The 974721-nt window shown below is 41.3% G+C and overlaps 5 protein-coding genes and 1 non-coding gene across 11 annotated transcripts in view; 4 read left to right on the top strand and 2 right to left on the bottom strand.

Moving 5' to 3' along the window:
* LOC126336279 (uncharacterized) overlaps positions 1-2447 on the bottom strand; it is a 183931-nt gene extending 181484 nt beyond the window's left edge. For 2 of the 3 annotated variants that reach the window (XM_049999796.1, XM_049999797.1), the window contains exons 1-2: positions 1826-1913; positions 1393-1490 (exon numbers count right to left, since the gene is read on the bottom strand). Coding sequence is in view for 1 of the 3 variants with exons in the window: in XM_049999795.1 (XP_049855752.1) it covers positions 1393-1490; positions 1667-1768 (200 nt within the window). In the remaining 2 variants the exon portion in view is untranslated. Of the gene's footprint in view, positions 1-1392; positions 1491-1666; positions 1798-1825; positions 1914-2154 lie in introns of those variants that run through there. The other variant, XM_049999795.1, reaches the window with a different exon arrangement.
* Positions 1941-4124, top strand: LOC126336282 (histone-arginine methyltransferase METTL23). Its single transcript, XM_049999804.1, has 2 exons — positions 1941-2099; positions 2263-4124. Exons 1-2 carry the CDS (start codon positions 1941-1943, stop codon positions 2845-2847), a joined length of 744 nt encoding a protein of 247 aa, XP_049855761.1. The 3' UTR covers positions 2848-4124.
* LOC126335629 (acyl-CoA-binding domain-containing protein 6-like) lies at positions 3193-3927 on the top strand. Its single transcript, XM_049999084.1, has one exon. It carries the CDS (start codon positions 3193-3195, stop codon positions 3925-3927), a length of 735 nt encoding a protein of 244 aa, XP_049855041.1.
* Positions 4125-17493: 13369 nt separating the features above from the next.
* LOC126336278 (phospholipid-transporting ATPase ABCA3) lies at positions 17494-656713 on the bottom strand. 2 transcript variants are annotated; one of them, XM_049999794.1, is made up of 31 exons: positions 656628-656713; positions 630915-631128; positions 582418-582503; positions 522584-522717; positions 478410-478551; positions 461329-461579; positions 445129-445369; positions 444581-444754; positions 441513-441694; positions 433546-433677; positions 429646-429763; positions 423570-423724; positions 409356-409511; positions 375205-375415; positions 348822-349071; positions 317953-318041; positions 310015-310232; positions 286697-286801; positions 258996-259142; positions 249604-249837; positions 249242-249518; positions 231677-231802; positions 231352-231555; positions 197622-197825; positions 133899-134007; positions 99987-100185; positions 95391-95578; positions 81512-81682; positions 69530-69750; positions 43520-43671; positions 17494-18139 (listed from the first exon to the last, which is right to left on the bottom strand). In XM_049999794.1, exons 2-31 carry the CDS (start codon positions 631121-631123, stop codon positions 18074-18076), a joined length of 5151 nt encoding a protein of 1716 aa, XP_049855751.1. In that variant the 5' UTR covers positions 631124-631128; positions 656628-656713; the 3' UTR covers positions 17494-18073. The 2 variants fall into 2 exon arrangements, with proteins under 2 accessions (XP_049855751.1, XP_049855750.1); XM_049999793.1 differs by lacking the exon at positions 656628-656713 and adding an exon at positions 640222-640356.
* Trnat-cgu (transfer RNA threonine (anticodon CGU)) lies at positions 460137-460211 on the top strand. The gene has a single exon. It is a non-coding gene; the product is annotated as a tRNA-Thr (tRNA).
* A 164425-nt stretch (positions 656714-821138) lies between the features above and the next one.
* Positions 821139-962672, top strand: LOC126336281 (clusterin-associated protein 1). 3 transcript variants are annotated; one of them, XM_049999800.1, is made up of 9 exons: positions 821149-821204; positions 821423-821583; positions 847174-847370; positions 850219-850395; positions 868428-868523; positions 868881-869098; positions 901899-902049; positions 960993-961149; positions 961314-962672. In XM_049999800.1, exons 2-9 carry the CDS (start codon positions 821562-821564, stop codon positions 961532-961534), a joined length of 1239 nt encoding a protein of 412 aa, XP_049855757.1. In that variant the 5' UTR covers positions 821149-821204; positions 821423-821561; the 3' UTR covers positions 961535-962672. The 3 variants fall into 3 exon arrangements, with proteins under 3 accessions (XP_049855759.1, XP_049855757.1, XP_049855760.1); XM_049999802.1 differs by lacking the exon at positions 821423-821583 and having other exon boundaries at positions 821139-821204; XM_049999803.1 differs by lacking the exons at positions 821149-821204; positions 821423-821583 and adding an exon at positions 821614-821684.
* The last annotated feature ends 12049 nt before the right edge of the window (positions 962673-974721 follow it).

Genomic DNA, 974721 nt, shown 5'->3' on the forward strand with positions numbered 1-974721 from the left:
TGTTTGGGCTATGTGTAGAGTCTCCCCAGAATAAAATATGATACTGCATTACACTGTGGAATTGTGCATAGTAGGCTGTATGAACAGTTTCTGGGCTTGTGCAGTATGCAAGGATTCGTAGGGCATAGCACACTTGGTTTAGCTTACTATTAGTTTTATTAATGTGTGTTTACCATTTTAGATTGTCCTGAATCTGTAGGCCTAGAAATCTTCTTTCCGTATTTGGGGATATTTGTGAACCGTGTAATTTTATATCAGGCATAATTTTATTTGATCTTAGGTGTAAGATTAGGTAAGTGGTTTTCTTTGTGTTAACTATGAGCTTGTTTTTCTCAAAACAATCACCAAGTTTGTCTGTATTTCCATTTACGGCCTCTTGGAGTTCATGTTCATTTTTGCTTGTTATGAGGATACTGGTATTATCTGCGAAGATCTATGAAGGCAAGTACTGGCCACACCACCTGCAGGGCCACTTTTGTGAATTTAACACCTTTCTGGACAGAATTTTATATTTCACAAAAGTAACATCAATTACAGTACATTTCATTTCTTCACATAAAAAATGTGTGGTTTTGTGTGTGTGTGTGTATGTCTGTGTAATAGATAGCCTAAGGGTAGTCACAAGATCAGTCAATGTAAATATTCACACATCCTTCCAGCTTCATCTTTTCCATATAGCTATGTGATAATTTTTTTATTTTAAAAGAAAGCTGAAAACACACACACACACACACACACACACACACACACACACACACACACACAAACACACACAAACACACACAAACACACACACACACATTTAATTTTACTGTGCTACAGAATTAAATTTCAAATCTTTAAATCCCTGCCCTGCCCTCCCTCCCAACTTATCAAGGAAAGTGTACAATAGAACCATGCATGGTTTGTGACACAAAAATCATTACACATACATTTTTGTGTTACTGTTTGCCGAACTACTATAAATTCTGAGTAATTTAAAACCAAAAACATTGAGATGATGATTTTTCAAAAAACGAGGATTGCAATAATCATCTAGTCACTGTACTTCTGTACAAGTTACCTGGAGTAAAGACTAGTTACAAAAAAATTATTTTAACCCACTTTAACACAGCTCTGCTGTGTGATGAACATCTGATGATAGTCGTGAATGCCAGATTACATTCACAAATAAGCTGACATGCGAATCTACTGACAACTGAAAAAGAAATGAAAGTTAGCTAGCTATTATACCTACATTTCTGAATACTGCTTCAACATTTACATCGCAATATTTCACACTGGAAATACCTTATGATGGAGTCAAAAGCAGACAATGCATGACCGAGTAATATTACATGTGTTTGTTACATTGCGCTATAAGCATTTAAAATTTTGTTAATTTTCGTTTACCTCCGGGTGATTTCTTTGACAAGTTCACGGCAGCTCGATAATAATGTTTTTTCTTCCTCACTTCGCGCTTCTTCCGGTTTTTTAAGAATTATACCAATCTGAAAAAACGAGAAAATAAGCAAATTTTTATCGGCAGAGAATGTAATTCTGCAGAAGAAAACCGCAAACGAAATGTAAATCGTAACAGAGTTGTTTTTAAATTGGCGCTGTCTCTGGATCTTCATTTACCGTATAAAATTACTTTTACATGACAAAAAACAATGATAATTTTTACTTTTTTGTAGTATGCCTTCCTTTCTTCCTTTACTGACACAGTCACCGGTCTTGTAACTTTTCTGCGCGACACGGTAGTCTGAAACTCGCTCTTCACAGCCATATTCACCAGACTTAAACCAAATGTCAAAACTGTAACATGGGAAGATGTTATACTTACACAAAGTCCAGTTCGACAATTTAACTAACACTGGGTTCTCTAACAAATATATTAATGGGAAAAACGATTTAATTTAACTTTATTTGGCTCTCAGTGACACCTATACATTTTGCGTATGACTAATCGAAGTACCGTGTTTATCTTAGTTCATTTCCGGTATAACAGTCCAATGTCTGATGGGGTTTCAGAGCAAGTGAAAAAGTTTGTTTTCAAATCAGTTAACAATAGAGCGAGTGAAAACGAGATAGAGACGCTAGAAATACTGATACCAGAGGTAAAAACATGAGGAATATTAAAACAAGCGCTATGAATCCGCTAAAATTATTTACCGTTTGTAATGGCTAGTGTTTTATGCAAAGTAGTATGATTGCGTTTCTATTTTCAGCAACTTCAAGCAGGTTACAGTTTCTATAGTATGATCGCGTTTCTATTTTCAGCAACTTCAAGCAGGTTACAGTTTCTACACGTGGCCATCAGCACCGGTACTTGCGTGGTTCTTGTGGGAACATCGACGTGAACTGCCAGGAAAACATATACTGGAACTTGGTTCGGGCACCGCGCTTCCAGGGATTGTCGCTGCAAAGTGTGGTGCTGCTGTAACATTAACGGATAATGCTTGTCTACCGAAGAGCTTGCAACACGTGAAACGGTGTTGTGAAATAAATGGACTCCAACCAAACCAGGCAAGAGTCATTGGTCTGACTTGGGGACTTTTCCTATCAAGTATATTTAGCCTTGGTCAGGTAGATCTCATTTTGGGATCAGATTGTTTCTATGAACCAGGTGTTTTTGAAGACATTATCGTAAGCGTTGCGTTCTTATTGGAAAAGAATCCACACGCAAAATTTTTATGCACTTATCAGGAACGCAGTGCTGACTGGTGCATAGAACATTTGTTGCACAAGTGGAGACTGCAGTGCGAACATATCCCCTTAAACAACTTGGGCACAGAATCAGGAATAGACACTAGTGAATTAATGCAAGATCACACTATCCATCTCTTAGAAATAACAAGAGCTTGATTTGTATAATAGGCAGTTAATAATGGCAGCACGAGCTGCATATAAAATATTTGTTGGAAACCTACCTTGGACTATTGGACATCGTGAACTGAGGATGTATTTTTCTGAGTTTGGTCCTGTTGCCTCAGCAGTCGTTGTTTTTGACAAAAACACTGGCTTATCAAGAGGCTATGGTTTTGTTGTGCTTGGTAATAAATCAGGTTTTAACAAGGTCACCAATAAACAGACTCATGTTTTAGAAGGAAATCAAATAACAGTTCAAGTTGCATCACACTGACAACAATAATATTTGGTGATTATAGTCATTTGTAGTCAGTTACCAGTTTTTGTAGTATTTGTAACAGTATGGATGATACTGATGAGCTTGTAGAAAAATTTACAAAAGCAGCAAAGTATGCTAAAGAGATTTGTGCGGAATTTGACAGTAATGAACTTCTGGAACTGTATGGTTACTATAAACAAGCTACAGAAGGACCTTGCCAAACATCGAAGCCCAGTTGGTTTGACTTAACAGCTAAACAGAAATGGGAATCATGGAGACGCCTAAAGGATATGGACCGTGAGACTGCTATGATAAAATATGTTAAAATAATATCTGAAGTGGATCCTGTTTGGGAGGAACGATTTACAGAAAGACCTGCTGGCAGTGGTGCAGGATGGGTGGCAGTAAGCTGCATGACAAATACTGATGAGTACTTACCAGACACAGAGAAAACAGTATTTGACTGGGTGAAAGAAGGTAATGTTCAGAAGGTCATTGATGCCTCTAGGAGCTTCAGTTCACTTGAAATGATTAATAAGCAAGATGAAGGTGGGATGGCATTACTTCATTGGGCTGCTGACAGAGGAAATATGGAAATGGTAGACTGTCTAGTTGAGAAACTGAAAGCTGATGTGAATTTAAAAGATGCTGATGGCCAAACTGCTTTGCACTATGCTGCAGCCTGTGGACATGTTAACGTTACTAAATTTTTAGTTCAACATGGTGGAGACCCCAATATTGCTGATCTTGATGGGACACTCCCAAAAGATATCGCTGCTGACAATGAAATATTGAAGGCTCTGACAATAGCAAACTGATATTGTTTCATGTAGGCCTATGAGTATTTGACATCATGATTATTCTTGCATTGATAATGAAGTTAATTGATCTTTTCCCTTCATTTGCTTAGCTGATAAATCCTTGAAGTATAATATGTTGTAAATAAGTGCTCCATCATTTAAAACAAGACAGTAAATTTGAAATAAGTCATTAAATTCTATTTGAGTTTCTATTATATTGTGTTTGGCCTAATTTACCCCTACATTTGTATGATAAAGTGTTGCCACAGTTTACTTGATGGTATGCATTTTCAATTTTTACATGAATCAGTGGGGAAAAGTGCATGTAAATGTTTCCATTTATGAAGTAATGGCTGTAATTTAGCGTAGTTTTCATAATTGCTGTAACACCGGTGCAAAAACCACATGAAAGTTATCTTTGTAGAGAAACAATTTTAAATGTTGAAATAGGATGGTCTGTAAACCATTACAGTGATAATAGATTTGATTTTTCACTGGCTATTACAAATGTTTTAAAAGTAAATCTGGTACATGCATTCACACCCTAGGAATTAAATTTTATAAAATTGTTATCAAAAGAAGGGTATTTATTTTTGTGTATATTGTTTTGCAATTTCTAGTTAAGTGAATTGGCTGCCACATGTTCTTTACCTACTATTTTTTATGTAGTGTGTTGGCGGGAGGGAGTTATAATCACTTCCAGTGGTATGTCATTATATTCAGTATCGGTTCAGCTTAGGCTTGAACCTGTTTACCAACAAGTCTTTCTTCTAATGTAAATTATAAACAGAGGTTTGCTCATATTAGTTTGTTTCATGTATGTGGCTTATGCCTGGAGTGTTGCATATGTAAACTGCTGTCATATTTTCTCAACATTAGATCTGTGTACATTTGGAATTGTTGACAGTTTGTTGGTGTGTATGAGGCTGGAACAAATATTTGTCACATCAGCATCATTATTTCAATGGTTGCTTGAAAGCTGTTTGGTCAGAACCAATCTTATTTAATGGCCAATCGAAATAACTGAATAACCCACTCTGACAAGTCTAAATTGTTATATTTTCACTCTATTCATTTTTTAAACTTTTTTTTTCTCTACATACAAGAAATTAATTTTAGCCATATTTCCACACAGCAAATTTTTGCTCTCACTCTTTGATATGTAATGCATGTTCTACTGTTGTTACAAAACAATCAAGGTAAGTCATTTCAAGTATTCTGTTTTGAAGAGGCTGGAGATAAATCAGTATAAAATATAGTAACAATAAAGATAATCTCTCTCTTTATAAAAAAAAAAAAAATACAGTACAGCGATTATCAACCTGTGCTCTCCGCCTCCCCCTCCCCCCAATTCCGTGGGCCATGACCACACGAAATGGGGGGGCATGAGCTTATTGAAAAGAAAAATGTATGAATTCAGAAACTGATTAATTTACTGAAAGAAAATGAAAGAGTTAAACACATTCTGAGATAATAGAAAAATTAAATTCACATTTACAGAGATATAATACACTTACAAACAGGATTGGATTGGCACTGCAGAATGTATTTAATAATTAATTTTTCAATGCTAATTATTAGTGACTCCTTTGGGTCTAATTTGCAGAGTAAAGTTTTTCAAAGGAGTGTTTAACATTAGAAACACACTCAAAATCAAATACTGGAAACTCCAGATGGGAATATCAACAATGTAGGAAAGAGCTAGGTTGCTAATTACTGTAAAGATGACAAATTAAGTTGCTAATAGTCACACACAAGCTTTCAGTCACAAACTTCATCCAAAAAAGAGGAACATACGCCATTTTCTTTCTGGTGAAGGCTGTGGCCAAAAGCTTATGTGTAAGTATATTCTCAATTCTTTTTAAATGTTTAGCTGAGATCTGTATTTTTTCTTTAAAGCACTCATTTTCATTGCAGAAAAAAAAAAATCATGCCCCACTGATGAAAATTCAAAGAGCATTGTATTACTAACTTGTCTTTTGATTCCATCACTAGTCATGAAATCTTTGCAGATATCTTGTTTGGAAGTTGTGAGGCCTTCGGGAGTGTTTTGAAATGGATCCATAACCCCTCATAATGTGCTATCAGGGTTTGGTGAACACTAAATTTACATACTCTTGGCAGTTTGTAAGGTTTGTAGCTTTAGTGTCAGAACACATTATATATTGTCATGTGGTGGGGGGAGTGGGAGTTTGTGGCGAAAGACTGAAAATTCAGTCAGTATACTGAAAGGTTGAAACGTGCTGGCCAAATAGATAGGTATAAAAGATTAGTTCTGACAATAACGCAGGTGTCAAACTCTGAGATAAAAAGGTGCCCATAGCACCTGTTTTGAGAGGAACATTCATGTATTTGCTTCATTAGATGTTCTTTCAGCTTTGATGTGTTATCCGTGGATATATGAGAGGTGGCAATGGCCAGACTAATACTAGATAGACTGGAAGTGACGCTCAATGACATGGTTAGAATTTACTCCAGTAGAAATAGCAAAGGTGTCTTTTGAAATATATCAGACAGTCTCCTCTATATAGGTTTGTAAAATAGTTAATGTGTATCATTAAATATTGTATGTTTTAGTAAGGTAACAGAGAAATCAAAAAACGGTTAAACCCAGTATACATAGAATTGGTTTTCAAAGTGGAAAGGCTACTGTGTTCCAACAAAGCGAAGTGTACTTTCAATTAAAATCATTGTATGTAAAAAATACAAAGTGCCTGTGGTTGAAACTATTGTTAGGTCACTATAGTCGGCTTTAGAACAATACAGATTCTGAGAAAAGTTTGTACTCTATGCCACTTTCACTTAATGCAAGGTGCATCATGAGAGATGATGTGTAGTCACTTTGCTTCTATAAAAACCTGAGGCCTGATGAATGACTAGTTTTCGAGTTTACTGTCATTGAAATATAAATTGATACTTTCCTTATTTTCAGAGATGACGGCTGGGGCAGACAAAGATGAGCACATTGAAGGAAGAATCATTTCAATTCATTGCACTAAGAATGCATTGTAACTATACCCACTCCCTCCTTTTACCATGTCTATTCATCAGCAGTGATAATTCTTCACCTCATAAACATAATTACTGGCAAAAAAACTTAGAAATGTTCAGAATGTAACCGTGTGTACAAATTAATTTGGGATGAGAATGTAAAATGACTCATTCCACATCATTACAGACTGTCGCGCAAAATGATCCAAGGGACATGTAATTAACTGATTCTGTCTTAAAATTCAGTAATCATTTCTAAACTACTACTGTTGTTGTTGTTGTTGTTGTTGTCTTCAGTCCTGAGATTGGTTTGATGGAGCTCTCCATGCTAATCTATCCTATGCAAGCTCCTTCATCTCCCAGTACCTACTGCAACCTACATCCTTCTGAATTTGCTTAGTGTATTCATCTCTTGGTCTCCCTCTACGATTTTTACCGTCCACACTGCCCTCCAATGCTAAATTGGTGATCCCTTGATGCCTCAGGACATGTCTTACCAACAGATCACTTCTTCTAGTCAAGTTGTGCCACAAACTTCTCTTCTCCCCAATCCTATTCAATACCTCCTCATTAGTTACGTGGTCTACCCACCTAATCTTCAACATTTTTCTGCAGCACCACATTTCGAAAGCTTTTATTCTCTTCGTGTCCAAACTATTTATTGTCCATGTTTCACTTCCATACATGGCTACTCTCCATACAAATACTTTCAGAAACGACTTCCTGACACTTACATCTATACTCGATGATAGCAAATTTCTCTTCTTCAGAAACGCTTTCCTTGCCATTGCCAGTCTACATTTTATATCCTCCCTACTTCGACCATCATCAGTTATTTTGCTCCCCAAATAGCAAAACTCGTTTACTACTTTAATTGTCTCATTTCCTAATCTAATTCCCTCAGCATCACCTGACTTAATTCGACTACATTCCATTATCCTCGTTTTGCTTTTGTTGATGTTCATCTTATATCCTCCTTTCAAGACACTGTCCATTCCATTCAACTGCTCTTCCAAGTCCTTTGCTGTCTCTGACAGAATTACAATGTCATCGGAGAACCTCAAAGTTTTTATTTCTTCTCCATGGATTTTAATACCTACTCCGAATTTTTCTTTTGTTTCCTTTACTGCTTGCTCAATATACAGATTGAATAACATCGGGGAGAGGCTACAACCCTGTCTCACTCCCTTCCCAACTGCTGCTTCCCTTTCGTGCACCTCGACTCTTATAACTGCCATCTGGTTTCAGTACAAATTGTAAATAGCGTTTTGCTCCCTGTGTTTTACCTATGCCGCCTTCAGAATTTGAAAGAGAGTATTCCAGTGAGTATTCCAGTCAACATTGTCAAAAGCTTTCTCTAAGTCTGCAAATGCTAGAAACATAGGTTTGCCTTTTCTTAATCTTTCTTCTAAGATAAGTCGTAAGGTCAGTATTGCCTCAGGTGTTCCAACATTTCTACGGAATCCAAACTGATCTTCCCCGAGGTCGGCTTCTACCAGTTTTTCCATTCGTCTGTAAATAATTAGCGTTAGTATTTTGCAGCTGTGGCTTACTAAACTGATAGTTTGGTAATTTTCACATCTGTCAACACCGTCTTTGTTTGGGATTTGAATTATTATATTCTTCTTGAAGTCTGAGGGTATTTCGCCTGTCTCGTACATCATGCTCACCTGATTTTAGAGTTTTGTCAGGACTGGCTCTCCCAAGGCCGTCAGTAGTTCTAATGGAATGTTGTCTACTCCCGGGGTCTTGTTTCGATTCAGGTCTTTCAGTGCTCTGTCAAACTCTTCACGCAGTATCGTATCTCCCATTGCATCTTCATCTACATCCTCTTGCATTTCCATAATATTGTCCTCAAGTACATCGCCCTTGTATAGACCCTCTACATACTCCTTCCACCTTTCTGCTTTCCCCTCTTTGCTTAGAACTGGGTTTCCATCTGAGCTCTTGATATTCATCCAAGTGGCTCTGTTTTCTCCAAAGGTCTCTTTAATTTTCCTGTAGGCTGTATCTATCTTACCCCTAGTGAGATAAGCCTCTACATCCTTACATTTGGCCTCTAGCCATCACTGCTTAGCCATTTTGCACTTCCTGTCGATCTCATTTTTGAGACGTATGTATTCCTTTTTGCCTGCTTCATTTACTGCATTTTTATATTTTCTCCTTTCATCAATTAAATTCAATACTTCTTTTGTTACCCAAGGATTTCTACTAGCCCTCGTCTTTTTACCTACTTGATCGTCTGCTGCCTTCACTACTTCATCCCTCAGAGCTGCCCACTCGTCTTCTACTATATTTCTTTCCCCCATTCCTGTCAATTGTTCCCTTATGCTGTCCCTGAAACTCTGTACAACCTCTGGTTCTTTCAGTTTATCCAGGTCCCACCTCCTTAAATTCCCACCTTTTTGCAATTTCTTCAATTTTAATCTACAGTTCATAACCAATAGATAGTGGTCAGAGTCCACATCTGCCCCTGGAAACGTCCTACAATTTAAAACCTGATTCCTAAATCTCTGTCTTACCATTATATAATCTGTCTGATACCTTTTAGTGTCTCCAGGATTCTTCCATGTATACAACCTTCTTTTATGATTCTTGAACCAAGTGTTAGCTATGATTAAGTTATGCTCTGTGCAAAATTCTACCAGACGGCTTCCTCTTTCATCTCTTAGCCCCAATTCATATTCACCTACTATGTTTTCTTCTCTCCCTTTCCCTACTGTCGAATTCCAGTCACCCATGACTATTAAATTTTCGTCTCCCTTCACTACCTGTATAATTTCTTTTATCTCATCATACATTTCTTCAATTTCATCGTCATCTGCAGAGCTAGTTGGCATATAAACTTGTACTACTGTAGTAGGCATGGGCTTCGTGTCTATTTCGGCCACTATAATATGTTCACTATGCTGTTTGTAGTAGCTTACCCGCACTCCTATGTTTTTTATTCATTATTAAACCTACTCCTGCATTACCCCTATTTGATTTTGTATTTATAACCCTGTATTCACCTGACCAGAAATCTTGTTCCTCCTGCTACAGAACTTAAATAATTCCCACTATATCTAACTTCAACCTATCTATTTCCCTTTTTAAATTTTCTAACTTACCTGCTCGATTAAAGGATCTGACATTCCACGCTGTGCTCCATAGAATGCCGGTTTTCTTTCTCCTTATAATGACGTCCTCTTGAGTAGTCCCCACCCGGAGATCTGAAACTATGTAGCATAAAATTAAATACTTACTTATATATTACTCTTCTTTTTATTATGGTGATGCATAGGGATTGTTAGATATAGGAATGAAATCTTAAAGAATAGAAATGTGACACAAAGGAATTTTAATTGGAAATAAGGAACAATCTTTGTTATGCACTTTTTCAGCAGTTCAGAGTCCGCCTCCATTAGCTGAGTGGTCAGTGCGGTGGAGTGCCACACGTAAGGGCTCGGATTCGATGCCCGGCTGGGGCAGAAAATTTTCTACACTCAGGGACTGGGTGGTGTGTTGTCCTCATCATCATTTCATCCCCATCTCCATCGTGCAAGTCACCCAATATGGCGTCGAATGCAGTAAGTACTTCCCCTTGGCGGCCAAACTTCCCCGAATGGGGGACAAACTTCCTCGAATGGGGGACTCCCAGCCCACAATTCCATATGCTCATTACAATTATTTCAGCAGTTCAGAGTAATGCTAATGCATTAAAGCCACATTTATAGAAGCTCTTTGTTCTTAGTTGCAGTATCTCAAAAAAATTTTCGCTGTTGTTTCGGGAGTGAATCTGCTCTGTGGAAATTGGACCAAATGGGAAAACAAGTGGTCTGATCCTTGGCAAATACTACCGTAGGATATGAGCTAATGCAGTTATCTAGGTAAATTACACTTCTGCAGAATACCGTTACTGAATTGCACTAAGGTTTTTTTCCCCAGTAGATTACTAATAGTGTTGTTCAGATTTATGTCACTCTCAGCAATCACGTCAACATTTATGAATAGTGTCTCAATATTATGATAAGGATAGTTGCTATCCACCATATAGTGGAGATGCTGAGAAAGTGTGTGTGTGTGTGTGTGTGTGTGTGTGTGTGTGTGTGTGTGTGTGTGTGTGTGTGTGTTTTGTCTTGTTGGCCGAAAGCTTTTATTGTGAGAGTCTTTCTGTTGTGCCCACCTGTGACTCAGTATCTCCGCTCTGTAGTGAGTAGCAACATTCTTTTCATAATATTGCTACATTCCGTCCTAGATTTTCTATTGTATGAACAATGTCTGATAATTTGCTTTTTAGCATTGATCATAACACAGCTGCTGGTGGCCACAACAGTCTCACGCCTGTTGCAGGTGGCTGCAAAAGTGTCTGGCACCGTGTGCCCTTCTGCCTAGCAGTGAAGCATTTGTCACTGCACATACTGCAGTCAACATGTTAAAGTATCTTGCCCGTCTTCACACTGAGTGCTCGTGCTACACAAAGAACAGTAATCTGTAATCAGTTTAACTGAATGCAGACACACTTACAGCACCAATTACATTTTCTGATAATACTCTTACGTACTTCATGAACAGTAGTAGTACTGTAATACTATTCTGGCACTTGTGGGTATTACTGGCGTAGTACCGTACTGACACACTTTTAGAGTCAGAATGAACATTTATTTCGGCAGTGAACAGAACAAATATAGAAAAGAGTGTTGAACATGGCGTGAGAGAACGACGACTCGAGACAAAACCAAAGAGCATAATTAAAGAAGTGTCGGAGATGCCACATTCTTTTAAGTTTGGAGACTGTTGACTGGAATACACCTTAAAATTCTAAAGGTAAAAGGAATGAAGTACTGGGAGCAGAAGATTATTCTCAACTCGTACGGAATGTGCAGTGCATTTATATGATGAGAACACGAAGGGAACGCAGTAGCTGAGAAGGAAGAGAGCCAGGATTGTAGTGTATCCTGATGTTGTTCAGTCTCTACATTTAGCAAGCAATGAAGGAAACCAAAAGAAAATTTTGAAAATGGTTGTAAAGTCCAGGGAGAAGAAATAAATCGTTATGTTATGATGTAATTCTGGCAGAGACGCTAAAGGACTTGGAAGAGCAGGTGGATAGTGTCTTGACATGAGGATGTAAGATGAACACCAATAAAGTTAAAACAAAGATAATGACATGTAATCTAATTAAATTGGGTGGTGCATTAAATTAGGAAATGACACTGAAATTTGTGTCTAATTTGGCCAGCAAAATAGGTGGTGATGGTTGAAGCAGAGAGGATATAAAATGCAAACTGGCGATAGGAAGGAAAACATTTCTGCAAAAGAGAAATTCATTAACTGCATTGATTGACTGTTCTGTTGGTTCTTGGTAGTATGTTTTACATATCCGAGGAGTGAAAAAACACACACAACACTTGTGTAATAGTCTACAATATTTATTACTTATTTCACAAACTGGTTGTAGGCTGTTACATCATCACCAGGTACAAAGATAAATACTACTACTACTAGGTCAAGAGCTGGATAAAGAAGAGAGTGCACCTATTGTTTCTGCTTTTTCTACATTGTGGAGTCCACCAAGGTAGGAGGGCAGTCATTGGTTGATGCTATTGTTTGATTGCATACAATTCCATTTGGGAGTTAGCTTCATTCATGATGATGGATATTAGGCAATGTATCATTGAATGGACTACCGGGCGCCGAGAATTGGCAGGTTTTATAGTATCTGTGGTGTTAGGTTTCCTATAAATCTTGAAAATATGAATATGATCACTGATGTCTATTGTTACATCTGAGTAATTGATGCAGTTAACCCCAAACTTCTTTATGAATTTTTTACTGTTGTGTTTAGAATTTACCTGCTTGAGGATTTTTTGAAGTTTCTGGTAGCACCTATGCCCAAAAGCACAACACATCACAACATACCTAAACCAGTATCCAACCATGAAAGGGAGTGGATTATTTTCCAAGAACTGTTTTTCAAAATTGTTCATGAAGATTTCAGCAAGCACTGGACTGATTCCATAGCTACACTACCAGTTTGCGTCACCTGCTATTGAAACAAAAAAATAGTGATGAGAAATCCAGGATGAAGTAATGACAGTATTATGAAAAAGGTAGATTACTATTCGCCTCAGAGCGGAGATGCTGAGTCACAGGCCAAAAAGTCCTTCATTGGAATCAGAAAACACTCTCTCTCTCTCTCTCTCTCTCTCTCTCTCTCTCTCTCTCTCTCTCTCTCTCTCTCTCTCTGTGTGTGTGTGTGTGTGTGTGTGTGTGTGTGTAGCTGCCGAGGTCAGACAGCAACCAGCAATGCGTGCAGTCTGGATGGTGGGGCAAAGAGGTTTTGAGCAAGAGTTTATGAAAATCTTGCGCATGATATTTGAAGGTGCTGGGGGTTGCATAAATCACGTTTCAGATCTTTGTTGATTTCCCTTATTTTATAGTGGTGATAAATACTACATGTAAGATTTTTGTATTCTCTCACTTGCAATTCTGTGAGTAAATGCAGAGTGTAATTGAGTTTTGGAAACGTAATTAGATTTTTGAAATTCTCATAACACTTGCTACTATATTTTGAGAGTGAAAGACTTATGTTTTTTGAATAATGAGTGGTTACTAATTTAACGTGCAATTATTTTAGGCATAGATATTACCATAACCTATTTCAGTGAACAGTTTTCTATTTTGCATAATGCAGTGTGCATAATAAAAAAAATATGTGGCTTCTCTATGAAATTCGGAACTTATTATTTCACTAAGAGAGAGTCTCAGCCTGTTTCTTAGCAATTCCATGGTAGTCTCACAGAGAACCAGTACGGAATTTAACTGCATTAAATTACCTACAAAAAGGACGTGATGATTTTTCATGTAGGACAGATAGTTTGCAGGTACTCGAATCATCTTACGTGTGCGGGTGTATGTGTGTCTCTATAAAATGCAACATTTACATTGGCTCTTGGCAAATATATATATTATGTCTTTACGAGTATTATCAACTTTATAGAATTCTTCCTCTTATCAGGTCATAAGACGGTTCAATTGATGGTAGGTTTAACTGTAGTCTGTTGTTTGCATCTCACTCCATTTCCTGACATGATGCGTCCACAACTGTATCATTATTTTAAGCTTTATTCCATCGCGTGAAACTGTACAGTGGCTGATTTGGGAAGGGGAAGGGATACGGAGGGGGAAAGTTCTACTTGTGGGTACGGCAATGGGCACCGGCATGGCACCATCCTATGCCAACCTATGCATGAGCCATCTAGAGGAATCATTTATCACCACCCAGAACCCCAAACACCTCACGTGGTTCAGATTCATTGATGACATCTCTGTGATCTGGATCGAGGGTGAGGACAGCCTATCCACATTCCTCCAGAACCTCAACAAGCCAGAGGAGCATCCCCTTGTGACTCAGTACCACCCAGGGTGGCTCATATCCCTGTAATAGACATAGACACAAGACCTGTCCCATACATTATTCCACCACCACCCACTCCAGTCTGGTCACAAGCACCGCCTACCCGAACAACGCAGGGCTACCTTTGAAACCAGTCACAATCTGCAAACGAAGCTGCAACCACGGTGCTGTGAACTACACAGGTATGACAACCAACAAGCAGTCTGTGGCATGAGTGGCCACCAACAAACTGTGCCCAAGAAACAGCTGGACCACAGAGATGCTGAGCATGTTGCTTATACGATCTTCTTCATTTCAATGACTGCTTCACTGCCTTTGTCATCTGCATCCTTCCTACCGACACCAACTTTTTGGCATTGCGCAGGTAGGAACTCTCACTGCAATACGTGGGTAAGCCGAAACATTATGACCATTGCCCACTGCAATGTTGGAAAATAACTGGTGCCATTGTGGGCATGTAACATGGTGACAAAAGTATGTAGGCAGAGCAAACACAGATGGGAGATCATCCTAGTGAAGATATGAGCTGCAAATGGGGAAATCTATTGAGATAAGTGACTCTGACAAGGGGCGGGTTATTATTACACGGAGCCCGTGAATGAGTATCTCGAAAATGGCGAAGCTGGTCAAATGTTCACGAGCTAATGTTGCAAGCATCTACCGTCTGTTAACTTTCCAGACTTTCTTAACCTTGAACCTTGCCTCACCATCATTTCCCAAGTCCCTCAACATGCAAGATAACCTTACAGCCACAGAAAGAATCGCAGTCCACCATCTCAAAACTGATCCCGACCTTATAGTCCTTCCCACATACAAAGGCTCCACCACTGTCGTCTTGAACTGCAAGGGTTACCTGGCAGGACGACTCCGCGAGATGTCAGATATGCCACCTACAAACCTTGCCACAGTGACCCATTTCAGAAATCCAGCAGGATCTCCAGTCACTCCTCAAATCCTTAGGCCCATCCCAGAATCTCTCCCCGGAGTGCATTTCTCTGCTCACCCCTACCACTGCATGCTGTCCTCTGATGCCCCCCCCCCCCCCCCCAATCATATGCCGTGGCCCTCCTGCCTCTAACGATGATGTTGTGCTCAAATTAATGAATGATTATTCTCACACGCAGTCTAATTGTGCCGATGTGCTACTTCTGTCCGTGCACAGTATAAAAAAAATCTGTGGCCTGGTTGTGTGGCACCAGCTTCCGTCACACTGAGAGGGTTTTACTGCCACGGTTGCAATATTTCGGTGCCCGTCCTAATCTGACTTGTGCCACCCGAACAGCCCTCGATGCTGCAATCGATGTACCGGCACATAAGTGTCCTCGGACTGCCTTCCACTGCTGTGGCTGAACTACCTAGTTCTGTGGTAACATCCAAATAGTTGTATCCAAATAGTGGTGATGTTACAGTTGGCTGCAGGAACTATATTCTATCAGACTAGGCACATTGTTTTACTGTTTTAGAGTCCATAAAATCACAGAGAAATGGTCTTTGGGCCTTAGTCCATTGTGGACCAGAGTAGGTTACCCATTCTGCCACACACCAAAGAAGGTATAACTTTATTACAATTATTAGTGAGGAAACAAACGTGACTGTTTCTGCGACAGTGACAGAAGATTAACTTTTCCCTCTGTCCCAAGACTCAGTAAGAAGGTGGCGGCTGTATCCCAGTTGTTTCTGCCTGCCCGGCCCTGAGAGAGAGAGAGAGAGAGAGAGAGAGAGAGAGAGAGAGAGAGAGAGAGAACTCGAACTCCAACACCAACACCGGTGCTACTAGTACCATGGTAATACGGCATGGTGGCATCAGGGGATTTAACGCCCTGCCCTTGACACATCTGCAGCAGATACTGGTCAACAAAAGGTGAGTATAACTTGCAACCAGATGTTGTCACTGACAATATGCAGTCTTTGTTGGTTCAGTTTATGGTACTGACTGAAATGCAACTTATTACTTCAATCACAGCACCAGTGGAGTAAGAGGCTAAATTAGATTCTCTACAGACTAGGTTAGAAACACAAAAGGCTAAATTACCCTTCGATTTTGTGGGGACTTTAGAAGCAGAAAGTGAAAAATTAGGTTCAAAGTTAACTTCAAAATTTAATTGGAAACAGTTAGATATTTTTCACCAAAGTCCTTCAGGCTCATAACTGTGAGTTTCTATACTGTGTAGACACCCAGGCTCTTGGTTTGAAAACACACCAAAAGATGCTAGATAGGGGCTTCTAGAAAACTAATATGGTTCTGAGTTGTGTGCTGACAATCAAAAATTTACAAGAGTAATTTCAACTGCTCAGCAAATAGATAGTCAAACGGCTGTGTTAGCTCACTAAGTGAACAATCTGGAGAGGCAGGCTTGTGTCAGTGCTCATAGAATTGCTACCACCACTGAGCCCAGGGTAAATCAAACTGAAGGGCAGTTGGGGAAATTAAAAATAGGGTTTACTGAGAAAATTGTAATGTATTACATTATACATGAAAATAAATATATCTTATAAACTGAGTGAAGGAATATCAAGTGTTATAGCAGATCAGTAAGTTTTGGAACTCGGCACAATTTTGTTGATGTTGGTAATGTCTATAAGGGGCATTCAAAACTAAACAAACCAGAGGTATAATTACAGAAACCAGTACCTACTATGTTAGAGGTATTGCCCTGGCTGTTGAGACACTTGTCACACTGTGACACAAGGCACTGAATGGCTGTCTCATAAAATTTCCAGGGCTGCGATGTTAACCAGTTCCGCACGTACAGCTGGACGTTGTCATCCGAGGTGAATCGTTTGCCCCTCAGAGCCTTTTTAAGGAGGCCAAAAATGGTATAATCACAGAGAGATAGGTCTGGACTGTATGGAGGGTGGTCGAGAGCCTCCCATTTGATTTTCTGCAGGAGTGCTGCGACTGACGGTCTAGGGACTGCTTTAGAACAAGTACATTTCTCCATGTTTTACAAGTATTCACGAATATAAGATAACAAAAATATACAATAAAAATAATCTCTCTCTCTCTCTCTCTCTCTCTCTCTCTCTCTGTGTGTGTGTGTGTGTGTGTGTGTGTGTGTGTGTGTGTGTGTGTGTGTGTGTGTGTTGAACAACTCATCATTTCAGTGGTAAATATATAATGCTGCTTGCTTTCTTATTCTTTTTTCAAAGTGCTGTTCACAATATTAGTTACAAAAATCATGTAACACTGTAACTGAACTAACTAAAAACATCACTTTATTTATTTTTAAACAAAATGATTACAAAAATTGAAAACATAATTTTCTACATAATTTAAGACATTAAAAGTACAAGACTGCTCGTAATAGATAATGTGCATTACAGTTGTCGTTTCACGTAAGCTGCTTAGCCTTAAATTGACTTCAGAATGTTGTTTAACATTTATTTAATTCAAAATGCAAGACTAATCAGCTCGTCGTATTGAGTGCATCTGCTTCAGATCTCAAACTGTCACCACCATAGTGATGAGAAAGAAGGCTCAATGTTACACTGGATACAATACAGAACGTGAATGGTCAAAACTAAAGTTCCAAACTTCACTGCCACTAGAGACACAGTTTCAAATAGCACTTGAGAATCCTAGACATTTTTTTTAATTACCACAGTTACACTTTATACAGTAACCACCCACTGGTGGATGTTCGTCGAATGGGGCAAATACTGGTGCGTAAGGACACTAGTCTGCAGTGCAATTCATCTGGCCTTCCATCATTATGTTTGCCCATCAGCAACTTCTTTCTGATATCGCATCAGCAGCTTCTTTCTGATATCGCATCAGCAGCTTCTTTCTGATATCGCATCAGCAGCTTCTTTCTGATGTCGTGCAAAAGACAGAAATACCTGCAGAAATAAAACTCAATCTTAATTCTGCACAAACGTCGAACATTAATTACAGTAAAATGCAGATTTGAAAGCCCGACACACTAGTCAGAAATTAGGTAGAAAGTACAATAATGAATTTTTTATGGTGTACAATGAGATAAAACTCCCATGCTTCCGACTGGAAGTTCCTGAAAAAATATAAAAAATATGCAGGTGCCAGAACAGTGTGTGCATCACTTACAATAAAAGAGGTGCCAAAATTAGATCTACATCTGTATCTATGCTCCGCAAGCCATATCTATACTCCACAAGACACCTTACGGTATATAGCAGACGGAAATTTATGTACCACTGTCACTTCCTCCAGTTGTGAGTAGTCTGTGGGAAGAACAATTGCCAGCAAGCCTCTGTGTGGGCTCGAACCTCTCAGATTTCATCTCCATGGTCATTTTGCAATATATACATAGAAAAATGCAATATACTTGTCGACTCCACTAGGAATGTACAATCTTGGAACTTCAATAATAAACGACATCATGATGCAAACGCCCGCCCTCTTGCAGTATCTTCCACTGGAGTCGTTTTATCGCCTCCACGACGCTGTTGTGCTTACTAAATGAACCTGTAAGAAAACATGCTGGTCTACTTTGGATCTTCTCTACCAATCCTGTCTGTTACACATCCCATACTAATCATCAATATGCGAATATTGGTTGAACAGGGGTTTTTAAGCTACCTGTTTTGTTGACAGACTATATTGCCTGAGGATTCTTCCACTGAATCTAAGTCTGGCATCCTGTGATTAGTTTTATGTGGTCGTTCCACTTTAAGCTACTCCATACGCATACTTCTAGATAACTGCTTCTAGTGATTCATACAATCGTGTAATTGTACTATAAAGGATCTGAAACTTTCTCGCCAGGACTCGAAGCAGGGAACTTCGCCTTTCGTGGGTAAGTGCTCTGTCAACTGAGCTACCCAAGCATAACTCACAACCTGTCCTCACACTTTTACTTCTGCCAGTACCTCATACCCTACCTTCCAAACTTCATAGAAGTTCTTCTGTGTGACTTGTGGGACTAGCATAGATTATGCGGAGATATGGCTTTGCCTCAGCCAGGGGGATTGCTTTCAGAGCGAATTCTTACTTTCCAATGGAGTGTGCACTGGTATCAAGTTTCCCAGCAGATTAAAAGATAAGTCACTGGTGGAAGTAAAGTTGTGAGGATGGCTTGAGATTATGACGGGGTAACTCGTTGGAGCGAGTGCTTGCCCACAAAGTCCCGGTCTGGCACATAGATTTAATCTGCCAGGAAGATTCATATCTACATCTACATGAATACTCTGCAGTTCACACTTCAGTACCTGGCAGAGGGGTCATTGAACCACTTTCACAGTATTTCTCTACCGTTTCACTCTCTAACATTGGGTGGGAAGACTCAGTTGCTGAACAGTTCAAAGAAGACTTGTCTTTTAGAATTATCTTTGTAACAGAGAGTAATGTCCAGAGAACATATTTTTTTTGACAACTTTTGTTTCAGTTTCACTTGGGAGTACTTATGTTTTAGATCTCACACAAAAAGGATGTGTAATTTTTTTTCTCGTGCATCAACAATGTATGTAGTGATGATATGTGTGTATAAAAATGCAAGCAAATATACATATTAAAAGTTATTATAGCTGCAAGAATATTTTTATTTATTACACCAATATTTGTTCACAATGTGACTTTTGCTTGCAATCATAAGAAGAGGCAGTAATTTCTTCCATACTGCAAGACATGTTAAAATATATATGCTAATCATCAAGATTTAGTGGATGGACTGTATGATCAGCAACCACAGAAGATTAAAGGTAAATTAATGATATCAGCATAACCTAATAGTGACTTCTATTAAACATATATACGTGTAATAATTGAACAATTGACTTTTCGTCAAGCACCAAGTTTGCTGCAAAATCATACATTCCAAAAATCTACATTGAGAGAGTAAGAGAAATTATCCTAGTTACATTATTCATTTTTGCGCCTTCAGTGTCTGTACGTTAACTATTTTTCCTATGCTGTGAGTAAGACTGTTCATGACACCAATTTTGTTTCAACAGGAATTCATGCTTTACTTCTAGTACTGCAAGTAGTAATTATCTCTCATTACATAAATTTCATGTCGATTCATACTCTTTGTGTTAGCTGTTGGGCTACCTCCCGGCATGGTTATTCCAAAGTTTGCACAATAGCTTGCATGATTACGTTTAGTAGTGCCTCTGTTGTCATAGTTAGCTTTCTTTCCTTTTTCGTCACCATTTTCCTAGTAGAAAATTTATTGATCAAAAGGGTTCAAAAATCATACCAAACTTCGAGTCATCAGTATAGTGTAAATTATTATGAAAATTAAATAATTTGTGTCGTAATACTTTTCGATAAATTGACAGGAATTTATTGAAACATGATTTCATAGGAGGTTTCAGGTGCAAGATTTATTTACATAGAAATTTCATTAATTTTTTGGTAATTGCTAGCATGATAAAATGGTTGACCAAAAATTATACATTGTTGATCGTAATACAGAAGCTGCAATCAGTCAAGGTGCAGTGATTTGCACGAACGCGCAGCTAGCAGAAAGCCAACATAGATCAGAGATAGATATCACTGATGTAACAAATAACAGCACAGATACACACACAAACTATGATGACTATCAATGAGACTGTTTCACACATCTCCGTAAGCAATATATCACTGCTGAACGAAACAGAGGAACGTGAAACAGCAGTATATTCTGACAACATAGGACAGACACTGATTATCAGTAATCCAAATATTAATGTGTAAAGTACAGTTGATAGCAATGATAATAGTAACACAAATGCACTGTTACGGCATTTACTGACAACTACGAACACTAAATTCCATGATATGAACGTGAAATTCACTACAGTTACCCAACAGATTAGTAACTTGAACACAATATGTAACAATTTGTCACAAGGTTTTTCAGATTTCAAAACAGAACAAAAACAGGTGTTGCAAGATTTCCTAAACAGTCTCACAGAAAAATTCTATGATCTAACAGAAACTCTACACACATATATACCCGAAAATTTAACAAAAATGAAAAAACAATTAAGACAGGAGGTTATTTCTGATATTAAACAAAGTTTTTGAATGAAAAGGTAGGTTCGATTAGTGACAATCAAGAACACGTAGAAAGTGAATTAAGGAAAATCGCGGACACAAATAATAGTGTAAGAGCAAATCAAAACCAAATGTGTAATACTATAAAGAAAGTGACCATTATTGTCAACAAGCTACACAAGGACTATGAATGTTTACCATTGGTAGTAGAGGAGCTAACAGTAAGAGTAGAAAGCTAATAATTAGAGTGCCAAAAGAAAAAGAGCTCAGATAAGGAAAAATTTAGATTATATAACCAAAAGGGCAGATGCAGGTATCTTAGATCAAAGCAGTACATTAGCACAGAAGGTAATATCTGAATGCAAAGTATATGTAGACGTGGTAGAAGAGGCCATTTAGAAAAGGGAAATTGAATCATCTAATGAAGTAGGTCAGGTTGCTAATATTCGACTACCTGTGCCCACGATGGATGGGTGTAATAGTTATCCACATCTTGTCACATGCCCAGTTACCACCATATGGTGTTCCTCACACTTGTAACAACATACCAATGTCAGATAATGCCGCATGTTTAACACTCATCTTCACTGATGAAGAGTTGCTGAGACATAAGAAGTTTCTCACGTATTCGACAGATGGGAAGTGGATGAATCTGGTAGTTTTTAGCAGTGCATTCTACAATGTGTTTCCATGTAACTGAACAGAGGCTCAAAAGATAAGATTTATTGTTGGTTACACCCAAGGTGATGTTCTTCTGTGGGCCAGTCAAATGGCAAAATGTTGTCACAGTTACAAGGAATTTGAATGTGCTTTCTTAGACAAGTACTGGTCAGAAGCCATTCAAGAGAGATTAAGGCATGAAGTCTGTAACCCGGCTCAATTTAACAGCAAGCATGGAAGCTTGCGGGATTATTTCGTAAAGTATTTAAATAAGACCAGATATTGGACCGATCCCATATCACAAGTGGATGTATTGAAGATATTAAAGAGCTGACTTCTGTCATACATAAGGGAAAATTAGTAACCACACCAGTACATGACACTTTTGTCAATTTTGGCTTACATTGACCTGATTTGTGAAGAGGCACCATGACAGCATAAAGCAGCAGATAAACAAACAGCTCAACCTGTACTTGAGAACCAACATGTAAATAATAATGTTACTACACAACAGGCATGGCAATCATATCTGAAACAGTGCAAACAAAACATGTGGAAAAAATAAGATTTAAGCAAGATTATCAGAACAACAGGAACAATTACAATGGGCAAGGGTATCTGTTGCCTGTAAGAGGCAATAGCTAGCCGATACAGAGGAAAGCAGTCGGCAACAATCAAATGTTGCATGCTGTGATGCAGCTGATCTTAGGACATTTAGCCATGTACTACTTATTACAATCTTCAGAAAGACTCGTGAAGCAGTTAGGCTATAATATATATATTTTTTTTTTTTTATTGCAACGAAAACTCATATTAACATTGAATCATGAATCAACAACAACAGAACTATTATATATAATCAAAGAATAAACAGTCTGTCCCTTGTGTGCACCACCACAGAATAATGCTATCCTTCACAGTGCGTATACGCATGTTCTGCTGGCGACTCCCACACAGCCCCCCTCTGATAGAGGAGCTCCGGGAATGTGGAGGTATTTATATTTCCACCCGACGCCCAGCTCTTGTGTGTACTGAAGGCATTGGTGGAATTTCTTCAGCTTCCATTGCTGGTAGTGATGGTACCACTTCCTCTTGTGATGGTGAGGTGGTGTCGTCCTGGTCCAGTGGTGTGGAAGGTGGCGCTTGGTGCTTGACCTCTGTGTCCTCTTCAGTCGGTAACATATGTGCGGGTTTGAGCCGTTCGAATGATACCACTTGACTCTTTCCATTAAGATCTATCTGCATGGTATGTTCATCCTGTGAGAGCACTCTGTAAGGTCCAGAATATGGAGGCTGCAGCAGTGACTTGACAGCGTCCGTCCATAGCATCGCATGTGTACATGAGCTTAGATCTTTGTCCACGAACATATTTACCGCTCCATGTCTCGAGACAGGAGATGGACGAAGTCTGGCCATATGCTCGCGTACCATTTGCAATGTAAATTGCAATTCAGTCTGTCGTGCTCTTTCTTTATCGGTGAAGAATTCTGCAGGCAGTCATAAGGGTTCACCATAAACCAATACTGTGGTGTATGTCCCTAAATCCATTTTCAATGCTGTGCGTAGGCCCAACAAAACTACTGGTAACACTGACAACCAAGATTGTGCAGGGCACATTAATGCAGGTTTTGATGTTCTATGCCAGCGTTCCACCGTCCCATTGCTTGCTGGGTGGTTTGCTGTGGTGCAATGATGTTGGAACCCGCAGAGGTTGGCCAATTCTGAGAACAACATCGATTCATACTGAAGCCCCTGGTCTGTGGTGACATGTAAAGGGCAGCTGAAACGTGCGATCCAAGATGAAAGACATACGCGTGCCACTGTTTCTGTTGAACTATCCGATAACGGAATCACCTCTGCCCATCTGGTGAAGCGGTCCACCGCAGTGAGGAGATAACGGTATCCTTCTGACGGCAAAAGTGGTCCCGCGATGTCCAGGTGCACATGTGTGAAACATTGTGTGGTAAGTGGGAAGTTTACTACTGCTTTGTGCATGTGTCGTCCCACCTTGGACAGTCCAGGCACGTTTTTGCCAAATTACGGCAGTCTCTATTTATACCGGGCCACACAAATCTGTCTGTCATTAGTTTGACGCTGGCATTCATTCCCGGATGAGCCAGTCCATGGATGCTATCAAATAATTGTTGTCACAATCTCTCAGGTACGAATGGTCTTGGTTTTCCTTTCGATATGTCACAACAAACTCTGAAGTGTTCACCCGTAGGTTGTATTTGTTGCAAGCGTAACCTGGACGTACTATCACGAGAGAATTTAGCAAGTTTCTGGTCTGTTTCCTGTGCTGCAACTATTTCCTTGTAGTCAATAGTCTGAGAGATTGTTTCCAATCTAGACAGGAAATCTGCCACGACGTTCTCAGCTCCTTTTATGTGCTGCAGGTCTGTCGTAAACTGGGCGATAAACTCAAGTTGTCTCAACTGTCGCGGTGAGCAACCATCCTTGTTCTTACTGAAAGCGAAGGTAATTGGCTTGTGGTCTGTGAAAACAGTGAATGGTTTGCCTCCAACTTGCGGTTGGAAATGTCTGATGGCTTCATAAATTGCCAGTAGCTCTCTATCATAGGCACTCCATTTTACTTGTGATGATGTAAGATTGTGGGAGAAGAAACCTAGGGGCTGCCAATTGTTTCCCACCGTCTGGTGTAGAGCTGGACCTATTGCCTGCTGGCTCGCATCCACAACAATTGCCAGTCGAGCTTGAGGAACCGTATGTGCCAAGATTATTGCCTAACGTAGACATGTTTTGATCTTGTCGAATGCCATCTGCATCTCTGATGTCCACTGTAAAGGTTGTGTGCCCACTGCATCCTTGCCGACTAGTGCTGTCGTCAAAAGTGCTTGAATAGCCGTCACATTAGGCAGATGTTGTCTGTAGAAGTTATCTGCTCCAAGAAACCAGCATAGTTGGCGATAGTTGATGGTGCGAGTCATCTCTTCGATAAGGTCGAGTATGTCTTGCAATGGGCTGATACCGGCTGCTGTTACTGAGTAGCCCAAGAATGGCACCTGATATTGTCGAAGTAAACATTTTGATTCATTGACCGAAATGCCATATGCCTCAATACGTTGGTAAACAGTCCTTAGATGTAGTTCCTGCAATTCCTCAGACAACGAAAAAACCAAGATGTCGTCAAGGTATGCAAAGTAATATGGTAAACCTGTGAGGACTTCGTCAATGAAACGCTGCCAAGTTTGCGCCTTTTTTGAACCCGAACAGCATAAGGAGGTATTCGAAAAACCAAATGGTGTTGTGACAGCCATCTTCGGTATATCAGCAGGTGCGGCCGGTATCTGGTGATACACTTTTTTACAATCAATGACACTAAAAATGGTTGCGCCTGCAAGTGCATATGTAAAATCTCTGATATGGGGTATCAGATAACGATCAGGGATGGTACGAGTATTTAGTGCCCTGTAATCTCCGATGGTCTCCCAAGTCCCATCTTTCTTCTTTACGAGGTGAAGTGGCAATGACCACAGACTGTCGGACCTACGGACGATTCCCGATCATAATAATTCTTCGAACTCTGCCTTCACTGCAGCAGAACGATCCGGAGCTAACCGGCGTGAGTGTTGAGACACTGGTTGACCGGGTGTAGTCCTGATGTGATGTACCATATTGTGCTTTATTGTCTGCCCACCAGACATGGATTCACAGTTTGCTACTCGTCTGCTATCAGACGTGGAAATAGGGCTTTGTCCTAGGGTGCCTCTAATGTACTGTGTCCCGCATCGAATGCTCACTGAGCTAATAGATACCTCAAGTGCATAATGAAACAAGAAATCTGCACCCAATATTGTGTCTGACACATTGGCAATTACGAAAGTCCACGGTAAACTTTCACAGAACCTGAGGTCTACCTCTATCTGACGTTTTCCATAAGTCACTATCGACGTCTGGTTTGCTGCTGTGAGTTTCGACTGAGATGGAGGGAGCTTCACATCACAGTTTTAACGTCTGAACCTGAGTGAGCTACATAAGCACGGCCGGACTTAATGTCTGTAACAAACAGCCGATGGGACAGTGAAGGTAAAGAAGAAAGGTTATTCACCCGTAGCTGCCCCTCGTCAATCTCACCTCGTAACAGTAGGCGCCGGTGCTCGAACTCGCATCCAGTGGCGCCTAATGCTGTCGCCATTTGGGTGATTGCACGGTGATGTGCAGCACGTCGCCTCGCTTCCGAATCGTTGATGGTATCAGCAGATATGATCCTCAGACACAATGTCATCTTCCTTGCTCTTCTTGTTTGTGCCTGTCTTGACTCCGAGCAATGTTGATATCTGCTGCTTCAATCCGTCAACTTGTTTTCGTAGGTTATCCAGTTGTTGAGAAATGTCAGGCTGTTGGCATTGTTGTATCGCTGCCGTTTCCTGTGAGTCTGTACTGTTGTGTCTGAACATCACCGTCGACATATGCGCTGCGTCTAACGAGGTGTAGACCTTGTCGGCTAATGAGATCAACGATGAGATATCTCGTGCGTCTCAGAACACCACAGCCATTCTAACTGCCTCTGGCAACTTTTCACTGTGCAAAACTTGCTGAATACGTTGCTCCACTGGCCGACGTAGTCGCTCAATGAGTAACTGCTTAAAATGCGTATACTTTTGCGTTGGCGGGTGGCTGAAGTATTATATCTGTGCTGATCGGTGCTGTTTTATTGCCAAGCGGCAATCATAAATTTTGTCTCTTCATTTGCAATGCCATGATGCTGGAAAGTCAGATCAAGCATTGCAAGCCACAGTTCAGGTTTATCAGGTATGAACTACGCTGGGCGTAATTTCATCTTGCTACTATTCTCTGTCGAAACGCCGTTACTTGATGGTGCAGAAAAATTCAACACAGCATTTTCTTGTTCTTCAAAGTCGTGTCGTAATTCCTCAATGTTCTTTAACAAAACGTAGCGCTGATCTGTAACACTCTGTGTGCCACGCGGACTCGCCAATCTCCTGGTAAACGAAATTGAACTGGGCTGCATTTGTTCGTCTACAACGAATTTCTTTAAACGGGTCACCACTTTAGCCACATACTACTTATTACAATCTTCAGAAAGACTCTCGAAGTAGTTAGGCTATAATATTTTTTTTATTGCAATGAAAAGCTCATATTAACATTGAATCAATAACAACAGAACTATTATATATAATCAAAGAATGAACAATCTGCCCCTTGTGCGCGCCGCCACAGAATAATCCTATCCTTCACTGTGCGTATACGGATGTTCTGCTGGTGATTCCCACAGACAAAATAATAGTGTGAACTACAATTTTGCAACTACCAACACAAATTTGCAGACCCAATGACACGGATTGGCGTAATACAGCACAAAATGTACAGTTCTCTGAAATTGTGTCAGTGGTGCAATACACTTACAAACACATTTAGTGAGATATGATGAACAAGGTGACATGAAAGATGATTTACACAAACATGAGGAGGAAGTTCAGGAAAACTTGTATGAAGAACAGGTACAGGCATTTATAAAGACAACAATATTTGACATGGAAGTACACTTAGTTCTAGACACAGGTGCAACGACTAACTTAATGTCAACCGAATTTTTTTCAAGAGTTAAAGAAAAGAGGTAAAATTCCCACATTCCCAGTGCAGAACTGAAGAATACAGATGGCCACTGGAAACAAATTAAAAGTAGTGAATTTACAAGCACTTATTCCATCAAAAATAAGACACTTTACTGTCAAATGTAATTTCCTCATCAGTGACAAATTAATAGTAAATTGTTTGATTGGGATGGATATGTATAGGGCTTATAAGGGTGTATAAGACGCAAATGGCCATAGGAAGTGGTAAGTGCAACTTCATTGTAAATGAACAGGTATTTTCTGTCAATTGATAGCAGAGCAAAAGGAAGAACAGGAACTTACAGATTTGTTATTCATGCAAACATATTTCGAAAACACAGCACTGGAATTACCACAAGCACATGCACCATTTCCAAGAAATGAACAAATATTTGTGGAGGAAACCATGGTGCAACACATGACGATTTTGCTTGAAATGGACGGACACAAGTTAAAAGTATTCGACGAGGACATAACCATTAAAGTCCCAGTGCCAGGCTGCCAACTACTTGCCACGCATGGGCACAATACTGAAGGAGACTTGACTAAATCAAGCATTGTTAAATACGCACATTATTCAATATTTGTACCCCTTTTTTGTAATGTATATATGTGTTAGTTAATAGGGTGAAGATGACATCTCCACTTAACACAACATAAGTCTATCTAAAAGACCGAGAAATGAATTGCTTTGACTCCCCACACATTGGTAATAGCTAGCAATCAATTAACTGTATGATACTTTACACCTCCATACAATGTTAGTGTACAGTCAGGGGCAATTGTGTAATACTTAAACAACTAGCTCCCAATATCATATCTCTTTTTTCCCTTTTCTCTCATTATTAATTTATAAGATTGTTTTCTTTTCCTCATTAGTAATAGTAAATTTCTGCATTGTGCAAAGATGGCAAAAATAGGCTTTTGAAATTATAAAGATAACTCTAAAAGCCTATCTTTCCTGTCATCTGTGGGAATGTACAAATTTATTATTAATGGAAGAGCAATGTCTGGAGAATATTCAATTTTTTTAACAGCTTTTGTTTCAGTTTCACTTGGGAGTACTCATGCTTTAGATTTTACACAAAAAGGACATGTAATTTTTATCTGTGTGTCAAAAATGTGTGCAGTAAATGCTATATGTGTATAAAAATGCAAGAAAATATACACATTAAAAGTTATTATACCTGCAAGAATATTTTTATTTATTATGCCAATATTTGTTCACAAGCATGACTTTTGCTTGCAATCATAAGAAGAGGCAGTAATTTCTTCCATACTGCAAGACATTTTAAAATATATATATGCTAATCATCATGATTTAGTGGGTGAACTGTGTGATCAGAAACCACAGAAGATTAAAGGTAAACTAATGATATCAGCATAACCTAGAAGTGACTTCTATTGAACATATATATTTGTAACAATTGAACAATTGATGTTTTGTTAAGCAACAAGTTTGCTGCAAAAACTGACATTCTAAAAATCTACGTCAATAGAGTAAGAGAAATCCTAGATACATTATTCATTTTTGCGCTTTCAGTATTTGTACTTTGCATTGTATTTTTCTTATGCAGTGAGGAAGACTGTTCGTGGCACCAATTTAGTTTCAACAAGAATTCATGCTTTAACTCCAGTACTGCACGTAGTAATTATCTCTCATTATGTAAATTTCATGCTGATTCATACTCTTTGTGTTAGCTGTTGAGCTGCCTCTCAGCACAGTTATTGTAAAATTGCTCAACAGACTAACACATCCTCCAGTCCACAAAGTATACCAATTAGATTCATTTCAGAGACTGCTGATATAATACACTGAAGAACCAAAGAAACTGGTACACCTGGCTAATATCATGTTGGGCCCCCACGAGCACGCAGAAGTGCTGCAACATGACCTAGCATGGACTCGACCAAAGTCTGATGCAGTGCTGGAAAGAACTGACGCCATGAATCTAGCTTGGCTGTCCATAAATCTGTAAGATCACGAGGGGGTGGAGTTCTCTTCTGAACAGTACGTTGCAAATCATCCCATATATGCTCAATAATGCTCATGTTTGGGGAGTTTGGAGGCCATCAGAAGTGTTTAAACTCAGAAGAGCATTCTTGGAGCCACTCTGTAGCAATTCTGGACATATTGGGTGTAGCATTGTCCTGCTGTAATTGAGTCTGTCGGAATGCACAATGGACATGAATAGATACAGTTGATCAGACAGAATGCTTACATGCATGTCACCTGTCAGAGTCATATCTAGATGTACCAGGAGTCCCATGTCACTTCAACCGCACATGCCCCATACCATTACAGTGTCTCCACCAGCCTTAACAGTCCCCTGCTGATATGCAGGGTCCATGGATTCATGAGGTTGTCTCCATACCTGTACACATGCATCTGCTCGATACAACTTCAAACGAGACTCATCCACCAGGCAACAGGTTTCCAGTCATCAACAGTCCAATGATGCTGTTGACGGGCCCAGGTGAGGTAGTCATCAGCGGTACATGAGTCAGCCTTCAGCTCCAAAAGCCCATGTCGATGATGTTCCATTGAATGGTTCACATGCTGACATTTGATGGCGCAGCATTGAAATTTGCAGAGCAATTTACAGAAGGATTCCGCTTCTGACATGTTGAATGATTCTCTTCAGTCATCACTGGTCCTGTTCTTGCAGGATCTTTTTCCAGCCATAGCACTGTCATAGATTTTATGTTTTACATGATTCCTGATATTTTAGTACTTTCAACATTGCAGCCCAGTCAACAATCTTGATAATCTAATATATAAGATACTATCAGCCTCGACTGCAGTAATGAAACCAACCTTTGCCTAGGTTTCATCCCAAGTAATTGAGCCTTCTTTAGAAGATAAACCTGATTCTGTAATATGTCTACGAGAGCATGGTCTAGAAATAAAACTAAAACAGCACAATGGACATGAATGGATGCAGGTGGTCAGACAGAATGCTTATGTACATGTCACCTATCAGGGTCATATCTAGATGTACCAGGGGTCTCTTGTCACTTCAACTGCACATGCCCCATACTGATTACAGAGTCTCCACCAGCTTTAACAGTCCCCTGGTCTTGGTGGTGACTTAGTACTATGTACCACATTTTTAAAATGTGACTATGCTTATTCAGGCTGTTTTAGTTTCATTTCTAGACCATGTCCTCGTAGACATATTATAGAATCAGGTTTATCTTCTGAAGAAGGCTCAATTACTTGGGCTGAAACCTAGGTAAAGGTTGGTTTCATTACTGCAATCGAGGCTGATATTTTCTTATATATTCCTGATATTTATGGTACACTCGTGAAATGGTCATATAGGAAACCCATACTTCATCACTACCTCAGAGATGTTGTGTCCCATCGCTCGTGTGCAGACTATAACACTACATTCAAACTCACTTAAATCCTGATCACCTGCCACTTTAGCAGCAGTAACCGATCTAACAACTTCACCAGACACTTGCTGTCCTATATAGGTGTTGCTGACTGAAGCACCATATTCTGCCTGTTTGCACATATCTGCAATCTGCATTTGAATACGCATGTCCATACCAGTTTCTTTGCCACTTCACTTTAGCTCTGTACTTAGCAGTCACACACAACAGCTCGCTCAACAAAAGATGCATATCTAAAGCCTGGAAAGTTGCTCAGTTTACACCAATACTCAAGAAAGGAAGTGGGTATAATTGATTGAATTATAGACCTGCAGCACAGATGTCGACTTGCAGTAGTGTTTTGGAACATATACTGTTTCTGAACATCATAAATTACTCAAGGAAAATAATCTGTTGACACACAGTTGTCACAGATTCAGAAAATAATGCTCGTGTGAAACACAACTAGTTCTTTATTCTCATGAAGTAACAGATGCTATATACAGGGGATCACATATTGATTCCATATTTCTATATTTCCAAAAATCTTTCAATACCATTTATCACAAGTGGCATATGATCAAACTGCATGGTTCCTAATCTATATAAACAATTTAGGGGGCAATCTGAGCAACAGACTTGGATTATGATGCTGTCATTTACCATTTAGTAAAGTCATCGTAAGATCAAAACCAATTGCAAAATTATTTAAACAAGTTATCTGTGTGGCACAAAAAGTGGCAATTGACCCTAAATAATAAAAAGTGTGAGGTCATCCACGTGAGTACTAAAAGGAATCTATTAAATTTTGGTTAGATCATAAATCACAAAAATTTAAAGGCTGTCAGTTCAACTAAATACCTAGGAATTACAGTTACAAACAACTTACACTGGAAAGACCACATAGATAATGTTGTGGGGAAGGCAAACCGAAGATTATGTTTTATTGGCAGAACAGAAGTTGAAACACATTTACTTAAGAGACTGCTTACACTATTCTCATCTGTTTTCTGGTAGTGCTGCACTGCAGTAGGAATTATTATCAGACTGGATTGATGGAGGACACTGAAAAAGGTCAAAGGAGGGCAGCTTGATTTGCATTATCGCAAAATAGGTGAGTGAGTGTCTCAGATATGATATAAGACTTGGGGTGACAATCACTAAAACAAAGGCACTTTTCATGTTGGCAGCAGTTCTTGATTTGAGTTTTGGAATACTTACTTTGTGTTCTCTGGTGAAAGAGTTTAGTAAAACTGTATTTAGAAACTGCACTTTAGTGGCACTATCATTGGGAACATCAACTTCGCTATCGTGGATTGAAGATATTGATTATGTTTTGCCACTGATGCACTTCAAATACAACCAAAATCTCTTTGGATTTTGTACCAGATTTTGAGATAGAGGTTCGTTGTGGGAACTATTGAAATCATCTTGTCTTGGAGTTCACACTAAATTTCAAGCTTTTGTGGAACTTTGCCAGTCTTGGGGATTTTAAATTCTTTTAAATTTGGCATGCTTTTTTTGTTGCTTCTGCAGCAGTTGGGTCAGCTGCTTTGTGTACCCTGGAGAGTCAGTTCTATCTATTATTAATTTATTTGGTATAAATCTCTCCATTCCTGTTGATATTACTACTCTGTATTCAAACCACATCTGGTCTACACTTTTGTAGTGAGTTTGGAAGTAATGGAGGTAGTCTCTTAGAAAGCTGTGAAGTGAATTTTTATCTGCTTTTCTAAAAGATACATTTTGCATATATTTTTGATAGGTTTTAAGTGTTACAGTATTCAGTCTCACTTCAACGACATTGTGGTCACTAATCCCTGTATCCGTGATAATGCTCCCTGTTTGCTTGGTGATATTTGTTGCCACAAGATCGAGTATGTCTTTGCAACCATTTACACCTTTAGTGGGCTCCTGAACAAGTTGTTAAAAATAATTTTCTGAGATGGCATTCAGTATGTTTTCAGACAATGTTTTATGCCTACTACCAACTATAATTGTATGAATGGGTACCTGTTTGAAATGAAACTCAAAGTCTTCTTCGAACTGTTCAGCAACTGAATCATCTGAGTTGGTGAAGGGTGGGGCTAAGTATAGGGAACCAACTATTAATTTATTCCAGTTTTCAAGTACAATCTGTAGCCATACTATCTCACAGGAAGTAAGTACTTCAATTTCGCAACATGATGGACTACTTCTAACAGGAACAGACATTGTGGTCACTAATCCCTGTCTCCATCATAATGCTCCCCATTTGCTTGGCGATATTTGTTGCTACGAGGTCGAGGATGTCTTTGCAATCATTTACATTGACTGTGTATTTAATGTATCCTTTCTGAACACTTTTTGGTTCTTCGCAAAAATTTTGATTGATTTTATAGCTGGCTTTAGCCAATGAGCTTCAGTGCTTTCTATTTCATAAATGCCTGGAGCTCTGGTTCTTTCCCAACACAGCCATGACAGTGTACTATTATAACGCCTGTGATTTCTATGCCGAACCTTGTCCTGTGTTTGACCTGCACCTTCTGAGAGTGGAATCTGTTTTGTTCTTTCCCAAGACTTTCTAACTACTGCAGATTTCTATTCATTCATTCTTTTCAATGTACAACTAACAGGGCAAAAACTGCTTGTTACAGTCAAGAACAAGATGTAAATTTACATGATGATGTAAACTACAGGAATTCTGGTGTTGTTACGACGAGACTCTCATATGCCCAGATGAATAAAAGAGAAATAATTGGGACACATAAAGCTCATCTACAATGCAGGGAAAAAGAGTACAATGTGTCATGGGGTGTTACTGTTCATCGATGAGCATCTTTATGGTAGTCTGTAGTAAAGTCATTGAAGCTCCACAGCAGTGAACAGATGTGTCATTCAGAATGCCTGTTGATATCATTCAAATAAGTTTGTCTTTAGTACTTTCTAAAAGTAAAAGTGTTTTCATGCAAAGGCATATTTCTCAGAGAACATTGTAACATGTATAACATGAGTTAATATGAAAAAGGTTAGTGAACTACTGTTGAACATTAAGCAATCAGTGACTTAACATGCAGGCTTCATGGATACATCGATGTCATTTTGGTGTGTACTGTGATGACAGTTAACATGTGATTTACAACCTTTGATCCTAAATGGTCCTTAAATGACCAACAAATGCAGCAGCTATTCCAGCTGTTACAGCCTTAGTTAACATGGTGAGTTTGTTGCTGGCTAAGCCATATGTATCATTGTATTCTGTTTATGGTGTTGACAAGCTACATTGTCTGCAATGCTTTATGGCATTTATATGAATGTGATGTAAGACACGTCTTCACACAGACCTCTGGGCTTGATTAGGTGTTTAATTTTAGACGTTACGTGTGGACATAACAAAACCAGATTTGGTTACCACCTAAGGCTTTCGAAAAACTGTGTATCTCAGAGAGGAATGCCTGGCATCCAAGAGCTGGATACTTGCAGCGATGAGTTCCAGAGGCACATCATGTGCCACAAACATGTAGTTAACTGTTGCAGGAAACAGAGTAATAGCTGGAAAAATTCTGGGCTCAAATTTTTGACATGTTTCAGAAAAGGGAGAAACTAAAATTTGATGAGAACTCGATCCATAGACTTCACGTAATTACTGAATGTAGGCATTCCACTTATAGCTGTTGAAAATATTTACTGCAATAGAACTTTTGACATTTTCAGCATAATGAAAGCAAAATTTATTCTCCATATGAAGTTATCTGGCATTAAAATAAAGTAAGGGATAGTTAAAGTTGAATATGTACATAGCACTTACATGGGATGTTGAAATTCACTACAGAACATTAAGTCATGACATGCTAAAACATAAGTTTCCAGCAGTCTGAATATATTTATGTATGGCAGAATAAGTACACTCATGCTACCACAGACCATACGAGCACTCCTATCAGCAACAGTTAGTGACAAACATAAATACATGTACAGATAACCACAATTGGCTCATTGTGTGGTAAAAATGAGGTGTTTTACCAGATCAAGGTCAACAAAATATTTAAAACACGAGTGTAAGAGGGTAAAAAACACACATTTGCAAAAATTTGCACATGGCGTGTCGTAATATGCACTTGCTGTATTAATGTGAACACACCTGAAGAGATTTAAAAATAGCAACAAGTACAGCATGGCCAAGAACATCTGCCAGCTCAGAGGGCTTTCAAAATATAATTTAGTCTCCCACTGTGAAAGATGGCATGACTAAGAAAATAACTGCCAACACTAAAGTTGCCTTAAACATACCCAGTTATCATTCTAGGAACACAACAAAATTATAATTTATATCATAAAGATATATTGGAATGGAGAGAGAGAGAGAGAGAGAGAGAGAGAGAGAGAGAGAGAGAGAGTTGCACTTGCAAACAAAACCAGACAGCTCACAAAATCAACAAGAAATTAGCTGAGAACAAAGTAACAGCCCTTAAGGCCTAAAAGGGAAATAGTCTAGTGATCATCAGTTGAGATGACTACTTTAACAAAAGACATGATTTTGTTCCTACCAATGATTTCATAAAGTTAAATAAAGAGCCAGCTAACTGACTTAATGCCTCAATCAGAAAAGCTGTAAAAAGTGCAATTTCATTTTTTCAGAGAGAGAAATAAAAGCAGTCTCAGTTATGAAACCATGCACCCCAACCTTATCTACAAAAATGGTATCCTGATTTTTTTCACAATCAGCTGCTTGCAGGCATTTTTGAGAATCATCTTGGAAGTTAGTTTTTCAAGTAATTCCCTGTTACAGTTAAGAAAGCTGAATATTATATGAGAAATGGGGATAATGTGTTAGTGCCAAGTAGAGGCTCATTCATTGATATTCATATTGTGTTCGCAGCTTAGTAGCATACATACTAACATTACCTGTGCTATACAGTCAGAAAAACAAAATGTCACTAGTTTCCTGGATGTGACTGAAAAATGATGATAATGATTATAGATTTAGCACTGATAGTGTGGTTTTCTGTACTGCTTACATCATCCACAATAATTCTTGTCACCCACAGGCTCCACAAATAATTCTTTTTCTTTGGATGGTTCACAGACTAGTCAGTACTCCCCTCCAGCAGAATGAAACTGATAAGGAATTTGGCATCTTTAGGCATGATACAGTGAATAATAGGCTTACATTGTGAATGATAGATAAAATTTTTGCCACAAAATTACAAAGTACAGTGTATATACCAAACAAAACACGTAATGTCAATTATGTGAAAAGGGTAGTTGCTATCCAGTGTATAGTGGAGATGCTGAGTCACAAGTAGGCACAACAAAAAGATTGCCAGAAAGTAATCTTTCAGCCATCAAGGCCTTCATTGGAAATAGACAACATAACATACACACTCTCACAAATGCAACTCACACACACATGACCAGTCTCTGGCAGCTGAGGGCGGACTCTGTGTGTGTGTGTGTGTGTGTGTGTGTGTGTGTGTGTGTGTGTGTGTGTGTGTGTGTGTGTGTGTGTTTTGTCTATTTCTGATGAAGGTGTTGGCTGAAAGCTTACTTTCTGACAATCTTTTTGTTGTACCTCTCTGCAATTTAGTGTCTCCGCTATAGCTATATGATGAGTAGCAACAACCCTTTTCACAACTGAAATTATTCCATCCTGGATACTCCATTGTTTGATTAAACCAAACACATATTGGTTAATAAAACCTAGTAGAGGTGGAACTTTGGATGTCAGAGAGCTGCATCCTGTAGGTGTTGCTGATGTAGTTGGATTGTTGGTGTCTCAGTTCGGTGAAGCTGTGGGGGTTTGTCCACTGAGAATTACTGAAACAGTGGTGTTTGAATTGGGGTAGCTACAGGTGTTGCCTGAAGGCTCTTCATCTGTGACATATGCAGGCTTTACTTACTCTATGAAGACTGTTGTGGCTTTTCTGTTCTGAAGCATTACAAAGATGTGCAAACTGCACAGGAATATCCAGTAGGATCCAGCACAAGGGGGAAACAGCAGTGGCTTAGTAGCATCAGCATGTAACTAAACATGCTAACAGCTCTGTCTTGTGAAAAAAAAATATTTGCTCGATGTCATGATAAGCTGGTGCTGCTGAAAGGAGTCACTGCATTGTGCTGTAGTGTTCATGCAAACTCCTGCAGTATGTGGGCACAGGGTGCCGTCACTTCTTGGTGCTCTATGAGGTCTGTGATAATGTGAATTTGTTGTCTGTAGACTTACTGACTGAGGGACACATCAATATCTTACCACTGTCGTTAAACCCAGTAATACAACAGAAAATGTGTCCTCACAGAACTTTTGTGGTTCAAGAATCATAAAAGAAGACTGTATACATGGAAGAAGCCTAGAGATACTGACAGGTTTCAGATAGATTATATAATGGTAAGACAGAGATTTAGGAACCAGGTTTTAAATTGTAAGACATTTCCAGGGGCAGATGTGGACTCTGATCACTATCTATTGGTTATGAACTGTAGATTAAAACTGAAGAAACTGCAAAACGGTGGGAATTTAAGGAGATGCAACCTGGATAAACTGAAAGAACCAGAGGTTGTAGAGGGTTTCAGGGAGAGCATAAGGGAACAATTGACAGGAATGGAGGAAAGAAATACAGTAGAAGAAGAATGGGTAGCTCTGAGGGATGAAGTAATGAAGGCAGCAGAAGATAAAGTAGATAAAAAGACGAGGGCTAATAGAAATCCGTGGGCAACAGAAGAAATATTGAATTTAATTGATGAAAGGAGAAAATATAAAAATGCAGTAAATAAAGCAGGCAAAAAGGAATAGAAACGTCTCAAAAATGACACCGACAGGAAGTGCAAAATGGCTAAGCAGGGATGGCTAGAGAACAAATGTAAGGATGTAGAGGCTTATCTCACTAGGGGTAAGATAGATACTGCCTAAAGGGAAATTAAAGAGACTTTTGGAGAAAAGAGAACCACTTGTATGAATATAAAGAGCTCAGACGAAAACCCAGTTCTAAGCAAAGAAGGGAAAGCAGAAAGGTGGAAGGAGTATATGGAGGGTCTATACAAGGGCGATGTACTTGAGGACAATATTTTGGAAATGGAAGATGATGTAAATGAAGATGAAATGGGAGATATGATACTTCATGGAGAGTTTGACAGAGCACTGAAAGACCTGAGTCAAAACAAGGCCCCCGGAGTAAACAACATTCCATTAGAACTACTGACAGCTCACCTTCTGGTGAGCAATATGTATGAGACAGGCGAAATACCCTCAGACTTCAAGAAGAATATAATAATTCCAATCCCAAAGAACGCAGGTGTTGACAGGTGTGAAAATTACCAAACTCTCAGTTTAATAAGTCACGGCTGCAAAATACTAACGCGAATTCTTTACAGACGAATGGGAAAACTTGTAGAAGCAGACCTCGGGGAAGATCAGTTTGGATCCCGTAGAAATATCGAAACACATAAGGCAATACTGACCCTACGACTTATCTTAGAAGCTAGATTAAGGAAAGGCAAAGCTACGTTTCTAGCATTTGTAGACTTAGAGAAAGATTTTGACAATGTTGATTGGAATACTCTCTTTCAAATTCTGAAGGTAGCAGGGGTAAAATACAAGGAGCGAAAGGCTATTTACAATTTGTACAGAAACCAGGTGGCAGTTATAAGAGTCGAGGAACATGAAAGGGAAGCAGTGGTTGGGAAAGGAGTGACACAGGGTTGTAGCCTCTCCTTGATGTTATTCAATCTGTATATTGAGCAAGCAGTAAAGGAAACAAAAGTAAAATTTGGAGTAGGTATTAAAATCCATGGAGAAGAAATAAAAACTTTGAGGTTCGCTGATGACATCGTAATTCTGTCAGAGACAGCAAAGGACTTGGAAGAGCAGTTGAATGGAATGGATAATGTGTTGAAAGGAGGATATAAGATGAACATCAACAAAAGCAAAATGAGGATAATGGAATGTAGTCGAATTATGTCGGGTGATGCTGAGGGAATTAGATTAGGAAATGAGACACTTAAAGTAGTAAAGGAGTTTTACTATTTGAGGAGCTAAATAACTGATGATGGTCGAAGTAGAGAGGATATAAATATAGACTGGCAATGACAAGGAAAACATTTCTGAAGAAGCGAAATTTGTTAACATCGGGTATAGATTTAAATGTCAGGAAGTCGTTTCTGAAAGTATTTGTATGGAGTGTAGCCATATATGGAAGTGAAACATGGACGATAAATATTTTGGACAAGAAGAGAATAGAATCTTTCGAAATGTGGTGCTACAGAAGAATGCTGAAGATCAAATGGGTAGATCACATAACTAATGAGGCAGTATTGAACAGGATTTGTGAGAAGAGAAGTTTGTGGCACAGCTTGACTAGAAGAAGGGGTCGGTTGGTAGAACATGTTCTGAGGCAATAAGGGATCACCAGTTTAGTATTGGAGGGCAGTGTGGAGGGTAAAAATCGTAGGGGGAGACCAAGAGATGAATACACTAAGCAGATTCAGAAGGATGTAGGTTGCAGTAGATACCGGGAGATGAAGAGGCTTGCACAGGATAGAGTAGCATGAAGAGCTGCATCAAACCAGTCTCAGGACTGAAGACCACAACAACAACAATGTTGCTTTGCATTTTTTACCGCTGTCCTTAAACCCAGTAATACAACAGGCAATGCGTCCATCCAGGAACTTTCGTGGCATTTGGGTGCTGCTTTGCGAGTTCTATGCACACATTCTATGATACTGTGATTCACAGGAGAGTTCTGATTCTGAAGTGGAAGATCCCACATAGTTGGAAGAGCTTGGTAAAAAGTGAACACCAACTGCGACATGGTTGCATATACAAACAGTGATCTAATACTGTCAAATGTTTTTTATTTCAGTCTTTGATCACAATATGAATTCTTTAGACGATGGCCGGTTTCAGTCCGTAATGACCATCCTCAGATCTTTTTTACACCATGTCCTAAAGTGATAAGGCCATAATGGCATCGTCATCACTTTGGGACATGGTGTAAAAAAGATCTGAGAATGGTCATTACTGACTGAAACCAGTCATCATCTAAAGAGTTCATATTGTGATCAAAGACTGAAATAAAAAAAAAAATAAAAAAAAAAATATATATATATATATAATTTAAAAGTGAACAGTCAAATTGTCACTGTGGATGGAACTCAAAATCTGGCAATCCATGTCACTGCTGAAATATTGGTAACAGGTGTGGCTTCCAGCAAGTAGGTAGAGCAGTCTATTATTGTTAACAAATTTTTGTATTCATCAGACTATAGATGTTGTCCTCCTAAGTCCAGGTGCACATGCATAAATCTTGTTTCACCGTAACTACCTTTGGCCAGCTGCTGCTATTGCTCATTGGCTCCCAACAATGCCAAGTGTTGAATTATAGTGCAGGGGGAAGCTCGAATGCCAGGGTGGGACAGACAATGAACAGCTCGGAATTTATTTTTGCAGCTCTCCGTCACAATGCATGGGCGTTGTTGACAATGGTGGTTTCGAACCGTAACGTGATATGAAATGCTGAAAGAAGATTTCTTTTGATTTGTAATTGGTCTATTATTGTGTAATAGCAATTGTAACTCTGGATCTGTGCACAGGACATTTGTGATTTCTTGTCATGACACTACACTGGCTGATTTGCATGAGAGTGAGAGACAATCTATGAGAATATTTCTGAAGCAGCTTATATAGCAGACACCCATGGAAATTATCCTATGTATTCTAAGTGTCTTATACAAATGAGGCAAGTGTTACTGATTAATCTTCAGGAAGGCAGAAATGAGTCGGTAATGATCAACAAAGACGGTGAAAATCATTGCCTCAAGTTTGCTGCGGAAGTATTTCAGTGCTTCTTACAATGTGACAGGTTCCCAGTCTGCTGCTGACCAACAGGTTTCTGCCAGTGCGAGTTTGTGAGGAAAAAATGCTAATGGCTGCGAATTTCCCATCATTATTGTGTCCATGTCACCATGCATTTACCAGTGGTGTTTTTAGCTGATAGAATGGCATTGAGACAGGCTTGGGTTTTTGCTACTCTTAGTATGTGTCATCAATAAAAGTTTAATATGCTCAATAAACATCTTAAATCCTGGTGAACTGCCTGCACACGGTCAGGGAGGTGTTTGATACCCTCTGCTGACACTATGCATCGTACAAAATTAATAGATGGCTTCCCTATTGTCCATTTGTTTGCATTTAGGACGACACGATACTCCTGAAGGCATTGAGATACCACCTGCATGTGCTCTTGTTCGCTATGAGAAAAACAAGGATGTCACCGGTATGTAAAACAAAAATTTAGATCTCTCAAAACTTCATCTGTAAAGTACTATCACATCTAGGCTGCAATGTGTAAACCATATGACAAAACTGAAACTCAAACAAACTGAAAGGGATATTAACAGCTGTCTTGGGAACATCTCTGGAATTTGCATATAGGTCTTGGCACACTCACTGACACTGAGAATTAGGGTAGCAATCTCTGTACTGTGTGTTGCCCATCTTCCACTTTTAAGCTCTCGGGTTTTCAAACCTTGTCCAGTGCAGTCCCTGACAATCTGTTTTTCCTTCTCATCCCATACAGAAAGTCTTCCATGACCCAGGGTACTGGGCAAGTTTTCTGAACACTTTCTATTTCCTCAACCACGCTAGTCCTTTTCCTTTGTTCTTTTCTTTCCTCCTCAACTCTTCTGCAGGAAGAAAGAGCCATTGGCTGCATAAGCATGCAAACTTCTTTACGTGTGATCTCCTGTCATTGGTGAGTAGAATTTTTTTATCCACCCAATTACATTATATTTTCAAAAATTAATTATTTTCATTGATATAAAATGTTTTATGGATCGTAATGATGTCTTTCCAGAGTGTACAGTAAACCTGTCTACGAATGATTTCATCACCACAGCTAACTAAAGGTGCATTTACATTGAGTTCGAAATATGGTCTACAATATTGTTTGCAGCTCACGCATCATGTTGTCAACATCTTTGAAAAAAACGTTGCATGCACAGACATTGTTCCTGGCAATTCAGATGAAAGGGACATTGTTCCTGGCACACTACCCTAAATGCCACTACACGACACTAGTGTGTGTGTTTTTGCTCTATCTGTAGTGTCACATGTTGTCTTTATGTGTGCTCTTGATGAAAAGAATTGGACAAGAAGCAAAATTTATGAACTTGTCACTCTCCATTGACTACAGAGGCACAGGAGTGCCTCTTGAATTTTCAAAGTCATAGTTATAAAAATATTAAACAGAAGCATGACTCCCTACAAGAAAAAATACCGCATTGTTTTGCACCAGCAGCAGTAATGTGGATAAAAAAATGTTTCTCATCGTTTGGATTGCAGCTTTTGTATTTTCAGAAATTTGGTCAGTGTGTTTTTTGGTGATGTGCAAACTGGTTTTACGACCAAATTTCTGAAAATATGTTATATTTATGTGTGCTTCACAACACCTCATCAGGATGCTGAGAAAAAAGGGCTTGCCAAACAAAAACATGACAAGCTACCAGCATGAAATAAAATACAAGTGGTCCTGAAAAATGATGCAAACCAAATGTAAAGATTAAACAGAACAGAAATCACTGATAATGGCACAGAGGTGTTGAACCATGTTTGAGAACTTTTGAAAAAACGGTGTTTTGCATAACTGGCAGACCTTACATCCAACAATATTTAGTTTCTCATTTCTCTACACCACCACCACCACAACCACAACAACAACAACTACAACAGGATTCCTTATCTGACTCAGGAAAAATTTGTCAGCAGCAAGCAAGCTGCCAGGATATGAAAGGCTGATGAGAACAAAAAACTTTCTCTGAGGCAGAAATGAATGTATGTAGGAAGCAGCAGTCAGTAGTAAATGAGTATATGGCAGGGGGACCATCAACTGAAGATTCCCCTGACAAATTCATTGGAAGTGTGGGCTGCAGAAGTTTTCTTTATTGAAAATGATAATTTGGATTAGTTTCTGGGGGATGGGGAGACCCATCCATAATTGCCATTTGGTTACTGACAGCCTCTTCTCAAGGTTGGCAGCTATGTATATAAATGGTTTGACCCAACTATTACAGGAGATTAATTTGCCAGGTGATTAATATAAAACGTGAACAAGGGTCACAACAAACTTCCTTGGCACATGACACTTCCTTGGAACACAAATGAAATTACTTTTGCATCTGGTCTGTACCAAAAAATCCTCAGTCTAGTCACAAATTTCATTTTATATCCCACACTATCACATGTTCATTAATAAGTGTTGATGCAGTTCTAAGTCAAATGCTTTCTGCAACTTAAGAAATGCTGAATCTACCTTTTTGTCTTGATCTGTGAATTTCAGAATGTCAGGTGAGGAAAGCAGGAGTTGGGTAACATGACTGATGAGGCTTGCTAGCATGAAAGTCATTCTGTTCGAGATACTTCTGCACTCAGAATATGTTAGAGCATTCAGTAGTACAATATAACATGATCAATTTTCATATGACATGAAAATACATATTGGGAACTTTTTTGAAATAATCATAAAATCATTTCCCATCACACTGACAAATCCTTCCATCTTTTCCTATCAACAGACAGCATTACTTTTTATATTCTTTCCTCTATATCAACAGTTTAAGCCTTTAAACACTAGTTGTTGCTCATTATGTACATACCTGTTCTAGAGTAGTTTGGCCTATAGAATAATCTTCAATATTAAACTTCAACTTCACATCTTCCATAATTCCAAACATCCTAGACCAAGGAAATTTTGAGTTAGGGATATAGTATGTCAGGAAGATATCGTGTTCCTCTCGAAGTACTGCACCTGTCAATTAAATTACTTTTATCAGTTAAATATAATCATAAAACAGTAGCACTATGATCACATTTCCTCTTTATGTTGTTCTTTGAGCTCTGTCGGAAGACTGCTCAAGCTTATGGTGATAAAACAACACTGTTCATTTATGCAATATAGTTAATTTATTGAGTGTAAGTAGCGGAGATTCAACTTGGGGGAAAAATAATAAATTAAAATTCACAGCTTTACATCGAAAAGCACTTCATTTGGCTTATAGAGAAAAGTAATTTGCGATGCACAAACAATATTGCATGGCATAGCAGGAGGGGAGAAGTAGAGATGGGGAAAAAGATTAGGGAGTGTGTTGTTGGAATATTAGGCTGTGTAGTGCTAAAGTGGGAATAGGGAAGGGGTTAGGTAGATGGAGTACAGGGACTAGGGAAGGTTGAGTCCAGGGCACATTATGGGAATGTAGAGTATAATACATGGAGTGTTTCCATCTGTGCAATTTAGAAAAGCTGGTAGATGTCCAGATGACACAGTCTGTGGAGCAGTCACCAAAGTGAAGGACATCATGTTGGACTGCATGCCTAGCAACTAGGTGGTCCAGCTGTGTCTTGGCAATTCATGTGGACAGAAAGCTTGTTAGTTATCATGTCCATCTAGAATGTTGTACAGTGGTTGCAGCTAAGTTGGTAAATCACATGGTTGCATTCACAGGTGGCCCTCTGACAGGGCTGGAGTAGGCGGTAGTGGGGGATGTATGGGACAGGTCTTGTATCCAGTTCTATTGCAGGGATACGAAACATGAGGCAAGGTATTCGGAGCAGTAGGAACACACAAGGTGATTGTGTAGGTTCTGCAGGTGGCAGGAACCACTTTGGGACAAATGGAAAGGATAGTGGGTAGGAAATTCCTCATTTCAGAGCACAACAAGAAGCAGTTGAAACTCCAGTGGAGAATGTGATTAAACTGCTTCAGTCACCAGTGGAACTGAGTCACAAGGGGAGTGCTCCTCTGTGGCCAGATGGTGGGTCTGTGGGAGGTGGTAGGTGACTGGAGAGACAAGACATGCGAGATACGAGGTTGAGATGGTACTTTAGGTCAGTGAAGGCCTCACGGAGTCCCTTGATATATTTGGAGAGCGACTGTTCATCACTGCAGATATGATGACCAAGGGGAGCTAGGCTATATGGATAGGACTACTTGGTACTGAATGGGTGGCAGCCGTTGAAGTGAAAGTATTCTGGTGGTTGGTACTTTTTTTTGGACGGAGACACTAATGTAGCTATCCTTGAGGCAGAGTTCATCATTGAGGAAGGTAGCACGTTTGCTTATGAACACTACTGGTCAGACTCAACCCAAAACCAATGTCGACTCATTTCACTCCTCCGTCTAATAGTGATCTGTCACCACAGCCTCCAGATCACTCCCTGTTAACATCCTTAACATTTCAGAATTTCTTAACCTCAAATCTTGCCTCACCATCATACCATTCTGATGTCCACCAAACCTACGCAATATCCTGGCCCATCCCTGCGCCAAACACCTTCCCTCAATGCTCATATTCTTGCAATAGAATGGTTGCAAGACCTCCCTCAAACATCCTCACATAACCACTTGCTCAAATCCAGCCACAGGCATCTCCTACCATGTCAAAGCACGGCTATGTGTGAAAGCAGTCATATCATTTACTGCTGCAGAACATGCTGTCCAACACAATGTGTTTCTTTCCAGTGATTGAGATCCTTCCTCCTGACACCAGCTTTTCTGGATTGCTCAGTTGGAATATGTCCTATGTTCCAGTAGAGCCCTGGCATCATCCTTCACCTATCTATCGCCTTCTGTGCTCCCATTCCATTCCAACACTACACAGCCTTCTATTCAACCAACACATCCACTAGTTTATTTTCCATCCTCTACTTATCTCCTTTTCTGCTTGACACCCCCCACCCCCCACACAAACCTCTCAACTGGGCTGAATGCTCCCACAAGCAGTACTACACGTCCCCCACCTCTAACCTGATACCTTCCTGCTCCCTGCTTCTGCCTCTCCATATCCCTAACACTCGTGTCATATTACTTCTCCCATCAGGCACAGCTGCAGTCTGCAGGCTGGCCAGAGATAGTGGTAATGTATGTGTGACTTGTGCTTATATGAATGTATGTTGTTTCTAATTCAGAAGGAGGTCTGTTGGCTGAAAGCTTAAATGTTCAGTAGTCTTTTTATTGTGACTGTTTGCAACTCAGTGTCTTCTGTGTGTGGTGAGTAGCAATCTATCCTTTTCATAATGTTCCAGTTATGAGATATAATTTTATTGGCACAGGAAAAGTATGGACAATATATGTTTACATTTCAGGTGCAGCTGAATGTCTCATTACTATCCGTAGCTGATACAGTCATTTTTTGCATATAAGAGCAAAGATGGAGGATAAAGAATGTGCTGTATATCTTGTGGTTCTGATTATGTGTAATAACATGGATGTATGGGTAATATCTGTGAGCAATGAAGTTATAACTGAATTCCACAGAATGTTTTTTTCCTTTCCTACACATCAGTAAGAGTTAGATTCAAAAGCTATACGTTTTGTTGTAGTATAATAACAAGTACACATATAAGGCGTTACTATCATTTTTTTAAAAAAAATATGTCATAAATATTGGTTCAAAGCTGAAGACTGCCCATGGCAAATTAGAGATAATATGGAAATTAGACTAATAACAGGATTTCATAAACATGAATACAAATTTAATGAAGACTGTGTATACACAATTTGTCAATGAAAACAAAGAATCTAATTTTTCCATTAAGAGCATTATTTTACAAGCTTGAACTCCTATAATGCCAACACAAAATAGAATGGAAACATTATACTAACTGAGCACTAATAAGACACTGAACATCAAGAAAAGGTTATAATTAGCTGCAAAAGTTAAGAAGAATGTGTGCCAACTGAAATTGGTGTCTGTAGTCATAGAATCCTTAGAAAGTCTTTTAAATTGTAAGGTAGAATTGCTGGTGGCCAATTACCATCAGGGGGGGAATGTTTAGTACTGCATGACATGTATAAAACTGACAACACTGTCATAGCTTTTGTAACTAACAGCACCTCCCTAATAGAGGTGAGAGGGAGAGGAAGGGCAGACCACTCAGTACCTGAGATGATTGGCAGCTGTGTTGGGTCTGTCCCCATTCTCACTGCAGACCACACCATCACAGGTCTTATAAATAAAGTATAACTGAGAAATTTTGCATTATACATTAACCCATCCAAAGCAAATGTGAATTTATTTACTGATAGAAACCACTTTAATACTTCTATGCAAGTTTGTCTTTCTGATTCTTTTATCTAAGAAGAAGAAGAACAGTGCCCTACCTATAAGTTTTCTCAGCACAAACTGTTATTCAACCATAAACAAAATATTCCAAAGTGCAGTACCTTGAAGACAATGTGCAGAGTGTGACATAATAAAAGGAACCTGTAAGTCTAAACAATGATGAGCCAAAACATTATGACTCATTGTTACTAGCATTTTGGTCTACCTTTGGAACACAATACATCATCAGTTCTACATGTCACGGATCCAATGAGTAAACGGTAGTTTTCTGATGTACGTGGCCCCCAAATGTCTGTGCACAGGTCACGTAAATTACAGGCCGCAGCATTCCAGAAGGGTTATGATTGGGCAAATTTGGTGGCTGAGACAGTGACGTGAGTCAGTGCTCCCGAAACCACTGTATCATTATTCTGGCATTGTGAATGGAAAATTACCCAGCCAGAAAATGAGTATTAACTGTAGAAAATGAGAAATATACCTCTCATAATGCAGAAATTAATGATCACAATTGTAGACAAGTACAAAATTACCATATGATACACAGAAGACTGAAAGAAACTGCAAACAACCGATAGATTAATGGAGCAAAATACTTCAATGCATTGCCAAATGAACTGAAGGTAATAACTGGAGAGAGAGACATTCAAAAAACATCTAAAATCGTGGCTCATTGAGGAGTGCTTCTATAGCCAACTGTAGAAACTAAAATCTAAAGTATTATTATGCCAAATAATTTGGACTACATTCTTAAGTTCCTATTATAAAGTAAAATTAGATTGTATACTGTTGTATACCCCCCCATGAACCATGGACCTTGCAGTTGGTGGGGAGGCTTGCGTGCCTCAGCGATACAGATGGCCGTACCGTAGGTGCAACCACTATGGAGGGGTATCTGTTGAGAGGCCAGACAAATGTGTGGTTCCTGAAGAGGGGCAGCAGCCTTTTCAGTAGTTGCAGGGGCAACAGTCTGGATGATTGACTGATCTGGCCTTGTAACATTAACCACAACGGCCTTGCTGTGCTGGTACTGCGAACGGCTGAAAGCAAGGGGAAACTACAGCCGTAATCTTTCCCGAGGGCATGCAGCTTTACTGTACGATTAAATGATGATGTCGTCCTCTTAGGTAAAATACACTCCTGGAAATTGAAATAAGAACACCGTGAATTCATTGTCCCAGGAAGGGGAAACTTTATTGACACATTCCTGGGGTCAGATACATCACATGATCACACTGACAGAACCACAGGCACATAGACACAGGCAACAGAGCTTGCACAATGTCGGCACTAGTACAGTGTATATCCACCTTTCGCAGCAATGCAGGCTGCTATTCTCCCATGGAGATGATCGTAGAGATGCTGGATGTAGTCCTGTGGAACGGCTTGCCATGCCATTTCCACCTGGCGCCTCAGTTGGACCAGCGTTCGTGCTGGATGTGCAGACCGCGTGAGACAACGCTTCATCCAGTCCCAAACATGCTCAATGGGGGACAGATCCGGAGATCTTGCTGGCCAGGGTAGTTGACTTACACCTTCTAGAGCACGTTGGGTGGCACGGGATACATGCGGACGTGCATTGTCCTGTTGGAACAGCAAGTTCCCTTGCCGGTCTAGGAATGGTAGAACGATGGCTTCGATGACGGTTTGGATGTACCGCGCACTATTCAGTGTCCCCTCGACGATCACCAGAGGTGTACGGCCAGTGTAGGAGATCGCTCCCCACACCATGATGCCGGCTGTTGGCCCTGTGTGCCTCGGTCGTATGCAGTCCTGATTGTGGTGCTCACCTGCACGGTGCCAAACACGCATACGACCATCATTGGCACCAAGGCAGAAGCGACTCTCATCGCTGAAGACGACAGGTCTCCATTCGTCCCTCCATTCACGCCTATCGCGACACCACTGGAGGCAGGCTGCACAATGTTGGGGCGTGAGCGGAAGATGGCCTAACGGTGTGCGGGACCGTAGCCCAGCTTCATGGACACGGTTGCGAATGGTCCTCGCCGATACCCCAGGAGCAACAGTGTCCCTAATTTGCTGGGAAGTGGCGGTGCGGTCCCCTATGGCACTGCGTAGGATCCTACGGTCTTGGCGTGCATCCGTGCGTCGCTGCGGTCCGGTCCCAGGTCGAGGGGCACGTGCAGCTTCCGCCGACCACTGGCGACAACATCGATGTACTGTGGAGACCTCACGCCCCACGTGTTGAGCAATTCGGCGGTACGTCCACCCGGCCTCCCGCATGCCCACTATACGCCCTCGCTCAAAGTCCGTCAACTGCACATACGGTTCACGTCCACACTGACGCGGCATGTTACCAGTGTTAAAGACTGCGATGGAGCTCCGTATGTCAGGGCAAACTGGCTGACACTGACGGCGGCGGTGCACAAATGCTGCGCAGCTAGCGCCATTCGACGGCCAACACCGCGGTTCCTGGTGTGTCCGCTGTGCCGTGCATGTGATCATTGCTTGTACAGCCCTCTCGCAGTGTCCGGAGCAAGTATGGTGGGTCTGACACACCGGTGTCAATGTGTTCTTTTTTCCATTTCCAGGAGTGTATTCCGGAAGTAAAATAGTCCCCCATTCGGATCTCCGGGTGGGGACTACCCAAGAGGACGTCGTTATCAGGAGAAAGAAAACTGGCGTTCTACGGATTGGAGCGTGGAATGTCAGATCCCTTAATCGGGCAGGTAGGTTAGAAAATTTAAAAAGGGAAATGGATAGGTTGAAGTTAGATATAGTGGGAATTAGTGAAGTTCGGTGGCAGGAGGAACAAGACTTTTGGTCAGGTGAATACAGGGTTATAAATACAAAATCAAATAGGGGTAATGCAGGAGTAGGTTTAATAATGAATAAAAAAATAGGAGTGCAGGTAAGCTACTACAAACAGCATAGTGAACGCATTATTGTGGTCAAGATAGACACAAACTCCACCATTACTACAGTAGTACAAGTTTATATGCCAACTAGCTCTGCAGATGATGAAGAAATTGAGGAAATCTAAGATGAGATAAAATAAATTATTCAGGTAGTCAAGGGAGACGAAAATTTAATAGTCATGGGTGACTGGAATTCGAGGGAAGGAAAAGGGAGAGAAGGAAACATAGTAGGTGAAAATGGATTGGGGGGAAGAAATGAAAGAGGAAGCCGTCTGGTAGAATTTTGCACAGAGCACAACTTAATCATAGCTAATACTTGGTTCAAGAATCATAAAAGGAGGTTGTATACATGGAAGAATCCTGGAGATACTAAAAGGTATCAGATAGATTGTATAATGGTAAGACAGAGATTTAGGAATCAGGTTTTAAATTGTAAGACATTTCCAGGGGCAGATGTGGACTCTGACCACAATCTATTGGTTATGAACTGTAGATTTAAACTAAAGAAACTACAAGAAGGTGCTAATTTAAGGAGATGGGACCTGGAAAACTGAAAGAACCAGAGGTTGTAGAAGGTTTCAGGGAGAGCATAAGGGAACAATTGACAGGAATGGAGGAAAGAAATACAGTAGAAGAAGAATGGGTAGCTCTGAGGGATGAAGTAGTGAAGACAGCAGAAGATAAAGTAGGTAAAAAGACGAGGGCTAATAGAAATCCGTGGGTAACAGAAGAAATATTGAATTTAATTGATGAAAGGAGAAAATATAAAAATGCAGTAAATGAAGCAGGCAAAAAGAAATACGACCGTCTCAAAAATGAGATCGACAGGAAGTGCAAAATGGATAAGCAGGGATGGCTAAAGGACAAATGTAAGGATGTAGAAGCTTATCTCACTAGGGGTAAGATAGATACTGCCTACAGGAAAATTAAAGAGACCTTTGGAAGTAAGAGAGCCACTTGTATGAATATCAAGAGCTCAGATGGAAACCCAGTTCTAAGCAAAGAAGGGAAGGCGGAAAGGTGGAAGGAGTATATAGAAGGTTTATACAAGGGCGATGTACTGGAAATGGAAGAGGATGCAGATGAAGATGAAATGGGAGATACAATACTGCGGGAAGAGTTTGACAGAGCACTGAAAGACCTGAGTCGAAACAAGGCCCCCGGAGTAGACAACATTCCATTGGAGCTACTCACGGCCTTGGGAGCGCCAGTCCTGACAAAACTCTACCATCTGGTGAGCAAGATTTATGAGACAGGCGAAATACCCTCAGACTTCAGAAGAATATAATAATTCCAATCCCAAAGAAAGCAGGTGTTGACATACGTGAAAATTACCGAACTATCAGTTTAATAAGTCACAGCTGCAAAATACTAACACGAATTCTTTACAGATGAATGGAAAAACTGGTAGAAGCCGACCTCGGGGAAGATCAGTTTGGATTCCGCAGAAATGTTGGAACACGTGAGGCAATACTAACCTTACGACTTATCTTAGAAGAAAGATTAAGAAAAGGCAAACCTATGTTTCTAGCATTTATAGACTTAGAGAAAGCTTTTGACAATATTGACTGGAATACTCTCTTTCAAATTCTAAAGGTGCCAAGGGTAAAATACAGGGAGCGTAAGGCTATTTACAATTTGTACAGAAACCAGATGGCAGTTATAAGAGTCGAGGGACATGAAAGGGAAGCAGTGGTGAGACAGGGTTGTAGCCTCTCCCCGATGTTATTCAATCTGTATATTGAGTAAGCAGTAAAGGAAACAAAAGAAAAATTTGGAGTAGGTATTAAAATTCATGGAGAAGATGTAAAAACTTTGAGGTTCGCCGATGACATTGTAATTCTGTCATAGACGGCAAAGGACTTGGAAGAGCAGTTGAACAGAATGGACAGTTTCTTAAAAGGAGGATATAAGATGAACATCAACAAAAGTAAAACGGGTATAATGGAATGTAGTCAAATTAAATCGGGTGATGCTGAGGGAATTAGACTAGGAAATGAGACACTTAAAGTAGTAAAGGAGTTTTGCTATTTAGGGAGTAAAATAACTGATGATGGTCAAAGTAGAGAGGATATAAAATATAGACTGGCAATGGCAAGGAAAGTGTTTCTGAAGAAGAGAAAATTGGTAACATCGAGTATAGATTTAATGGTCAGGAAGTCCTTTCTGAAAGTATTTGTATGGAGTGTAGCCATGTATGGAAGTGAAACATGGACAATAACTAGTTTGGACAAGAAGAGAATAGAAGCTTTCGAAATGTGATGCTACAGAAGAATGCTGAAGATTAGATGGGTAGATCACATAACTAATGAGGAGATATTGAATAGAATTGGGGAGAAGAGGAGTTTGTGGCACAACTTGACAAAAAGAAGGGACCGTTTGGTAGGACATGTTTTGAGGCATCAAGGGATCACAAATTTGCCATTGGAGGGCAGCGTGGAGGGTAAAAATCGTAGAGGGAGACCAAGAGATGAATACACTAAGCAGATTCAAAAGGATGTAGGTTGCAGCAAGTACTGGGAGATGAAGAAGCTTGCACAGGATAGAGTAGCATGGAGAGCTGCATCAAACCAGTCTCAGGACTGAAGACCACAACAACAACTGTTGTATTGTACTACCAATTGCTATGCATGTGATTACATGTTTCACGCAAATAAATTACAAATTACAAAATTACCGTACGGAGTGACATTGACTATGAAGGGATGAGAGTGATTCACAATAATCAAAGCATAATCAATTTTGGCAGTAAACATTATACTGTTGTGGTGTTCAGTCCTAAGACTTTTTTGGTACATCTCTCCATCCAAGTTTATGAGGTGTGTGAGAAAAGTAATGAGACTAGTTTTTTATCTACTAAAGTTTTGATTTTTTTCAGAAAACAATATTGCTCCTTCAAAGTAGTTCCTTCCGGCAGCTATACACCAGAGGAGTTGTTGTTCCCAGTCATGGTAGCAGCATTTAAGACTTCAGTTGGTAGAGCCTTTAACATGACAGTCACATTCTTTTGAATGTTCTTTAAGAGTTCCAAAAATAGCATCCTTTTAAGATATTTTTTTTTAATTTCGGGAAAAGAAATATCACAAGATACAGATCAGGTGAACAGGGGGTCTGTGGAACAACAGGAATGCTTTTTGAGGTCAAAACTTCCATGCCGGAAGTGGCTGTGTGATATGAGGCATTCTTGTGATGCAGTGTCCACTCGTCTGCAATGTCTGGTCTCACTTGATTCACCCCTTTCCTGAATATTCCAAGGACATCTTTTTATAACATTTGGTTGACAGTCTGTCCTGGAGGAACAAATCCGTTATGCATGATACCCCTTCTGTCAAAAAAACAAATCACTATTACTTTGATCTTTGATTTGCTCATTTGAGCTTTTCTTGGCTGAGAAGATGTCTCAGTGTGTCACTCCTCACCTTGCCACTTTGTCTCAGGTTCATACTCAAAATTCAGGCTTCATCACCTGTGATCACATAACTGAACCATTCACGATCATTGGTAAACCTTTAGAGAAGATCAATGCACACCTTTCTTTGATTGTTCTTCTGCTCAGTTGTGAGCAGTTTTTCAGGACCATTCTGGCAGAAACCTACCATGTGTGCATATTTTCAGTCAAATTTTTATCTACAGTGAAAATCTTTAATTTATTGTTAAATGTCTGTCCGATCTCACAAGAGAACACAAACGTTTGATGTTTTTGTCAGTTGAAGCTGGAGATCTCCCTGAGTTAGGTTCATCTCCAACGTGTTCTCCACCTACCAAAAATGATTTGTGCCAGCAAAAAACTTTGCTCAACTTTTCAAAAGTCGCACTTGTGTATTTCCTGAGTTTAACACAAACCTTGATTGCATAAAGTTGCTGTAAATTCTTCTGTTCCATTTTCATAACACACAACAAAAGCACAACTTCACTGATGGCGCTCTGAAAAATCAAGTGAGGTGAAACTCGAACTGAGCTTCTGGAAGAGAAGAACACTCCTGTCTACACAAGTAGAACAACGCAGTATTGCCACATTCCTCACAGTGTTGTCAGTCTCATTACATTTCTAACTCACCTCACATTTTGCGAAAGTCTCATCTTTGAATAACTACTCAACCAGCAAACATTTGCTTATTGTACTTAAGCCTTGGTCATCACACACTATAATTTTTACTGCCCACACATCCTTCCATTACCAAACTGAAAATTCCTCTATGAAACTCCAGGTAGGAATGTAAACAATGTAGGAAAAGAGGGATTGCTGCTTATTGTACAGAAGACACCTTAAGTTGCAGACAGGCACAAGGACACTTACATAAAGCTTTCAGCCTCAGCCTTCACCAGTAAAAGAGAGACACACTCCATTCATAAACACATGCACACAGACCGCCAATCCACCATCTTGCGCCGGAGATGCTGGAGCTGGCAGTCGAGTGTGCATCAGGTGTGCTTGCTTGTGTAAGAATGGTGGGTGTCACTCGTTTACTAATGAAGGCTGTGACTGAAAGCTTTATGCAAGTGTCTTTTAACTGCGTATGTCTGCAACTTAATGATCCTTTCCTTTATTCACTTTGTGCCTTAAATTTCTTTTTTCTTCAAATTTTATTCAGTATATCTTCTTTAATTATTTGGTATACCCATGTACTCTTCAAACAATGGAAAATCCAGGATGGAATGTAACAATACGAGAGAAGGAAAGTTGCTACTCGCCATATAGTGGAGATGCTGAGCTGCGATAGGCACAACAAAAAGATTGTGGATCTTTTTATTGTGCCTATCGCAGCTCAGCATCTCCACTATATTGTGAGTAGTAACTTTCCTTCTCTTGTATTATTACATGTACTCTTCAAGATACTTCTGTAGATCCATATTTCAATTTCATAGATGGCTACACATCAAACCATTACTTTCAGGAAAGACATCCTTAAATTTAATATTATATCTACCATTAACCCTTTAACTGCTCCGGAAGTATTAACGCGCACCATTGTACCTGTCCCTGTGTGCTCTGAATGTGTTTTCATGTGCCACCAGTCCTGCTCGGTACTCTAAATGTGTCTACACCAACTGCCTTAGTGGCACCCGTGTCCTCCTGACATGTTGAGACGTGCTGCGCTGCCATGTCTTCCGTGGCCTCTGGCCTCTGGCCGCATTAACGCACCCAGGCGTATATTCGTGCCAAGTGCCTAGGAGATGTTCAGCATTCCGCTGGCACAGTTGAAGTCTCACAAGTATTTGCTGCTGTGTTCTTGTGTTGTAGTTTTCGTCTGTGCTTTTACTGTTGACAACGTTAATGTTTTGAGAAGAAAATAGCATGCCGCTGTGGTTGTACTGATAAAGAAATCATCGAAATTCTCACTAGAAGTGACAGTGAGAATGAAATTTTTGACATCAATGGTAGTGATTATTCTTCGACTGAACCTCAAAGGAACAGTCCTGTGCCGTGTACTTCAGCTGGAACAGCACATCTGTCAACAAGAGAGGAGTATCATTCAGAATCTGATGAGTCTGAGAGTGATAGTGAAGGGCCAGTGAAAAGAGCTCGCAGCTCACTTAAGTGACACGTTTGACTGGAAGAAAAGCGATTTTCATCCTTTTTTTTCCATTTCACAGCACATTTCATCCCTACCAAAAGCTCTGCATTGACGAAAGCCTCTTGTTGTTCAAAGGTTGATTATTGTTCAAACAGCACATTCCCTCCAAAAGAAGTAGCTCTGGAATAAAAAAAATTGGGCTATGTGAGTGCCAGGTGGGTTATATCCTTGATTTCATTGTTTACATGGGCACAAATACTGAAATTGAGTTCTACAATCTGAGGAAAAGTGGCAACATAGTAGCAACATTGATGAAACCATTTTTAGGAAGGGGACATATGCTCTATGTCCATAATTGGTATTCAAGCCCAGGCCTGTTCCTCTGGATTCATAACCATGGAACAAGCACATGTGGTACTGTTTGCAAAAACATATGCAACATACCAAAATTACAGAAGAAACTAAAATGAGGAGAAATACAGTTGATGTCCACTGACACAATCCTTGTGATGAAATGGTGTGACAAAACAGAAGTGTGGATGCTGACCACCTGTAATACTGCAGAAATGGTTGATACGGAAAAGACAAACAGAAAGACAGGTGGAAGATTAAGGAAACCACAATATATTGCAGATAACAACAAGAGTATGGGTGCTGTTGACTGCTGTGACATGCTGCTGAGTTCAGTGCAATCAGTATGAAAGACTGTCAAGTGGTACAAAACATTCTTTTTCCACCTACTGGATCTGTGCATTTTAAATGCCGATGCTCTCCACAGAGTAGTAGTAACAGGATGAAAAATGCAACTAGCGGAATTTCATTTGTGTCTGGTAAGAGAGCTTGTTGAAGCTTATGCAAAAGAACGGAAGAAAGCTGGCAGAGGAAGGTGGTCTGGAGACGAGAATCCTCTAAGATTTACTGAGAGGCATTTTTCAAAGATCACTGAGATGGAAAACTCAAAGAAACATACGCCAATGTGCCAGTGTGCAGCATGCTCGAAGCAGAAAGTGAAACGAGATACAAATGTAGAGCATGAAACATACCACTATGTGTAGTGCCATGTTTTGAGGCCTATCACACTATAGGAAACTATCAACTGTCTACAATCACTCAGAAGAGGAGAAATGACATTGATAATTTTCTAAAAGTAAATGTCAACAAAAAGAAAATAATACAACAATTCTATAATATATATATATATATATATATATATATATATATATATATATATATATATATATATATATATATATATATAACAGAAAGAAACTTCCACATGGGAAAAATATATTAAAAATAAAGATTCCAAGACTTACCAAGCGGGAAAGCGCCGGCAGACAGGCACATGAACAAAACACACAAACACACACACAGAATTACAAGCTTTCGCAGCTGGCAGTTGCTTCGTCAGGAAGGAAGGAAGGAGAGGGAAAAATGAAAGGGTGTGGGTTTTAAGGGAGAGGGTAAGGAGTCATTCCAATCCCGGGAGCGGAAAGACTTCCCTTAGGGGAAAAAAAAGGACAGGTGTACACTCGCACACACACACACACACACACACACACACATATCCATGCGCACATACACAGACACAAGCAGACATATTTAGAGCAAAGAGTAAGGGCAGAGATGTCAGTCGAGGCGGAAGTACAGAGGCAAAGAAGTTGTTGAAAGACAGGTGAGGTATGAGCGGCGGCAACTTGAAATTAGCGGAGGTTGAGGCCTGGCGGATATCGAGAAGAGAGGATTTACTGAAGGGCGAGTTCCCATCTCCGGAGTTCGGATAGGTTGGTGTTGGTGGGAAGTATCCAGATAACTCGGACGGTGTAACACTGTGCCAAGATGTGCTGGCCGTGCATCAAGGCATGTTTAGCCACAGGGTGATCCTCATTACCAACAAACACTGTCTGCCTGTGTCCATTCATGCGAATGGACAGTTTGTTGCTGGTCATTCCCACATAGAAAGCATCACAGTGCAGGCAGGTCAGTTGGTAAATCACGTGGGTGCTTTCACATGTGGCTCTCCCTTTGATCGTGTACACCTTCCGGGTTACAGGACTGGAGTAGGTGGTGGTGGGAGGGTGCATAGGACAGGTTTTACACCGGGGGCAGTTGCAAGGGTAGGAGCCAGAGGGTAGGGGAGGTGGTTTGGGGATTTCATAGGGATGAACCAAGAGGTTACGAAGGTTAGGTGGACGGCGGAAAGACACTCTTGGTGGAGTGGGGAGGATTTCATGAAGGATGGATCTCATTTCGGGGCAGGATTTTAGGAAGTCGTATCCCTGCTGGAGAGCCACATTCAAGGTCTGATCCAGTCCCGGGAAGTATTCTGTTACAAGTGGGGCACTTTTGGGGTTCTTCTGTGAGAGGTTCTGGGTTTGAGGGGATGAGGAAGTGGCTCTGGTTATCTGCTTCTGTACCAGTTTGGGAGGGTAGTTGCGGGATGCGAAAGCTGTTTTCAGGTTGTTGGTGTAATGGTCGAGGGATTCAGGACTGGAGCAGATTCGTTTGCCACGAAGGCCTAGGCTGTAGGGAAGGGACCGTTTGATATGGAATGGGTGGCAGCTGTCATAATGGAGGTACTGTTGCTTGTTGGTGGGTTTGATGTGGACGGATGTGTGCAGCTGGCCATTGGACAGATGGAGGTCAACGTCTAGGAAAGTGGCATGGGATTTGGAGTAGGACCAGGTGAATCTGATGGAACCAAAGGAGTTGAGGTTGGAGAGGAAATTCTGGAGTTGTTCTTCACTGTGAGTCCAGATCATGAAGATGTCATCAATAAATCTGTACCAAACTTTGGGTTGGCAGGCTTGGGTAACCAAGAAGGCTTCCTCTAAGCGACCCATAAATAGGTTGGCATACGAGGGGGCCATCCTGGTACCCATGGCTGTTCCCTTTAATTGTTGGTATGTCTGGCCTTCAAAAGTGAAGAAGTTGTGGGTCAGGATGAAGCTGGCTAAGGTGACGAGGAAAGAGGTTTTAGGTAGGGTGGCAGGTGATCGGCGTGAAAGGAAGTGCTCCATTGCAGCGAGGCCCTGGACGTGCGGGATATTTGTGTATAGGGAAGTGGCATCAATGGTTACAAGGATGGTTTCCGGGGGTAACAGACTGGGTACGGATTCCAGGCGTTCGAGAAAGTGGTTGGTGTCTTTGATGAAGGATGGGAGACTGCATGTAATGGGTTGAAGGTGTTGATCTACGTAGGCAGAGATACGTTCTGTGGGGGCTTGGTAACCAGCTACAATGGGGCGGCCAGGATGTTTGGATTTGTGAATTTTAGGAAGTAGGTAGAAGGTAGGAGTGCGAGGTGTCGGTGGGGTGAGGAGTTTGATGGAGTCAGGTGAAAGGTTTTGTAGGGGGCCTAAGGTTCTGAGGATTCCTTGAAGCTCCGCCTGGACATCAGGAATGGGATTACCTCGGCAAACTTTGTATGTAGAGTTGTCTGAAAGCTGACGCAGTCCCTCAGCCACATACTCCCGACGATCAAGCACCACGGTCGTGGAACCCTTGTCAGCCGGAAGAATGATGATGGATCGGTCAGCTTTCAGATCACGGATAGCCTGGGATTCGGCTGTGGTGATGTTGGGAGTAGGATTAAGGTTTTTCAAGAAAGATTGAGAGGCAAGGCTGGAAGTGAGAAATTCCTGGAAGGTTTGGAGAGGGTGATTTTGAGGAAGAGGAGGTGGGTCCCGCTGTGATGGAGGACGGAACTGTTGCAGGCAGGGTTCAATTTGGATAGTGTCTTGGGGAGTTGGATCATTAGGAGTGGGATCAGGATTGTTTTTCTTTGTGGCAAAGTAATATTTCCAGCAGAGACTACGAGTGTAGGACAGTAAATCCTTGACAAGGGCAGTTTGGTTGAACCTGGGAGTGGGGCTGAAGGTGAGGCCTTTGGATAGGACAGAGGTTTCAGATTGGGAGAGGGGTTTGGAGGAAAGGTTAACTACTGAATTGGGGTGTTGTGGTTCCAGATTGTGTTGACTGGAATTTTGAGGTGTTGGGGGGAGTGGAGCTGGAAGTGGGAGATTGAGTAGATGGGAGAGACTGGGTCTGTGTGCAATGAGAGGAGGTTGAGGTTTGTTGGAAAGGTTGTGGAGGGTGAGTGAGTTGCCTTTCCGGAGGTGGGAAACCAGGAGATTGGATAGTTTTTTGAGGTGGAGGGTGGCATGTTGTTCTAATTTGCGGTTGGCCTGTAGGAGGATGCTATGTACAGCCGGTGTGGATGTGGGAGAGGAAAGATTGAGGACTTTGATTTGGGATAGGAGTTGACGGGTGTGTTCATTGGCCGAGTCGATGTATAGGTGAAGGATTAGGCGGGTGAGGGCTATGGATTGTGCTGTTTGGAACTGGTATAAGGACTGATGGAAAGAAGGATTGCAGCCAGAGATGGGAACTTTAAGTGTGAGGCCTTTGGGAGTAATGCCAAATGTCAGACAAGCCTGAGTAAATAAAATATGGGAGCGTAATCTGGCTAGGGTGAAGGCATGTTTGCGGAGGGAATGTAAATAAAATTTAATGGGGTCGTTGTAGGGATGTTGTGAGGTTGACATGGTATTAGTAGGTGGAAAGGGTAATATGAGGTTAAAGTGAAAGTAAAGAGAGATTTGTATAGGGAGAGATAAAGGTGCGAAAAAAGTCGAAAAAGTGTTGGTTTGAGATGAGCTATGTTGATCATGTGCTGAACTTAGGTTGGTGAACAACAATGGGTGCAAAGGTTGGGTAGTTCTGTTGTCTCCAGATCACGTTAAAGGGTGGGGAAATTCAAGAAAATTTCGAAAAAAAAAAAAAGTACCCAGTCTGCAGTCTGTTACCCCCGGAAACCATCCTTGTAACCATTGATGCCACTTCCCTATACACAAATATCCCGCACGTCCAGGGCCTCGCTGCAATGGAGCACTTCCTTTCACGCCGATCACCTGCCACCCTACCTAAAACCTCTTTCCTCGTCACCTTAGCCAGCTTCATCCTGACCCACAACTTCTTCACTTTTGAAGGCCAGACATACCAACAATTAAAGGGAACAGCCATGGGTACCAGGATGGCCCCCTCGTATGCCAACCTATTTATGGGTCGCTTAGAGGAAGCCTTCTTGGTTACCCAAGCCTGCCAACCCAAAGTTTGGTACAGATTTATTGATGACATCTTCATGATCTGGACTCACAGTGAAGAACAACTCCAGAATTTCCTCTCCAACCTCAACTCCTTTGGTTCCATCAGATTCACCTGGTCCTACTCCAAATCCCATGCCACTTTCCTAGACGTTGACCTCCATCTGTCCAATGGCCAGCTGCACACATCCGTCCACATCAAACCCACCAACAAGCAACAGTACCTCCATTATGACAGCTGCCACCCATTCCATATCAAACGGTCCCTTCCCTACAGCCTAGGCCTTCGTGGCAAACGAATCTGCTCCAGTCCTGAATCCCTCGACCATTACACCAACAACCTGAAAACAGCTTTCGCATCCCGCAACTACCCTCCCAAACTGGTACAGAAGCAGATAACCAGAGCCACTTCCTCATCCCCTCAAACCCAGAACCTCTCACAGAAGAACCCCAAAAGTGCCCCACTTGTAACAGAATACTTCCCGGGACTGGATCAGACCTTGAATGTGGCTCTCCAGCAGGGATACGACTTCCTAAAATCCTGCCCCGAAATGAGATCCATCCTTCATGAAATCCTCCCCACTCCACCAAGAGTGTCTTTCCGCCGTCCACCTAACCTTCGTAACCTCTTGGTTCATCCCTATGAAATCCCCAAACCACCTCCCCTACCCTCTGGCTCCTACCCTTGCAACTGCCCCCGGTGTAAAACCTGTCCTATGCACCCTCCCACCACCACCTACTCCAGTCCTGTAACCCGGAAGGTGTACACGATCAAAGGGAGAGCCACATGTGAAAGCACCCACGTGATTTACCAACTGACCTGCCTGCACTGTGATGCTTTCTATGTGGGAATGACCAGCAACAAACTGTCCATTCGCATGAATGGACACAGGCAGACAGTGTTTGTTGGTAATGAGGATCACCCTGTGGCTAAACATGCCTTGATGCACGGCCAGCACATCTTGGCACAGTGTTACACCGTCCGAGTTATCTGGATACTTCCCACCAACACCAACCTATCCGAACTCCGGAGATGGGAACTCGCCCTTCAGTATATCCTCTCTTCTCGATATCCGCCAGGCCTCAACCTCCGCTAATTTCAAGTTGCCGCCGCTCATACCTCACCTGTCTTTCAACAACTTCTTTGCCTCTGTACTTCCGCCTCGACTGACATCTCTGCCCCTACTCTTTGCCTTTAAATATGTCTGCTTGTGTCTGTGTATGTGCGCATGGATATGTGTGTGTGTGTGTGTGTGTGTGTGTGTGTGTGCGAGTGTACACCTGTCCTTTTTTTCCCCTAAGGGAAGTCTTTCCGCTCCCGGGATTGGAATGACTCCTTACCCTCTCCCTTAAAACCCACATCCTTTCATTTTTCCCTCTCCTTCCTTCCTTCCTGACGAAGCAACTGCCAGTTGTGAAAGCTCGTAATTCTGTGTGTGTGTTTGTATATATATATCTTCGCCAGTGCCAGTCCAAAGCCCAGATCAAAAAGAAAGATGGAAAATATATTCAGAAGGTGTAAAAGATATTCCAACACTTAGGATTTCTGATTTTGAAACCATTTTTAGAAGTATTACTGCACTCTCAAAAACATGAACTGCATTTCTCAGTTGCCATTAAATCTATTACATATGTTAAGCATAAAACTAAAACAAGCATAGTGCTACATTGTTGATTTAAACAAACATCATGCTTGTTTACATGGCCATCTTCTGCAGCAGCTCTAACAATTAAGTATTGTTAGCTTTGCCGTCTTAATCTTACTGCAATTAATGAAGAAGAATTTCACACTAGACGCATTTCACTTTTATTTACAAAGCATCTTCTCTGGTCATTGGTGTTCCTGCTTCATGTTTTCATCCTTTGCACACCACTTGCTTTCCCTCTCTTCATTAGTGGAGGTTGATATCTAAAGACGATGTCTTTGTTTACATATAGCTGGCAGTTTTTTTTGAAGTTTCCAGCTTTTTCTTCCACTCCATTGGCACTGTAGCTCACCTTACTTGGAACTCGAGTTCCATAAATGAGGTGAGGTACAGTGCCAATGCAGTGGAAGAAAAAGCTGAAAATGGCAAAAAAGACTGCCAGCTATTTCTGTACAAAAATGTTGTCTTTAGAAGTCAACCTCCACTAATGAAGAGAGGGAAAGCAGTGGTGTGCAAAGGATGTAAACATGAAGCCGGGAAACCAGTGAACACAGAAGATGCTTTGTAAATAAAAGTGAAACGTGTCAGGAGTGAAATTATGTTTCATTAATTGCAGTTAGCTTAAGATGGCAAAGCTAACAATAATTAAGTCTACATATCATTTATTATAGTGATTCTTAGCAACATAAGCAGTTTCTTAATATAATAAGTTTTACTTTTGTTTATGTTAATCTTATAACCTGTTTTCCACATAAACTCAGAACCTACAAGTATTACTGTAGGAACACAGACATGCATTGACCACATTCTCACAAACATAACAAAGAAGAACATAAACATAATAGAAAACAATATATTTGACAACAGAATCCTTACTATGAAGATTGATGTAGGGAATGTCAATATAAGTAAAAGTGATACATTTATGTATACAAGAAAATTTAATTATAATTAACTTGCGGTGGTATTAGAAAATGACAAACGGTAATCAGTTTACAATGTAACAAATGTGAATGATAAATGGGGAAACTTCTATAAACTATTCAATAACTTTAAAGACAGGGTGGCCTCAGCTGCCTGAGACTGCAGTTGTGTGTGTGAGTAGCATTTGTGTGAGTTTGTATGTGTATGTCTGTTATTTAATTTAGACAAAGGCCTTAATGGCCGAAAGCTATATTTGTGACAGTCTTTTTGTTGTGCCTATCTGCAACTCATATGGTGAGTAGCAACTTCCCTTTTCACAATATTGTTACATTCCATCCTGAATTTTCCATTGTTTGATATTTTATCAATGAGTCACTGTTGGAATCAGCCAACTGATACAAATACCTGGGTGTAACATTTTATATGGATATGAAACTGAATGGTCATATAGGCTCAGTCATGGGTTGAGCAGATGGTAGATTTCAATTTATAGGTAGAATACTGGGGAAGCTCCAGAAGAAGCTGGGAAGACGGATGTAACATAGTCCTTCAACAATTACATTGGTGGTGTCAAGGAGTCAAACTGCTTGTTGTGCCTGAAAGGACCATATATGTGCTGTTAAAGGGAATCTTCTAAACGACCCGATCATGAAATTAACTTACAGGTTGAAATATGCTCACTATTTTTATTTACTTAAATTTGGCATATTTCGTGACAGTACCTTTTCCGTGAAATGTTTACAAGATGATATTTGTCTTGGCTTCAGTCGTCTAGTGGGAGTATGATTCCACAATGCAGATTCGTCGGCTGCAGAAATGACAGAAATGACCTGGTTCAATGTGTTTGCCTCATTTTTGGTGCTTCAAATACCATTTCTCGGAATGTGATTTCTTCTTAAAGTTTATATAAAAATAGTAGTGACATAATTCATATTTTTCTGTTCACTAGCAAATTATTATGACGGCAACCTTCATGTTGTTCTACCATCAACACACACCAAGAGTTCACTGCCGAATGACTACAGTCAAAGACAACTCCATCATCAAAGACATTTTACACAACACACAAGCTTCCATTTTTAATCAGTCTCTTTGATATTCTTCGTCACATCTACTAATAGTAATCAATATGCTGTCACTCTCAAAAATATAAGTAAATTAACACAAAATAAGGCAAATTACAATTTAAAAAAATTCTGACAAAAAATATAAGAAAACATTTTCAATTTGGTATCGACAAATCTGGTAGAAAACAATACATCTCCCAGATCCATTACAAGGTCCCTTAAAAGAAAGATTATCACCAGATACTTAGGCATCTTCTTGGATGAATGATAAAGTTATGGTGAACATATTAAAGAAATGAGCAAGAAAACCAAGAACATGGTGAACAAAATTATTAGTCTCACCAGTTACGATTACAAGCGGCCAATGTGAAGAATAAGAATGTTTCATAATGCTATCTTAACTGCAATCATGGGATACTGTGCAGGTGCTTGGGTTCAAAGACTTTGGTCATAACACCAACACGGATAGTTACCAGGGTGCCAAGTGGAATACTTCTTGTGTTCACGAGAGCTTTTGGTACTTTGAGCTACTGGAAGTAACACTTTGATTATGTCCTCTCAATCTCCACATACGGGAAAAAGTGGTGACGTATTGGCTGAAGAAAGAACAATATCATGAAGTGCTGAATTTATGGGCCACGAGAAAGCATCAAATTCAAAATCAGAGCCTTTGCCTATGGTAGAAAGAATGGGATGATGCCCAAACAGCAAGGTGCATCTTTGGTTTTTTGACAAACATAAAAAAAAGACTGGGAACAAAGCACCTGAATCCCTCAAGAGGTCTAACACACTTCTCGGCTGGTCACAGCCCCTGTGCCACCTACTGTCATTGAACTGGTAAAAGACAGACCCAGCGGTAAAAATGAAATGAAAGAACATACTATCTAGTGGTATCTGCTGTATGCTGATAAGCTGATATTGATTGGTAGCAACTGAATCAGAACAGAACACTTGATGTCAAGGAATATTATGGGAAACAGAATGACAGATTTTGGACAATATTGCTGATGCTATTTCAAGAAAGGCTCGGGTAGCGCACTGTCTTATCAATCTACCCCTGCCTACTGCACTATGAGAGGCTGCAACAGAAGATTGAGAAGCAATGCAGGAAGGCAGCAGCAGTCAACAGTTGTGGCTGAAGAACTGCCAACAACCACTTGTGCAGCCACCATAATAACAACAACATAGAGAAATATGGCCACGGTCCGTGTCTCACTGCCTGAGGAGCCAGAACTGGGATGACGTGGGCTGGCGTGTGGCTGTGCTCTTCACTGGCAACAGCAAAGCTCCCAGGGAGTAGGAGAATCCTTCCCTGCAACCAGGGAGCCAACAAACAATGGAAGAAATAGATACAAACACAACACCCTCCGAGTGCGTGAGGAACCAGAAGGCTGTGCCTGTGGACCAGCGCACATTGGAGTTGTTGTTGTTGTCTTCAGTCCTGAGACTGGTTTGATGCAGCTCTCCGTGCTACTCTATCCTGTGCAAGCTTCTTCATCTCCCAGTACCTACTGCAACCTACATCCTTCTGAATCTGCTTAGTGTACTCATCTCTCGGTCTCCCTCTACGATTTTTACCATCCATGCTGCCCTGCCAATGCTAAATTTGTGATCCCTTGATGCCTCAAAACATGTCCTACCAACCGGTCCCTTCTTTTTGTCAAGTTGTGCCACAAATTCCTCTTCTCCCCAATTCTATTCAATATCTCCTCATTAGTTATGTGATCTACCCATCTAATCTTCAGCATTCTTCTGTAGCATCACATTTCGAAAGCTTCTATTCTCTTCTTGTCCAAACTAGTTATTGTCCATGTTTCACTTCCATACATGGCTACACTCCATGCAAATACTTTCAGAAAGGACTTCCTGACCATTAAATCTATACTCGATGTTAACAAATTTCTCTTCTTCAGAAACACTTTCCTTGCCATTGCCAGTCTATATTTTATATCCTCTCTACTTCGACCATCATCAGTTATTTTACTTCCTAAATAGCAAAACTCCTTTACTACTTTAAGTGTCTCATTTCCTAATCTAATTCCCTCAGCATCACCCGATTTAATTTGACTACATTCCATTATCCTCGTTTTGCTTTTGTTGATGTTCATCTTATATCCTCCTTTCAAGTCACTGTCCATTCCATTCAACTGCTCTTCAAAGTCCTTTGCCGTCTCTGACAGAATTACAATGTCATCGGCAAACCTCAAAGTTTTTACATCTTCTCCATGAATTTTAATACCTACTCCAAATTTTTCTTTTGTTTCCTTTACTGCTTGCTCTCAATATACAGATTGAATAACATCGGGGAGAGGCTACAACCGTGTCTCACTCCTTTCCCAACCACTGCTTCCCTTTCATGCCCCTCGACTCTTATGACTGCCATCTGGTTTCTGTACAAATTGTAAATAGCCTTTCGCTCCCTGTATTTTACCCCTGCCACCTTTAGAATTTGAAAAAGAGTATTCCACTCAACATTGTCAAAAGTTTCTCTAAGTCTACAAATGCTAGAAACGTAGGTTTGCCTTTTCTTAATCTTTCTTCTAAGATAAGTCGTAAGGTCAGTATTGCCTCACATGTTACAACATTTCTACGGAATCCAAACTGATCCTCCCCGAGGTCCGCATCTACCAGTTTTTCCATTCATCTGTAAAGAATTCGCGTTAGTATTTTGCAGCTATGGCTTATTAAACTGATAGTTCGGTAATTTTCACATTTGCCAGCACCTGCTTTCTTTGGGATTGGAATTATTATATTCTTCTTGAAGTCTGAGTCTTGCTCACCAGCTGGTAGAGTTTTGTCAGGACTGGCTCTCCCAAACTCGTCAGTAGTTCTAATGGAATGTTGTCTACTCCGGGAGCCTTGTTTCGACTCAGGTCTTTCAGTGCTCTGTCAAACTCTTCACGCAGTATCGTATCTCCCATTTCGTCTTCATCTACATTCTCTTCCATTTCCATAATATTGTCCTCAAGTACATCGCCCTTGTATAAACCTTCTATATACTCCTTCCACCTTTCTGCCTTCCCTTCTTTGCTTAGAACTGGGTTGCCATCTGAGCTCTTGATATTCATACACGTGGTTTTCTTCTCTCCAAAGGTCTCTTTAATTTTCCTGTAGGCAGTATCTATCTTACCCCTAGTGAGATAAGCTTCTACATCCTTACATTTGTCCTCTAGCCATCCCTGCTTAGCCATTTTGCACTTCCTGTCGATCTCATTTTTGAGACGGTCGTATTCCTTTTTGCCTGCTTCATTTACTGCATTTTTATATTTTCTCCTTTCATCAATTAAATTCAATATTTCTTCTGTTACCCAAGGTTTTCTAGCAGCCCTTGTCTTTTTACCTACTTTATCCTTTGCTGCCTTCACTACTTCATCCCTCAGAGCTACCCATTCTTCTTCTACTGTATTTCTTTCCCCTATTCCTGTCAATTGTTCCCTTATGCTGTCCCTGAAACTCTGTACAACCTCTGGTTCTTTCAGTTTATCCAGGTCCCATCTCCTTAATTTCCCACATTTTTGCAGTTTCTTCAGTTTTAATCTACAGGTCATAACCAATAGATTGTGGTCAGAGTCCACATCTGCCCCTGGAAATGTCTTACAACTTAAAACCTGATTCCTAAATCTCTGTCTTACCATTATATAATCTATCTGATACCTTTTAGTGTCTCCAGGGTTCTTCCATGTATACAACCTTCTTTCATGATTCTTAAACCAAGTGTTAGCTATGATTAAGTTGTGCTCTGTGCAAAATTCTACTAGGCAGCTTCCTCTTTCATTTCTTAGCCCCAATCCATACCCACCTACTACATTTCCTTCTCTCCCTTTTCCTACACTCAAATTCCAGTCACCCCTGACTATTAAATTTTTGCCACCCTTCACTATTTGAATAATTTCTTTTATTTCATCATACATTTCTTCAATTTCTTCGTCATCTGCAGAGCTAGTTGGCATATAAACTTGTACTACTGTAGTAGGTGTGGGCTTCGTATCTATCTTGGCCACAATGATGCGTTCACTATGCTGTTTGTAGTAGCTTACTCGCATTCCTATTTTCCTATTCATTATTAAACCTACTCCTGCATTACCCCTATTTGATTTTGTGTTTATAGCCCTGTAGTCACCTAACCAGAAGTCTTGTTCCTCCTGACACCGAACTTCACTAATTCCCACTATATCTAACTTTAACCTATCCATTTCCCTTTTTAAATTTTCTAACCTACCTGCCCGATTAAGGGATCTGACATTCCATGCTCCGATCCGTAGAACGCCAGTTTTCTTTCTCCTGATAACGACATCCTCTTGAGTAGTCCCCGCCCGGAGATCCGAATGGGGGACTATTTTACCTCCGGAATGTTTTACCCAAGAGGACGCTATCATCATTTAATCATACAGTAAAGCTGCATGTCCTCGGGAAAAATTACGGCTGTAGTTTCCGCTTTCTTTCAGCCGTTCGCAGTACCAGCACAGCAAGGCCGTTTTGGTTAATGTTGCAAGACCAGATCAGTCAATCATCCAGACTGTTGCCCCTGCAACTACTGAAAAGGCTGCTGCCCCTCTTCAGGAACCACACGTTTGTCTGGCCTCTCAACAGATACCCCTCCATTGTGGTTGCACCTACGGTACGGCCATTTGTATCGCTGAGGCACGCAAGCCTCCCCACCAACGGCAAGGTCCATAGTTCATTGGGGGGGGGGGGGCACATTGGACATTGGAGTGTATTGTTTAATTTGACAGATGGAAGCTGAAGTTATCACAACAAAAGTAGACATAGATTTGGTAGTAGGTGTACAGACGGAAGCTGAAGTTATCACAACAAAAGCAGACATAGATTTGGTAGTAGGTGTACTTTTCATTCATAGTAGAAATACCTTTTTTTATATTATTATTATTATTATTATTATTATTATTATTATTATTATTACAAATAGTTATAGCTACGGGAGGTAGCACTGTGTAGGATAAAATTAAGTATTAATGTATCTTCCATAATTTCTGTGAGAATCAATACAGCCTTTGTTTCAATTATTGGTTATGGGCTACAATGAAATAGAATAAATAAATATTTGGTTGAGTATATGCAGATTAAAAATTTTGGTAATTGGGTGTTAGACTGGGAGTAATATCAAAGTGTGTGTCTTCTGTGGGCAGGTCCTAAATGTTCAGTTCAGTGTATTCTTCACTGAACAATGAGGGCATACAAGTCTTGTTAGTCTCCCACCCCCCCTCATGTTTTCATGTTTTGGATGTTAGTATCTGTGCAGTTAGGAAAGTAGGTGTGGACCTTGTATCATGTTGTGCTATGAATAATGAAGTGGTTACATTGTAAGTGCAAACATGCATTACCAGTAATGTATTTACAAAATACGTAACAGTTACTTGAATAAATTGTTCATTTGGCATTCTGCTACTCACCTGCAAATGTGTCATTAATAAAAGCCTTTATGGCAGACACACTATTGTGAGAATATTCACTGTCTTGCATGTGATTTTCCTTTCGTGGCTTCTTCAACTTCACAGTTAATGTATAACCCTCAGCAAATTTGTTTTTAAGATGTTGTGAAGAGCCAAGGCACTGGAATTGTCCATTAACCATAATAGCTAGTTTAGTGCACAATGCTTCACACTCTTCCATGCTGTAACAGTGAATTCAATTAACAATTACATAGTTGGACAAAGAAGATATGAATTGTCATAGAAAAAGCAGATATTTACAGTTCCTGTCAATAAGGGCCAGCCAATTCATAGGGCAACTGCTTGCAGTGCCCCAATTAAGCTCTTGTCAAAGTGCCATCAGGGATGGCTGTGCAATGCAAAGAAGTATGCTTCTGTGTTGGAAAACAGCTCAAGTGTTGGTTATTTCAGTGTTTAGTTCCTGCTCCTCAAAGTTAGCTGGAGCTAAATCCATAAAAACTGTATTTTGGTTGGAATTGCAGAAGAGGTGGAGTTAATTTGTAATTATAGATAGCGACAAACAGTTATTTCGTTTTCAGGAGGACAAAACAGAAGCTACTGCACTCCTACTGGGACACTGTTTCAATTAGGAATAATAGATAAATTTTTGCAAATCAATGTCATCAAATAAATATTTCAATAATTATGTACATGTAGCTACACAACACAGTCTTCTGTTTATATATAATGCACTGGCATAAAAAATTTAGGTTACTGGAATTCTTGAACAGAATAAAATCATTTACTTTTCATCCATTTTACAATGATAGTCCTAAATTTGTTTTTTGACAATATGTGGGCACTCTCAATTAATTTACTGAAGTAGGCAAGATCAAATTATTTACAGCTATTGCAAGTTACTCTCAATTCTTGTGTTATGGCAATGAACTGACTGAGAAAGACACAGCTAGGTACTGCCACTACATGGAGTCATTTGGAATGACACCTACATGATTCATGTAATTTAAATCTTGCAGTGAAGCTGATAGTCTTTTTTGTTGTTTAAACACTAGTTTAGAGCCATAACAATATTCCATAACTCAGATGGGATGTGAAGAATGTGAAACAAACATAGGTGTTCTCTGCCAACACAGTTCTTTAGTTCATGCAGTAAATAGCTCATGCATTCTAATCTGCTACATAAGTTTCCTATGTGGGTATCCCACCTGACTTTCAGTCTATGTGAAGTTATGACTGTTTGACTGTTTTTTGGTTATGAATGGGAGCATTAAGTCTGAACATAATGCTTTAATTTTTACTGCCATTTTCCTGTAGTGCATTTGCTTGAAGCAAGTACTACATCTTTCGGTAATCCCACCAGATGTGCAAATGAATGATCAATGCCTGTAATGTTGTACACATTCAGTGGTGACACCTACATCTACATCTACATACATGCTCTGCAAGCAATTATACGGTGTATGGTGGAGGGTACCCTGCATCACTATTAGTCATTTCCTCTGCTGTTCCAATCACAAACAGAGCAAGGGAAAAACGACTGTCTATATGCCTCCATATGAGCCCTAATTTCTTGTACTTATCTTTGTGGTCCTTACGCTGTGTGCTAGTGGTAGCAAAATCATACTGCAGTCAGCTTCAAATGCAGGTTCTCTAAATTTTCTCTACAGTGTTACTACACAAGAACTCTGCCTTCCCTCCACTGACCGAGTATGGGGGCATAGTGTTTAGCACACTGGATTCGCAATTGGAAGGATGACGATAAAACCCACGTCCAGCCAATCTGATTTAAGTTTTCTGTGATTTCCGTAAATCACTGCAGGCAAATTCCAGGATGGTTCCTTTGAAAGGGTGTGGCCGATTTCCTTCCCTAATCTGATGGGACCAATGAACTCACAGTTTCATCCCCTCCCCCAAATAAATCAACCAGCGATTCCTGTTTGAGTTCCCAAAGCATCTCCGTAACACTTGTGTGTTGTTAGAAAGTACTGGTAACAAATCTTCCCTACCATAATCCTTAAATGCTCATTCCAGTTAACATCGCTTTGCAACATTATGCCAGGACACTATTAATGTTACATCTGAATAATAAGGGTTTGCTTCTCTTACTCATCTACATTAACTTACAGTTTTCTACAGGCAGAGCCAACTGCCATTCATTGTGCCAACAAGAAATTTTGTCTAACAAGGAACCCCTTTAGAGCGAGGTCACAAGTTCAGTATTTACTAAGTCTTGTTTGAAAGTGTTTTATTAAGAATCATGCCAGGAAAAATATTAGGTGCTAATGACTCCCCATGTGCATCAGGAGGGCAATAGAAAATGAGTGTACGAGAGGTGCAGAGATCAACCTCCAATGAGATGTATGTATTAAACTTCATGGAACAGACATCATCGACATTCAAGCAATATTCAAAACAAACCATTAACTTGTACAATGAACACCATTAAGATTGCAGGCAAACTCCTTGGGAGTTACAAACCATGCATAACATTCAACTAGGTATCCAGTCTTAAAGAATGCATATAGAATCATATTGGTGTAACAGGGTGATGACAACTGATGGAATGTGATGGCATGCAACCAAATGCAAAACAATCTGTCATGTAGCTTATCATGAAACTGGCTAACTTTAATGCATAGCTGCAGAAAGTGTGATAATATCTTTTATAGTCATGAAAAAGCAAACATCCAGAGGCTAAATTTGTTCAGTGGTTCAAGGTGATATGAACTGCAATTTCACTTTTCAGGAGAGATAGCTTGCTTGAAAGGAATTTGATTTTTATGCGGAGACCAGGAATCAAGCAAAAGAAAGTTATTTTGACCAGCTACTGGCTAAAAGCAGTGCTCAAACCACAGCTGTTGCATTTATGTCCATTTTCCCACTCTTGTTTGCTGTGACACAAATATTGCTGACTCTCCTTGCAAGATCATGCGCATGAGAAAGAACTGTAGGGAGCAGAGCACCTCCAACTTCTTGCAGCACAATAAATAACATTCGAGCCAGTTTATCATCCAGATTAACAGCTAGTAAATTGTATATAAATGCTTTAAGACATCACTGTTATTTGATATTGACACAACTCCCTTGGTACTTTTAATTTCCTGGGTTCCTTCCATATGGATTCTCTCTTCAAATACTGATTGGTTGGAGTTGAAAACAAATACTTTACTGAATGATCAAAAAATCTACAAATTTTTGGGCAAATTCCACAGTTCACTGTGCACCATCAAGGTGACGCTCTGTTTGAAATTTCATTATCTTACTTCTTCCAATTTGGTAGCACTCTTTGAAGGTATGCAGCCATCCACTGCTTGTCTTAAAATCACTGTAATCTCTGTCACATGCAATTTGATGAGCATAATGAAGTAGGTTACTATCACGCACATTCTGTAAATTGTAACGAGCATCCTTGAAACATGCAAACACCAGTTTTTGTAACAAGTGCACCTTGTCCTCTCTTGAATGTCCATAGTTTTTCATATGCACCAAATTGTTTGCACAGTTGAGCATATGTGACACCACTTCCCTGACTCAAGTCTCAAGAAAATTTATTATTCCAAACTGAAAATATGTTCAAGGATTATGCAGCAAACTGATGTTAAGGATATTGGCTTGTGATTTTGTGGGTCTTCTCTTTTGCCCTTCTTATATGCAGGTGTCACTTGTGTTTTTCCATTCAGTTGGGACTTTGCACTGGGTGAGAGATTCATGATGAATACAAGCTGGTGAAGGGTCCAATGTTGTATAGTATTCTTCGTAAAACTGAACTGGGATTCCATCTGGACTGGCGACTTACCTGTTTTCAATTCTTTTTGCCTCTCTCTAAGCCAGGGATGCTTGTTACTGTCTTGTCCACACAGAATCTGTTCAATGGTCAAATGATGGCATGTTTGTACAATTCTGCTGAATAAATGATTTCTTAAGTGTGAAATTTCAAACTTCAGCTTCAGTTTCGCTATCTTTAACTGCCATGTCAGACTGGTCAACTAGTGGTTAGATGGAAGAACTAGACCTGCAAAGTGATCTTACATAGAACCAAAATTTTCTTGGGTTCTCTGCCAGATCTTTTGCTATGGTACAACAGCAGTAATTGTATGCTTCAAGCATAGATCTTCCTACATATGCAAGAATCATTACTAACCTTTGCTCATTGTCATTTGTGCATCCCCTTTTGAACCGAGACTGAAACAGCCTCCTCAACAGTTTCCACAATCACGATATCAAACGATTTATTTAAGAAATTATCCCAAAGACAGAACTCCCAACATTTCCTACCCATAAATGTAAGATCATTGGAGTAATCGGTACCAGGTCACAAAACATATGGATACACATAGTGCTGTAGGTTAAAATAGGAAATGCAGCTTTGGTATGTGTGTTCCTTGTTGTTTATAATTTAATTGAGGACCGTATCATTGAATTAGGTACCATAAGAGAGAAGGACTTAAAAATAGACTTCTCGACTGGTAGCTTTAGTTTTTGCGACAACGGAACTATAGCCCAAGTAGATCTCATAAGGGAGGAAACAGGTCATGGGAATCGAATACAAATTATCACTGGCAGGCAATGAAAACCTCGTAACTCTACTTTGTTAAATTTTGCAGGTGAAGCAGAAACAGTTTCTTAAAAAGTAACACAAAGTGATACCGGAAGTTCTTACATTTGTAACTGTGTGCAGAAACCTAGTTATTGACAAATTAGAGAAATCCATGCACTTTCAAATCTCTCTTTGGTTATGGAATTATTGGTTACTGAAATTTAAGAGTTTTCACAGACAGATAAAGTTATGAAGTTTTCACTGTCTACCATCATTATGGAAAGGAAAAGTAAAAGAAGCACCCACTTAAAAAAGAAAGTATGAAGCTTCTTGGTATATTAGAACAGGTGCAAGACAAATCCAAAGAAGCTGATGGCCTTGACCTAGAACAAAGGGAACAATTGGTCAATATTTCAACCTGGAACAATATGTGGATTTATCTTTCATTTAGAAGTTATTTCCACATACGACACATTGCAATATGCCCTATCCTATTCCTTGGAGCCAGAGCAAGCCAGTAGATGAAGAAATAGTAAGGACTTAATTGAACCATGAAAGAGCCCATACTGCAGTCCTCTTTTAGTCATGCCTAAACCAGGATGAAAAGTGAGATTAGTGGTAGAGGCCCATGTCATAAATAAAGTAACTGTGCCAGTCAGAACCCATCCAGAAACCATCTGACAAACTCATACAGAATTGTTAAGGGACCAAGTGCTCACCTTAATAGCTCATACTGCCAATTAGGTTAGAAGATTAGTCATGAAAATATACAGCTTTTGTATATACTGGGAGAAGTTATCCATTCAAGGTACTACCGTTCAGTCTCAATGTAAGTGCAGACATATTTATAATGACTCTCAATGCACTTTTAGCTATCAGAATTGAGCAGTCAATTAACAGAATTCAAAAATGACATATTAACAGTAACAGGAAAATGGGAAGAGGATTTAGGACTGCGGAATTGTCTACTGAAATCTTCTAAACATCAGGAATACTGGCCAATCTGCAAAAATCACATTTTAGGCTGAAGAAGATAAAGTTTTTAGGGCACCTGATCAATGAAACAGGTGCTCTACATAACACTACAAAGATTAGTGCAATAAAGAATATTCCTGTTCCCAAAACCAGGTAGCAGCTAAAAGGATTTTTAAGATGGTAATAATTTTTGGTCAGTTCACACAGGACTAGAACATGAATGCAGAACCATTAGTCTGCTTAGGAGAAATATAACTTGACACTGGACACAAGAATGTCAGAACACTTCTGCAGAAATATAACATGCCTTGACTAATGTTCAAACAACTACATCACGTAGATATAAAACTGGAATTTGGATTAATGAAGAACTCTCAGCTAGTGTAAGATTAGGCACCTGCTTATTCCAAATTTAGATAACTGAAGGCCAACCAACATTTTGTGCGATTGCAGTTGCAAGCAGGATTATTACGTAGTTGTGAAAGGTTGTATACAACTAGTGAGGTAGAAGCATTGGCTGTTATACATGCATTCTAAAAATCCAACTATATTATTTATATACTGCACAAACTGTAGTCTACTGTGATCACCAAGCACTTTGCACTTTGTAAATGTGCAAATTGCTTACACCAAGATTGTCATGATGGGCATCACCATTGCAGGAATATAAATTTCGTATAGAATATATCAAAGGAAACAAAAATCTAATTGCACATGCCCTAACAAGACTGCCAAAATGATTGGGATGGGTCAGATGAGCAACTGGGAGGATTGCTTATATTAGGCCTACTGATGAAAGAGCTGACAGCAAGAAGATATTACTTAGGGGAATGTGGTAGAGCTACATAGAAGAAATCTGAGATGGTACAACATGCAACAGAAATTAGAACAACTAGGATACAAGAGACTAAACCAGTGGTTTAAGATTGTCAGTGGAGTGCTCTCCATTGACATGGTAATAGGAATAAGAATTGGTGTGTGTGCATTCTCAAGGGACATGAAACCAGGTTAATCCAATACATGCATAAGGCTTGGGGATATTCTGCAGTTATTTACGGTAAATGTGTGAACAAACTCAGGTTATATTGTTATTTCCCCATCTGCCTAGAAAGGTCCAGGAAAGCAGTAACTTAAAAGAGTATTCAGAGGAAGTTCTACACATCCAAATTTGTTCATTGCATAACCACGAAAAAATATAAATTTATCTTTTGTAATTGGCAACATCTAAATCTGGAGAACCAATATTTCCTGAATGTAAAATGAGGTTGGGTGGTCTTACTCCAGATTTTCATGATTTTCTTTGGAGTATTTGCCAAAATGAGAAGGCCAGTCACTATATTAGGCCATGGACATACCAATCACTGATTGTTAAGGGGCATTTGGTAAAGGTAATCATATTCCAACTTTGTTTCATAAGTAGCACCAAAATTGCTACTAATCAGGTAAGCTGCCACTGTTACCTTAAGCAGTATAATCAAAATCCATTCGGTAATCATATGAAAAGAAAAAGTAAAATGACTAGTACAGTGTGGATCATGGAAAGTGGTTATACAATATTTTCACTCCCACAAGGGACCATGTAACATCCCAGTTCCCCTAAACTGTGCTAACATATGATGTTTTATTGAATACCTGTTTAGGAACCTGATCAGCTGATGGCTTCAACAAATGCTCTAGTATTTTAACAATAAATTCTGAGAGAGATACATTTACTCTTTGGAATGTAGTTGCTCTTTGGAGAGCTTCTCTAGGACCTTCGGACATTTGGTTTGTGATTGTTTGCAGACAAATCTGCATCACTGTCTTAGCATACATTTGGAGATGTTTTTACCGATGACTGAAGTAGAGCTATCGGTGGTAGTGATTGTGTATGTATGAGGTGTGCTTGCTTGTGTGAATGTGTGTGTGTTTTCTTTACTTAACAAGGCTTTGGCTGAAAGTTATAACATGTAACTGTCTTTTTGTTGCACCTGTCTGCAATTCAATGGAACATTTTATGACTTTACAGTGAGTAGCAATCTACTGGTTTCCTAATATTTCCGAACTAATAGTTTTGAAATTTGGGATAGTTTCTTGTAGTTTTATATGTTTTTAGTGATAGGACTAACAATTTTGTGTTCTTAAGATAAGTAGTGGTCAACCATTGTGTCTCATAATTCGATATACTGGGCATATCGGATCATTTTCTTAAAAATTGGTGATGACAGTCTTCATGAGAATTTATTTCTCTATTATTTTCAATACAATAAGCACAGTTTTATATATGCTTTACCAGATTTTTTTACTTGTATATAAAAATAGGCGTAACTTGGTTGAAGATCTGCAGTACATTTCGGAAGAATCACTTTAATTGTACATGTTGGTGATTTCTCATCACCTTGAAAGATTTTGTCATATCATTCAGGCTTTGCTTGTCTGTCCCAAGAGTCAATAATTAACAGAAGCCATTCTTCACCCACATAAGACCTCAAACACTGGCTGAAAAAGTCAGTATCCAGTTCTGTCATTAGCTTCCCAGATTTGGAAGATGTTACTACAATGCTTTTAAAATTTTGCTCGTATTCTTTTACTGTGGTTTGAACTCGGTGACCAAAGTTACCGATTGACTCTTGTAAACAAACACTTGAAACAGATTGTTTCCAGACAGAGTGAGAACATAATGAGCGGTATATGTACAAGTGTCACTTTATTCATGTCATGTCTTTTGATAAAATAGTTTTTCTACCTTTGACAGCCAGATCCTGTTGTACACTGGCTGATATTGACAATCTGATAGAAAAAACAACTGAACTTGAAGTATTTTGTCAGAGAATTGTAAAAAATAGAGAGCAGAATGAATTTTTAAATAACCTGCAATAAATACCTGGCTAATGAGTGTTGATAGCAAAATCTTTGTTGAAATCCAGTATCAATTTTAATGTCTGGGTTCAAAAAGTGTCAGCAGCTGCAAGGGTTTCTTCGATCATTGCTGTCTCTTTTCTTGAAACAAATCTTTTCACTCTTTGCTGACGAATTCTGTGCTTATTTTTGAATCTATGAACCCACCTGTCCAAAGCTTAAAATTCAAAATCTGTAAACTGTTGTGCTGCTGCTGAAGCCCACTGTTGTAAATTCTGCGTAGTCACTTGTTGATAATTCTTCCAGGCTTCAACAAAACAATCGTATGTTCAGGAACTGAGTTCCTCCTTTTTTTCTTTTTTATTCCCATTAGGATAAATATTCCTTCTTCCTTAACAAGCACAAGATATTGTCATTGAAGATTACATTGGCATCAAATTATTTGCTCAAGCAAGCTTTTGTAATAAACAACAGCATCTTTCAATATCACCTTTGACACTTTGCTGTACTATGAAAGTGCAGCTTCTGGTATTTTTGTGATGTCTTCATTGACAGACATTTTTAATTCACTATATTGTAAAAATGTCAATACTATTTCACAGTACAGAACACGCCAGTCTCTGCAAAAATCAGGAATTAATGGCACTTTAGCAGGTAAGGCTCACTGTTCGATTAGTTCCGTGCGGGTGTTGACTATTCCTGACCATTTACTGTTTGTATAAACAATGAGCTAACATCTATACTCTTCTGCCCCCCTCTCCCCCATGGGACCAAACTGCTGAGGTCATTAGTCCCAGTTATACTCTGATTTTCCACAAAGACACCAGTTCCTCAAATTTAATGAATATTTATAACCTTTCTGCAGCTTATAGCATTGTCCAATTTTGTAATAACATTGCAATGACAGTAATTAACACTTTAATTTATCTCCATTAAAATGCATTTGAAACTATTCAGCTTATTAAAAAGAAACTATTGATAAGTGTAATTCACATTTGAGAGCCATTTCATACATGAAACAAAATTATTTATGATTGAACTGATAATACATTAGGTCATTAACTTTAGTTAAAAGTTGTTATAATTCTCAAAAAAATTAAGAAAACAAAATAAAATCAGCTGTATGACATTCCAGCATACTACTGACTGAGCTATTTCACCTGAATGCTGAAATGCTATTTCTGACCATATAAGGTTTTTTCTCGGAATATTCTGGATAGTGCACATTATGACATCTATGTGTGGACACTCTTGAGGTGTACTCCCAACCTGTGAAGTCTCATCCTGAACTGAATTTCCAAGAGTGGAGGATTCCCTTGTTGGTACTGACTACAGAAATGTGTGGCTCGAGAGGGAATGCTCGACCACTGTACTATATTCTCTTTAACGCCTTATGCACAGTCAGTCTGCTAGGTGGACTGACAGTGGAACTTTGGAACTCACAAATGATTCCTTCCATAGATTTCAGGCGCATTTCTAAATACTCGACAGCCCCTTGACATGAGGTCTGACTGGTCTCGGTTTTTCTAATAATTTCCCGGTATGCAGCCAGATCCCAGCACAAACAGCCGGTGTTCTCAGTACATTAATACATCGAGCGCATGTAATATTGGATGATGAAAACCTCCACGCAGAATTAGAACACTTGGAGAAGGTTTATAAAGAGAATGGCTACACTTCATGCCAAATAAGAAAGGCCATGCACAACTGTCATAACAAGAAGCAGCGCACTGAGGACGCTGATGACGACTTTAAATCAACTGCGTTTCTTCCATGCGCCGGGAATGTGTCGTCGAAAATAGGCTGATTACTGAAGATGAATAAAATCAAGGTTATCTTCCGTCCACCAGCAAAGAACTGGGCCCTGGTTGGATCCGTTAAAGACGATTTACAACTGAAGAAAGCAGGCATCTACAAAATTCCCTGTGAATGTGGCTCTGCATATATTGGCCAGACGACAAGAACTGTCCATGAACGATGTACAGAACATGAAAGATACACCCGTCTGCGGCAACCATCAAAATCGGCAGTAGCAGAGCACTGTATTTCATTGGGACATTCAATGGAATACAATGGAACAAAAATTTTAGCTCCGGTTTCCAGATTTTGGGATTCCGTAATCAAGGAATCAGTGGAAATACGTCTTGCCGATAATCTTATAAATCGTGACAATGGCTTTCAGCTGGATAAAAATTGGAATCTTGTTATTAAAATTATACAATCACAGCAGAATCGACAGTGTCATTCGATACTCAATGACTAGATGATCTTTTATTTTCACCACCGAGGGCAGCACGTACAACTCGGCTATGCCGCGCATGTCAACACCTGACGCATGCACTGTAGGATGCCAGTACGTTTCGCATGCGCGAGATTTGGCATAAATACTGCGACTGCACCTGGGCTCTTCAGTAGTTGTGTACTCACCTGATGACGGCCTGACGTCTCTGGGCCGAAATATCATGGCAGAATGTCGACAGGATCCGGCTGCATACCAGGAAATTATTAGAAGAACAAATACACCGGGAAAATGGTAGCTTTAAATTAGTTAAAATGTCTCTGATGGTTTTGTCGGTCATGTGATATCCCACAACTAGTTAATGTGTGAAGTGACCAATATCTCCTGACTGACGCATTCTATCGTTACTGTTTCTCTACTGACAACATGACTCCTTTTATACCGGCAGGTCTGCCTCTCTTGAGCTTTAGTGGTCATTACATAATGGTGTCTGGATAGTGTACTTTCTTAGAAAATATAACTGAGAATGAAGCAGATGGTTCTGTTTTCTCCATTAAAAGTAGCAGCTTCCTTTTTAATTTGCTTAGATAATTTAGTTGGCATAGGCATGAGTAGCATTAAGTTATTATGTTTCTATGATATGTTTGTCTTTTGTTAATGTGTACCATGGCTCCTTCCACTTCCCTGAAGGTTCTCATTATTTGTAGAATCTATGGATGAGTGAGGCAAGAGTAGCAACACATATGAAAATTGTCAGCAACATCCTGTAATTCAGTCAAAATTTGAAAGGGAACTGAAGAACATGAAAAACAATGTGTTTTGATGAATTCAGATTAAACTAGATAAAAGCAGCTGGGATATCAGGTTTCCATTGGCTGTACAGAGTACGTCTGGTCATCTAGAATGAAAAAGCAACTGTGAAATCTGAACAAAAGCAACTATTCCATGGCCTAAGAAAGGAATTAGGAAGAACTGTGGAAATTACATTTGCCTCTCAGTGTTGTCCCATACATTGAAGATGTTAGAAAAAATATGACAGACATTAAGAAACTTGTCTTACAATGAGAACAACATGGATTCAGAGAGGGCAGAAATATTGTGTATGACATTTATGCTGCGAGAAAGGAAGCAGTGATGCACTACATGTTAGGGAAGAATCTTATCATGGTATATCGAGACAGTGTAGGCATATGACACTGTCCCAAGACATACAATTTGGAAATACCTGGAAGATGGCAAATTCCATCCTTAACAAGGTGAAGACATTATACTAGCAATGTAACAACAGTGTTCATGTGACAGATGGAAGTTTTAAATTGTCTGAAACACAAAAAACAGTTCAACAAAGAAGAACTTTATTACCAGCATACTCATGGACGAAATCATTCCATACCTGTGGGATGTAAGAACTATGCACTTTCCTTTTTCTCTTGCATCACAGATAACATTCCACAAGTGTCTTCTAGCAACTGGATCCATTCCAGCAGTTGGTTCATCTAAATAAACAACAGATGGATTTCCAACCATTGCAAGAGCAGTGCTGAGTTTCCGTTTGTTTCCACCACTGAAAAATAACAAATTAATAAAATATCTCACAAATGTAGACAACCTCTTAATTAAAATAATACAAAAAATATGCAATGACAAAACATACACATGACAATTTAAAAGTAAGTGTATACACTTTGTGCGTGTAATGTGTGCATCAAAATAAGAGTAAAATGTTAAATAAAGTTTTGTCCAAAATTGCTTTATTTCAGAGTATGAGAATCTTTGTGTGAGTATAGTTTGAGCATATCAACATAGTTTTGCAGAGGACATTTGGCGTGGTATAGTGGACAATTCCCCCCCCCATGAACCATGGACCTTGCCGTTGGTGGGAAGGCTTGCGTGCCTCAGCGATACAGATAGCCGTACCATAGGTACAACCACAACGGAGGGGTATCTGTTGAGAGGCCAGACAAACGTGTGGTTCCTGAAGAGGGGCAGCAGCCTTTTCAGTAGTTGCAAGGGCAACAGTCTGGATGATTGACTGATCTGGTCTTGCAACATTAACCAAAACGGCCTTGCTGTGCTGGTACTGCGAACGGCTGAAAGCAAGGGGAAACTACGGCCGTAATTTTTCCCGAGGACATGCAGCTTTACTGTATGATTAAATGATGATGGCGTCCTCTTGGGTAAAATATTCTGGAGGTAAAATAGTCCCCCATTCGGATCTCCGGGCGGGGACTACTCAAGAGGATGTCGTTATCAGGAGAAAGAAAACTGGCGTTCTACGGATCGGAGCGTGGAATGTCAGAACCCTTAATCGGGCAGGTAGGTTAGAAAATTTAAAAAGGGAAATGGACAGGTTAAAGTTAGATATAGTGGGAATTAGTGACGTTAGGTGGCAGGAGGAACAAGACCTCTGGTCAGGAGACTACAGTGTTATAAACACAAAATCAAATAGGGGTAATGCAGGAGTAGGTTTAATAATTAATAGGAAAATAGGAATGCGGGTAAGCTACTACAAACAGCATAGTGAATGCATTATTGTGGCCAAGATAGATACGAAGCCCACACCTACTACAATAGTACAAGTTTATATGCCAACTAGGTCTGTAGATGACAAAGAAAATGAAGAAATGTATGATGAAATAAAAGAAATTATTCAGATAGTGAAGGGAGATAAAAATTTAGTAGTCATGGGTGACTGGAATTCGAGTGTAGGAAAAGGGAGAGAAGGAAACATAGTAGGTGGATATGGATTGGGGCTAAGAAATGAAAGAGGAAGCCGCCTGGTAGAATTTTGCACAGAGCACAACTTAGTCATATCTAACACTTGGATTAAGAATCATGAAAGAAGGTTGTATACATGGAAGAATCCTGGAGATACTAAAAGGTATCAGATAGATTATATAATGGTAAGACAGAGATTTAGGAACCAGGTTTTAAGTTGTAAGACATTTACAGGGGCAGATATGGACTCTGACCACAATCTATTGGTTATGACCTGTAGATTAAAACTGAAGAAACTGCAAAAAGGTGGGAATTTAAGGAGATGGGCCCTGGATAAACTGAAAGAACCAGAGGTTGTACAGAGTTTCAGGGAGGTCATAAGGGAACAATTGTAAGGAATGGGGGAAAGAAGTACAGTAGAAGAAGAATGGGTAGCTTTAAGGGATGAAGTAGTGAAGGCAGCGGAGTATCAAGTAGGTAAAAAGATGAGGGCTAGTAGAAATCCTTGGGTAACAGAAGAAATATTGAATTTAATTGATGAAAGGAGAAAATATAAAACTGCAATAAATGAAGCAGGCAAAAAGGAATACAAACGTCTCAAAAATGAGATCAACAGGAAGTGCAAAATGGCTAAGCAGGCATGGCTAGAGGACCAATGCAAGGATGTAGAGGCTTATCTCACTAGGGGTAAGATAGATACTGCCTACAGGAAAATTAAAGAGACTTTTGGAGATAAGAGAACCACTTGAATGAACATCAAGAGCTCAGATGGCAACCCAGTTCTAAGCAAAGAAGGGAAAGCAGAAAGGTGGAAGGAGTATATAGAGGGTCTATACAAGGGCGATGTACTTGAGGAAAATATTATGGAAATGGAAGAGGATGAAGATGAAGATGATATGGGAGATACAATACTGCATGAAGAGTTTGACAGAGCACTGAAAGACCTGAGTCGAAACAAGGCCACCGGAGTGGACAACATTCCATTGGAACTACTGACGGGTTTGGGAGAGCCACTCCTGACAAAACTCTACCATCTGGAGAGCAAGATGTATGAGACAGGTGAAATACCGTCAGACTTCAAGAAGAATATAATAATTCCAATCCCAAAGAAAGAAGGTGTTGACAGATGTGAAAATTACCGAACAATCAGTTTAACAAGCCACAGCTGCAAAATACTAACACGAATTCTTTACAGACGAAAGGAAAAACTAGTAGAAGCCGACCTCAGGGAAGATCAGTTTGGATTCCGTAGAAATACTGGAACACGTGAGGCAATACTGACCTTACAACTTATCTTAGAAGAAAGATTAAGGAAAGGCAAACCTAAATTTCTAGCATTTGTAGACTTAGAGAAAGCTTTTGACAATGTTGACGGGAATACTCTCTTGCAAATTCTAAAGGTGGCAGGGGTAAAAGACAGAGAGCGAAAGGCTATTTACAATTTGTACAGAAACCAGATGGCAGTTATAAGAGTCGAGGGACATGAAAGGGAAGCAGTGGTTGGGAAGGGAGTGAGTCAGGGTTGTAGCCTCTCCCCGATGTTATTCAATCTGTATATTGAGCAAACAGTAAAGGAAACAAAAGAAAAATTCGGAGTAGGTATTAAAATCCATGGAGAAGAAATAAAAAGTTTGAGGCTCGCCGATGACAGAGACAGCAAAGGACTTGGAAGAGCAGTTGAATGGAATGGAAAGAGTCTTGAAAGGAGTATATAAGATGAACATCAACAAAAGCAAAACGAGGATAATGGAATGTAGTCGAATTAAGTTGGGTGATGCTGAGGGAATTAGATTAGGAAATGGGACACTTAAAGTAGTAAAGGAGTTTTGCTTTTTGGGGAGCACAATAACTGAAGATGGTCGAAGTAGAGAAGATATAAAATGTAGACTGGCAATGGCAAGGAAAGAGTTTCTGAAGAAGAGAAATTTGTTAACATCGAGTATTGATTTAAGTGTCAGGAAGTCTTTTCTTAAAGTTTTTGTATGGAGTGTAGCCATTTATGGAAGTGAAACATGGACAATAAATAGTTTGGACAAGAAGAGAATAGAAGCTTTTGAAATGTGGTGTTACAGAAGAATGTTGAAGATTAGATGGGTAGATCACATAACTAATGAGGAAGTATTGAATAGGATTGGGGAGAAGAGAAGTTTGTGGCACAACTTGACCACAAGAAGGGATCGGTTGGTAGGACATGTTCTGAGGCATCAAGGAATCACCATTTTAGTATTGGAGGGCAGTGTGGAAGGTAAAAATCGTAGAGGGAGACCAAGAGATGAATACACCAAGCAGATTCAGAAGGATGTAGGTTGCAGTAGGTACTGGGAGATGAAGCAGCTTGCACAGGATAGAGTAGCATGGAGAGCTGCATCAAACCAGTCTCGGGACTGAAGACCACAACAACAGTGGACAGTGAGCTCCTCGGACTGCACGTTATTCCACAGCATCTGACTGGCAGAGTATGTAGACAGTCTTTGGAAGATGAACTGGGTGGTCTGCTTCATGATGTGCCAAAAACCACTTCATGATTTATGCATGACTGTGTCCCTGCACATTTCAGTTGGGAGGCATGAGAGTATCTCAATGTCACTTATCCTGATGATTGTATTCCTCATGCATGACCAGTTGGTGGCCCACCAGATCTTTGGATACTAATCCCCAGCGTATCATGTTACAGTTGACAATGAAGCACAACCACAGCAGAAAATTGAAAATGACTGTGCAACTGTGCAGAATGGGATGAATGGAGCCTGTAACATTCTGAGAGCAGTCAGATGTCAAGCACATCACTGTCTTCACCTGCATGTACATCATTTAGAATATGTTCCGGGATAATGTACAGTACATATTTGTGTTGAATTTCAGGTCCCTTTTTGTTATTTCTTTCTGAGAAGAATTACTTTTATGTTGTTCGTGTTGTTCTTATAATCCATACTCTACAGCATAACAATGTCAAACAAAACTTTTAACATTTTACATTTATTTTCATGTCTACAATACACCTGCAAAGTACGTACAGTTACTTTTGAATCACCTTGTATAAAAATAAAACAAAAGATTAAAATTAGCGGTACACTTTCGCAGAATTTTACAACACCCAAGAGCCTGTTAGGCAACAGAATTGGAAATTACAGAGTGAACATACTTGCATCATTTACCAGATAACTGCAACCATAAATAAGCTTACAATATATGAAATGATAATTAAATGGACACCCTAGCTGCAAACAGGCGTTGACATACTTCATTGGGGACATGTTGAAAATGTATGTCCCGACCGTGACTCGAACCCAAGATCTCCTGCTTACATGGCAGATGCTCTATCATCTGAGCCACTGATGGCACAGAGGACAGTGTGCCTGCAGGAACTTATCCCTTGCATGCTCCTAGTACGCGACTTGGTAGATTAATCTGCCACGAGTAATGAGTATGATGGGCAAACATCTAGTAGGCGCCCTACGAATGTAGTGGTGTTGACATTAAGTTGGGAATGTGGGTCTCACGGGAAGAGTGCAAGAGAAAAGTTCCTGCAGGCGCACTATCCTCTGTGCCGTCGGTGGCTCAGATTATAAGAGCGTCTGCCATGTAAGCAGGAGATCCCGGGTTCGAGTCCAGGTTGGGGCACACATTTTCAACACGTCCCCAATGAAGTGTTTCAACACCTGTTTGCAACTAGGGTGTCCATTTAATTATCATTTCATTTCTAGCAAAGCTGCGTGGTCATCAACAGTAACTGTTCTTTCGGGAACAGATACTACCATCATATATACATTATATGATGTATACGGCCCATTGGTTGCATCAAGTTTATTGCAGTAAGCAGTGACCAGATTTCAATACAACTAAGGGTATCTACTTTAGAAGCAATAAAGTCACACAACTTATATTACATTACAATGAAAAGCATACATTATGAGCTGAAATTCTCAGGTCAAATGGCAGAAATCCTCCACGAAAAACAGCTTAGTATAAGAACAGACACTGAAAAAACGTAACCAATTGGCTATATAAGTCAATTAATGAAAATGCGTCATTTACTATTTGCTAAGCACCAAGTCATCACAGCACTACAGGGAAGATATAAACTACATAATGTTTGTCCACAATACCTTAGAAATACTGGTGGACAAAATCAGTGCTGGTAGAAAGATATTCATTTATCTCTAAGATTGCAATGTTAAGCTGCCCCAAACATAAATTATTACCATGCCACTGTTAAGGGTAATAGTGCCACGACTGCAGCAAGCAGCCAATGCTGCCAACCCCTTACTGCTTTCCCCGTACTGTTCCTCTCCTGTTGCAGTCCTGAATTGGACTGTGAATTGTCTCACTTGTGGTGGACAAACAGTATGTCATCAATTAGCAATAGAATAGTGTGCCATAATGATACCTCTCTGTCATGGCAATTTGAAAAGCTCTGTGAACAAAGTTATGGCTGCGGCAGTGTGATTCCACGAGGGCGCTGTAAGTGAGACAGCCACGACACCGGCACTGGTGTGAGTCATTGTACGAGACCAGGTGGACGTGTTGGGCAGAATTTGGAGTACAATCGAGCAAATAACATTGGAAGGAACTGTGAAGTAGCACTGAGCAGCCACACAGGACAGATCTGACCAGATGCCCGGATAGCCGTGGTCTAGTCGGTGGCTGATAAAAAAAGTGTGCTGTTTAAATAGTGTAAGTATGGCACACCCAGCACTGTTTGTGATAGAACAGGCTGTTTCTGGTAGTTTCTGGAAAGCACAGATTGAGGCAGTGTCTTGATCTGTGTGAGTGTACTGTCATACAGCACTCACCTCATTTTTGGTGTATTTTGTTGTATGAAAGAACAGGCAGCTTTTCTGGTGTGTACACAGGTTCTTATTCTGAGCAAGGGCAACTATTTACTGGATGGGTTTTAAGCCTTTTTGTAATAGATTACCTTTAATTCTGAGCACTTGTATTGTGATCATTTTGGCCAGTTCTGCTGTAGTATGTGAAGGTTACCTTATAGGTCCATAACAGAGCCACTAAATTATATCTGATATGTGGAGTACAGCACAAGGCAAATGGGAGTGTTATTCTTCCCCCGTACTTAAAAATTTCTCAACTCTCAATTATGTAAAGGAGAGTCGTGTATGTTGAGAACAGGAATATTTACTGGAAACAAAGAGGATGTGTAAACTTATCACTATGAAAGATAACAACAGAATAAAAATATTAAAAACTAAAATCACAGAGTTTAATAGAACAAGCATGCACATCAGCACCCCAGGCAGCAAGTGTACAAACTTCTTTGATGTAACTTGGCCATCAGCTGATTCCACTGCTGAATGTGGGATCTCCGCTATTATCACATCAGCACCCTGCAGAGAAGCAGAACATTGTCTGCTTCCATCACCCCTGATGCCACCAAGAAATCTTGATGAAAAATGAATTTCTTATCCTCAACAGACCAATGACCATAGCAGTCTGGTCCCTTTACTCCCACAAACCAACCAACCTTATCCCCAAACCTTGTCTCACCACCATTCCCCAAATCCCTCACCATGCATACTAACCTTACATCCACAGAAAGAACCGCAGTCCACCATCTAAAACTGATCCTAAACTTATAATCCTACCTGCAGACAAAGGCTCCACCAACATAGTTTTGAGCCACAAGGATAACGTGGCAGAAGGACTCCGTCAGCTGTCAGATACTTCCCTTACAAACCATGCCACAGTGATCCCATTCCAGCAATCCAGCATGATCTCCAGTCACTACTCAAATCCTTAGGCCCATCCCAGAACATATTCACAGAGACCATCTCTCTACTTACCCCTACCACTCCCCACACTCCCACCTTCTACATGCTTCCTGAAGCCCATAAACGCAACCACCCAGGGCGCCACATTGTGGCCGGTTACTGGGTCCCACTGAGAGAATCTCTGCTCTCATAGACCGACAGCTTCAACCTATTACCCGGGACCTATCCTCCTCTATAAAAGATACCAACCATTTTCTCAACCAACTCTCCACATTTCCTCTCCCTTTACCACACGGTGTCCTGCTCGTCACTATTGATGCCACCTCCCTGTACGCTAACATTCCTAATGCCCATGGCCTTACTGCTATTGAACACTACCTTTCCAGATGCCCTATGGATTCCAAACCAACAACCTCCTACCTAATCTCCATGGCCAACTATATCCTCACCCACAATTACTTCTCCTTTGAAGGCATTACCTACAAACAAATCCGCAGTACGACTATGGGCACCCACATGGCACCATCCTATGCTAACCTATTCATGGGCCATCTAGAGGAATCCTTCCTAAAAACCCAGAATCCTAAACCCCTCACCTGGTTCAGACTCATCGATGACATCTTTGCTATTTGGATTGAAGGTGAGGACAGCTTATTCACATTCCTCCAGAACCTCAACAACTTCTCCCACATTTGCTTCACCTGGTCCTACTCAACCCAACTTCCTAGATGTTGACCTCCACCTCAGAGATGGCTACATCAGTACCTCCATCCATACTGAACCTACTAATCAACAGTAATACCTTCACTTCGACAGCTGCCACCAGTTTCATACCAAGAAGTCCCTTCTGTACAGCCTAGCCACCTGTGTCGTCGCATCTGCAGTGATGAGCAGACCCTCTCTAAATATATTGCGGGTCTCACTGAAGCCTTCACTGACTGTAATCATCCTCCCATCCTTGTACAAAAACAAATCTCCCATGCCTTATCTTTCCAGTCTCACACCACTTCCCAAAGTCCCACAGTCTGGCCACAGAGGAGCATTCCCCTCGTAACTCAGTACCATCTGGGACTGGAGCAGCTGAATTACATTCTCTGCCAGGGTTTTGATTACCTCCTGTCATGCCATGAAATGAGAACTGCCCTACCCACTATTCTTCCCCCCCCCTCCCCACCAGCACCATGGCATACCACCGTCCACCAAACCTACACAATATACTTGTCCATCCTTACACAATCCCTGTGATTTCCCTAAATCACTCCAGGCAAATTCAGGGATGGTTCCTTTGAAAGGGCACGGCCGACTTCCTTCTCCATCCTTCCCTAATCCGATGAGACCGATGACCTCGTCAAACCAAACCAACCAACAAACCAACACAATCCCTGCTCCCAATCTCTGACCTCATGTCTCATACCCCTGTAATAGACCTAGATGCAAGACCTGTCCCATACATCCTCCTACCACCACCTACTCCAGTCCTGTCACTAACATTACCTATCACATCAAAGGCAGGGCTACCGTGAAACCAGTCATGTGATCTACAAGCTAAGCTGCAACCACTGTACTGCATTCTATGTAGGCATGACAACCAACAAGCTGTCTGTCTGCATGAATGGCCACCAACAAACTGCGGCCAAAAAACGAGTGAACCACCCTGTAGCTGAACACGCTGCCAAACATGATATCCCCCATCTCAATGACTGCTTCACAGCATGTGCCATATGGATTCTTCCCACCAACACCAGCTTTTCTGAATTGCGCAGGTGTGAACTTCCCCTGCAACACATCCTATGTTCCCGTAACCCTCTTGGCCTCAACCTTCTTTAGTCACTGTCATCACCCATCCAGCCCCCTCCTTGTTTTCACTGCCACACACGTTAACAACTTCAGTTCCTATTCTTCCTTTGTTGTTGTTTCCTATTTTCCCAGTATTCCCTCATTTTCTCCCCATGAAGTCTGTTCCTTTCTTCTGTCCATGTTGTTCCCGATTTTTTATTTCTTCTGCTTTGAAAGCCTTCCAAATTTAGTATTTTGCTTTTAAAACAGTTTCTTTCTGCTATTTCTCATTCTTTGATGTTGTTTCTTTCAAGATCTTTTCTTACTTCTGTAATCCATACTATTGTTGATTTCTTCTTCCAGAAATATAAGAGTATTTGTTTTGTTAGTCTGTTTCCATCCATTCGGTAAAGATGTCACAAAAGGTTAATCTTCGTTTGGCCATTACTTCAGATATTTTCTCTATATTTTTGTAGCTCTCTTCATTACTTCTTATTTTCCAACAATCTGCAGTTTTCATTGCACCCATTATTTTTCTAATAATCCTTATTTCCAGTACCTGTAGTTTGTCCACCTTATAGTTCATCGTTAGGCATTCAGATCCATATAAACATTCTGGTCGTACCACTGTGGTGTAATGTTTTAGTTTTGTTTTTCTAGATATACATTTCTTGTTGTAAATATTTTTGATCAAACCATGTGCTCTTTCCATTTTGTTAATTCTTACTTCTATTGCAGATTTTTCTACTCCATTCTGTTGTATAGTTTTCCAAGATATTTAAATTTATTTACTTGCTCTATTTTACCTATTTGTGTTTCTATGTATTTTGGTGCATTTTTTATATTTGTCATGAATTTTATTTTTTCAGCTGAAATTTTGAGACCAGTTCTGTTTGCTAATTTCTACAGAATGTTTATTTGAGTAACTGCTTCTGAAAGTATTGCAAAATCATCCGTAAGAGCCAAGCAGTTCAGAGTTATTGGTTCAATTTTGTGATTTTTTTAGCTCTGAATTCCAGATCCTTACAATTTTTTCTAGAACACAGTTAAACAGTAAAGGTGATAAGCCGTCACCTTGTCTAACACCAGTTTTTGTTTCAAAAGGCTGAGATACTTCTCCCATAAATTTGGCTTTAGATGATGTACCTGTTAATGTTTCACGAATTATGTTTGCTAGTTTTGATATAACACTAAATTCTGTAATGACCTTATCTGTCATTTCTCTGTCTATACAGTCAAATGCTTTCTAGAAATGTATAAACGACACTAGTATTGGTTTGCTGGTTAACATTCTATGGTGAATTATTCACTCTAAGTTAAAAATTTGTTCTGCACAGGATCTTCCCTTTCGAAAACTACCCTGATATTCTCCTAGTTGTTTGTCTAAAGTATCTACCACTCTGTTGAGGAGAATTTTTGATAATATTTTGTATGCCACTGGCAGAAGTGACACTCCTCTGTAATTACTGACATTTTGTTTGTCTCACTTTTTATGTAGCGGGTGGATTAATGTTGTTTTCCATTCAACTGGAATCTTTTCAGTTTTCCAAATGTTGTCAAAAAGCAGCTGCAGATCCTTTATGATTTTTGGTTCTGACTACTTCAATAATTCTGCTGTAATTGAGTCTTCACCACTTGCTTTATTGTTTTTGAGTGTTTTGATGGCTTCACGAATTTCTACCTCTGTTGGCGGGACATCTTCCTCTAGATTTTGAGGTGTCACTGGAAATTCTAATTTATCTGTTGGAACGGGACAGTTTAACAACTTTTCAAAAAAATTTGCTAAAATTTCGCAATTTTCTTTATTATTTAATCCTATTTTGCCATTTTCATCTTTGAAACAAATGCTTGGTGCCTGAGATCCTTTAAGTATATGTTTAAAGGTTTGATAAAAATTTCTAGAATTATTTTTGGTGAAATTTTATTCTATTTCAATAAGCTGACAATTTTCAAAGTTCCTTTTGATTTTCTGGATTATTTTTGATGTTTCTTTTCTTTGTTGTCTGAATTGTTCAAGGTCTTCCTGTTTTTTTCGAACATCTCCATTTTCTCCATTTTTGAGCTCTTTGTATTAGTGCTTCTTCACACTCCTCATCCCACCATGTCTTCTTTTTCTTCTTGGCTAATGCTTGTTAATGTCTCCATGTTCCCCGTTTGTCTGAATTCCTTCACTGTAGTCCTGAGTTCAATTATTTCTTTGCTAAGGCATTGCCTTTTCTCTGCTGCTTGAGTTATTTTCATCTGGAGTTCACACCAATCACCTTCTTTATTTGTCTCAATTTCTTGTCTAAATTTTTCTATATTTACTTTCGTAATATTAGCTGTAGCGGTGTTGTATCTGATCACTTTCTTGGTCACCTTTTTTGGTTTAGATTTCTTTCATTTTTATTTTTTTTATTTTTCTCTATTCCGCAACTTACCTGCTCCCCCCTCCGCACCTTCTCACCTGCCCTCCTTCTAAACTGCAACACTTCACTCACTGTCTGCCACTCCCACCATACTATCCCTCCCCCTCCCTGCCCCAGCCTCCTCCTTACCCCCACCCAGTCGCCACTCCCATCATGCACTGGCACTGCTGCTTGCAGTGTAGTTTCAGCTCTCTGAGGCTGCAGACGTGTGTGCAAGTTGCGCTTGCGTGAGTGTGTGTGTGTGTGTACGTGCGTGTGTGTATGTGTGTCTACTGCTGACAAAGGTCTTAATGGCTGACTATGAACCCACAATGATCAAAGATTTCTTTTTGCAGAATTTTGCTTCACATTCACTATTCTCAATATTAGTGATAATGTTATGAATGGTGGTCTGACTCCAATCAGTCATTCTTATTGGTACATTTATTTTTATTTTCATATTACACTGTCCCAACTGCATAAAGATGTTTGTTTATTTACAGGTGAGAGGTTTCGACCACTGTCCTAGTCATCATCAGACTGCTTACTCCATGGGAGTCTGCTGAAGCTGGCAAGGAGCAGGCACCGCTCTAGAAGGCTTGTAACCACTGCTTTATATTCCACTATGATAACGTTTCTTTCAATTCAGGTGTTGGTTTTGATTCTTTATTCATATTTATGTTGTAGTCTCCATATATTACAACATCCTTCATTTTAAACTTCTGTAACACCTTTGATAGTTTTTTTCAGAAATGTTACAATGTTACCACTTGGAGACGTATATACACAGAAAATTCTTAGTTCTTCACTCATTATGCCAGTAATTTCAATTTTTTTTTCAATGCATGCTGGAGGGTTTATACATTCACAGCATTCAGTATTTTATAGACGAATAATTTTCTTATTACATGTAGCAACTCCTCCACCTTCATATTTTGAGCTACAGAAATAATTAATCAGATCATAGTTTTTTATTATTAGACTGCAAAGTTCTGGTTCATTTGGTCCATGCTCAATGAGGCATAATAAATCTGGTTGTGTTTAGTTCAGTAGCACTTCTAGTTTTCTGTTGTGTAGGTACTAAATGTTTCGATGCAAGACTTTAGTATTATTTTCCTTTTGATGACTCCTGGGTTGTTGAAAATCTGTTGTACTTATAGTTGGAGACTGGCTGTACTCATTATTATTTATCAGGCCTTCCTCCCTTTTGTTGGCTGTGGAATAAAAAAATCATTTGCAGACTAGTGAGGGACTGCCCATACTCTCTGCAAAGTCCACATTGGTTTCCTTTCTACTTGTGAAATTTATGAAGTTGCTGCCATTTGCTTTTTTTTTTTTTTTTTACTTTGATGTATTTCACATTCTTTTTATGTCATCGTGAGTGATGGTTCATTTATTACATTTCATGGAGCTCCAGCTGGTTCTTCTGTTGACACATTGTGATCTACCTGTTTTGAACAATGTGATGACTCCAATGCTGTGCCTACTTCTTCTGTTTTTGGGTAAGTGTGATTTCTGTTATTTTTGTAGTGTGATGTTCCAGTTGTGAAAGCTTTCTGGTCTTTTGATTTTGTAGGAGATTTTTCTTCTGTCCATACAGTTATTCCTGCGTTATTTTGAATTACTGTTGTCTGCATTTAGCTTGTTATTGTAGACTGTAATTCCCTGTATAACTTCCGTCTTCCTCCTCTGTTTATGTGCCATGTGAAGTCTTGTCTTCTTAGAAATCTGCTTACATCAACTAGTGTGATACTTGTGTGTACTGTGTTTCTGATTACCTCATTTTGAGCACTTCTGAAAGAATAGGCCTTGTTCATAATTTCTACTGTGATTTTCTCTAGCAAACACTATTAGTGCACCTTCTATTCCCAGGCATTTTGTTATGAATATCAATAGTAACTTTGTTAAATAGTGCACCCGGTTTAACAGAGGTCACTGCAGAGAGAATGTCTCATGATACTCATTTAAAATGCGTGCACAGTTTTTGTCACTTTCCTCAAATAACACGTGAATGTTAGTTACGTGCTCAGCAGCTGTACTGTGGTTCTATTCATGTTTGTCCTACGCTTATGTTTACTGGGGTGTCTAACATGTCACAGTCATTGGAACAGTCAGCAGTATTGATGTTTTGTCTTTTCTGCTCTTGCAATATTGGACAACTTCTTTGGATATAAGGATGAACTGACCCACCATCTGTTGAGCTTGAATAATTTAACTATTCTTTTAGAGCCTTCAAATTGTCATTACGATGTGCAGTTAGAGCATCTAGTTGCAAAATTTCATCTTTCATTTATTGTTGGGAAATTTCACCTTGAGTATCTGCTCGTACAATTTCATTGTCTATTTGTCTAATTATGAGTCTGAGATTTTCGTTTAACACACATGGAGCATGTAGACGACCACTGTATGAACCCCACACTGACCACTTAATGTAGCGAGTACCATGAAGAGTCATCAGCTCCTCCTATCCAATTTTAACAACACTATCCTGTTTCATCAGAGAGAGAACAATAACCTGGAGATATACAACAGGTAGGAAAATACCTTTGTGCATCCAGATTCTCAACAAAACTCTGGGAATTTATTTCATGTTTAATTTGCTTAAATAAGAAGTGGAGAGAAAGGGAAAGAGTGACAGAGACACTGAAAAATTCTTTTCACATACCTGTACTCCTTAATTTTCTTGTGAATGTGCTTTGATAATAAAAGCTTATCTCCCCATTCACTGATGCTGAATTTAGCATCATCATAGGTTAAACCCCTCATAAGACAAAACATCATCAGTGTTTCATATCCTGTCAGTTCCTCTAAAAGGGCATCAAACTGTGGACAGTATCCGATTTCTTGGTACACCTATTGATGGAAAATTAAATAGAAACAAAGTATTATAGTCATCCTTACTACACATTATAAACATAGTTATTTTGTGGTAGTTACCTGTTTTTGTATTAGTTTCATTTTACTTAATATTTTTAAGCTGAAATACTGTTTTGAAACTCAGGACAAATTTAAATGTCATTCCAAATAAACATTCCAATGTCATCATCCCTACCTCAAGTTTCCCACCCCTGCAATCATTCTCTAAACTGTGCACCAACCCCGTGCCACTTACTCACCTCCATCACAAGACAGAGCAACATGTGAAACTTTTTATGTTCTTTATAAACTAAAATGTGATCAATTCAAAGTGTTTTATTTAGGAATCTTCCAGATCAGTCATGTGTAAATAATGAAATAAAATCTGCTAATTATAATTTGCAAAAATATACAAGCATTTAAAAAATGTTAACTTTGTGAATTCCAATATAGCAGAAACTTCACTCACATAATGGACTGCACCTAAACAGTCTTCATAAACTATACAGGGTGGAGAAAAATTGTGTCCTGAAATTTTAATCCTGGATAGCTGATGCCAGTAGGAACCAAAATTACTAATGTTGTGTAGGTCGACAACACATCATTTTTAAGCTATGGAAACTTGGCGCCTTGCGTTCGATAGGACTTGGGATTGCCATGTTTCCATTCGTCGGTTGATGGGCAGTTCACATATACAAACGTCCTTCGTCCCGCCACTGCCCCAGTAATAAAACCTGAGAACTTGTCAATAGCCTCTCTGACCACTGAGAACTCCTGTTTGATGTAAGCCTGCCATATTTAATATTGTCTTCCCTTCAAGAAACATGTAATTAGAACCCCCAGGAAACACAAGGGACACTCACCTCCTGTAAACCTAAGAAAAAATGATACATTCAAAGTAAAAGCAACAGAGACTCTAATTTTCTTAATTATTTCTAAAAATACAAAAAAAGTTCTTCAGAAAGTAATATCCAAGGCAAAAAATCTCTGAGTAAACCAGTACATTAAAAATGAAAACAAAATGAGTAGTAGAGCTGTGAGGAAAGTTTCAGTGGTGCTACATGAACAAAGCCTAAGCAACCATTGTCCGATTTTGTAAAAGAGAATGGGAAAAAATATCAGATACTGAAGTATAAGTGAATTGTTTAATGCACATTCCACAAGTAACATAAGCAATCTTTCTTCAGGAATGGCCAAGCCACAAAAACCTTTGAAATAGTGCTAAAAAAATCAGACAGGTCACAAATCTTAACACTAACATCAGCTGCAGACTTATAATTATCAGAGAAATAAAAATCTCATACTCTTATGGTACTGATGGTTTGTCTGACCATTTAATAAAAAGTATTGCCACAGAAATCTCTGGGCCCATTTGCGATGTAATAAACAGTTCATTGCACAATGGCTGCTTTCCTGGACTCTTCAAAATCTCAAAAGTCATCCCAGTTATTAAAAAAGGTGAGCCACATGATGTAAATAATTACTGGCCAATACCCATCCTACCAGCAGTATCATCAAAGTTAACTGAAAAAGTTGTGTACAGTCACGTGTTAGAATTTCTGCATAAAGAAAACTTATTTTCTGGATACGAATATGGGTTTCACAAGCACAGATCTGTTAATGATGCCCTCTTTGCTCTCTGCAACCAAATTTTTTCTTCTTTCAGTCACAGAGAATTCATCCCTGGATTGTTCATTGACCTAACTAAAAGTATTTGGTTAATCACAAGATATCACTTCAGAAATCACACACATATGGTGCCCAAGGGGTATGTAATCAATGGTTTGATTAGGATGCAAGTAGTTGAAGTCTCTAGCACTAGCAAAGAAAGAACTTGCTCTAAGACAGGCCTAATTACTTGTGATGTACCACAAGGCTCTGTTTTGGGCCCACTTCTCTTTCTGTCTTTTTATTAATGATCTTTTCCTGAACCTTCCTAAAACTTTTCCTGTGCTATTTGCTGATGATATAAATCTGTTGTTCAACAGCATGGGTGACCATATATCAGATACAATGAGTAAGCTGCTGCCCTGGCTCCACAGAAATAAACTGTTGCTGAATGCAAATAAAACAGCCCACATGCTCTTCAACCCATAAAAAAACAAACCTACTCAAACGACCACAACAGTAATACAAGGCCATGAAATTGATCAAGTAGAAGCAATGAAATTTTTGGGACTCTGGGAAGATAACAGTTTGAAGTGAGATGTGCACAGAGATGAAGTACTGAATAAGCTGAGCAGCCTCTGTTATGCATTTAGTATTCTCAGCAAACATGCAACGTAGATACATTAAAAACAATGCACATTGGCCTAGATCATTCCATTTTAACGTATGGCATCCCCTTCAGGAAAAGGCTATTAGAAATAATGAAGCAAGAACATCTTAGATCATCAGCAAGGCCAATTTTCAAAGACTTGAAAATTTTACCAGTACCCTATATTTATATAATGGCAACATTCTTATTTGCTAAAAAACTGCACCTCTTCACATAAATGGGGGCATACATGTGCGTAATACAAGAATAAATTTGAACGTTCATCTGCTGTCCCCGAGTCTAAGTAGGTGTCAAGCTGGCTTCCTATGACGATAAGAAATAGTGAAGGGCTCTCACTCAGGGAAAACGTAAAAGAACTACTTGTCACACACTCCTTTTACTCTATTGTTGGCAAATTTACACTAGCTCCTTCCTGATAAAATAAGAACACAAGATCACTAACTGTCAAATAACACATTAAATTTATTTTTACCTATTCTTAATCTTATTTTATATACTGAAATAAATTGACTGTAAGTCAGTTGTGCTAGGACTGCATAGAAATAAGCCTATACATTTGTACTTATTGTAGTTTCTTAATTCCCACCATGCATTGTAAGCCCATATACACAACTGTTAGTTTACATTCTTAGCATTCCCCTATGTATATTTAGCTTTTTGACAATTTTTATGCCATAATACATCTAAGCTTATGCATTTGAAAATATTTAACTTTAATACTGTTTCATTATGTTCTATAAAAATGAAACAATCACCACACAGTTACTGTAAACCATATCATACATCTTTTACAATGTACGAGCATTGCCCAGAAAGCACCAACTCTTTTTTTTCCCTCCCTTCCCCCTCCCCCCAGCTGAAAACTATACTACAAAAGGGAAATGTTACTGTTGTATTATCTGAAGTCTCCTGAGTGAACGTGTCATGTTTCTGTCACTTCTACCAGACAACATAGCTGCAGGACAGTTTCAAAATGGCGTTGTAAGTTATGTAGGTTACAAGAAATGTGGAATTGAATTTCTCACTGCAGAGGCGAAACTGTGTGGAATATTCACAAACACTTGTGCAAAGTCTACGGAGCATCTGCTGTTGATAGAGGTACAGTTAGTCGCTAGGCATGGATGGTGAGGTCATCAAAAGGCGGTTTGGTGGAGCTCCACAGTTGGGGAGACCATCCGCGGCTGTCACACCTGACATGTTGCAGCGAGCTGATGTTGTCATTCATGAGGACAGATGCATTACAAATTGGCAGTTGGTGCTGCATTTGTCAATCAGCAAAGGAAGTGTGGCTGCCATTATCTGCCCTCTTGGATATTCAAAAGTGTGGCAAGATGGGTCCCACAATGTCTCACGGTGGATCACAATTTGCAAAGAAAAAACATTTGTCTTGATTTTTTGCAATGTTTTGAAGCTGAGGAATAGGCCTCCTTGTCCCAGGTTGTGACAGTCAATGGAATGGTGCCATTCCCACTCCCACAGAAGAAAAAATTCAAAGCAACTGCTTCCACCGGTAAGATCATGACTACTGTGATCTGGGACTGTGAAGGTGTGAGTCTCATTGATGTGATGCCACGGGGTGGTACCATCAATTCAGAATCATGTTTTGACACATTAACAAAAATGGCAACTTCGATGCCACAGCAACACAGGAGATGTTTTGCTGCGACACGATAATGCTCATCCCCACACAATTCCAAGGACTGCTGAACACATTGCAAAACAGGGTTGAACAGTGTTGCCCCACCCATCCTACAGCCCTGACCTAGCCCCTTGGACATGCACTTGTTTGGGCCATTAAAGGATGCCATTTTTGGATGATATTTTGGGAACGATGAGGAGGTGACTCATACAGTGAAACACTGGCTCCACCACTAGGTCAAGGATTGGTACTGACAGGGCATACACATCCTTGTTTCGTACTCGAGGAAGGCCATAGAAGGGGATGGAGGAAACATGGAAAAACAAGGTGTGTAGATAAAACACCATTCTTTCGTGTGTGTGTGATTATTATGTTCAATAAAGAATTGTTGAAGAAAAAAAAAGTGGTGCGTTACTTTCTGGGCAGCCCTCATACAACACAAGATGCCAGGGACCATAAATAAATAAATAAATAATCAACTACTGTACCTTCTTCATATTCGATTTAATGCTTAACCCAATGACATAAGCATCACCACATGAGATTTTTTCATCTCCTGTTAACATTTTGAATGTTGTTGATTTTCCTGCACCATTCACTCCTAGAAGACCAAAACATTCACCTTTTCTTGCACAAACAGATATTCCATCAACTGCCAGAAATTTGCCATAATATTTCGTCAAGTCTCTGGAAAAAAAGATGGGAGGGGTCAGTAAGTGAATAAGAGATTCTGCAGTGCTTAAACAAAGAACTAATAATGGAATATGAAAATATATATGGGGAGAGAAAATATTCAGACACATGCATTCAATTTATTGGATCTCGTATATTGTAGTAGTAGCTGAAAATGTTCACTTATTGTCTATAGATTTGCAAAAACAGGCAATTCTTTTAAGAGCAAATACCAAAGTACATCAATCACCATTTTCTTGTCTTGGTTAATACAAATGTAACTATTAATATACAGCATCAGTTACGGGAGAGGGTTGGAGGACTTACTATCTGTGTCAAGTTTACACAATAAATAATATTTAATAGGGTTTAACAAATAAATCCTATATTTTAATATCATGTTCATCTTGCAATGTTCACATAGTTTCCCTTATGGGAATGGGATCGGTAATCGGGATACAGAAAACTTAATTCCAATATATGCTGTAGCTCGATACTGTGTCCATACGGTACGATGAATAACAAAGAACTGATTAAAGTAAAGTTAAGATGGAGGATCAACAGAGCACTTGATACTGCGTCCATACAGTATGATGAATAACAAAGAACTGATTAAAGTAAAGTTACGATGGAGGATCAACAGAGCACCTAGACTTTGCAGATACTAAGTTTTGTGATTGATACGAACTATCGACGCCACACAGTCCCCCCCCCTCCCCCTCGCAGTACGGAGTACTACAGATGTCTAAGGTCGAGGGCGTGTGAGCGTGGATGTTGGTGGAAATCGTGCTTGTAGGCAGGCGCACCACACGTACTTCCATCTCAAATGAGGTGGATCGTGCAGGCGGAGTGGCGAGAGGCAGGTCCTCTTCGTAGTCAGTCAGCCACCGTGGCTCGATGAGACAGCGGCCGGCTGGAGAGTAAGCGGGCGGAGCGGTTGACGACATGGTGGAGGTGTGTGTGGCCCTTAAGTGCATAGAGCCATACATAGAAATGAAAGCACGCAGAGATGCTCAGTCACACTCGCGCAGGAGTGTGAGGTTTTGTGCAATGTTGACGTGTAAGGGACTGTCCGATGGCAGGTCCTCGGTTTCTGTCAAAAGAATGAGCACTCAGCTGTCGAACGTCACTATATAAACATTGTTCACTCGGTGCTGTGACACACTGCAGGATAAACTGATAGTAGGTGTGTGTGTCTCCGACATTGGAAGTGAGGGCACAAAACCCGCGCAGGCTCCGACATTGGAAGTGAGGGCACAAAACCCGCGCAGGTTGAAACAGGGGGAGAGGTCGGGAAACTAGTGAACGGTGGCGAACAGTCTTCGGTGGAAGCGGTGTGCAGTGAGTTTGATGGGAGCTTGTCTTTGTTCTCGATCAAGGATGGATTGCCTGCAGAGTCCGACTGCGGTGGTGTGAGACCATCAGGGTCAACAAAAGCCGGTTTCAGGCGATGCAGAGAAACTGTCTGTGTGTGGTCTTTAATCGTGATATCAAAAGTCGTGTCCTCCCACCGCAGGACCTGGTACAGGCTGTCCTCAGGTGGGGTGCAGAACGCTTCTGCCAGTGGTTTGTGAACACTGAGGATAAAAAACAAATGTCCCTCAAAGTTGTGACGAAAAATGTTTGATTGCCATCTAAACAGCAAGGAGCTCTCTATCAAATGCAGAATACTTTCTCAAAGCCGTAGATAGTTTCTTGGAGAAGAAATGAAGGGGAGAAACCATGTTGCCCTTGAATTGTTGCAACACTGCCCCCACCGCGATGTTGCTGGCATCCGTAGTGATGAATAACTCGGCCGAGGGGTTGGGGTGGCTGAATGTCATATCGTGAGCTAAAGAAGTCTTCAGAGCCTTGAAGGCCTCTAGCATCGGAGCAGTCCAACAGATGGGTTTGATACCAGAAGTTACTTTGCCTGATAGCGTGTCTGTCATGAGTGCCTAAACAGCGGTGGCAGAAGGCAGATGGCGACGAAGGTACTTCATGGTTGCGAGGAAATGGCGTAGCTCTTTGTAAGTAGCCAGGGGTGGCAGAGACGTGGTCACCTGCACACGAGATCTGAGAGGCAGTATTCCATCAGCAGAGACAGTGTAACCTAGGAAGGAGACTGACGCCTGGCGCAACTGAAACTTGTCTTTGTTGACCTCGAAACCATTCGAGTTCAAGGTCTGGAGGACAGTAGACAGATGATTATCATGTTCCTTCGCTGAGCTGCTCAAAACAAGAATATCGTCCAGATAAGCAAAGCAAAACTCCAACTGTCGCAAGATAGAGTCAATGAAACGTTGCCACATTTGCGCTGCGTTCTTCAGGCCAAATTGCATGAAGTGGTATTGGAATAAACTGAGCAGCGTGATAATAGCTGTCTTAGGAATGTCTTCCAGCGCCACACAACTCTGGTGGTAGGCGTGTTTACAGTCAATAACACTGAAAATTGTGGCGCCCGGTAACATATGAGTGAAGTCATTGATGTTCAGCACTAGGTAATTGTCCACGAGAGCACGAGCATTTAAGCATCTGTAATCGCCACACAGATGAAAACATCCATCGTGTTTGGGGACAAGGTGGATTAGTGAAGACTAGTTGCCGTCTGAAGGTTGCAGAACACCTGCTGCCAAAAGTTCATTAATCTGCTGCCAGGCCGCGCGCAGCTTGATCGGGTTGAGGCGTCAGTCCTTAAGCCTAATAGGAGGGACGGCAGTGGTAACTATCTTGTATGTCATTCCATCAGTGACGGAAGAAACTGAGAACTGCACATAAGATTGGTTAACATCTTGGTGTCGAGTCTTCGGATAAGTAGCGCATGGCGAGGCCAGCCGTTAGCACGAGTCGGGAAAGGTAGTACGAAAGTCACACGTCTCTTACAGGAGCGTGGCATGCACTTGTGTGGAGGGGGTGGGTGCGTGCGCAGGACCGAGAGAAAGGGAACGGGCGGCGAATGTCCACTGTTAATCTTGCACTGGACAACCGGCACAGACGAGAGCAGTGCTGGTGCCATAGGTGGGGCCACAATGGCCACTGGGTCATGTAGCCAGTGAGTGAGAGAGGGGGAATGTTTATCAACACGCATGGTAGCTTTTCGAGAGGTGGGTGTTGTCACAACCCGCGCGCCACTGTCATTAGCAGCACTGTTTGAAACACACGGCACTGGATGATGCGAGTGTAACGGGGAGGGGGGGTTTGAACATCCCACGCAAGTAAAGTTTATGGACTAATCTGGTGAGAGTTCGAGCTAGGCTTGACTGAGCTATCTCGTTTAGGTGGCAGCGCCATGGACTGCAGTTGCAGAAGCGAGGTACGAGCCACGACGAGCTCGCTGTAAGTGGATGCGATGCATTGTTTCAATTTCTCGTTGTCCTGGTGGATTTGTGTCGCCGAGTCGTATTCTGACAGTAGGTCGGTAATGCAGGTCACAATGTTACCCGCGAGGGCGGAGCACTCGCATATGATAGTGTATGTTGCGGTGGAAACAGAGCATTGGACATAGGTGTGAGTGCATGGTGTGTGAGTGTTTGTAGGATGGTGGAGCACTGAACCCTGTATAACGTTCAGAGATAGTTCATATTGGTACAAAAAAATCCATACCAAGGATCGGTTCATCGATGTCGGCAATGTAGAACGTCCACGGAAAACGTAGAGAAGGAGATGGGGTCATCATAACCTTTACTGAGCCTGAGATAGGTAATGTCAATGCATTGACAGCTCGTAGAAGTGACTTCGTCTGTGAAGAAGCAGGTGGAGCCATCAAAGTAGGTATGATCGGCACGTCAGCACCAGTGTCGACCATAAAGCTAGACCTGACACAATGTCAGTCACATAGAGACAACGACTTGCCCAGGTGGACAAATGAACGGAGTGTAGTGTAAGAGGATGCCTGTTAAGTTCCCCACAGGACTCGGCGTCCCTTAGTTCTGCGGTCAGTGTTTGGGTGTTGGCATGGCAACATGCACTTCTTGGCGTCATCACCGAACACTTGGTGGTACCTGCAGAAAGGTTGAGCAGGGTGAGGAGGAGGTGGAGACTGCGACAGCAGGGGCGGTTTGTCCTCGTTGATTTGTTCTGTAAATAGACCGGTACATAAGGTGCGTGGGCGATCCTGGAGTGCTCAGATAGCAGTGAGAGTGAGCTGACACTGCCAGGAGAAGCAGACGAGGTGACAGCAGAGTGAGCCCTGCCTCTGCCAGCCGAAGGTCGGTATGTGGGGGTGGTTGTGCCGATGAACGGTGTGGAATGAACCGGTTGATGTTGCTGCAGCAGTGAATACAACTGGTCAGTGATGTGTAGTCACGAGCTGATGGACTCGAACAAGTGTGGTAACAGATGTATCTGTAGATCAGTAGGTCGTTTGACAGACCACACAGCCCATAGCAAGGCGTCAGGCACAGTATGTTCATTCACGAGCAGTCAAAGGCAGCGCCAGAGTTGTCAGGGGGCGTGATCCCCCAGGTGCTCCTCGTAGAGAATCTTGATTATTAACTCTTGTGGCAAGCAGGCAAGTCGTTCCATTATAGTCTTCTCTGCAAACTCATATTTTGGAGCAGGCGGTGCCGAAAGGAACAGGTTACAAATAAAATCTGAGTGGTCGTGGAGGTGTGTTATGAGACAGAAAAACTTTGAGTTGTTGTCAGAAACATGATGTAACTCAAACAGATGCTCGACGAGCGTGAACCATGATGCCGGGTTGTCCTAATATAAGAACAGGCGGACAGGAGGGTTTGATGGAAACAAGTGCTCACCCAGCTCAGTGTTTTTTGGGATACTGTATGTTATATGTTTGGCCAAATTGAAAGACAAGGACAAAAATACAACAGGACAAAGAAACTTATATAGTATACAGTGATTTCTAGCATTATACATAGGACTGTGCATCACCAACATATGGTGTGTTTCTAAACACAACAGATTAAGTGATAAAACTGAAGGTTAGTACCTTCTTCCACTGACCCCTTAATTATTATTATGTACATCAAAATTCACAAAAGATACTCTGTCATATGATTTACTAATCATTCTGGGTAAACAAGAAAAAAGAACTGTATGCAAATAAGACAATTTTCGGAAGCCCATTTGTGCATGTAAAACAGGCATCATTAAATCTGGCAAACTGATACAAACTCAAAATTACTACGAAATGTTGTTAAAAAGTCAAGTAACATGCAAATTATGCCTCAAATCACTCATTCTGAGAACAGACATAAGGCTACATGGAATGTAATGAGAAGAGAGGAAGGACAATCAGCCACATCACTATTGAACTGGATGGAAGGTCTGTAACTGAAGAGTCACAGCAGCAAATTTATTTATGATATGAATATAATAGAAAGAAACATTCCACATGGGAAAAATATATTAAAAAATGATGCTGTGACTTACGAAATGGGAAAGCGCTGGTAGATAGATACAATAAAAAACACATACACACACACACACAAATATCAAGCTTTCGCAACCCACGGTTGCTTCATCAGGAAAGAGGGAAAGACGAAAGGATGTGGGTTTTAAGGGAGAGGGTAAGCAGTCACTCCAATCCCGGGACTGAAAAGACTTACCTTCGGGGAAAAAAGGGACAGATATAGACTCGCACACACACACACACACATATCGATCCGCACATATACAGACACAAGCAGACATATGTAAAGCAAAGAGTTTGTGCATAGATCTCTGCCCAAACTCTAAACTCGCAAAGTGCCAAACTTAAAGTGAATATACATTCAGTCAGTCAGGGACGTGGCCTAGCAGAAATTTTACATACTGAACATGGAATAAATGCTACTTCTTCTGTAAAGCCAGGTGCACCAATGGCTGGGCTAACAAGAAACATAAAAGATGCAAAAATGTCTAATTCTAATCGATGACCTGTACTAATTTGGGGTGCCAATGATGTATATAAAAATGAATTAATTAAAGTCACAAATAGCTTGAAAGAAACCTTGAGTTGAAACAAGAATGCATCAGTAGTTGTCGTTGGAATTCCACCTGAGAGAGAGTTCTTGTGTGAATGTAGAAATTGCTAAGGCAAACAGACAGTTCAAAAAAATATATGTTGTGGTCTTCAGTTCTGAGACTGGTTTGATGCAGCTCTCCATGCTACTCCATCCTGTGCAAGCTTCTTCATCTCCCAGTACTTACTGCTACCTACATCCTTCTGAATCTGCTTAGTGTATTCATCTCTTGGTCTCCCTCTATGATTTTTACCCTCCACGCTGTCCTCCAAAGCTAAATTTGTGATCCCTTGATGCCTCAAAACCTGTCCTACCAACCGATCCCTTCTTTTTGTCTAGTTGTGCCACAAACTCCTCTTCTCCCCAATTCTATTCAATAGCTCCTCATTAGTTATGTGATCTACCCATCTAATCTTCAGCATTCTTCTGTAGCACCACATTTCGAAAGCTTCTATTCTCTTCTTGTCCAAACGAGTTATCGTCCATGTTTCACTTCCATACAAGGCTACACTCCATACAAATACTTTCAGAAACGACTTCCTGACACTTAAATCTATACTCGATATTAACAAATTTCTCTTTTTCAGGAACGATTTCCTTGCCATTGCCAATCTACATTTTATATCCTCCCTACTTCGACCATCATCAATTATTTTACTCCCTAAATAGCAAAACTCCTTTACTACTTTAAGTGTCTCATTTCCTAATCTAATTCCCTCAGCATCACCCGATTTAATTTGACTGCATTCCATTATCCTCGTATTGCTTTTGTTGATGTTCATCTTATATCCTCCTTTCAAGACACTGTCCATTCCGTTCAGCTGCTCTTCCAAGTCCTTTGCTGTCTCTGACAGAATTACGATGTCATTGGCGAACCTCAAAATTTTTTTTTCTTCTCCATGAATTTTAATACCTACTCCGAATTTTTCTTTTGTTTCCTTTACTGCTTGTTCAATATACAGATTGAATAACATCAGGGAGAGGCTACAACCCTGCCTCACTCGCTTCCCAACCACTGCTTCACTTTCATGCCCCTTGATTCTTATAACTGCCATCTGCTTTCTGTACAAATTGTAAATAGCCTTAAGCTCCCTGTATTTTACCCCTGCCACCTTCAGGATTTGAAAGAGAGTATTCCAGTTAACATTGTCAAAATCTTTCTCTAAGTCTACAAATGCTAGAAACGTAGGTTTGCCTTTTCTTAATCTTTCTTCTAAGATAAGTCGTAAGGTTAGTATTGCCTCACATGTTCCAACATTTCTACGGAATCCAAACTGATCTTCCCCGAGGTCCGCTTCTACCAGTTTTTTCCATTCGTCTGTAAAGAATTTGCGTTAGTATTTTGCAGCTGTGGCTTATTAAACTGATAGTTCGGTAATTTTCACATCTGTCAACACCTGCTTTCTTTGGGATTGGAATTATTATATTCTTCCTGAAGTCTGAGGGTATTTCGCCTGTCTCATACATCTTACTCACCAGATGACTGGCTCTCCCAAGGCCGTCAGTAGTTCTAATGGATTGTTGTCTACTCCGGGGGCCTTGTTTCGACTCACATTTCATATCTACTGATTTCCTGCAGCGAGAAGACTTTATGAAACATGGTTTGCATTTGCATGCAAGTGGAAAATCACTCCTTGGACATAAAATTGTACAACTGCTAGTAAAAAAAGAGACCATTGTTATAGTGGATAATCCATCAGCAGCAGCAGAACCCAATCCAGTAACAGCAGAAACACCAGAGGCTCAACCAACATTAAAACCAGCTTCATCTACAGCAACACCAAGAGTGTCAGTAATGAGTAATCCAGGAACCACAACAACAGTCTTAGCAACAACAGCAGAAGCCCAACCAACACAACTAGCGTTAGTAACCATTTCATCAAAACCAAAAGAATCAGCAGCAATAATTTCTGGACTACCAATTAGAAGAAGTGTGAGACAGCCAAATCACCTCAAGGATTTTTTAGTGACAAAGAGCCACAAGAAAGCAATGTTAATATAAGTAATAATTTATTTATCTTTGCATCTAATAATCAGTTTTCAGTCCTGTATCAGAATGTACAAGGTTTATGTAATAAGCTGGGTGAACTTGAGGTCTTGTTGAGTGACAGTTTTAACCAAGTATCAGTTGCATGTGTCAGTGAATACCGGTTACAAAACTCTCAAATATGTACAGGAGCCCTTCCCAAATTTAAAATCATAAGCAGTTTTTGCAGAGAAAAGTACACATGTGGAGGTGTTTGTATTTATGTTAGAGATAATCTTAATTCTAAAGAAGTAAATTTAAACAAAGTATAGTGTATAGAAAAAGAATTTGAATACTGTGTCTGTGAACTGACTGACTGTGGCTTGGTAACTATCTGTATGTATAGGCCAACTTCTGGGAATGTTTCTTTATTTTTTAAAAAAATCTTGAGAATCTAATGAATGAATTGAGACTTAGGTCAAAATCAGCAGTTGTACTGGCTAATTTCAACATCAATTTTAGAAGTAACAGTAATGCACACAAGGATCAATTGCTAAATCTCTTGACCTCATATAATTTAGAACCTACAGTAACTGTCCGCAGCTCGTGGTTGTGCGGTAGCGTTCTCGCTTCCCACGCCCGGGTTTGATTCCCGGCGGGGTCAGGGATTTTCTCTGCCTCGTGATGACTGGGTGTTGTGTGCTGTCCTTAGGTTAGTTGGGTTTAAGTAGTTCTAAATTCTAGGGGACTGATGACCATAGATGTTAAGTCCCATAGTGCTCAGAGCCATTTGAAGCCTATAGTAACTGATATCACCAAGTATGGAGATGGGTGTGAGACAACAATTGATCAGGTGTTTATTAACAAAGAGACCTGTAGCTATGAGGTTGAAGTAACTGATACTAGTTTCTCTGACCACATGGCAATCAAGCTCTTAGTAAAAAATATGGTTAGGAAAAAATATGGCAGTGGAAACTATATAGAAACAAGATGCATTAATGAAAGTAGCCTTTGGAATTTTTATAGCATGTTGCATAGTGTTGAATGGGACACAGACCAAACAAAACTGTAGACTCTAAATACGAGTCATTTTTCTCTGATTACAAATACTGCTTTGATGGCGCTTTTCCCCTCAAAAAAGTAAAAATCTCTCTGAAATCTAATTCATGGCTAACTGCGGGAATTAAGAAATCTGCAGGTACTCTTAGAAATCTGAGATGACATTCCAAGCGTAATGCAGCATTAAAACCATAGCTTAGATGCTACAGAAAAGTACACAGAAGAGTTACTCATGCAGTAAAAAAACTGAACAATGATTTAATTACCAGAAAAGGCAGCGATAAAACCTGATCAGTTTGGAAGGTCATAAACCATAACACCAGCAAATCCAAAGTGCCAAACAATAACCTATTGATAAAAAAGGGAGAAAAGTTGTTGAAGACCCTTGATGTGTTGCCAATATGTTCAATGACTACTACAGTAACAGTGCTCAAAATCTTATCAAGAACATGGGGTGCTCAAAAGTTAGTAACTAAAAGTTCCATCAAATTAAAAGATCAAGTTTTTGTACCCAGTTACACATTGAGAAGTAAGAAATGCAATTAACAAGCTGAAAAACAAAATGTCCTGTGGACATGGTGGTATTCCTTATAAGGTTATAAAAATAGCGCAAACAAAAAATAACTGAACTAGTAGATATTATTAATACATCATTTAAAACTGGTGAAATCCCTTCTTCACTTAAAAAAATCATTAATAAAGCCAGTTTATAAAAAAGACTGCCCATATAACACACAAAATTATAGACCATTATCACAGAAAATTATAGACCATTATCACAGCTGTCAGGTTTTTCTAAAGTAATTGAGAGGATTATATAGGAGAGACTGTTGAGTTTCGTAAACAAATGCAAAATTATAACCAATGCACAGAATGGGTTCAGGAAAAACAGGTCTACAGAAACAGCTGCATATCACTTCTTGGAATGTGTTTTAACTGCAATGGATAATGAGGACTTAAACTGTGGAATATTTTTGGATCTATCCAAGGCATTTGACCTCATAAGCCATGATATTTTGCTAGAGAAACTGTATTGCTACGGAGAACGTGGAAAAGCATACAGCTGGTTTCAATTGTATCTGTGCAACAGATATCAAAGTGTTGAAATAATACATAAGGGCACAAAATATTACTCAACATATCTGAAAGTCAACTGTGGTGTACCCCATGATTCTGTTCTAGGCCCTCTGCTGTTCTTAGTTTTTATTAATGATTTTCCTAACCATCTAACAAGAGCAGAATCAGTGCTTTTTGCAGACGATACAAGCCTTTTTATTAAGGGTGCTAGTGAAACTGACCTACAAGGAAAAATACCTTCAACAATGAATGAGGCAGCTGAATGGTTTAAGGACAATTACTTAATTATAAATAACAAAAAACCACTTGGATGAACTTTAGGCACAAGGAACAAAGTAAAGAATAACATAAGAGTAAAGAATGGGAAATGTTTGATAGAACAAACTTCTTTTACGAAATTTTTAGGTGTATGGCTGGACAATAACTTGAGATGGGAGAAACATATTGAACTATTGAATAAAAAAATTAGTAATTACTGTTATATATTAATAAAACTTAAAGAAAACAGCAATTTTTAAACAGTACTATGTGCCTACTACTCTTACATACATAGGAGTCATTCCAATCGCAGGAGCGGAAAAAAGGACAGGTATACACTTGCACACACACACACACACACACACACACACACACACACATATATATATATCAAAGACACCAACCACTTTCTCGAACGCCTGGAATCCGTACCCAGTCTGTTACCCCCAGAAACCATCCTGGTAACCATTGATGCCACTTCCCTATACACAAATATCCCGCACGTCCAGGGCCTCGCTCCAATGGAGCACTTCCTTTCACGCCGATCACCTGCCACCCTACCTAAAACCTCTTTCCTCGTCACCTTAGCCAGCTTCATCCTGACCCACAACTTCTTCACTTTTGAAGGCCAGACATACCAACAATTAAAGGGAACAGCCATGGGTACCAGGATGGCCCCCTCGTATGCCAACCTATTTATGGGTCGCTTAGAGGAAGCCTTGTTGGTTACCCAAGCCTGCCAACCCAAAGTTTGGTACAGATTTATTGATGACATCTTCATGATCTGGACTCACAGTGAAGAACAACTCCAGAATTTCCTCTCCAACCTCAACTCCTTTGGTTCCATCAGATTCACCTGGTCCTACTCCAAATCCCATGCCACTTTCCTAGATGTTGACCTCCATCTGTCCAATGGCCAGCTGCACACATCCGTCCACATCAAACCCACCACAAGCAACAGTACCTCCATTATGACAGCTGCCACCCATTCCATATCAAACGTTCCCTTCCCTACAGCCTAGGCCTTCGTGGCAAACGAATCTGCTCCAGTCCTGAATCCCTCGACCATTACACCAACAACCTGAAAACAGCTTTCGCATCTCGCAACTACCCTCCCAACCTGGTACAGAAGCAGATAACCAGAGCCACTTCCTCATCCCCTCAAACCCAGAACCTCTCACAGAAGAACCCCAAAAGTGCCCCACTTGTAACAGAATACTTCCCGGGACTGGATCAGACCTTGAATGTGGCTCTCCAGCAGGGATACGACTTCCTAAAATCCTGCCCCGAAATGAGATCCATCCTTCATGAAATCCTCCCCACTCCACCAAGAGTGTCTTTCCGCCGTCCACCTAACCTTCGTAACCTCTTGGTTCATCCCTATGAAATCCCCAAACCACCTCCCCTACCCTCTGGCTCCTACCCTTGCAACCGCCCCCGGTGTAAAACCTGTCCTATGCACCCTCCCACCACCACCTACTCCAATCCTGTAACCCGGAAGGTGTACACGATCAAAGGGAGAGCCACATGTGAAAGCACCCACGTGATTTACCAACTGACCTGCCTGCACTGTGATGCTTTCTATGTGGGAATGACCAGCAACAAACTGTCCATTCGCATGAATGGACACAGGCAGACAGTGTTTGTTGGTAATGAGGATCACCCTGTGGCTAAACATGCCTTGATGCACGGCCAGCACATCTTGGCACAGTGTTACACCGTCCGAGTTATCTGGATACTTCCCACCAACACCAACCTATCCGAACTCCGGAGATGGGAACTCGCCCTTCAGTATATCCTCTCTTCTCGATATCCGCCAGGCCTCAACCTCCGCTAATTTCAAGTTGCCGCCGCTCATACCTCACCTGTCTTTCAACAACTTCTTTGCCTCTGTACTTCCGCCTCGACTGACATCTCTGCCCTTAACTCTTTGCCTTTAAATATGTCTGCTTGTGTCTGTGTATGTGCGGATGGATATGTGTGTGTGTGTGCGAGTGTACACCTGTCCTTTTTTTCCCCTAAGGGAAGTCTTTCCGCTCCCGGGATTGGAATGACTCCTTACCCTCTCCCTTAAAACCCACATCCTTTCATTTTTCCCTCTCCTTCCCTCTTTCCTGACGAAGCAACTGCCAGTTGCGAAAGCTAGTAATTCTGTGTGTGTGTTTGTGTGTTTTGTTCATGTGCCTGTCTTCCGGCGCTTTCCCGCTTGGTAAGTCTTGGAATATATATATATATATATATATATATATATATATATATATATATATATAAAACAGAAAGAAACTTCCACATGGGAAAAATATATTAAAAACAAAGATTCCAAGACTTACCAAGCGGGAAAGCGCCGGCAGACAGGCACATGAACAAAACACACAAACACACACACAGAATTACGAGCTTTCGCAACTGGCAGTTGCTTCGTCAGGAAGGAAGGAAGGAGAGGGAAAAATGAAAGGGTGTGGGTTTTAAGGGAGAGGGTAAGGAGTCATTCCAATCCGCGGATGGATATGTGTGTGTGTGTGTGTGTGTGCGAGTGTACACCTGTCCTTTTTTTCCCCTAAGGGAAGTCTTTCCGCTCCCGGGATTGGAATGACTCCTTACACTCTCCCTTAAAACCCACACCCTTTCATTTTTCCCTCTCCTTCCTTCCTTCCTGACGAAGCAACTGCCAGTTGCGAAAGCTCGTAATTCTGTGTGTGTGTTTGTGTGTTTTGTTCATGTGCCTGTCTGCCGGCGCTTTCCCGCTTGGTAAGTCTTGGAATCTTTGTTTTTAATATATATATATATATATATATATATATATATATATATATATATATATATATATATATATATAGACACAGGCAGACATATGTAAATGTGAAGAGGTTGGGCAGAGATGTCAGTTGAGGCGGAATTACAGAGGCAAAGATGTTGTTGAATGACAGGTGATATATGAGGGGTGGCAACGTAAAATTAGCGGAGGTTAAGGCCTGGTGGGTAACAGGAAGAGAGAATATATTGAAGGGCAAGTTCCCATCTCTGGAGTTCTGATAGGTTGGTGTCAGTGGGAAGAATCCAGATAAACCGGATGGTGTATCACTGTGCCAAAATGTTCTTGCCGTGCACCAAGGCATGTTTAGTCACAGGGTGATCCTCATTACCAATAAACACTGTCTGCCTGTGTCCATTCATGCGAATGGACATCTGCAACTTACTAAATGAGAAAGCACTGGTTGATAGACAGAATAAAAAAGGCGCAAACACACACACACACAAATTTCAAGCTTTCGCAACCCAAGGTTGCTTCATCAGGAAAGAGGGAAAGAGAGGGAAAGATGAAAGGATGTGGGTTTTAAGGGAATAATGTAAGAATAAGGACCCTTACTGGACTAGGATTTGTTGCAGGTCGCTTCACTGAGAAGCTATTGAAGAACATAGATACTGATGTATTGCATGTTCTGATGGTCTGTGAAGGATATAGCCAAAAGGGCAAGCCAGAAACATCAGATAAAAGGGAAACAGGTAGACAAAGAGCAAGAAGACCAAATGTATGGTTATGGTCAACATTAAGGTACTACCTTATGGTGTAAATCCTGATAAAATCTTTTATGTGCATTTCCTGGAACTTTCATTTTTCAGTGTGTAAGGAACATTTTCCCCTGAACCATTAGAGATAGATAAGTGAAATTTTCTCCAGAGTGTTTTCATAGTATAACAACTTCCTGTGGTACAAATTTTTTCTATGTATATTTCTGTCAAAATTATTTACCTTTCTGTGAAATTGAAATTGCTTTGTTTCATATGCATAATTTTTTAAAATAGATTGTAAGAGGTCTAAAACTGATATTTAAAAACTGTTTCACAATTTTTCTTATGTGTTTACTAAGAATTACCTACCACAATATGAAAGTTGTAAGGTAGGTAAGTTTTGTGAAAATGTTCCTTGTGTGATAGCACGTGTTGCAAAAATTTCCAACAATGCCACAATCAAATTTTTTTGAAAAAAATTTGAAAAAAATCCGAAATGTAGCCCATAACATAATTCCTTACATGCACAATTTGGTTCTGTTATCTTCCAAACACCAAAAACTGTGTTATATTATGTAAACATGTCCATTTTCTCCTATGTCCCCCCTTAAGATTTTTCAAAGTAGTTAACTTTAGCATCCATACATTTTTTCCTGTGTTTTACCCATGACTGGTAAGACCCCTGGAAGGCCTCGACCAAAACATCACTTAAGAGCATTGTCACAGCCTTTTGGATGCCCTCAAAAAGTACTGGTCTGGGCCGCACAGCTGTGTTTTGTAACAGTGTATTATGAAGGCTTTTTTGCTCCAATACGACACTTGTAGAGCGAGAGGAAAATGGTTGTCTACATGCCTCTGTATGAGCCCTAATCTCTTTAATCTTATCTTTGTGGTCCTTACAAAAAGGTGTACATTTGCAGCAGCAGAATCGTTCCAGCCAGTCTCAACTTTAGATTAGTCCTCGACAGTTGTTCACCATTATTTGAATTATGGAAGTATAAGCTTTTGTCAAGTGTGTTTTTTCATCCAACTGTTTTGTTACATCAATAGCCCTTCGAGTTTTATCAGTATGTGCATACCTAGTGACACAGTAACTCTCACCACTGGTATCCCTCTAAAAAGGGAGAAAACGTTCTGAGTAAATGGATTAAGGACAGGAAAAAATCACCATGTTTTAGTGATAAAATTCATTAAATGCTGAGGAAACAGAGATTCAAGAAAGGCCCACTATGCTGAAGTTCTAAATTTCACATTTAAAAAATTTGTTAACACACGAGGATCATACAGACATACCACTGTTTGACCATCACACAAACTCCCATTTGAAGGACATGAACATAGGCTTCCCTGGCATTTAGAAAGCAACTGAAAGACCTGAGAAACAAATAAGTGACTAAGTCTGGATTGAATCTCACTGATGCCTTACTTAGCTTGCATTTATTGTGAATCTCTTACCTAATGCAAAATCTTAAGTGACTGGAAAAAAGCACAGGTGATTTCTATGCAGAAGAAGTGTGAAAGAATTGGCCCAAAAAATTACAGATTGGTTTGCTGCAGAATTCTTGAGCATACTCTAAGTTGGACTATAATTAAATTTCTTTGAGACAGAAAAGTGTCTGTCTACAAATCAGTACAGATTCAGAATGCATTCTCATGTGAAACTCATCTCAATATTCTCTTGTGTGATATCATATGAACCACGGATGAAGAGCAACAAGGCAAATTTCATATTACCAGATTTTCGGGAAGTGTTTGGCATAGTGCCTCACTATGAACTGTTAATGAAGGTCTGAACATACGGAATAGGTTCCCATATAAGACTTCCTAAGTAATAGAACCAGTATGTTTCTCTGGATAGTGAGAGTTCATCAGGGGTGTCCAAGGGAAGTGTAATAGGGACGCTCTTAATCTTTGTATACATAAATGATCTGACAGATAGTTTGAGCAGTAATGTGTGACTGATGATGCTGTGGTGCATGAGGAGGTGTTGCCATTGAGCAACTGTAGGAGGATATAAGGTGATTTAGATATAATTTCTATCTGGTGAAATGAATTGCTCTGAATATAAAAAAAATGTAATTTAATGCAGATAAGCGGTTGTAATATTCTAATGCAGCATTAATGGCTTGCTACCTGACAAAGTAAAGTCAATTAAGTATCTATGCATATTGTTGGAAGCGATATGAAACACAACAAGCATGTAAGTTCAGTGGTAGAGAAGGCAAATGGCAGCTTCAGTTTTTTGGGACAGTTCAAGAAAGGGTAACTAACTGCTTTTACACCACTAGCATGACCCATTCTTGAGCACTGCAGAGAAAATTTAGAGAAGTGGTATCTGCAGCAGATTGCTGGACAATTCTTCTGATGGCAACATATGTTTTGCGTAAGGACTGTGAGGACAAAATAAAAGAAGTTAGTGGTTGTACTGAGACATATAGACACTCATTTATCCCTTGTTGCATTTGTGAATGGAACAGGAAAGCAAATCACTAGTAGTGGTACAAGGTAACCTCTGCCATGCACCATATTAGTGGCTTACAGAGTATGTCTGTAGACACAGATGTGGACGGCATATATATGTAGTAGGTTTGTCACTCACTGATCCAGTACCTTCATTTAATTTTATTATAACTCATTAGTAATCTCTAGAACTTGTTGAAGCGAAGTCTTTCTTTTCTTATGAACATTGTTCACAAGTTCTAAAATCCCGCATGTCCTGTATACAGAGCTGTACATTTAAGTTTGCATTTTTTGTCATGTGGGCAGTGTACTTAATACAATGATGATGTCATTTTTAAATTTTCACTTCATTTTTTACATGTCTGGTTTTAAGGTCCATTTATGAAACAGAAGTTCATCATTTTAAATAACCAAGGAAGAACAATGTGTATTCCTCAAACAAAAATGCAACAATGTTGCTCATGAATATATTCATACATGTTGAAAATACATAGATGGTTCATCAACTTATTCTTATTGTCATGTAACTGTAGTTAACTTTTACTACGTAAGGTATTGTATCGTGTGATGCCCATTTGCGAAATACTGATGTTCGTGTGTCAATTTTTTTGAATTGTTTTTGAAACCGAAGGGAAATATCAAAGTGCATGCTCCAGTTGTTGCACCAAATGTTGATTATAAGTATATGTTGTCCATCAATGGATATTCCCTCACTTTTGGGAACCTCTGCATGCTGACTGTGATACACTGCAATAGCTCTAAGATGGATATACAACAATTTCTGTACATATTCAAAAAATGAGTTTTCTTAAAGAAAACCTACCAGTTTTAAATTATTTATTCTTTTAATAATATCACTTCTAACCCCCTACAATGTTTTTCATTACTTTAATTCATTTTATACCTCAGTTTATGTATTTTTATGTCATTACTATGTCATTTTATTGACATTTTCAAGTAATTTTAGTGATACTTTTTCCAGGTATTGTAGTCATAAAAATCCAGGCCCTACATTTACAGGTCCTTTTTCCTATTCATAAACTAAATGAATTTTCATGGGGGACAGCTGCACCCACTGCAAGCATGTCTGGATGCAAGAGGAGTGTGATGAATTCTTATATGGGCTGAACAGTAATATCGATGTACCTAAAACCAGTAGAGAAGTTAAGAACTAATAAAAGAACAAAGTGGTGTTAAGCTGGGAAGATGGTTTAGTAAAAACCATGGGTATAGAAACATTTTAAGATTAGTGCTGTGAAGTACACGTGTGTGGTTGTGTGAAGACTTGACAAAGAGGAACTTTTGTAACATATGGAGATATTGAAGAGAGAGGTGTCACAGTAGTGAATAGGACATTTTAAGAGGTACAGAAGGCCCCTCAGGTGAAAGTATTGTCGTCATCAGCTGCAAATTGATGCCGAGTATGCGTAAGTGCTTCCTGAATTTCGGCTGAGTTTACTGATGTGATTTTAGTCACTAAACAGACAAGTACTGATATAAAACATGTGCCTACACAAATCCCAGCAAATGGTTTGAGGAGGGCCAGGTCGTAACTGCTGGAGCTTTCTCGCTTGCACTCAGTTCCTTCACGTCTGTGGCATTCTCCTTCAAACGAGTTGACAGCGTTGGATGTAATGTTCGTCAGCAGCACTTCCCTCCCATGTTTTTACATTTATACCAATTGTCTTCATGATATGTTTCAGCTTGTCCTTAAAGTGCTTAAGAGGAGCTCCATGAGGTCTACTTCCAGAGGAGAGTTCATCTTAAAGGATTTGGCAGGAAGCGCGGTGTCACACATATGGGGAGCACTCCCTAATAATCTCAGTCGATGAGCAGTGACGGCTGCCTCAATGCTGTTCAGATGCACTTTCTTGAGAACCACAGTGTTGATCTCTTAGTCCTCCCACTTAATGTTTGTATTTGGATGCAGATGAAAGTTGCTGTGCAATGGAGGTATAAGAAACACAATTTCTCAAAAATTCTTTAAACTGGTACGTGTAATAGTTGTTACTCTGTTAGTCAACCAGTAGCAATATATAAATACTAGCACACTCAGCAATGTTTCACAATTGCTAAGTATGTACCAGAATTGCATAAACATACTAAATTCATTGCACCCCTAACTCTGCCCATCTGCACATCCTCCCTTTCTCTCCATACAATTACCCTACCCCTCCCCCTATCTCTTGGTGCACAACCTCTTTCCACTCTCTATAACCATTTCCAACTAAACCTTCAATAGCTCCATACACCTCCTCCTCTCCCCATTTCTCCTTCTTCATCCTTGCTATGTTCATTTCCCTTTGATTGTTACGCAGAGTATTGCGTAATAATTTGAAATAAATCTGTGGGGGTGTTTTAGAAATTTCTGATAACAATATTTCTCCTTTATATTAGTAATATATTACAAAAATGCATAGACTATGTCTATCCAAATGTTCCTTAGAGTTTCGTGTAAAAATTGTAAGGAAGTCGGCCAAGATCTTTTCGAGATTTGTGGTAACAACATTTCCTCCTTTAGATATTACATACACCACAAAAATACATAGCCTATCTCCATATGTCCTCGAGACTGTTAGTAAGAATACTGAGTAAATACACTCCTGGAATTTGAAATAAGAACACCGTGAATTCATTGTCCCAGGAAGGGGAAACTTTATTGACACATTCCTGGGGTCAGATACATCACATGATCACACTGACAGAACCACAGGCACATAGGCACAGGCAACAGAGCATGCACAATGTCGGCACTAGTACAGTGTATATCCACCTTTCGCAGCAATGCAGGCTGCTATTCTCCCATGGAGACGATCGTAGAGATGCTGGATGTAGTCCTGTGGAATGGCTTGCCATGCCATTTCCACCGGGCGCCTCAGTTGGACCAGCGTTCGTGCTGGACGTGCAGACTACGTGAGACGACGCTTCATCCAGTCCCAAACATGCTCAATGGGGGACAGATCCGGAGATCTTGCTGGCCAGGGTAGTGAACTTACACCTTCTAGAGCAAGTTGGGTGGCACGGGATACATGCGGACGTGCATTGTCCTGTTGGAACAGCAAGTTCCCTTGCCAGTCTAGGAATGGTAGAACGATGGGTTCGATGACTGTTTGGATGTACCGTGCACTATTCAGTGTCCCCTCGATGATCACCAGAGGTGTACGGCCAGTGTAGGAGATGGCTCCCCACACCATGATGCCGGGTGTTGGCCCTGTGTGCCTCGGTCGTATGCAGTCCTGATTGTGGCGCTCACATGCACGGCGTCAAACATGCATACGACCATCATTGGCACCAAGGCAGAAGCGACTCTCATCGCTGAAGACGACACGTCTCCATTCGTCCCTCCATTCACGCCTGTCGCGACACCACTGGAGGCGGGCTGCATGATGTTGGGGCGTGAGCGGAAGACGGCCTAACGGTGTGCGGGACCGTAGCCCAGCTTCATGGAGACGGTTGCGAATGGTCCTCGCTGATACCCCAGGAGCAACAGTGTCCCTAATTTGCTGGGAAGTGGCGGTGCGGTCCCCTACGGCACTGCGTAGGATCCTACGGTCTTGGCGTGCATCCGTGCGTCGCTGCGGTCCGGTCCCAGGTCGAGGGGCACGTGCAGCTTCCGCCGACCACTGGCGACAACATCGATGTACTGTGGAGACCTCACGCCCCACGTGTTGAGCAATTCGGCGGTACGTCCACCCGACCTCCCGCATGCCCACTATACGCCCTCGTTCAAAGTCCGTCAACTACACATACGGTTCACGTCCACGCTGTCGCGGCATGCTACCAGTGTTAAAGACTGCGATGGAGCTCCGTATGCCACGGCAAACTGGCTGACACTGACGGCGGCGGTGCACAAATGCTGCGCAGCTAGCGTCATTCGACGGTCAACACCGCGGTTCCTGGTGTGTCCGCTGTGCCGTGCGTGTGATCATTGCTTGTACAGCCCTCTCGCAGTGTCCGGAGCAAGTATGGTGGGTCTGACACACCGGTGTCAATGTGTTCTTTTTTTCATTTCCAGGAGTGTATTTGAAGAATATCAGTAAAGAACTTTTCGAGATTTGTGGCAACCACACTACCCCTATGTATATGTCAATACTATATATATTTCAAATAAAAATTTGTTGTAAATTCAGTCAATAACTTATCGAGATTTTCAGTAACAATGTTTCCCCTTTATACATTACATATGAATTTACATATTATATAAGTAACTTTGAAACAGATTCTTTTTTTTTTTGTTATGAAACCATGTGACAGCAGAACTGTCAAAATAAATTTAAAAAAAAAAATTCTTTTTCATATCAAAAATATCGTTATCATCCACGATTATGGTGGGGTGGTAATGTCAGCCAAATTGGTTGTACCATTCTCAAGTGATGATATTTCACAACTGATTTTAATTTCTGACTTTTCTACTGGATTTTCCAAAATTTTCTTTCCAACAAACCTTGTCCTGACAATTAAGAGTACAACAAAGAAAAAACCAACCAAATCTGTCAAGGTGTCTTAACTCATGAAATAATTTGCCAACTGATGTTACTTTCCAACTTCCCTGTTAGATTCTCGAAAAAAATTCTTTCAAACAAACCTTGTCCTAACAGTAAGAAACAGCACATTTAAAAAAATCAACCAGACCATTCAAGCTGCCGATGAAATATGTAATGAAAAGTTTTTTGACAACATGTGGCTATAAAGGTAATTTTGGACCTAGACCTATGAAAATTGATATTTGGTTTCTCAGTCAGAAATAAAGAAATATGTGTTTCAGAATTTTTTTTAAATTTAACCTCTAAGGGAGTAAAACAGTTGTTGGAAGTTTTTTTAACTAATCATTATTAAAGAACTAGCAAAGTATTTTTAAAGCCAGATGTATGAAAATTGGTATCTGACTTCTCCGTTAGAAATAAAAAATATGAGTTTCAACATTTTTAGAAATTCAACCCCAAAGGGGTGTTTTATGAATATTTCATTGTGAGAGCTTTTTTAAAGCTATAAAAATCTTAATTTGACTTCTAGGTTAGAAATAAAAAATAGTGTTTCACAGTTTTTGTAAATTAAATTCCTATGGGGGTGAAATAGAGGATGAAAGTTATTTATGGAAATATTTCATTATGCAAGCATTTTTGAAAATAAATGTATGACAATTGGTGTTTGGCTTCTCAGAAATGAAAAAATATGCGTTGCACTATTTTTGAGAATTAAACCTCTAAGGGGGTGGAACAGATTCTCTGACTCATCATTGCCCGGCTCAAACACTAAGGATTGAAATTTGGAATTTGGAGAGGGTTTCATTCATGACGGGCCTGTTCAAAATTGCACTTCTAAGGAGGTAAAATATGGGATGAAAGGCTTTTTTTGAAAATATATCACTATTAAGGCAATTTTGAAGCTAGAACTACGAAAGTTGGTATTTGGTTTCTCAGTCAGAAATAAAGAAATATGTGTTTCAACCTTTCCGGAAATTCAGCCACAAAGGTGGTAAAATTGGGAATAAAAATTTTGAAGAACATATTACATTATATTAAAAAATATTTAAAAGTAAATCTATGAAAAATAGTGTTTCACTTCTCATTTAAATACAAAGAAATATGTGCTGGAGGATGAAGTTTCTCCAGAAACACTATCACAAGATAGAAAATGATGCTGATGTGTCGGCACAGCTTGGAATTCAACTTTTATACAACGATACAAGCTCAGCACATCAGGCTGTGGGGTGGTAGGACTGCATTAAGTGACACATCAGGCAATCACCATCGACAGTTGCACCAAACATTTATTTGGCACATTTAAACAAGGCAAATAACAAATAAAACCATCAACACTCTTTTAAAATTACCATTTAGGTGAGAGCAAGTTATTTCAAAATTTAAACATTCATATACCATGACACTTATGGCCTATTACACATTAAGTGAAATGAGCTAAAAATTATTTACTCAAAAACTATAATCAACCTGAAGAACAAATTACTAAAATTTAATGAGGAAATGTAGTCTTTCGTTACTGCAGTGATTGGTATTACCAAAGTGATTCAGAGTACAGGCAACAATAGATCAGATACCATGGCACACAACCACATTACTTAAAAGGCAGGCACCCTACAATATAGGATATAAAATTTCATGTGAGCAAGCAACCTCGTGGGATTCGACAAACTACGCCCAGAAGCGGACGCCCTCCCACTCAGCTGTTCCCAATACAGACTCCGCAAGGACCCCAGAATGGGAGCAGCAACGATCACGAATAGGCACGAAAAATCCCAGAACTAGTGGGTATCTACAACAGACTGACATCTGCCTTAAGTAACTAGAAATACAATAATTTATTACAGTGCATGATCTGTAGAATGAATCAACCTATTAATGAACATCAGTTAAGCAGTACAAATCTATTATCTTATGTGCATATGGCCAATTATACATTAAGCCGTGAGCGAACTAGATACATGGCCAGCTGGCACACACGGGCAAAGGGGTTGGAAAATACACAACAGCACAAACAGGACGCAACCCAGGGACCCATACCTGCTATCAAGACAAACAGCAGAAGTCCTGATAAAACTAAATCAAATCCAAGTAACTAGTGTGCAGGCTAACAGTATATCGAGATCCCCCCCCCCCCCCCTTTTCCCCCATTAAATCAGAATTAATTACCATATCCACATACTGACATTCAAGGAATTCTTGTACTTTCATTAATAGAATAAGTTGCAAGATATTTAAATACACAATGACAACTGGCCTCTCAGTAACTTATAAGAATTTATGAAACTACTCATTTCGAATTAGACACGTGTCTCTCAGACACACTGTCACTTCATATAGAAACGTAACAATAATGTTATTGCAATTCAAAGCAAAATATATCCAGGGGAAATATTATCCCAATATATCTATAGCAATTGGCCAGCTTAATTCTGTCGTGTGATATAGATTATATGATCAGAGGTCATCACAAGGGGTGCTCCATATTTCAGAATTATGATTTTATAAGGACTTCTGCACTTTGGTGACAGCACAGTGGATTAGACTGTCAATACAGGCTATTATCCACCGATTCCAGTTTGTCCATTTCAGGAGCCTTCCTAAGAGGTAAATTCCACTTCAGTGGAATGCTACTACTGTAGGCGGAATTGGTACCAGATGCCCCAGAGGTAACTGTGCAATTGCTGCCATCACAGGTATTCCTTAAATGTCTCATAGTGTCTAACGCATAGGTAGAGACCTGACCAGTGATATCTGTATCTGAGTCTGTACAGAGTTGTTTCCATCTCATTGGATAATAGTCCATCTTATACAATGTTCCAAAGAGCAGAAAGCCCAATTTAGAATATAAAAAATATTATGAAAATAATAGATTGATACTCATTGTAAAGATGATACATTGAGTTGCAGACAGCCACAATGAAAAGACTGTTACACACTGAGCTCTTGACTAAAGCCTCAGAAATGAAATGAAAAAGCTGGCGCACGCAAGCTTGCTTGCACATCGCGCGTGTGCGCACGCATGTGCACACACACACACTCACTCTTACAAGCAGATGCGCCTCACAAACACATGACCGTTATTTCTGACCACTCTGGCCAGACTGCCAGAGCAGTCAGAGATAGCATGAAGTGTGCTCGCTTGTATGAATAAGTGCATTTTTTCTAAATTATTTTCTGAAGAAGGCTTTGGCCAAAAGCTCAGGGTGTGATAGTCTTTCATGGTGCCTGTCTGCAGCTCAATATGTCATTTTTAGAGTGGGTAACAATCTATCCTTTTCATATTGTGTATACAATTACTTCATTTGTTAATTGGAATCCTCCTTTGGTCCATCCCTCCTCCTTCAAGGTATCTACGGTTTTCAGCAGTGTTGTATCTTTCCTCTATTCAGCAGCAATGTTATTTAATGCAGCAAAGACTGAGATCTTATCCATACTGCTGTGTTCCATCAAAGGATTAACTGAAACACAGTGGGTGTCCTTGTGTTTGTGTCGGCTTTTGTATAGCACTGTGACATACTCGTGCATCCACATTGCTCGTCTCACCAGTTGACACACAGACCCTTCAGGTTAGCCAGGCAGCACACAGAACTGTGGTCTATCACAACTGTGATTGGTTTGCCAAATAAATATGGCAAGAACTTGTCGATGGCGCAAACAACTACAATGCACTCTTTCTCAGTTATAGAGTAGTTCATCTTAGACTTGGAGAGTACTATGGAAGTATAAGCTATCTCATTTTCAGTACCTTACTGAATTTGCACTTGAACTGCACCTATGACATAACCACCAGTGTCACTGTGAAGTTCTGTCTCAGCATTCTCATCATACAATGCTAGGACAGGAGCAGATGTTAGCACTTCCATAAAAACAAGTTACGATTTTTCTTGTGCTTCATTCCAGGAGAATTTGGTGTCTCCCTGTAGCTGTTCTTGCAAGAAACATGCCTCAGTACAAATGTCCATTATGAATCACTGCATCACAAGAATATTTCAACAACCATGCTGAGGAGTTGGAAAATCTGTAACGGCTGTTCTTTTTTCTGGATCAAGACAGATACTGTTGCATTCACCAACTGCCAGAAGACTTATTTCTAGTGTGGTAAAGAACCACTTTTTTTGGATCCAGGCAGAGGCCTGCATTCTGAACACACTTCAATATGGTTGTCATATGGCTTCGAGAGAGAGAGAGAGAGAGAGAGAGAGAGAGAGAGAGAGAGAGAGAGAGAGAGAGAAAGTAAAAGACAACGTCATTCAGATAACAACGTGTCAAAGCCAGTCATTTAACATACGTTTGAAAGTGGTCAGAGCGTTACAGAATCCAAAAAGCATAACAAGAAACTCATTGAGAACATCAGAGTTACTAGGGCAGTTGTTTCTTGGTGATTAACACTACCTTCAATTTGTCAGTAGTGGATCTGCATGTCCACAATTGAGAAATACAAGTTGCATTCAAATGAAACCCGATCACTGGTGTAAAGCAATGGTGATGATTGTATTAACTCAAAAATGTTGTTATACACAGTACACATATTCAAAAATAGTTGCCAAAACTGTTGGCACATTTATCACATTGCAGCACTAGCTGGTCGATTCTGTCCTCGAAGAAGCTAGCAGGCCGCTGTCGGATCCAGGCCTGGACCCAGTCACACACTTCATTGTCTGTTGCGAATCGATGTCTGCAAATGGCTTGTTTTAGACATATTCCTCCTCATGATAATGTTGCAGATGACTTAAAGACAGCACCATTCAAGTATTGCACTGTTCAGTGGTCAGTTGGTGGGGAACCCAATGTGCACAGATATTTTGAAAGTTGAAGTGTCGATGCATTGTGGTGTGGGCAGTGTCCACACCAATACCCAGTAGCCACTGGATCTCATCCACGGTGAAGCATTCACTCTGGCGTGATGACACAATGAGCCTCTCCAGGATGAGTATTACCTTCCAGGGACTTGCACTGCTCGAGGAATTGTTTGCGCCATTCCACAGCACTTGAACGACTCAGACTGCACTCACTGTACACAGCCTTCATCCACCGCTACATTCACATCCTCCAACTCCCTCCACCACCAAAAATCAAATCACACCTCGTCGTTCCTGCTTACTCGCCTGCATGTTTGGCAGTGGACGACGACTTGTGTGGCCGCCTTCTCTCCTCTTCGGCGTGAAACCGCACTGGCACTCTGCAGCATCAAACGGTATGCACGCGTCAGTCTCTCTACCGATAGATGGTGCCCCCATACCAGTAGTTATGTGGTGCCACACTGACCAGCTTTCATTTGAATGAACCTCCTTCCGAGCACTCTAGGGTGTCACACGTGCGTGGCAATGAGTAGACTTTTTTCCAGTAGTAGACACAGAAATCTATGTACCTTCCTTCTTCTTCACAAGGACCAGAGGAAAGGACCAAAGACTCTCTGAAGGTACAATGATATCATCTTGCAGCATCTTCTCCACTTCCTCCTGCACCCTACACGAGCACTCGGCTAGTTGGCAAATGGTCCCGTGTTGCTATATTATTTTACCGTGGACTGCTCTGTCTGTCTATTCTCCACTCTGGATTTGAAAGCATCTGAATACAGGTACAGAAAGTGTAACAGTTGCCTACGTTGCTTGCCGGTTAGGCCAGACCATATAGGCAGTCCGCTCGTTGTGCCCTGCACTTTATCGATGGTATCCTGGATTGCTTCAGCTGACCCTATAGACATACCTTCAGGGATGAGTTGTGGCTAATTGTGATAAGTAGTGATCGCAAGTTCTCCTCAATCATCTACAATGGTTATGATTGCACTGGAATGTAGATTCCTCTCATAAGCCCAAGCCTGTTTTTGCAATCAACAAAAGGTTCATAGTTTGACTGAGCATCTAGGCTGACAGCTTGAATTCAGTAACTGATGACAGAAAGATGATAATGCCTTCAGTGGCCAAAAATGTCCAGAGTAATCCTCAATATTTGTGGTCATTCGAATAGCTTCAGCAATCTGGAGCTCTGATCTTCCATGGTCTATGAATGTTTGTGATGAATGCAAGAAGTCACATCTGCAAACAACATTGTGACTACATTCTGCTGAAATGGACACATGCGAAGCGCTGTCCTCTGTTAGTGGTCGCTGTTCCTGCAATACGTATTCCTGTCTGCTGGACATACTCCTATTTCCCATTTGTACCATTCAGCACAATTATTTTCATATCATTGAACATAATCTTCTTTAGATGACAATGATAAGCACTAATATTACAGAAAAGGAAGCCGCAGAGTTGAATAGTAGCCACACAAGCCAGCCATCGATAATGAAGTCAATGTGATTTCTGGACACCTCGGTGACTGCTGTCAGTGGAGGATTTTGATCTGTGGTGTCCTTACCTCCACAGATGGTTTTCCTGAATTTAGCAGCTAGGCAAGCGGCTAGTACCTCATTACAGTGGAGGAGAACGGCTACAGAGTGTCAGGGAGTGACTTCATTGAGGGTACAGGCACAGGATACATCCCACGTGTTAAGTGTAATTATTTGCAGTTGACTGGCACAAACAGAAAAACTGCTGTTACAGTTGAAGTTTGGTAGTGTAGCAGTCATAAAAATATGTACCCTCTTTCTCTGCAGCAGTGGACATGTGCAGGGCATTCACAATGAAAACTCACTGATGTGTTAATCTTTCCCCCAAAAGTCTATTCTTCTGTCATGTCATCTGTGTAAACAGGATGCCAAGCAGTTGCATAAGTCAGATTGGGTGGCGTACATTCTTCCTGGTGTGTTCAACTGGCAGCAGAGATTAGTGCTGAGGCCTGACACACTTATACTTTGACATTCTCTGTTATTTCATGATGTTGTCAACATTCGTAGTTCCTTTCTGTCACTTACTCAGCCTGACAGTTCTGGTTGCCATAAAATGCTGTAGCTCTTCCTCACTACTCATCATATGAGGAAGTTGAGGTTGTGACGGCATTTCACAACTGCCATATGATTCACCCTCCCCCCATGAACCATGGACCTTGCCGTTGGTGGGGAGGCTTGCGTGCCTCAGTGATACAGATAGCCGTACCATAGGTGCAACCACAACAGAGGGGTATCTGTTGAGAGGCCAGACAAACGTGTGGTTCCTGAAGAGGGGCAGCAGCCTTTTCAGTAGTTGCAGGGACAACAGTCTGGATGATTAACTGATCTGGCCTTGTAACAATAACCAAAATGGCCTTGCTGTGCTGGTACTGTGAATGGCTGAAAGCAAGGGGAAACTACGGCCATAATCTTTCCTGAGGGCATGCAGCTTTACTGTATGATTAAATGATGATGGCGTCCTCTTGGGTAAAATATTCCAGAGGTAAAATAGTCCCCCATTCGATCTCCGGGCAGGGACTACTCAAGAGGATGTCGTTATCAGGAGAAAGAAAACTGGCGTTCTACGGATCGGAGCGTGGAACGTCAGAACCCTTAATCGGGCAGGTAGGTTAGAAAATTTAAAAAGGGAAATGGACAGGTTAAAGTTAGATATAGTGGGAATTAGTGACGTTCGGTGGCAGGAGGAACAAGACCTCTGGTCAGGTGACTACAGTGTTATAAACACAAAATCAAATAGGGGTAATGCAGGAGTAGGTTTAATAATTAATAGGAAAATAGGAATGCAGGTAAGCTACTACAAACAGCATAGTGAATGCATTATTGTGGCCAAGATAGATACGAAGCCCACACCTACTACAGTAGTACAAGTTTATATGCCAACTAGCTCTGCAGATGACGAAGAAATTGAAGAAATGTATGATGAAATAAAAGAAATTATTCAAATAGTGAAGGGTGACGAAAATTTAATAGTCATGGGTGACTAGAATTCGGTAGTAGGAAAAGGGAGAGAAGGAAACATAGTAGGTGAATATGGACTGGGGCAAAGAAATGAAAGAGGAAGCCGCCTGGTAGAATTTTGCACACAGCACAACTTAATCATACCTAACACTTGGTTCAAGAACCATAAAAGAAGGCTTTATACATGGAAGAAGCCTGGAGATACTGACAGGTTTCAGATAGATTATATAATGGTAAGACAGAGATTTAGGAACCAGGTTTTAAATTGTAGGACATTTCCAGGGGCAGATGTGGATTATGACCACAATCTATTGGTTATGACCTGTAGATTAAAACTGAAGAAACTGCAAAAAGGTGGGAATTTAAGGAGATGGGACCTGGATAAACTAAAAGAACCAGAGGTTGTACAGAGTTTCAGGGAGAGTATAAGGGAGCAATTGACCGGAATGGGGGAAAGAAATATGGTAGAAGAAGAATGGGTAGCTTTGAGGGATGAAGTAGTGAAGGCAGCAGAGGATCAAGTATGTAAAAAGATGAAGGCTGGTAGAAATCCTTGGGTAGCAGAAGATATTTTGAATTTAATTGATGAAAGGAGAAAATATAAAAATGCAGTAAATGAAGCAGGGAAAAAGGAATATAGACGTCTCAAAAATGAGATCGACAGGAAGTGCAAAATGGCTAAGCAGGGATGGCTAGAGGACAAATGTAAGGATGTAGAGGCTTATCTCACTAGGGTTAAGATAGATACTGCCTACAGGAAAATTAAAGAGACCTTTGGAGATAAGAGAACCACTTGTATGAACATCAAGAGCTCAGATGGAAACCCAGTTCTGAGCAAAGAACGGAAAGCAGAAAGGTGGAAGGAGTATATAGAGGGTCTAGACAAGGGCGATGTACTTGAGGGCAATTTGATGGAAATGGAAGAGGAAGTAGATGAAGATGAAATGGGAGATACAATACTGCGTGAAGAGTTTGACAGAGCACTGAAAGACCTGAGTCGAAACAAGGCCCCCGGAGTAGACAACATTCCATTGGAACTACTGACGGCCTTGGGAGAGCCAGTCCTGACAAAACTCTACAATCTGGTGAGAAAGATGTATGAGACAGGCGAAATACCCTCAGACTTCAAGAAGAATATAATAATTCCAATCCCAAAGAAAGCAGGTGGTGACAGATGTGAAAATTACCGAACTATCAGTTTAATAAGTCACAGCTGCAAAATACTAATGCGAATTCTTTACAGATGAATGGAAAAACTGGTAGAAGCCGACCTCGGGGAAGATCAGTTTGGATTCTGTAGAAATGTTGGAACATGTGAGGCAATACTGTCCCTACGACTTGTCTTAGAAGCTAGATTAAGGAAGGGCAAAGCTACGTTTCTAGCATTTGTAGACTTAGAGAAAGTTTTTGACAATGTTGATTGGAATACTCTCTTTCAAATTCTGAAGGTAGCACGGGTAAAATACAGGGAGCGAAAGGCTATTTACAATTTGTCCAGAAACCAGATGGCAGTTATAAGAGTCGAGGGACATGAAAGGGAAGCAGTGGTTGGGAAGGGAGTGAGACAGGGTTGTAGTCTCTCCCCGATGTTATTCAATCTGTATATTGTGGAAGCAGTGAAGGAAACAAAAGAAAAATTTGGAGTAGGTATTAAAATCCATGGAGAAGAAATAAAAATGTTGAGGTTCACCGATGACATCGTAATTGTGTCAGAGACAGCAAAGGACTTGGAAGAGCAGTTGAACGGAATGGATAGTGTCTTGAAAGGAGGATATAGGATGAACATCAACAAAAGCAAAATGAGGATAATGGAATGTAGTCAAATAAAGTCGGGTGATGTTGAAGGTATTAGATTAGGAAATGAGACAATTAAAGTAGTAAAGGAGTTTTGCTATTTGGGGAGCTAAATAACTGATGATGGTCGAAGTAGAGAGGATATAAAATGTAGACTGGCAATGGCAAGGAAAGCGTTTCTGAAGAAGAGAAATTTGTTAACATCAAGTATAGATTCAAGTGTCAGGAAGTCATTTGTGAAAGTATTTGTGTGGAGTGTAGCCATGTATGGAAGTGAAGCATGGACGATAACTAGTTTGGACAAGAAGAGAATAGGAGCTTTCGAAATGTGGTGCTACAGAAGAATGCTGAAGATTAGATGGGTAGATCACATAACTAATGAGGAAGTATTGAATAGGATTGGAGAGAAGAGAAGTTTGTGGCACAACTTGACCAGAAGAAGGGATCGGTTTGTAGGGCATGTTCTGAGGCATCAAGGGATCACCAACTTAGTATTAGAGGGCAGCGTGGAGGGTAAATATCATAGAGGGAGACCAAGAGATGACTACACTAAGCAGATTCAGAAGGATGTAGGTTGCAGTAGGTACTGGGAGATGAAGAAGCTTGCACAAGATAGAGTAGCATGGAGAGCTGCATCAAACCAGTCTCAGGACTGAAGACCACAGCAACAACATATGATCCACATACTGAAGTTGGTTTTGTTTCTTCTGCCAAACTCTTCTGCTGTTGCATATCCTCAATGTGCTGGTACCACTTGATGAATTCATCAGTTGTTATGACATCCTTTACTGGAAGGGCTTGGTACATGTCTTCTGTGACTCTCTTCATCAAGTGTGAGATTCTGACAGCTTCTGTGGTATTCATATTCACAATTGGTATAGGACAAAAACATTCTGTGTGTAGGACTGCTTCATTTCGCCTTAGTGTTCGGCCCTGTTCTTCAGCTTAGTGAACTTGCCACTGATTGTTACCGAATGTCTTCTTCACTTTAGCTTGGAATTTTTCCCATCTATCGAAATTCTCTTCATTCTCAAACTACTGTTGGACTATGTAATCCAAATAAAAGTATACATTTGTGAAACACATCACATCGTTCCACTAATGTATTTGGTGACTTGTTTGACTCCCTTCAGCCATTTTGTCAGATCCCGACCAGAATCTCCAAAAATAATGTTCTATGCCTGATGTTCAGCTGTCCTGTTGTTGTTTTGGAATCCATTGGTACCTTGTACATACAGACCTTGGGAATGACGTGCTGTTTGTATACAAGTTCCTGTCCATGACGGTGATGGGTTGTATGTTACTTAACTGGAGTACAACATATGGCACTGAAAGTATATTTACTACAACCACCAATGTACAGCCATAATAGAACTGAACTTGTGGAAGGAGAGTGCTAATATTTATGCTGTGATCGAGCATTCCAGAACATACAACCATTTCGCTATTGTCAGGTGGTGCTGGTGGAACGAAATACCCGCTGTGGGCTCACAGTATTTATACCTGCTGTTCCAGAGTTAAGGCTTCACTGAGCCTGTGCTGTGCTCGGTGGTGGGGTGCAGTGCAGGGGAGGGTTTCAGTTGCCTTCCAATCACTATCCCTGTCACATCTATCATCCCTGTCATGTTTTGCTTTGATGGAGATAAATATAGGCTCCCACTCCTTGCTCAGTTGGAGGCCAGTGTCCTCCTTAGTTAAATTATCAGTCACACAAATTTAAATTCTTTCTTTGAAAATCAAGTTCCAGAATTTACTGGTTTGCTGGTAATTCATTTCATGTCCATCTTCAGTGCAGTGTTCTGATATTGCAGACTTGTTGAGCTGTAATAGGTGGTTGTGGTACTTGTGTAGTCTTTCACTGTCATAAGAAGCTTGTGTTTCAGGTGATGTTTAGAAAATTGGCTTTACGCAGAGTTTTTGCTGTATTCCGCACCACCAAATGGTATCTTCTTCATCTGTATTTTCATCTTCCGTGTCATTCTTGGGGCTCTCGTGTTGCAAAACCACCCGAATCTGTCGATTGCTATATCCATTCCTATAAAGTACAGATTCCAGGTGCCACAGCTCTGCCGTCAGACTTTGTCTGTCTGAGGTGAATTACACGCTGTGTACTAGAGTGCTGAGAGCCCTGTTCTTCTGTCAGGAATGCTGGCACCTGGAGGCACTCAGATATAAATTCGTACACAGTGGCTTATGGTGTATACTGTGGGCAGGCAGGCAAGCTGTTAGGCCTATGCTGAACTTGAATGTCAAGAAAAGGAAACTGTCATCTTTCTGTGTGTAAATGGTAGAGTGGATGCCTTTGTGGATGGAATTAAAATGTTCTAAGAAACTATGTAGTTTTCAGGCTGACAGCCAAATAACAAAAACAACTCCAACCTACTGAAAGAAAAAAAATAGGTTTGAGTTCAGTAGTTTGCAGTGCTCTGTCTTTGAAATACTCCAGAAATAGATTTGCTAGAACTGACAGGTGAAGGCTGCCTGTGGCTATGCCATCAGTCTGCTTGTAGTATTGTCCATTGAAAACAAAGTAACCCGATGCCAGGAAAACCTGTGTCACCTTAGAGTTGAACATCTCACTGATTACTTTTATGGAGTCTTCCGAAGGGACCCAAGTGAAAAAAAGGCAATATCAAAGCTGAATGTAATGTCAAGAGTCCTGCAGCACAAGCTCATACAGCTGGCAGATCAAATCATTTGATTTTTGTACACTTGCCAACATAAGGGGCCCAACAGATACATTCAGTGCTTCACCATGGAACATATTTTGGGACTGCATTTTCAAAGAAGCAATTGAAATTTGTGTAATTCATAATTCATAAGTCAACACAGACATCAGCTTCCAACTGAGCAAGGCATGAGAGCAAATACTAGGCTCCACAAAAGCAAAATGTGATGAACGAGAGATATGACATGATGGTGGGCTGAAGGCAACCGAGAATCTCCCCCTCCATTGTTGTAGCTGCATGCACTCCCAGCAAAAGCACAGCACAGGCCTGAACTCTGGATAGGTATAAATACTCTGTTCCCACAACATACATTTCATTTCATTGGTTACACCGGATAATGGTAGAATGATTGTCTGCCAAAATATTGTGGACCTTTGATGATTCTATCCAGCAGCACACTTGAGAACTGTGAAAGCAGCGTACACATTGGGAAAGCCTCATATCACAGAGACATAAATATTCTAAGACGTTAAGAACAGCTATGAGAGAAGTTAACAAAATAATGGTAAGATTTATGTGATGTAGGAAAAAATAACTTATGGGCTAAAAACAAATACAATTTGCAGCTAATAATATTGGCCTCCTGTTTTAGCAACTTTCCTCTCAGTCTCGGTATTACACAACTCTCAGTGTCACCTTATACAACAGAAAAAAACTTACTTGAGTACAATACTGTATTCCATTACTTCTGATGACATCACTACATGCTTGACTTTCTCCTTCTCTGCCAAGACATCATCATCTGCTGCATTGACTTGAAGATCTGCAACTGGAATATATTAAACATTTCTTTAAGATTTAAGTCAAACAATGGAAAATCCAGGATGAAATGTAACAATATTATGAAAAAGAAAAGTTGCTACTCACCATACAGGGTGTCCCAGCTATCTTGTCCACCCAAAATATCTCTGGAACAATAACAGCTATTGGAAAACGACTTTCACCGGTATCAATGTAGGGCTGGGGCCCATGAATGTACATGTTTGGAAACATTCTAAAACGAAAGCATATGTGTTTTTTAACACAAACTTATGTTTTTTTTAAATGGATCTCCTATATTTTTTCTAGCAGCGCATGTCAGGTGTTTCAAGCGTCAACTTCGCGTCTCAATATCTCGGGATGTAATGGGAATATTGCGATGCAATCAACGCCATTGTGTATGTGCTTTGTCATGCTATGGATTGCTGAAAGGAAAAATATAGGAGGTCCATTTAAAAAAAAAACATAAGTTTGTGTTAAAAAACACATATGCTTTTGTTTTAGAATGTTTCCAAATATGTACATTCATGGGCCCCAGCCCTACATTGATACCGGTGAAAGTCGTTTTCCAATAGCTGTTATTGTTCCAGAGATATTTTGGGTGGACAAGATAGCTGGGACACCCTGTATAGTGGAGATTCTGAGTCGCAGCTAGGCACAGTTAAAAGACAGTTTTTTTTGTTTTGTCTATCTGCGACTCAGCATCTCTGCTATATGGTGAGTATCAACTTTCCTTTTCATAATATTATTACATTCTTTAAGATTTATGTTTATTATGTAATACCTATTTCACTTTCTTTGTGTTGTTCATTCAAAATTTTGAACTAAAGAATAAAAACTGGATGCTGCAGTAGCAATAGGCAAAGTATATCTAAAAGAAGGGATCAGGGCATTACTATACATATGGAAAATAATAAATGATCCAATCAATTGTACTAGATCAAGTTGCAACCATATGTTTGTTCTTATATCATTTCTAACATTAATACAATTTTTTTCATTGTTTTATCTCACTTTATGAATGACAAATAGTTACGGTATTTCATGATTCGAGCAGGGGAATTTAAAGTCTGGTTGTTCGCAATGTATTTTCCAGATCACTGGTCTTTTTAAAAATAATTTTTACTAACAAAGTGGAGCTGGCCAATACGTACCTCAGCTCAGTACAGCCGATAGATACACAAAACAGAACAGAATTTTTTTATCCTAGGTTTCGGAACTTTATTCCTTCGTCAGGGAGGAGAGAGGGGGAAAAAGGGAAAGTGGATTCAGTTACTCACAATGCAGGTTATGAAGCAACAGGCGAAAGGTAAACAAGGAGGGTAACAAACATGGAGGCATGGGTGTCGGAGGGAAGCCAAAGATATTCTACTGTAAGTGCTGTGCCAGCTTCAAACCAAATAGGATGCATACAGAAGTAAAGAGGTATATAGTATAAAGATAAACACAACTATGTAGGATGAAAAGATGTGTAAATGGCTAAAGAGGAAAGGGAAAGAGGAGAAGACTGAACAGTAAATGGGAGTGAGGTTGGTTAATGTAGGTTCACTCCAGGGGGATGGCAGGATGAAAGGATGTGTTGGAGTGCAAGTTCCCATCTCCGCAGTTCCAAGGGACTGGTATTGGATGGGAGAAGCCAAATAGCACATATGGTGTAGCAGGTTCCTAGGTCCCTAGAATTATGCTGGAGGGCATGCACTGCTACTGGGTATTAGACCTCTCCTAGGCGGACAGTTCGTCTGTGCCCGTTCATGTGCTCAGTCAGTTTAGTTGTCGTCACACCAGTGTAAAAGGCTATGCAGTGCAGGCACACCAGCTGATAAATGACATGTGTTGTTTCACATGTGACCCTGCCTTGAATTATGTATGTTTTACCAGTAGCAGGGCTAGAGTAGGTGGTTGTGGGGGGATGCATTGGGCAGGTTTTGGAGCGGGGTCGGTTACAGGGGTAGGAACTGCTGGGTAGAGAAGGTGGTCTAGGAATATTATAGGGTCTGACAAGGATGTTACGGAGGTTAGGGGGCAGAATATTGTCAAGGGATGATCTCATTTTCGGGTTTGGCTTGAGAAAGTCATATCCCTGGCGAAGTAATTTGTTGATGTATTCGAGGCCAGGATAATATCGGGTGACAAGGGGGATGCTTCTGTGTGGTCTGGGGGTAGGAACATTGTTGTTGGACGGGGAGGAATGTATTGCTCGGGAGATCTGTTTGTTGATGAGGTCTGCAGGATAGTTGCAGGAGAGGAAAGCACTGGTCAGGTTATTGGTGTAATTGTTGAGGGATTCGTCACTGGAGCAGATACGTTTGCCACAAGTACCTAGGCTGTAGGGAAGGCAGCGTTTGATGTGGAATAGGTGGCAGCTATCAAAGTGAAGCTACTGTTGTTTCTTTGTAGGTTTGATCTGGACAGAGGTGTGCGTGTGAGCTTCAACAAGATGAAGGTCAACATCCAGGAAGGTGGCTTGGGTTTTGGAGAAGGACCAGGTGAAATTCAGATTCGAAAAGGAGTTGAGTTTATGGAGAAAATTGAGTCCAGACCACAAAGATGTCATCTATAAACTTATACCAGGCCAGGGGAAGCAGCTGTTGGGTCTTCAGGAAAGCCTCTTTGATGCGGCCCATGAAGAGGTTGGCATAGGATGGAGCCATCCTGGTTCCCATGGCCATTCCCCTGATTTGCTTGTATCTCTGGCCTTCAATAGTGAAGTAATTATGGGTGAGGATGAAGTTGGTAAATGTGATAAGGAATGAGGTTTTTGGAAATTCTTCAGGTGGGTATTGGGAGAGATAGTGTTCAAGGGCAGAGAGACCATGGGTATGTGGGATGTTTGTGTAAAGGGATGTAGTATCTATGGTGACAAGAAAGGTTTCAGGTGGGAGGGCAGTGGGAATGGATTTGAGGCATTCTAGGAAGTGGTTTGTGTCTTTGATGTAGGATGGGAGTCTGCAGGTGATAGGTTTTTAGGTATTGGTATACCAGAGCTGAGATACGTTCTGTTGGGGCTTTGAAGCCTGCCACAATGGGATGGCTAGGATGGTTGTCTTTGTGGGTTTTGGGTAATAGGTAGACGGTAAGGGTATGTGGCTCAGGGGGAGTGAGTAGGTCTATGGAAGCTGTTGTGAGGCCTTGTAAGGGACCTTGGATTTTTAGGATTTTCTGCAGCTCAGTCTGGATGGAGGGAATGGGATCCTGGGTAACAGCTTTGTAGCTTTGTAGGTTGAGGTGTCAGAGAGTTGACGCAGTCCTTCTGCCACATACTCCACACGGTGAAGTACCATAGATGTGGAGCCTTTATCCACTGGTAGGGTGACAATAGAGCGGTCTGTTTGCTGATCCTTAATGGCATGGGATTCAGCTAGGGTGATGTTGGGGGTTATCGGGATGTTCTTCAAGAAGGACTGGGGAGCAACACTGGATGCGAGGAAACTTAAATGTCTGTAAGGGATGGGTTTGGGGGAGGGGAAGAGGATCCCTTTGAGAAGACATTCGGAACTGTTCTAGACAGTGTTCAACACTGGGTCTAGTATCTGAGGGCTATGTTTTAGGGGGTGAAGTGATATTTCCAGTTGAAGTTCTGGGTGAACAAGAGAAGATCTTTAACCAGGGCAGTGTGGTTGAATTTAGGTGTGGGGCTAAAGGTTAAGCCTATTGATAGAACAGATGTCTCTGGAGGAGAGAGATCTGGATGAGAGGTTTAGAACTGAATTGGGACTGGTGATATGTGGCATTTGACTGTGGATATAGTTAAGATTGGTTTGTGTGGTGTACGTGCTGGGATTGGGAGATTGAGTATGGTGGCTAGGCTAGGTTTGTTGGCTATGAGGGGGGTTTGTTGAAGGTGCTGTAGTGGTTGGTGTTTGTGAGGAATAGGGAGAGGGACACCACTTCTTAGGTGTTGCACTAGCACTGTGGATAGTTTTTTCAGGTGGTGTGTGGCATGGCACTCAAGTTTACAGTTGGCTTCTAGGATGATGTTCCTGAGTGTGTTCTCCAAGCAAGGGTTCGAGAGGTGGAGGACTTTGAAGAGAGATAGGAGCTGTTGGGAGTGGTGGTTACACGAAGTAGTGTAGAGATTCAAGACAAGTTGGGTAAGGGTTAAGGATTGAAGGTTCTGGAAGTCCAGGAGAGACTGGTGGAAGGAGGGATTGCACCCAGAAATGGCAACTTTTAAGGTAAGTCCTTTAGGGGTAATTACAAAGGTTAAGCAGGACTGGAGGAAAAGTATGTGGGTTTGCAAATTGGCTATGGTGAAAAATATTTACTGACAAAGAGATAGAGGGGCTGGCCAGTACTTACCTCAGCTCAGTACAGCCGATAGATAAACAAAACAGAACAGAAAATGTTTATCCTAGGTTTCAGAACTTTGTTCCTTCGTCAGGGAGAGGAGAGGGGAAAAATGGGAAGAAGGGAAAGTGGATTTAGTTACTCACAACCCCGGTTAAGAAGCAACAGGCGAAGGGTAAACAGGGAGGGTAGCAAAGATGGAGGCATGGGTGTCAGAGGGAAGCCAAAGATATTCTACTGTAAGTGCTGCGCCAGCTTCAAACCAAAGAGGATGCATACAGAAGTAAAGAGGTATATAGTATAAAGATAAACTCAACTATGTAGGATGAAAAGATGCATGAATGGCTAAAGAGGAAAGGGAAAGAGGAGAAGACTGAAGGGTAAATGGGAGTGAGGTTGGTTAACGTAGGTTCAGTCCAGGGGGATGACGGGATGAAAGGATGTGTTTGAGTTTACGTTCCCATCTCCGCAGTTCTGAGGAACTGGTGTTGGGTGGGAGAAGCCAAATGGAACATACGGTGTAGCAGGTTCCTAGGTCCCTAGAAGTATGCTGGAGGGCATGCTCTGCTACTGGGTAATGGACATCTCCTAGGCGGACAGTTCATCTGTGCCTGTTCATGTGCTCAGCCAGTTTAGTTGTTGTCATACCAATGTAAGAGGCTGTGCAGTGCAAGCATGTCAGATGATAAATGACATGTGTCGTTTCACATATGGCCAGTGGAATAACACCTTGACAAGGGTGGGAATGGGTGGGGCGAATTGTGAGGTGGATATTCCTGATGTTAGCTCAGGATGAGAGATAGTTGAAATTATGGTGGAGAATGTGATTCAGGTGCTCATGAGAGAAGTGCTCCTTTGTGGCCAGAATATGGGTATGTGGGGGATGGTACATAACTGGAGAGACAAGCTGTGGAAGATCTGTTTCTGGACAAGGCTGGGAGCATAATTTTGGCCTGTGAAGGTCACAGTGGGATCATTGGCATATTTGGAGAGGGACTGCTTCTCATTGCAGATGCAATGACCATGGGTGGCTACACTGTAAGCAAAGGACTTCTTGCTTGTTGGTATGGAATGGGTGACAGCAGTCAAAATAGAGGTACTGTTGGTGATTGGTAGCTTTGGTATGGATGGAGGTACTGATGTGGCCATCCTTTACGTGGAGGTCAACATTAAAGAAGGTGGCTTGATGGTTTGAGAAGGATCAGATGAAGCAAATGAGAGGTTTTGAGGTTCTGGAGAACTGAGGATAGGGTGTCCTAACCCTTGTTTCAGATCGTGAAGATACCATCAATGAATCTGAAACAGGAGAGGGGTATGGGATTCTGAGATGTCAAGAAGGATTTCTTCTGGTTATTCTTGCAGAGAAGATAGTAGCAACCATCCACTTTTTATAATGCTGTTTAGCTTCATTACCAGTTTTGAACCAACAGGTTCATCATAAGACTGCTTGTTCACATTAAGATACATTTTTGTTACTTCACATTTTTTCCCCTTTTTCCCCATATGATGAAATTTTCTTGGGGTGATCATGCCCTCCAAACACAATATAATGGGAGAAAATATCTATTTAACTGTAATTATGCCTCATAATGATTTTAAATTGTTGATAATATTTATTCAGAACAAAGGTTAAGTACAAAAATCATGGTACAACTACACAAATCCATCTTTTTACAGTGAGTGAGAAAACATGCAAAGAACGAAACAGTTGTTCTATAAAGATATATCACTCTTCATTAGATTCCATATATCGATATAAATGTACAAACATTCGAACATGCCTCCTTACATTTATACCATAATCAGATTACATTTAACATGTCTCAAAATTTTACAAACTTATGCTTGCTCAGAATTTGGTAAAAATGTCTGCCACATTGCTTTTTGAATCTACTTTACAAATGTCTATAATTCCATTTTAAAACAGTCATTCACAAAATAGTAATGCACTTCAATATACATTGCATTTTTAGTAAGATTAGCATATCTAGCAATATTGACTGCCCCTGAGTTATCTTCATAAACTTTAATGGGCTTGTCAGACTTTAAATCGCAGTGACAGCTTCTGACAATGCTACATACTAAGAGAAAGACGAAGATTTGTAACACTTCTTGGTTTCCTCGATTTCCAAAATATTACATTTCCAAATAATGTAATTACATAGCCTGATGTGGACTTACGATCCACAGAATCACCTGCCCAATCTGCATCTATAAAACAATCTAACAAATCCATATCTTCAGTCTTTCTATATGTAAGCTTCAAATCTTTTGTTTGATACAAATATTTGAGTGCTCTCACAGCATACTTAAAGTGAGTATCATTGTAACAGCTTTGAAATCTACTCAAATAATTCACACTGTAACTTATATCTGTCTGTGTTCCAGAACTAATGTACAGGAGAGAACCTATGAAGTTCCTATCAAGACTATATCTAGTTTCAAATTTTCTTCCATTGGTGTACTGTACAATTTTGCATGTCCAATCTGATATTTCTTAGCTAGAGGTTCAGTATAGCTACCCTGACTCAGAGTCATTACATTTTCTGCATAATTATAATTAATATCTATCCCAAGATAATTTTTTACTTCACCTAATTCTTTCATCTCAAATCGCTTGGATAACAGATATTTGATTTCTTGTATTTTCTCTTTACTTTTACAACAAACACAATTATATAGACAACACAAATTGTAGTCCTCAGTACATACAGATAATAGTTATAGTTACTTCTCTGAAATCCTTGACCTTTTAAAAACTCATCCAATCATATCATGTTCTAGGGCTTTCCCTCAAGCCATAAAGTGCCTTAAATAACTTACAAACCCTATCTGTTCCATCCATGTATACAGGTGGTTGTTTTACAATTAAGCCCTTTTGACAACAACACTTTCAATTTTTGCATCATAGCAACTGGTGAATGAATTCACATTTATTGTTTTCGTTACTAGTTCCCAAGTTTTATTTTTATTTAAACTTTCAATTTCTTTATCCATTGCTTCCTTCCACATTTCTGACTCATTACTATTCATTGCCTCCTCAAAATTTTCTGAACTATCAGCACAGCAAAAGTTTACATAAATTAAGTTACTCAAGATGTAATCATTTAATCTATCAGGCAACCTATGTTCCCTAGTTGCCCTTCTCAACTCTTGTTCCTGGTTTTGTTTTTTCTTACTTGGACAATGTTCGACACCTCTTCCTTCCATATGCTCATTTACTGATTCATTGTTTATGCTTTTGCACTCAGAAACACTAAACTGTTCATTCCTTGAATTGTATGCCTTAATATCAATACACGTGACATCCTCCTCCACAATATCAACATGTCTGGCAATGATAACTTTGTTATTAGTCAACATTCTGTACCCAACTTCACCGTACCCTATTAAAATTCCCAAGTCTGCTTTACGGTCCCACTTTGACTTCCTCAACTGTTCTGGTACACATACAAAAACCCTTCTTCCATATAACTTTAAATGTTTAACATCAGGTTTCTTCTCAAATAATATCTCATAAGGAGTTTTCTTTTAAGCAGTATTACCTAAAGTTCTGTTCTTAAATATGCAGCTGCACATACCACTTCTGGCCAAAATCGCTTATCTACTCTTGCTTCAGATATCAGACATCGTGACATATCCATAATTGACCTGTTATATATTTCTTTTAATTCATGTACATAGGGAGGGCATGCATTTAATATCATTCCTTTTTGTCTTATAAACTGATACACATCTGAATTTTAATATTCTTTCCTATTGTCACATCTCAATTTCTTAATAGTATTACCAGTTAAATTTTCAATTTCATTTACAACAAAACAATCATAAACCTGACTTTTAGATTAAATAGTATAGACTCTAGCTGCTTTACTATAATCATCAATGAAAGTGAGAAAATATCTTTCGCCATGCAAACCATAAGATGAGTGAGGCCCATTTAAATCAGTATGAATAATCTCCTATGTTTCTTTTGCTTTGCTTCTTTTGTTTTCAAAAGGTAAATTGTGCATTTTATTTTCAGCACAGACTTTACACTTCATAAATTCTGATTCTAAATTTGGTGGCAATCCATAAGCTAACTGCTGTTTTCACAATGTATTCAAATCGTTAAAATATACATGTCCAAGTATACAATGCCATTTCTTCTTAACTGACATACTATCCTCACTACTGACAGTGTTTACATTTATCTCCTCCTTGTAGATTTTACTTGTCACTTAATACAGCCTATCTTCTTTCAAAGCAATCACAAGTAAGTTATTGTATTTATCGAAAATCTTTGAAGTATTGCCCATAGATACAACTTTATGTTTTTCTGTTACTTAAGCGTAGCTAATCAAATTTCTGTCCATACCTCTGACAAAAACACATTTTTTATTTCGATTGCAACCATATCATCATAAACTGGAAAATAACTAATTATGTTTCCTATTTTTGTAGCCTGCAAGACTTTTCCATCTGCAATTTTAACATTTACAGGCTCTCTTAAGGTTACATACCCAGAAAAGTAACTCTCATTATTAACAACATGATCTGTACAACCACTATCCAATAACCAATCAGTCTGTACATTGTTATCTGACTCAAGGTTGTTACACATCACTGTAGGTTGTACCTCTGTTACAAGGCTGCTCATGCTGACTCCATTCTGTTGACATCCTCGGCATCCAGGATGATGACTTCCTCTTGTAACATGATGTTTACTCTCACCAAATGACCAGTTTTTCCCGCTGGAGTGATTACTCTGCCCATGTTGCCAACTGTTGCGACTGCCTCCTCTGTGATGTCTGTCACGTGTCCTTGAATCTCTGCTTATTCCTGAATGGCGACAGTCCCTCCTTATATGACCTGGTTTGTCACATCCGTAACACAATTGCTCTTGGTACCTCATACTAGTTTTCTTTTCAGCATGATATGCATTGGATTTTACACATTCACTTCCATCCTTTTCTTTTAGATTAATCATCTGAAGTTTAATTTTAACATATTCCACTGTCTGAGCTTCTTCTTTCAAAACATCGATCAAGGCCCAAATATAGCTCAAGGTTTCCGGAAATGTTCTCAACATATGATTTAGCTTCTCCTCTTCTGTCACTTTTGCACTGGCTAATTTTAATTCATTCACTGTTTTTTCAAAGACACTGAAGAATGTTGCCATATCACTATAGTCTTTTAACCTCAGTTTGTCCAACTTGTTTTTGCACACAATTGGCAGTGCTATTGATTCTTTGCAATATAAATCATCAAACTTTTTCATTATTTTAAATGCAGTTTCCTTATCAGTCACAAATTTGAAATTGCTCCGTATATGTAGTTCATTGCAATCAGATGATCAGGAAGAAGGCTGTAGGTTTGGAGTCGTTCAAGCATTGGGAAAGCTAGTGTTAAATAGCAATAAGGCTTCAGACATTGGGGATGTCAGTGTAGAGGTAGGTGACATTGACAGTGATGGGGAGGGCACCAGGTTGTAAAGAAATGGGAGCTGTGGTGTTACATTGGAGAAAACAGTTAATGTCTTTTATACAGGGTGTTATGTTACGGGTGACAGGCTGAAGGTGTTGGCCTACAAAGAATGAGATTATCTCTGTAGGAACATAGTAACCAGCTAAAATGAGGCAGCCTGGGTGGTTGAGTTTACATACTTTAGGAAGCACATAGAATATAGGAGTGTGGGGAGTGGTGGGGGTGAGAGGATAAATATTCAGGGGAGAGATTCTTGAATTGACCAACGAATTTGAAGAGGGACTGAAGATCTTTCTGTATTTCTGTAATGGATAATTGTGGAAGAGATTGTTGTAGGTGGACGTATCTGATAGATGGTGGAGTCCTTCTTCCAAGAAGTTCCTGCAGTTCGTAACCACAGTGCCTTTTGTCAGCATGTAGTCAGATTTTAAATGGTTGAATGTGGTTCTCTATAATATATTTATAAATTCAGGAATAGGAGAGGAATAACTGTGAAAAGATTTCACATTAATCTCCACTGTGATTTGTCTGCCATTTAACAATGTTAAGTTATGTGACTTCTTAATTTTTTTTTGTTTCTTTTACATCGTAAGAATATTTTGTGTTTTTTTTCTGACCTGTACATACTGAATCACATCACACATATCACTGCTCACTTTTCAGTTGCAGTGGTAGTGTACTTAGTTGAATTGACAGCTTTGAGAATTGTACTATTTATCGAGTAATTGAATTCCAATGGATTTCTTTTGGAACTCATGTGGATCACCTCACACTTTTCGTTATTTATTGTCAACTGCCACCTGCTACACCATACAACAATCTTTTCTAAATCACTTTGCAACTGATACTGGTCTTTGGATGACCTTACTAGACGGTAAATTACAGCATAATCTGTGAACAACCTAAGAGAACTGCTCAGATTGTCACCCAGGTCATTTATATAGATCAGGAACAGCAGATGTCCCAGGATGCTTCCCTGGGGAACACCTGATATCGCTTCAGTTTTACTCGATGATTTGCCGTCTATTACTACGAACTGCGACCTTCCTCACAGGAAATCACGAATCCAGTCACACAACTGAGACGATACCCCATAGGGTACAGAAGTTGCTTGTGAGGAATGGTGTCAAAAGCTTTCCGGAAACCCAGAAATATGGAATCAACTTGAGATCCCCTGTCGATAGCGGCCATTACTTCGTGCAAATACAGAGCTAGCTGCGTTGCACAAGAACGATGTTTTCTGAAACCATGCTGATTACGTATCAATAGATCATTCCCTTCGAGGTGATTCATAATGTTTGAATACAGTATATGCTCCAAAACCCTACTGCAAACCGACGTCAATGATAAAGGACTGTAGTTTGATGGATTACTCCTACTACCCTTCTTAAACACTGGTGCGACCTTTGCAATTTTCCAATCTGTAGGTACAGATCTATCGGTGAGCGAGTGGTTGTATATGATTGCTAAGCTACTGTATCAGCGTAATCTGAAAGGAACCTAATCGGTATACAATCTGGACCTGAAGACTTGCCCGTATCAAGCGATTTGAGTTGCTTCGCAACCCCTAAGGTATCTACTTCCAAGAAACTCATGCTAGCAGCTGTTCATGTTTCAAATTCTGGAATATTCCATTTGTCTTCCCTGGTGAAGGAATTATGGAAAACTGCATTCAATAACTCCACTTTAGCGGCACAGTCATCGGTAACAGTACCATCGGCACTGTGCAGTGAAGGTATTGACTGCGTCTTGCCGTTTGTGTACTTTACATACGACCAGAATTTCTTTGGATTTTCTACCAAATTTCAAGACAATGTTTCATTGTGGAACCTATTAAAGGCATCTCACATTGAAGTCTGTGCCAAATTTCGTGTGTCTATAAATTTTAGCCAATCTTTGGGGTTTCGCATTCTTCTGAACTTTGCATGCTTTTTCCGTTGGCTCTGAAACAGCGTTCAGACCTGTTTTGTGTACCACGGGAGATCAGTTCCATCTCTTACGAAATAATAAGGTATGAATCTCTTAATTGCCGTTGCTACTATATCTTTGAATTTGAGCCACATCTCATCTACATTTGCATAGTCAGTTCGAAAGGAATGGAGATTGTCTCTTAGGAAGGCTTTTAGTGCCACTTTATCCGCTTTTTTAAATAAAATTATTTTGCGTTTGTTTCTAGTGGATTTGGAAGAAACGGTATTGAGCCTAGCTACAATGACCTTGTGATCACTAATCCCTGTATCAGTCATGATGCTCTCTATCAGCTCTGGATTGTTTGTGGCTAAGAGGTCAAGTGTGTTTTCGCAACCATTTACAATTCGCGTGGGTTCGTGGACTAACTGCTTGAAATAATTTTCGGAGAAAGCATTTAGGACAATCTCGGAAGATGTTTTCTGCCTACCACCGGTTTTGAACAAGTACTTTTGCCAACATTTTGAGGGAAGGTTGAAGTCCCCACCAACTATAACCGTATTTATTTGAACTGTTCAGCAACTATATCATTGGGGTCTGGGGGTGCAGTGGCACTTATATAAATCTGCAGACATTGATTTTTTTGTAGGATGGTGAAGTAGAGGGGGCGAATGAACTTCAAAGCTTAAATTCTGTTATCACTCCAGAAATGGAGAGCTGAGTGAGTGCAAGAACAATAAGAAGATGCTTACACATTTTGTTGTGAGTGGTGGTATTTCGCTGATGCTGTGTTCAAATGTCAGGACAGCAGTGTGTGAATATCCCAGATAGATTTTGTTACATATCTCACATAAGTACAAGACATTGACAAAAGACAGAATTTGTGTAGAAATCATATTTTGCTTATTTTAGTATGATGCTTGGAGTTCAGAACAAACCACTTGCCCCACAAATTGTGTGTCATACATGCATAGAGCAAGTAATGAATGATAGTGAAGGTAATATGAAGTGTTTGTCCGTCACTATTCTCACAGTACAGCACGAACAGGAGAATCATTTTGATGCTTGTTACTTCCGTATGACATATGTAGCGGGATATAACAAAAGAAACGTGAACAAAATCTTGAATCCCAACATAGATTCAGCAATTAGATCTGTCCCTCATGGTCCAGGGCTGATGATCTCCTCTCCACCAACATCAATAGATACATGTTTATACTTTTTGTAACCAAAAACCTCTTACTCTAAGTTAACAATCTGGTGAAAGGCTTAGGACTCTCAAAAGACACAGCACAACTTTTGGGATTACACATTAGTGAAAATAATTTGCTTATACATGTTACATAATATTCAATGTACGGAAACAACAATGGAAAGTCCAATATGGAATAAGAACAATATTACGAAAAGAATAGACTGCTACTTGTCACATAGCTGAGATGTTGTGTAAGAGACAGACATAATCAAAAGACTGCTACACATTTAACCTTTCGGCTAAAAGGCCTCCTTCTGTTGTGGAAGAAACACACATGTACATTCTCACAAACACAACTCCCATACACATGGCTACTGTCTCTATGCATTGTGGCCGGACTTTACTCCAGTCTGGCCACAATGGGCAGTGAGTGTGTGAGTTGTGCTTGTGTGAATGTGTGTGTGTGTTTTCTACTTCAGAAGAAGGTCTTTTGGCTGAAAACTTAAACTTAGAGCAATCTTTCTGCTGTGCCTGTCTGCAAGTTACCATCCCCTCTGCTTGGTGAGTAGCAATTTATCTTTTTCATTATATTCAGGGTGCAGAAATCATGATAAAGATAATGCAGAATTTTTGTTGATAATGGTTAAAGGTGTTTTGCAAAGACATCACCAGATTAGTGATGAAAGTGGGAGCTCAAAAGCATGACAGTAAGCAATGGAGGTTATTTATATACTCTACAAAGAGAAGTTTGAAAGCAGTATTCCTGCATAGTGGAACATCTCCTTCAAACTGTGAAATATAACAAACACCAGTGGCTCATGTGTGATGATTGGCCAGCTAAAAACGTATACCAAAATGCTTTGTTATATGTGTGAATGCGGCAGAACATATGATGAGTCTTGGAGCATAGAGTGGCCTAAGAGAAAAAATCTGATAGCAGGATCAGAGAACATTGCGAATGAGCCTTTGGTTACTACAGAACATGTTTTATAGCTGTTTACAATAACAGTATAGCCAATACCCAAATATATTGGCTGCAAAGTGAAAAGAAGGGAAGAGTTTATTTGTTGGACAATTGATAACTGAAGAAACTCTTTCAAAGTACAACAGTGGAAGTAGAACAGCAAGCTTGGAAAAGTTGAGCATTGTGTCCTTGGCCAAGTAAACAGTGGAAGGTATGCTACAGTCACTTAAACAGTCAGGATGCAAGGCATCCCTAAAGCTACATTTTATTACATCACACACAGGCAATCTTAATGGCAATTTGGCTGCCACATCAGAGGAACAAGGTGAAAGCCTCCATCAGGAGCATAAAACTGTGGAACATTGTCATCAAGGTCACTGTGGAATAAACATGATGTCTGACAACTGCTGGTGTATCACACATAAAGGAAGAAGTGACACACAAAAGGAAGGACAGAAAGCACTCATTCATGGGCAAATACCGGGTGTACATAAAGTCTGGGAACACTTTCAATTATTTATTGCACAAGAACTAGAGATTGTACAGATGTCATACATATTATATTTTGAAGAGAAACTCTGAGAATTTTTTTACAAACATTCGATATGCGAACCACGAGTGACCCAGCAGACGTCAATATGGTAATCAAATTCTTGCCGTACCCATCCCAGCATGGCATCATCGACTGTGAAGTTGCCTCCCGTATTCTCTCCCGGAGCTCTGCTACATCGCGTGGTAGAGGTAGTGCACACACCAGATCTTTAATGTGTCCCCACAGAAAAAAGTCACACGGAGTGAGATCTGGTGACCGGAGAGACCATTTAATGAAACAGCTGTCCCCTTCTGTAGCACAGCCGATCCATCGATGTGACAGCTCCGCATTCACGTACCCACGAACTTCACGATGAAAATGGAGTGGAGCCTCATCCTGCTGAAAGATGAATGGAGAATCTGATTGCATTTGAGGGATCAGCCTTTGCTGCAACATGTCCAAGTAGGAATATCCAGTGACAGTGCTCTTCTACATGCTCCACATTCACTTCATTCACACTGGGACATCTGCTTCTCTTTGCCAGGCACGAGCAACCCATCATAACGAATTTGTTGGCCTTCCGTGTTGGTGGTTTCTTACTGTACTTGGTTGGTTCTAAACATCCACTGAACAGCTGTAGCACACTCGTTTTTGTCGAACTCCAACACACAGAAAGCTCGCTCCGCACCAGAACTCGCCACGTTTGCAACTGGCGCTAACTATCGGCAAGTTACCAAACTACGTTGTGGAGGTATACATGAAAAAAAATCAGGGTTTCTCTTTAAAACGACATATATATGATGTCTGTACAATGTTGGTTCTTGCGCAATAAATAATTGAAAGTGTTCCCGGGCTTTATGTACACCCTATTTAAATCTAAGTAATAACTTCACCTTGTTAAGTGTCCAATTCACCATGTTTGCGTCTTCTAATGTGTATGTCTCTCACATTGGTTTTTTAAAGCATATTGCTGTCCATTTCACCTCCATCTTCCTGTAATTGCTTTCCAATCTCACTGGGTACAGATATCAATGATGACAACAACAATGGTGCAAAAACCTGACATACTGTACAGAAACAGGTTTCAAATTCATGATGAGTGTAATAAGTTTAGTTAGAGATTGATATTTTCAAGCTAAAACTACACATTCAATTTGTCAACCTGTGTTATCAGATTGTGTGACAGACACATTATAGGTGCCTCTCTCAACAGAACAACAGTTACAGTACTGCTGAGGGCTTTCAATTAGTGAAGCATCCCTGACAGGTTACTTAAATGAGGTGTTGCTCTACAGTGATTTGTGTGCTAGCATAAGCTGTCAACAGCACAGAGGTCTGCAAGGAGGTTACAAGAAGATCGATAAGAGGCACAGAATCAAGCACACGTATCAGGAGAGAGGCCAAAGACAGACTCGCTGGCAACACTCTCTCAACGTCCCCACCACAAAGCACAGGGCCCAGTCAGTCACAGGCAGTCAGTCTAGTCACAGTGACAAGGCTCAGTCGGTACAAAGCAACCAGAGTAGGGCACTTCACCAGCAGTGAGCCTAATGTGGACTATTATGGAAGAGCTTGTACCACAACACACGGACTAACTTAAGACAAGTAGCTTTCTGTTCTTGTTAGTAAAGAACCCTGTTAATACATGTGTGTAGCTGTGTTATAGGAAAAGGACACTGGCCACCAAACAACATCCTCTGCCTTGTCTCCCCTGGTACAGGACTCTACAGCGTCAACGACAACACAAAAATTTGAATACAATGATTACAATACTCTATAGAATTCCTGGAATTTCAATAACAAAACTGTTCTTATCTAAATTCCAGAATGCAACATGAAAAACTTCAGAAAAAAGTGAGAAAAAATTTGTGATGGCTGTGGACTTCAACATAAATTTGAAACAGTGAGATTGTAAAATTTTGGTACTTAGAAAGCTAGTCTCATGTTAACCTTTTCTGAAGATATTAGAGCAAATAGTAGTTCAGTGGCCTGTATTTCATTAAACATAATTCAAATATTTCTACAATAAACAAAGTGGCTGGTACTTAGACCACCACAGCTTAAGCACCAGAAAGTATGACAAATATATGTATTCTACTAAACTCTTTGTCCTAGAGCTGGCAAAAGAAAGTGAACAACTTAAATGGATTACACCAGGAATTATAATAACTAGGGCTAGAAGGCAAAAACTTACAGTAAGCTAAACTCTAACAAAACCACTGACTTTTAATTTGTATATTTGTCTGTCAGGTTCCATGCAATCCAGAAGTGCTCTATTATTTGTTTTTTGCAGAATGCTGATCAGAAAATTTATAAACAAAAGAATTACAGAATTTACCAAACATGGAAGTAAATAGAAGAGGAAAGTTCTTAACTACTGCGAGGGACTCACGTACTGAGTAGGTGGGGTGTGCATATCTTTCAGTGCAGACATGTAACCTTGAAGTTTACCATTTAATTTATTTCAGGTCTGCCGGAAGTGAAAACGGCTACATTGTGCACACCTTTCTGAACAAGGCTTACTAAGGAGCTATTTGACTGAGAAGTAGCAGCTCCGGTCTCATAAACTGACATACGGCCAGGAGAGTGGTGTGCTGACCATGTCGCTCATATCCACATACAGTGACGCCTTTGGGCTGAGGATGACATGGCAACTGGTCAGTACCATAGGGCCTTCATGGCCTGTTTGGGTGGAGTCTAGTTTTCTTAACAAGGCTTAAGAAGTGTTATCCAAGTGCACATTATTTTCCTGACTAATGTTAATTGAATGAATGTTACAGTTTCTTCTAAATGTGTCAATATTGTCAACAACAAATCCCATGATGAAATATGTGTACAGTGATGGAAGAGTTGAAATTCCAGAACATTTGAAGAAGAAAGTCTCGAACTGATGGTGCAGATATATCCAATTGCCATTTTCTCAGCTGTAAATATTCTGGTGAATCCACAGTGTTGTTCCAACAATTAAGTTAACATCACACAAGACAATAGAGTGGAAATAAACACAGTTAAGAAGTCTTTGCATTTCAGTCTCAGTAGCAGAACAGATCATTTTATAGTGACTACAGCAGCATTCAGTTTCTGCCCAAGATCCTGATTGTGATACTTCCGAGGAAGCATTCTATGTATCCTCTGTCCTAATAATTTAAAATGATTATCTTCACTGACTGTTTGACCACCTTTTGACAACAAAATTTCTCTTTTACAAGAGTTCCATGTCACAAACCGTATGCATTGCATTTTGTTGCAGTTATACATTAACATGTTCTCTGAAAACATTTTTATTACACTGCACTCATTTCACAATAACACTTGTGTCAACTGCAAATAGATTTTTTTCAATCATCTGTCTTTCCTAGAGACAGATCATTAATATACATTAACAAAAGCAACACACACAGATCAGTACCCTGTGACAACCCCCTCTCCCCCCAGTACCCTACAAACCTTCCAGAAACATTCAAATCTCTCCCTCTTGTTGAAACTGGAGGTGGAACTTCCAGATTTTAGGTATTAAGTGAATAATGAATCACTATTAAACTTTGCTCCTAATCCCACAATATTCCAGCTTATATAGAAGTATCTCATGATCTATGGAAGGAAATATAAGCTGTTCTCAACCTATCATTTAACCCCGATAATGCCATACACATAAAAGAATAAATTGCATTTTGAGTCGACACTCCTTTTCTGAAACAAAACTATGAAATGTTTTGTGAACATACTTGGAACATTTAGCTATAAGTTGGTATATAAAAGTATTTTCTTTTATTTACAGGTGAGCCATAATGGACCATGAAGTAGATGTCAGGTTGCGACAATGGTCAGTGATAGAGTTCCTCTTCAAGACCGGTGATGATTCTGCCACATCGATTCATAGGAAGTTGCTCCCTGTTTATGGGGCGGACACAGTGGATCACAGCAGTATCCAGCGGTGGTTGCTGAGGTTTAAAGAAGGTGATTTTTCTCTACTGGACAATCCATGATGCGATAGACCATTTTCAGCAGTGAGTGACGTGAATAAGGAGACCATTGATCAAATCATCCAAAATGACAGATATGTGATGACACGACAGCTTGCTGAAATGACACGTTTGTCATTGGGTAGTGTGGTATTACTGTTACAGTCACTAGCATATAGAAAAATCTGTGCACGTTGGGTACCTAGATTATTGACAAGGGAAATGAAAACATTGAGGAAGAATGTGTGTGAGGGTCTCATGAAGACCTTTACTGAAGAGTGGAAACAGTGTTTTGACGGCATCATTACACATGATGAAACATGGTTGTTTGGTCCGAACCTGAGAGCAAAACCCAATCCATGGAGTGGCGTCATCCGGGTTCCCCTCAGAAGAAGACTCTCACAAACAGCATGCTGAAAGGTGATGGCCTCCTTTTTATGGGATCAGTGTGGTGTCATTTTCATCGACTTCTTGAAGTCTGGCTCCACAATTAACCGGGACCATTACTGTTTGTCATTGGACAAGCTATGACATGTCATCAAGGCCAACAGACCACAGCTTCAGGGTCAGCTCATCAGACTACACCATGACAATGCCAAACCACATACAGCTCTTATGACACAGGAGAAAACCACAAAAATAAGTTGGAAAATTGTTCCTCATTCTCCCTACAGTCCGGACTTGGCTCTGTTTGATTTTTACCTCTTTGGTCATCTGAAGGCCCACATGTGTGGTAAAACATTTGATAGTGAGAAAGACTTTATTTCCTATGTCAAGTGATGGTGTAAAAGTCAATCACCAGAGTTTTACCAAGTGCATTTACATCATGGGAAGAACACTGGGCCAGATGTGTCACAGCTAATGGAGACTACATTGAGTAGGCTCAATGTATAGCTAAATGTTCCAAGTATGTTCATAAAAAATTTCATTATCCTCCTGAAAAAAAAAAAAAAAAAAAAAAAAGAGTCCACTGTGTAAAACTTTTTGAACACCCTTTGTAAGTGTCAACATTTTCTCTTTCACTCTTTTTATAAAGTGGTTTCACTAGGAAGAACTTAAATCTCACAGGAAATTGACCACACTGGAAAGACACATTGGACAGATGACTAAGTACAGAACTTCTGCTTGAAATTTAATTACACTCATAAGAGTCTTTACTTTTTAATGACATAGTAATAGATTCACTTCCATCTTTGCATGTTTGCTGTAACTGCACCAGATGTAGTTGCTTCAGAACACAAGGTTTCAAAATTCCAGTGAATTTATCTGTACCAATTAACATGCTGACTATTGACAAGATGTGATTATTAAAATAACTTGCACAACTCTAACGGTTCACCAGTAGTTTTATTCTCACACAAAAGAGGTATAATATATTGAGTGCTCACAATCTTCCCCGATACCTCTTTCATAACTGACCATATAACAAAGAGAAATATAAACACCATTCACAGATTAGGCCTTAGGACTATTCCAGCAGCCTGACTGTTGCCTACAAGGCAGTACAAGGGGTGATCTATGATCATGGTACATGTATGAAGGAAAGTTTATTGGCAGCCAGAAGACGTGTAACTAATATGTTCATACTCTGGCAAAAAAATAAGGCCAAAAAGTATAGTCCATTGATCAGTCAATATTAAAAGCCAAAATCAAGCCAAATGTTGTGAATATATGATTTATTTTGTTATTATAATTAGTCCTGTTTGAATCAAAATATTTCAGCGAGTTCCTCTGAAATGTAATAACATCACTTGGACTTGGCAGACTATCAGACCAATTCAAATTTCATGAGCGCAGAAAGCAACCATAACACACCTTTCAAAAAACTTTCAAAAAAATCACCCAAATAAATGTGGAGGAAGAAATATTGGATTCAAAAAACATCAATTTGTTTTATGGGATGGAACGCCCACACTTGTTATCTATAGTGTATACGATATTATTTCTCAACCACTATCCAATATTATAAATCAGTCCTTCACAAACAGGAGCTTTCTAAATATGCTGAAATATGCCAATGCAAAACCAACATTCTAAAACGGATCAACAATAGATACAGGGAATGCTTGCCTTATGTCTTTTCTGTTGATATTCTCTACAATATTTGAAAAGATTGCATCAAAACAAATTCAAAAACTGATAAGAACAAATGATACAATTTTTAAAAACCAGTCTGACCTCTGCAAAGAAAAAAGCACTGTAAATACATAATTGAATTTACATAAATACGAAACTCATTAGCTGAGGGTAACAACTTCACTGGAATATTCTGTGATCACACCTTACTTCTCCACAGATTGCAGATGTATGGGATCAAGGACAGGACAGGCTCTTGTTTAACAGAAGAGAAGCAAAGGGTAACTGCAAGATCAAACTTAAGCATTCACTTTATTGACTAGGAGACAACTTCCTGAGAAGTCTCACAGGAAATGATGCTGGATCTTCATCTGTTCATTTAAGAGGGGGAAAAAAAGAAAAGCAGGGTAGAGCTCAAATGGTGTTGATGGAATTTCAAATAGACTTCTGAAAATCTGTTTTAACTTAATAGCAATATATGTCATGCTTCAATAACACAAGGAATTTTTCCAGATGGATCAAAATATGCAACTGTTACATCTTGTGAGGATACCAATCTCAACCACCACTGGAACCTCTTTGACAAGGAGTGAAGGAGATTTTTGACTAACAGTGGAGAAGCATCATACAGAGTTCCCAGTGATTAGCTGATCTGAAAATTAGGGCCAGTTAACACATGCAATCTAATGAGAAAACTTAACAAAAGAAGTTGCAAATGTAAGATAAAAGAAAATGTTCAATAATTCCACATATTTTTTTTAAATTTATCAAAACCAATTACAAGGCATTATTAGCCACTTTAAAATCCATATTTTATATGTATATTTTATTTGATATACACTCTATACCACTATCTATATATACATTAATTATAATTATATATTATAATTTACTTTCATATCCTTCAGCTTGAATTCAATTTTAGTGTTTATTCCTGCCAATTTTTTTCCACCTTGGCTGACCTTCTGAAACTGTTTGATTGGAAAATATATTTCATGTCTCCCATATTTTCAGCTTTTTCTGCCAAAACATCAGCGCATTTGTCTAGTTCACTAATAGCATCTTCCAAACTCCTTGTTGTTCTATTTCACCCACCTATGCTTTTCTTTTAGAAGCTTGAATTTAAATGTTTACAAATTTTTCCATTCTTCAAGAAACACTGTATATTTTTGCATGGCATTAGCAGGAGATCAATGAAGTTCCTTGCTCACTTAAAAATTAGCTAATCCCCAGTATGCTTTAGGTAATCAGTTATTATTATTTGGGCAATAAATGTTTCACTTTTCATTTCTATTGATGAGAAACCTATTCTGCATCTGCTTGACTGTGAGATAAAATCAATAAATTTTTGATGACACTGAACGCTTTGTAAAATTCAGAGTCAAGAACTTGCTTAAAAAATAATCAACTCTTTCCTCTGAAAGATTGAACACTGTAAAGAGATCATAGTTAGATGATACTTGCTCGCTTGGAAATTTATTATAATCTGTCATTAGCACTTCACACTTATGTTCTCTAACAACTTTAACCTTGTAATTCTTCATACTTTCCCGGCGATCTGTTGACATCTTGGATATTCGGGAATCCAGCCGGATGTTCGCGTCATTCTCGCACAATATTTCAACAGCGTGCCTCGCTGTCTTCTTCAGGTGCTACCTGAGACTGGTCCTTGGGTCGATCGAGTCCAGTATTTATGCCTGGGAGGAGCTGGGCGTTCCCTAATCGGTCCGCGCCGAGTCGAGTGTTCCATCTGTGGTCCGTGCCCGCCAGACTCGGCTTCAACAGACCCCTCCAGTCGCGGATGTTCCGACTGCCGTCGGCGCCGGTTTTGGCCGTCCTCAACGGTTGTGGTTGTCATTTGAGGTGTGTCAGACCCGATATGAGATGTTAGGTACTCTATCTCATGACTGTTACTACGGTTTCCACTTCTGTTGCGTGCTGGGCGCTCCCTAATCGGTCCGCGCCGCGTCGTGTGTTCCATCTGAGGTCCGCGCCCGCCAGACGCGGCTACATTGTCCCTCTCTGGTGGCCGGTGTTCCCTCCGCCGTCCGCGCCCAGCCTGGCCGTCTTCTGAAGTCGAGTTCATGACCTGGGGTGTGTCAGATCTGGTCTCTAATGTCCAACACCTTGTCTCACGGCTGTTCCCTCGGTCTCCACTTATATTTCTTGCTGAATCCTGGAGTGTCCTGCGTTGAGTTTTCACAAGCTCAAGCACTGGATTCCAGGCAGTGCTGATTTGGTATCCCAAGTCATGGTTGATTAGATTGTCTGTGACCTTAATCTCAATTGCTTCTTTAATGACACTGTCCCAATATCTTGAGGTCTGTGTCACAATCTTGGTGTCATTGTAATCCATTGAATGACCAAGTTCCAGACAATGCTCTGCTATGGCTGATTTAGTTGCCTGCCTGAGTCTGGTATGGCTGTTGAAATATCATGCGAGAACGACGCGAACATCTGGCTGGATTCCCGAATATCCAAGATGTCAACTTTAACCTTCATACGGTTTCTTAACACCAATTTCATTTTAGCATAACAATCAAAGTGATTTAATGCCATTTGCATGCCATCTGTGAATACAGAAATTCATAACATTATTTTAGGCTTTTTAGAAAAATTAATAGCAAAAAATTTATTTTTTGAGAGATAGGTCTTGGAGAAAGGTATCTGTAATTTAAGATCTGATGCTCATAAGTTTTTTTGATTTCATTAGTTAAAAACTTGATAGAAAAATCTCCAGATAAGTCATTAGTGGTCCAAAGCATATCTTCTTTAGATCCAATTTTGATAGTTCATTTGCATTCTTTTTTTATTATATTAAAATTTATAAAAGGATTAAGAACAGACCTTCGTAGATCCTCAGAAAAAATGTAACTCTGGACAAATGTTTTGATCCTTTTCTAAGAATGGGGTTAAAATCATGGCAACAGATAAAACAAATTAAATTTCACAGTTATAAAATTTTTGTAGCATTTTCTACTGTCTCATAAGATTTTAACCCTGGTTTGTTAAATTACTTTCTTTCCCACACAAGAAACAAAATCTTTCATATCCTGGTATATGTCTAATGTCCTCTCTGCTGCCTGAATATTTTCAAGCCACCTATTGTTACAAAATTTACATGGCATTTTCCCACTGCTTGAAATTTTTTTAAGAAATTTTCTATTAACAGCTTGGTTCATCCATTGAAATCTGAATTAACTTTTGTAAGTCCAGTTTATCTGCTAGAACATGAAGTGCTTTCATAGCATCCTTGGCCATACTGTAACTTGGGAAAGGACAAGATAGATATCGTGTTACTACTTTATCATTTAGCCTACATTATCACAGTGATTCTTGTGTAAATCCATTTGTTTGCCCTTTAGAGATCTATTTAATGCTTTATCAAAGAATAGGGTGCAACTATCCACACTATAAATTTTATCATGGAGTATATTCATGAAAAATGGTGCTACCCCAAAGCTGACCAAATATATACACTTAGTTGGCCCACATGAAAACTGTTTTTCAGCGTCACTATCTGGAAACATTTGTAGAAAAAAGTACCTCTTCGGTGAGGAGCTGATTTTCAATGTTGCTTGTTGGGTAAGTGGCCTATTTCGCCAGGCGGTCAACAGTTTCATTTCCGGGTATCCCAACATGGCCCGAGGTCCAAACAAAGACCACTGATCTGCCGCAACGGGCAAGAGTATGCAGGGATTCCTGGATAGCCATCACCAGACGAGAACGAGGGAAACACTGGTCAAGAGCTCGTAAACCGCTCAGGGAATCGCTACAGATAATGAAGGACTTACCTGAGCAGGAACGGATATATTCTTGGGCACGAAAGATGGCGACTTGAGAGCGAGGTGAGTGAGCTATTTTAATTTTTTATTAAGGCGCTGTGACCATGGCATAGTTTTGAAGTTTCCCTCATTAATACATTTTACGAAATCGACTGCCATGAGTAAGATTTTATGGAAAGCTGGTGCTGCTATTGTTAAGAAGAGGATCCGATTTACCCATCGCAAATTGGACCTGGTTTCTGAACAACTTTATTGCCTGCATCTGAAGATATCTGTGGAGTTACCCTACAATTCATGGAACTGGATTGATGGTGTACCATGGGCCAAGTCAGTCAGGGTTCATGAGGTAGCCATATCGAGGCAGATGGCAAAGTTTAGCCAGCTTTCAGCTAGAAACTATCATTTGACACTCTGTCATTAATATGGCACATAAATATTTGGAAAACACTACGATGATTGATTAAGTAAATGACTGAACTTTGCATCCACGCCAAAGGTCTTGCCAATACTTGTATTCATCAGTGCCATTGAAGAAGCTGTTTGACCTCCTTCTATGCAATCAGCAGAAGAAATAAGATGCGAAACTTTTCGAGCAGTTATGAAGGTTTACCCACAAAGGAGTAATATATGCTTTGTAAGGATACCAAGAAGGTGGTTCATCCCGCTGATAAAGGTAATGTCACTGTTTGAAAGTCTTTTGATGACTGTCAAGGTAAAATGAACAGTTTACTGAATGACAGCACATACCAGAAGATCAGTAAAGACTACACCATCTAAGTGGTAAGGAAGGCTGCTTCACTTCTGAATGCCTACTCCTTTCCACCAGAAGTTGTATGAAGACTGAAAACAAGAGATGTGGTACCCTCAAGGCTTTATTGACTTCCAAAGATCCATAAGAATGATGTTCCTCTGCATCAGATAGTGAGTACTATTGTCTCTCCAACCCACGATTGTGCCAAACACTTATCATAGTTATTAACGCCTCTGGTGGGAAAATGCACTCATCAAATATGTAACTTTGTGGACTTCACAGGCAAACTAAAATTACTCAAACTGAACAGTTCTGATGTATTTGTCAGTTTCGATGTAGTGTCATTGTTCACAAATGTTCCTCTTTCCAAATCATTACTTCTCATAGGCAAAACCTTTGATAAAGAAATTTCAGATTTGTTTGAACATGTTTTTACCTCAACATATTTTTTAGCCAATAACTAATTTTATGAACAGACTTACAGAGTTGTCATGGGTAGTCCTTTGTCAAGAAGTCACTGGAATCTGCTAGCTTGAAGCCCACAGTATTTTGGAGGTATGTTGATGACATGTATGTAGTGCGGCCCCACGGTCAATATAAATTGAAGGAATTTTTTAATGCATTTGACTTCCATCCATAGACAAATTCAGTTCAAGATGGAAATCTAAATTTACAGATGTCTTCCATTTTCGGATGTATCGGAAGCCAACCCATACAGATTTATATTTACATGCACATAGGTGCCAACATCCTTTGCAGATGATGAATGCTGTCAGAACTGTGGTACACAGAGCATACGTCATTGCGAATGAGAGCAGTCTGGAGGATGAGCTTCTACACTTTAGGAAAGTTTTTGAAGCCAATGGGTACTCTCCACAGCAGATACATAAGGCACTACAAACAAAACTGACAGTGGTCATAAGGAATGCAGAAGAAGACACACAAAGTTTTAAATCCACAGCTTTTCTGCCATATATGGGAAGCCTATTGTCAAAAATAGGGTGGATCCTTAGGCAATACTGTTAAATATGATTTGGTGCTTCAGAAGCCTGTGGTTTATAAGACCCCCTGTGAGTGTGGCTGTTCATGCATTGGACAGATGACATGTACAGTCCTTGAGAGATGCACAGAGCACCACAGGTACACCAGGCTCTTACAGCGTAATATATCAGTGGTGGCAGAGCATTGTATTGACAATGGGCACTATATGGTGTACTAAAACGTAGAACTTTTAGCCTCGACTTCATATTTTTGGGACTCAGTAGAAAAGAAGCAATTTACATTTGTCGCAGTGATACATCGAATCACTGTGTGGATCAATTGTGCAGCCACAGACATAATTTCATGCATATGTTATACATTGCTGCGATTGATCAATGTCTCTGGCACCTTGTGTATCTGTGGCCCCATGCGAGTGGTGGGATCCATAGGTTTAAAATGATGGAGCAAGTGCTGGAGTGTTAGTCACCTCAACTCATTCTGAACATGGACGGTATACAGCCAAAATATTAGAGGAAGAAGTGAAATTTATGTGATTGAAATTTTATGAAACAATCATTGCACCAAGAAAATATGAAGATGCACAACTACATTTTGCTTGGCTCTTGGTTGCTGCCAGTCAGTCATATTGTGTCCACTGCTTCAAGAGAAGAACGATTTGCTCCCTTTTTCACAGTTTTCCTGACTCAATAACTGGCTATCAAATATTGCCGTTCAAATGCACCAGATGAATTGAAAGTATTCTTGAATCTGCTTGTTTTAACCATAATTTTAGGCATAGCAAATTATTAAATGTGGCATCAGAACTCTTTAACACATGCCCATTTGATGAAGCAATTTTAATCCTGGGTCCACACCTGCATTTCTCATGATGAAATGGTAATGGCCAATGCTTTATATATTTTACTCGCTGAAAGTGTGCTAATGCAGTGGTCACATCAGCGGCTTCGGAAGTTTATTCTACAATTATCCAAGTTGGTCCACAATACAATTTTGAAACTGTTGTCAAGTTACTTCTACAAGCATGCTATTTCATGCATTTATGAATGTAGTACAATAACTCCTTTTCATTTAATCAGAACATGTAATCAGTCCAAGAATAACAGTTGAAATGAGCAACACTAATCTGTCCATGCAGCAGAATATTTAGTGTGCTAAGCTACTATGTTATTGCCAGCAGGACAATAGCTGGTATGCAGCCCGAATATTCACGATGAAAGCTGATAATGGGTTGCTACAATTGTGTGTATCATATGACTGCGCAAAGCTTCATGATGACAGATGTAGGTGCGGATCCAGCATTATAAAGGTTTAGAGTAAATGAACCTTACCACTAGCCACAAAGTCATGGCGGTTTATAGAATTTGAGAAACAAATTGCTGGTATACCAAAATTAAAACAGATTTTATGATATCTCTTAATGTGAATGTTTGAGATATTTTACTTATATTGGTGCATGTTGATTAGTTGCCAGTTTGTTTACATTCTTGCATTAATGAGAACAATGACAAATAAGGAAAAATAAATTTCTATCTAGTCTTTCTGTCAGAAAGCTGTGAAAAAAAAACTAACATCTTCAAGAAAGAATACAAATGACCTCTTTTCAGATTTTTTCATAAGAGGGTGATGGGCATGGGGAATGAGTTCCAGAATTATAATAGCTTATAGAACCAGAAATTACAACAACTGTAATTTTAAATGAAAACAATGAGGGTGATTTCACTTACTTTCATTTTTGTTTTGTTTTTGTCACATTCTGCAAGAATGTCACCACTTATGAGTGAAGTAAGCAAATTAGCACCAACCAATTGATGCTGGAGCAGAGTATCTCGATATCCTCGTTGCCTGCCGAGATATCTATGATGTTTATAGTCCCAAATTGAAGTGGTATTTTGAGGTCTCTCTCCTTAATCCAGAATCCATAATCAGCAAGCAGCAAGTACTTCTGGATTTGAGAGGTTATTTTGTAGTAATTATTTTATCACAAACTTATTCTGCTGTAGATTCTACCCTGATGTCACATGCATAGATGGAGATCGAAGATGCCATGGGCTTTAACGCCTTTCCTCTCTTGGCTGTAGTTGGCATACAATTTGCAGCCCCTCTAACATACTACGTGGCAACTAATGCCAATAAAGACCAATAAAGAATAGGCACTTATCCTCGTGGCATGGCTGAGCATTGCGTAGCTACACAACGCCCCTCAATACTGAGCCTGAAGATGATTAGCAACACATTTGCCCATTATGGCATTTTTAAATTTTCCTTAAAGGGCAGTAGCACTCAGCAAATTCTGCATTAAAGGACTAAAAATGCACTAACCCACACGGTACTGATGAAAAGGACTGAATGGAAAGGCAATGTGTGATTCAGTACAACATTTAGTCTTCTCATCACAAAAAACTCTGTTGAATATTGATGAGGACATATGCCCTCCTTACTAATCCAAATCTATCAGCAGTAGTCATACAAAGAAAATCACCGCGAATGGGCAGAAGGAATGCAACATCATGCATTCCAGCAATTCACTGCTGCATTAGCAAGCCCTCTATAGTTGGATTACAGAAAGGCGGTGGCATGTTCTCTGTGTAATGTCAGCGTGCTTCGTTGACTTTTGTTTCGTCTGATCTCTGTTCCTCATTGTAGCCATTTGCCAAGCTAAGCAATGTGACAGTAGTGGATGTTTAGGATTGTTGACTTACAATAGCTTTAATTTAATAGTTATTCGCACAGAAGCCAAGTGTCACAGTTTAATAAACAACTTTCATTGTGGGTACATCAACCTACTACAAGCACTGCAAGTATTAAGCTTGAAGACAACATTGAAGCTGCTGAAAGAATATTGGTGAAAGCATTTGCTGAGCACTCACAATCCTTGTCACCAACAGATCATACAGAAGAGCTTGTAAAGGAAATTTTTGTTAATTTTAAAATTGCTCAAAGTGCACAAGTATTTTTAAAAACGTTGTGGCTAAAGTAAGAGTCCAGTAAACTGAATGGTATTCTGCAAACTCACAAGTTTCCATTATTTGTAGATGAGAGCACTGATATTCTCAGAAAAAATTATTGTGTGTAGTTCTTAGATTTTTTGTACTGTTACATAGTTATGTGAAATCATAACTTTAGATGAAATCAACTGTACTGCACAAGCTATGTCTGATGAAGGAATCACATGCTTCAACAAGAAAAATAAATCTCCAAGTTAGAAATCAGAGAAGAAACAGACTATAAATCTAGGAGTAGTGTATATGAATACTGTTGACAAATATTAATGTTATTGCTACTTAAGATCAGTTCACACTGGCTGTCGTATCACATCACATTGTGTCACTTCCCAGCCTATCAAAACATTCTGCAATGCAAGACCATCCTGTCCCATCACATAACATCACAGAACCATCAAGGTTTCTCGGGGAGAAAGTTTTGGCGGTTGACATCATCCAGCCGTTGTTGATCATGACACGCCATGCTCATTTCCTCCTGATACATGGCCACGCATGGATCTCCATATTACGTTTCTTTGTGGTTTTCATTGTTGATATCTGTTGTTTAATGTTCATTACTTGTTACAAATTGTTTCATTTTGTTATTTCTTTTGTTAGAATTTATAATAGATGACAGAAGATAAATTAAAACAGTGAGGTAGCAGTCTGAACTGTATGACATAAGTGTACTAAATTACTTCCCCTCTGCTACATTTATAAGGTCGACTTCTATACATGCCGGTACTGTATTTGATATTTTGCAATGATGTTGACTGCAATATGGCTGCAACTTGAAGTGAAAAAAATACTGTGGATACAATGAGTTGGGTTAGTAGGTGGAATTTATTTTAATTTTGTAATGTATTAGTAGCATATCATAAAGTAGTGGGCTGAAACCTTCTGGCACCGCAAGTTGTTTATTTAAATATGTGTTTGTGGCAGGCTCATTATTATTAAATAGATCTCTGGATTGTGTGTGACAGTTTTGCAAGCACCAGTGGGCAATATTTATGCAGTTTTATTATCTATCCCCAGCAGAAATAAGACACTTGAACTATTAAAAGCCAAATACAAGATATAAAGAAAACCTACAAATCTTGAAAGGAAAGGTATTGAGGGAAATATAGCTGTTGCACAAATAATTTGCACTGGACAAACAACTAAACAAACAAATGAATTGTAGCTCATAACACATCACAAAGAATTACTACAGGAATTTAGAAATTCTGAATGAAATTTAACATGACAAATGAAAAAACTGATGTTTCAACTTTCTAGAATATAAAATGAGGTGTCCTCCTCCTTGAGCTCCTTGTATAGTGTGTGAAATTCCCCTTGTGTGCCACGAAACCTTTTATCTTGTTTTGCACTTCTGTCTTCCATCTCTAATATAAAAGCTATCTGTGCAACCTGCAAATCATTTGAGTCCTATAAAAGTCATTTCTGTACAAATATGCACTCCAGTATCCATGTATATGAGCTACCATTCCGTGCTTGTGCACTTTGTGGGTAAAAACAGTTGAATTTCGGCGAAAAAAACAGTTGAGATAAGTGACTTGAATTGACTTGACAGGCCATGATGTGACATGTGAATGCATTTTGATGTTACAGTGCCATGATGTGATGATGCTGTGATGGTCAATGTGAACTGGCCTTAACAGCACAACAATCAAAGAGCCTGGCATCTGAACAAAAGAAAACATGGGATAAGTGTAACTCCTCAACAAGCTACAGTACCAGTACTAGAGATAGAAATGAAGGGTACTGATGATATAAAGCATACAAATTTGGGAAACACTATCTCTGTCCTAGTGGACTCTATAGTGTCTATGGCACTACCAAAATTGTCGAGTAGGAAGATGTTAACCTACATATAATCTCTCTTGCAAGAAGTTGTGTAAGAACTTTTTATAAATTAATCTTTACAAAAAGACTAAGAATCTTACTTAAGTAAATATGGCACTGTATTTTTCAGTTTCAGGAATAATCACAGAAATGCATTGTTTTCAAATGTGAAATGTTGCTGTTGTGGTCTTCGGTCACAGCTCTCCATGCTACTCTATCCTGTGCAAACTTCATCATTTCCAAATAACTACTGCAACCTACCGCAACATGCCTTGGTCTCCCTCTACAATTGTTACCCCCTGCACTTCTCTCCAATACTAAATTGATGATCCTTGATGCCTCAGAAAGTGTCCCACCAACTGATCACTTCTTCTAGTCAACTTGTGCCACAAATTCCTCTTCTCCCCAATTCTATTAAGTACCTCCTCATTAGTTACATGATCTACCCATTCAACCTTGAGCATTCTTCTGTAGCACCACATTCCAAAAGTTTCTGTTCTATTTCGGTGTGTTATTCCAGTGGGTACATCAAATTACAGAAATCTCTTTCAGCACCTTTTGACGCAAAATGAGAAGTCCACTGAGAAGAGCAGATCCAAGACCACTGATTAACAAGACTCTTTCAGCACAAGAAACATGATGACCGATAAATATATTGCAAGTACTTTGAAGAATTAACCTACAAAAATTCTACAGACTTACTAATGAATTGTTTTACTTATCAACACGATTACCAAAATACACACATCAAAAAAGTTTTACATATCACCAAAATACACACATCAAAAAAGTTTTACATATCACCAAAATACACACATCAAAAAAGTTTTACATCACCCCGGATCCCAGAACCTCTTCGGTGAGGAGATGATTTTCAATGTTTGCTTGTTGGGTAAGTTAAGACACTTGAGAGTGAGGTGAGTGAGCTATTTTAAGTTTTTTATTAAGGCGCTGTGACCATGGCATAGTTTTGAAGTTTCCCTCATTAGTACATTTTACGAAATCGACTGCCATGAGTAAGATTTTATGGAAAGCTGGTGCTGCTATTGTTAAGAAGAGGATCCGATTTACCCATCGAAAATTGGACCTGGGTTTGAGAACAACTTTATTGCCTGCATCTGAAGATATCTGTGGAGTTACCCTACAATTCATGGAACTGGATTGATGGTGTACCATGGGCCAAGTCAGTCAGGATTCATGAGGTAGCCATAATGGAAAAGTTTAGCCAGCTTTCAGCAAGAAACTATCATTTGACACTCTGTCATTAACATGGCACATAAATATTTGGAAAACACTACGATGATGGATTAAGTAAATGACTGAACTTTGCATCCACGCCAAAGGTCTTGCCAATACTTGTGTTCATCAGTGACATTGAAGAAGCTGTTTGACCTCCTTCTATGCAATCAGCAGAAGAAATAAGATGCGAAACTTATTGAGCAGTTATGAAGGTTTGCCCACAAAGGAGTAATATATGCTTTGTAAGGATAACAAGAAGGTGGTTCATCCAGCTGATAAAGGGAGGGGGTTCGACCTTCCACCAGGAAGGAGGTACACGACTTATGTTGTCTGTAGTTCAACCATGCCTACACGGCCAATGCCGTGGTTCAATCGCATCCATATTGTTACTTTGTGAAAGGAAGGGGTCTCAACATGGGAAGTGTCCAGGCATTTTGGGTATGAACCAAAGCAATGTTATTCGGACATAGAGGAGATACAGAGAGGCAAGAACTGTTGGTGACCCCCTTCACTCAGGCCAACAAAGAGCTACTACTGCATTGGACAATCACTGCTTACAGATTATGGCTCTGAGGAACTCTTACAGCAATGCCACCATGTTGAATAATGCTTTTTGTGCAGCCACAGGACGTTGTGTTATGACTCAAACTGTGCACAATAGCGTGCATGATGCGCAACTTCACTCCCGGTGTGCATGGCGAGGTCCATCTTTGCAACCATGACACCATGCAGTGCGGTACAGATGTGCCCAACAACATGCCAAACAGACCACTCAGGATTGGCATCATGTCCTCTTCATATTCCTTCAACCAGACAATCTGGTCAGGCTGAACTTCTTAGACAGTGTGTCCAGCAAATGCAGCAAGGTGGAGGTTCCTCACTGTTTTGGGGTGGCATTATGTGGGGCCAACATACGCCACTGTTCGTCATGGAGGGTGGTGTAATGGCTGTACGATACGTGAATGCCATCCTCCAAACAATGGCGCAACCATATCAGCACCAGCATGCTGGTGAGGCATTTGTCTTCATGAATGACAATTCGCACCCCCATCATGCACATCTTGTGAATGACTTCTTTCTGGAAAACGACATCACTCGACTACAGTGGCCATCATGTTCTCCAGACATGAGCCCTATCAAACATGCTTGGGATAGACTGAAAAGGGCTGTCTATGGATGACATGACCCACCAGCCACTTTGAGGGATCTACTCTGAATCGCCATTGAGGAGTGGGACAATCTGTACCAACAGTGCTTTGATGAAGTTGTGGATAGTATGCCATGATGAATACAGGCATGCATCAATGCAAGAGGACGTCTTACCAGGTATTAGAGGTACCAGTGTGCACAGCAATTTGCACCACCACTTCTGAAGGTCTAGCCATATGGTGCTACAACATGCAATGTGTGGCTTTCATGAGCAATAAAGAGGGTAGAAACGATGTTTATGTTGATCTCTATTCCAATTTTCTGTACATGTTTCGGAACTCTCAGAACCGAGGTGATGCAAAACTTTTTTTGATGTGCGTATAATCTACGTTAAAGCTTCCCAGTGTCTCCAGGCCTCATCCATGTACACAACCTTCTTTCATGATTCTTAAACCAAGTATTAATTATGATTAAGTTATGCTCTGTCCAAAATTCGAACAGGTGGCTTCCTCTTTTGTTCCTTACCCCCATTCCATATTCACCTATTACGTTTACTTCTCTTCCTTTCCCTATTATCGAATTCCAGTCCCCCCCCCCCCCCCTTCCCCCCATGACTATTAATTTTTTTCTTGCTTCACTATCTGAATAATTTATTTTATCTCACCATATTTTTCTTCAATCTCTCAGTCATCTGCAGAGCTAGTTGGCATATAAACTTTTACTACTGTGCTAGGCATGGGCTTCATGTCTATCTTTGCTACAATAATTCATTCACTATGCTTTTCATAATAGCTTACCCGTGCTCCTATTCTTTTATACATTATTAAAACTGCTCCTGCATTGCCCCTATTTGATTTTGTATTTATCACCTGGTATTCACCTGACCAGAAGTCTTGTTCCTCCTGTCACCAAACTTCACAAATTCCCACTGTATCTAGCTTTAACCTATCCATTTCCCTTTTAAATTTTCTAACCTATCTGCCCCATTAAGGGATCTGACACTTCACACTCCAATCCGTAGAATGTCAGTTTTCTTTCTCCTGATAATGACATCCTCCTGAGTAGTGCCTGCCTGGGGATACAAATGGGGGACTATTTTACCTCCGGAATATTTTACCTAAGAGTACACCATCATCATTTAACCATACAGTAAAGCTGTGTGCCCTCAGGAAAAATTACAGATGTAGTTTCCCCTTGCTTTCAGCTGTTTGCAGTACCAGTACAGCAAGACCATTTTGGTTAATGTTACAAGGCCAGGTCAATCGATCATCCAAACTGTTGCCCCTACAACTACTGAAAACGCTGCTGCTCCTCTTCAGGAACCACACATTTGTCTGGCCTCTCAACAGATACCCCTCCGTCGTGATTGTACCTACTACCAAAGGTATGGCTATCTTATCGTTGCAGCAAGCAAGCATCCCCAGCAACAGCAAGGTCCATGGTTCATGGGAGGAGGAAGTGCGAAATAAATTGTCAAACTAGTATACAAGTTGCTGGTTGCCAGATAACGAAATATATTTCTAAGTAGAAATTTTTAAGTCTTGTTATGACCAACTTTTCTGGAAATGTGCAAACAAAACGTCAGCATCAATTTGTATTCCTTGTGTTTCTGCAGTTTAGACACTATTTAACCCACAGTCATCTTGTGTTTACTTTTTATGTCATCTTGTGTAATAGATGCATAGCAGACTGCTAGCATTCTACTAATTTATGTGTATAACTGCATCAGCCATTGTACATGAGGAAAGACGCATGTGTGGACGTACGTTTATTTTGTCAGAAGATTACTGTTCATCACGAGCTGTAGGTTAGTGGAGTGTGCAAGGTCCTATCCTCAACGGGACTCGAGTTTGATGCTGTTAAAGATAAAATAACCAACAAAATGCAGCTGTTGTGTTCTTATTTACCTCACAAAATGAGACTTACAGGTTACCACACATGTGCACGAATGTTTCTGTAACTTGCTTTTATGGAACATGGATACCTCCATGCATCATTGCAGTCACAGCATGCATTCAGTCAGAATCACGGGCTGCCTATGTTATTATAACTGCAGGATATCTTAAGAATGTTGGCAGTGATATTGGTTTCATCACTTATCCTGCACCTTTTTTGTTTTATTGTAATAGAAAGAAGAAGAAGAAAAATATCAGCTTTCAGAAGCAAATTTTTATTTCTCCAAATACATCTTACTGGGTTTCACAACATAATAACCTGAAAACTGGAACTTTACAAAAAGCCAAAAATAGTCTTTCGAAGAAATAAAAACTTTCATCTGAAGGGTGTCTTTCTTTGTACAATGCAGAACATCTACACAGATCGGCCAGAACATTACGACCACAAAACTAATAGCGTGTATATCCACCTTTGTCACAGATAACAGAGGCGACGTGTCATGGCACGGAAGCTGTGAGGCCTTAGTACATTGCTGGAGGAAGATGGAGCCACATATGCACACACATCACCTAATTCCTATAAATTCCAGGGAGAGGGATGACGAGCTCTGATGCCACGTTCAATCAAATCCCAGATGTGTTTGATCGGCTTCAGATCTGGCAAATTAGGGGGCCAGCACATCGATTGGAACTCACCACTGTGTTCCTCAAACCATTCCATCACACTACTGTACTTGTGACATGGGGCATTATCTTGTTAAAAAATGCCACTGTCACTCGGAAACATGCTCGTCTGAAGGGGCGTACGTGGCCTGCAGCCACCATGGTGCCTCGCACAAGCTCCACTACACCCACGGATGGCCACACAAATGTTCGTCAGAGCATGACGCAGCTGCCACCAACCTGTCTCTGTCCCACAGTACAGCTGTCGAGGAGTTGTTCCCCTGGAAGACAACAGATTTGTGCCCTCCCATCAGCACGATGAAGAAGATATCAGGATTCATCAGACAGTTCTGCCACTGCGCCAATGTACAGTGCCGACGGTCACGTGCCCGTTTCGGTCACAGTTGCCGATATCGTGGTGTCGGTATTGCCACTTGCACGCGTCATCGGCTGCGGAGGCCCATTGTTAGGAGTGTTCTGTGCACTGTGTGTTCAGACGCACTTGTCTTCTGCCCAGTATTAAAGTCTGATGTTATTTCCATCACAGTATGCCGCCTGTCCTGTTTTACCAGTCTGCCCAGCTTACAATGTGCGACATCTGTAATGACACCTGGAGGTTGTTTCACCTCGGTTTCGCTACATGTTGAAAGCATTCACCTGAGCCCTCCTTGAAAACCCAAAAAGTCAAGGAGTTTCTGAAGTTGTGCTGAACCTCCAGGCTGTCACAATCTGCCCTTAGTAAAACTCAGATAGATTGTGCACTTTCCCCATTCTACAGACAGACAGCACACTCACCGATACTACGTGCACTGTACTCATATCTGACTAGCAGCATTCCTTGCCAGGTGACATCACGATTACCTGGACAGGTTTATGTCGACAGTAAGTTGGCGGTCACAATGTTCTGGCTGATCGGTGTATTCCTCACCGCACCCCTACCCGCATCCGTGCACCTCCCGAGTACCCGATGGCATACAGCTTTACATAAATGGAACAGACAATGACATTTAAAAAATGTATGCAAAATTAAAACTAGAAATAGTCCTTTCTTTTCAGACACCTACAATGGAGAATAACTCGAAATAGAGCATCATTTCCTAAATAAAGATTCTATTTTGCTGCATCTGTTGGCGCCTTTAGTAGGAAGCATGAAGTGATGTACAGCTACATGTAGTGAAGATATTAACTGCAGCAAGCCTCCAAATTAAATAGCCTCCAAAGTAAATAGAGCATCATTTCCTTAATAAAGATTCTATTTTGCTGCATCTGTTGGTGCCTTTAGTAGGAAGCATGAAGTGATGTACAGCTACATGTAGTGAAGATACTAACTGCAGCAAGCCTCCAAATTAACACTGTGAATATTTTGTTTGAAAGCACTGACCATTCAGAGTACAAAACTGTTAATAAAGGGGAAATGTTACTACCCAGAATTTTTCGTCCATAGGGTGAATGTAGGGAATTTCCAAATGTTGTGTAGGGACATGGTTGAAAATGATTTGGCAACATTCAGTAGCAGTGCAGAGCAGACGATGTTAATATGTGATTTTGTTTGTTGTAGATCTCATAAATACAGTATTATACTGTGTAGCGTACCATACATTACTAGTGGTATCTTACAGATCTGTAGATCAGTACTTCCGACATTGCTGACACAGCATCCACTGTGGACACACATCCAATTGGCGTATGAGACAATCTGGTCCAGTCCTCAATACTGGCTGCCTGCTTCAAACCTATTAAGGTAACAGCACCTAAAGTTGACAAGTTATGAGGATTTTTCCTACCTCCTAATATCATGGCCACAGTATTAAATATTTGTGGGTTCCAAAATTATTTTCTGAAACTTCAGAATCTCAACTTTCACCTAAAATATCATGTTACGTTAAACAGATTGTGTACGGTTTTGTAAGTAGGAACTGAATCTTTGAATTGCACCTAAAATAGACACCCTAAAATGGATGTGCTCTTAAAGTTGACAAGTTTGGCACCTATAGCTGACATGATCCCCACATCCCTAAAATTAGAAAAGGATGGAGAAAAACCTGCACTGCTAGTCACATCAAACATTTTTTATTTAACTTTAGCTGCAAAAATTTACAGTACAAGTAACTCTCCTTAAGTACATTTAAATATGGTCCTTGATAATTAATATTCCTTACTAAATTGTTCATTCTCTTTAAACAGGCCAGTAAAAGCAACTGAAAATAGACAAGGAGCTTGCTACTGAAAATTAATCATTACAGAAACAAATATATTAGACCTACTTTTCTTTTACATTAAGAAACTTTTTGAAAGCATATTTGATACTTTCACCTGCCACTGTCAGTTCAGGCATCTCTACAATATCAGCTATTTGAGGGTATGAGTAATAGTAATATCAGTTTCATTAGCTAAAAGCTCTGGGAATTGCACAAGCATCCAATTCCACACGTCTCCTCTGACCCTCACTGTCATCAAAATGACAGAAACAGATACTTCCAGTGTATGCAAAATGACGACAATAACGTCCCTTTCGCGGGCAAAGGTCCCAAGTAAGAGTCTCAATCTGGCACACAGTTTTAATCTGCCAGGAAGTTTCAAAAATTAAAATGGCACAATAAAGTTTCACGCCAAAAATAAAATGAAGTTCACGGGACAACCATGGAAAATTTGGGGTTCAGGACAGGGAGAAGCTAAATATACAACAATAAAAGAACACCACACCATTCCAAAGCAAAAAATATTTAAAAAAATTAATTTATAGCATTCCACTAAATCAACAAAACTACAGGAGTCAGACACTTCCCTTGCCTATATAGCTCAACGGTAGCTACTTATACCAAAAATCAACAGCTACAACCCCAAAAAGGGGAATAGGAGATTTCTCTTGACCTGTGTAGCTCAACTGTGAACCAAAACCCTAACAACTCAAAAACCCAAATACCCCCCCCCCCCCCCCCCCCACCCACACACACACACACACACACACACACACTCACACACACACACATGTTACGTATCACATTTCTGGCAACAACTGTAGTAAGACCAAGCAGTAGTAAGACCGAACATCTGCAGCAACTATAAGACAGACATGATATCTTCACCCACCTCAGAACGTAATGACACACTCATGAACTTCACTGTCATATCTGTACCTAACAAAAAAGTGATTAAAAAAATTATACTTCTTTCCGCACAACAAACATTAATCCTATCACACCTAACAAAAACGCCAAACTCATAAACAGAAAAACCTTAATAACTCACTGAAAACACTTCCACAACCCAATTTACCACACGAACTCAAAACCACTTAAGTATGATGACAACCAAAATTCAAATGAATCCAATACCACATGTTAAACTCAGCACATCCACATCCACCACCAGAGGGTACCATCAAATACAACACTACATCTACAAGCAAAACCAACATAAAAACTCTGTGCCATAGTGATGTAACGCACCACAATATCATTAGATCATGGATCATAGCAGACGGGTGGAATCAGATGCTTCCATTGACCTGTTAAAAGTGATGCTTGCATTTTAGTTTGGAATAACCAGTATTTTTCAGTATTTGTTTGCTCTTGGTTATAACAAGTGTTGATTATAAAAAATATAAATAAAAATTATAAAAAAATTATTCATAAAATTTGCATTGGTTTGAAACACCTGAGTTATTACAGAAAATGGGAAAAGTGATCAGTGCTATTTTAATAACAAATGCCAACTGAAATTAGCAAGAAACAAATGGCATAAGAATTGGAACAGCATTGCTGAGACAATAATGTCCCTATTGTCATGTGTCGTGACTTATTACGGTACATATGTATGTGCAGTTTGTGTGATCTATAGGGTAGTGTCTCACTGTCTTAGCTGGATATCCATTGTACTGCAGAATGTAACCTACCGTAGTCTGAAGCTTTTTTAATGTAGTGACATAAAAATGCCGTACAATGATTAATTTGTGTTAAAGGATTAAAGATTTGTCTGCCACTTCTATGAAATAATAACAGGAAGGAAATTATAGTAACAGTATAAATTAAAACTTAACAATTCACTAATATAATAAAATAAAAGTAGAAAGTAGCTGATCTACTTTTGCTTTAACTGCTTGCAATCCTTGAAAATAGACAAACTAACATGGAACACAGAGTTCTTCAACCTCAGTATCCATCCTTTAGCACTGACTATTCATAATGCCCAAATAATAATATGATATCCAATTACAACATGATTCTTAAGCAGAGTGTCAAAAAATTGAAATCAATAGCAGAATCCTGAGAAATACTGAACAGTGGACAGACTAATTTACTTTTATTTGCCTATTTAATTTTTCACTCTCTGTTCGATTTTTACATATATTACAGGAAATAACAGGAACAAAAAACTGAAAATTTGTGTATATATAGAGAGAAACATTCCACGTGGGAAAAATATATCTAAAAACAAAGATGATGTGAGTTACCAAACAAAAGTGCTGGCAGGTCGATACACACACAAACAAACACAAATATACACACAAAATTCAAGCTTTCGCAACCAACGGTTGCTTCTTCAGGAAAGAGAGAAGGCGGGGGAAAGACGAAAGGATGTGGGTTTTAAGGGAGAGGGTAAGGAGTCATTCCAATCCCGGGAGCGGAAAGACTTACCTTAAGTGTGTATACCTGTCCTTTTTTCCCCTTAAGGTAAGTCTTTCTGCTCCCAGGATTGGAATGACTCCTTACCCTCTCCACATATCCATCCATTCTTTCCGCTCCCGGGATTGGAATGGCTCCTTACCCTCTCCCTTAAAACCCACATCCTTTCATCTTTCCTTCTCCTTCCCTCTTTTCTGACAGAGCAACCGTCGGTTGCGAAAGCTTGTAATTTTGTGTGTGTGTTTGTGTGTTATTTTATTGTGCCTGTCTACCGGCGCTTTCCCGCTTGGTAAGTTTTGGAATTAATAGAGGGAAACATTCCATGTAGGAAAAATATATCTAAAAACAAAGAGGATGGGACTTACCAAACAAAAGCACTGGCAGGTCGATAGACACACAAACAAACACAAACATACACACAAAATTCTAGCTTTCGCAACCAACGGTTGCTTCTTCAGGAAAGAGGGAAGGAGAGGGAAAGACGAAAGGATGTGGGTTTTAAGGGAGAGGGTAAGGAGTTATTCCAATCCCAGGGGCAGAAAGACTTACCTTAGGGGGAAAAAAGGACAGGTGTACACTCGTACACACACACACATGTCCATCTGCACATACACAGACACAAGCAGACATTTGTAAAGGCAAAGAGTTCGGGCAGAGATGTCAGTCGAGGTGGAAGTACAAAGGCAAAGAAATTGTTGAAAGACAGGTAAGGTATGAGTGGCGGCAACTTGAAATTAGCAGAGGTTGAGGCCTGGCAGATATCGAGAAGAGAGGATATACTGAAGGGCAAGTTCCCATCTCCGGAGTTCTGACAGGTTGGTGTTAGTGGGAAGTATCCAGATAACTCGGACGGTGTAACACTGTGCCAAGATGTGCTGGCCGTGCACCAAGGCATGTTTAGCCACAGGGTGATCCTCATTACCAACAAACACTGTCTACCTGCGTCCATTCATGTAAATGGAGAGTTTGTTGCTGGTCATTTCCACATAGAAAGCTTCACAGTGTAGGCAGGTCAGTTGGTAAATCACGTGGGTACTATTACACGTGGCTCTGCCTTTGATCGTGTACACCTTCCGGGATACAGGACTGGAGTAGGTGGTGGTGGGAGGGTGCATGGGACAGGTTTTACAACGGGGCAGTTACAAGGGTAGGAGCCAGAGGGTACGGAAGGTGGTTTGGGGATTTCATAGGGATGAACTAAGAGGTTACAAAGGTTAGGTGGACGGCAGAAAGACACTCTTGGTCAAAACACTATCCAATCTCCTGGTTTCTTACCTCCGGAAAGGCAACTCACTCACCCTTCACAACCTTTCCAGCAAACCTCAACCTCCTCTCATTGCACACAAACCCAATCTCTACCATCTACTCAATCTCAAACTTCCAGCTCCACTCCCTCCAAAACCTCAAAATTCCAATCAACACAATCTGGAACCACAAATCCCTAATTCAGTAGTTAACCTTTCCTCCAAACCTCTCTCGCAATCCGAAACCTCTGTCCTACCCAAAGGCCTGACCTTCAGCCCCACTCCCAGATTAAACCAAACAGCCCTCGTCAAAGATTTACTGTCCTACACTCATACTCTCTGCTGGAAATATCATTTTGCCATGAAGAGAAATGATCCTAATCCTACTCCTAATGATCCAACTCACAAGACACTATCCAAATTGAACCCTACCTGGAACAGTTCCGTCCTCCATCACAGCGGGACCCACCTCCTCTTCCTCAAAACCACCCTCTCCAAACCTTCCAGGAATTTCTGACTTCCAGCATTGCCTCTCAATCCTTCTTAAAAAACCTTAATCCTACTCCCAACATCACCACTGCTGAAGCCCAAGCTATCCGTGATCTGAAGGCTGACCGATCCATCGTCATTCTTCCGGCGGACGAGGGTTCCACACCCGTGTGTTCTGTTTGCTAAAATCTCTTCAATCCAGCCACACAGCTGGTCTCATATTCCGTAGGCTCTTACTTCGTTTATCAGGAGACAGTGTGGAACTGTATTGAACGCTTTCCAGAAGTTGAGGAAAATTGCATCTACCTGGGAGCCTGTATCTAATATTTTCTGGGTCTCATGAACAAATAAAGCAAGTTGGGTCTCGCTGTTTCCGGAATCCATGTTGATTCCTACAGAGTAGATGCTGGGTTTCCAGAATTAACATGATATGCGAGCAAAAAACATGTTCTAAAATTCTACAACAGACTGATGTCAGAGATATAGGTCTATAGTTTTGCACTTCTGCTTGACGACCCTTCTTGAAAACTGGAACTACCTGTGCTCTTTCCCAATCATTTTTACCTTCCTTTCCTCTAGAGACTTGCGGTGTACAGTTGTTAGAAGGGGGGCAAGTTCTTTCGCATACTCTGTGTAGAATCAAATTGGTATCACATCAGGTCCATTGGACTTTCCTCTGTTGAGTGATTTCAGTTGCTTTTCTATACCTTGGACACTTATTTCAATGTCAGCCAGTTTTTCGTTCATGCAAGGGTTTAGAGAAGGAACTGCATTGTGGTCTTCCTCTGTGAAACAGCTTTGGGAAAAGGTGTTTAGTACTTCAGCTTTACGTGTGTCATCCTCTGTTTCAATGCCATTATAATCCCATCTGGATATGTTGTTTCAATCCACTCACTGATTTAACATAAGACCAGAACTTCCGAGGATTTTCTGTCAAGTAGGTACATAGAATTTTACTTTTGAGTTCACTGAATGCTTCATGCATAGCCCTCTTTACGCTAACTTTGACATCGTTTAGCTTCTGTTTGTCTGGGAGGTTTTGGCTGCATTTAAATTTGCAGTGAACCTCTTTGCTTTCACATCAGTTTCTTAACTTTGTTGTTGATCCACGGTGGGTTTTTCCCGTCCCTCACAGGTTTACTCGGCACATACCTGTCTAAAATGCATTTTACGGTTACCTTGAAACACTCAACATTGTCAGTGTCGGAACAGAAATTTTCATTTTGACCTGTTAGGTAGTCTGAAATCTGCCTCCTATTACTCTTGCTAAACAGATAAACCTTCCTCCTTTTTTATATATTCCTATTGACTTCCATATTCAGGGATGCTGCAATGGCCTTATAATCACTGATTCCCTGTTCTGCACTTACAGAGTCAAAAAGTTCAGTTCTGTTTGTCATCAGTAGGTCCAAGATGTTATCTCCACAATTCGGTTCACTGTTTAATTGCTCGAGGTAACTTTCAGATAGTGCACTCAGTATAATGTCACTCGATTCTCTGTCCCTACCACCTATCCTAAACATCTGAGTGTCCCAGTCCATATCTGATAACTTGAAATCTCCGTCTAAGACTATAACATTCTGAGGAAATTTATGTTAAATGTATTCCGCATTTTCTCTCAGTTGTTCTGCCACTAATGCTGCTGAGTTGGGAGGTCAGTAAAAGGAGCCAATTATTAACCTAGCTCAGTTGTTGAGTATAGCCTCCACCCATAACAATTGACAGGAACTATTCACTTCTATTTTACTACTGGATTAAGTACTACTAACAGCGAAAAACATGCCACCACCGGTTACAAACAATCTATCCTTTCTAAATGCCGTCTGTTCCTTTGTAAAAATTTTGGCAGAATTTATCTCTGGCTTCAGCTAGCTTTCCGTACCTATAATTATTTCAGCTTTGGTGCTTTCTATCTGCACTTGAAGTTCCGGTACTTTACCGACGCAGCTTCAACAATACCGATTGCTGCTCGGTCTCCGCATGTCCTGACTTTGCCCAGCACCCTTTGAGGCTGTTGCCCTTTCTGTACTTTCCTAAGGCCATCTTACCTAAAAAAAAACTCCCAGTCCATGTCACACAACCCCTGCTACCCGTGTAGCCGCCTGCTGGGTGTAGTGGACTCCTGACCTATCCGGTGGAACCCCAAACCCCACTACTCTATGGTTCAAGTAGAGGAACCTGCAGCCCACACAGTCACAGAACTGTCGCAGCCTCTGATTCAGACCTTCAACTCGGCTCTGTACCAAAGGTCCGCAGTCAGTATTGTCAACGATGCTGCAGATGGTGCACTCTGGTTTCATCCCGCCTACAAGACTGGCAGACGGGACAGCTTCGTTTCCATCTGTATATGTGCGGATGGATATGTGTGTGTGTGTCAGTGTATACCTGTCCTTTTTTCCCCTTAAGGTAAGTCTTTCCACTCCCGAGATTGGAATGACTTTTTACACTCTCCCTTAAAACCCACATCCTTTCGTCTTTCCCTCTCCTTCCCTCTTTCCTAAAGAAGCAACTGTTGTTTGCGAAAGCTTGTGTTTTGTGCGTATGTTTGTGATTGTTTGTGTGTCTATCGACCTGCCAGCGCTTTTGTTTGGTAAGTCACATCATCTTTGTTTTTAGATATATCAATATGTCATTGAAAATTCAAATTTAAATGTGTTAATTCTTACTCTCTCTTTTTGAATAATATGTTTTATTTGATGACCAGTGCCTCCAGGGTTTTCTACTGAAATGTTTTAGTGTATGAAATGCTACATGTATGAATTTAAAGTTAAATGATGTTGGTGTATATGTAACACCTGTATATAAATTTTTTTCCTTGAAATTATCCAGATTCATATTTAAAAATATTCATCAGTATAATTCCATGGGGGGGGGGGGGGGGGGGGGGGATGTAACGAATCAGGGTTGCCCACTGCTGTCCTGTTTTGGTTTTACATTCCTTCAGTAACTTAGTTAAGCAATGAACTTTTATTTATTTATTTATTTTTTTTTTTTTTCATTTTCACTTCTCAGATTCCAACTACAGATTCTATGGCCTTCAGCCTCATAGTACAAAATTCAGAAATATTTTAAATAAAATCCCCCTAGTAAAATCTATTATTTCAGTACATTCTAATGTCTATTCTGAAAGTAATGATCTAATTAGTTTTATTGGAAATGCATCCTATTAAAAGTTATGAACAATGACGTATATTGTGCAATACATATTAAGTAAAACTCGAGTGAGCTAGTAGATTGAATTCAGCTATGAGACTGCATCCAAAAGAAAGCCTAAATTTTACTGATTCCAGCAAAGTGTTTAAATTAACCTAAAGTCTATTAGTTAAATAGATATTAAGACTTGAAATCTGTAGCCTGTATGACTTTCAGTGCCAATTGTGATCAAACTACTAAATAATTCCGAGATCTGTTTCGATACTTTTGCTACCTTTATTTTTCTACGTAAAATGACTCCAGTCTCAACTTTGTAAGTGCATACATTAAGAATTAAGTAAATTTGAATATGTAAAAATTATTGTTCAAGAGGGCTGCCATGGTTATAAGTCGGGAATTCCCACTGCGGATGCATAAGTTAGTTTCGTGTATTTAAATTGATACAGCTCACCATGCTATTTAAGTAATAAAACTCAATAGTTAACTTCAAAACCAAATAGAAAGGATCATTTTAACCCTGGGAAAGTACAAACTATAATATATTAACAGAAATAGTCAAATATTCAAGCACCCATCTATATAAGGTCCGAGCTGGTCCAGTTCTCAGTTAGTTCTCGGTCAGATTCTCATGGAGCAAAAGTGCGGCAAGTCGGTTAATATTTCCAGTCAGTACCAAAAACGGGTAATTGTGAACACTGTTAAAGAATGGAAGTTTTTGACCTACCTAATGTGACGATTAAGTGTAAGAGGCCTGGTAACATGAATATTGTGTGTGTGAGTGATAACAAATAAATTGCACTGTGGTTTTCATAAATGTTCAACAATGAATATGGTCTTGACTTTTGATTTTAGAAAACTTAATCTAGGATACTGGTTTCTTAATTTCAGAGTGATTTAGGTGAGACAGACACAGCTACTGGGAAGACAATATTGAATAAGCAAATCAAGGTAGTTCAGGAACACTGCACACTATCTACTAGGCAAGGAAATGTTTCACTACACCCGGTTGTGACGTGAACTTAAAGTGGCACTAATACAAGGATACAGCCTGGCACGTTGCATGTGGTGCCCCTTTGGCTGAGGAAATCGAACTTACGAACCTTAAGATTATATTTGGAAGACCAACTTCAACTGAGAGTGAAATCAGTGGCAACAACGGCAGAAGTGAGAACCATGCACGTATAACTACATCCGACGCAGTTTAAAGATAGCCGAAACTGTAGCAGCCAACCAATGCGATGAGTTTGCAGCAGCGGCGGCCATGATGGAAGCAGCAGGCAATCCGTGCAAGCTGGACATAGCTGACCAGGGTCAGTAACAGCAGGCGCCGAATACGAATGGGAGCAGCTTGGCAGATCGTGAGTTTGCAGCAACTGCAGCAGTAGCAGACCATGGACATCATAAACAAGACATCGGCTAACGACCAACGGAGAAGACATGCAGAACTTTAAGGTATCGTACAAGCAATATATATGTATATATTGTAACTTTTGTCAAAATGGAAAGTGAGGGAAACAAAGCAGTAGAGACTGAGCGAGTAGAAAACATTAGTGACATTGTGAGTGGAATGAAAGGGAGTGACACTTTAGGGGGTAGAAAAGTTGAAGTATTAGAATTCACAGACGACAGTGAGTATAGGTCAGAATTAAATTCGACCACAACTGACAGTGAAGTAAGTGGTATTCAGGACGAGGAAATCAAGGCTTTGTCCACTGCAATTAGAGTGAAAGTGGGAACAGAGGGGAGTAATGTTAATGGAAAGGGCTTCAATGAGGAAAAGAACACTGACAGTGGCGCTCAAAGGGCAAAGGCTTCGTCACATGAGAATAATTTACAAGATATGCTCATGCAAATCATGGGGGCTACCGGGAAGACAATATTGAATAAGCAAAGCAAGGTAGGTCGGGAATACTGCGCACTGTCTACTGGGTGAGTGATGTGAACTTTAATTGGCACTAATACAAGGAGTAGCCTGGCACATTACAAGTTGTGTTTCAAAGTAGCAAAAACTAAATCTGCTGTTGAGGAATTGTCACCCAACACCGAAGGTAGGGTGCTGGGAAGGTTAAAAGTCTGTTGCAGAGCAGCTAAAAGTGGGCATTTCAGCAAGATGTGGATGACAGTCATATGTGAGCCACAGTGACACCGAGGTGTGTCCACGCGATGGAGGAGGTAGCCACGTGTTAGCAAAGTATGGCAATGTGGAGCCGGCAGAGAACCACAGAGTTCCTGTGAGGGGCATGCATAGAGGTCTTCCACACATTCATAGACTCTTTAAGGGCACACAGTTTGTTGTGTGTACTGAGATTATGAAATTCCATCTCCCAAAGCTGAAAAACCTAGCAGCGCAATAATGACTGGAGATAAGTTACAGGGGTGCCGATCTCTAGAAGCGGTTTCCGTGTAGCCTGTTTGGCCAGCCTGTCAGCAAGTTCATTTCCTGGAATTACGGCGTGGCCTGGGGTCCACACAAACACCACGGAACTACTGGACCATTCCATGGCATAGACGGACTCCTGGACAGTCACTACCAAAGGATGGCAGGGGTAGCGCTGGTTGATAGCTTGTAGGCTACTCGAGGAGTCAGTAAAGAGAAGAAACAACTCGCCAGGGCATGAGCGAATGCACTCAATGGCAGGAGAAATGGCCGCCAGCTCTGCAGTGAAAACACTGCAGCAATCTGACAAGGAGTGCTGTTCGATAATTCCTCCATGAACATATGTGAAGCCAACACGACCATCAGCCGTCGAGCTGTCAGTGTAAACCACTTCACGATCCCGGTACATGTCTGCAGCTCGTGGTCTCGTGGTATCATACTCGCTTCCTGCGCCCGGAGTCCCGGGTTCGATTCCTGACTTGAGATGACTGGGTGTTGTGTGTCTTTCATCATATTTTCATTCTCATTCATTCGCAAGTCGCCATAGTGGCTTTACAGAACTTGTGGAGTGGCAGCCAAACCGCCCCGTGAGGGGTCTCCCGGCCACCAATGCCATACGCTCATTATTATTATTATTATTATTATTATTATTATTATTATTATTATTATCCTGGTACATCTCAAAAATCGAGAGGAAGTGACAGCAGAGAGCTGCAGAGTTAACTGAGTCTTTAGGACCAAGTGAAAGGTCCAGGCGAAGCTTTGGCCTAGGTGTACACCGTGGAGGTGTACGTGAATGGACCTTGAGTACAGGTAGTAAAGGTGATGACTCCACTTCAGACACAAGAGATCAGACGCGAACCACAATCTTGAGCCTTGACCTGTGCCTCCAATGCAGGAGATGAACTGCTGTGGCTGGGAAAAGGAGATGGTAATTTGGATGCTCAAGAGAACTATGAATGTGTACAACATAACTGACCAGCAGTTGTGCATGCCTAAACTTCAATGGAAGGATGCTGGTCACTCGACTATTCTTAAAAGCTCCTGTTGCCAGTCAAATGCCACAGTGATGCACTGGGTCGAGTAAATGCGATGCTGTGGGCACCGCCGAACCATAAACCAGACTCCCATACTTGAGGCGGAATTGAACAAGGGCTCCGTAGAACTGCAACAGTGTAGAGTAATCTGCACCCCAGTCGGTATCGCTGAGGCAGGAATGAGAGTTAAGGTGCTGTCAGCACTTCCACTTCAGCTAACGAAGATCAGGTGTCGAAAACCAGTCCTAAGGATTGATATGTCTCCATTACAGTGAGTGGGTTGTCATTAAGGTAAAGTTATGGTTCGGGATGAATGGTACAATGCCAACGTAAGTGCATGACACACAACTTTGCAGCTGACAATTGCTGGAAGCCGTGGACTAGAGCCCACGACTGCACCTTGTGGATGGCTCCCTGTAGGCGCCGCTTGGCAATGTTAGTACTGGAGGAGCAGTACAAAATTCAGAAGTCATCTGCATACAGAGAAGGCGAGACTATCAGTCCGACAGCTGCTGATAGACCATTAATGGCCACTAAAAATAGAGATACACTCAATACAGAGCCCTGCGGGACCCATTCTCCTGGATATGGGGGGAACTATGGGAGGCACCACCCTCCCAGGGGACACTGCCTAATAGTACGCACCTTCAGTGCCGGTCGAGAGGGTTTGCATGCTTCGTTGAAGTCGAGAGCTATGCCAGCAGTAGCATAGCTACTGACAGGGTTACCCAAGCAAGATTGGTCTTGACAGAGGAGCCAGACAAAGCGTGTCCAACAACATAGGGCAGGGAAGGCTCTAGAAGTGTAGTGAAGTCAGCTCCCTTAGAGGAGTAAACCTCACACAAATCCTTGTCCTCCATGTTGGGGGTTGGGCACGGGGCTAATAACCCCATACTGTAAAAAAAAGAATGTTACAGAAATTCAACAGAAGCCTCGGAAACTGGGTGGAAAGTATGTATCACGACCCGGCAAAGGAAACGGATAAAGTATCTGACAGTAGCATCGGAATGTGAGGACAATGCTTCAGCATGGCAAAATGAAATAAATAGCCAACGAAATTTTAATATTCAGATATGATATCGTAGGGCTACAGGAACTAAGATGGCAAGGGAATGGACAGATAGATAAACCTGAGTATTCACTGGTATATAGTGGACCAGAAGAAAGAACAGGCCAACTCAGAACAGGGTTTATAATAATTAGGCAAGTTAGGAAAAGCCTTCTAGAATTTGAACCCATAAATGTAAGGATGTGCAGACTGAGACTAAGAGGGAAATTTGGGAATATATCAACAGCTAATGCACATGCACCAGTAGAGGAAAAAGAGGATACAATTAAAGAACAGTTCTATGAAGACTTGGAAAAAGTATGCTGCGCAGTACCTAAATATGACCTGAAGCTAGTAATAAGAGATTTTAATGCAAAACGGGGGAGGAATGAACATCCATATGCAGTTTCTGGAAAACATTCACTACATGAAGAAAACAATGAGAATGGAGACTTACTACGCCGATTCACAGCAAGGAATAATATGGTTATTTAAAGTACCTGCTTTTCACACAAAAGGATCCATTTGGGTACTTGCAGAGGGAATGCTGCAGAGGAAATAATAGACATAAGAAGGAATAGAAGAGTCCAGGCATGGTTTGATGAAGATTGCAGGTCAGCAATAGAAAAAAAGAACAGGGCAAGAACAAAAGTGCTACAGAGAGAAACAAGAAATAATGTGGAACAATATAGAGAATCGAGGAGAAGAGCTAACAGACTGTGCAAGAGGAAGAAAAGAGAGAGGAATAAGAAGAAATTTCATAAACTAGAAGAATTAAAGGAACAGAGTGAAATAAGAAAGTTCTATCATGCTACAGGCAAAATGAGGAATAGATTCCAACCAAAATCAATGGCCTGTTCCAGTGAAGATGATAAGGGAGGAAGAACAGATAGTGGGAAGAAGGTCAGAGTATTTCAAAGATACACTAAGCACCTGCCTAGAAGATGAAGAGACAGCCACACAGGAGGAAAGAGTGGCCCTCAAAGTAGACAATGAAACCTATGAGGCAAGAAAGCAAACACTACAAGATGTCTCCCAGGCTGTGCACAAGTCAAAAAACAATTGAGTCCCTGCAGAAGACAGCATAATTGCTGAATTAATAAAAAATGGTGGTGAGGCTGTAATAAAGGAACTGCACACATTAATATTGGAAATATGGGAAACAGAAACGATGCCAGATAATTGGAATAATAATCCCCATTTATAAGAAAGGGGCAGAACAGCATATGAAAACTATAGAGGTTAAACACTCCTGAGCACAGCTTATAAGATCTCCACAAATATATTAAACGAATGGATACAGAAGAGTGCAAAAGGCATACTAGGGGAATATCAGTGTGGCTCTCAACCAGACAGAGGAACAACTGATCAAATATTTGTGATAAGACAAATGACGGAAAAATTCTATGAATATGATGTAGATCTTCATTTCCTATTCATTGACTTCAAACAAGCCTTTGACAGCATAAATTGCCAAGAACTATACAGAGTACTGAAAAAAGTTGGTATATGTGCTAAACTAATAAGACTAATCAAAATGACAATGACAGAGACAAGAGCAAAAGTAAGGGTCCTTAGCAAAATAAGTGAAAGCTTTGACTTTAATAAAGGTGCGAAGCAAGGTGATAGTCTCTCCACTGTCCTATTCAATATAGCCCTCCATAGTGCAGTAAATAAAATCAACAAAAGAGGCACCATATTTATGAAAACTAGTCACATATGTACATAGGCTGATGACATTGCTATAGTAGGAAGAAATGCCAATATACTCCAAGAAACACACCAGGCAACGGAAAAAGAAGCCTTAAAAATTGGCATCATAGTAAATGAAAACAAAACAAAATACACGGTAATGTCACAATCTGAGACCAGAAGAACCCCTAAAAACCTAAACATCAATGGGAAATGCTTCAAAGGAGTGTGCTTTTGCAACTACTTGGGAGCCCCAATAACAAATGGTAACAGTATTGGAAAGGCTATCGTATGAAGCAAAAAATACAAGCAGGAAACAGAGCTTACTTTGCAAATATGCAACTTTTCAAAAATAGCCTTGTTACAAGAAAAACAAAACTGCTTATATATAATTCCCTAGTCTGCCCAGTTATCACATACGGGTCAGAGGTATGGACGTTGACAGAACACAAGAAAAATGCACTAAGAACCATTGAGCAGAAAATACTACACAAAATATATGGGCCAATAATGGACGAATAAGGCTGGAGAATAAGCTACAATGCCGAATTACAAGAGTTAATACAAGGCAGGAACATAGTAAACTTTGTTAAATCACAGCGAATACGATGACTAGGACACTGGAGAGAATGACAGAGGAATTCTAAAGAAAATGATGAAGGGTATGATCCAGTGAGCTAGGTGAACAGGAAGATCTAGAAGAAGATGGATCGACAAGGTAATAATGGATCTCACCAGTATGGGAGTCTGGGGGTGGAAAAGAGCAGCAAATAACCGAGAAGTATGGAGGAAGATTGTTGAAGAAGCCAAGGCTCACCAAAGGCTTGTAGTGCTACTGAAGAAGAAGAAGAAGAAGAAGAAGAAGAAGAAGATGGGAGGCACCAACTTGGACATGGGAAAGTATGGAGTGATAGAAAATTTTGGATAAAAATCGGGACCGGGCACTGGAGACCCCACTCATATAATGTGACAAGGATATCATGTCGCCAGGTCATGTTGTAAGCTTTTCGTAAATCAAAAAAGATGGCAACTAGGTGTTGGGATCTGGAAAAGGCTGATTGAGGGAAACTAGATTATCGATGGTAGAGAGCCTGGTGGAAACTGCCCTGACATGGAGCCAGTAGGCGACGTGACTGCAGGACTCAACACAACCACCAAATTACCATACATTCTAGCAGCTTACAAGGAAAGTCAGTGAGGCTGATGGGTCGATAGCTACCCATAACAAGCGGGTTTTTACCAGGTCTGCTCTCCTGTCATTGCAATGGATAGATGGCATCGCACCAGATCCGGTTGAAGATGACGAGGAGATGTTGCTTGTAGTCAGATGAGAGATGTTTAATCATCCGATTGTGGATCTGATCTGGCCCAGGAGCTGTGTTGGGGCAATGTGCAATGATGCTTAGGAGCTCCGTCTCTGTAAATGGAACATTATAGGGTTCACTGTGACATTCAGTGAACGAAATGGCATTCCTTTCCATCTGCTGTTTTAGGGTGGGAAATGCTGGAGGATAATTCTCTGACACGGAGGCTCGAGCATAGTGCTCAGCAAAGTACTCAGTAATTGTGTTTGTGTCGGTAGATAAGATGCCATTGATGTTAATGCCAGTAACACATGCTGGGGTCTGGTACCCACAAACACGTCTGATCTTCATCCAGACTTGGGAAGGTGACATATGGCACCCATTGGTCAAGACGTACCTTTCCCAAAATGCTTGTTTCCATCTTTTTATAAGCTGCCAAATACAGGCATGGAGCCATTTAAAAGCTATTACATGCTCTAGGGAAGGGTGCCACTTATGCCACTATAGAGCTTGACAATGCTCTTTAATGGCCACAGGTATTTCCGACGACCACCAAGGTATTGACTTTCACTGGGGGCACCCTAAAGAAGAAGGAATCATGTTTTCTGCCACAAAAACGAGTATTCCAGTGACCTGCTCAACTACCACATCGATGGTACCATGTGGGGAGATTCAACAGTAGCAACAGAGATTAAAGCTTCCAAGTCTGCCTCGTTTAAAGCCCGTCTTGGTAGACGTCCAGGAGAAAGGTGCTGGGGGAGCGACAGGATGATGGGAAAATGGTCACTATCACAAAAGTCAACGTGGGCTCTCCAGTGGGCAGATGGGAGAAGTCCTGGGCTGAAGAGGGATAAATCAATGACCGAGTAAGTGCCATGAGCCACACCGAAATGTGTGTGGGCCCCAGTATTTAAGAGGCAGAGGTCGAGTTGAGACAGGAAAGTTTTGACATCTCTACCTTGCCCAGGAAGCACAGTGCTGCCTCACAAGGGGTTATGGGCGTTAAATCTCCCCAAAGTAGGAAAGGCTTAGGGAGTTGATGAATCAGTGCAGCTAATGTGTTCACGGGTACTACACCATCTGGAGGAAGATATAAATTGCAGACATTTATTTCCTGCATCATCCTTTTCCTGACAGTCACAGCTTCAAGAGGGGTTTGAAGGTGCACTGAGTTCAGGACATAGACACAAACTCCTTCTGACACACTATTATGGTCGCTACAGTTCTTGTAATATCCCCTATAGCCACAAAGTGCAGGGGTTCACATTGCTGACAACCAGGTTTCCTGGAGGGCTATGCAGAAAGCAGGTGTAAAGATTAACGATTGCCATAGCTCAGCCAGGTGGTGGAAAATACTGCAGCAATTCCACTGGAGGATGGCATTATCCTGAGGCTGGGAAGGCACGAAGCATGCAAGGAGGCAGGTTACGCCTCAGGGTCATCTGCTACCACCGATTGAGTATTTGTATTAATTCCTATTGTGGATGAGGCATCAGTGAGATTCAGGTCCTGAGGGGACGCTGAGATCTCTGCCTCATCTGCAGGTGCAGAACTGGTAGGGAGTGGTGGTGTTGGCACCACCAGAGGATCCTTTTCTTAGCAGACTTCTTTGCTTGCTTGCCCTCTTGCTCCCAAAGCAGGTACTTTGGAAGCAATGGAAGGGGATCTTCCCCCTACCACCAAGGGGGCAGATGTATTCTGGAGGCCTGGAGGGCCAACTGTTGTGTGGTGTGGCTAGTACTTGTCATGGAGATGGTAATGTGGCTGCAGCGTATGTGGACGTCAACCAATTGGGGTGTAATTGTTTAAATTTACGTTCAGCCTCTTGCTGAGTCAACCGGTCCAGTGTGTTGTACTCCACGATTTTCCACTCCTTTTGGAGTACTGTGCAGTCTGGTGAGCAGGGGGAGTGCTGCTCTCCACAGCTGATAAAAGTGGGAGTAGGCGCACAGGGAGTATCCGGATGCAGTGGACGTCCGAAGTCTCGACATGTGTCGTCGGAAGGGCAGCGGAAGACATGTGCCCAAATTTCCAGCACTTAAAGCATTGCATAGGGGGAGGGATGTACAGTTTAACACAACAGCGGTAAACCATCATCTTGACATTTTCAGGCAATGTATCACACTCAAAGGCCAAGATGAAGGCACTGGCAGCAACCCTGTTGTCTTTGGCTCCCCTGTAAATGCGCTGGATGAAATGAAGACCCCACTGTTCTAGATCGGCACGGAGCTCGTCGTCAGACTGAAAGAGAGATCACGATGGAAAATAATTGCCTAGACAATGTCGAGGCTTTTATGGGGAATGACAGAAACAAGAATATCACCCAACTGGTCACAAGTGAGTGACGCCCGGAACTGGGTTGGGGATGCCGTCTGAATCAAGACTGGACTGCTTCTCATCTTGGACAGTGATGTTACTTCTCCAAACTTATTCTCAAGGTGTTCAACAAAAACTTGAGGCTTCCTAGGTAGAAAGTAGACCCCATCCAGTCTGCTACAGACTAAATACAGAGGCGAATAGGGCTCTCTTCTTTCAGTAGCCCTACATTCCTCCCATGGTGTAGTGAGGGAGGGAAATGATTTAGGGTCACATCTGTCAGCATTGTAATCAATCTTGCCCTTCTTTGAGACTGCTGGCACTGTACGGTCACCAGAAAGAGATCAGTTAGTCCACTTCATTGTGGGTCATCCACCCTGATGCCACCCACTCCAATCAGGGGCTCTCCCACAGATACCACCCAGCCACAGCAAAGGCCATCTGGCATGATGGCTGTTGCCAGAAGTCCTGATGCCCCAGGAAGACAGGCATCTACTCCTCAGCATACATGGGGAGTTTACAGCTCAGGCATCAGCAGTGCAATCCCTGTGTTGTCTGGGGGCTACAACTAAATAGGTACATGATGGCCCCACCACAACAGACTGGCTACCTTGCAGGATGCTGGGTGCACACAAAGCCAATACTGTCATGGGGACAAAAGAGAACAGGAAACAATGGAAGAAGATGACATACCCCGAAAAAGTGTCCTCACCCAAATAGTTGAAGTGCAGGTGGAGATACAAAGCTGTGACAAGAGATTCTAGAAGACCGAATCTAATGGCACTATGGATAACTCACGCACCACGTAAGGTGTCCTGCTCCATATGTCCCAAAATTCTGTAGAACTTGGAAAGTGGCAGGTCAAACCATAAAATGGGACCTGAACTTATAGTGTAGAAAAGTGTGAGACTCCTTTTAGTCACATCTTACAACAGGCAGTGGTAGCTCAGGCCTATTCTAACCCCTGGACCCGCAGGAGGATACAGCTGTGGAGTCAGAGGGTATGGAGGTACAGGTTTTCTGGTTGAAAATCCTCGTAAGACTGCTGTATTGAAGTTTAAGCCTACTGGTGAAAGAATCTGTCTATTACAAATGAAAGCCCGCTTCTTCAGTATATCTCCTTCATATGTACATATGCTCCAACAGAAGATGAAAAGCTGGCAGAGAAGGATATATTCTGTGAGCAACTGGAACAGGAAATAGCAAGGGTGGTGAAGGATGATGTTCAGGTTGTTACGGGGGACTTCAATGCTCAAGTAGGAAGAGAAATTGCATACAGGGAAGCAGCTGGTAAGGAGAGTCTGCATGAAGTTTCTAATGACAATGGTATCAGAGTAATTGATTTTGCCATGGGTAATAACATGATTATTAAAAGCACATGGATGCAAAGGAAGAATATAAGGAAAGTGCTCACTAGATGGGATCATAAAAAAATCAGATTTATGACATACTCATAGATAGATGACATGCTTCAGATGTATTAGAAGTGGAAAGTTGTTGTGGTGCAGAAGGAGACAGCAATCACTATTTGGTAAGAATCAATTACAGACAGAGGATAGTCAGTTACAGACAGACCAAGAAAACTAATGTGCCAATGTTTGATGACACTAAGTTAAGAAATGACGAAAATACAGCACAACAGTATGAAACTATTTTGACAAGTACACTCAATGAAGTCGAAGATTTGGCAGGAGAAGGTATTTAAAAAAGATGGAACACAGTCGAAGGTATAACACAGGAGACAACTGAAACTGTATTGGGTGGAAAGAAGCAATTGACAATCCAGGTCTGGTCTGATGAAGAGTGTAGGAGGAAGACAGAAGATAGGAATGAGGCAAGAAAAAGAATGCTGCAGAGGACAACAAGAATTACCATAGTAGAATATCAGGATGAAAGAAAGGAAGCAGATAAGGAATGTAGGCGGAAAAAGACAGAATTTGAAAAATGGTAGATTGATGATTTAGAAGAGAGAAAGACTGCTCAGAGAAAAAGGAAATTCTATATGTGGGTGAAAGATATAAAGAAAGGAGTCCAACCGAGAGCACTTTTCTGTAAAGATAAGGAGGGAAATCTGATTGGAAAAAAACATCACGTTTTAGACAGATGGGTGGAGTATTTTTGTGAACAATTGAATACAGAATCAGAATATGAAGATAAAGTTGACTCTACTACGGTAGATGAGGTGGAGCAGGAAGCAAACAGAGAAGAAGAGTACCAGGAAACTATACAGGAACCTACACTGGAAGAAGTTAAAGCTAGTATCAAGATTCTTAAAAACAATAAACCCCAGGGAGAAGACAATATTACAACAGAAATGATCAAATATAGTGCAGAAAAACTAATACGGGTTTCGCATGAGATTGTAGTGGAAATATGGCAGAATGAAAATATGCTGGAACAGAGGAATACAGCTATACTATGCCCTATACATTAGAAACATGACAAAGCTGACTGTACAAATTATAGGGGAATGGCACTGTTCTGTATAGTATATAAAGTGGAATACAGCTATACTATGCCCTATACATAAGAAACATGAGAAAGCTAACTGCACAAATCATACAGGGATTGCACTGCTCTGTATAGTATACACAATATTAGGAAAAATCATGGCGGGATGACTCATAATATATGTAGAAGAGTATGTAGGAGACTACCACTGTGGTTTCAGAACTAATAGATCCACTGCAGATCAGATTTTTACCATCAGACAGATCCTTGAAAAATGTTATGAGTACAACATCGATGTCCACCAGCAGATCATTGATTTCAAATAAGCCTATGATAATATCAAAAGGGATCAACTCTGGGAGCCAATGCAAGATGTAGTATCCAACACTCTAAGACTGGTCCAAATGACCTTGAGAAGAACAGTATGTAAATAAAGGTTGAGGGCACTTTATCAATGGCTTTCGAAGTTAATCACAGATTGCGACAGGGTGATGTGCTCTCCACTATTCTTTTTTATGTTGCCTTGGAGAGAGTAATGTGAACAACACAAAGTGATAACACTAGGGAACACTGTTTAATAAAGTGGTGCAGGCTCTCTCATATGCAGAAATCTAGGAAAAGGTATAGTGAAGGAGAAAAATGCATGACTTTGAACAGGAAAGAATTTGAAAGCTGTAGGACTTTAAATATCTTCAGTCACTGGTAACTGAGAATAATGATATGAGAGAAGAAATACGTGCAAGGATTACAGTTGGTAACAGGAGCTACTTCACACTGATTAAAGTATTTAAAGCAAGAAGCCTTATTAGGAATCTGAAGCTGAGAGTGTATCTTACAGTAGTGAGACCTGTGATGATGTATGGTTCAGAGACTTGGACAGTGATGCAAAATGATGAGAAGTTGTTGCAGAATGGCAAAGGGAGATACTTTTGAAAATCGTAGGGCCAGTGAATGATAGGGGTTTTTGGCAAATCAGAACTAATAAGATTAGAGAGTTGTACAACAAATCACATATCATGACAGAAATAAAGTGTAATAGACTATGTTTATTGGGCATGTAGAAAGAATGGTGGAGAGCAGCGCAGTCAAGAAAGTTTCACAGGAAAACCAGATGGACACCTTATGTGGGACAGATCAAGGACCAGATGACTACACAACATGGAGGAGGACCTGAGAAGAATGGAAGATGCAGAGGCAAGGCAGCCACCAGAAAAGAGTTGGTGGAGATTGTCCAGGAGGCCAAGGCCTACATGGGCTGTAGCACCAAACAGTAAATAAGTAAGTAAGTCTCTTATCCTCAACTAATTATGCACAGACACATTTTAGTGAATATAATTCCAGAAATGTATATTCTCTAAAGTGTCTTTTATTCAATATGGACGTGCAGAAGTTTTGTGTGTTTGAATGCTATTGTGACATCTTTTAGCTGACACAATGTCAAAGTTTGGGAAGAGATCGGCTGAATGAGAGTATGAACTGATATGCATTGCTACTACCTATTTGTTTGAAAACTAAGGCCTAGTGACGTGAATCCTATTACAAAAGTATTTCTCAATGGTCCCTGATTATTGTGTTTAATTACAGAGGTCAGATTCATCCCAGGAGAGTGAACTATTAGCAACTATTGCCAGCAGTTTTATCATATTTGTTCCTGCAAGAAGCCATCATTGATTTAAAGCCTAATAAGTCTCATATCTTCTGTGGAATATTAACTATGAGGAATATTTTCAATACAGCATGTGTGTCTAGTGGTGTGGAAAACAAAGAAAAGAAAAATCTGTTACAACTTAATATGTAATCAAACCTCTGGCCTTTCATATAAAAAGTCTATAGGATAAGCACTCAGAGTCATCAGAGCCTAGCACAAATGATTTGATTTGATTTATTTATTCATCCATGTATCATCTCACAATGACAAAGGATTTGTCATCATAATACAATGAAAATAGGTAGTTCAAAATGTACATAAACATAGAAAAAATTAAGCACATTTTTATGATCACAGGGCAGGTGGTTAACTGTGACCTCGTTTAAGGAACCATGCCAGCATTTGCCTGTAATGTTTTAGGATAAGCACAGAAAACATAAATAAGGAAGGCCACATAGAGCAAATTCTATCCTACCAAATAGGATAAACTGCCACATTTGGCTGGTCCCTGCTGTACAATGTTCTTTGATTTACACACAACATGCACCAGGTAATTTATAACATAAAACATCACTGCAGACACTAGGGACAATGGCTATCAACTCCTGGACCATGAAAATGTTTCTGTTCTGTATTAGTAGCTAAGAATGACATATCTTATTTGCAGAAAAGCTTTTGTGTCTCCTTGGAAATGATCTAGAATACTGACAGGACAGCGTTTGCATACTATTTCAAGTAATAATTGGCATAGTCGATATCAGTTCAGGCAGGCTGGGAAAAAATCTTACCTTTGTAGTCTCAGTTGTTATCCTCTGAGATACAGCCCTCCAAAGATGACACTGCTCATACCATTTTGAAGATGTGAATTTTGGAAAAATTTTTAAAATGCTGTGCTCTGGAACAGCTCTAGATATTTTGTTGTTTTTTCTTTATTTGAAAGATAATTGCTTTATGATTACAAAGAAATCCTCCATTTGGACTTATCTGTCAAAGTTGTTTTACTATAGCTTTCTGAACTTTTTTAATAATTTATGGCATTGTTTCCGTCCTTCAGCTGGAAACCTATATCCAGCAGCTGGTCCATGTGGTAGCATAAAGTTCACGACAATTTCATTTAACTCATAACTGGTTCCTATAATCTCTGCAATCCACCAGTCACAGTCATACACACATGCCACAACCATCCCCCTTCTCAGGTTGTAAATCTGAATATTAACCTGCTGTAGGCCAAACGATCAAAATTTCTTCTTTCTTGCTGTTTAAAGTGAGTGCAATATGAGTTCGCCCATCACTTTGAGTCCAAAAATGTGACTTCCAAATGCCTTTCACATGAGTAGTTTGTTTGGACCATTCTTCTTTTTTCTGCTCATGGAATTCTTTGATTTCCTCTTTCGACAAAAGAATGAGGGCTGTGAATGTGTAAGATTTCACTACTCTGATAAAATACTCAGCATTATGATCACAGCTGTATTTGGTCTTGGAAGATTCTGTTTTGTAGGTTGGTGCTTCAGCAGACCTCCTACACCATCACAAGGCCCCTTCCCATTAAAGTAGCACTGTATACCCAGTCACTTAGCACAATCCAAACAGCTGGTAACGATTTTTAAAATGTCTAGGAGCACCATTAAAAAAAATATAATGATCTTCTCTCCTCGTTTGCAGTTGAAGAATTTTGTGCATTGCTGTAAAACATGTGCTGAGTCATGTCCTGTGTCATCACTTATAACTGCAACACTTGTGGTCTTGTTTTGAAAATGTGTCACTCCCGTAAAAATTGAAACCTGGTCATTACTCCATCGATACCCTTGTACTTCTTGTGGGAGAATTACAGACCAGTTCTCAGCAGAATCACAAGAACACACTAAACATAGTTCTTCAGCCTGTACACACCCTTTCACTTCTGCAGTGTGTTGTTGTTGCAGTTTCTTCAGATGTTGGTGTGTTGCTGGTTTCACTGACCATTACCCAAGTTCATCAATGAAACATTTACCTTAATTAGTTTATTTTCCTCCCATGTTGCATATGTAATTATGTAATTTCTGCAGGGTTATCTGCTACGTCTTCCAGGCCAAGTGTCTGTAGAGACATTCCTCCCTTTCCAGGGCAGTCAGACCACATTCTTGAAACAAACAAGACTCTCGCTTTACGTCACAGACTGCTAATGACTCCACACGCCCAACCAAGATGTCATACGTCAAGTGCTCCAGTAAGTTCTTCAAAGTTACTACACAAAGTTCAAAATTCGTACAGGACACATAAGCAGATATCTCTAGGTGGGCATGGAACTACCCGCTTAGGTCATAGTACATAAAATTTTGGCCTTCCAATATATGAAATCGTACAGTTGCTCTTATAAATTGCAAAAGTTTCTTTAATCCTGCGAGTCATGTACCTCTTCACTTTCACAACTTTTTCACCTTCAAATGTTACAGTTATAGTGTCCTGTTTGTTGGCACTCTGGCAAGAACAATCCCATTTATCTTCGAGATAAAATGACTGCACTATTTGAACTTGAGCTGCTTCCACAGTATGATCATACTAGGGATCCTGTCTTCCAAAGACTCCTTTTACAGACCTCACATTTCTTGATTTGTCTGTCATGTACTTTGATACTAATGGAACACAGTTAAAAATTGTTTTCTTTGAAAATGTCTCTGGAATAACAGTTAAAACTTGCACCTTTTCACTGTAGGATACACAATATTCAACAGCTGAATTGATATTTGTGAAAAATTCCTGGAAAGAGGTGCAAGAGTGCTTTGGTTCATTTTCTTTTGAAGATAGAATTTCTACTTTGAAGAGTGTGGTCAGTCTTGCTGTAGTGTATTCATCTATAGCTTTAGTAATTTCTTTGCTCTTTCTTGATGCACAGAGCTTATAACTCAACTTCACTGACCATGGCTTCTTAACAGGACTAGCACCTACCTCTGTAGTTGACTGGTTCAGGATATTTAATTCTTCCTCTATTGATGCAAAATCCGCATCATCTGCACAATGGGAGGCTTTGCCTTGTTCGGATACTATCATTGTTGTTATCCTGTCAAAACATTTAGAACACAAAAAGTCGTCACTGGAAATATCTTCACTTTGAAAGAGAGTCCCAAATGAGAACACTTATTCCCAATCTTAACAAAGTCTCTGTTTTTTTATTATTATTATTGTCTTATATATAACTCCTTTTATGGATATCCAAATAGTCAGCACATTTCACTCTCCTGTGGCCCAAGTCACCAAACATTTCACACAATTATTTTCACAAAACACACTGCATCTGCGTCAACTGGCAAATTCCTCACAAAAACACAGAACTCATTGGATGGTATCAGATTTCTTAGAAGCCTCTTCAGTAAACAAATTAGCATTGAACAACTACAACACAGAAACCTGCAATGAACAATCACAACAAAGAAACTGACAAGAAACTTCAACAAAGTGTAAAAAATATCTGCAATAATGAAAGTGAAAACAAATAACTGCAACAAAGAAAGTGATAAGAAATAACTGCAACAAAGACAATAGAAATAAACATTGAAACAAATAAATTAATAAGAAACAACTTCAGTGAAGACATACATTACCCTTGACAGTTTCAAAAAATTGTTTTTTTAAAATCAAACCTGTCCAACTTGAAAGTGGAAGCTCTCTTTTACAGAGAATATAGTACTACATCACACTAATCAACAGAAAAAAATCTACCTTTTTTGGATTGGCATTTTTGAAAAACAAATTTTTACTATGAATTATAAAAAAAATTTAAAAGGCAACAGCACAAGTACTTTGGCAGATATGTCCAGATGGAGGATACCATTGTAATCATAAAGCAATTATCTTTCAAATAAAGTAGAGCTGTTACAGAAATACAGAATTTTAAAATTTTTTTCCAAAATTTATATCTTAAAAATGGTGTTTGCAATGTCATCTTTGGAGGTCTTTATCTTGGGGCAAGAGTTTTTTTGGAGAAAACAAAAAAATATGCGTTTCTTACTTATTCCTTGATTTTAACATACGCTAAATTCACTAATATCTGGGAATATGAAGGTAACCCTCCTACCGAAAGTGAAACGGATTATGTCACTTTAGATTAGATTACATTAGTACTTGTTCCATGGATCATGAATACGACACTTCTTAATGATGTGGAGTGTGTCAGGATAATAAAAGGTGTCAATACAAGATATTACATTACATCACACTCAATATTTTTAATTAAAGAAAATTTTTTTCCCCATTCCTGCACGTTCTCATCATAGTATGCAAAAATTGTTGTACATCATTCATTTTGAATCCGGCTGCAATTCACCATTGCCAATTTTTGTGGCAAGTGCTTGCACTCCAACCAACCCTCTCACAAAATAATAATAATAGTAATAATAATGATAATGATAATAATAAAGGATCAGCAATCTAAATTATTACCAACAAATCAGGATGAGAAAATTTACATTGTTCATTATTCATTTTGATTTGTGATTAATTTTTTACTGCCAGTATTGATGAATGCTTTTGAAATCCATTAAATAACTGCTTTGTGAGTACTTACCTCTATTCGATTTAGGTTTTCCTTTTGAGTTGAGAAAATAAGCCACTCTTTTGAATGCTCCAAGTTCAATGCAGAACAACAAAGTAAAGAAAATAAAACCACCTCCTATGAGGAAAACAATGTTTCGTGCAATTCCAGGGTATTCCCAACCGTAGATATTTTCTGTCCATTCAATACAGCTAGAAGCTGGACACTGACCAGTATCTGAAAACATATATTTGATAAGATATTCCAATGATATAATTACCCCCATGAAAATCACAATCAATGCCTATCGGATGTAAGACATAGTTACAAAGTGTTTAAGTAAAACATTATATCTAAAAACAAACGTGATGTAACTTACCAAACAAAAGCATTGGTATGTTGATAGAGACCCTAACAAACACAAACACACACACAAAATTCAAGCTTTCGCAACCCACAGTTGCTTCATCAGGAAAGAGGGAAGGAGAGGGAAAGACGAAAGGATGTGGGTTTTAAGGGAGAGGGTAAGGAGTCATTCCAATCCCGGGAGCGGAAAGACTTACCTTAGGGGGAAAAAGGGACAGATATACACTCGTACACATACACATATCCATCCGCACATATACAGACACAAGCAGACATACGTAAAGGCAAAGAGTTTGGGCAGATATGTGAGTCGAGGCGGAAGTACAGAGGCAAAGATTTTGGTGAATGACAGGTGAGGTATGACCGGCGCCAACTTGAAATTAGCAGGGGTTGAGGCCTGGTGGGTAACGGGAAGAGAGGATATATTGAAGGGCAAATTCCCATCTCCGGAGTTCTGATAGGTTGGTGTTAGTGGGAAGTATCCAGATAACTTGGACAGTGTAACACTGTGCCAAGATGTCCTGGCCGAGCACCAAGGCATGGTTAGCCACAGGGTGATCCTCATTACCAACAAACACTGTCTGCCTGTGTCCGTTCATGCGAATGGACAGTTTGTTGCTGGTCATTCCCATATACAAAGCTTCACAGCGTAGGCAGGTCAGTTGGTAAATCGCATCGGTGCTTTCAAACGTGGCTTTGCCTTTTATCGTGTACACTTTCCGTGTTACAGTACAGGAGTAGGTGGCGGTGGGAGGGTGCATGGGACAGGTTTTACACTGGGGGCGGTTAACAGGGTAGGAGCCAGAGGGTAGGGAAGGTGGTTTGGGGATTTCGTAGGGATGAACCGAGAGGTTACGAAGGTTGGGTGGATGGCAGAAAGACACTCTTGGTGCAGTGGGGAGGTTTTCATGAAGGATGGATCTCATTACAGGGCAGGATTGGAAGAAGTCGTATCCCTGCTGGAGAGCCACATTCAGAGTCTGATCCAGTCCCAGAAAGTATCCTGTCACAAGTGGAGCACTTTTGGGGTTCTTCTGTAGGAGGTTCTGGATTTGAGGGGATGAGGAAATGGCTCTGGTTATTTGCTTCTGTACCAGGTCAGAAGGGTAGTTGCGGGATGCAAAAGCTGTTTTCAGGTTGTTGGTGTAATGGTTCAGGGACTCAGGACTGGAGCAGATTCATTTGTCATGAAGACCTAGGCTGTAGGGAAGCGACCATTTGATATGGAATGGGTGGCAGCTGTCATAATGGAGGTACTGTTGCTTGTTGGTGGGTTTGATGTGGACGGATGTGTGACGCTGGCCATTGGACAGATGGAGGTCAATGTCGAGGAAAGTGGCATGGGATTTGGAGTAGGACCAGGTGAATCTGATGGAACCAAAGGAGTTGAGGTTGGAGAGGAAATTCAGGAGTTGTTCTTCACTGTGAATCCAGATCATGAAGATGTCGTCAATAAATCTGTACCAAACTTTGGGTTGGCAGGCCATAAATAGGTTGGTGTACGAGGTGGCCATCCTGGTACCCATGGCTGTTCCCTTTAATTGTTGGTATGTCTGGACTTTGAAAGTTAAGAAGTTGTGATCAGGATGAAGCTGGCTAAGGTGACGAGGAAAGAGGTTATAGGTAGGGTGGCATGTGATCGGCGTGAAAGGAAGTGCTCCATCGCAGCGAGGCCCTGGACGTGCGGAATATTTGTGTATAAGGAAGTGGCATCAATGGTTACAAGGGTGGTTTCTGGGGGTAACAGACTGGGTAAGGATTCCAGGCGTTCGAGAAAGTGGTTGGTGTCTTTAATGAAGGATGGGAGACTGCATGTAATGGGTTTAAGGTGTTGATCTACGTAGGCAGAGATACGTTCTGTGGGGGCTTGGTAACCAGCTACAGTAGGGTGTACAGGATGATTGGGTTTGTGAATTTTAGGAAGTAGGTAGAAGGTAGGGGTGTGGGGTGTCATTGGGGTCAGGGGGTTAATGGAGTCAGGTGAAAGGTTTTGTAGGGGGCTTAAGATTCTGAGGATTCCTTGAAGCTCCACATGGACATCAGGAATGTAATTACCTTGGCAAACTTTGTATGTAATGTTGTCTGAAAGCTAACATAGTTACTCAGCCACACACTCCCGATGATCAAGTACCGTGGACATGGAACCCTTGTCCGCCAGAAGAATGACGGATCCAGACATATGTCTGCTTGTGTCTGTATATGTGCAGATGGATATGTGTGTGTGTTCGTGAGTGTATACCTGTCCCTGTTTCCCCCTAAGGTAAGTGTTTCCGCTCCCGGGATTGGAATGACTCCTTACCCTCTCCCTTAAAACCCACATCCTTTCGTCTTTCCCACTCCTTCCCTCTTCCCTGATGAAGCAACCATGAGTTGCGAAATCTTGAAATTTGTGTGTGTGTTTGTGTGTTTTTTATTGTGTCTATCTACCAGTGCTTTCTCGTCTGGTAAGTCACAGCATCTTTATTTTTTAATATATTTTTACCATGTGGAATGTTTCTTTCTATTTTATTCATATCATATGAAAGATAATCCAACCATAAGGACTGAAGTCAATAGTCAATACAGATAGAAACTCCAGATTATAAAAAGCATATAAGCTCACTTGGAATCACTATAATAAGAAATCTATTTCTGTCAATGCGAAACTAAGGCATTACAACACAGTAGTCCTACTGAAAACACTTTTTGCTGCAGAAACTACAGTGATTCATGGTCATACTAAGATCAGAGAGATTGAAAAGCAGGAAAGAAAAACTCAGAGGAAAATATGTGGATCAGTGTTTCAGGAAAGAATTTGGATGAAGAGGCCAACAAGAGAGATTTACAAAGACATAGAAACAATAACAAACACCATTAGAAAGAGGAGGGTGAAATTTTATGGACATATCAGCAGGATGAATAAAAGCAGGCTCACAAGACTAATCTTTGAGATAGTAAACAAGAGCAAAAAGAAGACAAAGTGGATCACTGAAGCAGAAGAAGACATTAAAGAACTTGGGATCACACAAGACAACATAAACAATAGAGAACAGTTTAGAAACATCATACAGAAACACACACTTAAACAAGAACATACAGAGAACAGAGAACAGGAAAAAGATGGTTTTTAATAATATATATATAAATAAATAAAACAGAAAGAAACTTCCACATGGGAAAAATATATTAAAAACAAAGATTCCAAGACTTACCAAGCGGGAAAGCGCCGGCAGACAGGCACATGAACAAAACACACAAACACACACACAGAATTATGAGCTTTCGCAACTGGCAGTTGCTTCGTCAGGAAGGAAGGAAGGAGAGGGAAAAATGAAAGGATGTGGGTTTTAAGGGAGAGGGTAAGGAGTCATTCCAATCCCGGGAGCGGAAAGACTTCCCTTAGGGGAAAAAAAGGACAGGTGTACACTCGCACACACACACACACACACACACACATATCCATCCGCACATACACAGACACAAGCAGACATATATATATATATATATATATATATATATATATATATATATATATATATATATATATATATATATATATATATATATATATATATGGACAGGTGTACACTCGCGCACACACACACACACACACACACACACATATCCATCCGCACATACACAGACACAAGCAGACATATATATATATATATATATATATATATATATATATATATGGGAAAGCGCCGGCAGACAGGCACATGAACAAAACACACACACAGAATTTCTAGCTTTCGCAACCGACAGTTGCTTCTTCAGGAAAGTGGGAAGGAGAGGGAAAGAAGAAAGGATGTGGATTTTAAGGGAGAGGGTAAGGAGTCATTCCAATCCCGGGAGAGGAAAGACTTCCCTTAGGGGGAAATAAGGACAGGTGTACACTCGCACACACACACACACATATCCATCCGCACATACATAGACACAAGCAGACATTTGTAAAGGCAAAGAGTTCGGGCAGAGATGTCAGTCGAGGCGGAAGTACAGAGGCAAAGAAGTTGTTGAAAGACAGGTGAGGTATGAGCCACATTCAGAGTCTGATCCAGTCCCAGAAAGTATCCTGTCACAAGTGGAGCACTTTTGGGGTTCTTCTGTAGGAGGTTCTGGATTTGAGGGGATGAGGAAATGGCTCTAGTTATTTGCTTCTGTACCAGGTCGGAAGGGTAGTTGCAGGATGCGAAAGCTGTTTTCAGGTTGTTGGTGTAATGGTTCAGGGATTCAGGACTGGAGCAGATTTGTTTGCCATGAAGGCCTAGGCTGTAGGGAAGGGACCGTTTGATATGGAATGGGTGGCAGCTGTCATAATGGAGGTACTGTTGCTTGTTGGTGGGTTTGATGTGGACGGACATGTGAAGCTGGCCATTTGACAGATGGAGGTCAACGTCAAGGAAAGTGGCATGGGATTAGGAGTAGGAGCAGGTGAATCTGATGGAAACAAAGGAGTTGAAGTTGGAGAGGAAATTCAGGAGTTGTTCTTCACTGTGAGTCCAGATCATGAAGATGTCGTCAATAAATCTGTACCAAACTTTGGGTATATGTGTTCCACATTTTTGTTGTAATGAGATGTTTGGCATTCTTGAGCATCTACTCACAATGAGTCTGTGTGTATCTGAGATCGTTGTTAATGGCCTAGTCAGAATAATGAATGACACCGGGAGAAATTTTTTAAAGCATAGTTTATAAGAGATGATGTGGGATGAAATTGATATTGAACCACCTATTGGCAGAAAATTAAATTTACTCCATGATAAATTCACATTTTTATTGGAAATAGCTTTGAGAAAATCCAGCTAATAAAAAAGTATGTGTAATAGCCATTTCAAAAATAGGATCTCTAGAGGGATTAAAGAATCTTCTGAAAGGAAATAAACATCTTGCCATAGTTACACAGTACTAAAATTACTCAAAATTACCAAGGGAAGTTTTTAAAAATTAAGAAACAAACACATTATGTCAAAAATCAATAATTCTGAGAACAGGCTTAAGTTTATATATAAAGTAGTTGAACAAGAGACAGGATAACTGATTACAGAACAGGATACTGTAATATGTGGTATTTGGTTCATTTGAACTTTGGTGTTGTTGGATGTGTGAAGTCGTCAGTGTTTATAGTTTGGGACGTATGGTTTGGAAGTTTTTTTTCAGTGAGTTATTAATTAATTTTTTTGTACGTGTGTTTGAAGTTTTCATTAGGTGTTATTGTTTGCTGTTTGTGATGTGGAAAGAAGTTTAATTTATTGTGTGGCTTCTGTTGTTAGGTATATATGTGACAGATGGGTGAGCAAATGTTGTTCATTGTTAAATTCCTCAGTTTGAACTGATCGCTGAGATTGTGAAGTGAAGTGTAGTGTTGTGTGTGTGTGTGTGTGTGTGTGTGTGTGTGTGTGTTAGTAAATAATTGTTCTTTTGGGTCTATTCTCGAGATACAATGTTTTATGTATTTATGGCATATTGATTGCGTTTTAATTCATGTAGGGATGTTTGATTTTTGGGTTTTTGAGGTGTTGTGATTTTTATTTTATTTTTTTTAGTTGAAGGTGTTGGTGTATTGGGTACCATCAGCTATCGTTGAACTATCTAGGTCAAGAGAAATGTCCGATTCAATTTTCGTAGTTTTAGTTGTAGGTGTTGGTGTTTTAGTGTCAGCTGTAGTTGACCTGTAAGTCAAGAGTAATGTTGATTACAATGTTTGTAGATGTAAGTGTTGTTTTTGTGGTATCGACAGTTGCGGCTGAGTTCTGTAGGTCAAGGAAAGTGTCTGATTCCTGTACACTTTCTTAGTGTAGCGGAGTGTTGTAATATTTTTTTTCATTTTGTGTGTTTTGGGATCATGGTGTGTTATTTTTTTGTTTTTTACTGTTATATTTAGCCTGTCCCCACCCTAAAACCATACATTTTTCCCACGGTTGACTGTATTTTTGGAGGTAGATGTTAATGTTTTATTTATATGTATTTCCATGTTTGTTGCCATGTGTATGTAGTGACATGATAGGCGCCATGTTAGAAACACTTAGAATGGCCATTTCCACCATACTGATGACGTCATAAGTCAAAGCAGATGGAAGGAATCAGACACTTCTGTAATACCGATACATGAGGAACAATTGCAAGATGACGTTATTAATCAGAACATAATTTGTGAGATCTATTAATGAGAACATAATTTGTGAGATCTATTAATGAGAACATAATTTGTGAGATGGTGAGAATGCTTTTGACCAATCTCATGAAGAAAACACTATGACCAGAAATGGCCAAAGAAGTGTTTATGGGAAGCCATGGGTGGTTTGGGAAGTTTAAGAGAAGTACTGGCATCCAGAGTTGTGAGGCACCGTGAAGCGACTGTGAAGCAGTCATCTCTGACACAAAAGCAGCAAAGAATTTCATCAGCAACTTCAAAATGCTCCTAGATTTTGAGGGTTATCTGCCACAACAGGTTTTTAATAGTAATGAGATGGGCCCATTCTGGAAAAAGATTCTGAAGCATATTTTTATAACAGCAGAGGAGAATGCATTGCCTGGTCACAAACCACTGAAGGACTATCTTATACTGCTATTCTGTGCTGCGTGCTTACCATTCAGAAACGCCACAAGCCTTCAAGAAGTGTAAAATCCAGAAGAGCAGGTTAAATGTGGTGTGGAGGTCCAACAACAAGGCTTCGGTGACATATTATCCTTTCTGTGATTGGATCAATGAAGTGTTTGGTCCTTTCGTGAAAAAATACTTGCTTGAGATGAATCTGCCACTCCACATCCCGGTTGTTGCGGACAACGCTCCTGCCCATTCTCCTCGAAGAATTTCAATTCATCAAGATCCAATTTCTGCCTCCCAATACCACTGAGTTACTCCAGCCTATGGACCAGCAGATTATTTCTAACTTAAAGAGCTCCACACTAAAGCACTCTTCGAGCATTACTTTGAGTTGACTGAAGCCATCAATCTCACTTTAAGAGAGTTTTGGAAATTCATTTGAGCATCATTGTCTGCCTCAAGGTGATCGAAAAGTTGTGGGAAAGGGTTATTACGAGGACTATCACTTCTGCTCAGAAGAAGCTTTTGCCGGAGTGTGTTGTTGAAACTGACTCTGAGGCATTTGAGTCAGTGCGTGTGGAGCCCATAGTTGATGAGATTGTATCTTTGGCCGAGCGTGTAGGACCAGAAGTGGATAACAATTATATCTAGGAGCTTGTGGAAGATCACAACCAAGAAATGACCACTAGCAGTGTGTTTCACAGCAGGACGTTGTGGAGAGAAGTTCTTCAGAGGAGGTGGTAACAGCAAAGCAGCAATCTTCTGGTTCAATAAGAGGAATGCTGAAGATACAGGATTTGGTTGCACTGTATATTGAAAATCGTCACCTCAATAAAGCAACAGGTATGTGCACTACAAATTTATTTGATGATAATGCTGTGTCACATTTCCACTAAGTGTTGAAGCATCAGCGGAAACAGATAACTATAGATAGCTTCCTAGTAAAAAGGGACTAGTTATGTATCATGAATAATAAAGTACATAATACTGTAGTATAATCTTCTTTGAATAAATGGCATGAATAAGATAAAACTTTTAGTACTTTTTCTGCATAGAACATATTATTGTATTTTACATTAATTTATACAGGATAAATTGTTTCCCTCAATGAGTGTTTCATGCTACGAGTAAGATACTGGAACGAATTATGCTGGCTATGCAAGTTTTCACTGAATATTTAATAATAAGTGTACTAGGAAATATAGGGACTAACAGTTTCATGAAAGTCAAAGCAAATCACATACAATTCAACCACATCATTTCGACTTCCAAAATTAAGAAAATTAAATATTGTCTTAAAAACAAAAGCTCATTTTGATTTGACGATGTTTCCAACAGAGACTTGTTCCCTTGCAGTAAGTGCTGTGTTTTTTTAAATATATAATGCATCACTAACTGCAGGTATTTTTCCAGAGAAACTGAAGTACGATGTTAAAATATCAGAGGTGATATCACTAAGGACATCATTTTTCAAATGTTTTGTGAAGCTGATGGACTCTATAGTAGTACTCTGTCTGAGGAACAATAATTTTATTAATAAATCACAGTTGTTCAACTGTGTATGCCATTTACACATTCAATCAACAAATTTCTCAATCAGTAACAAAGTAGCACCAGTTGGTATTTTCTGTGACCTACCTAAGCCGTTGACAATGTGAATTGTACTAATATAAGAGGTCCATCCTTTCGGATGTGTCTGAAAGAACAGACATAATACATTTACATATTCGATTCACCCTGATGGACGCTGAATCTACAACCTTCAGTGTGGATGTGATTCATTGGCAGAACACGTAGAAGGTGCAACAGGTCTACTAAAGAGACTGCTTACAGCACACTTGTCCGCCCTTCTCTGCAGTATTGCTGTGTGGTGTGGGATCTGCATCAGGTGGGACTGACAGATGACATCAAAAAAGCACAAAGAAGGGCAGCTCGTTTTGTATTATTGTGAAATAGGGGAGTGTCACAGACATGATACATGAATTGGAGTGGCAATCATTAAAACAAAGGCATTTTTCATTGCGATGGGATCTTCTCATGAAATTTCAATCATCAGTTTTCTCCTCCAATTGTGAGAACATTCTGTTGGCACACACCTACATAGGGATCATCATGATAAAATAAGACAAATCAGGGCTCACACGGAAAAATTTAAGTGCTCGTTTTTCCCGCGTGCCGTTCGAGAATGGAACGGTAGATAGACAGCTTGAAGGTGGTTCATTGAACCCTCTGCCAGGTACTTTATTGCGAATAGCGGAATACTCATGTACATGTAGATGTAGATGCACATTTGTGTTTGACATCCAGGGGGACTCTCAAATTAATGAATATGGAGGACACGGACGGAAACCACAGATAGGTGACAGTAGGTGGGAGCGCAGGTCAGGTGGGGAATGTGCCAAGACAGTCCATGCATTTGCGATTAATACTGTGCCTTGGCAGTACAGCAATTAACACAACTGTCTAGTAAGCAGGAGACCCTGGATTCAAGTCCTGGTCTGGCTCATACTTTCATTCATCATCATTGTTGATGCAGCCTTAAGTCCTGATGCAACTGATATCATTAGTTCCTTCTCATTCCTTTCCTTTCTCCACCTTCAATTAAAATATTATGTGATCATTACATCCTGATACATAAATATGGTTTTATGAAATTTGTGGTATCTGCAACCAATGGATAACGTCGTATCTAACCAAAAGAACACACCAAGTTGTACTCAATAAATTTGACAATGTTATTGGGGGAGATTCTTCCGACTGAGGAGAAATTCCTTATGGTGTTCTATGAGGCTCAATCTTAGGTTCATTATCATTTGTTATATATGGAAATGATGTTCCGTCAAATCTGTAGCAAGCAGAATCAATTCCTTTTGCAGATGACACTAGCATTAAAATCACTACACACGTACGTGCAGCAACAGAAGAAATGATAAATAATGTTCTTCAAAGTATTATTGAGAGTTTTTGGCAAGTGGTCTCACACTTGATTTCAAGCAGACACAACACATTCAGTTCTACACGCCTAGAAATACTACACCACAGGTACGTATAACATGTGGCAAGGAAATCTGTATCACTAAATGGCTAAAATGGGCAACTAGTAAAGTCAGAAATTGTGTATATATCTCTTAAGGCAGTGCAACTCATGGCATGCAAATTACCCAGACTGAACAAATCCAGAATTTGAGAATGAGACCATTAAACGACTTCCAACAAATGTTACACATTTCCTTTAAATGTATTTGAAACATTTTCTTGCTGATACCTCTCACGAAATAACAGAAGAAAAAAGTTTATCGCCTACTAATTTTTCACTGTACATACAACTAAGCTTCATAATCAGGCACGAGATTCTAATTTATTACTTCTTTACTACTGACTCTGTTTGGAATGCATTTTGAAGACAGTATGCACTTCTCGATGGTAGGCAGTGAAAACCTCGTAACTCCATCTGACCATGAAAACTTTGTAATTCCAGTAAATGGTAACTCCGTTATCAAAAGAAGGTTTCTAAGCTCGTTGACTTCTCTAATTTGTCAATAACCACTCTTCTTGTGTATCAGCTTCATCTGTATCACATTAAATTATTTTTTAAGAACTGTTTTTGCTTATCCCGTAAAAAATAACAAAATGGAGTTGCAAGGTTCCCATTGCCTACCATCAACAAAGTGTACCTATAGAATTATATTACTGTGTGACATATAGGCTAGTTCAGGAGATTACGAAATACGAAATAAATGGTTTTTCATCAAATATTTCTCTCACTTTGCTCTTACAGGCATTAATGTTCTTTATTTGGCTGATTTTGTTCAGAAGGCAACTGAAAAGGTACATCTCCATGTATGTTGCATTTTCCTGATAATGACTTGCCTTGTGCTGGATTGCTCTCAGCTCAGTTTCCTGTTTCGTGTCAATGAACCTTACATTTTTCTTAAAATTACTAATGTTCATATTTCTTTCAATTACTATAGTTACATATTACCAGTGTTGTAAAATATTTAGCAATTTGAAATTTGGTCTGCAGTTTGTTTGTTACATCTACAGCAATATTCTTCATGATCAGTACATTCTTAATATTTACTGTACTTCTCCATGATGGTTATCACCTGCCACTCCAGCCAGAATGCAACTGTATTGTGTCAAATGGAAGTGCCATTCTGGAGTCAGGTGGGGAAGCAGGAGGGGTAGCGGGGTATATGTGGAGGGAGAGAAGTCAGAGCACTGCCTAGCAGAGCTTGCACGGACTAGATGGTGACAAGACAAGGCTGCCAGGTGGAGCGTCATGAGGTTGTGGGGGTAGGAGAGCAAAGAGGGAGTGGAAATTGAGAGGAGCAAAGAAGTGGAAAAGACTTATGAGAGCCAAGAATTTGTGTGTGTGTGTGTGTGTGTGTGTGTGTGTGTGTGTGTGTCTGTGTGTGTGTGTGTGCGTCCTCACACACACACACACACACACACACACACACACACACACACACACACATGCACACAGAAAAGATTATCAGCACCCTTACACAAATTAAAAGAAATGAATGTGAATCAAATTACGAAAATGAGAATGAAGAAAGACTAAATGGTTCTCTGTAGGAGATTAAAACACAAGTAAAACGACAGAGGAGGTATAAGAAAGGCACAGCAAAATGTGACTAGCTGACCACTTACAAAAAACATGGGTCAGCGAGTCACCCTGTTAACACATGAAAATCATCTCCCTAAAATCTTCGGAAAAATTATGGACAATCCACAAAACTTTAAAACTTAAGCCGCATTCATTTGAATGTTTCTTAAAATACAGAGCAGGTCTGTAGGCAAATCTGCCATGGCCCATTGGTCAGAAAATAAAACATAGTACAATAAAATGTGGCACACAATAATCTGTACACCCTAAGCACCACACATTAGAGGGTCCTCATGCTGGAGCAAGAAGCCCTGCGTAATAGGGCTGTGGCCTATGCAAAGACAAGTAAGGAGGACTTCATCCCGTCAATGTCACTGGAAGTATGTACGCCAAAAAGGCCACGTTGTTGGCTTTACTAGATGGAGCTTATTGTGTCACTTCCAGCCACTCATCCTCCCACTGACACAAGACTCAACAGCGAGGCTATAGCATGCAGTGGGATGGCACACTGAAATAACTGAGGATCAGAAAATGTCTCTTTGGCTGCTAGATCCACCCTTCCATTACCTGCAATACCCCTGTGCCCTGGTACCCGGCAGAAAGACACCTCCTTCCTCAGTCATTGTAGTTGGAGGAGGGCATCCTGTAAATTCTGGACTACTTTATCTGCTGTGGGGAGGGGGATGAGCAAAATACCTGTATGTGGGTGAATTTGGAGCTGCAAGGAATTTACATGCCTGACACACCACGAGGAGTTGCTGTTGAATTTTAAGTGGTGGTCCACCAGCCTCAGCAGAGAGACTGGGTATAGGGCTGGTCTTATAAGTACCTGTAGCTAGTCTAAATTCTTCATGGTAGACAGTGTCAATTATCTTCAAATAGGAAGGTCTCTCAAATCCATAGACTGTGCACCCATAGTCTAGCCATCAATGCACAAAAGGCCTATAAGATTCAAGCAGCTGTGCCCCGTCCACTCCCAAAGACCTGTGGCAGAGGCATTTCATGATGTTCAGTGTTCTGGTTTTCCAGTCCCTCAGGTGTGCCAACCACAACTATTTGGAGTCAAAAATGAGGCTGAGAAACCTCACCAAGTCTCTAAAATGTAGAATGGTGTCCTTCATATGCAAGGCAGGTAAATTAAAAAAATGATTAAAATGAATGTACACTTATCTGCAGAAAACTGAAAACCTGTATTTGCAGCCCACCCCTCTAACCTCTGAAATATAAGTTGCAACTCACAGCTTGTTATTGAAGCACTGGGGAAAGAACAGAAAACAGCAAAATTGTCTGCAAATATGGTGGACTGTGGTGTGAGATGAAGCAGTAGTTTAGGAGGAGTATAAAGGATCTTGGGTAGGGTGTACCGTGTTTCAGGACATAATGATAGATAATCAAAGCCAAAAGGCCTCTACCAGTTGTCTAATGCCTTCACCTTTAATCTATGCCAGAGCAATCCAATCCCAGAAGTCTAACATAACCTCAAATCCCTGGTTAAATCTATAGGCCCTTCCTAGAATCTCTCCATTGAATCCATTTCTCTCCTAACCCCTATGACACCCCACACACACACCTTTTATGTGCTGCCAAAAATCCACAAACCGAACAATCCTTGACACCCCATTGTAGCTGTTTATTGTGCACCCCTTGAAAGAATTCTGATTTTCATTGACCAATAGCTTCTAAATTTTCTCAATAGTGCTCCTCAAAAAAAAAAAAAAAAAAAAAAAAAAACATTACTCAAGATTGGGTCACGCTTAGTTTGCTCTATACACAGCCCCTTTACACTTTACAACCCACTTCCATAAAATTCTCCTAAGTCAACCATTCACTTTCCCTACAACAATCCTTACATGCTCATTCCATTTCATATTGCTTATACTTGTTTCCAATGCTACGCCTAGATATTTAATCAACATTTCTGTCAGGCAACATAGTACTAATGCTGTGTATGAACATTACATCATGGTTTTTCCTACTCATGTACATTAACTTATATTTTATATATTAAAAACAAAGATTCCAAGACTTACCAAGCGGGAAAGCGCCGGTGGACAGGCACAATAAATAAAACACACAAACACACACACAGAATTTCTAGCTTTCGCAACTGACAGTTGCTTCTTCAGGAAAGAGGGAAGGAGAGGGAAAGATGAAAGGATGTGGGTTTTAAGGGAGAGGGTAAGGAGTCATTCCAATCCCAGGAGGGGAAAGACTTACCTTATGGGGAAAAAAGGACAGGTGTACACTCGCACACACACACACATATCCATCCGCACATACACAGACACAAGCAGACATACGTAAAGGCAAAGAGTTTGGGCAGAGATGTCAGTCGAGGCTGTAAGGAACTCAGTGGCCACAGACAGTGTGAGTGTGTGTGTGTGTGTGTGTGTGTGTGTGTGTGTGTGTGTGTGTGTGTGTGTGTCTGTATCTAGGCTCCTCAAATCAGCCTTCACATTGTCCTCCCATCTACGCCTCAGTCTCCCCACAGGACGTTTTCCCTCTAAGTGCCCTATCCCTCTAAGTGACCTACCAATACTCTGCACGCTGCCCTGCCCTCATCCATTCGAGCTACGTGACCCACCCATCGCCACCTACATGATTTAATAATACTGATTATGTCAGGGCTTGAATAAAGTTCATGAACCTCTTTGTTATGCAGTTTTTACCCCTCTCTGCTAATGCCATCCCTTTTTGCTCCGAAAATTTTCGTCAAAATTTTATTTTCAAATACTCGAAATGACTTTTCATTTTGCACAGTGAGAGACCAAGTCTCACACCCATATAGCATAACTGGTAGAATAATAGTTTTGTATATTCTAATCTTTAAATTCCTAGACAATATCTGTGATGAAAGTAATCTATTCAGTGAGAAGTAGCATGCATTTCCCGCCTGTAATCTCTTCTTCAGCTCAGATTCAATCTGATTTCTTGAAGTGATGTCTACGCCTAGATACTTAAATGTGTTCACTTCTTCAAACTGCATGTCTCCAACTCTTAACATTTCCTGATCTACTGCTGTTGGCATTCTAGTAGTAACCAGGTATTTAGTTTTGTCTTCACTTATCCTTAGACCTAAATCTTCACTAGCCTTGATTAACACATTCGTATTTGCTGTTACAGATTCTTTCCTATCGCTAATGATGTTTAGATCATCTGCATACCCCAATATCTTAATATTTCCATTTAACTGCTGCCATTCGTACAATATATTCTAGGTCTAAATTAAAAAGTAGCGGAGACAGGGCATCTCCCTGCTTAAGTCCGTTCTTTGTTACAAATTCTTCTGACTCCAATTTCCCCATGCGTACTCTACCTTTTGTGTTTTTCAAACTTGCTTCTGTAAGTCTAACATACTTCTTTGGTATGACAAGTTCCAAAAGAATTCTGTACAAATCATATTCTTTTGTAAAATCTATGAAAAGATTATGAACTGGTTTATTGTATTCCCATTTCTTTTCCAAAATTTGACACAGGGTGAATATTTGGTCTATAGTTGATCTGTTCCTCTGAAAGCCAGCTTGGTAGTCCCCCACAATTTCATCTTCATATGGTGTAAGCCTGCTTAGCAGAATAATCGAGAAAATTTTGGAACATACTTCTAATAGCAATATCCTTCTGTAATTACTACAATCCATTTTGTCACCCTTCTTAAAAATTGGGATTAGGATCAACTCCTGCCACTCTTCAGGTATCATCTCTGAGTTCCATACTTTAGTTATCACTTTATGAACTACTTCCACCAATTTCTGTCTCCCATTTTTAACTAATTCTGCAGTTATGCAATCTGATCCTGGTGCTTTATGGTTTTTCAATTTGCTGATTGCATCTCTTACTTCCTTTAATGTTGGCTCAGGTATCTGGGGTCCTGCTGTATGTATTTCGTACACTTGCTCATTTCCTGCTTCCTGGTGTACATTTAATAGATGCTCAAAATACGCCCTCCATTTACTTAATATAGCACTGGGGTCTGTCAGTATTCCCCTGGCATCCCCTCGAAGTGCATTTGTCCTAGTCTTGAACCCCTTCCCACACCCATTTATGTATAGGTAAAGTTCCCTAATGTTTTTTGTTTTACTGTTTGTTTCCATTTTTTTAGGTTCAAATTAATGATGATGTAAATAAAATAGAAAGAAACTTCCACATGGGAAAAATATATTAAAAACAAAGATTCCAAGACTTACCAAGCGGGAAAGCACCGGTAGATAGGCACAATAAATAAAACACACAAACACACACACAGAATTTCTAGCTTTTGCAACCGACGGTTGCTTCTTCAGGAAAGAGGGAAGGAGAGGGAAAGACGAAAGGATGTGGGTTTTAAGGGAGAGGGTAAGGAGTCATTCCAATCTCGGGCTAAGGTAACTCTTTCCGCTCCCGGTATTGGAATGAGTCCTTACCCTCTCCCTTAAAACCCACATCCTTTCATCTTTCCCTCTCCTTCCCTCTTTCCTGAAGAAGCAACCGTCGGTTGCGAAAGCTAGAAATTCTGTGTGTGTGTTTGTGTGTTTTATTTATTGTGCCTATCTACTGGCGCTTTCCCGCTTGGTAAGTCTTGGAATCTTTGTTTTTAATATATTTCAATTTTTTTAATTTGATTGTTCAAATAATCCCTCTTCTCCCATTCTATTCCAATCTAATCGCGCTTTTCTCCTTTCCTCTACCAATTTCTTGCATTCCTCATCAAACGATGCTTTCCTTCTGTTCTTCTTAATTGTACCTAACGTGACCTTCGTTGCCTCTTTGATATTATCCTCACAGTGATCCACTGTTTATTTACATCCTCATCTTGATCTTCATGTGTCCTGAGAGCATCTAACATATATGAAATTTCTATCATGTACCTTCTTCTAAAGTTTTCATCATTTAGCTTGTCAGTGTCGAACCTAGCAAGTTCTGCATTGTGACACCTTGATGTTGCTGTAGATAGCTGTTGGTGAATCGCAGTCTGCTCCCATGAAAGCCCCAACATTTTCTATACTAGTGTGCCATCTCTGATCTACACGAACATGATCAATTTGGTTTCAGATGGGTTCATCCGGAGAGACCCAAGTTGCTTTATGAATGTCCTTCCTTTTGAAATATGTGCTCTCAACAATCATGCCTTTTGAAACAGCAAAATTAATCACTCTTGTGGTTTCTTTTCCAATTGTAGGCCAGAATGCTTCCTCCTTCCCTATCTTTGCATTAAAATCACCTATGATTAAGTTTGTATCGTACGAGGAGAACTCATACCACAGTTGATCTAGTTCTTCATAAAAGCTGTCTTTAACGACCTCTTCAGTGTCCTCTGTTGGTGCTTGTACATTAATTACTATTAGTCTATTCCACCTGCTGGACAACACTATAACTGATAGTCAATCACTAATGAACCTTATATCTCTGACTGCATGAAGCACTTTTCTCTGTACTGCGAAGTTTGTTCCGAAACTATGAGCTTCTGCACATCCATAGAAAAATGTATAGTTACCCCTCTTTATGCTACCCTCCCCCTGCCACCGAGTTTCTTGAATAGCTGTAATGTCTAATCATATCTATCTAATTCGTCTAATAATGTCTGGAACGTTCCTGGCCTGTTCAAACTTTTAACGTTCCATGTTCCCAACCTGAAAGTTCCTTTTGGCCTGAATCTCTTTGAAGTAGGTTATGCCCGGAGATCTGCATGGGAACCTAGTTTACCTCCGGAATATTTTACTTCAAAGGGACCCATGCACATTATTGTTACTGATTCTTGATGAATAGGTTTGATAGTAAGAGAAGAAGAAACAGGGATATAGAAAATAAAAGCAGTCATATCACATACACCGAGAAATCTGAAAATGGCAAAAGTGACACCACTGTACAACAAAGGGGACAAGAATGAAGCTGCAAACCATAGAACTGTATCAGTATTGTCAGGCTTTGGAAAAATTCTTGAAAATCTATTTCTTCGAGGGCTGAGAACCTTTCTAAATAAAGAAGAAATAATAAGTGATGCACAACACGTATTCAGAACTGGCAGCTCAACACAGTCAGCTATTTATACCTTCTTAAATGAAATTCTAACTGCAGTACATAATAAGCAACATGTGTCTGGGATATTTCTTGACCTTAGTAAAGCCTTTGATATAATTGATCATAATACTCCATTGCAGAAGCTAGGTAGTTACGGAACACGAGGCCTGCCAAACAAGTGAATACATTCCTACCTTCATGACTGTGAACAGACCACTCAAATAAAATACAAAGACTTAAAAAAACATAAAAATTAGTAATTTTTACAGTAATGTACAAAACATTACATATGGAGTTCCTTGAGGGTCAGTCCTTGGACCAATTGTTTTCATTCTTTATGTTAATAATTTGTCATAAAAAATAACTAAATGTACAACAGTGCCTTTTGCAGATGACACAAATATCCTAATCAAATCATGTGATGAGGAAAGCCTACAAAAAACAGCTACAGGTATAATACAATTTAACACATTGGTTCAGAACAAACAAGCTAATAATAAATAATGAAAAAACAGTGACAGTCAATTTCCACAATTCACAGAGACTACATCCTGCAAGACCAATTTTTAAAATTGATTGAAAAACTGTCTCATCTGTGAGCGACACAAAATTGACATATTCAGCAAAACCTAAAATGGGAGACACATCTTAATCATGTAAATAAAAAGTTAAACACAATTACGTATGCAGTAAGAATCCTCTCTCAAAATACAAGCCATGCGTCAGTGATCACAATGTACCATGGCAGTATTCAGTCACTGCTGATGTATGGCATTATCTTTTGGGGGAACTCCATAGGTACAAACAAAACATTAAGGCTTCAGAAAAAGATTGTTAGAATAATAAACCATACTAAGTACAGAGACTCCTGTAGACCAATATTTAAAAATCTCAAAATACTGCCTCTTCCTTGCTTATATATGTATGAAATACTTAAGTTCACAAAAGGAAGTATTTTAAAATGTGGAAATGTCGTCAGGTATAACTGTGATTACCTCCCTCATGATACTAGTCAGTAGCATTATTTGCATGTCAATACAGTAAGTACAAACATTTGTAAGAGAGGAGTGTATCATACTGGTATAATGCTATACAATCACATGCCATCCTATTTAAAACAGATGCAAAATTTACAAAAGTTTAAAGTGAAACTGAAAGAGTACTTGCTTGACCACTGCTTCTATTCCGTTTCTGAATTTTTTAGAGTACCAGAAAAGTATAGTGTAACTGCTCAAATATTCTTAACCAATCTATCATTTTATTTCATTATATTAATTTTGTCATCAATATTCAACATGTATTGAATAATTTTTAATTATTAATCTTTTCAAAATAACAATGTGTATGATTTTGTATGTACTGTCCTACATCTTTTGTGCCAAATATGTACCTAAAAATGATTTACAGTACCAATAAAGAAATACAAATACATTTCCTGGGTGATAATATACTTGTCCATGAAGAACAATGGCAATTGAGGACTAGGTACTAGATTCTGTTATTGAAATTGTCTTTGAGCCATTCACATATCTGGGAACCTATTCCTTATGCTTGTATCTTTGTTAACATTCTGCACTGTCACATGCTTTTTGGAAACTTATGAATATGGAACCTACTTATTTCCTTTCATCTGTAGTTCACATGATAGAATGTGAGGAAAGTGTAACCTGAGTTAACATACGAGCGATGCTTTCTTCAACTGTGCTGATTTGTGAACAGAAGCTTTTCTGTTTCAAGGAAACTTATTACATTTGAATTTAGAATATGTTCAGAAATTCTCCAGCAAACCGATGGTAAGGACGTTGATCTATAATTTTGCAGTTCCATTCTTTTATGCTTGTTATATAAAGGAGCCACATGTACTTTTTTCTAGTCAATTGGGACTTTGCACTTGGTGAGAGATTCATGGTAAATGCAAGTTAAGTAACAGGCTAATGCTGTAGAGTACTCTTTCTAAAACCAAATTGGGGTTCCATCCAGACCTAGTGACTTATTTGCCTTCAACTCTTTCACTCATTTCTCTACATCAGGGATACTTATTTATATGTGCTCCATATGGGAGCCTATGTGGTGGTCAAATGATGGAATGTTTGTCTGACTTTCTTGTGCAAATGATTTCTGAAATGGGAAATTTAAACCTTTGTCTTTTCTTTAGGTATCTTCTATTGCCACATCAGACAGGTCAACGATTGAATGGATAGAAGACTTGGACCTGCTTAACAATTTTCTGTATCATCAGAATTTTCTCAGGTTCTCAGCAAGGTCCTTTGTGAAGGTACAACAGTATTAGTTTCTTTCTTCTTTTTTCTTCATTTGGGTCATCTGAGGACCAAGCACCAATTTCAATGCTTCCTTTTTTGTTGGTCTTTCTTTTTCCTCCAGTATTCTGTCATCTTTTCACTATGTATCCTTTTTCTCTTCTCGGACCATTGTGACCTTGTCTTCTCCCTCTTGCCTCAGAATCCTTCCATTTTTAACACTTTCCCTTGAAAATCTCTCTTTCTATTGCACCTTTTTCACTTATGTTGTTTCTTTCCAAATCTTTCCTAACTTGTTGAATCCAGGCTATTCACTTATGTTGTTTCTTTGCAAATATTTTATAACTTCTTGAATCCAGGATATTGTTGACTTCTTGTCCCAGAGATATTTAAAAATCTCTTTGGTTAACCTGTTGCTGTTCACTCTGTATAAGTGTCCAAAAAATAGCAGTTGCCTCTTTCGTAGTGTTTCATCTATGTTTCCTATGTTGTGATAAACTTCTTCATTGCTTCTTAATTTCCAAACCTCTGTATTTTTTTGGTTACTCAAGTAAGTACTTAAAGTTGGTGTAATTTGTAGTTCAGTACTACACATTCACGTGCATAAAGACATTCTGGTTTTACTACTGTTTTGTAGTGCTGCATCTTCAAATTTTTAGACAGATAGCTTTTGTTGTAGACATTCCTAGTTATTCCATAAGCTCTCTCCATTTTATGTACTCTTCCTTCTACAGTGAATTTTTCTAAGCCATTTTCTTGGATAATTTCTCCCAAATGTTTAAATTTATTTACCCTCTTTTTCTGGCCAAAATCTGTAGTTAGGGATTTCGAAGCATTTTTTATATTGTCATAATTTGTTTTTTCTACAAATATTCTTAAACCTGCTTTGTTGGCTATTTCTTTTAAGAAAGTTATCTGTATTCCAGCATTTGTTAGGTAATCAGAAAGAATGGCAAATCAGAATTCTGATTCTGATTTTATTGCCTCATAATGTACAAATTAAATCATTGATTTTATGTACAGGAGACTCGTCAGCTTATAACTATGATAAATTATACATGGAATACAATATTTTTTATATAATCACAGTAAAATCTGAATGTTAATTATTCTGCTCAGATCGTCAGATCAGTAAAAAATTCATCAACAGAATAATAACATTTCTGCACCAGGGTGCTATTACAAGTCTATTTTAACTACCTCAGTTTGGACCTTCTTAAAATTTGTGTCTTTCAGCTTATTGTATACTTTTATTCCCAAATATTGTGAAGTCTGTGCAAAAAGATTAAGCCTGTGTATAGGCAGCTTGAAGCTTTCTTTGTTTCTAGTTTCGTAACTCAGCTTATTGTATACTTTTACTCCCATATATTGAAGAGTCTGTGCAAAAAGATTAAGCCTGTGTGTAGGCAGCATGAATCTTTCTTTGTTTCTAGTTTCGTAACTATGCTGGAAATTATTTGACAAAAAGAGTTTGTGGTTATTACTTGTGAAAAGAATTATTTCATACAGATACAACGAGGGAACACTTAGTATCTTAAGATCTCTTAATAAAGGTTCTCTTGGCTTTGCACTGCATATGTTTCTCATAATTTTTTCTGCAAAGTTAATATTTTTGTCATGTTGCTACCATTCCCCCAGAAGACAATACCGTATCTCACTACTGACTCCAAGTAACTATGGTACATTACTTTTTTGTGTCTATAGTAGTAACATTGGCTAAGACTGTCATAGTAAACAGCAGGCTATTTACTTTATTTTTTAGATAATCTATGTGTGAGGACCATGATAGGTTTCTGTCCAATTGCATTCCTAAGAATTTAACATGCACTGCTTCATTTAGCTCCTGGATTCTGCGCATAATGTGAATATCATTTATTTGAGACTTGAAATATTTAACTTTAGGCAATTTAGATGGAACCAAACATCTAGGTTTTCTAGACTTTCTATGACATATTCAGGAATTTCTTCTGTGGTTTTATTTTCTACCAGTACTGATATGTCATCAGCAAACAAAACTGAATGATAATTAATATTTATGGGTAAGTGACTTACATAAAAAAGAAAGAGGATTGGGCCCAGAATTAATTGAGCCTTATGGTACTCCCTGTGAGATGGTTCTCCACTTTGAGGAGTATTTGCCTCTGCTTGATGTTATGACAACCCTTTGCTTCCTCTCCATTTGATATGACTTGCACCACTGTAAGGTGCTACCCACAATTCCATATTTTTTTTTTGTTTTATATAATAGTAAGGAGTGATTCATGCAGTTGAATGCTTTGGATAAGTCACAGAAGATTCCTGTAGCTTTTTGTGACTTGTCCAAAGTGGAACTAACTTTAGCCAGAAATTCATTGATTGCATTAATTGTACTTTTGCCTTTCTGGAATCCAAATTGATTTTTTAAAATTAGATTGTATTTGTAGCAGAAATTTTGAATTTCAGTTGCAACAATCATTTCAAATATCTTAGAAACAACAAGAAGAAGGGAAATTGGGCAGTAATTTCCCATATCATCTTTGGAGCCTTTCTTAAATACGGGTTTGATTTCTGCATATTTTAGAAATTCTGGAAAGTACCCTTCTTCAAGCGATTGATTGAGTAATTTGTGTAGTGAGTGTGCTATTGTAGCTGTAGCTGCTTTAATGACTTTGGCAGGTATTACATCCCATCTCACAGAAGTTTTATTTTTTAGGTTTAGTATAGTTTTTTCTACAATTTTACTGTTACTTTATTAAATTTAATTAGACCCTCTTTCCTGCTCTTGACTTGAGCTGAACAAATGTACCTTATCTTGATAAGTCTACATCAACATCAGATTTTGCTACAGTTATGAATAATTTATTAGAATTCTCTGATATCTGAGCAGGATGTACAATTATTTTGTCTTGTATCTTTATTTTAGAGATTTCCTGGTTGCTAGGTTTGATTCCAAATTCAGATTTGATTATTGTCCATACTGCCTTGGATTTATTTGCGTGTTTTTTTAATGAAATTAGTGTTTGCCATTTCCTTTGATGCTTATGCAAACTTCTTAAATAGTTTTTTATACATTTTAGTATAATTTATGAACTCAGGGCTCTTATTTGATTTCAGCTCAGCATGTAGCTCTCTCTTTCCATTGCTAGATATTTTTATGTCAGTGGTAATCCACTTCAGTTTATTTGCTGCCCTTCTTGCGCAAGCTACGAGTGGAAATGTTTCATTGAAGACATGTAAAAGGCTGTTTAGAAACTTACCAGAATTTTCTGAACATGAGTTTTCTTGTTGTAATAACCAGTCTACTTCATTTAATCTATAACAGAACAAGTTTATGATTTCTTCACTGAACAGTCTTTTCATGAATCATCTCCTTCCTCTTTTATTTTTTATTTTTTTATTTTTTATGTTTAATTCTATAAAATATTGTGTATGCATGTTGCTGTTCACTCATTTACTCTAGTGAAGTCAGTGAAATTTAGTCTAAAGCCATATTCTTGAATTACATCAATAAACTTAGTTCACATGCTTGTTGTATCTATGTTAAAATCAACAGCAATTACAATTATTTTCCTATTTTATTTAGCGAGTTTATATAGGAGACACTGGAATTTATTTAAGAATAATGTATTTACATCACTACCTGGATTTCTGTATATAGAGGTGATGATTATATTCTGTTGTTCTAGCTCTACACAACAACTTTCAAATACAATCTCTTCATATAGAAGTTTAAAATCATCTGTTTCTTTATATTCCAATGAATGGTTAATCAATATTGTCGCAAAAGAAGCTGAGTAGCACAATTGTTGTAGTGTAGTGGTTATGATATTAGACTGTTGCGTGGAGGGTTGTGAGTTCAAAATTCACCTGAACAGTAAAATTTTAATTTCTATATTTAGTTTGAGTACATTCTAGAAGTATCCACAAATGGCAAGAATCAGTGTACTGGAATGTTCTGTAGCTGTATATATACCATATGTTTTCTGGCCAGAGGCAGATCACTCCGCACTCTTGTATGTGCAAGTGCTGAATAAACCTTTGTTAAGTGAAGTTAGTGTTCATCATTTATCTAGTTACACCTTCTTCTATGTGAAAATATACAGGAGGCTCCATGAGTACTGTTTTGGCTACAAAAACAACTATCTGTCCTAATTTTTTCTAACTTATTTACAACTGTGATTGAATCTTTCATGAGCCAGTGTTTGTTTAAGCAAACAACTTCGATATTCCTTCCTTGTGAAACAATAATTTGCAGCTTGTCCATTTTTGTCATTTTATTGTGAGGACATGTTGCATTTAGGCCATTTATGTTCCAGTGCATTAGGAATGAAGAATTACACTTCCTTATAATTTCTAACACATCTTCCCTTGAATAACCCTCTTCACTTTTATTGTTGAAGTTTTCTTTCCAGATCGATGTTTTACACGATTGATGTAACATTTCTCTGGAGCCACGTACCATAAAAAACGTGGTTCCTTCATTATATGAGTGGTTCCTTCATTTTATGAGTGGTGTGGGTTGTGTGTAGTGAGCTGGTGTGTCACATGTGGTTTTTGAAGTTGTAACTTGTGCCACTGTAGCTAAACTTGGAGATCCTCTTCTTGTTTCTTCAGCTTTGTCTCGAAGCATTGGAGTATCTGGTTCTTCAGTTGAAGCTGATGATTCCGTTGCTGCTGCTATAATTGTAGCTCACATTAAACCAGGCTGATTTTGGTTCATTTGTTTCAGTATTACATTGCATAGTGCTTCTTTGCCTTCTATAATTCTATGCATTCCATGTGTAATGAAGTCTTCCCTTTTTTGGCTGTCTGCGTTAATATATGTTGCATTGCTGAAAAACTTACAAATGTTTTTGGTCTTTTGGTTATTTGCTTCAGTTTCTGTGTTCACACAAAATGTTTTCATGAGGTCATGTCTCCTAGGTATGCTTGTTACGAACACTTTCATGTCTGTAACCTTTTACAATGCTTCCCTTAAAGATCTCAAGACACACTTTGCCCCATTTTTGTAGACATCATATGCTCCAGCTAAAATAGTACAAGAGTTACAACTTCCTTGGTTGATGAATGTGTCAATGTATCGAGTAACTCCTCGTAGTGGAGCACCTGGTTTCATGAATCCAACAACACTTTGCTTTATTATTTTTTCATTCATAATTTCTGCCAATCCTTTTCCATGACTATCAGTAAGCAGATTAATAATGCCAGCATCTTGTTTTACATGTTGACTGTTGTTTGTTGTTTTCGATTTTGAAACTTTCGGTTGAATATTTGCATCACTTAGTCTGTTCATTGTTTCTGCAAGCACGCTGAATCTGTTTTTGCATACAATATTAGGTTCTTGTTTTCTTTGAGAATGTGACACTTCGAGATTATTATGAGGCAAGTTTGATTCGTTTGCATGCTTTTGTCTGTTATTTTTCACTAACACACTACAACTGTTTGTGCACACACCTTTTTGTTTACTTATGGTTTTTTGCACCGTATTTGTTGTTAGATTTCTTTTCTTTTCTTTTTCTTTTTTTTTTTCCCCCCTGAATTCTGTCTTTTCCACATATCTGCAGAGATCGAGTCTTCTTGTTTCATTAGTGTCACTTTTTCCAGTTTGCAGTTTTTAATATCCTGTTTTAGGGCACTGATTATGAACTGTAAACTTCTTACACGTTCATTTAACTTTGATATCTCATCCTTACAATTCACACACACTTTCTTTTTTTTTACCTAAATTTACCTTTTTTGGTGGTGATACACGATGTACTTTCTTACTGGCCACCATCTTTACTGGCGAAATCATCCGCAAATGCTAAACAGTGAATTTCTGTACCTTTGTTTTTAATTCTCAGTGTGATTGGTGATAGCTTCTGTTCTTTTAGTTTTTGTTTCCATTCTCTTACTATTTTCTCTAGTACACACTTAAGGAGGAATGAAAATAGGCCATCATCTAGCCTTACACCTGTTTTCTTGTTGAATGCCTTCGATATTTCACCCTCAAACTTTACTTTTGATTTGGTGTCTGTGAGCATTCCACAAATAAAGTTTGCTAATTTTGATTTGATGCCAGATTCTCTGATCATTTTATCTACTGTTTCCCTATCAACTGAGTCAAATACCTTTAAAAAAATCTATAAATGTTACAACTATATCCTTGGCGTTTGTAAGTCTGTGACGAATTATTAGTTACTTTACGGTCTGTGTATCGATATTTTTCTAATTGCACGAATCTGGGCCTGTTGTCATTTGCACATTCTCTTTTGAAGTGAGATTGAAAAAGTCTTTGCTTCCTCAGCATTTTCTGAATTTTGCTGTTAAATCACAGTAGGTTTTTTCCATTCTTAATTCACTTACTCACCACAAACTTTTCCAGAGTGCAATTTACAGTCTGTTCGAACTTTGGCCATAATTTCTCTATGTCCATCATACTGGATCTAAATGATGTCACTTCATTACCTAGGTGGGATGCTAACAGCTGCTTACCCACTGTTTCTAGCACAAATACTCTCCTAGCCTTCTTGATTGATTTATTAACCTTAGTAACCATGGCTCCTATGATATCATGATCACTAATTCCTATGTCTATACTAGGTTGTTGTCTTTTTGTAGGTACAGGATCTAACATATTTACATTGTGTGTGGGCTTTTAAATTAGTTGCTCATGGTAGTTCTCAGGAAACACATGCACAAGTACTTCACAAGACTGTCTGCACCCCTTGCAATGAAGCCATTGATGTCTCAGTCTATACACACTAGGTTTAAGTCACTTCCAACTAATATTGCATGATTTGGCTATTTTTGCACAAGTGGCCATAGACTTCCTTTGAATGACTTAAAAGCTGTCACTTGACCTGATTTCAGCTAGACCTGTTATACATGGCCAGGTAACTTCACTGTCACACTCAAATTTGACTTTCACAGGGAGAATATTTTTGTCAACTGCAATGAACACTCTCTGTCCTAAGGCATCTAATATCTTTCCAATATACAGTCCATGACTGTCTAGATATCTCAGAGCTTTCTGCTTTGAGTTTTGGTCACCTCTCAATCCAAGAATAGTTTCTGTGCAAGACATTTCATGGAAGGCTATAAATCCAGGAACAATTTGCAGATAATCTGACAGTTTACTGATAAAATTTTGGTAGGAAAAGTGCCTTTACTCTAAAAAGGTCCGATTTCATTACCTGCACGTCGTCTGGCGAGCATTTGTCAGAGTACCTCAAACTACCTCAAAATCCTCCTTGTGCAGTTCACAAGTTCTCTGCTGTCCTAATAACTGCTCCCTATTTTTAATGCACTCCTGATGAATGAAGGGGAGTCCTACAATTCTACACCCAATAATGCACATCCAGAAATCTGCAGCCAAGAATGTCACATAGTTTATGAAGCCTTTTGCTGACACCCTCCGCTAGGCTGCAAACCAAAGGACCCCTATCAACTCTGGAAACAATGCTGTAAACTTCGAGCTCTGCTTGCACCCCACACACGAACCAGCACACTTCACCACTTCTGCCACTTGTCTGTAGGAACTGAGGTGCTAAAGTGAGTCACAATTTGCTGGCTACTGCACCCAGCATGCTTGATAGATGCAGGCAGAGCCTCCTCCACATCTCAGATGACACCTCTCGGACAACATGGCTTTCTTTCTTGGCCTGAATGTTATTTCCCTGATGAGCTCCTTAATGGGCCTAATGCTGGAGCACCCAATGACTAGCAAACCTGTACCCCTGTGTGTCCGCTCAGACCCACCTGATGGAACAGCAGCCTGTTTGCTCACATGGTGAACAGTTGAGGCCTGACTGACCCTCTACCTTGAGCTATGCAAACCTGACCGAAGGATGGATCCACTGTGTTGGGTACACTAGGAGGTGCCTCAGCAGCAGAGCACATGAGTGAAAGAAGTGAAAGAGGCAATAACTGTCCTGTGAGACATAGGATTTTCCACACTACTACACCCCACAACACCAGTCTAAACGTGGCTGACCAGAGCCAAAACAGCATTCAGCTGTATACGAACTGTGACCGGCTCCTCCTGCATCCGCAGGCAGCGTGCACACATCCTGCCCATCCTAACAAAACTAACTGAAGAAGTGTACTATAAAAGCACTTGCTACAACTTGTGCCCCAACTGATGTGTCACCAATGGTGACTGATGCCATAATGAGCTGTGTAACTTGACAACTGTGCTGCAGTCTGCCTGACTCTACACCTCGCTCAACATCCTCAACCCAGTGTACTACCTTCTTGGATGTTGACTTCCTCCTCTCTGATGGCTCCATGCACACTTCTGTGCTTCTGTCCACATTAAACCCACCAACCAGGACCAAAACCTGCATTCTGACAGCTGCCATCTCTTCCACATCTAAAAATCACTCCCACACAGACCAGCCACTCGGTAATGGAAAATCTGCAGCAACCAGATCTCGTTCGCCCAGTACGCTACGAGTCCCACAAAATCCTCGTCACAAAAAGGTGCTATCCCCCAGTCCACAAAAGATTTTCCATACTACATTCCCACACACCCCTAATCTTTCCACCACCCCCAAGAACCTGCTACAAATGAGCACCCCCTTTGTCATGTGATACCAACCTGGACTGGAAATCTTTGTCAGGGCTTAGATTATCTATAATCATTCTCTGAAATGAGGTACATCCTATCCGAGATACACCCCAAGTGGTGTTCCATCTCCCATCCAACATCCACAATATCCTTGTCCATCCCTATGCCAATCTCTACCACAACCCGCTGCTATATGGAAGCCCCAGGTGCAAGATCTGCCCAATCCACCCACACAGCACTTCCTATTCCAGTTCTGTTACAGGCTTCTCCTAACTCATCAGAGAACAGGCCACCTGTGGAAGCAGCCATGTCATATTCAACTCTGCTGCAAACATGGCAAAGCTTTTTATACTGGTGTGACTACCAAGCAGCTGCCCACCAAGATGAACGGCAACCACCAAACCTGGCCAAGAGCAAAGTGGGCCATCCTGCGGCAAAACATGCAGCTGAATGGCTGCTTCACAACCCGAGCCATCTGAATCCTCCCCTCCACCACCAGCCTTTCTGAAATGTGGAGATGGAAGTTATCCGTACAACAAATACTCGGCTACTGAAATAATTCCAGCCTCGACATACGGTAACCTACTATCCCCACGCCTCCCTCATCGTGCACAGCTCTCTGCCAATACATCCACTGGTCTTTCCCCCTTCTCTGCTCCTCTCCTTTTCCCCTCCCCATTCTTCCCCCCTCCCTCCTCCGCTTGCCTGGCAGCTTCCTGAAGTTGCCCCTGGCAGCCCGTCCTGCCACCGTATCCACATTGCTGCTTCTGTTCGATGTGACACAGTTGCTTTCTGGCTGGTGCAGTCTTAGATAGCGGACATGTGTGATTTGGGGGCACTTGCTTGTGTGAATGTGTCTGTGTTTTCTTTCTAGAAAAGTCTTTGGCTAAAAGCTCAGTGTACAATGATCTTTCCATTGTGCCTGTATGCAAATCTACATATCATCTTTATGGTGAGTAGCAATCTATCCTTTTCATAAAAAGCAAAATGTGCACACAGACACCTAAACGTACACACCTGTGGTCACACGCATATACGATTGGGTGGTTGTATATGTGACTAAGTGTACTTCTGCTAGAGAAAGAGCAAAAGCTCAAAACCTAGTCTGAATAATGTTTTCTACTGCATGTTTCTATGCACCAAACGTCAGTCAGCTGTAGGTGAGGAGTTGCATTTCTGTTATTTTATAGACACTTCACTTAATGTTACAAGAGACCTACTAATAACTGTCTGTGGTTGCTAAAGTACTGACTAAAGTACAAAAGCAGAAGATTGTGTTTATTAAAATGATATTTATTTTAATGTATATGAGGTATTTGCTTCTTGTGTGTCCATTCTAGTGACTGGAGGAAGGAAAGCAATTGAGAAAATTTACCTTGACCAATAAATCATTTTCATGAAAATAAGGAGTGGAAGCTTTAAAAGGGCAGGGTAGGACAGCAGACACAAAAGCTCATCAGTAGACATGTAGTGTATGTTGTTGTTGTTGGGTTTCAGTCCTGAGACTGGTTTGATGCAGCTCTCCATGCTACTTTATCCTGTGGAAGCTTCTTCATCTCCCATTACCTACTGCAACCTACATCCTTCTGAATCTGCTTAGTGTATTCATCTCTTGGTCTCCCTCTATGATTTTTACCGTCCACGCTGCCCTCCAATACTAAATTGGTGATCCCTTGATGCCTCAGAACATGTCCTACCAACCGATCCCTTCTTCTAGACAAGTTGTGCCAGAAACTTCTCTTCTCCCCAATCCCATTCAATACCTCCTCATTAGTTATGTGATCTACCCATCTAATCTTCAGCATTCTTCTGTAGTACCACATTTCGAAAGCTTCTATTCACTTCTTGTCGAAACTAGTTATCGTCCATGTTTCACTTCCATACATGGTTACGCTCCATACAAATACTTTCAGAAACGACTTCCTGGTACGTAAATCTATACTCGATGTTAACAAATTTCTCTTCTTCAGAAACGCTTTCCTTGCCATTGGCTGTCTACATTTTATATCCTCTCTACTTCGACCATCGTCAGTTATTTTGCTCCCCAAGTAGCAAAACTCCCTTACTACTTTAAGTGTCTCATTTCCTAATCTAATTCCCTCAGCATCACCCAACTTAATTCGACTGCACTCCATTATCCTTGTTTTGCTTTTGTTGATGTTCATCTTATATTCTCCTTTCAAGACACTATCCACCCATTCAACTGCTCTTCCAAGTCCTTTGCTGTCTCTGACAGAATTACAATGTCATTGGTGAACCTCAAAGTTTTTATTTCTACTGCAGGAATTTTGTAAGGGGGCTATGCTACAGACTGAACGCTGAAAGGCATAATCAGTCTTAAATGATGATGATGATGATTACCTTTACTGCTTGCTAAATATACAGATTGAATAACATTGGGGAGAGGCTACAACCATGTGTCACTCCCTTCCCAACCACTGCTTCCCTTTCATGTCCCTCGACTCTTATAACTGCTATCTCCTTTCTGTACAAATTGTAAATAGCCTTTTGCTCCCTGTATTTTACCCCTGCCACCTTCAGAATTTGAAAGAGAGTATTCCAGTCAACATTGTCAAAAGCTTTCTCTAAGTCTACAAATGCTAGAAACGTAGGTTTGCCTTTCATTAATATAGCTTCTAAGATAAGTCATAGGGTCAGTATTGCCTCACGTGTTCCAACATTTCTACGGTATCCAAACTGATCTTCCCCGAGGTCGGCTTCTACCAGTTTTTTCATTCATCTGTACAGAATTTGCATCAGTATTTTGCACCAGTGACTTATTAAACTGATTTTTCGGTAATTTTCACATCTGTTAGCACCAGCTTTCTTTGGGATTGGATTATTATATTCTTCTTGAAGTCTGAGGGTATTTCATCTGTCTCATACATCTTGCTCAACATATGGTAGAGTTTTGTCAGGACTGTCTCTCCCATAGGCTGTCAGTAATTCTAATGGAATGTTGTCTACTCCCGGGTCCTTCTTTCGACGCAGGTCTTTCAGTGCTCTGTCAAACTCTTCACGCAGTATCTTATCTGCCATTTCGTCTTCATCTACATCCTCTTCCATTTCCATAGTATTGTCCTCAAGTACATCGCCCATGTATAAACCCTCTATATACTCCTTCCACCTTTCCGCCTTCCCTTCTCTGCTTAGAACTGGGTTTCCATCTGAGTTCTTGATATTCATACAAGTGGTTCTCTTCTCTCCAAAGGTCTCTTTAATGTTCCTGTAGGCAGTATCTATCTTACCCCTAGTGAGATAAGCCTCTACATCCCTACATTTGTCCTCTAGCCATCCCTGCCTACCCATTTTGCACTTCCTGTCGATCTCGTTTTTGAGATGTTTGTATTCCTGTTTGCCTGCTACATTTACTGCGTTTTTATATTTTCTCCTTTCATCAATTAAATTCAATATTTCTTCTTTTACCCAAGGATTTCTACTAGCCCTCGTCTTTTTACCTACTTGATCCTCTGCTGCCTTCACTACTTCATCCCTCAAAGCTACCCATTCTTCTTCTACTGTATTTCTTTCCCCCATTCCTGTCAATTGTTCCCTATTGCTCTCCCTGAAACTCTGTACAACCTCTGGTTTAGTCAGTTTATCCAGGCCCCATCTCCTTAAATTCCCACCTTTTTGCAATTTCTTCAGTTTTAATCTACAGTTCATAACCAATAGATTGTGGTCAGAGTCCACATCTGCCCCTGGAAATGTCTTACAATTTAAATCCTGATTCCTAAACCTCTGTCTTACCATTACATAATCTATCTGAAACGTGTCAGTATCTCCTGGCTTCTTCCATGTATACAGCCTCCTTTTATGATTCTTGAACCAAGTGTTAGCTTTGATTAAGTTGTGCTCTGTGCAAAATGATACCAGGCGGCTTCCTCTTTCATTTCTTAGCGCCAATCCATATTCACCTACTATGTTTCCTTCTCTCCCTTTTCCTACTGACGAATTCCAGTCACCCATGACTATTAAATTTTCGTCTCCGTTCACTATCTGAATAATTTCTTTTATTTCATCATATATTTCTTCAATTTCTTCGCCATCTGCAGAGCTAGTTCGCATATAAACTTGTACTACTGTAGTAGGCGTGGGCTTCATGTCTACCTTGGCCACAATAATGCGTTCACTGTGCTGTTTGTAGTAGCTTACCCACACTCCTATTTTTTTATTCATTATTAAACCGACTCTTGCATTCCCCTATTTGATTTTGTATTTATAACCCTGTATCCCCTGACCAAAAGTCTCGTTCCTCCTGCCACCGAACTTCACTGATTCCTACTATATCTAACTTTAACCTATCCATTTCCCTTTTTAAATTTTCTAACCTACCTACTCGATTAAGGGATGTGACATTCCACGCTACGATCCGTAGAATGCCAGTTTTTTCTTCTCCTGATAACGACGTCCTCCTGAGTAATCCCCGCCTGGAGATCCGAATGGGGGACTATTTTACCTCCGGAATATTTTACCCATGAGAATGCCATCATCATTTAACCATACAGTAAAGCTGCTTGCCCTGGGGAAAAATTACAGCTGTAGTTTCCCCTTGCTTTCAGCCATTCGCAGTACCAGCACAGCAAGGCCGTTTTGGTTAGTGTTACAAGGCCAGATCAGTCAATCATCCAGACTGTTGCCCCTGCAACTACTGAAAAGGCTGCTACCCCTGTTCAGGAACCACACATTTGTCTGGCCTCTCAACAGATAACTCACCATTGTGGTTGCACCTACAGTACGGCTATCTGTATCACTGAGGCACACAAGTCTCTCCACCAATGGCAAGGCCCATGGTTCTTGGGGGGGGGGGGGGGGGGTATGATTGCTCCATTAATAGGGGAGCTCTGTTTCCTGTAGGTTATCAGGCAGAACACACCTTATGTATGGGATATGATGTTTCTGTGTTTTGTTTTTCACTCTTTTAACTCATAAAATCATGTATTAAAAACAAATAAATTGATCATCCTTACCAATCAAAGTGAAATCATAGTCATCACTGTGTTTAAACAATGAAAAATCCAGGATGGAATAATGACAATGTTATGAGAAGAATAATTGCTACTCCCCATATGGTGGAGATGCTGAGTTGCAAATAGGCACAACAAAAAGACACACACACACGAACTTGACCACAGTCTGGCTGCCAACCTCAGACTGGTGGATGTCTGTGCTTGTGTTGTCTAATTCTGTTGAAGGCTTGTTTGGCCGAAAACTTTGTTTGACACTCTTTTTGTTCTGCCTATCTGTGTTGAAGGCTTGTTTGGCTGAAAATTTAGTTTGACACTCTTTTTGTTGTGCCTATCTGCGACTCAGTATCCGCTATATGATGAGTAGCAACTATCCTTTTTATAATACTGCCATTATTGTGTTTCACATTTGGCAAAACAAACACACAAAAATATAGATATGACTAAGCTAATTAGGGACTTTTGGAAATAAATACCAACAAACTGACTAAAAGAATGAAAACTCACCTTTGCAACAAGGATTTGGGAAAATGAAACAGACCTCTTTCATCATACTACATTTTGATAGGTAGTTCTGATTAGTATACATATTTACAATGGTCTTGCTGAAGGAATAATGGGGAATAATAAGCAGTATCCAATCAATAATCTGTGCCGCTTCTTTCGAGTTTAGGGAATCCAGTATTTCAACTATCATGAAGCCTGCCACACCTAAAATGAAGTAAATTTTATAAACACAGCTCTAATTTCATTTAATTTTCAAAGAAAGAAAGCAGCCACATTATTATTCAACTAATATGTGAAGTTTTAGGCACATATGGTCCTACTGTACCTGTAAATATGAAGATCATTGTCAGTCTGCTATACCCAGTTGGTGGAACAGTAAACAAGTACGACACAAGGTAGATCAGTGGTAACATTGCCCATGCAAACAGCACCAGCATTAACACAATCCTTCCTGCAACATAAAAATTAAAAGTAATCAGGATTAAGACTGAAAACTTGCAATTTTATAGGCATTAATCACAGTATTCCTGTTTATCTATAAAGAAAATTAAATTATGTATTGCAGCCATTCATCCTCAGTTGCTGCTTCAATTATTGTTATCGCGTAGATAATTAAAATTCTTTTTCCATGGGATAATTTATTTGTGCCTAACCAAACATGTTTCACCTAGGCATCATCAGTTATATTCATATATGTGTTACTCGGTACATATTGGATGCTCACAGTACAGGTTCACCCATCACCTGGAAACCAGCAGTGTTCACACATAGAACTTGCAGAATAAACAGAGGTACACAATAAAGACAGGAAAATACCACTGATGGTGCCTTGCGTAAATAGGTGAAAGATGTTTGGTTAGACACAAACGAACTGACACAAACGAACCATTCAGTTACAAAAGAAAGATTACCTCTCATTTAATCTGCATCATAAACATATGTAATTAAGTTAGGTTGTGTACTTTTCATTGGAAATATAAGTTCACAGCTACAGTTAATTGGTTTTACTTTGTTAGCTACCTTTTGCCCTATTGTGATCAGTTTGAGCCACAACCCCATTCTCAAAAGCTTCTTTATAAAAATAATAAATAAAGAGTGAGCCTCAATGAAAAGGTTAAAAATTTGTTAAATTAAAACATAACAGTACCATGCTGCCATTAATTTATATAACACACAATACAAGATCAAGCCCTACAAAACATAAAGTGTTGCTTAGGTTACAAATAGGTATGCAATCTGCAAGCAAATAGCTATCCTTTGTCACAGGAATAAAACAATCATGTTGCTCTAAGAAGGAATAACAACTATAGACCATAGAATCTGAATAAACATATAGTCAACATTTGTTGTTCAGAGCAAAGCTTCTCAGAGACATCTAACATCTATGCAGCAAGACAGTAGAAAACTGCAAAATGAGTATTATCTCCTCAATTAACATTGAGTTTAGGACAGGATGGTTTGGAAAGTGGCGGGGTCAACAAATTACGAGGTGTAACATTTTGGCATACAGTACACTAAGAATTAAATGTTTATGCAGAACAACACTGCCAAACACGGAATTACATACAAAGTTAATCAAAACTACACAGGTTACTGGATACTGCAGAATGAAGTAAAATAACTGTTTATTGTGTCACCATTCTAGTGGTTTGTGGTCTGTCATCACAGACTTCAAGATTATATAAGTGACCATGAAGGAAAATAGCAAATCCTATTAAAACTTTTGATAGTTACATGAGAACTTGGAGACAAATGATTGAAAGTGTACAGGTAGCAACCCAATTTGTAGTTGAGGCATTGTTCAGTTGATAGCAAGATTAAAAACAGACCGAGCTAGTACAAAACATACACAAATTATGGCAACATTGTTTCAGTCAAATACAAATTTCTTGTAGAATCATTCAAAGAAAGTATGTGTTCAGTACCATGAAAGCACTTCTATGGATGTGACTTTATTATCAAGTGTAGAATAGGACCTCTATCGACTCACCAGAGATAGCATGGGCACACAGTCTTGTGAAGTAGTTTTGAACATGTTTTCCAAAAACTGTCTTGAGCAACTAGCTTGACAGCCCACATGCTGTGGTCTTTTTAGACTTGTAGCTACTCTGAGTTTATTGACATTGTCAGTATAGAGGCAGGGATTGATCATGATGTCCTCAAAGTGGCAAATGTTACTTAAGTTAATAAATCCATCGACACTAGCAAAATGTTAATGCTGGAAACAGCAAATAAGCAAATCTTAGAATACTTATTAGTGAATGTACATCATTAGTTCCAACACCATAGTTGCAGAGAATTTACAGGCAAAGTTTAAATTGATTGAAAGTCAGGTACTGGAGAGGTACGTGCCATGTAACTGGGTTAATAATGCAAAGGAAGCAGTTTCAAAAAGAATGCAGAAGTGTAAAGGAAGCTAATAGACATTCTTCATCATCATTAGTGTTCTGTCAAAAGGCAGGTTTTCACATGGTAGTTCTCCATGCTATCCAGTTTTCTGCCATCCTCTTCAGATCCACATAATTTCCTCTTCCCTTTATGTCATGTATCATCTTGTATCTCCTTCTTCAATCTTCTCCCACAAACCAGTCCTTTCAAAGCATCTGCTAGCAAGCAATCCCTTCTCAATTAATGTCCCAACCAGTTCATTTTCCTTTCTCTTATAACCTTCAGGAGACACCCTTTCTCACCAACCCTTTCCAATACTCTTTCATTACTCACTCATATCCATCCAGCACAACCTCTCCATTCTCCTCCACATCCACATCTCAAATGCTTCTAGCCTTTTTTTATCCTCTCGTCTCAGTGTTCATGTTTCTGCCCCATATAGTGCCAGACCTTTATCTAATTTGCCACATAACAGTCTCCTCTTTCTGTTGAATGCCTCCTTTGCTATGGAAATTCAAGTTTTCACCTCCTGGTGACGTCTCAAGTCTTCAGTTATTGTGCTTCCAAGATGTTTACATGCATTTACCTGGCTAATGGTAGCTCGTCCTATTTAAATACTGGACATTCTGGAATCTTGTATTGATGACCATACTCTTTGTTTTTGCTGTGTTTATTTGCATTCCATATTCCACACAAGTTTCATTCAGCTGTTTCAGCGTGTTATTCACTGTCTGCTCACTTTCTGCCACTAATACCATGCCATCAGAAGATGTTATATATTCTGTTCTCTTTTCACCAATACACATTCCTTTTTTCCCATCTAAGCCTTTTGCAATAATCTGTCCAAGGTATGTGTTAAACAACAGTGGGGAAAGGGAACAACTTTGTCTAACACCTCATCCAATGCTGCTTCCTTCTACATTTCATTTCCAATCCTTACCCTCACTTTCTGGTGTAAATACAGTTTTTATATCAGTCGTCTCTCTTTCCAATGTAGCCCTTTTCTCGTCAAAATGTCCATCAGCTTGTTCCACTGAACTCTGTCAAAAGCCTTTCTAAATCTATAAAAACTGCAAAGATTTTCCTACCTTTTTCCATATTCTTTCCCCTATAGTTCTTAACTGTCCAAGAGCATCTCTTGTTCCTTTTCCTATTCTAAATCCGAAGTGCTCCTATGCAGTCCCTCTATCCAGCTTGCCATATAGCCTTCTATTCAACACTGTAGCTGTCGCGCAGAGTGGCCACGTGGTTTGAGGCGTGATATCATGGATTGCACAGTCCCTCCTGCCAGAGGTTTGAGTCCTCCCTCAAGCATGGGTGTGTGTCGTTCTTAGCATAAGTTAGTTTAAGTAGTGTGTAAGTCTGGGGACCAATGACCTCAGCAGTTTGGTCCCTTATGAATTCACATTCATTTGAACACTTTAGCTGAAAGAGAAAAATTAGAGTGATGGTCCCATGCTCTTCAAATTTTTTAGTGTTTCTCTTTTTCTCTATTGGTATCATAACTGTTGCAAGGAAGTCCTCAGACCATTCCCCTTTGTCATATCATTACAGAGGCAGACTATTTCTTTTCTTGCCTTGTTTCCCAGACTATTCAACAGTTTTGCTGGCAAATCATCAATTCCACATGCCTTCTTATTCTTCATCTCCTTCAGCGCTTTTTCGACTTCTGCTTCCAAGATGGTGAATCCCTTTCCATTTTCCGGCACCTATTGCTCCTCCTCAGGGGCACCGCCTTAATGTAGCACTGTCCATCTAGGTGAGAGATTTGCGTGCTCTGGATCTGGAATGCTATGCCGTCAGTAGCTTAGTTACCAGAAGCGTCACCCAAGCCAGACAGGCCAAAGGGAGGAGTCAAGACAAAGTGTGTCCCACAATGGCCCATTGCTCCCCATTTCCTACCTCAAACCTGTCCACACCATGTCCTTTTCCTGTCATTTCTTGTTATACAAGGTGTGATTGGAAAGTTTTAAGAATGAACTTGTTATTGTACAATGGTGGTATTTACATGCTACTATGATGCATCTCCTTCAAAATAGTCCCTTCCTGACTGAAAGCACTGACTCCAATGGTGTTTCCACTTTTGGAAACATTCCTGGAATTTTTTTTCCTGGAAGTGTGTTATGGACGCTCTATGTATTTTCCCGGATGTCTTCAGTCGAGTCAAATCACTTCCCTTTCCGTGAAAATTTCAGTTTTGGAAACAGAAAGAAGTCTGCAGGGGCCAAATCAAGGGGAATATGGTGGTTGTGGAAGCACAGGAATTTTGAATTTGGCCAAAAATTCAACGATGGAGAAGGCACGATGAGTCGGAGCAGCATTTTCATGGTGTAGCACCCAACTCCTGTCTTTCCACAATGCAGGCCTTTTCTTCTGCACCTTTTCACACAAATGCTCAAGGACACATTTTAAGTATTCCTGCTTAATTGTCTGTCCTCCAGGGGCAAATTCATGATGCACAATATGGTAGAATCGAAAAAAGTCACCAACATTGTCTTCACCTTCGACCGACTTTGCCGTGCTTTTTTCGGTCGTGGTGAACCTGGAGTCTTCCACTGTGAAGACTGCATGTTCAGATCTTCAACTGCACAGAAACTTAAGTTCATCAGCCATCTCCCTAATTGTAAGTCTACAATCAGAGCACACTAAGTCGTGAACTTCCACAACATTTTCATTCATTTTTGAGGTGGAGGGACCGACCAGACTGTGATTCATTTTCATACGATTCATGGCCATTTTTAAATCTCTTGAACCAGACAAAAACATTTGAATGGCTCATACAGTTATCTCCAAAAACTGTTTTTAATAGTTCATAAGTCTCAGAAGCTCTGTTCCCAGTTTTCAAACAAAATTTCACACAATTTCGTTGGTCCATTTTTATGTCCATTTCCATGTAGACACAATCTGGCAACAAGCCCTAATAGACCCACACTCAACCAGCTGCCACAACGAACTGAATAAAGGAAACGCAGTTTCCTTTCAGAGGGTGTTCAAGGACATGACAATGACTCACTCCCCACCCTCTGTGTACCTGCCTGCCACGCCAGTAAGCAATAGTTTCCACTCACACCTCATATGTATAAGAGCTCAATGGCAGTGACAGTGGAGAAAAAGTCTTTCACAGCAGTGAAGCTGGTGGAAGAGGCACCTTTTCTCTTTGGGTGCAAAAAGACTACAAGTAGGGACTGTACCCCAGAGGAACAGTTACAGACAGCAACTGACTCATAGTGAGTGGCTGATTTTAGGCTGGGCAACCTACTGCCTATATGGAAAGTAACAGGAAACTACCACATTACATTCCCAAGCAATACATGGTATGTCACTCCATGTGAAAGATTTCACAGTTAAAACTTTTCCTCATTCGGATCTCTAGGAGGGGAACACATTGAGAGTAGACAAGGTATGTGAGGACACTACTGCAAGCAGGAAAGCTAGAGAATGAAAACAGGAGATAAAAAGGAAAAGATTAGATGCCCTTGGTTTGTGTGAAATGAGATGGGGAGAGAATGGGGAATAGAAAGTGGAGATTATAAGCTCTTGTACGCAGGGGAAATCAAGAGTGGTGAAAACGTAGAAGGAATATTGATAGGGCAAAAGCTGAAAAATAAGGTAATGAAGGTACAATATATTGATGGAAGGCTGATGATGATACAACTGAAAGGTAGTTTGAAAGATCTACTGTTAATACTGGTATAATGCCAACTAGGCAGCATAGAGATGAGGAAGTGGAAGAATATTATAAGAAAATACAAGAACTCGTTGAGACAAAAAATAGAAATGCCTGCAGTATCATCATGGGGGATTGGAATGCAGTGGTGGGTGAAGGAATAGATGAAGATACAGTAGGAAAATTTGGATTAGGAATAAGAAATAAAAGAGGTAAATGACTAATTAGTGTCTGTAAAGAAATTTCATTAGCAGTGGGTAATACATAATTTGAACACCACAAAAGGAGACATTACACATATATATCAAATTTGAATAGGGAAAGATATTGGTTGGACTACATCCTGATACAAAATGGATTTAGGAACTGTTTGAAAAACGCCAAAGCTTATCCAGGAGCAGATATAAATTCAGACCACAACGTAGTAGTGGGAGAAATACAAATGAAGTTGAAAAAAGTCTGGACAGGTAAAGCAAAAGAAAGACTAAACATAGGAAGATACAAAAAGATATGAAAGGCATTAGATTTGGAAATCAGATTTATGGAAAAATGGGAAAGAGGTAGTGTTGATGAAAGTGTTAATGACAAAAGGATAAAAATGAGGGAAGGACTCATGGACTCTGCCAAAGAAGTACTAGGAATTAGATTATCCGATGAAAGAATGGATAACAGAAGACATGTTGAACAAGATGGAAGAGTGGAGCAAGTGGAAAAATGTAGAAAGTGAAAGAGGCAAAATAGGTACAGGAAACAATAATGAATCAAGAAGAGAAACTGAAGAAGCAAGGGAAAAATGGATGAATAAAATGCAGCAAAATAGAGAAAATGGAGAAAGAGGGAAAATATGAAATGATGTATAGACTGCCTAGTGAGATAGTTTTTTTAATGTGAAAGAAAGAGGAATAACATGGAGAAAGAATGAGCAGATGGTATTCTATCAGAAAAACCCCATGAGGTTTTGAACAGATGGCAAGAATATATTGAATGTCTGTATAAGGGGGATGAAATACAAAGCGAAATTAAGGTGGAAGTAGACATTCAAGTGTCTACAAAAAGATCAATATGTGATGCATACAACAACTCTCACTTTCATAAGTTTGTAAATTATTTTGCCACAAGCCCAAGAAAATTCAAGTCCTATGTAAAATCAACAAGTGTTGACAAGCCAGGTGTGACTAGAAGGTAGCAAAAGCTCAAGTTTTAAATTTTGCATTTAAAAAATAATTCCTGATGCAAGGTTGTGCAGCCATACCATTGTCTGACCATCACACAGACTCCACTGGGTGATATAGAAATAAGTAAACCATGGCAGTGAGAAGCATCTGAAAGAGTTTAAGACAAATTTGTCACTAGGGCTGGATGGGATCCCCATTCAGTTTTACAGAGAGTACTCTAAAGCATTCTCTTACTTAGCTTGCATTTATCATGTGACTGGAAAAAAGGCGGTGATTCCTGTATATGAGATGGATAACAGATTGGTAATGCAAAATTACAAACCAATATCCTTAACATTGGCTTGCGGCAGTATTCCTGAACATTTTTTAAGTTTAAATATAACAAATTTATTTGAGACATAAAAGATTATATCCAGAAATTGACATATTTAGAATGCATCACTGCTGTGAAACTCAGTTTTCTCTTTCCTTGCACGATATTCCATGATCCTCAATTACCAGGAAGTGTTTCACACAGTGCTCCATTGCACACTGTTAATAAAGGTTTGAAGTTCTGGTAAGATACATGAGAGGCCCGAATGCTTCTTAAGGAATAGACTCTGTACATTGTCCTGAACAATGAGTGCTCATAGACTCCCCCTCCCTCCCCCCCCCCCCCTCTCTCTCTCTCTCTCTCTCTCTCTCTCTCTCTCTCTCTCTCTCTCTCTCTCTCTCTCTCTCTCTATCTCACACGCACACACACACACACACACACACACACACACACACACACACACACACACACACACGCGCTTCTTAAGGAATAGACTCAGTACATTGTCCTGAACAATGAGTGCTCATACACTGCCCCCCCCCCCCCCCCCCCAATCCTCTCTCTCTCTCACACACACACACACACACACAGAGAGAGAGAGAGAGAGAGAGAGAGAGAGAGAGAGAGAGAGGAAGGGAGAGAGAGAGAGAGAGAGAGAGGGGGAGGAATTGCCTCCCTCCTCCTATTCGTATTTACCAAGGGTTAGTTACTTAGTTATATCCATGTTTCCATGGTAGTTTGTGAATGAACAATTAATTGGCCGGACTCAAAAGATCCAAGAGATCCATCCACACTTCAACAGTTTAAGTATCTCCTGTGAGCTTGAGGATATAGAAATAGTGTATGTTTTTGTCATGCCTGTATGCCACTCAATGCCTCCTGTATGTGATGAGTAGCAATTCTGCCCTTTCCTTATTGTTGTTATTGTATCCTGCACTTCCCTCCATTGATATATTTGTGTGTGTTTATATTATTGTATTTGCATATATTATTTAAATAATAATCCGTGTATTATTTTAATCACTGGTTTGATATAGCATGTAACAAATGTGAATTTACTTCCCACAGCTCTGTCGCAATCAAAACTATGTTCTCTTTCTCTCAATCCTTTCATCCTCTAGTCTCTATTCCCCCCCCCCCCCCCCCCCCACCCTGCCCACCACTGTCTCTCTCGGCTATACACATACACTTACACACACTCAATTATAAACATAAAAGAGCATCAAAAAGTAAGGTTTTCCAATAAATTTTACCACTGTTTGCAACATTATTATTTAATTTATTCTCCACTTTAAATGTTTTCAGCAAACCGTCGTGATTGCTTGTATGTCTACAAAATATCTGTATTAAGTTACGTCAAGTTAATAGAAAACAAATATGTGACTGTTTAAGATATTTCCACTTTTTTGTTCATATGCCCAACCAAAGATCTCCATAATACTTTTAGATCTGTTATAAAATAGTATTCTGTTTTATGTTCTTTGCGCTTACTGGATTCTAGACACAATCTCTGTTCTATTTAGTGTTTACAAAGTATGAAGGTATAACCACCAGAGGTGTTTTTATTTTTCCATTTGTATTTTATATTTAGATTTGTATTTTTATATTTAGATTTGTATTTATACTTTTACATTTATATTTTTATTCATCCCCTCTGTAAAATGCCTGTGGGCAACGTAGTTAAACAATGTTTTGTTTTTGTCTCATTCCACTAGAGAGTGACACAGGTTACCCAAAAACAATGATATGGCACATATGTGTCATACTAATCACATAAATCTACCTGACAATAGAGGCTTAAACCTCTTAAATGTGTCAAATAAATAAATAAATTATAACAATTAATAGTAATTGTGGTATTTCATTAGATATTAATAACAGTAATGGTAAAACCTACTTAACAATATTCACAGTTAAAACACAATACAGTTGTTGTTGTGGTCTTCAGTTCAGAGACTGGTTTGATGTAGCTCTCCATGCTACTCTATCCTGTGCAAGCTTCTTCATCTCCCAATACCTACTGCAGCCTACATCCTTCTGAATCTGCTTAGTGTATTCATCTCTTGGTCTCCATCTACGATTTTTACCCTCCACACTACCCTCCAATACTAAATTTGTGATCCCTCGAAGTCTCAGAACATGTCCTACGAAATGATCCCTTCTTCTGGTCAAGTTTTGCCACAAACTCCTCTTGTCCCCAATTCTATTCAACACCTCCTCATCAGTTATGTGATCTACCCATCTAATCTTCAGCATTCCTCTGTAGCACCACATTTCGAAAGCTTCTATTCTCTTCTTGTCCAAACTATTGATCGCCCATGTTTCACTTCCATACATGGCTACACCCAATTCAAATACTTTCAGAAACGGCTTCCTGACATTTAGGTCTATAATCGATGTTAACAAATTTTTCTTCTTCAGAAAACTTTCCTTGCCATTGGCAGTCTACATTTTATATCCTCTCTACTTCGACCATCATCAATTATTTTGCTCCCCAAGTAGCAAAACTCCTTTACTACTTTAAGTGTCTCATTTCCTAATCTAATTCCACTGACATCACCCAACTTAATTTGACTACATTCCATTATTCTTGTTTTGCTTTTGTTGATGTTTATCTTACACCCTCCTTTCAAGACACTGTCCATTCCGTTCAACTGCTCTTCCAAATCCTTTGCTGTGTCTGAGAGAATTACAATGTCATTGGCGAACCTCAGAAAGTTTTTATTTCTTCTCCATGGGTTTTAACACCTACTCCGAACTTTTCTTTTGTTTCCTTTATTCCTTGTTCAATATACAGATTGAATAACATCGGGGATAGGCTACAACCCTGTCTCACTCCATTCCCAACCACTGCTTCCCTTTCATACCCCTCGACTCTTATAACTGCCATCTGCTTTCTGTACAAATTGTAAATAGCCTTCCGCTCCCTGTATTTTACCCCTGCCACCTTCAGAATTTGAAAGAGAGTATTCCAATAAACATAGTCAAAAGCTTTCTCTAAGTCTACAGATGCTAGAAATGTAGGTTTGCCTTTCCTTAATCTTTCTTCTAAGGTAAGTCATAGGGTCAGTATTGCCTCACGTGTTCCAACATTTCTACGGAATCAAAACTTATCTTCCCCGAGGTCGGCTTCTACCAATTTTTCCATTCGTCTGTAAAGAATTCGTGTTTGTATTTTGCAGCTGTGACTTATTAAACTGATAGTTCGGTAATTTTCACATCTGTCAACACCTGCTTTATTTGAGATTGGAATTATTATATTGTTCTTGAAGGCTGAATGTATTTCACCTGTCTCATACATCTTGCTCACCAGATGGTAGAGTTTTGTCAGGACTGCCTCTCCCAAGGCTGTTAGTAGTTCTAATGGAATGTTGTCTTCTCCCGGGGGCCTTTACACCCTTACATTTGTGCTCTAGACATCCCCACTTAGCCATTTTGCGCTGCCTGTCGATATAATTTTTGATACGATTGTATTCCTTTTTGTCTGCTTCATTTACTGCATTTTTATATTTTCTCCTTTCATCAGTTAAATTCAATATTTCTTCTGTTACCCAAGGGTTTATACTAGCCCTCATCTTTTACCTATTTGGTCCTCTGCTGCCTTCACTATCTCATCCATTAAAGCTACCCATTCTTCTTCTGCTGTATTTCTTTCCCCGATTCCGGTCAATTGTTCCCTGAAACTCTGTACAACCTCTGGTTTAGTCAGTTTATCCAGGTCCCATCTCCTTAAATTCCCACCTTTTTGCAGTTTCTTCAGTTTTAATCTATAGTTCATAACCAATAGATTGTGGTCAGAGTTCACATCTGCCCCTGGAAATGTCTTACAATTTAAAACCTGGTTCCTAAATCTCTGTCTTACCATTATATAATCTATCTGATACCTTTTAGTATCTCCAGGGTTCTTCCATGTATACAACCTCCTTTCATGATTCTTAAACCAAGTGTTAGCTATGATATAGTTATGCTCTGAGCAAAATTCTACCAGGCGGCTTCCTCTTTCATTTCTTAGTGCCAATCCATATTCACCTACTATGTTTCCTTCTCTCCCTTTATGTATTCTTGAATTCCAGTCTCCCGTGACTATTAAATTTTCGTCTCCCTACACTACCTGAATAATTTCTTTTATCTCATCATACGTTTCATCAATTTCTTCATCATCTGCAGAGCTAATTGGCATATAAACTTCTACTACTGCAGTAGGTGCGGGCTTTTTGTCTATCTTGGCCACAATAATGCGTTCACTATGCTGTTTGTAGTAGCTTACCCGCATTTCTATTTTCCTATTCTTTATTAAACCTGCTCCTGCATTACCCCCATTTGATTTTGTGTTTATAGCCCTTTAGTCACCTGACCAGAAGTCTAGTTCCTCCTGCCACCGAACTTCTGTAATTCCCACTATATCTAACTTTAACCTATCCATTTCCCTTTTTAAATTTTCTAACCTACCTGCCGGATTAAGGGATCTGACATTCCATGCTCCGATCCGTAGAACGCCAGTTTTCTTTCTCCTCATAACGACGTCCTCCTGAGTAGTCCCTGCCCGGAGATCCGAATGGGGGACTATTTTACCTCCGGAATATTTTACCCAAGAGGATGCCATCATCATTTAATCATACAGTAAAGCCGCATGCCCTGGGGAAAAATTATGGCTGTAGTTTCCCCTTGCTTTCAGCCGTTCGCAGTACCAGAACATCAAGGCCATTTTGATTAGTGTTACAAGGCCAGATCAGTCAATCATCCACACTGTTGCCCCTGCAACTACTGAAAAAGCTGCTGGCCCTCTTCAGGAACCACAAGTTTGTCTGGCCTCTCAACAGATACCTCTCTGTTGTGGTTGCACCTATGGTACGGCACGCAAGCCTCCCCACCAACGGCAAGGTCCAAGGTTCATGGGGGGAGAAGTACAAATACTTCCCATATAACCTATGCACCTCTCTCTAGAGTTCAGAATGGAAATCTACATTCTGGTGCAAAAATCTATAAAAGGTTGCCAGTGGACCACACATAGGAAACTGAAAATCCTAAAATATTTAAAAAATCTCATTAGCCATTCCTGCTACAATATATCTGAATACTTGCAATTGAGAATGCAAAGACTATTTACAACACTACTTGGGAAAGCAAAGACAGAGAAGATTGAAGAGTGTCCCAGATTGGTAAAGGAGAAAAGGGACCACTTGCAGTGTCAGGAATGCCACGTACATGTGGAAAAGTTTATGTTGGAATGACTGACAATCAATCAACACCAGGGCCCCAGAACATAAGAGGCATTGCAGATTGGGGCAGGTGGAGAAGAGAAGAGCTATCACACCAACCTGTTCAGAGAATCTATAGAAATAACAAATATGGGAATAACTTCAACAAAAAATAAAAAAGCCTCAAGGTGAGTGGATCTTGGATTACCATGCTGCAGCGAATGGCCTTTGCACATAGCAAAAGGAGAAACCACCGGAAATGACCACAGAAAAGCCCTTGGACAGTGACATGCCAAGTACATACAATGTGCAGAATCGTACTTGAGTCCACTCCACCACAAGCAATGGAGGGTGAAGCTTTGACAATGCCATTCACTTGTGTTGGTGAAATGTCAGAAAAATCATCAATCAAATGTCAGCCAAAGAACCCAAGACAGAAGCCAACAGGCAGTTAGTCAACAAGTGGCCACAAGAGCCTTAACAATTTGGTACTACGCCTGTACGGGTAGGAGATTTGCAGATTGAACCAACACCATGACCAAGAACCGAAGAAGAAAGTATGACTGTGTCCTCCCTCATTGTCCTGTCACAGTGCCAGAATGAAGGGGCTACACTGATGTTCTTGAAATGTAAGCGCCTCTTCACCACCAACTGAGCATGTCGTACCTACCAAAGATTGGAACAAGCTGTTCTTCATGAGTGAATTCAGGAGACACTTGGCAAGAATGGATGAGAAGCTTTTGGACATTTTCTGTCAACTATGTAGCAGAATGAATCATGACATGTGGGATAAGATCAACAGCATCACTCACAAGAGCATGCAGAATGAACTCGGAACACTGCACTGAGTGACAGTAGTGCAAGGTGCCACAAGCATACTAACAAGGTGATTCCTGACATGTCGTGCACAGTAGTCAACCTCACTGAAGGAAAACTGATAAAAGAAGAATAGTCTGTCCTTCAAGAACACGGGAATTTCGCTGTCGTTCCGAGAACTGTACCTGCGGAGGACATCACTGCTAACACTGAGGCAGCCATTTGGACCTTCCTCATGAAAGAGCTGAGAAAATATGCACTGAAACAGCACTGAGCAAAACCACCAGCTTGCAACCTGAAGAAAGAAGAGGCACAAGCTATCAAGAGTCTTAACCCAACAAGCATATATTGGTACTGGGCGCCAATAAGGGAAATGCAACCACTGTAATAATGGTCAAAGATTACGAGCAGAGATCCAGGACCCTGACGATGCACCAAAAACTAAGTACAGCTCCAATGCAGGGCATCACACAGAATATAAATGGATTAATCGAAGCGTCTTCTCTCTCGGCGGATGTACAGAGGAACCTGCGCAACACAGAAGCCCTACCACCTTGGCTGTATGGATTACCAAATATCTATAACAGTAATGTTACATTAAGACCAGTTGTTAGCACTCCTGGCTCACCAATGTAGAAACTGGCAATGTGCTTGGCCTATCTGCTCCAGTTTCATGAGAAAGTATGACACATACATAAAGGACTCAGGACATTTCATTGAGAAGCTGAAGAAACTAAAACTTGCTCCAAACAACATCCTGGTCAGCTTTGACACTATTTCTTTGTTTACCACAATGCCACTCGGTGACTCTGGAGCACCCTGGTTCCATTTTCCAACAAGACATCACCAAGCTCTTTCATGCATGCCTCACTATGAGATTTCACATGGAATTGCAACTTCTATGAAGAGCTGGAATTCATTGCCACAAGTAGCCCTCCTAGCCCAGCGATGGCCAAATTCTTCGTGGAACAATTTGAAGCACAAGCACTGGACTTCGCACCCTGTAAACCTAAGGTGTCGTACAGATACGTCGTGACACCTTCATCGTGTGGAGCCACGGTGAGTAACAGCTCGGTGACATCCTAAGACACTTGTCCAGCTTCCATGCCAACATAAAATTTATCATAGAAGTAGAAAAGGACAAAGAGCTACCATTTCTAGATGTACTGGCCACAAGGGACGGTGAAAACCTGGGACACACCGTGTATCAAAAACAGAGAGACCGAGTCAGAAAAGAGGCATGATTAATGCTCTTAAAACGTGAGCCTTATTAATATGTGATCTGCAGCACCTCAAATGCAAGATGCAACACCTGAAAAGCATTCTGAGGAGCAATGGGTAGTCCACCAGTTATATAATAAATGTGACAGAGTCAAACAGATGGTGAAATGAGACACTGGAACAAGAAATGTCAGTACAGCCATACATTCCCAGGAGTGATGGACAGAATCAGCCATATATTGCACAAACAATGTGTAAAGACTATTTATAAACTGACAAAGAATTTCGAAGAGTGTTTCAGACTGGCAGAGGAGAAAAGGGAATATACCACATCCAACCACATGCAGAAAAGTTTACATTCGAATGACTGGATGAGCAATCGACACCGGGCTTACAGAACACAACATTTCAGTCTGTGACAGGTGGAGAAATTGGCCGTGGCAGAGCACATACTGTGTGAGGCCAACCACATAGTAAACTTCACCAGCACAGAAGTTCTGATTGTACAGTAGTGTTATCACATCCACTTGTTCAGAGAAGCTACAAAAATACACAAATATGAGAACAGCTTCAACAAGAAAGAAGAAGCCTTAAAGTGAACAGATCCTGGATCCCTGTGCTGCAGCGAATGACCACTGCAGGTAGCAAGAACAGAACTGCACTGTAAATAACCACAGAAAAGCCTTTGGACGTGTGTGCACCAGGAATATACAATCTGTGGCTGTCAGCCTGACTTCAGTCCACCACCACACCAGCAACTGAATGTGAAGCTTTGACAATGCCAATGGACCGTGATGGTGAAACGTCAGAAAAATCATCAATCAAATGACAGTCAAAGAACCTGAGGCAATTTGTCAAACCAAATTTTGGCTAACTCTCATATTGTGCTGACTTCGCCAGCTAATAGTGGTGTGTATAAAAATACAATGTTTTGTTTGGAGTGTCAGATGTGGACAGCAATTGGGCATCACAGGAGAAGCAGCAGCAGGGGCTCTTTCCAAAGCATCTGTTTTTCTACTAACATACAAATATATAAAATCGTCTAGAAACAAGTACCTTAATTATCAATCTGAGTGAATAGAACTAGCTATGGTCAGCTGTTAGTACACTTTCGAGTTGCTTCTCCTGACTGTTACAGAGTATAGTTTGGCTTGTTCCTCATCCCTGAACTCTCTCCTTCATGATGAGATTCACAAAATATGCTGCATGAATGAATGTGAAGCAACGTCATGGTAAATTTTGTATTGTTTCAATAAATCAGAAAAATGTTGTGCAGATACTTTTCGACTTACTCATTGTATCTATTCTAATTTCATCAAAACTGTTAGAGCCAGGTCATTACTTTATAATACGGTCTCTTATTCAACAACTCTCAAATAAAAAGCATCATTTTTTATGTTCAAGTACAATATATTTGATGATGATGGGGATGATGATGATGATGATGATGGAGATGATGAAGTCCCATACTCCGTTACACAGCGTAGAGGACGATGCGGGAGACCCTCACCGCCATGCTAAGCAAGGTGGTTTGCCATTGCATTCCTCCGACCGTAATGGGGATGAGTGATGATGATGATGATGAGAACGACACAACACACCCAGTCATCTCAAGGCAGGTGAAAATCCCAGACCCCGCCAGAATCTAACCTGGGGCCCAGTGCTCGGGAAGCGAGAACGCTACCACGAGGTGTGGACACAATATATCCGAGGGAGATAATTACAGTAAAGCACATTTTAGGTTCGGCATCACTCGCCTGGATAGTCATTGCGGGCCACAGTTCAGAGATGACTGAGTTCTTCGGCAGCTCGCGAGCGAGACGTAATTGAAACGGTCTCGAAAGCGGAATGTCATCGGCCTGAGCAGCTCATGGAGAATCACGACAGCCGATGTGGGTCACGGCCGAGCTGTATGTGACCTTCGCCCACTCTTGATGGTGGATGGTGCCTTCTCCTGGTCTTAGGAAGATGATGGCAGTCACAGCCAGAGAGGAGGGGTGTGAGAGATTAGCTACAACGGATACTGAGAGAAGCAAAGGTGGGCAGGGGTTAGTTCCATATGTACAAATATGATGTAACTGTTACAAGTTATGAAAACTATACTGCACGATGTGGCCCTGAGTGCATAAGGCAGTGTTTTCTGTATTATGTTTTGTATTGCCGTAAAGGTTGTGTCTCAGCCACTGTACAAAGTCACATGTTTTTGTGTGTTATGCTGCTGTCCGTTGTTGGTATATTAGGTAGCTCTGGCTAGTCACGTTGTCCATAGTATTAGCTGAGTAGCTGGCGAAGGATTCTGGTAGTAGGGTGTAGATCGTGTTGTCGCATTTCGTCATGTAGCATACTGTGTTGTTATGATAGCCCACTTATAAATTTACTTCGGGCTGATGTAGTCATTTCTCTTCATATGCCATGGGTCAGTGCCTGCTTGTATGACACCAGGAGTAAATAAGATTATTGTTTGAAAATGTTGTATCTGCTCAGAATAAGTTTTGTTGTTGTTATTATTATTATTTGTACTATTATTATTGTCCAACCCTGGTAACTGGGTGTTCAGCAAGACAGACTGTCAATCCCAAGGACCCGGATTCGATTGCCGGCTGGGTCAGAGATTTTCTCCGCTCAGGCACTGGGTGTTGTGTTGTCCTAATCATCATCATTTTATCCCCACTGACATGCAAGTCGCCGAAGTGGCGTCAAACCAAAAGACTTGCACCCGGCGAACAGTCTACCTGACAGGAGGCCCTAGTCACACGACCATTATTATTATTATTATTATTATTATTATTATTATCTGTGCTCTGGTATTTTTAAGTAAGTATGGTAACATATGTTTGTTAATAAATGCTATTTTAAGATAGCGCCACACTTGGATAACTCCCCTTGCCCAAGCACAAAATGCTATTCAACATCAGTTTAAGGTAAGCTTTATATTATTTTATGATTGTTTATGAATGTTTAATATGAAAACTGTGTGCATCACAAAGTGGTCAAGGTTTCTACAAAGTTTGTAATACACAGGGCAGTTTTAGATGACATAAGACAAATATATTTTATTGTACTGCGATTCTTATATCTATATAAGCTATTAATGTCTTCAACATGTACTTACCTAATTCATCTGCTGTTCTAAAGCCCTCCTCTTGACATGCAATCATTGTTATTATCAATGCTATCAGTGGTGCAAGGAATAAAATGAAGTCTGAGATGAAAGCTGTGCACCAGAAGATAAATACATCAACACCTGACACCATCTGCAGCAGCTTTACCTTGCTAACACGTTCTTTTATGTAAAATAATACAAAAAATGGTGCTACATATGACAATGAGAAGGCCAGATTTAAAGCCACTTGAAATCCAGCAGATCTTCCATCAGCTGCCAATGACAACTGAAATTTGGAAATACAATGAATAATTTTTTTGTTATTTGACAGAATTTATAAGAGCACTAAATTTTAAATATTTAACTGATACCTGTGATTCCTGTGAATAAGGTAGTGGATGATTGACAATTCTCAGTGTGTAGTTGTTATTGCCAGAATAAAATCTCATCATTGCATTCACAAGTAAGTTCAAAGACAAAGGTGGTGTATGATAAGGTTGCGCATTAAACCATCCTGTAGCAATAGGCTGATTTGTAATCTCGTTCAGTTCAAATGATGCACTGACAATATATCTTTGATTTGCTTCTTTCAAATTTTTGTTTTGCTGCAAGTAACAATTACCATAATTTGATAGCATTGTCTTTACTTAAGGAGAGGCCAATAATGAAATAATTAAGGACACACAAATATAGAATTCACAAAAATTTACATTTACACTCACTTCAAAAGTGAAGGCCAGACCTACAAACAAATCAGGGGAACTGCCATGGGAACCAGGATGGCTCCATCCTATGCCAACCTCTTCATGGGCCGCATGGAGGAGGCTTTCCTGAAGACCCAACAGCTGCTTCCCCTGGCCTGGTATAGGTTTATAGATGACATCTTTGTGGTCTGGACTCATGGTGAAGAAACACTCCTTAATTTCCTCCATAACCTCAACTCCTTTTCGAATCAGAATTTCACCTGGTCCTTCTCCAAAACCAAAGCCACCTTCCTGGATGTTGACCTTCATCTTGTTGAAGCTCTCATCCACACCTCTGTCCATATGAAACCCACCAACAAACAACAGTACCTTCACTTTGATAGCTGCCATCCATTCCACATCAAACGCTCCCTTCCCTACAGCCTAGGTATTCGTGGCAAACGTATCTGCTCCAGTGACGAATCCCACAACAATTACACCAATAACCTGACCAGTGCTTTCCTCTCCCGCAACTATCCTGCAGACCTTGTCCACAAACAGATCTCCCGAGCAATACATTCCTCCCCGTCCAACAACAATATTCCCACCCTCAGACCGCACAGAAGCATCCCCCTTGTCACCCAATATTATCCTGGCCTTGAATACATCAATAAATTACTCCGCCAGGGATATGACTTTCTCAAGTCAACCCCTGAAATGAGATCATCCCTTGACAAAATTCTCCCCACACCATCCAGAGTTGCCTTTCGTCATCCCCCTAACCTCCGTAACATCCTTGTTAAACCCTGCAATAGTCCCAGACTACCTTCTCTACCCAGTGGTTCCTACCCCTGTAACCGACCCCGCTGCAAAACCTGCCCCATGCATCCCCCCACAACCACCTATTCCAGCCCCGCTACTGGGAAAACATACACAATTCAAGGCAGGGCCACGTGTGAGACTACACATGTCATTTATCAGCTGACATGCCTGCACTGCACAGCCTTTTACATTGGTATGACAACAACTAAACTGGCTGAGCGCATGAACGGACACAGACGAACTGTCCGCTTAGGAGATGTCCAATACCCAGTAGCGGAGCATGCCCTCCAGCATAATTCTAGGGACCTAGGAACCTGCTACACCGTATGTGCCATTTGGCTTCTCCCACCCAACACCAGTCCCTCTGAACTGCGGAGATGGGAACTTGCATTCCAGCACATCCTTTCATCCCGCCATCCCCCTGGACTGAACCTACATTAAACAACCTCACTCCCATTTACTTTTCAGTCTTCTCCTCTTTCCCTTTCATCTTTAGCCATTCATGCATCTTTCCATCCTACATCTTTATACTATACACCTCTTTACTTCTGTATGCATTCTCTTTGGTTTGAAGCTGGCACAGTAGCTGCAGTAGAATATCTTTGGCTTCCCTCTGACAACCATGCCTCCATCCTTGCTACCTTCCCTGTTTTCCTTTCCCTGTTGCTTCATAACCTGGGTTGTGAGTAACTAAATCCACTTTCCCTTCTTCCCTTTCTTTCCCCTCTCTCCTTCCTGATGAAGGAACATTTATTCCGAAAGCTAGGAACTTAAATTTTCGGTTGTTTTTTGTGTTTCTATCGGCTGTACTGAGCTGAGGTAAGCACTGGCCAGCCCCTCTATCTCTTTGTTAGTAATTGTTTCACATCTTTATATGAGATTTTCCATTAGTTACTTATTGATGAAAATTCAGACTTGAAACTCTGCATCGCATATCTCACTAAAAAACTAAACTCTACTCACTTTGTGCTACTTGTAACCAGCACTGAGTCAAGTAGAAAGTGTAACGGAATTGTCTACTTGACTTACATCCAATCTGTTATTGCCTTATTACACTTCTGTGTTGTAATAAGACGGATCTAAAAACCATCTTCACCACATAGGAAGAAACTATCAGAATAATTACCAATGATTCAAGGCTAACTCTCTCGAATCAATTATTTTGACAGCTAACTGTTCTACACTTGCCATCTCTACATATACAAAAAGTTCAATTTAAAAAAAAAAAAAAGTACACTGATAGATTCAAAGTTCATTCCAGTCTCCATTCTTACAACATGAAAACATGCAATGATGTCCATATAAAAAGGGCAGATAAAGTTTAAGAAAGAAAATAAACAAGCATTCAGGGTAGTAAACAGTACAATAAACATCTGGAACAGGTAAAAGAAGGAAGCAATATTAAATTTTTTAATGATCAACTTGTAGGAAATAGTCATTGTCATTTGTTATATGTCAGCAGTATTTTTAATCAAGTGCTTATTTTACTGTGAATAAATTAAGGAAGCAATATTAAAAAATTTTAAAGTCAACTTGTAGGAAATAGCTATTGTCTTTCGTTATATTTCAGCAGTATTTTTAATCAAATGCTTATTTTATTGTGAATGAATAGATGGAACAAATGTGTTAGATACAGATTTTATTAGTACGTAAGTGTCAGTGGTGTGTATTCAATAATAAATACCTTTTTGTACTTCATTAGATTTGCTTATACACTTTTGAATAATATGAACCATGGACCTTGCCATTGGCAGGGAGGCTTGCGTGCCTCAGCGATACAGATGGCCGTACCGTAGGTGCAACCACAACGGAGGGGTATCTGTTGAGAGGCCAGACAAATGTGTGGTTCCTGAAAAGGGGCAGCAGCCTTTTCAGTAGTTGCAGGGGCAACAGTCTGGATGATTGACTGATCTGGCCTTGTAACATTAACCAAAACGGCCTTGCTGTGCTGGTACTGTGAACGGCTGAAAGCAAGGGGAAACTACAACCGTAATTTTTCCCGAGGGTATGCAGCTTTACTGTATGATTAAATGATGATGGCGTCCTCTTGGGTAAAATATTCCGGAGGTAAAATAGTTCCCCACTCGGATCTCCGGGCGGGGACTACTCAAGAGGACGCCGTTATCAGGAGAAAGAAAACTGGCGTTCTACGGATCGGAGCGTGGTATGTCAGATCCATTAATCGGGCAGGTAGGTTAGAAAATTTAAAAAGGGAAATGGATAGGTTAAAGTTAGATATAGTAGACATTAGTGAAGTTTGGTGGCAGGAGGAACAAGACTTCTGGTCAGGTGACTACAGGGTTATAAACACAAAATCCAATAGGGGTAATGCAGGAGTAGGTTTAATAATGAATAGGAAAATTGGAATGCGGGTAAGCTACTACAAACAGCATAGTGAACATATTATTGTGGCCAAGATAGATATGAAGCCCACACCTACTACAGAAGTACAAGTTTATATGCCAACTAGCTCTGCAGATGATGAAGAAATTGATGAAATGTATGATGAGATAAAAGAAATTATTCAGGTAGTGAAGGGAGACGAAAATTTAATAGTCATGGGTGACTGGAATTCGTCAGTAGGAAAAGTGAGAGAAGGAAACATAGTAGGTGATTATGGATTGGGGCTAAGAAATGAAATAGGAAGCTGTCTGGTAGAATTTTGCACAGAGCATAACTTAATCATAGCTAATACTTGGTTCAAACATCATAAAAGAAGATTGTATACATGGAAGAATCCTAGAGATACTAAAAGGTATCAGATAGATTACTTAATGGTAAGACAGAGATTTAGGAATCAAGTTTTAAATTGTAAGACATTTCCAGGGGCAAATGTGGACTCTGACCACAATCTATTGGTTATGAACTGTAGATAGAAACTGAGGAAACTACAAAAAGGTGCTAAATTAAGGAGATGGGACCTGGATAGACTGAAAGAACCAGAGGTAGTAGAGTGTTTCAGGGAGAGCATAAGGGAACAATTGACAGGAAGGGGGGAAAGAAATACAGTAGAAGAAGAATGGGTAGCTTTGAGGGAAGAAGTAGTGAAGGCAGCAGACAAAATAGAAATCCTTGGGTAACAGAAGAAATATTGAATTTAATTGATGAAAGGAAAAAATATAAAAATGCAGTAAACGAAGCAGGCAAAAAGGAATACAAACGTCTCAAAAATGAGATCAACAGGAAGTGCAAAATGGCTAAGCAGGGATGGCTAGAGGCCAGATGTAGGATGTAGAGGCATATATCACTAGGGGTAAGATAGATACTGCCTACAGGAAAATTAAAGAGACTTTTGGAGAGAAGAGAACCACTTGTATGAATATCAAGAGCTCAGATGGAAACCCAGTTCTAAGCAAAGAAGGGAAGGCAGAAAGGTGGAAGGAGTATGTAGAGGTTTTTTACGTGGGCGATGTACTTGAGGACAATATTATGGAAATGGAAGAGGATGTAGATGAAGACGAAATGGGAGATAAGATACTGCGTGAAGAGTTTGACTGGGCACTGAAATACCTGAGTCGAAACAAGGCCCCTGGAGTAGACAACATTCCATTAGAACTATTGACGGCCTTGGGAGAGCCAGTCATGACAAAACTCTACCATCTGGTGAGTGAGATGTATGAGACAGGCAAAATACCCTCAGACTCCAAGAAGAATATAATAATTCCAGTCCCAAAGAAAGCAGGTGTTGACAGATGTGAAAATATCAGTTTAATAAGTCACAGCTGCAAAATACTAACGCGAATTCTTTACAGACGAATGGAAAACTGGTAGAAGTGTACCTCAGGGAAGATAAGTTTGGATTCCATAGAAATGTTGGAACACGTGAGGCAATACTAACCTTAAGACTTATCTTAGAAGAAAGATTAAGAAAAGGCAAACCTACGTTTCTAGCATTTGTAGACTTAGAGAAAGCTTTTGACAATGTTAACTGGAATACTCTCTTTCAAATTCTGAAGGTGGCAGGGGTAAAATAAAGGGAGCGTAAGGCTATTTACAATTTGTACAGAAAGCAGATGGCAGTTATAAGAGTCGAGGGGCATGAAAGGGAAGCGGTGTTTGGGAAGGGAGTGAGACAGGGTTGTAGCCTCTCCCCGATGTTATTCAATCTGTATGTTGAACAAGCAGTAAAGGAAACAAAAGAAAAATTTTGGAGTAGGTATTAAAATCCATGGAGAAGAAATAAAAACTTTGAGGTTCGCTGATGACATTGTAATTCTGTCAGAGACAGCAAAGGACTTGTAAGAGCAGTTGAACGGAATGGACAGTGTCTTGAAAGGAGGATATAAGATGAACATCAACAAAAGCAATACGAGGGTAATGGAATGCAGTCAAATTAAATCGGGTGATGCTGAGGGAATTAGATTAGGAAATGAGACACTTAAAGTAGTAAAGGAGTTTTGCTATTTAGGGAGTAAAATAACTGATGATGGTTGAAGTAGAGAGGATATAAAATGTAGATTGGCAATGGCAAGGAAATCGTTTCTGAAGAAGAGAAATTTGTTAACATTGAGTATAGATTTACGTACCAGGAAGTCGTTTCTGAAGGTATTTGTATGGAGTGTAGCCTTGTATGGAAGTGAAACATGGACGATAACTCGTTTGGACAAGAAAAGAATAGAAGCTTTCGAAATGTGGTGCTGCAGAAGAATGCTGAAGATTAGATGGGTAGATCACATACCTAATGAGGAGGTATTGAATAGAATTGGGGAGAAGAGGAGTTTGTGGCACAACTTGACAAAAAGAAGGGACCAGTTGGTAGGACATGTTTTGAGGCATCAAGGGATCACAAGTTTAGCATTGGATGGCAGCGTGGAGGGTAAAAATTGTAGAGGGAGATCAAGAGATGAATGCACTAAGCAGATTCAGAAGGATGTAGGTTGCAGTAAGTACTGGGAGACGAAGAAGCTTGCACAGGATAGAGTAGCATGGAGAGCTGCATCAAACCAGTCTCAGGACTGAAGACCACAACAACAACAACATTGTAGCATGTAAAATGCGTCCTTGCCCTTTGTAGGTTGCCATACAACCTTGTACTCTTTATGCTACAGATTTTCTGAAAACTCCTAGCATTATATGCTGTCTCTAGATATTCCATGGTTGCATGTGTTAAGAGTTAACAAATACACTTACAAAAAGCATCATAGGTAGCACAACTAACCTGCTAAATTTTTTTAATTCCTTATATTACAGTAGTTTGCATTTTAAGTAATTCAGGCAGGAAGTCTGAACCAGTTAAGACAAATATGCATGACATATTAAAATTGAAATATTTGTTGCTTGTGTGAAGAAGGAGAACAATTTGTTTCCACATAAGTAGAGATTTTCTGCTCTGATGGTCCATCAATTTCAGTGAAACATTGTTTTATTGTAAATTAAATATTCACTTGTAAGACAACAGAATGGAATTTTTTCAAAATGTGTATGGTATTTAATTTTCATTTGAAAATTTGTGTGTAGAACTGATGTGTGTGTGGCACACAGAAACATAATCTGTCAGTACAAAATCCAAGAAACAAAAGGAGTTTACCATTAAAATGAATTTAAAGATGGTCAGAGAATTCAAAATATGCAATACAAAATAAGTTTTCAGAATCTCATAAAAGGGGAGCTATTAATCCTTGTATCCTGTCTGAAAATACTAATGTTTCTTTTCCTATACTTTCCACCAAAAACCGCATACTGGCACAGTATCTAATGTTATAGAGCACAGAGGAAACAGAAAATACAAATGGTAGGCAAAGATCACATAGTCAGGATATTCCTTCACAATCTCTTCATAGGTCTCAGCAATAGTTGTCATTATTGTGTATTTCTGCACCACTTCTTCCGTACTAGTTTGGACATTCTTTATGTAAACTTTGTCCTTTTTACCTGATTTGGTGTGCTAACGTTATCACAAAGATAAAATTGTATCACATTAGCTTTAAACAATGGAAAAGCCAGGATTGAATAATGGTAATGTTATGAAAAAGACAGATTGCTACTCATCATATAGCGCATATGTTGAGTTGCAGAGAGGCACAACAAAGAGAGTGCTAAACACATGAGCTTTCAGCCAGAAGGCCTTCTTCTGTGTTAAAAAAACTCTGGCTTTGGCAGCCAAAGACAGTGGTCATGGGTGTGTGAGTTGAGTTTAAGTGAATGTGGGAGTGTGTGCTTAGTTCAGAAGAAGCTTTAGTTTCTTCATTCAAACTTTTGCATCCCTTTTTGAATTTACAAGCTTGATTGAGCTTTCTCGTAAGTTCTGATACCTCATCAACATTAAATTTTGCTACCAATGTTTTACGTTTCTTGGCTGTTTGACAAACCTCTGTTTACCTTATCAACTGCTTTCCCTGGTGATCTGCTACTGCTATAAGAGCCCTTTTGTGAAAATCATTTTTCTGTCTAACATAATTATTTCAGCTTTTCTCTGTGCCACTTGTGTCTCATCCTGTCCAACTCACACTTGACTTTTATCTTCTTTCTATCAGTCTGAATTGCCAGTTTTTCTTTCATCCTTTGTAATTTAAGTCTATCACACTCTTTTGATCGATATTCTGCATAATTCATTGGATCCCATTTAGATTTTTCTCTAAACTATTAGCAGCAAACATTCTTAAAGTGAGAAATAGTTTAGACATTTAGGCTCAAATGGTTCAAATGGCTCTGAGCACTATGGGACTTAACTTCTGAGGTCATCAGTCCCCTAGAACTTAGAACTACTTAAACCTAACTAACCTAAGGACATCACACACATCCATGCCCGAGGCAGGACTCGAACCTGCGACCGTAGCGGTTGCGGGGTTCGAGACTGAAGCGCCTAGAACCACTCGGCCACACTGGCTGGCAGACATTTAGGAAGCAAACAAAGAAATAGCTGTTTAATTTACATATTGCAACACTGAAATAGAAATGTTAGTATAGTGTGGTAAAGTAGTATCAGACATACAACACAATTTTTGCACAAAAGTGTTATGCTATGGGGGGGGGGGGGGGGGGGGGGGGGGGGGAACCGATGTAGAAAATTGTAGTTTGTGCATATAACCTTACTTTCAGAAGCTTTCAGATTGATAAATTAATTACTTTTGCTTCATCACAAATAACATCATGTTTTGTGATACATGTGTTACAAAGGATCGTTATGTTTTATGAAGCAGTACAGTGGAAAAATGCACCTAGAATGAGATTTTTACTCTGCAGCGGAGTGTGCACTGATATGAAACTTCCGGGCAGATTAAAACTGTGTGTCGGACCGAGACTCAGACTTGGGACCTGTGCCTTCCGGCAACCACTCTACCATCTGAGCTACCCAAGCACGAGTAACGCCCCATCCTCACAGCTTTACTTCTGCCAGTACCACATCTCCTACCTTCCAAACTTTATAGAAGCTCTTCTGCGAACCTGCAGAACTAGCACTCCTGAAAGAAAGGATATTGCGGAGACATGGCTTAACCACAGCCTGGGGGGATGTTTCCAGAATGAGAGGTCCCGAGTTCAAGTCTCGGTCTGGCACACAGTTTTAATCTGTCAGGAAGTTTCTAATTTGCTTCAAAATTTCACTGAAAATTCTGTAGCATCTGAACAGTTAGTGTGGTGAATGGTAACCTACTGTTACAAAAGAGCATGTGACTGGGGCAGTCAACCTACAAGCTATAATTTCCATTTTCCGAGCAGCTCTACAATGACGAAATTGAAAAACCTAGGGAAATAAAATAATGAAGAATTTTTTAAATAAATTGTTTTATTGTGAGAAGGAATCATTTCTGTACAAATGTTTTTGTTAAAACTGCTTTGAACAATGTTAATTTTTTGGTATAGAGGATCCTGCCACGTGAAATGACACACACTACTGCTACTACCACCACTATTATCACTAATTCTGCTATAGAATAGCAGGCCATTACTTACCTGGCAGGGAGAAAAACATCAGTATTACCAACAGCCACCTGACACTATTGTAACTGCTGGATGTATTAGTTAATTCCTTGGGGAGAAGAGTGGGATGCGCGGGTCTTGGTGACCTGTCCTCCCTTTTTAATCTTCACAAACCTATTGACCACTCCAGCAGGAGCTTCCCTCTCTTTTTGAGGAGTGAATGACCTCTCCTTCTGTTTAACCAACTAAATTTCAAAAAGCTAGGATAGTGTCACATACAGTAATGCTTGACTATCAGCATTGCTAATGTCTTGCTTATTGAAGACATGTATCATCTCATAATTTTATAGACATGTAAATTATGATTACTACAATGACTATCCTAGTGGGATTCAACTTACAGCAAGTAAAATTGCATCAGTAATGTCGGTATTGTTAATACCAAGGTCAACAATCCATTCCATTGGCAGCAAACTCTTGTATGTCTCATACAGCCCAATACTTTCATTTGACTTTGTACCAGTTAGTATGTAGTTTTTATCATAACTCTGAAACAAATTATTACCGAGAAACTTTAAGTTAAATGCTACAGCAAAAGTGACATAAATATAGTTTAAAACACAGCACAAGAAAAAGCCAAATTTACTTTAGAAAATTGGAGAACTATAAGGAAGAATCAGTTCTCTTCTATGTGTATGTTATTATTATTAGACTTATACTGTTACTACTACTACCATCACCACTATTAGTGCAGCAGGTGTACTACAACACAGTGAAATTACGCTGGCATGTACCTGACGTCTTTCAGTGTATGTCTGAACTTTGTCACCTTCACTGGTGTGGAAGAAGCAAAGCTGTTATTTTGTTTCAACATACAAAGTGTTTAATATATCTTAAAATAAATCTTTATACTTAATCAAATATTTATTACTCTCATTTCTTTTTGCACAAACCACGAACCATGGACCTTGCCATTGGTGGGGAGACTTGCAAGCCTCAGTGAGACAGATAGTCGCACCGTAGATGAGAACATAATGTTGGGGTACCCATTGAGAGATTAGCAATCATGGGTCCTAAGAGGGGCAGCAGCCTTTTAGTAGTTCCAAGGGCAACAGTCTCAATGATTGACTGATCTGGCCTTGTAACATAAACCAAAATTGCCTTGCCATACTGGTATTGTGAACGGTTGAAGGTAAGGGGAAACTACAGCCATAATTTTTACCGAGGGCATGCAGCTTTACTGTATGGTTAAATGATGATGGCATCCTCTTGAGTAAAATATTCCAGAGGTAAAATAGTCATTCATTCAGATCTCTGGCTGGGGACTACTCAGGAGGATGTCATTATCAGGAGAAACAAAACTAGCATTCTACAGATCGGAACATGGAATGTCAGCTCCCTCAATTGGGCATGTACGTTAGAAAATCTGAAAAGGGAAATGGATGGAACAGGACTTCTGGTCAGGGGAATACAGGGTTATAAGTACGAAATCAAATAAGGCTAATGCAAAAAGTACGTTTCTTAATGAATTATAAAATAGGAACACGGGAAAACTACTATGAACAGCATAGTGAACGCATTATTGTAGCCAAGATAGACACAAAGCCAACACCCATGACAGTAGTAGAAGTTTATAGGCCAACTAGCTCCATAGATGTGGAGGAGATTGAGGAAATGTATGATGAGACAAAAGAAATAATTCAGATAGTTAAGGGAGATGAAAATTTAATAGTCACAGGTGACTGGAATTCGACAGTATGAAAAGTAGTAGGTGAATATGGTCGGGCGAATGGAATGAAAGAAGAAGCCACCTTGTAGAATTTTGCAAAGAGCTTAATATAATCGTAGCCAATACTTGGTTGAACAATCATGAAAGAAGGTTGTATACATGGATGAAACCTGGAGACAACGGAAGATTTCAGATTTATTATATAATGGTATATTAAAAACAAAGATTCCAAGACTTACCAAGCAGGAAAGCGCCAGCAGACAGGCACATGAACAAAACACACAAACACACACACACAGAATTACTAGCTTTCGCAACCGATGGTTGCTTCTTCAGGAAGGAGAGGGAAAGACGAAAGGATGTGGGTTTTAAGGGAGAGGGTAAGGAGTCATTCCAATCCCGGGAGCGGAAAGACTTCCCTTAGGGGAAAAAAAGGACAGGTGTACACTCGCACACACACACATATCCATTCGCACAAACACAGACACAAGTATACCCTCTCCCTTAAAACCCACATCCTTTCGTCTTTCCCTCTCCTTCCTGAAGAAGCAACCATCGGTTGCGAAAGCTAGTAATTCTGTGTGTGTGTGTTTGTGTGTTTTGTTCATGTGCCTGTCTGCCGGCGCTTTCCCGCTTGGTAAGTCTTGGAATCTTTGTTTTTAATATATTTTTCCCATGTGGAAGTTTCTTTCTATTTTATTTACATCATTATTATATAATGGTAAGCAGATGAGGTCTCTGACCACAATTTATTGGTTATGAACTGCAGATTAAAACTAATGAAACTTCAAAAAGGCAGGAATTTAAGGAGATGGACCTGGATAAACTGAAAGGACTAGAGGTTGCAGAGAGTTTCAGAGGGAGCAGTAGTGAATGATTGACAAGAACAGGGGAAAGGAATACAGTAGAAGAAGAATGGATAGCTCTGGAAGATGAAATAGAGATGACGGCAGAGGCTGAAGTAGGTAAAAAGATAAGGGCTAGTCAAAATCTTTGGGTAACACAATAAATACTGAATTTAATCAATGAAAAGACAAGGAACAAAAAATGAAGCAGGTGAAAGGGAATCTGAACGTCTGGAAAACGAGATCAACAGGAAGTGCAAAATGGCTAACCACTAATGGATAGAGGACAAATGTAAGGATGTAGAAGCATATATCACCAGGGGAAAGACAGATGCTGCCCAAAAGGAAAGTCAGAAAGACCTTCAGAGAAAAGAGAACCACCTGTATGAATACCAAGAGATCAGCTCAAAAACCAGTTCAAGCAAAGAAGAGATAGCAGAAAGGTGGAAGGAGTATATAAGGTCAATACAGCGGAGATGTACTCGAGGGCAGTGTTATGGAAATAGAAGAGCACATAGATGAAGATGAGAAGGGAGATGTGATACTGCCTGAAGAATTTGACAAAACACTGAAAGCCCTAAGTCAAAACAAGGACCCGGGAGTAGACAACATACCATTTAAGCTACTGATAGCCTTGGGAGAGCCAGCCATAACAAAACTTTTCCATCACGGCTGCAAAATACTAACATGTAAAATGGAAAAAACTTGCAGAGGCCGACCTCAGGGAATATCAGTTCAGATTCCTTAGAAATGTAGGAACATGCAAGGCTATACTAATCCTACTACTTATCTTAGATGAGAGATTAAAGAAAGATAAAGCTTTATTTATAGGATTTGTAGACTTAGAGAAAGCTTTTGACAATGTTGGCTGGGATACTCTCCTTCAAATTCTGAAGGTGACAGGGGTAAAATACAGGGAGCGAAAGGCTATTTACAATTTGTTCAGAAACCAGATGGCAGTTATACAAGTCGAGTGGCACAAAAGGGAAGCAGTGATTGAGAAGGGAGTGAGACAGGGTTGTAGTAGCCTATCCCTGATATTATTCAATCTGTGTATTGAGCAAGCAGTAAAGGAAACAAAAGAAAAATTTGGAGTAGGGAGAAGAAATAAAAACTTTGATGTTTGCTGATGACATTGTAATTCTGTCAGATGCACCAAAGGACTTGGAAGAGCAGTTGAATGGAATGGACTGTCCATTGAAAGGAGGATATAAGATGAACATCAACAAAAGCAAAACGAGGATAATGTAATGTAGTTGAATCATATCAGATGATGTGGAGGGAATCAGACTAGGAAATGAGATACTTAAGTAGTAAATGAGTTTTGCTATTTGGAAAGCAAAATAACTGATGATGGTTGAAGTAGGGAGATATAAAATGTAGACTGACAATGGCAAGAAAAGAATTTCTGAAGAAGAGAAATTTGTTAACATCGAGTATAGTTTTAAGGGTCAGGAAGCCTTTCTGAAAGTATTTGTATTGAGTGTAGCCATGTATGGAAGTGAAACATGGATGATAAACAGTTTAACAAGAAGTACTAACAACACACACACACACACACACACACACACACACACACACACACACACAAAAAAAAACGAAAATTTACATTCCTAGCTTTTGGAATAAATGTTCCTTCATCAGGGAGGAGAGAGAGGAAAGGAAAACAGGGAGGGTAGCAAGGATGGAGGTAGGGTTGTCAGAGGGAAGCCAAAGATATTCTACTGTAGGTACTGTGCCAGCTTCAAACCAAAGAGGATGCATACAGAGGTAAAGAGGTATATAGTATAAAGATGTAGGATGAAAAGATGCATTAATGGCTAAAGAGGAAAGGGAAAGAGGAGAAGACTGAAGAGTAAATGGGAGTGAGGTTGTTTAACGTAGGTGCAGTCCAGGGGGATGGCGGGATGAAAGGATGTGTTGGAGTGCAAGTTCCCATCTCCGCAGTTCAGAGGGACTGGTGTTGGGTGGGAGAAGCCAAATGGTACATACGGTGTGTATGTGCGGATGGCTATGTGTGTGTGTGCAAGTGTACACCTGTCCTTTTTTCCCCCTAAGGTAAGTCTTTCCGCTCCCGGGATTGGAATGACTCCTTACCCTCTCCCTTAAAACCCACATCCTTTCGTCTTTCCCTCTCCTTCCCTCTTTCTTGAAGAAGCAATCGTCGGTTGCGAAAGCTAGAAATTCTGTGTGTGTGTTTGTGTGTTTTATTTATTGTGCCTGTCTACCGACGCTTTCCCGCTTGGTAAGTCTTGGAATCTTTGTTTTTTTATATATTTTTCCCATGTGGAAGTTTCTTTCTATTTTATTTACAATATTAATTTGAACCTGATAAATGAAATCCTTGCACAAGCCACTATGGAATTCTTTCTGATGGCATATATGACTTATACCATGAGTGCATTTGGGATGAACCATGGAATCACAACTACAATTCAAGTAGTAAAAGTAATTTCTGTATAGTATATACTTTTCTGTCTTTAATGTACAATAGAGCTTTATAATTTGGTGCCAAGTGGATAAAGAGTTGTCAGTCGACATTGGGTAAGAAATTGGAAATTGACAGACATTCAAAAACACAGTGAAAGAGTGCCTAATTAGTCACTCCTTCTATAATTCATCATAATAATTGGGCTGGAGATGTAAATTCCAATTACACTTATGTTAATATTGCACTTGGTTAAATTTTCCAATATATTGACAGCTCACAGGGCTCCCTGAAATTGGTAAAGCGGAAATGCTGTGTAATGCTGTGTGCAAGTGATTGCCATTTGTAATTATTATCTCTGGTGCAGTCTCTGACTTGTGTTATCTCATTTGTTTTTATGCTGTTCTGTTATTTAATTTTCTAGTAAGGGATTCGTATGAGTTATGGTGTGTTTTTATGTTGCAATTAAGTAAATACAACTAGTCCTGCAACATTGGTGACCCCAATGTGATGTCCAACGGTCAATAACATGAAATTTGACGATCACTTACACTCTGTATTGTGCCGTGTCGTCTTAAATATGAACATCCGCATCAGCTGCGTTGCGCATCTTCAGTGGTCCAATTCGCTATAGCTCATGATGGCAGACCCACCACCAACTGCAGAAGTGTCTACTGGAGCAGTATAAATGTGTGACAGTAAAACTGCCACAATTGTGGCAACAAAATCCCATGCTATGGTTTGCTCAAGAAGAAAGTCAATTTGGGCTAGCACACACAACCGCAGATGAAATGAAGTACAGTTATGTAGTTACTGCACTCAATGAAGATATGGCCGCAGAAGTACAAGATATTCTGGCGTAGTACTGATTGTTACACAACCATCAAGAATGCTCTGATTACCCGGCTCTCGCGGTCCTTGGGAAAGAGATTGTAGAAGATACTCCACACAGAGGAGCTAGGCAATCGCACGCCATCACAGCTACTACACCGTCTCCATACATTAGCGAGCAGCGCAGTCAGTGATGACATTTTGCAAAATATTTAGCTATCACACCTGCTACCCGACTTGCAGAAAACATGGACAGTGTGTGTCGGTGATCTGGATGCACTCGTGCAAACCGCGGATTGCATAGTGCAAATGTATCCATCCGCATGTATCGCAATGGTTTGCTCACAACCTTGGGCAGATCTCACCGCACTACAAGGTTGCCGAGCTCACCACAGAAGTAGCTGCATTATGGACCCAGACTAACAGCCTCTGATCTCGTCACCACCACTCACCAGGTAAGAGCAGCCACTCACCTTCATCAACAAGAATCTGTTGGCATTACTGACGAGGCACAAAAGTGTAAACTGCCATGTGAACAGGGAAACACAGCAATAAGTCACTGATGGTGGATATTGGCTCTCCAGATGGCAGCTGTTGACTGTAATGGAACATAGCACATAGCTGGAGTATTTGGTAGACACGGGTGCTGACGTGTCAGTCTATCCATCTGCCTGTCTACCATGTCACAAATGAGATGACTGCCACCTTTTTGTGGCCGGTGGTTCCACAATAACAATGTATGGTCGTGTCACATTAGTTTTGAACATGTGCCTGCGGCGCAAATTTGAATGGCATTTTTCGTAGCAGATGTATCCGACACCTTATTGACACTGCTACCAACCTAGCAAGCCAACGTTGAGTGCATTGTGTGGAAGACACAGCAGTACGAGTGGTTACCAGTGATTCTCCGTTTATTGAGCTCCTCAGACAGCTCCCAGAGGTCACACGCCAGACTCCCACACCAGCACCTGTGCTGCACTTGACAGTGCACTGTATTTTGACTACATCTGGGCCACCACTACGTGCTTGTCTGCGCCGCTTGACACCCCAGAAACTGTAGATAGTTAAGCAGGAATTCTCGTACATGCTAGCACAAGGAATCTGCCACCCATTGAGCAGTAGTTGGTCATCTCCCCTACACATGGTACCAAAGAAGAATAATGGATGGCATCCATGCGGCGGCTCCAGACAGCTCAGTGCCAGAACCATTGCAGATCGTTATCCAGTCCCACATATGGAATATTTTAGTTTCAATGTCCACGGTAAGCGAATCTTTTCTACATTGGACTTAGTTTGTGCATTTTACTAGAAACCTGTGGCACCTGACGACGTTGCTAACACTGCTGTCTGCATGCCGTTCAGACTCTTTGAATTTACCCGAATGCCTTTTGGACTTTGTAATGCTGCCCAAACGTTTCACCATTCACGGATGAAGTGACACGTGACTTAGATTTCTGTTATGTGTATATTGACGACGTTTTGATTACGTCAAATTCAGAGGAAGAACACCTATTGCACTTACAACAGATCTTCACTCGTTTATGTGCACACGGCCTGCTCATCGAACCATTTTAGTGCATTTCTGGAGCAGCTGAAGTACAGTTCGTAGGATATACTGTCAATGCTGAAGGTATATGGCCACCACATGAAGCTATACTGAATTTTCCCCAGCCTACAATAGTTAAAGAATTAAGTAGATTTCTTGGCATAACCAATTTTTATCGTCAATTCATTCACAACCACTATTGTCCATGTTGAAGGAGAACTAAATGTGGCAGCTGATGCTCTCTCCAGGATTAAAGCAATCACTGAAGCGGTTGATTTTGAAGCTCTCACCATAGTGCAGCAATTTGATAGTGAGCTCTGAGATTTGTTGGCACAACTTTGCTGTATTACACTGCCTCTGTCAACTGTGCTGCTCTATTATGGAGTCGCCACCAACAAACCAAGATATTTTGTGACTACTGACTTTCACCAACAGACAATTGCTTCTTCACATAACTTGCTGCACCCTGGAATACAAGCCACTACCACCACTGTGAAGCGATTGCGAAGATTCCAAGTAATATGTGCAACAATGTGTGGCCTGTCAACGGAATAAAGTTAGCCGGCATGTTAGGTCACCTCTTGGCACATTCCTTCCTCCAAATCAGAGATTTTATCATGTCCACCTAGACCTAGGAGAAACTCTTCCACCATCGGAAGGACATACCTAATGCCTTACAGCCACCGATCATTTTACTTGCTAGCCCGAAGTGTTCCCGATCGCTGACATCACTGTTGAAACTGTCACGACTGCATTCTTCAGGGTATGGATGACCTATTTCGGAGTGCTGTTATGAATCACAACAGACCAAGGAAGACAGTTTGAGTCATATCTGTTCCAAGCACTCTCTATCCTTCTGGGAACTACAGCTTACCACCCATCAGCAAATGGTTTAATTGAATGCATGCACTGCCAACTGAAAGTGTCACTTTGTTGTCACAATTCACAGCGGTGGACAGAGACATTACCCATTGTCCTCCTGGGTCCCGTGCGTTGCTGAAAGAAGACCTGAACGCCACAACTGCAGAACTTGTTTATGGCCAGCTGATATGACTTCCCAGCAAGTTCTTTGTTAATGTGCCAGACAATGGCACTGACACTTCAGATTTTGTACAAAAGCTGCGTACAAAAATCCGGCAACTATGCCCCATTGCTCCAAGGTTTCAGCAGACCTGTCGCCCATTTGTGTTTGATCAGCTACGGGAATGCCAATATGTCTTCTTACGGTACGACGCAGTGTGCAAGCCGCTGCAGCCACCCTACGACGGGCCCTATTGTGTCATAAGTAGGGAGGACAAGACAGTCAATGTCGATGTGATGGGTACACCGACCACTGTCTCCGTGGACAGGCTCACACCAGCTTTCTGCACTTCCTACTCTGGTACGAACGCATCTACACACACTACAGACATGACGGAAGCTTCAGCCACTCCACTGCACGTCACAGGTCAACCTCAACGGACGTCTGAGGCTACCAGTAATGCACCGTCAGCAGCCTGTGCACGACTCGTTGTAACCCGGTCCAGATGACATGTCCGTTTCAACAGAAAGTACCATTCACACTAAGGGGGGAGTGGTGAAGTGAAGTGTTACATGCAGTGTAATGCTGTGTGCGAGTAATTGCCATTTGTAATTATTATCTGTGGTGCAGGTCTCTGTCTTACGTTTCCTCATTTGTTTTTATGCAGTTCTGTTGTTTAATTGGTGGTGGTGGTGGTGGTGGTGGTTGTTAGTGTTTAACGTCCCGTCGACAACGAGGTCATTAGAGACGGAGCACAAGCTCGGGTTAGGGAAGGATTGGGAAGGAAATCGGCTGTGCCCTTTCAAAGAAACCATCCTGGTATTTGCCTGAAATGATTTAGGGAAATCACAAAAAACCTAAATCAGGATGGCCGGAGATGGGATTGAACCGTCGTCCTCCCGAATGCGAATCCAGTGTGCTAACCACTGCGCCACCTCGCTCGGTGTGTTGTTTAATTCTCTAGTAAAGGAGTCATATGAGTTATGGTGTGTTTTTATGTTGCAATTAAGTAAATGGAACTAGTCCTGCAACACTGGTGACCCTGATGTGATGTCCAAGGGTCACTAATGTGAAATTGAATGATCCCTAATGCTACGTATCGTGCCACGTTGTGTTAAATATGAACATCCACGTCCACTGCGTCACGCATCTTCCGTGTTCCATTTTGCCATAACTCATGACTCACGATGGCAGACCCACCACCAACTTCTGAAATGGCCGACTGGAGCAGTATAATTGTGTGACAGTAAAACTGCCACAATTTTGGCAACAAAATCCTGTGCTGTGGTTTGCTCAAGTACAAAGTAAATTTGTGCTAGCGCACACAACCACAGATGAAGCGAAGCACAGTTATGTAGTTACTGCACTCAATGAAGATATGGCCATAAAAGTATAAGATATTCTGGTGTCACCACTGAGTACTGATCGTTACACAACCATCAAGAACACTCTGATTACCCGGCTCTTGCAGTCCGAGGTGAAGAGATTGTAGAAGTTACTCCGCACAGAGGAGCTAGGCAATCGCATGCCTTTGCAGCTACTATGCAGACTGCATACATTAGTGAGCAATGTGGTCAGTGATGACATTTTGTGGCATATTTGGCAATCGCACCTGCCACCCGACTCGCAGAAAGCATCAACAGTGTGTTCCAGTGATCTGGATGCACTCGTGTAAACAGTGGATCGCATAGTGAAAATATATCCATCCTCATGCGTCGCAACAGTTTCCTCACAAGCTCAGGCAGATAACACTCTCACCACACTACAAGCACAGGTTGCCGAGCTCACCGCACAAGTAGCTGCATTATGGACCCAGACTAACAGCTGCCGAAGTTGTCGCCACCGCTCACCAGGTAAGAGCAGCCACTCACCTTCACCAACAAGAATCTATTTATATCACCGATTGTATGGTTCTGAGGTGTGCAATTATAAACTGCCGTGTGAACAGGAAAACTCAGCAGGAAGTCAGTGATGTTTTTATGTTGCAATTAAGTAAATACAACTAGCCCTGCAGCTAAGTTACAAAAATGTTTCTTATGATGCAGTAAGGTATTCTAAAAGGATGATAAATGGCTTTTTTCTATGTAGCTTTTCTACGAATATATATTCCCTAGAAATGGCTTCCATATTTGTCAGTGCATATAGATTAGCACTAGACATAATTTCCTGTTAGTATCATTTAGGGAAGTAGCGTGCAGTGACTCCTCCTGTCTGCTAATGTGTAACTTCACTTATTTCACACCTCTCAACCCTCTTGTTCATGATGGGATTTGTCATGCCATCAAATGAAGATTTCCTCCTCTTCCCTATATGGCTCAAGTATCCTGAAGAAGAAATTGTACTACAAGTTGCTATTTCCATGGTTCCTAGCTTCCCTAAATTGTATGTCCCCAAATATAACTGAAGATATGCTGTACTAACCACAGAAGAGTGTGCTAAATGTTCTCATCATGAAGTTGCCAACTCTACCTTTCTCATTTCTTCTCATTCTGGAAATCACACAACATCCATGTAGGCTACAAAGTGTTAATACATTAATTGACTCTTCTTGGAAGGTGTTTTCTCACAAACAGTCTCAATAACACAGATGATAACAAATCTTATATTTCTTTTTGAAAAATCTCTATTTTTTTCTGTTCTTTCTCTTTGGAAAGAATGCCTGGCAAGGGAACTATGCTCAAGAATAGCTTGGCTAGGGGCTTTGTAAGTGACTCCCTTTACAGATGGTTTTCAATTTGTGACCATTTTTCCACAGATTTTTAATTTTCTCTTGTAGTTCAGCATGCTTGATTTATGTGGTTGTTTCATGTTAACACTAACTGGGTGGTTTCTTTTACATACTTGATGGTTATATGAGCCACTGAAGATATACGTATTGTTTTGTGAATTAGCGTAGCACCTTTTCACTCATCTGCATGATTTATATTAGATATTTTTACATTAAAAGTCAACTGTCAGACTTCAAATTAAGTACTGATAATCTGCAAGTCTCAGAGAGTAATCAGTCGTATTTAAAATTCACACATATTATGAACAGTAATAGATATATCACCTAAATGCTTGTCGATTTTTTTATTTTTAGAGTCTCTCTAGCACAGGGGAGCCTTAAGTATCAGGGCTTCTTTACTTACAAGTGATGCTTCCTGATGTACAGGTGGGTCACAAGGTCACATCACTGGGGACAGGAACCTTCAGGGATATGAAATGTGTCATAGCACACTAGTAAAGAGGGCCACCTGTCAGAAACTGCACTCTTAGTTATCACTCTCTATTCCAAATCTCTCCTTACTCAGCTTAAACGTAACACTAAAATTACCAGAATGCTGTTAAAAAGCTGTTAGGATCTGAGTTATATTAAATATGCTACAACTTTTTATGCTCACATAATATCTACATATCAAAATTGATGTTTATACATAACAACAGCTATCTACAAGCCATGTAACTTATTCAACACAATATAAATAATTAAGCACATTGTTTAGTTGCAAAGAAACCTAATTAAAAATCAAACAATATCATTCATTTGAAGTTTAGAAACAACACAGATAATCAAAGGATTTTCATTTTACATAATATACAACAAATGGTTTACCGACGACATCAGTCTCTCCTCCCCCCAAGTGTCAATGGTATGTTATGCGTAGGTGGTGCCCAAAATGAGTTGTGAGTGATCTTTTTTTCGAGGCACAGGCTGTTGTGGTGGAAGAGGGTGCATTTGATGTCCTTCTGGAATCACAAGTATGTAGCATCTCAGTATTGGTTACTGTCTCTGAACTGACTCGCGTCTCAGCTGGAGTAAGGGCTGGCTCAAGTCTGTTGATGGATGCTGTGAAGGGCGAGCCATTCATGTAAACATCAAATGTTTATTTGTAGCATGCCAATACTGTGTATGGCCATTGTATGGAGGTTGTAATAGTTTCAAATGGTGGTGTGCTGGATGAAAATCCGTTTGCAGGACTGTAAGTCATAGAGAACAGTTGACCACTGAATAGAGTATTTTTTTTGAAACAGCTTGATTGAGCTAGTGAATCTGAAAGTGTAGGAGGTATACGAAGACTGGGGCTTCAATAAAATTGTTTGACATGTCAGAGAAAAATTCTTCAGGAATTTGAAGTGTATAGCAATGCACTAATTCAACCTATGTCATATTGAGGTCATTTTTCAATGCTGTTCAGAGCTCTAACAGGACAATAGAGTAGCTGTGACTTCAATGCTCTGTGGCAAGGCATCCAAGTGAGTGTTTTAATTGTCAATGGAGCCATTAACGGTGAGATGGTACCACACATTCAAATTTGGTTAATGCCAAGCAATGCTGAAAGTGGTTGAAAGAGATATGGCACAAAATTGTTTTCCCTAATTGGTAATGATGCGGAGGGGAATCTGAAGTATGTAATCTATTCATGAAAGAAGATCATGGCTACAGTTGCTATTGTTGCATCTTTCAATGGCTAGTGTTCAGACCAGTAAGAAAAGGGCAATTGCTGTCACGCATTATCAGTACTCTTCTGAGATTTGTAGAGGTTCAATAATCTCATCATAGGTGAGAAGCATTGCAGTGATGGACAAACGACTTCAAATCCTTTTCAATACTTGGCCAAACAAATGCTTTTTTCATTGGTTCTATATCAGCCCTCACAGCATAGTGCTCCATTTAAATGTAGTATTTAAAAATGTCCGATGTATCGAGTAATGCCTTCAAATTCTTGCTTCTTCCTGGGCATTCCAGTAAGCTAAATATTCACAGTAAATTGTGCAACGTCATCCAAATACCACAACTGACATTGATGTCTCGTATGGCTTCTGGTGGAAGGCAGATATGAGTGACTTATGGCCTGTGATAAAGAATGAAATGTCTACTTTCAAGAATGTGGCTAAACTTTTCGATTGAGGCACCTGCTGTGTAGCATTTGTGGTTGTACACTGGCCAATTTGGTTTGAAAGTGATAATTTTTTTACTAAAGAAAGCTAGTGATTGCCAGTCATGTTGTGGATGGTGATGTGATACAGATCCAGTGGCAGTTGATGCTGCGACCACCATAACATTAAGTGGTGCACTAGGAAGAGGCCAAGTTAACAATGCAGCATCTGCAATAGCAGTTTTCACTCAGACCAAGGTTGTTTTCTTTTCATCAGTCTGCTGTAGCGTGTCTCCAGTTGTATGCAAACCCTTTAAAATTTCATTGAGAAGTGCTGCCAGCAGAGCATAACTGGACACAAAATGTCAATACAAACTTGTCAAGCCCATGAAACTGTGTAATTTGTGTATCCAGTGGACTGTGGAAATTGAGAAAAAGCTTCAACTTTGTTGTGAGGTGACAGGATTCCTTGTGCATTGATATCATACCCTAAAAATTTTTATTCCAGAGCTACATGCTCTGTCTCACTGGACAATATTACAAGCACGTCACCAATACACAATGAGGCGACAAAAGTCATGGAATACCTCCTAATATCATGTTGGATGTTCTTTTTCCCAGGATAGTGCAACAGCTCAGTGTGGCTTGAACTCAACTTGTCATTGGAAGTCCCCTGCATAAATATTGAGCCGTGCTGCCTTTATAGGACCATAATTGCAGATGCGTTACCAGTGCAGGATTTTATGTATGAATATGTCTCTCTCAATTATGTCTCACAAATGTTCATTGGGTGTCCAAATCATTCCATCAAACTGTCCAGGAATGTCCTGGTGGTGGTGGTGGTGGTGGTTAGTGTTAACGTCCCGTCGACAACGAGGTCATTAGAGACTGAGCGAAAGCTCGGGTTAGGGAAGGATTGGAAAGGAAATCAGCCGTGCCCTTTCAAAGGAACCATCCTGGCATTTGCCTGAAACAATTTAGGGAAATCACAGAAAACCTAAATCAGGATGGCTGGAGACGGGATTGAACCGCAGGAATGTCCTTCGCGACACAATGTCATCCATAAAACTTCCATCTTTGTTTGGGAACATGAAGTCTACGAATTCCTGCAATTGCGACTAGCCAAACATAACCATTCCAGTCAATAATCAGTTCAGTTTGACCAGAGGACCCAGTCCATTCCATGTAAACACAGCACATGCCCTTATGGAGCCTTTACCACCTCATACAGTGACTTGTTGACAACTTGCGTCCATGGCTCCATGTGGTCTGTGCCACACTCCAAGCCTACCATCAACTCTTACCAACTGATATCAGGATCCATCTCACCATGCCACAGTTTAGCAGTCATCTAGAGTCCAAAGGATATGGTCACAAGCCCAGGAGAGGCGCTGCAGGCGATGTTGTGTTCTTAGCAAAGGCTCACGCATCTGTCACCTGCTGCCATAGCCCATTAATGTAAATTTTGGTGCACTGTCCTAATGGATACATTCATTGCACATCCCACATTGATTTCTGTGATTATTTCACATAGTGTTGATTGTCTGTTAGCACACTGCTGCTCTCGGTCGTTAACTGAAGGCCATCGACCACTGTGTTGTCCGTGGTGAGAGGTAATGTCTGACATTTGGTGTTCTCAGCACACTGTTAACACCATCAATATTAGAATATTCAATTCCCAAATGATTTACATAATGGACTGTTCAATGCCTCTAGCTCCAACTACCATTCCGTGTTCAAAGTCAGTTAATTGCTGTCATGCGGCCTTCTTAGAAACTTTTTCAGCTGAGTCACTTGAGAGCAAATGACAGCTCTGTCACACCGCCCTTTTGCAACTTGTTTATACCTTACTACCATCATCTGTATATGTGCATATTGATACCCGATAGAAATAACAGCAGTCTAAGGCCCTTGTTATTTCATCTTCAGACCCCTGGAAAGTTGCGGCATTTCATAGTCCAAATGACATTTGCAAAAATTCTTAGTGTCTGAACAGAGTTAAGACAATGTTTTTGATTGTATCTTTATTACAGTAGGTATATGATAAAAAGGCAATGGCCTTGCCGCAGTGAATACACCGGTTCCCGTGAGATCATCGAAGTTAAGCGCTGTCGGGCGTGGTCGGCACTCAGATCGGTGACCATCCAGGCTGCCATTTGCTGTTGCCATTTTTTGAGGTGCCCTCAGCCTTGTGATGCCAATTGAGGAGCTACTCGACCTAATAGTAGTGGCTTCAGTCAAGAATACCATCTTACGAGCGCTGTGCTCACCCCACGCCCCTCCTATCCGCATCCTCCACCGAGGATGACACGGCCGTCGGATGGTCCCGGTAGGCCACTCGTGGCCTGAAGACGGAGTGCTAAAAACATGATAAAAAGCAAGGACAAAACTGTCTTGCCACGAATGTGCAGAACAAATTCTTCAATATGTGGGACAGGCAACAATCAGGTATCATTCTGGCATTAAGCTGACGATAGTAGCCGAAAGGACATCACCCTTCGCTGTTTGTAGGGAGATTATGGAGTTGTGAGGCCCAGCTATTATTTGAATCATGACAGAGTCCTTATGCTAACATGAAAGAGAATTCTTGGTTTGTGATCTTAATTTTTTTTCAAGGCACACAACAAGGCCATGCAAGTTTAGTGGTCTTGGTGTAGTGACAGTGTGACATACCATTAAGAGCTTACAGAATGAAATTTTCTCTGCACCTGACACATTAAAACTTGGTGAAAAAGTGAAACTGAATCACAGAACCTTCACCATTCGAAGGCAAGTGCTCTACCAACTGAAGTACCCAAATGTGACTTACAATCCATCCTCACAGCTTTACTTCCACCAGTATCTCATTTACTACCTTCCAAACTTCACAGAAGTTCTCCTCTGAAAGAGCACTTGCCTGTGCAAGGCAAAGGTCTCAGTTTGGCACAAAATTTTAATCTGTTGTGAAGTTTCACATCAGTGCACACTCCGTGCAGAGTGAATATTTCATTCTGGTAACATCCCCCAGGCTGTGGCTAAAACATGTCTCCACAGTATCCTCTTTTCCAGGAGCGCTACTCTCAAAAAGTTTCACAGGAGAAATTGTGTGATGTTGGGAAGATAGGTGATGAGGCACTGGCGGAAATAAAGCTGTGAAGTCAGGTCATGAATAATGTGTGGATAACTCAGTCAGTAGAGTACTTGCTCAAGAAACTCGAGGGTCCCGAGTTTGAGTCTCAGTCAGATGCACAGTTATAATGTGCAAGGAAGTTTCATTAAGTGTTTTACCATCCCTGGAGTCAACGATGAACAGACAAGTTCAGAGACCTTGTGAAGCAGATCTCTGTAGCACAGTGAATCACCAGCAATAATGTCGATGCCAATACAGCTGGCCCGGCATAAGTATCCAAGACTACACAACTGTGTTGTAGAGTTAAGCACATATCCACTGCAAAGACCTAGGAGGATTCTATAAAGTGATAAGAAATTTGCTACAACAATTGAGTATACCATGGTGGCAACAACAAATCTCCATAAGAATTCACATCGAAGATGTAAGATGACATGGCCATAAGTCTTGATGGAAGACCCATTCGCAGCGTACACATAATGGGTACATGTATGTTGCCAAGAAAGATGGAAAGGATGATAAACTGACAGAAAGCAGCTGTACCAATGAGTAATTGTAGCTTGATTTAGTGCTCTGTTACAAAAAGCCGACTGTTGTCTGGGCTGAAATCATCCAATGTTGCTACTGATTTCCTGTAACATTTTCCTTGTCACAGGTTAGTTGCACTGCCAAGCTGCAGCACCACATTTTCTGTGATACCAGTAGACGTTCTCTGTGGTAGGCAAATGCTTGTTCCTGCTTCATAATCATTGTCATAATGATGCAGGTGTACAGCACTATATTTGCACCACAACTCGCTAGGATAGTTCTGTTACTTATGCTTGCAGTGCTTACAGTGGAGTCACGGCCCTGTTGGAAATGTTTGCAATGCCTGTGGATGGATATGTCTTAACTACTTGGTCAGCAATTTGGGAAAGAAAATTGAGGACACCAGTGGAAGCTGTGATTATTCTCTGAGTATCAAAGCCTGTTGTGACAAGTAAATATTCTTAAGAGTGATGTCATTAACTGTTTACTGCACACCCTTGAGAAGACAACAAAATTGTTGAGGTGGTGTGTGCTCACCAAATTCTTTAGTGCAGAGCAATTTTTCTTGTAGCTTCGATACTGTCTATAGCAAGTTTGTGCTTTATAGAGGTGCATTGTTCAATGCTTGGTGGGGAGGCTAGGATGTCTTACACTTCAGCAGCCTTTCTTCATTAAGCATAGTCACCACAGGACTATACTGAGCTTTGCCTTAGGTGATGTGGGCAAAGGCAAATAGACTCTCAAGTCAGGTGAACCACAATACTGGATTATCTGACAAGAAGGGTAAGTGTTTCAAGGAAATTGGACTAAAGATCATGTCTTCACTGATATGTCAGTGCTTACAGGATTCTGTACATCTATCATGGTAGGTAGTGACTATGTGCTACACAAATAGTTCTTTGAAACATAGTTGATGTGAAAAGTATGCTCAAAGCAAGGAATCTGGTGCACGATACACATTTGGGGTCACAAAATGTTGTGTTAAACTACAATTTATTTAAGTCAACATAAATAGTTAATTACTTTGTGTAATTATAAACTGGAAAGAATGTACATCACTTATTTGTTTGAAATTCAAAGGCAACACTAATAATCAAAGAATGTACACTGCACATAAAATCTAAGTTACAATGTACTGTCAACTGACAAACACAGTCGATAAATTGTGAAGGGGGTGGCTATTGATAATTTCTTGTTTATTGTCATATGAGAGCTCGTTGAATGCTGTTGTAGCAGAATATAGAACCTTGCTGTTAGATCCAGACAAGGAGACAAAGTCTACACAAAACTTATTTTTGAACCTTGTATTGTAGTTTTATCAGTCACTGATCATTTGAAATTGATTTGTACCATAAGCAAGAAACTACCAGTGTTATGATGACATCAGTCACTGTGTGCACAGGTGGAGCAAGAGACAAAGATTCTTTGGTATGACAAAGAGTATTTATTAGCAATTTAGAATTTGTGTTGTTATGCCTTGGATGTTTGTTAGTTACGATTTAAGTTACTGTAAAGACTTGCAGAATATTCTTTTGTGTGAGTTACAGAATAGTCATGTGTGTGTGTGTGTGTGTTATGCAGTGACTCATTTGCTGTAAAGAACAGATATGATACTGACATTCTTTTGTTTAAGTGTGAATGACAGGTGCATACCACATTCACTGGAAACAGAAGTTCAGGCTGAGCCAACCACGTCTCCGAATGTGCAGGAATGAGCAGTAGCCAACAGCAGTCAGCAAGAGATATGTATAGTATGAACTAGTTGATCCACAGCAAGCTTTCACCATTCTGGCATAATCACCCACAGGCACAGTTAACACAAAATAGAACACACCTTTCAGCAACATGAAGTGGGTGCTGATGAAGACAAATGCCTAATAAATGTGTTCTATTTAGAAGGAGCAGTCATAGATGAAATCAAAGATATTCTAGAGCAGCATTTATACTCTTTGCTAAAGAAGATGTCTGTAAGATGTTATCTTTGTCACTGGAGATTCAGCTACAAAAAGCATTTGACAAGGAGCAGACGGGCAGCACTTCATTATCTCAAATGCTATGAGTGCTCTATCCAGACCTAAGCTTTTAGCAGAACAATCCCTACGGGCACTGTGGCTTTGTAAATTACCAGTTGCCATTCGCTCATTTGTGGCAGCTCATCAAGATTTTCCGCTGCACGAATCAGCACAGAAAGATGATGTGATATCAACTGTCCTGTCCAAAATCACAGTAGGCATTAAAATGGAAAGTATGAATGATAGAAGTCACATAATGAATACTGAAATAGCAAACGTCAACACAAAACCAGAATTGTGCACAACAAGCACAGACGAGCTGACACAAGAGTGGAGCTGTCAGAATATCAGTTCACGAGGCTAAATCTGAAGCTGTCAGACTGACAGAGCACATTTTGACATCGATTTAAGTGTGTTCCTGGACATCAGATAAGGCAGTACAAGGATAATTGATTCAGATTTGATGCAACTTCATTACACTGACGCCACTAAGACAGACGTTTAGGGGAGGCAGCTTAGTAGCGCACCTCCCCCTGCCCACAGACAGGCATTAGAGGATATTGATGTTCTTCACTATTAATGTGTACATCCACAAAGCAGGGCTGAGAGGCGCCATGCTAATCCAGAACTATCAGTGCTGCACCGGTCACTGGGTTATTCACCTCTGATCGCATACCTGGTGAGAGTTTTCGAGACGATTCTGGATCGAAAGTGAGCGTCTACCCAAAATGGCTGTGCACTGCTACAAACAAAGTGATGCAACATATGCTCGCTGCAGCTGAAGACACCCACACTGAAATGTATGGTGAATGAAAAACGTCATTTGCATTTGGGACTTCCTTATGAAATTACGTGGATGTTTATTGTTGCCAATGTTGATGACACTGTACTTGATGAAGATTTTTTGCTACATTTTCGTCTGTCCCCAGGTTTGGTGAACTGCCATTCTGATAAAAATACTATTAGATGAAGAATCAAATGAAACTGCACAGCAGGACGGGAATATTTTCCAGCCAATGGAAATGGTCACTGCAGTTCAGGAAGGTAATCTTTCTGGTTGTCAGCTACAGGAATTTCCATCGCTTACCTGTTAGGATGCCACTGCACACCATATTCACAGTTCACTGAGCCAATCTGGGCTGCTCAGTCGAGAAGGCTTCTGCCTCACAAGCTCCTGGCAGCACAAGCAGGTTTCGAAGAGATGTTGAAAGCAGATATAGTGACCAGGTATAAAAGTTCTCAGGTATCACTATAGTACACAAAAAAGATCGATCCTGGTGATTGTATGGGGGTTATAGGGGACTCACAATCCTTTCCTGTACCCTGTGCCTCTTGTGACTGACTTTCAGTACACTGTTGCTCAAGCTCAAGTATTTAGTATAAATGACTGTAAAAACACATATTTAAACATTTTAGTAGTACCAATGGATGTAAAGAAAATGTGGTAACTATGCATTTCAGCCTATTTCAGTACATCATAAGGACTTTTGGATTGTGAAATGCTGCACAAATGTGGCAACATTTCAAGGTATTTCATTATAGGGACCATATTCTCTTCTACATTGGATGAACATGTCATGTACCTTAGGCAACTTTTTCAGCGCCTCTTCTGAATGCAGTGAGATATGTTTTTGAACAGCCAAAGGTGCAATTTTTTAAGGATATTTAATCTTGGCAGTACGCCTTTCACTGCTTCCAGGATGAGTTGCAGCTGAGCAAGATATGCCTTTGCTGGCAGTCTACAGAGGACTCCGCAGGTTCTTAGGGATAATCATGTGCTACCGGTGACACGTTCCTAGACTGGCACATTAGCGGGAACCACTTAATGCACTGCTTTCCACCAAATATACATCTGGTAGCCAGGAGATGGCTGCATATCGATGAGTGAAGAGGCGTTTTGTAAAGTCACACAATGTTTAGCACGAGGCAGCACAGTTGGGGCACCCACACAGTAACACACCACTGGCTCTCACGGTAGATAAGAGCCAAACCCCACCAGAGCAGCACCACAGCAGAAGATGGATGGCCATTGGCAACCGCTCGCTTTTCATTCACAGAACTTAATGCCACAGCAAAGAAATTGAATTGCTATTGATCGTGAGTTGCTGGTGATTTATGAGGGAGCTAAGCATTTTCAGCCATCAGTGGAAGGCAGACATTTTACAGTCTTTGCCAATCACAAAGTTCACTAGTTTCCTTCAACTTGCAACCGACCATAGATCACCGCATTCTGTGTAGACATGTGGAATGTGCCACACAATTTACAGAAATGTGCATAAAATGTCTGGGTAATCATAACATTGTTGCAGACTGCTTATCGTAAAAAAGTGCCAGTCTACAGCCATTATTGTGGGGTAAATACCAGCAAAACAGGAGGACAAAATGCTAAATGACTCGCTTTGGTGATAGCACGCTGCTTTGCAACTGGGACAGTTTCAGATTCCATATTATAATACAAGTATGGGACAAACGGCATTCATACATACCCACAGAATATCGATGTAAGTGTGTCAAGCATTACATTTTCTGTTTCGTTCGGGTCTCAGGGCAACAGCTAAATTAGTAGCAAGCAAGGTGTGTGGCCAGGAATACAGAAGGGCTCTAGAGTGTGGGCACACTCCTATCTGGAATTTCAGCTGTCGTGACTTCCCACCAAAGGCTCAGTTCCCAATACTGAGAGATTTTCGCACAAACATGTTGACACTCTTGGGCCATTACCCTATTCAGATGACCATCACTTTTTATTTATGGAACTTTATCATTTCACGAGATGGCCTCAAAGCTATTCCCATACCAGACATCTCCACAGAGACAGTTTTTGAGGTCTCTCAGACCATTAACACTCATTATGGACATCAGTTTGAGTCGCAACTATTTCACGACGTCCTTCGACAATGCGGCTGCAAACACATTCACACCACCAGTTAACAACCCACCAGTAACGCAATCGTGGAGAGACTAAACTACAAATTAAAGGCAGCACTGATGTGCTACTCATCAACATGGATTGGCACTTGGGAGCTAGTATGGCTGGAACAGCTGTAAAGGAGGCTTTCCAGTGGTAACCTGCTCAATTGGTCTACAGCAGTGGTTGTCAAACTGTGGTCTGAGGGCTGCATAAGGTCAAATTCAAATGTTCGCTTTGCCTGCACTTCTCAGCCATATTAATAATAATATAATAATTTACAATTTATAATATTTTATAATAATACGCTTCTAATAACTAACATCAAAATTCAAAACCTGCTGCTGTGGTGTAAATGTCAGCGGAAGTAACATGGATTCATGAATGTGGTACATGTCTGCAGCTGTAATATGAAATCAAATTAAGGCTGTTGTTATACAATGAAATGTGTACCAAACTGCTGAGTAATAGAAAAATGGCATTCAAAACATTTACTAAACATTTGTCATCATGTTTCATAATGAAATTGGTGTTATTAATTAATATGACATACTAATTAATGTAGAGTAGCAATTAATAATAAGGTCGGTAGTGGAAAGTGTGGTAGCTGGAACGAAGATGTTTGTCCTTACTAGGCTTATGTATGGGTATGACACTGGCTTCACGACAGCATCTAGGAAACGTGCCCTCTGCCCAGATGCAATTGTATGTATGAAGAGGAAAATGCTTGCATGCAAGGGCAAAGTGCTACAACATCTGAATGTGAACATTGTCTGGTCACGGGGTGGAAGACTGGGATGAAGTGAGAGCATGATCTAGCTCCCTAATGGTAAAGGAGGCACTGTAGCACTCACAATTCTGAGAAGAGAAGGGTATCGCTGAACGTTCTCATTTCCGATGAAGGAAGGCAGGGTGATAGTGGGAGAAGCTCGAAACCTCTGCAAAATACTGGCCCAAGGTGTTGGAGATAGCAATAGGGTCCACGATGACATCGTCTGCTACTCTCAGGTGCTGTCAGAAGTTGGCGACACGACGGAAGACGGAGTGGAACTGTTAAATGAACTAGTGGATGAAACCCAGCTAGCTTTTTTGCTATCCTGAAGAGCACACCGACACTGTGCACACAAGTGTTTATAATGAGTGCAGTTTACCATCGTAGGGTGACGGTTAAAAAATGCAGAGAGCAAATCTGCAAACATGAATTGCATCGCGGCAGGCCTCATTTCACCAAGGGACCAGGACATGTTGTGATAAAGATGAAGTGTACGGAATGGAGCATTCTGCAGTGGTAGGGATAACGTTTGCAAAGGTATCCTACCTTATCATCAGAACTGGGGAAATGGTGTTCATTGAAGGTTGCCAGTAGGAGTAAAGCCTCCAAGCAGCCTTAGTAAGCTGCCACTTGGCTGTGCACGTAGGTGGGGTAGGTGTCAGCAACAGGACAGCACACGTAAAATGGTCGCTTCAGTATGTGTCAAAAAGAATGGACCACTAGAGATGATGGGCAAGCTGGGCAGTGCAAAAGGATACGTCTAAATGGGAATTGGTGTGTGTGGAGTTTGAAAGAAACATAGGTGCTCCAGTGTTAAGGCAGAAGAGGTTAAGTTGATTGAGAAGGTCTGACAGGAGCACAGCTCTCAGACAGGTTCTGGGAGAACCCCCAAGGGGACGTTACAAATTAAAGTCATCAAGCAGCACAGAAGGGGAGTTAGCTGCCCAAGAAGCTGGTGCTCTTCTCTGTTGACACTGAATGATGAAAGGATGTAAACAGTACAAAGGGAAAAGGTCAAGTGAGGAAGGAAAAGGTGAACTGCAAAAGCTTGAAGGCAGGTAGTCAGGGACACGGGTTGACTATGAACATCATCCTGTATGTGCAGCATGACTCCTCCATGAGATGGAGGAATGTCAAAATGGACCAGGAAGAAATGCGAGAGCTCAAAGCGGTTGTGAGGATGCAATTTTATTTCCTGAAAGCAGAGAACAAGTGGACACTGCAATTCTAAGAGCAGCTGTAAATCCTCTTTGATGGATCGGTGACCGTGAACGTTCCATTGGAAGAGAGTCATGACAGGAAGGACTGTTACCTCAGAAGTTGCTGAGTGGCAGCCTTAGAAGACTCGCTGCTACAGGGCACAGAGGCAGGAGGATCATGCTCCATGAGGTCTGGAGGAGTATAATCATTCTTCTGTCAGCCTGCACAGCCCAGGGGAGAAAACGATTTGTGGTATGCACCTGTGACATGGAGGTCAGCCGGGCAAGGGCATCATGTGACAACACTGTTGAAGAGGCTCTTCAAGTTGGTGAAGGAGAAGGAGAGAAAAAGATACTCAATCTATTATCTGGAAGAAGAGTCCTGAGGCTATTCAACATAAAGGTTGCAGTAATTGTATCATACAGCATACAACTTACAGGTATATGGAGACACCTCACATATTCAAATCTCAAACAAGTAAAACAACTAAACAGAGTCAAGGCAGAATATGTGAAAAGAATGCTATGCATCTCAAAATACACTCAAAACAGAATAACCTACATCTTGGCAGTCATATCGTTTGTCACTGAAGATCTGATGGCAGCCCCACAACCCCACAAAGCACAAGACTCCTGGAAGACATGCGGCAAAAAGCAACAGACATAGATTACAGACTCCTCAACACCACAGCGGTGAGGAACAGAGGACGGAAAAAACCCAATTCCCATCTCTGCCACCTTTACGTGATGGTGGCAGCTCATATATGCCCAAATATGCTCAATCGAGCGATATCAGAGATCCACTGACACTTGCCAGTGCACCATATGTGGAGGATCTTGCAATACATATCACATGATGAGTGTGAAGAAAGAAGTTTGTCACTACCTCACTATGCAAATGATAACTTTAATTAACTAATCAATGCCTTGTACATAATGTGCTTAATAAATAAATAATAAAATGGTTTAAATGCTCCAAATCTCTAAAATATATGAACTGAAAATTTATCTGTATGAGTTTGAAAATTTGGTTTCACTAAGCTAGTGTTCATTTAAATAAATTACTCCACATAAAAATATGAAATAAAATTGAAACCTTCCCAACAGCTACCATCTTGTTCAGGAAGAAAACAGTCACAAGGACATTCTTAATTAGATTACTATCTTAGAAGTGAGTTAGCTGTTTAAAAGGAGAGTATATTTTGTAGGCTTGCTGTGTCAAGTTAAGGGGCCTAAATGTCATTATAATTTTGATACATATAATCCAGCAAAAATGATAAATTAGCATTTCCTATGTACATTTCAGTGTTTGCTAGAACACCATCATAGAAAACGAATTGTAACTGCTGATTTCAACATCAATGTGTTAAGTGGAAACTGTGTGGCATCAAAACTCATTGACTTAATGCAGAAGTATGGTTTCACATTAAATTTGTCTGAAATTGCCAGTGAAAATGCTCATTCAGCTACATGTATCGATAATACCTTTACAAATTACACATATGTAAACTTCCTTTAGATTTAGGAATTTCTGGTCATTCAACATAATTCATTGAACTACCTGAAGTGATTAACCAAGTCCGAGGTAAAAAAGTTTGCATAAAAAGGAATTTAAATCAAGAAAAATTATTTTATTTTCTGATAAACTGAATGAGATAGAATGGCAACTTGGCCAAAATAATTCAAGCATCGCAAATCTTAAGGCATTCTTAAGCAATTCTGTAAGCATTTTTAATGAAATAATTCTACCCAAAACTAGTTTCAATAAAGTGACAAGAAAGTTAAAATAAACAACTATATATATAAGCCTAGTGCTAAGAACAGACAGCTGCATCATGAACTAAGGTATAATAAAAATGTTGATATTGTTGGATATGCTACGCAAATACAAAGTTATGCTTAAGGAAGTTGTCAAGGCACTAAAACAAATAACAAATAATAGATTAATTTTAAGGCAGTTGTTTTGTTGTAAAATTTTTGTTAGGTGTTCATGTACCTAGCCATGAAATTTGTAAAATTGAGCTGGATGATGAGATTACCGTAAATCCAGCTTAAATTTTAGAATGCTTCATTAACACATTGAAATCAGGTGTCAATTTTGCAGATTATGCCAACAAAATATGCCCCTTTATACTTTATAAAGCCAGAATATCTTGCAAAATTTGAAATAGTTTAAGAAATAGACATGGAAAATATTATACTATCATCAAAAAACAAAACTTCTATGGGTTGGAATGAAATACCCATAAACACTGTTATATGTGTGTGTAAAGTAACGGGATACTCAACATCTGCAACAGTTAAACAATAATAAGATACTCAGTACCTCCAACAATTAAACAATCTGTTGAACATGAATGTTTACCAGGGATAGTACAGTATGTAGAAGTAGTATTGCTGGTCCAGAAATGATCAAAACATAATATGGGAAATTATTGTCCCATCTCTCTTTTACTGGCAATGTCAAATGATTTTGAGAAAGAAATATTGAAAAATTTTAGATTATTCTGAATAACCTATGTGGATTCCAGTGTGGCAAAAGCAGTACAGAAGCGATTAACAGGTTTGTTAACAATATTAACACATCATTACACAATAAAAATAATTTGAATGAAGCTTCTGTGATCTCACAAAAGATCTCACAAAAGCCACTGACTATGTAAATCACACAATGTTTATATATAAATCTGACAGGTATGGAATCAGGGGTAGTGTTCTACAATGGCCTACTTCATATCTATGCCACAGAAAACAATGAGTGACTGTCTCTTCAAATGCAGCACATTATTCTTTCAAATAAGAAACAGTAATACAAGGTGTTCATCTAGGCACTATCTCGAGACCTATTTTGTTTATGTTCTACATTAATGATTTAGCTATCAGTATAAATGGCCCATCACTTTTATTTGGATGCAATACATCTGTATTAATTGAAGACAGTGAGTCAGAAAACATCCCTGACTGTATAATTAATGCAATAAATCACATTAAAACTTGGTTTCATCTCAATGGGTTAATCCTTAATATTCCAAAACTATATGATACAGTTCAGAACAAAAGAGTCAAACTCTGAGGAAACTAAAATAAGTTACAAAATTAAGGTCTGGAGGAAATGGATTCTATTAAATTCCTGTGATTAAATCTAGATAAAAATTTATGTAGAAATAAACATGTTGAACACAAGTACCTAGTAAGTAAATTATGTGGCTGTACAGATCCTAATTCAGAGCAATTGTTTCAAGGATAAATGAGAGGGTGGGAACTCAGTAAATTAGCTGATAATTCCACTTGAATTTTCCATATAGAAACTTATTAATTTCTAGGGTACACATGGAGAGACTGCCAATGCAGGAATGGCTGTTGGCAAACAGGAGGCAGTCTTTCCAAGACCTCGGTGACAATGTGGATATGAACCACGAGACATGAAAACACCGGCAACACAACACAACACACACAGCTTTCGGCAGTAGCTATTCTGACCATCACTGTCAGCAAGCAAAGAAGGAAAAAATCCAAGACCAAGAAAGAGGTGTGCTCCGTGCTGAGGTGGCATGACTGGTTACAGTCGGCAGGCACAACAAGCAAGCAGACAGTAAGTATTCCTCAACTACCTGGACAATACTGTCTGGTTTCCTGCTCTGCACGTATGTCTAGACTAGGTAGGGCTGCCTTTCATGTTAAGAAAACTCTTGAACACAAGAATGAAAGTTTGAGAGACTGGTAACCTGGTTTTTGCACATAGATTTCCAATTGCAGTGCAAACATTTGAAGGGTTTAATTTAGTTTTCTGTGGAAGTTCAAGCAGTACACAGCAGAGTTGAAATATTATTATTTCTCATTAACTGTAGTTTTATATCAGTGAAGTTGTATTACCCATTTTTTGACACACCTTGTGTACACTAACCAAATGATTAACAGCTGTTCATTATGAGAGGAATAAATAACAATTTGATTTATAGAAAAGGATGATAATGGAAAGGTATAAGAGTACCTGAAACAAAGACTTGCATGAGTATCTGGAGATTGCACACTGTGTAGCTCTGACAATCCTCATTTTGGATATAAAACAAGTTTTCCTGGACATGACTTTACCTAGTAGGTTATACCATATCACTACAACAATTCTTCCTGAGAGAAGTACTCACTTTTTATTATCAACTGAAGGAAAAATCTTTGAATAGACATTTTTATGGAAATGAAAGTACATGCTGCTTGCAGAGTTTGGCAGTTATTTTAAACACAGTTATGAAAGAGAAGACAGCAGATGATATCTAAAATACAGCTGCTATGATGAGTATCCATATGACATAATACTTACAAAATCAGCAATCCATTCCACAGGCAACACACTACCATATGTTTCATTCAGGTTAATAATATCATATGACATTGCGCCAGTTACTACATGGTTTTCACCATAACTCTGAAACAAAGCCAAATTTATTGAGAAACTTTAAACATACAATTACTATACAATTTTTACAACTATAAAGTATAACAGCAGAGAGAAGAGGTCATTTTCATTTCACTAAATTGGAGAACAGAAAGGGAGAAACAATCGCATAACACTTATATATATGTATAAATTATCATTATTAATACTGTGGCGAGTGCAACTGTAAGGTAGAGCCTAATACTAGGGGATTCTATCTTTATTTTATTTCAAAAAGTTTATTTCATTCTCTTGTTATGGTCAAGCATTAGCCGGTAGCTTCAGCTGCCTGTAATTTTCTCATCCTACAGTTGGCAGCAGCAAGTAAGCACCAAGGTGGGCGATCTCGATCACGCGCCTCCCTCATTTGCTGACGAGGTAATGTCGTTTAAGCAAAGCTGACCGAGCCACGCTTCGGAACATTCCGTGCTTGCCCCACGGTTTTCCCGGTTCCTGGTCAATCGGGGCAGAGGAAATCGGGTGGCCGTGCCGGAGATACCCTGTCGCCCGTTGGCCGAAAACACTCTCTGTGCTGCGCACCCTGGGGCTGTGAACGTCAGAATTATGTTCCGGGTGCTACGGCGCCAAGGAATTTGTTTCTGTAGCTGCCTCACCATTCAGAATTGTCCAAATGGCAGCCACCACTTTTCTTTAACTTCGCTTAAGTTTTCTACGAACTACGTTTCACCCATCATTACATCTTGGCTCACCCTCGCCTCCCCAGGCCCGACTCATCTTGCCTATTTAAATTTGCATCTGTTGGTTTTTCTGCCACATTTCAAGAAAAGGTGTCAGAACAATTTCTTTCAGCTTCTTTCATTTCCACCTTCTCTGGAAAGTCCCATGAAAATGTGGTTATTTTCATACAGAATATTTGTGATATTGGTCGTTCTTGTGCCTGGCCGGATGATCTATTGGTCAACGTAGCCAGATTGAAGTTGACAGGGGAAGCAAGAATGTTCATAGAGACAGTGGACAAATTGTGTGATACGCATGATTTTGAAGTTTAGGCCCGCGGATTAATTATGCATTATTCTGACACCAGAGGTATTGGATATTACCGAGATCAATTATCAACTCTTAGGCAGAAGCCTAATGAGGAGTTTGAACATTTCCAGATCGCATACGAGTTGTATCTTGTCGTACCTACAAGCTCGGCGTAAACGCCAGTGAGAATAGGATTTTGCACTCGGAAGCAGAAGCCCATTCAATTGATGTATTTATTCGCCGGCATTGACCCCCGAATTGGTGGAGTAGTTAAAGCGGCCTCTCCCGCCTCTCTGTTTGATGCTGTTTGTTTGGCAGTAGTACGCCAAGATGTATTGTGTTTCTGTGCTGCCGCACGGTGTCCGCCAGAGCCATTACCAGTGTTAGCAAGGGAAGTAATTTGTCAGTGTTGTGGGAGACCTAACCACAAGGGAAATGTGTTGTTGCACTATTTGCCAGACTGTAGGCCATCTCAATAATGTTTGCCACATGAAGTCGCTATTTTCTTATCAGCTGTGCAGCCACAGCCGCAATGCGAGATCAACTAGAATAACACACCTGGTGAGGAGTGGAGAGGTGGAACATATTAGTGTAAGTGGCATACTCAGGAACAAATTAGTTAAGATTATAATTGATACTGGTGCACAAGTTAGTGTGTTATTTGAAGATGAAAATGATTGAAGGGTGCTGCAGCCACCCTGAATTCATATTAGTGGCCTTGGTGAAGAAACAATTGCCCCTGTAGATATGTGTGTGGTGAACCTGCAAAGAGATGAGAATAGTTAGTCAAGAGATGGAAGTAGTGAGGATAAGGAAATGTGATTTTGACATCATATTAACGAATGACTTCCTGCACCATTATCAGGGGATAGTGAATTATAGAACGCAAACTGTGCAGTTAGGTGAAGCAATCCATCGTTTCAGCAGTGCACCAATCCATCAGATGTGAGGAAGCTGTGAAGGGCGCCGTTCACAGTCTCCCATAAAACCATGAATGTGGGCAATAAGAACCACCAACCCTGTAAGGAAAAGAGGTGGAAGTGGAACAATTCTTTGTATAGATGTCAAGAATCGGAGGCAGCTGAAGACAGACATTCTGGTGGATCCACTCACCCAGAATGATGTGTTAGATTGTCAACAAGTTCATATTAAGAGAAGTATTTTGCCATCCAGAAAGAAAACAGAGAGGTTTTGCAATATCTGTGAGTATGGATAATTTTTGCGTGAAACAAGTTATAATACTGAAAGGTACTATTGTCGCTAGTGGGTAAGAGATTTTGGAAGAAGTAGGACAATCCAGGATTCAAAAAAGTAAAGATGAGAAGAGACGGAAAAAAAAGAAATTTCCAGTTAGAGAAGTGCGTTATGTAGCATCACCATTATGGAATCAGTTGTCAAAGAAGTTAAGTCATTTATGTAACGAGGAGAAAAAGATGTTACAGCCAGTGTTAGGGGAGTTTTCTTGTTCGTTTGATGAGAGGCAGTTTCTACCAACTATGGATTTGGTTCAGCATGAAATTCCAACCGGTGAAGCTTGGCCGATTGTGCAAAAGTCATATTGTTTCCCGTAACATTTGAAATCAGCAGTCGAAGATACGACTCGGCAGCAGTTAGCAGCAGGAATTATTCAGCCTTCCTCAAGCTCACAGGCATCTCCTGTGGTCATCGTGCTGAAGAAGTCAGTAAATGGTGAGAAAGCCTATTGACTATGTGTCGATATGAGGGCAGTGAGCAGAGTAACTACTCCGGACACATATCCCCCACCATGTATCGATGAAACCTAGGATCGACTAGGTAACTGTAAGTTTTTCACCACACTTGATTTGCGCTCTGGATATCACCAGATCCCTGCTGCCCGTCATCATTGCCATAAAACTGCTTTCATTGTACCTATGGGACTATATGAATTTGTAAGAATGCCATTTGGTTTGAGGATCGCACCTGCCACTTTCCAGAGATTTGCAGACTTGCTGCGCTAACTAAAACCCACAACATTTTTAGGATATTTAGATGACATTATCATTTTTTTCTAAGACCATAAAGGAATGTGCAGAGAGACGATGTATTGGAAAGGTTGAAAGAAGATGACCTGAGTGCGAAACTGGAGAAGTATGCCTTTGCCCAATCGCCAATTTTTTTCTAAGGCCGTAAAGGAACATGCAGAGAGCTTGAGGAATGTATTGGAAAGGTTCAAAGGAGCCCACCTGAGTGTTAAACTGGAGAAGTGTGCCTTTGCCCAATTGCAGGTACAATATTTAGGACATACAATAAGTGAGTAAGGTGTCAAACTGGATCTCCATTTGACTACAGCCATAAAGGACTTTCCAACACCAACATGTACCAAAGAATTACAGTCATTCTTAGGCCTTGCAAATTATTATAGACTTTTGTGAACAATTATGCTACCATTGTTAAGTCCCTGACTAAACTATTGAAGAAAGGAGATAGTTTCACCTGGAACAAGGAATGTGATGAAGCAATGCAACGAATTCAACATGTTTTGGCTAGAGCCTCTATACTAGCCTACACGGATTTTGAAAAACCATTTATTCTGTCAGGAATGACTCAGATTATGCTGTAGGAGCCATTTTGTCACAAGAAATCAATGGAGAAGAGTGACCAATTGGTTACGTGTCTTGACAGCATAACAAAGCGGAATTGAATTACAGTACGACTAAGAAGGAACTTCTAGCACTCGTGTTTGGCATAACCTACTTTTGATGCTATTTGTACGGGAGGAAGTTTACTGTCATTATGAATCACACCACATTACAGTGGATGCTAAGCTTAAAAGAGCCCAGTAGAGGGTTAAGTTGTTGGGCTTTAAAATTGAGCAAATTTGAATACGAGCTGAAACATAAACTGGGCAAGTTGCATCAAAACGCCAATGCATTAAGCCGGAAGGTTAGAGTAATTGTTGCCAATGATATTTCTATTGAATAATTGAGGGAAGCACAGCAAAGAGATGTTGAATGCCAGAGGTATGAAACTTTGCCCAAATTTTCTGTCAAAAATGGAATTTTGTATCGAAAAACCCCACTGAGTGAACGAGTAGTAATCCCGAAAGAATTATGTCCTAAGATAATAGTACAATGTCATGATAGCCTGTCTTCGCACCACCAATTGTCGAATAGCCGCCCGTTATTTCTGGGAAGGCAGACAGTGAGACGTGCAAAAGTATATACAAAATTGTTTGCCGTGCATTAGGAGGTCATTACCACCTCGAACGAATGTACCTTTACAACAAGTGCCAGAAGCCACTTGCCCCTATGCCTTAGTAGCAGCACATACTGTCAGTCCTTTCCCTTTGAGTCCACAGAATAACCAGTACATATCATCAATTATAGATCATGTTTTCTGATTCCCAATTCTTGTCCCCATACCAGACATGTCAACAGAAACTGTAGCTCGAGCATTTGTCACCCACTTGGTGTTACCATATGGAAGTCCTGAAGCTGTAGAGACCTAGGCGTTAACTTTATGTCAGCATTATTTACCGAAGTTTGTTGACTATTGTGAATCAAAAAGTGGAGGATGACCCCATTCCACCCTAAGGCTAACAGATGCTCAGAGCAAGTCCACCAAACAGTTACCCGTATGCTTTCTTATTATGTCAATAAAAATCATTCTGATTGGGACAGGTACATCCAATACACCATGTCAGCATATAATAGCCATATCCGTGAGGCCACTGGATACTCCCCCTATCAGGCAGTATAAGGCCGACCCCTGAATTCACCTTTTGAAATTGACAAACTGCCCCCAGGGATTAGATTCGTGGATGTGAAGGTTTGGCACAACATTTAAAAGCTATAGGGAAGAAAGTAAGAGGAAACAATGCTAAAACTATGGCTCAGCAGTTAAAAATGAGTACTGAGAGAGCAATAATGCCTGAGTACAAGGCAGGAGATTTAGAGATGTTGTGCAAGCCAGTGGTTAAGAAGGGAAGAATGAAGAAGTTTACTCCTGCGTATGAAGATCCGTACCCCATCATGTGGCTTACTTCATTGGTAAATGCAGAAATTCAGTTATCAGAAAGGACAGTGATTGTTCATTTTGACAGGTTAAAGTCTTATAAGGGTTCCGAACCACCTCTGCCTGACAGTCAAGCAGAGCCTACTACACAAGTAGCCCCAGTCAAGAAGACAAAGAAAGTAGTGCAACCACCTATAGCATGACCTAGATATGCTCTAAGGTCAAAATTACGATCTAGGGACTAAGTCCAGCATGCCATGTATTTAATTTGGAAAGTCTTTAGTGAAGCAAAAGAATTAACTGATAGGAAACTGCTATCATTGCAATATATTCTTTTAAGTTGTGCATGCTATTTGTAAGTATTCATAAGTATTGGCAACCATTTGTAATATAAGTTAGGATGTTATATGTTAATGGGAAGGGATTGGAATTTTTCGTAATCATTTTGTCTCGCACCATTCAATGTCTTCAGTAATGTTGGTTTAGTGTTAAAGAGCTGGAAACACAATCACTCAGTAGTAAGGGAATTAAGGGGAAAAGTTGTCCTTGTCAGTAGAACACATAGAGTAAGAATCAATTAATCTTTTATATGTCAATGGAGTGACACTTCACATGTTGATTTAGTGAACAGAGAACAGGAACAGCTGTTAAAGCTTTGCCATAAAAGCATGTTAGTAGCACGTATTCATAACTGCCATTAGCACAAGATCAGAGACAAACTGCCGCCCTCTACTTACATTTTGGGATACACCATATCACGCGTATGTTTATCCTAAGAGCTCAGACACCCACGAGAACAATGTGAAGAAGAGAAAAAAAAACAATTTGAACACCAGGCTAGAGAGACAGTGGTTTCAACTAACAAGGATATCTACGTTCAAGTTAAACATCAAATATGTTACTTTAAAAGTAAAAGGAGCCCTCCATAAGTGCTATTATATTGTTTCTTAATATGCCACTTGTGAGACAACGAGGTAACTTTTCATGATACTTCATGTTTCTACATACCAAATGCAAAAGAGAAAGTTGGCGGTTAATGCCGGGCAAGAAAGCTGCACGCAGTTTCTTTACAGACCGCAAGCCTCGCCCTCCCCGCTGAGTGAGCAGCCATTAGGATTCTGCCCCTCCCCGGGCTGCTTTGTGGCGTGGTACCCCTCACTCCCTTCCCTCCTCCCCACAGGCCATGTGCCTTTGGTGTAGTGGAGTAAGCCCCTCTTGCTATGCTTGCACACCTTCCACCATACGGTTACAATGTAACCGACAGACCTGAAGAAGATAGTTAAAAAAATAAACTCACCAGCCAAATATTGCCTTACAGATTCTACTAGTTTTACTCTAGACTAGAAAACTATTCATGTCAGTTATTTGAATTTTTGTATATCGCCGAATCCACTAAATAGGAGGAAGCTGGCCCTTGCCGTGATATGTTGTTGTTGTTGTGGTCTTCAGTCCTGAGACTGGTTTGATGCAGCTCTCCATGCTACTATATCCTGTGCAAGCTTCATCATCTCCCAGTACCCACTGCAACCTACATCCTTCTGAATCTGCATAGTGTAGTCATCTCTTGGTCTCCCTCTACGATTTTTACCCTCCACGCTGCCCATCAATACTGAATTGGTGATCCCTTGATGCCTCAGAACATGTCCTACCAACCGATCCCTTCTTCTGGTCAAGTTGTGCCACAAACTTCTCTTCTCCCCAATCCTATTCAATACTTCCTCATTAGTTATGTGATCTAACCATCTAATCTTCAGCATTCTTCTGTAGCACCACATTTCGAAAGCTTCTATTCTCTTCTTGTCAAAACTAGTTATCGTCCATGTTTCACTTCCATACATGGCTACACTCCATATAAATACTTTCAGAAATGTCTTCCTGACACTTAAATCTATACTCGATGTTAACAAATTTCTCTTCTTCAGAAACGCTTTCCTTACCATTGCCAGTCTACATTTTATATCCTCTCTACTTCGACCATCATCAGTTATTTTGCTCCCCAAATAGCAAAATTCCTTTACTACTTTAAGTGTCTCATTTCCTAATCTAATTCCCTCAGCATCACCTGATTTAATTTGACTGCATTCCATTATCCTCGTTTTGCTTTTGTTGATGTTCATCTTATATCCTCCTTTCAAGACACTGTCCATTCCGTTCAACTGCTCTTCCAAGTCCTTTGCTGACAGAATTACAATGTCATCGGTGAACCTCAAAGTTTTTATTTCTTCTCCATGGATTTTAATACCTACTCCAAATTTTTCTTTTGTTTCCTTCACTGTGTGCTCAATATACAGATTGAATAACATCGGGGAGAGGCTACAACCCTGTCTCACTCCCTTCCCAACCACTGCTTCCCTTTCATGTCCCTTGACTCTTATAACTGCCATCTGGTTTCTGTACAAATTGTAAATAGCCTTCCGCTCCCTGTATTTTACCCCTGCCACCTTCAGAATTTGAAAGAGAGTATTCCAGTCAACATTGTCAAAAGCTTTCTCTAAGTCTACAAATGCTAGAAATGTAGGTTTGCCCTTCCTTAATCTAGCTTCTAAGATAAGTCGTAGGGTCAGTATTGTTTCACGTGTTCCAACATTTCTATGGAATCCAAACTGATCTTTCCTGAGGTCGGCTTCTACTAGTATTTCCATTCGTCTGTAAAGAATTTGCATTAGTATTTTGCAGCTGTGACTTATTAAACTGATAGTTCGATAATTTTCACATCTGTCAACACCTGCTTTCTTTGGAATTGGAATTATTATATTCTTCTTGAAGTCTGACGGTATTTCACCTGTCTCATACATCTTGCTCTCCAGATGGTAGTGTCTTGTCAGGAGTGGCTCTCCCAAGGCCGTCAGTAGTTCCAATGGAATGTTGTCTACTCCGGAGGCCTTGTTTCAACTCAGGTTTTTCAGTGCTCTGTCAAACTCTTCACGCAATATTGTATCTCCCATTTCATCTTCATCTACACCCTCTTCCATTTCCATAATATTGTCCTCAAGTACATCGCCCTTGTATAGACCCTCTATATACTCCTTCCACCTTTCTGCTTTCCCTTCTTTGCTTAGAACTGGGTTTCCATCTGAGCTCTTGATGTTCATACAGGTGGTTCTCTTATCTCTAAAGGTCTCTTTAATTTTCCTGTAGGCAGTATCTATCTTACCCCTAGTGATATATGCCTCTACACCCTTACATTTGTCCTCTAGCCATCCCTGCTTAGCCACTTTGCACTTCCTGTCGATCTCATTTTTGAGACGTTTGTATTCCTTTTTGCCTGCTTCGTTTACTGTGTTTTTATATTTTCTCCTTTCATCAATTAAATTCAATATTTCTTCTGTTACCCAAGGATTTCTATTTTGTCTGCTGCCTTCACTACTTCATCCCTCAAAGCTACCCATTCTTCTTCTACTGTATTTCTTTCCCCCATTCCTGTCAATTGTTCCCTTATGCTCTCCCTGAAACACTCTACAACCTCTGGTTCTTTCAGCTTATCCAGGTCCCATCTCCTTAAATTTCCACCCTTTTGCAGTTTCTTCAGTTTCAATCTACAGGTCATAACCAATAGATTGTGGTCAGAGTCCACATCTGCCCCTGGAAATGTCTTACAATTTAAAACCTGGTTCCTAAATCTCTGTCTTACCATTATATAATCTATCTGAAACCTGTCAGTATCTCCAGGCTTCATCCATGTATACAGCCTTCTTCTATAATTCTTGAACCAAGAGTTACCTATGATTAAGTTGTGCTCTGTGCAAAATTCTACCAGTCGGCTTCCTCTTTCATTTCTTTGCCCCAGTCCATATTCACCTAGTATGTTTCCTTCTATACCTTTTCCTACTACCGTATTCCAGTCCCCCATGACTATTAAATTTTTGTCTCCCTTCACTATCTGAATAATTTCTTTGATTTGATCATACATTTCACCAATTTCTTCATCTGCAGAGCTAGTTGGCATATAAACTTGTACTACTGTAGTAGGTGTGGGCTTCGTATCTATCTTGGCCACAATAATATGTTCACTATGCTGTTTGTAGTAGCTTACCCCCATTCCTATTTTCCTATTCATTATTAAACCTATTCCTGCATTACCCCTATTTGATTTTGTGTTTATAACCCTGTAGTCACCTGACCAGAAGTCTCGTTCCTCCTGCCACCGAACTTCACTAATTCCTACTATATCTAACTTTAACCTATCCATTTCCCTTTTAAATTTTCTAACCTACCTGCCCGATTAAGGGATCTGACATTCCACGCTCCAATCCATAGAATGCCAGTTTTCTTTCTCCTGATAACGACATCCTCTTGAGTAGTCCCCACCCGGAGATCCGAATGGCGGACAATTTTACCTCTGGAATATTTTACCCAAGAGGATGCCATCATCATTTAATCATACAGTAAAGCTGCATGCTCTCGGGAAAAATTACGGCCGTAGTTTCCCCTTGCTTTCAGCCGTTCGCAGTACCAGCACAGCAAGGCCATTTTGGTTAATGTTACAAGGCCACATCAGTCAATCATCCAGACTGTTGCCCCTGCACCTACTGAAAAGGCTGCTGCCCCTTTTCAGGAACCACACGTTTGTCTGGCCTCTCAACAGATACCCCTCCGTTGTGGTTGCACCTACGGTACGGCCATCTGTATCGCTGAGGCACGCAAGCCTCCCTGCCAACGGCAAGGTCCATGGTTCATGGGGGGATATTTATTGCGTAAAGTGACCGCTGTGTGGGAAACGTGTCAGCCAAAAGGTTCGAGTAAAGTAGAGTAAAAACTGAGTTAATGCCAATCCAGAATAACAGTACTAACTGCATACCCCACTGTCAATTTCAGAGGTTATTAGCCCCGAGTTTCAAGTAAATGATATTTAAGAGAGTCAAGTCATCATCACAGTTCATGCAGAAATATAAAATCTATCAATTACATACATTTTAGAAGAAGTGAGTAAATGAATAGTGACAGTTCTGTGAATTTTAACGATTGAGTTATCTGCATCCCTTGAAAAGAAGGCCCTCCATAAATAAATGTGGTAATCAACATACGGTAAGCCTGGAAGAAATCTAGTATCCACCCAGAGGAATTTAACTCAGCGCGTAGCAAGGAAGGCTACCCTGCCACCACATACATAGGTCCTTTTCTGCTCCCCACCACCGCCCCACCCCCTGATGGGACCGAGCCCAGCCATCAGTTTTGTAACCAACCACAGGCAAGAGAAACAACTGCTAAGAAAGCACACACCCCTGCATTTCTGAAGTGTCTAAGCCATGTCACCTTGTGCAATATACAGCAATGGCTACGATAAACGTTAGCAAAAACAGGAAGTACACGAAACATCTACACCTTATACGAGACCATTTTTACCTTCACTAATATGACTACTACTGAAGTTAATCTTTAATCTGTTGCAACAGTATCATTTAGAGTGTTTTATGTACCTACTAATCAGGAGTTGTAAAGAAGGGAGTGAGAAAAGCTCCAATTGAACACCATGCAAGTAACTTTCAACAGAGTAATGGTCAAAGTAAAATATAAAACTGCTGCATACTTCAGTTGGGAACGAGACAGTTCCTACTAGCACTGAACCCATGACCTGCAAAGAGCTACTTGAGAAGTCATCTTTTTGTGGTTGGCAGGAGAGCCAACCGTGTTTTTCTAAAGCAGGCCGAAATTCACGCATTTTAGCTCACGCAGGCTGGCGTGAGGTCTGGAACATGACAAGGGAATTAGAATTGAGAAAAACGGATGTAGCTGGTGGAATACTTAACTTTCATCCATTAATGGAGAACGTCGCTCTTTATGGTACATGATTCACAATATCAATCGTACGAATACTGGTGCCTTGCTAGGACATAGCAAATAACATAGCTGAAGGCTATGCTAGACTGTCGTCTCGGTAAATGAGAACGTATGTAGACAGTGAACCATCGCTACCAAAGTCGGCTGTACAACTGGGGCGACTGATAGTGAACTCTCTAGACTAGACCTGCCGTGTGGCGGCACTCGGTCTGCAATCACTGATAGTGGCGACACGCGGGTCCGACGTATACTACCGGACCGCGGCTGATTTAAAAGCTACCACCTAGCAAGTGTGGTGTCTGGCAGTGACACCACACATCTATGCCTCTATCTACTACTTTAGGTATACGAGCTACATTGACAGTCACCATTAGTACTATAAAACAATCACTGAACCCGCCTTTCACAGAGAATTATTCTAGAGTTATTTAGCGTTCAATGTCCTGCCAGTAGGATGGACCTCTTACCTGTGCATGCCAGCACTGCTCCTGCACCGGTTAGATCCAGCCATATCTATAACGTCAGAACTCTGCAATCTTGCGGGTGCAATGCCTGCTGCACCTTAGTGCCCTAAGCAGCACTGATTTTCAACATAGAAGCCTTTACCACTATACAGCGATTATTTTGTATAACTTTACATACATTTTCAACATTAAGGAAATTACCTTCCTTCCTATATGCTCTATACATGACAAACGGACTCTAATTTCATTCAAAAACAAAAACGCTGACAGGTAAGTTACGTCGACGTCATCGAGAGGCAACCGGTATCGTCGAACCATCCGCAGTGAGTATTAGGGAGCAGGTAAGTGAGAGAGTCAACAAAAGGAATAACAATTACAACTCAGCACAACTGGTTAGTAGGCTGCCAACAACCAACATTACATAGTTATGAGACAAGGAGTTCAAATTAAAGTAGGAGATATGGAAAGAGGTTAACTTTTAATAATATCAAGGATGGTAAGAGCAATTACTGATCTAAAAACTGAAGGAGACGTGAAACCACTTTTAACATTACAACATTACTAATAACATTGGCATGAACCTAAAGACAGCATTCATGTAGGTAGGTAGACATACAAAAGACATGTCAGTCATTATTGAGATAAAACAAGAGCATAAAGAGAATAATAGAGAATATGAATACTTATTTTGTTATGAAATATAACTGGAGGATAAGAGAGTTTTGTGTAAGGGAGATAGTATTTTGTACTTTCACTACTATCATGGTTTTGCCACCGCGTGTGTCACTACAATGGGTTGCCAACTACTTATGTCTATATACTATTTTAAGTAGTCATTTTGCCTATGTTTTATTATCAATTACTTACTAAGGCAATACTCTAGTTTTGCCAGCACCAGTAATTTAGCATTTGTGTCAATGAGCCTAAAACTTCCATGTGTTAATTTGTTGCCAGAGTTATGATAGTAGTCATTTATTTTGCGGGACTTCATTTATGCCAGAGTAAGTTTCCGAGTGTTGCTCATTATTTAAGTGTTTACTAATAATGTTCTAGATAAAAAACTATTTTGGAAGGGTAGTTTAAGATTTAATCATGCTTCATTTCATTTGTGTTTGAATGCTTATTTGGAGGGACATGCCACATGCCTCCCTAATGTAGGTCATGTAAAGGGAGTAAATAATCCCCACAGGTCAAGAGATTTTGGCCACATGTCTGGTCTGCTGAGATGTTTTGCCATCCCATGTAACTTAGTCTACTATTGGATTGTGGAAGCTATCATGTTTTTCCTCTTCTGTCAAGGAGTGAACAGCTTGCCAATTCGTTCTAACAGTACTAGTCCTATCTACCTTTCCAGCCACATCAAATAAGATACGTTCCTCCCTTCTTACAATTAAGAACCATTGTTCATTGTTCATGGGTTATCATGTGGGAGAGGTGACTGCCACCAATAAGTAACATTCAATTCTGCTGTCACTGTATGCGAGCGCTAACCAGTATTGGCTACAACACCTAGTTCAACTGACTTCGAGAGGACCTGTCATTTGATACGGATTCCTTGGTTCAAATATTTATTCCTTATCATGTGCACGTTGTAAATTAAACTCTGAAAATTTTTGTACTATCACGCAATCTCTTTCTTCCTGTTCTCTATCCTGTTCCTTTTGTCTAATTTCTCCATGCGTGATGCGGCCAGCAATTGCGCGGATCCCTAGCTGTCTACGTTGCCCTTAACTTTTCAATTTTGTGACATAGTCCATTCTACCCACTTTCATCTTTCAACTTGCTACAGAACAACACCTGAAGAGTCATGCATCTTGCATGAAGCAGGCAACAACCACGCAGACTTCAGCTAACCACAACATTCTTTACACCTTTAGTTTTCATGCCACAGCCCATTCCATGTACTTTAATCTTTCGTGTCGAAGAAGAGTTCATGAAAACAGAGATCCATGCTCTCTGATGATCACTGTTCAAGCAATGTCAGATGTGAACAACGTCTAGCCCACAGCTTAACCACCAGTAAGTGTAAATCTCAGTTCAAAACCTGTGCATTCTTTGGCATTGTTCTTCACTTGTATTTTCTAAAGGATCACTGCCTACTGAAGCAGTAGTTTTTTTTTTTTTTTTTTTTTTTTTTTTTAAAGAGATGTCGAGTTTTAAGAAAAAGTACATAGCAGTTACCTTGGAATCACTGTATTGTCGTATAAATGGTTAAGTAGGCGATACCATCGTTTCAATGATGTGTCTTCATAAAGGAAAAGCTCACCAGAAATTATGCTAAACTTAGCCTTTTCTAACTGAATCCCTTACACTTTCTGTTTCCGCTGTGGAAGTTTCTAGATTCTCATCAAGTTTTGTTTTTCTCTTCTCATTCTTTTCTATCTAATATTCTGAATGATCACCTTTTAAAGTCAATCGATGACCTTTTAAAACATGAGAGAGGACAAATTTCTTATGGTCGCCTTATACCACATTTAAGTGAATGGCAGACAGCCACTAATCTACATACAGCTATTATACCTAGTGTCGCAGTAACCCCAGTCATGACTATTTTTTATTATTTCACTTATATGGATATTGTATTAAAAGGGATTCTGCAAATGGTTATGACCGTCCCTTCCAACATTTCCAAACCCCAGCCTCATGGCGAAGATCACCCATGATTCGAAAGAAACGCCTATCAAGGCATGTGCTCTCCTTCAGTTTTAATAGTTCAACTGGTCTATTAACTAATGCGAAAACTGGTGCAGCATAGTGAATTGCTCCCCTAGTGTTAATCCCCTCTGAAATGTGTGTGAAACAGAACAACAACATTCCACGTCACTGATTTCCTGTGGACAGGCCTTCCTGGTCACCGCCACGCCCCCTTCTGGCCGGCAGCTGGCGTGCCGCCTGCGGCGGACAATGCAATGTGCCGCGTCCTGCCACTCAGCCTTGCGTGTAACTTCAGTGGTGGTACGTATATGCTTTTAAATTCATTTAAAAAACAAAGACACTTGGTGTGTACTCCTGATTCAAAATATTACCTTCCGATGTGTTTTATTGACACTTGTTAACTGATGTAATTTTGTTTTGATGTTTTATAATATTTATTCCTTGTTCTTGTGCAAACATAATATTGTTGAAGTGTGTAAGCCCCTTTGTGACCCCTAAGAGGTCTTCAAAGTCTCTGCACTCACCTGTAGTTAAAGGCCCCTGCCATCTTCCATGGGAAACTTCAACAATCAAATAATGTCTATTTTGTCTTTGCAAACTAAAATTTTCAACATTTAAATGACAATCACGTTGAACAAAATCATATACTGTTTCTGCTCCCACGGAAGGGGGAGGAGTGTAAGGTTGAACCAGATAGTAGGGGATTCTATCTTTATTTTATTTCAAAAGGTTTATTTCATTCTCTTGTTACGGTCAAGCACTAGCCGGTAGCTCCAGGTGCCTGTAATTTTCTTGTCCTGTGGTCTGGCAGCAGCAAGTCAGCACAGGTGGGCAATCTGGATCACGCACCTCCCTCGTGTGCTGATGAGGTAATGCCACTTAGGCGAAGCTGACTGAGCCACACTTCGGAACTTCCCGTGCCGCCCCCACAGTTTTCTAGGCTCCTGGCCAATCGGGGCAGCAGAAATCATGTGGCCGTGCTGGAGATACCCTGCCACCCCTTGGCCAAAAACACTCTCTCTGCTGCACACCCTGGGGCTGTGAACATCATCTTCTTTTCCTGGTGCTGCAGTGCCGAGGACTTTCTTTCTGTCTTGGCTCGCCCTCGCCTCCCCAGGCCTCACTTGTGTTGCTCTTTTGAATTTGCATCAGCTGGTTTTTCTGCCAATAAATGGTCACATTTCAAGAAAAGGTGTCAGGTTTCTTTCAAAGCATTCGCCCACCGCCTTAGCCACTCTTAACAGAGCCATTCCTGCACACAACATTAAGTACAGTCAACTAATAGACAGCCATTGTTCTGTGATATATCTCTGGTGAGTGTTTATGTTCTGTGGATTCTGTTCTAGTGCTTATTATTTAAGTGTGTGGTTCTCTGTCTTTCAATATGCAAATAAAGAATTCTATACTAAAAGTTCATCCAAGCATATATAGCTTATCTCAAACAGGTGACATCAAGTTTGAATGCATTTGCTTTTATTCACGTCAGCATACTTTTATGTTCTTGCACTGCACACCATGGAGACTGGTTTGCTGTTATCCTGCTCTGCTCCTCAACCTACTGCCCCTGTGGTTCTCAACAACACTTCTGATGGTGCAAATGGCTCAGAACTGAGTAATGTAAAAATTCTGGCTTTCTGGTCAACAAGTCCTCAGTTGCAGCTGGCTCACGAGGAGGTGATTTTCCAGCTTCATGGCATCATCTCTGGCACTGACAAACTGGCTGTAGTTATATCCCAGTTGGAGTTGAATTTCACTGGACAGTTGGACATTATTGTACCGCAACGTTATTTTACTGTTTTTAAAGGTATTGTTTTACAATATTTCTTGATGCCACCGCAATTGTGTCTCAGTCAAATTGTGGACAGTGATTTCTGGGCTGGGGGTCCCCATCACAAGTGCTGCATTCACTTTCGCGCTTTGATGGGGTTGGAACTTTTATCAGAGCAATTGGTGAAGCTTTTTTGGCTGTGATGATTACCTCAAGATGTACAAGTGATACTATCCACTTTCCATGAACTTTCAGTTGATAATTCAGTAAAGAAAAGGGGTGATGTAACAACTGCTACTGCTAGCAATACTAATTCTTGCGCTGCTTTACACAAGCTCATGAAGGTGGCCCTGCATCACGCATGCCCGGTGAGAGTAGCCTGGACACGTACATTCTGCTTGCTAGTGTGAGCATGACAGATGCAACTCTGCACAGTAGGTCAATGGATTGGCTACAAACAATGTTAGGTTGGATAACAGCAGTAGGAAGATAGTAGGAAAGCAGTGTCAACATTCTCCTTGCCAAAGTAAATGGTACTGGTACCACAGACATTTTGGCTGAAGCAGCAGATGGTGTACAGAGCCCTGGAATTTCCCAAATGCCACCAATAGGCAGGTGCGCGGTCCGTGTAAAAGCTGCAGAGTGCCTATGTTGCTCCAAAAATGCTACTGTTTTGACTGTGAGTGTTTCATCTAGGCCTTTTGTCACGGACACGACTTCAGTGTTCTAGCCCTCATGGATGCTGGATATGAGGTGAGCATGATTCCAAGGAATGCTAATGATGTGTCTCAGGTTTCTGGTTTGCCAATTTATAATCACTTTTAGTAGTAAATACAGATAAATATGTAGCAGTGCCCCATTGACACTAGTATAATTGTATCTATATTGAACTACTATTTGTTTCATAACTAATGAGGAGGTATTGAATAGAATTGGGGAGAAGAGGAGCTTGTGGCACAACCTGACTAGAAGAAGGGAACAGTTGGTAGGACATGTTCTGAGGCATCAAGGCACCACCAATTTAGTATTGGAGGGCAGTGTGGAGGGTAAAAATCGTAGAGGGAGACAAAGAAATGAATATACTTTGCAGACCTAATTTAATAAACCATTTGTTATTTGTATGTTAGTGAAGAATACCAACTATTTATATAACTCAGAAATATTTATTGCAGCATATTGATAAGAACTAGTTCAAAACACAGCACAATAATATGTTTCTGTGGGTGGAACAAGAGTAAATAATCAGGCCACTGGAAGAATGTCCCTGATGCTTCATACACGTTGAGCACATTGTGTGGAGACTACACACAGCGCCAATCTGTGCTCTGAAATTCATAAACAATAGCTTGACAATGGCACTGTATTGCCTCCCCTAAAACTAAAGGTCACACATGGTGGCTCTCAGTGGCTCCAAAGAGTTTATTCCATGCTAATCGTTTGACAGAAATTGTGAGTTACGTATTCACTTTATGTTAACAGTGTGGTGAAAAGTGGCATTCTTTTAACTTCAAATTTATGTAATATAACCTCATTCTTAAACCCCAGGAAAGTAGTCAGGGTCACAACCATAAAAAGCCCATCTTGTGAACTCGTATATTGCACAATATGCTATTTTGAGGAAGAAAGGAATAATGGCTGGCCCCTTATACCACTGTCAAAAGTCATAGAACAAACTGTTTCACTGTTGAAACCTGAAAATTGAAGCAACCCCTGTGATAAAAATAGTGATGGACAAGTGTGCTGGAGGCCTACAGGAACCCACTGCTGCCCTTTTGAGTAAAGGAAAAACCAGACTACATGCTGCTGGAACTTGATAATTAACAAGAGGACGATATTGGGCGAATACAGAGCCAGGGTTGGTTGGCTCATGTCTCTTAATGATACAGATAGCTGTACTACAGGTGGAACAAAAGCATAAAACTGGTAGTTGAATGTAGTAGAATAAAATCAGGCAGTGCTGAGGGAATAAGATTTTCAAATAAATTTGGTAGGAAGTCTTAGACTTTCAAATAAATTTGATACAAAGTCTTTTTTGACGGCATTTGTTTGGAGTGTAGCCTCCTATGGAAGAGAATAAAAGTTCTTGAAATGTGGTGCTACAGAAGAATGCCAAATATGTATATCAAAATGTGTAGGTCAATCACGTGATTAATGAGAAGGTACTGAAAAGAATTGGATACAAAATATATCAGTTGCATAATGACTAAAAGAAGAGATCACTTGACAGGAAACATTCTGAGAAATTGAGTAACTGTCAATTTAGCACTGGAGGGAAGTGTGGGGGCAAGAATTGTAGAGGGAGACCAACAGACACATGCAGTAAGCAGGATCAAATGGATGTGGGTTGCAGTAGTTACTTGGAAATGAACAGGCGAGGCTCGCACAGGATAGAGTAGTGTGGAGAACTGCATTACACCAGTCTTCAGACTGAAGACAACAACACACGTGACTGTTACAAGTGGAAAGAATATTGCATCCAGAAAAAGCTGCTTCAGATGTGCTAAAGGAGTTAAGGTTTCAATGGAAAATATTACCTGGAGTTCTACTTGAACAGTAGGATATTGTTGCCTGGAGGCATCATTTTTAAGGGAAATATTTACATGCAAAAATCATTTGGTTGGATGAAACATGGGTTAATGCCGGTAATGGCAATAGAAGCTCCAGTTACCGAAGGTAGTTACCACATTCTTTTAGATGCTGCAATGATTGGTGGGTTTGTTCCAAATATTTTGTCATTTTCTTGCACGCTACAAATTTGGGGAATACCAGAAGGAAATGATGGCAACAAAATTTAAAGAGTTGTTCATACACTCTTTGCTAAGAAATATAGAAAATAGCTCCTCTATAATATTCAATAATGTTTTGTATCATTCCATCTTATTAAACAAAGCCCCAAGATGCAGCTGCAGGAAAAGTAACACAATAGACTGGCTAGAGGTGAACAGCATAGAGTCATTTGATATGGAAGTAAAAAAATGGAGAACTGCTGGAAATAATGAAAGAGCATAAATCCAATAATATCATTTATTACATTGACAAATTTGTGGAAGAAAGTGGTCACAGAGTCTTGTGCCTTTCACCATATCATTGTCATATTAATGCAATAGAATTCGTGTGGGCTCAGGTGAAAGTTTATTTTGTAGCGAGAAATAAAAGTGGGCACTATTACTCCTGCTAAACAGAACATTACTGGCACCCACATGTGGCACATCTTGGAAGAGGAATGTCACTGAGAAGCACTGGAACAAAGAGTAGAGGAGTTTATAATAAGAGTAAGGGATCACAGCAGCAGCAGCAGCAGCAGCAGTGTCAATGCAGACAGTGACAGTAGCATAGGAGATGTGAATGATGGCAATAGTCTCTTTGAAGACAGTCATGTCTACTGTCTTCCTCAAGATACAGGTAAGATATGCATCTATGCATTAAAATATTTTATGAGATGGAAACTTGGTAATATTTACTTTACCTTGACATATATTTCCAAACCTTTTCTTTTTATTACAGCATGCTGAAAAGTAAGCATCCAAATTTTTTATGTGAAAATTCGTAAAGCTTTTTAAATAAAAAAACTTTACTAACATTCTACATCTTTATTCTTCACATCAACATATTTATTTCTCAACCTACTCACTATGGTGAGGAACACATTTCTCATGAGGAAAGACCAGTTTGCTGATACTGTCAATGTAGACTGTTTGAATCTGTTGACAGAGACAAAACTTCACCTGTGTTTGCACCACTTCATCACTGTCAAAGTGAAGACGTCAAATGCCATCTTTTACTATGGAAAAAGATGACAATCACATGGGACCAAGTCGGGAATGTATGGAAGACGATCAATGACAGTGAACCTGAGGCATTAGGCTGTTGCAGGTTTCACAGCGCTCGTTTGTGGTCTGGCATTATCGTGCCGAATGAGAGGGTGCTCTGTGTGCGGATGAACTCTGAATACGTGCTTTCAGGTTTCTGATGCTCTCACTACACCTTTCAGAGTTTATGGTGGCACCTTTAGGCATGAATTAGAGATGCACCACAATTTGAAAATTTCAGAACACTGGTAGTGTGACTTTGTCTGACGATGGCATGGTCTTGAACTTTTTTAGTGTTGGTGATTCTTTGTGGCAGAATTATATTGGTGCTCTCTTATTTTCAAAATGCTGAATACAGCTTTCATCACCTATCACAATGTTGTTAAGGAACCCATCAATGATGTTGAATTGATATTTCCAAAACTCTGAGAGAGTGAGATTGGTAGCTTCAGTCAACTTAAAGCAATGCTCAAAAAGTGCTTTAGTCTAGAGCTTCTTAAAGTTAGAAATAATCTGCTGGTCCATAGGCTGGAGTATCTGAGCAAAACATCGCTCGTTAAGTGAGCCTTTTTTTAACAATTTGTTTTACTCATGATGTGAATTGTGGATTATGAAGGTGCTTGTTAAGTTAGGTTATGCACAGCTCACACACTCATGTCCACTGGCTCTGGCCACCAAGTTGCTCACAGTCAGGCCTGAACAGCCAGAGAGAGTGGTTTTTTTGTGTGTGTGTATGTGTGTGTGTGTGTGTGTGTGTGTGTGTGTGTGTGTGTGTGTGTGTGTGTCTGATATCTACTTCAGAACTAGGCCTTTTGGCTGAAAACTCCCTTGTTTAGCAGACTTTTTGTTATGCCTGTCTATGACTCAACATCTCCACTATATGGTGAGTAGCAATGCATCATTTTCATGTTAAAGATAAACTGATAGACATGTTTATTCCAGCTAGTTCTTTCATTAAATAAATTAAAATCTGCCCCAGCTGCTTTGAATGTGTTATTGAGTGCACTACCAGTTTTGTCCTTTTGTATTAAGCCATTTTCAGGTGGTTCTGAGAAATTACACTAAAGAGAAACAACACTGAATGATAAAAGTACAAGATAACGGTCTCAACAGCAACTTGAGTTGTTTTCATTAATTCAATAAACAGTTGTGGACCACCACATGGGGAAACTAATAAGTGTTCTTTTTAGCAGTGAGATCCAAAAGAATATATGCAATATATAAAAACCATCTCTCTGTCTTTCTTCATGCAGTACACTACAATAACAATAGTTACATCGAATACTATATTCCATTTTTTTTTAAAAGGAGAATTTAAAAAGTTATAAGATACTGTTGATATACTGGTTGACTATTGCCTATTTTTCTACAAAAACATCATCCTGCTCAGAACATGTGGTGAGCCATGTCGCTATCTTCTTTATGCCCTCCTTGAAGAACACTCCCACTACTTTCTTCCCCCAGTTCAGAGCCTCTTTCTGCACCTTCTCATTGTTTGCATGTGTGCATTCAGGAAGGTGAAAAGATGATAATCTGCAGGTGCCATGTCAGTGGAATGTGCGGGAAGGAGAGGGAGGGGGGGGGGGGGGGGGCAGTAAAAACACTCAAATCAAATAAGTCCAAGGCCTCCCTGGTGGCTAATGTTGTATGAGGACAGGTATTCTGCTCAACACTCTCTTCACATCAGCATTCCCCTCCTTTTGTTTTGAATGCACCTTTTGAAATTTTTTAGGGTCTGACAAGTTTATTGTGCATTGATGGTCTGACTCTGTTGCAGAAATTTGACCAAAGTGATGCCTCTTTAGACTCGAAACAGGCCACGAATTTCTCGTCCCAAATTGTTGTTTTAAATTTGTTGTCATATAGGGAATTAGTGTGACACCACTGTGATGTCTGTCTTTTTGTCTCAGGTGTGTAATTATCCACCCACGTTTCATTTCCAGTAATAATAGAGCTCAGAAAATCCTCACCTCCCAATTCGAGTTGCTCACAGGTGCTACTGACCCAATTTTTCTCAAGCTCCTCTGCCAGCTATTTTGGGACCCATCTTGCACATAACTTCCAGTATCCCAACATTTCTGTGAGTGTATAATACAAGAGAGTTCTGGAGAGTTGTGGAAACTTCACAGAAATTTTATCCACTGTAAGTAGTAGGTCTTTAGAAGCAGTTTCCTTGACTTTTTGCACCAACTCATCAGTCAAAATGGAAGGTCTTCCACACCTCTGTTTGTCATCAACAAATGCTCTGCTTCTACTGAATTCCCTACACCACTTGAACACATTCATTCTGTACATAACACATTTGCCATAAACCATTTCAGTTCACAAAAATATTTCGGTAGGTGTTACTCCTTCTGTGAGTAGGAAGAAGAACACAGCACATGGCTCTCACTTCTTTTCTTACAGACATCTTTCATGCAACTGGACACAAGAAAACGAATTTATGTACTAACGTGTTCCTACGATGCTCACTGTCCTAGATAAAAAGAAATAAGGTGACTGTGGAGTGCAAAATCAGAGTGAGTCTAGAGTGAGAGTTTATTATCAGGTCCAAAAGAGCATCAACTTCCAGATGAATCATAATTAGAACATTATGTGACATTTAGAATGACTGGTAACTTATGTCATGTGAAAGTAAATTCTCATATTCTGAGGTACACTTATCGTAGGATAATCTAATACTTTAGCAATATATAATTACTCCTACCCCTCGAACTTACTGTCTGCAGGTACTGGCCATTTCATTGAATTGCACTAAATGTATTAGTTACTCCTTCTGTGAGTAGGAAGAAGAACACAGCACATGGCTCTCACTTGGTGGGATTTCTTACAGACATCTTTCATGCAACTGGACACAAGAAAACGAATTTATGTACTAACGTGTTCCTACGATGCTCACTGTCCTAGATAAAAAGAAATAAGGTGACTGTGGAGTGCAAAATCAGAGTGAGTCTAGAGTGAGAGTTTATTATCAGGTCCAAAAGAGCATCAACTTCCAGATGAATCATAATTAGAACATTATGTGACATTTAGAATGACTGGTAACTTATGTCATGTGAAAGTAAATTCTCATATTCTGAGGTACACTTATCGTAGGATAATCTAATACTTTAGCAATATATAATTACTCCTACCCCTCGAACTTACTGTCTGCAGGTACTGGCCATTTCATTGAATTGCACTAAATGTATTAGTTTTACTTTCTTTGATAACTTTAAACACAAATCATGAAATTAGATGAAGTTGCTACCTACTTCTGTATCAAAAAATATATTTTTCATGTATTGTTTGGCAGAAGATAGCTGTTCCTCGCATTATTATTTTCTATTCCTGAGGGCTCCCAAATGGAAAACACTGTCTGTATGTACCCTAGTCTTGAGGCTGGAGGATAAAAAGTGAAGATAAGGGAAAAAGACATCAGAAAATTTCAGAGGAATCACTGAACTAGTGTGCTGCTCTTGACCGACTTATGAGTGTGACGAGTGACCTGCAAATCCGCCCCCCCCCCCCTCAAACTTCTCCTCTGCCACCTGCTTCCTCCTCCAGATTCTAAACATTCTTCTCCCTCTGAAGAAGAAACTTACAGTTTCAATAGTGAAGTATAATGCTTCTAATATATTTACATACATTTTGAGAGATTTCTGAATTGTATTATCGCAGATTTTTCCCACAGAAAAATCAATTTTATTTTATTAATTTTAGGTATGTTTATGCATCATAGTCAATTTAACAGCAACAAAAAATCATAGTGGTAGTTTGTATATTTACCTGTAAGCTGAGTTCAAGAGCTGGCAGGTCATCCATTTGTCCCATTATACGCACAATAATAATGACAATTATGTAAAAGAACACAGGTATTATTGTCATTATAAGAAGTAAAATCCATGTCCTTTTTGTGTACAGGGCTCTCTTCATAAGCATAGCAAGGAACTGATTTATTTTTAGTCGAAATCCTGTCATATTCTTCTTTATCAAATGTATTTCGTCTTCAAAAGTGTCACCAAGAATGGAAATCAGAGAAAATGAAAGGAAATAATCAATAAAGGTTTGAACATATCCATAATATACATACATGCAGAAATACTGAATGAGTACAAAACATTGCTGAACTATCAACAATATCAAATTCTAAATTAAATTAATGGTTGCATTTGGCATACAAGTAATTGGAGACAAAGCATCATTTAATAGGAATGTAATTAAGTCACAAAAGAATATGTTTTTCTTTTTTAATTTACTACCAATCACCATTTTGAGTAGCAATAATATATGACAGACATTATGTATGACTGATGTGGTTACTTGAAGTCTGTGCTATTTGAACTATTACCTATTTTCAAAGTTCATAATATGTCTGCTTGTGTCTGTGTATGTGCGGATGGATATGTGTGTGTGTGTGTGTGTGCGAGTGTACACCTGTCCTTTTTTTCCCCTAAGGGAAGTCTTTCCGCTCCCAGGATTGGAATGACTCCTTACCCTCTCCCTTAAAACCCACATCCTTTCATTTTTCCCTCTCCTTCCCTTTCCTGACGAAGCAACTGCCAGTTGCGAAAGCTCATAATTCTGTGTGTGTGTTTGTGTGTTTTATTCATTGTGCCTGTCTGCCGGCGCTTTCCCGCTTGGTAAGTCTTGGAATCTTTGTTTTTAATATATTTTTCCCATGTGGAAGTTTCTTTCTATTGTATATATATAATCACAGATTAATTGATAACATCTTCATGATCTGGACTCACAGAGAAGAAGAACTCCAGAATTTCCTCTCCAACCTTAACTCCTTTGGTTCCATCAGATGCAGCAGAAATGTGGGCCAGAGTAAACACTATTAATTAGCAGTGATCTGCAGTTAATAAAATGGTCTCACTGTGTTTGGTCAGTGTTTTAGATAAGTTAACCATGACACTTCAAGTTTGACACTCAAGTTCGTTGTGTTTCGATGGTCTCTTGTGGACAACCTTCATTGTTGTTTGGAACAAAGTACTATAAGTTTGTTTGACAGTTTGACTTATACAAAGTTGGATACATTGAAGACTTACAGGATCCAGAAATTTGAGGGTGAGAAGTACTAGTTGCAAATTGTTTCCACGCTGGTCTTCATATCGCGGAGGGGAAACTGAAGCCAACTGAAGCTGGTGAAAGTCAAATAGTTTGGAATGACTTACATATGAAGGCAATACTCATGCTGTCTGCTATTAGTGCAGTGTGTCATGACGTCCATAAATGCAACAGAAATGTGGACCACAGTCAACACTATTCATTAGCAGTGATCTGCAGTTAATAAAATGGTCTTGAGGCAGAAAATTTTTTATCACAGAAAGTTGCCAACAGACACAATCATACAACATATAAGTCAAGTTGAATCTTAAGTACAAGCACTAGCTGGAGAGAAACTGACAAAATGGGTACAACTTTGGGAAGTCTGGCAGCAAAATTTGGAATGTGTTTGACCACATGGGACTTGTGATCTGAAGCTCAATGAACTATTGATAATCTGACTTCAATCTTATTGAAACAAGGACAAAAGCTTTTAGAATATGAGGAAAAGTCAACAGCCTTTGCAGCAGTTATGTGGACAAAACAAGCAAGTACAGTTCAAAGAATCACAATTCGTCTAACATTGTCAGTAGAAAACACACTGAATGTTATTGGACATTTCAAATCTGAGTGCAGAAAACTTTTAGCAAAACTTGAAACAAAGACTGATAATTCTGAGCACCTGGCTTTGAGTGCAGAACAAGCTGATGCTTTTGCTCCAGGTTGCAAAAATATTTGGTTAGCCAACAGCGTTGTGTCAAAACATGTGACATCACCTGAAGGTTGGTTCAACACTTTCACGTCAATTCAATCTCGTGGCTCAAACTGGAGATGACTCGATTGTTGAAGCAGAAAGCATTGGATCCATTGATGTATTATCATCAGTTGAGGGGAAAATGGCAACCTCACACTTTGGAATATACATTATGTATTCTTAAGCTAAAGAAACACTTATTCCCAGTGGGTCTAGTTGCAGCAGAAATTAATATGGAAAATCAGTGTTACCAAATGTTGTTTGAATATCCAATTGTATGACTACTGCTTCTTTGAATCCCATAATGATCTGGCAAGAGAGACTTGGACACAACCATTTCAGCGGTCTGAAGAATATGGCTGACATAAACTTAAATTCTGGTTTAAAAAAGAATAAAGAGAAAGATCTTCATTGTGACTCATGTGAGTACCGCAAGATGAAGATAAAATTGTTTAAGTCAAATTTCAAATAAAGATCAAAAGTTTCTGTTTTGATTTGAGTGGATGGATGAGAAAATCATCTCCTGTAGGTGCCTATTTGTATATAGTGTTCAAAGATTATTGCACTTCGTACAGAGTTTTGTATTTTCTTAAAAGCAAACATGATATTTCCCTATGGTATTGGAATTTCAGAGACTGACTGAAAGACAAGCTGGAAACAAAATCAGAGTTTTAAGAAGTGACAATGGAACCATGTACATAACTAAGCAATTTGAGGATTATTTCAAGTAAAATGGAATAATACAAGAGAATACATGTCTCTATATACCACAGCAGAATGGCCAAATTGATCAAGAAAACAGATCCATTGTTGGGTGGGCACAAACTATGTTATTGAATAGAGGCTTATCTCACAAACTGTGTGCAGAGGTAGTATGTCAACAACCATGTAAAGCAAATAATACTGTTACATCGCTTGAAAAATGGTTTGTATCATCAGCATATGTACACATTCCTGACCAATCTTCATAAAAATGGGGTAGTAAATGGAAGACACTGATCACATTTTGCTACAATGGATGTAGTACCAATTATCATCTTTACAATCCCGAGTCACAGAAAATTACAATCTATTACAAATGTACTACTTAAACATGGAACAAAAAGATATGCTGAATTTTTCTTAGGTGACAATCCTGCAGAAGATGGTCAAGAGAAATCTAAAGAAGATGATACTAGTGCACAAGCCAAAGAAAATGAAAGGCTGGATCTGCGAGATTGATCTAATCTGAGAGTACGTGCTCATTTTTGGGCCCAAGAAATTGCCTGTTTTTCTAGTATATTAGAACCTCAAACATTTAAAGAAATGATGACACCACAAGAGTCATCCAAGTGGAAGCAAGCACTTTAAGAGGAAATGGTGTGTTTGAAGAAGACCAAAACTTGGGATCTGGTACTATTACCACACAATCATAGGCAGCTAGATGTAAATGGGTGTATTGTGTGAATCAGAATTGATCACATCAGAGCTAGATTATGTGTGAAAGGCTGTTCACAATGAGAAGGCAACAATTGTAAAGAGACGATCTCTCTTGTGGTTCTATATGACCCAGAGTTTTAGTAGCCATAACAGCTTCACGAGATATGTAAATCAGGCCATTTCTGCATTCCCTAATGGCGATTTGAAAATAAATAGTTTACATGAAGCAACCAAAGGGTTTGTTTTAGAAGACTCATATATATCGTTTGCACATTTAGTATTACACGCAACTGAGGAAGACAGGATCACAAAAGTTGAAGATAAATGTTTAGCAGCCTTTCTGTTATGTTTGTATGCGACTCAGCATCTTCACTAGTAGCAGTGTATCCTTTTCATAATGTTATATGATTTCATCCTCAATTATCCATTGTTTTGTGTTCTTTTCTTTCTTTGTGTAATAGTCATTTCCAGTTGTACACTTTTCCTTTAAAGAGTAAATATTTCCTTTCACCCCTTTACATGTGATGAGAATCAATGGCTACCAGCCGATTGTTATGTATTGCACACTAAAAAATAAAAATAAAAAAAATCTTTACATGTGACCAAACTCCAAAGTTTGTCTCAATGTTTTACAGTGTTTTTCTACATGTCAATAAACATCATTTTTACCTCCTGAAGCAAGCAACCTGGTCTTGCTGAGCTATTGCTTTTGTGTCTCGTTGTAATTCAAATACCAACAGGTGTAAGTCAACAGAAAAGTCTGTACATAGTTGAACGGTTTGACACTATCAATTGCTACCTAGCCTTTTTGATCTTTGGTCTTACAAATGTCCTGGCACCTGAATATATTTTCTCTCTTTGTTAATATAATGTTGCATTCACAACAGCAGCACATTCCCCAGAAAACACACATGATCATTTATGATGCTTCAGCAGTGGATTTATGTCAGCTATACCACCTAATAGACCAAGAAACTGTGTAAAACTGTCACAAGTAAATAAGAAAACATATTTTGACAGTATTAAATGTGCATACAAATGGTTCCCATATTCAACCTTCATCCTCATAACTGTTGACACAAAATTAACACACTGGACTGGCATCTGTGTGGAGGTGGATTCAGATCCCCTTCCAGCGATCCAAGAATTCTATGGTTTCCTTAAACAGATTACGCCAACTGCTGACATGGTTCCTTCTTCTTTCCCCCAGCCTTGCCCAGAGTGAGTACGTGCTGCATCTCACTTGACTTCATTGTCTACAGGATATAAGCACATATTTTCCTTTCTTTTCGTGATGCCTAAAGACATTCTTAACTATTACTGAGTACTCTGTATGTCACTGTTAATCTGCCACCCTGAAAAATTTTGCGCCCTATAATCTGTGTCAAATTTTACACTTTTCTCCATTCTTTATTTTACATCATGTTCCCAATGTAAACTATCTGATATTTCAAAAATTAGTGATCATAATGGATGGGCAAATGACTTTTATTGCCAGTTTCATTACTTATTGTTTTTTCCCAAATCTTCAGTTACATGACATTGATTTTCTATACAGTTTGTCATTATTTACAATCATTTCAATAAGTCTTGAGCTGTAAGATACATATCAAGACTGTTTCAGTTGAAAATGTAAGGAAGCGTCCTGGGACCTCTGCTGCTCCTGATCTATATAAATGACATGGGTGACAATCTGAGCAGTTGTCATACGTTGTTCACAGATAATGCTGTAATTTACCATCTAGTAAGGTCATCCGAAGACCAGTATCAGTTGCAAAGCAATTTAGAAAAGATTGCTGTATGGTGTGGCAGGTGGCAGTTGACGCAAAATAACGAAAAGTGTGAGGTGATCCACATGAGTTCCAAAAGAAATCTGTTGGAATTCGATTACTTGATAAATAGTACAATTCTCAAGGCTGTCAATTCAACTAAGTACCTGGGTGTTAAAATTACGAATAACTTCAATTGGAAAGACCACATAGATAATATTGTGGGGAAGGCGAGCCAAAGGTTGCGTTTCATTGGCAGGACACTTGGAAGATGCAACAAGTCCACTAAAGAGACAGCTTACACTACACTCGTTCGTCCTCTGTTAGAATACTGCTGCGCGGCGTGGGATCCTTACCAAGTGGGGATTGACGGAGGACATCAAAAGGGTGCAAAAAAGGGCAGCTCGGTTTGTATTATCACGTAATAGGGGAGACAGTGTGGCAGATATTATATTCGAGTTGGGATGGAAGTCATTAAAGCAAAGACCGGAAATATTTTGTTGAGCCCAACCTACATAGGTAGGAACGATCATCAAAATAAAATAAGAGAAATCAGAGCTCAAACAGAAAGGTTTAGGTGTTCGTTTTTCCCATGCGCTGTTAGGGAGTGAAATGGTAGAGAGATAGTATGATTATAGTTCGATGAACCCTCTGGCAAGCACTTAAATATGAGTTGCAGAGTAGTCATGTAAATGTAAACAAGTATAGATTGCTCAACTTGAAAACAACTCACAGAAGAAGAGACAAATAAAACAATGAAACCCAGAGTCAAAGCCACCAAGTTTACAGGAGATTAAAGAGATAATTCAGTCACTGAAAAATAACAAAGAATCAGGAGAAGACCAAATCATCGCAGAGTTATGGAAAAATGCAGGAGAAAATCTTATTGCAAAACTCAAAGAAATTAGAGGTGAAATCTGGAAAAATGAAAAAATCCCCACAGATTGGAAGACAGCAATCAGACAGCCTCTGTACAAAAAAGAAAGTAAAACAGACCCCAACAACTGTTGTGGAATGTCTTTATCATCAATAACATACAAAATTCTATCTAAAGCCCTACTAAACTGAGCAGACCCTCAGCTGGATTCAAAACTAGGAGAAGGTGGATTCAGAAAAGGTCGATCATGCGTAGAAAAAAATCCTTAACTTGAAAAACTTGATAGTACTTCAAACAAAAGTTATGACATCACAGTTGTCGACTTTAAAAAAGCATATGACAGTACAGACTGAGAAGTGTTATCAGAATTTGGACTAGATCAAAAGACAATAAACATCATAAAAGAAACACTCATGGAGACCAAATCCAAAGTACAATTTATGGGATAATAGAGCACGGAATTTGAAATAGACCCAGTAGTATGACAAGAGGATGGACTGTCCCCAGTGTTCTTCTATTGTGCTCTCGAAAAAGTTGTTCAAGAATGGAGAAAAGCAGGTGCACCAGCACACAGACTGGGACCAACACGTAAAGCCATAGAATTAGACTGTTTAGCATCTGCTGACGACATGGCACTGACCGCACAAGACATTACCGATGCACAGAAACAGCTAGAATTATTACAAGACCAGACAGCAAAAATATGATTAGAAATTTTATTTGAAAAAACAAAATTTATGACTGACATCAAAGATACACCTTCCGATCTCGAAATTGGTAATAACTACATCCCTCGAGTAAAAGAATTTAAATACTTAGGTGAATGGATTACAGAAAATTTTAATGAAAAGAAATCTGTCAGATCAAGAGTGCAGAAAATGGAGACAGCATTTCAGTTAACAAAAAATGTTTACAGCAAAAAGTCTCTCGTGGAACTGCAAAATACGACACTACACAACAGTAAATAAACCCGAAGCTCTCTACACATCTGGGACACTAAATGTTCAACACAGAACACTAAAAGGGGAATCAGAAGTGAAAGAACATAAAATAATGAGGAAAATCCTATTACCAAGAACTAAAGACGGTATGTATTATCCAAAACCCAATGCAGAAATATATAAAAATATCTCCAAAATAACAGACACAATGTGCATGAGAAGAATCCAATTCATGGGGTATTATAAAGAATGGACTCAAACATGTTAACACACAAAGTCCATACATTTTTAAAGAACAAGACTGAACTGGTACAAACAGACAGAAAAAGATTTGAGAGAATTAGGGTCTCCAAATCTAAATGGCAGAAATGAAATCAGAAAAATCAAATCACAAACACACAGGGTTTTAAGGAAGAAGAGAGAGAAACTAACTGACATATGTGGACTGTGCAATGAAAACTAGGCCATTCGTTGCATATGAAGGAATACTGGGCACAAAGGAAGGCCAACAAGTGTTGATTATTCATGGTCCTAAGTGATCCATCTGCGAAGAAGAAGAAAGAAGTTTTTCCACATTTTTTTCTGAACTGCATCTATATGTGTAAAAAGAATATAGAAATGATGCTTGCATCAGGTAAGCTCAAGGACTGCATGCACTGAACACTAGTGTTTAGTTTACAAAGTATATATTTGAGGAAAATTAAACTCTGTTCAAAATAATAACATCATTACAGGCAGAATGAAAACTTTTCATTCTTTGTGCCTGACCACTTATGAAAAAAACATTAACATAGCTACATCACATATGTATGAAGGAGATTTCTATTCTAAATGTTTTATATCTCTTAATTATATATTAATGACTTCTGTAATTCTGTTAATGAAAAATAATAACATTTATCTTTGGAGCCATACCTGGAACTTCCGTAACAGAGCTGTTTAAAGATTTTTCATTACTTGCATGATGATCTTTTAGCACGTTTACCTCTTGATCTTTGCCAACTCTAGAAAATAGAAAATTATTACATAGATCTGAAACCAACTCATTAAATATTAAGAATAGTTAATTGTAGGCTAATGATAAAGAAAGAGCAGTTCAAAATGAAAATACACTGGCTCAGCCAAGCTACGTTACAGGTGACACACCTCCCTCTATTTGAACTTGGTAGTACGAGTTGTAGGAAAATATGGAGTCATGGGTGTAAATACATATATTTTGTTAGAGAAATTACAAAATTTAGCAGTATAACAAAATACAATAACCTGTCCAATGAAAAAGATATAAAATTCTCTATAGATGAATTACCAAGGAATGACACAGCTTTAGTTTGTTTGCGTAACCAGTACTAAGTGTTTTTCATAGTCATACGGGGAAATTTTTGGAAGAAAGTAACTGTCTCGAGAACAATATAATTGTATGCAGTGACTTCAATATTGATTTCCTGAAATCCAAGAATTTTAAAATTGGAATTATAGGTTTGATTCAGTTGTTCAACATAAGTCAGTTAGTTACATGTTTCATGGATCATTTTGCATGTCGTTATGATGTGGAACGAGTCATTTTACATTCATGGCACAAATTAATTTGTACATGCAGTTACTTTCTGAACATTTCTAAGTTTTTTTTCCAAAAAGAAAAAGGATTTACAAATGTAAGTTAGTAATTCCTACCCACCACCTTTTACACATTAAATTAATAGAAATTATTCTACACAATAACAGGAGTTGTCAAGGAGAAACTACCTCAGTTTGTTATCAAATTTTACTTTGCTATCTGTCAGACATTTTATATCACTGGGTAAGTGATCAAAAATGTTTATTGCAGAATTGTGCACCCCTTAATTTGTGACAACCTTACTGTGGAGTAACAAATGTCATTTTTCCTTACAGTATTGTAATTATGTACCTCACTGTTCCTTTCGAACTTCAGTGGATTACTTACAACAAACTGCATGGGTGAAGCAGTAGCCAGAATGCCCAACTCCTTCGACACATGCCTACAAAATGATTGAGCACCGCCTGCCATTCTTACAGAACATCTGTGCGCAATGAAAACTCTCTTAAAGATTAGTTACTGAAGAACACTATCCCATATGACATTATTGCAAGAATAAATGCAAAATATGTCAGCTTACTTATTTGTCTCTCCCCAAGATTTGCAATGGCTGTAAGCACAAACTTGGCTGAACTAAGTTGTTTTAGGAATTCCAAAATGTGTTTTTCTTTTTTCAATAGATTCTCATCAATACAGTTCCCAAAGAATTTTGGAGTTTCCACTCTATTTATTGTTTCCTCACCATGCATTACACTTATCACTGGTGTATTACTTCTAGATGAGCAGAACTCAATATGTTGTGCCCTGTTTTTTTTGATACTTCTAAGAACTTTGTTTACCATTTCTTCTGTTTCTGTATGTATGCTTGGATTGATTACAATACTAGTGTCATCCAGAAAAAGAACTAACTCTGCTTGTTGTACAGTAGATGGAAGATCATGTACATTTATGAGGAACAGTAGTGAACCTATGATTGAACCTTGGGAAGCTCCATAGATTATTTCTCTCCAGTAAGATTTATGTTCCTGGGCTATATTGCCTGAATTACTAATTACAACTTTCTGCATTTGTTTGGTTACATATGACATTATCCTTTGGTTGGCTATACCATCAGTTCCATAAAACATCAATTTATCAAGGAGAATATTGTGATTCACACAGCTAATTGCCTTAGAGATGTCGCAGAAAATACCAGCCAGCACTGTTTTATTATTTAATGTTTGTAAAATCTGGTAACTGAACATGTAAATGGCATTCTCAGTAGAGAAACCTTTCCGAAACCCAAACTGTGATTTGCAAAGGACACTATTGCTGCTAAGGTCAGTTACTATTCTAAAATACATCATCTTCTCAAAAATGTTGGAGAATGATGTCAGTAGTGAAACAGGTCAGTAGTTACTGACATCGCTCTTATCATCTTTCTTAAAGAGGGGTTTAACAATCATGTATTTTAGTCTCTCTGCAAAAATAGCTTCAGTTAGTGATGTACTTCATCTTTCAGGTAAGACTGGACTTATTACATGGGAACAAATTTCCTAGTTTTCTACCAGAAATACCATGCAAACCAGATGAGCTTTTATTTTTGAGAGAATGTATAATTTTCTTAATTTCAGATGGAGAAGTTGGTGATACATTCATGTGACTGAAATTTATGAAAGTTACATTTTCAACATACTGTTGTGATTTTTCTCTTGAACTGTTCCACCCTAAGCTTTCTACAATATTTAAAAAATGATTATTAAATACATTTGACACCTGTGACTCATCATTCATACCCCTTCCATTCAGTTCAATAGTGATGTTATCTTGCTCTGTGGCTGGTTGTCCTGTCTGTCACTTCACTACATTCCATATGGCCTTATGTCGGTTGGCAGAAGTACTGATCTCTGACATTATGTGCATGTTCTTTGATTTTTTAATAACTTTTCTTGGTAATTGTGAGTAGTTTTTGTAGTTTGCAACTACACATTTTTCTGTTTTACAAGGTACTTTCATCTCTCTAGTGATCCATGGTTTTTTACATGGCTGTTTATGTAGTGTCCCTTCTGATGATTTTCTGCTTTTAGATAATGATATGAATTTATCACGGAGTAGATTAAATTTTATGTTAGCATTTAGTTCATTATAAATTAGATCCCATGTCGTATCCTGTAAACTATTGTTAAAAACATTTGTCCTGGACTCAGTAGTTATTCTTAATGATTTCCACTGAGAACTATCCATACTGTAAGGTGCTCTGTTATTTATCGTAACTACCTGTGCTTTATGATCACAGAGAGCATTTGCTACCACCTATTTTTTTTTTTTTTTTTTTTTTATTCTGAGCTTCATCAAAGAAAGACTTCTGCTTTTCCTATGTAATTAGTACATGAGTAAGCTACTTTAGTGTAATTTTTTATACTGTATGTAACTTGCCCAACCGTACAGTTATATGGTGCTTAGACTGGCACAGGATGTCTTATCTTTTCAGAGCTATCTAAATTTTCCAGACAAGAAGCTCTTCTGCCTTGTTGCTCAATCTGCTAATATTTTGATAAAACAAGTTAGCCTTACTTTTCTGTGCATTATCAACCATTTTGTGGGGCTCTTCTGTTACTTTCACATCTTTCAAAACAGGCTGGCTGAATTCTGATTCTAACTAAAAAAAAGTGTCCGTCTGACACCGTAACCACATTTATCTTGCTATGTGTACTGGTGGCCCTCGTGTAATATCAGCAAGAAGTGCAGCCACCTTATCTTCCCCTCTTCTATTCAGGTGCAGGTCATGTCTACTATATTCCCATCCTCCAATTGTAGCAGTGTTTACCCAGGCCTGGTCATGGCGCTGCAGGACCTCCACAAAAGTCAAATTTCTGTGTCTACTTGCTACTACTATTTCATCTAGGTCACTCCTAATGCTGTAATTACTGTTCTTACCCAGCTGTTTCCTTCTCCTCAAACTATAAATCCTGATCCTATTTGGCAAAACCTTTGCACAAATTCCCTATGTCCTCTGACATCTGGCTAAGGCTAGAATTTGGTTTCACAATACTTGTCAACCTGGTACCCTGTCCCTAAATTGTCCTGCACCATCTGGCCTACACCCCTCACAAGACTCTTTTCTTCCTACTCTCTTTTGGTACTGACCTAAATTGAGTTTCTTTCCTAGAAGTCTGCTGCACCCTACTGTGACCTTCAGTTTGATGAACCCCCCTCCCAATATCTTTTTCCTACTTCACCCTGTTGTTGTTGTGGTCTTCAGTCCTGACACTGGTTTGATGCAGCTCTCCATGCTACTCTAACCTGTGCAAGCTTCTTCATCTCCCAGTGCCTACTGCAACCTACATCCTTTCTGAATCTGCTTAGTGTATTCATCTCTTGGTCTCCCTCTACAGTTTTTACCCTCCATACTGCCCTCCAATGCTAAATTTGTGATCGCTTGATGCCTCACGACATGTCCTACCAACCAATCCCTTCTTCTAGTCATGTTGTGCCACAAACTTCTCTTCTCCCCAATCCTATTCAATACCTCCTCATTAGTTACGTGATCTACCCACCAAATCTTCAACATTCTTCTGTAGCACCACATCTCGAAAGCTTCTATTCTCTTCCTGTCCAAACTATTTATCACCCATGTTTCACTTCCATACATGGCTACATTCCATACAAATACTTTCAGAAACGACTTCCTGACACTTAATTCTATACTGAATCATGTCCTCTTGAGTAGTCCCTGCCCAGAGATCCGAACGGCCGACTATTTTACCTCCAGAATATTTTACCCAAGAGGACGCCATCATCATTATCCATACAGTAAAGCTGCATGCCCTCGGGAAAAATTACAGCTGTAGTTTTCCCTTGCTTTCAGCCGTTCGCAGTACCAGCACAGCAAGGCCGTTTTGGTTAGTGTTACAAGGCCATATCAGTCAATCGTCCAGACTGTTGCCCCTGCAACTACTGAAAAGGCTGCTGCCCCTCTTCAGGAACCATATGTTTGTCTGGCCTCTCAACAGATACCCCTCCGTTGTGGTTGCACCTACAGTACGGCTATCTGTATCGTTGAGGCACGCAAGCCTCCCCACCAACGGCAAGGTCCATGGTTCAAATTTTGTGTGATCTAATTCAGGCTGAAGAGCACCACTTTTTGCCTCCTGCTCAGCAATTCTCGTGTCTTTTTTGCAAAGCCCACAGTTCCATGGAAGAGCCTCACTGAGTTTCCATTCAGTTCCCCACTACAGTCACCCCATTGAAATTCCAGCCCACAGTCAGCACATACCACTCTTTAGTATATTATGGCAACATTCACAATTATCAAGCATTCCACCACAGATTACACATTAAAATTGAATTAAATCACTTAACACACTTTCCACTACAGCAGTTTTTGTTACTTATGAGGAGCAAAAATTAGGTCTACAGTTTAGAGCTTCAGATGCACTTCATATCGTAAAAAGTTATTTATTTCCACTTACAACAAGAACTCAGCACTCACTCAACTGCAGTATCCGTTAAATGATCTTAATCCTGACAGAATGTAACTTTTTTTTACGAAAACTACATGTAAATTACCGATTAGTGCAAAAGATTCTAAATCAAACAAATTAAGATTGACTCTACTTTCTGGAAATATGAAATTAACAGTGAATGGACATGCTCAAATTGGAAAGAAAAAACAGAATAATTAAGCAAGATTATCTGAGTTAATTGTGCCAAAAAGGAGATAAATACACTGCTACAATCCGACCTCATAATCTTTTTGTATTTTCTGGACCAGTACTTAAAAGAAAGTGATACTTTTGATAGTAAGCTTAAAAATGCACTGATAATATGTATCTAATGAGTAATTTGTACTAAACAAATTGTTATTACAATCTAAATAACTTATCTTTATGAGAGTGTAAAGATGTCTAGTGTGGCACAGGGCTGCCAATCCTAACTGTAATTGAACCAGCAGGGAAAACAGCAAATTCCTGTAGCTATCACTGACCAGATTTTGATAAATACACATTAACATGCCTATAACCCACATGTGCTAAACACAGGTATTGGTGATCTCTTAGCTCAAATGCTTATAATGGATGTTGCAGCAGATTCAAAACTCCATGGAATGAGAAGTGCTTGAAGGAATTTCAAAACTGAAAATGAGGAACAGTTTTGTTCTCTTGAAGGGAGCAAAGTGGAATGATGTTTACAACTGTAATAGTACCCATGACAAATATGGTAAGTTTGTGCTCACATTTTAAGTATATTTTTAAACAGCATTTCTCAAGAAAACATATACATTTAACTCCATCAATAAAATAAATGAATGAATACACAAGGGTTTGACAAAATAGACATGTCATGAAGAAATGAGAGGAGATTGTATGAATACTCCAACTTGTCTATTTTAAAAGATACAAACAAATACTGATATTTTATTAAAAAAAAAAAAAAAAAACCCCTAGAAAATGATAAACTAAATTTTTCATTCTAGGAATAAAACTGAGGCATCCTGTTAAGTTATAAAAGGAGAAGGAAGTGCAAGATAAGCTAATCACAGTAATACAGGACTGATTCAAAATAACAATGATGTCGGGAAAGGATAGATTGATACTCACAGTAAAGATGACATGTCAAGTTGCAGACAGATACAACAAAAAGACTGATATGTAATTAGCTTTTGGCCAAAGCCTCCTTCAGAATAGAACCCCCCCCCACACACACATATTCACAAAAATGAGCACACATTATGCATACGTGACCGCTATCTCTGGCAGCTACATTCAGAATGCAACCGCCATATTGAACGAATGCAGTTAACTGGAGTGGGGCAGGGAAGAGGAAGTCATAGCATGGAACAGGTAGGAGGAAAAGAAGAGCACTCTCCAGTGAAGCATGCAGGTACTAGATGGAGGAAGCACAGCATAATGAGACTGTCAGGTGCAATGTAGCTGAAAAGGAAAGAAGCGGGAAAGAGGAATCAGCGAGCGGATGCATTGGCAGAGCAGCAGATGATGAGTGTGAGGGGACACAAATAGGAAAGAGGTGACAAGAGAGAGGGGGTGGAAACCGTCAGGCGGATGGTGTCGGGACAGTAGGTTACCGTAGGTCAAGGACGGGATAATTTTGTGAGTGGTAAATGTGTTATTGGGATAACTGCCTTCGGCAAAGTTCAGAAAAGTTGGTGGTGGAGAGGAGGCTCCAGATGGCCCAGGTTGTGAGGCAGCCATTGACATTATGAACAGTAGAATAAAACTGAGGAAATTGCAAAAAGGTAGCTATTTCAGCCAAACTGAGAGAGCCAATGGTTGAGATTTTCAGAGGAAGCTTCAGACAATGGTTTGAAACAGTGGATAGAAATAAACTAGACCTAGGTCACTTTGAGATATGAAGGCAGCAGAGTATAGCTTCAGACAATGGTTTGAAACAGTGTATAGAAATACACTAGAACTAGGTCACTTTGAAATATGAAGGCAGCAGAGCATGCAGTAGCTCAAACGTTGATGCCTAGTAGAGATTCTTGGGTCAGCAGTTGAAAGGGAATAAAGACATATAAAAATTGAGATTTGCAGAAAGTGCAAAATGGCTAACCAGGATTGGATGGAGGCAGTAGAAACATGCATAAGCAGGGGACAGGTAGATGCAACCCATACGTAACTTAAAGAAACTTTCACAAAAAAGAGAAGCAGCTGTAACAAATAACAAGATCTCAAATGGCCATCCATTTCTAAGCAAAGAAGGGAATGCTGGGAGATGGAAGGAATATATAAAAGGGCTATACAAAGGAAATAAACTTGAAGACAAGATTATAGAAACAGAAGAGGAAATAGATGACAAGGTGGGAGATATGATACTATGAGAAGAATCTGACAGAGCACTGAAAGACCACAGTAGAAACAATGCCCTTGGAGTAGATGCCATTCCCTCAGAATTATTAAGATCCTAGGGAAAACCAGCCATGACGGACAAAACTACTCCACTTGATGTGTAAGCTATGTGAGACACAGGAAATACCCTGAGACTCTAAGAAGAATGTAATAATTGCAGTTCCAAAAGAGGCAGGTGGTGACAGGTTGAATTGTGGCAAACTATAAGGTTAGTAAGCCATGACTGGAAAATACTAACACAAATTATTTACAGAAGAGTGGAAAAACTGGTAGAAGTTCACCTTGGTGAAGATCAGTTTGTGTTCCATAGAAATATAGGAACACGCGAGATAATACTATCCCTACAATTTATTGTAGAAGATAGGTTAAGGAAAGGTAGACCTTTGTTTGTAGCATTTGAAGATTTAGAGAAAAGATTTTTACATTGTTGAGTGAAATCCATCAATCACAACCACTATTCATTGTACTCATTGCTGAGTGTCGTGACCCCACAAACTGAGTGTCTCCATCCCAGACAGTTAGCAGCTTGCTGAAGAGCTAGAATGGAGAAATGTTTGATTTGATACATTCACTTGTTCACTGCCCCCCCCCCCCCCCCCCCACTTCTCCTCAGTTTTGTGTCCTCACTTTCCTTTTGTGATTATTTTCTCTAGATAATCAACAGGCTGTGATTGTCTCTGACCTTAAGGGTTCACAACCATAATGTAATATGGAAACACCACAGTTTCAACAAGTCAGATCATTACTGCTCCATTCTGACAGATCTTGGTAGGCTTCTTCATAGCTACTCACCATAGCACAATTTGTCTTATTACCTCATCTTCACAGTTTGTCATGTTGCAGCTGGTTGCTTTGAGATAGGTCAGAAAATGCATGACTTCCAGTTTCTTTAATTGCCCTGTGTTCCCTGACTGATTATCATGAATGTTGGCTTGCTAGGATTGGTGTCTAATCCCTATGATATACTGATGTCCCTTAATTCTTTCAGTAGCTTCATCTTCACTGCTGGGTAAAAGCATGGCGGTGTCAGCAAATTGGAGGTTGTTAATAGTTGTTCCACCAATTGGGATTTAGTGCGACCATCAAGGGTTTTTCTAATGACATGTTCAGCATAGATGTTGTACAGTTGGAGAGGTATGACACAACCCTATCTGACACATTTTGATACTTTGAAGAGATCAGATGTGCCAGCATTTGTCTTCTCAGCTGTGAGGTGATTACTGTATAGCCTTCTGATAAGTACTATCAAGCGTAGTGGGACACCAAATTCTTCAAGCACCTCCCACAACTTTTCCCAGACAACATGGTCAAAGGCTTTCCTGCAGTCAAGGAAAATGATGAAAATGCGAGTGCTGAACTCTCACAATTTATCAATTAACTGTCGTATGTTGGAAATCTGTCCACGAGTTTCTTTTCCTTCAACAAAACCTGCTTGTTCAATGGATATATGAGGCTGAATGTGTATCTTCAAATGCTGGTTCAAGGTACAGACTGAAATACACTCATTGAAATTCTGAAACTAACAACGATAAAATACAGGGAGCAAACAGTTATTTACAACCCGTACAGAAACCAGAATGGAGTTATGAGAGCTGAAGGAAATGAAAGGGGAGCTGTGGTCTAGAAAGGAGTGAGACAGGTTTGTAGCCTATACCCAATCTTAATTCAATCTGTACATTGAACAAGCAATATAGGAAACTGAAAGAAATTCAGAAAGGGGATTAAAAATCATGTAGGAGACAAAAGCTGTAAGGTTTGCCGATGGCATTGTAATTCTCTCACAAAAAGCAAAGTACTTGAAAGAGATGTTGAATGATTGGTTTGTGTCTCGAAAAGAATTTACGAGATGTACCATGAAATGGGTGATTTCAGACGTTTGGGGGAATTCAGACAGTATGGTCTACTTACTCCTTCCCGATGCATAGCAACGATTTGCCGCTAATTTTCACTGCCATGCACCAATTATTTTAAGCATGAGACTGTACTGGCCATGTTCCACAACTTCTATTTTGGGTCAATATTTGTCTAGGTCATTATCTGATGAATAGTCTCATTATTGAAAGTCTGCATAGTATCATCAAATGGAAACTTTCTACTGTTGCGACTAGTGGAAAAGTATTACAACTGCTGTTGTCAATAAGATCAGTAACTGATGATGATGACTTATGTCAATGAGACAATTGTTGTACAAGTTTCTCAAGTTTTTTTGTAATGTTATAAAGAATTATGCTTTTTACACAATTGTGTACTGTGCTGGGTTGATTTCAGACAATGTTGAGATTGTATAAAAGCAAGAAAGATGCTGAAGTATGGTGTAATTATGACCTATAATTTGTAGATAAAGCTGTTCACGATTCTCAGTGTGGCAAATTACTTTATAGAAAAGCATATGATTTGTATGGTATACCTAGATCAACCATACAAAATAGAGTGCAGGAGATTCACCCAAAAAAATTTTTGAGGACAATCAGTACTACATGAGGAAAATGTAGAAATGTTGAAGCAAGATATCTTGAGGGCTGCACATGGGTTATCTCCTTCTCACTAAAATGGACATTAGATATGGAGTGAAAGATTACCTTAATAAATCTGCCTGAAAAGAGAAGAAATTTGCTAACAATGTATCAGGAGAAGAAAGGGCAGATTTATTCCTCAAGCAGCATGCAGGAGATTTCTCTGTTTGTGTAGGTGAAAATATTAAAAGAGCTCGCATGGAAGTGGACAAAGTGATGGCTGAAATGCATTTCTCCAACATAAAGCCAATGCTGGAGAATCCCCTACCTAGCAACATGATGGATGATCAGAACAAGCAGCAGATAATTACAAAATGTGTGATTAAGCTTGCTAACAAACTGCTGAATTCCTCAAAATCTAGTGTTTTGATAACGATGGCAGCAAGTTCTGATGGTGAACTGATTCCTCCATAAGTTCTTTATAAATATGGGCATTTGTGGAACACATGGCAAGAATATGGCCCACAAGGAACCTGTTTCAATATGAATCAAAGTGGTTTGATCAACCACTATCTGAAGACGGATTCTTTACAACCACATTGTCCGCTTTGAAGAAGTAAAAGGTTCAATAGTGATGGTTGGAGACAACGTATCTAGGCATATGTCTTTAAAGTTATCAAAAAGTATGTGCAGAATAATAGTTCATTCATTCTGCTTCCCCCAATACACTAAACTATCCCTAATATGGCCCTCAGTAGTCTTGCCTCTCAGTAATCCGGAACACTTCCAGCTTCTAGTCATGCAACATGAAATGACGCCTACAATAATGAAATTTCATCTGCAACATTGTTGTTAGTCAATTATAATGTTCAACATTCCTGTACACTTTGAAATTGTGGCTTTCCTTATGGGTCATTATCATGGATTCTAAAAGGAAACACGTTATGCGAGATTTCAAGCAGAAAGTCGAAATTAGATATAAACTCAACTGACGTTCTTCACAGAAAACCACTGTTGCTGGTAACAGTGTTGATGAGTTATGACCAAACGTCAGAAGAAAAGAGGTAATCGTAAGCTCACAGGACAGTTACGATGAAACTGATGAAGAAGAGGACATAGGAGGAGAGAAGATATCTCAAACTGCTGGTGCTGAAGCTGGAGACATCTTCCTGGAGGACATTATGCAACAATCAGAAACATGGCACGACCTACGAAATGGTTGTAAAGCCGTTGTGTGATAAAGCATATTACTGCTGCATATCATGATGGTGACAACTAAAACTTAGGAGCATGTTTCATAGCGAATTTCGAGTGATATTAATATGCATGTACACACTCAGGGACTAAGTTTTCTATAAAAATGAATGTATCTTTTGATTTGATAAAGTATAATCACTATGTGTTTATAATAAATTTTAGACACTCTCAATAATCCTGCGCTTCCACTAAACCGGCACCCATATGTGCGAGGAATGGCCGGTTTAGCAAGAGTCTAGTGAAGTGATAAACTCCTCCAACCACTGGATGTAAGCTTCTTTAGACAAATGAATGCAGTGTGGTGAGAAGTATGAGGGTTGGGCAGAAAGTAATTTGTTGCATTTTTTTTCTTCCAAGAGATCTTTATTGAATATGATGATAAATACATACACGAAAGAATGGTGTTTTATCTACACACACTACTTTTGCACATATTCTCCATCCTGTTCTATGGCCTCCCTCCAACGTGAAGCAAAGGTGTGTATGCCCTGTTGGTACCAATCCTTGTCCTGGTGGCAGAGCTAGGTGGTGCACTGTGTGAATCACCTCCTCATAGTACTTAAAATGTATTCCACATCCTTTAATGGCCCAAACAAGTGGCATGACAACATCAGCTTGCTGCAACATGTCAGGTGTGACAGCCATGGATGGTCTCTCTCTTACACTGCAAATCGTGGAGCTCCATTGAACCACCTTCTGACTACCTTACCTTCTGTGCCCAGTGTCTAGCTGTACTTCTGTCAACAGTAGATGCTCTGTAGACCTTGCACAAGCATTTGTGAATATTGCTCACATTTCTTTCTCTACAGCGAGAGAGTCAATGACGACACCTTGCTTTTAATGTACATTGCCTACAGACACCATTCTGAAACTGTCCTGCAGTTGCACTATGTCAGAAGTGACGGAAACTTGACGTGCTCACTCTGGAGACTTCAAATAATACATACGTAATGTTTCGCATTCATGGCATTGTTTTCAGCTGAGAAAAAAAATACTGTGCCTTACTTTCTGGGCAACCCTCACATTAACTGAATGGAAAAAGTACATCATTTACGAGGATTCTTTTCCATTTCTTCTGAAACAGACAATAAGTTTCAGCAGATGCTACTGAAAACAGGAAGAATGGATTTTGTGCCACAGGCCTAATCCCACATGATCCATATCATCTCTTATGGAAAAGTGTCTGATAATGAGGAGAGCTGGCATAGCAATGCAGATACAAAGAAATTCTCATAGAAGTTCATTGTCTTCTAAATAAGCTGGGTAGTTCCCAGTGCTACAAACTAGATGTTCCTCTTGGGAAATCAGTTACGAGCCATGACTTTCAGGGAAACAAAAACATTGTGAGAATGAGTGATAGTACTTCTAAAACTAGTGAAAGTGAAAACAACTCGTCACCCAATGAAGTTTTACTGCTGAAAAAAGAGGCTTTTCTTGCTGTGGACAATAAATACATGTCCAGAATCAAAAAGCATATGAGGAAGTATGTTGGAGTGGCCACAAATGTTGGTGCAAGGGAACTATGTGTGAAATTCTTGCCCCCACACTACACCAATAGAAATGTATTTTTATGGCCAATGTCTGAAGTGTTTGCAACATAATCTTGAATGTCGAGAAAGAAAGCTGATTTTGATCTTTTACTATAATTTCTTTGTTTTGATTCTGTTTTTAATATTTTGATTTAGCATTTAAAAAATTTGCAATTCAATTTAAAAAGAATGTCAGTTTATTTTCAAATTCATGGCATGATTTCAGACAGTTAGTTAGTTACATATTCCATTGATAAATCTCACAGTAACCGTTTTGATATGCAACATATGAAGTGCATAAGAAATGCACACATGAATCAAGGTTCTTTTTAAAAAATGAGCTTAAAACTTTTATTACTTACCAAATTTCCTTAAATTGCACAATATATATTATAGAATATTATACCTATAGATTTATTTATTCCTATTGAAGAAGTCATCTATGGTATAGTAGGAGTCGTCAAGGAGATATAATTTCAATTTATTTGTGAAACTATTGCTGCCATCTGCCAGACTTTTTATTTCATGTGGTAATTTATCAAAATGTTATACAGCAGCATATTTTACTCATTTCTGTGCCAAAGATAGGTTAAGTAGTGGATAGTGTAAGTCTTTCTTTCTTCTGGTATTATAATCATGAAGGTCACTGTTGCACCTAAACTGGTCCATGTTGTTGAGAACAAATTTCATTGCTGAGTAAATGTACTGTGAGGTTGTTGTAAGAATTCATAACCTTTTAAACAGATGTCTACAAGATGAGCGACTATGAGCCCCATACATTATTCTAGAAGTGAAATTCAGTCTCTCAAGGAAGCAAACGTGAAGTTACTAAGTGATTTGGTGCAAAACAGTCTACAACTAAAAATGGAAATGATCCAAAGGCCAATTACGGAGGTGTTTTTATTCATTCCGGGACAAATTCAATATGAAGCAGCAGTCAGGAAGAAATTGTAAATGAGATGAGAGACATCATTCGTTCAACCAAAGCACCGTAAACAAACTCAAGAGTGGTTATAACTGGAATTCTGCACAGTAGGTCAGTAAGCAGTTCTTATATAAACAACATAAAGAGGGCTATCGTGGAACAGTGCGACAAACTCGGCACAATTTTCATTGACCCTGACAAATTTGTAAGTGACAAATGCTTGGGAAAAGATGGCTTGTATTTAAACAGACTAGGCTCAATGAATTTCAGAAAAATGATTACAGACTTCTGTAAAATCATTAAGAACAAGGGAAACTGATACGATGTGAAGGGGGTGAAAATTCAAAAGTGAAAACTGAAAATAAAAATATATCCTCCAGGCAGAATTTCCAATATAAATATAAGAACTAAGGACAGTAAGTCTCAGAACTCATGTTTAACTCCAAACCTGATGGTATTTCATCAAAATGAGGAATCAATATCCAACAAAGTAAACAAATTTCATATTTTGTGGAAAATGACATGAAAAATACTTCTGTATTATGTTTTACTGAACACTGGCTTGACAATGAGAAACTTCATATCGTATGCATTGCATATTTTGTATTGGGTAGTTATTTTTGTCGGAAATTGTATAAACATGGTGGTAGTTTTATGTTAAAAGTAGCATAAATTTTAAATGTATCCCTTATGTAGAAAAATTATCCATAGAGAAAGATATTGAGGTAAATGGAATTGAAACCACAGATGAAAAATTGCTATAATTTGTCTACACAGGGCACCAACTGGTGGTATTAACATCATGTTAAAGAACCTTGAAAATATCTTACACAAGACTACACAAAAAATAGAAAACTAATTTAATTATATGTGGGGATTTCAACACTGACTTTCAGGCAGTGCAAACAAGAAACTGCTTCACTGAACCTCTTAGCAACTTTCAACTACTGCTACTCCCCATACTCCCCACCCTCAGGGGCCGCCGATCCCTGTCCCCCAGCTGGAGACACATCACCCTCATTCTGCTCTTCGTGCCAGGAAGGGATACCTCAGGACACTCCCCTCTAAGGTTTTTGCCAGTCTGTAACTGGATACCAGCCACAGGCTGAGGGAGCCACAGGCTGCTGGTCCTAGGGCTTCACAATTTTCTTCAGTCCCTGAAATTAATTCAGAGAAGCCCTCTGACTCACCCAAACCCTAAGGAAGAGAAAGACCAGAAGAAGTTTTCCAAGACAAAGCAAATTCCTGTGTCCCCCATGCCACCGGCCCCACGTGTTCTGTTTCTGTGGCCACAGCAGCAATCCCAGTGGCCCGAGGCTCTGGATCGTAGCGTGCAACTCGTCTAAGAACCTATATGTGTCTTGATACCGTACCCTCTCACCCAGTGGCTGCAGGTGACCCTTGGCCTCTTCACACCCTCACAGTATACTGACAGCACAAGTCCTCAGCAGAACTTTAGCGATTTTTTCCACCACTTGACTGACCTATGTCATCTCTTAAGCTTCTCCCCTGCTTCCTGCATTGTCCTTGAAAAAACTTGGTTTCCAGCAATAGGGACCTCTGCTCTACCGGGGATATTTTAATAATTGTGATGATTATGCTAGGGTGTCAAGTGGAGGGTCTATATATGTTCTGGACTCTGTATGTAGTTAATTGGCGTCTCTTGATGCAGCTTTGAAGGCTGTGGTTGTTTGGGTAAGGCCATGTCAGGGTTTTACCATCTGTAATGTTTATCTCTGCGAGTTGGTGGAGTGCCTCAAAACAAATTGTCTTCTGCTTCGGTTTCTCAGCTTCCCACCCTTCCTAATCTTGGGCAACTTCAGAGACCGTAACCAAATAATATTACGTGCTTATGAAACATTTTATCAGTGCGACGATACAGATTAATAACAGAGCGCTGTATATGTAGATATATATTCTTTGCTGCTCTAGAAAAGGTTATCATACTGATTTAGGCTATTTAGCCGTGGCTATGATCACTGGCCGTGACAAAGACATTGAAAACTTACTGGAAGACCTTGAACTACATCTCTTCAATACTGGTGCCTCCACAAATTTCAATGTGGCACATGGAACTTACTTAGCCACTGATCTTTCTATCTGCAGCCATTTCCCTATCTTCTTGTCCATCTCTCAGCATCACTCCCCTGTGCTCTCACCTAGATGGGGTCTCCACAATGCCAACTCGGATGCTTTCACCTCCACTGTCATTCTTAGCTCCCCGCTAAATGAAAGCATTGACGAAGCTGTCCAGAATGCGATAGCAGTCACTCTGTTGGCAGCCAACTTAGTGATCCTCATCAGAAGGTAGTACATTTGTGCACCTCAGAATTTGCTTAGGCCACTAGAAGTTGTAGATGGGCGCTCCGACGTTATAAGTGGCTTCCGTCAATCGAGCGCCCCATTGCCTTTCGACAGCTTCTCCGTGCCTGTGTCAACCACACGATAAAATGACAGAAGCAAGAATCCTGGAAACGGTACATTTCAACCAATGGACCACATACATCTGCTTCATGTGTTTGGGTGAAGATCAGACACCCTTACAGATAACGGTCCTTTGCAGGTATTCTCGATATTTCAATGAAAGGTGCTATTTTCACTGACCTAGATGTGACGGCTGAACATTTTACTCTCCATTATGCTCGAGCCTCTGTGTCTGAGAACTGTCCACCTGCCTTTCATGTCCTTAAATAGCAGATTGAGTGACAGAACTTATCTTCCACTACACGTCACCTGGAGCTGTATCGTGCTTCACTCAGTGAGTGAGGATTCTTCAATGCCCAAACCCTTTGTCCCGGTACTGCCCTAGGGCTGGACAGCATCTGCAACCAAATGCTCAAATATCTATCAGTGGGCTGTCAGCATCTTCTTACCATCTCCAAATGTATCTGAAGCGAAGATGAGTTCCCATCTCAATGGTGGGAAAGAATCATTGTCCTGAGGCTGAAACTAGGTAAGCATCCCCAGCAAATGGAAAGCTATCACACAATTAGTGTCACCAATGTCCTCTGAAAGGTGCCCGAATGCAAGGTGGGCTAGCATCTCCTCGAGTCTCGGGGCCATCTGGCTCTGTCCTCGGGTGGTTTTCACTGAGGCTGTTCCACAGCTGATAATTTGGTTTGCCTGGAGTCTTCCATCCAGACAGCAACTATGTTGTCAACACCTTATTGCAGTCTTCTTCAGCCCACAAAAGGCTTATGACATCACAAGGCATCACCACATCGTCACTACCTCACACAAGTGGTGCTCCAGGGCCAATGTCCAATTTTTGTCAAGAAATTCTTGTCGCACCCTACTTTCCGGACCATCGACACTCTTCCAGCACCTGTGGGGTCTTCAGTGTCGCCCTCCTCATGTGCCGAAAATTTTTTCTTTTGCTATTGCTCCTCCAGTGTGCGTGTTGCTGAACACCAACTATAGGGTGATAGTTGAAAGCTACAGTCGTGGGCACTCACCCGTGGCTTCCAGTTTTCTGCTGCCAAGAATTCTGTTGCTGCTGTACAGTCCATCCATGGCCATAACTTTACCTCAACAGCCAATTATTCAGTGTGTTGGAGACTTGTTTCTCTTTGATACCAGTCTTCAATGCCTGGCTGATGTGGCTTCCCCATTTTCGCCAACTTGAGTGAAGATGGTGACTAAACCTTAATACACTTCACTGCCTCAGTAACACCAGTTGGGGTGCAGATCGCACTACTCTTCTGCAGCATTGGAAAGCCTTTGTCCTGTCCCATCTCGATTATGAGAATCTGGCTTCACTTTCAGCATTGTAACCACTGGACCCAATACACAACAGTGGGGTCCAAATTACAACAGAAGCCTTTCGAATGGCCTCCTCGTGGAGGCTGGTGTGCCTCCAGTGTGGATCACACACACCAACAACAGCTACTCAATTATGCTATACATGTTTGCAGCTCCCCCAAGCATCCAAACTACTAAATCCTTTTTTCTAGAAGGGAGATCCACCTCCCACAACAGAGACAAAGAACTGGGGTCACAACTGCAGTTTGACTCTGCTCTGTACTCCAACGACCCCCCCCCCCCCCCCCCCCAAAGCCTCTTGTCAGGGGCCAATCGCAAATGCCCCTGTGGCATGTACCCTGACCACAAATCTCTCTCGATTTATCCTTTGGACTGAAAGATTCAAGTGACCTCGTGGTCTTTCATCACCTGTACTCTATGCATTTCTGAGTTTGGAAGTGGTATACACTATTGGCTCACCAGTTGATGGATGAACCAGATTTGCTTACACACACACGAGGTGCAATTAACTATGCTTGCTGCCAAATGGGTTCAATGTATTCACTGCTGACTTGGTGGCAATCGCACAAGCCCTTAGCCATGCTCATTCGTGCACCAGCAGGATGCTCCTAATCTGCAACAACTTCCTATAGACCAATGCCACCCTCATCACCGATTAGACATAATTATCCAGGATCTTCTTTCTGACCTCCATCAAGCTGGAAAGCCATTCGTCTTGTTTGGACCCCTGGACATAATGGGATCTCAGGGAATGAACATGCCAATTGGTTGGTAAAGTTGGCTACCAGGACGCTCATTTTGGAAATGGGGGTCCTAGAACTGGACCTTCAGTCAAGTTTATGCCAACTCTGGAACTACCCTGGACTCCCCAAACAAACAACAGGTAACAAAGGAAACCACAACCAATCATCTTCCCTTTGTGCTTCTCACAGGGAATCCATTGTCCTTCATCAGCTACGCATTGACCACACTTGGCTGACCCGTGGCCACATTACTGCTGATGTGGTGCCTGCCTGATGGTAATCCATATCCTATCTCAAATTTGGCTGCTTTGCTGCAGTCTCCTAGCCTTCCTGATACCATACCTATGGTGCTAGTGGACATAGCCAAAGTGGCTGACCTGGTTTTATGTTCACCCATGTAGGGCCCATTTCTACACGTATCTGTTAGGCAGGGTACTTTGGTCTCATTGACTGCTTGAGAGGTTGGAGGGACACCTCTTGCTCGCTGTGGCCCAGGGATACTGCGGCGGCACTTGCTCGAGAGTCTGGCCTGGCCCCTATGCTTCCAAGCATTGTTTAATTCTCCTTGTTATTTTGTTTGCCGTTTTTAATGTTTATCTTTCTTAAAATTTTATCATATCATCTTGTCTGTGCTGCTCGTTTTCTTGTGGTAACGGATGGTGAGATGATGCCGGTAGGATGCTCCGGGGACTTCCAATGGCATTCTGGCAGAACAGCTCACCCACCTTACCCCCTCTCACTCCCCTCCTACTTCTCCTTGATTTTAGCTGTCTTACTGTATCTTTCTTACAATCAGGTTTCTCACCATCTGCCTTTGTTATCCTTCTTTCGAGTATTATTCCTGGCTCGATACATATACAGTATAGGGACTGATGACCTCACAGTTTTATTCTTTTAAGTCCAGCCAGTCAACCAATCCTGATGTGACTAGGCTAATTGTTAAAGTATGGTAACCAAAATAGTAACATGGACTGAGAGCTTAATTGTTGATGACAATTGGCTCTGTGGTAGTAATTGAAGTAGGCATACTACATCTGTTCACAAGGCAATGGATCTGACAACTCATTAAGGGTAGTTTTTTAATGAGTGCAGAAGATAAGAGGTGGCGGAAATGTCACAAAGAGTAACCACTGTGAGGACTAGCGAGTAACATTCCTACCATCCTGAGCCGTGAACCGTGAATATTTGCAGAAAGCTGAGTAATTTTTAAGAACATTTTCTACTGTGTTCTTTACTGAAGCTTGTCTCAAGGCCCTTTATAAGTGATTGATGTGCTGTTGTAGGATTGGGGTGAACAATTGTTTGTATTTCCTTGAATTTAATTTAGTTTTTCGACAGGATACATCTATTTTTTAAATTATGGTAATAACCAAATTGTTAACAACTGAGGCCCATGAAGGAACTAAGATGATGTGGAAGGTAAAAGACACTGCAGAGAATATCGTGGTAGAATAGAACAGACTTAATGATGTTAAGGGCTGGTATGAGAAGGGATTGGCAGGACAGGAATCATGGAATAAAAATACTGAGGAGAAGAACTTAACTGATAAAACTAACAGGGAATTAGAGTGCATCAAGGATTTAAGGAAACATTTAAAAATTTGAGGGAAAGAAGAAAGTAAATTAAAGTACTCGATAAAGGAATTGAATAGTGACTAGGCTACAAGGGTAATTAACTTGAATATTGAAGTCAAAAAGAATGTAAGACTTTTGGAAAAATAAATGGTAAGAAGAAATAGTGAATCAGAGGACAGGGTTGGGGAAGTGTGGCTGATGGATCGGAGGGTGGATTCCATCATACCCTGGTGATCATCAAGAGATTACACAAATAAAATACAGAGGTAATGAAATACACAGAACTAATAGACTTTACAGCATTGAGAAATAGATCAAGTAAGGAGACAACCTTAATGGGATCTATCCTATTTCACTTGGCCAAAACGATGACTGACACAACAACAATACTGTTGCAGATGGTTCAGAACCAATAGGCTCATCATAAATTCTGAAAAAAAAACTGTACCAATTACCTCTACACCACACAAAACCTGCATTTTGCAAACCCCATTTTGTTCCTTGAGGGAAAAAAGTCTCCAATATGAGTGGTAGAAAATTTTCACGCATACACATTGGGAGGTATTTGGAGTGGGAGATGCATTTTAACAATCTAAATAAAAAGTCGAATAAACTTATATATGCCATTAGAAATCTCACTCAAAATACAATCCAGTCAACAATGGTGACAATGTACGACCGTAGTAAACATTTTCTGCTGATGAACAATCATTTTTTGAGGTAATTTCACTGTTTTTAAAAGAAAGAAAAGAAAAGGCTGAAAAAGATTGTCAGAGTGACAAAGCAAGTTAAATTCAGGGATTCTCATAGACCGCTTTTCTAAAGTCTGCAAACACTGCCTATGCCTTGTTTCTATATATATGTTATCTTGACAAAAGAGAGCATCTTAAAATGAGAAAATATCTTCTAAAACAGCTATGATTTTCACTAGTATGAAACTAAGCAAAAGTTTGATCTGCATGTAAACACAGAAAGTATAAATTTAAAAATAGGTATGTGTCAAATTGGTGTGATATTATGCAACAATATGAAAAATTTGGGATGGAATGTGACAATATTATGAACTCATCAGCCAGAACCCATAGTCACATGCTTGTGATTTGTGTTTGCGTGAGTGTGTGTATGTATGTGTATGTTGCCTATTTCTGATGACAGCTTTGTTGGCTAAAAACTTACTTTCTAACACTTTTTTTGTTGTGCCTATCTGCAAGTCAGTGTCTCTGCTATATGGTGAGTAGCAGCTATATAACCAAATGGATTGACATTAAGGTTTTTTGAGTATCATATCATGTCATAATGTAAAAAGCTATACTGGAGAACCCAGCATTTCAGCCACAGTTACAGTAGCCAAAATGTTGGTTCCTCCAGTATAGCTTTTTTTACATTATGACATGATACGATATCCAGAAAACCTTAATGTCTTCTGCCAACTGCTTCTGGCTCCAGAAGCCTATGAAATTAAACTGTATGGCTTCTTATTTAAGATTAAAACTGAAATTAGATACATTTAAAGTAAAGTTGAAACAGTTCTTGCTTGACCACTATTCTGCCTCTGAATTTCTGCAGAATTATTATAAGTCTAATATACAAAATATTATTAGTTAAATCATAATGTATTATGGTGCTTTTTATTAATATGTAGTTTGCTTGTGATGAACACACAGTCTCACTTATTATGAATTAACAGCATTGCCCCTTACTTTCCCTAAATCATATGTACAAACAATATATTAAAAATGATTTACCACACCAAACAAATATATAAAAGCAATTATACAAATGTGGGAAGATTTTATGCATACCAGGTGGCAGCAGCCTGACAGGCAGATTTAACAGCTTAGATTTTCACTAGTTTTTATATCTTGTAGCAGGACAAATGAAACTAATTACAAAATTCTAAACAGAAGTCTGTAGCAGGACAAATAAAACTAATTACAAAATTCTAAACAGAAGTCTGTAGCTAAGGTAGAATTTTCAAAATTTTTAGGTGTGTCCATTGATGAGAGGTTAAACTGGAAGCAACACATTGATGGTCTGCTGAAACGTCTGAGTTCAGCTATGTATGCTATTAGGGTTATTGCAAATTTTGGTGATAAGAATCTCAGTAAATTAGCTTACTAGGCCTACTTTCATTCACTGCTTTCGTATGGCATCATATTCTGGGGTAATTCATCATTGAGTAGAAAAGTATTCATTGCACAAAAACGTGTAATCAGAATAATTGCTGGAGCCCACCCACGGTCATCCTGCAGACATCTATTTAAGGATCTAGGGATCCTCACAGTAACCTCACAGTATATATATTCCCTTATGAAATTTGTTTATAATAATCCAACCCAATTCAAAAGTAATAGCAGTGTGCATACCTATAACACCAGGAGAAAGGATGATCTTCACTATGCAGGGTTAAATCTGACTTTGGCACAGAAAGGGGTAAATTATGCTGCCACAAAAGTCTTTGGGCACCTACCAAACAGCATCAAAAGCCTGACAGATAGCCAACTAACATTTAAAAATAAATTCTAGATGACAACTCCTTCTACTCATTGGCTGAATTTTTAGATATAAACTAAGTAAAAAAAAAAAAAAAAAAAACTTACTCATTAGTGTCATGCAATATTTTGTGTAATGTAATTTCTTGTATAGACATCTTTTATTAACCTGACACGTTCCACATCATTACGAAGTGTCGTATTCATGATCTATGGAACAAGTATTAATCTAATCTAAAAACTTTGGATGTGCAGTTAGCCAGACTTACAAGGGCCAGTGCTACAAATCCATATTCAAAGAAGTTACTTCAACCCGAATCACATTTACTACTTAAAGGAAACAGCAGTCCAGCAGAATTAGCTCTTAAGCCATGCTATAAACCTGAAATATTTTTGTATGAACAATTATGAAAAGGATAGATTGCTCTTCACCATAAAGATGAAATGCTGAGTTCCAGTCAGGCATAATGAACAGACTATTACACACTAAGCTTTCCACCAAAACCTTCTTCAAAAAAGAAAGGACAACACAGCACATTCACACAAGAGGCACGTCTCTCACACACACATGACCACTATCTCCAGCTCCTTTAGCTGTTGCTGTTGCTCAAAAGCAGCAATTTAGAGTGGGGTAGAGAAAAGTGATGGACAGCAGAGCACAGGAGGGTGGCAGAGAAGGGCTGAACATAATATGCTCAATTCGAATGGCTGCTTCATAACCCAAGCTATCTGAAACCACCCCTGCACCACTAGATTTTCTGAACTGCTTGATGGAAATTATCCCTACAACACATTCTCCACTTTCGAAATTATCCCAGCCTTAACCTATGATAATCTACTGTTCTCAAACCTTCCACCCAACTGTTTTTGCCCTCTCTGTCATGTAATCTCCTCCCAATTCACATCCCATCATCATCTCACTCTCTACCAGTGCACACACTAGACCCTTCCCCTCTCTGATGGTCTCCTTTTCTGCTTTCCTCCTCTCCTCCACCCTCCCCCACAGCTAGCCAATGCTGCCTAAGCCTTGTCCTGGTGCCTTCTACAGTGAACTCTGCACACGCTGTTATACAGCACTCTCTCCCACCACCTGTACTCTTCTATCACTCCCCATTCCCTGCCCCACTCCCAACTGCTGCTTTCATTCAATGCAACAGTAGCATTAAGGTCTAAAGTGGTCAGAGTCAGCTGTTGTTTGTGTGTGTGTGTGTGTGTGTGTGTGTGTGTGTGTGTGTGCGTGTGTGTGTGTGTGTGTGTGTGTGAGTGTGTGTGAAGTGTGCCTGCTTGATTGAATGTGTATGTGATGTCCTTTCTTTTCAGAAGGAGGCTTTGGCCAAAAGCTTGGTGTGTAACAGTCTTTTTATTGTGCCTGTCTGCAACGTGATATGTCATCTTAATTGTTGACTTTCCATTGATTGATTTTTTTTATACGGTGGAGTCATAATTTTTGTACAATCACAAGTACTTCATTCTACTGAAGTAGATGCTCATTATCATGCCAATAAGTGATGATAGCAATACAATGGTATGTGTTCTATGTGAAGTAGGGCCTATACTACTTTCTGTTAAGTCCACTTAAAGCATCAGCCACTATGACTCTTCATCTTTGATTCAAGTGGATTTGTGAAGATTATGGTAATTTTAGTTTCCTTCAAACATCATGAAACTGAACTCACAGTGCAAGACCATACTTTTAAATTTTTTCTCCGCTGTCATTAGTACCCTAATATTGTTAACATGAAAGCCCCTAGTGAACATAACTTTATAGATTGATAACTACAGCAATAGCTGGTATATATGTTTGAGACGATGAAGACTTCCTTGATCACCTGAAACCTCTACTTGTCCACTTCGCATATTACCACGAGGAGTACCATAAGGCAGTGCTGGAAGTCCAATTTTATTTTTTATTTAAATAAATGATATATACACCTCATATGGTGCAGCAAATGTCACACTATTCGCAGATTATACTAGAGTGAGTTACCAAATCATATGTTGCACACAACCATGGATTAAGTCCTTAAGTATGCCCACTTCTGATTCAACACAAAAAGGCTAACATTAAATGTTAATAAAATAAATTTCAGGCAATTTGCTAAAATCAGTCAAAATGTAAATGTTAATTTGGTACTAAGTGACAAAGTGTTACATAGAGTAACATCTACAAAATTATTAGAGATTAATTTGATAGAAATTTAAATTTTGATGCTCACATAAACTCCATTTCCCTTTAAGAATTACCTCAACCTCAGAAGATGCTAGATTGACATACTTCAGCTATTTTGAATATTTTGCAAAAAATGTAATAGTGTTCTGGTATGCAACCATTTGCAAAATAAAACAATTTTTGTCATAACAAAAGAAGGCTATCTAGTAACACACAGTCCTATCACCCCCCCCCCCCCCCCACCCGCACCCAACACACACATACACAAATACTGCACTGCAAATCTGCAAAATACTAACAATGTCCCCACTACTATACTGTAGTACATAAACTCACTTGTGTCTTGTTGCTGAAAAGATGATGGCAAGAAATTCCAAAAAGTGCAAGTCATGTGCTGTGATCCATTTCCTACCCATGGAAGGAATTACACCTACTGAAATTTTTTTACAAATCTAAACGGTTTACAGTGAAGGTATTGTGAACAGAACAAGTGTGTTTAAGGGGTGTAGGGAGTTTAGCAGAGGCAGAACAAATGTTCATGATGAACAGAGGAATCGAAGACCTTCCATTTTGACTGATCAGCTGATGCTGAAATTCGAAGAAACTGTTTGTGAGTACTGCCAACTGGCAGTGGATGTCATTTCCACAACTCTCCAGAACTCTCTTATATGAGACACTTACAAAAACGAGGGATTGGATTGGATTAGATTGTGTGGGGAAGGAGACCAGACAGCGAGGTCATCAGTCGCATCGGATTAGGGAAGGACGGGGAAGGAAGTCGGCCGTGCCCTTTCAAAGGAACTATCCCGGCATATGTGAAGCTGGCCATTGGACAGATGGAGGTCAATGTCCACATCAAACCCACCAACAAGCAACAGTACCTCCATTATGACAGCTGCCACCCATTCCATATCAAACGGTCCCTTCCCTACAGCCTAGGCCTTTGTGGCAAATGAATCTGCTCCAGTCCTGAATCCCTGAACCATTACACCAACAAACTGAAAACAGCTTTCACATCCCGCAACTACTCTCCCAACCTGGTACAGAAGCAAATAATCAGAGCCACTTCCTCATCCCCTCAAACCCAGAACCTCTCACAGAAGAACCCTAAAAGTGCCCCACTTGTGACAGGATACTTCCCGGGACTGGACCAGACTCTGAATGTGGCTCTCCAGCAGGGATACGACTTCCTAAAATCCTGCCCCAAAATGAGATCCATCCTTCATGAAATCCTCCCCACTCCACCAAGAGTATCTTTCCGCCGTCCACCTAACCTTCGTAACCTCTTGGTTCATCCCTATGAAATCCCCAAACCACCTTCCATACCCTCTGGCTCCTACCCTTGTAACCGCCCCCGGTGTAAAACCTGTCCTATGCACCCTCCCACCACCACCTACTCCAGTCCTGTAACCCGGAAGGTGTACACGATCAAAGGCAGAGCCACGTGTGAAAGCACCCACGTGATTTACCAACTGACCTGCCTACACTGTGACGCTTTCTATGTGGGAATGACCAGCAACAAACTGTCCATTCGCATGAATGGACACTGGCAGACAGTGTTTGTTGGTAATGAGGATCACCCTGTGGCTAAACATGCCTTGGTGCACAGCCAGCACATCTTGGCACAGTGTTACACCGTCCGGGTTATCTGGATACTTCCCACCAACACCAACCTATCCGAACTCCGGAGATGGGAACTCGCCCTTCAGTATATCCTCTCTTCTCGATATCCGCCAGGCCTCAACCTCCGCTAATTTCAAGTTGCCGCCGCTCATACCTCACCTGTCTTTCAACAACTTCTTTGCCTCTGTACTTCCGCCTCGATTGACATCTCTGCCTGAACTCTTTGCCTTTACAAATGTCTGCTTGTGTCTGTATATGTGCGGATGGATATGTGTGTGTGTGCGAGTGTACACCTAAGGGAAGTCTTTCTGCTCCCGGGATTGGAGTGACTCCTTACCCTCTCCCTTAAAACCCACATCCTTTCGTCTTTCCCTCTCCTTCCCTCTTTCCTGAAGAAGCAACCATCGGTTGCGAAAGCTAGTAATTCTGTGTGTGTGTTTGTGTGTTTTGTTCATTGTGCCTGTCTGCCGGCGCTTTCCCGCTTGGTAAGTCTTGGAATCTTTGTTTTTAATATATATCTTAAGAATTAACACAAATATGATTTGGAGCATATCGCCCAAATGAAACAACCAACAAAGATTTGTAGTATTAAAGTCCACTTCAGTTGGCAGTAATTTCTTAATTTGTTCCCCAGTTTCAAAGCATAAAGCTTCACCTTCAGATGCCAGCAACTGTCAACAAAGAGAGGGAGCTACTCGTGTACAAGTACTATGTGGTTCACATACCAAATTGACAGCTACAGTTGTGAAAAGTATAGACCTACTAATGCATTAGCATTTAGAATGTTGTTCAGTAGAATATTCATTACATTATATCAGTCATATTTAATGGATCCTGAGGAGAAGGGTCTATGGGATGCAGATAGAAGTCAAGGTCATACATTTTATTTAAGTGTAGTGCAAGGAAATGAATTGCCTTGTGCAATATTTTTAGATTATATTGATTTCTATAGCCAAGGATTTGGCTTTGTATGTGAACAGCCACTGTCTTTTTTCCAGTTGCACAATAACATTAACATATATTATTCCCAGGCCATCCGTTCTTGCCACAGCTATGTAACGACCCCCAAACGGCTACAAACAGTCACTAAAAAATGTGGACCATCGGATGATGACATGAAACCAATGAAAGTAAAATAAACATTGTCCCAAGTAAAACAAATATTGATCCATCATGTAAGGTAACTAGTTGCTGCTATTTCTGAAAATATTCAATTTATGTGATTTGTACATTATCATTTAATGAGCAGATCTTTTTGTACAGAAAAATTTTATGAACAACAATGCTTTGGACAGGGAAAAAAAACAACAAGTGGTTTCTGTACATTATATTTCCTCATTGAGAAAACAAACTCTTGGAACTTCTAAGTCTTCTGAAAAATATTAATCATAACATAGAGTTCACAGTGGAAGGAGACAGCAGGGCATGTTTAATTTTTGTATGCACATACACGAAGAAAAATCTTGAGGGAACAAAGTCTACAGAAGTCCAATAATACAGATAGATAGCTTCATAAAAATTTCCATCCCCATTCACCATCCCAAACATTGGTGGAACAGCCAAAAAAATCTGAGCCACAATACTTGGAGCAAAAACTGGAAATTTAAGAATCACTTTCAGATGAAATGGCTACTTCGACAGAAGAAAAAGCTACTTGGACATCCTAAAAGATATTGGAAAAGGGAAAAAAAAGGGGAAATTTTTCCAGAATACACAGCATTGACACAGTGACGCAACTGACAAGACAGGTGCATCAATATTTGAACACTGCAAAGGAAGTACATGCACTGCTCGCCACAGTAGCAATTTACAAAATCCCTTCACATGTGGTTGAATGAACATAAGAACTATTAAAATAAGCATTGAAACACATAATGAAGAAGACAAAAGCAATTGTCAGCTGAACATCATAGATGCAGTAGCAGCTCATGCACCAGACTAGACAACCACCACTCTAATAATCTACTTTTATCAAGGTCCAATCATTACTGTTATAGAAAGTACGGAGGGGCCCTTATCTTAAAAACCACAAAAACAATTTCAAAAGAAGAAGAGAACACAAATTACACAAGTTGTGGAGCTCGTTAGTGCTAAACAAAGTAAAACAGTGCAACATCTTTTCTGCAGCTCAAACTCCTTAATATACACGAGCAAGGCTCCATAAACTGACTGTGGTCAGATGATGTCACTAACCCAACGATTGTGTGGTTATGTATTAACAGTTATTATTGCAAAGCTCATTTGATTTCAGAGAGCAACTAATGAAGTTATTATAGCCTTTTAGGATGTCTCCAGCATTACAATCTGAAACTTTATGTACTGACACATGCCTTGACTGTGCCCTAATATCTGTACAAAAATTACTAAAAACAACTTCAAAACAATGGAAAGTCCTGGAAAGAATAACAACAATGTGCAAAGGATGTACTGCTACTCACCACAGAGAGAAGGCATTAAGTCACAGAAAGGAAGAATGAAAAAGAATCCTAGAAATGTTCAGCTTTCAAACTATGCAGGCTGTTAGTTGAACTTTTCAATGATGCTTTTCATTGTGACTGTAATTCCGAAACAACTACAATTTTTTGACTCATTTTGATAACATAATTATGAGCACAGAACTTAGTAACAAACTGCATTCCTTCTGATTAATATTCTATAGAATCATGTCAAATGAAACAGCAGATATATATAAAAATAGAAAGAAACTTCCACATGGGAAAAATATATTAAAAACAAAGATTCCAAGACTTACCAAGCGGGAAAGCGCCGGCAGACAGGCACATTAACAAAACACACAAACACACACACAGAATTGCTAGCTTTCACAACCGATGGTTGCTTCTTCAGGAAGGAGAGGGAAAGACGAAAGGATGTGGGTTTTAAGGGAGAGGGTAAGGAGTCATTCCAATCCTGGGAGCGGAAAGACTTCCCTTAGGGGAAAAAAAGGACAGGTGTACACTCGCACACACATACACACACATATCCATCCGCACATACACAGATGGATATGTGTGTGTATGTGTGTGCGAGTGTACACCTGTCCTTTTTTTCCCCTAAGGGAAGTCTTTCCGCTCCCAGGATTGGAATGACTCCTTACCCTCTCCCTTAAAACCCACATCCTTTCGTCTTTCCCTCTCCTTCCTGAAGAAGCAACCATCGGTTGCGAAAGCTAGCAATTCTGTGTGTGTGTTTGTGTGTTTTGTTAATGTACCTGTCTGCCGGCGCTTTCCCGCTTGGTAAGTCTTGGAATCTTTGTTTTTAATATATATATATATATATATATATATATATATATATATATATATATATATATATATATATATATATATATATAATTCCACTTCATAAAGCAGTTTCATTTTATATGCTGCATGTCAGGAACCTATTTTCAAGCTATGTTGTTGTTGTGGTCTTCAGTCGCTCCCTGTATTTTACCCCTGCCACCTTCAGAATTTGAAACAGAGTATTCCAGTCGACATTACCAAAAGCTTTCTCTAAGTCTACAAATGCGAGAAACATAGGTTTGCCTTTCCTTAATCTATCTTCTAAGGTAGTCCAACATTTCTATGGAATCCAAAATGATCTTCCCCAAGATCGACTTTACCAGTTTTTTCATTTGTCTGTAAAGAATTTGTGTCAGTATTTTGCAGTCGTGGTTTATTAAAATGATAGTTTGGTAATTTTTACATCTGTCAACACCTGTTTTCTTTGGTATTGGAACTATTATATTCTTCTTTAAGTCTACAGGTATTTGGGCTGTATCATATAACTTGCTCACCAGGTGGTACAGTTTTGTCATGGTTGGCTTTCCCAAGGCTATCAGTATAAGTAGCTCTAATGGAATGTTGTCTGTTCCCGGGGCCTTGTTTCCAATTAGGTCTTTCAGTGCTCTGTCAAATTCTTCATGCAATATTATATCTCCCATTTCATCTTCATCTATGTCCTCTTCCATTTCCATAATATTGCCCTCAAGTACATCGCCCTTATATAGACCCTCTACATATTCCTTCGATCTTTCAGCTTTCCCTTCTTTGCTCATAACTGGTTTTCCATCTGAGCTCTTGATATTTTCTATTTTCTCCAAAGGTCTCTTTAATTTTCCTGTAGGCAGTACCTATCTTACCCCTTGTGATATATGCCTCTACATCCTTAGATTTGTCCGAGCCATCCCTGCTTAACCATTTTGCACTACCTTTCGATCTCATTTTCGCGACGTTTGTATTCCTTTTTGCCTCCTTCATTTACTGCGTTTTTATATTCTCCTTTCATCAATTAAATTCAATATCTCTTCTGTTACTCAAGGATTCCTACTAGCCCTAATCTTTTTAGCTAACTGATCCTCTGCTGCCTTCACTATTTCATCTTTCCCCCATTCTTGTTAATCGTTCCCTAATGATCTCTCTGAAACTTGCTACAACCTCTGGTTCTTTCAGTTTATCCAGGTCCCATCGCATTAAATACCCACCTTTTTGCAGTTTCTTCTATTTTAATCTACAGTTCATAACCAACAGATTATGGTCCAAGTCCACATCTGCCCCTTGAAATGTCTTACAGTTTAAAACCTAGTTCAAAATCTGTGTCTTACCATTATATAATCTATCTGAAACCTTCCAGTGTCTCCAGGCCTCATCCATGCAAATAACCTTCTTTCATGATTCTTAAACTATTCTTCTTTCAAGCTATATGTATCTTTAACTGCAGTATAAGAATCCTCTCTCATAACTTTAGTATGAGACAGATACAAAATAGAAATTATCACTATAACAATAATTACAATAATAATAAAATTTCTTCAGTTTCTTCAGCAGTTACCTATAATTACGTCCACCAAAGCTTAGCTAAAACAGCATACCTCATGAACACTTCTTCCATTGTAGTAAGAGACACCCCGAAACTGAGGATGTCCAAAGATTTGCCATTATCCTCAAGTTCCTTTAGCATTGATTCAAAAACTGATGACTTTTCCTCTGTCAGAATATATGACAGCTCTGAACCAATGTTTTGTGCCACTTCTATGTCATCTATGTACTTTCTGAGGAGATTTGTAATTTCAGAAACATTACATTTCTCTCCCTTTACGATGATCAAATGATATCCAGCACCTGCAAAACAAAACAAGGATTATGGTTAAAAAATTTATAATCATGACTTCATCAAAAATATAAATAATAGTCTTCTTCTACACTCCATGAATGAGGCATCAAGCCTGTTCCATCCTCACAAATTGTTTGTCCATCTCTTCCAAGGTCTTCTAACATCTCTTCTTTCTGCCAGTTTATAGGCTACGACTAGTTTGGGAAGTCACTTACTGCCCAACTCTTTGTATATGTTCATATCAGCTGTTTTTGTTACTCTACTTTTTAGTTCTTGTTGCACTGTTTCCTTTTTTAAGTGGTCTGTTCTTGACTAGCTTTTTGTTCTTAGAAATTTCGTTTCTGCACTTTGTATTGTACCTCATGTTCTTTTTGTAGGTACCCAGCATTAACACCCATGAACATATGCTGGAGGACCCACACTTGTATAACATTTTGCTCTTATTTCTTGGCTGGTCTCATTTTTAAATACATTATGAACTGTGCCACACACATTTTCAGATCTAGTCAATTTGAAATTGAGATATTTATTATTGTCTAGGTAAATCTGACATCCAAAATAAGTGAAGGATGTCATTCATCCTAACATCAAGTTATCCACAATAATTTCGGATTGGATATGATCTCTGCTCCAGAAAGCCATCACTTTAGTTTTGGTTTTGGAAATCTCAACATTCTATTGTTTACAAATTTTATTCAGATGTTTAAGTGCACATTGTAAGTTGTCTTCTTTTCCTTGCAATATCAAGACATCATGTGCACAAATTAAACCACACGGTATCTTTTGATATTTTAATATCTTTCTGTATGTGATGCATCCAATTATGATAATTTCATTGATACAAATATCTAAAGGAATAGACTATATTTCAAATAATGGAAAATCCAGGATGGAATGTAACAATATTATGAAAAGGAAAACTGCTACTCACCATATAGTGGAGATGTTAAGTTGCAGATAGGCACAACAAAAAGAGTGTCACAAATAAATAAAGCTTTCCACCATTAAGGTCTTCATCAACTATAGTGTGTGTGTGTGTGTGTGTGTGTGTGTGTGTGTGTGTGTGTGTGTGTGTGTGTGTGTGTGTCCGTCTATTGTTCAAGAAGGCCTTAATGGCCGAAAGCTTTATTCATTTGTGACGGTCTTTTTGTTGCGCCTATCGGTGACTGAGAATCTCCGCTATATGGTGAGTAGTAACTTTTTTTTCATATTAGACAGTATTTTTCACTGTTGCCATACTCATTTATTTAATAAAATTTCATCTGTTCTTATTTCACTCATGTTTACTACAATTTTCGATTATTTACATAGGCTTTTTGCAACCTTGACTAATTTGTTAGGATATCAACCACTTTCCATAATAGTCCAAATTTTGTTTCTGTTCGGAATGCCAAATGTTTTTACCAAATCTATGAATGTTACAAGTGCTTGTAAATTGTTTTCTCATCTTTTCTCTATTACTTATTGCAGAGTAAATTTGAAGGGCTTATTTCAATAGTGGTGTATTTTGGTTCATTCTGAGATACAGAGTCCTAAAGTTAAATGAGCGTTGAAAAATCTGCAGTTGAGATACCAGAAGTATTCCAGTATATATACTTGAATATTTCTGGTACCTCAACTGCAGGTATACACTGATGTGATGTAATTCATGGGATAGTGATGTCCACATATAGAAATGGCAGTGGTATCGTATACACAAAGGATAAAGGGGCAGCACATTGTCGGAGCTGTCATTTGTACTCGGGTGATTCATACAAAAAGGTTTCCGACGTGATTATGGCCACACGAGGGGAATTAACAGATTTGGAACACGGAATGGAAGCTGGAGCTAGATGCGTGGGACATCTCATTATGGAAATCATTAGGAAATTCAGTATTCCGAGATCCACAGTGTCAACAGTGTGAGCTGGAGCTAGATGCGTGGGACATCTCATTATGGAAATCATTAGGAAATTCAGTATTCCGAGATCCACAGTGTCAACAGTGTGTCGAGAATACCAAATTTCAAGCAATAATGTTTGACAATGTAGTGGCCAACAACCTTTACTTAATGACTGAGAGCATCGGAGTTTGTGTAGACCTGTTGGAGCTAACAGATCGGAAATCAATGTGGGACCTACGATGGACGTTTCTGTTAGGACAGTGCAGCAAAATATGCTGTTAGTGGGCTATGGCAGCAGACTACTGATGCGAGTGCCTCTGCTAACAGCACAACCTCATCTGTAGCACCTCTCCTGGACTTTTAAGCAGATTGGTTGGACCATAGATGACTGGAAAACCGTGGCCCGGTCAGATGAGTCAGTATTTCAGTCGGTAAGAACTTACGATAGACTTCACGTATGACGCAGACCCCCACAAAGCCACAGACCCGAGTTTTGAATGAGGCACTGTGCGAGCTGACGTTGAGTCCGTAATGGGGTGGGCCGAGTTCACACGGAATGGACCGGGTCCACCGGTCTGACAAAATCAATCGCTGACTGGAAAGGTTATGTTCGGATACTTGAAGAGCATTTGCAGCCATTTGTGGACTTCATGTTCTCACACACTGATGGAATTTTTGTAGAAGACAGTGCGCCACATCACCAGTTTGAAGAGCGTAGTGGACAATTTGAGTGAACAACCTAGCCAATCATATCGCCTGACACGAATCCCATCGAGCTTTTACGGGATATAAATGAGAGGTCAGGTCATGCACAATCTCCTTCACTGGCAGCACTACCACAGAGGCAGCACTGCTCAATATTTTTGCAGGGTCCTTTCAATGACCTGTTAAGTCCATGTCACGTCAAGTTTCTGCACTGTGCTGTGCTAAAGGAGATCCGACACGATATTAGGAGCTATCCTGTGACTTTTGAACCTCCGTGTACTCGTCATCGAGGTTCTGGTTGGCCATGTTTGAAAACCACAGGGGAGAGAGAGTGTGTGGTGCACAAAGCACATCGTAAAACCTTCACATCTGTCCCTGAAATTGAAGAATGAGAATGAGTGCCTTTCAGCATTCTGTGGCGTCCTTCACTAAGGTCAGAGACTAGCTCCAGTGAGGCGAGGAAATTACCCATTCCAACAGCCACTGTGGGAACAGGGTGCAACAAACTGCAGCTTGTGTCACACAGTGACATTCGACTCCTGTCTTCTGGACTCTGAGGTTATATTAGGATCATTACAGCAACTGGTGGAGAAGGTTGAGAAGGTCAGACTCACTTATATAATTTCAGTGAAGCTAAAAATCTGCTGCATTTTCACAAAAACTGCTTGTAGCAACCCTGGTTTTGAGTCAAGTAGAAAGAATGTACCAGAGACTTCAAAGATTCTTTGTGCGGTTTGCTAGATTGCACCGTAGGTTTGAGAACTGCACTCTCCTCCTAAATGGCTCCAATGTGCTCTATACATCAGAGTATATTACTCTGACAGCTGACTGTGTGTAGAGTACACACTAGAGATGAGCAATCTGCCCACGAATGGTTCTACAGAGTAAACAATCTGTGACTCAATCAAAATGAGCAGTACTCTTTGGATCCAAAATATCTATCCAGTAATGTTAGTGAGCATAACAAAGTTTCTAGGTCAATATGGTGAGACAGCATTCCACGAAATGCGGTGAATTATTCACTGGGACATAGACTATTACAGTAAGAAATGTCACCCACACTGCAGAAAATATAGACAGTATCTATGCCACAATAAATAAATAAATAAATAAAATAGAGATTGAAGGAATGTCAGTTTTTTAAGTCATGGCGTTAATGCAGAAAACACTTTCTCACCTTTAATTTTTCCTCTCAACTTGAACAGCTTACAAGGTGCTTCCACAGTGGTCCATTTGATACTTCAACATGAGAGACTGTGAAAGGGGAAAGCTCACCAATTATCTTCAAGCAAGTAAGCTGCAAGGAACTAACTCACAATAGCTCTCCGGCCACTGCTCACAACTTCATTCTGCACAGTTTGTGAGGTAGTCGTCCCATTTATTCCACTCTCGCATCACGATGCAGCTTATAATGCTCTTGGCTCATTCACTGATTTAGTTCACAGTTCAGCCTGGTTCCTAATTGACCTAGTGTTCTGAGTTCAAGTTCATCTGAGTGTGAATTTTGTTAATTATAGTAACAAGGTGTGTGTATTTCATTTTAAATGGTTTGTATCTTTTTGTGCATGTGTCGATTATAAAATATACTAAATGTACATTATTTTTTTGAGCTTATTTCTACTTAAAAAGTGCAAGTGGAAAACTGGATGAAAAAAAGGGAAAATATCATTTGATTGTATCCATACTGGATGAGAGGTCATGTTTGTGAATGTCAATGTTAAAAAATATATCGGCTCAACCACTTGTTTATAGTGTAAAACACTAAGATTGATGCGTTTCATAAGTCAAGCTTCCATCATCAAAATAATAAAAAGTAAAAGAACCTGTTAAAACTCGCTAAAATGGAACATGCACCAGGCACAATAAAACTGATAATAAAATTAAAACATCGTGTCTACTTCCCTTGTTGCAGGCGTGTCTTCCAAGGTGTATCTCCACATAGTCGTCAAAATATAAAAAACTCTAAAATGGTGTCACCTATGGTGTTCAACATCTAACGACATGGCTCTCTCCTCTATCGTCGTAAACCGCCCGTGTGTCTTCATTGATACCACACACCATGTAACCAAACACAACACTGAAATGTGAGTGAGCTCTCGTGCAAGTAAACAAGGCAGTCACAGAGATGTCTATACAAACAGATAATGTATACATGTTCCAAGAACCTCATGAAATGCTGGCATCCTGCCAGTTGCTAAAAATGTAGTTACTATAAGAAACCAGTGAAATGTTTGAAAAAGTTAGCTGTTCATTCAGTGTGTTCTGATTATACACACTATTTATTGTAATTTCCAGCTGTTCTAGTAGATCCAGCTTTTTGCCTTTGTCCTGTCTATGTAAATTAACGAGATCCTGATCTATTCCCAACATGCGGTGTCCCGTTTCCCAAATATGCATGGCTACAACTGACTTTTCAAAATTATTAAGCCGGAAAGCATCGCTATGTTCTTTGTAATGTACTTTAAAGGACCTACCAGTTTGACCTACATAGCTTGCCTTGCACGTGTTACACTGAATTTTATAGACCCCAGCTCTCTCATATTTATCGCTTTCCTGCTGCAAATTATTTCTTAGTTTAAACCGCAGCATATTATTGGTCTGAAAAGTGGTCTCAACCTTTTAGGTTTGAAAATTTTAGCCACTTTTTGCGAAATATCACCGAAGCATGGTATTGTGACTCTCGTAATATTATTTGCGGTATTCTTCCTTGCATTCGCGTGCTGTTTCTGCCATATTAATTTATTGACAATGTTTTGGTGATATCCATTAGCTCTGGCTAGTTGTTTCATGATGTACAGCTCAGGCATTCTGACTTCTTCATTCAAGGGACTCTAAAGGCTCTATCTATCAAAGATCTAAAAGCACAAAGATTCTGGCTATTAGGATGGCAGGAATTATTTTGTATCAACACATCAGTTGTGATTGGTTTCCTAAATATTTTAAAACATGCCTACCATTTTGTTTTCTAATACTTAGGTTGAGAAATTGCAGTTCACCATTCTTCTCTTATTCCACAGTGAATTCATGTTTACTCGTTAAATTTATTTACTATTTCTGCAACTTCTTTTTCTTGTCCATCAATAAGAAGCAGCATATCATCTACACATCATTTGTAATATACAACTTTATACACGGAATATTGCGGGTTAACGAGGAGTCTTTTTTCCAAATGATTTATAAAGATGTCTGTTATGGTTCCAGATATACTGAAACCCATAGCCAGTCCATCTTTTTGCATATAAAATTTATAGTTAAAAGAAAAATAATTATATTTCAGAATGAATTTTAACAATTCGACGAATTCGACTATTTCTTGCTGAGACAGTGTTTTGTACTTAAGCAAATTTTCTTCGATGACCTTAACGGCCTCATTTATCGGCACATTTGCATAAAGGTTTTTAATGTCTAGAGATACTAGGCGGGCCGTGTCAGCGATAGGCTTATCCTTAATTTCATTTATCAAAGCTAATAATTCAGTTATTTGATGTATCTACTGTGTTCTTTAGTGAAGGTTGTCTCAAGGCCCTTTATAAGTGATGGTTGTGTTGTTGTAGGACTGGGGTGAACAATTGTTTGTATTTCCTTGAATTTAATTTAGTTTTTGGACAGGATACATCAAAAGTATTGAGAACAACCACGAGACAATTCAACATAAACCAAATCCATGAAATAGAAGCAAATTTTAGAAGACATCCCACTCGGGAATTTTATAAAGCCTTTAAATCACAACTATTGAAGTTTAAACCTCCTACGTTAGATATAAGAGGACTTGATGGAAGACTAAATTTGAATGACAAATCATGTGCTGCAGCTTTTGGAAATTACTTTTCATCCCTGCTGAGTGCTGAAAATCCAAAGGAAAAGCTCTATTTCTATTCTACTGTTCCTTCTGCTGATAGTCTCCCTCCCACATTAGATGAAATCATGAAAACTATATAAGGCTTGAAAAATAACATATCTGGAGGTGAGGATCGCATCTTGGCTGAAATGTGGAAATATGCAGATCATGATACAATAAAACATCTCCATGATATGACAGTGAAGATTTGCGAAACCTCCAGATTGGACCATAGAAATTATTCACCCACTTCATAAAAAAGGCAATAAGAGTGATCTGAATAAATACCGAGAAATCTCTTTGCTACCAACAACGTACAAGATCTTTTCCAGACTGTTGTTAAACAGAGCTGAATCAGTCTTAGATCAACAATTGGGCGAATATCAAGCTAGTTTCAGTACCTCAAGATCCTGTGCAGATCCAGATCCATAACCTGCAATCTATTATATCATACACTAAATCAAGATCAAAAATGTTTGTTGTGACCTTTGTCGACTTTCAAAAAGCATATGACTCAATTGATCGAGAAACAATAAAGAACATCCTTGCCGAATTTGGTCTAGATAGGAGAGCAATCAATCTGATAAGTGCCACTTTAAATAACACAGTGTCTCAAAGGTCAAGTTCAGAGGCAAACTATCAGAACCATTCGAAATCTGTACAGGGGTGAGACAAGGTTACCTGTTCTCTCCATTGCTTTTCATCTGTGTCCTGGAAAAGATAGTCAGAGAGTGGAACAAAACCATATCGCCAGGTTATGGGATTCAAATTGGACACCAAAGAAATGGCCTCAGTGGAAACTGTTTGGCTTTTGCTGATCATCTGTCACTCATTGCAACTAATACTGACGAAGATAAGGTTCAAGTGTCCAGTCTACAATCAATTGCTGCTAAGATTGGACTAAAAATGGCATTTAACAAAACTGAATTCATCACAAACATCAAACACTATCCTCCTCATATTGAAATACAACAAGAGAAAATCAAGCACTCGAAGAAATTTAAATATCTTAGAGAAATAATTACACCTGATGGTTCAGAAAATACTGCTGTAGAAAATAAGTGTTCTAAACTAGAAGGTGCTTTTCATCTGTGCAAAGACTTATACAAAAGCAAAAGCCTGTCTTCAAACCTAAAACTTTGTCATTATAACACTATAATTAGACCGTCAGCTTTGTATGCAACAGAATGTTTAAACATGACGAACAAAGGACCACTACAAAAACTTGAAATAAAAGACAGGATAATTTTGAGGAAAATCCTTGGCCCTATCAAAGAAAATGGAAAATTCCGCCAAAGGCACAACTGTGAATTATACAGAAGACATTGTTGCAACCATGAGGAAACAGAGAATGATGTTTTTTGGTCATCTGGAAAGAATGAACCCGTAAAGTCTTATTCATCGCATATATTCATCAATTTCAAAAACAAAATTATATTCAAAATGAGAAAGCCAAGTTAAAAAGGATTTACAGGAAGCTGAAATTTCATTTGATGACATTCAATATCGAGAAGTATTCAGAGAAAAAAATCAAAATGACTAAAAACCATATTTTGCTTACTACGCCATTTCCACGTCCTGCCTGCAAATGGTCAAAACAGAAAAAAGAAGCAAAGTCAGTGAAAATGAAAATCTACTGGCAAAAGAGGAAAACACAATCAGGGAAGAGATAAAAATCTTTGTGGTCCATAGATGGTCAAAATGATAGCAAAAATATGTTTCTCAAGTGCCACAAACACCTGTAATTTATGACTGAAAAAAATATAAATAAATAAAGTCTCACATTTCCCAAATACTAGTCAGGCTTACTGGATCAGTAATAAGTACTCAAGTCTAGTCATTAAAGAATAGCTCAGCTAAAGGGTGTTGTTTATATGGAGAATGAGTTTTGTAAAAGTTTGATGTTTAAATATACATCATAAAGTGAAGTAAAACAAACTGTGTATGTCTGCTTATTGTTGTAAGTTGAAAGAGTCATGAGAAATTCCTGTTCCTAGCAAATATACTTTGGAAAAGAAGAGAAAAGGAGCTTGCAACAGCAAGCTAACCAACAAGGAAAGTCAGCTGACCATCTCAAGTAAGTTGTATCGTTAAAGAAGTGGTATTTTGCACACACCCTTCACCCACACTTCACCCAAAGTGTTAGAAACTTCACAGTCTTGAATGTTATTGAATTTAGCATATGTTAAAATTCAGAAGTAATAAACATGTATTTTTTTCTTATCTCCAAAAGAATTCCTGCCTCAAGATAGCAACCTGCAAAGATGACACTGCAAACACCATTCTGAAGATGTGAATTTCAGATTTTTTTTTAAATGCTGTGTCTCTGTAGCTGTTCTAGATATTTTGTTAGAGCTTTTCTTATATGAAAGATAATTGATTTATGATTACAATGATATCCTCTGATTGGACATATCTGCTAAAGTTCTGTTACTGCTGCCTTTTGAACATTTTATAAAATTACGGAAAAAAGCCAATCCATAAAAGTTAGTTTTTTTCCCCTCGATTATTACCATGTATTACTATATTCTCTGTAAAGGAGAAAATATAAAAATGCAATAACTGAAGCAGGCATAAAGGAATACAAACGTCTCAAAAATGAGATCGACAGGAAGTGCAAAATGGCTAAGCAGGGATGGCTAGAGGACAAATGTAAGGATGTAGAGGCTTATCTCACTAGGGGTAAGATAGATACTACCTACAGGAAAATCAGAGAGACATTTGGAGATAAGAGAACCACTTGTATGAACATCAAGAGCTCAGATGGAAACCCAGTTCTAAGCAAAGAAGGGAAAGCAGAAAGGTGGAAGGAGTATATAGAGGGTCTATACAAGGGCGATGTACTTGAGGACAATATTATGGAAATGGAAAAGGATGTAGATGAAGATGAAATGGGAGATATGATACTGCGTGAAGAGTTTGACAGGGCATTGAAAGACCTGAGTCGAAACAAGGCCCCCGGAGTAGACAACATTCCATTGGAACTACTGACGGCCTTGGGAGAGCCAGTCCTGACAAAACTCTACCATCTGGTGAGCAAGATGTATGAAACAGGTGAAATACCCTCAGACTTCAAGAAGAATATAATAATTCCAATCCCAAAGAAAGCAGGTGTTGACAGATGTGAAAATTACCGAACAATCAGTTTAATAAGCCACAGCTGCAAAATACTAACACAAATTCTTTACAGACAAATGGAAAAACTAGTAAAAGCTGGCCTTGGGGAAGATCAGTTTGGATTCCGTAGAAATACTGGAACACCTGAGGCAATACTGACCTTATGAGTTATCTTAGAAGAAAGATTAAGGAAAGGCAAACCTACCTTTCTAGCATTTGTAGACTTAGAGAAAGCTTTTGACAATGTTGATTGGAATACTCTCTTTCAAATTCTAAAGGTGACAGGGGTAAAATACAGGGAGCAAAATTTGCAATTTGTACAGAAACCAGATGGCAGTTATAAGAGTCGAGGAACATGAAAGGGAAGCAGTGGTTGGGAAGGGAGTGAGACAGGGTTGTAGCCCCTCACCGATGTTATTCAATCTGTATATTGCGCAAGCAGTAAAGGAAACAAAAGAAAAATTCGGAGTAGGTATTAAAATCCATGGAGAAGAAATAAAAACTTTGAGGTTCGCCGTTGACATTGTAATTCTGTCAGAGACAGCAAAGGACTTGGAAGAGCAGTTGAATGGAATGGACAGTGTCTTGAAAGGAGGATATAAGATGAACATCAACAAAAGCAAAACGAGGATAATGGAATGTAGTCAATTTAAGTCAGGTGATGCAGAGGGAATTAGATTAGGAAATGAGACACTTAAAGTAGTAAATCAGTTTTCCTATTTGGGGAGCAAAATAACTCATGATGGTCGAAGTAGAGAGGATATAAAATGTAGACTGGCAATGGCAAGAAAGGTGTTTCTGAAGAAGAGAAATTTGTTAACATCGAGTATAGATTTAAGTGTCAGGAAGTCTTTTCTGAAAGTATTTGTATGGAGTGTAGCCATGTATGGAAGTGAAACATGGACGATAAATAGTTTGGACAAGAAGAGAATAGAAATTTTCGAAATGTGGTGCTACAGAAGAATGCTGAAGATTAAATGGGCAGATCGCATAACTAATCAGGAAGTATTGAATAGGATTGGGGAGAAGAGAAGTTTGTGGCACAACTTGACCAGAAGAAGGGATCTGTTGGTAGGACATGTTCTGAGGCATCAAGGGATCACCATATTAGTATTGGCGGGCAGCATGGAGGGTAAAAATCATAGAGGGAGACCAAGAGATGAATACACAAAGCAGATTCAGAAGGATGTAGGTTGCAGTAGCTACTGGGAGATGAAGAAGCTTGTACAGGATAGAGTAGCATGGAGAGCTGCATCAAACCAGTCTCAAGACTGAAGACCACAACAACAACAACAACAACAAATGAGAGCTTCCACTTTCAAGTTGCACAGGTTTCATTTAAAAAATTTTTTTTTAACTTTCAAGGATAATGTATGTCTTCACTGAAGTTGTTTCTTACTAATTTCTTTGTTACAGTGTTTATTTCTATTGTCTTTGTTGCAGTTATTTCTTATCACTTTCTTTGTTGCAATTATTTCTTTTCACTTTCATTGTTGCAGATATTTCTTACCCTTTGCTGTAGTTTCTTTGTCGTGGTTGTTCATTGCAGGTTTCTGTATTGTAGTTGTTCAGTGCTAATTTGTTTACTGAAGAGGCTTCTAAGTAATCTGCGACCATCCAGTGAGTTCTGTGTTTTCATGAGGAATTTGCCAGTTAACAGAGTTGCAGTGTGTTTTGTGAAAAGAACTGTTTGAAATGTCTTCTGACTGGGGCAACAGGAGAGTGAAGTGTGCTGACTATTTGCGTATCCATAAAAGAGTGATAAATAAGACAAGCAAACAAAAATAGACTTTGTTCAGGTTGGCAATAAGTGTTCTCATTTGAAGGTTCTGTTTCAAAGTGAAGATGTTTCCAGTGACAACTTTTTGTGCTCTAAATGTTTTGACAGAATAACAACAATGATAGTATCTGAACAAGGTGAAGTCTCTCATGGTGCAGATGATGCAGATTTTGCAGCAATAGAGGAAGAATTAGATACCCTGAATCAGTCAAGTACAGAGATAAGTGTTAGTCCTGTTAAGAAACCATGATCAGTGAAGTCAAGTCATAAGCTCTATGCATCAAGAAAGCACAGAGAAATTACTAAAGCTATGGATGAATAGACTACAGCAAAACTGACCACACTCTACGAACTAGAAATTTCATCTTCAGAAGAAAATTAACCAAAGCAATCTTGCACGTATTTCCAGGATTTTTTCACAAATATCAATTCAGCTGTTGAATATTATGCATCCTGCAGTGAAAAGGTGCAAGTTTCACGTATTATTCCAGAGACATTTCAGAGAAAACAATTTTTAACCACGTTCCATCAGTATCAAAGTACATGGTAGACAAATCAAGAAATGTGAGGTCTGTAAAAGGAGTCTTTGGAAGACAGGATCCCTAGTATGGTCATCCCATAGAAGCAGCTCAAGTTCAAATAGTGCAGTCATTTTATCTGGAAGATAAATGGGACTGTTCTAGCCAGAGTACCAACAAAAAAGACACTTCAACTGTAACAGGTGAAGGTCAAAAATTTGTGAAAGTGAAGACCTACATGACTAGCAGTATTAAAGAAACTTTTGCAATTTACAAGAGCAACTATACAAATTCATATATTGGAAGATCAAAATTTTATGCACTATGACCTGACTGTTTATGTGTGTCCTGCGTGAATGTTGAACTTTGTGTGGTAACTTTGAAGAACTTACTAGACCACGTGACATATGACATCTTGGTTGGGCGAGTGAAGTCTGTGATGTAAACTGAGAGACTTCTTTGTTTGAAGTATGTGGTGACTGCCTGGAAAGGAAGGACTGTCTCTACAGACACTTGGACTGGAAGACGTAGCAGATAACTCTGCAGAAATTACATATGTGATATTAGAGGAAAATAAACTAATCAAGAAAACTGTTGCCTTTGGCAGTTTCACTGATGAACTTGGTAAATGGCCAGTGAAAGGAGTAACACACCAGCATCTGAAGAAATTGCAAGAACAACATATTGCAGAAGTGAAAGGGAGTGCACAGGCTGAAGAACTATGTTCAGTGCTTCACTGTGGTTTTGCTGAGAACTGGTCTGTAATTCTCTCACAAGAAGTACAAGGGTATCATTGGAGTAATGACCCATTTTAATTTTTACAAAAGTGACATTTTCAAAACAAGACCATAAGTGTTGCAGTTATAAGTTATGACACAGGACATGACTCAGCACATGCTTTGCTAGCAATGCACAAAATTCTTCAACTGCAAGCAGGGGCAGAGAAGATCATCATTATTTCTGATGGTGCTCCTAGCCATTTTAAAAATCGTTACCAGCTGTTTGAATTGAGTAAGTCGCTTGTGCCAACTGACTGGGTATACAGTGCTACTGGTCACAGGAAGGGGCCATGTGATGATGTAGGAGGCCTGCTGAAGCATCATGCTGCCAAACATAATCTTTCCAGACCAAATACAGCTTCAATTCAGAACGCTGAGGATTTTACAAGAGTTGTGAAATTTTACACATCCACAGCTCTCACTCTTTTGTCCAAAGAGGAAATCGAAGAATTCCGTGAGCAGAAAAAAGAATAATGGTCCAAACAACCTACTTCTGTGAAAGGAATTCAGAAGACACATTGTTGGACGCAAAGTGATGGGTGAACTCATATTGCACACACTTTAAAGAGCAACAAAGGAGAAATTTCATTTGTTTGGCCAACACCTCAGAAACATCAAAATAATATACAGATTCTCAACCTGAGAAGGGGATGTTTGTTGCATGTATGAATGACTGTGACTGGTGGATTGCAGAGATTATAGACACCAATTATGAGTTAAACGAAATTGAAGTGAACCTTATGCTGCCACATGGACCAGCTGCTGGATATAGGTTTCCAGCTGAAGGACAGCGACAACGCCTTCCGTGCTCACAGTGTTTTGAAGAGTGTAAGTGCTCCAATCCCTATCGGTTAAACAGGAAGGCATCACTCTATATCGAAGGAAGATACTGAAGCAGTGGAACACTTTTTCAGTTCATTGACTGGCTAATTTCAGTACAAAACAGCGTGCACGAAGTTGTATAAATTGAAACCTTTAAGTTTTTGGGCCTTTCACATACATTTTGGAACCATTTAAAATGCTTGAAAAATGAGTCTCCTACTCATCTTTCAAATCTAAAATTACGTTAACAAGATTGAGTTTTGATTTTTAAGAGCCTGTTATGTAATAATGCAGTAATGAAACAGGTTTTATGTAGGCCTATAGCAAAAATTTCAATTGTTTACAAAACCTGTTCAAGCTAAAAGTGGAAGCTCTCCTTTTCAGGGAATGTAGAACTATATGGTACTAATCAACAGAAAAAAGTCAAAATTTTATGGATTGGCATTTTTTGAAAAAAAAAAATCCACAAATTATAAAAAAAGGCCAGAAAGCTATAGTAAAACAACTTTGACAGATAAGGCCAAGTGAAGGATTTCTATGTAATCATAAAGCAATTATCTTTCAAATAAAAAAAAAAACAACAAAATATCTAGAACTGTTCCAGAGATACAACATTTTAAATTTTTTCCCTAAATTCACACCTTCGAAATAGTATGTGCAGCGTCATCTGCGGAGGGCTGTATCTCGGAGGAGAAATTTTCTTGGAGAAAACAAAAAAGTATGTATTGTTTTTAATTTTTACTGAAGATGAAAAGTCGGACTGTTCAGAAATGTTAAAATTATTATTAAAATGTTTTTATTATTATTAAAATATTAAAATTATTAATATCCTTTCCAAAATTGTTTAAAATAAGGTAAACATATTTTTTGTTTTAGTAAGTGAATGGTCAGTCATTAAAAAAAAGTTAGTGTTCATATCAGCAGGAAGCCAACTGCATTACACTTGCAGCCCAACGTCTTTGCCATGTGAGTTGTTTACCCTTGGCCTGAAGGCATTGCTCCTCTAGAAATGATTTTCAAATACCACAAAGGCACTGAGAGTTGTGGACGTGGTAGTGTGTACAAACAGTTTGTCAATACACAGTATGTTATGTGGCAGCATTGGTATCGAGGAAACAAGTACCATCCGCATGTCCTTTGATTGCAAACTTCCTTCTGCCTGCAGGTACTTAAGACAAAGTACAACCTCCAACAAGGGAATTCAGTTGTTCACTCAGTTCTGGGCCAGGAACTGGCAATTGAAAACTTGCTTTGACTGGCCCAGATGCTCCACTCTGCACTGCGATATCGCAAAAATGCTTCACATTACACTTCATGGTGTGTCTGCTGTTGATGTTGCTCTACAACCGCTTGGGATGACTTCTAGAATTGGTATTATACCAATGGACTTACCCTCTGCTATTCACAGATTATCATGAATAATCTTTCACTTTTTATTAGAAGTAGCCTAACTTGATTGTGAATGTGAAAGTGTTCTTTGCTTCAACCTGAATATCAACATTTACTGTGGCATGCATCACCAAGAACAGAATATAATGGGTAATTCATTCTGGTGAGGGAGTGAGCAGCTCTGATCACATTTCTGAAAAGAGTGGTAATGTGGTAATGGATATTAAATTTCTCTGGTGTGCAGAATGTGATTTTTTTAAGGGTAGGTGACTCTCCATCCAGTCTACATAAAGATAACTGGATAAGATCCCAAAATATTAATATAAAATCCCAAGAAATGTCCTCATGGATGGGGCTGTTAAAATCATAGTGACCTACTGCTGAACCATTTACAACAAAGTGAGAATTCCTAAAAAGTAATGGCGCTCACATAATACTGGGTACAAAAATTTAGCTACAACTGAAATCGATACTGTGTGATTTTTGGCATAGGTCTAAGTGAATATCAAAACAATACATAAATGATAGAGGTTGGGGGATATGAACTTGTTTGGACAAGGAACCGAATCAGTACAAACTTATAATTAGATCTGTATATCTACCACAATATGTAACTGACAATTGAAGAGTTACAGTTTTGCAAGTATGTGATGTGATAAGACACCCCGCAGATAATACTATGGGAAGGGGATCGGTAATCAGAATATAGAAAACTTAATTCCCATATACATCACAGCTCATATATATGATGATGTAAATAAAATAGAAAGAAACTTCCACATGGGAAAAATAAATTAAAAACAAAGATTCCAAGACTTACCAAGCGGGAAAGCGCTGGCAGACAGGCACAATGAACAAAACACACAAACACACACACAGAATTACTAGCTTTCGCAACCGATGGTTGCTTCTTCAGGAAAGAAGGAAGGAGAGGGAAAGACGAAAGGATGTGGGTTTTAAGGGAGAGGGTAAGGAGTCATTCCAATCCCGGGAGCGGAAAGACTTCCCTTAGGGGAAAAAAGGACATGTGTACACTCACACACACACACATATCCATCCGCACATACACAGACACAAGCCTACAAAAAGAGAAAGTAAGATGATAGAGAAGATTTCGAAATGCAACAGAGACAATAACAAACGTAATTGTTGGGTTCAAATTAATGATGATGTAAATAAAATAGAAAGAAACTTTCACATGGGAAAAATATATTAAAAACAAAGATTCCAAGACTTACCAAGCGGGAAAGCGCTGGCAGACAGGCACAATGAACAAAACACACAAACACACACACAGAATTACTAGCTTTCGCAACCGATGGTTGCTTCTTCAGGAAAGAGGGAAGGAGAGGGAAAGACGAAAGGATGTGGGTTTTACGGGAGAGGGTAAGGAGTCATTCCAATCCCGGGAGCGGAAAGACTTCCCTTAGTGGGAAAAAACGACAGGTGTACACTCGCACACACACACATATCCATCCGCACATACACAGACACAAGGTAGCTTGGCAGACCATAGCAAGGCGTCAGGCATGGTATACTCATTCACAAGTAATCAAAGGTGGCACCAGAGTAGTGAGGGTGTGCGTTCGTAGAGAACCTTGATTATTAACTCTTATGGCGAGCAGGCAAGTCGTTCCATTATAGTCTTCTTTGCAAACTCGTATTTTGGTGCAGGTGGTGGAGAAAGGAGCACGTCACAAATCAAATCCGAGTGGTTGTGGACGGGCGTGATGAGGCAGAGAAACTTTGAATTGTCATCAGACACATGATGTAACTCGAACAGATGTTCAAAGAGTGCTAACCACGATGCCGGGCTGTCCTCATATAAGGGCGGTAGCTTCAGCAGGCGTCCAGGACAGAGTGATGAGAGTGGCTTCGGTGTCTTCTGAGGTAGCGGCTGAACTGAGGTTAAGTCAGAGGCTGGCGCGGTAGGCCCGGATGTAAACCAGGCAAGCGAATCCATAGTAGCAACAGCTAGCATAGTTGACTGTGTATTATGAAAACATGGTGTGGCAGGCACGGACGGTACCGTGGAAATGGGCGGATGGACAGCATATGAGGTGAGCATGGAAACTGGACCGTGAGTGAAGAGGGCTGGATGGAAACGACCTGCTTCCGGTACAGGCCGAGAGACAGGCACAACTGACACAGGCGGTGCTGTGGGGGTGGCTGGCGGTTGAGCGACCGGAGTGACTGGAAACAGGACCCCTGCGAGTGAGGGGGAGAAGGCAGGGGGTTTGTGAATGCCACCCGCGTGGAAACTATCTGATGCATCACATGCCTGTAGTGCATGTGGCGGGCCACTGAGGCGAGGTAAGGGGTCCATATTATATTAAATACTGAATTGTGCATCAGACACAACTGGAACACCACATGTGCAAAATGGATCCAGCGCAGTTGGTAGTAATGGCGGCATTGCACAGAGCCCATCAGTATCTGATGTAGCATGCCAGTGGGTGGCTAAATACATGTTTGAATGGAGATCACTTTGTTCTTGAAACACTTGATTTGAAGAGACACAATTCGAAATACTGTTCAGTTTACATTTCACTGTCAGATGGGCGTAATCCGGTGGCGCGAAGTCTGAATCAACTGTTCGCTCTAACAAAGTAGTTGTCCTTCAATTGGGCCAACTGGTGGTACAGTACATACTGACGAAACTAAAATGAGCTCTAACATGGAAATTAAGTGTTTCCAGACACATGTCCACATAACATCTTTTCTTCATTTGTGTGTGAGGAATGTTTCCTGAAAGTTTGGCTGTACCTTTCTGTAACACCCTGTATGTAGGATATTTTATGGGCTCAAGTGATGTAAAATGAAATATTTAAAACTGTAAAACCCATAATAAATATCTAAAATGTAAGTATAGCAATTTGAGGAGTGAAATAACAAATTAAGAGGATTAAGATGAGTGCCCTTTATTAGATGAAATAGTACTAATATGGAAAGATCGTTATAGTGAAACAATGAACAAGCACATGGGAATTTAGGGAAATATGTCTGAACCTGTGACTTGTTTCTAAAAAAATTATAACTAATCAACAAAACTGTATGTTTCAATGCTTTTGCTCATTTACTGCTTGTAGTGGATTCTAATTTAAACTGAATAAAATTTAATCTCTTCCAATAACTTACAGACTCGACCTTTTGCCTGTAAGTGGAAAATATTTAAGTGAAGAGATGAAAAATATTTAAGTGAAGAGGTTGAAAGACCAGCCAACCAGTTGCAAAACGAAGATTTATTAGCCCTTGTCCTAGGTTTTGATATTTCTAAAAATATCTTCTTCGGAAGAAGTAAGCCTAAAAAAAGTATATAACCAGTGAAAAAAATTATTTTTATAAACATAACAACATATTGATAGAAAAATATTTGTTAGGTAAGCATACTCACTTGTTACATCATGTGATGGTACATTAGAATAGCTGTAGCTGAGCAGCTCTTTAATACGTAAACTGACAAAAACAATAATTATCCAAAGTCATGGCTTTAGATAGCAGCCAGATTACATTTAGCGTACTTAAGAATGAATGCTCACTGGTAAAAGACCACAGGTAACTCCTGCCAACATAAAATTATAACAGGAGTCACAGGATAAAATATTTGCATATATTAACATCATGTCAGAGACAGAGGCCAACTGTTATGAATATACAGGCCCAAGCAACCAGGAAAAATTGGGCTGCAGAGGGTGCTAAATGCATGCGCATAAGAACTGTGGCTTGGCACTGTTAAATGAATAGTTAAAGCAAGCATGAAAGTTTCTCTACGATGCTACTAAAAATGTAATAGGGTGACCGGTTGAGCTATTAAAGCCAGATGAAGTAGCTACTTTTGGGTAAGAAACAGGGAATGTGCATAATTGCTGAACATTTACTTATTTAAATTTATCATCATCTTGCTCAGAAAAAAGGTAACATTTTGAACTTGCAAGTAAGCACTTTCTTGACAGATTTCAACCACTGTTCACGGTCACATAATATGTGTTTTCCGATCTCCACTAATATCAGTGAATGTGCGGTCCCCCTGAAAATATTGTTTCTCTACTGTTAAGCTACTGATGTTTCATATCACCAAGTTTTATTTTTCGTAGCCTTATCAACACAATTCTACACCTGATATTCCAAAAATGGTATAGTACAGCTAGACAGAAGGATCTAATTTTTATGTTGAGATATAGCTTTATCCATTTTATTCTGTCCTCCATCCTTTTTGTACACAGAAGAAATTTTTTGTAACAGTTACCTTCTGCAAACTAAAGCTACATGCAGTATAACTTTGCTACATACACGTTTTACAGATAATTTTATATTTAATGTTTCTGTTGTTGTGGTCTTCAGTCCAGAGACTGGTTTGATGCAGCTCTCCACACTACTCTGTCCTGTGTAAACTTCTTCATCTCCCCGTACCTACTGCAATCTGCATCCTTCTGAATCTGTTCAGTGTCTTCATCTCTTGGTCTCCCTCTATGATTTTTACCCTCTGCGCTGCCCTCCAATACTAAATTGGTGATCCCTTGATGCCTCAGAATATGGCCTACCAACCGATCCCTTCTTCTAGTCAAGTTGTGCCACAAACTCCTCTTCTCCCTATTCTGTTCAATACTTCCTCATTAGTTATGTGATCTATCCATCTAATCTTCAGCATTCTTCTGTACAACCACATTTCGAAAGCTTCTATTCTCTTCTTGTCCAAACTAATTATCATCCATTGTTCACTGCCATACATGGCTACACTCCATACAAATACTTTCAGAAAGGACTTCCTGATGCTTAAATATATACTCGATGTTAACAAATTTCTCTTCTTCAGAAACTATTTCCTTGGCATTGCCAGTCTGCATTTTATATACTCTCTACTTTGACCACATTAGTTATTTTGCTCCCTAAATAGCAAAACTCCTTTACTACTTTAAGTGTCTCATGTGCTAATCTAATTCCCTCAGCATCACCTGAATTAATTCGACTACATTCCATTATCCTCGTTTTGCCTTTGTTGATGTTCATCTTATATCCTCCTTTCAAGACACTGTCCATGCAGTTCAACTGCTCTTCCAAGTCCTTTGTTGTCTCTGATAGAATTACAATGTCATCGGCGAACCTCAAAGCTTTTATTTTTTCTCCATGGATTTTAATACCTATTCAGAATTTTTCTTTTGTTTCCTTTACTGCTTGCTCAATATACAGATTGAATGACATCGGGGATAGGCTACAACCCTGTCTCACTCCCTTCCCAACCACTGATTCCCTTTCATGTCCCTCGGCTCTTATAACTGCCATCTGATTTCTGTAAAAATTGTAAATAGCCTTTCGCTCCCTGTATTTTACCCCTGCCACCTTCAGAATTAAAGAGTATTCCACTACACATAGTCAAAAGCTTCCTCTAAGTCTACAAATGCTAGAAACGTAGGTTTGCCTTTCCTTAATCTAGATTGTAAGGTAAGTCGTAGGGTCAGAATTGCCTCACGTGTTCCAATATTTCTATGGAATCCAAACAGATCTTCACCGAGGTCGGCTTCTACTAGTTTTTCCATTCGTCTGTAAAGGATTCGCGTTAGTATTTTGCAGCTGTGGCTTACTAAACTGATAGTTCAGTAATTTTCACATCTGTCAACACCTGCTTTCTTTGGGATTGGTATTATTATATTCTTCTTGAAGTCTGAGGGTATTTCACCTGTCTCATACATCTTGCTCACCAAATGGTACAGTATTGTCATGGTTGGCTCTCCCAAAGCTGTCAGTAGTTTTAATGGAATGTTGTCTGTTCCCAGGGCCTTGTTTCGACTTATTTTTTTCAGTGCTCTGTCAAAGTCTTCACGCAGTATTATATCTCCCATTTCATCTTCATCTACATCCTCTTCCATTTCCATAATATTGTCCTCAAGAACATCGCCCTTGTATAGACCCTCTATATACTCCTTCCACCTTTCTGATTTCCCTTCTTTGCTCGGAACTGGGTGTCCATCTGATATTCATACAGGTGGTTTTCTTTTCTCCAAAGGTCTCTTTAATTTTCTTGTAGGCAGTATCTATCTTACCACCTCTAAAATTATTGAATTTATTATTGACCTTCTATAAGAGATTGTCATATTGCTTTAATGTAAAATTATGCTACTTAACACCAGCAAGATGCTGTGCTTACGAGAATATATATAGTGCCCACTGCTTTCCCATTTTCCTTATCGCTTAAGCTTCCATAGTGGTAAACATAATTTTTTCTGTTTCCTTTATCTCTTTAGTGTCATTGTTTAGCTTTTATTTGCTCTGCTTTCTCCATGCATTTGTAACTATGATCTTTTGCAAATAGATCTCTATCTTCTGCATGCTGAACCTGACAAATATAATTCATTTAATATATTGTTCCGTTTGTAAAAATAATTTTTGTAACTGGTTATGTACATTTTTAGGGCCCACACCTTCTGAAGAAGATATTTTTAGAACTATTGAAGCCTAGGGTCAAGGGCTAATAAACTTTGACTTGTTAAGACAGATCTTGAATTACATAATTTCTGGAGTTCTTCGAACTGAATTGCAAAAGTACATCCTATTTGTCCAACAAAAAGGCATTGGCAGTCATTACAGTTTATCTGAAGAACACCTGTCAGTACATCTGGTTTGCGGTCACAGGTTTCACGCTGTCCAAACTGTAGGCTCACTTGTTTTTTTCCATAAAACACAGTTATTATAATGGACTTTTGTAACCATTTGCCATCTTTTTCAGAAATAATTCCTGTGTATGGTATTTTACAATATATGGTGCATGATTACATTATAGAGTTTTATGATGGGCATTTATATTTTAACGTATTTCATTTTATGCCCTACATTCACTTGTTACAGTTTATATTATCACTACTTTTTTTTATCACAGCTTTTGCTGTCTAATTCTCTGTTTACTCATTTGGCCTACATACCATTGCCTAGTTGTCTATTACGACACACATGTACACAAGTCTGTCAGGTTCAGGCTTATGTTTCTCCCATTAGTTTACTTATTTCACCTGTCAGGCACCTTTCCATGTCATTATTGCTTTGTATAATGAAGGGCACTCAGACTGGTAATTCAGATTGATTCTTATTTCACTGCTTACATTACTACACCCACATTTTAGATTTGTGATGGATTTTATATATTTTATTTTCCATCAGTTGAGTTCATAATGTATCATACATATGATGATTTACTTAGCATGTTCTATGTTACTGTTAATTTATACCATTGTGTTTACTGTTTCCACCCCTTGTTTATTCATCTGGCCTATGTACCTTTGTCTTGTTGCCTAAAACGTAAGATGCTGTTGCACATTTGGAAGTTATTTGGCCTCACATCATATCACAGCTCATTTATATTTATTATGTTTTTAAATGAAATATTGTAAGCACCCGGGCCAGTCAATCCAGATTTTGCAATCTTTGCTAATAACGACATCAGTTTACTTGTGTCTACTCATTGGCATCTGTGCTGGACTGTGCCTCCAGACCTCCGGCATGACCCTCCAGTTTGTCTTGGTTGGAATTCATACCTTGTGGCTGCCCGACGGCGGACACTGTGAGTTTAGTGTTTTTTCTCGGTTTCTGATTTGTTCATCCTACCCACCTGGATGTTAGATTTTTAGGTCTGTCCTTTTCCTAGTTACATGTTAGATGCATTGATCTGGAGCCCTTGCACCATCTGGTGCATCCACATTGTGCGTTACCAAATACAATAAGTGAGTCATCTTGTTTCAGTAGTCTGCTCTTCTGGATTTTACAGATACACTGCACTTCCCTCCTCTCCTTTGTATGTTACTGTTCCCTACACCTGAAAATGGAATTTTAAAAACCCACAAGCAATTGTTGTTGGAATGAATAACTGGTACAACTGAAGAAGATCTTCTTAAATTAATTAACTGTAAAATTTACATGTGCAACAATGTAGTTGCAGAGGCAGTAGTGTTATAACTTAGTGAGGAACTTGAAACTTTCAGCTCTGTGCTGGACCGTGTAGAAGAACTGTGGCTGTCATTTAAAAGAATAGTTGACCACACATTAGACGGAAATACAATGAATGAACTGTTCATGAGGGAAGGGATTGTCCATAATATAAGATCTCTTTTGAGAAATTTCTGGTGCACAGTAGGTATAAAACAAAGTATAAGGCTGGATATAAGGAATCTATACATGAAAATCATTTGGCAATGCACAAAGTCTTCAATGAATTTCATACCAGCATCTTATCAACACTCACAAAATACAAAGAAATTCTAGTGACACATAAAGGCTGTCAGTGGCATGAAATATGATGTCCAGGCACTCATTCATGACACAGGAATTGAAACTGGGGGTAACAAACCAAAAGTAAGAATGCTACAACCCATTTCTTTGCAAAGAGAAATCCAGAAGTACTGACAGTGCAGGCTTTCACAGGTGGTATCCACATTTTTGGTGAACTTTGTTTCACAAGCATTAGGTTGTCGTCCAAGGCATCTTTCTCTGCCTAATGTTTTGTTTTCCAATGCTGGAGGCATCATAAGAGAAACAGTTCAGGTTGCTGAGTTTGTTTGAGATTGTAACGGCATTGTAAGTTGTTACTGCCTCTGATACTGCCTCCAGCATTGGAAGACAAAACACTAGGCAGAGAAATATCCATCAGACCAAACCTAATGCCCATAAAGCAAATATAGCTGAAATCCAGAAGTAATGCCTGGGTCCAGTTCTTGGATCATTGCAAATGTGACATAGACATTATTGTCAGTGATGCTGACAAATAGCTAAAAATGAACAAAGCTCTATGGCCTGACAGAATATCTACCAGATTCTATTTTGAATTTGTGGCTGATTTAGTCTCTCTTTCAATCGTAATATATCACAGATCCCTCAAACAAAAAACTGCCAAGTAGCTGGAAGAAAGCACGGGTTACAATCGTCTACAACAAGTGATCCAAAAACTTGCCGCCAAATATCTTTCATGTACATTTGTTGCAGAATCTCTGGTCATATTCTGAGCTGCAACATAATGAGATACCTCGAACAGAGTGACATCCTCCATGCTGACAAGTATTTAGGCTGGAAACGTCATCTGTGCAGAACTCCACTCACTTATTTGTCACACGATATTCCAAAAGCCACAGATCGAGGTAATTATGTAGATGTACTACTTCTTTGTTTTAGAAAAGAATTTGGCTCAGAAACCCCACCAACAGTTGAAGTTATGCCGGTAGGGAGGATGCAGCACACTACCTCGGACAGAAGGCCATTGGTGGATATACCTCATAAGTGTGCACGGTAAGTGTTTTGAGCCCTTACTGTTTATGTTGTATATTAATGACCTGGCTGGTGCAGACAATATAAAACCAAAAAAACATAAATCTCACATGGAATAACAACAATAAGAAACAGAATAGACTGCTACTCATGACACACAAGGAGCACAGAGAGGCAGACAGGCACATTTAGAAGTAAACTACAGTATTACACAGAGTTGGGTCGTGAATTACCCATCAGCTAGTCCCTATATCCCTACAAGCATACAACAGCATCTTCTTTCAGCCTTATCCTGCTATCCCTCCCCTCCCCTGCCACCCCACACCTATTCTGCATACTCACTATTCACTCCAGCTGAGACTGCTGCAGGGCTCACAAAAACAAGATCAGACTAATTACAGCACACTCATAGGCATTTAAGCAAACATTCTTCCAGCACTCCATAGGCGAATAGAATGGTAAGAAGCCGTGTGAGGTGATGTGATGGTTAAGTACCTTCTGCCATGCACTTTGTAATGTTTTGTAGGGTACATATGTAAATGTGGTAGATTTTTAGCTATTTATAAAATGCTTATACGAGATAGAAAATGCATATATTGGATAGAAAATGATTACATCAATTATAGCATGCACACAGCCATGAAAGAAGACAGTCTTTCCACATTCTGGAGTAGGGAGAACACTCCATATGAACTGTGATATAAATAGTACTATCACCCTGTGACAGTACAAAAATTGGATGAGACAAACACATCTTAAGGACTAGCACTTACTATGTCACAGTGAAGTAAGAGTGAGTGTGGCTCGACACGATACACTGGCATTTAGTTGCAGTACAAGAATAGTACTTACTGTGGCACCATACTTGTTTTGTAGGCTCCCAGGTGTTACAGAAGTGACTGCGTACAAGTGATGGAGTGTGGTTTTGGGTCACTGCCAAATTACACACAGAATACCTCCTAATAATAAGTCATATAACTGAGTAGATAAAAAATGTATTCACCAAGCATCAGCAGGAGGAAACGTGCAAAAGTTAAGGAAATGTGTGAAATTTCAAAGCCAGTGGCTCCTTCTTGTAGCAGACGGATAGAAGGGGAAGGAAGAGGGATGAAGAAAAGGACCGGCAAGGTTCAGGAAATAGGAAGAGTTATGGAAAAGTCGCCCAGAACTCTGGCTCAGACGAGACTTACCAGATGGAATGGGAACTACTAACCAGGTTCTGGGTGACTTTTCTATGATTCTCCTCATTTCTTAAACCTCGTCTGTCTTTTTCCCTCATCCTTCTTCTTCAACCGTTCTGTGAGAACGTGGAGGCATTTGCTCTGAAAGGTTGCACATTCCCCTAACTTTTGCACGTTTGCTCCTGCTGCTGCTCAGTGAGTAGTTTTTTTATCTATCCAATTATATTTTTGGAAGTTGACTACTTTCATTACCAACGAGTAAGGTTTTTGTGCCACAAGATAATAAAAGTCATTAGAATTTTGAACTATATACAATTTTAGTTCAGTTTACCATAGTCATTCTCTGAGCTGTTAGTGAATTGGTGTTCACCTACATCATGCAGTGTTTCTTAACTCAAGAAGTTTATTTCTATTGCTAGAGTGAAATTTATTCAGAACAGTAAAAGGAATTCCTCGATGTCTGACCCGGCTAAATACTGAGTGATGACATATTCGGCTGCTGTATTATTATTGGAAGATATATTGAAGCCAAAGCCCAATAGGCAAAGAGTTGTTGCAGGTCTGCAACACACAGTCTGCTGACTCTTCTCTACATTCCCATACTCCCCCCCCCCCAGTCTCTCTCTCTCTCTCTCTCTCTCTCTCTCTCTCTCTCTCTCTCTCTCTCTCTCTCTCTCTCTCACACACACACACACACACACACACACACACACATACACACACACTAACACACACACAAAAGGACAAACTCCTTTTCTTATTGAATCCTCCTGTTTTTAAAAAATTGTTTGACTCCTACGTGCTAGGCTTAACATATTTAAATATTTTCCTCAGATTACTGATTTAGTGTACAACTTGCAGGCATGTAACAGGTAAAACTTATTTACCATATCTCTTTTTCAAGAAGAAAGGTGAACCACAACAGCACAAATGTCCACCTGCCATGATAGCAACCCGGTCCCCAATAATATCAGCTTCATCCATGTGATGGGTCGTCATAAGAATTGTGCGATGCTTTTTCTCTTCCTTGAGTACATCCCACAGTGATCTTCTTGCTGTTGGATCCATTCCAGCAGTAGGTTCATCAAATAGCACTACCTGCATCAAAAACTGGATTTTTAGAAAGGTAACAAGAACACCCTCTTTTACTGAATATTTCCTATTTATGAACTTTTTAGGAAAAATAATTGCAATGACTTCTGAATGGACACATACATAAAATGCTACAGTTTCATTAGCAATTGTGATCAGTCTTAAGAAAGTCAGTGGAGCTTTCATGCAGGATGTCTGTGCAACAGCTTTGAGAAAAAAGGTAAGTTTTGGTGATGCAGCAATTGTTAGTTTTGCTACACAGTCACAAAAAAGCAGTATGTAATATTATATGTAATATTACAGCTCAACTGCTTTCATAATCTGCACAATTTTGCACAACTGCCACAACAAAAAGAACAGTAATACAGAAAAAATACCTTTGGAACAAAATGACATATCATTGCAATTTTGCGTGGTAGTAGAGTCGAGTCTCAACAGATCCTGGCATGAATTTTCCAGCAGGTGACAGTGCAGCAACGAATGAAGTAAGATTGTTGTCTGAGAAATGCAAGGCCATGTCGAAGTAGTACTGGAAGGTACAACACAATGGCGTAACATGTATGGAACTCATCTACCAACATGTACAACAATTTATCTTATTTGGAATAAATTTGTAGCTGACTACTGTTCAGGATGAGCATAAGGAAAGCTCTGTCTGACCAGAAACATCACTGAGTCCAGCTTCCAGTCCTGCTATGTTGCAACACTTTACTAGGTCACCTCAAAAAACTGTGAAGCAGGGTGCATGCGAAAATGAGGTGTGCTGATCAAGCATATGATGAATTCTGAAGGCTGCAAAGTGGAAAGTGTCACATTCCAAGATCTCGGTACACTATGAATGAGGAGAATCCAAACAGAAGGATGGAAATACTGCAAGTGGATTGAAAGCATGCTTCGCGAAGCTGAATAGTTGCAGGGATGGCTACCTGGTCTGACAAGGCACAATTCAAACTCAATAGTACTGTAAATGATCAGAACTGCATGTAATGAGCTCCTGAAAATCCTCACTTTCATGTGAACAAACATGTTAATCTATCAGATGTTAATGTGTGGTGTGGTCTGTCATCGCAAAGTTTGATTGGCCCATTCTTCTTTTAAGGTAGATGCAGTTCGTTCAAGAGTTCAGTGGCATCGGCGTTGTTTGGCTGGTAATGGCACATAAAATAACCTCCCACCCCCAACCCGAGCAGGAATTGTAATAGTATGTCATTTTGTTCCATTACTATTGGCTATCAAACAGTGTACACAATTTTCTGGGCCCCTCTGAATAATAATAATAACATCAACAAAACCAAAAAGCTTTTAGATGAGTGGAAAGTAGCGTTAATCCATCCACTACATAAAAAGGGAGCCAAACAAAATGTCAACAATTAACCATTAGTATCACTTCTACCAATGGCATACAAAAATTATCAGTTCTAGGAACTTTAGACAAAGAAGGAGGTTTTCAAAAGGGAAGATCCTGTAGTAAACAGAGTTTTAACATAAAATCAATAATTTGCCAAAGAATGTTACACAGCAAATCTATAAAAGTACCATTAATTAACTAAAAACACACATTTTGTTCAATAGACAAGAAACACTAGGTAAAATCATTAGATAATTTGATCTTAAAGCAAAATTAGCAAAAATAATTCATGATATTCTAAGAAAGGCAATATAGTTAAATTTATGTGAGAAGTATCACAGCCATTTAAAACAAAAAATGGTATTTGAGAAAGGGATGCTTTATCACCAGGGGTGTTTCTGGAAGTCGGTCAAGGCAGGGCTAAAGGAGGAGGGGAAGGGGACGGGGGTGGGGGGTGGGGGGGTGGGGGGGGAGGCGTGCGGAATGGAATATCGCTCAATAAAAGGAGAGTTGGGGTCCTCTGCTGACAAACTGGTAAAATTAGATGTTGCTTAAAGTAGTTTTTGGTAACTGTTTTTCAGTTCAGGGTAAAAATGTTTCTACAGAATGTGTGTGCCCAGGAAAATAATACGATTTGACCCAGATGTCCGGTGATTTCAAAGTTTTTGTCTGGGGTCAGCACTTTGTTGGTAGGCATACCCAGCATATTTAGCTTTCTTCATTATTGTAAGTGGTACTGGTACATTAATATACATCCAATGTATGAGGGAAGTTATAGCCCCGTGGAATTTGGAACTACAGAGAACAAATGGAGTTAAGGTAAACTGTCTGGCTTTTGCAGATAATTTTGCAATATTTTCAGAAAATCTGAAAAATGCAGTTATTCACAAAAATATTCTAGAAGAAACAGGAAATAGATCTGGTCTCAAAATTTCAGCGAAAAAAACCAAATTTAAGACAAACATAAAAACATGCTCCAAAATTCACAGAAACACAAATACATAAAATAGAGCGCATAATGGAATACAAACATCTTAGAGAAACTATACAACAAAATGGAGTAGAAAAATTTGCAGTAAATGTAAGAGTTAACAAAATGGAGAGAGCATAATGACTGAAAAAGAATATTTACAACAAGAAATGTATATCTAGTAAAACAAAACTAAAACACTATATGCTTCAAATGGCTCTGAGCACTATGCAACTTAACTTCGGAAGTCATCAGTGGCCTAGAAGTCAGAACTAATTAAACCTAACTAACCTAAGGACATCACACATATCCATGCCCGAGGCAGGATTCGAGCCTGCAAACGTAGCGGTCACTCGGTTCCAGACTGTAGCACCTAGAACCACACGGCCACTCCAGCCGGCTGAAACACTATAGCATAGTGGTATGACAAGAATGTTTATACAGATGTGAATGCTTAACAATGGACTATAAGCTGGACAGAATAGAGGTACTCAAAAAATGAATAGCTGGAAAAATACTGGGTGCAATGCAAATTACAGATGACCGAAAATGACAAGTAACAAGGAGGGCTACAAAAATATAGAGAAAATATCAGCAGTAATGGCTAAAAGAAGATTAATCTTTTTAGGAAACTTCTTCTGAATGAATGAGAACAGGTTCGTGGAACAAATATTTGTCTACTTCTGGAAGAAGAAATTAACAATAGCATGGATAACAGAAATACGGAAAGATCTAGACTGAAACATCAAAGAATTGGAAATACCTGACAGAAACATTTTTAAGAATAAAATATTAAATGTAGAAGGCTTTCATTGCAAAAGAAATCAGAAATTGGGAACTCAACATGGACAGAAGAAAGGAAAAGATAACATGAAATGGAGTAGAAAAATTTGCAGTAAATGTAAGAGTTAACAAAATGGAGAGAGCATACTGACTGACAAAGAATATTGAAAATAGAAAACAACAAGGAAAGAAGAGGAATTGAGGTTATTAAGTAATACTAGTTTTAGCTAAAGCATGCCCTTCATCTGATTGGCAGTGTGGAGCGGGCATTATCATGCAATTTTGCTTGTCAAGTTCCTCGATCATGGAACCACAATCGATGTGCATCACTATGAAGACACTTTGCAGAAACTGCGATGCACCATGAAGCCGAAACTAGCAGGAAAGCTGTTGGATGAAATCACACTGTTGCACAATAACACTTGCCCCAAATTGCCAATCAGATACAGACTACAATTCTGTGATTTGGTTAGAAAACACTACAGCAAAGATCGTTCACCATATAATTTTCACATCATTGGTGGTGTGAAGAAAGACATGCATGGACATTGGTTTCAGTCAGACCATCAGGGGCCAACACATATGATGATTACTTTTGAATGGAAGCATTCCATCGTCCAATTGTGATGTGTGTTTGATTTACATTTGACTGCCCCTTCTATATCAAACAGAGGTAATTATTACTGACCATACATCTCTGTTTCAACATGAGGTAGAACACTTGTGAGATCTTTTTACAAACTTGCTTGATATCCTCTTCCCAACTGAGTTTTTTGGCATTAATGTGTATTATTAAGAGTTTGGCACATTTATTTTCTATTTCCTTGGACAATCCTACCACAAGCATTTGAGTTTGGGTGGATTATAAACAAATTTATTGGCTGCATACCAATTTAATGCAGAATCAAGGGGTTCTCGCATAATCTTATCAGGATATGGAATGTTGTGATGCAAAAGGACATAAAGCCCGATCGTCAGCTTAACAGATTAGGGATTGTGATGCACAATGAGGCAGCTGTAACAAAACTGTTTTGCTATAAAAAATCATGAAACATTTGTCATATGGCACACATCTATACTCTACATAACATTAAATGTCAGTGGCATAAAATGGAGGTCCATCAGCTGTAAGATGTATAGTATTTCTTTCTCTGTGATGTATAGTATTTCTTTCTCTGTGATGTATAGTATTTCTTTCTCTGAGAGCTACACAGTGTTATTGAGCTTACAGAAATAAAGTAATTCCGTGAAAAAATGCTACTATAAATTACATGAAATACAACTTCATGTACACATAGACAGACGGTGGCACAGGTCAATACTCAATGATGAAACAATCATCATTTTACAATAGGCGCAATAAGTAATGCTGTTTCCAACACTGTATTTCAAAAATTGTGGCTCTTTAGCAAACTGTTACAGACACAATAGGTTTCCATAAATATTGGATATAATAGGAAACAATAATTTTCTACTGCCAATGAAACAGAAAAAATGAATACATCAATAGATGTTTTGTTTGGTACATTATACAGGGAAATGTATATTCATAGCAAAGTTAAAAGGCTGTCATGGGTGAACGCCAGGTATATAGGCATCAATGAATAGCTTAGCACATAAATGTAGCCACAGTTGTTAAGTAAGCTTAAGTAGTTCAAGATGCTTGGACTCAGCTCTTGGCCTTTTATGAATACAACTTCAACCATGCACTGCCCACAACTTCAACTGTGTACTGCCCACAAGAGGCTGCTCTGCATGTTACACTGATAATTTGCTTGTAAATGATTTTTTCCCCTCTCTCCTCCCTGATGAAGGAACAAAGTACTGAAAGCTAGGATTGTAAATTTTCTGCTCTGTTTTGTGTTATCTATGGGCTGTACTGAGATGAGGTAAGCACTGGCCAGCTCCTCTGTATCTTTGTCAGTATTTGATAATTTGCTTGGTAAGTCGACCACTTAGGAACAGCAGTGATGGAACAGCAGCATACGTCGTAATTTTGCATCAAAATGAAAACTATCAGTAGACAAAATTGTTGGCACTGTCAACAGTATTAAGAGTTTCACATACCGGGGGTAAGTGCTGTTCACACATTCTGTCTGACAATTCAGTGTTACAGTTTTAGTTATTATAACAGCATGGACAAGTTAAATATATATTTAAAATTTTATGCTCAGTGAAATATATATTTAGATAAACTGTATCATGCTAAAAGTAATCTGAACTTCATAAGCACCCAATGATGCTACTTTTCCCAGTACAATTTCATGACATTAATGTCTGCCATCTCAATATATGCCAGATACTCCAGTACTCATGTCACAAATTGTCTCAAGGCTCGTGGATGGTGCTACGGTGCATCCATTCGATAGCTCACTTAACAGTGGTATAATGTTTATATACGTGTCACCTGTTAGAGACATACCTAGACTTACAGGGGTCCCACATCACTCCAGTTTCACGTGTGCACCATTACAGAGCCTTCACCAGGTTGAACAGTTACCTGCTGACATGCAGAGTCCACGGATTCGTGAGGTCGTCTTCATACTTGTACACATCCGTCTGTTCGATATAATTTGAGATGAGACTCATCCAACCGGGCAATGTGTTTCCAGTCATAAACAGTCCAATGCCAGTGTTGACGGGCCCGGGCGAGGAGTAAAGCTTTGTGTCGTGCAGTCGTCGAGAGTGCACGAGTCGGCCTTTGGCTCCGAAAGCCTATATTGATGATGTTTCATTTAATGGTTTGCACACTGACACTTGTTGATGGCCCGGCACTGAAATCTGCAGGAATTTGTTGAAGAGTTGCACTTCTGCCATGTTCAATGATTCTTTTCAGTCGTCATTGATCCCGTTCTTGCAGGATCTTTTTCTGGTCACAGTGATGTTGGAGATTTGACGTTTTACCGGATTCCTGATATTTACTGTGCCTATCGCAACTCGACATCTCCATTATATGGTGAGTAACAACTTTCCTTCTCTCGTATCGTATCTTAGATTGCATTGACTTAGAAGCTTTCAATTTTTACACTGCCAGGAGACCATAGACTTCAGTATGTGAACAGTTGGACAAACAGACATATGCTGACAAACAGACATACAGATAAAAAGTGACAAACAAAGTATTTAAACAATGTAAGGATAATATAGATTGCTACTTACCATAAAGATGACATATTAAGCTGCAGACAGACACAACTAAAGACACTTAGATGTTAGCTTTCAGACACAACCTTCATCAAGTAAAACAGAGGGGGGGGGGGGGGGGGGGGGGAGGGAACCACACATTCATTCACACCAGTAAGCACACCTCAAGCACATATGACTGCCATCTCCGGCAGCTTGGACCGGATGCCATTCCACTTGAGCTGGGTGAAGTGTGCTTCTTTGTGTCAATGAATGTGTATGTGGGTGGTTTTTTTCCCTCACAAAGGCTGTGGCTGAACACTAGGGTATAAGTGCCTTTAGTTGTGTTTGTCTGCAACTTAACGTGTCATCTTTACAGTAAGTAGCAATCTATCTTTTCCTTACATTGCTAAAGAAAGTACTTTGCCATGTTATATAACTACAAGTTAATAATTTTAGGATTTTTTTCCTGCATTTGTATTGCTTATTGTCAAATTTAATGATGCTAGGTCAACAGAAAGAATCCTCTAGGTTTTGATGAGTGAGTTTTTGAGTGTAAAAATATGTGACATAAATAGTCATATTTTTTTGATTGAAATGACTTAGAAGTTCAAGCTTTTACACTTCCAAGGGACCATCAAGTTTAAATGTGACAAAGTTGAACTCGATATGTCTACATGTTTTGGATAAAAAGGGTTCTTAACAGTTGGACAGTCAGACAGACATATAACAAAGTGATCCTATAAGGGTTCCATTTTTACAGATTAAGGCACAGAACTCTAAAACTATTTCTATGAAATACATGAGAGTTTCAAGTACTTTGGAAAAACCAGATAGCAGGAATGCCTGTTGTAGTTATTTCTTAAAAAGATAGTTTACCTCTGCTGTTTGTAACCATTCTGTAAACACACCTTCTGTCATTGAACAGTTTCAAATACCCAGAAGAGGCTGTTCTATGAAGAAAGTGCATTTTTAGAGAAAATCTACTACATTGTCAACACTATAGCATTGTGTCACTCTCCAAATTTCACCAAAAACTTTAATCTTTGCACAGTTCAGTGCACCTTTAACCCATATGGATGCAGACTCTGATTCATTTACTTTATGATGATTCCTTGTCCTAAGAACCAATGGCATTGTAGATATATACTAAGTTGTACCATGATCTCTGTTATACACCTCACATATCTGAAATTTATGATAAGCAATAACTTCTTGGCTGTTAAAAGTCTCCAGCTCTTCCAGCCCTGATACAGTTTACACTTTACCACCACATACTGTCCTTTCTCTATTTGATCTTGAGAAAATAAAAAAATAAAAAGTTTTACACGACAGCAAAAAAGAAACCTATTGGTTTCTGCGCAAGTTATTCTGAATGGTTCTTCAGTGTTCTGTGGATGTGTACTGAATTTTACACTTACTAATGCTCATGTTAGTGCACTCAGTAATGGTTGGGTTACTGTGGCTCTAGTATGTGGTGGTAAAGTGGAGACTGTATCAAAGCTGGAAACCTTTAACAGCCAAGAAGTTATTGCTTATCATACATTTAAGATATGTGAGGTGTATAACAGAGATCATGGTACATCTTATGATATGTTTACTATGCCATTGGTTCATAGGACAAGGAATCGTAAATTAAATGAATCAGAGTCTGTTCCGTATGGGTTACAGGTGCACTGAATTTTGCAAAGATTAAAGTTGTTGGTGATGTCATGCATTATTATAGAAACTGAAATAAATGGTATGGCACTTGACATGGTGCTCCACTGCAGACTGTTAATGAAAGTACAAGCATATGGAATAGGTTCCCAGATCTGACTGAAAGGGTGGCAGCAATCTGCAGTTGTTTGCTGATGATGCTGTAATGTTCAGGAAGGTGTCAAAGTTGAGAGACTGCATGAGGACACAAGATGATTGAGACAAAATTTCTAGTGATAAATCATAACCAGCTCTAAATGTAGAAAAATGTAAGATAATGTGGAGTAGGGAAATCAGATACTTAATGTTCAGATACTGTGTTAGTAGTGTTGTGCTTGACACAGTCACATTGTGTAAATATCTGTATGTAACATTGCAAAGTGATGTGAAATGGAACAAACACGTGAGGATTGTGGTACAGAAGCTGAATGGTTGACTTTGGTTTATTGGGAAATCAAAGCAATTCAGAGGCAAGCTGCCAGATTTGTTGCCAGAAGGTTTGAACAACGCATAAGTGTTACGGAGATGCTTCAGGAAGTCAAAAGGGAATCCCTGGAGGGAAGATGAGCACTGTTGAGAAAATTTAGAAAATTGTAATTTGTAGCTGATTGCAGAACATTCCACTGCTGCAACATAAATTTCACATATGGATCAGGAAGGTAAGATACGAGAATTTAGGTTTTATACTAAGGCACAAAGACAGACATTTTTCCCTCATTCTATTTGTGAGTGGAACAGGAAAGGAAATGGTTAGTAGTGGTACAGAATACCCTCTATGATGCACTGTAAAATGTCTCATATGTAGATGTGCACTGAAGTGCCAAAGAAACTGGTATAGGCATGCATATTCACATACAGAGATACATAAACAGGTAGATTACAGTGCTGCAGTTGTCAATGCCTATGTAAGATAACTAGTGTCTGGTGCAGTTGTTAGATCTGTTACTGCTGCTACAGTGGCAGATTATCAAGAGTTAAATGAGTTTCAACATGGTGTTATAGTTGTTAAGCAAGTGATGGGGCAGCATCTCTGAGGTAGCAATGAAGTGGAGATTTTCCCACAGGACTGTACCGCAGATTTATTTGTAGGTAATGCCTTCAAAGGAGAAAAAATTGTGGGTTAGGATATAGTTGGTCATGGAGACTGGGAAGGAGGTTGTCGGTTTGGAATCCATAGGCTTTCTGGAAAGGTAGTGTTCAATAGCAGTAAGGCCATGGGCATTAGGAATGTTAGTGTACAGGGAGGTGGCATCAATAGTGACGAGCAGGGCACTGTGCGGTAAAGGGAGAGGAACATACGGCTATGGGCACCCACATGGCACCATCCTATAGCATAGCCTATTCCTGGGCTATCTAGAGGAATCCTTCCTAAAAACCCAGAACCCTAAACCCCTCACGTGGTTCAGATTCATTGATGACATCTTTGCTATCTGGATTGAAGGTGAGGACACCTTATTCTCATTCCACCAGAACCTCAACAACTTAACCTGGTCCTACTCAACCCAACAAGCCACCTTCCTAGATGCTGACCTCTGCCTCAGAGATGACTACCGTATTTACTCAAATCTATGCCGCACTTTTTTATCTGCTTTTTGTACTCCAAAAAACTGCCTGCGGCTTAGAATTGAGTGCAGAGTAAGCGGAAGTTCTGAAAAATGTTGGTAGGTGCCGCCACAACTAACTTCTGCCGTCAAATATATGTAGCGCTACACAGGCATGCTTGTGCAGACTCAAAGATAAATACTGGTGCCAAAACCTCTGCGCCAATAAATAAATTAAAAGAAAAGGTAGAAGAATGTAAACATTATGCCATGTATTCTTTCGTATTTGCTGCTATCTCATTTAAATCCTATGTGCCCAATAAACTAAGAAACTAGAGTGAGACACCAGCAGACATGGAAGAATATACGTATCATGTCATTATTATATTAAAAACAAAGATTCCAAGACTTACCAAGCGGGAAAGTGCCGGTAGACAGGCACAATACAATAACACACAAACACACACACAAAATTTCTAGCTTTCGCAACCAACGATTGCTTCTTCAGGAAAGAGGGAAGGAGAGGGAAAGACAAAAGGATGTAGGTTTTAAGGGAGAGGGTACACACACACACACACACACACACACACACACACACACACACACACACACACACACACACATATCCATACATATACAGACACAAGCTGCACCCTGTAGCTGAACACGCTGCCAAACACGATACCCCCCATATCAATGACTGCTTCACAGCCTGTGCCATATGGAGCCTTATCGTCAACACCAGTTTTTCTGACTTGTGCAAGTGGGAACTTGCCCTGCAATACATCCTATGTTCCCGTAACCCTCCTGGCCTCAACCTTCTTTAGTTACAGTACTCACCCATCCAGCCCCCTCCCTGTTCCCATTCCAGCACTACACCCCCATCATTTCACCACCACACCCAGTCTTTTAATTTCTTTTATTTTTATTTTTATTTCTCTCCTTTCCACTACTTACCCCCTCCACACCTTTTCTCCTACCCTCCATCTAAACTGCAACACTTCACTGTCTGCCACTCCTACCATACTATCCCTCCCCCTCCCCGCCCCAGCCTCCTCCTTACCCCCACCCAGTCACCACTCCCATCATGCACTGGTGCTGCTGCTCGCAGTGTAGTTTCAGCTCTCTGAGACTGCAGATTTCTGAGGTAGTTGCACTTGCGTGAATGTGTGTGTGTGCCTGTGTGTCTATTGCTGACAAAGGCCTTAATTGCCAAAAGCTATAATTGTGTCAATCTTTTCATTGTGCGTATCGTGGCTCAGCATCTCCGCTATATGGTGAGTAGCAACTTTCCTTCTCTCGTATTGTTACATTCCATCCTGGATTTTCCATTGTTTGATTTCATCTAAGATTTGGCCATTTATGTTACATGATTTGATACACAAATACTCACTTATGAAAATCTATTGTCGTGCTCACAGGGAGACACCGAATCTATTAGTTGTATATGTGCTCCCAGAATAGCGCACAATCTTTTTTTTATATCTTTTTGTTTTGTTTTAGATTCAATTTATTTTCTAATATCTTCTGAATACTACAGTGGAAAAAGAGCTCATGTCTCTTCTCAAATAACATAAAGCATTCCCAATCAGAGTGCCATCATTTCACTACATATTGTCACATTAACCATTAATACAATGCACTCTACTTTGAGCACCAGACTCCTACTTCTCTCTGATAAAATAGAGTAAGTTAATTACATTAGATTTTACATAATGTTCATTGCTAATGCAGCCTCTTCAGTTATTCCTTGGTGGTCCACCATAACGCCATCCGTCAACAGCTGCACAGAATAACATGTCCACCACAGTAAGTGATGACTTCCGTTCACCACTACTGCCCACAGGAGGTGCAAATCCTGTGTATATTCTTGGCTCTGCATAAACAGAAGCCTACCGACAGTGTTTTGCTCCACTGTAGCTCAGTTAACTTAAAATAATAGTTTTTCTCTCTACATTATGTGAATATCTTCCATTTCTCAGAGAGCCTAAGAGTGTACTATGGCATCTCCTAATTAAATGTCATGTTACACTACATGCTCTCCGACCCAAATGGAAGATATCACATGTACTAAAATGCCTTACATGATTTCAACATTTACTATCAAGAAATTTCCTATTATCTAATTTACAATTAATTGTTTTTAACAGTTCAAATCTATCCTTCCTTTGTCATCATTCATTCCCAAATAAATTACTTCCACAATTTAAAAGTTGCATCATAACTCAAGAATTCAGTCTTTTATTCGGGTTCTTCATTATACAATTTTATACTTTCTAAGTGTTTCTTGTCTCTAGATTTCTAATAAATACATGCCACTTTCATCTTATCACTTATTTTTAGTACTCAGGAATGTGGTTGTGCCTTAGCACTTTCTTCAAGATTATCTCACAGCATGTTTCTATAAGCATCAAACCTCTGTACATGCCAGTATCCCTATAATGAAGCTTAGAACAGGTAAGCCACATAAATAATTTATTAGTTTTCTTTTTCATCCTTTTAGTGTGGAAAAACTTCACCTTATTTCAAGCATTTGCTGTTTCGTTTCCTTTCAATTTATTCTTTTCTCCAACTTTACAAGGACAGGTACTCTTTCCCTTCTTTATGTAAAATATGGTGTGATGTACCCCTACCTCCTTCACTATCAACAAAACATGTGGTTGGGGCCGTCCATCCTACGGGTCCATGTGAAACCAGTACAAGTTCCCATCTATGGAGGGTAACCTACTTACCCAACTACTTCATATGCTACTGTAAAATGGTATGTTGTCATTGGTTGTCCTTTGTGTCTCATCAAGAAATATAATCTCTTTTCATTAGCACTTTCTGGCTCTACTAAAAACAATGCTTTAGGATGTGGTGCACCATTTACTCGATATGATCCCTCTTTTAGTATTAAAACTTAAATGATGGTCATGTATTAAAACTTAACTGGTACCTGGACAATACTGTTCTGTCACCGCTGCCATTGTTGTGTATTATATTGTAGACTATCCTCTTCATGCCTCTGTACTTGACCTATAGTTAATTCTTCCCCTTTGTCCCCAACTAAACATTTTTAACAATGGTTCTCCTATGGAAGGTTTATTCATTACCTCTACTGGTGATAATCCTGTTGTCACATGCAGTAATTCATTTATCAGTACCTGAAATTCTGGAATTAAGTGCACCCTGGATATATGTTTTGTGGAACAATATGTCCTAAAAAAATGCGAAATATCCTTCATAGTTCATTACAGGGCTTGCTTTGTGGGTGATATTCAGAAATAGGTTAAAAATTCTTTAAATGTTTGACTCATAAATTGTTGGCCATTATCAGTCAGTAATCTGTGTGAGTTTCCCAATTCTCTGAAGCATTATGTCAGACAGCAAATTACTGTTTCAGCATTTGCATGTTTGATAGGGTAGAGCTTAACACATTTGCACCAGCACTCTTTTAGCACAAATATGCAATTTACTCCAACCCCTGCCTGCTGGAAGTTGACCAAAAAACTTTGCTGCAGAAAGGTCATGAAGTCTCTTAGGTAATTATAGGATATAACTACAACTCAATTGTCTTCCTTCATATTTTGGCATACTTTACAGGTTCTTATAACTGTTAATACTTTAATACTTAAGTTCTTAAAATAATTGAATTTTACCATATACTTTATGCACTTTCGTACACCAAAGCGTCCGTATCTCTTGTGAATAAATGTAATGAAGTCTAATTCTACTTTGATTGGTATACATAGTCTACATTTGAAATTTACTCTCTTCATTTTCCAGAATAATACATCTTTATGAATCAACCATTCTGATCTTTTATCATCTGTTGTTAAACTTTGTTTGGTTGTCAATCACTTATCTTTAAAATATGGATTTTTCGGCTATAAACTTCTTTACGCGTAAGGTTGAATTCCATACTTCATTGTTAGTCCAACTTAATGTTAAATAATTTATACTGTAAGTAACTCCAGGATCTTCCGTCCATACCATATTGATCTTTCCCAATGGAAGACAACATAGGGCATCTGGAATGACATTTTACGAACCCTTTATGTAATTAATTTCAGTCTGGTACTCTTGTAAGGATAACACCCACCATATCAGTCTCCTATGTAATAACTGACTTTCCATGAGAAATGATAGAGCTTGACAATCAGTATACACCACAGTTTTGGATCCCCGTATCAAAGTTTGAAACTTTTGTGGCTAGTAACTATTTTTCTGTTGCCATATAATTCGATTCATGTTTGGTCAAAACTAACTGTCAAACGCCAGAGTAGTAACACTTCTCGTGTAGCATGATCCCATTCACCTTGAAACAGTTAACAGGCCTGGTGACCGCTTGTGTGCTCCGCAGCATAACGGATCATTGTAGAATCACAACACTGAACCCTGACATGGATGATGTGGAAGAGGTACTGGCTGTATTCATGCAGCTAGCCATGGGCACCTCACATGGTATGAAACTCACTGAGAAGGCTTTATTGACAATGCTTCTCCTGGACGAATTGGCACAATTGACAGTTGACTAAGTCTTGCATGAGACAAGTTATGGTCCGGGGTGCAATTTCGTATGACAGCAACAGCACAATTGTGGTTATGCTGCACACCACTACTGCAAATTTATACATCCATCTGGCGATTTGACCTGTTGTGCTGCCATTCATAAACAGCATTACAGGGGCTGATTTCCAACAAGATAACACTCTCCAACATACCACTGTTGTAACCGAAAACACCCTATATAGTGACGACATGTTGCCTTGGCCTATGGGGCATTATCAACAACAACTCCAGTGTCATGTATTAAAACTTAACTGGTACCTGGACAATACTGTTCTGTCACCGCTGCCATTGTTGTGTATTATATTGTAGACTATCCTCTACATGCCTCTGTCCTTCACCTATAGTTAATTCTTCCCCTTTGTCCCCAACTAAACATTTTTAACCTATGGAAGGTTTATTCATTACCTCTACTGGTGACAATCCTGTTGTCACATGTAGTAATTCATTTATCAGTACCTGAAATTCTGGAATTAACTGCACCCTGGATATATGCGTTAATCGCCCCATATTGACTGACTAAGTGCAACAGGCATGGGACTCCATCCCACAAACTGACATCCTGCACTTCTACGACACAATGCATCACATTAGCATGCATGCATATAATATTCTGGCAGTTACACTGGTTATTAATGTCCAAGCATATCCTTTTTACTTTAACCTGTGATCTTGCAGTATTCATCACTTAAATATGTTACCTAGACATTACTCTATATAAATTATTTTCTGGTGTTGTGATTTTTTTCCATCAGTGTATATACAGATAGATCCCCATTATATGCAGTTTCGTTATTCTTTTAAGTCCCATGCACCATCTGCTAATAGTATGCACAAGCAGTAATGTTTGGGAACACACCATATGTGTATTTATTGCAGAAGAATATAAAAAGTTGCTTCTAATAACTATTCATTTCTATCTCACAAAAACTCGCACTAGGAAGAACAACTATAAGTGAATCTACACGAGTTACTATGCTGACAGCAGCAAAGATTATCCTTTCACAATCCAAAGAGAACTTGTGGTGCATTGTCAGCTTGATGTCGCCTAATTGCTGCTCCCCCCCCCCCCCTCCCTACTGCCCCCCTCCTATATTTTTAAAGGCAGGTGCTCCCACAATGTGATGGAACTTCCACCTTGTCTTCCAAATTGCCTTTGCAATCTATGCTAATGTCATGTGGTAGGCTAAATCCAGAGAGCCACATATGTATCATTTCTTTTACAACCAATTCTGCCAATATATCAGTAAGTATTGTGACTTCTAACCATCTCGTAAAATGCTGTCCTGCAAAGCTCTGAAAGAACCGACAATGTCCACATTGGTACACAAAAATCCGCCTGCATGCGTCAGAAATTTAACAATCAATGCAAACACTTCTTCCAATTTTGTTTCGCTGACATGTTAAACACATGCATGTCTAAGCCTCACAGTCTCTTTGCACCCCGGGCCACACCACTTTGAAAATGACCGTCTTAGCCGTAGCTCACATACCTGGGTGTGTTAGACTGTAAAGCATTTCAAAAACTCACTGGGGATATGGTTATGTAGGGCCACCGTTGACCTCTTGCTACAACACACCAAAATCCTCCCGAGACTTCTGCAAATGGTACTCCTTCAAATTGCAATCCCATGTATTATTTCTGGAGAAGACTGCATAAAAAAAGGATAGATATGCTGCTCTGCTGCTCACTCGTCCCAACGAACAGATCACTGACTGGCACAAATTCTCGACAGGCAATCTGCGACCGCATTATCCTTTCCTGCTATGTGCTGCATTTTGGTTATAAATTGAGTTATATATTCAATACGCCTAAACTGATGCAGCGACTTAAGGTCTATACTTCACTGGACGACAGCAACGAGGGGCTCATTGTAAAATGTCTTCCCTCTACGACTGTGCGAGAATGTCAGACTGCCAAATATATCGTAAGCTGTTCACAGTTGATTGGGCTCCATTTTTGTTGTTGTTGCATCAAATTCAAGACTAGGCAGAACAAAGCAAGCAGCTGCCACCTCCCGTCTGCCTTTGTTGTAAGGCTGCATCTCCTGCTGTTTGTCTCGCATCTACCATAACAGCTACACGACTGCTCAGTTTTGGATGTCCTAGCAACGCCGATTGTTTCTCGAGGTCTCGGAATACCATATTGGCCTTGGAAGTCACAGGAATCTTTCAGTTGCCGGTAATATTCTTTGTGGCGAGCAATGTCGCGAAGGGTTTAGCCCGGGAAAATGGTGTCTATACTAATTTAGCATACCCAAAAATCTGAGAAGGTCTTTGTAAGCACTGGGAGGAGGCAGTTTTTGCTTGGCTTTGACCAACTAAGATAATGGTGCCAACCGTACCGAGGAAGATAAGTATCCCAGAAAATGAACTTCACTCTTTCCCATGACACACTTTGCTTCATTGATAATGATGCCATAATGTTGTAGCTGACAGAAAAGCTGCCACAGGTGGCAGCTGATCAACTAAAGCAGAGAATATTAAAATGTCATCCGTGCCACAGAACACAAATCACACCTCCTGCAGCACTTTTTGCATGAATCTCTTTCCCTTCCGTGCAGCGTTCCTGAGACTGAATGGCACGAAAAGTCTGAAAGATGTAGTCACTGCTGTTTTTTTTTCCCCCACTATACAGGACCACAATTCTGCTCAATCTATCACAATAAATACTGTCACACCACTAACGGTATTGTCAAAGTCCGTTACGTTAGGAATGGGGTACCGATCTGGAACTGTTTGTGCTTTGTACATCCTGTAATCGCAACATATTCTCCAGTATTTATCTCTTCTTTGATCCGTGTGAATTGGTGATGCCGATGCATTGTCAGAACTAGTTATAATAACTGCTTTTAGTAGCCAGCTGAACTCTGCCTGCACTGTGAGCAGCCTCTCTGGAACTGACAGGAGACAGGGTGCCCTTAGATGTGATGTTGTGTGAAATGTTTACAGTTCCTAATGGCACTTGCAGGCTCCATAAGTGCTGGGAAGTTGCGTAGTAATTTGTGAAATGGGCCGACCGTGGATAGTGCTGTAACATTGCTTACTGTAACCAAATACCAGTGTCTTCCACAGTTCTTCACGCACGGTGAGCCTGTGTGTGCCCACATCACTGTGGGTCATTGTAGAATCATGCGGCTGAACCCTGATACGAATGACATGGAAGAGGTACCGGACATCTTCATGCGGCTAGCCACAGGCACCTCACACGGTGTGGAACCTCACTGAGAAGGTGTTGTAGACAATGCTTCTCCTGTATGAATTGGCACTAATTGACAGTTGACACAGTCTTGCATGAGACAATAATTGCACAGAAACTCTGCACCTATGACAGGATGAAACACATCTGCAATTATCAAAGTACAGGATGGGTGAGAATTTTGGTTCAGTTGTAACCCCAACCATCTCTTCCCATATGCCAGAATTCTCAAATTGTTAGCTGCTATCAATACAATGTATGTGTTGCTCTCCTCGTGTCTGCAGCCGTTCTCAGATAAACACCGATTTTTGACCCTGTGTCTACACGAAATTTCTCACCCAAAGCAGAGTCATGCACAAACTGTCATTGGAAACTATTGTGTGAGGTCAACACTGTTTTTGTAGTTATGCATATTTTATACCATTCCAGGTACCTATGTGGTTTTTGATGCCCTTTAACATTCATCTTTGCAGGTTGGGTAACTGCAGGATTGAGTGCAATGGCAAGCAAGGTACCCAAAATATTTGTGATACCAGCAACACTGCCCTATCAATATTATTGCACTTCTTCCTGCCGTGACTACATATCTGTTGTTGATGGGCAACTACTTGCATACTGAGCCTAGCCTCCTGTGTTGCCATTTGTTTCACAGTGCATCCTGTTGATGTGTATTGTTAGTGTGAATCCTTCATGTCTGTTATAGAGTTCATACTATTCTTGTCTGTTTCTATGCCTCTCTCAGGGCCCTCCTCTCACATAGTGTCGATTGTTGTACGCACAGAGGTCTGCCCTAAATTTTTGTGATAGAATCTACCATCTTAATTAAGTCCTATAACAATGAATTTGTCTGTGCTGCTGCAACAGTACCGATGTTGGCTGGAAGATTTTGTAACCGTAGCACCCGTAAGGATTGGCGAGCAAGAAGATCCGGCCCCACTAAAGTGTGAAGGGTTCTGAGTATCTGTGGCAGACTCTTTTTTCCCATACTATCTTCTGAAAAAATCTTTTGTAAACGCAGTCCAGAACAGTGGAAGCTTAACTTTTCCACCTTGGACGTTTGCTATCCCCGTCTTGAACATTATTCTGTGTAGCTTCTATTGAAGGTAAATTAACCATCAAGGGTCTTGAGTCTCATGAAAAACCCTGTTCCATCTTAACTCTCACCATCAATATTTGGGGTTGTGAATCAATCCTTTCCAACAATGTGTGTTTCTCTGTTTCTTTCTTTTCATGGTCACCACTTTGGGAACTTACCATATTAATATTTATAGCAAAGGAATTTGAAGGATTGTTTCTAATAATCATTTAGCAAAAACACAAATTACAAAGAACAAATATAAGAGAATCAACATGAGTTATTATGCCACCAGCGGCACAGATGATCAATTTACACTCAAAAGAGAACACTATTCACTTGTTGTGGTGCATTGTCTGCTCAATATTGCCACAAATGCATTAGCACATCCCAATACATATTTTCTGTAACGTTCATGTCAGCAGAGCTCTCAAGTGCAACATGAAAAGGTATGTATTTAGAATGTCAAGTAAAAGGAAAGAAAGTGTGCCTCTCAAGGGAAATATGTGTGTACAAAGTTCATATTCATTAGAAACAAAGTTAGAAGTTTTGGAATGCTACAAGAAAGGTGAGTGCATTGTTGACATTCAGCAACCTTTTGGGAGTTAAGAGAATCCAGTGTGAGAACTTTTCGTGACAATGCAGAATCAATTCGAGAAACTGCTCAATAGTCAGCTAAGTAAAGTGTGATCAGAGTGACCTGAGGCAATGGAAAGCATGGAAAAGATGGTTAGCCATTGGACTGAGCATCACAACTCATAGCACGAGCCTTTCTCAGAGGCTGCTATTGAAGCTAAAGTAAATATCTTGTATACATATTTAAGAAAAGAAGGGGACAATCTACCACCTTCCTTGGGCATCTCACATTGGTCTAATTGTTTCGAGTACCATTTTGCCTTTCACAACATTAAAATGGCAATAGAGGCCGCTAAAGCAGATGATGTTTGAGTTGAAGAATTTAAAAACAGGTACATGTTCATTTCTACTGAAGAAAAACCAGCAACTGGGTTTAAGACTGCAAATTACCAAGGCACCCATTTTTTGGAAGAAATGCTGGTGGGAGCTGCAAATTAAAACCTATTATGATCTACCACTCTCAAGATACTAGAGCCCTAAATCATTATGCTGAGCATTCATTGGAGATGGAACAAGAAAACTTAAATGATTTCTGTTGTTCTGAATGACTAGTTTGTTAATGACCTAAACAGAGAATTGAAAGTCTACTGTGAGAACTAAAAACTCCTTTTCAAAATTATTCTCCACCTGTTCTCAGCCACCCACTTCCCATTACTAATTCAAATAAAACACTGAAGTCCTGTTTCCTTCACAGAGCACTACATTACTCCTGCAACCCATGGACCAGGAAGTTATTTTTATATTTGAAGCATGCTATGTGCATAAAACTTTCTTCAATCTCATAGAAAAATGTGATAGGAACTTACCATCTACATTTTCTGACTGGTTTAATATTAAGATGGTGATCAATGTTATGAGAGACACACAGACTGACACCAATTCAAAATGTATGACTAGTGCATTGAGGAAACAACAGCCGAAACTGTACCTGTGTTAGAAGGTGAAGTATGCAGTGACAACACCACTGCAACAAGTGTAATTGCAGACATGGCATGGCAGATCAAATTCACTGATGTCAATGAAGAGAATACGCTGTGGGCAGACCAGAAACTGTCACTGCACTTGAGGGGAATGACCACATAACTTGTGGGGCGGTGGGAGACTTCCTGCAGACAAACACGATCTGCCTGGGCACTGGATGGCATTCCAGGTGCCAATGGAGGCCGCTGGCACCACAGACCTATTCTCTGTGATTGAAAGTGGTGCCTACGGCATCCTGGCTTGAGCCAGTGCTTGAGCCATGCTGAGTAGTTCACTCTGAGTGGGCTTCCTGGGCCAGGCACCAAATGGAGTCGCATTCCATCAATCGGGAAGTCACTTTGGAGCCACCATGATGATGATGATGATGATGATGATGATGATGATGATGATGATGATGCCATGTTTCATCGTACGGATCAACAAGTGGACTTGTAAGATTTCCCATCTTTGTTTCTACTCTGAACAGAATTGTGTTTTATCGTACTGAAACTCCGAAACTGAACTGTCCTTCGGGGACTTTACCTCATACTGTGATTAAAAATTCAAGAACTTTAACTGTGAATTATCCCATCAGGACTCAAATTTTGGCTAGTGTAGTGCTTTGTGTATGCACTATTTAGCAACTATTTCTTGGAGTGTTTGTTTTCTTCCTAAAGTTTTTCAGACTTCAGACAACACTGATGTTTATTAGTTCTTCCACCAGCATTGACTGTTTCATTGAGGCCTTTAGCGGCTTTATAAATATAATTGTTCTTCTACAACTCCAGAAAAGACTACCTTTTCAATATCATTTTCCCATATTCGAGAAGTAATTGTCTTTGTCAAATACAAGTCAGAGAAGGCATATTCTCTCTTGTTAAATAAATTTTGCTCTTCAAAATCTACATGAACATTTCTTTAGAACTGGGTGGACACAACAGAATGTGTGTGATCTCCTAAATTCTCATTCCACAGATCTGAGCAACAAAACTTTGATAGTTTTCAATGAGAACAGTAGTAAAGAAGAAACAGAAGCTCAGGAAATTCTGCACATCAGAAAGCTGAAGATAAGAAAAGGCATTTTTGAAAAATGTGACACTTGACAAGTAAGGAGTGCAATAGTGAAGAGAGAAGTTGAAAATTCTCTTAATATGTTACAAAGAGTTGCTGGCAAAGAAGACATACAGCTGACAGTTATGCATTTCTTTGCATAACAGCGTGGCAGTTCCAGCTCCTATCAAGAACACTTCAGCTACAAAGCATTTGTGTGTAAGGAAATCCATTGTGGAAACTGAACTGTCTGTAGCAACATCAGATTCTTCTGATGTAGGCAATTCAGAGGCTGTTTGGAAGTAGATGGACTTAATGAAAGTGATTTTATTGTACTATTGTTTGCTTCAGTGTAAAAGTTTTAAATGAAAAATTTTGCATTAAAAAGTGGGTCAGAAAGGTGATTATGGTTATTTTTGATATAGATACTAAGAAACTCTGCTATTTTAAACTTAATATGTTAGTAAATGAGAACCTAACATCATATTTTACATAGAATATGAGCCTATATTTACGTGAATTCAGTACATGTGGCGATTATGGGAAATATATAATACAAAGAAACTTCCACATGGGAAAAATATATTACAACCAAAGATTCCAAGACTTACCAAGCGGGAAAGTGCCGGTAGACAGGCACAATAAAATAACACACAAACACACACACACAAAATTACGAGCTTCCGCAACCGGCGGTTGCTTCGTCAGGAAAGAGGGAAGGATAAGGAAAGATGAAAGGATGTGGGTTTTAAGGGAGAGGGTAAGGAGCCATTCCAATCCCGAGAGCAGAAAGACTTACCTTAGGGGGAAAAAAGGATAGGTATATACTCGCACACACACACACACACACATATCCATCCATACATCATATCCATATCCATCCATACATGTATACCTATCCTTTTTTCCCCCTAAGGTAGGTCTTTCCACTCCCGGGATTGGAATGGCTCCTTACCCTCTCCCTTAAAACCCACATCCTTTCATCTTCCCTTCTCCTTCCCTCTTATCTGACGAAGCAACCGCTGGTTGCGAAAGCTCATAATTTTGTGTGTGTGTTTGTGTTATTTTATTATGCCTGTCTACCAGAGCTTTCCCGTTTGGTAAGTCTTGGAATCTTTGTTTTTCATATATATTACAAACAAAGATTCCAAGACTTACCAAGCGGGAAAGCGCCGGTAGACATTCACAATGAATAAAACACACAAACACACACACAGAATTTCGACCTTTCGCAACCGGCAGCTGCTTCGTCAGGAAAGAGGGAAGGAAAAGGAAAGATGAAAGGATGTGGGTTTTAAGGGAGAGGGTAAGGAGTCATTCCAATCCCGGGAGCGGAAAGACTTACCTTAGGGGGTAAAAATGATAGGTATATACTCGCGCACGCACACACACACACACACACACACACACACACACACACACACACACACGCATATCCATCCATACATACACAGACACAAGCAGACATATTTAAAGGCAAAGAGTATGGGCAGAGATGTAAGTCAAGGTGGAAGTGTGGAGGCAAAGATGATGTTGAATGACAGGTAAGGTATGAGTGGCGGCAACTTGAAATTAGCGGAGATTGAGGCCTGGTGGATAACGAGAAGAGAGGATATATTGAAGGGCAAGTTCCCATCTCCGGAGTTTGGATAGATTGGTGTTGGTGGGAAGTATCCAGATAACTCAGATGGTGTAACACTGTGCCAAGATGTGCTGGCCGTGCACCAAGGCATGTTTAGCCACAGGGTGATCCTCATTACCAACAAACACTGTCTGCCTGTGTCCATTCATGCGAATGGACAGTTTGTTGCTGGTCATTCCCACATAGAAAGCGTCACAGTGTAGGCAGGTCAGTTGGTAAATCATGTGGGTGCTTTCACACGTGGCTCTGCCTTTGATCGTGTACACCTTCCGGGTTACAGGACTGGAGTAGGTGGTGGTGGGAGGGTGCATAGGACAGGTTTTACACCGGGGGCGGTTGCAAGGGTAGGAGCCAGGGGGTAGGGATGGTGGTTTGGGGATTCCATACGGACGGCGGAAAGACACTCTTGGTGGAGTGGGGAGGATTTCATGAAGGATGGATCTCATTTCGGGGCAGGATTTTAGGAAGTCATATCCCTGCTGGAGAGCCACATTCAGAGTCTGATCCAGTCCCGGGAAGTATCCTGTCACAAGTGGGGCACTTTTGGAGTTCTTCTGTGAGAGGTTCTGGGTTTGAGGGGATGAGGAAGTGGCTCTGGTTATCTGCTTCTGTACCAGGTCGGGAGGGTAGTTGCGGGATGCGAAAGCTGTTTTCAGGTTGTTGGTGTAATGGTCGAGGGATTCAGGACTGGAGCAGATTCGTTTGCCACTAAGGCCTAGGCTGTAGGGAAGGGACCGTTTGATATGGAATGGGTGGCAGCTGTCATAATGGAGGTACTGTTGCTTGTTGGTGGGTTTGATGTGGACGGATGTGTGCAGCTGGCCATTGGACAGATGGAGGTCAACATCTAGGAAAGTGGCATGGGATTTGGAGTAGGACCAGGTGAATCTGATGGAACCAAAGGAGTTGAGGTTGGAGAGGAAATTCTGGAGTTGTTCTTCACTGTGAGTCCAGATCATGAAGATGTCATCAATAAATCTGTACCAAACTTTGGGTTGGCAGGCTTGGTTAACCAAGAAGGCTTCCTCTAAGCGACCCATGAATAGGTTGGCGTATGAGGGGGCCATCCTGTTACCCATGGCTGTTCCCTTTAATTGTTGGTATATCTGGCCTTCTACAGTGAAGAAGTTGTGGGTCAGGATGAAGCTGGCTAAGGTAATGAGGAAAGAGACATCAATGGTTACAAAGATGGTTTCCGGGGGTAACAGACTGGGTACGGATTCCAGGCGTTCGGGAAAGTGGTTGGTGTCTTTGATGAAGGATGAGAGACTGCATGTAATGGGTTGAAGATGTTGATCTACATAGGCAGAGATACGTTCTGTGGGGGCTTGGTAACCAGCTAGAATGGGGCGGCCAGGATGTTTTGGTTTGTGAATTTTAGGAAGTAGGTAGAAGGTAGGAGTGCGAGGTGTCGGTGTGGTCAGGAGTTTGATGGAGTCAGGTGAAAGGTTTTGTAGGGGGCCTAAGGTTCTGAGGATTCCTTGAAGCTCTGCCTGGACATGAGGAATGGGATTACCTCGGCAAATTTTGTATCTAGAGTTGTCTGAAAGTTGACGCAGTCCCTCAGCCACATACTCCCTACGATCAAGCACCACAGTCGTGAAACCCTTGTCAGCCAGAAGAATGATGATGGATCGGTCAGCTTTCAGATCACGGATAGCCTGGGTTTCAACTGTGGTGATGTTGGGAGTAGGATTAAGGTTTTGCAAGAAAGATTGAGAGGCAAGGCTGGAAGTGAGAAATACCTGGAAGGTTTGGAGAGGGTGATTTTGAGGTAGAGGAGGTGGGTCCCACTGTGATGGAGGACGGAACTGTTCCAGGCAGGGTTCAATTTGGATAGTGTCTTGGAGAGTTTGATCATTAGGAGTGGGATCAGGATTATTTTTCTTCATGGCAAAGTGATATTTCCAGCAGAGACTACGAGTGTAGGACAGTAAATTTTTGACAAGGGCAGTTTGGTTGAACCTGGGAGTGGGGCTGAAGGTGAGGCCTTTGGATAGGACAGAGGTTTCGGATTGGGAGAGAGGTTTGGAGGAAAAGTTAACTACTGAATTGGGGTGTTGTGGTTCCAGATTGTGTTGACTAGAATTTTGAGGTGTTGGGGGGAGTGGAGCTGGAAGTGGGAGATTGAGTAGATGGGAGAGACTGGGCCTGTGTGCAATGAGAGGAGGTTGAGGTTAGTTGGAAAGGTTGTAGAGGGTGAGTGAGTTGCCTTTCCAGAGGTGGGAAACCAGGAGATTGTATCGTTTTTTGAGGTGCAGGGTGGCATGCTGTTCTAATTTGCGGTTGGCCTGTAGGAGGATGCTATGAACAGCCGGTGTGGATGTGGAAGAGGAAAGATTGAGGACTTTGATTTCGGATAGGAGTTGACGGGTGTGTTCATTGGCCGAGTCGATGTATAGGTGAAGGATTAGGCGGGTGAGGGCTATGGATTGTGCTGTTTGGAACTGGTATAAGGACTGATGGAAAGAAGAATTGCAGCCAGAGATGGGAACTTTAAGTGTGAGGCCTTTGGGGTAATGCCAAATGTCAGACAAGCCAGAGTAAATAAAATATGGGAGCTTAATCTGGCTAGGGTTGGTAATGAGGAAAACCCTGTGGCTAAACATGCCTTATTGCATGGCCAGCACATCTTGGCACAGTGTTACACCGTCCGAGTTATCTGGATACTTCCCACCAACACCAACCTATCCGAACTTCGGAGATGGGAACTTGCCCTTCAATATATCCTCTCTTCTCGTTATCCACCAGGCCTCAATCTCCGCTAATTTCAAGTTGCCGCCACTCGACCTCACCTGTCATTCAACATCATCTTTGCCTCCACACTTCCGCCTTGACTTACATCTCTGCCCATACTCTTTGCCTTTAAATATGTCTGCTTGTGTCTGTGTATGTATGGATGGATATGCGTGTGTGTGTGTGTGTGTGTGTGTGTGTGTGTGTGTGTGTGTGTGTGTGTGTGTGTGTGTGTGTGCGCGCGAGTATATACCTATCCTTTTTTCCCTCTAAGGCAAGTCTTCCCGCTCCCGGGATTGGAATGACTCCTTACCCTCTCCCTTAAAACCCACATCCTTTCATCTTTCCTTTTCCTTCCCACTTTCCTGACGAAGCAGCTGCCAGTTGCGAAAGCTCGAAATTCTATGTGTGTGTTTGTGTGTTTTATTCATTGTGCTTGTCTACCGGCGCTTTCCCACTTGGTAAGTCTTGGAATCTATGTTGTTAATATATTTTTCCCATGTGGAAGTTTCTTCAAAGATGATGTGACTTACCAAACAAAAGTGCTGGCAGGTCGAAAGACACACAAACAAACACGAACATACATACAAAATTCGAGCTTTCGCAACCGGCGGTTGCTTCGCCAGGAAAGAGGGAAGAAGAGGGAAAGATGAGAGGATGTGGGTTTTAAGGGAGAGGGTAAGGAGTCATTCCAATCCCAGGAGTGGAAATACTTACCTTAGGCGGAAAAAAGAGTAGGTATAAACTCGCATACACACACATATCCATCCACACATAAATAGACACAAGCAGACATTTGTAAAGGCAAAGAGTTTGGGCAGAGATGTCAGTCGAGGCGGAAGTGCAGAGGCAAAGAAGTTGTTGAAAGACAGGTGAGGTATGAGTGGCGGCAACTTGAAATTAGCGGAGATTGAGGCCTGGCGAATATCAAGAAGAGAGGATATACTGAAGGGCAAGTTCCCATCTCCGGAGTTCTGACAGGTTGGTGTTAGTGGGAAGTATCCAGATAACCCGGTCGGCGTAACACTGTGTCAAGATGTGCTGGCGGTGCACCAAGGCATGTTTAGCCACAGGGTGATCCTCATTACCAACAAACACTGTCTGCCTGTGTCCATTCATGCGAATGGACAGTTTGTTACTGGTCATTCCCACATAGAAAGCTTCACAGTGTAGGCAGGTCAGTTGGTAAATCATGTGGGTGCTTTAACACGTGGCTCTGCCTTCGAGCGTGTACACCTTTCTGGTTACAGGACTGGAGTAGGTGGTGGTGGGAGGGTGCATGGAACAGGTTCTACACCGGGGGCAGTTACAAGGGTAGGAGCCAGAGGGTTGGGAAGGTGGTTTGGGAATTTCATAGGGATGAACTAATTGGTTACGAAGGTTAGGTGATCGGTGGAAAGACACACTTGGTGGAGTGGGGAGGATTTCATGAAGGATGGATCTCATTTCAGGGCAGGATTTGAGGAAGTCGTTTCCCTGCTGGAGAGCCACATTCAGAGTCTGATCCAGTCCCGGAAAGTACCCTGTCACAAGTGGCGGCTCTGGTTATTTGCTTCTGTACAAGGTCAGGAGGGTAGTTGCGGGATGCGAAAGCTGTTTTAAGGTTGTTGGTGTAATGGCTCAAGGATTCAGGACAGGAGCAGATTCGTTTGCCACGAAGACCTAGTCTATAGGCAAGGGACCATTTGTAGTGGAATGGGTGGTAGCTGTCATAATGGAGGTACTGTTGCTTATTGGTGGGTTTGATTTGGACGGACGTGTGAAGCTGGCCATTGGACAGATGGAGGTCGATGTCAAGGAAAGTGGCATGAGTTTTGGAGGACATCTGATGGAACCAAAGGAGTTGAGGTTGGAGAGGAAATTCTGGAGTTCTTCTTCACTGTGAGTCCAGATCATGAAGATGTCATCAATAAATCTATACCAATCTTTGGGTTGGCAGGCCTGGGTAACCAAGAAGGCTTCCTCTAAGCGACCCATGAATAGGTTGGCGTATCAGGGGGCCATCCTGTTACCCATGGCTGTTCCCTTTAATTGCTGGTATATCTGGCCTTCAACAGTGAAGAAGTTGTGGGTCAGGATGAAGCTGGCTAAGGTAATGAGGAAAGAGGTTTTAGGCAGGGTGGCAGTGATCGGCGTAAAAGGAAGTGCTCCATCACAGTGAGGCCCTGGACATGCGGGATATTTGTGTATAAGGAAGGGGCATCAATGGTAACAAGGATGGTTCTGGGTGTAACAGATTGGGTAAGGATTCCAGGCGTTCGAGGAAGTGGTGGTGTCTTTGATGAAGGATGGGAGACTGCATGTAATGGGTTGAAGGTGTTGATCTACGTAGGCAGAGATACGTTCTGTGGGGGCTTGGTAACCAGCTACAATGGGGCGGCCAGGATGTTTTAGGAAGTAGGTAGAAGGTAGAGGTACGAGGTGTCAGTGGGGTCAGGAGGTTGATGGAGTCAGGTGAAAGGTTTTGTAGGGGGCCTAAGGTTTTGAGGATTCCTTGAAGCTCCGCCTGGACTTCAGGAATGGGATTACCTTGGCAAACTTTGTATGTGGTGTTGTCAGAAAGCTGACGCAGTCCCTCAGCCACATACTCCCAACGATCGAGTACCACGGTCGTGGAACCCTTGTCTGCCACAAGAATAGGATGGATCGGTCAGCCTTCAGATCACGGATAGCTTGTGGTCCAGCAGTGGTGATGTTGGGAGTAGGATTAAGGTTTTTTAAGAAGGATTGAGAGGCAAGGCTGGAAGTCAGAAATTCCTGGAAGATTTGGAGAGGGTGATTTTGAGGAAGAGGAGGTGGGTCCCACTGTGACGGAGGACGGAACTGTTCCAGGCAAAGTTCAATTTGGATAGTGTCTTGGGGAGTTGGATCATTAGGAGAAGGATTAGGATCATTTCTCTTTGTGGCAAAGTGATATTTCCAGCATAGAGTACGAGTGTAGCACAGAAAATCTTTGACGAGGGCTGTTTGGTTGAATCTGGGAGTGGGGCTGAAGGTGAGGCCTCGTGCCGCCAGTTGCAGGGAAGGGATTTACCACTGGGTTCAAATGGCTCTGAGCACTATGGGACTCAACATCTTAGGTCATAAGTCCACTTACCTTAGGGGAAAAAAGAATAGGTATATACTCGCGCACACACACACACACACACACACACACACACACACACACACACACATTTCCATCCATACATACACAGACACAAGCAGACATCATGTGGAAGTGTACATACACACATGCATATCCATCCATACATACATTTATTTACATCATCATTATTTACATATAAAAACTTAACTTAACTAAACTCTGTCTGAACAGTCCTCGGAAGGCGCAAAAGTACTGAACGGCTGCTGTGTCATCCTCAGGCCCCAGGTGTCACTGGATGTGGATATGGAGAGGCATCTGGTAAGCACACAGTTCTCCAGGCTGTATGTCAGTTTATGAGAAGTGGTGAGTGGTGGGCAGTGAACTCGACTTGGCGGGAAAAGATGAGACAGAAGAGGTGTGGGGCAGGGAAGGGGAAAAAGCTGTAGTGCTTCTTGTGGGAGTGTGCAGTGACAGGATCAAGATGGTGGGCTGCTAGGTGCAGCATTGGGAGTCTGCGATTGGAGGGAGAAAATGGTACGCAGATGTGCTGTGTGTTAGCAGGCACATGTGAGACTGGAGTGGGAGCAGGGAATGGAAGTGGACAGAGGCATGTAAGGGACAGGGAATAGTGAAGGTTGTGGATAGGGACATTACTGGAACAAAGGATACATTGCAGCGAGTGTTCTCTAGTGGTGTCACTATTTTTTGGCAATTCTGTGGAAGCAGTGCAGCATTGCAGGCGAGTGTGAGACGTCTTATAGAATGGGCCGAGCAGTTTCTCCACTGCACGCTACAGAAATATTGTCAGCAACGTGACGAGAAGAAGCACGTCAGTACGACAAATGAGACACAGTATTATAAAAGTAACTGTGACTTTTTAGCAGACTTATTCACAACCTGGCAGACCGACTATGGTGAGGGGACTGAACAGAGCACTACTGCATCACGGGTCGACGAGCAGCTGCCGAGAGCCCGACTGGCACCACCGCGATAACACCTACTAGCGCGGAAATCCCTTTCTGAGGCTCAGTGCCATTCCACTGGTGAGCCACTCTGGATTCACTCCAGCAGCTACTCGACTCCTGCTTGGGGAAGGGGGGAGGGGAGTCGGTAGCAGGTCATGACTGGTGCAATACAGATGCTCTCCCTTCTACTCCGGTGCAGGCACCGTGAGGCCTCATGCCGCCAGTTGCAGGGAAGGGATTTTCCACTGAGAGGCTAGCATTCTCTGCAGATGTTGCAGTCATCTACACTGCTGATACTACTCCCAAGTAGAGCAGCATACCTAACTGGGGTAGCTGCTACTAGCTGTTTGCAGGTGTCAACATTCTGTGGTTTGTACGTCGGGACCCGATGGCCAGTTGCCAGCTGCAAGGGGCACGGCTGCCCCGCTGTGGCATCCGAGTGTAGGTTGTAATAAAGTGACTGATTTGTTAATATAGTTTTACTAGGTTTACACCAGCCTGAAACCTCGGCAACCCCTCCCCGTCTCCTGCTCAACACGGTGCAGAAATGGCCCGAGGTCCCCGAGTCGACTTCAGTTCCGTCCCGCATAAACCAGAAAAGTTGGTGTCAGTAAGAAAAATACTGATTTGCTGGCCACCGTTTGGTGATACCCATTTTTGTGGAAAGACACCTCATTTGTGGTCACACCCGCATTATAATAACCAATTATAAAAACCATTAGATTGATGAGTTCTAAATATTTAATCAGCAGTCTCATCAGTTATTCAAACATACATAATGCATAACATACTCTTGGCTGCTACCCTACTGCTATAAAGAATGTTACTATGAAAACTACAATTAAAGTAAGACAATTCTGCAACATCCAACAAAGATGCAATTGTGATGTAGGTGACTCGGGATAATCGATATATACCACAACTCCAAGGACTTTCATACCTTTGATGTAACTGACACTGTAATAGTATTAAGGTTGCCCATAGAGGGCACAGCTATTACACATCCTAGTTTACCGCTTTTGTCTAAAATATAAATACATTGTACACATATTAACTATCTGTTAATCAGACATTTTAAATGAATCATTTTAATGTTATTAGTGTATTTCGTATTTTTATAATTTGACGATAGTGTCATATTATGAACGTTGATTGGCAGTTGTAAAGTAGTGTGACAGGAAGTAGGCAGAGCCTCTTCATATTTAAGCTCATGCTCAGCACTCATAACCATCAGTTGACTTTATAGCAGCTGAGGAGAGCTCCGCCTACCATCCTCCAAGGAAGCCATGGGTATAATTTATTTTATTTTATCTTCTTAAAAAATTTTGACATCATTAGACGCTTTCATTTTATTTAAAGATTGGTTTCTAGTATTTCCTAAAATTAATTCACAGGTCTGAAGATGGTTATGTAAAAATAACCGAAACAGGTCACCTATGTTATTGAGACATAAGTGTTGTGATCAAGACTGAACTTTAGTTAAAATATAATAATCTTTTGATCACTGTAATCCAAAAATGTTTACAAAAAAAATACAAGACAGCTTTGAAATACTACTTCTCTGAGTTGATGAAGAGACTGAAACTCATGTTCAGCAATGTGTGATGGACCCTACTTTCAGGAAGGAAACATTCAAAACTTGGATGTCTTTGATTTTCAAGTTGTTATGGCTTATTTATGGAAACTTATTGATGACATGGTGTCGGAACATCTTAACACTTAGGCACTGACGCCCGTATAAATATGTGCGTGAGCGGCCTGCCCGGAAGTTCGGCGCCCATAATTTTATGGGCACGTGTTCTCGTTCTTCCCCTTCCTTCCCTTGTGTGTTCTTACAGCTCCCACTTGTCTGGGAGGTGCTGCCCAGACTGTAGTTTGAGTATTGGTCACTAGATGGTGTGGACATGCTGTGGAAGGGTGTGTTTCCCTTTTTATTTGTCAGGTTTTGTGAGCGGCGATTTTTTCCCGCGCGATCTTAGTAGAATCAACATGGTGAAGCGTGGCTTGACGGACGAAGAAATTGCTCAAGAGTTATATCGTGATTTAGAAGAAAGTGAAATTGATTTGTCAGAGGAAGATATTGTAGATGACTCTGATGATGATGTGGACTATGTTCTAGAAGAAGTTTCTGGCAGTTCAGGTAAAGAATTCTGACAACAAAACATGTATAATTTTTGTTCGGATTTTCACTGAAATTAGGATTTTATTTGCAAATACTACTCTTCTGATAGACTCAGAAGAGGAAGGCAGGTGTCCAAGCACTTCAGCAGCAAGTAATCCCATCTACATTGTGCCTGAAGGACAAGTGAGACTGACGGCGAGGGGGAAGCCGAGACCTGTGTGCCGCACCGATTCTGAGGAAGGTTGGACGACTACTGATCGTGCACCAGATATCGATCTATTCTCAGGACAATCTGGAATATGCAGTGTTTTCAGTTTAGACCAGAACAGTGCACCTCTAGAATTTGTTTCATATTTCCTGACAGACACTATGATGAAACATATAAAGGAACAAACTAATCTGTATGCTGAACAATGCATCAGGAAATTACAAAGCACAAATTCCATTTCACCCACCTGCTGATTATCAAAGTGGAAAGGAGTTACACTTATGGAAATAAGGAAGTTTCTGTCAATTGTAGTCCATATGTGTGTAAGTGTGAGGCCATGTATATGAGAGCACTGGTCCGAGAACCCTGTTGTGTTGTGTAATTTCTGTCCAAACATCTTGAGCCATGACAGATTTCTTTCTATTTTGAGAAACTTCTACATTAGTGATAATTCCTTAGCTAAGAGGAAAGGAGAAACTGGCTATGACCCACTGCACAAGGCGAGACCCCTCCTAGATAATGTGTGTGCTAATTTCCAGCATATGTATGCACCATCTGAAAAAATTACAATAGATGAAGGCATGTGTAAATTTCGAGTACGTGTGTATTTCAAACAGTACACGCCACAAAAACCAAATAAATACAGATGAAACTGTACATATTATCCGAATATGACACAGTTTACATCTGGAATTTCTTTGTTTATGTGGGTGAAAGGTCTGACTCAGTGACTCTGGTAAAGACATTGCCTGCAAATCTGTATGGAAAAGGCTACACTTTGTTTACGGACAGATTCTACACAAGTCCAATACTCACTTCAGAACTGGAAGCTGCAGAAACTGCTCTTTTGGGAACAACAAGAAAATCTCAGCAGGGATTGCCTTGTGCTATAAAAGATCCGAACCTTCAGCGAGGTGAACTTATTTTTAGGCATAAAGGAAATATGTTAGCACTGTGTTGGAAGGAAAAAAGAAAAATGTTCATATGATAAGTACAAGGCACACTGATGAGATGGTCACTTTCACTGATCAGAGAGGAAGAGAGAAGTCAAAGCCAGCCTGTGTAGTGGACTACAATAAAAAAAAGTTTGGTGGTGACTTATCAGATCAGCGATTGTCATACGGCGCATTTGAACATTGAACTGTGAAGTGGTGGAGAAAATTGGCATACCATGTTATACTAATGGCAATTGTAAATTCCTGAATATTATACAATAAGGTTACCCCTGGGAAACGCCTCACAACATCTCACTTCATGACAGTTATCTGTGCAGATCTTGCACAAAGCAAAGATATTGAACCCCGACCTGGTCCATCTGGACTCTCAAGACTATCAACTGGAAATCATTTCCTGAAAAGATTGAGACAGATGTTGGTAAGAAACAGAAACAAAAACAGTGTGTAGTGTGTTCTCTGAGAGGAAAGAAACTGACTGGAAAAGTGTGGCGAAAAGACACAAGCTACCAGTGTAGTGAATGTAAAGTAGCATTGTGCAAAATGTCGTGCTTCAAACTTTACCACACAAAGAGAAAAATTGCATCCTAACATAGGTACAGGAGGTTACTGTAGATAAGACATACTGTATCCATCATAATTACAATTTTTGTGTACAATAAAAAACAATTCCTTCTAGAAAATACAGTGAATATACCTTCAACCAATTTTTTCTTTTTTCAAAAATAATGTTATAACATTAACGCTTGTCAAAAGTATGTATCAATTCAAGAGAAAGGTATTATATATAGTTTTAAACAAGAAAGTCTAGGTTTTTCAATAAAAGTAATTTTATTTCTAAAAATAAAGCTGATGTAACTTACCACACGAAAGCATTGGTATGTTGATAGACACACAAACAAACACAAACACACACACAAAATTCATGCTTTCACAGCCACGGTTGCTTCGCCAGGAAAGAGGGAAGGAGAGGGAAAGACAAAAGGATGTGGGTTTTAAGGGAGAGGGTAAGAAGTCATTCCAATCCCGGGAGCGGAAAGACTTACCTTAGGGGGAAAAAAGGATAGGTATAAACTCTCCCACATACACATATCCATCTGCACATATACAGACACAAGCAGACATATGTAATGTTTCCCTCTATTATATCCATAAAGTAATTTTATTGCTATAACTGAAACCATTCATGAGTTGCAGTAGTTTAAAATACGTTAAAATCAACCAGTCTTTATGTTAGACACCTGCACGCAATGGCTCAGGACCCAAAGTGTTAACATATATTATACAATGAAGATTACCTTTGACTGCCCACATAATGCAACACCGGCTGAAAGTTTACGCTTCATTCCACCAGATAATGTCTTTGAAGCAGCATTAGCTTTTTCTTCAATGTCCAGCAACTTGAGATATTTTTGAACCTGTTGTTTAAGCTCGTTCCCTTCCAATCCTTTAAGCTGAAAAAAATAAAGTTGTGGGCAGATGATCATCACATTACTAGAAAGACAGCACTGGCATATTGTATAATTAAATAATCTTTATAAGGACTGCAATCATTTTATATTTATATCAATATGTACCCTGATTTGCTTGTATTATCAGTGCTCTGCAGTGGACCATAAAATCTGAATTCAACAGTTATTTTCACATTCCATCCTATGCCAGAAGATAAAGGAAGCAAATGTGGTGCTTCCAGTAAATGACATTCTATATTCATTGTCCTGCCTGTATCAGCACCTAAAGGCATAGGTATCTCTAACTTCAATGCTCTTTGTACATCAATGTAAAGCTCCAACATGCAAGTTTGAAAACTGATGTAGTAAATGTCATGTCCATTCACTACATTGCCAAATCTGTGTTTCAGTAACAGTTCCCCACATTTAAGCAATGTGCTATTTGTTTTTCTGTAAATGATCAAAATGTATGTAAAGCCACAAGCCCTGTTGAAAACATACTTTTTCTATGCTAGGTGACAGTAAAACTTATCAATCCTTTCAATGGTTATAGTTTTATACACAGCTGCAGAATTTCCCAGCACTTTAGGAAACAAAACCAAGGGAAAAAAACACGTTTTGGAAAGACATGTATGCTGCATATTTTCATTTTTCAAAAGAATAAATTCGAATTCTACCTGCTTTTGTAAGCCAGTCATAGCTCATGTCACGTGGTCTCACCAGCCAATGACAGTGAATATTGAAAATGAGCATTTGGTGACATTGGTCGGGACGTCCCTTTCAGGACAGGTCTGGCCACCTTGGTCCAGGTCTTATTACATTCGACGCCACATTGGGAGAACTCCGTGCTGGATGCGGATGAAATGATGATGAAGACAACGTAACACCCAGTCCCCGAGCGGAGAAAATCCCCACCCCAGCCAGGAATCGAACCTGGGCCCCTTAGGACGGCAGTGCGTCACACTGACCATTCAGCTATCAGGGCAGATACAGTGGATATTCAGACCAGAGGATGCTTGAGTAGTCAGCCAATAGCAACATCACTGTTAAATAGTGTGAACATACAAACAGGAAAATTAAATTAATATACATAGTGTTGCTACAAGTAAAGCAATGCTTTCACATATAGTATTGGTCTCTAACGTTAACAAGATGCAACAGATGCTAGCTTTCACAAATAATGTTGAGCTTTATGTGTGTGTTACACTTTAACATGTATCTACAAATTCACCAGTAAAATTTTTAATAACAACATCAAAGTCTGATCTTCTGGGCTTGAAAGTCTTCTAAATGGCTTATCATCAAATAGTTGGTTTTTAAATTAGTGTCAAACACTGTGTAATTTAAGAAATACATTCTACATGAAACTTCCTGGCAGATTGAAACTGTGTGCCGGACCAAGACTTGAACTCAGGATCTTTGCCTTTCGCAGGCAAGTGCTCTACCAACTGAGCTACCCAAGCACGAATCACGCCCTATCCTCACAGCTTTACTTCCGCCAGTACCTCGTCTCCTACTTCCCAAACTTTACAGAAGCTCTCCTGTGAACCTTGCAGAATTAGCACTCCTGAAAGAAAGGATATTGCGAAGACATGACTTAGCCACAGCCTGGGGGATGTTTCCAGAATGAGATTTTCACTCTGCAGCGGAGAGTGTGCTGATATGAAATTTCCTGGCAGATTAAAACTGTGTGCTGGACCAAGACTCGAACTCCAGATCTTTGCCTTTCACGGACAAGTGCTCTACCAACTGAGCTACCCAAGCACAACTCACGAATTTTGGCCACAAAATTCCAGAAAAAATATTTTATCCCTAACTCATTATGTACATCGTTACACCAAATCCTCAGAAAAATCTCTAACATAAGGGCAATGGCCACAGGGTGATTTCACATGAAATTACCCGGTATGGTTTCTTGATCTGATTACATCTATTTTGTCACTGTTTGCTAGATAAAACAAAATAGTTCTTTCTAATATTGCAGCATTTTTAATACACACCAAATAAACAAGGTTGTTTTAGCACAAATGGTCATATTTATAACACAACAGAATATAATTCACGAAGTACCAATATCAAATGCCTGTTAGGTTTACTACAACCAAAAACCTCCATGTTAGGAAATAGTTTCACATATGATTTGCTCAGAAATCAACTTTGAATGTGTCCAAAAATGTTCAAAAACCAACAGGAATGCATTTCAAAATCATAAGAATAATCATATAAATAAAATAGAAAGAAACATTCACATGGGAAAAATATATTAAAAACAAAGATTCCATGACTTACCAAACAGGAAAGGGCTGGTAGATAGGCACAATAAAAAAACACACAAACAGACACACAAAATTTCAAGCTCCACAACCAATGGTTGCTTCATCAGGAAAGAGGGAAGGAGAGGGAAAGATGAAAGGATGTAGGTTTTAAGGGAGCGGGTAAGGAGTCATTCCAATCCTGGGAGCACAAAGACTTACCTTAGGGGGAAAAAAGGACAGGTATACACTCGTACACACACACATATCCATCCACACATATACAGACATAAGCAGACTTATTTAAAGGCAAAGAATTTGGGCAGATATGTCAGTTGAGGCGGAAGTGCAGAGGCAAAGATGTTGTTGAATGACAGGTGAGGTATGAGTGGCAGCAACTTGAAATTAGCGGAGATTGAGGCCTGGTGGATAACGGGAAGAGAGGATATACTGAAGGGCAAGTTCCCATCTCCAGAGTTTGGATAGGTTGGTGTTAGCAGGCTGGTAGAAATCCTTGGGTAACAGAAGAGATACTGAATTTAATTGATGAAAGGAGAAAATACAAATATGCAGTAAGTGAAGAAGGCAAAAAGGAATACAAACGTCTCAAAAATCAGATCGACAGGAAGTGCAAAATGGCTAGGCAGGGATGGCTAGAGGACAAATGTAAGGATGTAGAGGCTTATCTCATGAGGGGCAAGATAGATACTGCCTCCAGGAAAATTAAAGAGACCTTTGCAGAAAAGAGAACCACTAACCACTTGAATGAAGATCAAGAGCTCAGATGGAAACCCAGTTCTAAGCAAAGAAGGGAAAACAGGAAGGTGGAAGGAGTATATAGAGGGTCTATACATGGGTGATGTTCTTGAGGACAATATTATGGACATGGAAGATGATGTAAATGAAGATGAAATGGGAGATATGATAATGCGTGAAGAGTTTGACAGAGCACTGAAAGACTTAAGTTGAAACAAGGCCCTGGGAACAGAGAACATTCCATTAGAACTACTGACAGCCTTGGTAGAGCCAGTTCTGGCAAAACTCTACCATCTGGTGAGCAAGATGTATGAGACACTCGAAATTCCCTCAGACTTCAAGAACAATATAATAATTCCAATTCCAAAGAAAGCAGGTGTTGCCCGGTGTGAAAATTACTGAACTATCAATTGAATAAGTCACAGCTGCAAAATACTAACACCAATTCTTTACAGACGAATGTAAAAACTGGTAGAAGCCAACCTCGGGGAAGATCAGGTTGGATTCCGTAGAAATGTTGGAACACGTGAGGCAATACTGACCCTACGACTTATCTTAGAAGAAAGATTAAGAAAAGGCAAACCCACATTTCTAGCATTTGTAGACTTAGAGAAAGCTTTTGACAATGTTGGCTGGAATACTCTCTCTCAAATTCTGAAGGAGGCAGGGGTAAAATACAGGGAGCAAAAGGCTATCTACAATTTGTACAGAAACCAGATGGCAGTTATAAGTGTCGAGGGACATGAAAGGGAAGCATTGGTTGGGAAGGGAGTGAGACAGGGTTGTAGCCTCTCCCCGATGCTATTCAATCTGTATATTAAGTAAGCAGTACAGGAAACAAAAGAAAAGTTCGGAATAGGTATTAAAATCCATGGAGAAGAAATAAAAACCAGAATGAGATGCAGCGGAGTGTGCCCTGATATGAAACTTCCTGGCAGATTAAAACTGTGTGCCTGACCGAGACTCAAACCCAGGACCTTTGCCTTTCGCAGGCAAGTGCTCTACCATCTGAGCTACCGAAGCACGACTCCCGCCCAGTCCTCACAGCCTTAATTCTGCCACTTTGAGGCTCGCCAATGACACTGTAATTCTGTCAGAGACAGCAAAGGACTTGGAACAGCAGTTGAACAGAGTGAACAGTGTCTTGAAAGGAGGGTGTAAGATGAACATCAACAAAAGCAAAACGAAGATAATGGAATGTAGTCGAATTAAGTCGGGTGATGCTGAGAGAATTAGATTAGGAAATGAGACACTTAAAATAGTAAAGGAGTTTTGCTATTTGGGGAGCAAAGTAACTGATGATGGTCAAAGTAAAGAGGATATAAAATGTAGACTGGCAATGGCAAGGAAAGTGTTTCTGAAGAAGAGAAATTTGTTAACATCGAGTATAGATTTGAGTGTCAGTGTAGCCATGTAAGGAAGTGAAACACGGACGATAAATAGTTTGGACAAGAAGAGAATAGAAGTTTTCGAAATGTGGTGCTACAGAAGAATGCTGAAGATTAGATGGGTAGATCACATAACTAATGAGGAAGTATTGAATAGGATTGGGGAGAAGAGAAGTTTGTGGCACAACTTGACCAGAAGAAGGGATCTGTTGGTAGGACATGTTCTGAGGCATCAAGGGATCACCATATTAGTATTGGCGGGCAGCATGGAGGGTAAAAATCGTAGAGGGAGACCAAGAGATGAATACACAAAGCAGATTCAGAAGGATGTACGTTGCAGTAGGTACTGGGAGATGAAGAAGCTTGCACAGGATGGAGTAGCTTGGAGAGCTGCATCAAACCAGTCTCAGGACTGAAGACCACAACAACATATATATTGTACACAATCAAAGGCAGAGCCATGTGTCAAAGCACCCACGTGATTTACCAACTGACCTGCCTACACTGTGAAGCTTTCTATGTGGGAATGACCAGCAACAAACTGTCCATTCACATGAACGGACACAGGCAGACATTGTTTGTTGGTAATGAGGAACACCCTGTGGCTAAACATGCCTTGGTGTACGGCCAGCACATCTTGGCACAGTGTTACACCGTCCGGGTTATCTGGATACTTCCCACTAACACCAACCTAGCAGAACTCCGGAGATGGGAACTTGCCCTTCAATATATCCTTTCTTCCTGTTACCCACCAGGCCTCAACCTCTGCTAATTTCAAGTTGCCGCCACTCATACCTTACCTGTCATTCAACAACATCTTTGCCTCTGTAATTCCGCTTCGACTGACATCTCTGCCCAAACTCTTTGGCTGTACGTATGTCTACTTGTGCCTGCATATGTGCGGATGGATATGTGTGTGTGTGCGAGTGTATACCTGTCCCTTTTTTCCCCTAAGGTAAGTCTTTCCACTCCCGGGATTGGAATGACTCCTTACCCTCTCCCTTAAAACCCACATCCTTTTGTCTTTCCCTCTCCTTCCCTCTTTCCTGATGAAGCAACTGTGGGTTGCGAAAGCTTGAATTTTGTGTGTGTGTTTGTTTGTGTGTCTATCAACATGCCAACGCTTTCGTTTGGTAAGTTACATCGTCTTTGTTTTTAGATATATTTTTTCTACGAGGAATGTTTCCCTCCATTATAAACACACACATACTAATTATCAAGTTTTAATGGCAGCCACAGAACATTAGGGGAAACATCAGTGTAACTTAATAGAGACTTTATTGAGGAAGACTGTTCATGGTACCAAATATAGTTTCAACAAGAATTCATGCTTTAATTCCAGTACTCCAAGTAGTAATTATCTAAATTTCATGCCAATTCATACTCTTTCTGTTAGCTTTTGGGCTGCCTCCCAGCACGATTATTCCAAAATCGACCAACAGAACTAACACACTCAGTGCCACACAAAACCACCCATATGTATTGAGACATTCTAACTGATGTCCCATTCCTATCCCATTCCCTTTATTCCCTTGCTGACTCTCTCCTGTTGGCTACTTTTCCGCCCATCCATCCCCAGACTCCTTCCTCCTTACCTGACACAACTCCTCTACTCAGTTGAGCTGCAGTGCCCTTGCAAAGTAGTACACAGCTACAATGTAGCCACACGTGCACACGGGTGAATTTGTGCGCATGTGTGTGTGTGTATCATACTTGCAGGTACATGAAATAACAACCAATAGGCACATAATAAATGAAACTCCCTGTGTGAAATTTCTAGTATCCAGCTGGATAACAGAGGTGGAAAAAGCTTGTGGTTAAGTTAACCAAAAACCTCAGTTGTGACTGCTTTCCATTTAGAAATCATTCTCATTATGTTATCCTCCAGACGGGATTCTTAGCACACTCTGTAAACTATCCCTCAAAAACATTCTACAGAATAATGTTTGCGGGTAATCAGATACAGCAAAAAAAGTATTTATTCTACAGAAATGTGCAGAACAAACATTGCGTAAAGTTGGAGAAGCCTCCTGAGGGACTTTGAGATTCTTAGACTTACATGCCAATATGTAATCTCCCTGATGGTATTTTTTGTTAAAAATAAGAATAAATTTAGACATCTGCTCGTATTGCTTGACACAAAGTGGGCTGGCTCATGAGTTGAGGAGGTGGATTGAATCAGCACATTGGATTAACAAGCATCAGTATGGTATATCAACAAGATTCAGTGTGGTTTTCAAATTTGTTTTCCTCACTTGTTGAGGCAAATGCCGGGCTGGACTGAAACTGCCCTGTAGAAACAGAGTACATGAGTCCACTTTCTTAAACAAGCTGGTAATTGCGCCACTGGAAACGGCATCTGGCCTCAGAAGTTGAAACACAGAAATCTCTAAATACAGATCCCTAATGACAGGAAGAATTCTAAAGAAAAATGAATTTGAAAAGGATGGTGAAATTCACACAGTAATACCTTAAGTAAAAATGATTTTGGTGCAGCTCTTCTACCGTGTCTAATATTCAAAATGTAGTTTTATGTTTTGATGCCAAAGTATATAATAAGCTGCTGGCGTCAGACATGGAACTGAAAATACCCATATATTCAGAAACAAAGGAAAGAATACCTTTTTAAATGCTACTCCCATAATTTAACAGAATATATGGGCTCAGGGATGCATATTTCATTTAATACTAATGATCATATTACACAGGTTTTTTAAGTTTTTCACAACAAAGATGGCTTAGTGGTCTACAAAAACAGCTAAGTTACACAAATGCTGAGTACAAAGCAGCAGCTGAGCGTCGTATGAGGCGTGGTGCAGAGGGGAGGGGCAATTACACATTTCAAAGCTGCTACCTTTCTCCCCGAAAATGCATAGTCAGATATAGCAACACAGAAGTAATTCCTATAATTATCGATGTAAATAGATCCATTATAAGAATACGTTACAGAAGTGGCCAGCTGTGGTTGCTCCTCACATCTCCGAATGCTCTCCCTCTTAACAGGATTCAGGAAACATCATGAAAGAATGCACTCTTACAAGCGTTACTTCAAATTATATAACTTGTACCACAAATAATATAATATACAGGCACATTTATACAATAAATGTTAAATCTACAAATGTAGACTTGCATAATTCGTTATGTATGTACATCTTTATTTTCTTGTATTATTTGTAAACAGATATTTCTAACTGCTTTCATGAGATGAGGACTGACATTCATTAAGTTCTGTAGCAAAATCATTTGTAGACCATCATCACTGGATGTAAGGCAAACCATATCAGTTAGAAACATATACCATTTCTCTTTCCAGCTGATACATGTCACATCAATGCTGTCTCAGTGAAACCACACTAACAACTATTGTAACCCAATACATTAGTAACCAACCACCAGTGGGAGGAGGGAAAAAAAATTGGAGAGATATCTGATGCGCAGCAACAAGTATGCTGCATATTTCTGTATTACAAAAGTATCAAATTCCACCAAGCACAGGATGTTAGTCCCTGAAGTGTTGAAAATTTGAAATTGAGATTACGATGTGCTTTTGTAACTCGATTATCGCTCATGTCACATGATCTCGCCAACCAACAAAAGCAGATATTCAGAGCGTAGAGCACGTGATGTAGTCAGTCGATAGCAACATCACTATTTATTTATTTATTTTTTGTAGCACAAACACAGAAATAGGAAAAGTTAAAGGTTTAAATTAATATACAAGTGTGGCTACAAGAAAATCTGTGCTTTCACATGTAATATTGGTCTTGAATGTCAATAAGCCACCAGAAAAGTTAATGTTGCACGTATAAATTGGTCGTGTATTTTTTTTTAAAAAAAAAAGATACATCACACAAATTTGCCTGTAAAATTTTAAATAATGACATAAATGTCTGGTCTTCTGGTCTCAAAATTCGTCTGAGTGGCTGGTCCTCAAAGGGTTAAGTCAGAGTCAAATTCATCGCACATTCTCATATGTGACGTATTTCATCTTGTGTAAAAGGAAATTTGCATTGAAAGTGATGGTTTTTAAAACCATCCTTCACAATATTTTCCCACAAGCTATTAGAAATAGGTTCATTTCAGCAATTGCCTCAACCACCAGAAAACAGCCATTACTGCGCATACGGAGCTACAGTGACGTAGGAAGCCTGTATCTTCGTTCATATTAAGCATTAAGAGATCTCACATTACATCATAAAAGAAACAGGACACCAGATGATACTCCAAGACATCGGATTTTCATAAACCTTACTAAAATAGGTAATTCTACTTGAAGTGCAGATTCAATTCACTATGAAGTAGGCCCCAACCTGATATTAAACTGTTAAGTGTGGTTTTTGGGATGTTAGAGCAGGTGTCATGTAACTTGGTGGATGAGGACTGGATGTGAAGTAGCATGGAAGTCATATTAGTCGACCAATAGGAGTCGAGTCAGTCAGCTGTAGCGAGTGCCCGATTTAATACCGTTCTGGACAAGGAAAGCGTTTCTGAAGAAGAGAAATTTGTTAAGATCCAGTATAGATTTAAGTGTCAGGAAGTCGTTTCTGAAAATATTTGTATGGAGTGTAGCCATCTATGGAAGTGAAACATAGATGATAAGTAGTTTGGACAAGAAGAGAATAGAAGCTTTCGAAATGTGGTGCTACAGAAGAATGCTGAAGATTAGATGGGTAGATCATATAACTAATGAGGAGGTATTGAATGGGATTTGGGAGAAGAGAAGTTTGTGGCACAACTTGACTAGAAGAAGGGATCAGTTGGTAGGACATATTCTGAGGCATCAAGGGATCACCAATTTAGTATTGGAGGGCAGTGTGGAGGGTAAAAATCGCAGAGGGAGACCAAGAGATGAATACACTAAGCAGATTCAGAAGGATGTAGGTTGCAGTAGGTACTGGGAGATGAAGAAGCTTGCCCAGGATAGAGTAGCATGGAGAGCTGCATCAAACCAGTCTCAGGACTGAAGACCACAACAACAACAACTGTGGAGACCGAGTTTACAACTGGTTTCAGAATTGTGTGTGATGCTCTTTCAGAAGTTATTGGAAGGCATTGTAGTAATATAAGTGGCAACAGCAAATCTCACCCAGTATTACACAGGCAGGTGAGAGAAATAATATTTCACGTGTATGAGTTCTTTAGATGGGAGCTGCAAGCGGCAGCCACCGCTGACAAAAAAGCATCGCCCAGTGTTGACAAGTGCCAAGAACAAACAGCTGAGGTGTGTGGTATCGGTTTGAGAACTGTACAACAGATTACCAGTGAAGCCAAAGCATCTACTGAATCACCTATTTTTAAGTCACCTGGTAACTGCCGAAATCGAAAGAAATTCATAAGTGAGCTCAACGATTTCAGCAAGAATGTGTTACAGCACAAAATATTCGACATGTATAGCCAAGGTGAATATCCTACAGCAGATAAATTATTTTCCTGCATGAAAGAAGCCAAAAGTTGTCAACGGCAGCAAATCTAGCATGCTCAGAATATTAAGGGAGATAGGATTTAATATAGAAAGAGCATTGACAGAAGAAAACTGGTCTTTGAGAGAAGTGACACTGTTGCAGCAAGAACTGAGTTCTTGAGAGAAATGCACCAGATAAAACAAACCAGAAAATCACGTATTTATTATCTCAATGAAACATACATTCACCAGAACCATCCAAGACCAATGTGCTGGAAGACAAGTGATGCTGTTGGTGGCCTGAAGTTTCCTGTGGGAAAAGGGAGACGCCTTATTGTTCTTCACGCTGGTTCTGCAGAGACACGCTTGATACCAGAAAGTAAATGAATATTTAAAGCATCAAAGGCGAAGGAATTAGATGACTATCACTCTGAAATGACCTATGCTGTCTTCAAGCGGTGGTTTGTGCAATAGCTACTTCCGTACACGGCAGAGAATTCTGTTATTGTCATGGACAATGCAAGTGTGCACACTGTACAAGTGAATAAGGCTCCTACTTCAAATATCAGGAAGGATGAAATTATTTCACGGTTGTCGTCTAATGGAATTCCTCACACAGCATCACAGACCAGGGCAGAGTTACTCACACTTGAAAATGGATACAAGCCTAAATACTGCACTTACGAGATAGATGAACTGGCAAGACAGCATGGTCACGAAGTAATCAGGTTACCACCATATCACTGCCATTACAATCCTATTGAGCTGGTATAGGCGCAAGTTAAGGAACGTATCTCAGGAAGAAACAGCACCTTCCGAATTGCTGACGTGGAAAGACTCACACCTGAAGCAGTGGACAATGTAAGCATAACTGCATGGGCAAACAACATCAGACATTCAGAAACGCTCCAGGAAGAAGATTTTAAAAAGGAAATCAACAGAGACTCGGTGCTGGAGCCTTTCATAATTAATCTACACAATTTGGATTCGTCTTTATCAGACAGCGAGGATGAAGATGTTTTGGGATATCTGTGACAGCACTGCAATGCTGCGGTAAGCATTTAAACATATATTGTAAATCATAAGCCTGTCTAGGTTTGCCTGGCTGGTAAAGTAATTATAAAAATATTTTAGTTTCTTATGCAATTTTGTTGTGGACTTTGTTTAAAGCTTGTCTTCAGTGATTACACTCGTCAATTTTCTTATTGAATTATCCATCAAAACATGTAAAATTTCGTTTGTATTTATGCTAGTTGGCTGCTGTCTCCATTTTTGAAAAAGTAATTGTTCTTGCTTTCCCGAAAATTAGTCCCAACAAACAGCATGTGGAAACTTGTTTTATATTATCTATAGCAATAACTATGTACAATAGGCACAATATCAACAACTATAAATTATTTGTTGTATGTGAGGTGTCTGGAAACAGAAAGTGCCTTTGGTTCTTTTAATAACGATTTTTCATGTATGACAGGCTCTTTTTATATTTTCTGAAATATGATTCTTTGAGCTATGTGTCGAAAAGATGCTCTACATATAGACGTTTGCTTAGGTCACTTAAAAAACTGGCATGCAAAAATTTCACATGTGTGAATATTTCCCCTGCAATCCAAATAAATAATTTTGATTGCAGATCTCTGGGTTCGAAAGGGAGACAGAAATACTCCTGTATGTGCCACGATTTTTCCCGGTACTCACAAATATTGCAAAACATTTTATGTGTATTATAAAAATTGTCTCAGTATCAGTAGGAATACATTTTTTCACGAGGTTTCTTCTACTTTTCAAATTTTATTTTTCAATGCAGCACAAGAAAATTGTATTTTCTGAGTTAGAGTAGGAAAGATAAATAAATGCGCAGCAGTTTCCCCAGTTACTCAACACGGTATTCTTGTGTTGATCAACAGACACAATAAACTACGCAAGTCTGTCTATTATTCTTGCCAATGCTGATAGTTCTTTTATTTTTACACATTTTATACAACACCATATTTTAAAGGCAGACGATTCGATGACAACGCCTTTCTCACAAAGACCTACAGGTATTATTGCGCTTGTCACCTTTCCCGCACGTGTGTCTACTTCAATGCTCGACGGTCGAATGGAGCGGTAACACACAGTGTGGATACACTGCCACCTTCATTATGGGATAATGTCATATGTGCTCGCCATTGTGGCCAAGCAGTTCTAGGCACTTCAGTCCGCAACCGCGCAACCGCTACGGTCGCAGGTTCAAATCCTGCCTCAGGCACGAATGTGTGTGATGTCCGTAGGTTAGTTAGGTTAAAGTAGTTCTAAGTTCTAGGGGACTGATGACCTCAGATGTTAAGTCTCATAGTGCTCAGAGTCATTTGAATTTTTGAAATCCAGCAAACAGTTGAAACTAGCCAATAGTCTGGAATGAAACATTTCGTTTCAAATAAATTGACTGCCTCAGTGGAAAAGATTAATTACAGCCAAATCTCTTTAACAAACCAACAAAAATAACTTCGTTCTGCAAGGCAATTAATGATTGGCTGTCATAAACCCAGAAATAAATTGAAACCACAAAATGGAAACTAATAATGTATTTTAGCCTTCCATGATTATGTGAATGTATTTAATTCAATTGATGGCTCCCAGCTACAGAAATCTGTTTTGTTATCATTTGACATGAGAGCTTTAAATGAAGAGGAAACAGCAAAATCACTAAATGTAAACACTGTGTGACAGAAAAATTTTTCCGGGTAGCATCTGGCTGCTTGCCAATACAGCCAGCAGCCACACTTCAAGGAGCCAGATGCGGGAGAATGCACCGTCCATGCGTGACTCAACTGTGCAGGGGCACGAGCTCACTGGCAACTGCTCTAACAAAGCTAACGTAAATAACTGTGACATCATGCTCATTGCAAGCAGTTCGTTGTTTTAAAGTATTGCATAGTCTTCATCCTAATGCCTTTTGCTGTTGGCAGACCCTCGCGTTTGCAGTGTTTTTGTTGTGATGGCGCATTTCCTTTGAAACTTAAGTATTACTTTATTTTTTCTCTTATTTATGTTTTATTGCTACAGTATAATTCTGCAGTAGTGGGATATAGTAATATTCTTTGTTAGAGTATCCATTCTTAGCAGTCAAAATTGCAAAAATTTAACTGAAAACCAAAACACTGAAAATTTCCCGGAATTCTAAAAATATCCATGTTTTTCCCAGTTTTCTCCAGGTTTTTTTCCAGAGTTACTGGCTGTCCCAGGGCATATACATCCTGTATAATGAAAATAACATCTGATAATGTAAACTCCAGGTGGGAATATGAACACTAAATGTAAGGAATAGAATAGATTGCTACTCACCCTAAAGATTACACACTGAGTTGCAGACAGGCACAATGGAAAGACTATAAGTCATTTGGCTTACAGCTAAGGCCTTCTTCAGAAAAGAAAACACACACACACACACACACACACACACACACACACACACACACACACACACAGATTCCAAGACTTACCAAGTGGGAAAGTGCCAGTAGATAGACACAAGGAATAAAACACACAAACACACACACAGAATTTCGAGCTTTCACAACCGGTGGCTGCTTCGTCAGGAAAGAGGGAAGGAAGAGGAAAGATGAAAGGATGTGGTTTTTAAGGGAGAGGGTAAGGAGTCATTCCAATCCCGGGAGCGGAAAGACTTACCTTACCCTCCCACCACCACCTACTCCAGTCCTGTAACCCGAAAGGTGTACACGATCAAAGGGAGAGCCACGTGTGAAAGCACCCACGTGATTTACCAACTGACCGGCCTGCACTGTGACGCTTTCTATGTGGGAATGACCAGCAACAAACTGTCCATTTGCATGAATGGACACAGGCAGACAGTGTTTGTTGGTAATGAGGATCACCCTGTGGCTAAACATGCCTTGATGCACGGCCAGCACATCTTGGCACAGTGTTACACCATTCGAGTTATCTGGATACTTCCCACCAACACCAACCTATCCGAACTCCGGAGATGGGAACTCGCCCTTCCGTATATCCTCTCTTCTCGATATCCGCCAGGCCTCAACCTCCGTTGTGTGTGTGTGTGTGTGTGTGTGTGTGTGTGTGTGTGTGTGTGTGTGTGTGTGTGTGCATTACAGTGTTTCTGTTGTGCCTGTCTGCAGCTCAGCATGTCACCTTTACGGTGAGTACCAATGTATCGTTTCCCTTATGTTGTTAAATAGGATCTGGCATTACCATACTTATCAGTACAACATTTAAATTAAAGATCATGCACTAATAGCCCTACCTTCGCAAAGAAATGCAAGTGTTCCTTTACAGTGAGCTCATCAAATAGAACATTATGCTGAGGACACAAGCCAAGGCTGTCTCTGACAGCTTGCATGTTTCTTCTTATATCGTATCCATTTACAGTTGCTGTGCCACCAGAAGGTGTTAACATACCTAGAAACAATAGAGATGGGTAATACTTTAAAGGCAAAATTTGTCTAGAAGGTATTTCAACATTTTAAGAAACTTGACAACTGAGCTGACTTCATCCTAACTTTGTGGACAGTCAGAATCACTTATCACCACCACAAACATGTCAGTACATAGAAAAATCTCTGAAAATAACATTCATTATACTGATTTCAGTACATGTAAACAAGATGTTCATCTTCTATCTCAGTTGTTACATCCATCAAATTCTAATATTTACACCAAAAATTTTTAAATGTGTGGTACATAGTCTGGTAGTAATCAGTATTCACATAGACTTCAACAGACAAACCAGATAACTGTGAAACTATTATAATTCTCACCTTACACTATTGATGACTGCCAGTGGTTACCTTAAAATATACCAATCCCAAATGCTAATGTCCTCAAGGATTTTGTAAGAAGATTCTAGGCAATTGGTGGCTGATAATTTTATTGTGTGAATAAAGACACAATTTATTCACAATTACAAACAGAGATGAGAAAGAAAGACTGATTGTTGGGGATTGCATCAGACAGGTTTTGAAAACCTGAGAGGGATTAAAGATGGAAGACAAGGTAATATGCAAGATGAGGACTACTGCTTAAACATGATGCATGAATGAGAGTGAAAAGCTTAGTGCAATGCACATAACAGACGTGGGAGGAGGGCAGTGAAAAATAGACAGGTAAGACAATGAAAAATGAAGAAAATTAAAAAACACTGGAAAAAAAGAGTAGTTATGGAGAAGAAATGCTGAGATGGAAGAAATTAATGTACATTAAGGCCCAATGAGTGGCAAGAAACAAGGACATCTTGTACTACTACTACCAACCTGTGGAGTTCTCAGAAGTTGGTATCTGGGGAAGAATCCAGATGGTGAGTGTGATGAAACAGGTGCAGGGGCCACAATTGTCATGTTGTAGAGCATGCTCTGCAACAGGATATTGTGTGTTGCCAGTGCATGCCCTCTGTATCCTAATTGATAATTTGATGGTAGTCATGCCAATGTAAAGAGACGAACAGTCTTTAAATAACAGCTGGTATATGACATGTCGTTTCACAGGTGGCTCTCTCTTTCATTGTATGGGTTTTGCCAGTTACAGAGCTTGCTATAGGTGGTGGTAGGAGGTTGTGTTTGGAAAGTCTTGCAGTGGCAATGGTCACATGGGTAGGAGCCATAGGGTTGGAAGATGGGTGCAGAAGGGGCATAGGGTCTGACAGGAATGTCGCAGAGTTTTGGAGGGTGGCTAAAAGCCATTCTAGATGTGGTGAGCAAAATTCCAGGCAGAATGAATCTCATTTCAGGGCATGATTTTAGGAAGTCATGGCCATGTCCAAGTAACTGATTAAAACATTCAGGATCAGGATAAAACTGAGTCACCAGTGGTGAGCTCCGAAGTTGTTTTTTGGAGGGATTAGCAGTACCATGATTGGATGTGATGGCCTGGGAAGTTTGCTTTTGAACTAGGCTGGTGGTGTAAATAAGTGCAGTGAAGCCTGAGATGGGAATGGTAGTGTATTGTTGAAAATACCCTGCATCCAAACAAATATGTTTGCCTCGGATACCAAGGTTTTATGGGAGGGAACATTTGAGAAAGGACGGCAACTGTCAAAATGTAAGTACTGTTGTTTGTTGGTAGGTTTAATGTGGACGGAAGTGTGTAAGTAGCTGGCCTTCAGTGAGGACAAGATCAACATCATGGAAAGTGGCATGGGATTCGGAATAGGAGCATGTGAAATATTTAGAGATTCCAGGAATTTTAACAGTTCGTCATATGGTAAAAATGCCACCATTGTATCTAAAACAAACAAGGGGCTGAAGACTTATGGATCCCAGGAAAGCCCCCTCCAAGTGACCCATGAAAAGGTTGGCATAGGAAGGAGCCATCCTTGTTCCCATGGCCGTACCCCTGATCTGTTTGTATGTATGCCCTCAAAGGTGAAGTAGTTGTTGGTAAGTATAAAGTTAATAATGTACGTGGGGGATGTTGGTATAGAGGGGGGTGGCATCAATGGTGAAAAGCAAGGTGTGTGGTGGGAGTGGGACGGGCACAAATTTCAGACAATCTAAGAAATGGTTGATATCTTTGATGTAGAAGGGGAGTTTTGTACTATGGGTTGCAGGTATGGATGAACTAAGGCAGATAAACATTCAGTGGGTGGGGTGCTTTGAAACCAGCAACTATAGGACACCCAGGATGATTGGGTTTGTAGATCTTAGGAGGAAGGTAAAAGGTGGAGGTGCATGGTTTGGGTAGTGTGAGAAGTCCCATGGATTGAAGTGTTAGTTCTTGTGAGGGTCCTGGGGTTCTAAGGAGGGACTGCAGGTCAGCTTGAATCACAGGGTTGGGATCTTGATGGCAGACACTGCATGTAGAGCTGTCAGACAACTGGTGTTGACCTTCACTAACGTATGTACTCCTTTCAGTCAAGTACTACAGTGGTAGATCCTTTGCCTGCTGGGAAGGTACTGATGGAATCATCAGCTTTTAGGGGATGTAGAACCTGGAGTTGTGTAGAGGACGGATTAGGATTATGTTTTGGGGACCTGAGGAAGGGTTTTGAAGCAATGCTGCATGTGAGGAATTCTTGGAAGGCTTGTAAGGGTTGATTTTGAGGTAGTGGTGATGGATCAAGCTGGGATCACGGTCTGAACTTTTCACGGCAGGGTTCAATGTCAGGTTTGCTGTTGGAAAGGTTTTTGGATTTCGTTGTGAAGTGATATTTTCAATTATGTTATGCGTGAAGGAAAGCAGGTCCCTAAGCAAAGGATCAAACACAGGTTCAGGGCTAAAAATGAGACCCTTGGATAATACAGATAATTCAGGAGGGGAGAGTGCTTTAGATGAGAGGTTATGAACACTGTACTGTTACGACTAGTTCTTGTAATTACAAGGGTTATTCTTGGTTTAGGAGGCAGTGGTGAAGACTGTGGGATGTTAAGGAGGTTGGCTGAGCTCAGTTTGTAGGAGAGGAATGGTGGTTGATGGTGTGGCTGATGGTGTGGCTGATGGTGTGGCTGTTTAGGGAGCTACAGAGGGACAGGAAACGAAACATTACTGTTGAAGTAGTTTAGGAGAAGGTGGGATAGCTTTTGGAGGCGAATTCTGGCATATTTCAGTCTGAAGTTGGCTTGGGAGATGAATCTGTCCCAGAAAACATGTGGGGCAGAAAACTGCATGATTTTATAGAAGGAGAGAAGTCTGTTGGAGTGGAAACTGAGGCATATAGGTCACAGATTAGTCGGGCAAGAGCAAGAGATTGTTGTATTTGAAACTGTAAAAGAGGCTAGTGCATAGTAGGGTCATGTCCCGAGTATCAGTGACCTTACATTTTGACAGTTGCCGTCCTTTCTCAAACGTTCCCTCCCATACAGCCTTGGCTTCCGAGGCAAACATATTTGTTCAGATGCAGAGTCTTTTCAGCAATACACTGCCATTCCCACCTCAGTCTTCACTGCACTTATTTACACCACCAGCATAGTTCAAAAGCAAACTTCCCAGGCCATCTCATCCAATCCTGGTACTGCTGATCCCTCCAAAAAACAACTTCGGAGTGCACCAATGGTGAGTCAGTATTATCCTGATCTGGAATGTTTTAATCAGCTGCTTGGACATGGCCACGACTTCCGAAAATCATATCTTGAAATGAGATCCCTTCTGTCTGGAATTTTGCCCACCACACCTAGAATGGCTTTTATTGCCCTCCCAATTCCTGCAATATTCTTGTCAGACATTATGCACCTTCTGCACCCATCTTCCTACCCTATGGCTCCTACCCCTGTGACCGTCGCCACTGCAAGACTTTCTCAACACAACCTCCTACCACCACTTATAGCAGCCTTGTAACTGGCAAAACCCATACTATGAAAGGGAGAGCCACCTGTGAAACGACACGTCATATACCAGTTGTTATGTAAACGCTAGTCGGCCTTTGACATTGGCATGGCTACCATCAAATTATCAATTAGGATGAATGGGCATATGCAGAGGGTGTACACTGGCAACACACAATATCCTACAACATGACAATCATGACCTCTGCACCTGTTTCATCACACACACCATCTGGATTCTTCCCCAGATACCAATTTCTGAGAACTGCACAGGTTGTAACTAGCACTACATGTTCTTGTTTCTTGCCACTCATTTGGCCTTAATTTACATTAATTTCTACCATCTCAGCATTTCTTCACTGTAACTACTCTTTTCTTCAGTCCATTTTAGTTTTCTTCATCTTTCATTGTCTTACCTGTCTATTTTTCACCACCCTCCTCCCACTTCTATTATGTACACTGCTCTTAGGTTTCCGCTCTTATTAACTCATGCATGATGTTTAAGCAGTAATCCCTGTCTTGCAAACTACCCTGTATTCCACCTTTAAGCACTCATTTTTCAAATCCCATCCAATGCAGTCCCAACAATCAGTCTTTCCTTCTCATCCCTCTGAGCCATGGTTCTGGGTGATTTTCCTGAAATCTGGCCCTTTTCCCAGACCTCACAAGTACCTTTCCTTCACCCCTCTTCCTTTTCCTTCAACCCTTCTGCCTGAAGAAGGAGCCACTGGCTCTGAAAGCTTGCCCAATTACAACCTTTTTTTATTGTGCGTTCTGTCGCCACTTGGTGAGTAGCTTTTTGTCTATCCATTTAAATTATTCTGTCAAAAATTGGTGGTTTCATTGCAATATTATGAATAGGATAGCTGCTACTCACCATATAACACAGATGCTGAGTCGCAGATAGGTACAACAAAAGATTGTCAGAATGTGAGCTTTTGGCCAACAAGGCCTTTGTCGGAAGCAGATGACACACACACACACACACACACACACACACACACACACACACACACACGTACACAGCACAGATGCAGATTCACAAAGGACTTGTTGGCCAAAGCTCACTGTCACTGTCTGACAGTCTTTTTTTGTGTCTTTCTGAGACTGAGCATCTTCACTATATGGTGGGTAGCTACTCTCTTTTTCATATAGAGGAGATGTTGAATTGTACATAGGTATAATAAAAACAGTGCTAAAGGTGTGAGCTTCTAGCCAGAAAAGCTTCTTCTAAAGTAGACAACTCACACACACATGACCACTGACTCTGTCCACTGAGGCTCACTGCAAACAACTGTGGACGATGGAAGAAGTGCTCTGGGTGGTTGAGTCAAGAGGGAAGCTGTAGTGTGGAGGGGGAGGGATGGAGGGTAAGAGTGGAGGATGGTAAAGTGCTCATAAACTTGCTTGTGTTGTGCTTGTGTGAATGTGTGTATGTCTACTTCAGGAGAAGGCCTCTGGGCTGAAAGCTCATGTGTTTAGCAGTATTTTCTATGTATTCTGTTAAGCCATGTATATGATTTGATCATAGGAGTCTTTTACTAAGCAGGTAGTACTACACAAAATTGTGTCTCCCAATATTTTACCAAGGAAGGAAGCTGTCATCACAAAATTTCCATCGGAACATTTAAAATTAGCTTTCAATCAGTTTAGCTTACTGATATCAGGATGGATTATGATTTGCTATGTCTTAAGAATCTCAGTGCATACAACTGTGTCATCCCTTATTTCATGAGAAATTTTCCTTCTTGCACAAATCATTACAATTTAGTTTCCAAAAGCATATATTTTCATACAGTTAAAAACTGATTTTAATGGTTAAAATTAGAAACTGGTCATGATTAAAAACATTAACACAAGAAAGGTGCAGCCATCTCAGATGAGAAATTTTTAACCCATGTTGAAATACTGATGAACAGGGACACTTCAGGAGGTAACAAAGTGAGCTGGATTATTTGTCCTTGACTAATTTTGTTTGGTATCAAAAATTTACACAATTTGTGAACAACCTACATTTCACTGAATCTTTATCATTTTCATGACTTGCTGTAATATGAACATCATTACCTGTCAAAAGCGACATTGTTGTTGTCTTCCCAGCTCCATTGTGACCAAGAAGTACAGTAATTTGACCTTCATACATATTCAGGTCCAGATCATCAACAGCTACATTGTTATGGAAGACCTGCATAAAGAATCAATGACTGAATACACATATCTTAGAAAAAAGTTGGGGGTAAAAGTAAGTTACATTTCTTTACAATGTACACGATGTTGTAACCAGTTGAGAATGTCAAATCTTTTACAGCTAGATTAACTTCTTTTCCGCACAGTCATTGCAAAATCAGCAATACCACAAGTTTCCCCAACTGAAATTCCCTGATTTCCGGACAAGCTTTAGCATTTTCCCTGACAAATTTAGAGATCTCAAGGGTAAGTAAAGACATAAATTGACAAAAAAAGTAAGAACGTCTATATTTCTGAACATGTGAGCAAAAATCTTAAGTACTAGCGTCATCTTCTTTTGTAATTAACTGTTTTTATATGGAGAAAGCAAGAAATATGATATACATGTTTAATTAAGAACACTGATGTTATTTTATTTCAATAAAGCAAAACACATTTGGTGAGAAAAATGTGCATTTTGTTGGAGTTGCAAAACAGATTTAAAATATCTTCACTGCTTTCAGAAATAACCTCAGAAAAAAGTAGGTCCTTTGAAAGAAATGTATACGGTGGGGAAGAGTTGTGTAAACCAACACTATAGGTGACCGCCAATAAAATTTTGGTTCTACTATGTTCGTTATTGTCGGTTATTACCCACCGTGTTGTAACTGGCGTGCAAACTGCCAGTGACAGCCACAATTTTCGTCTTCTTATCATCCATTTTCCAGAACTATTTTCAAAGTGCCAAAATATATTAGAACAAATAAAATGTCTATAAAACACTACACTGTACAATGTACTTGTGGTGAGACAGTTGCAATTCCTGAAAACCATTGCCCACAGGCTCTGGCCTGCCGAGAGGCACCACAGTCCTGCGTCCATGGATCAGCCATGAAAATCCACTGCACTGTGCCATACACAGACAGACCTAGCCTGCAGGTAGACCCGTGAGACTAGACCCGACGGGCAGAGCCTGCAGACTGGTGGGAAACTGTCGGCTTCAGGTCGGCAGGCACAATCCCTTAGAGATACCCACAGAAATAGCCTGCAGTTGTGGCCCGTATGGAAGTCCACTTGTGTGGCCAGCTATTCATGTGTCACAGACACCGTATTAAAGAAATGAGACTACAGTGATCACCGACACGACAGGTAACTTGTGTGAATAGTCTGAGAATTGGTACTAATGAGCACAGGTAGCAACTCACCGTAAAGATGATTGCTGGGCCACAGACAGGCACACAGAAAAGACAATCACACTCTGACAACTAAATATTTGCCCATAACCTTTGTCAGAAAATGAGAGTGCACACATGTTCACACAATTACAACTCGTGCACACATTGCCACAGTCTCTGGCCGCTGCGTCACCAGGCTCTGAGAATCAGCTCCAAACAAACCACTCCTCACGCCCCCCTGACTCTCGTTGGCAGCTGCTAGGCTAGCAGCAAGTAGTGGTGACAGCACTGACTGCAAGCTGAGGGGAGGGAAGGGTGGGAAGGGGAGAAGCAATAAAAATGAGATAGTAGGGAAGTGGTGCATGTACTCAGCTGCGCCCAGCCAGCAACAACACGACATCTCAGTAAACGAACAATTTCATGCTACTGAGACACAAATGAGATTTATCCAGGTTTTTTTTTCAAATTTTCGTGGTATGTTTGAAATTCCTTGCTATTCCCTGATTTCCAGAACTTGTGGCAACCTCAAAAATACACTGAGGAGCCAAATCATTATGACCACCACCCAATATGAAACTTAATGTGGTTGGTGTCATTGCTGGCTTGTAACACAGTAAGAGAAGTATGTAAGTGGAGTAGAGACAATAGGTAAAAATTCTAATGACAATAATAGCTGCAAGTGGGGAAATCCACTCACATAAGTGACTTCAACAAAAGGCAAAGCATTACAGGCAGGCGCTCTCAAACAAGTATCCCAGAACTGGCAAAGCTCATCAGTTCATGTACTACTGTTGTGAGCTCTACAGAAAGTGGATGAAGAACAATAAGCGGGACGAGGTGTCAGATGTCCGTGCTTCATCACAGAATGTGGAGGCTTGCCTGCTGTAGAAAGCAGAATAAACAGCAATCTGTTTCATTTTTAATGACAGATTGAAATGCTGATGCAGGCACAAGCGTTTCGGAGCTCACCATTCAGTGCAAATTGTTGACCACAGTGTTCCACAGAATATCTGTGTCCACATTGACCCAATGATGTCATTTAGTACCACAGTAAGCTGGGGACCTTTGGGATCAGGCTGGACTGACGGGAACATGTCACCTTGTCACACGAATTACATTGCTTGTTACACTGGGTCAACTGTGCCCAGATACACTGTCACCTGGATGAACGGATGTCCAAAACATGCACTGTGCTGTGGTCACGGACCAATGTGGATGGTATTATGCTATGGGGACTCCCACAAGACCCACGGTAGTTATCAGAGGCAGCATGACGGCTGTAGACTGTGTTAACATAATTACAGATCACGTGCATCTGTTTGTGCCAATGCCTTCCTTGACAGTGATGGCATCTTTTAGCAGGATAATTGTCTGTGTCCAAAATCCAGTACAGTGTTACAGTGGTTTGAAGGGCAATGTAGAAAACTTACATCAATGCCTTGGTCACCAAACTGGTCCAACCTGAACACAACGAAACATGTCTGGTACACTACTGGTGCCAGATTCGCATGCTCAACAACCAGCTCTTAATGTACTGACACTGGATGTGCTACGCATAAACATCTGGCCCTACTTACCTATAGCAGACTTGTCAAATCTGTGCTCTGCAGAAACACTGTCATATTTGGTTTCAAAGGTGGTCCGACATACTATTGAGCAGATGGTCACCACAGTTTGACTTGACAATGTGGGTGCAATAGTGAGGAACTGTTTCACTGCCCTGTCCTCAGTACTATCAACAGAGGGAGGCAGACAGACAGGCAAGAGAGACAAAAAGCACGTGGAATAACAATCCAATAAGAAATTCTCAAAAAAAAAAAAAACGCGAGAACCATTTGGAATATTATGTAAAAAAAGACACTTACAATTCATTGCTTAAGAACAAAATTGTAACTTTATCACTTATTACCTTTAAGAAGACAAACTTTAATCAAATACGGAAAGTCAATGAGCTCATTACTTCAGCAGCAGCTCTTTTTTTAGTAAACTGTGAAGTACCAGGTCCATGCCTTCCCAGAAAGTCACTGACCACAGATACTTGTAAGTACATTTACAAAATGACCCCAAGTGAAATATGACTACAACAAATACATAAAGTGATGAAACCTCAAAATAAGTTGACCGAGTGATGCAGTTAGAGCATAAAAAATTTGCTCACCATATAGTAATATCGCTATCTAAGCTTGTCATCCATTATACACACTGGATCTGTTTGGACATCCTAAAAACATCATAAGAGGTGCTGCTACTAAACAAACGTGGTGTGTCGATGTAACAGCCAATTGTGTCAAGCTGCCCCCATAACAGGTGGGCCCCTCCCCTCTCAGCCAAGAGTCTGCACAACTGCCCTGCCACTCCTTTCAAACCTTCTCCAACCTATCCCTGTTTCTTCCGTGAGGAATGAATTAACAGTTCTGAAAGCTAGGAAAGTGTTTTCAATTTTAAGTGTGTCTGTCGATAGTGATGGAATTTCACTTGCTCAAGGGAAGTACTGGCCAGCAATTGTGTCCCTTTGTAACTTTATTATTTCCTAGAGTAAATTCTTCTTTTGATGCAGTATATGCTACTTGTTCACTTTGCATTAAGAAAGAGGAGAAAAACTAAGAAGGAGATTTAAGCCGCTCACCTTTCTGAGTTTCATAATTTGTATTCCCTTCTTCAAATGCAATGGTTCCTTCTCAAAGAATTCACTTTCAGGAATGCTTTGTTCCTCGTTAACACCTTCATTGTCATATTCAATTCCAAACCAGTATGAGCGCTGGAAAAACAAGTAAAGAGAATTATGGCTTTTTAAAATTTTATTTTGAATAATGCATATGTTTTGTAAGAGGAGTTTTAGTTACATATGATGTCAGCTAGCAAAAACGACTGGAAACAGAAACGTGAAACAGGACTCTCAGGCAATCTCCACGTACAGTTCTCGTGACACGATCCAGTCAAAAGTATTCCGCTACTTCAGCTGGACAAGTGAACTGCTGCTGTGACCTTCATCTCTAGCTGCTGGTACAGTTCAATGTCCAGCCAGTGCAGATAACATTTGTCAATTTGATACTTTTGACTTTTCTTTGTGACTCCTTCCTCGGAACCTCAATAATTTTCTTCAAAGCGCTTAGCAATACTTGAAATACGGTACGAGAGAAAAACTTTCCAGTGTCAGTACTGCGATCGTACTGTAGATAGGCTTCCACACTACATCATGTCCACAGCCGGCACGGACCTTACGAAGATCAGCTTCTGTTTAGTCAATAGTTCACTTGAAATTGTAGGGACACAGGAGTGGAACCAGAGCAGCATCCAGTGATGCCCCACTCACATCACCACTGACACCTGTGCAGCAGGTACAAGGTGGTTACCAGTGTGGCTGCCATTAGCAGGGCTCCCATGCCTCTAGTGTGGAATAGTGAGGTCATTTTCTATCACATTTTCAGATGGTGTACGGAAGGAGAGACTCTCTTGTGGTCATCAGTACAAGTTGTTATTACCTTAACTTTCAGTGTACAAGTTGCACTGACGGCTGACGAGACCCGTCATACCTTCAGCGTTTGTGCTCCCTCAGTACATTCGTCCCAGGTTTCTTTTTATTGCTCTGTTGATACTTACTTGCAGTCTGTCTTGGTTACAAACAGCCAAAAACTTTTTGAATCGGTTAACGCAGAACGGGGAATTGGTGATACTGAGGGTGCTACAGGATCATTAAATATGGTTGTAAATAGAAGTTTAAAGAAAAGTGGGGAGGTATTCCTGCATAGCAAGTGCAACAGGAAACAGATTTAAGATTGCCTGACTGGTCAATATGGGACATTCATCTCTGAGACTGAAAATGTTTGAGTATAAATGTGCAGAATATCAGACAAGTTTTGTGACAGGATTTAAGGGTTTCTGGCAAACAGAAAATCATATGTCATTCTTAACAGATATTCTTCTTCTGATGTAAAAGTAACTATGGGCAAACTCGTAGGGAGTGTATTGTACTATTACTTTCAACAATGTATACAAATGACCTGACGGATAGTGTCAGAAGTTTGTGAAGCAATTTCTGGATGACACTGTTGTGTACTGAGAAGTCACAATGTTGGACAGTTGTCACAAAATGTACAGGTCCTGCAGAAGATTGATGCTTGGTGCAAGCATTGACAGTTGATCCACAACACACACAAATGTAATGTATTGAGTATAAATACGCAGAAAGAACTGTTATTATATGATTACACAACTGCAACACGCAGCTGAAATCAGTTACATTTATTAAATATCTGAGCATATATGTATGCAGAATTTTACAGTTGAATGACCACATGAAACTAATTAACGGTTAGGCAGATACCGGGCAGATTCACTGGAAGAATCCTCAGGCAGTGTGATCGATCCACGAAGGAGGTCGCTTACAAAACTTTTGTTTGACCAATACTCAGATATTGCTAAACAGTCTGGAATCTGTATTGATAGGATTGATAGATGAAACAGACTCAAGGAAGAGCAGCACACTTCAAAACAGGTTAATGTAGTAAGAGCAAAGGTAGCACAAAGATTTTCACGTGACTCCAATGGTACACGATAAAAGAGAGGTATTGTCCACTTGGTTTACTATTAAAATTCCAGGAGGCATATGTTCTACTGAAATATTATTATTATTATCATCATACATTCAGTTAATATATCGTCACAAGTATATCTCGTGAAAAGACCACGACGGTAAGATTACAGACATTCGTGACTTGGAAGCTTGCCTACAATCTTTCTTCCTGCAGACCACTCATGACTGGAGCAGGAAATGGGGAAAGTGACAGTGGTACACAGAATGCAGACATAGATGAAATTACAAGCTATTCACTTTTATACAAACCATTTATGGTAGTTTCCAGTTTTCTTGTTTGCTGTGCATTCAGGTATGAATATTACTGAATCATCAGTTTAATATGTAGTGGTTGCAAAACATTAACACAATTTTTTACAGAAGAATGGAAATAGTGGTAGAGAGGATCAGTTTTTGTTCCTGAGAAATATAGAAACAGGTGAGGAAACTCTGGCACTAGGACTTATCTTAGATGACAGACTGAAGAAAGGCAAACCTACGTTTAACAGCATTTGTATACACAGAGTAGGTTTTTGGCAATTGTGACTGGAATATGCTCTTGGGAATTCTGCAGGTAGTAAGGATAAAATATAGAGAACAAAATGTTATCTATAGCTTGTACAGAAACAAGACTGCAGTTATGCATTGAAAGGCATAAAAGGGAAGCACTAGCTAAGAAATAAGTGAGCCAGGGTTGTAGCCAATCCACAATGTTATTCAACTGTTCACAGAGCAAGTAGTAAAGAAAACCTTAAGGAAATTTGAAGAGGAAATTAAAGTTCAAGGAGAAGAAATAAAAATTCAAAGTTATGTCAACTGTACTGCAATTCTTGTACTATACCACAGCACTCGGAATAGTAGTTGCAAGGAATAGATATTGTCTCGAAAAAATATTATATGATGAATATCAACAAGAGTAAAATGTGGGTAATGGAATGAAGCCAATTCCAGAGGACACTGAGTGAATTATTTAGGAAATGAGACACAAAAACTAGTAGATGAGGTCTGTTATTCGGAAAGCAAAATAACTGATGCTAGCAGAAGTAAAGACGATATAAAATGCTGAGTGGTGATAACAAGAAAAGTATTTCTGAAAATTAACGAAGAGATACTCAGACTTATTGTGGAATAAATAAATTTATGTCACAACTGGATAGCAAGGATTCATCAACTTGGTGGTGAGGGAAGAGTACAGGTAAATGCAACAGCTTTGAGAGGAAGTTTTTCAATGTGAAACTTCATAACAAGTAAATCTTCTTATGTAAGATTTTTTATCAACTAAATACTTAGGGATTACAATTAAAAATAACCTAAATTTGAACGAACACATAGATAATGTTGTGGGTAGAGCAAACCAAAGACTGCAGTTATGCAATGAAAGGCATAAAAGGGAAGCACTAGCTGGCAGAACACTTAGAAGGTGCAACAGATTTACTAAAGAGACTGTTTACACCACACTTGTCTGCCCTATCCTTGAGTATTTCTCTGTGGTGTGGGATCTGCATCACGTGGGACTGATGGATGACATCGAAAAAGTTCAAAGAAGGGCAGCTCATTTTGTATTATCATGAAATAGGGGAGATAGCGCCACAGGCATGATATGTGATTTGGTGGAGTGGCAATCATTAAAACAGAGGCATTTTTCATTGCGACCGGATCTTTGCATGAAATTTCAATCACCAGTTTTCTCCTCTGATTCTGAAAACATTCTGCTGGTGCCTGCCTACATAGGGAGAAATGATCATCATTATAAAATAAGAGAAATCAGGGCTCATACAGAAAAATTTAAGTGCTCGTTTCTCCCGTGTGCCATTCGAGAATGGAATGGTAGAGAGACAGCATGAAGGTGGTTCGCTGAACCCTCTGCCTGGCACTTAATTGTGAATAACAGAGTAGTCAAGTAGATGTAGATGTAGATGTTGTTCAAAATACCATGGGACAACTTAAATGAAACAGCTCATGTCTGTGATGTATATCGTATTTCTCAAAACATCCTGTGGGGATGCATGCTAGTCAATTGTTTATTTATGTTACCATTGCAGGGAGAAGTTTCCTTGTATGCCAAAGAGAATGTGCCGTTCTGTCACATACTTCAGGAGGTTTCTGAGAAAAATCAAACTGTGTACAGTTTAAGAACTTTCAGCATTGCAGCGCGTCAGCAATCGTAATTATCTAAATAAATTATGAATAATCCGCCTCGATTGTGAAAATTCCTGGTGTTTACCCGGGTTTCAATGTGGATAACCACCCCTTCTTCAGAACAAAATAAAAAACAGCTTGCCTAAATGGGCATAGTCAATTTCTAAAATGAACACCCACAACGGCAGGTCCCCATAAAATTTATTAACATTACACGGTACATCCGTACCAAGTCAATAACACTACTTAACTGTGTGTGCTGCCTCGCCCCAGCCAACGTGCGATGGGTCACAGTGCAGTGGAGAGCCTGTGACCCATCGCATGTTGGCTGGGGCGAGGCAGCACACACAGTTAAGTAGTGTTATTGACTTGGTACGGATGTACCGTGTAATGTTAATAAATTTTATGGGGACCTGCCGTTGTGGGTGTTCATTTTAGAAATTGACAATGCCCATTTAGGCAAGCTGTTTTTTATTTTGTTCTGAAGAAGGCATGGTTATCCACGTTGAAACCTGTGTACAGTTCTCTTCAATGGAAGAAGATTCATGTAACACCACACAGAAGTATCTCTAATATCTGTTGTCCTGTCATCTTCAGCTGTATGTAATCTTGTTGATAAAATTACTTTGAATCCATCTGATTTCAACTGAATAAAAAGAATTTTTATATGATAAAATCATTTTATTCAGCTGTAATTACAAAGATCCTAAGTGTAATTACCAACATAATATTACTTAATGGGACTTAATGGGACATTCTGCTGAAAAGAATGAGGTAGAAAACTGCATGCTTCATTTAATTAACTTTGGAATGTGATTATCTTAAAGGAACAGAAGGCACCAACAACACAACAAGAGATAATATTTTCATTTTTCTCTCATTAGTGGATAAGTGCAATGTGTCAGCGTTTCTGATTGACAATCATTCAAAGTGGTACTCATTCTAATGTTGGGTGGTATTACCACAACAATGAGAATCCACAGATGCAAGAAATTCAGAGTCATAAACACAGTTGCAGTAGACTTACTTATAAAATCCTTAAATGACCACCAGTGACACGTAGTGTGTACTGCATCTTTGATTATAAACAGAGTGCAATTTCACATTTTTATCACATTTTATAATAGTCACTTTCCATAAAGGCACATAAAATACAATACCTGCAATTATAGACAGTGACAACAACACAAAGCATCAGAAACTCCTGTGAAAGAAGGTGTGAATAGTATCAACACTTTCAGCAAAATTCATGGACATCTGAATTTAAAAAAATAATGGGAGGTATTGAGAAACATTATGTTACTACTATATTTAAGCATACAAACTCTGCAAGTAGGATACATAAATTTAAGAAAAAACTAGAAAAAATCTGCTAGGAAAGATTTCACCATATAAGAACCACAAATGTTCAGTAATCAGTTCATTGACATGAGAGCAAAAAGAGATTATTGAGATATGTTATGTTATATATACGTTAATGATACAAAACAATGGAAAAATCCACAATGGAATAATGACAATATTATGAAAAGGATAGATTGTTACCCACCTTATAGTGGAGATGTTGAGTCTTAGAAAGGCACAACAAATAGGATACCACACAAATGGTGTGACTAAGGTTCTCCATTATATGGCGTGCAGCAATCTATCCTTTCCATAACATTTTCACAGCCATGACATATTGTTTATTGTCAGTACTATGAACCAGGCTCATTGCTCAACATAAATTACTTAGCTTTCTACAAATCTATTTGAAAATGACAGGAAGCAGAGCTCGTGGAGACAACCAATGAAGAAATTTTTAAGATGTTGACATAATGAGATGTAGGCTGCAGCTCACCCTGAGTTACATGTCCCACCTATTCCTTGATGTCAGGAAAGGGATGATCATGTAAAAGGATAAGTAGCTAAGTAGTAGGTGGTAGCTTCCCACTGTTTGAGGTTGTTATAATTTGTAGGTAAAGTCTATGAAACAGGATGCATACAGAATGTCTACAAGGTGTGACAACACTCTAGCAGATCTACTTGCTGTGTGAATGTTTAATTATTGCGTGTCGACACTGCTTGAAGGTGTTTTGGATGTATCAGAGAAGAAAAGCCATAATTAGTTGTAAAAATGAGAAGGGACTGAAAAACAATTTCTTCATTCATTACTAAATTAAACTTTGATCAGTAGACATGAAAAGATATATTTAGATGTAATTATTTGGAAATTCGAGATCCCTTACAATATAGCATAATATTGTTCTAGATGATTTAAAATATAACAGTTTTGTGAGACAATGCTGAGGTATAATCTCATAGCTGCTGGACGTATTTAGAACTCTCTTACAGACTTTGCACCAACTGCACTAGAGAAAAGCCATGTACCATAACCAGTGGCCTCGATTTGCAAGTCCGCGACATCAGGAAATCATCAGAAGGCGGCCATAATTTAGAAGAATTACACTAAAACTTGCACAAGCTACCAAATAATGACAGCACATTAACACCATTATCAGCATTAATATTATACGTCACAAGGAGAAACAACGCAGTGTAAACTGCAGCTAATGGGTATCATTTGCGATTTAATACTACCTTTAAATGGTGGTATACTGCTAAACACATTATAATGTAATGGAATTATCTGCAGGATATTCCACTGGCAAAATCCAGTCATACTTTTAATGTAGTAAGCTGTGGTTAGCTTGACGTAGCAACACAGCAGGAAATGACCTGTCATCTAATTGAGGTACCATGTTCCCCTTATTCTGCCTCAGTTACACTATATCCATGATTGCTGTGCAAACAGTTTTTTCACATATGTGTACACCGTAATTACCCCACCAAGCCTCACCATTTCTAGGACCCAAGTTCCGTACAATACAATACAAAGCAACAGTTTGCAGGAATTCAAGTTAGTTCCACTGCTTCAATTGGTATACAGCAACAAGTTTCCTTTACCTGTAGAAGATAATTCTTAGCTTATAGTGATTACTGAAGTAAGGCTGAAGCTATGAAAAATCTCCAGTGGTGATTATTATTAAATAAAACAATGTATGAACGATTGAATATCACTGTCATAATTAATTTATATTTGATGATGATACAGTACATATATATGTTTTACATCAATGAAAGTTTTTAGATATGTGGCATTCCTTTCTACGCTGTGGTGATAAATGCACGAACCTGAAGTGTTTGTGAAGATAAAAAAATATCCCAACATCTTCTCCTAATTCACGTCCCCTCATCCTCACTGTGTGCTTCTCTCTGCCAGCGCTCCTCCTAGTCTTTTCGCCTTGCCCCTTCTCTGCTCCTCTCCTTTTCCCCTCCCCACTTCCACCATGTCCCCCTGATGCTGTGCCCGGCAGCCTCGTCCTGCCACCATCTGTTCCCTACACACTCCATGAGGCAGTGTCAACCTCTCTCCCCCTTCCCAACCATTCTCCGGACTGCCATTTCTGTTCGATGTGATGCAGCTGCATTCTGGCCAGTGCGGATGGAGATAGCAGTCGTGTGAAAACTCAGTGTGTAGTCTTTTCATTATTCCCGTCTGCAACTCAACCTGTCATTTATAAGGTGGAGTAGCAATCTGTCATTTTCATAATATTGTTTACATAACATAACAACTTTACATTTCACTGAAATGTAAATCCAGTTCTCTAAGAGGAAACCCTCTTACTCCATTTTGAAATATATTACGATCTACAGAAATGTATAATTTTGTAAATGTCACAAAAATTGCTGGATAGATCTTTTTTCCTGTTCAGGCCAGCCTCCACTGAAATATTGACACAAATACAGTAGAGATTGCTTGAATAATTACAAAGATATGGCAATCTGATAAATTCAATGTTTCTATTTCTATAACTGTATTTTGACATTAAATTAAATACCTGCATAAAAAAGTACCATGGTAAAGGTACCCCAAACTCTCCAGGAAAAACAGCCTCTACGTACAGTGCAATAAGCATATAAATGACAGCGTCCGCAATTAGCATCAGCATTATATGTCCTACAACGAGGTCATCATTCTGGTTAATGGGTCTCCAAAAATCTTCCCACTGTAAGCCTACACCTGAAAAAAAGTCCTACTTTTCAGAGGTGTAACTTTAGTTATATGAGGTGCATTCAAGTTCTAAGGCCTCCGATTTTTTTTCTAATTAACTACTCACCCGAAATCGATGAAAGTGGCATTACTTCTCGACGTAATCACCCTACAGATGTACACATTTTTCACAACACTGACGCCATGATTCCATGGCAGCGGCGAAGGCTTCTTTAGGAGTTTGTTTTGACCACTGGAAAATCGCTGAGGTAATAGCAGCACGGCTGGCGAATGTGCAGCCACGGAGAGTGTCTTTCATTGTTGTAAAAAGCCAAAAGTCACTAGGAGCCAGGTCAGGTGAGTAGGGAGCATGAGGAATCACTTCAAAGTTGTTATCATGAAGAAACTGTTGCGTAACGTTAGCTCGATGTGCGGGTGCGTTGTCTTGGTGAAACAGCACACGCGCAGCCCTTCCCAGACGTTTTTGTTGCAGTGCAGGAAGGAATTTGTTCTTCAAAACATTTTCGTACGATGCACCTGTTACCATAGTGTGCTTTGGAATGCAATGGGTAAGGATTATGTCCTCGCTGTCCCAGAACATGGACTCCATCATTTTTTCAGCACTGACGGTTACCCGAAATTTTTTTGGTGGCAGTGTATCTGTGTGCTTCCATTGAGCTGACTGGCACTTTGTTTCTCGATTGAAAAATGGCATCCACGTCTCATCCATTGTCACAACTGATGAAAAGAAAGTCCCATTCATGCTGTTGTTGCACGTCAACATTGCTTGGCAACGTGCCAAATGGGCAGCCATGTGGTCATACGTCAGCATACGTGGCACCCACCTGGATGACACTTTTGGCATTTTCAGGACGTCATGCAGGATTGTGTGCACAGAACCCACAGCAATGCCAACTCTGGAGACGATCTGTTCAACAGTCATTCGGTGATCCCCCAAAACAATGCTCTCCACTTTCTCGATCATGTCTTCAGACCGGCTTGTGCGAGCTCGAGGTTGTTTCAGTTTGTTCACACGATGTTCTGCCTTCATTAAACTGTCACACCCACGAACCCACTTTCAATACATCCATAACTCCATCACCGCATGTCTCCTTCAACTGTCGATGAATTTCAATTGGTTTCACACCACGCAAATTCAGAAAATGAATGATTGCATGCTGTTCAAGTAAGGAAAATGTCGCCATTTTAAGTTTTTAAAACAGTTCTCATTCTCGCCGCTGGCGGCAAAATTCCATCTGCCATACGGTGCTGCCATCTCTGGGACATATTGACAATGGACACGGCCTCATTTTAAAACAATGCACATGTTTCTATCTCTTTCTAGTCCGGAGTAAAAAAATCGGAGGCCTTAGAGCTTGAATGCACCTCGTGTAAATGTTTGAACACACATCATGTGAAAATAGAAGTACGTGACTTTGCTAAAGTTTATAAATGATTAGGTGTTATATATGAATGTTAATGATTTTATTGTAGTAATTATTTAATATGAAACTCTGGTGAGAGCTGACACAGCCTGCTCTTCCCATGGCACAGAATTTCACGTCATTGGATTAAATCTGTGCTTTGTCAACAGCCATCTAGCATGAGAAGTAGGCTGAGGCTATAAAAAATCTCCAGTGGAGATTATTATTAAATAAAACAATCCATTAATGATTGAGTATCAATGTTGTAATTAATTTATATTTGATGATGATACAGTACTTGCACTATGTGATCAATAGTATCTGGACAACTGGCTGAAAATGACTTACAAGTTCGTGGCACCCTCCATAGGTAATTCTGGAATTCAAAATGGTGTTGGCCCACCCTTAGCTTTGATGACAGCTTCCACTCTCACAGGCATATGTTCAATTAGATGCTGGAAGGTATCTTGAGGAATGGCAGCCCATTCTTCACTCAGTGCTGCACTGAGGAGTAGTGTCGATGTCGGTCAGTGAGGACTGGCATGAAGTTGGCATTCCAAAACATCCCAAATGGATGCTATAGGATTCAGGTCAGGACTCTGTGCAAGCTAGACCATTACAGGGATGTTATTGTCATATAACCCCTCCACCACGGGCCGTGCATTATAAACAGGTACTCGATCATTTTGAAAGATGCAATCGCCATCCCCGAATTGCTGTTCAGCAGTGGGATTCAAGAAGGTCCTTAAAACATCAATGGAGGTTTGTGCTGTGATAGTACCATGCAAAACAACAAAGGGTGCAAGCCCCCTCCATGAAAAACACGACTACACTATAACACCACTGCCTCCGAATTTTACTGTTGACACTACACATGTTCGCAGATGACATTCACCGGGCATTCCTTAGATCCAGTTAGTGAGTCAATCACAAAGATATGGAATGTGTCAAATTGTACAGGTTTCAATTTAAACTTACAATAAACACAAGGGCAATTCAATGCTAAATTGTGCATAGTTTAAATAAGACATACTATAAATACAGCAAAAGATACAATGTGGTAACAACCATTTAACAGAAAAAGGAGTTTCAAATAAAGCTTAGAAATAAGAGCACAAAGTTAAATCAGATATTAGGCCTACAAGAGTAAATACAGGTAGAGCCAATCTGTTGTTACAAAAAGTGTGATAATGCTCAAATGCTCAATAAAATCAACTGAACTAGTTCTAGACAAAATAAGTTTAGTGATGGTATACATTTTCTTTCAAATATTCATCCGCAGTATAAAAAGATACCACATCGATTTTAAAACAAAACTGATAACAATAAGTCATTATATGTTCTTGTTCCTATTATATCTAAAGAAGATGAACCCACAAAATAATAAATAACTAATAAAAATAAATAAGTCTTAATGAAGTATCAATACAAAGTCACAACATTTGAATTTTAAACGAAGGAGATAACCCCAAGACTAGCTATACATTCTTACCTGTTCCTTCAAACATAATGAAGAGCTGCATGCCAAATGACATGGCACTATTGTGGGCCAGGGATGAAAAAACTTTTGCAAAAAGACTTAAATCTGAATACTGCTGCTGCAGAAAGAGGAAAGGCACATATGCCAGAAACCACAACAATCCACCAACAGTAGCTGCTGTATTTGCTGAAATAGTCGATTGTTTATATTAGATGCATGTCATTTAATCACAGTTCACATTATCCATATCAATCAAATTATCTGAAAATGAGCATAATGTCTTACAATCTCTACATCACAACAACTCATGATGATGCTTAGAACTGTTTTATCAGGTATGATGCATGGAGGTCAGTTCATCTCCACAATATTGTCATGTTTTTAGTAAATCCTTGCATTTAGATAAGTTGATAATTTCTAGAAGGAATCACTATCATGATGTGTTTCAAATTTAATTTTGAAATTTCAATTTTTCTCTTTCATCTTTTATGTTCAAACAATGTTCATTGTGTTCTTCTTATCCCATCTTTAATGTTTATTATTTTCAATTAAGAACTTACCTTTCTGAAAGAATACTGAAACCATGAAGCAGAAGCACACACCAGCCATCACATACAGCAGAAAAAACAGGAAAAGTACAACTCCATTACTGTATGTGAATACAGATAACCCAGTTCCATACCAAGAAACTTTCAACAAAATCACAATCAGCGTGATTGTGATTAAAAGAAGGCTCAGAGTTTTTATAAACCATGCTGTCCAATGCAACCAAGATGGAATTCCCATTATTTTTAGTGTTTCCTGCAAAGAATCACCAGAGAATTACAAGAAAATTTTACAGCACAGTACTGTACCTCTCAAATAAACATTTTTCATGAATAATAAATACATGATCAAACATAACAAATTTATTTCACACAAACATAAATACAGGCTGCCATTAACTACTTGGCTATTGTAAAAATTCTTCCTTCCCACATGCCGTGCATGCTAAACCTAACCAGGTTGTGTTTGGGTAGTCACCTGGTGCTGGTTTACCTGTGCACCTGGCTGAGCCGGTGCTCATTACTTCCACAGCAATGGCTGTGATAACTTGCACTGTCACACCACAGAGAGAAAATAAGTACAAAGTGTAAAGTTCGATTACAGTAAGCACATTTGAGTAAATACCTGCAGCTGACATGAATAGTTACATCAAAACAGTCTTTGGACTGAAAATAATGTCACATTAAAATTTGTTTATTTTCAATCTTATCTGCACATTAATCACTCAACTGACAATGAAGCGGCCAAGTTATAATTTCTTTTATTATCACATTTCCTCACTGCACTAACTCAAGAAATTAAAAGCTCTGTTAGAAGTAAATTGGACAGATTTTCATCATCCATCACTCAATTAACAGTTCAGTTTCTAGACAACTAGACAGCTGGACTGTTGCTCTCCTATTTGACAGGGTACATATTGTTTCACAGTATGTGAGTGTTGTAGATTATTCTAGGGCATTTTCATGGCTCAAAGCATGCTACTTTTAAATATAAATGTGAGCAAAATATGCTAACCATTTGCTATACCATTCTAATGCATCCACACGCAGTGTGAGCCACAGTAGTACCGTATTTCTGTGAATCTAATGCGCATTTCTTTTACAGTATGCAGTATTCAAATTTGGGATGCGCATAAGACACAATGGTGCATTGCATTTGAAACGAACTTGAATCTGTCATTCACCACCAGCATAATTTGAATTTAGGTATTGTTCTTTGTGTCACAATGCATTAGTGTACTTCTCAACTTTGTTGCATTATTCTTGGCATGTTACTGTGTAGTGCATTTGAATTTTGTAGTCACAAAATGGAAGGCAAGCAGAGAATTCTTTATGCTGAACAAGAGGACGGGATAAGAGTTCAGTGTAGCTAAGAGTACCGTTCACTTACAGAAGAAAGAGAAATTTTCATTGTAGCAATTACCGCTACTTGAAAAAAAATTCACTGACCTCATAAAGGAAGACATCCATTCATAGAAACTCTGAGGTATGTCATCACACTTTGGAAAGAGAAGAATATTTTGATGGGCCAAATAGGCAATGGTGATGGAATGCCACTTTGGTTTGAATGCAAAGTAATTACACAACTGATGAGAAGGGGACAAAAGAAGTTACTACCAAAACATCAGGGTGTGAAAAACAGTGCATAAGTGCAATGCTGGCAACCACAGCAGATGACCACAAACTTCCCCTTTCTTAATCTTTGAGCGGAAAATGAGCCCCGAGACCTCTAAAAATGAAAAGTTGTTCCCTGATGATATCATTGTTCAAAATTGAGAGACGGGATGGATGACTAAAACTTTAATGTTCGACAGGCTCCAAAACACAGGGGATCTCCATTCTGGTGGGCTTTCCAAATTACCATCTATGCTTTGTCTTGCTGCGTTTCGTGGTCATCTCACTGACAATGCAAAAATGAATTACATTCTAGCCAGTGACTCGTGGAGGGTTGACTTCTGTGTCACTGTCCTGGATGTAAATAAACCTTTCAGAGCTCTCATTCAGCAACAGTGCAAAAAATGATTTTAAAAAACCAAACCATGAGCTGAGTCTGACAGGAAAAATTAAATGTACTGCACCACACATTATTTCACACTGGTTTTCGGCTGTCTGTAAAAGCGTTGAAGTACCAGTGATTGTAAAATCATTTGATAAATGCTGTATTTCAAATAATCTTGATAGAAGTGGAGATGGTGTTCTCTGGAACAACCCCAAGGGTGATGAGGAAAGAGGAAATGAATATGTTTCTGATGCAAAATCCCCAGAGGATACCAGTAATGGTGACATTAGTGAATAATGATAAGTAACGCCTGTAATTTATGGTATGTTTGTTCATATGTCACATAAGTAATCAAGTTATGCATTCTGTTTTATTAATGACTGTGTCACTTAATGATGGGTCACTTGGGTTGTTGTTTTGGTAGTTCATGTATAAACCCATTGTCGTGTAAAATAAATTTAGCATGCCAGTGATCTACCAGCAAATTCTTTCCTTTGAGATTTTAATTTTTAAAACTAGAGTGCATATTATATTTGATGGCACATTAGATCAACATAAATATAGTAATTAACTTCAATCAATTTCACTTAATCTTTAGTTACAGGAGGATATAAAAACTGTGGAACAGTCTGACCACACTTAGCTCCAGGTGACCCATATAGTGGCTTATCAATCAATTTTGTAAGTTTGGAATTACTTTTTATGCACCAGAAATAACTGCTAAGCTTTTTGAGGTTATCTATGTTAAGTATAACAAATCTTCTCTGAGTGCACTGGAATCACATTAATATGTTAATGAGAAACAAGCCCAATAATTTAATCCTAATCATTGTTTAAAGACAAAAGGGAAAGATGACGGAATCTAATTTGTACTATTGATTAACAAAAGCACACATACACAAATGCACATAAGCTGATACACTATCCTGGAAGGCTATATTGTCCTGGCATTGTAGTGCGTGTTTTTGCTAGCTTTCAGGATGGATATTGCCCAAAGGCTTAGTGACAATTTCAGTCTCGTTTCTACGGCTGGTTGGTTGATTTGGTGGTTGGGGGGTAGGGGGTGGAAGGGAGAGAGAAGGGGGGGGGGGGGGGGACAAACAGCAAAGTCGCATCCCATCAGATTAAGGATGGAAGGGAAAGGAAATCAGCCGTGACCTTTCAAAGGAACCTTCCCGGAATTTGCCTGAAGCAGTTACAGGGAAATCACGGAAAACCTAAACGAGGATGGCCAGACATGGGTTTGAACCATTGTCCTCCCAAATGCAAGTCCAGTGTGCTAACCAATGAACCACCTTGCTTGGTGGCACACTGCCACACCTCAACCACGTAGTGCATGGATGGGCAAATAGCAGTCCACAGGCCACATGAAGTCTGCTAAGGGTTTTGTGTGGCCTACCAACACAGTCAGTAAAATTTGCCTTGAACCGAAATTTCCTTCCCATGTGCAATCGAAGAGTTTCACTAGGGCACCCACGTCAGCACGCATTCACAGTGTATATACTATCCGCAGAAATCAAGTTGACACTCAGTGCTGTAGCAGATGGGGGTTACCCTAAAGGTATTTCCAATTCACTCTCCCTCCCATCGGCCACCGCACCAAATATTGGAAGTACATAACAGGATTTGCATGTACAGTACAATGCACAACACTTTTCCGGTCGTTCAGGTTTATTTTCATATTATCTGTGTAACAGTAAGTATATAAATGTTCAGCTTTAGTGAAGCCATACCATAAATACAGTGATGAATGTGATGTGTGTAATGAACAGGCAGTATAGGTGGACAAGGAAAAAACAATTTCCTAATTTCCCAGTTTTCCCTGTTAAGTGACAGTATACTTTCCATAGAACTGTAAAACTTATCAATCCTTTGAATGATTCCTGCAGCCACTTTTTAAAACAAAACCTAGTAAAAAAAGTCTTGGAAAGATCTTTGATGTGGAGCAGTATGTACACAGCATATTTTTGTAATTATGAGAGTATAAATTCAAAATGAAATAAGGCAAAACTCCAGGATTTGATGGGATACACCCAGACTTCTTCATCAGATGTGGAAACAGGCCTTGTAGATGGCTTGCAAGTTTCTTCACTAATATTATGCTATCAGGAAACATGCCAAAAGCCTTCAAAAAAACAAAAATCATAGCAATACTGAAGCCGGATATACCAGCAAACAATCGCCGTCCTGAGCTGCTCCTACAAGCTTTTGAAAAGAGTCATCCTCAACCAAATTGGTCCAAAGATCCACAAAGGTATTCCCATCGTACAGGATTCTGACCAAACAGAAGCTGCGCTCAGTTTAACTACACACATAGAAGCTGGATTCCAATGTCGCCTTAAAACATCAGTAGCTTTTATTGATCTTACAGCTGCCTATGATACAGTGTGGAGCCAAGGGCTCTTGTACATACTCGCCAGTGTCATACACTGCCAAACCACAATCAGGCTCATAAACAACATGCTATCTGAGAGATACTACCAAGTAGTCCTTGGCAACCAACTAAGCAGACAGAAGAAACTTGAAAATGATCTTCCTCAAAGCTCAGTTTTGGCAGCAATCCTGTTCAACTTGTATAGATCTGACCTCCCTGAAACAGAGTCAAGGGAGTTCATCTGTGCATACGATCTGGCCTTGGCCACCTGGAAAAGAACTCTTGAAGCTGATGAGGAGATCCTATCCGCAGATCTAAGCACAATAGATGAATACTTCAAAAAGTGGAGACTGATACCAAATTCAATGAAGACAGAATGGCCAATGCAAAATTGAATGTCACCTTTAACGGTCAGTGCCTTCACCACCAAGACTCTCCAGAATATCTAGTAGTGACTCTTGGTAGAACCCTCTCTAACAGGAAGCACATAGAAAACACCGCAGCAAAGCTGAGATCACGCAACAGCATCATACAGAAGCTGAGTGTTACCTCATGGGGGCGCAAGAGCTACAATACTGAGATGCAATGCCTTAGAGCTCGTCTATCCTGTTGCCAAATACTGTGCCCCAGTGTGGCTAAATAGCACACATGTGAGAAAAATTGATGTGGAGCTAAATGCAGCAATGAGGACAATAATGGGCTGCATCAGATCTACTCCTCTATACTGGTTACCACTTCTAAGCAACATTGCACGACCCGATTTTCAAAGGCAGAACGCCCTCCTCAAGGAATACCAAAAATTACTTAAGATCCCCGAGCTTCCAATGCACTCTGACGTTCCTGCACTCCGAATGAACCGATTAAAATCCAAGCAGCCATCTGTCCTACATGCAGCTACTTTCAGTATCAACAAAAAGTGGACAGAAATGTGGAACACTATTGCCCATAAGAAACATCAGACCCTCCAAAGACCTGCCACAAGACCAGCCGGTATGGAACTAATGCAACGTGCCTGCAAAACAATTAATCTACATCTACATTGATCCACACACACCATGTCATCTGTGCTGAAAACCTCTACCGATGGGGACTGTGGGAATGAACACCAGATGATCCATCACATTGTAACAAGCTGTAACAAAAGAGCCTACCATGGGCACTTGGAAGATTTCTTTGAAGTGACAGAGGCAGCCCTTGAATGGATCAACAAATTAAATATTAATTTATAGACGTATATTTTAAATTATAAATTATAAAATTAATATATTTTTGTAAAATTTTGTAAAACTATGTAATCCACATTGCTAGTCACTGTTCATATGTAATGCCTTGCACTAAATAAATGAATATAAATTCAAATTTCACCAGACACAGAATGTTAGTTTGCAAAGCTTTGAAATCAAGATTGTGATGCCCTTTAGTAACCCAATCATAGCTCACATCATGTGATCTCATCAGCTGTTGACAGCAGATATTCAGTGCATAGGACAAGTGAAGTAATCATCCAATAGCAACGTCACTGTTAGGTAGCACTAACACACAAATAGGAAAAGTTAATAGTTTAAATTTAAGCTTTCATGTATAATGTTGATCCTGAAGATTAATAAGCTACAAGAGAAGCTAAGCATTCACATGTAATACTGGTCTTTTTTGGTGAGTGTTACACTTTAAGATACATCACACAAATGTGCCAGTAAAATTTAAAATAATGACATAAATGTCTGATCATCTGGGCTCAAAATTCTTCTAAGTGACCAGTCTTCAAAGTGTTAAGTTTTAAACAAGAATTAAATGCTCTGTGATTTAAGAAATTCATAGCACATTCTCACACATAACATAATTCATCCTGCGTGAAATGAAATTTAATTTGAAAGTAACACTTTTGCAAAGCACAACTCGCAATATTTTCCTGAGAATTGTTAGAGATAGGTTCAGTTCAGCAGTTGGCAGGGAGTGCCAGAAAACAGAAATTATTGTGCTTGCGCAACTACAATGATGCAGGAATCCTGAATGTTTGTACATATAAAGCATTAGGAACTCCTACATTACATCATAAAAGAAACAGAACACCAGAGCATACTCCTACAGTATCAGAATTTCATAAACCATATTAAAATGTATAATTCAGCCAGAAGTGCACATTTGTATGTCCAGATTCACAGTGAAGTAGCCCTCAACCCGATATTAAGCTATGCATGGTGATTTTTGGGATGTAAACTTTCTTGGGGTACCAGTACTGTACTATCTCATGTTTGGTTCTATATTATGGCAAAATGCCACATGTGCCAGAAGACGAAAATGTGCACTTGATATTCGCTGAACAGTTGGAACAAGCCCATACTGCTTAGTCTCAAATAACTACTGCTTCAGCAGATTAATAAAATTCAAATTTCCGTAGCAAGCCAACAACATGGGAAAAAATAATCAGAAAACTGAAACTAGTAATATACTTCAGCTTTCTGTAATTATGTGAATGTGTTTTAATTCACTTGATAGTGCCCAGCCACAGAAATCCATTTTGTTTTCATTTGATATGGGAGCTGTACACAAAGAGGAAACAGCAAAATCTCTAAATGTAAACTTGGGTCATGTGGAGACTGCCCCCCTCCCAACTACAACTCAGACTGCTCTGCGCATGCATGAATCTGGCAGCTTGGGCATGACAGAAAAATTTTTCCAGTTACCATCTGGCTTCAAGTAGCCAGAAGAAGGAGAAGGTACTGCTTATATCCGACTGAACTGCACATGCACATGAGCCCGCTGGCAACTGCTCAAATGAACCTAATGTTAACAGTTGTGACGCCATGCTCATTGGAAGCAGTTTGTTGTGACAAAGTATTGCATAGTCTTTGTCCTAAGACCTTAGACATATTTTGCTGTTGACAGACGCTTCTGTGTGCACAGTGTTTTGTTGTTGTAAATGGCAATTTTCCTTTGCAACTGAAGTTTTATTTTGGTATTTTTTCTCTCGTTTATTTTTTATTGCTGACAGTATTATTCTGCAGTAGTGGGATACAATAATATTCTCAGTCAAAAACACAAATATTTAACAGAAAACTAAAACAATGAAAAATTCCCAGAATTCCAAAAAAATTCCCAAGTTTATCTCGGTTTTCACCTGGATGAAAAAATTGCCAGGTTTCTCCCAGATTTGCCAGTTGTCCTGGGTTGTATGCACCCCGAATGATGAATCATCTTCATCCAAAATACAAAGTTAACTAATGAATCCAAACATTTTAAAACTTGCGGTCCTCTGCTACACTTACCATATAGCTGAGATGCTGAGTCGCAGATAGGCATGATAAAAAGACTGTTCTAAATAAAGCTTTTGGGCTGTAAGGCCCTCTTCAAAAATAGATGACAGACACACACACACACACACACACACACACACACACACACACACACACACACATATGCAAACGCAACTCTCACATACATGATTGCAGTCTAAGACAACTGTTGCCACATTGCGAGCAGCAGCACCAATGCATGACGGAAGTGGCAACTGGGTGGAGGCAAGGAGGAGGCTGTGTGCAGGGAGGGGGAGGGGTAGTGGGAGAAGGGTGGTGGACAGTGCGGTGCTGCTAGGGAATGTGCAGGGAGGAGGTGGAGAGGGTTGAGGCAGCCATGTGCATTCAGGAGATTAGAACCAGGACAGGGGAGAGGTGGGGAGAGGGGGTAGCGAAAAAGGAGAGAGCTAAAAGACTAGGTGGGATGGTGGAATGAGGGTTGTACAGTGCTGGAATGGGAACAGGGAGGCTGGATGGGTGAGGACAATGACTAACTAAGGTAGAGGCCATGAGGGTTACAGGAATGTAGAATATATTACAGGAGAAGTTCTCACCTATGCACTTCAGAACAGCTGGTGCTGATGGGAAGGATCTATATGGCACAGGCGTGCACTCTGGACAGCGACAATTCTTCTTGCGATATATTGGCTAGAAACCTCACAGCCATCTTCAAGGCGAGTCTCCGACTCGCCTTGAAGATGGCTGGGAGGTTTCTAGCCGATATATCGCAAGAAGAATTGTTGCTGTCCCGAAAGATGATGGAACATTATGTCTGCCAGGAAAACTTCAAGAACCACGATAGATATCATGTTTGGCAGCATGCTCAGCAACCGGGTGGTCCACTTTTTTCTTGGCCACAGTTTGTCAGTGGCCATTCATGCAGACAGACAGCTTGTTGGTTCCCATGCCCACATAGAATCAGCACAGTGGTTGCAGCTTAGCTTGTAAATCACATGACTTGTTTCACAGATAGCCCTGCCTTTGATGGATAGGTGACATTTGTGATCAGACAGGAGTAGATGGTGGTGGGAGGATGTATGGGCTAGGTCTTGCATCTACATCTACACTCCTGGAAATTGAAATAAGAACACCGTGAATTCATTGTCCCAGGAAGGGGAAACTTTATTGACACATTCCTGGGGTCAGATACATCACATGATCACACTGACAGAACCACAGGCACATAGACACAGGCAACAGAGCATGCACAATGTCGGCACTAGTACAGTATATATCCACCTTTCGCAGCAATGCAGGCTGCTATTCTCCCATGGAGACAATCGTAGAGATGCTGGATGTAGTCCTGTGGAACGGCTTGCCATGCCATTTCCACCTGGCACCTCAGTTGGACCAGCGTTCGTGCTGGACGTGCAGACCGCGTGAGACGACGCTTCATCCAGTCCCAAACATGCTCAATGGGGGACAGATCCGAAGATCTTGCTGGCCAGGGTAGTTGACTTACACCTTCTAGAGCACGTTGGGTGGTACGGGATACGTGCGGATGTGCATTGTCCTGTTGGAACAGCAAGTTCCCTTGCCGGTCTAGGAATGGTAGAACGATGGGTTCGATGACGGTTTGGATGTACCGTGCACTATTCAGTGTCCCCTCGACGATCACCAGAGGTGTACGGCCAGTGTAGGAGATCGCACCCCACACCAGGATGCCGGGTGTTGGCCCTGTGTGCCTCGGTCGTATGCAGTCCTGATTGTGGCGCTCACCTGCACGGCGCCAAACACGCATACGACCATCATTGGCACCAAGGCAGAAGCGACTCTCATTGCTGAAGACGACACGTCTCCATTCGTTCCTCCATTCACGCCTGTCGTGACACCACTGGAGGCGGGCTGCACGATGTTGGGGCGTGAGCGGAAGACGGCCTAACAGTGTGCGGGACCGTAGCCCAGCTTCATGGAGATGGTTGCGAATGGTCCTCGCTGATACCCCAGGAGCAACAGTGTCCCTAATTTGCTGGGAAGTGGCGGTGCGGTCCCCTACGGCGCTGCGTAGGATCCTACGGTCTTGGCGTGCATTCGGGCGTCGCTGCGGTCCGGTCCCAGGTCGACGGGCATGTGCACCTTCCGCTGACCACTGGCGACAACATCGATGTACTGTGGAGACCTCACGCCTCACGTGTTGAGCAATTCGGTGGTATGTCCACCCGGCCTCCCGCATGCCCACTATACGCCCTCACTCAAAGTCCGTCAACTGCACATACGGTTCACGTCCACGCTGTCGCGGCATGCTACCAGTGTTAAAGTCTGCGATGGAGCTCCGTATGCCACGGCAAACTGGCTGACACTGACGGCGGCGGTGCACAAATGCTGCGCAGCTAGCGCCATTCGACGGCCAACACGGCGGTTCCTGGTGTGTCCGCTGTGCCGTGCGTGTGATCATTGCTTGTACAGCCCTCTCGCAGTGTCTGGAGCAAGTATGGTGGGTCTGACACACTGGTGTCAATGTGTTCTTTTTTCCATTTCCAGGAGTGTATTATAGGGTATGAGCCATGAGGTAAGGGGTTGGAAGCAGGGGTAGTATAGGGAAGGATGAGTACATTTGTGTAGGTTCGGTGGATGGCGGAATGCTGCTCCCAACCCCTTACCTCATGGTTCATACCTATGTAATAGACCTAGACGCAATACCTGTCCCTTATATACTCCCACCACCACCTACTCCAGTCTGATCACAAACATCACCTTTCCCATAAAAGGCAGGGCTACCTGTGAATCAAATCATGTGATGTACAAGCTAAGCTGCAACCACTGTGCTGATTCTATGTGGGCATGACAACCAACAAGCTGTCTGTCCGCATGAATTTCCACCGGCAAACTGTGGCCAAGAAACAAGTGGACCACTTGGTTGCTGAGCACACTGTCAAACACGACACCCTTCATTTCAATGACTGCTTTACAGCCTGTGCCATATGGGTCCTTCCCACCAACACCAACTTTTCTGAATTGTGCAGGTGGGAGCTTTTCCTGCAATATATCCTACGTTCCCTCCCCCCTCCCTGCCCCAGCCTCCCCCTTACCCCCACCTAGTCGCCACTCCCATCATGCACTGGTGCTGCTGCTTGGAGTGGGGCTACAGACTGCAGTCATTTGTGCATGAGTAGTATGTGTGTGTGTGTGTGTGTGTGTGTGTGTGTGTGTGTGTGTGTGTGTGTGTCTGTCTTCTACTTTTGACGAAGACCTTATGGGCTGAAAGCTTGATTTTGAACGGTCTTTTGTTGTGTCTATCTGCGATTCAGGATCTATGCTATATGGTGAATAGCAACTTTCCTTTCATAATATTTTCCCACTATTTGTTTTATTCGAACTTTGGACAAACACTAATAAACTTAAAAATATATTTTTATTTTGTTTCAAACAATGGAGAATCCAGGATGGAATGTAACAATACCAGAGAAGGAAAGTTGTTACTCACCATGTAGCAGAGATGCTGAGTCGTGATAGGTACAACAAAAAGATTCACACAATTATAGCATTTGGCCATTAAGGCCTTTGTCAGCAGTAGACACACATACACAAATGCACACACACGCACACACACACACACACACACACACACACACACACACACACACACACACACTCACATAAACGCAACTTGCACACAAGTCTGCATTTTCAGAGAGCTGGCAGTGTGGTTTCAGCTCTCTGAGACTACACACATGTGTGCAGGTTGTGTTTGTATGAGTGTGTGTGTGTGTGTGTGTGTGCGAGTGTGTATGTGTGTCTACTGCTGACAAAGACCTAAATGGCCGAAAGCTATAATTTTGTGAATCTTTTTGTTGTGCCTATCGCGACTCAGCATCTCTAGCATCTCTGCTATATGGTGAGTAGGAACTTCCCTTCTCTGCCCCTAACCCCCCACCCCCCCTCTCTGGGATTACCACAAGTTTCCCGAAGTGCAATTCCCTGAAAATATGTGAGTGGGTCGAAAACTTTTTAAGTTATAGAACCTAGCATGTTGTCCTCGGTAGTGAGTGTTTATCGCAGACAAAGCTATCATGAGGAGCGTCCCAGGGAAGCGAGATAAGACTGCTGTTGTTCTCTATATACATTAATGATTTGGGGGACAGGGTGACAGCAATCTGAGGTTGTTTGCTGATGATGCTATGGTGTACAGTAAGGCATCAAAGTTGGTGGACTGTAGGAGGATACAAAATAACTTTGACAAAATTTCTTCTCGGTGTGATGAATGGCCACTAACTCTCAGTGTAGAAAAATGTACGTTAATGCGGGTGCATAGAGGAGACAGACACACAATGTTCGGGTACAGCATTAGTATTGTCCTGCTTGACACAGTCGAGCATTTTAAGTACCTGGGGGTAACAACACAAAGCAATATGAAATGGAATGAGCATGTGAGGACTGTAGTAGGGGAGGCAAATGGTCGACTTCAGTTTATTGGCAAAATTTTGGGAAAGTGTGGTTCATCTGTAAAGGAGACCACGTGCAGGACACTGGTGTGACTCAGTCTTGAGTACTGTTCAAGTGTTTGGGATCTGTAATAAGTGTTGTGGAGGGTGCCTCTGGAGATCAAATGGAAGTTTGTGGAAGGAAGTCGATGTTATTTTCAAGTGACACAGTGGAGAAAATTTAGGAAACCAGCATCTGAAACTGACTGCCAAATGATTCTACTACTGTCAGTATACATTGTACATACCAAGTGGCGGTAGGTGAACACGCACATATAAGGAAAGGTTTTACATATGCAAGCTTTAGGAGCCAGTGGGTCCTTCTTCTGGCAGAAGGATTGAAGAGGAAGGAAGAGGGGTGAATGAAAAGAACTGGGCAGGTTTAGGAAAAGAAGTAGAGTTCAGAAAAGTCACCCAGAAACCCGGGTCAGGGGTGACTTTTCTGAACTCCTCCCATTTTCCTAAACCTCTCCAGTTTTTCTCCTTCACCTCTTCCTTCCTCTTCAACCCTTCTGCTGTAAGAAGTGCCATGGATCTGAAAGCTTGCATACATAAAACCTTTTTTTGATATGTGTGTTCTACCACTGCTTGGTAGGTAGATTTTTTATTTATCCAAAAAACTTATACAACCGTAATGTGAAATACCTTGCTTGTGAAAACTGACACATGAATGTTACACGAACAAAAATGTAAAACACAAGACATACAAAGAGATGGTAGAAACATTTCTAGATTGTCTTTCAATTATGGACCACAGTGTTATAAAAACTAAGCTACAAAATATGAGTTGATGTTTCAGAAAAAAATGTTCTTTTGTATGTGTATGTGTCTTTATAACAACTGAAGGTATTTTAAATCTGCCTTTGCAACTACATTACAAGAAACAACAGTGCCAAACTAGCGAATACCTAAAAGACATGCAAGCAGATGGTATTTCCTGAGGTGGGTGAAATCTGGGCATAACATTGCATAATTTACGTCCACAACTTTTGTAACAAACTTTATTAGATGCAGAAATCAAGCCAGATTGTAAAAATGTTTCATTAGATACCACTGCTGATATGTTATTTCAATAAAACAAATACATTTGGTGACAAAAATATGCATTTTCTTGTAGTTCCAAAGATGGATTTAAAATAATTTCATAAATAACTTCAGAAAGATGTAGGCTTCTTGAAACATGTGAGCACCAATAAAATTTTGATTGTAGTATGTTCATTATTGTAGGCTATTACCTGTTGTGCTGTGTCCATTTCTTTCGAGAACAATATGAGTAGATAATGCACAAACTGCCAGAGACTTCCACAATTTAGTTCTCGATGTCATCCGTACTTTCTCTCAAGTATATAAACTACTTTCAAAGTGTGAAAATGTACTACAATAAATAAAACGCCTATAAAACACTAAATATACAGTGCATTTGCGGTAAGACACAGTCGCATTCGGGATGACGATGGTTCAAACTCACATCTGCCATCCTGATTCAGGTTTTCTGTGATTTCCCTAAACTGTTCCATGCAAATGCCACAATGGTTCCTTCAAAAGAGCACAGCTGAATTCCTACTTCATCCTTCGCTAATCCGACGGGACCGATGACCTCGCTGTTTGGTCCCCTCCCCCGTATCGACCGATCAACCGACCACCAACACAGTTGTAACTCCTGAAATCAGTTTCCCTTGGCGTCAAGGCTGTCCTCAGAGCGTGACAGTCCTGGGTCCAAGGACAAATCCTAAAAATCCACTGATCGACACCACACACAAATGGACCCAGACTGTGGGCAGATTGCAGAGACCAGATCCAATGGGCCCATTCATCAGCAAACTCACGACTAAAATCCAGAAAGAACTTCCTCAGATCTACAGAGGCTCTATCCGGGGCACCAAAGTAATGCCGAATTGAACTATGGCGTGCAAGGCTTACCAGTACTGTGGGATGGATTACACCAAGCGATAGACTACCACCCGGCTACACAGAGAATTGGAATACGTGGAGATCCCTCAACAGACTACACTCGGGTCTCATGAAATGTAAGAGCAATTTGACTAAATGGGGTTTCCTAGAGGAGCTGCCACTCTGTAAGTGTGGAGCAATGCAGACGACCCTCCACCTGCTCCGGTGTACCTAATGTCCAGCAACATGCACAACAGAAGACCTGCTACATGCAACGCCAAATGCAATAGTGGTCGCTAACTTCTGTGCAGCAAAAAATAAATAATTGTCTTGTAAATATATATACACACAACATGTGAATACTGTACGTTATTTTATACATTATATATATGAAGACAGTAACTGTTCTCGAAAGAACAGATACTGTAGATGACCGTGCAGCTTTTCCCTGGAATAAATGATGACTAACTGAAACCCTCGGCTGCCAACAGGTGTTGTTGATATACCTCCATGTGGACAGCTGAAAATGTGTGCCCTGACCGGGACTCGAACCCGGGATCTCCTGCTTACATGGCAGATGCTCTATCCATCTGAGCCACCGACAGCACAGATGAATAGCGAGACTGCAGGGACTTATCCCTTGCATGCTCCCCTTGAGACTCACATTCCCAACTGTCACGATTCTACATTTTCAGCTGTCCACATCGAGGTATATCAACAACACCTGTCAGCAGCTAAGGGTTTCAGTTAGTCATCATTTATTTCAGGCAAAAGCTGCACGGTCATCTACAGTATCTGTTCTTTCGAGAACAGTTACTGTCTTCAAATATATAGTTAAAGGCTACCCAGCCATTGACCTTCGTCTGTGCGAATGCACACAGGTTGCCCAAACTCTTATGGGAATTGCCACAGAGTGTGCGAGTAATGAGTGTTTGGGCAAATGTCTATAAGGTACATTACATAGGTAGAATTGTGGACAGTTGGGAATGTGAGTCTCACAGGGAGCGTGCAAGGGATAAGTCCCTGCAGTCTCGCTATTCATCTGTGCCCTCGGTGACTCAGATGGATAGAGCGTCTGCCACGTAAGCAGGAGATCCCGGGTTCGAGTCCCGGTCGGGGCACACATTTTCAGCTGTCCACATCGAGGTATACCAACAACACCTGTCGGCAGCTGAGGGTTTCAGTTAGTCATCATTGATTTTATACATTGTAAATGCTTCTGACATGAATTGACATACTGCAGCAGTGGCCCACAGTTCTGGTCCGTCTCACAAATCTTCTTGTGTGTGGCCAGCTATTCGTGCCCATATTCACTAGTAACCAAAAGTTTGTTGACAAACAGAGACTATGGTTATCAATCCATGCCATAGATACCATGTGTGAATACTCAAGAGAACCACTCCATGCTGAGGAAAGAGGCTGGGAGGGGAGAACTGGTAGGAAGTACAGCGTAGGAATGAGGCGCACAACACCCAGCACCTAGTGACAATGAGTAGCCTCTCTATAAATAAACAATTTCTTCTGTTCAGTAAAAAACAAGATTTTTTAGTGTTTATTTCAAATTTCGATGGCATTTCCCTGACATGTCTGAAATACCCTGATATGCAGAACTTGTGGCAACCTTGTGTTTTTATCTCTGCTGAGATACAAAGCTGAGGACTTAGCTGACTATGAAATTCTGTTAGAAGCATTACCATTATCATCAGTCTGCAAGAGTTTTTTCTTGCTCTTGCCTGGCAAGTATATCCACAATTCTTCCTTTATGTACCCACAACAGCATGTAATTTTCTTTGCAAAAATAAAATGTGTTCTGCCTATGTAGAACAAAGCTGCAACCCTGAAGAATAATCAAAGTAAAACTGTAAATTGCTACAGAAAAGAGCATCAGCAAATGCATACAAAACTATAAGTCGACTGAATCTTAAACACATATGGGGAAATCAGGTGGTGAAAACACGGTCATGCATTTTAACATGTCCACAGCAGCGAGACCTCAACAAAACTGCATCTAGACTCTTCCTCAGCAGCCAGGAGTTAGAAGAGGAGTATAAATAAAAACAATGACAGTAGTGGTGGAAAGGAATGCCGGCATATTAAAACGTTTCTATATCGCCTGGTACTAGCAGCAACCCAATGTGTACACACAACTACAGAAGCCAAAAGATTAAAACACATTATGTCAACATTTTATCCTTGTAGTTATCCCTGACATTTAGTTATTTTATTTTTATATAATACCTTCATTTGGTTTTCCTTTTCTGTTGTGACAAATTTAATGGTGCTAATACAAGTGTAGACAAAACTTGACATGATGATGAGAGGCACAAACTGGGCCATTGCCACCAGCATGGGATCATCGATGTATGGTACATACGGATATCGCTGTAGCCTCACTTCTGGCAGATCTTCCCAGCTCATATTAGAAACGTACTGTATTATAGATGCAGAGACTGCATACTGAAGTTTAATGAATCCTTGGGAACAGTAGTCTGAAAAAGAAAGTTTAGAAATACATGATTTCATGTAATCTTCTTATGTATACCAAATGAGAAGGAACAACAGATACAAATGAAACAGAATAAGGGTCACCTGAGTACATGCATAAATCACTGATTTAAAGTACAGGAGAAAATGTATCAGAGATACATACACTGTGTCAAATAAAGTACAAAAATCATTACAAATTTGTTTCATTACTCTACAAATACATATTCATCACCATTTAAAAATTCCATGAGTGAATAATAAAATTTTTGTACCAGGATGACATATAATATTATCTTCATACTTGAAAGCTTTTATTACCAATTTATTATAAATTTTTATAGTCATGTATTGAGGAGTCTGAGAGCAGAGTCTCAGTTTAAAATGAGATGTCAGTATGATATTATCTTTCAATAACTTCAAAGTATCTGTGATTAACTTCAAACAATGATGATGGCATCCTCTTGGGTAAAATATTCAGGAGGTAAAATAGTCCCCCATTCAGATCTCCAGGCAGGGACTACTCAAGAGAACGTTGTTATCAGGAGAAAGAACACTGGCGTTCTACTGATCGGAGCGTGGAATGTCAGATCCCTTAATCGGGCAGGTAGGTTAGAAAATTTAAAAAGGGAAATGAATAGGTTAAAATTAGATATAGTGGGAATTAGTGAAGTTCGATGGTGGGAGGAACAAGACTTTTGGTCAGATGAATACAGGGTTATAAATACAAAATCAAATAGGGGTAATGCAGGAGAAGGTTTAATAATGAATAAAAAAATAGCTGTGCCGGTAAGGTACTACAAACAGCATAGTGAACGCAATATTGTGGCCAAGATAGCCACGAAGCCCATGCCTGCTACAGTAGTACAAGTTTATATGTCAACTAGCTCTGGAGATGATGAAGAAATTGAAGAAATGTATGAGGAGATAAAAGAAATTATTCAAATAGTGAAGGGAGACGAAAATTTAATAGCCATGGGTGGCTGGAATTTGGTAGTAGGAAAAGGAAGAGAAGGAAACATAGTAGGTGATTATGGATTGGGGGAAGAAATGAAAGAGGAAGCCGTCTCACAGAATTTTGCACACAGCATAACTTAATCGTAGCTAACACTGGTTCAAGAATCACAAAAGAAGGTTGTATACATGGAAGAAGCCTGGAGATACTGACAGGTTTCAGATAGACTATATAATGGTAAGACAGAGATTTAGGAACCAGGTTTTAAATTGTAAGACATTTCCAGGGGCAGATGTGGACTCTGACCACAATTTATTGGTTATGAACTGTAGATTAAAACTGAAGAAACTGCAAAAAGGAGGGAATTTAAGGAGATGGAACCTGGATAAACTGACTAAACCAGAGGTTGAACAGAGTTTTAGCGAGAGCACAAGGGAGCAATTGACAGGAATGGGGGAAAGAAACACGGTAGAAGAAGAATGGGTAGCTTTGAGGGATGAAGTAGTGAAGGCAGCAGAGGATCAAGTAGGTGAAAAGACGAGGGCTGGTAGAAATCCTTGGGTAACAGAAGAAATATTGAATTTAATTGATGAAAGGAGAAAATATAAAAATGCAGTAAATGAAGGAGGCAAAAAGGAATACAAACCTCTCAAAAATCAGATCGACAGGAAGTGAAAAATGGCTAGAGGACAAATGTAAGGATGTAGAGGGTTATCTCACTAGGGGTAAGATTGTAGATACAGCCTAAAGGAAAATCAAAGAGACATTTGGAGAAAACAGAGCCACTTGGATGAATATCAAGAGCTCAGATGGAAACCCAGTTCTAAGCAAAGAGGGGAAAGCAGAAAGGTGGAAGGAGTATATAGAGGGTCTATACAAGGGCGATGTACTTGAGGACAATATTATGGAAATGGAAAAGGATGTAGATGAAGATGAAATGGGAGATACGATACTGTGTGAAGAGTTTGACAGTGCACTGAAAGACCTGAGTCGAAACAAGGCCCCGAGAGTAGACAACATTCCATTAGAACTACTTACCACCTTGGGAGAGCCAGTCATGACAAAACTCTATCATCTGGTGAGCAAGATGTACGAGACAGGCGGAATACCCTCAGACTTCAAGAAGAATATAATAATTCCAATACCAAAGAAAGCAGGTGTTGTCAGATGTGAAAATTACTGAACTATCAGTTTAATAAGCCACAGCCGCAAAATACTAAAGCGAATTATTTACAGACGAATAGAAAAACTGGTAGAAGGCGACCTTGGGGAAGATCGTTTGGATTCCGTAGAAATGTTGGAACACGTGAAGCAATTCTGACCTTACGACTTATCTTAGAAGCTAGATTAAGGAAAGGCAAACCTACGTTTCTAGCATTTGTAGACTTAGAGAAAGCTTTTGACAATGTTGTTTGGAATACTCTCTTTCAAATTCTAAAGGTGGCAGGGGTAAAATACAGGGAGTGAAAGGCTATTTACAATTTGTACAGAAACCAGATGGCAGTTATAAGAGTCGAGGGGCATGAAAGAGAAGCAGTGGTTGGGAAGGGAGTGAGAACAGGGTTGTAGACTCTCCCCGATGTTATTCAATCTGTATATTGAGCAAGGAGTAAAGGAAACAAAAGAAAAATTTTGATTAGGTATTAAAACTTTGAGGTTTGCCGATGACATTGTAATTCTGTCAGAGACAGCAAAGGTCTTGGAAGAGCAATCAAACGGAATGGATAGTGTCTTGAAAGTTGGATATAAGATAGACATCAACAACATTAAAACGAGGATAATGGTATGTAGTCGAATTAAATCGGGTGATGCTGAGGGAATTAGATTAGCAAATGAGACAATTAAAGTAGTAAAGGAGTTTTGCTACTTGGGGAGCAAATTAACTGATGATGGTCAAAGTAGAGAGGATATAAAATGTAGACTGGCAATGGCAAGGAAGGCATTTCTGAAGAAGAGAAATTTGTTAACATCTAGTATAGATTTAAGTGTCAGTAAGTCGTTTCTGTAAGTATTTGTATGGAGTGTAGCCATGTATGGAAGGGACAATAAATAGTTTGGACAAGAAGATAATAGAACTTTTCGAAATGTGGTACTACAGAAGAATGTTGAAGATTAGGTGGTTAGATCATGTAACTAATGAGGAGGATTGGGGAGAAGAGAAGTTTGTGGCACAACTTGACTAGAAGAAGGGATTGGTTGGTAGGACATGTCCTGAGGCATCAAGCGATCACAAATTTGACATTGGAGGGCAGCATGGAGGGTAAAAATCGTAGAGGGAGACCAAGAGATGAATACATTAAGCAGATTCCGAAGGATGTGGGTTGAAGTAGGTACTGGGAGATGAAGGACCTTGCACAGGATAGATTAGCATGGAGAGCTGCATGAAACCAGTCTCAGGACTGAAGACCACAACATCAACAACAACAACAACCTCTGCTTCCATTTACCTATAAAATTATGTCCAGAGCCCTACCAAATATGATAGAACTTCAAGCAAAACATACAACTGGTGAGTACAAAGTGGACTTCGGAAAAAATAGAGCATCCTCAGAGCAAATTTTTAACTTGAAAACCTTCCTCAGGATAAGCACAAAAGAGAACCTTAAAACAGTCATTACATTCATTGATTTCTTAAAAGCCCACATTTCTGTAGACAGACAGACAGTATTTCTAACACTGGAAGATGGAGGTATCGGCAATACCCCCAGACAATTAGTCAAACAGACACAACTTCAAAACGGTCTTTCCACATCAAAAGGACCAATATTAAAAAGTGTCCCCACTTGACCATATCCAAAGCTAACACAATCAGGTGCGAAGGTTCTACATGGTCTTTGATGGTTATAAACCAAATTTCAGTTCAGTATCTTCAGTGTTTGAATTCTTAGGGGAATTTAAAATGAGGCTACTCACCTCTGCATTATGTACGAAGGCACAAATGCGCCAATTTTGCTAGGCTTTTTAAAACTTTCTAGCAAACATTTGGTTATTTGCTTTAATATACATAGATAGCTTTTTATGCTGAATCACACCATGGCAAAACTTAGGGATTTAGCCATACCTGAATATAGATACAAGCCTCTAAAGTGGTTAAGAAATTCGTTGCGCTATTCTGAGAGCCATGGTTTGTTCGACCCCTGCCACTTTCTGTGTGAGCCAATCATGTCAAAACTTCAGATGGGTAATCCTACCCTTGTCCCTTGTCCCTACCAGATTATGTCTATATATCAATCAAATTTAATTAGCACTGGATGCCCAGATGAAAAGATATGCATCCTAAAGTTGGCCAAAATTTTCCACTTGCAAATTTTAGGGTTCTTTGGCAGGAGGGGGGGAGACGGTGGCAATATCTCAACTGTGTCTTCTTCAATTCTCTTTTTCTTGCCACAGCTGGATAGAGCATCCTTTAAGCTTTCAAAGCTATATTGTTTAATTTCTGGATCTTGCCTATTGATGAGTAAGAATACCTATCAAATGTAGGGAAAATGGATTACTGATAAACACAAAAATTAATACAATTTGAATTTGTAAATCAAAAAGTGTGTAATTGTAGTCTCTTTCAATATTATAAGATTTTCCTTTGGTTTAGGGAAAGTAACTATGCTAATAAGAAGTGTTTTTACATTAATATTATAAAATCTAGAAGATCATAATGGAATGCTGTGTTCCTTTAGAAAGTTTTAACCCTACAATGCATTGTTACTTGTTTTGCATTGATATTTTAAAGCAGCAATAGTTTTTTAAGGCTCTATCCTAATAGTAGTGATAAACATTGCTGAATGACCACTTTCAGTTGCTGCTTTCATTATTGGCAATTTTCACAGTGTCAGTCTTTTGTGCAGTGTAGTCTTTGATGTTGACAGTGTACAATCTTAGTGTTGAGTACTGAGTGTTTGAATAATCAGTAATTATTGTTGTAGTTGAAGGTGAGCTCTAAAACAATATGTTTTGCTAGCATAATTTGTATATTTTATATATAAACAATACTGAATATTGTCTGAAGTCATCACCATTCTATCATAGCAAAAGGGAACTACAATCATTCAAGCAAATGTCACCAATTGACAAGGAGCTTCTTCAGTGTAGGTCTGGGACTGATTTTACTTAAGATGCCCAAATTTGTTCATACCAGAATGCCTTGTTAATGACAAAATTTTGATCCCTGTGAAATTTCTGCAACCCATTTGGTAAAGAAAAATATATAACCAAGAAGGCTTGATACCAGCAAACACTGCAATGGCAGATAGTTTGAAGTTACTGACTAATAAAGTCTTTAAACCTGGTCTGAAAATTTGTACCAAATGTGGACATGAAATGCCCAAAAAGAATCATCCCGCGAGGATAAGCAAGAACCACCAACCTCTGAAGCCATGGGTGTTGTTGATGCTTGCTTTACTGCTAACCCTTCATTATCATCACTTGGAGAATGACCACTACAGCTTCAGGATCAGCGAAAGGGATTCAGTGGGAAACAAAAAGTGCACGTGCCCAAGGCAGCATTTCTAAGGTAATTGCCACAGCTGCTGGTGTGAGCCAAGCTCAGATAAAAATGGATGACTGCCATAAATGTAAAGGTATAGACATCTTAATTGAACAACTTAAGATTAAACTTCAGGTTTCAAGCAATATCAGTCAAGTTCAAATTTTGACCCTGGCCCCTAATGGCTGCACTACTGAAAAAATGACTAAAGAATTTGCTGTTTCAACAAAAATGGTGAAGAAGGCTAAGAACCTAAACATAGAAGATGGGATTTTGGCAACGCCTGCAAACTGAAAAGGAGAAAAAGCTCAGTGATGAAATAAAACAAAGTGTCCTCACTTTCTTTGAAGATGATGAGTTTTCTTGTTCATACCCAGGTAAAAAGGATCGTGTTGCAGTAAGAATAAATGGGGTTAAGATTCACAAGGAGAAATGCCTTAAAGAAATGTTCATTGCTTATTGTAAGCAATATGGAAATGAACTAAGCTTCTCAAAATTTTGTGAGGTCAGGTCAAAACAGTGTAGTACAGCTGATGCTTCTGGATCACATTCAGTATGTGTATGTGCAGTTCATCAAAATGTCAAATTAATGTTGGTTTCAGCAACATCCATTCAAGATTACTACAAAGATTTGATGAAAAAAACTGTATGCAGTTTGGAATAAAAAAATTGTATGCTCCAACATTGTAAGGAATGTCCAAGAAAGATGTGACTAGAGGATTTTCTTGAAGACACTTTTAAAGACTAGGACCCTGAAAAAACAATGGAATACAAGAACTGGGTCCATGATGTCAGAGACACATTGGAGACTTGCCAGAGAAATGTTGAAGATTTCATGGAGGCATTGATTTTGAAAATTACCGGTATAAGAAGCCATCACTTTGTGTCAGAACAGCAATGTTTATATCTTAAGCAGCTAAAAAGAAATCTTGCAGAAAATGAATTAATTATATTGACAGATTTTGCTGAGAATTATTCATTTCTTGTTCAGGATAGTGGGCAAGGATTCCATTGGGAGAATGGGAAGGCCACATTTCATCCATATGATGTCTATTTTGATGTCAGAGTATTAGCATTCATATGGTCAGCAACTGTTCTGTCATAATACCATTGCTGTCCATGCCTTTCAAATGAAGTTGATAGCATATTTAAAGACAAAGACTGAAAACATTAAGAACATTTACTGCTTTAGTGATGAATCGCCTGCTCAGTATAAGAATTTCAAAAGTTTCATCAATTCATGCCTCCATGAAAAGGATTTTGGCATCACTGCCAAATGGATTTTTTTTAACAAGCGATGGTAAATTGCCTTGTGATGGCATTGGGGGGAACAGCAAAAGGACTTGCAGCCTGTGCTAGTGTTCAGAGGGTCTTAGATAACCAAATATTGACTCTATATGATTTATTCAAGTTCTTTGATGATAGTATTCCAGGCATAAAGCTTTTTTATATACCAAAAGTAGAAATTGAAAAAATTCACCCAGATCAAGAAAAAAAGGTTTACCATGGGACATACAGTATTTGGAACAAGGGAAAATCAATTATTTGTAATCAGCTCAGAGTAAGCAGAGTTTCCAATGATGCTACAGCATTCACAGTTAACGCCTTCGAAGCAGATGATGAAATTCCAGCAGTCTCAATTCCAAATTTACAATCAGGACAGTATGTTACTTGTATGGATGGCAATTTTTGGTAGGTTGGAAATGTGAAGTTTCACATGAACAACTAGACGTCCTCATCAGATTTATGCACGCACACGGTCATGCTTGTTCATTCCACTGACCGACTGCTAAAGATACCTGCTAGATTCCTAAGCAACATATCTTCTTGACTTTAGAAGCCCCATGAACATCATCACCTGGAAGACAACACAGTTATCCACAATCTGTTATTAACAAAATTGTAGAAGTGCTTAACAAAAAATGGAACTGACTCTTTAGCATTTTTGTTCTGCAAATTTGCTGTGTTTTGTACTACACTCACTTTTATGTCATGTGTTAAATTAATGTTTGAAACTGACTTACACATTCGAATAAAAATAATTAATTATGGGACTTAAAGAGCAAAATATTTGACTTTTCAATCTTCTTGAAGTGCTAAAATAATAACTTTTGAAACGTATTCTTACTCGTCAATCTGAAGATCCAGAAACTGAACAAGCTTTCTTTGAAAGCTTACAGGATGTTTTGCCAGCTGTGACAAGCAAAAGAGGATTAAAGAAGACACAGTTGAGATATTGCTCCCCAAAAATAACCTAAAATTTGCAAGTGGAAAATTTTGGCCAGCTTTGCAGATGCATATATTTTCATCTGGGCATCCAGTGCTAATTAAATTTGATTGATGTATAACATCATAGATAGGAATAGCCATCTGAAGTTTTGGCATGATTGGCTCACACAAAAAGTAGCAGGGGTCGAACAAACCATGGCTCTCAGAACAGTGTGACGAATTTTTTAACCACTTTAGAGGCTTGTATCTATATTTAGGTATGGCTAAATCCCTAAGTTTTGCCATGGTGTGATTGAGCATAAAACATTGTCTATGTATATTAAAGCAAATGACCAAATGTTTGCTAGAACTTTTAAAAAAGCCTAGCTAAGTTGGCACATTTGCGCCTTCGTACATGATGCGGAGGTGAGTAGCCTCTTCTTAAAATCCCCTAAGAATTCAAACACTGAAGATACTGAACTGAAATTTGGTTTATAACCATCAAAGACCATATAGAACCTTTACACCAAATTTGATTAGATTTTGAGATGGTCGAGTGGGGACCCCTCGATCTGGAATGACCCAAAAGCTAAATTCCTAGAAGTTTCTGAACCCTTCAGGATTAACACAGGAGTTTGACAAGGTGGTGGGCTCTCACCAACTGTTTCAATCTGACCTTAGACAAGATCATGGGAGAGTGGAATAAAGAACTACAAGAGAAAAACATCAAAGAAATCCATCTAGGACAAGAAAGAGAAAGATCTGATTTTTGCTGATGACATTGCAGTAAATTCTATGGACAAAACAGACACAAAGATAATTATAGATACACTTCACAAAACTGCAGCTCAAACTAGATTACAAATGTGAGAAAACAGAATATATGAAAACCAAGAGAGCAGAGAAAAATTATATAGACACAACACAGAAACATCAACACATTTGATATGTTTAAGATTTTAAGAAATTGGATACACCTACATCTAAATCTATACTCTGCAAACCACCGTGAGATGCACTGTAGAGGATACATTCCATTGTGCCAGTTATTAGGGTTTCTCCCTGTTCCATTCACATATGGAGTGTGGGAAGAATGATTAATTGATTGCCTCAGTGTGTACAGTACTTATTCTAATCTTATACTCATGAGCCTTTTGTGAGTGATATGTGGGAGGTTGTAGTATATTCCTGGAGTAGTCGTTTAAAGCCAGTTCTTTAAATTCGGTAATAGACTCTCTCAGGATAGTTCAAATCTATCTTCAAGAGCCTTCCTGTTCAGTTCCTTCAGTATCTCTGTGACACTCTCCCATTGATTAAACAAACCTGTGACCATTTATGCTGCTCTTCTCTGTATATGTTCAATATATAGCATGGGTCCCACGCACTTGAGCAATATTCTGGAACCGGTCACACAAGTGATGTGAACCTATCGTCTTTGTACATTGATTGTACTTCCCCAGTATTCTACCAATAAACCCAAGTCTACCACTTGCTTTACCCATGACTGAACGTATGTGATCATTCCCTACAAAGTGTTAAAGGTGTTTGTAAGAGATGGCCTATTTCAGTGTACTATAAGTGCAAAATTTAAAATTTCTGAACATTGGAAGCAAGTTGCTAATCTCTGCCCCACTTTTAAATTTTATTAAGAAGACTGAATATTTATGCAGCTTCTTTCAGACAGCACTTCATCACTGGTAACTTCATCATCTGTAAAAATCCTTATTTTACTATTAGCTAATATTGTCTGCTAAGTCATTAGTGTACAACATGAACAGCAAGTGCCCAACACACTTCCCTGGGATACACCCGAAGTTACTTGTACATCCAACAATGACTCTCCATCCAAAGTAACATGGTGCATCCTTCCTACCAAAAAGTGTTCAATCCAGTGACAAATTTCACTTGATACCCCATAAGATCTTACTATTGACAATAAGAGTAGTTGTGGTAACAAGTCAAATACTTTTTGGAGGTCCAGAAATACAGCATCTACCCAGTTGCCTTGATCCAAAGCTTTTGGTATGTCATGTGAGAAAAGTGCTAGTTAGGTTTCACATGATCGACAATTTCAAAATCTGTGCTAGTTAACATTAAGGAGATCAGTCACTTAAAGACACCTCATTATGTTTGAGCTCAGAATATGTTATAAGATTCCACAACAAATCAATGTTAAGGGTATTGGACAGTTGTTTAGTGGATCACTTCTACCACCCTTCTTGTAGACGTGTGTGACCTGCACTTTTTTTCAAAGAACTGGGCATGGTTTTTCGTTCTTCAGATCTATGACAGGTTATAGTTAGAAGAGAGGCTAACCCAGCTGCAGATTCAGTACAGAATCTGACAGGGATTCCATCGGGCCCTGGAGTTTTATTTAATTTTAACAATTTCAGTTGTTTCTTAACGCCACTGACACTGATACTTATTTCATTCATCTTTTCAGTGGTACAAGCATTAAATTGAGGCAATTATCAAGGGTTTTCCTTTCTAAAGGAACATTTAAAAATGGAGTTAAGCATTTCAGGTTTTGCTTTGCTGTGCCTCTCATTCACTAGGGACTGGACACTAACATCAGTGTCACTAACAGCCTTTATGTACGACCAGAATTTCTTTGGGTTCTGTGAAAGATCACTTGACAATATTCTGCTACAGTAGTAATCGAAGGCTTTGGGCACTACTCTCTCTTGACAGCCAAATGCGTTTCATTCAGCATCTCTCTATCTATAGCCCTGTGCTTTGTTTTACACCTATCATGCAGTAATCTCTGTTTATTTAGAGGTTTCTTGACAATGACTGTATACCAAGGAAGTTCCCTCCCATTAAGAACTGCTCTAATGGGCACATATCTGTTCATTGCATGGTCAACTATTCTTTTAAACCTGAGACATAGTTCCTCAACATGATCCTGCCCTGCACTGGAAGTTTCAAGTTCTTCACTGAGGTATGGCACTACTGACTTTTTATCTAGTTTACTGAACACATATATCATTTTCCTTGTTTAAGTTGTCCTTTTTACTTTCGTAATCACTGTTGCCACAATCATATGATGGTCACTGATACCAGTTTTGATGTGGGCGTCCTCAAAGAAGTCAGGACTATTTGTTGCCATTACGTCCAATACAGTTTCATCATGAGTGAGGCTCCTAACTACCTGTCTTAGGTAGTTTTCAGAGAAAGCACTTAGTAAAGTTTCACAGGATGTCTTATCAAAAGTTTCACAGGATGTCTTATCTCTGTCCACCACAAAAAACTGTAATTTTTCCCAATTAACTGTCAGATGATTAAAGTCTCCACCAATGATTATAGTATGATTGGGGAACTTACATACAAGTGAACTGAGGTTTTCTCTAAGTTTCTGGTTACACTGGGAGATGAGTCTGGTGGGTGACAGAAGGATCCAATCATCGTTTTTGCCCATCACTGATACCAAGTCTTGCCCAAACAAGCAAACATGCAACATAAATTTCTACCTAGGTGGATTTGCATTTCTTGTCTACTGAGGCAAAAACACCACCTCCATTTCCCATTTGCCTATCCTTTTGACGTACACTTATATTTTCCCCAAAAATCTCACTGCTACCAATTTCAGGTTTGAACCAGCTTTCTGTACCTAGCATGATGTGACCTTCATTGCTTTTTGGAAGAGTTTCAAACTCTGGCACTTTGCTGTGAATACTTCAGCAGTTTACAACTAGGATTTTAATACTCTGACCTGTAGGCGGACTTCTTTTTTCCTACACTGATATTCCTGAGTTTCCTACACCTATCATTATCTGGATTGTAAGGAGAGTCACCTAATTTAAAAAAGCCTTGTGTGCACACCACAGTCAGCCAGCTACCTGAGTAGCCTCTCATGTGTAATGCACACGTGACCCATTTAAGGGGACCCTATAGTTCTCATTCCTATGGCACAAGTGCAGGAAGTCGCAGAGTACCTCGTCAAAGCACTTTCGAAGTCTCTGGTTCATACCTTCCACTTGACCAGAGGGCCACGATCAGTTCTGGGGACAATGCTGGAAACTCCATGTGCAAGGCTAGTCTTCTAAACCTTCTCTGCCAGTTGCCGGAATGACCTCGGAGCCCATACGACAGGCATCATTTGCTCTAGTGTGCACCACAGTCTGCACTTGGTTGTACTTTATTTCCTCAATGTCTGCCGGAATAGCCATACACACTGAGTGCATTTAGTGTCCTTTCCTGTCATTTTCCTATAGGGTACCACCATTTGGCATATGTCAGAACTGCCGATGATTAACAGATCCCTACCCTTTTGTGTTTGCCTCCTCCTGACATCGGACAAAACAGGTTTCCCTAAAACCGGTTAATTTACTACATCTGGCTCAGTTTCAGTTTTAGTGACAGGCAGCACCTCGAAGTCGTTGGTTAGGGCGCTGGTACAACACCCTGAGTCCTCCCTGGTCCCCTTCCACCTTGTACACAATACCTAGATCTACCACTGCCACACCACTCGCGATCACTTGAATCTATAATGACAGATCGTGTACTTTCTGCATAGGAACTGGGATCCATGGGACAGGATAGTACTTGAGATACTCTGGTGCAGGTATCACAAGAGAACAACTCCCGGACGCTCTTTTGCTGATCGTTTGACAGTAGTCAGAGTGATTTCCTGCTGCTTACGAACGTCAACCCACTCATCTCATGTTCAAGAACAGTGTTCACAGTTGGGCTCCGTTTCGGCTGCTGCAACGTATAATTAGGCAGTGAACTAATAACTTTAAATTGAGACCGATGATTATCTTTGAATCTGTTGCGCTAAAAGGTTGCTAATTCCCTTTAGTAAATGAAGCAAATACATAAAACAAGATTTCTGTTAACGCAACACAAAAACCTATGGTGAAAACTACCAGTTTTCTAAATCATTTGGAGGTTAATTATGGTTGTTAGCAAGCTCGAAAATAGTGTTAATTTACAATACATGCAGATAATATACAGGGTTACTCCTCTTTAGCAGAAAACCAGATGTAACAGTTACTAAATCACAAACGGCGATTTCCTACAGTCTGCTCGCAGATTATGCAAAGGGCAGTGGTAGCTTCTGAAAATTTTCAAAAATGCACGTTTTTCTGAGTTAATGAGGTGATGTATTTTTTGACAGGACTTTGAGCCACAAACGCTGACTTGCTAAGAAGTAAATTACGTAACCAAAACACTCAAACCGGTAACTTACGAAAATATAGTTTGTAAGCGTCCGAAGATTCTTAAAATAACCTAATCCTCCCACGCAATTGCACAACGAAATTAGAAAACGATTGTTTTGAACATGGGCAGGCCTATTGATCTCAAAAATTTTAAAAGAGCACAATTAAGTTTAAGCCTGTAATTGACAATAACGGTACGAGTTTATCGCGGCAATTGCAAATGATCGCAAACTCAAAACGTATCGCAATACTTATTGGTGGTGCATATATATATATATCCGTTCAATACGCACGTGTGAAAATATCACGTGCGTATTGAACAGATTTTTCACTTAGCACATTCTGTGCACACTTCTACACCACCTACAATGCAGCATAACTTTATCTCTATGAAATCTCTAATCTGAAGCAACAGAACGCACGTCTTCTACCTGTTGCACCTAACAATCAAACGGAATAACGGTTTAAATAAAACCACAATTAAGGAAAGATCGAAGAATAGAATTATCGCTTTGTGAATCTGAGTTCCTAACAGTGAATAAAAGAGGTGAAAAAGGAAAATTGGAAAAGAAAGAAGGGGAAAATACTCCAAAAAGATTTTAGATCTCAAACAGTAACAAAAACAATGTGAGGACGTAGAACCACTGGCTCCAACGCTCCACTTCCCTCTGTAATACGCGCTGTACGCTACACTCCTTGTGTGTACGCTGAGGGGATGTAAGTATTCATAGTATGTGACGGGAGTGCGAGTGATTTTTTATCGTCGGAATTACCACTCCCGCTCCCCACCAAGTACAACACCAAACGGTTGATGGAAGTATTAAGTATTTACATGTCTATCATTTGGGTGACACTCAATCCACACTGTTGTAACCCCTTTCCATCAAGTGTTGGTTAAAATGCGCAGTCTCAATGTGTGTTTTGTTAATAAAGGTCGCTTTCTCTTTGAGATAGGCAACAACAACATATTTTTATGGCTTCTACCACATTTGAGTATTACACATCAATTTCTTCCTCTTCTTCTGCCAATCTCGGATTAGACCTTATGGCATGTTCCAGTCTTAACATCTCTTCCTCTGCCCACCCACTCCCCTTCTTCCAATAGAATTGTATTTCATTTCTTGTCATGGTATTCTGTGAAGTGACATACACAAAACATACTCTTTCCAGTCATACTTTCATTGTATCACTTTTTCAGTTAATGGGTTTCCTTATTTCATCATGTCTTTTCTGGAGTTTCTTTTACAGCCTTTCCCTGATCTAAGGATCTTCATTTCTGATGTTTCAAGTTGTCTTAGGACTTTGTTATAAAATTTTATTTGAGTTTCTCTTCTAGTTTTACCCTACAATGTTCTTGTTGTTGTGCCATGTATGTCTTGATAGGTGTTAATTTACTTTTAATGTCTTTCTCTTCTTCAAAAGTTATTTTCCTTCTACATGACATACAGGTAAAATACCAGAGGAATGGAGGTGCACAAAAGTTATCGAAACAGAAGTACACAAATAATTACAGATATATAGATGGAGCATTCTGAATTCTAGAAATGTCCTACTGTAAATTATCAGCTCTAAATTAATTCTATATAATCTAGCTGCTTTCCTGTTTTTTGTTTTCTTGAGTGCTTGTTACAATTCTTACAAATCTGTTAAATCTGTCCATACCTGTGCTTTCTTTTCCATTGGCACTTCTACATCTGGACTATATCGTAATTTCATGTAGTGACTTATCCAGTCTTCTAAAGGAATGATATTTGTAGTTGTAGTATCTTTGGTTGTTCTTTTTAGCTGTCTGATAAGATAATATGCTATTTCCTGCCCATTGTGTATGTCACGTTCAATTCTTTTTATAAATGCATCCCATGTGGATCTGGGAGCCTGTCTTTCTATATTTTTGGTTCCGTTCCTGATTTCTATCTATTTCTCTTTAGCTTCATTCCAATATTAAGTCCCCTTTTGCTATTTGTTTTGTGTTTTTCACTTAGCATATCTTTAGTCACCTGTGTTATGGCATTTTTAATGTTTGTCCATTTTTCAGTTAGATCTTCGCTTGAAGGCATTTGTTGGAGTCCTTAAAAGTTTTGCTTGGATTTCTTTTATTTTTCCTCTTGTTTTGTTTCTTACATCTTTGCCACAGCTGGATATATTGTTTAACAAGATAGTGGTGTGTACTCAAGTTTCTCACCCTATATACTTCTGTGTCTATCACCCTTAAGACCAGATTTGTATTTACTATTGTTTAATCAATAAGAGATCAAAGGTCTTGTGAAGACCATGTGTATTTGTATATGTATTTCGGCTTAAAAATTTACTAGTTACCAGTACTTTCAGTTCAATAAAGGCGACAAACTCTCAGTTTTATTCAACTGGTATTAATGGTATCTTCTCCATTGTTGCCAAAATGACATAGTCAGTGCACCAGTTTCGTGCATTTGTTTTAGTTATTTAAGTCATTCATCTGTACACTCATGTATTATGTTGCATAAATCCCATCATTAATAAAAGCCTTCAGAGTTGTGCAAATAATAAAATTACACATAATAAATAATAAATACATAATAAATAATAAAATTATACTCTACCCCTGTAGAGTATACTGACAAACCAATTAAAATTTGTGTTTATTTACTCCCATGGGTAAGTGTGGGAATTAGGCCTATTAGTAAACTACCTTATTACTGCACATCTCAGGAGAAAGCAAGTATCTGGGAAAAATCTACTGCTCTTTATGTCACAGTAATAACTAAAACTAGTGACCGGGTTCATTTAAAAAGCTGGGTATTCTTACTACACCAGGTGAGTAAATCTATCCAGTTAGTTGTACATACCAAGGAAACCATTAGTAGACTAAGTATTTTACTTATAGTTCTATACATAATCATTGAACAAGAGCTAGTTTGAACTTCCATTTACCAACAAAAAACACATAAATACTCCATATTGCGTTTTCTAGCACAATATAATTGCCTAAGAAGATGAAAAAGATTACTATGTAACAATATTATGAAAAGGCTAGTTGCTACTCACCATATAGAGGAGATGTTGAGTCACAGACAGGCACAACAAAAAGACTGTCAGAAAGGAACTTTTGGCCAACAAGGCCTTTGTCAAAATAGACAGTACACACACACATTCACAGCATTGGACGGCAGTGTGGAAAGTAAAAATCGTAGAGGGAGACCAAGATAGGAATACAGTAAAGAGATTCACAAGGATGTAGGTTGCAGTAGTTACTGGGAGATGAAGAAGCTTGCACAGGATAGAGTATCATGGAGAGCTGCATCAAACCAGTCTCTGGACTGAAGACCACAACAACAAACACTCACACACGCACACGCGAGTGCGACCACAGTCTCTGGCGTCTGAAGTCTTTTTGTTGAGCCTATCTGTGACTCAGCATCTTCACTCTATGGTGAGTAGCAACTATACTTTTCATAATATTGTTACATTCCATCCTGGGTTTTCCATTGCTCAAAAGATTACTATTTGATTTAAAAAGACAGCAAAAACATACTTTATAACTAATGCATACTGCACACTTAAAGATTACTACAAGACTCAGAGTGGGGATTAATAATGAAAGGGTGCAACTACAACACATAGTCCCATTGCAGTGCACTGTCAGAATGTAATCCGTTTACAGGAACATTATGTGCTGAGAACCATAATGCATGATAGTAATGTTACTGGTATTCTCCTGAACTCAACATTCCACTCTTCATATGGGGAGAGTAGGGATGTTGATTCAGTTTCCCTGATAGACTGAAGCAAGTACATGGAGATGTGTATGGGGCATAGTAGCATGTTTATGGACCTGGAGTCAGTTTTCCAAATAGACTGAAGGAATTACAAAGGACAGACCAGCTTGTTTTTTGTATGGGAGTCTCCAGTGGCAGTTCATAGTGTGTGTAGTAATGCAGTGAAAAACTATGTTTTCTATTGCATGTTACCTGGTGCAGACTGTTTATAACCAAAGGAAATCTGACTTTTTTGTATTAATAATAATAATAATAATAATAATAATAACACTTACATGGTTTTCCCCCACAGGGTTGAGTCCTGTCCCTTGGACCATATGTCTCAAAAGTTGGAAATAATTTATTAGTTTGCCAGTTTGACTGTGGGCTAGACAATCCAAGTGGTTGCCGTAGTTCAGCAGGAAATCGTATTGTCATCTAAAGCACATAAATAAAAATTGTAGTATTTTTGACACTTTTAATGTTTTCATATTATGTTGGTTTAACTGTAAATAAATGTCATAGATTATTGTTTTTATTTCTAAGCTAAATAACAGTCGCTGGTGAACCAAAGTTGACTGTAACCACACACCACATTTATTAATGACTCTCCAAAGATTCTGCTGTTATGACATATATGCAAGAAATAATAAAGAAACATGCTTTAGTGAAACTGCTTTAGTAAATAATGAGAATTGTTGATACACAATAAGTGACATCACACTAGTAATCATCCTGGTGTGAGAGCTGTCACAATGCTTCCTCGCATATTTTGAGTCGCAGTTAGGCACAACAAAAAGACTGTCACAAATAATGATTTCAGGCATTAAGGCCTTCCTCAACAATAGACTTGGACAAGCATGCGTGTACACACAGACACACATACATAAATGCAACTCACAAGCATGACTGCAGTCTCAGGCAACTGAAACGACACTGCAAGTGGGAGGACCATTGCATGATGGGAGTGGCAACTGCGTGGGAGTAAGGAGGAGGCTGGGGTGGGGAGGGATAGAAGAGTATTGGAAAAGGAGAAAGACTGAGTTTGATAGTGGAATGATGACTGTGAAGGGCTGGAATGGGAATGGGAAAGGGACTGAACGGGTGATGGCAGTGACTAACGATGGTTGAAGCCAGGAGGGTTACAGGAACGTAGGATGTATTGCAAGGAAAGTTCCCACCAGTGGAATTCAGGCAAGCTGGTGTTGGTGGGAAGGATCCATATGGCACTGGCTGTGAAGCAGTCATTGATTTCACCACCACACGGAGTTTTTCTCCTTTTCTGCTACTTTGTCCCCCTCCCCACCTCTCTCCTGTGCACCATTTAACTTGCAGCACTTCACTGTCGACCACCCCCAGCATTCTATCCCTCCTCACTCCTGCCTCCTCCTTACCCCTCACAGAGTCGCCACTCCCATCATGCACTGGTGCTGCTGCTCGCAGTGTGGTTTCAGTTGGCTGAGAGTGCTGTTTTGTGTGTGAGTTGCATTTGCATGTGTGTGTGTGTGTGTGTGTGTGTGTGTGTGTGTGTGTGTGTGTGTGAGTGAGTGAGAGAGAGAGAGAGAGAGAGAGAGAGAGAGAGGGAGAGAGACTGCATCTATTGTTGACAAAGGTCTTAATGACTGAAAGCTTTATTTTTGACAGTGTGTTTGTTATGCCTGTCCCAATTCGGCATCTCCACTGTATGGTGAGTGGCAATTTTCCTTTTCATAATTGTTGCATTCCGTCCTTGTTTATCCATTGTTTGATCCCAGCATATTTTGTTGTAAGAGCTAGGAAGTGAGAAAACAATCTTACTAAGTAAGTGACGTAAAATTGAAGGTGCAATGACATATCCTCTGATTTGCACTCTTCATGCAGACTGGTGGGCCCTCTCACAGGAGAACAAAACCACAGTAGGGCCTGTGCTCTGGAAGGGCTCTGATTTCCCTCACTGGCTGGAAGGAGCAGGGTGCAGCTATTGCTCGGTATCCCTGTCTTCCAGCTACTGTTCTTCCCATTGGCTTACGGTTCTGTTTCTCAACAGTGCACTACTGTCTCACTGACCCACATTCCCACATACTCAATGTGATCCGATTTGCTCGCAGAACTGAAGCAGATAAAAAATTTCACAGCTCTGACGTGTCTCAACTTCTTTGTTGCCTTAATACTGAGTGTACCTCCACATTTTATACACTGGACTTGTTCAGAAAGTGGACCTTGATGTCACAACTGAATCAACCTACTACGTAGGCAAAGTTGTGTCCCTACTTATAATGGCATACAATCATGGTGCTAGTACAAGTATTGTGAAATTGTATTCCGAGTATGTAATATGAAGTTTCACTACCCCTTTTTTAAATTCTTTTTAAGGATATCTTCTGACTAAGATGGTGTCCAACGGGCACAATATTTCGGCGATCAGACACGTCGCCATCGTTCTGTGCGCTGACGAACTGAGCTCCTGCGGACGGGCGGCCGTCCTAAATCCCCTGGCGACCAGGGCGGACGTAGCAAGCACATCGACGCTACGACAGACTCCGACGCCCACGTCTTCGCGACCGCCGGCGGGCGGGCGCGGACGGCGAAGATAGCGGCCCGCGGGGGGAGGGGGGGGGGGGGGAGATTCAAACCGGCCGCCCGCCCTCAGGAGCTCAGTTCGTCAGCGCACCTGACGATGGCGACATGTCTGGTCGCCGGAATATTGCGCCCGTTGGACTCTATGAAGCGGCAGTACACCCGTGGACTTCGAGCAACAAATATGCTGAGAGAAACTGAAGAATCACAACATCAAAACTGACTTACAAAACAACAACTAACTCGCAGCCTCGCTGCATCGATTTATATAGAATTTTAACAATAGTTTCCAAAATAAAGCATTATTAATTTTGTACAATTTTGATGTTACAATTAAAATTTACAAAACGTAAAGAAACTGATATTACAGTCGAATAAGATATAAAATACAATATTTGAATAACCATCTTTGATAGTAATATATTCAAATTTCCTTAAGAAAATCATTCTGAACTTTAATTACAATAATGTCTCGTATTATTGTAGTTATGTGGCCCGGGTTCGATTCCCGGGTGGGTCGGAGATTTTCTCCACTCAGCGACTGGGTGTTGTGTTGTCCTAATCGTCATCATCATTTCATCCCCATTGACGCGCTAGTCGCCGAGGTGGCGTCAAATTGAAAGACTTGCACCAGGCGAACGGTCTACCCGACGGGACGCCCTCGTCACACGACATTTCATTTCATTTCAGTTATGTAATTAACTACAGTTTGGATCAGGCTCCTAATATTCAATGATATTACAAATCTTGTGCTTTATCCGACTACATATGAGAAAGTTATAAATAAGGCCTCAAATTCTGAAACTGGAAAACTGTGAGGTGTAAACAAGTGGAGAGTTAATTACAAATGTAATTACAAAGACTATTAATTGCAGAGGAAGACATAAAAATAAATGACAAATGAAAATACATCGCTTGATATTAACTTTTAAGCTGATTATCAAAATAAAAATGTTTTCTATTACTGTTTTTTTAGATTACCATTTAGTTAATTAGAAGCACTGACTTTTCATGCTAACATCTCTGCAGTCTCTAGTTATTTATTGGTAAGGCCTTATTGCTTCAATTTCTTGTTTACTTACTTAATTTAGTATATGTATCTAATTTTATCAACAACAACAATCCACCAATAATTATGACAACGTGTGATCTCCTACAACATTCGATACATCGAATATCAAGGCTTTTTTTATCAGATAGGACAGGATGATATACATAAAGACACACATACAAGGCCTTAGGAAGCACTGAATGGTCCAATAACTATCCGAATGCATAAAAAAAATTAAAAAAAGAAGAAGAAGAAGGTGGTATCAGACACTTCATATGAACTTTGGGGGAGGCTGTATCGTTACAAGTGCATGAAGCAAATGACAAACTACAAGTTATTGTGTTACTTATAAGCATACTCCATCGTTTTTTGTACTTTGTAATTGGCCAAGCTGATTATTTCTTTGTAATACTTTTATTTTGTATCAACTCTTTAATAGAGTAAAAGCTATTTTTAGTAAGTATTCTTTAAGATATGTTTTAAATTTATAGAGTTCCTTTATGTTTTTCATCTCCTTTGGCAGTTTATTATACACTCCTGGAATTTGAAATAAGAACACCGTGAATTCATTCTCCCAGGAAGGGGAAACTTTATTGACACATTCCTGGGGTCAGATACATCACATGATCACACTGACAGAACCACAGACACATAGACACAGGCAACAGAGCATGCACAATGTCGGCACTAGTACAGTGTATATCCACCTTCCGCAGCAATGCAGGCTGCTATTCTCCCATGGAGACGATCGTAGAGATGCTGGATGTAGTCCTGTGGAACGGTTTGCCATGCCATTTCCACCTGGCGCCTCAGTTGGACCAGCGTTCGTGCTGGACGTGCAGACCGCCTGAGACGACGCTTCATCCAGTCCCAAACATGCTCAATGGGGGGCAGATCCGGAGATCTTGCTGGCCAGGGTAGTTGACTTACACCTTCTAGAGGACGTTGGGTGGCACGGGATAAATGCGGATGTGAATTGTCCTGTTGGAAAAGCAAGTTTCCTTGCCGGTCTAGGAATGGTAGAACGATGGGTTCGATGACGGTTTGGATGTACCGTGCACTATTCAGTGTCCCCTCGACGATCACCAGAGGTGTACGGCCAGTGTAGGAGATCGCTCCCCACACCATGATGCCGGCTGTTGGCCCTGTGTGCCTCGGTCGTATGCAGTCCTGATTGTGGCGCTCACCTGCATGGCGCCAAACACGCATACGACCATCAATGGCACCAAGGCAGAAGCGACTCTCATCGCTGAAGACGACACGTCTTCATTCGTCCCTCCATTCACGCCTGTCGCGACACCACTGGAGGCGGGCTGCACGATGTTGAGGCGTGAGCGGAACACGGCCTAACGGTGTGCGGGACCGTAGCCCAGCTTCATGGAGACGGTTGCGAATGGTCCTCGCCGATACCCCAGGAGCAACAGTGTCCCTAATTTGCTGGGAAGTGGCGGTGCGGTCCCCTACGGCACTGCGTAGGATCCTACGGTCTTGGCGTGCATCCGTGCGTCGCTGCGGTCCGGTCCCAGGTCGACGGGCACGTGCACCTTCCGCCGACCACTGGCGAAAACATCGATGTACTGTGGAGACCTCACGCCCCACATGTTGAACAATTCGGCGGTACGTCCACCCGACCTCCCGCATGCCCACTATACGCCCTCGCTCAAAGTCCGTCAACTGCACATACGGTTCACGTCCACGCTGTCGCGGCATGCTACCAGTGTTAAAGACTGCGATGGAGCTCCGTATGCCACGGCAAACTGGCTGACACTGACGGCGACGGTGCACAAATTCTGCGCAGCTAGCGCCATTCGACGGCCAACACCGCGGTTCCTGGTGTGTCCGCTGTGCCGTGCGTGTGATCATTGCTTGTACAGCCCTCTCGCAGTGTCCGGAGCAAGTATGGTGGGTCTGACACACTGGTGTCAATGTGTTCTTTTTTCCATTTCCAGGAGTGTATATCTTGATGCCTTAATAAAAAAAACAGTGGTTTGTGTCTTTGCTCTATTCATTCAACCTAGGTACAAGCAACTGCTGTATCTGGTTTAATCATTATGTATGGAGCTGTTTGCTGCGTATTTATCAATTTTGTGTATAAATACTGCAGTTTTGATTATGTATTCACTTGGAACTACCAGAATACTCCTTTTTTTGCAGAGTTCAATGCATTGGTCTCTGTTTTGGACTTTTACTCATTATTCTGATGGCTCGTTTTTGCAGTTTGAACACATTTTCCATATTCTGAGCATTTACACCTCAGAATACTATGCCAGAACTGGTGACAGAGTGTATGTGTGCAAAGTATGTTGTTTTCAGGCATTCGTAAGGCATAGAATGTTGTGCTGATTCTATTTTGAGTACCCTGATACGAATATCCCATTTTAATTGTTGATCGACATACATGTCTAAAAATTTTGTGCTAGTTACACTCTATGATTTCATTATGTGCTTTAAGTTTTGTTACACTGGATTTTTTATTTATACAAAAGTTCATGTAATAGTCTTTTTTACATTAATGGTTTCTTTTTTTCTTATTTGACCAGTTGTGGACTACCAAAGAGCCTTTTCAGTCTTTAGCTCTAACATTTCTGGTGTTCTACCTGTAATTATTACATTTCTGTCACAGCAGATTACACAGTTTCTCTTGTTGTGTGGCCCAGAGGTGTAGTCATTAATTAATTGAAAAACATGCTACCCTTGAAGAACTCCAATGTTCAAATGTTCCTGATCTACAAGAATTTTCATCATATAATTGGAGCCACTGGAAATTTGAGATATCTTTACCCTATGCACTCTGTCTGCTAGGTGAGACCTAAACTATTTATTTAAAACTGTGTCAAATGCTTTACAGAGCTATAAGATAATGGTTGTTACCTGTTTTCTTTTCTTCTAAAACTACTTTTGTAAATTTTGCTATATCAGTTTCTGTTTCCTTTCCAAACATGAAAAAACTGTTTTTTGTGCGGATGTAAGGTATTTATTTAAATAATCCACAAGTGTTTTTCTCATAGTGTTTCTATTATTTTTGAAAGGAAGATAGTAATGAAATTGGTCTGTAATCCTTTACATTTTCTGTTACCTTTTTTATGTATCAGAAGAACTTTCGCATGCTTTAAGTAATCAGGGAAGGAACCTGATGAGAATGAATCATTTATAATGTCTATTGGGAATTACCCTCCGCCACACACCGTCAGGTGGCTTGCGGAGTATGGATGTAGATGTAGATGTAGAATTCTTTTGTGCTTCTAATGCAGTGTTTTAGTGGACACATTGGAACTTCGTCTAGACCTGTGGACATTTTACTCTTTAAAATATGTACAATCCTCCTGATTTCCTCCCCAGTTGTGGACAGCAGCAGCATTATCTAACGTATGTAGTTATTTGTAGCTCTATGTAGCAATTTTGGTTGCTACATTATTAGTTTTTAACAAAGTTGGCCAGGTTCTTAGGATTATTTATTAACTATCCTTATTTCTACTTTTTATGTTCAACTACTCTGGCTTTGTGTTACCAGTTTCCTGTCTTACTATATTCCAAAGAGTTTTGCCCTTATTGCCACTTCTTAGTACTTTCACATTTCTTTGGTTTACTCGCAGTCCACAGTGTGTGCTAATTAGCAGATCTTATTATTGGTATCCTTTCACAATCAACTTTAGCCCCACTTCTGAACCTTTCTTTTTCATCTGTCATTACTTTTTCAATGTATGGGTAAAGATTTCATTCCTACCTCAAACATTACATTCTTGGTCTTCATTCTTACTTTTCCCCTGTTGAGTCTTGAACATGTTATCCATGTATTCATGTTCGAAAACCCAACATGGTGGAGAGAGTAAATTGCGAGTGTGTTGGCTTTACAAATATAAAAGTACGAGGGTGGTTTGAAAAGTTCTCGGAAGGGATCAGAAGAAGAAATACTACAGCAAAGGACTCAACTGATTGTATTATGAAGTGCCCTGATAAAACCAACAGTGTTAATACAAATGAAAACTGTAAAAAAAAAAAAGCGATCGACAAGTGCCCCAAAATATGATACACAGTGAAAACAAAGAGTCAGAACGTATTAATTCTTTCCGACAGTCATTGTCGTCACTGTGCAAAAATTATGATCGGTTTTCAAAATCAAAAACACTACATCTCTTCTGTTATAAAACCTAACGCTCACTTAAAGGATGTGGTTTGTAACATAGACAGGAAGACGAAAGAATATACAAAAAATGTCAGTCATCATTCTAGGTGGGGCAAACGACCTCTTAACGAAATTTGAGGATTTCAAATGCTTCAGAAGACAGTCTGTACAAAAGTAATCTTATGTACGATTCCGTACAGATACACTGTGCCGAAACTGAACAACAGAATCTATGCTGTAAACGAATTCTCAATGAGCACTGCAAAAAATTACGATCATGTAATGAATTGTAATGAACGTCAATACATTCCGCAGCAGAAGCGATTATACAAAGCACGAACTCCATTTGCAAATGGAAGGCAAAGAGAAATTATGTAGACATTTGCAGCTAGCAGTAGGTGCCAATATGCAAATACTAGCTCCAACATACACACCTTTCAACAAATATGACAATGAAGACACAAGAAAAATCAACAGTAAAACGGACTTATTCAGCTCAACAGTGATGAAAGATAAACGAGAAGCCATAAGAAATAACTGTACTACACCTTCATCACTCAAAGAAAACACAGTAAAACAAAATTTCCATAGACTAAACCAGCAGACGCATGTAGGCCAAAAATAGGAACTCAACCAAGTTACACACTCGAAGATATTCAAGATACAACAAGAAGAAATGAACACTGGAAACCAGAAGCAGTACCTACAGGAGACCCACTAAGGATAAAAACAGATCCAGCCTCAAAAGTACCACCAAGGACATCTATTTTACATGTATCAGAAAAGTCCAACAATTAACTATTATCCCACAGCAAGAGGAGGAAATTCAGCAATTCCAGTGAAAAGAAATGTAGGCGCCCATGTCATCTGCAAGATTTTTTATTCCAAAAAGGCCTCAAAACCAAATTAGGATAAACAGTGCACCTATCACCTCTAGTAGCAGTCCTTCCAGGAAAAACAGAAACCACCTCAACATCAAGAACACAAGAAGAACGACCAAAGAGACAGTGAACGGCCCCTTTTCACCATCAGGACATTTTCTTATGACCAACAGAGAAAACCAACTCTTGCTTCTAGATGAGAAGGAGGATTTTCACATAATTTAAATTCAGAAATAAAGGTAAGTAGTCAACCAAGTACAATCGCAACAAACCTAAAATTTCACCAGGTCACTCTTCTTCATCAAAAAATGCAGTCACTTAGGAATAAAGTAAGAGAGCTGGAAATCTTGCTATCACGTGACATCACATATGGTAATATACTTCACTTAACTGAGCACTGACTGAAAGAATATGCGTTAAAATCAATTTACACATGGAGGGAACTGCATATACATAAAAAAGATGTCAAATTCAATAACTTAACAATTTGAATCCTTAAACACTGAGAAAGACAGGCTACATAGATCCAAATTTCGATAATGGTTAAATTTATTGAACTGATATCCAACAAATATTGATTTTGTATTAATCCTGACATGCTAGAAACGTTTCAGGTTATTTACTTCATTTTAAAGTATTGCACAATATTTATGACGTCAGAGCTAGTTACAGCGGACTAGGCTGGCACACAATGGAATGACTGATGTGAATTTTATAAGGCGTGAGTAGGCTGCTTCCCTACACAACAAAGAGTTATTTCAAAACAGTCTTATCTATCCTAGTATCAAACTATACAATGCCTTACCAGATACCATTAAACACATACAGAACATTGATCACTTCAAATCTAAATTGAACTCTTAATTGGTTAATCACTGCTTTTACACAGTAAATGAATATCTACGAAAATAAATTTTTCTATGTTAACCCACTGTAGTCTCATACAAAAGAACGTTTGTATATTGCCTCTCTGTATATAGCATAACAACATTTATTTAAGTATTTATCTTTAATTGTGTTATTGTGTAGAAAGGTATAATTATACGTAAAATTGTTAATATTAACATAAAAATTCAAATATTTCTTGCACATTGTGCAGCTGTAGATGAAAATTGATGAATAAACCAACTCTCCTTATAGTTAACACTTCCTTTCTTGAATTCAAACATCTTGCACCATTCTACATTGCAGAATGCTTTTTTCAAATCAAAAAATTCTTTGAGATAGTCTTGTATTGTCTTCAGTCTTGCTTTCATTAGCAAATGCAGCATCACTACTGTCTTTAAAGCCTTTACCTTTCCTAAAGCCAAACTGATTCTCTAACAGCTCCTCAACTTCATTTGCTGTTATTCTGTATATTATTACTTTCAGCAGCTTGGAGGCACGAGCCGTCGTGCTGATTATACTATACTTCTTGCACCTAACTGCTCTGTTGTCTTTTGGGTTGTGTGGATGATTTTTTTTTTTTTGCAGCTAAAAAAGAAGCACAAAAGTGAGTTTTATTTCAGGCAAAAAAGTTTTAAATTTCTTGAAATACGTTGCATTCACAGCCTTTTCTTAGTTACACTTCATGTATATACGTGTTGACACATAACTACAAGCTCTTTAAGTCTTTTGATACAGAGACCTTCTAAACCAGTTAAGAGCAATTAATTTGAAATTACAAAAAAATGCTTTTAAAATTGTAGTTCTTAATTTGTTGACAGCTACCTTTTCACTTCATAAACAAATATACTTATTTTTTTAATAGATACTCAAATATATTTTTGTAACTTTTATTTTCAGTACAATTTACAATGATACTCATTTTGAAACAAACATGCTATAATTAAAAATACAATATAGTATTAATTATATTGGTAAAACAACGTATTTGAACCTAGACTTCCAAAGAAGTACAGGTAAACGGTGAGAATAGTATTCCACCATTATAGTAACTCAAAACTTACTTAAAGGTGTGTAAAACTATAGTTTTGAATGTAATATTGTGAACCGGCAGGGGTGGCCGAGCGGTTCTAGGCGCTTCAGTCCAGAACTGCCCAGCTGCTACGGTTGCAAGTTTGAATCCTGCCTCGGGCATGGATGTGTGTGATGTCCTTAGGTTAGTTAGGTTTAAGTAGTTCTAAGTTCTAGGGGACTGATGACCACAGATGTTAAGTCCCATAGTGCTCAGAGCCATTTGAACCACTTTTTTGTAATATTGTGTATTCATAATACACTGAGCACTTAAAATCTGGCATAGAGGATCTTACAAAACTTATCTTGCTCATATTTTTCATTTTAGTTCTCCACTCATACAATACACATTTGGTATGCTTCATGCACATTAGCATCTGATTTGCATTTTTTCATTTTATAGAAAATTGTAAAGTGTAATGAACGCCATTTACACCATCCTTCTGTATCACAGAAGAATAACTGTCACTAGTCTCTGTAATTAGGATAATATGTCTTTTCTATTCGTTCCACTCTTCTCAATATGCCTCTGCATGATTTTTTCCTTCGTTAATAATGGCATCTGCATGGATATACAACAAAGCAAGTCCTTATGAGCATTTTTGTCCACAACGCTTTCTTAACCAAGCCTTAATGAGTTTCAGTGTCAAGAGAGATTTTTCTGCTGTTGCAGCTGACACAGGATGACAAGGAAGGACCAAGATTAAAGATATAACTGAAGGAAAAATTCATGAAGTGCAAAATTGCCATCAATCAACTGCACAGCTTCCATTTTGCCACTCACAGGTTGATATCTGCCTTCAGATTAGAAATGCAATCACTTTAATACTCTCTAGTTAGTTTGTAGGCACAGTTTCTGCAATCATAAACATTGACTTCATGGAGCTTGTTGAAGATGAGCAGATTTTTTGTAGTAGTGTGTTGAGATTGTACAGACTGAGAAAATCTTTAGAGCATCTGTTTTATAAATCAGTGATTATTGGGTCAAGAATAAGAATAAAAACATTCACCCTACAATAACATTCCATACATGATGTAGCAACATTAGACCTCTTAACTTGTCAGTGTGTGATTCTGTCTGTTTGAATGATGCTTCCTATAATATCCACTAGCTGTTTGGCTTGACTCTACAATAAGAATTCTGAAACCACATTTTCTCACTTTGTTTTCAGAATTGTCAGAACTATCAGTCAAGATGTCAGTTGTTTTGCTAACATCAGTAGCTCCTTTCTGGGAAAACCTACTGAGAGGTAATGTTTGGCTGAGAACATCAGCCTTTTCTGATTGCAGATAAAAGAATCGTAGCTGTTTCGGTAAAGGTGTCACTTGAAAAATGTGATCGTTCCGAAATTTTCAAAAGGCGTTACGATTTTTTCAATGACTTTTTTTTTAAACGATAGTATAAACAGTTGCCATCCTACATGCTATATGTGTGCAGCATTTCTTTCTGCGAAGCTGCAAAAAGAGAGACAATCTCTTTAACGATCCCAATCGAGTTTCACATTAATTGCACATCAGAGTGCATAGAAATATACAAGTTTGAAAAATAGTTAAAACAAGGTGCTCCTTAAATATTATTACTCTTTCTTTATTGTAGTGATCGCTACCTCATTCCTAGAACTCATGTCAGAGCAACCATCTGTTGAAATACAAATTCATTTACTCAGATTGATGTTAAGACTTATGGTGTTTAACACAGTTTTACTTAATTTTACTCCAATTGGAAAGTACGCTTTCTCGATATACGACCATAGCTGTTTTCCCTTTCTGTTCCTCTACGTACTACAGATACACTAAATAGGCACTGGCCATTTACGCACTTTTTGCAAACCAATGTAAGGCACGCGCTGCCCTGTGACCGGCCCCTTTGTACAGTAGAAGCGCCGACAATCCAGAGTGTTCATTCATAATAAACAGACAGAAATGCGATGATTGATCAGCAGGCGTTGCCCTTGTACACTAGTGTTCTTCCGTTCTTGGAACTATGTCCAACTTATGTAGTCGGTATCTTACTACTATGCCTCTGTAAAAGAATCTTTAAGACATTCTGATGCATCAACAGTCGAAGTTGTCTTCACAAGATTACACAGAAAAATCAGCTTTGAAGCTTTTTCGAGAAGCAATATGTAATAAAAATAAGGAAGGGTGATTTAGTTATACGAGCGGCGTAGAATGATTTATCGTGTATACTAGCGGACGGCGGTTCGAAACTCGTAGTCCATAATTTGTTTTCGTTCCGTTTTAACATCATTTTTCAAGAAAAATGCATGTCTTCTAGTTTATAATTACACATCACACGCAAAATTCTGGTTTTCATTGCAAATATACATTCCTAACTGTCGATATTTTATAAAATAATTTTTGAAGTTAAGAAAACATTACACAATTAAATTTTGGGAGAAAAGTGCAAAATCAAGTACTCTGAATATCTATTGTTTTGAAGAACAGATGCGGTCCCACATGATCTAGAGTGATAAGCGTCGTAGTAACATGGAAAACAATAATTTTCGCGACATCGAGCACACTGTACAAATGCTGCATTTTTATAGATGTCACCGTAACACTGCAATCTGAAACCAGCTCTAAGCTGATCCTGAGCCAAGTTACGGGATTTGTGGCGAGAAATAAAAAGCATTTTAGTTGCTAAATGTGATTGTACTAATGCACAAAGCTTTGTGACACGTCACTGCCGAATGATGGCGAAATGTAGAACAGCACGTCATGAAAGAAGAGGAAATGTGGATTTTTGGTGGCTTGGGATTCTGTTGATCCTCTCGTTATCGTTGTAGCCGTACTGAAATATACCGTATTACTGTGAGTCTGCTACGGGAGTTTAGAGATTACCAGCCGACTGACTATAATACCTTCAGTGGCCTCAACATTAAAAAAAAACATGGGAATCAACAGTCGCTTTCACGCCCTACATAGCTCATGCAGAAAAATTACCGGGATTTTCATAACTCTTGTTTTTAGTTACAATGTCGCCTGAGTTTTGCCACATGTTATTTCCTTCTGTTTAAAAATTAAATTACATTCAAAGCTACAGTGTTTCTCTGCTCGTTTATTTTTACGTCTTTACTGCAACTGTTCCCATTACTGCGGCTTAGCCGCGCTGGGTTAGCCGGTCGGTCACGGGCGCTGCAGTCATAGACTGTGCGGCTTGTCCAGGCGGAGGTTCGAGTCCTCCCTCGGGCATGGGTGTGTGTGTTTGCCCTTAGGATAATTGAGGTTAAGTAGTGTGTGAGCTTAGGGACTGATGACCTTAGCAGTCAAGTCCCATAAAAATTAACACACATTTTTTTCACTGCAGCTTAGATGGCTAGAGCCGTCCGAATGTGCCAGCAAAGCTGTTGCCCCGTACCATCGCTGAGGCGATGTACGTGTAACGCACTATATAAAACGCATAAAACGTATCCTCATTATCGAACTATCGGGGTTGTTGGCACGGTGTGAGACTGCCAAGAGGGCGTGCCGTGTTCGAACCTCCCTCGTGCTAATTTTTTTGTGCTGTATTCAAATTTGTATCTGTGTCGTGGTGTAACGTCTATTTGCAACGGCGAGGTGTAGGAAAGGGACCTATAATGACAGTTGATTCAGCACAACTACTCTATTAGCAGTTGAAAGGGCTTTTGAATGTTAAGCGCAAATGTTTGATGAAAGGGCGACAAGTCATCCGAATCGTCCACCGGAAAACACGTCTGGTGTGTCACACACGGCATTAGTCACAGTACGTGTGTCATATGACAGGCACCTCTTATTGACGCACCTAACTTGTACGACCGGTAAGTAAGTGAGATATGCCTCCATGCCCAATTTTGGGTGTTGTTATGAATATGAAACTGATTATTCCCAATCAAATGATGAAAACATAATAGTTTGTTACATAAGCTGCAACAAAGGAACGCAACAGTTTCACAATCACACAGTTCCTCTGTGCTCTGTCAAAACATATTTTTTTAACGTTTTTGAAATTGCGTTCCATTGTGAAAGTTCTGACTTCAATTCCTTTGTTATATCATAGGTCACACTCGTTTATTTGTTGTTTTCATTTCTGCGAAACGTCTGCTACGGTAATGTATTCTTATCACATGACTGTTCGACTGTTTGTGGGCATTTTGGGCGGGAGGTGGTCGAAACGAGCGTAGGCTCTGACATTCTTTGCCCTGTGGTGATATTTCAAGTGATACCAACATAGTGCTCCATTAGGATCAAAACAGTGGGCTGACCGTGACCTGTCTCGTGATCTACTTTGTGAGGAACGAGATGAACGTGAGCTGCCTCTTGAACGGGACAATGTTTACAATTCATTGATTGTCAGCGTTAATTCAACACTCTTCGTTTCTAGTTTTGAGATTCTATCATTACTGGAATCATTTACTCTACTGACTGCAATAGTGGATGAAGCCTGCAAGGATTGAGAACATATATTCGACCCCGTTTGTGAAAATTTGACAATTTTGTCAGCCATAGTGGCTATGGCGTCAAGATCATCTTTACTTGTAACTAACATAGAATGTGCGGCGACAGGAAGCCGCTGCATAAATATGGTTTTCAAAAAATCGTCCTTGACTTGCGTACCAGCAAAAGTTCGCATCTCACACAAGAGCTGAGTTGGCTTCTTATTACCTAATTCCACTTCTGTTAATAATTTCCTATTTTCCTATTTTCTGACTCTTTAAATCCCTGAATTAGTCTTGTTTTAAGCTCTGTGAACGGAGTGGTAGATAATGCTCGAGTCAAAATGTCGAGAATTAATTCTACAAGATCCGCTTCCAATGACGCAACAACATGATTGAATTTCGTGGTTTCGTTAATGATAGCCAACGTGGTAAACTGTGCTTCAACTTGAAGGAACCGTACCTTTATGTTTTTCTTCCAGACGGGAGGAATCTTCACTGAAACACGAGTAATGTCCGCTTCGTTCTGTACTGATGCGGGCGTTTGATTTATGTCGTTGCTGTCACCGATCATTTTTACACCTCACTAACCACAAATGCGTTCCGCTTCTTGTTAATCACGTCGGGGTTGCCAATATGGTTTATGGTTTGTGGTAGAAGGAATATTAAAGACAAGAAATGATGTATTTATACGTTTAATGGGCTCTCAAAACATTGTACAAAGAGCGTTCAAAAAGTGTTTCATAACCGTCTCGTAATTTTTTATTTTTTGCTGGAGGAGAATGAAATTTTTTGTGAACATATTTGGAACATTTAGCTAGAAGTTGGTACATAAATGTATAATGGACCGTGAAGTAGATGTCAGGTTGCGTCAACGGTTGGTGATGGAGATCCTCTTCAAGACCGGCGATGACTCTGCCACATCGATTCACAGGAAGTTGCTCCCTGTTTATGGGGAGGACACAGTGGATCGCAGCAGTATCCAGCGGTGACTGCAGGGGTTTAAAGAAGGTGATTTCTCTCTACTGTAAAATCCACGATGCTCTAGACCATTGACGGCGGTGAGTGATGTGAATAACGAGACCATTGATCAAATCATCCAAAATAACAGATGTGTGACGACACGACAGCTTGCTGAAATCACTCCTTTGTCATTGGGTAGCGTGGTATCACTGGTACAATCGCTAGGGTACAGAAAAATCTGTGCACGTTGATTGCCTAGATTATTGACAAGAGAAATGAAAACGATGAAGAATGTGTTCGAGGGTCTCATGAAGACCTTTACTGAAGAGTGGAAACATTGTTTTGACGGCATCATTACCCAGGATGAAACATGGTTATTTTTGTCCGAACCTGACAGCAAAATCCAATCCATGGAGTGGCGTCATCTGGGTTCCCCATGGAAGAAGAAGCCAGGACATTCACGAACAGCAGACCGAAAGGTGATGGCCTCCTTCTTCTGGGATCAGTGTGGTGTCATTTTCAATGACATTTTAGATCCTGGCTCCACAATTAACCGGGACCGTTACTGTTTGTCACTGGACAAGCTGCGACGTGCCATCAAGACCCACAGACCACAGCTTCAGGGACAGCTCATCAGACTATACCATGACAATGGTAAACCCCATACAGTCCTTATGACGCAGGAGAATATCAGGAGAATGGGTTGGAAAATTGTTCCTCCTCCTTCCAACAGTCTGGACTTGCCTCTGTCTGATTTTTACCTCTTTGGTTGCCTGAAGGCCCATCTGCGCGGTAAAAAAAAAATGATAGTGAGAAAGACCATATTTCCTGTGTCAAGTGATGGTGTAAAAGTCAATCCCTAGAATTTCACCAAAGTGCATTGACGTGATGGAAAGAACGTTCGGCCAGATGCGTCACAGCTGATAGTTAAATATTCCAAGTATGTTCATTCTCCTCCAAGAAAAATTAAAAAATTAGAGATACCTTTGTAGATGTGAACAAGATCGGAGACGATAACAGTTTTTAAATAAAAAGAATGTAAACAAATATTAACACTCGAGTCCGCCACACGATAGTTAACGTGGCAAGATTATGTAGCCTCGTATTGTTCATTGTGGATCGTAAGTAATTTTTGATTAATTTTAGTTTACTAAAGCTTCTCACACATGAAGCAACTGATAAAACTGGAAAATTAAGAACTGGGAAATAAACATACAGCAGGCATAAGATTTTGTGCAGCACCGCTGGTGTCAAAATTTTCTTGTGGATCATAAAATTTGTCAATTGCAGCCACAAACCCATCAAAATTTCCTGCAGCATAATGAGCACCCCAACGTGTTGGTGAGAGTCTTTTAACAGATGCTTTGCTGTTTTTAATAAGAACATCCCAGCAGTTAGTGGAAGCAGAAAAAAATATGTAAAAATGGTTCTGAAAAATGTTGCACTAGATACATTTTGTCCAAAAGGAATGTTGGCCACATAAATTGATTAAATGATCAATGCATCTAACAAAAAGGGCTACTTTTTTTCGTAATAGCTTGTACTCTTCCATATACGCCGCTCATAACAGCAGTATTCTCATAACCTTGGGAACGACACATCGTAATGTCTAAACCATAATTTTCAAGCTTCTTAAGTGTTTCGTCGCTTAGGTCAGCGGCTTTTTTTATTTTTATTTTTATTTATTTATTTATTTTTTTGAAGAAAAAATCCAAGGAATACTTCTTTTACTTTTCTATTGTCAATTTTCACGAAACGACACCTGATGAATATGTGAAATGTCAGCTGTGCTATCAAACATAATATCAAAACATTTAGACGATTTAATTTCGTTGACCAGCTTAAATTTAACCTGGTTTGCTAAAACCTTTATATGTCCATTTTGGACTTCTGTCGACAAATATTACACTTTTTGAGATTTACCACGTTCCAAGTTCAATATGTGTTCTTTCGGGCCGGCCGTCGCCGAGAGGTTCTAGGCGCTTCAGTTCGGAACCGCGCGACTGCTACGGTCGCAGGTTCGAATCCTGCCTCGTGCATGGATGTGTGTGATGTCCTTAGGTTACTTAGGTTTAAGTAGTTCTAAGTTCTAGGGGACTGATGACCTCAGAAGTTAAGTCCCATAGTGCTCAGAGCCATTTGAACCATTTTTTTTGTTCTTTTGGCGCTACATCATACTTTGACAATAGTTTCACTAGTTCTACGAAAATGCCTATATTTGTAGAGCCTCATCCTTCATTACGTCCACGAAACGCTAGGTTTTGTTTATCCAGGAACAAAGTTGTGTCCAACAACCTTGATAAAAGAGGCTTCCGCTAAAGTTTTTCAGTGTCCATTAATTGCAAGGCTGCATCATCTTTTTGTTTCATGCAATTTTAGTCTCACTTCGAATGTTTTCCACTTTTCATGATTTTCCAGGCGTTCATTTGAAGTTTCATGGTCAGTCATCACCACTTATGAAATCCAGTCACAAATGTAGATATTGCATTAGTACTGCTGGTGACAGGAAACGAACGACAGTAAAAGGCAGCAGAGTGTGATATTCCTGGCTGCGATTGCCAGTATTTTATCTTGCTAGAAGCTCACCTTGATGCAGCTCGATGCACGTGAAGTAGCATATGGTGCAAAAGTGGAGCGAGAGAAGCGCAGCAGTGTGCGCCATTCCCGTGGAACAGTCCGGCAACTGCACTGAACTTGCTTCTGGCTGGTCGGCACATTCGGCTGTTGGGCGCCAAAAAGGCTTACTTCCTTATTCATTATTTATATACTTTTCATCGTATTTAACCAAGTTTTCACTATGACAGTCTCTCATGGTTACCCTACAAGTCTACCGCTTTTGTTTATTAAATTTCACTAGTTTTGAGAAACATAAGAGTAATGACATTACAACCGAAGTGCTTCGGACACCCTCGGGTCGCGGGAGACGAAGTACTTCGGCTGCGCTAGTCACTCTGTTTCGTGTGTTCCTCAGAGCCGGACGTGTATCTCTGTTTCGGACGGACGGACGTATCGTACTCTGTATCGGAAGTTGCCAGAAAAGTAACCACACTACTAACAAATCTATGTCGAGTCTTGTAGAAGACAGCGAAAAAAGTGCTATTTTAAAATATAAACAAAAAGGATACATTGATGAGAGGTGTCGCCTACCATCATTGTCAGTGCTACAGATCTTGCCCTCTGTAGATACAGAGACTAACCTGGGAAAGTGGCATTCCACAAAAAAAGCACAAACACAGGTTCAAGTTCGAGATGACAGCGTAGCATCCTCCGCCAAAGACGATCTCACGACCGATGAGCTGTCTTCTGCGCTGGGGACACAACATTAGAAGACGACAGATGGGTGGAGAGAACGGTTAGCGACTCTTATTCAATCTCCACATATCTCTCCAGCTTGCAGATGTGACTTCCAACACAACAATGTGTAACCTATAAGAGGTTATTAGCTGTGGGAGAGTAAACCACATAAGATCTCAGAATGTTTCCAGCAGGAGGCATTACCTTATAAAACGATACTTTGAAAGATACTGCACATCACCGTTTTGTGTTTGATCGATGAATAGATACACTGACAAATGGTACTTCCCTGTTTTGGAAATGTTCACTACCTTTTTCTACGATCGCAAAGCGAACATCATAAGGAATATAAATCTTCCAGTGAGAGACATCTCTCAAGACCCGCAGTGGTTCATTTAACATTATTACAGTCTTTGATAGTAATAACTATATCAGTATTACACAATCATTTTCAGTATTTTTTTCTGATCCGTCTTCCTCATGGCTTATCATCATATGCCCTTGCTGCCTTCTGAAGAGGAGCCGATATTATCCGAATCGTTTCTTGCACCAAAGTGAGAGTCACCTTATTTCAATTAAATTTGGCAATCGCCAATTTCCGTAACGTACTTGAAGATGGCGCCCGACAGGCTCTGAAGTACATCAGGTTTAGCCTGTTTTGCTTTCATCTGCTGAAATCCATTTCTTTTTTTAGATGCTTGATGGTATGGCGCACGTCGCTATCCTGTGATCTTGTTAGAGCGCGCGCTATAATCGATTATAGTTCGCTGTTCTGGTGCGGGTGGCGCTCCGGTGCTGATTTGCTATTACGTCGCTGGCGTGTGTTTGCGGTGGCCGGCGGAAACCGTTTCCGGGTATTGCACGGAATGTGAAGTTCGCTCTGCCTGACCTGCTGGTGACTAGCGCTAAGGCTGTTGTGCCTCGCAATATGAGCAGAGTGGTCTAGGACGGAGGCGACTCGCCGCTGTGCTGGCCATGCGGTGGTGATTAATTGGAGTCGGCATACTTGTTCTGCCTGCCTGTCTGATGTGGAGGTTCAAAAAGAACAAGTAGTGGCTGAGTTTTGGAGTCGTCTGCCAGGTTAGGGTGTGGGCTCGGTTGGCTCGTCAGATTTTCCGCTGGAAGCTCCAGAAGCGGTTTCTGATCTTCATTCTGATGTGGGACGGCGTTGTTGGAACTTTTTGCTGTGTGTGTGTGACACGTTACGATATTTGTTGGTATTAATTTATTTGCTCAACTGGAGTATCTTTGGTTATCCCGTTGAGTGAGTCGTTGCCCACCCGGTCTGCTCAGCGTTACCTTTGGTGATGCCTGTTTGTTCCTTTTTGAAGGAATTCACGTAGGTGATTCCTGTTACCTGCCCAGAGTTGCATTCATGTACGGTATATTTGGTATTTGATGTGTTAGGTAAAGTCTGCCTAAAAAAGGCGGTTTTGGACAGTATATGCATAGTGAATTACTGATGCTTGGTATATGTGGTCTTCTGGGATCTGAACAACACCTTCCCTTCAATTTGGTTTGCGTATCAGCATTTAGTGGTATGTTCTGTATTTTTATCTCACTGGGAGTCGCGTTTGGTGTCGTTAAGACACTTCTAAGAGTGTAGTTTGACTATTCATGCTTTTATTGTTTTGTTTTAAGAAGCGAGAATTGTTTATTAAGATTTGTGTGTTGGCTTCCGGCATTTGTTAAGAGCGCCCGAGTTAACGGCGCCGTGGTTGTCATGTGCTGTCGGGATGTTATATTGTTATTTGATTTTTGAATTTTATCTTGTGTTGGTACTATCTGTCATGTGTTACAGAAGATAACCGAGGTGCGTAAGTGATGGTCAGTTGTGGGAGGCATGTCGGGGAGCACTAGGCGGTTTATCTCGGGGACCATTTCCAGTGGGAAGGCACCCAAGTGTTAAGAGCTCGCTCGTCTGTGATTGCGTTGGGAGTTGCCCTTGCCCTTTGCTTGTATCAAATTACTATTTTGTTATTATATTTATTGGTTGTGTGTTGCACTTCTTTGATTTTATGGTGCCAAGTGCCTTTATCTTTCTCAAAGTCTTTTTTTTGTACAAATGATTTTAAATTGTAATGCCAAGTTAACTTATTGTTACATCTTGGTCTGTGGAGTAAAATCTTTTAAAGCACCATTGTAATTTGTTCTTGCAGAAGAAATTTCTCTTATTTTATGGCCCCAAGTTGCGATTATTTTTATTTTTTTAGTTTATTACTGCTCTTAATGTTTTCCAATTGTATGGTACCAAATGTCATCATTCTTAAAGGTTTTTGTAAGTGATCTTCAGTTGTATACTCAAGTTAACTTACAATTGGATTTTGTCTCTTGGGTAAACTCTAAAAGCACTATTGTAAAAGGTTCCTTGATTTTATGGTGGCAAGCCGCCGTTATTGTTTTTAAAGCTCATTCTTTTAACCATTTGTTAAGTTCTGTAAGTTATATGAATTTTTTGTTATTTAAAAGAGTTTAGTATTGGCAATTTAATAAAATGTGTACAGAGTGTGCTATTTGGATATTATTGGGTGGAAATCCTTGGATAGTTGTCCTATAAGAACACACATTCCACTTGGATTCCTCGAAGAATATTTATTTTATTAGGTCTTTCGTACATGTACCTAAAAAAAGTGTTCCCAATTAGTATAGCCCATCCCTCATGTATGTTCCCTTGTGAAGATAAAGGTGGTGAAAGGCAGTGACTAACAGATACTGTTCAATATTTTTTGGTTTACTAGCGTGGTGCATCATTTAAGATTCCTAACTGCTAGACAAGGCCTTCCCTGAGAACTGCCTACTACGCTACGGTATATTAGGGTATGTGTATCGTCCGTCTGCATGAATTTTAACGTAATAGGAATATACTGACAAGTCTCATTTTAATCTTAGTCTCACTTGTGCATTTATATTATCATCAACCTTCAAAAAATGAATAAACGAGGTTTGAGTCTCCGCATAACGCATTTCCTCTCATTAGTTCGGATGATCGATGTTCAGTCCAGCACAATGGTGGCTCCTCCAACGGCTTATTTCCACAGAGTGAAATGAAACATTCCTTACTAATGTTTGCAGGGCATGACATTGCGTACTAAATATAATACGACAATGTTACAACAGGTTTCGGTTAGCATAAACCATCCAGTTTGTACAGTTACGTGAGGTGATTTACCACATGTTTGTGCTTGGGTAGCATAAGCTGCTTACAGAAATCGTAACAGAAGTTGTACTATCAGCACGAACGAGCTGACCACGCTGTGGTTAATTGACACGTGGTTACTACTACTTCTGTTATGACTTATGCATGTGACATGCTGCCAATACACAGACATGTCAGAAATACTTCTGATGCAGCTTTTGAAAACAGGTAGCTACCCGAAAGCAGCCAAAAAGTCCCATCCAAACGCAACTGGTGGCGATTTTAGTTTTTTACAAGATACTTTTTCAGCTCTCTTACAACACACTATCGAAATAACAGTAATTCACTTCACGTCAGACTTCACAACACAGTAGAAACGAGAAATGAAACAGCCGAGAAGCAATGACGACCGAGCCACACAGCTGTGAAAATAAAAGCAACAGAAAGCGGATCCAAACAGTCTGTCCAGTCCATAGTGAGCTCAAACGCAGCGCAGACTGAGACACTTGTGTCAGCGCTCAACGCCATGCGAGTGGTACTCGGGGCGGGCCGCCCCCTTCCCCCCTCTCCGCTTTGCTACGTCACTGGATATAAAATAGTGTTTTCAAGCATCGCCTAATCTGGAATTACAGATAACGTCATCTAGTCAAATACTTGCTATTTATTAAAAGAAATAGCCAATTTCTCTAAGTAATCATATGCTATGGTATAGAAAGCCATTGTCTCTTTCTCAAATTTCGAAATCAAATTAATTACTTCTTAGTTAGGGTCCTCATCCTTTCATTTGTTCAAATTCATCTTGGTTTGCATGCCAATAAAACTGGCAGTCTTCCTTTCATTCAGACTTGCTTGAGTGTCAATTAATGTATTTCTTGTTTCAATTTTCGAGACTTTATTCTTCTCTACGCTTTTTATACTTTTTTTTTCAAACAGAGTCAAATTTGACTGCAGAAACATGAAGTAAATTTCACTGATCGGACAACTGAAAAAGTCCGATATTACTTTTGAATGTAGAAGTAGGCCTTGATGCCGTCGCTACCGCGAATCTGTTTGTATGATTCTTCGTAGAAATGTGATGCCTCACATCTACCTTACCTCCGGGAGTTACCGAGATGAAACAAAACACTTCCTGGTCCGAACGTCATTTCTTTACAAAAGACCACCCTTTTGTGCAGTCGTCCCAAAAGAGACACTTTCTCTTTCCATCCTTAGACAGTTTCGTAAGCTATGCTAAGTTAATTAGACGGTGACCAGTCGACAAAAATACTTCAGTTATCGAAATACACGTTACTATACACTTCACGTCCGATATACCCCAGTAAACACTATATGCCCATAGAAAACACTTTCACTCGTTGTTCTTATTACGAGTAGAAAGAATCGTCTTATCATAACGCTATTCAAATGATAACAGCCCGATTCTTCCGCGTGGCGCTGCTTAAATAGTTCTAGCCCCGTATTACTGGAGAAGTCCGGTATTTTCTCGAATGAAGGTGCTTACAACGTCGATGCAGGATACGCAACATGGAGCACTATCTGTGGGACGACCTTGTCAACATAATCTTGTTGACATAAACAAAACTTACTGAGGCTGCATTTACATGTTACGCTAACAGATGGCGTTACTTCAGTACTTGAGCCAAGCTCGTTGTAGTATTTTGCAAAATCTGGATAAAATTGTATCTTGAGGGATGTTGGCAGAAGACGCTCTCGATACGTCGGGACGGACGGGTACTTCACTCCAGTGCAAACTTCTAATGAATGGGGAACTGTTCTAGCTCATTCTAGCAACAGCGCACCTCACACTCAAATTACAAGTTATGTAGTTGCAAAATGGCACGACGGAATAGACGATTTTGCTAAGACAACATTAGTCAAAAGAAGCCCTCCAAAATAAATGACTAGATCTGACAGCCACCCTAAGGGTGATTCCGATCGTCGCTTTACTTCTAAGAAGACCGATGACCACAGTTGTTTGATCCCATAGGAACGTACCACTTCTAAAAATTGCAATTACAGTTTGTGAAACTGTTCACAGAAAATGCTTAGCTTATTCGAAAATCGCAGATGTTTTTTGTTTCTGCTGCAAACTATTACAAAACTAAAATATTATTCACTTTAGGTGGTTACAGTAACTGGCGGCACATTTTTGATACATAAGCTAGCCATAATAAGTCCCTAGTGAACTTAGAATCGCACCAAAAGTGGACGGAGCTCCTCTGAAAATTTAATCTGGCAACACTGTCGACGCAGGAACTCTGCAGATATTAAATGCATAATCTTGGCATTGGAAAGGTGTATCGATCGCCTTACAGCAATTTTTTTTTTTTTTTTTTTTTTTTTTTTTTTTTTGTATAGTATCTTCCTTCAACACGAACCTAAGACAACCTGTGTACTCACAACTATGGGAATTTTTGAAAGTTGGTCGAATTAATTGGAAAATTTGATTCAGTTCTTGGACAACGTACAAGGAGAACAACTTATGGTGATAAGTCTCACCTTTATATTAGGCAAAACATATAAAATTAAAAAAATCACATTCTTCATCAAGAAGTCAAAAACACAATTTGCTAAATATTGAAATATAATTTTAGACTTTAGAGCAGATTTTCTGGTGTTGAGATAATGGAAATGATAATGTGTCTTGTTAATATGAATAATACTGATGTCGGCACTAGTGATATAAAAATTAGTGAACATTACCCAGCTTTGTACCTGCAAGAGAGACATCTGGTCTGGAGCTTACAGAGATAGTATTAAAACAATTAGGGGAAATAAAAATATCTTTCGCGAACAGGAGAGGACAAGGCTATGATTACGGTACTAATGTGAAAGGCAAGAGCGTAGGAATGTAAAAGCAGGTTATAGACATAAATCTTAAGGCATTTTTTATCCCCTGCAGTAGTCATACCTTTAATCTACACTCCTGGAAATTGAAATAAGAACACCGTGAATTCATTGTCCCAGGAAGGGGAAACTTTATTGACACATTCCTGGGGTCAGATACATCACATGATCACACTGACAAAACCACAGGCACATAGACACAGGCAACAGAGCATGCACAATGTCGGCACTAGTAGGGTGTATATCCTCCTATCGCAGCAATGCAGGCTGCTATTCTCCTATGGAGACGATCGTAGAGATGCTGGATGTGGAACGGCTTGCCATGCCATTTCCACCTGGCGCCTCAGTTGGACCAGCGTTCGTGCTGGACGTGCAGACCGCCTGAGACGACGCTTCATCCAGTCCCAAACATGCCCAATGGGGGACAGATCCGGAGATCTTGCTGGCCAGGGTAGTTGACTTACACCTTCTAGAGCACGTTGGGTGGCACGGGATACATGCGGATGTGAATTGTCCTGTTGGAAAAGCAAGTTTCCTTGCCGGTCTAGGAATGGTAGAACGATGGGTTCGATGACGGTTTGGATGTACCGTGCACTATTCAGTGTCCCCTCGACGATCACCAGAGGTGTACGGCCAGTATAGGAGATCGCCCCCTACACCATGATGCCGGCTGTTGGCCCTGTGTGCCTCGGTCGTATGCAGTCCTGATTGTGGCGCTAACCTGCACGGCGCCAAACACGCATACGACCATCATTGGCACCAAGGCAGAAGCGACTCTCATCGCTGAAGACGACACGTCTCCATTCGTCCCTCCATTCACGCCTGTCGCGACACCACTGGAGGCGGGCTGCACGATGTTGGGGCGTGAGCGGAAGACGGCCTAACGGTGTGCGGGACCGTAGCCCAGCTTCATGGAGACGGTTGCGAATGGTCCTCGCCAATACCTCAGGAGCAACAGTGTCCTTGATTTGCTGGGAAGTGGCGGTGCGGTCCCCTACGGCACTGCGTAGGATCCTACGGTCTTGGCGTGCATCCGTGCGTCGCTGCGGTCCGGTCCCAGGTCGACGGGCATGTGCACCTTCCGCCGACCACTGGCGACAACATCGATGTACTGTGGAGACCCCACGCCCCACGTGTTGAGCAATTCGGCGGTACGTCCACCCGGCCTCCCGCATGCCCACTATACACCCTCGCCCAAAGTCCGTCAACTGCACATACGGTTCACGTCCACGCTGTCGCGGCATGCTACCAGTGTTAAAGACTGCGATGGAGCTCCGTATGCCACGACAAACTGGCTGACACTGACGGCGGCGGTGCACAAATGCTGCGCAGCTAGCGCCATTCGACGGCCAACACGGCGGTTCCTGGTGTGTCCGCTGTGCCGTGCGTGTGATCATTGCTTGTACAGCCCTCTCGCAGTGTCCGGAGCAAGTATAGTGGGTCTGACACACCGGTGTCAATGTGGTCTTTTTTCCATTTCCAGGAGTGTATTTGTAATAAAAAAATCACTTTCTATATTCACTAAACTTAGGCACTATAGCAGTGTAATCAAACCTGAATATCTTTATGGAGCAGAAGCTTTAATTTCAAATAGGAAGAAGGATACTGAAGAAAGTGAAAAGAAAATTATTAGGAAAATATTAGGTCACAAAATTACTGATGGACACACTTATAGGTTGAGAAGTAATAAGGAAATAGGAGAATACACAGACATATATGATGACATAGGAAAACGAAGACAAATGTTATGGGCACATTAAAAGAATGGCACCCACTAGGCTGACAAAGCAAATAGTAGAATTCTACGAACATAGAAGTGAGGCCAAAATTGAGCCAATTAAATGGGTCGCTGCTATTAAGGACGACCTCAAAGGAGCCGGTATAACTCAGGCAGACATTATAGATAGAAAATAATGGACAAAAGTTATTTGATTGGTAAGTTGATCAGAAGGATGTTAGAAAACAGACTGGAACACCGTGGCTGATTCAAGAAAGAGACTTCATTCTGAAAGGATGAAACAAATCTGGACGCAAAGGAAGGCCGCCCATCAAAAGCGAAATTGATGGATTGTACCTCGCGTGGTCCTATTAGAGACATACATGATTAATAAAATGCTCTCACTGAGAGAGTTCAACACCTTGAAAGTGATGGTGAGTTTTGTGATATTTTGGACGACATTCACAAAAATAAAGACACGTCATCTGACGTTCTAAGTGACAAGCGTTCCAAACTGTGCGACAGTTTTAGTCATGGACAGGCTAAGGAGATCAATCTTTCCGACTTTAAAGATGAAGTTAAACTGCTTGGTACAGCCAACTGAAACCGTGGAACTCATAAAAGAGTATTGCTCTGAGCCCAACGAAAGTGTAACCGGTGACTGTGGCAAGGGGAGAAAGCAGTTTTTCGAAGCTTAGATTGACTGAAACGTAGCGGAGGTCGACAACGGGCCTGTCACGACTCTGTAGTCTGCCAACGGTGCCGGCGGGACATGAACTGAGTGGGTGTTTCGATGTGAACAGGGGGTTCGCTGATGACAAAGCAAGAGAAATATATTTAATGTACGGTAAGTGTATAAGCGTATATTTATCTATGAATTTAGTTTTGATTTATTTATGTATGTCGTGCTTTTTCATTCATTTACTTAATAAAGATTTGTTTTGTCTAAAAGCCAAAAAAGTTACGAAATGTCACCGGCCTGAGCAAAACCGTTGTTGGATGCGCTATTTCACATACTTCTTACTTTTTCTTGTTCTTTCTGCTTGGAATTCGTCAAGATAATTCGGAACGTTTCGCGCCTCTCGCAACTCCTCCCAATGTTACGATCTTCCGCTGTTCACCGCAGTCATCCAGTGCGCAGCGAACAGTTGCGCTTCGAATGGGTATCGCATCTTTAAGATAAGCGTCTGTGTAAAAACGCACTGTCTAGGTTCTTTAGACGGCCTACAGATGTAAATAAATATTCGCGCCATCCCCGTGCGGCAAAGATAGTGTAGCGAGGTGTGATTATCTGAGTGACATAGCTGAAGGGTAAACTAACATTTTTCTTACGTACCTAACTTTTTTTTCCCCACCAATCTCAGTGTCTGTAGGCTTTTTGAGCTGTAGGGATACTGACGTACGTGATTACACTGTATCAGTATTGTGTTAAGTAAAAGTTATCATATGCGGAAGTCGCAAGTTTTCATTCTACTACCAAGCTACGTCCTACTTTCCTTCTCCCGATGCGACGAGGACTAACATTATTAAATGGAGATTTTCGCGGAAGAAGTCACCACGAAGGGAGAATAACCACTGCAGCCACGCCGCCATTGTTGTACATGCTTGGGGAGACAAGGTGCGAATAAACGTGCATTAGGATAATTACTTCAGGTCTTGACAATCTCTCCAACTAATATATCTGGCGACCGTGACAGGAAGTCGGACGTCACCTTCGGCAGAGAGAGTTAGCAAGTTTGTAATAATTTAAAACAATCATTTATTTTGTGAATTTTCTGTTATACTAATTCTTGTCTCCCTCTGCTTCATGAATGTGATGCTACGTCATCACAACGAGGATGGAAATCACACATTGTGCAAAAGATTATACATAATTAATTGGAGAATTACTTCTGGAAGGAGCGAGAAAGCCAATGAAATGGTGGAGGAATTAATGAGCCATTGCGTGCATGGCTGCACTTTGTAGCCTGTCTGCCGATAGTGACCGTAGTGCCTTTTCTAGTTCAGTTCCCAAATCCTCGTAAAATACCTAGGTACTTGGACAGAAAATTAATTTTAGGGAGAGAAATGTGTGCATGAAATTGAGTTACGCCAACAATGCATTTGGTACATGTTAGCGAGGTACTACTAAATAGGTTTCGTATTGGTGTCCTCACTATAACATACAATATTTCATTTTTAGAAGTATTAATTTATTTTGTCATTTTGTAGGATTATCAAAAATTCAGTACACACAATAGGCACATTGTTTCGATCCATTGCCGGATATCCAGGCAGAAGATGTCCTCGAAATAGACATGGCGACAAATGAAATCGAAACTGAAAACGTGTGACAGCGACGACGACCAATGACATCTTTCAATTAACATGGGTGCCGCTGATAGTAACATTGGCATTCGAAATGATACAATGTTGACAGTAGATGAGATAGAGTAAAATTTTTTCAGGGAGTATTTTTTCCCTTGGTGAAAATGTAACATGCGACAGCCCAAACTTGATAAATCATTCTCTGCCAGCCACACTTACAACGAGATCAAGATGCAAATGTTACAACAGTTACTTAAACAAAGCTTCAATGATTTTTAAGAACGAGTTTATGGAAGAGCAAGAATAAAAACTCAAACAAAGTATTGATGAAAAATTTAACGATTTTTCAAAACAACAAAATGAAAAATTTAATGAGTTTTTAAAACAACAGATAGAAACGTAAAGGGAATTACTTGAACAGCAAAAGCAAACTGCTGATGCTTTCAAAACCAACGTAACACAACAGTTCAATGACTTGGCAAAATATATGATCTTTCAAATGAACTGTCGGATGAATTGTAAGTGTGGCGAAAGATGCAAAAACACATGAAACTTCCTTTAAAACTGTGTGCCGAACCGAGACTCGAACTCGGGACCTTTGCCTTTCGCGGGCAAGTGCTCTTCCAACTGAGCTACCCAAGCACGACTCACGTCGCGTCCTCACAGCACAGCCTGGGGGATGTTTTCAGAATGAGATTTTCACTCTGCAGCGGAGTGTGCGCTGATATGAAACTTCCTGGCAGATGTAAAGCTGTGCTTTGGGTAGCTCAGTTGGAAGCCGGCACGATAGCTCAGCGTGTTCGGTCAGAGGGTTACGTGCCCCCTGTAACAAAAAAACTGAGTTAATCGATCAACAACGAACATAAACGGAATAATGTCAACTGCAATGTTGTAACTTAATGCATGCAGAGATAATGTCTCCAATCTGAAAATCCGTCATGCACGTACAAATAAAAATAGCCGCCATTCATTAACGGTGCAAGGTAAATTTAAAAAAATAAACTGTTGTGGACTTCTCAAGTATGGGATAATCACATACGAAAAAGCAAAAATATTTCAAAATCGTCAAGCAACCAACTTAATTTTTATGGGATAACTTCACTTGGACTGACTCCGAACATTTAAATCGTTGGTGAACACAGAGCGAGCATGCAAACAAAAATGGCATTGGAGACTTACCTTGAACCCATTCAAGTGTCTTTGAGATGCTGACAGCGTGAGCCTGGTTCAACCACTGAAACGTATGGAGTAAGACAGGAACGAAGGCATGGGCCGTAAATAATGAACTTCCTCGCCGAAGCGTCGATGGTTCCACTATGCACAAGCCTCAGCAAACAACGTTGCAGCAGTGGCATGAGCACTTTTGCTGACTTTGAGTAAACAAGCGAAACTGTAGCACACTCATAGACAGCTCAACGTAACTGCGGCGTTAACAAACTCAAATGCGCGTGCAGCGTGCGTCACGTGAGGTGCGTGCTGGACAATGCCGCAATAGCAGCGGTTAAAAAATGGTTCAAATGGCTCTCAGCACTATGGGGCCATACATCTGAGGTCATCAGTCCTCTAGAACTTACAACTACTTAAACCTAAGGACATCACACATCCATGCCCGAGGCAGGATTCGAACCTGCGACTGTAGCGGTCGCAAGGTTCCAGACTGTAGCGCCTTGAAACCGTTCGGCCACTGCAGCCGGCTAGCAGCGGTTGCATTCCAATACTGAAACTACAGACTCTGAATTCAAATGCACCTGTTCACGCAATTTTTAAAATTTTGTGCGTAGTTTTAGTGATAATTTGTATTGACACGTTCCGGGATAAACGAGGTAAACTTGGCCTTGAATAAAGGTCTCAGTATCCTGACAGGCCTAGAGTTTGAAGTACGGAAAAGGTGCAAGTAGTATAATGTACCACCACGGTATACTGATGTCCAGTGATATGGATAACGCCACAATAGGGGGGGGGGGGGGGGGGGGAGGGGGAATCAGTTATGTAGGTTCTTTATAATGCCCTACGTACATAAATCAATATTCGCGTCGTCCCCATGCGGCAAAGATAGTTTAGGGAGGTGTGATTATGTAAGATAGTTGAATGGTAAACTATCATTTTCTTACGTGCCTCTTTCCGTCAAACTTATTTTTCTGTATATTATTTTATAGAGCTTTTAAATTTTCATTCTGACGAAGACATTCTTAGAGGTGTCTAAACATATGTAAATATATTAAACAATTCTTTTCAGCCAGTTGGCTGTGTTATTTCTCCACTGAAATTTATACACAGTTGCTGAAAACTGCTTTTTAAATAAAATATTTTTAGATTCATCTCGGTGGTTTCAGTGTTAATGGCGGTAGATGACCTTCTTTGCTCAGATTCGCAATAGCTTTGTCAGTTGTACACTTCTGGCTACAGCCTCTAGATTAAATGACATTTATGTCTCACATCATGAGGAGCGGCAGGTCACCAGAGACTGGTTATGACGCTGGTCATAGCTTCATGATGTTTCTCACCTTTTGTTGTGTATGTTTTATGGACAAGCGCGCTATATTCCTATAAGTTAGCTGGGATTTCAGGAATGAAATTCTGACTCTGCGGTGGAGTGTGCGCTGATATGAATTTTCCTGGCAGATTAAAACTGTGTGCCAGACAGAGACTCGAACTCGGGACCTCTGCCTTTCGCAGGCAAGTGCTCTACCGACTGAGATACCGAAGCACGTACTCGCAGCTTTAGTTTCGCCAGTACCTCTTCTCCTACTTTCCAAACTTCACAGAAGCTCTTGCCCGCAGAAGGTAAAGGTCCTGAGTGCTAGTCTCGGTCCGGGACACAGTTTAATCTGTCAAAAAGTTTCATGAACTATGATTCCCCAAACACTTTATAAAACTGGAACAGATACACTTGGAGAGGTCCGCAAGATCCACAGCTTATGCACTCGAGGATGTACAGATCCTTGAGGATCTTTAGAACCTCCTGTTGTAAACAAGAGAGCTTTTTGCAAAATATGAAGCCCAGAAATTCACTGAATCATTATCCTCGCATTACTCGGGTTCGCGCATGATGAATGCATTTTGAATGACAGAAATGAACACAAATATTGTTGTCGTTGAAGATCTAATGCTCACATGCTTGCGGTTTCTCCAACACCTCGATAGCCAAATGTGACAGACAAAGATGGGGAGGGGGGAGGGGAGGAGGTAGCGTGAGCGCCCCTTGCTCTCCGGGAAAGGAAAAAATATGGTGCAGTCAAGAGTTTTTCTTCCAAGAAAATTATTTAAAAGTCGTTGTTATATAGCTTGTTAACAGGTTCGGAATTAGAACTTTTTTGTGGCTACTTGCAAGTAATAATTCGTCTTCCAAAATATGGAAAATACTTTACACCCACACATCTACCGTCCTCCCTCTCCTACAAACTATTGTATGGGCTCTATCGATAATTTCTGTATTGCTTTTACAGGATGGGAAGGGAATGGTGTTATTAAAAAAATCATCCATAAATTTAGGCGCTTGAACAGGCTTTCTAACGACGTATACTACGCTGTTAGTGGTAAAATTTACAGTGCTTCTCAGAGGGACATCATTATGATGCCCAAATACATGGTGCGTCCGTAAAGTAAGTAGAATGATTTTTCTCCTGCCAACTCGGAAGTTGCGACTGGTGTGGAAAGAATTGGTGGAGGAGGTCTTGGGAAGGTAGGTCGCTGCCCAGTGCCTGTTGCTCGCAATGTGTACCTGTGCTCAAGTGACACGTCAGTAGATCGAAATGGTGCGATTCCCGGAACAGTGACATGTCATTAAATCAAAGAGACGAAGTGCAAAGTGGCACACGAAGGCTTGAAGGCGATGGTCGTCGTATGCTTTTGATTCTCAACGTGCTGTCCACTAGGAGGTCGTGCCACAGGGACAAACAGTCAACAGCCAATTTTACTGGAAAGTCGTCGAAAGTCTCCGAAAAAGGGTGCCTTGCGTTAGGAAGATCAGTGACAACTGGCGACTCTCTTACAGACGAACTGTCTCATACCACTTTCATCGATGGCGAATTCCTGGTCAGGCACAGTGTGACAACGTGTCCCAATCACCACTCAGTCACCATCTGGCATCAGCGGACTTTTTTTTATGGTTTCTCGAATAAATGGAAGCTTAAAAGGTCATCATTTTGGGACGGCAGACGCCGTGAAAGACACCACGACGAGGTTCTCGTCTGTCAACGTGCTCCAGCCAGCCTGTCAGAGCTGGAAGAACCGCTGGCAAAGTGTGTTAGTGTGTTGTCACCAAGGGCGCTATTTTGAAGAATACTAAGGATTTGTACTTTTATTTTCAATAAATCGTTCTGTAGCAGATTTACTTATTTTCTGGACACACCCTGTATATCTTACATGATTTCATCAACTTGGTGGAAGAAAAAAAATTCTTTTTTTGAGCTGTAGAGTGGTAGTACCAGCTGCCAGAATATAGTTTTAGTTAACAGTTGCAAAGCATATGTGAACGAAAATTGTCACATATTTTGCAATAATGCCAGTCTCCACAGAAGAATTAGCTCGGCAACAAAGCCCATTTGAAGGGAGGCAATGGCTTCTGGGCTTTCTTTGAATGGATTTCACCTATGATCTACATTAAATTGGAAAAAAAATGAAGCTACGTGTATTTCGACCTTTTTATCGATTTATCTCATATCCCTCCTTTTCTAAACTTTGGAAGCAGGTAGGAAAAGTAAAAGTCGTTCTCTGGACTTCTTGTATCCATTGTTTTTGTAAGAAATCATTCTTTTGTGCCTTTCTTGCGCCATTGCTACTTTATCGTCTAGCTTTGTGAAGTTAGTTCACAATCATCCAGCTGAAACTTACTTTTGCTGTCAGGAACATTAAAGCGTCAATGTACTGAGAAGTGAACATAAGAATTCCAATAACCTTAAATATACTCATTACCGAGCTGCAAACCCCCAGATTCTTTTACTATTCTGTCTAATTTTGAAATTGTAGTCTGCATGTAATTTTTCGTGCAATATCTCACTGAGTAACAGTCTTTCTGTAGAGCTAAATTACACAATAAGCAATGATTTGTAAAACATCTTTTACGGTTCTGTTAAAATATGGATAACTTTAACTGGCCCACTTATTTCTACCTCCAACAAATCCTACTTAAGTGTGCAGTCGCTTCCCGTATCTCTCCGGGGGCTCTGCTACATCACGTGGTAGAGGCGGTACATACACCAGATCTTTCATGTGTCCCCACTGAAAAAAGTCATTCTGAGTGGGATCTGGTGTTCGGGGAGGCCATTTCATGAAGCAGCTGTCCCCTTCTGTAGCACGACCGATCCATCGAAGCGGCAGGTCCGTGTTCGTGTACCCACGAACTTCACGTTTAAAACAGGGACAGTCCGACTGCATTTGAGGCATCAGCAATTGCTGCAACATGTCCTAGTAGGAATATCCAGTGACAGTGCTCTCGGTGAAACAGAATGGCGTGTACAGTATTCGACGTGACAAGACACAAAGAACATTTACTTTTGGAGAATCACGCTCAAATTCAGTGCATTCGTGTGGATGCTTTGTACTCCAGATTCGACGATTATGCCTGTTCACTTTTTCATCAGTGCGAAAAGTGGCTTCGTCGCTAAAAGTTAGGCGATCAACAATGCCATCCCCGCCCTCATTCAATTGTTGCAGCTGTGAATAAAACTCAAAACGCTTATCTTTGTGGTAGTCATTGAGCTTCTGCACCAGCTCCGATTTGAATGGAGTCACAGACAGCTTCTGTCGCAGGACTTTCCACACTGCCACTGGAGCCACTTCGGGTTCACGGGATGCACGACGCACCGATTTCTTTGCACTCCTTATGAATCTCTCTCGTGCGCACTCTACATTCACTTCACTCACACTGGGCCGTCCACTTCTCTTTGCCGAGTACAAACAACCCGTCGTAACGAAGTTGTTGTGCCAGTGGTAAATGGGCTTTGTTGTTGGTGGCTTCTTACGTCACTTGGTTCTAAACATCGGTTGAACAGCTGTAGCACACTCGTTTTTGTCGAACTCCAATACACAGAAAGCTCACTTCGCACCTGAACTCGCCATGTTTGCGACTACCAAATTACTAAACTACGCTGTGGCGGTATGCATGAAAAAAAACTTTCAGGTTTTATCTTCAAAATGACATATGTATGATATCTGTAAAATGTTTGTTTCTTGTTCCCGGACTTTATACACACCCTGTACAGGAGAGGTAGAAGACTGGACACGCAAAATTACAGACCAGCATACTTAACTTCAATTTTCTGCAGAATCCTTGAACATATTCCCAGTTGGAATATACGTAACTTTCTTGAGTGTCAAAGGGTTATATATACGAATCAGCATGGTTTTAGAAAGCAACGCTCGTGCGAAACTCAGCTTGCCCTTTTCTCACAAGATATCCTGCAAAATATGGATGAAGAACAACAGTCAGATTCCATGTTTCTAGATTTCCGGAAAGCATTTGACACGGTGCCCCACTGTAGGCTGTTAACGAATATGGAATAAGTTAACAGATATGTGAGTGGCTCAAAGACTTTTTTGAGTAATAGAAGCCATTATGTTGGCCTCGACGGCGAGTGTTCACCAGAGACAAGGGTGTGGTCAGGAGTGCCCCAGGGAAGTGCGGTAGGACTGCTGCTCTTCTCTATTTTGTACATAAATGATGAGGCGGACAGGGTGGTTGTTTACTGATTATGCTGTGGTGCACAGTAAGGTGTCGAAGTTGAGTGACTGTAGGGAGATACAAGACGACTTAGACAAAATTTCTAGTTGTGTGTGATGGATGCAGCTAGCTACAAACGTAGAAAAATGTAAGTTACTACGGAAGACTAGGAAGAACAAACCTGTACTCTCGGATACAGTGTTACTAATGTCCTGCTCAGCACAGTCAAGACGGTTAAATACCCGGCATAACGCTGAAAAGTGATGTGATAGGGAACGAGCATATGATAATTGTGGTAGAAAGGTGAATAATCAATTTGGTTTATTGGGAGAATTTTAGGAAAGAGTGATTACTTGTAAAGGAGAGCGCATATAGCACGCTGGTGCGACCTATTCTTGAGTACTGCTCGAGTGTTTGGAATCCGTACCAGGTCAGCGGGACATTGAAGCTGTTGTCGTTGGCAGGAGAGCCAACACCGTATTATTAAAGGAGACTGAAATGCACGCGTCTCATCTCACGCAGGCTGGCGTGACGTCTGGAACATGACAAGGGAATTAGAATTGAGAAAAACGGACGTAGCTGGTGGAATAAACTTTAATCCATTAATGACGAACGTCGCTCTTGACGATACATGATTCAGTATCAATAATATCTGATATGACGCCTTGCTAGGTCGTAGCAAATGACGTAGCTGAATGCTATGCTAACTATCGTCTCGGCAAATGAGAGCGTAGAAGTCAGTGAACCATCGCTAGCAAAGTCGGCCGTACAACTGGGGCGAGTGCTAGACCTGGCGTGTGGCGGCGCTCGGTCTGCAATCACTGATAGTGGCGACACGCGGGTCCGACGTATACTACCGGACCGCGGCCGATTTAAAGGCTACCACCTAGCAAGAGTGGTGTCTGGCGGTGACACCACAGAATTCATTCAGAGGCGGGCTGTTACATTTGTTACCGGTACGCTTGAACAACAGGTAAGCAGATGCTTCGGGAACTCAAATCGGAATCCCTAGAGAGAAGGCGAGGTCTTTTCGAGAATCACTATTGAGAATATTTAGAGAACCGGCATTTGAAGCTGACTGACTGCCAAATGATTCTACTGCCTCCAACATAAATTTCACGTACGGACCACGAACATACAATAAATTAGGGCTCATGCTGAGGTATACAATCGTTTTTCCCTCGCTCTGTTTGGGAGTGGAAATGACCAGGAGCGGCACAGGGTACCCTCCGCCACGCACCTCACGGTGGCTTGCCGAGTACCTGTGTAGACGTAGATACAATCAGGCACCGGTTATCTGAGCTTTTCAGCCAATAGAAGCAGCCGTGGAGAGGTGATAACGAAGCGAGAGAAGCGGAGAATGAATGTCAGTAAGTTACGTAGTTATGCCTACGACGCAAGTGTCACAATCAAGTGGACTGATATTTTCAATTTAAGTACAATCTCTCTCGTGAAAAACCGACATCTCTTGAAATATTTCTACTTGCACTAGGGGTCATCCATCATTCAAGGTGGACACGAATGCTCTTTATAGCTCAATAATGTGATGAATCTGAGTTACAGTTACAAAAAAGAGAAATAAAGTTGCTATGTGTGAATTTTTCTTGTCACTGTGTATGTCAAAGTGTGAGATTGTGTCCATTCTGAGGCCAAAACGTCGTTGCAGGCTTTCAGCGTTCTTTTAAAATTCAAAATTAATAAGCGGCGAGTGCAGGACCGTGGAGGGGTGTCCAGTCTGTCCGTCTCTTACCGTACCTTACCTCATGCCATGTACGTGCCAGGACGTGGCGCTCTACTGTGTACGAATTAGGGTGTAGTCTCTGCAAAACGGAACACATAAGCGCTGTGCAAGTTATACTGCATGATTCACTGTTTTTATGTTTTTCCTCTCATATGGTTCATATGGCTCTGAGCACTATGGGACTTAACATCTATGGTCATCAGTCCCCTAGAACTTAGAACTACTTAAACCTAACTAACCTAACGACATCACACAACACCCAGTGGTTTTCCTCTCACCTCGGGATGTTTTCAGATCACCGGCCACTAGTCCATCAGCACAGCCCTTGCAGCGTTGCAACAAGAGGCATCATGGAGTGTGTGTGTGTGTGTGTGTGTGTGTTTGAATAACGATTAATTTACAGTCCAGTTCAAATAGAGTGAGCCATATTTCCCAAATGAGCAAAACAAGCACATGTGCACCAAATTCTACTTTCACTGACTGAGGCAGAATTAACAAAATGTTTTATAGAAATTACAAAACAGAGTGTATGCAATTCCAAATGAATGTATGATCATCAGAGGATACACCTAGTAGCAACTACTACTTAGTGGCCCTCGCCACGCACAGAACAACCGCCTAGGACAATGACCCGTAGCAATTGTCCTAGCGAGAAACCATAAGGATAAAGAAGTTACGGGGGAAAACAGGCTGTATCTGCTAAGTCGGCTTCGCCATCGTTGATGGTAATTGGCCATGTAAATAAAAAATGGCAATGGGCAATGGATTGTATCTTGAGGCACAGCCATCAGAGGAATATGTTGAAAGTATTCGAGGAGGAAACTATTAACTCCCAGAAGTCAGAGGTAATAGGACTGAACAGGTTGTTTCTTATAAAATAAAGGTATTTTCACCAGTTTGGTTTCAATGACAATTTACATTTTTGTCTTTATACTTACCACGCAAACACTGTACAGATTACCGTTGTAAATTATATTATACGACATAATACAGCAATATTAATAAAAAAAAGTTGGGAGTTATAATTTTATTTGTTAATCAGCTACAGTAGAACAATATTTTCTGAGACAACACAATACATACGCTCTTCATGCGATTGTTTATTAACTAAATGTAGGGGCCAAGGAACGGCTAAACTATGTGATCAAAAGTATCGGGACACTGAAAATGACTTACAAGTTCGTGGCACCCTCCATCGGTAAGGCTGGAATTCAATATGGTGTTGGCCCACCCTTAACCTTGATGACAGCTTCCACTCTCGCAGGCATACATTTAATCAGGTGGTGGAAGGTTTCTTGGGGAATGGCAGCCCATCCCTCACGGAGTGCTGCACTGAGGACAGGTATCGATGTCGGTCGGTGAGGCCTGGCACGAAGTCAGCATTCCAAAACATCCCAAAGGTGTTCAACAGGATTCACGTCATGACTGTACAGGCCAATCCATTACAGGTATGTTATTGTCGTGTAACCACTCCGCCACAGGCCGTGCAATATGAACAGGTGCTCGATCGTGTTGAAAGATGAAATTGCCATCCCCGAATTGCTCTTCAACAGTGGGAAGCAAGAAGGTGCTAAACATCAGTGTAGGCTAGTGCTGTGATACAACCACGTAACACAACAAAGGGCGCAAGCCCCCTCCATCAAAAACACGACCACACCATAACAGCACCGCCTCCGAATTTTACTGTTGGCACTACAGACGTTGGCAGACGACGTTCACCGCGCATTCGCCGTACCCTTACCCTGCCACCGAGTCGCCACATTGTGTAGCGTGATTCGTCACTCCATACAACGTTTTTCCATTGTTCAGTCGTCCAGTGTTTACGCTCCTTACACCAAGCGAGCGTCGTCTGGCATTTACCGGCGTAATGAGTGGCGTATGAGCAGCCGCTCGACCATGAAATGCAAGTTTTCTCACCTCCCGCCTAACTGTCATAGTGATTGCAGTGGATCCTGATGCCGTTTGGAATTCCTGTGTGATGGTCTACAAAGATGTCTGCCTATTACCTATTACGACCCTCTTTTGTCGGCGGTCTCTGTCAGTCAATAAACGAGGTACCCTTTTGTGCTGTACGTGTACCTTCGTTTCCACTTCATTATCACATCGGAAACAGTGGACCTGGGGATGTTTAGGAGTGTGGAAATCTCGCCTACAGACTTATGACACAAGTGACACCCAATCACCTGACCATTTCGGAGTCCGTGAGTTCCGCGGAGCGCCCCATTCTTCTCTCTCATGATGTCTAAAGACTATTAAGGCCGCTGATGTGGAGTACCTGGCAGTTGGTGGCAGTACAATGCACCTAATATGAAAAACGTATGGTTTTGAGGGTGTCCGGACGCTATTGATCACATAGTGTATTTCCTTTTTCCTATTGAGCCCGAACTACACACGATTCATTTTCCTTTTTAACGGAACGAAACTGCGCGGTAGCACAAAGAAAAATTCAGACCAGAATGATTTGTGCCACCGACTGTATGCGTTTACTACGAAATTACTGGACTTGGCCTCTCGTGGCGTTTATCGGAAACACGCGCCGACTTGACAGTAAAGGAGTAGAGACAGCGAGCGAGCGGTGACTACGGAGGAAAACATGGGGCGGTACCGTGGGCGGCAACTGTTTCTGCTTGGCCGCGTCAACAATCATGATAAAAGCTTTGGAGAAGCCGACGGAAGCACCCTCAGTCCTATGTGCAATAATACAGTCGTTGCCTAATATAACTGAATCGTAGACATTGAAGTTTATTTTTATTTTCAGTATATCACTTACATGAAAAGAGCGTCTTCGTTTCAGCTGTCTGTAAGAAATGAGAGGCTGGTACACAACTAACACGGTTTGCAAGTTTTACGATTTGCAGCCGAACTGTAATTTTCTCTTTGCACGATATTTAGCCAGAGATAGCGCAAAAATTGTATATGGCTCGCCCAACTTGAAGCTATAGCTAGTTTGACTAGAGGCAATCGTTTTGAACGTTACCTGAGGACGGCTAATTATTCGACAGATACAAAATTTCGAAGTAGAATCAGTAAGCACAATAACGGAGCTGCTGGGAAATTTGGGTACTGATACCTGTTCCAGACGCCTAACACAAAAACAATAGTAATCGGCAAAACTGCTTTCTGCATATGAAGTGAAATGTCATAGCTCAAGTAATTACCACGAAACGCTTACGGCAATCTGCCGTTTTACTCCCTATCTTTAACATTAAAAGCACATTTGGAGGAAAAGCAGATTTTGCTCATGTAGAAGAAACACTTATTTTCAAGGCACGAGTAAATTTCTTGTATTTTACAATATGTAAAAAATGAGTATCATACATCATTGTCACAAAATTTTACTAAATTGAGAAAGAGCAGGCGGGAACATTACCTTATTAATTGTGTTATTCTTACGTATATAGCACAGGTTCTAATATATAGATTGTTACGTTATTTTCTTGATGTGCTGCGTGAGTGGGCGAGGGTAGTATTGCCTAGTCACGCAGCACACTAAGAAAATAAGATAATGAGCTATAGGAAGTTGTAGCCATTAGATCCTGTGCTATACAGGTGAAAATAACACTATCAGCACTACAGCGTTCCTACCAGCTGTCTGTAAATAGCCTTTAGTAAAATTTTGAGATAATACTGTATGATATTCATCTTGTATGTGTTGTAGTATGTATTTTTGTATTGACATACTCCATGTAATATATATTTTTGAACTGAATTATCGCATGTCAGTGGTACAAGCTAGTGTAATGATCTGATCCACAGGACAAAATACACTAACATCTATACATTCACACGATATGCTACTTCCACCTCTACGTTTGTACAAAAGCGAGGATTTGTCGTTTTGAAAGTGCCACTTTTATTTGTTTCTTTGAGCCATCTGACTACTCGTTCCACATGATGTGTGACCCACAAATGTATCTTTCATCGACATATGAAATGGATCTTCCCTCTTTACGGCAATTTCTCGCGTTATTCGAAACGTCGATACGTTTATTTCGTATACCCAACGAAAATTTAAGCATATAAGTAAGATACAAAGAAGAAAATAGAAACTGACCTACCTGTAGCCTAACTTGTGTAGTTAGCATAGCAATGCCTCTCTTAAATGACAGTATCTTCGATTAATGGAACTAGTGACGGGATTTTAATACTCTCCGTACTTTTTGGCAGTCCGCGTAAACTGCCGTGCACGACATGAAACACTTTCACTGCACTTACGGCTGCGTGGAGACAGCAGTGCCATGAGAAGTTACGTGTTGTGCTGTGATTATGATGCTAAACAGTTGACCTCCGAGGCCGGGTACTGGGGTTCGTGTGCTTTGAAGAGCAGATGAAATAGACGTGGCTTATATTAGCTACGTAACTGGTCTGCCGACAACTTACCGTCTACCGTATGACATCGGATATTGCAAATGTAGCGCAGACGATTGATTCTAATCACCTAAGAGATTTCACTACGAGTGCCACAATACATCACGTAGATCACGTGACAGTTATAGGGGTCCGGCAGAACGTTCACAACCTGCGGGAACGTGTTACGAAATTTCTGGAGGGCGTAGCGGCAAGTGAAAGCCTTGCCGTATTTTGTGCCCAGCTGAGGTGCTACGCTCAAGTTCTTCACCATATTTTGATAGGGTATTAGGATATCCCCGAGAAGAATGGGAGGCAGTGGTTCACACAGTTGATATGTAATTCATTTCTTGTAAAGTCGGGTGGGTGAAAAAGTAATTCAGTTCACAGGCCGAAACATTGACGAGATTTCTGAGTTTGTCCTTGCGACATGGAAGCCGCAGAACGGCGGGACTCGGCCTACTGCACGACCCCGCCGCCGCCGCCATTTCCCGGCTGCCTGCTGCCTGTGCTCGTCGCACTTGCCTCGTCTACGAGTAGCTTACCTGTTGTGTGGTTCATCATTTGCCGTAAGTCAATTGATATCAAGAAGCAAAGGTTTTTCTTACTCTGACTCTGCGTATACGAGCGTTTTCGATTCCTTTTTTTTGTTTTAGTCTCGAACTCACCAGTAAATTCACCTAGTGTGGGTCCTCCGATTGCTTAGTACCGTTAGGTTTCTGAGCAGTCCGCCCTTATGTTTGACGTCCCTGCAAGCAGTGCGGCGCGGTTTCAGCTTTCGTTCAGGCTGTGAGGATTAGAGCACGATGGCGCAGTCTGACGGACGTAGCTCACTTTGCCCATCCTTTTCGTCGCGGTAGCCTCTCACTGAGGGCGCGCCTCACCGGCTTACTGTCGGCTTCAGTTCGCTGTAAACAGTCGACAGTAAAACGTCAACGAACGAGACGTGTCTCCTCAGCGCAATTCGACGAGCTGTGCGGATAACAAAACACAGGGAACCGTCGCCAGCAGCCACAATATCAGTTTCACAAACCGACATTTGTGTCTAGGTATTGCAAGACGTAAACAAAATGTCGAACCGGCGCTTCTACTCTACCAGGTGTAATGTAAAATTCTTCCGGTTGTTGTAGTCTTTAGTCCGAAAGACTTTTGACGCAATTCTCCACGCCGTGCTCTGCACAGCCACGGTGTGCAGAATCCTGCACGGCTGCGGCAGTGTACGTCCAGTACAGCCGACGCGTGTCTGCCACAAGTCCCGGCGGCTTCTGTTCTCCGCCTCAGGGCGTCTCGCTTCCTGTCAGACGATCCCCTCTTTTAGGCGGGCGCCTCCTACTTTTAGGAAACCTGTGCCATAATTTTTTCCCCCGATTTGATTCAGCGTTTATTTGTAGTGTCAAATTTCAAACGTCTCTGTTCTCTTCTTGTTTGAACCATTTACCGCCTATGTCTAACTTCCGTACAAATTTCTCTTCTTATTGTTGCCAGTCTGCTTTTTGTACCATCATCAGGTACTCCACTGCCCGAACAGCACAACTCTACAGTGAGCCTCGTTTTACTTTTGGCGGTGTTCACCTCGTGACTTCGCTTCCAGACATGATCCATTCCGTTCAGCTCTTCTTCCAGCTCCTTTACTGTCTCTAACACATTTAAAAATGCCGTCGACAAACCTTCTGTCTGAAATCTTTTCCAGACTTGTCGATTAATTTTACTGCTTGCTCGATGTTAGGGGTGCGCTACAACTTTGTCTCACTCCCTTCTCGAGCACTCCTTCTTCCCCTCAATGTCCTTCGACTCTTGTAACTGCTGTTTCCTTTCGGTACGAGTTGTAAACGATCATTCGCTTTCCGTGTTTTACTCCAGCTACATTCTGAATTTCAAAGGGTGTATTCCAGTCGAGAATGTCAAAAGCATTCTCTAAATACACACGTGTTAACGTAGGTTTGCCTTTCTTTGAAGTACGAGTATTTCTTATTGTTTAGGTCACGCACACTGATACTGAATGTCAACATTTGAGCGTCACGATCTGGGAGACTATTAAATAACTATAAGAACAATACTGCAACAGTATTACTATAGCTACAAAAATGTTTTCAACGGCAGTGCTGCTGATACCCGCAACACTTGTCTAAAATTAAATTAGGGGCGTCCGAGTGTAGGAACAGCCAAGCCCGATACCGGCGAAGTACTCGCGGTGGTACACGGCCCAGGCTACCACATCCCATTGCTGCTCGTATCGTCACACCAACCAAACCACTCTCTGCCCACGCTCCTGCACTGGAATTATAGAGGTAAAAGATTGCGCTTGCCCAGGGGAGAAAGCGTGTGGTCAGGATCTGGGTGCCAGTACGTGCCTAGCAAGAGACGGAGCGAACTTTGAGTTGTTTCACAGAGGAGAGACTCGCTGCTTTGGTACTTCAAATGCTATTCACTGACTCAAACACAGTACGGTAAATATGTTGACACACCCACGGTTCCTGTGGCTCTGCTACTTACAGTTAAGTCTGTCGGCAGGTCGGGAGACACTTCCAGCGACGGGCTGTCAAAAATAACTGACGCCAAGAAAGTTTCACGGACGTCGTAAGATGTCACAGTTTTCATGAGTTCCTCGGAGGTGTTAAATGCGACCGCTGAAAGGAGAAAAATCGTTAACAACATTAATTAAACACGATGTAATCACACACATTGCTTAAGTGTATCGGAAATGCACCAAGTTTAATGGTAAAATTATTTATTTGAGTCGGGATGTAATGCCAGCCACGGCCGCCACGCCTGTGCTTTGGCCCGCTTGCCGGCGCTAGCCGTGCAGGTCTTTTCAATCCCAGAACAGTTTCTGCTGGCAGGCACATCTAGAAACGCTGTTTTCTGCCTAAATATTATGATTCTAGTGGCATACATCGCTGTTTCGACCAAATTAGTCATATCAATAATTTCACACACTTATACACTCAAACTTACCTGTTTTGCTACCGAAAATCCGAAACTTATACAGGGACCGATGGCTTCATTAGGCCTATTATACAAATGTTTTTAACTACACACTAATTGGCATGCTTGATAATGAAAACATCAGGATCATTCCACGTGCAATCAAACAATAAAAATAAAATTTGAACATTGATCATTTAGAATTTTGAAATTATTTGTCATTTTATTCCATCTGTCAGACCAAAGAAAAATCCAAAATTAAATATTCTGTTTGGTCTTTCCATTTTAGAGTTCTTAATTTTTAAAGCAACCAATAACAGTGACGTTTTTGTCATGCTCTGAAATCTTAAAAAGCCTACATCCCAAAAACTATTGGAAATGCAGAATAGAAAATTTTTTCTGCTTTATGCAGTTTCTTCTAATATTTAAAAATGTGTGTTACTTTACTAGATCCAAAAAAACATTCAATTTTCCAAAATCAATTTTTTGAATTGTTAAAATTTCATAATTAGGAATTATTGTTTCGAAAAAATTTTTCTTATACACTTTCTATAATGTGTGTGCTAAATTTCATGATAGTATTCCAACGAGACATAATGAAATAAATTTAAATCTACTTAAATTTGCTTTGCCATCTATATTACAACTTTTGCAGACGGGTTGATAAAACGATGGTTCATAAAACTAGAGTTAAAGTGATATTATAAAGTTATTCGTGCTGCCATTTTTGCAGAAGAAAAATGACTTCTGCAAGCTGCCCATCAACAATTTGTTATTTTACTTGTACACCCAGACCAATTCAGCTTACTTACAAGGTTTCTTCGGTGGAAATCAGATCAGTGTCTAAAGCTGTTTGTCTTACAATTAATTAATTACAAGTAACATAACAGAAAGATAGACTACCAATAAACAATAATTAAACAAAATTTTCAATTTTATTGTCAGAATAATGAACTTCAGTAGAGATAAGTTCTTGAAAGAGAGTTACGAACGCACTGGAGGGTGGAAAGAGGAGCAGGTTGCTGCAATGCAACAAATGATGCACAAGTCAAGCTTATGTGTAGCAGCCTTTCTGAAATAGTAGTAGTGGCATTTTACGCAGAATGCAATAAGATTAATTATAGTCTGAGGACTAGAGCACCAAACTTTACCGGCATGCATTACTAGGTTTGTGGAAGTGTATTTTAAAAAAATTGTTCATTCATAATTAATGCGTTAATTTAATTTGTACAATGAATTTTACATTTTTATACCTCTCGTAGGTTTCGTCTTGTTGATGTTTTTTAATTTATCTTTCTTTCATTTCCTAAGAATACGGACTGTGAATTAAATTGGTCAAAATTTGTTGCAATCCCTTAAAAAACTGTGGATGATTGATCTGAGCTTAGGTACTGAAGATAGAAAGAAAATCTACACTTCATGTAGAGATAAATTATCAATGAAAGAAAACCTGAATTACTGATAACTGAAACCATCTTATGGTGGTTGATGGACCCTGAGTTTGTGGATGCTGAAGAAGGCTTCCTCAGTAATAAAGAAATGTATCAGCTCAAAGAAATATTGCAAAGATGAAGCTGATGAAATTAGAGTAAAATGAAGTGAAACTTCTTTCAGGGAGAAACAGGTGAACATCAGAAAACATGTAGCTGTGATGATGCACAGTCAGAAATAATTGACTAGTTTAAAGACAAGTTTCTCATTTCTAGTAAAAGAGAAAAAAATTTAGTGCTGACTTCCCTAACCACAGTTGGTAGTTTGGAGTAGGCAACTAAATGGTACAAAAAGAAAATAGTGGAAGTAAGGAGAATACAGTCTACTCCATATCCTTAGCCTGGACAGTCCTTGTCTACTGAAACAGTTCTGTTAGTGAAAGAGTTTTTTGTAACGACAATAGTAGCAGGTGAAAACCTAACATATGTGATTCCATTTGTAAGGGAAAAGATGGTGATGACAAGCCCATGTATATTAAAAACAGATTAGTTTTAAGAAACCTAGGAGATGCGTACAAACTTTTCAAATCAAATTGGATTCCTAACATTAGGTGTAATAAAGACATTGTTTACATTTTTAAAGCTCATCCAAACGTGCAAGTAATGATAGTTGGAACAAACATGAAGATAATGTAAAAAGAAGATAAAAATCTAATTTGTCAAGAACCTGTAGCGACTACTAGACACTGACATCGCAGTCGGCGCGTGCGGCAGTGACTCGCGTCCATGCTGGTGGGCGAGTGCGAAATGAAGACAGTATAATGCCGTCTGTAGGCCACGCGTTTTCGTCGCTAGGGGCGCGGTGACTCGGCTGCAGCGACGCGCCACATTAGCTCTTACAATAGCAGAGCAACTACCGATGTTCACTCTTCGTTTTCTGTAGACATTCTGTAACTCTTGTTGTTTATAGTAACGCTTGTACAAAGTGGGAATGTGGAGAGTTAATGAATCCGAAGTTGCACCTCGCCTTTGAGTATACGGAAATTCAAGTGCGAGATTTTCTCACATAGTAATACCTCTCGTCAGTGGTGACCCCAACGTAATTTTGCGGTACGGAATTATCAAACATCGATGGCACCGTCTACATTATCAATCTTGGCAGTACGCCTCCGGTGCTTTTAGCCTCACAATCCCACATTGTGGTTTGCTCAGGGGGTGGAGGTCAATACCTTCGCCATCTTCGCAACAAAGTGGACATCGGCGCCGTTCCTGATTACCTCTTGCGCACGATTTGGAGCAACCGTCTGCCGGCCCAGGTAAAGACCGTCGCTGCTACGCAGTCGGACATGTCGCAGAACTTGCTGACCGCATCCGAGACGCCACCCCGTCGAGCTCGCAGGTCAGTACAGTAACTGTTCCTTCCAGTGTTACGTCCCCATAGCCCCTACGGTGCCACGTGGCGATTACGATGCCCTGGCCGCCAGCGCACAGACGGCAGCTTTGCTTCCACGCGGAATTTTGTAGTAATTTACTTAGGGATGGAGTATATTTATAACAGTGATACAGAACACACGCTCTGACATGCCCCACAGCATACAGACCTGAAAACTACTCCCACATAAGTCATGTAGAATGCTCTATACACAATTGTAAACTGTCAAAAATAATACACTACACAGCATACAGACTTGCAAATCACTCATAAATAATTCAATACACTTATGACCAGAGAGCCAAAAAACTCATAAAATGTCAAAATAATAATCCAATTAAAAGACTCTGCAAACAAGTTTGCTAATTGTCAACTGTCGAATTCATACACCACTCTTTATTTAAACAATTAGAGGCAGCACCATCATCCAGTGTGTACACCATGAGATCTGCACTCCAACTGACCTAGTACACAGTGCCACCACCAGAGGGCACTGTCGTCTAAGACGTCGGCCATGACATCAGGTGATGACAAAGTACAGTTATCCAAGATGGCGTCAAACAGTGTGTTCTCCACAACATCTGGACCTAATACTCAGTACCACCACCAGAGAGCGCAGTCGTCCATTTCATGACGGAACCCAAGATGGTGGGGGTAAATAGCAGGAAAACGACTCTGCCTGTGCTCAACATGAGTTTTTATTTTGCAGGCAGTGTTTCCACCACGAGATGTAGACTCCATCTGGCCTAGTACACAATACTCCCACCAGAGGTTGCTGTCATCCCTCCCGTGATGTAATCCAAGACGGTGGGCTGAGGTGGGGGAAAATGGCGGGAAAACGATTCTGGACACAAGTCTTTATTTTACAGGCAGTCCCTCACCATGAGATCTAGAGTCCAACTGACCTAGTACAAAGTACTGCCACCAGATGGTGCTGTCATCCCTCGTGTGACTTAATCCTAGATGGTGGTCCGAAGGGAGAAAATGGTGCGAAAATGACTCAGCGTGCACTCCCTGCTGGGGAAAGGAATTTAGGAGAGCACTCTATATATTTTGGAACATTTTATTTAGGGGTGAAGTATATTTATCACACTGACACAAAACACTAGCCCTGATGTGATTGGGGTCACAATAAGCAGTCTGCAGACATGCAAACAACTCCTCATTTTCTGAAATAATTTCAGTACAGAGCTGCAAACTGCTCCTAAATAATGCAGTACACAGATGTGCAGACACGAAATCAACGGCTGCAGCCATCTGACGGTCGCGTCACTTCTGGGGATTGCCGCTACCCTCCTGTGCGGCCCGGTGGGCAGAGTGTGGCGGGCGTCGATTGCGTGTCTGTTGCGAGCAGGCCTGTAGGATGTGCTATGTGCTATATAGACAGTTTACGTGTTGATTTCGTGTCTGCACATCTGTGTACTGCATTATTTAGGAGCAGTTTGCAGCTCTGTACTGAAATTATTTCAGAAAATGAGGAGTTGTTTGCATGTCTGCAGACTGCTTATTGTGACCCCAATCACATCAGGGCTAGTGTTTTGTGTCAGTGTGATAAATATACTTCACCCCTAAATAAAATGTTCCAAAATATATAGAGTGCTCTCCTAAATTCTTTTCCCCAGCAGGGAGTGCACGCTGAGTCATTTTCACACCATTTTCTCCCTTCGGACCACCATCTAGGATTAAGTCACTCGAGGGATGACAGCACCATCTGGTGGCAGTACTTTGTACTAGGTCAGTTGGACTCTAGATCTCATGGTGAGGGACTGCCTGTAAAATAAAGACTTGTGTCCAGAATCGTTTTCCCGCCATTTTCCCCCACCTCAGCCCACCGTCTTGGATTACATCACGGGAGGGATGACAGCAACCTCTGGTGGGAGTATTGTGTACTAGGTCAGTTTGTGTCTAGATCTCGTGGTGGAGACACTGCCTGCAAAATAAAAACTCATGTTCAGCACAGGCAGAGTCGTTTTCCCGCTATTTACCCCCATCATCTTGGGTTACGTCACGAAACGGACGACAGCGCTTTCTGGTGGTTGTATAGGTACATAAGGAAAAGCCCCAACAAGCTATGACAAAAACTTAAAACCAGATAATAATTATTAGCGCTTCCGCTGAATCGCCGATAAAGATATATTTTCCTACGCTGGAAGGCGGATAGCAAACGATAAAAAATTCCATTCAGTTTTTTTTCTTTTTTTTTTTAATGGAGAGAGACTGTCTTCACTTCTCGAGTGGAGAAGACATATATTCATAACATGTGTGGTGTAGCCATTTGTGTTGTCTAAATAATATTTATTATTTGTCAAAACCGCGGAAGTTGGTTCCACACATCACTCGATGTCAGCGGCCTCCATCAAGAACTAATGTTAAAGACATGGTCAACAGACAATTACTCATGGCAGAACAACACGAATAACCAGGGATACCAGAAGTAAGTTCACGACACCACTTGCTCAAAAGTGAAAAAAAAGTTAATCACTGAAAAACTCATCAAAACCAAATATGCCAATAATAATACAAGCAATTAGTACTGGCTACCTGGTGACATGATATTGAGAAAGCCACGAAACCAGTTGTGTAAATTATTCAGAATTATTTATGACAATGTACTTTTTTTTGCATGTACCAATTGTTTTCAAATTTTCATTTGCAACATCACCACTGGGAAGAACCAAAACTTCTTGTGGAGAAAACCAATTCAAAAAGGAAACAAAAAGAAACCGGAATTTGCGGAAAATTTTGGAAATACACTGTTTGTTTCATCGCAGGGAAGGTAGGACCGCCACGCAACCGTTTGCGTAGCTATGCTTGGTAGTGTCTCCTGCGTGACAATTAGAAGTACCTTTCCTTAATTTCCTTTCCTAAATACATTGTAGTGAATTTTTCGAAAATTTTACGTAATGAGTAGCAAGTGCAAAGTTTGAAGTTTTTGTGTCATAATATTTCGTGCGTCATAAATCTAGCTGTTTAACGCTTGACGACACGTATATCGTAATGATCCAAGATGGCGTACAATTGCAGGATCTTGTTATTGTTGTGGTCTTCATTCCTGAGACTGGTTTGATGCAGCTCTCCATACTAATATATCCTGTGCTAGCTCCTTCATCACCCAGTACTTACTGCAACCTACATACTTCTGGATCTGCTCAGTGTATTCATCTCTTGGTCTCCCTCTACGATTTTTACCCTTCACACTGCCCTCCAATGCTAAATTTATGATCCCTTGATGCCTCAGGACATGTCCTACCAACCGAACCCTTCTTCTAGTCAAGTTGCGCCACACACTTCTCTTCTCCACAATCCCATTCAATACCTCCTTATTAGTTACGTGATCTACCCACCTAATCTTCAACATTCTTCTGTAGCACCACATTTCAAAAGCTTCTATTCTCTTCTTGTCCAAACTATTTATTGCCCATGTTTCACTTCCATACATGGCTACACTCAATACAAATACTTTCAGAAACGACTTCTGAGACTTAAATCGATACTCGATGTTAACAAATTTCTCTTCTTCAGAAACGCTTTCCTTGTCATTGCCAGTCTACATTTTATATCCTCTCTACTTCGACCATCATCAGTTATTCTGCTCCCCAAATAGCAAAACTCCTTTACTACTTTAAGTGTCTCATTTCCTAATCTAATTCCCTCAGCATCACCCGATTTAATTCGACTACATTCCATTACCCTCGTTTTGCTTTTATCGATGTTCATCTTATATCCTCCTTTCAAGACACTGTCCATTCCGTTCAACTGCTCTTCCAAGTGCTTTGCTGTCTCTGACAGAATTACAACGTCATCGGCGAACCTCAAAGTTTTTATTTCCTCTCTATGGGTTTTAATATCTACCCTGAACTTTTCTTTTGTTTCCTTTACTGCTTGCTCGACATACAGATTGAATAACATCGGTGAGAGGCTACAACCCTGTCTCACACCCTTCCCAACCACTGTTTCCCTTTCATGCCCCCTCGACTCTTATAACTGCCATCTGGTTTCTGTACAAATTGTAAATAGCCTTTCGCTCCCTGTATTTTACCCCTGCCACCTTTAGAATTTGAAAGAGAGTATTCCAGACAACGTTGTCAAAAGCTTTCTCTAAGTCCAGAAATGCTAGAAAAGTAGGTTTGCCTTTCCTTAATCTTCCTTCTAAGATAAGGTCAGAATTGCCTCACGTGTTCCAATATTTCTACGGAATCCAAACTGATCTTCCCCGAGGTCGGCTTCTACCAGTTTTTCCATTCGTCTGTATATAATTCGCGTTAGTATTTTGCAGCTGTGACTTATTAAACTGATAGTTTGGTAATTTTAACAGCTGTTCTCTTTGGGATTGGAATTATTATATTCTTCTTGAAGTCTGAGGGTATTCCGCCTCTCTCGTACATCTTACTCACCAGATGGTAGAGTTTTGTCATGACTGGCTCTCCCAAGGCCGTCAGTAGTTCTAATGGAATGTTGTCTACTCCCGGGGCCTTGTTTAGACTCTTTCAGCGCTCTAATAGAACATCTGAAATGCCAGCGCCATGTCTTCCACACTCAGAAGTATTAAGTTGTTCAGTGATGAACATAACCGAAGCAACAAGCGCTAGTGAACATTCACAGAGTTCTAACTTTGATGATACGTTGATGACAATAGGTGAAACTACATCACATATCTCCGCGAGCAACATTCTGTTAGCACAGGAAAAGACAGAAAGCGCAGATAACATGATTTTTGTCGACACTTTACAGTCACCCATCACACGAAATTCAAATGTTGATTTGCGGTATACAGTTATGAACAACCGAAGTACATTAGATAGCAACCAAAACAGCGCACTTGCCGGTATACTTCGAAAACTCAATAGCTTGAGCACAGAAATAAAAAATACAAACACCAATAACACCAATTTACGTGCAGACATAAATACAAAATTTGACAGTATGTCGCAAAAGCTTACCATAGTCACGCAAGACATAAACAACATAAAAGAAGAGCAAAAACAAGTTTTAAAAGTTTTTCAGGATACAGTCACATAGCAGATTAGTGATTTGACAAAGGATTTTCGTGAGGAGATGAATGTAAAATTTAAAGGCATGGATAAACAGCTAAAGCAAGATGTACATTCCGAAGTAAACAATGACGATACGGGTGTAAAACAGAAAATAGACACTCTTAACGAGCACAATGATACAGTAGAGCAGCAAATAAAACCGATGAAAGACACACACTCGATCCTGGAGGCTATACAAACACAATTAACTTCCACAATAAAGAACATCTCTACCTCAGTAAAAAAAAAACTGCACAAGGATTACGATACCACTAGCAATTCATGAACTTTCTTTAAAAGTAGCATCTCTTGAAATCGAATCAATCCCTGCCAAAAAGGAAAGAGACAAAATTAATGAAAATTTATCTGACGTAATTTCACAGGCTGAAGCAGGTACTTTGCACTAAACCAGTACCCCAGCGGAAAAGGAAGTGAAGGAATGTAAATTAATCAATGATGTAGTTGATAGGGTTATTCAACAAAAGGAAAATGACATTATCGACAAAGTGAACACCAATTTCGAAGCTATAGAGCACAAGATACGCAACTACTTAGGTGAAACTGATACTGAGACACAAGTTGGCCACATAAACAAAGTGCCAGCTACAGCAAACCAAAGCAATGTATGCACACAGATCATTGCAAGCTCTACAAACAATGCCAATAGCAATCACAGAATGCAGAGTGTAAGTTTACAGGGCATAACACCAGAACCAGTACGTACGAGAAGTGTAAATAATTATAATAGGTATGTAAACACGGCACAAAATGCAAACAGCTTGTCCACTATATTTGCTGATGAAGGTCTATTAAGACACCGTCAATTTCCAACATTTGCGAGTGAGGAAGATGATTCCTGTTGTGTTTTTTAGTGCTTTTCGACATGTGTTTCGTAGAAATTGGACGAAAGCACAAAATATCACGTTTGTTGTTGGGTACACGCAAGGCGATGTACTTTTGTGGGCGACCGAGGTAACTGAGCGTTGTACCACGTATTTACAATTTGAACGGGCATTTCTTGACAAATACCGGTCAGAAGCCGTACAGGAGAAACTTTAACGATAGGTTTTTAACCCCGCCCTGTTAATAGCAAATATGGAAGCTTGCGAAGATATTTTGAGAAGTATCTCAACAAAACACGTTATTGGACGAATCCTATTTCTCATATTGATGTTCTAAAAATTTTAAAAAGTCGTTTGACATCTCATATTCGTGAATAATTAATTACTACACCTAAGCACCACAGAATATTTTCTATCCATTTTAGATCCAATCGACCTAATATGTGTAGAGAAACTACTAACAAACAGGGCGTCAGACAGCGAAAAACCGTGTTGGGAACATTCATATTTTACTCTTTGATGTGTTATATGTATGGTAGTTTATGTTTTCTCCTTGATCTTCGTTATGTACATCTACATCTACATCTACATGACTACTCTGCAATTCACATTTAAGTGCTTGGCAGAGGGTTCATCGAACCACAATCATAGTATCTCTCTACTATTCCACTCCCGAACAGCGAGCGGGAAAAACGAACACCTAAACCTTTCTGTTCGAAATCTGATTTCTCTTATTTTATTTTGATGATCATTCCTACCTATGTAGGTTGGGCTCAACAAAATATTTTCGCATTCGGAAGAGAAAGTTGGTGACTGAAATTTCGTAAAAAGGTCTCGCCGGGACGAAAAACGTCTATGCTGTAATGACTTCCATCCCAACTCGTGTATCATATCTGCCACACTCTCTCCCCTATAACGAGATAATACAAAACGAGCTGCCCTTTTTTGCACCCTTTCGATGTCCTCCGTCAATCCCACCTGGTAAGGATCCCACACCGTGCAGCAATATTCTAACAGAGGACGAACGAGTGTAGTGTAAGCTGTCTCTTTAGTGGACTTGTTGCATCTTCTAAGTGTCCTGCCAATGAAACGCAATCTTTGGCTCGCCTTCCCGACAATATTATCTATGTGGTCCTTCCAATTGAGGTTGTTCGTAATTTTAACACCCAGGTACTTAGTTGAATTGACAGCCTTGAGAATTGTACTATTTATCGAGTAATCGAATTCCAACGGATTTCTTTTGGAACTCATGTGGATCACCTCACACTTTTCGTTATTTAGCGTCAACTGCCACCTGACACACCATACAGCAATCTTTTCTAAATCGCTTTGCAACTGATACTGGTCTTCGGATGACCTTACTAGACGGTAAATTACAGCATCATCTGCGAACAATCTAAGAGAACTGCTCAGATTGTCACCCAGGTCATTTATATAGATCAGGAACAGCAGAGGTCCCAGGACGCTTCCCTGGGGAACACCTGATATCACTTCAGTTTTACTCGATGATTTGCCGTCTATTACTACGAACTGCGACCTTCCTGACAGGAAATCACGAATCCAGTCGCACAACTCAGACGATACCCCATAGCTCCGCAGCTTGATTAGAAGTCTCTTGTGAGGAACGGTGTCAAAAGCTTTCCGGAAACCTAGAAATACGGAATCAACTTGAGATCCCCTGTCGATAGCGGCCATTACTTCGTGCGAATAAAGAGCTAGCTGCGTTGCACAAGAGCGATGTTTTCTGAAGCCATGCTGATTACGTGTTAATAGATCGTTCCCTTCGAGGTGATTCATAATGTTTGAATACAGTATATGCTCCAAAACCCTACTGCAAACCGACGTCAATGATATAGGTCTGTAGTTAAATGGATTACTCCTACTACCCTTCTTGAACACTGGTGCGACCTGCGCAATTTTCCAATCTGTAGGTACAGATCTATCGGTGAGCGAGCGGTTGTATATGAGTGCTAAGTAGGGAGCTATAGTATCAGCGTAATCTGAAAGGAAACTAATCGGTATACAATCTGGACCTAAAGACTTGCCCCTATCAAGCGATTTGAGTTGCTTCGCAACCCCTAAGGTATCTACTTCTAAGAAACTCATGCTAGCAGATGTTCGTGTTTCAAATTCTGGAATATTCCATTCGTCTTCCCTGGTGAAGGAATTTCGGAAAACTGCGTTCAATAACTCCGCTTTAGCGGCACAGTCGTCGGTAACAGTACCATCGGCACTGCGCAGCGAAGGTATGGACTGCGTCCTGCCGCTTGTGTACTTTACATACGACCAGAATTTCTTCGCATTTTCTACCAAATTTCGAGACAATGTTTCGTTGTGGAACCTATTAAAGGCATCTCGCATCGAAGTACCTGCCAAATTTCGCGCGTCTGTAAATTTTAGCCCATCTTCGGGATTTCACGTTCTTCTGAACTTCGCATGCTTTTTCCGTTGCCTCTGCAACAGCGTTCGGACCTTTTTTGTGTACCACGGGGAATCCGTTCCATCTCTTACCAATTTATGAGGTATGAATATCTCAATTGCTGTTGCTACTATATCTTTGAATTTGAGCCACATCTCGTCTACATTCGCATACTCAGTTCGGAAGGAATGGAAATTGTCTTTTAGGAAGGCTTCTAGTGACACTTTATCCGCTGTTTTAAATAAAATTATTTTGCGTTTGTTTCTGATGGATTTGGAAGAAATGGTATTGAGCCTAGCTACAACGACCTTGTGATCACTAATCCCTGTATCAGTAATGATGCTCTCTATCAGCTCTGGATTGTTTGTGGCTAAGAGGTCAAGTGTGTTTTCGCAACCATTTACAATTCGCGTGGGTTCGTGGAGTAACTGCTCGAAATAATTTTCGGAGAAAGCATTTAGGACAATCTTGGAAGACGTTTTCTGCCTACCACCGGTTTTGAACAAGTATTTTTGCCAACATACCGAGGGTAGGTTGAAGTCCCCACCAACTATAACCGTATGAGTGGGGTATTTATTTGTTACGAGCTCAAACTTTCTCTGAACTGTTCCGCAACTGTATCATCGGAGTCTAGGGGTCGGTAGAAGGAGCCAATTATTCACTTAATTCGGCTGTTAAGTATAACCTCCACCCATACCAATTCGCACCGAGTATCTACTTCGACTTCACTACAAGATAAACCACTACTGACAGACACAAACACTCCACCACCAATTCTGCCTAATCTATCTTTCCTGAACACCGTCTGAGACTTCGTAAAAATTTCTGCAGAACTCATTTCAGGCTTTAGCCAGCTTTCTGTACCTAAACGATATCAGCTTCTGTGCTTTCTACTAGCGCTTGAAGCTCAGGGACTTTTCCAGCGCAACTACAACAATTTACAACTATAATTCCGACTGTTCCTTGATCCAAGCACGTCCTGTAATTGCCAAGCACCCTTTGACATTGCAGCCCATCCCGCACTTTCCCGAGGCCTTCTAACCTAAAAAAACCGCCCAATCCACGCCACACAGCCTCCGCTACCCGTGTAGCCGCCAACTGAGTGTAGTGAACTCCTGACCTATTCAGCGGAACCCGAAACCCCACCACCCTATGGCGCAAGTCAAGGAATCTGCAGCCAACACGGTCGCAAAACCGTCTGAGCCTCTGATTCAGACCCTCCACCCGGCTCTGCACCAAAGGTCCGCAGTCGGTTCTGTCAACGACGCTGCAGATGGTGAGCTCTGCCTTCATCTCGTAAGACAGACCGGCAGCCTTCACCAAATCAGATAGCCACTTGAATCCAGAGAGAATTTCCTCAGATCCAAAGCGACACACGTCATTAGTGCCGACATGTGCCACCACCTGCAGCTGGCTGCACCCTGTGCTCTTCATGGCATCCGGAAGGACCCTTTCCACATCAGGAATGACTCCTCCCGGAATGCACACGGAGTGCACACTGGATTTCTTCCCCTCCTTAGCTGCCGTATCCCTAAGGGGCCCCATTACGCGCCTAACATTGGAGCTCCCAACTACGAGTAAGCCAATCCTCTGCGATTGCCCGGACCTTGAAGGCTGAGAATGATCCTCTGAAACAGGGCTGGCAGCTGCATCTGGCTCAGCCAGAGACAGTGCCTGAAACCGGTTTGTCAGACGCACCGGGGAGGCTTTCTGATCAGCCTCCGGCGACGCCTTTCACTGCCTGCCACGCCTTGGAACGACCTCCCAATCAACCACAGGCGAGGGCTCAGCCCCACTGCGGGCAGCTACCAGGGCAACCACAGCGGCAGACCGATCTGGGGACAGACGGGACGAGGTTGACATCCCCGTGATACCCAAGTCCGGCTCCCCACAGTGGTGCCCATTGGCAACAGCCTCAAGCTGCGCGACCGAAGTCAGCGCCGATTGCAGCTGTGAGCGAAGGGATGCCAAGTCAGCCCTCATCCGAACACAGCAATCGCAGTCCCTGTCCATTCTAATCGATGTTGAACAGTTACTGAAGCACGAGTCCGTGCCTAGATAACGCAAGCGAAACACGCAAAGAATGTATCAACTAACCTGTACAAAAGCCTAACGACTGCGCTACAATCTGCTGAATTTACGATTACAGTAACTAAAACTCAAAATTGCACCTCCTATACGAAACTCTCACGCAATTTAAATAAGAATCTACCAAGTAAACACTAAAGCGCGATGCTACAACTGTCAAATACTATAATACGCCCGAAATATATGAATTAAATAATGCAAGTACCCAAAAACACGCAAAGAAATTAATTAAACTATCTAACAAATAAGTAAGCTAGGGTTATACGACTTGCTGCTGCAGCTGCTTATCCAACGGCAGCAGGGAGAACGATGGCTGTGACCAACCGACACTGGCTGTTCAAAACAAAAACAGAAGACAGACGACTACGCGAATTGACATCGTTAATTAAATGGTCTCTAAAGATGTGTGTTCCTGACAATATGGTGTATTGCGTATTTGATTAAAAGGTCAGCTTTATAATCTCACAGCGGACTAATTAGAGTCAATATCTAATGGGTTATGGGCCCAGGAGAGATTAGTGAACTTTCCATACCAAAGAAATAAACTTATAAATCAAGGTTACATAATTTTCGCGTGTGTTCAAAGTGTTGCTATTTTTTTTTAATTTTTCATTTTTTTTTTTTTTGCGGAGAAACTTGCATGATTTATTTGTTTAACTATCTGAACGTTTTCAAGATGGCTTTGGGTGGACAATCACTGTTTAATTTTGAAAACGACTGGAAATTCACGATGGAAATGTACCTAAAACATGAGGGACTATGGAACACAATTGCTGGCACTGACGAAGATGAGAAGAATGTACAGAAAGCATTATCGAAATTATGTTTATCTGCAAATTCATCTGTGTATCCAAAATTTCGTGGAGCAACGACTGCTAAAGAAGCGTGGCAAAATTTACAATCTGCGTTTGAAGATAAGAGTTTATCTAGTTATATTGGGCTGTTACATTGCTTAATGAATGTACGATTGGCTTCAGAGAAAAATATGGAGGCGTATTTGTCGAAAATTATGTCAGTTGCTCAATAAATTCGAAGCATTGGTAAGAAAATGGACGATGATTTCATAGTTGCAATTATGCTAAGTGGACTTCCAGCAGATTTCCAACCCTTGATTATGGCAATTGAGAATTCGGATATCAAGATTACTAGTGATTTAGTAAGTCAGCGATTAATTCAAGAATCGACGAAACGTCAGTTTAAATCCACAAATGAGACCACAGATTCGGCACTGGTAGCTAGTAAGCAGGACAGTAAATACCAGAAGACGAATATCCAACTTGATGTGCGAAATATCAAGCCTTTTAAAAGTTATAAATGTCAGAAACCTGGTCACAAGGCGAATGAGTGTATAACAAAGAAAAAAACCAAATAAATTTTCAAATTCTGCGAATGCAGTGAGTACTGAAAATGAAACTGTGTTAATGTCTCTAACTGCATTTTCGCATCATAATGGTGTCTGGTGTGTGGATTCCGGGTGTTCACGACACATGACGAATCAAAGAGGCTCGTTCAACACTTTCCAATCGACCACAGCTGCTAAAGTGACAGTAGCAGATAATAGCAATCTTCAGGTTATTAGAGAAGGCGATTTTCATCTTCGAGTTACTTGTGACGATAAGAATAAACAGATACCTGCTAATGATGTTGCGTATGTTCCAAGCCTTGCTTACAACCCACTGTCGGTTAGTCAGATAACAAGACGTGGATTGTGTGTATTGTTTGACAATGTGCAGTGAGGTGTATACAATAAAAGTGATGTAATTGTTTCTGGAACACCAGTAGCAACTGCAACTCAAATAAATGAGATGTATCGATTAGATGAAGTGCATCATTACGCAAATTTTGTAGAAATTGACAGTTATTAATTGTGGCATCGAAGATTGGGACATTTGAATCGTGTAAGCATGCATTTATTAAAAGAAAAAATGGCTGATGGACTGAACTGGTCGAACGTCAATTTAGATCCGTGTATTCCCTGCATAATAGGTAAACAGTCTCGACTACCTCTTCCTAAAACTTCAAATAGAAGAGCAAAAGATCTACTTGACATTGTGCATTCTGATGTTTGTGGACCAATGAGCCTGGCTTCGAGGGGAGGATCACGATATCTTCTCATTCTTACGGATGATCTGTCAAAAAAATCTTTTGGTTACATGCTAAAATCAACAACAGAAGTCTGTGAAACATTCATCGAATTCAAAGCACGAGTAGAAAATGAAACTGGTCGAAAAATCAAAATACTACGAACAAACAATGGAAAAGAGTTCGTCAAAAAAATGGTTCAAATGGCTCTGAGCACTATGGGACTCAACATCTTAGGCCATAAGTCCCCTAGAACGTAGAACTACTTAAACCTAACTAACCTAAGGACATCACACACACCCATGCCCGAGGCAGGATTCGAACCTGCGACCGTAGCATCCCCGCGGTTCCGGACTGCAGCGCCAGAACCGCACGGCCACCGTGGCCGGCTAAAGAGTTCGTCAATCGGCGCATGAAGTTATTTTTAAAGACGAATGGACGAATTCAAAAGAAAAAAGGGTGAAATTAGAAGACAAATCTAAGGAACTTAACTTCCTTGGTTACTGCGAAGATTCTAAAGCATACCGTCTGATTGATCCAAATTCTCCAAAGACAATTGTGAAAGCCCGTGATGTGCAATTTATCGAAAACTCAAAGTGCACCTGTGGAAACAATATTCCAAACAGTAACCCAATTGACGATAATAGTATAGACAGGCGTCAACTAGCGCCAGCACCTAACATCACTGAAGAGGCAACTGAAGTGACACAACCTGCTGAAGTTGACAGAAATGGAGTTTATCTTGAATTAGCACAAAATGACACTGAGAAACAGTAAATAGCAACGTACATAGTCACACGGAAGTTGCGTAGCCAGAAATGCAACCAGAAATTAGAAAATCATCACGTGAAAGAAAACCAAATACTAAATATTTTAATGATGATTATGCTTGTCTTACTTGTATTTCTGAACCAAATTCGTATGAAGAAGCAATGAATTGTGATGACTGTGAAAAATGGAAGGAAGCCTTAGATATTGAATATAAATCTTAAGTTGAAAATGAAACATGGATTTTGACTGATTTACCACCAGGCAGGAAGGTTATTAATTCGAAATGCGTGTTCAAGGTGAAGGAAACGTCAAATGGTGTAATTGAACTTTATAAGGCTCGTTTTGTAGCGAAAGGTTATTCCCAAAGACCAGGAATAGATTTTGATGAAACGTCTCGCATCCTGTTAGCTTTATAAGCTGAATTTGATCTTGACATTGAGCATATGGATGTTCAAACTGCATTCCTATATGGTGATCTCTATGAAGAAGTTTACATTCGTCAACCTGAAGGCTACGTGAAGAAGGGGGAGGAGATGAAGGTTTGCAAGCTGAAGAAGGCGGTTTATGGTCTAAAACAGGCGTCACGCGTTTGGAATATGAAATTAGGTGTGACATTACATAAAATGAACCTAAAGAAGTCAGAATATGATTCTTGCATTTACTTCAGAATTGAGAAACAAAATATACACATTATAGCTGTTTATGTAGACGACTTGATCAATAGAAATAATAGGTGGAAGAAAGAATTGAAGAAAGGATTAATGAATCAGTTTAAGATGAGAGATCTTGATGAACTTAGTTAGTGTCTTGGCATGAGAATAAAACGAAACAGGAAACAAGGGACGATTAGTACTGATCAAAGCAAATACGCAGCAAACATTCTCAAGAAATTTGGTATGGAACATTGTAATCCGGTTGCATATGCACTTGAACCTGGTTCAAAGCTGCAAAAATGAGAAAATAAATTGACAGATGATGAAAATCTTGTGTTACCTCGCGTTCCTTATCAGCAAGCCGTACGATCACTACTGTATGTAGCTCAAAGCACAAGACTGGACAGTGCGTGTGCTGTGGGGGTTGTAAGCAGATTCAATTCTAATTATCGGAAAATCCACTGGGAAGCGGTCAAAAGAATTATGCGATACATTAAAGACACAGTCAATGTAGGACTAACTTTCCGAAAAAGTGGATCAACTGAAATTGAAGGTTTCTGTGATGCTGATTATGCATCAGACCTCCATCAGCGGCTATCAACGACCGGCTATATCTTCAAGTTAGCTGGGACAGCAGTTTCCTGGACTTAAAAACGTCAACAAACCGTCGCTCCATCAACTTCAAAAGCTGAGTACATGGATGGCTCTGTCAGGAGCAGCAGCGCGAGAAGCGGTCTACCTTCAAGGGCTGCTTCGTGAATTGTGTGAGAAACCAGTAAGTGTGAGGTGCCATTGCACTGAGTCACAATGGTATGCATCACGCTCGAACAAAACACATTTGCGTGAGGCACCACTATATTCGTGATTTAATTAAAACAGGAAAATTCAGTGTGAAACCTGTAAGTACTGATAAGCAGCAAGCTGATTTTTTGACAAAGGAACTGCCTAAAGGTAAACATCAGTGGTGCTGTCAAGCTGTGGGATTTTCAGAGTTCGTGAATTGACATCTCGAGAACTTGTCGGGTGTTGGGAACATTCATATTTTACTCTTTGATGTGTTATATGTATGGTAGTCTACGTTTTCTCCTTGATCTTCGTTATGTACATCGTTGAATAAATGGTCTCTAAAAATGTGTGTTCCTGGCAATATGATGTATTGCGTATTTGATTAAAAGGTCAACTTTATAATCTCACAGAGGACTAATTAGAGTCAATATCTAATACACCGCAAGAACGTAACTTGAATGGTCAATACAAAAGGCCAGACACGAACACACAGCAAAGCTGGTGCGCTCAACCGCAAGGATAGATTGACCGTGGTAATGGATACGGGAATGGAAATGGTAGGAACAAGAGATTTAAACAAAACGTTCCGTGTAACAGGAACGATTACCATCCACAAGCTAATTTCAATTCCTCCTCTCAAAATCACGCACCGCGTGTAAATGAAAACTGCCAGCCGCATCGGTGGCCTGCGCGCGGCACCAACATGCCACACGCCGCACCGCAGCCAACCTTTGAGGAGGAATATCACAATACGGCAACATTTCACAACAGCCGTATGAACACACGAGAAAGCATGTTGCGAACTGGAAATGATACATACACCGGAGAATCAATCACACAGTACAACTGACAGAAGTTGTCCGTGTACCGAAGTAGATCAGACTACGCCGTGGGAAAACCCGAATCGGTCGTAGTTGAGCCCCATACTATAGACTTTGAAACGATATGAAACGTCCCCTTAGAACAATTATACAAGACTGTGCTTAAACTGACACACAATATTTTTAGCGCAACGCAATCTGACTTCCAAAAATCCCTACGAAAGAATGGCCCTGACTAGCATTAACCTATACGTTTCACAAATCACTTACCTCACAAAAATCTTCGTTACTCAAGCTACTGCAATACAGCGAGCGCCACTACTGCCAGCTAAATAAAAGATTCAAACTACTGAAGGCACTAACTACTGATAGGCATAGTTAGCAAATGAAAGATTTTAATAGAGAACAAACAATGTATTTACCTTAATAGTCATAATATATATATCAGTTCGTGACACCAATTCTTACAAATTTCAAAACTCCGCCATCTCTCTCCCCACGTCCACCACTGCTGGCGGCTCACCTCCAACTGCGCAACGCTACGCGCCGCTAGCATCCAGCTGCCGCAGCTCAACACTACAATGGCAGACAACAATGCAAACTAAACACAGACTGCGCACAGCACAGCCAGTGATTTTCATACAGAGCGCTACGTGGCGGCGGCGTTACCAATAAAAAATCCTAAACAGCCTACTTACAACTTTAAACGATGGGGGCAAACCAAATTTGCAAACATGTTTCGTACGATTCGATGAACAAGGAGACATAAAAGACGATCTATACCAACATGAAGAAATACACTGGAATTGACGAAAAATACCCTGGAAGAACAAGTGCAAGCAGTAATCAGAACGAGAATTTTTGGTGTAGACACTTAGTTAATACTTGATACAGGGTCCATGACTAATTTAAAGTGTGAAGAAGTTTTCACTGAATTAAGAAGACGGAATAAATTTCCTGTCCTGCCAGTGCAAAATTGCAAGTCCAAACCGATACAGGCGGCAAAACCACGTTAGTAAAACACCAAGCTCTTATCACCGTGAACATTGAACACTTTTCTGTGCAGTGTAATTTCTTAATAGTAGACAAACTTATAGTCACCTGCTTGATAGGTATGGACACATTTAGAACCTACAAAAATCAAATAGACATAGGTAATGGTAAGTGCCATTTCTTTGTGAAGGACCAAAGATTTTCTGTCAGCCTGATTACCACACCGAAGAGGTATTAGAAAGTAAACCCAGAACCCCATGTCACTATGCAGTATTCATATCCCACTGTGTATTTTCTGAACAAATGTGATAACGAACGCGAGAACGACACTGAAGTTAACCATGAATTAGTAAAACAAAAATTGAACGAATCAAATATTCTACAAGCTACACAACGACAAGGGCCTTATGACTTACTTTTTAAATATTCAAGTATTTTTAATAAGAATCCAGGAGTAATCAAAGATTATGAACATAAACTTTATGTCCATCCTCACGAAACATTTTGTGTTATGTCTTACCCTATACTGTGGGCAAAGAGTGAAGCAGTTAAGCAGGAAATCAATAGAATGTGCGAATGGGGAACCATATAGCCATCATTTTCTCCATATTGCAGCCAAATACTACCAGTTAGCAAACCTGATGGATCATTATGGCTAGTTTTAGAGGCATAAACAAAATCCTAGTACTAGTAAGAACAAAGCCAGATAATTTAGATGAACAACTGCTAAAATTTCATAACACCAAATATTTCAAAATCATTTACCTTAAAAAATGATACTGGCAAATAAAGTTACATTAGAAGAGTAGAAAATACACACAGCATTTGTCAGCAATGGCAGGAGTTGCGAATTTCAAGTTCTTCCCTTTGGCTTAAACATTAGCGCAGGCGTATTTATATCAGGCTTCTACAAGGTCTTAGAACCTGAATTGCTCAGTAAAGTTACCATTTATGTTGACGATATGTTAATAGCCACATCAACGTGGGCAGAACACATCTGTATAATAGAAAAGGTATTTCAGAGATTTACAGAGTACGGAGTAACATAAAATCTAGAGAAATCTAACTTTGGCAAAGAACAAGTGTAATTTTTAGGACATATCGTATCAGAACAGGGTATATTAGCAGACCCAAAGAAACTAGATGCCATACGTAATTGCCCACATCCTAGGAACAGAAAATAATTGAAAGCATGTCTAGGAAGGACTAACATCCTTTTTCCTAAAATTTATACCAGAGCAGCTTATGAATAGCGATGCCCTACTTAACCTGTTGAGAAAGAATAAGCCTTGGTTATGGGATGAGAGATGCCAGGAGGACTTCACCAAAATTAAAAATGCATTAATATCAGCAAACATTTTGAGTCATCCTGCTGACATGTCCAAAGACTTTTGTTTAAGCACGGACACCTTGTCTCAAGGGCTGGGGTCATGTTTGTTCCAGATACAAGAAAAAAAAGGAAAAACCGTAACCAAAGTCATCAGCTTTGTCAGCAGAACTTTATCAGAGGCGGAAAGATCATACTGCGTATCAGAACTGGAAAGTTTAGCAGTAGTTTGGCCGTTTAGGAAATTTGGGGTAAAAACACTAATGTCTATTGTGATCACCAATCATTATCTTTTCTCTTAACATGTAAACTGTTACACCGAAGACTAGCGAGGTGGTGTTTGTGCGCGCAGGAATTCAATTTTGAAATAATATACATAAAGGGCAGTCAGAATGTTATTGCAGATGCATTATCCAGATTACCGCAGGGACTAGACGAGTTGAGTGTACATTATTGATGCAAAGTAGTACACAAAAATCAGACTACAAATATTTTTGTAAACAAATGGGAATAAAACAACAGCAAGACAACAGATGGAAAAAGATAATACAAAATCTTAACCGGAATGCAAACCATAAGTTAAGTAAATGGTATCAGTTACACAAAGGCGCTTTGTTCCACCGGAAACACGGAAGTTGTAACCATTGGTGTGTATGCCTTTCAGAGGAATATATCGACGAGTTTGTCAAACACACACACGAAGTATGGGGACACTGCGGAGTAACAAGATGTACAGACAAGATTTCCAAACTTCGTTAGTTTCCTAATTTACGACGACGTGTTTCACAAGTATTGAAAAAGTGTGTTGTTTGTCAAAGAACAAAACCATCCAATATGCCAAAGTTTACAGAACCACACTCCATACTAACCAAAGCTCCACTGGAAATGGTTTTTCTGGATATCGCAGGGCCATATCCTAGAGCAAAAGGTTGTGTCAAATACATAATAGCCCTTTATGATATTTTCACAAAATAAACTTTATGCTATGGAAACCACTACAGCCAGTATCATCATAAGGAGAACTGAAGAGGATTACTTATGAAGAGTAGGGAAACCCAAAGTCATATTAACAGACAATGCAGCCTATTTCGTAGGAATAAAGTGGAAACAATTCATGAGCACACAGAGCACCACCACCATTTCGTAATCCAAGATGGCGGTCTGGAGGCGGGTAAAATGGTGGGTCACACTGCTGCCGAAAGTCGCATCTATAGTTAAGAGTTCTTTGAGTGTTATTCTGATGTCACATGCCTACCTAAATAAGAGCCAAGTCATTCTCCGGGCAGCACGCAAACGTGTTTACTGTTGCCTAGGCAAAACCTCTCTCTACCTGTGGATACGGACGTCACAGGTCGCGTTATAGAAATCTGTTCGAGAATAACATCGACTGCTTCCTCTCCATCGGAATCCTAAAAGGACCTGTTAACGAAAATAGCCCAGAATAACAGCAATTGCGTTCTTTTTCATGGTCCTAACGAGGCATCACGTGTTATCCTTCCCAGGAATATCCTGCTTTCAACATACGTCTCAGAAACGATAAAATTCTCACCGCTAAAAGCCTTCATCATGTATGTGCACGCTTGCAAAAACACAGTTAACCATAGGGGAGAGAGAGAGAGAGAGAGAGAGAGAGAGAGAGAGAGAGAGAGAGAGAGAGAGAGTAAGAGAGAGAGATAGAGGTAGAGAGAGATGATAGCCGAATGAAGCCCTTCCAGAAATAGTGAAGTTCGATAAAAGCTTCACATTGTCGGTACATTCGAATGAAGGTCTCTCATTGGTCAGTTTGGTCTATATGTCAACCCACAACCAACCTCCATTGTCCTCAGTCCGCTGCTGTCTGCCTTGTGTGTATCGTCATCTCTGTGTGTACGTGTTTTTCTCCTGCCAAGATGAAGAGAGGTAGCAGTGGCAACGTTTCGGAATGTAGCAGCAAGAAGCGTAGAATTCTGGAGACAGGGTTACCAAGTGAGTAAATAATTTGTATGTTGAGCGTAAATTTTTGTGTGTATGTTAAATACACCTTATTAATTCCGTCTCCTTATCATAGTACAACTCCACGATTTTATATTGGAATGTGAGGAGAGATGACAGGGGCTCAACTGTGGCAGACTCTCCAAGTCCAGCCTCCTGTGTTGGGTTCACAAACAGAATTGCCTTGTGAGTATAATCTTCATTGTAATTTGTTCCTGTATAGTAGCGATTCAAAATTTTCTTATTGCATACTTCTTTTTTTGTTCCTCTAGATCACTTGAAGCAAATGAAAAATGAGCTGGAGGCAGAATTGTGGGCTGAAAACAATTATCTACTGCAGCACAGCAACGCTACGTGGACTAGCTGTAAATAACCGACAACAACACTCACGTAAGTATAGAAAACAACATTCGTGTGTGAGCTTTCTGTGTAACTCGACATTCAAACTCAATAAAATTATGTCTCGTCCAGTTACAGGAACAGCTCTATGGGACTTGGGTTTGTTGGACAGGCAGCTTGAGACTATTCATCAATAGATCCAGGAACAGCCTCCAGCAAATAATGAGACCCCCAAGCAGCATACATGTCAATTTAAAAAAAAAAAATATGCCTTTAGTAGTGGTGGTAGTACTGTAGGAAGGTTTTTTCAGTAACAAATCAGTTTATATATCTTGTTTGTTGTTGTTGTAGGCGAGACAGACGGGTACAGACAAAGGCGCTCCGATCTGGCTCTACTATATGATGATTATAATGACTTTTTTGAGGGTGCAGTGTAGTCGAACGATCAAGTGTTAATGTCCTGGAGCGAAAGTCAAAAATGTAACTACTCACTCTTTCTTTCAAGGCGCCAGCAGCGGTAAGCAATGTAGTTAACGGTTACTTATTTTACCTCTTCTTCTACAGCGGTCGCATCTCGACACCCTCAGCACGGTGTGGCGCGCATACCGAAGCGGCTCCCGGCAAGGAACCCCTCGCCTATGAGGGCGCGGGAAGCCGCCCCCCGGCACGACCGCTGTGGCGCCCGTGGGCCGAGCAACGAGCTGCCGCCCCTCAGATTACCGGCCACCGGGTCACGTCTACTACACTACCAGGAGCCATTGCCGCAGCCTGGCTGTTCCCATCGCTCCGACCTGGTTACACCGCAACATCCTCCTCCATCATCATCATCATCATAGTATGAGCCTTGTCGGAATCGACATACACGCAAGGTACGTGCGCCTCGTCGCATACCGACTTGCCCCTCCCCAACGCCATCGTCAATGGGGTGGACTCAAAATAGTATTGTGTTTGTATATGTCATCTTGCTGTGTTTGATGGTGCCTCTGGTGGTGATTGTGTGTGTGTGTGTTTGTGTGCTGAGTGTAATTTGTAGTATTGGGTTCATTTGAGCTTTGGCGATGGACGTGTGAAGTCGTTGGCAGTGTTTGTAGTTTGGGACGTAAGCACTGGAAGTTTTTTCAGTGAGTTATCAATTACCTTTTTTGTTTATAAGCTTGACGTTTTCGTTAGTTGTTATTGGCTTGCCGTTTGTGGTGCAGTAAAACGTTTAATTTATTGTGTGGTTTCTGTTTTTAGTTATGGATATGACGGCGAAATATAAGTGTGCATGTTCTGGTCCGAGATGGGGGAGGACATGTTGTCCATTACTAAATTCCTCCACTTATTTGCACTAATTGCTGAGATTGTGAACATGAGGCTGGAGTGAGTGAGAGAACGGCGTTAAACTGGTTTTCTTTTTGTAGGGACGTGTGTTCTGAGTATGTTAACTAAAGGGATAAGTTTGGTGGGCCAGGAGCGGTGCTTGAGATCGACGAGTCGCAGTATGGGAAGAGGAAGTATGGAAGGGGTAGTTCCCCAGTTGGTGTGTGAATGTGGGGGGTTGTTACTGTATTTCGGGGGGTTGGTATGCTGACTGTCTTTTCAGGATTTTAGAGGGCCGTACTGAGAGTGAATTGGTGGGGTTGACTGAAGAGCATATTGATGAGTGGAGTACTGTCGTATCAGATAGTTTTTCGGCTTATAGGGGTTTAGGGAAGAGTGATTATGATTATTTAGAGTTAAAAAAATCATGAATCTGGAGCGTGTACTAATACAGTAGAGGGGTTTTGGCGGCGGTTAAATCAGCCATAGGGAGGTAGAAGAGGAGCTCTTCCAACTTGCAGTCTCGTTTAGATCAGTATTGGTGGCGGAAAAATCTCCCTGGGAATTGCTGTATTTTTCGTGTTTGTGTGTGTAGGGGGAGGGGGCGTGGCTGGCCTAGCTTTCGTTGCAGGAATCTGTTGGTGGTAAGTAAGTGTTTTTTTTTATTTTTAATTCTTCTTGAGTTGTGACGTCTTGTGTATTGATGGTGTACTGATTGTGTATTAATTTACGTGGGGGTGACTGATGTTTCGGTTTCTGTGGTGGGGTTGTTTTTTTTTATTTTTCGAAGTTGTAGATGTTGGATTTTTGGTGTCAATAGTTGTAGTCAAGGGAAACGTCCGATTCCAATTTTTGTAGTTGTAGGTGTTGGTATTTTGGTGTCGTCAATTATGGTTGACCTGTATAGGTCAACAGAGGTGTCCCATTCCAATTTCCGTAGTTGTAGGCGTTGGTATTTGGTATCGTCAGCTGTGGATAACCTATAAAGGTCACGGGAAATGTCCGATTCCAATTTTCGTAGTATTTGTGGTATAGACAGTTGCGGCTGAGCTATATAGGTCAAGGGAAGTGTCTGTTTCTTGTGGATTTTGTTGGTGTAGCGGAATGTTGTAATTTTGTTTTTCTGTTCGTCACTTCGTGTGTTTTGGGATTGTGGTGTTCTCCTTTTACTGTTATGTTTAGCATGTACTCACTCTAAGACCCTGAATTTCCCGCGGTTGTCCCATTATTTTGATTTTCTTTTTGGAAGGAGATGTTACATATAAATGTACAATCCTTAAGTAGTGTTGTTGTTGTCTTCAGTCCTGAGACTGGTTTGATGCAGCTCTCCATGCTACTCTATCCTGTGCAAGCTGCTTCATCTCCCAGTACCTACTGCAACCTACATCCTTCTGAATCTGCATAGTGTACTCATCTCTCGGTCTCCCTCTACGATTTTTACCCTCCACGCTGCCCTCCAATGCTAAATTTGTGATCCCTTGATGCCTCAAAACATGTCCTACCAACCGATCCCTTCTTCTAGTCAAGTTGTGCCACAAACTTCTCTTCTCCCCAATCCTATTCAATACCTCCTCATTAGTTACGTGCTCTATCCACCTTATCTTCAGTATTCTTCTGTAGCACCACATTTCGAAAGCTTCTATTCTCTTCTTGTCCAAACTAGTTATCGTCCATGTTTCACTTCCATACATGGCTACACTCCAAACAAATACTTTCAGAAACGACTTCCTGATACATAAATCGATATTCGATGTTAACAAATTTCTCTTCTTCAGAAACGCTTTCCTTGCCATTGCCAGTCTACATTTTATATCCTCTCTACTTCAACCATCATCAGTTATTTTACTTCCTAAATAGCAAAACTCCTTTACTACTTTAAGTGTCTCATTTCCTAATCTAATTCCCTCAGCATCACCCGATTTAATTTGACTACATTCCATTATTCTCGTTTTGCTTTTGTTAATGTTCATCTTATATCCTCCTTTCAAGACACTGTCCATTCCATTCAACTGCTCTTCCAAGTCCTTTGCCGTCTCTGACAGAATTACAATGTCATCGGCGAACCTCAAAGTTTTTACTTCGTCTCCATGAATTTTAATACCTACTCCAAATTTTTCTTTTGTTTCCTTTATTGCTTGCTCAATATACAGATTGAATAACATCGGGGAGAGGCTACAACCCTGTCTCACTCCTTTCCCAACCACTGCTTCCCTTTCATGCCCCTCGACTCTTATGACTGCCATCTGGTTTCTGTACAAATTATAAATAGCCTTTCGCTCCCTGTATTTTACCCCTGCCACCTTTAGAATTTGAAAAAGAGTATTCCAGTCAACATTGTCAAAAGCTTTCTCTAAGTCTACAAATGCTAGAAACGTGGGTTTACCTTTTCTTAATCTTTCTTCTAAGATAAGTCGTAAGGTCAGTATTGCCTCACGTGTTCCAACATTTCGACGGAATCCAAACTGATCCTCCCCGAGGTCTGCATCTACCAGTTTTTCCATTCGTCTGTAAAGAATTCGCGTTAGTATTTTGCAGCCGTGGCTTATTAAACTGATAGTTCGGTAATTTTCACATCTGTCAGCACCTGCTTTCTTTGGAATTGGAATTATTATATTCTTCTTGAAGTCTGAGGGTATTTCGCCTGTCTCATACATCTTGCTCACCAGCTGATAGAGTTTTGTCAGGACTGGTTGTTCCAAGGCCGTCAGTAGTTCTAATGGAATGTTGTCTACTCCGGGGGCCTTGTTTCGACTCAGGTCTTTCAGTGCTCTGTCAAACTCTTCACGCAGTATCGTATCTCCCATTTCGTCTTCATCTACATCCTCTTCCATTTCCATAATATTGTCCTCAAGTACATCGCCCTTGTATAGACCCTCTATATACTCCTTCCACCTTTCTGCCTTCCCTTCTTTGCTTAGAACTGGGCTGCCATCTGAGCTCTTGATATTCATACACGTGGTTCTCTTCTCTCCAAAGGTCTCTCTAATTTTCGTGTAGGCAGTGTCTATCTTACCCCTAGTGAGATAAGCTTCTACATCCTTACATTTGTCCTCTAGCCATCCCTGTTTAGCCATTTTGCACTTCCTGTCGATCTCATTTTTGAGACGTTTGTATTCCTTTTTGCCTGCTTCATTTACTGCATTTTTATATTTTCTCCTTTCATCAATTAAATTCAATATTTCTTCTGTTACCCAAGGATTTCTAGCAGCCCTCGTCTTTGTACCTACTTTATCCTCTGCTGCCTTCACTACTACATCCCTCAGAGCTACATTTTTTCCCCTATTCCTGTCAATTGTTCCCTTATGCTCTCCCTGAAACTCTGTACAACCTCTGGTTCTTTCAGTTTATCCAGGTCCCATCTCCTTAATTTCCCACATTTTTGCAGTTTTTTCAGTTTTAATCTACAGGTCATAACCAATAGATTGTGGTCAGAGTCCACATCTGCCCCTGGAAATGTCTTACAACTTAAAACCTGGTTCCTAAATCTCTGTCTTACCATTATATAATCTATCTGATACCTTTTAGTATCTCCAGGGTTCTTCCACGTATACAACCTTCTTTCATGATTCTTAAACCAAGTGTTAGCTATGATTAAGTTGTGCTCTGTGCAAAATTCTACTAGGCGGCTTCCTCTTTCATTTCTTAGCCCCAATCCATATTCACCTACTATGTTTCCTTCCCTCCCTTTTCCTACACTCGAATTCCAGTCACCCATTACTATTAAATTTTCGTCTCCCTTCACTATCTGAATAATTTCTTTTATTTCATCGTACATTTCTTCAATTTCTTCATCATCTGCAGAGCTAGTTGGCATATAAACTTGTACTACTGTAGTAGGTGTGGGCTTCGTATCTATCTTGGCCACAATAATGCGTTCACTATGCTGTTTGTAGTAGCTTACCCGCATTCCTATTTTCCTATTCACTATTAAACCTACTCCTGCATTGCCCCTATTTGATTTTGTGTTTACAACCCTGTAGTCACCTGACCAGAAGTCTTGTTCCTCCTGCCACCGAACTTCACTAATTCCCAGTATATCTAACTTTAACCTATCCATTTCCCTTTTTAAATTTTCTAACCTACCTGCCCGATTAAGGGATCTGACATTCCACGCTCCGATCCGTAGAACGCCAGTTTTCTTTCTCCTGATAACGACATCCTCCTGAGTAGTCCCCGCCCGGAGATCCGAATGGGGGACTATTTTACCTCCGGAATATTTTACCCAAGAGGATGCCATCATCATTTAATCATACAGTAAAGCTGCATGTCCTCGGGAAAAATTACGGCTGTAGTTTCCCCTTGCTTTCAGCCGTTCGCAGTACCAGCACAGCAATGCCGTTTTGGTTAATGTTGCAAGGCCAGATCAGTCAATCATCCAGACTGTTGCCCCTGCAACTACTGAAAAGGCTGCTGCCCCTCTTCAGGAACCACACGTTTGTCTGGCCTCTCAACAGATACCCCTCCGTTGTGGTTGCACCTACGGTACGGCCATCTGTATCGCTGAGGCACGCAAGCCTCCCCACCAACGGCAAGGTCCATGGTTCATGGGGGGGGCCTTAAGTAGTAAAGTTACCGAATTCCAATACTGGTTGAACGAAATTATGTACAACATTCTATGTGTCAATGTACTCTGGAATAAAAATACGCAAATAAGCTTGTTTGTACCATATGTGAGCCGTGCGCGGCTCGCAGTCATGCCATTTATTCCTCCTCATCTTGTGTTTGTGGTTCTGTCGCCTCGTTTTTCTTTTAATTCGATTTACTGGCGTCACTAGGTTGCTGGTTTGCTTGCACGCGAGTGGCAGCAGCAGCAGCGCTTATCGGTAAGTGCACTGTCCTACCATATTTGGACTAGTATTTCCGGGCCGTCGTCTGTCGAGAGTTGAGTCGGGACGCAGCAGGAGTGAAGTCGGGGACGGAGCGCCGGTGCGGCGCGGACAGCCAGTGCTCGCCGACCGCTCGCGACACACGTGACGTGTCCGGCGCAGGGAGACTGGGGCGGGGCGACCGGTGGTCGGTCGTCTCGTCGGGCGACGTGCATTTGTCCTTTTGACCGTTTCTGGGCCCTGTCAGTTGGTCATCTTGCCACACGTGGGTCGGTTCCATCCTTGTGCAGAGAAGCCGCCCTTCTTGCAGCGGTGTACCGTAGGTCTCTAGAAGAGCGTAGCGTTCCAAAGGATTGCGAAAGGGCACAGGTCATCCACGTTTTCAAGAAGGGACGTCGAACAGATGTGCAGAGCTATAGACCTGCATCTCAGCTGTAGAATTTTGGAACACGTGTTATGTTCGAGTATAATGACTTTTCTGGAGACTAGAAATCTACTCTGTAGGAATCAGCATGGGTTTCGAAAAAGACGGTCGTGTGAAACCCAGCTCGCGCTATTCGTCCACGAGACTAAGAGGGCCATAGAGACGGGTTCCCATGTAGATGCCGTGTTTCTTGACTTCCGCATGGCGTTCGATACAGTTCCCCACAGTCGTTTAATGAACAAAGTAAGAACATATGGACTATCAGACCAATTGTGTGATTGGATTGAGGAGTTCCTAGATAACAGAACGTAGCATGTCATTCTCAATGGAGAGAAGTCTTCCCAAGTAAGAGTGATTTCAGGTGTGCCGCAGGGGAGTGCCATAGGACCGTTGCTATTCACAATATACATAAATGACCTTGTTGATGACATCGGAAGTTCACTGAGGCTTTTTGCAGATGATGCTGTGGTGTATCGAGAGATTGTAACAATGGAAAATTGCACTGAAATGCAGGAGGATCTGCAGCGAACTGACGCATGGTGCAGGGAATGGCAATTGAATCTCAATGTAGACAAGTGTAATGTGCTGCGAATACATAGAAAGATAGATCCCTTATCATTTAGCTACAAAATAGCAGGTCAGCAACTGGAAGCAGTTAATTCCATAAATTATCTGGGAGTACGCATTAGCAGTGATTTGAAATGGAATGATCATATAAAGTTGATCGTCGGTAAAGCAGATGCCAGACTGAGATTCATTGGAAGAATCCTAAGGAAATGCAATCTTAAAACAAAGGAAGTAGGTTACAGTACGCTTGTTCGCCCACTGCTTGAATACTGCTCAGCAGTGTGGGATCCGTACCAGATAGGGTTGATAGAAAAGATATAGAAGATCCAACGGAGAGCAGCGCGCTTCGTTACAGATTCATTTAGTAATCGCGAAAGCGTTACGGAGATGATAGATAAACTCCAGTGGAAGACTCTGCAGGAGAGACTCTCAGTAGCTCGGTATGGGCTTTTGTTAAAGTTTCGAGAACATACCTTCACCGAAGAGTCAAGCAGTATATTGCTCCCTCCTACGTATATCTCGCGAAGAGACCATGAGGATAAAGTCAGAGAGATTAGAGCCCACGCAGAAGCATTCCGATAATCCTTCTTTCCACGGACAATACGAGACTGGAATAGAAGAGAGAACCGATAGGGTACCCGCCACACACCGTCAGGTGGCTTGCGGAGTATGGATGAAGATGTAGATGTCGTGGTCATTGGGCAAGAGTGACCTCTGCATGGTTGGGTCTACGCCTGGGTCGCCGTCTCCGAGTTCCGAACGGAGATCGAGTTGAGTCAGGTTGGAGCTGCAGTCAGGTTCGGACAGCCAAGACTCTCCCGACCGTCGCCGACACACTCAATTTGAGTGGGAACGAACTGGGTTGGTCGTTCAGTTGGTCGCCGACCGCTTGTGGGAACTCTGTGTGTCGAATTGATTCGTTCTTTTTGTTCCACAGTGATTGCTTTTACGATCGTTCGAGTTCTTGTGCAAATGTGTTTATGAGGAACTGTGTGTACCTTCTGTGATTTCCACTGAGCAAATGAATGCTGTCTGCGTGCTGGAATAGGCAATTGGTCGGTTGCGACTGAGAGAATTGATTAGGTTGTTGGTTGGTTCTTGAGCCGTCCCTAGGTCGTGTTGCAACCCGATTCTTTAGTGTTACACTTGGAGGCCTGTCTAACCCAGCCTGTGGTTAGAGTTTCCTCACCAAGCCGACCCTTGAAACACTTTAAGCACCATTGTTTATTGTTTGTGATTGTCATTTTGTTTGGTCGTAAGTATTGAGCCTGGCCTTCAGCCGTTGTCTGTTTTATGTTTAGTATATGGCCTTCAGCCGAACTTCATGACAACTATTTTAAGATTAGGCCTTAGTCGTGTTTTATTTAAAATTTTTGTTGCTCTGTATTTAGGCCTTCAGCCGCAGTTGTTTCGTAATCTGTGGTTTTAATACGTAAATCCTTGTCTGTAAGGTTTCTCTTTAATTATCTTGAATTCTTGAAACGGCCTTCAGCCGTGTTCTGTAAATGTTTGTCTTAACGTGGTCTCTCATTATTCTTGAGTAATTGTTGGGCCTTCAGCCGACAAGATACTCCAAGTTTTCTTAAGATGTTTTTCTGTTGCACTTTGTAAAAGCTTTAAAGCCTCTCTTTTATTACTATAAAAAAGTTATTATTGGGCTTTCAGCCAAAGAATTAATTGAATTTTCCTTAATATTGTTTTTAACTGGAATTTGTAAATGCTTGGCTTTTAAGGAATTTCCTTCGCTGATCTGAAATATTGTTTCGGCCTTTAGCTGAGAAGTTATTGCAATTTTACTTAAGTAAGGCCTTCTGCTATTAGTCTTAAATCCTGGTGTTTTAAAGGGAATCATTTATACATTCTGGGGAAGTTACTTGTGCCCTCAGCCGAGCATTAATCTTTATTGTTTTAACGAGAAAACTGTGTATTGGTTTGAGGAATAAAGTTGTGTGTGTTCTTGTATAACAGTAATTGACCTTGGCCCGTTTCCACACCCTAATCAGCTCTGTCCTGCGAAACCAGATTTCAATATGGTTATTCACTTGCAACATGTTATGTTTTTGAAGCCTCTGCTATGGCACTACACACTCAGAAACTTTTTGTTGTAACTGTTTACTAAATGCAGAAACATTTGTAAAAAGCTCCCAACTTTAATTGTAATAACTCCCAATACAAGCATTACAAAATTTTTGTCACAGGGAATATTAACCCATAAATAAAAGAAAAAAAATGTGAAGTGTTTCCTAAATGTGGTAAGATCAATGAATTTCTGTTGCTGAAATGAAGAACCGACTAGGAAGGCAGCATGCCCTGACAATAAGCACTGCGTAGAAATTAAGTAGAATGTGACACCATCAAATTAGGAATACCTGACAACTATGTCATGTGGCTCAAAATTGGAAATCTGCCTACTGATAATTTCAAGATGTTAACAACATATACATAGTTCTCAATGAAGGGAACACTGAAAGAATGAGAAATGACTTTAAATTAATTGAGTTGACCAATATACTAACTATTGAGACAGGTAGTAATGAATGGTTCTTCACGTTCCTTTTCTGTCATGAAACATACACTAGACAGAAACTTGTTTCTAAAAGATGAAAAACCTACAATAGTCACAAACCACAACATAAAAAAGTAAATACACCGCAATGAAGTAAAATCAGGATATTGTACTCATGCCGAATGACATAACTGCTGACAGTTATGAGAACAAGAAAAACTCTTTAAGCTTAAGAAAAACTTTCATATCTGAAATTAAAACACCAAGAAGCAAAGCTAATGAATACATATTAATTCGAAAAGCAAATGTAAAGCAACCTGGAATGTGGTAAAAAGTGAAATAAACACGAGAAAGGAGGAAATCACTATCCCAGTCAACTGCAAGACTCTCAACGAGTATTTTGTGAATTCTGAAAGTTACCTTGTATCACAAAGTGGCGATACATGTGATGTGGGGCCTTCCTTTTGCAGTCACAGAGTAAATAAAAGAAGAGTTACTGCTACAGGCCTTACCTGCTCGGTGAACGTGCTGAGCAGCTACAGAACAGAGAACTGTCATCAGCTCGACAACAATGTTCTAAAATGTAGAATTGTGGAAATACTCTATCTTGTTAACAACATTATTGATGATAGTACTTTCGCTGAAAGCTTTAAAATTACACCTGATGACGCCAGCTGCATAGTAAACTTGCTGGAAAGCTAAAATGCCTAAATACCCAAAACTGCTTAACACAATGCCTTGTTGGATTTCCGTGAACAGCTCGGTGCATATAGTAATAAACCTCACATATGCAGTGCTCTAAATCAGTAACAAACTGCCAAAACATTAACACAGTAAGTGCTAGGCGTTGCGTAAATTTGATGTTATGCTTCACACTATAAACTTCATACTACAGTATAATCATGAAGGAATTTTTATTTTGTGTGTTCCAATTACGGATATGGATACATACAAAGATTTTGTTGAAGAATATGATAGTAATACTTTTACTGCTTTTTAGATCACATATAAAATCTGTTATGTCATGATGCACGGTACTCCAGCACACTAGAAGATAATCGTATACTACTTTTATGACAGTTGGGTACTCCCATACAGTGTAATCTTCCACACAGCATAGTTACTATAACAACATTTTCATTCATAAATGTTCTTCCAAATGGAATATTAAAAATAATATTATTGCACAATGCTGTGTAATACATTAAACACACAATACGTATGGATTATTTGAGTAGTGTAGATTCCTCCAGTTAGTAAACGAAAAATACGTATCTTGAGGACTTATTTAGTTTCGTGTGCAATGGTGGCGTACATTTTTGGGTAATGTATCCTTGCGACCATTATTAACAGACGCCGTCTTAACTTGAATGTTTATTCACTTCATCTGCGTTCAAAGAATAATTCAGTAGATATACCTGCAACACATAATTGTAGCCTGATATTCTTTGATGAACAGGTAATGTTCTCTTCGAACTACAGACTGGCTGAGTCTGTATTGGTTATTTGATGTTAACATTAAGTGTGTACGTGTTAGCACACTTTGAGTGTGTAAATCTACTACACTGGGAATTCACTGAAACAATTATCAATATAATTAGTCATTTTTGTGCTTGATGTTGCCTTTCTTGCAGAGATGTATTTTTGACCATTAAGCAAGTATTACGATGCTTCAAATTTTTTGCGTCTACTTTCATATTGTAAGACTGAAGGAAATCACATACTTGTGTAATTCTTGTCTTGTACCTTGCAGTCTCTCCTGTGAAGAGTATAGTCAGTACCAAAGCCGGTACAGAATAAATACAACTGTGTAGCTGTTGGCACAAAAAATGATTTTTCAAAATCTTATCGGCTGTAGATAACGAAAACTTTGCAAATATTGTGTCTTTAGTTGGTGTTGATCAGAAGAGAGCTATGTGCGGTATATACTTTATTCAGCAATGAATGTTGTGAACTTTCACACGGAACTGTTATAATATTTTATGCGTGTTCAGTACAGTGTGGAGGTAGCATATACAGGCTGAATTATCTAAGACGTAACAGTCGTTTCATTCCGTGAACGGTTCGAAATATCGAAACAAGAATTTCAGCACGTAGTAGCACACATCGTAGATCGCGAACTGAAACTGTGACGATTTATGTGGGTATAATATGCAACTAGTTGCGTTTCTGAATTTTAATTCGATGTATTTTCAGCGCTGATAACTAGGTTTGAAGCCCTGGAGGCGCATCCCCAGAGGGAAGTGTGTAATCAGGCTGTTTAGGTTTTTATGTTGGTAACGCCACGTAGCGCTCTACATGAAAATCACTGACTGTGCTGTGTGAAGTCTGTGGCTGGTTTGCATTGTTGGAATGTTCGCTATTGTATTGTTGGGCAGTTGGATGTGAACAGCGCGTAGCGTTGCGCAGTTGGAGGTGAGCCGCCAGCAGTGATGGATGTGGGGAGAGGAATGGCAGAATTTTGAGAGCGGACGATCTGGACGTGTGTCCATCAGAAAGAGTAAATTTGTAATATTGGATATCATATATATGATGTCTTTTTAACATTATTAAGGTAAATAAATTGTTTGTTCTCTATCAAAATCTTTCATTTGCTAACTATGCCTATCAGTAGTTAGTACCTTCTGTAGTTAGAAACTTTTATTCAGCTGGCAGTATTGTCGCACGACATATTGCAGTAGTTTGAGTAACGAAGATTTTTGTGAGGTAAATGATTCATGAAAGGTATAGGTTATTGTTAGTCAGGGCCATTTTTTTTTTAGGGATTATTGAAAGTCAGACTGCATTGCGCCAAAAATATTGTGTGTCAGTTTAGTGTTGATCAGAATAAGTAAAGAGAGAAAGGTCTGAGTACGTTCAATTTCGCTCATCTGTTTGAAAATCAAATAACGTAAAAGGTTTATCAGCACAGTAATTCATTAATTGTTCAAATGGGATGTTTCAAGTGTTAGAGAAAATTTTCTGGACCATGTGGAATGAGACGCTGTTGTCGGGGTGACTGCACTGCCTCGTGGTGAAGTGACAATCAATTCTGATAACGTACATTTTGCAGGTTATGGACAGTATTTAATTGGACTCGGTTTCATGCTCCTTCGTCGTAAGGAAGCACTGAACATAGATATGAAGCTTTTAGATCTCACAATTCATCACGTCACGACTGGACAGAAAATATATAGTTTTAAAATTTAAAAAAAGCGAGTGATTGCAAATTATAGCGACTTAACTCGCTAATGTAATCGAGTTCTAAATCTCTTCAAAAGACAGGTGTGGTGATATGACACTTGTTGCCATTGGACATTTTCGCAAAAGTATCTGAGAAAAGAGCTGAAACTGAAAGAGCAGGCGCCCACAGTCGGCTATTAAAGTGTAAAGAGCAGCGAGTGGGTTCACGTTCCTCAAGATCCCACATTTTGCCAGCAAATCCACCCAGAGGAACATCGCACATATCCTTCAGTGCACAGAAATGAAGTGAAGGAGCGCTTATGAAAATTCGCAGTCATTCGGTTTTTTTTTTCAGTTACTTTTGTGCTAGTAATCTGAACTGATTCGGTAGACTAATTTGAATAGCGAGTTATTAAGGAAGGTTACCGAGCAACTTCTTGGGGGAAAAAAAGATCTGTCCCTTAACAATAGCAGAGATAAAATAACAGGAAGCGAAAGTTTAGTTATAGTTAGTGCAAACACCATATTGCAGTTTACAACAGCCGAAGGACATGAGAGGGGAGCAGTTTTTTTTTTTTGTTTTTTTTTTTGAGAAGGGAGTGAGACAGTGTTGTAGCTTAACCCAAATGTTGCTGAATGTACAGATTGAGCAACATTTGGGTTAAGCTATAACACTGTCTCACTCCCTTCTCAACTGCAATCTGGTGTTTGCACTAACTATAACTAATCTTTCGCTTCCTGTTATTTTATCTCTGCTACTGTTAAGGGACAGTTCTTTTTCCCCCCAAGAAGTTGTAAATAAAGCCAATATGAAATTTAGACAGGGAATTGAAGTTCAAAGAGATGAAATTAAAACATTTTGGTTCGGCAATGACATTTTTATTGCCAGAGAGAGCAAAGGAATGGTAAGAGTGGTCGAACACAATGGACTGTGCCTCGAAATGAGGTCATGAAATGAACATCAACAAAAGTAAAACAAGGGTAAACGAGTGTAGAATAATTAAATCATGCTATTGTAATTAACTCAGGAATGTAGAAACTGAAACTAGTATATGAGTTTTGCCAGATTGGCATCAACACAGGCAATGATGATCGATGTATTGAGGATTTAAAATACAGACTGCCGATAGCACGAAAACCATTTGTGGAAAAATGAAGATGTTATTAAAACCTAATATAACTAGAAGTGTTAGAAAATCTTATACGACGGCATTTGTGCGGAGTGAAGCCTCATATGGAGGTGGAACTTGAAGAAAGGAAGAGAATGGAAGCTTATGAAATGTCGTGGTAGAAACGAATGCTGAAGATTATACGGGTAGTTCCATTATCTAGTGAGCAGGTAGTGAATCGAACTGAGGAGAGAAAGAAATTTATGGTACAACTCGAATAAAAGAAGAGATCAGTCGATAGCGCAGGAAGGAGTCGTCGATTTCGTAATGCAGGGAAACGTGGAGAGGGCACGGGGGCCTAGACTGTAGAGAGAGAAGGAGGGACGAATGCGGCTGGAAGGTTAGAGTGGATGTAGGTTTCGGGTGTCGTTCAGAGACGAGGAGGCCCGTGCGGGATAAATAACGTCGGGAGCTGCGTCTGAGCAGTCTTCGTATTGAAGACCACCGCCAGAAGCGCCGCAACAACAAAATTGTGGAGTCATTTTTAAGAAATCTGCTTTTACAGTGGACTGGTTGTGAGTAGACTCGACATATCTCTACCGTGCTCCAGCAAGAGCAGGCACAACGTGCCACAAAGCGCACGCAACTACACGCTGTCTCAGTGCTGACGCTTCGCTGCTGCTAAATGGTCGGTCGTTGCGAGCGTCTCTCATCGACGCCTTTTCTTTGTGTGACTGTGAACTCGTTCATTTGGTACACGCTTACGCAGCGGAAGACGTGAAGTAGTCTGCCGTATGCAGGGACTTGCCTTAATTACTACAAAATGTACTTGAAAAGTATTTTTGTATTTATTATGGTGTCGTGTATGAGATTAACTGGTAACGTAAGTGTCCCTGTAATGAGTGGTACTGGATGAGGCTGTCATGTACTATGCTGGTAGGTTTTTTGCCTGCTGGCAGCTGGAAGAGTAACGAGCAGGGCGAGGAGGGCTGGAGAGGCGTTCAGTTTATAGTGCTGTGGAATGTGGGAAAAAACCGCAAATTGGCATTCATAAGAAGAAGAATAACACCAAAAATGCAACAGGAGCGTAATATGTAAGAAATTGTCCGCGTAACCTGTAAGTACAGTTCAAAACATTACTACTTAATAAGAAATACCAACCACCAGAACTGTTTATAACCTATAGGCACAGTGACAAAAATGTAAATTAAATAGCTAACATATGTACATATTCCAGGCCAATGATGATGCCTTGCAGAAAATAAAGGCGAAACGCATATGGCACTAAAATTGTGTTTTATTCAGTTGCTGTCAGACGGTCCATATGTAAAAATTATCAGTATAGCGTAATATTACACGCAACTGAGGAAGACAGGACTACAAAAGTTGAAGCTGCTAATGATTCACAACGAGCATCAGGAGGGCAACAAATCATTAACTGGCACTATGAACACAGAATGAAAAATAGTGCCACGGTGATCACAAATTTTCGCACCATCAAAGTCGAAGGTGACCTCCTCGAGAACTAAAAACCTGGCAGAATGTGCAGCTACGCATCAACCCTGAAGAATGCAACAGAGAACTAATAGAATGTGATGGCATGGAACTGAATAGTATTTGGACGAGGCACCCACGAGCGCAAAGTACCGTTATCCGAGATGGCGGCGATGTCTTCGTCCGAGATGGCGGCGATGACGTCAATAAAGATGGCGGATTTTGGCGGGAAGTTCGAATTTTTGTGGGTAAGTGCCACACCCCCCCCTCACCCAGAAAAATGGGGCGAATTTCAAATTCCAACATGTTAATGTGTCACACCCCAGTTATCTCCACTAAGCAAAGAAAATGGCGGAAAAAAAACAGTTTCAAGCATGTGTGTTTACCACTGGGTCTGGTCTCCAACTGGCTTAGTTCATATCGTCCCCACCAGAGAGCGTCACTTCGGCGTCATTCCAGATGGTTGATTTTGGCGGGAAATTACGACACTTGGGCTACCTCCACTAACCTAAACCCCTCCCCCCAGAAAATGGCGGGAAGTTCAATTTCCCGTTTGATAATGGCGACAAAAAGGGACTTGTCTTTATTATTTAACTAATTTCAGGCAGATGTGTCCGCCACTGAGTCTGGACTGCAACCGGCTTAGTTCATATCCGTGGCATCAGAGGACGCGCGAGAGAGAAAGCTGACCATCTCGAGCGCCCGAGGGCTCCCTCCATAAGTGCTCTAGACATAGTCTATAATACTCACATCGCTCATCTAACGTATTAATTACCCAAGTACTTAATTCCATTTCAGTTTTAATGTACGACATCTGTATTCAATTAACAAATTCAGATTTTCACATTTTCCCACTAGGGGGCCGCGGTGACCCCTCATGTGTACCACTCCCCCACCAATAGAATTCTGCTCTCCTATTGGCTACAGCAATAGTTACACGACTCTACAACATAGAACCTGTATAAACCAGACCACAACCCAACTCGCCCTTACTCTGCTCCTATACTTTGTTCGATATGTGTGTGTGTGTGTGTGTGTTTGTGTGTGTGCGTAGACGTGATTTTGCATTCATTCACTATGAAGCGAGCAGGTAGCGCCAGTGGTAGCAGCTGCAGTAAACGATCCCATGTGGATGAAGTTCCATTACCTGGTAAGTACATTTTCAGTGTTCCGGTATCTACACCCTTTAACTCTGTGTTGAGTGCTACATCCGTTTTTGACCTTTGTCTATAAAGATTGTGTGTGTTGCGTGTCTCTATGTTGTGTGTTATATCCGGTTTCGACCTCTCTCTGTAAAGATTGCTAGGTATTTTAACCGATTCTGTGTTGTGTGTTATATCCGTGTTCGAGTGCTCTCCATAAAGATTAAGCTTATTCGTGTTGCATGTCTCTATATTCTGTGTTGTATGTGTTTTGAACCGCATTCTATACAGAATGCTGTGTCATTTAACAGATTCTATGTTTGTGTGTCTATGTGTTTAATGTCTCTATCTTATATCTGTTTTGTACTGCGTTCTATACAACTCCTGTGTCATTTAACAGATTGTATGTTTGTAGTGCGTGTTATATCTGTTTTGGACCGCACTCTATAAAGATTGAGGTTACTCGTGTTCTGTGTTTCTATGTTCTGTGTTGTATCTGTTTTGGACCACATTCTATAGAGGTGTCATTTAACAGATTTTGTCTTACATGTTATATTTGTTTTGTAGTGCTCTCTATAAATAATTCATTTCTTCCGTTTTTGCCTATGTCTTATATATACGTTTAGGTCTGCTGATTTCTGTATCATTTAAATCACTGCACATTTTCTTTTCCAGACTCAGTCTTTTCAATCTTTCTAGATCACATCCCTCAAATGCTTGCTGCCCTAGATCAGCAGCTTGAGATGTAGAGGGCGCAAGCGCAGGTCGAATCTAAGTACATTTCTAATAAAAGAACGTAGTTCTTACATCAAATAATTTCATCTAATATATATACCCATTTTCCAAGTGTATATATTCAATATTCATATTCTTGTTTTTTCTTTCTAGATGTTCCTAATGACACGAATAGGGAGGGGTGTACCGACCAAAGCGTGCATGGCGACAGTGGCCAAACAACGTCCAGCGGACATCCAGTTTTTAGAGGAGGAGTTCGATCTGCCTGACTCGTTTGGGGGCCTAGTTGAATGTGGCAATGAGTTGCTCAAACCATGGAGCCAGAGAGGAGAAGGCAAATAGTATTGAACATTAACATTACTGCAAATAGTTACCATTATTTAGTCTTATTATTAATATCATTTATCTCTGTTTTGAATCTAAATCGTTAAACTATTTTTTCTTATTTATCTTACAGGTATATGAGACGGCATAGTTGGTGTACCTAGAACGGTGGTTTGGGGGCGGGATTCGAGGGAGCCCTGTGTAGCCCCGTCCCAGCACCAGCGCAACCCCTCTGGCGTCCGTGGGCAACTCAACCTGAGGGCCGCGAACGAGAATAAGAACGAGAACGACGGCCTCGCACTTCACAGGCAGGAAGCAGCAGCAGCAGCAGCAACGCAACCCGGGGCCCGTCGCCGCAGCCTGGCCCTTCGAGCCGGCTGTCACCGCCTCCTCCGCCCCCTCCTCCAGAACGAGCTCGCCGCCGTCCTCTACCGGCTGGACTCCTAGCTATGGTAGTAGTAGGAATTGTAGTTACCCTGTGGTTAGCGGCAGTTCTCTTCCCCGCCCTATCGGTAATGATTTGGATCAGAATAATGGCGTAATGACCCCCTTAGAACACTCAGCAGTTGCTAGGGCTTTGGAAGGTCGAATCTCATTCACTAGAATTGAGAATCCTGGCGGGAGGTATCGCGACCCTGCCGGGTTTTTAGAGGTGTGCCTCCCTGTCTGGGAGGCCGAGCTCCTGCTTGTCCTACGAGATCTGGGATTTAACGCCATTAAATGCAGCGCAGTATTATGCTGCGAACTGAGTCACCCACCTAAACTTCGAGGTGAGCCGGAGACAACGACTCTGCAATATATATGGAGTGATAATGGCATTATTTCTCGGAACACGTCGATTGCTGAGTGGTATCGAGAATCCACCTTGAGCGCTATTATGGCCCGATTTTCGGAGATGGACGTACACGGGTCCACTTAAGCGCTCAGCTGTATACCAAACCTTGACATCCATATACATCCAGAATGAGATTTACACTCTGCAGCGGAGTGTGCGCTGATATGAAACTTCCTGGCAGATTAAAACTGTGTGCCCGAGTTCGAGTCTCGGTCGGGCACACAGTTTTAATCTGCCAGGAAGTTTCATCCATATACATGTCTATGATCCAATAAATGGAGGGTCCAATTATACTCCCTATAGATATTGAGAAAAAGCAGGCACGCATTAATTTTCAAAATAAGTATGATGATGCTTGTTTTGCATGGTCAGTCCTGGCTTGTCAGAGAAATTACAAGAAAGATCCCCAGTGACCGGGCAGTTACAAAGTCAAAGATATTAAGAGACAGTATAACTTTGCTGGTATAGAGTTCCCTGTAAAGACCCAGGACATACATAAGTTTGACGCTCAGAATACCGGAATATCGATTCACTTATATGGCCTGGAGGAGAAGAAGAAGAAGAAGGACAAGTCAGATGAGCAGAACAAGCATACAATAGTAAGTCCCCTCCATTTCTCAAAATTTGCAGCTGAGCCAGAGTTGAATGTAAACATACTGCTCTTCTCTGAAGGTGATAATTATCACTACATCTGGACCAAAGATATATCCCGATTCCTTTCCTCCCAACTATCAGAAAATAGAGATAAAAAGCATATTTGTATAAGGTGTTTGAATTATTTTTCTTCTGAAGAGTTATTAGCGATACATGAATTAGATTGTGCTTCCAAGGACCCGGTACGTGTGGTTATGCCCACTGAAGAAAACAACTTCATTAAATTTCAAAATGTTCACCACCAGCAGCATGGTCCTTTTGTTATGTACGCTAATTCAGAATGCCTGCTGGCTCTTATTTCTCGTTGTGAAGGGAACACCCTAGACTCACACGTACTGTAGGCAGCAGCGTTCCAAGTTGTATGCTAATATGATTCTAAACTAAACTCTTATGTAGGGAACGACCCCCCAGTTTGCTTCTCAGTGAGCTTGAGAAACTCTCATGGGAAGTTGACAGGCTCTACAGCACCAACATTCCCATGACCAAATCAAAGGAAGATGATGAATTGTGTGAAAAGGCGGTTAATTGTCATACTTACGGGCTTGCCTTAGATACAAAAGTGGAAACTGCTCATAGAGACCACTGTCATCTTACGGGTAATTCCAACGGTTCAGCCCAAAAATCTTGCAACTTGAAGTACCAATTACCTAGACACATACCCGTCTTTTTTTATGATTTGAGCGGGTATGACGCTCATTTTCTCGTTGAGCAATTGGCCTAGTTCGGTATGAAGAATGATCGGGTCAGTGACATCTCTGAAAGTGTTGAGAAGTACATTTCTTTTTCAAAGTGAATGACGCCAAAATTTATGCTCCACTTCCTTGAATCTTTACGCTTTATGCACACTTCACTCCAGAAACTGATTGAGACTTTACCTCAGACTGATATGCATATCACTCTATCTGCGTTTCCCGATGAGGAAAAGTTCCAACTTGCGACTAGGAAAGGAGATTTCCCTTCGAGTATGTTGATAGTATGGTGAAACTCAATGAAACCAGGCTTCCACACATATCTGCTTTTACCAGTACTCTCACAGGCGATGCCATAACTACTGCAGATTATGAGCATGCTGTGAATGTCTGGCGGGAATTCAACATCTCCAATTTGGGAGAATATGCAAGGTTAAACATGGAGACGGACGTGCATTTGCTTGCAGATATTTTGGCAAAGTTCCAGAGTGTATGTATAATACATTCTCTCTGGACCCCGCCTTTTATTACATGGCACGTGGGTTGTTCTGGGACGCTATGCTAAAAAAAAAAAATGGGCGGCATCATTGAACTTTTGACTGATGCTGCAATGCTTGTATTTTTTGAGCGAGAGATCCACGGGGGACTTTGTCAATGTGTTCACAGGCATGCTAAGGCAAATAGCCCATGGATGGGTGTCGAGTACAACACATCCCTTGATTCTAGTTACATTTTATACTTAGATGTTAACAACTTATATGGGCACACCATGATACAACCACTGCCGGTTGGAGGGTTTAGGTGGCTGTCCGAAGATGTACTGAAGGGATTAAGTGGACAAATAATGGGTCTAGTGGCTGATTCTGATGTAGGGTATGCTCTTGAGGCAGACATCGCACACCCTAATAATTTGCATGGAGAGACAAGCGACTTGCTATTATGTCCACAGCAACAAATTCTGCGAGGAAGCACCATCCCTAAACTGTTGGCTAATGTTGGGGATAAGCTGAGGTATATTATTCATTATTGTAACCTCCAGCAGTGCTTCAGATTAGGGGTGAAGCTTGTTAGAGTCATTTGGGCAATCTCCTTCAAGCAATCCCCCTGGTTGAAGGAGTATATTGAACTAAATACCGAAAAGAGGGCGGACGCGAGTAAAGATTTTGAAAAACACTTTTATAAATTAATGAGTAATTCCATTTTCGGGAAAACTATGCAGAATATGCGAAATGAACGCGATATTGTGATTAGAACTGAATGGGAAGGGCGTTTGGCGTGAGAAAATATATAGCCAGGCCAAATTTTAAGCGGGTCACCATCTTTAAAGAAAACTTTGTGGCTTTGGAGATTTCGAAGACCGCAGTAAAGTTTATGAAGCCCATGTATTTGGGGATGTGTATACTGGATATTTCCAAATTCTACATGTACCGATTCCACTATGAGTTTGCGAAACCTCATTTCATAGAGCCAAAGTTCCTTTATGTGGACGCATACAGCTTTATCTACTGGGTCAAGAACTGTGATCCATATGAAGAAATTAGGTGCAATGGTAAAGAATTCGACACATCTTCTTATGAGGCCAATAATCCTTATGGTATTGTACGACAGAACAAGAAAGTTATAGGTTTCATGAAAGACGAGTCGAATGGTTTACCAATTGTAGAGTTTGTAGAACTGAGGTCCAAAATGTATGCATATTGTACAATAGACAGGGTACTCAGAAGCGAGCAAAGGGTGTTAGATGGATCGCATCTCGTGCTCCCACAGTCGAGGACTATTTGCAATGCCTGTATGGTCGCATCGTTGGAGGCGCTCGTCCACACATGATTCAACAAACTAGCATTCGATCACGAGGTCACGAGATGTACACTGTGCTACAGTCTAAAGTCGGATTCGATACAGTTCCCCACAGTCGTTTAATGACACAAAGTAAGAGCATATGGACTATCAGACCAATTGTGTGATTGGATTGAAGAGTTCCTGGATAACAGAACGCAGCATGTCATTCTCAATGGAGAGAAGTCTCCCCAAGTAAGAGTGATTTCAGGTGTGCCGCAGGGGAGTGTTGTGGGACTGTTGCTATTCACAATTTACATAAATGACCTTGTGGATAACATCGGAAGTTCACTAGGGCTTTTTGCAGATGATGCTGTGGTATATCGAGAGGTTGTAACAATGGAAAATTGTACTGAAATGCAGGAGGATCTGCAACGAATTGATACATGGTGCAGGAAATGGCAATTGAATCTCAATGTAGACAAGTGTAATGTGCTGCGAATACATAGAAAGAAAGCTGCTGTATATTTAGCTACAAAATAGCAGGTCAGCAACTGGAAGCAGTTAATTCCATAAATTATCTGGGAGTATGCATTAGGGGTGATTTAAAATGTAATGATCATATAAAGTTGATCGTCAGTAAAGCAGTTTCATTGGAAGAATCCTAAGGAAATGCAGTCCGAAAACAAAGGAAGTAGGTTACAGTACACTTGTTTCCCCACTGCTTGAATACTGCTCAGCAGTATGGGATCCATACCAGATAGGGTTGATAGAAGAGATATAGAAGATCCAATAGAGAGCAGCGCGCTTCGTTACAGGATCATTTAGTAATCGCGAAAGCGTTACGGAGATGATAGATGAACTCCAATGGAAGACTCTGCAGGAGAGACGGTCAGAAGCTCGCTACGGGCTTTTGTTGAAGTTTAAAAGAACATACCTTCATCGAGGAGTCAAGCAGTATATTGCTCGCTCCTATGTATATCTCGCGAAGAGACCATGAGGATGAAAGCAGAGAGAAGGGAGAGTCGATATAGGTACTCAAGGAACCCTCCACCACACACCGTCAGGTGAGTTGCAGAGTGTAGATGTAGATAGTCTCCTCATGATGATAAAAGAGTCATTTGTCAGGATGGGGTGGAAACCCTCCCACACTCACACTATTTACTTGAAACAAAAGTAGGGGTGAGGGACTCTGGTTGATTGATAGAGAGGGAATGAGTGTGTGAATGTTGTGATTGGGGGTTATGCGTAGAAACAGTATGGGTCTTTTATCATAGTGTAAATACTGAATGAGCGTGTTGTGTGGTGTGGATCAGTTTGCATGTTTCTGTGTACATCAGAATGTGCGAATGAGTGTGGGAGCTTGTGTTACGTTTATGTGTGTGTAAATATATACATAAATTATTTTTTGAAAGTAAATGATAAAAATGAAAATATTTAAAAACTGAAAAAAGTCTATTTATGTAAATAATTTTTGACCAGTATTGGTAGGTTACACATGAACAAAACATAAATTTTCCCACTTGACTGGTACCTTGTATATGAAGAAAAAAATAAACATTTCGCACTTCATATGTGCTTCCGTGTGAGTTTTTATAGAGATTAGATTTTAGTTCGCAAGTTTCACCTACCGCTAGCCAACCAGTCAGAACTAGTTTTAAGTATGTGAGTTCCACGAATTTTATTTTTTATTTATCTTCACTTGCTTGTTTTAGTGGAAAAATGTTTAGAGCCATCGACTTCAATGAAAAATATATATATGTTCACCTCGGTCTTGTAGTGGAAAATGTTTAGAGCCACTTACTTTAGAGAAATAAAACATTGTTCATGGTATTCGAAAATGTTTTAGAGCCACCCACTTGAAGAAACTACATTCACCTTTAGTTACAAGTGTCTACATTTTCTTGGGGTGGAAGTTCACTATCGATAGTAGTTACCTTGTAAGATAGTGTAATTAGGTTGTAGTACCTCTGCATTAGTTGTAAAATTATATATATATATATATATATATATATATATATATATATATATATATATATATATATATATATATATAAAATTCATGGGAGGAGGATGCTTATATTTCTCAATACTGTAAAATCTTAAACATGTACCTGCAAACAGCAGAGGGTTGATATTTTTCGTCAAAAACTAATCATTTGTCTGTAAACACATATATAATGTGAAAACTGAATCATGGAATCATTTTATTGTAAAGTGATATTTCGCAAACACTGTTAAAAAATTCTGAATTGAATAATAAATTCAATTATTTTATTGTAAAAATGTCAATTCTTGTTATTATTTCACACCTCAATCATCATAATTCTTTTTATTAGAAATGTATTTTTGTGTGTGTACAAGACGTGGAAACAGCCACATTGCACTGCACAGCCCTATAAGGTTTGCTGCTTCTGAACAACATGTGCCGGACTGGGTCCGGCGGCCGGCTTTCTCTCTCTCAGCCCTCTCTCTATCAGCCCTCTCAGCCCTCTCTCTCTCAGCCCTCTCTCTCTCAGCCCCCTCTCTCTCAGCACTCTCTCTCTCTCAGCCCTCTCTCTCAGCCATGCGGCTGACGTCTGGCGCGTCGCCATCCAACTGTCGCAGCCACTGCACTCCACGCAGGTGAGGGGAAAGCTGGTCTACTACTGAGTCAGGTAGGGTCACTCAGCACATCGAGGCTGAGGTGTGTGTCTCAGACACTTCCAGAGGAATTCGCTTCGTATACAATATCCCCCAATAAATTTACTTTCTACGTGCGTCGGGTGTCATAAAAGGAAAGAAAAAACAGCCAATGTTATAAATTATTATTTATTTGTAATCCAAATTAAAAGTAATTTTACACTCTCATATGCAGATACAACGTCACTTTTTTGGTTAATGTTCTCGAGTCGACAGATAGATGGACATCGTTAGAATTCCAGGTCTCGAATAGAAGCAATATAAATATTCTGCGCATCCGTGAGATTTTGTCCTTTCCCTTCACGTAAATGATGGTGTCTGTGTGATTGAATAATTTAAGTGTAGTCACCATATCTTTACGTCAGGATCATCCCAGTGAATACCATGATTAAAGTTAGACGACCATTTTGTACTGTCCCGTGTTTTAGAGCACTTCACTTGCTCGAACGGTCTCGGTGATTCAATATTTGCAGTGAAAGTTTGAATTATCCCTGCGTCTTGTCTGTACGCTGCAAATGCAACATCTTTAAATACGAACTGTCTACGCTCTCTGTCATAGAATCCTTGAATGTCCGCAATGATCTTCACTTGGTGACACGCCATCGTCGAATGAACAATGCACAGGGCAGTACGTATTCATTTATACAGCTCGCTGCACAACACCTGTGCCCGGACAGTAGTTGATTACACGATCGTGTAGAACTAAGGCATACGCAGCAGTGTGTTCTGGGAAATTTGTCGATGATTCAAATTCAGTTCGCACATCTGTAGGTCCAGACTTAATTACCTCATTCTGTTTAGAGCAGTCTATTACAATGATCGGTGAAAGCTCTTTGAACGTACGCAGACGTAGTAGACACCCTCCTCCCTCTCCTTCAGCAGTTTCGTAGTAAGAATGACGAAACCCTGCCTACATGTCATACGCCAGGATGTATACATTTTGATTCCACTGCAGATGTAGATTGTCATATGGGTAGAATTCTAAATTGAGATAGACTTTGCCATTAGTTAACTTGCAGATATCGAACACGGTGGAATCATTGGTATATTGCCTCTTCTACCAGTCTGAAACGCAAGTATGATGAATCTTGGTGTCTCTAGATGGCTGGAGGTTTTAATAGCTCATGTTTGCCTGCTCGCCGTCAGTAACACTGGGTACTCGAAGATCTCCCACTAGCGAAATGTCAGTGAGAGAAATGTACCTGAGTTCATAACATTTAAAAGCTTCAAACGCTCCTCGTCGAATACACTGATGTGAGGCATTTTCCATATTATCTTGCTGATCATGATCATATTCTCTTCTTGCGTTCCTTGAATGGATGAGTTATTGTCAATCGCACTGTGCATCAGAACGAGTTCCTGTTTAGCGTTCATGATAATCTGTCTCATATCTTCAAAGTATCCCATAAGCATTTTTAGAGGTATGCATGCAGTAAATCGCTTGTACTCTTGAGCTGCTCTATCCTCTGGTTCGTCCATGAACCATCCTGTATTTTCTAAACTATGCAGATCTGCTGGTGATGCCGAGACGTATCTTTTAAGGGCCGATGTTATGCCAACATCGCGTGTACGATCGATCTCAGAACCATTCAGTACATAGCGAATCTCCTGGAAGAGGAATGCTAATGCGTTGCGTGTCAGCTTGTATCCCACTGTATCGCTGCCGTCAGTTTTCTCGAATGACCCCTCGAGATATATGAAACTCTTGCATGGAAGCGTGATTGCGTCTTGGTGCTGGATGACAATCCTGATTTCATCGTTCTTGTTAAACGTGGTTGAAGAGTGAGGTTTATGAGAGAAGTATTCCTGACATATAATTCTCTCATCGTACTCTACTGGACTGGTTATATTGAGTGATGACGTTATGTGCGGCTTCAGACCAACTGATTTAAGAAACTTGTAGTTCTCAGGTGTTATCTCTTTGCTGTTCGGTAGCGAAGTGGCGCGCTGTGGAAGCGTGCACTTGTTTTTTACCGTACGCCCATCCTGTCTTAGGTGTAATTGTACAATCATTTCCTCACCACGAAAATCAACAAGTTGATTATTTTGATCGACAATACGCAGCTCCAAATAGTCCAATGTCTGAGCTGTCACTGCAAGGTATATTGCATAGGCCAGGGTCTCAACGATCTAATGCCCTGTTGCAACTGAGAATCCGTAAACAGTGTGAATGAGAGTATCGTTGAGATAGAAGTTGGTTGCAATGTTACACCCGACGCGTATTATGCTGACTGTGTCTACTGTCTGATTCGACTTGTAAAATTTAGTTGGATCCTTCTTCAAAATATGTTCTTTTGTGAATCCAAGCAGGCGTCCTATTGAACCTTTCTGGTTAAAGTCAATCGTTGCATTTACAGTTCTTATTTCAGATTTAAGTGTATTGATGTTTGCACGTAGTTCAGTACCTTTCTAATCATTCATGGTGGTGTCTGTTTGTTCTATATCGTGTCTCCCTACCACTTTCGCGCAACGACGCTCTGAGCGTGTTTTTTAGGGAATTAACTAGTTTGAACCTGGGACCTGTTGCTGGTAAGGAGACGTTAGACCACAGATGACATGTAGAATTTAGAAGAGTTCCGTGACACTAGCGATGATATAACCAAATACTAAATGATCTCAGCGTCAGCTCCACTGCACTCCCTGTAAAAGAATCTTAATACTAACTAAATTTAGTGGAAAGGGTTCAAGGCTTTCCTATTTTTAGTTAGCTGGTAAAATAACGTCGAAAAAGCAGTTAAATTTACCATTGGAAGTTTTATTCTACTCACAAAACATCGTTTATAAATTGCAATATTGATAAAAGGAAATGTTTTAATACAGGATGGTAAAAACCAACAGCATTCAACAAAAATGTGAACGAATATTCCCTGAATAGGTTTCCTAGTTCTACAATCGATCGAAGGATGACCTATACCATATCACATTTATAATCTCGGTTTAATTTAAGTTTCACAAAAGAGAAAACTATCAAAATGGTCTACAACTATCAAAATGGTCTACATTGACCCTCAATTATCTTTAATTATTTATCTAACTTGTCGTAAATTACAGTGGCTGATGTGGCTTCTCAATAACTATTAACAGAAAAATTATCGCGTTTCAGATTTTTACTTCAAGTGGCAAATGTGAACACCATGAGTTTTAATTAACGATCGACACTAGTATTACGCAAAAAGGGGGTTAACAGATGAGACTTCTGCAGTTCTGAGTGAAGCCTTATGCGCTCAAAAATGCGGCATCGCATGCGTTCATTACCTTGTCGGTGTTTAAGCAGCGTCAAGGCGGCAGCGGCCGGAGCAGCAGCCATCCAGCTCGCCGTCTCGGAACCAGCTCTCCTCTAACTTCTCCTTACTACAATTTACCGAAGTTAGTTTAAAAAACTATCTGGCTATGTTTTCATCTGATCAATCAGGGTCTCAATGTTAACCTTAAGCTCCGCCTACAAAAATTCTGTCTGTCCAATGAGAAACGTTATACTTTTCGTGGTGGGGCAATGTTTTTAAAGTTTGCAACGTAACAGAGACGCTAAAAAGTCTCAGGCTAAAACCTGCAGCTGGTGTGGTCCTTTTAGCGTTATCGTAAGATCTATACTGTTCTTCTGGAGGGCTCTAGCTTTTAACATGGGCTGGGGGGTGGTCCTTGACATACCTGAGACGCGAAAAAGTCTCATGCTAAAACTTGCTGGTGGTAGTGGCCCTTTTTGTGTTATCGTAAGATCTATACTGTTTTTCTGGAGGGCTCTAGCTTTTAACATGGGCTGGGGGGGGGGGGGGTCCTTGATGTAACAGAGACGCAAAAAAGTCTCACACTAAAACGTGTGGGTGGTGAGCCCTAGTGGTTAGCTGGCGACTTGGGTGTCCAGTCCGTCCCTTATCGTAGGGCCTTCTAGCTTAACACGGTTCTGCTCTCGGCTTCTGTTCTCGTTTCTCCCTCCGGAACTGCGTCGATCTCACGGTGGGAAGGTACGACATGCATTTAGGCATTCTTGTGTTAGTCTGTGGTATTCCATTTGCTCACTCGTTACTCGTATTACTTTGGTTAATTTAATGTCACGATTTATTCGGAGCTCTGTGACATACTACTGGATTTGCTTATCATGTCAGGGTTTTCATGGAAGGTGTTGGATTTGCCTGACACCTCACACCTTTCCCAGACTGTTTTAAGATATCGTTTAAATCGTCGATATCGTATGCACATATACAAACCACGAGGCGGATACAGGATCAGTGACTTGAAGATTTTCACCCGGCTTCTAGCGGCACGCCTAAAGCGACCGGTACAATGTGTTGTGTCGTAGGACCAGGCATCGTTAGGTGGTGACCATAATACACTGCTGGCCATTAAAATTGCTACACCACGAAGATGACGTCCTACATATGTGAAATTTAACCAACAGGAAGTAGATGCTGTGATATGGAAATGGTTAACTTTTCAGAGCATTCACACAAGGTTGGCGCCGGTGGCGACACATACAACGTGCTGACATGAGGAAAGTTTCCAACCGATTTCTCATACACAAACACCAGTTGCCTGGTGGAACGTTGTTGTAATGCCTCGTGTTAGGAGGAGAAATGCGTACCATCGTGTTTCCGACTTTGATAAAGGTCGGATTGTAGCCTATCGCGATTGCGGTTTATCGTATCGCGACATTGCTGCTCGCGTTGGTCGAGATCCAATGACTGTTAGCAAAATATGGAATCGGTTTGTTCAGGAGGGTAATACGAAACGCCGTCTTGGATCCCAACGGCCTCGTATCACTAGCAGTCGAGATGACAGGCATCTTATCCGCATGGCTGGAACGGATCGTGCTGGGTGCAGGAATGGCAAAACGTCATTTTTTCGGATGAATCGAGGTTCTGTTTACAGCATCATGTTGGTCGCATCCGCGTTTGGCGACATCGCGGTAAACGCACATTGGAAGTGTGTATTCGTCATCGCCATACTGGCTTATCACCTGGCGTGATGGTATCGTGTGCCATTGGTTACACGTCTCTTTCACCTCTTGTTCGCATTGACGGCACTTTGAACAGTGGACGTTACATTTCAGATGTGTTACGATCCGTGGCTCTACCATTCATTCGATCCCTGCGAAACCCTACATTTCAGCAGGATAATGCACGACCGCGTGTTGCAGGTCCTGTACGGGCTTTTCTGGATACAGGAAATGTTCTCTTGAACCGCGCGACCGCTACGGTCGGAAGTTCTAATCCTGCCTCGGGCATGGATGCGTGTGATGTGCTTAGGTTAGTTAGGTTTAAGGGGACTGATGACCTCAGATGTTAAGTCCCATAGTGCTCAGAGCCATTTTGAACAGAAAATGTTCGACTGCTGCCCTGGTCAGCACATTCTCCAGATCTCTCAGCAATTGAAAACGTCTTCTGAATGGTGGCCGAGCAACTGGCTCGTCACAATACGCCAGTCACTACTCTTGATGAACTGTGGTAGCGAGTTGTAGCTGCATGGGCAGCTGTGCCTGTGCGCGCCATTTGAGCTCTGTTTGACTCAATGCCCAGGCGTACAAGGCCGTTATTACGGGCAGAGGTGGTTGTTCTGGGTACTTATTTCCCAGGATCTATGCACCCAAACTGTGCGAAAATGTAATCACATGTCAGTTCTAGTATAATAGATTTGTCCTGAATACACGTTGCCATCTGCATTTCTTCTTGGTGTAGCAATTTTAATGGCCAGTAGTGTAATAATAATGATCCCGTGTGAGGTTGTTAGATTCTCCATCGGGCGCCTCCCCAGGTGGCCGATAGGGGAAAGCATCACATATGTGGGTGGTACCGCGAATATCAGATATTTGGGGTGGACCAAATTCTAACACAATCCCAAAATGCAGGCACGTCTGAGTGAATGGTTCAAATGGCTCTGAGCACTATGGGACTTAACTTCTGAGGTCATCAGTGACCTAGAACTTAGAACTACTTAAACCTAACTAACCTAAGGAAGGACATCACACACGTCCATGCCTGAGGCAGAATTCGAATCTGCAACCGTAGCGGTCGCGCGGTTCCAGACTATAGCGGCTAGAATCGCTCGGTCACCATGGCCGGCTCATCAGAGTGAAAATCACCGGTACTCTGGTTAGCGTCTGTTAGCTCAATGAGCTCGGCTGAAAATATTTGGTTCCAAAGGCTTCAATAACCTTTGGTCCTATCCGGTCTTGCCAAAGCAACGAAACACAGGCAAACGTGGACTGTGCCAACAAACGCAACTCCACCCCAGGCGGTGCGCGACGTGCCCGTAGGCAAACGGCAACTCGACTTTCGGATTCTGGAAAGTCCAGGCTAGCACAGCAGAGAATATCGGAGTTTTCTGGTAGGCTTTCCTACAGGCAGAAAACTATCATTGGAACACTAAATATCAGTACATTAATCCAAGAAGGAAAACTACATGATCTCGCATAAGAAGTAAACCCACAAATACTCTGATGCTTGCTCTTCAAGAAACGTGAATACCTGACGGTGAAACCTTGCAGTACGGAAGCTGCCGCATCTACAAGGGCAAACACAGGAAGCGAAAGGCGCACCAATCTCCGGTATGACATTTCTCGTACACAGATCCGTCATCAACTGTCAAAGAAATCATACCCATTAACAATCGACTGATGATTATGCGCATTCAGAGCACCAATAAAAAATATAGCTACGCTCTTAAATGCACATGCCCCCACCAACATCAAGAATAAGGAAAACCCCGAAAATGTCGAAAACTTCTTGAACACACTCGAAAAAACCATGAGCAAAATTCACCAAGATGACGTGAAAATTCTAATGGGAGACTTCTACGCTCAATTTGGGACAGAAAAAAAACCCGTAGAAAATCTTCGGTAAAAATTCAGCACACCAAAACACTAACACCAATGGCACACGTCTCATTCACATTTGTCAACAATTCAACCTCAAAATGATGTCTACCCAGAGAAACGGAAAACATAGCGATCCCCGATCCAGCATCTTGGTGAATACCACATCGACCACGGTGCAAAAAAATGTTCACCTGTGTGTAAATTCCTAAGGGAGCAAACTGCTTAGGTCATAGGTCCCTAGTCATACACACTGCTTAAACTAACCTATGCTAAGAACAACACACACACACCCACGCCCGAGGGAGGACTCGAACCTCCGGCGGGAGGGCCGCGCAGTCCGTGACATGACGCCTCAAACCGCGCTGCCACTCCGCGCGCCGAGCACGTTGCCAGTACAGAGTTGTTGTTGTTGTTGTTGTTGTGGTCTTCAGTCCTGAGACTGGTTTGATGCAGCTATCCGTGCTACTCTATCCTGTGCAAGCTTCTTCATCTCCCAGTAACTACTGCACCCTACATCCTTCTCAATCTGCTTAGTGTATGCATCTCTTGGTTTCCCTCTACGATTTTTACCCTCCACGCTGCCCTCCAAAACTAAATTTGTGATCCCTTGATGCCTCAGAATATGATCCACCAACCGATCCCTTCTTCTTGTCAAGTTGTGCCACAAACTCCTCTTCCCCCCAATTCTAATCAATACCTCCTCATTAGTTGTGTGATCTACCCACCTAATCTTCAGCATTCTTCTGTAGCATCATATTTCGAAAGCTTCTGTTTTCTTCTTGTCCAAACCACTTATCGTCCATGTTTCACTTCCATACATGGCTACACTCCATACAAATACTTTCAGCAATGACTTCCTGACACTTAAATCTATACTCGATGTTAACAAATTTTCTCTTCTTCAGAAACGCTTTCCTTGCCATTGCCAGTCTACATTTTATATCCTCTCTACTTTGACCATCATCAGTTTTTCCTCATCTAATTCCCACTTAATTCGACTACTTTCCATTATCCTCGTTTTGCTTTTGTTAATGTTCATCTTATACCCTCCTTTCAAGACACTGTCCATTCCTTTCAACTGCTCTCCCAAGTCCTTTGCTGTCTCTGATAGAATGACAATGTCATCGGCGAATGTCAACGTTTTTATTTCTTCTCCATGGATTTTAATACGTACTCAAAATTTTTCTTTTGTTTCCTTTACTGCTTGCTCAATATACAGATTGCACAACATCGGGGAGAGGCTACAACCCTGTCTCACTCCCTTCCCAACCACTGCTTCCCTTTCATGCGCCTCGACTCTTATAACTGCCATCTGCATTCTCTACAAATTCTAAATAGCCTTTCCCTTCCTGTGTTTTACACCTGCCACCTTCAGAATTTGAAAGAGAGTTTTCCAGTCAATATTGTCAAAAGCTTTCTCTAGTCTACAAATGCTAGAAACGTACGTTTGCCTTTTCTTAATCTTCCTTCTAAGATAAGTCGTAAGGTCAGTATTGCCTCACGTGTTCCAATATTTCTACGGAATCCAAATTGATCTTCCCCGAGATCGGCTTCTACCAGTTTTTCCATTCGTCTGTAAAGAATTCGCGCTAGTATTTTGGAACTGTGACTTATTAAACTGATCTTGGGAGATTGGAACAATTATATTCTTCTTGAAGTCTGAGGACATTTCGCCTGTCTCATACAGCTTGCTCACCAGATGGTAGAGTTTTGTCAGGACTGGCTCTACCAAGGCCGTCAGTAGTTCTAATGGAATGTTGTCTAGTCCCGGGGACTTGTTTCGACTCAGGTCTTCTGCAGTAAAATTATCAGAAAAGACAAAGAATTAATCCCACTTTTAAAAAAGGCAAAATTCAATGGCGGGACTCCAACAGCGATCAAGCCATCAATCGCAGACTGGCCTTCCAAATACAGAACAGCAACAAATTCACAGGAACGGTGTAACACTTCCTCGACATCCGTAAAAAGACAAACAAAACCATCAGAAAAACAAACCACAACTACATCACCAAAAAATGAAATCAATTGAGGACAACCATCGAAACTATAATAGCAGAAATTTCTACAGAACTTTCGCAACAAAATTAAAGGTTACTCACCACAAAGTTTGACCTTCGAGAAAAAAATGCAAATCTCGCCCTCACCGACAAAGACAACTGTGAAGAATTGGCGTACTCCTTTTCCGATCTCCTTAAATGCTCCAAACCAACCAAATGATTCCCACACAAATCCCCAAGATACAAAAAACCTAATGCCGATCCACCGACAAAAGAAGAAATCCAGCTTCACATCAAAAAACTCAAGAACGGAAAGTCGTCAGAAGAAGAGGGAATCCTCGCATAACTACTGAAAACTCTTGGACCACTAACACTACAGGAAATCTCCCAGACCATTCAGGAAATCTGGCGAAGTAAAAATTTCCAGACGGCAGGAAATGTGCACTGATCCAACCACTCCACAAAAAGGCCACAAATCTGATACTAATAACGACAGAGGAATTTCCCTCCTTTCGGTCCCTCATAAAATCAAGTGCCTCTTGGAAGGTGCACAGTCAGAACCCTAACTGGTGAATACCAAGCACGGTTCAGACCACACAGATTTGGAACCGAACAAATTTTCTACCTGAAATCCACACTAAAAATACTGCAGTACAGTGCAGATGAAAAAAATTAATTTTTCACTATTATCAGATGACAGATGGAGTTTGTGGAATTCAACTAATTATTTTGTTCACAGGCAGCCTTCTGCTGTTTATTGTAAATATTTTTTGAATGTTAGAGCTAGAAGAATAGAAACATCGTGTTTTCGCCATATTGACGTATAATGAGGATATTCCGGCCCTTGCCAGCCTCAACTTTGAGACGAAGCTATAGTCACTTCCTAGGCCACTCACAGAACACATCAGCTAATATCCTTCCTGGTAGTATAACTCAAACTTGGCAACAACGCAGAATATGTTTGGTAACTCTGTGTCCGACGAGTTACTTCCTTGATGGCACAGAACTATCCTGCTAAATTGACTTGATATTATCGTGTCATTTCAATTAATAATGTGAGTGATTTTCTCTTGAGATGTGGTATAAGGATATCAGTTAATACTTTTGAGTCCACCAAAGTGTTCCACACGGGAAATGCAACTTGTCTCGTCTCTTATGTTGCGATTTATCTGTCATGGCGGCTACTGGGCCAACAAGTAAGGCGCAGCCCGCGCACCCCTCCGCTAGCCCAGAGGTAGTGTGCCAGCCTGCCAGCTGCCACGTGCTTTCGTTCGCCTTTTGGGACTCGCTCAAGGCCAAGTATTTAATTCTTTTGCAGCAGAGCTACAACCAGACAGTTAGAAACTGAATAAGGAAGTCGTAAGACAACGCTCGAGCAAAATTCGTCTTGCTACTTTCAGTACCCTTCAGTGTCAGAGCCGTAAGTCTTATGGTACTGCAAAATTCATAATGACACTTTTGATACCTCTCGTCGAAAAGAAGGCGATGTACTTCTTCCAAATCCTTAGGATTTTCTAGATCATATCGTTTACTCATTTTGAAAGAGAGTACATGTAACTACAACGAAACGTTGTTTCATTTAGAGGAAAACAACGCAACTGCCGACTTGCGTACGCTGCAAACAATGCAACAGCTGCAGTCGTTAGCGGCGACAAAGCGTTACCCGAGCAGGCGCGCTGTATCTCAGAGATACAGGCTGTACACGTTCCCACACCTGACTCATTTATGATCTTGTCAGTATCGGTATAAGACTGAAATTCCTGTGAAGCAATAAGGAAGGTATGACACAAGATGTCGTGGGCCAGCAAACCGTTACCACTGTTCATCGCGGTAATATTAGAGAAATAGTAGGTCATGTATCTCACAGATGCATGTGCGACTGTCGGAGGGTTAACGATAAAGACATGAAAACGCGTCACCATTAACAGTATTGCATAGGAACGCTGAATGAGCAACCTGGTGACGTTCAAGCAAAACAGTAATAGTCGTTACTCTGTTAATTTTTGTTGTTTATAATTAGAGCATGCTTGTTGAATGCAAATGTCGCATGATGGTTAAATGGTAATCCATCACTTATATGAATACTCGAAACTTCCTTAATGTGGAAAATCATTCATGCCAGAACAATCTTTGTTGAAACAAGAATATCTTTTCTTGGCGTATTTTTCCCAAAAGCACTCGCGCTACATACAGTTCAAATCTTTCGAACTGCTTCCTCTGCATTCACCCCTCTATTACACCAAAAGTAAATTCTGTGTTGCAGATATGACACCTCTCTCCACTTGCGACCCATCTTTACAACGCTTAACTGTAGTTCATGATTTTCAGGTATGCATAATCCAGTGCTTAACTGCAAGATGATAACTAGAACTTCAAATTCGAAAATGACAGTTGATACATACACTGACGGCGTCGCGCCGCGTTCACATGGGCGCCGCCGGATTTCAGGCGGCAGGTGGCGTCTGGCCGGTGGCCGGTAGCCGCTGCAGCGCGAGGAAACGCTCGAGCGTAAGCTGTTATGATCGCGTCGCAACCACGAGCTGTCCTGCGGAATTGTTTCTGGAAGTATTTGCTATTACTGGTGGGTAGAAAGTGAAGCGAATTATGTTCGATGTTCAGTCATACTCGTAACTTTAGACGTGGGCCGAAATGTTGTTAAAAAAGTAAGAGATACATACGGATGCCAACACGCGACTATAAGTTTAGAATGCACAACCATTACCACTATACGACGGGTTGACACAGCACGACAACACCTCGGAAGTAGATAACACGTTAAGTTAACGACTCGGACTTAGTCTCTGTGGAGGCCGGCCGGCGGTCAGTTTTTATGTCTAAGACTGTACATTGTCCGAACGGTCGAGCGTATACCGATCTACGCATTCCAGTGACTCATCTTGCAGGAACGGTAAAATTTTAATGTTTTCACTGATGCGGTGAAAGAACTGCACGAAACTGTTGCTGCTGAAGTTTTTGTCGGCGCAATTTTCTTTTACGCCTCCGTACCGCGTGCTCACAAGCACTTTTGTCCCCATTGGCTCGTAACTGCACTAGTGTCACCTCGTCTGTAGATCTTCGGAAGAACCGTGCAGGCTTTCAAAGACCCATAATGTGATCCTAATGAGAACCGCGTATTAAGTGGTAAGAAGTTAGAGGCTCGTGAGAATCTCGTCTCCTTCCACACTGAGACCCGCACGACATAAAGTGTGCCGGAGAATCACTAGTCGCGTATCCACAGAACTGTTCCACTGTGTTCACTCGATCTTGTCTTAGAGAGGACAGCGCGGCCGTCGTAAGGAGCGAACGCACTGACAACACGGAACGGTGTGAGAGTGGCACGCACACGCACACGCACACAGAGCTGGCTGGACTGTACTCACCGGTGACGTTGAGGCGGGCCGCCGCCCGCTCCATCACTGCAGAGAGCGCGCCGTGCGCCGGGCTCCACGCGACCCTCCCGTAGGAACTGAAACAGACAGCCGGGTTACCTGGCGTCAGCCGAGCCCGTCTCGTCTACATCAACTACTCCTGGTGCCTGCGCGTAAATCAGCAACCGACCGTGTCGCGTGTGCGCCTACGGTGTCAGTTACTTATAGATTGTAACGAGTACGCAATTTTAATTTCCGAGTATGCTGCGCACTGCACACGCGGCATTTGCTGATATCGGAAGTTATAACCTATTATCGACGAGTTCGTTCGTATTTGACAAACCAGTTTTGTGCTTTCGTGCCTTCTTAATCTTGATTGTGGTGTTTGCTTTGTTTTCATAGCACCTGGGAAGTTGCACAAGGTCTTGGTATTTTTTCCTAGTAGTGTTCTTCTAGTCTACAAGAGAGAGGGAATATCTGAAACCAAAAAGTATTTACGTCCTACAGAGAAAAAAACCTATACTATACATAAATAAAAACATAAATATGTAGACGTGTGTAATGAAAATTATTTTAACAGTGAGAAAGTCAAAATGACAGGTCGAGAAGAATAATTTTCATTGTTATTTGGCAGTTAGTAAGAAATCAAGTTATAGAGGATAAAGCAAAAAGCCGCTGTTTCCTGCGTGCTCGTATTGTCTAATGTGCTTCCAAGTGAGTATTTTCTCTAGTAACAAATGTATATGTTCCGAAATGCTTGGCTGACACTTATCCTATTCTTCAGTCATCGGGAGTGTTAACAGTTCATCACACCTCTTTTGATAAGAACTTCCACCATGAATTCTGCTTCAGCCATTAATAAACTCTATTGTCGTTGCTCAGTTTGTTACTATATTTTGCATGCTCCCTAACAAGGATAAGACCTCATAACCCCACTTTCAGCGTCCAGATGCCGAACTGCACAGCAGGCACCTTTCGCAACACCGGCAATTTTGGCGCTGACGTGTAAACGAAAATGAGCAGACGACAGACGAGAGTCAGTACGTGAATGAAACGCCAGGGGCGCTGCAGGTAGACGAGTAGTCAGTTGAGACAAGAAAGTCGGTCGTGTAAAAGGCGCTTCACTGTAGCACAGTGCAAGCAGTTTGGACAACACCGTTCTATAAATGTTGTTAAAAATGGAACAGGGTACAGGGCAAGCCTTACTCAGCAGAGAGCAGCGTGCGGCGTCACGTTAAGGAGTCTCTTGCTTTCCTTTGTCGGCTGGCGTAACTGCCAAATAACGTAGTTAGCTTGCTGCCCTGGGTGCGAGACCACACAAGGTAAGTAAACAACCACTGCGTTTATTCCATATACAGGCGCACTCTCGGGAAAAATCGGCCGCATTTTGAAGAAACACCGGGTCGGAACCGTGTTTTGTCCTCCGAATAAAACTCGTGCACTGTTGGGGAGCGCCAAATATGACCTCGGTTTGAGGAAGGCCGGCGTGTACCAGATTCCGTGTCGATGTGGCAAGTCGTATATTGGTCAGACGATGCGTACTGTCGAGGATCGGTGCCGTGAACACCAGAGGCACACTCGACTGATGTATCCGAGCAAGTCGGCGGTCGCTGAACTTTGTTTGTCGGAAAATCACGCTATGTAATATGAACGCACGAGGATTCTGGTACAGACGTCGAGATAATGGGACAGCGTTGTTAGAGAGGCCATCGAAATTCGCACCAATGACGACCTCATAAACCGTGACTGTGGCTGTGGCTATAATCTTAGCAAGCCTTGGGAACCAGCCATTGGGTTAATCAAGAGTAAATCGAGCAAACGTATAGTTGTGACAACCACGGCAGACAGAGCCATCACACCGACGTCATCTCAGACGCCGTCGCAATCTGTTCCACCGCGTGACCATGGCGCGGGCCGCGGACGGCGGAGGGAGTGCGCCGCGGGCGGAGGGTATTTAAATCGGCCGCCACTGCGACCGAACCCAGTTCCCCCTGAGCAGCCATAGCGTACGGATCTTCGTACCGGCACGTTCACAGGAGCTCAGTCCGTCAGTTCACCTGATAATGGCGACATGTATGATCGCCGGAATATTGTGCCCGTTGGACACTGTAGACCGGCAGTACACCCGTGAATATTTTGATTAAATTAGTTATCTTTTCATTCTTCATTTGTGTGGCTGCAGTGTCCGTATTTGCTTTACAATTCTTGAGGATATTTTTGTTCTGTCATTGCAACTACAAAAATGCGTGATTTTTTTTCACCAGACGCGTTTCGCTTTATTGAAGTAAAGCATCATCATTGCTCTGTAGTTAAATTATTTACATTTTGATTTGCTTTTAGATCGAAAAACGATTCGTTAAGAATATGTTGAGTTGTACTTACGGTGATTTCCACTTGATTCCTCGCTTACATGGGGAAATGCCGTCTGCTATTTAACGAATATCTGTATCTGTAGAGATTAACTTGCACTTTCATTCGCACTGCAGACGTATTTCTTGTAGACATTTTAGAATACTGTGACGTCACATTGATTGTTTTGAGTCTTACAGCCGGCCGGTGTGGCCAAGCTGTTCTAGGCGCTTCAGTCTGGAACCGCGCGACCGTGACGGTCATAGGTTCGAATCCTGCCTCGGGCATGGATGTGTGTGATGTCCTTAGGTTAGTTAGGTTTAAATAGTTCTAAGTACTTGGGGACCGATGACCTCAGATGTTGTCCTATAGTGCGGTGAGCCATTTGAACTATTTAGAGTCTTACAGCGTTTTACCATGTACTTAACCTCAACTAGGTCCTATATAACCCGTGTAAACATCTCACTTTTTGCGCTGCCTATATGTTTTGCACAAATTTTCGAATATTTCAACATCTTAGATGAGTAAAAGGATTAATTTACGACTCTGTTATGTTTTTTTAGCCTCTTGACATAAAATCCCGAGTTATTTCGTTTGTATTATTTTGACAGAATCTTAAGATCCTGAGTATACTCAGACAACGTAAGAGCAGACATTATCTCTGTTTCCGTACTGATAATCAAGTGGGTCAAATGGCTCTGAGCACTATGGGACTTAACATCTATGGTCATCAGTCCCCTAGAACTTCTTAAACCTAACTAACCTAAACACATCACACAACACCCAGTTATCACGAGGCAGAGAAAATCCCTGACCCCGCCGGGAATCGAACCCGGGAACCCGGGCATTGGAAGCGAGAGCGCTACCGCACGACCACGAGATGCGGACGATAATGAAGTGGTTGGCCACTAGAGAAACTGGCTGTAGTCTTTCGGTTGACGTGGTTGCCACTCAATATCATCTTTCTCTTTGCAGCTTTGGATACTCAGCAACAAAATACATGCTTTCAGCCTCTGTCTTGTATTGTTATTTAGGCACTGCTTTCGAAAAAGGGTGGCCTTTGTGATCTTGAGTTTGACATTGAATTTAGTGGCTTAGAAAGTGGTGAAGAACAATGTGACGTTACTTCATTAGATACTGAAAATGGCGATAGCTTCCAGTTGAGTGCTCACCAGTGGTACGACACAAACACATCCATTGTTCTAGGAAACGATTGTGAAATACATTGTTCGACTCTATAGCAACACAGATGCTAAAAAGTGGTTTCAAGTTTCAGGATGTTTTAGTCAAATTCCAGTGAATGATTATACTTGCTATTTTATACTTGGTATTTATGTCCAAAAATTTGTAACTTGTTATTTTGAGTTTTAAAAGCTAGCTTTATATGTCTGTATATAATATCATTCATTGTAGGACGCTTTTCATCAATAAAACATTATTTTTTGGAACATAATTTTTTAGAAAATCAGAAAGTTGAAGGGTTAAAACTGGCGCTATCTGTCGGTACAGTGAGACCTACTCATGGTACAAAGAATGAACTATCCACATTTCTACAGTGCCGCCATCTATTAGTTGCACTAATAACCTCAAGGAAAAATGTGGCACAAAGAACGATCATTGCTCGTTTTCTACAGTGCAGTCATCCGCTAGTGACAGGAGCAACTGGAATGTAAAACATGGCTTGAATTATTTCGTGTCTCCAGGGTTTATGGAATAGTATTTAAGGTGAAATTCATTTTCAACAAATACAAATTCCTGATTTGTTATTTACATTTTATTACCGTGTGTTGGTTTTTAATTATTTATAGGGAAATATGCTGTCTACTCATGACAAATCAAATTTACCAATGTATCAGGTGAATCAGTCCTGAAACGAATTTTCGGAAGTAAGGAATCCAAACATAGATACCAAATTTTCGGTATTTTAGGCAATTCAGACACTTTATTGTGTGTGGCTGCCAAGCAGATATGCAGGGCGCTCTCCGCCCCTCCTCCTGTGCAGCCTTGCCATATGGCTGCATGAGCTGCTGCCGATGCCGCGAGAAGGGAGTGTCGGTGCTGTCGTGGCCTCATACCCAGTCCCCTTCCCCTCCTCCTCCCCTCAGTCGCCTTGGCACATGGCCGGATGTCACGATTCCCAAGATGACTTGAAGATAAGGAAGTGGTGATATCAGAATTCCTGGAATGATTTCTAGTTCGGGACCAAAGTTATCTAGTGCCAAATTAATGAAGAGCCCACAACTAGTTTTCTTTGTCGCTAGGTCAGCTGCTTTTAACTTCTCTGTGGAACTATTTTAAGCCATTGCTTTCTTATCCCGATGGCTCTGTACCTTGTTCCCGAATTTCCAGAAACCTGTGGCTCTAACATACATCAATGAATTCAGCAATGAACTCTCTAGACGACTGATGTGTATCGGCCGTTTTGGAATTCAGTGTATAAGATTGCTCACACATTTTTGCTGACAGATCATTACAATATTCCAAATTCAAAATCAACATCTCCATGAGCTGCTGCCAGCAGATTGGTCGCTGAGTAACTGTCAGTGGGTGATGATGAAAGTGCAGACTACCCAAGAGTGATGACAGTTAATCCATATACACTATGTGATCAGAAGTATCCGGACGCCCCACCTCCTCCATTAGGTGCCTTGTGCTGCCACCTACTGCTAGATGCTTCGAATCAGCGACCTCAGTAGTCATTAGCCATCGTGAGAGAGAAGAATGGGGCACTCTGCGGAACTCACGGATTTCGAACGTGGTCAGCTGATTGGGTGTCACTTGTGTCATATGTCTGTACGCGAGATTTCCACACTCCTAAACATCCCTAGGTCCACTGTCTCCGATGAGATACTGAAGTGGAAATGTGAAGGGACACGTACAGCACAAAAGCGTACCCAGCCCGACCTCGTCTGTTGACTGACAGAGACCACCGACAGTTGAAGAGAGTCGTAATGTGTAATAGGCTGACATCTGTCCAGACCATCACACATGAATTCCAAATTGAATCAGGATCCACTGCAAGTACCATGACAGTTAGGCGAGAAGTGAGAAAACTTGGATTTCATGGTCGAGCGGCCGCTCATAAGCGACACGTCACGCCGGTAAATGGCAAATGACGCCTCGCTTGGTGTAAGGAGCGTAAACATTGGACGATTGAACAGTGGAAAAACGTTGTGTGGAGTGACAAATCACGAGACACAATGTGGCAATGAGGTGGTAGGGTGTGGACGTGGCGAATGCCCGGTGAACGTCATCTGTCAGCGTGTGTAGTGCCAACAGTAAAATTCGAAGGCGGTGGTGTTATGGGTGTGGTCGTGGTTTTGATGGAGGGGGCTTGAGCCCCTTGTTGGTTACGGGGCAGTATCACAGCACAGGCCTACACTGATGTTTTAAGCACCTTCTTGCTTCCCACTGTTGAAGAGCAATTCGGGGATGGCGATTGCATCTTTCAACACGAGCGAGCAGCTGTTCATAATACACGGCCTGTAGCGGAGTGGTTACACGACATTAACAACCCTGTAATGGACTGGCCTGCACAGAGCCCTGACCTGAATGCTGTAGATCATCTTCGGGATGTTTTGGAACGCCAACTTCGTGCCATGCCTCCGTGAAGAATGGGCTGCCATTCCCCGAGACACCTTCCAGTACCTGACTGAATGCCTGTGAGAGTGGAAACTTTCATCAAGTGCAAGGGTGGGCCAAAACCATACCGATGGAGGATGCCAGGAACTTGTAAGTCATTATCAGCCAGGTGTGCGGTTACTTTTGATCACATAGTGTATACTGCTGCGTGCAGTCCGTTAATGGTTGTTTACTCTCCTCTCTAACATACCTTCTAGGCACTTCCTTTTCCCAATTTTAGCATTTTAGTCAGAATTAAAATTGTGTTCTACCAATGCCTGAAGGTTTTACTGCTTATTCAGACACTTGTCCCACCCCCGACATTTCTTTTACTATGACCTTAAACTACCCTATGCTATTTCCACTGGTTGCCAGGCATTGCTGTCGGATATTTTGAGAGGTAATATTATTCACTGAAACAAGAAAATAAGACGAACAAAGAAATATGTGTCGAGAAGCGCATCTCTCCTGAGATCTATTGTAATGGGAAGGGCTGAAAGAGTCTTAGCAATAGATATTAACATTGGGTGCACGGAGAGTTTTGCTGACTTTGTCTACCAAATTATTCTGTGTACGCTTTACTCTGCACAGTCAGAACTGCAGCGTGACTTTTGTTGCTCTGTAATTTCATCCGACTTAGTGTTTATTTATACACAGTAAATTACTTTCAACTCATCTAAATCTATCTACATCTACATGGATAATCTGCAAATCACGTTTAAGTGCGTGGCAGAGGGTTCATGGAACCACCTTCACACTGCTCTACTATTCTAACCCCGTATAGCACGCGGAAAGAACGAACGCCTATATCTTTCCGTCCGAGCTCTGATTTCCCTTATTTTATCGTGGTGATCGTTTCTCGCTATGTAGGTCGGTGTCAACAAAATATTTTCGCATTCGGAGGAGAAAGTTGGTGGCTGGAATTTCGCGAGAAGACTCCGTCGTAACGAGAAACGCCTTTATTTTACTGGTGTCCTGCCCAAATCCTGTATTATTTCAGAGACACTCTCTCCCATATTTCGCGATAATACAAAACGTGCTGCCCTTCTATGAACTTTTTCGGTGCACTCCGTCAATCCTATCTGGTAAGGATCCCACACCGCGCAGCAGTATTCTAAAACAGGACGGACAAACGTAGTGTAGGCAGTCTCCTTAATAGATCTGTTACATTTTCTAAGTGTCCTGCCAATAAAACGCAGACTTCGGTTAGCCTTCCCCACAACATTTTCTGTGTGTTCCTTCCAATTTAATTTGTTCGTAATTGTAATTCCTAGGTATTTAGTTGAATTTTCGGCCTTTAGATTTGACAGATTTATGACGTAACCGAAGTTTAACGGATTCCTTTCAGCTCTCATGTGGATGAACTCCCACTTTCCGTTATTTAAGGTCAACTGCCAATATTCGTACCATTCAGATATCTTTTCTAAATCGTTTTGCAATATGCTTTGATCTTCAGATGACTTTATTAATCGAGAAACGACAGCGTCATCTTCAAGCAACCTAAGACAGCTGCTCAGATTGTCTCCCAAATCGTTTATATAGTTAAGGAACAGCAAAGGGCCTATACTCTGGGCATTTGACGTAGTGTGTCGCCTATTACGCTGTTACTGAGCAGCATGTACGTGCAAACGATTCAACAAATTTTCTTTTCCACAACATGTCAGTAATAGAAATCTACTGCTCCACGAGTAATCGTCATCCGTATCACCTTGCTTTCGAGGATTAGCAGCTGCCTGTTCCGGACTCACAAACAGAATCACTCACATCTTTTTTGAGGTCTTCCAGTATCTCTTTTCTCATTTCAAAGATCTTCTGGGAATGTCTGTGACCTGGCATTCTCACGGGGTATTGTCTCCAACCTTTAAGATATTTTTGAATTTTTTCATTCATGTTGAAACTATTTAATTTTCTTGTAATATCTTCATTTTGAATCATATCTCTTCTGGTGCAGCCCTTTGTACAAGATTTGTTCAGACAATTCCGGAACTTTGTCGACGTTGACTTCCTGTCCACGGGCTCCTCTCAATCGGGAGACCGCTCGCAGCGCCGCTTCCACTTCCGGAAGCAGTCTGCGAGTTTTCTTTCACCGCGCCTATCGTTGCAAATCTTCGTCCTTTCAGTGGAGTTTTCAACTTTGGAAATAAAAGAAAGTCCGCAGGGGCCAGGGTTGGAGAGTATGGAGGGCGAGGTAGCACAGTGATTTCGTTTTCTCTGCAATAATCACGCACCAGCGGGGGTGAATTTGCGGGTGCGTTATCGTGAAGTAAGAGCCACGAACTATCTCGCCACGTTTCAGGCCGTTACTTCTCGTATTTTCTCGCAGGTGTCGCCAGCCGTCCCTATAGCACCGTCGATTGACACTTCAGAGACCATGCACTTGGAGGAATATAGGACCTAGGAAACCGGTCATTTCTGCCGTTACTTGAAGAGTTACTGGCAGACATGTAATTGATGGATCTTAAAGAGTAATACATACTAGAATATGGACCAATCTTAGATTTATTTTTAACATTTACTTTAGTTCTTCGTCAGATCACAGATTTTAAAATAATGTCAGAAGACATCGATCTAGTTATTGAACTCTTTCTTCCTCTCGAGCATCCAAAATTACTTGCTCACTCAGCAAATCTGACGTATTTGTAGCAGAATTACAGAGAACTGTGGAACGTATCGAGTACACGCAAAAAATTACGTCAGTGATCGTATTGGCTCAGACATTAACGACAGTAGCTATTACGTTCACTGTTTATTTATAAATAATTCTAGAAATGAACAGAACAAGGCAGCCCCAATCAAGAGGCGGGTTACGAGACTTCCGTACTCTGTTATTGTATGAAATGAGCCGTGGGACCACCTCGGCGGCGACACCACGCATTCCGAGATTCTGTGTCGGGGTTTCATAACATGATCCAACTGAAATTTTACATTCGTCTGCGATCTCTCGGACAGACAGTCTTCCATTGGCACGCACAATTTCGTTGATGTTTCTAACATGAGCGTCTTCGGTACACGTCAAAGATCGTCCTGAGCGAGGATCATCTTTAGCTTCCGTAAGGATATTTTTAAACCGTGTGAACCACTCGTAACATCGAGAACGGCTTAAGCACTCATCACCAGAGGCTTCCTGCATCGTTTGGTGTGTCTCTGTAAAGGTTTCCTTGAGTTACACACAAAATTTAATGCAGACGCATTACTCTTCTGTCATCTCGAAATCGCAAAGTGCGTGCCACAGTGTTCTAGTGAGTGCACCACTGAACAACAAATGACAGACACATATCAATGAAACATCCAGCAGCTACACAGTAGTGCGCAGGGATGCCAACCGCATTTCAGTATCAAAGTCAAAATCAAAAACTATAGCACAGCCTAAATAGGCGATTTGAGAGACTTGTTATGAAATTGAGTTATCTGACCGGTTATATTCCTCAGCATGCCATAATTTTCGTTTTATTAGTAAACATTTTCAAGTTATATTTCCTGCATATTTCGTTTAGCGTGTATGTGATATTTGGAGGTCATCTTCATTCTTCTGAGTAATAACGATATCATCTGCAAACAAAAGAACATTCAGGGTTTCCCCATTCATTATGTTAATTCCTTTGTTTACTTCATATCATATTTCCATTTACGAAGAATGAACGTATGTTTTAAAAAGTGTAGTTGATAGTTCATATATTTGCCTAACACCTTGCTTAATATTTGTTGCTACTAATCGATTCCCATCTGCGTTTACTGTAATGTGTGTATTTTTGTAAAGACTTTTCACTGTCTCTGTTTCACTTTCTTGAACAGAAACCTTACTTCTACTTCACAATAAGGGTCTGGGCTCTTGCAGTTCGTCCAATCTTAATTTCCTAGTTCTCAAAGTCTTTTGTCTACTGAAATGAGCAACTTTAAGTAGTTGTGCATTTATTCTGTCTATTCCAGTAGCTATACTGGTCTTCATGCTTTTCAAAGCCACTTGTAGCTGTACCATAGTAATCGGCTCTTCCATTCCATTGTACAGGTACATCGTTTCTCCACTGTCATTTTCAGCCTTGTGTGTGCACCATTATGTATGTAGAATGATTCATACATTGTGCATTACTGTACCGTGCAGTGAGGCAGTGTCCCACTCTTCCTTGTTCACAGGATCTCACGGCTACCTACATAGATTGTTGTCTACTGTGTGTGCCATGTTCAGAGATACTTGTGAATGAGTCCCACAGTAGTGGACGAAGCTGGCATCAGCACGGTTTGTTAGTGGTGTTGACTACTTCAGGGACACGTACACATTCTGGGGAAAACTTGTTGTTCCTTTTTGGCTGGTTCTGCTTAGTGGGTTACGAGCCCCTGGGGACCCTCTGTCCTTTCAAGAAGCCGCCACCCCTCCTCCTTCCTCCTCTCCCCCTCCCCCACCACCTTCCCCTTTCTGATACAAGAACACTACAGACATCAATTTGATGGACTGATAAATTAAATATATCAAAAAATTAACCCATCCCCCTCTGGGAACCCCCCATTCCCTCCCCTCCCCTCCCCCACCTGGAAACTGGCGGGAAAAAGACTGAGTTCGGCTGCTTCGCCGTGCAAGCAGCGCCCCGCTCTGGGACGTGGAACCGCGAGTGTCCGTGTCAGCCGCTGTGAGCAGCCGCCAGCCACCACCCAGGAACTGTAGACGTCCTCTGCCTTCTCAAGTGGTCCGTATGCACGAACCGACCTGTCGCATACCAGCTATCGCGAGACACCTTCCTTCCGAAGCAAAAACCTGACTGGGAATTGATACAGAAATACTGCTGAAGTTAGTAAATAGTCAATTTCCGGTCATGTGACCGTGATTAGGGGATATAAGGTGGATACGGTAGCTATTTCACACACACAAATCGACGATGTCACAAAACGAGTAGCAGGCTGATTCGATATTGCATACCAAACGAGAGAGACCTGCAGTTTGCCTTGCAGATCACACGGGACCTAGCGTGGGATATTTCATTCTGCTGTGGACTCTAAACTGCCCCAGGCTTCCTGGCCCACCTTGAGGGGTTATTAAATATGGTGTGGAATGTCATACCTTGAAAATGTCGTGGGAAATATTAATTAGATCTTTAACAGATGCGTTTAAACAGTTTTCTTCGCACAGTTAAAAACTACTAGAACTAAAGAAAGATCTGCACTGCACAGTGGTTTGCATATGTAAACAACAATGTTATGTTTTCTGCGAGAAATGTCGTTAAATAATCCAAACCTATTATTATTTGACGTCACGATTGGAAGCGGTGATGGATGAAATCATAGTGATAGAGTTCCCGACCACTACAGGTATGCTAACTGCATTTTCTTTTTTAAAAGTGCTACAGGGTTCCTAAGCTCTCTCAGCTACACCAGGAGTGAGAAAGAGGGAGGAAAGAGTGTACTGCGTGATAGGGTAGTACTCCAGCGCCAGCACCCGTTACATTCAGTCTTCTTACATTTCCACAGAGTGTACTTGCAGTGCGCGTGGTCCATTCAGCCGTCCAGATGGTGGTGCACCGGAAGCTCTCTCGGGCTCTCTCAACTGGTGTACAAAGAGTGGTCCAGCCCCAGCCCACAATAAACTCGTCCGCGGAGGCGCTGTTTCCAGCTCCGACCTGCTTGCTTGCTGCTGTGCTTTCTACACCCGTCTCCATATTCACTAGAATGTTGGGAACCACGCACATATTTATCGGTGTAACTACAATTAAACATTGCGATTGCTGCCGCAGTCTGACACCGAGCGATTTTCTGGAAATGTCTCCTCTTGATGCCTGTGGTTCTGGAACGAACCTCAAGCTGAAATTTAATATCTATAGCTCACATAATTTTCCACATAAAATCTCTCGCATGCTCTTATGACTACTGATGTGTTTAATTTGTACTTCCCGGATGATACGACAAACAGTTATGTTCTTTGCACATGCCGGAACATAAGCTGCAGTAACTTTACACTGCAAAATATACAAATTTCAGACAAGCAGTGCAGTTATCGTTTATATGTGTACAGCACCTGCAAAACTTACAGTATGCCCAAACTCACATTGGCTGGGCCTCCCGATTCTCCTCAGTTCTAGGAAATTATTTGATGTTTAAGTTTTGCAGTCAGCGCTTGCAGAAGATGCTGCATCCGACCAAGACTCTCTCAAACAAGTGTTGTAAAGCACAGGCTTCTGGCGCTGCAAGATAGTCGACAACGCCCTCGTGGGCGGGTCGGCCGCTGTGGCCGAGCGGTTCTAGGCGCTTCAGTTGGAAACCGCACGCCTGCTACGGTCTCAGGTTCGAATCCTGCCTCGGGCATGTATGTGTGTGATGTCCTTATGTTAGTTAGGTTTAAGTAGTTCTAAGTCTAGGGGACTGATGACCTCAGATGTTGTCCCATAGTGCACAGAGCCATTTGAACCATTTTTCGCAGGCGATAGGGTTTGAAAGACGTCACTAATATGGGTTGGTGTGCTGTAACCACCATCGCAGTCGATAGTGCAACAAGGAAGACGTGAAGATCTGCTTAAGGGAGCCGATGGGGGGACGTTCTGTGTATCCATCTTGTTGTAGCTGTATTGCGTGTCCTGTTTGTACACTATAGCCGATCGAGTTGAACCCTTGCATTGCTATATTGTCCACCTGTTTACGAAATGAATCACCTGTTTACGAAATGAATCTATCACCCCTTCTATTTGGATATACTTCCCCGTGCGTTGAAATCATGTTTCACCACGTCAAATATACCCTCCCGATACGACGATATATACCTACTTTTTTTTTACGTGGAAGTAGTTTGGTTACTTCCCACAAAGGTCTGGTGATATGTTGGAACACGAGCCACAGTACCGTTACCATCGAGCAGCATAACATTTCTGATTATCGTTTATAGGCGCACAAAAGAAATTATGATACGTCCACACTCGTACCAGTTGGGTTTCGTTTTCGCACTGTCCAGTTGCAAAGAAGCCTCCCGCTATCACATATTTGTCGATCAATAAGGTATGCAATTGCAGTTTACTAAAATCATAACGTCTTTTATCGCTTTACCACTTCACGAAACATTTTCCTATTTTTGATACTTGTAAATCCAGCCAACATACAGTGACATTTTATAGACATTCAGATCGCTAAGTCAGCGTTTGTATCATGTATTCGATGCACAGCTAACGTAGATCTATGTACCACACAGATCACATAGTTTTTCCGTCACTAAGAAATCATTGCGAGTGCAATATGTATTAAAATAAGTCCATGCGGAGTTAATCTTCAGGGTCCAAGTAAATGAGTGGAGAAACCGCAAAACTGTTGTGTATCGAGTGTAAGCACGTTTTAAGTTCTTGTTGGTAAGCATCGCACCTCTTGAACACTTTGGAGCAGGAGGACGATCACCACCATACGGATCTGTTATTGCGAAACTGAGCTTGTTGCGAAAATCAGAAGAGCATGTTAGAGGGTTACACAAAGTTTTTATTTGGTACATGTGCGAGAAACGGCGACTTTATTATGTGGATCCTTGGCATGTGTGTGCGGGAGTTGAATTTTCAAAAAGGAGTACCTTGTTATGTAGAAACCTGATATGGGCTTAAATGTAAAGAATGCTTTATTCTAAGCGTACAATAGACTTCCGTTTGTCCATTTCAGCGCACCAGCTGTATGTAACTGAATAATCATTAAAAATCCAACGTCATTCAATTATTCAACTTCAAGTGTGCAGGATTTCTATGAATAACGCAGTGCCGTAATCCTGGTATTGAATTTGAGTAGCGATAGTGAGTGTGTTGTGCAAAGTATGGCCATGCTATTGTTATCGCTATTAAGAGGGGATACTGACTCCAGAACTCTGCTTATTCGAGAATGGAGCTGTAGCCACACATCATAAAAAATATTCTACAGTCCTCACTTCCCCAATGTCCGCCCCTGTAGCTGAGTGGTCAGCGCGACAGAATATCAGTCCTAAGCTACCGGGTTCGATTCCCGGCTGGGTCGGAGATTTTCTCCGCTCAGAGACTGGCTGTTGTGTTGTCCTAATCATCATCATTTCATCCCCATCGACGCGCAAGTCGCCGAAGTGGCGTCAAATCGAAAGACTTGCACCAGGCGAACGGTCTACCCGACGGTAGGCCCTAGTCACACCACATATACATTTATTTTACTTCCTCAATATGTTACGACAACCAGGCTTGATGACTACGGATTCTCTGGGAAAAGAGGATGTTACTGTTTACAGAGTGTTTGAGCGGGTGAAATCAAGAAATGTGTGTAATGTGCTCTCGGAAATTTATATGAAACTGATTGAGTCGTCACCATGTGAACGCTTTTGATTACTGCATGTTCCCTACACAATTTGTACCATTACTATGTAGTATGTCACACAGATTTTATTTGCTACCTGGTGTGTTTAAAATGCTCATTTCAAAGTATGAGCCTTACTTTAAGCGCTACGACTTGAATGCGCAATGCCAGACTATCAATGTCCCTTACCTCACCTTAATTTAAGCTTTGCAGCAACGTGATTCCCTGTTTCTCTGAGTCGTGTCGCAGTTAATTTGTTATTTATTTGTGTTATTGTTTCAAGTGAACTCAAAATGCCGAAGAGGAAGTGTACATGTTAAGAAAAACATTCAGATGAATGATTCTTCATAAAACGAAGCAGAATGTGTAATTTGTAAGTGATATGATGTTATTGTGGACGGGGGTAGAGCGGATGTTAAGGATCATTTAGCTAACGTAAAGCACAAATCAATCGTGCACTCTCGAAGCACATAAAGAAGTGGACAGTTACGTTGTTTCAAATTCAGTCAAACATGGTCAATTAGTAACAGCAGCAAATCTGGCAATGTGCTGTCATACCGTTACACAGCATCATGTCTTGGAATTCATGCTCCAAACTTTTCGGTGTTTCCGAAGCCGCCAAAAAATGTGATGTTGAGTATTACAAAATCGACAGCAATTATGAAACAGTGCCCGACACTGTCAAAGAAATACGCAGAGATCTTTCAGAGTTCCGTTATTTTTGGAAGTAGCTGCAAGTGTTCGCAACTGAAAGCGGCATTTGCTCCAACCTTTCATTTTTTTAACTTTAAGAGAAATAGCCCGCTTTTCGCCGATTTCTCCTTCCCAAATTACGTCAATTTTGGTGAATTTGAGACAAATGTCCTGTGATGTCAGACAAAAATTATTGCGACCCTGGATAAATAGAGTGCTGAACGTATAGTTATCGCGAAATGGCGAGAGAATTACCTACAATGAATCTCACGTTCGGCTTGCTGCACAGCAAAAAAACTCACAAACAGCAGGACACAGGCTGAGCTCGCAAACCAGCACTGAATTGCCCAGTGTACTCAGACTGGCGCCCACATGTCCACGCCACTCAGACCAGCATTCATCTGCGAGTGGGGTGGTTCTACGTTCCTATTGGCTACCATCGGGAAATAGTGTGTGGAGGGGGCAGAGGGTATATAAAGGCCACCATATCCCCAGTCGCCCTCTTTCTGTCGTCAGTCACCGTAGTGCGAGGTCGAGCGTCTTGTTCTTGCTCAAGCGCGTTAATCGTTTGTTTGGTTCATGTAAGAAGAAGCTCTCAGCGGCATCAGGCACCACTGGCAGTGCAAACGGCAGAGACTGTTAGAACAGCATTGAGAATTACCTGGTAAGTGCAGATTCAAATCGATAATTGTACCTTTTCTCTTCCACTGCGAACTTCGTAGTATTGAATGTTTTCTTCTTATTGATTCAGTGTATATTCAAGAACACCAAACAGTGCGTGAAATGAATGCTGTGGTGCAACAGCAGAGACAGTGGCAGCAGCATCAGTAGCATTGTAAGAATATATTCCATCCATGTAGTACTTGTGTGACCAGTGAGTCTGTAAATGGATTCGAGGGATCGAAATCGATAACGATAAGCATTCTTCACTAAGAATTTCGTATTGGGTACGTCTTTTTGTTTCAGCTTATACCCATCGAGTAACAGAAGTGGCAGCAACACCACTGACAGCAGCTGCAGCCACAGTCGCAGCAGTATGATTGTAAGCAGTATACGAGTATACATTTTTCATCGAGTACGTAATATGTTGTTCCACATGATTTCAGGGATCAAAATCGATAAACGCGGAGCACAACCAACCACCGACAGGTTTTGTGAATCCACCTTGAGTGTTATTATGGACCGATTTTCCAAGATGGAAGTTAGAGGGTCAGCTAAAGCACCAGCCGAATATCACACCTGGAGATCCATGTGCATGATATGGTAAATGGAGGGTCTAGCTATATAGAGCCCCCCCCCCCCCCCCCAAGATATAGCTAATAAGAAGGTACACATTAATGTCGAAAATAAAACCGATCAGGGTTGTTTTGCACGGTCAATCCTGGCTTGCAAGAGAAATTCGCAGTGCACATATCAATATGGTAATACGAGGGCCTTTTTTTCAAGCTACAATAGGCTATAAATAAAAGACAAGTTCAGAGAAAACAATTATTTTATAACCAAAAGTTTTCTACACTTACAGTTACTTTTCAACATAATCACCGAAAAGATTGAGACATTTATCGTACCTGTGGACAAGCTTTGCAATACCCTCTTCAAAAAAATGTTGTCGCCAAAGATTTAAAATGAACATTGACGTTGTTTTGAAGATCTTGGTTGGTTTGAAAGTGCTGCCCTCCTAGCCAAGTCTTCAGTTAAGTCGCTGGGTGCCAGGTCAGGGCTGTACGGGGAATGATCGAAAATGTCCCACTGAAATTGTTCGAGGAGCCATTGGGTTGTACCAGCAGGGTGTGGACGAGCGTTGTCACAGATAAACACAATTCCTGAAGTCAGCATTCCTCTTCGTTTGGTTTGAATGGCTCTCTGCAAAAAATGGTTCAAATGGCTCTGAGCACTGTGGGACTTAACATCTATGGTCATCAGTCCCCTAGAACTTAGAACTTCTTAAACCAAACTAACCTAAGGCATCACACACATCCATGCCCGAGGCAGGATTCGAACCTGCGACTGTAGCAATCGCATGGTTCCGGACTGAGCGCCTAGAACAAGCATTCAACAACAGAAAGGTTACGGCTACCATGTTTTGGGACCAAAAAGGTGGGTTGCTTGCAGACTTTATGCAGCCCGGAACTACTATCAATGTAGCTGCTTACTGTGAAACTTTATGACGTTTGCGGAGAGCCGCCGGCCCCGTCAAGATCCATGAAATATCTAAATTTGAGGCCCAGAATACCAGAACATGGGTTCATGGTAATGGCCTGGAAAAGAAAAGCAAGTCAGATGAGCGGACAAGAATATTGTTGTTGGCCACCTCCATTTCTCAAAATCTGCCAGTGAGAGTAAGATGTATGTAAACATGTTGTTCTTCTCTGAATGAGATAATTATCATCATATTTGAATGAAGCTCATATCCCAACTCTTTTTCTCCCAACTGAGCAAACATGCACATAAAACAGCATATTTGCTTAAGGTGCCTAAGTGCCTTTTCCTCAGACAAGTTGTTAGGGGCGCATTTAGTAGATTGCGCTTCCAAGGACTCAGTACGTGTTATTACACCCACTAAGGAAAATAAATTCATAAAATTAAAAAATGCACATCATCAGGAACGATGCCCATTTGTTGTGTACATTTACTTTGAGTGTCTCCTCACTCCTATACCCGCTGTGAAGGTGATCCTACGACGTCCCATACCACCTTCACAGAAAAATACGTACCATATGCTTCAGGTACCAAATTGTATCGTCCTATGATTCAAGCTTAACCACTACAAATCTCATGTCAGGGATAATCCTGTGTTATGTTGCCGACTGAGCTTGAAAAACTTTCGTGGGAGGTTGATAAGCTTTACAGTGACAACATTCCCATGACCAAATCTAAGGAGAATGAAGATTTGTACAATAATGCGGTTGACTGTCATATTTGTGGGCTGTCATTAGATAGAAAAGCAGAAACTCCTTGTAGAGATCACTGTCACCTTATGGAGAAGTTCGGTGGCGCAGCTGACAATACAAGCAATTTGAAATACAGCTATCAAGTCAAATACCCGTTTTCTTCCATAATTTAAGCAGGTATGACGCTCACTTTCTTGTTGAGCACTTGGCTGATTTCGGCATGAAGGAAGATCAGGTCAGAGCCTTACCAGAGAACGTCGAGAAATACATTTCGTTCTCCAAACGAATGACGCCGAGAGTTACACTCCACTTCCTTGACACATTACGTTTTATGCAGGCCCCACTCCAGAAAATCTCGGGGTGACATGTATATCACTCGAGCTGCACTTGCTGATGAGGAAAAATTTCAATTTGTGGCTAGGAAGAGGGTTATCTCATACGAGTATGTGGGCAAAACTCTACAAAACCAGACTACCTGACGTAACTGCATTTTCCAGGAACCTTACAAGCAATGCCATAACGGATGCAGAGTATGAGCACGCCGTGATTGTCTGTCAGGAATTCAAAATCCCCACTTTAGGAAAGTATGTCCAACTTTACATTTCCAGGCGTGGACTTGCTTGTGGACGTTTTCGAGAAATTCCGGAATCTGTGTATGAGCACACAGTGTCTGGACCCCGCCATTTATTTTACAGCACCTGGTTTGTCTTGGGATGCAATGCTCGAGAAAACGAAGTGCAGCATTGAATTGTTGACCGATGTTGACATGCTTTTTTTTCTTCGAGCGAGGGATCCATGGGGGAGTGCCAATGCGTCCATAGGTATGTGAAGACAAGTAACTGACGTTTAGGTGATTGGTTCAACGCATCCCTTCATTCGAGTTCCATGATGTACCTGCATGTAAATAACTTATATGGGCGCGCCAGTCAACAGTCACTGCCGATTGATGAGTTTCGATGGATGCCCGAAGACGAATGTAAGGGATTAGGTGGAAAAATCATGGGGGGTGTGGCAACTGATTCTGACACAGGGTATGTGATGGAGGAAGAACTCACATATCTTATTAGTTTGCATAATGCACGTGCCGATTTGCCGCTGTGTCCACAGCAACTAGGAGGCTCTACCCCAAAACTGATGACAATGCTGAGGTATAAGCAGTGACACATTATTCATAATCGTAATCTCCAGCAGTGTCTCAACTTGGGGATGGAGCTGGTTAGATTCGCACTATCTCCTTCAAGCAGTCTCCCTGGGTGAAGAAGTATATTTATCTAAATACGAGACAGAGAGCTTCCACAATGTATGACTTTGAGAAAATTTCTTATAAATGAACGAATAATTCTGTTTTCGGCAAAACAACGGAAGATTTTAGGAACCGATGTGAAATTTTGATTAGAACCGAGTGTGATGGACATTATGGCCTAAGAAAATGCGTTGCCAAGCCAAATTTTAAGTGGGTCAAAATATTCGATAAAAAATTTGTTCCTGTAGATATGGCGAAGACTGAGTAGAGTTTATGAAACATTTTTGTGTGGGGATGTGCATACCAGACCTATTCAGACTCCGCATGTACCACTTTCATTATGAGTTTGTGAAAAATCAATTTTCAATTCCTGAACTTATTTTTTATGCATACAGATAGGTTCATTTATTGGGTGAAGAACTGCGATGCATGGGAAGTAATGAAGTACCGCAATAATAATTCGACAGGTCCTCTCACACAGCCAATAATCCTAATGGTATTGTTCCACAAAAAAGAAGGTTATTGGCCTTATGTTAGTCGAGGTGAATGGATTGCCAATTGTGGAGTTTGTAGGCCTGCAATCAAATTTGTATGCGTATTGGTCATTAGAAGGTGCCACCCAGAGGTGGGAGTCCTCTCTGTCGAAGAGTATTTGCGGTTCCTGTACAGCTATGTTCGCAGTGCGGCATTGCAGTCATCGCATATGGTACAGCAGACCAATATTTGATCGAGAGGACACATGGTGTGCACTAAAATCGGCCTGTCGCCTCATGACAATAAAAGTGTTATTTGTAATTACGTGGGTTGAAATTCTCCGGTACTCAGACTACTCAGTTGTAGCGAGAGAAGGGGTGGGGGTGGGGGGGGGTGATTGAGAGAGAGAGAGAGAGAGAGAGAGAGAGAGAGAGAGAGAGAGAGAGAGAGAGTCTGTAGAGGGGTAGTATGACGCTTTTATCATAGTGTAAGTAATTTAGTGTGTACGAGGGGGGACCCAAAAGAAACCGGACTCCGAGGGCGCTGCCACTCGTAGACGTAGTGCAGGGTTCTCACGCTAGATGGTTTTAGTAGAGACCTTCATGAAACAGCTGTGCAGACGCCGTTAGTGTAGAGTTGAACGTGCAAGTGAGGTATTGTGTTTCTCTGACTGTTGGCGGGTTACCTCTGCGACGTCGTTATGGCAACTTTAAAAAAAGATCAAAGAGTGTGTGTGAAATTTTGTCTCCTGCTTTAAAAAACTGCAACGGAGACATACTAAATGCTTCAGGAAACTTTCCAGGAGGACGCTATGAGCCGCACACAGGTTTTCGGTGGTTTGCGCGCTTTAAACGTGCTGAGATGTGTGTTGAAGAGCAAGCGCGTTCTGGACGCCCTTCAACATCGCGAAATGAGGAGAACATTGGAAAGGTCCGCCAAACGATCGACCAAATTTCAGCAGAGACAGGAATCAGTTGGAGCTCGTGCCAGCGGATTTTGGGTGAGGATTTGCACATGAGACGTGTTGCTGCTAAATTTGTTCCGCGCCTTCTCACACAGGAGCAAAAAACCATCCGCATGAATGTGTGTCAGGACTTGAAAACAGAGCTTGCACGTGATCCAAACTTCTTGAACAAAGTCACTACAGGGGATAAGAGTTGGTGTTATGGGTATGACCCAGAAACCAAGCAAGCGTCAAGCCAGTGGAGGACTCCCAACTCTCCCAGATCAACAAAAGGAAGGCAAGTGAGGTCAAATGTGAAGACGATGATTATTGTCTTTTTTGATGTTCGTGGAATTGTGCATCGGGAATTCGTACCCCCTGGCCAGACTGTTAACCAGCACTTTTACTTGGAATCTGAGGAGGAAACGCCCGGAACTTTGGCGATCAGGTGACTGGCTTCTGCATCAGTGCAACACTCCAGCACACGCGGCCTTACGAGTGACCCACTGTTTGGCATCTCAGAGGTGGTCTGTCGTTCCCCACGCTCCATATTCGCCGGACCTAGCCCCGTGCGACTTTTTCCACGACTGAAAAAAACGCGTTATGACGATGTGGAGGCGGTAAAAACAGCTTCGCAGAGGGCACTGGACAACGTCAAACTTGAAGAGTTCCAAACATGCTCCCAGCAGTGGGAAAAGAGACTTGACAAGTGCGTCGCATGTAATGGAGAGTATTTTGAAGGTGACTGAAGTAATTTTGCAAAAAGGTTCATCAATAAATTTTTTATGACAACAATCCCGTTTCTTTTGGGTCCCCCCTCGTATGTGTGTGTGTGTGTGTGTAATTTACTTATTTGTGTGTGGTATGTTCACATGTACATACACACACCATGTGTGAAGATAAGTATAAAAACACTGCAACTTACGGTAAGCTTCAGAAGGCTTTTAGAGAGGAGGTTACGTCTAGAGCTCAAGTTTTTCGTTGGCATAAAATGTTTAGTGAAGATAGAACAGATGTCAACTTGGCCAGGGTGCGTGAACTCATACTATCTGATCGAAGATTATCCATGAAAATGATTGCAGAAGAACTGAACATCAATCAAGAAATGGTTCGTCTAATAATAACTGAAGATCTTGGTATGAGAAAAATTTGTGCAAAAATGATCCCCAAAAATCTCACACCACAACAGCGAGAAACATCGAAAAATGTGGCAACCTATCTGTTAGAGTAAACAGAAATCAATCCAGACCTGTTGAGCCGTGTTATCACTGGAGTTAAAAGTTTTATTTTTCAGTACGATCCAGAGACAAAACGCCAAAGTTCGCAATGGTGCTCAAAGCGATCACCCAGACCAAAACAAAAGCTCGGATGTCGAAGTCAAAAGTGAAATGCATGCTTGTGTGCTTCATTGATTCCAAGGGAATTGTTCGTAAAGAGTGGGTGCCTCCTGGAAAAACAGTTAACCAATATTGCTACAGAGAAATTTTTGAAAGACTTCATAAAAGAGTTCTTCATGACCATGCCAACATTGCTGATAATTTGATTCTGCATCACGATAATGCACCATCTCATAGTGCTCTGTCAGTACAGCAATTCTTAACCTCAAAACAAGTTTCAGTAATACCACAGCCACCTAGTTCAACAGATATCACTCTGTGCTACTTTTTTTTATTTCCAAAACGGCGGTCAAGGGACACCATTTTCAAACAACACAAGATTTCCAAAAAGCTGTGATGAGGGTCTTGGAGGATATTACAGGAGATGAGTTCCAGAAATGTTACCATCAATGGCAGAAGCGCTGGAAAAAGTGTGTGCAGTCAGAAGGGAACTACTTTGAAGCGGACAACACTAAACTTGACAAAAACGGTAAGCAACATTTTTTCACATCGGTGTCATTACTTTATTGTCGCACCTTGTATATATACACACCATGTACCTGAAAATATTTTTAAAAAGTTTAAATAATGAAAAAGAATAAACAAATAATATCTGTTCATATATTTATTCATACACAGTTTATGCGTACCAAGAAAATATGTGTATCTATGCACCACCTGCGTCTTGTAAATAGAATAGTTTTAAGTTTTTCATCTGCAACTAGCCATCCAAGTGAGATTAGTTTTAAATGTACACAGTCCATCAGAATTATTGTAAAAGCTATGCTATTGGGGGCTTTGAAATTTAATTTTAGTTGTAAAAATGATGTATCCTCCATGTTAGTTTTTAGTGTAGACTTATATATCGCTGCGCGGGATTAGCCGGGCGGTCTCAGGCACTGCAGTCATGGACTGTGCGGTTGGTCCCGGCGGAAGTTCGAGTCCTCCCTCGGGCATGGGTGTGTGTGTTTGTCCTTAGAATAATTTAGGTTAAGTAGTGTGTAAGCTTAGGGACTGATGACCTTAGTAGTTAAGTCCCATGATTTCACACACATTTGAACATTTAGGTTAAGTAGTGTGTAAGCTTAGGGACTGATGACCTTAACAGTTAAGTCCCATGATTTCACACACATTTGAACATTTTTGAACTTATATATCTGGAAAAATTGTAAACATTCTCATCCACTGCTAATGCAAAAAAAAATGTAAGAAATACTCTGAACCAACGTTACTGTTGTAGCGTGTGAGTTAAAAGTACCTCTGCACTGATATACCACAGCCAAATTGTACCTCAGGAACTGGTGTCCAAAATTTAAGCAGCAAATGAAAATTTTGCGAGGTTGCGTTTATTTTTCCACAAAGTACACTCATGCTCATGGATAATGCTGATACATGGCGAAACAACGCTCTGGTGGGCGGTTTGCAGGTTTAAATCACCTCGGGGTATGACCACGTGGTCATCTGAGCTGCGGTCGTCACACGATGACGCTGGCTGCAGTCCACAGACGCAGAGGTGTGTTAGTGCGTTTCACAGCACGGAGCATCAAGTAAGTGTGCAGACATTTTCAGACGTGACAATGGTAACCGTGTCTTTAAAATGGCTCAAAGAACACATATTGATGACGTTATGAGGGGTATAATACCAGGGCAACTGGAGGCTCTTCAAACACAGCAGGTCCTAGCATGGGCTCTCCGTGTGCCACAAAGTGTGATCTCAAGATTATGGCAACGATTCCAGCAGACAGGAAACGTGTCCAGGCGCTACGGTACAGGACGTCTACAGTGTACAACACCACAAGAAGACCGTTATCTCACCACCAGTGCCCGCAGACGGCCACGGAGTATTGCAGGTGGCCTTGCTTAGTGACCTTACTGCAGCCACTGGAACAGTTGCCTCCAGACACACAGTCTACAGACGATTGAACAGACATGGTTAATTTGCTCGGAGACCTGCAAAGTGCATTCCACTGACCCCTGGTCACAGGAGCCGGCCGCCGTGGCCGAGCGGTTCTAGGCCCTTTAGTCTGGAGCTGCACGACCACTACAGTCACAGGTTCGAATCCTGCCTCGGGCATGGATGTGTGTTATGTCCTTAGATTAGTTAGGTTTAAGTAATTCTAAGTTGTAGGGGACTGATGACCTCAGACGTTAAGTCTCATAGTGCTCAGAGCCATGCGAACCATTTGGTCACAAAGGAGCCCGCAAAGCCTGGTGTAAAGAAGACAGTGCATGGTTATTGGAACAATGGGCCCAGGTTATGTTCATGGACGAATCCAGGTATAGTCTAAACAGTGATTCAGTTCAAATGGCTCTATGCACTATGGGACAACATCTGAGGTCATCAGTCCCCTAGACTTAGAAGTACTTAAACCTAACTAACCTAAGGACATCACACACATACATGCCCGAGGCAGGATTCGAACCTGAGACCGTAGCAGGCGTGCGGTTCCCGACTGACGCACCTAGAACCGCTCGGTCACAGCGGCCGACCCGCCCGCGAGGGCGTTGTCGACTATCTCGCAGCGCCAGAAGCCTGTGCTTTACAACACTTGTTTGAGAGAGTCTTGGTAGGATGCAGCATCTTCTGCAAGCGCTGACTGCAAAACTTAAACATCAAATAATTTCCTAGAACTGAGGAGAATCGGGAGACCCAGCCAATGTGAGTTTGGGCATACTGTAAGTTTTGCAGGTGCTGTACACATATAAACGATAACTGCACTGCTTGTCTGAAATTTGTATATTTTGCAGTGTAAAGTTACTGCAGCTTATGTTCCGGCATGTGGAAAGAACATAACTGTGTGTCGTATCATCCGGGAAGTACAAATTAAACACATCAGTAGTCATAAGAGAATGCGAGAGATATTATGTGGAAAATTATGTGGGCTATAGATATTAAATTTCAACGTGAGATTCGTTCCAGAACCACAGGCATCAAGGGGAGACATTTCCAGAAAATCGCTGGGTGTCAACTTCAACAGTATTTCTGTATCAATTCCCAGTCAGGTTTTTGCTTCGGAAGGAAGGTGTCTCGCGATAGCTGGTATGCGACAGGTCGGTTCGTGCATACGGACCACTTGAGAAGGCAGAGGGCGTCTACAGTTCCTGGGTGGTGGCTGGCGGCTGCTCACAGCGGCTGACACGGACACTCGCGGTTCCACGTCCCAGAGCGGGGCGCTGCTTGCACGGCGAAGCAGCCGAACTCAGTCTTTTTCCCGCCAGTTTCCAGGTGGGGGAGGGGAGGGGAGGGAATGGGGGGTTCCCAGAGGGGGATGGGTTAATTTTTTTATATATTTAATTTATCAGTCCATCAAATTGATGTCAGTGGTGTTCTTGTATCAGAAAGGGGAAGGTGGAGGGGGAGGGGGAGAGGAGGAAGGAGGAGGGGTGGCGGCTTCTTGAAAGGACAGAGGGTCCCCAGGGGCTCGTAACCCACTAAGCAGAACCAGCCAAAAAGGAACAACAAGTTTTCCCCAGAATGTGTACGTGTCCCTGAAGTAGTCAACACCACTAACAAACCGTGCTGATGCCAGCTTCGTCCACTACTGTGGGACTCATTCACAAGTATCTCTGAACTTGGCACACATAGTAGACAATAATCTATGTAGGTAGCCGTGAAACCCTGTGAACAAGGAAGAGTGGGACACTGCCTCACTGCACGGTACAGTAATGCACAATGGATGAATCATTCTACAGACATAATGGTGCACACACAAGGCTGAAAATGACAGTGAAGAAACGATGTACTCATACAATGGAATGGAAGAGCCGATTACTATGGTACAGCTACAAGTGGCTTTGAAAAGCATGAAGACCAGTATAGCTACTGGTATAGACAGAATAAATGCACAACTACTTAAAGGTGCACATTTCAGTAGATAAAAGACTTTGACAACCAAGAAATTAAGATTGGACGAACTGCAAGAGCCCAGACCCTTATTGTGAAGTAGAAGTAAGGTTTCTGTTCAAGAAAGTGAAACAGAGACAGTGAAAAGTCTTTACAAAAATACACACATTACAGTAAACGCAGATGGGAATCGATTAGTAGCAACAAATATTAAGCAAGGTGTTAGGCAAATATATGAACTATCAACTACACTTTTTAAAACATACGTTCACTCTTCGTAAATGGAAATATGATATGAAGTAAACAAAGGAATTAACATAATGAATGGGGAAAACCTGAATGTTCTTTTGTTTGCAGATGATATCGTTATTACTCAGAAGAATGAAGATGACCTCCGAATATCACATACACGCTGAACGAAATATGCAGGAAATATAACTTTTTACTAATAAAGCGAAAATTATGGCATGCTGAGGAATATAACCAGTCAGATAACTCAATTTCATAACAAGTCTCTCAAATCTTCTATTTAGGCTGTGCTATAGTTTTTGATTTTGACTTTGATACTGAAATGCGGTTGGCATCCCTGCGCACTACTGTGTAGCTGCTGGATGTTTCATTGATATGTGTCTGTCATTTGTTGCTCAGTGGTGCACTCACTTGAACACTGTGGCACGCACTTTGCGATTTCGAGATGACAGAAGAGTAACGCGTCTGCATTGAATTTTGTGTGAAACTCAAGAAAACCTTTACAGAGACACACCAAACGATGCAGGAAGCCTCTGGTGATGAGTGCTTAAGCCGTTCTCGGTGTTACGAGTGGTTCACACGGTTTAAAAATATCCTTACGGAAGCTAAAGATGATCCTCGCTCAGGACGATCTTTGACGTGTACCGTAGACGCTCATGTTAGAAACATCAACGAAATTGTGCGTGCCAATGGAAGACTGTCTGTCCGAGAGATTGCAGACGAATGTAAAATTTCAGTTGGATCATGTTATGAAACCCCGACACAGAATCTCGGAATGCGTGGTGTCGCCGCCGATGTGGACCCACGGCTACGAACACCCCCGGCTCGCAATCTGCGGAGAGCTTATGGATCGCGCACGAGATGTTCCTTAAGAGAATCGTAGCTGGTGATGAGACGTGGCCTTACAGTTAGGATGTTCAGACCGAGATTCAATCTTCATAACGGGTCGGGAAAAATCCTCCGATACCAAAACACGCTCGTCAGGTCAGGTCAAATGTTAGGGCATGCTGAGAGTTTTCTTTGACTTTGAAGGTTTAGTTCCTCACGAATTTGTGCCACAGGGACGAACTGTTAACACTTTGGAGACCGAGCCCGAACACAGCTCGGGCCGCGACTGTGTTACGAAGACGGCGCCCGAGTAGAGGTGGGGTCGCGAGGCTCCAGTCGCTTTAAAACTGGACTCATTTCATACGGTAACAGAGTACGGAAGTCTCGCAACCCGCCTCTTGATTGGGGCTGCCTTGTTCTGTTCATTTCTAGAATTATTTAGAAACAAACAGTGAACGTAATAGCTACTGTCGTTAATGTCTGAGCCAATACGATCACTGACGTAATTTTTTGCGTGTACTCGATACGTTCCGAAGTTCTCTGTAATTCTGCTACAGATTTGTTGAGTGAGCAAGTAATTTTGGATGCTCGAGAGGAAGAAAGTGCTCAATAACTAGATCGATGTCTTCTGACATTATTTTAAAATCTGTGATCTGACGAAGAACTAAAGTAAATGTTAAAAATAAATCTAAGATTGGTCCATATTCTAGTATGTATTACTCTTTAAGATCCATCAATTACATGTCTGCCAGTAACTCTTCAAGTAACGGCAGAAATGACCGGTTTCCTAGGTCCTATATTCCTCCAAGTGCATGGTCTCTGAAGTGTCAATCGACGGTGCTATAGGGACGGCTGGCGACACCTGCGAGAAAATACGAGAAGTAACGGCCTGAAACGTGGCGAGATAGTTCGTGGCTCTTACTTCACGATAACGCACCCGCAAATTCACCCCCGCTGGTGCGTGATTATTGCAGAGAAAACGAAATCACTGTGCTACCTCGCCCTCCATACTCTCCAACCCTGGCCCCTGCGGACTTTCTTTTATTTCCAAAGTTGAAAACTCCACTGAAAGGACGAAGATTTGCAACGATAGGCGCGGTGAAAGAAAACTCGCAGACTGCTTCCGGAAGTGGAAGCGGCGCTGCGAGCGGTCTCCCGATTGAGAGGAGCCCGTGGACAGGAAGTCAACGTCGACAAAGTTCAGGAATTGTCTGAACAAATCTTGTACAAAGGGCTGCACCAGAAGAGATATGATTCAAAATGAAGATATTACAAGAAAATTAAATAGTTTCAACATGAATGAAAAAATTCAAAAATATCTTAAAGGTTGGAGACAATACCCCGTGAGAATGCCAGGTCACAGACATTCCCAGAAGATCTTTGAAATGAGAAAAGAGATACTGGAAGACCTCAAAAAAGATGTGAGTGATTCTGTTTGTGAGTCCGGAACAGGCAGCTGCTAATCCTCGAAAGCAAGGTGATACGGATGACGATTACTCGTGGAGCAGTAGATTTCTATTGCTGACATGTTGTAGAAAAGAAAATTTGTTGAATCGTTTGCACGTACATGCTGCTCAGTAACAGCGTAAGTAGGCGACACACTACGTCAAATGCCCAGAGTATAGGCCCTTTGCTGTTCCTTAACTATATAAACGATTTGGGAGACAATCTGAGCAGCTGTCTTAGGTTGCTTGAAGATGACGCTGTCGTTTCTCGATTAATAAAGTCATCTGAAGATCAAAGCATATTGCAAAACGATTTAGAAAAGATATCTGAATGGTACGAATATTGGCAGTTGACCTTAAATAACGGAAAGTGGGAGTTCACCCACATGAGAGCTGAAAGGAATCCGTTAAACTTCGGTTACGTCATAAATCTGTCAAATCTAAAGGCCGAAAATTCAACTAAATACCTAGGAGTTACAATTACGAACAAATGAAATTGGAAGGAACACACAGAAAATGTTGTGGGGAAGGCTAACCAAAGTCTGCGTTTTATTGGCAGGACACTTAGAAAATGTAACAGATCTAGTAAGGAGACTGCATACACTACGTTTGTCCGTCCTGTTTTAGAATACTGCTGCGCGGTGTGGGATCCTTACCAGATAGGATTAACGGAGTGCACCGAAAAAGTTCAAAGAAGGGCAGGACGTTTTGTATTACCGCGAAATATGGGATAATGGTAAATATAATTTGTTTTCAGTTAGAAAACTGGAAATGAATGTTTTTAGTATCTCGTTTGAAAAAGATCAAGGTTTAATTAAAATGGGAAAAGAAATCATTCCATTCCAAATATGAATAGTTCTCAAGTATATATTTTAACTTTTTTGAATCCTGTAGCCTTATCATCTGCTTAAACTCAAACTAATGTGGAACTGTGGCACCGCAGATTAGGCCATTTGAGTTGCGATAGGTTTAAACGCCTTCAGCCACAAGGTGACGGTATGGAACTGGACACGGAACGATGTTCATATTGCGTTGAATCAAAACAATAACATCTGCCACACAATCACACTAGAGATGATCCACAGTGACCTGTGTCTGCCCATCTCGCCAAATCGTTCGACAGTAAGAAGTATGTGCTCATGTTCGTCGACGATTTTACGGGTTTCACAGTGGCACTGGAATCGAAGTCGGAGGTAACTCGCTATCTGAAGAAGTTTCACGCCATGGCTGCAGCTCATTCAACTTCAAGATCAGCCGACTGCGGTCTGACAATGGTCGTGAATACATGTCTAACGAGATGAAGAACAAGGAATACAGCCTGACTCTACAATCAGATACACTCCTCGACAAAATGGTGCCTCGCAGCGAATGAACAGAACTGTTATTGAGAAAGCTCGCTGTTTGATACTTCAGTGTAATTTAAGTAAGACGTTCTGATCAGAAGTTCGTACTGCTTTATATCTACTAAACAGAAGTCGTACTACGGCTGGGAAGGGAAAGGTTCCTGCAGATTTGTGGTACAACAAGAAACCTAACTTGAGCAACCTGATAGTATTTGGATGTATTGCTTATCTACTGGTACCAAAGGAATTGGAAACAGGGAAGACTGACAGCAAATCTTTGCATTGCTACCTCACTGGCTACTGTGCTAACGACTACGGACTCTGGCGTCCAGAGCAAGGATAAACAGTCCGATGAAGGAACATTGTTTTCTACGAAGGAAGATTTGACTATGAACATATACCAGTTGATCACTGGATTCCGGAATCTGCACAGGAATCATCAGAGAAGGGACACAGAGACGATAACGGAGGTGAACTCACCGAAGACGATGTTAAATGAAAGAATTCCCGTACCAGAACTGACCAGTGACGAAGAGGAAGCTGAAAGAGAACCTGAAACTTCCTGGCAGATTAAAACTGTGTGCCGGACCGAGACTCGAACTCAGGACCTTTGCCTTTCAAGGGCAAATGCTCTACCAACTTTTTTTTTTTTTTTTCGTTATTATCAGATTGACTTGGTATATTTCACGAGAATTCAGACAACCATAGTCAAATCATCATTTAATATTAGCTGCAAAAAGAAAATCAACAAATTAGGTGAAACACAAATAAAACATTTCTTCTGAAGGGGAAGACCAACCCGTTACCCCACCCGTATGAATTTTGGGTGTATATATATACATGCAAAAGAGAGAGAGAAAAAAAAAATTACGAAAAAATACAACAAGGGAGGGGACTCGAGCTCAGGGAAGAAACAGGAATCACAGGGGAACTTAACCAACCCCTTGACGGTTAAACACAAGAAAAAGCATATTCGCAAAAAGCGTTCGGTATTGTGGTAACCGCTGCCATTTCCAATGCGCAGTTGACAGATAATGGTGAAAAACGCGGGGATCTGGGTCATTACCGCCTTCAATGACGTAATGGACATAGTAACCCAAGAGCCAGACAATCGTGTTCGTTTTCGTCTGAGGAAAATAAGAGATGTCCGGATGTAAGAAGATGTCGTCTGGGAATGCGGTTTCAGGCCCTCTAGTAAGAAAAGCTAATTGACGGCGGACCCAGAGCCAATGATCCCGTCCGCAAGCAACTAGCCTGTGAAGTAAGGTGTCAGTTTGATGACATTTCTCACACTGATCAGTCGGACGAAGGCCAATACGAAAAAGACGATCACCAGTAGGTATCAGACGGTAAATGACCTTATACCACGTTGAAACAATCTCCATCGGCAAAATGGGAAGACTAAGATGAGACCAGACCGTTTTCCATGACGTTGACGGGGAAGCCAGTTCAACAGAAGAAGGGAAACATGCTGTACCCCAACGGATTTGTAGCATGTTGGTAGTAATATGCGTCATAGAAAGTATATCAGCACCCAGAATACCGACAAGTACAAAGTATTCACGAATGTGCCGCAATTTAGGATTAATCCGTCCAACATCAACAGGGGTGGTCAGACTGGCCGGCCGGAGGCGGGAAAGTAAACGAGAGGTGACTGAATGCGGAGCCCGCGTACAGGTTAAAACATTGCGGCGGGCAAATAAGATGGACGTCTTCACTTTGATATCTGAAAGACCCAATCCTCCAAGCTTCCGAGGCCTGACCACAACTTCATACCGGACACGGAAGACATGGCGGCGCCACAGAAATCGACTAGACAGCTGTTTCAGCCTGCGAGCCATCATCGCGGGAAGCGGGAAGACCTGCGCAACGTAGTATATTTTACTGAAGACATAGGTCTCTAAAACCCGTGCCTTGTGAAGGAGGCTAAGGGAACGGCGGTCATGTTCAAGGATCGCCCCGTGAACACGACTCGTAACCTCACGCCAATTTAGTGCCGCCATTTTGATCGGATTACGATCCACTATGATCCCCAAGGTCTTATGGCGATCGACAACCGTCGCCCAAGGAATGACGACATGATCAAAGCCTCTCAACGGCAGGAACGTGCATTTGCGATCATTAATGCGAGCACCAGCAAGACCACAAAATGAATCCAAGGTATCCTTAAGCCGCGGTATATCCTCGGCATGTCGTACTAAAACCATGACGTCATCGGCGTATGCACGGACTGCAAAAATTTCCCCCAATATATTCCAGCCACGTAAGTGCATGGTGAGATGGCGAAGTAAGGGCTCTAAGGATAGAACAAAAAGTGACATGGATAAGGGGCTTCCCTGGGGTAACCCCCGTCTGATCGATATCCGGGGGGTAGGGTGACCGTTCACAATCACCGAGACACTGATACCGGTAAAAAGATTAGTTAAGACTTGTCGAGCATCATTATTAAAGCCGACAGCGGTGAGCACTCTCGATAATAAATCATGGCTGACGCGATCGAACGCTTTTTGGAAATCAAGAAAAAGCAAAGCCCCTGGGATATTAGCGGCAGCCGCCACCGAGATTACATCGCGACATTCGAGAACGGAAGTCAGTATCGTGCGTCCAGGCACACAGCTTTGGTGGGCGGCAATAATGGTATCGAGCAGCTTAGAGAGACGGATATTAATTGCTCGAGCGACAAGTTTATAATCAAAGTTAAGGAGAGTAATAGGACGGAGGGAATCAATTGCAGGTCGACCTGTGGATTTCGGGAGGAGGACCATTCTGCCTTCCTGAAAAGGAGCAGGAAGTGAGACTCCCCGCATCACTTCATTTACCATTGACGTTAAGGTGTCACCAATGAGCGGCCAAAATTGAACATAGAACTCCTTAGGAATACCATCTAATCCAGGCGACTTGCGGGACTGCGATCCTGCAACAACATCATATATGTCATCCTTCTGAAAGGGACGCAGAAAGGCGTCGTTTAATTGAGGAGTGACGACGCGAGGCAGCAAGGAGGTAAAGTCGTCAAGAGAGGTTTCCGCCGGGACATGAGTATCGTACAGATCAGTAAAATAGGTGTAAACGAAGTCAGAAATGTCACGGTGAGAGGTGAACACGCGGCCGTCAGCGGTTGTGAGGGAGGCAAGGCACCCACGTTTCCGGCGCGACCGTAAACGGACTAGATGGTAGAGTGACGTCAGTTCCTCTTGTAGAAGGGAACGTGGTTGAGACCTCGTCCGCAGGCCCTCCATTTGAATGCGTTTGAGCTGCAGCAATTTGGCTTTGATGCGCTGTATATCAGTAACCCGGAGGGGAGCATGCGTAGCACTATCGTACAGTTGACGTAAGACAGAATAGTAAAATTCTTGCGTTCGTCGATCTTCTGCCACCTTCGCAGCCCCAAAACGCATGAGAGCCCTACGGATGTGTGGTTTTGCATACAGTGTCCACCATGCCACGATAGACGGGTACCGGTCCATAGTACGAGAACAACGAGTCCAAATGTCCTCCAGGACGATACCAAGGGAGGTATCTTGCAAATACGCGATATTGAGCATCCAAGGAGGACGAAACAATTTTACCGGTTGTCGCTCGTAATTAAACGTAACGGCTACAGCGCAATGATCAGTAAAACAGCCAGAAGTTGCCCACACAAGGAATCGGAAAGGTAAAAGCGATCGAGGCGACTGCTAGACGTGGGAGTAAAGTAGGTATGTCGCACAAGTGTAGGATAGCGAGAAACCCACACGTCACGCAGGTGCAAGGAGCGCACAAGGTCGTCGAGTTCTTTACTGAAATTAAAATTAGGAGACTGATCTACCGGCCGTAGAACACAGTTGAAGTCCCCACCTAAAATTATCTTTGACGGGGATTTACGAAGCAGGTAAATGACTTCTTCTTTATAGAAACTCGAGCGTGCGGTAGTACAACCCGAACCAGAAGGGGCATAAAGAAGGAGTAAACTGAGATCATAAAACGTGCACCCGATCCCCCTTCCACTGTCGAGTACTTCGAAATTCATCAACGGAATGCCTTCTCTATAAAACAAGGCAGTGCCCGTAGAAAGTTCGGAAGCGACATTAAAAAACGTCGAGAACCCAGGAATGGAAAACTGGTCGAATAGGACTTCCTGTAAAAAAACAACATCTGCCCCAGACTGATAGATAAACTGTCGCAAAGCGGCGAGCCGAAGCTCAGAACATATTCTGTTAATATTCAGAGTAAGAAATGTATATGCTTGCATGGAACTTCAACCTAGAAAGAAAAACAAAGATCGGTAGAGAGCCGTCAGCTGACGGAGCAGCATACAAGTAATCATACCAGAAACAAGCGCTGAACCACAGAGAGAAAAACTACGAAACAGAACCCTCATCTTCCCACTGCTTTTTCTTCGGCCGTGACGCGGCTCTCCGTGGCTGTTTACGGATTCGACTGCGGCTCCGCGGTGCCGACGCTGCAGCGTTCGGCTGCGTAGGAGCATCATGTAGACATTCCGTGTCAGATTGCGAGAGAGAGGCCTCTACATCCCACTCGTCCGCAGACATGGGTTCACGGTGGGACAGTTGGTGAATAACAACGGGATCCACTGGCTCTGGAGAATCAATCAGTTGTTTGATGGGAGGAGGCTGTGACCCAGAGGGGGCGACAGAAATTCCAGAAGGGGGATGCGAAACAGAGTCAATAGGAGAAGTGTCAGAGAGCACCGGAGAAGACACGTGGCAACCAGAAGCAGGTTCCGTCACGGGCGTCTCCGAAGAGGCTGCCGCGGTAGCAGGAACAACGTCAGATAAGGTGTCAGGGAGCTTCTGCAAAGGCGTGATAGCACCTGTGGCTTCCTCATCCACGATTTCCGACTGAGAAAGAGAGTCCTTTACCGGAGGCCCATCGGAAGGGCGAGCCAATAAGGAAGATTCATCAGCCGCATCATCCTGTGTTCGCCGACGCTTGTTGTGAGAAATCAGCGCGGGAACATCGGAATTAAGGGCAGCAACATCCCTACTCAAGGACAACGGGGGAAAATCACGGCCGTTGTCGGACAACGGATCACTGCGTCCCTCAGTAACAGTGAGCGATTCAGTCCGAGATCCTTGCGGGAGAAGATCAGCTAAAGTCAATTTTTTACGCTGTTCGTATGTAGGTTTTAATACCACCACACGCCGCGGACAATTAGTACGGAAATGACCAGTTTCATTACAATAATAACATGTTCCTTCCTGGCCACTGCACGTGATATGGACCCTATAACCACATACCTGTAGGTGAGAAGGAATAGGTTTTTTGACCACCATTTCCACCGACCGAATACCACTATATACCTGTAAGCGGTGCTGAGCAGACCAGCGTTCCTTTCGAATATGGCGTACGTCCCCATAAGGAAGCAAAACGGACTTCAGAAAAGAGTCGTCAACCTCGGGCGGAAGGTTAAATACCCGAACATTCGTATATATCACTTCTGCATTTGCCAAGAGAACCATACTAGTGGAACCATCACGGTGCGTAAAGGGTACCTGAGAACCATGACGAGAAAGTAGCCTATCAACCTGGAGCGGGTCAAGAAACTTAACAAAAAACACATATAATTCGCTGTCGAAATATGCGGTATGCACCTGATCAGTAGTGACCTTAACTGTATCGACTAACCAGTCATGTATCTCCAAAGAACCGGGCTGGACGTGACGCGTGGATTTGTCAAAGGTAAAACTGACTGTACCTGTACGCGGAACTTTCGTGGGAACCATGGTGGACATCACGGCGAGAGACGACGCCGCGACAGGAAGGGCCGCACGAACACCAAACACCAGCCGACAACCAGCGATGCGACGCGCACGGAGACCAACACGGCACTAAACTGACAGGAGGAAAACACGCTGCGCTACGGTAGAGGCGGAACTAAGAGCACGACCTAGTCGCCCGACGCGCGAAGCGAGAATTCCCAACTGAGCTACCCTAGCACGACTCACGCGCTGTCTGCCAGGAAGATTCATATCGATGTACACTCCTCTGCAGAATGAAAATCTCATTCTGGAAACATCCCCCAGGCTGTGGCTAAGCCATGTCTCCGCAATATCCTTTCTTTCAAGAGTGCTAGTTCTGCAAGGGTCGCAGGAGAGCTTCTGTAAGGTTTGGAAGGTAGGAGACGAGGTACTGGTAGAAGTAAAGCTGTTAGGACGGGGAGTGAGTAGTGCTCGGGTAGCTCAGTTGGCAGAGCACTTGCCTGTAGAAGGCAAAGGTCCCGAGTTCGAGTCTCGGTCCGGCGCACAGTTTTAATCTGCCAGGAAGTATCATATCAGTGCACACTTTGCTGCAGAGAGAAAATCTCATTCTGAAAGTGAACCTGTTCCAAATTATACCAGGATGAAGAACCCCTACCAAATACCTAGATGATTATGCTGTTCTTGCACTGAACGCTTAATCTTTTTCCGATGGTGTACCGAAAACCTACAAGGAGATTGTAACTCGCTAAGATAAGGAATATTGGATGAAATTGACTCTATAAAACAAAACAACATTAGGTTCTTTCATAAATTACCTCCTGCAAGGAAGGCCATCGGCAGTAAGTGGATATTCAAATTGAAGGACAAGGATGGAAATATCACAAATCACAACCCTAGACTTGTGGGTAAAGGATGTTCACATACAAATGGATCAGACTACGATGAAACATGTGCACCAGTGGCTCAACTTGCAACTATTAGGGTAATGCTAGTTATTGCAATACAACAAGGAGTGGTTCTGGAACAATTAGAAGTTGCCAATACTTTTCTTAGTATATTTCTTCAGAAGGAAATTTGCAAATTTTGGAAATTGGTGGTAAGGTCTTATAGGACCAAAGTGCTGAGGTCATCAGTATTGGGACAAGGGAGATTCTACCCCAAAGTACCATTATTCAAGATGGCGGCCATGACATCATCAACTGACGTCTACCCCAAAGTACCGTTATCCAAGATGGCAAGAAAGTGCCACGCCCCTCTGCCACCCCCCCCCCCCCCCCCCCTGGCAGGAAGTTCAAATTCCAACAGGGTAATGCATGACACCTCTACTAACCTAAGAAAATCGCGGTAAGATAGGTCACTTGGGATACTTCCACTAACCCAAGTCACCTGACCGCCACATGTTCCTAGGAAGTGGCGCCAAGTTTGAATTTTGGTGGTAAAGAAACGTCAATTTGCAAATCTGTACTAAGCTAAGAAAATGGCTCGAAAGAAAGGACACTTGGACTAACCTCAGTCACTCGACCTCCAACTTAAGGAAAAGGACTCGACCAGTGCTGGGCTGGTGGACAGAGGCAGAAGTGTAGTTTATTTATTTTGGAACAATTTATTTAGGGATGGAGTATACTTATCACACTGATACAAAGCACACTCTGACATGCTTGGGGGTCACGTCACACAGCCAAAAGGCATGCGAACCACTAAAAGACTCTGCAAACATGCTTGCTGTTTGTCAACTGTGGAAATCATGCACTACTCTTTATTTAAACAATTAGAGGCCACATCACCATCCAGCGTATTCGCCATAAGGTCCAGAGCCCAACTGACCTAGTACACAGTACCACCACCAGAGGGCACTGTCATCTGTTCCATTATGCAATTCAAGATGGCAGCCATGATGTCAGCTGATGACTCAAGTACCATTGTCCAAGATGGCGACAAACAGTGTGTTCATCACGAGGTCAGAACCTAGTACACAGTACTACCACCAGACAGCACTGTCGTCCGTTTGGTGATGTAATCCAAGATGATGGGGGGAAATGGCGGGAAAACGACTCTGCTTGTGCTGGACATACGCTTTTATTTTGCAGGCAGTGTCTCAACCACGAGATCTAGATTCCAACTGAGCTAGTACACAATACTGCCACAAGAGGGTGCTGTCATCCCTCATGTGAAGTGATCCAAGACGGTGGTCTGGAGGGGGAAATGGCGCGAAAATGACTCAGCCTGTGCTGGGCTGCTGGACAGAGTAAGGAAGGAGCGTACTTTATTTATTTTGGAACAATTTATTTAAGGATGGCGTATATTTATTACACTGATTTGCAGACCGAAATCAACTCATAAAATGTCCACATAGCACAGCCTACAGACCTACTCACAAAATAATACAACAGACAAACAAACAACATACACAGACACAGTCCGCCGCCACCATCCAGTATATCAAACAGGAGGCTACCTGCAGCCCTGCGAGTTGACGCGACCATGAGCTGTCACATGAGGCGATGAAATCCCTTTAATACTTGATACCTGATAAATTCCTCTCGAAATACGTGTTCACATAGGCACCTTTGCTGACGCATCTGGGCAGGAGTGCAGACGCTCCAGGGGCATACACACCGTCGCAGCTGCAAGCCGCCACCGGATGCAGGTGAAAGGTGTTTCTGTTTTCGAGTAGATACTCAGCGTTATAGTGAAGTAACAGAACTCCGAGGCACTCTCACGCCAGTCTCATATGCGAGACGCCTCTGGGCAGCACATGCCTTTATCGTTGATGACACAGTAGCACAAGGCGCATTGTTCCTAGTGCGACATGAGAGACACATCTAACCCTGCTTAACTGCCCTGTGTGACAGACACAACACCATGAAGTGCGCACGCATAGCTACAAACCTTTGCAAGCCCATCTAAGAAGGTTCTCAATCTTATACTGATGTCACATAACTATGTAAAAAATAAGAATTGAGTCACCCTCGCAGTAATTGTATAGCGTCTGAGAAATAGTTAACATTCGCTGTCTTGATGTCTCAGGTCGAATGCACCGAAATTCTTGCCGCAACAGAACCTGTCTACAAAAACAGCGCAGAATAACGTCGAATGCAGTCTTCCTCGCAGACCTAAATTGGTACCCAGTCGTCGGCCGCGGTGGTCTCGCGGTTCGGAACCGTGCGACTGCTACGGTCGCAGGTTCGAATGCTGCCTCGGGTTAGTCCTTAGGTTAGTTAGGTTTAAGTAGTTCCAAGTTCTAGGGGACTGATGACCACAGCAGTTGAGTCCCATAGTGCTCAGAGCCATTTGAACCATTTGGTAGCCAGTCCATCATGTGTTACCCTTCCTGCTTTCGACACACATAAACGTTCACTGCACTGTGTAGAGGCACCTACATCCCAGCACAAAGGATGTGAATAAATCGAGCATTGTGATTGGTTCTTATCGAATTTACCTGATGAATTACTGTTGCTGCTAGTATCAAAGCACTGTCTGCCTTTTTTTCCCTTCTGCAGATGAGACTTTCGGCCGGCAGTTATTTTACCCAAATCGCCATTTGCACTGACAGTTAAATCTTACAAACTACCATACATATCGTCAAATACGGAAAGACTGCTACTCATTTACACTGCTCTCCCACCGAGGACAGGAGCTTGACTATTAGAATGTGAAACCAACCTGTGACCGATCGATATATCACCGTGTATTCTACATAATGTCGAATATGGAGAAACTCCTACTCAATTACACTGCTCTCCATCCGAGGACTGGAGCGTGAATATTAGTGTGTGAAACCGATCTCCAACCCAGCAATATGTCATCACATACTGCATTGATGTAGGAAACATACAATTTGTGCCCTGCACCAAACAAAATCGTCCCTTTAACATCTTTTGTACATATATCGTGAAGACGGCAGTACCGTATATACTCCTAACAACAATAGATATTTTCCTGCAGCCGATGAACTCAGGTCATTCACCCCCAGTGTGTGACCAGAGCACACGCGGCGGACTGAAGTCGCTCTCAGAGCCGTTCTACAAATTAGGGATAATATCCCCTCGTCACAAACACGCTACTGTTTCTGCTCCAAACCTGCTTTTTGCTTGTTCGCTTTCCTATACACATCTTTAGACTCCGGGATTACAAGAACAAACGTATTTTCGCATGGATCGCCACAATATTATGGCCATTTTCGATATCTCGATATCAAGCACTCGGCAGCATCCTACCGATCGCTAGCGTAACATAATTCCCAAGATATAGACTGGAATATATTTCTCTACAAACCCGAAACTTTAGCTAGGTAGAGCGTTCTTTAAACCACTAACTAACTAGAAACTTGTCACCTATGCGAACGCATTTACTCGGCAACTCGAAACTCGGCCTTTCTGGCCGAGAAAATCGGACATCTTGAATAAACAATAATAATATATGAGAATAAACAATAAAAAGTAGAAGTACAGTTTCCGAGACATTATCGTGTTGGAATTTGAATTTGGGGCAATTTTCTAGTGGAGGTAGGCCAATAATAACGATAAATAATAATAATAAGTGATGAATGATAATTAACAATAATAAAGAGAAGTACAGTTTTGAAGCCATTATCGTGCTGGCATTTGAATTTGTAGGGAATTTTTTAGTGGACATAGGTCAAAAATAATAAGTAATAATAATAAATAATAAAAAATGATAATCAATAATAATAAATAATAATGAATAGTAATGAATAATAATAAAGACAAGTAAGGTTTTGCATGCATTATCTTGTTGGCATTGAAACTTCCCGCCATTTTTTCTTCTGAAGGCTTAGGTTAGTGCACAAATCACAACTGACCTATTTTCCCGCCAAAAGTCAATCTTTCCGCCATTTTTCTCAAGGGCTATGTTACTGGATGTAGCCCAATTGACCTATTTTCTCACCAAAATTCTAAATTCCCGCCGTTTTTTTCTGGGGGTTAGGTTAGTGAACGTAGCCCAATTAACCTATTTTCCCGCCAAAAGCCGCCATCTTGGATGACCTCATGCGCTGTTGCCAAGAGTACTTCTATAGAATGTATCAGTCAACCATTAAGATGTACCTCGATACAGCACCATCTCAACGGTCACCCTGTCCACTCTCTGATATCCTTTAATGCAGATGCAAGTAAGTTTAGAAGTGGATGGTTCTCTGTATTCCTGAAAAGCATCAAATACAGTAGTCAACTCGCGTGTATCATTGGTACCTCAATACACATACAGTATAATGTTGCCTCGACGGAAAAAGTTGACTGCGTCCCTGGTTCCCTTAGTTTCGATGTCGACGTGTTCGCGGATTCCTCTTCTTGCCGCATACTTGTTCCCATGCAAAAATTGTTTGGCGCGAACCAGAAGATTCGCAAGTACTTACTCAATTTTCCCCGAAGTTGGAGAAAGTTGGTGATTGAAATTTCGCGAGAAGATTCTGCGGCAGCGAGAAACGCCTTTGTTTTAATGGTGTTCACTGACAGCTTGTATCATGTCCGTGACGCTCCCTCCCGACTTCGCTATGAAACGAAACGTGCTGCTCTTCGTTGAACTTTTTCGATGTTCTCCGTGAGACCTATCTGGTAAGGATCCCATACTGCGGAGCAGTACTCCAAAAGAGGACGGACAAGCATAGTGTAGGCAGTCTCTATAGTAGGTCTGTTCCATTTTCTAAGTGTTCTGCCAATAAAACGCTGTCTTTGGTTTGTCTTCACCACTACATTTTCTATGTTTTCTTTCCAGTTTAAATTGTTCGTAATTGTAGTTCCTAGGTATTTAGTTGAATTTACGGTTTTTAGATTAGACTGCTTTATCGTGTAACCGAAGTTTAAAGGATTCCTTTTAGCACTCTTGTGGATGACCTCACACTTTTCATTATTTAGGGTCAATTGCCAATTTTCGCACAATTCAGATATATTTTCTAAATCGTTTTGCAAATTGTTTTGAGCTTCTGATGAGTTTACTAGACGATAAACGACAGCATCATCTGCAAAGAACCTGAGCTGGCTAAGATAAAGAACAGCAAAGGACCTATAACACTATCTTGGGGAACACCGGAAATCACTTCTGTTTTACTCGATGACTATCTGTTAGTTACTACGAACTGTGACGTTTCAGACAGGAAATCACGAATCCAGTCACATAACTGAGACAATATCCTATAAGCACGCAATTTCACTACAACCCGCTTGTGTGGTACAGTGTCAAAAGCCTTTTGGAAATCTGGAAATACAGAATCAATTTGAAATCCCTTGTCAATAGCAATCAACACTTCGTATGTGTAATGAGCTAGTTGTGTTTCACAGAAACGATGTTTTCTAAATCCGTGCGTCAATTGACCATTCTCTTCAAGGTAATTGATAATGTTTGAACACAATATATGTCCCAAAATTCCGCTACATATCGACGTTAATGATATTAGCCTGTAATTTAGCGGATTACTCCTACTACCTTTCTTGAATATTGGTGTGGCCTATGGAACTTTCCAGTCTTTGGGTAAGGATTAGATTAGATTAATTATTCATTCCATAGACAAAAAAAAGACGGGATCCTCCTGAGTGTGGAAGATGTGGGATAAACACATTACAAAAATGTAATTAGAAAGACTTGAGTTTATTTTTAATGATCCTCAGTCAATAAACAGTAAAATTGTGTACATGAATTAAAATTAAACTTCTAATCTTTACAGGTTTAATACTTGCATCTGCTTTCATTAAATCCATCATTCACACAGTAGCTAGTTACTTGGCTATTACAAACAAGGATCTTTCGTCGAGCGAGCGATGTATATGATTTTTAGGTATGGAACTACTGCATCAGCGTGCTCTGAAAGGAACCTAATTGGTGTACAGTCTGGACCAGAACTTGCTTTTATTGAGTGATTTAAGTTGCTTTACTACTCCGAAGATATCTACTTTTAAGTTAATGTTGGCGGGTGTTTGTGATTAGAATTCTGGAACGTTTATTTCGTCGTCTTTGGTGAAGAAATTTAGAAAGGCTGTGTTTAGTAACTCTGCTTTCGCAGCACTGTTGTCCATAGTGTTTGCACTGCTATAGCGCAGAGAAGGCATTGACTGTCTTGCCGCTAGTATTCTTTACGTATGACCAGAGTCTCTTTGGATTTTCCGCCACGTCTCGAGATAAAGTTACGTTGTGGAAACTATTATAAGCATTTCGCATTGATGTATGCGCTAAATTTCGAAGATTTTGCGTTCGTTTGAATTTGGCGCGGTTTTTTCGTTGTTTCTGCAACAGCGTTTTGACCCGTTTTGTGTGCCGTGAGGGATTAGCTCCGTCGTTCGTTGGTATAAATCTTTCAGTTGTTGTCGATACTATTTCTTTGAATTCAAGCCACATCTGCATGTTAATTTGGAAGGAGTGGAGATTGCCTCTCAGGAAGGCGTCAAGTGAATTTTTATCTGCTTTTTTGAATAGGTATATTTGTAGCTTATTTTTGGTGGTTCCAATATTCAGTGTCGCTACGACAACCCTGTTTCACTAATCTCCGCATTCGTTCTGATGCTCGTTACTAGCTCAGGATTATTTGTTACTAAGAGGTGTTTTTTCCAAACGTTTACTAATCGGCTGGGTTCATGAACTAACTGCTAGAAATAATTTTCGGAGAATGCGTTTAGCACAATTTCGGATGATGTTTCATGGGTCTCTACGGATTTAAAAATGTATTTTCGCTAAAATAAATAACTTTACGTTATTGCCTGTGTAAGCTGATGTGTGTATTTACTTCGATGTTATGACTTGAAGGCGTAACCATTTTGCCTGGCGTTTGTAGCTCGTTGCTGGTGATTGCCTGACTAGTATCGAGCAATAATAGGCTAACACTTACGCACACCACTTTCCCTGGTATCTCATTCCCAAGTCCGAAATTTGCCGGCAGAAGCATTCACCGTGCTAGCACCACAGTTGTCAGGAAAAAATCCAAGTGGGAATCTACGAGGTATGGCTTTAAGGACATGTTGCAGCCCAGTCTATTGTAGCAGTGCATATGGTTTTCCACCCTCTTATTTCCTAGAAAGTTTAGGCCACTAGAATAAATACTAACTTTTCATCAACTGTGAAGATAGTGTTGATATGCTCATCTTCGTACAGTTTGAAAACTGGGAAAGCATCAAAATCCCTCTTTTATTTTCGCAAAACTAATACGTGGAATATTCTCATGCAAATAGAGAAGTGCTCCTCCATTATTGTCCATGGCCTTATCGAAGTTTCTTAATGGGCTCAATTTTACATATAAAAGAGGGAGAATTGTGTTCTTGAATTCGACAAGTGCTTCTCGTATAACACAGATCTTATTTCCAGTGATTGACGCTTAGGCCAATCTTTCTTTTTATAATGAAGGGCTTTGGTGCGGATATCCAATAGGACAGGAAGCAACAGAATTTGGTGCAGCCGTTTTGTGTCGCCTGCAACTTCTACATCCCATGAAACCTGCCATTTAAACTTGTCATGGTTCAATCGCAATAACAATTGTTTCATGTTATCATATGTTTTTTTCATGTAAGGTGCATACCCAATCGGAATCTATGGTAACACGTTGCCATTATGCAATAGCACACACTTGAGACTTACTTTGCAGAAGTCAATGAGCAACGTCCGCTGATCACTTTTATAGTCAATGCCCATAGCTGCCATTGGTCCCTGTACTTCACTACAAAAAATCCAAGTTTCTTTAGTTTCGAAAAATGGAGGGAATGGCAAACGGCGGTTACGCAACGCGGTCACAATTACCGTCTTGTCAAGATAATTCCATTGTTGTAGTCTTGACTCCAGCAGTTCATCTTTACCTTTCGGCAATCCCAGACCTCTCACTAGGTCATTAAGTTCGCACTGTGTTATTTTGTGAATCTCTGTCCCCTCATCGTCACACAAAAAATCAGGATCTTTCGAAAAATTGGGTTTTGCAAGTGACGTTGCAGCACTAGATTCGCTGCCGTCCTCGTCACTACCAGAGTCACGTGGGACAGGAGCAGCGTATCCGTGACCCTGAGTCACAGCCCTGGTATGTCAAGAAACGCCGCGTGTTAACGAAATTGTCACACGGTTTGATGTTCCTCGCCAGACCGTGGGTATAGCAAAGCCCGTGGAAGATACAAGATATGCAACATACGCGAGGAGCCCAAGGCTTTTCCTTGTCCCCGACTTCGCAGTCAAAGTACATTCTCTACGCCTCCCTAATATATGGCATTATTGGCCTCCTTTGCGATTTGAGTGTAGCCTGTCCGTAAATGTAGCAAGATTGTTCAGCTCTGTCTACGCATATGCGAGGTATATTGAATCACAAGAATTACAATGACCACCCCTGTAACTGCAGTAACACGTTCTTCCACCACACGAACAGGACACAGCTTGTGACATACTGTTCCTTCCTTCATCTTCCCCTTCGCCCTGTTGCTACGAGCGCGGGCTAAAATGGCAACAAAATACACACAGCTATTGTTCCCTGAAACCCCATTGCTTTGTCTACCATGAACAGGTTTTCGAACCCTGTATCGGAATGGATTGATAATGAATGTTAATAAAATATAATTACAATTAAATGCATCACCCTTTCACTTGGAAACGAGAGCTAATTCAATTCGTCTTCGCAGTCAGCGTCGTCGAAGCAACTAACAAAAATTTTTTCATCCAGTTAGATTTCCACTGTTGGTTACTGCAATCGAACCACAGAAGTTTAATATTTTATCAGTCGCTAATATGGTTCATTCTAACCATACATGCCAAAATACCCTTATGTTAATAGGAGAAGAAATGAAAAATAATATTGCTCACTTCCTTACAGAATCAGGTATAATACCATGATAAGAGAAAGTAAGATTTCCAAAACGAGCTGCTTACTAATATATGTACATTTGTCCTTGGAGGGAGTTGCTTGCAATTATTTTTTCTACACTACTCAATTACAAAATGGGGCAGGAAAAGGTATTTTCAGTACACTGTTAGCAGGTCTTCAAAAGTACAATGTACTAAAATCCATCCTCCAGGTATCGCAAGAGATGGTGCATCAAGAATGCTTTCAACTTACAAATGGGTAGATGCTTCACTGTCTAATCATTTACATAAGAATTACTTGTGCATTGCATGAACAACAAAATGGAACTTGCTGTCCGAATGACGTGGCAGATATGAACCATATACAGACTTTTTTTGGTTCCTTATATTCTCCGTTTTCTCTAAAATCTCCAAAATCAGAGACTACTAAAGGGTGTTTCACGAGAATTATCCTCAGCTATGAAAACTAGGCCGTGTTTTTCATCGTACTTGAGGTTGCTTTGTCACTTGATGCTGTTGGAGCCCTTCTTGAAATTCACAGTTCTCTTCTCCCTCTTTTTGACAAAATGAGCTGTGATGGTTCCTGATCACTTAGTCATAGATCTAAATTCGAAGGGTTATTAAAATTTTTCACAAAGTGGTTCATTTAATGGAATTCATTGTGTTTATAAGGCCCTAAAGCTTAGAAGTTCCGCCAAGTATTATAATTCTTTATGCAAAACAGAAATTCTTCAAGCAAAACAAGAAACTGACGTGGCTATAAAAACTATTGAAACACAGAAAACAAATGATACCCCGCAAATTATGATTATAGTAAAAGAGATGGACGAAAGCGCACTTTCAAAGGGGTCATAATTAAAGAACCATCTCGCGATGAGAACCTGGATTTCCTTTCGGATGCACCCGTATTAAACTCACACACATGGCTTTCAGACGAGTATGAACGTGTGTTGTATGGTGACATGTCAATTCGTCGTTTATGCAAGAAGGTGGATTTTAAAATAAGTGTAAGCACTTGTGCACCACTAGTAAAGATTTCCGAATCCATGAAGAAAAGTCCGCAGCACATTTCTACTTCTATGAAATAACTTACGAAAGCAGTCGACATTATACCTATATCTACGGCCGAATGAGAACGCGGGTTTAGTGCCATAAATGTTACACTGAATGGGCGGAGAAATCATTTACAAATTCTGACACTTTCAAATCTATTTTTTTGTTTCAATAAAGGGACCTCCACTGAAATGATTCGATACATCTGTACCACATACACTGATTCGCAATATTTGCAGCTAAGTTAGTACATACCTACTTTGCTGAATTTGTGTATGGTAATGTTGGATGTAGTTAATGTGCTCTGTAGATTACTGACTGTTTTCTGTGCCACATGTATTTCTCGTTTTGCCGTAATGCTTCCTATTCTGTGGATACTTTGTTGTCAAATGTCCGCGTGTCCCATGTTATCCTGGTGTTTTTGGTTTCTTTATCTTGTGTATCCACTACTGTATGAGCATTACTGGTGCGTTGTGCTGAAACATTGTTGTGTGTGTTTAGTCTCAGTTGTGTTCTTTTTTTATTTATTTCTTGGTACCATTTGTCTGCAGTGTTTACATTCTGCAGGATTTCGTGGCAGTCTAATTAAGTTCTTGTGTGAAGCTGTCTTTATCCACTGGAAATCAGTTCAGTCTGTGTAGGACGCTGGCGTTGTTTGGGTGCTTTGGGATAGTTACATTTGTCGTATATTGTTAAAATTGTTGTACTGGTTGTTATAGGTTATCTGTATATTGAGATCCGGTTTTGGTGTGATGTCTAGGAAGTTCATTTATTTTTTGGTCTGTTTCGATTTCAAGTGTGAAGTCGATATTTGGATTGAAAGTATTGATATGCCTGTGTAACTGTAGTATCTCATCGTGTGTTCATATACCAAGCAAATTATGTCATCAACATAGTGGCAACAATATATTACCTTGTAAAAGTTACAGTGTATTATTTCCTCGTCGATTTTGTTTTCGGTATGGTCGAGGAAGATATTAGCCAGTAAGTCACTAATGGTTGACGAGGTAATTTGCTTACTACAGAAAAAGCATGACAGGATATTAAAGTTAGACGAGCCATTAATACTGCCCACCCAAACATCGTCATCACAGTTGAAATACAGACAGAGAAAAAAATACACTTCCAAGACATCACAATAACATGAAAACCACCAACACAGGTTTTCAGTATACTGAAAAACACAACACAAGAGGTCTGTCTAACCATCCCACAACGCGCAAACAACCCAGATATCTCCTACACGAGTCTTCGTAAAGTAATATTGGTTCAGTGTGTCACAAATAAAATAATGCACGCGAACAATAAAAATATACGACAGAAAAATGCAATAAATAAATTCCGTATGCAAGCTGTATTCGCCTCTCGCTTATTCAAGCAGCTTCTCATTGATATCACACGTCTGAGGAATGCTCGCTCCAGATCTTCCGACCATGGAAGAATTTTAGGTAGCAAACGGAGCCCAGGATATCCTCATTAGAAGCCAACAAATCTAACTACAATACCACAGAAGTGGCAGTAGATGGTGAGGACAGTGTCTGGGCCTAACAAACTTAAGTTTGCTTAACAAACAATGGCTTACATTGTTAAGGAAGCAACGATGAGGAGGACAACTGGGTATGTGTATTACAGTAAGTGGAAGAAGAGATTATCTGTGATCCAAAACACTCGGTGTGCGTCGTTATTTGGAGATGTGTCAGTGAACAGAATCATCATCAAACATTAGCATAGCACAACGAACTGTGCGTGTACAAAAGGCGCGTATACATCGTGTTGATAACAGACACAGTGTTAGGAGAATGAGTTCATGTACATCCATGTGTTAGTAGACGATACGTGGGGCAGGTACATTAAACCAGAATGAGATTTTCACTCTGCAGCCGAGTGCGTGCTGATATAAAGCTTCCTGGCAGATTAAAACTGTGTGCCGGACCGAGCCTCGAACTCGGGACCCGATATCGAGTCTCATTCTGGCACACAGTTTTAATCTGCCAGGAAGTTTCAGGTACATTAATGATGGAAACAGTGTTCTTACAGAAAGATAAAACGCGATCTTTTCCATCTGCTCCTGCAAAGAAGTGAACACACTGGGTAATCTCCAGCGTTTTTAAAAAGTATTAATCTATGCACTCGAAACAGATACAGTCCATTTCATATGTAGTTTCATCGATGTAAGGATGGCTACCATTCAGGAATACTACATTTTTGTAGAGCATAGGATCGTGTTCGTGACTGTTTCTAATTCCATTACGTGCTTCATTTTAGCTTTCAACTTTTAGATCCGAGCCGTAAATGTTATCTGAGTGATACCTTGTCACAGACCGTGCGAAGCCTGACAGGGTGACACTCGGACATTCCCTATAGGGAGGCGTTAAAGTCGGACCGAAGCAGTTGTGATTATACATATACTCACTCTGGTACAGTGCCGTTGTCTGGGACGATGAAATCGTACGTCGTGGGTTCGTTGTAAGTTGTCGGATCCACGATGCTCCGGACGAGCACAATGAGAAGGCAGAAAATAACTGGAATGAGTATCTCCAGCACTGTTTGGAGTGGATGCCTGATCTGGAGAACCCAGTTCTTCCACAGAAGCAGCTGGAACTTGGTCCACGTTCTCGCCATGTCTCCTGCAAAAGTAGAGAGAAGCACAGTGTTGACGCTGTCATGTATGGGCGCTCGCGTTTCAGAAAACTAGCCGGACCACACCTCCCCACCTCCCAGTTGCCCGTCTGACGCGTCTTACTGGGCACTCTGGCCGCGCGACACGTCATTCCGAAAATCAGTGTGACGGCACGCTTACAGGCCCACAGTACAGCCATCCTACGCTCTGGTCTTACATTTCAGTCCCATTATTCTGTTCGTTTTAATAGTACAAAACCATATGTCTCATTTATACTGCCATCAATCTGAAGGCCTCAGCTTCGATACTGGCGCCCGCACCCCCTACCCACAATACGGAGGGCATTTTTGACGCCTGTCGTCCCAGATATCCGTATCCACCCTATTCGCGACCCGACACCCTCGGACAAGTCTCCCTGACCGCCTGCTCCGTACTTCAGCCAAACGCCACACACGCTGCCGCCAGCGCCACTGCCAGTCAACGCACTCCCGCCTCAATCCGTGCACAACGTTATCAACCCTGCTGCGCGCCTCACTAGAGATGAGCGATGTTGGCAATCATCAATGCTCACTTTGACTCCATTATCGGGTTCCAAAGATCGATGGCTCATAATAATCGAGCTCAAAACATCAATGTCAAACGATCAGTTTACAGAATCGCGGAGAAAGCAACAAAAAATATATTTAGTAATCAAGAAATGCAGCAGTAATTAACAGGACATGTTCTACAACATTTTCTCCACCGCCTGTCAAAGTAACAGTTTTGAGAGCAGTGCACAGCGTTGCTGCTTCTGAGAACAGTGTCGCAGAACAGCTCAAATATTGGGGGTGTCGCACAAGTGCTGGGCAGTATTCAGGGATATTGTGGGAAGAAGTCTAGTAAACGTGGCACCGAAAAGCATTCTTTAAGAGGTATGAGCACTTGTTCATCTTAGATACTTTGAAACAAACCTCTTTTAGTGAACTTTGCTTTCCATATTTTGAGAGGAGGTAGGACGGACCGAGACGAGACAAAAACTGTCCACTAGACACGGGCTCTAAAGTGCCTATCTTGATAGGTATGGGCACTTGTTCATCTAAGACATCCCTTCTACTGAGGGCTCATAGCTCTTAACGTTTGCATTTTAGAGTCCATGTTCACGGGGCAAATTTTTTTGTTCTGGTCCGTACTACCTTCTCTCAAAGTACAGAAAGCAAAGAGCTTGCAGTAGAATATTGTTTCACAGTATCAACGATGATTTAGTGCTGATAACTCTTCACGTATGCATTTTAGAGTCCACGTTTACCGGACCTTCCTGTAATGTCCACGAATACCTACCATTCCTCCAGGGACACCCTGTATAAATGAAGTTTTTTGTGGCTTTGGGTAGGTACTACTGACGACGTGACCGCATACTTCCCATGGATCTTGCTCAAGACCTAAAAGGCGATCTTCCAGATACTAACTCAACTACGATGCTAGGTATTCCTGTTCCAATTTTCAAATTATTCTCTTCTGTGCTGTTTTATAATGTTCATTCCGGAAATCAAATTTATTTTCTCTGTTTTCCTGTAACGTGTTGGCCATCCTGACCGATAGTGTTTCCAACAGCTGCAAACAAATCCTCTCAGCTGTCGATTGCTTTCGAATATGCTGAAGCATATGTTCTCGAATCTAGGACCGAGCAACGTTGACTCGACTAATACGTTGACGCGTTCAGCTGGTATGAATCACATTTTGATTTCTGTTGTGATTTTAGTCTTCAGATTCTTTGCAATAGTCCGTACTGGTTACATGAAAGATATTCCAATATTGAATCCAGTAGTTACCGAGATTACTGCTTACAACGTACTTTCTGTGAACATTTCACGTGGAGGAAACACCTATCTACAGGCCAGATCTACAATACTTGTGGCCGTTGGCTTAGGCAGTGCACCAGCACCGTAGGTAATGATGTTAATGGTCACTGGACGCAGCTGCAAAATATCTTACAGTCTTATAAAACGTTGAATTCCTTTTTGTGGAAATTTCTTGAATTATTTTGAGTCCTAATTGTTTTCTTAAGTAATCACTTGCTACTACACTTTGAACTACATTATAATTCTTGTCACAGCAGATGTCAACTCAGGCAGTCTTTTCCTACTCGTTTGCTACCGAGCAGGTGAGCTAATATTTAACTCGTCCATCCAAATGTTATTTCTGCTCCTGTAACTACTTGTTCAGAAAAATATCCGTACAAATGGCAAGAAACGTACTGACAGTCGTAAAAAGTAGCCCGGTGTTTTCGCTGGCGTCGATGGCCGATGCTTTGCCCTTAACAACGATGTTTACACTCCCAACACGGCTATTTTGTAAATATTAGTTATGCACGTCTCTCCTTAATACTCACTACGGATACCATCAGAACCAGAACATATTCCCCCTGTCCAAGCCTTCATAATGGAGCCTGACATACTGTGTTCTCCAGCCTCAATTTTTCCATTTTCCTGCTGCTGGTCTCAAGACCCATTACGCCCAGCTGGTCGTCAACCTCCAGACCGTAGCAGCAGCGCGTTTCCGGACTGAAGCGCCTAGAACCGCTACGCCACAACGGCCGGCTAATATCCTCAATTTTTTTCACGCCTCAATGTGTAGGCCCTACCTTTTGACTACACCGAAATTCAAAATAAAACTGCACGGCTGAAGGATTTTTGAAAACAATGTTTCACTTAAAAGCAGTCACATCCTAATGCCCGAAGCACAATACGACAAACTTTCTATGGTGAGCTTTGAAACGGTTACGAACCACAATCCACAATCCGCAAACCACAATCTAGTAAGCGGTGAGAAACGAGACCTGTGAACGTGACAAATCGGACTTCACTGGGGAGACACGCATTACACGCATGATTTGGTGCACGGCCAGGGCGACACAAGCGGCTGCTTGAGGTGCCGAGCCGCCACGACTGCGAGCTTTCAGTACGAGACGTGACGTGACGTGGCGTGGCGTGGGTGGCATGTCACTGCCAGCAGCCAGCACGGCTGCTAGCGACGAAAACTGAGGGGGGGGGGGGGGGGGCGCCAAGTGATGAGACGCTTATGTTTGTTGCGAGCTGTGGACACAATTCAGTGACTATTCTAAACAGACACCGACTTCAACCTTTCTTACCGTCAAGACAAAAAATACATTTCCACTTACCCTTCGTTTCATTACATTAATTTCCTTGAATAGGTACTATTCGTAGGAGCTATGCACAGTTTCTTGAAAGTGGAGATAGGTCGAACTAAAGCGTGTAATTATTTATACCTTGTGGTACTACACTTTCCCGCAATTACCGAACCGCATTAGTCAAACTTAGGTATGGAAACATCTGTAAATGTCATCATCATCATCATCATCATCATCTTCATCATCATCTAAGACTGATTATGCCTTTCAGCGTTCAGTTTGGAGCATAGCCCCCTTATAAAATTCCTCCATGTTCCCCTATTCAGTGCTACCATTGGTGTCTCTTCTCATGTTAAACCTATTACTTAAAAATCATTCTTAACTGAATACAGGTACCTTCTCCTTGGTCTGCCCCGACTCCTCCTACCCTCTACTGCTGAACCCATGAATCTCTTGGGTAACCTTGCTTCTCCCATGCGTGTAACATGACCCCTCCATCTAAGCCTGTTCACCCTGACTGCTACATCTGTAGAGTTCATTCCCAGTTTTTCTTTGATTTTCCTCATTGTGGACACCCTCCTGCCATTGTTCCCATCTACTAGTACCTGCAATCATCCTAGCTACTTTCATATCCCTGACCTCAACTTTGTTGATAAGGTAACCTGAATCCACCCAGCTTTCGCTCCCATACAACAAAGTTGGTCGAGAGATTGAACGGTGCACAGATAACTTAGTCTTGGTACTGACTTCCTTCTTGCAGAAGAGAGTAGATCGTAGCTGAGCGTTCACTGCATTGGCTTTGCTACTCCTTGCTTCCAGTTCTTTCACTATGTTGCCATCTTGTGAGAATATGCATCCTAAGTACTTGAAACCGTCCACCTGTTCTAACTTTGTTCCTCCTATTTGGCACTGAATCCATTTATATTTCTTTCCCACTGACATTACTTTCGTTTTGGAGATGCTAATCTTCATACCATAGTCCTTACATTTCTCATCTAGCTCTGAAATATTACTTTGCAAACTTTCAATCGAATCTGCCATCACAACTAAATCATCCGCATATGCAAGACTGCTTATTTTGTGTTCACATATCTTAATCTCACCCAGCCACTCGATTGTTTTCAACATATGATCCATAAATAATATGAACAACAGTGGAGACAGGTTGTCTTACCCCTGAAACTACTCTGAACCATGAACTCAATTTACCGTCAACTCTAACTGCTGCCTGACTATCCATGTAAAGAGCTTTAATTGTTTGCAAAAGCTTGCCTCCTATTCCATAATCTCGTAGAACAGACAATAACTTCCTCCTAGGAACCCGGTCATATGCCTTTTCTAGATCTATAAAGCATAGATACAATTCCCTGTTCCACTCATAACACTTCTCCATTTTTTGCCTTAAGCTAAAGATCTGGTCCTGACAACCTCTAAGACGCCTAAAACTACACTGATTTTCATCCAGTTGGTCCTAAACTAATACTCGCACTTTCCTTTCAACAATACCTGAGAAGATTTTACCCACAACGCTGATTAAAGAGATACCTCTGTAGTTGTTACAATCTTTTCTGTTTCCGTGTTTAAAGATTGGTGTGATTACTGCTTTTGTCCAGTCTGATGGAACCTGTCCCGACTCCCAGGCCATTTCAATTATCCTGTGTAGCCATTTAAGACCTGACATTCCACTGTATTCCATGAGTTCCGACTTAATTTCATCCACCCCAGCTGATTTATTGCACTGCAATCTATTGACCATTTTCTCCACTTCCTCAAATGCGATCCTATTTCCATCATCATTCCTATCCCATTGTACCTCGAAATCTGGAACATTACTAATAGTATTTTCATCTACATTGAGCAACTCTTCAAAATATTCCCTCCATCTGCCCACAGGATTCACCAGCAGTTTTCCTGGCCTATCCAAAATACTTGTCATTTCCTTCTTACCTCCCTTTCGAAGACTGCTAATTACACTCCAGAATGGTTTTCCAGCAGCTTGACCCAAGGTCTCCAACCTGTTTCCAAAGTCTTCCCAAGTTTGGCTTTGTTTCTTTCTTCAACATAACTGTCTCTGTCTACCTGAGTTCTAGTATGTACCCATTTTTGATACGCCTTCTTTTTCCTTTTACAGGCTTCCTTGACTGTGTCATTTCACCAAGCTGTTTGCTTCATCCTACTTCTACACATTACTGTTCCAAGACATTCTTTAGCCACTTCTAGTACTGTGTCCCTATACCTTGTCCATTTCTCTTCCAATGACTGTAATTGACTACATTCAACTAACTGGTACCTTTCTGAGATCGCTGTCATGTACTTGTGCCTGATTTCCTTATCCTGAAGTTTTTCCACTCTTATCCTTCTCCATATGGACCTGACCTCCTGCACTTTCTGTCTCACAATCCTAATTTCACTGCAGATTAAATAATGATCATTGTCATCAAAGAATCCCCTGAATACACGTGTGTTCCTCATAGCCTTCCTGAATTCCTGATCTGTTATTATATAGTCAATGGCAGATCTGGTTCCCCTGCCTTCCAAAGTATACCGGTGAATGTTCTTATGTTCGAAAAAGGAGTTTGTGATTACTAAGCCCATACTGGCACAGAAATCCAGGAGTTGTTTCCCTTTCCTGTTGGCCTCCATATCCTTTCCAAATTTACCCATAACCTTTTCATACCGTTCTGTTCGATTTCCAATCCTGGCATTAAAATCCCCCATGATCAGAACACTGTCCTTGTCCTTGACTCTAACAACTACATCACTGAGTGCAGCATAAAAACTATCCATCTTATCTTGATCTATCCCTTCACAATGCGAATATACTGACACAACCCTAATTTTCTTGCTAGACACTGTCAAATCTATCCACACCAGTCGTTCGTTTACATACCTTATTGCAACTACGCTGGGTTCCATTGCTTTCCTGATGTAAAGCCCTGCACCCCATTGTGCTATTCCTGCTTTGACTCCTGACAGGTAGACCTTGTATTCTCCCACTTCCTCTTCTTTCTCACCCCGTACCCGAATGTCACTAACAGCTAAAACGTCCAGCCCCATCTTACTTGCCGCCTCTGCCAGCTCTACCTTCTTTCCAGGGTAGCCCCCATTGAGATTAATAGCTCCCCGTCTCATAACCATTTGTTTGCCAAGTCGTATCTTAGGAGTCCCTGGTTTGTCAGTTATAGGTGGGACTCCGTCACCTATAAAGGTCCGAGGCATTTTCCTCTGATTGTTGCCAGCATCATATTTAAAGTACCAGGGTAGCAGGTTGTTAGCCTTACTTGCCCCGAGTCCCATTGGGTTTTACCCCTAACGGTTGAGGGACTAACGGGTGGATTTGGTAGTCTTAGCCGTATGAGCACAAAGGTGCCCAGCCTTATTCCAAAGTAACTGGTATCCCGACTGTCGGGACCACTTACTAGGCCACTCATACGTTGCCCGTGGTTCATGAACTAGGACATGACTACAGGAACCCACACCTAATTATATTTTTTAGCACCTGTCTTTCTTCATCTCCAACTAGGAAAGAATTAAGTACATTATTGCAAGCTTTTATTACAGTCCATCCACAGCAAAGTGTCGTCTTAGGTTTATTTATTCTTCTAATTGCAAAAGCAAAATGCACATTCTACTAATTGTAAGATGTGGAGAACAAATTATTGTTTCCTTTTATAATGTAAATTGTGCCGCATTGAAGAATCGTAACAGACGATTGTCCGGCATAATCGGTCGTCGCTAAGGTAAAAAAATCGTCCCGGAGTAGAGGGTGATCACCAGTTACGCACCAGCTGTTGCAAGCCACGAGCTGGTACAACAACAAATACACTCCTGGAAATTGAAATAAGAACACCGTGAATTCATTGTCCCAGGAAGGGGAAACTTTATTGACACATTCCTGGGGTCAGATACATCACATGATCACACTGACAGAACCACAGGCACATAGACACAGGCAACAGAGCATGCACAATGTCGGCACTAGTACAGTGTATATCCACCTTTCGCAGCAATGCAGGCTGCTATTCTCCCATGGAGACGATCGTAGAGATGCTGGACGTAGTCCTGTGGAAAGGCTTGCCATGCCATTTCCACCTAGCGCCTCAGTTGGACCAGCGTTCGTGCTGGACATGCAGACCGCGTGAGACGACGCTTCATCCAGTCCCAAACATGCTCAATGGGGGACAGATCCGGAGATCTTGCTGGCCAGGGTAGTTGACTTACACCTTCTAGAGCACGTTGGGTGGCACGGGAGACATGCGGACGTGCATTGTCCTGTTGGAACAGCAAGTTCCCTTTCCGGTCTAGGAATGGTAGAACGATGGGTTCGATGACGGTTTGGATGTACCGTGCACTATTCAGTGTACCCTCGACGATCACCAGAGGTGTACGGCCAGTGTAGGAGATCGCTCCCCACACCATGATGCCGGGTGTTGGCCCTGTGTGCCTCGGTCGTATGCAGTCCTGATTGTGGCGCTCACCTGCACGGCGCCAAACACGCATACGACCATCATTGGCACCAAGGCAGAAGCGACTCTCATCGCTGAAGACGACACGTCTCCATTCGTCCCTCCATTCACGCCTGTCGCGACACCACTGGAGGCGGGCTGCACGATGTTGGGGCGTGAGCTGAAGACGGCCTAACGGTGTGCGGGACCGTAGCCCAGCTTCATGGAGACGGTTGCGAATGGTCCTCGCCGATACCCCAGGAGCAACAGTGTCCCTAATTTGCTGGGAAGTGGCGGTGCGGTCCCCTACGGCACTGCGTAGGATCCTACGGTCTGGCCGTGCATCCGTGCGTCGCTGCGGTCCGGTCCCAGGTCGACGGGCACGTGCACCTTCCGCCGACCACTGGTGACAACATCGATGTACGGTGGAGACCTCACGCCCCACGTGTTGAGCAATTCGGCGGTACGTCCACCCGGCCTCCCGCATGCCCACTATACGCCCTCGCTCAAAGTCCGTCAACTGCACACACGGTTCACGTCCACGCTGTCGCGGCATGCTACCAGTGTTAAAGACCGCGATGGAGTTCCGTATGCCACGGCAAACTGGCTGACACTGACGGCGGCGGTGCACAAATGCTGGGCAGCTAGCGCCATTCGACGGCCAACACCGCGGTTCCTGGTGTGTCCGCTGTGCCGTGCGTGTGATCATTGCTTGTACAGCCCTCTCGCAGTGTCCGGAGCAAGTATGGTGGGTCTGACACACCGGTGTCAATGTGTTCTTTTTTCCATTTCCAGGAGTGTAGATAAACATGTAGTAACTAGATGATAAAGAAATACTAACGTAGTCGCAAGAGCTTCGAAACGGTAGAGGACAAATGTCGGGGGAAAATGAGCAGCTAGTCTAGTAGCAGGGGTCGGTTTTCTGCGCGCCACGTTGTATTTGAATTTTGCCAGGAGTGCGTCGTTAAAATAACACAAGGGACCGGCGTTAGAACTGATTGATCGCCAGTAATTAGTTTTTTACAGCTTGTAGTGTTTGATATATGGTTTAAACTAAGCTAATTCCGCGCCAGCTCCGAAGGTTTGCAATTGCGACATTGGTGCCATTCAATGACGAGCATTCAGTTGTGGACGAATACAGATGTTAGTGTCAATACCATTTCAACAAGTTTTTTGTGCTTTTAGTTATATTTCACTTGTAATAGCGTGTAGTCTCTAACGTATCTGACACTAAATCACCTGCTATTAAACTTTTTCCCTACAAGATCTACAAATCAAATGCACGTCGTTGACAAATAGCGCCATTTCACAACGACTGTTACGAATTATGAAAAGGCATACACGCTACCGTGTGTACAAAAACTAGACTTATTAACCGCATACTTGTTCAAAATCGGTTGAGGAACGTTTCGGAACTAAAAATTCACGCGAAACGAAAAGTAGGATTTTTCTTTTTTCACAGAAATTAAAGTTTTTAAGGAAAAACTAAGTTCATTAAACGCCGCGGTGCGGCGAGAGTTTTTACAACCTGTATGTCGGAGAGGTGGATTTTCCGGCAGCGAGAATGCAGCGTGAATCCGACAGCAGCAGCGAGAGTGCAGCCGGCGAGCGCAGAGGTGCGGCATGCCTTGCGCGGGTCTCCACGTACCCCGCCTGACTCAGCCTCGGCGGCTCCGCGGGCGAACAGTATCTCGCTGTGTGGGTGGAAGGTGTTGATAACGTGTTTGTCCCGCAGCCGAAGCACACTATCTGCGGATGCGACGTCAGTTATCGATTTCTGGAAGGCCATTATAAGATAAGGTATCGATCGTAGGGACAGACGCCACCCTGTGAGCCGGTGAGCGGGCCGAGGCTCCCTGGTCGGTCGTGTCGCAGGACGGACTGCACGCCGAGCAACGTGTGCAGTCGGCAGAGCACGCGTGGGCAGCGGGCTGCGCCAGGAGGTCAATACGAGCGGTGGAACGGAAGTGCTGCTCTAAACTGAAGCCTGCACTCACTTTCTTTTTTGTTGTTGTAAATACTACATAGGACCCCTCCACAGCCACACTTGCATGGAGAGCATCAGAAAAGATGCACTGTCACCTCTGATTTGGTTATTACTAAAGAAAATCGCTGAAAATGCAACAAAAGTACCGATTTAATTTCGCCTGACTTGTTAACCATTCTTAACTTCCAGAGAAGCGTCACGAGTGTCGAATTGTGACTAAAAACTACATATTGCTCTTGTTGTCATGTTAAAATTTGCTTATTTTTATCGAAGCACGGTAGAGTTTATACAATATCGCTTCACTAACATATTGCGTAGGCGCAACTCCGAGAGAATTCTGAGACAGTGGTTTATTAAGATTGTTAAATGAGGAACTAGGAACAAGTGAAATCAACAGCTTACGAAGAACTGCATTCTCACTACAAATGTAAACGAGTTATGTCTTCACTTATGTTGTTCCAAAACCCTCATTATTTCTCATTTCACGAGCTATCTACGGACCTTAAAAATTACGTTCTTTCATCGAAAAACTCCGTAATTACTGGAAAAACACGATAGATAATGGAGATAACCGTAATGAAATTGTTAACAGAATAGGAAAATGCCCTCCTCTTTCTGTGCTATCAACTGCCAAAATCTCGTTTCGCTATCTCAAACCGTTTACGAAATATGAGGCATGTTACGGATATTTCATTCCAGGTTTATCGCAGGTCCATGTGATCACAAACGAGTATGCCACATCGGATCAATTTTCTCGAGATTCGTGACAGATATCTCCGAACCTAAAGAAACATTCAATATATATGTAATATGCACCAAACGCAAAATTACAGCGGTCCCTATTTTTGTCCGTGTCTTACTTAAAAAGGAAGGAAGATTGGGTTTAACGTCCCGTCGACATTGAGGTCGTTAGGGATGGAGCACAAGTTCGGATTGTGTCAAAGATGGGGAAGAAAATCGGGCGTGCCCTTTCAAAAGAACCGTCCTGGTTTTTGCCTCGAGCGGTTTCGGGAAATCACAGTAACTCTAAATCTCGATGGCCGGAGGCGGGTTTGAACTGTCCTCCCAAATGCGAGTCCAGTGCACTAACTACTGCGCCACCTCACTGGGTGTGTCTTACGAAATCGTGACTATTAAGGAAATGACGTGCGTGTCATTGTGAACGTGACATATAAAACAATACCTAACGAGAAAATGAAATTTCTTTACTGAATAACTTCTGTAGAATCATTTGAGAAATATTGCAGGTCGTGTGTCTCGATTGTGCCACCGCAGTGTACCGCCAACCGGCTGAGAGCTGGCGAACAGTGCCGGCCGTCCCTTCTGAGCAAACGGAACTCGGCCGGCGCTTCGGGCGAACATTCGTCACTGCGCATCCTGCGCAGAATCTACTGCCGGAATTGCGCCCACGCACAGTGTTTACTTGTGGGCGGCGTCAGCAAATAAACAAGGCGGTGTAGCTACGGCAGGATACTCCCTACGTATACGGAGCGATTAAACGCGGCAGAGTGCAGACTTCCGTAAGTTACCGTGGGCAGCGTGGTCAATTTTCCTACCGACGCAAGTAATTTCTAACGTTTACGGCTGTGAAATTATCAATATGGCTTTCTTTTTTTAAGAAATTGAACGACAAAACTTTTTTTATTTAGAAAGAGACTTCGAAAGGTTCACGAAGGTAACGTGTGTGGAACGACAAAACATTACGATCACCTGATTAGTAGCTTGTTTGTGCGTCTTTGCAACGAAATACATCACTGTTCTGTGTATTAAGGATAAGGATATGTGGCATCAAATGTCTACGCACGGGGCAAGTAATACGCCTAAAAAAACGAGCTGCTGGTTTGCGAACGCTATGGTGGCACTCGATACCGGCCCAAATGGGTTTCATAGGATTTACACCGGGCGAATTTGGTCACCGAGATAGCAACGGGAGTTGACTGTAATGCTCCTCAAACCACTAGAGCACGGTTCTGCTTCCGAGTCAGAAACAATTATACTGCTGAAAGGTGACCCGGCCGTGGGGAGGACATCGAGCTTCAAGGAATGCAGGTGGTTCGCAGCTGTCAGCGTGTCTTCGATTACTACCACAGGTTCCACGTAAGGCGCAGGAGAATGTCTCCCAATACGGCCCTCACCAGCCTGCGCCCGGGCCGCGCTGCACGCTTCGAGCCGCCGTTCACCTCAGTGACGGCCTTTGTGGAGACGACCAGCGACCTAGTGCGGCGAATATGTGATTCCCCCGAAGAGCTGCGAAGTTCCATATTAGACAATATACGAGTACTGGTATGCTCCAAAACACTTGTGAGTGCACCAGCAATGTGCTCTTTTGGCAGACATGCCACAGATCACTGTCTGTCCTACTTTACAGAGCAAACAAGCCTCCAAACCCCACGTTCTGTGAAGAGTCGTGAACGTTCAATCATTTAGCCCCTACTGGTAGGTTCACTGTTCTTCTACCTCATTCTGTACATGCTCACGATAGTAGCACATGAACATTCCACCAGTTTCTCCGTTTTCTAGATGCCCGTTCACAGGCTCTGCGTAATAACAATCTGCTCTGTGTCAAAGTCACTTATCTCAATGGATTTCCACTTTGCAGGAAATATCTTCGCTAGAGTGATCCTCCGTCCACTGACGAGGAAACACTGTTGCATTAAGACGAAGAGAAACATTAACACAATAATGTCCATGTTCGGCGCACTATGCACAAACCGTTGCACGAAAAAGGGGGGGGGGGGGCGAACCTGCCACAGGGAAATAAGGGAGGGTAGGGAGGGGGGAGTATGCCAGGTGGAGAGAAGGTGGGAGGGAGAGAGGAGAGAGTATGGGGGTGTGAAAGCCTGGGGAGGGGGAAGGAGAGGGAGACAGGAGGGACGAAGTGAGGAGGGAGAGAAGGGGAAGAGGGTGGTCTGGAGGAAAAACACAGGAGGAGGGAGGGGAGGATTAAATCTGGTATGAGGGGTAGATGGAGGGGACTAGGGCATCTTCTGGGAGGGGAAGTTGGCAGAAGCCACCTCGGGCAAGGGTGTGGAGTGCAGTAAGACGGAGAGTGGGTGGGATGCAGATTGTGAGCGTGGGGTTGCTATTCTGTCATTCTGCGCAACAGATTAATCTGAGATGTACCCTTTACCCTGTGGCTTGTGCAAGGTGCAATTTCCACCCCCACACTACTACAGAAGTTAGACAGACGCTCCTAACGTTCTAAAGAGAAATGCCTGAAAAACTTTCAGCAATAAATATCTTCTGGAGTCGTCTGCTGTAAGAAAATGACACAAATGTTCTTAAGTAACTAGTGGGATACTTGGGTACTGGAGTAGTGCTAGTTAGTGTAAGAGAAACATGAAACTAACGAAAATTATTATTTATTTTGCAAAAATTCTGAGAAATCACAATGGCACTTTTAGTTATGAATTGAACAAGTTATATCCTGGTTCTTTTCGGAATGTGAAGTTACCTCTCAAGGATACGATTCGCTAATGAAATTTCTATACAAAGTTTAAGATTGTTATCGACTTGGCAGAATGGTTGAGAGCCGCACCTACTCAACTTGAATAATTATCCATTAGAATGTTGCTAGGTGTGGTCGGGGATGTCGCGTGTGAAATGCACTGAAGTGTACTGTTGTGCAGGAAATATGGAGCTCGCAAGAGCTGCAGCACACAATACCGTAAGCTGTGATGACTGCTGTCTGCACCGCTCGCTGATGACAAATGAGATAACTCTCGTTCTATCTGGATTGACCTTCGCCAATCAAACTCTCCCTACGCATTGATGAAGTCAAGGACTCCTATTCGCCCCTAGTCTAACTATTGTCGTGGAACACCGGTCAGATAACAAGTCCACCGCGATGCCACTCAAAAATTCGCTCGCAGGCATTTAACTATAACTCTGTGCGTTCGCACCGCACAAGAAGTGTGGCGACTAACACGGTGAACAACGCTTAATCGCAAGGACTATATATAGAGTCAAACTTCGATTTGCGCTCGACAGAGGCGCTCTCCTAGTGAAGCACTGAGGAGAGACTTGTTCATCGCTCTTTGAGTACACGTACGAGCGCACACGCTCCAAGAGTGACAACGGGACGGCCCCTCTCCATGCCAGACGTGAAGGGGTATATCTTTCAGTCTCTTCCATTACTCCTTCAGCTCAAAGTGTCAGAAATATCGTCTGCCAATCAGCATTGATCTTCTAAAACGGGAGAACGACGTTTCGTTTAAGGCGACCAATCCGGAGATCTGTAGCATCGGCGTCTGGTGTTTGCTGTCTCCCTGTGAAAATCTCTGAAACTGTGTGCTCTGTTTGTAAAGAATGCATAGGCTAGGCGCTCCCACACAATGTAGTGGAATTTGCTTTTAAGCCGAACACGGGGTCATTCCCCCTTTCACTCGGGCACACGCTGTCTGCTCCACGGGTGGTCACCGGGCGACATAGATAGCTCCCTGTGAAACCCTCTGAAGGGACCGGCGTCTCGGTGTGGGGTGTTTGCCTCACCCGAACTAAAAGCTCTTGTGACCGTTGTGTCTCGAATGTGTGTGTGTACGCCAGCCTCGAGTATTTCAACCACGGTGCGCTTACTTGTTATTTGCATATCGTTTACATGAATTCATACAACATTGACTGAATCTTATCGAGTTTGGGTTCGAATGAAGCGTCTTGAGGTGCGGAATATGATTGTGAGGGCGGAACATGTAAGCAATGAAGGTCAGGAGACCACGACGTCTTACAAGGTGTACAGGCTTGGCATTGGACAGGGGTGGGCAAGCGTGGGAGAGACAAGCAGGTGACGGGGATGAAGTATAAGGGAGGTGTAAAGGATCCGTATACGTTCAAGGAAGAGGAGGAGGTGTGGGAAAGGAATTAAGTCGTAGAGGATCCGCGTGGGAGATGGGAGGTGGATGCAATAAGCGAGGTGGAGCACATGGCGTTCCAGGATTTGAAGGGACTTGTAGAAGGTAGGAAGGGTGGAGATCCAGGTGGGATGGGCGTAACAGAGGATGGGGTGGATGGATTTATAGGTGTGGAGGATTGTGGAGGGGTCCTGACCCCACGTGCGGCCAGAAAGGAGCTCGAGGAGCAGAGTCGGGAGCACGCCTCAGCTCGGATCGTCCAGAGATGGGGGGGTCCAGGAGAGGCGACGGTCAAGGGTGACGGCAAGGTACTTGAGGTTGGGGGTGAGGTTGATAGGACGGCTGTAGACAGTGAGATAAAAATCTAGGAGACGGAAGGAAGGGGTGGTTTTGCCTACAATGATTGCCTCGGTTTTGGAAGGATTGACCTCAAGCAGCCACTGGTTACACCGAGTGGTGAGCTGGTCAAGATGGGATTGGAGAAGGTGCTGGAAGCGTTGCAGGGTGGGGGCGAGGGCAAGGAAGGCGGTGTCACTGGAGAAGGTGTAAGGGGGTGGGGTGAAGGTGGAGGCATGTCCGCCGTGTAAAGAAGGTAGAGAAGAGGGGAGAGGACGGAATGTTGGGACACACTGGCGAAAGGGTGGAAGGTGTAGGAATCCGTGTTACGGATGGTGACATAGGAAAGACGGTGAGAAAGGAAGGAGGCCATCAAACGGACTTAGTTAATAGGAAGGGCGAAGGTTTGGAGCTCGAAGAGGAGACCGGAATGCCGTACACGGTCGTAGGCACGCTCGAGGTCGAGAGAGAGGGACGGGAGCGACGGGAATTTAGGTGAGCGAGGTGAAGGAGAAGGTCATCGGTAGAGAAGCACGGTGGAGAGCCGTATCGGGTAGAGGGAAGGAGACGGTGTCGGAGGAAGTGCCGGTGGATGCGTCGGGTGAGGATGTATTCCGGGACCTCGTTGAAGACAGAGGTAAGGCTGATGGGACGGTAGGAGGACACAGTGGATGCCGGTTTGTCGGGTTTGAGGAACATCAGGATGCGGGAGGTTTTCCACAGGTCGAGGTAGTAGCTGGTGTACAAGACCACATTATAAGCCTGGCCAGGGTGGAGAGGAATGAGGCGGGAACTTCGCGGAGGTGACGGTAGGTAAGAAGGTCGTGAACGGAAGTGTTGTTGCGTTTAGTGTGTAGTGTAGCTACGATATCTCGAGTGGTGATTCGGGTGTTGACATTAGTGTGTGTAATGTTCTCCAAGTACTGGAAGCCAGGAGCGAGTGGAGGGGAAGAGGTGTCAATTCGATCACGGACATCGGGGAATAGGGAGTAATCGAACCGGAGGTCGTCAGGGATGGTAAAGATATAGGAAAGGTACGAAGCAAAATGGTTGGCCTTACTAAGGTTAGCAGGAGAGGGTTGGCCATCATGAAGGAGAGGGTAGTACGGCGGGGGGGGGGGGGGGTTAGAGCCGGTAAGGCGGCGGAAGGCTGACCAGCACGTAGACGGGTCCTCTCACACACTCGTGTTGCCGCGTCGCGTGCTGCTACGCCACCCAACGCCGCAGTGGGCAGCTCCCAGAATGCTTTGGCTTACCGGTGCGAGGTAACAGCGCACGAACCGTGCTCCTTCCGCTAGGACAAGAGGTTGAACAAGCTGCTGCCATGTTGCACCAAATTTAAGCCAACACGTTGAATTACACGTTATTATTATAAGTATCAAATGTAGTGAGGGTGAAAATAAATTTTTGCTTCTCGAGCGACGGCTGCATTGATGTCCAAACAGTTTGTGAACGACGCTTCATCCGTAATCTTGCCGCATGACTTTGTAGCTTTCGTAGACGTCTTTCGAAGAACTGTAACCGATTTTGAAAGTGAGTCTCATGAAGCTGTCGATCGGGTGCAATGTCGTGAGGACGAAATGCGTTTAATGTATTGTACGCAACAATGTCGGACTCGCATATCCGAGCTGACCCGTAGTGACTTGTGGACTGTGCGTGCCGCTGCTAAAACGTTGCATTATTCTGAGTAGTTTCTCTGTTTCTTCTTCATTGACGTATTTTTCTTCACCCTTGCACTTTCTTGAAATTTCTATACCGAAGACAGACGGTGAGGACCTGTCAAGAGCACAACACGTTTCAGTATACTACTGCAGCTTTAGTCAGTTCCGAAAACGATTCCATTTCCTTGACTCTCGTGTACACTGTGAAAGTCTGAATGGAATCGTGAATAATTTGTCTCGCAGGAGACCACAAAGAGATGGATCTCAAACGTGCAGGTAACCACAACAGCACTCACCGTGCTCCAGCACTCGGGAGGCCTCTGTGAGGACCTCCGCCCCCCTCTCAAAGCACTCTGCGGCACTCTTATGTTGCCACTGTTCCATCAAGTTTCACACGCGTAACGTTCGTGAACTCCTTCTAGAAAGCTCTTCCCAGTGCCAAAGAGAAAGTACATCGTTCACTTAAAAAAAAAAAAAGGACGAAGTCTGCCTCGTACGTCGGCAGCTGTAATCATTTACAACCACTTGCATATGTCAAAAAATTTGACACATTGTTGGTTACAATTTAGTGAAAAACGTAGCTCAGTATATTCACCCCTTCTGGATGTATTTGCGGTGGGCCTCCTTAGATACCTTACCTCTGTGAAGGCGAGGAAACGAATTACGGGAAGGTTAGAGTTTTTTCCGTAACACGCCTTACTTGTCTGAGGTAACAGGGGGACGCATTGGCCATATGTGCGAAAGTGGTAAACAGATCGCGCGTGTTGCACAGGCAAGTGACGCCTCAAGTCTAACTTGGGTGGCATCAGGAGGAGACCGAAGAAGATGTTTGTAGTCGCCGAACAGCGTGAAGTAGCTACCGAAATAATGGCTGCAGACCCCAGCTACTGGAGTGGGCGGGAACCTCGATCTGCTCCACGGTTAAAAGGTGTAGTACCTAGTGACTGGACGTCCTGTTACCTTAGTACCTCTGATGCCGGATGTCAGCTCGCTGCGGATCCTGCTGTAAGTGGACACTCAGTTTGCTGGTAGAAGCAGCCAGCAGAGATCCGCTTCAATCTTCAGCCGGGCCCTGAGCTCTTGTCGTCTGGCAGACGCCCCGAGTGCTCGTAACCTTGTGTTGCTGTCGTAGGTGCAGGAACGCTGCTTTTCGTTCTGTCCAGGAGTAAAATCACATCAATCCACCATGCGGGAACGATTTCGTTACAGCTCCATATGTGACGCGTTAGTGGAACAAATGAAGGTTTGGCGGCCATCGAGCTACAGCTTAGGCAGCTGCTGGCGGCTCCCTGCAGCGGCAGCGTGCTGCGCTCGCCGCTCCAGTCCAGCCAAACCTCATCCCCCCCCCCCTCACCATCACTCGCCCACTCACTTCCGTACCGTGAACAGTTCTCGAACTGACAAAACTCGAGTGCGCGCTGCACCAAAGATCGACGATGTACTGCAGTTAGGCACCTGTTAGCGCGATGCACTCCTTGGAATAGCAACATAATTATTCTTAGGAAATGTGTATGTACGAAAAAGGAATGTCTGCTGTAATTACTCGTAACTACCTCTCGAAGACGGAGGTCTCTCGATTACGGTCATTGGCTGTTGTAGAAGCGCCGTATTGTAAAGTGCTTAACCTTATATGAATACGTCCACATGTGGACAGAGAATCGAGAAACTAACGAAAGCAACGTCAGGATTTACGTTTAAGATCGCAAGGTTCAAGAAACAGTGGACGATAGGTGGAATCTGCAGCCTTTTATTAATTTCGTATGGGAAAACAATTCTTTCGGCGAGATTCTTCTTTACACTACAATTCATCGAAGAACGACGGCTATTGTCCACGTTCCGTTGGATACTGTACACGCACAGTACGCATTCCTCGGTGCCATAAGAGTAAGAAAACTGCTTTTCGTCACTGCACTGTCGCACAAGGTTGATTTTGGGAAACTGCATTTTTCAGCTACGAAGTACATGGAACTCAATGAATCAAATAAGAACTAAACGCACTCAGGATAAAGACTGCTCACTGAACACAAGCGAGAGATCCCGAGTTCATACACTGTTCTTGCTAGGGTTCCTTCAGCAGATCTGTTGTGAAGTGCGCTAGCCTCTCTTAGAGACATAAATACAATTAGTTCTAAATTAACTTTGTACCTACTTAGTGTAGAACGGAAGGTCACAAACACGTCGAGCTCTTACTTCTTGTGCTTAAACACAATAAGGTATTTGGTTGTAATGTACAAACTGTATAAATGGCAAACAAAAACTTGGAATAATCTTAATTACACTCAGCGCCTCGGTTACGATTAGCAAAAGTTTTCCCCGGTAAGCTCAGCCATGGCGCAATGTTTTATGTTGAAATTTACACCCCTCACCACTGCCTAAAACACAAATGTGGTCCTGTGTTAAACAGTCTAATCGGTGTACGTCTACCTCTCGCTATTCTTAATTTATTCATTTATTATAACGTTTAATAGCAATTTATGCTTATACCACTATGTAATTTCCCCAGATTGACAGATGATGCGTACAACAGGCGAAGCGCACCACTTGTGAAGATAAATATACCTATCTCGTGCAACTAGGACTGCTTTTTTCTGTTCAAAAAATGTTGTTTTTATGCACAAAGAAGAACATGAGATCCATGGACCCGAATGTATTGGTGTCTCACAGGGAACACCTTCAGTACGAGGTCGCACGTTCAGTCTTTAGTAAGGCTCATTTGAAAGTGTTCTGTTAGAAATTTTGACAGGAAAAAAATTAGCTGCCAATGACTCACTAAATGCATCAGTAATGCGACACAAAATGAGTGTCCTGGAGGTGCAGACATCAGCCTTCTATGGGATGTATGTATTACACTTCACAAAATGGACATCGTCGACATTCTAGAAAAGTTCAAAACAGATCGTTAACTACCAGTACGAACACCAAATGAAAGGTGCCGCACAACAGTCATCAGAGAGGTTCGCACTGTCAAAGTCGAAGGCGACCTCTTTGGGGCTCACAAACCGTGCAGCACGTTCCGCCAGGCATCCACTCATAAAGGATGCTGAAATATACGGGGTGTCTCCGCAGTGCCGTATGACTGTTAGACGCACGTGCAGTATCATTGTTCGCCTGCTTGAGTTACTTCCCTTCAAGTGGACTCTTCCAACATTCCACTGTTTCGTTTATCTCAGCCAGAGTCAGTAGTTGTCGTTGGTGTGTGTCGTTACGTGTTGACGTCAACGTTTAAGTTTAGTTCCTTTGTTCGTTTGTTTTGTTTTTGTCACTGTTAAAATGCTAACCATTAAAGAACGTGTATTTTTAGTCGAACAAGTGTTCAAAGCTGGCGGTAAATACACAGTTTCAGTTCGTCAAACATTTAATTCAGTTTTCTCTGAGACAATACTCCCACATCGCGATACTGTGCGAGATTTGACTAACAAATTTCTAAGTACGGGTTCAGTGACAGATGCATCGAGAAGTGGTCGTCCTAGCGTTTTGTCTGAGGATAAGCTACTAAACATTTCCGATAAAATGTCCATGAGTCCGAACAAGTCAGTAAGAAAACTCGTCCAGGAAATGTATGTTAGTGTCGGAACGGCCCACACAGCTCTAAGGAAAAGATTAGAACTTTTCCTATACAAAGTACAGTCGAGCAAGAACTGAAAAATATTGATCATGACAAGAGACTGGTTCAAAACTTTCGTTTCACAAAATGAAATCTTAATGAAACTGACGAGGCGTGGTTTCACTTATCCGGGTAATGAACTCCCAAAATTCTCGTATGTGGAGTACTGCAAATCCATTGTGTGTTCGACAAACCACTTCATTCTGTGAAAATAAAGAGTTTCGATTGCAATTTCTAGACGTCGGATTGTGGGTCCCATATTTTTCAACGAAACAATAAACGCACTACTATAATGCAATGATATTCTGTAGCCATTCACAGGAGAACTTGTGTTAAGTGAAATACTGAAAGGTTATTTTCAACAAGATGGTGCAACCGCGTATACAGCTCGCGTTTCTAACTCCCTCCTTGCTGATGTTTTTGGTGACCGCATAATTTCACAGGGACTTTGGCCTCCACGATCGCCTGACCTAATACCACCTGACTTTTTCTTCTAACAGCGAAAGCTACTGTCTATAAAACCGTCTAAAATCCATCGATGAATTGGAAACTGCCATATTCACTTTCACTGCTTCTGTTATAGAAGAAATGTTACAGCTTGTGTTTGGAAACATGATTAGACGAATTGACTCGAGTATTCAACAAATGTGAAAATTTGTAAAAATGAATATTCAATAAATTAATAATGTGTATTTCACTGAGTTTCATTTCGGTATATTCACTGCGACATAGGCAAGCGTGGCTAACAATTATACGGCACTGCGGAGAGACTTTTTGAATACCCCGTATAAGCAGGACAGGATCATAGTGGTGTCAAGGTGTGACGAGAACAGAGTTAATGTGATGGTACGCAACCGAATGTGATGTCGTGCAACTGAATGCGGAGCGTCGAGCTTATCGTGATACTGGCTATCCTTTAACGCAGATAGTGCGGTAATATGTCTTACAGGCACGGAAAAAAACAGACATTCAGAGGCTGAATTTGTCCAGTGGTTCCAGGTGGCATGAACTGCGGTGTCACACACTTCCAGGAGGGATAGTTTGCTGTGAAGGAGTACTATTTTTATACGCAGACGAGGAATCAAGCAAAACCAATTTATTTTGCTCAGCTATTGGCCAAAAGCAGTACTCATACCATAGCTGAATTTCTCTTATGCAAATTTCCCTACTGTTGTTTGCTAAGACGTGAAGACTCGCTACTGCCGTTCGAAGACCACGCACATGAGAAAGAATCGTAGGGGGCAGAGAACGATTGTCCTTTACTTCGTTTTACTGGGGACGGGATTTGTGGTTTCTGCTCCAGTGTCACTTCCACTTGTTAAGCACTTACTGTCATCGTTGTACTCCCCACGTCCGCAAAGTCGAGCGTATACCAAATCACACACTCCAGTGACTCATCTTGCAGAAACGCTAATATTTCATCTACCACTTCTTTCTCACTCTGAGAAATTCCTCGGGTTCCTTTTTGGTGCAATATCAACATCGGCAACAGTTGTTGTAGCTATACTGTAATTCTTGTTGTTGTTCATCGTTGCCATTGCTCTGCTCTGCATCGCCACCAGTAGCTTGTAGCACTGTTGTGAATTATTCGTCGACTACACTCCATAGCCTCGTGCTGCGCTCACTATTGGCTGCCTCCGGTCCCGCCCCCTGCTGCCATTAGCAGCCGATATTATGGTACATGGTGGGCAGTATATGTGGCGTAGATTACATCTTTCGAGACTGTCTCCCCAGGCACTAGACATGCACCTCTCCAGCTCAGGCTGCTGGTTTTATTCCGCCACTTCCAAGCCGCCAGGCAAGCCCCACATCAGAATGATGACGTGCGTAATGATTAAAACTACGTTTGATGTAATTTTAAGCAGTCCTGATGTCCAATTTTGCAGATAGTTCAGTGCATCCAAATGACATTGAAAATCTGTCACAGATAACCAGTTCTGATCACATTGCAAATCGTATTTATATTAAAGTGATGGAACTGGATTGGACTGGATAGGGAGTACTAAAAACTTATAAAATCAAAAATCACTAGAAAAATAACAAAAGAAAATCAAACAATGCAATTGTAATGTGTATCAAATGAATCGTTTGGTCAAAGGATTCCGAAAGCGATATGTGATTTTGTCTTGCCAACATATTACAAAATTTTCTGATACATCTGTATCGATGTTTTAATCGATCTCTTAAGTGAAAGTAGTTCTGCAAATCAAGGTGTTTTGGCCTTCTGCTGTAATTCAAAAAGTTTTCTAAATAAGTGTCAAAATTAAGATGACCGTGTACTCGTATGCGCCTCTGCAGGATGAACTGACGAAAGCAACACCTCAGAAACCCATTAAGTCACTGCTCTGCCTTTCCACAAATGTTGGTATATTTGGGGATCGTTTCTAAAAGAGAAATAAAATATAAAATGCGAAACTTTGAGCCACATGAAGAAAGCTGATAAAGCACAAATAAATAAATAGGTCGATGTGACAAGGGAAGGATAATTTCAAGCAGTGTAGTATAGCGGCTGAAAATGGCACGTTAGAAGAAAATTTTAATATGTCGAAATTACATTACGACGAACAAAGCAGCTCCAGTCTGGTGCTATCGACTTGTAATAGGTCGCTCAGTTGCAATCGATCTCAGATTTGTGTGAGCGCAGCGAGATGAATAGAATTATACCACACACTGTGGTAAAGTTATGATCTGCCGGCCGCAGTGGCTGAGCGGTTCTAGGCGCTTCAATCTGCGACCGCTACGGTCGCAGTTTCGAATCCTGCCTCGGGCGTGATGTGTGTGATGTCCTTAGGTTAGTTGTAAGTTCTAGGAGACTGATGACCTCAGATGCTAAGTCCCATAGTGATCAGAGCCATTTGAAGATGGTCTGTAAAATAGAAACAACTCTCCTAACGGATGTCTACACATACAGTGCTTGCCAGCTGCGGACCACCGTCAGTTACAAACAGAGCAGAGCTTCCCCAGGCACTGCGACTTATCGCTAGTTGTGCTAAACATCACTTCATTTGATTTCTTAAAAATAGTGAATATTATACTATGGTAAAACAAAGATCGTGATGAATGGGACACCGAAGGGAAATGAATTTGTTGGAAGTATGCACTTCCAAAGGGTTATATAACCCTGCGTCAATTAGGAAATATGTAAAGGAGACATAAAATCAGAAATATTTCGACATATTAAATCGGTCTGATAAGATTATAAAGGATACTTCAGTTTTGAAGTCTAAGGTGTGGACTGAACGGAAGAAAACAGTTTTTAATCACTGTATATGGAAATGGGAAAGGATGTAGATGATGATGAAATCGGAGATATGGTACTGCGTGAAAAGTTTGACAGAGCACTGAAAGACCTGAGTAGAAACAAGGCCCAGGCAGTAGACAACATTCCATTAGAACTGCTGACAGCCTTGGGAGAGCCAGTCCTGACAAAAGTCTACCATCTGCTAAACAAAATGTATGAGTTAGGCGAAATACCCTCAGACTTCATGAAGAATATAATAATTCCAATCCCAAAGAAAGCAGGTGTTGACAGAGTGAAAATTACCGAACTATCAGTTTAATAAGTCACGGCTTCAAAATACTAACGCGAATTCTTTACAGACGAATAGAAAAACTGGAAGAAGCCGAAATCGGGGAAGATCAGTTTGGATTCCGTAGAAATATTGGTACAGGTGAGGCAATACTGACCCTACGGCTTATCTTAGAAGCTAGATTAAGAAAAGTCAGACCTACGTTTCTAGCATTTGTAGACTTAGGGAAAGCTTTTGAAAATGTTGACTGGAATACTCTATTTCAAATTCTGAAGGTGGCAGGGATAAAATACAGGGAGAGAAAGGCTATTTACAATTTGTACAGAAACCAGATGGCAGTTATAAGAATCGAGGGACATGAAATGGAAGCAGTGGTTGGGAAGGGAGTGAGACAGGGTTATAGCCTCTCCCTGATGTTATTCAATCTGTGTATTGAGCAAGCAGTAAAGGAAACATAAAAATTCGGAGTAGGTATTAAAATCCATGGAGAAGAAATAAAAACTTTAAGATTCGCCGATGACATTGTAATTCTGTCAGAGACAGCAAAGGGCTTGGAAGAGCAATTGAACGGAATGGACAGTGTCTTGAAAGGAGGATATAAGATGGACATCAACAAAAAAAATGGTTCAAATGGCTGTGAGCACTATGCTTCTGAGGTCATCAGTCGCCTAGAACACAGAACTAATTAAACGTAACTAACCTAAGGACATCACACACATCCATGCCCGAGGCAGGATTCGAACCTGCGACTGTAGCGCCTAGAACCGCACGGCCACTCCGGCCGGCCGAACATCAACAAAAGCAAAACGAGGATAATGGAATGTAGTCGAGTTAACTCGGGTGATGCTGAAGGAATTAGATTAGGAAATCAGACACTTAATCTAGTAAAGGAGTTTTGCTATTTGGGAAGCAAAATAAATGATGATGGTCGAAGTAGAGAGGATATAAAATGTAGACTGGCAATGGTAAGGAAAGCGATTCTGAAGAAGAGAAATTTGTTAACATCTAGTACAGATTTAAGTGTCAGGAAGTCGTTTCTGAAAGTATTTGTATGGTGTGTAGCCATGTATGGAAGTGAAACATGGACGATAAGTTGTTTGGACAAGAAGAGAATAGAAGCTTTCGAAATGTGGTGCTACAGAAAAATGCTGAAGATTAGATGGGTAGATCACATAACTAATGAGGAAGTATTGAATAGAATTGGGGAGAAGAGGAGTTTGTGGCACCACTTGACGTGAAGAAGAGACCTGTTGGTAGGACATGTTTTGAGGCATCAAGGGATCACAAATTTAGCATTGGAGGGCAGTGTGGAGGGTAAAAATTGTTGAGGGAGACCAAGAGATGAATACACTAAGCAGATTCAAAAGGATGTAGGTTGCAGTAGGTACTGGGAGATAAAGAAACTTGCACAGGATAGGGTAGCATGGAGAGCTGCATAAAACCAGTCTCAGGACTGAAGACCACAACAACAACAACAACAACAACATCTTTAGAAAATGCACCTTCTCTGTCAATATTATACCAGCTGACTCAACACCACCCACAATCTCACAAAATGGCTTTCTTCCATTAAGATAAGATAAGATACTTTATTGTCACATAACATGTTTTTATACAATCATTCAATTGAGAATATTGGTGACTCGTCAGTCTTTAACCTAAGTTGTTACAGTATTTTATATACTACAGGAAATACGACATACATACATTGCTTATTATAATAAAAATACAACATTATATTTTAAATCATTTCCTAACTCATCGAATCATTACTATAGCCTTCACACACCTATACGAAGTATGGATGTACTGAACGGGATACAAACCGCCATATAATTCTATATATAAACATGAATATAAAGTGAACGTGTGTGCTTTGCATCTGCATAATGGAAAAGTTAATATCTTGAAATGTCTCTGGGCTAGTCATGTCGCTCGAAGAAAAGTACTAGAGTGGAGCCCAACTTACCAAAATCGGCAGAAAGGGAAGAACTTTCTGGAATCTTTGTTGCACTCTGAATCAAAGAGATCACTCCACCAAGTAATCAAATTGGCTCATGATGACGATGATGATGAAGAGGCATGTGATATTTTCCCTAGGTCACCAATTCGTGTCTGATGCTGCCTTGACACCTGCCTTTGTGGACGTTCTGATTCCACAGCAGTATCTTTGCACTGAGATAAGTTAACAGCGCGTGTACTCTAAAGCACTGTGGAATGTCTTCAGCGTTAAGACGGGACATCAGTCGTGCGAGATAAACATTTGACGCATGAGTTTCCTTATGTGACACGCAATCGTTCTCGCCCACGGATCATGCATGTTAGCCGCCACCGCTAGATATACACTTAGAGTGGCAAAAAGCTGAAGCATATATAAGGCATGGCCGGGTGTCAGTGTAACTTAGTACACGTGCATGCCAATAATTAGAGCTGCAGTTAAAGAAGGAAATTTTCGCTCTAAGGCGGAATGTACGCTGATACGAAATTTCCTGGCAGATTAAAAGTATTTCTCACACCGAGGCTCGAACTCGGGTCTTTTGACTTTAGCGGGCAATTGCTCTACCAACTGAGCGACCCCAGCACGACTGATGACTCGCCCTCACAGCTTTACTTCCGCCAGAGCCTCACGTTCTACCTTCCCAGTTTCATACGAAACTTGCAATACTAGCACTCGGAAACGAAGAATGTTGCACAGACATGGCTTAGCCACAGCCTGGTCGAGTTTCCAGAATGAAATATTCAATCTGCAGAGGGGTGTGCGCTGATATGAAACTTTCTGGCAGATGAAACTCATGACCTTTGCCTTTCACGGGCAAGTACTGTGAGGACGGGTCGCGAGTCATGCTCGTTAGCTCAGTAAGTAGAGCACTTGCCCGCAAAAGTCAGAGGTCCCTAGTTCGAGTCTCGGTCCGGCACACAGTTCTAATCTGCCACGAAGTTTCAGATCTGGAATTCTCTGTGGCACAACAGCAACTTGAGCGCATTAATGTTTCTTCGAGGCCTGGCAGGATATAGAGGGGACACGAACAGCTTCAGATGCTGATCGACCACTGTGAGGGACACTGAGATGTGACGTATCAGTGTGAGGCAGCATTATCAGCGCCTGACCGAGTTTGAAAGGGGCCTCACTGCGAGTCTCAATGTGACGACCGTACACCGTGCATATTTCTGGGGCATTTCCATGTGACAGTGGTCCAATGTTGCACTGCGTAGGAACATTGGAGCAGGCACACTCATCGTCAAGATTCCAGTCGAACACATCTGGCCGGCAGGACGAAAGACTGCTGCAGCGCCTGCCATCCTAGATAAAGTAATGGACTCCCTGTGCGATGCTGCGTCGTTGGCCCGAGGCTACCGGTAGCCGGACTAGGGAACTGTTAGCCTATGCGTAGGCTGTCACTGACACCACAACACAAACGGATGGTACGAGGACCGCTTGACCAGTGGCGTCGCAGCGTGTCCAGCGATGAACCGTGGTTCTGTAGCACTGTGGGTGGCGAGTGAGGCGGCGACCTGGGAAGAGGTCCCACCGTTACAGTGTTTGGAGAGGCTCAGCGGTGAAAGTCATCGGCTGTGACTTGAGGTGAACTCTGACAGCACAAAGGCATGTTGCATCCTCGTGTGTTACCTCCAAAGCGACAGTACTGTGATGCCACTTTTCAACAGGTCAGCACACGGCACGTGTCTCCAGGACCAGCTGGGATGTGAACTGTGTGGCCCCTGAGTCAGCGTCCGGTTACGGCAGTTTACCGCAAGAAAGGCACTCTTGCCGACTGAGGAGGTGCAAGATCGTGTTGATAAGTGCGCCCATACTGCCAAGTTCTTTGTACATCTGAATCGATTTTATAATCATTGCATTGCCATCGCATACCCTCTGAACCGTGAAGTTTCATTTCACTTCCTCTTCTCCTTCTGCTGGCAACATTACAAAACTGTCATTTTTCACAGAATTCATTATGTGACTTTAAGAACTAAATTGGATAAGAAATATACTAAGAGCCAAACAATTGATAGTTCCATCTCAATATTTTTTTGAATTTAGATTACTTTGGTACGTATAAGGTAAGGACGCTGCAGCTCTCAGTGGCGTGTACTGTGCCACGCCACGCCATGTAGCCACTGTTTTACTCGCAATTACCAGCTTGATGTCAATCTTTAAATTGTACGTAATTTTAATGTTAACTTCTTAGAGAAGTATTTTATGTGACGAGAGCATTATTGCTCTTAAACTTGTTCGTCAGTTGCTTTAGGTGATTGTGGTTTTTCCGATGAAGACTCTCATAGATGTAGCCGAAACCTGGTACAAGAATTTTTTTTTGCAATTAGTTGGCTGTTTTATTCCTATCGTATTGTGAGGCACCTATTGGAACATAAATTTCACGATGAGGAGGAATATGAGGAGGGGCAGGAGTTAAACGTGAGTATGGGCGTGTGTCTGTGTGCTATACCTCAAGTCTGGTAGTATTGATCCTAGAAACAGACATTCCATTACGCGGAGTTTACGGATGAAATTTCTAAGCGTGACGCCCTTGAGAGCATTTACCCTCCCTCCCACAATTTTATTATGTCGTTCACCTGTTCATACCTTCATTCCAATTTGTTCGGTACATATAATTCCAGTTATACATGATTGTGGTGCTTCGTATCACATATATAGAGCACATATCACATGGGTATACATAAGATCAGCCATCTGCTACAGGAGATGTTGTCAGCTTGGATTCTGAGTATATCTAAGAAGATACACGTTTTACTTTGCCTAAGAGTAATAAGAAAGTGCAGTTTGCAGTAGAACATGAGTCAGCTCACACATTAATTGTTTGGGATTTTGCCTATCTTGCTGTATGTATTGGCGCTTGAAAACAGGCAACCCGTGGTCGTAGTCACTTCCATAGATCTGTGCAAACTTCTTCACCAGCACTGCATGAATGCCATAGAAGTCATATATGGAGTAAATTTCATGAAAAGTTTTTATTATAAAAAAGACCAATTAATTACAGCAAGGGATGCAGCCTTTATTAAACTTCAGGAACCTGTAATGGCTGTTAGTCCCAAAGCAACAAGTGTACTGTCACCTGAGAATTATGTAACTGTGAAGGTCATATATGTGCTAAGTCTCTTTGTTATAGCAACAACTGAATTCTAAAGTCTCTCCGACGTTGCCAGTCTGTGAACCACTTAGGCTGTCTCTCCAACACCCTTCCTGTTAAGTCTCTTGGTATATGTATACGAAAAAATAGTACAATTATTTATTATTATATATTTTAATACAAATTTGAGACATTCTTAACATACATTTTGTACTTCGTGAATTATGGAAAATAAATCGCTGTTCTTATGAAACATCGTCACTCTCTTTCTTCTACATCGTCCCCATTCATCGCTATGAAATACTTTCCAAATGATTGTTTTTTAAGTGCTTTAAATTCAGAATATATTTCATGCAAATTAGAGTACTAACAGACTTAGGAATGCCATCTGTAAACTCCACCTGTAAAAAGTTTCTGTTTGTAGGAGTGATACTAGCATACCTAGATATAGCGCACATACACACACCTGTACACACATTTAACTCCTCGTGGCCTTGAACTTCATGTTGCAATAGCTACTCCACAGTATCATCGAAGAGTGGTTTAACGTACCTTTTGTCATGCACTGTGTCTTTACATGGTGATCCATATTGCACCATACAGGCCATGCATGTTTATGACAGTTGGACACTTTAACACAGTGTTTTGGGTCTCGACATGGTAACTTCATCGTATCATCTCCAAATGGATGCACTGTTGTTGCCGAAGCTTTTTTCAGCCTGCTGCACAGTTGATACCACTCGTATCACAGGGTTGCACCACACATGCTCTGTGTCCACTATAACTTGGAAGTCCATGTCAGGTGCTAAACCAACATTACACACGTTGATAAATTAGTGGTCAATCGATATGTAGTATTGAACAACAGCTTACTGAAACGATGTACCCGAGGGCGATAATGGTGCAGGCATTGACTACAGTGGGAACTCAAAGTGTGGAAACAGCTTTGCGGCCTGCTCTGATGTATCACAGAGCTCGTCTGTGTGCCAACATTGCGGTGACGGCGACAGATATAGTGGAAATAGTTCTGGATGTAACAGTAGTATTCAATGAACTGTAGATGAAGCCCGACCAACAGGGAATTACATGCACTGAGCGAAAATAATAGTGCATTGAGAATGGCTAGTTTCTAGCCGAAATCTATATCTGCACAATGAAATTTAAAAAGGATGACTGATCGCTACAATCTATAATCTTTTACTAGTCAATATAACAGTCGCTGAGAGCAACAGCTTTCTGAATCGTAGGCAACCTAAATAGTTCTGGATGTACATTCGATTTCCACAGTGAAAATAATTCCGGATGTGGACTCGATTTTCACTCCAATGTGTCGGGAGCTGCATGAGCGAGCATGTCTGTGTGTGCTGGCTCGATATCTGTTGCTGCTGCTAATGAAATGGGTCAGGCACTGCATGGAATATGTCATGGAGCAGCAGAGCTGAGGGAAAATAAAACCATGAAAAACACATATACACACATAAAGAATAAAAAACTGGCCTGGAGTTGGTAGATCTCTGACGATGCTTCATGATGACGACCAGCCTTTCACTGTGGAGTACGGAGCACTAGTGGAGAGTCCGTTTGAAGGTTGGTAAAGCTGGATACTGAGGATGAGTGGTAGGGGTAGGCAACTGAGCGTACAGAAATTCGAACAACTTCAAAAAGATCGCTATACCGTAGTTTGCGATGTATACCGCCACATTTGAACACATACTCTAAAAAGATCGCGGCACACCGTGAAACCTCCGTCTCCACCCTGACACACTTCACACGCTTTTGTGGGAAATAGATCTCGAAAGCGATATCAGCTGCACGCCAAAACGAACGCTATTTGGAAATTGAAATAAATATCTCTGCAACTCAAAACTGGACACTCACCGCTTTTCGAGTTTTAGCTGCTTATTTGAAGGCTCACCTGTGGTGTTCATCTCTTTCCTGAAACGCTCAGTGGTCTTAGTTTGTATTTGCTGCTGGAGTCAGAGGTGTTAAGGCTCTTATTTTTTTATTTTCCTCACTTCTCGAAGCACACTGGTGTCTAAGCACAAATGGCTAAAATCAGAACACTTACATATCTAAACATGACATATTTCGAATCCCACAACATATCGTGAAAAAAGACACAAACCGAATTCCAAGTACTGTCCTACAGACGAGAAAAATGGCTGAAATTTTCGATGTCCTACAACTACTGGTCTGGAGATGCTCTAATGCCTCAGTGGCTGGTGGAGGGGCATCATTCCAACTGTCTGAACCGGAGGAGGAATGGTCTGCTCGGTCTCGTCTGTAAACAGTAGAAACAGAGAAGACGTAATGTGACTCTCAGACGTTACAGAACTTTACGTAGATACGTGGCCCCTGTCTTGTGAGAACCAGTCTGTACAAGCAAACGATGTCTCGTGACTCACTGGCATCATAGAATTTCCTGTGGATGGATTCTGATTGGTTCTCGCTGAATTTACCACCACTTTCTGCATACGGACGGGCAAATTACGAGACTTTCAGCGGCAAAGTATTTTGTACAGATCGAAAAACACACAGCAATCATATTGCACTGATAGTTACACCCTGCAAAAGTGGTCTACAGATCATGAGATAGGGAAATTACCGACAAAGACACTTCCTCAATTACTCTGCTCTGCTACTGTCGGGGAAAGCTTGAATTTTTCGGTGTGAAACCGATATCCAAGCACGCTATATCACCAGAAACGCTTGCATCACCGTACAACATCGCTGCAGCAAACACAATTCGTATTCTTCACTATAAAAAATCATTCTGCGTCCTGCATATAGCTGTTGACCACCAGACACTCGCACATATACTTTCAGGGCAGACAGATTTCAAAAAACATAAGCAAATGCACCATATATAGTAGGAGCACCAGTTGTTTCCCGCGAGGTCGGTGGGTCATCCACCGAGGCAGCTGGCGCGGCCAGAGCGCCCTCCACGAACAGCAGTCACTCTTCGAGCTGGTGGTTCTCCCAGCAAAAAGGCGTTACTACTCGTATTTCCGGCTGCGACCTGCTTGCTTGCTGCCATGCTTTCTAGAGCCGTCTCCGTAGTCAGAGACTACAAGAGCGTACGTATTTTCACACGCTTTGTCAGAATAAATAACACGTCATTTACGCGGTAGTTTTCGATATCAGGCACATAGGAATATTGCTTGCATAGCAGTATCGCTTGCACAGTATAATTCCGAAGATAAAAAGTGGAAATTGTTTCTCTAGAAACCCGAAACTTTATCGAGGTGCGGCGAGCTGGAACCTGCTGCAAACCACTGATCAACTAGAAACTTACCTCGTCTGCGAAGATTTTTATACGAAAACTGGAAAAAATAGAGGAAACTGGTAATTCGACTAGCGAGTACCGATGTCAGTGATATAACAAATTCCAAATCATCCTGCTACCTTACAAAGTGAACTAAGGTGTTACTCGTGTCTAGAGAACCAACAAAGGTCTGTTCTAGCTGTCTTTCACCACTTAGATGCACACAACATACACCACAGTCAATGTTCTCTCAAACAAATAATGACGGAAAATCTGTAGAAGCAGTCAACCGGACAATTCAGATGGGAGGGAATAACTGCCCAGCGCAAACACGCGCCCATATTGAATCTTCTCACATTTCCACGGAGAACACACGTGATCACGAAGGCTGCCCAACGCATACTGAGTATTAGTTCGCTATTCACCCGCCTACAGGGCGACAGGGTTAAGTCAACTACATTTGCACTGTGCAGAATACGAATTGTGTGTTTACTACGTCGATATGGTACGTGGTAGTATAACCCAGTTGGAGATCGATTTCGCACTGAAATATTCAAGCTTTTCTCTACATAGCAGAGCAGTTTAATTTGAAGAACTGTCTTTGGCAGTAGTTTCCGTATTTTGTGATCAGTAGAGCACTTTTCTAGACTTTAACTCTGAGTGCAATATGATTTCTGTATGTTTTTCGATTTGTACAAAATTTGCCCGTCCATTTGCAGAAAGTCGTCTACAGTGCTCCCACACCAGCACAAACAGTTTGTCTGGTAAATTCAGTGAGAACCAATCTGAACGCTCCATTCACAGGAAGTTCCATGACGTCACAGAGTCACGAGAGACGCTTAGGCACAGCAGTATCTACGTACTGGTTTTAACGAGACAGGTGCCAGGTACCTAAGGAACGTTCTGTGATGTCTGAGAGCCACGTGATGTCTTCTTCGTTCCAGCGTTCAGCCCCGAGTCCCAGCAGACACCATCCGCCACGGTGGCGTTATAGCACACCTGCAGTTGTAGGACATGGAAAATTCACCGAAAATTCCAGCCATTTTGCTCATCTGTAGGACAGTGCTTGTACTTAGACACCAGTGTGCTTCGAGAAGGGAGGACAATACAAAATAAGAGCTATAACATCCCTGACTCCAGCAGGAAATATAAACCACGCCCACTCAGGGTTTCAGACAAGTGACCGTGGCAGCCGTGGGACATGGAAAGTTTTCTCTCTCTCTCTATCTCCCTCTCTCTCTCTCGCTCTGGCAGCGCCTTCAGACAAGCAGCTAAAACTCGAAAATTGTGAGCGTCCTATATAGAGTTGCAGAGATATTTATTTCGACTTGCAAACATCGTCGTTATGGCGTATAAAATCGGATATTGCACCTGATATCGGTTTCGGTTTCTATTTCCTACAAAAGTATATGAAGTGTCTCAGGGATGAAGACTAGCATGTGTCACAACTGTGCCGGAACCTTTTAGAGTCTGTGTTCGCAAAATTGAAGCAAACTACTGTGCAGCGATCTTCTCTGCAGATCCTGGATTTAAAAACTCTCAAAGCAACCTGTGCTCAAGGACAAGGGAAGGCTGCACTATTTCCCACAAAGGCGCGTGAAGTGTGACAGGGAGGTTTTACAAGTGTGCCACGATCGTTTTTAGAGCCCACGTTCAACTACGGTGGCGTTATTCCTCGAAACAAAACGTTTAATTACATCGCAAATTGTTTAAATATTCTCGCGTCACCTGCAGAGCTCTCTCTCCCCCCTTGTGCAGTGGTACATTTAGTTCCTGCGATATATTCAAGACATGTACGTGACAATATTCCAAACATTGCTTACACACGATTTCCTAACACCTGAAGCAGTTCGCGCTCAATGACAAGGGGCATCTGTGTGCCACAAAGATGGCAGCGCGACAGGAAGTTCTGCAGAGGCCGGTGCGCGGGTGCAAGGACTCTGGACTGGGAGAACGTCTCGCTTTCTGCGCTTTGAAAGACTGACTAGGCTTTTATTGAATGATCTACAGTTTTAGCCCACGCATTTATCATCTCGAGCTGCGAAGTGTAACTTAGCCCCATCGTGCTGCATCTTCATTATTTGGTAAAGCATATTCGTCTTCTTCATACATTCTTCGAATATCATTGCTTTGCAAGCATCGTGCAGGTGGGTATCGACACAGTCCTCAGCTGCACGACTACAGCTGGTATACCTGTTAAATTCCTTCTCCTCCTACACAGACATCTCATCCATTCGACAAATAGTATACAGTAAGCAGTTACATCCATCCTCTTAGCGAGCTTGAGAAAGACTGAACTAATTTCCCGGTGGTGTTGTAAACTAGGCCATTTGGGCTCCGGACCTCGAGGTGAACACACTAGACGGAGCTACTGTCTCCGACAATTCAAACTGTATAAATAAACACTGTATTGCAATGCATTCGCAATAATGACTTGCATCTGTTCTGTCCAGCAGCTCGGCATGGGCCGATCATTTTCCTACTAATTTACATTTGTGGGATGCGAGGATAGGGGAAGGGTGGAGGGGAGAGGGGAGGAGGTGGAGTTAGGTTAGTGAAGATAGCGCAATTCACCTTCTTCCCGACAGAGTTCGAACTTTGTGCTGTGACATCAGTGCGGCACTGCCACATCTGTGGCCGCCAGCTTGTATCTGCCATCTCGAATAAATCTGGCAACAGTGCAGAGTGGGGCTGTGCTCTCATTGTTCCACTACTGGCGTTCGACAGCTGGTCAGGCAGCAGTAGCTTGCTGAGACCCGAGCAGTAACAGGAAAGTAATTGATTTTGTGACATTTTACGAGTTCCTAACCAGGAGCGAGTTGTATACTTTCATCTGTGTGTCTTGCTAGGACAGGACAAATTTTGGACCTCTGATACAGAGACGAGTGGAGGATATGAATCAGTGGCTCAGACGGTTTCGCCAGCACATAGGCTTGCGCCATGGGGTGGTTGGGCAGAAGGCGGCTATGCATGTACCCGGGTCTGTATGGCGTCGACTGGGCGGTCTTTTAGGTTAGAGGGTCTTGTAGATAAACAAAACGGGCTTCAGTCTCAAAGAATGCACGCCGAACACAGGAAAAACGTAAATACAGGAACCATCGGTATTGTAGTTGTAAATTGTCGTAGCTGTGTTGGTAAAGTACCAGAGGTGCAAGCGCTAATAGCACTGATGCTCAAATCGTTATTGGCACTGAAAGCTGGCTAAGGCAGGAGGTAAGCCCATCCGAAATTTTTGCGAAGAACCTAACAGGCTAAACACTGTTGGTGGTGACGTGTTTGTTGCTGTTAGAAGTAGTTTATCTTGTAGCGAGATTGAAATAGATAGTTTCTGTGAGTTAGTGTGGGCAACCAAAATAAAATAATATTACATCCATTTACCGACCTTCCAACTCAGATGATACAACTGCTGAAAGGTTCAATGAATACTTGAGTTTAATTTCAAACATGGACCCGACTAATACAATTATAGATGGCGATGACTTAAATTGAACCTCGATATATTTGCGAAAATACATATTTAAATATGGAGTACTCATAAAACACCACCTGAAATTGTACTAAACCCATTCTCTGAAAATGATTTCGAGCAGTTAGTTCATGAGCCCATGCGATTAGCAAACGGTTGTGAAAACACAATTGACCTCTTAGCAACAAATAATCCTGAGCTAATAACTATCATCAAAACGGATGCAGGGGTTATTGAGCACAGGGTTGTCTTAGCGAGACTGTATGTTGCAACCCCCAAATCCAAAAATAAACGAAAAATATATCTGTCAAAGAAATAGTATCGAAAGCAATTGAGAGATTTATACCAAATAAATTAACAGATGATGAAGATGATTTCCCTTGGTACACAGAAGGGGTCAGAACACTGTTGCAGAAACAACCAAAAAAGCATACCAAATATAAACGAACGCAAAATCTCGGACATTGGCGATATCTTATAAAAGCTCGAAATTTAACGGGTACATTAATGCGAGATGCTAATGATAGTTTCCACAACGAAACTTTACCTCGAAACCTGATATAAAATCCAAAGTGACTCTGACCGTATGTAAATAATGCTAGCTGCAAGAGCAGTCGACGCCTTCTGTGCACGATAGCAATGGAAATACTATCGATGAAAGTGCTGCGAAAGAAAAGTTACTGAACACAGCCTTCCGAAATTCCTTCACCAAAGAATACAAAGTAAATATTCCTGAATTCGAATCAAGAACAGCGGCCGACATGAGTAACTTAGAAGCAGATATCCTCGCAGTAATGAGGCGACTTAGGTCAGCTAATAAAAGCGAGTCTTCCGGTCCAGACTGTATACCAAATAGTCTCCTTTCAAAGTATGCTGATGCAATAGCGCCATACTTAACAATCATATTCAATAGCTCGCTCGACGGAAGACGAAACGAAATGCCGTGTGGCGAGGGCCTCCAATCGGTTAGACCGTTCGCCTGGTGCAAGTCTCTTGAGATGACGCCACTTCGACGACTTGCGCGTCGATGGGGATGAAATGATGACGATTAGGACAACACGACACCCAGTCCCTGAGCGGAGAAAATCTCCGACACGGTTGGGAATCGAACCCGGGCCCTTGGCATGACATTCCGTCACTTAATAATTAATGCCTGAGAGAGGGGCCGCGGGCAAAGGGAGAAGGGGTCGTCTTCCGAGGAATGACTTCCATGTCGCACTTTCGCCCTCCCAGAGCCAAGGAATGAAAGGGTTTCGACAGGATTAAGAGAACTTTGTTGGATCAAATTCATTTATTTATGAGTGTACATAGATGTATATATATATTCGTCTATTTATTTATTTTTATAATTTTAGTCTTTTATTTCTTTTTATTCTTGTTTTTGTTATTTTTAACTGGATTCTACAACCGCCACCAGAAGCTTCCGAGTCGTCTTCTCGTAATGAGTGTAAGGGGGACTCCCTCTAAACCGTTTTCTCTGAGGATCAATCGTGTGCCGTGAATCATTTTCAAGTGTTTCTTCTTGTACTCGGAACGCCCCAGTGTGCAAGAGGCTCCTCGAATAATGCGCCTAAATAATTCTATAGCCGTGTGCGGTGGAGGAACGCCTCATGAGTCGTCGTCAGGTGCACCCACACAGCCAGTGCGTCTTCGGGCGTGGCTTGCAAAATGTAATACAGCACCACGCCCTTCAGCCATTTGACGGCGTTCGTTCTGGTAGTGGTAAAGTAAACGGTATCTGAGTGCAGGAGTTGGTCCAGTGTGACAGACTCTGGCCGTTGTCGCAACAGGAGCGCCAGCACACGTTGCACCAGACCCCAGGAGCTGCCCGTCACAGCACGTGTCAGGCGGTGCGCGTCCGAATCGACGACGGCACAGTGCGGGCACAGAGGGTCATCAGCGAGATGTAAGGAATGGAAGCGCCGTACGTGGGCAGGTATGGGGTGTGGACGGCTCGCCACACCCTGGTCCAGCGGACGGTTGGGTCTTCTTGTTCGACGTCCTTACGGGGTTGTCGTGCTCGATAGATGCTCGGCGCTCTCGTCGTCGGTAGATCCGCGGTCGTGCAGCTCAGTTCGACCAGGAAATTGCGGATGTGGGCGAGAGACGGAGCTATGTGGCCCACGGCGACCGGTCGACGGAGATCTCGCAGCGCGACGACCTGTAGCAGCGTCCCCGTCAAGCTGTTGTTGGCGAGCCGCATCGTCCGTGGGTACAGTGCCTGCGCGTGGCCGTAGACGTGAATCAACTCCGTGCCGCCTGCCAGTGGAGGCTTCGTTACAGTGCTGTAGCAAACTTTGAAGATATGACACGCAGTCTCAAATTGTCCGTACGCCGCTTGAAAACTGTGGGCCACGGAGACTGTCAGAGGAAGAATGAGCGCGAAGTAATTAAGTTTGGACACTAGGTAAGTGCTGACGTAAGGCGTTCCGAGAATCATATCCATTTTGGTGAATCTGCTGTCACAGAGCAGCGCCCGTGTCCTTTGTAGTAGCCGGCGATATGTGGCTGTCGCAGTTCGGCGAACTGTACTGGAGAAGTGCAAGCCCAGAGCGTTCAGTGAGGGAAGCTTTCGGAAGGGGATCTCTGTCAGGAGTAGAAGGCCTCTCCCGCCACCCGTGTACGCCGTCTCGCGCACGTTGACGACGCTGCCCCATACCGCGCCGTAGCGGACCGACCACCGAAGCGTCGCTTGCATTTCGCCGGCCGACCGCTCTAGGAACACCACGTCATCTGCGAAGGCAGCACATCACAAGGTCACGTCTCCAATGCAGGTGCCCTCCAGCCGTTGGCGAAGGCCGTGCAGTGCGGGTTCGAAGGCCGCCGCGAAGAAGACTCCTGATGAAGGACTTCCCTGTCGTACCGACCGTCCAAGAGTGATGTGTTCAGTCTGGTGGCCGTTGATCATAATCCGCGAGCGCGCCCCTGAATTAAGCGTAAGAGCACCCTTGCTGACGCCTGCGAGAGGCCCACGCGCTATGCACCGCGAGAAGGAAACTGTGGTCGATACGATCAAAGGCGTGATCAAAATCGATGGCAACAAGAGCGCCTCGCAGACGTCGCGGTAGGCGCCAAGCGCCCTGTGTATGTTGTTGTGACCACCTAAACACGGCTGGTCACGCTGCCTCGTGTGTCAGGCGGTGGTCTCAAGTCGTGCGCAGAGGATACGGGCGAAAAGCTCATAATCCGTGTTCAGGAGCGTAAGAGGACAATAGCCGTGACAATGGTGACAACTGCTAGGTTTGGTAACTGATATCGTGATGCCTTCTAGGAAATCTGCAGGGGTAGTAAAATCGGTGCGAAGGAGATCTCGAAAGATCTGAATCCACCGAGCGCCCATCAGGGGATAGAAGGCGCGGTAGAATTCGTTGGGTCAGCCGTCTGGGCCCGGTGACTTGTTCGGAGTGCCGCATGCCGAGGCCGCTGTTAAGTCTTGAGCAGTTACGGGAGCCAGCAGGGCGTCATCCTGGCAACTACTCTGGGACCAGGCAGACTGCGCAGGATATCTTGGTACTCACGGACCGTCTGTGGGCGCTCGGCATAAAATGTCCTGTAATGCCGGACGAATCCTGCAGCGGTGGAGCACAGCGAGTGGACGCGCCCGCCGGCTGCTTCCACTACTCGTGTTATGAGGTGGCTTCCCTCTCTGATAACGTGGCACACGGATGCCATTCCGGCGGGGATGCTATCCTGCACGCTCGCCACAACTCGGGTTCTATCGAGCTGTTCTGTGGTGAGACGGAGAACGCGTGCTTCGAGACGATTAGCCGCTGTCTGCCGTTCACGTGGTGACGCCTGAGTCACGAGTTCCCTCAGCGCCGTGTAATAAAATTCCGACGTCGCGCGACGCCAGCACGAAGTGTCACAGCCATGTCCCGCGAGTGTCCGTCGGAGGGCCAGTGTGGTCGAGCAAGCAATGTAAAGTGGAAGGATGCGCACGGAAACTCCGGAGGCGGCGGTCCCGCTTAGCAGCGATCTCCCGCCGACACGCGTCCTCGTACAGACAGGAAACGTTCGGCGTCCACAGACCACGGTTGCGATATGCGAGCTGTCTGGGGAGTGTGACCGAGCAAATGTATGCCAAACGGTCAGTGAAGGTTGTCGGCCACGGTTCCGCGTCCCTTGCCGTGGTGCTGTGTCCTCGTGAGACGTATATCCGGCCGAGGCGGCTGGCACAGTGGTCGGTGAAATACGTGTAGCCACGGTGGTCCCCGTGAAAGAGGCGTAGTTGTCGTTTAGCGCCAGATCTCGCACGAGTGACCACAGTGGCAGGCACGTAGAGTAGTGAGGTGTTTGGTCTGCTGGATCCGAGACGCTATTAAAATCGCCGCCTACGATGTCTGTATTCCCATTCACGAGTGGAGCAATTTCGCCGGAATAAAAGGTGAACCTTTCTGTGCGACGTGATGACCCGGAGGGCGCGTAGACATTGACAGCGCGGACTGCTCCAAACGTGACGGCAACACCTGGTGCAGATGGCAGATACGTAACGTCCGATGCCTCGATGCCATCTGGCTAGACAAATTTGCTCATTACTTCCGAATTAAGTTAGGTGTCATATTCACCTTCCTGTTGCGATATATAAAGCTCACACGTAATGTGCGAATCTGACCTTCATTTATTCCGCCACCTGGCAACCTCAATGAACTGCTCGTCAGCCCTACTGTTTGAATGTGCAGCCACCGCCACTCTATTAATAAGCCCCATCGATCGACACATTTACACCACGTTTCCCTACACAATCACCCTTATAATTAACCAGAAATAATTTAGAAATCCCTTGGAAACGTTTGAGGCCCATGAAAGTCATTTACGTATATTGAGATGTAGGACATTCACAGACCAAACGAAAAGGGCCACTCTGTGATGTGCACAACAATTTGCAGCACTTGTAAGTATAAGACATTCACGCTACTTCTGCTGATCTGAAAATCGACTGTGCGGACCATCACTGCGATAGACACAAACTGCTGGGAAATCTGTTTCGAAATTTCCTCGTTTCTGACGCAAAATTGAAAATCGAGCTGAATCCCCCCTACAGATTACAGTCTATCAAACGAAGCTCCACGCGGGGTGATGTGAGGTACGCAGCTGGCCCAGAACAGCGCCCTGCGCGGCCCGCTGCACTTTCTGGTTGGCAGCTACCCAGGACACCCGCTACCACCACCCGTACCGCTGGCTGGCGCAGTCTAATGGTGGAAGATGTGCGAGAGCTGTTGGTAGCACACAAGATAAAGCTCACACAAGTTATTGTTGTTTACCGTGGGGCGCAAGATAGTGCCTACATTAGGCTGACGTACACTACTGGCCAAAAAAATAGCTACACCGAGAAGAAACGCAGATGATAAACGGGTATTCATTGCACAAATATGTTATACTAGAACTGACATGTGATTACATTTTCACGCAAATTGGGTGCATAGATCCTGAGAAATCAATACCCAGAACAACCACTTCCGGCCGTAATAACGGAATTGTTACGCCTGGGCATTGAGTCAGAGCTTGGATGGCGGGTACAGGTACAGCTGCCCATGCAGCTTCAACACGATACCACAGTTCATCAAGAGGAGTGACTAGCGTATTGTGACGAGCCAGTTGCTCTGCCACCACTGACCAGACTTTTCAGTTGGTGAGAGATCTGGAGAATATGCTGGCCAGGGCAGCAGTCGAACATTTTCTGTATCCAGAAAGGCCGGTACAGGACCTGCAACATGCGGTCGTGCATTATCCTGCTGAAATGTAGGGTTTCCCAAGGATCGAATGAAGGGTAGAGCCACGGGTCGTAACACATCTGAAATGTAACGTACGCAGTGTTTTTGAAAAAAAAAAAAAACTGGACTCGAGTGTTTCGTGTCTCCGTGTAAACGAATACAGACACCAAACTTTTTTTCGTGAAGAGTCGGTGAGGAAGAGAAAAATATGTAGAAAATAGCAATGACTGGACGTGTGTCGAGACACGGTGGAGCAGCTTCCGTGGAACCAGACGGGTCTGTAGCGAGCAAAAATTGTAGCAGAAGACAGAGGCTTCGGAGTGCTTTGCCCGTAACGGTCCAAACTTAATCAAATGGGGAGAGATCCGGCGGACGTACTGTGCGGCGTTGTGTTTGACAAGCACGAGAACGAGCAGTAGAAGCTCGCCGGGTGCAGGTGGGCAGTACCTTGCGGAAAAGTGAGCCCAGTATAGGTTGGCACCGAGGGCAACGAAACAAAGTGCACAGTACTGTCGACGTTCCGCTGCGCTGTAAGGGTGGCGCGCTGACAACCGAGGGTGCCGGGCTCCTGCTGTACAGGAGAGGGACGGCGCGGCGCGGCGCCCGGAACTGGACCGGACTGGACTGGACTGGACCGGACTGGAGCGCAGCGCGTCCGCTGGCGGTCCCCTACCCGCTGCTGTCCGGGGCTCGGTTCGAGGCGGGTCCATCACTCAACACAATTCTATTCCACTCAACGAGATTCCAGGCCCAATAAATAATTAATCCTACAATTTTTCTGAAATCGTAATCATTTCTTTGTCTGTACCTATACATCACATCTTCCAGACGGAATATTTTGCTTCCTTGTCCAGGCGCATATTTTCGTGTATACACGAACATCTACAAAATATCCAGACAGCGGTTGTCTCTTCTGTGTTCTGTGTGTCGAGTAACAAATCGATGTGCAATTATTTTAGATATGGGAAGATAAAATTGCCCCAGACAAGCGTTAACAATAAGCACGAGCTGCTACAGTACATTGGAGCTCTTCGAGTCACATTTCTCCCGAGTGTATTAGTTCACTCGTCGCTGAACATTCGACCACCAAAATTGGAATTACGTAACGCGAAGAGCGCGCGCTCGTGCGTGCGTGTGTGTGTGTGTGTGTGTGTGTGTGTGTGTGTGTGTGTGTGTGTGTGTTTGTACATGTTTTTACGTTCGTGCGCATGGGTAAACGTTTCTCGCTGTGTGCTATGCACCCAGTCGGCTTTGCGCTTATCTCACGGGAGGCCGGCTCAATTTCACAACTGGCACAGTCAGCCACTCGACTTTGCAACGCCCCTGTGTAGACGTCATAACGCGTAACGCGACACGCTTCAGTCCTGTGGCTACAATAGTTCCTAGAATGGGACTTCCGGTGAGACCTGTGGAAGCTGTCACGGCTGTCCAGATGTGCCACGTGAAGCAGCGGTATGCCACCACGTGCCACTGAATTGCGGTTCCACTTTCTACTCCCCACTGTACACGGATTCCGGTATGACATCTTTGCAGAAAAGATGACGAGATGATACCGTACCCTAAAGAAGCACATAATACGGCACATCTAGTAATGCGTTTACACAACACACTGTGGACATGGGATAAACGTACGCTCTTTGAACCGTACTTTTCGTGGTGTAAAATATGAAGCGACACCTTCTTCGGACAACCGTGGCTTCACTAGAAACTTTTATTTATTGCACTCAACATATTTCGAGCAAAAGTTCGTTCATACAGTTATCTTATTCCAGAGAAACCACAATATCGGAATAAACAAGACAAAAGCATTTAAACCTCCCAAACAATTTCTCTAGTTATGACAATAGATGTGTAAATCTGTAGCAAAATCTGTCTTAGCCATGCTAAAATATTGCGATTTAGAATCGATAAAGATCTTTTGTATTGTAGGATGAGCATTTTTGAGCTTGTGTAAGTGCTTTCACAGAGTTTATTGCTATACTGGGCTTTGGCCCCAAGTAATAGTCTAGTGGGGATGACGTCTTACGTTTGCTAGTAAGTAACACATACATACTTTCCGAGTAAGTTAATGTAGGGGTGGGCGTCAATCACCACAGAGATCAATGACCACCGGTGTTACGAAGATTGTTAAGACAGCTGAAACACTTTCGCTCTGCAAGAGTGACGGCAAACGTACTGCGGAGTGTCTCAGCAGTCGGGATCAGATACTCAGCTGCGATGGCGAAGACGTGGAACACAAACTGTTCAATATGCCTCGGATCTGTACATGCCCGACAACACCGTGGGAGGTGAGAGACGTAGGCTGAGGCTCGGCCACCGTGTTAGAATGTTGCTACCGAAGCAAACAGAGCGATTTAAGCGAAATCAAAGCGTAGTTGACAAACAAAAACTGAACGAAGGGACAGTGGTTGAATAGCAAGCCGTACGAGAAGCGGTCAGTGGTTTCGACTGCGAAATTTCGACAACCGAGCTCGACGAAATGCTGCGAAGGTTTGATCTTACATGAAATCAGTCGGAGGATGGAATTAATGTGGTCGGTGGCTCAGTGACCGTGCTGGCACTGGAACGGACCACGGTGACGGCCGGGGCTGGGCAGAGAGCCGCGCTCGCGGCGGCTGGCGTGTGGACGAGGACGGAGTGACGGCCGAGGCAACGCCACAGCCGGGCCCCGAGCGGGGAAAGCTCAGACACGACCGAGAATCGAATCCGGACCCCTCGCAAGGCATTCCGCTGCGTTGACCACCCGGCTGTGGGAAAAACAGTTTTATTGCGGAATATTGTAATACGATTCCTATAACCACTCACAGGACGAACGTCGGAATAGCAGATACTGAGATAAACGGTAGCGGAACAGAAAGTCAACTAAAATTCGTCAGCAGTGGAAAGGCGTCTAGAGCGGATGAGATATCTGAGAGATTCCACAGAAACTGTGCGAAAGAAGAGCAGAAGAACCGCAGATGAGGAGCAGGGTTTAGTAAGTGCCAGAGCGTTGCCGACATTCTCAGCAGACTGCAGTGGCAGACGCCACAAGAGAGGCGCTGAGCACGGCCGTGGCGGGGAGGGGTGCTGCTGAACTCCAGGGAGCGTGCTTCCCAAGAACAGCTGGACAGCATACGACTCCCTTCTACAGCTGTCTGTACTTGGTGCCATGTAAATAATTTCTGTTCCCTACTACAAAAGGAATAAAAGTTGATTGTTATTTTATCCTAAACGGTTAGGTTAATCGGATGATTGCCACAGGGAATAACCCTAGCACTTAACACTTGTGCGAGTATTGCTCTAGCGAGACCTAGACTAGGGTTTAAGACCTTCTTCTGGTACGCCATAAGGTTCGGCAACATCAGAGCCGCGGGGCTGAGTCGACTTCAGGACTTTAGCAGCTGGACCAATTGTTACAAGTCAGATAAACAGGTAAATCGTGAGATAAGTTAAATAATAATAAATAATTAAATAGAATTAATAGATAATAGTAATGACGTAAATAGGTGCATACAAACTTTCATACAATTCACTGGTGACCGGATGCGTCAGCAGGTTCCGCTGAAGAGTCGATAGTGCCCGTGTGTGACCTTGCCGCGTGCAAGTATCGACCCGAACTGCCTGCAGTGTTCTAATTTACGGAGTGGGACAAAGGTTCGACGCCGGAGTTCCGACTTCCACTCAAACGCTAAAATACACGGGAAGACTTGCGTTGACTCCGAAATATTGAAGGTGGGTTACATTTTTAGGTGTGAAGAGTTTCCCCGACATCAGAGTCGCTACCACTGCGTTGCGTCACTAGTGATGGAATGTAGGTCTCCTTTAAATGAGCAGAACTGATACTCCTTTGGCGTGAAAACTTTGCTGGTTCCTAATAATTTATTAGTACTGCGCTCGCGCTGAACGGACAAGTGATTCAGTGAACCGTTCCTGCTGCTTTTTGCACTTAGGTGGTACGATAGCTACCAATTTTTTAAAATGAATGCGGCGTTTTTCAACAAGCAGATTCGGCATTTCAAGCCATCGTTCAGTGTTTAACTCTATAAAAGCAGCACGCCACGTTCTCATCACAAAACACGAAAACAAGGGTGTAGATGTGTACTGACGGAAATCCACTATGTGATCAAAAGTATGCGGACAGCACCAAAAACATACGCTTTTCATATTAGATGCATTGTGCTGCCACCTACTGCCAGGAACTCCATATCAGCGACCTCGGTAGTCATTAGACATCGTGAGAGAGCAGAATGGTGCGCTCCAAGGAACTGGCGGACGTAGAACGTGCTCAGGTCTGTAAGCGAGATTTCCATATCCCTTGGTCCACTGTTTCCGATGTGATAGTGAAGTGGAAATCTGAAGGGACACGCACAGCTCAAAAGCGTACAGGTCGACGTGGTCCGTTGACCGACAGAGACCGCCGACAGTTGAAGAGGGTCGTGATGTGTAATAGGCAGACATCTATCTAGGCCATCACACAGTAATTCCAAACTACATCAGGATCCACTTCAAGTACCATGACAGGCGGGGGTTGTGAAAAACTTGGATTTTATGGTCGAGCGGCTGCTCGTAAGCCGTACACCACGCCGGTAAATGCCAAAAGATGCCTCCCTTGGTGCAAGTAGCGTAAACATTGGACGATTGAACAGCGGAAAAACGTTGTGTGGTGTGCCGAATCGTGGTACACAATGTGGCGATCCGATGGCAGTGTGTGGATATGGTGAATGCCCGATGAACGTCATCTGCCAGCGTGTCTAGTGCCAACAGAAAATTCGAAGGCGGTGGTCTTACGGTGTGCTCGTGTTTTTGATGGAGGGAGCTTGCACCCTTTGCACTACCACAGCACAGGCCTACATTGATGTTTTAAGCACCTTCTTCCTTCCCATTATTGAAGAACAATTCGGGGATACCGATTGCATATTTCAACACAATCGAGAACCTATCCATAATGCACAGCCAGTGGAGGAGTGGTTACACGACAATAACATCCCTGTAATGGACTGATGGACTGGTCTACACAGAATCCTGACCTGAACCCTACAGAACACTGAGCCGTGTGCGGCTCGCAGTCATGCCATTCATTGCTCGTCATCTTGTCATCTCTTTTAATTCGGTTTACTGGCTTCACTAGCTTGCTGGTTTGCTTGCCCAGGGAAGGTGGGGGAGGGGGGGCTGCAGCGCCTATCGAAAAGTGCACTGTCCTACCATTTCTGGGGCGACCGCTAGTATTTCCGGGGCGTCGTCTGTCGAGAGTTGAGTTGCGGACGGACCAGCAGTGAAGTCGGGGACGGAGCGGCGGTGAGGCGCGGACGGCCAGTACTTGCCGATCGCTGACCACACACGCGAACTGTCCGACGGAAGGAGAGTGGAGCGGGAACGACCGCCGGTTGCTCGTGTCATTGAGCGGCGTGTACTTGCTCTTTTGACCGTTTCTGGGCCTCGTCAGTTGGTCATCTTGCAGGACGTGGGTCGGTTGCTTCCTCGTGCAGAGATGTCGTCGCCGATGGGCAAGAGTTACCTCTGCGTGGTTGGGTCCGAGCCAGTGTGTCCGGGTCGCCGTGTCTCCGAGTTGAGTCGGGTTGGAGCTGCAGTGAGCTCCGGACAGCCAAGGCTCACCCGACCGTTGGCCACACTCACAACTCGAGTGAGGACGACCTCGGTTGGTCGTTCGGTCGGTCGTCTCATCGGACGAGAGTGTATTTGGTCGCCGACCGCGTATGGAAACTCTTTGTGTGTGACTTGTCATTTCTCCTAGGTGTTCCACGGTGATTGGTTTTAGGATTGTTGGAGTTCTCGGTGCAAGTGTTTATGGGCAACTGTGTGTAGCTTCTGTGATTTCCGCTGAGCTGATGAGTGCTGCCTGCGTACTGGAGTAGCCAGTCGGTCGGTTGCGAGAGACTGTGCCTTGATTGTGTTTAGATGCCAATTATGAAGACGTAGTGCTGCTGCGATCTTCGTCCTCGCTGATATTTTCGGCCGTCGTGCCGTTGGCGGGGTGGAAGGGAACTCGTTAGGTTGTTGGTTGGTTCTTCAGCCGTCCATAGATCGTGCTGCCACCCGATTATTTAGTGTTACGCTTGGCTGCCTGTCTCACCTAAACTGTTGTTACAGTTTCCTCCTCGGCCCGACGCTTGGAGCACTTCTGTGCACCACTGTTCTGTTCTTTGTGGTTGTGATTTTCTTTTGTAACGGGTACTGTGCCAGGCCTTTAGCCGTGTATTAATTTTTTCTGTGGCTTTCAGTCGTAATGTGTAAATGCCTGTCTGTAGGGTTTCTTAAAATGGCCTTCAGCCGTACTGTGTAAATGCTTGTCTATAAAGGTTGCCTTTTATTATGTCGAAAAATTATTGGGCCTTCAGCACAGGAATTAATTTAAATTTTCCATAATATGGCTTCTAGCCAAGATTTGTAAATACTTGCCTTTTAAAGAATTTCTTTGCTGATCTGAAATATTATTTGGGCCTTTAGCCGAGAAGATATTTTAATTTTATTTTAGTAAGGCCTTCAACATTTCTCTAAATCCCTGTCTTTAAAATGAGTTATTGAAAACTTATTATTGAGTAGTTACTTAAGGTCTCAGCCGTGAATTGATCCTTGTTTTTTTTTCTTTTTTTTTTTTTTTTTAAGAGAAAACTGTGGATTGGTTTTCGAGGACTAAAGTCGTGTGTTCTTGTGTAACTAACAGTGACTGATCTTGGTTCCTTTCCACAACCTGATCCGCTCTGTCCTGTGAAACCAGATTTCAAACAACTTTGGAATGTTTTGGAACGCCGACATCGTGCCAGGCCTCGCCGAACGACATAGATACCTCTCCCCAGTGCCGGCCACGGTGGCCTTCGGTTCTAGGCGCGCAGTCCGGAACCGTGCGACTGCTGCGGTCGCAGGTTCGAATCCTGCCTCGGGCATGGATGTGTGTGATGTCCTTAGGTTAGTTAGGTTTAAGTAATTCTAAGTTCTAGGGGACTGATGACCACAGCACTTGAGTCCCATAGTGCTCAGAGCCACTTGAACCATTTTTGAACCTCTCCCCAGTGCAGCACTCCGTGAAGAATGGACTGCCATTCCCCAAGAAACTTTCCAGCACCTGATTGAACGTAAGCGTGCCAGAGTGGAAGATGTCTTCAAGGCGGAGGGTGGGCCAACGCGATATTGAATTCCAGCATTACCGTACTTGTAAGTGATTTTCAACCAGATGTGAGGGTACTTTTGATGACACAGTGTATAGCGAGACAGTCCTGGAAGCAACACGAATCGAACGCACGTCTTCCGCCGGGCGACCACCTACGCTGACCACTTTTTTTTTTCAAGTTATAAACTCCTTGCTTCATTAACACCCTCCTTTGCTGATAAGTAGTATTAGAGAGAACGAGTGACTGTTTTAACATGCTACCTTAACTGCTTCCTTGTGACATAGATCCACGTAAATGTATTCAACAAAAAAATTACACTCTCAAAAACACTTAGTCTTTACAAGCCAAAATTTTCTTTCGCTTTTCCATGCACTTATTAACATTCCCTTAATAGCAAAGAGCTGTTTTAGCATTAGAAATTACTCTAAAATTTAGAGAGTCAACAGGAAGACTAAACTCAATATAGTTTAATAAATATATAATAAATTAATATATAATTAATATATATATTTTAGAAATCCAAAAGTTTTCATCCATTACAGAACTATCTGACGAAGTAAGTAATTATTCGAATATACAGTTTCAGTATCTCAGTACAACTTGAAACTCGCTTTGTGGATTCACTCGATAGCATCACGAAATGCTGCACTGCGCTAAATGGAAGGCCAACCTTAGTTCTAGGCGTCGCTTTCACCAGAGTCTGTTGACGTCCAGACACGCAGCTCAGCAGTTCCGTCTGCAAGTACCTGGCCTGAAGAGTCTCGGCTCGGTAACGGTTCCGTGCTGGACTCGTCGAAGAACCGCACGTTTCGCTGTCTTAATGGCGGAGCTACTGGAAGGCGAGCCGCCGCTGCGGTCTGGAAAGGGGCCGGAGTGCACTGCAGCCTGCAGCTTGCAGCCTGCAGCTGGTGCGGCGCGAGACGTCAGACGGAGACCTCTGCCCTGCTGGAGACGTGCGGTCCGACTTTGTTCGCCGCCGCGCCGCACAGAGCCAGACTGCGGCGTCCACTTCACTGCGCTCCGTGCCCCGTCGCCCGTTGTCCGGCGACTCGGGCTGCGCGCTGAGCTCCACTCGTGCACACGCTGTGGGGGCGAACTGACGCGCATACAGTTAACTAGGAAACAGGCACCGCGCGTATAAAAGTGGAAGAGCATCCGTTCGTTGTGGTTTACAAACTTTACTGTTCTCGATGTGTTGGCCCACACAGAGAGAGAAACGTTATTCCTCTGTATATTTCTCGCCTCGCGTCGAAAACAGTTACTTCCCATAATTTCAGATTTTGTTCGGTTTATCGCCAGCCCGCGTTCTGTGTTCATCGTACTGCTCAGCCGATGCGAGGGTTCTGTAATGCTTCCTCAATTGCGTGGACAATACCGACGTCATCGTAGACTCTCAAAATCGATATCCTCTCAATCTTATCCTCACAGCCAACCCTTTCGCTGCTTCTTCGATGTACAGTTTGAAGAGTAGACGAACAAGAGTGCATCCCTGCTTAACACCTGTCCCTCGGTCTCGCGTTCTTACGGTTCCCTCTCTCGCGTTTAAACCGTTCTTTTCCTTTGGTTTATGCTTACTTTTCATGAAAAATTGGAATACGCCGCACCACTTCACGCTGGTGGGGTCTTTTGCTGCGCTATCGACCGCGACGTGAGAGCCAGCCGGCCACCGGCAGGGAGGCGGCGCCGCCGAGGCCCTGCGCCGCGCCGGCAGCTAGAGGCCTGCAGTGCGACACCCATTCGCGTCACAAGCTTCATAATAAATTAAGTCTCGTAGACTCGTAGAAAATTTTTCCTCGACATAAATTTCCACCACTTTTCAAGTTTGCATCTACAATTATGTCGACTTTTCGGTCTACATACGTGTGCGAGCAATTTTTTTCTACAGTCGAGAGAACCGAAACTACCCACAGAAGCTCACAGACAGACTTCAACTTCAGAGCCCAGCTACAAACCAGCATTGCTCGGAAAGTGGTAGCAGACATAGATGATTTTGTGATAAGCAAGATTGCATCTAGTATTTTGACGTTTTGTAAGTAAATAAAATAGGTAAAGTCATTCATCTTAAAGCTACGCGAATCGTAATAAATATCGTATTTCGTACTTAGCTACGCCGCGTTCCTCAGTTGTTACGTCTCATCAATGCAACAGCCTAGATGAATAAATTGCCTGCAGAAGGTGGTAATCAGACACCGTGAACCGATACACCTCCGTGTCACTAATATTTCTCTATGGGTTGGAGAGTTGCGCTACTCAGTCTAGCCAATAGTCCTATATGGGAACGATGGATGATAATAAAAACAGGACAGCAAACTATCGCTGAAGTACATGCTACATGAGTAGCCCCCTGCTGATCTACAAATAAATGGCTACTTCTCGGACGAACATAAAGATAGGTAATAATGATGTTAGAACAGCGACCCACTGTTCCACCGTGCCTCCTTTTTTTTTCTTTATTGTAATTTCGTCCCTCTGCCGCATGTGGACAGGTGTAGGCTGGCAACGATACACAGATGCTACTCTTCATCTGAGCGAATCGTACAATATAAAACAGCTAAAATATGAACGAAATACACAAAACAAGGAAAACGTAAATGAGATATATTGTCACAAGATCATAGAGAGCATTAATAGAAACCACACTGGACGAAAACATTGAAGAAACACCGGCAGCACTTATAACACAATGAAATGGATGTCACAGCATTAAAATCCACATGGCGTAAACACATTTTTAAACACTATACTTGTAGCAAAACACCAATGGAAATCATGAAACACTTCACAGGTTAAAATAGAAGGACCTGCAAAGAGAGGTGAGGCTGGAGAGAGGGAGAAGAGGATGGAGTGAGGGTGGTGTTGGAGGTGGGATGGGGTGGTAAGGGGAGGATCTGTGGGTACACCAGGGAGATGAGACAGGAGGGTGGGAGAGGGAGTAATCTGATAGGGAGTGCAAAGACAAGGATAGGAGGAGGAAGGAGTGAGACACAGATTGGGGCGTAGGAGGTAAGATGTAGTGGAGGGAAGGGAAGGAGAGGGAGACCTACAGAGGAGAGGAGGGTTGGGGTCAGATTTGGAAGGAAGGATATATGTCAGAAGCAAGCTCATCATCTGGGATGGGGAGACAGTGGAAGTTCCTTTGGGATAGAACATGGAGGTGCAGGGTGGTGGGAATGCAGCAGTGTAGGCACAGCATTGGGTGGAAGCTGGAGAGGAGAGGACACACCAAGGGGTGGATGGTGTAGAGAATGCAGATGTGTTTGAGATAAGTAAGGAGATGTGGGAAAGTGATTAGGTCATAGAAGATGCTTGTGGAATGGAAGATGGATACAGGAGCAGGTGGACTGCATGGCATTCGAGGATCTGGAGAGATTTAGAGAATTAAGGAGGGGTGGATATCCAGGTGACCCTGACATAACAGAGCATGGGATGGATCAAGGATTCGTAGGTATGGAGGATGGTGTAAAGTCTGACCAGACAGGAATTTTGGAAGGTGGAGCCTATTGCGAGGTTTGTGTCGGATGGTAAGGAGCTGGGGGTCCAGGTGAGGTGGTAGTCAAGAGTGAGGCCAAGGAATTTCGAGGTGAGAATAAGGTGTATAGGACAGTCATAGACAGTAAGGTATAAATCAAGGAATGAGAAAGAAAGGGTGGTGTCGCCCATGATGATTGTCTGAGTTATTGTTGAGTTTATCTTATGAAGCCACTGGTTACATCAAGTGATTAACTGGAAAAGGTGAGCATGAAGGGAACACTAAGACCATTGAAGTGCAGGACAGAGGGCAAGAACATGGTGTCATTGGTATACTGAAGAAGACGGACGGTGGAGTGTGGTTCGGGCATGTAGGCGTTGTACAGGAGATAGAGGAGAGGACAAAGGACAGATCCTTGGGGCACACCTGCAGTGCGGTACAAGGTGTGGGAATTGATGTTACAGATGGTGACATAGAAAGGACAGTAAAAGATGAAGGACATAATGAGGCAGACATAGTTAATCGGATGGATTCAGATATGAAGGTTGAAAAGAAGACCAGAACATCATACATGGTCATGGAGAGCCAGAAGCCACACTGGGTAATAAGGAGAAGGCAGTGTTGATGTAGGTGGTGACGGAGATGGCAGGAGAGAACGTATTCGAGAACTTTTCTGAACAATAAAGTGATGCCTTTGGGACAGTAGGTCAGAAGGGGGTTTGTTGGATTTAGGAAACAATAGGATGCGAAAGGTCTCCCACAGGTTGGGGTGAATGCCAGTGGAGACGATGGTGTTGTACAGAGTGGCAAGAGAGGCAAGTAAGGAGGGAGAACATTCACTCAGGTGGTCGAGGATGGTGAAACCGTGGGCAGGGGCAGTGCTGTATTTGCTGATCAGTTGAATGTCGTGAATGGAAGTGTTGAGTATTGTCTGTGGCTTATGGTCCTAGTACTGGGAGCTAGGAGCGAGTGGCAGGACAGTGGTTTCTGTACATTCACTCAGGTGGTCGAGGATGATGAAACCGTGGGCAGGGGCAGTGCTGTGTTTGCTGCTAAGGATGAGTTGAATGTCGTGAATGGAAGTGTTCAGTATTGTCTGTGGCTTATGGTCCAAATACAGGGAGCTAGGAGCGAGTGACAGGACATTGGGTTCAGTACATTCACTCAGGTGGTCGAGGATGGTGAAACCATGGGCAGGGGCAGTGCTGTGTTTGCCGCTAAGGATGAGTTGAATGTCGTCATTGGAAGTGTTCAGGATTGTCTGTGGCTTATGGTCCAAGTACTGTGATCTAGGAGCGAGTGACAGGACAGTGGTTTCAGTACATTCACTCAGGTGGTCGAGGATGGTGAAACCGTGGGCAGGGGCAGTGCTGTGTTTGCTGGTAAGGATGAGCTGAATGTCGTGCTTGGAAGTGTTCAGTATTGTCTGTGGCTTATGGTCCAAGTACTGGGAGCTAGGAGCGAATGGCAGGACAGTGGTTTCAGTACATTCACTCAAGTGGTTGAGGATGGTGAAACTGTGGGCAGAGGCAGTGCTGTGTTTGCTGCTAAGGATGAGTTGAATGTCGTGAATGGAAGTGCTCAGTATTGTCTGAGGCTTATGGTCCAAGTACTGGGATCTAGGAGCGAGTGGCAGGACAGTGGTTTCTGTACATTCACTCAAATGGTCGAGGATGGTGAAACCGTGGGCAGGGGCAGTGCTGTGTTTGCTGCTAAGGATGAGTTGAATGTCGTGAATGGAAGTGTTCAGTATTGTCTGTGGCTTATGGTCCTAGTACTGGGAGCTACGAGCGAGTTGCAGGACAATGGGTTCAGTACATTCACTCAGGTGGTCGAGGATGGTGAAACCATGGGCAGGGGCAGTGCTGTGTTGGCCACTAAGGATGAGTTGAATGTCGTCATTGGAAGTGTTCAGGATTGTCTGTGGCTTCTGGTCCTAGTACTGGGATCTAGGAGCGAGTGGCAGGACAGTGGTTTCTGTACATTCACTCAAATGGTCGAGGATGGTGAAACCATGGGCAGGGGCAGTGCTGTGTTTGCTGCTAAGGATGAGTTGAATGTCGTCATTGGAAGTGTTCAGGATTGTCTGTGGCTTCTGGTCCTAGTACTCGGATCTAGGAGCGAGTGGCAGGACAGTGGTTTCTGTACATTCACTGAAATGGTCGAGGTTGGTGAAACCATGGGCAGGGGCAGTGCTGTGTTTGCTGCTAAGGATCAGTTGAAAGTCGTCAATGGAAGTGTTCACTATTGTGTGTGGCTTATGGTCCAAGTACTGGGAGCTTGGAGCGAGTGGCAGGACAGTGGTTTCAGTACATTCACTCAGGTGGTCGAGGATGGTGAAACCGTGGGCAGGGGCAGTGCTGTGTTTGCTGCTAAGGATGAGTTGAATGTCGTGAACGGAAGTGTTCAGTATTGTCTGTGGCTTATGGTCCTAGTACTGGGAGCTAGGAGCGAGTGGCAGGACAGTGGTTTCAGTACATTCACTCAGGTGGTCGAGGATGGTGAAAGTGTGGGCCGGTGCAGTGCTGTGTTTGCTGCTAAGGATAAGCTGAATGTCGTGCTTGGAAGTGTTCAGTATTGTCTGTGGCTTATGGTCCAAGTACTGGGAGCTAGGAGCGAGTGGCAGGACAGTGGTTTCAGTACATTAACTCAGGTGGTCGAGGATGGAGTAATCGTGGGCAGGTGCAGTGCTATGTTTTCTACTAAGGATAAGTTGAATGTCGTCATTGGATGTGTTCAGTATTGTCTGTGGCTTATGGTCAATATACTGGGAGCTAGGAGCGATTGGCAGGACAGTGGTTTCAGTATGTTCACTTAGGTGGTCGAGGATGGTGAAACCATGGGCAGGGGCAGTGCTGTGTTTGCCGCTAAGGATGAGTTGAATGTCGTCATTGGAAGTGTTCAGGATTGTCTGTGGCTTATGGTCCTAGTACTGGGATCTACGAGCGAGTGGCAGGACAGTGGATTCAATACATTCAGTCAAGTGCTCGATGACGGTGAAACCGTGGGCACGGGCAGTGCTGTGTTTGCTGCTAAGGATGAGTTGAATGTTGTGAATGGAAGTGTTCAGTATCGTCTGTGGCTTATGGTCGTAGTACTGGGAGCTTGGAGCGCTTGGCAGGACAGTGGTTTCAGCACATTCACTCAAGTGGTCAAGGATGGTAAAACCGTGGGCAGGGCCAGTGCTGTGTTTGTTGCTAAGGATGAGTTTACTGTCGTGAATGGAAGTGTTCAGTATTGTCTGTGGCTTTTGGTCCAAGTACTTGGAGCTAGGAGCGAGTGGCAGGACAGTGGTTTCAGTACATTCACTCAGGTGGTCGAGTATGGAGAAACCGTGGGCAGGGGCAGTGCTGTGTTTGCTGCTAAGGATGAGTTGAATGTCGTGAATGGAAGTGTTCAGTATTGTCTGTGGCTTGTGGTCCAAGTACTGGGAGCTAGGAGCGAGTGGCAGGACAGTGGTTTCAGTACTTTCACTCCGGTGGTCAAGGATGGTGAAACCGTGGGCAGGGGCAGTGCTGTGTTTGCTGCTAAGGATGAGTTGAATGTCGTGAATGTAAGTGTTCAGTATTGTCTGTGGCTTATGGTGCAAGTACTGGGACCTAGGAGCGAGTGGCAGGACTGTGGTTTCAGTACATTCACTCAGGTGGTCGACGATGGTGAAACTGTGGGCAGGGGCAGTGCTGTGTTTGCTACTAAGGATTAGTCGAATGTCGTGAATGTAAGTGGTCAGTATTGTCTGTGGCTTATTTTCCAAATACTGGGAGCTTGGAGCGAGTGGCAGGACAGTGGTTTCAGTACATTCACTCAGGTGGTCGAGGATGGTGAAACTGTGGGCAGGGGCAGTGCTGTGTTTGCTGCTAAGGATGAGTTGAATGTCGTGAATGGAAGTGTTCAGTATTGTCTGTGGCTTACGGTCCAAGTACTGGGAGCTAGTAACGAGTGGCAGGACAGTGGTTTTAGTACCTTCACTCAGATGGTCGAGGATGGTGAAACCATGGGCAGGGGCAGTGCTGTGTTTGCTGCTAAGGATGAGTTGAATGTTGTGAATGGAAGTGTTCAGTTTTGTCTGTGTCTTATGGTCCAAGTACTGGGAGCTAGGAGCGAGTGGCAGGTCTGTGGTTTCAGTACATTCACTCAGTTGGTTGAGGATGGAGAAACTGTGGGCATGGACAGAGCTGTGTTTGCTGCTATGGATGAGTTGAGTGTTGTGAATGGAAGTGTTCAGTATTGTCTGTGGCTTATGGTCCAAGTACTGGGAGCTAGGAGCGAGTGGCAGGACAGTGGTTTCAGTACATTCACTCTGGTTTTCGAGGATGGTGAAACCGTGGGCAGGGGCACATCTGTGTTTGCTGCTAAGGATGAGTTGAATGTCGTGAATGGTAGTGTTCAGTATTGTCTGTGGAGTATAGTCAAAGTACTGGGAGCTAGGGGCTAGTGGCAGGACAGTGGTTTCAGTAGATTCACTTAGGTGGTCGGGGATGGAGGAACTGTGATCAGGGGCAGTGCTGTGTTTGCTTCTAAGGATGAGTTGAATGTCGTGAATGGAAGTGTTCAGTATTGTCTGTGGCTCATGGTCCAAGTACTGGGAGCTTGGAGCGAGTGGCAGGACAGTGGTTTCAGTACATTCACTCAGGTGGTCGAGTATGGAGAAACTGTGGGCAGGGGCAGTGCTGTGTTTGCTGCTAAGGATGAGTTGAATGTCGTGAATGGAAGTGTTCAGTATTGTCTGTGGCTTGTGGTCCAAGTACTGGGAGCTAGGAGCGAGTGGCAGGACAGTGGTTTCAGTACATTCACTCAGTTGGTTGAGGATGGAGAAACTGTGGGCATGGACAGTGCTGTGTTTGCTGCTATGGATGAGTTGAGTGTTGTGAATGGAAGTGTTCAGTATTGTCTGTGGCTTATGGTGCAAGTACTGGGAGCTAGGAGCGAGTGGCAGGGCAGTGGTTTCAGTACATTCACTCAGGTGGTCGAGGATGGTGAAACTGTGGGCAGGGGCAGTGCTGTGTTTGCTGCTAAGGATGAGTTGAATGTCGTGAATGGAAGTGTTCAGTATTGTCTGTGGCTTTCGGTCCAAGTACTGGGAGCTAGTAACGAGTGTCAGGACAGTGGTTTTAGTACCTTCACTCAGATGGTCGAGGATGGTGAAACCATGGGCAGGGGCAGTGCTGTGTTTGCTGCTAAGGATGAGTTGAATGTTGTGAATGGAAGTGTTCAGTTTTGTCTGTGTCTTATGGTCCAAGTACTGGGAGCTAGGAGCGAGTGGCAGAACTGTGGTTTCAGTACATTCACTCAGTTGGTTGAGGATGGAGAAACTGTGGGCATGGACAGTGCTGTGTTTGCTGCTATGGATGAGTTGAGTGTTGTGAATGGAAGTGTTCAGTATTGTCTGTGGCTTATGGTCCAAGTACTGGGAGCTAGGAGCGAGTGGCAGGACAGTGGTTTCAGTACATTCACTCAGGTGGTCGTGGATGGTGAAACCGTGGGCATGGGCAGTGCTGTGTTTGCTGCTAAGGATGAGTTGAATATCGTGAATGGAAGTTTCAGTATTGTCTGTGGCTTACGGTCCAAGTACTGGGAGCTAGGAGAGAGTGGCAGGACAGTGGTTTCAGTACATTCACTCTGGTTTTCGAGGATGGTCAAACCGTGGGCAGGGGCAGTGCTGTGTTTGCTGCTAAGGATGAGTTGAATGTCGTGAATGGAAGTGTTCAGTATTGTCTGTGACTTATGGTCCAAGTACTGGGAGCTAGGAGCGAGTGGCAGGACAGTGGTTTCAGTTCAATCATTTAGGTGGTCGTGAATGGAGGAACCGTGATCACGGGCAGTGCTGGGTTTGCTGCTAAGGATCAGTTGAATGTCGTAAATGGAACTATTCAGTATTGTCTGTGGCGTATGGTCCATGTACTGGGAGATAGCAGCGAGTGGCAGGACAGTGGTTTCAGTACATTCACTCAGGTGGTCGAGGATGATGAAACCGTGGGCAGGGGCAGTGCTGTGTTTGCTGCTAAGGATGAGTTGAATGTCGTGAATGGAAGTGTTCAGTATTGTCTGTGGCGTATAGTCAAAGTACTGGGAGCTAGGGGCTAGTGGCAGGACAGTGGTTTCAGTAGATTCACTTAGGTGGTCGGGGATGGAGGAACCGTGATCAGGGGCAGTGCTGTGTTTGCTGCTAAGGATCAGTTGAATGTCGTGAATGGAAGTGTTCAGTATTGTCTGTGGCTTATGGTGCAAGTACTGGGAGCTTGGAGCGAGTGGCAGGACAGTGGTTTCAGTACATTCATTTAGGTGGTCGAGGATGGTGAAACCGTGGGCAGGGGCAGTGCTGTGTTTGCTGCTAAGGATGAGTTGAATGTCGTGAATGGAAGTGTTCAGTATTGTCTGTGGCTTATGGTCCTAGTACTGGGAGCTAGGAGCGAGTGGCAGGACAGTGGTTTCAGTACATTCACTCAGGTGGTCGAGGATGGTGAAAGTGTGGGCCGGTGCAGTGCTGTGTTTGCTGCTAAGGATGAGCTGAATGTCGTGCTTGGAAGTGTTCAGTATTGTCTGTGGCTTATGGTCCAAGTACTGGGAGCTAGGAGCGAATGGCAGGACAGTGGTTTCAGTACATTCACTCAGGTGGTCGAGGATGGTGAAACCATGGGCAGGGGCAGTACTATGTTTGCTGCTAAGTATGAGTTGAATGTCGTGAATGGAAGTGTTCAGTATTGTCTGTGGCTTATGGTCCAAGTACTTGGAGCTAAGAGCGAGTGGCAGAACAGTGGTTTCAGTACATTCACTCAGGTGGTCGAGGATGGTAAAACCGTGGGCAGGGGCAGTGCTGTGTTTGCTGCTAAGGATGAGTTGAATGTCGTGAATGGAAGTGTTCAGTATTGTCTGTGGCTTATGGTCCTAGTACTGGGAGCTAGGAGCGAGTGGCAGGACAGTGGTTTCAGTACATTCACTCAGGTGGTCGAGGATGGTGAAAGTGAGGGCCGGTGCAGTGCTGTGTTTGCTGCTAAGGATGAGCTGAATGTCGTGCTTGGAAGTGTTCAGTATTGTCTGTGGCTTATGGTCCAAGTACTGGGAGCTAGGAGCGAGTGGCAGGACAGTGGTTTCAGTACATTCACTCAGGTGGTCGTGGATGGTGAAACCGTGTGCATGGGCAGTGCTGTGTTTGCTGCTAAGGATGAGTTGAATCTCCTGAATGGAAGTGTTCAGTATTGTCTGTGGCTTATGGTGCAAGTACTGGGAGCTAGGAGCGAGTGGCAGGACAGTGGTTTTAGTACATTCACTCAGGTGGTCGACGATGGTGAAACTGTGGGCAGGGGCAGTGCTGTGTTTGCTACTAAGGATGAGTTGAATGTCGTGAATGTAAGTGTTCAGTATTGTCTGTGGCTTATTTTCCAAATACTGGGAGCTTTGAGCGAGTGGCAGGACAGTGGTTTCAGTACATTCACTCAGGTGGTCGAGGATGGTGAAACTGTGGGCAGGGGCAGTGCTGTGTTTGCTGCTAAGGATGAGTTGAATGTCGTGAATGGAAGTGTTCAGTATTGTCTGTGGCTTACGGTCCAAGTACTGGGAGCTAGTAACGAGTGGCAGGACAGTGGTTTTAGTACCTTCACTCAGATGGTCGAGGATGGTGAAACCATGGGCAGGGGCAGTGCTGTGTTTGCTGCTAAGGATGAGTTGAATGTTGTGAATGGAAGTGTTCAGTTTTGTCTGTGTCTTATGGTCCAAGTACTAGGAGCTAGGAGCGAGTGGCAGGACTGTGGTTTCAGTACATTCACTTAGTTGGTTGAGGATGGAGAAACTGTGGGCATGGACAGTGCTGTGTTTGCTGCTATGGATGAGTTGAGTGTTGTGAATGGAAGTGTTCAGTATTGTCTGTGGCTTATGGTCCAAGTACTGGGAGCTAGGAGCGAGTGGCAGGACAGTGGTTTCAGTACATTCACTCAGGTGGTCGTGGATGGTGAAACCGTGTGCATGGGCAGTGCTGTGTTTGCTGCTAAGGATGAGTTGAATGTCGTGAATGGAAGTGTTCAGTATTGTCTGTGGCTTATGGTCCAAGTACTGGGAACTAGGAGCGAGTGGCAGGACAGTGGTTTCAGTTCAATCATTTAGGTGGTCGTGGATGGAGGAACCGTGATCAGGGGCAGTGCTGTGTTTGCTGCTAAGGATCAGTTGAATGTCGTAAATGGAACTATTCAGTATTGTCTGTGGCTTATGGTCCATGTACTGGGAGATAGCAGCGAGAGGCAGGACAGTGGTTTCAGTACATTCACTCAGGTGGTCGAGGATGATGAAACCGTGGGCAGGGGCAGTGATGTGTTTGCTGCTAAGGATGAGTTGAATGTCGTGAATGGAAGTGTTCAGTATTGTCTGTGGCGTATAGTCAAAGTACTGGGAGCTAGGGGCTAGTGGCAGGACAGTGGTTTCAGTAGATTCACTTAGGTGGTCGGGGATGGAGGAACCGTGATCAGGGGCAGTGCTGTGTTTGCTGCTAAGGATCAGTTGAATGTCGTGAATGGAAGTGTTCAGTATTGTCTGTGGCTTATGGTGCAAGTACTGGGAGCTAGGGGCGAGAGGCAGGACAGTGTTTTCAGTACATTCACTTAGGTGGTCGAGGATGGAGGAACTGTGATCACAGGCAGAGCTGTGTTTGCTGCTAAGGATGAGTTGAATGTCGTGAATGGAAGTGTTCAGTATTGACTGTGGCTCATGGTCCAAGTACTGGGAGCTTGGAGCGAGTGGCAGGACAGTGGTTTCAGTACATTCATGGACGGCGGGGAAGAGAGAGCAGTCAGAATGAGGATCGCTGGGTATGGAGAAGACGTTGGAGTGGTAGGATGCAAAATGATTGGCCTTACTGATGTTACACTGGGCGTCTAGTGTCCTGCCGCCATATACAAGACCCCTGCAGCAATGTTATTTCAGAACGAAACACTCTTGTACCTATTCATGAGTCGCAAATTGCATCCTAGACAACAGAAACATGGGAAATATATTGTACGATATTTTTTAGAAATGCAGTGCTCATTATCTTACCTGAACATGGTGTCGCAAGACGAAAAAGACAACTGGCCAGCCAGTGTCCAGCCAAGTGCAGCATCACGTACCGAATGTGTTGCGCGTACCTGAAGAACCGACCAGCTGGGGAGACGAGCTGCTACTCGCCAGAGGCCAAGCCAATCCGCAGCTTCCCGCCATTGCCCACCGGGATGTGTACAGTAGGTCTAACCAGCTCCACAGACACGTAAACTCCTCAGTTTAAGAAACTAGAAATGGGGATTTTTTTGTCAATACGTCTCGAATTTCTCATGTAAAATCTAAGTTCCTCTCGTTTACACTAGTTATTTTCGAAGATAGACCAAATCGGACCATACACGCGTTTTCACATCGCTAAGGTATCGTTTCTTTTAGTGAAAATCCTGTACGAGACTTTGGCATAGACTATATTTCCTCTAAGTATTTTATAATCAGGTAGAAAATGTCTTTTTTTATCTGCTACGTCCTGCCTCACAGGACTAGAATATTAAAATCATTTCTGGCTCATGATCCAGTGCTAACAGCATGCTTTACCTCTGTCGTAGGACGCCTCCTCGCTTTCGAACTCTCTCTTAAATTAATCAAATGTCTGATCACATACGAAGTATCTCAATGTGAGAGCACAGAGAAGTTGTAAATATCAGGTTTATACAATGTATCACTTTATAAGTTCGATAATATAGGTGAGTTTATTACGATGATCATCTCACTCTGTGTAGGTTCCTTTAAAAGATCTCATCGTAACGAAAAAACGCTCGATTGACGCTCCAACTCTCGAATCATATCCGTGGAACTCTCACCCTCGCATGCACCCATCTGGCGGCACGTCATTGATACCAAACAGACGAATTAATTAATTTGATTATGAGAGTCCCTTTTCAGGGTGAGTAATCTTTTTTCGCGCAGTCTGATTACAATTGCCAGATAACTGATACAGGCATCTCGCAACGTAACTGTTACAGACATCTCTGAAGGCTTTCCAAAAGCTGCGTAATCACTTCATCTTATACTAAAATGTGTGGTAACTTTGTCAAATAGCTGAAGACATTCAACAATAATAGCACTCTATCTCCCTGTTGCCTTGTCATGCTTTCGGAAGTAAGTTACTTACAATTCTGCTACACTGCTCCCAAACTAAGCCTGCAGAGAGCTGTCGGCCTATGGGGGTAGTAGAATATTTCGCTCACTTCTCCACCCCCGGTTTCATGTGGACAGCTATCATCGGGGCGCGAACCTCCGCCCCAGCTGATAACACACCGCTCGTCGTCCTGGACAGCTGTTAATGATTGCAGACTCTCAACAGTTGTCCTATCCTTCCCAGAAGGACTGGGCGCCTAATGTTGCTGGAGTAAAGAGCGGGATGTTAAGCAACATGCTTCCCCTCATCCCTTCTGCAAACCGAAATGTTCTGAGATGTGTTTTCCAAATATCCCAGAAAGGCCAACACGGTGAGCAATAACAAAACACCAGTATACTGACAGACACATCCCAAACATGTACGAGGCTGCAGACCTAGGTTTCCGGCAGAATATAGCCTCCCACCAAATTAGTGGGCATATGATTTGAGAACTCAAATTGGAATCCCTAGAGGGAAGACAAAGTTGTTTTCGAGGAGCATTATTGAGAATCGGCGTTTGAAGGTCAGAACAGGAGGATCCTGCTGCCGCCAACGTGAATTTCGCATAAGGTCCACGAAGATATGATACGAGAAATTAGCGCAAATAGAGTGGCACATAAGTAGTCTTCCCCCTCACTGCATTCGCGAGAGCAATAGGAAAAGGAGTGACTAGCAGTGGTAAAGGATACCCTCCACCACACACCGTACGATGGCTTTTGAAGTAACCACACAGGTGTAAATTTAGTCTACCTATTAAGATGTCAGTCCATCTACCCATAGGCACACAAAACTCATGGAATAATGTAGGCTGTTATTTATTGAGAAAACAAAAGGGAGAACTTCTGCTGCTGATTGTCTCTTTGTAGAAACCTTCGTATTTGCCACAATTTTCTAATTACAGTCACTTGACGTGACGTATATGAGTGGTTGCCTTATGTTTGCCCACAATACTTAAAAAAAAAAAAACAGTATAGAGCTCACCTCTCAACTCCACCAGTCGTCAAAGTGTCGCTTGCGTGCGTTATTCTCACGAATCTTGCAGTCTTTGATATACATCTCTTGACTCCACCTGATTTTGACGAGTAAGAGATGTCCCCTGAGCCAAGTTACAGACCCCTTCTAATTCTCTCGAAGTCTCATCATCTTCCGATAGCAATGTTCCGTTAGTTACAAGGCTGACAGGTAAAAAGCTATCACAACGAGAAAATTAGGACCCTAACGTACAGGAGGAATTTTATAACCGTGCAGAGTATACATAGACTGTCTATAAATACCCTTTCTGTGTATGACCTAGTCTGCTTTATTGTATTCCTATGATCACCACGCTAGAAATACGACCGTGTAATAGAGTCAGAGTCTTCGTCGACAGCAGACAGCACAGTGCTCCTCTCCACGTAATTTTTCTGGCACACGACTGAATAAAACTATGAACTATAAAAATTTCGCTAACATCAACTGGCAGAGAACTCAATAGTGTCTCTCTCTCTTCCGATATATCGGGAAACCAATACCGTCTTCATATTGGCATCAGCCACTTGCGATGATTACAGTAAATATACATGTGCTGATCCACTGGAGCAGCTGACCAGTTTCCCAAGTCGCTGCTATGGACCTGTGTGTAAAGTTTTGTTGCCTGCACTGGAGGAAGACCGCATCGACTATTAAATGTACAAAATCTTGTGACCTATACATTGACCTTTCAGATCTGTTGTACTGCGCTTTCTGGTAGAAATGCTGTCTGTGCTTTGGAATCATGCCTCTCAATTCAACCACATACTTGCTTTGGACCCTATGCAGATATCTTTTAATGATTACAGTCGCTGGTAAATCATATTCGTTTCACTCTCATATATTGAAACAGGTCATCTTTCTTTGAATCTATCTACTAAGGGCCCCATACAGCAAGACTCCGCCACGCTTTTAGACCACTCTGCACCTTGTAACTTTTCCTCAGTGTCTCCCCCGCCCTCCCTGGAGCTTTGTGTAATTGATTATTCAAATTTAAGTCGGAACTGAGCTCAAATCGGAGAGCGCTGTACCTAAGGCGTACTGCATCCCATGGAGAAACAGAGTAAGCTGAGCTATTGCGACAGGATCAAGTGTTGACCACTCGGCAGAAATGAGAACACATTTTCATAGCTCTGCTAAGCGCGTAAACTATTTATGGCCAGTGCCAAACTAAGTTTATCTCCTGCAACTCGAGTTAGTAGAAAAGACTGTATGAGCAGTTACAGCGGTGTTTCTTATTAGGAAAATTAGGAAGATGCAGCATCATAAGGGAACTCGAAAAGGAAGAGGATTTTGTTGCTGCATTGTAGTGTGTCTCCAAACTACATACAGGTACTACAGTCTGAAGGAGATCTTCGTCCCTCAGAGTGCATTTATGTCTGTCACCCAAACATTCTTTCTGTCCTAATTAATTTGTTCTATCAAACAGAGAAAAACTATAAACTACAAAAACTATGCTAAGGTCCCCCGTAGAGAACTCAGCAAGATATAACTGCATCCCTCACTTCTGATATATCGAAGACAAATACCATCTGCATGCAGGTATCGAGCATATGTGGCGATACTATTAAAGATACGGTAGGTGGCCAATGATCGATGTCGCTTGCACAGACCAGTGTAAAGTTCTGTCCCTCGTACTGTAGGAGAACCATATCCCATATCCCATATTAGTCACAATACAGGGTGATGTTTCATTAGCTGTTTGATTTGTTGTTTTTTCTGCAATAACACATCCAAGCAGTGTATGACTGCAGCTTTGTACACTGCCACATATTTTATTTTTGCACCACAACTTCGAGGTCCGTTTCAGGTTCTAAACCGGCATTGACATATTTCGATCCATTCGCTCTCACAGAAACATGGACATCACATGGCGCAAACTATGCTGCGGCGCCCACAATACAAAGGATGGTTGAAACAAAAGACAGAGGCAGTGTTTCTTATTGACAAAAATGTTGAAGATGTCACAACATTGCAGCAGTCTGAAGGTGATGATCTCTACATTTAATCTCATCTTCCACAGTGACGGTGTACTAGATGTCTAGGTGCTCCACTTGGATTGCTTCATCTTGTTGCAGTCATGCAATCACTCTTCCGGTGCTGGTCGGCCCCAGGAAGTGGGACTCCCAGCAAACCTCTCTCCCTCTCAAACAAGTGGTGTCGGTCAATCGTTATGTCGAAATCAAGAGCGCACCAGTGGATGGATGGGATAGAAAAGAAACTTTTGATATGGCACAATGTACTCTAATAAGCGCCACAGTTGATACTATGATCAATGTCAGCATTTTTCCAGTTTTTCTGTAATTTCGGCTTTCCAGTTCGTATATCATCACTAAACCAACCCTCCACTGCTTTGCATGCACGTATATTAGATTGCGAATGTAGACAGATAATTGTGTTATGTCCATTCGTGGTTAATTGTTGAACATATACACCAAAGAATAGCAGACAGTATCCTATACCGATGCAGATTAGGTAAAATACATATTTCTAGCACTTCGATCATAGTGCATTACTTATGATTATGATTGCCCATCTTTCTCAATATGGATGGGAGTCAAAGAGCATTCTCACATTCTTTGGATGAGGTTGGAGATTGATATATCTCCCTGCATCCCCTTTGACCGGCCCTCGCTACAGCTCTGTTACCAATTTAATTTCCAGCTCATCAGAAGTAGGAGGGTTCTATACCCACTACATTCCAAGTCTTGTGAAGGAACAGAGCGAGCCAAGTACATAGCTGCTGTTCGGCAAAGACAGACCTCTGCAGATGCACGCAAGTCAAGGAGCTCAGCATCTTTTACCACTCTATAGTAGACATGAGAGTGTTGTGGTAACATAACAGATGTTTAAGAAGAAATGTGTCGTTTGTTCATGATGGAGCTCCGGACGAATGGAGTCTGAATCAATTTCGTGAATGAACTGTGCTATCAATTCTAAAGTACTGCTTTAGTGTCTGTGTCACCACCGTGAAGATATTTGCCAGAGAGAAATGATCATAGAACATAAACATATACATTCGTAAGGCTACTCTTAAACAGGCTATATATTTAATGCAATACGGTTTCCGAAATATTAGTCATGTGAACTGTAACTCCCTTAATACACTAATGCAGGACATAAATGTCTAATCTATGACTTGCACTCACCTTGCAACTTTTCTATCCCATTGAATTTGGGTGAAAACATTAAGATGAAAAACTACTACCTTCTACACCAAAGAAAACACACAGTCTTTGTGATACACATAGAATATAGCTTTCCAGAGATGTATACCACCCACTGCTCACAAACAATCAAAGTTCAGAAATGATACTATGCTCACCTTAGTCCTATAAAATGATCGTCACTAACAGAGAATACAAGGAAACAGACAAACGCATAAAAGTGACATGTGAAATTACGTGCCATGCTGCTCTAACTCCGGGAACAGAACACAGTGTATTCCACATACAACATCTGTGAAACAAATGTATACACAGGGACTGCAGTACCTCACAAACACCTGCCACTAACTTAGAATGACCGTAGATATGAAACTGAAGACTCAATCTATGTCCAAGATGCGGCAGGGGAATGGAGTACATCACACAAATATTAGTTCGTCTTGAGGAGCGTGCCGAAACAGGTTTTCGATCGATGGACATGTTTCATCACACCTGCATTGAAAGCCCTCTGCTGATTGTTTTTCAGGGTTTCAATCAGCTAACCAGTCCTGCACAGGGTCAAGCACGTGGTTCATTCTGCAGCCAGTAACACACAGCTCTGTAGCTCACTTCATAAAAATCTGTAACGCGGTTGCTGCTAGCTTTGGAGTCACACTTGGTCTGGTAATTCAACATATATAAATTTATTACTCTACATTTGGTGGTCATCCTCGTTAAACATTCTATTCCAGCCATCTTACGGCCGTCAACGAAAAATGACTGTTTCCCTGGATCTCGATGCTTCCAAATCAACTGTTTCTCGTATTCTTCTTGCTGCCACATACACGTCCCCATGTTCAAGAATTTTCCTGCTACAAACAGAACATATGCAAATACTCCAAAGTGGGTGTGCTTCGCTTTTTGTTTTCGGTTCAACTGTGCTGTTGCTCACCTCAAGAAGGGTACCTCTGACATCTCTCGTCTGGTACCTTTTAGCTTTGATACTCTCAACTTCCCGTCGAGTGTTTTAAACCTCCTTCACCGTTAAATTTAGTGCTCTCTTCAATGAGATTTCCGCATCTCTGAGTGGATGCTCTGAAAACAATGTATATTCTTTGAATCACACCGAAAAATGTGAGTGCTTTAGCTGTAAATTTTTCTGCATCTGATAACACAAGATTATGAATGTGGCTGGCACATGATATATAAAATGATATTGGATTGCACATTAGGTTTCTGGCTTGAACACCACTTCAATAACCTTTCATATTTGTGCCGTTATCGTAACTTTGCCCTCTGCAATCATGAACATCGAGTCCTAGTTGATCTACTTTCGACAAAAGAGTTTCAATCGAACTTTCTCCTGCTGGTGAAGTGCCGTTCAGAGAGTGGAGGAAGTGGTTTTCTACAGTCACTGCGTCTTCTAATAAGTTCAAAAACACAACAATCAATGCCATTTGTTCATTGTGCCTTGTATCAGGAGTATAATTGTGACAGAAAAATATTTACTTTCTTTTACAAAATTAGCAATACTGTTTTTTTACTTTGTTGGCAAGCAAATTTAGGAGTTCATATCGAATGTTTCTTCCACAATAACGGTCATGGATTTCTTGAGTTTTTTCCCGCCCTTGAATGTTTCTGCAAAACATTGTCAAATTCAGGTATCATTTCGATTAAACAAAGAAAATTACCGTTATTTTCTTGATAAAGCTTGTCGCTGTTTCCCCTTAAGGCCATATTATGTAGAATTAGGTACCTGATGGTGAGTATAATTCTTTTTAGAATCTGATGACAATGTTCCTTCTCTCTTTTCCAGTAGCTCAAGGTCAAGTCAATCAACAGCACTTTTTTGTTTCAATCGTACACTCCTGGAAATAGAAAAAAGAACACATTTACACCGGTGTGTCAGACCCACCATACTTGCTCCGGACACTGCGAGAGGGCTGTACAAGCAATGATCACACGCACGGCACAGCGGACACACCAAGAACCGCGATGTTGGCCGTCGAATGGCGCTAGCTGCGCAGCATTTGTGCACCGCCGTCGTCAGTGTCAGCCAGTTTGCCGTGGCATACGGAGCTCCATCGCAGTCTTTAACACAGGTAGCATGCCGCGACAGCGTGGACGTGAACCGTATGTGCAGTTGACGGACTTTGAGCGAGGGCGTATAGTGGGCATGCGGGAGGCCGGGTGGACGTACCGCCGAATTGCTCAACACGTGGGGCGTGAGGTCTCCACAGTACATCGATGTTGTCGCCAGTGGTCGGCGGAAGGTGCACGTGCCCGTCGACCTGGGACCGGACCGCAGCGACGCACGGATGCACGCCAAGACCGTAGGATCCTACGCAGTGGCGTAGGGGACCGCACCGCCACTTCCCAGCAAATTAGGGACACTGTTGCTCCTGGGGTATCGGCGAGGACCATTCGCAACCGTCTCCATGAAGCTGGGCTACGGTCCCGCACACCGTTAGGCCGTCTTCAGCTCACGCCCCAACATCGTGCAGCCCGCCTTCAGTGGTGTCGCGACAGGCGTGAATGGAGGGACGAATGGAGACGTGTCGTCTTCAGCGATGAGAGTCGCTTCTGCCTTGGTGCCAATGATGGTCGTATGCGTGTTTGGCGCCGTGCAGGTGAGCGCCACAATCAGGACTGCATACGACCGAGGCACACAGGGCCAACACCCGGCATCATGGTGTGGGGAGCGATCTCCTACACTAGCCGTACACCTCTGGTGATCTTCGAGAGGACACTGAATAGTGCACGGTACATCCAAACCGTCATCGAACCCATTGTTCTATCATTCCTAGACCGGCAAGGGAACTTGCTGTTCCAAAAGGACAATGCACGTCCGCATGTATCCCGTGCCACCCAACGTGCTCTAGAAGGTGTAAGTCAACTACCCTGGCCAGCAAGATCTCCGGATCTGTCCCCCATTGAGCATGTTTGGGACTGGATGAAGCGTCGTCTCGCGCGGTCTGCACGTCCAGCACGAACGCTGGTCCAACTGAGGCGCCAGGTGGAAATGGCATGGCAAGCCGTTCCACAGGACTACATCCAGCATCTCTACGATCGTCTCCATGGGAGAATAGCAGCCTGCATTGCTGCGAAAGGTGTATATACACTGTACTAGTGCCGACATTGTGCATGCTCTGTTGCCTGCGTCTATGTGCCTGTGGTTCTGTCAGTGTGATCATGTGATGTATCTGACCCCAGGAATGTGTCAATAAAGTTTCCCCTTTCTGGGACAATGAATTCACGGTGTTCTTATTTCAATTTCCAGGAGTGTATTTCACATTCTATTCATTATTTATACAGTTTACGTGGTTACATGATTGTTGATGCTCTTGGTGCCGATTTCCTAAATGTACCCAATCACAGAGTGCATCAGTTGACAGCTTGTTTGAAGGAGACCCAGAAAGCTTACAACAAAAACAAAAAGCTTTGTCGGTAGTTTTCGAATAGACAAGCCATTTACGATCCCTTTTTCTCCATTTAAGTAAATGAGTTAAGATTTTCTTCTGTTCTCATTTGAGGGATACTCAAAATTTACAATTTTAGTAGGACAATTTCATTTACCATGAAGGATGTTAACATATGAGGCCAATTGCCTGGGTCCGGACTTGTGACTGCTTCACAATTGCTACCACAAGGCCTGCCTGTATGTGGGGTGTGGGAGGACCACACTCCAGTGCTTCATTTTCACTTGTATGTAAAGAACGACGTGATAAGAAACTACTGTTATTGCCATCGTTCTTTAAGTCTGTCTGAGGTTCCTGGTCGAAGAAATTTTTGGAAAGCACCTTTCTGTGATTTCAAAAACATTTCATGTTGTAGCTTTTCCTTAATCTTATGAGTACCTGAATCGTATTTTCTAAATCTGCCCCTTTCACGGAATATTTCCCTGTTAGCGCTTTGTACTTTACAGGTCAGCCAAAACGTTGTACCTGGACAGAGATTGCACATACGGTGCGTGAAAATTCGTGAACTGGAAAAATAATGTACTTTGAAACTGACGACAATGAGCGAGTCATTCTGTGGGAAACGCATGCTGACGGAAGAATGTAATGCTTGATTGTCAGCCACAACCGAGAGTAGAAAGGGCCCGGAGATGCGCTGAGCAAAAAATGAATCGCGTACCTTTTAATTTACACACGAGAAGTAGTCGTGCGTTGACAATAGACGTTACTGTAGCACATTAGTATCGTAGCTCCCGGTTCCCTCGACTCCGATGCAGGCGTGATTTTCTGAGAGGTACTCCAGTGGCCATAGTCGTCTCACGACGGATATATAATTGAATTGACGTTAAAGTTAGTTTCAGAGACACCACACTTTATTTTTACAGTTTATCTGTAACAACAAAATTACGGCTGCGGGGCCCTGCACGGTTGCACAGTTGGCAGTTTGGTGGGGAGCCCAGCCTCAGCCTGGTCGCGGCTGCCCACGGCCGACAAAGCGAACCACATCTCCTGACCAACTTTAGTGACTTGCACGAAAATTAGTACACTTTCTCGTTTCTTTCGTTGTCCCTCGTGCACAAGGAATGAAGTTTTATATGCTATCGCATTTTCTAATCCGCGTGTAGCGGCGATCTTCACTTATCAGGCTGCAAGATGGACAGTCGTAACCTTTGGCCGTGCTTCTCGGGACTTACCAAAGGCGACCGTTCGAAATCTCGTGACATTTACGAGTGCATTTTTATCTCTAGAGATACGGCACGCTTTGAGTTGTGTAACCACCGCACGCGGCGAGCTAGCGAATGGACAAATGTTGTACCGGAAACACATTCTCACGAGTTGGATAGATAATTAGCTGTGCACCGTTTGTAATGACTCTGTAGCAGACGGCAAGGCATCCGACACGTTGTGACATTTGACTCCAAAGGCAACAGTCACTGTTACGAAGCCCAGATCATAACGATGGAGGATCGGGTGGTAGTAGATAGACGTGAAAAGAAAAGATAGGGAAAAATCAGGGATCAGTAAAAAAAATTAGTCTGTGTTCCTTTGTACTGAAGAGGAAGAGGCACGAAGTGTGTGGCGGTGAGGCGGCGGAGCGGCTGGCTCGTGCGCGCACCACGCAGCACGGCGGCTCCTGCCCCCCCCCCCCCCCCCTGTCCACCTGCCCCCCTCGTCCCGGCTGCAGCTCGCCACGGAGCAGTCCGGCAGCTCATCATCCAGCGTGGCTCCTTTTTTAACGCGATCGCAAGTTTCGTAGGAGCAAACAACTTTACTAATCAATCGAAATGATCCGGTTAGAGAGTTCATTAACCGAGTGTCGTGGATGTTCGGAAGTTTTTGGAACTTTGTGCAGTACCTTGCATTGTTAGCCTCTACAGGTGAAAGACGTGCTTAAGGTGTCACAAAATCAACCGAGTGGAAGATCCGTGCAGTTCGAGAGTTTATTTACTTACATACGTAAGAAAGCTGACTTTGGGTATTTGCATTGTGTCGAGTAAAATCACGCGTGTCAAACAAATTTGCTTCCAATACTAAAATCCAAAAGTTTCTCGTAAAATTTAAACATGTTTTTCGCATTAAATGTATCAAAACTCTTAAATAAGTGGTAATATATTGTGTATTTTCGTACGTTTCGCTGTAATCAATATTTATGCTTTATACAGTTTTAACAGTAGCGTCGTCATTAAACAAATCCTTCACCTCGAATTTCATTTCATATCTACGTGAGGAAATGTATATTTATGAGAATATTAGAAATTTGTGAGTGTCGAACATAACATATTTAATAGTAAATAGGCGTTTGAGAGTTCTGTATTATGGAACGTCAAATTTAGTTTTTCCCATCAAGCAGGAGTGTAGATTTCCAAATTTGTTGACAAGTACAGCCTCAAAAAAGTTTCACAAAATTAGTAACTTTTATCCTGGTTTTTCTGTTCGCTTCAATAGAAACCTAGTTTCGGCTATTAACTGCTACAGTTGTTGAAATGTTGTAATAATAATGTTAGCCTAGCGGACCCAGAGAGTCAGCAACCATAAATTACGTGCACCCGCCGAATGCCTCTGAAATAAGATGAAACTGTGTGACCGGAGCGACACCGATCTCGCACGGGTGTCACGGGACGTCGCTGCCACGGCTGTGCGAGGATCCGGGTTCGATTCCCTCTGTCTGCTCGGAATTTTTTTCTGAGGTACTGAGGTCTGGTTACACTCGAATAAAGAAGCAGCGGCATGGCGCAGCAGTAACGGCTATCGGGACCGGCGACGGGCTGCCATGGTAGACAGCTGCTCGTAGTGCCTCGTAGCCAGCAGCCGGGCAGTCGGGACGGGGCCCGCGTCTACTGCTCTGCAGGACTGTGCATCAGTTACGATGCAACCCCACTCTGAGTACTCTCATCGAACACGAGGTGAGTTAGTTGACGTCCGCACGCAGCTGGATATCGCGTCTGTTTGCTGCGGTGTGCTGGAAGGACTACCAGGGATCACAGAGGTACCTCGGGTACTACCCTCCGCTGTGCATCCTGTTTCCGGCACTACTCGTCCTCTCGGCTGAGTGGCGCGTCAGTGGTAGGGCCAGGCGACCCTCACAGGGGACACGGGGACTCAGGAGGCGCTATACACTTTCGAGGCGCCGTCTTCCACTGGAACTTCACGTGTTGGGAATGCTGCTGTGCCGTGCGTCAAGAGGAGACAGACGCAGAGGGGTAGGAGTCTATTAGTTGTCGACAGTTCAGAAACACGACCAATAAAGGTATGCCTCGCGGAAATTGTAGCAAGGGATGCGGAGGACAACCACATAAACTAGGTGTGCTGAAGAATTTATTTCGGCAGCAAGTGAGGGAACAGGGTGCAATCAACAGCAGATTCTGGCTGACCTTTGAACAAACGGTTCTTTGATCTGAGGTCGTACTTGGATCCTTCCAGCGAGTGGCAGAGAAGGCTGAGAAGACCAGCCCAGTTACCGGACTTTCAATGAAGTCTACAATTTACAGCACTGTCCCCAGAACTGATCGTGGCTCCCTAGTTCTGAATGGAGTGGAAGGCTTGAACAAAAGATTTCGAAGCTAGACTGTGACTTACCAGCCTTTCTCCACAGTGACTGGAACTGTAGATAACGCGTGTACTACACGTTAGAGGCTGACTGTGTGATGTCCACATAACGGTTTATTGCATTAGATGCTCTCCATCCAACCCAGATAATGATAGCTGTAGGGAATCTGGAAGTGTGAAACGGTTTGGAATAATTTTAAAAGATGTACAGAAACATGAGTTGTTGCATAGCTGAAAATAATAGTGAGAACAAAAAGAAACAGAAAAAATTACTCCTTTTACGAATTATAAAGAAATCAATTCTCAATTATCTGACTGCGGGTTAAAAAAAATTCTCTAACGTCTCCTAACAACTGTTCTGCAATGCTCCTGAGTGCAACAGATAACTTACCTCGTCTTGCTACCGCAACTGCGTGATCAGTAACATGCCAAATTTTTCCGAAAGAAAGACTGCGATCCGTGCAGAGTGCAGTGCGTGGACCTATTTCAATAACGACTGCCATTTTTTTATATCTAGAAACGAATGATCAGGAGGGATTTGGTCAATTAACCTTAAGCGATGTAAAGAAAATGAAAGAAACGAATGAAGTCTACAGTATATTTGCAATACACTATTTAAGCACTGACAAACTCGTCTCTGGCCACAACAAAGATACGAACGTTACTCTCAATGTATGCATACACAAATCTGACAAAATCCCTTGAGTTCACAAGGAGCCAGCAACCATGTGCAGCAAAGAGGCAACACGGCGACGCGCCTCCCACCACGATCACGGCGCGGCGCTGCAGGCTGCGACCTCTCGCGTCGCGCTGCTTGTCTCGGCTGCACGCTGCGTCTGACCATTTCCGACTCCCCTCCACAACTGTTCACTCTCTGCAACATTCGGTAATAATATCTCAGACCCAGAATTTGCGTGTCCACACAACTGGATCATAGACGTCCAACTTTCATAACCACACCCTCACTTTTAAGAATTTTATGGGGTGATTCTTGCCTAACACGTTGGCAAGGTGCAAATGCAAAATTATTACGTAACGAAACTGAGAAAAATTCCATCATATTTTTACAAAAGTGCAAGACTACATAAGTTATGTACATAATAGGGAAGTGATAAGTTCTACAATATAGCCAAGAAAAAAAATTATACAAGTATAATCATGTACATATAAACATTCATCTCCAGTTCAAATTGACAGTACATAATTGGAAAGGATAACAAAAACTTATTTATAGTTCTCCGACAGTTATATTGTTGTCGTTGTCTTCAGTCCTGGGACTGGTTTGATGCAGCTTTCCATGCTACTCTGTCCTGTGCAAGCTTCTTCATCTCCCAGAACCCACTGCAACCCACATCCTTCTGAATTTGCTTAGTGTATTCATCTCTTGGTCTTCCTCTACGATTTTTACCCTCCACGCTGCCCTCCAATGCTAAATTTGTGATCCCTTGATGCCTCAGAACATGTCCTACCAACCGATCCCTTCTTCTAGTCGTGCCACAAACTTCTCTTCTCCCCAATCCTATTCAATACCTCCTCATTAGTTACGTGATCTATCCACCTTATCTTCAGCATTCTTCTGTAGCACCATATTTCGAAAGCTTCTATTCTCTTCTTCTGCAAACTATTTATCGTCCATGTTTCACTTCCATACATGGCTATACTCCATACAAATACTTTCAGAAACGACTTCCTGATACATAAATCTATATTCGATGTTAAAAAATTTCTCTTCTTCAGAAACGCTTTCCTTGCCATTGCCAGTCTACATTTTATATCCTCTCTACTTCGACCATCATCAGTTATTTTACTTCCTAAATAGCAAAACTCCTTTACTACTTTAAGTGTCTCATTTCCTAATCTAATTCCCACAGCATCACCCGATTTAATTTGACTACATTCCATTATCCTCGTTTTGCTTTTGTTGATGTTCATCTTATATCCTCCTTTCAAGACACTGTCCATTCCGTTCAACTGCTCTTCCAGGTCCTTTGCTGTCTCTGACAGAATTACAATGTCATCGGCGAACCTCAAAGTTTTTACTTCTTCTCCATGAATTTTAATACCTACTCCGAAGTTTTCTTTTGTTTCCTTCACTGCTTGCTCAATATAAAGATTGAATAACATCGGGGAGAGACTACAACCCTGTCTCACTCCTTTCCCAAACACTGATTCCCTTTCTTGCCTCTCGACTTTTATGACTGCCATCTGGTTTCTGTACAAATTGTAAATAGCCTTTCGCTCTCTGTATTTTACCCCTGCCACCTTCAGAATTTGAAAGAGAGTATTCAAGTCAACATTGTCAAAAGCTTTCTCCAAGTCTACAAATGCTAGAAACGTAGGTTTGCCTTTTCTTAATCTTTCTTCTAAGATAAGTCGTAAGGTCAGTATTGCCTCACGTGTTCCCACATTTCTACGGAATCCAAACTGATCCTCCCCGAGGTCCGCATCTACCAGTTTTTCCATTCGTCTGTAAAGAATTCGCGTTAGTATTTTGCAGCTGTGACTTATTAAACTGATAGTTTGGTAATTTTCACATCTGTCAGCACCTGCTTTCTTTGGGATTGGAATTATTATATTCTTCTTGAAGTCTGGGGGTATTTCGCCTGTCTCATACATCTTGCTTAACCAGCTGGTAGAGTTTTGTCATGACTGGCTGTCTGAAGGCCGTCAGAAGTTCTAATGGAATGCTGTCTACTCCCGGGGCCTTGTTTCGACTCAAGTCTTTCAGTGCTCTGTCAAACTCTTATCTCCCATTTCGTCTTCATCTACATCCTCTTCCATTTCCATAATATTGACCTCAAGTACATCGCCCTTGTATAAACCCTCTATATACTCTTTCCACCTTTCTGCCTTCCCTTCTTTGCTTACAACTGGGTTGCCATCTGAGCTCTTGATATTCATACAAGTGGTTCTCTTCTCTCCAAAGGTCTCTTTAATTTTCCTGTAGGCAGTATCTATCTTACCCCTAGTGAGATAAGCTTCTACATCCTTACATTTGTTCTCTGGCCATCCCTGCTTAGCCATTTTGCACTTCCTGTCGATCTCATTTTTGAGACGTTTGTATTCCTTTTTGCCTGCTTCATTTACTGCATTTTTATATTTTCTCCTTTCATCAATTAAATTCAATATTTCTTCTGTTACCCAAGGATTTCTAGCAGCCCTCGTCTTTTTACCTACTCTGCTGCCTTCACTACTTCATCCCTCAGAGTTACCCATTCTTCTTCTGCTATGTTTCTTTCCCCCATTCCTGTCAATTGTTCCCTTATGCTCTCCTTGAAACTCTGTACAACCTCTAGTTCTTTCAGCTTATTTAGATCCGATCTCCTTAAATTCCCACCTTTTTGCAGTTTCTTCAGTTTTAATCTGCAGGTAATAATCAAAATATTGTTGTCAGAGTCCACATCTGCCCCTGGAAATGTCCTACAATTTAAAATCTGATTCCTAAATCTCTGTCTTATCATTATACAACCTATCTGATACCTTTTTGTATCTCCAGAATTCTTCCATGTATACATCCTTCCTTTATGATTCTTGAATCAAGTGTTAGCTATGATTAAGTTATGCTCTGTGCAAAATTCTACCAGACGGCTTCCTCTTTCATTTCTTAGCCCCAATCCATATTCACCCACTATGTTTCCTTCTCTCCCTTTTCCTACTGACGAATTCCAGTCACCCATGACTATTAAATTTTCGTCACCCTTCACTATCTGAATAATTTCTTTTATTTCATCATACATATCTTCAATTTCTTCATCATCTGCAGAGCTAGTTGGCATATAAACTTGTACTACTGTAGTAGGCGTGGGCTTTGTGTCTATCTTGGCCACAATAATGCGTTCACTATGCTGTTTGTAGTAGCTTACCCGCACTCCTATTTTTTATTCATTATTAAACCTACTCCTGCATTACCCCTATTTGATTTTGTATTTATAACCCTGTATTCACCTGACCAAAAGTCTTGTTCCTCCTGCCACCGAACTTCACTAATTCCCACTATATCTAACCTACCTGCCCGATTAAGGGATCTGACATGCCACGCTCCGATCCGTAGAACGCCAGTTTTCTTTCTCCTGATAACGACGTCCTCCTGAGTAGTCCCCGCCCGGAGATCCGAATGGGGGACTATTTTACCTCCGGAATATTTAATCATACAGTAAAGCTGCATGCCCTCGGGAAAAATTACGGCCGTAGTTTCCCCTTGCTGTCAGCCGTTCGCAGTACCAGCACAGCAAAGCCGTTTTGGTTATTGTTACAAGGCCAGATTAGTCAATCATCCAGACTGTTGCCCTTGCAACTACTGAAAAGGCTGCTGCCCCTCTTCAGGAACCACACGTTTGTCTGGCCTCTCAACAGATACCCCTCCGTTGTGGTTGCACCTACAGTACTGCTATCTGTATCGCTGAGGCACGCAAGTCTCCCCACCAACGGAAAGGTCCATGGCTCATGGGGGGATTCAGTTATGTAGATACAAATATTACATAGAATTGCAAATAGTGCAAAGAGAGACAGAGGATAAATATAAAAGTATCATTGTGCTCGTGATCACTCAAATCTGCCCAACATTGGCGGTCGTTCATTTTAAAACGCAACAAAATGTTATTTACAGTTCTTTAACAGAGTAAAAATCATCTGGCAATACAAAACTTGGTAAAGGAAAGGATGTTTCATGTGCAACAGACTTAGGGACTGCTCACACTAAGCCAACTGATTACCACACCGAAATGTTAATATATTCATCTGACAATACAAATTTGAGGTGTAAACAGACTCAGGGACTCATTACATACATTATGTCCACTGACAACCATACCAAAATGTTAATATATTAATTTGACAACATACAAGTTTGAGGGGTAGGCAGACTCATGGACTCATTACATACATTATGTCCGCTGACAACCACACCAAAATGTAACATTGTGCCACTCCTTTTCATATTCCGATAAAGATACGGTACAGAATCAGTAGTAATAGTATAACCCACAACTATACCAAATAATTTATGATGATCATAAAAGCATTGACGTTGTATCCCTGTGAGAAAATAGGTTCTCATATGTGACATAGGAGATCAAAGGTCTCATATATGTCACAGTAACAGAAACGAATAATACTGAATAAATGAATAATAATAAGTTATATGCACTTGTATATAAAAGTCAACATTATGTGAATAGGCACATAAGCTCGGTGCTCAGTAAATGATTCAAAATATGTATGAGCACAGATAATTACATAAGTGTGGCAAGTTACTTGAAGTACAGTTGTAAATATGAAGTTTAGGACAATCACATAGTGGCAAACAACACAATTATTTCATTTCTCAAAGATCATACTAATGTTTTCATGATGATCATCGAACAGAAAGTAGCAATCGGCAACAGAAGGTCAGTATCGTCAAATGTCAAATGTTAACTTGTCTGTTTGTGGAGTCACAATTTTACGGTCATTTGTAGTTAATCACAGCAGCAAAACAAATATTACATTCTAAAGGGAAGCAACTGATAATGACATCCCTTAAAGATGCAACACAAAGAAGATTTATCCTTGAATTGCTCAGTAGTAGCCGAAAGAAATGGTTTATTAACCGAAAATGAAGCAAATAACTTCTCTTGAGCTTCAATATTGCTTAATGACAAGAGAAAAAAAAGTATCATCTTACAATCATTAACTTAACTTGATAGAATCGACACTGCATCACTGCTTTGACTGAACCACAAGAGAGAGTCTGAAATAAAATTGTTTAAATAGAAAGACGATAAAGTATTAAAGTAACTTATTTTGCGCAGTTGTTTACAACATACATAAAAATATAGCTGATCAACTTGCCCCTGGGTGTAAAAAAGCTACACACTGAAAAGAAAAGGTTGTCAAAATGCATATCATATTTATATACACGTCATAGATCAATGTTTTTAGTACAACTGGATACTTCTGGAATGTCTAGTTCTTGCTAACAGACCACTGCAACATTATTATTGTTAGAATGTAACTCGCTCGCTCCGTACTTTATTGTTTAGTTCCTACAAACACATAGAGTTCTGCCGGCCGGTATGGCCGACCGGTTATAGGCGCTGCAGTCTGGAACCGCGTGGGGGCTACGGTCGCAGGTTCGCATCCTGCCTCGGGCATGGACGTGTGTGATGTCCTTAGGTTGGTTAGGTTTAAGTAGTTCTAAGTTCTAGGGGACTGATGATCTCAGATGTTAAATCACATAGTGCCCAGAGCCATTTTTGAAGATAGAGTTCTGTGTTCTTTTTATTACTTGTGCACTGAAAAATAATTCTATTACGATCATTTCACATACAAAAAAATAAAATGTTTAGTGAAAGCGATTTTTTTTTCCTGAGACAATTTCGTTCCACAACTTCGGAAAGCAAGAAAGTTCATTTCATGCATACAATGTAGACTATGGTACAAAACAGATATAACACAATAGCATGCAGAAGTCTATGTAAACTGCTTTCCAAACCAGATATAACACACACAATCACTTTAAGGACGCAGCAGACTGCGTAGACTGCGCTCCAAAACAGACAAGACATACGCAATCCGTTAAAGGGGGCAGCAATCTGTAGTCTGCAGTACAAAACAGATGTAACACACTCACTTAAATGACGTAGCACTCTGTGTAGACTGCTTTCCAAAACAGAATAAACACACACAATCCGTTAAAGGGGGCAGCAATCTGTAGTCTGCAGTACAAAACAGATGTAACACACTCACTTATATGACGTAGCACTCTGTGTAGACTGCTTTCCAAAACAGAATAAACACACACAATCCGTTAAAGGGGGCAGCAATCTGTAGTCTGCAGTACAAAACAGATGTAACACACTCTCTTAAATGACGTAGCACTCTGTTTAGACTGCTTTCCAAAACAGAATAAACACACACAATCCGTTAAAGGGGGCAGCAATCTGTAGTCTGCAGTCCAAAACAGATGTAACACACTCACTTAAATGACGTAGCACTCTGTGTAGACTGCTTTCCAAAACAGAATAAACACACACAATCCTCTCGAGGACGCGGGGGACTGTGTAGACTGCAGTCCGAAACAGATACAACACAAATCCTTAAAGGACGCTGTAGTCTGTGTAGACTGTGACCCATAACTGATATAACTCACACAATCTCTTAAAGAACACAGCAGTGTGTGTAGACTGCGCTCCAAAACAGATAAAACACACACAAGCCGTTTAAGGATACAACAATCTGTGTAGACTGCATTCCAAAACAGATACAACACATGCAACTTGTTCAAGGGAGGAGGAGGAGGAGATTAGAGTTTAACGTCCCGTCGACAACGAGGTCATTAGAGACGGAGCGCAAGCTCGGGTGAGGGATGGATGGGGAAGGAAATCGGCTGTGCCCTTTCAAAGGAACCATCCCGGCATTTGCCTGGAGCGATTTAGAATCACGGAAAACCTAAATCAGGATGGCCGGAGACGGGATTGAACCGTCGTCCTCCCCTTGTTGAAGAGCGCAACAGTCTGTGTAGACTCGATCCAAAACAGATATAACACACACAATCCGTTTAAGTGTGAAGCAGTTTGTGTAGACTGAGTTTCAAAACAGATAAAACAATCTAAGTCCCTTAAAGGACGCAGCAGTCTGTGTAGACTGTCTCCACAACTGATGTAATACATAGAATCCCTTAAAGGACGTAGCAGTCTGTGTAGACAGAGCTCCAAGACAGATATAACACAATCCCTTGAAGAACACAGGAGTAGACAGCGGTCCAAAACAGATGTAGCACACACAATCCGTAGAAGGACGCAGCAGTCTGTGTAGACAGCGGTTCAAAACAAATATAACACAATACCTTGAAGGACACAGCAGTCTGTGTAGACAGTGGTCCAAAACACATATAACACACACTATCCGTTAATATGACGCAGCTGGCTGTGTAGACTGCACTCCAAAAGTGATATAACACATAATCCATTAAAGGGCGCGGCAGTCTGTGTAGATTGTGGTGCCAAACAGATATAACACAATCCCTTAAAAGACGCAGCAGTCAGTGTATACTGCGCTCCAAAACAGATGTAACACACACATTCCCTTAAACGATGCAGCAGTCTGTATAGAGTATGCTCTAAAACACTTATAGCAAAAGTGGTAGAAAGGCTGTGAGCACTAAGGGACTTAACTGCCAAAGTCATCAATACTTACAACGACTTAAACCAAACTAACCTTAGGATATAACACATATCCATGCCCGAGGCAGGATTTGAACCTGCGACCGTAACGGTCGATCGTTTCCAGACCGTAGCGCCTAGAACCACTCAGCCATCAGTTAAAGGACGCAGCAGTCTGTGTAGACCGCGGTCCAAAACAGATCTAACACACACAATCCGTTAAAAGACACAGCAGTTTGTGTACACTGTGGCCCATAAAAGATATAATACAATGCCTTCAAGGACGCAGCAGTTAGTGTAAACTGCAGTCCAGATCAGATATAACACAAACAATGCGTTAAAGGACGCAGCAGTCAGTGTAGACTACGGTCGAAAACAGATATAACACAATTCCTTAAAGGATGCGACAGTCTGTATAGACTGTGCTCAAAAAGCGCTATAACACACACAATCACTTAAAGGACGTAGGAGTCTGTGTAGACTGCACTCCAAAACAGATATAACACAATCACTTAAAGAACACAGCTGTATGTGCAGACTGCAGTAGAGAACAGTTATAACACACACAATCCGTTAAAACTTGCAGCATCTGCGTAGACTGGATTCCAAAACAGATATAACACACACAATCCCATAAATGACGCAGCAGTCTGTATAGACTGCTGTCCAAAACAGATACAACACACACAATCTCTCAAAAAGGATGCAGCAGTTAATGTAGACTGCGCTCCAAAACAGATATAACACACACCATTTCTTTCAGGGCACAGCAGTCTGTGTAGACTGATTTAGAACAGATATAACACACACAATCACTTATTGGGCGCAGCAATTTGTGTAAACTGCGCCCCACAACAGATATAACATACGCTATCCGTTTAGTGTGCAGCAGTCCGCATACACTGTGGTCTAAAACAGCTATAAAAAAGCAATCCCATAAAGCATGCAGCAGGCTGTATAGACTGCGGTCCAAAACAGATATAATAGTAGTAGTAGTGATCTTCAGTCCTGAGACTGGTTTGAAGCAGTTCTCCATGCTACCCTATCCTGTGCAAGCTTCTTCATCTCCCAATACTTACTGCAACCTAAATCCTTCTGAATCTACTTAGTGTATTCATCTCTTGGTCTCCCTCTACGATTTTTACCCTCCATGTTGCCCTCCAATGCTAAATTTGTGATTCCTTGATGCCTCAGAACATGTCCTACTAACCGGTCCCTTCTTTTTGTCAAGTTGTGCTACATAGTCCTCCACAATTTTATTCAATACCTCCTCATTAGTTATGTGATCTACCCATCTAATCTTCAGCATTCTTCTGTAGCACCACATTTCGAAAGCTTCTATTCTCTTCTTGTCCAAACTATTTATCGTCCATGTTTCACTTCCATACAAATACTTTCAGAAACGACTTCCTGACACTTAAATCAACACTCGACGTTAACAAATTCGTCTTCTTCAGAAACGCTTTTTTTGCCATTGCCAGTCTACATTTTATATATTCTCTACTTCGACCATCATCAGTTATTTTGCTCGCCAAATAGCAAAACTCCTTTACTACTTTAAGTGCCTCATTTCCTAATCTAATTTCCTCAGCATCACCCGACTTAATTCGACCACATTCCATTATCCTCGTTTTGCTTTTGTTGATGTTCATCTTAAATCCTCTTTTCAAGACAGTGTCCATTCCGTTCAACTGCTCTTCCAAGTCTTTTGCTGTCTGTGAGGCACCAAGGGACCACCAATTTAGTGTTGGAGGGCAGCGTGGAGGGTAAAAGTCGTAGAGGGAGACCAAGAGATGAATGCACTAAGCAAATTCAGAACGATGTAGGTTACAGTAGCTTGTACTGGGAGATGAAGAAGCTTGCACAGGACAGAGCAGCACGGAGAGCTGCATCAAACCAGCCTCAGGACTGAAGAGCACAACAACAACAACAACAGTGTTGCTCACCTCACTGAACTACTGTCTAGTACTATTGTTGAAATCGTTGAATGCCTGATTTTGCTGTGCAAACTGTTGTGTTGTTAGTTGCACGAGCTGTGTCAAAGTGTGCGTCTCACTAGTATTTACATTGCTTTTGTGAACTGTTTCCTGTTGTTGCGTTCGCGACGTCGTGAGCAAATAATCAAAGGAATTTTCGCTGTCGCCCGCTTCAATTTCAGTATTTGAAAAAAATGTTCCCTGGCGAGATATGAGAAATTGTCTCATAGGAAATTTTTTTTGTATCTCTATTTTTCAATTAAAGCACTTTTATATGAACATTGATTAATGAACCTGATTATTCTCTGATACAGTCTTTTGTATCTGTATTTTTTGTGGTGTCGCCGCCAGATACCAAACTTGCTAGGTGGTAGCCTTTAAATCGGCAGCGGTCCGGTAGTATACGTCGGACCCGCGTGTCGCCATTATCAGTGATTGCAGACCGAGAGCCGCCACACGGCAGGTCTAGAGAGACTTCCTAGCACTCGCTCCAGTTGAACAACCGACTTTGCTAGCGATGGTTCACTGACTTCTACGCTCTCATTTGCCGAGGCGATAGTTTAGCAAAGCCTTCAGCTACGTCATTTGCTACGACCTAGCAAGGCGCCATATTCAGTTACTATTGATATTGTGAATCATGTAGCGTCAAGAGCGACGTTCATCATTAATGGATTAAAGTTAAGTATTTCACCAGCTACGTCCGTTTTTCTAAATTATAATTTCCTTATCCTGTTACAGACCTCACGCCAGCTTGCTTGGGCTAAAACGTGTGTCTTTCGGCCTCCTCTAGTAACACGGTGTTGGCTCTCCTGCCAACCACAACAAAAGCGACGAGGCAAAACTCCGTTCTTATCGATATTGCCCTCATTTACTTGTGTAATGGCTTCGCCACAATCTCCAGATGTACTGTCCGAATTTTATCGCTTACAGAAACAGCAGACGCAGGCCTTACTGGATGCCCTTGGACAGCTCGTCCAGGGTCAGCGTGCAATGCAAAACGATGCGGCAGCAGCCGCTCCACCGCTAACGCAGCCACAACACGCTGTTTCACCAACTTTTCGACCTTTTGATGCTGCACTGGAAAGCTGGACGTAGTGGTCACACCAATTTGGATTCCATCACGCAGCCTACAGAATTCAAGATAACGAGCGTCAGCCTTATCTCTTATCATCGGTCGGCGTACAAACGTACCGTGTGATAGTGAAATTATTTCCACGACATGACAAAGCAACTCTGTCCTACGAAGAAATTTTGTCTGCATTAGATGCATATTTCAAAGAATCAGTCAATGTAGTTGCGAAAAGGTATACCTTCTTTCCTACAAAACGTACGGCAGGTCAGACTAATCGGGAGTGGGTTGCAACCTTGCATGGCCTTACTAGGGATTGTGCTTTTGAGTGTCAATGTGGACTCCCTTATTCAGATACTATGGTACGTGATGCAATTGCACAGAACGTTTCTGATGTTCGTATAAGGGAACAGATTTTGAAACTAGTCAATCCCTCCCTTCAACAAGTGATGGACATATTGGATCGGCAGAACACACTTGACTTTGCTCAGGAATCATTCGAAACTTCACCAGCCGTGTGTCAGGTTAACCGGCGAGCTGCACGGAGCAGTAAACAGCCCTCGCGCCCGGCCGCGCCGCTGCCGCCAGGCTCTCAGCCACGTGTGTCGCGCCGGCAAGCAAATGCAGTGATCAAATCATGCCCGCGGTGCGCTACTAAACATTCACGTGAGAATTGCCCGTCATGCCCAGCTATTTGCTTTTGTTGTAATAAAAAAGGACATGTTCAGAGTGTTTGTCAGAAAAAGTTCAGATCGGAAGCTCAAAACCATTCCCGGCCCTTTGCTTCACGGAATCGAACCAAGGATACTCAGGCTCGCGAAACTTCGCCCATGGAAATTCATGTAGTTCATTCCACTCCGCCCAGTGCCACTCTCTCTAACAGTGGCTGTGTTCGTCCCACAAATAGTGTGCGTCGATATCGCCGGAACTCCCGTCAAGTTGCAAGTGATTTTGTACCAGTGTCAGGTCACGTTGCACGAGACAGTCGCTCTTGTCGTCAGCAGGACAATAAACTTTTTGTGGACTTGGACATTAACGCCAAAGTGGTACCATTCCAGCTCGATACCAGGGCTGCAGTTTCACTAGTCAATCAAGACACTTACAAACTGCTGGGCACACCTCCGTTGCGTGCCGCAAATATTAACCTATTCAGGTCAAGAGATCCCTGTGTTAGGACAGTGCAGCCTTCTTGAAACATACAAAGGACAAACAAAACTTGTGTCCTTTTACGTCATTCGTTCTTCTTCTGCAGTGAACTTGTTTGGTTTCGATTTATTTTAGTTTTTTAACTTGTCTGTAGTAAACCAGGTCCTATCAGTGAACCAGACTGTGCCTTCAGACAGTGTTTCTCATCTATGTGAAGAATTTGCAGACATTTTTGCACCAGGCCTCGGTTGCGCTAAGAACTATAAAGCACATTTGGAACTGAAAGTAAACGCGCAACCGAAATTTTTCAGAGCGCGCAATGTTCCCCACGCATTGCGTGATAAGGTCGCAAAAACATTACACGATTTGGAATCACAAGGTGTAATTGAACGTGTGCAGGCTTCTCTCTGGGCATGACCCTTAGTAATTTTGCCAAAACCTTCTGGAAAATTGAGACTTTGTGTGGACTTCAAGGCAACAGTGAATCCACAACTAGTGATTGCAACTTTTCCTTTACCCCGCCTGGAAGATCTTTTTGACAAACTGTGCCCTGGTAAATATTTTTCGAAGTTGGACCTCGCAGATGCGTACTTGCAAATACCGGTGGACGAAGAATCCCAGCGCGTTTTGGTGGTTAACACGCATCTTGGGTTGTATCAATTCAAACGACTGCCATTCGGGTGTGCATCCGCCCCTGCATTGTTTCAGCAATATCTACAAACTGTTTGTGCGTTGGTCCCTACTGCAGCAAATTATCTGAACGATATAGTGGTCTCCGGAAAGACGGAAGACGAACATTTGGCCAATCTCAGAACATTATTTCAGGTCTTGCGGCAAAATGGTCTTCGCTTGCGGAACGAAAAATGTGTGTTTTTTGCTCGTGATTTGCCATACCTGGAGCATATACTCAATGCCCAAGGCATACACCCCAGTACCACGCACCTTCGTGCCATACAAGACTTGCCTTCGCCGCAGAATTTGAAGCAGCTACAGAGTGTGCTGGGAAAAATCTACTATTATCACCGATATGTTCCACACGCCTCTTCCATTTCAGCTCCGCTTCATCGCTTACGCCGTAAAGGTGTTCCGTTCGTCTGAACAACGGAATGCGAACGCGCCTTTCGCCAGTTGAAATCGGCGTTGGTTTCCAACACTTACCTTACGTCATTCGATCCCCAGAAGCCCCTTTTGATGATGGTGGATGCATCGGATTTCGGGATCGGTGCTGTGCTTGCGCGCAAAGATGGATCGCACGATCGCGCTATTGCCTTTGCGTCCAAATTGCTCTCGTCTGCTCAAAGAAATTATTCACAGATCGAGAAAGAAGCATTGGCTCTCGTATTTGTGTTACAAAGTTTCATGATTTCTTGTATGGTCGTCACTTTACCATAATCACAGACTAAAAACCTTTGACATCGCTTTTTCATCCGACCAAGCCTGTACCTCCACGTACAGCGCAGAAATTCATTCGCTGGTCTATTTTCCTCTTGCAGTACCGCTACGATATCTTGTATCGGTCCACTGCTAAGCACGGAAACGCCGATGCGTTGTCCCACTTGCCTGTTGCTGAGGATAGGGCATTCGATTCCTCCGAACTTGCTTGCATGTTCATTGATGCGGAAACCGATGACGTGGTCGAATCGTTTCCGATTGATTTTCGTTGTGTAGCCACAGCCACAGCTGCCGACCCTGTCCTTGCTACAGTTCTGCGTTTTGTTGCTACGCAATGGCCCTTTTCAAAGTCACGGATCGGGGACTCGTTGGTTCGCCGATTTTTTGCTCACAAGGAGAGACTTTTTGTTTGACGTGGTGTTTTGCTGTTGCGTTCCGATATTTGTCAGTCTAGGGTCGTGGTCCCACGTTCGTTACAGTGCTCTGTCTTACAGCTTCTCCACCAAGGACATTCGGGTATAGTGAGAACGAAACAACTTGCTCGTCAGCACTGTACTTGGTTCGGAATCGATGCCTCGATTACGAATATGTGCTCTTCTTGCATGGTGTGTGCCGAACAAAATCAGCACCACGGCGGAAATTCTTTGCATGGCCAAAAGCCACTTCCCCTTGGCAACGCTTTCACATCGATTTTGCTGGTCCCTTCTGGAATGCTCGGTGGTTGGTTGTGGTAGATTCATTCCGTAATTTTCCTTTTGTTGTTCGGATGTCTTCCAAGACGTCATCTGCCACCATCCAAGCGTTATCTGCTATCTTTTGCATTGAAGGTCTTCCACAGACTATTGTTTTCGACAATGGCCCACAATTCATGTCCGCAGAATTTCAGTCATTCTGCAAGGCCAATGGTATTCAACATCTGACGTCCGCGCCGTTTTCGCCACAGTGAAACGGTGCCGCTGAACGATTGGTCAGGACTTTCAAGTCACAGATGTTGAAGTTAAAAGAGTCGCATTCTCGGGAGGACGCGTTATTGCTCTTTTTGTCCTCGTGTCGCTCTCAGCCGGGAGATGATCGCTCGTCGGCTGAGTTGCTCCACGGTCGCCCTCATCGAACCTTGATGCCTTTGCTACATCCTCCGCATCAGGTTCCTGTGCAGCGGCAGACACCTGCTTTTGCTCCAGGCGACGTTGTCTACTACCGCCACTACCGAGGTTCACGGCGTTGGCTCGAAGGGAACATTCTTCGCTGCCTCGGACGCGCTATGTATCTGGTTTTGCGGGCCTCTGGTGAGGTGCGTCGGCATCTCAATCAGCTGCGCCTCTGTCGTCGCCCGGGATCTGCCGCTCGCCGTCTGCTTTCAGCGACGGTGCAGTCCGGTCAGCGCCCCGGGGACCCATCTACTGGCTCGCCTCAGCCCCAGGTGTTGCCGACGCTGCCTTCCATTTTGCCCCATGGCGACGCGCCGCCGCCACCGCCGCCGCCGCCTGTTCTCCCGCCGGCGACGCCCGCAGTGGACGCATCGCTGCAACCGCCGGGCGCCTCCCTGGGTCACGCGCCGCCGATCGCTTCCCGTGACCAGTTGTCCTCCGACATGGAACTCTTGCTCGCTCCGGACCATATGTCGTCTTCGCCCGTCGGGTGCCCCAGCCCGATGGAGGTCGACCCTTCGGCCCCTCCTGTCTCTTTGCGGGCGCATACACCGCATGTTGGCGTACACCCTGGAGCAGATTTTCAGGCGTTTCCTAGCTCCCCGCGGTCTGAATGGCAGGGTGCGGGTGGCACAGCCTCGCCTGTTGTTAGGCTTCCCACCTCATCGCATACGTCAACATGGGGTCCTTCCCCACGGCGGGCGGAAGCCGTATGCCGATTTGCGGGGTAGGAATGTGGTGTCACCGCCAGATACCACACTTGCTAGGTGGTAGCCTTTAAATCGGCGTCGGTCCGATAGTATACGTCGGACCCGTGTGTCGCCACTATCAGTGATTGCAGACCGAGCGCCGCCACATGGCAGGTCTAGAGAGACTTCCTAGCACTCGCCCCAGTTGTACAACCGACTTTGCTAGCGATGGTTCACTGACAAAATACGCTCTCATTTGCAGGGACGACAGTTTAGCATAGCCTTCAGCTACGTCATTTGCTACGACCTAGCAAGGCGCCATATTCAGTTACTATTGATATTGTGAATCATGTAGCGTCAAGAGCAACGTTCATCATTAATGGATTAACGTTAAGTATTTCACCAGCTACGTCCGTTTTTCTAAATTATAATTTCCTTGTCCTGTTCCAGACCTCACGCCAGCCTGAGTGAGCTAAAGCGCGTGCCTTTCGGCCTCCTCTAGTATCACGGTGTTGGCTCTCCTGCCAACCACAACATTTTTCAATTAAAACAGTTTTATATGAATATTGATTAATGAACCTATTATTCTCTGATACAATCTTCCAGAATATATGAATATTGATTAATGAACCTGATTATTCTCTGATACATTCTTCCAGAATATAAATGAATTGTTGCACTTTAATGTTGACTTCTCACAAAGTTTCGTCTTTCCTATAGAAACGCACTTTCCGTAAAGGATGTTAATTGGAAGGGAAACACGTTACCTACTGCGGGGGAGACGGCGGCAAGCGCCGCCATATAGGCACACAGCGATGCAGCTTACTACCTCAACCGCTGAAATACGCATTCCCGGCGCATCTCGTTTGTAGGCAGAATTTAATTTTAATTTGCTCCTTTAAGTTTTTATTAGTCCCAATATCACGGACATGTAACAAATGAAACAAAGGCCTCATAGTTTCTTGTAGCGATAAAATGGACCATTTATCTCAAAAAGTTTTCATCTTAGCTATTGAAAGACCTGTTCATAATCCTCTCGGCGCCGTTCTTTGAACGGTCGCCATTGAATAGTGTCTGAGAGAATAGGGGAGCCTGCCCTGTTTAAATAATTTGAAAGGAAATTTTGAAAGAATAATTTAAAGAAATTGAAAAGTACTCATATCCTGAGTGAACTTTAGCTAGCATTAATATCAACAGACCTTCAATATTCAATACATTATTAGATTAACATCCGCAAATTTACGTACTTCCTTTTCCTATTACCGCTGTTGTGTATAGAGATTGGTATGGCAACACTGGTTGAGAATGGTATGACAATACTGCTCGCTGGTATTCTTCTTGTTTGTTTCAATCCTCTTGATGTAGGATTCTCGGCGCGGACGAAATGATGAACAGAATGTGAATGTACAAATATATTTTACTTTCCTTGTAATTTTTTTGTTTATATGCCAATGTTATCTACGGTACAAAATTCAAAAGAACGAGAGGGAAAAATATAATAATAAGATTCTTTACTAGCACTTGTGTACAGGCCGACCTCGTCTGTTGACTGATAGAGACCGCAGACAGTCGAAGAGGGTGGCAATGTGTAATAGGCAGACATCTATGCGGACCACCTCACAGGAATTCCAAACTGCACCAGGATCCACTGCAAGTTCTATGACATTTAGGCAGGAGGTGATTTCATGGATTTCATAAGCCACACATCACACCGGTAAATGCCAAACGACGCCTCGCTTGGTGTAAGGAGCGTAAACGTTGGACGATTCAACACTGGAAAAACGTTGTGTGGAGTGATGAATGACGGTACACAACGTGGCGACCCGGTGGCAGGGTGTGGGTACGGCGAATGCACGGTGAACCTCATCTGCCAGGGTATGTAGTACCAACAGTAAAATTCGGAGACTGTGGTGTTACGGTGTGGTCGTGTTTTTGGTGAAGGGGGCTTGACCCCTTGTTGTTTTTCGTGGCACTATCACAAAACAGGCCTACACTGGTGTTTCAGGCACCTTCTTGCTTCCCACTGTTGAAGAGCAATTGGGGGTGGTGATTGCACCTTTTAAGACGATCAAGCACCTGCTCATAGTACACAGCCTGTGGCGGAGTGGTTGTATGACAATAACAACCCTGTAATGGACTGGCCTACACCGAGTCCTGACCTGAATCCTATAGGACGCTTTTGGGATGTTTTAGAACGCCGACTTCGTGCCAGGCATCAACGACCGACATCAATACTCGCCGTCAGTGCCGCTCTCCGTGAAGAATGGGCTGACATTCCCCAAGATAACTTCCAGCACCTGATGCGTGCGAGAGTGGAAGCTGTCATCAAGGCTAAGGGTGGGCCAACACCATATTGAATTCGAGCATTACAGATGGAGGGCGCCACGAACTTGTAAGTCATTTTCAGTCTGGTGTCCGGATACTTTTGATCACATAATGTATGTCGTTCTCGTTTTATGGAAACACAAAGTTTTTAACAGATAGTGTCCCGTCAATTGTTCTTGACAGAGGAGAATAATTGAATAACGTTTGTCGTCACTGACCAAAGGATCACTATCACATTAGACGTACTATAGCGCCATACATGTGCAAGGAAGAAGTCTCAACATTGGAGGCATGTTGCAAAATGACTATACGCGTTAACTGCTTTGGAAAAGAAACATTTCATGAGTTGAGACTTGTTTTGCATTAGCCCTCGATCTTCGACACATATATCACAATTTTTTCTTCACAACTCCAGTGGCTTCCAAAGCGTGACTCACAGTAGGAATAGGCACTTCATTTCTTTCTGGTTCTCCATCTCCCTCGCTCATTCCATGGTTACAGTGGCCCTCATTCGTTACTTCATTTGAAATCGCCTTCAGTTTGTGCTTCGGTTGTAACAAGGTCATCATCTATCAGTGCGACTTCAAAGTCGCACTGATTGAGATCATCACAGTTGACTGATTGAGAATATCACAGTTGATTACTGGAGGCAATGAAGACAGCGAAAGATCATAAGTGTCATCGGAAGTATCTTCATTTTCGGCGGCTTTTTTTCCTTCGGGCGTGGACCTAGCAGGACAGAAACAGTTTTTGATGGTTTGGCTTGTGACCTGGTTCCAAGCTTTGATAATGCATCTGATCGCATCCATTGTACACTGATGAGCTAAAGAAACTAGTAAATCTGCATAATATCATGTAGGGCCTCCGCGAGGACGCAGAAGTGCCACAGCAAGAAATGGCATCTGTAGTTTTTGATGGTTTGGCTTGTGACCTGGTTCCAAGCTTTGATAATGCATCTGATCGCATCCATTGTACACTGATGAGCTAAAGAAACTAGTACATCTGCATAATATCATGTAGGGCGTCCGCGAGCAAAAGTGCCACAGCAAGAAATGGCATCTGCAGTTTTTGATGGTTTGGCTTGTGACCTGGTTCCAAGCTTTGATAATGCATCTGATCGCATCCATTGTACACTGATGAGCTAAAGAAACTAGTAAATCTGCATAATATCATGTAGGGCCTCCGCGAGCACGCAGAAGTGCCACAGCAAGAAATGGCATCTGCAGTTTTTGATGGTTTGGCTTGTGACCTGGTTCCAAGCTTTGATAATGCATCTGATCGCATCCATTGTACACTGATGAGCTAAAGAAACTAGTAAATCTGCATAATATCAGGTAGGGCCTCCGCGAGCACGCAGAAGTGCCACAGCAAGAAATGGCATCTGCAGTTTTTGATGGTTTGATTTGTGACCTGGTTCCAAGCTTTGATAATGCATATGATCGCATCCATTGTACAGTGATGAGCTAAAGAAACTAGTAAATCTGCATAATATCATGTAGGGCCTCCGCGAGCACGCAGAAGTGCCACAGCAAGAAATGGCATCTGCAGTTTTTGATGGTTTGGCTTGTGACCTGGTTCCAAGCTTTGATAATACATCTGACCGCATCCATTGTACACTGATGGGCTAAAGAAACTAGTAAATCTGCATAATATCATGTAGGGCCTCCGCGAGCACGCAGAAGTGCCACAGCAAGAAATGGCATCTGCAGTTTTTGATGGTTTGGCTTGTGACCTGGTTCCAAGCTTTGATAATGCATCTGATCGCATCCATTGTACACTGATGAGCTAAAGAAACTAGTAAATCTGCATAATATCATTTAGGGCCTCCGCGAGCACGCAGAAGTGCCACAGCAAGAAATGGCATCTGCAGTTTTTGATGGTTTGGCTTGTGACCTGGTTCCAAGCTTTGATAATGCATCTGATCGCATCCATTGTACACTGATGAGCTAAAGAAACTAGTAAATCTGCATAATATCATGTAGGGCCTCCGTGAGCACGCAGAAGTGCCACAGCAAGAAATGGCATCTGCAGTTTTTGATGGTTTGGCTTGTGACCTGGTTCCAAGCTTTGATAATGCATCTGATCGCATCCATTGTACAGTGATGAGCTAAAGAAACTAGTAAATCTGCATAATATCATGTAGGGCCTCCGCGAGCACGCAGAAGTGCCACAGCAAGAAATGGCATCTGCAGTTTTTGATGGTTTGGCTTGTGACCTGGTTCCAAGCTTTGATAATGCATCTGATCGCATCCATTGTACACTGATGAGCTAAAGAAACTAGTAAATCTGCATAATATCATGTAGGGCCTCCGTGAGCACGCAGAAGTGCCACAGCAAGAAATGGCATCTGCAGTTTTTGATGGTTTGGCTTGTGACCTGGTTCCAAGCTTTGATAATGCATCTGATCGCATCCATTGTACACTGATGAGCTAAAGAAATTAGTAAATCTGCATAATATCATGTAGGGCCTCCGCGAGCACGCAGAAGTGCCACAGCAAGAAATGGCATCTGCAGTTTTTGATGGTTTGGCTTGTGACCTGGTTCCAAGCTTTGATAATGCATCTGATCGCATCCATTGTACACTGATGAGCTAAAGAAACTAGTAAATCTGCATAATATCATGTAGGGCGTCCGCGAGCACGCAGAAGTGCCACAGCAAGAAATGGCATCTGCAGTTTTTTGATGGTTTGGCTTGTGACCTGGTTCCAAGCTTTGATAATGCATCTGATCGCATCCATTGTACACTGATGAGCTAAAGAAACTAGTAAATCTGCATAATATCATGTAGGGCCTCCGCGAGCACGCAGAAGTGCCACAGCAAGAAATGGCATCTGCAGATTTTGATGGTTTGGCTTGTGACCTGGTTCCAAGCTTTGATAATGCATCTGATCGCATCCATTGTACACTGATGAGCTAAAGAAACTAGTAAATCTGCATAATATCATGTAGGGCCTCCGCGAGCACGCAGAAGTGCCACAGCAAGAAATGGCATCTGCAGTTTTTGATGGTTTGGCTTGTGACCTGGTTCCAAGCTTTGATAATGCATCTGATCGCATCCATTGTACACTGATGAGCTAAAGAAACTAGTAAATCTGCATAATATCATGTAGGGCCTCCGCGAGCACGCAGAAGTGCCACAGCAAGAAATGGCATCTGCAGTTTTTGATGGTTTGGCTTGTGACCTGGTTCCAAGCTTTGATAATGCATCTGATCGCATCCATTGTACACTGATGAGCTAAAGAAACTAGTAAATCTGCATAATATCATGTAGGGCCTCCGCGAGCACGCAGAAGTGCCACAGCAAGAAATGGCATCTGCAGTTTTTGATGGTTTGGCTTGTGACCTGGTTCCAAGCTTTGATAATGCATCTGATCGCATCCATTGTACACTGATGAGCTAAAGAAACTAGTAAATCTGCATAATATCATGTAGGGCCTCCGCGAGCACGCAGAAGTGCCACAGCAAGAAATGGCATCTGCAGTTTTTGATGGTTTGGCTTGTGACCTGGTTCCAAGCTTTGATAATGCATCTGATCGCATCCATTGTACACTGATGAGCTAAAGAAACTAGTAAATCTGCATAATATCATGTAGGGCCTCCGCGAGCACGCAGAAGTGCCACAGCAAGAAATGGCATCTGCAGTTTTTGATGGTTTGGCTTGTGACCTGGTTCCAAGCTTTGATAATGCATCTGATCGCATCCATTGTACACTGATGAGCTAAAGAAACTAGTAAATCTGCATAATATCATTTAGGGTCTGCGAGCACGCAGAAGTGCCACAGCAAGAAATGGCATCTGCAGTTTTTGATGGTTTGGCTTGTGACCTGGTTCCAAGCTTTGATAATGCATCTGATCGCATCCATTGTACACTGATGAGCTAAAGAAACTAGTAAATCTGCATAATATCATGTAGGGCCTCCGCGAGCACGCAGAAGTGCCACAGCAAGAAATGGCATCTGCAGTTTTTGATGGTTTGGCTTGTGACCTGGTTCCAAGCTTTGATAATGCATCTGATCGCATCCATTGTACACTGATGAGCTAAAGAAACTAGTAAATCTGCATAATATCATTTAGGGTCTGCGAGCACGCAGAAGTGCCACAGCAAGAAATGGCATCTGCAGTTTTTGATGGTTTGGCTTGTGACCTGGTTCCAAGCTTTGATAATGCATCTGATCGCATCCATTGTACACTGATGAGCTAAAGAAACTAGTAAATCTGCATAATATCATGTAGGGCCTCCGCGAGCACGCAGAAGTGCCACAGCAAGAAATGGCATCTGCAGTTTTTGATGGTTTGGCTTGTGACCTGGTTCCAAGCTTTGATAATGCATCTGATCGCATCCATTGTACACTGATGAGCTAAAGAAACTAGTAAATCTGCATAATATCATGTAGGGCCTCAGCGAGCACGCAGAAGTGCCACAGCAAGAAATGGCATCTGCAGTTTTTGATGGTTTGGCTTGTGACCTGGTTCCAAGCTTTGATAATGCATCTGATCGCATCCATTGTACAGTGATGAGCTAAAGAAACTAGTAAATCTGCATAATATCATGTAGGGCCTCCGCGAGCACGCAGAAGTGCCACAGCAAGAAATGGCATCTGCAGTTTTTGATGGTTTGGCTTGTGACCTGGTTCCAAGCTTTGATAATGCATCTGATCGCATCCATTGTACACTGATGAGCTAAAGAAATTAGTAAATCTGCATAATATCATGTAGGGCCTCCGCGAGCACGCAGAAGTGCCACAGCAAGAAATGGCATCTGCAGTTTTTGATGGTTTGGCTTGTGACCTGGTTCCAAGCTTTGATAATGCATCTGATCGCATCCATTGTACACTGATGAGCTAAAGAAACTAGTAAATCTGCATAATATCATGTAGGGCGTCCGCGAGCACGCAGAAGTGCCACAGCAAGAAATGGCATCTGCAGTTTTTGATGGTTTGGCTTGTGACCTGGTTCCAAGCTTTGATAATGCATCTGATCGCATCCATTGTACACTGATGAGCTAAAGAAACTAGTAAATCTGCATAATATCATGTAGGGCCTCCGCGAGCACGCAGAAGTGCCACAGCAAGAAATGGCATCTGCAGTTTTTGATGGTTTGGCTTGTGACCTGGTTCCAAGCTTTGATAATGCATCTGATCGCATCCATTGTACACTGATGAGCTAAAGAAACTAGTACATCTGCATAATATCATGTAGGGCGTCCGCGAGCAAAAGTGCCACAGCAAGAAATGGCATCTGCAGTTTTTGATGGTTTGGCTTGTGACCTGGTTCCAAGCTTTGATAATGCATCTGATCGCATCCATTGTACACTGATGAGCTAAAGAAACTAGTAAATCTGCATAATATCATGTAGGGCCTCCGCGAGCACGCAGAAGTGCCACAGCAAGAAATGGCATCTGCAGTTTTTGATGGTTTGGCTTGTGACCTGGTTCCAAGCTTTGATAATGCATCTGATCGCATCCATTGTACACTGATGAGTTAAAGAAACTAGTAAATCTGCATAATATCATGTAGGGCCTCCGCGAGCACGCAGAAGTGCCACAGCAAGAAATGGCATCTGCAGTTTTTGATGGTTTGGCTTGTGACCTGGTTCCAAGCTTTGATAATGCATCTGATCGCATCCATTGTACACTGATGAGCTAAAGAAACTAGTAAATCTGCATAATATCATGTAGGGCCTCCGCGAGCACGCAGAAGTGCCACAGCAAGAAATGGCATCTGCAGTTTTTGATGGTTTGGCTTGTGACCTGGTTCCAAGCTTTGATAATGCATCTGATCGCATCCATTGTACACTGATGAGCTAAAGAAACTAGTAAATCTGCATAATATCATGTAGGGCCTCCGCGAGCACGCAGAAGTGCCACAGCAAGAAATGGCATCTGCAGTTTTTGATGGTTTGGCTTGTGACCTGGTTCCAAGCTTTGATAATGCATCTGATCGCATCCATTGTACACTGATGAGCTAAAGAAACTAGTAAATCTGCATAATATCATTTAGGGTCTGCGAGCACGCAGAAGTGCCACAGCAAGAAATGGCATCTGCAGTTTTTGATGGTTTGGCTTGTGACCTGGTTCCAAGCTTTGATAATGCATCTGATCGCATCCATTGTACACTGATGAGCTAAAGAAACTAGTAAATCTGCATAATATCATGTAGGGCCTCCGCGAGCACGCAGAAGTGCCACAGCAAGAAATGGCATCTGCAGTTTTTGATGGTTTGGCTTGTGACCTGGTTCCAAGCTTTGATAATGCATCTGATCGCATCCATTGTACACTGATGAGCTAAAGAAACTAGTAAATCTGCATAATATCATGTAGGGCCTCCGCGAGCACGCAGAAGTGCCACAGCAAGAAATGGCATCTGCAGTTTTTGATGGTTTGGCTTGTGACCTGGTTCCAAGCTTTGATAATGCATCTGATCGCATCCATTGTACACTGATGAGCTAAAGAAACTAGTAAATCTGCATAATATCATGTAGGGCCTCCGCGAGCACGCAGAAGTGCCACAGCAAGAAATGGCATCTGCAGTTTTTGATGGTTTGGCTTGTGACCTGGTTCCAAGCTTTGATAATGCATCTGATCGCATCCATTGTACACTGATGAGCTAAAGAAACTAGTAAATCTGCATAATATCATGTAGGGCCTCCGCGAGCACGCAGAAGTGCCACAGCAAGAAATGGCATCTGCAGTTTTTGATGGTTTGGCTTGTGACCTGGTTCCAAGCTTTGATAATGCATCTGATCGCATCCATTGTACAGTGATGAGCTAAAGAAACTAGTAAATCTGCATAATATCATGTAGGGCCTCCGCGAGCACGCAGAAGTGCCACAGCAAGAAATGGCATCTGCAGTTTTTGATGGTTTGGCTTGTGACCTGGTTCCAAGCTTTGATAATGCATCTGATCGCATCCATTGTACACTGATGAGCTAAAGAAACTAGTAAATCTGCATAATATCATGTAGGGCCTCCGCGAGCACGCAGAAGTGCCACAGCAAGAAATGGCATCTGCAGTTTTTGATGGTTTGGCTTGTGACCTGGTTCCAAGCTTTGATAATGCATCTGATCGCATCCATTGTACACTGATGAGCTAAAGAAACTAGTAAATCTGCATAATATCATTTAGGGCCTCCGCGAGCACGCAGAAGTGCCACAGCAAGAAATGGCATCTGCAGTTTTTGATGGTTTGGCTTGTGACCTGGTTCCAAGCTTTGATAATGCATCTGATCGCATCCATTGTACACTGATGAGCTAAAGAAACTAGTAAATCTGCATAATATCATTTAGGGTCTGCGAGCACGCAGAAGTGCCACAGCAAGAAATGGCATCTGCAGTTTTTGATGGTTTGGCTTGTGACCTGGTTCCAAGCTTTGATAATGCATCTGATCGCATCCATTGTACACTGATGAGCTAAAGAAACTAGTAAATCTGCATAATATCATGTAGGGCCTCCGCGAGCACGCAGAAGTGCCACAGCAAGAAATGGCATCTGCAGTTTTTGATGGTTTGGCTTGTGACCTGGTTCCAAGCTTTGATAATGCATCTGATCGCATCCATTGTACACTGATGAGCTAAAGAAACTAGTAAATCTGCATAATATCATGTAGGGCCTCCGCGAGCACGCAGAAGTGCCACAGCAAGAAATGGCATCTGCAGTTTTTGATGGTTTGGCTTGTGACCTGGTTCCAAGCTTTGATAATGCATCTGATCGCATCCATTGTACACTGATGAGCTAAAGAAACTAGTAAATCTGCATAATATCATTTAGGGTCTGCGAGCACGCAGAAGTGCCACAGCAAGAAATGGCATCTGCAGTTTTTGATGGTTTGGCTTGTGACCTGGTTCCAAGCTTTGATAATGCATCTGATCGCATCCATTGTACACTGATGAGCTAAAGAAACTAGTAAATCTGCATAATATCATGTAGGGCGTCCGCGAGCACGCAGAAGTGCCACAGCAAGAAATGGCATCTGCAGTTTTTGATGGTTTGGCTTGTGACCTGGTTCCAAGCTTTGATAATGCATCTGATCGCATCCATTGTACACTGATGAGCTAAAGAAACTAGTAAATCTGCATAATATCATTTAGGGTCTGCGAGCACGCAGAAGTGCCACAGCAAGAAATGGCATCTGCAGTTTTTGATGGTTTGGCTTGTGACCTGGTTCCAAGCTTTGATAATGCATCTGATCGCATCCATTGTACACTGATGAGCTAAAGAAACTAGTAAATCTGCATAATATCATGTAGGGCCTCCGCGAGCACGCAGAAGTGCCACAGCAAGAAATGGCATCTGCAGTTTTTGATGGTTTGGCTTGTGACCTGGTTCCAAGCTTTGATAATGCATCTGATCGCATCCATTGTACACTGATGAGCTAAAGAAACTAGTAAATCTGCATAATATCATGTAGGGCCTCAGCGAGCACGCAGAAGTGCCACAGCAAGAAATGGCATCTGCAGTTTTTGATGGTTTGGCTTGTGACCTGGTTCCAAGCTTTGATAATGCATCTGATCGCATCCATTGTACAGTGATGAGCTAAAGAAACTAGTAAATCTGCATAATATCATGTAGGGCCTCCGCGAGCACGCAGAAGTGCCACAGCAAGAAATGGCATCTGCAGTTTTTGATGGTTTGGCTTGTGACCTGGTTCCAAGCTTTGATAATGCATCTGATCGCATCCATTGTACACTGATGAGCTAAAGAAACTAGTAAATCTGCATAATATCATGTAGGGCCTCCGCGAGCACGCAGAAGTGCCACAGCAAGAAATGGCATCTGCAGTTTTTGATGGTTTGGCTTGTGACCTGGTTCCAAGCTTTGATAATGCATCTGATCGCATCCATTGTACAGTGATGAGCTAAAGAAACTAGTAAATCTGCATAATATCATTTAGGGTCTGCGAGCACGCAGAAGTGCCACAGCAAGAAATGGCATCTGCAGTTTTTGATGGTTTGGCTTGTGACCTGGTTCCAAGCTTTGATAATGCATCTGATCGCATCCATTGTACACTGATGAGCTAAAGAAACTAGTAAATCTGCATAATATCATGTAGGGCCTCCGCGAGCACGCAGAAGTGCCACAGCAAGAAATGGCATCTGCAGTTTTTGATGGTTTGGCTTGTGACCTGGTTCCAAGCTTTGATAATGCATCTGATCGCATCCATTGTACACTGATGAGCTAAAGAAACTAGTAAATCTGCATAATATCATGTAGGGCGTCCGCGAGCACGCAGAAGTGCCACAGCAAGAAATGGCATCTGCAGTTTTTGATGGTTTGGCTTGTGACCTGGTTCCAAGCTTTGATAATGCATCTGATCGCATCCATTGTACACTGATGAGCTAAAGAAACTAGTAAATCTGCATAATATCATGTAGTGCCTCCGTGAGCACGCAGAAGTGCCACAGCAAGAAATGGCATCTGCAGTTTTTGATGGTTTGGCTTGTGACCTGGTTCCAAGCTTTGATAATGCATCTGATCGCATCCATTGTACACTGATGAGCTAAAGAAACTAGTAAATCTGCATAATATCATGTAGGGCCTCCGCGAGCACGCAGAAGTGCCACAGCAAGAAATGGCATCTGCAGTTTTTGATGGTTTGGCTTGTGACCTGGTTCCAAGCTTTGATAATGCATCTGATCGCATCCATTGTACACTGATGAGCTAAAGAAACTAGTAAATCTGCATAATATCATGTAGGGCCTCCGCGAGCACGCAGAAGTGCCACAGCAAGAAATGGCATCTGCAGTTTTTGATGGTTTGGCTTGTGACCTGGTTCCAAGCTTTGATAATGCATCTGATCGCATCCATTGTACACTGATGAGCTAAAGAAACTAGTAAATCTGCATAATATCATGTAGGGCGTCCGCGAGCACGCAGAAGTGCCACAGCAAGAAATGGCATCTGCAGTTTTTGATGGTTTGGCTTGTGACCTGGTTCCAAGCTTTGAAAATGCATCTGATCGCATCCATTGTACAGTGATGAGCTAAAGAAACTAGTAAATCTGCATAATATCATGTAGGGCCTCCGCGAGCACGCAGAAGTGCCACAGCAAGAAATGGCATCTGCAGTTTTTGATGGTTTGGCTTGTGACCTGGTTCCAAGCTTTGATAATGCATCTGATCGCATCCATTGTACACTGATGAGCTAAAGAAACTAGTAAATCTGCATAATATCATGTAGGGCCTCCGCGAGCACGCAGAAGTGCCACAGCAAGAAATGGCATCTGCAGTTTTTGATGGTTTGGCTTGTGACCTGGTTCCAAGCTTTGATAATGCATCTGATCGCATCCATTGTACACTGATGAGCTAAAGAAACTAGTAAATCTGCATAATATCATGTAGGGCCTCCGCGAGCACGCAGAAGTGCCACAGCAAGAAATGGCATCTGCAGTTTTTGATGGTTTGGCTTGTGACCTGGTTCCAAGCTTTGATAATGCATCTGATCGCATCCATTGTACACTGATGAGCTAAAGAAACTAGTAAATCTGCATAATATCATGTAGGGCCTCCGCGAGCACGCAGAAGTGCCACAGCAAGAAATGGCATCTGCAGTTTTTGATGGTTTGGCTTGTGACCTGGTTCCAAGCTTTGATAATGCATCTGATCGCATCCATTGTACACTGATGAGCTAAAGAAACTAGTAAATCTGCATAATATCATGTAGGGCCTCCGCGAGCACGCAGAAGTGCCACAGCAAGAAATGGCATCTGCAGTTTTTGATGGTTTGGCTTGTGACCTGGTTCCAAGCTTTGATAATGCATCTGATCGCATCCATTGTACACTGATGAGCTAAAGAAACTAGTAAATCTGCATAATATCATGTAGGGCCTCCGCGAGCACGCAGAAGTGCCACAGCAAGAAATGGCATCTGCAGTTTTTGATGGTTTGGCTTGTGACCTGGTTCCAAGCTTTGATAATGCATCTGATCGCATCCATTGTACAGTGATGAGCTAAAGAAACTAGTAAATCTGCATAATATCATTTAGGGCCTCCGCGAGCACGCAGAAGTGCCACAGCAAGAAATGGCATCTGCAGTTTTTGATGGTTTGGCTTGTGACCTGGTTCCAAGCTTTGATAATGCATCTGATCGCATCCATTGTACACTGATGAGCTAAAGAAACTAGTAAATCTGCATAATATCATGTAGGGCCTCCGCGAGCACGCAGAAGTGCCACAGCAAGAAATGGCATCTGCAGTTTTTGATGGTTTGGCTTGTGACCTGGTTCCAAGCTTTGATAATGCATCTGATCGCATCCATTGCACACTGATGAGCTAAAGAAACTAGTAAATCTGCATAATATCATGTAGGGCCTCCGCGAGCACGCAGAAGTGCCACAGCAAGAAATGGCATCTGCAGTTTTTGATGGTTTGGCTTGTGACCTGGTTCCAAGCTTTGATAATGCATCTGATCGCATCCATTGTACACTGATGAGCTAAAGAAACTAGTAAATCTGCATAATATCATGTAGGGCGTCCGCGAGCACGCAGAAGTGCCACAGCAAGAAATGGCATCTGCAGTTTTTGATGGTTTGGCTTGTGACCTGGTTCCAAGCTTTGATAATGCATCTGATCGCATCCATTGTACACTGATGAGCTAAAGAAACTAGTAAATCTGCATAATATCATTTAGGGTCTGCGAGCACGCAGAAGTGCCACAGCAAGAAATGGCATCTGCAGTTTTTGATGGTTTGGCTTGTGACCTGGTTCCAAGCTTTGATAATGCATCTGATCGCATCCATTGTACACTGATGAGCTAAAGAAACTAGTAAATCTGCATAATATCATGTAGGGCCTCCGCGAGCACGCAGAAGTGCCACAGCAAGAAATGGCATCTGCAGTTTTTGATGGTTTGGCTTGTGACCTGGTTCCAAGCTTTGATAATGCATCTGATCGCATCCATTGTACACTGATGAGCTAAAGAAACTAGTAAATCTGCATAATATCATGTAGGGCCTCCGCGAGCACGCAGAAGTGCCACAGCAAGAAATGGCATCTGCAGTTTTTGATGGTTTGGCTTGTGACCTGGTTCCAAGCTTTGATAATGCATCTGATCGCATCCATTGTACACTGATGAGCTAAAGAAACTAGTAAATCTGCATAATATCATGTAGGGCCTCCGCGAGCACGCAGAAGTGCCACAGCAAGAAATGGCATCTGCAGTTTTTGATGGTTTGGCTTGTGACCTGGTTCCAAGCTTTGATAATGCATCTGATCGCATCCATTGTACAGTGATGAGCTAAAGAAACTAGTAAATCTGCATAATATCATGTAGGGCCTCCGCGAGCACGCAGAAGTGCCACAGCAAGAAATGGCATCTGCAGTTTTTGATGGTTTGGCTTGTGACCTGGTTCCAAGCTTTGATAATGCATCTGATCGCATCCATTGTACACTGATGAGCTAAAGAAACTAGTAAATCTGCATAATATCATGTAGGGCGTCCGCGAGCACGCAGAAGTGCCACAGCAAGAAATGGCATCTGCAGTTTTTGATGGTTTGGCTTGTGACCTGGTTCCAAGCTTTGATAATGCATCTGATCGCATCCATTGTACACTGATGAGCTAAAGAAACTAGTAAATCTGCATAATATCATGTAGGGCCTCCGCAAGCACGCAGAAGTGCCACAGCAAGAAATGGCATCTGCAGTTTTTGATGGTTTGGCTTGTGACCTGGTTCCAAGCTTTGATAATGTATCTGATCGCATCCATTGTACACTGATGAGCTAAAGAAACTAGTAAATCTGCATAATATCATGTAGGGCGTCCGCGAGCACGCAGAAGTGCCACAGCAAGAAATGGCATCTGCAGTTTTTGATGGTTTGGCTTGTGACCTGGTTCCAAGCTTTGATAATGCATCTGATCGCATCCATTGTACACTGATGAGCTAAAGAAACTAGTAAATCTGCATAATATCATGTAGTGCCTCCGTGAGCACGCAGAAGTGCCACAGCAAGAAATGGCATCTGCAGTTTTTGATGGTTTGGCTTGTGACCTGGTTCCAAGCTTTGATAATGCATCTGATCGCATCCATTGTACACTGATGAGCTAAAGAAACTAGTAAATCTGCATAATATCATGTAGGGCCTCCGTGAGCACGCAGAAGTGCCACAGCAAGAAATGGCATCTGCAGTTTTTGATGGTTTGGCTTGTGACCTGGTTCCAAGCTTTGATAATGCATCTGATCGCATCCATTGTACACTGATGAGCTAAAGAAACTAGTAAATCTGCATAATATCATGTAGGGCCTCCGCGAGCACGCAGAAGTGCCACAGCAAGAAATGGCATCTGCAGTTTTTGATGGTTTGGCTTGTGACCTGGTTCCAAGCTTTGATAATGCATCTGATCGCATCCATTGTACACTGATGAGCTAAAGAAACTAGTAAATCTGCATAATATCATGTAGGGCGTCCGCGAGCACGCAGAAGTGCCACAGCAAGAAATGGCATCTGCAGTTTTTGATGGTTTGGCTTGTGACCTGGTTCCAAGCTTTGATAATGCATCTGATCGCATCCATTGTACAGTGATGAGCTAAAGAAACTAGTAAATCTGCATAATATCATGTAGGGCCTCCGCGAGCACGCAGAAGTGCCACAGCAAGAAATGGCATCTGCAGTTTTTGATGGTTTGGCTTGTGACCTGGTTCCAAGCTTTGATAATGCATCTGATCGCATCCATTGTACACTGATGAGCTAAAGAAACTAGTAAATCTGCATAATATCATGTAGGGCCTCCGCGAGCACGCAGAAGTGCCACAGCAAGAAATGGCATCTGCAGTTTTTGATGGTTTGGCTTGTGACCTGGTTCCAAGCTTTGATAATGCATCTGATCGCATCCATTGTACACTGATGAGCTAAAGAAACTAGTAAATCTGCATAATATCATGTAGGGCCTCCGCGAGCACGCAGAAGTGCCACAGCAAGAAATGGCATCTGCAGTTTTTGATGGTTTGGCTTGTGACCTGGTTCCAAGCTTTGATAATGCATCTGATCGCATCCATTGTACACTGATGAGCTAAAGAAACTAGTAAATCTGCATAATATCATGTAGGGCCTCCGCGAGCACGCAGAAGTGCCACAGCAAGAAATGGCATCTGCAGTTTTTGATGGTTTGGCTTGTGACCTGGTTCCAAGCTTTGATAATGCATCTGATCGCATCCATTGTACACTGATGAGCTAAAGAAACTAGTAAATCTGCATAATATCATTTAGGGTCTGCGAGCACGCAGAAGTGCCACAGCAAGAAATGGCATCTGCAGTTTTTGATGGTTTGGCTTGTGACCTGGTTCCAAGCTTTGATAATGCATCTGATCGCATCCATTGTACACTGATGAGCTAAAGAAACTAGTAAATCTGCATAATATCATGTAGGGCCTCCGCGAGCACGCAGAAGTGCCACAGCAAGAAATGGCATCTGCAGTTTTTGATGGTTTGGCTTGTGACCTGGTTCCAAGCTTTGATAATGCATCTGATCGCATCCATTGTACAGTGATGAGCTAAAGAAACTAGTAAATCTGCATAATATCATGTAGGGCCTCCGCGAGCACGCAGAAGTGCCACAGCAAGAAATGGCATCTGCAGTTTTTGATGGTTTGGCTTGTGACCTGGTTCCAAGCTTTGATAATGCATCTGATCGCATCCATTGTACAGTGATGAGCTAAAGAAACTAGTAAATCTGCATAATATCATGTAGGGCCTCCGCGAGCACGCAGAAGTGCCACAGCAAGAAATGGCATCTGCAGTTTTCGATGGTTTGGCTTGTGACCTGGTTCCAAGCTTTGATAATGCATCTGATCGCATCCATTGTACACTGATGAGCTAAAGAAACTAGTAAATCTGCATAATATCATGTAGGGCCTCCGCGAGCACGCAGAAGTGCCACAGCAAGAAATGGCATCTGCAGTTTTTGATGGTTTGGCTTGTGACCTGGTTCCAAGCTTTGATAATGCATCTGATCGCATCCATTGTACAGTGATGAGCTAAAGAAACTAGTAAATCTGCATAATATCATGTAGGGCCTCCGCGAGCACGCAGAAGTGCCACAGCAAGAAATGGCATCTGCAGTTTTTGATGGTTTGGCTTGTGACCTGGTTCGAAGCTTTGATAATGTATCTGATCGCATCCATTGTACACTGATGAGCTAAAGAAACTAGTAAATCTGCATAATATCATGTAGGGCGTCCGCGAGCACGCAGAAGTGCCACAGCAAGAAATGGCATCTGCAGTTTTTGATGGTTTGGCTTGTGACCTGGTTCCAAGCTTTGATAATGCATCTGATCGCATCCATTGTACACTGATGAGCTAAAGAAACTAGTAAATCTGCATAATATCATGTAGTGCCTCCGTGAGCACGCAGAAGTGCCACAGCAAGAAATGGCATCTGCAGTTTTTGATGGTTTGGCTTGTGACCTGGTTCCAAGCTTTGATAATGCATCTGATCGCATCCATTGTACACTGATGAGCTAAAGAAACTAGTAAATCTGCATAATATCATGTAGGGCCTCCGTGAGCACGCAGAAGTGCCACAGCAAGAAATGGCATCTGCAGTTTTTGATGGTTTGGCTTGTGTGACCTGGTTCCAAGCTTTGATAATGCATCTGATCGCATCCATTGTACACTGATGAGCTAAAGAAACTAGTAAATCTGCATAATATCATGTAGGGCCTCCGCGAGCACGCAGAAGTGCCACAGCAAGAAATGGCATCTGCAGTTTTTGATGGTTTGGCTTGTGACCTGGTTCCAAGCTTTGATAATGCATCTGATCGCATCCATTGTACACTGATGAGCTAAAGAAACTAGTAAATCTGCATAATATCATGTAGGGCGTCCGCGAGCACGCAGAAGTGCCACAGCAAGAAATGGCATCTGCAGTTTTTGATGGTTTGGCTTGTGACCTGGTTCCAAGCTTTGATAATGCATCTGATCGCATCCATTGTACACTGATGAGCTAAAGAAACTAGTAAATCTGCATAATATCATGTAGGGCCTCCGCGAGCACGCAGAAGTGCCACAGCAAGAAATGGCATCTGCAGTTTTTGATGGTTTGGCTTGTGACCTGGTTCCAAGCTTTGATAATGCATCTGATCGCATCCATTGTACACTGATGAGCTAAAGAAACTAGTAAATCTGCATAATTTCATGTAGGGCCTCCGCGAGCACGCAGAAGTGCCACAGCAAGAAATGGCATCTGCAGTTTTTGATGGTTTGGCTTGTGACCTGGTTCCAAGCTTTGATAATGCATCTGATCGCATCCATTGTACACTGATGAGCTAAAGAAACTAGTAAATCTGCATAATATCATGTAGGGCCTCCGCGAGCACGCAGAAGTGCCACAGCAAGAAATGGCATCTGCAGTTTTTGATGGTTTGGCTTGTGACCTGGTTCCAAGCTTTGATAATGCATCTGATCGCATCCATTGTACACTGATGAGCTAAAGAAACTAGTAAATCTGCATAATATCATGTAGGGCCTCCGCGAGCACGCAGAAGTGCCACAGCAAGAAATGGCATCTGCAGTTTTTGATGGTTTGGCTTGTGACCTGGTTCCAAGCTTTGATAATGCATCTGATCGCATCCATTGTACACTGATGAGCTAAAGAAACTAGTAAATCTGCATAATATCATGTAGGGCCTCCGCGAGCACGCAGAAGTGCCACAGCAAGAAATGGCATCTGCAGTTTTTGATGGTTTGGCTTGTGACCTGGTTCCAAGCTTTGATAATGCATCTGATCGCATCCATTGTACACTGATGAGCTAAAGAAACTAGTAAATCTGCATAATATCATGTAGGGCCTCCGCGAGCACGCAGAAGTGCCACAGCAAGAAATGGCATCTGCAGTTTTTGATGGTTTGGCTTGTGACCTGGTTCCAAGCTTTGATAATGCATCTGATCGCATCCATTGTACACTGATGAGCTAAAGAAACTAGTAAATCTGCATAATATCATTTAGGGTCTGCGAGCACGCAGAAGTGCCACAGCAAGAAATGGCATCTGCAGTTTTTGATGGTTTGGCTTGTGACCTGGTTCCAAGCTTTGATAATGCATCTGATCGCATCCATTGTACAGTGATGAGCTAAAGAAACTAGCAAATCTGCATAATATCATGTAGGGCCTCCGCGAGCACGCAGAAGTGCCACAGCAAGAAATGGCATCTGCAGTTTTTGATGGTTTGGCTTGTGACCTGGTTCCAAGCTTTGATAATGCATCTGATCGCATCCATTGTACACTGATGAGCTAAAGAAACTAGTAAATCTGCATAATATCATGTAGGGCCTCCGCGAGCACGCAGAAGTGCCACAGCAAGAAATGGCATCTGCAGTTTTTGATGGTTTGGCTTGTGACCTGGTTCCAAGCTTTGATAATGCATCTGATCGCATCCATTGTACACTGATGAGCTAAAGAAACTAGTAAATCTGCATAATATCATGTAGGGCCTCCGCGAGCACGCAGAAGTGCCACAGCAAGAAATGGCATCTGCAGTTTTTGATGGTTTGGCTTGTGACCTGGTTCCAAGCTTTGATAATGCATCTGATCGCATCCATTGTACACTGATGAGCTAAAGAAACTAGTAAATCTGCATAATATCATGTAGGGCGTCCGCGAGCACGCAGAAGTGCCACAGCAAGAAATGGCATCTGCAGTTTTTGATGGTTTGGCTTGTGACCTGGTTCCAAGCTTTGATAATGCATCTGATCGCATCCATTGTACACTGATGAGCTAAAGAAACTAGTAAATCTGCATAATATCATTTAGGGTCTGCGAGCACGCAGAAGTGCCACAGCAAGAAATGGCATCTGCAGTTTTTGATGGTTTGGCTTGTGACCTGGTTCCAAGCTTTGATAATGCATCTGATCGCATCCATTGTACACTGATGAGCTAAAGAAACTAGTAAATCTGCATAATATCATGTAGGGCCTCCGCGAGCACGCAGAAGTGCCACAGCAAGAAATGGCATCTGCAGTTTTTGATGGTTTGGCTTGTGACCTGGTTCCAAGCTTTGATAATGCATCTGATCGCATCCATTGTACACTGATGAGCTAAAGAAACTAGTAAATCTGCATAATATCATGTAGGGCCTCCGCGAGCACGCAGAAGTGCCACAGCAAGAAATGGCATCTGCAGTTTTTGATGGTTTGGCTTGTGACCTGGTTCCAAGCTTTGATAATGCATCTGATCGCATCCATTGTACACTGATGAGCTAAAGAAACTAGTAAATCTGCATAATATCATGTAGGGCCTCCGCGAGCACGCAGAAGTGCCACAGCAAGAAATGGCATCTGCAGTTTTTGATGGTTTGGCTTGTGACCTGGTTCCAAGCTTTGATAATGCATCTGATCGCATCCATTGTACACTGATGAGCTAAAGAAACTAGTAAATCTGCATAATATCATGTAGTGCCTCCGTGAGCACGCAGAAGTGCCACAGCAAGAAATGGCATCTGCAGTTTTTGATGGTTTGGCTTGTGACCTGGTTCCAAGCTTTGATAATGCATCTGATCGCATCCATTGTACAGTGATGAGCTAAAGAAACTAGTAAATCTGCATAATATCATGTAGGGCCTCCGCGAGCACGCAGAAGTGCCACAGCAAGAAATGGCATCTGCAGTTTTTGATGGTTTGGCTTGTGACCTGGTTCCAAGCTTTGATAATGTATCTGATCGCATCCATTGTACACTGATGAGCTAAAGAAACTAGTAAATCTGCATAATATCATGTAGGGCGTCCGCGAGCACGCAGAAGTGCCACAGCAAGAAATGGCATCTGCAGTTTTTGATGGTTTGGCTTGTGACCTGGTTCCAAGCTTTGATAATGCATCTGATCGCATCCATTGTACACTGATGAGCTAAAGAAACTAGTAAATCTGCATAATATCATGTAGTGCCTCCGTGAGCACGCAGAAGTGCCACAGCAAGAAATGGCATCTGCAGTTTTTGATGGTTTGGCTTGTGACCTGGTTCCAAGCTTTGATAATGCATCTGATCGCATCCATTGTACACTGATGAGCTAAAGAAACTAGTAAATCTGCATAATATCATGTAGGGCCTCCGTGAGCACGCAGAAGTGCCACAGCAAGAAATGGCATCTGCAGTTTTTGATGGTTTGGCTTGTGACCTGGTTCCAAGCTTTGATAATGCATCTGATCGCATCCATTGTACACTGATGAGCTAAAGAAACTAGTAAATCTGCATAATATCATGTAGGGCCTCCGCGAGCACGCAGAAGTGCCACAGCAAGAAATGGCATCTGCAGTTTTTGATGGTTTGGCTTGTGACCTGGTTCCAAGCTTTGATAATGCATCTGATCGCATCCATTGTGCACTGATGAGCTAAAGAAACTAGTAAATCTGCATAATATCATGTAGGGCGTCCGCGAGCACGCAGAAGTGCCACAGCAAGAAATGGCATCTGCAGTTTTTGATGGTTTGGCTTGTGACCTGGTTCCAAGCTTTGATAATGCATCTGATCGCATCCATTGTACAGTGATGAGCTAAAGAAACTAGTAAATCTGCATAATATCATGTAGGGCCTCCGCGAGCACGCAGAAGTGCCACAGCAAGAAATGGCATCTGCAGTTTTTGATGGTTTGGCTTGTGACCTGGTTCCAAGCTTTGATAATGCATCTGATCGCATCCATTGTACAGTGATGAGCTAAAGAAACTAGTAAATCTGCATAATATCATGTAGGGCCTCCGCGAGCACGCAGAAGTGCCACAGCAAGAAATGGCATCTGCAGTTTTTGATGGTTTGGCTTGTGACCTGGTTCCAAGCTTTGATAATGCATCTGATCGCATCCATTGTACACTGATGAGCTAAAGAAACTAGTAAATCTGCATAATATCATGTAGGGCCTCCGCGAGCACGCAGAAGTGCCACAGCAAGAAATGGCATCTGCAGTTTTTGATGGTTTGGCTTGTGACCTGGTTCCAAGCTTTGATAATGCATCTGATCGCATCCATTGTACACTGATGAGCTAAAGAAACTAGTAAATCTGCATAATATCATGTAGGGCCTCCGCGAGCACGCAGAAGTGCCACAGCAAGAAATGGCATCTGCAGTTTTTGATGGTTTGGCTTGTGACCTGGTTCCAAGCTTTGATAATGCATCTGATCGCATCCATTGTACACTGATGAGCTAAAGAAACTAGTAAATCTGCATAATATCATGTAGGGCGTCCGCGAGCACGCAGAAGTGCCACAGCAAGAAATGGCATCTGCAGTTTTTGATGGTTTGGCTTGTGACCTGGTTCCAAGCTTTGATAATGCATCTGATCGCATCCATTGTACACTGATGAGCTAAAGAAACTAGTAAATCTGCATAATATCATTTAGGGTCTGCGAGCACGCAGAAGTGCCACAGCAAGAAATGGCATCTGCAGTTTTTGATGGTTTGGCTTGTGACCTGGTTCCAAGCTTTGATAATGCATCTGATCGCATCCATTGTACACTGATGAGCTAAAGAAACTAGTAAATCTGCATAATATCATGTAGGGCCTCCGCGAGCACGCAGAAGTGCCACAGCAAGAAATGGCATCTGCAGTTTTTGATGGTTTGGCTTGTGACCTGGTTCCAAGCTTTGATAATGCATCTGATCGCATCCATTGTACACTGATGAGCTAAAGAAACTAGTAAATCTGCATAATATCATGTAGGGCCTCCGCGAGCACGCAGAAGTGCCACAGCAAGAAATGGCATCTGCAGTTTTTGATGGTTTGGCTTGTGACCTGGTTCCAAGCTTTGATAATGCATCTGATCGCATCCATTGTACACTGATGAGCTAAAGAAACTAGTAAATCTGCATAATATCATGTAGGGCCTCCGCGAGCACGCAGAAGTGCCACAGCAAGAAATGGCATCTGCAGTTTTTGATGGTTTGGCTTGTGACCTGGTTCCAAGCTTTGATAATGCATCTGATCGCATCCATTGTACACTGATGAGCTAAAGAAACTAGTAAATCTGCATAATATCATGTAGGGCGTCCGCGAGCACGCAGAAGTGCCACAGCAACAAATGGCATCTGCAGTTTTTGATGGTTTGGCTTGTGACCTGGTTCCAAGCTTTGATAATGCATCTGATCGCATCCATTGTACAGTGATGAGCTAAAGAAACTAGTAAATCTGCATAATATCATGTAGGGCGTCCGCGAGCACGCAGAAGTGCCACAGCAAGAAATGGCATCTGCAGTTTTTGATGGTTTGGCTTGTGACCTGGTTCCAAGCTTTGATAATGCATCTGATCGCATCCATTGTACACTGATGAGCTAAAGAAACTAGTAAATCTGCATAATATCATGTAGTGCCTCCGTGAGCACGCAGAAGTGCCACAGCAAGAAATGGCATCTGCAGTTTTTGATGGTTTGGCTTGTGACCTGGTTCCAAGCTTTGATAATGCATCTGATCGCATCCATTGTACACTGATGAGCTAAAGAAACTAGTAAATCTGCATAATATCATGTAGGGCCTCCGTGAGCACGCAGAAGTGCCACAGCAAGAAATGGCATCTGCAGTTTTTGATGGTTTGGCTTGTGACCTGGTTCCAAGCTTTGATAATGCATCTGATCGCATCCATTGTACACTGATGAGCTAAAGAAACTAGTAAATCTGCATAATATCATGTAGGGCCTCCGCGAGCACGCAGAAGTGCCACAGCAAGAAATGGCATCTGCAGTTTTTGATGGTTTGGCTTGTGACCTGGTTCCAAGCTTTGATAATGCATCTGATCGCATCCATTGTACACTGATGAGCTAAAGAAACTAGTAAATCTGCATAATATCATGTAGGGCGTCCGCGAGCACGCAGAAGTGCCACAGCATGAAATGGCATCTGCAGTTTTTGATGGTTTGGCTTGTGACCTGGTTCCAAGCTTTGATAATGCATCTGATCGCATCCATTGTACACTGATGAGCTAAAGAAACTAGTAAATCTGCATAATATCATGTAGGGCCTCCGCGAGCACGCAGAAGTGCCACAGCAAGAAATGGCATCTGCAGTTTTTGATGGTTTGGCTTGTGACCTGGTTCCAAGCTTTGATAATGCATCTGATCGCATCCATTGTACACTGATGAGCTAAAGAAACTAGTAAATCTGCATAATATCATGTAGGGCCTCCGCGAGCACGCAGAAGTGCCACAGCAAGAAATGGCATCTGCAGTTTTTGATGGTTTGGCTTGTGACCTGGTTCCAAGCTTTGATAATGCATCTGATCGCATCCATTGTACACTGATGAGCTAAAGAAACTAGTAAATCTGCATAATATCATGTAGGGCCTCCGCGAGCACGCAGAAGTGCCACAGCAAGAAATGGCATCTGCAGTTTTTGATGGTTTGGCTTGTGACCTGGTTCCAAGCTTTGATAATGCATCTGATCGCATCCATTGTACACTGATGAGCTAAAGAAACTAGTAAATCTGCATAATATCATGTAGGGCCTCCGCGAGCACGCAGAAGTGCCACAGCAAGAAATGGCATCTGCAGTTTTTGATGGTTTGGCTTGTGACCTGGTTCCAAGCTTTGATAATGCATCTGATCGCATCCATTGTACACTGATGAGCTAAAGAAACTAGTAAATCTGCATAATATCATGTAGGGCCTCCGCGAGCACGCAGAAGTGCCACAGCAAGAAATGGCATCTGCAGTTTTTGATGGTTTGGCTTGTGACCTGGTTCCAAGCTTTGATAATGCATCTGATCGCATCCATTGTACACTGATGAGCTAAAGAAACTAGTAAATCTGCATAATATCATGTAGGGCCTCCGCGAGCACGCAGAAGTGCCACAGCAAGAAATGGCATCTGCAGTTTTTGATGGTTTGGCTTGTGACCTGGTTCCAAGCTTTGATAATGCATCTGATCGCATCCATTGTACACTGATGAGCTAAAGAAACTAGTAAATCTGCATAATATCATTTAGGGTCTGCGAGCACGCAGAAGTGCCACAGCAAGAAATGGCATCTGCAGTTTTTGATGGTTTGGCTTGTGACCTGGTTCCAAGCTTTGATAATGCATCTGATCGCATCCATTGTACACTGATGAGCTAAAGAAACTAGTAAATCTGCATAATATCATGTAGGGCCTCCGCGAGCACGCAGAAGTGCCACAGCAAGAAATGGCATCTGCAGTTTTTGATGGTTTGGCTTGTGACCTGGTTCCAAGCTTTGATAATGCATCTGATCGCATCCATTGTACACTGATGAGCTAAAGAAACTAGTAAATCTGCATAATATCATGTAGGGCCTCCGCGAGCACGCAGAAGTGCCACAGCAAGAAATGGCATCTGCAGTTTTTGATGGTTTGGCTTGTGACCTGGTTCCAAGCTTTGATAATGCATCTGATCGCATCCATTGTACAGTGATGAGCTAAAGAAACTAGTAAATCTGCATAATATCATGTAGGGCCTCCGCGAGCACGCAGAAGTGCCACAGCAAGAAATGGCATCTGCAGTTTTTGATGGTTTGGCTTGTGACCTGGTTCCAAGCTTTGATAATGCATCTGATCGCATCCATTGTACAGTGATGAGCTAAAGAAACTAGTAAATCTGCATAATATCATGTAGGGCGTCCGCGAGCACGCAGAAGTGCCACAGCAAGAAATGGCATCTGCAGTTTTTGATGGTTTGGCTTGTGACCTGGTTCCAAGCTTTGATAATGCATCTGATCGCATCCATTGTACAGTGATGAGCTAAAGAAACTAGTAAATCTGCATAATATCATGTAGGGCCTCCGCGAGCACGCAGAAGTGCCACAGCAAGAAATGGCATCTGCAGTTTTTGATGGTTTGGCTTGTGACCTGGTTCCAAGCTTTGATAATGCATCTGATCGCATCCATTGTACACTGATGAGCTAAAGAAACTAGTAAATCTGCATAATATCATGTAGGGCGTCCGCGAGCACGCAGAAGTGCCACAGCAAGAAATGGCATCTGCAGTTTTTGATGGTTTGGCTTGTGACCTGGTTCCAAGCTTTGATAATGCATCTGATCGCATCCATTGTACAGTGATGAGCTAAAGAAACTAGTAAATCTGCATAATATCATGTAGGGCCTCCGCGAGCACGCAGAAGTGCCACAGCAAGAAATGGCATCTGCAGTTTTTGATGGTTTGGCTTGTGACCTGGTTGCAAGCTTTGATAATGCATCTGATCGCATCCATTGTACACTGATGAGCTAAAGAAACTAGTAAATCTGCATAATATCATGTAGGGCGTCCGCGAGCACGCAGAAGTGCCACAGCAAGAAATGGCATCTGCAGTTTTTGATGGTTTGGCTTGTGACCTGGTTCCAAGCTTTGATAATGCATCTGATCGCATCCATTGTACACTGATGAGCTAAAGAAACTAGTAAATCTGCATAATATCATGTAGGGCCTCCGCGAGCACGCAGAAGTGCCACAGCAAGAAATGGCATCTGCAGTTTTTGATGGTTTGGCTTGTGACCTGGTTCCAAGCTTTGATAATGCATCTGATCGCATCCATTGTACACTGATGAGCTAAAGAAACTAGTAAATCTGCATAATATCATGTAGGGCCTCCGCGAGCACGCAGAAGTGCCACAGCAAGAAATGGCATCTGCAGTTTTTGATGGTTTGGCTTGTGACCTGGTTCCAAGCTTTGATAATGCATCTGATCGCATCCATTGTACAGTGATGAGCTAAAGAAACTAGTAAATCTGCATAATATCATGTAGGGCCTCCGCGAGCACGCAGAAGTGCCACAGCAAGAAATGGCATCTGCAGTTTTTGATGGTTTGGCTTGTGACCTGGTTCCAAGCTTTGATAATGTATCTGATCGCATCCATTGTACACTGATGAGCTAAAGAAACTAGTAAATCTGCATAATATCATGTAGGGCCTCCGCGAGCACGCAGAAGTGCCACAGCAAGAAATGGCATCTGCAGTTTTTGATGGTTTGGCTTGTGACCTGGTTCCAAGCTTTGATAATGCATCTGATCGCATCCATTGTACAGTGATGAGCTAAAGAAACTAGTAAATCTGCATAATATCATGTAGGGCCTCCGCGAGCACGCAGAAGTGCCACAGCAAGAAATGGCATCTGCAGTTTTTGATGGTTTGGCTTGTGACCTGGTTCCAAGCTTTGATAATGCATCTGATCGCATCCATTGTACAGTGATGAGCTAAAGAAACTAGTAAATCTGCATAATATCATGTAGGGCCTCCGCGAGCACGCAGAAGTGCCACAGCAAGAAATGGCATCTGCAGTTTTTGATGGTTTGGCTTGTGACCTGGTTCCAAGCTTTGATAATGTATCTGATCGCATCCATTGTACACTGATGAGCTAAAGAAACTAGTAAATCTGCATAATATCATGTAGGGCCTCCGCGAGCACGCAGAAGTGCCACAGCAAGAAATGGCATCTGCAGTTTTTGATGGTTTGGCTTGTGACCTGGTTCCAAGCTTTGATAATGCATCTGATCGCATCCATTGTACACTGATGAGCTAAAGAAACTAGTAAATCTGCATAATATCATGTAGGGCCTCCGCGAGCACGCAGAAGTGCCACAGCAAGAAATGGCATCTGCAGTTTTTGATGGTTTGGCTTGTGACCTGGTTCGAAGCTTTGATAATGCATCTGATCGCATCCATTGTACACTGATGAGCTAAAGAAACTAGTAAATCTGCATAATATCATGTAGGGCCTCCGCGAGCACGCAGAAGTGCCACAGCAAGAAATGGCATCGGCTCGAGTAAGAGTACAGGGATCGGGAGGGGGGTGGGGGAGATCTATTTTGAACGGCATGTTGCAAGGCATCCCACGTATGCTCATTAACGTTCATTTCTGGGGAGTTTGGTGGCCAGAAGAGTGTTCCTGGACCCAATCTGAATCTGTAGCAATTCTGGACGTGTGGGGTCTCGCATTGTCCTGCTGGAATTGCCGAAGTCCGTCGGAATACACAATGGGCACGAATAGATGCAAGTGATCAGACATAATGATTACGTATGTGTCACCTGTCGGAGTCGTATCTAAACGTATCAGGGGTCCCATATCAGTCCAGCTGCACACGCCTCACACCGTTACAGTGCCTCCACCAGCTTGAACACTCCCCTGCTGACGTGCTGGATCCATGGATTATGAGGTTGTCTCCATACCTGTAGATATCCATCCGCTGGATACAATTTGAAACGAGACTTGTGCGACCAGGCAACATGTTTCCAGTCATCAACAGTCCAATGACGCTGTTGACAGGCCCAGGCAATGCATAAAGCTTTGTGTCGTGCAGTCATCAAGGATACACGAGTGGGCCTTCATCACCGAAAGCCCATATCGATGATGTTTCGTTGAATGATTCGCACGCTGACACTTGTTGGTGGCTCAGCATTGAAATGGCAGCACTTTGAATGATTCTCTTCAGTCGCTGATGGTCCCGTTCTTGCAGGATCTTTATTTGGCCGCAGCGATAGTGGAGATTTGATGTTTTACCTGATTCCTGATATTCACAGTACACCCTTGGTAAGGCCGTACGGGAAAATCCCCACTTCATCGCTACCTCGGAGATGCCGTGTCCCATCGCTCGTGCGCCGACTATAACTCTACGTTCAAACTCTCTTAAATCTTGCTAACAAGAAGCTGTAACAGCAGCAACTGATCCAACAACTGCGCCAGACTCTCGTTTTCTTAAACAACGTTGCCGACCGCATCGCCCTATTATGTTTCCATATCGGTATTTGAGTACGCATGCCTATACTAGTTTCTTTGACGTTTCACTATATTATATGTAATATGAGTTTATGACATTTCACACTCCCAATTAATCTTGGTCCATGGGCTGCAATAAGCTTGTCGCATTTTCAGAAAGAAAAAGAAGCTTAATATTTTCCAGACCAGAGAGTGCGGTACAGTTGTAACAAGAGCCAGTATCTTCCTTTTTTAACTTCTACGTTCCAGATCCCAAAGCCTTATTTCAGCTCCAGAGAGTTCGGAGAACACCCAGGACTTTTTATTACCACTGTAGTGCACTGGTAGATTCTGTAGGTGCTTAAAACACGTAGGCTTTTTGATTTACCTATCACGAGCAATTTTTTTTATTTTCAGTTCCATCTGTGTAGGCACAAACCAGAACTGTTATTCGTTCTTTAGATAACTCACCACCAACACATTCTTGGCCTTTAAATTTAAGAATTTTGTCTGGTGTCAATTTAAGGAAATTGCCAGTCACATCTGCACTGAAGATATCACAATCTGCGTACCCTTCACGCATTGTAGGCCACACGGTAGTGAGCTACTGTTGGATATTTCAGTATTCATACTGTTGGCTTCGCCACTCACTCTTCCAAAAGCAATGCCGTGACGTTGCTTCAGTCTATCCGTTCAGCCGCTGCTGCACACAAGTTCCTTATCTTTTCATTTCTTGGCAAATTCTTCTGCTTTCACCGTAAGGGGGAAGGTTATCTAACGAGTACATTGATGCTGTTCGAAAATGCGTACATTTCGTAACAAGCTGTTACGGAAGCTGATATCAAGTGTGCTGTTGACGGATTCTGTGACTGTCGCCACTACTCTAGTATGAATGCGCTAGGGTAACAAAGAGGAGGGAAATCTTGTTGCTAACTCAGACTGAAAATGACGTTATACGCGAGCTGCATGCATATACATTAGTCGTCTTAAGCAAGGATGGTAAGTATGTTCCCTACGAGGAACATGGTTGTACCACAGAAATCACGACGTTATAGTGGACTTCTCGTTGTAACCGATTTCGTTATAAGAAAGTTCAACTATATTCCTTCAACACTTACTTCAACGATATTAATTCTGTCATTAGAAATTATGGGTCACTTTCTATACTTATGTTATAGGCATCATACACTGCGTATCGCATTTTTGCGTATTAAACTTAAAATCACAGGACAAGAAACTTATCCTACGATGCAGATGTCATTAACCCTAACGGATGAATAAAATTCTTAGATTACACACTAAAAAAATTCACATTAGATCTTAGCTACACATGGCAGATAAACTTACCATGTGATCTTTTCCCTAAATTTTTTATAACAACTAACACTTAGTCCATTAGCAGATTATTTTGCAAAGATTAGGGTTTGACTGGCTGTATGTGTTACGCGTGAAGCTTTTTACATACATTCAGTCACATGTCATACATTAATTTTTCATCCCCTCTCAACCATTAGGCATATGACCGAACTGCTTTTACTTACATACTAAAAGGGTCGTGTCCAGTGACACTGGCGCCCTTAATGAACACTTAAACCAAGGCTCCAGTGGTCGTGCAGCTCAGATACGCTCCTGTGCCACATCCAAGTGCAGGACGACTTCATCTCAGATCATACAGGTGAAGAGTGAATGTCTCACATCACTATTTCAAAGTTTTCTGACAAAAATATATGTTGCAGTTCCACATAATACCTCTTCGAAACTTCAATATTTTGATTTTCTGATGATTTGTTAGAACTCTCTAAATGAGAGTATTTGTGTCTATGTCGTAACGAGAGGAAAATTGAAAAATTGTAATAAAGAAACCAAAAGTGATAGAACCCGGAATTTATTTTGAATAAATATTTTGTTCCAAATACTAAGAGATATGATAAATACATACACACTTCTTTTCACTTTTTTTGTAAAAATAAACCATGAAGATTTGTAACTTTTTGCAAATTTCAAAACATAATTTGTGAATAGTCACAGGACGTTAACTATCTTGAGAAATGATAAAGTGTCAGCTATAACATCACTGCATGAAATTCTTAAACTGTTGAAATATTTCTACATAAAAATGAAATAATCTCACAGTACGTTACTTGGTCATCGTACTTAGGGCAAGTACAATCAGAGTGAGCAATACTGGTATGTATAAAATATGAGAATTTTTTCGGTAGACCTAGCTCTTTTCTCAAAATCAAAATTCATGGACACTTAAATATTTACACTGATCACTGATTTTAAGTAAATATCAAGAAAAATAGGTATTTATGAATCAAAATAATTAATTTACACCATTATAAGTGAATGGTAAAAAATTCATAATTTTCTTCAAACACATATTATAACAAAAGTGAGGTACAGAATCTTAAACTTATCTTTCTTTTTTTGATATTATTCACAAATTATTATTGTCTTCTGTCTTGATTTTACTTCTTCATGGCTTTACATAAAGACAAAGTTGATTTTTTTTTATTTTGAGGTTTTCCTCATTACAGAGGCTTATCTCCAACATAATAATTTAGTTGGAAATTACAATACAAACAATAACCGTTCTTAAACTATATTCTCAAAATATTTCTCCAGGTGTTTCGATCTTGTGTGTCTGCTTCCTCTGCGCCCATTCTCCTCATTGTGTGCTGTTCATTTTGGATCCAGGTGGTCATGGGGCGTCCTCTTCTTCTTCTCGCCTCCGGTTCCCACTCCAGTATCAATTTTGGTATTCTGGTTTTCTCCATTCGTCGTACATGCCCATACCACTGTAATTTCTTCCTATCCATTACGTCATATATTCTTTCTTTTATTTCCATTCTCCTTATTACTTCGATGTTCCTTATCTTTTCTATCCTGGAGATTCTTGACGATCTTCTCCAAAAGTCCATCTCTAGAGCTCGTAATTTTTTAATGTGCTTCATGTTAATTGTCCAGGTCTCCGTTCCATACAGAACCACACTCTCTAATATGGATTTGTATATTAATTTTTTAGTTCTGCTCATTACATTCCTGCTCCATAAGACTGAGTTAAGCATCCCAATGACCCTCCGTCCGCTACTAATTCTTTTATTGATTTCTGACTCTGATTTTCCCTCGATTTCTAAAATGGATCCCAAATAACAGAAAGCGTTAATCTTTTTGATTTTCTTTCCTTCAATGTATAGCTTATCTCAATCATTAGTCAAGTATTCTGTATTTGGTAATTAATCTTCAAACCCCAAATTTTGTATGCTATTGCTAGTTGATTGCACATATAATTACCGTCCTCCCCATCTTGTGCTACGACTACTTGATCATCAGCAAATAATAAATGGTGTAGGTAAACTCCATCTCTTATTTCTAATCCCATACTATTACATTTATGAGACCATGTTCTAAGGCTAATATCTATATAGATTTTAAATAATGATGGTGACATGGGACAGCCCTGTAAAAGGCCTTTGCTTGTTCTAAATTTCTGTGAAAGTTTATTACCACCTTTCACTTGGCAAATGTTATCTTTATACATCTGTTGTATTATTTTAATCAAGGAAGGATTTATGTTTGCCATATGTAGTGTTCTCCAAAGTAATTTTCTGGGAACAGTGTCATACGCTTTTTCTAGATCTATGAAAATTAATCCTATATTTTTTGATTTTTCCCTATGTTTCTCCAAAATCTGTCATAATGTGAAAATATGGTCTACACATGATCTCCCAGCCGTGAATCCACATTGTTCGTCTTGGGTTCTAAAATTTATTCCAGTTTGTTTTTAATTACTTTTGCAAAAATTCTCATTAATGTGTTTGTAACACAAATTCCTCGATAGTTGGAACAAATTTTGCGACCCCCTTTCTTAAATATTGTATTAATGTAACCTAGGTTCATCTCGTTGGCTATTGTCTCTCCATGTATCATTTTGTTGAAGAGCTGTGTTATCAATTTCACAATTTTGTCACCACCATATTTCAGACACTCCAGAATTTACCATTCTTTCCTGTTCTCAACCCCTGAAGTACTTCACCTTCTAAAATCTGGATCTCATCATCTTCATGTCCTTTATCTTCCCCTGTTCCTTGTTCGACATATTCTTCTCTGTCCTAATTTAATAATTTTCGGAAATACTCTTCCCATTCCTTTTGTGTTATCAGTTGGAGATTAGTTTTGCTTTTTGTATCCTGTCAAAGCCCTTTCAATACTGACCATGCTTCTTTTGCTCTCCCAAATCCTAATTTGCTATTCACCTTGGCACATGTTCTTTCCCATGCTTCATTTTTTACCATCCTTATTTTTTCATCACTTCATTCTTTTTTTCCTGGTATATTGACCTTGTTTCTTCTGATTTATCATTCAACCACTGAAGGAATGCATTTCGTTTTTCTCTAACGAGGACCTCTAGTTCCTCTGACCACCACTCTGCTTCACGGTCGTGGTTGCTATCTTTTTTACCCAACACCTCTGTTGCTATGATTTTCACATTAGCTTTTATATAGTCATATATTTCCTCTGTACTTCCTTCAAATGATTCAACCAGTTTCCTTTCCATCCTGGCCGCAAAGAGTGTTCTGATACTTTCGTCTTGTAGACTGTCAATATTAAAAGGCAAATTTCCATCTTTCTCAGTCTGGTTCGTTTTATTTATGTTACTTGCACCACTCCTTGCATTCTTCCATGGCCAGAAAGACTTCTTTTTAACTAGATAGTGGTGTGATCCATACTGGGCTCCTCTATAAGATCTGACGTCTACTGCTTTGAAACTACTTGTTTGCCTAATGATAATATAATCTATTATAGAACGAAGTTCTTTGGTGTTCTTTTGTCAAGTATATTTATGAATGTCCTTATGTTGGAAAAATGTGTTGGTAATTTTTAGATCAAATTGTTCACAAATTGCAGTCAATCGTTCCCCATTGTCATTATATTCGTCCTCTCCATGTTTTACTACTATTCTACAAGATGCTCTAATTCCTACCCTTCTATTCAGATCTCCCATGATAATCAGTTCCTTTCTTCTTGGGATTTTTTCGGTAGTCTCCCTGAGGGTGTCCCAAAATGTATCCTTCTCCTTATCTTTTGTGTCGTTCGTGGGTGCATATACGCCAATAATCACAACTTCCCTAGCAAATAATGTCATTTCAACAGTTATAATATGTTGATTGATGAATGTCCAATTTGTGATTCTTTCTTTCCATGATTTCTTTATCATAATGGAGACTCCTGCTTTGGCTCTTACTGCTTTTGATACCCCACTCCAGATATGTACATAATTATCCAGTTCTTCTTCTCCTTGGCCTTTCTTCTTTGTTTCAGAGAGTACGACCACATCCATGTTGAACATGTCAATATGCCTCGGAAAAATTGGAACTTTGGACTACGAACTGGCGATGAGAAACGGAAAATTATGTTTGGATGCTGGAATGTACAAGGTATTTCCACTAAAATAAATTTACTACCTGCTAAGACAAAGTTACAATCAATAATAGACTGTTGAAAACAGTTCATTTGTTTCCTTCATTTGCTTCTCATCGAACCTGCACAGCAGAGCTGAATTTACACATGGACAATGAGGATCTGACAAGAGCAGTACTTGGGAAATGGGAACTGCACACTGATCTTGTGACGAAGATCATGAAACCATTAGCAGGACCATGAGGTGTCATAACGAGACGGTTATGTCTTGCACCTCGTGCCCAGCCCGCTCAGTTTGTCATACACACAAGTAGTCAAGTGGCTTACTACAGGGTCTTCTAATGGGTACTGTGCTCTTCGCATTTCACACACAATAACAGGCTGAATTTAATGAAGAACCGTTCTTGCAATGTATCTGTCAGTCCGGTATGCAACCCCTTAGTGACTTTATTGAAATCATACCACAGACTTCATAGCTGACCAATCTTCTCTCTTTTTTTAAACGGAATTCCTTTAATGTATTTCCGTTTAGAATTAAAAGATTCATGTTTGCTACTAATGTCGACATGGTGTGTACAAATCCAGTAGCATTTCTTATATCATCAGCGGGTCATGAGTAGTACGGCTAGTGTGGCACTGCCCCTTGTTGCGTTGTTGCCAGATTTATTCAGGTTGGTGGATCCCAGATGGAAGCGATAAATATGGAAATGTCGCAACGATGTCATGGTAGGAAGTTCAAATTTTGGCGGAAAAATTAAATCAATTGGGCTGCCTCCACTAACCTAACCCCCTCCCCTCTTCTTCCCCATCTCAGAAAATAGCGGGGAAAAAGGTCGATTGGGCCACCTCTACAAACCTAAGAAAATGGTGGGAAAATATTGTGGGAAGTTTAAATTTTGGTGGGAAAATAGGTCAATTGGGCTACCTCCACTAACCTAAGTCATCCAACCACCACCTCTTCATTGGAATTGGAGGGGAAAGGACTGTGCTGGGCTGCTGGATAGGATGGATGTAATTCTTCATTTTGTATGCAGCGTTTATTTAAACAATACAAATTCTCATAGGCAGTAGCTCCATCCAGCATGTTCACCTTGGTGTCCTGGCTCCAACTGACATAGTTTACAGTACCGCCACCAGAGGGCGCCCTCGCCTCTCCCATGACATACTCCAAGATGGTGGTCTGTCTAGAAAATGGCGGGAAAACGACTCAATCTATGTCCAGCTGCTGGAGAGGAAGGAGTGTATTTTATTTATTTGCAGTGGGAACCTGGAACAGTTTATTTAGGGACAGATTTCATGTAGTTTATTACACTGATACAAAACAGTCACAGTACATTGCTTACAGACCTGCAAACTACTTACCAAATGATTCAGTACACTGATTTACAGACAATTCGCACATTGTCGATTGTTGTGTGTCAAACAGCAATTCTAATATTTCATTGTAAGTACAGTGATCATATATACATTTGGCCAGTGTCCTAGGATGATTTTGTCCGGGGGTGCGCGGAGCGTGACGGCAGTGGCCTGTGGCAGGAAAGATTTATATTTCCGTCTAATGGCAGCAGCCATTTGAGTGGAAAGGCCGGATCTAACCATGTGGCCCCTAGATGGCTGAATAGGGATCTAATACTTAGTATGCATTGGACAGCCTTCGCGATCACGTGTGATCTCTGTGGAAATTTTAGAAGATTCAGTATGGATGTGTTGGGGTACAAGAATGTAGCTGACCTAACTGTGTCGCCCTCTAGATGGCTGAATAGCAAACTAATACCCAGTGTGTGTTGGACAGCCTTAGTGATCACATGTGTTCTCTGTGGAAATTTGAGAAGTTTCAAAATGGACATGTGTTTGCGCTGGAGCATTGTTCCCTCCCATATAAATTGCCTGATTGACTGCTTCTGCACATTTCCTGCCTTTATTTTGTTGAGCGAACATCGATTGTGGTCTGTGTTGTGTGCATCTAGCACCTGAAAGAGGGGTGGAAGACACGTTTGCTGGTTTCTAGACATGAGAAACACCTTAGTTGACTTTGTAAATTATAAGGATGATTTGGAATCTGTTATATCACCGACATTGGTATTAGCGAGTGGAAATATCACTTTCCACTTTTTTTCGAGTTTTCTCGTAAAGGTCTTTTCAGACTAGATATGTTTCTAGTTACTCAGTGGTATACATCACGCTCCAACTCGCCAAAGTTTCGGGTTCCTAGAGAAATAATTTGCAGTGCAAGCGATAGGTAGCATATTGCTATGTGCTTGATGTCGAGAAGCATTGTGAAAATGCTATTATATTCTGGCAAACCATGTGAAAATACGTATGTTTTTGCAATCCTAGACCCTGGAGATGGGTATAGAAAGAAAGCAAGCAAGCAGGCCAGGGTCAGAAACAGCCTTCGTGGCGAGGGGAACCGACCCAGTCTTTGTACAACAGTTCATAGAGTGGCCTCGGAGGCTGAGAGCGCTCTGGTCATGCGTCAGACCAGTGTGTGTGGCAGCGGATGACCTGTCATCGTCTGCTGCAGTGGATGACTGCCTGACCTCACAGGAAACATCTAGCGCTGCGGGTAGTATATACAGTGCGTGTGCTTATACTTCGTGGTATATGTACGAGTGTCTGGTGGTCGATAACCGGCTTGTAGATCGGTTTCATGCTGAAATATTCGAGCTTCCGACGTCAGTGGCAGAGCACTGTAATTGAAGGAGTGTCTTTCCGTATTTGACGATCTGTACATCACTTTTGCAGGGTTTAACTGTCAGTGCAATACGTCAATCTGTACAAAATAGTTTTGCCGCTGAATGTCTCATCTGCAGGGGAAAAAAGGCAGACATTGTCTCACACAGGCAGCATCAGTAATCTGGTGGGTAAATTCACTAAGAGTCAATCAGAAAGCTCCAGTCATTGACAAGACATCCTTTGTGCTGGGACATAGGAGGCTCTACAGACAGGTTCTAATAGGATGGAGGCAACATATCTACAGAAAGTTTTGATGTTTTCTTTGTTCCAGTGTTCAAAGACAAGTTGAAGCCGAACATCCATCTCTGGTGGGACGCTGTCCCTCACCCGCCATTGTGGCATTAGGACATCTCCAGACCAGTAGCCGTAGGACACCGAAAATTCCAGCCATTTTTCTCTTCTGTAGGACAGTGCTTCGATTTCTGTTTGTGTAATTGTTCTGATTTTCCCATATGTGCTTAGACAGTGCTTACTTTCCAAACGACAAGAATGCTTCTAACATTAACGTTTTTTTTCACAAGAATGCACAGACATGACGAAGGCTTTTAGCGGTGAGAACATAAATGAAACGTTTACCATGCTGAGAAGTACGTTGAAAGCAGGACGATACGATTTTTGGGAAGGGTAGCACGTGATGCATGGCGTGCCTTGTTATGACCATTAGGAGGAATGTATTCGATGTTATTATGGGCTATTTTCGTAACCAGATCCTATTAGGACAAGAATTTCCATGCAGACAAGCTGAGACATCACGAAAGCTCCTACTACAACAAAAGCGACCGTTAACTATTACTGCGACACTTTACGACTTCCGTGAGGGGCTGATATGTAATGGACGGGTTCTGCCGTTAGGATTGCTAGTAAGAATGCATCCTGTGTTATTCTGCGATATTTTCGAGAATGGTTTCTGAAAGCATTGTAACAGATTTCTATAGCGCATCCAGAGATTGACTTGGCTGTTATTTACATAGAAATGTGATGTCAGTATAACACGGATAACCTTTTAGCTGTGCTTGCGATGGTGGGTCCTTAGACAAATTTCTCTCGCTCGACTGTTAGGCCTGCACTGACCTGCACGTATGAAAGTTATTTGTCAGCTACAGTAAACATTAGTACGGTCAGACGTGTCTTGCCTGAGGGATCAGCATGTCACTCCATCCTGGTGTGTGCACGTTGTACCTCTGCAGGGAAAAGTTTGCTGATACGTCATGCTCAAACTTCTTAATGATAGTTGGAAAGCTTTTATACTTGCAATGACTGTTTGTGCACTGCATTATTTTTGGCTATTTAAGTGCTATGAGCGTGTTTGCAAAGCGTTATACATGCATTACTTTTTGGCAGTTTTACTCATAGTGAACATGTCTGTTCATCAGTGTACTGCATTATTTTGTGAACATGTCTGTAGGCTGTGCAATGCATTATTTCGATAGTTTATAATTAGTGAGCGTGTTTGCTGAGCATTATAGCTGCGTTATTTTGACAATTTACGAGTTGTTTCCGTGCCTATATAGATCAGTGTACTGCATTATCTAGGTAATTTACGAGTAGTTTGCAGGCCTTTAGGCTATGTATTATGGCCCCATGCATATCAGGGCGAGTGTTTCGTATCAACGTAATAACATACTACGTGCAATCCATCCCTAAATAAACTGCTCCAGCTCCCCAGTGGAAATTAATAAGGTACACTCGTTCCTCTCCAGCAGCTGGACATAGACTGAGTCGTTTTCCCGACATTTTCAAGCCAGACCGCTATTTTGGATTATTTCATGGAAGGGGCGAAGGCGCCCTCTGGTGGCGGTACTGTGAACAAGGTCAGTTGGAGCCCAGACATCATGATGAACACACTGGATGGAACTATTGCCTATGGCAACTTAATTTGTTTAAATAAACACTGCATGAAAACTGTTGAGTTACGTCCATCCTATCCAGCAACCCAGCATGGCCTGAGTCCTTTACCTGCCAATTCCAAGGAATAAGTTGTGGCTGAATGACTTAGGTTAGTGGAGGTAGCCCAACTGATCTATTTTCCCACCAAAATGTGAACATCCCACCACAGTGTCATTGTGACATTGCGATATCTATCGCCGCCATCTTGAATAATTCTGGTATCAATGAAACTGGGGCGGGGAGGGGGGGGGGGAGTGCCCTTGCCTACTTCTTTCATGCTGGAGATCGAATCTTGTTGCACTGTTCCCTATCACGTGCACTTTTTCCATGACCAGTTGCTGAAAATATCCATTCTTTTGTCTCAATTCCTGTACTACAGTATTGACCTAGCCCATAAAGCTAAAAGCGGTTTTTAAAATAAGATGCTACACCACCAGTCACATATACATATTTAGGAAATGTATGGCATCTAGATACTATGTCATCAATTATACTACTGACAGAGTAACATGCATGTGCACTGTCATCCATGAGATCATTCCTGACAATAGCAAAACAGTGTGATCCTCCAAGGGAGTGAGCAACACATGTGAATATTGATACTTGTGATGTGTGCCAGTGATAACTTTGAATTTCGTTCTGCAAAGCAACAGACCAGTTCTCGGCAATGTCGAAATGAAGAACTAATGTGTCAGTATTCTGCCGTGTGGCTGATTTTCTTCTGCTATGGCCTGTCCCTAAATCCTCCAGATATAATGGTGAGCTATTCCTTTCATGAGCCAAAACCTAACCTCTGTAACAAACTTCTATGGCTCTGTTGTCTTCTTCACATACCTCACCCCCCCCCCCCTACGACAATGCATAGGTTATGTCATTGTCAGTATCCAGACGATGTAATGTTCAATGATCATCACTTCAGCACCAGGACACACTGCACACTTCCGCAGCCAAAGTTTATTTTGTGGCTCTTGACATATACACAAAATCATCAGGTCCATCTCTGTGCACTTCTTTCATGTGACACTTCTTGTGGCGACACAAACAAGTTTCAAATTAATGCAGTAAATACGTGGGCATACTTCCTTCACTGGCTGGCATTTTGCTCATTTTGTCGTAAGGAGTAGAATTTTGTGAGACCAATTTCTAAATTTGGGTTCTCCTTATTCATTGGGAAACATGCTTCTCTTATTGATCTTGTCGTATATGTTTTCACATTTTTAACTTCTTCGCTGTCTTCACTAACAGAGAGAACATCTGTGTAGTTAGGACTTTGCATCCTGCAATCTTTGTCATCACTTTGGTAATATCCCACAGCAACAGTAAGCATATCATCTTGCAGCGGATACCCACAGCAAGAATCTGGACGTGCCCAAGTACCTTTCTCATTCTTTATTTTATGAACTTTTGAGGCTGGCCGGAGTGGCCGAGCGGTTCTAGGTGCTACAGTCTGGAACCGCGCGACCGATACAGTCGCAGGTTCGAATCCTGCCTCGGGCATGAATGTATGTGATGTCCTCAGGTTAGTTAGGTTTAATTATTTCTAAGTTCTAGGAGACTGGTGACCTCAGATGTTAAGTCCCATAGTGCTGAGAGCCGTTTGAACCATTTTTTTGAACTTTTGAAATCAAATCAAGTGAGGAAGTGGGTATGTCTTTCTGTATCTGTTGCTTAGAGTAGCTACGTGGCATCATTGACGACCTTCTCAGTATAGGCGGCTGCAGAGACAGAAGTATTTACGTTTGGAAGCCACTCATGAGACAGCAGTATATAGGTTTTGAAACCACACATCACATTTCATGCACATAAACTATGTGATCAAAAGTATCCGGACACCAGACTGAAAATTACTTACAAGATCGTGGTGCCCTCCATCGGTAACGCTGGAATTCAGTATGGTAATGGCCACCCTTTGCCTTGATGACAACTTCCACTCTCGCAGGAATACATTCAGTCGGGTGCTGGAAGGTTTCTTGGGGAATGGCATCCCATTCTTCACGGAGTGCTGCACTGAGGACAGGTATCGATGTCGGTCGGTGAGGCCTGGCACGAAATCGGGGTTCCAAAACATCCCAAAAGTGTTCTATAGGATTCACGTCAGGACTCTGTGCAGGCCAGGGATGTTATTGTCGTGTTACCACTTTGCCACAGGCCGTGCATTATGAACAGCTGCTCGATCGTGCTGAGTCAAGCAATTGCCATCCCCAAATTGCACTTCAACAGTGGGAAGCGAGAAGGTTCTTAAAACGTCAATGTGGGCCTGTGCTGTGGTAGTAACACGAAAAACAACAAGGGGCGCAAGCCCCCTTCATGAAAAGTCCACACCATAACACCACATCCTCCGAATTTTACTGTTGGTACTACATGCGCTGGCAGATGGCGTTCACTGGGCATTCGCCATATCCACACCCTGCAATCGGATCGCACATTGTGTACCGTGATTCGTCACTCCACACAACGGTTCTCCGCTGTTCAATCGTCCAACGTTTACGCTCCTTACACCAAACGAGGCGTCGTTTGTCACTTACCGGCGTGATGTGTGGCTCATGAGCAGCCACTCGACCGTGAAATCCACGTTTTCTCACATTCCGATTAACTGTCATAGTACTTGCAGTGGATCTTGATACAGTCTGGAATCCCTGTGTGATGTTCTGGATAGATGTCTGCCTATTACACATTACGACCCTCTACGCCTGTCGGCGGTTTCTGCCAGTCAACAGACGAGGTTGGTCTGTATGATTTTGTGCTTTACGTGTCCCTTCCCGTTTCCACTTCACTATCACATTTGGAACAGTGGACCTAGGGATGTTTAGGAGTGTGGCAATCTCGAGTACAGACGTATGACACAAGTGAGACCTAGTCACCTGGCCACGTTCGAAGTTCTGCCCCATTCTGCACTCTCACAATGTCTAGTGACTGCAGAGGTCACTGATATGGAGTATGTGGCAGCAGGAGCAGTACAATGCACCTAATATGAAAAAGTATGCTTGTGGGGGTATCTGACGACTTTTGATCACATAGTATAATGCTGTCTTGAGGTTCTGCACTAAGTGCTGGACATTATACACTACACAAAGTTTTGAAGATGTTGCTTGTGTAATACATGTATCAATTTCTTCCACTTCTCTTTTTACCTACTGTTTTATTCGTGTGCTTCTTACCTTTCATGGACGTTTAAAGGGGGATATAGTAGGGACTACAGCAGAAATGCTAACATTCAACGCATTAACAACGTGATACCCAGCAATATAAACATCTGAATTGTCTTCTTCAATTTTACAATTGGGTGGCGCTGATCGTCCAGGTGGGTTGTCACTAAATTTTTGCTTGTAGTGAGTGTAGCATTTCCTGCACAATGGATGTGACGCTAATACCGTTACTTGAGGACAACATATCTCTGCTGTTCCTCTGACAGATATCCAACAATTGTGAAGTGTTTTCCACTTCTCTTAAACACCACCTTCTTTTTTCATAGTCCACACAGCTCACTCTCTCATTACTGTATTTCCTCACAAAAAAAGTTCAAATTAGACACAAAACTCGATACAGAATGGTTTCCGTGCACGTTCTCACTCGTTTGTTCTAAACTGAAGAGCTCTGGAAACAGTGTTGCTAACATGCATATGTTACACCAGAAATTCATTGATGCGAAATATGCAGAATTTTGAAAAATGTTTAGCACTTTACACAAAAAAATATTGCCTACTGTGTTTGCACTGACTATTAATGTACTAACTAAACTACATTTTATGTAATTATCAAAAGTTTTCGGAAGGGGGTTTCCAAGTAAATAATTCTTAAAAACTCGTAAAAATGCAGTTATTTACGTCTTTGGTAATAAACATTTACACAATACAGATAGCTAGGGTGGAGAAGAAACTGTTTATAATTACATCAGTAGTATCTGATAACATGGCAGAAAATATAGCGTTCTGTGATATTCCAAATCAGAAAAAAAAACTAAGTGGAAAAATTAAATTAAATTTCATATTTTCGTCTTAAACATCTAAGTTAAGGGAAGTCCATAAGTGTGCATGTATCAACTAAATTTCAACACACTAAGAGGGAGCTTTAACATAAGAGATTTGCCAGGTCTCCAGTAGTTTGGTTTATTAGTTACATTTTTTTGTTCTCTACTGTTTTAAGGGTTATTTACAAAATATACATTTTCAAAGGGTCGTACCATTTACAAAAGTTAAGATAAAACGAAATTACTTTATTTCTTTACACTTATGATACAGGGGTCTAATATATATTTTTTCCAGAGAAATTCGTGACCAGAAGTTGACATGACCCATATGATTTCATATGAAATCATCCTGTATAGTTCCACTTAAATGTGAGACTAGTCAGCTATGTCCTAGTTCCTATTGCTTCACCAATAACATTTCGGTATAGATTAGATATACATTCCAATGTACTTGCAGCCAAGGCATTCCCTCAACATAAACTAAAACTTAAAGGGTCATGTTAATTTGTGTTCCCAGTCTCTTAACACTATTAATTGAGTGTAAAATTATGTTCACTGTAATTAACACAGTTGTATTAACTAAAGCTTATTCTCATTCTCTTTTATTGTTTCTGTCAATATTCAGCAATTGGAAATACTTGTTCAAATAATGATGAGGGTTGTTGCTGTGGTCTTCAGTCCAGAGACTGGTCTGATGCAGCTCTCCTTGCTACTCTATCCTGTGCAAGCTTCTTCATCTCCGAGTAACTACTGCAACCTACATCCTTCTGAATCTGTTTAGTGTATTCATACCTTTATCTCCCTCTACGATTTTTACCCTTCCGCGCTTCCTTGCAGTACTACATTGATGTTGTCTTGATGCCTCAGAACGTGTCCTACCAACCGATCCCTTCTTATAGTCAAGTTGCGCCACAAATTGCTCTTCTTCCCAATTATATTCAGTACCTCCTCATTAGTTACGTGATTTACCCATCTAATTTTCAGCAGACAGATGATGAGGGTACAGACCTTTAATTTTCCTCATAGTTGGGTAAACCAATAGATAATTTATCTTTGTGGGGAATTCGGGTTATCAGGAATGGTTCAGTATATAGTAACTGCCATGTTATCTTCTTTCTTAACAATAGTGAGGTTGGTAGTGGGTCTTCGGCATCACTTTCTCGCTTACAGAGTGTGCTTGCATTGTGTCTAGGCTCTTGTCGTGCTTTGTCTTTCACAGATGAGCATTTCCCGTGATAGGAGGAGGTCAACACCTGTTTTATCTTTTCTTCCAGGGTTTCCTCGGTCGTGGCATATGTGGAATGGGGGTGACATACTCGTTCTTTCTTTTTCCCCTTTCACTAAATCAGCGGGAATGCGTGATGTGAAATACACTCCTGGAAATTGAAATAAGAACACCGTGAATTCATTGTCCCAGGAAGGGGAAACTTTATTGACACATTCCTGGGGTCATATACATCACATGATCACACTGACAGAACCACAGGCACATAGACACAGGCAACAGAGCATGCACAATGTCGGCACTAGTACACCTTTCGCAGCAATGCAGGCTGGTATTCTCCCATGGAGACGATCGTAGAGATGCTGGATGTAGTCCTGTCGAACGGCTTGCCATGCCATTTCCACCTGGCGCCTCAGTTGGACCAGCGTTAGTGCTGGACGTGCAGACCTCGGGAGACGACGCTTCATCCAGTCCCAAACATGCTCAATGGGGGACAGATCCGGAGATCTTGCTGGCCAGGGTAGTTGACTTACACCTTCTAAAGCACGTTGGGTGGCACGGGATACATGCGGACGTGCATTGTCCTGTTGGAACAGTAAGTTCCCTTGCCGGTCTAGGAATGGTAGGACGATGGGTTCGATGACGGTTTGGATGTACCGTGCACTATTCAGTGTCCCCTCGACGATTACCAGAGGTGTACGGCAAGTGTAGGAGATCGCTCCCCACACCATGATGCCGGGTGTTGGCCCTGTGTGCCTCGGTCGTATGCAGTCCTGATTGTGGCGCTCACCTGCACGGCGCCAAACACGCATACGACCATCATTGGCACCAAGGCAGAAGCAACTCTCATCGCTGAAGACGACACGTCTCCATTTGTCCCTCCATTCACGCCTGTCGCGACACCACTGGAGGCGGGCTGTACGATGTTGGGGCGTGAGCGGAAGACGGCCTAACGGTGTGCGGGACCGTAGCCCAGCTTCATGGAGACGGTTGCGAATGGTCCTCGCCGATACCCCAGGAGCAACAGTGTCCCTAATTTGCTGGGAAGTTGCGGTGCGGTCCCCTACGGCACTGCGTAGGATCCTACGGTCTTGGCGTGCATCCGTGCGTCGCTGCGGTCCGGTCCCTGGTCGACGGGCACGTGCACCTTCCGCCGACCACTGGCGACAACATCGATGTACTGTGGAGACCTCACGCCCCACGTGTTGAGCAATTCGGTGGTACGTCCACCCGGCCTCCCGCATGCCTACTATACGCCCTCGCTCAAAGTCCGTCAACTGCACATACGGTTCACGTCCACACTGTCGCGGCATGCTACCAGTGTTAAAGACTGCGATGGAGCTCCGTATGCCACGGCAAACTGGCTGACACTGACAGCGGCGGTGCACAAATGCTACGCACCTAGCACCATTCGACGGCCAACACCGCGGTTCCTGGTGTGTCCGCTGTGCCGTGCGTGTGATCATTGCTTGTACAGCCCTCTCGCAGTGTCCGGAGCAAGTATGGTGGGTCTGACACACCGGTGTAAATGTGTTCTTTTTTCCATTTCCAGGAGTGTATATAGAAAGATAATTCACTACTTCTTCGAACACATTTAGAAATTCTACCCATTTAGTTTTTTTAGGAGATGTGTAGGTCCTCCTGGAATAATTTAACTCATGAAAGATCCTGTGGTGGGTTGAACGATGAGACCATACTTGCTTAATCTGCCAATCTTTCAAAAATTCTGTCCATTTACGACAAGTTGAATTAGATGCATTGCCAGACAAAATCGATTCAGGTTTGCCTGCCACAGGAATATAATCGTTTACTATCTTCTAATTACTGTGATAACAACAGCTGATTTCAATGCATAGAGCTTCACATATTCAGAAAATATGTCATACAAGCCAACAATATATTTAACGCTCCCGTGGGCAGAGGGTCATGGCCCTGAAAGGTTACAGTGGTTTTGTTAGTAATATAAGCTATATTCCGTCTTACTACCCAAATTCGAAGTCTTGCCTTTTGGCATAGTAGATAAGCTTTAAAAATTGTTTGTGTGTATGGTAAAATATTTGGGAAATAGCATTATAGGTTCAGATTCCTGAAGCTTTTCTTTACGGCATAATGCCCCCGTACATATTGAGTGTGCTAGACAACGGTGTTTTGATAGGCTGTCGGAACGCCACTCGGATGTCCTGTAGAACAGGACACAGTCATATAACTGCTAATTCTGTTGAATCCTGGGATTATTTTCTTGCTGGAGAAGAAGCTTCACCTCACTCCACTTAAAGTCGTTACGTTGTAATTTCTTCATGTTCTTACTAATATGTAGAAAATATTGCTTATATTTTGAATCTTTAATCAGCCAGTTTTGAATTCGGAGCTTTTTTTTCAGGATCTTCAAATTCGGATAATTCCAGAGCCAATCGTGATAAGGCGTCAGCATAACCCTATAAAGGGTTTCATTTGTCGTTTGTCCGTTGGAAATGGAAAGTTGTTAATAGCGTCCAATTTCTTAGGGTCGAGTTTGGATTTTGATAAATCTGCAGTAACTCCGACCGATAAAAATTTCTGCAATATTTTTCCTAACAATTCAATATGTTCTTGCCAGATAAGAGTGGCAATGAGGATGTCATGCACACACACAGTTATTTAATCCAATAACTGGGGTCAAAGCACTGTGTTAGGTGCGGCTATAAAGACTCCCGAACTAACGTTCAATGAAAAGGGCAACACACAGTATTAGTAAGATCTTCCAGCACGAATAAACGCAGTATACTTCCTGGAATCTTGCGAGCAAAATATGCCAGTATGAAACTCGCATGTCATTGTCATATAAATATCCAACACCGGAAAACTTGTGAAGCTGCTCGTCCAGGTTTTCAGGACGCGTTCGTAGTGGCACACTTAAGCAGTGTATTTTCCTTCCGTCGACTACGAGGCGTATTTTCCTATCGGGCTTGACCAGAACAAGAAGTGGACTACGGAAAGGAGAGAATTAAGACTTGATGACCCTCCACTCCAAATTACGCTGTCTCTCTTCAATTACAGGCTCGTTTTTAGACCATGGAATGCAATGGGATTTGTTTACTAAACTTTACATGCAGCTTCATCTCCATGCGGTAATCATATGTTTTAATTACACTTGACTTCTTCTCAAGCACCCAAATAGACTTTGACTGTAAATCTTTCAGCTGCTCCAGCTGTAGGAGAGACACTAACACTTTATTCTAAACTAATTTTTCTTCTTCACAATTCGAAGTACTCTGATGGAACAGATCTTCAACCAATAAATGTCCCGTTTTGACAAGCTGCCATCGAATGTTTTAACATTTCTTATTATGGCGCTTAGAAATTTTGGTTAAATACACAGCGACTTCTATCTCATCAACATAAAGATACCTTATACCCATCTCTATAAGTCAGTTTTGACACACTTCTCCCTTAAGAACCCAATACCAAAAATACAATACAATTTTTAGGATGCATTCTATGGCTGTGCCTCCTACCATTGCGTTAAATGGATTTTTATTCGTTTCTTCCTACTACCCTCTGCGCCAACGATCCAGCAATTTTGAACAAAGTTGGCACCTTTCGAATTTTATTTATTTCATCAAATAATACTTTTTACATAACATTGATCATTGCCCCATTACCGACCAAGATAATGGTTGGAACAGGTTCTGTAGTAGTTTTGATACGTGCTTGCACAATTTCTCTTGCACCTTCAGCGCACATGTGAAAACTATCTGCTAATTCGTCTGTCAAATCTAGAGACATTCTACCTTAAGAGATGACTACAGAAGTCAGTTTCACTCCCACCCCCTCGCACGGCCAGTATCAGTGGAGGGGGGGGGGGGGGGGGTGGTCCTTCCCCTTGTCTTATGTTTTGGAGAATCAGTACTTACACGCCTGACAGTGTGTGACACTGGAGGCTCCGACGGCTCAGAGGAACAAGTCCGACGCGAGCGTCAGGTGATTGGTCGCCATTGTTGCCGTATTGCTTACGTGGCAGTGTTGCCTCATTCATTCAGTTCTCCTTCCTATTATTATTAACATTGTTTGTTTAACCCTTGCATGTTCATTTATCAAATCAGTGGGGCCTAATATAAATAAAAATTATTCCAAATTGGATTCACATACTTGCACTAGGTTTTCTCTGGTTTCATGTGAATGGGCAACTTGCCTTCCAGAATACATAACACGTCTTTTTCGGATATGGGTTCATACCAGAAGCTAGCCTTGTTCAAATATTTCTCGGATACTTTCTTGAGGTTCATTGTCTAGGATTCTAGGTTAAAGAGCTCTTTCTTATTTTATCTTCAACACATTTTGACAAATACTTTTCCAAAAAGCATTTTCGAATTGTTCGTATGAGTGATGACTGTCTGTAATTGCAGTAGCTCATGGGGCAGCCTCCCCCTTGATGAAGCCTGTGATGAACGGAATCTTTGGTGAGTCAGACCACGTTTTAGACAATAGATTTCTAAAAGATTTAATGGAAATAACAGGATGTGCAGTTTTCTTTTCTTGTATGAAGACCACATATTGTCTATTTTGAGGACACATTCCTCGAACAAGTCAGAAGTAAGGGTGGATCCTTCCACTAAACTCGTACCAGTATAGGTTTGTGGCAGTTGTCTATGTCAACATACGTCATCCACTACGATAGTAGTAGTGGGACAAAGTATGTTCTTCCCAACATTCCACTGTTGCCAAATTTATTCAAGATGGCGGCGTAGACGTCATCCAAGATGGCGTCATGTAAACTTGCCAACAAAAAAAATGGCTCTGAGCACTATGGGATTAACATCTGTGGTCATCAGTCCCCTAGAACTTAGAACTACTTAAACCTAACTAACCTAAAGACATCACACACATCCATGCCCGAGGCAGGATTCGAACCTGCGACCGTAGCAATCCCGCGGTTCCGGACCGAGCACTTAGAACCGCGACCACCGTGGCCGGCAAACTTGGCAACAGTGCACGAAGTCAATCAATGTGGCAGATTATGTCAGGAAGTTTGAATGTTGGCTGGAAGGTAGGTCAATTGGGCTACCTCCACTAACCTGACCCTCCACAAAAAAATTAGTGGGAAATTCCAGCAGGATAATGCGTCACACCACGAAAATGGCGGGAAGAAGGTCAACTGGGCTACATCCACTAACCTAACCCCCCACCTCTAAAAAATGGCGCGAAATTCAAATTACAACAGGATAATGTATGACACCACACTTATCTCTACTAAGCAAAGAAAATGGCGTGAAAATAGCTCACTTGGCCTACCTCCACTAACCTAAGCCACCCAACCGCCACCTCTTCCTACGAACTGGCACCAACTTTTTATTTTTGCGGTAAACAAAATTCGATTCCCGTATCCCTTAATAGAGAGGTAACAAAATGGTGCGAAAGAATAGACACTTATACTAACCTCAGTCACCAGACTGCTACCACCTTCTAAGGATTCATGGGGAAAGGATTCATGGGAGATAAGACTTTATTTAAACATGCGGTTGCATTCACCACAAGATCAATACTCCAACTGACTTAGTACACATCGCCACTACCAGAGGTTGCTCTCATCTGTGACTTAAAGTAAGGTGGCGACACCCAGTGTGTCTACCACGTGGTGTGAGATTGTACATCTGGCCTACCTCCACTGAACTAAAACCCCACACCCCAGGAAATGGCGGGAAGTTCATATTCGAGCATGATAATGACTGAAAAACTGGATTTGTCTTTATTATTATTTAAATATCATGCAGGTGTGTTCGTCAAGAGGTCCGGACTCCAACTGGCTTTGTTGATATTTTCGTCAGCTGAAGGTACCACCCTTACACCAGAACATTGCACATGTACCGTTATTCAAGACGGCTGCACCACTGTGTCCACCACCACGAGGTCCTGAGTCTACTTCACACCCACATCGTGCATCTGACCTATGAATTACCTAAGTCCTTAATTCCATTTCAATTTTAATCATATTAAATAATTCAGTTTACAATTTCTTATAGGTATGAAAAGGCGTTCAACAACCTACTTTCAACTACTTTCAAGGACCAGACCGCAACCTCTTCCTAGGAACCCTCACTGAGTTTGAATTCTGGCAGTAAAGAAAGGACACTTGTGCATTAGCTACCAACCTAAAAAAAACTGCACATAAAGAAAGGACACTTGTACTAACCTCAGCCACCTGACAACCACTTCCTCCTAGGAACCAGTGTCAACTATGACCTCTGCCAGTAAACAAAGCTCACTTGCATTTTCGCTACCAACATAAGAAAATTGCTGCAAACGAAGCTCACTACCACCACCACTAACCAAAGTGGCCAGACCAGCACTTCTTCCTATAAAGGACTCAGCCCACACTAGGCTGATGGAGGGAGGAAGGTCTAAACATTCATGGTGGTGTCTGTTTGTTCTATATCGTGTCTCCCTACCACTTTTGCGCAACGATGCTCTGAGCATGTTTTTTAGGGAATTGACTAGTTTGAACCTGGGACCTGTTGCTGGTAAGGAGACACCAGACCACACATGACATGCAGAATTCAGAAGAGTTCAGTGAGGCTAGCGATGATATAATCAAATACTTAATGATCTCAGCGTCAGCTCCACTGCACTCTCTGTAAAAGAATCTTAATACTAACTAAATTTAGTGGAAGGGGTTCAAGGGTTTCCTATTTTTAGTTAGCTGGTAAAATAACGTCGAAAAAGCAGTTAAGTTTACCATTGGAAATTTTATTCTACTCACAAAACATTGTTTATAAATTGCACTATTGATGAAAGGAAGTGTTGTAATACAAGATGGTAAAAGGCAACTGCGTTCAACAAAAATTTGAACAAATATTCCCTGAATGGGAATCGTAAGATCTATACTGTTCTTCTGGAGGGCTCTATCTTTTAACATGGGCTGGGGAGTGGTCCTAATGTAACAGACACGCGAAAAGGCTCACGCTAAAACTTGCGTGTGGTAGTGGACCTTTTTGTGTTATCGTAAGATCTATACTGTTTTTCTGGAGGGCTCTAGCTTTTAACATGGGCTGGGGGGTGGTCCTTGACGTAACAGAGACGCGAAAAAGTGGTTAGCCGGCGACGTGGGTGTCCAGTCCATCCCTTATCGTAGGGCCTTCTAGCTTAACACGGTTCTGCTCTCGGCTTCTGTTCTCGTTTCTCCCCTCGGAACTACGTCGGTCTCTCGGTGGGAAGGTATGACATGCATTTAGGTATTCGTGTGTTAGTCTGTGGTATTCCATTTGCTCACTCGTTACTAGTATTAATTTGGTTAATTTAATGTCACGATTTATTCAGAGCTATGTGACATACTACTGGATTTGCTTATCATGTCAGGGTTTTCATGGAAGGTGTTGGATTTGCCTGACACCTTACATATCACCACCCTTCGAACTTAATTTTTGCACTGAAGTTAGGTAATGATTGAATCGTTGTCTAAATCAGTTAAAAATTATCCCGGTGTCTAAATTTTGTTGCCTACTTTTCAGCCACGTTATTGTGTTCTATGCTAGGTATTTCTAATTTATATTTTTATATTCTTCCACATTATAATTAAAGAGAAGAATATTTTTATGCTATTATTAATTTTTAATTATTTTCTTTCTTTATTTAAGTGTGTAGTTTCTTTTTTAAGAAGTTTGTTATCGAAAGTGAGGAGTCTTTCACATCGATTTTCTTAGAAATGTTGTTTTTATAAATGTAGTAATTAAGTAAAATCTATTCCTAACACATTTTCTAAATATAATGTGCAAGTAAAAATGTTTTTTGTTGCTAGACACTCATTTCAACATTGTTACACTAACAAATAAGAATTATTTCCAAGAATTGCTTTGACAAAGAAATATACATACACAAGTATTGAGATATTATCCTAAAAAATGGTACAAATGTTTAAAAAAAGGGGAAACATCCAACAAGATAATTTTTTATTCTTTGTTTTTATAAGGAGAAAATAAGTAAAATATAGTTATTCTTTTATTTTTATGAGGAGAAAATAAGTGGCATATTGTTTCTTTATGTACTGTCCATTTCAGAACTAATGACTTATTTTTATCGATAGTCTATTTTTTACTTAAGTCCATAGTCAATGACTGTTATTTTTTAGTTTATTAGCTGTCTGGTGCGCTTAACTTATTTAGTTTTTCACACGTTTCTTTTGCACAATTCCTACATCACATAATTTGATTTTACACATTCACACAATCCTATGAATGTTTAAGCATGAGGTTGGCAAATGTTTTTTGCACGAGGGTGATGGACTTGAGCGAGATGGATGTGGGCAAGTATTTAATGTACAGCTTCGTTCGTCGTTCCTTGTTGGCTTTGCAAGTGTGTGTTGCTGTTGTGGAGGTCCCATAATGGAATGGAGCTGTGAGTGCAGAATCTCGTGGTTTACTGGCTTTGTATGCGTGAAAGTTATCGTTATGTGTCGGTGAAAGCGGTCGTTTTTCGTTGTAATACTTCGCAGACGACTAGTTTACAATAGGATAGGGATTTGGGAAGGTATGTCGTCTATTCTTCACCCATCTTTTTTCTTGATCTCAATCTTGCGAATCTTCAACTTCTGTTCTTCCTGCTTTTTCTCTGCTTCTTACTTGCTTCTTGGTTCTTCTCTGGGCAGGATAAGGAAATATTTATTGATAACTAGTCGCTTTGAAGTTCTCCTCCTAGTAACAGTTTGATAAATTGTTTGAGCTTGTCATTTTTTACTTTGTGGAAGTTCTTCTTCAGTTTCGTGCATCAGCGTGCTGTTTAATAGCAGTAGTGTGACTTTTACACATATTTTTTGTCAGTGATGGCTTGCCCAAGCGGTCTTCTCGTCGGGCTGTTTTTTGCTCGCTCCGCTGAGTCAGGGGCGCCCAGGGGTTTACGAGCGGCGAAAATCCGGTGTCTGCTTGTCTGTCTGTGCAACCAGCCGCTTCTGACGTTCAGCGCGTCTCTGCTGGGCTCTGTCACTGTCCATCCCAGCAGGGTCCCACCTAGCGGTCAAATTTATTGCCCACTTTCTATACAAGGGCCTTCTGTTGGTTTCGCTGTCCTTTCCCTTCTCTCGACACTCCTGCTATGTAGGAATCGTGTCTTGCTAATTACGTCCTTTTCTTTCTTGATACATCTCGCGTTGCAACTTGTGGGTCGTTGCATCTGGTCTTTGTTGGAATTTTTACAGTGGTTCTTACAAAAAGTTTTACTTATAATCATCTAACATATGTTTAGTAGGTACATTGTTTTGCGCCTTCTTAAAAGCTTTACAAATTTCGGCGCCCTTTCCATGTTACAATTCTAAGATATTTGGAGTCTTAACATCTACTCAATAATCCTCAAATTCGTTTTTTATTTTTGTATAGTGTCGTGGTGTATAGCATTTTAGTATTTCATGCTGTTAGACTATCTACTCTTTATCCCTTCACCTTAATCTATGGTACTATTGGTGTTATTATTGAAACTACTTTCTTTTTCCCACCTTCCTCTCTCTTCATTCTTCTTTCTCCTTACGATCTTATCTGCAACATAATCTTGGAATATTGTGCTGATTATTAACGAGTAACAAAATTAATCTTCAAACTTGTACTGAAAGTGTTTAATACTGCCAGCCCTAGGTAAAAATACCTCTGCTTTATCTCGTAAAATACCCTCTAATTCTCTTTTCTGTGTTCCGAAGTACCTCGAACTTCTTGCAATTTTTCGTCGATTTCTTTATGGACTTCTAACATGAGTTGAGGCGATTCCTTCTTTTGTGCATACCATTCTAATTCTTCATCGTCTTTATCTCGCGTCATTCTTAATTGTTTGTTTATAACTGGTATTTCTTCTAATTTTATCTTTTGCTCAAGGAGTAGTGTGAGATTCCCGAATGTTACGCTACCTTTCCCCATATCTATTTTCGCTCGTCTCTCATTTAAAAAATCTGCACCTATAATCAAATCCACAGTTAGTTTAGGTATAATCACGAAGTTGGCTTCGATCTTTTGACCGTGGCACAAAAGGGTTAACCTTGTTTGTCTCGTAACTTCCGCAGCATTGTTTCTAATAAGATCTCTTATTTTAATCTTACGTGTTTTCACAACTGGCAATTCCTCATTGGCATTACACTGCATGAATAAATTTTCTGAGATCGCAGTCAGTTTACTTCCGCTATCAATTACAATATTGACTGGGATATGCTTTACCATGGCCTTCACAAGTGGTTGAATTTGAAATGGTTGGTTCTGTTCTTCTTCTTCTTCTTCTTCTTGCATCAACGAATCCTCCACTGAATCATACATGAGTCTTTTTGGGAATTTCCCTTGTGAATTCGAACTTTCTGTAGGATGAGCTTCGACTGCTACTTCTCTCTCTTTTATTCCTCTTCTCTATTTCTTCCTTCATTTACACTTTCTTCTACATCCTCTACTTTTTCCTCATCCTCGTCTACCTTCTCCTTCTTCGTCGCTACTTCCACATAATCGCATCTAAATGCACTAATTATCGCTTCATAACTTCCTTCATTATATACGTTGGGTTGTGTGCCCACTTGTAACTTATTTTCAACTTCTGTTGATTACGCATTATCCTTATTGAATTCGCTTTCCCTGGTTTCCATCTCACGTAGCTCTGCAAAACTCATTACTTCGTCCTTTCCTCCTACATTCGTTGTGCATGCCTCTGGTAATTCATCTTTCTTGTCAGTATTTTCCCAATTAATTTCGTCCCAACACGATATTGTTATTTTCTTGTCTTCGTTTTCATCTGGTCCGTGCGGATTTGTTTCTTCCTTATTCTCTTCTCGTGAGAAGATTTTTACTTCTCTGTTCAAGGTGCTGCAATTGTCCTGGGTCGGTGCGTCATTTTCTTTGGCATGGGTTCTTAGCTGTCAACTCGAACGTTTATTGGGGTTTGGTGGTCTTACCTCCAGGTCTTCTATCTGTATTCGCTTTTCTTGTTCAGCTCGTTGGTAGTGGTTTCTTTGTTGATAATTTGTCGGTCTATTGGTTCTCCAGTACCCTTTCCGGTCGTCGTTATTCCCTCTGTAATAGTTGTTGCCGTTCCTGGGTGAATTATAGTTATTGCCATATTCTCTTCTAAATCTATAACCGGTTCTTTGTTGAAATCTATTGTCATTTCTTGGTGCGAAGTTATCACGTGGTTCGTAATTATTGTTTCTTCGTACTGTGTCTTGTGGATTCCACTGATTTTTGCTTTCGTTTTCACGTGCGCTTCGTCTTTTTCTTGCGTCATCTTCCGAAAATATGAACTCTAATTCCCTTAGAATACCTTTAAATGCTTCGACGTCATTGCCTCCGCGACCTACTAATGATTGCTGGTATTTCAATGGTAGCTTCATCGCGCATAATTTAATCAACTCTCCGTCACTGTATGGTACATCTAAGCATTGATTTTTGTTTGCCATTACTTCGAAAAATTTCACGGGACTCCTCTCCCCTGAATTTTCAAAATATGGGTTCTGAAATTATTCGTACTTCACTCTGTTCTGTGCTTCGCTGGACCAATATCGCGAGAGAGACTTCTCTCTGAAATCTTCGTACGATCGGCATGTCGCTGCAACATTCTGCATGGTTTCTGCGACTGTTCCTGACGTGTGTGCACATATAAAGTCTAATTTGTGTGCTAGCGTCCAGTGTTCTGGTAATCCTACTCGGAATTGATCAATAAAAGTTCGTGGATGTAGTGAGTTTCCTTCTCCAAAGTGTTGAAATTTTCTGACTGTGAGGAAATGATCGTTGTCGTACTTCGTCATAGTTCCATATGAAATTCGCGATTTTTCGCCACTTTTGTTTCTGATCATTTCTCCCGTCGTTCTTTCTGGTTGTGGTAGATCCATTGGATATTGTCCACTGTAATTTTCGCATACCCGCGGTGCAGGCTGTCTGATTTCACATATGCTACTTTCCGCCTGTGATTGGAATCGCAAATGCGTAATATCTTCGTTAATTGCTTGTTTTTCCGGTGCTGTTACAGATACGGATGTCGTTGCAGACTGTGTGCTTGTTCGATCCTGTTCACTACGCTCTTCAATGGTTTGCAACAACTCTGTTCGCAATTTCTGAAATTGTCGCTTCGTTTGCTCTTCTATTTTGACTATGCGGTTATTATATCTTTTCAGCGCTGCTTTTGTGATACGTTTGTGTAACACACTGTTTTCAACAACTTCACGCGCTGTACCTGCTGCTTGTCTAGTAATTACGTTTATTTGTTTCTCTAGTTTCTTGACTTCTCCCTGGGTGTTGTTACGTAATGTTTTGATCTCGTCCTGAATGTCATTACGCAATATTTGTACGTCCGCTTGTACCTTGTCAATGTCTGTTCTCAACTGATTGTAACCTGTTATTAAGTTTCCTATCACTTCCCGAGATTCTTTTGCCCCGTCTTCAATACGACTTAGGTGTAACTGAATTTTTTTGTTTTGTTCTTTAATCTCACGCATTTGTCTCTTGGTTTCTGCATTCTGAATTTGAATTTGTTTCGCTGTGTCTTTATTTTGCCTTGTCATGGTTTCCGTAATTTGTTGTAATAATTCTAACAGATTGGTGGGTCCTATTGCGTTTTCTTCCGAAGTCCTACGCTCTGTGTTTTCGCCCCAGCGTTGGTTCGCAACCGATTGCATTGAACTGTGCTGTGACACGTTTCTGCTCGCATTCCTTGTACTCTGTAGTGAGGGAGCTCTGATTACTTGTACTATGGTTTCTACGTATTCAAGACGCAAGTTAGAATCCTCATCGACTGTCTCACTACTTTCCTGCTCCTCTGTCGTATGCCGACCTAGGTATTCTATGCCTTGGCGTACATTATCCTCGTTATGGTGCGTTATCTGTCCTATTTCTGGCGATACTGCATCGTCTGTTGTACTGTCCTCTATTCTCTGTCCATTTTCATGCTGGGTCTCTACCTCAATTCGGTCAAGATCTCGATCTGCCATTGCTAATCTTTCCGAATCCCTTATTTTCTGTTTTAAAAGCAATTCACGCGCACTACGTCGCGTCAACATGCGCTCATACGATCTCACGCGTTTCATAAACTTTTTGTTCACACGACTTGACACTACCAAGACTGACAATCCATTCACTTACTTTTTGGGTCAGAACCAACTTGTCAACGATGTATCCGCCACCTGTGTGCTTGCATTGGAGAGAAAACTTAATTCTAACAATTTTCAAAACTCATAACTTACTTATGCTATTGTCACTGATAGAATTCTCACTTTTTCTTGAATACTTTTACTATCCATCGCTGCAGCTACTGTCTTTGACTATGTATAACGTTAGAAAATTTATCAGCAGGATATTTTTCTGACCTAGTTAGGCATGTGGTCGACCTTCAATTATGGTATTTTACCATCCTGGCAGGGTCGCCATTTTCTAAACATTCATGGTGGTGTCTGTTCTATATCGTGTCTCCCTACCACTTTCGCGCAACGACGCTCTGAGCATGTTTTTTAGGGAATTGACTAGTTTGAACCTGGGACCTGTTGCTGACGCCAGACCACAGATGACATGTAGAATTCAGAAGAGTTCAGTGAGACTAGCGATGATATAATCAAATACTTAATGATCTCAGCGTCAGCTCCACTGCACTCCCTGTAAAAGAATCTTAATATTAACTAAATTTAGTGGAAGGGGTTCAAGGGTTTCCTATTTTTAGTTAGCTGGTAAAATAACGTCGAAAAAGCAGTTAAGTTTACCATTGGAAATTTTATTCTACTCACAATACATTGTTTATAAATTGCACTATTGATAAAAGGAAGTGTTGTAATACAGGATGGTAAAAGCCAACTGCGTTCAACAAAAATGTGAACGAATATTCCCTAAATGGGTTTCCAAGTTCTACAATGGATCGAAGGATGACCTATGCCATATCACATCTATAATCTAGGTTTAAATTAAGTTTCACAAAAGAGAAAACTATCAAAATGGTCTACAGTGACCCTCAATTATCTTTAATTTCTTATCTAACTTGTCGTAAATTACAGTGGCTGATGTGGCTTCTCAATAACTATATAAAAGGAAAATCATCGAGTTTAAGATCTTTACTTCAAGTGGCAAATGTGAACACCATGAGTTTTAATTAACGATCGACACTAGTATTACGCAAAAAAGGGGGTGTAACAGATGAGACTTCTGCAGTTCTGAGTGAAGCCTTATGCGCTCAAAAATGCGGCTTCGCGTATGTTCATTACCTTGTCGGTGTTTAGGCAGCGTCAGGGCAGCGGCGCGCAGCACAGATCCGCTCACCTCGCCATCTCGGAAGCAACTCTCCCCTAACTTCTCCTTTCTACAATTTACCAAAGTTGGTTTAAAAAAACTATCTGGCTATGTTTTCATCTGACCAATCAGGGTCTCAACGTTAACCTTAAGCTCCGCCTACAAAAATTCTGTCTATCCAATGAGAAACGTTATCCTTTTCGTGGTGGGGCAATGTTTTTAAAGTTTGCAACGTAACAGAGAGGCGAAAAACTCTCACGCTAAAATTTGCAGCTGGTGTGGTCCTTTTAGCGTTATCGTAAGATCTATACTGTTCTTCTGGAGGGCTCTATCTTTTAACATGGGCTGGGGAGTGGCCCTAATGTAACAGACACGCGAAAAGGCTCACGCTAAAACTTGCGGGTGGTAGTGGCCCTTTTTGTGTTATCGTAAGATCTATACTGTTTTTCTGGAGGGCTCTACCTTTTAACATGGGCTGGGGGGTGGTCCTTGACGTAACAGAGACGCGAAAAAGTCTCACGCTAAAACGTGCAGGTTGTGTGGCTCTAGTGGTTAGCTGGCGACGTGGGTGTCCAGTCCGTCCCTTATCGTAGGGCCTTCTAGCTTAACACGGTTCTGCTCTCGGCTTCTGTTCTCGTTTCTCCCCTTGGAACTGCGTCAGTCTCTCGGTGGGAAGGTACAACATGCATTTAGGTATTCGTGTGTTAGTCTGTGGTATTCCATTTGCTCACTCGTCACTCATATTAATTTGGTTAATTTAATGTCACGATTTATTCGGAGCTATGTGACATACTACTGGATTTTCTTATCATGTCAGGGTTTTCATGGAAGGTGTTGGATTTGCCTGACACCTTACAAAGGAGTGTACTATATTTATTTGCAAGCAATTTATTTAAGGGTGGAGTATAAGTATCACAGAACACACGCTTTGACATGCCCCACAACATACAAACCTGCAAACCACTCCTACATAACTCATGTATAAAGCTCTACACTCACTCTCGCTAATTGTAAACCGTCAAAAATAACACCTTGCACAGCCTACAGACATGTGAAGCACTCATAAACAATGCACAGCATTTACATCCATGTAGCCAAACAACTCCTAAATTTTCAAAATAATAATCCATGTAAAAGACTCTGCTTGCTAATCGTCAACTGTCAAAATCATACATCAGCCAGTATGTGAACAATTAGAGGCAACACCACCACGAAGGGTATTCGCCACAGAGTCCTTAGCCCAACTGACTTACTTCATATCGATGCAACTAGAGGAGGCTATAGTGACGCAAGTACCGTAATCTAAGATGGCGCAACCTAGCGTGTTCACCACGAGCTCCAGACCCCAACGATCTTAGTACATTTCCTCGCCGAGGATGCCACAGTGACACCAGCTGATGACGGAAGTATAGTTATCCATGATGGTGGTAAACAATGTACTCTCCACGAGGTCTACGACTCTGTTGTCCGTTTCGTGACGTAAATCAAGATTGTGAGGGAAAACGTCTCAGCCTGCTCAGGGCTGCTGGGGGGAGTAAAGAAAGAGTTCACTTTATTTAGTTTCAAGCATTTTCTTTAGTGATCGAATATATCTATCACACTGATACAAAACATCCACCCTTACGTGCTTGACGTCACAATACACAGTCTGCAGACACGCAGACGAAATTAAGAGGTGAAATTAGAATACCAAACTGCTCCTAAATAATGCAGTACACATGTCTGGAAACACGCTCAGTACTCGTAAACTGTCCAAATAACGCATGGCACAGCCTACAGGACCGCTCACAAAATAATGCAACAAACGCCCATACGCACCCACCACCACATCCTCTCCCCCACGAAGTCACTCGCCTGACAGCCCTCAATCCTCACACGGGTCCCTGCTCGGCTTCCGAAAACATGAGGTGGCGACAGCCGCGATCATACTCCACGCCCGTGAAATCCCTATCCAAATACGTGTTCACCCAGACACAGCTCCTGGCGCGACTGGCCACAGAAGCACGCTCCGTCACACCCGCCAGCCACCGCCACCGAACACTGGCCGAAGTTGCGTCCCTCCATACAGTGACCATTATACTGTCGTAGCACTCCAAAGCGCGTTCACGCCACTCCCATATGCGAGGCATCTCCAGGCGCCACTTGTCTTTACCACTGAAAGCAGAACAGCACAGAGAGTGTTGACACACACACTGAATTGCACGTACCCGACCCCCCAGCATGACCGACACAACACCGCCAACTGCATGATGCACATAATCACAAACTCATCTAACAACCTTTCCAACCTTCCAATAACTCATCTAACAAGCTACCCAACCTACCAAAAAAAAAAAAAAAAAACTAGTCAACCTCTCTGGAATTGTATACTGTCCCAGAAACAGTTAATGCCCGCTTTCTTCATGCCTCAGCTTGTATGCACCGAAATTCTCACCCTACCAGAACCTGTTTACCAAAATATCGCCCCATCTCGTCTTCCTCCCAGCACACCTCCAGCCATCCTGCTCTCAACATACGCAAATGTCCTCACCACTTCTACTTCCCACCACAGTCAATCGAGCATTCTCACTCGCTCTTATCGAATTTACCAGACGAATTACTTATGCCACAGGTATCGAAGCACCATGCACCTTTTCTTTCTCGGACTTCCAGCGGTTATTTTGCAAAGATTGCTAAATTGCACAGACAGTTTCCTCAATCTATACACCCCCAACCTATTCATTCTTTCTTCAGACGCTACACTCAGTGGTATTACACTATTTTACACTAATCACCATTTTGCACCAACAACTAAACTTTGGAAATTTGTCTACAAGTCATCAAATACATACTATACTAGCAAGAATACTGGAGCGTCAAACCGATCTCCGACCAGAGAATATATCACCGTATACCGTCTCGATCTATTAAACAAGCAATTCATATCCGCAATCCATACCAAATCACCCCCTTTACATCAGTGAACAGAAGTAACTCTCAGAACAGACGTTCAGAGACATGCTCCTTTTCCCTTGGCATAAACACTCTACTCTTTCCGCTTTCTTGCTCGCATTTCTACAGTCATCTCCAGACTAGTCGGTTACAAGAACACCTGTATTTTCGCCATAATATTATACAATTTTCACCCTTCTTCCCTTAAATAAATTGCTTGCAAATAAATACAGTACACTCCTTCCTCCCTCCATCAGCCTAGTGCGGGCTGAGTCCTTTATAGGAAGAAGTGCCGGTCTGGCCACTTTGGTTAGTGGTGTTGGTGGTGAGTTTTGTTTGCAGCAATTTTCTTATGTTGGTAGCGAAAACGCAAGTGAGCTTTGTTTACTGGCAGAGATCAAAGTTGACACTGGTTCCTAGGAGGAAGTGGCTGTCAGGTGGCTGAGGTTAGTACAAGTGTCCTTTCTCTATGTGCAGTTTTCTTAGGTTGGTAGCGAATGCACAAGTGTTCTTTCTTTACTGCCAGAATTCAAACTCAGTGAGGGTTCCTTGGAAGAGGTTGCGGTCTGGTCTTTGAAAGTAGTTGAAAGTAGGTTGTTGAACACCTTTTCATACCTATAAGAAATTGCAAATTGAATTATTTAATATGATTAAAGTTGAAATGGAATTAAGTACTTACGTAATTCATAGGTCAGATGGACAATGTGGGTGTTAGCATATTTACAGAAGGCTATGTCCGGCATGTGTTTGGATGTGGTGCTTGAGGGTGTGTGGCATAAGCACTCGGATGGTCGCAGGCTGGTGAGGTGTCACAAGGGAAAGCGGATGTCACGGTGGCGTCCTCTGGTGCAGTCGATATGAAGTAGACTCTGTATCTCGTGGTGGTGGACACAGTGGGTGCAGCCGTCTTGAATAACGGTGCATGCATCATGTTCTGATGTAAGGGTGGCACCCTCGGCTGATGAGAATATCAACTAAGCCAGTTGGAGTCCGGACCTCGTGACAAACACGCCTGCATGATATTGCTCAAATAATAATAAAGACAAATCCGGTTTTCCTGTCATTTTCGTGATGGAATTTGAACTTCCCGTCGTTTCCTGGGGCGTGGCGGGTTAGGTCAGTGGAGGTAGGCCAAGTGTACAATCTTACACCACATGGTGCACATACTGGGTGCAGCCATCTTGATTGAAGTCACAGTCGCCATTGCGGATGGCGTCACGGTGGTGCTCTCTGGTATCGACGATATGTACTAAGTACGTCCAGACCTCGTGGTGAATACGCTGTGTGTGACCATCTTAGATTACATCACAGATGAGAGTGCCCTCTGCTGGTGGTGATGTGCACTAAGTCAGTTGGAGTACTGAGCTTGTGGTGAACACACCTGCATGGAATTGTTTTAAATAAAGTCTTATGTCCAAGTCCTTTTCCCAAGAATCTGTAGTAGGTGGTGGCAGTATGGTGTCTGATGTTAGTACAAGTATCTATTCTTCTGCACCATTTTGTTAACTTAATAGAGATATGGGAATTGAATTTTGTTTATCACAAAAATTAAAAGTTGATGCCAGTTCGTAGGAGGAGGTGGTGGTTGGGTGACTTAGGTTAGTGGAGGTAGACCAAGTGAGCTATTTTCACGCGATTTTCTTTGCTTAGTAGAGATGCATTATCCTATTGTAATTTTAACTTCTCTCCATTTTCTAGGTGTAGGGGGGGTTAGGTTAGTGGACATAGTCCAATTGACCTTCTTCCCGCCATTTTCGTGGTGTGATGCATTATCCTGCTGGAATATGAATTTCCCACCATTTTTTTTTCTGGAGGGTTAGGTTAGTGGAGGTAGCCCAATTGAACTAGCTACCCTCCAAAATTCAAACTTTCCCCCAAAATGCGCCATATTGAATGACATAATGCACTGTTGCCAACTCTACATGATGCATCTTGGATGACGTCATCGTAGCAGTCTTGAATAAATTTGGCAACAATGGGATGTGGGGCAGAACATACTTTGTCCCACTACTGATAGTGCCTGCTGGCTCGACGTACTTGTCGTTTTAAAGTATTTAACTGCTTCTCCACTTGCTCACATTGAGAAGCTCAGTTAACTTGAACTTCCTATTATATTTGGACAGATCTTGAGTCAACATTTCTCTCGTGAAACTATTAGGTTGGTGCATAAGTTCGTGGTGTTATTGTTTTGTGAATTGGTTTTCCGGTTCCTGTAGCTTTATTTATCGACTGCTATTTTTATTTGTAGTTTACTGTTGCTATTTGAGTTTACGTATTGTCATTTTGTCATTTGGAGATAGTGAGTGGTGCTCTGGAAGCTAGGAAACAGAGTGCCAACATTTCCGATATATTCTTCTGTTTCGGTTCAGTAGAGGGGGATAGCAGCGGAGAGGATAGTGCCTTTGGTTAGACACAGCAAGAACATGGTTTTCTCATTTCTACGTTAGTGATTTTTTACGTTTAGGAAGGCCTGCAGAGTTTGATGAAGGTAGGTTAAACGCATTAATCTACAATGATCCATGTCAGTGTACTCGAGAACTGGCAAATTTGACTAAATCTGATCATTCCACCATCGTGTGACATTTTCATGCAGCGCAGAAGGTTCATAAATCAGGTGTATGGGTACAGCAAGTCCTAAGCCAAAATCACAAAAATTTGCGGGTGGCTATATGTGCATCACTGCTTGCCCGCGTGTAACAATTACCACTGACATTTGTTGTCAACAACTTAGACGCAACCTAAGAACAGCGACCAGCAAACCTGTGTGAAGTGATACTACTCCACGTTCTGCTGAACCAGTGGTCGTCAAACTTTTTTGCTCAAGAGCAAATAGCAAGACTGTCGCTTGCGTATGTCCAGATCTTATTATTAATTGCTTACTTACAGAGAGTGGACAAAAATACGAAAAGACCAAAAAGACAGCACGTTACGAGTACCATCTACATCTGTATCTACTTAGATACTCTGCTAGCGGAGGGTATCGGGTACCAAAACTGGTCATTTCCTTTCCTGTTCCACTCGCAAACAGAGCGAGGAGAAAAGGACTGTCTGTATGCCTCTGTAAGAGCCCTAATTTTTCGTATCTCATCTTCGTGGTCCTTACGCGCAATATGTGTAGGCGGTAGTAGAATCATTCGGTAGTCAGCTTCAGTGGTGAAATAATCCTTGGCAGTAATGCAGCCGAAAACGAACGAAACTCTTTCACACACACACGATCCTCACACGGTTCATATTAGTTTTTGTGTTTTCTTCCGTACACAGGCTCAGCAGTGATCGTGGAGAGAAGTTCTTTCTCCACAGAAGAATAAAAAACAAAAGAGGATTGCTAGAATTCGTTGGGAGGACCCTATCATCACTTTAGAGCAGGAATTTGGAACCTTTTCCCCGAAGCTGCGAGAGCACGTAGACAATTTTTCTAATTACTTCAGGATGTCAATGAAATCATTTGATGAATTACATGTGAAACTGAAGGACCGTCTTCAACGTCAAGATACATTTATGAGGGAATGACTCAACTGATTCAGATGCTGGTCGCAACTTAGAGGTAAGGCAGTCCAATTAACAATTTTTTTAAGAGTCTCCTTTCTATTTGGATTGCATATAAAACTGAAATAACGTAAGTTTACAAACAATAGGTCAAAGTAAATACAAGGAAAAGCGAATTTAAGTGATGTTTTACAAATTGTGAAACGCATATTTTCAGTTATCATCGGAAGAAGAAATGTGACGACAGTTCAGGCCAAGATTGTGTGATTCCTTGTATAACTGAACAGCGAACACTTGTGAATGGATTGGCGCAGGCTCACGCAATGTGCCGCACATTTGGCTGGCTCTGTACGTACTGATTAGGGACCATCGTTGGGGTAGCAGGTGAAGAGCCTATGGGTGGAATACTAGATGGAGAGGCATATGGTATATCGGATGGAGACGGAAGCTGATGTTTCCACCATCTTGTTATCTTTACTACTTTCAGGACCTCCATTTGAAAATCAAGTGTGTCAAATTCATCGAAATCATCAAGAGAAGGGAGTAATCCTTTAAAACACGAAAAGTGCCGATTTGGTGTTTCCTTCAGGACTACGATCATTTCTAATTCAATAGAATCCATTTTCCATTTTTTTTTTGATACAGGCTGTTTGAAAGACGATTCAAGTTTTTCAGCTGCTCCAGCATAACGTGGTACTCTTGGAACTGACTGCGTAGGATTCTCATCATTTTCAACAGTTACATCCTCAACACCACCTTCATTATCATCAGCATTTTGTGAGAGCATGTCGTCTGTTTCTCTTCCTTCAAATATTTTGTTCAGGAATTGCAACTGAGATGCAAAAATGTATCACTTTGTTTTTGACGCCCCGATTTCTCCTTAGTTTTGCAAACTAATTTTCGGTACGAGTCTCTCACTTGCGTCCACTTTTTCAGAACGTGTTTACCTGGAAAAAAATTATATTATTAATCACAAGTCCTGTCGATATGTCGTTCGTGTTTTTTGTAACAACTTGTGTTACAATATTCTAATTAATTTTAATCTAGTGATTTTGCTTCTCTGTTTTAGGTATTTGGTCGTGCGGTAGCGTTCTCGCTTCCCACGCCCGGGTTCGATTCCCGGCGGGGTCAGGGATTTTCTCTGCCTCGTGATGGCTGGGTGTTGTGTGATGTCCTTAGGTTAGTTAGGTTTAAGTAGCTCTAAGTTGTAGGGGACTGATGACCATAGATGTTAAGTCCCATAGTGCTCAGAGCCATTTTAGGTATTTGGCAAGTGGTCGCGCTTTCTCAGATTTGGTTTATACTTATCTCCACGGAATTTCGACTATAAGCAAGATCGTCAGAGAGATCTGTTGTGCAATCTGGACGATATTACGATTGGAACGCATTCTGCTCCATATAAGAAGAAATGGGAATAAACTGCCCATTTAAAACTATCACTAATTTTCCGAACTGCTTGGGCGGGGTTGATGGGAAACATGTAAGGGTCGTCCACTCTCTCAGCTCGATGCATATCACCTATAAAGGATATTCGTCTATAGTTCTGATGGCAGTAGCTGATGTTGGAGCATATGGGAAGGACTGTGACTCTACGATTTTTCAAAACTGTCAACTGTGGCGATCTATCATTAATGGCACCTGAGGACATGTGTCTTCGGGGCACACAGAACCCCAAAATGCCTCACTTCTTCATTGGAGATGATGCTTTTGGCTTACATAAGCATCTCCTCAAACTGTACAGTGGAAACAGTTAGACGGTAGCGAAAAGGATCTACAAGCTCGGAGGTACATGGAATGCACTTTTGGAATACTTAGCACCAAATGGAGGGTCTTTCATGATGCAATTTACTTGGATCCTGACAATGCAACGGATATAGCGAAAGCTTGTATAGTTCTGCACAATTTCGTACGAGACCGAGATGGATTTGAAATGGAAAAGACGTTATCCATCTCGTGTTTTGAAGATGTCGCTCGGGTGAAACGAGGAGAAATCAGGCCATTGTGTTAGCAAAAGATGTAAGAGATGTGTTGAAAGATTATTTCTTGACTGAAGTGGGTTCAGTAAGCTGGCAATTTTCTAAAATCTGATTGACCTGAATACTTATGACAAAATTAAGTACTGAATTATAATTTGTTATGTATTTTGAGTAAATGTCATTGGTTATTTTCTGAATTTTTAAATAATTTCGTTTTAAATGTCCTCAAACTCGCCGCGAGTTTACCAGCTGTCCTAATGTGCTACGACTCTTATCGGACAAAAATAAATTTTTAATTATTTACCCATTTCCATTTTTAGTGACTTCAGATTAATCAAAGCCGTTAAAAATTTCAACACAAACATCTTTCCATGCCTCCTGCGTCTTAAATTTATCCTTATATGCTCACAAGTTTTGTACCACAGCACTGGTTTACATTGCACTGCAGAAATCAGCCGATCCACATCAACCTCTGGTAAATCACTCATTTTATCAGAAAAACTGAGACAACTGTAAAAAAATGATAATGAGAGATAATTTTTAAAGATATCCATCAGATTAAAACACAAACTCAACTGTGCGTGCATGAACGCCTCGATTGCTGACACCAGTTCAAACCTCATAGAAACCTGATGAAACCTGTCCGGGGCCAGGGAGTATTCGGTACTATACTATTTCTTTTAGGTAGCGAACAGAAACCGAAGCACTGTTTCACACTTGTCATTAGCGACCGAAAAGGAAAAGAAAACGAACCGATCAGAATGGAACCGCGTACGTGTGAAATGGGCCTAAGCACGGAACTCATCGAATACCAAGATTTGGCTGTCCAAATAGTCACCGAACCCCCGCCGTGCTTCACCCTTGGGGCAGAAAGCAGTCCGCATCGTACGCTTGGGACGGCCTACGCCAGACGAAAACTCGGCCAGACGGAAACAATGTAAAACAAGACTCACCCGACCAAATGATTTTCTTACATTGCTCCACAGATTTTTCTGTAACCGGCATTTGCAGCACGAGTGTGTGGTTTCGGATTTGCAGCTGGCCCAGCATTTCCCTGAGCTCGCTTCGTGTGGTTGTGGCGCGGGTGCGACGTTCTCAGCAGTCGCCCTCAGAGTCCGCTGTCACGGTAAGCCAACACGCACTTTCGCCAGCACTGTGACTTAGCTGACGATGTTTTTACACTTTCCCTGTATGCGACATAAATGTCGAAACACCAGACGCATCGGCAACCTTTTGTTACGGAAGCAACCACCGTACGAGCTGTCACGGTTTGCCCACGATCGTATTCACGTATCTCCGACGTCATGCACTCACAGCTACACATAAAGCTGCTCTCACCGCGATGCGTTGAGGACACGGCACACGTGCCGCTCGTGGTCAAATATACCAGCGCAACCTGCACGCTTCGCTAGCATCTCAATTTACGGTCTCAGTGTTTTCGAATTTCTGTCTGTAAAGTACATACATTAGCATTCATTAAAGGACATCTTCTATACACAATGAGCTGCACTAGAAACATTTATTTGTCAATACCTGAAAACCTGTTTCGACAAATAAACATTTTTGGTAAATAAATGTAAATGTCTTGCGACTAGGGCCTCCCGTCGGGTAGACCATTCGCCTGGTACAAGTCTTTCGATTTGACGCCACTTCGGCGACTTGCGCGTCAATGGGGATGAAACGATGACGATTAGGACAACACAACAGCCAGTCCCTGAGCGGAGAAAATCTCCGACGGTGCAATTCGTGTTGTGTAGGAGACATCCTTTAAACAACGGAGCACCAGGCACTCGATATTTTTGGTATATTTAGTAATTCTGCTGTGGTAAGGGTGCTATTTGCTGCTGGTCCCGAAATACTGATAATTAAAAGTCGGTATTATGAAACTTCCTGGCAGATTAAAACTGTGTGCCGGACCGAGACTCGAACTCGGGACCTTTGCCTTTCGCGGGCAAGTGCTCTACCAACTCAGCTACCCAAGCACGACTCACGCCCCGTCCTCACAGCTTTTACTTCTGCCAGTACCTCGTCTCCTACCTTCCAAACTTTACAGAAGCTCTCCTGCGAACCTTCCAGAACTAGCACTCCTGAAAGAAAGGATACTGCGGAGACATGGCTTAGCCACAGCCTGGGGGATGTTTCCAGAATGAGATTTTCACTCTGCAGAGTGAAAATCTCATTCTAAAAGTGGGTATTATTCGGAACTCCTTCCTTTCGACCGTTCTCTTGTGTCCTGTTAGTGAGACTGCAACTGCCAGACCAAGTGTGTTGTTGCCCCGACTGTGTGAGCGGATAATAAGTTTATTAGTAGCAGAACGACGAAAGTTTGATAAATGTTTTAAATGCTAGTTTTTTTTCTACAAGTTGCATTGCATTGCAAGAGTCTTAATTAATTTGGTCTTCATTGCTACAAGCAGGTACAGCCTTTGAAGATTACCGTCTCAGTAATACAGAATCACGAATGCATATTATTTCCGTGTCAAAATTCGTGCCGTAGCAGTTGACCGGTAAGAGTCACTTTTCGCCAGTGACTTATTACTGGGAGATTGGGAGATGAACAGCTGAACATTCCTCCTGTCACTTCCTCTAACCGTGCAGTGGCCGCGCTATTATCCCTCTGCCCGTGTAGATGGAGGCCAACTGTACTTAGCTCACAGCCGAATTCACCAACGTCAATCAGAAGTAAATCACATCTTAAAACAATTCTGTCTCTTTAAGTACGTTTGTTTGTTACTGAGCAGAAAAGCTACCCTCTTAAGAATTTTTTATTGTTAGTTAACGTTTAGGGACTTGGCTGTTAGTTGCTAAATGTATGGTTTTATAAAATACAGTTGACAACCGCGGGGTGCACGAGTATTTAATTCCAGTTTGTCGACCAATATGCTAGACTCACAAAAAAGCCTATACGACAGTTGGATTGGGAAGTCATTCTGCACCCACTTTACCCATATGAGCTTGCGGCTTCAAATTTTCACTTTTCCTCTGTCTTTCGAAGAACATTCGAGTAACTTCGTTTCCGGGTGAAAATGCGCTCCGGACGTGACTCGACGAGTCCACCTCAAAACCATGTCAGTTCTACAGTCGCTAAATCGAAAAGTTACTCCAGAGTTGGCAGAGTATTGTAAATAGTGAAAGAGAACGTATTATTGACGACTTTTTTTAAGTCTCTGCTCTGTGTACCTGTTGTGTTTCATTAAGCTTACTTTCTAAAACGTTGTAATTTTTACGTGCAAATGGCAAAACGTATCTTCGCTACCGGCAACAAAGGCGATCACATTGGTCAATGGTGTGTGTTGATGTGTGTTGTTAACAATGCGGATACGTCATCTTGCGAAATTTCTACAGACTGCAATTTTAATTACAAAAAACTCAAAAAATCTTACGAAACGCAAAAGAACAATTCTCAGCGCCCAGGAAATTTATTTCTACTGAAGCAGAGGCACTGAATTTAAAAGTGTTGAATGATTCTGTTTCATTACCTGGTGCTGTCTACGCCAACAATGGTTATGATAGTAAATTCGTAGTTCCTTAATTTCAGATGCTTTTCCTTCGAGAGTCTTCTCTTTTACATAGTTTAGAACATTTTATCCTTTCTTCCTCGTCGTGTCTCTCAGTGTATTCAATCAATGGTTCATCGATTTATGGTCATAGTACAATCATATTCAGGAAAAACAGAACATCTTGAACGACTAGGGATAGGACGTGCATGTTCACAGGACACGTGCGTCAGTGTGTTCTGCAGAAACGCTTAACATTTGAAACTTGTGCCCATTCATTCGAGGTCAACATTGCTATCGCGGCGCAACGCCACCTACCTGTGTAATGTGTCTGCGGCTCTCGTTGTCGGTATAAACCGAAGGAAGTGGATCGGTGTGAGTTGACCAGATGTGCAGGAAGTATTGGGGCAACCTGAATTCTGGTGCACTCTCCATTCTTGCCAGATGTATCCGAGATGGCGCTGATACATCATCCGAGATGGCGGCATGTAGACGTGGCAACAGTGAATGACTTCATCCGTGATGGCGGCCATGACGTCAACCAAAATGGCGGAAGTTCAAATTCCAACAGGATAATGCATCACACCGTGGTTATCTCTACTAACCTAAGAAAATGGCAGGAAGTTTGGTCACTTGGGCTACTTAGGTCATCCGAAGGCCACCTCGTCCTAGGAACTGACGCCACATTTCAATTTTGATGGGAAGATAGATTAATTGTGTATCTCTACTAACCTAAGAAAATGGTGGGAAAGAAAGGTCACCTCCACTAACCCCATCAGCCAACTGCTGCCTCCTCCTACAGATTCACAGGAAAAGGACTTAACCTGTGCTGGACATTTTTATTATTTTGCATGTACTATTTATTTACACAGTATGATGCAGTACACCCATCCAATGTGTTCACCACGAGGTTCGGACTCCAACTGACTTAGTACACAGTACTGTCACCATTGGGCGCAGTCGTCCAAGATGGCAGTCATCACATCAGCTGATCTCGTGAGTACCATTATCCAAGTTGGCGGGAAACAGTGTGTTCGCCACGAGGTCTAGTACACAGTACCATCACCAGAGAGCACTATCCTCCATTCTGCGACGTAATCCAAGATGGTGGGGGAAAATGGCGGAAACCAATAGGAGCCCTTAACCCAGTCATGTATCAGATTTCAGCCAGTAGGATGGCAGTATCTGGTGACGTCATTGGTGTGGGTATAGGGGAGGCTCAGCAGCTCTGGGACCGCAGTCTTGCTCGGTCAGTCAACAGCAGAAGAAGAAGAAGAAGAACCGTGAAGCGTCAACAGCAGTCGCAGTCCAACACAGCCCTGCAGAACAGGAGAAAACGGAAAAGTAAATATCCCATATCACAAAAAAAGTGTGAAATCTTATGGGGCTTAACTGCTAAGGTCATCAGCCCCTAAACTTACACGCTACTTAACCTAAATTATCCTAAGGACAAACACACACACCCATGCCCAAGGGAGGACTCGAACCTCCATCAGGATCAGCCTCACAGTCCATGACTGGAGCACCTTAGACCGCTCGGCTAATCTGGCATGGCTATCTCGTATCACATCTCTCTCTGTTGCTAGCATTATTATTATTCATTGTTTCCTCATATTGGCCCATGTTTAATTCTTCCTTGTCTTTGTTCAGCAGTAGCCATTGATGTGTCCAAGCCAGCAGGATCGAGCACCAACATGCCAGGCTCTGCTGTCATGTTCGGGCCTATAACAACCTCACCTGCCATCCTGTCAAGACCTGCAGCAACAGCCTACAGTGTGTCTGAATCAGTAGTGGCCATGTAGGATCTGGTAGCACACATAGAGTAGAACAAGGAGTTACTGCTGTCTGTCTCACTCATCGATTTGTGTGATGAGGACACCTCAAATGCGGTTGCTGGCGGTGTTAAACAACAACATGGAGGTCAGTACCGGTCATCAACATATGACCCACCCCAGCAGAACATACCTGTGATAGTGCAACCACAGAGTGCAGATGCTGTCGATAAGAAGGCGTCGAGTGCACCTACGCTTTTCACCTCCACATACAATTTAACACCCAGTGGATCAAAACGTGTGAACATTACTATAGAAGCGCGTCATGCTGCCGGTTACATGCTAGAATGGAGATTGAAAATGTATCCAAATGTGTTAAAGTGACAATTTCCGAGTCTGACTGGCATGAAACAGGTGGTGCAGAGCGCTACATCGATCAGCAGATGTCTATGGAATATTATCAAACTCATTCTCCTCCAGACATTCGCCTTACTGGTGTGACACTTTCTATTACAACTGTGTATGATGATTGTGCATTATGTGTGAAGTAGGGTGACAACTGTGTTCATGTAAGACATGCCTCAGTTATAAGTTATACGATCTGGATACTACCCTACATCTTGCACTGGACAGACTGAACCATTAGTTGCCTAGCATAGACTCTGCATACAATGATGTTGTAAACTCCCTACGTGAGCATAGTGTACTTGTTAAAGATCTGAAGCAGCATCTTTGTTTGCACATGAACGCTGAACCTAAAGAGAAACAGATTAAATGTGTGTGTGAAAAACGTGAGTACTGTGAGGCATCTATTGGCCTGAGTGAGACACGCGCTGAATTTATTGCATGTCAAAAAGCTTTAATTGGTAAATACTGTACAGGTGCGAAGAAGAAGATACATACAGACTGTAACGATATTCTTGAAATACTATACCCTCTGTATGATATTTAAATAAATAAATAATTTATGTATATATAATCTCAATCAGTGTTTGTGTTTTATTTCATACCTCTCTCATTATAGTCAAAGTATTACAATTACTAATTTTTTTCAATGCTATACGATTTACTAAGATGACGATTGATCAAGTTACTCTTCATGGGTAAAATATATACGAGGGTCAGTCAAAAAGTAATACCTCCTATTTTTTTTTCTACGTTTAATTGTCAGGAAATTTAAATGCAATTACATAGGTTGAAAACCACAACATTGAGGATCATTTTGTCATTTTTCAATGTAATCTCCGCCCATATCTACAGTTTTGGTCCATCTTTGAACAAGGGCATGTATCCCAGCACGGTAAAAAGCACAGCTCTGCTTCCTAAGCCATTGACGCACGGATCTTCAAAATGAATCCCACGATGAGCTTCTTTTAGTGGCCCGAACAGATGGAAGTCTGATGGTGCCAGGTCAGGGCTGTATGGGGGTTGAGGCAAAACTTCCCATCCAATTTTGACAATCTCGTCAGAGGTGTGACGACTGGTGTGTGGTCTTGCATTGTCATGCAAAAGAAGAACATCTGCCATTGATTTTGTTGGGCGAACTCGCTGAAGACGTGCTTTAAGTTTTTTGAGGGTTGTGACGTATTGAACAGAATTTATTGTGCATCCCTGCTCCAAAAAATCAACCAGAATCACACCCTCTGTACGAGTATCCCAGAAAACTGTTGCCATAACTTTCCCTGCCGATCGCACAGTTTTGAATTTTTTCTTCCTCGGCGAGCTTGTGTGACGCCACTCCATTGACTGCCTCTTTGATTCGGGTTCAAAAAAATGCACCCATGTTTCGTCGCCGGTCGCAATTTTCTTCAGAAACTCATCTCCCTCCAAACGGAAGTGCTGAAAGTGTTGTTTTCCTTGCCTCTTTATTCTGATCGGTTAACATTCTTGGAACCCACCGTGCACAAACTTTTGAGTACCCCAATTGTTTAATAATCGTGATCACACTGCCTTTACTAAGAGAAATAATGCGACACACTTCATCTGCAGTCACCTGACGGTCACCACGAATGATGTCATCAACTTGCTGAATGTTGTGTGGAGTCACTGCACTCACCGGCCTGCCGCTCCGCTTTTCGTCAGTCAACGGTGTTTGCCCTTCAGCTTCCTTACAACGACGAACCCATCGTCTAACAGTGCTGACATCCACTGTCACAACACCATACACCTTCTTCAGTCTTTCATGAATGCGTATGGGCGTTTCACCTTCTGCATTCAAGAATTCAATCACACAACGCTGTCTCAAACGAACATCGATGTCGGCCATCTTACAAACTTCTGCTGTGCTGCCACCTGTTGACACAGAAAGTTACTACTGCAGTGGATTGCAGAAGAAGGTTTGAGGAATGGCGCCAAATTCAAATTTTTTACTTAACTTAATTTTTTTAAGTAGAAAAAAATGGGAGGCATTACTTTTTGACCCACCCTCGTAGCTGTTTTCTCTGTGTAGTCAATATAGCTCAGTCGGTTAAGTGACGGAACTATAGTGGCTACACATACTGTTATCATCCTTTAAAGTGTATTTTTCTATATATGTCGACTAACTGTCGGTACCTGGCATAGTTAGTATGATGGCAGGCTGGGTGAAGCACCCTCATCACAAGGACTTGGTCGTACACGCTGTGGAGATGTCTGATTAGTACACACCGAGATTCCGATGAAGCAGAAAGTGATTCAAGCACGGATAGCAGTTCGTGAGAAATTACGGTTGCTGAGTTTAGGGCATTTGGATCAACAGCAAACACTAAGAGAGAGACCTTGAAGCCAGTTACTGAATCTCTCCGACAGTTCATTATCCATCACACCTTCGGTCAAATAGATAGAACATTCAGTGTTGGCAAGGGAATACGGTACATGTTGGGTACGAATCCTATAACTGTAACTGATGACACAATACAGATTGATGATACACGTTTTGAGAGAACACCCGGCTTAATGAATCTTACTTTTCTAAGACCTACCGAGGAACACATAAATTATTCAGTTAATGATAGGGAAACATACCGTGAAACATACATACGATTGATGTACACAAGATCACGAAAAGCCTGAGCAACAAGAAATATAAAACCATTATAAAACCAATACTTGAAGGCGAAAACAACAACATCACCAGTGGTGATGGTACAGAGATTGAGCATAAAGCAGTGAACAATCGAATCCTGCAGTACATATACACTACTGGCCATTAAAATTGCTACACCAAGAAGAAATGCGGATGATAAATGGGTATTCATTGGACAAATATATATTTATTAGAACTGACATGTGATTACATTTTCACGCAATTTGGGTGCATAGATCCTGAGAAATCAGTACCGAGAACAACCACCTCTGGCATTAATAACGGCCTTGATACGCCTGGGCATTGAGTCAAACAGAGCTTGGATGGCGTGTACAGGTACAGCTGCCCATGCAACTTCAACACGATACCACAGTTCATCAAGAATAGTGACTGGAGTATTGTGACGAGCCAGTTGCTCGGCCACCATTTTCAACTGGTGAGAGATCTGGAGAATCTGCTGGCCAGGGAAGCATTCGAACATTTTCTGTATTTAGAAAGGCCCATACAGGACCTTCAACATGAGGTCGTGCATTATCCTGCTGAAATGAAGGGTTTCGCTGGGATCAAATGAAGGGTAGAACCACGGGTCGTAACACATCTGAAATGTAACGTCCACTGTTCAAAGTGCCGTCAATGCGAACAAGAGGTGACCGAGACGTGTAACCAATGGCACCCCATACCATCACGTCAAGTGGTATGCCAGTATGGCGATGACGAATACACGGTTCCAATGTGCGTTCACCGCGATGTCGCCAAACACGGATGTGACCATCATGATGCTGTAAACAGAACCTGGATTCATCCGAAAAAATGACGTTTTGCCATTCGTGCGCGCAGGTTCGTCGTTGAGTACACCATCGCAGGCGCTCCTGTCTGTGATGCAGCGTCAAGGGTAACCGCAGTCATGGTCTCCGAGCTGATAGTCCATGCTGCTGCAAACGTCGTCGAACTGTTCGTGCAGATGGTTGTTGTCTTGCAAACGTCCCCATCTGTTGACTCAGGGATCGAGACATGGCTCCACGATCCGTTCCAGCCATGCGGATAAGATGCCTGTCATCTCGACTGCTAGTGATACGAGGTCGTTGGGATCCAGCACGGCGTTCCGTATTACCCTCCTGAACCCATAGATTCCATATTCTGCTAACAGTCATTGGATGTCGACCAACGCGATCAGCAGTGTCGCGATACGATAACCGCAATCGCGATAGGCTACAATCCGACTTTTATCAAAGTCGGAAACGTGATGGTACGCGTTTCTGCTTCTTATACGAGGCATCACAACAAGGTTTCACCAGGCAACGCCGGTCAACTGCTGTTTGTGTATGAGAAATCGGTTGGAAACTTTCCTCATATCAGCTCGTTGTAGGTGTCGCCACCGGCGCCAACCTTGAGTGAATGCTCTGAAAAGCTAATCATTTGCATATCACAACATCTTCTTCCTGTCGATTAAATTTCGCATCTGTAGCACGTCATGTTCGTGGTGTAGTAATTGTAATGGCCAGTAGTGTATATGACGACCCCAACGAGCTAATAGATCGACTACGGTTGCTCATGGCATCAGTTGCTGCAGGAAACACAGCTCATTCGAATGAGGTTGTTTCAGTAATCTCGGGGCTTAGGGAGAGGGGTATCATTGAATAAGTATGGAGACAGTAGTTTGAGAACTGCACAAACCACCACGCAAAACATACCCTCGCAGGCATGTTATGAGTAAAGGGCTGGATGACATGTGGCAAGCTGATATTGTAGATATGAGTGAATATTCTCATGAGGATAATGTATTCAAATATATTTTAATGGTTATTGATACATACTCCACATTTGCCTGGGTATTACCTGTCAAAACAAAAACGGGTAGAAATGTTGCTGATGTTTTTGAGCGTTTTCTACAGACAGGGACGAATCGATGCCCAGACAACCTCCAAACCGATCACGGTGGGGAGTTCAACAACAGGTATTTCAAGACAGTGATGCAGCGGTACGGAATACATCACTACTCGACATTCACTCACCTGAAGTCAAGTCTCGTGGAGCGTCTGAACAGAACAATAAGAGATCGAATGTGGATGCATTTTAACCTTCGCGGCTCATACAAATGGACAGATATCCTCTCAGAAATAATTGCTCAGTATAATCGAACCAAACATACCACAATAAAAATTAGACGAATCGACGTTCGTGATAATGGACTCATGGAGATGGTGTACTATCGCATTAAGATTTTGGTTCCACACAAACAGAAATTTAATGTAGGTGATTTGGTGCGTATCTCAAAACACAAGATGTATTTGAAAATCATACCTACCGAAATGGTCAACTGAGATATTTACAGTTTCAAAGATGCAACGAACGAATCCTAGAACTTATAAACTGAAGGATAGTAAAAGTGTAGAAATTGCGGGCTCCTTCTACACTGAGGAGATGCAGAAAAGCTTAGACCCAGATGTTTTTCTCGTGAAGAGAGTCATAAGGCGACGTGGAAATAAGGCACTAGTCAAATGGTTTGGTTTTCCTGCTACACAGAACAGTTGGATTGAAGCCTGCGATTTGCTATATAATGGGCGTGCATTGTCCACAACCACCACAGTAGTGTAACATGCGTGCTAGGAGACCCATTAGAGAAGGTGGTGGTATTCTAGACAAACTGCCAGTGGAATTACACATCCCTGGGTATAACTACTGTAGACCTGGGACAAAGCTTCAGAAACGCTTGGCGCGAGGTGATAAGGGAGTCAATCTGCTCGACGAAGCGTGTATTGAATACGACATTGCATACGCAGGAAGTCGTCACGTTGCAGATAGGATTTTAGCTGATAAGGCTAAGGCAATAAGGAGAAGAAAGGATATTGGTATACGTCAACGCATTGCGGCATTTGCAGTCGATAAAACTATGTGTGGAAAAATTTAGTTGGGTTTAGGAGTGGTGAATTTCAAGCGAGGTATGAATGCTGAACGTTGTGCGCTAAACAAGAAGGACAAGGGCGAGAAGCAGTGCTGTTAGAAGAACTGTATCCTGACAACCGTGTATGCAGCTAAAACCGCACTGAAGCAGTAAGATGCGGGAAGAAGAAGATGGACAAAAAGAAGAGGATCGTTTAAAGCACCTCGAGTTCTACCAATACCCAAGACATCTGGCGGTTTTCTCCCATTTCTCACCCCGACCCTCTCCGAGCTCTCGGCGGTAGGTTCCCTCGCTGGTGGTGCTGCAGCTATCGCTCGAACGATCAAGAACGTGCAAAACGGAAGCCACAGCCATCGGAAAAAGGGCTTTACGTGAAACTGTACAGGTAAGGGCTTGGTCTATTCATAAATTTAAAAAAAAACATTAGCGGTCTTACCAGATCGACCACTCAGAAATACAGACTTTCTTAAGTTTGTTAGAGATAAATTCAAGATACCAAGATTCCGTGGCGTGTTTATGCGGGATACATTACCGAAGACTATGTGGAAAACTGGCGAATGTGGCATTGTGAATTTAGATGTTGCTGGAGGCCCCAGCACCCACTGGGTATCATATGTTATGAAAAATGCGGATAACGTCTACTATTTCGACTCATTTGGTGACCTGCAACCACCAGAAGAATTACAACGATACTTCACTCACAGAAAACGTCTGCTCTACAATTATCGACGTTATCAGGACCTCTGTGGACATCTATGCATCATGTTTCTCTTGACGTTCACAAAGAAGAGGAAGAAGAAGAACAAGAAGAAGAAGAATGCTTTATAAGGAGGAGGTTTAAACATTCATTCATCAGTTGAGGTTCAGATGCAATGTCGTATACTTTGACGTTAAAAGAAAGATCATCTGTACTGCGTGCAAATTACTTCCCGCCTATTGATTTGAGCGTTGGTGAATGGATTATCGCATTGATTGGACTGGAGGCGTACAACAGCAGTCCAAATATCGCTGAGATGGTTCAAATGGCTCTGAGCACTATGGGACTTAACATCTGAGGTCATCAGTCCCCTAGAACTACTTACACCTAACTAACCGAAGGACATCACACACATCCATGTCCGCGGCAGGATTCGAACCTGCGACCGTAGTGGTCGCACGGTTCTAGACTGAAGCGCCTACAACCGCCCAGTCACACCGCCCGGCTATCGCTGAGACTAACTATAAACTGCATCTGTATATAAATGATGATAAAGATATTGTGGAAATAGAACCGGGTGCATACGATATCAATGATTTAAATTAAGTCTTAAAATAGTCTGGAAAAGATATTGAACTACGTGCAAACATAAACACTTAAATCTGAAATAAGGAGTGTAAATGTAACGATTGACTTTAACCAGAAAGATTCAGTAGGGCGCCTGCTGGGTTTCACAAAAAGGCAGGTTTTAAAAAAGAATCCACGTAAATTTTACAAGTCAGATCAGATTGTTGACATTTGTGTCGAGTGTAACATTGCAACGAACTCCTATATCAACGATAGTCTGATTCACACTATTTACGGATTCTTCCCCTCAGTTGCTATTGGGTATAAGATTGTTGACACCCCTGCCAATGCAATACACCTTCCAGTGACAGCTTAGACACTGGACTATCGGGAGCTGCGTATTGTGGACCAGAATAATCAACTTGTTGACTTTCCCGCTGAGGAAATTATTGTACAATTACATATAAAGCAGGATGGGCGTACAGTATAAAACAAGTGCACGCAATCCACAGCATGCCACTTCGCTACCGTATAGCAAAGTCATAACACGTGCAAGCTACGAGTTTCTTAAATCAGTTGGCCTGAAACCGCGTAAGGACATCTCATGGGTGCGTCGAATCTTTGAGTTTGCTACTATTCAAGACCTGGAATTCAACAGGTGTCCTTCTCTACATCGACTCAAGAACATGTATCTGCTTATGAAAATGTTAAATTACTTTTAAGTTGGATGAGAAATAACTGATTTTTTTTCCTAACAATGCTTGCATACTTTTTTTTTGAGACCTACGTCACTAACATGGAAGTTTAACCATGATACTATACCTGTTTCCATCTATAGCTGCATTCCACTGGAGCTGTCTGACTCACTTACCACAGCCTTGCGCACTGCCACCGAGGGGGTAGCGCGACCTGTACTATTAATACGAGGTAGGTACGCTTTCACACTTCTCTCCCATCGCCTGCAGTGAATTCTCTGGAAATGTGTGTGTTAACGGCACTACATTTTTGTAGACGTGCGAGCCAGTGCAGATGTGACTGCAGGATGTTCGCAGATACGTTTTAGAAAAAAAAATAATGATTAGGTTCTTTTTTAAATAACAACTGTGATGTAGGTTTTTTTTTCCTTTATTCAGTTCAATTTAGTTTTTGAGTTTACAATTTAGTTAGTGATGTGCAATATATATATATATATATATATATATATATATATATATATATATATATATATATGACTAACTTACACGCTAAATACTATTTCTAATGAAATTCCATCCTAACAGACTATATTGAACCGAGCTCCTCTGTGAATTAGCGTTCTCCTACATAACTAGATGGCTCTAAATATTTTTTTTGAAGTCGACATTTTAGGTGAACTAATTAACTGAGTGACTCCAGCTTAAGGAGACAAGTTATATATATATATATATATATATATATATATATATATATATATATATATATATATGAACTATACATTTATCATTCAAATACTTTAATAACAACATTTAATTGGATGGCCCCAAATTAACTGAGCAGCTCTAAATTTTTTTGAACTGGATGGCTCTAGACATTTGCCACCACAGACAGCTGAAATACTTTAATAATAATAATTAATTGTGTCTCTAAAGCGCCCAACCCAAACAGCTGCACTAAGAAAAAGAATTGATATGGATGGAATTCAAACTACTTTGACTGCTGGATGCCTAGCAGTAGGTGAAGCTTAAACACTGCTCTATTTACACACACACACACACACACACACACATACTCACACACACACACACACACACACACGCGCGCGAATAATTGGAGAGAAACAATAATATTTTTTTCAGAACATTGTGCTTACATATAAATAACTCCAAATAATTTTTTTCCGGCCTATTGTGCTTATATATAAGTAAAGTGCTTATATATATATATATATATATATATATATATATACCTTCATACATATTTTAAACTTACACACATATGCCCACACATTCAACATATTTTTACATTCCCACATACGCACACACACTCACACCACACATCACACACGCACCACCATTAATTACTCTATGATAAAAGAGCCATACTATTTTATACATAAACCCACCCTACCCCATTCACACACTCATTCTCTCTCTATCTCTCAATCAGAGTCCTGCACCGCTACTTTCGCTTTAAGTAATTAGTGTGAGTATGGGAAGGTTTCCACCCCATCCTCATAAATGGCTCTTTAAACGTCATGAGGAGTCAATCCAACAGCAGACTGCAGTACAATGTACACTTCGTGTTTGTCTCCTCACGTTCCAACACTAGTTTGCCGAATGATGTGTGGAGGATCGCTTTGAACACTGCGACCATACAGGCACTGCAAATAGTCTTCGACCATGAGGGCGCAAGATACTGCATGTCTAACACCCTTTGCCCGCCCCTGGGTGCCCCCATCTACTGTACTATATGCATACATTTTGGACCTTATTCCCACAAACTCTACAATCGGTACCCCGTCTTTCATGAAACCGATAACCTTCTTGTTCTTAGGAACAATAAAGTAATGATTATTGGTATCATAAGAAGATGTGTCGAATTCTTTACTATGGCATCTAATTACTTCATATGGATCACAGTTCTTGATCCAGTAGATACAGCTGTCTGTATCCATGTAAAGCAACTTTGGTCCTACAAAATGAGGTCTCGCAAACTCGTGGTGGAAACGGTACATGTAGAATTTGGAGATATCCATTATGCACATCCCCAAATAGATAGGCTTCATAAACTCTACTACAGTCTTCGACATCTCCACCGCAACAAAGTTTTCATTGAAGATGGTGGCACGATTAACATTTGGCCTGGCGATACACTTTCTCACGCCATAGCGTCTTTCCCATGGGGTTCGAATCAAAATATCGCATTCATTTCTTACATTCTGCATAGTTTCCCAGAAAATGGAATTTTTCATTAATTTAGAAAAATCTTTTTCGTAGTCATAACTCGCGACAGCCCTCTTTTCGGTATTCACTTCAATATACTCCTCCAACCAGGGGGATTTCTTGAAGGAGATAGCCCGGGTGATTCTAACAAGCTTCATCCCTAAGATGAGACACTGCTGGAGATTGCAATAATGAATAATACACCTCTGCTTATCTCCAACAGTAGCCAACACTTTAGGGATGGTGCTTGCATGCGGAATTTGTTGCTCTGGGCATAACAGCAAGTCGCTTGTCTCTCCATGCAAATTATTAGGATATGTGATGTCTTTCTCAAGCACATACCCTTCATCAGAATCAGCCGCAAGACCCATTATTTTTCCTCCTAATCCCTTCAATTCGTCTTCGGGCACCCATCAAAATAGATCAACCGGCAGTGGCTGCATCATGACATGCCCATACAAGTTATTCACACCTAAGTACATAATGTAACTCGAATCAAGGGATGCGTTAAACCCGACACCCATCTACGGGTTATTTGCCCTGGCTTGCCTGTGGATGCACTGACAAAGTCCCCCACAGATCCTGCGCTAAAAAAAATAGAAGCATTGCTGTATCAGTCAAAAGGTCAACGCTGCACCCCGTTTTTTTTTTAGCATAGCATCCCAGGACACCCACGTGCCGTGTAATAAAAGGTGGGGTCCAGAGATTACGTGGCCATACATACACTCCGGAATTTTTCGAAAACATCTGCAAGCAAATGCACGTCTGTGTCCATGTATAGTCTTGCATATTAACCCAAATTGGGGATGTTGAACTGGTGCCAGACATTCACTGCAACCTAATAATCTGCTGTAGTTACGGCATCGCCTGTGAGAGTATCGGTAAATGCAGGTATGTCAGACAGCCTAGTTTCATTGAGTTTTGCAGTACAATCAACAGACCCATATGGGGAAACTCCTTTTATACTTGGAAGTTGGAACTTTTCCTCATCAGGAAAAGCAGATCGAGTGATATGCATATCATTCTGAGGTAGAGTTTCAACGAGTTTCTGGAGTGAAGTCTGCATAAAGCGTAAAGAGTCAAGGAAGCGGAGCGAAATTTTTGGCGTCATTCGTTTTGAGAAAGAAATGTACTTCTCAACATTTTCAGGCAGGAAACTGACCTGATCATTCTTCATACCGAAATTAGCCAAGTGCTCAACTAGAAATTAGCGTCATACTCGCTCAAATTATGAAAAAAAGACAGATATGTGCCGTGGTAACTTATACTTCAAATTGAATACGTTATGAGCTGCACTGTGGAACTTTCCCGTAAGATGGTAATGATCTCTACGGGGAGTTTCCGCTTTTCTGTCTAACAGTAGCCCACAAATATGACAATTAACTGCCTTTTCATACAATTCATCATCTTTCTTTGATTTGGTCATGGGAAAGTTGGTGCTGTAGAGTTTATCAACCTCCCATGAAAATTTTTGAAGCTCAGTGAGAAGCCAAACTGCAGGATCGTCCCCGATATAAGATTTGTAGTGGGTAAGTTTAAATCATATCCACATCAACTTGGAATGCTTCTGCATAAGGTACGTGAAGGCTATGGGGTTCCCTTTATAGCGAGTAATAGGAGCCAGCAGGCAAACAAATTCGGTGTACACTACAGACAGGCATTGCTGCTGGTGCTGATCATCTTGAAATTTAATGCATTTATTTTCCTCTGTGGGATAATAACACGTACTGGGCCCTTGGAAGTACAATTTATTAGATGTATCCCTAATAGCTCGTTCCATGAAAAATAATTCAGAAACCTTAAGCAAGTGTGTTTTACATGATGATCAGTTAATAGTTGGGAGGAAAGGAGTTGGGACATGTCTGTGACCCAAACATTGTGATAATTATCACCTTCAGAGAAGAGCAGCATGTTTACATGCAGCTCTCGCTCACCTGCAAATTTTGAGAAATGGATTGGTCCAACTACTGTATGCTTGTTTCGCTCATCTGACTTGCTGTTATTCTTCTTCAGGCCGTAAACGTGAACTGCTATCCCAGTATTCTGCGCCTCAAATTTAGGGATGTACTGGATCTTGACGAGGAACTCGATGCCATCAAATTTATAGAATGTCTTAATATCATTGACTTTGCAGTTATTTGGACACTGCAGATCTTTCTTGTAATTTCTCTTGCAAACCAGGATTGACCATGCAAAACAAGCATCATTATTTGTTTTTGCGACATTAGTTCATGCCTTCTTGTTAGTAATATCTTTAGGGAGCCAGATCATGGATGTCAAGGTGTGGTATATTGCTGAGCACTTTAGAGGATCTGCGAACTTCCATCTCAGAAAACTGGGCCATAATAGTGCTCAATCTGGATTCATGATACCACTCAGCAATGGAAGTGCTCTGAGAAATAACGCCATTATCACCCCATATATAGTGCAGAGTTGTAGCCTCTGCATGACCAGGATGTTTAGGTGGGTGATTCAACTCGCAGCATAGTACTGCACTGCATTTAATGGCGTTAAATCTCGGATTCTCTAGGATTTTGAGGTGCTCGGTCTCTTCTAAAAACCCGACACAGTCGCGATACCTCCCGCCCGGATTCTCAATCCTTGTGTGTGAGATACGCCCCTCAAAAGCCCTAGCAACTGCTGAGTATTCTAGAGGGATCATTATACCATTATTCTGATGCCCTTCACTATGAATAGGACAGGGGAGAGCACAACCGCTAGCCATAGAATAATCAATATTACCATTACTACTACTACAACTAGGAGCCCATCCTGTCGATGACGGGTCTGGTGAGGGCGCGCCTGCTGCAGGGAGAGGTATGTGCCGTGGTACACACATCTTTCTCTGGCGGCGAGCACATGACGGTGGAGGAGGAGGCAGTGTGGAATCAGACTGCTGCGAGCAGTTTGACTGCTGCAGCCCTAACCCGCTAGCTTGAGGGAGGGCAGCCCATGGCCGCCAGAGCGATGCTGTGGCCGTTGCAGTGGCTGAGACAGGACCTGGGATAGCAGCAGTGGCGGAGGCGGCGGCGGTGGGGCCGGCTGTGGTAGCAGCTTCCCGTTGAGAGCAGCCCGGGCTTGGTGTAGGTGCAGGTGGGGCATGGCAAATAACGCTAGCTCTTTTTGGTGGACTTGCCCGACCGTCACTTAGCCCGCAGCCACTTGCAGAGGCGCTTGCAGCCTCCTGGAATCTCTGACGAGCAGCCAGCAAAGGGGTGCCAGCCGGCACCACAGGGATCTGTCGCTTTTGCAACCACACGTGCATCTGGGGAGGCTGCAGGAGCGCACACCATGCACTGAGAAGGTGGTTCTGTAAAGATAGGACATAGGTAATAATTAGTAAGATCGATATTATGTTAGGAATAGAACACTTGTTGATATAATAATAATAATAATAATAATAATAATAATAATAATGGTAATTACATAATTCACCCTGCTGCCAGGACTGCATCTCCTCCCAAGTACCTGCGTCGAAGAGTACGTTTTTGTGCAGTTGGGTATTGTATATCCCCGCTCCTTGACCATTTCGTGCACCCACTCAGGCACTGGTGAGAAGGATGGGCGTGGATCTGCAGATCCTGTAACATGAAGCGCATGAATTAAGCAAAAGAAGTTCATTAAACAAACATGCTCCAAAAAATAACTGAGCAAGATTATGCCATCTCCATCAGTTGTCTGTACACATTATCTAAAGCAGGATGTTTGGACACAATAACAATATAAGAAGATAAATAAATTCAAACTCACAGTTTTGAAATGATGATGAAAACTGTTGTTGTTACTACCTCATCTCCTACGCAACTTTCGGATTTATTTCTCCTGAAATATCTAATCCGAATGCTGAAACAAAAGGAGAGAATATAATGTAGGAGAGAGAGAAATAATATTGGAGCGAGATGAATGCACAAGAACTGAAACAATTTCCAGTTGAAAGATTGATCACACATAAAAAAGATAATGATAACTTATGCTGGGTCTCAGATGAGTGGACACGTTTGACCTTGTCGGAACTGTGAGCAAGACTGTTTCCCCTTCATCTTTGCAGGGATAAAAGAAATAGTGAACACACACACACACACACACACACACACGAACAAACAAACGATGCAACGAACAATGGACGAGTGAGAAAGACTGATGGAGAGCAGTTCCTTATATAAATGTGATGCCGTAATACCATTTGATCTAAGTGTGAACCAATGAATGTTGAACATTTTGGGGAGTGGGGGGTGAACTCACTAGCACTCCTAGTGACTGAAAGCTGAACTAGCTAGATGCTTCCAGTACTTCGAGGAGACCTGAGCTTATGATAATTTATCGATTTACAGCAGAAGAATTCATACTATGAGTGAAGATGCTATTTGGAATACACACTAGATGATATTCCAATTCAACCTTCGAATCTGAAGTTATTATGTGTATATTACGAACTCATCCGAGGAGGATGCAATTAGACATATTCTTGAACAAGGATTTATTGCATCTTGCTCAAAGTATGTGAGCTTGGTGATTTTTTCAAACACGAATGCTGTATGTGTATAATGCTAGGTTGCTGGCATTAAGACTGGTGTTGGTTAGATTTAGTTTAGCTTCGTAAACACTGAAGCAAATCATTTAGAAAATTTCGAGGTGACAAAATGGCGAATTTTTTTAGTATTTAGGAATGGTGTGCATCACAAAGGATGTTCTTATTTTTACATAGTGATGTGACTTGAGAACTTTGTTCGATGCGCGGTGCATCAGCTACACATTGCACGTATTCTGAGAGAATCGCGAGCAATTTCTATTGCACGATCTAGGATGTCAGTATATGCATGCTGGCTAGATGCTGTGATGTCACTATGCACACACTGGCTACGTGCATCGTATGAATACCGTTAGAATCGCGAGCAGTGGACTGGAATTCTGTTGCATGATCTGTGACGTCGGTATGCCAGTCACATACATATGTCGTGAATGGTTGAACAGTTTTTTATAGCGCCTGCGAGAGTGAGTCACTCTGCAAATAGATCTTTGCTGCACTGCACGTAGAGAGGGGAATGACGTCAGCATTGCGGCCCAGAGGACGACTTGGAGCTTTTTTAGATATAGATGTGACATCAGTATGTGAATGTGGGCTATACGCTGTGCCACCACAATGTGCACATGGGCTACTCACGTTGCACGAGTATAATTAGAATCACAGGATGGAGAAAGTTGTCAAACAGATGAGAAGGATGATAGCGCTCTCAGGTGATGGTACTGTGTACTAGACCACTTGGACCTCGTGGCGCACACAGTTTCCTGCCATCTTAGATAACGGTACTCATGTGATCAGCTGACATCATGACTGCCATCTTGGGTGACAGCACCCTCTGGTAGCAGTACTGTGTACTACGTCAGTTGGAGTCTGGTCATGTAGTGAACACACTACATGGGTTCCCTGTGTCATATTGTTTAAATAAATAGTGCATGCAAAATGACTTATGCCCAGCACAGGTCGAATACTTTTCCTGTAAATCCCTAGGAGGAGGTGGCGGTCTGTTGACTTACGTTAGTGGTGGTGACCTTTCTTTCCCGCCATTTTCTTAGGTTAGCAGAGATACACCAATTCATCTATCTTCCTGCCAAAATTGAAACTTGGTGCCAGTTCCTAGGATGACTTAGGTAGCTTAAGTGACCTATCTTCCTGCCATTTTCTTTGGTGGTATGATGCAGTATCCTGTTGGAATTTGAACTTCCTGCCATTTTTCTGGGGGAAGTTTATTATGGCATAGGTTACACGTGCATCGTCCTCTTCAACGCCTACCTTTGACGAATATGCATAAACGTGCTAGACACTAATGGTGAATGGAATGCCATAATTAGGAACCGGAGTGGCATCAGATAGTGTTTTCGGATGAATACAGTTACTCTTTGTTTGAAAATGATAACTGAATTTTGGTTCGCTGCAGACAGGGGAGGGGGGGGGGGGGGGGGTGGCATCACAGTGACTGCATTCGCATAAGACAAACAACGCCAACTCAAGGCCTTATGTCTGAGGTGCTATCAGGTACAACCACAAATAACTGTTGGTGCATGTCCAGGGCACTGCGACTAGTGTGACTATGTGAATGGCATACTGCCACCTGTAGCCATACCCTTTCTGCACAACACCACAGATGCCATTTTTCAGCACGACCACATCTTGCTGCACCAACAGGTGCCTTCTTGGTGTCACGGGGTGTCAGCCTTTTGTCCTGGCCGCCAACTAAAAATGTGTGGGATATGGTGAAACGACAGGTGCAGTGCTGTGACCCAATGCCAACCACGACGAAAGAACTTCGGAACCTAGTGAATGTAGCTCGGATGGCTATACCACAGGATGCCATGCGCACATGATACACGTCAAAGCCATCACGCATGTAACAAGTTATCATGGCCCATGGGCTATGCTGTGCCTAGTGGGCAACAGGGCACATGCTGAACCAAGGTGACTGAAATGCTAATCATTTCTGCAGAACATACTAATGTACATGTCCTGTGAATATGAATGTCTTATCTGTAGTTGTTCGAGGTGTTCTTATTTTCGTGAACATGAGTGCACATTGCATGTAATGGAAAATAAAATAAAAAATATTGCAGCGTATACAGCTCAAAACTGAAGTCCTGCTTATGGCGTCACCAATAAATTCTCACTGTCAGACCAAGAGGAAGAATTATATGGGCAAAAAGCAAACATTGTTTATTATTGCGACTTTGAGACTAAGATACGTAGAATCATGGTCTGCTGCCTGGAATAGACTAACAGGCTCCCAATTTCTAAATCACGACTACATGAATAATTATTATTATAGGCCGGTCAGTTTGATCGTGCTAAGACACAGAATTTACAGTTTGCTACCGTTAATAGCGATCTGCATTAGATATAAAAATGCTTGCTAATTGTTCGTCGCTAAACCGTTATTTCTGAAAACGTTGTTAGTACTTACAAAAAATTCAGCACCTGGTTCGTGAGCTGTAAAAATTGTCATTATTATTCTTTGAAATAAACACATGCACACAATTTCATATCAACGTACTTATTATTAGCGAAAATTACAAATGGCCTAGACAGGCGAGAGAAAACTGCCTGTCTGCAAAGAACAAGCGAGAGTTAGCGTGATAGAAACAAGTGATGAATAACCTACAAAAATTCAGATACAGCATTTTGTTCGTTTTCATGACAATCACTGATATACACTGTGTCTGCATTTGGCCATGAAAATTCATTGGATTACATATTTGAAATATCATCTATAATTAAAAAAAATACTAATCACTTGATAGGCTATGTCCTTTCACAGGGCATGCTGTACGACCAAACTTCTTTATAATGTATACAGTGATGTATTTGTATTTCTTTATCGGTTCTGTAAATCGTGTTTAAGTACGTATTTTGCACGAATGATGTAGGACAAGTCAGGTTGGTACAGTATATGTAACATCATAATATTGTTATTTTGAAAAGATAAATAATTAAACATTATTCAATACATGTTGAAGAGTGATAACAAAATTAATATAATGAAATAAAATGATAGGCTGGTTAAGAATATTTGAGCAGTTACACTATACTTTTCTCGTACTCTAAAAACTCGGAAACAGAATAGAAGCAGTGGTCAAGCAAGTACTCTTTCAGTTTCACTTTAAATTTTTGTAAATTTTGCATCTGTTTCAAACAGGATGGCATCTGATTGTACAGCATTATTCCAGTATGATACACTTCTCTCTTAGAAATGTTTGTGCTTACTGTATTGACATGCAAATAATGCTTCTGCCTAGTATCATGAGAGTGGTAATCACAGTTATACTTGAAGATATTTTCATCTTTAAAATACTTCCTTTTGTGAAATTTAATATTTCATACATATGTAAGCAAAGAAGAGGCAGTATATCGAGATTTTTAAATATTGGTCTACAGGAGTCTCTGTACTTTGCATGTTTTATTACTCTAACAATCTTGTTCTGTAGCCTAAATGGTTTGTTTGTACCTATGGAGCTCCCCCAAAAGATAATGCCATACATTAACAGTGACTGAATACTGCAGTGGTACATTGTGATCACCGATGCACTGCTTGTATTTTGTGTGAGGATTCTTACTGCATACGTAAGTATGTTAAACTTTTTATTTACATGATGAAGATGTGTCTCCCATTTTAGGTTTTGCTGAATATGAATACCTAAAAATTTTGTGTTTCTCACAGATGAGACAGTTTTTCCATCAATTTTAAAAATCGGTCTTGCAGAATGTAGTTTCTGTGAATTGTGGAAATTGACTGTCACTGTTTTTTCATTATTTATTATTAGCTTGTTTTTTCTGAACCATTGTGTCAAATTTTGTATTATACCTGTAGCTGTTCTTTGTAGGCTTTCCTCATCACATAATTTGATTGGGATATTTGGTCATCTGCAAAAAGTACTGTTGTCCCTTTAGTTATTTTTTCTGACAAACCATTAACATAAAGAATGAAAAGAATTGGCCTAAGGACTGACCCTTGAGGAACTCCATATGTAATGTTTTGCGTTTTTATATCTTTGTATTTTATTTGAGTGATCTGTTGACGGTCATGAGTCCACTTGTTTCCAGGCCTCGTATTCCATAATTACCTAGCTTCTGCAACAGAGTATTATGATCAATTACATCGAAGGCTTTACTAAGGTCAAGAAATATGCCAGACACGGGTTGCTTATTATCTGCAGCAGTTAGAATTTCAGTTAAGAAGGTAAATAGTTGACTGTGTTGATCTGCCAGTTCTGAATCCGTGTTACGCATCACACATTATGTTTTGTTTATTTAGATAGGCTGTCAGCCTTCTAAGAAATAATTTTTCAAAAATGTTACCAAAGCCTGAAAATACTGATACAGGTCTATAGTTTTGCAGCTTCATGTTTGTCCCCTTCCTTGTACAGTGGTGTCACTTTTGCCATTTTCAGATTTTTTGGGTATATACCACTCACAAATGATGAATTGAAAATATCCGTTAATGGTTCTATGATAGATGTTACACTTGTTTTGATGATAATATCTGGTATTTCATCAGTACCTGCTGGATACTTATTGGGTAACCTTTTTATAATAACAGATAATTCCTCAGGTGTTGTTGGCGACATGAATAGGGTTCTTGTAAGAATTTTTGAATCTGACTGGTGTGTATTGCTGTCTGGTTGTGAGTTGTAATGTTTGGTAATCAGGTGGTGTGGTACATTAGAAAAGTAGTTGTCAAATTTATTAGTGTGGGAATTAGTGTGGGATAGATCATTTTCTTGTTGTTTTCATGAATTTTTCTTGTGGGCTAATGATGTAATACCTGTTTCTCTTTTTATAATACTCCTGGTCTTATTCCTGGAATTTTTTATTTGTTTGTCGTTTTCAATTTTCTTTGCTTTTGTTATAACTTGTCTAAGTATTTGTTTATACTGTTTAAAGTAGTTCATAAATACAGGATTTGTGGTTTGCTTTGAATATTCATATAAGTGCCTTTTATTCTGGCACAATATTTTTATTCCTGTTCTAATCCATTAGTTTGGTTTGTGCACAGAATTTATAAGTGACGTCTGTTTCAAAAAAATGTTGGTATGTGGCCATAAATTTATCAAACTCGTCATATGTGGTGTATGCACTGTAAACATCAGTCCAGATTTCTCTTCTCAAGAGAGAACAAAAGTAATCTATGTTTTCATTATTAAACTTCCTTAATATTTATCTGTATTTACAAACACCTCCTCTATGGTTGTTGCAGAAGTAGTGGTTATACAAGTTGGGTTAGTTATAATTGGTTTTAGGTTAAAGGACTTCAGTAAGCCTTGGATTTCATCTTTAAATTTACTGGGTATACAGAAATCTACATTGAAATCTCCACATATTATAATATTTTTAAGGGTGTTGAAATCCTCTAACAGCTCTTCCATATGGCTATAAAAAACTTTTTTATCGCCATGTATATACACAGATGATTACAGAATTTCTAGTTGGCAGTTCTACTATTGAGAGTTCTATGTCTCTTTCTTTAGATAAGCTGTCAAATTTGGTTATAATAGTGAAGGTTATATCTCCTCAAACATATATGCAGCTACCACCATGCCTGAATACTTCTCTACAGAATGTGGCAGATAATTTAAACTGAGGTAGCTGTGCTAGTTCTATCTGTCTTTATTTAGCCAGTGCTCAACAAAGCATAAAACAGAAATATCGTATACCCCTAGCTTACTTATTTGTTGTTGTTGTTGTTGTGGTCTTCAGTCCAGCGACTAGTTTGATGCAGCTTCTTCATCTCCCAGTACCTACTGCAACGTACATCCTTCTGAATCTGCTTAGTGTATTCATCTCTTGGTCTCCCTCTACGATTTTTGCCCTCCACACTGCCCTCCAATACTAAATTTGTGATCCCTTGATGCCTCAGAACATTTCCTACCAACCGATCCCTTCTTCTGGTCAAGTTGTGCCACAAACTTCTCTTCTCCCCAACTATGTTCAACACTTCCTCATTAGTTATGTGATCTACCCATCTAATCTACAGCATTCTTCTGTAGCACCACATTTTGAAAGCTTCTATTCTCTTCTATTTATCGCACATGTTTCACTTCCATACATGGCTACACTCCATACAAATACTTTCAGAAATGACTTCCTGACACTTAAATCTATACTCGATTTTAACAAATTTCTCTTCTTCAGAAACGCTTTCCTTGCCATTGCCAGTCTACATTTTATATCCTCTCTACTTCGACCATCATCAGTTATTTTGCTCCCCAAATAGCAAAACTCCTTTACTACTTTAAGTGTCTCATTTCCTAATCTAATTCCCTCAGCATCACCCGACTTAATTCGACTACATTCCATTATCCTCGTTTTGTATTTCTTGATGTTCATGTTATGTCCACCTTTCAAGACACTGTCCATTCCATTCAACTGCTCTTCCAAGACCTTTGCTGTCTCTGACAGAATTAAAATGTCATCGGCGAACCTCAAAGTTTTTATTTCTTCTCCAAGGATTTTAATACCTACTCCGAATTTTTCTTTTGTTTCCTTTACCGCTTGCTCAATATACATATTGAATAACACCGGGGATAGGCTCCAACCCTGTCTCACTCCCTTCCCAACCACTGCTTCCCTTTCATGTCCCTCGACTCTTATAACTGCCATCTGGTTTCTGTACAAATTGTAAATAGCCTTTCGCTCCCTGTAATTTACCCCTGCCACCTTCATAATTTGAAAGAGGGTATTCCCGTCAACATTGTCAAAAGCTTTCTCTAAGTCTACAAATGCTAGAAACGTAGGTTTGCCTTTCCTTAATCTTTCCTCCAACATAAGTCGTAAGGTCAGTATTGCCTCATGTGTTCCAGTATTTCTAGGGAATCCAAACTGATCTTCCCCGAGGTCGGCTTCTACTAGTTTTTCCAATCGTATGTAAAGAATTCGTGTTAGTATTTTGCAGCTGTGACTTATTAAACTGATAGTTTGGTAATTTTCACATCTGTCAACACCTGCTTTCTTTGGGATTGGAATTATTATATTCTTCTTGAAGTCTGAGGGTATTTCGCATGTCTCATACATCTTGCTCACCACATGGTAGAGTTTTGTCAGGACTGGCTCTCCCAAGGCTGTCAGTAGTTCTAATGGAATGTTGTCTACTCCGGGGGCCTTGTTTTGACTTAGGTTTTTCAGTGCTCTGTCAAACTCTTCACGCAATATCGTATCTCCCATTTCATCTTCATCTACATCCTCTTCCATTTCTATAATATTGTTCTCAAGTACATCACCCTTGTATAGACCCTCTATATACTCCTTCCACCTTTCTGCTTTCCTTCTTTGCTTAGAACTGGATTTCCATCTGAGCTCTTGATGTTCTGTCATCAATTAAATTCAATATTTCTTCTGTTACCCAAGGATTTCTACTAGCCCTCGTCTTTCTACCTACTAGGTCCTCTGCTGCCTTCACTATTTCATCCCTCAGAGCTACCCATTCTTCTTCTACTGTATTTCTTTCCCCCATTCCTGTCAATCGTTCCCATATGCTCTCCCTGAAACTCTGTACAACCTCTGGTTTAGTCAGTTTATCCAGGTCCCATCTCCTTAAATTCCCACCTTTTTGCAGTTTCTTCAGTTTTAATCTACAGGTCATAACCAATAGATTGTGGTCAGAGTCCACATCTGCCCCTGGAAATGTCTTACAATTTAAAACCTGTTTCCTAAATCTCTGTCTTACCATTATATAATCTATCTTATACCTTTTAGTATCTCCAGGGTTCTTCCATGTATACAACCTTCTTTCATGGTTCTTAAACCAAGTGTTAGATATGACTAAGTTGTGCTCTGTGCAAAATTCGTCATCTGCAGAGCTAGTTGGCATATAAACTTGTACTACTGTAGTAGGTGTGGGCTTCGTATCTATCTTGGCCACAATAATGCGTTCACTATGCTGTTTGTAGTAGCTTACCCACATTCCTATTTTCCTATTCATTATTAAACCTCCTCCTGCATTACCCCTATTTGATTTTGTGTTTATAACCCTGTAGTCACCTGACCAAAAGTCTTGATCCTCCTGCCACCGAACTTCACTAATTCCCACTATATCTAACTTTAACCTATCCATTTCCCTTTTTAAATTTTCTAACCTACCTGCCCGATTAAGGGATCTGACTATCCATGCTCCGATCCATAGAACGCCAGTTTTCTTTCTTTTGATAACGACATCCTCTTGAGGAGTCCCCGCCCGGAGATCCGAATGGGGGACTATTTTACCTCTGTAATATTTTACCCAAGAGGACGCCATCATCATTTAGTCATACAGTAAAGCTGCATGCCCTCGGGGAAAATTACAGCCGTAGTTTCCCCTTGCTTTCAGCTGTTCGCAGTACCAACACAGCAAGGCCCTTTTGGTTATTGTTACAAGGCCAGATCAGTCAATCATCCAGACTGTTGCCCTTGCAACTACTGAAAAGGCTGCTGCCCCTCTTCAGGAACCATACGTTTGTCTGGCCTCTCAACAGATACCCCTCCGTTGTGGTTGTACCTACGGTACGGCTATCTGTATCGCTGAGGCACTTATTTGTTACATAGTGTAATTTTTAATTTCTTTGCGTGTTTTTGGTACTTGCATTGTTTAATTCATAAATTTCGGGCGTATTTTAGTATTTGAGAGTTGTAGCATCGCGCTTCTGTGTTTACTTCGTAGATTCTTACTTAAATTGCGTGTGAGTTTCGTGTAGGAGGTGTAATTTCGAGTTTTAGTTACTGTAATTGTAAAATTCAGGCAGATTGTAGCGCAGTCGTTAGGCATTTGTACAGGTTAGTTAATACATTCTTTGCGTGTTTCGCTTGCGTTTTCTAGGCACAGACTCGTGTTTCAGTGACTGTTGTTCAACATCGATTAGAATGGACAGGGACTGTGATTGCTGTGTTCGGATGAGGGTTCAGTTGGCATCCCTTCGCTCACAGCTGCAAGTGGCGCTGACTTCGGTCGCGCAGCTGGAGGCTGTTGCCAATGGGCACCACTGTGGGGAGCCGGACTTGGGTATCACGGGAATGTCAACCTAGTCCCGTCTGTCCCCAGATCGGTCTGCCGCTGTGGTTGCCCCGGTTGCTGCCCGCAGTGGGGCTGAGCCCTCGCTGTGGTTGATTTGGAGGTCGTTCCAAGGTGTGGCAGGCAGCTAAAGATGTCCCCGGAGGCTGATCAGAAAGCCTCCCTGGTGCGTCTGACAAACAGGTTTCAGGCACTGTCTCTGGCTGAGCCAGATGCAGCTGCCTGCCCTCTTTCACAGGATCATTCTCAGCCTTCAAGGTGTGGGCAATCGCAGAGGGTGGGCTTATTGGTAGTTGGGAGCTCCAATGTTAGGCGCATAATGGGGCCCTTTGGGGATATGGCGGCTAAGGAGGGGAAGAAATTCAGTGTGCACTCTGTGTGCTTTCCGGGAGGAGTCATTCCTGATGTGGAAAGGGTCCTTCCGGATGCCATGAAGAGCACAGGGTGCAGCCAGCTGCAGGTGGTGGCACATGTCGGCACTAACGACGTGTGTCGCTTTGGATCAGAGGAAATTCTCTCTGGATTCCAGCGGCTATCTGATTTGGTGAAGGCTGCCGGTCTTGCTTACGAGATGAAGGCAGAGCTCACCATCTGCAGCATCGTCGACAGAACCGACTGCGGACCTTTGGTGCAGAGCCGGGTGGAGGGTCTGAATCAGAGGCTCAGACGGTTTTGCGACCGTGTTGGCTGCAGATTCCTTGACTTGCGCCATAGGGTGGTGGGGTTTCGAGTTCCACTGAATAGATCAGGAGTTCACTACACTCAGCTGCCGGCTAGACGGGTAGCGGAGGCTGTGTGGCGTGGACTGGGCTGGTTTTTAGGTTAGAAGGCCTCTGGAAAGTACGAGGTGGGCTGCAATCTCAAAGGGTGCATGGTAAATACAGGACGTGCTTGGATCAAGGAACAGTCGGAAATGTAGTTGTAAATTGTTGTAGTTGTGCTGGGAAAGTCCCTGAGCTTCAAGCGCTAATAGAAAGCACAGAAACTGAAATCGTTATAGGTACAGAAAGCTGGCTAAAGCCTTAAATGAGTTCTGCAGAAATTTTTACGAAGTCTCAGACGGTGTTCAGGAAAGATAGATTAGGCAAAATTGGTGGTGGAGTGTTTGTGTCTGTCAGTAGTGGTTTATCTTGTAGTGAAGTAGAAGTAGATACTCCTTGCGAATTGGTATGGGTGGAGGTTATACTTAACAGCCGAACTAAGTTAATAATTGGCTCCTTCTACCGACCCCCAGACTCCGATGATATAGTTGCGGAACAGTTCAGAGAAAGTTTGAGCTCGTAACAAATAAATACCCCACTCATACGGTTATAGTTGGTGGGGACTTCAACCTTCCCTCGATGTGTTGGCAAAAATTCTTGTTCATAATCGGTGGTACGCAGAAAACATCTTTCGAGATTGTCCTAACTGCTTTCTCCGAAAATTATTTCGAGCACTTAGTCCACGAACCCACGCGAATTGTAAATGGTTGCGAAAACATACTTGACCTCTTAGCCACAAACAATCCACAGCTGATACAGAGCAACATGACTGTTACAGGGATTAGTGATCACAAGGTCGTTGTAGCTAGGCTCAATACCATTTCTTCCAAATCCACCAGAAACAAACACAAAATAATTTTATTTAAAAAAGCGGATAAAGTGTCATTAGAAGCCTTCCTAAGAGACAATCTCCATTCCTTCCTAACTGAGTATGCAAATGTAGACGAGATGTGGCTCAAATTCAACGATATAGTAGCAACAGCAATTGAGAGATTCATACCTCATAAATTGGAACGGATCCCCTGTGGCACACAAAACAGATGCGAACGCTGTTGCAGAGGCAACGGAAAATGCATGCGAATTTCAGAAGAATGCGAAATCCCGAAGATTGGCTAAAATTTTCAGACGCGCGAAATTTGGCACGGACTTCAATGCGAGATGCCTTTAATAGGTTCCACAACGAAACATTGTCTCGAAATTTGGTAGAAAATTCGAAGAAATTCTGGTCGTATGTAAAGTACACAAGCGGCAAGACGCAGTCAATACCTTGACTGCGCAGTGCCGATGGTACTGTTACCGACGACTGTGCTGCTAAAGCGGAGTTATTGAACGCAGTTTTCCGAAATTCCTTCACCAATGAAGACGAATGGAATATTCCAGAATTTGAAACACGAACAGCTGCTAGCATGAGTTTCTTAGAAGTAGATACCTTAGGGATTGTGAAGCAACTCAAATCACTTGATACAGGTAAGTCTTCAGGTCCAGATTGTATACCGATTAGGTTCCTTTCAGATTACACTGATACAATAGCTCCCTACTTAGCACTCATATACAACCGCTCGCTCACCAATAGATCTGTACCTACAGATTGGAAAATTGCGCAGGTCGCACCAGTGTTTAAGAAGAGTAGTAGGAGTAATCCATCGAACTACAGACCTATATCATCGACGTCGGTTTGCAGTAGGGTTTTGGAGCATATACTGTATTCAAACATTATGAATCACCTCGAAGGAAACGATCTATTGATACGTAATCAGCATGGTCTCAGAAAACATTGCTCTTGTCCAACGCAGCTAGCTCTTTATTCACACGAAGTAATGGCTGCTATCGACAGGGAATCTCAAGTTGATTCCGTATTTCTAGATTTCTGGAAAGCTTTTGACACCGTTCCTCACAAGCGACTTCTAATCAAGCTGCGGGCCTATGGGGTATTGTCTCAGTTGTGCGACTGGATTCGTGATTTCCTGTCAGGAAGGTCGCAGTTCGTAGTAATAGACGGCAAATCATCGAGTAAAACTGAAGTGATATCCGGTGTTCCCCAGGCAAGCGTCCTGGAATCTCTGTTGTTCCTGATCTATATAAATGACCTGGGTGACAATCTGAGCAGTTCTCTTAGGTTGTTCACAGATGATGCTGTAATTTACCGTCTAGTAAGGTCATCCGAAGACCAGTATCAGTTGCAAAGTGATTTAGAAAAGATTGCTGTATGGTGTGGCAGGTGGCAGTTGACACGAAATATCGAAAAGTGTGAGGTGATTCACATGAGTTCCAAAGGAAATCCGTTGGAATTAGATTACTCGATAAATAGTACAATTCTTAAGGCTGTCAATTCAACTAAGTACCTGGGTGCTAAAATTACAAACAACTTCAGTTGGAAAGACCACATAGATAATATTGTGGGCAAGGCGAGCCAAAGGTTGCGTTTCATTGGCAGGACACTTAGAAGATGCAACAAGTCCACTAAAGAGACAGCTTACACTACACTCGTTCGTCCTCTGTTAGAATATTGCTGCGCGGTGTGGAATCCTTACCAGATGGGACTGACGGAGGACATCGAAAGGGTGCAAAAAAAAGGCAGCTCGTTTTGTATTATCACGTAATAGGGGAGAGAGTGTGGCAGTTATGATACGCGATTTGGGAAGGAAGTCATTACAGCAAAGACGTTGTTCGTCGCGGCGAGACCTTTTGACGAAATTTCAGTCACCAATTTTCTCTTCCGAATGCGAAAATATTTTGTTGAGCCCAACCTACATAGGTAGGAATGATCATCAAAATAAAATACGAGAAATCAGAGCTCGAACAGAAAGGTTTAGAGGTTCGTTTTCCCGCGCGCTGTTAGGGAGTGGAATGGTAGAGAGATAGTATGATTGTGGTTCGATGAACCCTCTGCCAAGCACTTAAATGTGAATTGCAGAGTAGTCATGTAGATGTAGATGTAGATCACTCATATCATTTAACAAGATTTCTATTTCATTCAGTTTATTGGAAAGAGACTGCACATTCCGATGGAACGATTTAAAGTATGAAGCAGGGACTATATTGTGCCTTGCTTGACCACTTACCTCCTTTTTACATCTAGTATTGTTAGCTGTAAAATATCCTCCTTGTTTTGAGGTGTGGGTGGTGTCTTCTTGCTAGCTGGTTACTTTCCTGAAACTTCGTTTGGAAGGATGTCAGCTGGTAAAAAAGACATTTCAGTCAAATTCTGTAGACCAATAATGACTCCTAAATAATGATATTTTACTAATCAGTGGGCTTGTATGGAGAATTATTGTACCACGGTGTGGAGGTTAACTTCAACCAGCAGACTGCTGATGATACGTGTATAGTAATCACACCTGACAAACAAGAATTAACTGATGAAATTGTCAATAATGTCTTTCAGAAAATTACTAAGTGCTTCCTTGTAAATGGACTCTCACTGAATTTTGATAAGACACAGTAAATGGTATGACGCCATTTATAAATATAGACCTTAATCAGAAGCATATAGCTAAGGTAGAATATTCCAAAGTTTTAGGTGTGTCCATTGATGAGAGATTAAATTGGAAGAAACACATTGATGATCTGCTGAAACGTTTGAGCTCAGCTACTTATGCAATAAGGGTCATTGCAAATTTTGGTGATAAACATCTTAGTAAATTAGCTTACTACGCCTATTTTCACTCATTGCTTGCATATGGCATCATATTTTGGGGTAATTCATTACTGAGGAATAAAGTATTTATTGCACACAAGCGTGTAATCAGAATAATAGCTGGAGTCCACCCAAGATCATCCTGCAGACATTCATTTAAGGATCTAGGGATATTCACAGTAGCTTCTCAGTATATATACTCTCTTATGAAATTTATTATTAACAAGCAAACCCAATTCAAAAGTAATAGCAGTGTCCATAACTACAATACTAGGAGAAATGATGATCTTCACTATTCAAGATTAAATCTAACGTTGGCACAGAAAGGGGTGAATTATACTGCCACTAAAGTCTTTGGTCACTTACCAAATAGTATCAAAAGTCTGACAGATGTCCAACAAGTATTTAAGAAGAAATTAAAGAATATCTGAATGACAACTCCTTCTACTCCATAGAGAAATTTTTAGATATAAATTAAGAAAAAAAACAAAAAAAATATAAAAAATTAAAAAAGAACAAAAAATAAAAAAAGTTGTTATATTAGCTTACTTATGTTATTAAATTAACTTAACTATGTCATGTACTGGAAATTTTGACCCGTTCCACATTATTAAGAAATATCGCATTCATGATCCATGGAACTAGTATTAAACTAATCTAATCTAAATATAAATCGCCAAGAGTATACTTACGTCATGAAGTCGAAGTCTTACTGCAAGATAAGATTACTTCCAACAGAATTTCATTTGAGGCTGAGAATGCCACAAGGAAAGGATGTGAACATTTTATTGTTTTCCTTGCCTCTGAACTGCGATGCTGTTTGCCCCAAATTTGCATAAGTGTTGCAAAACGTATTCTTAATTGCTTCACGAGATTGCGTGAGAGTCAGAAGAGCACCAATAGTATCACTGGCTAAGGAAATGTATTTGTCAGACTGTATGCTAAGGAAATGGGATTGTGGGACAGCACAGCAACCAATATAATATTGATTTTCAATGGTCGAAACACAGTATTGTCCAGTGAAAAGAAATAAACAATACTGCGGCGTTCTGGAATGAAATTATGTCATTCAGAGACGCCAGCGGCTTAAATCCTTTTCAAGAACTTTAAGATGTGGCTGTTGTGCTTTTGCTTTTACCGTAGTCTAGTGCATAGGGAGAAGGGGCCCTTGGCTAACTAAATTTTGTAAAAACGTCTCTCCGGAATAGCCTAACATCTATTATGGTGAACGCCATTGTGACAATAAGAGCTAGTTTGAATCGTGTTCGCAAGTGCTGTCACGATTACAATCTGCCGGAGAACTTCCTACGAGAAATCCGACAGAATCATAGCATACACCACAGACATTTCTTCTGCCGGTCCCAGTACTTCGGCAGTGTGGTGGGTGGACACGCAAGACATCCTATTGCAGAATAAGGAGGAAAATAAAATGTTGCGGCAGGATGAGGAGGAGAATGAAATACTGTGGCTGGAACTACCTTAATGTGGTGAGTAGAATATAAACTTAGTACGTTTTCTCTTAGAAGTAGAAGTAATAGTAATAATTATAATAGTAATAATAATAATAGGCAATACCGATGACAAAAAATTTCTTTGTAAGTTAAAAGTGCACTGAATTTTATTTTTAGGAAGATAGATAACAACTATAAGCATTTAATTTGAATTACATTGTAGATTAATAGAAATGTTTCTTCTGTGTTGGCAGCGCTGCATGTTGCCTTATGCTTGTGCGTTGCCCGGGGCAACGAGAAACAAACAAATAAATAAACACACACACAAGCTCTAAGTTCCTGTGTTTTGGGCAGTTGACTTGACAGTGGTGATTTGTATTTGAAGCTGCCACCATGTCTTACAGAGACCTAAGGAGTAAGTTCGCAGAGACGACTGTTTCTGGTATTGAGCACACAAAAAGGCAGATCTGAACTCTGACGTATATTGTCATGTGGCTGAGTAGGTGCATAATAAATGTAGGTGTATTTCTTACCGATGATAGCAACTGCGCAAGAACCTTCAACGCTTCACAAAATTGAAGACGATCAGGACATAAATTAAAATCAATAGTATTATTCATTTGCGTAAATTGATGTTGATACTTGCTACATTTAATGGTGGTGTACAGTGTTCCAGTTGTTTGTAGATTGTTAAACAAAATGTTGGAATCAGGTAAACCGCAATACAGAAACACTCAGGCAATTTTCTAAGAGTTAAAAAGAATTAGTTTTCAAAGCTAAACCGTTACCAAACATCGTACGCACAAAGTAGTACAGGCCATAAAAATTTATATCCAGTTCTCGAGGTAAACAACAACAGGTAAAAACATCGTAAGGAAATTTTCGTAAAAACCAAGTATCAACTAACAAATATGCAGTAAGGTACAGCACCAAATAGAAAACAGTCGCAATCCTCCGATCATTATGGCGCTTGTAAGTAATGATTTGTAGAGTATACTGTATGTTTTATTGTGTCATTTGCCTTCCATTAGCAAGTTGTGCACCTCAGTGACGGACTTCTCTACGAAAGACGCGCTTCCTGCTATGGTACACGGGTAATTCCATGTCAATTCAACGCAGAAAAGTGACATTTTCAACCTAACTAGCTCAGATTTCTTTCAGACTTGATGCATCTGATGATGTAAATGTTGTTGTTGTGGTCTCCAGTCCTGGGAGTGGTTTGTTGCAGCTCTCGATGCTAAAAGGTGAAAATTTAAGGAGATGGGACCTGGATAAACTGACTAAACCAGAGGTTGTACAGAGTTTCAGGGAGAGCATATGGGAACGATTGACAGGAATGGGGGAAAGAAATACAGTAGAAGAAGAATGGGTAGCTTTGAGAGATGAAGTAGTGAAGGCAGCAGAGAACCTAGTAGGTAAAAAGACGAGGGCTAGTATAAATCCTTAGGTAACAGAAGAAATACTGAATTTAATTGATGAAAGGAGAAAATATAAAAATGCAATAAATGAAGCAGGCAAAAAGGAATACAAACGTCTCAAAAACGAGAACGACAGGATGTGTAAAACGGTTAACAGGGATGGCTAGAGGACAAATGTAAGGATGTAGAGGGCTATCTCACTAGGGGCAAGATAGATACTGCCTACAGGAAAATTAAAGAGATCTTTGGAGAAAAGAGAACCACTTGTATGAATATCAAGAGCTCAGATGGAAACCCAGTTCTAAGCAAAGAAGGGAAAGCAGAAAGGTGGAAGGAGTATACAGAGGGTCTATATAAGGGTGATGTACTTCAGGACAATATCATAGAAATGGAAGAGGATCTAGATGAAGATGTATTGGGAGATATAATGCTGTGTGAAGAGTTTGACAGAGCACTGAAAGACCTGAGTCGAAACAAAGCCCTGGGAGTAGACAACATTCCATTAGAACTACTGACGGCCTTGGGAGAGCCAGTCCTGATAAAACTCTACCATCTGGTGAGCAAGATGTATCAGACACGTGAAATACCCTTAGACTTCAAGAAGAATATAATAATTCCAATCCCAAAGAAAGCAGGTGTTGACAGATGTGAAAATTACTGAACTATCAGTTTAATAAGCCACAGCTGCAAAATACTAACACGAATTCTTTGCAGACGAATGGAAAAACTAGTAGAAGCCGACCTCGGGGAAGATCAGTTTGGATTCCATAGAAATGTTGGAACACGTGAGGCAATACTGACCCTACGACTTATCTTAGAAGCTTGATTAAGGAAAGGCAAACCTATGTTTCTAGCATTTGTTGACATAGAGAAAGCTTTTGACAATGTTGAGTGGAATACTCTCTTTCAAATTCTATAGGTGGCAGGGGGATAAAGGCTATTTACAATTTGTACAGAAACCAGATGGCAGTTATAAGAGTCGAGGGACATGAAAGGGAAGCAGTGGTTGGGAAGGGAGTGAGACAGGGTTGGAGCCTATCCCCAATGTTATTCAATCTGTATATTGAGCAAGCAGTAAAGGAAACAAAAGAAAAATTTGGTGTAGGTATTAAAACCCATGGAGAAGAAATAAAAACTTTGAGGTTCACCGATGACATTGTAATTCTGCCAGAGACAGCAAAGAACTTGGAAGAGCAGTTGAACGGAGTGGACAATGTCATGAAGTAGAGAGGATATAAAATGTAGACTGGCAATGGGAAGGAAAGCATTTCTGAAGAAGAGAAATTTGTTAACATCGAGTACAGATTTAAGTGTCGGGAAGTCGTTTCTGAAAGTATTTGTATGGAGTGTAGCCATGTATGGACAATTACTATTTTGGACAAGAAGAGAATAGAAGCTTTCGAAGTGTGGTGCTACAGAAGAATGCTGAAGATTAGATGGGTAGATCAAATAACTAATGAGGAGGTATTGAATAGGATTGGGGAGAAGAGAAGTTTGTGGCACAACTTGACTAGAAGAAGGGGTTGGTTGGTAGGACATGTTCTGAGGCATGAAGGGATCACCAATTTAGTATTGTAATGCAGCGTGGAGGGTGAAAATCGTAGAGGGAGACCAAGAGATGAATACGCTAAACAGATTCAGAAGGATGTAGGTTGCAGCAGGTACTGGGAGACGAAGAAGCTTGCACAGGATAGAGTAGCATGGAGAACTGCATCAAACCAGTCTCAGGACTGAAGACCACAACAACAACAACAATGGTATTATGAACCATTTACAGTGTAGCTTGGATAAAAAGGTAAAATGCACTGTCATAAGTCCCCAAATGTATTGTTAATTTTCTTCAGATGTAATGAGGGAGACTTATTTCCAGTTGGTATTGCTGGACCCAGTATTGTGATGAAGCAAGTGTCAGGTTTGGCAGGAAACACCAATGATGGACATGGTCCACGTTGGCAGGAAACACAAATAATAGGGATGGTCCATGTGGATGCAAGTAGCTAGCCTGTAGGGCCTACTCCATTTGTTTATTCATAAGTTTGCAACATATATGCAACCTGCCAATGACTGTCATACATACGGACAACATATATGTCTGTTAACAGCATTCCATTCACCGTAGCAATCACTGGCTCTTCTCTGTTCCCTAAAGAACTTGGAGATTGTCTTTAGTGATTTTAAAGAACTGTGCCTGTTGTTGGGTGATAAATGAGTGTGTTAGGAGCTGTTGTAAACTTGATGCAAACACCTCAGTGAAATTGTCTTGATTTATAACAGTCTCTAGAATTACCCTGCCTGTTCTTAACCACCACTTATAAGTAATTTCATCAAAGCAAAACAAACAGATAGTCAATCTTTTTACACTTGGACAGTAGGGATATGCTCCTAAGAAACACGCTGGAAGTGCAGGATTGCATGTAACAAATGCTACACAGTGTTTGTAAGATTGTAATGTATGTTCTTCATACTTTGTTAGTTCTTTCAAATTACACCATTTAACCATTAATTTAAAATTCTGGTGTGTAACACACTGACAAACAGAATGGTTCCCACTGGCTTTGGCAAGAACACAGTGCTTTGGTCACAACTCACAAAACATTTAGAATCCAATTTTCCATTGTTTAATATTTAGAATCCAATATTTGCATCTGAGTTTTATGTGTATATAATTCTGTAAGATTGTTCAACCCTAGCTGCTTCTGCGTATGTACTCTAATTCCACATAGTGTTTTCTCCACGGCAATTTACAGCTTATATTGTTGTTGTTGTTGTTGTGGTCTTCAGTCCTGAGACTGGTTTGATGCAGCTCTCCATGCTACTCTATCCTATGCAAGCTTCTTCATCTCCCAGTACCTACTGCAACCTACATCCTTCTGACTCTGCTTGGTGTATTCATCTCTTGGTCTCCCTCTACTATTTTTACCCTCCACACTGCCCTCCAATACTAAATTGGTGATCCCTTGATGCCTCAGAACATGTCCTACCAACCGATCCCTTCTTCTAGTCGTGCCACAAACTTCTCTTCTCCCCAATCCTATTCAATACCTCCTCATTAGTTACGTGATCTATCCACCTTATCTTCAGCATTTTTCTGTAGCACCACATTTCGAAAGCTTCTATTCTCTTCTTGTCCAAACGAGTTATCGTCCATGTTTCACTTCCATGCATAGCTACACTCCATACAAATACTTTCAGAAACGACTTCCTCATACATAAATCTATATTCGATGTTAACAAATTTCTCTTCTTCAGAAACGCTTTCCTTCCCATTGCCAGTCTACATTTTATATCCTCTCTGATTCGACCATCATCAGTTATTTTGCTCCCTAAATAGCAAAATTCCTTTACTACTTTAAGTGTCTCATTTCCTAATCTAATTCCCTCAGCATCACCCGACTTAATTCGACTACATTCCATTATCCTCATTTTGCTTCTGTTGATGTTCATCTTATACCCTACTTTCTTGACATTGTCCACTCCGTTCAACTGCCCCTCCAAGTTCTTTGCTGTCTCTGGCAGAATTACAATGTCATCGGCGAACCTCAAAGTTTTTATTTCTTCTCCATGGATTTTAATACCTACTCCGAATTTTTCTGGTTTCTGTACAAATTGTAAATAGCCTTTCGCTCTCTGTATTTTACCCCTGCCACCTTCAGAATTTGAAAGAGAGTATTCCACTCAACACCTGCTTTCTTTGGGATTGGAATTATTATATTCTTCTTGAAGTCTAAGGGTATTTCACCTGTTTCATACATCTTGCTCACCAGATGGTAGGGTTTTGTCAGGATTGGCTCTCCCAAGACCGTCAGTAGTTCCAATGGAATGTTGTCTACTCCGGGGGCCTTGTTTCGACTCAGGTCTTTCAGTGCTCTGTCAAACTCTTCACGCAGTATTGTATCTCCCATTTCATCTTCATCTACATCCTCTTCCATTTCCATAATATTTTCCTCAAGTACATCACCCTTGTGTAGACCCTCTATATACTCCTTCCACCTTTCTGCTTTCCCTTCTTTGCTTAGAACTGGTTTTCCATCTGAGCTCTTGATGTTCATACAGGTGGTTCTCTTATCTCCAAAGGTCTCTTTAATTTTCCTGTAGGTAGTATCTATCTTACCCCTAGTGAGATAAGCCTCTACATCCTTACATTTGTTCTCCAGCCATCCCTGCTTAGCCATTTTGCACTTCCTATCAATCTTATTTTTGACACGTTTGTATTCCTTTTTGCCTGCTTCATTTATTGCATTTTTATATTTTCTTCTGTCATCAATTAAATTCAATATTTCTTCTGTTACCCAAGGATTTCTTCTAGCCCTCGTCTTTTTACCTACTTGATCCTCTGCTGCCTTCACTACTTCATCCCTCAAAGCTACCCATTCTTCTTCTACTGTATTTCTTTCCCCCATTCCTGTCAATTGTTCCCTTATGCTGTCCCTGAAACTTTGTACAACCTCTGGTTCTTTCAGTTTATCCAGGTCCCATCTCCTTAAATTCCCACCTTTTTGCAGTTTCTTCAGTTTTAATCTACAGGTCATAACCAATAGATTGTGGTCAGAGTCCACATCTGCCCCTGGAAATGTCTTACAATTTAAAACCTTGTTCCTAAATCTCTGTCTTACCATTATATAATCTATCTGATACATTTTAGTATCTCCAGGGTTCTTCCATGTATACAACCTTCTTTCATGATTCTTAAACCAAGTGTTAGCTATGATTAAGTTGTGCTCTGTACAAAATTCTACCAAGCGGCTTACATTATGATCACAGTAAAAAAAATCAGGTACACGCTCTGTTTTACGTGGCTTTTGATACGGTGTGGCTAACATACTGTGTATTGTTACTAACTATTTTGCTCTTCGAACCATGTAATCTGAAGTGAAAAATACTTTCATGGCTTTCCTTATACTCCATTTTTTTAAAGTACTGTGAAAATTTGTATTTTGTCACACATACATGAATTGTGAAACTTATCTTTCAGCTGGGATTTGATTTCTCGTTCTCCTTTTCGTTCACACTCATCTTTTTCCAGTTGTGCCTCATAAGTGCGCCCTAACACATTTTTCAGTTTTTGCTTCCGGTGCTTTCTATCACTTTGAAGCCTCATTTTCTTCACTTAGATACTGAAGGCTAGTATTTAAACAATAAAGTGCCAGATCTGATGCTATTTGATCTTCACTTAAATTTTCTCTAGAAACAACTGAGGCAACACCTGCAGGGATTGATGGGCTTTGTGATATTTGCTTTCTACATTTGCCGCAAATTTTTTCACCTAGCAATACATTACAACACTTCTTTACCATCCACTCTTGAACATTCATCAAATTCTTCTGTGTTCATGTGTGACCTTTTTTAAATGAATTGCAACTAGACCGTTTTGACTTGAAACCTGGTCATAATAATCTACAACTAAATACCACAGAAATTCTACACTGCAATTTGAAACTAAGCTAATGATGATTGGTTGAAATAAAAGTCTCCCTGAGTAACTGTTCACAACAATTGGTCAGAATAATAGTGACTGCTAACTGCCTTTGATGTGCCATCTTGATATTTACCATGTCTGTAGTGACATATTGGAAAAAAAATTGAAGGTGGGGTGCTATCAGCTACACAAGGTCAAAGGTTAAGGTCAGTGACCTTACACGTTAAAATTTTCGGGAAACGTGTAGTGTTGCATGTCAGTAAGCTCTACTCACTAGCTTTTTGATGACACAAGTTTCATTGCTTTATACGGGTTAGAACCAGAATTATAGTCATTTATGCTGAGATAGATGCTTACAAATTTGACACTTCACATTTCTATAACTTTCTTCACAATTGCCATATATCTGTACAAACTGATAGTTTTCCATCTCGTATCTGGCTCATTGGTCATACCAAATTTGAAAGAAATCTGTGTGGGTCAGGTTGAGAGCTGCATTGAACTGACACAGGAATTACCCATAGCACAGTAAACCATACTAAAAGGGAAACAGCCAGGAGAGTGTTTTGCCTTTAGTGTGGTTTATTGTGCTGAAATGTCAGGAAGCGCAACTTTTCTATGTAAAACCTTTAGCTACCTGCTGCTCTTTTCCTGTCTTTCAGAATACTGCAGAGAACTAATTACACCCATGCACTTGACTTTTCATCATGCCTACCTTCATTTCATTTTCATTATTATCGTAATTATGTCTCCCTCTGCAGTCTGGTCTCCTAATAATTAACAAAGTGCATCTCCCCATAACAAACTGATCAGCACTAAGTTTTTGAGTGGCTTTCACATTAATATCAGTGTCTCATTGCAGTGAGCAAAAACAGGCGTCACCCACTATTGCAAAATTTGTTTCAAACACATTGGAAGCTTTGTTTTGAAAAGTGAACTAAACATACTTAGTTTAGTTTATTTTTACTAATTTCTCCATCTTCATTAATATGTTGTTTCACAACAGCACAATATCCATCAGACCCTCAGTGTGCAGGTTACGAAATCTTGCTATGCAATAAATTGCAAGTTAGTTTCTGTACCTTTGTAACAAACTCAAGATTAAAAGAGAGCAACAGATTTAAAATATAACTGTTTCCTCGTGGCAACACAGCATGTGTTTCTAGCTGAAAATGTCACATGTATATTTTGTTTATACAGAATAAACAAAATTGCTTACATGTTTATCATTAACATAGAAAACAATGTTTTTAGTAGTAATGATGATAAGCACTAATAACCACATCAAATAACACCCAATCTTGCAGACATAAAGACAGTAAACAAATATGTGTCTATTATATGCCTACTATAGAAAAAATTGTAATACATTTGTATAAAGTGAGAAGCCACTTTTTTAAATCACAGTTGTATTAATACACAGAATTAGAAACACAGTTTTTCATGTTGTTTGTACATTCTATTCTTATGTTTTTTCAGCACTACACTTTATCTTCCTTTCTTTGTTTCTAAGGAATTGGGTTTCCTCATGAAGAAGTTTTCCCCTTCTACACCCTTCCTCATTTTATATTTACTTTTGTGCTATGAATCTGCCTGCAAGGATTGCTTCACATTGTACCAACATCCAGAGGTGCGACGTTCCTTTACTTTTCTTTTGAAATTGTTCTGTTCCTTTATGCTAAGTGCCAGTGTGTTTTAAAATAAGCTTCCTGCATTTCTAGGGTCTGTGTATATCATTTTCAGCCTTTTGCTGCAGATATGGTAGGGTAATTTCATCTCAGATCATACAGGCCAAGAGTTGGTGTGTGCCACATCACTATTTCAAAATTTGCTGAAAAAATATATGTTGGAGTTCCACATCATACATCACCAAAACTACAATTTTTTGAGTTTGTGGCAATTTGTTAAAATGTTACAGACCTCTCTAAATGAGAGTATTTTTGAAAATGTTGTAACGAAAGGGAAAATTGAAAAATTGTAATAAAGAAAGTAAAAGTGATAGAGATCTGAATTTATTTTCAATAAATATTTTGTTCCCAATACTATGAGATATGTTTAATACATACTTGTGAGCTTCTTTGAAAATTTGTAACTTTTTGTGAATTTCGAAAAATAATTTATGAATAGTCACAGGATGTTAACTGTCATGAGAAACGGTAAATTGGAAGGACTGCTAACTGTCAGCTATGACCTCAATACATGAAATTCTTAAACTGTCAAAATATTTGTGCTTAAAGATGAAAGAATCTGAAATTTTTTGGTTATTTAGAAATTATTTTCTCCAAAACTCCCATCTAAATGTTCTAAAAATTTCATCGTACATTAGTCGGTCACTGTATGTATGTAAAGTACAGCTAGTGTGGACAATACTCATCTGTACAAAATGTGTGAAACTTTTAGGTAGACCTGGCTCTACTGTCAAGGCCAAAAAATCATGGACTTAAATATTTAAATTGATTGTTGATTTTAAGTAAATGTTTTGCAAAACTGTTATTTCTGAATCAAAATAACTACTTTTCAACATGATAAGTGAGTGAGAAAACAATCCATAATTTTGTTTGAACACATTTTATAACAAAAATGAGGTATAGAATATTTATTCCTAGGTATAGAATATTTATTCCCATTTTTATTTTTATGGTATTGTTCACAAACTATAAGGGGCATTTAAAAAGAAATGAGCCGGAGGCATAATTACAGAAACCAGTACTTGCATGTTAGAAGTGTTGACCCTGGTTCCTGAGATACTTATTCCACTGTGTCACAAGGTGGTGAATGGCTGTCTCATAATATTCCCGGGGCTCCGATGTTAACCAGTTCGGCACGTAGAGCTGGACATCCTTGTCCGAGGTGAATCATTTGCCCCTCAGAGCCTTTTTAAGGGGCCAAAAATGGCGTAATCACAGGGAGAGAGGTCCAGACTGTATGAAGGGTGGCCGAGAACCTCCCATTTGAATTTCTGCAGGAGGGTTGTGACTGTGTTGGCCATATAAGGCTTTGCATTTCGTAGAGTGGAATGACCCCATGGGTGAGATTGCCTGGTCATTTTGATTTGATCACTTGGTGAAGGCTGGTCAAGGTTTACTTGTGATATCTCAACTCGTTGAACTCTGTTTTCCAAGTATGATTTGAACCACTACAAGGGAATTTTTTGAAACTTGTGATATCTCAACCCATTGAACTGTGTTTTCCAAGTATGATTTCAACCACTACAGAGCAGTCTGAGTTGTAGTGGGAGGTGGTAAGTCTCCACGTGACCCGTGTTTATGTTTAGTGATTTTGCTGTTTCCTCTTCATTTATTGCTCTCACTTCAAATGAAAACAAAACGGATTTCTGTGGCTGGGAGCTATCAAGTGAATTAAAACACATTCACATAATTACGGAAGACTAAAATATGTAATTAGTTTCAGATTTTATTTTGTTTCCACCTTTCTGACAGTCAGGCCTTAATCGCCTTGCAGAACAATGAAGGTTTTTTTTTGTCGGTTTGTTAAAGAAATTTGACTTTTACTTATCTTTTCTGCTGAGGCAGTCAATTTATTTGAAACTAAGTGTTTAATTTCACACTATTGGCTAGTTTCAACTGTTCTCTGCATTTCAGGTTCACATTTTCATCTTATAGCACGTATGGCATTAAAACCAAACATGAGATAATACAGTACAGGTACCCCAAGAAAATTTACATCTGAATCTGGACATACAAATGTGCACTTTAAGCCAAATGATGCAATTTAGTATAGTTCACAAAATTCCCATGCTCTTGGAGTGTCCTCTAATGTCTTGTTTCTTTTATGACATAATGTAAGATCTTTTAATGTTTTACATGTACGTTACTTTCAAAGTAAATTTCCTTTTATGCAAGATGAACTCTGTGCACCCGAATGTCTGATGAATTTCTTAAATCACAGGGCATTTGATTCTCATTCAAAAATCAAATATTTGAGGGCGGCCATTTAGAATATTTTCGAGCCCAGAAGATCAGACATTTATGTCGTCGTCAAAAATTTACTGGCGCATTTTTGTGATGTATCTTTAAAGTGTAACACATGCAAAAATGATCATTATGTGTTAAAGCCTGGCTTCTCTTGCAGCTTGTTAATCTTAGTGACCAATATTATACGTAAAAGCTTTTCTTTTCTTGTAGCAACACTATGTAAATATGTATATTATATTAAACCATAACCTTTTCCTATTTGTGTGTCTCGCTACTTTACAGTGATGTTGCTATTGGCTGACTGCATCATGTGTCCTATGATCTGAATATCCACTGTCATCGGAGATCGCTTGACATGAGCTACAACTGGCTTACAAAAGCACATCACAGTCTCGATTTCAATCCTTCGGAAAGTAACATTGTGGTGTTTGGTGGAATTCGAATTTATATTTTAGTAATACGAAAATATGCAGTGTACATGTTGCTGCACATCATACGTCTTTCTAAAATGTGTTTTTTCGCCCGAGTTTCGTTTTCTAAAGTGCCGGGAAATTATGCGCCGGTGTATAAAACCACAACCATTTAAAGGATTTATAAGTTTTACAGTTTCAAGGAAAAGTATACTGCTACTTAACATGGAAAAAATGTATTTTCATCCAGGAGAAAGTGTATTTTTAACTGGGAAATCTGGGACTTTTTTTTTTTTTTTTTTGCTGTCCACGTATACACCCTGAAATACTGAAGCATGTGTAAAACATCATGTGAAATTGTGCTAAATGCATTCTTTGAAAATTATTTTGAGCAGTTTGTTCATGAGTCCACGCGAATAGTAAATGGTTGTGAAAACACACTTGACCTTTTAACAACAAATAATCCCGAGTTAATAATGAGAACACAGGGTTGTCACAGCGAGATTGAATATTGTAACCCCCCAAATCTTCCAGAAATAAATGAAAAATATACCTATTCAAAAAATCAGATAAAAATTCACTTGATGCCTCCCTGAGAGACTATCTCCAATCCTTCCAAATTAATAATATAAGTGTAAACAAGATGTGGCTTGAATTGAAAGAAATAGTTTCGGCAGCAACTGAGAGATTTATACCAAATAAATTAACAAACGACGGAGTTGATGCTCCTTGGTACACAAAACAAGTCAGAACACTGTTGCAGAAAAAACGAAACAAACATGCCAAATTTAAACAGACGCAAAATCCCCAAGATTGGTGATCTTTCACAGAAGCTCAAAACTTAGCACAGACTTCAATGCGAGATGTTTATAACAGTTTCCATAACGAAACTTAGTCTCAAAACCTGGCAGAAAATCCAAGAGATTCTGGTCATATGTAAAGTATGTTAGCGGCAAGAAACAAACAATTCCTTCTCTGTGCAATAGCAATGGAGATACTATTGAAGAGAGAGCTGCCAAAGCAGTTACTAAACACAGCCTTCCGAAATGCCTTCACAAAAGAAGATGAAGTAAATATTCCAGGATTCAAATCGAGAACAGCTGCAAAAATGAGTAACATAGAAGTAAATATCCTCGGAGTAATGAAGCAACTGTTGTTGTTGTTGTGGTCTTCAGTCCTGAGATTGGTTTGATGCAGCTCTCCGTGCTACTCTATCCTGTGCAAGCTTCTTCATCTCCCAGTACTTACTGCAACCTACATCCTTCTGAATCTGCTTAGTGTATTCATCTCTTGGTCTCCCTCTACGATTTTTACCCTCCACACTGCCCTCCAATGCTAAATTTGTGATCCCCTGATGCCTCAGAACATGCCTTACCAACCAGTCCCTTCTTCTTTTCAAGTTGTGCCACAAACCCCTCTTTCCCCAATTCTATTCAATACCTCCTCATTACTTGTGTGATCTACCCATCTAATCTTCAGCATTCTTCTGTAGCACCACATTTCGAAAGCTTCTATTCTTTTCTTGTCCAAACTATTTATCATCCATGTTTCACTTCCATACATGGCTACACTCCATACAAATACTTTCAGAAACAACTTCCTGACACTTAAATCTATACTCTATGTTAACAAATTTCTCTTCCTCAGAAACACTTTCCTTGCCATTGCTAGTCTACATTTTATATCCTCTCTACTTTGACCATCATCAGTTATTTTGCTCCCCAAATACCAAAACCCCTTTACTACTTTGAGTGTCTCATTTCCTAATCTAATTCCCTCAGCATCACCCGACTTAATTCGACTACATTCCATTATCCTCGTTATGCTTCTGTTGATGTTCATCTTATATCCTACTTTCATGACATTGTCCACTCCGTTCAACTGCTCTTCCAAGTTCTTTGCTGTCTCTGGCAGAATTACAATGTCATCGGCAAACCTCAAAGTTTTTATTTCTTCTCCATGGGTTTTAATACCTACACCAAATTTTTCTTTTGTTTCTTGCTCAATATACAGATTGAACAACATTGGAGAGAGGTTACAACCGTGCCTCACTCCCATCCCAACCACTGCTTCCCTTTCATGTCCCTCGACTCTTATAACTGCCATCTGGTTGCTGTACAAATTGTAAATAGCTTTTCGCTCCCTGCATTTTACCCCTGCCACCTTCAGAAATTGAAAGAGAGTATTCCAGCCAACATTGTCAAAATCTTTCTCTAAGTCTACAAATGCTAGAAACGTAAGTTTGCCTTTTCTTAATCTAGCTTCTAAGGTAAGTCGTAGAGTCAGTAATGCCTCCCGTGTTCCCATATTTCTACGGAATCCAAACTGATCTTCCCTGAGGTCGGCTTCTACTAGTTTTTCCATTCGTCTGTAAAGAATTCGAGATAGTAATTTGCAGCTGTGACTTATTAAACTGATAGTTTGGTAATTTTCACATCTGTCAATGCCTGCTTTCTTTGGGATTGGAATTATTATATTCTTCTTGAAGTCTGAGAGTATTTCGCCTCTCTCGTACATCTTGCTCACCAGATGGTAGAGTTTTGTCAGGACTGGCTCTCCCAAGGCCGTCAGTAGTTCTAATGGAATGTTGTCTACTCCCGATGCCTTGTTTCGACTCAGGTCTTTCAGAGCTCTGTCAAACTCTTCACACAGTATTATATCTCCCAATACATCTTCATCTAGATCCTCTTCCATTTCTATAATATTGTCCTGAAGTACATCACCCTTATATAGGCCCTCTATATACTCCTTCCACCTTTCTGCTTTCCCTTCTTTGCTTAGAACTGGGTTGCCATCTGAGCTCTTGATATTCATACACGTGGTTCTCTTCTCTCCAAAGGTCTCTTTAATTTTCCTGTAGGCAGTATCTATCTTATCCCTAGTGAGATAAGCCCCTACATCCTTACATTTGTCCTCTAGCCATCCCTGCTTATCCATTTTGCACTTCCTGTTGATCTCAGTTTTGAGATGTTTGTATTCCTTTCTGCCTGTTTCATTTATTGCATTTTTATATTTTCTTCTGTCATCAATTAAATTCAATATTTCTTCTGTTACCCAAGGATTTCTACTAGCCCTCGTCTTTTTACCTACTAGGTCCTCTGCTGCCTTCACTACTTCATCCCTCAGAGCTACCCATTCTTCTACTACTGTATTTCTTTCTCCCATTCCTGTCAATTGCTCCCTTATGCTCTCCCTGAAACTCTTTACAACCTCTGGTTCTTTCAGTTTATCCAGGTCCCATCTCCTTAAATTCCCATCTTTTTGCAGTTTCTTCAGTTTTAATCTACAGTTCATAACCAATAGATTTTGGTCAGAGTCCACATCTGCCCCTGGAAATGTCTTAAAATTTAAAACCTGATTCCTAAATCTGTGTCTTACCATTATATAATCTATCTGATACCTACAGTATCTCCAGGATTCTTGTATGTATACAACCTTAATCACTTAATAAAAGCGAGTCTTCTGGTCCAGACTGTATACCAATTAGGTTCCTTTCAGAGTATGCTGATGCATTAGCTCATTTCTTAACAATCATGTACAACCGTTCCCTTGACTAAAGATCCATACTCAAAGCCTGGAAAGTTGCACAGGTCACACCAATATTCAAGAGAGGTAGTCCGGATTTCCGGAAGGCTTTTGACACTGTACCACACAAGTTGCTTGTAGTGAAATTACGTTCTTATGGATTATCGTCTCAGTTATGTGACTGGATTTGTGATTTCCTGTCAGAGAGGTCACAATATGTAGTAATTGACAGAAAGTCACCGAGTAAAACAGAAGTGATTTCTGGTATTCCCCAAGGTAGTATTATAGGCCCTTTGCTGTTCCTTACTTATATAAACGATTTGGGAGACAATCTGAGCAGCCATCTTCGGTTGTTTGCAGATGATGCTGTCATTTATTGACTAATATAGTCCTCAGAAGATCAAAACAAATTGCAAAACGATTCAGAAAAGATATCTGAATGGTGTGAAAATTGGCAGTTGGCTCTAAATAATGAAAAGTGTGAGATCATCCACATGAGTGCTAAAAGGAATTCATTAAACTTCTGTTACATGGTAAATCAGTAAAATATAAAGGCTGTAAATTCAACTAAATACCTAGGAATTACAATTATGAACAATTTAAATTGGAAGGAACACACACAAAATGTTGTGGGGAAGGCTAACCAAAGACTGCATTTTATTGGCAGGACACTTGGAAAAAGTAACAGATCTACTAAGGAGACTGCTTACACTATGCTTGTCTGTCCTCTTTTAGAATACTGCTGCATGATGTGGGATTCTTACCAGATAGGACATCGAAAAAGTTCAAAGAAGGGCAGCACATTGTGTATTATCGCGAAACATGGGAGAGAGTGTCACTGAAATGATACAGAATTTGGGCCGGACATCATTAAAAGAAGGGCAGTTTTCATTGTGACAGAATCTTCTCACGAAATTCTAATCAGTAGCTTTCTCCTCTGAATGTGAAAATATTTTGTTGACACTGACCTACATAGGGAGAAATGATCACCATGATAAAATAAGGAAGTCAGAACTCGTACGGAAAGATGTAGGTTTTTGTTCTTTCTGCATGCTATACGAGATTGGAATAATAGAGAATTGTGTAGCTGGTTCGATGAACCCTCTGCCAGGCACTTAAATGTGATTTACAGAGTATCCATGTAGGTGAAATGATCACCATGATAAAATAAGGAAGTCAGAACTCGTACGGAAAGATGTAGGTTTTTGTTCTTTCTGCATGCTATACGAGATTGGAATAATAGAGAATTGTGTAGCTGGTTCGATGAACCCTCTGCCAGGCACTTAAATGTGATTTACAGAGTATCCATGTAGGTGTACCATTAGTATTTGCGAAAACACACGACTTGGGGCAAAGTGAACACAGTGTAGAAAAACATACTTGAGGTTCTGAATATTCACTTTCAAAATTTGAATACATTTCGTGTAATTGTCTAGAAGCAACAGTTTTCTTTTAAAATGCCTTTTTTTTTGTTTCCCACATCTTTTATAGCTGATAAATCACTCATCACTTTGGTAAAAGTTTACCAATTATTTCAGGTTTCAGATTCTTTCCTATTGATAGGCCGGTTCAGCTACGAAACAGTTTTTATCTAAAAACGTTCTGTGCTTGTCATGCTGAGCATTTCGCAATGTCAAAAGTATTTCAAATATTTTGCTGAAAGCTGGAATAGCAACCAACTATTCTTTGTAAGTGTAAGTTGTGCCTTATGTTATCAGCCAACTAGACCATATCTCATCAAAAAAATGGAGCTTGCAAATATTACAATTTGTAGTTCTTTGGATAATCACTGAACTAAATAAAACAGAAAATGATGTTGCCATACAGGTTAGACATCCTTCAGGGCCTTCGCCATCATTCCATTGACCCTAATGAGAGGATATTTGCCCTGTTCCCGTTTCTCATATGGTGGTTTTTGTTGAATAAATGTAAGAACGAATCAATTTTTGGATGAGTGTATGTGCTCTGTTAATATAAAAAAGAAAAAGATACTGCTGTAAATTATGTCTACTGTCAATAGTGTTGCATTGACTTGTGAATGTTAGTTTAATCACTGAAAATTGTGGTGTGGTCAAAAGTATTTTATCCAGGACCCTTGAAATTTCAATTGCTTATTTTAGATACTCAATGAAAAAATTAAAAACATTTAATTTTCTACAGAACTAAAACTAACAAAGGAACAGAAATGTCATTTATTTTATTTTCCCAAGTGATTGCCTATCCTTACGGATTATTTTGCCAAAAAATATTAGGTGGTATTCCTTTCCCTTTATTTCGTATTCAATGTAATAATGAAGCTTTTTTACACTATAAAATAAGTAAGTATACTCTTTTTACTTTCCTGATCGTTTTACTTAGTCCAGTGAGGTATCTTTTGGCATGTTGCAAAAGCGCCGATGCCACATGGCAACACACCACCATCAGATTGGTTACCAGCTCAGCCCCTGCGACTACATGATGTTCCAATCCCAGCATTTGCAGCATGTGAAAATCAGTAAGAGAGGTTGCTCATACCATGAACCTTTTGGTGCATTCACCAATGTCACATGCAGCCAATTGGGAGGAAGTGTACTTCCACCACGCATGGTCACCATGGCAGTCACGACGCAGCCAGCCGAGAGAAGTAGTCCCATGCTGCCGAGTGCACACCACCTTCGACACGAAGGAAACTTGGAACCTGCTTGTGGACCTGTCGGTATTGTCAGACTCACTTGGCAAGACTATAGAAACTGTGAACTCGTACAGACCATAATTTAAGCATTAGTCTATTCCAACGTGCTCTGCTCAGGAGAGCAAGGAGTTAAAAATTATAGTCAAAGTAGTAAAGAATGAAATCTTGCCTGTAAAAGATTTCCTTTTGTTGTCTCCTTAGCCGAGACCGGTATTACAAGAACTTGTGTTAAGTCATGAACTTATTTCCCTGTTAGGAAATAGTTACAAGTTTGGTTATTTGTTTTGCCGGTTACAGAAGACAATGTCTGTTGAATTCATTGTGTTCTTAAATATGGAGGAAAAACTACATGCTTATGTGTTTGTTGTAGAAGTGTTGAGAGGTCAGTACACTTCACTTTTCTGTACATTCCAGTTACTGTAGAGTGTATAAGCTTTCACAACGTCAAAAAACGTCCAAATTTGAAGCACTATAAAATAGAAGTAGAGAGAGATAAAAATTTTAAAATTGGGAATGTTTTCTCATCCCCATTAGGAAGAACAAATAAGGGGCAAGTTTCATCTAAATGTGATATGGTAGGTGTGATGGCCCAGATGACTTGACACGGAATTGCACCCACATGTTTATGCCAGTATAAATTATTCTCCAGGGACTATACACAAAATATTTCATCTCATGTTTGGCCATTACTGTCTACTTCTGAAGCTGGAAGGTCTTTCTTATTTGTCCAAACTCGGTAATATGAAATTTGATGAATCTTAATTAGATTAAGACTGCTTTTTAGGAACAGTTAATGTTCTGGTTGTTTGTTGTGAATGGTTTTTGCAGTTAACCACTAGGATATTAATGCTCTTGCCTATAAGGGGCATTTCTCTGGATCTTACATTGATACTTTCAGGACTCCTACAACTATCTGGATGAAGAATTGCCTAACCTAAAATCCCTTCAGTGCACACCTTATCCACTCAGGAGAACCCTATAGTTCTCAACACTACAAAATAAGTAAAGGAAATCACAATCAGTTTTCAGAACAATGTTGCAAATTGTAAGCTTCACTGTATCTCCTCGACCGAGACTGGTCATCTCAATCTTCTCTGCCAGTCGTTGAAGTGATCCATATATGACGTCAGACCGCAAACAGTAACTTGTTTGTTTCATTGTGTGCCACAATCTGCAGTTAGTTGCTCCATTTTCCCTCAATGGCTGCCAAAACAGCCTGTTCAGCTTGTCGAATGATGCCCCCAAGGATACACACCATGGTGCACTTTCCCATCTCTTGCCACCATTTCCTTAAGGGATACCATTATTAGCCATATGTTTGAACTGCTGCCTCTGCCCTTTGCATTTGCCCCCTGTTGACCCAGGATCAGTAGGTTTACCAATAAGTGAAGTCGAGTTTCACTGACCCAGTTTCAGTGGAAGACAGCACCTCAAACATGTTTCAGAGCATTATTGAACTCGCTATTTAGCACCGTAAAACCGTAATCTCATCACACTGAACTTGTCAGTTAAAGGGATCATTGTAATCCTAAGTTTTTTTTCTAGTCCCTGTCTCCCCTGTGTAGGCCGCTATTAACACTCAAATGGATGAGTACGTACTTCCTGTAAGGGAGACAGGATCCACAGAAAAGGATCGTACTCGAGGTACCTTCGATATCTCTGGTACACAACTCTCGGAAGCCCTCCTAACTGATTTGTAGAAGCTTCTGATTGCTTGACAGCAGTCAGGGTGATTTCCAGCTGTTTATGAACATTGACAAACTTATCCTATTGACAATAACGTCACTTGCAGTGGGGCTGAATTGTAGCTGGTGTTGTGTTTTATAGAATTGTAAACAAATACACTGCTGATTTTCTTTTAATTTCTGTATATCTGAAGTAATCAATACACGAAACGAGATTTTTGTTCAGGCAGCAGAAAAAACTGGGATATAAATTATGAATTTCCTGAAACTTTTCAGAGATTATGGTCACCAACAAAGTTAAAAATAGCATTAATTTTTTATGATAAATGCAGACAGTTTACCCTCCTGTTGAAAGGGAAAACTAAATGTAACAAGATATGTTAGTAATAAATAACAAATGATGATTTACTGTGAAATATAGTACGCACAATATTCATAACTTTTGGAAAATATCAGATGTATGTTCATTTCTGTGTGCGTATAGTACACAGAAATTTATTGTGAATATATTTGAGTCAGTAAATTACTGCCAAAACTACACTCCTGGAAATGGAAAAAAGAACACATTGACACCGATGTGTCAGACCCACCATACTTGCTCCGGACACTGCGAGAGGGCTGTACAAGCAATTATCACACGCACGGCACAGCGGACACACCAGGAACCGCGGTGTTGGCCGTCGAATGGCGCTAGCTGCGCAGCATTTGTGCACCGCCGCCGTCAGTGTCAGCCAGTTTGCCATGGCATACGGAGCTCCATCACAGTCTTTAACACTGGTAGCATGCCGCGACAGCGTGGACGTGAACCGTATGTGGAGTTGACGGACTTTGAGCGAGGGCGTATAGTGGGCATGCGGGAGGCCAGGTGGACGTACCGCCGAATTGCTCAACACGTGGGTCGTGAGGTCTCCACAGTACATCGATGTTGTCGCCAGTGGTCGGCGGTAGGTGCACGTGCCCATCGACCTGGGACCGGACCGCAGCGACGCATGGATGCACGCCAAGACCGTAGGATCCTACGCAGTGCCATAGGGGACCGCACCGCCACTTCCCAGCAAATTAGGGACACTGTTGCTCCTGGGGTATCGGCGAGGACCATTCGCAACCGTCTCCATGAAGCTGGGCTACGGTCCCGCACACCGTTAGGCCGTCTTCCGCTCACGCCCCAACATCGTGCAGCCCGCCTCCAGTTGTGTCGCGACAGGCGTGAATGGAGGGACGAATTGAGACGTGTCGTCTTCAGCGATGAGAGTCGCTTCTGCCTTGGTGCCAATGATGGTCGTATGCGTGTTTGGCGCCGTGCAGGTGACCGCCACAATCAGGACTGCATACGACCGAGGCACACAGGGCCAACACCTGGCATCATGGTGTGGGGAGTGATCTCCTACACTGGCCGTACACCTCTGGTGATCGTCGAGGGGACACTGAATAGTGCACGGTACATCCAAACCATCATCGAACCCATCGTTCTACCATTCCTAGACCGGCAAGGGAACTTGCTGTTCCAACAGGACAATGCACGTCCGCATGTATCCCGTGCCACCCAACGTGCTCTAGAAGGTGTAAGTCAACTACCCTGGCCAGCAAGATCTCCGGATCTGTCCCCCATTGAGCATGTTTGGGACTGGATGAAGCGTCGTCTCACGCGGTCTGCACGTCCAGCACGAACGCTGGTCCAACTGAGGCGCCAGGTGGAAATGGCATGGCAAGCCGTTCCACAGGACTACATCCAGCATCTCTACGATCATCTCCATGGGAGAATAGCAGCCAGCATTGCACTGTACTAGTGCCGACATTGTGCATGCTCTGTTGCCTGTGTCTATGTGCCTGTGGTTCTGTCAGTGTGATCATGTGATGTATCTGACCCCAGGAATGTGTCAATAAAGTTTCCCCTTCCTGGGACAATGAATTCACGGTGTTCTTATTTCAATTTCCAGGAGTGTATATATAGTATATAGTACAAATGTAGATTGCAACTGATTCTATAGTGTAAAATACATTTTCTGCAGCACTTGACGTCCAAAAGTATGCAATATATCAGGACTTTTGCAAGAATTTTGAGAAAGTGGTCATGAAAAGGACATTTAAAGTTTACATGTCATATTTTGACACAGGCTTTCGAATCAGTTTGACACAAATGACTTAACTCAGACACGAAAGAAATACTGGAAGTTGGATTGTATATATAAACATTACAAAATACATGTGCAAAAAGCATGGCTTTTGTATTTATCTGGTTTGTCACACCTTTTACAGCAGCATGCCAAAGATGAACACTGTAGCATCAGTATAGATCACAAAGGCAACATAAATTGTGGAGCACATCAAAGCATATCTTCTCTGTGGGCAGCTAACAATGTAATTGTTTGTATCTACAGTGAAATCAGTCCCTAACATAAAATATTTTTTTAATGTGGCATCATTACATAGTGCATCATACTGCAGCTATTTTTCATCTGCTGCATCTCTTCCCACCTCAATTTTATTTTTGTTGCAGTCATAATTATGCCCACTGTACACTGCTTAATAATACGATTTTGAATAGATTAGTATTCACCGTTTAGAAGAGGTGTCCAGCAAACTGCAGGCAGGCGTATTTAAAGGTAAACTGAAGTATTGGACAAAATCCTTCATCAGATTTAGAAAAGCTCACTGCACTGCCATTTATATACAGACAGTTGGCACGTATGTGCACACTGTTGTCTCAGGGCACTTTGGCTTGACCTCAGTGCTGTGACTCGCCGATCAAAGTGCCGCCGCGCAATTACACGCGTCCTCTACATGTGACGCTGTCTGCCAGCCACGCAGCAGCCACGCCACCTAAGCGGTCAGCCAGCCAGCGGCCACTAGACTTGGACTCAGTGCTCATTTGAATGTTACCGTGTTCACATGTGTTGCTTGGTCAACTCGCTCAGTGACTTGCATGTGTTGTGTCGTTTTGAAGTATATGTGTTCAACTTGGCCCAATTGTTATAACGTCAAGTTGAACACATATATTTCAAAACGACACAACACATATAAGTCACTGAGCAAGTTGACCAAGCAAGACATGTGAACACGGTAACATTCAAATGAGCACTGAGTCCAAGTCTAGTGGCCGCTGGCTGGCTGGGCGCTTAGGTGGCGCGGCTTCTGTGTGGCTGGCAGACAGCGCCGCACATAGAGGATGCGTGTAATTGCGTGGCGGCACTTAGAATGATCGGCGAGTCACAACACTCAATGAGTAGTGATCTTGGCTCTGATGGGTACTGGGGCTACAGAGGTGGCATGGGGAAGGATTACTACCCAAGAGAGTGTGTAAGGGTCATGCTTGGAGGAGGAGGAGTGGGGAGGGGGAGGGAGGGAGGGAGCAGGGGGAGGAAGAGTAGAGGAGAGAAATAGCATGTGTGCTAAGTGGAATAGAAGTCCTGTGTGAAGCTTGAGTGATGCAGGAAAGGGTATAACACAGATGGAAATGGGGGATTAGTGACTATTGAGGCTGGGGCAGGGGGGGAGGGGGTTGGGGGGGGGGGGGTCTGGGGAATGAAGGATATATTGCAAGGAGAGGTCTCATCTGCACAGTTCAAGAAAGCCAGTGCCAGTGAGAAAAATCTAAATGGTGTGGGCTGTGAAGCAGTCATTGAAATGGAGCACACAATGTTGTTGTGTGCTGTACTTAACAATGGGATAGTCCAGATGGCTCTTGACCGCAGTTTGGTAGTGCTCTTTCATGCAGACTTGCAACACAGTTATGAACTTGTTCTCTGGACACCTCAGTCCCGCAGAAATATCAATCCTTTGCTAAGTATCACCTTTTGTGCCACTCCAAATTTGGCTTCACTGGAACTGTTAGTCAGCTTCTCACTTTCTCAAGAGACTGTACAGTGCAAACACTTTCTTGCCACCTTCCAAAAGAATCAGACTTGATTCAAAAATCAGTATTGAACAGTGCCTTACTTCATATAACTGTCATCCACTCCAATTTCTCCCCGAATCATCCTGTGATCGTTTTACAGAATTTTGTAACCTCAGACTCTGCTTCTCTACCATGCCCCAAATTCCTCAATGTGGAAACCAGTCTCACATTCACAAAAGGAACTGCAGTCAACTAACTAAAATCTGCTCTGAACCTTATAATTCTACCTGCCAACAAAGGTGTGGGTGTGAACCACTGGGATTACCTGGCTGAGGGGCTAAATGAGCTGTCAGAAGTGGCTACCACCAACCACACCACTGTGGATCCATTCCAGAACTACAGCACAGTCTCCAGCGCCACCTCAAGCCTGCGGGCCTGCCCATCCTCACCCTCAACACTCCCCTCACACCTGCCTCCTGCATTTATATCACTAAGTGCTGAAACACATTTATAATTCCAAACGGATGAAACAGTCATCTCATCTCATTAAGAGTTATAATCTTATGTTAAGGATTTAACAATGTAAGTACTAAACTTAGACCCTGTGTATATCTCTTGAGGCAGCACGGATCGATATGCGCAAGTTACCCAGACGGTATTTGTCGAGTGTTTGAGAATGAGAGCACTTTGCAACTTCCAAACTCTAGACTTAATTCCAAACTTTTTTGAAACTTTTTCTTGTTGGCTCCCCCCCACCCACACACACACAAAATAATGAAAGTAAAAATTTTTATCACTTTCTACACTATCATTGTTCACATAGTTTAACTTCAGCATCAGGCACAACCACTAATTGCACCTGCAAAATTGTATCATTCTATATAGTTCATGAGGTATAACATCATAAACATAGAGAGCTATAAGAAGCTAGCTTTTAAATGTGGGATATTATTGCTGCATTTAGCAAAGTAATCAGATGTTTGGAGCTGTTCTATACATGGGAGTTGGGTTCTTTGAAGAAATAGGGTGGGGATTACTGGTGCTTCCTAAAATACATAAAGCCAACCACACAGGACACAACATAGTTGGCAGATACTGCTCCCCCACAGAGAGAATCTGGGCCCTTGTGGACAAGCACCTTCAGCCTATTACCAATAACTTACCTCCCTGTATAAAAGACACTAACTATTTGCTCAACCAACTCTCCACAGTTCCTGCCCCTTTACCACTTGGTGTCCTTCATGTCACTGCCAATGCCACCTACCTCTACACTAACAACTCCAATGTCTATGGCCGTGCTGCTGATGAACACAAACTTTCCAAATGCACAACTGACTGGTCACCGTGACTTGACTATATCCTCACTCACATTTACTTCTCCTTTGAAACATCACCTGCTAATCAATTCACAGTATGGTCAGAGGCAAGCAAATCGCACCAGCATATGTCAACGTTTTTATCAGACATCGAGAAGAATCTCTCTGAGGCACCCAAAATCCCTAACCCCATTTCAGATTCGTTGACGACATTTTCGTGATCTGGTCCAGAGATGAGGACACTTTACCCACATTCCTCCAGAATCTCTAAGACCTTCTCCCCAATTCACTTCACACGGCCCTCCTCAACCCGTGAGCAACCCTATTCAATGTTGATCTTTACCTCAGGGATAGCACGACCAAATCTCCTAACCTGCAACAATACCTCCATTTTTACAGCTGTCACCTATTTTATACCGAGAAGTCTCTTCCATTCAGACTAGCCACTTGTGGTTGCCACATCTGCATTGATGAGCAGTCCCTTTCCAAATATGCCTAGGGTCTTGTAGAGGCCCACTTTGTCCAAAGACAGATTCTCCTGTGCCTTTTCTTCCTAGTTTCATACCACTCCTCACATACCACTAATAGACCACAAAGAAGTGCCCCACCCATGACTCAGTGCCACACAGGACAGTAGCAACTGACTGATTGAAGTGGTGCAGTGGTTGGCATACTAAATGCATTTAGGAGGGCAGTGGTTCAAGTCTCCATCTGGTCATCCTTGCTTAGGTTCTCCACAGTTTCCCTAAATTGATTGCTGTGGAAAGCGCATGGCCGATTTCCTTTCCCATCCTTTTGTTTTGTGAACTTGCATTCTGCTTCTAATGACTGTGCAGTCGACAGGACATTAAACTGTAATCTTCTGTCCTTCCTTTCACAGCAACTGAATTGTGTTCTCTGCCAGGGTTTCAGCTACCTCTCATCGAGCACTGAACAGAGAAATATCCTCCCTACTATTGCCTCCATCACTCCCACAATAGAATTCTGCCCTACACAATATAGGTACTTGTCGATCCCTATTCCACCCCTGCTCACTAGTCCTTGCCCCATGTCTCATATCCCTGTAAAAGACTCAGATGCAGGATGTATCCCATATGTTTTCCCATTACCTTGTATTCCAGTTCTTACCCAATCAAAGATAGGGCACTTGTGAAAGCAGCCATGTGATTTACCAACTTACTGTAACTTCTGTGTTTTGTTTTATGCAGGCATCAGCACTAACAAGCTGTCTGTCCACGAGAATGGCCACTGTCAAATCATGGCAAAGAGACAGCTGGACCAACCAGTTGCTGAGCATGCTACACAACACAACACTTCACGCCATATGGATTCTTCTGAGCCACACCAGAACCCTTCCTGCAGCGCGTCTTTTGTTTTCGTAGCCTCCCTGGCCTTGGCCTTTGATAGTTCCAGTTCTCTTCAACTTTGGTAATCGCTGTCTTCCACCTGCATTTATTCCCTCTCAATGCTTTCTACAACCCCTCCCCCTCAACCTATCCTTCCTTATCCTTCCTTATCCCATCTGTGCCCCATCTATACTCCCACTATCCACTGAGCTGATACCACTATTCACTGCAGTCAGATCTTGGCACCACCTGGAGGTGACTGGGTCATGTGTGTCTGATATGTGCATATATGAATGTGTGTATTTTGCACTAAACCTGAAGAAGGAATTTTTAGTAATTCGTGTTGTTTTCATTCTATCCCAGATTTTCTGTTATTATGTATGTTGTTTTATTTTGATTTAGCCAGATAAGTTCAATAAATTGCTTCTTTTACAATTTTTGTTTTTAGATTTTGCAGAAATGATGAGAGCTCTAGGATACACAAGGCTTATATCTACAGAGAATTTTCGGAATCCCAATTTCCCACTTGTAGCTGAAATTTTAATATGGCTTGTTAAAAGATTCGATCCAGAAGCAGATGTACCGTTGGAGTATAATACTGAGACAGAAAGGGTTAAACTGATACGATTAGCTGCTCAGTTTATGGTGAGTTTTAAAGTAAAATTTCTTAACTTTTAATAATTGAAAAACACCAGTTTGCTTTTGTTCTATAACACTACTTTTATTGTGGCTCAGTTTTTGGCTTACAAGACTTTCTTCAGATATTTACTTAGTATTGTTACCAAAGAAGTTACAATGTTTGCAAACAACATTGGAAGAGAAGTAACCCATCTAGACTGAAGCAGAAACATACAGTAAGTAACATCTTTGACAGTGTGGTGGTAATGCAATGAAAAACTAAAAAATCGAACAGTAAATAAATAAAAATGGAGTAGACAGGAAAAACTTTAACACAAAATCGGAACAGCATGCCTACATAACAGGTTCTATCAATAAACAAAACTAATAAAATAAAATAAAACTAGTACTTGACAAGGATACATCAGGAGGTATAAAACATGGAGAGTGATACACAAACCAATTAAAAGAAGAAACAATTATCAATGTAACTACAGAATACATAAGGAACTTAAGAAATATAACCAAGATAAACAGAAATAAATAAATGCAGGAAAATGGAGGTGTTTGAAGGAACATACAGTAAATGCAATATTTGAGAGTGTGGTGGTACTGCAGTCTAACATTAACATTATATTCAAAACAGTGGCTATGTAACAGTGGGCATTAAATAAATGAACAAAGTAAAATATGAACAATATTTGATAAGACAACTACAAAAGGTGTTAAACATGGACAGTAATACAAGTACCAGTTAAAAGAAAGCCTTAACTATTGAAACTACAGTGTATATGGAATACAAAGACAACTTTGATAAAACAAAAGCACTTAATGAATACAGGAAAATGGGAATATGTAGGAACAGACAGTGTGGGAAGTAATGAACAAAAGAGTTGATTATATAAACTTTAGGAGAGCAGAAGTGTTGAGCTGTGTGTGGTCATTTAGGATTAGATTTGGACTGTGAGCAAGATGTTTGTTAATTTTAAGGGCTTCCAGCAGGTTGAGTTTATGGCCTCTGTTTGCTAAGTGAAGTATGTGGGGCACTGGCTCACTCGGTACATGCTCAGCAAATGCGGAGTCAGAATTCTGCAACCTCTTGCTGCGTTCATGTTCAGCCAGTCTAGTTGCTATGTCTCTGCCTGAGTGACTGATGTGCAGTTTGTCATAATAAGAACAGGTGATTTTGTATACCCCACTGTTGGCTAATAACTGAATCTTATCTTTGCTATTAAAAACACACGGGGCTGTTGTGTTCTTAACATAGAAGAAAGCCTATACTTGCAGGCTTTCAGTGCTTTAGCAACAATCTGTGCTACCTTACCTAGAAATGGTAGTGTACGCCATTTCTTGCAGACAGTGGATGGGGAAGCAGGTGGGGTGTACAGGAGGGGTATAATTTTCCGTTTTTGTTTCCTGTGCAAGATATTGTCAATAAGAACTGGACTATAGCCATTGGCTGTGGCAATAAATTTCATTGTATCTGTCTCTGCTTTCAAATCATTTCTGGACATGGGGATGGATATGAGACAGTGTACTATTGAGTGGAAAGCTGCATGTTTTGTGAGCTATGGGGTGTTGTGAGCAAGAAGGTATTACTGTGTCTGTAGTGGTAGTTTGTCTATAAATTTTGAAGTAATGTGATGTCAGTGGTGAGATCTAAGAAGTTTATGGATTTGTTCAAAAAATGGTTCAACTGGCTCTGAGCACTATGCGACTTAACTTCTGAGGTCATCAGTCACCTAGAACTTAGAACTAATTAAACCTAACTAACCTAAGGACATCACACACACCCATGCCTGAGGCAGGATCCAAACCTGCGACTGTAGCAGTAGCTCGGTTCCAGACTGTAGCGCTTAGAACTGCACGACCTATGGATTTGTTGCCAATCTCCATTATGCACTGAATATTTTTATGTTGACTGTTTCGGTTTTTCAAAAATGCGTTGAATTGTCTTGTAGTACCAGTCCACATACCCAGGACTTCATCTACATATCTAAACCAGTATTTGATATTGGCACTCAAAGGTTCCGTTTTTAGAAAATTTTGTTCAGAATGGTCCATAAATATTTCAGCTAACAGTGGACTAAGAGGAGAACCCATAGCTATGCCATCTAATTGTTTATAAAGAGTCCCTTGGAACTAGAAATAGTTTAGTGCCAAGCATGTCTGAATGGCCAGTCTCAAGCCATTCAGTTCCACAGGGCTGACATTAGATTTGTGCATCAGCTCTGTCAGATTATCAATGCATTCTATCACTGGTATGTTGGAAAACAAACTGCAGACACTAAAGGATACTAATTTATCACTATGTGAGACAGATACACCTTTTAACTTATTTACTAGGTCCACAGAGTTTGAAATACCATGCTTTGGTTTGAATGTAGTCTTGCCCTTAATTAGGACACCCAGTTTACTAGCTAGTTTGTAAGGTGGAGCAGTGAATGATGATACAGGTGGATGAATAGGAACATCTAGTTATGCAGTTTAGGAAGCCTTTACATTCTAGGGAGGCACTGGGTTCATATTAGTTAACAGTTTTGCTTCAAACTCAGAGAATATGATTTTGCATAACTTGATTGCATACTTAACATCCTCTTTGAATAATTTAGTAGGTTCTTTAGGAGGGACTTGGAAACCTGTGGTATTCAGGAAATCATTAACTTTATCAACATAATCACATTTGTTCAAAAGTACAATACTGTTGCCTTTATCTGATTTTGTGGCAATGATATCTTGGTGTTGTAATTTCTATTTTAATGACTTGCGGGTGTGAAAGTCAATAGACCGTGGGATGTTACACACGAATTTGGTTTCATTCTTTAACTTTTTTGTAATTAACTTTTACAACCTTTTTGAATGTTTTGTTTTACAGGCTTCAAAAGTCAATATAAAGTTAAACACCAAAAATCTTTACCAAGCTGATGGATACGCTGTACGGGAGCTCCTCAAAGCTACATCAGTTTTGTATGGTGCTCTACGTTTCAATATGAAAAATGTAGATGACGATGATGAAAGTGATCGAAGTACTGTATGTGACATCGTGGCAAAGGTTAGTGAGAGACATTTTGTTAACTATTGGTAGCTCAGTTCATGTCTTTCTAAGCTTCAAAACGTTGTTTCACAAAAGCAATTTGTTTTGTAACTGTCGTAATCCTGTAGTGTGAGTGCTTGTAATTAAACAGTGTGCAATACAATTGCCTTTACAGACCCAGCCTAGAGATGTAGTCTCAAAACCCAGACACACACTGTGCTTTGTGCATGACAGCCCCATAGAAGTCCAGTGCACCAGGCCCTCGGCCTCACTTATGCTTACTTGCTTATCACATGCTCACCTACGAGACTGTTTACTAATGTGTTCTGTAGTTATGAGACTTTTATACTGTTCTATATGTCGCTCACTGTTTTTGTGGATGTGTCGGTGTGGATGCAGAATAAAACTAGGTTAGTGTTTACTTGATGATGTAGGTGAGATTCTACTCCACATGTTTTCTTTCTTTGCTTTGATATACAGCCAACGTGCCAGTGGAAGGAGTTCTTCAATCCACTGTTAAACAAAACCAAGCTCTCAATGACCAACAGCAGGCTCTTTCCATGGTAGTAAACAGTTTTGAGCCTCGTCCATGTATCAAGTTCTACTGTCATTGACAGAACCCCTAACATTTCCTCTGTATGACAATTCTGCCGAAGAATGAGACACACATGAAAAATGCCTTCAGCAACATTTTCAAGCTTTCAGGGTCGCCAATCTCAGTTTGTGTAAGGCTATGTTTTTGTCACGAATTTCTCCTCGTGTTTAACACCTTATATGTCAGCTATCTCCTCTTCAGGACCCTGACAGTCCCTCTTTTGATAAAATGTGTCAAATTCTCAATAATTATCATTGTGAGGGTGCTCGTGTTATTGCTGCTCATGTCGAGTTCTACTGTATTGTCAGAAGCAGCCACAACATTCATACAGAGCTCGGGCAACAGAACTTTGTGGGTTTAGCCATTGGTGCCAGTTTTTTCTGAGGCCCACAGGGGCTCGTATACCGATTCAGTGGTTTGAATTGCTTTAGTACACCTGGGTGCCGATAAGGAAGCTTGTCAATGTGCTTCACAATGTGAAAATTCTTATCTCACAGATGCTCTGAAGATTTCTCAGTCTTTTGAAGTATCTTGCACAACAGGAAATCAGATAAAAGCATGGTGTGAAGTAGCTGCCATTGTTTCCATTCACCGCCATCAGTTAGCACACAGGGAGGCAGACAGTGTTGTGACTTGCAAATGTGCAGTCAGCATTACAACAGTGGCTGTGTGCTCCTCCTCTGTCATGCCACTGTCGTCTGTATGACACGAGTGGCCCACATTTCCCAAGTGTTGGATGACATGCAACCAAAAGAAAGGGACATACTGTGTGTGTGTGTGTGTGTGTGTGTGTGTCTGTGTCTGTGTGTGTGTGTGTGTGTGTGTGCGCGTGCGCGCGCGTGCGTGCGTGTGTGTGTGTGTGCACGCGCGCGTGTGCGCATGCGGAATTCTCAGTCTCATTCACCAGATGTGAATATGTATGTGAATAGTGTTTCTCAAGTGATGGTAGCCCAAACAAACTCTACATTGAACTGTGTATGATGACAAGATGTTAAAAGTGCAAGTAAACTCCATAAGTTCATAACCTTCATCAGGTGCGACCTGAGACCTATGACCTTCCCCCTCCACCAGCAGTTCTATGGATTCCCTCTGTGGTCTGCACCCTCTCCTTGTGATCTTCTGGAACACTGCTGTTTTGTTCCCAGTTTGCTGTGGTTCTGAATGTTCCCTCTGCAGTCCATGCCCATTGACCCACTCCTGGACGTTCCATCTTCAGTCCGCTGCACCTGCCACTATGTGTGGTAATTGTTTTCCATGTCCGTGCCTTCTGTTCTTCTATTCGTGGAGTGCTGCAGCTGTCCCCGTTGCTCCTTTAACTATTACAGTGGAGGATCTCAGGCTCTACCTAGCTGGTACCCCATTTCACGGTTCATGAGACTGTCAGTGACTCTTATGTCAGTCGATTCCCTTATAACACTGTGGTATCTGTGCTAGAATCTTAGTTTTCTGATAATTCATGGCATGATATAGTTCTAGACAGTGTTCGGCAATGACTGACTTGTGTCACCTGTCTTAATCGGGTGTGCCTCTGATGTAGTTTGCATCTGATATCTACTGTTCTTGCTGTCTGGCCAATGTAGGACATGCACGTTGACAAGGTCCTTGGTTTTGGTCACCCCAGGTCATATTTAACACTCCCCACAACTCCCCAAATCTTGCTGGATGGAGAGAAAACCTGTTTGATATTGTGTTTACATAGGATCCTACTGATTCTGGCAGAAATAGAACCAGCATAGGGCAGATATGCCACCGTCTTTGTTTCATCTTGCTCTGCTTTTGGGACCTGTGGTGTAGTGGCTGGTTGGAGTGCCCTGTCAATTTCTTTGGTTGTGTATCCATTTTTGCAGAACACAGTTTTAAGATACCATATTTCTGTCAGTAGACTCTCTTGGTCTGATAGGGCACATGCTCTGTGGACCAATGACTTAAGTACCCCAGTCTTCTGCACAAGGTGGTGACAGCTGCTGGCCTGCAGATATAAATCAGTGTGAGTGTGGGTTTTCGATACAAGCTGTCACTAGTTGATCCATCTCCTTTCCTTTTGACTAGTGCATCCAGAAGTGGCACCTGGCCATTCTTCTCCAGTTCTATGGTGAACAAGATCTTTGGACTGGTGGGGAATGTTAAAGATGACTTGGGGTTACCAAAACCAAGGATTTATATTATACCTTGTCAATGTGGCATGTGCTACATTGGTCAGATGACAAGAACAGTGGATATCAGGTGCAAAGAACATCAGAGGCACACTCGATTAAGACAGGTGACGAGGTCAACCATTGCTGAACTCTGTCTAGAACTAGATCATGCCATTAATTATGAGGAAATTAAGATTCTAGCACAGGCACCATAGTGTTATAAGGAAACTGATTGAGATAAAAGTGAGTGACAGTCTCATGAACCGCAATGTGGGGTACCCGCTAAGTAGAGCCTGGGATCCTGCTCTGGAATTGTTAAAGGAGCAATGGGGACAGCTGCAGCACTCCACAAATAGAGGAACAGAAGACATGGATATGTAAAACAACTACCAGACAGAGTGCCAGATGCAGAAGACCAAAAATGAAATGTTCAGAAATGGGTATGACAGGTGCAAATCGCAGAGCGAACATCCAGAACCGTTGCAGACTGAAAACAGAACAGCAACACTCCAGCAGATCGCATTGAGTGGCAGCATACTGCAGAGGGAATGCCTGGTACCTCAGACAGAATTCCATATGCAGCAGACCGAAGGTGGAACACCCCAGAGTGGGTCTGGTGGATGTGGACCACAGAGAGAGCACCCAGAATCGCAGCGGACCAAAAACAGAACCACAATGTTGTAGAAGATTGCAGCAAGTGGGTGCAGACTGCAGAAGAAACGCCTGCAACTTTTGGTGGAGGGGAAGTCCACAGACATAAATATTGGGCTAGGTCCACTCGAGAAGCAGTCTCAGGTCGCACCTGATGACGGTTATGAGCTATGTTACTGAAATATTGTGCAAGTACGATGCTGATATCTGGCAGAACACCCAACAACCCAAGAAGTCATTAGATCGCCGGGAAAGCCTGATGAGTTTATTATTTTTATTTAATAAATTCAGACATTAGTTATGCTTTTAACATTTGTCTACTCCATTATATTTCTCAATCTTTTACATTGCAGGCAAGTTTCTTTCTGCAGAACATTGGAGTAAGTCTCAAAATATTGAATATTCTGCTTCTATAGAACTTATCTTTCATACTTCTTTCCTCAAACACATATGTTCCCTTCTCCTGTTGGTACTACTCCTGTACAGAGATTATACCCTGATATGTAGGAAATCCTTCCTGTACATCGACACAGATGTAGGTCCTCCTTCCGTAGTACACCTACCCTAGTCCCTACTATACTACATATTAGAGCAACAGCATCCTGTTTAAAATGCCTACTTTATCTTATCTCCAATTTCTAGGTATATCACATATACATCTTCTAAGTACTCATCTGCATTATTTTTGCCAGCAATTTTCATGATTAAATTACTTTTCTTAAGCTAAAATTATGTAGTAAGCAGGGCCGGTGCAAGCCCGAGTGCCGCCCCGTGCAGGCTGCTAAATTGCCACCTGCCCCCGTTTTTTTACAAAACGTGTGTGGAATTTTATTTAAACACATCTGTAGGAGATGTCAGTAATCAATCGCAATTTTTGTTTTTATTTTTCAGATCTACCTAGGCCAGTCTCAAGGCTTTTAATATGTGCTTACATCCAAACCGTCATGTTGACAGTTATGTTGAGCATAACAGTATAGGTGTAAACATAACTCAAAGCATTGAGAATTTTTATCTATCCAGTTAAATTATCAGTGATTATTTTTGTTGTTGTCATAAAACTAACTATCCTTTAAGGCATAGCTGCTGATAGTGCAACAGTATGTTTTGTAGGAATGGATAAAAATTTGTCCAGTGGTTCCAGGTGGTATGAATTGCAGTGTCATACATTTGCAAGAAGAATAGTTTACTCTAAATGAGTATGGAGTTTATATGTAGACTAGGAGTGAAGCAAAAAGAAGTTACTTTGACCAGATATTGGCCAGAAGCAATGCTCATACCGTAGTTGTAGTTCTCTAATACCTATGTTCCTCCTCTTACTTACTGTGACATAAATATTCCCTGCTGCCCTTGCAAGATCACACACATGGGAAAGAATCATAGAGGGGAGAGCACCCCCAACTTCTTGCAGCATGGTAAATAGCCTTCCAGCCAATTTGCCATCTAGATTAACAGTCAGCATAATTGTATATGAATATGTTACAGCGTTGTTGTTAGTTGATCATGATACAACTCTCTTGGCACGTCTAATTTCCATTGTTCCTTTCATATGCATTTCCTCATCAAATCACGATTGGTCAGAGTTGACAACAAATTCCTTATTGAATGGTAGGATTAGTTTGTTTAACTCATATACAAATTCTCAGCCTATTCCACAGTTTGCTGTGCATTGTCAAGTTATGCTTTGTTTGAAATTTCGCTACCATATGTCTTCCAATTCTGTTTCACTGATTAAAGCTATGTAACCATCTTCTGCTTCTCTTGAAGTCACTGTAATCTATATCAAATGCAATTTGATGAGCGTAACGTAGTAGTTTACTATCATGCACATTGTGTAAATTATATCGAGCATCCTTGAAATGAACAAATGCCAGTTTTTGTATCAAGTGTGCCTAGTCCTCCATTGAATATCCATAGGTTTTTTTATGCATTACATGGTCATATTGCAATGGACCTATCCGAAATCTGTTCATAATTTTGCTTTATTTTTTATTTTTTAAAATTTTTTTTACTATGCTGCGGATGATCTTACATGTACATAATTATGCTTAGTACCTGTTCCTTGGACAATGATTGTCCTTTACTACATGACATGATTTTAGTTCTCTGTCCAACATACAAATTGAACTACTTGGCTATACACATGCTACAATATCACTTTCACTTTTTAAGCATCTATTGTCACCATTGTACTCCTCACGTACATTGTCTGAACAGTTGAGCGTATACAAAAGCACACATTCCACTTACTCATCTTGCAGAAATGCTGATATTCCATCTACCACATCTGTCTGATCTGTGAAGTTCCTAGGGGTTCCTTTCTGACAGAGTGTCAACTTCGGCAACTGTTGTTGTAGATGTAATGTGATGTTTGCTTTATTTATCATTGCCATTGCTCTGCTTTGTATCAACACCAGTAGTGCTATTATGAATTACTCATCGACTAATCAGTTCAACTATGCTTTGTGGCTGCCAGTCCTGCCCCCTATTGCCATTAGCAGCCAATATTGTGGTTGCATGGTAGACAATGTGTGGGGTATTGAATGCCATAAACATCGTTGGCCTTTTGCATTCTCACACTTAAGGGCTTCCTATAATGTCTTATCAGCCTTTTTAGAATATCTTCTATGAGAGCAATGTGACAACTCTTATCTTCCTTTACTTTAATAAATCTGCATACAGACTTCTTATTATACTTGGTTTATCAGAAAATCTTTACCGACATTTTAAGAATATTATGAAAAGGAAAGTTGTGATTCACCATATTTCGCAGATGCTGTGATGCAGGTAGACACAACAAAAAGACTATCACAAATAAGCTTTTGGCCAGCAAGTCCTTCATCAAAAATAGACAACAGACACATGTGCGCACACACACACTCAGACAAATGCAACTCACACACATGACTGCAGTCTCTGGTAATTGAGACCAGTGTGGCCTGTGTGGGTGAGTTGCGTTTGGTCACACAAAGAACCGTGTGTGTGTCTGTTGTCTATTTTTGACAAAGGCCTTGATGGTCAAAAACTTATTTGGGACAGTCTTTTTGTTGTGCCTATCTGTGACTCAGCGTCTCTGCCACATGGTAGTGGCAACTTTCCTTTGCATAAGATTGTTACATTGTATCCTGGGTTTTCCATTGTTTGATTACTCACATTTTAATAAGATACTTTCTTCTTTCAGTATATCTGATTCTTGAGATTTTAATTTAATATTTTCTGTGCAATAGGATAGTTTGTGTTGCTGGTATACTCTCTCTGCCTGCACCCATTCATCCAAACTGATAATTGGATGGTAGTCAGGCCAGTGTAAAAGGCCAAATAGCTTATACAAGATGTATTGTTTCCTAGGTGGCTGTCCCTTTGATAACATATGTTTTACCTGTTACAAGGCTGGAATAGGTAGTGGTAGCTTGGTGTACAAGGCACATCTTACAGCAGTGATGTGCCAACTTTCCTTTTGGTCCCATCTGATAGCCCTCCCATGAACCAGGATTCTGGGCAAATTTTCCGAACTCTCCCCATTTCCTAAACCTCAGCAGTCCTTTTCCTGCAGCCCTCTTCCTTCCCCCTGCAACGGTCTCCCAGAAGAAGTAGTTACTGACTCTGAAAGCATGTAAATTTCAGTACTTTTATGTGTGTTTTCTTCTGTTGCTGGTTTTGAAAAATTGATTATTTTCTTTGTAAATAAAACAGAAAGAAACTTCCACATGGGAAAAATATATTAAAAACAAAGATTCCAAGACTTACCAAGCGGGAAAGCGCCGGCAGACAGGCACATGAACAAAACACACAAACACACACACAGAATTACGAGCTTTCGCAACTGGCAGTTGCTTCGTCAGGAAAGAGGGAGGGAGAGGGAAAAATGAAAGGATGTGGGTTTTAAGGGAGAGGGTAAGGAGTCATTCCAATCCCGGGAGCGGAAAGACTTCCCTTAGGGGAAAAAAAGGACAGGTGTACACTCGCGCACACACACACACACACATATCCATCCGCACATACACAGACACAAGCAGACATATTTAAAGGCAAAGAGTTAAGGGCAGAGATGTCAGTCGAGGCGGAAGTACAGAGGCAAAGAAGTTGTTGAAAGACAGTTGAAGTATGAGCGGCGGCAACTTGAAATATCCAGATACTTCCCACCAACACCAACCTATCCGAACTCCGGAGATGGGAACTCGCCCTTCAGTATATCCTCTCTTCTCGATATCCGCCAGGCCTCAACCTCCGCTAATTTCAAGTTGCCGCCGCTCATACTTCAACTGTCTTTCAACAACTTCTTTGCCTCTGTACTTCCGCCTCGACTGACATCTCTGCCCTTAACTCTTTGCCTTTAAATATGTCTGCTTGTGTCTGTGTATGTGCAGATGGATATGTGTGTGTGTGTGTGTGTGTGCGCGAGTGTACACCTGTCCTTTTTTTCCCCTAAGGGAAGTCTTTCCGCTCCCGGGATTGGAATGACTCCTTACCCTCTCCCTTAAAACCCACATCCTTTCATTTTTCCCTCTCCCTCCCTCTTTCCTGATGAAGCAACTGCCAGTTGCGAAAGCTCGTAATTCTGTGTGTGTGTTTGTGTGTTTTGTTCATGTGCCTGTCTTCCGGCGCTTTCCCGCTTGGTAAGTCTTGGAATCTTTGTTTTTGATTATTTTCTTTGATATATTAGGTTCTAATTATGTACTGATTGTAGCAGGTAGTCGTGTTTCTTCTTTTAATTTGTTTTCCTTTATTACCAGTGATCCCAGCAACATATGCTCTTGTTATCAGCGTTTAGAACAAGAGAACTTTTTTCTCACTGCTGATTGCAATTTCTGTGATATTAATGATATTTTGTTACCAGAATGTAAAGGAATATCAACTTTTGCCCAAAAAATATCTCCAACTTCATTAGGTTTTACCCATTCTTGCTCCAGTTTGCTCTTGCTATTTCTTTAGTAACCTCTGATAAGTAGATATTGGCCATGTGAGTGCTACTACATGTTCTCTGTGAAGGCCTGCTTCCATTGTTATGTCTAGAGCCTGGCCCCTGCTCCAGAATGTGTTTTACTTCCTGATGACTGATGCAGAAAAGACCTGTATGTCAGTTGATTTGGAGGTACATTGCTGATATTGTTTGAATTAAATGTCTGATTCCTGCTACGACCTTTATTAGTCACTCTATTTTTTTAAACTTTATTGTATCTTGTTTCGTTTTTCTGTTGAAATCATGGTGGATTCCAATTTGCATTATTATTATTATTATTATTATTATTATTATTATTATTATTTGGTGACCAGTTTTCCTCTTTTTAGTTTGGCACTCCATGGATGTTGAATGCCTGCTGTAGGAAATGGACTGTTAGAGGGCACGGTATCGTTGCAGTGCTGCACTTGCATACCAAGTGCACCATCTGTCTCACCATGTGGACATGCCAGCATTAGCGTTTCCCACATACAGCATGAATATGGCCACCCAAAGGTTCTGTACTCGCGTCACATATTGTTGGTCACTGTTATTGCTGTGCTACGGACTTGTTTCTTCTATGTAGTCGTGTTTTGGATTGTCTCTCTCTCTTTGTTAGTGGCTTGGTTGACACTGTTGTAGTGAAATTTGTCACTTTGCACCTTGTTGTTGCTTAGGTTGCTTTGGGCTTCTCCTAGTTTATGTCACGTCCACTGTCAGTCAGCCACGTTTAGCTCAACTACCATGTGGTATCACGTTCTCTTCCGCAGACAGCCCGGTGCCCTTGTGGTACTGCCCTTTCCCTCGGGGGTTATGACATGTGTGCCAGTATCCAGCTTCTTACGCACATTTTGAGGGCTCCTTGTGTATTAGACACCCAATATCTCGTTTTAAATTTTTTTACAATTTGTTCCAGGAAGTGAAATCCTGAGAGTGCGTGTTCCACATTCAGCAGAATCCCCTTGTAGGTAACTGAGGATACACTTTATCTTTTTCATGTCATTCCAACACTTTAGTACTGACTTAGAAAAATTCTCTTGAGAAATATACAGGTGTAAATCCCCATCTGGTTTAAATTTTGAACTTTGGTCCATTTTTCAAATGATTTTTCTAGTAATTCTATTGGAAACCAACAATTCTCATTACATTTCATTTACATAACCTCATCCTTAGTTTTTGATAACTATTTCCAGAATTTTTGAAATTCTGCCTCTATTTTCTCCATATTAGCAGATGAATTAGGTGTACTGACAGATGATTCAATCTTTTCTTGAATCTTTTGTTCAGTTAAATCACTAACATGCTCCTCCAATGTTGTAAAGGTAGAACCTGAGATTTCAGTGTCACCTGCATCTTTACTTTGCTGTAAAGCATTAAGTTTACTGCAGTGTCTGAAATTCTGTTATGGGCCTCTACAAAATCTTATTCATTAAATTCCTTAAGCTGTTTTGTATCTGTATTTACTTCTTTGTTTGTATCTGTATTTACTTCTTTGATTACTAATGACTAATGTGGTTCGCATCCCAGTTATAGATTGCCTGTGTAACAGCTTCCATTTGCAACAAAAATTTGATTTTCAATATTTCATACAATTATTAATGAAATTTAAAGTGCTGTCATAATTTGTTCATTAAAAGGCATTATCTTATTTTAAAGGATTAACACAATAAGAAGTATTATAGTTAGGGACTGTTTTATGTCCTGAGGCAACGTAGCTCACTACACACAAATTACTCCAACAACACTCGTCTGATATTTGAGAATGAGGGCACTTAGTCACCTTTAAACACAATTTCTAATGTTTGTGTAACATTTTCTCAGAAAATGATGAAATTAATTCTGTACTACATTTTCGCTGTTCTTGCAGCAAAACCTCAGCTTTGTGCATGACACTTTAATTTATTACCCCTTTACCACTAAGCTCTATTCACAACACATTTTGTAGATGGTAACCACGTATATCACTGAATGTACCAGCAAAATTATATCATTGTAAAACACACAGTTCAGGAGATATGACAGCGTAAGCAGTGAGATGCATAGAAAATAACTGTTGCTTAAAATGGAGTGCAGATTACCCAGAGTGTATTCATTAAGTGTTTCATAATGAGAGTACTAAGCAACTTCTTACATACCTTAAAGATAATGTCAAACTTTTTGTCATTTGCATACTTAACACCAAATGTTTAACATATTAATATTATAAAGCAATCAGACATTGAAGCTGTTTTATATATAGGAGTTTTGATTCGTTAAAGAACAGATGTTTTCTGTGGATCATCATATTTTCGTGGCGCAAAGACTGTTTCATAAAATTTCAGGTGTGCAGCCGCATTAATTCAACTTCTTCTTCTAATATTTTGGCTGAATACCATCTGGCCGTCTTCAGAGTGAGCTGAGGTGACTGACACTCTGGCAGTTGCTCCATCGTTTTAAACCCAGACTGGGCCCAGAGAAATAAGAAACGGACACGTGTCAGTAGAAACAGTGCAGTAAGAAGCGACGATAAGATACACGGTGCATCGGGAATGGAGTAAAGTGTGATGCAATATACGAGGAAGGAAAGAACGAAAATTAAGGTATAAGGAAGAAAGGAAGATTTAGAGTTTGAAGTTCCATCTAGACAGAGTACAAGTTGAGTTTAAGGGAGGGACTCGATTGTGCCCTTTATAAGGAACCATCCTGGAATTTGCCTCGAGTTACTTAGAGATGTCACAGGAAACCTAAATCTGGATAGCTGGAGTGGGATTGAGTTTCTGGCCTCCCAAATAAAAGTCCCGTTTCTTTCTACACTGCTAGCTCACTCAGTACTGTGGAATGAAGACAGAAACGTTATAATGTGTTATAACTTCTGACTACTATAGATCAGCTGCCCTGGTAATGAGACAATAACCAAATAATTAATTAAATAAATTCTTTTGTCACTTTATGTCACTTTCCAAAGGTTGTTTAGCAATTGTAAACAGTAAACAGTATTGACTGTTTTCAACCCTTGTGATTAGCTAGAGCTTTATGATGTTCCTGCCATATATAATGTGCGCTAGAATGTTTGCTGGCAAACTGAAAAAAATTCTTTGACACTTTTACAAGTGTCAAACATGTTAATTCCGTGCATGGTGTCAATTGTGGCTGAAACAGATGAAAATTTTACAGTGACATTTTCCTTTATTTACTGATCTTAAACAAAATGGAGGGCTTGGGGGAGAAAGCAAGAACCTGAACCAAGTGAGAACAAATTACAGACAGTTATTTACATTTACATTTAATTGTTAAAAATGATTACATGATTACTACTCACCAAATACCAGAGAGAGAATGAGGTATATGTGTGTGTGTGTGTGTGTGTGTGTGTGTGTGTGTGTGTGTGTGTGTGTTTTCCATAGAACTTTGCCTGAAACCTTAGTAAGTTATTTTTCTTTTTCACGTGTTTGTTTGCTGCTTATATTTTGTGAGTAATGATCTATCCCTACATGCATTTTTACATATCATCCATGGATTTGCCAGAAGTTTCAAAACATAATATAGTGAGTTCAATATTTTAAACACTGCACAACAGCAACAGTTCCACATAATAAAATTATAAACAGCTGACCAGTTGCAATGGATAAAGAATTCGTTACCTAGGTTTCGCCGAATATAAATTTGTGTTCTTCAGAAGGTGACCTAACAACAATGAACATCATAGATTACATTAGAAAAGTATGAAACTTAAGCCAAGAATAAATTTTAACACAAATTAGAGAGCTCTTGCATTAAAGAAATATGATAACGAACGACTGGTACTTACAATTTTACATTAGTAAGGATTAATGTACCATTGCCGTTTTTACAAATGTCAGCATAGATCCATTTGTCAAAAATGAAATATAGTCCTAGAATTAGGGTTTGTCACATAAATATAAAATAGTACATGGATCTTGCAGAGCTCACAACTGACTGAGTGTAATCGGCGAGCGTAGTTACTCTGAAACCAGGGCAGGTGGCGCTCCTGGCGAGAAACATGTGCCAATTGGCATACAAAGGCAACGTGTAAATTATCATTATTAATAACATCCTTAGATAAAGTGACAATAAAAAAGGAAGGCAATTAACACTCCCATTATAACAGTATGGGAGCATTGGTACAAATAATGTAGTTATACATAAAAAAAGCAGGTGGCACTTACGCCGAGAAAATTACGCTCAGTGGCATATACAGCCAAAATATAAAAATTATGTTACTATATTAGTGAAGCCCACAAACGGTATATATGTCAGAACTTTAAAATTGACAATAATGTCTCTTGTCAAGAAAGAATTACGAACACTGGTACACAATCCTGTTAATACACATTCGCAGGGAAACCAAAATTTTAGAGCTAGACAAAATCACATTAGGGCCGATGTAGTAGCAAACATACATCGTGAGAAAACCACCATTACATAAGGGGTAGTGAGCTTAAAGCATTGAAGGAAATAAACCACTAAAGTTACCAGCATTAATGTTATACCATAAACAGTACAGGTTTTTAAAGCCTCCAAAAAATTGTCTACAAGCAAGGTTTTACTGGTCGCTCAGTATATTACCGTCCTTGAGCTCAAGATGTTGGAAAATTTGTAACTCTTCCCACAGATCTAATCTATGCCCTTTGACTTCTCTGTGTAGGATAACAGTGTCTTCTAAAAGTTTAGGCGTATGACTGGCTATCAGGAGGTGTTCAGCAAAAGTAGAGCTGTGTATATTCACTCCTTTTTTACCTAAGAGATGTTCTTTATATCTTGTTTTGACAGCTCTGCCTGTTTGACCAATATAATATGAAGGACAGTTATTACAGGTTAGTTTGTAAACCCCTGCATTGGAAAACCAATAGCCGGCAATCTCTACTGAATGTACAAGATTTCTCTTTAAACTGTTATCTGTAGAGAAGGAGACGTTACAGTTATGTTTTTTTCATTAGAAGATGTTTTATCCTATATGGAATATTACCCAAGAAAGGAAGAGAAATAAATTTTTTAGCTTCTTTGCTATCAGTGGGGAGGTTGTTGCTCAAAGTCGAACAGTTTTGGGAAGTTTTCTTACTGAACAAGTAATCAATCATATTCTGATTGTACCCATTATTAACAGCAATCGCTTTGATGACATTCAATTGTTTTTGTTGATCGGCAGGTGATAAAGGAGTAGTTACCATACGGTGAATGGCAGAATGAAAAAACGCCAGTTTATGAGCTTTTGGATGAGTTGAGTCAGCAGGGATGACATTATCTGAATACGTGTCCTTACGGAAGATGTTGAAATTGAAGGAACTATTCTGTATAGAAATTGTTAAATCAAGAAAGTTAAGTTCACCTTTTTCATTCTGAAGTTCTTTTGTGAAGGAAATCTTTTCATGTAGACCATTGAAAGTATTGGAGAGAAGCTCTAACTCACAATCAGTACCATCAAAAGCAATGATAATGTCGTCAACATAACGTGCATAGTAACGGATTTTGTGGCGTAATTCTGAACTTGAATTGAAGAACATTATTTCCAGAGCGTTGATGAAAACATCTGCCAAAATACCAGTGAGGGGACTACCTATTGCTAAACCATCTGGTTGCACATACATTTTCCCATTGAACATGAAATAATTGTATTTCAAAACAACTTTAAGCAAACTAATCAGTTCCGCAATCTGAATTTCACTTAGTTTTTTGTTTTAGTAGATTCTTTTTTACAAGGGCTATGGTTACATCGACAGGGACATTTGTATAAAGACTGACGATGTTGAAGGAAACCAGTCTAGTGTCAGGTGTACATCTTACAGTTTGAATATTTTTGATCAATTCCTTGCTGTTTTTAACCGAAAAATTATTTTCAAATATGAAAGCATCTTTAATTTTAAAATGGAGGCACCTAACAAGTGTGTGATGTGGACTACCTATTCCATTCACTACAGGGCGAATCGAGTGATTTTGTTTGTGCAGTTTAAACTGACTTCTGAACAGTGGTGGTTTCGGGTTCATATCCCTTTCTTTTGGAAGTTATTGAACAAGCTGACAGAAATAGCTAAAGTACGCCGGATTTCTTTTTGCAATTCCGCGGTTTGATCTACGGTAACCTCAGTGATGTCATTTTCCTCAAAAAACTTTACAGTCTTTTAAATATATTCATTTTCATAAGCCACGACAGCAGTGTTCCCTTTGTCACTCTTAGTGACTAAGACTTCGTGTTCTCTCCATTTATGATTAATTCTTTTCACTATACTATATTCGCCCGACTGATCATTAGCAAGTAGTTTAATTTCTTTTTCTATTATGTTATTACATTCGTAGGCACATTTGACTTGCTCTGTTTTCTCTAATTTCAGGGATTCCAAACCAATTTTAAGATCTACAATAAGATTACAGATAACTGGATCTTTATCGAGTTGAGCAGGCAAATTATATTTAAGGCCTTTACATAACAAGTCATTTTCAGCCTGTGTAAAAGTAATATTGGTTTTATTCAGTATTCTTTCATAAAATTGATGTTTGACACTATTGTCTGCTATATTAACTTTTTACTTTTGCCCCTATTACTAAACTTCAACAACTTTCTTTCATGTCTGGCCTTAATTTCTTCTTTACGATCAAAGAGCCATTCATTGATACTATTCCACAGGTGGTCAATTTGGAAATTAAAAAGATCTTTAAAGGCTTTTGTTAAAAATAGGTGTATACAGTATGCTTCACTATTAAGATCATCTTTTTTCTTGTGCAAATTTACTGTACTATCAGAAATGACTAAACATACCAACTTCTTTTTAACAGAAGGCACTTTGTTACACTGTTTCAAGTTTAAGTACACCTTCACATAATCAGGGGTAATGTCTTTATCTAGGCACTGTTGATTAAAGTCAATAGCCATACCTGCTTTCACAATTTTTAATTTGATGTCCATGTACCTGGTTGCAGCTTTTGATACCTCGGCAGGCAGGAACTTCAATATTTTAAACATAGCTGCACAACAGCAACCACTCCACGTAATAAAACAACAAGAAAACAATATATAAAGAACACCTCTTAGGTAAAAAAGGACCGAATATACACAGCTCTACTTTTGCTGAACACCTCCTGATAGCCAGCCATACGCCTAAACTTTTAGAAGACACTGTTATCCTATACGGGGAAGTCAAAGGGCGTAGATTAGATCTGTGGGAAGAGTTACAAATTTTCAAACATCTTGAGCTCAAGGATGGTAATATACTGAACGACCAGTGGAACCTTGCTTGTAGACAATTTTTCGAAGGCTTTAAACCTGTATAACATTAATGCTGGTAACCTTAGTGGTTTATTTCCTCAGGAAGCTATGATGCACCTTCATTGCTTTAAGCTCACTACCCCTTATGTAATGGTGGTTTTCTCACGATGTATGTTTGCTACTACATCGGCCCTAATGTGATTTTGTCTAGCTCTAAAATTTTGGTTTCCCTGCGAATGTGTATTAACAGGATTGTGTACCAGTGTTCGTAATTCTTTCTTGACAAGAGACATTATTGTCAATTTTAAAGTTCTGACATATATACCGTTTGTGGGCTTCACTAATATAGTAACATAATTTTTATATTTTGGCTGTATATGCCACTGAGCGTAATTTTCTCGGCATAAGCGCCCCCTTGTTTTTTAATGTATTACTACATTACTTGTTCCAATGTTCCCATACTGTTATAACGGGAGTGTTAATTGCCTTCCTTTGTTATTGTTACTTTATCTAAGTACGTTATTAATAATGATAATTTAAACGTTGCCTTTGTACACCAATTGGCACATGTTTCTCACCAGGAGCGCCACCTGCCCTGGTTTCAGAGTAACTATGTTTGCCGATTACACTCAGTCAGTTGTGAGCTCTGCAAGATCCATGTACTATTTTATATTTACATGACAGACCCTAATTCTAGGGCTATATTTCATTTTTGACAAATGGATCTATGCTGACATTTGTAAAAACGGCGATGGTGCATTAATCCTTACTAATGTAAAATTGTAAGTACCAGTCATCATTATCATATTTCTGTAATGCAAGAGCTCTCTAATTTGTGTTAAAGTTTATTCTTGGCTTAAGTTTCATACTTTTCTAATGTAAGCTTTGATGTTCATTGTCCTTAGGCCACCTTTTGAAGAAGACAAATTTATATTTGTCGAAACCTAGGTAAGGGATTCTTTATCCATTGCAACTGGTCGGGTGTTTATAATTTAATTAATATAGGGAATGTTTATTCACAAGGAAGATCTGAAATTCACAACACCAAACACAGACTGCATTTTCACAGCAGCTTAAGTGAAATTATACAAGAAAGGCATCTCACTGGCTTCTGGTGATGGGAGCATCAAACCCTTCCAGGTGAACTTTGTAGTGTACAGCTCACACAATTTCATTCTTGCAAAAGGAAAGGAGATCCCACTGATGATGAAGTGAGAACACAAGTTTGGGCTGGACTAACACTGGGAAGGAAGGCAGTCCCCTCACATCCACTGTAATCAATTATAATCACCACAGCAAACCTAAATCTGGATGACCAGAAGGGAATTGGAACCTAACTCAAAGTGAATATAAATTGAAACTTCCTGGCAGCTCAAACTGTGTGCTGGACTGAGACTCAAACTCAGGACCTCTGCCTTTTACGGGAAAGTGCTCTACCAACTTTATAAATTCACTGCTATAACCAGTACACCATCTTCCTTGCTCTCACTCTTCCAACGCACAAACACATTATATAAGCACCATCCTTGTTACTTAACCTTTCTTGTAGCCTTCCTCTCCTAAATTTTGGGACTACTATGACTAAACATAGCATAGTTTGAAACTTAGCATTTCTGAATCCATTTGTTGAAAACATTTACGAACCTTTATAGCAGAAGAACCAAACCATTTCAGCTATTTTGTATGTATGCCACCCATACATATGCAATAAGCATAGGGATGCATATATTAATATTGACCTCCCTGTCAGAATGCAGAAGCGCAATTTCAGTTAGATATAGGTATCTCGCCATCTCTTATCAATGAGAATACTTGCATTTTAATGGATCTACTGAGAAAATGTCTATAGTGGGCAACCCAGTCCTCTCCTCTAGGCCAGTAGGACGATGTATGGTAACAACTATTCGTAAAATAGATAGCCAGGGTTAATGCTGTGGTGTTACATACCACTCCAGGCAAGTGACATGTATCCCTATGTATTCTTACTGATGAATGATACCTTCAAAAGAAAACAACAAAACAAGCTATCATAGAGGAGAGTGTGGTTTGATATTACATTTGCATACGGATAATACATGTCTTCAAGACAGGACAGCAGCTCAGTAACTTAGCGAAAGGAAGTACAAAATATGGAAGCCCCTAGCAATGCCAGCCTACTCTGGAAAAGTAGGAAGTCATCAGAGAATATATAATTCTGACAACAGTTATGATGTTTACTTAAACAAATTAAATTTCATTCCGATTCATTCTTCCTTCAGATAGACTTCTATGTGGATATTTTGCATCAAACATTACAATTTGACAGAAGATCAGTATTTTACATTGTGCTGAATTACTTTTACCTACAGTTAAGCAAATTCTTTTCTCGGAAAACTGAATGTACATAACTACTTTCATTTATTGTTTCCATCATTGTATGACCATTTAACTGCAATTCTCCTATAATATAAATTTTAAGAATAATTTGAAATTATTTCAGTTAAATACGTGTATTTTTCATTTAATACTGAAGTAAAGATCTTGTTGATGTTTTAGGCAAATGAAATAAAAAAAGTTAGATCACTAGCTTCAGAGATAACTGCTAAAGGAGCGGCTCTTTATGACTTACTGGGAAAAGAAGTTGAGATGAGAGTAAGTAAGCGTCTGATTTCTTTGTTAAGATACCATTCACATATTTAAAGTTACTTTGTTACAAAACCAATTATTTCACTATAAAATTCCAAGCCTGTGGAAACTAACCAATTTCCATATCCAGAAATAAATAATTTTTTTTATTTTTTTTATTTAGCTGCTGTTTCACATTTGTAATTTTATGATCTGTGGTGCTCATTTTATCTATAGACCACTAAAATTACTGTGTGGCGGTCATCTATGTATATCTTCCAAACTAAGCTATAACTTTCTGGATAAATCATTTGATAAGTAATGTCTCTCTCTCTCTCTCTCTCTCTCTCTCTCTCTGGATAGTATTTTATGTGTTCTTCACAGGAAGCGCGCAATAGTTGCATAGCAAAGCAGATGGAAATTGGGGAACTTGAAGAGGCTATGAAGAAAGCTGTTGAAATGTTAAAATCAGACATAAACAATATAAAACAGCTTATAGAAAATGTTTCAACAGGCGAGGCAAGTCTTGACTCCAAAATTGAAAAGAAACGGATTGAGCTGGACAGAAACAGTAAACGATTGCAAACTCTGAGGAAAGTGAGGTGAGAGTGATACTATTTAAATGTCTCTCAGATAGTTATTTTCCATGCTAGGGGAAATTTGTATGAGAAGCACAAATGTATCGACAGATTCATTAATTTATTAATTTCTTGATTTGTTCCTCTGTGGTATAACGTACAATTTATGAATGTTGTCAGTGATTGACAAAATGACTTCTGAAGTAATCTGCACACACTTGAAAGCTGTGCACATCAGTGTGTAGTCATCCATGACAGTGCACTGCGGAAGAGCAATACTGTGAACTTCTGACAGAGGCTGCCACGGGCGAGTGCCTATTTAAATCGTCGCATGCTACGATCGCACTCAGTTATTATGTTAATATTTCTTGCATACATTTGTGTTGTCTTATTGTGTTCATTGTATGTTATGGTAATTGCCGTATATGCCACTGTCTAGTAAAGTTTATTAACATTCCTGGTTTTGTTATGTGTCCAACTTACAATACAAGTGACAGCGAGTGTTGGATTGTTCTCCGCACAGTTTTTAGTCTGTGGTTGGGTATCCATTGCATCTACGATGTCTGATGATGCTACTGATGAGTTTGTACACTGGTAGGTTGATCAGTTGGGGGTTCTTACTATGGCGTTACAGCATCTCAGTCACCAGTGCAACACACTGTAACCCAGGAATTGCAAACACTTGCCTCTTTTCTGACCAGTCCAGTTCTGTTTCAATCTATGCTGCTTGCCGTATTTCTGGCTTGTGATGAGAGTCGAAGAATGGGAAGTCTACAAAAACTGTTGCAGTAGCATTTTCACGCATTTTTATTGACTGATGTTACCTTATGCCATGCTTTGTTTTTGTCTCGGTTATCGTTCCACATGTATCAACTCCTTTGCCAACTAGCCCCCACACAATAAGATGGGTCACAAAGCTCCTGTTTGTAATGCAAAATTCCAACAGATGCTGATTTGGATGTTAATTATGTGTCGGCAATTTCCGTTACAACCAATAAGATTTTTATTGATGTCCTGATTTATCAGAAGGTTTTGCACATGCAAGTTGACATGGATACAGCTGTGTCATTGCCAGCTTGCAAATGTACATGGACTTGTGTTTTCCCCCCTTTAACACCAGCGTCGCATACATTAGTCACTTGGAATAAGCGAAGCATTCCAATATTAGGTGGTTTCTCGGTCCCAGTACATATAAATCTGTGGTTCACCTGCTGACTTTCGTGGTGGTAACCAGTTTATGTACCAAAAATCTGATCTGTTTCATTTTGACGCCTTTAACCTTTTTGGATTTGCTATTTCCGATTACGTTTATCTCATCTCTGATCAAGTGGCTTATACACAACTTCACTCTTTATGCACTGAATTTTCCACTCTATTTTCTGCAGTCTTGGGTTGTGCCAATAATTTCAAAGCCAACATCGCCATGACACCTATGGCCAGGCCCCTTTTCTTTTGGGCTCACTCAGTGCCGACGGCACTTGGTGACCGAGTCAGGGCAGAGCTCGACAGCCTCACAGCCTCTGATGTCATCAAACTGATTGCATCCAGCAAATGGGCTACACCTTTTTCATTGTCAAGAAGCCATTGGAACGGTTATGGCTTTATGATGATATCAGTGTTTCTGTCAATGCTCAGTGTATCACTGACACATATCCCTTGCTCTGCCCATACAAACTTTTTGCTAAGCTCATTGTTGTTGTTGATGTTGTGGTCTTCAGTCCTGAGACTGGTTTGATGCAGCTCTCCATGCTAATCTATCCTGTGCAAGCTCCTTCATCTCCCAGTACCTACTGCAACCTACATCCTTCTGAATCTGCTTAGTGTATTCATCTCTTGGTCTCCCTCTACGATTTTTACCCTCCACGCTGCCCTCCAATACTAAATTGGCAGTCCCATGATGCCTCAGAACATGTCCTACCAATCGATCCCTTCTTCTGGTCAAGTTGTGCCACAAACTTCTCTTCTCCGCAATCCGATTCAATACTTCCTCATTAGTTATGTGATCTACCCATATAATCTTCAGCATTCTTCTGTAGCACCACATTTCGAAAGCATCTATTCTCTTCTTGTCCAAACTATTTATCGTCCATGTTTCACTTCCATACATGGCTACACCCCATACAAATTCTTTCAGAAATGACTTCCTGACACTTAAATCTACACTTGATGTTAACAAATTTCTCTTCTTCAGAAACGCTTTCCTTGCCATTGCCAGTCTACATTTTATATCCTCTCTACTTCGACCATCATCAGTTATTCTGCTCCCCAAATAGCAAAACTCCTTTACTACTTTAAGTGTCTCATTTCCTAATCTAATTCCCTCAGCATCACCCGATTTAATTCGACTACATTCCATTATCCTCGTTTTGCTTTTGTTGATGTTCATCTAATATCCTCCTTTCAAGACACTATCCATTCCGTTCAACTGCTCTTCCAAGTCCTTTGCTGTCTCTGACAGAATTACGATGTCATTGGCAAACCTCAAAATTTTTATTTCTTCCCCATGGATTTTAATACCTACTCCAAATTTTTCTTTTGTTTCTTTTACTGCTTGCTCAATATACAGATTGAATAGCATCAGGGAGAGGCTACAACCCTGTCTCACTCCCTTCCCAACCACTGCTTCCCTTTCATGTCCCTCGACTCTTATAACTGCCATCTTCTTCCTGTACAAATTGTAGATAGCCTTTCGCTCCCTGTATTTTACCCCTGCCACCTTCAGGATTTGAAAGAGAGTATTCCAGTCAACATTGTCAAAAGCTTTCTCTAAGTCTACAAATGCTAGAAACGTAGGTTTGCCCTTCCTTAATCTAGCTTCTAAGATAAGTCGTAGGGTCAGTATTGCCTCACGTGTTCCAACATTTCTACAGAATTGATCTTCCCCGAGGTCGGCTTCTACTAGTTTTTCCTTTCGTCTGTAAAGAATTCGCGTTAATATTTTGCAGCTGTGACTTATTAAACTGATAGTTCGGTAATTTTCATATCTGTCAACACCTGCTTTCTTTGGGATTGGAATTATTATATTCTTCTTGAAGTCTGATGGTATTTCGCCTGTCTCGTACATTTTGCTCACCAGATGGTAGAGTTTTTGTTAGGACTGGCTCTCCCAAGGCTGTCAGCAGTTCCAATGGGATTTTGTCTACTCCTTGGGCCTTGTTTCGAGTCAGGTGTTTCAGTGCTCTGTCAAACTCTATACGCAGTGTCGTATCTCCCATTTCATCTTCATCTACATCGTCTTCCGTTACTATAATATTGTTCTCAAGTACATCACCCTTGTATAGACCCTCTATATACTCTTTCCACCTTTCTGCTTTCCCTTCTTTGCTTAGAACTGGGTTTCCATCTGAGCTCTTGATATTCAGACAAGTGGCTCTCTTTTCTCCAAAGGTCTCTTCAATTTTCCTTTAGGCTGTATCTATCTTACCCCCTAGTGAGATAAGCCTCTAAATCCTTACATTTGTCCTCTAGCCATGCCTGCTTAGCCATTTTGCACTTCCCGTCGATCTCATTTTTGAGACGTTTGTATTCCTTTTTGCCTGCTTTATTTACTGCATTTTTATATTTTCTCGTTTCATCAATTAAATTCCATATTTCTTCTGTTACCCAATGATTTCTACTAGCCCTTGTCCTTTTACCTACTAGGTCCTCTGCTGCCTTCACTACTTCATCCCTCAAAGCTACCCATTCGTCTTCTACTGTATTTCTTTCCCCCATTCCCGTCAATTGTTCCCTTATGCTATTCCTGAAACTCTGTACAACCACTGGTTATTTCAGTTTATCCAGGTCCCATCTCCTTAAATTCCCACCTTTTTGCAATTTCTTCAGTTTTAATCTACAGTTCATAACCAATAGATTATGATCGGAGTCCACATCTGCCCCTGGAAATGTCCTACAATTTAAAACCTGGTTCCTAAATCTCTGTCTTACCATTATATAATCTATCTCATACCTTTTAGTATCTACAGGATTCTTCCATGTATACAATTTTCTTTTATGATTCTTGAACCAAGTGTTAGCTATGGTTAAGTTATGCTCTGTGCAAAATTCTACCAGACAGCTTCCTCTTTCATTTCTTTGCCCCAATCCATTTTCTGCTTTCCCTTCTTTGCTTAGAACTGGGTTTCCATCTGAGCTCTTGATATTCAGACAAGTGGCTCTCTTTTCTCCAAAGGTCTCTTCAATTTTCCTTTAGGCTGTATCTATCTTACCCCCTAGTGAGATAAGCCTCTAAATCCTTACATTTGTCCTCTAGCCATGCCTGCTTAGCCATTTTGCACTTCCCGTCGATCTCATTTTTGAGACGTTTGTATTCCTTTTTGCCTGCTTTATTTACTGCATTTTTATATTTTCTCGTTTCATCAATTAAATTCCATATTTCTTCTGTTACCCAATGATTTCTACTAGCCCTTGTCCTTTTACCTACTAGGTCCTCTGCTGCCTTCACTACTTCATCCCTCAAAGCTACCCATTCGTCTTCTACTGTATTTCTTTCCCCCATTCCCGTCAATTGTTCCCTTATGCTATTCCTGAAACTCTGTACAACCACTGGTTATTTCAGTTTATCCAGGTCCCATCTCCTTAAATTCCCACCTTTTTGCAATTTCTTCAGTTTTAATCTACAGTTCATAACCAATAGATTATGATCGGAGTCCACATCTGCCCCTGGAAATGTCCTACAATTTAAAACCTGGTTCCTAAATCTCTGTCTTACCATTATATAATCTATCTCATACCTTTTAGTATCTACAGGATTCTTCCATGTATACAATTTTCTTTTATGATTCTTGAACCAAGTGTTAGCTATGGTTAAGTTATGCTCTGTGCAAAATTCTACCAGACAGCTTCCTCTTTCATTTCTTTGCCCCAATCCATATTCACCTACTATGTTTCCTTCTCTCCCTTTTCCTACTGCCGAATTCCAGTCACCCATGAGTATTAAATTTTCGCCTCCCTTCACTACCTGAATAATTTCTTTTATCTCATCATACATTTCTTCAATTTCATCATCATCTTCAGAGCTAGTTGGCATATAAACTTGTACTACTGTAGTTGGCGTGGGCTTCGTGCCTATCTTGGCGACTATAATACGTTCACTATGCTGTTTGTAGTAGCTTACCCGCACTCCTATTTTTTTTATTCATTATTAAACCTACTCCTGCATTACCCCTATTTGACTTTGTATTTATAACCCTGTATTCACCTGACCAGAAGTCTTGTTCCTCCTGCCACCGACCTTCACTAATTCCCACTATATCTAACTTTAAAGTATCCATTTCCCTTTTTAAGTTTTCTAATCTAACTGCCCGATTAAGTGATCTGACATTCCACACTCTGATCCGTAGAACGCCAGTTTTCTTTCTCCTGATAATGACGTCCTCTTGAGTAGTTCCCGCCTGGAGATCCGAATGGGAGACTATTTTACCTCCGGAATATTTTATCCATGAGGACCCCATCATCATTTAACCATACAGTAAAGCTGCATACCCTTGGGAAAAATTACGGCTTTAGTTTCCCCTTGCTTTCAGCCGTTCGCAGTACCACAACAGCAAGGACGTTTTGGTTAGTGTTACAAGGCTAGATCAGTCAATCATCCAGACTGTTGCCCCTGCAACTACTGAAAAGGCTGCTGCCCCTCTTCAGGAACCACACATTTGTCTGGCCTCTCAACAGATACCCCTCTGTTGTGATTGCACCTACGGTACGACTGTCTGTGTTATTGAGGCACGGAAGCCTCCCCACCAACGGCAAGGTCAATGTTTCATGGGGGGGAGAGGGGGGGGGGGGCTAAGCTCACTAGCGGTCAGTATTTTTTCGAGATTGTATTCTCTGATGCATATTTGCAGCTTCCTGTTTATTCTGGCTCTCAATGGCTCTTGGTCATTAACATGCGTTTTGGCTTGTATCAATACTTTCGGTTACCATTTCACACGGCCAGTGCTCCAGCAATTTTTCAATTGTTTCTCGAGCAACTCACGACGTATATGCCTGGCTGTCTTTTCAGGTAAGATTGCTTCTTATCATCAGTTTTTGCTGGAAGCTGTATCGGTTGCACAACAATTCTTCTCATTGGTCGCAGGCATGTGAAATGGTATTTAACAAAGTGAAGTCTATGTTACAATCTGCACCTTCGCTTGTAACCTACCAGCTGGGTCAACATTTAGTTTTAGCAACAGATGCATCCCAGCATGCGCAGGGGGCAGTGTTAACTCACAAGTATTCTCATGGCTTCGAGGAGCCTATTGCATGTGCATTGAAGATGCTTAATTCACCTCAGACTAGATATTCATAAAGAGAAAAAGAAGCCCTTGCCAATGTTTATACCTTAAAGAAGTTTCATGTTTTCCTGTATAATGTAAAATTCAATCTCATCATGGGTCACAAGCCATTAGTTTCACTGTTTAACCCCTCAGCATCATTGCTAGACAGAGCAGCGCATCACCTTCAGTGTTGGACACTCTTCCTCTTTCAGTGCAGCTATGAGGTTCACTTCTGCTCCATATCTAAACATGCGAATGCTGAAGTGCTCTCCTGTCTTCCGGCCAGTCCTGACCCAGTTTTTGATCAGGAGGAGTGTTTGTGTTTCCATGTGGATGAATGCTCTCTACAAACTGTCAATGGTTTTCAAATCTCCAGCACTGGGGTCACACTGGGTAGTGCTACTGATCCAATGTTATGGAAAGTGACCCATTGCATACAACATGGCTGGCCTGAGGTGCCTCCATCATGGGCATACAATGCCCTCCTTAAATATCATGTGTTTTGACATAATTTCTCTGTTGTTAATGGTGTTCTACACTTTGATACGGACTATTCAACTGCTCGCTGAACAGTTCCCTCAGTGCTCTAATTGGAGATCCTGCAATTGCTGCATGCTGTCGACTGGGGTGGGACGTAGGGGGCATGTCACGCACCAAGGTGTTAGCTGGCTGTCACGTTCGCAGGCAACATTGTCTCCATGGCCACAGCCTTTGCAGGCCTGGTACTCTCTCTACATAGATTTTGCCGACCTTTTACTTCCTGCATACTGGATAGTAGTAATTGATGCATATTCTCGGTTTCAATCTGTTGTTTGTTGCCCATCAGTTTCAGCCTCTGCCGCTATGGCAGCCCTGTCCAAATTCTTTTCCTTCGAAGGACTTTTGGTAACATTAGCCTCTGATATCGGCCCTCAGTTTGTGTTGCAGAAGTTTCCTGCCTCCTGCAACATCCGTGTGATTCGCCACATTTTTGCGCTGCCTGTCCACCTGCAGTCCAACAGTGAGGCCAAAAGGTTAGCTAGAACATTCAAAGAGCAAATGAGAAAGTGCATGACTTGGTTCCCATACAAAATTGCCTCGAATCAATTTCCGTCTTCATATTGATTCCTGCTGTTCAGGTAACAACGGCCCTGCCAAACGGCTTTACAGGCATTGACCCTGAAAGTTCCTGGATCTCCGGCAGAAATATTTTACAAATAAAGTTAGTAGAAAACAAGTAATAAATTTAAATGTCATGAGCTGTTGGTAAAGTTTCACTGCATGAACACTGGAAATATAATAATCAATAAAACTCTTTTTTCCTTTCATCATTTTGTGGGGTTCTCAGTGAGCAAAAGCTTTGCAACAGTTTAATGTTATGTGTAAAGTATTTTTTGCAAGTCACCTAGTGCTCTCATTCTCACATACTGGACAAATATAGTCCAGGTATTTGTGTGGCGCGTGTTAATCTACCGAGCGACATATATATATAGTTTCTAACAGTAATAATTGTCTTACTGTGTTAAACCTTTAACACTACATTATACCTCCTAATTTAGCATATTATGACAACATTTTAAATTTGGTCAGTAATTATGCGAAATATTGAAAACCAATTTTTGCTGGATTACAGTGCCGTGGGCTGGTCACTTAGTGATACAGATGATGACGCACTCCGGTTCTGTGCTCGGGTACCGAGCCATCCGTGCCCTACATATTGAGCTTCTTCCTCTGATTTGGCATTACTAGTGTAGGATCGGTGTGTTTTTATTCAGTCAGAAGTTCTTACAGTTTGTCTTCATTGCATTTAGTTTTATTCTTTTGTCCAATGACAAGAACTTCATGGTCTAAAACTATGCTTTGAGAGCATCATTGACTTTTTTGTCAAGTATGTGGTAATTTTTTCTATAAATCAGTGGTCTACTGTCTTTGGCATGCAGTATTTTCCCTCTATTTGTAGCACACTGTGGGAAATCATTAAAATAGATTGTGAAAAGGATTGAGCCTGATACTTTCCCCTGAGGTACAATTATATTAACCTATTTTGAGTCTTGTACCAGTACATGAAATTACTGTTTATCTTGCAGTACACGAAATTTCAACTCAGTACAATCTCTTTCCCGTGTAAGTCTCAAACTGCTTATTTGCCACACCTATAGTTCCTAATATCTCTCATTTATGTAATAATATTATGTGGTCAACATTATCAAAAGCCTTTTAGATTCAACAGGATACCAGTTACAATGTCACCTTTCACCACAGCTTCGTGAAGCTTTTGTGAACTGTGTTACAGCACAGGATGCTCCACTTTATGACCTGGAAACAAACAGCTTGGTATTATATGGTATATAGTTGTTCTCTATGAGATCAGAAGAAAGTCTGTGTTTGCAGCAAAGAGAAAAGAAATGGTGTAGTGGTACAGGTAAAACTGGCACATTGGCTAGTTTCCATCAGGTACAAGCATCCTCAGACATTCATCGCCTCAGTGGTAAAATGTTTGATGTTTAAAGCATCACTCGACACTGTTGTCAGTAATTTGTGTTGAACTGGTGCCAATCTGTGCCTTACACCTTGATGTGTTACCCCAATGATTATCTGTAGACGCTCATGCCTCACCAGTAGTCGACAAGTTGACTAATACGTGACCAGTGGGAGCTCTGCCTGTATACCAGTTACAGCGGTTACTGTGTCCCCTGCAGAGATGCCTTCATAAGCTAAAAATTATTTAGAATTTTTAATTCTATATGTAAAGATGTGTTTTATAATTTTAGCACCTTATCCACCCAGCACTGTACCAAGCACAGCTTCTTTACCTCCTGTTTCCTTTGACTGTGGTCCACATCATATACATACCTTTCTTTGTAAGCAGATAAGTTAAACTCTTCATTATCTGTCCATTTTAACCATACAGTCATACCTCCGTCTGTACACTCACGGTCATTCTTCCCGTGCATTATTCGTGAATGGAACGGGGTTGGAGGACTCAGTTAATGGTACAAAAGTACCCTCTGCCATACACCATTAGCTAGCTCACAGAGTACGATGTAGATGTAGAAAGACACCATCTGTCATCACCAGTAACGATATGAGATAGGAATAGTCAGTGTGTTCACAAGTCAATTGGTGATGAGCAAGCAGAGATGCACACGTGGCCATCTGCCAGTTTTTGTGAATTTGGCTTAGAGCACACTGTACCCGTACACCCAATTTTTGAAACTTTGCCATTGATTGCAAATATTGCACAATTGAGGAATGATCACAGTTCATCACATGTGCCAGTTCTCTGGTACGGCTGATGTGAATCGTTGTGGACTAATGTGTTTAAATGATTTTTATCAAACCTCGAAGGTGTTTCTGAACATGGAGAGTCACTAATGTCAAAACTATCCTCTTTAAATCAGAAAACCATTTTCTTGCTGTATTCTGTCTGATGGCATTACCTTCATATACGACACAAATGTTTCTGGCTCCCCCACTGCTGTCACTCTGCTGTTGAATTCAAACAGAGGAATATGTTGGAAATGTTCCAATTTCTCCACTTGGCTCTCCTATTTAGAGAATCCAGAGCTCCACACAGTCTCCAAATGACAAAATGACAATATTTAAACACAAGTAGCAACAGTGAACTACAGATAAAAAATGACAGTTGGTAAATAAATCCATAGCAACCATAATACCAACATGCAAAATAAAAAAATAAAAATATAAACAGTACAAACGTATGCACCAAACTAGTATATGGAAGTGGTAAAATTGAAGTCCTGTAAGAAATATTGATGCCAAACCAGAAAGATAATTTAAAGAGAAGTCAAAGTATATGGAGAGGTCCAGTACATAGGTGAGAACAGACAAAGGTCCTCCCAGGGCTCATCTGCAAAGAGGGAAGTCCACTCTCATCCAGCCTACTGCTAACCAGATTAAGGATGAAGACAGTTACAGAGTAGAGCTGGGATATTCACAACAGTAACATTGAGAAGGCTAAAAACGTAATAGGCCATCCTCCTTATACCAGTCAAACTTCTTATCAAAGGGGAGTCCCCACTAGGTTGTTGTTGTTGTTGTTGTTGTTGTTGTTGTCGTCTTCAGTCCTGAGACTGGTTTGATGCAGCTCTCCATGCTACTCTATCCTGTGCAAGCTTCTTCATCTCCCAGTACTTACTGCAACCCACATCCTTCTGAATCTGCTTAGTGTATTCATCTCTCGGTCTCCCTCTACGATTTTTACCCTCCACGCTGCCCCCCAATACTAAATTGGTGATCCCTTGATGCCTCAACACATGTTCTACCAACCGATCCCTTCTTCTAGTCAAATTGTGCCACAAACTTCTTTTCTCCCCAATCCTATTCAATACTTCCTCATTAGTTATGTGATCTGCCCATCTAATCTTCAGCATTCTTATGAAACAAAAGTTTTGAATATTCTGGACCATGCTACAATGACAGAAATGTGTGACTCGCATTTTTGTAGCAGAGAATTGGATTGGTTGATTGCTTAGGGGTATAAGGGGACCAAGCTACAGGGTCATCAGTCCCTTTTTCCTGAGGAGAAAAGAAAAAAAAAACACCAACACACCTAAAAAGAAGATGAATGGAATGAACAAAAAAACACAGTAAATATACACCACAAGGAAAAGTAGAAGGAGGTCTTGGCTGGCTGATAACAATAATAAAAGAGGATGAGCCTGCCACTTGGGGTGAACATTAAAATGTTCACCCCAAAATGACAAGATGAGATGCAGGGAAAAGACAACCACCAATATAAACAAATACAAAGAAAGTGTGATAGAATTAAAATGGAGGGAGTGGAGTGACCTCAGAGAGAAGGCTGAATGCTCATCCTTAGATGGTATGATAAAAAAAACCTCACGAATAAAACATAAAACTAAATCTGCTGTTGAGGCACTGTCGCCCAACACTGAAGGTAGCATGCTGGGAAGGTTAAAAGTCTGCCGCAGAGTGGCTAAAAGTGGGCAGTCCAGCAAGATGTGGATGACAGTCATATGTGAATCGCAGTGACACCGAGATGAGTCCTCGTGCTAGAGGAGGTAGCCATGTGTTAGCCACATATGGCCAATGCGGAGTGAGCAGAGAGCCACAGAATCCGTGTGAGAGTCCCGCATGAATGTCTTCCACACATTCATAGTCTTCGTAAGGGCACACAGTTTGTTGTGTGTACTGAAATTATGCCATTCTGTCTCCCAAAGCTGAAAAACCTGACAGTGTAATAATGATCACACGTCAGTTACAGAGATGCTGATCTCCAGAAACAGTTTCTGTGTAGCCTGTTTGGCCAGCCTGTTGGCAAGTTCATTTCCTGGGATTCCAACACGGCCAGGGGTCCACACAAACACCATGGAATGACTGGACTGTTCCAGGGCATAGATGGACTCCCAAATGGTCACTACCAAAGGATGGCGGGGATAACACTGGTCGATAGCTTGTAGACTGCTCAAGGAGTCGGTACAGAGAAGAAATGACTCGCCAGGGCATAAGCACAGGAAATGGCTGCCAGCTCTGCAGTGAAAACACTGCAGCCATCTGGCAAGGAGTGCTGTTCAATAAGTCCTCCACCAATGCGAAGCCAACGTGACCATCAGCCATCGAGGCGGCAGTGTAAATCACTTCACGGTCCCGGTACATGTCAAGAATTGAGACAAAGTGACAGCTGAGAGCCGCAGTGTTAACTGAGTCCTTACAATCTTGTGAAAGGTCCAGGCGAAGCTTCGGCATTGGTGTACACCACAGAGGTGTACGTGAATGGACCTCGAGTATAGGTGGTAAAGGCAAGGACTCCACTTCAAACAGAACAGATCGGACGCGAACCGCAGTCGTAAGCTCTGACCTGGGCCTTCAATGCAGGATATGAACTGCCGTGGATGGGAAAAGTAGACGATAATTCGGATGCTCAGAAGAACTACGAATGTGTGCAACATAACTGGCGAGCAGTTGTGTGCGCCTAACCTCCAATGGATGGACTCCGTCCTCCACCAGGACGCTGGTCACTGGACTCGTCGTAAAAGCTCCTGTTGCCAGTCGAATGCCATACTGGTGCCCTGGGTCAAGTAAACACAATGCAGAGGGTGCTGCCGAACCGTAAACCAGACTCCTATAGTCAAGGCGGGATTGAACAAGGGCTCTGTAGAGCTGCAGCAGCGTAGAGCGATCTGCACCCCAGTTGAGGGCATTGAGGTGCTGCCATCACTTCCATTGCAGCTGATGAAGATGAGGAAGCCACGTCAACAGGGCATCAGGAAAGAATCCTAAGAATCGGTATGTCTCCACTACAGTGAGTGATCGTCATGAAGGTAAATACTGGTTCCAGATGAACAGCACAGCGCTGACAGAAGTGCGTGACACATGACTTTGTGGCTGGAAACTGGAAACCGTGGGCTAAAGCCAATGACTGCACTTTATGGATGGCTCCCTGTAGGCGCCACGCGGCACCACAAGTACTGGAGGAGCAGTACAAAATGCAGAAGTCGTCTGCATACAGAAGGTGAGACCAACGGCCTGACAGCTGCTGCTAGACCATAATGGCCACTAAAAATAGAGATGCGCTCAGTACAGAGCCCTGTGGGAAAATAGAGGTGGGCCACCTCCATGCCTGCACCAACGTGGTGACCAAACCAAAATTTCTACTGTTACCTCTGTCAACATGTTAGTTATCTAATAGGTGAATCACATGATGCTTGGCTGTGATGTTATCCATGCGTCAGGGTAAGACTACGCATTAACACGGTCCATCAGGTGATAGATGCTGGAGGGTAGCAATTTGAAGAGCAGAGGGTAAAAAGTGCCAAGGCTCGTGCTGTGGGAAAAAAACCTCTGCGACAGTCGGATGGGTAGTAAGAGCAATAGTGGCTTACTAGCTGCGATAGTTCATGCCCCAAGGTTGGGTTTGTTAGTGTGGGTATCATGCATCATTACTGTGGCAGGCGATGGTGATGTATCCCGGTTTGCTGCAGCTGCTGCGTTCCTGGAACAATCGGGATCATTATATATTAGTGGGAGATCGGCCATAGATTAACTCACTGTGTGGGGTGTGTGTGTGTAGCTTGTCTGCATGTAGTGTACAGTATGGCTTCCCTGCGTGGTGCCAGTTATTTGGCAAGTGTGTTCCGACTGGATATCCAGTAATGGTGGCTGATTAACAGGGGCTCACCTGTACTGTTGTGTTTGCGTGTACTTGGCCATAGATGTTAGGTCCTTGCAAGTATGTGTTTTGGTCTTTTATGTTTCCATCTATGGTTGTGGTCATCATTCCCCAGATTCAGAATGAATGGGTTCTGTGAATGTCAGGACTTTCTGTATAGTCTTGTGGTGAGTTTGTGGATTACCTCCGTGAGAGTCTCATGTCGGTATTCCTGGTGAAGGTCCGCAATGCGTGTGTATCGTGGAGCATTGCTTATGATTTTGAGTACTTTGTTTTGTATGATCTGCAGATGGCACAGGCGTGTGGGCGCAGCGTATCCACAGACAGGGGCTGTGTACGTCATCAGGGGTCGAATAAGTGTCACGTACATGGACCTCGACACCCTTCTCTTCAGTGTGCCACACCTGTTGCACATAGGATAGAGCTGTTTGAGCCTCGTGTTTGCTCCGTTGGTCATGTGTTGTATGTGGTCCCCCCAGAGTAATTTCCGGTCGAGCCAGACACCGAGGTATTTAACTTTCTCGCGGAACCACATTGGGCATGCATGTAGAGTTATTGGTCTGCAGTATCGGTGTTTGCGCAGTTGCTTTGGTCTTCTAGTGAACAGAATGGCTTCGCACTTGTCAACGTTTACTCTAACATGCCATTTCTCTAACCGAGGCTCAGCCACTCTAAGTGCAGTCTGTAATCATGATGTAATGTTTGATGGTTTCCAATCTTGCATGAGGATGGCTGTGACATCCGCGTAGATTGCCATTGTTGTGTTGTATGTGGTTGGGAGATCGTTTATGTAGAGGTTAAACAGTAGGGCCCCTAGGATGCTCCCCTGGGGTACTCACGCGTGTATACCGTGTTGTATTGATTGTTTTCCCTGCACGTCAGTGTTGAAACTTCTGTCTATGAGGTATCCTGGGGGTTCTTGTGTAGGTGCGTTTTCCCGTATAGTGTGCGTTTCTTCGCAGTATGCGACTTCCGGAAGTGGGGTCGTGTTGTTTGGGGGCATAAATGTTGGCAATGATGCTTGTTAATTTTCTGGTGTTGTCTGTGGCTGTTGTGTAGCTGTTGCAGTGGTTGTTTTGCGTGCATGTGAAGGGTGCTGAGGTTTTTGGGCCTGTGCCGTTCCGCCAGGGCGTACAACAGTGGCAAACGTTACGCCGTTCCTAACTGGGTTCGGTGCTGGCCTTGGACGTGGGATGTTGTGGCTGTGCCCTGTGCTTGTCTTGCTAACACTTCAGTGCCTGTTTGTATACACTGCACTGCCTGAAATTGGCCACAACGGACTCATTGCAGTTGGCACAGCAGTTTTGGTTTGGCTGTGTTTGTGTGCACGTGTTGGATTTGTGATTTGCCAGCACATCCATGGCAATGAGTTGCCAGGCCGCAACGAAGGGCTGAGTGGCCCAATTGCTGGCAGTTGTTACATTGTTGGGGGACCATGGGTGGTTCGTAGTGTTCCACACATCCATCCATCCAAAGAAACCTCTTTATCTGCAAGATGGCATGGGAATCAGCCGTGTTGGCCAACTCAACCACGTAATATGGTAGTGGTGCATGTGTGTGGAACCCCGTCATCCAGGAGGCACTTTTACTGTTGAATCCCAGATAACAGAGTGCCGCCTGTACTGTCTCATTAGGTGTACTGGGATCCACTCCCTTGATCACGTATTGCCGGGTTCTCTCATCCAGCATTCTGTACCTGTAGTGTTCGATCTACCTATCTTTGAGGAAGGTCAGAAGATCTTTGTATTCGTTGTCTGTGGCAATGTACAGTGAGGCCCTATCCCCAGAGCACTTTGCGTGTAATGTGCAGTTAATGTGGCTTTCACGAATGCAGTGTTAAAGGCACTAAGGTCCGATAGTTTTGTATAACAATTGGGGGGAAACCAGTCTTGTGTTGTGTGGGCACAGCTGTGGCTTCGTGTGCTTTGTCGTTATTCACCACAGCCATGTTTGTGCTTTGTTTTGTGTTGTTGTTGTTAGCCAGAGATGTGCTAGTTGGTGTAGGCAACAGCACCTTTCGGTTGCCTAGCAAGCTTGGTTGCTCGCTTGTTTGCCTTGTTTTCCTTGGTTTGTTTCTAGGCCCCTCCACCTGACAGAGCTCTGTGTATTGGTTTTCTGGGTCCACTTCCACCACCGCTGCCTCGATCTCTCGAGGCTGTGGCGTCTGTGGGACAATGGTGCGTGTCTGTCCAGTTACAGGAGAATGTAATGTGATGTTTAGAGTCGCTGTTTTCGTGGGTGAGACGTCCGCCCCGAAAAGTTCAGTGATTAGCTGGTGTGACTTGAGCTGCTTTTGCACTTTTGTGCCAAGCTGCCGACTGTCACCAGCCACTCCCTTACCTTCGATGGAGAGCAGGGCGCGAGTTTCGAGGGGTGCTGTCAATCCTCGCGCCTCTTGTGTTGCAGTCTTGCTGCAGGTAACGACAGGATGATTTATTAGGTATGGAGGGGGGGGGGGGGGGGGGGGGGGGCGACAATTCTGCTTTTCTTGAAATGTGAGGAAAGTGTATGCTGTTCCCTATGGAAGTGGGAGTTCCCTATGTTCTAACATGTGCTGCTACTGCAAGCGTGGCACCTAAAGGAGATGCGGAAGAAGAAATGCCTGCAGCACATGGGTGTGATCCTGTGAAGGAGCCCTCGTACTGCCTCAGAGTCCCTAAAAGAACGTGCTAATCACGTTGGGGGTGTCGGGTAACCGGACGCTACCGGGAGCTGTGAGCCAAAGCTCTTTCACGGCAGTCCGCGACAGCTTGCGCAGCTTTTTGTCGGAGGGAAGCACGCTCAGCCCTTCGGCACTCGTCCGGTTGCCGCTGGGCGGCTATGCCGGGCGACTGGCGGCGAAGCGCTGGTAGCGGCCGACTGGCACGCGGTCGGCTGGAGGGGGGTAGCGTGTGAGGTACGGCTGCTGGTGGTTGGCAGCTGCGATACGAGGTCCTCTCCACTTGGCATCTGTCTGACGACAGTGGTGTCGTGCAGTCCTGTGGGACTCCATTCTCCTGTATATGGGGATACTATGGGAGGACCAACTTGGACATGGGAAGTATGGAACGATAGAAAATTTTGTATAAAAATCAGAAGCGGGCCCTGGAGACCACACTCATAATGTGGCAAGGATATGATGTCGCCCTGTCGTAAGCATTTTGTTAACCAAAAAAGATGGCAACCAGGTGTTGGCATCTGGTAAAGGCTGTTCAGATGGCAGACCGAGGGAAACTAGATTATCAGTGGTAGAGGAACCATGGCAGAAACCACCCTGGAATGGAGCCAGTTGGCCAAGTGACTCCAGGACCCAACACGACCACTGACTTACCATATGTTCTAACAGCTTACACAAATATGTTGGTGAGGCTGATGGGCTGATAGCTATCCACATAAAGCGTGTTTTTACTGGGTTTTGAGCACTGGAATAACGACGCTCTCCGGCCATTGCAATGAAAAGACACCATCGCACCAGCCCCAGTTGAAGATGATGAGGAGATGTCACTTGCAGTCAGGCTAGAGATGTTTGATCATCTGACTGTGGATCTGATCTGGCCCAGGAACTGTGTTGGGGCAACGTGCAAGGATGCTGAGGAGCTCCCACTCTGTAAATGGACCATTACCTGGTTCACTGTGATGTTCAGTGAATGAGAAGGCTTTCCTTTCCATCCACTGTGATGCAGAGGATTGAGCGTAGTGCTCAGCAAAGTGCTCGGCAATTGCGTTTACATAACGCACCATTGATGTTAATGCCAGTAGCACCTGTCGGGATCTGTTACTCGGAAACATATCTGATCTTTGTCCACACTTGGGAAGGTGACATATGGCACCCAATGGCCGAGATGTACCTCTCCCAACCCTCCTGTTTCAATCAAGCTTGCCGACACTCTATAATGGCCTCAGTGACTTCCGGTGACCACCAAGGTACTGACTTTCTCTGGGGGGCAAACCTGTCTGTTTGCCCTCTCACTTCTCTTTTCGTCCAGCAACTTTTGGCTCCTTTAGTCACTGGTGAGTCTCCGCTGTGGCATTAGTAGAGACCTTGGGAAAGAGGGCCCCAAGGGACCCCATCTGCATGAGAAGAGCTGGAGGTGGCTCTTGTTTCTCCAGCTGGGGGAAGGGAAACAGATATCCCCTGCATGTGGCAGGGGGGGGGGGGGGGGGGGGCTGCTCTCGAAGTTGGTACTTTAGGAGCAAGGGAAGCAGATTTTGCTCCCTACCACCAAGGGGGCAGATGTATTCTGAAGGCCCAGATGGTCCACTGTTCATGGCACAGTGTGTGGTATGACTGGTACTTGAGGTGGTGATGGTAATGTAGCTGCAACGTATGTGGACGCCAACCGAATGGGTTGTACTCGTTCAGATTTAAGTTTAGCCTCTTGGTAAGTCAACTGGTCCAGGGTCTTGTACTTCAATTACTTTCTGCTCGTTTTGGAGTACTGTGCAGTCTGGCAAGCATAATGAGTGCTGCTCTCTGCAGTTGATACAAGTGCGAGGAGGTGTACAATGAATCACCCTGGATAGTGGGCGCAGAGAAATCCAATACTGTCATGGGGGCGAAAGAGCACAGGAGACAATGGAAGAAGATGACATACCCCGGTAAGCTTATGTATGCCCATCCTTTAAGCAGGAGGTCTCTGGGACAATGGCCGTTTACTATCGTGACAAATAAATAAAAATGCCAACAGCCATCTTTATGATTTTATTTTATTTTATTTTGTCGTTACCAATTTCAACGCTGTAGCGACGATATAATGGAAAATCAGAAGGACAGCTGGGGGTGTTATTATTTATTTGTCTCGATAGCTGAATTGCAGGTGGAGATGCAAATCCATGACAAGAGGTTCAGGAGATCGAATCAAAAGGCACTTGGGATACCTCATGCACCACATAAGGTGTCCTTCCCTATGTGGACCACACTTCTGTAGAATTTGGTAAGTGGCAGGTCAAACCATAAAATGGGACCTGAACTTCCAGGGCCGAAAAATGTGAGACTCCTTCAAGTCACCTTGTACGACAGGCAGGGATACTTTGGACCTGTTGTAACCCCCGGAGCCGCAGGGGGAGGAGAATTGGAAGTCATTGGAAAGGGTCCAAGAGGAGTATGATGCTGTGAAGGTTGCCTTGATTTTAGCTGAGGCTACAAATTTGGAGCTGTACAAAATACAAAAGTCTCTGACATACTACCTGGAGGTCACTAACCTCTTCGATGGAGATGAGAAAGAGTGTAACACTGAGTTCAGGGCCCTTTGTATTTCTGGCAGGTGACACTTGTCTCCCTTGCAGTTCCATTTGATCCTCGTATTGAGGGTGTTGCAACTGGGTGTGAAGGATCTGTGAGGGCTGGACACACATGAGGATCACTGTCTATCACCACTGTGGGTAGAAGAACATCAACAAACATCAATTTGAAGTCTAACTGCATGGAAAACATGTGGCTCCTCTGGGTTCCTGGAGTAACCTCCTTTCTCTCTTTTACAACTTTTGGCAGTCGAGAATGTTGTGAGAACTTATCTGCTGTGGGTATTGGAACAAATGAAGGCAGATGGCGTTGTCAGGTTGGTGGTCTGCGTATTTCTGAGCAGAGAATTCCCAAAAGGGAGCCCTGTCACCAGTAGATGCTGAGAGGAGAGGATGCTGCTTCTCTGGCTGGATGAATGGAGTGGTATACACAAATGATGGTGGAGGAACAACAAGAGGGAAAGGTCTATTGCTCTCACGGTCTGTTTTATTTGCATGAAACCACAGATAGATATCACGGAAGTAAATACACCAGGTACTGCTGATCATCTGGCCACAGTAGTGAAGAAGTCAGTATTATTGAGACTGGATACAAACAATCACATTTTTTCCTGAGCTTCAAAATGTGAGAGGCAAGCTGTGACCGACAGTACCCAGATTTTTTGTTCCTCTGTTAAGGCAGAACACTTTGAGGATCAGAGAGGGTGGTAATTCTTACAATTGATTTAGGCAGGTGGTAGTATAAGTGGTGAATTTTTATAAAGTGGAGGGCAACTGTCTCCAAAATGAGGTCTTGTGCACACTGGAAAGAATGTGTTCAAAATGCTGCTATTTAAAGCACCACATCAGTGGTGGGAAATATGGCTTCACCTTCTGGTGCATACCATGATTTTGACCATCCCTGGAAGCAAAGCCCTTCATAAGCAAGGCTTAGCGTGCCATTGTCAATCCTATTGTCTGCTGAGCCTGGATTCCCTGTGCCACGTTTACAATGTTACGAAATGTTATGTTAACAGGTGCCTGGCCAAGTTGCTTACAAGAGCTTAACCACCAGCTAAGATAAGCTTTACCACTTAAGATGGAACCACTTAATGATTTACTTAGGATAGAAAGTTTGCCAGATATTTTTTTTCCACAGTGTCATGTCATAATCTCACTAAAATTCAAATGTGAAAGCTGGGCCACCAGTGAAATTCAACACTTAACACTGAAAGTACATTGCTTAAGAACACCAAACTACAGCCAGACCAGAACTGACCTCGTGGATGGAGACTGCAGTTATTTATACAAACTGAATATTAGAGGAAGCTAGCATTTATACAGCCACCAAATATTCGAGACATACAAACATAGGATATTTCGAAAACCTCCCAGAAATGATAAATATGAAATAATAGATAATTGCTGTTGGTCAGGCTAGAACCAGTGACCACCACACAAACCAGTGGTGCTACTCACTACACCAAACCAGTGGCTACAGAATTTGCACCATCATTCTCTCTTGGGAAAATAGTGACCTGCTGTTTCAGATATCCTCATTGTTGCTAACTATAGCACATGGAATCTAAATCCTGTCACTGATCCTCTGTATGGTGGCACTGGTGGATCCTTGTGTTTGATTTACAGCTCTGGCTCATGTGGGGGATTTGGTGTGTCTATCTGCATTTTTGTTTTCTCAACGAAGGGTTCATCCTCAACCTTCTGACAAGCAACATAGTATACAATATGTCACAAAGCACTGCTTTAGTAACTTTTCCAGTAATCCCACTTTCTGCAGAGGCAGTGGATCACTCTCCCTTCCAAATGTTTATGTGATCCGTCAACCACATGCACTATAAGGTCCGTACCGCATTTCTCACCAGCCAGAGCTCGGCACGATAGTTCTCTCGGCCTTTCTGCTGGATGTCCTGGTCCTGTATGCGAGCCAGCTGCCTCGCTTCTCTGGTGCAAGTAGTAGTCATCTTGAGTATCACCTGGTTGAAACAGGAATAGCCTATCCACTGTCATTCTAGCCTCATGACTGGTGAGCAGAAAGAACAGGGTGAAGACTGTAGCGTCTTGATTTGCTGTGTTGTAAGTAAATGACAGAATGGGCAGTATTGTATCTCAGTACCTCTGCACGACTTCAGATTACATTAAGATCACATCTGCCAGCATCTTACTAAGTGTTCAGTGCAGCAGTTTATCTGTATCTTATAGGCAGTTGTCATCCTGTAGTCAATGTCAGAGTGTGACACTAGAGCCTACTAGAAAACTTATCCACAATCAGAGATCACAACACAACATACCTTAAAACGACATCTACTACTAGGAACTTTGCAATTTCCAGAGCTTCGACAGCTGGACCAGCTTTGGTGAGAGCGTAGTGGGCTGAGATAGTCAGTGAGGATATTATCCATCAATTCAGGTTGCAAACTTCAGGAACGTCCCGAAGAAATTGATTATAATTTGGTGGAATGGCACTGCAAACAGGATTGGTATCAGATGCACCGGATGTAACTGTGGCATGTGGTTCCTTCATTGGCATTCCAGTGATACCTGTGTCTGATTCAGTTTAGAGCATTATGGAACATTATGAAAAGTAAGCATTATGAAAATACTTCAGGATCACTGACTAGAAATTAGCTGAGATGACCCTCGACAGTTTCTGCCCCGCTGCATCGTAGTTCCTCTTATACAGTGTTCCATTATTAGTTGGAATCCTCCGTAGGTCAGTTCCTCATTTTTCGAGGTCTTTACTGGTTCCAGGAGTGTTGCACGTTTCCTGTGTTGGGCACACTGCCAATGAGATGAAGACTATGCTTCAGTGATCGGTTAGATAACACTGAAACATTCTCCGTACAGCCTGGAAGAAATGATGAAGTACAAGAGTAGGTGCAGTTGTTGATCCATCGGTGGCCCACTGAATTCTATGAAACAGGAATTCATCACCTCGTCTCCCAGTGGGATAAATTCTTAGCACATGTAGTGATTAGTTTTGAATGGAACCATTCTATGGCCCTGTTGTGGCAGGTATTTGGTTTTCATTTGACTGCCCCTCATAGAAGTACTCCTATCCCAAAACAGTTAGCATTGGTGTGAAGTTCTGCCTAGGCATTCTTGTCATACAATACTAGAAGTGGAGAAGATGTTAACACATATTTAAGGACAAGGAAAAATATTTCCTGTGCCTCATTCTGGGAAAATTGACCTATCTGCAGTAGTTCTTGTAAGGGGTGTGCCTGGGTACAGAAGTCCTTTATGTATCGCCACAGTATGAGGAAACTTTTCACATCATGAATTATCTGAGGAGTCGAAAAATCTGTGACTGCTCTTATTTTCTCTTGATAAGGACTGACTTCATCACTATTTACTAGATGCCTCAAGGTTCTTATTTCTTGGGTGATGAAGAGGCACCTCTTTGGCTTCAGGTGGAGACCTGCAGTCTAAACACACTTCAACTCGGTTATCATGTTGCTTAGATGTTCTTCAAATGCATTTTGGGGGGAAAAAACGCTTATATCATCCAGACAGCAAAGTCAAATGTGTCAAAGCAGGTTGTCCATCATATGTTCAAAGATGGATAAAGCTTTACATAGCCTAGATGATGTAATTTTGAGATCATAGTGGCCATCAGGAGTTATGAAACCCATCTTTCTCTAGTCAGCAGATCAACCTCGATTTGGCAGTAGCCTGTTTTCATGTCCATTGTAGAAAAATACTTTGCTCCTTTCAAGCAGTCTGAGGTGTCGTCAGTGCTTGGCAGTGGACGAACATCTTTTTTTATTTTTTTTATTTTATTCATTCATTGGTAGTCAATGCAGAAATGGCATGTGTTCTCCTTATTCTTCACAAGGACTACAGACTAGGACAAAAGACTCTCTGAAGGTTCGATGATGTCAACTTATAGCATCCTCCCAGAGTATCTGTCATTCAGCTGGAGACTCTGTTTCAATGCTTCCTAGGTGGTAGATGGTCCCCAGTGTTTGTATTTGTCTAATCATGAGCCACTTGGCTCTGAAAATGGAGACCAGAATGGCTATTACTTGGTGACATTGTTCCTGGCTCCAGTTATTTTGCATTGACAGTTCAGTAGTAGCTTCCTTCCCTGCAATGTCTGGAGTGGTAGCTGAGCACAATTATTTATTGATGACACTAAACTACTGTCAATGCTCGTCACAGTGAAGAGGATGTAACATGTTGTTGTTGTTGTTGTGGTCTTCAGTCCTGAGACTGGTTTGATGCAGCTCTCCATGCTACTCTATCCTGTGCAAGCTTCTTCATCTCCCAGAACCCACTGCAACCCACATCCTTCTGAATCTGCTTAGTGTAGTCATCTCTTGGTCTCCCTCTATGATTTTTACCCTCTACGCTGCCCTCCAATACTAAATTGGCGGTCCCTTGATGCCTCAGAACATGTCCTACCAACCGATCCCTTCTTCTGGTCAAGTTGTGCCACAAACTTCTCTTCTCCCCAATCCGATTCAATACTTCCTCATTAGTTATGTGATCTACCCATATAATCTTCAGCATTCTTCTGTAGCACCACATTTCGAAAGCTTCTATTCTCTTCTTGTCCAAACTATTTATCGTCCATGTTTCACTTCCATACATGGCTACACTCCATACAAATACTTTCAGAAATGACTTCCTGACACTTAAATCTACACTTGATGTTAACAAATTTCTCTTCTTCAGAAATGCTTTCCTTGCCATTGCCAGTCTACATTTTATATCCTCTCTACTTCGACCATCATCAGTTATTCTGCTCCCCAAACAGCAAAACTCCTTTACTACTTTAAGTGTCTCATTTCCTAATCTAATTCCCTCAGCATCACCCAACTTAGTTTGACTACATTCCATTATCCTTGTTTTGCTTTTGTTGGTGTTCATCTTATATCCTCCTTTCAAGACACTATCCATTCCGTTCAACTGCTCTTCCAAGTCCTTTGCTGTCTCTGACAGAATTACGATGTCATCGGCGAACCTCAAAGCTTTTATTTCTTCCCCATGGATTTTAATACCTACTCCAAATTTTTCTTTTGTTTTCTTTACTGCTTGCTCAATATACATATTGAATAGCATCGGGGAGAGGCTACAACCCTGTCTCACTCCCTTCCCAACCACTGCTTCCCTTTCATGTCCCTCGACTCTTATAACTGCCATCTGGTTTCTGTACAAATTGTAGGTAGCCTTTCGCTCCCTGTATTTTACCCCTGCCACCTTCAGAATTTGAAAGAGAGTATTCCAGTCAACATTGTCAAAAGCTTTCTCTAAGTCTACAAATGCTAGAAACGTAGGTTTGCCCTTCCTTAATCTAGCTTCTAAAGTAAGTCGTAGGGTCAGTATTGCCTCACGTGTTCCAACATTTCTACGGAATCCAAATTGATCTTCCCCGAGGTCAGTTTCTACTAGTTTTTCCATTCGTCTGTAAAGAATTCGTGTTAGTATTTTGCAGCTGTGGTTTATTAAACTGATTTTTCGGTAATTTTCACATCTGTCAACACCTGCTTTCTTTGGGATTGTAATTATTATATTCTTCTTGAAGTCTGATGGTATTTCGCCTGTCTCATACATATTGCTCACCAGATGGTAGAGTTTTGTTAGGACTGGCTCTCCCAAGGCCGTCAGTAGTTCCAATGGGATGTTGTTTACTCTGGGGGCCTTGTTTCGAGTCAGGTGTTTCAGTGCTCTGTCAAACTCTATACGCAGTATCGTATCTCCCATTTCATCTTCATCTACATCGTCTTCCATTTCCATAATATTGTCCTCAAGTACATCGCCCTTGTATAGACCCTCTATATACTCCTTCCACCTTTCTGCTTTCCCTTCTTTGCTTAGAACTGGGTTTCCATCTGAGCTCTTGATGTTCATACACGTGGTACTCTTATCTCCAAAGGTCTCTTTAATTTTCCTGTAGGCAGTATCTATCTTACCCCTAGTGAGATAAGCCTCTACATTTGTCTTCTAGCCATGCCTGCTTAGCCATTTTGCACTTCCTGTCGGTCTCATTTTTGAGAAGTCTGTATTCCTTTTTGCCTACTGCATTTTAATATTTTCTCGTTTCATCAATTAAATTCAATATTTCTTCTGTTACCCAAGGATTTCTACTAGCCCTCATCTTTTTACCTACTTGATCCTCGGCTGCCTTCACTACTTCATCCCTCAAAGCTACCCATTCTTCTTCTACTGTATTTCTTTCCCCCATTCCTGTCAATTGCTCCCTTATGCTATCCCTGAAACTCTGTACAACCTCTGGTTCATTTAGTTTATCCATTTCCCATCTCCTTAAATTCCCACCTTTTTGCAGTTTCTTCAGTTTTAATCTACAGGTCGTAACCAATAGATTGTGGTCAGAGTCCACATCTGCCTCTGGAAATGTCTTACAATTTAAAACCTGGTTCCTAAATCTCTGTCTTACCATTATATAATCTATCTGATACCTTTTAGTATCTCCAGGGTTCTTCCATGTATACAACCTTCTTTCATGGTTCTTAAACCAAGTGTTAGATATGACTAAGTTGTGCTCTGTGCAAAATTCGTCATCTGCAGAGCTAGTTGGCATATAAACTTGTACTACTGTAGTAGGTGTGGGCTTTGTATGTATCTTAGCCACAATAATGCGTTCACTATGCTGTTTGTAGTAGCTTACCCGCATTTCTATTTTCCTATTCATTATTAAACCTACTCCTGCATTACCCCTATTTGATTTTGTGTTTATAACGCTGTAGTCACCTGACCAGAAATCTTGTTCCTCCAGCCACCGAACTTCACTAATTGCCAGTATATCTAACTTTAACGTATCCATTTCCTTTTTTAAGTTTTCTAACCTACCTGCCGAACAAGGGATTTGACATTCCACGCTCCGATCCGCAGAACGCCAGTTTTCTTTCTCCTGATAATGACGTCCTCTTGAGTAGTTCCCGCCTGGAGATCCGAATGGGAGACTATTTTACCTCCGGAATATTTTATCCAAGAGGACCCGATCATCATTTAACCATACAGTAGAGCTGCATGCCCTCGGGAAAAATTACGGCCGTAGTTTCCCCTTGCTTTCAGCCGTTCGCAGTACCACAACAGCAAAGACGTTTTGGTTAGTGTTACAAGGCTAGATCAGTCAATCATCCAGACTGTTGCGCCTGCAACTACTGAAAAGGCTGCTGCCCCTCTTCAGGAACCATACGTTTGTCTGGCATCTCAACAGATACCCCTCCATTGTGGTTGCACATACAGTATGGCTATCTGTATCGCTGAGGCACGCAAGCCTCCCCACCAACGGCAAGGTCCACACCAAAATGTGAGGTTCCACCAATGCCGCTCTGTATAGGGGCAGTGGCAAGATTTAGTTCCAGAGATCTGTAAGTTGCCACCAGTGTTGCGTAGTGGCTAGTGTAACTGGCTGGTGTGCTGTAGGTTGCTTGTTGAAACCTGACCACTAGCCATTATACACTCCTGGAAATTGAAATAAGAACACCGTGAATTCATTGTCCCAGGAAGGGGAAACTTTATTGACACATTCCTGGGGTCAGATACATCACATGATCACACTGACATAACCACAAGCATATAGACACAGGCAACAGAGCATGCACAATGTCGGCACTAGTACAGTGTATATCCACCTTTTGCAGCAATGCAGGCTGCTATTCTCCCATGGAGATGATCGTAGAGATGCTGGATGTAGTCCTGTGGAACGGCTTGCCATGCCATTTCCACCTGGCGCCTCAGTTGGACCAGCGTTCGTGCTGGACGTGCAGACCGCTTGAGATGACGCTTCATCCAGTCCCAAACATGCTCAATGGGGGACACATCCGGAAATCTTGCTGGCCAGGGTAGTTGACTTACACCTTCTAGAGCACGTTGGGTGGCACGGGATACATGCGGACGTGCATTGTCCTGTTGGAACAGCAAGTTCCCTTGCCGGTCTAGGAATGGTAGAACGATGGGTTCGATGATGGTTTGGATGTACCGTGCACTATTCAGTGTCCCCTCGACGATCGCCAGAGGTGTATGGCCAGTGTAGGAGATCGCTCCCCACACCATGATGGCGGGTGTTGGCCCTGTGTGCTTCGGCCGTATGCAGTCCTGATTGTGGCGCTCACCTGCGCGGTGCCAAACACGCATACGACCATCATTGGCACCAAGGCAGAAGCGACTGTCATCGCTGAAGACGACACGTCTCCATTCGTCCCTCCATTCACGCCTGTCGCGACACCACTGGAGGCGGGCTGCACGATGTTGGGGCGTGAGCGGAAGACGGCCTAACGGTGTGCGGGACCGTAGCCCAGCTTCATGGAGACGGTTGCGAATGGTCCTCGCCGATACCCCAGGAGCAACAGTGTCCCTAATTTGCTGGGAAGTGGCGGTGCGGTCCCCTACGGCACTGCATAAGATCCTACGGTCTTGGCGTGCATTCGTGCGTCGCTGCGGTCCGGTCCCACGCCGACGGGCACGTGCACCTTCCGCCGACCACTGGCGACAACATCGATGTACTGTGGAGACCTCACGCCCCACGTGTTGAGCAATTCGGCGGTACGTCCACCCGGCCTCCCGCATGCCCACTATACGCCCTTGCTCAAAGTCCGTCAACTGCACATACGGTTCACTTCCACGCTGTCGCGACATCCTACCAGTGTTAAAGACTGCAATGGAGCTCCGTATGCCACGGCAAACTGGCTGACACTGACGGCGGCGGTGCACAAATGCTGCGCAGCTAGAGCCATTCGACGGCCAACACCGCGGTTCCTGGTGTGTCCGCTGTGCCGTGCATGTGATCATTGCTTGTACAGCCATCTCGCAGTGTCCGGAGCAAGTATGGTGGGTTTGACACACCGGTGTCAATGTGTTCTTTTTTCCATTTCCAGGAGTGTATGTTATTTTTCATTTCTGGTAGATTTTTGAAATATCTTATATTTATAATATTTGTATCTCTGGAATATTCTGTGTCTGTATAAATAACTTCATTCTCCGTCTGGGAGACCAGTTATCTTCGGGTTGTACCTTTGTTTTCTTAATAATTGTACCTTCACTGCAAAGTGTGTTACTTCACTGATCCAGCTTTCGGATTTGGACTTGGAGGTTACAACTCAGTGTTGTTTAGTGGAGATGCTGGGTAAGTCAAAACTTTTATACCACAGTGGGTCCAGTTAGCCAAAGTAAAAGCCCTTGACTACTTGGGCAGGAGCCAGAATTCATACATTCAGGTCACGAATTGATTCCAAGCCAGTAGTAAGTCAGCTGCACATCAGGCAGCAATCAGTGTTTTCTATTGATGTTGGTGAACCCAATGAAATGGCTGAAAGGATGTGACCGAGTTGCCAAATACAATATAATGACACTCCTGGAGTAGAATATAAACTACCAGTTATACAGTTTCTAGGTTTCACTAGTAATCTTGTTAATTTTTATACAATTTGATAAAGTCATGAAAACCTTATTGTTCTTAGTTCAGGTGTATACAAACAAATTTTTTTTTGCAAGAAATTTGTATTCTATCTTACTAGCTTTTTGCAGTGCTATGTGGATGTAAATTTGATTGGAAATGCTTCATTACACTGCTACCCGTGGTTGTGTGATGTCCATCTACTTACGAAACTCCAAAGAGAAATGCGATGAAAGGTGTACGAGCAGAGTGAACACCAAGTGTGCGTTTTTTACATCATCATAGCTGCACATGCTCATGCGCCTGTCTTCTGGCACTCTCTGGCAACTGCTCAAATGAACCTCTTTCTAACAGGTCACGGAAAAATTTGTGAATGGTTTACAAAGCATTGCTTTCAAAGTAAATTTCCTTTTGCACAAGATGAATTATGTTACGTACGAGACAGTGCAATGAATTTCTTAGATCATAGAGTCTTTGACTCTCATTCAAACCATAACACTTTGAGGACCAGCCACATAGAAAAATTTTGGGCCCAGAAGACCAGCCATTGATGCTTATTTCAAACTTTACCAGCACTTTTGTGTTTGATAGATCTTAATTGGTGACATATGCTAAAAAAGACCAATATTGTGTATGAAACCATAAAACTGTGAACTTTTCCTATTTGTGTGTTTGTGCTACTTATCCGTGATATTACTATTGGCTGAGTACATCAAGTGTCTTATGCTCTGAACATCTGCTGTCATTGGGTGGTGAGATAATGTAACATGAGCTACAGTTGGTTACAGAAACACATCACAGTCTTGATTTCAGTGCTTTGGAAACTAACGTGCTGTGTTTGGTGGAATTCGTATTTATACAGGGTGTTTATAAATGAATATAGAGGTTTTAATGCTTTATAATATTTATTTTATTAAACTTACAGTTATAAATAATATGTCAAATGAGAGAGCAGCTCAAACAATTTTCCCAAGAACCTTATAAATGTTCAATGTGGGCACTATTTGTCACACGACATACATTAAGTCTATAGCCGAGTTCTTCCCTAACGTTGATTAGTGTGTCTTCAGTGATTGTAGCAACAGCTGCTTCAATCCGGTTTCTTAATTCAGGCAGGTCTGCTGGTAGTGGAGGCATGTACACACAATCCTTGATGAAGCCCCAAAGGAAAAAATTGCATGTAGGTCGAGTGAATGTGGAGGCCATGCAAAGCAAGCCATGTCATTGGCCCCCTTACGGCCTACGTTCTCTGGCTCATCTTCTTCCAACTGAGGGAAGAGCCATTGCCTAGTGTATCAAGGTAAGGAGTGCCAGTTACAGTAGGTTCACTAAAAAAGAAAGGCCCATAAACTTTCCACTGGGATATGGCACAAAAAACAGTCACTTTAGGGAATCTCACTGCATTTGTACCACCTTGTGAGGATTTTATGACTCCCAGATGTGCACATTGTGAGTGTTAACATGCCCACTAAGGTGAAAGGTCGATTCATCACTGAAGACTACATGGTCTAGAAAAATCTTCATCATCATGAAATAACATTTTGTTTGCAAAGTTGGCATGTAATACAGGTCTACTGGCTTTAGAGCCTGTAATAACTGTAAATGGTAAAGACATAGTTGTCTGCGTTTTCTTAACACTTTCCAAACAGTCGACACGGAACTTGTAATTCACGACTAGCCTTCCGGACTAATTTCTTTGGGCTATGAGCGAACGACTCTCTCACTCGCTCAACAGTCTCTTCACTAACTCTTGATTGTCCTGCGCTCTTCCCTTTACAAAGACAGCTGGTATCTTGAAATTGATGATACAATCTACGAATGTTATTATCACTTGGAGGATCACAATTGAACTTCAGCTGGAATGCACATTGCACAGCAACTACAGATTTGGTCTCTGCAAACTGCAAAACACAATACACTTTCTGTTCACTAGTCGCCATCTTCACCACTACCGCTATTTAGCGGACTGCAGCGGAAACATTGCACACTGCGCATGCGCACTGGTGCCAAACACAATTGTTTGAGTTGCTCTTTCATTTGACATATCATTTATATCTGTATGTTTAATGTAATAAATATTATAAAGCATTAAAACCCCAATATTCATTTATAAACACCCTGTACTTTTGTAATACGAAAATATGCAGTGTATATGTTGCTGCAAATCAAATATCTTTCCAAAATGTATTATTTTTTGTTGGGTTTGATTTCCTATAGTGCCGGGGAGTTCTATGCCGGTGAAACTTTATCATTCGAAGGGCTGATAAGTTTTAGAGTTCTGAGGGAAAGAATACTGTAACATGATGCGGAGAAAGTGTACTTTAACCTAGAAGAATAAGTATTTTCACCCAGGGAAAAACATATTTTTAATCAGGAAATTTGTGAAAAATCTGAGAATTTTTTTTCCTTGTCCACATATACACCATGTCATAATTTGCTTTTAGTGTAATTTAAATTGCCTTAAACTGAAATTGTACAATAGCACTAAAAATAAACAAAGGAGTTGACAACTGCAGGCAATTATGGATCATGATACCTTTTGAGTGTTACTAATTATTATGTATTAACTAAATTACCTTCTTATGAATTATATGTTAGTGCTCTATGCTGATGCTTAGTCTCTTTTTGAGGGTTCCTAATTATTATGTATTAACTAAATTACCTTCTTATTAATTATATGCTTAGTGCTCTATGCTGATGCTTACTCACTGTGCCAGTTGTTTGTTAGATTGACAAAGAGGATTAGCAAACCGAGAAACCATGTATTCAGGTAAGTTATAGAAAAGGTGGCTAGTAAAATACATTTTTTTATTATTATTCAGTACATGGAAATCTCCAATTTCTTGCTCTATGCCATAGGCAATTACCAAAAAGTTTTAGATTTTCTTATTCCTTTTACATGTTGCAGCAAATGATCAGATGTTACAGACAAAATTTGCTTTATTACGTCACTGGTAGATGCAGACCTCAGGGAGGATCAGTTTGGATTCCGTCGAAATGTTGGAACACGTGAGGCAATACTGACCTTACGACTTATCTTAGAAGAAAGATTAAGAAAAGGCAAACCTACGTTTCTAGCATTTGTAGACTTAGAGAAAGCTTTTGACAATGTTGACTGGAATACTCTTTTTCAAATTCTAAAGGTGGCAGGGGTAAAATACAGGGAGCGAAAGGCTATTTATAATTTGTACAGAAACCAGATGGCAGTAATAAGAGTCGAGGGGCATGAAAGGGAAGCAGTGGTTGGGAAAGGAGTGAGACAGGGTTGTAGCCTCTCCCCGATGTTATTCAATCTGTATATTGAGCAAGCAGTAAAGGAAACAAAAGAAAAATTTGGAGTAGGTATTAAAATTAATGGAGACGAAGTAAAAACTTTGAGGTTCGCCGATGACATTGTAATTCTGTCAGAGACGGCAAAGGGCTTGGAAGAGCAGTTGAACGGAATGGACAGTGTCTTGAAAGGAGGATATAAGATGAACATTAACAAAAGCAAAACGAGGATAATGGAATGTAGTCAAATTAAATCGGGTGATGCTGAGGGAATTAGATTAGGAAATGAGACACTTCAAGTAGTAAAGGAGTTTTGCTATTTAGGAAGTAAAATAACTGATGATGGTCGAAGTAGAGAGGATATAAAATGTAGACTGGCAATGGCAAGGAAAGCGTTTCTGAAGAAGAGAAATTTGTTAACATCGAATATAGATTTATGTATCAGGAAGTCGTTTCTGAAAGTATTTGTTTGGAGTGTAGCCATGTATGGAAGTGAAACATGGACGATTACTAGTTTGGACAAGAAGAGAATAGAAGCTTTCGAAATGTGGTGCTACAGAAGAATACTGAAGATAAGGTGGATAGATCACGTAACTAATGAGGAGGTATTGAATAGGATTGGGGAGAAGAGAAGTTTGTGGCACAACTTGACTAGAAGAAGGGATCGGTTGGTAGGACATGTTTTGAGGCATCAAGGGATCACAAATTTAGCATTGGAGGGCAGCGTGGAGGGTAAAAATCGTAGAGGGAGACCGAGAGATGAGTACACTAAGCAGATTCAGAAGGATGTAGGTTGCAGTAGGTACTGGGAGATGAAGCAGCTTGCACAGGATAGAGTAGCATGGAGAGCTGCATCAAACCAGTCTCAGGACTGAAGACAACAACAACAACACGTCACATTTTATTTGATGTTGTTGTGTCCAGCCCTTGCAAGTTCCCCAGGCCATCTTATTTCTGGACCTTCACTCTACAATGTTAATTTCACATTAATCATTGTTTTTTGAAGGCTGGCTCTTCTCTTCTTCAGGGAATATGGTCTAGAGAGAAGTAAAAACTGTATCCTGATTTTTGACAGAAAAGGGTTACCATGATTTATTGATTGTTGAATCCTATAAATGCAATGGCTTTGTCATCACCATCATAGTCTGTGATGTGTCTTTAGCAACAGGCTGTGATTCACAGTGGCCTATTTATTAGGTTGTCTCAGTCTTGTAGGCATTTTGTATTTTGTGCTCCGTTTCTCCACTGTTCTGACAATTTTATGTAACTGTGGAGTACCATACTGGCAGGACACTGAATAGTGGAGGATAATAACCTTTATACTGCCAAGAATCATATAATGCCTGTGGCTAAGTAGGATATGCGGGAGAAGTCTATTTCTCTGTGATAATTGTCAGCAGTGGCTGATAAGTGTACCTCTCATATCTTGTGGATTGATTTAATGTCTCCTGCCTGATCATTCCTCTTGGTGAATGACAAGATTTCTCAATGGGGTGACATTTATCAGCTACTTATATGGCTTGCTACCATGTTTGTTCCTTTCTTATCCAACTGTTAGCAACATTATTGTTCTGTTCACTACAGACCTGCTTTCATGGAGGAGTTTGAACACTTAGAGGCAGTGCTGCGCGACCTCTATACAGACTATGTGGTACGGTTTCGGAGCTTAGCCTATTTGGAACAGCAACAAGAAGACGCTGAGCTTGCAGAACAGGAACGCATGGAAGAGCAACAGGTACAAATGTGTAGATAAAAAATGTGTCTATTGAAGAGCTACATACACTGGCAACATCCAATGTTCTGTTCATAGCACATTAAGAAAAATTGGTAAAGGAATTTATGAACTTGTCACCATTCATGTCACTAGAATTCACCCTCCTGACTGTGATCTCTTTTATGAAGTCTTTCTAAAATTTCTTTGTAGTAATATTGGTTAACTGTTTGTCCTGGAGGCACCCACTCCTTACGAACAATTCCCTAGGAATCAAAGACACACACAAGCATGAATTTCACTTTTGACTTTGACATGTAAGCTTTTTTTGGTCTGGATGATCCCTTTGGGCACCATTGCGAACTTTGGCATTTTGTCTCTGGATCGTACTGAAAAAACCAACTTTCATCACCAGTCATAACATGGCTCAGCAATACTGGGTTGATTTCCATTTGCAATAACAGATCGGCTGCCACATTTTTCCGGGTTTCTTGCTGTTGTGGTGTGAGATTTTTGGGGACCATTTTTGCACAAATCTTTCTCATACCAATATCTGTAGTTATTATTAGACAAACCATTTCTCGATTGATGTTCAGTTCTTCTGCAATCATTTTCATGGATAATCTTCGATCAGATCATACGAGTTCACACGCCCTGGCCAAGTTGACATCCGTCCTTGAGGTTGATGGTCGTCCACTGCGGTCTTCGTATTCAACATTTGTTCTGCCTTCACTAAACATTTTATACCAACGAAAAACTTGAGCTCACGACATAACCTCCTCTCCAAAAGCCTTCTGAAGTTTACCGTAAGTTGTCATCACATTTTCACCCAGTTTAATGCAAAAAGAAATGGCATGCCATTGTGCAATATTATGCGGTTCCATTTCCATGACGAGAGACACAAACACGTGTTAACTTATTACTGCACAACTCACGACTGAGCAGTTGCATCGATGTACTGGTTGGACTAGATGCAGCTTATAGACCAAGGTCAAAGATATTGTGCCTATGCAACCCTGAAAGGGTTGCCACATGTTGCAAAGAAAATCAGTCTCATTACTTTATTGTCGCACTTTGTATGTCCAATTCTGTGTCATTCAGCTATGGCAGACTATTTGTGCATTCTAAGATTGAAATGAAAGTAATAAAATTAGCAGAAAATATGGTGCTTTGGAAGAGTTGCTGTTTCTACACTTGAGCTAAATACTTCAGTTGTTGTTTATCTGCCACAGGTTCCTTAATGTTGAAATGAGTACACCAATTTTATCCCAGAATCACATTTATCTGTGTGCTATGAGAACTAAGTAAAGTTCAAGATGGGATAACAACATTATTGTGAAAAGGGTAGACTGCTACTCACCATATAAAGGAGACATTGGGTTGCAGACAGGCACAATCAGAAGACTGCTATATATTTAGGCTTTTGGCCAAGAGGGCTTTCTTCCAAAGTAGAAAACAGACACTTATTCACACAAGCACAACTCTCACACACATTACCACTGTCCTTGGCCTTGAGGCCAGGCAGTCTGGCCTCAGCAGCCAGACATTCTTTAGTTTTGAATTTATCAGTCGTACATGAGTTGCTGATAACCAAGAGAGAGAAGTGATTCTTGGCATTGTAGCTCTCAGGAACACCCTGGGATGCCCTCTCTGTGAGGCACCCCTGTGCATTTATGAGTCGCAGCCCATGATTTGTGCATGTGCAACTCTGGGCCATATAGTAGTGTAGTTTGCATACTTGTGGTCAGATTTCAGGGCATACAGTTTCCGCTGCTGATAAGTTTGCAGTTTTGATAATACCGAGTATATACACTATGTGATCAAAAGTATCCTGACACCCCCAAAGACATATGTTTCTCATATTAGGTGTATTGTGCTGCCACCTACTGCCATACAGTTCTGCTGCTGATAAGCTTGTGGTTTTGATAATACCGAGCATATACACTATGTGATCAAACGTATCCTGACACCCCAAAAAACATGTTTTTCATATGAGGTGCAGTGTGCTGCTACCTGCTGCCAGGTACTCCATATCAGCGACTGCAGTAGCCATTAGACATAGTGAAAGAGCAGAATGGGCTGCTCCGTGGAACTCACAGACTTTGAATGTGGTCAGGTGATTGGATGTCACTCATGACATATGTCTGCATGTAAGAGTTTCACACTCCTAAACATCCCTAGGTCTACTGTTTCTGATGTGATAGTGAAGTGGAAATGTGAAGGGACATGTACAGCACAAAAACATACAGGCCGACCTCTTTTGTTGACTGATAGAGGTAGCTAACAGTTGAAGAGGGTCACAATGTGTAATATGCAGACATCTATCCAGACAACCTCACAGGAATTCCAAACTGGATCTGGATCCACTGCAGGTACTATTACAGTTAGGCGGAAGGTGAGAAAACTCGGATTCATGGTCAAGCGGCTGCTCTTAATCCACACATCATGCATGCCAGTAAATGCCAAATGGCACATTGCTTGGTGTAAGGAGTGTAAACATTAGACAATTGAACAGTTGATAAACATTGTACGGAGTGATGAATCATGGTACACAATGACAGGGTGTGGGATGCCCGGTGAATGTCATCCGCCAGCGTGTATAGTGCCAACAGTAAAATTCAGAGGCGGTGATGTTATGGCGTGATCGTGTTTTTCGTGGAGGGGCTTGCACCCCTTGTTGTTTTGCATGGCACTATCAAAGCACAGGCCTACATTGATGTTTTAAGCACCTTCTTGCATCCCATTATTGAATAGCAATTCATTGAGGGTGACTACATCTTTTAACATGATCAAGCATCTGTTCATAATGCACAGTCTGTGGTGGAGTGGTTACACGACAATAATATCCCTGTAATGGACTGGCCTGCACAGAGTCCTGTATAAAACCTTTGGGATGTTTTGGTTTGCCGACTTCATGTGTCAGACCTCACTGACCAACATCTATACCTCTCTTCATTGTAGCACTCCATGAAGAATGGACTGCCATTTCCCAAGAAACCTTCCAGCACCTGATTGAAGGTATGCCTGTGAGAGTGGCAGTTATCATCAAAGCCAAGGGTGGAACAACACCATACTGAATTCCAGCATTACTGATGAAGGGTGCCACAAACATGTAAGTCATTTTCAGCCAGATGTTTGGACACATTTGATCACTTAGCATATAACCGTGGCTGTCTTCAGTTGTGCTGCCAGTCTTGATTGGGCTGCTGCACAGGCAACTGCTTAGAATGACTCAGAGAGATGGGTCATTTCGAGCGCGTTCGGCGTTCACGTGCTGCTGTTTACACAACGATTGATAATACTAAAATCAGTACTTAGGCAGGAGAAAAATAAAATAAGGTGAAAGGCATTGCTTCCCATGGTGTCCTGGATGGTCCTTGTATTTTTCCATTTAGTATTTTGAATTTTTCCTTATAAAGGATTATAAATTTAGTCATAGTGTGGGGTAGCTTAACATGGCTATTGTTCGCTGAGAAGCTATTGAGAGTATTGGTGGCATTGAAAGTTTTAAGAATAATAAGAATAGTAATCTTTATTAGCCGTTCAGTATTTTGTTATACAGTGAACTTCGTCCATAAGTTCAATTACAGTATAAAGGTGGTTATATTCTCATAACAGTGTATATGGAGACATCATAATTTACTGCATTTTAATGTTGGTGAAGTTTTTAATGAGGTTGCTGGTACATATTATTTTTGTTGTATGATGCCTTTTGTACTGAGGCTTGCAGAGGCAAGTTTGGGGTACATAGTTTTGAATGTATCAGTCTTGCATGACCTGCAGATGACCAAGGCTTCAGCAAATATTGTTCTGTATTGTAGTGTTATTGGTCCACATACCTACAATAGCATTTTGTGCCTTAGATAACACAAGTCAGTTTAGGTATTAGGTAATGGATACAGAAATATAAAGCTAAAATAATAAATATATGACAATACATATAACATTCATACAGTCATATTATAAAACTAATTTAATTTATAATACTAAATTAGGAAACTATACAATACACTCTGCACAATGACTCTCATGCCTTAAACTGAAAGTTTGACAGATAGTCATACATATACAGCAGTAGCTGTCAGCTGTGGATGTTACACCCATCCCCCCCCCCCCCCCCCCCCCCCCCAACCAACAAGTTAAATGTGCTCTCTTCCACTGAATCTGAAACTGAGCCACTGTGACTCACTTGATCTGTTGGGAAACATGTTGCGTCTCGTGTCAAGGGGAGGCAAAAACCAAAGGGTAGTTGTCTATTAATCATCAGCAGTTCAGACATATGGTGAATAATGAGACACCCCCCCCCCCCCCCCCCTAGAGAAATGGCAGCAATGGATGGAAAGGAATTCCATGTGCACTCAGGTACTGAGTGCATGTGACTGGCAGCCTCATTCAGCTTGTTGAAGAGACTATTCTGGCAGCCATTGAGAGGTCAGGATGCAACCAACTGCAAGATTTGGCACACTTTGGAGCAAACTGTGCCTGTTTTCTGGGATCAAAGGTCATATTTGGATCATTCCAGCAACTAGCAGAGGAGGTTGAGAATACAAGCCTTGCGCACAGAGTTCAAACAAAGCTCACAATTTGCACCACTGTTCCCATAACTGATTGAGACCCTCTTTATTCTGAGTCAACTGGAAGGCTTGAATCAGAGGCTGATAATGTTCCATGATGAACTAGGCTGTGACTTCCTGGACTTGCAACATTGGGTTGAGAACTTGATGGTCCCCCTAGGTGGGTTAGGTGTTTACTACACAGCAGAGGCTGCTACTCAGGTAGCTGACTGTGTGTAGTGTGCAAAAAACGATTTTGTGATTATCCATCCAGTCCACAGAATGATAACAATAGGAGGCCAGAAGGATCAGTGTAATATGCAAAGAACTGTCCCGCACAGGTTAAAGTATTAAAATCCTAGCAGTTAACTGATGAAGTATTCACAACAAAGTGCTTGAGCTTGAAGCATTCATAAAAAGCAGTGAACAGAAATCTGATTTAAATTAAAAATGACAGCATTGAGATTTTCGGGGAAAATTTAGGTATATATTTAACAATAGGCAAATGGGAAAAAGAAATAGTGTATTTGTCACAGAAGACAAGTAACTCAAATCTACTGAGACAGAAATTGAAGCAGTGTGCAAGATTGTTTGGGCAAGACTGAGTATCACGAGCGGGCATAAAATTATAGAGAGATTTTTCTATCGACCACCAGACTGAACTCTTGATGTGATTGAAAGCCTCAGTTCAGTAGTGCAGAAATTCTAAATTACAGTGAATTTATTGAAGGAGACGTTAACCATCCAATAATCTATTGGGATAATTACAGTTTTGTTAGTGGTAGGCACGAAAAGATATCCTGTGAAATATTACTATATGCCTTCCCTGAAAACCACCGAGAACAGATGGTTTGGAATGCCACTCGTGATGGAAATGTGTTGTATCTAATGGCAACAAAGAGACCTTACCTCTTTTTATGTTGTACACATCAAAAACTGCTATCAGTGACCTATGCGGCAGTTTTAGCAGAAATGATTACCAAACTACAGAGAAAGATATATTAGTAAACCAGATGAAGAATAGTAGTATTGTATTTCTGTGAGGAACCTGAAACTTTCAGATCAGGACTGGAGCATGTAGAGAAACTATGCCTCAAGTTGAAAGGAATAGTTATCCATGCACAGAAGAGATATGTATCTAGTAGAACAGTTCATAAAAGTAGGGACCCAACATGGTATACAGTCACCGTAAAGAAATTTCTAAAGAAAAAGAGACTGCCGAGTAATAGGTGCAAAACAAAGTATGGGGCTACAGATGGAGAGATGCTGAATTAAATGCATTTGACTGTCAACAGAACAATTCACGAATTCTACAAAGACTGTCATAGCAGAATATTGTCGAAAGATATTTCACAAAACCTAAAGAAATACCGATAGTATGTAAAGGCTGTTAGTGGTGCCGAAGATAGTGTCTCACAGATGTGACAAGAACTGAAATTGATGGACAGGGTGAGCAACAATCTGCAGCTGTTTGGTGATGTTGTTGAGAGACAGTAGCAGGGTACAAGGTGACTATTTCTAGTTGTTGTGATGAAAGGCAGCCAGCTCCTGAATGTTGAAAATGCAGGTTGGTGTGGATGAGGAGGACAAACAATCCCGTGATGTTAAAATACAATTCAGTCGCTTTAATTGAATATCTAGGCATAATATGAAATACAACGAGCACATAAGGATGGTAGCAGCAAAGGTGAGTGGTCGACTTTGGTTTATTGGGTGAATTTTTGGAAGGTGTGGTTCATCAGTGAAGGAGACCACATCTAGAACCTAGTGTGACCCACTTTTGATTACTGCTCCACTGTTTGGTATCCCCACCACCAGGTCAATTAAAGGGAGACATCGCTAGAATTCAGTAGTGAGCTGCTAAATTTGTTACCGATAAGTTCGATCATCAGGTGAATGTTACTTATGTGCGTCGTGAATGCAAATGGGAATCACTGGAGGGAAGATGACATTCTTTTTGTGGAAGACTGTTGAGAAAATTTAGGGAACTGTCATTTGAAGCTGACTGCAAAATGATTCTACTGCCGCCAATATACACTTTGTGGAAGAACCGTGAAGATGACATCAGGTAAATTAAGGCTCATATGAAGGCATATTGACCATCAGTCTTCCCCCGCTCTCTTTGGAAGTGGAATAGGAAAGGAAATTACTAGTAGTGGTATGAGGTACACTCCACCGTACACCGTACAGTGACTTGTGAAGTTAGTTTATAGATGTAGCAAAGCAAAAACTAAAATGCTCAACTAACCACTTTAGAAAGGAAAACCCAGGATTATTGCCTCAATTTAATTCTCTTACTGAAAATATGTGTGAAATAGTTATTACTATTAGTGGCATTGAGAAACAGGTGAATTGTTAAAACTGAACAAATGGAATTCTGATCAGATTTTATACCGCGTTTGTGAATTAGTTAAATCCTACCATAGATCCCTTGAACAAAAAACTGTGCCCAGCAGTTGGAAGAAAGGGCAGCAGAAGTTATCCGCAGAACTACTGTTCACTATCCTTGACACCCATTTCTTGTAGAATCTTAGAGTATATTCTGACGTTAAACATAATGAGGTATGTCAAACAGAATGGAGGGCCATTTTTAGCATTAGGCGAAACTAGATGGCAAAATTTTAGGAGCTAAAAATAAAAAAAAAAAAAAACAGATCAGATAGCAAAACCATTGAGCAAATAAGCAGAAAAAATGAAAAAAGAGGAAAAATTGCAACACTGAATTGTTTTCAAAAACATATGGAACAGTTACTTAATCAGTCTTCACTTACTTTGACAAAAGTAAACATATTGTTTCTGTCTACTTCAAAACTAAAGCAGCTGCTACTGAAAACGAAACAAAAACGAGTGTGAATCAAGTCATCTCTGTACCGTGCTGGAGTGGGCCATGTGAACTGGCTTGCGATTATGTTGTGACCTGATATCATACCCCCCTCAGTCTGTGTCTCTGCAGATCATTTGTCAAGTGCCAGTTGTATTGAGTGGTTCTATTCATCTTTTTAATTCCACTGTTGTTTCCCGTGGATAATCGATCACATATTCACAAGTTAGGTTTTGTACTTCTCTTTCAACATGTGTAAAAGGTAAATGCAGTTCATCATATTCAGATATAAAAATGTGTTGGTGTCTGTCTGAAAGTCTGTCTCTGAGTATCTCAGACTCTCAGCATGTGAAAATAACTAGATTGTCTTTTCTTAAACACATTATCTGTCTTGTTTAAAAATTGAGCACAAAAAATAAGAAACTGGGGATTTGTTGTCTTCATTCAGTTCTAACTGAATTGAGGACAAAGTATGAAAATTGAGGAATTTCCTCAGGAAATGAGAACATCTTGTCATCTTAGTTTAATGATGAAAAGTATAATTAGAGATTTTCATTGTTGTGCTGGTGGTGGTTGAGGGAAGGGGGAGGCATCATTTTTCAGTTCTCTCCTAGGGTGGCAAAACTCTTAGCAATGCCCCTGTTTCGTGACTTCCTCCATGCCAACTAGAACAGATTCCAAAACATACATCACATGAAGCCCACTTGCAATTTTTTCAATGACATAGTGAAAGACACAGATCAGGTTAGTCATGTGTTTGCAGTATTCCTTGATTTCCATAAATCATTTGACTCAGTGCCATATCTACACTTATTACCAAAATTCCTATCATATGGGGTATCAAGTGAAATTTATGAATGGATCAAGATTTCTTGGCAGGGAGGATACATTAAGATATATCAGAAGGACAGCTATCGACACATGTAGAAGTAACTTTAGGGGTGCGTCTGTGGAAAGTGTAGTTGCAACCCTCGATATTAATGCTGTAAAAGTTAATTACCTTGTGGACAATAGTAATAGCTACCTGAGAGTTTCCACAGACAATGCAGTTATCTGTAATAAAGCAGCTTCTGAAAGCAGCTGCACAAATATTCAGTCAGATTTTGATAAGGTGTCAAAGTGGTGCAGAGAATTAAATATTCAGAAAAGCAAAATTGGGCACTTCAGGAAAGGGGGTGAGGGGAGAGGGGGAAAGAAAGGTAGTTTCCTGTAACTGTAATATCAGTGAATCACAGTTGGAATTAGTCCATTCACACAAATACCTGGGAGTAACACTTTGTAGGGACCTGAAATGGAATCATGACATAGTCTCTGTCAGACTGCGGTTCATTGGTAGAATACTAGGGAATCTCGGCCAGTCTACAAAGGTGTCTGCATACTATGCAGTAGTGTGTTGTTTTGAGTGTCCCAAATGTGCTAACTCATATGCAGATTCGCTAGTTTGGGATGTGGTTGTCTGATTAACATCTGATCCTTAAGTCCAAACTGTGGTATTGACCTTGTCCAACCTTTTTTGAGCCTATATTGCCTCGGTTGTGGCACTTCACAAGGTTACGGTGGTGGCAATAGCCCTCTTTTTCATAATTGGCAGGTGGTGCTATTACTTGTGTGTGGTAAACAGCTCCTGGTGCCCCACTGTGTTCCCCAGGTAGCCTTCCCTCCCACAGAATCATCGTTTGTTGATGCAGTTGACGATTCCGGTACAGTGACATCATGGAGCTGACTTTTCACCTGCGTCGAACTCAGTAAGTTTGAATTATTTATTTATTTGAGTCAATCGTGCAATCGTAATTCCTGACCGTGGCATTTTTAGAGTTCTTGACATTGCTCTCCTTCTGGACATTTGGCCACCATTTGTGACAGTTGGCAAGTTGCAGGTTGGTCATCAGTGGACTCTGGGGCAGTCTGCGAAGTGACCCTCTTTCATGTATCACCTTTCTGTATTTTGCTTACACTGCTAGTGGATGGACAACCAGTTGAATTTCAAGTAGACAGGGGAATGGTGTTCAGCTTCATTAGTGTAGATATGTATGACTCGTGGGCTGCCCAGCATTGCAACGGCTGCCAGTTCAAGTTGTTTCTTATAGTAAACAGTTTATTCCTTCAGGGGAGGGGAGAGGGGATACTTTGGGGGAGGGGCACAATTTTTCTTCTCTGCTTGTTATAAGAATGTGCAATGGCACCTTACATTATTAGTGGGCAGTAACCCATTGGCACAAAATATCTTTGTGTTAGACACTTTTTCTGTTTTTGGCTTCCAGATAATTGAAGAAGATCTGGATTCCTTATTACGGTCATACAACTAGATCTTTGAGAATTCCTTGGGCCAGGCAGAAGATTTCAAGGCACACATCTCTCTCAAACTTTCAGTGCCTAATTTTGTCGCCCCTTCCCTTCTCCGTGCACACTCAAGTCAAGGCTGACTTACAGTGATGTCAGGATCTGGGTCTCATTACTTCTATTTTGTCGAGTCTGTGGGTCAACCCTTTAGTGGTGATTCAGAAGTCCTGTACCTTGGTGGTGATTTTAAACAGGCAGTCAATTTGCAGTTTGTGACACAGATTCATATCCAATTCCTCGGCCAGAGGAGTTTTGGCAAATTCATCGGGGAGCCTGCATTTTTCACACATTGACTTGTGCGATACATACCTTAAATTTCCATCAGATGCAGCTTCTCAGACTTTCTCGGTACTCTACGTTCCCTTTGGATTGTACCAGTTTAATCGCTTACCTTTTGGGAACTTGACTATGCCAGGAATTTATCATTGATATTCGGAACAGTTGATTCAGGAAATCCCCTTGTTGACATCTGGGTTATGGGCTCTTCACAAGAGGAGCATGTACGTAATGCTACCATTGGTGTTCTGGTGCCTTCTGGAGAAAGGCCTGTGTTGCAAACTGGAAAAATGCAATTTTTTCACAGTCTTCAAAATATGTTATTAAAATTTGCTGATGTTTACATCTTCAAACAAGACTCAGCTAGCAGTTCATTAGATTTTTGCTTTCTTCATTATGGGACCTCTAGCATATATTATGTCACAGTAGGACATTATGCAGAGAATTGGCAATAAAGCCAAAATAAGTTTATATACTAAAATAAAATGTCAAGCAGTATACTGTTTTCCAATCCTCTGCAGATTTTTGGTTGTCACATTCTTTTCATTGTTGTTGTGAAAACCTTTTTCTCTGTGGCTGCAAAACATCAAGCCATGACTTCAAGCAGCCCCACCAACAGATTGAGACTCTAACTTGCCATACTGCCTTGTAGACGTGATACACTCATGTCTTTCATCGCAACCTGTAAAACCTGCACATATCACAAGCCATTCGTCTCACAGTGTGATGTCCAAAACTCAACTGCCAGGAAAATAATCTTTCTTCAAATCTCACGAGTGTCTTTTCATCGAATTTGACATGTCACATCTTATATCATCCAACTGAGATGAAAGATGTCATGAAAGTTTTCCAGCTTAGCTGACCAAAAACAGCTGGCAATTCATTAATTATTAATAAACACTAATGTTATCCATAAAATTCTCTCTAATTTCGTGCATTTAATTTTCATTCATGTCCACAAATGTGTGCAAGTGTGTGCCTCTCCTGCTTATTATTATATATTAAAACATTCTTTCACCCCTTTTTATTTCTGGGCGAATTTTCTGCAGAAGACCTGTTTAAGTATTTTTCATTTAAATCTGTTTTACAATGTACCTCACTCTGTCTTCCTTTCAGTTAAATCTAGGAATTTGTCATTTCCTCACAAAGATAATGACCTTCTTTAGTTTGAATATTCTGTAGTGAATACCCACTGTTCTTTCAAGAGAAAAATTTTGGTGCAATTTCTTTAATAATACATATCTTTTGCTACCTTGTTCTTAATTATATATGCTCCCTATCTGTTTAGTCTATGTTAGTTTTAAATTCTCATTTCATTGAGTTTGTTTCATTTTTTACCATGTGTAATGCATAACATAATCATGAAATTTGTGGAGACCCTCTGCTTAGCTTACTTTATTTTTGTTAAGAGTTATTGAGTACTGTTTCCCCTTTTATCAGTCTACAGGGAACTATATTATTGTTGCTATACCCCTGAGTACAGATATGAAGACAAGTTAACAAGGTTATTCCACTTTTCGACTTTACATTCACTGTGTATGTGTTCTCTTTCTTCTAAATGATATAATCATATTTATGCTTCATAATTTTACTAAACACCCACATATAGGTTTCTTACATTTCTTTTACAAATAGTTGGTTCTATCACATTCAAGGAACCACATGATGCAAGGTAATCATAACCTATTATTGCTAACTGTAACTCTTAGACATCTGTTGTGCCAAGCATGTCCAGAAACATCTCTGTCATAAGTCAGCACTATGCAGGTGAGTGTCTTTATACTCATTCAGTTTGGAGAGTTCTTTACAAATGGGAACCAATTACATTACCATTTCTTATCTCCATAAGAACAGCTTCTACCGTCTTCTGTGAGAAGTCGCCTACCATACTTATCATGCTAATGTCCTTCTTCCAGTCCTACTCTCCTAAACCTTCCACGGTTTCACAAACCTTGGCACAAGCCATCAGTTTCATCAGTTCACGTTCTCTTTCTCCCCCAGGGGGCTCACCACTCTCTGGCGGGTTCGTGCTTGGCTATCACAGGGCCCCAGCCTTTGCAGCATTTTTTCCCTTCTGTGCTGCGTGTCAATCCTCTTGCTATTCTTTTTCCCCTCCCTTGCGGAACATGTCTGGGCCGTTATTGGGAATGTTCTGCTTTGTCTGTCGCTGATATAAGAACAGTTTCACATTTGTTTTTTGCTCCCTTTTTCTTTATCCATTTCCCTTCTCCTCTCATTCCTCTGCTTCGGTGTTTGAGGTTTCCCTTTCTCTTCTTCCTCCCTGTGTGCTCCTGAAGGCCGGCCTACACGTCTGACGCACAACGGGAGACTGAGTAATGTGTAATTCCCAGCCCTGGGTCGACAGGTAGGGTTCGCGTGTACCCCCTGGTACAGGCCAGGCCCAGGGAGGGTTATTGCCTGGGCTGCAACCTTCCCAAACTGCTGATTGGTCCCTCTGTCAGGTGTTCGAGAGGTGTGAGCAGTCAATTAAGGCAGGTGCATGCCCTCGTGAAGGCGGCCCCCAGTTGGAAAGAGCACACCGTCAGAGACGCTGGCCATCGTGGGGCATTTTCTTGCAATGATTCGATCGTCTTCCCAATTGGTGTCTATGAAATGTAAATGTAATGAGGCTAATGATTCAAATACGCTTCCCGCTGCACCATGGTTCCTCTCACGTACTGAAGACGGGCAATCCTTCCCACGGTAAATACGTTTGTTATTCAGAAAGGAGTCGGTGCAATTGCCGGCCACGTGAAATCCTGCTATCTTTTACGGAATGGCACTTTGCTTTTGGAGACTACTTCTGATTCTCAAACACAACAGCTGCTTGCTGCCTCACTTCAACTTTACCTGTGATGTACAAGCAGTGTTTGGAGGTAGTACTTGGCTCAACTTGCTGTTGTATGGGGCAATCAAGCAGATTATGGTGGCCTTGAAGCTTTTCCGGATGCTAACATTCTGGCTTGGAAGACATGGAGTATTTCTGAGACTACAGGACTGTTGGCTAAACAGCCTTATGGTACTCTTGTTCCAAGTATGCCATTTGTTTTGAGTACGAGAAAAAAGAAGAAATTGAATGCTGATGAGTACCTTTTTATATGGGCCAAAGTTGGTAATGGTAATTGTTCATGTTCAGGCCCATAGACCTTCAAATTCCTCCCTTGGTGTAATTTACACCGGGCTGCTCGATGGTCTAACCGACACTGAAATCCAATATTACCTCTGTGATCAGGGTCTCATTGCTGTCCATAGTGTAATAAAAGTGGTAGATTCCCCATTAGTTCCCACATGCACTCTTTTTCTCACCTTTGATAGAGTGGTGCTGCCGTCCAAGGCCAAAGCAGACTACGAAATCATCACAGTCCGGCTGTACATTCCAAACCCGATGCGCTGCTACCAGTGTCATCATTTCAATGTATTGTTGACACCCAGCCAAGTCTGTAATCTGCGATAGGGATGCGCACGAGGGTGACTGTCTGCCCCCTCTCCCCGCTGTATCAAGTGCAATGGCGACTGTACTGCCTCCGCTTGGGATTGTCCCGTGTATCTCGATGAGTAGGTTTTCCGACAGAGATCCGGGTAAAGGAAAAATTGCCTTACCCAGTCGCTTGCAAGTTACTGGCTAGTTGCAAACACTCTACTCTCCCATCTGGCACCTACAGTTCTGTTCTTGTTACCCCTTACTCCACGAAGGATGTGGCCACGCAGACATGCAAACTCCAATTCGGCTCTGAGGTTGTGAAATTGCACAGTGTCAAGGTAGCATCCAGCAGTGCAACAAGATGTCAAACTCTTGTCTCAAGGGGCGAAGCCACCAGCTACACGACCGGTAGGCCGGAGAGGACAGAAGAAGTACTCCCGTGAAGACTTACACTGTCCCTCCAGCCAAACAACATGCAAGTCTTCTTCTAACCGGAAAGGATCGAGGAAGTGCACCAAAGGCAAACGGTCTTCTCCTTTGCCAACTTGAAGATCCTGACGGCCACCGTGTCGCCGGTGCACACCACCTACTGTTTTTCAGTGCTGGACTCCACAGACTGACTGCACGAGCAAACCTATGCTTCTGTGGACCCTGTGGAGCAGGATCCTCCTGCTTCTGTGCCCTGTAGTAGTGACTTTTCACCGACTGTCACTCGGCAGCTGCCGAGGTGACACCCCTACATCTCTTCCTCATCGTGACTCTCCATTCGTGGCTTTCAGTCCCACAGAGAGGATTTACAGATGCTTTTAGCATCTCAGCGTCCCCTTGTACTCTGCCTTTAAGAAACAAAATTGTGTTCTCACTATGGTTTTGAGCTTTCACATTTCTTACCGATTCGTTTTGATCTTCCCCCCCTGAGGGCGGCAATCCACCTCGTGGGGGCATCGTGCTGCTCGTACGGGATGACATTTGTAGTCACCCATCTCCCCGATTACCCATCTACAAGCTTTTGGAGTTTACTGTTTCCCTCCTCACCTGACTTTTTCCCTCTGTACCATTTACATCCCTCCGTCATTTGATGTCACCAGGGCAGACTGCCTTCAGCTTATTGGGCAGTTACCTCCCCCATTTTTGCTCCTTGGTGACTTTAATGCACAGCATTCCCTTTGGGATTCTCCCAGGACCTGTCAGAGAGATACCCTTTTGGCTGACCTTCTTAACCAACTTAACCTCTTCTGCCTTGACACTGGAGCACCCACTTTTCTTTTCAACTCCTCACACACCTATTCCCATTTGGACCTATCATTCTGCACCGCACAGCTTGCCCATTGTCTTCTTGGAGACCTTCGAAGTTGTGATGACCGAGTGGAATTTCTCACAAACATTATCCTTATTGCTGCAGAATGTTCCATTCCTCGCACTTTGTCTTTACCATATCATGTCTGAGTCTGTTGGTGGACTGAGGAATGCCATGACGCGATTCATGGATGGCGATGTGCTCTCCATGTTTTTAACCATCATCCTACGATGACCAACTGCATTAATTATAAACAGATGGGTGCAAAGTGTTGTCGCGTTTTCCGGGATAGCAAAAGAGCTAGTGGGATTTGATTCACTAGTTTTTGTTAACAGTTCCACCCCTTCTTCTGTCGTGTGGGTCACCCTCCGAAGGCTCTCTGAGACCAATATCCATTCCCCAACTACCAGCCTGACAGTAGCAGACGATTGTCATCATGGACCCTATTACTATCTCTAACACCTTGGGCTGCCATTTTGCGGAACTTTTGAGCTCTTCCTACTATCACCCTGCCTTCCTCTATCGGAAATGAGTGGAGGAGGCTTTGGCAGTACCCTTCTCTTCTCTGAATCATGAGTGCTACACTGCCACCTTTACTGTGAGGGAGCTCATCCCAATCCCCCACCCTAATGCCAGACACCAGACACTATCCACATTCAGATGTTGCAGCAACTTTCTCTTGTGGGCAAGCACTTTGTGCTTAATACGTACAACCACATCTGGGTGGAGGGCACATTTCCCGAATGCTGGCATGAAGCCACCATCATACCCATACGTAAGGCCGGTAGGCCAAAAAACCTTCCTTCTAGCACTGCCCCATCTGTCTTACCAGCTGCTTTTGCAAGATGATAGAATGTATTATTCATGTCCGGCTGGTATGGTGGCTCGAATCTCGCAATTTACTACTGGCGAATGCACAGTGTGGATTCTGAGTGCAGCATTCTGCAGTTGACCATCTTGTTACTTTTTCCACCCATGTCACGAATGATTTTCTGCGGAAAGCCCAGACTGTGGCCGTGTTTGTCGATTTGGAAAAGGCCTATGACATCTGCTGGAGAACTGGTATCCTCTGTACTCTTTACACTTGGGGCTTCTGTGGCCGCCTGCCCTGTTTCCTGCAGGAATTTTTAAAAGACTCAGTTTTCAAGATAAATGCAAGTTCTGCCTTGTCGGACACTTTTATTCAGGAAAATAGTAAGGTTCTGTGTTCCGTCCAGAACATTGTCTCCTTTGCTGTCACCATTAACCGTATAATCTCCTGCCGGGCATCTCAGGTTCCATTTTTGTTGATGATTTTGCTGTCTATTGCAGTTCTTCACAGACCTGTCTCACTGAGCAGTGTCTTCAGCATTGTCTTGATCGGCTTTACTCCTGGAGCATCGACAATGGCTTTTGCTTTTCGACTGACAAAACCATCGGTATGAATTTCTGGTGATGCACTTGGTTTCTTCCAGCATCTTTACATTTTCTGCCAGTTGCTCTTCCATTCATTGAAACTACAAAATTTCTGGGCCTCATGCTCAATAGGAAACTCTCTTGGTCCTCCCGTGTGTCTTATCTGGCAGTCCGCTGTACGCAGTTCCTCAATGTCCTACATGTCCTCAGTGGTACTTCTTAGGGTGCCGATCGAACCATCCTTCTCCATTTGTATCGGTCCCTCATCTGTTCAAAACTCGACTACGGGTGCTTTGTTTATGCGTTGGCACATCCATCTCTCTTACGCTGTCTCAACACTATCTTCCATTATGGCATCCATTTGGCCATGGGGTGCCCTTAACATTAGCCCATTTGAGAGTCTGTATACTGAAGCTGCTGAACTACCATTGTCCTACTGCCATGACTTGTTCTCCAGCAGGTATGTATGCTGTTTGTCTGCCATGCATGGCCACATATCCTATGCCTCCTTCTTTGATGATTCCTTGGATCGCTAGTATGGGGAGCATCCCTCTTCTCTGTTACCTCCTGGAGTCCACTTTTGGCACTTGCTATGGTGGCTTAACTTCACACTACCTGCAAAATTTCCCAGTGGGTGTGAACCATTCACCACATTGGCTTCGTGAAGCAGCCCATGTTAACATTGGCCTCAATTTGCTTCCTAAGGAAACTACTCCAGCCTCGGTCCTTCACCTTCAGTTTCATGATCTTCGCATGTAACTTCACGATATTACCTTTGTATACACTGATGGCTCTCGGACTGACCCTGGGGTCAGCAGTGCCTTTGCCATTAGTACCCGTATCTTTTGATATTGGCTTCCAGCACACTGCTAAGTATTTACATGTGAACTTTTCGGCCTGAATCAGGCCACGGAGTACATACAGCAACACAGTCTTTTTAACTGTGATCTCTGCTCAGACTCACTCAGTGCCCTCCAAAGTCTATGTGCGCTGTACACTGTCCATCCCTTAGCTCAGTGGGTCCAGGAAAACTGTCACTCGCTCACTCTTGATGGAGCCAGTGTGATGTTTCTGTGGGTTCCTGATCATGTCGGTCTGCCAGGACACGAGGCTGCTGACACTGCTGCCAAGGCTGCAGTCCTCTTGCCTCAGCCTGTGAGTTCCTATATCCCTCCAATGATCTCTGTGTTTCCGTCTGTCAGGAGGTGGTGTCCCTTAGGCATTGCCAATGGTCCTCCCTTCACAGGAATTAGGTCCACCTTATTAAGCCTTTCCCAGTGGCTTGGGCAACCTCCTCTCGGCCCACCCACTGGGATGAGGTCGTTTTAAGCAGGCTGTGTATTGGGTACTGCTATTTTAGTCATTGTCATTTGATAAGTGGCACTACCTTACCACTTTGTACACCTTTCGCCCAAGTTTTAACTGTCTGCCTCATCCTGATGGAATGCCCATTTTTTAACCATTTACGTTCCCGCTTGGGTTTGCCATGTGAGTTATCAGTTGTTTTAGCAAATGACACATGGGCTTTTTATCTGCCAAAGCAATATGATGAAAGCCATTTAATGTTTGGTTTTGGACCTCCATTTCCATATTGTGTCTAAATTAGCCCTTTTTCCACGTGCCTGTTTTTAGCTGCCTTCTATTATGTCAATTGGGACTGACATATAGTCATTTTTTAACTCCTTTCTGTCTTCGTGTTCTATAGTTTTGACTTGGACATGTATGAACCCAGTCATTTTTTGCACCCTAAAGCAAAGCAAAACAAAACCAAACCAAATGAAACCAACCTTCTCTTTCCTCTCCAACACATTAATTCTATGAGGTACAATGCATCCCAAAAACCAATAATAATCAAAGTATTCTACCCTTTCTCATGTTCATTTATTTGAAGAAATTTCTCTTTAGAGTTTTAAGTTCCCTTTGATGCCTGTAAATTGATGGTCTCAAGCCCCTCTGGGAACGCACTTTCACCTACACTTCCTTTGGTGTTTTTATATACTTATAATCCTCCCACCGACATACCTATGGTCCCCTTCTCTCGGTACTGTGCTGTAAATTTCTTAACCCATTCGTTTCTGTTCTATCTCTACACTTTACTCATTATTTTTACAACTTCAGATTAATATACAGGGGGAAGTGAAATTCGCACACTCGGGCTTCACAGTGTGACTCCTCACATGCCAGAGATAAAAAAAAAAAATATCTGTCACGAAATTTCATCCGGCGAGTACATCTGGCAGAGAAAGGACGTTTGAGAATGGCAATCTGGCAACACTGTAACTCCATGTCTGGTAACTACCTCTGGCAGCACATATTATTCATGCTGTACGGTTGGTGCAGTGGATAGAGTTTTGGGTTAATATGCAGGAAGTCGATGGTTCGAACCTTGTTTGAGGCGCATTTTTTTTATTTGTGAATTTCATTCTGACATTTCGTACTGTAATATACACCACTTATTAGGTCACGTGTATCCTAAATGTACAACATTTTGTAACACTGAACACAATAAAAAAATGTTCAAATGTGTGTGAATTCCTAAGGAAGCAAACTGCTGAGGTCATCGGTCCCTAGACTTACACGCTACTTAAACTGACTTAAACTAACTTTATGCTAAGGACAACACACATATCCACGTCCGAGGGAGGACTCGAGTTCTGGCAGGAGGGGCCACGAAATCAGTGACGTGCCGCCTCAAACCACGTGGCCACTCCGTGTGGCGAACGTAACAAGTATGTGGTTAGACAAATAAGAAGTAGACAGTTGAAACAAATGACCTGTCATAGGACAGTATATACAAAAATAATATCAATTTCAACAAGCTGAAGATGATAGCACAGCACAATAACACATCTACTTGTCATTTATACTACATGTAATACGAGCGCTCACATGTCACACATTAGCAACCGGTGAAAATAATAATTTCCATATTCATGGCCACGTGATCTTCACAATAGAATACGTTGTCCTCAGAACAACAGATGCTCAAAGCAACCTCCATGCATGTCCAAACATTGTACAGTCTGCCGGATTGTACAGCTCTGGACCCTTAGCAGCAAAACTGCGTACTCAGTAACGAGAGTAGCGTGAACGTGCGTTACCAATTCTTCCACATTCGTCGGTGGAGTAGAGTATACGTGCTCCTTCAGGTGTCCCCATAGGAAGAAATCCAGGTCATTTAGGTCAGGTGAATGCGGTGGCTATAAAACTGGACCTCCATGTCCGAGCTATTTCTGTCTGAATACTGTCCCACATTAATTCCAGAGTGTGTAGGAGCACCATCATGTCGGAACCGTATCCTCCGCCGAACATGTAGTTGAACATCTTCCAGCACATCACGTAGATAGTTTGAGAGGAATGCATGATACCTTCGTGCAGTCAACCAGTCAGACAACGTGTAGGGGCCATAACATCTGTCGCCCAATATTCCGGCCCAAAGTGAACTTGATATCTACGATCACAGGTGACGCGTTGATTGACATCACACCAATGGTAAGTACTCATTGTGCATAAGAAGACATCCTCATGAGAGAATGCTGCTTCATCCGACCGTATTACGGTGTTCACGAAGTCATTGTTGGCTTTCTGTTGTTGTTAAAATCATTCACAGAATTGCATCTGCTAATGGTGATCTGCAGGATGCAGCTGTTGCGTGAAAGCATAATGATAGGGGTGCAGCCCATGCTCGTGCAGCATGTAACAACGGTGAATTGTGAGACACGCAGCTGTCTTGCTATGCTACGTGTACTTCACTGAGGTTCTCGGTGTATGACCTCCAGAATAGGTTCCTCAGTAGCTAGAGTACTGCGAGTCCGTGGACGACCTCTGTCACGTGGTGGTGGAAGGAGAGAACCTGACTTCTGAAGGCGCTGCTTCAGACGACGAAACACATTTTAATCTGGATGGCATCGACATGGATACCTAGTAGCATATTCATGAGTGGCAACACAGCCCATTTATCAGATACACCGAGGACCAGAAGCATATCCACATATTCATCGTTTGTGTATGCATACATCTGCCACACTGGCTTTACAATGAGAAAATTTGATACATGTACGCATGTACTTGGAGTCTGTCATGGGCACGATACTATGCTCATAACTAGTCCCTGTTTGTGTGCTGTTCCACCTAATGTGCATTACCCTCTGACAGATATTGTTCTGCATGATTCATTCCCACACCGCTAATTGTGAAATATTCAGTTTTGAATTACACTGTTTCCCTAACAGCAGTAGACATGATGTTTCCACAATCCCATTGATATAATAATAATAATAATAATAATAATAATAATAATGCACTTAGATACGTACTAAAACAGCATGCAGTTACCAGACTCAATGTTGAAAAGCATAATTAGTTGGATCATGGTGAGAACGCAAACAAATAGTAACTGAGTTTGGACATTATTTGCAAAGCACGTTGCTAGTCCTACTGGTAAAGTAAGGCCCTAATGAAATGTAATAGACCTGGAAGAGGCAAGAATAATAGTTGGTACTAATCTGTGGGACCATCAGAGGAGGGTACAAAGAAAACAGGTTTCGCGTCTACTAGATGAAGTGGTGTGAATGAATTCACACCCACGATGTGGAAAGGGCTTCTTTCAAAGCTGACCAATCTTCCATTTCTACAATTGTAGTATGTAAGTGCAAATGTTTTCTAGAGGACCTGCTGCAATCCCTTTTGACAATTAAGTTGCCAGATACTGTACCATCTGGACTACATTTACCAAGTAAGAAACATATGCCTCAACCCAGGATCGAACCATCGACTTCCTGCATGCCAACCCAAAACGTTATCTACTTCACCAACTGTACAACACTACTAATGTGTGCAGACAGAGCTAGTTACCATAAATATGGTGACAATGTTGCCAGATTGCTACTCTTTAACATCGTTTTTCTGCCGGATGTACTTGCCGGATGAAATATTGTCAGAGAAATTTTTTTATCACTGTCTGCAAAGCCTGAGTGCACAAATTTTGCTTTACCCTGTATATTATAGAATAGAATAGAGTAGAATAGAACCTTTATTGTCAAGTGACATGTTATATACTATCACAGACGTGCCAACTCTCCCGATTTAAGCGAGAGACTTCCGATTTTTCCTTCTTCCTGCCGATCTCCTGACAGTGAAAACCGATCTGCCAATTTTCAGAGCAGTTTCAGTACTTTCCTTACTATTTGAAAATCCTGCGCCTTTGATATATTAGTGGATGACAAGGTATGGCTGCGACTTGTCTATGTTAACTTGGTAGATTGATGGGGTGGCTGTTGGGAGTGGCAGTAGGCGTAGCTCGTGCTTTGTATCTACAAGGAAGTAAGGAACTTATCGTTGGTAGCGTTCAGAGACAAATGAATATCTTTCAACTAGTGCCAATTTCCTCCACTTCTGGTAGCATCAGTGCAATCGTAAAGTTATCGTGGACAAGGAGTAGTCGATAGTTCTTCCAAGCAAAGTGATTAGCATTGTTGTGTCTAAAAGGCAGTGTTGCTAAGTTAGGGGATTTCCCCCTATGTTTAGGGGGAATTAAGCTGCCTAGGGGGAAAAATATTTAGGGTTACTACCCTCCCCTCCCCGCCCCTCCGCTTCACAATCTCATTCTTGACTCCCTTTTACCGCCCCACTACCCTGATTGCTTACCTGACAGTGTGATAAATTATTTAGGGGAATTTGAAGTGGTATATAGGGGGAAATAGTGCGAGGGTTGGCATCACTGCTACAAGACCATTGTCTAGAACATAGGATCATTGTGTTCTCAGTTCTGTTGCGCGATTTGTGTACTCGGTAATGTTGTTCCAAATTTTGCTAAGGTTTCGCATCACATCGATTCTGCAGCAGCTAAGAGAATCAAGAAATGAGCCAGCCTCACATTGGTACGTGAGAGAGTGCAATTCACCCACCGGAGCCTTGAGTTTATCTCACAGGAATTACTCAAACTACATTTGCAACTGGCTAGTAATTTCACTTCTTTTTCCTGGGATTGGATTGATGGTGTCACCTGGGTTGCAGCTGATTCCACCCATAAGAAGGCAACGGGACGTCAAACAGCTAAGTTCTCACATCTCCTCGACAAACCATCTCTGCAGGTTCCGTACAAGACTGTCATCAATCTGAGTGGCATGGTGTTGAGTGATGATGCGGTCTCGGTTATGCAGAAAGGTCTCAACTCCGTTCTCACCCCCAAGGTCACTCCAGTCGCAGAAGTTGTTAGTGCTGTTGAACAGGTTGCAGCTCGACCTCCACCTGAATCAGCTGAGGAAATACATCGTGAAACTTGTCGTGTGTTGACGAAATCCAACCCGATGAAGTCAAATATCACCCGTAAAGAGAGGGCGGCCATTCGTGATCTGAGGGAGCGCTCTGAAATTGTTGTCTTACCGGCTGACAAAGGCAGTGCTACAGTCATTGTCTCCCATAAGGACTACACTAATAAGATGCAGAGCCTGCTAAATGACGATTCCTACCGGAAGATCAGCGTTGACCCTACAAAGAAGGTGGACAACAAGACGAGGTCGCTTCTCAAGGACGCAGATTCACCGGAGGGTGATGCTAAGAAATTGTTACCCCAAGGTCTCGTACCGCCTAGGCTAAATGGACTCCCAAAGGTTCATAAAGAGGGGGTACCATTATGCCCCATTGTCAGCAACATCAAGGCACCTAAATATTTGTTGGCCAAATATCTGACGGGAATATTAAGTCCTTATGTGGGTAAATGCCCTCATCACATCTGTAATTCCGTGGATTTTGCTAAACGCCTTGAGAGCATCAGGTTGGATGAGTCAGATATCATGCTGAGTTTTGACGTCGTTTCCTTGTTTACGAGGGTACCCCTGTGAGAGTCACTAGAATTGATTAATCAAAAGTTTGACGGGAAGACCACTGAACTTTTTAGGCATGTCTTGACTTCCAAGTATTTTATTTTTAATGGAGAATACTATGAACAAACGGAGGGAGTCACCATGGGTAGCCCACTCTCACCAGTGGTAGCGAATTTGTACATGGAGAACTTCGAGGAGGAAGGCCTGTCGTCATCCGAATGGAAACCTACTTGCTTTTTCCGTTACGTGGACGACACATTCGTCATCTGGCCACATGGTATGGATAATCTCCATGACTTCCTTACACATCTAAACTCCATACACCCCAAGATAAAATTCACTATGGAGACTGAAACGGAGGGTAAATTACCTTTCCTTGATGTCTTGGTCAAGAGAAGGGCTGACGGCACCCTAGGTCATGGGGTGTATCGGAAGACAACGCACACTGATCTGTATTTGCACGCAGACAGCTACCACCACCCTTCACAGAGGAATGGGGTAATTAAAACTCTAGTACATAGGGCGTGCACTATCTCTGACGCAGAGAGTCTACCCCAGGAATTGGAACATCTGAGAACTGTATTTCGTAAAAATGGGTACTGAGAGTGGCAGATTGAACGTGCTCTCCGCCCAACCACTACAGCACAACCTGTGGAAATGGATGAAATCACGAGGGAGGAGGTAGGCACTGCGTTTATTCCATATACAGTGGCACTCTCAGGGAAAATCGCCCGCATTTTGAAGAAACACTGGGTCGGAACTGTGTTTTGTCCTCTGAATAAAACTCATGCACTGGTGGGGAGCACCAAAGATGACCTCGGTTTGAGGATGGCTGGCGTGTATGAGATTACGTGTCAATGTGGCAAGTCGTATATTGGTCAGACTATGCGTACCATAAAGGCTCGATGCCGTGAACACCAGAGGCACACTCGACTGATGTATCCGAGCAAGTCGGCGGTCGATGAACATTGTTTGTCAGAAAATCATGCTATGGAGTATGAACGCACGACGATTCTGGTACAGATGTCGAGATACTGGGACAGCGTTGTTAGAGAGGCCATTGAAATCGCACCAATGACGACCTCATAAACTGTGGCTGTTGCTATAATCTTAGCAAGAGTAAATTGAGCAAACATATAGTTGTGATGACCACGGCGGACAGAGCCATCACACCGACGTCATCTCAGATGCCGTCGTAATCTGTTCCACTGCGCAACCGTGGCGTGGGGTGTGGACGGTGGAGGGAGCGCGCCTCGGGCAGAGGGTATTTAAATCGCCGAAATATTGTGCCCGTTGGACACTGTAGACCGGCAGTACACCCGTGGATATTTTGATTACTCGGTAATAGTTGTTGGCTGCGTATCTTGGAGGCGTTGATTATTTTTCGTGCAGAACGGCGAAGAAATATGATGCAGTGTTCAGAAACGTGTATAAGGAAGAGTTTCTGTCTTTAGGTGAATCGAGGAAGGGACAAACTTACGCATTTTGTAGTGTATGTAGATGTGACTTTTCAGTAGCTCAAGGCGCAACATGCAACTTTCTTAAACATGTGCAAACTAAAAAACACCAGTAGAGTGTCAATTGTGTAGAACGGAACCAGAAACTTAACTTCTCGCATAAACCACAAAATGTGGATTCTGTGAGGAATGCCGAGGCTTTATTTAGCACATTTATTGTAGAGCATAACTTGCCTAGAAACTGTGCCGACCACGCTGGGCCTTTGTTTCGCAAAATGTTTCTCAATTCTGAAATTGCGAAATGATATGGGTGCGCCAGAACAAAAACAACCGCTATCTTTACGGAAATGTGCATGGAAGAAAAAGCAAAAGTTATTGCGCACTTGCAGTCAAATCCATTTGCTATTGCTACCGATGGTAGTCATAAAACGGACTTTAAATTATATCCTATTATTGTATCATTCTTCAGCCCTGAAATCCGTGAAATTCAAAATTTCCTACTCTCTGTGCCTAATTTAAAAGGGGGGGGGGGGGGGCACTGGAGCCAATATTGCTGATCTTCTACTTTACGGGAATTCTGTATTCCATTAAAAAACTGTCTGGCTTTTAGCGCCGATAATGCTCCTGTAATGGCATGGCTAAAAAAGGATGTGGCAGGATGTTTGAAGCAATAAATTGCTAACTTAATCGTTGTAGGCTGTTCTTGTCACCTAATTAATCTTGCTGCTGAGAAGGGGGCGGCATGTTTGCCTTGAAACGTTGAAAAAAATATTATTGACGTATTTTATGATTTGGAAAGGAATGCAAAGAGGAAAGAAAAATTTAGAAAGTTTCAAACTTTACATGACATGTGCCTATACGATGCTTATCGTTGAAGAGATATTTGGACAGAATTTGGGAGCAGTGGGACCCTTTGGTTAGTTTGTTGAAGAGTGAAATTGTAAGTAATGATTCTGGTTGGTTGGTAGGTTTGTGGGTTTAAAGGGACCAGACTACTATGGTCATCGGTCCCTTGTTCCATAAAAACTAAAACCACCCGAAGAGAATAAAAAACGAACAACAGGAAAGACAGCAGACGAAAAAGGACATGAAATACTCTGACAGAGACCAGACAAAACAAATTAAAACACACAGTGTGACGGTGGTTGGCCGACCGTAGAGAAGGAAAAGCCAACCACCAAGAACACTTTAAAAACTAAGTTTAAAATCAGAGGCTAAAAGCCAGAATAAACACTATATAAAAAAAAAACCACTCAGATTAAAAGGTAAAAACCCCCTGCCCGAATAAAACACAAAACTAAGTCCACCATGGCAGAGTCATCTGATAAAAGAGCAGAGAGCGTGTCAGGCATTGCAAAAGTCTGCCTGAGCACGGTTAAAAGGGCGCACTCCGACAGAAGATGGACCACCGTCAAGGACGCCCCACAACGACAAAGAGGGGGATCCTCACGACACAGTAAATAACTGTGCGTGAGTCGGGTGTGGCCAATGCGGAGCCGACAAAGGACGACTGAGTCCCTGCGGTTGGCTCGCATGGATGACCGCCACACTGTCGTGTCCTTGACGGCACGGAGTTTGGTAGGGGTGGTCAGACCGCGCCATTCAGCATCGCAAAACGAGAGAACTTTGCGGCGTAAGACTGCCCGCAAATCAGCCGCCAGAAGGCCAATCTCCAGAGATGGCGCACTGGTGGCCTCTTTCGCCAGGCGGTCAACAGTTTCATTGCCGGGTATACCAACATGGCCTGGGGTCCAAACAAAGACCACAGACCTGCCGCTACGGGCGAGAGTATGCAGGGACTCCTGGATAGCCATCACCAGACGAGAACGAGGGAAACACTGGTCGAGAGCTCGTAAACCGCTCAGGGAATCGCTACAGATAACGAAGGACTCACCTGAGCAGGAGCGAATATACTCTAGGGCACGAAAGATGGCGACCAGCTCAGCAGTGTAAACACTGCAGCCAGCCGGCAACGAACGTTGTTCACAATGGTCCCCTAGAGTTAGTGCATAACCGACTAGACCAGCAACCATCGAACCGTCGGTGTAGACAACGCCAGAGCCCTGATATGTGGCCAGGATGGAATAGAAGCGGCGTCGGAAGGCCTCCGGAGGGACTGAGTCCTTCGGGCCCTGTGCCAAGTCGAGCCGAAGGCAAGGGCGAGGCACACACCACGGGGGTGTACGCAGACGGGCCCGGAAAGGAGGTGGAACAGGGAAACACCCAAGCCAGGAAAGAAGCTGTTTGACACGTACGGCGATCGGACAACCCAACCGGGGCCGACGTTCTGGCAGATGAATGACTGACTGCTGGAAGAGGACACGATAATTTGGATGCCCGGGCAAGCTAAAAACATGGTTAGCATAAGCAGCCAGTAATTGTTGGCATCGTAACCGCAGTGGAGGGACACCTGCCTCCACAAGTATGCTGTCCACAGGGCTGGTTCGGAAGGCACCAGTGGCAAGGCGTATCCCGCTGTGGAGGATTGGGTCCAGCACCCGCAACGCAGATGGGGATGCTGAGCCGTAAGCCAGACTCCCGTAGCCCAGACGGGACTGGATTAACGCCTGGTAAAGCCGTAGGAGAGTAGATCGGTCGGCGCCCCACCTGGTGTGGCTCAGGCATCGCATAGCATTTAGATGCCGCCAACACGCCTGTTTAAGCTGCCGAATATGAGGCAGCCAAGTCAACCGGGCATCAAAAACCATCCCCAAAAACCTATGTGACTCCACCACTTTAAGAAGCTCGCCGTCAAGATAAAGCCGCAGCTCCGGGTGAACAGTGCGTCGCCGGCAGAAATGCATAACGCAGGTCTTGGCTGCGGAAAACTGAAAACCATGCGCTACAGCCCAAGACTGCGCCTTGCGGATTGCGCCCTGTAGCTGACGTTCAGCAGCTGCAATGCCAATAGAGCTGTAGTAAAGGCAGAAGTCGTCAGCATACAGGGAAGCGGAGACAGTATTTCCCACGGCCGCAGCGAGCCCGTTAATAGCTATTAAACACAGACAGACACTGAGAACAGAACCCTGTGGCACATCGTTCGCCTGGACTTGGGAGGAATTATATGAGGCCGCGACGTGCACGCGGAAGGTACGATACGACAGAAAATTGCGGATATAGATCGGCAGAGGGCCCCGAAGACCCCATCCATGAAGCGTTGAAAAGATGTGATGACGCCATGTCGTATCATACGCCTTCTGCATGTCGAAAAAGACAGCAACCACATGCTGACGGCGGGCAAAGGCAGTACGGATGGCCGACTCCAGGCTCACCAGATTGTCGGCGGCGGAGCGGCCTTTACGGAACCCACCCTGAGACGGAGCCAGAAGGCCTCGAGACTCCAGTACCCAATTCAAGCGCCGGCTCACCATCCATTCAAGCAACTTGCAAAGAACGTTGGTGAGGCTAATGGGACGGTAGCTGTCCACCTCCAAAGGGTTCTTCCCTGGTTTCAGAATGGGGACAACAAGACTTTACCGCCATTGCGACGGAAACTCACCCTCGACCCAAATGCGGTTGTAAAGATCGAGGAGGCGTCGCTGGCAGTCCACTGAAAGGTGTTTCAGCATCTGAGAGTGGATGCTATCTGGCCCAGGAGCGGTATCAGGACAGGCGGCGAGGGCACTTCGAAATTACCACTCACTGAATGGAACATTGTACAATTCAGGATGGTGAGTGCGAAAAGAAAGACTCCGACGTTCTATCCGCTCCTTAATGGAGCGGAAGCCCAAGGGGTAGTTGGCAGAAGCGGAATTCATAGCAAAGTGCTCTGCCAAGTGGTTTGCAATGACATCGGAGTCAGTACAAACTGCTCCATTCAGTGAGAGCGCAGGGGTCAGATAGCCATAGAGGCGGCGAATCTTGGCCCAGACCTGCGATGGAGTGACATGGAGGCCAATGGTGGACACATACCGCTCCCAGCACTCCTGCTTGCATTGGCGGATAATGCAGCGGGCTCGCGCACGCAGCCGTTTGAAGGCGATAAGGTGGTCGATTGAGGGATGTCGCTTGTGACGCTGGAGCGCCCGCAGTAAGGATTCTGAAGTGGAAACTTTGAAGAATTATAAAATTCCAAAACATACTCAAAATGTAGATGTGTCTACTTCGTATCACAAGTCCAAGCACTGTGATAAGATTTCACCACACTCCTCACTTAAAAGAAGAACACAATCATCAGTTTTACAGAAAACCATTGACACTGTGGACCATGCTTTATCATGTGAGGAACGACTGTTCATCTTTCCGTCATCAAATTTACATAAATCTTTATGCCTTTTCCTTTCAAGTTTTATGCCTGTCTTTGAGAGCCCAAATGTTTCTCTTCAGTCAAGTGCCCCACATATCCACTTATTGAGGCCAATTTTGGAGGAACTATTGAAGAATGTGATGGCAAGATGTGTGAGACCACTCATTATTAAAACCTCCAGCTCTCTTATTGATGTAGATTATCACACTCCAGCAAATAAAAAGGATGATTGTGATCTGATGATAGGGAATTCTACATTTGCTTTGGTGACCACTTTGATGCCTGAGGAAAAGTCTATACTTTAAGTCTCTAAGAAAATGTTTCTTATCATCATGTAATTACATGATACACAAATTTCCATTCAAAGATGAAGTTTAATGCATGCAGAAGTTGCAAATATTTCTATAATTGGCAAAGCATCATTTTACAGCCGTAGATTTTTCATAAACAAATTTCCTAATATTCTGACTAGCGAAAATGAACACTTAGGTACAGAAGTTGATATTCTTCACTCTCAGTTCTGTAGCTTTCAGCTGGAAGAAACCATCTTGGCAGCAGAGAGAATTGATGTTCAGTGGGCGTTGGTAGGTCAGAAGAAATCAGCTGATTGGGTTCTTCAATATGATAAACTTTCAAAGGTGATGCCTGGATATTTTGTCAATTCCACACAGTAATGCGGAATGTGAGAGAATTTGTAGCTCAGTTACAAAGACCAAAACTCAGTTCAGGTCCATGCTTTCAGAAACGTCTTTGGAGAAATTTTTGATTTTAAAATCAGTGCAAAAATGCAAGAGCTTTGAGCAGAAATTTAATTCAGAGTTTTTCAGGAATGCTAAGTCAGTTACGGGTGTGCTGAATAAGTAACTACCGTAATCAGACAAATTCAGACTGATAAACTATTCAGGCTATTTGCTAAGCCTAACATGTACATCCTGTATAAAATTGATGCCAATTTGGGAAAGATGTCTTACGGATATAAGATGCCATGCAAATATGGGTTGCATTATGAAATGAAAATGTGTGATCATTTAACAGTGATTTATTCATGAAAAAACTGTGCTAATGTCAAAACAGAAATCCAATATATGTTAATTTGTTTCCGGATCATAATTTCAAACTGTAGTTCTCTCGAGAACACTTCATTTGAATGTGTGTGAATCCAAAGAAACCTGCAGAGCTCATCATTCATATTGTTCAACATGTTGAATGATAAATTATACAGTCCGAAGGCTCAGGTATGTCCATTATTTAGTTTTTACATGTAAATAATAAAGCAAATGTAATTGAATTGTTACAGTTATTGAATTATTGCAACTTTAATCGTCAGGGATGTGTTGTAAATCACAATAGTACACCGCTAAAATTCTCCTGATTTTTCACTTTTGAAAGTTGGCATGTCAGCAATCATTTGATTGAAACATTGGTGACTTGTCAGTGAATAATTCTGTGCCTACCTCAGTATACCTTAAAACAAGATACATTAAAATAAAGCATATGGATGGTCCCAGAAGTACATTACAACATAAAAAGATAATTCATGTTAGGATTTCTTCCTTTCTCTTAAAATTTCCACAGTGGTTTAAAATCATCCTTTTAAAGTATTTTTCATGTTCGTTTCTCTAGTTTATAAATATGGACATACTTCAAAGATCACATTCTTTCATATAAGTAGTATATATGTATACATCTAGATAGTTAGGTACTTAGTTCACATGATACATAGTTTATAAGTATGGCCACATATAAAAAGAACATATACCTCCATTAAACGAGAACATAAGCATGCACATAGAACATAACGTAGAAGAAACAGGAAAACAAAACAAATGTAATATCTCCTACTTGTCTTCCTAGTTTATAAAATCATCCGCACAGTAGTAGCATTTGCTTTTTAAATATTTTAATGTTTGCTCCAGTGGATTCTAGCTTGCAGCCCTTTGAACGGATTCAAAGCCATGTAATATGGAGTATTTTCAAATAATGTTAATCTGTGGCAAGGTAACAAGTAATTTTGTTTCTGCCTTGTTTCATAAGCATGTGTAAATGAATTTCCCTCAAAAATATGTGGGTTTTTTAACTAAAAGAGAAGTGTTTCATATATAAATGTGGAAAGAATTGTCAGTAAGTCAAGGCTTGCAAATAAAGGTTTGCATGATTGTTTATTGTTTGCTCCAGTCATAGCTCTGATAATTTTTTTGATGTAGCTTGAACACTCTGAGGCAGTGTCCGATAGAATAATAAAATAATAATAATAATAATAATAATAATAATAATAATAATAATAATAATAGTGACTCTCCAAAAATTATGCCATATATTACAACTGATGTATGCATGATACACAATTTTCCTAACAGCTAAGTCAGTTACTTTATTTAGAACCCTCATTGCGTATACAAAACTAATTAACTGCTTCAATAAGCAATCCAGGTGATCAGTCCCGGACAAGTTTTGGTTTATGGCCACTTCCAGAAATTTAACAGATTCTGCAGTTATCAGTTCTCTGCCTTCTTAACTTATCTGTGTTACATATTCAGCAGTTTGTTTGGTCCTGAAGTGTAAAATTTGTGTTTTTGTTAGGTTTAGTTTCATAGCATTATTATTTATCCAATTTTCTAGTTCTTGAATAGTCTGTTGTGTTTTCTGTGCTAATTCTCCAGTGTTTTTGCAGCAGACTGCTGCCGTTGAGTCATATGCATACAGAATCGTATCTGAAGTTACATTACCTGGCATCTCATTTATATAATATAGAAGTAGTAATGGGCCTAATATGGACCCCTGAGGTACACCTGCTTGTATATCCTTCCAACTAGAGCACGCTTTTTGCCCTTATGTTGTATAACTACCCTCTGTTTCCTATTTTTGAGATACGACTTGAACCAATGTAAAGATTTTTGATGGAAGCCATTAGAAGCTAATTTGAGGTGCAGCTGCTTATCATTTACCATATCAAATGCCTTACTGAGGTCACAGTAAGATACCGGATATGCTCTCCTTGTTGTCGAGGCATTTGCTCATTTTAGTGATTAGTTCATTAATAGCATGTACAGTGCTTCAGCGCTTTCTGAATCCATACTGATTATTAAGAATAATGTTATGTGTTTTGTTATATTTTTCTAGTTGGTTACACACTACTGGCTCAAATATTTTAGAAATAATTGGTAGTATTGATACTGGATGAAAATTTCCTATCTCCTCTTGTTTGCCCTTTTAGTGACATACGTCAATCTATATGGAAAGCAGCCCCCATCAAATGATTGATTTTATGGGAGTTGGGGTGCAATATTATCACATCCTGCCTTTATTATTCTTGTTGGGGCTTCATCTGAGCCCACAGATTTGAGATTTTGCAGGATTTTATAATGTTAGCCACCTCATAGCAGGACATATTAGTGAATTTGAATTCTACTGATCTGTTCCGCAGATTAAATTTATGTGTGGAGGAGGGAGATTTTCAATTTTGTTAGAATTTATGAAATACCTGTTGAATTCTTCGCAAATATGTCTGGAGTTTGTAATCTTTCCCCATCTACTTCTAATTTATGATTAAAACTTTTTGTTTTTTCTGCACCTATTTCACTCCTGACAATATGCCATACAGATTTTGATTTATTTGTGGAATTTGATATGTATTTACTGTCTGCCATTTGTTTTGCTGTTTAACTACTCTACCAAATATTCTTTTGTATGTGTTTACAAAGCTGGCAAACTCTGCATCATAGTTGTTCTTTCCTTGCATGTGCAGTTTCCTCTTTCTAATACTAGAGATCCTGATGCCTTCAGTTATCCAAGAGTTATTTTTTTGCAATTTTTGTCATGTGCTGTTATGAAGGGGAAGCATTCATTGAAAACACTCATGAATTCTGATGCAAAAGCATTGTAGTTTGTGTAACTCTTCAGGCTTTCCCGGCGATCTAATGACATCTTGGGTTGTCGGGTGTTCTGCCGGATATCAGCGTCGTACTTGCACAATATTTCGGTCACGTAGCTCGTAACCTTCATCAGGTGAGACCTGAGACTGCTCCTCGAGTGGACCTGGTCCAGTATTTTTGCCTATGGCCTTCCCCCTCCACCAACGGCTGCAGGCGCTCCTCTGTGGTCTGCGCCCATTCCCTGTGACCTGCTGGAGCGTTCCTGCTCCGTTTTCTGTCCGCTGTGGTTCTAAGTGTTCCATCTGCGGTCCGCGCCCACCAGTCCCACTTCTGGGTGTTCCATCTTTGGTCTGGTGAGCCTGGCAGTCCGATAGGGGCTCGTATTCCATCTACATGTCTCTGGTTCTTTTGTTTGTGTAGTGCTGCAGCTGGCCCCGTTGCTCCTTTAACAATTCCAGAGCCCCCAGGCTCTGCTTAGCTGGTACCCTGTGTCACGATTCAAAGATCGTCAGCCATTTTTATTTCTATCGATTCTCTTATAACACTATCCCAAAATCTGGGTGTTTGTGCTAGAATCTTGGTATCCTCATACTTCATGGCATGATCTAGTTATACACAGTGTTCAGCTATGGCTGACTTAGTCACCTGTCTTAATCTAGTGTGCCTCTGATGTTCTTTGCACCTGATCTCCACAGTTCTTGTCGTCTGGCCAATGTAGGACATGCCACATTGACAAGGTATATTGTAAATCCCTGGTTTTCATAACCCCAGGTCATCTTTGACACTCCCTAGCAGTCCCCCGATCTTGTTGGATGGACAGAAATCACACTTGATATTGTGTTTACAGAGGATCCTACTGATTCTGGCAGAAAAAGAGCCAGCGTAGGGCAGACATGCCACTTTGTTTGCTTCATCTTGGTCTTCTTCAGGAACCTGTGGTATAGTGGCTGGTTGGAGTGCCCTCTCAATTTGTCTGTCCATGTATCCATTCTTGGAGAAAACTGTTTTGAGACGTTCTATCTCTATAGGTAGATTCTCTTGGTCTGACAGGGCACGTGCTCTGTGGACCAAAGTCTTCAGAACCGCATTCTTCTGTGCAGGGTGGTGACAGCTGCTGGCCTGCAGATGTAAATCAGTGTGTGTTGGTTTTCGGTACACACTGTGGCCAATTGATCCATCTGCATTCCTCTGTATTAGTACATCTAGAAATGGCAGCTGGCTATTCTTCTCCAGTTCCATGGTGAACTTGATATTAGGGTGGCATGAGTTAATGTGTTCAAGAAACTCATTGAGCCTGTCCATCCCATGTGGCCAGATCACGAAGGTGTCATCCACATACCTAAAGAAGCATGTGGGTTTAAATGTGGCTGTCTCCAATGCCCTCTCCTCAAAACTCTCCATAAACATGTTGGCAACCACAGGAGACAGTGGGCTGCCCATAGCTACACCTTCAGTTTGCTCGTAATATTGGTTTCTGTACAGGAAATACGTGGATGTCAGTGTATGACTGAACAGGTCCAACAGAGCACTGTCAAATTTCTCTGCAATCAGTTCTAGTGAGTCCTTCAGTGGGACCCTGGTGAACAGCGATACCACATCAAAACTAACCATGATGTCCAAATCTGTGATGTGCAGTTGGTTGAGGCGTTGCAGGAAATCTTCTGAGTTGCGGATGTGGTGAATACATTTCCCCACATACGGAGTCAGGAGACCTTTCAAGTACGTGGCTGTTGTGTACGTATGTGCCCCAATATTACTGACAATTGGACATAGTGGCACGCCCTTCTTGTGTATTTTAGGCAGACCATACAGTCTAGGTGGCACTGGTGCTTTTTCCCTTAGTTGTCTGATGATCTTATCGGGCATCCCTGTTTCCTTCAAGAGAGCACTAGTCTTCTTGGCCACCTTGTCCGTGGGGTCACACTCCAGAATTCTGTATGCAGGGTCCTCCAGAAGTTGGCGTACTTTCTCATCATAATCCACCTGCTGCAAGATGACGGTGGAGTTCCCTTTGTCTGCTTGCAGTACCACAATGCTGTTGTCTTCTCGGAGTTTCTTGAGTGCAAGCCTCTCCTCGGTTGTGATGTTCGATTTCGGCGGCCTGGCCTTGGTGAGGGCCCTGCAGGTCTCTCGGCGGACTTCCTCTGCCACATTAGGTGGAAGTGTGGCTGCAACTTGCTCTACTGCACTGACGAAACCTGAAATGGGTACGTTTCTAGGGGTCGTACCAAAGTTGAGACCCTTGCTGAGTACCTTTAAGGTTGTATCACCTAACTGTATGCCACTCAGATTCGTCACAGTGCGTGTCTCTTCCATCTGCTGTGCTTTCTTCCTCATGCGGTAACAAACTTTGCACATTGGCAAGATGAGGCATTCCTTCTAGCACACTCTGCTAAAGACCAGGAGGCACGGTATACCCAATCCCAATCTTCTCTGGTTAAGGAGGCTGCCATGTACAGATGAATGTGTAACAGCTCCCTGGCCACAACACCTAACCTGTGGCACATATCTCGAATCCTCTCTCTCACCAGTGCCATGTTGGCTCTGCATTTTATCTTGTTCGCCGCTCTGGAGTTGACGTGATGTTTAATTCTGGCAAATACTGGTACCACTTCTCCATCTCGACATCTCAGCAAAAAACTGAGAGAACTCAGCATCTTCCCTTTCTTCTGCCAAAGCTTGTCCAGCTTCTTGATATTCTGATACATCTCCTCCCCGTAGAGACATTTGATGTAACTCTTCAGCCTTTCCCGGCGATCTAATGACATCTTGGGTTGTCGGGTGTTCTGCCGGATATCAGCATCGTACTTGTATATCAAGAAGCTGGACAAGCTTCGGCAGGAGAAAGGGAAGATGCTGAGTTCTCTCAGTTTTTTGCTGAGATGTCGAGATAGAGGAGTGGTACCAGTATTTGCCAGAATTAAACATCACATCAACTCCAGAGCGGGAACAAGATAAAATGCAGAGCCAGTATGGTACTGGTGAGAGAGAGGATTAAAGATATGCGCCACAGGTTAGATGTTGTGGCCAGGGAGCTGTTACACATTAATCTGTACATGCCTCTTTAGGTATGTGGATGACACCTTCGTGATCTGGCCACATGTGATGGTCAGGCTCAATGAGTTTCTTGAATATCTTAACTCATGGCACCCTAATATCAAGTTCACCATGGAACTGGAGAAGAATAGCCAGCTGCCATTTCTAGATGTACTAATACAGAGGAATGCAGATGGATCAATTGGCCACAGTGTGTACCGAAAACCAACACACACTGAGTTACATCTGCAGGCCAGCAGCTGTCACCACCCTGCACAGAAGAATGCGGTTCTGAAGACTTTGGTCCACAGAGCACGTGCCCTGTCAGACCAAGAGAATCTACCTATAGAGATAGAATGTCTCAAAACAGTTTTCTCCAGGAATGGATACACAGACAGACAAATTGAGAGGGCACTCCAACCAGCCACTATACCACAGGTTCCTGAAGAAGACCAAGATAAAGCAAAGAAGGTGCATGTCTGGCATGTCTGCCCTATGCTGGCTCTATTTCTGCCAGAATCAGTAGAATCCTCCGCAAACACAATATCAAGTGTGTTTTCTGTCCATCCAACAAGATCAGGGGACTGCTGGGGAGTGTCAAAGATGACCTGGGGTTATGAAAACCAGGGATTTACAATATACCTTGTCAATGTGGCATGTCCTACATTGGACAGACGACAAGAACTGTGGAGATCAGGTGCAAAGAACATCAGAGGCACACTAGATTAAGACAGGTGACCATATCAGCCATAGCTGAACACTGTGTAGAACTAGATCATGCCATGAAGTATGAGGATACCAAGATTCTAGCACATACCCAGATTTTGGGACAGTGTTATAAGAGAATCGATAGAAATAAAAATGGCTGACGATCTTATGAACCGTGACACAGGGTACCAGCTAAGCAGAGCCTGGGGGCTCTGGAATTGTTGAAGGAGCAACGGGAGCCAGCTGCAACACTACACAAACAGAAGAACCAGAGACATGGAGATGGAAAACAAGCCCCTATTGGACTGCCAGGCCCACCAGACTGAAGATGGAACACCCAGAAGTGGGGCTGGTGGGCGCGGACCACAGAGGGAACATCCAGAGCCGCAGTGGACGATAAACGGAGCGGCAATGCTCCAACAGGTTGTGGTGAGCGAGCACAGATCGCAGGCGGAATGCTTGGTACCCCAGACCGTAGATGAAACCCCCAGGAGCCGGGTTGGTGGGCGCGGACTGCAGAGGGAACACCTAGGACCGCAGCGGATGGAAAACGGAGCAGCAATGCTCCAGCAGGTCACAGGGAATGGGCGCGGACCACAGAGGAAGCGCCTGCAGCTGTTGGTGGAGGGGGAAGGCCATAGGCATAAATATTGGACCAGGTCCACTCAAGGAGCAGTCTCAGGTCGCACCTGATGAAGGTTACGAGCTACGTGACCGAAATATCGTGCAAGTACGACGCTGATATCTGGCAGAACACCCGACAACCTAAGATGTCATTGTAGTTTGTGCTTACTGAGTATTGCTTGCTGAAAGACCAGTGTGTTTCATTTAATCTTGAGACAAATGTATTCACATTGTGTTGGCTGCAGTTCCTGACTCATTTCACTGTTACAGTTTTATTTAAATTTGGCAATGAGGTAAAAAGGGCTGAATGGTCAGATATACCTAATTCTAAGATAAAATTTTCCGTAGTTGATGCTACTCACTATATTATGTATTATGTTGCAGAAAATGCTGTTATTCTAGTGTACTCACTGAAGTTTAATGTTAAGTCATTGGCAGATAACATCTCCTTTAGAGAAACGGCCATACATTTATGTTGAAGTCAGCACAAATTATGACAATTTTACATAACTTTTCTACTTGCAATCTATATAGAAAGGTTTCAAATTTGGCTAAAAATGATCATGTAGCTGAGTAGTAAGGGATATGATATATACCAATAATTAATATGCCATATTCCAAAAAGTCAATGCAGCAGCTTTCAAATAATAGTTCCTCGTTCAAGCAATTAAAAGTCTTCCTGACTTCAAAGAAGTCTGCCTGACTTCAAAGCTTAGTGATTCTTCTATTAGAATGTACGGTCCTTCAAAACTGTTTTTTCTACAAAAACCTTGCTGCTAAATTGTAACCTGGAAGTTAGTTTATCATGTTAATATTTTCACTTCTAAGCAAGTGTTCATTTAAGCATTTAACTTTTGCAGAACTTGTGTTCTTCAGAAATACTTCTATCTGTATCTGGATCCTGCTCCAGCTACTGCGATCTGGGTGCCGTTTGGCTCGATCCTCCCACCACTTTTCTTCCTCCACTTGCAGCCAGGTCACACTTCTCCTTTCGACAGATATTCCACTCCCATTTTCCACCGTGTTCTTGGGCGCCCTCCAGGTCTTTTTCCATCCATCTTTAGAGCTTCCATAATTTTGGGATGTGTAACATACCTGTACCATTTTAAACTCTTTTTTTCAATTTCTTCTCTCATACATTCTTGTTTAAGGTCCTTTCTAATATCTACATTCCTTACTCTGTCCATTCTTGTTGTTCCCTTAACTGCTCTGAGAAATTTCATTTCCCCTGCTTGCAGTTGCTCCAGTCCCTTTCTGTCATTGTCCATGTTTCTCCTCCATTGGTGACAATAGGGAAGCAATAACTCTTATACATAAGGAGTTTTACTATATCTGAAACTTCCTTTGGTTATTCTTCCCTCACTAGATATTTCATTCCCTAAATAAGTGAAACTGTCTACCACTTTGAGGGATTCTCCATTCAAAGTAACGTTTCCGTTGATCCCTTTGTCTCTTCCAAATACCATGAGTCACCCTTATCTTTATATGTTTTTAATCCGTACCTTTTCATTATTTCCTTCCATGCATCAGGTTGTAAATGTACATCTACCTCTTTATCGCCCCATATTACCATATCATCTGCAAAAATCATCTTCTTGTCTTTTTCTTTTACAGTATCTTTACCTGCCTGTTAATACCATCTATCAAAACATTAAAAAGTGCAGGAGATAGAATACTTTCTTGCTTAAGCCCTTGTCTTATTTCGAAGAATTCAGAGTTCCCCAATGGTGTTCTAATCCTACAGTTGTGTCCTCTGTACGTTGTCTTTATTACATTAATGTATCCATCTTCTATATCTATCTTCTTCATTTCTTCCCAGAGTCTTTCCCTGTTAACTGAGTCATATGCCTTTTGTATGTCTATAAAAACCATTATCACCCTTTTGTTATACTCCCAACTTTTTTTCCATCAGTTGGTGGATAGAAAATATCAGGTCGATCGTGCTTCATCCTTTTCTGTCTTTTCACTTTCTCGATTTAGTAAAATTCTTTCAAAAATCTTGGCTGTATGGCTCATAAGGGTTATTCCTTTGTAATTTTTACAAAGTCTTTTATTGCCTTTCTTGAAGATGGGAACAATGTCTCCTGTTCTCCAGTCGTCAGGTATTGTACTATTTCTCCACACACTTGGTAGTACTCTATGCAGCCACTGCATTCCCACTGGACCTGCTGCTCTTATCATCTCCACTGATACTTCATCAGGTCCTGGGGCTTTACCCCCATTCATCTTCTTCACAGCTTTTTCCATTTCTTTGCGTTTAATTTGTCCTAATTCTGCTTCCCAAACTCTCCCAATTTCTCCATTATTTGTTATTTCCTCATGTATGTGCACCTGTGTTTAACAGCTTGTTAAAATGTTCTTTCCAGAGATCTTTTATATTTCCTGGATCTTCAGTCACGGTACCGTACTCTGTTTCCATCTTTACTGGTACTTCAAAAACCTGCCTTTTATTTTTCATCGTTTTATAGAACATTTTCTTATTGCTGTTCACATCTTTTTCAAGTTTTTTTGTAAACTCTCCACATGCCTTTTTCTTTGCTGTTTCCACTATTTCTTTGCACTTCTTCTTTTCCTCTATATATCTTTTATAGTCCTCATCATTTTTAGTTTTCCACCACTTTCTCCATGCTCCATTTTTTTTCATCTAACTGCTTGGATTGTGGTATCATCCCACCAACTTGTCCATCTTACTTTTTCCTTTCCAGATGTTCTACCGCATACTTTCGTGCTGCTTTGACTAAATTGTCTTTGAATAAACTCCATCCTTTTTCTACATCACAGTACACTTCTTTTGGAAATTTTTGTGTGATTAATTCTCTATACTTCCCAGCACTTTCACTCTCCTTTAGTTTCCAATCTCATATCCTCATCACTTTCTTCTGTTTTTTATTTTTCACAAACTGATTCATTTTCCATTGTCCCACCTGTAATCTATGGTCTCCATCTGCACTCGCACTTGGAATTACCTTCACATTTGTTACTTTTTCTCCCCATTCCCTGTCTACTAGAATATAATCAATTACACTCTTGTTTCTTCCATTCCAATTGTATCTGGCGATAACATGGCTTTATCTCTTCATAAACCATCTGTTTGTTATTTTCATTCCATTCCTCTGGCACAACTCCAGGAGTCTTCCCCCTTCTTCATTTCTGCCTCCGTATCCAAAACATCCCAACACTTGCTCAAATCCCTTTCTGTCTTTGCCTACCTGTGCATTAAAATCTCCCATCACTATATTAGTACCCTCTATTATGGTTCTCTAACTCATTTTCAAAGTCCACCTTCTCTTCTTTGTTACATCCCACCCCATCCTATCACTCCGACCTACTGAAGTGTACGGTGCCCACCCCGCGACATTGAAGCGCCAAACAGTGTCCCCAGTGGAGGAATAGGGAAGGGAACCCTACCTCCCTGGAGCCGGGTTAATGATTGTGTATGGTGCCACAATCAAAGGCAGAAATTCTTCTAGTTCATACAGTTTGTTCATCATTCCTAATAATAGATTGCCTTTGTTAAGATGCATTATGAAATCATTACAAATTAAATCAAACAGATAATCATTTAATTGGCCATCAAACAGATAATCATTTAATTGGCCATAGAATGTGGCATCTGAATGGGTCTTTAATTCTAAATTGCATTCCAATATTTTTTTTTTCTCATGGACCAAATTCCATGGGAATAGGTCCACTTTGTTAATTCTTGAATGCTACCTAGTCAAATAATGTTGTTTTGTGAGACATTTTATATGTTCATAACACGAACCGATTGATACCCTTCAATTAAGTAAGGAATGCCTGTGTATAATGACCACAAATGTGATATCTCCCAAAACTTCCCTTTTTTGGGTTAAAGACTTAACATTTTCTTGATATTCACATTTTAAAACGGATGCAAATTCTGCCTATTCTCATGTGCACTACCGTCAGAGATCACTGTAGTCTCTGCAGTATTTCACTACCATTACAGCTGCAATTCCGATGACTCACCAAACTGTTGCTTTTTTGGCTACACACTAGCACATTGTCCCACGTATATCTTGATAAGTGGCCTGTCCAAGAGATCTGGGTAAAGGAAAAAGTGACTTACCCAGTCGCTCACAAGTTATTGGCTAGTCGCAGACCCTGCATTCTCGGACCTGGCACCTACAGTTCTGTTCTTATTATCCCTTCCTCCATGAAAGACGTGGCCACACAGACATATGCAACATCCAACTCAGTTCTGAGGTTGTGAAATAGTACAGTATCAAGGATCAAGGTAGCATTGCCATCCCCCCCCCCCCCCCTCAAATCCCTCCAGTCAATCAACACACAAGTCTTCCTCTAGCGAGAAAGGCTCGAGGAAGTCCACCAAAGGCATAAGGTCTTCTCCTTCGCCAACTCAAAGATCCTCTTTGATGGTGTCTCTATGTGATACCTTAGTCCAGCCGGCCACAGTGGCACTGGTGCACCACCAGCTGGTTTTCAGCGCTGGACTCTACAGACCGACCGCACAAGCAAGCCAGTGCTTCTGTGGAGCCCATGGAGCAGGATCCTCCTGCTTCTGTGCCCTGCAGTAGCGACTCAACACCGGCTGTCACTGCGCGGCTGCCGAGTTGACACCCCTCGTCTCTTCTTCCTCGTGACTGTCCTCCAATGGAATGTTCGCGGCCTTCGGTCCCACAAACAGGATTTACAGCTGCTTTCAGCATCGCAGCACACACTTGTACTCTGCCTTCAGGAAATGAAATTGCGTCCTGATGACCAATTCGTTTTGACCTTCCCTCTGAGGTCGGCATTCCATCTTGTGGGGACATCATGCTGCTCATACGGGATAACATTCGTAGTCAACCCATCTCCCTAACTGCCCATCTTCAAGCTGTTGGAGTTCGCCTTTTTCTTCCCCACCTGACTTTTTCCATCTGTAACATATACGTAGCTCCATCATTCGATGTCACCAGAACAGACTGCCTTCAGCTTATTGGGCAGTTACCTCCACCATTTTTGCTCCTTGGTGACTTTAATGCACATCATTCTCTTTGGGGTTCTCCCAGGACCTGTCAGAGAGGTGCCCTCTCGGCTGACCACCTTAACCGATGTAACCGCTTCTGCCTTAACACTGGAGCACCTACTTTCGTTTCCAACTCCTGCACACCTATTCCCATATCATTCTGCACTGCCCAGCTTTCCCATCATCTTGAGTGGTCCGTTCTTTCTCTACTAAGGCTGACTGGAGCTTTACTCCTCTATGGTGACCTCCGAAGGACAAGATTTTCCCCATTGTGATGACCAGGTGGAATATCTCACAAACGTTATCCTTGCTGCTGCAGAGCATTCCATTCTCCGCAATTCATCTTTGCTGTGTCATGTTCCAGTCTGTTGGTGGACTGAGGAATGCTGTGATGCAATTTGCATATGGTGATGTGCTCTTTGGGTTTTTCTCCATCATCCTTTGATGGCCAACTGCATTTATTATAAACAGATGCGTGCAAAGTGTCGTCACCTTCTTCGGGATAGCAAAAGAGCTAGCGGGATTTGATTCACTAGTTTTTTTTAACAGTTCCACCCCTTCTTCTGTTGTGTGGGTCACCCTCTGAAGGCTCTCTAAGACCAATATCCATTCCCCAACTACCAGCCTGACAGTAGCAGACGATGTCATCATGAACCCTATTACTCTCTCCAACACCTTGGACCACCATTTTGCGGAGATGTCGAATCTTCCCACTATCACCCTGTGTTCATCCATTGGAAACGAGTGGAGGAGGCTCGGGCAGTACCCTTCTCTTCTCCAAATCATGAGTCTTACACTGCCGCCTTTACTATGAGAGAGCTAGATCGTGCTTTCAGTTCATCCTGATTCTCCACCCCAAGGCCAGACACTATCCACATCCAGATGTTGCAGCACCTTTCTCTTGCGGGCAAGCACTTTCTGCTTAAGAAGTACGACCATGTCTGGGCAGACGAAACATTTCCTGGATGCTGGCGAGAAACCACCGTCGTACCCGTACCTAAGCCCAGTAAGGACAAAAACCTTCCTTCTAACTACCGCCCCATCTGTCTTACCAGCTGCGTTTGCATGGTGATGGAATGCACGGTTCGTGTCCGGCTGATGTGGTGGCTCGAGTCTCGCAATTTGCTGGCAAATGCACAGTGTAGATTGCGAGCACGGCATTCTGCAGTTGATCATTTAAGGAATGGTTTCCTTTCCCTGTTTTTTTCAACTGTTTACATGACATTGCAAACATGACGTAGGGTTTAAGATTTATATTTGTGGTGTACATTGCATTTCATTATTTAAAAAAAAATCATATTATTGGACACAGTTTATATGATAAGCTACTGTTGTCCTCTTTAACTTTTTGATGGACTTCACAGGTTGTTAATATGTGTATTACCTTTATGCTTACATTTTAAAAATAATAGAATTTATTCATATGCTTAATGCATTTGCAAATACCAAAATATCTGTACCCTCTATATGTTAACCATATTGAGTCTTCTACAGTTTGTGGACTACATAGTTTTGAATGAAATCACGTTTTGTTTAACCTTGAGAACAAAGTATCTTCTCTTACGGTCCACTGATATTTTTGTCTTGTAGACACAGTGCCCACTCACATAACTGAAGCTTGTCACATAACTGAAGCTTGTCGCCAAAATACTCAGCTGTCCGGGCATCCTGCTTTATTCTGAAAGCTAATTTTCTTACCTCATTATTGGCATAATGTACAGCTAAAAAAATGTGTGGCTAAAATAACTTTAGGTCTTTCTGTTCTTTTATTTCATTCATTCCTTTATTTAATAAGGACAGCTCAGTCTGAGATCATTCATAGGCTGACCTTTAATATAACGTTGATAAAATCCCACCAGTCCTAAAAAAGACTGTAATTTCTTCACATTTCTAGGTTGTTTACAATCCTTCATTGTACTTATTCATTTTGGATCTGACTTTATTCCATGTATTCCTACATGCATTAAGAATTTTATTTCTTCTCAACCAAACTGCAATTTTGGTGCTTTGATACAATACCCTTTTTGCAAAATTTTCTAAGGTTTTGGTTAATGATGTACAATGTTCTTCCCAGGTCTTAGAAACTATTAAAATATCATCTACATATATGATTAAGTGCGTTAGTAGTTCATTACTGAAAACTGCATCCAGTGCACATGTAAACATTGCTCCAGGAATGTTTAACCCAAAAGGCGAAAATCTAAAGTTGTATGACTTTCCTTCAGACAGAAATGCAGTGCACTGCCTCAAATTTTCATGCAGTCTTATCTGCTAATATCCGGCAGTTAAGTCAATTGGACTGAATTACCTTGTTTGTTTGAAATTAGCCTACAATTTGTCAGGACATTTGGTCTCTCTCTCTCTCTCTCTCTCTCTCTCTCTCTCTCTCTCTGTTTGCTGAGTGTGTGCCTCTAATACCAAGCACAATCCCCCATTAGATTTTTGTAATATTAATAGAAGATTGTTATATACAGTTAAACTATGTTTGACAATCTTATTTTCAACTATTTTACTAATTTCTTGTTCTATTGGTTACCTTTTGCTCGAAGGTACTGGATTGGTTTAAAGAAGAAAGGTGTCTCATCTTTTATCTTAAACTGGCAAAAATATTCTCCTATTACTCCTGGCTTATTTGAAAATACCTGGCCATATTTTAATAAGGTCTTGTGTAAATATAGTTTTTTCCCCTCAGGTTAACAGACTTGATTCTTACTTAGAGATGTATTTTTTCATCAGTTTCACCCAAATCTGCTAAAGATTCGTCTCTGGTCACTGGTTGTGTAGTAGCAAATAAATGTTTTTGACCCAACTGTTCATTTTTCTGTTAAGTAATTAGTCATAAATCATACTACATAAATAAAATCACTCATCCAACACAACTGTTTATGTTAAAGTTCAATGCCACTTTATATGTTTATAACCAATCTGTATATAGTAATATTTTTAAATTTATTTCTGTTTTTTATTTACACATCAAGTTCCATAGGGCCAAATTGAGGAGCAAATCTCCAAGGTCATGGAATGTGTCAGTACATGAAATTACAACATAAAAGGAAAAACAGATAAAAATAAATGTTTATGAACCTGAAAAAAGTCAGTCCATAAGTTTAAGTAAACACAATTAACAATACAACAAGAATCAGCTTAATTTTTCAAGGTACTCCTCGACAGAATAGAAAGTGTGACCCATGAGTAAACTCTTCAGTTTAGATTTGAAAGCACATGGAATACTGCTAACATTTTTGAATTCGTTGGTAGCTTATTGAAAATGGATGCATCAGTGTACTGCACACCTTTCTGCACAAGAAGGAAGTGTGATCCAAATGCAGGTTTGATTTCTGCTGAGTATTAACCAAGTGAAAACTTTTTATTCATGGGAATAAGCTGATAATGTTAACAAGAAATGACAGTAAGGAATATATATTGAGAGGCCAATGTTGAAATACCCAGACTCATGAACAGGGGTCAACTAGAGGTTCGTGAACTTACACCACTTATTGTCCGAACCGCCTGTTTCTGAGCCAAAAATATCCTATTAGAATGGGAAGAGTTACATCGAAATATAATAACATACAACATATGCGAATGAAAATAAGCAAAGTAGACTAATTTTTATGTTGAATGATCACTCACTTCAGATACCGATTGAAATAGTAAAAATGGCAGTATTAAGCCTTTGAACATGATCCTGAACATCGGCTTTCCATTACAGCTTACTACCTATCTGAACACCTAGAAATTTAAACTGTTCAGTTTCACTAATCATATGCCCGTTCTGTGAAACCAAAGCGTCAGGTTTTGTTAAACTGTGTGTTAGAAACTGTAAAAACTGAGCCTTACTGTGATTAGTTAATTTTCTACAAGCCATGAACTTAGGTCATGTACTGCACTATTTGAAACCGAGCCAGTGTGCACACAACATCCTTTACTACCAAGTGTCATCAGCAAATAGAAATATTTTAGAGTTACCTGTAATACTAGAGGGCATATCATTTATATAAATAAGGAACAGGAGTGACCCCAACACAATCCCCCCCCCCCCCCCCCCACTTGACAATACCCCACTCAGACCCCACATCACAGCCATTATCAACATCATGAATAATGACCTTTTGCTGCCTGTTGCTAAAGTAAGAGATGAACCACCTGTGAGCTACTCCCCGTATTCCGTAATGGTCCAACTTCTGGAGCAATATTTTCTGATCAGCACAATGTAATGCCTTAAGTCAGATCAAAAAATATGCCAAGCGTTCGAAACCTTCTGTTTAACCCATCCAGTACCTAACAGAGAAAAGAGTATATAACATTTTTAGTTGTTAAACGACTTCTAAAGCGAAACTGTACATTTGATAGCAAATTGTGTGATATAAAATGATCCATTATCCTTACATGCAAAGCCTTTTCAATAACTTTTGCAAACACTGATGGCATAGAAATAGGTCTAAAATTATCTACATTATCCCTTTCTTCCTTTTTTATAAAGTGGCTTTACTGCTGAGTACTTTTATTGCTAAGGAAACTGTCACTACTAATAAAGTTTGCACAGATTTGTGTGTAAGGGTGATCTTACTCCTCCTTTTGTCCGCCCCTGGTAGCTGAGTGGTCAGCACGATGGAATGTCATACCTAATAGCCCGGGTTCAATTCCCGGCTGGGTCTCTGCTCAGGGACTAGGGGTTGTGTTGTCCTTATTATAATCCTTTCATCCCCATTGATGCGCAAGTCACTGAAATGGCATCAACTCAAAAGACTTTGCACCAGGCGAACGGTCTACCTGACAGGAGGCCCTAGCCACACGGCATTTCCGTTTATTCCTTCTTTTTTTAATTTTCCTTTATTACCAATTATTTCTGCAGTTTATATACCCATCACAGGTAGAATGGACACATATTCTTATTTCTAATTGAATCAAAAAATTGTGGGATACTAAGAACGCTTCGCTCCAAGAGTTTATGTAGATATTTACTTTTATTTTCCCATACTTCTCCTGCTGTTATAGGTGTAGTTTGATCTACCCCTAATGTTTTGTCTTCTTCTGAAAGCCACTCTCGTGTTAGGAGAGCATGCATGAAAGAGATTAAGATGTTTGCATATGGATGTATTGCTGCATTGTAATCTCATTGATCCTGTCCTCTTTCCCAGGACATTCCATGTCTCCCACTACAATTATTGCATAAGCTTCGTTTGAGGGTCCATCATTTTGAAAAGAAACATTGGAACATACAGTTTTATCTCTAGTACTAACCGTATTAGGTACAAATATTTGTGACTGTATATTTTTTCTTCATGTTCCCCACCTGGTTACCTTTATTTTGATTACTTTTATTCACGTGACAAAAACAGCTTTACATTTTTTTTTGTAGACGTATTTGCATAATGACTATCCTTTGTTGTTGTCATTCATGTGACTTCTCTCCCCCCCCCCCCCCCCCCCCAACCCCATGTGTGTAGTCTCCTTCTTCTTTGTTTAGTATGTCTAACTCTTGACTGTAAGTTTATATATTGTCACAGAAGCTGAGTAGCACTGTGGTGTAGTGGTTATGATACTTAACTGTTGCATGGAGGGTCGTGAGTTCAAAACTCACCTGGACTGTAAAATTTTAATTTCTATATTCAGTTTGAGTACATTCTAGAAGTATCCACAAATGTTCAGAATGATTGTACTGTAATAGTCTGTAGCTCTGTATGTGTTCTGGTCGGAGGCAGATCGCTCCGCACTCTTCTGTGTGCAAGTGCTGAATAAACCTTTGTTAAGTGAAGTTAGTGTACGTAATTCATCTAATTACACCTTCTTGTACATGCCATTATTGTGGTGGAGACGCCGGCTATTGGAACTTGCCATAGTGCACTGAATCGACAACACAGTGGTTCCCATCAGGCCACGACAGAGCTGCCGATTACGTGGCGAGAAACCCGACTTAGAGCCATATTCATCATACCGCTATCTATTGGAGACAGAAAAAGAGGACGTTACGATCCCAGCATCTGTGTGCCACCACATGAGACATCCTTCCGGGTTCTCTGGTGACGATGGCCAAGATCCAAACAAGTGGCTGAAGGTATATGAGTGTATGGCCAGATTTAACAAATGGGATGACACCGTGTGTTTGGCTAACGTATTTTTCTACTTGGAGGGCACTGCCAAGCAATGATATGAGAACAACAAGGAGAAGTTCACAAGCTAGGAAGTATTCCAAGCGGATCTGCACAGGTATTTCGGCGCGACACAATGACAGAAGTGCAAGGCTGAAGACAAATTAAAGTGCAGGGCATAGCATCCAGGAGAAACGACAGCATCCTGCATTCAAGACCTCTTGGAGCTGTGTAAAATAGTGGATCCTAGAATGAAGGAGGAAGATAAGGATGCACCTCTCATTAAGGGTGTTGCTGAGGACATGTATCAAGCCCTACTCCTGAAGGAGGTTTCAACAGCAGATGCATTCATAAAATGGTGCCAGTATATCGAGACAATGCATCAAAAAAGAATTACATGCAAGAAGTTTGAACAGCCTCCAAATGTCTTAATGACGTCTTTGATGGAGGAAGCAACTGATTTCACAAGTGTTCTTCGTCAGATAGTGAGAGAGAGGAAGTTCAGAAGGCACTTGGATTGCACAGCGAGCAATAAACTGATATGCTTCAGGAGGTCATAAGGGAGGAAATGGAACAGACATTGAACCCAATCTCACATCTTCCATTTCCCTTTTAAATGGTGAAAAAGCCAAGACACAGGCGGAGTTACGTTCCTAGAATGCCGCGTAAGGAACCTGTTTGAGCACCAAGGGAGACTGAAGTCTGGAGGATCCAGGATAACCAACCAGTATGTTTTCACTGCAGACGATTGGGACATGTGGTGCAGTATTGCCGAGAAAGGTGGCGCATATTTGATGGCGCCCGTGCTAGAAGACAGCAGACTGATCTTAGCCAACACCAACTCCAGGACGACGAAAATGATGAACAAGAAGATTTGGTTGCAGGATGATGTAGGTCACCATCGCTGCAAGCTAGCTGCTGGTGAGGACGCTCCCCATCATGCAGATCACGGTCTCCATCGCCATTTAGAACCTGCAACCGATCACCTAGCTGCTGCAACCAGGAAAACTAAAGGGTGTGACCTTCCATGGAGGTGAGGCCACCGAAGAGAAAAATCCTCTGCCATCGTTCACTACAAAAATGATAGGAAACTACTTCAATATCCTCATGAATGGCCGACCAGCCCAAGCTCTTGTGGACTCTGGAGCATCATATTCATTCATTTCAGAGAATTACTGTCGCCAGTTGCAGAAAACCGTATTCGTCAACAGCAAAACATCTCTGCTAAAGGTGGCTAATGGGAAATATGTAAAACCTACAGGAAGATGTACCATTCATGTGGGTATAAGTGGCCATACACAGCCCTTAGAATTCATCTTCTTACAAGAGTGCAGTCACGACGTCATTCTTGGATGGGACTTTTCGGAAAGGTTCTCAGGCAATTATAGATTGTGGTTGCTCGAAGATTATGCTAGGTTAGATGAGATACTGTGGACAGGAAGATGAGCATCCAAGTGTGTGGAGACGATGTGTGCTGGATGAAGTGATCATTCCTGCAGTCAGTGCTAGAAAGGTAGCTGTCATGTGTCATACCATGCATCAATCTACGGATCTTGTAGTGGAATGTAAGAGAAGCATACCACTGAAGAATAACTTGGTCATCCCAGCCTCTGTCGTCTTGTTTAAGAATGGATTCGGTGAATTGTGGATAGTTAACTGTCACCGAGAACCACAGATTCTTCCAAGACACATGTGCATAGCAAACGCTGAGCCATTAATAGAAACCTCCCATGCTGAGTCTGTGGGCGAAGACAAGATCTTCTAGCTCGACTATCACCAGATCTTACTAAGGAGCAACAGAAGAAGCTACTTGCCATTCTTCAGGAGTTCTCTGAATGCTTCAATCCACAGGTGAAGAGCAAATTAGATAAATCGATGGTGAAGCACTGGACTAGCACTGGAGAACATCAACCAGTTACCGTGTGCCAGCAATGGAACACCAAATAATTCACGATGAGGTAGAGAAAATGATGAAGAATGACATCATTCAGCCTTCGCAGAGCCAATGGCCGTCACCAGTGGTCCTCATCAGAAGAAGGATGGCAGCTGGCACTTTTGTGTTGATTACAGGAAGCTGAATAAGATAACTAAAGAGGATGTCTACCCTCTTCCACGAATTGACGATACACTAGATTTTCTGAAGGGGGCTAAGTTTTTCTCAACCATGGACATGTACTCGGGATACTGGCAAATCGAAGTAGATGAGACTGATCGTGACAAAACTGCATTCATCACCACTGAGGCGCTGTATGAGTTTAAGGTAATGATGTTTGGTTTTAAGATGACATTATAGTGTTCTCAGAGACATTTGATGAACATATAAAAAGACTGTGGCCCATTCTTAAGTGTCTCCAACAAGGTAGACTGAAACTTAATCCAAGAAAGTGTGTCTTTGGAGCAAAAGGTATCAAAACACTTGGACACCTTGTGTCAAATGAAGTTGTGAGGCCAGATCCTGAAAAGGTGAGATCTATAATGGAATTTCCTATTTGTAAAAGTATTAGAGATGTGAAAGGTTCCTCGGATTATGTTCTTATTACCGTCGTTTTATCAAAGACTTTTGTGTCAAAGCCAGGCCACACCAAGAGTTGTTAAAAGCTAATGCTAAATTTATCTGGGGTGGTGCTCAACAAGATTCTTTCGATGTGCTGCGAAACGCTCTGACGACTGACCCTGTACTTGGTCTTTATGATGAGAGAGCACCTACAGAAGTACACACAGATGCCAGTGGGTATGGGATTGGTGCTGTTCTGGTGCAAATTTTGCATGGAAAAGAGAAGGTTATAGCCTATGCTTCTAGGACACTTACACAAGCCGAGAGAAACTACTCAACTACATAAAGAGAATGTCTTGCTGTGATCTGGACCATGTGCAGATTTCGACAGTATCTCTATGAAGACCATTCACAGTTTTTACAGACCATCATTCACTTTGTTGGCTGACAGATCTTAAGGATCAAACAGTACGACTCGCCAGGTGGACACTACGTCTTCAAGAGTATGACATTACCATAGTGTACAAAAGTGGAAGAAAACACGAAGATGCCAACTGCCTCTCAAGAAATCCTGTGTAAGACCTTTGATGAAGATAGTGACTGTCTCATTGCACTCCAGGATCTCTCTGCTGAGTAGAAGAAGGATGCTATATGCTTGCCTTAAATTGATCAGAGGATGTGAAAGGACAATTCGTGGTAGTTAATGGATTACTTTGCAAGAAAAACTTTGATCCGTTTGGAAAGAGGTGACTACCAGTGATTCCTAAACACATGCATTTAGATGTTCTACAGAAATTCCATGACATACCTCAGGCCGGATATTTAGGATTTATTAAGACCTACGATAGAATCTGCAAAAGATTTTTCTGGCCAGGTTTATTTAGGAGTGTCCGTCACTATGTGTCGTACTCTAGAGAGTGCCAGAGGAGAAAGGCAGTTCCTCAGATACCACCTGGCTGACTCATACCAATTCCACCAGCCAAACCACCTTTCCAGCGTGTTGGGATTGACCTCCTCATATGATTTCAAACATCTGCTAGTGGCAATAGATGGATTATTCTGTGCACTGTTTATATGAAACGCTATGCCTTTACAAAAGCCGCGAAAACAGCTGAAGCATCTGAGGTAGCCAAATTCATCGTGGAAGACATTGTATTAAAACACGGTTGTTAATTATGGCTTGAGGGAATGTTTTTCAATTGAATCTTGTGACAAAGATAAACAGTCGGTGCAACATCACACGATCACTGCCTACCATCTGCAAACTAATGGGCTTACTGAATGCCTTAATAAGACCTTGGCTGACATGCTATCAATGTTCATCAGTGTTGGGCATAGCAACTGGGATGAGGTGTTACCTTTTGTGACGTTTGCCTACAACACTGCCAAAAAAGACACCACAGGATTTATGCCATTTTTCCTGGTGCATGGGCATGAGGGGACTACGACAATGGACACTGTGTTTCCATTACATCCTGATGACGTGGACGACGACGACTACATTGGCCAGGTGTTAACCAGTGCTGAGAAAGCTCAGCATTTAGCTCAACTGGGCACACTGCAGGCTGAAGAAAATAGTTGCCGAAGGTATGACACGAGCCATCGCCCTGTTGTCTACCAGCCTGGTGACCTCGTTTGGATCTTCACCCCTGTTCAGTAGGCTGGTCTCTCTGAGAAGCTCCTCAGACGCTACTTTGGACCTTATCAGGTTGTAAGACAGCTGTCTGATGTTACTTATGAAGCTGAAGATTTTGACCCTGGCGCAAGATGATGAAAGTTCAGAGATACAGTCCACATCCAACGAATGAAGCCCTACAAGGATCCTGCCAGCCAGGGTAAATTTGAAGCTCCAGTGACAGGCAACAAATGGAAAGATGATGAAGAGCATAGTCGCAAAAGAATTTCTAAGAAGATCATCACCAGGACGAGCATCAGTCAACGATAGTCTGAATATGCTGGACCAATTACTCATTCCCAGACTAGAGGACGTAACACCGAGACGCTGTTCTCTTAAGGAGGGAGCAATGCCTCAGAAGAAGCTGAGTAGCACCGTGGTGTAGTGGTTATGATACTAAAGTGTTGCATGGTGCGTCATGAGTTCAAAACCCAGCTGGACAGTACAATTTTAATTTCTATTTTTGGTTTGAGTACATTTCAGAAGTATCCACAAATGTCAAGAATCATTGTACTGGAATATTCTGTAGCTGTATATGTACTGTATGTCTTCTGGCTGAAGGCGATTCACTCCATGCTCTTCTATGTACAAGTGCTGAATAAACCTTCGTTACGTGAAGTTAGTGTTCGTCATTCATCTAATTACACCATCTTCTAAGTGATAATATTGTTAATATTCATTCATCCTCGATACTTGAACTTTCTTACATAATAATGAAGTGTTCTACTAATACTTACTATATGTGTTTCCTGTCATGGGCATTCCAAGGACTGTGTCCTGTAACTACCTCATGGCTTACTATTTAGGATCTAATAATTCCAACAACAATTTCCCTTGCGTATTTGATGACCAGCACTTTTTTAAAAAAATTGTCTTGGAAATCATCCCACAGTTTGAAAGCTGCAGAATGAGATGTTCCCCATTCTGCCATGTCGCCTGCCAGATAACAGTGCCAAATCTATCTTTCTGGATATCTAGAGAACACCCACAAAAAGTAAGGCAGATGCACTTCCCCACCTACAAGGGTGGTTTGAAAAGTTCTCGGAACGAAATGGGAAAAAAGTGCTTCTATCACTGAAACTTTTTTTATATTTCAATGTAGTCTCCTTGTAGATTAATGCACTTGGTCCAATGATGTTCCAGTGTCTTGATCTCATCTTGCAAATGAGTTTCCTCCAGGCCTCAAAATAGTTGTTGACTCTGGCTACCAATTCATTGTTTGAAGCGGATCTTCATGTACCAAGAAAAATTTTCAGTTTTGGGAAGAGATGGAAGTCTGATGGAGCCGTATCAGGTCAATAAGGCAGGCGTGGCAACAGTTCTCACCATAGTTTGTGTAATTTTGTCATGGCGGTGGCACACAAGTGTGGGCGCGCATTGTCTTGATGGAAGTTGACTTTCTTCCTTGCTAAACCTGGCCTTTTTTTTCATATCTTTTGTAGCAATTTGTCCAGGAGGTCAGCATAGTATTCCCCAGTAACTGTTTGCCCAGCTTGGAGATAATCTACAAATAGAATCCCCATCGCATCCCAGAACACTGATTCCATGACCTTTCCAGCTGAAGGAATTGTCTTTGCTTTCTTTGGGGGGTGGAGAACAGAATGTTTTCACTGCTTTGACTGTTATTTTGTGTCTGGGGTATAGTAGTGCCCCCAAGTTTAATCTGTGGTCACAAACCGGCGCACGAAATCTTGTTCATTTCTTTTAAAACGGGCCAACATTGTACCGATATGTCCATTCTCAAGCATTTTTGATCCAGCGTCAAGAGATGTGGCACCCATTTTGCGGATACTTTTTTCATTTCTAATTCTTCAGTTAAAATGTGATATATCCTTTCAGATGACATCCTGCAAGCATGAGCAGTTTCACACACTTTCAATCGATGATCCTCCGTGACAATTTTGTGCACTTTTGCAATGATTTCTGAAGTAATGACACCTCTTGGCCGACCACTGCACAGATCATCATCTAAGCTCTCCCGACCATATTTAAATTCATTTGTCCACTTGGCAACAGTTGAGTATGAAGGAGCACAGTCCCCCAGTGTATTCTGGAAATCGGCATGAATGTCCATTTCTTTCATACCTTTCTTTATGAAGTACTTGATCACTGCTCGAAGAATCTCACTTTTTTCCATCTTCGCAAGTCACTATGCAGAAATGTCACCGCCACAGCTCTCTTCCAGGAACACTGACGTGGTACGGGTTTACAGGCAACAGTCCAGTGAATAGCACGTGAACGACTCCTTGCGCTAGTGCTGACTTCTTGTGGTGATTCCGACAACTTTTCAAATCACGCTTGTAGCTTAAATTGTGGAAACTGTTTAGGCAAATTCAGCCCATTTCCTAAATGTAGTTCCTCGAACAAATCTACCAAAATACAATTTTGTTAAGTCTTATGTTAGTTTTTCCTAATCCATTCCACAGTTTTTAAAACTTATTTGATTTTCTATAGTACTCCAACAGAGTTAGGTATACCATTAAGAGTGTCAGTCATGTCCTGGGCTCTCTGTTCCACTAGTTCCTGTAGCTACTTCTCCAAACTAGTCAATGTATTATCTGTTATTACTGCTCCCTTATATCCATTACTATGCTTTAATAATGGGAAAACAAAATAAATATGTACATAAACTCTTGGAGCAAAGCAATCTAAGTATCCAAAAATGTTTTGATTCTTTTTGTCAGTTAACTCTTTAAACTGCTCTTGGAACTCATTCCTGACTAAGTCACATTATTTGATTACCTCCATTTTCAACTCCTTGAATAGAGATGTTATGGTTGTTTGTCAACCTTTTAACTCTTCCCTTTGGGTGTTAATACCATTAGACAACTCTTCCCCTTGGATTTTAATACCACTAGACAAACCTTCCCCTTGGGTTTTAATACCAATAGATAACTCTGCCTTTAACGCAAGAGTACTGTTAGTCAGCTCTTCTTTGATGGCTTTAATATTACTAGGTAATGCTTCTAATTGTTTTCTTTAAATTTCTGATAAACTGCCTTTAATATTTCACACACACACCCCCTCTCTCCCTCTCAATAGAACTTAAATAGTGTCACTTTGCTTTGACACCACTACACAACACCAGTGAACTTTGTTTGTCTAACCATGCAATGATCAAAGGAAGCCCAGTTCTGGGACGAGTACATGCTGAGTAGCTCACCTCGCTGCAATGCCGATGCATAACAAAGTTGATGTGGCGATGAGTCAGTGAAGACGGTGTGTTTGTGGCTTCGTGGCTGGATCTCCCAATGCCATTGGAGGGTGAGCCACCTTTGTGATGAACTCTGGGTGCTGTATCATCACACCCATAGTCCTCTGATCTGAAACAGGAAATCTTCTGTGTCATCCAACAGATTTTCTTCTTTTGCCATGCCCAGTCGTGCTTTAGTATGCGTGTATTTACAGTTGTTGATCCCTTCATTAAAATTTAAACTTGTTTGTTCTCAATTTATTTGATAACTGTTTTGTACAACTATACTACATGTATACTCCAATGGTTTCCACTCCACAGTAATGGCATATTTCTGCATTTTCTTTTCCAAAATTTTTTCCCAAAATCCTCTTGTTCAGATTATCTCTCCCTTCCTTCAGCACCTCTAATTCACATCCTAGTATGTATGCCAAACAAAGTTAAACATGGTCAGGGAAGTGTGATTTGTGGAAAATATGATCTATCACCGTCTTGGCCTCCATGATGACGTACTAATAAAATTTCTTGTAGTCACCTATTTAGATGATTTACTCATTCGGATCTGCGAGGCAGAGCCAAATAACCGAGTTCCAGTAACAGTTCATAGACTTCGTCTACCCTTGTATTGTTTGGCTGCTGAAACAAAGTGCAGATTTTCTTGCAGACTATTATACTAACTCAGAGGAATACCACTTGAACTCCTGAATTAACTTTTCTTAATACAGTAATTCATTTCTTTCATTCACAATTACTTTTACAGTCCTCAAAATATGTTATTAAGACTGACTGATCTTTACATCATCTTAGTTTGGACAAGATTCAACTGACAGTTAATTAGTATTTTGCTTGTCACACTGTTTACACAGTTATATTAAAAACAAAGATTCCAAGACTTACCAAGCGGGAAAGTGCCGGTAGATAGGCACAATGAATAAAACACACAAACACACACACAGAATTTCGAGCTTTTGCAACCGGTGGCTGCTTCGTCAGGAAAGAGGGAAGGAAAAGAAAATATGAAAGGATGTGGGTTTTAAGGGAGAGGGTAAGGAGTCATTCCAATCCCGGGAGCGGAAAGACTTACCTTAGGGGGAAAAAAGGATAGGTATATACTCGCGCGCACACACACACACACACACACATATCCATCCATACATACACAGACACAAGCAGACATATTTAAAGGCAAAGAGTAAGGGCGGAGATGTAAGTCGAGGCGGAAGTGTCCACTCCCGGGATTGGAATGACTCCTTACCCTCTCCCTTAAAACCCACATCCTTTCATCTTTCCTTTTCCTTCCCTCTTTCCTGACGAAGCAGCCGCTGGTTGCGAAAGCTCGAAATTCTGTGTGTGTGTTTGTGTGTTTTATTCATTGTGCCTATCTACCGGCGCTTTCCCGCTTGGTAAGTCTTGGAATCTTTGTTTTTAATATATTTTTCCCATGTGGAAGTTTCTTTCTATTTTATTTACATCATCATTAATTTGAACCCAATGTTTACACAGTTATCATGACAAGCCTTATCTGTGTCTGCAGAACACCTCCAAACCACAAAGTCAAGGAAAAAGTGGCCACACAGCAGGTGCAGATGTTAACTTGCAGTCCCGTTTTATAGATGTGATGGATCCGTGTCTTTCACCAAAACTGCACGTGTCGCAAACCGTTCCTCCCATAGTGTGATTTTCGAGACTTAAACTGGTAATAAAAGCAACTTTTTTCAAATCTCATGAGCATCTTTTATGATTCTGAAGGATCATGAGACGTATTCTTTTATGAAAATTGACATGTCCTTTCTCTCTAGGGACAAACACATCAAAGCCACCATCGACTTACCAGTGCCCTAGAATCTGAAGGAGCTCCATCCTTTTTTGACAAGTTTTTGTATTATGCCAAGTTTATTTCTGAGGCTGTGAGCACCTGTCATTGTCTTAATTGACTTTACCAGAAGGGTGTTAACTTTGTCTGGTCTGTGCTTTGTTGACAGGCTTTTAAGCCCCTCGGGCAGTGTTCCTGCTCTGTTCACTATCCGACTTCTTTTATGCTGAGTAAACCTTTAACTCAGGCCAGTGACATGTCCCAGTACAGCTTTAGTGTGGTTCTGTCGTATCGGAAAATCAGATGGCACTGAACGACCCATCACTTTTGCATCAGACATGCTTTCCACGGCTCATTGTAATCACTCACAGGTGGCAAAGGAGCTGCTGGTTATTGTTCTTGGAATTTAAAAGTTTCGTTTTTCCTCATACAGTCTTTTCTGGGGAGAGGATTTATTATCTCCCCCAGAGGACATCACGATGGAGGTGGATCAGCTGGCTCAGGTAGCATAGTGGACTAGTGCGAACTACTGTCACAGAAGGCACATACAGCGGTCATATGGACAAACCCTCTGACAGAAGTGTTTACTTGCAGGTGACTCTTTGAGTTCAACAAATGTGAACCTCACTTCATGGTTCGTGCTGTATACTATTTCCAGGTGCTCAGTTGCCAGCCACTTGTGCCTGCCATGTTTTGTATTTAGCCCCATTCACATCTCTGTGTGGTTTCGGACTTTCTGCTTCCCTGTGGAGTGACACACACAGTGAATTTTTATTTCCTCTTATTGCATGCTAAGAGAATTTTTTTATTGGTGGTGTCCCGCCTCTGCAGATACTAAACTCTCTTACATTGTAGTGGCATTTTCTTGTTCCATATTAGATCTTTTTGATAGAATTTACTACCTGCTAGAATTCTGTGAGTGATTTCCTCATCTACAGAACCAGTATCAGAAACAGCATTGCCAAAATATTTGAAATTATGCGTCACTTGTAGCCATTTCACCTTGATTTCAACCTGTTCAATCAGTTGCCTGTAGCGTTTCATGACTGTTGCCTCACTTTCCAGCTGGCTGAAGATGAGATTACAAAAGAGTCTGAAGATTCACTTTTTTATGTCAGTTCCAAAGGCTTTGACCATTTCTCCAGTTGTATTATCAGTAACAACCAATTTTCCACTTTTGATGTATTTCCAAGTGTGCTCTACACCATTCCAATGTCTGACCCATTTTCACAGTCAAACTGATGTGATACAGATTTCCTTCTTATGTGTGCTGCATGTCATTTACATTTAACTAATGATCTAAGTAAAGCTTTCAAGTTTCTTTAATCTTATTGTTATCTGTGATAAAATATCCATTATTTCAGGTAGGTACTTGCAATGTTCGATATCGCTTTTGCATCATCCCACTCAGTATTTTCTTATTGCCCTTAACATCCTCCATCAGTTCATCACTCCTGTCCTTCAGCCACCTTCTCCATTCTTCTGTAACAACTAGACTTGCTTTTCTGAACTACTTAGTACAGTCCTTATTATAATCAGTCTGAACTTTATTTTCAAAATATGATGTTCTTGTTCAGGATAGTAGTCATTTCCTTCCGTTTTCTTGTGCCACCAGTTCACCCACAGACCTTTTCTTGAATTTTCTCTCTTTCACAATTCAGTCAATTGTATTCATGCTCTTCTATAAATAGGAACATTTCTGATGGTACTCATCGTGTTTTGAATTTTTTATGATAACTCTTGCTAAATGAGCACAAGACACTACTACACTGCTGTTCTTGAAAAATTTGGAGATTAGTGTTTGCAATAGGTTCAACTGCATGCCACTCTTGTTTTACAGGAAGCAACAAAAAGACTAATAGAAAAAATGAAACAAGAAGAAAAACTGCTAGATGAGCCATGTGATTTATTGGTTGGGGAAGTCAGAGAGGAACAGGACCTTAGTACAAAACCTCTTGGGAAAACAAGCAGAGTCAGAATTCAGACAGCCTCAAGAGGTGGGTAACATTTTTGTGTGTATATGCCTGGAAGCATGTGTGCATTGGTTTGTAATTGCATTTAGTAAAGACACAGTGTTCCAATATCTGTGTATAGTCAGCAATAAAACATTTATATTTGTAATTGTAAATCACTCTTACTATCATCAGCATTTTCTTTTTAGTAATGCGCAAAGCATCTGCACGTCGTGTCTTTGGTAGTATGAATGGCCCTGCCGAAGATGACGACGATGATGATGATAGCCTAGATTCAGATTCAGATCTCCTACTTGATGGTGATGGATCAGAGCTTCTGGGAACTGATGAGGAAGAGGATGAAGTTCTTGGCCTCGGAGTTGACTCACGGACAAAGCAAACGGATATACACAGTGATGATGATTTCTAAATTCTTCACAGAGAAATACAGCTGACTTGTGCCTACATAATAGTTTTTGCTTTGTAGTCATTTCTACACTCTTACATTTGGTTTGTACGAGACTTAGAGAAGCACGCATAAAAACATTTCTTCAAATCAAAATTTCTTTTTATGAGAAAGAGCAATAATTAAACTATTTTTCTATGTATTTGCTGCCATTGTTCAGACATTCAACATAGTGGGAAGCCAACTTTTTTACACCTTCTTTGTAGAAAAATGATGCCAGAAAAGACAGCCACTGTTTTTTGTGTAATCGTCACTGTTAAAGAGCCTTCCTCCAAAATCGTGCTTTGGGTTAAGGAACAAGTAGTAGTCTCAGAAGGTGAAAAATAGGGCTGTATAGCAAGTGATTGAACTGCTCCCCACCGACATGATGATTAAGCAAACAGAACAGCGATGATGTCATGAAGCAATACAATGCCTTGACTGAACATTCCATGCCTTTTGTTTTGAATTGCCCCAGTTTCACACCTTATGATGACCACTTGTTGAAGCATGGTTTTGGAGTAAGGCACTTTGACAGCAGTTTTGATGCAAAAAATGGTGTTCAGCAGAGGCTGTCTTCATTGGTGGCATCGTTCTATGAAGAGGGCTGGAAAAAGTTGGTTTCTCACTATCGAAGATGTATGAACAATGGTGGCAACTATGTGGAAAAATAGTTTAAGAAATGATATTTCTGGTAAAGATAAATTTTGGTTTGAAAGAATATTGTTAAGAGTTTATTCCAAAACGTGTTTTCTTTCCAGACACATCTCATATCATTTCACTCTACTTGTTATGCCAATATGCCGAAACACGTTTAATATATCTGTAACTCAGATCTTATCATATAGACTGAGAGCGTTAAAATTATGAATTTTATTAAATGTTGATGTTAAAAATCACAATCATTTGAATTTCACATGTTTGCCCTGTGTAATGTTTCAATATATCACATGCTCTGTGCAAAAGAATTTTTATGTAGTTTTTAAATATAAAATAATTCACTTTGTATTATGTATTGAGTTATTTTACTCTTCTGTTATAAGACTGAGACTATGTAAGTCAAGTTTTCTTCTGCAAGTACACTAATATTTACTGTCAAAATATAGCACAAGCTACAAAAATATTTTATTTCGTTTCCATTGTCTTAGTTAGTGACTTGCGACAAACTTAAACGTAATTTCAGACGTTCACAAAATTTTTTCACTGACACACCACACAAAATGATGAAAGGAAAAAGGTTTATTGCTTACTACATCTTTGTTGTTTTTGCAGTAAAACTTTAGCATTGGGCATGACATTTTAATTTATTACTTCTTTTGTACGAATTATCTTTGCAGCAAATTTTGAGGCAGTGTCCATATATAGTAAAGCACTGTAGGACATACAGTTCAGGAAATATGACACTATAAATGTTAAGATGTGTGAAAAACTAGTTTTCACTTATAATGGACCACAAATTACACAGAGGACACCAACGAGTATTTGGTGGTGAGAGCATGTGGCAACTTCCAACAGACTTAAATAATTCCAAACCTTTTCTAAATTTCACTTACATGCTTAACATCAAGATCTAACACATTAAACAATATAAAACATGGAATGGAATATAACAATACTATGAAAAGGGTAGGTTGCTACTCACAATGCAGTGGAGATGCTGAGTCACAGATAGGCATCTCAAAAAGACTAACAGAAAGTGAATACAAGCAGTAGTAGCAGTGCATGATGTGAGAGTCAACTGGGTGGGTGTAAGGAGGGTCAGGGAAGGAGAGGGATACGAGAGTGGGGGACAGTGAAGTACTGCTGGAGAGCGTGCAAGGACAAGGTGGAGAGAGGGTAGGGCAGCTAGGTGCAGTCGCACTGTAATGAGGAGGGTGGGGAGGGGGAGGGGTTGGGGAAAATGAGAGAAATAAAAGACGGGAAGGATCTGTATGGCACAGGCTGTGAAGCAGTCATTGAAATGAAGAACGTCCTGTTGGGCAGCATGCTCAGCAACAAGGGGGTCCACTTGTTTCTCGGCCACAGTTTGTCGTTGGCCATTTGTGCAGACAGACAAGACAGACAGCTTGTCGGTTGTCATGCCTACATAGAATGCAGCACGGTGGTTGCAGCTTAGCTTGTAGATCGTGACTGGTTTTACCGGTAGCCCTGCCTTTGATGGGATAAGTGATGTTTGTGACCAGACTGGAGTAGTTGGTGGTGGGAGGTCTTGCAGCTAGATCTATTACAGGGGTATGAGCCATGAGGTAAGGGGTGGGAAGCAGGGATTGTGTAGAGGCGGACAAGTACGGTGGACGGCAGAGTACCACTGTGGGAGGGGTGGGCAGGGTAGTGGGTAGGACATTTCTCATTTCAAGGCACAATGAGAGGTAATCAAAACCCTGGTGAACAATGTGATTCAGTTGCTCCAATCCTGAGTGGTACTGAATTATGAGGGGAATGCTCCTCTGTGGCCAGACAGTGAGATTCTGGGAAGTAATGGGTGACTGGAAAGATAAGTTATGGGAGATTTGTTTTTATACAAGGTTGGAAGGATAATTACAGTCTGTAGTGGCCTCAGTGAGACCATCGGTATATTTTGAGAGGGACCATGCATCACTACAGATGTGATGACTGTGGGTGGCTAGGCTGTATAGACCGGACTTCTTGGTATGGAATGGATGACATCTCTCAAAGTGGAGGTATTGCTGGTGGTCATTAGATCTGATATGGACAGAGGTACTGATGTAGCCATCTTTGAGGTGGATGTCAACATCTAGGAAGGTGGCTTGTAGGTTTGAGTAGGACCAGGAGAAGTGAATGGGTGAGAATTTGTTGAGGTTCTAAAGGAACCTCTCCCTTGATCCAGTTCGCAAAGTGTTGTCAATGAATCTGACCCAGCTGAGGGGTTTAGGATTTTGGGCGTTTAGGAAGGATTCCTCTAGATGCTCCATGAATAAGTTGACATAGTATGAAGCCATGTGGGCACTATACCCCAGATTTGTTTTTAGGTAATGCCTTCAAAGGAGAAGTAATTGTGGGTGACAATATAGTGGGTCATGGCAACTAGGAAGGAGGTTGTTGATCTGAAATCCATTGGGCATTGGGAAAAGTGGTGTGTATTACCTGACAGTTTGCACGCAACAAGTAAATGTTATTTTCAATCTTTATCACACTTTGTGACGCTCAAATGAGTTTATTTTATTTTATTTTAGGGGTCGATATAAAATGAATGTGCTTCATATCTGGAATATTGTTGTGCTGTATCTAGTGTTTTGCAATTCACTTTGCCATTTGGTAGTATATGGAAATGTTAATTTGCCTGAGTATGTTAGATATTTGCATTTATGCATTACCATTTAAACTAGCATTTTTCTTAAAAAAAAGGAAGGGGTGCAATAAAAATATCGAATATTTAAAGCAAGCTCAACATTTAGTTTCCAGTCCTAAAAAGACTATTTGAAAAACTATAATAAAACTATTGAAAAGTCCTGGAAAAACCAGGGAAATTTAACCATCCAGTAGAGTGGCCACTTTACATATTTAGTGGTGCAATATTCAGGTATTTCTGACTGTTGACTGCACCTCACAAATTCAAGTACCTTTTCACATCCGAAATTCTAGGAATGACATGGAGATTTCTTGTTCATTTTTAGAGGTACTTCACGGCAAGTGTCAGTAAGGTGAAAGTCTCTCAAATACACTTACAAGTGTCCTTTACTTTTATGAGCAGTACTGCACAATGTGTAATGCAATCGACTACTGCACAATGTGTTCAGCAATGTAAATTGTAGTCCCAGCCTCTATTTGTGTTAAGAAGTTTACATACGTCATCTCAGATCAACCATTTAGTGGTGGTATAATTCATTCACCAAAGGTTACTCTACACATACTTTTGTTGTCAAATTATAGTATAACAGTGTAAAAAAAAATTTAACTGACAAAAATATTCAACAATCACAACTTACACACCTTATGATGGTCAAATTGCCTTTTCACCATTACTTCAAGATCCTACAAAGTATTAGCAACCACAGTTTTTAAAATCACACTCTGTAGCTACTACCCCTAACATAACTGAATTAGTTCCTTCTATATTGCAGTCTGTTTAATTTCATATAACACATTTCTTACAGTTAACTAGGTTCATGTTGCCCAAAACATTTGTAGTGAAATACTGTTTACAATCTCTGTAGATATGCTCCTAAGTTCATGTGAGGATTTCAAAAATATTTTAGGTAGTCTTATCACTAAGTAAGTTGTTTTGCCAAATAAAAAGATACATTTATAAGAAATCAATTTTCATAATCTACAGGACAGTAGCTATTTGGACTGAATAGTACTTGAATCTCTAGGTTTCAAATAGATTAAGAGAACAAAAGATATACTTTTATGCATTCACAGCGTTAAGTGAAATATAGAGTGGGCCTACAGTACCCATATTTCTGACTAACTTTTAAAGAGTGAGGTACTCTGATGTTGCTTTTACAGTTATACAGGTTATACATTAGTCCCTTCAGTACTTTTCATATTAAATGGTCTCTTTCTGTGATATCATTATCACTTCATACATCTTTGGTAAAGGTTTCCACTCAAAACTCCACTAAAAAGATTTGAAGAAAAGGATAGTGTGGACAATTACTACCAAGAATATATTATTTATTATTATTTTCGATTATTCCCATTTAAAGAGAGCGTTTGAACTTGAATTCCTTTATGATGATTGTTTATGTTTTTTCTGAGCCCAAATTTTCTTCATGTGTTCACTGTGTTGTTTCTTTCACTCCGCTGTCCGTTTGCATCCTGGTCTGTTCTGTGTTGTGGTGCCAAATTCAACTTCTTTTATCCATTTTGTTTTTCCCCTGCCTGAGTTGATGACTTTAAGAATTTGCTTTGAAATTCTGTTTTCGTTCATACTGTGGATATGTCTGTAGAACTGCGCATTTTTCTTTTCCTTATTGTATCTGTAATCTTGTCTGTGTATTTATATAATTCTGATGTTGGTCTCTTCTTCCAGATTCCTTGCTCTTGTATCGGGTCAAAAATTTTCCATTCTTGTTTCTCTACTACTTTGATTTTATTTTACCCACCTATTTGTGTTGTTACAGATGCATACAGTGCCTCTGGAAGTACGACAGTGTTGTAGTGCCTCAATTTTGCGTTAATGGATATGGACTTTTTGTCATAATAGTTCCACATGAGTTTAGATGCTGTCTGTAGTTTTTTTATTCTTTCCTCCTTGGCCTTTAGGTTGATCCCTGATGGCTGGATAATTTCTCCCAGGTACTTAAAATGTGGTACTTGTCCGATTTTCCCATGGGTTGTCACAATAGTCAATTTGTCTTGTGGCACTCTTTCTATGTACTGGGTTTTCTCATAAGAGATTTGCAGGCCAGTTCTTTGTTCAATTTCGTGTAACTTCTCTATGGCATTAGTAGCTTCTTTTCTATTATTTGTGAGGATTGCAAGGTCATCTGCAAAAGTAAACACTTCACACTGAATCTACAATCCTGGAAATGGAAAAAAGAACACATTGACACCGGTGTGTCAGACCCACCATACTTGCTCCGGACACTGCGAGAGGGCTGTACAAGCAATGATCACACGCACGGCACAGCGGACACACCAGGAACCGCGGTGTTGGCCGTCGAATGGCGCTAGCTGCTCAGCATTTGTGCACCACCGCCGTCAGTGTCAGCCAGTTTGCCGTGGCATACGGAGCTCCATCGCAGTCTTTAACACTGGTAGCATGCCGCGACAGCGTGGACGTGAACCGTATGTGCAGTTGACGGACTTTGAGTGAGGGCGTATAGTGGGCATGCGGGAGGCCGGGTGAACGTACCGCCGAATTGCTCAACACATGGGGCGTGAGGTCTCCACAGTACATCGATGTTGTCGCCAGTGGTCAGCGGAAAGTGCACGTGCCCGTCGACCTGGGACCGGACCGCAGCAACGTACGGATGCACGCCAAGACCGTAGGCTCCTACACAGTGCCGTAGGGGACCGCACCGCCACTTCGCAGCAAATTAGGGACACTGTTGCTCCTGGGGTATCGGCAAGGACTATTCGCAACCGTCTCCATGAAGCTGGGCTACGGTCCCGCACACCGTTAGACCGTCTTCCGCTCACGCCCCAACATTGTGCAGCCCGCCTCCAGTGGTGTCGCAACAGGCATGAATGGAGGGACGAATGGAGACGTGTTGTCTTCAGCGATGAGAGTCACTTCTGCCTTGGTGCCACTGATGGTCGTATGTGTGTATGGCGCCGTGCAGGTGAGCGCCACAATCAGGACTGCATACGACCGAGGCACACAGGGCCAACACCCGGCATCATGGTGTGGGGAGCGATCTCCTACACTGGCCGTACATCTCTGGCGATTGTCGAGGGGACACTGAATAGTGCACGGTACATCCAAACCATCATCGAACCCATCGTTCTACCATTCCTAGACCGGCAAGGGAACTTGCTGTTCCAACAGGACAATGCACGTCCGCATGTATCCCGTGCCACCCAACGTGCACTAGAAGGTGTAAGTCAACTACCCTGGCCAGCAAGATCTCCGGATCTGTCCCCCATTGAGCATGTTTGGGACTGGATGAAGCGTCGTCTCACGCGGTCTGCACGTCCAGCACGAACGCTGGTCCAACTGAGGCGCCAGGTGGAAATGGCATGGCAAGCCGTTCCACAGGACTACATCCAGCATCTCTACGATCGTCTCCATGGGAGAATAGCAGCCTGCATTGCTGCGAAAGGTGGATATACACTGTACTAGTGCCGACATTGTGCATGCTCTGTTGCCTGTGTCTATGTGCCTGTGGTTCTGTCAGTGTGATCATGTGATGTATCTGACCCCAGGAATGTGTCAATAAAGTTTCCCCTTCCTGGGACAATGAATTCACGGTGTTCTTATTTCAATTTCCAGGAGTGTATTATCTTTTCTAATGCCAATTGTGATTCCTTTGACTTCTTTTTCCCATGTCCTGATAATTTTTTCAAGGATGATATTAAAGAGTAATGGTGACAGTCCGTCACCCTGTCACACTCCAGTTTGGATTTCAAATGGTTCAGAGATATCCCCCATAAATTTGACCTTGGAGACTGTGTCAGTTAATGTTTGCTGAATGATTGCTCTTGTCTTTCTGTCAGTGTTGAATTCTTCCAGCGTGTTGCAGAGCACTACTCTGTCTATTGAGTAGTTGGCCTACAAAAGTGACCACTGTGTTTCGGGTGTATCTCATCTGGATAATCATTTTCAGATTCCAGATCTGTTCTATGCATGATCACCCCTTGCGAAAACCAGCCTGGTATTCTCCTATTTGTGGGTCAGCTTGTTCATCTAATCTATTCATGAGAACTTTTGATAGGATTTTATATGTGACCGGCACGATTGAGATACCCCTGTAATTATTTGGTTCAGTTTTGTCCCCTTTTTTTGTGGAGTGGATGGATGAGTGCACATTTCCATTCAGAAGGGATCTGTTCTGTTTCTCAAATGTTTAATATGATTTTGTGGATTTTTCATGTTAATCGTTCATCATTCAGTTTCCATAGTTCTGGAATAATTCCATCTTCTCCTGGGGCTCTATTGTTTTTCAGTGTCTTGATAATTTCTACTATTTCGTTGATGGTTGGTGGTATAGCGTTGGGATTTTGTGTAGATGTCTGGTAGTGAATACCCTTTGTAGGTCTTTCACAGTTGAGAAGTTTGTTGAAATAGTCTGTGAGAATTTGGCAGCTATTCTCCGTGTTAGTTTCTAGAGTACCATCCCGTTTCTTGAAGCAAAGATTGGGTGGCTGGTATCCTGCAATATGTTCTTTAAATGTATTATAAAAATTCCTGGTGTTGTTCTCCTTAAAGTCTTGTTCTATCTCATCTAGTCGCTGTTTGTCATAATTTCTTTTTTCCCTCCAAATAGTTTTCGATGCTTGTTTTCGGATTACTAGAAATTGTTGCCATTTTTCTGATGTTTTGTGACTATTGAAGTTTTTCAAGGCATTGGTCCTTTCTCCTATTGCTTGGTCACATATTATATTCCACCACCTGTTTTCTCCTTCTCGGGGGTTGACCCAATCTCATCACAGATTTGAGGATATTGAAAAGTTCTGTCCAGTTTGTGGCGTTTGTCTGACTAATTTCCTGTAAGATGTTTTCCTTGTTGAGTTTTATGTATTCGGGGGCTGGTCTCAGCACTTCTTCAGTTTTTGATTTTTTCTATTGGGTTGTAATCTGGTCTTTATCTGTAGAAGATGGTGGTCTGATTCAAAAATCCTCTTCTCCTTTTCAAATTCAGAATTTCTGCTGTGTTACTCTTGGAGATGGCCACATGGTCTATCTGGAATTCACTCAACATCGTGTTGGGCAACTTCCAAGTATACAGTTTCTTGTTGGGTTTTTTGAATTGTGTTGACATAATTACGAGGAGAAAATTTTCGCAAAAGCTTATCAATCTTTCCCCATTCTTGTTAGTTCTCTTGTGAGTTGTATGGATTCCGGTGATTTTCCTGTGTTTTTTCTCTTTGCCTATTTGTGCGTTAAAGTTGCCTAACAAGATTATTACATGGTGTTTGGCAATTTTGTTTGTCGTCTCTTCAAGGTCATTCTAGAAGTCATCCACTTTCTGGGGGTTCTTCTTGTTACAGTTATTTGTGTGTGCGTGTGCGCTAATCAAGGTATATGCTTTGTTGGTTGATTTGACGGAGAGCTTTGATATACATTCCAATGCAGACTGGAAGTCAATGACAGAGTCGCTGATAGATTTGTGGACTACAAATGCTGTACCAAACTGTTTGAGTCCTTTATCATTAGTTTTTAACTGCTGGGTTTCCTTTGTAGATCCTGAACTTGTCTGTGTCAAAATGGTTTTCACCCGTAAATCACGTTTCCTGGATTGCAAGGATTTTGATATGGAATTTTTGCAGCACGACTGTAAGTTGTTTGATCTTGCCCAGTTTGAAGAGAGTATTAGCATTAAATGTATTGACGAAGTGTCTTTGTTTTGTGTGTAGTAATGTGGACATTGTCTGGTTCTCAGCCTTAGGCTTAACACGATGCTCCTGGTCCTCCGGAATCCGATGACCAGGTAAAGCAAGCCTTGCGACTGGTATCCGGGGTAGTGGATTCATTCGTTTTGTTATCATCATGTTTGGTTTTCAACTTGGTGGTAGTCCTTCCGAGGAAAGATCACAAGGAATATGACTTGGCTGTTCAGATCAAGAAGGTTGCTGCAGCCACACCAAGAATATATTATTATTATTATTATCACCATACAATAGTTATTGTCTTCAGTCAGCTTGTGATCTATCTTTTCTTTTTCACACAAACATTCAAAATAATCTTCAATAACAAAATATAGAAACAATGTAACCATTTAATTGCAGAATTACTCAATGTATCTGAACTGATATACAGTCATATAGTGAAACCTTAGTGATATCAGAGGTTCCCCAAGGGAATATTATAGGTCCTATGCTACTTGTAATCAATATAAATGAATTAGGAGACAATGAAAACAGCCCTTTTAGATTGTTTGGAAATAATGTCATTTACAGCCTAGTACAGTCAATAAAAATCAAAGCAAACTGCAAAATGGTTTAGGAAATATGTCTTTATTGTGCAAAATGAGGGAATTGACCATAATAATAAAAACTGTGTAATCCTTTACTTAACTACAAAGAGAATTCTGTTAAAATTTGTTCACATGAAAAAATGTAACACAAATTTAAACGTTGACAATTCAACTTAATATCTAGGGAGTGAAATTACAAACAACATATATTGGCCAGAATGAAATTTTCACTCTGCAGTGGAGTGTGCACTGATATGAAACTTCCTGGCAGATTAAAACTGTGTGCCAGGCCGAGACTCGAACTCGGGACCTTTTAACATACATTGGAACTGTCACACACAAACAATTGGGGAAGGCAAACCAAAGACTATATTTTACTGGCAGAACACTTAGGAGATGCAAGAAATGTACTACAAAGGCTGCCTACAATACACCTGTCTGTTTCCTTAGGAAGCATTGCTGCACAATTGGGAACCTAATCAAATAGGATTGATGAAGGACATCAAATATACTCACTTTGTATCACTGTCACAGTACTGGGATTCAGAACTGATTATGCCAATTACAAACCCACTTGCATAAGGGTCAGAGACACTACAAATTACAGTGGTCTTGACTTTTCCTAATTTAATCAGTTATTTACTTTTTATCAGAGAAAAAACATGGTCCCTAAAATACCAAATTGATGAAACTATGAAAGGACCACTATAGGGCTTAAGAACATCAAAAGACTATTAAGCTACATTACACATTGGCTTATAAAATTATAACAGAAGACCCATGGATGAGACAGGTGATATTGTTGATAGTTGCATCTCTACCTCAAATATTGTTACCACCAGAGTTGCAAAATAGATCTGACAAGAAGATCTCATACAGTAACAAAGATATCCCTGCATTACTGCCACGCCGTTCCACCCCGTAGCATGTCAGGCAAGGTTTCTTCCTGACTAGTCGCTCCCTGTATGCTATATAACACACATACATCTTCATGAAAAATATATGGTTCATCACAAATTCCACTGGTTTTCTCACTGGAAACAACTCTTGGGCTTATCTATGCCATTTCCTGTTGTATTGATCCTGATGGAATACAGATTGTTAAGATGGTGAGGAGCTTCTGTAGAATTTGAAAAAGCCCAACAGGTGTTACAAACTGCACCAAGAATTATACTCACAGTCTTGTGCAATAATCTGTCAAGGTTTGAATTCCAGTCATCTGTGCAGCTTTGATTTGCGGTAATGTTTCATTCTGCTTCCTTTACTGCAGAGAGCAAGTTTTGCTTTGAAACAAAAATGTGATCAATAACGAAGTACTTAATAGTGAAATTAATTTATCTTCCTGAATACTTTGGATAAGAAAATCATGCTAGAAGTGATAAGTGAAGGAAGAGGAAATGTGATGGAAAATGTACATGTGCGTGGAGTGCACATGGCAGAAGTGGTCTTCCATGAGATGATGACTGATTATTAAGAACTATGCTATGAACTCATGCTGAGATAAGAAAGGAGAAAAAAATTGGAGGAGGGAGTAAGAATTGCTTATAGATGTATCAAAAGCCACAAAACAACTTGTGCTTATGACTTACTGTGGAGAATGTAATGAAATCTTATGTAAAAACTGCAATCTCATGTTAGATAATTCTAGTCCAAGTCCGTTTCCAAAGAAATCGATAAAAACCCAAGTAAAATGAGATTACTTTTAGGACACACTCAAATTCCAAAATGTCTTTCCTGTATGACATATCTAATTATGTAGTCTCTGCAAATAGCTTATCATAGAATGACTTTGATGTCATTCACTGTCATCTATACTCTGTTTCATATGTCTGCAAGAAAAACAATTAGTTTGGTGTTCGGCAGAATATCTCTTAACAGTTCCCCTGAGGATAGAAGACGAAAGTACATAACTGGAATAGATTCCTATACTTTTGCAAAAATATTGTCTCTGAGAATGTCGTACATAAAGAGTTGTGTAACAGAACACTAAAATTACATCTAGATTTCACCATACAGTACATAAGATACCTTGCAATGTAACATTTTCAAGAGCTACAAGATTCTATAATGACAGAACACAACAATAATCACTGAATCAAACACTATTTCTATGTGGATAATGGAAATTAAATTCCTTTGCTTGTGCCATGAAAAGAATAGAACAGACAAAATATGGAACAAGGATATCCAATAACAATGAAACAGAAAATCTTTGGTGGAACAAAAGGAGAGACAATAAACAACTTGTACAGTCAAGACGCCGAGTCATCAACAGGCACGTAAGCGGTACCGAGAATGTTCTGGCTCTCACACATATCCTCTGCCCTGTGATATTTCTCAATTGACTACACTCTGCACTGCATCTCTAGTGGCATTAGGAATCATGTCAGGTGAAATAGTCAGCACTTGCACTCACTTCCTGCTCTCCAGAGTCTCCCTCCCACTATGTTCTGCGTCCATCTCCGCCACAGCACAGAGCACAGAGCTCCCTGTCACACATTCCCGTAACGTGCACTCGGCGGCTTCCCAGACCCTCTCTCGTCACTCACTCAACCTGACACAGACCACCTCCACAGACAAGCCGCAGTGCCGGCGGAACGGTGCAGTCAGCCGGGACAGTGCAGCTCTGCAGGTGAACCAATTTTTTGAATTTTTGCTTCCTCACTGCTTATTAACTGACCCATAAAATCACAGGAATTCAGCTGTATCTGCACTTTGCATGTTGCTGAGATTTCAGCTCTAAACAATTTGGGGTTAATCAGCAAACTGTATACAGACAAGCTGTGCTACGGAATTCGAGAACATCTGTATTTTAACATCTGTTTCATTCTTCTGGGAACCAGATTTCAGGTAATATATGTAAATACATTTCATTGATAATTTAATAATTCTGAAGCTGGTTTTGACTTGGCAAAATGTTGAATCCGGCACTGTCAACAGTTAACTCTCACAGACAACAGTACTGTTCCTCTATTGACCACGATTTGTGACACAATATCCTTCACAGAAGTTTCACAGCAACACTTATCTCTGCCATCTGGGTGGTATTTCTACGACCACAATTCATAATGTACTTGTACATGCTCATCTCACTCTACAGGTGTATAAGACTACAACACATGTAAGCTTTCCGCCAGAAGGCCTTCATCTGCCCAGCAGCCTGCCTTTTGTGCTTGTCTGCGACTCAACTTCTCCCCTATATGGTGAGTAGCAATCTGTCCTTTCTGTAATACCATTATTATTCCATCCTGCATTTTCTGTTGTTTGATTTTCTCTGCAGGTACATAAAGTGGAGAGGATGTGCTTTACTGTCAGTCTGTCCGACTCACTCCAAAGGAGGCTGAACAGTTTACAGTCAAAATAATAATAACAGACAAAGTCAAGTTATGGCTGAATTCCTGTAATACTATGGATTTATCTATATCCTGCAAGCTGTGAAGAACGATTTGCCCAAAAGCTCAGCAATGTCCTTAATACGGTTTATGTGCCCATCAACACCTCGACTAAGTATATAGTGAGCTGTCACCTTTAATTCTTCATTACAGACATCGCACAACAGCTACAATTGGAAGGTAGCCTGCTGCACACCCTTAAAAAGGGAAGCAGTTCCAGTGATATAATCGTATG

The sequence above is a fragment of the Schistocerca gregaria genome, chromosome 2, assembly GCF_023897955.1.
Source record: "Schistocerca gregaria isolate iqSchGreg1 chromosome 2, iqSchGreg1.2, whole genome shotgun sequence".
NCBI classification, from domain to species: Eukaryota; Metazoa; Arthropoda; class Insecta; order Orthoptera; family Acrididae; genus Schistocerca; species Schistocerca gregaria.

What these genes read in the sequence shown, in the direction of transcription:
- LOC126336278 (XM_049999793.1), bottom strand. Translation starts at nt 640,318, where the DNA reads ATGCCGCACCTCTGCGCTCGCCGGCTGCACTCTCGCTGCTGCTGTCGG. An exon ending in CATGGTACTTTTTTATGCAG is followed by an intron (nt 433,678 to 441,512) that starts GTATTTAATTTA and finishes TTGTTTTTCCAG; the next exon opens with CGCTCATACTGGTTTGGAAT. An exon ending in AACAATGTCGCTTTTGACAG is followed by an intron (nt 423,725 to 429,645) that starts GTAATGATGTTC and finishes TATTGTTTCTAG; the next exon opens with GTATGTTAACACCTTCTGGT.
- LOC126336282 (XM_049999804.1), top strand. Translation starts at nt 1,941, where the DNA reads ATGACTAATCGAAGTACCGTGTTTATCTTAGTTCATTTCCGGTATAAC. An exon ending in TAGAAATACTGATACCAGAG is followed by an intron (nt 2,100 to 2,262) that starts GTAAAAACATGA and finishes TTCTATTTTCAG; the next exon opens with CAACTTCAAGCAGGTTACAG.
- LOC126335629 (XM_049999084.1), top strand. Translation starts at nt 3,193, where the DNA reads ATGGATGATACTGATGAGCTTGTAGAAAAATTTACAAAAGCAGCAAAG.
- LOC126336281 (XM_049999800.1), top strand. Translation starts at nt 821,562, where the DNA reads ATGTCTTACAGAGACCTAAGGA. An exon ending in GATTAGCTGCTCAGTTTATG is followed by an intron (nt 847,371 to 850,218) that starts GTGAGTTTTAAA and finishes TTTGTTTTACAG; the next exon opens with GCTTCAAAAGTCAATATAAA. An exon ending in CAAACTCTGAGGAAAGTGAG is followed by an intron (nt 869,099 to 901,898) that starts GTGAGAGTGATA and finishes TGTTCACTACAG; the next exon opens with ACCTGCTTTCATGGAGGAGT.